This window comes from Pezoporus wallicus, unplaced genomic scaffold (genome assembly GCF_028554395.1).
Source record: "Pezoporus wallicus isolate ANWC-B61680 ecotype Strahan unplaced genomic scaffold, APGP_CSIRO_Pwel_v1 scaffold_6445, whole genome shotgun sequence".
In the NCBI taxonomy this organism is placed as follows: Eukaryota; Metazoa; Chordata; class Aves; order Psittaciformes; family Psittacidae; genus Pezoporus; species Pezoporus wallicus.
In genome coordinates this window covers 2519059-3672491 of record NW_026641753.1, presented here as the reverse complement: position 1 = coordinate 3672491, position 1153433 = coordinate 2519059, and the positions used below count along the sequence as shown (strand labels likewise).

Sequence of the window (1153433 nt, the reverse complement as noted above, 5' to 3'; positions counted from 1 at the left end):
GGTGTCTGGAGCTATCTGCATCTCTGATAAATTGGTTTTGACATATAATTATATACCTTTTTTCCTCTCTTCCCTTCCTTTAAAAAAAAAAAAAGGCAAACTGTGCAGTTTTGCTGCAATGTGAGCTTAAAGTGTAATTCATGTTGCACACAAATAATCTGATTTCAAAAGATTATCTCTAGTGCTGACAAAACATCAGTGAGCCAAACTGCTCCAAGGTACAAAAATCATCATTAAAAGCATCTGGGTTGTTTGGGTGAAGTCAGCACCCACCTTTTCATGCCAGTTCTTGTTTGTTTGCTTTGGTTTGTTTCGGTTTTGGATTTTAAATTTAAATGTGATATTTTGCTCCTAATTTTCATCTTAGCATTGATGTTTCTGTATGTTCCTTCTCCTGATGCTTAGTTACCATTGCTATCAGTGGAAGATGTGCAGATGGGAGACTCTTCAAGGCCACCCAATGCATGAAAGGAGAAGAATCTTCTCCCTGCTCTCCTCTACTGTAGCTCAAGGGCTGCTCCCATCACTCTTATGTTTGAAGGATCTTACAGGCCAAGTTTCAGCCCGGGAAGCTTAGGCTAGACTGCTGAAGGATGTATCATAGCTTTAGGCAGGATGCGTCAGTGAGGAAGGTTAGGAAGAGTTTTCAGTCTGTGTCCTGTGGGATGATGGTAGAACAGCAAGAATATCCTCTTTGTTTTTAACAAATATTTCATTGGAAGAGGCAATGCAGTGGATAGCAGGAGACAGGAAGAGAAGTAAAAAAGTTATGTAAGCTGCTGAAAACATCTTTTAGCCTTGGTACTGGGGTATATGGGGACTGATTAGAGAATACCCTTTCTGACTGGGACTGTATAAAGTTAGGATAGTCTCTGTGCTAAAAGGTTTGCATTCACACTAAGGTCTTTGTTACCCACTTATTCCTGTGTGAAGATGAAACTCTAAACACCTGAAATGGTTGAACTTCAGCAAAAAAATTCAATGAAATAAACAGACTGGGCAATTTCTTATAGTCTGCACTTGATTCCGGATGAAGATGAAGTGGCGGAATCCTAATGGATATGAAATTCTCAGTCTCCGTTACTCTCTGCCATTCACTTAATGTTGGAGCTTGAAAGAAATCTTGTTTGTCAGGTTTCAAACCTGAAGCTTGCAGCTGTAGCAAAATATTTGGATAGAAATCCTATTTTCTAAAATCTGCTTAGGGTAAAATGGCCTTTTTTTATTGTTTACTTCCTGCATTTGAAAGAACTTTTGTTAAATCCCAGCTTCTGCACCTGTGTACCTCCAGAAAACTGTCTCTTCAAATTCTCTAGACTGGTTTGTCGTTTTCTTATGTGCCAGAACCAGTTGTACCTCTTATTGCATTACATCTCTGACATAACGTAATGCCTCATGACAGGTGCAGCTGCACATCACTGGGGCTGAGAAACCAGAGGAGAAACAGAGTCCCAGGTCTAGGGAAGGCTTGCTGTTTCCTGTGCACAAGTTTTACTTACAGGACTTTAAGTCTGGCAGGCAGCCGTGGGTTTTTGTTTGTTGAGGATTTTTGTGTTGTTGTTTTGCTTTGTTTTTTTTTTTTAAGTGTGAAGGAAGGTCAGTCGGGCACCCTGAGTGAGAGGGATCTTTCTACTTTTTCTGTTTGTGCACTTATCTATTTCATATCTCAGCTTCCTACTGTGATGCGCTGAACAGAAAGTCTCCTTGAAATCTGCTTTGTGTGTTGACCAGCAGCAGTCATAAGAATTCATTCAGAGACTCTCTTGGCCCTTACTATCCTGATTTAATAAAATCAAAGGGCTCCTACTAGTCCTTTCAGATGAGAGGTTTAGACAGAAAAGTTATTCTAGATAAAAGGGTTTACTTGTCATCCAAAATTTCCTTTAAAAACTGAAGGGGAAGCGATAATTCTGCTTTATGATCTGCTCAGATTCCGCTGCCTGATATAGAGGGGTATGGTTTTGTCATGTAGGGTTTTCATACTACATGTGGTGTTCTTGAAACCACGCCAAAATAAATGTGGTTCAGTAGAGAGACACCCTTCACAAAAAATTGGCATTCATTTAAATATTCCATGTGATGGAAAATTTAGAGTATTGACGTAAAGTTATAAGGATTACAGTATCTTTATAAATTGGTCAGTGGATTAATTCCCTCTTAGTTAACAGTTCTTTAGTTCTGCTTTGGCCCTAACAATTTGTGTTTTCACCCCTTGGACCTGATGGTTGTAAAAAGCTTCTGTCAAAAATTGCCTCTTTAGACATTTTGAGCCAAATTCTGGAATACATGGACTGTGTTACCATTCACACTGCTATTTTTCTGTCTTCTGCATCATGAGTAAAATAAGATGGAAAAGATGTGATTTCTGCCAATTTAGAAATGTATATGTTTGTGAAGCCTTTTCTGGCCTGTTAGTTAAATCCTGAAGTCACTGTAATTGACAGGTAGATTTCTCTCCTTTATGTGGTCTTATTCAGCATCTGTGCCTTGGACAAGGCTGAACCTCTGCCAAGTGAAGCCAAATAGGACTTTTCTTTTAAATGTTACATCGGAATCGATATGAGCTTTTCCAATTTGAACAATTCTCTGTGATCTAACGTTTGCCATTATGTTTTGCTGAAGACCTTGGCACTTTACTCCCAGCTCAATAAGGGCTCTGTGTGGATTACTCACAGATGCAGGAGGTTTGAGAGGCTGTGGGTCCACACTTCTTATTGCAAAGGAAGTGACTTTTTCCTGTGCAGTTGAGGTTGGATTAATTTTTGTGTATGAAAATTATTTTAGCACTGTGTGGAATGGGCCTGCCATTTCCTGGTAACAACTGGCATGAAGGAAGACTATGGGTAGTGCTCAACAATGGTGTGGGAGGGAAATAGAAAATTCAGTGTTATCACCACCACTTACCAGCCCTAGGATTAAGGGCTTGTCTGTCTGTTTAATAAGTTCTTTGCTTTAGGGGATAACCTAGAAAGTGTCTGTTGTTGAACTGAATAAGCTGCTGCATTCTAAGACAAAATCTTGCCAAAATTCTCTTGAAGATCCCCATGGCAGTCACCACCCACTGCACACCTCACTGGCTGCTATGCAGGCAAGGGCTTGGTGCCACAAGATGCACTACAGCCTCTCTTCCAGCAATTGGAGTGTGTCTGTGGCTGGGCAGTGAAAACCAGGACAGAGCAAATGAGAGAATCTGGGGATGATCTGTGTTGTGCAGTGTAGAGCCAGTGCTCTGGTCAGCATGCCACTGCACTGGAGCTGTATGGCCTGTCTGGGAGCTACCAAAGGGCTCAAGAACACCATCACTCAGCGTTTGGTAAGAGCAAGTTCATGTCCTGCTGAGCTAAGGGAGGTACAGAGCTTGCTCACATCTTGCTGTGGCAAGCTGGGGAGAACAGAGTCATTTGTAGAGTCATGAAACAGCGATGGCACTAGTTTTCCATCAGCAAAAAGTGGAGCTTGCAGTTACCTAGCCTTTGTCATGAGAAAAATGTTATTGTTTATTTGCAGTAAATAAATCCCTTAAAAATCAACATGTTCAGAGTTGGAAGAAGATCCTGAGTAAGTTCAGGGGTGGCCATTCGCCTTGTTCTGCAACTGTTTTTTGTTAATAACATTTCACTCTTCAGTAACAGTACCTGTGCATGGTACAGCACTGTTCAGAGAGCTTAGAGCTCATACTCAGCCTTCCTGACCCTGCAATTACCCTTGCGTTTTGGTTTGTTTTCCCTCCAACTTTGTGCTTGTCTCTGCTTTTCATTCCATGATACATAAAGTAATTTTAATAGCTTGACATACTAGTGCTGACTTCGCTTTTGTCATTTCTCATCCTTGTTTGAATATGTAATGCCCCAGAAGGATAATTGTTCTTATGTTTCTGTTTCTTACATTGTTGTCTTTTCCTAATTTATTTCCCTCCTATTGCTACAGAGCTATTCCTTGCTGGCTCCTAGCTTAGAAAATGATCTGTAATTGGTTTGATTTCAGAGCACATAAAGGATACTAGTGTGCTCAGACAGCTCCATTTCCCCTGCCCGATTCTCCCTGGACATACACACCTCTTTACCTTTCAAAGGAGTTTATTACACTTGCAAAACCTTGGAGGGAGATTTACAAAAATCAGTTTGGTATGGCTAACAGAAAGCTCAGGCAGACTTAGAGGGATAGTTTAAGCTGAGCAACATATCATACTGGGGTTTTATAATATTGTATTCCACAACACACAGTTCTCTTATAGCTAAAAATTGGTCTGAGATTTGATGAGAGCTGAAGTAGCTGTCTGTTTTTCTGTAGAGCCTCAAGTTTGTATCAAAGAGAGAGAGAACTAAACAAAATGCTTGTTAGTATCCTTTTGCCTGACGGACATGTCTGAGCAACATCTACAATAGCATTATAAATAAGTATTTGTTTAGACTTTCTTCCTTTCATATCTCAAATGCATTTCTTCTTTTGCATTTGATTTCCCTGAGTTGTTAAGTGGCACTGATGCTGTGTGTGACAGAATAATGTTTCTGCTAACTATCTTATAATGAACTTGGGGAAATGCAGCCCATCAGAGAGGTGGTCAATCTCACACCTTCTCTCTTCTCACTAATCATTGTGAAAAATAAATTAGTATACTGAGTTGAGGAACACTAACTCAATAAGTGCATTAGTGTCAGAGGAAATGGCATTCTTGCCTACCCTGCTGATATAAGTGATTATTCTATTTATGCTTAAATATACTGTGCTGTTATTGCTTGTAGACAACCTGTTATGGCCTACCCCTCACTTCTTCAAAAGCTATAAACATCTTTAACCATCAGCATCCTGCTTTTCTCTTAGCTGTACAAAATATGCTAGTGGAAATTTCTGTGCCATAGTAACCAAGATTGAGACTTGTCCAAGAGAAAATCTGGAGCTTTAGGATGGAGTCAAAAAAGACTGTAGCAAAATGCTGAGCAATACTTGAGCAGCATGGATGTATGCATTATCAGGACAAGATGGCACTCTGTAGTGTTCAGCCTCCATCTTTAAATAATAGCCTTATTTTTGTATTTCAGTACTACTGGCTTATATATTAATCTATATGCACCTACGAGCTGGATAGCCTGATTGCAGGAGTGTGCAGAGGCAAAGTAATAGCTGTCGCTTCTGATGTGGGAGACAACTGCACCTAAGCCACCATTTTGGGATGAATTTCTAGCAAAGTTTTAAAAAAGATTACTGGTTTTAGTTAAGTAAAATGAGAGGGTTGTGTCTTAAAACATGAGAAAGAACATAGCTTCACACCATTTTCAAATAAACCTGCTTTTATTTGCCTGTATACTTGTTTATCTGCAGCAATAGGCACAAGTCAGTGGTCTGCACGCACAATTTCTGTACCTTAACCTCAAGATGGAATAAACTGACACTTCTCAGCCTTTCACATAAAGTCAACAGAAAAAATACTGGCTCCATTATATCTGGAAGGGCAGAAACAGGCATCCTATTTCCTGAAGACAGCAGAACAAATGGATATTTAGGAAAAAAGACTCCTCTAGCAACCTTCTGTGCCTTGCTGCAGGCATAGCTGAATGAGCAAAGTGCATCAGTACCTTACTTGTGGGTACAGAGAAGTGTTGTGAAAGCTGACTGGGAGCATGTGGAAGACCAAGAAGCTGATGATGTTTGTTACGAGGTGTCACTACACCCTTGGTCCCTGTGAGAGGTGTTTAGCTGGGTGTTAAGCAAGACTGGTGCTGGAGAGTGTGCCAGTTTCTCATCTGGCCTTTTAGAGTTCTGCTAAGCAGGAAAGTTTCTTGTTTTATTTACCAACACAGTGTATGTGTCTGTTTCCAGCAAGCAGCCTTCAGAGTGATGGTGATGGGTAACACCTGCAGCACAAATAGCCACAGTGAATCACTGTGATTAGCTCCACAGGTACAAGAGCACAGTGGCAGCGGGGAGGTTCTGAAGTTTCCAAACAAACAGGATCAGGACTGCTGACATTTTTTGTAGATCTTGGACCACAAAAGGAAAGACAGTAGGTGATGAAAATGTGGGGAGCTGGTGAGCACCAGAGGAGCTTTGTGGGGAGGATGGATCCCAGGGCTATGTTGTGCCTTCACCACCCGTGTAGCAGTAACCAGAGTTTGGCTTTGAGTAGTTCTGTGAAAAATGGTTGAGAGGAAAGAGAGCAGGAAAAGCATCTTGTCAGTACATATTAGTGTTCTGTAGTATGATTATGCTTAATGGGAACCTTGTTCCTTACATAATTCTCTTCGGCCCTTGCTGGGAGGGGTGTGTATGCATGGCATCTCTATTGCTATGAAACCTGTGAATAAAAAGCACACTGTGCTTGTATCTGAGCTCAGGTGAATGAGTTTGTTGTTTCACTGTTTAGACTGTTGAACTTGCTAAAAATTTACCTTGCAGGAATCCTTTCAAACACTTGCTGTATACAGCTGTGTCTGAAACAAAGTTTAATTTAAATTTCCAAATCTAATCATACAAGTTGATGATATGCCTTTAAGGCTGAGGGTAGTTATTCAGAAAGATGAGTAGTTCACAAGGTTATGTGCAAAGCAGGGCTAACAAGATGTTGAGAAATAATAGTCTTGTATGGAATCAGCTTCAGGTTGTAGAGCATATAGATAAGCACAGAGATTTAATGCAGTTTAGATGTACTTGAAAATCATCTCTGTGATTTTTAATTGTTTTTTTTCAGACACTGTTTTTCTGACCTTGAAAATACCTTATGGGTGGTCAGCAAATAAAAATCTAAACATCACTGTAATCAGAGAAAATACACACAGATGTTCTATTCTTCATTGTTTCCCACTTACTTTACCATTATTGGAAGCCTTCTATGATAGCAATGATAGGCGCAGGGGATGGCATTAGCACAGAAGATTTTAAGAAGAGATTAGGTGAGAGCTGGGTTTCCTTCTATGCAGCATTTTGCTTCCCCTCTCTTCTTTTTTAAGCTATCTTTTTATCAAGTGTGAATACTAACAATGTTGATATGAGGTGACAGTTTAACCAAACAACCATAGCAACAGCAACTGTTTTCCCTGTGATAACAGCAAAGCTAAAGGTTATGCGTATTGCTGCATCTCTTCATCTATTTGCTCCACAACACCGTGCCAGTCAAAAGTAAGAATATAGAAAGCTGCAGCCAGAATATGCATTTGTTTAGAGGGAGCATGAACTACAGAACTCTGGTTAAAGGATAAATGCGGATAATGTTTCTCTTCTAATGCATTGTCTCAAAAGAAATATGAAATCTATGTTAAATAATATTTTGCTGCATAAATATTTAATTTAAAAACTCATTTAATAACCTCTGCTTGATCATGCTCCCTTAGGAATGGGAATAAAAGTAAAAGCCCAGAGGCTTCTTTAAGAAAAGCATTTGTTTATTCTCTCTTTTCAGGAGCAATGTTGTACTTGTACAGTTGACCTAGACAATATTTAGTATTGACCTCAAGTCTTCAGTGTGTATCCCCAAAGCTCAGATGGCTTGAAGGACACAAACAAATAAATGTCTTTGAACTGTGGGAGCAACTCATGTTTCCCAACACATAATCTATTGAAGTGTGTTATTTCCAAGAGCAGTATTCATATCGAGTTGGAGCTACAATAACTTTCACAGTAGTGCCATGCCTGATAATCTGTGGTGTTTTCATATTTTCTAGTCTTTGTTTATTAGGATAATTACATTTAGAATTATTCACATTTTCGTAAATAGGAAGGTAATCTTATCTCCTAGACAGTAAGGTCTGTGTGCATGAGTGATCCCTACTCTGAGAGCTGCCACAGCAGTAGCTCTGGGCCATTTAATAACTAAGGCTTCTCAATGCAACAAATAATATATAGTGATGATAACTCACTAAAGCAAGTTGGATTTTAAACTAGAGAGACACGTTGCACTGGGTTTCCTTAGTGCTGAATCAAATTCTTGCTTGTATTTGGTGCTGGAGTAAGCTTTCTGTTGGAGGAATTAATATTTCAGAGTCCTTGTTCTGGAAAACTTTCATTTTTCTTATTAAGCTTGCTTAGGTTTTTAGGTCACCCGATTGAATCTCTGCAGCTTTGATGAAAAAGGAGAAACAGCCCTTGGTGACTCCTGAGCTGTCTGAGGAAAGGGAAAAAAGAATATGGCAGAACTCTGCCTTGTGACATACTGGTTTTTGAGAGTAAATGACTGGACTGGAATTTCATGGGAAGAAGCCAGAAATTTTCCAAGAGATCCATTTTCTAGAAACAAATCAAAATAAGTGATCCTGGAAATTTTGACTCCCTTGTGGTGATGAGGCTGATTTTCAGTTTCCAATTAATAATCAGGCAGGTGGGTTTATATTTTTCTTCACATAACTACCCGTATTTTAGTGATGGAAAGTAACTGCGGTGTGTACCTGAAGGTAAATCGTGTGTGTGGGTATGTTTTGAGGGAAGAGTTCATTGTGTAGAATGATTTCTTGCAACAGCAAAATGTCAACCCAAATCCTGATTTGTACAGATGGGACTCGGTCACAACTGAGCTGGGTCAGGACTTCCCATGGTCTAAATAGCAAACGGTTTCTGCCAGTAGAGAAACTTTAGGTGTCTAAAACTCTGTCTCTATGTATCCTTTTCTTTTTTTTTTTCTTTTAAGTTTGAATAACAAAGAACCGCTTCCAGCATTTCATAACTCTCTGTAATTACAGTAGTGATTATGAGAATGATAGATATCTAATTAAAATCTGTGGCAACTGCAGTCAGTGAGAAATGAGATTTAGTTCCCCAAATTGCATTTTTCTCCTGAGTTTAAGCACTTTTCAGAGCTACTTTTTGGCAATGTGATGTTTTCTCTTGTCTGTCATAATTACTCACCTCAATAGGTCATGCCTAATTTTAACAGGTATCTGAAAGAATATGGGCAAATTTGGGCTTGAGATGAAGAGGAAAGAATCATTTACTGCTTCTTCTTATTAGTCTTTTTTTTGGCTTAAAGATACTGGTGTTTGGGTGTCTTTCATTGGTTTCAACTGGTTTCAAACAGTGAAAAAACAAGCAACCAGAGGTTGCTGAATTTTTGGCTAACCCTAAATTTCTTGTCAAAGATAGCCTTGAAAATTGTGTAGGATGAAATTGGTGCATCCTTACTCATCACTGATTAGGGCTTTGGTTTTATTGTCCTTATTTGCTGTTTCTCCCTATTTACCTAACCTGTGCCAGTGCTGTACATGTGTTCACTTAGTAGCTAATTACATCAGGCTCCCCATGACAGTGACTAACAATTTTGATGCCTGTTACAGACGGCTTCATGCCAGTGGGGACACCCAGGAGTCTAATACTCAAATCTATTAGCTCTTTCACAGTGGGAAGGCCCTCATAGCTCTTTCAGCCACTGGTCAGAGCAACATATTGTTTCCAGCACCAAGCAACTATCTCCGACATGCTGATTTCATTCTGCTGGAGACAAGGAGCATTTTAAACTGCAAGTGCCCCAAAAGGCTGAACATCTGCTAGGCTTTCTGCCTGCTGCAGTGCCAGACAGCTGGGCTGGGGCAGTGTGGCTGAGGCTGTGGAGTCTTTTGGCTGTGTGCTGGGCAGAAGTGAAGCTCTTGCAGGTACATCACCTCCCACCCCCCAGCAAATAAAAGGGTGAAACCATTATTCTAACCTCCTCTGAAATGGTTTATTCCTAGCAGGCAAACGCATAATTTCCTGAACTCATCAGCTGTTTAGTTCTCTGCAAAAAGCATTTTCTGTTCTGATTGTTCAGGGTTTGGGACTGGGGAAAGTTCCTATTTAAAGAAAAAAACCTCAGACATGCAGTAATCTAATCATGAGAAATGACACAAGCAACATCACCACCAATACCCAGCTTTGGCAGATATCTGGTCCCGGTGCTTCAGAGGTTATAACACAGTGTGCTCAGGGGGATTTTCTCTTCCAGCTCCTGCGGTAAGCACCTGTCACCCAGAGCTGGTACGTGGTTGCCTGCTCCTGCTAAGAGCCTGCAAATGGTGCTGAGAAGAACATTAGCTATCACCTCTTGCCTTTCCCAAGGGTGACCGTGTTCTGCTCGATGAACACCACACACTGATTATGTACTGTGTAAAGTACTACTTCCTTATGCTTTTTTATTTTTCTGCTGTTAACTAAGCCTGCTCTTACAAAGATGCAAAAAGAAGGGTCTCCCTTAATTGCTGTCACCAGAGCCTATCTAACTTTTATTCTTTTAAGGGCAGGTTAACCAGGTTTTAGCAGCCTTTTCTTAAATGGAAATTTCACTGTCAACATAACCCATTTTACTTCCTTTTTAAATTATACTGTTACTGGTCTTTGAAACCCACTAAGTGGCTATTATGTACAGGCAGAATGAAACAGAACAAAAGGATATTTGTTACATAGGAGCACTGGTGTCAAATGGTGGGCCTTTGAACAATCCTTTGGACCCTTGTTTACAGTCCAAATGTATTTGCTTTTTGAAGATGTGTTTATTTTTTGCTTCCTCTAATGAAACTGCTCTCTTCCTGGGAAATATTTTACTTATTTGTGGCACCTACTTTCATGTCTTTCCATTATTGGAAAGCCATTTCACACTGTGGCAGAGACATCGTGTTTAAGCTTATTATTTCACTTTTGGGGGAGAGGGGGAGAGGAAAGCTGCTTTAATTTTATTTTTTTCCTCCCTAATTTGTATTTCTTATGGGCAGGGAAAATATGAGCACAAGTTGAAGCTTTCCAGCCGTTGTATGAAGAGCAGAGTACAGCTGCTTGGTTTCTCATAGGAGAGAATAGCACTTGAGGCCTGAAGCCTTATACTTATTCACCACCTAATCGTAGGAATAACTGCAACTCTGCAAGTGGAAGTGCAGGTTACTTTGTAGAGATCAGCCTAAGCAGGGAGGACAATCACTGGTGCTGCATGGGAAAGCTCAGCTACACAACAAAGCACAGGTGACTTCTGGTGTTATTTTGCTTAGGGAAATGTCAGTACTTCTCTTTGGATGAACAGGCAGAAATAAGGCTTCTTGCTGTATTTCTTGGGAGTTAGAAGTGAAGCTGGCAGCAGTATGGATTGGCTGGCTGTGGTTTCTGAGCTTTGTTTTGCCTCAGATGTCTACTGGAGAGAGCTGAAGCTGTCCAAACTGCAGAGTATTTTGCCACAATAAGGCCAAATGTTGATGTCAGCTTCAAGATGAACTCATAGCATAACTTGTGTTAACAGGTTCCATTTTCTGACTTGCAGCTCAGTATCTGACTAGTTCTGTATCTGACTGAACATCTTGATAGGGGTTAGTTAACATTTTCTTTCTTCTTTATCCTACTTAGTTTCAGCTTTAATTAAGAACACAAATCCAAATTTGTTTTTCTTTGAAGAAGCTGAGTATGCCTATCACGTCTTAAATTTTTTCCTACTGATTCAAAGGCATTTTAAATTTCAGATTCCAGGCAGTGGTTTTATCATGAACATAACTCCTTAATTAAAATGAGGATAACGTGCATGCCATGCCCATGAACACCATGTTCACATTTTCAGGGCTTTGTTATCACTTCTATTTCAGTGTCTTTGTTCCAACATAAGTAGGATCAATTAGGATGTAGACTTGGGACTCTATATCTATACAATTCCTTAAAGCCATTCTCCCCCTCCACCAATATCAATATTAAGCAATTTTACCAAATCAGTCTGAACAGTAAGAGAGCTTTAACACTGGAACATTGTTCTTACTTGTAACTGTTCCCTTATTCTAAAATGTCTTCACATTACAGCGAGAGCTAGGAAATATGATAACATTGCAAAGACCCATCCAGAACATAACTATGTTATAAGGATGAAAAGTCCATAATAGTCAGAGGGCGGGTTATTCATTTTGAATTTTAAGACACACATCACCAATGGTAAGGACATAACAACAAGCATTAAAAGAAACACCCAGATTTTTGTTGTCAGTTGTAGAACACAGTTTGGACTCCCCTGCTCCCCTCTGAGCTGAGCAGTTTTGCAGTGTATATGAGCGGGCTGGTAATCAAAGGTTTTCCTAATTACTCTGTTTAAACTAGACTCAGGGTCTAAAGAATCTCTGGGACTTGAGCAACTGCCCTCCGTGGACACCCACAGTGAATACAAGAGCTCTGATTTTCCCGGAGTACATCCTAAGTTTGGTGTAAAGGGCTGTGGTTATGGCTGATATGCAGAAACTCCCATCTAGTAAAATTTTGAAGGGCGGGTGGTTTAGGTGTTAATATTCCTTAAGGCTCAAAGCTTCCCATAAGCAAGATACTAGCAGGTATTCATTAATCTTACACTGCAAGGCAGAGAGGGTGCATTTTACAGCGTGGATATCGCACACTGGAAGTGCTTGATTCTTCCAACAGTACAGCCCTAATTATAAATAATACGGGAAAGTTTCTCCTGTCAGATCAGATAAGACCCAGCTATGGAACAGTTAACTTTTTGTAGAGCTCAGCATCAATTTCTGGAAGCTTTTAACAGAGACTTGACATTTCTAATTAGGAAATTTTACATACAGGCAAGTGAATTTACCCCCAGCTGGGAAAACATGGCTTAGCAAGAGTCTTACATCCACCCTCATTGATCTACAGATTATCTCACATTTGAGACTGTGGAGCCACTGGGATTTGCAAAGATGAGAAACAAATGTGGGAAAGTGCATATAATTTCTTTCACTTCAGGGTTAGATAACAAAAACCTGATAAGTTAGAAATTAAGAGGTAAGTTTATTTTCTTTCTTTTTCATGCATTATTGTTGTAGAGGTCAAAAGAAATCCACAAAAAGCCAATAACTTGTTGCCACTGGCCAGAAGCTGTCATCTTGGTTAAATTCTCAAAGCAACAGAATGGTAATTAGTCTTAAGATAGTGAAGAACTATAGATTTTCTTATTTTTTTAACTGTCCTACCAGTTAAAGAGTTGAAAAACAAAATGTCTGAATATGAGCTCACTGAGAGATGTATTGTGTGTCTGATGCTGCAGTGTCTGACTCTTAAGATACATCAGGCTTTCTGTATTTTTAATTATATAGTTTATATTTTTGAGCCCATTTTTCTCTAGATGAAAATTGCTACAAAAGGTAACAAAATATCAATGAATCGGGTGTTATGCTAGTTGGAAAATGCTGTATCAACGTAAGGTAGCTGTGCATTCGTGCAGTGTAAATCAGACTCAAAGTCAGATGTAGCAGAGATCACCAAGGAGAGCTTTTACTGATTTCCTTTGATACGGAACTGCTGTACAGCTCATTCCATTTCTGTGTTCAGGTGGATTTTATTGTGAAGACATACAACTGAGTGTATGCTGCAGTCTTCTGAGAATATGGTTTAATGAAATAAAAATGAAATAGGATTTTCTGCATATGTTTTCCCACATTTGAAAGTATTCTAACGAAGCAAAAGTTATTTCTGTGTTGGCAGAAAAACAGATAAGCAAACAAACCATGAAATGTAGCCTATGAGGTATTATGAAAATACAGATGTGCATATTGCTTACTGTCGTTATGTTACTGGTACTCATTCTTGGGAAAATATGTATCTCACTGTTATGTGATAAAGAATGGAAAAACAGATGATCAGAATAAACATAGGAGTACAAACCATGTACAGCTAAAACCTGGCACAATAAAATGGGTTTAAAGACATTCCAGCTGATCCATAAGAAGGCCGTGCATTTTAATGACTTGGGTACTAACAAGAGGTGATGGAAAAGTTTCAATATCGAGTCCCCTTCTCTTTTAGTGCAGAGCATAGTCTCTTGGGAGAAGGTATCTCAGGTATTGAACAGAAACTGCCCTTGATCTTATCTAAAGGGATGGGTATTATCAAAGAATATAGAAGTACGGTTCAGGCTCCTTTTAGAACGGTGTGTGTGTCCAAAAATACTGCCAGAACTTCCAGTCTTGGACTTACTCAGTCATAGCAAATGGTGTGAAACAAAATTCCAGGTATCAAGTTAGATGGGCTACTTAGAATGTGACTGGATCAGGGGATCTATAAAAATGCAGCTCACAATGTGATATATACTCTTGCCACCTACTTGATTTACAAGCAGATTGTAGAAGAAGCCTATATATTTGGTAGTATACATTTCAGTGCTATTTACTATATAGCTACCGTAGATACTTGAATGTCACCGTGTGCTTGAAGCTTATATAGTTTACTTAAGGAATAACTCACAAAAGCAGAAAAAAACCCCTAAGTTTCAATTTCCTTTTATCTCTGTTTCGATCAGGGTGTAAACACTCAAAACCTGTAAATTCCTTGGGTTAACTAAGGTCTTCAACCTTAGTCTATTGTTCTAGCTAGAATTAATTCCATTTGAAAGCTATACTTGAAAATATAGAAGGTTAGAGAAGTCTTGTAAAAAAGACATTTTACTTTCTTTGTCTAAACCAGCTTTCATTTTCTTTGTGCTGAATCCCCTCTCTCTTTTTTTTCATTTCAGCCTTTACTTTTATAACTGTGGAGTTACAACTAGGCAAGAAAGCCTTACAATCTGACTTTCACTTCCAGTGTTAAGTATTTGTTGCTTCACTGAGTAGTCCAATATATATATATATGTATACACACACACTTTGGTCACTTACTTTCATAATGGCTTTAACAGAGAGTCACTGATGCAGGGTCCATCTCTTTCAGAGAAATAAATTTAATAGACTTTAAGACAAATACTATCAAAATCTGAGAGGCTGACCTTTTTTTCTGTTGGTCACTTTTGGAACAGCTATTTTTCCATGCACTGAGCAGAGTATGTATTCCGTATATATATGCTGTCTTGCTGAAGTTGGAAGGTTGTTGTTATGCATGATCTCTGAGGTGAGTGGTTCTGTAACTTACAAATTGAAAAGATTTTAAATGCTGATGGTGTCCTATTTCCATTCTTAGTGAAGACATAAAAAGGTCACTTTTCCTTTGTCATTTCACTGTGTTGTTGCTGACTAGTGATAATCATTTAATTAAAAGGTTAGATCACTCATCTTCTTCTTATACCTAGTGTGACTTCAATTATTTTCTTTTAAAATGAAATGATTTAATATTATTTAATAACCCTTGGTTTAAATAATAATCCTCAGAAGAAGTGGAAATTCTCTTTGAAGGCATGCAAGCTTTGAAGGTTAGAATAAACTGAAAATAGCTGGATATTTTAAAACTATTTTATCCATTAAATATTGTTAAAATCATAGGAAGTTTTTAATGAGAACATCTGGGGTCTTGCCTATCATGTTTTTTCTGTTTGGTTAGCAGGACTATTGGAACTGCTGCTTTATTAGTTACAGTGCTACTAATCACTAAATACAGGCAGTTATTAATGATATATTATTTCATTAATTTATGGGGACTTCCACTGCTCCCACTAACTGGAACAGAGGATGGGAGCAGGGGCTAGAGTAAAGTTGTTAGACCCAAAGAACACCAGGCTACCTGCTGCTGTAGGTGCCCACTAAGCTTAATGGGAATTGCTTTTACATGGCTCTCCAGGCTGCAAAACACCATCTCAAGAGACTCCTGCTAAGATTCTCAGTTTGCTTCCCTTCACAAGTGGTCACATGTTCTGTAAATAGAGCAGTGGTGTGGCATGCTATGGTTTACACCTTCCCACAGGACACAGGATTCCTGTGAAGAGATTTTCTCATCCACCCTAGTTACTTTGTGAGCAACCCTACTTTCATCTCACAGCCATGACATTCCACCCAGTTTAAATTTTCAATGGACCAGATCTTCCACTCATATGTCTGAAAAACAGAGAGATAGAGTAATATTTTACAGTACAGCTACAAAATACAACATTTGGGTCAAGGTGACTCTGAATGATGCAGCACTATGGAAACTTGGACTAAGTGATACTTGTAGAAGGTGTGAGGGTAATCTGAGCTTTGGTTAGCCTCAAGTTCAGTCTGCCTTCTGTTCTGAAAACAGCTTCAATAACTGCCAGTCATACTTAACACTTGCATCCTGTCCAAACAACATAAATAATTAGGTCCATAATTTTAGCTAATAAATCTAATCAAGATGCCTCATAAATCGAGAACATTCTCAGCAGTGGAGAGGCATTTACTGATCTTCGGCATGGGTGGCAGCCCAGAGATCCGTGTAAAGTGGGGTACTATTTAAGTGACATGTCTAAAAACTAGCATTAGAAAACCAGATTTGTTCCTCTGTCTATCTTTACAACACCGTGGTGCTTCTCAAGCCATACCCAGATTGCAAATTGAAGTTTTAACCCAAGACACAGATCTCTATCCAGGCAACTTGCAGAATGTATGTGAGTTCTCAGTAACTTTATATGCAAATTATGACACAAATTTTAATGAATAATGACATATTTGAAGAAAGCAGCATCAAGTTGAGGAAAAAAAACTGTAATTTGGGTTATTTGAATACTAGGTTATATTGAACTTTCCAAGAATTCCCAAATGTAATACTGCCTGGGGTTAGCTGAAAGAGCTGATGTGATTAAGTACAGGGCTGTGATCAGCTGGACTTTGACAAGATGTATTTGATTGTGTCAGACTGGGCTTTCTGGAGGAATTGCCTCTGTCTCTGAACAGAACCACAACCTGACATGTCAGGGAATGTGGGATTTCTGGCTGTGAATCTTACAGTATAAATTTTAATTGGCAAAAATTAAGGACGGTGAAATGCAGAGCCTGATCACAAAGCACCAGAGCTGGTCCATTTGTTTTTCAATGGCAGCCTCTAATTTTGATCATATGAACTGGGTCCATGTTATTTCTCAGGCATTTTATGAGCAAATGTCAATGCAGAGCAGCTGAGACGTGCCAGGCAATCTGAGCTATCAAGGGCCGAACATAGGGATGAACTGGTTATTAGCTGAGCATTCTTAAATGGCTGCTAACCAAGCATCTAGTGGCAAGGAAGGTCAAAAGTAAACTTGCTGTTTCCTGAGCATTCAGCTAATTATTCATTTCATTTTCACAGGAACACTGTATCCTTTGTGTATTGCAAAAGATCTCTCAGTTCTGAAGTTAGAGTTCAGTAAGTACTTAATAACTGTAAAATTACATTGCATCAGGTGCTCCTGTATTTTAATTTAGCATAATTTTACATGTGGCCTGTGTTGTAAACTATCAATTCCTTTCTGTTGCAGCAGGAAGAATACCAAACGTATTTCTTGTCTTTAAAAACTATACTGAAAGAGAACTAGACTCAGGACCTGTGGTTTTGCATCTTTTGGGTTTTTCTAACTCCATTTTCATAACTGGAGAAGCTGTATGATGTCCGTAGCCCACGATGGCTGCCTTTAGTTATGTCTGCCGGTGGTGAAATGAGAGTGTTGTTTAGGGAAACCTCTTCCTGATCTGCTTCCCTGTGTTTGGAGATTTAGAGCAATGCCTTTTTTCTACAGGTTCTCATCCTGTTAGGATGTCAAACAGTAAGCAGACAGACTGTATTATTTCTTTTCTATAATCAAGAGTGGTTGTTAAGAACATTTAATCTGTGACACAGGAACTTTGAACACACTCATTATAGCAATAGGATGACTCCAGAAGCTGCCAGGGCAAGGTAAGATAAGTTAAATTATCAAGTATGCCACAGTACAGCTGAATTGTAGTGACAGAAGTGTAAGCCTATGCATTCAAACTTGATGTAGAAAAATACTCCTTTTCCGAGTATTGAATTTACAGAAAGCAATCCATAAAGAGCAATCGTCATGCACCCTTTTACTGGTAGTGCATTTGAATAATAGCCTGGGACTGCCATATTGAGGAACTTTAACATTTCATCCATTCAGAAAAAAAAACCATGTTTCTGTTCCCCTAATTTTTCAAGTTTATGTTCGCATTCATTCTGTTCCAAAGGGTATGTTTGTCAGTGTTAAAGTGAAGAGAGAATGATATTTGCTATTTTTCCATGCTTACAGTAAGTCCATGGCAAGTCCTCTGATTCACCTCTGAGAATTGCTTGCTTTATCTACTTTTCACTTATCTCCAACAAAGTCCTTCTGGAAATGTGCCATTGCCATAGAGAAACTTGCCTCTCCTGCCATTTAATGTGAAGTCCTGTCATTACTCTGACCTCTCCAGCAGCACCCAAGGCAAGGCAGGGGCTGCAGGATTTATCCAGGTGTGGTGGGCACTTTGCAGGGGCCTTCTGCAATGCTGCTGCTTGCTGTTCCTTTCGTGAGTGCTAGCACCCTTTATGCATGTCTGCAGACACTGAACAGGTCACTTTGCTTGTGATTGCTCATCATTAGCTCCTCTCTTCTGAAGGGTTGCCTGCTCATTTTTCTCTCTTAAAAGCACAGCAGTCACTTCTTGCCAGCCACTGGGCCCTGTTTTCACACTTATTACTGCTTTTTTCATATTACAATTCAGGTTCCAGAGAAGAGTTCTGCATTGAAATGAAGGGAAATTTAAAAGATGAGCTGGTAATGAGAGCAATTAATCAGAGCTGTCTGTAGCCTCGCAGTACAACTGGGTTCGCTGGTGTGAGGGGAACGTTGAGAGGGCTGATGAGGAATGAGAAACATGAATTATTCGGGGCCTTGATGTGGCAACCTTTTGCATGAGGCACTGAAGAAGCCTGTGGGGAGATGCTCTCGCTCCTTTCTGTTGCACAGAAGGGGCTGACCTGCGGGAATCCTGACTTCCTCATGAATTCAGCAATTACTCCCTGCTAGCAGCACAGGGCACCTTTAGTGACCCTGGAAGTGTCTCACCTGTGGGAAGCAACCTTATTTACACATCCTACGTGGCTGCATTATTATTTGCATGATCACTGGGTTGGTCCCTACAGTGTGACAGGTCTGACTGCACCTAGAGGTTGTCTCAGATCTGTACTGTCACTAGCCCTGAATCTCACATTAAACAGGCATGAGAACCATATGTTCTGGCCTGATCCCTTTGTTTTCCCAAGCCATATTCAGGTTTTGCAAACAGCAGGCTGAATTTTAGATTCCTTTTGGTATCTTTTGAAAACTGAGTAGCTCTATTGTCGTGGTTTTGTGGTGTTTTGTTTCTTGTTTTCCTCCTGCATATACTCCATGATTTTTTAGTATGCCTTCATAGTGAATGAACTGATTTAAGTTCCCAGATAGTTCAGATGTGCTCTGCTTGTGTACCCAAATAAGAGAAAAATCACTTGAACCACATCGTATATGATGGCATTTTAGTCAAGCACCTACAAAGCATGCTGTATTCTGAGAGCGCTGTGCTGGTCCCATCCTCCAAATGAAAAATACCATGTCAGACATTCCAAAAGCAAATTTTTTAAATGCTGTCTCTCTGAGCCCTCTTCCAAACTGCCAGGCAGAGCCAAATCTGTCAGGCCAGGCTTTCCTCTCTGTGAATTAGTAGCAGCCAAGATTAATTAACACCTAAAGCATTTCCAGCTGTACCACTTGGGCGATGCTGCTGCCGTGATGCATGTAGTCACCACTCCCCAGGTCTGTGATTCATTGCTCTGTCAGTGGTTTGAGATACAGTGTATGAAAATGCCATATAAATGCAAATATAAATACAAACACTGAATTCTCCCTGTTGGCTACTGATAAGGTGTTCATCCACATGACACACTGTGATCTAAAAGTGGAAAGTAAGATTTGGAAGGAGGGGGAAACTCAATGATTATTCTTAAACTCAATTTCTTTTTCTTAAATGAGCTTTAACTGGAAAAGGCAGCTTTGGCCTCCTCCTTGGCTACCTTTGTGGCACACCAAGATGATATCTTTCTGATTAATTAAATTAGAATGAAGGTAAACTTTGAAACGTGTTTGGGAAATGGTGCGATTCACTGTGCGTAGGAGTGTGACTTCCCGGGGACTGAGCCGAATGAGGTCTGGTCGTGGTCTGAATTCATATGGGCTTCAGCTCTGTAAGGAGGATGACAGGATGTTGCTTTTGCTATGTTCCCTGATCACCTGGACTATGCAGGAGATATGTCCTGCCTGAGGGACCCAGGACAGTTTAGGCTGCACTTGCCTCAGCCTCCTCTTCCAGGGTATGTGGGGAAAGGAGATATGTGTGAAGAGAAGGCTGCTCCCGTCATGGTATGACGGATAATTTAATTTGAATTGCTTATTCTTAACTTTAAGTACATGTACTTAAAGCAAAATAATTCTTCTTGTCTGAAAAGAGTTTTGTCCTAAAGGTATCTGTAAGAAGCTCAATCCTATTTATGTCCCTACTGTTACAGGGATCAGTGGCACAGGCTTTTTAATTTTCTCTATTACTGTACTAGTGCTGCTGAGTGTATGAAGTTCTCATCCCAGCACTGAAATCAGCTTTCCCTGCAGGTAATGCAAAAGGAAAGTTTTCAGTGTAAGGTTGATACTTGTTTGGGTTTTGACACTGCAGACATACAGGTGGAAATGTGGAGTTTTTCACCTCAGTGGGGGAAGATTTTTACTGATTTTTGTGTGGGCTTGGGAACTGGAAATCTGAAGGGGATGAGCAAGTGTTGCTGTAGCTCCAGCAGCAGCAAGACTCTGACAGATCGCCTCTGCTTTCAGCTCCGGTTTCCTGACTAGTTTAATAACCATTAGAAGTCTCTACTAGCAGTTTCATACAATAGCTTTTCCCTGGGTGCTCTTGCTGGCATGAAGTATGAGGCTGCCATATTTCATTCATGAATGCAAAAGCTAATTCTCTAAATGTGCATAACTACCATTATAATTTTAAATATTAACTTACTTTTATATGTTTAGCACCAACCAAACACTACTTGATTTAATAAGACTGTGTAATTTTCCTGATTTGCATCCAGTCTGTGTAATCCTAAAATGCTAGAAAGAGAACAAACTCGGTGAAGAACATCAGATTTCTTCCTAATTTCCCTGTCTTGTGATAAGGTTTTGTTCTCATGCTTTTTAAGAAGATGAATCGAAATTTTCCAGGTACTTTCTAGTTGAGCTAGATCCACAAGCATCAGAGGGCTTTGATCATCATTACAAACTCTTACTTGAAAACAAAATTAGGCTTGCTGCATCTGTTGTAAACAGTTGTTGAGAAGGAGAAACTAGAACAAGAATGGGGTTGGGTGATGGATGGTGTTGTGAAGGTAGAAGGTTTCATGGAAAAAGGTAAAGAGATGTTGCAGCAGGGAGAGAAGGGAGTGATAGAGGGGAGACGAGATTGGAAGTGAATAGAAAGGTGCAGTGCCACTTATTAGGTGGGAAATGGGCTGGGTAAGGTTCAGAAGGTGGCAAGATCAAGGAGTCAGAGTCTGCTGAGCATTGTCAAAGCAGCAGGAGATACTTTTATTGGTAACTATTTGAATAAACTACTGTAAGAAAAGCAAGTCTTTATTTGATACAAGCAAAAATAGGGACTTTTGCATGGGTTTTGCCATCAACAATGTGCATAGTGTGGTGGAAACACATTCAGACCATGTGGAAAATCAAGTACTTCACTGTTATCTAGCTCCCGACATAGACTGACAGTGCAAGTCTCACAATTTTTGAAGTGATTCCCTTCCTCCCTGGTTTAATTGAGGTGTGCCCTCATTCTGAATGCTGTCTATTGTCAAATTTAATGTGGAACAAAAACAATACTCCTTCATCACTACCTGCCCTGTTTCTTGTGTTAGATATACTCAATTTTTCTAGCTGGATACCCTTTTGTTACGTTCTCTCAACAATCTGGCGGTAGGTCTGCCATGACTGTAGCTTTGAAGCCATGACTTCACACTTTTGCGTATGTGCCAAATATTCCCTCATATAGCTGCTTCTCGTGCTCTTCCTCTTTCTTTCTCTCATTTCTAATTTATTTATTTATTTAAAATTAAAGCTTGCTTTGGTGTTTGTGACTAGATTACATGAACTCTGAAGCTCAAGGGTGTTTGTCTCCTCAGCAATGCAACAGGGGGAGGAAATTTTAAATGTAATTATCTTTAGGTATATTATAGTATAATATTTCTGTGCTCGCTTTATAAAACAGGCTTTTAGGGCATTTTCATAACTGCTTTCCCGGTCTCTCCATTTGCCCTGCAGCTTATTTATGTTGATGTTTTCTTCTCCAGTTTCTGGTTTCATTATATAGCCTGTTGTTAACAGTAAAATGTGATACTGTAAGATAACATGTAGGGACATCAGAGATGGTGAATACATGGTGATTGCAGCAATTGACTTCATAATAAACCAGGGCATTTGTTAACAATGTTATCTTATTATCCAAAGAGTAACTTGGAGAACTGAAACTGGACATCAAAATTTCAGTTCTGAATCAATTCATAACTCGGACCATCAGAGGTCTAGAAAGGTAAGGTCCAGTTTTGAGTTTTAGACTGTTATGAATTCACTGCTTCTAAACGAATCCTAATTTACCCTAATGTGAACTGATAAAAGATCATGTCTGCAGTGTGTATGTGAGCGGGAGAAAGGAAATAGGACTTCCTTAGCTGAATGAACATGGGTTGTGTTGCAATTCTAGACTAAGATAAAGAACATAGTGACTGGCATAGGTTGTGCCCTGAAAAATGCCATCTGGATAAAAAGCTCTGACTCTTTTGATGACACTGGGAGTATTCAGAAATGAGACATCTAAAAATGATGAGAAACTGACTGGAATCAAGATTATGCTGTGCTGGATGTGCCCTCTGATCCATCGTTCATTGTCATCAACTGAGTATTGTCATTGAGATTTCCTCTCTGGAGGGAGTGAGCTACAATAGGTTGTGACTAGCTGACCTGACACTAAGTTAATATTCAGCACTGTACGTAAAAGATGGTGTTTGTGACAGTGTTTAATTCTATTTTAGCTTTGCTCCCACTGAAACAGCCTCCTGTAGAGGGTATATAGGTGCTTTGGCTGTTGCTATAACCCTTACAACTCATTAGCAGCACTGGGATGCCAGACTGAGGGGAGGATTCCTTTCCCTTTATCTTTGTTAGACTACCAACGTGAGAGCAATTTATTGTGCCCTTGGACAGGATAGCTGGGATTTGAAGCCGTATTTCACCATGAATCCTTGCTTGCTCAAAATTCCCATTCAAACTTGAGAGGCTTCCTTGGGTAAAAAACCTGCAGGATCATGTCTGTTACTTTTAGTGGCAGAAATACAGGAATCTGCAGTTTGAACTTGGTTTTGACAGGTGAAATGCGTCTGTTTCATCTTTAAAACAAACTTTATAATTGTATTACCAAAAAAAAGAAATTTCTCCATGTTTAGTGAGGCTGCAAATCAAGGGTACATTATATAGTGTTAATGAGGAAAGAAATCTAGCAACTCAGTTGGAGAGAGAAGTTTAACTTTGTCTTTACTGTAAGGCTGAGGAAGAAATAGGTAGAAAAGCTATGGACTGTATAAAAAGATTTTGCAATAAGTATTTGCCTATTGATTAGGTTAGGAGACACAAAGACCTTCAAAAAACAGATGAGAAAGTACAGGAGAGAAATCTGACAATGTCCTGCAGGGACAGATGATAGTCTGTTCAACCCCACTGAATGGAGAAGAAATTCCTGAAGGCTTGAGCTATCTTCATCTGACAGACCTTTTCTGACCTGTTGTGCTCAGTCACTGAGAGATCCTGCAGTGCAGGATATGACAGGTACTGTTTTCTAATCCCAGGACCTGGAGCTAAGAAGAGCCCTTCTGAGCAAGGAAGGCATGTGCTTTACACTGTGGTTAGCTAACACTGAGCTCACTGTGCCAGCTTTGCCTTCCATCTCATCCATTGCAAACCTGGTCCACATGCATAAACTTGCTTATACTGTCCCTTACGTGACAGGAATAAAAACACATTCATACATTTGTGGGGAAATGAATCAAACCAGCCAGACGTCAGCAGGACTAAAATTACTCCTAGCAAGATTGCTTCACTGGTATGTGCGTGTGGCATGTAAACAAACCTTTCTTCCTTGCAGAAAAGGAAAGCTTCACAGAAAACACAGATTTTGATGAAATTTGGTCAGTGCTCACCTTGCAAATTTATCATGCTGCTCTACCCAGTCCTGTAGCCCCACTGAAGATGATTCAGGAATCACTATGTGGCAATCTCCAAAATGGAGACATATCTTTCAAGGTTGGGAGAATTCAGTCATTTGAAAGTGCAGTCTGCAAACGAACAAAACAACTATTTATCAGTCCATGTAGTGGAATCAAGCTGCTTATCTTTTAGTGTGTTGAATCAGATGAGGATAAAATGGATTTTTGCCAAATAAATATATATGAAAAGAAACACACTGATTCATTTGGGCAAGATGTGTATGCAGAACAAATGCGTCTTCTCCTCCTTTAATATGATCTACTTGTCTCCTCCTCTTTTCTCTCTCAGTATCTTTCCCTCCCCCACTTGTCAAAGCATGTAATCCAATACTGTTATCAGGGTCCTGCTAGTTTACATGTGCAGCTTCCAGGTCCTATTTTCCCTCTCCTGTATAGGTGTCCTCAGGCTTTCTGCATGCGGAACTGTAATAAGCTCCCATTCAGCAGGTGATGAGGATGCAGAGATCTTTTTTGTAGGCTATGGAGCAGTCTCTTGCCGGGTTGGTAAACATGGGTGTCCACCAGGAGCCATGGATTGAGCCAAACAATAACCTGGAAGATGTGCCTATGCTCCATGCCCATCAGTCAGTGCACAACTACATCTGACTCCTGAGGATCTGGGTTCAAAATAAGTCATATGCATAAATGAGGAGAGAGATTGGCTGCCTGCAGTACAGCACACAGATGGCTGTAGTAAAGAAGCCACCTGCTGAGACAGACTGGACTGACCAAAGGCTTCTGCCTGCTTCCTCACCAGCAAGATCAAAGAGTCCAGTGTAGGAGGGAAAGAAGCAGCCATCAAGAAGTGGGTGTAATGAACAGTGGGAGTTCAGTGAGAGGCAGGACCGCCCTGGAGAAAATGTGTGTTTTGAGGGAAACGTGCTTTGGAAAAACCTGTCTTGATACTTTAATGAATCCATTTTCAGTATATTTTAAAATCTACTGGTGGCTGCTTTTGACTACAGGTTTCAAGACACTGAGGACTCAGGTCTGGGTCAGCAAAACACTGTCTACATTTGCATATTATGGGAAATTGCTGTAAAAAAATAAAAAAAAATTAAAATCTATATAGCAACAATGAATTGTATCTACGGAACAGTGGAGTAACAGGATATGAGGCAAGAATATGCTTTGAAGTCTCAAGGATGTGACTCACAAATAAGAAAAGACAGTCATGAAACAGAAATGAATAATTCCAGGATATGAAGAGGAATAGGTTTTAGGGGTAAACTACTGCTGTCACCAAGATGCCAGCACTGTAGCGTGGGTGCTACTGCTGAGCACCAGTAGACTCCTCAATGGCAAAAGTTCATCAAGAGGGATTGAATATTAAAGAAACATTATTTGTGAAGGAAATAATTTCGTTTCAGAGGCTGCAATTTTAATCTTCATTGAAGTCTGTTTAAAGCATTTTGAGAAGAACAGAAGGAAACTCAAAAGGAATGGCCTCTAAGGGCAAAGATGACACTGAACTGTTTTGGAGAATAAGGCAGATGTGTCAAGATGTGCAAAGTATGACTTTTTGGAAGCAAGTTATTGTTTCCTGTCAATAAGTATGGGAAAAGATGGAGAATCCCTGAGACAATGACTGCAGCCTAAAGCAGTGAATCGGGAAAAGCTGAGATGGTGCACAATGTTTTTTCTGCAGGAACTGACAGTACAGAGAGAAAAGGATTTCTTTAGAGAGTGACAAAACCCACTGTCTCCTCTGTGCTTCTCTTTTTAGGCTCCTTTCTCATGTAGGTTCTTGCTGTGTGGAGGGGGAAATGGAGTGCCTGAATATTTGTGTGAAGCAGGTAGATGGAGAAATGTTGTGACAAGCTACCTATAGTAGGTTTGATGTACTTTGTCTAGGATGACTTTTTTTTCTCACTAAATGGGGTGAGGTGAGTGATTTCTCCTTCCCTTTCCACAGATATTGCTATACAACCTCCTGACACAGAATGATTTTACCTCTGAGTTTGTGTAATACTCCTGAAGAGCACCACGGATGTTCCCATGGATGTGCTCAAAATCTGTAGAAGTTTTAAACCCTCTCTTGTCCTCAGCACTCTGCTGTGTGATCTGCACTGTGTCAGCCCAGCTCAGTGGGAAAACCCCAGGGGCTGTACTTTACAAGTGGTTTGCTGTCTACATCCAAGCAAAACCCAGTTGTTCCTGTTAAATTACTACAACTGGCTGCGGTGGAAGTTGTGGTCGAAGTGGATGGGAAACTGCGTGTACCTCACATCTTAACCAGAGAGCCAATAGATCCCCTGAAGCCAACCAAATAGGATTTCTTTCACAAATCCTATTAAAAGATCTGTTGAAAATGCTCTGTGACCTATTAGAGAGTCAGGATGGAAAAGAGCACTGAATTTTGTCTTTTAAATCTCAGAATCATAGAATGATTTGGGTTGGAAGGGACTTTAAAGATCATCTAGTTCCAGCCCCCTATATAGGTGAAAGCTGTTTGAAAGAAAAATCTAGAGATGACCTCAGGACAGGAAAATATACTCCAGGAGGGTCATGATAATCAGCCAGGCTGAATATGCATAAGCAGACTGCAGAAAGAGAGAGACAGCTTTAAATATGTACAGGGCTGCTTGTCATGATAAATTTATGTCCTCTGTTGTCAGATGGGTAGAGGAGGTAAGCAGCACACCCCAGCATGCCATTCCTGAGACAGAAAGGGAGCGGTTTTGAGACAAAATCATTGTAGTGTGTGTCCACAGCTGGTTGAAATCTGTACTGGAAGAAGTCATTGATGTCAACAACCAAGTCATATCAGGGACATATATTAAGTGAATGCTGGCTGTTGTCTGGTTTATTCCTATATTTTCATCAAGGTCTTGGCTGCCAGAATTCAGCTTCTTTTATAGACTGTGTAGGTTGTAGCAACTAGAAGGGACTGCAGAGGCTTTGCAGAAAAGGATCAGAATTCTTAATAAAATTGGGAACTGTTTGGCAATCAATAAGGTCAACTCTTTAAATACTCGTGCAAATGTACACTTTGGATGGAAAAATAAAAAAATGCAATGTTTGAAAGGGAATAATTAGTTAGGCATTGTTAGTTGACCAAACCCACAGGTTTTCCATCACAAACTAAATATGAGTTGACATCAGCTTACCATGGCAAAGGTAAGCCTGGGGAGAATCCAGGACCCCTTCTAAAAGGATACCACAAGGAAAAAAATACTCCTTATGGGTCTCTTGCCAAACAGACTTTTTTTAGGTGGTGAGGAGAAGAACAGTATTGTTCTGTGAAGGCTTGTAATAAGGAGAGCCCCAAGAGGTCTGAGGCAGTCTGCTCTACAGCTGTGTCGCCTGGTTTGCGTGCCTGGAGGCAACTGCTTTAATGAAACATGCTCATGTCAGCAGGCTTGTGACATACCAGAGTGGAAAGGCAGTAGGAAAGTGAACAAATAGGGAGGCTTGAAAAATAATATGGGGTGGTGGCAGAGTTTCCTCTGCAGGTGACTGAATATTGCAGAACTAAAACTAAGTAAGCCAGCAATATGTGTGGTTGCATAGCTAAAGGCCACAGATGAATGCTTGAGGAAGTGGGGGAAGAAATTAGGTGTCTAACTTTCAAACTAGTGTGTGGGAGGGACCTTCATAAATTGTGTCAATAAATAATATGATTTGAAATCGTGTGGCTGTATCTCCCGGGCACTACTTTATAAGCCCCTTCTATAGTCTCTGATGGTGAAACTTCAGCCCCTGCAGAAAACATAAATGTGGTTTGCATGCACTAGGGTTGGGGTGATTTCATTCAGGCTCATTTCTGAGGAGAGGACCTTGGGTACTTGTCAGTATTTATAGAAGCACCTAGATAAGAATTCAAAGTCCTTGAGAAAATAAAATCTAGTCTTTGAGACATGGAGGACTCCCATGTCTGAAGTTAACTATTATTTGAACTTGTGGGCAGGTGCATGTTCCTTTTCTGGAACACACTGTTCACACTGTTTCTTAAAATACTTGTAGACGCTGTATACCCTACAAATGTCCTCCCTGGAGTACTGGAATTAGATAATATCATACTCTTGGGTAAATAAATGTTCTTGCTGAATGAGGCTCACTCTTCCAGGGAGGGCAAGGATGTCCCTTCTGCAGCCCAGCCTTATGGGCTCTTAATATACTCTTTCTAACATTCACCTTACTTCACTGACTCAAGTCTCCTCATTTCAGTAAACAGCAGAGTTGCTCTATGTTAGATGGGGAGAAAAAGATTTTCTGAGTGTGGCTGGGAAGTTAGAGTTATTGAATCATCCTACGGCAGCTACTTTCATTCCTATAAATACCTATATAGAGTTTATTGAACAGCAGTTAGATGTGTGAAATTAACTGGATGAAGCTGATCCTCTGCTTACAAAAAAAACAAAACAAAACAAAAACCCAAAAGATGCTGTAGAGAAGCAGAGAGGAGTTCTAAATTTACAAGCAAAAACTTGGCTCTGTTGAAACCAGTGGAAATTGTCAGTGACTTTGATGGGGTCATAATTTCACAATAATTCTTATGGTTTGGCACAAATTAGTAAACATGTATTAGCTTCACTGGAGCCGTGTCGGTGTACAGGAGAATATGGTGTTATAAATCCGGGGCTTCATGAAATGATGTGTTTCAATATGTGGGTTGCTAAGTTGTTAACTGAAATGCACCACGAGTACAATCTGTAAAGCTAATCTAAAGTAATAAAGCTAATGTGCTCTTAGAGCAACCCGAGGATTTGAAGTCAATGCAATTCGTGAACAACAAACATAATTTTGATAGATATAAAATAGTTTATAAAAGCTCACCGCAGCCTGTTGTAGAGGAGCATCTTACTACTTTTTTTCAGTGGAAATGAAATCTTTGCAGTGACATGAACTTTAGTTTGATCAAGCTTCAGTGTATTCACAAATATAACTTACTCTTATTACTACAGTTTATTATTTTTATGGCACTAGCAGTGTTCTTAGTAATTTGCAGGTAGGTATTAATACAAAACCCGTTCCCCAAAGGAAGTGTACTATGCACCTTTTGTTAGATTAAAGAACATCATATATGTTGCGTAGCATACAGCATGCTGAGCAGGTACACGCTCTAAAAATGAACTTAGATCCTGCATAGCAAGAAAAGGGTGCAAATCATTACCATTTCCTCCACTGCTGTATTGTTAAGACTTACTAGTATGCATTTTTCTAACTGTTTCTCCATATTAGCTCCTATATATCACATAATACCTTCTTTTTCATTGAGCAAAGGTGGCTGAATCCATTATATTATTCCAGGAGAGTGATGGACTTGCAATAGCAAACAGGCAACCTGGAGCTGTGAGTCTTATCCCAGTGCTGGACCCCGACAACGCTGGCAGCACTTACCAAGCAGATACTCCAGAAAAGGTGGCAGCCACATGTATTAGCATGTTTAGCTTTATATTCCTGTATTATGGTATGTTCTGTGATATAGCTCAGAGGCTGTCCTCAGCTCTGGGGATACCGGAAAACCTCTGGCCCCTTCTACTCCTTCAGGGACTTTGGTTTGGGGAAAGGAGGAAAAATTATGGGATTGCCAACAAATATGATGACAAAAAAGACTTTGTCTTCAAAAAAGGCTTGGCCCAAGTAATAGGCGCTTTCCAGTGGCAATGCAGGTAAAGGGAGGAGACATTCATGTTGTTTTGAGGTGGACATCAAACAGGTTCAATGCATAGAAGCAGTAATTCATGTATTACCCCCTCTGCTGGGAAACCAAAGAAAGTTCTGATTCTGATAATGCCATCTCCTAGGAACTGGGCTCAGCTTATGTGCTTGTTTGATGCAGCCCATTCAGCCCCCAGCAAGCTGGGGATAATGGCTTTATCGTCATGTTTACTACTGTGCTTAGGTAGGTATGAGCTGAAGCTTCAGAAAATTAAAAGGCTGATAAACCATTTGTAAACCCTTATACCACTGAACTCTTTTGGTTTTTTTTCATCATCATCGTCCTCCTCCTTTCAAGTCAGACAACACTGTTGAGTGAATTAGGCTTTGTGAACAAAACCTGAGTACATGTTATTGCAGGAGAGGCAGACACTGTGTCTGTATCCCTCTCTGCTGCTGTGGCAGGTGAAAATTGTTTCTTGAATTGCCATGTGGAACCAGCTCCTTTTTTCTTGTGTTGGCTTTCTTTGGCCTCTTTCTATTCCACTTAGATCTTGTTTTCATTTGGTTTATTGCTGACTGCAATCCACATCTGCTTATAGGGACAGCAAAAATGAAAGCGAGTAAATGAATGGGTTGGTTTGCAGAAAAAGATTAAATGTGACTCTTAGATAGTCATCTCCTCAGGTCTTTCTTTTTTGGCTTGCTGTGAAAACTCCTGAATCCTTTTTCCTTACATTATAGGGATGTTGAATTAACCTGTTGAACTGAGTCTGTTTCTGTCAAATCTGTGACAGAAGTTTAGACTTCTAAACAAATTCAGTCAGAGTACATTCACATCTGTGTTTTTTCTCTCTATATGTATTCTGTGGGCAATCTTTTGAGAAAGGACGCTTGCTATGATACCTGATTTGAAAAGAAAACTTTAGATTGAGCGCATAAAGTAAATTGTGCATTTCGAATTCTAAAGTACTAGAAACGGCAATTACTTTCTAGAAATTTTCTTTGGAAAAACAGGAAATACCAAGCGAACAATACCAAGCATTTATAGAGAAATGTTTTGCATTTAGAAGGAGCTCCATAAGCACTATTTACTAAGCAAATGCAGGACAAGTAGCTGATGTTTGAACAAGAAGAAAGATTTTAGCGAATTCTTCACAGTGTAGGTAAGAGGGATTCTATTTATTTCTTATCATTGTGATCTTTTAGTCTGACCTCCTTTATAACACAGAATAGGAGACTTAGATTAATTAATTTTTAATTGAAGCAGAGTAGGGCTTTTGGAAAGATGTCATCTCCTTGTTTAATAAAAGAACATGCCGGAGGTCCCAGTATGAAAGGTGACAAAGGACTCCAGTGGTAGGTTGTCATCTTTGTTAGATTTGTGCCAGTTTCTCTGGCTTTGATGTTATGCTGTTGTGTATCATTTTATAACTATTTGTTACACTGAAGAACTATTATTAATAGTTTTCCCTTACTGTAGGTATTCCAGTTATTTCACTCTGTGTTTTGCTGTCCCTTTACTTCTGCAAACGGAGCAGATGCCAGCATGACTTGCAGTCAAATAAATTATTTCTATATTCATTGGTAAAGCTATTTTATCAGGGAAGGATCTTTATAACTGGTGATGTCTGCCTCCCAACAAAATGCGTATTAATTTATTGTAAAAAAAAAAAAACAAACAAAACCAATATCTTTTCAATAATATCAGTCTTTTCTGGGCCACCACACCCCACACCTTTTTCATTAATTTGGAACTTGCAGAGCAAAAGCCTTCACTGTTTCTTATTTCGCATGGGAGTATTAATCTCAATTTGAAAACAAATCTTGGTAAATTGCATTATAATGTTCTGATTTTTTTTTCATGGATAAGTTTAATCAGTCTTTTTTCTAAGTGAGAACTGAAATGCAATTTTTGTCTCTCTTGCATTGAAATAGACTGACATAGATCTCCAACACAGTGAAAAGATTTCACCATTGTTTGCAGATTGTACACTGCCTTTGGGTGATTCCCGTTTTCTTCCCTTAGATGGTGCTAATAAGGTGCAAAAAGCACAGCCAGACTGCAGTGGTTTAGAAAGAATATGAAGTACAATGAAGGCTTGTTTGGATTCTATGAGCAATTTCTTTCCTTCTCTCTGTGCTACAGATCTGCCTTATTTGCTCTTATTCAAGCTCCAGAATGACACTATGTAAAAGTATCAAATTTGGTAAACAATTACATCTGATGACTATATGTTCATTTTGGAAAAATAGAGGAACAAATGTTGTCTGTAGCTGAGCTGCAAAATGAACAGACTTTTTATCAGCTCTGTACTCTCACAGGGAAAAGCTTACTGCTAGTATCTGAACTCTGGGAAAATGGACTCATTTTATTGGCATCTAGTCTTATTTGCCATTAATTAGGGGCTCCTGCAAACAACTTTTTAAAGTTATCCCTCTGCACAGAAGCACAGAGGAATTTACTCAGTAGAAAAGGAGGGAAAAGGGAATCTCTAGTAATTTTCTCTCTTGATGCAAGTGTCAAGGAGGTGTGGACCATCTTGGGTAACCATATTTATTTATATTCCCTGAGTGTAATTCTGACTATCAAGCAGTAAAAGAGCACTTGTTCTAGTAAATTTCAATATAGGGTGGGGTGAACCCCTGGAAACACATATTGCCATCTGAGGATGTTACCTTTTCTCAGGGGAATTTCAAATACAACCCATGCATCTCACTGTTTGCATGTCCAATGTATAGGTTAAGTCATTCAGAAGTGCATTCAAGCTCTAGGGACTGGCATCAGCACCACCTGCATGACAAGTGGCAGTTCATCAGAGGCAACTCAGTCTGCCCACACGTTTGACAGCACAATTATCCTTTCCTTGTTTTCCCCCTACCTTCACCCCTTTGGGTTCACCATTTCCTCAGTCTTATAGGCAATAACTTTTCACTCTGCCTGGTTGGTAAGAATGCCTGTTCAACACATAATTGGTTGTGACTGCCCATCATTGCAGAGGAAGAGACACAGGGCTTGGGAGGGCAGGAATGCCACGGTTCCAGACCGCAGCACCCTGGAAAGCTGAGTGCCCAGCACAGTGTCAACCCTGTTATGCCTGGGGATTCTGCTAGGATGTAATTAGCACTTTGTTCTCAGAAGCAGTATAATTTAGTTCAGCTAAAATACAGAGATGAGAAAGACTTCACTGTTTATCAAATCTAGTTAGTTTGATTTAAACCCTCTAGGTTGGCCCTGTAGTGGGTCTGTTACTTTCTTGACCCTTCACTCATATTCATTATTGATTTTTCCTGAAGGACGTCAAGGCAATTACCACATGCCACTTTATTTTATCCTTTCCAAAAGAACCTTGAATGAAGTTTTAGGACACTGTGAAATCAAGGAATGTTCACTCCGATCAAACATAGCCTGCACTTTTTGTTGCCTTTGAGATAAAAGTTTAAAGTGCAGTCCTGATTAGAGTGCCTCTGTGATTGCTAATGTATGGTGAGTCCTGCATTTCTATAGCCATCTACCTCACATGGCTCATTTTGACAGGCTAAAGTACGCTTATATTGCTTTCTTCAAGTTTAGCCATCTTGTTCAGGGATGGATCCATTGTCAGTCTTCACCTTTTTCTATTGAAGGACTAATTTACAGTGCTTGTAGCAACCAGACCTAAAATCTAAACATCAAAGCTTTACTTTACCTTTCCATTACCTAATCTTAGCTTTTAGATTAAATCGGTGACATGGATGGTTTTATAGAAAGATGTAAAATTAAGCTTTTTCTCTGGTGAAGGTTGTGACATACAAGCTTTGTGAAGATTCATTTTTGCTGCTTTGCCAGCTCAGGCCTCCTACTGCAGCACAAGCTTTTCTTTACAAGAATTACACCAACAAGGATATTGAAAGGATTTTACTAGTTTCCAAAGAGAAGACCATGATTTTTTTCTAAAGAGTGAATCAGGGGTACTTGTACAAAGTTGTGTCTCTGATGACGAGATTTTAATTAAATAAGCATATTTTATTTTGACACTTGAGCCGCAGCCCCATTCAGTGCCCACGATGGACAGGGATCAGTTAATGAACAGATGTTCAGTTTTGCTTTTCCTCAGCACATGGCATTGGGCCCTATTTGTCAGGTTTCCCACACTGATGTCTGCTGGAAATTTCCAATTTTCTCTTGAGTTATTATATGGCACCTGCCACAGCATCAGGGCAAATCCCAGGTACATGTTCAGCAAATGAACTGCTGGGGTCCTTGTTCAGTTTGTTGGACCATAGCACTTTTAATTCAGAAATGCTTGGAATTCTACCTAATTCCTAATGTTGCTCTTTATTAATTGACTGTTCCCTCAAAATTTTTTTTTTTTCTTTCAGAAATTGCATTAAATTCTTCTCTTTTTGTTCCTTGTGCTGTTATAACTTGATGTTTTTTGTATGGTAAACCATATTAGTATTTCCTCAAGTTCTCATTTAGCAGAGATGTCTGGGTTTAAATCTTGCCTTTGGGTCATAATTTGGATGATGATGTTGTACTTTAACTGGAATGGTTGTTGTTATCTACTATAAATACTCTGACGCTGCCTTCACATTCATTCAGCCTTTCAGAGAAGCTGGATTTTGCTGGAGTGTTGAACTTCATCGTTGTGTTTTGATTGTAAAGCTCAGAGGAAAATTCCCTCTGGGAACCCATGTCCTAGTCAAGGGAATGTCAATGCTGACATCCTCTTTACTGGGCATATTTCCCATTTTTGCACATACTGGTTAAAATTTTTTATATTAATTAGCTGAGCTGATGGTACTAAGTAATTATAAATGGGATCAGCGTTACCACTTTTTGATGTGACCAGAAGCATCCTATATCAAGATTTTTGTTTGGCAAAACACTGAGTGAATATTGCAGACAGGACAGGAGGGCTTTAGCAAGGGATCAAGAGCAAGATCAGTGGCATTTCCAGGCTTTGGGTGCTTGCTTTGCAGCCTTGATTTTTAATGCAGTGTTCTTCATGAAACTCATACTTTTGCACAGTTCACTGATAGATACTCTCCATGTAAAATGAGAACACATAGAATTAGGATCAACAGGGTAGAGCGGTGACACCAACAAGGTTCAGGTCAAAACAAACCTTGTCAGAGTTTCAAGATCTATACCATGGCTCGTGCAAGTAAAACTGGACTCTCTTAACAATTAGTTCCCTTCTAACAGTTTTAATTCCTAATAGTGTTAATGTAGAGACTACGTATATAAAAAACTTCAGGCATTTTCACTTTGCTTACTTCACAAGGTTTACCAGCTTCATTGTTATATTACGCAAGATGGCAATCCTCTTACGAAGTGTTGCAGTAACCAGTCAAGAAGAGCTATTTCTGCGAAGACTCATTAGTGTATTTCTAAGTTCTCAGAACTATTATCAAATTTTGCTTTCTATATAGTTTCTTAGCATTGAAACAATAGCTGCCACACTTAAAAGACTGCTGTATGATGTCTGGCACTGTAGATGTTTTAAACAATACTTAAAGGCAGCGGCTTTAAAATACTTTTAGGAACAAAAATGATTTTGTTTGTTGTGATTTGTGAGGTTATACTAATTATGACTTGTTAATTCCTGGACTCCAAGAAGAATTTTGGCAGAAGTGGTTTTTTTGCTTGATAATTTTCAGTGAGTCTTTATTCTTTACACTATTCATATTAGGATTCATAATTCTCCTTAAACTTTAAACCAGTTTTCCAACAAAAATGCACAAACAATAACAATTCGTAGCTAGCATTTGTTTGCAGCAAACATGTTGAAAATTGTTCATTGAAACTAACTGGAGAATATTTATGAACAATAAATAAATTCATAGTAATCAGGGTTGGTTTATAAATGATTTCCCAATCCAGAAAGGGTTGAAGTTAAGTTTGGCAAGAATATAGTTCTGTGCAATTTGTGCTGTCTTTACATGCAAGTATACCTTGAAACATGTCATTGGAGTAGACTTTATGCATTCTGCATTGAGCATAAGTATCTTCTCGGCTGGCTGGCAAGGCATGAAATCCATTGCAAAACTAATGGAGGGTGCACTGTCCAGGGCTACAAAATGGAACCCGACCTTCCTTCATGGAGCAACGTAGGATGAAACAGGGGGTTTCAGGCTTTTGAATACTGAAGAATAAAATCAAGGTCAGTCTCCAATTAAGTGGGACCTCTTCTGAACATGCATAGTTCTATTTTCACATACAGTAGTGTGACCTGCTAGGGAGAAACAGGCACACAAATGTGCTCTTGTGTGTTCTTGTGACCTAAGTTGAGCAGGTCCCAAGGTGGTTCAGCTCCTTTGAAGGCCTAGCAGCTTCAGTCTTATTTTCATTTTGCCTGGGTGGGGCCATTAGGAAAACAGCAACAGAACTCCTTCCTCAGACATGTGGTTTTGGCTCTTTTCATGTTAGATTTACCCTCTTTCAAGTGACAACAGTCTTCAATGAGCTAGTTTTATTGTTCTCATCAATATTTGACTCTGCCAGAAAAATGCAAGTAGTACGGTGCCAAAAATGGAAGTCTGCCAACTGATTTACTGTCTCAGGCAAGAGATTCTCCCTGAGTCCTTGTGAAAGCACCAGACCAAATGCATGAAGTAACACATTCATTCCAGGTTTTCGCTAGCAAAGTAGGCCTAAAAAATCAAACCAGTTCTACACTGTCATCTCTTACAGTTGATTCACATTACGTATTCAGACTCAGGAGTCTACAAAGCCTGTTCTGTAGAGAGAATAAAGTTGAAAAAGGTAAACCATGTTCAAAATCACAGCTATGGAATATCTGGCTGCCTTCTCTAATGGGAAAAAGCTAGCAGGAGGGGCAGGTGCTGAAAGGGTAGACTTCGGCTTTGCACCCTCGAGTTCCCATGTTTCCTCTTGAAACTTGTGGAGATTTCATGTTACTGACATTTATCAGGTGATTCTCGTTAACATTCCTTTGAAACCAGGGCAACAGATCTCCCAGCAGTTTCAGACTGGTAAACCACCTGGATTAGAGACCACAGCAGCACAGAGCTCTCATTTCTGCTGCACCAGATAGGAAAAAGAAATGGTCCCACACCAGAAAATGCTGGTGCTGAGTGGCAGTCAGTGCATGCCACTGATTTGCCATAATCTCTGTCTTGTGCAAGGGCACCACTGACAGTGGGTCCAGCCACTGAGAAAAAAGCATCTCTAAAACTTTCTGTATATCAACAATCACAGTCCACCAGAATCTACCAGCTTGCAATAGCAGCTTGTGGGAGCTAAGCTCTTCCGAATCTTTGGTCAAACTATCTCCTATTACATCCCAGTTTAAAAAGTTTTGGCACCACTGAAATTTCTGGCCATTAAAGACTATATAGGAGGCAATACTGATTTTCCTTGCTATAGAAAACTGGAAAGAAATACTGGGAAACTAGGTAAAAAACAAATCTGTGCTGTAATCTTTATGGCAGAAAGTATCAAAATAGGAAGATAGGTCAAACAGCAACTTTAGCAGGGGTGGGCAACTCTGAGATCCAGCAACACGCGTGTTCTTCAGCATTTCTGAAAAGAAATAGCCATTGAAAGGGCTGATCTGTGGGTGGTGAGCAATCAGTGAGGTGTTCTTAGAAACGGCTAAAAGCCGCATTGAAAACCAACCTTTCTTCCCTTTGGGTGAGGAAGAGCACCGGGTTTATGTCTTTTCTGTAGCTGACAGACTTCATTTTTTGAGAAAAGTTTTACAAATGCTTTTTTGCTGGCTAATGTGTAAATGTGAATTGCTAAAGACAAAGTAATAATGTAAAAGGACCATCAGCCAGACAGAACAGCTACGCCTTTGGATGAACATGCAGGAAAGGGTCAAACAGCCAGATTTTTAATTTGATGCTTTTCCAGTGAGAAAATATCTCCCCTGCTAATGTGAGGGGAGCGGAGAGGTAGGGGGGGAACCACACAGCAAGTGGAATCAACCACAGGGGTCCCTGAAAGTAGTTGTATAATGATTATTCGACAAGGCTTCCTGGATGCTAACAATCCCATTAAAAATAAGTTGGCAAAAACATTAGGATCCTGAACTGACTGGAAATGAAACAAGAGAAATGAGGAGGGATTAAAGTAAAGCTCAGAAATAAAGAACAACCACTGAGTGTGTCCACGGTAGGAGTCTGTCAGCCTGATGGGAAGCTCCTGGTAATTAGCCGGATTCGATTTCTTTCTTATGTTCTAAAAGGCTTTCCTCCCTCCTCATCCTCTCTCCCCAATCTTTTCTTGTATTTTGTAAAGCATGAATGCTTGGAGGTCACAGTCTGCACCAGGACTCCCAGCTTTAGGCGTTGTATGTATGCATCATAAAATACAATTCTTTTCCGAAAAAATTTACCTCTGCATTTACCAGGCAGAGAAGGGAAGTGGTAGTATTGCGAATTTACAAAGGAGAAGTTGAGGCACAAAGAGATGACAAGGTGGTTTCAGAGATGTTATATTTCCACTTGGACTCCCACGGCAGTTGGGCTCTTCCAAAAATCCTGACTCCCCTAGTGTCATTTGGAGAAGGGAGGGATATGCAGAGATATGTGGGGCACTGGCACTGCCTCCTGGCATTGCCTTGTCCTTACCATTGGCAGTCCTCAACTCCCTAAACCAGACCTGCTCCCAAAGAGCTGCCCGTGCATGGAAGCAGTGTCTTCCCTCATGATCTGATGTTTTATAATGATCCTTCAGTGTTTCTCTTTTAAATATATGGACCAGCATGTAAAGTACACAACTCCCTCTTGGTCTAATTGATAGAAAAAGCAAACACAACTTTTGTGGTGACTGTAACAAAAATAATTGGGGATGTGGATTGTTATATAATAGAAATGCAGCTCCTTGTTAAATATAAATCACTTGCACTTAACAAAGACCATTACTAAAAGATCTGGAAGCAGTTTTAGGTTTAGGTTACCTTCCCAACAGTGGCTGCCAGGGAGCAGCAAGCAAGAGCTGTGCCTGGGGAGGGCAGATGGCTGCTGTGGGCACTCTCCATGCTGAGGACCTGTGCCATGGCACTCAGCCTGGTGTCCCACACCACCGGGGTTGAGCCTGGCAGCTGGTCTGTGGTGCCAGGCCCAACTGCAGCTCTCACTGGAGCTTCCCTTCCTGTGATGAACCAGTCTGTGCAACTGAATGTGATGGTAGAGCTTTGCAATTGCCGCTGCCACATTGGGTGGGGCTTTGAGCAACCTGGTCAAATGGAAGGTGTCCCTGCCCATGGTAGGGGACTTGGAACTAGATGAGCTTTAAGGTCCCTTCCAACCTAAATCCATTCTATGATCTACCCAGAGGAGGAGTTAGCTTCCTTCTGAAAATTGTCATGATAATAAACTATTTTTATATGAGGAGAGAAAAAGATTTACTTTATCAAGGAAAAGCCTTATGATATACTGAAGGACAGCAGTGTCTAGCCTTAAGTTAGCTGATAAGTCAGTGCTAAGTTACATCTTTTTTCTTGGTAAGAAAAATATAGGTCTTGATTGCACTGTTACAAATTATTCCCATCAAGTGACATAACTTCAGCTTCAAGGTAAAAAGGATCAGATTCTGGCTTCCTGTCTCTGCTTATTTTCTCTCTCTTTTCTGGTATTTCTTGAACATTGAATCCTGTGGAATATTTGCGTAACTTTTATTGGGATTGATTAAAAAGAGTATCTAAACTTGTTGATATTATTTTCAAGTTAGACATTGTGATAGAGACTTGAGCCTTCCAAGTAACCTTTCTTTGCTCACTTTTCAAATTTCTATTGTACGTGTTCTCTAGAAAAAATTATTAGAATGAAAAAAGAAATTGTAAAAAACAGAGCAGCTGTTTTGCAAAGCTGTGTGACAAGGCTCTGAGTAAGGTTTGATAAGGCCCTGGTGAAAGTTGGCTTGTTTTAGAATCATAGAATCATAGAATAGTTAGAGTTGGAAAGGACCTTAAGATCATCTAGTTCCACCCCCCCCTGCCATGGGCAGGGACACCTCACACTAAACCATGTCATCCAAGGCTTCATCCAACCTGGCCTTGAACACAGCCTCCCTGAGCAACCCATTCCAGTGCCTCACCACCCTAACAGGAAAGAATTTTCTCCTTATATCCAATCTAAACTTCCCCTGTTTAAGTTTTAACCTGTAACCCATTTTGAGAGAGGGGTTGCATGAGATAACCTCCACGTGTCCCTTCCAACGTGAATTATTCTATGATTAACTGTAATTTTGTTCCCAAAACCCACAGTCCTGAAACACTGGACTTTTTATTCACAATTTATGACTCATAGAAAAAAAGGCTTTTCATCTTAACCATCGTCATGTTTCCCACATGACTAACTGCATAAGAAAAATAGTCAGCTGCATCTGATTTGTTACTTCATTCTATATCAAAGCGTTGTTTTGTAGAAAACCAGAAGGTGTTCTTTAATGAAAGAGCAGCAGAGTGGTTTAGGGGCTATTAATGCAACCTGAGAGATAATTCAGAAGGTTGCACTTGGTGGACAGATAAGTATTGATGTTGGTGGCCTCAGTGGCTGCATGCTACAGTAGAAATGGGGTGAGCCCCTGGGCAGGGGGCTGCAGCCCCTGCTTCCTAAACCATGACTTTCTCAGCAGATGGGCTTTGTTGGCCATTCTCTGTTGCTGAGCTTCACTGTATTCTGTGTAATTCTCACTTGCGCATAATCCATTCAAAGTCTTAGCACATGTTGGGTTTGCAGAGCTGGGATGGAAGCTGATGTCACTGTGGGGTTTCACTATCTGGAGAAATCCATGGTACTTGGTTTATGCTGTGTCAGTGGTGAATCAGACCATGGACTTGGCTTTAAAAAAACAAGGTAGTGATTGTGGCCTTGCTGCAGGATGGTGTGACATGGCCAGCAGCCGGGACTGGGGGCAGCAATAGACAATGGTGTATTTCACTGCTTTTGCCACCAAGCTATGGGATGAGAGAGCAAGCACAAAGTCAGTTCCTAGAGTAAACCCAAAGTCTTGCTAAGAAGGATGACCGAATAATGAATTAACGGCAGTATTTATCACGCATCATGTCCTGGGCCCTAAAACAGCCCAGTCAATGCTACCCCCCTTTGGAAAATAGAAATGAAAGACTTGTGTTCATAGTGTCAAGAAGAAACAGAATAAAACAGATAAATCTTAGTTACACTTCTCAGTCCAACTAAAGTGCTGAGGAAGAGCGGGGTTTCACACCCATTTCATCATGAGGTGTGAAATTAGTGAATAATAGCAGGAAAAGCAGATAGATACAGGGCCAAAGCCAGCTCTAAGCTTTTGCTGTGTAACCCCTGTGAAGTGCAGTTGAGTAGATCAGAAAAAAAAGGCCATGAAATTTGGTGTTTGGTCTCCAGATGCCCATTGCCTGACAGAAAATGTTCTCCATGGCCATTTTTGCATTAAAGAAATAAAATGAAAACAGTAATAAAGGGGAGCAATGTGACTTGTTAGAAAGAGTATTGCACTAGGAATCAGAATAGCAAATTCTGGTTCTTGTTATGTCTTTAATTTCCTGTGCCACCTGGGGAGCCCCTGTGCCATTTCTCTCTACCTAATTTCTGAACTGGAAGATGGATAATTATTTACTGATAGCAGAGTGTTATGCTGGGGGATGGAGAGGGGGTTTAATAAGAAAACTCATTTATAGACCAGCCGTGCTTCATTTCTGAGGCCTTTCCCATGTGTGTAAACACAGATTCCTTGGTTTTATATATCTTCTGGCTTAATAGAAGGAGAACTTCCTTCTAAATGAAGTCATGTTAATATTAGTGATTCATTTCACAGCAGCATTTGTGTCGTCATATTCATGTAGTTGGGATGCTGATGCTGTTTTCAGATATTGATATTTACTAGGGCAGGTGAGTGGGCAACAGTGATTCCCCCAGTCAAATAGCTGAGTTTCCCTAGGATCAGGAGGAGGAGAAGGCAATATACTTGTTTGTTTCTCAAGTTATGTAACCATTAAATCTCTCTTCTCATCTCTCTTGCCCTACTCCCTCCAGAAATCTGTTATTGAAAGGAAGGAAAAGGGAAAATGTTTTTAAATGGGCAAATTGAGAAATTCACAGTGTTGCAAATAGTCTATGAGCAGGATAGAGTTGCCTAGGGCTCTTTTACAAGTCTCACATGGGGCTGTAAATCAATTTAGAATCGTAGAAGTAAGGCATAAACCAGAAAACTCAGTGTGTGTGTCAGCTGTGTTCTGTACAAATGGCTGATATTGCATATAGTGTTTATTACAAATCCTGTTGTGACCCATTTTCTAATGTAACTTGGTTAATTTTTCTTGTGACACAAAATATAAAGTCTATATATATATATATATATATGGTATGTATAAACTGTGTCATTTTATATAAAGTGTTGTTTTGAACACTGAATGCATTACTGAGCACCTAAACCAGTGTAACTTTTAATGAAAACCAATTTAAAAACAGGACCTTTATCTTTGCTTAAGAAGAACAAAGTAATTTGGAGAACTTCTGCTATTTCTTCTGTACAAATGACTGCAAAGCTCTGAGGCTTGTGTCTTTTTTTTTTCCAGCATACTAGACTATACATTAGAAAACATTTTCCAAGGCATTTTTAAGTAGATACAGGACTTTTGATCACATCCACATCGGGCTGCTGCCTGTTCGAGAGTTTAAACATCCAAATACACATTTGTCTTCCAGAGGGTGGTCTTTTACTATTTTCTGCTTCAATTAGAAAACCTGGGCAATTGTTATCTTTAATCTAAAAGAATAAACTAGACCAAAATATTATTTGTATGAGTACCTTATAGTAAGAAGGCAGCTTCAGAGTAGTCTTCCCTGAAACAAGTTGGAAGAACAACAGCACAGTGGGACGATAGATCTGGTTGCTCGATTTCCTTTTGGTTTCATTCTGTAGAGCAGTTTAGTGTATGGGTAAACTGGACTATTTCCCCCATCCTAGGTACAGAGTATATAACCTTGTGGAGCAGTATAGGTCCACAGCAGTAAAGGGAAGTCTGCAGGGTAGCATTGCAGAGACATCAGAATCTGGGACTGTGAAATTCCGTAAGCACTTTATTGCATTTTGAACAGTTTTAGATATTTTGATGCAATAGGTAGATATCTCATCTGCAGAGCCCAAAGTCAGAAAACTCCAAATGAGAAGAATTCATTGATGTCTCAGTATAGTTTTGTTGGGTTCTGTTTTGGTTTGTTTGTTTTCTCAGTGCAGCTTTTGACCAAACCTGGAATCCTAAGGTACAATAAAATGGAAATCATGTCTATAATGGTACACCCTACTCTTCAGGTGGCTGGGGAGAAGGAGCAAAGCTGTAGTTTGTGCACTATAGAGCCATCCTCAGTGGTCTCTCTGAGTTGAGCAGGCAGAAGGTCTCCCCATGATAAAGACAGTGGAACCCAGCCCCAGTGTGCCAGGGTTCAAGAGGCACTAAGGTTCCTTCCATAGGCAGGGAATGATCTCTTATAGCAAAGGAGGTTTGTGAGAAAAGGGAATTTGCAGCCTGCCCATCACCCTGACCAGCTGCTGGCGATGTTGTGAGCACAGACACAGTTGCTTGCAGAAATCATACTTTGTGCTGAAAGTTTAACTTAATGGACTTTGAAGCAAAATATTTTAAACAGTTCTATGTGTTTCTTTATCTAGGCAAAAAGTTTGAGCACACTTCTTCCCCTCACGGAGAGCGCTTTCTCTTTTCCACCTAGCAGAACACAAGGGTCATTTGAGTATTCTTGTCAACTTTTCCAGATGCTTGTTTTGAATTGATGGGTTTGAACAGGAGCAATTTGTTACGTTGGCACTTCCCTCCTCCAACTGTACAAAGAGTCAGGCCTTGCAGATACATTATCATCTCCTTCCCTGAAGAAGCTGCTCTTTTGATAGAACAAATGGGTTGGGAGATTTTGGGTCTGAACCAAAGGTCAAACCTGACTGATAGCTGCAAAAGGGAATAAGGATACGTGGACTGTTGCCTGGGAGGTAGATATTTCCCGCATGCATATCTGTGCAGATAAGCTTAGATAGCTTATTTGGCACTTTGACTGAAGTATATTTTGTTTTTTCTGTTTTAGAAGTATCTTTTTTTTCATGATTGGAAGGAAGATTTAATATAAAAGTGCAAGCAATACGGTGAAGTAGAAAAAAGTTTGTTCAAGTTTTCTAGTATTTTTGGTTACAATTTGCAAAAATCCTGGCTTGCAAAATCTGTAAATCTGTTTTCCACATATGTTTTCCTTTAGTGTCTTATGTTACTACTCCTTAGTATGCATGTACTCACTGAGTTTAAATATGCTACTCCTGGAAAAGAAAGGCACATGGTGTGCCAGGCACTGCTGGCCAGGCATGTCCAGGGCAGAGGAATGGCTGTGGTGGCTGCTCAGGAGGGAAGAGGTGATGGGAAGTTGTGGGGAGTGAAGGTGATAAGATTTGCATGAACAGTTTGGGAATCAGCTCTGAGGCCTTGGTGCTTTGACAGCCCCTGAGGCGATGAGTTGGGGGGTATAAGGCCAGAGGATGTGGGGGTTGTGAGAGGGTCTGTAACACTGTGGTTGGACTGTTCACCTGAAGAGTTTTACAGGGGCCAATGAGATTGAACGTTGAATGTATGTGCAGGTTGGGAAAGTACCGAACAAGGGGATAAAAAGGGCTTGGTGGTAATAAACGGGGATTTGAGTCTCTGCATCAACTTGAGCCTGTGCCACGAAATGCCACAGGAAATGAGGAGGTACCGTCTACTGAAATGCCTCTCTCATGTTGATCTAGTCTGGTCAAGGGTATTTCGACATGAAGACTATTTAGATCCAAAGGGAAATAAACATGAAAAAGAAATTAGAACTGATTTGAGAGAGTCATACTAGGTATGTGATCTGCCTCTGGACCAAACCTTAAGACTCATCTAAGCATTGCATTAACTAGCTGAGAAAGAATCAGCAAAATCCTACTGAGAAACCTGGTGTCAGATTTGTTGGGTGATTATATAGATTATTAAAGCATTATGTGAATGTTTCAACTGGTTATCAGGTCAGCTGCACTGCAAGAAGGTTCTTGGCAGCTCAGGGTAAAAATGAATGTTGTATATGGCATTCCCGTTCTGCTTCACCTTTGTTTGACCAGAGATTTATGACTAATGTCGAGTATGTTCAAGTGGAAACTATTTTACAAGCAGAACAGTAGGATAAAAACTTGGAAAGGAATCTTATGGTTGTATTACAAAATTCATTACAGGTCACCTCACTTGAGGAGGAGTCAGAGCCTCTGCCACTCAAAGAAGTGACAAATTCAATTGCATCTATATCTTCATAGTAAGGCTCAAGCTTGCTGGCTGCCAGGATTAAATGCTATTCTAATCTGCTCCTGGCATTTCATCAGTTTGTGATATTTTCCATGGGGGGCAGTGTATTTGTGTGTTTACAAATGGATAAGTAAATATACGTAGAAAGGTTAGGGTAGATTGTCCAGAAGTTTTGAGTTCAGTGAATTAGCTCTTCAGAGAGCTTGCAAAGCTATAACATGAAGGAACTGCACCTGCCTTTCAGGTTTTTGGTTTCTGTTCCTGTTTTAAGGAAGCCTCCTCTTCTCAGTGTCGTTCATACACTGTGAAATGCACCAGGATGAGCTGTGCCAAGATCTGCAACAAAACAAGAGCAGCAGCCATAAGGTAGATTCCCAGTGGAATCTGAATTTTCCAGCTTCACTGTGAGGCAGCCTCAGCATTTTACTTCTGTTTTCCTCAGTACTTATACTTAATTCTATCTCTCATACAAAGTGTGATTCAAAGCCTGGGGTAACCTTTCTGCTGCTTGTGGTGACTGGGGATTAGATATTACTGACGTGTATTTTTCAGAAAAAAAAATGTATGATGGTTACATTGATGCCAAGATTAACTGAACTGTTCTTTCAGCCCAATGCTTACTGACACGTCTGAAATTACCCATACAGAATTTAAACAAGGGACGAGCTAACACAATTCCTAACCCAGCTGGGAAAGGAGCTCCTATCTATTCCTTCTTCCTGCCTGTTTTTTTTCTGATCTGGTGCTACCTTCACTAAATATGTGTCCATACTGTTAACCACATTCGCTTTGCAGTCTGAACTTTGGATAACTAATTTTTGAGTTGCACTTGAAACAAGAGGAAAGTGACCTGTTAGGCTTGGAAATGACTGAGAATGAGGAAAAGATTGCTTTTCCAAACAGTCCTAACTGAATGGACTCAACCTAGCTACGAGGAATGTGACAACCCTCTAATGCTGGTGCGTGGAATGAGCTGTCTCTGTAACATCTATTCAACAGGATATACTAAATAAAATGAAAGTAACTTTCCACAGGCCACGATGACTCAGTTAAATATGGTCCTACTAAAGAGGCTGTAAAAGTGGCCTCAGAAGTGATAACATTAGCTCTTCTGCGCTATTGCACAGCCTCATTTATCCTTTACCGATTCTTGTGTTTTCCAAACCTGTGTGCAATTGATATTACTTAACAGATATGGGAGTGTTCATTGAACATTTGCTCAGCAAATAAAATATTTTTAATAGCTGTGATATAAAACTTTAAGTAAATGAGTTTCCCTGATAATATTCTCTTCCTCAAAGTAGATATTCTTAAATGTGCGCATTAAATTTTTGACTGCAGATATCACCTTTAATGTATGCTTCAGTGGCTGCTGGGGGCTGAAAAAAAATCATTACTAATTGATATGCCTTAATGGCCTGAGAGCTTTCAGCATTGGATAAGCCCAAGAGAAATGCTGAGAGGTAGATATTTGATTCTAATTATGCCTGAGTAGGTACAAGCAAAAAGTAGAACCATCATGACAACTATATCATTGTCAAATTGCTATACCTCAGGTTTTCTACTAATTTGACACTATTACAAAACATTGCTTCAATGAACCCATGAAAGGCAAAGTTAGATAAAGGACAGAAGCACACAAAAAGAAGTCTGTGCTGGTATCTGTATTTGCCAAGACAGTCACTGGAGAGAAAAGGGGCCTGGGATTTGTAAACGATCTGCTAATTAGTGCACAGTATCATTTTGTTCCATCCCATGTCCTGAATATCTAATAAGTCTTTAAGAATACAGATGTTATGAAATTTTCATTTGAATGCCGTGATGTAGCATGTGCAATGGGTGTGCTTATTCCCCATCCCGGCTGCACTGATCCTGTCTGCAGTTGTCACTGACACCGCACTTGACACTTCACACAGAATGTGAGAGAATGCGAATGATTAAGATATTTCTGGTCAGTTTTTTCAAGTGTGAACCACATGAAATGGTTTAGTCACCTTTAAAAGCTTGTTATTGGTAGCCTATGCGAGACCCTCAGTGATCTGCTGAGTTTCTAAAACAGTTATCAAAGGCACATTCTCCTTACTGAAATGGAAGCAAAGAGGCATGTTCAATGGAACTGGGTTTTATCGGGAGTCTGCTTTAGCTTGAGTGTTCAGGACCTATGGCTTTCATCTTATTTTGTATCTTCAGTAGCACCTTTCATGAGACTTCAGGGAAAAAAAGTACCACTGCTAGTAAATACATGCCATTGTATGTGTGAGTGAAGCAGAAGAATCAATACCCAACACTTTTTCAACCTATTTTTTGTTATTAACAAAATGTGCTTGTGTTTTATTCAGCAATAAGTGTGCTTTTCCTTATGAATTTCTTTTGATGACTTGGAGACTCTCATTATGCTGAGCTAATAATTCTTGCTTGTGCCATGAAACTGCTGGATCCTGGAAAGGTCCTTTGTAGGCAGCGCAAATGCTTGGTACTCTGTCACACACCTGCTTGTACAGAAACAGCGTTGGTGATTAAAGAAAAGGATGAAGAAAACTTCGAGAGCAGTATATGAAAATTCAGAGAGGATAAGGGAGCCCAAACACACTTTCTTAACTAGTTCTTTTAACTGTGGGACAAGCCAAGGCCAAAGTAAGCGGCCTGAGGTAAAGAGAGAGAGACAGACAGAAATGAATGTTTGGAGCAGGATCCTGAGTGCTTTGGAGGATTGTATAACCTCAGGGCAAGAAAAATACGGATTATTTTTGTCTGGATCTGGAAATGCTCATGCTGCCTGAATCCAGACATTTATGTAACTGTCTAAACCCAGATTAATTGTGTTTAGAAATCCTCACAAAAACCAGTGTCTGTTTTGCTCTCACTGATAAGAACAGAGATTTAATCTTCTGAAATGTATAGTTGAGGGACATGATCAATAGGTTAGTTTTGTAACTGTAGATTTGATTTGTGTACATGCATAAGAAAGCTCAGAGGGCCACACTCCTTGTAGATTTAGGAAGTCAGGCCATAAGAAATTGTGGGACTATTTGAAATTTGCCTCAAAGCTGAGGACAAGGCAGTTTCTGCAGCAGTCATAATTTCCTCAACCCATTGAGGAAAGAAAGATTTTTGGCATTTTGACAAGATTCTCCACTGCTGTGTCTTAGATGTATACGGACTGCACTAAAAGTGACTTTAAGGGTTATTGCAGTGAAATTGTGCACCTTAAAAAAAGGAAAGGACTGAGCAGATAGAGATGGTTGGTGCAGCTTTTATTTGTGGGCTTGGGGAGTGTTTGTGTGGGCTGACGCTCTCCTGGTATCTGGTCATGAGGGGAAAGCTGCATTTTCAAAGAAGGTATCACACAATGAGAATCTACACTTATTTGCCGTAAGAAGCATCAGCAAGGAATCCAAACCCGTGTACACGACAGTTTAAAAAAGCGTTAGCTGCAAATATTTAGAGCACTCAATGTAGCTTTGCAACAAATTTCATACTTTCCTGTTAAATTCCATATCATGAATGATCAAAAACATACTTCTGTTAAATTAACGATACAGTGGTGATAGATCTCAAATGTGTCTGGTTCTTTGTAGAGGAAGATAAGACAAGAATAAGATCAGGCAACATTCTCCACAGGGTAGTGTATTTTATTAACAGATCTCTTGGCAAGAAGGAATTGAAATAAATTATTCAAAAACATGTGTGCTAACAGAGGTGATTTAAGGCAAAGAGAAAGGCCTGCCTAAGGGGATGGAGAAGGGGCTCCATACATCATGGAGGGTGTATAGCTGGTGTCCATGGGCTGTGCAGAATGGCCCACTCTATTGTTCTTTGAAGCAAGGATGTGCCACATCGGCTCACAGCTGAGGGTCTCCATTTGCTCTGACCTTGGCATCATTTCAGAAGCACAAAAACCAAGGCAAAAGGTGATGGTACTTTGCTTTTTCAAATTATGCTGATTCCTGAGGTTAAGGTCATGGTGTAGGAGGGGTGGAAGAGAAGAACTTTTAAATATCCTGAAATATCAGCAAGGGTAATAACAGATGCCTGTTTCATAATCTCCTCTCTATGCAATTTGCACTTTTCATTCCTCATTTGCTTTCCTTCAGCAATGCCCTTCTGCTCTGTTACTCCTTACCCTGTCCCTCTTCTCTAATCTCTACTCTTAACTGCTAAAGAGAACCATTTTCTTCTGAGGACAAAAACAAGTGGAGGCAGGATTGTCAGCCGGTGTAGACTTACCTACCTGCCTGCAAAGATGGTGTTAAGTGGAACTCTCAGAATCACAGACTGATTTGGGTTGGAAGGGATCCTAAAGCTCATCCAGTTCCAATCCCCTGTCATGGGCAGGGATACCTTCCACTAGACCATGTTCCTTGTTGATTTTATACTATTTACACCTGGGCAGGTGTAAATATATATATTACCCTGGGCAGGCGTAAATACAAACAAAAATTACATGAATGTGGAAAATCAGGATCGCTGTCTTTTGGCCAAGATACTTTGCAGTGATTTTTAATGTTTTGGCGTGGATTTACTGGTATCTCAACTGCTTTCTGGCATTTATTGACTTGCTTGTGTTCAGTAAATCCAATTTACAGCTCTTCACATGGCCAGAACATAGCAGTAATTCTAGTGCATTAAATCAGTGAGCTGGATTCTGTTCTTTATTAAACCAACAAATCTGGATTAATTCTGGTCTTTGAAAGTGTTTCTATTAAACAAAAGACCAGTTAACCCAGTGCCTAGAAAATATCTTTTGATTGCTTGTATAAATGCTTTAAGCTTTTCAATCCCAAAGCTCAGCCAGAAAGTCTCTTTGCAGAATATGTATAATTTCTGTCCTTTTTTATTTTTATTTTTTTTTCAAATATTGATATTCATATGAACTGTTCTTGCCAAAGTTTTCCTGTGACTGCTCTGGAAATATGTACTATAGTCTGAGTCTAATAGAGAGTGATGGAAAACTCCATTTTTATAGCACCACATTGACATGTGGCCATTCTTCTGTTTTTCAGATCACAAATGTGTTGTGCTTTTTCCTTCAAGTGCAATCTAGTTCCAGGTAACACCATTAAGAAATTGAAAGAAAAAAGAAAAAGACATTTGGTAAAGAGCTGTTGTGGGTGAAGTTGTGTTTGATGCTGGGGGTGGAGGTGTCTGAAGTGCTAATTTATAGTTTTTCCCTGGGATACTGGTGTGACAGAGGTGTCAAGTTTTGATAACTGGAATCTGCCCAAGCAAATGCGAGTTTCAGCCTGTGTTTTGGCTGAGCATAACATTCTCGCTGTCACCCCTGATTCTTTTCTTTCTTTCTTCATTCTGGTGTTCAGACAGTTTGCCAAAAGCTTACATTACGTGCTCTCTTGTGCGGTTGTCAATTTCGGTTAAGATAGCTGCAGAATATGTATGTAACACACTGATTTTCCTCTTTAAGTTAAATACCCACTGCCAAATTAATATGCTTTTAATTGAGGCTGGTTTTTAGTTGCAGTTTATTTTAGTAATGCAGGGAGAAACAAAACCTGGTTTGTTACGCCTTGAGAAGTGCTTTGTATTTGTCAAATGTTGCTCTGACACATATTTGCTCTGTCGAATATTATGTGTGTACATCTACTTTGTTTACAGCAATCTCCTAAATCACTTCAGTGTTCAACCCATGCTGATCTTCCCAAAATGTTTGCTAAATGAAACATGCCATTTATAGCTCCTAAACATGTGGATTCAGTTTATTTCTGGGTGATTTGGTGGCTTGTTGCCCTTGAGAAACATAAAGAGTATAAAGCTCCCATGGCCTGGATGTGTATCAGCTGTTCCTACAGTCAATATCAATAGGGCGAGCTGGAAAGGAGTTACTAAAGAAGTATGTTTGTGATCTTTACTAGTTAACTACAGGTAGCAAACCCTGTTTAGAAACCCCTACTGTATCACAGAGCTTACCTTGATGGCGCTGCAAATTCTCTAAGGGAGCTGGGTAAGTCTTTCGTAGAAATGTCTTGCAGAGCATCTTCAGAAGATTGCCAGCCCCTAATCCTGCGTACTGGGCATGGCTGTGTTCTACACCAGGGAGGAAAAATATAAACAAAGAACATGGAAAAAGGCTTTAGGTGTCTTAAGAATCTGTCTTAAATTTCACCAGTCATTTGGTTTCTTGGTTTTAGTCTGTGTTGTTTGACTATCCAGAGAGCTGAATTCTATATGATGTGAAAGGGACTTGTGAGCTTTAGTATTTACTAATGCCAAGTAGCTAACCTCTCCATATGTGTGAGAAGCACTGGAGATGTGTGTGAGTTTTACAGTGTGTATGTAAAATGTATCTATGCAATTGATTAACACATAAACTTTTCCCATGATGACAAAAGACCTCAACTATGACAACAAATAAAACTCCCCTGCCATGGTGAAGTCTCTTTCTGTAAAACAGCGACTTCTATACTGAGAGTTAGTCCTGATGAGAAAACTGCAGCATAGAACCTGTGTGGCTGGGACCATACCAGAAGCAGAAGCTGCCAATGAGATTAGTTAACACACTGTTCTTTTGGGGAGAAGCATTTTTAGATTGAAGAATTTTTAGACTGGATATAAGGAAGAAATTCTTTCCTGTTAGGGTGGTGAGGCACTGGAATGGGTTGCTCAGTGAGGCTGTGAATGCTCCATCCCTGGTGGTGTTCAAGGCCAGGTTGGATGAAGCCTTGGATGACATGGTTTTAGTGTGAGGTGTCCCTGCCCATGGCAGGGGGGGTGGAACTAGATGATCTTAAGGTCCTTTCCAGCCCTAACTATTCTATGGTTCTATGATCAGATACTGTCTTTGCAGGTCTTGCTGAGAGGGTGGCAAACCTTCATCTGACCTGTGGGCTCAGCCTTATTGCTGCCTAATGTGCAAGTAAACTACTGACCAAGTGCAGAATGCGGGTAAGTTACTTATCTGCAGCAGGACCTGCAACTTCTCTCTCACTTAAAAGAGAGGTAACAATGCTCTGAAACTCAACATAGGTATCTACATTAGCAGGTAATAATATGCTTTAAGCCATTCTTATATAAGGACTATTATAGTGATTTTTTTTAAGGTTATTCAACAGAATGTGCATGATACGTACGATTGCAAGGATTCTCCTGATGTTACGTTTTCCATAGCAACTAGTCATTAAATTTTACATGAAGATATTTGTCTTTGCTTATAGCAAATACCTGTAAAAGTCACAAATGCCACCACCCAGTGTTTGCCTTGAATGTGCATCTTCTGGACATGCCTACAGAGTGCTCGCTAATTAGGGCAGAAAATGTTAAATTGATTATGATCATTAGAGGTCCAAATGTCTTCTTCCGTCAGCTGCAGAAGAGATTCATTCCTTTTTAACAAATTTATTAAAGTTCTGCACAATTTCTTGTGCTATTTACTTAATTATACATCACAATTAGGTAATTACATGTCATAACGATGTGATTATGTGTATTTGCTCAAAATGTGCAATTAGATGCAATTATACTCCAAGAAAATGGGACAAATCTAAGGGCTAAGTTAGTTAATTCACAAAATTTGGAGCCTGCTAGCACTACAACATTTACTCTGGCTTGCCAAACAGGGAGCACAGAGATATAGGTGCCTCTGACTCAGGGTGCCGCTCAGTGACATGAATTAACATGAAAATGTCTTGGAAAAAAAAAAAAAAAGCAAGCACAACACATTTACAGAGCTACTTGAGAGGCCCCGCTTTGATTGTTTCATTATCTATGTGTGAAATTTCAGGTACAATTTGAACAAGCCTCATCTTGCCAAGGAAGAAGAAAATCTCACATTGCATTCGTGGTGTTAGTAACGTCACACAGACCCAAGTTTGCAGAAAGCAGGTGACATTTATAAACAACCTTAGATTTTTCTTTTTTTCACTTCTAGCAACCCCAAGGCCACATGAACCACGTTTTCCAACCCCAGGGAACACAACCGCATTTTGGTCTTTCCTGTGCTGAACCCTGCGATTCTCCCACAGGTCCATGCTTTCAGCTACTGGACATTTGAGAAAAGCATCCAGTAATATTATGCAGTTTTCACTACAGTTGCTAGAAATGACTACTCAGTAGCTGTTCTGATAAATCATACAAGTGAAACTTGGTGTATTTTTTCATGCAATCACAGGTCCCTAGTCCCATTCAGTTTTCTTGCTGCATTTTTCCCCCTTTATGACAGCAGCTTAGAGCACAGAGGATTAATAAAATGGTATTGACAGTGCTCTGCATCAGCCTGCAGCTCTCCTAACCTCTCTCTTTTCACCAGTAGGCTTTAACCCTGCCCCAGGAGGACCTACTGGACCTGCTAGATGGTATCTCTTTAATCCTGCTTTTCCTGCAAAGGGGAAAAACACTTGTGCATTGAAATGTAGTGACGCTTAGTGCTTTTAAACACAGTGTGTGGCCTTAATAGCAGAAGTTGTGGAAGAGTTGTTCGTTTTTTTTTAAGACACTCTGGCTATAGCTTTGCTTTATTTGAGAACTACATATATATAATTAAGCCCCTGGTCTGTGGCTTTTTCTTTCAAGTTGATAGGCTTTCTATCTGCAAATATTCTTATGCTTTGCTTGATCTAAGCAGGTTTCTCTTATCCTGAGGAAACTATTCCCCCTTTTGTCATTTCCTTTCTGTCATAATGTTTTCCCTTCCCTGTGCTCCACTATTGCTTTAGGAGGGAGTTACATCAATATATTGCTTTATCCATTTTCTCTCTAGGGATATACCTCTTCTCTCTTGGGCAAGAACTGATTTTTCTGATGTTGTTTCTGTTTCCAGACAATAGGTCTGGAACAGGCAGGATACCAGTCCCTGGAACATAAAACTAATTCTGATGGATCCTAACCAACATACCTTGTTAAAACCACTTCTTGTTTTCAGCTAGAACTCCCGAATTGCACATAATCCCACTGTTATCCGCACATTTATTATTACAAAACAAGTAGTATAAAAATGTTCTGTAAAAAAAGGGGTTAATTATTTTCTAGATTTGTTTGACAATGTGTGTCTAGTGTTTGCTGCTTTGTAGTTAAATAATGTATTCTGCAATTATATCCTCATTTTCTGTTCACTAAAGAGCTGAAACTGCTTTTTAAATCAACAGGAGACTAGACTGAGCAAAGAATAAAGGATTGAACTCCACGTTTAGAAAATTTTCTGCTATCTTGCCTTCATAAATAGGAAGCTCAGCTATATATTCTTCTTTTGGTTCCCATGGTGAACACATCAATGTCTGTATCAAGCAGATCATCAACAGTTTTGAGCTGATGGATGTTCAAAACTTCAGTATTTCAAAGCCTACCCAAACTTGCTAGGTATGCTGCAGAAGAAAGCCTGCAGACAAAGTAATAGGCTTTAAAGAGGTTTTTCAAGGCAATTGTTATTGGTTTACAACAAGAGTCTTAGAAATAAATAACATATTTCATTAATACTGTGGAGTCCCCCCAAAATGAACTCCAACTGCTGCAACAGTGCAGCTGAGGTAAGGAGGAGCTTGAGAACATGCCTGACACTTGGTAAATTACTGGATAAATGAGGTGGGTGCCTACAGCCTTAAAATGCCTAAAATTTTTCTAAAGAAAAAGCCCCTGGTGCTGCATTAAAGTGGAGGTGCTGGGACATGTCTGACTATGGCATTTAACACAAACGGAGTTTGCACAAACTGTGCATGTGGTGCTGTAAATGACTCAGACTTGTATGTACACTTAGTATACTGATAAATGAATTCACTCTGTCATAACTGCATGGTCAAAGATGATTGCCAATAGGAAAAAGCATGATTTAATCCAGAAGAAAGTAGATGCATGTTTACAAGTGTAAAGTTCTAGCTGATGAAACAATATGGGGCTCTCTGATGAGCAATGTTGTGCATTTACTGATGCTCAGTGTAATTTTTAATACATTTCTAGTGCTTCTCAAATATTTTACCTTTTGCCATGTACTCTCTGAGCAACTGTTTCCCCCTTTATTTTCTTATTTGGACTGACCAACAGTGCTTTTAGTGTTAGAAGCACAGACAAAATAGGCTCTTTAGGACGACACTGTCAGGATGCTCTTGCCTTGCTCTTCCAGAATAAGTCACAGGCTAGGCATGTTTCCAGCATGGGGGAAAGCAAAGCTATTCATAGCTGAGCACATCTCCATTTCAGAAGGACTGGAAGATGAAACAATTCATGATTCCCTTTTCAGTGTTCTTCAAAGAGCTCAGAAGACTCTGATTTCTTGAACCTTTAAATTTGAGACAAAAATAATCTTGTCTACAGTATGTTTAAAGTTGCCTTTTCATCTCTTACAATTATTATTAGTTTTTTTTTAAGATCTATGCTTTTCTTCAGCTCTGAGAAACAAACTCTAAGCTGTGAGAGGCATATTATTGTCTCAGCAAACATGTCACACTATCTGCTGTTCTCTGTTATAGTGCAAAAGGAGGAGGACCTTGTTTTAACCATAGCCTCTGGTTTGTGAAGGTTTGTATTTTGGGTGAGATAGTTCAGATTTTATCTTTACAGATGTTACAGTGGCCAAGAACCTGGATGGAGTATTAGATACTCCAATCAAGATCATCAATCACTGAGTACTTTAACCTTCAGACTCCCTAATATATACTGAAAAGAAAAATAAAAGGTTGAAAATTCTTCTTAAAAAATAGCTAGATTTAGTGATTCCAGGTAATCCTGCAATAATTTATATGAACCAGGTACTCATCCATCACTTTTTGCATTACAGAAATACCAGCAGGGGAAATTACAGTGAAATTTATTCTACTGCTGTCTTGCAATAATATTGAGAGTTGCATTTGTTTCATCTTGTAAGTGGCTGCATTCTGCACCGGTTTAGAAGACACAGGTATAATATGCAAGGAAAAAAGAACAGGATTGTTGCATTGTTGTACTACACTAGCTGATTTTATTATTTTTTTTTTTCTGAGAGATTGTAATGTATTTTTAAATAACCTATGCACAGCTACTGTGAGTCAATCAAAAAATGTTTCGTAGTCCAAGTCCTTAGACAACAAGATTCAGGCATGTTTAAATCTAAATCAAAGGTTAATCCATACTTGGTTATTTGAGAGAGCTAAAACACAGTAATTCATCTTCTTTATGGATTAAACATGCTGAGCATAGTAACCAATACGTTACTGAAATTTGGGGTTTATTTTTCATTAGCTCTGACAACGCAAGGACCAGTACATGGGTGTTTTCAGCAGATTCAGACTTGCGCCGTAAATGTTGAATGCAGCCCATTAGCACAAAGCCCAGCATTTAGAACAGTGGGCAGGCAATGTGTTTACGTGGGAATATTAAAGATACTCCTCACGTCAGTTTGCACTTCCATTTTCCAGTAACGAATGCATGTTTCTGTGTAACACTTGCCTATAGGTGGCAGCAACTCCGATGCTTTTCTAGGCTGCAATTAAACCCAGATAGTTGCGGAAGGAAAGTTAAGCAGTTTCTGCACGCTTTGATGTCACTATACACCCCTTGGAGAGGTGCACAGCAAAGAGCTGGGGAAGATATGTGAAAATGGAATTACCTTTTAAATAACTGGAAGGCTTTTACATCCTGAGCCAAAAGGTAATGGCTTATCTTTCATGATTTTATATTAACCTCAGTTGATAAGATCATTTAAGTGTCTATTTATAAATCACTTGTGTTTGGAGCTAAATGGTAAAACTCTTAATATAATAATGTCAAGTGAGTGCTGCTCAAATCTTAATTTTGATAGACGCACCTATTTGTGAAACAAATGATCTGTACTGACTTAAGTTTGGTCTAAGAGCTAAGTTACCAAAAAGCAAAGATTAATGATCCCCCACTGCCCTAAGCAGCGTCATGGAAAGCCTGTTATAATGCAGCTTTAAGAAGCAGCTGCTGCTGGGAGGTGAGCAAGTACATGGAAGCCTAAAGCATAATAGGGAATGAGGCAGAGTTTCTTTTTTGAATTTTTTTTTTAAACTTATATGTGTATAGTGTTGGAATTTGAAAGAAACTTTGGGGGGTTGTAGCTGCTGTCATCTTCATTGTCTAAAGAACTGAATTTAAACATCTGGATGCCGCTGTGCCTGGCACCGAGCAAATAGAAGCGGTTTCAGGCTTTGCAGTTTGGTGCTCAGATGTCGGTGACCCAGTTCTGATTGCTTCAGTCCTTTGAGTTTGCTCCTGCAAATCTCCTGCTCCACTCTCAGGGCTGTGGTTTCTTTGTTTTGATGAGCTTTAGGTTGCTCCTGTGAGGGAATATTGCCACTGCCCAGCTTTAGGTAACCAACCTGACTGGCTGCTGTAGGGGGTTGCCTCCATAGTCAACGCAAAGAGACACTATGGCTGTTCGAATAACTGAACCTGTTCTTAAACTCCCTAAAGCCTGTTAAGTTGCCTCATCCCCAGCCTCCCAGCTTCTTCCAGAGCTTCATGCATTTGGGGTGCTTCATATATTCTTGTTTGAATGGAACAAGACACTCTAACTCAAGTTCTGTATAGCTTTTAATATAAAAAAGGATGTCATGGTCATGTGAAAATCTACCCAGATGCTAGAATCTTCTTACTGGCCTCCCCAAAACCTGAACCTACTGTCGTGGTTTAAACCCAGTTAGCCATAAATCAGCCACGCAGTTTCTCTCTCTCACTTTCACCATTCTTGCCCTCCCCCTGCTCCCGGAAGGATGGGGAGGAGAATCAAAAGAATTCAACTCCCACAGGTTGAGATAAGAAGAGTCCAGTAACTAAGGTATAACACAAATCACTGCTGCTACCACCAATAATAATAATGATAAAGGAAATAGCAAGGGAAGAGAATACAACACCTCAGCACCCGCCGACCAGTAACTCGCTCCACCCTGCCTGACTGAGCACCGACTGATACCTAGTCCAACCCTGCAGTCCCAGCCCTTCCGGGTAACTCCCACTTACATCCCAGGCATGACATGCTGTGGTATGGAATACCTCTTTGGTCAGTTTGGCTCAGGTGTCCTGTCTCTGCTTCCTCCCGACTTCCCCTCCTCCCTGGCAGAGCATGAGACTCACAAAGTCCTTGGTCAGGGTAAACATCAGTGTTACCAGCTCTGTTCTCAGGCTGAAAGTCAAAAACCACAGTGCTGCACCAGCTACTAAGGAGGAGAAAAAAATGACTGCTACTGCTGAACCCAGGACACCTCCCCACTCTAATCTCCGAGGCTTTCCAGAACTAGATTCTTTCCGTTTGTTTTCTTTAAACTGTACATCAGCTGGTAACTATTTCACCATCTTCTATCCATGGTGGACCTGTAAGACACTGAAAAGCAGCTCACTTTTAGTACATAAATAGCCAAAGGCAACCCAGAAAAGCAGGGCTTGCTGTCTTCATGGCTGGCTGGGGATACTTGGCTGCTAAATTAATAGCTCTCATATTGGTCAATCTGATGCATGTCATGAATGACATGAGAGAAGGAGGCATCCTATCCTATATAAATTTATTTTAAAATTCTCTGTAGTTGCCTAAAGTTGCTGGGAAAGCAGATGGATAATGATAGCCCTGGGGACTTATTTCCTGATTTTTCAATGAGATATTTTTTGACTGAAGAGTTTAATATAGCATAGAAAATGTCATTTAATTACAACTTCTTGTTAGTACTCAATGAGGTGGACGTAGGCTCTTAAATTAGCCAGCTAAAGTAGGTGCCTAAAACTAGTGGTGTGAACATCCAACGTAAAAAGCAGTTACAGGCAGTAGATGCACTTCATATGTGGAAAGGGCAGGGCAATGGCAAAGCTGGTGAGAGAAGAACAACTGCTCCAAGTGCTCCCACATTGCCTCCTCTTCCTTGCACTGCTGAGGGGAAAAAAAAAGCATTTTCTGCCTGTCTTGGGCCACCCCTTTCTCTGGGCCTTGCCAGCAGCATCATGACAAGCACTCTGCATCATGCATGTGGCTATGGGAAGAAACTGCTGCCCCATTGCTGGCAGCAAGCAATTGCTTGCAGAACCCTCCTAACCAAGCAGGAGCCCTGTACACTTTAGTGGGGGCCATGGGCAGATTGTCCCAGAGACCCCTGGTACCAGCCATGGGTGCAGAGCAAGGCACAGATGGTTTTGTTTGAAGACCCTACTGCTAAAACCCTGTTAATACATCTGTATGGTGGTGATAGGAATGACTCATCCTCCAAATTGCCCAACTACAAGACAGGACAGACACTAGACCAGAAAAATTCCCCTCATTATCTGTCTGACTGCAAAAACATGTTCAAATGCTTAAAATGATCTGTGAAGAGTGACAGATAAAGCTGACCAAGCTTCATGTAATGAAGATGTGTAGAAGCTGTGGAGACCTGCTGGGCAGGAGAGCACGGCTGTCCATCCCTGGGCTATGTTGGCTCTCCCCTATGCTCTGGATGGCTTGGGGACAACTTCTGCTGTTTGATCATTGGGAATGGGGCTAAAAATGTGAGAAAAGGCTTTTTTTGCTCCATTCCTGGCTACAGCTTGGGAAAGCACTGCTGAGTTTAACTCTGCAAGGGAAATGGCCAGTCTGGGAGGAGAGCATAGAAAGGAAAGCAGAAGCCAAATTGCTTTCGACCTAATGATGGAGTGGGGTGATGAGGGTCGAGCTGAGAGTTGGCAGGAAGACAAACAGGGACTGTCACAGGAGCTGCTGCCCCTGGCCAGGCTGCCTTGGAGGCAGAAATTTTGCGGATGGGTCTGAACAAACCCACAGATGAGACATAAAAGGATTGAATTTCCTATAAAATTTACAACATAATAATTAACTGTACTTTGCGGAGAGTGAAGGCTTGAAATAACTGATAGAGCCAGCGAGGAAGCCACAGCTACATGGACTGAGGCTTTTTTCCAGAGGTGGGTCAGGCAAACTCATTTGTTCTGACCACTAAAATAATTTTGCCAGTGGAATCTGCAAACGGTTTTAGTGTCACGTGGGTTTAATGAGCTGATACTTTTGCAAGGCTTCTGCTGAGCCTGAGCACGTCTGATGTGTGGCTGCGTGAGTTTACAGGTGAATTCAGCTGAGTACGTCAGACAGTGGAGAGTGAGGGACATATTTCCCACCCAGATGCAGACTGAGGAAAAGAGCTAAAGGGAGAAAAACAGGTACGGGGGAGAAAAGCATGCAGCAGTGTTTGCTCTTCCACAGGTGGCCATCTCCAGACTGATAGCCTGGTATTTTACAGTTAATTCTGTTATAATTTCATTGTCTTTATAAATAAGGTGCTGAAAATACCCCAGAGTGCTAATAAAAGAGGGTGACATGCAAAAAATGTCAGAGAATTGAAACCTAGCGGTTATAATAGCTAAAGGAAAAACAGGTGCTGGGAAACTACATTTAAAGATTGGATTTGCTTTCTCTGCATTGCTGCACTTCTGATTCCATAAACTCTATGAATGAATTCCCACCACTGCAATCATTTTATTTAATAATTACATCTGGTTGCCAAGAAAACAGCTAAATGAATGTATACTCTGGGACTACAACAAAGTCTTTTTAAAGTAATTGTGAGGGGTAATAAGAGTGCTTTTGAACTTGATCTCTTCTTCCTTACAAGTGGATCAGAAACAGTACTATGTTGAAATTAGAATATTGTCCGGAAGTCATGTTGTTATTTTAATAGGATTTATATGAAAGTAGGGGCTTTTCTTTCCCTGACCAGTTGGCTGAAGCTGAACAGGTAAATGTCTATTAATGTGATAGATTGAGCTCTGAAACACCATTGGAAAAGGGCATGGCTTCCTCTTTTCCCTGCATATCTCTGCAAAGACATGTAATGGAATCTTCCTTTTAAATAATCTGGTTTTCATCTAAATGAACAGGAATAAGTAGGGGCTGACACATGTAGGAATTGCATGATAGCGAGTGCTCTTTCCTACCTCTGCCCATAGCATTAGTCTGGGTTGCTAAAACACTGCAAATATAACCTGGCAGTCAACCACATCTCAGATCTCATGCTTGGACCCAGTGGATCATATCCATTCCTGAGCATGAAGAATTTCCCTGGCTCCATCTCATTCCCCAGGCACGAGGAGGTGTGGCACTGTCACACCTTTCACTTAGTTATGCTCAGCTAGTTGTATTTTATATATAGTTATTTTTCAATTGCTCATATTTCATAGGTTACATAGAGTACGAAGATTTGGAAGAGAATGACAGGTTGGTTTGGTTTTTTTTTAGGTTTTTCCTTTCTTCTTTCTGGGTTGAGCTATAAAAGTGATGTCAGAATTCCTAGCCCTTAGAAACTGCATATGTTATTAGCACCCTTTTTTCTCATAAAAACCCAGCCACTGTAGCTCACTGAAGGAACCGGCATTTTTCTCTGGAGCAGAATAGTTGACAGTTGTGTTTCTGAAGTTATTAAAGCACAGCTGGGAATTGGACACGGCCTGGCAGTGCATAAACAAGAGATCTTCCTGACTATGCATGAAAACCATCAATTCACCAGGGCAGCAGCTTGCTTGCCACATAAAACACACTTGCTGATGGTCCTAGAAAATATTTCCCCAGGGCTTGTTAATGGGACATCTACACTCAGTGGCACAATCCAATTTTCATTCATTTGCTTACCTGCTTGTGGAAACACAAACTAGAACTGTCAGAGGTTTTCCTCCAGAGTTGTCACACTCATAGCCCTTCTCCAGGGGATGCCTTTCTGATTTGATGGTTAGGTCAATTAATGTTCATATTGCCACTAATTGCACTGCTCCAAGAGTTACAAGAACAATCAAACAGGACATAGCAACAATTATTCTAGGAGCTCTGCATGACCAGGACAATTTGGAGTGCTGGCTAGTCTTTCTGTTTACGAATCCCTCATACTGAAGAGTTTTGCTCAGAAAGAGGGTCACATCTGTGACCCCATTTCACATGTTGTGGCATGACATTTCCAGAAACATCTAACCTGGAGAAATCGCATTCATTAGCAGGGCACTCAGCCCCAAGTAATGATAAGGAAGAATTTATATGCCAGACTGGGCAAAATGGGAAGCATAGAAAGAGTGGCACTGACTAATTCTGCTGCCATCCTGGTTATTAGCTATATCAAGACTGCAATCATTAAAACATTCTCCTTCCAATTAGCTCAGAGTGCCCTGGGACTCATTAGTGCCCAAGTCCAATAGATAATTGAGCCGTTATCTTGCACCCAATCACACAATGTGGAAAAACCAAAGGAGAGTTATGAAGGCCAGATGAGTGCTCAGCATGTGAGATTTTTATTTTCATGGAGAGGAATAATAGCTTCAGTTTTATTTTCCAGTTCAATGCTCAGGGGAATGTATAGAAATACAGAATGAACATCAACAAAATAGTGTAGGAAGTGGAAAGCCCTGGCTATGGGTAATAACCTGTCTTTTTGGTTTTTAAATGGTGAGCTATCAGGACAGTCTAGTGAAAACTGACTTCCTGATAAAGCTCAGTTATGAAATGATAGCACCTATTGGTGAATGGTAGCCAAGGGCCTAGGACAGCTTCTCTCCAGTGCAAGTGATTACTCTGAGGTATCAGTGTAGTCTGAGATAAACAGGCTGATTATGCTAGGATGAAGTAGGAAAGTGTGGAATTGATAACTGTGGGCCTGAAATAAAGAAACTCTTGACAGAAAAAAAAATCAAGGTTTATCTTCTCCTCAAGATCAAGCAATCTTGACTTGCAGTGTTGTAAAGCAAGGAGTTGTCATCCACAAGGCAAAAGTTTATGATCATCTGACTGAAGACAAATCTGTCTGGGGACAGAGATATGTAAGAGAATAAAGCAGAGATAGACATTTTCAGACTTTTTCTATTAAGAAAACTTTCATTTTAAAATACAGAGAATGCTGCAGGGACCTCCAGACTCTTGCTCTTTGTAATCTCACCTTTAAATTGCCTGCTGGAAGTTTTTTAGTAAATTTATAAAAAATTCTATCTTTTTTACACCCTTTGGGTGCACAACACACTTTTTCCTATTCATGTAAATACCCTAGACCTGTCTGCCATCTCCTTTTCCAGAAAAGTAAATGTACCAGCAATGGAAGTTTATTTATCATGACTGTCATAATTGGACCCAATTGGGAAAATGAGATACCTTCAGTGAATTTCAGACTGCAAGTATAAGCTGCAGACACTGTTCTCCTGGACTTGTCTGATACCTGCAGCCATTCACCATGAGTTTCAAATGCCAAGATCATTAACACAAGGCATTTCAATTCATTACATTAAAATGATCACAGTCATTTTGCTAAAGTTGCAATGCACAAATGTAGTCCTTCTTAGATGATCATTCTGAAGAGAAAACATTTTGTAAAAGGTAGAAATAAACTTCACTAATCTAATTATCCATTATTAAGGTAAAGATAGTTCTACAGTAAAATATCTAGATAGTCATCAGTTCAGGAAGGTGTGAATTATTGGTCAACTTTAGGATCTCTTATTCTCATAACAGGACTTCAATTAAAATGTTCTCGTGGGCTCTGGTTAACATTTTCAAGCTACGGGTGAGGGAACCCTGAATGCTGCTGTGAGCAAACAGCCCAACCCATCAACAGGATCCTCAGAGCCATATTTGTGTGGTGGTCCAAACAACATGCTCCTGATGATCCCTACAGAAATAAATGGCAAAAAAACTTCGTGAAAGGTGAGTCAGGAAAGGGAAAGGTTCATGAAGATTTGGCTACGCTAAATTTTGGGTTAGCTCCCGTGCCTCCTTCCCTCTGCTGGTGATGCTCTAGATTGCAGGATTCTTGCTGGGCACCCCGCAGAGGCCAGGACATACTGTATGATGAGTTATTTGCAATGGAAGTTAAGCAGGGTTCTTGCTACACCCTGAGTAGGCTTAGCTTTTCTCATTTTTTTTCTTTTTTTTATTTTTTATTGTTTCTTTTTATTTTAAAGTGGAAAATATATTTATATTCTATTTTTGAAAATTCTAGATGAAATTGTGCAAATGGCACCTCAGACTTGACAAAAGACCTACAGGATAATGCAGTAAAGCTTAGCATTACCAAAATTACCACAAATTGTGCTAAGAGCATCATAACCTCAAATAATGTAAAAATAAGTGAAGGGTTTCTGAAAAGCAGTGCATCCATTTAATGGTTATCTGGAAAACTAAATATACCAAATATAGAAGGAAATAAAAACAAAGAGCTACTTGTGGCATTCACTCATCCTTTTTTCCTTGACATAACTTTATTATGCGGTATAAATAGGAAAAGTCTTTGTATTCAAAGCAAAGTCTGTTTTTAAAAATACAAGGGGATAAAATAAATGTTATAGTGCAAACACCCACTGAACCATCTTTTTATCTTAATTTCTTCTTAAGGCTTTGGTATGAGTTTCCATTTAATAGGACTCTGAACCTCATGCAGTAAGCTCATGCGAGGTCTAGAGTTAGCCCATTTACTGGTAAAAAGGGGAAATGAGTTTGCTATGGCAAACTAGAGGCATAGGACTGAATTCATTGATATTTCTTGAGGCTTAAATTAACCTAAATAGGACCAGAATCTTCCTCCTCACTATTACACACAAGTCCAGCCAGGAGTCCTTACTCATGTCTCCCTTGTGTCTTTAAATTTCCTGATATGTGTACAGTCGCAAGGAGTGTATAACTCATTATTTAATTATTTAATGCATAAAATTAAAAAGAATAATTAAAAAACCAAAAAGGTAGTTCTTTGTTGCAACGAATTTATGGTAACTCTTACATCCATGCATTCATTAATGAAGCCGATCGCCTCTGTGGTCTGTGTGAGCACATAGCAGTATTTTGTTTCCATCAACTCTGAAAAGAGGAAAATCCAAATCATCAAAACAAAGTTTAAGGGGGTCTGAAACTACCCTGGGGACTCAAAGAAGCCTATTCTTACTTTTTATTATTCCTGAGTTAAACATTAATTAGTACTCTTTAAATTTCAGGACAGTTCATTTCATTACACACATGACTTGACAGGGTAAACTTCTAATCTGAGTTAGAAGTACTTAAAGTGTAATGGGAACTTTTTAGTAGCATTAAAGGAAAATAAATGAAAGATAAGAAAAAGTTTTGGATTTATTAGTTATGAAGCTAAGGAAAGAGTTGTTCCACAAAATGTACGGAGTGCTACCTGAAATAGGAGTTGGGAATGCGCAGTGCTGAAGTAAGTTAAAATTCACTTTTCCTGTTCTGCCTTTGCATAGAAGTTAAAACCTTCATCTCTGCTTATCAGAACAGTGTTTCATGCAGCAGGGAAAAGGTCAGTTCTCCCTGAGAAAAGGAAGATATTTTCCACCATCTAGTGAGGCCACGCTGGAGATGCAGTGCAGATAAAACAAGTCCTTTCAGCTTCAGTGTATGTGGGAGGTGACCCTGCGCTGGTTGCTGGGCACCTTCAATGCAGGCATACAGAATTCCAAAAGCAAAAAAAACCTCAACAGATGTTCTGTCTGGTGATAATTCTCCATCTCTTTTTATATCATGCAGCACATGTATATTTTTTATTAGCAATTCAAACAGGAACTGGCTGTTATATTAGAGGCAAGTGCTGTCATATAAGAGGATGGGTATGTATTTTCTTAGAAATGAGTATGCAGCAGTTTTGGAAGGAGGTGGCTTTGGTACTATTATGCATGCATGTGAATAGCCCTGAAATTCTAGAATTTTAGTCTTTAGAGAAATTTATTATTATGATGGGCAAAATAGGTCTAAACGTCTAGATTTTTATCTCCAATGTCTGAATCCAGACTAAGAGGCTAGCTATGGAGTCTGAAACATTTAATATTAACTTTTTAATGCTCAAAACAAGTGCTGACTTCAGTGCTATTAAGTTTCATCTTTTTAAATTATGATGCATCCTTCAGGAGAAGGATCAGGCACTGCTGGCTTGTTGTCAGCTGTGAATTTAATGCAGTATTGAAGCGTTTGTGATAAATTAAGTTCAGCTTTCTCTCCTAAAAGTGTCTCATCTTGCATCCTTTGTACACTGAACATTTCACTGGAAATGTGTCACAAGTGAGGTATAAAACACAGCAAATCAGGTATTTGGATTACAAAGATACTTCTTTTTTGGCTTGTATTTGTTAATGCTATTTAACTGTAGTGATAAGGCAAAGGGACACTGATAATTGTGAATTTGAAGGTTCTCAATTTTGAAAGGGCATTTCTACCAGATAGACTGGTAGAAAAATGTTCATCAGTCAATTAGGACTGCCCCAGGAATTTATTATGTTTTACATAAGCTGTTATTTCTGCCTAATTATCCTATGAATATACAGCTGCAATTAATGGTGAGATTCAATCTTCTGAATAAGAAGATAACTACATTCTTCACTATTTTCTGGTCTTTAACAGCTCAGTAGTTAAACTAGAGGAACATGGAGTATAGTACATGAAAATGGATTAGAAAGAGATAACGCAGCACATTTTCTCCACTTCCTTCTGAAACACTCAGAAAAGCAATCAGTTCTAAAAACCTCTGTCTATGCATTAATTAATCAATACAAATGTCCTGCCTGCTTTGAGATGTTTTAACACCTGTCAAAGCCAACTCACCAGTCATTGTTCAGATCTCACATGGAAGTGAAAACCACAACAGAAAACTTCCCATCTCCAGGGATTAACTCTGGGGGTAAAAAAGAGAGTGATTCTGGTTCCTAAAAACCAGAGGGGAAAAAAGATCCAGTTCTCACATAATCCAATTATTCCTAGAAAAATGATGTAAAAATGAAATAGAGCTGGGAGAGTGAGGAACTTAATCATGATTATCTGCCTCTTGTGAGGTTGTGTGAAAATCTGCCAAACCCACCTTTGCTTGGTTACCCCAGAGGTGTGAGAGGGAAGGAGCAGTAAATGTAAAATGATGCATCGGAGAGGCACAGTGATAGAGTGCACCAAAGGAACTAATTTCCTCTCACACTGGGAAAAAGAATCCTTTTCAAGACTTGTGATATTATTAATGAACTATGAAACTCTAGTAAAGAACTTGAGTCCGTGTGTTGCTATTACTCTTCCTTGGTAGAGCACAATATAGCTACATTTGCTGTGGGGTTAAGAAAAGATCTCTGACTTGTATGTATTATTCCCCTCTCCCATTACATACCAGGTTTAATATATTTTCTCTATAATTCTCTCTTTATAATGTCTATCATACCTGATCTCCTTAAAATAGATATCTTTAGTATTTGCTCCCTATCTACAATAAACATATTAGTTGTCAGGTTAAACGTCTCCTCTCATTCAAATCACCTTAGGCTCAAGTATGACAAACAAGTGCAAGGAGTTATTTTCCTGAGGTTTAAAACACAGGCATCTGGAGTCTGCACAGCTCTGTAGTTAAAACTGGAAATCAAGGGTATTATATTTTCAATTTCTGATATTTTCCCTTCAGAAAGGGAAATAGGGAGGATTGCCTTGACACTGTTAATCTCAATTAACATACTGTAGTGTTCTTATACATTAATTAATTATATATCAATATATTAATTTGTACATCTGTAGTTTTACCTTAATTTATTAATGCTAAGGAAACAGGGGCTTGTGCACAGCCAGGTGGGTACAAGCATCCTCAGACACCACCCAGGACCCTTCTCTGGGTTCTCCAGGGGTGCGGGTTGTCCCCATCTTTGTGGTGGCTCTGTGGTCCTCTGTGAAGAGGACACTTGTCTACTGTGAACAAGAGGGATGCTATATTTATCTGCATTTCCTTCACAAAGTGAAACAAACCACTTATCAGGCTGCTCCTCACCCTTGGTTCAGCCTTTTGCCCTGTGGCAGTGTTTGTGCCAGCAGGCAGAGCTTGGCTACCTGGTGGAGGGACAGCACTGCCTCACAACACATGCCCAGCCACATTCGTCTTGTTTCACTGGGTGGCCCAAAGTTACTTCTTCAACTCCATCAGCATCTACCAGAAATATTTAAGCACCCCTGTGCCTGCCGCTGCCTCCTGAGACCAGGAGCAGGCAGTTTTGGTGTTGAAGTGCCAGGGCTGCAGCAACACTGCCCTTGGCTTGCCCTGCTGAATGCGACACCTCTGCACCGGGGGGGGTTATTGTCAGATGTTGTGACAGGAATGGCTAAACAAGAAATACTTGTGCCTGCCCACTCCTGCAGCAGTTATGAACCCAGGATAGCATGGACTATGAAAGCAATTAATATTCTGAAAAACCTCACCCAGACTGCATACTTATTTTGGGCTGTATGCCAGAGAAGCGATGCAGAGCTCTAAGGGGTGAGATCCTGATAATGAATTGTTCATCACCTGTGAGATGATAATTCTGGTCCGTTAGAAGTTGGGTTTCTAAAGTCATTATTAATATATCTCTATATATGCATATCTGAGTGTGTACATCTATATCTACCTGTATCATTTTTTCCCACCAGCAGACAACTCCAGCAAGAACAGAATCAGGACAGTTCAGCAGCTGGATCTAGGTTGCTGGTTGCAATGACCTGATGGTCATAAAGATGTGAAACATCTCTTCTTGTTAATAGGCCTGCTCCAATGCTTACAGTTACTTTTTGTTCAACCCCTGATAGAAAATAAAGTTCGTTTGTTTTGGATTTATGAATGGATTATGGGGTGATGAAAAATGCCATATTGGCAGCGCTGAAAACTGACGCATATTGTCTTCCCTCAAGCTAGGCACAAGCACCACAGACTGCAGCCCTGCAGGCATTTTTTGGCAAAGCCAAAGATTTCCTTATGGTCCCTAAAGGGATTGTTTTGTGGGGATGTTTTTCCACACTGCTCCAGTAGCAGATTACATGCGCTCACACCTGTGGAAACCACAAGAGTTTTCTTCCACTGCACAGCAGTGACACAAATGGTTTTCTCACATTATCACCAGGGCCTCAGGTCCTCTTCCTCAGCTGGTGAATCTGACAACCAAATGAAAACCAAAGAAAAATGAACAAAATAAAGAAACTCTATGGTATCACAGTAATTCTGTCCTAATATGGGATATTTTCATTGCATTTTCTGAGAGAAAGAGAACAAACCATCATGTATCATTACACTGCTATATCAGTCAGTGGTAAATATGCATAACTATATATTATTCTGCTTATCTGTCTAGGGCTGCAGGAGACCTGGAAAAGATAGAAAGAAGGCCATGACAATGACCATAAAAATGAAATGGCATCTGTTTGTAGAAAACACTAACTGGACTGAGCTTTCTGAGTTGGTAAAGTGATGACTGCAGTAAGGACCTAACAGGAGCTTCCAAAATTATCCGCAGGAAGTGAATTGTGAGTTGTGGATTGTTTGTTTTCTATAAAGTAGAGGTTTTAGTAGATCTCTGCTTGGAGTAATAAATTTCCCAAGGAAAATGTTAGGCAACAGTTTTTACAAGGAGAGGCTGTTCTCTCCAACAGGTAATTGAATTACAGAACTGATTGCCAAGGGTTCCTGTGCTGACAACAAAAATATAGAATGGTTTCAAAAAGGAATTACTTCACATTAGTAAAAAGGTGATCCAGATATAAGCATATGTATATCTGATAGAGTTTGTATATATATCTTTTGTATATATGATGTAGCTTATATATATTTAAATACATATATATATATATAGAGAGAGAGAAAAGCCTTTTTCAGAGTGAGGATTGGTTTTTAGTTATGGCGTATTAAAACTTTTTCCATCTCTGGGCATGAATAAAGTAAAAGAACCATTTATCAGATATGGCAAATGAAGTTTCTCCAGCACAGACAAAGAAGTTGCAGTTTTTCTGTTAGGATATTTGCCCGACTGCTCCATGCTGCTCTGCAGTGTAAGGCACTTGCTGCTTTGATGAAAATCTGAACACACCGAACAAGAGTCTGCATTAGTTACATAGGTAAAAAATATGTCCTGAAAATGTACAGGGCTGCCAACACAGTGGGTGTCTGCTCATCCTTTCGCTAGATAAAATATACTCATATAGATCTTCATCCTCCACAAAATGACAGGATAGCCCTGCTTGCCAGCATTAGGCTGCAATTGTTTCCTACAAACGTACTGTGGCATTCACACAGCCTTCTTCAATGACAGTAATATGGAAGTTGTCTCCATATGCCACTGTCCTTAAAGTGACATTTTTGTTATCTAGGCAAACAGATTTAGCAGTTTCCTTAAACATACTTTCAAAATTATATAGCTATTTCAGTGGGTTTTGCCACATAACTAAAAACAGACCATGAATGCCAGCTGGTCTGAGACTGCTGAACCCTGACAAACTGGGCTCAGGTTGCTCTTCCTTTGGACCCTCCAGGTTCCACCCTGGGACAAACCCCAGGTCTGGTGACACCGGCATGACTGCTCCCTGTTATCTGTTTCTGAGCTCTGCCAAGCCGCTGCAGATGATGTGGCTGGAGGAGATCCTTCACTGCAGATGGTGGGAGAAGGAGCCTCAGCTCAGAACTTCGCTTGGGGCTGATGCTCATGGTCTGACTGCTCAACCCCAGAACCCTGCAGTGGTATTTAGACTTAGGCTTTGGTGGTTCCTGGCAGCATTGAGGAAGTTGGCATCCTCCAGGGTCCCCAGCTTAACCTGCAGAAAATAGCCAAGAGTAAATATTAACAGTTTGCTCCTGCCCTTGTGGCTCTTGATATGCAAATCCCTGACTCTTGTAATGACATTTGATCTAGCAATCAGTTGACTCTTGCATGGAGAGAGCTCATCACAGCACACAAACTTGCTTGGTTTGTGAGCAGGCTCCCCAGCTTTTCCACACAACCTCCCTGGGCATATGGGAAACAAGCACACTCTAACAAGACCACAAAGCATCGAGTGTGAGGGGAATGGAGAAATCTAAATTATAATTTTGCATCAAGCATCAACTTTGCTGACACTGAGCATGTCTCTGTCGTTACCAGCTGGAGTCCATTCAGATACATGCAGTAATGGAGAGGTGCAGCTCTAAGGTGTGCAGAAGCTTCCCTGGTAAGCACGGTTACAAAATTCTGATGGATAAACTGGTGAGACAAAATTACGCCTGTTTATATGGTAATAACAAAGAGTATTAAATAGAAAAAGCTTTGCTAAAATGGAAAAAAACCCTTGGAGCTTCTGGCCATAACTAGTTGAAATAGATGCTTTAGCACAAACTGATGCTGCTGTGCATTTTCTACCGCTACCCTGCTGCTCTGCTTGTTGTTGAAAAGTTTGCTCTTTGCAGTGACTTTTACACAGAGACTGGGAGCAGACTGCAGCTAAAGCTGTACCAGCTAATGAAACTCATTTGAGGAGGTGACCTAGGCTTGAAAGTTTCTTTGGTAACAGTTATTCACTTAAAAACGTGCTGAACTTGCTGAACTCCTGGTTTTGAGCAGATTTTGCATATTTGTATATTATTAAGCATAAATTCAGTACTTAACACTTAATCTAATTATCAGAGCTTCTTACATTTATAATGATCTTTGGGAAGTTCCGTAATTAAGTAACCAGTAATAAACAGTCCCGTCAGTGTTGCATTAGAATAGGCCATTACAGAGTCAGTTTAAGCAGGTGTAGAAAGCTTAAAATAAGTAAATAAGCAAATGTGTTGGCAAATAAATAATAAGTGAGATACTCCATGTATTTCTGCTCTCAGTTCTTAAGGAAGGGCTTTATAACTGAGCCACATATCACTATTAAAGATGCAACTACCTGTAATTGCCACCTTTAAAAGCAAGCCTTTGTTTAGAGAATAATGTAGAGCGGAATTGTGTCTAGGTGCACAAGTTGTGAATTGGCTTTAGTTTTGCAGTCTCAACCATCACATGAAAAATACTTTTGTCTCCAAGGCAGAGAAGCCAAACTGTGCTCTCCATTACAGCAGGGTGAATCAACAGCAGTCCACCAAGATTCATGCAGTTATTTTGCATTTCCATAGATGCAATTCATGACAGACTCTGACAGAATTTGTCAAATAACACATAATGGATGGTAACAATTATTTTGTATAGGAATCAGTTTAGATAGTAAAATCTTCAAGGCTCTTCCAAGGATTACTCTGGATTCACACAGTGTTTTTGTGGAGAGGAATTGAATCCTTCTTATTTATTGGCACAACAAAACTTTTCTTAGTGATGCTTAAGGTTACCATGTGATATACCTCACCTGTGAAGTCAAGGGGAAAGTCTTCATCAATAATCATCAGCTTAATATCCCCTATGTTACTCACAATAATGTACTCTGAGTTTTCAGCTTTACGGAGGCCATGTATAACATTATTCTACATTAATACTACTGGATCACTATGAAAGTTTTGCAATAAATTGCAACTTTATTAGAATGCATTTGAGAATAACAGTAAATAACAGAAAAATATAAGGAAAACACAAGTCAGCACATTTTTTTTTATATAGATGAAGGAACTACTTATACTGTCATACACACATAGAATGCATATCGTTACATTCCCAGCTTGAAAAAAATATTATATAGATTAAGCCTGCTCTGTAAATGCTTTTATTTTTTTGTAAAAGTTACAAACAGCTAAAAATAGGACTTGATAATGTAATTGCTGACAGGACTTAACTATAGCACAAGAATGCAACGCTATAATACAGTTGTGCCAAGCTATATTTTGTTGCTGCAGTGATTAATTCACTGCTGGTTTTGCTGAAGCTGTGTTCTGCAGAAACATCTGTAGGTCTAGTTAATCCATATCTGAGAGGCTGCAAGAGAGTATAAACTGAGTACGCACTGATCAGAATTGCAGTACAGTGCAGGACCCCTTTTTTAACACAGGATCACTGCACTACTTAATAATATAAATAGGAATAGAAGTCATTAGGAGTCTCATATGTTATAAATTACAGACTGAAGATGAATGGCTCTTGCTAAGGCTCATTTCTACAACTCCAAAATTGCTCTAACCCAACAGTCAAGGATTTTCTTGCTAACAGGTAATCCTGAGCTAACACAGCCAGCTCAAAATCTCTCCCATTTCCTTCAGCTGATGGGTACCAACTACAGCAAAAGCACATAGCTATGAAATGATTTTCTGGAGCAAAAGCACATTAGATCAGACCAGAAATGGCTCTCTGCAATAAAGTCCAAACTGATTTCCAACAGCCCTCTGAGAGCAGAACCCAAAGATGGTTTAGCACTGCCTCCTGCCCACCCAGTCTCTTTAAAGTAAATATTCTGGCAGCCAAGGGTTTCTCTTAGACAGTAGGTTGGAAGGTGGGCTAAATGGTTGCTGTGGATCCATTCCAACTCAATTATTCTGTTCTTGTACAGCATTTATACCTGTTAAAAATAGTGTATTTACACATCTGTGACCAAAGGAGATTAGAGTGTTACTGGTGCTATTCAAAATGTAATCCACTGGAAATCTTTCACCATAATTGTCATTTTTCTCACTTGCTTCTGTTACCTGTTCTAATGTACATTTCTTATGTGTCCTGTTTCACCACTGTATTAGGTATATATTTATCTATATCTCAATTTTTGAAAAAAAAAAAAAAGAGATTTTGACCTTCATTCAGCTTCAGGACATGACCATATTCCTACATCTTTCCAAAAAAAGATTGATATAAGACCTGGCAATATTACTTTCCTCTTTGTGTGAGCTAGCATCATTGGCAAAAATCTAAAGGAGCTGAATCCTTTTAATACTATTGTAAATGTGAGTAGAATAGCTATGATGCGATTATTTTAATTAAAGCTTATTAACACGTATTTATGCAAGGTAAAAAGGCCATGACAAAGGAAGAATACAACAGAGACAAAAGAAGCAAAAGTTCAGATCCTCTTAGGTTGTGTAAAATGCTGTAGCTTCCTGCAAGCTATTGGCGTTATGCAGAGGCTTTGCTTTGTATCTGTTACAGAAGGACCCAGTGTTTGATTCTCTAGTCATTGATATTTGTGTAATGACTTTCCTCATCTTCCATAAATTAATATTTATTTGTGTGAGAATGAGATATTTTTTGTTCCATATTCTGCTATTCTAAAAAGTTTTATTCCCACAATTAAAATGGAAATCGTGTCATATGACTCACTGACCAACTACAAAGAACAAGTAATTAGTAAAAGTGGAAGGTTTGCAGCTAGTGTGTTGACATAAAAGCATTTATCTGGGCCCTTATCAGGCAGTTACAAGTATGAATATCTATGTTATAACTGGGATTATATATCTGTAATTCAGAAGCAGAAAAAAATGCATTTTATTTATAGGAAGCAGTGTGTAAAAGTAGCTGGATAAAACTAATGTGTGCATGAATATATATAGTAATACCTCTTTCTTGGTGTTGACAAATGAAACATTTGATTTGAAGCTTTTCAAAGTGGAGGAATTTCAAGAGATTGCTTAAGTTTATAAAGGGTTTGCACACACACTGGCATGCACACACACAGTTTTTTGGCAAGTTCCCCTGAGCTCTCTCCATATCCCATCTGGCAGGGTTCAAGCCATGATCCTTTTCTTCCTTTATTTTTTCTTTTGTGCTGCCATGTTGTGATTTGTTAACTCAAAATTTGAGAAGAAACCCTGTCCTATGATGCCAATACAGCCCATGTCCTGCCAGCTTGTTGCAATTTTCCCTTAACCCTGAGAAACACACTATGTGTGAGAGGTGGATATACATTGAGATGCTCCTGCGAAACACCAGCAAGTCTGTTAATTATTTTGTTCCTTAAGAAAGTGATCTGCTATAGCTGAGTGTGGTTACAATAAAGCAGTTCAGTATAGCAAGTAAATGTCTAAGATGCATTTGCAGCAAATACTTTGAAAATACACTTAGCATGTGAGAGAGCATGAGTATGACTGAGGAGAAACATTAGTTAAGCTTGAGAGCCTTCAAGGAAAGTATCTGACATGTTGTGCCATCCTGCCCATTGCAACAGCAATAATGATTTCTTTTTTAATAGGCCAGGAATATTATCCTGTGAATTTTCACATGAGGTGGGCTTGGACATTTCAGATTGACAACAGGCAAAAAAACAACCTAGAAAGGAAAACAGTGATAATGGTGCAATTGTAAGCCTCACATAAAATAGTCTGTTTGACAGAATGAGGATTCTGTGTTGGGTGCTTGACTGTGGTGGGGAGAAGGAAAGGCAGAGATACATGTGTGAGAAAGCATCTGAGAGGCTCTGCAGTGAACTAGTAGCTGCTCTTTCACGTGAGCTTTAAAATGCATTTTAATATGAGCCTCTGTAAGAAAAAAAGATGATGATCCCAAACATAGTTATATGCAGATAAACTGGAATAAAAGTTCCACAAATAAACAGTTCCCTATTTTCTTCACTTAAATATATAATGTTTAGACGAAACAACTGGGAACTGATTTCATGTTCCACATACGGTTATTGAAATTATCAGAGTTGAAAGGATGCAGGTAATTACAAAAAAGAATAAGATTTCTATACTAAAATATGCATCTTTCAGATATAAAAATATCTAAGAAAGTAACAGAAATCTGCAGAAATCTGTCTTGGGCCATTACAGAAATTAATTCACACATGTATCTCAGTATAAAGTGTCATGCAGCTTCCTTCACCAGGTGAACAAAATTAGTCTTTGCTGGCACTCTGCACTTAACTACTGAAACAAAGGTGCTACATTTTAATCCTGGGATTATTGTGGATTTGCCATACGGGAATTAAATTACTAGATGTAACTCTGGCTTGTCGACTTTTAACACACTTTCTCAATTAGGCTGTGTATGCCCCCAAAATAAATAGCAATTCATAGTTACTGCAAATTGGTTTCTACCTAGGCTGTGGTGAAAGCTGTCAAGTGAAGTATCAGAAAGGAATGTCTTCTTTACTTAGAATATTATATTGATTTTTTAACAGAAAAAGTCTTAGCATTTGTAAATACCGGGTAAGTAAACTTCGGACTTTTATCCAATCTTTTATTTATGAAATATGTAAGAACCTCAGTGATTTATCATTCTCTGAATTTTATTGTACTGCCTTTTTTTGGTATTTAGGATCCGTTAATATGATTCATACAGCAGACCAGAGGGTAATTTAAATTTTAATATATTGCAGTCAGGCAGTGTCAATGCATTATTTCTGCCTGTGGAAAGATACCAGTTCACTGATTGACTGATTATGGCAAAAAGGAAAAATCATATCCCCAAGATGCATCACAAAAAGACATAAAATGTACATAAATATGTCAGTTTATTATGACATTACAGGTACTAGCAGGATCTGCCTACTGTCAGTGTGTTGCACATATCTACAAACCGTAGTGATTCTAGATCAGTCATTTAGAAATAATGCAGAAAGATCTGACTTGGCTTTTGAGTTCAGCATGTTCACTGAGCAAAGCAGCCTGAACTGATTTGTAAATCCCTGGCTGTTCAGAAAGCAGAGGAAGACAAATGAGTGTGTTATGCTTACAACTTAGGATATTAGGGTCCAGTTCTTGGTCACAGACTTTCCGCATGCTCCCCTGGTCCCATGTACACCAGGTATCTGCTTGTGTTCTCCTCCCCTGGCCCAATGGAGCCTGCCTGCAAACCCTTCTAAAGCACTTTTGTCTCTTCTTGTGTCTGTACAGCATAATGAGCAATGGAGCTCTAATCTCCGATGAGTTTTCCCAGCAATACAAGTAATACTATTAATATTTACTAATGATAATAACCAAAGCTTAAGTCACAAGAGCAGGGCAGTGAAAGACTCAGCTCTTCCGAACACTGCCAGTCAGCCAGTCTTCACCTTTATCCTCATCGTGTTTTCTGAAGAGCCTCCCAGCTGGCTCCCAGCGTGGTGCATGCAGTCTATTAAGCTGTTTTACAAGAGTGAGTGGCATGTTCATAAAGGCAATTAAGCAAGGTACGAGTATCAGAAAAGTAAGGATTTTGTGGTGTGCTTCATTAGCACTCATGCAACACAGCTGAAAGTGCTAGTGGAACCTTTGAATTAAGCTGTAGTAAAGGAAATTGTGACAAAGATATTTCTCAAAGTGAATCTTGAGATTATAAAATAGACTAGTTGCTAAATATATAAACATGTTAATGACTGACCATTAGCCAACCTTATTAAAGTCATAGAAAGCAATTTATGCCACATGAAGAGATTTTCTCTGCTGAAAGACCCGGCAATCATAACGTAAGCCGATTTTTGTTGTCCTTTATGCAGTAAAGTTCAAACTTAGATGACTTAGGAATGGAGTCTCTACATCTGTAAATGGCGTATCTAATGAAGCTTTTAAAGTTTTACTGATTTATACCAGCTAGTGATATGACTCTGATTTTTTAAATAAAAGGCAAGTGGCTTAATGACAGCTTTGTTACTACCCATTAAGCTGAAACCTTGCCCTGATTCCAAACCTTCTTCTAGACAAACGCAAATGCATTATCTTCAGATATTCCCATTTTGCATGATGCATTGATAAGAGTTTGGAATCAGCATTACAGTTCTGGTATTCATTAATTGTATAGAGTATTTTTGACCATATCTACTTAAATTCCATATACTGGGCGTTGGTATTTACACAATTTGAACAAAATACTCAGGGTAACTGATCTTGTTGTACTGGTATAGATAATTTATTCACGAAGACCAGCAGCCATCTGCAGCAGCAAGCACTGGCTGAGAAGGAGGTAATCATCTTCCGTAATTACAACTAACCAAGTGTACATCAGTGCATACTATTTGTTATAAAATCCTCAGTTTATTGTTACAAATAAACTCAGGGGTCAAACTCTATGTTAAAAACATGAGTAAAGTGGTTTTGAAGCTTAGGTTACTGGGAGCTGCAAGCTCTCAGCACAAACATAAAATCCTGGACTATAAAAATACCTGATTCACTTGCTAAGTGACTCAGCATGATGCTGACTGCACATGTACAGAGCACTAAGCAAAGCAACTCAGAAAAATGAGAGAAAAATAGGATAAGCAAAGATGATGTGTCTGACAATGGTGAATTATGTTGTTAGGATCATATAATAAAAATCTTTGTGCAAAAAAAATTACTGTACCTCTACAAGATGTTTTAGGGAAAAATATATATATAATGTAATTGTTACAATAATGGTGAGAGAAGAACAGATATTTTATGTCAAATGATCTGTTTTAGCTTCTCAATTAGTTAGATTTTACCACAGAAAACAGAAATTAAGAAATTACTATTCTTATTAGACATAAAATTGAGGAATATGCATCTGTTCAAGCATATTCTGATTAAATGAGAAAGCTGGCATTCAAATACTAGCTCATAGGCAGGGGCTATCATATTTTCCAAATACCTTGTCAGATCGTTTTTGGATGTATCAGTATTTTAGATGTGGGATATCTAAAGGATGACACCAGACCTGTGAGTGCAAACACATTTATTTTCTGCCACAGGTCTAAACCCAGTTCAGCCAGAGATGAGGAAATGTCAAAATGCAATAGGCTCCTCAAGCAGTATCTTGTTCCCAGAATACTAGCAAGGAAACCTCAGCCTAAGTCAGGCTGGAGAATGCAGATACGACTCTACTACTCAGATAGTACCTCCTCTTTTTGCCTGACATCAGGCACAGAGATAGCCTGAGCTTAGGCCACTCCTGGCTGGAATGGTGCAACTGGGAGGAAATGGTACATTAGAAGGGCATTAACCTCCTAATTTCATACTATTGTTAAGTACAAGGAATTAAATGTCCAGTTGATTCTGACACTGCCTGAGGGTGTTATGTATGATTAAAATCCATAACAGAGTATGGTGGATACACGTAAATAAAAAATTCAAATGGCTGGATCTGAAATTTTTGAAAGGCCAGTATCCATAACCTTTGAATATTTAACCTCTCTAAAAATCTAGAAAAATTTATAAAGCATACACTACATCATTATGTGACTGTAAAGCTCAAAAACCTCAGCAATAGTATGTAAGCGCTATTGTAACTGATAGCCAGAGAGGTGAACTGCTTGCACAGAGGCACTTTGGTGGTATTGAACAAAATGTGATCATCTTGGAGATGGCATTTTGTACTTTTTAGAGGAAAGCTAACCAGCTACAAAGGAGCAGTTTGGTTTCTCCTGCTTCTCTGTGACTTCTACAGAATTAATCCAAGCTGCTCCTTATAAGGGATGGTGCGATGAAGTCTATATGAAAATGCAATAGCACATTACTGTGGCTGAGTCAGAAAAGAAAACCCCAGCAACAAAACCTGCAGCACTTCCAGGTACCAAACATATGTGCCCTTCTGAATTGTAAAGCCATCCTGCTTCACTTGGCAAGGTTAAGGGAGGCAAGATGCCCTTCTGTGCCTGCTCACCTAATGAAGAACACCGTGGCTGCAACCCACACCGTGCCATGCAGGTGGGAAAAAGCATTCAAAGCTCTGCAGTTATGATGGGTGATGCTTATTTTCAGTTCCTTCCAGTGGTGACTTTAAGGCAAAATCCATTCTCTTTGCCAGATATCCTAAAGCTGTTTGGGGAAAATATAGTGCCTTAATAATACTTTTCTCCCCAGTGGCTTTGATGGCCGATTAGGCTCCTCTTTTAATTCGCTTAGCAGCTTCCTGGCCCCAGGCCTGTCTATCTCGGTCTCTACATCCAAAAGAAGTCAGATGGAAGAGTTGTCTTCCAGGGCTAACTTAGAAAACAATCAGTTCTTTCAAACTTTTGTCTTTGAGATGGCTGCATGCTCCTTATCACATCTCGCTATCTTCAGACCCAGTTACCTCCCTTGAAAGTGAGCAACAGATCCAACAGATGTTTTCTTATCAAGAATTCATACCAGACCTATTTATTTTAAATTAGCATATCTCATTAACTGTCTCAAGGACACTGCCTGAATTAATCTTTTAATGACTATCTCAGAAATCTAGCTTTTCAAAAGTGAACTATAACCACAAATAGCTGTACCTTTAACCCTCTCAATTCCAGCACAGGGTTTGATAGGCGAACAGTCAAGGATGGGGCTTTTCTAGCCAGCCTTTGTGAAAAGCCATGCTATTCTTCCACTTGGTATTTTGTGGTCAGCCTACACCAGCCTGTCTTGGTCCGTACATAGCATTGGACTGCTCAAAAAGCAAAGCAGCAAGGAGGATCAGCCATGTGCCCAACACTGGCAGGAAAGGCTCTGGGCAAGCCACCATCCATCAGTGGACTCCAGACCAGAATCATGGCTGCAAAACACCTTCTCTCTCCTAATGACTGCACTCTTCCTCTGTGTCCTCCCACCAAGATTTTGGGAGCATCCTGCAGCAGGGAAAGAAAGGGAATGCAATGAAGAGCAGGGGTGCAGTCTGCTGCATAGCCTTCTGATATTTTTCTGTGGTTTTCTCATCATGTTCTCCCCCTAAATAGCAGCACTAAAATTATTTTGGTACAATATTTAATCATTCAAAAGGAAACCACAGGCTGATGTGATATTTCAATTGGGTATGATCCAAAAATCCACATTTATTTGTTCTAATATATGAGTATTAGTGAAGCCAGAATGCCTGCAAGGCTTCATGAATTGCATTTTTTTGTTCTTTAGAAAAGGCCTCAGCAAATATGTACGATGTTGCCTATATGTCTTTCTGAGAAAGGCATTCTGGTATAGTACTTATTAAAAGGAATATCATTACACTAGAAATACTTAAATGTTACACTGACCACGAGGTCTGCAGAAATAGGTTCTTCCAAAGTAACAGGCACACAACAATACTGTTTAGGTTGAGTTTATGTGTGACACTGTGGTACCAGCTAACTTGCTGTACCTGCTCAGGCAAATGATTCTATGTGAGATGGGAGATACTTGGATCATGAAGGACAGGTGTGGGCATGGCCTGAAAGTAACCCAAAGCCCACTGTAACTTTTACTTCCATGACAATATTTCTGTCCTAAATTCTGGTTAAGCAAGATCCAGAGAGACTCCAGCTACTCAACTGCCTGTAGGAGGTAAATGGAGACAAAACTAAAAGCATAATGTGCATCTGGATGGGCCTTGGTACAATATGCTTCTGAAAAGCATATCAAGGGAGGCATGGCTGGAAAATAGAACGGAATAAAGGGATTATGGGGAATGAGTGAGTATTTAGAAAAGAAGAAAGACTCAAGGGCAAGGATGTTGCAAATAAAAAGAGATTTCAACTTCAAAGAAACCCAGAAGAATAAAATATGTAGGAAACCAACCTGGAAATTCTGTTCACACCTGGGACGATTGATTTGTGAGACATTTACCGTAGTTATTGGTTCCAATGGCTCATTCGAATTTCATGGAATTTATTTTGAATCCAAGCAGTGTATCACCAAAAAACTGTGCTGCTGAAATTATATTTCAAGGCATTTGGTCCTTCATTCCTGTGGGGGGTCAGTGTGGCTCCATCCATTTAGCGCAGCATCACAGCTCCTGACAATGTAGCTAGGGGTGTGCCAGCACTTCCATTACAAACCCCATTTTCAAGAGTTTAAACGTGTTGAGTCATTTAACAATGCACTATACCAAGCAGCGATGTGAGAGGAGAGGGGGGAATCAATATCATAATTCCAAAAGTAAGTAAAAAGTACCTTTTGCTAATGAAAGCAATGACAGCTGTGCTTTCTGGGAGAAAATTGATAGTGCCTAAACAGGCAAAACATATACTAATTCAAACATACCCATATTTATAAATAGCACACCTAAATTCAACAGGATTGAAGCAGATGGAGGTAATACATAAAAACATTAACATTTCTGCAGGCAGGATATTCACAATAGCCAAAGAAACAGGCTCAGAGATATCTCCTTGCTTCACGTTCCTTTAAATGCTAATGGAAGTTGTATGTATGCACTTGGAGAAGAACTCTGAGTCTCCAAAGGAATTGTATTATCTGCTTAAATGTATAATTTTGTTTTCCTCAAGAGAGAACTGTTTAGGTCTGCTCCTAGAAAAAACACAACAGAATGCCTAAACCAGGGTGTTATTATGCAGAATACATCGCTGTGTTTCTGACATAATCCCATTAGGTTTCAAAGCACCTAACCCCCAGAGACTTCAAGAGAACAAAATCACAGAGGTACAAGCATTTGCATGAGAAACACTGTTATGGTGGGCAAGAGAAACATGGTATTAAATAGCTTTGAATCTTATTGTTTAAAAACTAAATAAATATTTGATACATATAAATAAATCAGGTCCTAAAGATGGTAATCTTCCAGCAAGGAAAGGTGTATAACAAGGAAAATAACAGTGTAAACCAACACTGAGTGTCTAATCCTAGGTTAGATTACCTCTATGCCTTGATTTTTCATTTATTCATAAGGTGATAGATGAATTATGGTACTGAAATTATATACTAGTTTTGTTGTAACTGTTTTGCTTTCTTTAGCCCAATTAACAATGAAGCCATTTTGGGGAGTCCCATCCAAACCCTTCTGAAAGTGAAGGTTTTTAGCCCTGACTGGAATCATGTACTTGACTGTCCTTCAGCCACAGCTACCTCTTAAAAGTCTTGTTGCCCGATTGCAACTACAGATTTGCTATGCAAGGCAAACTCCAGCTCTTCATTAAATATATGGCTTCAGTGGATGGTGCAGCAATGTACGTGAGAGCAGAATTTGACTTATTTTCACTGCCTCTGCACTAGCAGCACACATAAATCCAGGAGCAAAATCTCTTTGAAGCATGCATGTTGTCTCAAGCCTTGCACAAATAAAAGCAGGTGAATTTCCATTCAGACTGAAAAATCTCTTCACCAAATGACTGCTTAACCATTTATTCCATACTAAATGAATGTTGCTAGAGTTCAGCTCAGAGTCCAGGCTGCTGGACCTGGACAACAAGGAGCCATTGTATGGGGTCTTGGATGGTACTCAGTTGGGGAAGCATGTGATTTTACACGTCAACAACCAATACAGAATATACTTAGGGACATCCCAAATAGAGCTCACTTTGAAGACACTGAATGCAGCAAGAGCTGATGTCCCCTAACTCAGTGTTTCTATCTCTGAAATGGGATCTGACATGATCACTGGAGAGAATTACAAGGGACCAAGTTACAACATCATGATTTTAAAGCATTAAAATTTTCCAGTGATTTTTAATTTAAGATTTTGAATTCAGTCCACATTTCAGCAAGGACAGCAAAACAAAGGGTTTTTTTCTTCCTAAATTCCATTTTTACCTGCTTACAATCTGTTGCACATTAGCTGGATTTGATGCACATAACTATTATTCTTTTCTTTTGTCAAATTATTAGGGATGTAAAGGGAATTTACAAAATATTTCTTTAAAGCAAACGCAACATTCCTGTGCTTGCCAGGAGCTAATTGGCCAAAATTCCCATTGAAACAGAATTTTATTTAATCTTACAAAAGTGAAGAAAAATATGCAAATTAGTCCCAACAAAGTGCAGGCTTAAAATGGGAAAAATATCCGCCTGCCACCAATTAAGTCTGTGTTTTTTCATAAGAAAGTGATGGTTGATTGTACTAATTTTACCCTTGTGGTAATTGTCACTAATCTTCAGCATATTGTATGTGTCTTGCTCATGAATCCCATAGCCCCTCCTGCCATAAATATTTCATAAAATATTCAAAGCCAGTCCACAGCCAAGTAATAACAAATGTCAAATGACACATTAGGAAGATTCATAGCTCTTTTAAGTATGAATTTTATATAAAAGCCTAACTCATTTATTGTGGTCAGTGTTAAGGATTGATTTTAGCAAAGAAATACTCAACAATTAGTATCAGCACCTTTACTGCCAGCTTGTTATTAAAGTAGAACTAATAGAGATTACTCGCAGCACCTGGTAAAAGACAGTGCCCAGTATAGTTTATTCAGCTGCGTGTGCGTGTGTGAGTCTCATTTCCAAATGCCTAATTCAAGACTGCTCTTAGAAATGGAAAGATTTCTGTTGATTTTGGTGGCCTTTCCATCCTTCTGTGCCTTTAATGAGTTTTTAGCCTCCATTCCTGAAGGCGAGGATCTTTGTTGACATTCCCTCTATTGCCATTAGCTTAAAGCGCTTATTTCTCACTCTTTCCCTCTATAATAAAAAACAACCCAACAGTATTTTCTGAGTAAAGCACAATTTTAGGCTTTTGTTCCATTATAAACAAAGACAATAAGAAACAGTCAGAGTAATTAGACTCATGTTTTCCCAGGTGTAAGTTTATTGGGGTGGCCAGCCTAAAAAAGGGTGGGTGTCTGGGCACAGGTGCAGGAAAGTAACAAGATAAGGATCATGTGCAAGGCATCAAAACTAAAAACTAATGACTTGCCTCAAGAGTGATGAAGGGAGGGGATTAGTTTATAAAGGTGGTTCCTTGAGCACTGGTTGAAGTGAGGGGGAATCTGTTGTTGAAGGTCTTGTTGATGAGAGCCTTGTGGAGAGATGTTCTTGTCCATGTGCTGAGTGTATCAAGGAGAGTTTCTTCAGTGAGCGTTTACCACAGGTAAGAATAAGGGGTGAAGAGAAGGCGACAGCCAGCGTAAAGCTGAAGGAGGCTGATTCTGTGTATGTGGTTTAGTTCATATTTTTCTGCTCTATGTTTTGGGTCAGCAGATGTTGCTGGCCCAAAGCAATAGGTAACTTATTGCTATGGTTTAAAGTAGAGTAATCTCAGTAGAGGAGATGGTCATTTCTCTGATTGTGGGTTTGAATAATCAATGCAAGGCTGACCTAGCTACAGGGGACTATGTGTCCAAAGAGGTGCTGGGTAAGCTACTTTGTGTGTGCTGTGGCACTGGAGGAAGGGTAGGGAGCTGTGTGCTGGACCACTCAGTTATGTGAAGCGAGTTTCTCCAGACCTGTCCAGAGAGCTTATCTGGTGAGTGGACTGTGAGTGGATTTGCTTGTCCTTTAGAACGAGAATTTTAAAGTTGGGGAAGGAACCAGCAGGGCTGCTGAAATGGCTCTATAGACTGCTCTGATACTGAGAGCATTGTGTAGGGATGGGCTTGTCCCTGTGTTCTTATAAGCTAATTTGACTTTGAGTGTATATTTGTTGTATTTTTCACTCTTGAAATATCTATCTTTGGGTGGGGAAGAGCACTTTTATTTAAGATTGATATAAGTGTTGGTTAATTTATGTTTGTGATCACAAATAATAAATGTGGTTATGATAGTAGGAAGAGGGGATGCTGCTTTTTACCCTGGGTTCAAAGGATTGTTGCCAGACTGTGACATATTTTTTGCCTTTTCTGTTTCTAAACCTCTCTGTTTAATGTTGCACTTGCTTACTTTGTAGTTAACTAAAACACATAGTGTTATAACGTTTCTGCTTTGTTTTAGTGTAGCTGCTGCTTATTTATAGACTTTTGTTGATCTTTGTCTTTTACGTCCACCTTTATGAATGGATATGTGCCCTGTGCAGCACTGGGCCCCTCTTTTTCCTACCTGGAAAATAGAGTGACTATCTAAAGGGGTGCAAAGATTTGTTCTTAATTGTTTTGGCTTCATTGTGCATTGTATCCTGGATTCCATATATAAATAATAATGCATCAAATTATTTGCTAGAATAATAGAATGCATTCTGAATTATATGTTATAGCAAAAAATAAGACTATGGTATTGTTAGAAAAGCCCTCAGATCTCTCCCTGGTTTCACTTGGCTTAGGTTGACCCCACTAGATGTTCAAGAGGTGGGGTGAGCTGAGCAGGCTGTCAGGACCCAGCATACCTTCTGCTAGAGCTCTGCCCATTAACCTGAGGGGGGAGGTCAGAGTCCTCTGCTTCCTACCTAATCCTGCAACTGCAGTCTGAGCCCACTTTGCAGGGTTGGCAGAAGTGAGTATGGACCAGTTGATACAAGGATATGTTAATTCAAACTGTCATCAATTATGGGATAGAGTCAGACAGACAGACAAGGGCAGTAACCTCTTGGATTTGCCCATCACGATTCAGCAGAGCTCATCTAATGAACTCGCTTCATCAATGTAGACAAATTAATTCAGCTCTCTGGGCTAAAGGAGATGATGTAATTCAGCCCAGCTACCCTGAAGTTGATGGTGTCCTTTGCCTTCAGTAGCCCAGGAGACAGTACTGTCCTCAGGTACTGTCACCATCCTCAAGATGAGATTTATCACTAACATAGAGTACTTTGGGGACTGGATAACTGGGTGGCTATTAAGAATTTTGGTTAAAGTATTAGGAAACTGATAAAACTGAGTACAGAAGTGGGGCTTGTCTGAAAAATGATAACACTGCACCTAGCACAAATCAAAGCTGGTGAATGCTTTCTGCTTTAGGCATCTGTTTCCACGTTCTTCGTAGAATAATGTTTAATCCAACTGTGGTAATGGCTTGGAGACACCAAGGAACCTGGAACAGATGCACATTTTTACAAATATATTCCTATTTGCAAATGTAACAAAATATTTTGCCCTGTAATTTTGTGCAATTGTTTTTCCAAATATTTACTGGTCAGTAAGAATGAGCCTGTTATGATCACAGTACAATACAAACGTGGCTTGCTTCTGTGGGTTATTCCTTGGAAACCAGCAAACTTTCTAAGCACTTCAGCCTTTTGCTTTTTGGTTGACTGAGTGGCTCTTTTGGGTGGTAATGTAAGCTTCCAGATGCACAGGGTAATTATTCTGAAAACCTCAGTAGTAAGGACAGTGGTTTGACTGACACTTTTACAGTTAAGGACCCTCTGAGGACCTGATTTATATGAAGTGTAAATGTTGCAGTGTTACAGCCTTGTCACCCTATAATTACAAGCACTGCTGTTTTACGGTGCCTCTTAACTGCATGTTTCTCTCAGCTTTGCTGTCGCTAGATATGCAAGTATTGGGCTGACCTGGCAGCAGCATCCACCTCCATTTTTTGGCATTTTTTCATTTAGTTGTAATTTTTGCTCACATCAGGCATACCACTTTGTGTAGCAGATCCTACTAGTATTCCAACTAGTTATATTCAATGCATTAAAAATGTTGTTGCCGCTATATAATATAAACTGCTAATTAGGTTTCTTGATACAAATACTTTGATGGAGTGGCATCTGGCATATCAAACACCCTTATTCTGGATGTTAAGGCATGTGTGGAGTTGTGGAAGGGTCCATGGGCTGCCCTGCCTACTGTGGGCTGAGTGACCAGCATTTTGCTGCACAGCTGGCCTCAAATGTGTGTGCACAGCTTACTGTAAATGGGGACTGTATTCATGCAGCCACCTGACTCCTAGGAGAAAAATCAAGATTCATTTACTGATCAGCCTTTTTAGTTTGTAAAGGAATGGCTTGCAGTTGCTAAATGTGAGAGGGAAAACAGGCAGTACAGGTAATGTGTTTGCAGCTGAGGGGTCTATTCAGTCCCTGATAGCTTTGATGGGTATAAATCATCCTGGTTGACGTTCTCTTGGCTGGATATTTGCTGCACTTGCATATTCCCATTTTAGGAGTATTCGATAAAAAATATTTCAACCATTACCATGAATTCGGTCGATACTACAACTTGGTCTGTGTTAATAAGTATGTCTCTGTGAAATGGTTTCCTGCATACTCTGGAGGAGAGATTGGAATCTGGCAGCTAAATGTCACCTCTATCAAAAGCGTGCTTTTGTGCTTTCTCAAAAACACATCTGGATTTGGCTCCTCAGTGAACCTCAGTTCACATAATGCTTGTAGGTTTGGTGGGTGACTTGCTGATCACACATTATTTCACGATCTGACTAGGGAAATAATCTTTCTGGAACAGAAAACGATGACCTTAAGCATGCTTAAATCATAAGATATTGTTATATGTCCCAAGAGGGGTGACCTAAGCTAAAAGCGCCTTAGTACTTCAGTTCTTGGCTTCTATGCTATTAGCATACTTCTTGGTACTTTGGTTCTTGCCTTCTATGCTATTAGCCTTCCCTTTAATATGATAGATATTGTTGTATACTCTACCTGAGCGACGGAGCCAGTTTGTTTGCTAAGCCTTCTGTGCAGAACTTGAGTAGGAAAAAACAGAAAAGGCTTTTTTTATCTCCACTCTGCATTCTGATAATGGGTAGCAATGGTACAGGACTTGAGGAGGGGAGGCACCCCTGCAGATTGGTGGGACCTCAGCATATTCATTCTGCACCTAGAATCAATTGGGGAGTGTTTTTGCTGAGGGCATTGTAGAATGATTAGGCTTTTTGGACGCATATGTTATTTGCTTAAAAAAACCCTATAAAAATGAGTTCTTTAAAAATTTCTGTATAAATACCTTGTGCTTTATAATTCTGTGCTAAACTATTAGTTTGTTAATTTTGCCTATAATATCCAACCTGTTTGAAATAAGTAATAAAGTTCAGCTTGCCTGAGAGAGCACATATTTAGTCTTGAAATACCATAGCGGTGTTTCAAATCTGCTCTGGTCTGAGATTTCTTTCATCACTCCCTCTCTTCCTCCCCCCAGCAAAACCTTCAAGTTTTTCTTTTTACAGAAATAATATCAGTTTTCTGGCTATTTCTGGTACTTGCCTCTCAGCTCCCATTCTCTGCCCCCTGACAGGGTGATTTCTCTGATTTCCCTGCTGCCTTTGATTCACCTATTGTTCCAGCTTCCTGCAAGGCAAGAGACATTCAATAGGTAGTATTCTGGGAGGCATGAATTTCAAGCAGTTTTTCTTGAGTTATGTGCTTGAGGTTGCATTGCATAGGAAAAGTATGTGGTATAAAGATATTGTTTCAGTTGTCCTTGCCTCATGTAGGCAGATTTTTACTCTGTGACATCTCCAAATTAGTAGGATGTGAATCATGGGTCTTTTACATGAAAAGCAAATGATGAGTTTGGTCCGGGACAGCTCACTACTGAACTTCACTGTCACTGCCTTAGCCTTTTTTTTGCTCACTTTTTCTCTTCCCCCTTTGCTGCTGTGCAGTATGATGGGAATAAAGTAGAAGTTGCTTTGAGGGCTGAGCTCTGTGAGCAGAAGTGGCTGATGTCTGAGTGAATGAGCGCTGAATGGTCTTGCGGAGTATCCTGTCTCTGGAAATGACCAGTTTAAATAACCAGATGTTACTCTGAGAGACTGTGAACCTCCCTCCCACAACTGATAATGACACCACAGGGGTTAGCATGCACTCGGCAACTCAGAATCAGTCACCTGTCTCAGGACAGTGTGATAAGCAGCAAAACTTTTTTATAGTCAGTGGTTGCATCTCTTTTACTTAACCATGGGTTTATGACAATTAGCCATGTCAGTACTGCTTAATTTAAATGCTAGACTAATTTCCAGTTTAAAGCACTATTCGAAATCCATTTTACAATTAAATCTTTGGGTACTTCTGTGTATAAAATAATACTGAGAGTTATAGCAGGTTTTTTCTAGGGATTAATGTTATTGCTGGTAAATGTCAGGCATACAGATGATATTACAACCTACTTGCTTTCTTCAGACATGTGTGCTATTGATTGTTTCATTGATGACTGGTTCCTAGCAGAGTTTCATTATACTGCACAGTGGAGGGTTGTTTGTGTTTTGTTGGGCATGTTTAACCTGTGACTGCCCTATGACAAATAGCAGAAAAAGTTTTTTTAAAAAAGAAAAATTGGAAACTCCTGAAATTAAAAGTAATGGGTTATTTTGCCACTCATCAAAAGAGTCTAAAGGACATCTGTGTGTCACTCTGGTATGGCCTTGCTGTGCTGCATTTGGTTAAAGATGGGATAAACTGGAAAGATTTAATTTTTTAACTGCTTTTAATAAACTGAAGAATTCAAAAGCAGTACATAGCATCAGAAACAGCTGCCAGTGTGGTACTGAGCCTGTTCTTTCTGTTCAGCTTGCCTGGCCAATAGCCCAATCCAAAATGTTATCAGTTTCTATGAGCATTCTGCTCTGGGCAGCTCTCAATGCAACTGTGTGCTCCTCAGGATCAACTCCCTGATCTTGGTACAAAGCAAATAAGGTCTTCTCAAATCGCTGTACGCTTCTCAGTAGCCTCCAGATGCAAAACTGGGCTATGGATGGAAAAGCTTGTACTGTTTGTGCCTGTCTCTTTCTACCGACTTGCTTGGAAGTTACTGGATAGAGCCATGTCTCTGGCTGTTAGGGACTTGTTAGAGTTGCAGATCTCATTGTGAATGAAGGTAAGTACAGCAAATTGACTTGAACATAGTCATATAAACCTTTACACTTACATTTTCTTCTAAACAGCTCTGATAATTCTTACAGCAAGACAGATCAGAAGTCTTTCACTTCAGTAAGTTAAAAATATCAGTCTGGCAGTATCTGACTTTTTACTTAAGTGGTGTTACAATGTCAGCAGAGTAGTTCTTAGAGAATTTCTCTTTACAGCACTCCAGCCTCTCATCTTGAAGTGACATTATTGACCACTGAGCAAGAAATTCATCAATATAAGTAGGTACCATTTTCTGAAAAGATAGTACCTACTCTTACCTTGAGAACTTTTAATCATTCATCTCCCACATTCAAACTTGCTATCACTTAATTAATCTTCCCAGTTTCACTGAAACCTCAATGGTTCCTGAGTAAATGCTGAAATAATAAGGGCAGCTTTGATGTTTGAAGACTGTAATAGGAGAAGGCAGGCAATGCTACTGCCTTCAGAAAATATTTGAGAGGTCCCACTCCCACGGCTGGGGCTGCAGCATTATGCAGCAATCCTGAGAGGCTGCTGCTGTACTGCAATAGGAGAAGCCAGTCCTGATGTAACCGTGCTGCTCTGTGGGGAAAATGGGAGCAGCAACAGTTTAATTATCCCCTTGAGTCATAATTGAGAGGAATAGCTGCTGTTATTAATGGGGACAGCAGTACACAAGAGGAGGAATGTTGCTGGCTTGTTCCCTCCCCTCTTGCCTCCTCTTGCTCTTTATCTTTTGAATTTGTACTGGAGCAACAGAATAATAGCATCTTCTGCTTTGCCTTTTATTTGTTTTCATATTTGTTGCTTTATTTGTGATTATAGTTGTGGTTTTTCAATACATTCTCATGTAGCAAAGATATAAAAAGGCTGACAGGTTGTAATGAAAGCCCGTTGTGTTTAATGTATTCACTTAAATCAGTCATACTTTGCATAGTGCTGCTGCCATTAGGCACCATTGGCAGCTTTCAGGGGGGAAAGACGGGGACATGGCAGTTGGTGGCAGAGGCAGGCATCACCCTGTGATCCTGCAGTGGTGGCAGTTCAGGGACTGTGAAGGTGAGCTTGCCCTAGGGGTGAGTTCAGTGCAGGACCATGCCATCCCCTTTTCAAAGTGGGGGTGTAGCTTTCAAATTCTCTCCAGTTGAATAAGAGAGTCCTCTTGCTGCTGGAAGAGAGCAGAGCACAGGGTATGGATGTTTTTACTACTGTTTTGGGAGAGATGTGGAAGTTTTCTCCTCTGCTCCAGTGGGTATGTTACCTCTAGGCATAAAATTGTAAAATGGTTTGGGTTGGAAAGGACTTCAAAGATCATCTAGTTCCAACCCTGACATGAGGGGTTCTGCATTTGAATTTTATTGTGCCATTCCTAACCTTTACTCCGCTTCAACATAACTGTTAGGCGATTTCCCCACCTTACTTGATACAATACATAAAATACTTTTTATTTTACACTTTTACCTTTTGATGTAATAATAATTGTACTTTAAAACTGCTCCTTGAGAATCAGTGATGACTTCTCTGGAAGCAAGTTAGAGTATGACACTGTCCAGATGGGAGCTAAAGGCCTGTTTAATCAGCAATAGTGAAACAGTTGGTGGTTCCCAAAGAATTATTCTCCACTTCTTAGTGGAATGCTAATTCCTTTAATGTCATGTATAATTGTGCTTATGCTGAACTACAAATTATCTGAGATGAATCCTTCTGTGTTCTACTGCCTTTGGATTGTTCATGCTGAACTACCAATTATCCAAGAGATTTTTGTTTTTCCTTGGATTGTACTGAAGCACAGCATCTTTTCTGATGTGAAAATGACAGCTCACCATATCTCCTAGAGCACTTGGACTTCTCCTGAGGAAATGATCTTGCTAATTCCATCCTGCTTCAGAGGGTAGCTTGTAGACTCAGGCCTTCAAAGCAGCATGAAGAGCTGGCAGAGGCTGCTGTAGGTTGAGCCTCTTACACTTATGCAGTCATATCTGCCCCTTGCCCCCTTCTGGAATTCTACAGCCTTAGATCTGTAGAAATTTGCTGTTGCAGCAACCAGTTGCACACAAGTTGACAGCCTGTTATTTTAATAACTCACCGACTTAGCTGGATTTGAGGTTCACTCTTCTCAATCTCCTAAACCCCTGGGCTTCAATCCATAATGTGAAGCGCCCAATTGGTGCTTTCATGTTTTTTTCTTTTTTCTTTGGTTAGTTTGCTCCCACAGCTGGGCAATTAATATCTCCTTGGAGACTGCTGTGGTTGTTTCATGTGATGCATTGTGGGTTGCCTTTGTCATTTGTCTTGCCTTCAGTAGAAAAATGCCAAATCATGAAGTATAGGTAATAGATAAATCATTAAATTAAATCAATGAGAACATCTAATAAAAATCAAAGAACTCACTAGAATATAAAAGAGGATGTGAGGCTTCATGAAGTCTTGCAGGGAGATTAACAGGAGGTGGGGTCAAAAAATTAACTAGGAGGCACCTAAAGGATATGGCGTTTGCTTCTGACAGGTCTCATGTCAAATAGTCTGTTCCGAGCTGGTACATCGTGTCATTACAACTCACTTAGGAGCAGCAGAGCTTCAGCCCAGCAGAAATCTCCAGGAGGTGTGCACAGACCATTTTCTTGAACTTTGAGAGATGCAAAAGTTGACCTTACAAGGTAGTTTAACAAGCCCATCTGCTGTCCAGGTCTCTTTCAGTATTGAAGTTACGCCCGGTTTGTACCTTTTGGAGGTTCCATTCATGTGGATAAAAAAAAAGGCAAACTGTGTTCAAAGTATCCTCAAATCAAATTGGTTTCCATAGTTGAGGTACTTGTGTGAAAATGAGCACTGCTGATATTTTTTAATAGCCTTGACATGGGTTATATTTGGGCACCTTGTTTCTTATTCAGAAGTCATCTGTAAACTCTGAATGTAATCCTTAAACTCCCATGAAAAATATAAAATTATCATACTTCACTGAGCCTTAGAGGAAAAATTTTCTTTTTTCACTTGGCTTGCTGTAGGAGTTGCATTATTGTTTTTTTTTCCCACGTTCCTTAATCTGCCTTGTCTGTTCCTAAATTCAAGTCTCAATTTTGAAGTTTATGCCCTCATTCATTTCTGAACTCAAAAGTGCATAATCTTGCCTTGTAAGCATTCTGCATTTTGGTGTTATGATTTGGGTGCACAAAAGAAATTAAAGGCTTTGCCTACACCTAATCCCTTAATCTAATTTTTTTCCTCCTCACATTAGGGGTAATGCAACCCCCTCATTGGTGAGAAGTAATGTTATTAATGACTATGACATCACACTAGTATAAAATCAGTGTAGTGGGAGAAGAATCAGGCTCTTTAAAGGGATAGCGTTCTGTCTCTTTCCTTACTCTACATTTTTGATTAGTGTATTCACAGTCATCTTGTGTTTCTGTGCAGCTTGAGCTTGGCTAATAGCCAGACTCAAACTGAATCTCTTTTGGCTTTGGGAAAATGTAAAGTGAGTGTATGCATTCATTAGGAAAGAACAGCCTTTCCTTGGGGAGCGATGGCCCTTGGACCGTGCAGAGTTAAATGTCTGACCTGAATAGATGTGAATGTCAAGTCTACTCATTGTTCACCTCAAGTCAAAAAGTTTAATGTGAGGTGATGCCATTTATAGATTTTTTCTTTATTGAATCAGTACTGTATATAGCTGTCATTATGCACATGGGCAGTATATCCTTGACATGACCACGTATATAAAAAGTTTTAGGGAGGAGTATTTGGAGTTCTTTGAGAGGGAGCAGCAAGAATGGAGCTGTTTCACCAAGGCAGGCAATCCAGGGACCAGAGACAGGGACCAGACAAACACAGGTAGGGGCAGCAACCTTGCCAACAAGGGTGCAACCCCAGAGCACCAAGCCAGGCCAGCAGAAAAGGTCTGGGAATATTAACAGGTTCTGTTGAGAGCTCAATGATCATTAGAGAAAGGAGAGGTCCAAGGTCAGTCTGGAAAGGTCAGTTAACAGCAGAGGTTAGAGCTGAGTAGAGACAGTACTGCCTATGGCAGTTTGGGTGAGGGCTGATGTACATACTGCTGAAGGTAATCAAGGACTAGTAGTACACTCAGGGCCATGAAGATTTCCTTGGTTTCAAGAAGGGAAATAACAAGGGATTTCTCATGTTCACTCAATATACTGGTAGAAATTTTAGCTCCTCTGAGAAAAATGTGTTAGTGTTTTGCTTTTTCTGTATGCTTAATCTGATGGCAACTGCATGTAAGAAGGGTTGTTAATCACCTGGAATTTGTTCAATTACATTATCCTTTAATGGAGGTAAAATGTAAATATTCTGGAAATACTTACATTTAGGTTTTTATCTCAACGAAGAGAAGAAAATGAAAGAGCAAACTGAGGTTTTATTATGCTGCCATATGCCTTGAAAGACTGTAGTGGGTTTTTTTTAGCTGATGGTGGTCCTAACAGAATTTTGTGCATGTTCATGTGCATATGGCATAGTGGAAACCAAAAAGAACAATATCACATAAAAAAGAGCAGGGCAGGTTATTATCAAGATAGTACTAGGATGAGAAGATCTTGTAGCTATGCTCTGTAAAACAGGAGAAAATTGTCTTTGCCTTTCAACTTACTAGGTTGCCCCATACTAAGCTGAGTTTAGGGACATTCATGTCCATATGGGAGCTCCTCTGTGATATAGTCTTCCATGGTGGTGCTGACTTGGTGCAAGCACATGCACTGTCTGTGCAGGAGGGAAAGAAGGGGCTGGGTTTGCATCCTTTATAAAAGGCTTTATGAAGGGTTATAATTTCTGGTGGGAAAGGGTGGTTTTATTCCCAGAGGAAGTGGCCCATGTATATGTGTTAACTCGGGTGCAGTAATGGTTTCTAAAGAAGTCAGTAGGACCACTTGTGTGATGGAGTTTTAGTGTGACTGCGTTGGTTTGCAGTCCAAAAGGCCTGAGCTGTAGTTTGTTAGCTTGCTTTGCTCAGCACAGGGTTGATCTTTTGGTGGGAGATAGGAACATGACAGTGATGAGGAAGAAGAATTACCAGATGTGCTGCCTCATACAAATTCTACTCCAGAGTTTCTTCAACTATCAGGAAAAATGTTTTTTAAATACTACAGCTGATCTCATGGAACCAGGAAGCTTCAACATATGAAGTCGGAGCCAGACCTGGTGAAGGTGCAGGGAAAAATGATTGGCAGAGGCTCTGTTTAGAACCAGATGTCAGAGGAGTATGGCTGAGAAATCCATCATCTCACTTTGTGTGGTTGTCATCTGCTCCCTGTTGGGTTATGTGTTGTGTAGCAGTAATAGAGGGGCTGTGAGGAGCGTCTCCTCATCCCTGTCAAGGGGTAGTGTGCTGGAATCAGTTTTGCCTTGCTTAGTATCAAAGAGCTAATGTGTGGGACCACAGTATTGGTGCTTATGAGAAATACTTTTGGCAATTGATTGATAAGAACATTTGACAGATAAAATTAATATACAAGATACAGTAGCCCAGTTTGAGAAAGCTTAAATACTGTTTAAAGCAAGCTCTGATTTCTGACTTCTGCAGTAAAGGTCAGCATCCCAGCAGCACGTCCTGATTTTCATCACCCTCAAGTGTGGCTCATCAGTGCAGTATCTGCCTCCTAAAGCAAATGCTTTCTGTTACATTTTACACAAAGTGGTGTGGCTGTCGTGTTCTTCCTAGACATTGACCCTCTGTAGGCATTTCCCAACTTTTCCCAGTAACCTAGTGTGAAGGTAGGCAAAATGCAGGTTAACCAGACCAGTGGGTACTGATGGGGATCATAAGAAAGATCCATCTATTGAATAGTCATGGTTCTTGGCAAAGTATTTAAGCCTAGAGATGGCATCCTGGTGCACTACTGCTGCTGCTCTTACTTTTTTGGAGGCAATTTTGAACAGTTATGGGTCCAAAATCCCCATCCATCATACCTTACTACCATTCTGTGCACCTCTTGCGCATGGGTTCAAGGGAAAGTTTCTTTCCATTGCTGCAGTTCCCCTTACCAGAGAGTGCTTTAGTGCTTCAGAAGTGACATCATTTAACCTTCTGTCAGTTTGTCTTTGTTAGCTGTAAATCCCAGGCTCTCCTTGGGGTTCTCTTGATACATTTCACTTTTTCTTGCTTTAAGCCAAATGGTTCTCTGTTCTACTAGCAAAACATCACTGAAGTCAATAGTGTTATGTTGGTTTTCTATGCATATCTGAAATCCCCTATAGGCAAGAGAGAGGAGGAGATGCTCTGCCCTGTGGCTCACAGCTGAATAAAAGCTGCTGCTTTGGAGCTGCAATGGCTCATTTCCAAGACATAATAAAATTGAAGGACAGAAAAGGATAGGCAGATAATACATGTTTAAAGCATCTCTTGCATAATTTCAACCTTTGTCTTCAAATGTTGTTGTCCCTTTTGACCTCAGATGAATCTATTTCTGTTTCTTAACTGGTCAAGGTAAAAAGTGTTTCTTTATCTTGGACACAGCTTATGAACATCCCACAGACTTTATCTTTAAATAAATCACTGAGTCAAGGCCACCTGAAGTTAGTTATTTAAACATGACCGTTTCAAGACCTTTCATGAAACTATCCTCCTTCAGACCTTACAGGTATTAGAGAGCTGCAATGCAGCACTGAGAAACTTGGTCAGTATTTCTATGGTTTTTAGAAATTACTGGAAAATTTGGGGGCAGATCCAGCTGATCTGCAGAGAGCAATCTCTGTACTCCTATACACCTGTATACAGTAGCACTGTTCTACTACAGAAACTCCCCAAAGCCTCAGTTAGAACAAGTTCTACATTTACAGTAGGATATCAGGTAATAGCCCAGCCTTTTGAAAAGGTACAAAGGTATCACTTTTTGCTGGACAGTTTATAAGACCTTCTTGGGGATGCTGCTGGTTGCTAAGCTATTCCCAGACACCAATGACAGAGCTTATAGGGTTGAATGTCCTAGTTGCTGGAAGCGTGACAGGCCAACTGCAGTCACTGAGACTAAGAAACCCTAAAAACACTAGTATCTCTTTATGATGTTCCACTTATGTATTTCCTTTAGAAGACAAACCAAACTAAAATCTCAGTATCTCCCCTACCTGCCCCCCCACCAAAAAAAAACCTCAATCAACCAAAAAAAGCCTCCAAATGCTACCACTGAGTATAGCATTTGGAAAAGTCAAATTTTTCATGAAGTAAATTAAGATCTTTCATTTAAAAACCAAACAAAATCAAAAAAGTAAAACAAAAAAAATCCCCAACCTATTTGTGGTTTATTGGTTTGGGGTTTTTTTCTTAGATTGTTTTTTTTTTTCCATTCTGAACTACTTGCAGTGCAGGTATTTCTAATACCAAGTCATTATTTTTGGTGATACAGGATGGGTTTTGAACCTGCGCCATTAACACTCAATCCACAGACTTTTTCTCAGCTCAAGGAGCAAAGAAAGGTGTTTGCATACTACCTGTAACAATTCTTCTCCAATGTCAAGTATCTTGAAAGATGGGTAAAGACCCACATAGCACTAGCAGAGGTGTCACCAAGGAGAATGAGCCTGTTGTTACTAACGAGCTAGAAGGAATTGCTCTGAAAGCAAATCCAGCTCAGTGCTGGGCAGGCTCTGGGGAAGAATCTGCAAAACAAGCTAACAAACAAAACCCCAAAGGCTGTTCTGCATAGGTGTTCCTTGCAGTCATGGTGAATCTGTTGGACTTGTCATCTGGGAAGCCCAAACACTCTGTCATCCTGTGAAGTACCACTGCTCTGAGATGAATCAACACAAAGTGATTCTCCATTTTATTCCAGATCAGTTTAGTTTATACATATCTTTTTATAGTCTGCATGACTGAGGAAACTTAGGTAATATAGTTGAGAAGTGTCACTTGTTCTGTCATCTTCCTTTCTTCAAAGGGATGTCTTTCAGGTGTTGTTTATCCTTTAGAAAAAAATAAGGTTGTCTTTTCATTATGTGCTTGATATTACAGAGAAATTTGATGTTAACTAAATAATGGACATCATAACGCACCTTGAAGAATACCAGTAACAGGTGAAATATATGTTGTGTGTGATCCGCATGCAGCCAGAGATGTAGAGGAGAAGCAAACAACTTCACTTGGTTGCTCTAATTACATGCACGTTTAATCATATCTTTGGTACCCCTGAACAATAGCAGTGAATAACTGCTGTTCTGTTTTCCAGTGGACTCTATAGTTGACAGGATTTTAGTATTATAGCCTTCATACTGAAGGGAAATCAGTATCTGAAGAGAAAGTGCTAAATATATTCTGTTAAAGCTGTCCTTAGCTTTGATCCAAGAAGATCTCCAATTATTAGGAAAGCCTACTATGAAAAATAATGTTGATTCTCTATAATTAAGGTTTTCATTTTCCTTGTCCTAATAGGCAAAATAGATTTATTTTTATTTTTTCCCCTCCAAACCAGCACTTTGAACTTCCTGTAATTATTTAACAGTGAGAACTGGTCTTCAGCAATAGATCAGGAAATATCCTGGGACACCTAGTTAGTCCCTCAGCAATGGGTAGCTTGTGAGGAGGAAATAACATGCTGATTTGCAGTTATAATTGAGGAAAATTGCTCAAGAGGATTCTGACAGTACAGAAAATAGGCCAATTAGTTACCAAGCTCTGATCCTCCTATGATTCATGATTGCTTCTATTTAATTTTGCTGTCATTTCTGAAGCAAGGGTAAGAATAGTTTAGCTGCTTTTAGCCACCTCTTGGCTTACTCCTGCCTGAGTTTTGGAGAGGTAGGTGGATAGGAGAGTGTGGGATTGTTTTCTTCCCTTTATTTTTTTTCTGTGATTGTATAACTTGAGTCTAAAAATCTAAACTTCTCAATGTTAACACTTATTCATTGTGGAGCTGTAGATGATGATTAAAGCCTTCACACACAAACACTTTTTTTTTTGAACATAAAATGTACCCTACCACTAAGTTAATAACACTTTCATGCTGTTACCTCACAGCATTCTACAATAATCAATATTAAATAGAAAGGGCTTCAAACAAAACAAAAAAACCACAGCTCAGTAAATCAGCCAAGGGGAAGACTGTACAGCTTGCCCTTGATCAGTACCTGACAGCAACGGTGCAAATGTGGAGCCCTTAGAAAGCCAATGCAGCCACCCAAAAGGCGGCCTAAGGACTGACCTCCCACGAATACCTCGGTCTGTTCTTTTTCAGTGTTTCTGTCCCATCATCTCTTTAGCACAGGGGTTTTATTTGTGCTAACCCATTTCCAAAATCCAAAGAACTGGCCCAAGAAGGGCTACCACTGCCTTTGCAGCACACTTTGGAGACAGGTATGACCCTGCAGCTGCTCAGTAGCACTCTTGCTCTTGATTATCAACAGCTTCTACCTGGCTCTTTGCTTGTTCCTGCTTTCCAGTGCAGGGGAGTTGTTTTTAACCCTGTGGGAGAGGAGCATAGAGTAAAGATAGGCCAAATATTTGCAGATTTCTGTTTCTCTTGTCATTGTGGTGGGCCTGGCTTCTAAACCCTGCCTGATACCCTATAGGTACCTTGTTACCCAGGAACTGCCATTATCCCTACCTAAATCTGCAACTGGAGCCAATTTTGGTGTCACCTCTTCTAAAACTGTATCTTATTTGTTGCTTGATAGATGTGCTGCCATTCTTAGGCACACAACAGCTGGAATGTGGCCATGTCATTTATTTCATGGAATGTTTTTATCAAAATTAGTCCTTTCCTAAGGAGAATAATGGATCTCTCCAACTATTTTCATTAGACAAAACAGCAGTGTCACAATAAAAGTTTTGTTACAAGAATCAAACATATCACAGTGACCAAGCCATCCTAGTTCTTTTTACTTTTCAAGTCTGCATTGTAAAGTGAATATACAAATGTCAAGCAGCACATTACTCCCTGTGAACACTGACCAAGCAGATAAATGGGAGGGGTGATTATACGTTACACTCAATAGGTATGTTTGTGATGCATCTCTAACATTCAAAGGAAACCAGTTGCAGACAAATGCAAAAGCAAAGGAACTATCTCCTATAGCAGGCATTGATCTGACTTTTCTTCCCCCGTAAATCTAGCACGTCTTTTCCTTACAGAGTCAGGCTCACTGGAGCTGCTTGCTGCCGCACAGGGTAGACAGGAATTGGCAGAACCCTGTATTTTATACCCCTGGCAGATAAAATGCATTGCTTGTTCTGTGCAGGAATACAGATTGCATGCAATGGCAGTTCTTCCGTCTCCAAAGCACTAAGAGTTGTGTGGTGTTAGTATATGGAAAGATGAGCACATGATGCTGTTCGGGCCCAGGAGGGAGTTTCTTATTTTTAAGCATGTGCATTTTAGCTACTCATGTCAGATGCTGTAGTTGTGTGAAACCACTGTCATGTGTAGAAAAGATTTTAATTCAGACTGCATTTAATTCAGCTTTCTATATATCCTTTTCCCAGGAACTCATAGTGGTGTCTCTGCTTTTCAGGGAACAATAGTCAGGTGCAAACAAATGAACATAGCAAAAGCAGGAATAAAGGGGGGAGGGAATACTAGTTGGAGCTTTATCTAGTGGAAAACATGTTTTGATGTGACAATGTAAGCTTTTTGTCACAACTACCATTGATGCTTATAGCTCATGTGACTTTCATTGACTTATTCTGTATCCTGTACAATAAAAGTTAAGGAGTAGAACAAAAACAACTTGCAGTTTGGAGCAAGTTAATGGTATTTCATTAACAAACTGTAAATAGTAACAGCATAAGCTAGAAGTGAAACTGTTTTCACAGGCCATAAATGCTTAATGTTTATTACCAATAAAAGTCAAAGGAGCATTTAGCAAAGCAGTTTACCAAACAAACATTAAATACTTTAATGTATTAGATTCAGTGGACAGAATTAGGTTATTTAATTAACAATGAGTAATCCGTTAGGGCTTTATTCACCACAAATGATCTGCAGCTTCACACATTAAAAGAGCTCATGAAAGCTGGGTAGTGGTGGAACAACTCAGAAGTGTCAGATGGAGAAAGCCCCAGTGGGTGAAGAGTTCACATTTACTGTTTCCAGACTGACACGCCTCAGCCTTTCCATGTACACATCTAGATTTCATGTCTTTTGAATAAGGATTCTGGATGAATCACTGTACATGTCTTTTGGACACTAATTGTCTCAGTCCCAATTATGTTCTCAGTCACATTTCCTGATGCATAGCATTTAGGTAATTTTTCAAGAAAAAAATAGTAACAAACGACTAATGAGAATGTTATATTTAATATGTAAAACTCAGTGCTGGAATCTTCCCAATTAGAAACAGTAACATAGAATGAGCATTGGGGATGAAACTGTGATGCCCTCAGAGTCAAAGTTAGTCTTTTTAGATTTCGTGACTGTTCTTGAGCTGCAGCAAATCTAAGAAGTTATAGAAAATAATTACCCAAATATGATGCTGTCTGAAACTTCTGTATACCCCAAGTGGCCAGAAAGATGGGGATTTAATCAAAGCTTCTCAATGGAAATGGTTCAAAGAGGTTCCATGTGCAAGATCTCAAATACCCTCCCTTGAGATGAATCCTCCCCTGAAAATGCTTTGTTCTCTTTATGATGGAAATGGCTTTGCCTGGGCGTTCAGCCTACAGACAGCTGATGTTAGATCAGATGAATCCCACCAGATTTGTGAGGAAGACTCTTGTTTGAAAACCCTATAGGCATCTGCTTAATGTTTCTTGAGAAGGCAGCCTCATGCAAATAAATACAGATTTTGCAGGGTTGGAAACTTGCCCCATCTAGCAACCTGGAGCATCTACGAGGGTTGCATCAAAATGAAACTTGAAGTTTGGAACAACTCCGGTGGAAGAAAAGATGGGTTGTGTATGAAGTTTTACAGGTGAAAGAAGTTAGGAGTGTGACAGTGACTAAAGCAGTCTGAAGAGCAGGATAGATGTAGTTTGGTATGAGCTTCACAACTTCAGTGTTTGGAGTCTTATTTCATAGTCTTCCATTTGGTAGCAGTTTATGATCATAATAATCATGTAGCTAATGTTCTGTAATTCAATTACTGCACTGTTGTGAACATTAACAATTATGTTGCAGATCTGAAACACAGTGGGACAAACTGGCAGTATTCATATTTCAGTTAGTTACAGCCTATTGCATAATTACGATAGATAAGTTACTGTTTAATCCATAGCAACATAAGGAATGAATTACAACAATAATTGTGGCTAGTACTGTCTCTTGAAATGAATTAAACATACAAACCCAAAATTATGGCAGGGGTACAGAGGACTTAGACTAAGAAGTGTGTGTGCTGTTTTTTCAAAGGAATATTGGCCACTGGAAACTAGATTTTGTTGCTTTCTAATTTGGATCTTCACTTTTGTTCAAGATAATTATTAAAATCTCTTTTGAAAAATTTGATTTTTTTTTAACCTTTACCATAAAGTCTTTTCCACTTAAAATAGCAGAGTTTTAAAATTCCCACCGTGACTTTTGTTAACATTAAATAATAATATTGGTTCACTAATTCAATCCAGCTCATGACCTCATACAGTGCCGTGGTCACTGACCCTCACTTTTGGCTCACAATAAAAATGGCAGTGATTTGAGATACGTTCCCCACTGCCTTCTGCATATCCTGGGATATATTGCTGACCTTGATCAACAAGTTACCACCTTCAGAAATTCCCATTTTCGTTGTATCTCACTCAATGTCAGAGCAAATTGCATGATTGATGTTCTAGTCTGTTTATCAAGGAACTGATGCATTCCCTTTCCAAAATCAATATTTAGAATAAAAGAGCCCAATGATAATTTATTTTATAAATGTAAGTAAAAATATTGTTTAATTTTTCACCTGAAGAATTAAGTCTTTGAAGATTAACTGAAAGGTAAAATTGATGTAGCTGATGACAGGATTGGCTGGCTCAGCATTCCTCATATTGGCTGTCTTGATGCAAGAAACATGGCGAAAATGAAACTATTAACTTCTGCTGAGCAGCGTACCAGAAACTCATGTGCTCCGAAAACACAGGTGGTGAATTACTGTAGAGCTCATGATAAGTAGTTGTTTCACTTGGTTCTCTGACCTAGAGGGAAGAACTAAAATGTACTTAATTAGTGCTAATGCTACAGAAAAAAGATGAAACGGCAATTAAAGCTCAAATTGCAGTGTGCCTAAAAAAGACTGAGTAGGATTTGAATTTATATTTGGATGCATGGTACATCAGTCCTCCTCTACTGAAAGGTCCAAAGTGTATCAGGACTGTCATCGATCCTTGCCTGGTCAAGAAAGTCAGCCCTGCCAGTCATCTTCATTCCAGGTGTTTGTATTTCTGGTGGAACTTTCTAGCTGAAAATACAGGTTCCTTTTAAGTTAACATCAGCTTACAGCGTCAGAAGGTGCTTCATTGGAGCAGTTGGCTTTATTAATGACTTATTTATGTGTGTTCTGCCCTTGGACTCGTGTAGAGCACCACTGTGAGAGTTCTGGTAACTGTGTATGACCTTCCATCAACATAAATGGTCCTTGGAAAGATTAATTTCTTATGCTGCTTTTTTTTCCTTTTTTTTTCTGGATTGAATACAAAATTGAATCCATCTAGTGATAACATGTTCCGTGGAAGGTATAATTTCATTAGGACTCATTATTATGGTATTTATTTCTCAATTCCTGTTTGAACATTGTAAATTGAAAGCACTCTCTTCTAATTTGCTTCCAGTCACACAACAGATCCAGAGTGATTAAAGGGTATTAAAGTGCAAATGTAACTGCTGAAGACATCAGTTCATTTTCAGAACCAGTGTAAAAGCACTGGCATGTATAAGTAGTGATACTCCTCTGATACATGAGTATTCCCAAGTTCTTATAATTTCTTTACCATGGTGTTCTCAGCTTCTTTCTGTCCTCACTTGTAAAAACTCTCATTCATTCAGATGAGTTGATCAATTGTGATCAGAAAATATTTCACTGAAAACTTAGGTCTTGGTTAACATTCTGCCTCTTTCATTAGAGATCTTTATTTGTGACCTGGTTTTGCTGAGGAAAAAAACTAAAATGATCTTTAATTGTTGAGTACTCGAGGACTATGGTTTGTGTGCTAAATCTCGGATCAGCACATAACTGTAGGCTCGAAACCATTACATATGCACAAAGTAAACACGCACATCTTTAGAATGAGTGTTTAGACTCTCAAATCCCAGCCTTGTTAGAACTTGGAAAGTGTAGTTAAATACTGATGTCAGTCAAAAAACCCCATCAATCCTGACATGCAATCAGGATTACGTTGTTAAAAGCGTATGCTGTGTGGTAGGAAGAACTGTTTTACATTCTCTTTGTCAGGACATGTGTGATTGAAAGTTGGATGCACGCACATTGTTCAATTGGCAACGTGTGCAGTGCCTTCTGAGCAGCAGATTAAAGAATCTCTGTATTTGAAATATTTTTTCCCCTTGACAATGTGAATCACATAATCCCCTCTTATCCATTTTTAATGAGCTGTGCTTTATGCTGATCTAGTGACTGAACATTTGATAAGAATTATAAGAATGTGTTACATTTATGTTAAATCACCAACATTGCACTTTGAATCAGACTTCAATAAAGAATACAGAGATAGATGCATTTCCTATTCTTGGCTATTTTTGAAAGCACTGATCCCTCATCTAAAACTGTTGTACTGTATCTTTCAATTATAATGTAACTTGTTATGATTGTGCCTATTACTACTGCTTCCCTGGCTAAGGGCTCCAAATGCTGGGCTCTTTTGCTGTGTTGGGAGGACAAAAGAGTATTTGCATAAAGACTGCTTGCTGTTGGCAGTAGGATCATCTTTTGCAGGTAGTGCTAATGATGAGCCTCTGAAAAATTTGCAGAGCAATCACATCCTCTTCCCTCTTGATCTTTTCAGCTGAAATGCCTTCAGTTTACAAAAACCCATCCGTAAGTCTCCTAATCTTGACATTTCAGAGAGTGGCAGCTTTTCTTTCCCTTATTTGGGTGATGGGTGCAGCCAGATGTCCACAGGCGTGTGGAGACAGCATTGACTAGCATTATGAAGTTGAGTCCAGAAACCTGTTAAGCAGAAAAGTGGATTGGGTAAAACTGGAGCTGTGCAAACCCCTTCAGTTTTATTGAATGTCTGCCATGCCTTATTAATTAATCTATTATTGAAACTATCAACAAACTTGGATCAACTTTGATTTGGCAGCTCCTCAGAGCCTTGCTACCATCCACCTTCCCGCCTGTGTCTGGGGGGAGCTGGTTGGGCACCAGCTGCCGCAGGGACCCTGCAGGTGAGGGGAGTGTTAAATAGAGATCTAGTACTCAACAGATCTGACATGAAAATCACCTTGAAAAGGAGGTGTATCAGCATTGCTCTCAGCCATCCTGAAAGCACTCTCTTCTTGTATTTCACTGACTTGACTCCCTCTGAAGCAGTGCTGTGCATGCAGTCCCTGGTTCTCATTCCTACTGCTGCCGCAATCCACCTTTGTGTTCTAGGCGTGTAGTTCTGTGCTCAATCTCATTGAGGTTTCATGCTCCAGCAAAAACCATCCTCCTCCACTGTAAGCAATACACTTGGGGAGAAAGTGTTATTTCTGCATTCCAGTACTTTTCCTCTTGGACCACTGAGTAAGGCAGGATGCTGTTATCTGTCAAAAAAAACAAAAAAGAAAACCCTATTCCACAATATGTACTGTTGTTTGACCATTTTATCTCTAGATCATTTTGTAAATAAGAAGAGCCCCAGATAATCTCAAGAGGCCACATGAGTTAAGCGCAGTAAGAGAGCTGGAGAGCATCAGGTTCACAATGGCATGCAATTGCCTGGTAGAAATGTGCCCAGAGCTGCTGTAGCTCCAACCTTAGTGCAAGGCATGGCAGGGGTACACGGCAGAATCAATCTGTGCTGATCCCCCTGTAAACTGTTGTTAGTGGTGAGAGTCAGTCATGCTGCACATCTCTAACTTGCACCCCATACAGGCTTTTTGGGACTGGCGAAGTCTCCAGCAACTCCTTCCAAATTGTGGCCAAACATTTTTCTCTTTAACAAATGTATTATACCTATATCCTGATATTTAGAGGCTTGTGACAAGACTTTTGACTTATAGGGTTATACCAATATATATTTCCCCAGTCTCACTAGAAAATCTCGTTATAGCCTGGGATGAAATCAGATGAGAGATTAGAGGAACCTTTCTGCCATAGCCTTATGTCAGAAAGGTTCCTTAGCTGTGCTTTGCTTATTGCTGTTCCTCAGTCCAGCAAGTCTGTGGGCTCAGATTTCTCTAAGGATCAATTTTAACAGTTTCTTCCCAGGTTTTTTTTTGTGTGTTTTGCATTGCTGCTTTTCAAGTGGAGAATTAAAAGTGAAGCTTGAAGAATCCACAAATGTCTTCCAAGTGAATTTACACACTGACAGGGAAGGAATTCACACATGGAGAACCCAAATAATCCATTGCTGTCAGTGACAGCAATCCCAAACACTCCAGAAGGTCTTCCTGGAATAAGAGGATGCTATAACAAAGTCCTTCATGCAAATAAATTATAAATTGTATAGCTATAATGAAACGTGTCAACAATACATTTAACATAAAATAACTGCAAGTCCACATAAATAAAACATGAAAAATGCAGACAGTCCAGATCTGTATCCTCCTATTCATGTACGGAGCCTTTGCTCAAGTACATGGGCCAGTTAGTCAGCAAGGACATGCAAGTGATTGACGTATGAGTAAAAGTTTTGGCATGAGATGTTGAGTCCATTTAAATAATGTATTTGTATCGCAAGTAACTGCATGGAACCAGTATTCATAGAGAAAACCTATGTAAGCTGTAACTAATAATGAATAAATCAGCCATATAACTCTTGCCAGTCAGTCAAAAATAATGATTATTAGGTCTTTTTAATTTGTGTGTGATTGTTTAGTAAGACTGAGCGCTTAATTCCATTGAAGAGATAAAGCTGCTACAGGAATATAGGACCCAAAGGATATGTATTAAAAGATGTTTCCACTGTAATGTAGTAAGCAAAAATCACTACAGTCAAAGCAGCCCTCTCTAAGGCTCTAATGCCTCTGGGGAAATTGCTGCTGCCTTTTCACTCTGGTGTTTTCAAGCAGTGATGCTACAGTCTCTCAGGGCCCAAAACAGTATGGAAAACACACCACCACCCATGCTGTTCAGGAAGCAAAGAAGTAAACCAGAGCTGAACTCTTCTTCAGTGGCAGAGAGAGCTGGAAGCTACATTACATCTGTCTGTTATCTTGGTGTGGGATGAGCCTTTGGGCTTTGCCTAACACTCAGGCAAAGCACAAGGGTTAACCTTTCAGGGGAAAATCTAAGCATCTTGACTCCTACTGATACTAATTAGCAAGCACTTGATGTTTGATTGCTATGTTGATAGAAAAAGGTCAATGAAACTGCAAGCTGATGGAGAACTATTCCTTCCAAATAAACTCCCTTAGTTTGGCTTACAAATAAAATGATCTTGCTTTAATATTACATTCTTCCCTTTCTGTACAACTAATGTAGCTGTGTATGCATCGTTGAGGGTGCACATATATGAATGTGTGAATGTTAAATGTATGAATGTGAGTACAGAGAAGTAGTTTAAATAGGCACACAGCAAAGAATGTCAGTGGTACAGTTAATGAAGCAATAATCTTGTAAAGGACATAGTGATTTCACTGATTTTCTCCATAAATAGTCCTTTGCTTTCTGCTACAAGAATTATCTGAAGTCTCTTGCTGAATTTTACTAGCAATGTTGCTGAAGCTTTTTATTTTTTTCCTGGAATGACTAATAAAAGGCATCCTTGAAGTTCAAGAGACAACAAACAAAAAAGCAACCAAACAAAATGGGGCTGTTATTGCCTGAGAAGTCATTTTGCAGTGGATAAAAGGTCAGAGGAGCTTTTTGTCAGTGGATTTTCCTGTCGGGAATATTTATCTTCTATAAAGTGCTGCATCTGCGACCTTTGAGTATTTTATCAGTAACAAGAACTGAATAATTCTACCATTTTTTAAAAACCACTCATCTATATTTAAACAGTATGAAGGAAAAAAAATCCTTGTGCTGAGAGCTTTGGAGGCAAGTTGCATACAACAAATGCTGTTTGTTACGGCCATTAATAACTTGCCACATTTTGTTGAAGAGGCAATAGGGTGTCTGTAGTCTCTATGTTTTATGCAGAAGTGATTAATTCAGTTGTATTCAGGTTTATGCTCACTCTCTTAAGAATATTTGTCAGTCTTTAGCATGATAGATCATAGAACTCCTCAGCCTGTGATGGGTGCAGGGCACTGTTGCTCAGAGCTGGGTGCTGTAACATAAGGTTTGGCTCGGAGCAGGTTCTGCCCAAACAGTGTCATTGCGAGCTGGTCTCAGACCCCAGGTCCTCCTTTTGACTCTGGCAATGGTGAAGGAGGCTTAATCCAGACTGGAGTCACGTCTGCAGAGCGAAATCCTTAGTCAGGCCATCATTGTTTAAAGAACAAGCACAGCCTTCTTAAGCCTGGCCTGCAGACATGAAGACATTTAGGTAAAGATGTGACTGGATAGTTTTTTTTCCTTGGTCTGTAGCAAAATAGGATGAAACCTATTTGTTCAGTTTCTTGGTTTTTTAAGCTCTTATAAAAATATTGTTAAATGTTCTGCTGGAGTTCTAAAACTTGACTTACCTAATGATTACTTTAGAGGAAAAATGAATGTACTTCATAACTGTTCAGAGAAATGACACCTTGAAATAATTTGAGAAATTATGTGTTTTTCTGGTCAGGCAACATGATTTCTTGCTCCTGTTTACCCAGTTCTGTATTTTGAGTTAGAAGAAAGATTAAATATTCCAAAGTACATATTCCGTCAAAAATATTAAGGCTGCTCTATAAGGAGCATGGCAGTTCAGAAAACAGCACCGAGGAGTATACCTAGCTAAAGTTGATGACAGCTGAGAAGTTCTACATAAGCTTTTCTTTCCATTATTATTCATGCGTTAATTGAGAAAAATGTAGCAAAAACAGTCATTAGAAGAGTAACAGTATTTTAATGCATTAAACATCCTACAAGATTTCACATTTAACTGAAGATACAGGAACAAATGAAGTATATTGGAGTAAATTTAAAAGTATTTTGTGTGTGTATGTGTATGTATACATACTCATACACACAACATTAGCACATGGACGGAGTAAGATAACCTGCTAGATTCAGAACTAGAATGGAAAGCCCAGTGTACATGAACCTACTGTGCTAATGCTTAATGGTGGCTTCTGTATCATAGGGTTCAGTAACTCCTGACAAATAACTCACAAATTATGAAAAGGGATTCTTTGTCAGCTCTGTGCATCCAAATGGACCTCCAAATCTTACAGGTATTTGCTCTTTCTTAGAGGTGAGAAAATACTGGGAAATACCCTTTAGAATATGTGCCAGAAATTAAAAAGCAAGAAGTCTCCAACCTTCCAGCATTTCTGTTTCTGTAACACTTCTGTGATTGGGTTTGAATTGATTAATGTTCCTTGAAAATGAATTTCAAGAATAATGCAAGAGCATTATTTTTCCTGGTGAAGCATCTATACACGTCTTTAAGCAACCTGATATTCTAATACATTTACAAAGCTATCCAAGCCACCCACATTCATTGCACCCACTTTCTATTTGAGTTGTGTCTTAAATTTAGTTTTAAGCTCTTTGCGAAAGGAACTGTCAACTCCCCTCATTTTGCAGCTCCTAAAGTCACAGAGCTCTGCTTCTGGGGGCACAGATGTATCGCTTTGGAATGAGTAACACCGCTGTGCGGAAAGTGCTTGCACAGAAGCTAATTTGGGAACATACACACTGTTGTGTGATTGATGGATAATGACAGTTAATGTGGTTTAAGTTCTTAAGAACTGTTACTAGATGTTGTTTACTAGTTTTGTAGTTAATTTAGAACAGTGTAATTCAGGCAAGCTCAAGGGTGAGCTAGAAGTCGAGGCTCAACAAATACAGATGAAATATATGTCCTCATCAGTAAAATCAGTGGATCTGAATCATCTCTTCTTACTCTGTGATTGAATTGACCCTGTTCTGTAAAATTATAGAAAACCACATGGTGCATGGAATTTAGCTGGATGTTATATAGGAATTGTAGTCCCAGCAGCTTGCCTGGAATAGCTGCAAAATGGGAAATAATGAAATAAAATAGCTGTGGTCACTAAGACAAACTCTTTTCAAAGCATTCAAATGACAGCAGAGTGCAAACAAGTTAAAAACTGAGCCATTTGAGGCAATATGTCAGAAACTGAAAGTCAAGGAATGATTCTCCTAGACCTGTTTAATACTGCTTGAAGCAACCGATTGTTTGATCTTGCTTGTCAGTGTTGCAAAACACATCTTCAGGCATCTTGAGATTCTTGTCATCTTCAAGCAGCGTCTCTGCTGCAATGTTTTTTGGCATATAAATCATGGAAGTAATTAAGAAAATGAGTCAGTGCTATTGCCAGCTCAACAGAATATTGTCAGGGAAACCAAATGAATGTAAACTTTGAAAAATAATTTCAGAATTCCAAGGTTGTATGAAGAGCCTCATCCACCTGATTGCTTCTGATGGCACAGTTACACTGGTCGAATGACCAGTGAGGTTGCAGTACCTGTGGTCTGAGACAACCTCACCTTGCTTCCATGTTGGGTAGCTTTGTATTAGATGTCTGATAGAATCAATCAAAAAATCTCAGGACAAGAGTCTCCTGTGCTTGCACAGTTGATCTGTAGAGGCCAGAAATGCTCCAATTTTTGTTTCTTATCTTTTGACCAGCAACAGAAATTATGGTTCATGCAAGAGTCACTTTGTTGGAAAGGGGTGCTACATGCTAACTCTTTTTCTAAGCTCATGGGTTTTTATTATGAATAATCATTTAAAAAGGACTAAAAGTAAAAAGGTTTTAGAGTGCCAGTAGCAGAATACATCATGTGTATGGGATGCTTGTGCGCACCGGTAGTTGTGTGGTGTTTTGTGGTGTCACCATAATAGATTCCTTGGCACAAATCGTTCTGATTCAGTCTACTGTTGATTTGCCCATGGTTTTAGAGTCAACACAGAACAGCTTAGCTTGACCTGCTGAACAAGTCTTGTTTGGCTCCTCCACTCTCAAAATATTAATATGGGATGCAAAAGCCATTTAAACTGTCAGTGGCTGCTCTCTGTTGGGTAAATGTATCTCCTCTTTGCTTACCACTGCTCCCATGACAAAGGACTGCTCTCTCTGTTTCTTGAATATGTCCCTCATTTTTCAGTTATCCTGCATTGTTTTCCCCTCATACCCATGCAGTACAAGACTTCCTTCAGGTGGAGCAATGACTGAAGTTTTACAGGGTGAGTCCAAGTCTTCATTTCCTCCCTTGTCTAGAAGAAAAGAGATATAAACTTTTAGATGAAATAATATTTGCTGCTGTGAAATTCCTTCTATTTGCACATCCAAGAAGTCCATGTGTAAGTTTTTAGGTAAAATTGATTTTCATCGCATCCAACCACAGTGTCAACTGTTTTGAATGCATACTGGATTGTAGTGTTTGCTTGAAAACTCTGGCAACAGCCTAGCTACAAGGAGATACTTAAACTCCCTCCCTTCTCCTCCCCAGGGATTATTTAGTGCTTAGTATCTCAGAAGCTTAATAGAATCTTCCTTACCATAAATTTTAATAGGGTGGTACTGTAAATGATCAAAATGCAATATACATTTTCTATATTTAACAAGATTCTCTTGCTCAATTATTTAGATCACATCCAGAGTTCCCTGGAAACAAATCTGAAGTTTTACATGGATTTAAACAAAGTACACTCTAAAGTAAACTGCATAAACGTTCATGTACTGACACTGCTGAATATACAGAGAATTTCAGTCAAAATTCCAAATCTAAATTCAAGGAATTTTTCATGTGGTACATCAGACAGAAGTACTAGAAATTACAAGGAGGAACTGGAAATGTTTTATTAATGCTTTTTTTAAAAAAAAAGTTTTACCTGTTTTCTCTTACTTTCTATCAAACGTTTCTGTATATATGTATTTTCTCTCTTGGGCAGTTTTGTCTACAGGAGTTAAAAAATAAAATTTCATCTGGGCCTGAGTACACTGGAAATTTTGGGTCATAGGCTTTAATCTCAGAATATCTTACTCTTTTAAAATTGTGTGGGAGCAAACCTGTGAGTTCTCTAACTGAAAGAGCAGTAAAATAAGGCAGGACAGATCTTCCCTGCAGGCAGGTAAGAAGAGTTGAAGCAGAATGAGGGGTATGAAAAATGTAGCTTTCTTCTCCTGCTAACCCCCAAGATGTCTTTAGTAGTGCTGGCATTGCTACTTGCCTCTGTGCCTGTTGCATGGTGGCCCTGAGCATCCCAAAATCTGACATTTCCACCAGCTTTGTCTCCCTCACACACTGTGTTTGCATTTGGCTAGCTCTGTGCTACCTTACTGCTCCTCTGCTCCCATGGAGGAAGGGCCATTTAGGTCCATATGATTAATGAATCCGTGTCCATGCTAATTTTTGTTGATTTTACCTGGTTACGAGCAGGTTGTAATACCAAAAGGATTGTAAGACTCAGTTTTCTCCAAAACCTGCACTAAACACCAACAGTTAAGAGGTGGTTACTTATCCCCTTCCCCAAGGTTATAAAATCTACCAAATTCAGTTGCAAATCCTGTGAGTCTTGCATTAATTACATGAATAAGCACTGGATTCACTGACTACCCTTATTTATTTGACAACAAGCAATGAGGGACAGGGTTATTGTGGTAATGAGACATTGTGGTCTTATATAATTAGACTCATAGAATCATAGAATAGTTAGGGTTGGAAAGGACCTCAAGATCATCAAGTTCCACCCCCCCTGCCTCACACTAGTTTATCATATAGATGAGTTATTTGATTTCCAGAATAAAAATAACCAGAAAAATCTCCCATGTTCCCCACTTTGGGGTTTTGCTGAAAAGGAAATGTCCCTTGCCGGTTCCTGGCTTTGAGTTTTGGGGTCTTTCTCCCCTAGTTACAGTATACTTGCTTATAGAGATAGCACACTTCATATACAAGCATGTTTATTTTCTTTTCTTTCAACACAGAAGGAACTGTGGGAATTTAGTTTATATTCTATTTAAGTTTTCAGTTATAATTTTGCCAGGGGTTGTAGTACAGAAAGCTGTCCTCATCAAAGAGTGTTGAGTCAGGTTTTAAATAGCAGGCAATAAAATCCTAACTAAATTTCTCTTGGTTTTGGTTGGATCCTCTTTCCTTATAATCCCAGTCATTCTGCTACATGTTGAATTCCACTTAGACTGATATACCTGCAAAAAAAAGCAGAATTTCCTCCAATGAGGTTTTTTTGAGGTACTGCAGAATTTCATAGTCCCCCAGTTTGGCTCCTGTCACCTAAAACCACCCTTGGTGTTGGAAGGTTTCAGCAGTACCTTCTGTATCATTTCTCTGCATGACCAGCCAGAGCGATGTTTTACTCCTCTGTGATACAGAATTAAGTGGTATATACAACTTAATAGGAAAGAGTAATCCAAGATCTTTAAAAATTCAAGTGCAATACATTTTTAGTATTTTAAATGGAAGTTTTTTGCACAAGATTAGTTCAGTATCCATAAACCAAAGCGTGAGGTTTACTTATTTATTATGTACTTTTTATTTATTCTCCTGTTTTATTTTTAAAAGAAACATCAATAAAAGCACTAAGTCAGGGCCCATCAACAAGCATTTTCACTTGTTACATGTAAATTTTACTCCCTTTAGCAAACTGCCACTTAAAAAAAAATGGGGAAGATACATATTCTTTGAACACCAGCAAGTCTGGGCTTTCTTCAGCACTGGATGAGAGAACTTAAGTGGGGAAAATTCCTTCTGCTCCTCCATTCAAAGCAAATACTGTCCTGAGGAGCCCCTGACTTCTTGTCACTGCCAAAGCAAGCCATAAACATAGTTTCCTTGTGAGACTTGCTCCCAGTGATCAGGGCCAGTTACAATGGATAGTCACAATATGAAACCCCATCTTGAGATGAAAAGGGTCTGAATCTTCCTGCCCTCTAATGTGAAGGCAAATAAGCCCAGATCCTCACTATTTTTACTTTTTTCCCTGCACTTCATTGTAGCTCTCAAGAGCACAGTTTAATGGCAATCTTTATAACCCTTGTCAAAAATCATAATTTTAAAACAATAGGAGAATTATCAGGGGAACATATGTCTGACATAGGGCAATTTTACTTCATAGCTAGAAGGAACATCTAGAACACTTAAAAATATAAACCCAATTTCTGGTGGTTATTATTCACTTTAAGACAGTAAGGCAGCTTGTAAAGCCCCTCAAATGCCTGATGTGAGCTCTAATGAGTTTTAACCTTGCTTTTTGCACAAAAAGCTTTGCAGACTTCCTGTTGTTGAAAAATGTGGTATTTACTGATGCACAGATTGTTTCAAAACCACTCTATAAAATCCCTATGGACACAAACACTGTGTTAGCATTTGAACCTTCCTAGAAATGCAGGTTTTAGCTCAATTTTTTGATTCCTACTATGTTCAATAGGTGAGCTGATCTGTGACTTCATCAGCATGAGGCTACCATCATGAAGATGTCAGGCTTTTTCTTAGTGGCCCATTTTTCTAATCTCCTCTTAGAATTCAGATGAGAGGGGCTTTATTCCCCTTGATCAGGTATTCTGGAAAGAGATGGACCTCAGCACAATGTCACATGTTTAAGATGCTGACAGAGTGATTTAGTACTAACTGACAACATGGCTACACACTATAATCTTGTTTCAAGACACTGCTTAGAGTGGTGCTGTCGAAACAGGGTTCAGAAAGTCACTCTTCCAGCAGTCACAGTGACAAACTTCAGGATTAAACTAACGTACAGTATGATAAGTTTCTTTCTATAGACCTGAATGCAGGAGGTATCACCATAAATTGTGTCCATACCCTTTTTCATTTACGTGGCATTGGTAAATAGCATACAATAATGAATGTTGAATGTAAGGTAGAAACACCCCAACATGTAGAAAAGACTGTTGGCTATTCGCAGGAGACTGGTTTAAAGGTGGAAAGGCAACTTTCCTTCTGCTGGAGGCACACTCTCTGTGTTGCATACACAAAATGGGTTATCAGGGGATGGATAAAATCAGCCTAGAAGGAAGGTGAATCCTAGCCAGGGATGGAGAAAGGTGCTTGAGGAGCCTTTGGATTATGTGTGTGTTTTTATGTGTGACTACTGTTAAGGTAATTATTAATAAATACAGATTGTGCTTTGCTTTTGGGATGGACTACTTCAAAGCAAGAGTGGATCTTCCTCCAGCTGAAGGGAAATTATGGATGTGGGCTAGGGCCAAGTCATGGATTTAGGTAGTGATGGAGAGAAGAAAGCATTTATCTCAAACGCTTTTAGTTCCCCTTTATATTGAGAGATACTTTAAACACTTGTATTCTCATTGTTCAAATTGGTACCTGATGAGATGGTACCAAATTCTCTCTCTGTTAAACATGAGGAACTTTGCCCATTTGTTTTTCTCTACTGCAGCCCTGATAATGACCATTTCTAGATTGCAAAGTGCTCGTAATCTGCTCATGTCTCAAGTAGCACAGACCAGTTCACTTTGTTCTTAAGCCTCGCTATCTTTCAGTGTGCCAGCATTATTTACATAGCTTTAACAGCAGATTTAAGTTCCAATGTAGTAGAATACCAATCTATTTATTTTAAATTTATTGCCATGAACTCCTCATACCCTACAGAACTTCCTGCATTTCAGCCATCTAGCCATTTGTTTTTATCTTTGCCTCTGATTAAATTAGAGATAGGGAAGAGGAGGAAACACCTGAACCGACAGTACTGACCAGAAATATTACAGTGTCCAAATAGCTCAGTGGCAAGCTGAGCATCGACACAAGCCATCCAGCCATGATCTTTCCCTTTTACTTAATAGGTTAATGAGAGGCAAGCTATGCAAAGAGATGTGGAACTATCAGCACACACCTTGTAAATGTATGTCAGCTCAAGGCTGGATCCTTGGTGATAAATACTTTGTTTTCCGTGTGCTTACATAGGCATTACTGACCAGAATAGGAAAAGTTGCTGTGCAGGAATAAATAAAACTCACAGCTCTGTTTCTGCAGTCTTGGCTGTCATGTAAGAAAACAAGCAGGAATTGGACACGCTTCCTCAGCAGGTATTGCTTTCCCCACTAAAGCTAGTCTGGGATGTTTTTCCTTGTAAAACCCAGACTTCTTCCTTGTTAGAACTCACAAGTCTGCTTGCAGGAGGAGTGGGGGAACCAAATTCAGATCCAGTCCATTGTAGTATTAACTAATCCATCTTAGATGCTATAATTTTGTGCCTTGGCAGGGTGATTTAGTCCTGTGCTTGCTGGGACTGCTCTCTGTCTCCAGCTGTCACAAATTCACTCTCAAGATCATCTGTTTAATCCTCAGTATTATGACAGAGAATGAGGAGAAATTCCAGTGTAAGCTGAGAAGCGGAGCACTGTGCTATATGACCAGAAATAGAGCACTTTGCCCCTAAACCAGTATACCTGTGTTGCATTAATAATTAAATATACCTTAATAAAAATAATATGCAATTAAATATACCTTAAAATTACACATAGGACAAACCCCTAGAGAATGAGTGTGGTGCAACTTGTTACTGAGCTGGTTCCTGCACAGGCTTCGGTGGTGTAAAGGAGCGTGTTATGCAGCCACACTGTGTGGTGATTAACACTAGTAGTAAGGCACCCTTTGCTGCACTACTCATGGGCAGGGAACAGAATGAGTCACCCCTGCATCTCCTAGTAACCTCTGCTTCAGCTCCCATGGAGAAGATGGCATTCACTTGCTGACACCAAAGGGCCTGAGGAGGTTTAATTATTATAACTTGGGGGCTTGAGTTGTGTAATCCTTTATTAATACAAAGGATTTAAAAAAACCCCTGATGCTTGAACTTTATAAATGCTATTGTATAAAGCACCAATTAAAGAACAAGTACAGCATTAAAAATTTCTTCAGCTTGGGAAAAAAGTAGTCCTCTAATCAACTTTTCTGTTTAATACTCATAGCATTGACCACTTTATTTTTTACTTGCTAATTATTAATGTTAAATATTTTATTACTGAAACACTGTTTCTGTTATTTTTCCTTTTGAGAAGGAGAATTTTTTTCCATCAGCAAGAAGTAAGAGCTCTATGGTGTTCGGTCAAAGAGTCATAGAGAATAAGGAGTCAGGAAGAAAAACCAAGACCATAATAACCAGTAAGAAAGGCAGCTCTGAGGCTTACCATTATCAATAAAATTTTACCTCCTATATAAAAGCACATGTGTGTCTCTTAGGTCAAATCCAGTGCACTCTTTACGCTTTATTAGCTCCTTTGATGTCAAAGGGAATTATTCAAACCGTTGGAAATATGGTAAGAATTAAAATTTGTTTCCAGGTGGTCTATCAGTTCTGTGTATCCTTAGGCAAGTTTGATATTTTGAGACATCTGAAACACCTGTATTTTCACCACTGGCTAATCTGAGCTTCTAACCTATACACACTATACCCAAGTACTCCTGTTGAATATCTGTTCTGCTCTGTTGCTATTTATCTCTGACTACTTGTAATATTATAGATTTATTCTGGATGTGAGTCTAAGTTGCAAGACAAGATATTGATTCAGAATACCTGGTAATAGAACAGTAATTGCTTTGCTTTAAAATTAAGTGACCATGCTCATTTTAGAATCTATACTATTTCATCATTTCTAGTAGTATCTCATGATATGAAATAGAAGAGACTCCACACCCAATTGCCCTCACATAAACAATAGTTCATGTTGTAATTCACAAACAAATGGCAATCGGGAAAGCTCTCCTTATTTACCAGAAGTGCAGCTGATTTGAACAAATGTTCCCTTTCTGGGGAAGGGAAGCAAAATAAGATGTACCTTTTGAATTACCTGTAGATACTTATATGTATTAACAGAAACTATTTTTACTTTTCTTTCTATAAGATTGCTTCAGTTTTATGCTACATTAATAAAGTAACATGGAATTAGATATGTTCTATAGTGATCTTATAAATACAAATGCAATGCAAAAGCAATAGACCTCAGTAAATAATACTGTTTTCTTCCCATTACCATACTTAACAAGTAAAGAAAAAAATAAGCACTGTTTCCAGTACTGACTTATTGTGTTGTGCTGGAAATGGGGTCTGATGCATTTTTCTGCTTTCAAAGATGAATTCCCTCTGGCACATAAACTGTATATTTTCTGAATTGTGAGCTAATTTGCATTTTTAAAAAACATCTGTTTATGAATATCTTTGTGATAATAATTGCTATTTACAAAGTTCTAATCAGGAAAGTGAAATTTTAAATGAAGAATACTGGAGGGAACAGATTTCTACCTTCTGGTCACTATTGCCACAATTTTATTCTTCTACAGCCTGCAGTTCAGCCTCACTCCCCACTCCCCTTATTTAATCTCCATTTCAAGTCCACTTCCTTTCTCATGTGTACGGTTTTTTACCTCTTAACAGGGACATGAAAAACCTAGAATGAAGCTACTGTTTCACTTAGTAAACAAGGCCTTGTTTGAGAGGGGATGAGAGGAAGGATTTAGTGAGGGCTTTTGCTTTCAAAAGGATTAACTAAGTCTTCCATAAATTTGGAGGAACACAGGAACATGATGTGACTGCTAGACACAACACAGGCATGTTCTGAGTAAGGAACTGCCGCCAATTCTGTAGCAGTTTACAATAAATTTGGTCAGAATCCTACTGGCTCGTTCACAATCTCTAAATTAGAAAAAGCCACATCTGATTGTCATACAAAGCTTCAGAAAAACCCAATAATTGGGCTTGTCATTCAAAACAAGAAACAATAACTAAGCAACTTCAAGTGTTTTTCTTGTCTATCCACTCAGCAGAGCCAAGGAGGACTTTACAAAAGATGCCTGGAGCCACCTGTGCACAAACAAGAGCAAAATCTCATTAGTTTTTAACACCTTGAAGGAGATGAACTTTTTACAGTACAACCATTCTCTTTTCAGACCCTCCAGCATCTTCTTCAATTAAGCACCACAGTCCAACACTGATTCATGCAAAGGTTACTTTAAAGTGTTTTTGCAGTGCAGAAAATGTACCTTCAAAGTTGATATAAAGGGATTTTTGCCTGCATGAGAATCGGTCCCAGTGTTATCATATTGATACTTCCTTGATCTGTGGCACAGCTTCCGGTTCTGCAGACACTGGACCTGTGATTTCTGGAAGTGACATTAATAAAAAACAGAGTAAAAGTCTTTGGTTTTTTTTTTAATCTCCGGTGGGAGGAAAGATGTCTTTCTCTTTCTCCTCCTCTTCCCCCTCCACCTTAAGTTTGCTAATACTCACTAATTAGCCTAAGCTAGAATATTGTCATGGTCAAGCAGGTGGGAATTTTATTCACTGCTTAGCTGAATAAAATATGTTACTGTTCTGTCCTCATGGCAAACCCAAAAGTAGATCAAAGGAGTCTTTAAGTTGGCTAATTCAGGATGGGTAACTTGGATAAAAAGAATAAAGAAAGTTCTAGAAAATACAGATGAGGTCAAACCTCTGATCTCTACACAAAGGCTAATGTGATAATCCTCATCTCTGCTGGACTTGTACGTTGTTATAACTCATTCAAGTGAGTGTAACTGCTGCAAAAACCTCTGCACTTGTCCTAATTAAGTCAGCCTGCACAAAATGCTGTTGGACCAATGGATAGCACCTATTCACACACTGTAACTCTGTTACATAGCTTGAGTCAATTAGCTACCAATTAACTTGGAGTAAAACACTTGAGACAGACAAGCCCTTTATGGCTGTGATGAAAGGTCCTGTAGTGGTGAGCTATTATGTTACCATAGGATTTTAACTAACTAGAATAAACAGAAAAAGAGTAAAACTTCTGTGCTGTTTATTTTTTACATCATAGTATGGTTTTTATACTGTATTTGTCATCGCAGTTGTTGAATACCCTTTGGTAGTTCATTGAGCAGCATTAACATCAAACTTGTGTGATTTTTCTTTGGTCAGTGTGGTGGGTGAAATGTTTTGTTTCTTTTTAGATGCTTTTTTTTTTTTTTATCCCTCAGCTCATAGAGAAAAGTAGGCTTAAAAGACTGTCTTTTAATAAGAAAGTTTTAATAGAATGAGTTCCAATTCACCTTTCTATGTGTGAGAACTTCAAAGTTGTGGACTTTGGCCTCAGTAGTGTTTCAACTTAAAAAGTAATTCAGCATTAGAGGTGGTCAAGAATTTCCTTCCACAATGATTATGTAATAAGGAATGTATATTCTTAGATTTAATTTTTTTCCATTGAGGAAATTTGACTAGAATTGAAATATTTTGGCTGTTTCAAACAGCCAAAGCATTCCAGATTTTGCTGATGGTATATTTATTTGCATCCACCTGGATGCTGAGGGGGATATAACATGGGTATTAAAACTGAAATAGTTATTTCTGTTCTTCTTCAGTGGGCCAAAGTCTAAGCACACACTTCTGTAACTATGTCCGCTGGTTTCCAATGACATAGTTTTTTTTCTGAACTGCACAGACTCCATGGGGGCTGCAGCAGAATGAAGGCAGGAGCTCCCCAAAAGCCTCTGTCCTCTGCACTGAAGAGTGTCAGTGGCTGAATGGTGCTTTGGAAGGGAATGAGCAATTTCAGAAGTTCCAAAGTTAACATTGTTCAGAACCCCCTGCAGAAACTATTGCTTGCTTCAGTTTTTATTCCTAATCTAAGAAGAAATACCAGAATATTGGCATTTTTGTTGGAAATTGGGAAGTTGGGATTTTTGCACAGCTCACAAGGAGAGGAATAGCAGTTATGCCGTAACTTCTTACCAGAGAGGTCATTACTTGTATCTGTTGTCTCCCATCCGCTTTACAGGCTATGCCATTTGTCTGCAGAAAGAAACTGCTTGAAAAACTCAGCAGCATTATCACTCTCATATTTCCTCTTACCTGTATTCTGTATTTCTCGGTGTGAGCATCACTAAGTTGCCTGCCTTCCTTTTTTCTGGTTATTGTGGCTGTGATAGCAGGAAGCCCCAAGCTAAGCCCTGATAACAGCAAGAACACTTTTAAGGGCCACTCCAGGAGTAGACAAGTACCCAGCTTGGCATGTCGATACGTTATCCCCTCCTCAGACTTTGTTGTTTGTTCTGCTGCTTCTGGGGCAGTGTGTCACTCCTGGCAGCCTTCCTCTGCAATCTAACACACCATCTTTCAGCTCCACTTGTCCTGAGACAATGGGGAGCCCTGTCAGCACCGGGGGAATCAAGCATTTCTGGGGAGAGAAAGAAACCCCCTGACAATAGAAGGAAGATCTAGAAGGAGAAATAATTTGGTGGAAAGAGGAGGAGGAGCAGGAAGAGAAAATATAAAGGCAGAAGAGGAGATGGGATCAAAAGGGAGGGGAGATGAAAGCAAGAGCAGAACTGTGGGAGAGAAAATGGGAAATTCTGCAGCAGCACCAAAGAGCTTAGGGATCTAAAAAATGTAATATGTTGGTATGTTCAGAAATCAGCTCTTCTTTAGTTGGGTGTAGAACAGTGTGTCCAAATCTAGCTGTAACACCTACATAGTGGCAAAGCAGCCACCATATCCATTATTTAACTGCAAAGTGGTTGACAATGAGAATTTGCCCTGTTCAGTGGCAGGTTTCTTGCCTCCTCTGGGGAGAAAGAGATTTTCCTTTGCTAGTTCTGCACTTGCATCCTGAAGCTACTCTGCACCTTGCAGAAAGAATGCAGAAGTAGATGTATAAGCTGTGTCACACACGACCTGCAGTCAATTCCTGCCCTCTCACATTTGCCCAAGAGAAGATAAATGTTCTTTTGAAAGCAACAAGCAGATTGGGTAACTGCCTTTTTGTATTACCTCTAAGATTAAGAAGATAAGTGGTGTTTCATTTTTTGTCTTTTAAGGTGCCGTTTAACTTTCCCAAGCAGCTGATTACGCGTTAGGAATGGGAGGATAGGACGGTGCTTTTTGTCTTACCTCTGTGATTTATTGTTGAACTCTCAAACCACTGGATTCAGCCACCTGAAACATTCACTCATCTCACTAGCACTAAAGAGCAAAGTGCTTCTGGTTTTGATTTATTCTAGAAATACATATTTTTTTATTATGAAGCACAAATTTACTATAATGGCTTTCAGATCCCTAAGGAGAAGCTTATCCAGCCTGATTCACATATTGATAATGTAATACAATATATTTTCCCTTATGGCTTTGAAGTGCAGGTCTCAAAATCGCAAAAAAAAAAAAAATTGTCTGAAACTTGTAAGTTACTCTACAGAGGTGATTTGTGTAAGGTGCCCAGACATGCCTGCAGACCACCCTGTCTGTATGGGATGGAAAACAGCCCTCGATATTAGCAATGCTGAAACCCGAGTACATCTAATACTTAGTTTTATAAATGTTTCATTCCTTTTTATGAGCAGCATTTCTTTTATATCTGCTTCCCTAAGGTGACTGGCATGGCACCGTGTGATTCATCACAATATGACATGACAAGAAAAACGCCTCAAAGATACAGTACTATTATCAGACAAAGGTGGGCCTTTTTGGCATTAAGAACACTTAAGGGTACAGTCTGTAGATGTAAATGCTTGTAACTCCTATTGGGAATAAATGTCATTTCTTTTCCGATAAGAAGTGAAGAAAGCAAGAGCTTTAAAGTTGCTGAAAAAACATGATAATTTCTACCAGGGTCTGCTGACTGAAACCACTTCCCTCAAATTCATGGGTACCACCAGCCTCACTGAGGGGCTCAGATGTCTCTGCAGTGGGGCCCCTGCACAATGCCAGCACTAGAGAAGAACACCAAATCATTCCTCCTAGATAATTCAGTGTATCTTCATATTCACAAAAATGTTTGACTTGTGGAGTGTGTGCTCAGCTGGGTGCCTTTCTGCAGGCTGTGTGGCTTCCCTGCATCCAAACCCTCCCCATTCCTGCACCACCCCACCTGCCCAGGTAAAGCAGAGAAGTCACATTTGCAAGATGAGGATAGGACCAGTGAGGCCTGGAGGAAGGTGGGATCTGCCTGGGATGTGCGGGGTTCCCCTGAGCCACGGTATCACAGGGCATCCCTGCAGCCCAGGCATGGCTGGTGGTCAGCAGTCCCAGCCTCTGTTATGTCTGAAAAGCTATTTGTTCTCTGGAAAAGCAGAGGTTTTCAGTAGCGTTAACTTGCTTTGCTTTCACTGAAGTTACTCCAAAGGAGAGCTTAGAAGCCGGTGAACCCTTGAGACATTCCAGGAAATACAGCATACTTCTAATTCATACCATTTAAGCACCTGAGAAGCTTAAAAGCATGATAATAGCACCTTCGTCCCCAGAGCAGCCATTTTACAGGCCTTTTAGAGATAGAGAATGGTTTTAACCCCAGCTTCTGTTGTAAGCTTGCAATCATCTTTTTGCTGAATGTTCTCTAAATAAATGCTTACATTTGCTGGCTTGGGGCATGTTTGAAAGCCCATGGAGTTACCAGCAATGTTGATCTATCTTATATCGGGCATTTTTATTAGATCCTCTGTAAACACTCCCTCTGGTAAGCACGTTTTAAAGAACGTATTTTGGAAACAGAAAAAAAAGGATTGGGATGGGCCTGTGAAGGAATTTTCTGTGCAGTATTCACCTAGCGCAGTAGTGGGGAAGAGCAGGACTGGCCAGGGAGGTAAGAGAGCAGCAATCCCACGACTGCTGGTGAGTGAACCTCAGTGTAAAGCACTTGTGACTTTTAAAGTAAATCAACTAAAAGCTTACATGAGAAACAGAAACATTTCTGACAATTAATCCAAATCAGGATTCATTTCAGTAGTCTGGAGATTTGAAGTGTTTGGATATTTATTATTTGTATTTCAGTGCTTTCATCAGGTTCTTGTTATTGTGCCATTATATGGAGATAATGGCAAGGGCTGAGCTCCCAGCACCAACAGCCACTCCAGTAAATGCCAGATAAACTTCCCTCAATGGCTTGTTATAGAATCATAGAATGGTTTCGGCTGGGTAGGACCTTAAGAACATCTACTGCAATGCCCCCCGCCATGTGCAGGGACACCTCACACTAGACCATGCTGCCCAAGGTTCTGTCCAACCTGGCCTTGAACACTGCCAGGGATGTTATCAGCCCTGCCTGATGGCCTGACCAGGAAGCTGGTTAAAAGCCATGTCCTGTAAGGCAGACCTGCTACCACTGCCCACAAAGGTGAATTATCTCCCAGTGCCATGTAAGAGCAAAGCTTTCCTGTAACCTCCCTTCCTACAGAGTGAAAGAGCACCCAGTAATGTGGTGCTGCAGCATGTGTTTCTACTGGGTTGGAGATATTGTGGTGAGGAGTTGAGCTGCCTTCCCCATGCTCTGTCTGCACAGGTAGCTGGGTACCTGCCTGAGTGCTCCATGCACCTAAATATTTCTCTCTCCCTGTCTTATACTTCTGTACTTTACTGGAGCTGTTAGAGGCATCAGGGCTTTAACAGTCCCCAAAATGCATCTCCTGCAGCAGAGGTGCTCTGGATGGAAATGCTGTGATGGTGAATAAGCTCAGGGTGGGAGCTGGTAGAAGTGGTTAACATGAGCCATTCCAAAATAAGTTAGTGCTTAAATTGCAGTTTATTAATTGCAAGAGGTTCTAGTTAGTGATGTCACAGCAGCGGCCACTGGAAAAATCACTGTTTCTCAACAGCTACCACATATTGGTGTCACATATCAGTACCAGGAAATGGTCTTTCCTGTTCTTCACCAGGAAATTCATACATCTCGCACGCAACTCCATCCCTGGAGATAGAACAGGGAGTAAATGCTGGGTGATAATGCTTGGTAAGGGCTAACTTGGAATTCAGACACATGGAAACCAAATGCCCTTCTCAGTCCTTAGGGCAAGTAACTAGCATTATGTTCAAGAAACTGAAGCAGGTTAATAAGCTTAATTTGTCTTAAATGCACAGCATTTTTCAGCGTTAACTCTCACAGTGGGGCCATGGCCCACTCAATGGTTTCCGAATGCTGCTCAGTAAATTCAGAAATAATACAATAACCACACTGTGAGGTACCCGTTGTACATTCTGTCCCTCTGGGTTTAGGATTTCAATACAAACCTGTATTAACCATAGTGTCAGAGCCTGGAGTACCTTGTGCCTCTAAATGTTTAACAGAAGGAAGGTTTCCATGGGTGCTAAGGCTGTCATGTAAATCTTCTTTTGGGACAGAGCATCTTCATCTTTTAAAGTGGCCGCTGCAGGGTCTTTTCCAAACTGCAAGATGCTCTGGAATCAAAAAGACCACAACCCAGTGCTGTTTTGTTTGGCATGAACTAAGACGTGATCCCAGCCCCAGAAAGGTAAAAACTCAGCTGAGCTTTCAAATGATTTCAAGATGCTTTGGGGTTCTAGTGTGAAGCAGTTTGAAAAAGAGCACTGCAGAAATTATCACAGAGGGCAGGTTCTGACTGCAGCACTGAGCAGGGAGTACTCTGCAAAGCTGAACCTCCTGTCCTAGGACTGCTAAGCATCTGCCCCCTTTTCTATATTTTGTGTCATTTTATTAGTAAAAACCACTTTTTCTCTCCACCATTGAATGAGGGAATTAAAGAGAGGCTGAGGAAGAAGATGAGCATGTGTAAAAGGTACACTGACTTTACACTGGTTTCAACTAGAAGATGACAAAGGAGGAGACCATGCTTATATTTAGCTTTCAGCTGAAAACATGGGGTCAACATTGCTACATGTGCACTGCTTCTGGCCACCTGTATAGTGAGACTTTACTCTCACTATAGTGTGTGCAGTGAATCCAGACTGCTCCCATCACGTGTAAATTGGTGGCCTTTACAGCAGAGATAGCAGCCATGCTACCACATCTGTCACCCCTACAGCACTGTGTGAGTGCTCCTTCCAGATGGGTGATGGTCCTGAAGCCCATCCGTTCAACTTATGAAACATTAAGGAAACTGCTCTGGCAGTCTGATGTTTTGCTTACAGAAATGGTGATGTTCTGAACAAAAATAGTTTGAGATCCTGCCAATGTGAAAATTATTATAAACCAAAAAAGCTATTTTGCATCAAAACCAGTTGCTTATTGTCCTGGAGAAATACATAAACCATTCTGTCTTGTGTTTCCTTGTGTGAAAATTAGGAAAAACCCTAATGCTGTGTTTCATGTAGCTTCAATCCCACCTTCTGGGCCAGCTGGCAACCCTGGTATTTGCCGATTGTGGCTGCTTCTTTAATTGTTTTCCAATTATTCATGTTGAGATTTTTAAACATAATCCCAGGCCGTTCAATTAATATCACAGTGCAAACACTGCCATCCATCTGCTCAAGTTGTCTTTAACTGACAATGTCTTGCATCCGGTGTGCAGAACTATCAACCATATCTGCAACATAATCCACCTTCTGTTCCCACCTAGAAAACAGACTTTGCCATTTTTTTATTCTAACACCTGCGCAGCTATCGACATTTTTCCACTGGAGGTTTGTCATTGGTGAAAGTACATGTTGGGAACTGAGGTTACTTTAATACACTCACAGAAGAAGCAAGGGATCACGTATTTTAAGGCTAGAAGGGATTATTGTGTGCTTTGGCCTCTTGTAACATAGACCATAAAATTTCCCTGCTCTAGATCCTGATACTGGTTTATTATTAATACTTGAACCAAAGTCTGTCTGGTGAAAAAAAAAATTGCTTCTACTTAACACTTAACTGGTAATAAATCCACACAGTTATCCTGGGTATTAGCTGCTCTCACTGATAAAAATTTGCACTTTATTTCTCACTCGGAAAATGTTGAATTTTGTCTCCATGCATTTTGGCTTATTTGGAATGAAAAGCTTTACCACCCACCTGCTGGCTTTTGCATGGGTTCTTAAAACCTCAGCTGGTCACATCTAAACCTTCTCTTTGGATAAATACATAGATTTACACCCCTGTTTTTTTTTAATCATAAAGCATATTCCTAGCCCTTGATTATTCTTCGAGCTCTAAACCCTAAGTACTTAATCATACTTTTCCCTAAATGTGGCTATAGAAAGAAGACAGCATACCTGCTATCGTGTGCCAACAGTTGTGAATGTAAAGTACTTTAGCCTCCCTAGACTGACCTTAATCGTGAGACAAAACACAAGTGATCGTTCCCTATTCTTCATTTTCGCATTGCACTATGGGTTTATAATCTTTTATTCTGTGACTGTCAGTGGCTCCTTTCCCAAGGGGAAGGTCCTTCCACACACAAGGTACCACGAGGCACCTTACCCAGAAGTGTTCCTGCCTTTCTTTGGGCTTGTTGTCGCTCTGCTGTGTTGCTCCTGGTTTTCATGGTATAGGGCACCCTGTGAACTTTTGAGGTAGGCAGCTCAAAATATCCAACAAAACCAACAACCCCGGGGAACTCATTGTTTTCACAAAGCTTAATTAACTTGTGGAAGTCTGTGCTAACTGATATTGTTGATGCTGATAGCTTGATGAGCTCAAGATATGACTAGGCAAAACTATTGAGTGAGTGAATTCAGCCAGGGCTATCAAACAGCTGGAACCCCTGATTCAGATCATTCACCCCCAAATTACTTGAAGCTGAGGTTGTTCATTAGGAAAGGGTCAATACCTGTGCCTCTCTCCTTATATGCAAGATGCCAAGTGCTTCTAATCCTCATCAGGAGCAGGGAGTTGCCCTTTGTAGATACTGCAGTAAGCTGTGTGGTGCTGGCAGTGCTGGAGCTTGCTGCCCTTGAGGAGCACCCTGCTGCCAAAGGATGGGTGTAACCCCAGCTATGTTGATAGGAGATCTTTGAGTGCTTTTGTCTTAACTTTCATGAGGATTTATTGATCACCTTTCTGTGTTTGAAGTCTTGTTTCTCTGAGCAGGCTGGAAAAGTTATGATAAAATTTCCTACCTATGGTGTGCCCTGCAGCACCTTTCCTGGACCACAAAGTGATTCTTTTCTTCCCCTCTTTGTTGTTGCTGTTCTTAAGTTTGAGCAGGTTTGAAGGAAATCTATGCTTCAGTGTGGTTGGTTGTTTTTTGTGATGCCTGTAATGATGCAAATACCCTATGTCTCTAATATTGCTAGAAGGGAACCAGATCACCTTTTCTTGTGTTTTGAATGAGTAGTTTATGCTTGGGAGGTTTATAGCTTTTCTGTATGTAGTTATCTGCAGACTCTTCCTATCTTGCTAGCACTGCAGGTAGCTTCCTGTCCCTATAACTTTAAGAAAACTCCAAAAACAAGCATCGTTGTGTTTTTCTGGTTGTGGCATAGATTAAGCTTATGTTTGTGAGGCACTTGTTTTACGCAAGATCTTATTCTGATGAAAATAGTTTTCATTAAATGAATCTCTTGGGATCCTCCTAAAACTCTGTTTCTCATCTTGCTAGAAGTGTCAGCGTGTAAGCTACAGCTTGCCTATGCCAAGAAGTGCAGTCCCTCATTTCATACATATTTTCTTATGTCACCATTCTTCCCAGTAACAATGCGTGGAATAGCCTTATTAGGCATGTACACAGTGAACAGAGGTGTCATCTAATCCCTCCTTGCTACATATTTCATCCACTTTTATGTTTGCTCTCTGGGAAGTATGCTGTCCACCTTCAGGATCATCAGTTATGAAGTAGGACCCAGGTATACTTTCAAAAGCAAAGCTACTTTGAAGTCAATATGCACTAGGAATTAGAATTATACTGCAAAACTCTTAGAATGAGGTGGTGAAGTAACAAACAAAACAGAAATTAGGAGATGTAGGACTAAACAGGTTTTTTGTATATGTATGTTATGCTACAAACATGATTCCATCTTTGGTATTCTTAATAATGGGGTGTTAAATCTGGCATGCTAACATGTATTTTGGGTAGTAAACTAAAGGCTAAATATTCTAATGACCTTTCTCTATCCCCTATTTATCCATGCAGGTTTTTAACATAGCTACCATCTCTTTACCATGTTTCCTATAATTAAAGGTAGCACAGGGGGGTCCACATTGCTCCTGTGCTCAAGCTAAGCTGTGCTGCCATGCCTAGGCTAGGTATATTGTTATCTGAAAACATTCCCTATTTTCAGTGCCTCAAAACCACAGGGTCTGGTTCTACAAACCTTAAGCCACATGAGCAATCCCTCGTCCACTGAAATCAATGGAATCCCTTGTGTGACTAAGGATTATGATAGTGAATAAAGAGTTTTCAGATCAGGGCCCTAACCTTTTTTTAATTAACCTTCTAAGAAAGAATTTAGACGGGGAAAACTCTGGCTCAGTGGTGAGTGGTCAATAAACCATGTCTTTGTAATTCCTTCTTCCTTCCTTAATGGCTCCTGAGGCTCAAGTGAAATGGATATAACTGTCTCTATCCCTTCCTTACTTCCCTTCTGCCCAAAGCAATCACTTTATAAATGTCATAGTTTCTCTCTGTTCCCTTTTTGGGTATATTTGCTCTTGACTTATTCAGTGACTGCTGGCTTAACTATTTCTTTTCACATTAGAGAAAAGTAGACAGAATGGACCAAAATGTCAGGGAGAGAGATTCTATCTTATTTTAACCTCTGGGAATCAAAAATCTAACTGTAATATTAAGAATCCAGTAAGTCAGTTTTTACTATATGGAAGTTTCTACTTCCTACATTTCTGTATTGCAGATGATCTGTCCTAAATATAAAGTTCAAGGGTTTGGAGGTTTATCTTTAATGTATTGCAATTTTCCGTCTTAAGGCTTGCCTCAATGCCTTAAAATGGCACAGTTATTGTTTGCCATTACAGACTAACCATGGTGTCCCAGTAGCAAGATCAGCAAATGACAGAAAATAGAGTAATACTAAGATGTGCTTGTTTAGCTAAAGTGTTTTCTGATAGTATTGTAGACTGGAGATTCAAAAGTGGTAAGAAGTGGTAGAAATAGAGAAAACAAAAGATTTCCACTGCTCTATGCAGACAAGTGCAAATCCTGCTTCAATGTGCAGGACATAAGTGACTCTGAACCACTGCAGATAATATAATATCGCTTTCTTGCTGCTGAAATGAAGCTGATGGGTAGGTGAAATGTACTACCTTTATCTCAGCTAACAGCAGTATTCTGTTCTTTCTGTTTTCCAATTACCCATAAACAGGTTTTTAATTTCTGAGAATATTTGCAGTTACCTGTAAAATGTAAATTCTCCATCATACTCTTGTTGCTTTGTCTGTGTGGCTGCCTGGCTGGGACTGTATCCCTTGGTGTGATGGTCTTCCTAGCTTCTATCTGGATAATTATCAGTTAACTGCAGCATTTCCTAGTTAACATAGACACTCCACTTTGAGTAAGCATGTGCAAGTTAGGTTGCAGAATGATTCATGAGGGTAAACGTTTCACACAAATATTTACAGGTGTAAATGGAACAGAAGGTCTGAACATCTTAATTCAAGACAGTACCAGGATAAAATGTTCATTAATAACTTCTGCTGTTGGTCCAAGCCTTAGCATTTTTATCTCAATGAGGATGTTGAATTAAATGGTAAGTGGCTTAGCTGATACACTGAGAAGCAATGTCAGTGTGACATGGATGATTTTTTAATCCTGAAGATCAAGAGGGATATCAATTAATGTTCCTACTGGACTCAGTCCAGTTCTTCCTGAAGTATACCTTGCACTGCATTTGTTTCTCTTTGCCCTGATTCTTCTTTGAATATATTCCCTCTTTTCTTCTCTCTGCTTAGTCATTCATAGTCTGTTCAAAATAATTGTCTTGGTTCTGTGAAGGTCTGTATCTGTACTGACAGGACAAGTCCTGCTCTCTTCCCTGTTTCCCTCTGGTTAGAAACAGAGGTTTCCTCTTAAATAAATGCAGACACAAGTATGGAAAGGCAGTGGATAGCTTCTGGAGTTTCTTGAAAGTGCAATATATCGTGCACCCTCAGAGAGACGCTTTTAAAGGGCTGATCAGTATTTTAGATTTCTAAGTATTCCCACATCTTGGTTTTCAAAACAAGCTGAGCATTAAGATTCTCTGAAGGCAGCAGTCTTGGGGTTTTTAATTAAAATACCTATTAATTTTTGACATGAAACCTAAATTTAAAGCTCTGATTAAGAGTGTTTTGATGATAAAACTATTTAACAAACTACTTTATTTAAGGGGATGGGGTAAAAGTGTCATTTTTAAGCAAGCTGAATCAGCAGTGCATGTTTCAGCAAGTTTTCTATTAATGCTTTTAGACAGCCTGAAAGAAATCATTCTGGGTGATTTCCATGGATGGGAGAAAAGCTTTTACAAATATAACTGTTTCTTGGTAATTTCTTTATCAATAAAGCAGTAAGTACTTTTTCTAGCAGCCTTCCAAGCTCACCTGCCATGTTCCCAGTGCAGTTCATAAAGGCTGATTCTTCTATGAACGCATTTCCCATTGCTGCTAGGTTGCACCAGTTTGAACCTTTAGTACCCACTTTTCAAAGGTATGTGCCTGATGTTTCAAATACGGCACTTGTGAATATAATCCAATGGTTTCCAGATTAAGTACAGACACTGAAAGTAAATGAATTTGATTTATAGGTGTTTCTTTCAAACCCAGTTTAAGCTATTCTTTTTAGTACCCCTTGAAATAACTTGGACATTTCTAAGTTTTATTTCCTTGGTAGAAGACACTAGATTATTATGGAGCATCTCTGTTTCTAGTCATTTTGGATTTATTAAAAAGAGAATCTGATTGTGCAATTTCCTTTTAACACACAGAGATAAAACATCGTGAATGTGATGAGAGCCTGGTTTAAGGACACAGCAGTAGAGAGGGGTTACAGAGAGCTTGGGGTTTGCACTGTGAGAATGGCAAACACTGTGCAAGGACGGAAAGGAGTTCACAGAGACCAGAGAGAGCACTGTTGTTTGATAGCTCAATAGACAGCTGGGCTATGTCAGGAAATTGGAACAATGTATTATAAAAAATTGTATCAGTGATGAGAAAAAGGTGACACTTTTATAGAGTGTAATGAGGGCTAAAGCCTATAACGTGCTGTATAGCTTAAAAGCTGGTATTAAATCAGCAGACAAAACATTTGCTGAGATTGTGGAAAGTCTACAAAATTACCTTTCCGGTATCTGCTGAATGTATCTGCTATTATAAAGAGGATCAAAGGAGAAAATGAGAGAATTCTTGAATTTGTCAGTTCAGAAAGAGTTTAAATGATGTGTTAAGAGACTAGACAGTTTATTATATGCAAAAATGAAACAGTCCAGAAATGGCTATTGACTGGAATAATTGATCCAAAGCAGCACACAGAAGAGTGGCAGGGTAGTGGAAACCATGGAAGCAGTGTAGGCAGCCTGTGCAACTGCTAAACAGTGTCCTAAGCAGAAAGCACAAACCAGCCTGTCTTGCCTCTGTCTTATCATGCAAATTAGTACTGATCGGAAGTAACTAAAAGAAATTGGGATGTACAGAGAAAATGTGCAGGTCGCTTCCAAACCTGTTATCCCTTACAAAAGCAACAGAAAATGCATTCAGAGCTGTGAACAGCAGAGGATGATGTCTACTGTAGTCTTTTGTAGTCTATTGTAAAAGCACTACTATCTTTACAGCAATCTAAGTTAGGATGCAATAACCAAGATGTTGTTAGAAGTGGAGGGAATGGAATCTGAACTGTATTTTTGACAGTATTCTCAGATGAAGCAGCAGTAAGACTTGCTGCTTTAAATGTCCGGGAATAACGTCCATATCATCTAAGCATCTTTACAATGGAGGTAATGCGTAACTATAAACACTGTATTCTTCTGTGTCATGCTATGAAGGGAGGAGGTCATCTGTTACATGATAGATGGGAATGATCACATGGGAATGTGGTTTAGATGAATTGATAGAGCTTAACACTTCTCCAAGCTTTCAGTGGTGTTGGGAGGTCATATGTTTCCTATGCTGGTGAAATCAGCTGGAAATCATTGGAAATCAGCTGGTCTTTTCCATATAGTTTCCCTACAGTTTTTAGGGTTTAAATGTTCGTTGTTTAGGAGAGACTAGTCATACAGGCTGCTAGGTTCCTTCAGTAGTAAGAAAAGCAAAAGAAAAAGGCAGAACATAAGCCCCTTGCAGAAATCATGATATGACAGTGAGGGTGAAGCTCTACATTTCCACTAGCTATGATAAAACAGTTGAGGCTCTATACTTCTGAACTGAATTCAATATTAACTCATACTTGCAGTTTAGTAAATTTTAACTGAAACACTGGGTGAAGTTGTTCTATTAGTTGACAGTAAGCTCCCAGTTCTATGCAGAGAAATATGACCATAAAATGGAGATTGAGGTTGATGGCATGAAATACCTCTTCAAAGACAGTTGTAATGTCACTAGCTTAATCCTATCAGTGCCATCAGTACTCATTTTTTTAGCACCAAACAATAAACCAGATGTTTTATGACATTCCCAGCACCCAGTATTTTGTGCAAGCTACTGCTATAGAGCACCTTAAGTGTACTGCTGAGAAATTGTCAAGAATTTGAAGGGAATAAGGAAAATCTGGGGTTTTTCTGAAGGTTCAACTGTGTTATGGCTGGCAGAGTTTTACCTAAGCCTTGTGATTTATCTGTAGGAACCTTAACCTTTGAATGTCCCCCATGTGCACCCCTTTGTAGAAGTAGTCAGTTATTTCTGTAGGGTTTTGCCTATGGCAGTAACTGCATTTGATCTGCAGGATGACCTGTTACAGAATGAATAGAAACACATCGATTCACATGGCATTTTGGGGCTTTTCATGAGTAATGGTGCTCATATTGTGGAGAGAGTCCTTACACACCTTTGTCTATAAAGCTATCTTATGATGCTTCCTTAAGTGGAACAAGAGCAGTAATTTCACATTTGATGAAAGATTGGAGTGAAAGATCCGTTGCCTTTGCCTCTGAATTCCCTACCTTGGCCACACAGAGCTGCATGGAAATTGAGAAAGGATCTCTGGGCTATTCTTGGCAGTTAAGACTTTTTGCCAGTGTTGTATAAGTAATGATTTATGCTGGTTGAAGATCATCAACTTCTAGTTTCAGCTTTAATCTCACAAAAAGGAGTTCCAACCATAACTGCTATGATGCTTTCAAGCTGGGAAGATGGCTCAGTGTAGTAGTATTGATTTCAAAACTATCAACAGCCTCATGAATGAAGATGGCTTGGCAAACTTTCCAATGGAAAATCACATTTAAGGGTACTGAAACAGAGTCAGAAGCAGTCTATAGACTCTGCATGGCACAAATTAAAGCTCTTGACAAATGCATTTAAAAAAAAAACAATCTGAAATCTAAGGTTTGTACCACATAAAGTGGGCAGGCACATAGGTACAGACTGTTGCATGAGCACCATAGCAGACATGTCCTTCTTCCTACAAATCTGTGTCTTAAACCTCTTCCTTCTCATCTTGGGGAAAAAAAATTGTGCTCCTCTCACTTTTACAACTGCATAATTCCCATAGTATTTCCAGTCATATTCTGCATCCCCTAAATTCCATTGGATTAGTTTCTGTTCTCTCCTGTATCATGGTGAAGGCAACAAGTAGCTTGTACTTCAGCTCCAAACCAAGTGCTTGTGAGTAGCATTCCTGCATTCCATCTTGATGATGGCTGACGGGCGTGTGGTTTGGTTTTGTTATGTATTTGAATGTGCTTGCTTCTTCATTCCGGGGGGTGGTGGGGTGGTGGTGTAATGTGGCTGTTTTGCTTGGTTTTGTTTATTTCTGGGAGGTTGGTTGTTGATTTTTGTGTTGTTTTGGGCTTTCTGTAAGAAATCAAATTCTTCAAGCTCTTTACTCATACGCAGGTTTGGTTGAATTTAGCTGGTGGAAACAGAAGTTGTTGGAGGACTGAAATAGTTAAACCAGGCACCTGTAGCCTCAGACATAGTACTCTGCTAAGAACCTGAGAAGTTACAGGATAAGCCTGATAAAACCTGATTGCTTCTTGTAGTCGTTTGTGATGGAGTCATCACCTAGAAACCAGGCTTAAGGTAACCCCATTTTTAACCTTCTTTTATTAAAAAGGCCCGTTGGGTCTCTGTTACAATCACTAAGGTACGTTTGGATTTGAGCTTTTTAAGTGCCTGTTTTCATCAAATTCCAGGCCCAGAAAACTTCCAGGTATTGATGTCAGAAATGAAATATTGGAAGCCCAGATTAAGTCTCCCTCCCTCCCCTAGCTCAGTGGCTGGGGACTTCTACAGAAACAGAATATACACCATAATTGTCTCAAAGGTTTGGCAAAATGCATCTCATGTCTAAACATTTTCATTTACATCCGAGTTTTGCTGGCAGTGTTTTGTTTGGGCTATGCTGGTCCATTTATCAGGTATGTACATGCCTGTATTTGCGGGATCTAATGTTTTTACTTCATTGGATATCCACTAATGACCAGGATACAGCAGTGCTGAAACTGGAAAGAATAAAATTCTCATTTCTGAAGCAAGGAATTCCTGGATAAGTTGCCGGAATTTAAAGAGCAGAAGGTAATGCTCAGCGTGAGGGCCCTAATTATTTGGGCGTCTTGTTTGTTTAAGGAAAAAAAACAAATAAGATACAAAATGGCACAGAAGTTTCTTGCCACCCTGACACTGCATTACTGCAAACATTTATTCATACTTTCAAGGAAGGAGTGATTCACACTGTAACCACTGGCAAAGATGACTTACAACCTTACAACAAAATACCAGGTTTCTATGGGGCAGCTGGAATATAGAACAGGCTATTACAAATCATACCTTGGCTATGACACTGAAAAGCTGCATTTTCAACTCTCTCAAGGTTGTGTTTTGTTTTTAAGCCCTACATGTAGAGAGATATTGAAACAAACAGAGTAATTGGGTGGTTCCATGAGTATTGCTTTTATGTAGGAGGAAAATGAAGTAGTGAGATACAGCAGGGAGAATTTATGGAGGCTTTCTCTTTTGCCTTGTTAAGCAGAAGGGGAATTGAATGTGACATGGAAAAGCAGGGTGTTTACTTTGATGTTCTGCAGGAAGGATGCTTATTGAAAATAGAGTATACAATAGAGCCAGACAGTGATATGTGCTCATACCAGTGAGCTTTGTGTTTCTGGTTTTACTTGAAGGAACTCCTTGAGATATTTCCTATAAAATAGGAAAATGTAGCTAGAACAAATATCCTTGAAAGTTACAGAATATTTGTTCAATGTCTGCTAGCCATACCCAAAGACACATTACACATCATCACCTACCAAACTGCTTGTGTATCACATTACACATCAACTCTGATTTTAATAGTTAAGGTTGGAGCGGTATTTAGTACACATTTTCTCAGGATGTTCACCTTGCATAGCAGGAGAGCCCATTAATGAGCACAGAGCTGCTTGTGGACACCCACAGCGTGACACCCACAGATCTAGCAGCACACAGAAGGGCACAGAGGCAATACAGGCCAGTTTTCCAGCTATTTGAGGTAGGATGGGCTTGTTTCCATCCAAAGGGCTGGTTATTTCCCCCCAGTTCACATTTTTGGAGAAATGCTAGTGTAGGATAACTGCACCATGATCATGGTATAGCAAATGATTACAGATTATTATAGATATGTAGGGTCAAATACATAATTAGCCTTCTTATAATAAAAGGCAGCAAACAGTGTACTGGATTCAGCTGGGATAGAGTTATTTCTTAGCAGTTGGTACAGTGCAGCGTTTTGGATTTGGAGGGAGCACAGCCAGGACACCTGACCCAAATTAGCCAAAAGGATATTCCATACAACTGCACATTATGCCCAGTATACAAACTGAGGGAGTTGGCTGGGACCCACCTGTCACTGCTCAGGGACATGCTGGACATCCGTCAGTGAGTGTTGAGCAACTGTATGGAACATCACTTGTTTCTTCCTGTGCTTTTTGTTTTTTTTTCCCCCTTTGAGCTTTATTCCTCTCTCTCCTTTTTTGTCACTACATTTTACTTCAATTATCAAGCTGTTCTTAACCCAGGAATTTTCATTTTTTTTTCTCCAATACTTGGACTGAGTTGAAGCCATGAAGTCCCTTTGTTTTCTCATTTAGTGTCAGTAGAAGTGGTCATGATCTGACACGTTTGACGTGAACTTTTTTCTTTATCACAGTTTCTTAAATCTTAATTTCATAAGTGGCTGTTGACATTCTGGAGTGAATGATAAGATGAGAATGTCAAGCAAACATTCAAATCAGTCTGAAAATATCCTGAAGTGGGACTGTAACTGATCTTCATCAGTTTAACCCTGCTCTAATGCTCTCCTAAAAGACTGTCAAAATGCTTCTCTTCATTAAATAAGAATGCTGTTATGATAAATTTACCATGATTTACTTAATAGCTGACAAACCAGTTCCTCTTCTTGAATAATAATAATATTGTGGTATATTTATGCTTATTGATTTTACCATAACTTCCTAATATCATGTAGGTCCACGAGATGGCCCTTTTGTCTTTTCTTGTCTTGGGTCATGGGTGAGTTAAGAGACCAGCACTGTAGCTATTGATCTCTTCTGTTCCAAAATCCTATATTTGGAACCACAAGCTGATTTTTGTGCTTCATTAACATTTGTTTCTTCTTCATGATAATATGCTGCTTGTGTCTTGCTCAAAACTAGATATAGATTAATGCAATCTTGACAGCAAAATCACCAAAGAAGAAAACTGCTGCACTAGATAAACTTTATAGGTCATGTTCCTCCAGTTTCACAGTCTGAGATAACTGCTTGGGTAATAAGGCATGGTGGGGATTGTGATTATCATAAAATAATCAAACCCTGGAGTATTTTAAAGGCGTAAAGCATAACTGCCAGTGTTTGACTTCCTAGAAATAATCACATTTGGTAACATCCAGCATCATCCAGTTTCAGAGATGTCTAATTAGTAAGTACGTACATGCTTACATATATTTACACATATTCACACATATCCCTACACACAGAAACCCACAGGCACAAAAAAAAAAGTACTTTTTCTTCACTGGAAGAAAAGCATCAAGAAATTAGAATTGGAAAAATGCAAAGTACTTCTGTGGTGAAAAAACAAGGTTTTCATCTTGCTTGTAGTGTCAGTAATAAGAATTGCTATTCCATTTCTGATGCAGGTGTAGAGATACCTTGCACTGCAGTAAAATATATTGGCACTCATTTTGAGGTATTTCTGAACATGCTAGAGGCAAGGGCTTAGAAGAATAGTCTAACTCAAGTCAGGGAATTTCTCAGCGGTATACATGTATTTGTTACAAGCAAACATCTGAACATCACTGGGACTTTCCATGTAGCTATTGATGGCATGATCCTTTTATTTTTTTCCTCTTAATACAGTCTCTATACTTGTTTAGAGCTCCCAGCAGAACAGGTAATGCTGCATCTTGAACAGGCTGATTTAGCTGTGCACCACGCATGCTGAACTGAACCAGCAGCTTTGCTTTTCAGTTCCCATGGTTTTGTCAGTCCAGGTCAGCACAGGCCTTTTGTTTTCTCCAGCACCCCTTTCTTGGCTTAATGTGAATTTCAGTAAGTGTAGGATGGTTGGAATTTTTTCTTCTCCACATTCTTCACATCTGTTCCATTTAAAGTGGGAGGCCAGTGCAAACATACAAGACTGCTTTCATTGGAAGGAGCAGGATCCAGGTGTGTGTTCAGCCCTGTGGATTCTTAGAATACAGCAATTGGGTACTGGGACTCTTCTTAGTGTTGTACAGATTTTTATTACAGCAAAAATCTACAGAAATTTGGAATGCAATTGGTAACGCTTAAGAATGCTCAATAATGAGAAGATTCCAATTCTCTTGGAAGCATTTAGTCACTGGACAGAACAAATCAATGGGGCTCTTCAATAGACAAGCTTTTTAATAATGTATTTCTTACCAGACACATTTTTCCGTGCCTGGATGTTTTCCCCTTGTTGAATTATCTGCCCCGAAATTTCCTTAATATCACTTTGGTCAGCATCAACATACACACCCCTTTGTAAACATGGGTTCAAACACAAAAGTTGATTATGAATTCAAACAAACATTTACAGAATTTGGGAAAGCTGACAGTTGTGCTTGCAATTCACTGTACGTCTTAGTGCCACCTTTCCAATGAAAAAAAAACAGCTTCCTGCAGATTTTTACACTGAATTTCACTGCCATGAACCTGAATTCAGTAGAGACGTATCTCGTGGTCATTGGTATGAGATACAAATCTTGTAACAAAAGTAATCTGTGTTATATGGACCTGAGCATCATTTTGGACTCTTAATTCTTGTGGGTTGACCAAATGCCATAGGTTTGAACACCCCCAGTTATTACAGCTGGTGTGCATCTACACATCAAGTAGACACTGTTACTTAGAATACAATGATGACTTCTTTCCATAAGTTTCTGCATTATTGCAGTTAGTCTCAGGAGCACACATTGTGTGTTGGAGCATGTTAGTCAAGCTGGAGTTATGTCATAATTTGTCATTAAGACAAATGACTTCATGGAAGAAAGGTCACGGATTTGGAGAAAAGGTTCTGCAAGACGTCTTGTGTATCACATCAGTAGATGATTCCCAGATTTACATGTGTACCAAGGTTAGGAGTGCCTAAGACGTTACATATCCGACACAGTGGTTTGTGTTAGCTGAGATTAGTTAAGTGTGTGAAGACAAATGCATATAGCATTTCTTCCTCAAATTATGCTGATGAGCTGTCATCCTACAGTGTTTCAACTTGGTCATCATGTTGTTACATGAACCATCAGACAGTTATTTTTTTGACACCATGAAACCCATACTGTCTAGTGACCTGCTGCAGAATATTCAACCAAAATCAAGACACATTAAAAAATGCAACGTACTACTTCAGGCCATCTAATAATATTTAAAGTCTGAAAGTGTAATTTCTTTGTGTCTTTTTCCTTCAGCTGTTGATATCATATTTACTGCTCAGTTAACTTAGCAGTATGACCCTGTGTAGAACTAATTATCATTACAGTACAATTATTTAGGTAATGCTAGTGATTTTCTGGACAGTTTATAAACAAATGTAACATAGAAGAAGATGCAAACAAATTAGTAAGCAGGTTAAATTTAGTGCCAGCAAAAGTAACTTGATTCACATTGCTAGGTTACAAATTAATTGTGCCTGCTTTCTACTAAACACAGAATTAATCTGTAGAACTCATTGCCACAAAATAGTAAGCTCTTAATGGAGTGCATTGACCAGATATTTATATGGCTATTGAATGTCCACAGGCATGATAGACAGTGTAATGTTCATAGTTCTGACTATTGCCAATCCTCTTGGTGCCTGCAAATTAGACAGAAATCTTTCCCAGAAAGTGAGTTATTCCATACTCATTCATTATAAGACTTCCTGAATCTCCAGCAGCTGCCTCTGGTTGCTTTGCAGTGTCCAGTCTGACACAACATCGGTGTTGGGGAGATTAAAATTATTATATTTGTTATCATTATTATTAGCAATTGAATGACAGCCTAGCTATTCAGCAGTGTTCAGTCAGCTATTTGTCCTAGAAAGCACGAAGTCTAATCAAATGCTTGTGACAGCTGGGTGGGCTTGTATCTGGCAGCAGAATAAAAGGTGGTGGGCAACAGTTTATTGTATGTCCTGGTGCCATACATAGAATGCTTTTATATTGAGGGGTAGGAGTCTTTCCCCATCCTGTTTCCCTCACCCTCCATGTGACTGTCCCATCCCTCTCCAGTACTGCTGAATGTAATTGCTGATACCAGACTAATCTGACAAGAGGTGCAGAAGTCCACAGGCCGCCGTGTTCTGGCAACAGAAGCACAGTGCGAAGTGAGAGACCGAGATAGACATGTGTGCTGGATGAAGGCTGGGGTCTCCCTGGGTGCAGTGCTGCTGGGCTTCATAAGTGCTAGTGCCCATGGAGAGATCTCCTATTCCAGAAGCCGTGTATCCTCGATCTTCACTTCCTCCATCAAAATCAGAAAAGTCCTGGTGTCTTTTATCAATTGAGCCTGGTTTACATGACTCCCTGTTGCCCATTGTGCTGAGTTAGTTTCAGGAAGGAGATATTATTCCAGATTTTGCAATGCCTTTTTTTTTAAGCCAATGGGGCTTCATTGGAAGAAATCTGAAAAGACAGTGAGCTTGAATATGAAATCTCTCTCCTTAGGAGGTGAACTGATTGAAGGTGAGCCAATGTTTGCAAACGGATAAATGAACGTATCTAAATAGACCTTCAGTTTGTGCCATGTAGCTTCTGAAGTTTTAGAATGAAAGGGTAACTTTACAAATATATTGGTAAAGACTCATAATTAATAAGTAATACGTATCAATAAGGTGCATTGTTGTAATAATGCATAATGAGGAGTATTAAATGGTAAGATGGTAAGAATGACTTTAACAGTCATTTAACATTAATTCTTTTGTGATCAGAGAAGCTCTGTTGCTAAGATGCAATAAAATTCTATCTTAAACTGAGAGTGGAGGACTGCATTGGACTGCTGGGGAGACTGGCACCCTGTTCCTGTAGCAGTGACTAAGCCACTGATGTGAAGAATGCTTTAAAGGACCTTGTGCTTTTGCTGTCTGTAGTCTGAGTCAAATGCTTTAAAAACGGGTTTTCCGTCCTTCAGACACCTGTCACTGTGCTGGCTTTCAAAGTTGGGATGGTTTTTTGGGGTGTAAACTTGTAACCCAAGATTTTCAGAAATTCTGACCCCAACTTCTCTTTCACAGAAGGTTTATTCTCTTGTAATTACAGCAGCTTCTCTTAAGTTATTGTTACATTACGCAGCTGCTGTAAAAGAGATGGGTAACTTTAAATAAGCCTCCATAAAGGCCTGCATTATACTAAGTACCCCTTAAGAGTCTTGGAGTGGAGGGAAGCTCTTGGGTTTTTTTGAATTTGTAGTTTTCTCCCCAAGATCTGATCTCAGTTGTTCGAGTGGGTTAAGTAAGATTCTGTTCCCTTTATTACCTACCATGTTCTTTAATGAAACTTCTCACCCCAACATGCAAAATTGTTGCTTCTGTACTATTAATACTTAGATGAAAATGGTGATATTGCAGCTACAAATTAATGTTCTCTTTTTCTTTGCTCTTTCGGTTTGTTGATGTAGAATGTGAAGCAGTGAAGTGAAATACCCTGGATGGTGTGTTAAACGGGTCAACACATTTTTCAGGCACCTTTGCCAGGAATCGTAAAGTGTGTGCAGCATCTATTTAAATTTTTATATTTGGCTGCATCTCATTCAATTAGTCTATCAAATTCCTCATTAAAGTTCTTGAGCATTTAGAACTACATAATTAAAATACCATTACACTTGGTGGAGGGGGAAAAATGTCCTTTAAAGTGCTCTGTATCGTTAGGAAAAAAAATATCCCATCAAGGAGTGATATTGCATTAGCATTCATTACTATTAAAACGTGTTGGAAGTGGAAAGAATAAAAAGGAATCATTTTACAGTGCCAACTCCAGGAATGAACTAAGGCTTCAACTTTATATTGATTCCTTTGGTTTCGGATTTCTGTGTGATTGCTGGGTACATCCAGGAAGACTTGATTGTGGTGAGCCATTTCAGCAAGGCTCCAGCTGTTCCCATACACTGCTAAATCACTGATTTCAGTGCCGATTCTCGTACTCTGTTTTTAATGAAGTGATTATCACTTACAAGAATGATACTGAATAATAGTTTTATGAATAGTACCTTTTATTTCCTGTCACTGATTGCAAACTATAGTATGTAAGAAATAAATAAACCAAAAACTAAACAATACCCCTACAAACCAGAAGAAAAACCCCAACAAACCAAAGCAGACAGAAATGCAGCAGCCTCTCAGCGCAGCAGGGAAGCTGTCCCAGAATGAGATACAGCGCTTAATCAAGGATATAAATACAGCAACTTCAGTTTTTAAATAGGCCCGTGCACACTTTCCACAATAATCTACGCTATTGGCATGGCAGATAATCTCCTGTTTTGTTTTTGCATTTTAATGCAAGGGGCAAGAACATGAAGCCTGTGGCAGTCGCGAGAATGACAGGTTATAGCAGTCTTCGAGCAGGGTGGAGAGGTGTATATCCCCAGCTGGCTCAGCTGCAAGCAGTGTTTGGCACAAACCCTGGGCAAAAGCCATATGCCTTATTCATGGATGAGAAACAAGATACAGCACACTTGAAAAATACTGATTATTCATATTTTCATAGGGAATAACCTCTAGCAAAATTCAGTTTGCTTGTCCCTTCAGTTTTTACTGCCTTTTTAAAATGTATCCTTAGGATTTTCAGTAATTGGTTCCATTGCACTTAGTTATTTTCTGATTAATGTATTCTATTCTGAAATTATTTGCTTAGAATATCTGATTGTGATTTAATTTCCAGGTTATTGTCCTTCTTAGCAACTTGAGGAATTGACTTACAGGTAGCAGTGTTAAAAGGTTTTGGTGACAAGCATTATGGTCCAAGATAAATCACTGTATTGTAGTTAGTAAGCTTTATGTTGTCAAACCATGTCAAATATTACCTCTTAATTAAAATGAAAAATGAAATTGGTTGAATTTGGTAGCCATGTTCAGAGCAAAAGCTCTTAAAAGGCCTCAAAATGAAAATGTGCCCAGAAATATCAAGGATAATTAAGTTGTTTGTAATAGAGATGCAAAGCAAGATATGGAGTTCAGTCTTTGCACCTGCTTTTAACCTGGTCTTATTTGGGAATGAAGCAAACACATTGCATTGGTAGTGGGGAGGAAGGGGCTACAGGAGTGGTTTCTGTGACAAGATGCTAGAAGCTTCCCCCATGTCCCATAAAGCCAATGCCAGATGGTTCCAAGATGGAGCCACCACTGGTCAAGGCTGAGCACATCAGCAATGGTGGTAGCACTTCTAGGATAAAGTGTTTAGGAAGGGGGGGAAAAAGCCTGTGGCCCAATAGCAGTCAGAGAGAGGAGTGAGAATATGTGAGAGAAATAGCTCTGCAGACACCAAGGTCAGTGGAGAAGGAGGTAGGGGTTGTTCCAGGGGGAGGAGGTTCCTCTGCAGCCAGTGGTGCAGACCATGGGGAGCCTGAAGTTCATGAAGTGCAGCCCATGGGAAGGACTGATGTTGGATAAGTTTGTGGAGGTCTCCCATGGGAGGGACCTCAACACCAGAGCAGGGGGATGCCCAAAGGAGGCTGTGACCCCGTGGGGAACCTGTGCTGGTGCAGGCTCCTGACAGGATATATGGCCCTATGGAGAGAGGAGCCTGCGCTGGAGCAGTTCATTGAGGACTGCCTCTTTCACAAAAACAAGTACCCACATGTTGAAATTGCACTAGATGTTTCTTTGTTAGCTGCATTGTGTTACGTCTTTATTTTTTAGGGTGACTGAATAGATTAGATATCTGTAGAGATCAAATGATGTCTTTTACCATTTTATGAGAAGCCTACCTTTGAATTTAAATGCCTCAATACCCAAGCCAAGAAGAAAAATACTGGTATTTGCCTTGCAGAAGATAAGGCTTCAAAAATCCAAACCAGGTTTAGATAACTTATTTACCACTTTAAATAGATGGTAAAGTGGTACCTAAGTGCTGGTGCATATTTTTATTGTGTGCATTGTTAAGATCAGACTGTCCTTGAGTTCCTAAGCACAGAGAAGCAGCAACACTCAGACAACTGAGAAGGTAATTCAAACAGCCCTACTATCTGCAGAAAACCCACACGTTTTAATGCCATTTCCAAAAGTCTGAACTGTACCTTTGTTTACACATTCTTATCTCTTTACCTCAAGACTTCAGCCAACAGTAGCAGAAACACTGCTGGCAATCCTTCCTCACGTTCTCCTTGCTGAGATTCCCTTTTTTTTTTTCCCTGATAACCCCTTTTTTTCCAGTAGATTTCCCATCCAGTTTTACAGGCACTGGCTGCTTGAATACAGTTAAAGACACAGCCTATGCCAGCTGATCTTTTTCTGACTAAACAACTAAAAGACCTCTGAGATGCCAACTGGAGCTTGTAAGTTTGAGGTTTCAATAACACGTGCAGCCTTTACAGGTGATAAATCTATCTCCTTTTGTCTTCAAATTGCCTTGGTGTTACCTGTGTGGTGGCTTGCTAATGACTAAGTGCATCTTTGTTTTTGCTCAGCTGATTTCCCCATGTCTTTAGGATTTGCTCTTTAGTAAAGTAACTTCTTCAGAAATTTGACTGACTTCTGAGGGACATCAAAATGATTCACACTGAACTAAAATGTGGGTTTTCAGGTCGAGAACTGCAGTATGTTTCTGGGTAGGTAATTTTTGGTTTTGGGGGGAAAAAAGCCCCTGTATTTAAGAATAATGGGAATTCTTGTTAGTGTTTTTTAAATATAAAAACTGACTTCTGAATGACCTGAGGTGTGATGTATGCTTCAGACACTTTAATATAAATGTAGTACTCCCAGACACGGTCATTTGATATTTTAAGTTGCTGTGTCTCTGAAGGGGGGTTAAAGAATAGGCAAGATCCAAATAATCAAAAAGATCAGTCAAAGAAGATAATTGAAACTGCTGGGGTTTACAACTTGCCTTTGCATCAACTTCCTTTAAAACTCTCCTTCATATAAATCTAATGAACTGGAAGAACCTAGATCTTCATCAACAGTGATCCAAACACAGTCTGATTGGGTTTTTTAGTGATGCTGAGAAATTACAGCTCCAGTGGCTGTGCAATGGAAGCTGTAGTAACTCAGCACTCTCAAATCCTTTTTTTAAGGAGGAGGCAGTATCTGGCAATGATACAGTGCCAATGCCTCTGAGAATAGAGCTGGCCAATACTGCTTTTTCAGGCAGCAAAAGAACTTTCCAAAGCTGTAACTTTAATTAACAATTTATTGAAAACCCTGATGAAACCAAGTATTTCTTCCCCGCTCTGGGACTGCAGAAAATAAACATTAATCACGACCTCAGTATGAAAAGCTTGACATTATCTGGCTTCTCCTAATCACAAATTAACTTCTCTTACATATTTGATAAAACACAGATCATACCAAAACTACGTTTTTTATATACACACACATTTTCATAAGCATATTGATATATAAACAGATAGGTAAGCATATCCATATATAAACATATGTTATATATATATTTACACACTGAGTATGTGTGTATATACGCACATATACTTGGAACTTGTAGATAATAAATAAAACCCTCCAAAAACCTGGCAAGGCTTTCACTACTGCTTTTAAGTACTGATCGCATTCCTTGACATCCTGAATAAATATTCCAGCTATCTTCATGAGGAAAATATTAATTTAGTGCATACAACAAGCAACATTAAATGGATCAGTAAATACAAGACACCTGTCTTGCTTTGTCCATTTTTCTTCATCTTGTTTTATAATTGAATAGGCTCTATAGATAATTAGACTCTTATGAGTTTTATTAGGTTTTTAAGTTGATGGTTTTAGGGTGAGGTGTCCAGAAATCTGAAGTGTTGGACTTCCTACATTTTTCATATCTGCAAATAAATTTAGTTTTAAATTGGTGTCTGTGTATATGTGATGGAAGCATTTTCATTCTTATCACTTGTTGCCTGCAAGCTCCTCATAGAATCATATAGGTAGCTGTTGAATGGTGTGAGAGGGAGGTGATGAGCTGAGCTGCTTGTGTTTGACTAACCAGAGCAGCAGCACCAGGCTGCCCCTGGGTGCTGGGGTTGGAAGCAGCAGTATTTGCCTATTGCTGGGGAAAAGCTACCGAAAGTCCTTTCAAGCGGAGTATTTCTCCTAGGGAAGAATGCAGATGAGAGTTTGGTCTCAATGGAGAGACAGGTTAAAACGAGGTTTAAATACCTAGGAAATTGCAACTCTAGGAGAACAAATATTAAGAAATGCTGAAAATTTGTATTTTAAATGCTTGGAAAGTCAGCTTCTTTCTGAATTAAAAAAAACACCACTAATCAACCCTCTTCCCTCCCTCCTCCACCCTTCAGCACATGTGCACAGTGAATTTCAGTCCTGCTCTGTTGGAAATGCACATAGTGCAAAATGTCCTGTTCTTTATTTATAATCTGGTGGATGTCATGGCCTTTGGGATTTGTGGAAATCTTCAGCTGTGGAATATGCAGTATTAGCCTCTGTAGGATTTATAGCCACATTTGTTCTCAAAGAAGAAAAAATGTTTCAGACCAGAAAATTTAAACCCCATATATTAAGCCATTATTTATTTATAATTTTCTGAACTAGGACTTTTGGTCTCTTTGAATCATAAAAATGTACAAATGCAATAGATGAATGGGATGAGGGGACAGGTATGTTTGTGCACAGTTTTTGGTATCCAGCATACCCCTGAGGGCAGATTCCTCATCCAAGATGAGAGGCCCCCCTGTAGCTGCCGCAGTTATGGTACTTAATAGTTCAAATTAATGGTTAGCCCTAGGCAGGTATCTTGTTCTGGATATGGCAATTTTCTAAGGCTTTTTACACCACTGAGTAATCCTATTGGTTTGTGGATCAATGTCTGAGTTTGGATGTCAATTTTCTCAGTTTAAAATGATGTTATCAAAGCAGGTGGTTTGATTCAGGATCTTATACAGTGTATACTTCACATAGAAAATAAGTTGGCTGTTATGGTGTGTCAGTAACCTGTACAATGATAGCACTCTTTACACATGGATTTTTGTTTGGAAACAGGTTTTCACTAGGCTTTGGATGGTGCAGAAATAGAGGCTCTACAGAGTTAGTGTGAAGCTTTACAAGCTTTTCTATAATTAGCCCAGTGATAACTGAAGAGCTAAAAATTGAAAATACAAAATGTTTTAATGCATATTCACATGTGGTACTGTTCATATCTGTCTGGTCATTAGAAAGCTGGCTCTATCAGTATGTAAAATCAAAGAACAACTCATTTGTTAACATTTATGAAGCCTCAGCAGCACTAAGTGCTTCCTGTGGAGCCCCAGCTATTCCTGGAAAGTCTCTGCTCTGCTCCTTCACAGCTGCTGCTCCCTTGTAGTTCATCTGTAATAGAAATGGAGGAAAAAACATGTTCACCTCTACATTTTCCAACTCAAGTATATAACTGGTTGCATGGCTGTGCTTTGGGAAGAATGCACTAGGGATTTCCAGCAGCCATGTCCCTTGCAATTCGATTTTCTTGTAGCAGATGGGCTGTTCATTTGTGGTGGTGTGCCACATTGTGTGCTTCAGAGCTACCCATCATCACCTCTCTGCACTCCCAACGCGAGTGTTAGAAGGCTCATTGGGATGTCTCCAAGATTGCTGTGTTTTGGTCAGATGTGTTTTCACCATTAGCAGTGCAAACTAACCTTCACCGAATGTTTAATGTTCCCTTGCAAAACTACCTTTGTATAGTGCTTTTCACTGGGCCCATATTGTTCAATTTTACTATTTTGTACTTACTCTTCTCTCTTGTTATTTTTTTTTTAGGTTTTTTAATAAACTGTGCTAGTATCCCATTCAGCCTTTTTCTGATGAAGCATTCATAGGACAAAATGATTTGTAGAACTATAAAGTACCTATAATGTGGCTGGTGAACAACCCAAAGAAGGCAAGTGTTTTCCGAATTCAGTACGGAGAATGCATGTAGAAAAACAATGACTCTCATTATAAAATGCACCTAAAATTCCACTTCTAATGTATTTTCCTACCCTGGATCCTTTTTTGCTTACTCCCTCCCTGGAAAATATGTAATTTATTGCAATGAGAAAAAGTAGCTACTATTATTACTTAAAAATAAAATCTTCTTGCATGTCCTCTAAGAACTACAGCAGAGATCTGGTAACATTTATTGAAGTTTTCAGGGTAATTGAGCTTTGATGGAGCATAGACATAGAAATAAGCTGGACAACTGCCAGGAGCCATTTCTTAAGTGCAAAGAGGTATTTGCAGTTTGGGGAAGTAATACACATGGAACGCGCCTAGTATAGCAAAAGCTGCCAGGATAAATCCTGGCTATAGGTCAACAGTATTAACTTCACACAGGGTTAAAATTGGGATTTTGTATAAAGTGGTTCTAAATGACTTTTAAAGAAATTAAAGAATGAAACATTGACTAGTTTCTTTATTACTCTGGAATTTGAGCTGATTGTAGAGTCCTCTAGCTATAAATGTTGTACTGTTCTTGGTTTCTTACTTTACTGAGTTTTCTGTTATTTTATTTTAGTTTTTTAGTACCTCACTCCCACCTTCTATCAAGAGAGGACTGATCTGCTAAGTCTAGAATTGAAGGGGAAAAGTGCCATTACTATTTAACGGCCTCTCAGACATGTAACAATGAAGTTGGAAGCCTCAGCAGTTACATCGAAATCCACTAGCCACGCTTTTCATAGCTGGCCATAAATTGTTGCTGTGTTACTGAAGAAATGTGGTATGAATGCACAAACTAGCACTGGGCCAACGGTGTGAGTACCGTAGGTGTGTGTAATACATGCAGCGTCCATGTTTGTATCAGTTAATGGCCAAGAGAAACCACCGCATTTCTGGGCATCCATTCTTTGCAGCTAGGAAGAGAAGCCTTTTGACACAGTGACTACAGCCAGATTGAAGATGATAACAGAGCCCTGTTAGGATTTGGCAATGCATTTCCCCATTTCCCATTTTCCTTGTTTCCTCCTTCAAAAGTTTACGAAGACTTCTAAGCAAGATCTTCGTCTCAAGAACATAATTTTGCATGGTCTTAAGCTGCTAGGAATTCCACAGAGGTAAAAAAAAAAGGGTGGTGGGAGGGATCATGAAATCATGTAGGCATGTGGTTCCAGACAGTCTGAAACAGTGGAAAATTAGTTTCAGGCTCTGTGGTGCCACAGCTATGACTCAGGCTTGCCCTTTTTGGGCAGGCAGCACCAGGCTTTCCAGGATGTGCAAGGACTTGGGGCAATTAAGATGGTCTTGCTATGCCCTCCATGAAAGTTCAAAGGTAGCTCTTGGTGGCTGGGATGGACAAGAGATAAGGCTGGAGAGAACCTTCATACTGGTGCATGTCCCACCTGATGGTGTTTGTTAGATGAAGACCCAACACAAATGCTGTACTGCCTTCATTAACAGGACATTCTTTACTGGCAGTTTGTGCCTGGATTAAGGTCCCTTTGAGTCACTCAGGTACCATGAAAGGGACGGATCTCAGAATGAACATAAGTTTTAATAACATTGTTTATTCTCACCAGGTCCATTTCCCCCTCTCCTGATACATGCACAAACCAGCTTTTATGGTTCTTGGTTTGCAATAGCTAATGGATTATCTAGAGCTTTTGCTAATGAATCTTGCTATCTAAATCTAGTTCTGGAAAAACTGGTAGAAACATTCTATTTGCACTGTCTTGAATTAGTAGAGCTACTCATCATGTAGTCACTTGTTAAATCCCTTTCCTTTTTGCTTCATATTTCTTCTCCCCTCTAAAGAAACAGGGCATTTATGATTAAAGCCACTGCAGTTCTGATAATTGTTGGTGTAACTGAATATCTGTTAAGTTTCATTTATTGACCAAAGAAGTAGTAAATGCTCCATCCCTGGCAGTGTTCAAGGCCAGGCTGGACAGAGCCTCTGGTGACACGTTTCAATGTGAGGCATCCCTGCCCATGGCAGGGGGGTTGGAACTGGATGATTTTCAGGTCCTTTCCAACCCAACCCATTCTAGGATTCTTGCAAGAATACCAAGAAAAGTTATAGCTCTTGATTAACTGTGAACTCCAACTCGAGCTTACAAAAAGAGGCTTATCCTGCACTCCTGTATATTCCTCTGTGTGCTCCAAAACGTGCCTGCCACATTTGTTCCCTTGCTGCTCTGCTCACATAAGAGCAGCTCTTTATAAACATCTGCAAGCATCCTTCTTCAGAGTCCTTTTTGAGATCTCGTGTGCTACAAAGCCTGCAGAAACTTGACAAGGAGGCAGTGGGTGATTTAGTATCAGCGTTGCCTCCCCTGCTGAGAAGCGTGCTCTCAGAGCTTTTGGTGCTCCCTTTGGTTGTTTTTCAGTCTCCATGTGTGGTCTGTTGTACGAGTTCTCTTGAGGAAAGAAGCTATCTTTTTATGTTGCTGTTACTGGTTTACTTGACAACAGGGATAGCCAACTTTGGATCCCACGGCTGTAGCTCTAGACATTATTCAAGTGTGAATAAATAAGTTGGTACAGTGCATATTCAGGAAGGAAGGATGCAGCTCTTGTGAAGCATTCCCAGTCTCTCTTAGACAGAACTCAGACATTTCCTGCACAGCTGTCGCCAGGTGTGGAAGGAAATAAGCACTTAAATGAACAAATCTAATGAAATTCCATTATTTAAATAGCCTTTTTTTTTCCAGTTTTGTTTTATTGATATAGTTTTGGAAGTCTGATGGGAATGTTTCAGTTAGCCGGGTTTGAAGTACATATAGTTCATCAAAGTGAATCCAAATGGCATGTGCATTATAATGTGTTTCCTGCATAATAACACAGAGGTTTTGTGTCTCTTGTGTGTGTGTTGATATGGAAAAAAGGGAGATTTGTTGGTATCTCAATAATTGCCACGCACCTAGCAAGAAAGGACAAAAAAATTCTAGGTCTTTCCTATGTACATCTGGTTTCCACAGTAATTTCCTTTAATGGTAGATACTCGTTTGCAGGATATGCTATTGCTGAGGCTTTTATGCACGCAATTTCAGGCTGCAGACAAAAGATTTACTTTGGGACTGCCTCTCAGCTTTGTTATGCAGCATTTCTCTATGCAACTTGCATAAAAAGCAGGCAGATTTCAAAATCAGTGTGTGCCTTTTGTAAGTTCTCTCTCTACATATGAATTTCGCATATTCCAGAGTCATCTGAGAGAAGCCCCCACTATGTTATGGTACAAAAAATGTCACAGTGATAGCGTAATCTGTTTGTTGTGTATAAGGCCTGCAGCATGGTGTGTTACATTGAGGGAACAAACCAGTTTATTTTGTATTAGTTCATATACCTTCATTTGGCATTAATGTACAGTCTTACAGTATTACACGGCCATTTGAGGAAATGGAGACAGCATTTGCATACTAACAGTAAAGAAGGGATAAACACCATTTCACTGAATTAAGAGCAGAAATAGCAAGTGTAAATTGTTTAGAATCATTACTTCCAAGACATTGGCAGGCATTGCTAGCCTGCCCTCATGCAGGAGGGAGAAATGCGCTTCTCCTGGGTAGCTTGCTGTTTCCTCCCACCTCCTGAGAACTGCCTTCTGGGCATTTTGTAGAACTTGGTTGGGATTCTGAGGTAAGAGCTATTGCTCGGTATGTGGGAAAATCACAAAGTATGTGGTGGTAGCCAGAGGCAGAGGAGAGGATGAAAGGTGTCTGAAAGACAGCCTGACGCTGTCATTCATGACATAAAGCAAGAGCTGGAGTGTTATGTCCCACATCTTCTGTTGGGCCAGCTTATCTGTCTAGTATTTTTCTCTCTTCAGTTTTTGTTTAGATGAAGAGAAGATGTTATTTCTTTTAATTTAGGGGAGGGTTTAACCAGGTTGTGTAGTTTTACATCATGGCTGAACACTTATTTCCTTTATCGGCCCTTCTATGCAGTTGTGAGGTTTTGTTAGGGGCTTTGTTTTTTTGCGTTGTAGCACCTGCGGTTACTGTTTCAGTGTTTTCTGCTAACATCTTCCTTTGCCAGAAGCTTAAAGAAACCAAGTACACCAAAACAGACTAAGTAAATTCAGCATTCTGTTTGCAAGTTTACAGGCTATTTGCTATCTTCTAATTCTCTGGGGATAGTGACTTTCAAAACTATATAGATGTGCATATATATATACACACATATGTATATATATATATGCATTCAAAATTAATAAAACGTTCTGGTACAGATCACAAATGTACTGACTGCAACAAGAAACAGGGTTGCATAGGTCCTCTGGAAAGAGGTGAGAGGCTAGGTAGTTATTCCAGTGCTGCCCTACTGCCTTGACCTCAGAATAACAGACTCATTAATAGTGTCATCGGTTAGGAAAGGCACAAGAACAGGGTGCACTAGAGTGCAAGGGGTCAGGTGGTGCTTAGACTCAAAAATGAAGGGAGGACAAAAGAGTTGTACCTAGAGGTCCTGCTATTGCTAAGAGGCATAGATGAAGACCATTATTGTTGGTCCCAACCCAACCATAAGACCTCATAGGTCTTGGCTTTAGGTCTATGCATCTGTTGTTGTGCTCTAAACATAGCTGCCCCTGTATCTGCACAGGGGCAGAAGGACCATTAAAAAGGTTTCTTTGTTTCCTATGTTGTGATGTGTGCTTTTCCACTTATGATATGGAACTGTGTGATAAACTCTTTCTTTTTGTGCACAAAACAGTACAGTTTTGGATCTCTGCTCTTTGTCTGAGTGGCTGGCCATTGTGTAATAAAATGGAAAAGGGGTTCATCTGTAACTAAAGTAGATCTGCTTCTGAGAGTACATTTAAGGTATGTGATCTCTTATTTGTGAATTGCTACAAATTGCCAATCCAATTGGGCAATGCTGACCTGAACAGTCTGACCATTAGGCTGTGGTGACAGATACCAAGTCTCATTCTCCAGACTCTTCTGTGAGTAATACTGATATATCTGTGGTGAAGAAAAGGAGTTGAATCATCTTAGTAGTCAAACGGGCTATTTTGCTGTTATTCCCTGGTATTAGTAGCCCATGTGATGCCTTTTCATTGATTTATACTCTTTCTCTTGGGCCACCACAATCTTAATCTCGTTTAAAAAATAACAAACAAAAAGCTGTGCTCATTTAAACAAAAAAGTTAAACTATTTTTAGCTATGCTGGGTTTCTGACAGAGTGCATGAAGTGTCTGCTACTGTCAGTCTCCCTCCTGCTGAATCATCTCATATGATTCTCCCCTATGGATAATACTTCTTTACCCATGAGAATTTCTTTTCATTTTGTTCTGAAATGAAAACAAGGAATAGACGAGCTGATTTGGATTATATTGATTAAAATTTATTTTTCTTCAATAAAGTCAAATAGAATTTTCTCAAGTATTAATTCTGTGATGATTCTGAGGGCTTCATGTAGAACAGCCACAAGAGAAAACCCAGTAATGCTAAATCCTATATGATTAAACAAACTTCCCTTTCTGCTAATTCTGAAATATATGGGGACAATGTCTTCCGAGTATCTGAGTTACTATATTTCTACAGAAGAAAGAACTGGCTAAATCCCTAAATATATTTGTTGCTGCTTTTTACAAGTGGGGAAGATAGAAGCATCCCTCATTTAGAGTGAGGAGCAGGTATTTAGTTTAAAAAAATAATTTAAAAAAATTCTAAAATTTGTAAAGTTTGAGTTTTGGATTACATGGATCTTAGATCTTCACTTCTAAGCTCAAATTGGCAACCAAGGTGAAAAGACAAGAGATAACTAGGGAAAATTTAAATTGACCAGTAGTATTAAGAATAAAATACTTGGGATACCAGGCATATTGAATTAAGTTTTAAGTATAATTTAATTTCTCTTCTGCCTATTAATATTTTATGACCTACTTTGACGTTACTGAATGTAGAGAAGGTACATGGGTATTACTGAGTGAGTTCTACAATATCAGAGTTATAAATTCGCATCTTTTCAAAGGTCATTGAGTCAAGACTTTCTCACAAGGGCATCCTAACATTACATGGGGAGGAACCTGAAATAAGCATTCAGAATGAAAACAAGCTGTGTTGTCTCATCACTGAACTAAAATAGAGTTCCTCCTACTACCATGTGTAGTGCAATATGCAGGAAAGTGGATAGAAATTGCTTGCAATTACTAACAGCACAAGTCTACGTGAGTAAAACATCAGGGGGTCTTCCTGTCTGTCCTTTTAGGAGGACAATGATTTCCTTAAATTCCTTGAATAATTTTCTTTAAATCCCTTAATTTTGTTTCTCCCCACCCTCACCCGCTTCCTAAGTCATTGAAATGGAAGCCTTTGTGGGAACATTCATTTAATGTCTACCAGGTGACACCTGAGGAGCTTTCTGGGCTGAATCCTCTGGTTTTACACAGACTTTTAGCACAATTCCACATGAATTTGAACTATCCTATTGCTTTATTCAGCTGAACTGTTATTATTAGCTCTTGTTTGGTGCCTGGGTTTGCTCTGCAATGGGGTCTGGGATGTGCTGTACTTCAGTCTTGAACTAGTTCCACTATGAGATTTCAGGATGCCATTTTGGCACGGGGCATCAAAAGTGAACTTTCCTTTAAGTTGAAAATTTAAGTTTTCCGGACTCAGTGACTGTCTTTTAACCTGCAGTTTTCAGCCTGTTGCCCGTGAAGAGAAAATACCTTTGACAAAGTGATAGGAAATGGTTTATGCTAAACATGCAGCAATACAACCTCTGCCTTTTAAAAAAAGAATGAAAAAATAAATCAAGATTTTGGAGCTAATCCTAGAGTCTTGTCCAAAATGCACATCCAAACGTAATTAATTTCATAAATATTTTTGACACACTTATTAAAACTGAAATAAAAGCTGAGTTAATTAAAAGAACATAAAAAAAGGGGCCTGATGCTTTAGCAAGGCTCTGTAGAGCCACTGGTGGTACAATTGCTGGAAAAGTAATAATGCCTCGTGATTAGATACTAGTTTTCTCCAGCTGTGCTGTTTTCACTACACTGCTAGGAGATGCTTTGTTTCCTCTGGGGTGATACAACTTGATTTAAAAAGGAAGTCATAAACCATAACACAATACTGAGAAATAAGGTTATTAAAGGAATTAGCAGACTATAAGCCGCTGAAGGCTGTCAGGGGCTATACAAGTAGGGTGGAAATGGTATTTGTTGTCTTTTCAATGGCTGGAGACAGGAAATCCAAACAGACTGCAAAGATATGTTTTTGAGAATACGCAGAAGTGATGCTAAGACTGTCTGAAGAGTGCTTCTGATCTGTGTAAACAGCCTGCAGGTAATTAACACTGAAATTTTACCAACACTGCCTATTAATCAGCTGACAAAACTGAGCTGTGCAACCATTTTGCAGTGATTCTGGGACTTCACTGCTGCTGTTCCTTTCCTCAGAAAAAAACCCTGCTAATATCTCTTGGCTGTACTTTGGCTGAGCAGATGCACAAGAGGAAAGTTGGCAGGCTGTCTGAGTGCTCCATAGGTTACAGATATTCTATCATCTCTTCTCATCACTGATTTATACAGAGGGCAATAAAACCCTTGCAGGATTTTGTGTTGGGGGGGGGGGGGGGGGGGGGGGTTGTTGGTTTTTTGGGGGGTCTTTTTATATTGGGAAGATACTTCACCTTGAAGGATGCAAACTGGTAGAAAAAATAATTTAACCGACCCAGAAAAATCTACGCTCCTGAAATATTTGAAAACATTATTTTTCTCTATCCCTTTTGCCTTGGGAATTGAGGGACTGATCGTGCCTCGTCGGTCTCAGCGCAGCACTGAACAGTTTTAGATCTGCTTTATCTTTGCCCAGCTGTTCATAGCTCAAAGAGCAAGGCTCTAAAGCAACATTTTGGTGGTCTGACCACATCTGTGCTTACAGTCCCAAGGAGACTGGTACAGAACAGCAAAGCGATGGGCCTCTGCCACCCGCTCACATTGTAATATATGTAGCTGTATTGTTATACAGGGGGATGTTGTTATTTTTCTTTCAGTAAAAATACTGTTATTATCCAAATTGCTCGTTTTGGGTTTTGGAGAACAAATACACGTCCGAACAGACTTCCTTTTAAGAAAAGTTGTTTAATAAGCAGTGTGCTTCCCCTCCAGGGACACATGAGGGGATTAATGTGCTGTATTATACATCTCTGCATAAATCTCTCTGGGAAGTCAAAACTGATTCACTACAATTGTGGTTATGCCCTGAAATTTCACTGAAAAATACTGCAGTTCCCAATCTTGCTGTCCACATTCACCATTCTAAAAGGCTGTAATACGATCACATCATCTCATTGGGACCAATTTTCTTCTGTCATATTTAAGCACTACAGAGGTTTTAACGATTTAATAGCTATATTTCACTGCTTAACAAGAGAAACACCATAATATTTCTCATCCTGTTACGAGTACCCCTCTCCTGGTGCTCTGTTATTAAATATAGATTAGCTTTCCTGAGAAGAAAAAAAAGTGTTATCTTGTTCTGATGCTTTAGATCCTTCTTATTGTTCTCCTAAATAGTTTGCAAATCTTCCTCTCCTATTCTAATCCACAGCATGATTATTTCTATTTTGAATATCTAATTGCTAAGCAATGCTGTTTAAATAACTTTTTGATCAAAGAAGTTGTATTCAGTGCAACATTTTCTACTCGTCTCCCAGTGGCTTGCATCCAAAGATTATGGGATGTGGGCACCCCACTCTTTTATGTCCCTGGGAAAAATATATCCAGAGGAGGAGACTGGATCATTCTTCTAGAACAGAGTTTGAGAAAACACTAATTATAGCAGTTGGACTGAATGATACTGGTTACAGTGAATAATAATTTCATTTTAATGATGTTCTTTCTGTAGAACAGAAAATCAGAGCTTAATCATATGAAGAATTTTTTTTTTTGGCCTTCAGCCTTTTTTCCTTAAGCTCTGTCAGGTAATGAACAAGAACATTCTTTTCAAATATAGACAGTATTTAATGAAGTTGCATAATATGCCTATTGCAAAAGCAAACCAAATATGAGACAAAATGAAACATTTTTCCCATCTCTTTTTAATTCACGAATCACTTTAATCTTTTGGCTAGTCATCTGCCAGTTGCTAAGCAGAATTCTCTAGTGTATCCTTGAAGACTTGCTGCTGCTTCCTTTTTCTGAGAGACAGAGAACTGCTGTATGTCAAGAGAAGTTATTGAGATTGTTTCCATTTCAAGCCAGACTTACCTTGGTGGGCCAGAACACTGTGTCCTTGTTGAAAACATCTCATACTTCTGAGCAAGGAAGGAGAGAGACTGACCTCACATCCTTGCGCCACCTCCCGTTTTCGGTTTACAGTGACATGTCAAGTTTTGCTGGTTATCATGCATTGAAATTATTGTCAGTTCAGTTTGTCACCACGGAATGGAGACGTTACCATTCTGCATTAAGACTTCCAAAAGTTACACACCAAGAGGCATGGAGCCTTTTTCTGCCTGTGATACCTGCCAACAGCAATAGGAAAAGAAGCACCAGAATATTAGAAACTCACGTGTCACATTTTGGTAGGCAATGACTGATGTCTAGCTATGTCAGATAGTAACACTAGCACTGCTATGAACAATACATCATGTTTTTATTTTGGAACTAAGCTTTTTAGCTAAACTTTTATGAATTTGTTTTTTTTGAGGACTTTATTCTCATTTTGAATATGTGATTTTTCTTTTTCTCTAGTACGGCAGAAAATACCTTTAGAAAAATGTTTGTTTTTGTTGACTTATACACTTACATAGCTTTCAGTTTTGGATTTCTCAGTAAGCAGTTGACCTTTGTATTTCCAAGGAATCAGGATTTTTGGAATTGCTCCTTCCCCCCCCCCCCCCCCCCCCCCCCAAAAAAAAAAAAACAAACCAAACCCACCTCCCTTTTATTTCAGTGGCGATTGATTAAGCTGTAAATCCATTAGTCAACCTGGAAGGAACAAGCCAAAATTTTGTTGGAAGACATAATTTGTGCTTAGAAATTTGTACAATGCTTTGTGTCCATCCTGGAAAGTGTGAGTGTGACAGATATATTTTATACTCTATATCAATATCTTTACTTCTCAATAGCTTGTGACTGCCAGCTGTTTCCCAATAGCCTTTTCAGGAACAGGAGGACTTTTACTCTACTGTCCATAAAAATATGCCTCTGATGTTGCCACTAAACTTTATGTAAGCCATAAAGTATCTTTTGGCTCCGACTTGAAACACAAGGAGAATGTTTGCACAGTGAACATCAGACATTGTCACTGTTAATGTGTAATGTCTGTTGGCAGAGTTGTCTCTAAAGATTTTTTAGCCAGCCAAATGTTACTTCTATTTCACTCAGAACTCGTGTCTGTCATGGGATAGGAAGAATAACAGGTTGTATTAAAATTGGCTACAGGCAGTTTCTTTTTTTCTTTTCCTGTTGCTAGCCTTTTGAGTAACTCCTGGCAGCAATTATATCTAAAATACATTATTTTAGCTGATGGTGGATAGTGCAGTGCTCTACTGAAAATCCTATGGCAATAAAAAGAAATAATTCTACACAGATGTACGCACACACACACACACATATATATGCTTGATATAAATACCTTAATGGATAGCTTCAAAGTGACATGCCAGGTCTTTAACAAAAATGCATAAAGGAATACTCAAGTGTTGCAATTAATTTCACCAGTTACTGACTTATATTTATACCCACAGTGACAACATTTGAATCCATTTTCATTATACTTGCAGTAGATATCTCAAGCTTTGTTATGGACAGCATGCTAAAAACATCATCTTTGAATAGATATCAAAGCCACGCACTGCAAAAGAGAAGAAACAAGCCAATAACACTTCTTCTTTTGTCAACTTTTATCTTGTAAGGTGGTAAGGCTTCAGTACTTGCTACTGTGAATAACACAGCAATAGGTGTTATTGTGCACCTATGTGTGCACTCATTTGTGCGCAATTTCCAAGGTATGGATGGTGTGAATATCTAAATCCTTCAGATTTTTAATACAGAGCTATAAACCAGGCCTGTAGCCTATCCTCAAGCAGTGGCACTGATTTGTCAGTCAAAACATTCAAATGAAAGGCAAGTTCATTATGTGGTTGTCCAGGTGAGATTTAGTCATTATTCTCTAGGACACTGTGGAGCAGACTGTTGAGCAGAGATATTTTGTAATAGGCTTTTCCGAATCTTTATTCAGCTGCTTTTACCAGGCTTGAAGAAGATTTGGATAATATATGAAAGTAATAGACTGGAAGACATTCACTAGTGGAATTCCTGCTCAAGAATCTGTCTTGAGATTGATTTAAAGTGTATTTTTAAGAATGATCCTTGTGTAGATGTGCTGATGAAGTCTGCTGTGCATAAAGACAACAGGCATTGTCAGTACAAAGGAATAGTAAAATATACCCAAAATAGAGACCCATAAGAACTGAGAATAAAAGTAAATAAAATTTACTAGTTTGAAAAGCATATCCATGCATATGAGAAATCCTAACATTAACTTCTGCAAGGTGAGAACTCATACAGTGGGAAGGCTTTAGGTATACAAGTTGATAATAAGATGACTATGGTTTCCTGAGAGATAGAGCCATAAAAATGCAAATGCAATCTTTCAAAGCACTGCAAATTATTTCCAATAGAGAGGAAAGTATGCTAATATTGTAATTGCACAAAGTGTTTTTCAGCTCTCTGCTGGAACACCATGCACAGTCCTGGTCACTTGTATTCAGTATAAAACCGAAGCCAAGCCAAACAAAGGAAAAAAAACCACCTGATACTAAACTTACAGAGGAGAAGGGCTGCCAGGCACATCAGGATTTCTCATAAGAAAAAAAATATAAGGTACGTTCCCTTAAATCAGTCTTCTAAAGCTGAGATCCTTTCATAAATATGCCAGGGAAGTAAACAGCATGGAGGGAGAAAAATTAGTTCCCAAAAAGTTGAATATGAGCCAAAGAATGTGTGGCTATAAACATACTTTGAATAGACTGAGAGTTCAGGAGAGGTTCCTAACAAGTAGAGCAGTCAGGCGTGGAGCAGTAAGAAGGTAGTCAAATGACCCTGGACACTCCTTATGCTCCTTCCAGATGTGCTCTTAAGAGTGGTTAGTAGCATCTGAAAATGAGAAAGAGCCCAAATAGTTTAGCAAGATGCACAGTGGTCCAGTTTTGGGTGGACTTTGGAAATCAAGTCTATCAGTATGTCTAGAAAGAAGCACGTTTACCCCACACTGCAACAGCTAGTAAACAAGCTCACGTGGGTACTTTCAGTTCAAGATAGCAGTTGCATGTGGTGTTTTAAAGAACGGAGGAGGTTGTATCTTTGTGCAATCTTTTGTGCGTACATCTTCTTATGGTTTTGGTTCGGAAGGACCTTCAAGGCCATCTGGTTCCAACCCCTCTGCCATTTACAGGGACACCTTGCCTTAGACTAGGTTGCTTTAAGCCCCATCTAGCCTTGCAACTTTTTCATATGCTTTTCACCTTTGCTTTACCTAAACATCTCTGGATCATGAACAGACATGAGGTTCTGTTCTTACAAGACTTCTGCACTGTGTTTGCTCCTATTTCACAATTGAGAGACCACAGTGGAAGATAAATTTAATATAACTTGCCTATAGATTTCCTCAGAGAAGTCAGGAATTCAAACCAGATTTTTGGAATCTTTACTTGGTGTCCAACCTTGTAGGTTATTCTTTCTTGTTTTAACAGGTGAGTGTGTACTGTGGTAGTGGGAAATCAGCAGTTGATAGGCCAGTATAGGTGTTATAAACAGGAGTTACATTTTGAACATCTTTTCCCACAATGAAAGATGGACATATCAGTCAATGTGCCCCAGGTCTATCTACCAGAGCAGAAAGCCATACATTTGACCATGTAGTCATTGCTTGCATTTAAAAGCAGAAAGTATAGAAGTATTAGAAATCTATCTATATATCCTTTAAAGCAACTTTAGACATAATTCTATATGGTGTTTTTCATAGTGACTCATTCAAGGTGTTCAATGGTTTTTATATCCATTCTCATTATTGAACTAGGTTTATGCTTACTGCTCATTGAGAAGTGGGCAGCAACACGGAAATAGAGCGGTGGTGACTTCACCCCGCAGGAGAGAAGCAAACCCATGAAAATAAAAACAGAATGCAGGAAAGAAGCATGTTTGGAACATGCTGAATAATAAAGTTAATTGACATAAATAACGAGCACTGCAAACCCATATTCAGCTGCAGCACATTCATAAGGGGAAAACTGGGCCCCAAAGCTTTGATCTGTCTTGGGCTCCTCCCCTGGAGTCAATAAACGAGCCATTTTTTAAAAAATGCTTTGTAACCGAGTCACAGGTTTTAAAAACACCAGGGAAGTGTAAGCAGCTCATGTACTAGCACTCGCTACTGTACCCCTACACCTGGGCAAGCAGTGGGATTCTTCACATAATCATGGACAGCCTTATTTATTTTGTGTACTTCTGCAAGCATGTGCATGAGCAGCTAATACAGACAGATAGGCCAGAGCCTAATCCCCAGATTCAGGCACTCCTGAGCTGCAGAGTGTTCAAAATCCAAATCCGGGCTTTACAGCTTGAGCCCTTCTCTAATATTTATTCAGACTTATGATAAATGTAGCACTTTAGAGCTAATTCTTGTTCGTAATGTAGCCATTGCTCAGTCATCACTATAGAGTATAAATATCACGCATTTACCTTTGAGCCTGTAGACATTTAAGCTTCTGTGTTCTTCAGGGCTTTATTTATTTATTTATGACTTTGCTTGTTTGATAGATGGCAGCAGATAAATGTTTCCTAACTGGAGATGTCTCATTAGTTTTTGCTTTTAGTATCATCTGTCATATGACAGCAAACAGGGAATTTTTGCACACTGGTATGACTATATCGTGTTTTCACTTATAGCTGCTTCTGTGTCTTCACAGGTGAGGTGATACATAAGTACAACCTTACCCTTAAATACTGTCTTCAAAGAAAATGCATTTACTTTATATATATATATATATAGTAGTAAATGGATATAGTATAAGGCTCTGGTTAAATATTATATATATATATATATATGTAATATATATAACCGGAGCCCTACCGTTTTGTCATTACAGCCCCACTATTCTCGAAGGAGCGAGCAAGCTTGCTCTGCGATATAGAAGGTGGAGACTGGGAAGCTGGATCTGCTAAGCCTTGCCTAATGCAAACTGCTTTAGTATGCACATCACATCATGCCGGCTATACTGCAGGGAGCAGGCAGTTATCGCACAAGCGTGCATCCTCAGAGCCAGGATAAACACTCCGTTACTCTCCCTCTAAACTGCTCTTCTGGGAGGGAGAGAAAATAAATAGGGAGCGAGAGAGGCATTTGAAGTAACCTTTTTAAGGAGGAGGAAGCAGCCAATAGAACCTTTTTTCTTTTTTTGTTGTGTTCTTTTTTTTTTTTTTCTCCCCCACTTCTTACTAAAGAAATTCGTGTTACCTCAGCAATTAAGGAGAAGAGCCAGCGTCTAGGGTTCCAGGCTGTGAGGGGGAGTAGCAACTTGTACCAGGTAGGAAGCCCTTTCAACATACTCTTTAATTCATGCAGCTCAGTTACTACTTGCTCTGTTTCTATGTAGTGTCTGACTTCTGGAGACCTTGTGTCTGCTTGTCACCATTCCCCGAGTGAAAGAGACCTGGGGGAGATTTAATTGCCAATGACCTTCAGGGTATTTCTTGGAAAGACACTAGTACTTAGTGCTGTGAAGTAAAGCAATCTATACTTTCGTCTGATGGCTTAGAAGTGTGCATCAGGATGCAGCTGGGTGAAACTGCAGCTGTTACCCGTCTACGAAACCATGTCACAAATGAGTAAAAATTAGCCATTTTATAATAACCAAAGCAGCTGCTCTGCATTTTTAGCAACATGGCTGTATTACTTTCCAAAACTTATTGCCATACATTTCTTTTGTGCTGGGAAGCAAGCAGATATGCCTTAGTGTATTTAATGTTATTTTGACAGTTATTTACTGTATTTTCATAGTCACTCATGCATATTTTATCAGGACTTTTCTAAACTTTCCTGAGGCAGCCATATCTTACGTGGTAGATTAATATTTGTCCTAAGAAATAATTAGTGTGATAATTGTAGTGAGCTGGTTGCAATATTTGCTTTACAGTATTGCAGACATCTCCTGCAGCGTTTGAGGGCTGGGTGGGATGGAGCCCCAGCTCGCACAGGCTCATCTGCCTTAGTACTACAGAAGGACTGAGGGGAAAGTGAGGAGGAGGAGAAATCTGTAACTGAGTTTTGCGATCTCCTTATGCAGTGTTTTCTTCCCTAGTACTTTGTGTTCATTCCCATGAATGGATGGTTAGATGACATCTGTCCAATCTTTTTATATTGTGACAATAGTGCGACTTAAGTTCATTAAAAGCTGAAGTAGCATGTGCATGCAATGAAAAGTTCGGAGCTTAGGAATCAGACCTGCAAGGATCGCCATCGTGTCTGTGAGACTCTTCACTGTTTGATCAATTTAAGTGCCTGCCTTCCATGCAGTAAGGGAGTTGGAGGCAAACTTTTGCAAGCTTTAACATTCTCTTCTGTAAATCAGACCAGTGATAGTCAATTCTTAAGGGTAAAATATAGATGTGTTTTTGAAGTGTAAGCAGTGGTGTGAGCAAGTATGTCTAAAGATTGTTGTTTGCAAGAAAACCTGAAAATAATGCTCAAAACAGAGCTTAGGCACCACTGCTGTAATAAAAAAAATAAATACTGAAAATAGCAGAGCTCTCTTGGATGACTGTACCCACACAACCTCTTCTCATGTGCAATTGCTCTATGCACAAATAGCTCCATATATTTTGTTTAAAGGTATCTTGTGACTCTTATTGTAGGAAGAACTATAGCATAAGTCCAAACCTGTAGTCTTTGTTCTGATGAGCATAATGAAAAAAACAGTTCTCTGAGAATTATATCTGATCGTGATAAAACCTGAGGAGCTGAAAAAGAAACAGTTTTGAAAATTATAGCTGTGAAAGGGAGGAAAGATCTAGTTAGTGACCAGGGTTGGCTTGAGGACCTAGTAAGTGAGGAGAAGAGTTTTACCCTTTGTTTTATCTGTTCTGAGAAATTCATCCTCAAAAAGCAACAATTTGATTAGCAACTAAGACAGGAAGAAAACCAGACTGGGGAAGCAATATCTTGACTCCTTATATTTTTCTTGATATATGAAATATGTGATAAAGAAAATGAATGGTACTCATGCCCTTCTGGGTTTTTTTTAACAGGTATATATTTGATATAAAACTGAAGTCAAATATTACCTTAAAGAGAAAAAGGGGGTGGGAAAGGAAGCAAGTTGAACGCTTTGAATGCCACTAGAAACTCTTAGTAAATTCAGGTTTCACAGAAGTTGAAGGCAAAGTACAGCTGGTTGGTGTGGCTGTATAGAGCTGGTTGCATTCTGGGGGGGGGTTGTTTGTGGTTTGGTTTTTATTGTCGTTTGGTTTAGTTTGGGTGGTTCTGGGTGGTTTGTGGGTGAGGTTTTTTTGAGGGGGGGTAATTGGGTTTTTTGTTTGTTTTGTTTTTTTTTTGTGGGTGCTTTTTTTTTCCCCAAAAGAATTGTGAATTGACTCAGGCTTTACATTTTGCATTGACTTCAGGTTTTATTATTTATTTCTTAATTCATTGTCATACTTGGTAACTCTGAGGGACAGGAATAGTCAGAGACCTGTGCACTGGGATATACAGGTTTCTTAGCTTGGTACTGCTGGCAAGTCACTACCTTTCTGTGCCTCAGTTTACTCACATGTAAATACAGGTGTTGGCAGCTGCCTGTTCAGAACCATGCTGTGTATCTGAGTTTTTTGAGATTATCCTCACTCACACTAGTGGTGCTTTATGTAGATTTGCTTTTTTGTGACTCTAGTTCACCTTTTTTGCTTATAAGTTTTTTTTGTGGCATGTTACTTGTTGCTTACCCTACTAAAAGCCTGCTGAACACTGACCTTCATGAATAAAATCATATTTCATTTATAAAACAGGTAGCATAAATCAATTTATCTTTCATCCCTACCCTGGAAGTGACTGCTAGGGTTTGTGGGATGGCCCTGTCTAATTAGGAATCCTGTTATCTTTAATGAGACCCCCACAGGAGTCACTGCTAGCAAATCTACAATGTCTACGTATCTGAAAGTATAGATCAGACTGTCTCATAAGCATTATTATTTCTTAGCAGAAATGGTGCAATTGGTTATGCTGAGGTGTTTTTAATGGAAAAATAAACTAATCTGACTACCACAGGAGCTATGAGCTGACACCCCTGTTTCCATGCAGCAATGTGTGGGTAATCCCTTATGTTGGTGGCTTTGAACAAAGCTCCCTACCCCTCTATGAGTTCCCAGACCTGCTCAGTGATATTCCTTTTGGTATCCATGGGGTAGAGTATTGGGACTCCTAGTGCCATTAGGAAGACGAGGAAGCCTCAGATTTGTTGCAAGGGTCTTATCTGTTGATAAGAAAAGGTTCCTCTGTGAAAGCACAAGCAATTGATGTTTCTTTTTTACAATTTACTACATTAAGAAATTAGCCTGACTGGAGAGTGTTGTTTGTACAAGGACTATCAAAATGCAGTGTTTGAAATTCTAGGTGTTGATATAACTCTGTATTATTATGGGTCCCCAGAGTGGCCATTATCTTTTGATCTAGCTTTAGTTAATTTTAATAACCCCCTTGATTTCTGGAAGCAGAACGCTGAACACACAGTCCCACTAATACCTGATGACTGCAAATTTATACACGAGGATTTCCAAACAATCTCACAGCGCGCTTTTGAGGGCTGCACAATTACACTGAACAGACATGTCCATGCTCAGGCATGTATTCTTCCTACTGTGAGCATGAAGAGTATGAGACTAGATTTTCCTTTTTCCACTCTCCACTGACCTTCAATAACATTTTTCCAAATGAACACTTGAAGACAATCGGGGACTTCTGTACTTTGCTTTCTATGTATGCAAGGAATTAGAATTAATGGTTGAACTCAGGGGATGAGGATTAATGATAAGGCTGGGCAACGTGACTGCCACTGGACTTCACTGTCAGTTTTAAGAAAACAGTAAGTTACTTAACGGCATGCAACTTCTGAGATTTATTTAGGCAACAATCCCCAAGAAACCAATCATTACTAGCAATTTGCTGGTTTGTTGGTTGCTGGACCGTTAAGGTTCCAACAAACTGCCTGGTAACTGAAGTAATAGTAACAGCAAATTCTGAGGTGGGTATCTGCTCTGTGTTTCATGTGACATAACTTCATCTGTCCTTTTAGCTTTTTAGCAGCTAGGGATTCATTAAATAGTTTCTGTTAGCGCCTTTTGACGCTATGTGGAAAAGCTGTGATGTTGGAGCTGGATCTGTAACACATACATAACTATACTTCAGACAAAATGGGTGAAATTTGTTGGGTTTATTCCCTAAAAATTTATTGCATCTTTTGCCAAGACACATTATGCAGTATTATTATTTAAATGATAATAATAAAAACCTTATCTGACTATAATATTTTAAACAAAATTATAGCTTTGTATAGAAACACATCCCTGATCTGATTCAACCACTCCTGTTAGCATTGTCTAGCACAAGGAAGTTCTTCTGACATGGGTCATTCTTATGGTAGGGAGAATTGGAAAAAAGTATCTGGGAGTGTTTGGGCCTTCTTATTATTCTCAGCCTGTTCAGAATTCAAAATTTCAATCAAAACTGACTGGCGAGAGACCCAGAAGATAAACTGGAAGCTGAACAGCTGCTATTTTCAAAAGTTCAGTTAAAGTTCCAGGTTTATTTAATGTTGTAGTTCTATTTCATTGTTTGATCTTTCAGTGGCCAGAATAAAAGACAAAGAAACAAGGTGGATAATATTATTTCTTTTAAAGCACCACAGCTGTTTTATCTCTGTGGGCTTCGCTTGCATGATCCAGAAATCATCAATAGCTTAGGGTGTAAATATGCCTGTGTTGACTTCTTGTTAATGGAACTGAGGTGGGCAGCTCTACTAAGGCTGATTAGAACCATCAGAAAATCTGCCACGCTACAATGAAATGAAGGAAGATGGATTTAGGTCAGTATCTAATATGCTCCACATACAACGTTGGCAGGAAAAAAAAATCAAAAGTCAAATATGCAATCTGAGTAATTTAGAATAAAAAAAAAAACAGACACTGGCTTATGTCAGTCTTTAGTCTGAATCTTACCTGGTACAGAAAATTATCCTAATTTTCCAAATGAAAAGGAAATACCACACAAGTACTTGTACCATATTGGGCATGAAACCCCCTGAAAATCAGAGGCTTTAGTACATGTTTTATGAAAACATGAAACACCCTTTGTACAGTTCACAAGCTGTTGTTTTAATATCTATTTTAAGCAACTGGGCAGTGTCAAAGTTGATGTCTTTCTTCAAGTCTGGTAAAATTTTTCACGATTAAGCTTCCTTACTGGAGAGCTGCAAGGGAGTCAGAGAGATGGAAAAATGATTTTGAGTATATTATGGTGCACTGGTTTGGTACAATAAACATTGCTCTGAAGTACCTCTTCAGATAAACCAACTTATTGTTGAAAGTACAAGGGGTGGAGAGAAGGAGGATTGTTCTGTTCAGCATCCAGCCTGGTGTGATAGACAGATACTGGTAAAGCAACAAAAGTAAGCAACAGAAATTCTGAAAAATAAATTATTTCTGTGAAGTGGCCATGCTATTGGTGCGTTTTCCTTCTGTGCTTGTTCTTTACTTCAGTGCCAGACTGGTGCAAATCTCTCTGAGAAAACCATCATTAAGGAGATGCAGTAAAGGTAAAAAAGTTGTTCTTAGAGTAAACGTATTTATTTTGTGTGTTTTCTTAAAATGACAGCTATTTAAATTAAATATATCCATCAAGCTGTTGACACTAGTGTTTTGTTGAACACGAGGCATACTCCAATTTGGTACCTTTATTTACATTTGCCTGCAAAACACCTGCCAGATTTAACATCAAACCACTGCATGGCATAATGAGATATTTAAGTCTGCAGAAATGAATGACAGGCTTCTGTTTCCTCTTGCCACGAAAAGAGAACACTAATGTAAGACAGTAAAGCTGAAAAAAAACTAATGCTTTATCTGTATTATGTTTATCAAAACTACATTATCTGTAGACTTCTAGAAGTTAGAAAGAATAGACACTTCTGAGCATATACAGGTAAGGACATCGGAACAAATGAATTGTGACCTTTTAAGTACTCAAATATTCAAAATTAATCGTTATTTGGTATATTAATGTCAAATTATCATCTAGAATCAACATTTTTCATAAGTAGGCGTAATTCAGGCAGAATGACACAGGAATTACATGTTTCACTGATGTGAAACGTAAGTGGCCTGGTGTGATCTTCTTGAAACAGGAACTAAAGGTCAACTGCTCAGAGATGAATTATGAGCTGTGTTGGGGTTCTGACCCCCTATTCACTGTTGGGCACCTCTGTAGCCATACAGAACAGCTGTACTTGAATCCTTCTCTCTGTTAACCAGGAAAATTGTCCAAATATTTAGTGCCCTCAGAAGGCAAGATTCCTAACTGTTTGGTCCACATTCCTGTCCTGTCCCCAGACACACCATGCCAGTGTTGTTTCTTTCCTGGCACAGGGTGTAATGCCAGCCTGCCCAGGCACCCCAGCAGCTCCAGTATTTGTCTTAATTTGTAAGACACTGAGCTTGCTCTAGATGCTTTTAGGACATTATTTAAAAAATACTTGTTTGTACTCTTCCCCTGAAATATACTTTGCATTTATAGATTTAAAGAAAGGAGTACCAGTGCAAAGTGGGAGGTAAGTAAGAAATACTAGCAATGTGAGAATGACACCTTTGCATGCTGTCTTTGAAGTAGAGCCAATGTAGTTATCAACACCTTACTTGCAGAAGTTGCTCTTGGTAGTAAACTGCTGGTTTGGAAGAGTGTGATGGAGTCCAGTTGGGTTTGTACTATTGGCAGCTTAGGCAGTAATTTGTTGCCTTATGAAATGCATACACATATTATTGAATGGATGGAACTCCTTAACTGCATCTGAACCAACATCACTGAAGTCTGACACTGTTTTCTCTTTTTACTTCTCATTAGTGGCTGTATCACAACTGTATCAATTTTATAGATGCTGAAATTCATGCAAAAAAGGAATTTGGGTATTTGCACCAATGACAATACCACAGGAGACCTTTCCCATATTGTTTTGCAAATAAGCCAGTGTCCTTGCCCGTCTTGAGATATTCATCCACAATACTGCTCTGCACAGCAGTGTGCTTCTGAGCAGTGTTAGTATGTATGGAAGCCTGACACTTTTGGTTAGTGATGAAACCTCTTTTTTTCATAGAACTGTAGAATAGTTAGGGTTGGAAAGGACCTTAAGATCATCCAGTTCCAACCCCCCTGCCATGGGCAGGGACACCTTACATTAAGCCATGTCAGCCAAGCCCTCATCCAACCTGGTCTTGAACACTGCCAGGGATGGAGCATTCACAACCTCCCTGGGCAACCCATTCCAGTGCCTCACCACCCTAACAGGAAAGAATTTCCTCCTTATATCCAATCTAAACTTCCCCTGTTTAAGTTTTAACCCTTACCCCTTGTCCTATCACTACAGTCCCTAATGAATAGTCCATCCCCAGCATCCCTATAGGCCCCCTTCAGATACTGGAAGGCTGCTATGAGGTCTCCACGCAGCCTTCTCTTCTCCCGGCTGAACAGCCCCAACTTCCTCAGCCTGTCTTCATATGGGAGGTGCTCCAGTCCCCTGATCATCCTCGTGGCCCTTCTCTGGACTTGTTCCAACAGTTCCATGTCCTTTTTATGTTGAGGACACCAGAACTGCACACAATGCTCCAGGTGAGGTCTCACAAGAACAGAGTAGAGGGGCAGGATCACCTCCTTCGACCTGCTGGTCACGCTCCTTTTGATGCAGCGCAGGATACGGTTGCTTTCTGGGCTGCAAGTGCACACTGCCACCAGCTCATGTTCATTTTCTCATCAACCAACACCCCCGAGTCCTTCTCCGCAGGGCTGCTCTGAATCTCTTCTCTGCCCAACCTGTAGCTGTGCCTGGGATTCCTCCGATGCAGGTGTAGGACCTTGCATTTGGCATGGTTTTCAAGGACACTCATTTAAGTATGAGGAGGTGAAGAACAGTGAATCTGGCTTGTCTAAGCTGATGAGAGAGGGAAAGAAGGCATGTTTGGACGTTGAATCCTGGCCAAAGAATTACTTTGGGAGACAACAAGAGAAGTACCTGAAACTCTGAGCATACCCCTTTTTTGTTTTGTTTTGTGCGCTTCATTCCTTGAGAGTCTTTAACTGAAAAATACATATAAGAAATTAGTAGTTACCCTCAGATTTTTATGTTTAATTTATCATTAAAAGGGTCAAAGCAAAGTCAACCAATGTCTGAAATGAATGCATGGAATATTTTTTTTGCCTCTAGTTTGTGCCTTGGTGTACAGCGGTACATCGCAGTTTTCTCTCATGGCTAACACAAGTGATAACTAGTCAGCGTTTTTCTGGTGAATGTGCATTTTTTTTTTACAGATGTCTCAGCTTGCACTGATATTTTATAAACTATGCACTTAAAACATTAAATAAGAAAAAAAAGCAGGTGCAGATGCAAGGATGCCCTAAGAAGGAAAAGAAAGAACAGCATCTTTTAGGACATGGGAAATGAGGTGTTAGTTGCAAATCACTCTTTCTGGTGGTTATTGAGTAGACAATACCAAGTCCCTGTCAGTTATGTCTGTGTTTGACCCCACGCACACAGTACATGCTAAAACAGAAGTGTCCTACAGGATGAGCTGATGGGCACTTACTTGAGTAGCCAAAGACATTAAACGCTTCCATCACTCTTGGCGATTTTTAAGAGATTTACAGCAGGACAGGCACTCCGAGAGTCTGCCTGAAGAGTCCTTCTCCAGGTGTGTCTTTGCTCTCTGTATTAGGCAATTTAATTATTCAAACCTAGATGCAGACACAGAGAAACAAAAATGAGGGGTTTTGATCTCATAAAATTGTTTGAAGGTGATTATTCCAATTATGTGTATAAGGAATGTAACAAAGCCAGACAAAAAGATTTAAAAATACAAGTCTATTTAGATTTTTGGAACTTGTGTGTTTAGAGTTTCTGTCACTTGAAGAGTTTTGCTCTTAGACTCAGGTAAATTCCTGAGCTCTAGGAATAGCTCCAGTTCTCCCACATTGCTATCAATTAAATTCACTCTTACTTGAAGTTCATGAATTTTGCATAATTATTTTTAAATGGTTTGAATTTACGTTTACATTTTGAGCAGCAACACGGTGTGTCAGAATAAAGTGAATGCTGTGTGTAGAGGAACACATTTTTTTTAAATGTTCTGTAATTTTTTAGGAAAAAAAGGTGTTAAGAATCGGTGTATAGTTGCATAGCTTGCACCTTGGTAAGTGTGCTCACTGGGTAAATCCCATGCTGCAGTTTACAGATCCATGTAGATATGTCCTCTATCCTTCCCAAAAGCCATGTGGTCAGAATTAGTACTGAAGGGGATGCTTAAGTCCATGGTGAAAGGCTGTGTGTCCTTGATGTGTGTTTCTAGAAGAAGGATGCTGAGAGGCAGAAGGGACAAGGAATGATTCTCTTGGGCGCTGTTTTCTTGCTATGCAGCACATTAGCGATACCTGATTTTAAGTTCATTATTTTCGTACTGTGTAACAGCAGAATGACTGCTTCACCAACATTTCCTTGATGATAGAAATGCACTTCTGAATTTCAAAACATTGATTTATGGCTGCTTAATGCAACCAAGGGCAAAAGGGTCAAGTAGTTTCTGTGCTTTTGATGTCTCAGTTAAGGAGTCAAAGGACCCTTCTCCACTCTTTATTCTTACTTTCCTTATTGATGGTTGTGTGCCTAGTGTTTCTGAAGTCCTGATGTGTATCAATTGCATCACATTCTAAATATTTCTTAGCTGTCCTGTAAAATACTATGAAAATAGTTATTTTCAAGATAGGTCATCATTCAAGCCTTTGAGCTGGAAAACTCAAAAGCAGGAGAAAAAACTCAAAAAAAATAGATATCTTTGAGATGCAGATTTATCATCAGGCATAGGTCAAGTCTTCATTTACCATTCAAATCATACCCGGCTACATCTCCAAGCAAGAGTTCAGGCTACACATTCTGTGCTGGCTACATCATGTTGGCACTGCAAGCTTACCATTGTGCTGCTGTAAGCTTTTAAGTATGATTACCTTGGTTTAGACAATGCCAGTGTATGCGGACTATCGGATATGTGAAAATTATAAAGCACCCGACACCTTGGGTAATAAAGATGCTCAGATGTTGGTGAAAATTCTGGTATTTTTTCCAGAGAGAAAGACTAACATGTTCTTTAATACTGACATGGTCTAGAGTGAGGCATCCCTGCTGTCGTGGTTTAAACCCAGTCAGGTAATTCGTTCGCTCACTTCCCCCCCTTTCTTGCCCTCCCCCTGCTCTCGGAGGGACGGAGAGGAGAATCAAAAGAATGCAACTCCCACGGGTTGAGATAAGAACAGTTTAGTAACTAAGGTATAACACAGATCACTACTGCTACCACCAATGATAATAATGATAAAGGAAATAACAAGGGAACAGAATACAACACCTCACCACCTGACCGATAACTCGCCCCCCAAGCCCAACCAAGCTCCGACCGATACCTCCTCCAACCCTGCAGTCTCCCAGCCCTTCCGGCTAACCCCCAGTTACATCCTGGGCATGACGTGCTGTGGTATGGAATAGCTCTTTGGTCAGTTTGGGTCAGGTGTCCTGTCTCTGCTTCCTCCCGGCTTCCCCTCCTCCCTGGCAGAGCATGAGGCTCACAAAGTCCTTGGCCAAACCAAAACATCTCTATCAGCTCTGTTCCCGAGCTGAAAGTCAAAACACTGCACTGCACCAGCTACCAAGGAGGAGAAACATGACTGCTACTGCTGAACCCAGGACACCTGCCCATGGCAGGAGGGTTGGAACTCAGTGATCTTAAGGTCCTTTCCAACCCTAACCTTTCTATTCTGTGAATATTACTTGAAGTAATTCAAAGTCATCAAAGTAATGGTATCCATTACCGCAATCTGCTAGAGCCGGAGATTATACCAAGAGGACTGTAGTGGAACCTGTATGTCAGTCTCTCAAGAATTGCTCCTGCTTCTTGGTTAAAAATTTCAGTCATTTCCTTGAAAAAAAATTAGCAAAAGCATTTTTTCTGATGCCCACAAAGTTTGTGGGCCCTGTCCCAGGGGGAGTTTAGAATATTATACAGGAAGAATAAAATGACCTTGAGGAGTACAGTAATAGTAGCTGAATGAAATTCAATAGGACAAAGTGCAAGTTCATGCACAAAACCAATACATTTCTGTTTAAGCTAGGAGCTCATTAATTGGAAATGACAGAGAAGGAGAAAGTCACAGGATGACTGCAAGCCACCAATGCAACGCATCAATGAAAAGGGCAAATGTAGTCTCAAGCTGGGCTGGATGACGTATTTGCATTAGCATAAGAAGTAACAAATACATGAACTAGGTCCTGCAGAAACAATAATGTAGAATATTTTTAATAGTGCTTTTTGCCTTTTAATTACGGTGAGTTCAAACTGGAACAGGTGGAAAGAAAGATAACTGAGATGTTCAAGATAAAGGGAAATCTTTCATAAGAGAAGAGACTAACAGGCTTTGTGTTTAGTCCAATCAGATAAAACTATCAGAAGATGAGCAGGAAGTTAAAGCATGATATAAATATATTTAAGACGGAAGTAAATGTGTCTGGCTTTAAAACTGTGATATTCTGGAGCCAGTTTTAATTGTGGTCAAAACCACTACAGAGCCTTTGCGCTGGAGAAATCCCTTTTTCTTAAAGGGGAAAAATTACCCTGCCTGCCAGTGACAGAAGGGAGCTAACCTCAAGTGCAGTCATTTCCAGTTGTAATTTAAAAAAAAAGGCCAGTATTGAAATCAGTTCTATCATTCAGATGCTGCTAGGTTCATGTGTGGTTCAATCCTTATTAGATTGTAATGAAGATGGAAGAAATTAGCATAAATCATAAACTGCTAGTACAGCGTTGTCAGACTGGAGAGAGTTGCAGTGTTGTAATGGCATTGATAATGCAGCTTATGCTCACTGACATATTTTCTTTTTATTCTGTCTGTAAAGACACATCCTATAAATATCTTCCTGGATATTTTTCAGCTAAATTAGTGGGTGCCAATCTGATTTTTCCCAAATGCTATGTCTTGGGTGCAAGTGGGTCCCTTGCTAACCATAAATGGAGCAAATACAGGCTTGAACAGTCATGTAAACTGTTCTTACAGAGAATTTGCCTTAATGTATTAATAATCTCCCATAAAATGGCCATTGGGTGGTTTTGGTGTTTGCGGTTTGGTTTTTTTTTTGGTTGGTTGGTTGGGGTTTTTTCACCTTCTAATGAACTGACACTAACTTTTTGCTGCTTCTGGTGTCAGTCACTTCCCCCGTGCTGAGCTGAATTGGTACTTTGGAAAACAGCATCTCTTATCTGGAGTGTGAAATCAGTGGGCACGAAACAGGAGTAACTGCTTTGTCTGACCAGTCCAGTCAGTATTGCTGGGAAGAAAAATGAAAGACTGAAAACTGAGTGAAAAATGTAAAGGAGAAATTAGAAGGAAGAGAGAAAAAGCATGGAGGAAAAAAGGGTAACTAGGAAAAACAGGGAAACAGAGAGGAAAATATCAGTAAAAGCAAAAGCAACTTGGCAAATTATCCATTTTAAATATTCATTTAGGCTGAAAAGAATTGCTACAGAGTAAAGCCACATAAATTTTAATTTTTACTGCAAAGTTTGTAGTAGAGCTAAATATTATACAGCCAGAACTGTGTGCTTACCTGGTCCTGAGAAATATCCAGTGCTGTCACTACACTGAAGGAAGTTTGAGATCCCACACTCCCATGTTTAAGGCTATCTTTAAACCCACCTTTAAGACCTTTCAGCCTGCAGCCTGGTCTCCACAGGCTGTTTTGCCACCTCAGGTATTTGATCTTACTGTAGCTATTTACATTTTTTCCACATCCAAGGGTGGTCTGGGTAGGACACAGCCATCTTCCCAGGTTAGGAAAACCCTTCCGCAGCTCATAGAGTTTCTTACAGGAGTGTTGTGCTGCTAGAGTGAGAAAATTTGCATGCAAGTGCTGACAGATTAGCAAGCCCCAAAAAACAAATCTGATTTCCCTTAGCTCTTCTTGAGTTCTACTATAGTATTATCTCATTCCTTCCCAAGGTTTCACACATCAATGAAAGCTCAGTAACCTTGGGAGAACCTCTTTTATTCTTTCACTCATAGAATACTTGTGGTAGAGAGAATCTCTCTGATCCCCCTGCTTGCACACATCCAGGAGATAGCGGCAGAAATTCTACAATGAAATGGGTTGTGAATTCTACAATGCCTGAGGGTACTGGAGTAGCTCTGAGAATAGATAATAAGTGAAGTTCCTCAAATACTGTCAAATGGTAATTGTGGGTTTAAATTGCAGTTTTATTGTCACAGAGTAGTATAGCTGGGAGGAATTCTTAGAGCCACCATGCTTGCGTACAGAATTATTCCTCCCCCAACTTGAGTTTTCCATGAGTTATATTTTCTTCACCTCCAGTATCAAGACTTGTTTATTTTGGGCTTTGCTGCTGAATTATTGGTTATACCTAGTTAAAGGAGCAGCATTTAGGCAGGCAATGGTGACGAGCAAAGATGTTTTTTTCTCAGTGTATGACTGAAAGTGACAATGAAGTGATTTTTCACAAGAAATAGTATTATTCCAGAATGATGCCGCATTCTGCCTTTTTCTTTTTTTTTTAATTTGTTCTTACGTGAACCACACACATTTTCTTGTGAAAATGAACATCAGAGCAGAAACAGTTTTCAGTGCATACTTTCTAAACCAGTCAATTTCAGTGGTAAGAAAATAATTCTTGCTTTAGTTGGAAGTAACCTTGTTCACCTTCCTCAGATAATAAATCTGTGCATCTACAGCCCAATCAAAGGCTGATAAAGAACCCAAAAGAGATCACAAAGAAACCCCCAAAGAACCACCCCTAAGTGTGTTTTTAAAATATAATTGTTGCCAACATAGACTTAATTTTTTTGGCAGCTTGAATACTTAATAAGCAGCAGCCAGAAAGGGGAACCCTGTGTTTTGAGAGAAATATTCTAGGGTAATAATTTAAAACTTCAAATTCTGCTACTCTTCCTTGAAGCTTGAAAATTCTACTTTTTTCATAGCATAATGTAGAGAATAACTGTATGATGTAGAAAATCTAAGCACTGCAACGGACTGATTAGGAGATATATACTTCTAGCATGTTCACTATCAGAGAAATGCGTGATTATAGAAGGCTGAAGGAATAGAAATGACTCTTCATATCTGCCACCTCTTTTCACACTGTTCAAAATCTCTGCCTGTGCCTCATAAAGAGCTTCAGTTCTTCTCTATTAAGAATCTATAGCTGGAATCACACAGCTGACAAACTTTCACATAAATTTCTCTCAGAGTATTGCTTGAATTGATTTAGGATAGTATCTTACTTCAGAGAGACATGGGTCTTAACCTGTGCTTTCAGAAGTAACCATTTTTGGTGCAGGTGTGAAGAATACATAGTTGTGTTGAAATGTGGTAGTTTTATAAGCCACGATGTTGGTGAACATGGGGAAAATTTAAGTCCAAAGACAAGGTTCAGCAGTATTGTTGAGGGCATCCCTGGGTATAAAGCTGGGCCAGACTGGTTTTTACACTAGTGTCAGGGATAGACTTACTGGTGCTTGAATAGCGTCCTGTTGGGAGACATTGGTCACAATCACGTATCAGCTATTGGAAAACATCCATATTGGGTTCACACCAGACTCCGTGAGCTGCTGATGCCAAACAGTCATGCTACAGATCTGTAGGCAAAGAGAAAGCAAGAGGTTGCCAGAATTGCAACTAATGACAATTGCCTTATAATTGCTTTTAACCTTTTTAGAGACATTGAAAACACATTCAGTAGAGCCAGTTTCTTGTCTTGTTAAGGTATGTCAATTTGTTAATGGCAACACCATGCAGAGCGGAGACAAATGCAGAATGAGAATAAACATCATGACAATCACGGTGTTTCTTGGGCTTTTCAAAGAGAGCTTTCCTTGACCCTCTTGAAGCTCATAATTTATTTTATTACTGAGTGTATCTAACTGATGAAAAGTGAACTCTGTTCAGCAATACTGTACATCAGGCTATTTGTAACTCAGAGTGCTGCCGCTGTTGCTCTAGACTTGGGTGCTCTCCATGTAGCCCCAAAGTTTAGAGTTATTGATGGCAGTTTGTCTCACACTCTCAGAAAAATCAAGGGTTCTGGGGCTGCCCTCAAGCAGGAAGTTTCTGCCAGTTGCAGAAACTGCTGTTGTACTGTTTGCTGCTGAACCCCTTCGCTTACTCCTCTCTTTTGTTGCAGCAAGTGTTTCTACTGTGCCAGCATGTGTGGCATCTGGCCCTGCCACACCAACTCATTTACCTTGGAGATAAAATGAAGCAGAGCTGCACGTTGGTAGTGGCAGGGAGGAGAGCAGTGGTTCTCGGCTTTATTTCTCTTTGTTTCTTATTGAGCCCTCTTCATTTGTTAACTCTAGCAAGTGCTCTCCATATGTGTTTGGTATTTTCACATATGTTTCTGTGTATACTTAATTGTCTACAGTAGAGTCTTTCTATCTTTCCTTCCTGCCTCTTGTGTCAACTGTCTGTTTAGATTTGAAGCTACTCAGAAATAGCCATTTCTTTATGTGCACTTCCATGCAGCATCCAGGAAGGTACAACCCTGCAGTTAAATGGAGGCTCTCCCATCTAAAATGTGTAATTACATTTTTGGTGTTTTTTTTTTTTTTTAATGTCACTTTCCATTCCAGGAAAAATCACAGCAAGGAACCTAGTTTTTAGCAGTAACCGCTTTCCTTAACATGGCTGTGTGGATTCCCATAACCCACAGAGAAGAAATCCACCAGTAGAGAGCAGTGTAACTGTAGTATCTCTGACATTTTAACAACACCCCAGTTCCTGTGGTCATTGTAAAATCTCATTGTTTGCACTACTGGGAAGAGTATTCTGCATCAAGAAGTCAAGCTTTGTGAAGGTAAAAAGACAAAAGTAGGAATGCTTCCTTCCTGAAGCATACCTCTTGAAGGCATGTCATGCATGACGGCTGTTGTCCAGAGTGTCCTATGGAAGATTTACTGGTAAGACACGTGTCTTTGTAGCAGTATTCTAAATTTCACAATATTGTGTTTAGCCTCAGGAACTGTTCATTATTTATTGATCTTTATCTTCGTGATTTGTAAACTTACTTTTGGTGTAAAATACCACTACAATTAGTTTTTGTTAATGATGACGATTTTTGTCAGTAAGTAGATGATGTAAAGTATGCCTTAATCTCTTAGTCTTATTTTGCCACCATTGACTTTTTTCTTTTTTTTTTAAACTTTAAACTTTAAAACAAAAGTGATTTTGTTTTTCTTTTTAAGGACTTAGACCTTTTTAGATCCTGTTTCTTAATACCTAGATCTTCAGTGACTGAACTTCTGGCATTTCTAATTATAGTAAGGATAAAAATAAAAGAATAGAGCAAATACCAAGTTTTCTTAGTAAGTTTGTAATTCATAGAAGCTGCTCCTTCCACAGTTAGCATCCGCTATCTTCTAAGTACATTAGTGCTAGACACCTTTCAGAGATGAGAAGATGTACTTTCCCTGAGAACTGCTGCTATGAGGTGTTTAAGATAAATGTGAATCTGTCTTCCTGTCCTTTTTCATGACAGCACAATAGGAAAGTGCCAATCAGTTGGTTAATGAATCCCTGTGATAACTTCATGCCTCTTCATTTTTCCCTACTCTCTGGTCTTGGCAGTTCTAGAGATGTTAATCTCTCAACATTTGTACAGGAGAGGTCTGCGTTTAAGAGATGTCTTTACACGCTCTACCTACAAAAGACTGGTGTGTCAAAAGGCACCATCAATGACTTGATCTGTGATTAACACCAGCATGTCCATTTGCCTCTCACGGGGAGCCACTGGGTGTGATAATGGTCTTGTCATCCCCATCTCAGCTGAGCCACAATTCGTGCATCCTCTGTGCCCGTGACAGGTCAGAGCCAGGTTCTCTGGTCTCTACGGTGGTTTGTGGGAAGTATGGGATGGTGAGTCTTTGAGGTTAAACCCCTGAGCTTGGGCAGCATAAACACCCTTGTTTCTAATTCTCTAGTTTTGCCTTTGCTTTCAGTTTTAGATATTTACTTTAAGGTAGCAATGATCTGATTCAAAGTGCCTGTACTTTAGGGTTCAACAAGTAGTCTAATTAGGCACAAGAACTTCTGTCTTGCCCATTGGCACATTATGCCCATATGGAAATACCTTATTGTTACCACACTGTCACCCAGGGTATGACAAGAGACATAGGTTTTGTATTTGCATATGGTATAAAGTGATCCTTAGATCACAGAATTAAGGGATTTTCTTCTTAAAGAATCATCTCTCTCCAAGGCATTGTGTGGTCTTCTGGTCATTACTCAAGGATTGGTCGACAATTCCTTGTAAGATCTTTGTCTAAAAAAATCTACTGATACTTAACTAAGTCAATCTTCAGTGACAATGCGATTTAGGATAGTTGCCGGGGGGAGGAAGGCTGGGCACTGATAGCAGTAGTAAGCTATTTTCTCATGTACATGTATGTCAAAAACCCAAGAGATATTAATGCTAGAATAGGTGTAAAAAAGGCTAAGATCAAAGCAAAATTAAAGATGCAAAAGGAAACCCTTTTTCAACAGTATTTTAAAATTCTGGTTTTCTGTCCTATTTAATGCGTGAGATGCAGAAGTTCACATGGATTCAGAAGGTGATCAAAGAAGTTCATGAAAACCCAAATCTGCTGCAGGCTATCAAACCAAAAGGTGCAATCTCTCAGTTAATTTAATCATGAAGCTAAACCCAAGAAAAATACAAGAGAGTTATCACCAAGGGCTTTCAGTTTTCAAACTTTTTTCACTTCTTGGCAAGACTTCCTGTGGACATTGCTTAGGAGATGCCATTAGTGGCTTGATATAAAAAAAGAACAGTTTTACCATCCTGAAAATAAACACAGGGAAAAAAAATCCTGATTTTTGTGTCTATACAAATCAATAGTTTTAAATATTCCTATAAATAAATTGAGCAGTGGCTAATAGCATTAGGGAGAATATAAGTAATGAAGGTGAAAAATCATTCTTTCATGGTTGATTTTGGTTGTGATTGCGTTTTTTAATATTTTTGGGTGTTCACTGACTACTTGATTTTCATATTAATAGGTTTATTATTACAGTGAGTCAAACCCACCCATGGTGTGTAGATTGATTAATGTGTGCTATATAGAGAAAATAATACAGTAAAAATTAAAGTTTCTAATGATCTTGCTGATATTTTCATTTTTTTGCATATGTAAATTATTATGCTTTTAATTCAAATGAATTCAGAAATTATACAGCATGAGTAATATTTTAAGCTTGTAATGCTTTTCACATAAAACCAGAGCAAACCCAATTCTTCTTTTTCTACCTGCTACTGCCATCAATCTTCTGTGAAGAAATTGTTTCTGCAATATCGGGAGTACTTTCTTTTCCTTTTTTTTTGGCTAGGCCATTGCTTAAATTCAAAGCATGTCACTGTATTATATCACAGTGCATATTTCAGTGATCAGGGTGGCATGGTTATAGCACTGTTGATCTTACTGTAGTGCTGTGAAATGAATAAGTAAGGGCTGACAACTGGCAGCAGAATCGATATGTGCTCCTTTACGGTAGTGCTCATTATCACTGGACACAATAGACCAGAACTCACTGTTAGTATCGGGAGACTTTCAAATGCTGCCAAGGTCAAACCCAGTACACTGCCTAGTTTTTAGCTTCCTTGTATGGGTGAGGAAACCCAGCACAGCGCAATCACACCCACGTACGGCAAATCACTTCTCACAAGTGGACACTTGCAGGTGTGTAAAGCTAATGGAGGGAGCACTTTTAAGAGCCACTCCTTGCCCAGTGTTATCCTATCTGGGTGTCCATAAGACCTTTGTGGAGAGGGAGGTTGTGCTAGCAAGGCTGAGACACTTCCCTTTCTTCCCCCTCTTTCAGAGGCTGGGCACGTTGACCTTTCCATGCCTTGGCTCTCCGTTCTAAGTAATCTCAAGTTTGTGTGATGTGAGGGTCCTCCCTGGACCTCAGGAGGAGGCCAGAGACATTAGGCATGCCCTGACTCGAGCAGGAAGGCCAAAGCAAGGCCCACCATGGTCAACAGCTGAAGAGTGAGGTCTCTGTGCTGAAAAGCGAGAAGAGTTGTGTGAAACCCTGAGAGTATTAAATAAATGTAGGAGTCCCTTTCAGTCTGGGTTGGCACATGGTTCTGCATAGCAACAGGACTCATGCTGTTCTCTTCACTCTGACCAAGTAAGGAAGGCATGTTTTGAAATGTATAAAAACACACAAAATGCATAGCTTGATGAAATGTTAATATTTTGAAAGGACTTTGGAAGCATGCTACAGAGGCACTATGTTGAAAACAGGATAAATTTAGAGTAACACTTAAGCAGCTTTGAGAAAGAAAGAGTAATTTTACTTGAAAATGCATTGTAATTTTCATAGCTTGGATGATAACCAGAGCATTGACTACTACAGCAGTAAAAGCCAAGAACAGTTAAAATTATGTCAGGTTCAGCTTCTGCCAGCAAATGGGGTAGCCTAATGTGCAAACCAAAGTACTATGTCAAATAATAAATAGAACAAAACAGCTTACAATCGCAAGGAGATTATGTTCTTAATGCCATAAGAATGGATAAATGTACTATTTTCTGCACTTGTACTCTTTGATACATGAATGAAAATATATTTAAAGCAGTCCATGCATTAAAATTCCATGATAATTTATTCATAATATAAATGATAAATTCAAATGCAATTTGACTTAAAATTAATCCATTCTTCTTGGTAAACACTGCAATGCAAATGCATAACACAGATACTGTGATCTAGCTTCTGACAGTCATCTTTATCACTTTCTATTATCTATGAATTATTTCCGAGATGATTGAAACACGACTGAATGCAAGAAGTGGGTTTTATTTTGCATAGGTCAATGTTCCCGAAAATACTTTATCTTGAAGCAAAATGTTAAGAATACCATGAAACAAATCATGTTGCTTAAAGCTAAACACTAGAGATATGTGGATCACCTAATTGTTTTTCCTTTGCACTAGTGCTCTGTCAAGGGATTACTGTTTTAGGAACTAGGGAGCAAGAGTTACTCTTCTGTTATCTGTATTTTCTGCTCTGACTTCTTTAAACAGCAGTTATAAAAGAACACGTGGACCAATCCTTGGGTATTCCACAGCTGTTGCTTCATTTATAGCAAATGTCCCAGGCATGCTAGCCATATTCTTGTTGTTGCTGTTATTATTTCAGGATCATCATAGTTCTTAAAAAAAAATACAAAATCTTTTCTCAGAATGGCGAAAGGAAAGATAAAACAACCAAATGATGGAAGTAATGGCTCTGTATTTTTCAGCCAGGTGTTTAATGTTTTTTACTCCTGACAACACTGGGAAGCACTCACAGATGCTGCTTAAAAGTCAGCATCATCCCTTTCGGCTTTCTGTACCCACAGCCTCAAGCTATTTAACTGTTATGTGCCTATGGCAGGTACATACAATTGTGACTGTAGTGATGTGGTGGAAAAATGACCATTGTGAAGGAGTAATATCAAAATTTTTTGCAAGGACGATATGCTGAATATGCTTCAGCTCTTCTAAGCTGACCTGAGGGCTGACTGAAGTGTAGTAATGGCATTTTGAATAAGAAATATTGCCAATTTGGATTCCTGCAGTGCTGTGAGTGTGATGTGCTCAGTCTGTGATCCTCATTAGGCTAGGCTTAAATGAATTTGATAGAGCTGTGGTGAAAATTACTGTGGGGTTTTTGAGACTTTTTTTTTCTGCCTGTGTCTCAAGAATTTAAGAAGTACCCCCAAATACCTCCTTCAAATCTGTTAGATTTCAGAATTCACCTAACTTGTCTGAGTCACCAGTACTCTGAGGCCCTGCATTATCCAACGGGCCCTCCTTGCTTCTGTCCTTTTCTCCTTTGCCCATACTGCTGGGCCATCAGCTTAGAAATGATTTAAGTAACATCCTCTGAGAATTCTACTCACTGAATGAAACAACTGTCATCGCTGCCTAGTTTATCTTATGAGCACAAATTTCAGGACACGCTTAGTGGCCCTCTGAGCATTAAATAACGTGCAGTCAAGCGGCTTGTCAGGGCGTATCATTACTGTATTTGTAGCATGTTCTGCAAAGGGAGCGCTGCACCATCACATAGCTGCTCAAGGAAACAGTTAATAGGGTCATTGCCTCATTTATCTGGAAGGCAGAGTAAAATTGATGGGTAGGGCATTGACCTATTATGGAGGTTAAAAAATAACGTGAAAAATCTGTCCACTGAAGGTGTGCTAGACCACTAGGTAATCCACAGCAACAGGTAACAGATCTGTAATCACAATGAAGTATTTCCCTAAAGGGCTATATTCCTTTAAACTGTTTTCCTGTTGTCTATGCGATGCACATCTTGACAAAATATTCAATCCAGAGTGCTGTGGGGACAACTTGACATATTGCCTTCAAGCTCTCACTACTTTTGGTACATTTATGCTGGCAGTGTACAATTTGGTTTCTAGATTTTCATGCCAAATAGCAGATCTCTTTGATTCATGGCTGTCAGAAATGCACATTAGAAACTGCTTTGAGAAGTTGTATTTGGAAGTGTGAGATGACAGAGTGTTGGTTATTTTTACGCATTATATCAGTTTATACATAGTGGAAGTGATTAGGTATACTTTTGCCTTTTCTTGTCTACTTTCTTCCACCTCCCTTTCTTCTTCCAAAGTTTTGTCAGTGGTTGTCACTCAATCAGAGCCTCAGCGCTTTCACTTTGTCATTCTTGTTATTCAATGCTGTAACCTCCAACTTGTACATATTATTCTCACGCATTTTTCCCAAGTTTACACCCAGAATTGCAGATGGAAAGATAGTTGTACAGAAAATTGGCTTATACTAGTGTTTGCCAACTATAATTGCAGGCATGAATTAAAGAGTTTTGACTATACATCTAACTGTAAAGGAATTGTAGATGAAGTGGGCATACTTCACTTTGACTCTTAATGCAGCTCATTTCACACTTCCCATTTTCATTTAACATGGAATAAACTTAATTTATTTCTTCACCTACACACTTGTCTACTCAAACTTATTGGCATTGCTACACTTGTAAGCCTAAATCTCATTTGATTGCTACTGATACAGATTTTTGAAAATGTCTCTTTCAAAATACATTAATGGTTTTAGAAAGTAGTTAAGAAATAGGTAGGATTGGTATTTTAAAATTAACTAGGACTTTTATCTATTTATCTTCCTGAGTCAGAAATACAGTGAATTAAGGTGAATGAACCGTTGATATAGGTACCAATACTCACTGAAATTAGATCTAGCTCTTTAGAGCCTCCCTAGGCTCTAGACTCCCCAGAGCCAAGACCCTCCTTACAGGTTAACTGGGTGTTTATTAGCTCCTAATCAATTAGACTGAATTTCAAGTCTTCCTGATTCAGAGCCAATTTAAATTATGCAGGCTTCCTGAGGTTAACAGACCATAGTGGAGGTCCCAGTTCAGCACGTTTGCAAGTTGTGGACCACGTTCCTGTTCTTCTCATGGGCTGTTTTCCATTTTTTTGTGTTGTCTAAATGACGTTGCCACACAAATGATTGTGATCCACCTGAAAACACTACCTTACATATGAATTAATGCTTTCATTCTAATGTAATCCAAGCTAACTTAAGTAAATTTATAATTACTTTTGAATTCTATTAAAAACTCATGGCCTCCCTCACCTACACTCTTAATACTTGTTACCAAGAGAGATGTGATGTTTTCCCAATACTGTCAGAAAATCCCATTTAGACTCTGTCAAGTGAAGGCACAGATGCCAAAAGGGGCTTTGCTCTACATAAAGGTATGCTAGTGGGTGTATTTTTGCACTAAATTGCCTGATCTCTAAGAACTTGAGGTAAATCTGTCACATTTGAGAAATAACTGTCAGGCTATATTCAAATTCAGCTTCAATATATTTTTCCAAAGTGTATTTCTTGATATAACTTGTACCGCTTGACCAACTCCATTTTGTCTAGATTTATTAAGTTTTCAAAAAGCTTTTTACAGGTGGTATTTGCCAGAATCATTATACAGTTGAAATGTTATTAAAATAAAAGAAGCAGGGAAGTAAGCAATACCATGGAGGAATTCTGTAGATATGCACTTAAGCCATGTATCTTCCTGCATCACCACTGGGTTTAGCAATTATTCTGTTTTAATGCGAGTTTAAATTAAAAATCTCTTAGAAAGCATTGTGCTGTATTTATATCAAAGCTTCAAAGTGTGCCTCCTTATCAAGGCTTGCTTCTGATGTTTTTTATCCTCTTTTATCTTCCCTCTTTGAAACAAAGGTATTTTGAAGTATAAAACAGGTAAAGTATCTTTTGTAATGGATTCATGAAAAAGAAGCTGAAAGAGATATCTATAAGGCAAATGAAATGCAGCAGAGGAGCATCTGAAAGAATTAAATGGAAAACAATAATGGAATTGTGCCAAATTAGAGGCACAAATAAACAGCTTTGCTTGGTTTACAACAGAAATCAGTATCAGGGACCATATTTAAACATATTTTTTTAACAGTTGTACAAATTATGTTGAAACACCAGTCATTCCTTCAAGACTTTTAAATGCAGAGACATAAACTCAGGTCTGATAAAGACCTGTACAGACACAAAACTTTTCTGCTTCATGAAAGTCAAGAGTTTGGGACTTACAGAGCATCCTTCATGGAATAAAGTTTAATGAAATGGAAGTCTTCCATTAATTCTCGTTAAGAGCTATTAACTGTCTAAAACACTTGTATGTAAGCGTGGGAATCAGGATCTCCTCTTTGCCATTGCATTATTCTTGTATGTCACCCTTGATTAAAATCTGTTACTGCAGGTATCTCCAAGCACATGGAGATATACATCTCTGCTGTGCACCACACGAGGGGTAGTCCTCACCTTACTTCATAACTGATGACCCTTCAAACTGGAGACACGCTCATGTTGCCTTTCAGTTATTCCCACCTCCACCTTTGTTTTAGCTTGCTCTTTAGGAGAAAAAAACTTTTATATTTTATCCTGACATTTTTGCTACCTGCTTTCCACTATATCTGAGGATAGAGCAGAACTTCTGTAACTAAATTCACCAACAGCTATGAGAAGTTAGGCTGCCTTGTTCATAAATTTGGAGCAGACCATTCATTGTACAACTATATCATATTCAGTGGAGTATCTGAAAGAAAATCCAGTTGATGCAGTATTCCACTAAACCATTATTTTTCCAGAATCCACTTATTCCTTGAGCCTTCTGAAATCAATCAGATTGGTACAGCTGGGACTAAGAGCTGTGTGTAGTTGCTGGTACAAAAGGAACAGTAAAATAGGAACTAATGCTGTAGCAGCAAAAAAGGAGCTAATTACAATAGGTTTAAAAGTATGCTATCACTTTAACATTCACATATGAGTTAGTACTTGTTTTCATGAATGTGGTACCTTACTTTGTGGGCAGCAACAATTTGTTGTCGGATAGTAGAGGGGAACAGTACAAGAACACCTCTTTCTCAATGGATGAGAGTGTAAGAACAACCCACACATGAAATTACGTTCAACCATGGACTTTGCATGGTCCAAAAGTTGACTGAAATGAGCAATGACCTTAATTACATTGTTAATATACTGGATATTAAGCTGTGTGGAAAAGTACTGTAACTAGTGTCATCTTTGAAGCACGGCAATTGTCACTTCAGGTCTATCAGGATGTAAATGAAAGAACTCGCTAGCATGGCATGTAGGGTTGTTCTTCATTAACTTCATTTCCTCCTCTCCCCCCAGCCATTTTAACAGCTCAAAGTGAATTTCAGCGCTGGGTCCTAGAATCTTACTGACAGAAGACAAAAGACTCACTCTGTTTAGAGCTGTGCTATGTCTATGTCCTTCTTCCTTATCCACTAACGCCATAGCTTAAAGAGCAATGTTTTCTTAATGTCACGTGCTTAATCTTTGCCACCTCTGTAGGCAACTAGAAATTACTGGGCTTGCTGAAGTGGTTGTGCTCCTATGTTGCTGGAGACCCTACCTTCACGATTGGAGTCAGTTTTATATATACCAATGGCCAGCTTGAATGGGAGCAGGCTGTCCCTACCTGGCTTTCACTTTGAATTGTATGGTGCAAGACTCTGAAAGTAGCTCTTAACGCTATTAGAACACCTTGTAAGGTGCTGGACAATAATTCAGGAATCAAAACTGTCTTCAAAATAATCCAATGCCACGTTGGCAGAAAGCTTTCAGGAAAACAATCCTAAGATCCAGCCAGCATGGAGCACATATAAACTAGGCAAAGTCTGCATTCAGAGCTATGCTAAGGTCTTTAATTACGCCATCAGTTATGTTAATTTTAATGCATACTTGAGAATGTGATAAAAATAAACCAAAGGAGATTATTCGTTAGCTGTGGTTTCATGGCTGAAATTGCGCTGAACACTTGAAATAAGTCTGGATGAAAGACTACATGATGTGCCATAGGCAACAATTCTACATTGCAGCAAGTAGAGCAGGGTAAAATCTAATTCTTCTATCTTAGTTCTATTTTAATGACTCTCTAGCAAGAAAAAACAGCTCAGATTCTGGGTTGGGGTTGTGGGTTGTTATTTTTTTTGAGGGGGGGGGGGGTATTCTTTTGGTCTCCCTCTCTCCAGTGGGGCTGTAAAACTCTTAGCTGGAGACTGGACAAAACTGAGAAATACCTTAAGAAATCCTCTTTGCAGTAAATTTGGGATTACACAAAATTATATCCTTAGTGTTGACAATACGGGATTTTATGTTTGTAGAAAAAACTGAAGTCCATCTCTTTTATTGAGTCTGTCACCAAAATCTTGTACAGATCTTGTTTACTAATACTGCAAATTGCACCTGTATTTTCATAGTTGCATTGCTTCTGAATTTCTTTTGGAATGCATCATATTTTATTAATGGCCAAATCACTGAAATCAGAAGGTTTCCTTATCTGCTTGCTGAAAATATCTGAGTTAGTCTGATTTGCAAGTATATAAACTGGACTTTCATATAACGCCCTGCAAAAGGAAACACTGCAAGAATAGTAATTTTCTCCTTTAGAGAAACTACATTTATCACTTGGCATCTCAGTGAATAGCTCACAGTCTTAACCCAGACTCCGTATTTGGGTTGATCCTGACCATAGTACCCAAAGCTAACCTCCTACAGACTCAAATGCATTATTCTGCAGCAGATCTATACAATGAAGTCTGCTGAAATATTCAGTATGTCCCAGAGCCATTTGTGATTTTCACAGCAGGCCTCCCTATTTCTTTTTAACCCAGCATATATATGATATGTCACAACTAGGAGAGCTGTAATATCCTTTTTTAGAAATAACTTCTCCAGTGTTTGGTTCTCTCGAGGCATAACTGAAGTAACAGGTTCTAAGGGGCAAAGGAGCTAAGCAAACAAATAGGAATTATTTAATGCTGGAGAACAGCTTTTTTTCATGTTTAACAAGTTTTGCTTTAATGAAAATCTTTTCATTAAGGTACTGTGAAAGTCAGCATAAAACACATACTGCTAATAAGAATACTAGGAATTTTCAGGAGACTGTACAGCAGAACAATGTACTTGCTTGTGTCATGTGCTGCAGAAGCCTTAGCAGAAAGTATTCCTACCCTCTTTCTGCGATGTTTATCTCGCCAGAAAGAACTTCATAGACAAGCAAGACAGTGACTAAGGGGGAATCTTTTAATCCAAGCTTGCAAATAAATGCTTTGTGGGGTTTGGATTTTTATCGTCTTTTCACCACAAGAATAAATGGGTAATTTAATATTGACTTGTTATTAATGCAATGTATTTATAGTTCTTACAAGTCTTGCATGTGTACGCACATTTAATCTGTGGCATATGGATTCTTTTTGTAATGAAAACACTTTCCTCATACGTACTGACAGAAAGGACAGTATCTGCAAAACAGATACATGGGAATATCAGGAGCTTTAAGACAGTTTTAAATTCTGTACAGTAGTATTTGTGGTGTGTGTGGTCATAATAGAATGTTTGAATAAACTATACCCTGAAGATAGCTATGAATTTGCTTAAGGTCAAGAAATTTAAATATTTTGCATGATTTTTTCTCTTTTTAATCTCCAAGTTCAGTGGTAACACCTCAGCAACAGCCAGATTTGCATTCCCTTGAGAAACGTCGTAAGTGGTACCTGTGAACATGCATGACCTGTTCCTCTGTCCTGTGCAGTGTCCACAGTCACCACATTTGCTGACTGCTTCATTTCAGGAGAAAGTCTCCTGCCTGGGAGCACAGCACTTTGTAGCTTATGTCCTTTAAAACCCAGCCCATTGCACGCTGCTCCGTGGATGTGAAGCCTGTGCTTCATGCTAGTTCTCTATTCGGGGCTCCTTTCTACAAAAATCTGGTGAGCCATAGAGGAAGTATTGGCTGTGTGCATATCCTGGATCTGTCAGCAGCTCGTTGGCTGAAGCTACCCAAGTACACAACTAGAGTTCTGCTAGAGTAGGAATCCTCTGTTTGAGCACATATTGTTGTAGATACTTGGTTTTTCAGTAGAAGGAATGTTTCTACAAAGAGAAATCTACACCTTGTTTTCCCATCCCACCCACAATGAAAGCTTTTTTTATTTGAAAGTCCTGGGTTAAATGTGACATTTCCATAATCCATAAAATGAAGTTTATCCTAATTACTGTTAGAAGGCAACTTTCCACCAAAATATTGTTAGTAGAGTTTTGGCTATGTGGAAATGCTTCTAACCTATGCTAGCTTACTTCTACCAAATACCTAGTACTGCTTGCTTTTCAGTAATCCCTCAAACTCATTCTTACAGCTAGATATTGTAAGGTTTTCCATGGTATCTATTTATACTGATTCCTGGCAGAATGGAATTAACAATGAATTCCACAAAAGCTCCATCGGTAATTCCCTATGTCTAAGGATTTAACCATGGGGCTTGCTTCTGCTGTCGAGCAAAGGGTGAAGTGTTTGCCCAGAAGCAGATCAGGAGTCACATAGTGGTTTCTAAACAATGTAATTCCTATATTCAAGAAAAACAACCTGCTACTCCCTTTTAGGTATTCTAGATGCATAATATCAGTATGTTCTTCTGAAGCTTTAATAGCCTGAAGCACAGTATAAAATGAAATTGCTGGTGCCAAAGTAGAATTAGACTACACAACTCTAGCATCTGGACTCCTAGGTAATGATAAAGAGCAGAAGACCCTCTATCTGAAGCTGGTTCTCTACTCCTTACTTGAGGTCCATATCAAACAAGCAGTGTTTCACCTCCTTGGCCTGCTGCTTAACACTTCCAGGTATCTTTATGCTTCAAGAGCACTAATGTGCATCTAGATTAACACTGCACAGGCTTAGGCAAGGTGCAGAGATGAGTAATGTAAAACTTATTACAACAGAACAGCGACTGCTAAAATCCTGGTGTTTTCCCCTGCTGTTTCACTTATTCTCCTGCCCCAAAAAGCCCTCAAGGCAAACAAACTCTGAATTAAAGAGTTATCTGTCAAACACTTGAGTATATAGAAGGACAGGCTGGACAGTGTCTTATGTGACATGGTCTAGTGTGAGGTGTCCCTGGGCATGGCAGGGGGGTTGGAACTGGGTGATCTTAAGATCCTTTTCAACCCTAATTATTCTATGATTCTATGGCACCTGGCATTCAAAAGAGCAATGACATGGGCTGCTAAGCATAGAAAGTGGGAGAATGTGCTACTGATGGGGTGGAAGGAGAAAAAGTGTGAGGCACCTGAAAGGTATAAAGGTCTAACAGAAAGAATAATATCCTGCACAGGGGAATCTGAAACAATTATAACGCAACACGAGACTGAAAAGCCGATTCTTGGTTTTGCACTCACACTCTTGGGGATTCTGGGGGTTTTCTGGGGATTTTTTTTTTCCTAACAGTCACTACCCCAGGATGATTCCCCAGTAAATGAAATGATAAACACTATCAAAGCCTCTGACTATCACTTCCGTCAGAATTCTCTGCATCTACCCTCTTCTCTAGGTTCAAAACTGTCGTGAAAGGAATGACCATGGCAAACAGGGATGGTACACAGGTGTTGCTGCATTAACATGTTTAGTCTTTAAGCTTTGAAGAGTTTTCTCATTGAAGTAGCCCATCTGGTCAGAGAAGACAGTGGTTCAGAAACAACTGTATTTCTTGTTGTGACTGGTCTGGGGGCACAGCTAACAGGAGGTGGTAATGTCAGGCTTTGTTTGTCCTGCTGTGTAAAATAAAGCTGTTTAGTTTTGCATGTGGCTGTAAATCTTGGTGGATGTACAGAGACAATAATCGTTATTTCAAGATTACAAAGAATTGCCATCTTTATTGTAATCTAAATCAAATACAAAAATCACAGACTGAATCAGGGCTTTTTAACCTACTTTTATTAGGGTTATCCACTGAGATTTAACTTCAATTTTGAGATTTTTTTTTTTTAACTTATTGTTTAGATTTAGTGGCAGAGTTCTTGCCAGTTAAGTGGATGGGTGGCTATTCTTTGGTTACACTGAGGAGGTGAGAGAGGGCTGACGGAAGCCTTTTTCTCTAAGACGACACTTACTGATACAGGACTTGAGGTGTTCTTAATAGTAGAAGAGATAATGGAAAAAAATCCAAAACACACATAAGGTGAAGAACTAATATTACCCTTAAGTGGGTGCTTGACAGTGTTTACATGTTGTGTCATCTGAAAACTGTAAAAACAGCACTCAAGGACCAGACATAACTGTAAGCAGACGCTAGACAAGAGTTTGAGAATATTAGGGAAGAGTGGGGAAAACCCTCACATTTAATGGGAAACTAACAATTTCTTGACTTATGCCTAGGAAAAGGACCTAAAGGCAGATCTTTAGATAAGCAGAGTGACCTATCTATTCACGTGGTCTTCAGCATGTGGCAAAGGCAAGTGAAGGAAATGGAGTTAAAAGATGAGGCAATTTCAGCAGAGGATGTGGAAAAATTAAAAGCAATTGGGTCAGCTGACACAGAAGTCAGGCAGTTCTAGAAATCAAAGAAATTAGCTGGAGCCCAATGCCCAGGAGGTAATGAAGGCAGTCTGTAGAAGTAAGTCAGAAATAAGATCTTCTGAGAGATGGGGTGGGAGGGTGGGAAAGAGAGAGCTAGAAGAGATGGAGGGGAAAAAAAATCAGATCAGTAACAGGTCAACTTTATGATGGGTGCCCTTTCTTAAGACTTGAAAGGCTCGTTATCAGAGCATATTTAAGGCCATGAGGTCTCTATCCCAAAAGCAAATATGCAAAATATAAACCTTAAAAATGAAGAGACCCTAAGGGTGAGATAGGAGATACCCACTAATTGCTTACTGTTTTTTGAAATAAATGACCTCTAGAAACTCAGTGCTGTGAAATAATGGTGACTTCACCAAGTTGGGAACAGTGGAAGCTCAATTCTTGTCTTCTGAACCTCTTTAAGAAAGCAAGAGTTACTGAAAATGCTTGGTAGTAGAAGGATCTTGTGTTATGAGAAATATTTTGTATTTAAAAGTTTATACCTAAAAGGTAATGAACTTCTTGAGGACTATCTAAGTAATCACAGAATCATTTTATATAATAACCCTTATCTATCCCTTCTCCCATGTCCTTCACTCATACAGAGTTTAGGTGTTGGGATTATGTTTGTCACTGAAATGCAAAGTGTCAAACTGATCTATGTATCTGGTCTTGGTCTCGATACTGAACTGTGTGTGTGCTGATATCAAGATGTTCAGGTAGAAGTGTAATTTTTATCTTTTCTTCAATTTATAGAGCCACTGGGTTATTACTAGCGTAAGGCTTTTGGGATTTTTTGGTTTTGGGTTTTTTTTGGCATTTATTTCAGTATTTCTGATTATGCCTGAGAGTTTTGTGTGCAGGATAGATAAGATGATATATGTATTTCAAAACACAAAACCGAAAGGTCATCCAAATCATAGCTAAAATATGGGTTTAAAGGGTCACTTGCCTACAACATGTATGTGTGAAAACTAGCTCTTACTGTGAGGATTCTGTGCTCTTCTTTGTATGTGATTTGCTCGTATGTATCATCTTCCAAAGCTTGGATCTTGATGATTAATGCATCACAGAGGCTTTTTCTATGTTTTCTAGATGGAAAAAAAAGGGTTACATTTGTGTGTATGCCCCTAGAGGTGCTATGCCAGGTCTTAAGAGAAATTATCAAGATTCTAGAGGTACTAATGAAGTGTTTTTGACAGTTCAGGAAATAACTGCAAATAACTTTCAGATTTCCACAAATAGTTGTCTTTCCCTCAATTTGCTGTATATATCTATACAACAACCTATGCAATTTTTCTAGGCCAAACTGGTCTTAATTAGATTGAGGAAATTCCCTTAGCAAAGGATATGCCTCTGGATGTCCGATAGCTGCAACCTAGCATGGGGCATACCTGTGCATGGGCTCAGCCCTCTCCTCTGCTGTTACTGGCCAGTTCATTCAGACCCGTTGGACTGCACTGCTGGGGAAGGCAGCACATTGTGCAGCTTTTTCACTGCTAGTAACCTTCCACTGAGTGGTGCAGGAAAGATGACTATCCCAAAAGGTGGCGGTCACAGATGATTTCCACAACACGCTCAGATTCAAAATGAGATTAAATAAATAGGCAGATATCCAGGGCCATTTCTGAGGCCAAAGTCATCCTATTTGTTTCCCCCGAGTTTAAAACTGCAAAATTATGGGCCCATGTCCTCCTGTTCATATGACCCTAAGACACGGCAGGAGGAACAGAAGCAAGTATTAAGTGATCATGAAAGTAGATTACTCAGTCACTTTTGTTTGCAAGAACCCCAGGGATTCAGTCTAGAAAACTGCAGCACAAGTCTTTCGCCTTACGGCTGCCAATGTTGTTCTATTTCTGTCATCTGTTTTTGCGAGCTCATTTGCTGCTTTAAGTGTTTTTATACCCCAAACTAAATCCTTCAGGGCCATTTTTAAAGGGTGAATAGATAATTCTTTGCCAGCAATTCAGCAATTGCAAGCACCCTTTCAGTAACAAGGTATGTCTTCTTTTAATGGAGGAAAAAGATGTCAAGAAGGAAATGCTTTTACATTTCCTTAATTATTATGGTTCGCATTTTTAAATGACAGCATTTTAAAGCAAAGTCGGATGATGCCCACATACAAAAGACCCTCTCCAATGGATGGGAAGGGGTTTTTATTTGCAGTCTGTTTTCCAAGACTTTGGTTCATTTCTAGTGTTTTTCACCCCCCCCCCCCCAACCCCCCCCCATCATGAGTGTTACTGCCTTACTGAAACACCATTCTCATTATTGTAGACAGCACTCAGAACTTTAAGGAAAATGCGAACTGTCTTGAAATCCAGTGAGATTATGAATTTGGAACACAAAATATCTTTCCATAAATTAAATCCTGAAAAAGACCAGCATGAGCTGTTTTTTTTTAATTTGTATTTTTTTTTTTTTTTTAGGGACACTGGAAATTAGTATTGTGCTTCTAATGTAGGTGGTTTTGGAGGTTTTTTTGTTTGTTGGGGTTTTTTGAGTCAGCAGCAGACCTGCCAATGCCTAGGCTATAAGGTGAGGCACTGGATTTCCATCCTTAAGCTTTCTATTAATGCCTTCTCATTCCCAGTTTTTGGGGTTTGTTTTGAGTCCTCAGTTCTGTGCATTACAGCGTAATACAGGAATCTCTAAATACAGGCAAGCTGGCCCAGTTTCATTATTTCATTACTTAATTCTCCATAGGGTCTGTATCCAGAATACTATCTTTCATTTCCCTGCACTGATAATTGTGTGCACATATAGTAAACTTTGTCCACATCTATGTATTCAGCATGTTTAATCTGAAATACTATAATTCATTGAAGTAGAATACGTATTATACATTTAAGGAAATTAATACTTAATTTAAAATTTGCTCTGCAGTTATTACATAATTTTAAAAAACTTATATGTAGGTAACTTTCAGACTTAAAACTATTTGGACTTCTTTCTGCAGTATGCTATCTCTACTCTTACACTGTTACAGTAATCTTCTTTGATTAAACTTTCTGGTCTTACATAGTGTTAACGGATTGACTACATATAGTGAGAGGAAGAGTACTTTGGTAGAGAACGATTGTGTCAGAGTATGTCACCTTTCTCAACATTACTTAACATCTAGATTATTTTTATATCCCCACCTCCAGCTGTGATCTCCAAATGATACATCCTGATCATCTAGGGTGAGCTACGGTTATTAATGACATATTATTATCTGCAGTAATAGATTATTTTCATGCTTCTCTGTTGTCCACTGAAGATAACAATCTTCATAGTTTCACTGCTCCCTACCACTAAACGGTATTTTGAAATTTCAAATACAAAGCTTCCTTCCTTCTTCAGTGCTGCACTTTTCTGTTCTCTGTAAGGTTTAAGTTATTGACACAGAGGCACGTCTAATAGATACAGGACATTGTCATTTACAGGCAGCTTAAATGTCCACAAAAATATTTCACAAAGGAGTCAAAACTAACACAAAATAAACTTTAATGATTCAATCTGCTGGAGAGCTCTGAAAAATAATCTTTAATATAGCTCTTGGAAGTACTTTTTCTTTTCCTGTTACAGAGTTATTTGCCGTAAGAACACCATGTTCTGTAGTTTATTCTTCTTTGGAGACAATCCAAATGTGAAAGAACGTCAGGACCAGAGTGAGTGCTCTACCAAGAGCCTGTATTAGTTTTCTCCTTGGTATGAAATATTTGGCTTAAAAAGTATCAGTTTTTAGTAAGGTAGCAGAATCTGAAGGCCAGAAATATGGAATAAATATTGCAACAATATTTTATAAAGATTAAAGGTAGGCAACCCTGATAACAGCAGGAATGCCAGACTGGTGCTGGTATTAAACAAAATAATGGAACAACTCAGACTTGATTAAATAAGCAACTCAACAGTGGCAACATAAGCAAGCTTATAATTTTGCGCTCATAGAAGCCTGCTGGCTTTCTGACACTAATTTTACTGTCTGAATTAATAGCGTAGGTGTAGTGCACGTAGAACCATTCCAGGTGTTCAACTTGATACTGTAAAGCATTTTCTCTCAGACATTAGAATTATACAAACTAATGATAGAAAATATTGAACTGATCAGAAAACACAAGCATCAATAGAGATGTATGATTACTGAGGTTTCACAAGTATGTATTTTCAGCCCTTAATGATTTGACATGTTAGTATTTGTGGCCTGGAATAAAACATGAAGTCATCTCTGTATCTATTTACAAATTATGGAGAAATCAAAGAAACAGTACCTGAGAAAAGGGAAGACATTAATACTAGTTAAATGATAATGGATTCCTTGGTTTCGTAATTTCTTGTAGTTATTTTAAGTACATATATGCTGTCTAGAACATTCAGCCTTAAACTGTACAAAGAAAACCCTTGGCAAAGCTTGCCTGCGTAAGATACGTTAAGGAAAACATCAACCAGTACAGAAGGGTGTTGTCAAAGTTGAGTGCTTTTGCTGTGTGTTTGTTTTATTGGCATTTACCTTTTCTGGATTCTTTAGTATACTTTTTATCTGATACCATAAAAACAGTATTTTCCCTGATTTCTGCAGAGACACTATGCAGAAATACAGCTTATGCTACCTGTCAATCAGTTGTATTCTCATTTCAAAGTTTTATTCTTCATTTGAGAAAGCTATGATTTAAAGGAACCTGACTACTGGATTAAGTAACACAAGAAAGATAAGCTCTAGAATGCAGGAAGAAAAACTCTTTTTGGTAAATGTAACAGACGGAGATCTCAAAAATAGCCTATTGGTCAGCTTCCTGTCATCTGCTTTCATGAAAACCACTGAACCACTCTGTTACATTAAACCTTTAGAAGCATCTTCCCAACTCAAATATCCTGCTTAGGGAGTCCCACACCCCATGGAATTACTTGCACACATGGAATCTAGATTGTGTCATTTGGATATCTTCATCAATCTGTCTATTACTGATGCTAAACAGCATTCAGCACTCCAGTCATGGCTGGTACTGAGCCAATAAATATTCTAAGCAATTAAAAAAAAACAAGTATTACTGCGGAAGATCTTCGCTTGTGTTTGCTCTCACTTTTCTCTGCTCAGAAAAATGACCTCCACTTATGAGCCCATTTTCTTTGTCGTAACCTTGCATTTATCTGACTTTTTCAGATTAAAAATTCCTGTTATAATATTGAGAATGGAAGGAGAGAAAAGCCTTAGGCCAGAGAAAGTAAAATCCATTTCAGAGAGTGGGAAAAGAAAGCTCCTTATCTTTGCCCTGGTGGAACAATGAAGAGGAACTTTATTCCCCATCCCCTCCCCCCCCCCCCCCCCCCCCCAACAGCATATACAATATATGCTTTCAATTCAGTCGAGACCCTAGACACTTTGCCCATTTTTCTCTTTCTCTGTTCACGGGGTGTTCTTTTTGCTTTTGTTGGCAGCACTATAAATGGATGAAGTGAAAAAAAATTCTGGGTCATGTCACAGTCTCCTATTATTTCAGACAGCAGCATCATGTATCTTTCCTTCTAAAATTAGTTAGGTGTCTTTCCCAGTCTCACCTCTCCTCTGGAGGGCTACTTCAAACTCTTGAATGGAGGACTTAGGAACCACCTTCTCTGTTCTTGGCTGAACTTTTTGTTGTTGTTTTTGTGCCAAAATTATCCTTTAGCTTAAATATCTCCACTTCTCTTCTGATCTTTACTTCAGATAAGAGTGCTTAGGAGAGCTGTTCATCCTATCTCCACTCAATTTTATAAGCTAAAAAAGGTTATTATCTAAGTACTCGGGGACAGCCTTACCATTTTTTCACCTTGAGCAGTAACTGTCGTGTCATCTTTGTGTTATTTTCTATATGGCATCTCTTAAATGCACTTTAAAATACATGTTATTTTTCCACATGAGGATTTTTCAGTAGAAGACAACCAGTTTCTTGAGTTTAAATGCACTCAGGTTGGTTTGGGGTTTTGGGGGGTTTTTTGGTTGGTTTTTTTTTTGTTGTTTTTTTGGTTTTTTGTTTGTTTTTTTAGGTGATGTGATAAAACAGCATTTACACGTGGATTCTGCTGCAGTGGTCGCTTTAGCTGCATTTGAGAGTTTTAATATAAAACAAAACAAAAAAATCTACTGGTTAACTAATTAAATTCATCGATGTATTGCCAAAGAGAAGTTCCACAAAAGATGGCTAATGTTGGGGGGTGATAATACATGTGAACTACTCTTCTGGGGTTACCCATGTGTCAGTATAGTCACCTGTGTGATTTTTCCCATCGTAACTTTAGCACAATGCATAAATATGCCTTTAACAGAACAAAATGTCTTTGATTAAGCTTGGTATCTTCACCCAATTTGCTACTCAATTACACAAAGGTGTTTTTGGGGTTTTGTTGGTTTTGTTTTTTTTTTTTTTTGGGGGGGGGGGGGAGTTGTTTTTTGTTTTTTTGGTTGGTTGGTTTTGGTTTGGTTTTTTTTTTGGCACTTTGTCACTACATTCCCTTTAATGCTACCTGGTTTCTTACAAGCCTTAGTATAACGACTGAAATGACTTTTTTCTACACTTTGAAGTATCATCCAAGGCAGAAGTACTTCAGTAATCACTGCGTGCATTTTTGTTTTTCAGAACTATTCCTGGTTTTTTCAGGCAAAGTTCATGTATTGTAGGGCAAAATTTCTGAGTTGTGAAATGTTTCCAAGAAATTATGGATCAACATTAGTACTTAACTGATTTTTTTCCCACCTTCTTGTGCTACTTGTTTCCTTCTCTTTCCTTTCGTGCTGTGCATGTCTGCATGTGATGTACATGAAAAACTCCTAAAATGCTACGTAACGTAAAACATTAACATCCAGTTATCCAAATACAGGATGCAAGGAGATCCAAGAGTTCAGCAATTCTGTTGATAATTCAATGCACACTTTCTCTGCTGTCTCATACAAGCCAGTTAAGTTTTCTGGTATCTGAAAGATGAGGGAAAAGGATTGTTTAAGAAAACTAAGACGAAGTATTATTGACAACAATTGTCCCATATTATTGCTGCAGTGAGATGGATGGAGCAGATGTAGCAAAACCTGGAACCCATCACTGACATTTCCTGAGCCATATACCTTGTCAAGTGATTTTCAGATTTTGGGTTGTTTCGGTTTTGTGGGGATTTTTGGGTTTTGGTTTTTTGTTTTTTCAATGTGGATTTTGGCAGGGTTTTTTTTTTTGTTTGGTTGGTTGGTTGGTTTTTGGGGGACTGGGCTTGTTAGGGGTTTTGGTTTTTTTTTTTAGTTTTGGTTTGGGGGTGTGTTTGTTTTTAATGGGATGGGAAAAGTACAGAGAGAGGTAAACAAGCAGAGAGATTCGAACAGTATGAGCAATATTAAAAGCACATAAAGGTGTAGGTTCAATGAGTCAGAAATTAGGGAATTTAAGAATACGAGTCATTGGTACAGCTGGAATGTGCAGTTTAATGTGTGTGCTCACTTGCAGCAAATAGGCAGACCACCTCGTTCTCAAGATGGTCTGCCTATTTCCCCCTTAGCAGTACAACAGAGATACCCAAATATCCAGAGCCCTGAGGTGTTCACTTCAAGAGCTTTCTTTGAAGTGAACAATTCAAAACACACCAGAAGGCTCCTGGTCTTTGAAGCTGTTTTACTAGAACATAAGCTGGTTAGAGGTAGTCTTTTAAAGACAGAAAGTCTTCTGATCTTCTGGACAGACCAAGTAAGATGACTTTAAAATAAACCTTCCTCGCCCTCTGCAGTACCTATTACAGACACATTATTTCAAGGAAGCTGAAAGGGCTTTGTACAATTCTTGTTCATCAAACTGTATGCTCGTCAGGCACAGCTGAGTCCTCAATGGCTCAGGAAAGCTAAGAATCCTTACATGTGCCCCAAAATAGCCTGTGTGCAGAATTACAGAATAGTTTGTGTGTTGGAAGGGACCTTCAAAGGTCACCTAGTCCAACACCCCTGCAATGAGCAGGGACACCTTCAATCAGATCAGGTTGCCCAGAACCACATCCAGCCTGGCCTTACATGTCTCCATGGATGGTGCATTCACCACCTATCTGGGCAACCTGTTCCAGTGTTCTACCACCCTAATTTTAGAATATTTTTCCTTGTATCTATCCTCTTATTTTAAAACAATCACCCCTCATCCTATCACAACAAGGCCTGCTAAGAAGTCTCTCCCCATCTTTCTTATAGACCCTTTTAAGAACTGAAAGGCAACAATAAGGTCTCCTCTTTTTTAAAAATGGGGGCGATTGCCGTTTTTCCAGTCACCTGGGACCTCACCTGACTGCCATTACTTCACAAATATCATGGGGAGTGGCTCGGCAACTACATCAGTGAGACATTATTCAAAGTGTATCACCTCTTTACATTGTTCGTATTTAATATCAAGTTTCTCAATAGGACTAGGAGTGACTATGTCAAGAAGGTAGAGTTCTCCTGAAGGCATAAAGCATTCATTTGCAGCAACACAAATACCAGCCTCCACAGTGTCTGCATAACGTCTATACTACATAGATATGTTAATGTAGGTATTATGCAAAAGTGGCTGCAGATAAGTGGGGGTTTTCTGGGTTTCTTGTGTTGTTTTTTGTTTTTTTTTTTTTTTAAGGAATTCCATCTATTGAGAAGAATTAAACATACCTATGACAAAGCAATTTCTTTCTCAGGAGTATGTTAAAGATGCTCTGCGATGTGGGAGATTACAAGGAGTCATCAGGGAGACAGATCAGCAGTTTAAAAAATTGAATTAAAAGTAGGTGCTGCATTTATTTATACCATGATACACAGTTCAGTGCATGGATTTATATCTTCTTCACATGAAGGGTGCACGTGTTCTGGTAAATATTGAGGTGCTATGAATTTTCTTTCCCTGAAATGATTGCACTTGCACTGTTGAATCATTTCAACAAAGAAACCACCACTGTAGTTGTACATGTATTTTTAGAGCATGATCCCACACACAGCTGAAGGGTTTCTTTCAAGACTGCTTTCCAATATGAAAGAAATACCTTTAAACAGAAAGAAGCAGTTAGATGTGAAACCATTTTTTGTGCATAACCTTCAGTTTTTATTAAAGTCTTTTTTTTTTTTCCTTTTTTCTGCGTTTACAAGCTAAACCAGCTGTGAAAGGTGCAAGCATATAGTTTGTATTCAGCAAAGATCTGTCATTTTGTGCTTACTGCAAGGCAAATGGCTCTGCCAGTTGGGGCTACAATTTATCAAGCTGGCAGAGTGACAATTTTCATTGCTCTTGAAAATTTATCATGGATAGTCATTTTTGAAGGGTTGACTCTTTTGTTTAAGCAGGCTTTTTACAATGAGACTTATCAAAATGACAATTATTAATGCCATTAACCCATGAGGCAAAGATCAGTTTTGTCCCTGGAACCTTGAGTATGTCTTCTTGACAAACAGATTTATCTGCTGTCGGGGCTTCCAGGGTTCATGGGTTTAAAGAACAGATGCAACAGAAGAAATGCTGGTTCCCTAAAGAACAACGGAAGTGGTTTTCATACCAGCTGTTTTAGCAGGAAAGCTGGGTGAAGGGGGGAGAAGAAGGTAAAATATTAAATATTAATGGCCAAAATTTTTATGTTTTTTTTGTTCCCATTTCCTCTTGTTTGTAGAGGCTCAGAGACTGACTTGCTTTGAGAGAGCTAGTAACTGCCCTACAACCATAGCTCATCAATATGGCTCACTCTTCCACACTGTATTGTGGACGGTAATTCCTCAGTACCAGCAATGAGTACATTTAGACACAGTTCTGTGAAGTTATTAAGTGGCTCCTCGGAGACACTGATCCTCCTCAGCTTCTGTGGTCTGAATGGAGGGAGAAAGCATTGTGTGTCTGTAGGACATAGAAGACCATAGTGATGCTTTGCTGGTGGTGCAGACTAATACATGTACGGAATCTAGTGTCAAAGGCAGAACTTTCTGATATAATTTCTTGAAGTACTGGCTGTCACTATATGTAGCTGTATTTGCATTTCCCCGTATCAGACAGAAAGGCTCTATCTGCGTAAGTTAAAGGCAGCTTCTTCCGCAGTAAAAATGAGGCATGTACATATACATTTCCACCTTTATTTGAAAAAGACGTGTTGTAACTCAACAGCAGAAACTTCCACATCTCACTTTACTTGAAATTCTGTGTTTGCTTTATGAGGAGTTACATTTTAATTGAACATAGTGACTACTCCTACAGTACTTTTTCACTGAAGGTGGGGTATTTCTTCGAAGTTATGTGCACCTACTATAAAGCAAAGCAAGAGGCCAACAGGCCTGGAGAACCCAGCTCACTCCTCCTGCCGCTGCCTCAGAACTATGGGGCACAACGTATTACCCCAAGTAATTTTTTTTTTTCACCATTTGGGTTGTTTTTTGTTGTTTTTTTTTTTCAATTACTCTGTTTCCCAAACTCCTGAAAGCCACAAATCACAAGAGCCTAATACAGAACAGCTGAGAAACGAACGTGTTTTCAGGCCCCTAAGGTGGGCACCACAAGATGACTGCCTTTACAGGTGGCCACACCATCCCTCAGCTCTAGCTAGCAGCAGGCCCCTGCTGTTTTCTCCGGGTTTTCTTTTTCTTTCCGTCTTTCTTCTTTTCCTTTCCCCTTTTAAAGTGTCTTTCGTTCAGGGGTTCATGACTGCCACCGCACCTCACTGACCGAAAACCCCTTCCTCAGAAACTCTCTACGTGAGAGCTTTGCAGCTTCCTGAGGGGGAAAGCGGCTCCGAGAGCTCCCGCGCTTTCAATGAAGCGGACAAACACCCTCACGCAGGCGGCGGGACACCGGCCACCGCTGCCGCGCCTCCAGGAGCAGGGTAAAAATGGCGTCTGCGAGCGGCTGGATAGGCGGGGCGGCGGGCGGTGCTGAGGGGTGCCGCGGGTGGATGGCGGCCGCGGGAGGGGAGGGGTCGGCGGGAGGAGGTGTTTGTGTGTGCTCGGGTGGGTGGTGGCGGGCAGCGCGGAGCAAGGAGGTGGAGGTTTTGTGGTAAATAAGTAGGCAAAGGTTTTCATAAGCCAGAATGCCTAAAGGTACCGTAGCATTGAAGGCAGGGTTTATCTCGTGCTACTGGCCAGCAATAGCTAGTATTAAAGAAATGAAAATTGGCATAAACCCCATCTGAACCTGGAAAGGAAACCTCAATATAATTTTAAAAAGCTTTTGGTTTGGTTTGTGGGGTTGTTTTGTTGTTTTTTTTTTTTTCATTTAAGGAGAAATAAATGTTTTCTATAACTTACTGAAAATGCTGGTGGTTAAAGAAGGATTTCAGCCCATTTCCGCATCCCACCCCGCTCCCAGCAGCTAGCACAGCATGTCCATATGCCCCAATGTGACAAGCTCTCGCTAAAGCCCAGTCAACAGAGATGAGTTTTCAGGAAATGTCATGTCAGGAATAAACTATTTTCACTATTAAACATGGTAAAGCTGGAGAAGTTTTAATAATTTGAAAGTATTGCTGTTATGATTGCAAACTATCTCCTGTGTTGTAGCAATCATACTTGTGTAATAAATGCCATATGAACAGGTTTGCCTGGGTTTTAACAAGTTAATTATTTCAGCTGTGACAGGAAAAGATACAAAGAAATCAGTTTACAGGGCTATCACTCTTGACACCTTTGTACTTAGTTCCCTTTTCTCTCAGAGTAGCAAAGATCTGAAGAAATTGTACTGAAGATAACTTTCATAAAACTGGTATTAAAGAATAGAATCAGGGTCATTATCTTGGCAGGAGGAGGAATAATATTTGGCTGGTATTTGGCTCCTTTACTGTTTGACATAGAGAGTTATACTACTTGACACTTCTGGGAGTGATGTAAGAGCCTTTGGTTAATCTGACCTGTATAAATCTTGCAGCAGCCTTGAAATAATTGCAGAAGCATCCATGTCATACTTTGCTGGCCCTTAGAGAAGAGACCCGATGGGAGGTACAGGTTATCTGGCACAACAAAACAGATGCTACTGCTAAATGCCAGTCCCAAAGGAGCTGATAAAGTTTTAAAGTCATACGAGGGGAAACACAGTTGTTTTTTCAGAAAATGTTGTCATATTAAAAGAGCACTTTTTCTGCTTTAGATTGTAAAAATTACTGGGGTTTAGTAGGTGTCCAGAACTGGTTTAATAACACGGTTTCACCCCAGTAAGAATATAATCCCTGTAAATAAAAACTTTTGTGCTTTCAGATTCTTGCATAGAACCAAATTAATTGCAAGTTTGAAATGTATTAATATTCATCGAAAATCAGAGTTGCAGCAGAGTATGTTTTTACATCTCCTGCATCAAGAGTTTAATCCATTTAAAAGCAATGCTGGTTTTCTGTCAATCCTTTGCAAAGTCTGCACATCAGCAAACAGGAAATCACAGAAAATAAATGTCCAAGGAACAAAACTGAACTTTTCCTTGTGGTGGCGGTAGTCAGCATTATTATTCAGACCACATAGCAGGTCTCCCTGGACCTTCTAATACTGTATTGTCACTCGTCAGCCAAGCAGAAATTGCTCTCTCTTACATCATTGATGACTTCTCTCGGTTTACTTGTAAAGTGTCTTCTCCATGCTGATCTTCTCTCCTTAACTTTTCCATAAATCATAGGCTGCTTTCTGACATAAAAGATGCTTGGATGCATAGTGTCCACACTACACGCTGTATTTGAGGAACACACTAGCTGCACATTACAGTGCTGTGTTTCAGTCTTTCATCAACATCCTTCTTAATTTTATTGTTTATGGACAATTTAAACAGCTTTTCTGGTACTTGGCCTCCATTGGTCCCTTTCTGTCCCAGTCCTCTTTTTCTCTCAGAGGGTCATAGTTGGAATGTCTGCTGTGGTTTCCCTCCCTTTTAATATTGCTGTATGTATCCTGCATGGCCAGTAAGCTCTACACCAGTTCATGGATCTTGCAATTCATACAAATAAAGCTAACAGTTCTGTCTTTAAATGTCAGATCTTAAAGCAAAGCACTCGTAATTAATAGAGCTGAGACCTGCAAGAAAGGGGAGTTTGTAACATCCAAAGGGAATTAATTTATCAGGTATGTCTAACCATGCATTTCTGAGGATGTCATCTGAGAATAATGCTCATCTAAACTAGAATTTGAACAAAAGTTAACAATCAGTTAAGTGGCACAGGTTCAAACAAATCTTACCCTTTGCAAAAGGTATGATATTGTTGTCTTTGATTAGGATTAGTGTTGACTTTTTAGGAGCTCAGAATCTTAATCGCTGAACTCCTGTGTTGCATTTGGCCCATCTTTAAAATCTGTTGAAGTACCAAAAAGTGGGAAATAGTTCTGTATTTGCTTCTATTTCAGTGGGTTAGGTCTGTCTTTACTAAAAACTCTCATGAATGCATGAATGCAACAGTTTTAGACCTGATAGAAGGCAACAAGGTTCTGTGAGATCTTTGAGTAGTACTGGTGTAATTAATATACAGACAAGTCCTGATTCTATTGATAGGAGTTTTATGCTACGGGATTTAGAGCTAAATAATGACTACTTTCTGTCTTGTGTCTTTTCTGGAGTTAATGGTACGGGTTGTCTGCTTTGACAAAAAACTGTTATCAGCCTGTTCAGTGTGGTGTGGTGGTTGTTTGTTGCTTTTCTTTTTTTTTCTTCATATTAATTTTGATTATGGGTTCTATAGCTATAAAGTCTAATGTTTACAAGGAATGCTTTTTCATACACAGGACAGAAAATGTCACATTGACTTAGGGATTGTTCTTTACTAAATTTCCTTTGGGCTCTCCTTTAAGTGAGATAGATGTGAGTTGTTTCAAATGGTATTAGATCTTCATAAATCATATTCCACCCTTTTTCCTTGTCAAAAGCAACATGCTCCCACTTGTCAATGGGAAATTCCTACTTTTGAGTTAGACTTTACCCTTGAGAGAGAAAGCACTTCTAACAAGGAGATGCAATGCAGGAGCAAACACTGGGAGTTTTAGAATAGACTGACTTGTCTGTGCCATGTATGTGGCCCATATTTACATCTCTTAAATCATCACCACAAGAATGTTTGCTAATACTTCTGATTTGCCATAGAATACCTCCAGGTGTTTTGTTTAGCTAGCCAGTCATCCTTGAATGTATGTTAGCCATACGTTGTCCCAAAGTCATCCACAGTTGCTGGTTTGAAGCCCGAATTATCATCTTTTTATTCAATCTCAAAATCTTGCTGAATTTAGAAAGTCTGTAGTTTACTTCAGTATCTGACACATCCATCCACTTAGAAAGCAATGTATTCATTGCAGACAGCAAGTACTGATCAGAGCTGATACTATAGTGTACATCAGGTACTGCAGGACCAGACAACAGCATGATTTTCCTCTTACTGATGCTGTAGGTAAAAGAAGGCACTGTATACATAACTTCAGGGGTTGATTTCCAAGGATCATTTCGCAGTCCTTGTTGTGGGAGTGGATAGAACATAATTTCAGTATGTGAAGAAAAGGTGCTTGAGAGAATCTCAATCGTTATGGGGAGAACTGTAACTTTGAAAAGAGCCCCAAGGGATCACTAGGTTAAACTAATGGCCTTGGGACATTTGACTGTCAAAGGAGGAAAGGAACCTTAGAAAGGTTTCATGTCAGGGATTGCACATTTGCTCTTGCTTGTTAATGTGCAGACAGTAATCGCTTCCTATTTGAGAGGGTTTTTAAAGAGGCTATGACTTCCTAGGGATAGTAAAATTAATTCTCTGATCTCACAAATTGTGTGAGATACTAATATATGAAAATGTTAGGGTAAATTCTGGCACCTGAATTGTCAAAGGGGCAATTGGTTTTTATTTTTTCAGTGTGACTGTGATTTCACTCATGCTTTAATAAAAGAAAGTAGTTTGAGAAGAAACACCCGCAGTATGATGAGAGCTAAGGCATATTATTCTGTTATATAAAATAATCCGCTATTTTCCAAATGAGAAAAATGGAGCTTTGCATCAAGCACTGATTTACAGGTACTTTAGCTGTAGTCTGATCACACCTGTAAATTTTGCAGGAAGACTGATAGAAATGTAGAGCTCAATTCTTTATGAATAAAAGGCATATAACTTTCTTCTTTAAAATGGGAATTTTCTTTGTGTTTTTTTTCACTTGAAAGTGCAAAAATAGCACATGGAGTCAAATATAGAAAGGATTACTCTTCTCCCCTACCGCGTTGAAAATTCTTTAGTAGTTAATTGGCACATTCATAATGGCATTAGTGCCTAAGTATTTGAGCTAAATAATGTTATGGAAACTGCAAATTTCATTTAGTAACTGATTATTGGCTTGCTGAACTGTGATAAATAACTATAACATTTTTAACAAAGAGGAGAGTTTTAAGTGTGGCTTTTTCACTGAAGTTTATGGGCATACAGTTTTACCTATGGGCCTAGAGTTTTAATGAACACATCAATTCCGGGTATCTACAATGATTTCTTTTTTTAAAACATGCACAAGTGGTCAACAAATGAAATACCAATTTCATAAATTAAAATGAAGATGCTCTGTATACTTATCCAGCACTCATTAAATTTAGACTAATTCCTCTGTAGTCTTTGGAGAGTGTTCAGGATGATCACTGTTTCTCAAATGACTATTCTGATTAACAAAGAAATAAAATTAAGTGCAATGCTTATGCAGTTCTTGCAAAGGGAATTCAAGTACTAATATCTGTGACTGGGCTGGGGAAGAAAAAAAAAAGAGGATTTAAAAGAGCTTTTCTAATTTTTTTTTTTCCTCACCAAGTTGATATCCTTAAGGGCTGGATATGAAACAGAATTTTGTGAAAAGTAGAGGCCAGGATTATGAACCTTAACAGCGCCACTTAGTTGCTACTCAATGTGATACCTGTGCTTTTTGCTTTAAATCTCCCCATGTAGAGCTATCTCTGGGCAAATGATCTAATTATATGAATTATATAAATACTGTTATCTGGCTACCCTTAATACTAATAGCAGTCTTCTGAAAGAGAAGTGCCATCCTGTTCAGCTCCTCAAAAGAGAGGTTATGGATAACACTTTTGAACTGTTGCAGCTATTGCCAAGCAGATAGAAATGTCCTAATTCAGCTTTTAGTAAAACATCTAATAGGTCAAATTTAAGATTTATTCTTGGCTTCAGTAAAGTAATTTGTGGTAAGAGAGAGCTCTCACCTCTGAAGTTTTGTCTCCATTTTGAAGGGGCTCCACTCTTTTTCTGCTGCGCAGGATGCCTGTGCACCTAACGGGAATACATCCTAGAGGCAGGAAATCTGAAGCTTTGTTGTCTCAATGCTAGTGCTCTTTTATTAGCTCTGGTTCTAGATGCCAACTGTAACTAACATTATTTTAAATGTATTAAACTGGGTGAGCTTTTTAAACAAAATGTATAGATATTTCTGTTCAGCTTTAATCAAATGATCTCTTAGGTTCCATAGTGAAGGGTCTGAAAAGCTGAGTCTGCTTTGTAATGTATTATTCCAATTTTGCTTGTTAACAGAGATATTTATATTTAACTTTTCTCATTGACTAGTCACATTTACTGTGAAAAATCTTGATCATTATCTAGCAGGCCAGTCTCAAAGCCAAATAAATACGATGGTTCAATTTGGCTTGTAACTGCATTCACTTAGAATTGAATATACTTGAACACGAGTGTCTGATCTGAAAAGCAGTGTGGTTCTGTTTGGAACCCAAAGGTAACAGAGAAAAAAATAATAGCCAGTCACCTAATGGTTTTCTTAGCTGTGGTGGATAAAGAAGGGCTATGATTATATCCCCACTTACAGTGAATTATAGTAATAAAGCACGCTTGATTGCTGTGCCATCATGTTTAATAGTGGGCTAATTTTGTGTGACCATCACAACAGATGAATGTCCTCCAGTTAGTTATGAAAATAAGACAATACAGGTCAGTTCAGGAGGAAATGTTTTGTATGGAATGAACACATACCTGCTTGTAGGAATAATCAGAAAAGACTTTCAAAAGTGGAAGAGTAAGAAGGCGATAGAGTAGTTCCTTTATTTTAATGAGTAGGTAAAAGCTGTATAGTGACAAGATGTACTTTTGTATATTTGAGTTTGCTGTGGGGTTTTTTTCTCTTTCCTGTCTCCCGACCTTTCCATTGAATACAGTGTATCTTTTTATATATTCTTATCTCTCTGATACTGCCATCAGGTGCAGAATCCCTCAGTATATTGCTCTGAAAGACTTTTAATATTTCTTAAACCAATTGGGATTTTGTTCTTGAGGCATTTGTGCTGTGTTCCGAAAAGCAGAGCTGTAACATACTACTCAGTGTGAATGCAAGTATTGTCTGGCAGTAGCAATTTAACTAGACTTATTTTTCAGTCAAAACATAAACACATGCTTTTCATTTGGAATGGTAATATATATATTTAATATTTTTGGGGTTATGTTGAGTTGTCTCCAAGTTACTTGATTAACATGACAACTTACAGTTCGTGACCAGGTGAAAACAGGTTTGGCAAATTAAACAGTTCCTGGTAAGTGCACATTGTGCTATTCCTTTCCCTTAGTCTCATGCCTGGATATGCTTTTTCCTTGAGGATGTCAGTACTGTTGCATGAACATGTAAACTATGATTACAGTTACGCTTTCTGCTCATGTATCAAAAGCATGACAGGACTCATCTGCTAAAGTTGCTGGGTAACTGCCTCAGTCCACCTAGAATGTGATTAACACTCAATACCTGCTGCTACTTCGTGGTGGTAACTGCATCCTTCATAAAGATTGCAAAACAAATTGTCCGCCTCACATGTCACTCATAGGCCTGATATTCTAGTGCAACATCACCTCTATAAGCATTTTAAGCTGATATGCTAGGCTGTGACTTGGGACTGCTGAGTTGTGGACAGATGTCATGTTCAGCAGCCCTGCATAGATTTCACTGGGGAAGCAGTCCCCCAGAAATACCAGTTATATGAACTATCAGCAAAGTAAATAATATAGCTTGATATAGCCAGTTGATAGTAAGAAACACCATTGAAATTTTTAGTATGGCTATAAAAAAGTAGGAAATAAAATTAATTACAAAGTTATCAGATTCACATTATAGACTTTTTTTTTATCATTAGAAAGTGGCTATTTGTTAATGCAATGCCAAATAAAGGAAATAATTTGTTATGAATAATTGTTATAAAATTACTCAATGTGTTTTCCTCATTAAAATTTGCAGACCCAAAGCTTGCTTCTAGTAAAATAAGTCATTGCACGCTCTGCTGTTTTTTCTTGGAAGAAAAGTCAGACTTGGTGAACCACAATTCTCTTCTGTGTCTTGGCATGTCATGAAGTAATGCTGAACCAGTTTGAGGTGGTTGTACCTGGACATTTGCCTTATAATGCACTCCCCAAAAGACTGAAAGGCTTTTAAACACGGAGTGTTTTAATAGAGAGGAAACAAAATGATCAGCTCAGAATGCATAGGGAATGTGAACTGTTCTTCCCATAACTGCTGTGTCTTTCCAGGCTAGTCCTTCATTTGAGGTGTGAGTTCTGTGAACTTGGTGACTTTCTAGGCTGTGGCAAACTCTGCTTCATCCCCTCTGGTCTTTCATAAAGTATTTCCACCACTTTCAAGGCCTGAATGCCACTTGCAGGCTTCATGGCCCTGCTGTGACTCTCTCATTTCTCTGCCAACCCTATGTGGAAGACTATGGATTGATCTGGCTCAGGACAGTCTTCTTGTCTTTCCAGTGAACTGCCTTGACCCAGCTGTATTTAAAGAAATGTGGCAAACAAATTGAGATCAAGCAAAATCAGTTGGAGTACGTGCTTTTAATTCTGTGATAATTTCAGTTGTAGTAAATCACCAGTAAAATTGATGCTTTCTTTATCCTACTTGGAATTAAAAATGGAAATTTCAAATAGAAGTAATATCAGCTTGTCAGAAAGTAGATTATATTTTGATACTTCTCAGCATGCTGAGTTTTGGAAGGGGTCTTTAGATAGATTAAATGATCCCTTCTTTTTCAGAGAGATTTTGAAAAAAATTGCTGTCCTTTAGATCTTTTTCCAAAGTTGCTCCCTATTCTTCTATCTTCCGAACAATTTTAATCTCTTTCAAATTATTCATCTCATTTGGTCTCCCCTAGGATTACTGAAACATTCCCTCTCAATTTGATGCAAAGAAGCACCTAAATCACTAGCTATTGCAAGCCTGCCAAGTCTAATTTAATTCTTGGTCTGTTTAATTTATTAATTTTTGAGATGAAAACCATAATACAAAAAACCAGCCAGGGCTGCAGTTAAGTAATAGAGAACCAGAACCAAAAGAATACCAGTATGAGCTGTTCTTCTATTGAGACGAGACAAATAATTTCATCTATTTTCTGACATAAAAGATGAGAAAGGAAAAAGAGTCTGCCAAATAACTCAAAAGAGAAGGAACAGAATGGAGTGAAATTTTTCCAAATGTCAGGGGAAATGAAAGAGTGAACTTTGAAGGAAGCAGCACCCATTTTGCTCAGTAGAGCCATCTCAAAGCTGTCATGTTGGGAAAAATAGAAAAGCTCAGTAATGCATTTTAAACTTGTTTGTGTTAAAGTTTGGATTTCTTAGACCTGTTAGCAGCAGGTGTCATCTTTTCTTAATATTCATTATTCATATACCCTCACAATGCATTTCAGTTTATAAATTAAGAGATATATAAGCCCTTCTCTGCTGCATGAAATAATGACTTACCTTACTGCCTTTGAGTTCATAATGCTGTAGCTGTAGCTTGAAAGTTATTTGCCTGCTACAGCTGATAAACATATGAGTTGTAAATAAGTTTTATTTTGATGAATATACAGATGAGCAGAGTTCTTCCGTCTGTCTTCATCTTTCACTGAATTGTAATGTACTTTCTTATATTATTCTGAAATAGCAGGTCTCCTCTTCAAATCTCAAACAAATCGGTCAAATAAATATACGTCTCATTTTCTCTTATCATTTCCCACTTCATGTGTACAGGCATAATCCTGTTAGTTATTGCAAGATTTGGATCACACTAGGCTGGATCTTGAGGTCCTTAATCTTTCTTCAAGCCAGGTCCAACTGTTTTCGGTGCAAAACCTACATGAGCTAGGCCTAAGATAAAACTGAACTGCTAATCCTGTTTCACTGAAAGCAGTACAAAGTTTTTGTCATTCATCTCAGTGGGAGCTGTAGCATGACTAAATTGTAACCTTAGAATTTTACCCATTAACATCAATGGGACTGGAAGATAGAGCAGCTTTTGATACCTGTTATTAAAAAGCAGAGCCAAAACACTAAGTAAGTAATTTCTCAGTGTGAAGTGTGCATTTTAAAGGGGAAAACTTCTCCTGGACTTCAGCTGCTATAACTCACATGCTGGGAGAGCCCTACCTGAGTAAGGATAGCTCAAAAGATGAAAGGTTGAGGGATTAAATTCTTAAACCATTATCAGGGGAGTTTTATTTATATACTTAGGTCTCCATTTTGTGACAGTCTGATAATGAATGCTAACAGGGGAGAAGAAGTGCATGCAGACATTTAAGTGTGTCCGGTTCTTGGCAATTCCTGGAGGACACAGAGCAGCTTCCTGAACCGTGAGTTCTGTATAGTTAGGTTTATACAACCTCCTCCATGAGCTGCTGAAATCATTCTGCGTACTGGGGCTAGGTCCTGTTCAGTCTTTTCTAATAATTTGCATGGGAGTTTGGTAACATAAGAAACAGAGTTTTTGTATTAACGCAGAGACTTCAGTGAGAATAATAGATTATTCAGTGAGAATAATAGATGGTTAGTAGGTCGAGAGAGGCCCTCCTTCCCCTCTACTCTGCCCTGGTGAGACCGCATCTGGAATATTGTGTCCAGTTCTGGGCCCCTCCGTTCAAGAAGGACAGGGACCTGCTGGAGAGCGTCCAGCGCAGGGCAATGAAGATGATTAAGGGAGTGGAGCATCTCCCTTATGAGGAAAGACTGAGGGAGCTGGGTCTCTATAGTTTGGAGAAGAGGAGACTGAGGGGTGACCTTATCAGTGTCTATAAATATATAAAGGGGGAGTGTCATGAGGATGGAGCCAGGCTCTACTCAGTGGCAAACAATGATAGGACAAGGGGTAATGGGTACAAACTGGAACACAAGAGGTTCCACTTAAACTTGAGAAGAAACTTCTTCTCAGTGAGGGTGACGGAACACTGGAACAGGCTGCCCAGGGAGGTTGTGGAGTCTCCTTCCCTGGAGACATTCAAAACCCGCCTGGACACGTTCCTGTGTAACATTATCTAGGTGTTCCTGCTCCGGCAGGGGGATTGGACTAGATGATCTTTCGAGGTCCCTTCCAATCTCTAGCATACTGTGATATTGTGATACTGTGATTAAAAGAGAGCTGGAGCAAACTGTGTGCTATCAGGATAAGCAAAGAAGTTATTGTTCTGTTTCATGATGAGTTTATGCCAATCTGAATTTTTGCCGGATGTTGTTTTTCTAGCTATGAGTTCTTGCTGCTGACATGCACAGTTGTGAGGTTACATGTCAAGTCAGCTTGGCTTGTTGAGCCATATGCACCCCCTGACCCTACTAAAAATGCAATTAATTTTCATCTACTTTTCATCCACAGACTGTCTCCTCTCTTCTTTCCTCTTAACAATACAAGTGTTGGACAAATACTTGTATATTGTTAAGAGCAAGGCATGAGAGACGTCTTACATCAGTCCACTCTTTTTCAGCTACTTGAAAATGAACATAGAGCTTCCAGTCCATCAGCTGAATATTCACTGTTTGTTCCTTCCCCACAAGGAACTCAGCAGAATATATAGTAATTTTTAACTCTTCCCAGACAAAAGCTGTGGAATACACAATTTATGTGGCTGAATTTGTACAATGCTTGTATGTCAGAAGTATTGGGCACAATGCATGGAAGTGCAGAGCAACTGCATATTGCATTATACTCCCTGTGGATCCAGTGACTGACATTCTGTGTATGAACCTGAGATTATTATATAGAGGCACTCATACTTATTATAGCTTGGTTTATTCAGATATGTAAGCCCAGTTCTTCAGATCTGCTAAATGTCCTTGGAACGGCTTAGTAGTTACAGTCTGTGGGCTGCTTAGTTTCAGACTGGGATGCCAGGCACACGCAGAAATATATTCAAATACTGAACACAGGAGAAGATTCTTTTAACCCTTGAACAGGCATTAACATTGCTTTCATATATACCACCCTTTGTCCTGTGGGTTTATTCCTATGAGCAAAATTGCCTGTGTTCAAGTGGCTGCAGGATGCGAGTTTTTAAATGGGACAATTTTCTATAAGAGTATGAGGTTGTGATTAATGACGACTTAGAGATCTTTCACGGTTCTTTGAAAGATACCTGTTAGGCAAGGTTGGACTTGCCTATCATTTCAGTGCAAAATATGAATTCTGAAATGCTAAAAGACTCCTGATAGTGGCTGGCACAGAAATACACATCTTGTGAGGTAATGAAATAATAATAGTAAAGACTGTAGTTAAATGATTGTTTATTTCAAGCCCAGGAAATTAGGGATCTTGAAGCTACTTTGAGAAAACTGAAGCTGTTTTAATTTTAACATACTTCAAATAGCCCCTGAGTCTCTCTGAGCTTGCTTGAACATGCTGCTTTTGAACCTTGAGATAGCTATGCATTGTTGCTGCTGGACTGTTCCAGAACAGAATATATGTGGGTGCTTGAACTGCTAAGTGAATTTTCAGACAGGAGACAACCTTCTGTTGGAATTAACAAAAATAATTGCATTCCTATAGAGATTTCCGTTGCATTAAAACAATGCTGCTTTTCAGTTCTGATTTTGAGATTGCTGAAATGACACCTCTGCTAGCTGAAGTCACCATGGTGTGCATAATTCTTGCTCCTGAGCCACACTGGAGTCTGGTTTTAGCAATTTTCTTTACCTGATGAGATTACACCAATTCAACCAGAGTAATATTCTCTCCCCACCTTACCCCTCCCAGAAAGTTATATGGTTTCCCTGAATTAGAACTGGAAGTGACAGTGTCATCTTAAAAGTTCACTTTCTTCATTTGTAGGTAGTGGTTTATAAAGTAGGTGGTATTATTCTGTAAGTTTAACTTTTCAGTAGAAAAAAGTTGCAAGGCTGTTCAGTAAGGTGTGATACAGAGTGTATTTTATCATAAAATTCTGCTTATAATAGCTTTCATGAGTGTCTTTTTTAAATGTTAATGACTATTTTAATGCATCTTCCAAAATACAGAAATATTATAAATTGTCTATTTTTTTTTATTACCAAAACCACAGTTTTAAGTGAGGTTTTTTTTTTGCTGTCAAATGATGGATTTTCTACTTTGATGCCAAATACACAAACAGTTGTCAAATCGTGTGACTCAGCAGTGGTTGCAATCCAAACTGTTACGTTGCATATTTGTGTGTGATGTTCAGCCTCAAGGCAAATATTGAACAGAAATATGTGGGTTCTGATGATAAATTTTTATGACTCAGAAAACAATGCCAGAGTTATCTATAAGGATATGAATCCTTTTAGTGCAGTATGACTGAAATCTATTGAGCTAAAGTAAGACTGGGGTTCTTTGATTCTATAAATCTTTTGCATCTCAAGAAAAGAGGCCAAGGGTGGAACTGGTAAGGGTGCTAATTTATTCATGTTGATGAAGGGGAAGTTAACACATAAACAGATGTGAATGAGATGTTCCCTTTCAGTGCTGTTTTGGATTCATTAGAGGAATTAAATATCTCTGTGAATTTCCTCTTTGTATTGTATTTTTTGTTGTTGTTGTTTTAAATAGACCTTTTATTTTAAAGCTGTTGGTTTATGTTGGCACATAGCCTTTATAGTGACCTTTAAAAATGTGCGGGCTTATTATTTACAGAGAGTTTCTATGAAGACAGGAGTTGAAGCAACAAAGCAAACTGCTAAACCTCGTTCATAACACTGTGAAGAAGAAATAATTAGCTGTTGGTTAGAAGACAGTAGAAGATTAATTAGTTTGTGAAGTCATGATTTTGAAGAACAAATTACCATGGGGAGTGAGTTTGCAACCATTCAGTTCAGGAAGACGTGGCTTATATATATAGTGTCTGTGAAACCCAGTAAATAAATGGTGTCGCTTTGGGTATCACAAAACATGCAGAGAACTCCATGACCCATAGTCATAGATATCATCTGTATGCTAGGAAGTGATTCTGCCTTCAAAGTCTAGTTAAGAGCTCGTGTTTGCATCAGAATTGTGTCAGGCGTGTGCAGGGGGTGGAGAGCTTGGTTGGAGCTCATGGCTGGTGTAGCACAGCCTTTTGCAATTAATATCTTGACCAGGGCTAGGAATTTCTGGTGCTATATCAAAGCAAACAGAAAAATGATGAAGTGTCTGATGTAACTTATTTCAGAATGAATATTAAAAGCGAAGTTAGAATTATACACGAGACCTCTTATGAAATATTTTTTTATCAGCAATAAAATAAGCATGAATTATAGGACGCTGGCAGTAAAAAAATATTCTAAGATGTAGAGTTATAGCTAGGCTGTATTATTCTGACTAGATGAGCTAATGTTATGATAGAGCTCCGGGATACATAATCCAGGGCAGAGGTTGAGCTGGGTTTATTGAATACTAGATGTCTGGTATTTGTTTAGTCAGCTTGCTTCCTTTTCTGACTCAATTGAAAAATTAGCTCCTTGGCTTACCCTGTATTTAAAAGAAGAACTTTTTTTTTAATTATTTTTTTAAGTTTTTCACAAAAATCTCACTTTTTGGGTGAGGGAGGGAAGGAAATGCTTCCTTCTGCCTCCAGATACAGGGCTTCTTTGATAGCCACCTCTCAATTTATTTTTTTTCTAAATGATATTGATTTTGTCTGTGTGCCAGGTTTCCTGCCAGTTATCACTTCAGATACTGATGTCTCTTGGTAGAGAACATGCAGTAATGTCAGGAACAGGAAGAGGCAAAGGCAGTAACAAAGGCATCCTGAAACAAGGGGTTCCTTTGATAGGGCAAGCTAAACACTTTAAATAAAAATCTAACAGATTTTTAACAAGCCCCTTGATGAATAATGGTGAAGCTTAAGAGTGAAATCTCCTGCTGTGGTTTAACCTCAGCCATCAGCTAAGCCCTGCTCATACTCTGCTGGTGGGATGGGGGAAAGAATCAGCAGGGTAAAAGTGAGGAAACTTGTGGATTGAGGTAAAGACAGTTTAATATGCAAAGTAAAAGCCACACACACAGGCAAAACCAAACAAGGAATTCATTCACCACTTCCCACAGTCAGGCAGGTGTTGCCGTCCCCAGGAGATCAGAGCTATATCATGTGTAATGGTGACTTGGGAATACAAATGCAGTCACTTCCAACGTCCCACCATTCCTCCTTCTTTCCTCAGCTTTACATGCTGAACATGATGACCTATGGTATGGAATATCCCTGGGGTCAGCTGTCCCAGTGTATCCCCTCACAACTCCTTGTGTACCCCCAGCTTCTTTACTGGTGTGAGGAGCAGAAAAGTCCTTCACTTTGTGTAAGCACTGCTCAGCCTAACAAAAACATCCTGGTGTTATCAGCAGTGTTCTCAACACAAACCCAAACCTTTGCCTCATACCAGCTGCTGTGGAGAAAATTAACTCTATCCCAGCCAGACTCAGCACATCTCCAAACCACAGAATCCTAAGGGGTGGAAGGGACCTCAAAAGATCATCTAGTCCAACCCTCCTGCAAAAGCAGGATAACCTAGAGTACATCACACAGGAACTTGTCTAGGCGGACCTTGAATATCTCCAACGTAGGAGACTCCACAACCCCCCTGGGCAACCTGTTCCAGTGATCTGTCACTCTCACAGTAAAGAAATTTTTCCTGACGTTCACATGGAACCTCCTATGCTCCGGTTTACACCCATTGCCCCTTGTCCTGTCACTGGACATCACTGAAAAAACCTAGCTCCATCATCCTGATACTCACCCTTTACATATTTGTAGACATTGGTGAGGTCACCCTTCAGTCTCCTCCAAGCTAAAGAGTCCCAGCTCCCTCAGCCTCTCCTCATAAGAGAGATGTTCCATTCCCTTAATCATCTTTGTAGCTCTGCGCTGAACTCTTTCAAGCAATTCCCTGTCCTTCTTGAACTGTGGGGCTCCGCTAATTTAATCCGTTAGTGGCAGTGTGCAGCAATCATCTATCAGGGAATGAGAAATAATCCCTAGTAACTGAGTCTTGATTCTTCAGCTGTAGGCATTGCACTTCTTTTCAGATATGGAGGCTCTTTGTTTTTGATAAAGATGGCTATAGTGCACTCTGATTAGAGGAAGAGACTGTCAGACAGGACTAGTAAAAAAAAGACTGATAATGCAGAGGTTAAAGGCACTAAAATATTACTGTGGCAGTTCCCATCATGACTGAAAACGTGAGAACATTGGATTCTTTGAAAACTTTTTTGTGACCGTCCTCAAAGGATGATTAAACCCAAAGAAAAGAGCAACAAAGATAATAGGGAATAACTTTGTACTGTACACAGCTCAGTCTTTTGAGCAGTGTTTGTCAGAAAACAGTATAAAGGTCCTTCCTGGCCTTTTGTCTGGTTTCCTGCGCAACAGCAGCACTAGATGCTGGACTGGCCCAGCCAGAGGCTGACTACAAAATAGGTGCTTTTTGTCATTTAGCGCTTCCACAGCCCAAACAGAAGCAGGGCTAACTCAGCTCTATGTGTAGCTATTCACGTAGCTGCAGTCAGAGTCTTGTTTAGTGCTAGTGTTTTTAAATTTGACAATCCTGATGTATAGTTTAGCAAGAGAAATAATAAAAAAAGCTTGCTGACATGTTTTTATGTTAAGCTCTCCCAACATGTATACCAGGAACTTATACAAATTATCTTCACATTGGTCTAGCTTTGTGGCCTAAAGGAATTGGTCCAAGGGATGAGAATTTAGACCAGAATCCAAGCAATTAGTCCCTCTGTGGATTTTCTAATGGTTGCACATCTGTAAGAAATCTGGATGAGATAACCACATAATATTAGACTCTCTGTTTGGTAACAGTCAGAAGGTAATGACTTTCTTTGAAGTGTCCAGCCTGAAGGAGTCTTTGATACTTAAGGTGTCATGTAATTTATTAAGATGATAAAGCTGATGTTAGTAATTGGTGAAGTCCTGTTTGAAGTTCCAATGCTGGTTTAAGGTGTCAGCTAAGAGTTAAATGCATGTGCTGCTTTCCCCTTTCACTGTAATTGACCTTATGTACAAAACCAATAGCCTGGATATGCCTGAAATGTCTTTCCAATAACATAAATGACTAAATGTATTCTACTGTCTTGTATAGCATCGTATCTTATGATGGCCATTCTCTTTACGACAGTAAGGATTAATAATCCAAAATGGTGAATGTATTTAGTATACTGAATGTGACTTAATACAAGTCTTCACATTGGGGTCATTTTCATTTCCAGTAGGGAAGTAGTCTCCAGTCTAGTAAACACCTGAAAATGTGATTAAATGCATTAATGGGTTTTCCAACTGGCTTTAGCGGGGCTGCTTTTATTTTATAGCTCTGTAAGCATATCTTTGCAGGCAGAATTAATGCAAGCTGCCTCTGCTGTGCAGAGGCCTTGGTGATTTCATACTCTGTATGTGTGTGCACGTTTAAACTGCTCCCAGACACATTTTTTACATAGCGACTCTTCTGTGAGAAACACACATCACTAAAATTCCATGAAATTAAAATATAGGCATATAGGTATGCTAATGTAGTATATGCTGTTTTTTTCCTGATTGTTGTTGTTAAGCTTCAGTGTCATTAGTCAAGCACAGCTGATATCTTGGGCTAGATGTGAAAATGAGTGTCTGCCATTTATACTGGAAAATAAACAGAATGGGAAGGGAGAAAGATGTGCTTAAGAATTTATATTGCTAGTGATAAAAAAGAAAGAATGCTTCAATAGTGTCGTCCTCCTTGAAGATCTTCTCATGCATGATTGTTTTTTGGGTGGTTTCAAGGCAGTGATAAGATGGGTAAAGACTTAGCAAAGACCAGCAGCAAAATGAATCCTCTTTCATAGTGACATAGTTAAAAAAAAAAAAAAGCATCAAGTAGTGGCAGAGTGTGTCTGCCTTGCCTAGTTCTCCGGAGGTAACCAGTCACACAGCGTGGGCACACGGGGAGACAAGAGCATAATAAGGAACTGATGCATGAGAAAGAGTTTGGAAATCAGAAACAGTGGAAACACTGAGGTAGAAAGGTCACTCTATTCATGAAGTACTCAGCACTTGCATTCAGCAGGGCAGTTTAACAGTGTGCAGTGTGTTGCCTAAATTTTGGCCTGGAAGCTGCTGAGGTAGTGTGTTCTGCCTGCACCCACACCAGACCCACCCTGAGTAACTTCTGTTTGAATCTCTTTGAGGACATTCTGTCATCTGGGAGGAACACATGATGGTCTGATGTACCAGTTTCTGTTCCCAATATTGTTAACGGATTATACACCAGAGGAGGGACCACAACATGGGATGGTCTCTTCCTGCCTCTTCCTGGGAGAGTCTTCCTTTTTTTTTCCCTTTTGGCACTATGAGTCTGGTATTCCTTTGGGTTCAGTTTTAAAACCTGAATAGGAGTTGTAAAGAGTGTGTGGTTACTTACAGCCCAGGAAGTATAATTTGGATCTTTGGATTCTAATCCTGGGATCAGTAAAATAACTTCTAGAGATAACATCATTTATTGTACTGGAAGCTGTTTCTTTTTTCTTCTTTCTTTTCAATAGTTAGTAAAAGGACCTTGTAGCAGAGAGGTGTGGATCAAAGGCATGGGTTTTTTCGAAAGAAATATGGGCGGATGTGTTTATAAATTCATTACAGGGATGAAAGTTGAAATCAGGAAAACATGCTTGACAAAAGGGCTCTGTTGTTAGAAAATGTTTGATTTTTGTGAAGCAAAGCAGAAGTTTTAAGTAAGGAAAGATTTTTAAAGCAAACCGTGGGGATGATTATCATCTCGCTGGGGCTTCATGAAGATGACAGTTATGGGAAGACATCTGTTAAAAGCATACACTGGAGACCCTTGTGAGTAAGGAACAGAAGCTTCTGAATTAGGAAGGTAAGGAGAAACACAGACTAAAATAAATTGCAAGACAGATGTGCCTGAGAGAACCCTGTGAGAAATTATTTTTTATCTGTCAGTTGTTATTTGATATGTTCTAGAAAATCTAGTTAAAGTTAACAATGTAAAACAGGCAAGTAAGGTCACTTCATGGCTTGAGTTTGATTCCTCCAGAAAGAAATAATCAATGGGCAGACTAGGAAAGGGCTTGTGAAAATGTTCGTTTTCAAGCAAGGAAGGTGGGAAAATAATTTCAAATCTAGATCATGGGGGAGAGAAAGGGACCACAAATGAGCATTGGTACCAGACATAAAGCACATGAGTCACTGACCAAAGAAAACAGAGAGTGGGATCCACTTTGTTTATTCTTAAGTCTTTTGTAGGCCCATCTGGCCTCCAGCTCCTTCTCCAGATGGGCACAATTCACTAGCTAATCTGGCTTCCCCAGGTTGGGAACTTTGCATCTGGCCCTCTTACCTTGGTGCGTAGCCAAACAGCAGCTGGAATTTATTCCATGTTTTTGTCAGTGCTCATCATAGAGTGAGAATCCTTTTTATTGCTGCTGTCAGTGTCTGTAGCAAACAGACTGGGAAATCAAGTTTCTGCTGCATACCATCTTAAGGTGGTTTCTGTAACACTGTATTTATATTTCAGTTTGGGGAATTTTAGCAAAGGAATCTTTTTGCTGAATTGTATTTGCCTGCTTTTGAAGCTGTACGGGACCTGTAATATAGAGTCGCAGAATCACAGAATGGTTAGGGTTGGAAAGGACCTTAAGATCATCTAGTTCCAACCCTCTGCCATGGGCAGGGACACCTCCCACTAAACCATGTCACCCAAGGCTCTGTCCAACCTGGTCCTGAACACTGCCAGGGATGGAGCATTCACAACTTCCCTGGGCAACCCATTCCAGTGCCTCACCACCCTCACAGTAAAGAACTTCCTCTTCATATCCAATCTAAACTTCCCCTATTTAAGTTTTAACCCATTACCCCTTGTCCTATCACTACAGTCCCTAACAAAGAGTCCCTCCCCAGCATCCTTATAGGCCCCCTTCAGATACATGGTTGCATGTTACAGTGTGCAAAGATTCAAATTGATTGAATAGCCCACACTGTAAGAGACGGTCATTACTGAAATGTGAGCTGCTTTATTGCTCTTCTCTGTAATGTCTTTTTTTGTGTAAACCTATTTTGCTTATTTTGTAGAAGGGTTTTATTTTAGTGTGTTTTATCTAGCTGACTGCACTCTGTGCCCTTGAACATATACTTATTTATCTTTTTATTGTTTGACAGTTTAACAGGTGAAGTTTTTTCACTGCAGAAAGTAGTAGCTAAAGCCTTGGTACTTCATGACTTCTGTACAGCTATTTCAGAAATTCATGAGGTTTCATATCACTGTTATTTTGCAATTTCATAACAGTTTTGGAGCCTGCTGTACGTTTCTCTTCTTGCTTTGTAGTAAAACCAAGAGTGGTGTGTTAGCACTGGAAGTTTGACAGGTTCTGTAGGATATTTAAAATGAAATTATGAAATGCTGTTCCCTAATATATCAGATTAATTTGCTTTCCCTTTTCCCTTGGGAGGAAGGTGGAGGTTCTCTTTCATGGCAGACTTTCTCAGGTGAGCTCGATGGCCTCACCATCACTTTACATTCTGTACAAATCCTTGAAGCTCATTGTACATACAGTGCGTAAACAAGCAATTCAGTCATTTCTTGCATCGCTCAAAATATCCCATCTGCTTAGTTTGCCCTTTGAGTCTGCTGGCTTTGACTTTAAATGGGAAAGCAGGTAGATACTTCAATGGAAATTTTTTAATCCCAGGAGACTGAAAATGTTTCCTTTGATTGGCATTCCTATGTAACTAGGGAATATGCACAGACCGTGGAGACCTACCCTCTTTAGCAGTATGCCAGTCAACTCAACGTTTACTCTCCCTCTGCCTCTTCCAACATTACTATTTTATGTCCTATTCCATTTCACTAACAGCATACTATTCTTCAATTAGTTCAGCTTTGATTTAACTCCTTCCAGGTGTCAGTTCTTCTATTTCATTTTTTCCTTTGTGACACCTGCATATCAGAGAAACGTAGAGACTTTAAGCTACAGTTCTGTTGTTCGGCAACCACTACAGTATGAGGTAGGTGTTCTCTTAGACCTTAGCAAGAACTTTACATTCTTGGAGGGCTGCCTTTTGCAGCTATAGTCTTGTTAGAGAGGAAAAGGTGTCAGTGCATTTTTTAATGAGGAAATGACATTTCAGCATGCTTAGTTTAATTCTCTATTGGTTTGGTAGCAGTGGAGTGATCCACTCTTGCACTTGCCATCAGCAAATCCATGAAGTTGCTAATTAAGAGAAGATTTACAGGTAGGGGTAACATCCTTAATTAGACTAAGTATAGTTGGAAAAAAAACAGATAAGCTCTCAGGCACATAAGTAGTTCTTTAGGTCTGGAACAGAAGCAAGCTTCAAAGCAAAATTAAAGTTGTAAGCAACTGTTCTGACTTAATTAAAGAATGACCTACAAAATACTTTGAAAGATAAGTCTGGAAACTCAAATTCGTAAGTTAGTAAATACCCCAAACTATGGACTGACTGGAGTTACTGTTTTTCTGGTCTGCTATAACCTGCAAATCCTGTTCCACTTCCAAAACCACCCAACCACCACCACCTGCTTCCCCATAGCTCTTTCCCCTGGAAGGCAGCTACTTCTCACCTCTCCTCTTACTGAGTCTCTGACTCCCCAGGTACACCTTCCTCTTGTCCTGAAGAGTCTCATGCATATCTAATGAATCCCAAACAATTGATCTTAGTGTCTTAATTACAGTTTCATTTGCAATTTTCTCCTTTTATTTCAGACCTGAAAAAGGACTTGTGTGCCAGAAATGTTGCCTTCTTCTTCCAAACCTGCTGATCTAATGAAAAAGTATCATCTCAGTCTAAAAATCTAGTTTTGACTGTATTTTTGACCATACATCTATACTGACCTTCTACCCTTACTCACCTCCCTGCAAGAAAAAGATTAAGGAAATATAAGGTTTTTTTTGTTTGCTTTTGGGTTTGGTTTATTTATTTATTTAGTATTCTTTACATTATTTTATGCTAATTTATTTGGTAGAATGGTGCTCAGTCATAAGCATTACTGTACACATTAAATGTTCCTGCATTTTAGTGTAATATGAACAAGTATGGAATACCCCTTTGGCTAGTTTGGGTCAGGTGTCCTATCTCTGCTTCTTCCAGCTTCTTGTGCCCCTCCTCACTGGCAGAGCATGAGACTGAGACATCTTTGATTAAAGAAGCATTACTTAGCAGCAACTAAAACATTGGTGTGTCATGAGCATTGGTCTCAGACTAAAGCTGAAACGTAGCACTGCACCAGCTACTAAGGAGAAAAATAACTGTTCTAGCTGAACCCAGAACATAGATCAAGCACATTTCAAGGGTAAAATAAGGGTTTCAATTTTATGGTATTAAATATATCTGCATATCTGCATATATCTGTATATCTGCATAAACCTGTATACCTGTAAATGACAGTCTCAATGTATTGAGGTCATCTTGTGATACTCAGTTTCCTTCTGTCATGAAGTGATGGAAAAAAGTAGGCAGAATCATAATCATATTCATTATGATGAGACATCTGACAGCCTTGTGTTTCTACAAGTAGCTTTCAAAATCCTGACAAATTATTTCTCGTTGCTTTGCATAAACCATTTTGATATGGGGTACAGAGCTCCCGATTTGTGCAACTGAGCATAGGTAAAGCCTATACGGCAGACATGGATATAGCAGCAGAAAACCAATCCCACACTTTCTTATATGGAAGAGTACACTGATTTGAAACCACATAAATCAAATCAAAGCCTCATTTCTAACAGGATGTGATGCGAAGGTGCCTGTTATGAATGTGAAATTTCTTCAGATTAAAAATTAAAAAACCAAGAAGCCAAGCCCTTGTCAGGGCTGTAAGGAATGTAAAGCATTTTATTTTAATGGGAATTTTTATACCTGGAAACACCCACTTAAAGAAAGTAAAACTGTGTTCCTAAACTGTTTACCAGCAACAGCTGGAAAACAATACTGTGAATTTAAAGTATGGTTTTTCAACTGTGTTGCTAACTAATTTTCAAAGATTGGTTCAATTTTTCAGTATCAGTCACTTAAATGATCCAATAGCTACACTTACTGTGAATAGAATTCACCATCAAATCTCAAGGTATTATGTATAAATCGGGCTACAATTTATTTTTGTAAAAGAACATGGTTTGCTCAGATTATGTAGTCTGGCTCATGCCTCCTTTATCAAAATCACTGTTGCATAGTCTAAGTGAATCAACTAAATTTAATGCCATTTTGGGAAACAGGTATTTGGCCTAGTCCATCTAGCAGTCAGTTAACCTTTGGTAAGATTAGTAGGAGAAAAAAAGTATATTGCAAAATGCTTGAAACGTCTGCATATCCTGAAGTTCTTATTGTTTTCAGACAGATTAGAAATTAACATAAAAAATATAATTACATAATTTGGCACATAATCTACAAAATTTCAGTTAAATTATTTTTGATTTGCAGCATGCTAAAAAAATAGAAGAGAATATAATGGTCTGCGTACACATATGTATTCCATGCTGAAGGTACAAGCTGGTGCACCTACAACAGAGCAAGTTTTTCAGCAAACAATTTCTGTAGGTTATTTGTGCAATGAAAGCCTGTGGAGGTTGTCAGCAGTCACTACAGAAGTTAAAAAAGGTGAAATAAATAATGAATTAAAAAAAAATAAAACTGGCTGATCTTTAAAACCCCTGCTACAACATACATAAAGGCCAGCAGTCTCTCTATCTCTCATCTCCTCCTAAGCTCCCCAAATGGTACTTTCTGACACAACATTCTTTCCAAGGTAAAAAATTCTATTAATAATGAATGTCTCCTTACTTTCAACAACCTAAAGGAATATTTGTCTGTAATTCTTTGTCAAAAGTAATAACTGTCTAGGAATCAGAAGCAGAGAAGAAAATAGCTTGTGGTGCTGTGAACGTTTTGATGCTTGCTCAATTCTCTAATCATCATTCAGTGCCTAAGGTCCACCATAAAAATGCATTCTTTTGACCGATTTCTAAAGGGAGAAAATCAATCAGTGTAAGGATTTTATGAAATTCATTTGCCTAACCAAAATCAAAACACAATGATAATTCAAACATAGCTATTCAGCTTCCAGGGATTTTTTTGAACAATTCTGTGTCCTAGGATTAGTGCCAGGTACAGAAAATACAAAGCAGAGTGCTTTCTGTATGCAAGCAATAAGGGGTAGCCTTTTCTTTTAAAAGACAGTATAAATAATTTCTAAAATGGCACTTTAAAATAAATATGTAGATACTGAGACAAGGGTATTGTTGAAATTAGTTTGCAGTGCTCTGTACTTGTTTGGTTTTATTGAGGAATTGTTTGGGGCTACTGATTAGATGCTGGATGAGTTATGCTATTTTCCCTACCCAGAGTTTTTCCTGAGCCAAAGAACTGAGCTCATCTTTAATCTTTTTTGTTTACTCTCCCTTTGCCCCAGTAAAATGACCAGGATAAAGATATCACAAGTTTGGGATGCTTAAATTTTAATTTCTGTAAAACAGAATGAACCAGTGGATGTTCTGAGAGAAATTCAGTATAAAATCTTCTATTCATGTGCTTTTTTCATATACTTTTTATGCCATGTTTGCAAAAATCAGTCTCCTGACTTCTGTAAAGTTTTGGATTTCAATTAACATGTACTTAACATGCTAAATAGATGTTAAAATGGAAGTTTCTCAGGTACTAGAGAAACCGGCCTACAAGTGTTACTGGCAGGGAGTTCAGATTTGGCCAGTGATCCAGCATTCAGATATATGCAGCTGGTCCTTTCACCAGTATTGTCCTCCAGTTAGTGACAGGCCATGTGAATGCTCCCCTAGCATGTTTGCAAGCAATGATTTCAGCTGTAGTAATTTCCCTTCATGTAGTCATGAGCATTTTGTTGACTTCATTTCTTTCCATACACTCTGATGACTTCTGTGGGATGAAAAATCTGAGGGAGTACTGGTTCCATTGCAAGGACTTACTTCTGGAGCAGGATCACACTATCCTCCATCACACTGATCACATGTGTGCAGATTTGATATGACATGACAATCACTGTGGATGTTTTGCTGGAGAGTATTCAGCAAATAAGCAGTGGAGTTGGAACTAGATGATTGTAAGGTCCTTTCCACCCCTAACCATTCTATGATTTAATAACATTTTTTGTATTCAATATTATTTATGCAGTTGATGATATACTTTTTTTTCCCTGCTATGAAAGGAAATAAGATTTATTATTTTTATCACTGTTTCCTCAAAAATAGGGCTTTTGAATCATACTGTGTGTATTTGGTTCTTTGGCTGATTTTTTTATATATGACAGAGGCTTAGAGTTATCAAAGTGTTTAAGTTCTAAATGCAGGTTCCTTGGAGGAGAAGAAATACCTTATTAATATCCAAACTTATTAACCCTAAACTTGATTATTGTTCCTTTTATTAAACATCAGAAACTTCCTATGGAGACTTGGAAACCAGGCTTCATTAGTTCTGCTACTCACACATCTACTTGTTTACCTCCGGTAACAAGGAAAGGAACCTTCTTCAGGATTGGAATACACACTCAATAATTTGCATATAAAACAGGCAGGAAATTATTTGAACTAATAATGAAAAATGAAGGAGGTTTGTTGTCTCTGTATCAGAGTACTGTTATGTTTAAAGTAATTCAAATTCAGTAAGTTTTGAAATTGGTAGGCTGGTCATGGTACTGGTTTGGGTATCTTTATATAAGAAGATTGAGTAAATTATCGGAACACAGAAATAATCAAGAGTCCAAGGAAATCTAAGTCTGAAATTGAGGTAAATTTTTTTTTGGTGTCATTTAATATTGATGGGAAATCTATTCCAGCAAATTTAATCTAAAGGTCAGTCACACCAGAGAGTTAAATAGAAAAACAATCCGGATTTAGTCATGCCTATCCGGAATTATAAAAGGTATCATTTATATAGTACATAGAATCACAGAATTGTTTAGGTTGGAAAAGACCTTTAAGATCATCCAGTCCAACTGTTAACCCAGCACTGCCAAGTTCACCACTAAACCGTGTCCCTAAGTGCCACATCTACACTTTTAAATACCCTCAGGGACTGTGACTGCACTACTGCCCTGGGCAGCCTGTTCCGGGGCCTGACAATCCTTCTGGGGAAAAAAAATTTCTAATATCCAATCTAAATTTCCCTGGCACAACTTGAGGCCATTTCCTCTTGTTCTGTCGCTTGTTACTTGAGAGAAAAGACCAACCCTCACCCCTCTATAACCTCCTCTCAGGCAGCTGTAGAGAGTAAGGTCTCTCATGAGCTTCCTTTGCTCTAGACTAAACAAACCCAGTTCGTTCACCCATTTCTTTTAAGATTTGTTCTCTAGACCCTTTGCCAACTTCATTGCTCTTCTTTGGATGAAGCATCTTGTGAAGAACCCAAAGCAGACTGATAAATTTGAGTTGAAGAAATTGAGGTTATTCAAGGATATTTGTAAGCTTATCATTTAATTCTTTTGAACCTTAAGGTGTAAAAAAATTTACTGGTGGATTTAGGTTGAAGCATGATCCAAGTATTCATTCAAAAGATTGCTTAACTGCTCACTGAAGAAATATTGTCATATCAAATAAAACATAGCTTGTACCTTCTGAGTGATGAGGATAATTAAGTGAACAGGGATATTGTCTGGTTGGGCTTTGTGCAGCACATGGCTTGCTGAGCTACCCTGAGAACCCATACGGGTGTATTAAGCCTGACTGTTCTCTGTGTGTGTGGAGAGGACTGGGCGTATTCTTTTGTTTGATGGGTTTACTGCATTCAGTAGACTCACTACTGCAGTGGGTTGGGTTTTTTATACTGGGCATTTTTTGCTTTCATTGTTATGATGACACTGAAATAGATACTACTTTACGTGTGTATGCGAGTAGACTAATTTATGTGCCTACATTTGGGCTTTATGTACTTTAGCATTGTAAAATCTTTCTATGTAATTTTTTACACTGGATTGTGAAACTAGCACTTCTGAAAAGTTTCTTAGTGTAATTTCATTGCTTTGTGTTAAGATCGGCCTTATGACTATTGGTAGCGTAGAAGTTTAGCACAAAAAAATAGAAGCAGACCGGTAGCTCAGAGAGATGAAGCAGTCTTCATGGCTCAAGTGTCACTTCAGTCAAATCGTTTCTTGGTCTGAAATATTGTAATGCCTATAATTTTCCTGTCTTCCTTCTAGGAAATATTAAGATTATATTTTATTCTGTCAGACGCATTTGTTGCACTAAGTCATTATTGGAAGGAGATGTAAACATTTTCAGAATGTAAAAACTAGGATATTTCGCTCCCATAGACAATAGTCCATACTTCAGCAAATGTGAATGTCTGGCCATTGAGATACTCTAAGATATATATTATCTGCATTGCTCTTCTGGCAGAGTGAAAAATGTTTAATATTGGTTTTTCAAGGCATGGAAACAGTTTGGAATTTACTTTCCTGTGAAGGTGTCTTTGAAGAGAGCATTTAATAAAGCAGTGAAATACTTGATTTCTTCTGAAAGCTTTTCTACTTTTTCTTGCCAGTAAAAATGAAGCTTTAAAGTTGTAACTTGTGTTTTACTATTGGACATCTGTAACTTCTGACAGAAAGAAAAGAGAACTCTGAAGTCAGTTTTTAAGTATTCTGTTGAAGTTCCTGCTGAACTTGTGTTTGGGGAATGCAGCACTTTGGTCAATACCAGCTTTTGCAGGTTGCTGGCAAAGCAGCTTTTAATTCTCAGCAGTTGTAATTTTACCTAGACTCGTCCTAAGTGGCTACTACAGTAATCAGAGGCAGCTTGTTGGAATCGGTCTTGGATAATAATTTTAGTGTGAGCTTGAGTATCTCATTTTGCTCTGATTTATGATGACCTTATTTACCTAGGCAATTTCAGTAATTTGGGGGTTGTGTTTTTAATTACTCTTATAGTTAAAAGGAATTCCTAACAGAGGATAAAGAGGGAAATTTTTGTCTGCACTTTCTCATATATGAATATCCATTAGTTATTTACAATGAAATGTTGATCCAACATTTTGTTAGTGAAAAATAGGCTCTAGCAAGATGGATTTTGTGAATTGAACTCTTACCTTTTACAGTGTTCAAATTTATAGAAATGTTTATAGTTAATTTACTGTTATTTTAATATTTAATTTATTTATTTAATTTAATATTTAGTTTAAAATATTTAATTTAATATTTTAAAGGCCTATGCTCAGCCACTAGAAATTGGAAAGCATGACATTGGTTCTTTGCTTGCTGCTGGAAATTGTTCTCTGGTAACGTTTTAGGACTTACACTGATAAGCTTAATCATCTGCAGTTAATATAAGTTTAATTTTCTGATGTTATTTACCTAATCTGTATTTTTTTGTATTATCCAAATTCACGTTTCTCTCGCCCACATACCTTGCAAATTCATTTGTTTCCACATTACCAAGAGATTCTTGTTCCATGTCTGAGTACAAAGATGAAACATAATTAAAGGACATAAACCAGCAAATTTTGGAAGCTGTAATCACCCTTCTTTTGCAGAAATCACTTAATTTTTCATTATAAAATGATCTGCTGTCTTGTTCATATTATCAAAGAGCATTGAACAGTACTACAACTTAACTCCTTTAGAGTCATCTGGAGTATTTGCTACTTCTAATCCCATAATCCTATCCCATATTTGCAAATATAGGTCATTATATCATATTAGTGTGTTTAAAACATAATTGAATTACATTACATTTTGTGATGTAAATAATGTCTTATTCCACATTTTTTCTGGAAGGTTCATATTACATTGGTGATGCTTCTGAGCAGCAATATGCGCTTATTAGTTGCTCATGGAATGCATAGAAGGGACCATGGTGAGGAGAATGATCCCGAGATGAAGTTGTGGCTCTGTTGAAACCCGTAAAAGTTATGTCTTTTTATTATTCATTGGGTCCTGAATTTCATCTAAGGTGGTGGAAGAGTTTGTTCTTGAAAAAAACACTGAGTCAAAACATGATTTTTGGGCTTCTTTGGATTTGTTTCATAAAGCAGGGTTTTGCAGATGTTCCTAAATCAGGTATTCCCAACTCATGTTATTTGTTACTGCAGAGAGATTATGGCTATCCTAAATTTTCTCATATTTCATTGCATTTATAGTTGCTCAAAATTTCTGCATGTCTATTATTATAGAAGGCACCTGGAGTGTCATTATCATTTTGCATCTGGCTGTATCTCTGTCAGGTAAACTAGGACCTGCAGTTGCCACAGGTGTGTATCACAGGTAGCACTGAGGGAAATTATAGTGCAGGCAGGGCTTGAGTCAGAAAATACTTGAAACAAGTGCTAATGGAATCACAAGTAATTTTACTGGATATAAAATACTGCATCTTATTTTTATCACTGCTTAAATGCTCACAGTTTTAATTATCTTTATTGGAAACATCCTGCTAATGTGGCTATTCAGTGAGGCTGGATGCAATTGTCTGCTTCTGATCTTGCATTAATTTCAAAGATGTTGCATAGCAATGAGGTTTTTATTTCAGGGTACAAATAATTTTTACAATTATTATTTTGCTCAAGAATTGAGAATTGCCTTAAATATAAATGGATTTTTTAGGTCCCAGTAAAGGGCTGGTGGTGAGTAATTAGTAATTGTGGATGATAGGTCTCTTTTCCATCCTGTGTTGGTAGATATATGAGCAACAGTAAGATACAAATATTAAATCAAGTAAAATTTGAGTAGGTAACCTAGATTTTTCCCCATTACAGTTATTAAGAATACATATATATAAAAACAAAGGAGCCAATTAACTTCTGAGATTTTCATCCCAGAGAATATGCTTTGGTGTTTGTTTTCTCCTGGATCACTATGGGAATTCAAAATAACAAAAGTTTAATAGTAAATGCCAGCCTTCAACCACCTTTTATAAAAAACTGAAGTACTGGATCTGCTTCTAAAACATTCTATTTAAATGGTATCTACTGGCACCTGTAAAAGAATAGTTTCATTAACTACAACCTCAACTCCTCTTCCTATCTCTGGCCATTTTCATCATGTATGTGCACCTCCCCCCCTTACATGACCCCACTTTGTAGGAGGTTGGGAAGTAAATTCTGAGGACTTTTTCATTTCTAACCTCATTCATTCTAACACTGAGCGAGTCAAACCTTAATATGTCTTCTCATCTAGTCTTGCCACAGAATAGGAGAGAAGGCTAGTCTTACAAATGGTAGAACTGGTGAGAGATGCACAGTTACCAAAGGCACTGGTTGGCCCATTCATGTTGATAGTTTTTATACTGGTAGACTGATGCTTTCATTTGCTTGTGTGTGTGTGTATAATGGATATTTATAGTAGAGGAATTTCCTATTGGATAATATTTCAGAGGTATGAAGGTGTAATCTTACTGAAATCACAACAGAATTTTTCGCAGCCCCTTATGGTGATTCAGGTACAGAAGATCATATAAGAACTGTGATGATGTTTAGCACCTGGGGAAAATGCTGAGCTTACTCCTGATGGAATGAGAGAGAGCAGCCTTGGAACCAGGGGAACCTGCAACACCAACAGCTTTCAAAGGATTAGCCTTGAAATTTGGGATGCTTTCATCTGGCTAGATATTTCTGAGCAGCCACTGCTTATGCTCTAGTTAGGATTACTGCTTCTATGCTACCAAAAAAATGATGGTTTTATTGAAATTAGTGGTAAAGTTCCTACGTGTCCAAATTGAGACAGGATTTCACCCATCTTGTTTGAAGAAAATTAGCTTTAAATTATCTAGCGCCTTCAGTTATACATTACATTGCACAACTGACAATTGATCCATGGGTAGTTTTCTAGATCAAACGTTCTGTGAAACGTCATTTTGTATGGAGGTGGTTGAAGCAGGTCAAATTGCTTCACTTAGTCTTGTTTTCTTCATGTATTTCAGTGACAAGTGCATATTGACAGACTTAATTGCGATTGTTTAAAAAGCTAGAGGATACTTATTTTGCCAAAGATTTTCCATATAAACATGACATTAATAATGTGTATTTTAATCAAGTTGCAGATAGCGCTTTAGGAGGCTATTTGCTGAAACTGCCAAGAAGAAAACAATAATGTTTGAGCTGACAGAAACAGAATTTGTGAGGAGAATTAAGTGTTTACCACTGTGTTTTATTTAGCACAAATAATAACAGTGGAGAGCATTTCAGACTGATAATAGCAGTGTGTCATGAAGTATGTGAGCAAAGTCTTCCAAAACGGAACTTACTGCCTTTGTTCTTAATTCGGTTTTGGTGGGCAAAGATAATGATTGGCAGATTTTTTGGGAAAGATTTCTTCTTATGTATGAAGTGGGCCTTCAGTCCTGCTTCTTAATATGTGGCTATTGATTTTCCCATTTTCTTGTGAAGTAGTGTGCACACTCATAGTAGTCTTGGTGTAAAAATTAGTTTCATTTCCTAATTATATGTAAATCATTATTACAATAAACAGCATTAGTACTTGCCAGTGTACTGCTAATTTAGTGCCCTACCTATCACAAAAGTGTGGATTTTTATTTTCTCTACAATAAAATACATGATATTTGTAATGCTGTAGATCTCTCTGCTCTCACTGAGACAGACTGTATTTGTGGGGTTTAGCTTTGCAGGTGAATTCTAAATTGGTGATCTGTGCTGGAAATGTTTTAAGGAGACATATGGACCCTTCTGATCTACAAATCTATTGCAGGATTGCCAGTTTGCAGTTCATCTCTCCAGGGACAGGCAGTAGTTAAAGCACACAATGTAGGGGCTTAATGAAAGGCTCCAGAACTAATCACTTCTTACTTTAGGTAAATAGAGGAAATATATATATATACCTATATGCCTGTGTTACTCTGTAGTCTCCTTGAGGCTCTGAATCAGTCGCCCACCAGGGTTTGAAGCTCCTTTATGTCAGTGTTTCTCCTACAAATTATGGCCTCCTCAGTCTAATTGGGTTCCTTGAATTTAATGAGTCTCAGTTGAACACTCAACAGAAAACAGAAGAACAATCCTCTGCATTTAGAAATTATTGTATTTATATTCTTAAAGCTCTAACTTACTTTCGGATTTGGACCTCACAAAATGTCTAATGCTGTAAGAGCCCACCCACAGTCTGAGATGATTACAAGGCTTTCTTTTTCTTCCCTTTTTCTTTTTTCATTTATTTTCTTTCTAGTTATTTTTATTTCTTTTTTTTATTTTTTTATTTTTATTTTTTATTTTTTAGATTTTCGAGGGCTGAGGCTGCATATGGAAGAGGAGGTGGGGTTATTGCTACACTTCCTGAGGACTTGAGAAGCAGTTAGGAAAAATGGTCAAGGACTTGTATGTCTCTTTATTTTAGCATGAGTTGTTCTGTTAATGGCTCGTTTAAGTAATAAAAAAATCAAATGAACTTTTAATTAAATATGTGCAAAGGCTTGAAGAACTTTTGTGTGTTCATTAAGCTGCTTCTGTCTTTCAATAGGGATTATGTATGCAATTCTATACATTATGAAAGCTAAACAAAGCAGAATAGGCCAAGCACACAAAGAAATCTCCTATTTTTTTTTTTCCTTTGATGAGGTAATGTAATTAATGGACATTGGCAATTTTTCCACACTCTACCCTAGTGAAATTGTTAATGTTTTATTGGGGGGGGTGTATTCTCAAAGACTCAAGTATGGAAGCTCTATATAATAAAATAGAGAAGCTAAGCATCTAATTTTTTTTTTTAATTAAACATAAAGGGTAATTTGTTTCCATTAGAAGATAATATTATCTATCCTTCAAGGCTGAGTGGATATAATTGCCCATCATATAAATCTCTTGATAAATAGTGCCCTTAGGCAGTGTAACACTAATAATTGTTCAATTACAGACTTCTAGGTTTTCAAATGGCCAGAGTCCTTATTATGCACCACATTAATAGAAAATAAAGGCATAGCTTAAATGCAAAGGAAAAAATATTATTCTTTTGAAGGTGAGTTCAGCTTTACATTTAATATCCTTTGTAATTACCTGTAACAATTTTTAGTAATTATTATTTAATTATATTTTTAAATAATTGCATTCTAATCTGATTGTTTACTGAAAAAAGGAAGGCATTTACTATTTGAGCATTCAACTTTTAAATAATATATTAGCAATATACTTAACTTTTTGAAAAAGATGTTAATTCTACCTCTTCTAACTTCAGTGTATTTTAAATCTTTCTAACAGACCAAATTTATTCTCTAAGCCAACATAATAATCAAATCATTATGTATTATACTGCTGATCTTCTGGACCTTGATTCTTTATTCTTAGTCATGCATTTTAAAAGTACTGAAAATAGACTGAAATTGATCTGATAACTCCTACAGGTTAGGAAAATTCTTGGAAAACACAGAATTATTGAAGGTGAAACGGAAAATGGCAACTATTCTTTGTAGTGTTGTTCCTCTTCTAGTATAACATAAAGCTGTGATGGGGAAGATAACTGGAACTCTTGCTGTCAGAGAATTTTCTTGCAGAAGCCAGGTTTACTGTTATCCAGATTGCCAGCTCCAGTCAAATAGTAACTAAAATATTTCACTCCTTGCAAACCCCAATTAGCCTCAGTGTCACTCATCCTATTTCATTCAATTAGAATGTGTTGCTATGTTTAGATCATCATAAAGATAGATAATATTTATTGTCAAATTAAAAGCAATGCACACATGCCCCCCACCCCAAGAGTCTGGAGTCTGATGATTTCATCTGTAAATACATACTGCTTGTCTTACTGCAAGCCTTTTGAGTTTTCCCTTATTCTTTACTAGCACCTAATCACAAGGCAAAATAGCAGGTTTTTATATGAATATATGAGAGTCACTTTGTTCTGTTTGATGTTATCACTACTGACATAGGTTTATCTGAGTGAAGACTGAAAAATGTTTCCTAAAATTGTGTATTGTTAATGTGTTTAAAAACAAGGCATGATTGTTTTCTGAATGATCTGACATGGAAACTGGGAACAAGGTCACATAAATTTTCTTACGATTAATCCTATATTGCCATTTATTTTTTTTAAGGATAATTGCATTCTTGTATATTTATTTAATGTATATGACTTTTGACTTGCTACAGTTCTTCACAATTCAGGTCAATATTGGAAGGTCTAGAGTGCTTGCAATTGAACCTCTCTGATTCCTGCGAAAGGTTGAGGGCTCAGGGTGGGAATATCACTCTACAGAAAATTACATTCTTCAGCCCAGGCCAATACCTGGAGTGCTTTATAGTAATAGTGAAAATAAACAAGAGTGTTGATAAGATTATATCTATGTATGGGTATATTTGAGTTTCACTTTGAAATTCTGTTCTATTTCTGACTCAATTCAAAATTCCTGTGACTATCATACATCTTTAACATAGACATAAGCATAGGAACTAGAGTTTATTAAATGCCTCCTTTGAAAGCAAGACACTTACAATATTTGATTCTCTTTGGACATCACTGAAACTTCAAAATGTAGATTTGATTTGTTGCAAGACTTAGTGTGAGCCTGAATGAGACTGATCTTTTTTAATTAGATTTGCGTAAGATTTGAACCTGATACAGAGAAATTGTTCACATAGAAACTATAATAAAATGTTGGCATGAATCTTTGAAAACCAAAATACAGTAACACACTGGTTAGGGTCACAGACTTGGTGGATATTGCTGTGGTTTTCAGCTGCCTAGGTTTAGGAAAATACCTTTTTTTTCCAATGTTAGTATGCATAATAAATAAAGTAACAATGTTTTGTGGTAACTAGCGACTGAGGCTGCATTCCTTGATGAACTGGTCTGGAAGGCTTCAAAATAGCATGGCTAAAAAAGCAAGTTACCAAGCATTACTAACACAGGATGTCATTCTCCCTTTTAAAAACAAGGATCAGACAGGCATGTTAAGGGTTAAGAATAGGTCTGCTCGCAGCTAGAAATGCAGCACTAGGAACTGTGTACATACAATATTAGAGCTTCCTTAAAAAGATTTGAGATCTGCTTTGAAACAAGGTGATATTTCTGTGTAATTTACAAACAGTTTCAAAATCAATACAGCCATCTCGACTTCATCTAACTTTCAGATTTTTGCATTTTTGACATATTTTCAAAATTATTTCCTAACTCTTTTGTAATAATTCGCATTGATTGCATGGGTTTGATCAGAGTCAAAGCAATAAAATGCAGACTTCAGTGCTGCTACAGTCAGCACATACAGTGGTTATAGCTTCATCAGGGCTTTTTGCTTTTAAGACAAATCTTCCTTTTGAAATCAGAATTTTTCTGAGCTGTCTTGAACTTTGAGAACTCAAAATCAGAAATGGGTCTGAGGAGTTCCACACGAACAAAATTACGTGAGATGTTAAAAACATGTCACATGGATGTGTGTCTATTTCACACCACCTTATAAAATCAAGTGTACAGTTATGCTTGTCTGTTTTCCTTTTGAAAGTAGGAATCAGTTCCAGATTTCCCCTCTGTAAGATGTACATAGAGAGAAAGTAGTTTCTAGTTTCACACTCTGGACATAATGCAGGTTTTATTACCAATTATTTGTCTATATTTTTTGATAAGAACAAAGGTTGAGTCCTTTGAATGTGAATGTTCTTGCAGAGCCAAAGGGTTAAGACTGTGGCCAGCCCTTCTACAGGAACACAAGAAAATGAGAAGATACTTGGTTATAGCTGTGGATCTGCTTGGGACTTTGGGTGCATGTGTGCCTTGTCTGCCACAACAAAAGCATTCATTTAATTTGTTAAATATAAAAGAGTACTCTCAGCTTCTGAAATTACCTGTGTCATTTCTCACTGGGACTACATCAGTTTTGCTTCTGGTTATAAGATTTGAGCCTAAGCCTAACACATTTCTATTTCCTTTCAAGCCCAATTGATATTTACAATAATTTTCATGTATATACCTGATTATGAATATGATTACATTTCAGAAGATTCAGTCTTACTAGGTTTTCCCCTGTGTACATGAACAGGAAGGTCAATAACCATGAATGCACACAGAGTGTGGCTGTTCCGTGATTGAACTTGGATGTCACATCCTTTTTTCCTTGCAGATCCTAGCGGGAGTTGTACTGATGATAGTGTGGCTGACTTTTGGTCCTTTGCTCCTTAAAATCTGAACTGAAACTGCAGCATTACTTGAATACATTTACACACATTTTGTTATGTGAAATTTGTACATCTTTGTGCATCTCCTGTGTCTGAGAACCACTACAGCATGGCACTCACATTCCTCAGGAGATGCCCACACAGAAAATGCTACCACTACAAAGGACATGTTGTCCTTATACATCATCTGATCCTCCTTGTCGGTCACTTGTGCCCTGAGGATGGTTTTGTACATTGTAGTGTTGGAACTGGCTTCGTAGTATATTTTCCTTTAAAGCAATTTTTACATTACAGGAGTACTATACCATCTGAGGTTTTTAGGGCAGAAGGAGGTATAAGAACACGATTTTAATGGTAGCAACGTTCTGAAGTTATCAGAATAGTGGAGTAATAACGCAGTTATGTTTTTACAGCAGGGAGATTGTTACTTATTGTGAAGAAAGAAACAGGAGTGGAAAGCTAGGTACTTACTCTGTAATCAACAGCGATTACAAAGAACAAAAGGAGGTAAATACAGCTGTTCTCTTGTGAACTGCTGAATCGAAAAAAAAGAGCAGGAAGCTTTAGTACTTATCAGCTAGTTGAAGAGTTGTAAGAATATTAAAAGGAACCAAACAAGCGTAGACAGACTGAGAAACGTATGGATGGCATTGAAAAGTAGTATCATATGGCATTTAGCTGTTCCTTTAGCTACATTTCACAGTCTACCAGTGTGCCTGCAAACATCGCCGTTCTGTTTGCTGGAACTGAAACTGTACCGGTTCAGAAAACTGTCTCTAAATACTGGTATTCCTTCCATTTTAAACATCTCATTTAATATATACTAACAATGGTCAGCATTTGAAATCATGCATCCTGTGGTTTTCATGTTTAAAGCATATATTGAGTTTCAACATTTAAAATCACGTGAAAGTATGATTATTGTATTGCTACAGACTTCCCAGTGGTCCTCAGGACGTGCCTGAAGGCAACTTCACAGGACATGTTAAGTAAGTTGTTATAGCAGAAAGCATTATGTTTTTCTGAATAGCTTCAGAGAAACACTGCTGGGTCACCACATCCGAGCTCTGTGGTAAAGTGTATCATTAATGCCACCAGACCTTGGAGAACAGAGAATCAGCAAAGGCTACTTGACTCTCATTACCTTGGGTGTGATAGGGGCTTAAAAGAGTTCAGTCCTTCATAGACACAACGAGAGCAGCTAGTGCTAGCTTTAGTAACAATCTGTGAGTGCATTAAAGTGCCATCATCATAGTTTTCTCTTTCCTATTCATCCAGTCTTAATTAATCCTCCAATATGAGATTGATGCTGTGCACATGCTACCCTTAAATAAGCACTAGAGAGTCAAGTCCCTGAATTGCCAAGTTGAGATCTGGAATAAAAGTGAATCTGAAAGCAATCACACAGTAAACATGGACATTGCAGCAGAGAAGTGGTTTATTTGATCTCTTGCTATGGCCCTGTGTGACCGCTTTATACCATTGAGTCTGTCCCTTGTGATATTTAAAGCATGTATCTACACAGGTGTCACTTTCTTACAGTCGTTCTTACACCTTATTCTAAAAATCTCCTTAAGAAGTCAGAGAATTTTGTTCCAAAAAATGAAAAATGTTATGATACAGTGAAAACCTGTTGTTTGAACAGACACTGGTGCCTCATTCTGAAACATGTTGCACTTGCTTCCTTCTCTCCTGCACAGGGATATTTTATAGTGCTAATTATACAATCCTTTTAATTGTGGTCTGCTGTTGAACTGGTTTATGTCATGCCATCTACCTCGTTTGTAGATGCCTCTCTTCACAAAATGGTCTGTTATACATGTGCTGGCTGCAGTCCTCTTTTGACATTTGTTGTGTAACAGAACCTGTTTCATTATTTTTCAAAACTGCAGAAAACAGGCTTGGTTCACAGTGCTCCTTGCTGTTTTGTACAGAACTGTGTGCAAGTGGGGGAAGCAGTTTGACCTTAGATTAGAATAGCCAGTGTGGCACACAGACCATTAGGGTTTATATAAACCTGTGTTCCACATGGCAGGTTTCCACACACAGTATATACTTTCTAAAGCCGGAGTGCAGAGTATGAAGACAGATAAAGAACTGGATTTTAAAATAGTCAGAACAGTGTACTTGAGAATAGAGTGATTCAGTATATTTAAGCACAGAGAGAATTAAATGTGTTCTCATAGGAGTTTCTTGTTAGCCCTATTTCTAAACTATACAAATGGCTCAGGCAGCAGAATGAAGCAGTGAATCTGCTGATTATTCAAAGTTTGAGGGAGTAATGAATGCAGTTTACCAAAGCTGAGATGCAAAGGAACCGTGAATCACTTTTTAATTAGGTTTGTGAGGTTCCAAAATAATACCATTGGTTAATGAGAAGTAGTAAACTGTGTGAAAATAATAAATAGGTTCTCCAGCAATAGCAAAAGAAGTTTGAAAAGGTTTTGTAGGACAGCAAAAAGTTTTTTCTTTATGTGCATCTAATGACCTGCTGGGAGTCTGCGCTTGGTTTTGAAACAGTTGACATACTTCAGTGCTTTAACAAATTTTGAGTTATATTTTTAAGTTGTTGAGGCCCCAGTCATTGGTATCTGAATCTTTCTGAAAGTCACTTAATTACCTAGGGGGTTTCCTGCACACCACAGTGAAGCATGGCTCAAAGTATCCCAGACAGGTTCAGAGTACAGGAGCAGGGTTCTGCTCAGATGAATTCACTCTGCTGAGGAATGATGTGCCGTCACAGTTGTGGTCTACATTTACCATAGCCCTGTAGTTAGGGCTCGCTCGGTGACCTACCCAGCCTGGTACTGTGGTGTTAAGACATATTTATAGTAAATATAAGTGGAATTTAATCTCAAGTCCGAAGGTATTTTTTTAGTTAGCTCACCTTTAAAGGAGTTGGGCCATCCCAAAGGCAGATCTTGTCATATGTTATTTTAAAAATGCAGAATTGTGTCTATTTTATCTAGGCAGCTTAGATATTTTGTTTTCTTAGTTAAAATAATTCCTCATTTTAAAGATGTCTATTGCAGTGATTTGAAATGCATCTTCTTAAAAGTCTTGACATTTTTATTATGGATAAAAATTGATTGTTTTATACCCAAATCCATTTTTCTGTTAATTTTGTAAAAAAATGCTTTTTCATTCTGAAGCTTAAGAGTGAAAAAAAACCACTGAATTGCAGCGAATTGAAAAATGGTGACTGTGACACTTTGGCATTTGCATGCGAACAACCTGTTTGTTATATAAAACAAGAGAGTTGGGGGTGGTATTTGCATAATTTACTGTAAAACAGAGGAAGCATGCTTTTTCATTTTCAGTATTCCAGGCCAGCAGGAAGGAAATAAGGCTGCAGAGATGACTTCCGTATGTCTTGTTAGGAAAATAAAAGGGATATCTTTATCCACAGTAGCCATGCTGAGCAGTTGGATGGATATAATTTGTAGAAGACATAAAACCTGTGGTTATGGGTTTTTTTCACAGTGGTGTTTGTTCAGACGGTGCTTGTCCTTGGCAAATGGCTGGTATGTTCAGACAGGGAGTAAAGAAGGTTGGAATGAAACAGAAAATGAAGATAATGAGAAGAAAAAAAAGTTATCTGTGGCTTTTATCCTCAAGAATGTGTAGGTTTTGTGTTTGGGTTTTTTTTTTTGTGTGCATGTGGGGGTGTTTGTGTGTGGTTTGTTTTATTTCTGAATGAATCGAGTATGGTGGCAGACTTTCTGATACTGAGAATCAGAGGTATCAATCAAAAATTATTTTCTTGAGACTTCAAACTTTTTTATATTTTTTTCAATTTAACTTAGTGAAAGGAATCTGGGCATTAAAAGAATACAGGATTTTTTGGTGTCATTTCAAACAACTCGTCCCAAAATCATCTTTTTAAAAAGCCCAAATGCTGTTAGAAACTATTGGGCCAGAGCTTTGGTTGACATGAGTGTTCAGTGAACATAGTCTGGTGTATGCTAGATCTTCAGCTGGTGGTTTTGTAATAATTTAAGTCCAAATTTTCATTTATTTATTTATTTTATGTAACTGGTATCAGGAATGCATTCCTTGTACTCACTGTCTGTGAAGGTACGTCCGTGGATCTCAATGCAAGATCTGTGCTATCACACAATTTGTGATAACTGTATCTATGAGTAGCAGTTAATAGTAATTATGTATTTGTGCTGTCATGCTGAAATCTGTTATTGCATGCCTTGAGTAGCATCTGCAGTGCGGAGTAGGATGAGCTTGTATGGATATGAGGCAGGACACAATAGCTACTGTGAGTCAAGGATGAGGAATACCAAGGTTGTGGTCAGAAGTTCACTGAGGAGCTGTGACTGCCACAGACTGAGGCTTCCTCCAAATTACTCCTAGGATTTTGGAGCATTAAATGAACCGTCCTCGACAGCTTTAGAGGAAATGCTGACAGTAGCTATAAAGAATAATTGCAAGTTCTTACACTGCCCTCCCGAAAAAATCATGGGAAGACATCCCAATGTGTAAGTTTAAGTAATTTATACTTGTTATAGTGTCTACTATTCTAGACTATTTGGGTTTGCCTTGACTAACAAGCATTTATTTATTTATTTATTTATGAAAATGTTAGCCTTTTCAAATGAATAAAAAGGGTGAAGGAAGTATGTTGAAGGAAGTATGTGGTATTGGTGAGGTAGGTTGAAGGAAGTATATGCTAGCTGGTGAAGTTGAAGCCTGGAAGGAAAAAAGAAAATTGGAACCTTATCTCCCAATTACATGCTCACTTGTATACTTAGGGAAACTTATTTATTTAGTACTGCATTCACATTGCGTGGGTATTTATAGCAGCATAAAGCCGTATGCATCATTGTAAGAACGTAATATTGGAAGCATCTTAAAAAAAATCTAACACCAAGCGCCTCCACAAATGTCTTATCAGAACATTCAAAGTTCAAATATCCTCATTACCTCAAATACAAACACTTCAAGCTGGCAAATTAATGCTCTACATTATTAATTACTTTAAATATGCCATTAGGAAACACATGCTATTGCTTTGCTAAAAGTTGAACCATTCCAACTTTATACACACTTATGTCTGTTACAGAAACTGTAGGGTTTTTAGCTAGATCGATCAAGGTTTATGCACACATGTTGCAAACACCACAAAAGAAAAATTAATTCTAAAACTTATAAAAATAGCAATATGGGGAACAATAGCAATATAAAAACAGCAATATGGGGAACAGGCTCAAGAACTCAATTTTTTTTCTGAATCATACAGAGTCCTTGAGGTTATGAGAATTGATAAATGGTAGGATAATTGGATTGAGTTTAGCTCCAGGATGTGCAAAATCTCTTTGCTGTGATGTTAAGATTAAGGTTAGGGATGTGTTAAAGACTAGGGTTGGAGGCTCCAGAGTGACAATTGATACATTTATTTCTGGATCTTGTAGGATTTAATGTGAAGGAGATGGGAATGAAAGGCTTATGGTGAGGGTGAGTAAGAAACATAAAATTTATTTTTAGGGTATACTTAGAGTTAACAATAAAATAGAAACTGGTATTTTTGAAAGCGGTGTGCAAGCAGCTAAGTTTATTCCTGGATTTCAGAAGACTTACAAGCATAGAAGCATGCAATAAATTGAGATCCTCAACCTCTGCTTCCCAAATCACCTTTAATTCTAGATGTAACAATAGACTAGTGAATATATGTCTGCTTGAAGCTAAGCATAAACTGGATGCCCCACCTCGCACCAGCATTCATTCTGTCTGTGACTGCCTTTTGAGATAAAGCAATAAATGTTTGTCCTCCATAGTGAATTCAAACCTATTTCAAACTCTAGCCATAAGCATTGCTCAGCCTTCTGAGAAATAACAACAACGTATTTTTTACTGCTGCCACACAGTTCATGTTAGTCTTGCAGCCTTGCAAGCCAAGGAATAAATCAAGATCTGCTGTTTCTTTCCTGAGTCCTAGATCAAGGCCTGGTCCCAAGAATACCTTATGGAATCCTTTGAAAGGGAAGATCAGCTAATATCTGTTCTGGCCTACATTTTAGGGCAAAAATTAGATGAAGTCCAGCAATGAAACTGATAGAAAACTTACACTTCATGGTTGGGTAAAGATCCCTAAGGTTAAATAAAACTTAGGATTCTTCAAATTCATTTTGGGATTAATGCTTTTAGTGTGTGCCAACTTAGTTTACAGCTGGGTGTGAGATTAATAGACCTTGTTACCCAGTGATGTAGGGGAAAGACTTGTTTTATATTTGCAATGATATTAGGGTTTGGGATGGAAAAGGTGAAGGACCAGAGTAATGGTAAAAGAGCCTGGGGCTAAGATCAAAACCAGTGTGGATATTACTAGTGTTTTTTGACTAGTTCTGGTGAACAAAAGGGGGAATTAAGTCTTTGAATTACAAGGCAAAAGTTTTATCACTCCATCTGCAAGGTCCACAAGCCTGGAATAATGCATCGTGGCTGGAATCCATTGCCTTGGTGTGAACCTAGGGTTAGGATTTGGAGCAAAGAACCAGATGTTCTGGGGCTTAATTCAAGGCTGGTGTAAGCCTCAGGTGTGCATCTAGTGTTATTGTCAAGGATTGCAGGGCCTGACCTGAAAGTTTTGGAGGTGGAGGGAAGAGCTGATGCTGTCAGTTTATGGCTTACTCATTCTTTTGTGGGATGCCTTGAGTTGATTTAGGTGTTGGATAACATAAGATATCGGAGATGTGAATATATTTGGATTATAAAAATGCAAAATTTTTGTTTGGGATTTTAGAAGTCTGGGGTGAAATGCCAGTGGAATAGAAGAGTATATCGGTAGTTTCAGAGCAGGCTAGGCTTAGATTTACAGTAAATCTCAGGTAATCTCATAGCTCAGAAAGGCTTACTGGTTTTCAGTGAGGGAGGATATTGTTAACAGTGAATGGTTATGGCAAATTCTGGGTAAGTGTGGCTTTCTGGGCTTGCCTAGGGGTGAGGGATTTTCTTTTGTTAGGGCCAAAGATGAAAAGCTTATTGCTAAGTCATACAAGCCTTACGCAGTTAAGAAAAAGGGTAAGTAGCTTAGGTTTAACTCAATTACAAGTTCCTGGTTTCATTTAGGATGTGACTAGCTCTTGGGTTAGAATCTGGGACTCCAAGGACAGGAAAACTAAGCATAGAGTTACACATATGCCTGCAAGATGCAGCACGCTGGGGTGAGGACCACTACTGAGAAACTCAGATTATGTTGTATAGATAAAATAGCCATCACCTTAACTGGCAGAAAAGACACAAAACCCTTTATTTAAGTATGCATATGAAGTTAAAGGTGTAAATTGCCATATATTGAAACCAAGCTTCCTATAGTTATCTGTAATAGCCTTATTCTTTGTCCACCAGGCACAGAAAGAGCTGATACAATAATATCTACAAAAAGCCAACAGTGAACTAAAATGATCACTGTAACACATGATTCCACTGTAGTATCGTTAACTAGAAAACTTGTGGCATGGATAGAAAACCAGAAATGGAAAATAGAAGGAATAAAGTTTCCAGTTTATCTGGTAAACTGGCAGACTTGGGTCCTTACAGCTTGAAACAGAATATAATGATAAATTGAACTGATTTTTCATCCCTGTTTTTTTGTCATTTTATAAGTAGTTGTGTTCTTGCTATACCCATTACACATCTCTCACAAATAAGATGTGTTCTACTTGACCCCAACTGTAATAATATTGCTGGTTGAAATATTTGTGTCAAAAAGAGGCAGAAAATGGCAAGGAAAGTATCATCTTGTAGTGGTTAAATAAAGTTTTATTGTGTAATTCCAAGCAAGTGAAAATGGAAATAACTTTTCAGTGGCCTTGCCAGCCTTTGTTCAATATTTCCAGTTAGTCAAACGAAGATGAATTTAACATTTTTCAACATTTTTGATAGCCCCCCTCCCCTTTTCTTTCCAATTGTACTAAAAGAGGCAAACAAATTATTTTTACTTTTAAAGTTTTTATCCCAACAGAACTACTATATGTGATAATTTAACACCCTTCAGCTTTGGGACTTGAAAATCTTCCTATCAATATTAATTGTTTAGAGGCTGTGTTTGGTGTTCTGATCTTTGTGTATCAATACCCAGGTATTGCCTCAGGAGATGCTACCACTCAGTCATAATGCTAAAGAGAAATATTAGAAATAGCCAAAACATTTCATGGAAGAATCCCCATGGGAAAAAGCATTCTAGTTTTGCTATAACGGGGGTAATTTCAAAACATATGTTACCAAAATCAATATTTGTAATTTAAATTAATATTTACAGGATTGTGTAAACACACATTTTTATAATAAATGCTTTCCATTAGATTTTGTATGCTAGTTCAGGTTTATTAATTTTATGTTTATGTATAAAATTAAGACTTCATGTACCACCCAACCAGGTGGTTACTGCTCCAGACCCCTTTTTTATTGCATGGGAAATATGTTTTACTACTTTATAGAAATACTTTGAAAAATGTGACTATTGTAAAATAAACCATGATGATAAAATGTTTATCGTGCTTTCTGAAAAATGAATACTTGGTCATAAAGGAAAGAATACAGTATAATAAAGAAAGTGATGGTGTTTCTGTTGTCCTAATACAAAGCTCTCTGGAGTAGCTATGTAGTTCTTATTTACTGTAAGGGGTCTGTAAAAACAACAGTAATAGTGATAATATAAGCCTGGTTGCATTCTTTTGCAGAGTGTTTAATCATGAGCTCAGATCTCAGCTGAAGACTGTGGAGAAACTTATACTGCTTAGCGGCATGTATTTAAAGGATGTTTTAAATCAAGGGTCTTTATTTATTGCTGTGTTTAAACTGTTGAAAGTACATCTGCAGTAACTGCATGGTAATGTAAGAGGCTGACAATCTAATCTTAAGTAGTGAAGATTGTCCCTGGAGTTGTAAAGCTCAGCATTTCTGAAAAATTAGGGTGTGATTTAGGAGCTAAGTGTTAGCGTGGTCTGCAGGTCACATTAGAAGTGCAGCAAGAATAAATAGCACAAGTGAGAATATACAAGAAAGCATGAACTATATGTAATTGGCTAATAACTGCTGGCATGCTCAGCTGTGAATCATACTCAGCTGAGGGAGACTGACTGCAAGAGATATCAAACAGATGTAAAGTCATTTTTAAAATTCTAGAGAAGTACCATTAATCCCAAAACAGTGTAGTGAGGATTCCCGTATGACTACTTTGCATATAGCTCATCAAGCGAAAGCCATATCTTCTCATAAAATGATAGTTTGTTCAGCCTCATATGTGATTTTTCTTTCAGCTGTGTCCAACAAGCTATTTCTAAATACATTTAACTCGTAATGATTTGTGCAAGGGAGTGGGAGTGATTTTCCAATCAGTTGAGGAAAAAAAGTTTTTGAACAGTGTAGCATACTGAAATGAGAAAAGATTTTTTTTATTCAGCCCTTGATAGAGCCGCTGCCGTCAGCAGGTGCAGCTGTTATGTGGCTGTGTTGCCTGGGCTCTACTGAAAGCTACATCTAGAGATTTTCCATAGAGAACAAAAGCAGCTTCTTTTGCTTATTTATGTGAATGGCAAAAGGAGAATCCTGGGACACATTTGACTTTTGAATTTGAAAATACTTATTTTCACCTGAGCATTTTCTTGATTTTTTTTTTTTTTTTTTTTTTAATAGCATCATCCTTTTGCATTTCTTATGCAATTTATAGGTGAGGAAATTGAGACACAGAGAAGTTGAGTAATGTCTGTGGGGTCAAGCAGCAACTAAGTACAAGAGTTACAGAGAGAGCCAGGTAGTTGGCTTGCAGTAAATGCTGAGTGATAACGTCTCTCATGCAACAGCATGTGCTGTCTTAAAAATGGTGGTGGTCCCATTTCTCAGCTCCATTTGTTGTTTGATATTGGTTATATGTCCTTTACAAGCAGCTTTTTAGTAAAGAGGAGGAAAGGTCCCATTTTTGAACATCTCACCTTTAATAGCTGAAGACATTAAATTATTCATTTTTGATATGGTGTGACTGGGAGAATGATGTGCTCAGCTGGAGCTCAGGATGCTGGTTGCCCTTTCTTGCTCACCTAAAGGTCTGCACCTTAGCTTTTGGCAAGCATCTTTCCCGCTTGGGGTTTACATTTTCAGTTGGATCTTTTTCTAAAAAACAGAGTTTTCTTTCATTCTTCCCCTCTTACCTGCTCTTGTTCTATCACTGTCCACTGCAGGAGCAGGAATTTGTAATTGTACAAGTAATTCTAAAAGTTAAAGCATAGGATTTCATGGTTACAGGATAAACAAAAGCTCAGAAACACTTCTCATGCTTTTGAGGTCAGTGGCAGTCAGCCATGTGCTCCTGATAGCTATTCATTCACTTGATTTGGATTTTCTTGGTTTCTCACTTCTTTTGCATGTCTAGCTAGTCACAGATGTAGTAATATTTTCTATTTCTTTTTCTTCCTATTTCAGAAGTGATTTATTGAACCAGTATACTATCAGATAATGACTAGGCCATAAAGAACTTTGCCATGTATCATCCTAGGGTTTTTTAATTGCAACTTCTTCATCTTGCCAGGTTTGTTGTTTTTTTTTTTCTTATCTGTAAATTATACTTAGATGATCCATAGCTTTAATTACTGCAGCTTATTATATTTTGGACAGCAGTGGTATTACCTGAAAAAGATAGAACAGTACCAAGATACAACAACTTATCTTCAAAGCAACACTGCTGTTGAGGTATCACTGAGCACCTACATTCAGTGTATTGTTCAGCACTGAATATAATGCACTTACTGTGTTTCCATCTGCTGGTTAAAGATTTTTGCAAACAAATGCTAATTTCATTACTACAACAAGCAGGAGAGAAGGAATGAAACAGTTGACCAGCAGTGAGCATTCATACTATCTTTCCTGAGAGGAGGACATAGTTAGTAAAAGGCACTCCCACATAGAATCATAGAATAGTTAGGGTTGGAAAGGACCTTAAGATCATCTAGTTCCAGGCCCCCTGCCATGGGCAGGGACACCTCACACTAAACCCTATCACCCAAGGCCTTGTCCAACCTGGTCTTGAACACCGGCAGGGATGGAGCATTCACAACCTCCCTGGGCAACCCATTCCAGTGCCTCACCACCCTAACAGGAAAGAATTTCTCCTTATATCCAATCTAAACTTCCCCTGTTTAAGTTTTAACCTGTTACCCCTTGTCCTATCACTACAGTCTCTAATGAAGAGTCCCTCTCCAGCATCCCTATAGGCCCCCTTCAGATACTGGAAGGCTGCTATGAGGTCTCCACGCAGCCTTCTCTTCTCCAGGCTGAACAGCCCCAACTTCCTCAGCCAGGAGGTGCTCCAGTCCCCTGATCATCCTCGTGGCCCTTCTCTGGACTTGTTCCAACAGTTCCATGTCCTTTTTATGTTGAGGACACCAGAGCTGCACACAATACTCCAGGTGAGGTCTCACAAGAGCAGAGTAGAGGGGCAGGATCACCTCCTTTGACCTGCTGGCCACACTCCTTTTGATGCAGCGCAGGACACGGTTGGCTTTCTGGACTGTGAGTGCACACTGCCTGCTCGTGTTCATTTTCTCATCAACCAGCACCCCCAAGTCCTTCTCTGCAGGGCTGCTCTGAATCTCTTCTCTGCCCAACCTGTAGCTGTGCCTGGGATTGCTCCGACCCAGGTGTAGGACCTTGCAGTTGTCATGGTTAAACCTCATGAGGTTGGCATCAGCCCACCTCCCAAGCGTGTCGAGGTCCCTCTGGATGGCATTCCTAGGAATCAAGCCTTGTCTTATGAGCAAGGCTAGCTAGAAAACTGATTTCTCTGTAGTTGTGTTACCTTGTTCTGCTGCTTATCCCCTGTTAGGCATTCACAAGAGGCTCCAGAGGAGGTCCCCCAGCCCTTTTCAGTTTAGATGATTGGCCATTAGCCGCTCTTTGCATGTCCGTGCAAATTTAGGTGGTTGGGAAGGTCTGTTATGAGGAGTTGAGCCAGTAGAGCAAAGAGTGAGGCTGCACAGGGCTATGATCTCTGCTGCCTTGAGAAGGGAAGGCTGGTAAACGAGCTCTCCTCTTATACAGAATGGCAAAGGTAATTTACCAGAAAATGATATTATATCAGTAAAATCTGGTGTATTGCAATTAAATAGAATTTCTTACCTCCGGTTCACCCATACCTGATTTCTTTATTTTAGATTTTGCTAAATAGTGTTTCGTGGCTGAATAATTAATCTTATGTATAAAGTTTGTAGAAATTAGAATGTGGATGATTAGCTCATTATCTAGGAAAAAAACCTAAAAGCCTTAACAAGCAGGTTTTGGGTCACAAGAGTTGAAAAGAGGAACGAGGAGCACATTGTGGAATGACTTCTCTTAATCCGATCTGTCTGTGCAACTGTCTGAGAAGTGTTCAGATTCACCTTGTGCTAGATTAAAGTTAATAAACATAGCTCGCTGCTTAGCAGAAAATAGATTGTCAGCTCCCAAAAATAAATGGATAAAAAATGAATTAAATTGCTTGAGTAAGAAGGATATAGAGCGTACTGATACAGCAACAGTTATGAGAAAGACCTTCGTAAGTCATACTTTTGATATGTTAGTTATGGCCTTTTAACGTGGAGAAAGAAATATAGTAGTCTCCCCTTTGGGTCAAATGTCATTCATTTAATTGATAGCCATTGTGGGGATGGGGAGGGAGAATAGAAAAGAATAAAATAGCCTTTAGGAATATCTTTTTGCAGTGTGTGCTCAGGACTGTCCTGCTTTTCATCATGTGTTAGTGCTGTGAAGCTGGTCTTGCAACATAGTTGAAGAAACTGCTCAAGATGCTTTTCAACCGTGTGAGCTAGCGTTGTGTGCAGTCACCAGTGAATGTCTGCTCTTCCCCCAGCCCTCATCTGTCATCTGAATTGATTTGACTGAAAGGAACTGGTTAGTGTTTGACTACTTAAACATATAATGAGTTTAACACTGTCAGGTTTTTAGACTTTAAGAGCTTTCCTGGATCTTGTAATCTGAATAAAATTTAGGAATCTTTAAGAGGCTGTCACTCACAGCACCAGGTTCCATACTGCTCCTCTTATGGCTGCATTCATCAGCCTAAATTCCTGCTACCCAGGGTTCCTCATAGGCCAGAACCAACCTGTGCCAGCTCTCCAGTGCCTGGAAGCAAAGTCAGTTCCACCTAATGCAAGTCCTTTTTTGAGAGTTCGAAATGTTAATGAATCTTTAAATAACTCTAGCAAGGACTGGTAGCACATTCAGAGAGAGTCTCTCAGAGAGTTGCAGTTTTGTTTGGTTGGTTGATTTTGGCAGGGGGGTGTGTTTGTTTAGCTGTTTGTTTGGGGTTTTTTGCCTTTTTTTGCTTGTTTGTTTTTAAGGTTTAACTCCTAGATTGTAATTTGGCACCTACAGTTGCCTATCTGTGAAACCAGTTGCAGATAGAAATAACAGCAGTTAGCCATACAAATACATGGAGCACTGTTGCAATAAGTGATTAGGATTTAAATGAAATAATTGTGCTTACAATTAATTGCCTTCCTGACTGATTACAGATAGCACTGGGAGAAAACTGTTTAAAAGACTTTGAGTGTGATAGCAGCCTAATAATAGAACTTCAGATTTGAGCCAAAGAGAGCAGCAAGAGTAAATAAGTGGCCTAAACGTGAAGGAGAACAAGCAAGAAAGCAAGTTTATATTTTTATTTTCTGTAGGTTTTTTCAGTGCTAATGGATAATATACACTCTGGTTTTACTGAAAACTAGTGGTGTTTAGAAGGAAAACTTTTAATGTAAAATGTCAACATAATCTTTGCATACTTTTCCTGCACAGTTCAGTGGAGTATGAAAAGACGTTGTATCCTTTCCTGTAGGAAGCTGGTCTCCCTCATGTAGTTTGTGTTCATCCTTAACCATTAGTGAGTATCTCACAGGAGTATTGTGGCTGGCTCTGGACAGATGTGCTGTACATGTCAAACTGGTTTTCAGTTTTCAAGCCGTGCTGAATTTGCAGCCATCCTGTGCAGCATGTTGTACGTTCATCCCGTCAATGTGAAAAGCTATTTTCCAGTGTTAACGGGCTGGATTTAATGTCAAACTGGACTCATCAGTTGGGTATAAAATTCTGAGCTACATAGCTTTTGCCAAAAAACAGGAAAAAAATGTTTCCATGGCCGATCTGCCTCATCCGCTTTCCTAACCACTGCAAGCACTTAAACTTGACAACATTTTGACTATTATTTATGTAAAAGTAATTTTGTCATTCATTCTTCATTGCATGTATTAGGTTATTTTTCTGCTGTATTCTGGGGGCTGCCTGGTAATGTTCTAATAGCACAGTGCCTAAGCAGCTTGAGTAGCACTCCTGAAATTCATGAAGACAACTGTCTTCAGTCTTCTCTGTGGTTTTATATGGGACTGTAACACAAATTAACACATAGGTACTCATCATTAGCATACTTCTCTGAAGAAAATCAAAGAATTGTGGAGTGATGTTAACCTGCAAAGAGGCTGACAAATCGGTAGACCTCTGAAGACTTTTGGAAGAAAGCTGAGTTTCTGTGTCATGAATGCCTCTGCATTGCAGTATTGAGACAAAGCAGGTGGAAAAGATCATTGATCTACTCTTAAGGCAGAGTGGATGAAATACTTTGGTTATGTGCATGCAGATTTTAGGTAGCTGAGCATGTGGTGAGCTGGCTGTGCTCGGAGTTCAAATTTGTGCTGCTTTGACTTTTTGAGTTATACGTAGTGTATTACAACTCTTCAGATTCCCAGCCAACTGTGGTCATGTTTCAGTATCAATTCTGCAAATTAAACGTGGTCTTACACTTTTTGATCAAAAATAGATGAAGGAATTTGTTCAAGTTGGGTGGTTAAGCTGTCTGTGCTAGTGTAAGCTTGGTATTTCCTTTGTCAGATCTATGGTTTTGAATTTTGGTTAAACACTCTCCATATGATATTAAACTGTTGCATAGATTAAGCTGTTGCTTTTGTTCATATTTCATTGATTTATTTACAATAATTGACCGTGATCCACTTAATTTGTCAGTTCTCAATTTCGACACTAAATTGTCTTTTCTCTGGACTGGAGCTCAACATTTGCTTCCTATTTTGATCTTGCTACAAATCAAACATTAGAATATGTATTATACGCTCAGTTTCAGCGTTTTGGTATAATCTGATTATATCTAGGACCTGGAGGATTTTCAACAATATTTAAACTCTGGAGTCATTGGGAATGTAAAAAGCTTTAGTAATTTCTGCATAATAATGGTGTTTACTAATTATTAAAGCATTCAATTTGTAAACATTCCCTTGCTGGGAAATACACACAAAAACTTATAAACAGCATTTTCAAAAAGGGGCATCCAGAGCATTGAAATGACTATTGGTCACGTATTCTGTAATCCCAAAACATGAAAACATGCTGTACAGATCATTTAATTGCAGATTAACACTGACTCCTGTATTCCATTGCATCTTGGTTTTAAATGGTATTATATAAATAATACATAAAGATATAAGTATTATATTAGTATGCACCTTGTTTCTTCCTATGGCAGGCTTTTTTCTTTATGAAAGTGTTGATGTTGTGCTAGGAATATGACTGTAGAGCATCTCTGCACCTAATTTCCAGCAGATTTTTTATATATTTCATCAAATCAGTATAAGCATATTTGTGAATCGGGGTTGGAGGATTGTTTGTTTCAATTGTATACACACGCACCCTCACCTGTCCAATGATAGTAGCTGCCCAGAACCCAATTCTCACAGCTTTCATGCCACAAAGAGTTTGAAAAGTTTGGTACATAATGGGTAACTCACCTCATCCCAAATACATGGTCAGCTGACGTTGTTTTGAAAGAGCATTTTCCCAGGAATGTAGGTTGTTGGAATAATGAATAATTTCAGGAGTGAGTGGAATATATAGTGTCTGAAAGCTGAACCATACTCTGACAGTTAGGAAATTTTGGATAAATATATTTTTTGTTCTCCTTTTGCAAGAAAGAGCAATTTCTTTTGATTTCCCTTTCTGAAGAGGTGGAGAGTGCCTGCAGGTGAGCTTGGGGAGGTAGCTGAGCTTGGCTGAGCAGCATCTGAGCTGATAGCCTTGAGGAAGGCTTTTGTAGCTCTGTGGGTTAACTCTGATTATGCACTCATCTGAAGCTGACTGAGTTTTTGCTGCACTGGCCTATCGTCTGTAGAGCATTATTTTAAATGTGTTTTCTTAAGGCTTAAAAATTCTCTCAGCTGTGGGGATATTTTGTTCTGTTGAAAGTGCTTCATTTATTTCACTGGAACCCCTGGTGTACAACCCCACTGAATCTGGTAGATTCTGAGTCTTTTATTCTGGCTTGGAAAAAGTTTTTTTAGCAGAACTGAAGTGGAAAATCCATGAAAAATATTGTGTGATGGAAAAGAAATATACTGTGGGATATAACCGCTCCAAATAACAGTCTGGAAGGTGATGTTGAAAGACCTCATTACCACCTTCAGCTCGTTGCAAGCAGCCAGCTTAAACCAGCTGCTCTTGGTAAATGGCAGCCTGAGCAAAATGGGAGCAGGAAGTAGAGAGGGATGGGGGAAACAGATTGGGATATGCAACAGAGAAACAACTGCATTGGGAAGTGGCAGTAGAAAGAGATTGTTTCTGCCATAGGGACTGTAGTGATCTTGAAGGAAATCCCTCATCTGTGGAGACAGCAATGGCTCGATTGCTGGAAGAACTGTGAACTCTGGCAAAGGACACAGACAATGCTGATACATCACTGTAGCAAGGCTTTTTTAGTTGGGATGAGAAAGTTTGAAACTATCTGATGCCAAAATGATAAATTAATGTAAAATTTAGGCACCAGTGTTTATGTTAAGCTCATATGCTGTTTTGATATTTTCACAAGTCTGCCATTGTCTTTAATCCAATATAACATTCTTTGGTATAGTACAAATGAAAAGGGAAGGAAGATCTCTACTGAGGGATAGATGGTTAATTTCTTAAGGAAGAAGAGTCAAATACAGGCAGAAAGAAACCACATCCATACCTGCTAGTACATCATGAGACTCCTTTATTTTGTTTCAGGTAATTTTCTGGCAAGTATATTTCACTTCTATATGGCTATTAAACTCTAAAGGCTTTCCACAATCAAGTGATTGTTGAATATTCAGAAAACATTACACTAAATCTAAATTACATGTTTACTCAGACATGGTAGGACTTGATTCCTCAATGTTCATAGATACATATACATTTTTGGTGTAAATGAGTTATGTAAGTACCTAGAGGACTCTCTTCTGCCAACAAGGAATTAGATGGCATTAGACTGGATTCTTTCACATAGATTTTGTTAGGAAAAGCTTCATTTAAAGACAGAATGTCTCATTGATTAGTCTTGTTCTAGAAAGCCTGTGTGTTATAATAGATGGTTCAGATGCAGTTCAGCAGAAAAGCCTCCCACAGTACAGTGAAAGATGAGTTTGCCCATCAGTGGAGCGGCTCCCGCAAGGGGTATCAGCAAAGCCTTTCGATGCAGTGTGGCATCAAAGCATATTGGCCACTTGGCCAAAGAGAGACAACTGGGTGCTCTTTTCTGCAGCCCTTATGAGCCATTTTGCTGCACTGGGTGAGAATCTTCTACCTGTTCTGCCAAATGGCCTGTGTTTCACTCAGCTCTTAGTGGGATTTATCCCTACTCACAAAGCTCTGAGTATGGAAAGACCATAGCAGATTCAAAGGCAGGACCAAAGCGTTTCCCAAGACTAAAACCAGTATTAGCTACACAGACTGCATGCAAAAATGTGTTCTGTACTTAATTGAAACTATGATCTAAATGCCTTGTTTAGCCAGAGTCCTGTCATTCTTTCAATCATGATCTCCATTTGGCCCTTAAGAAAGGAGGGGTGAAGGTGAGGAAAAAGACAAAAGATCTACGACAGTCTCTTTCAGGTTAAACTGTTTAATTCCGATACATGAGTATTAGTTATTAGCAGGCTTTAAAAAGAATTTGACTTCCTACAGATTTATTTGCTTCTTTTTATTTTATTTTTTTATTATTTTTCCTAGCATCTTTCTGAAAGTGCCTGGCTATTCTATGGATGTGCTGTGAATAATTCTGCAGGGGAATGGGATAAAACACAAGTGCTACATGTATCAAGAATATAGGCTGCTTTAATTTTTTTGGCTGTATGTGCCTCAGGATTCCTAAATTATAATTTGCTTTGGTAAATAATTGCAGTAAACAACATCAGCAGTAACAAACACAGCACTGCAGTTCATACTTTTAGTCAACATTTTGTTTTGATTTTCTATCTTCTACAATAGTAAATCTGTCACTGTCAACAAGTGTTTTCTGGCTTTTATGGGAAAAAAATGCACAGCTCTTATTGCTTTGTTAATACAAGATGCTTTCATATGTTTCCTTTCTACTTTGCAAAAATATGGCACTTAGCAGTTGATATTTCCCAGCTAATTTATATGTAGTATTTATCCTTGCAAAAAAGGTGCTATATGTAACACACCTTTTGCGAGGGCGCAAGTAACAGTAAATACTTGGCTTCCCTAACCATATGCAAAAATTGCTTGGTGATACTCTATACAATCCCAGAAGATAGTAAAGGCTTGCAATTACTGAAAAACTAAGGCTAACTGAAGAAGAATGTGTGTGTATGTAATGTTAGTAGAAAGTTTGACCAAAGCAGATGCATGGTGTCTGATTTTATTGATGTTTTTGGCATATTTCAGATTCTTAATGTTATTTAACTATGTATATATTGTTAATTGAATTTGCATATGGTTTTGCATCATGGGTGTTCCTCATGAGAAAGGTGTGTAAGGACCAATGTTGGTGCAGTGCCGTACTCATGCCTTTAGCAGCCCCAGTGCCTCTAGACCTGTAGGCTTTGTGCTTCCCTTTCAGGGTAAGAACCAATTTCTTTTTCCTCCCTTTTGTATGTGAAGGGAGAACTTCCAATTTATGGATTCAAAAAAAAAGAAAATGCTGCTAACTAGATCAATTAAAAATACTGCATATAGATTTTCTGAGTAATTTCTTTATTGCTGAACTCCAACTTGAGCTCTTTACAGATGTATGTAACCTTGTCCCTTCCATGCTGACTTTTCATGGAAAATGTTAAAAACCTTGTCAGCTCTCTGCTTCTGCTGTGCCTAAACACTGTATTGTCTTTCACTGTAACCAGGACTGGACAGTGATTGAATGTCATCTAGCGCTTATTAATATGAATGTTGTCATTTGTCATCCTGGTCATCACTGTCACTTTGTCATTTCAGTTTGTGTTATATTGGCTCACAGTGCTGTTACCTTGCTGTCCTTCATCTCACAGGTAGATTAATGAATTATATAAGTTAACATACCTGAAGACTAGTCCCAAGGAAAAGAAAATCAATATCTAAAAATTACATTCACTCTCTGCACACCCTGTTGCAAGTGCTGCATGCTTTTTAGGGAAGAAGAGGATCTATTTTTTCCTAGACCATGGACTGTGCTATATTTCTACTTCCCTTTGTGTTCCTTCCGTAAGCAAATAAAAGCTGCCCAATGTCATTGCATTAGCAAGAAAAAATTTTTGGTCTTCCTATTTAATTGGGTTATTTTGGTGTAGTCAGGAGGATATGGTCTTTCTGAAACATCACCTATCAGTTTTTACTCCTATCTTCAGAAAGCTAAGGGACAATACTAATAACCAAAATAATCTCATGCTCCCATTATCTAGAATGAAGGTAAATTAGGTTCAGTAGATGCAGGGATTTATTCCAGAGCTGAAAAACCTGAATTATCTGTTTGAATAATAGAGAGGGCTGGACAGAGTAAAGTAGTATTTACCTTTCTAAAGCTACCTAGCATTGTTGGATTTTCATAGCATTTGCCATACCAGTGGGCAATGCTGGTTGGTTGACACATTGATGTTGATTTTTTTTGTTTGTTTTTTTTTAATCAGACCTTAGTTCGTATCTGTCAAAACTTCAATATTTTGAGTGTATGCCAGCTGAATATTAGATATATATTTAACCAGGGGTAACAACAGTACGCTATAGACTCTTAGATGCTTGCACAGTGACACCTGGCTCTGTAGAGTATGCATGTGCCTTATTGTCGTGGGCTGCTCTCCTGGGACTTGGCTGTACTTCTGCTTACAATGAAGGAGCTTAGTTGTCTGCTTGGCCTGTTCTCCAGCTTGCTCAGGCACTCCGAAGAGAACCAAAACCATCAACATATGTTGCAGGGAAATCAAATTCCTGAGGCCTTAATTAAAGAGAAGAAATTAGTTTATTAATTAGGTAGACTACAGTAAGAGCTTTCCAGGGAACACCTACTGACTTCCCCACGAGTTTCTGAAAGTAAACTTGTATCCAGAGAATGACCGCATTTTTCAGCTGGAAGCATTAAGTTCTAATGTGAAGAAACAGCCCCCTGAAATGGAGGCAGAGTCATGTGAAGTACACGAGCTCAGAAAGAAACATCACAACTCAAAGCACTGTGTAATGTAGCTTTCCCAAATAATAGGAAATCCAGGAAAGCTGTCTTGTGAAAAAGCCATATAAATGTTATGCTTGCATCAATATATTAAGACCATATGGGGGGTTACAAATTTTTCATTTCGGGGGTTTTTAATCATCATCACTGGTGGGTTTTGTGAATGGCTGGCTCTCTTGGGGAATAAAAGCTTGAAGAAATGCTGATGGCAAGGGAATCTGCTGGAATGTTAATTTCTGTTTTCTTCCCAGAACTGCCTTATAATGTGCAGTAATCCTTATTCATTCTGCTGAGAAAAGATACTATCTGCTTTTTCTTTCCCTTTCTCACTCTTTTTACTTCAGAAGAAGAAATTACTAGACTGCTTTCCTAATTTCTGTCACGCAGGAAAGAACTGCGTTTTCTGTCTTTGTTGAGTAAACTGTCTTGCTTTAGCATCTTGTAAACCATCACACCATAACTTAATTAAAATTCAGCCTTATTGCTAAATCACCTTAATTTTATTGCTGTACTTTTGCAGTTTGCTACTTCGTTTACTAAATAATACAATAAAGCAGTGGAATTTCATTATAGTATCCAGTAAGTAATCAGGTAAAGTGTAAAATGCATCAATAAAAGTAATCAATAGAAAAATAATGAAATTAATATGGATAGCATATATATTTAACTGTCTAAAGTTCATTTTTCCTTTGAAATTAAGCATGTGAATAATTTGACAAAGGTTTTGGGGAGTATAATTCATGGGATTGACTGTAGGTATGCATGGAAATCCAGAGAAAAGGGAAAATAAAAGGGTTTTAAAAATTTATTTACTCTCCATTGAAAAAAATGAAAAAAGTCTGTTATCTTCAGCATTGCCTTTGGTTTCTTTGGCAACCTGGGATGATTTTTTGTTGTTGTTTTAAATCTATTTTTGGGGCAGTGGGGAATATGTAGTGTGAAATTTCTCTTATTAAAAATACTTTTAGAAGAAACTAAATCACATTTAAAACAAATCACATCAAGCATTGTCAATGTCCTGGCTGTGCCAAGGCTTTGATCAGAGCTGGCAGCGTAATAACCAACAGCTCATCCCCAAAACCCAAACTGAGGAGGTGACGCTTTTCAGTGTTCAGCAAGGCACAAACTTTGAAGAGTTCTATGTTTTAGGTACTTCTCTGACCTCTTGTGAAAGAAGTACTTATGTTGCAAGGCCTAGTGCAATTCATAACACAAATCAGTCCATTATTAGATACAAATTTAGAAAGAATACAGACTTTTTTTGCCTGTGCCATTCATTCAAATATTTGTAAAAGTATAGCGTGCCTTCAGGTTGTTTTATCTTCAGTCTGCGTTGCAGGGGATGTTGCTGTGGGCCACAGTTCATGTGGGTTTGTGTAGCTGTAGCTACATACCACAATAGGTGGCCAAGATAGTTGTCACTAATGGTACCTTTATTATATTACACGTTGAAATCACATGTGTAGTTTTGACACACGTGCTTTGCTTAGGTGAATGTATCTCCTAAAAAGCCATAAGGTGATTCTAGATCACGTGCAAGATCGAACTACAGCCAAAAATAGTGTATTTTTTACTATATAAACCAGATCTGGTTTATGTATATGCAGGATCAGGTTGGGATTTTGTACCTTGTTTCCAGAATTAGGGTTACTGGGAAGCAAAGTGTGAGTACCTTGAGGTACTGAGTGGAGTCAGTGAGGTCTGGCAGCTTTTATTAGATCACTCTGCTGATTGTCCTGACTAACTTTAGAAACGATGAGAAGTGGCAACATCTCAGCTACAGGAAAGGCAATCTTGAGAACAACAAAGGGGGTAAAAGCTACATGCAAAGAACAAAGAACTTTTTGAAGTAAGATTTTATTAGAAAAGAGTGGGAATAAATCATCCAAAATGACTGCTTTGAGGCACTCTATGTAACTACATCAGCCCTTTCTACAAATCCCTGAAGCAAAAGTGTTGAGACTTTCCCTTCTTAAAAAAAATAAATATCATTACACCATTTAGAGAAATTGGAGGTTTACAGGTGAAACTGCATTGTGGTGCTGAATTGCACGTAATTCACTGCCTTGCCTCTATATCTCTTAAGTACGTGATGGGCCAACATGGCTGGATTGCGCAGAATGATTCTTTAGTTGCTTCAAGATCCTATTTTTCACTTCAGTTCTACAGTTAATCTCTTCAGGACTGGGATTTAAAAAAAAAATATTCCAGTTCTAGAGTGTTTTTACGCTGTGTTCAGGTACTCGGCAGTTTGTGTTTCATGATTTTATAGGTTTTCTCTAAGCATTTTGTTGACCTTGTTAAATCCTCCTCCTGCTGCTGGGGTTTGTTCATTTTATTGTTTTCCCCTTTCTAGTGGTACCCTGTGATGGTTTGGGTGTTTCTATTCCCAGGGTTGTCTCTTGTTATGATTGAATGTTTTCACCTAGCCAAATCCCAGCCACAAGTGACCTTACTAGGGGAAACAGCTATATAAGGATTTAGAATGTATGTGTACTTTAAATAAATTGTTGGAAGTTTGGGTTTATTTTGTTGCTGTTTTCTATGACTTCGTCTTCCTTTCTATAATGAGTAAATGTTTATTTTATCTGTAATGATGATGTATTTTGAATGTGGGATAAGGTGCTACCTGCGTGGGAGGCCTTCTGCTTTTTCTCTGAACTCGATATTTTCATATATATATATATACACTTTATTAAACCAGAAATAGATACATATATTTGGTCAGCTTTCACAACCAGATTATCAGGCAGCCTGTAATGCATATTAAGGAGTACAAAATCCTGAAGTACACACTTAAGTGTACTTCTGTTGACTTTTTTTCAGAAAGCAGACATAAACACCTGTATTAGATGACCTCAATATGCATGAATGCTTCTGCCGAGGAAAAGAAACTTAGAAAGCTGCAGAGCTTTAAAATTAACTCCCTCTTTTGGCCAGGGAAGCAAACTCATTGCTGAAATGCATTAAACTACTTACTTTCCCTCTGGGAGATGTCTCAAACCTAAGAACTGGTAATTTAGAAATCCCAGCTGTGTTAAACTTAGCTGGGGTTGGTTTAGCTTTCAGAGAAACATAAGAAGAGGCAGTATTGTTCTTTTTTATTTATGTGAATTTTATGTCTTTACTGTGTATGTAAACTTTGTTGTGGTTTTGGCTTAGACTTTCTTTCAGGCTAGCCTAAGCACAAGATCTAAATTATTCAAGAGAAAGATGCTTTAAATAAAGAATTTGGCAGTACTGTTGTGTGTATAAAAAGTCAGTTTCATTTAGGTGATAATGCTGTTTTAATGTCAAAAAACATCAATAGTTTTGAGTTACTTAAAATTCAACAGTGACCATTTTAGCAGAATTAAGTTTGCATGGGTGTACGTCTTGTCTAATAAAGCCAATACAAGTGAAACTTGAAATATCAAGAAACAAAAATGTCAATTCTCCTATATCAGAACCAGCCAGCACCACTAATAAGTATTGAGTATTTGGGGATAATTGTATAGTACCTATACTAAGCATTACCTGAAGTAAGTTGGCAGAGTTGTGGTTGTGATGTATGTATAAACTGCTGTACCAAGTCCTATTGTCTTGATTTTGCCTGCTCGAAAGGAGGTGGTGTGTATGGCCCCATTAGGTCCTACAGCAGATCTGCACTTGGTGGATAATGTGAGCAGCAACGATGGTTCCATGGTAGTTGTCAGAAGTCACATTGCTGCAAGTGTAGCTCTGAGATTTGATTTTGGGTGACTAAAAGTGAACAGTGAGAGTACCATGTGTTTCAAAGTGAAGAGTTTTAGAAAATGATAACGGGCTTGTAAAATTTGGCATATGCTAAATAATGTTTGTGGAGTATGATGATGATGTGATATTTTAATCATCACCTTTCAAAAGCATATGTGTGACTTTGTGTTAGGGACACTTGGTAGTAGAAATCTAAAACAGAATTAAGAAATAGTCTGACTAAACTGGATTGGAATTTGAGTAAATGCAGTGTTTGGAAGGGATGAAGATCTTCCCTGGCAACTATAACTCCATGTTGATGATGCTGTTATTGAATTCTCCAGGATTTTTTAAAAGGAAAAAGTATTTTTCTACAGAAACTTCCTGGTTTACTGTGAAGATGTTCTTTGAAGGTGAAAGATATTATGAAAGTCTTGTTTTCTTCTCATATCATCACATGCATTGTTATAGCTTCAAGTGTTTGGAGCTGCTAACAGGGCAGGTGAGAGAAATCACTATATTGGGACTTAGTGTCCCAATAACTTAGCAGTTTTATTACACCATGGTTACAGTAACATTTAAGCACATGGGAAAAGATTGATGTACTCTATACTGGATGCAGCTGGAAAATAAGGGCCCCTTTTCTTATACCCAGTTCTCCTTTCTCATTTCATTGAGCTATAACATTTCAAAATTATTAGCGCCTAGCAAGTCTTGCATTTTTTGGCTGCAAATACTGTTGTGTATAACTGAATGAAAGGCATGTTTCCTTCAGGAAAATATTCTTTAAGACGTATCTTCTCGTGGATTTGCAAGTGTGGGTCTGAGAGCTATTTTCTCATGCAGAGGAGATAGAAATCTCTCCAGATTAGTGCTCTCTGGGGGCAACAGAGAGAAACCCACTGTACTGCTGCAGAGAACTTGCCTAGTTCATTGCACTGGTGTTTGCCCATATTTACAGCATTTAGTTCCTTATTCAATAACTTGTTGAATGTTCATTTATAAATGGAATATTTTCTTGATTGATCAGGCAAATGTTTTTTGACTAAATCCCTTTTAAGCCTAGTAAGAGCTATGCTGGGGTTTGTTAAACTTCACACCTCATGTCCCCAGTAGAATGCTGTCCTAAAATGTATTTTATTTAGTAAAAGATAGTTACACTATCTCAGGGTAAGTGTGATATTAAAATCCAACCCTCATACAATAGGTGAAATATCAAGGGAATTTTGTGAATTTCAGATTATTTGAAAACATTTTAAGAGGAACAGCCTCTTCATCTCAGTAGTATGATCTTAGCTGAGGGAAACAAACCGGTTTAAGTAGAACAAGAAGTTTTAAATGAATCAGACTCCTCCATTCAGCTGCATATGTGTTCTTCACGTCCCCGAGGTCCTGTCAGGGTACAAGAATATTCAACACCCATCTTGCTGTTGCTGTCTTGCTTTTCCTTTGGCTTTTCTAAATCATTATCTCCTGGGAAGTATTCTGAGTGCAATTTGGTTTTCATCGTTTGAAATCATTCTTTTTGCAATCCCTAAAAGTACAGCCTACTTAATTGAAGCCTTTCCATTTTAATCATTCCAGCCAAGTATTTTTGCTATATATGATCAGTATAGAGGAAACTAGAGTAAAATGCTGGATATGCGCATTCTTCCCATCACAAGTGAAACAAAAGTTGTCAAATCACAGGTGCCTTATATGATTATAACTGTATATACAAACAAGGGTGAAGGATTCTCCATGGCGTTTTATTTTACAATGTTGAATTCCTATTGTGCTATCTTAAAATGGGAATTGAAATTCCTTGGGGGAAATGTTAGGGTTCTTATGCATGAATGTATTAGCAACTGTAATTTTAAGTGTCATTTAACTTTCTCTGGGATGTAATTTCTGCAAACAGAGATAGAAAACATTTTCATTAACTGAACTAAATGATGGAAAATGCAAGAAACTTGAGCATGAACCTAATACTGAAAACTGAAACCTGGAAGTAACAGTCTCATTTTATATAAATGCAATCGATTTGTGTTCTGTGAACAATGTTTTTCTCATAACATAAGTTGATTGAATGACAAGGAGTTGTGTGTTGTGGATATATAAGGGATACAAGTTGGGGAAAAGAATCATCAGAGAGAAAGTAAGACAACTTGATTCTACAGCTGTCTTCCATGCCCTGATTTTCCAGAGTCCGCTTAGGAATTTGGTCTGAGGAGCAAGGAGGTAAATGTTTTCTGCTTCGTCGCTTCTCAGAATAAAACTCCAGTGTGTTTCCAGTCCTTATCAGATGTGACCTTTTCTTATTATTAGTTATTTGTACTTTCATAAATCAAATGCAAAGCACATAGATGGATTGTAGAAAAAAAAAAGACTGTAAGACCGATTATGGCTGGGAAATAAAGTGCTACAAATACTAACTCTAAATCTCTTCTCTCTGAACTTGAGAGAGTTGTTAATGTTTTGGCAAATTTGACAAGCTCAAATTCCAAATTAACAATTTAAAAACAATCTGAATTGAACAGTTCAAGCCCTGAACAGCAGCAAACATCTGTTTTTTTTTAAACATATGAAGCTATAGTTAACATTTTAAATGTGCATCATCTTTAATCAATCTTGAAAGCTGCATTTTAAAAACATAATTTATTCAAATAAGATACTCGGCTTAAAATGTTTTTCACTATTTAGTTCTGGAAAGCAGTGTTCTAATTAGTTCATTCCTCTTTATTGATTTTTAGACTATTTCTTCTTTACAGTGATCTCTAACATTTGTATGAAGTGCAATCTTTCTTCTATACTTGCTTAATACTTCTTTTACAGTGCATTTAAATGAAAATAAGACTCTGTTGCCTGTGGAAGTACTATGTTATTGTATTAAACAATGGGGCACTTGTACTAACACAGATGGATATAGTAAAAGCAATTTTGGATAAATTAGTGTTGTAACACGTGAGGAGAGGTCAGGAGATTAGTGTGAAGTGTCATGTGTTTGAGAACTCTTTTTACTTCCAGCCAGATTTTTGAAGTAATGCTTGAAGTATATTGGAACAGAAATGCCAGCTAGCTTCTTTCCACAAAAAAAAAGTCCTAGGAGAACAAAAATACAAAGAGGAATATTCCCTGTCTTCAGTTCTAAGGCCCTTTACTAGTTCAAGATGATAGTTAAGAGAGGATGAAAGAGTGTATTCCCTGCCAATCCTTTTATTTTTAAGATTTTGCCTTTTGGGCAACCCTTCACTAGATTCAGAATTTGTTCTCTGAGATGATCTCTAAGGTTTATTGCCAATTAAGCAAACCAACACTCTTAACCTACAAGTGGACTTCAGGCCCATATATCCAAATGTATCCTTATCAAAAATCTTAGTCCTTCATAGAATTTAAGCACAAAGTTTAATTTACGTTTCAGCAGTATTATTAGAAACTAATTCTATGCACATACTTGATCGGTTGCCTGCTTTCCTCAAGACTCAAAATGGATTTCCTGTGAAAAGGCAAAGCAGTAGTATGTGTTTGGCTCTCCTGAAGAGCCTTAACACAAACAGTGTTACACAAAACTATTTTTAGCTCTCCCTTAATTTCATGTTGAATAATTCTTTATTTTGTATGTTAAATACTTTTGGATTCCCCAAACGCGAAGGCAGACTCTCTTTATCAATTGTATTCGCAAAACCATAGAATGGTTTGGATATGAAGGGACCTTAAAGCTCATCCAGTTCCAACCCATGGCCACAGGTTGAAACACCTTCCACTAGACCAGGTTGCTCCAAGCCCCGTCCAACCTGGCCTTGAACACTGCCAGGGATGGGACATCTTCAGCTTCTCTGGGCAACCTGTGCCAGTGCCTCACCACCCTCATAGTAAAGAATTTCTTCCTGATATTTAATCTAAATCTATCCTCTATTCAGTTTAATTGAAGGAAATCAGGTGTTTTTTCCATCCTCCATATGACATTGGAATAAAAGTAAATCAAATAAAAAGAGAAAATAGCTTCAGAATTTTCTCTTAGGCACTAAGCAGATGCCTGTAAAATGCTTATTGCTCTTACTGCAATAATGAACCAGAGCAAGCTTTTGTTTGAAAACCTCTCAAAGAACTTCAAGAAAATGTCAAGGAATTCCTTCATGGAGTTTTCATGCATTATTCTTATTGGCATAATGCAGAGTTGTACACATGGGGTTTTTCCTATCACTAGAATAACAGTCTTCAACCTTAGATGCAAGGCCTTTCCAGTTTGAAGGTGTTCAGAAGGTGTATGGACTTGGACCTGAGCAACCAACTCTAGGTGACCTTGCTTCAGCAGAGAGTTTGGACCAGATGACCTCTAAAGTTCCCTTTCAACTTCAGTCATTTTATGATTGTGTGATAAAGCACACAGCCTACACATGAACAGAGTAAGTGAAAAAGAACCTCAGTTCTGTGGAAAGAAAGAGAAAAGCGGTTTGGTCAGATATTTGGAAAGAAACTGCCTGATCTTTATTCTGGAAGCGTCCAAAGGTGACGAGATGTTAGCACTTCATGCAGAAGTTGAAGTAGTACCTCCCTTCTTGTGCTGGACAAATGGGCCCTTTCACCTGATACAATTCAGTGCACAAATACACAAAAATTTATCAATGAGTTACACCTACCCACGGCAGGAAGCCTCTCTCTCTCTAAAGGGAAAAAAGAGGAAGGAAAAGGAACCATTTATTGCAGCCAGAATGTGAGAGAATCATGCAAGCATGATGTATAATGGGATACTTTATAGCTAATTATCAAAAAGTTGCTGTTAAAAGGGGATTAAAGCCAACAACTTCTGGATATTGTTCCACTTCCTGTGGATTAAAGCAATTAGTAAAATGTTACTCTCAGCAAACGGTTTCCATCATTATTTCCCACATGTATCCTTCGGAATTGTACAAGTTCTTCCAATGATAAATAAAAATAAATCTTCTTTCTAATTTGGAAAAAAAAGGATAATTTGAAAGTGTTCTACTGATACCAGCATGAGTAACATAATTTTTCATAAAAGCTACACATTGTTTATGTCCTAATACCTTGATAAAATATTCAAGATCATTTGGGGCCCTGTGGGACAGCAATAAAAGTTTCTACTTTAACAACTGGAATAAAGACTCTTTAGGAATCCGTGAGCTTCTGTAATAAAATAGAGCAGTGGTATGTTGTCTCTGACATGGATCACTCTAAAATAGTCTGTCAGATAATCTGGCCATAGAAAGGGTAGCATAAATTCATCAGTAAAGTGGCTGTATGTACTCTGGTAAATGTAGATTTATCTTCTTAGTGTTTTAATGATTTAATTCTTATTACTGAGGTCATCTCATGATAAAATGGTTGCTGTGTCCAGAAGTTCAGCTCAGTTAAAGACAGATTCTGTTGCCCTACAAATGGAATACATAGTAGGTTGTATCCCCTGCAATTCAAAATTTAGTCTTTAAAAAATCAAGCATTTCATCCTGTGGTGCATTCTGATTCAAATCGGTCAAATTGAGGTTAGATTTTGCCTTAAACCTTGCAAGTAGTTTCCTCAACAGGGCATTATGATGTATCTTCTTACTCTGTAAATAAACTCTTTGAGCTGATTTTCTCTTCTTTTGCTAATGCATAGCAATTTTTGTAGACAAGAGAAGCCCAGCTTACTTTTAGAGAACCATGTTAGGGTTTTGTTTAGCACTGTACGCTAAAAGATGTGAATATGTGGTTTGGCATGTTACATGTGTATCTGTTAGGATAATGTCTTAATTGGGACGAATAGCATATGTAGTGTGGGGAATTCATCAGAGCCTCGCCAACCACAGTTTTACCTCTCTTCTAGTTCATTGCATTTGTACGCACATTTGTAAATACAAATGAAGTTGGCCAATAGAGAATTTTGGTGTTTATGCTGTATTTTCATTCACTTACAATTGCAGAGTAGTTGGTTTTGTGTGGAAAATATGTATTTTGGCTTGTAAAGTATTTTATGAAGGCAAATAGTGCATAGATTAGACTGCGTATTTATTTAATAATAGCTGTTCCTAGATCCCTACATGGGCAGGTTTCTGTAAAACTACAATTTCTTACAGTCTAGAAAACTATTTTAAAAGCTTTTTTTGCCTTTCAATTGAACATGTAATTGTCAGTAGGCAGGGTTTGTTGTTATACATCTTTAATTTTGAACAGGAAAGCTGTATTTCTGGTGGAATTCAAATTTTGACAACTGGAGTAGAATGCTGTATATTGGGTTACATGGATGTCTGATTATTGGGATAGTTTAAAAAGGAAAAAAATAGTTTATCCACATGAATTTACACTGTTTCTTACTGGTCTTGTTATCTTAAAAAATTACTGATGGTGACTGTGATTCACATAAGTAATCCATTGAACTCAGTGAAGGTTTCAACATTCAATTTTTTATGGGGTTTTTCTTTCCATTACAAAAATGATCTGTGGTATTTTACAATTACATGAAATAAATAGTACAGGATTGCAGAATTTGCTTTATTTCTGTTGGTTTCTGTCACTTCAATGCAATTTAATGACCCATAATCTGAGGTGCTTCTATATGGTACACATCTGTATTTGTATGAATGTGTCTTCTTAAATATTATATTGTGATACTGCTGAAAGAAGTTCCTGGAGCCTGGGGACTTGTTTTGTGGTTGCAATATGGGAAGGGCAAGCCAATACTTGTGCCCTTCAGCAGAACTGGCACAATGACTCTGACATAAAAGATGACAGAAGCCAAGCAGTTCTGAATATAAAAATGTATGTGGTGCATAAACTTTATAGTACACAGTTTGATCTGAATTTCCTTACTTCCGTATATTTTTTTTTTTGGGGGGGGGGGGTGTGTGTGTGTGTGGAATCTCTGTTGTCATTGTAATTTCTACATTATTAGCCATTTTCTGAGTTAAGTAGGTGTATGGGCTATATTAAATACTTCCCTTTCTGTCTATTCCCAAACCATTTATATTTCAAAGATTTTGGGTTCTATCATACTAATAGTATGGATTTTCCACCTCCATTGAGAAGTTTATGTAATAGACCTTGGTAACTTCTAGAAAATTACCAGTAATCTCATAGACAGTTAGTCACAGTCAAACTTTGTCATGTTTAAAAACTCAGTTAAGCTTCAAATAAATACTAGAAAAATAATATTTGCATGTGACCCTTCTCTTCAGAATCCAAATCTGAGATTTTTATTTCTCTCTCCTTAGAATGTCAAAATTTAAAGCAGTAGTTTCTGTTAGTATTTTGAGTGCCTGGTTTGACACAGCCTGTTCACATGGAATGAGTATAGGCATTACTAAAGTATAAGATATGGTGAAATAGTGTCATCTCTCAAAGCCTAATCCAATTCTTAGCTTCCTTATTCATTAGAGGCAACATTCCTTAATGCGTTAATCAGTTTTATATACCTGCCAATTATGCTTTTAATATCTATTAAAGAATTTTCCTATATTTATATATTTTTAATTTTGGAGCTGATGCAATATTTAGAATGCAATTATGTTTTGGTTTGCTGGGCTCTTCTTGCCAATTTCTTGTGTTTTGAAGTCTCTCACTGATTGCTTCTCATTTTTCATTACTGCTGGCCCCTTCAGACAGGCAGGCTCCAAGCTAATTAGCAAAGCTTTGTTCATGAATGCTTGTTGCCTCCAAAAACTCTGCAGGAAGGAAACTCATGAACAATAGTACACAATCTGCAGTTTCAGAGGCTATAATGTTAACAGTAATGTGCTGCAACATTTAAACTAAAATCCACCACTTGAAGAAATTATTAATTCATGCTCAGTGATGGGGAAGTTTATAGCCAAATCATAGCTGAATAGGGTGAAGCACTGCTGCGGCTTTATGAGAATCAAAATCCGGTGTATAAGAATGGTGTCAGTGTCTGAACCACCTTTTGAAATTGCTCTGAAATTTTGTAGCTAGGCCCTTAAACTGGGCTATTTTTTTAGTTATCGTTTGTGAAGCTCTAACCCTTTTTTGTTTTATTTTGTCCTGCATTGTCCATCTTTTTGTTCTGAGCATGCCTCATTGCTGCTTAAACAAATTGTGCCCATAGTGGTTAGAGGCTGTACTCTGCCTTTTGTCAAGGTTGAAAATACAAGTGCCTTTCCCCAAGATCCCCGCCGATGAACGAGATGAGGTCTAGGTCTAAGTGTGGCAAGAGGAGGAGCTGGGCTTTCTGAGATGGTAGAGCAACAAAATCTAATACCTCTGGGATGTAAGAAACACTGTAACATGAAAAGCTACTGGTTAGCACTGTGTGCTTCTGATTAAGGGCACTAATCTGGGAGCAGAGATAGGCATTTGTCCCCTTTACCTCCTCTTACATTCATGTTATCTTTTTGCTGTTTGAGGCATCATAGTTCTAATTCAGTTGGACCATCTCTGCTTGGGAGGTCCCTGCATCTTTAGGGATAGTTTTCGACACTATGGTTGCTCATTGCACATGATTCAGAATTTGTGTTGCTGCATTAGGATAGAATCTCGCTTTCTTTCTGGATAATTTTTAAATTTTTCATATAAATTGACCAATAATCTGCTTAAATTACTATTGTCCATCCACAGAAGAAAGTTTTGTCAACATAACTGAAAGCATGCAATATCCTTCTGGCAGATACTGCTCAGTAGTCTTCTCTGAAGTCAGGGCATGTCCCTTGGGTGTGCTCATGCTATTACCATGTAAAGGAATGCATGAAATATAGAAATGTAAGATGAATCTAGTCAAAATCATTCTGTAAAGAAGTCATTCTAAATGCCTAAAGATTTTCCTGTGTATAAATTTAAATCTTTCCTGGAGTTATCCAGGTGAGGTTATTGGAAGGGGGTCTAGCATATTACCTGTTATACAGTAGATGAAGAATAAATGTTCCTGCTGCTTCAAAGCAAGACAACCAGAATATTGATTAAGAGCTGGTTTCTGAAAAGATGTATGTTAATTCTTTGGAAGTGAATGTTTATTCAAGGAAGTTTCTGCAGAGATTGCCCATAAATTTGCTGTTGCTTTAAGCGATGAGTAGAATACATATTTCCTTGAAAGGAAGTGTATCATATTGGTTCCATTAAAATATGACTGTATATTTTGTTAGCTTGTCATGTCATAGCTTAAACTTCCCATGACTAGGCAATGCAATGTACTTTACAGATGGAAGTACTTCCTAACATAGATTAAAGTTTGGGTGTGTGATGGTTTTGATGAAAACCAACATATGGAATGACAGTTACTAAAATGCAGATGAAAGCTAGTACAAAGAATTAATAAGGGACATGTAATAGAATGGGCATCACTTAATATTTTATGTAGATTCATAAAACATCTTTCAAATTTTGAATCAACAGCTGGTAAAAAATTCAGTAGTAATGAGCTCATTTGTATGTAAATGGCTGTCATTCTATTCTAGGCTACCCATGCTTTATAGTATCCTGCTAGATATCACTAAGTATGGTCATGAAAACAGGCTTTTTGGGGAAACCATTCAAAAAATCAATATAAATGCAAAGTCTTTGCCTTTTAAATTTTCAAAAGTAAATCATAAAGTTCTACCAGTTTGAAAGTTCTGTCTACTTGTATTTAAAATAATAATTCAGTGCATTATCAGGAGCAGAATATCATACAAATGAGAAGCTCTAGGAAAATTCTTACAATACCAGAAGGAAATTCCTTTGCATGTTCTAATTCACTTGTCAAAGAATGCGGTATATCTGCCTACCCAGATGTGAAGTAAATATGCAACAGAACCCACATTGTGTGGGTGCCTTTATATCATTTAGACTCAATATTCACTAGAGCTCCATATTTTCCATAAATATAGTTATTTCAAGGTAGAAAGAGTGAATTTGTAGTGAGTTTTTACACAGAAACCTTGCCATAGCGAGTTTTCTGTAGTACGTATGGTTCAGAAGTGTAACATGTGCCTTATGTACAATGAACAGCTTGAGTTTTGAATATAACATTCTCAATGAACATCTGTGAGTAAGCCAAAGACCAACATAGTTTATGCTCAGGCAATCTTAATAGCCAAATATGAGGAGTGCAAATCTTGCTTTCCTAAATAGAGAATGTTCACTTTGTTATCTTCCTCATGTAGCATTCTCGTCATAGAGGCTTGGGGGTGCAATAACAGGCCTCAAAGTTATAAGTGTTCAAAAAGATTTTCTGTCTACAGCATCAGTTCTTTTTTTATTACAGCTACTCCTGCAGCTCCCCCAGAAAATGGGATGTCTTGTACTTGGGAAATATCCTCGTAGTTTTGGCCATCTTTGAGAATGGTGACTTCTGGTATGCTTGCCTTTGGACAGCAGTTGTGAGTACTTATAGAAATAGATTAGTGGAAAGTGGAAAACCAGATAATCAAAACGCAGAAATCTTCCAGAAGCAGAAATAAATCAGGTGTTGAGTGTGTATTTTAAATCCTTGTAGTAAATACAACATAATAATCTCTATTAGTGTTTTTCACTTTTAAAGGATGGTCATGAAGATAGACCATTTTTAACTTGGCCTGAAAAGCTGTCTGCCTACAGCTTGAGCTTTATGAATGAAAATATTATTTTAAGAAAATGAAAAAATTGGGGTTGGTTTGATAATATATTGCTATATACAGAATAAGTCTTTCAATATTGGTACTTAATGGAAAAGTAAATTTTGAAATGTTTGGAGGAATTTTGACTTTAATAAAGCTTCAGTTCAGTTAAGCCCTAAAGGAAAGGATCAGCTTTTTGTCCGCAACAGAAATTTACATATACTCACAAATTATTTCACTGTTTCTTCCTTTTAATAGTACATGTTTAAGTGTTGTTGAATTAGGGACTAAGTGCACAGATATGGGGGATTAGAAGCAGGTATTAACATGAAAACCAGAAAGAAATGTTTTGATTGATAGCTCAGAAGGAAATGCCAAGGATAAATATAAATACTGTTGATTGCAATTGATGTGGGCAAGTGGTAATCAGTTGCTCATCTAAACAAACAAGACTCCAGCAGATATTTCAACTCTTCACCTTTCCACTTGTCTTTGAGTTGCCTTTCCCAATCCCACTTACAGATTCTCCACTTGTAATGTTGCTAGTAAGTTTCTTATGCTGTGGGATACTTAATGAAAAATGCATTTTTTAAAAGAAAAGAAGTACATGGACAAACAGAATGGTTATGGGCTGGGGGGAAAGGTATCCTCTTCACCAACTTCAGAGAAAACTAGGACACTATATTTTTTCCGAAAGCTGAAGTACACTGTCTTATTTATTACACTGTATTCTTGCAACATTACCATGTTATATATATAGTGCTCTTTGGTTTTGTCCTATTATTTATCTTGCCAAAGAATGGTTTTCCTGAGGTATTTTGCATTTATCAATGCAGTATGAATTATCTTGGTGAAACCCGTTCTTTGACGGTAGTTTGCCATGGGCAGAGTTTGTGTGAACACTCAACCTCCAGGCTGATGAAGCTGACATAGACTGACTGAAGTGGACTGCAGAATTCGAGGATCATGTCATGAATTAGGATGAAGACTCTGTGCTCTGAATGAAGTTTTGAAAATGTCCACTGTTTATTAGATTATGCATTTACACAGAGCAGGTTGGAGCTGTTTCCATTAGTGTGTCAGTGGCCTTGTTAGGTGATTGGGTATTAAGGATGTTTTAAAACACGTTTGTCTTTTTTCAGTACTCCCTTTTAGTTTCCTTGAGCATAGCCTAGACTACGCCACAGGTATGTTAATAATAAAATCTGAAACATATCATACTTGCTTGGTGACATCTTTTAAAGGGATCTTTATATCAAAGTGAAAATTACAGAAATTAGTTTTAATCTGTGTATATTTATTATATTGTAAGCTAAGAAAAAAAGAAAGACCTTTTCCTCTATGCAGGGTCATGTGTGTGGAAAACAAATATAAGAGTTGGAGAAAAACTGTAGCAAATTTTAGGGAAATATTAAGAAAAGTTGAAATCATCTCTGCTAAATGTAGTTATTTATACATTGAATTCAAAAGTTGCAATTTGGGAGGAGAAATAACGCTGTTGGAGCTGAATCTCCAGTTATAATGAACTCTTTTACTATGAATTTTGAGTAGTTAAGCTAAAAATTTATTGCAATTAAATTTTTAGGTGGGAAGAAAGGTGAGATATGAATACACTCAAGTAAAACAGAAGCATCTCAGAAATTAGCTGCAAACATTGAAACCAAACGATATCATGCAGAGTTATTGCAGAGTGTGCATAGAGCATTTTGTTGTTTTCTGCTTTGTTATTGTATATCCTAAGGATATACAGCTGGAAATTCATATAAAACTGAGGTGATGAAAGGTAAAGCAACTATAAGAAGTTTCAAACTGACCACAAAAAGCCACATTTTATCCTGTTTACACAGCATTTTACTAAATCTGAAGTTCAGCAATGTTTAGCAAAAAAAAAAAAAACACCTGATGGAATTTTGGACAGTCATAAAGAATTAACAGCAAACCCCATTAAATCTTACATTACTTCACTGGAAAGTCTCTAAAGGCTCCTTTGTCAAGGCTAGTTTATAGTCCATCTAGTTTGTTAAAAGGCTTTCAGAGTCATCATGGTCGATTGGATCAGTGTGGCTATTGTAAATGTGCAGTAAGTCAACATTAAAATTCTAATGAAATTTTAATGCCAAAAAATTAAAAGCACAAGTACTGGAATCAGTTCTTAAAACAAAATATTTGAGTCTCTGACCCCATGTTGCCAAGTAGGGATCAATGAATGCAGTATTGTTCTCCTTTCTGTCTCTCCAGTAGATCAGTGTATTTGTATCTATTCCTCTGCATGTATAGTCCAGTGCTTTGCATTAGCCATGTATTTCTGCATTACAGGTAAATGTAATATTAAATCCCATTGTTTTCTACTCATAAGCAATGTGTTTTGTGTAAAAACTGGCAGGGCTGTAGTCAGGTGCATGGTTGTGATTGGACTGGTTACTGCACTGGTGTTCCTTCCTGAAAGGTTTTGAGTTTGTGCTCAGTTCTGTTTCCTGGCATATTTTTTCAGGTATTTTTTTATTTTCCAGTTTTATGATCAGAAGTGAATGAATTAAGTTTCGGGTGACACCTGTTTATTCTGAAGGAAGTTGGCTGCTGAGATTTCTGTAAAAGTTACCTATTAAGTGTGGGCCAGACTGCTTCTCATTGACAAGACCTTTAGCAAACAAATTTATATCGATTTCTGTTTTGTTCTGTTCTTTCTTAAGCTTCTCTTGTTCACCTGTTCTGTTCCCCCTCAATCCCATAGAGTTATAGTATCTGTTTTTTTGCAGCCTAGTGCACACTTCCCCCCCCCCCCCCAATTTCTCTTGTTGTCTATCAGTTCTCCATTAAATCAGTGAGCATTTTAGACTTGATTCTTTCAGTTGATTATTTGTTTGTACCAGTGTACTTGGGCACCATGTTTACAAACTCACACTCTTTTAAAGTAGAAAATAACAATATAAATCAAAACCAAAGGTGGTAAAATATGTCTGCTACTTAAAATACACCATCTTTGCACAATGTGGAAATGATGCAAAAGGCTTAAAGATGATGCGTTTGTTTACGTAACATATAGGGAGATTACAAAGGAAATGTCAGGACCCCCTCAGGGCTGTAACAGAAAAGAAATTTTATGCTGTCTTTTAAAACATAGAGGAGAAACAGATTTAAAATATAAACAGTTTATAAATGGCTGCTTGCATGCAGAATACAATCAATTAGCTAAAACACAAAGTTAATTTAGAAATATAATTACATATCTTTAAAATGGTATCAGACATATGGACCTATATGAAAAAGAAATGGCATAGAAAATCTGCTTCCTAGAAGTAATTTTTTCTGGGGCTGGGATGAATTATTAGGAAACTTTCAAATATGAAATAATTTGAAAAAAATGAGGACTATTATGATTTATATCATCTTGAAGTAACAGTGGCATGTAACCTTGTTAGCTTCAGAGAAGGAAATTACTGTATTCCTGAAAGTCATCTGCAATGGAGGCTTTTCGTGATGTAACTGAAAAATAATGACTAGATCAATTTTAGCAAGAATGGCATTTGCAGATTATAAATAATGACACTTTGTTCTAAGGAATGAAAAATAAGCAAACCAAACAAAACCCACCCCCAAAAAACCCAAACCTCAAAAGAAATCAAGGCCAAAAAAACACCCACCTCTTGAGTAATATATTCTGAAAACAAAACCACAGAACAAAACAAACCAAAACAAAAAACACCCTCAAAACAATAACAAAAAAAATCCAACACAAAACCAAACACAAAGAAAGAATGTATCTTGTTTTGTAGTTTTTCTTATCAGTAACTGTGAGAAGAATTCCCTGCTTGTTGTTAGTATTATTTAGATTAACTATAAGTGGACAAAAGGTGTTTTCATTGAAGACAATGCCCTAAATCCCCTTTACTTCAGTCATAGCAGGACTGAGCATTGTAATTAAGGGACAGGTGTTGTGGTTTCTATTCCACAATAAACTGTTGAAACAGTTACCATCTCTGGGATGGACCCCATTAGGGTTTGCCCATATTTGTTGACTGATGTTTCTATTTATTAATTTCTTTATTTTAAGGCATAGAAATGACTAAGATCTTCCAGAGTGATTCTTTGCAAACTACAGACTAGCATCTCAGGCTTTCTTAATTATCTTTAATGAGGAATTTCTGGATCTTTTTTTAAGGTGAAAAATTTGTAAGAAAGAATGACCCATTTTTAAGGAGTCTTACTATTCCACTAGTTTGTGAGCATCTATTCTGGGGTAGAACTGCTGTCAGCAGCTTGAAGAAAGAAAATTCTCCTGTTGACTGAAAGTCTCTCTGCCAACTGAGTTGGATGTGTAGTTGGTTTTAATTGATTTATATATTTATTCTGTTCTTTTTAATTATGTGCACCTTTTCAAAATGGAGCATTTCCTGGTGCAGTAGGGTAAAAGGTTCAGCAATATGACCAGCGGCAGTGCTGTAATGGGGCACCTCCTGTGTGTAGAAATCCTCATTGCTCACTATGATGTGACTCACTATAACATGATACAAATACTGAATGTGAATGTCAGTCACATCCTAGGTAAAGACCAACTAATCATCCTTGTGCTCTTCGTAAAGTTTAAGCTTAACAGTAAGATTGCTGGTAATACTTCATTTTCAGTTGACTTTTTTGAAAACAACTTCTTCAACATTTAATAAGATAGCTGAAAGATGAATAAGAAATAGCTGCTCAGTAATGTAGTATCCTTGCATGTTTTGAGAAGCAAATATTTGTATTTGCAAGAAATAATAATCTAACTATGATTCTCAACAGGGTGTCATAAGATTTTCAGGCAGAACAGTTTGGGAGTACATTGTTTCAGGCTATTTATTCAAGAAGTGAGAAGAGATGAAATTTTCCAATGGGATTGAAAAAGTTGCATAATGATACCATAAGACATTAACTTAGCAGTTGGAAATAACACTTATGAACCACTGGAAGTTAAGTTATCATGGGTTTAATATTTCCTATAGCCTCATAAATCCGATGGATACATAATCTCTTTATTAAGTCAGAAATTCTGTTTGGTTTTGGAAGCTATCAACGATTCTGCCCTGAAATAAATGAGTTCCTCATGGTAAACAAATTTGCGCACAGTGGATACTATACTAAGAGAATCCTCAACGGGTAAACGATCAAATACTAAGTCTGTCCTTGAAATTCAGTATAAAAAGAAACGCTATTTCAGAAGATGTACAAATGCCTATGCTAATTTTATGTGTTAATTGTATGTGTTAATTGTCTATGCCCTGGGGATTTCAAATCTTCATACAAGTGTTTTCTTTGTGGCAAAACTTTAGTAACTTATTTTGGCTTTGGTCCTGCAAATAGTGCACAATCTGTGCCTGTGGTGAGTGCTAAAGAGAAACTGGTGGGAGTCTCTGAGGGGGGCATGAGAATCTGTGAGCAAGCAAAACCCCTGGCCTGGTTGATTTGGGCAAGAATATTTCTTGTGTTTTCAAGCTCTAGTTTTATAGGAAAATCTCAGTTTAACTTTTCTGGGTTTGCTTTGGTGGAACTACATTATAAGAAATAAAAAGGAGGCATGGTATTATAATAATCCCCATTGCATGTTAGATAAAAATTCCTGTTTCTCTGTGTTTAGTTTAAGATGTAGGCAGGTTTTCCCCAAGGAGGTGCTGGAGAAACACAGCTTATAGAGCTATGTATTGGAAAGCTCATCGGGTGAAGGAAAGGCTTCTGTAGAGATGATAGCTGGTAAGAAATAAGAAATTGGGTAAGGATCAAGAGGTAATAAAGGACAGGCCTTTGGGAGCGAAGACAGAAAATGGGAGAAAAGACAGCACAGACCTTGAGAGGGGAAGGGGTGTGGGGTTCAGGAGAGATCGTAAGGAAAAGGCACAGGTGTAATGCTTTTGGATTTGGCTAAAAAAACCCTCATAAGACCTTTCCCATGACTGGAAATAGTTTTCCTATGCCGCTTTGTTACCAAGTCTCGCCTCACAAGTCGCTGCCTTGCCCCCCCGCCTTTTGCATTGCATGTGAAGCAATTTTGGCACGCATGAAGTTAGCCACTATTTAAATGAGCCTGGACTTTGTGTGTCAGTATGCTCACAGTGTGTCGTGGGTTCATTAAAACATGGTGTATGTGAGATACTGATCAAGGTTTTATCGTTCGGAGAAAGCAGATACAAAATAAAGCTTTTTTTTTTTTTTTTGCCTTCAGTAATTTCAAGATGCTTCCATAGTTCACGTCATGACTGTGATGATGGTAGTAAATAGCTATGGTTTTCTTCATAATCTCCCGTGTTTGAGGTGGATGCAGGTAGTCTGGGGTTTACAGGCTCTTTCAAGGCTACTCTTGAAGCCAAGAGGTTACTTGGAAACATTCTTTCTCTATAATAACTAAGAGACTTGTCACAATGTTTAACGTTTAGCTGATGTTTAAGAGAGGAGAAATTATCAGAAATAATATACTTCTATACCAGTGTATATGACAGTTTCCTTCATCCAGATAATTACATTTAAAACTGTCTTTATATTTTACGTTTGATCGACTAGAACACTTCACATCAAATGTCTTGTGTAAGGAAAAAATTAAACGTCACAGATTTGGGTTGTCCCAAACTAAATATTGTGTCATTTGTAGCAGATGCCAAACAAATGAACAAAAAAGAGGAATTTTGGGTGCAGCTTTGGTTATTACAAGTTTTGTAATGAAACTTATGGGCATCAAGAACAAATTGGACTAGCCCTGATACAGTTGTATTTCACCTAGTGAAGTGGTCTTGGTTTTCAGGCTGGAAACTAGTGGCTAATCTGTAATATAGCAAACCTTATTGCAGGCTTTGGTCTTTGTTTTAAGATTTACAGTGATCTTGGTTTCTGCCAATGGGATGGAATAGCTTTTGCAGTCTAACTGTACTGTGCTCTGCTGTAGTCTTGCTACATCTGAGTAGGTCATTGAAGACAGCACCTGAATGCTCTATGTGGTAGCTATCACCTGATTTTGCCTAAAGTTCATCTTTTTTCTCCTCGTACTATCTACCTCATTACCTGGGCACATAGTTTAGTCTTTTAGCTGATGAATTTCACTCCACCAGAATACAAATGAAAATGCTAACAAGGAAAAAACTAATTTGAAAAATGCATTTTTAGGGCCTTCATCTGGTAAATTGAAACTGAGCATAGTGTTTAGTCATGGCTCATAAAGACAAAGTCTGACTAGAGAGCTCTTTATCTTCAGCAAATATAGCAGGCATACACAATCTGAAACAGCTACCCAAGCTTGACGTGAGAAGAGGCTCCTCTACAGCTTCAACACACTGGGAACATTTTCAAATTCCGAAAAACAGTGAGCACAGCAGTAAACTGCCTTTTAAATGAACACATATTTTTATCATTAAGATTCAAATAGCATTCAAGGTGTTGTCTTGATCTTCTGCATTCAACTAACAAAGCTCCCATTCAACTTGAGTAAATTTAGTATCTGGCCATAATTTGTATTTAATCAATAAAAATAAATGGAAAAATATTGCAGTTGCTGTAAGTTTCACTGGAAGGTGGCTTAATTGAGTGCAGCTCATCAAGGAAATTAAAATTTGTTACTTAAGGCAATTTTCTGTCAGGAAATGCAACTGCAAGCTTGTAGGAGGGATAAACTTCAGGAGTGGCTGGCATCCGTTAAAATAAATAGCTATATGGAAGAATACTTACCTACACATAAGTGAACAAAAAACCTGTTTATGTCACTTAACTAGATTAGATCTTGTCAAAGGTTGCCCAAATGAAAACAATTATCTTTATTGTTCGTTCATCATCTGCATAATATTTTTAACGGTTTTTGAACTGTACAGCATCACATGTACCCATACACCAGCAGTCAGGTATTCTATAAATCACAGCGTTAATGTTGTACTATCTTTTTCTTCCTAGAATAGAAAATTTTGCTTCCATGAAGCCCTTCAATATGTTTCAGGTAGGACAGGTGGCTGCTTAAGTGCTGTTCTAGTGACATGTCAAATCTTAGCTTGACTGAGGTCTGTTTGATTGAGTTTTGCATTTGTTTAATCTGGACACCAAAGAGGAAAAGCATTAATTCTTATATGATCAGCAACAGAAGGTTTCCAAACAAGCTTCGTTTTGAGTTTAATTCCTATTTTTACTGTTTGGGTCAAATTTTATTACTTTTGGTTCTTATGAACTAGTGTGTTCTGACTTCTTGCTGGCAGCATACCTTCTTTCCTGAGACATAATTCATGCTTACTGTGTGAACCGCTTCCCATGTGGATGTTATAATGATGCAGCAAAGCTATTTGCTTTTTAGGAATTTGAGGAACACTCTTCCATTGAAGGGACTTGGCATTTTGAAGTACCTAATACTTAATTAATATGGTAATATTTTGCTGAAGCCTTAGTTACATATTAATGAATGAATAGAGCTGTATCCAAGCTAGTTAGCTTTATGAAACAGAAGGTACATTTTCTAGAAAATCACCACATTTAAAAACACTTATTATAAGAAATCCCCATTAGGTTAGTTATTATTCATGAGCATAATCTCTAAAATACAATTAAAACTCAGTCACATGAATTATGAATTTTCTGCAAGAGGCACTGCTTTCTCAGGGCCTTTATTTAGATGATGGTGGTTTGATATTTGTTTTCCTAACCCTGCATTCCTGGATATGGCTGCTAACTCCTAGAATAACATTTATATCTGATCCCATGCAGATGCCTTGGATGCCCTAGGGCATCTCTAGCAGTGACAGACAACAGTGTTTCCCCCATTGTGGAAAAAAACAAGAGATGGGATTGCAGAATATAAACACCATATTTCCTTTGGAATAGTTTGGTAGTTGTGCTCTTAGGAAAGACTGGGCAGCCCCCTTTCAAGACAGTTGCCAGCCTGAGGTCTCATCACGGTGAACCTAAGATGCTTGTTTAATTCAAGGCAACTATGTGGCATTGGATGGGAAGAAAAACCCCTGATGTTTGCATTTTGATGTTGCTAAATGTATATGGTTTGTTCTGGAAAAAAGTAGTCATTACCCTAAGATGGAACTTAACTGCTTGTAAAGGGACCTCTATATTTTACCATTTATATTTTCAGATGGTTATGAATAAAGGTAGCAAATGTTTTGCAATCTTTAGATGTAGGAGTCACGTTTTCCCTACAGCAGCCCTATTTTGACATTTTCCAGCATTCCCTGTTTTTCTAAATCTGACTTTTCCAGAGCCTGATGACTGTGTCATTCAGTCTCTCTGTTTATCTCACTGAAATGATGCTGGACAAGGGAGAATATACAATAGCTTCGGAAAAGGTTGGTTATATGAGTTGATAATATACCCTGTTTAGCCCATTGTTCATAGTAATTGAAAATAGAAGGCTTTGCAGGTTGTAGTTATATCTAACTTGTAATAAGAGTTCAGATGACGATCAGATACAGTTCTTTAATAGTCCCCATTTCATTGTCAGACATCAGGTCTGGAAAAACTTATGCTGTAGTCTGTAATGGGAACTTCAGGTTGGCCAGGGAGGCAGAGAATGATGGCACAAAAGTGGTAATAGACTTTGTGGCTTTAATGAAAACCAGTCTGTTATCCCAGGATGGGCATTAATGAAGCCAACAACAATACCTTTTGTGTTTTGTTTTGTTGGTTGTGTTTTTTTTCTTTTCTTTTTTTTTTCTTCTAGTTTGAAAGCTGTAAATGGTTTTCTTCAATGTTGCAAGTCTCAGTACGTCGTACTTTCAGAAGCCCACGTAATAATAAATATAACACAGCACCATGAAAATAATTTGTCTCTAAAGCGAAACTGAGCTGTGTGGTGCACTTTGATAAAGTCGATTTATTATTAAGGTATTTAATCACTGTTAGCTGCAAATTGGTGACAGGTTAGATAACAAAATCCCTCAATGAGCTGAATGTGTAAATTCCATTGGTGTTTAAACTTAATGTTTGTAAACCTCTTGCATGCCACAGATATTGGTATCTTCTGAAATATTAGTACTAGCAGAGCCATTTTAGTCATTAGTTGCTACAGGCCTTGTCAATGCCTGATGGAATTCACAGCCATGGATTCTTGGGTTGGTGTTACAGCTTCTGTGTTATTGGCAGCTATGGCTGTGTGGACTCTGCAACCACCTTAAAGAGGCATTACCCTGGTGGTAAATTGTCTACTAGTAGCTGGATAATAACTGCTTGCTAAACAACAGCTTCAGATTGTCAGTTTGAGTAAATCATCTAGGTACTCATGCTCCCAGACTTGAAGTTGCAAAGTGGGATTACTAAATGGAAAGGCTTTGTAATAAATGGATATGGAGACCAATTGTAATGTAAAGGTTGTTAAGGGAATTAGTCTCTTTTCTTTTATGTAGCTATAGAAAATTCTGCATGAGATTAATCCATATTTTACTTTTACACTTGTAAAGGCTCACATGAATCTATTGTCAACCTTAATAGTTTGAACATGCCTTAGTTACAAACTAAAGGACTTAAACCATGTCCTGTTTCATATATTTAATGGACTATCTATGATCTAACCGTTGTGGTTACACATAAATTGATTGCTTCCATTTTCAAAAGACTATGTGGATGAAAGGTCCAGCTGTTTTGTTTGGGGCAGATGTGTCTTTTTGTTTTTAAGATGGATAGGAAATAGGAAGGGATTTAGCTAATTTTCCAGAATTCTGTGGATTAAGGAATCAAGTCTGTTAGTATTCTGTATATACTTGATTATTACAGATGTATTTATAAGAAAGGGAACAAATGAAAAGGGGGGAAAAGCTGACTATCAAAACATTCGGATTTGCTGATTTTTTTTTTTTTTAAATCCATATTTAGTATATTATAGAAAAAGCAAGGATTTTTTTTTTTATTGAAATTCTGTGAAATGGAGGTAATGCTTTTGATTGTCATTAAGGTATTTTTAATGAGGAATATTGTTTTTTACTTCTTTTTTAATTTCTGTTTCTAAAAGGAGGAAATTAAAATATGCATAGAGATGAGATAATGGTGGATTCCATTCCTGAAGTGAGCAAACAGCTTATTGGAGGGTAGCTGAGACCTCCATCTTCATTTGGCTGCAATAGTAATGTCGCATTTATTTCTCTGTGTTGTAGAGCTGCACCATTGTAACAACTTTCCCAATATTCTTCTGCTGAAACCTTCCACCTTATACCTTGGTATATTTTGGAGGGAGGAAAGGAAAAGGGAGGGAATGGCTTTACTTGGGTTCACTGGGAGTGACCTTTTTTCTGTTATGAATGCTGCCAATGATCCATTACCCTAGTTCTTTGACTACAGAAAGTTGACACAAGTTCCTTGGCCATTTCAGAGTCACCTCTAATAATACTAGTTTTCATGTAGCTGTTTACATAGCACCATAGAGGACATGAGCATAGTTGTGAGGGTGACAGTAAGAGAAGCAGAATCCTGCATGGATGGCTCATATAATGTGAAATGACAGCTGACCACAGGGATGATAGGAGGAAACCTAAACAGAGCAAGAGGAAAATTGGATAGAAATTAGCGCATCTGCACATCACTGAGCAATCAGTGAGGAAAGAAGTGAACTGCTGTTTCCCCCCTCGGTCAGTTAATGCTCTGACTATATATGTGTTCATATATGTGTGTATATATATATATATATATATATATATATTTTTTTTACACCCCATCCCCTGCTCTTATTTTTAAGACTCTTTGGCAGGTGCTGACGTGCTGCATTAAAGGCACAGGCTCAACAGGTTCAGATTACCAATTTGATTGTCATTTCGCAATGCAAATACAGTCAGAAGACATCTATGTTGCTGTGTTGGCAGCTGAAGGGTTTTTATGTCTGCTACACTCCCTGTTTTGCTGGTAGCGTTTGTACTCTCATTTGCTTTTTCCCTCCCTAGTGGATTTCATGGTTGGAAGTAGCACCTGTGGCCACTCCGTGCTCTGACAGCTGCAAGACTAGGATGCCAAGCTCTTGAATGTATTTTTTCTGTTGCTGTCATCTGGGTTAGAAGATAGCTTCCAGGCAGACATCTCAGCTGTATCAGAGTTCATTGCTTGTAGTTGGGCATCAACGTGTCATTGGGCTGGTTAGCTTCTCACAATTTCATTATATAATATATACATTAGTGGCAAAGAACTCGCTTTTGAGTATGTGTCTTTTTAGGGAGTAAGTTCTGGTCTGCTGTTTAACGTGTTTAAAGCTCTTTTTATGTCATAATATGCTCTAGACAAGGTTGATAGCTTTTGTGCTCTGTATGTGGTCAAGCACACTCTAGGTCCATAGCAAATTAGGGATGCGCATAGAAATGTCTCATCAGCATATCTTACTTGGCTGTTGTTGGAAGTGTTTCAAATCTAATTCAGTGTTTGGAAATGAAGAGTACCTGGAACAAAACATGACTGGCTCAGCTAATATATCACCAGAAAGAAGACTGTGAATCACAGTCTTGTGTCTTCCTTCTGTTGCTCCAAGAATTGCTGTAGGTTTATGTTTGGAAGCATGTGTATGTATTGATACACCAGCCTCTGTGTGAAACCAGGTGAGATGCCTTTGGGTGAAGGAAAGGGGTGCCCATAGGGTGAACAAGATGAAAGAACTCCATTTGTTCCATTTACTCAGCTTCACCTTGGCTTACCTTGAAGATACCTCATGTCTTGATTACAGATTAGTTTCTCTGGAGAAAGGTGTTCCCCTACTCCGTAACTTGTTTCAAACTTTCAATGCTGATTGAGCAATGGATACCAAAGTAAACTATTTTGAGTTTGCTCATGGCTCTAGAAGAGAACATGATTCAGTTGCATTTGTCTGAAGTAAATTATTTTTCTTAATTCCTTGGTAGCTTTGCTGTTTCTTTTAAATTCATGAGAACAATTTTGAAAACATGGCTAACACAGGCTGGTTCCTGAATGATGCTGGATAAGAAGACAGAGCAAATAAATTCTTGACTTCATGACCTTATCACTGTCTAATGTGTTGCTACATGACACTATTTTGTATAACCTTGTGGCTGTTCTGGACAGGAAAAAGCTCTTGATAGCAGCAAGGATTGCTGTGTCCTAGAAATGGTGTTTGATGAGTGTCACTGGAACTAGATATTCAAACAGATGTAAAAACTCCATTTCTCAATGGTTGTTGTAAAACTAGAAAGCAGAATTGGAAATTAGAATTGAAGTTTGATCCATTAAAGTTAGAAATATCACTAATTTCTTCCCTACCACAAATCCAGCCAGCAATATCCTGTAATTCCATTTCCATTAAAGAGGGTGTAAGTTAGAAGAAGCAAATTCAACTATTCTGCATGAGAAACAAAACCATTTGTAGTGAGTTACATTTCTACCTGTAGGCTTTTGCTCTGCCTTCTGTTCAGCTCTTTAATGCTAAAGTTTGCCTACAGAGTTCCCAGTTTCAATATTCACATAGTTTCCTTTTGAAGACAATTAATTTATACATTCTCTGTTGTACAGAGCTCTAGGCTTCAGGAAACTTTGTGGAGAACGGACACACAAATTAGGCTCATGCAATTTATTGAGGCAACATCATGGAAAATACAGTCTCTTTTTTGTTGTAAGCAAAATGTGCTAGGGGGAGAGATGACCTTCGGAGATAAGGCTGAAATGAAGCAAAAAAGACATTCACTTCCTATTTCACATTGAAGGCTGATTTTTATCAGAACACTTGGTTGCATTTAGAAAGAGAGTTTAAGGACAAGGATGGACCTTCAAATATACCTGTGTGACTCCAGACGTTACCAAGCCAATTATTTTTCTTCTGCTTGTCATGTACTAGTCTTTGAGGTGAAAGCTCAGAGTGGTCAAGGTACTTAAATACCTCTGTGTGTGTAGTCTGCAATAGATGTTTCTGCGTGTGTAAACGCAGAAAGTGTTTTTAAAAAGTGAATGCTTTACTATAAATATATTTTTTAAATGATTCCTTTTTGTGCATATATAAAAACATATTTTTGGTCTATTTTTGCAACAAGCTAACTAAAAAGGGTTTTTTGTCTGTTGCTTGTATATGGCTAAGATCCTACTAAGCTGCAAACTGGCTTAAAGACCTGCACACAGTCATTTGTATACAGGGCAAAAATCTTGGCAGCTGTTTTGCTGTAAATAGACCAAAGATCTGTTTAATTCAAAGGAGCATTTCCTCCTCCCTGCAAATCACACTGGCATATGAGTTTATGGGTTTATTGGCAGGGGTATGTACCCCTGCAGTTGAGCCATTACATAAAACTAAGACTGAGCAGAGACCACACTGTAGGATTGGTTACCAAGGATCAATATGTTGGCTTTGAACATTGCATGCATTTCTCTATGTATGTGTGCTTGCTGCATGTGTGACTTTGTCTTCCTCCAGGCCCTGCAAGGCATATTTCCTCTACCTCACTGCATGGCCACTGTATTGTTCTGGGAGGTCGCAGTATTCTGAATTGTTGAGGCAACTGAAGAAAAAAACAAAAAGGAAAAGACTGTATTTCCCAGGAATGACATGGGATGCAATTCCTGCTGCTTCTAATGTATTTAATTAGTAGGAGTTAATTTACCTGCCAGTGCTTCACTCTGCTTGCCATGCACTGGGCAGTATCAAACCCAGAAACCCAGAGGTGCCTTGCTAGGTTTTATTACTTGAAAAAAAAACCCAAAAGGTAGAAGGCAAAGCTGCATCTATGTATAACCAACACATAATAATATGTAATACTTAGGATTCTTATGTTAGCTGCTGCCTACCAAAAGGCTACTCTCTTCCTCTGAACCCTCACTGCTGTAAGGTTGTGTTTAGCATAGCCATTTGTTTAGGTGTGATTTCTTTAAGACACAAGTATGCCACTAGTTAATTCTTATGGTTGGTGTCAGCCTATACAAAATGTTTGGTAACTCCAGTTTATAGTGTTGGTGCCACAAAAGACTTTAACATATCTCATGTGTGATTTCAGCAGAGAGGTAAAGATGGATGATGAAGAGCCACCGATTCATCTTGCTGATCAAGATGGGACTCTGCCAATTCAAGTTGAGTGGTTTATATTGCAAATAGCAGTGTGGCAGCTCATACGCAGCTAGCTTTTCGAGGATTTGGCTGTGCCAATTCTCCTACTGGGTAGGAGAAAGAAAAGATAGAGTATGACATTAAAAGGATAAATAGCCCTTCTGTGCTTGTTACTACTCATAATGTTTACGCCTTAGTTTTATGTGGAATTTTAGAAAGTGATCTGCTTTGAAAGAGGCTGTTTTTTTCTGCTGTGTGCCATATGAAAGTCTTACTGGTCTAGCTGCTTTCCAGGCTTTGAATTGTTTTGGATTCTCATGACTTACTAGTTTTTTGAGGGTTAGGGAGGATGCTTCCATGGCAAGTAATATGCTGGCTTCTGTAATATTGGCATTGCTGAAGATAGCTTAAATCTTGTCTGTGAGCCTACATGAGTACTGAAAGTTTGAGGCTGTTAGCAGGTCTTTTATTGCAGGCTTTCCTGGCCCCTGCTCTGCAGCCTGGGAACACTCAGATCCTAATCCCCTGTCAGTCACCAAGGAATGTAAATGCCTTTGACAGTCCTGAGCCAGTGCCAAAAGAATCATCTGGCCACAGGAAGAGTTCTTCGAAATTTGTCATTGACTGGCATGCTAATAATATTAAAACACTTCATCATAAAACAATAACCAGAAGCCTTTAAGGTCCACCAAATTTTTATGATTTTCCTTGAATGTCAGGCTGCTCTGTTTTACCTGTTTGGGTCACTTATACGCAATTATGATAGAAGAGAGCATTCTTCTAGAAGTGTCACAGGGGTGTCCACGCAGGTTTTTGAAGTACTTTCTTACATGCAAAACTTAGGGGCTCCGTCCTGCAGTTTTCATACTCTAGAGAGACGTGCTGGGGGATATGTGCGCAGCTGACTGCAGAGATATCTTGTACCACACTACTGTTATTTTAGCCCCTAACATAAAAGATTTTCAGTCAGTTTTGATTTTGAAAGGGAGCACAGGAACAGGTTTCTTTAAATTAATTTTCTTTTGGTATGATTTTTTGGTGATTTTTCTTTTTCCCCTTCTCCTTGCCCCCAAATCCATTTTATATTTCACAGATGAGGAAACAGTGTGATGGTGTGTCACACCCAGTTACATCAGTCACGTTGGCAGTCATTACTGACACAGCTTAATGCAGTCTGACTGATGTAGTCAGACATGATGTCTCTCACAGTTCTGTGTCACCCTGAGAAATATGAAGAGACCCAGGTTTCAGAAAAACACAGTTAAGGGCTGTTTTAGAAAAAACAAATAATAACCCATGGCATTGTTCACCCAAAACAAGTGGGTTCTTCTAGACAGAACAAGACCAGTGTCCCAAATTGATTTCCTTAGGGTAGATAGTGTTTTTATCAGCCCACTTGAATGAACCACATTCATAAAAGAGTTAACACAACTTTCTGCAATAGTGATTTCTTTTTTTGTTCCTCATCTAAAGCACAGTGATGTACAGTTCAAAAAGTTATTTCAAGTGCCTCCCTTTCTGGGACCTCCTGAATGTGTCTGGTTTCAAGGAGTTGATCTGAGATATCTCATATTTGGCTCTTAAAGGTTGAGATTGTCAAAGCAACTAGCTGCAAGGGGGTATGTTTTAAATACATGGAAATCTGGAAGGTAGTGAATAGCATCAGTGTTATGGCTTCTTTCCATGCTGGGTGTGTTCACTGATGACATTTCTGAATACGTTTTGCTGTTCTTACATTTTAGGTGCTGCAGTTGAAATGTCCTGGTTGCAAACAAAGCTGGCATTCTTGCTTCTTGACGTATAGTCAGAGCAGGGGTAATTTTTCTTATGAGAGGCAGAGTACAGACTTCAAGTGCTCAACTGGACCTGATAATTTCCCAAGCTTATTTTATTTTAGTGATCCAAGGTTCAGCTTTAGCTTTTCTGACCTCTAGAACAGCCTGTACAATATAAGGTGCACTGAAGTCAGTACCAGACCTTCCCGGTTACTTCAGTGGGGCAAGGTCAGATATGTGGAGCACACTTTAAGTACTGACTGAACTTGAAATTGTTTGGAGAAAGTTGTCCAGCTTGTTAAAGGGGCAGATGGATAACACCACTTGAAGCGTCTCTTAAGGGTGTTGAGCCAGTGCAAAACCACCTCGTTTTGATTCTCTCAGCAAATGAGAACTGAAATTCCATTGAAATGGAAAAAAATACTGACCAGGAACAGTGAGAGAAACAGTTTTCTATGCTAAAAAAACCCAACACCTAAACAACACCCCTCCTCCCCCCAAAAAACCCAGACAAACCACTAAACAAAAAATGTTTGCAGCTTTTGTTTTGTATTTGGCTTTATCTCTTACTGATCTTACTGTTTTAAGCATGCTTAGATGTGTGTTAGTAAGAACATTTAGGTTGTCTCAGTCTGTACAATGACAAGTACAGTGTGGCCCTAAATCTTGATCTAGGATTCATCCATACGACTAAAATGAAAATAATAAATATTATTTGGTTCTGGACTCATAAATTCTATCAGAGGCATCATCAAGCTTTAAAGGCAAAGCTGTAGTTATAACAGACCTTTAAATTAATGGTTTGGACATAAATGTGGTATCACAACTGTTTTAAAGCATAGAACTTAATATGTATTTCTGTCTCCCATCTTCAGTAGTTTATTTTCATGCGTCTTCTTAAAACTGCATTTCTAACTGGATTATTTTTTTCCCCTGAAAGTGAAAATAAATGCAAATAATCTATGCTTAAAGAAAAAAGGAAATCTACAGGAAAACAAATGTATCTCTGTTTGCATGTCTGTCACCAGCATTTTAATGATCACTTTCCAACTGCTGTCTCTGAAGTTAGATCCATTTCAGCTTCCTCAGCTTAATTTGCATTCACCATTATTTTGCTGTTTTGGGAAGTGTACTGGCTGAGAAAGCAGTAGAGCAGATTTTATACAATATCTCTGAAAAATGTAAGAATGTGAGCTGAGTTCCTCAGTACAGGGCCCCACTGATACCTCAGCACAAATGTTAAGTCATTATAAAGATGTCATTTCCTGGTGTATACACTATATACTTCTCTTTAATCCTTCTGGAGGGAACTGTTCCATTTGTAATGGTGGTAATATGAAATTGAGCATGTCAAAGCTGATGGCTTGATTGTCTCAAGAGTGCTGGTTTGTTGCACGTGTGCCTGAAGCAGGACCAGATTTCAGCCTGGGGAGTGGGACTTTCTACAATAGGATTTTGTCTTCATTTCAGCCACACTTGGACTCTTTAACCAGTACCAATAACGGTACGATCAAAGGTTATAACTCTGAGAAGTGATCTGAACTCTTGAACGAAAAGTTCCTATTTAAAGGTTGGTATCAATAACAATAGTGAAAAGAAGGGCAATTACAAAGCTTGCATGAAGAACAGTTTGCAAATAGAGGAGGGCAGAGCTGTCACTTGTATCAAGTAACACACATGTGAGAGGTACCAGTCTGTCATAGTGACTGGCAGCTGGCCAGACATGGTTTCCTAATTTCACAGCTGTATCTCCTAAATCAGGGTAGCATAGGAGCTGCTACTCTGGCTATCCATCACGCACTGAAAATAGGAAGCCAATTTAGTATTCTGCTTTGTGCCAACCAGATAGAGAGGCTGCAGCAAGGGCCACAGTCACAAACGCATTTGAATAATTACTGACAGAAGGTAAAGCACTGCTGCTTAAAGCAAGCTACAATTGGAGCATATGATGCTGTAATAGGGTAGCTGCTCAATTGGCACTACCCTGAGCATTCTGCGTTCTCAGCTACCTAACCCAGGGCACCAGCGTTCTCCTTGATTCTTAGGTAAAGCCTGGGATCCAGATCCACTACGGGCAGTTGTTTATTGTCTTGCCCCTGAGAGTCCATTACACTTGTTGAAAGGCAAATGGGCTGTGTTGTTTGACTGGCGTTACGATTATACTCTAATTGTTAAATAATCTTTAGTGCATAGTCATGTGGCAGGTGAAGAAAGCACTTTTTTCCCCCTGATTGATTATGCAGGGGTAGCAGTTGAAATGCTTAACACGCTATGTAATTTTAGGTGAAAACTGATTAGCATGAATAGACAAGGCACCCCATGGTGTCACTGTTTAGTTATTTTTCTATGGAGAATTACACTTTCATAGGAAAAACAATCTTTGTGTGTGTGTGTGTGTGTGTGTTCAAGACATAATAAAGCCAACTGAATTAAAATTAGTAACTGATGTGTCACCGTATCATAAGTTTTCTTTCAGCAAGGAGGTGATTGTACTGTGTCATACGTTCTACTGCCATTAGTGAAGGAAAGGGGGTGGTGGTGGGGGGAAGACTAACAAAACTTAAGCAAAGTAACCTCAAACAAATGTTATCATTATTTTCCAGTGCAGGCACTGCTATCTCCTGCTTGGGAAAACTGCTTCTGAACCTGTTCATCCATGCTTTCTGATGAGAATCTATGTCAGTTCGTGAATATTGAAGAAATCTGTCTCTGCAACATAATTAGAATGACCTGGATGGAAGTGAGAGCTGTCAGGGGGATTTTAAATGCTTTCACTCCAGTGCTGTGGGACAACGTCATGGTCATAGGCAACATTTTGAGTCTCTAAATTGCTGTCATAAGTTACCTAAAGGAAAGAGAAATATGACACTGCTAAAAAAGAAAATAATTAATGAGAGCGGTGGTTTGGTAAATACAGTGAGGGGGACAGAAAAAGCAGTGGAGCCCGTTCATATCATAAAATTATTAAGATGGGGTTGATCAGAAGGTTTAAAAGAATGACCTTGGTATGGCTAACCTTAAATGTGATCGGAGTTAAGCTGTCTTGGTGATTTAATGTAGCTAAGTATTTGACATTAATGTTGGTTGACAGAAAATGTATCTAATGACAGGATGCACAGGCTTGTTTTATATATATCTGAAATTTTAGGAGATTTTATTCTCCAGTTTTGTTAAGCATTATGTAGGAGTTCATGTTCAAGAAGACAGACCCATAGAAATTCATGCCATCAGAATAGCTGGCTATTGTGTTTACCAGTGTGTTGTCAACAGCATGTGGGAGCACACATGCTGTAATATTGTGCTTTGGGTTATTTGGCATGTTCTGTAGATGAGCATTTGGAAAAGAGAGGATCTGTGATTTGGGGAAAGACTGGGAGAAATAATATCAGTGATTTTATTCACTATTGCTTCAGCTAGACTCCTTCTTCCCCTTAATTTCTGTGAGTTGAAAAGACTAGTTTCAATAGCCAGAACTAAGCCTCCTGCCCACACATTTGGCCAAAAATTTAATGCTGCCAAGAACAGTCACTGCCTTTATGCTTTTTTCCTTTCCTACAAAAAGCATCGAATTGAAGCTCTTCTTTGTACACGTAGCTAGGTCAGAGGTGTTGAAGCTTCATCTTAAGCATGTTTGAAGGGTTTTTGAAGTTGTTCTTGTTAATCTGAAATGTTCCAAAAATAGAAAAAGAGCTTACTGTAATCAGTCCCTTCCCCCCCCCCCCCCCAATAGAAAAATCATTTAGTTTAAGTGTGACCATTGTTTTACATTTAAAGGCTCAGCCCTCTGTCTTGTCTCCAGTCTGCTCTGATCCATTTGTTGTTTAGGAGGTTTTATGGAATGTGGCAGAGAAGGGCTGAATCTATTCTATCGTATCTCTTAAGGGTCAGAGACAAATAGAACCACCACACAGGAACACGCTGCTTATGGGGAGGTAATGTTATATAATTGCTTCAAGAGATCGTAGGAGTTTTTCTTTTCCATCATATCTGCTGTGATTATGGGCTGTTCTGTCTGCAAGGGTATCTTCAGGTATATTTAGCTTTAAACATACCTGTAGTCTTTGCTGAATAACCAGATTGATTGCAAATAAAGATGAATGAATATGCTTAGAGTCATGAAGCCTATCCTCCACAATGCCAAAAAATGACATTTCAAGCTAGTTACTCCATACGTTAATGCTTGAGATTGTGTTCAATGACCTAATTCATAAATAATTACTTAGAAATTATTTGGATTACACACAGGACACCAGAGGTGGCTTTGTTTTGTTTGTTGTTGTTGTTTTGAAAGTTACAGCACTGTATTTTAATTAAATATTGAATTTGTTCCCTTTCATTGAAAAATAATTTGGCTCTTGTTGAAAAGAACGCACACCTTACTGCTCGAGCTAAGAACTCAACATCTGTGTCTGCTCTCTTAAAAACTCCACAGTGGGTGTATAGTGTTATCTATCTGAGACAGGATAATGTATTCTAAGAAGAGAATATAATGGTATTTTTGAGTGTAAATCATATCATTGATTTCTTTGTAGAAATAGGAGTTCAATTTCTCTTTATTGTTTTCAGGGACAAGTATTTGTTTGATAAAAGTTTCATAAAAATATCCAGCTTCCTATTAGTAGAAGTACAACACAGATTGTTGCAAACGACGCAGGTGAGAGATGCCAACTTTGCCTTGTTTACTTTTCTCACTGACAAGTATTTCTCTGTACAGATAATGTAGAACAGCGAGACTGTGTTTTCCTTAGGGGCATGAGGTTTCAAACACAGGGGAGAGAAAACATTCTAAGAAACAGAAAATGGTTTGGTGATGCCTCCATAAATTGGTACGGGAGACTCCAGGAAGTTCAGAGCACCTGAAATAGCTTTTATTCTTCTTTTTGTTTTCACTTGACTATGTTTGAAGCTGATGGTGTCCCTTTAAATCTGCTGTCACTTTTGCTGCCAGGGAACAGACATGCACTTGTCCTTATTTCATGTGTTTGCTCAGTTATTGACTGCGATGAAGAGGATAGGCAGGCAAAAAGAATTGATTTGTAATGCTTCACATTTTTCTTACAGATGGAGGAGGGACAATTTCAAATTAAAGCAGCTTTTCTTCTGCAGAAAGCAGATATATGTTTGTATCTCTTCAAATTTATATTAGACAATATTTCATCATTTAGAAGTGTCATGCTCCTACACTGAATAATGCAACATGGGCTGACCTACTTTAATGTTGAAACACTGATTCACCTGTCAACATTTTTGAGCAAATGGAAGTATTTGGTTTTGCCTTCAAACAGAAGTACAAAACAGAGCACATGTTTGCAGGCATCAGTAAACCTCAGTGGACCAAGGTGCATTTTCACTGTATATTGGAATCTCCTAATTTCATCAAGACTACTTTTCAGATAAAGATGGTAGACTAGAGAGCTGTGATCTATAACATAAACAGCCATTACCATGTTTGGATATGTCACATTGGTGGTTAATACCTACTGCTGGTGTTGCATGAGCCCATTTGAAATATATTCTATTATAAAGGTTAAATATACATGCATTCTGAAACTTCTGTTTCTATTCAGCAACAAAGGAACAAACAGTTCAGTTGTTGAGCTAAAGGGCACATATTTAAGTAGTCTATAAAAGGAGACAACATGTCCAAGCATTTGTTATGTAGGTGTTTTTATAGAGTACTCGATTTTTGTATTGAAAGAGCTCCCCAAATTTTTATTAGCCATCTGTTTATAGTAGGTGTGTACTTGGGTTGGGTTTTTTTTTCCATTTCGCTGCAGTTACTACTCTGGCAGCAAGAACAAGTTGAGAGTGTGGCTTGCTTCTTTAAAGATCTGTTTTTGTTACATATGGTTCTTGCTGTTAAAATATAGACCACTTGCTCAAGCCACCTTAAGGAGCAAGCACTTGTCCTGCTGCTCCAGGAATAAGGCTTGCAGGCACATTAACAGTAGTAGTAATAGCATCCATTATTTGCTAGCTGGAGCACCAGCTGTGGATATTAATTTTCAAATTATTGTACTGGCTGCAACTCCTTGTTAGTTCCATCCATTGCCACCTCGCTTTGTAGAAAATGAAATAGTCTTTGTAGGTAATTATTTCTGTTTACCTTTTACGTGGGGGATATAATAATTCATGACAAATGTTTTCATGCTTTGCTGTTCAAATTGCATGCCATATGTGTTGGCCTGACCTTTGAACAATGTGATTGGTCCTGCTTAAAAAAATATGGAGTAGGGTAGATTATGCATAGGTTGTTTACAACAAAGGAAAAGTGGAGAAGAGGAATCCACTTGTCTCCTGAAAGGCAGGTTCAGATCTTGGGACAAAACTGTTATAAGAAATGCTTTGATTCTGTCTGATCACAGGGTTTGGTCAAATCACAGCTGGTTTCTCATATACAAGTTAAAATTCATCTCTTGCTTTTTGTTTGTTTTCTTTTGTTTTCAGTTGCTGCTGTCACCTCTTCTGGGACCTGTATTGCCCATCCATGGTGGGATGGGGGCTTCTTCCTTCTCCTTTCAGCCTCTGATTTGGTTTTTATTCTGAGCAAGGAAGGGAGAGGCAGTCTTGCATGAGCTACTCTTACAGCTGGATGATATTCAAAGGGCTATACTAATATGTTGATATTCAAAAGCTATATTCTACCCTGTTAGAAATTAAACTTGCCCTGTGCTGTGCATAGGACCTTAGGTACAAACGGAGAGGAATATCCATGTTGCGTGAAGGTACTGAGGCAGGATTGAACTCGCCTACATAAGGATTGTGTTCTTTTGACATTAAACTTTTTGGAATTCCTCTCTTCAGTTTCATCCCATCTTAACGAATGCAGATATACTTAAGGCCATGAACAAATACAAGTTCATCCTCAGTTCCTGCATGTTTATGTGCAGATTCCTTAGCTTTTCAGGTATTAAAGTAAATAAGCGAAGTCAGTTCTCCTGCAACGAATGGAAGAAGGAAACTCAACAGTAATTGTTTAAATAGTTTTTCTTCTGTTTCAGACACAGATCTTTTAAGATACTCAAGAAAGATTTTGAGATTTTTCTGTCACTACCAAGTTAATTGTTACCCATCTAAAACTCAGCTCAAATAATTGTCATCTCTGTTCCTCTCCCCTCTCTCTTTCTTGTTGACTAACAGTTAGAACATTTCTATTTCTACATCTTTCAGATACGTAAGGTGTGGTATCAAGCATGTATTCTGGATTACCTGTCAGAATTAATGAGCAAGTTTACCCACAAGTGTGTCATTTTTCACTGTGTACAAAATAAGCAGGAAGGGCATATTTTAGTACCTACAGGCTACTGCCGGTATCACATTATTTTGACGTATAGCACAGCCTCCTTAATAAGATCATTGCGGGAGTATTTTGCATGTGGTAGGTGTGTAACATGTAGATGATATTTGTAGCTGACAGCAGCCATCACACTGATTCATACAACATTTGTGCTGTAAATTTTCTGTGAGCAGCAGTATCTCTTGCATATCTAAATAGTATATCGTGCACATTTTCACCCATATTCCAGCAGTACTGTGGGCTAGTTTGTTTTTACCCTCTGGAACTTGTTTCCATAAAGTGATATTGAGGAAAATGTATTACTCAGTGTGAATGAATGATGCATTAGGGCTCAGCCTTAGTTCTGGTTAAGATTTAAGGGTATATGACTTTCTCCTTAGCATATTAGAGGCCAGCACCTGAGTTTTGATGGTCAGATCAAATGCAGTGTTCCTAACATTGTGCTACTGACTGTCCAGTTTATTCAGCTGCACACATAAGCCATAGTTCAAGTAAAAGAGCTGATGTAAAGTGTTTCAATCGGTGTGGGTGATGAACTGAAAGCAACTTCTAGAACTGTTTTTTTCACCTAACCCTTGGTGCTTTTTGAAAATCAGTCTTTTTAAGAAGTTGCAGCTTGAGCATTTGTCATCTCTTATTATAGTTGTTGTTGTCTAAAATCTTGACCTTGAGCTTGATAGACCTAGTATCACCCTTAGCTCAGACAGACTTGAATTCGTATAATATTTTCTCCACAGTTTCATTGAGAGTTTTCAGTTTTTGCATTGATCATCCCCCTGGTTTGCTTTCATTTCTCTTACACAAGGTGAATTGATCTGAACCATGACTTAAACCTGAACAAAAGTTAAATCAATTTCATTTTGCTTTGAAACAGAAATATTGTGGTGAGCCTTTGGTGTTTATCATACAATCAGAGGAACACCAAAACAGAGTAATAGAGATTCGTTCTGTAGTGCAGTTACATATATCTTCTATAAGGCCCTACAAAAATTATTTCATTGGGTTTCCAGGGGAATTAGAAGTTGGCTCAGCAACCTCCTAACCTTCAAACTAACATGAGAAACACGGGATTTTGCTCACAGCTGTCTGCAGTGGCTGTCACCTTCAAAAAGATCTTGGAAGTTTTTTTGGTCTGTGGTTTTCTCCCCAGAATTTCTGTTCGGATGATGTTTCCTTTCAGTCTCTTCTCTTAGGAGTCCTGTAGAGTGCCTTATATCTCAGAAACAGAGCCCTAGGTTTAATTTTTTAATAGACTACCCCACTCTCACAGCTTTTTTGTGTCTAATGAAATATATAATTTAGTAGTAAAACTGATTAAGTTGAAAATAGCAGTTTTTGTAATGAGGAAGGAGCATAAAAATGATTTGGGACTCAGATACTGATTAGATTTTAAAGGCAAAATCTAACTAATGAGATCTGCCAATTTGATAAGTGATATTTGGACGCAGTCTTAATGAAGACAAGCCCTTTTCTGAGCTAAAGGAATATGAGGTTAATAGTGTTAATAATAAGTTATTTTCAGGATTTTGTTTACCTTGGAGAGTCCATTAGTTACAGTGATGGCACCTGCATAATCTCTAGGCCGGTCTTGCCTTTTCCAGCAATTAAATTATGGCTCTAGGAGGCTAAGTGGTAAAACACTTATTAACTTCAGAGAGGTTAGGATTTTGCCCTGAAACTCCATATTAATATGTGATATGTTGCTGGGCAGTGTATATAGAAAGAAGGTAATATGATGAAGAAAGGACTTGGAGAGCTGTTAAAGAAAACACCTGGAAAGAAAAGTGAACTTCCTTTCCTGACGTAGCGCAAGAAAGTTAAACAGTCATCCTAAACTGGAGGGTATTTTCCATCTTTCTTCTTAGGTTTAGTTCTTGCATTTCTGTGTGCTTTATCAAGCATATATTCGATTGAACAGCCAGTTAGTCTGAAACTTGCTCTGTTTGGGGAATTTGGTATTGGCTGGCAATTATCAAACTGCCTGGATACCAAGAGCCTAACTTGCAGCTCCTGAATGTTGGCTTCACAAGGACGTGCAGGTCAGCAGTCCAGTGTCAAGACGTGTTTTCTTCAGAAATTTATGTGAGACTCTTCCTATTTACCTTCGTTATGCACCTTAACTGAAAAGATGCTGATGTAAAAGGTATTCAAGATTTTGTAAATACTCAAGATTCTCCAAGGTCTCTCTGGCTTATGATCAGTGGAAGGTTTAGTAGTGCCCAGCCTGAGTCATGCTTAGAGGCATTTTGGGAGCTTTCCCATCTGAAATAACTGATGCACACTTTTTCATGTTTATGGCCTATGATCGGAAGTTTTCAGAAGAGCAGGCACTAATCTATGTATCATTTTCACTTTGACTCTCTTGGTCTGTTTTGTCTGGTGGAACAGTTTGAATTGCTAGTCCTTCCTGAAGAATGCAATGGGTAATGCTAAATGGGGTTTCTGTGGGTGTGTCCCCCTGTTTAATGTTTGATTTGTCAGGTGACCCACCAGGTAGCAGACTTAAGGCTGCTGAAATTTCTGCATGATCTCCTTTATGCTATCATATTTGCAAGGCTATTGAGTGTCCAGTCTATGACCCCACTTTGTCCTTTAAATTAAGACCTGCAAAAGTACAATTAAATAAAAAGAATGAAGCCAGTTTTATCAGATAGGGACTACAGAGCAAGCCTTTCCCTGAGGGTAGGACTTCATTTACTTTAATTTTGCAGTCCCAGTTAGTCTGGAACAAATATCTAATTGACCCCACTGCCAGGGTGTTAGAATGACAGCTGGCTCCTGAGACATTTTCAGATCTTTAAGAAGATGTAAATAGAAGCAAAATGATGACTCAACTGCAGAGGCAAAATGAACCCTCTTTTAAATAACAGAAATGTAATATATGGCACTCCTCCTTCAAGGAGGACAGTAATCCTGCAGCAGTGTCAGCAAGCACAGCTCTGTAGTCATCCTGTAGTTTAGTTGCCACAGCAACCTGGTCCTTCCTTGCAGCAAAGGAAGCAAAACATACTCCAAGAAACCTGAAGGTTTCCAGAACGATAACTCTTCAAATTTAGATTTTCCCCTTCAAAAATGTTAATCAAAAATGCTTTACAATATATAGTGGAAAACCAAGAAAGTTGATTTAAAAATAAGACACCTTACCTAGTAAACTGTGAAAGCTGTAAATGAAGAATTACTAGTTTAAAGCTAGAAAGTTACAAGGGGAATTGTTTACGCTGTGGGCTTTAGTTTGGATAGTTTTCTAGACTATGAACTGAAAATGTGTGTGTGAATACACCTTACAGTTCCTGCGTACTCCTCCTTTGAGTTACTTGGGGATGTACAGCCATTTTTTTCTCTCGCTGCTGTGAACCTACATTTGTGCCTATAAAAAAACATCCTTGCTAGTGCTGGCCAAATTGTCCTCTGTCTTGTTTTGAAAGACACTCGAGCTTTGGGTAAAAAACACTTAATGTAAAAATAAGTATTTTCTGTAGAATAACTGCTTTTCATTATTTCCAAGATGTTTTCAACAATTAGGATTTCTGGGTTAATTTTTTTTATTGCTTTGTTTCAATGAAAATGTGGCTTTTCCTGGAAAAAGAACCTATAGTACCCAACAGAACAGCTTTCTGATAACTTACAGATTATTTTTTTTTAAATAAAGTATTATTAAACTTAAAAAAAATATTGTATTTGGCCTTTAAATGCACATAGAGGATTTCTTTTACATCACCCAGGGTGCTTCATGTTATCAGTTAATTTCCAGTATGTATATATGACTCTACTGGCTCTGAGAAAGCCTTAGTATAATGAAGTTGATAATAAATATGCCTATTTCAAAGTGCAGATATTGACAAAATGAACATATTCTACACAAGGCAGGGGGGTTGGAACTAGATGATCTTAAGGTCCTTTCCAACCCTAACGATTCTATGATTCTGGGTACGGGTACAACCATTAATACATTCCGATACCAAGGTACAAATTATACAGGAGAAATGATCATGCTGGTAGAAGACTAAGGAAAACCTGGAGGCAAACAGCTCTCATCTTTCTTGATTACTTCTCTAACAATTGCATTAATCTTTGCACAGGCAGTGGAGTTAAATTTGATCCTCTACTTTCATAAACGATGTTTTACTTCCTGACTGAGGGCAAGTGATGAAATTGAGGTGTGTAATTATATCTAAGAAAAATTCTATAAATGCACCTGTGATTATACAGTGTCATGTTTGGTGTAAGCTGCCACTTCAATCAGTGGTAGTCCATACGTGGCAAATTTATAACCTATGTTGTTATAAATTCTCTGAGTTCCAATCTTCTGTTTTTTGAGCACAGCCCTTTAAATGTAACATTTCTGATGGAGGATAAAAAGACAGTGTTGGCCAACTTCGTGGTGGATTTAAGCTATGTTTGGATTGTGTTTCCTCCCATATAACATATGATAATATTTTCTAATAGGTGCAAAATGGTTTTCGCTTACCACAAGCAAAAATACATCAAATTTTATTTTAGATTACTTCTTAAATGCTCATACTAAAACTATCACTCTTTTGTTGTTTTTATGGAGAAATGATGGCCAACTCTGCAGCAATCACTTTAATTCCTTCCATTCCTCATTTGTTCTTGAAATTCTAACTCGTCTAATTAACTGAAAGCTAACTAATGTATAGCAAAGAATCTACCACTTCTGAACAAGGTGAGATCTTGTAATTTTGAAATCTGATGAAAAATGCAAGAATATTTTTATAAAAGTGAGCTTTATGAGACTTGATTTGGAAAGAACAATGGTAAAAAATGGATAAAAACTATAAAATACATAGAGAGCAGCTGAGGGAGAATAACCCTGGCTATGTGATTAAACAGAAATATGAAATAGATGAAGGACTGAAAGGTCAATTGTAGAGAGAAATTACTAGCTCCACTAGCAGTTTCATGTCTTATAGATTGTTGCTCAGGTTAAAATGATATATATTCTATATATGTCTAAACTGACCTCTAGAAAATTGTGTTGGAAATAGACCTGAGTGGAAAAATTGATTGGGGGGTGGTGGTTAAATGGAGGTGTTTGAAGGTTTGAAACAGAAAAAAAATCATAAATAATCACTTCAGACTTACAGAATTTGGCCTGAAAAATAATTATAAAATTTGTTAACAGGAATCAGGGCTAGGTTGCTAAAGGCAACTGTGGTGCAAGTATCTTTCAGTCTTTGTTTTCTTTTAGCTTCTCCATTGTTGACTAAGGGTCTGTCCTACAGTCTCAGCGGGGAACAGTCTTGATAAAAGACCCATCGCTTTTTTAATATGGTTTTATGAAAGAGTATCCAGGAAGAAGCAATCTCTACTGGGCATCCACCCAGATGTTATTTCTCTGAATGAAATTTAATTGCTATTCAATGGCAAGAAGAGAACTATCATTTGGCGAAACAAGCAGGCAATATTTTATGTTGTGCAACTGACTGAAAATCAGGGGGAGAAAGCCAGTCCATACACCTGATATATTCCAGTTGTCACCAGTAGAGCATATGCTACAACTTGACATCTTGGTGAAAGCTTCATAATTTTTTTTGCCTGACAAATAAGCTTATCTAAGTTAAGATCACCAATGCAGGCAGTTCCCCATTCCATTTACTGAGCTTATTTTCGCTATCATTCTGTATACTTTCTGTTGTAGATGAACTCATATATTATTTTTCTCACCAAAATGGGGTGCTGAGTTGTTTTTTTCCTGATCCTTAGCTATGCTGGCTGTTAGATGAAATAATGAATGGTTGGTCTGCTTGAAATCAGTGCCAGCTTTAAGACAGTAATTCTTTACAATGTTTTGCAGCTGTTCTGAATGTATTTTTCACAGCATGAAGAATATTCTAATGCATAGGCAAAAAAAAATTGTATATAATGATGTAAAATTTAAAGATTTTTTTTCTATATAGAAGGGAATTGCAAAGTAGCCTGATCCACAGTTCCTAGGCTGTTAATAACTACCTTTATTCATATTTCCAGGTCTTGCAGCTTAGTTAATCTCTATTGTATAAATATATTAATGCAGGAGAATCCCTTTTCCAAACAATATCTGGCCTTCAAAATTTGTATAAACTGATGTTTCTTAAGCCCAAGTGCAAATCTGTTAATTAATGGAAGCAGACCATTAATGAAGTAGTAGAGAAGGGGTCTTTAATGTTGCAGCTCCACTGGTGTTAATCACATTATAATAGATTGGCTGGTAGAATATGGAAAAGATGTTATTTTAATGTTGATATTTTCTTAGCGGGAAAAAAAAAATCTGCTTTGGAATCTTTATTGTGTGCTTTGCTTTTACACATTGCTTCTCTATTCTTACTAAATATTTGTTATATTTAACAATTTAAAAGCAATTTTTAACATGAAAGACAATCCAGAAGTTACTGCAGAATCTGGAGGGTCACAAATGTCATTAATGCTCAGATTAAACAATGCTGTTTAATATTGAAGTGATTGTATTAGAACAGTGACTTGCATTTACTTATAAAATGACTGCTTTGAACACATGTGGTGTGTGTTGGAGCTCTGTTGCAATTCCATCTTAGTTTTTCATCTGTCTTCTTTCCATCAGCATAGCTCTGTCACACTCTTCAGCTGAGCCTGTGGGAAATGAAGAGAGACTTCTTCGAGCCTTCAGAAAGGGAAGAAGTTTGGAACTAATAATTAGGTGAGTTTGAGAGAAGCAACTGCAGCAGCATTTTGCTATGAATCCCTTTGTCACAGATATGGCATCTGATTAAAGTCTGGGAAAATGCATGTAATGACTAACCAAAAAACGGCCAGTGAATTATTAAAGTAATCAATATTTTATTCCTTACAGATGGATTTGTACTTACATTTGAGCTTACGTTTTTAAAAGTTACTTCTGAATAATACTTAATATACAGATTATGTGTATGCATGCAGCTGATTGTGAGCAGAGTATCTGCTCAAAATTTGTTGTAAGGAAACTGGATTGGTACTGTAGGGTCAATAAGTTTCTGTACATCAAATGAACAACTGTTCTTTCAGAACCAAAGCTGGTAACTGAAGATTCACTTTCCAGATATTTTTATACATATATTTTTATATAATATATATACTTTCTATATATTATGCATATTATTTATATATATAATATCTATTATATAATATATAGTTTTTTTTTTTTACATTCACCAGTGCTTTAGAATTCCCCTTAACTGACTTCTTATCTACAGGTGTATTAAATATTGAGATGAGCAGTGTGAAGGCAGTCAAACTGAAAGTCAGATTCAGCACTTTAACGTTCACAGAAACATTGCTTACACTGTTTGGAAGTCTGCTTATGATTCATTGCTGATAAAGTATACATATTTTGGTTTTCTAAATTTCAAATACTGTTTTCCAAACAGTGAAGGTGCCATAAAAGGACTGTTTTCTGACCTAGTGTTAGTCAGTTCTGCAGCTGACATTTCTTCCAGCCATTTTAGTAATGGCGTGTTCACATCTAGGCATTGCCCATTGCTCCTTGGGAGAGAATTCTTCACACATTAGGTGTTCTTCTGTCTGTTCACCCCTGTAGTCTGTTTTGGACTAGGACAACCCTCTCTCATGCGAATCACAGTATGTGCTTGTTGAATGGGCTGCTGTTTGTATTTTACCTGAAAAACAAACATGCCAAAACCATATGCGTTACTTTCCCTGGAAGGTTCATCAGTGCTTCAGAATGCAGGTGGGTATCTCTGCAAACTGACTTGATGCTGCAGGGAAAATCTTAGACTGTTTTCCAGTTCCTATGGTTTATTCTTGGATAACAGGAATATTTGGTGTCCTCATTGTACCCAGCTTGTGCAAAACAGATTGTGACAGTGTTTGAGCTTTATTTAATTTTGGAACACATGATTTTACTGGGGAGGAAAAGAACAAAAAAAACCCACCATAGTGAAATAAACGAAGAAATGAAGTGCTGCAGAGAAGTGTTTTTTCACACCTAGATTTATCTTCTAAAAGTAAAGGAATTTGCTTCAGGGGAGAATTGAGTACAACTATAATTCCTGTCATTTCTGTAACTTCTTCAAGAGTTGGTATATGGGTGGAATAACAGACCTCAAATTACAAGGAGTGCTTCATTCAATAAAACCCATTAACTTATGGTAAAATTGCAGACAGTTATGCTCCATGTTGACTTCATTCTTCTTCTCTGCACAGTTTATCTTTCCCTCCTTTAGCTTCATTTTCTACGCTCTGTTTGCTGCAAGTGTTTGCAAGGGTGGATTTCTGAGGAATAGAGTGAAAGAAACTGAAGGGCCTTTCATTCACTGGCTAATTGTTAGTGCCTGAAGATATATATAACTTTGCATAGTTTATGGGAAGTTATGGCTGCCTTGCTACTTCATATTCAAATCAAAGCTGTGCTGTACCTATGGTTTGTATTAGCTGTTGCTGTTTCATGTTTCAAGTGTGTATTAATGCAGGTAGATGTATGAGCAGAATACACCCGTCCAACAAGAGGAGCATGTCAACATAAAGAAAAATACATTCTCATTTCTTCAGAACCAATTCTAGATAATGCTACTTGCATAACTACGTCACTTAATTTTTTGTGTCCTCTTCATCATTAACGGTGGCAAATATTAGCTAATTCTTATTCCTTTTTTCCTGTATTCCTTCCCTTCACTTAGCACAAAGATGGCTTTTCAATGTGAAATGAACTTCCTTAGCCTTGTTGCCCAATGTATCACAAACAGTGGAGGTTCTGAGAAAGAGATGAGTCTTACATTGCTGATGGAGATGGTTTGTCCCATCTTCTGGCAACATCTGATGTCACAGATGTATTGGGAAGTTCATGACTCCCCTATTAAAATGGTCCATGGTAGCAGAAAGACAGAAAAATGTATATGCACATCAGTTTTGGAGAACTAAAGTTTCCCAAGGTGTGCAAGAGTAGAACCATTCCTTTGGTGCTGACTACATAGCATACAAACTTTATGCTGCTGTCTTGGCAAGCACCAGTTTTACTGGTGTATTTTCTGTCCTTTCCTTGCTAAACTTTTACATCTTGTTAAGTAAAATGGTAATGTGGTCAGCTCTGTCAGTCAAAGACTGATTTTATCTAGAGTAAAGATTGCATGTATGTATAGAATATGTGTTAACAGGAAAGTGAAGTGCTGAAGAGGAATAAAGGCCTTCCTAGTGTTGTTGTGAAGCTCAAGGGGAAGCAGAAATATAGGACCTGGAACACAGCCTGATAAAAAAGGAGGTGAGACTTAAAACAACAGAAGAAGGGATTGAACACTGAGGAGATAAATATGACAGCTACTATATTCCTAAGGCCAGAATGGAAAAACAAAAAATTGGTATGATTCAATGGAGATGTGTATATATTGTGATAAATTTATCAAGCAATATTTTTATGTGTAACACTATTTAAGTAGTATGTTGATCCTTTGCAGTAAAACCAGTAGGTGTAAAGCAGCTGGACTCTGCTCTATAAAACTCTACATATATTGAGTATCCCAGGCTGAAGTATGCTGTCCCATTAGCTTCCACATGAATGGTACCCAGACTTTTAGTTTATGAGCATATATTGGAAATACTACAGACAAGAAGGATCAATCACAGTGTTGTTTTGCTGTGATCTATAGAAGACCTCCGTGACAATAAGCTGGGAAATGGTTTTCCAGAACAGCTTACATGTCTAAAGAATAAAATACATCCCTACCTGTGGCAGTGCTACTAACAGAGGATTTAATTCAACCCTTATTTTCTCTGTAGAGAGCAGGATGTTGCAGCCCTCTGAACTGACCCTCAGTGTTGTTTACTTCCTCATTAGAGTCCTCTGAGTAAGCTGTGCTTTGATATAATGCACACAATAAGCAGTTATAAATTCCTTTGATAGGCACTGTCTCTAGTTTCTTTAGTGAACAGCATTACTGAGATCCCAATTCTGACTAAGCCCGTTGGGTGAAACTCTTCTGCCTGTTATTATAAGCAATGAATGCTAAAGTAACTATGTTACAGAAGAATCAGAAGCCTCCTCAAATGGGCATATAGATAATTCTATTAATACTTTTAAGAGATGTCAAATCAGCTATTCAAGTCTTGCCTTGGGGTTTACATTAGACCTAATGGCTATGTTTCAAGGTGAACGTACACAAACTATATATCTTTATGTAAGAATATGCATATACATATTTTAATCTTAGGAAAAAAAACTATCAGATTTGCAAAATGTCAGCTTACACTTCAGGCCAATCTATGGAACATTTAGTTTATCAACAGATGTAATTTTAACAGTAGGGTTATACAGTAGTATTCAAAAGGCTGGAAAATTCGAGAAATTACAGAATAATAACTATGATTATGATTATAACAGCAGGGAATTTAAAAAAGTTTCTATTTGTCTGAGAAACAGCTGCACCTGGATCCTTACTCACCAAATAAACTTTTTCTCTTTATTTTCAATCAGTTTTCAATTTTCTGCAGCATTGTGTATTTTTAATTAACTCTGAATTGTGATTATTTTCCCTGGAGTTCAAGCAATAAAGGTTAAATACAGTTGTAGTGATGATTTTGCTCTCTCAAGAGGTGTTTCTAACATAAAAATAAACCTTTTTCCTACTTAAAAAAAATAGTAAAAAATATTGAGAATAGAAAACCACACACACACACAAAAAAGGCTGTTATTTACCTGGGAAACAGTTGTCTTAAGCTGAAAGTCCTTCACGCTCTTCAATGTTTTCAGCGAGTGCTTTACTCATTAGGAAGAAAACAAGTACAGAAAAACAAGCTTTTGAAACAAAATTTTATTCCAAGCCTCATTCAAATCCAATCTCAATTTAATTCTACTTATTTCTTCAGTAGGAAAATGTCCCTAGCCAAACACCTGAGTTACAAAACAAAACCTCTCACATTGTCTCTCGCTTTGTGAGTTTTGACTTTCAATGGGCTTGTTTCTTTAGCAGAATTATACTTTATAAAAAGTTATATTTTGTACAGAGCAAGTTCACTAATTTGAGGTACACAGACAAGGTTTTTTTAATTAAGATATATCAACCTGTGCAGGACACAGTATGGCATTATTTTTCCTGGCAATTTGTGAATGCCGGACTTTATCTTTGGATATCTTTGGAATCACGTCTCCCTGAAGCTGAGCAGGATATGTTCTGACATCGCTCACATTTTCTCTGATTTATTTACAGATCTCTAAAGAAAAACAGTGAATTTTTTGTACAGGTGGAATTTCTCATAATTTTGGGGAAATTAATTTTGGCCAAGCGAATGTCTCATTTCACATCCTTGAATATCTATCTCAGTATCTCAATACTGGGGAAAAGGCTCTTAAGACCCGCTTGTTTTTCCTGCCTTCCAGGAAATGGAGGATTATCTATTAATGATGGTCGACCTGTTTGTGAAACACCAAGAGATTTTTGTCTCTGTTTATGTTCATGCTTCATGCTAAGACTTGAAGGACTTGTAGTTACTTGGTTAAGTGAATTTTGGTTAGTTTACTGGATCTTCAGCCTAGGCAAAGTTCTTCATTGATGTGGCAGAAAAAAAAATGTTAGTAAGTACAGTAATAATCACTAAAAGGTATATTTATCAACCATTTTATTATGCAAGTGGTTGAAATACCTCCATCTTCCTAACAAGAAAATACTTCAGATGGTGAGTGGTTAGTAATGATCAGCAACCATTGTATATGAAAATCTGGACTGACATATCTAAAGATCTTAAATATCTCCACTGTGGTTATTTCTGTATGACATAATACACAATGCCATGGGCAATTCACTTTAGATATGTTTAGCTTATAAAACTGGATTCGGATCTGAACCTTTTACATTATTTGTACAACACAAGCTGTGATAAAACCCCTCCGCATATCCCCCACTTTTGGTTGTACTTATATTTGATGTTGCCATTTCCTGTTGTGTCAAGGTGTAGCTAATAATGCATTTGACCTCTCTGACCAGCATATTTTCCTGCATAATATGCTCCCCAAACTCCTGATTAAACCAGAAAATGGGGAACTCATACTTAGTTTACAAGCAATACTTTATTTGTACTATACAATCACTTAAATGATTTAATCTATACATTTATAAAATTGAATCTTAGTAGAGAGAGTTACTTTAACTGTGTTCTGTAATAACACTGTCACTAAGCTGCTGTTCTAACAGTCTGTTTTTCAAGTAATGAGTGGGGTAGGACTCTAAGATAAAGTTAATAGAGTTGGTAACTTGTACTGAATAAGCTACATGACTTTATTCCATGTATGGAGTAGAATATGTTATAGGTAACAAGTAACTGCCTTGTGGTTTCATATAACATATGTAGGCACAGGTAAAAGATACTGTTTCTTTAAAACTATTTTATTATGACAGTTTAATTTGCTACTGAGTATGAATAATTTTACTGTGAAACAATTTATCACCAATAATGCAGATGTTGGATGGTCCCTCAAATCAGCTTAAATTGATTAAACTTAAATCCAACAGATTTTTACTTTCATTAGTTAAAGGACTCATTAATAACATACTCTTTTTCAGTAAGTGCCATGTTCCTTACTTTGAAAAGTAAAACAGTTCACAGTCAAAATGAGCAAGTCTTTATTACGAATTTGACTAGGAAAATTTTGAGAAGACACTACTTCTGTCAATTATCTCTGTGTTGTGAAGAGCAGATGATCATGAAGTGAATCTAAAGCTTCCATTTTCTCAAAAAATAAAGCCACCCCCCACACTCCAATTTCAAGTCCATAGGTGGAAACAAAACCCCAACACACCAGTAACTTGTATTTCATATACATTATGGCTCTATTATATCATTACTTTGAGAATTTTGGCCCTACTTGTCCTTAAGGAGCATCATGAAGATTAATTTTTTTAACGAATAACTTAAATACCACAGTGATGAGTGCTGTAGAAAAATCTATGGCAAAATTATTACGTCTTCAGCTCGCAATGTGAACTTTGTACAGTAAACATCAAAGTGCACAAGAAAATTCTGAGTTATCTACTCATTAACCTGCTAATGTCTGTGTTTGTTAAACCACAAAGCTTCATCCATAAATAAACGAAAGCTTCATCCATAAGTAAATGAGGGCAAGGTTAATGCCAGTGAAGGAACTCTAATTCTGTCCCTTGTAATCTTTTACCTGCAGCCTCAGATACCAGGGGAAAATGCAAATTAATGTCAATGAAGGCAGCATAACAACAGAAAGGTAGCATACACTTCTGAATCAATTGTCATGCGGATTTGCATGTCAGATTGAAACTCCTGTTAGCAATGCAATGAATTCTTCTTGCTCTGTAAAATTCTGCTTTCAAACTGTTTGGAATCCCTCTCTAATATTACGTATGTTAATGTGAGAGCTGTATACTATACTTTCCCTATCTATCTAACCCCTAAACAGTTATCTCGGTGCCATTTGTATTTCTAACCTGTTGATCGTCTGAATGCATGATGGTTTCAGCTGCATTTTGAGTTTTGTACAAAAAGAGATTCTCAGGAGGAGGAATGTTAATAGACTTAGCTGGAACTCCTTCAAGTGGCTGTTCACTTTGATCTTTAAAGTGAATCGTCACAACTTGGAGATGATCAGTGGCCATGGCTTAGAGAGCTTCTACTGATCTATGCACAGTCTGCATGCTAATGGCCCTACATGTCAGGATTACCTGATAGTTTCCTTTCACGCTGTTCACAAAGTTAAGGAGATGCTGTAGCATCTGAGTTATACTTGTTTGCGTCTCCTAAAGTTAGCTTTTTCTATTGCCTTGCACAGCACATACTGGTCTTACATTAGAATTTCATTGCCTTTTATCCTACTGTTCCCACAGGCTTGCTGTATTGGGTTGTGCACTGGGTAGCCAAAGGCATTTGGGTGTTAAATACTTTAAATTCAGCTCATTTCTCATTATAGATCCCATTACTTTTATGTTGTTCCTGACATAAATTTGATGCAAAATTTGTGATGTTTTTGTTTGGGACACTTGGTATGCTAGGTGTTGATTACACTGATGTAAATTCAGTGGAGCTGTTAGAAATGTTACTACAAGCAATAGAAAAGCTATTGCCTGGACCCTAAAATCAAGGATTTGAATGTTTGATGATATGCTGAATGGAATAAGTTATAATTCATAGACAACAGGGAGATTTTTCCTATTCTGAACTATATGGGCTTTCTTTGCCGCTTAAGAAAAAATACCATAAAGCCCAAGAGGAAGACTGTTAGCAGCCCTTTTAAGCAAACCATGGCATTTAAATGCCATGTCCAATTTTTCAGAGGGTATGGATATTTTTTTTTTCTTTTTTCTTTTTAAATCTCGTGGGGGGAGGTGAGGAGAAATAACTCTCAATATTTAGTGGGGTACCTTCGCTCATTGTTCAAAATGTTCAAGATCAGATGTTACTTTTGGTTTCACTGATCAGCATACAGATGTATAACCAAATTTTCCCTGTACTTCTGGTTATCATAGCAGTAAAATTTTTTGGTAAAGAGAACAGGCTGGATAAGATTATAATTTCTCATAAATTATTAATAAAACTTCCTGAATTATTACTGTTAGTAGGATAGAGAACTAAGATGCGGCTTTCTTTTTTTTGTCTATTTTTTTTTAACACGTTTCAGACTTTTATGACACATTCCTTGCAGTTCAGACTAGTTGTGAGTTTGAAGGATAAATCATTTTGAGTGGAGGAAAAAAATACACTTTTATTATAAAGTATGGGATAAATTCTCTATTCTAATTCTCACTGAAGTTTTCCTGTATGTTTTTGGAGACTGCTTTGCTCAATGTACAGAACACTGAACCAGCATATGAGGTTGATTTTATATACAGCTTGCTCTGCCATTTATTCTTTTCATCTGCAGAACAGATAATTAATCTTTCTTTATATACTAAACCTACTGATGACTGTGAAATTCTATGTGTATTATTATTTGTTTCTCATTTTAATTTTTTCTTTTTTTTTTTGCCACCAGCATGGAAATTTGTCCTATAAAGCAAACATATTTGTTTCTTCTGTGCAAGTTGTTTGGTTACCTTTGACAATTTTTGTCAGCCTTCTTCTTAAATTCTACTGTCTTTCCTCAGATGAAAGGACCAGAATTGCACTTCACTGTCATGATGTGGGATGTGAGCACAACACTGACTTTACTCAGTAGCATTACATTTTCTGAGATTTTCCTCTGCGTAATAATAATTCCTAAGCTATTGAACAGGTATGATCGTAAGGATATCATTTTAAGCCAAGATTTCTTTTGGCTTCAGTAGCAGCTGGTTCAGAATCAATCACTGGATGGATAAAGTGAGAACTGTTTTTTGTGAAGTCCATTACTTTATGTTTGTCTAGTTTGAATGTTATTTGCCGTTTGATCTTCAATCAGTCAGTGTTATGGAGTCTTTTTGCAAGTCTTTTTTGCAAGTCTTTTTTGCAGTCAACTTCTGTTTTTCTTCCCCTGAAAAACTTATCATCAGTAGCAAACTTAATCCCTCCACTTTCTTTTCCTGATCATTCCTGAATGTGTTGAGCAGCTGAGGCCCAAGCAAAGATCCCTATGGGATTCCACTGGTGCAGTCTTTTCACTGAGAAAATTGACCATTTATTGCAGCCCTTTGTTCCCATTCTTTTAGTTAGTTATCCCTGTGAGGACCTTCCCTTTTATCTTATGGCAGCTTAATTTAAGACCCTTTGGTTAGCTGGACCTAGTTGAATACTTCAGGGAAATGGAAGCTGTCTGTGTTAGCCACCTTTTCCCTGTTCTCACTCAGTTTATTTTCAGTGTTTTTTGGTGGAAAATTCTAGTGGATTGAGGAGTAATACTGTTAAAAAAAAGAAAAGAAAAAGAAGTCATGTTGATTCTGTTTTGAAGTGCAGTACTGCTTGATAAAGGGGTCAGACAAACAGTCTATTTAATTTCAAGTTTGCTTTCTTTGGCTTGAATAAGGTTATTTGTGATGTTTTGATTCAAGAAACATGCTATCTGTGTTTGGTACTTTTTCCTTTAAATACCTTTCAATGGTAGACTATATATAGGAATTGCTTGGAATAATGAAAAATGGTATTCAGGTGTTTTTTCTGAATTTAACCACGTTTGATTCTCTGTCATCAGTTCTCAAGTGTTACAAGTCTCAGTATCTAGTAGAATGATGACAATTTACTCTGGAAGCACAGCAGTATGTGCATTCTATGATTCTATGATTCTGGGTCTTAGGACATAACCTCAAACTCTTTGTAGCCATATTCTGAAGAAAATTTTGACCCATACTATTTGCAGTACAGATCAAATCCTAATACTTTAATATAGAGGGGTTAAGAATGGTGTGACATTTGATAAATAGCAGTTCAACCACATAAGTATGCCACTTCAGTGTACAAAGAAAAATGTTCCTAGAATCATTTAAAAATGTTTTGAAGACAAATTTGTAGTTTGTAAAGCAATACAATTTGTCACTAATTTTTCTGGTAACTTGTGAAGTAGTAAAAGTTGCTGGGCTTTGCTTTCTGGTATTGGAAATACGTCACAAGAAAATCCTGTCTTCTGAACTCCATGTATGTGATTATGCCTTGCAGTAACATGGAAACTTACAGATAAGACTCCTAACAGACGTAAAGATCCTTCTCATGTTAGATTTTAAGGATAAAGGACTGATAATTTGAAAAAAAAAAAGAAAAAATCATTTGCTGCACCTTACAGGGAATAAACTGTATTGGTAATTTGGTAGTACTTAATTACAAGGAAATACAGTAATGTCTGGCTGTCCTAGGTTTGTGTAGATCTTATTAAAAGAGAGAACACAGGTGAGTCTTACTGCAATCTGAAATGGGAATGTTTTGAGCCTACGTGGAATTTGCAGTATTGCTCAAGGCTTTTTCTGCCTTCTTTTAACACCAGTTTACTGAATCAAATCAAATGCCACTTTTCAGCTTTGATCATGATAAGTTTTGTATGACAATTCCTGAAACTTTCAGATGTACCTTGTGTTCTGTATAATGACTGGAATAGTATTTAAATCAGCTGTGTACTACTTTCTGATGTAAAAATATGCATTAGGAATTTAGAAAAAAATAAACCCTAAAATAAATTAGGTTTTTTTAATTGTGCAAAGAAAGAAAAATGCTTCTAAAAAGAGTATATGAAATTATTATATTAGCCACATAAAAGTTTCATTGTCTAAAGATAAAGATTATTAAAAGCTTAATAAACAATAAAGTACAATGTATAATGAGAGATTTCTACTTCAATTACATTTATATGTAGTTTCCATAATGGATTGCTAATAGGAGAAACAGACTCAAATTCGAGAGAAACCTAAATATTTTATACACAAATATATGTGCAAAGTCTATAATGAAGTTTTAATGAATGACTTTTATAAATTTCTAATTTCCCCTACCATTACAGAAAAAGCCATCTCTGAAGTCTTCCCAAATGGTAGCACAGAAAAAAAAAATAGCCATTTAGGAAACTTGAATTCTCAGTCCTTATTCTAGTGGGCAAAATAGCTTAAATGTGGGAATTATTGCTTCTGTTAAAACCATAAACTGTGCCATTTAAGTTATGCTTGTGGTACACATTGGTCTCTGCTGGGATAATCAGAAAACGTTTCCAAGTGCAATTACAGAACAAAACATCCTGAACTGGAACTTATTACTTGGTTAGGAGGCTTGAGACCACCCACTTACTGAATTGATCTTAATTTATCTATATATTGATTTTTCCCTTCTGTCTTTGCTGTTTTGATATGTCAAAAAAGTTACACTGCTTTTTCATTATTAATGCTAAGTCTGAAACAGGAGTGGCAAATCTTTAGAGTCACGATGAGCTTAACAAGTATGAAATTATAAGGTAAAGGTGGTAGTTGCTGAGCACCAGCTGTGGCAGCAATGTGTGAGGACAAAAATATCACATTAGTAAATATTCTCTTGAAAGTGTAGTTTTTGTTTGGCTATGTCTAAACTAGCTGCCATTTGTAGTCCAGGCATCACAGGAGTTGAGTACATGATAATTAATTAATTTTTGCAGTGTTCGTAAGGGGGGTTGTCATCCACACCCTCTATTTCATGAATTACATACTTCAAAGTTTGGGCATATCAGTTTGAGTTGTAATTGTACCATTTAGACTATGATGATGAAACATCCTCTATTTGCAAGACTGGATGTTTCTGGATATCTGTAAAACACTAACACAGTCATAATGAGTTGTTTAGATTTAGATCAGACATAAGGAAGAAATTCTTTACTGTGAGGATGGTGAGGCACTGGCACAGGTTGCCCAGGGAAGCTGTGGCTGTCCCAACCCTGGAAGTATTTGAGGCCAGGATGGACGGGGCTTGGAGCAACCTGGTCAAGTGGAAGGTGTCCCTGCCTGTGGCAGGGGGTTGGAACTGGATGAGCTTTAAACTCCCTTCTAACCCAAACCATTCTGTGATTCTATGCTAATGACTACAAATAATAAACCAGTACAGTGTCTGGCTGTTTTGCTGGGGTTTATGTGTTTGTTTTTATCCCCAAGTATAATTCATCATGAAGCTTAAATCTCGTTGTTAGCATTTATATTTATAAACACTCTTTTTCAATACTCTGACCCTCATGTTTTGGCTCAGAGTACTTAAGCATATGTTTGAAGGCAGGAGTGTATTGGGTCAGATGCTTTAAATATGTAGTTGCTACTAGGGTTGAGGAGATAATGAGCTCAAGTTCACAAAATTGTGAAGGCTGTAGATAAGCTGAATATGATGGAAGAGCTGTTTGCCAGTTCCCTCAGCAGAAGATACAGGGGGTAGGAAATTGCCGCTACCAAATGTTGTGAATGCAGACAGTATTGCAGGACCAGAAAGGGGCTGGACAAACTCAAGAACAATAGGTCTATGAAAGCATGCTGAAATTAAATCCCTAGTAGTACAGGAAAAGTATAGGGGAATTGAACCACAGAAAGTGGACAGGCTTCTGTGCTTCCTGTAATAGCTTCATCCATTGAACATGTTAAGAGACAAAATAGTGGGCCAGAGGCACAACTGGCCTGACTCAGGGCATTTTTTACATTATTCCTATGCTGGATGGCAGCACTGCCATCATACGTACTTAGTTTGTAAGTTAGAGTCTCGTCAAGCAGACAAAATTTTTAAGATTCTGTTTTCTCTTTACTACGCTTCCTTCAAACCTGATGTTTGGGAGCCTAATAAACAAGAACAGTTAGAAAAATAACATACTGTTGTCAAATGCATCTTGTACATCACGCTTAGTAACTCCATTGTTATCAGTGGTGCTGCTCAGAGGTACATTGGTGTGATGTAAAGCAGAATTTAAAGACTGAGAGAAGTGAGTAGCACGAGCGATAGTCACCACAAGAGAGAACAGACTGATACTTTCAACATAGATATTTTTAGTCTTCAAACTCACAAATCTTTCTGCCAAGGGACCATATTCAAAACATGTGAATGTCCAATTTTGTGGTACCAGACAAACTGTATTGCGTGTGTGCAACAAAGCTGTCACCTACAACAGTACTTTGAATTAATACATGACTAATTCATGCCTGTCCAGCCCTAATTCCAGGGAATATTTTCCTACATATAAAAGATTGTATTGAGAAGAACCAGTTTACTTGTTTGTTTGTTTGTTCTAGGTTTTTATTTTTCCCAGTCCCAGTGACATGTAAGTTTAATAAAACTTTTGTATGCAGGAAGATTTACCAGTATTATAAAGAGCTAATATATGTATTTGTACAGGACAGATGCTATAGCAGCTGTCGAGATACAATCTGTTATTAAGTGTATATGTCTCTTGTCTGGCCCTAGAAATGAAACAAGGATGAGTCTGGCTGTCCTGACACTAGAAATCAATCACGTCACATTAGTTTGCTTGTTTTGACACTGTCATGTTGCTTTATATTTCTTGAAAGTGAGAGAAACTCAACGGAAGAGAAGTATCAAGCATGGCATCACACAGATTAGATGTATGTGCTGGTTTGGATATGTTTGGCTTTCCTAGATTAATTACTATTTTATTTTAAGGCAGCTTAGGTTATTTGCTGCACCAAACATGAAAATAAGCATGTAAGTTTTTTACAGTGTGAAGGATCTAAATTCTAATGACAGCACCCATTGTGGCAAAATTTGAAGACTGCTTTAGAAGCTCAAAGTAATTCTAAAACCCCAGCACATTTCTTCTTTAAATGTCCTTAAAATATAAACTTTGTATTCCCTACCTCCAAGTGGATAAAGCAATAAAATAACAAGCTAATCAAACTTATTTATTGCTATTCCTGGGAAAGGTATGAAGCATATAGATGTTTTCATAGTAGAGGAAACATACAGTATCTATAAATAATTATTTAGTGCATGTTAGTGCAGCCTTATTTACAGTAGTAAAATACTCCTTAGCCAGTTAAGCATCTGTTATGTAGGAACACTTCTTCAGACATGACTGCAGAGAGCAAGAAGAGGGAATTAGCCCACCAGGCATTAAAGACCTTGCAGGAGTAAAAGCAGCTATAACAAGTAATTTTTTCATTCCTAGAAGCACTTATAGAAACAGCTTTTTTCTAAAATACAAATAACTGATTTCCCAATGTAGAAGATATTCATTATTAATAAATTAATTATCAAGAAATGCTTTGAAATGATAACTGCAGTCTACATTGAAGACTTGGGTACTTGTTGATGGTGCAGTGTATACCCATCAAATGCAGAATAATCTGTGCTACAAAGCTGTGAGGTTTGATCTCTTTTAAAATGAAAAAGACTTTGCAAATGAATTATACGAATAGATACGAGTGAATGTAATTTAAAAATTATTTAGTAAATAAAGTTAAAATTGCAAGAATGTTTAAGAATAGAAATCAAAAGCACCTTGTGAATCATTCTTGGGAAACTGCATATTTATAGTTGAGGTGTTTTCACTTTAACTATTTCTAACAATGTGCCAGATATTTAAATCATGAAAAGGGATGCTGAAAATGCTTACCTCTTTCACAAAAAGGATGCAATTACCTGTTTAAATCTGAAAGAAGATAACTTAAATTTTGTATTCAAGTGAAGCCTGCACTGCATACTGAAGATCTTACTTAAAGAACACAAAAAAAGGGGGGGGGGGGGGGTAGGGAGAGAGTTATAGGTGCTGTGAATCATTCTTTAATCTTCTACTGAATATTTAGGAGTTAATAAATTCTTTGTTGTCCCTAGAACTATTTTATTTTCCCTTCCTAATTAATCTTCTTGGTTTTGAATTCTCCCTTTCTTCAACAGTAGAGAATAATGCCAATGAGTATGCTAAGGAGTTTTTTCTTCAGAAAACTCTTCATAGCTGATGGAGTGCATGTGTTTCTTTTAATAGTGGAGAGGATCAAAGAAATTGGATTTGAGGTGTTTAATTAAGTCTGTTCACAGACAAATGATCTTGATGAGTGACAGGTTGGCATGGTGCAGTCCACCAGGAAAAAAAACAACAATTAGAATGAACCTGTGGACTCTGCATCACGATCTTTTCAAGTTCAAGCCACAGAACTAATTTAGAAAAGAACTAACATGATGTTGACAGAGAATCAATAATGAAAGCCACCATAGGATATTTCACTAATGTGAAGTTGCTTTAACCCCACCCCAGAATTCAACGTCTGTTCACAATTAAGGCTGTTTTAATTCTCCTGCAGCAGTGCTTTATGAATATGCATACATATTATGTGATTTATTCTTTGTCCCCTTTCACAAAAATAAAATTACTCATTATGGATTTAAGAACCCTGTTTAAAGAAATCAGTCAATTTTATGTATGCTAAATATATTAAAGAAATTTGAATCCCATTGGAGTCGGTGACAAATACTTTCTCTGACTTCATTTAGAATAGAAATTAACATAATGCAAGGCAGTGTAACTCAAACGTTCATGTCTCTAGAACCAAGGCAATCTGCGTATCTACTGAGAGGAGTTAAGCCACTTTACGTCTGCATAGTAAGTTCCACTGTTAGGTATAGTTTTTATTTTGTGAGGTCATACCTGTCCTTATGTTACGATTTTGTGGAAATCAGAAAGGATTTCAAAAGGCCTGCAGAAAACCGGTCAGACTCTAACTGAACACTGTATATTTGAATTTTCCTGTAGGCCCTTAAAGTGAGTAATTTTGGCTCTATGTCTGTATTTTCATTGATAGATGGTCTGAGTACATACTGTTATGCACAGTGTGTATAGCTGTATTTAGTCAATGAGTAAAATGCCTGACACTCATTAAAATAATTTATAACAAATATTACCACATAGTAAAGGCAGATGTTATTGGAATAAACTATTCCATGTCTAGCTTTATTTCTTTATGGACTGCCACCTACTTACTGTCTAAGCAGTTTCATTTTGTATTTCTCTTCTTACCGTGCTCGTTTTACAGTGTCTGTACGTTTATTCAGGGAGAATTTATGTTTGATTGAAATTCATCATGTTATTTACATAGACCAAGATCCCTTGTTGAACAATTATTATGATTTTTTTTTTAAATGAAAGTGAAGGCATTGCCCTGAAGAGAGGTAAGCAAAACCAGTTCAGAGAATATGGCAGAGATTCAGTAAAAGTATTATTCAGGTAGGCTAAACTTAGGTGGGTGGATCTCAAAAGCACTTCAAGTTTGCAACGGCAGCTTATCTTCTGCTGGTAGTATCATGCTTTTCCATTTTACCCTCTTTCAATAGAAGTGATCAGTCACTATCCTGCTCGCCACTCCCTACCCCTTACTCTGCCATCTGCCTTCATTTTTAATTCCCCTCCTAAAATATCCTGGATCGTCTATTGCTGACCACCCTCCAAAACTGGGCAAAAACCTCTAAACCACAGTAATGGAATTATGTCCTTCTGGGACCTAATCATGTCTTGTAGAAGCAGCCAGAAGTGGTAGACCATCACAGTTAAGAAACACCAAAACATCAGTGAAGGAATTGTTGGTATGTGAACTATTACAGGAGCTTGGACCCTACAAATTGATGGATCATGATGTTCATAATATCATAGAATGGTTTGGGTTGGAAGAATCTTAAAAATAATCTAATTCCAACCCCCTGCCACAGGCAGGGACACATTCCACTAGATCAGACAGATCCAATTCCTGTCTAACCTGGCCTTGAATGCTGCCAGGGATGGGGCAGCCACAGCTTCTCTGGGCAACCTGTGCCAGCGCCTCACCACCCTCATAGTGAAGAGTTTCTTACTAATATCTAATCTAAATCTACCCTCTTTCAGTTTAAAGCCATTCCCCCTTATCCTGTCACTACATGCTCTTGTAAAAAGTCCCTTTCGGATTTCTTGTAGCCCCCCTTTAGGTATTGGAGGGCTGCTATAAGGTCTTCCCCAAGAGATGTTATCTACCTGAGGGTGTTAAGAGCGCAGGCTGATGTCATTGCGATATTTTTATTTATTTTAATTTTTATTTGTCTATTTATGCATAGAAAACTCTTATCAGCTAAAGACTATGGTTTCTGCTCATGCTCTATGGGACAGTGTATCATTAGGTTCCTTCTATTAATGTGCCCCTCATTTGCTCCTCAGTCACAATTTCAAAGCAGTATCTTACAAGCTGGGACTTGAGCAGACACAAGGTTTGGTGCACTGGAGCATATTGAGTTCATTCTCGTTAGGTGTTTGCTAAATCTCTATGATACTAAAACAAGTTTCTTGGAATTAATGTGCAGCAGTTATTTCAATTAAACATTTGCTAAGGGCTTTTAATGTCCTTATCGGTAAAATTCAGTGTAAGCCTTAGATTAATTTGTTCTTGATTGTGTAGTGCTTTGGAAATACAAACTACTAAATAAGAAAGAAATGCTATTATTTTACTATCTGCTAGATTCTGCAGTACCATTATTAGTTTCTGCTAATATTTCTTTTCAGTGATGGAATGCTTAAAATTTAACTTGCTTAACAGTAGAAATACTGATGAATATCAGTTACGTGCAGAATTATTTGCATAACTGTATCAGATAAACATAATTCTGTGTATTATGCTTATACTTAGCTCTTAACAAGCTGTAGTAAGTTTAAAGCTTGACAAAGGCAGATGGCACAATCGCAAAAACAGAAAAGTATGTGACTCCATTAAAAACAAAAAGGAAAACAAACAAAATCTTAATGACAGTGTCCCAGCTAGATAGAGAACTTTGTGCTGATGTCTAACTACGTATTGCACTCAGACTTACAACTTCTCAAAACTGTGGTTTCAGGTTTAAAATTTAAGTGTCACTTCAGAGCAGAAGGGGCAGAATTTGCTTTATTTACTTCATTTTATTTCAAAGTGTGATGCTCCTATGCTCAGGGATTTTTGCCACAGAAGAGGAGCGAAGGAACTCTTTTCCAGGTGCAGCATGAGCATGTGATATGTATTTGCTATCTAAGGCCCTAATTAGGTTATCATTTAATCAAATATTTAAATAACGTTGGTCACAAGAACCCTTAAACAAATGCTTATGTTTTACTGTACAGTAAAAAATACTGTAAGTATTTTTCTGAACACACAGCAGTGTCAAAGAAAACTGAGGCTTCTGCAGGTGAAATGATGGCAGGGCAAGGAACTGGTGCTCCAGGATTTCTCCTTGTCAGGGCTGTGCATTAGTTGCTGAGCTGCACAGCATTTTGCCTTTTATATCTTTAAACCCAGCAGAGGTCATATGTAGCTCATTGGAAAATTATTTGCCTGGGAAATCACAGGTCTAAATAGTAGAAATGTGGCATTGTTTAGAAATATGCCTAATAATAACCTTTTTCTGCTTTTTTTTTCTCAAGTAATACATGGTTTCAGCAGTGTTTTCATTCCATAGAGGTTTATCAGAACAGAAAGCCTATTTCAGCATGAGGTGTTTTTCATTTTTTCTTGGTTACCTAACACACATTTGTTATATTCATTTGAATCAGTCAATCTCAAAACCAAGCAAGGCTAATGCACCTCATACAGTATTTTTAGACTGGTTTTGGTCTGCATTTGTAGCTTACTTGGTTTCGAACTTCAGTGTGTTAAAACAGCTCATTAGCACTTTCACCAATTGTTTCTTTTCTTTCCATTTTTTTTTTCTCTTTTCAAGTGTTTCTCTCTATCACTGCTGCCAGCTGTGTCCTATTTCCAAAGCTTCATATACAAGCACAAAACAGCTTGGAATGGTGAGGTAGATTTTAGAAAGATTAAAGATTGCACTGTAATACACTAGACTTAATCCTAATGCCAGTAAACTCTTTATATGCTATCCTCCCCTTAGGATTACAAAGATTTATGTAACCATATTTTTTTTCACATCTAAAGGAGCTTAAAGGAATAGACATAGATTGTTCTGGGTGTTGAATAAAAGCACTAAGCCCAGATAAAGTATTTTTGTTCCTCAGTTAATATACCAGAATGGAGCATTTTCAAATTTAGTGGTAATAAGAGATATAGCTGAATGGGGTGAAGGGGGCAGAAGGGAGCAAACATGATTACTTCTGAAAAAGAATAGATTCACCTGTGAAGTGAATTTTCTGCTGGAGTGAATTATTTGCTTTTTTGTCTTTTTAGTTTAAATGGTGAAAGTATAATGAAGGATAGTGTCACATTTGCTGTTTAAAACACTTGCTTTTACTGAGAGTTAGCCTAGATAGAGATCTGATTGCTTTTTTTGCTTTGTGGGTTTGTTTATTTTGGTTTGATTGTTAATTTTTTTTTAATGTGTAGCTTTTCCATCAGTGTGGAGTAGAGCGTCTGAACATGAGTGAGTGCCTTTCCTTCCTATCTCAGCAACTGAAATGTCACAGTATTTCTTATAGTATAACTGCAGCCACCCACATCATGCTTTGACTGTTGTTTCATCTTTTCATCTCTAGAAAATGCAGGCATAGTGTAGGTCTTGCTTTGAGATCCCGAAGTGACGTAAGAACAGAATAGTACCTAAATGCACCATGATGTAAATAGGGTGTAAAATAAAATATTTTCAAAATCCAAATTGCCAGGTTTTCACCTTACTCACAGTGCTGCTGGCCATGTTGGCTCTTTCACAAGTTTATCCTATTTCCAGAAGTTTAGGCTGAACACTTATAACGTGGCTGAGAGACTTCGGAGTTTCTTCAGTGTTTTGGCCAAAATCAAAACAAAAAGAAAAAAAAATCAAGAAAAAAAGAAATTAGAGCTACGAATCCATTCTCCCTTTTCTAAGTTTTGGTTGACGTCTTGAAGGATGCATTTTATATATTTTTGGGAAATATTTGTTAATCTTGTACTTGTGCAAAGCGTTCGACACTGTCCCACACGACATCCTTGACTCTAAATTGGAGCGACATCAATTTGATGGGTGGACCACTGGGTGGATAAAGAACTGGCTGGATGGCCGCACAAAGAGTTGTGGTCAATGGCTCAATGTCCGGCTGGAGACCAGTAACGAGTGGTGTCCCTCAGGGATCAGTGTTGGGACCGGTCTTGTTTAACATCTCTGTCGGTGACAGGGACAGTGGGATTGAGTGCGCCCTCAGCAAGTTTGCCGATGACACCAAGCTGTGTGGTTCGGTTGATACCCTGGAGGGAAGGAATGCCATCCAGAGGGACCTCGACACGCTTGTGAGGTGGGCTGATGCCAACTTCATGAAGTTTAACCATGACAACTGCAAGGTCCTACACCTGGGTCGGAGCAATCCCAGGCACAGCTACAGGTTGGGCAAAGCAGAGATTCAGAGCAGCCCTGCAGAGAAGGACTTGGGGGTGTTGGTGGATGAGAAAATGAACATGAGCTGCTGGTGGCAGTGTGCACTTGCAGCCCAGAAAGCCAACCGTATCCTGGGCTGCATCAAAAGGAGCATGACCAGCAGGTCGAAGGAGGTGATCCTGCCCCTCTATTCTGCTCTTGTGAGACCTCACCTGGAGTATTGTGTGCAGTTCTGGTGTCCTCAACATAAAAAGGACATGGAACTGTTGGAACAAGTCCAGAGAAGGGCCACGAGGATGATCAGGGGACTGGAGCACCTCCCGGCTGAGGAAGTTGGGGCTGTTCAGCCTGGAGAAGAGAAGGCTGCATGCAGACCTCATAGAAGCCTTCCAGTATCTGAAGGGGGCCTACAGGGATGCTGGAGAGGGACTCTTCATTAGAGACTGTAGTGATAGGGCAAGGGGTAACGGGTTAAAACTTAAACAGGGGAAGTTTAGGTTGGATATAAGGAAGAAATTCTTTCCTGTCATGGTGGTGAGGCACTGGAATGGGTTGCCCAGGGAAGTTGTGAATGCTCCATCCCTGGCAGTGTTCAAGACCAGGTTGGACGAGGCCTTGGGTGATATGGTTTAGTGTTAGGTGTCCCTGCCCACGGCAGGGGGGTTGGAACTAGATGATCTTAAGGTCCTTTCCAACCCTAACGATTCTATGATCTTCTAGATCCATATAGAAGCTAAGAATTGCTGAATATTAGATTGTTTTATATTCTCCTACAGAATGTAAGAACAGCATTAATACTAATGCTTTTTGCAGAACAGAACAAACTGAAAACTCGCTTATGGGAAAATCTATTAGTAATAGCGTTTTTGAGCAGAAATGAGTACTCCCCTGAAGAGATACTATAAGCTGGGTCGTCAGCTTATGTAACTCATCACGGGTCTTTTCCTGGTATAAATACAACAATTTTCATAGTCTGAAAATGAATCCCAGAAAGTTAAGAATGTGAAATAATAAATGTAATGTTACAATTCTGCAGAAGGCACAGAAAAGTCTGAGGTGTTCTTACCTGCATGCATTCATAAAATATGAATTTCACAAAGTCTACAAGAATTGTTGGAATCTGTCCTCCAAGAGATTTGCCTAATACCAGGCTGATCTTATTGAAACAACAATAAACTTTGTGTTCAACTTCGTAGGAACAAAATTGTGTGTGAGTGTGTGTGACATAAAACACAGATTATGAAAAGGATGCAGCTAGCAAGTATATTTTAAGTTATTTAAGAGATAGAAACTGTGTAAGGATATAAGGAGTAAGAATACTTGAGCTGGCTACAGAAAGAAATTTGGAAGCACATAGAGATTGGGCATACAGGTATTAGAAATAGGAATTTACAAGAGGAGGAGACATAGTTGTGTAAATGCATCTAGATGCTACATCTCTGTTCCCAGTAGTCCAGCTTGAAAGAGGTCTAGTAGGCAGGTATTTAGGTTGCCTCTTAGGAACAAGACGCAGCCTAATGGAGAGTACAGGAGTGCATGACCATAAGAGATCTATTTATATGGTTTTCATGTGCATAAAGCATAGCTTGTTTTGCCAAACCAAAAGATGTATTCTGGGAGTTTTAGTCCTCCATATCACACTATATTTAAATAGAAATTAGCAATAGAATGGTTGTCAATTGCTTATTTCTGCTTGTGGAAGAGAAGTCTTGACCACTGAAGGCAAGAACATTTTAATCTACTTGTAGATAGGAAAAGAAGAGAAAATGTATTTCTAAAAAGAAATTATTATTGGAAAAGAGATCTTGTCGTGTTTACTCTGATCTTAAACTTCACTTACACTGAATTTTTATGTATTTATGTTGTAGTGCTGCACCTTCAATGTCTGTAATAACAACACTAGAAAAAAACTGGTATAAACTGGTAAAAATTTGGCTTTTTATCTAACATCGTTTCATATATAAATTTTGTTACCTAAGATTTTTGTCTCCTAGTTTTTAGCATTAAATATTCAATGATGTAAATGTGTACTAGATTAAGTTTGCCCATCAGTTTTCCTAATCACATAATGTGGGAAACATACTAGGGATTGTAATCAAAGTTGGTTTACAGCCAGCAATATATCAGGAGTTGTCATAGGGATTTTTATATCTTACTACTGGGGAAGCTCTTTAAATAACATTATCAAAACCATGAATATTCTAAACACCGATGTTCTCTCAATGCTGATATTTAGCTTAAGCTTTTAATATTTTAGAGGACATAACTGTGTGAGTTGTGATTTGCCATCTTCAATCCTCTTTGATGGAAGGTCAGTGTAGCAGCACATATCACTAACTTAGTTTGATTTCTGCTGTTTCCAGGATGAGTGGAAGACTTTTCCTTTTGTTTAACTGTACTTTTTGATATGATTTACATCTTTCTCCATGTTTTTACACTTTCTTGTCTGCAGAATGATGATTTTTTTCTTTTTGTGAAGGAATGAAAAAACACCAGGATCAGGAGATTATGAGCCTTTTTATTGGACTGAAAAAAAACATTCAAATATGGCCTGGATTGTTCTGGCCTGTTACAATGACATTTTTCACTATCTGAATGTCTACTGAGATTTTTTTTTTTTTTAATGCTAAAAAAATAATTTTAGCATTATCTGAATTTTAGAGGAATGAAAGACTACCAAAGCAACCCCACTAACTAAACTCCCACTTAAAACCTCCAAAATTGAGGCAATCAGCTGTAAGGAAAATAGTTGGAAAAAGTTGCTCACTTATTACAAAACATGGAAACATACTAAAAAAAATCAACTAGCCCTCATTATTTTTAAAAGAAGTAGAGAGACAGGAGAATGATTTCACTGCACTTCTTGAATTGCTTCAGAAAAGTGCTTATTCAGTGGGCAAAATCACAGGGAAGAAGAAAAGATGAAAGAACAGCATCTAGGGTACAATTAAAAGTATATTTATATCTGGTATCTCAACAGTGGTTTTCATATAGAGGAAAAGAGAGAAAATGAAGTGTCTTTTGCAACATTTGGTCATTTCAAAAAGTGGAATTTCGTCACCTTTTCAGAGCTGTATAGAGCCTCTGACAGCTGTTCTGTAACTAAATGCAGAGAGATATACAAGATGCAGCAATTAGCATTTTATCAGACATGCAAGAAAAAAATAAAAATATAGTTTGATACTTTAAAAAATGAGTGGAAAATATATTTCCATCCTTGGTAATGGAAATATATTTATAAATTTAGAATATTTGAAGTAGTGTTCTGCTTTTCTCCTGTATTTTTCTGTTAAAAAATATTATGCTGAATGCTATTTTGGAATCAATAAATGTACTTAATGTTGTATGATATACATAGTCAAAGAAATATATTTCTAGATAAAAAAAAAGGCATTTAAAAAGTATTTTGGTGTTCTCATGTCTTCCTTCTTACGCTGTGTAAATCCTGTGTAAACCAGTGTAATCCGCAGGGATGAGGAAGCATTATCAGGTTAGGCGACCAGTGTTTCTTGAAACATGAGAAAAACACAGGAAATTATGTATTTTAGTAGGAACTATTGTCAGAAAGTCATTGATTTCTCTAAACTGTCATCAGTCTGTCTTCAGATGTTCAAATCACAAGCAGCATATGAATTTCCTTCTGATCTCATTAATATCAGTAATGTTGGGGATTTTTGTTTTGTTTTGTTTTCCAGTACAGGATTAGAGGGCTATCTGTCTCTCCATAGTCAGTAGACTTACATAATTTTGAATCATGTTATCTCAGAGCACATGGCTGTAAGCCAGTCCTAAACTTTTTGAGATGCTTTATCAGTATTTTAGAGCATTGTTATTGTTGCATTGTACTTAAGAAGAGGAACTAAAAAGCACATACTAAACTCTTAACTGGTATAGGAAGAAAGTACAATCTGTGCAGCAGAAGAGAAGTGTTGCAATATTAGGAGTACTGCTGGTCTTTCATCAACATAGCAGATGCTAAGGATGGGAGTCTCACATGCAAAGACAGCTTTTCTTATGCATGTGGTGTTTGTGGTTGAGTAGTGTTTTTCATCCAACAACATTAAAACATTTTACAGTTCTTATTTCATTAAACTTTGACAATTTCATGAGATAAAATGAGAGCAAGTCAGCAGCAGATCCAGAATCAAAACTTCTTTCATTGATTCTTTGTGAAGCACTGAGAGCTGTCTTTGCTGTGTTCTTCAGTATCCAGCATGTCAGGAGACTTAGCCTGCATGGCTAGTAAGCAAAACGAGCACTTCACTTAGTTTTAAATGACAGAAGGACAGTGACCGGATGTCCCCACCATGCAGCAGACCTTACAGATGTTGTTCGTTTGTGGTTTGGCTTTTTTTTGGTGTTGGTTGTTTTTTTCCTCTATTTTTGTGGGGTTTTTTTTGACCTCTCCCTCAAAGAAAGATCTAAATGTCATCTAATTTGCCTACTGTTGGATTTATGAAGCATATCACTTTCACTAACTTACATGTGTATGTGTATATATAAATCTTCAGTTACATAATCTATAGAAATATAGAATATTATATTTAAATATACAAATCTATATAATAGATAATATTTATAATATCTCTATAAATATATAGAAATATGTATTTACTGAGAATGCTTGTAGTGGGAATGTGACAATGAAATTATGTTCACAATCATAAACTACACATAGAATTTAAAAAAGTAAATAGAACAGTTTTACATGAAGAAATTTTGAATTTAAAAGGTTGGACTACTGTTACTGCATATGTCTTAGAGAAAAGCTTTCATCTTTCCTTCCAAGCAGACATTTATGTCTAAGAAAAAAGCCTGGATTAACAATAAGCCTTCTACAAAGTTACTGAGTTTTTGTGCCTCATTTTCAGAGGTCCAGTTTCTGCACTAAATCTTACCTTCTGAGCTGATGCTGTTGAGTCACCCGCTCATACTGTAAAAGATATTGATGCTGGGCTTAAATCTGTGTGTTGATGAATTGGCTTAAGAGTGACTGGCAGCTTGATTCATCTGCTGATGCCTGGGGTTTGGCATTTTGTTTTCTGCTTCCTTGTCAAGGAGTAACAGAGCACCAACAGGGAGAGCACTGCAATCAGGAGAGCAGCAGAGAACTGAGAGGGCTGAAGGCATCTTCTGGTGGAGGTTAGTTAGCCAGAATGTGTTGGGACCTAGACAGTGTGACGGCCTGAAGACCTTCAGGTGCTAAAAAAGCCATCAGGATTTCTGAGAAATATCATGGCTTGATCATAGGCTAATTCCAGACACACGGGCCATATATTCCATAGGAAAATGGGATTTCATTATGTTTTCTCTGGATATTGTTTTTTCCTCATCTTCTCTCTTGCATCTATACAAAAGTACCTCAAAAAACATATTCCAAGCGATATCTCACACTCTTATGCTTAAGTTATCTGAAATATGAACGGTTTCTGCCTAAGTAGTAGATGGAGGTATTCCTCTAAATTTTAAAAGTACAGTTCATTGGAAGCTTTGTTAAACGGCTGTGTCACAGGATAGTTCATTTATCTATATCATCGTAACAGCACAGGACATGAAAGGTTTCATTTCTTTATTTAATTGGAAACTCACAAGAAGAGATTGCCACTAAAACATCATCCATCTGCTTCTATTACTCTTTAAGGGACATTGTAAATCGTGCTTCATGTACCATAAGATTTTATAATATTACATGCAATTTGCTGCATAAAAAGCATTAACACTTCCAAAAATGTTTTTAATGTAGCCTATTTTTTAATTTATTGGTCTTTTAAGCATCTCTCCTTTTTTTTTCTCCTTGTTCTTTTTTGTTAATTTGGAAAGCTCCTTCAAACAGAAACATGTTATAGGCATTTAGAATGTCACTCTGGGTTGCTTTCACCATTATATCTATGTAAGGCAAGTTACATCAGGAAGTTCTTTAACCTCCCTGCCTGAGCTGAATTCTTGCTGTGCCCCTGATATATAACCAAGTTTAAACTCTCACTCTTTTTTAGGCATTCATCATACTTCAGTGTCACTTTGGTAGTAGTAAGATCTAGGACAAAACACATGGAATCTTCTCCAGAAAGTGCTAAAGACACTTACTGAGCAAACAGGTCTTCCCTGGGAATAGTACACTGTGGGACAAATTCCCACAAAAGCTGAGTGTCGTTACAAAGCTTCCACTAGAGATGCAAGATGTGCTGCTGGAGTCTTGCTTTTTTCTTAATGCAAACTCAATGGCCAATGTGTGCAAATTAATTTAAATCTAGAAATAAAAATATAATCCAAGCATTTTGTCTTGCAGACAATAAAGATGCTAGTAAATTTGCCTGCTGTAATTGTGGAAGATATTCAGGACCAGTTTTTAAAAATACATCAGATAAAATAAGTGCAAGTCACTGCTACTCTCACATTGTAGGGATCTGTTAAAAAAAAACCTAAAACAAACAAACAAACCCACAACTCAAAAACTTAAATAAAAAAATAACTGTTTCTATATCCCTGTTGGCAAACAGAAGGGTCAAAACCACAGATGTAATAAGGCAGTGGCGAAAATTGGTCCAAATTTGTAGCTTCCAAAGTGAATACCACTAAATGCTTTTGAGTCTTTGTTTTAAGAAGAGAGAATTGTAAGGCTTGTTGGCAGTGCTGGAGACAGTAAAATTAAACTATTCATTTAGAACAAAAGTCATTGCAATAGGTCAGATGTAGTAAATTTAATAGTGCAAGTTTGCCAGGTTTTTTCACAATATTGATAAATCTTCTATAAACCTAGGTCGATTTAACTGTATGACTGTGTTTAGCTAGGAGGTGATAGTCTTACCTGCTTTAGCATGGAGACATATAATTGCTTTCACCCAAAAGAAATGTAAAATGTAAGATAACCCTTATACACTACAGATAGTATATGATGATAATTTCCCCCCAACATCATCTATTTCACAGTAAAGATCTAGCCTTTCTGCTCTTGATTCATACCCTCAAAACAGATTGAGTTTCATGTTAACCCAAAGTGCTGAAATTGTCGGAGCCCATTGAAATGACTGTGGTAAAATGAACCTCAGTGATCTGATGATTCATCTTAATCAATTGCCTAGTCTCGTGTATAAAATTGTCTTTCTCAATGATACATGTGGATAATAGAGATACAACATTATTCTCACCAGATACTGCATAATTAACCATGCCCATTTATCTTCTCACACACATGCAAATCATTAGTAACTGCAAAACTCAGCTGAGAGGCAGTTAAAAAAATAGAGAAATCAGTAAGAAAGCTCATAAACTGAGACTGAATACCTCTAAGTCTGAATACGGGTTTTAAGAAGACTTTGTAGATATCCTTCTGTTTGGTACCTTATATACACAATCTGAAAATTTGTATGCTAACGAAAGGATAGCCGTTTGATCCATTAAGACCTTCAAACATCTGGCAGGTGGGGTTGTTTTGTTGTTTGGGTTTTTTTAGTTCTCTAAAAATATATGTCAGCTATTCAAATCAATAGTCATAAGAGACGTGTTTGAAAGCTTTCTGACTTAGACATTAATTTATTACAGATGCATATTCTTCATAATTGGATTAATAGATGTTATTAACAGGCTTTGGGGTGTTGATATTCTAATATCCCATGAGATGGCGAAACATTTCTGTCTGCTTCTGGCTGCCAACTCGAGCAGCAATGCTTACTTCTAAGATCATTATTCTCCATGGTAAAAATTTTTTACTATCCTAGTGTTGCCTAAATGTTAGTGGTAGTTTTATTAATGAGCAGTACTTACACAGCATAATATGTAACACATGATCTATTGTGGCAGAGCAATTTTTTCTGTGATCACAGCTTGTGTGTTTCACATGCACAGCAAGTCAAAAATCTGTTGTATTTCTGTGCAAGTCTGCCATATCTCTCACATAATGACGTGATTTCTATGTACAACTAAGAGAAACAAATGGAGTAATTCTCTCTATGTGGACAAAGATAAGTAATCTACCAAATATCTCTCTCTTTGTTCATATAAGAATCAGCTCAAACAGTTGTTCCAGTCTTGAATAGTTTGAAGTTTCCCCCAAACTGTTTTAAAATAATTTTTATTACTGAAAAGCATTGGAAGAGTTTGTTATAAGGATAATATTGAGAATTCATAAAACCTAAACTGTTAGTAATTAAACTAGATCACTTGTTTCTAAGAAAATCAACCTGCGTTCCAGGAGTCAGAAGGTAATTGTGATTTACTTATTTTGTTCTTAAGCATCTCTATGCTATTTTACTTGTGTTTCTAGTGTATTTTCCAAAGGTTTCCCTAAATTGGGAGTGTATATAAATTGGCTGCAAATAAAGTCCAACGAATTGATTAGAAGAAGTTACACTGAGATATGCAAAGAAATTTCTGGGATTTTACTTTCCCTACTGAGTACTTTATGAACCTTGTCTGCTCTTTTTCAGTTCAGGATATTAAAAATGAGTTTCCAAGGTGGCTCAAGAAAAAATTTTTGTAACTTGTATTTTTCCTTCAACACTTTCTACATGACAAGCTTAGACTTGCTTGGACTTATTCTCACTTGCTGATGCAGGGCTTATTGGTTTGTGCAGATCACTTCTGAATTAAGAGAAACATAAGAAGCCTGGACTGGTGTTTATTTACATGAAGGGTCTCCTGGTTTAGGGAGAACAACTACTTAAGGGGTATATTGATGTTGCATATTTCTAGTTAGAATAAAGCACTTTCTTCCAGCATCTTGCCACATAAATTGTACTAGCACAGTTGCCTTAGATTAAGACTGCCTGGTATCTGACATTGCATTCACTGATGTGTAACTTTGCACCACCATACACATTAGCTCTGCATTTGTCCCTGTGCTTAATCGGAATGAATCAATCAGAAGTATTTTTTCTGATGCATAAGTCACTAGAGCCATGACTTTAGCAGGTTCTGTAGAGGTCACAGTGAAGACTGGAGGTTTATCCATAATAAGCCTTGCTTGAGTTGTTGTTATAGCTATCTTAGAGTGGTGTAATAAATGAGAGTGAGCATGTGAATATGAAATAGCATACTTCATTGCAGTTTCATTTTGTTTCCCATCTTTTGGAACAAAGATTTCCTCATCCAAAATAACTTTTCTGTACCTTTTATCACATTCAGAATAAAAGAAGTTTACCTTCTTCAGCTCAAAGAGTAAAAAGAGTATTTCAGAATGTCAGTCAGACTAAAGCTCACATAAGCAATCTTCCTGGTGCTAATACTCAGCACTCAAATTGTTACTATGCATTGTAGAAGAGCATTCAGACCTCTCTGAATTAGATTGTTCTTTTTGAAAACTGGGAATCTATCTGGATTGATGATAACTTTATGTGTATGTTATCTGTGCCTGTGTACTCCAATGGGATATCTGTCTTTAATCTCATAGAAGCCTTGACAGTGTGTCTCATAAGCATACAAATTAAGCAAGTTTCTTTTGCAAACTAATCAGGTCCCTGCTGACAACCTGAGCCATATTTTTGCTTTAAGTGTGATAACATATTCATCCTCCTCTATCAAGCCATGACTAATGGATAGGAATATTAACATCTTTTATATGTTATATAGCCTTTGATAATCTAAGGGAAATAGAAATTACAGTTTTTAGTGGTGGAATCTGTGATGTTTCTTCATTAAGCAATTAAAAGGAGGTGGAGAACGCATGGAACACACTAAAATGTAGTGTCAGCTGCTAAATTAAATGTTTATGATCTGTATAATAGTCTAGCTATTATTCTTATAAATTGTTGACTGAATGGATAGTTCTTCTAAAAGTGGTACTAATATTTGGTGTTTTTTTTCCTTGTAACTGTGCTGTGTTCATAAAAGACGCGTCTGACTCTACTTTATAAAAATAACTTGGAACACTGGAACAGCGAGTGATTCAAGAATACCACCTGATCCTTGGCTAAAAAAACCTACAGGAGTGTGTGTGATCAGTTTAAGCTTCAGAGCTTAAGTGAGTGACTGCATTTATTACTCCAGTGGGAATTGTGAACAATCATGCGCGTTAGGTTTTCAGTCTTTGAGAACCTTATCATCCACTTGAGTTAAGGCTGTGTTTGCATGGCACAATACAATGCCATCTGGGTGACATCTGAGCTGTCCTTGGTACATGTTCAGTGCTGTGAGGTTCTGCATAAGGTCATTTACTGTTCCAGTACATGGAAGCTTTTGATGTGTCTGTGATTTAAAAAAATAATATACCTCCTGATTTAGCTTAATTACTGCATGTAAGGCAGATGAAACAAAGCAGACAAGCAAAAAGAAAATCTGCAGTGACTACTGATGGGGAGATAGATGATTCAAGGAGAATAGGCTGAGGGTAGGCAAAAGTTGCTGTTACTGCTGGGTGTTAATAAGGCAGTTAGTGACCTGAATGCCACATGCATAGCCACCATTAGATTAGCTTGTGGTTCTAATACAGAAGGTGATCTGAAACTGAAACTGTGCATATTTGACTTACAGATATAGCACATGATCTTTTCAGACTATATGTAGCTCTTTCATCTTTACTAGAGGAATGACTTTAACATGGATTATGGGGCTGGGCACATGTTAGTGGGTTAAGAGAATTAACATATTTCCATTTCTTTTGCTAACCTAGTTCTCCATAACTAATTTTGGTCAGCATGCCTGAAAGATTTGGGGTATGTTTTTCTTTATTGCCACTTTAAGGGACTGGTTTGTTTTTTTTTTTTCTATTTGTCTAAAATGTTTCTGGACATTACCCAGTCTAAGGCAATGTGAGTTGATATTTTTGCTAGTGGACTTGCAGCTACAGAAAACCTGTAGTGTGTCACTGTCTTCAGCGTGTGGTGAGTTAACCAACTGCCAGGCTTCCACCCAGCTGCTTGCTCACTTCCTCTCCTCAAAGGACAGGGAAAAAATTAAAATGGAAAAGCTAATGTGTTGAGGTAAAGACAGAGTGAGTGCTTCTCAGATGCTGAGGACTTGCCTTGAGTAAAATTAATTTAATTTATAAGTAATTAAAATATATTTGGCTGGTTAGAAAGAAAGACAAAACCTCAAACACCTTCCTGTCCCCCCCTCCTTCCCAGCTCTGAGCTTCTCTGCCCTCTCTGGAGCACCCTCTCCCTCCCCCTGCCACCCCCTTGGTGTCCCAGGGCTGTTCTCACACTTCTCCCCCTCCCTCCCAGCACTGCGCTGCCCTTTCCTAAACCCGTGTTCCTGAGGCTCCCCCACCCCACTGAGGGGCTCAGCGCTGCCCTGTGTGGGGCTGTTGGAACCGGCGGGAACCGGCTGTGTCCGGCCCAGGGCAGCCCCTCAGCTCCCTCAGCGCGTCCCTGCAGCCGTGCGGCAGTGCCAGCCAGCGCTCCCAGCACAGTGCGTTGCATCTCGAGGCTCTCTGCCATGGTAGGAATCATTCAGGCACCCCACATCTCTGCTGCTGCAACTGCTCAGGTAACCGTTAACAAAGCAGTAAGGCATGTTTTATGTGGACCTGGGGTAGGGAAGGGTGTTAAAGCCTTGGCCATCAACTTCTGGTGCCTGCTGGTATCAGACAAGCAATGCTTGGGTCCAGCCCAGGGCCAGGTACTTGGCTCTGCAGGGAGCACCCATTCCTCTCGTCTTGCCCACATCTTTGAAAGTGTCCCTGTGCCTAGAAAGCAGTAGCTTACAGCACTGAGTTACAGTGCTGCCATGAGCAATTGAAAATATTCAGTGTTCAAGGCTAGGTTGGACAGAGTCTTGGGTACCATGGTCTAGAGTGAGGTGTTCCTGCCCATGTTGATCTGCTTACACGATCTTAAGGTCTTTTCTAACCCTAACTATTCTATGATTCTATGAAACATGATCTTGTATAGGAACAGGGCTTCAGAACAGGTCTTCAAATAACCCTGATGAAAAGCAGTGTGACCCATTGCGTTCAGTGACACACAAAATAATGAAATGGGTTGCCCAGGGAGGTTGTGAATGCTCCATCCCTGGCCAGGTTGGACAGAGCCTTGGGTGGCATGGTTTAGTGTGAGGTGTCCCTGCCCATGGCAGGGGGGTTGGAACTGGATGATCTTAAGGTCCTTTCCAACCCTAACTATTCTATGATTCTATGAAATCAAAGGCCAAAATTATTTATAACAGTGTTTATGTAGAAAACCTGGTACAGGTTAAAGTACGAGTTGTGAAATTGCATAGTAGGCTGTCTTCTCTCTGTGCTACGATATTAGCCAAATAGCTGTCTGCTCCTAAAAACACTTGTCATCTTCTGAAAGGACAGAAGAAAGGATGCAGTCAACTCAAAAATGTGTTTCTGGGGGTATTTCCACTTTTTCCTAAGCATAGAAAAGATTGTTTCCTGGCAAGTAAAGATAATTTTCAACACTACTTCTGGGATGCTGCATAGGCTTGTGTGCAATATTTCTGAAAACACTCTAACATCTTAAAATTGATAAAGACAAAAAAGGTAGGTTAGATTTTGAAGATCAAAATGGTGGAGTGTTGTAGACATAAATTTTATCTATAATTTGAGGGGTAAGCTGTATGTTGTATTGAAAATTTAAAAAGCACCAGATATCTGTAATTTAGGTTAGAATCTTGGAATTAAAATTATTATTTCAACAATTTTATTTAACTGTGAGGAATGGAGAAAAGCAGACTTTCAAATTGGTGACTTCAGGAGGGAGTGAAAACTGGTTATGCAGCTTCAAACAAATTTGATTGCATATGTGGAGATGATGCATACAAATTACCTAATATGCACATTATATATAACATTTTAAATACAGTAAAATAATTACATGCTGCAATTAAAAATGTCCTGTAAAAGAACAATTGGAAATTTTTTTTTCTTTATGCTCTGAAGACTATGATAAAAATGATATCATAATAATTGAATTTACTTTAAAGAGTTATAAGTAGCAAAAGAATTTTAAATCCAGTTTTCCTAGTTTGGAGCTGCAGATAATATGAGAGCAGTTGATGTCATTTAATCGTAAAATACTTCATCTGAAATATGGACAAAATTAGATAGACTGTCTAGCTGGGATCAGATCATAGAATGGAATTCATGATAAAATACCTTCAGTTCTATTTGCACCTTTGAAACTGTTCCTTTTAGATATTGGAGGAACTATAAAAATCAGGACTCAAAACCCTAGAGCTTTCTTACTGCCATGAAGAGATAGAATTATCTTAGTTACAACTTAATTTTTCTAAGCAATGGCAAATAAATAAAACCCATATGTTTCTGATATTTTGACAATTTGCCTAGTATTTAAAGAGCAGTTGCTAAGTAAGTGTTTTCAGAGCAGTGCATCATTTTCTATATCAAAGTAATGATAATTAGCAGCTGTCCTGATAATGACTGTGTTTGATAGACCTTTACCCCATTCACAGTGACAAAATAATTCAGTCTATCTCCCAGTTTTTGACAGACAACCTGGGTTTTTAAGCTGTGTTAGGAAGAAGTCCAGTTAGGCAGAATTGGATTTTTGAAGTTCCTAAGCATAACATGTAATGCAAGTACTTTAAGGGTTTTTTTTTTTCAGAGTATTAAGTATAATGTTTCTCAGTGCTTGCAGTCAGGATCCATCATGTAAAAGGAACCTGAAAAACTGCCTCATGATTTGAATATATTAATATCAAAGGGCTGATTTTAACTGCCCCTCTGTTAAAAGCAAAGTAACAATAGATTTCCCTAACAATAAAATGATGAACAATTGACAAGCAGTATCACAATTTCACACATAGTGGTCCATCTAAATGTATTGAGACTTTAACAAAAAATAGACTGCATTAATTTTTAATCAAATTGCACTGCTGCTGAAATATATTCATGCCATATTTGATTGACAAGTCTAACACAAATAACCTAATCTGTAAAGAATACTGTTACATTTAAGGTCAGGCATGTCATTTTCATCTACCTGTGCTCAAAATGCATAGCCCTGAAAGGCTGTGGTTATTTCCCAAACATTCCATTAATTTCCCTTATCAACTTAATTTTTATCTACTATCCATGCCAGTTCTTCTCCAGAGGACTAAAACAAATCTGATGAATGCAATTACATTTTTGAGAACACAGTAATAGTTCCTTACCTTCTGTGTGAATGTTATTTTCTTGACTTCATGTATTTCTGCTTGCTTTATGTATCTTTGTGAATGACTTCAAAGAGTCATTCAGCTTGCTTTGTGTATCAACTGAATTTCAGCTAAGTGGAAGTGTCCCTAAAACCCCATATATCATACAGAAAGCCTTTACATTTTTGTGTTGCGCTTCTTTGGTTGGTGTTGGCATTCCTTCAGTAAGCTTTGTTGGTGAGATGGCTTTCATGGAAAAGACTGAAATACTGTACAAAGAATCACTGGAGAGGAAACCAGAAGAAAAATGGGTAGTCTTGATATCAGCTGAGACAAAGCAGATGCTAAAACAGTGGGAAAATCTTGACTCTATCTGTGTGATAGCCAGCAGCTTATTGAGTTTAAATAACTCAAATATTTCTCTCAGAATTACTAGGTATAAATTAAAAAGAATACAAAGGAGTATCACCTTTGTAGTGATACAATCACTAGAGGTGATACCTACCTTTGAAGAGTTCAAGATGATGATTGTTCTCTAGATATATAGAAACATATTTTATAGACTAAATTTGCTTAGAATTGAATCACAGATTTTTCTTACATTAGGGGACAGGATAAATAACTTACTATTCTTTGAATTTTCAAACTACCAGTTTTTCTTTTCATAGAATTGGTGTCTAGGTGTCATCATTACTATGCCTGGTCTGTTCTGTGGTATGCCTGAAGTTCTGTGTCCTGTCCCGTTTACAGTTCCTTTACTAATAATGTGGCATAATAATACTTGTTGAGCTACTGCAGTCAGATCCTGCAGTTCCTTTAATATTCATGTTGGACATTCTCAGCTGTGTCTGAAGGATTTGGTAGAAAGGTTGAATCTGATAGATGATAAAACAAACGAGAGTAAGAAATTCTGCAGAAGTCAGATCCATATGTGCAACTGATTAGTGTCCAGTCTGATTTTAAGGCAAAAAAAGCACTTGTGAGATGAAGGAAGTAGCAAGTAGTTGGATGCTGAAAAATGTGGAATAGTTTTAAATTAAGTATATAGATTTTCAAAGCCTTCATATAAACTTACGTGTGTGTCAGAGAGGCACTGCAACACCAAGGAATTTTTCTGAAGTAGTTGTATGCATTTTCCTAACTACATTTGTATGATAATTATGTGAAGAACTTGGGTAGTATAACACAAAACATTTGGTATGATTTAAGCCATTAATTACTGAAGAATTTTCAGGTTATCTAAGATTTGGTGCCAGGGTAAGAATGTTCACAGTAAAGAACTTCTTCCTTATATCTAACCTGAACTTCTTTTGTTTCAGTTTAAACCCATTGCTTCTTGTCCTATCACTGCAGTCTCTGATGAATACTTTTGTTTGAAAAATTAGACAAAATGCCCATGCCTGTGGATATATGTAACCATGAAGATGAAGACAGGTATCTTAATAGTAAAATTTGTATTTTATGCTCTAATATGTCAAAACCACCAGTCTCCATATAGTTAAAATAACAAAGAGTGATTGAAGAGAGTATTATAATTATCTTGTGTTATTCATTGCTGCCTCTGGCGGGGGATGGTGTAGAAATTAAGTAAGTTTATAGCTGTGAGTTTGTAGGCATGAAAGACAGACACCTTGTAATGATTCTGAATCTTGAAAGGATTCATCTCATTTGTATGACATGAATGAAATCTTCAAGAATTAAATGAATGCTGCTCCTAACAGGCTTATGTCTTTGTTTAGGTAGCCACTGGAAAGGTTTGCGTTTAGATGACTTATGTTATCCACTCAGGATCTTTCAGCATCAGATAGTCTTCTTGTTGACTTGACCTCTGTTTTGGTCTCATGAAAGGTTACATTTTATAAATTATATATTGTGTTAAGAGGGGAAACCCCCATCTTTAAAAATATTTCCATTGATTATAATAATTCCCAGACTCAAATACAAGTGAATTTTACCTGCAGCGTATGATGGCAGATGGGTTTGTTTATTACCACCTGTTCTATTTGAGTCAGCAGCTGTATTTGTAAACTGGTAATGCTGTATTTAGTAAATGGCCAGCTTTCTGCACTGATTTCAAGGTATTTATGCTGAAAATCCCTTCCTTCTGAGAATAGTAATGATGTTTTTTTAGATTGCTTTATTTAGATGTTATATGAAGCTACCACTTTATTCCTCCAAAATAGGCAGACATGTAATATCATAACTTAGCCCTATCTCAAAACAATTAAAACAATCTCTCTTAAGCTTCGTCAAGTCCCATTAAAATTATTTCAGACATTTGCACTTTGCTGTATTCTTTGTTAATGAGCTTGGAGAAAGATGATAGATTATAAAATAATAAATCCATTAAACTAGATCTGTTCACGTATCACTTTTTCTAATTCATTGTACGTTTTTACCTCCAGGCTACTCATATCTTTCTTAGTAAATACCTTTTAATTTTCACCACTACTTTATGTGCAAAGTAATATATACATTCATGGAAATGTGAAATAAAACATCCTAGGGATTGTATTCATCTGAAGGTCATTTTTTTTTTCCCCTACTCAAAAGACAACATAGTAGATTATTAGAAGTTTCATTAATATTCAGTGAGTTCTTAGCTCTCACTATAACACTGTATACTGAGCCAGGACAAGGGTTGATTTTCTTGCTTTAAACCTTGTACAAAGAAATCCTAAGTGACTTCATTAGAGAGATGAACTGATGAGAATTGAAAGATGTTAGAAAGCTAAGAGATTCTATAAGACCCACAGTAAAGTAAAATTACAATTAAATGAATTGATTATATGACAAAATAATGGTAAATTCTTATTAATATGAGAACTTAAATGCAAAGGGCCAAATTTTTGCTTTTAATTAGAAAAGTTTTCAGAGGTTTGTGTGGTACTCATGTCCCTCAAGGAAATGTTTCGTAGAATTTGTTAGATATAATTTTTAAATATATACTGTGCTATACTAGAAGCCCTGGTTTAGAAAGGGAATACAGTGTTGTGAGTGTACATATAGCAAACACAGCTTGCACATCTGTTGCCTAAGCTGAGGAATACTAGTCTGTTTAATTGGTTTCTGCTTGGAAACAGTTCTGCATCATCCATCAGCATTATTTACTTTTTTTTTTTTTAATTTTTTATAATTTTGCTGAGCTATGGGGACCAGAGCCTCATGCAGCATTCAAGATGCAGGCTCATCACATATTTATATAGTAGCATAATAATATATTTTGTCTCTTCAATACATTTTTTTTCTCCTATTAAAGCAAATTGAAATCCCTGAAAAGAAAGGGATGTAAGGCAGTAACATCATGAAACAACAGCTGAAATTGATGTATCAGACACTGTAAATTGCAAAGCCTCATAAATTTTCATAGTTGCTGTCCCCAGAAAACTGTTGAACAGGAGTAGTTAGTGACTTTAATGGAAAAAAAAAAAGATCCTCTTTATGCTCTCTAGTGTATTGTTGGAAAGCTGGCTTGGTGCTGAGAGCTGCAGTGCTAAAGCACAGGATCCAAAGGGGTACTGAAAGCTGGAGGGGTCTCATGGTTTCCAGGCTTCTAACTTCAAAAGATGTTTTTGTCTGGCTAATGAGACCTAACATAGACAAAAATACAAACGGTCAGAGAACCTTTTCTTGGTAGCTAGCCTGTAAAATGTGCAGAGGTCCTGTAAGTGAACCAGCCACTCTGCCAAAAGCATCAAGGGATGCTAGAAATTCCCAGTTCTACTATGATTGAAAATAAATCTTTTTTCTATTAATTTCTCATGAGAGATTCAGTTTGTCTCTCCCATGGATGCCACTGCTTTTAGGAAGGAAAGGTTAGGCTGCATAAACAAACAAAAAGTGTCTCATACTGGGGAAATAAAAAAGTGTTTTATCTCAGTTTCCTTAGATCTTGCTTTGCAAGATGACAAAATGTTTTTGCCAAAAATATCCATTCCATGTTTAAAAGCGCTGGATTAATAAGCAGAAGAACCCCAGGGAACTAATGAGTAGTATTAAAAAATTCCAACAAAACCAGAGGGTTCTTTTGGGAAGAAAATAATTCTAAAATTTTGACGAGTTGTCTATATTCATTCTCTAACTGAGCATATCTGAGAATAGTGGTGGCTGGGATAGTCTAAGGTATCCTGAGAAATTATTCCACAATGTCAGCAAATGAGAAAATGATGGCAATACTAGGGGGAGTTTCCTCTGATATTTAATTTGGGTGGACATAAGTATACATTCTGTAAGTCAGAAAAATCAAAACCAGCAGCAGGAATGGACTTTCATGAGATTAATAGTAACCTTCATCACCTTCTGTGGGTTTACAGAGATTGGAAACTGCATCAATGAATAAGCAGGTATAATTTTACTTTTACTCCTAGTACTTTGATACTATAAAGAAAGAAATTTCCAAAGCTTGCTCGGGCTTCCTCTTGAGAATTTGCTGACAGTGTTATCCAGGTCACTCAGGCACAGACACATGGAAATATACAATCAACATTTGAATTAAAGAAGATCTTTAATGTCAAGCATTTTTCTTTCACTTCTCTGGAGAAAAGAATTTTGAAACTGTGTTTGCTTCTACTCCTAGGAACTGTATTGGTTTCTGTTTCTAGAAACTATTTGCATTTCAAACTTCCAAGGCAGTTCAGGTGAGGTGGTAATTGATTGCAGGGATCCAAGTCTGAGTAGAAGCTCCTGTATTCAGGATGGCTACTTTGTTGGGTCCATGGCATCAAAATGGCAAGGAGCAGACTGAAGAACAGATGGCTCCTGAATGCTTAGTCTTTTATAAATATGTGGTTATTTATAAAAATGAGAATAGGTTACAAAGCAGAGAATAGCCTTGGAAGCATATGAATTCTTTATCCAGCCTCTTTTCCAGAAGGGTGGCAGGATTGAAACTTTGGGCATACTAGAACTGCAGATTGCCAAAGAACTAGAAGATTTGGGAATTTTGAAATTCTACAGATGCTGATCCCTCTTGGCTCTTGTTTTAAAGGCCAAACAAATGCCAAACAAGCACCTGCTAGGGCTTCTATTTTTTGCCACAACAGTAGAGATAACACCTGTGCCCATCCAGGGCTAAAAATCTCACTTCAGATAATACAGCTTTTTGAAGCCAGTCAGCAAAGCAGAATTCATGAATAATAGAAACTCATTTCTCAAAGATATAAAAAAGTGGTTTTAGAGAAGAAATGGAGATCTAACTGTGCCATCTAAAAGCAACAGACAACAAAAATTTTCAGCTCAGCTGAGCTGTCGAGAGTTTCAGAGACAAAAGCTCTTTTGCAACTGCCTTAGATAAATGCAGAAGAGAGCGAGGTTAGGTGAACCTCTATGGATAACACTGGATAAAACGTTCTTGAGCTTTTTATTCTGGTATATAAACACATATATATGCACTATATGAACACACTGGTGAGACTACAACTGGAGAATCATCTCCAGTTCTGGGATCCCCAGTTTGAGAGAGACATGGACGTACTGGACAGGAACAGCAAAAAGCCAGAAAGATAACTATGGGAGTTGAGTATACTGGAAGAGGCTGAGAGCTGCGGTTGGTTAACCTGGAGTGGGAATGGCTCAGTAGCATCTTATCGATGTGTTTACATACTGAACGGAAGACAATAAAGTTTGGAGGGAGGCTCTTCACAGTGGTGCTCAGTGACAGGAGAAGAGTGAGTTGTCACAAACTGAAATATGGGAAATTCCATTTAAAAAAAGAAAGCAACTTATTTTTTTATTTGTTTTTATTTTGCCCCCTGTGATGGGGGGTGGACAGTAGCACAGGTTGCCCTGAAAAATTATTGAGTCGCAGTCCTTGGTGAAATTGAAAACCTAATGGGATACAGTCCTAGGCAACCTGCTTTAGCTGACAAGATGGAGCAGGTGATCTCCAGAGGTCAGTTCAGACATCAGCTGTTCTGTGATTTTTTGGATGATATGTCCCCTTAGGCAGAAGTTGCATTTACATAAATTCAGACCATAAGTAAATTTTTAAGTAAAGGCAATTATTAAATATTTGCCAAGGATCTTGATAAATTCTATAGCTGTGAAGATTTTACACCAAGAATTAAATATTTTCTGAAAAAGTGAACTTTAGTTTTTGGTATTGGGCTTTTTTAAAGCAATGCAAAATCATACAATCATAGAATCATAGAATAATTAGGGTTGGAAAGGACCTTAAGATCATCTAGTTCCAAGCCCCCTGCCGTGGGCAGGGACACCTTACGCTAAATCATATCGCCCAAGGCCTCGTCCAACCTGGTCTTGAACACTGCCAGGGACGGAGCATTCACAGCTTCCCTGGGCAACCCATTCCAGTGCCTCACCACCCTAACAGGAAAGAATTTCCTCCTTATATCCAATTTAAACTTCCCCTGTTTAAATTGTAACCCGTTACCCCTGTCCTATCACTACAGTCTCTAATGAAGAGTCCCTCCCCAGCATCCTTAGAGGCCCCCTTCAGATACTGGAAGGCTTCTATGAGGTCTCCATGCAGCCTTCTCTTCTCCAGGCTGAACAGCCCCAACTTCCTCAGCCTGTCTTCATACAGGAGGTGCTCCAGTCCCCTGATCATCCTCGTGGCCCTTCTCTGGACTTGTTCCAACAGTTCCATATCCTTTTCATGTTGAGGACACCAGAACTGCACACAATACACCAGGTGAGGTCTCACAAGAGCAGAATAGAGGGGCAGGATCACCTCCTTTGACCTGCAGGCGATGCTTCTTTTGATGCAGCCCAGGATACGGTTGGCTTTCTGGGCTGCAAGTGCACACTGCCAACAGCTCATGTTCATTTTCTCATCCACCAACACCCCCAAATCCTTCTCCACAGGGCTGCTCTGAATCTCTTCTCTGCCCAACCTGTAGCTGTGCCTGGGATTGCTCCGACCCAGGTGTAGGACCTTGCAGTTGTCATGGTTAAACTTCATGAGGTTGGCATCAGCCCACCTCACAAGCGTTTCGAGGTCCCTCTGGATGGCATTCCTTCCCTCCAGAGTATCAACCGAACCACACAGCTTGGTGTCATCAGCAAACTTGCTGAGGGCGCACTCAATCCCACTGTCCATGTCAGCGACAAAGATGTTGAACAAGACCGGTCCCAACACCGATCCCTGAGGGACACCACACATTAGTGGTCTCCAGCCGGACACTGAGCCATTGACCACAACTCTTTGTGTGCGGCCATCCAGCCAGTTCTTTATCCACCGAGTGGTCCATCCATCAAATTGATGTCGCTCCAATTTAGAGACAAGGATGTCGTGTGGGACAGTGTCAAACGCTTTGCACAAGTCCAGGTAGATGACATCAACTGCTCTACCCCTGTCCATCAGTTCCGTAACCCCATTACAGAAGGCCACCAAGTTGGTCAGGCAGGAGTTCCCCTTAGTGAAGCCATGCTGGCTGTCACCAAGCACCCTGTTGTTTTTCATGTGCCTTAGCATGCCTTCGAGGAGATTCTGCTCCAAGATTTTGCCAGGCACAGAGGTGAGACTGACTGGTCTGTAATTCCCCGGGTCATCCTTTTTCCCCTTCTTGAAAATAAGGGTTATATTTCCCTTTTTCCAGTCATTGGGAACTTCACCTGACTGCCATGATTTCTCAAATATGATGGCCAGTGGCTTCGCAACTTCATTTGCCAGCTCCTTCAGGACCCGCGGATGGATCTCCTCAGGACCCATGGACTTGTGCACGTTCAGATTTTTAAGATAGTCTTGAACCAGTTCCTCTCCTACAGTGGGCGCAAGGTCTCCATTCTCACAGTCCCTGCGTTTGCATTCCAAGACTTGGGTGGTTTGGTCACAGCCTTTGCCAGTGAAGACTGAGGCAAAGAAGTCATTCAGAACCTCAGCCTACTCCAAAACTTGTGTAGCCAGTTCTCCCGAGAGCTTCCTGAGGGGGCCTACATTCTCCCTAGTCTGTTTTTTTTTGCTATGTACCTGTAGAATCCCTTCCTGTTATCTTTAATACCTCTAGCTAAGTTTAATTCTAACTGGGCCTTAGCTTTCCTAACCTGGTCCCTAGCTTCCTGGACAACATCCCTGTACTCTTCCCATGCCACCTGTCCTTGCTTCCACTTATTATAAACCTCTTTTTTCATTTGAATTTTCCTCAGCAGCTCCTTATCCATCCAAGGTGGTCTCCTGGCCCTCCTGCTGCACTTCCTTCTGGCTGGGATGCAACACTCCTGAGGTTGTAGCAGGTGATCCTTGAATATCAACCAAGAGTCTTGGGCCCCCCTGCCCTCTAGGGCTGTATCCCATGGAACCTTACTAAGCAGGGTCCTGAAGAAGCCAAAGTCTGCTCTTTTGAAATCCAGGGCAGTGAGCTTGCTGCACTCTCTTCTCACTGTCCTGAGGATCTCAAATTCGAGCATCTCATGATCGCTGCATCCAAGGCTGCCCTGGAGAGTCACATTTCCAACGAGCCCTTCCCTGTTGGTGAGCACGAGGTCAAGCATGGCACCTCTCCTTGTTGGCTCCTCTATTACTTGCAGATGGAAGTTGTCTTCTACACAATCGAGGAACCTCCTGGATTGCTTGTGCCGGGCCGTACCATCCCTCCAACAGATGTCAGTGTGTTTGAAGGCACCCATGAGAACAAGGGCCTGCGAGCGTGAGGCTTTTTCTATCTGTCTATGGAGTGCTTCATCCACAGGTTCTCCTTGATCAGGCTTCTCAGCTGGGCAAGGTTCGGTATTGTCACTTTAAGATTAAGAATAAAATAACTTTCTAGAAAGAATTTTATTCCCGCTGCACTATTTGAAATTTAATTTTAAAATTATATAAATATTTTTATCTACAATTAACATAGGCTTTCCCTGCAAGGATGACTCTGAAAGACATTAATCTGGTTAATGAAACTTTAATCTATGTCTTAGCACATTTACATATAGTGAAATCTTTCTTAGGTAGTGATCTTAATGCAAGTCATGGAGGAGACTGTAAAACCTGCACAAAATGCTGTGTCATAAACTCCTAGAATAAGACCATTGCCTGTCATCAAAGCCAAGATTTTTTTTACTAGGAAGCTCTAACTCTCTGGGACACCTCCGGCAAGCTCTTTAAAGTAATCTTTGTCTGCAGATATGTCCCCTTACCAAGAATAATCTTTTAGATTGTGGTCTTCATTTTAGATAGAAAATATTAAGCATACTTGACAACTATAATTATTCAGCTGATGCATACTTCACAGCTACATAAGGAGGGCTAGGATTTGTATTTTATTTGTCTTTTAATTTATACTTCTATAACTTTTTCTAAACTAAAACAGACAATTCAGAAAATGCAAATGCCTGGTGCCCTGGGATTGTGTTTTTTTTTTTTGTTTGCTTGTTTTGTGGGTGTGTTTTTGGTTTTTGGATATTTTCATTTGTTTAGTTTTATTTGATTTTATGTTTTAACTGAGAACAAAGCAGTTGTTTGTCTGACCTTGTCCCCTTGAAGCTGTGTTCAAAGTGTTTTAAGACTGCAGGTACATAATTCTCTCTAGAAGATAATTAATGTGCTCCTCTTCAGCAAAATCTGCTTTACTTTTTAACTCTTTTTCTCCTAATTCAGCTGCATATCTGCCAATTTTCCACCATCCAAACACACAGACCTTGGTGGGCTCGACAATCTCTTCCAATTTCCTCACCAGACAATTACTGTTTTTGTGATTCAAGATTAATTTCTTAGGTCTGGAGTTTGAGTACAGTTTTAGGTGACCATTTCCCTGGTGATCATCAGATTTATTCAGTTTATTCTGTTTCTTGCTTTAGTTTCTACAGCATCTCTATTAAGCTGCATTTTCTGTCTTCCCCCATGATTCTTTTTAGCAATTCAGCTTGCTGCCTTCTGTCGTTCTCCCAGAGAGTTTTCAGGACAGTGGCCAGCTGGCAAACTGCCCTCTCTAAGCTCTTTTCATGTCATATTGCAGCATCTTTCTTGTTCACGATGGGTAGTTCAGGTCCAGAGGAAGATAGAAGACTTAAAGAGATTGCAGTAGAATCAAAAATAGTCCTTCAAAATCTACACAGACAATAAAAGGAGGAAAGCAGCAATCTAACACCTTCTTTAAGGTAACCGTAACATACATACTTACGAAAACACTTGTCATCAAGAAGTAACCTCCGCTATCTTATAAAGAAGAGAAAGTTGGTGACCAATAGGATAATGTAAGGGTAAAGAGATCCTCAGAAAGTTAGCTAAATTTGTTTGTGTCTTTAACTTCAAAGATGAGATTAATGTTATTAATCCATAATGTGTTCGGAATAAAATATTTTCCCTTTTACAGTTTGATGCTAATTGCTGCCTTTCTCCACACAGATATTTGTATGTGTGTGTATTGACCATGATTAAAGAAAACACCAACCTGGTAAGGATATGGAAACCATCAAGTAGGATCAAGTGGAGTCTAGCTTTTACTTTGTAGTGAGGGTCTGTCACGAAAGCATTGTCACTCCTCCCCTGTTGCAAGTGAAAAAGTATTCTAAGTCTATGGATGCAGTGCTCTCTAGCAGGAGCTCACTTCTCCAGCTAGTTAACCTGTAGTTACATATGCTGGACTTAACTATTGCATTGATACTTTGAAACTGGAGTTGCTCATACATATGGTTGAGCTATTGCTGTTTTGTTTTCAAATTTTCTAAACATTAACTTCAAGCATATAGCTAGCCATGCAAAGTGTTTTGACTGTACTGTTAACTATGTGCTTTCTAATTCATGCATGAAAAAAGTAATTTACTATTCCATAGCTCTCAGCTGTCCTGGAATTAGTAGAGCCTGCATTGGCTTGTGACTACTGAAACCAATATTGTCTTGTTTTCCTGACCCCCTTCCACATAAAAAAAGATTGACATGGCAGGGTAATAGAGAGTGTATTGCATTAGGGTTTAGTATTAAAGATAAACAACACAAATGAAACTGAAAGCATATGGCATTCCTTGCCTTCTCTGCCAGCTGATGAGCAATACATTTTGTATTATGATCCACTTTGGAGGCTTTAAACCATTAAAACCTTGCTGCTTTGTTTTTCATGCTTGAAAGTTGCCAGTTAAACCAACTGGAGTAGCCTAATTTAGCTGATTGTGTGACTGATGTGTCAGAGCTCTGGCTTTGAATTTTCTAGGCTGGAAGTGAAAAATTGGACAAAATGAATTGAATACAGCAGATTGTATACTATATCAGTGCCTTAAATGTGCAACACTGAAGATGGAACTGAAACATTATTTATGAAAAACATATAAAGGAAATAGAGAAAAATGATGAATTATTCTTATATTCAGATAATACATTCAAAAGCTCACAAAAAAAAAATAAAATCACTTCCTTATGGTTACCTAATGTAGCTGTTCAATATATTGTACAATTTGCTATAAAAATTCGGCTAAACTGTTAACTTTATATATCAAGCAAGATAACTCTACACCTCCATCCAGAGGCTCTACTTCAAGATCTGTGCTAAGATCAAGTGTAATGGTTTTCCTCAGTTGAAACAAAGGATTTGAAATATTTACAGTGATTGCACTTGGATGGATATATTGCTTGATGCAGTGATGTTAAGTAAAATAACTCATTTGGAACTACAGCAGAAAGAAATGTTACTCTGAGATCTTACTGAGAAAATAATTACATATTATTTCCTGAACCCTTCCTATTTCACCCCTGTCTAGATAGTATGATCTGTTATTTTTTGTGGCTACCATGTTATCTGGTATAGGGTGATATGAAAAGACTGACCTAGAGATTCCCAGAATCTGCTGAAATTTTTCTAGCATTTGAATGTGTTTGGAGAGAAAAATCTATAGCATGCATTCACCATTGGTTTGTATTACATTAATTTAAAAATTTGAAACATGATCACCTAGAAACTCCTGTTAAGCATTCAGGTATTGATTCTGCTATTTAATGAAGTATTTGTTAATCATGGACTCTTAAAAGGTCAGAAAAATATTAACTCAAGCCACACCTTTCTTTTGATTTAATTTCTTTGAAATAGTTATAAAATAAAATCAGCATTTACTGGGGAATTATTTGTCTATTTCTATTTATGCCTTTCCCATTTTGCATCTGTCCTCTTCTTCCAGAGATACAGGTCTGTTTAGACAGGTCTGGTGTAGTGTGAGACAGTTTATTCCTGTTTGAGACTTGAAAAAGAAGGAAAGGCAATACCTTCTTTGCATATTTTCTTTTAACTTTCCTGTGATTAAATGTGTTATGTCAGTGAGTGATAGCCTGATTGAAGGCTCAACTCTTTGCTGTTTTGTACTGACTATAGTGCTGTCGAGGTTTAGGAGAGTGACCTCAGCAAAGCAGAATGACTCACAGGCAGTTTTATAGTAGTGGCAGAACAGGTTCTGAGTATGCTGGAGGCCTGAAAAAGAATCAACAAGGCTTCTGGAAGCCAGGATGGGTATGGTTGTGTGGTCCCCTGTATGAGAGAGTCTTTCTGTTCATCTCCTCCTCTTCCGAATGTCCTCACATCAATCCAGCTAATCTGTCCCCTCTTTTGGAGACTAATCTGTCTCCTCTTTTTGGAGTTAAAACGTGGCTGAAGACTGAGCCTTAACCAGTGCAAGTTGTTGTGCTTTGTTACAATCATGGAATTTTTAGTTTCATGCAATTTGTCAAGGTGCTTCTCATTGCAGCAACTTCACAAGAGCAGAGATTGAGCCTTTGGTTGTGTTATTTTCTTTCAGGCTAGTTAGACAAAAATATTAGTGTATACTGATATTTATTGTACTTATGACGTTGTCAAAACTGTGTCTATCTCTTATTTCTGCTTAGTCACTTAAATAATTAGATTATGTTTTTCTAGTTCCAAATTCACTGAAGTTAGCTATCGTGAAAGAGATGTTTTTTTAACTGCATCTCGTTCCTCCTCTTCTTTCTACATTATCCCCAAAATCATTCAGCAAGTGGCAACATATTGGTCATTTGCAGAAATGTTGTTTCTTCCCAGAAGTTGCTAAGGGACAGGATTTTTGGATAGCCCCTCTTGTGATCATTCAATAAGAAAGTCTTACTGAATTGGTTGAAAGTGTCATCTTGTCTCTGGAATATTGTAGCTGAGTAAAAAAAAATGAAAACAGTTGCAAATATGCTGAAGCAGAAAAAACTGTTCACCAAGACAAACTTTTTTGTCTCAGTCAGCATCTTTCTGAATAAATCTTATGCAGAAAGTTGAGTAGCAGATAAATCGGTACATTAATGTTCAGTTTGCATGTCTATCTAAATTCAATCTCTTAATAAAACTCAGTTATTGATTATTACATTTCTAATTTGCCTCAAGGCTCTTCTACACAATTATGGCAAAGAAACAAAACATAAAAGAACCTTTTTCTGTGGAGAATTATTAAAAAAGAGGAAAATAGAACATAAAACTGAGTTAAATTTATGTTATCCAGCTGTAAATCTAACAGAGAGCTTTAATAAGTGGGAAGTTTTATGAAAGTCAAACTGTTTAGACAGCTACATTGAAAGTATTAAAATGTAAAACTGTGTACTAAAAATAATAGATAGTAAAAGCTAACATATATTTGGCTTATGATATGGCCAAGTTAAAGATATCTAAACATTCTTAAAATTTCTGCCTGAAGAACTTTGCCTTTCATTCCAAACAACCCAAACTTGCAAAAGATTTAGGTTGGGATTTGACTCTGGTTTCTACTGCTCAAGTCTCTCTCTGGGTGTTTAGTGAAGAACCACCTTAATACTTTTTTTTATGGTGCTTCCTAAGTAAGAGTTGTTAGCTGATAGAGGTTTGGCTATCATAAGGCATTTTTATCCTGGAAATACATTTGGATACTGATATTCAAAGCAGTAATTTCTCAGAAATAAGTATTGAAATGCTTACTGACTGACAGATAACATGCAGTGAAATGCAGTCCTTAGTCTCTTACTGATCCGTTATGAAGAGGTGCCAATTTAATTGTGCAGGGATCTGAACAAAAAAATCTGAAAAGATTTTTAAAAGAAAAAAAGAGAGGGTGAGTTGCACCAACCTGGTCAAACAGGTACTTTAGCTTCCTGCCTTTTGAAGCAGTTTTACCTGAGAATCTATAATATTCGCCTGTTTTTTGTATAGCAACGAGAGGTCCTCAGAATATTTATTAGTACAGTGATTAAAGTATTCAAATGGGACTGGTAAGAATTTTTAAGTGAAGCTCCCATTGCACAGAAAGGTTCAAGTCTAATCCAGAATTACTGAAATGTAAGTTCAGATTACTCCTCCAAAATAATAGAGCAGCTTGCAACGGAGCCTGAGAAACTCTACCCCAGAATACCCAACCTGGTAGCTCTAGTTCTGAGGAGTGAGAGAGTGAAGTTTCAAGTCCCTACAACAGATAGCAAGGCATCCATTTGTTCTTACATGAATAATTTTGGACATGAGCTTGATTTAGATTATTGGACTTCAGTGCCAAGACATTCATTCATCTACTTGTAGCATCCTAATTTGGGTTTATATGGATTCAGGTTAGTGTACAACTCTGAGCTTTAGATGACAGTGCTGCAACCTAATCCGATACTATGCCAGTATGTAAGATGGGAGACTCAGCTCTTTCACTGTATAAGAGAAATACAGCTGTACCTGGGAAAGGTTGAGGCAAATTAACAAAAGACTAACAAATGTCTAGACCTGACCATTTGTGGTCTGACAGAAACTGGTACAAACACGTATTGTACAATTATGTCATCATGCAACCTAGAAGTGGTTCATGTGCCTTTTTTTTTTTTCCAGTTATAAGGCCTAATGCACAAAACTAAAGATTTCTGCTGATAATAAATTCCTCTCAAGTGTGCGTTTCAATTAGAAAAGTTACAAAGCATTTATGAAGTGTAAGATGAATATAAAAGTTATTGGCTGATAGGAGATTATATAATATAGTGAAGAAGTAATCAAACCACTGGATATGAAACACCATGATGCTGTGCTACTTATCGGGAATGAATATTTAAGTGGCTTTTCTGTTTCAGTTGGTATCACCAGTGGAGAGGAGCACCAGTTGTGTGTTAGGGTACCTGGTGTGTCAACAATGGCTGGGGAGGAGGAGAAAGCTGGAAAAGAAAGCAGTACCTTTTAAATTAGGGTGGTATCAATTTCTGGGCAATGTGGTCACATAGGGGAAAAAAAAACAGTATCCTCTAGAATCTTAGGCATGGAGCCTAGACTTCAGTCTCCACTGTTGTCACCAATTAGCAAGTGACAATAAAGGGACTATAAAATGCTGTAGGACTCATTCTGGTGATGGTGAAGTACTAGTCTTAAATATTTAAGCGTGTTCTCATTTCTGAGAAGAGGTTATCAGGTCTAAAGCATCGCTACAGATTTTGTTATGCTTCTGTCTAACATGGTCTTATACTGTATATTCTGTAATGATAAGCATGATGAGAATTTAATGCAGCAAGTCAATACAGCAAAGGATTTTCTTCCAGAAGTAACTGAATTAGAAAACCTTGTGACAAAACAGTGAATATATTTCCTGTTGCAGTGAGATACCTCATTATTTATTTGACCTTTCAAAGCTCTAGTTATTTAAAATTTATTGTAAATTTTAAGATATGTACTCATATGGAAAATTTAATGAGATCTAGTAATAAGTCTGAAACTTGAGGGAACTGTTAAAGTATAGAACACACCTCTTAAACTCTGATGACCTTTAAAATTTGAAGAAACATCTTTAGTGAGTACACTAAAATTATTGCTATGACATATTAGAGGGCTTGATAGCTGAAATGTATTTGATATCAATTTATGCATGAAAATTTGGGAAAATAGATAACACTCTCAGAAGGTGTTCCTTGCATGAAGCCTTTAAGTTTTTGTTGTAATTTTTGGTACAGTGGGTTGCTCAAAAAATGGCTGAATCTCATCTGCTGCAGGGCTCCTTTTGGGCCACAGGAACAGAATTTTCATTCACGGCCTTATTGTGTGGCACACACATACTTTTAACCATAACATGCTTTTCACATTAAAATTACAACAATTATGGCTCTATACAAGTAATGGAAGAGTTTTTTGGGCTGTCAGATCTAGATTTGTTGTTCAACCTGATATTATCTCCTCTAAGGAAAAGGATTTCTGTCTCCTCAGTGAAGTTACCGTTAAGACTGAATGCAGGTCATGGCATGTAGTTTAAACTGTGAAAATGGCAAACTCATTATTCCTAGCTTTAAAAATCTCAAACTTCTATCTGTCCTTCCTTTTATGGTGTAAGCCCTATGGAAATACAAAATGAGAGATGATATTTGAGCCCCAAACATCACAAGGAAAGCAGATGTAGGGGAAGGCCTTTGTTCCAGATTACATACTGGTTTGGCATCACTGTTTCTCAGCTTATTCTCTTTTTTATTAGACTCTGAATGGTCCAAAACTCTTAATTCAGGGACTGATCTGGAGAAGCTGGTGGCAGAGCACTGTAAGCCAGGATGTGCTGCTCTTATGTACCTACAACAGCCAGATGGCCTTTAGGAGACAGAGTAACTTCCTAAGCTTTACATCTGGTGTTGTGGCTTTTGGCAGGTCAGGAGGGAGGCAGCTCTCACAGGGATTTTTCTTACCATCACACTCATCTTCTGCCAGCTGGCACCACCAGGAAGGTATTACCATTGCTCCTCTGCTTCATGGGCTGTGTGGGGGCTGCCTGCAGCCCTGCACCTGGGCAGCTGCAGGACTGGGCTGTGTGAGATTACATGATGGCACAAAAAGGGCCTCCAGGCTCCAGGAACTTTCAGTGCAGCAGAATTCTGCAAAGAAACTGTGCTGCAGAGTCGAGTCTTATTGATTTAGCTGCAGGTGTGCACTCTTAGAAAGCTGTCCTTAGTAGCTGGACAGCTAAAACTGAGTGCTTGATTTAGTAAAACTTTTAGTAAGACAGGCTAGCTTTTTAGTCATAGCTGCTCTATGAGTGTTGGACCATAAGGAAGCAGGAGAATATACTCCCTCCAGTGTATGGCCTTAATATTTTAGCTTGCACTGCTAAGGCACTAATGATTTTAAGGAAACCACTGTGTCCTCTTGGAAGCCTGATCAAAACATTTGTACAATAGTTGCCTTTTCAGGTGATGTAGCTAATTTAGTCTGGGTTTGTTTTTTTTCCTTTTTTTTCATTATGGTAATAAACCACCATGGAAATCATGGTATACTTTAATCCTGCTTCTGTGTCCTTTCACCCAATAGTCTCTGTCTCCTTTTTATACTGACAAGGAAACGTCTCATTATCCCTATGTTACTCTACCAAGTTTCCTCTCACAGAAGGTATGCAGCTGCGGAGTTTCTCTGGTACTTTCATCAAGAAAAATACTGTAATCAGAGGCATATTAGCCCTTGTACTGTATATTTTCCATAGTAAAATTTCAGTGAATATTGGACTATTAATACCGATTAACTTCCTGGCAAGAAAGGATGACTTGATACTGGTTATATTGCATTGCTCAAAAAGCCTGATATTTATGTCTAGGTATTCATTAACTGAGAAATTCATTCTGACTTTCTTTGTGAGCCTGCAAAGAGATATATAATGAGGATCCTGTTACAATTTAATATTTTATCATTTCTGCTGTTTAAAACAGATGGGTTTGGTTTTTTTTTCGGTTTTACTGGCATGGTGTTAGATGATCTCCAATTTTCCATACCCAATTCTTCATAAGGTGGAATAGCTGAAAACTGATCTGGAATTTGGGATACTTTTAAGGGGATTTTCAGCTGAATCTGCTTCTCTGTCTCGTCTGTTGGTCTCATGATTGCTAGTGCTGAATGAAAGGGAGGGAGAGGGAGGAGGAGTCTGCAGTGAAGTCAGGGAGGAGGGAAGAACAGCTTCAACTCAGTGATATACTAGTGAGCCAGTTCAGGAAGCTGATTGAGCAAAAAGTAATTAACTGGGAGAGGATGAGGAGTGAAGAGGAAGGGGGACTGAGAGGGCCCAAAATTTAGATTTACTTACATTCTTGTGGAACTGTACCCTTAATCTCACCCTGGGACTGGATTCCTCAAAATATGAGAAAAGGAAAGAAGCTGTGTCAGTTTTATTTAGTCTAAATCCACAAATGTTTTCAGTCACAAAATTGAGCTCTGTAAGTTTTCCAAAGGGCAGGCCTTAAAATTATCAAAGGGTAGGGTTGGAAAACCTCTCTCATTTAAGCTTATAAGAGAACATGGGTTTCATGATATGAACTTCAGTCTTTTGCTGTACAAAAGGCACTCGTGGGGAAAACAAGTTAGAATGCAACTGAAATTACAATGGTGAAAAAATATTTTCTGGAAGATTTAAAAGAACTTTATTGTGTGTGTGAGGGACTTTTTTTTACTATGCTGAACTCACTTAAAGACTACATTCACTTTTCCATCATCTACAAGGTCATATCCGAAGTTTCTGTCTCTCCAAATGTCTGGAATTTGAGGTATCTTTCTTCTATACCTTTTTCACAGTCCTGTTAGCTCAGATTTCAGGTATCTGTATACCTGGCAACTGTTTTGGGGCTTGTTCTGCAGCAGCGCTGAGGTATAGTGCAGTTACTTGAATGTAATGGTGTTTATGTTGACAGGTGGATGTATGGGGAAGATGTGGGAAGGAAAACACAATTTTCCTCGAGTCCGTATTCTCCCTCTGATCTGGATTTTTGTTTTATGTCCAGAGGAGTCTAATTGATTTAAGACATTGATTAGAAGAGGATAAAAAAGTCTCCAGATAGTATAAAGTAATTGGAAAGATAAGTTTGTTTAGGAAACAGTCTTAGAACAATTTTACAATGCATGCAAATCAATCATTAGATGCAATAAAACCTCTGACAGTGTTTTCAAAATGAATGATGAATGAAATGAGAATACAAAAATAAATACTCTTTTGTCAGGAAATGTTAAAAATGTTTTATATATCATGATTAGTTTTACCTTAATTACATCAAAATATAAATAGTTCAAATTAGCCTGCATTTGAGTGGAAAACAATTGAATTTTAAATTTCATTGAAGAGACCTGTCAAACAAAATGGTAATTAAAAGCAAGTATCATAGAAACAAAAAGCATCAAATGCTTTTCACTTTGGATTTTTTATTCCTGGATTTGAAAGTAAATTAGGCAGAGTAATAATTCAGATTTATCCTAGATTAACTGAAACAGGGCTGAAAATTAAAAATGTATGTACTATGACTTCAACATCAAACTTAGATAAAAATCACAATGTCACTGTCAAGGTGAATTCCTCAAGGCATGATACAGACCAGGCAGCTGTATTGTTTTGCTATGGCTTCAATAATTATTTTCCAACATATCAAATAATTCTACTTTAGTGCTGTTTGCATAATGTAGCCTTTTAGTTCTGTATTTCACTGGGTTTTTACTTTTTTTCCCTCCCAAGCTTTTCTTACCTCTCCCTATTTCATTCTTTCAGTCTGTTTTCCTTGTTTTCTCCTTTTTTTTAAATTTCCTTCAGAAGAAAAACATCATAAACACTGCTATTCCGTACATGCAGAAAGATACTAAACAACAGTTCTCATAGATTCAGTACTCCCATGTAATTTTCAACCCTCCATCCCTTTCAAGCACTAATTTTTGTGCATATAATGAAGGTCAAAACCTAAGTTCTGATTATCCTCTTATTTTATTTTTTTGAAATCCTTCCTTTCGTGGTATAGAGGTGCCTGGTAGCTTTAAGTGAGATTAGGGTATTAAGATGAGTTTTATTTTATACACATGTGTATATATTTTTATATGCAGTTCCTATCTTGATGCTGTCACTATCTTGAAGTGTTCCTGGTCTATGCAAAAGACAAAAAAAAGTATTATTAGTCTTATGCTATAAATGGAAAACTGGTACACGAAGCACAAGGTTGTGTAAGAGGTAGGAAGGGAAGACCAACGGTTTTGAATCCCATTCTGAACCAGTACACTGAAAAGCAGCCCTCTTTCAAGCCAGTGACATTCAAACCCAAACAACTTTTTGAAACCACTTGTCACTCGTTTCCAGAATTCAGCATTTTGCTTTCATTTGAGGTGCCCCTGCTGAGCTTCTTAAGCCAGTGTGTGCAGGACAAGGGGCAGTTTCCTTAAGAAGATAAGAAATGGGTGTACTAGGTTGAATTAACTGAGCAAAGATGAAGTGTACAGCTAGACCTATGCTTTTCTCATTTCGGATCCCTTTTTCTCTTTTATACCTCCAGAAGAAATGTGGAGGGGTTTGTGTCATGTCATTTGAGAACTGAGGAACACACTACAGAAAACTTCAGTGGTAATTCAATTATCAATTACTGTGGTAAGTTCAATCTTTCCCTCATTTGCTGTTTCACTACTTAGAAATGAAAATACAATGTGAATCCATATGATGAAACTGATACTTTTCCAGGTTCCACACTGGATAAGACTTTTCTTCTGAATTCATGATATAAAAATCTTTTACATCTGTGTTCAACTGTAGAGGCTGCTACTTTTTAATGCTGCGTGATGTCTGATTTTTTTTTTCATGAGCTGTATCCAGTTTCTTTGGGACTGATGTAAGCTTTTGCCTTGAGAGCAGTGAAGGGTTTTATTCTTGTTGAGTCTGATGACTCTTAATTGATTTGATGTCCTCCAGAAATCTCTTCAGAGGAGTGCAGTTTCCTTACAGGGGTAAATTAACTGTTTGACCTTTAAGCACCACATGAAAATCAACATGCAAAAATGTCACCTGGTAGTAAAAGGATGTCTTTTGGAGAAATTAATGTGTTTGGGAGAAAGCTGAAGTTTTCCTTAGGACTGTTGCTAGAGCTTCACTCTATATTCTACAGCTTGCCTTGTGGCAGATTGTTTCATTAACCAGCAGCATCATTAATCTTTTTTTATTATCACCTTAAACATAAACAAACAATGATTTTGTTGTGTTTGACACAAGTAGTGCATTTTAATTTTGTAGGCTTGCATTATTGACTTAGAAAAACCCTGCGATGTTTCAGTTTGAAATACTGACTGACAAATATGAAAATGCTATTCAGATGTGTGGAGATGGCATCTGTTGTGCATATTAAACAACGTGTGTGATTTTATCGCTTCCACATGGAGCATTAACTAGGAAAGTTGATATTAATTAATCTGAGAATTAATAACCTGCATTCATTTTGCTTTCATGGAAATAGTTACGCTGTTCTGTGGGCCATACTGAGATCAGGTCTCTTTAAGGAACCAAAGGCATAATCCTGAGTCATATGGTGGAGTTAATTTCAGTCATAATAATGGAAGAATCAGTTGTTTTGCTATTCTACCTCTGTGATGCATTTCTTTATTTTACAACTTCTCAAAAATTTGTTCTCCTCTTTTATTCTTTTCTAACAATTAAAGGTACTAATAGTAATTATGAGGATGGATTAATTCAAGCTTATTAATGGTTTATGATTTGAAATTGAGAGAATAATTGTATACTTAAGAATGGAATGCACGAGAACCCTTCTGGTGATGTGTTCATTAAATTTATGGCCACTGGAATACAGTTTTGTTTCATTGTTTGATATTCAAAGCCAAGGAGACGTTGCATTCCTAGGAAAAAAAACACCAAACAAAACACTGTCACATCCCCTTCTCCCCGCCCCCAGCCAAAACAAACCCAACACACAAATTTATGTGCTACAGACTTAGATAGAATTGATCATTCTTAGGGATTTGCAAATTATAGTAATGATGTAACTAAACAGAATTACAGAGTAAAGTTTATTTAGAATGTTTTTAGGGGAAGTCCAAATAGAGAATTCCTTCACTCGGGTTTTCAATTGTTCTGTTGGTGTACTTCATTTATGATAAACTGATACACCCAAGTAAGAAGAAACAGTCATTTAAAATATAAGTGCACAAACCACTAGTAATAAGAATTATTCAAGAAACAACAGGTACAACAAAAATTTGTAATGACTATTAATTTGGAGAATTGCAACATAATTTTTTGTTTCACAGACTTGCCCTAGATTCATTAAGCACTAACAGCATGTTGATGAAATCTGTATTACCATAAATTATTATAACTTGAAGGCTACTTATTTAGCAATTATTATTCATAGCAGATAGGGTTTTTTCTTCTTTTTGCCTGAAAATGAAGTATTTGCCGAACAATATATAGGTGTAATAAATGCATTTATTTTAAACTGGCTTTCTTGAAGTCTCTTCCTATTTTCAGCCTTCCTCAATTACGATTACTAAAGAAAAGAGGTTCTGGAGGCTAGATTTCTGTCAGAGCTCAGGGCAAAAGCATCGTATTTTCTTGCTCTTCCTTGGATTTCATCCAAAGCCAATTCTGTTTAATCTGCCTGCTGCTGCTCTGGAAGTGACATCTGTTCAAATTTACACTCTTTATCATGGCTGACATGTTGTTTGTGTGTCTGTTTACCCCAAGCCCTTGTTCCAACTGCCTCTTGCAGATAATTTGTGATTTTTTCCTTCAGTCTATCACAGGTTGCTAGGCATTGAATTGCTGCATATGGAGCTTTGCTATTATTTTTTATTTCTTTTCCTTAGCTTTGCAATTATGCTCTGAAGAGCAAATGAGAAGTCTAGATGCAACATGTGTATCAAGAAATATACTGAGGAAGGGTAGATGGGAAGTGAAGGGGCTGGGGGATGTGTCATGAAGGAAACAGTATATATGATAACCTGATAAAGAATCTAGTAAAGTGTGGGCTCTGATATCTATACATCTCTTCTGTAAAATAAATATTGCTTTGTAATTTTAGCTACAAAAGCAGTCTTAGGCCTAACAACTAAATCCAGACCATATTTTTCTGACATGGGGTTCATAAGTAGATAAAACATTTTTTATGTTTAGAATTAAAAAATAATTAATTTTATCTTAAAAAGTTATGAGATGGCCTTTGAATCAGAACTGTTACTCAAATTCAGTATGAATACTTGAATATGCCTTGAAATTTTGGCTAAAGGCAGCTTTGCCTTTTCAAATTTTCCCCAAAGTTTTGCAATTATGAAATTACTATTTGAAATCAAAATCAAATATGAGATTCTCATATTGGTCAGCCCAGGACTGAGATTTAAGATAAATGAGAGTTGAAAAGAAGATGACAAGAGCTGTCATCTTTGTGCACATGAGGACAAGCATCTCTGTGGAACAACACAATTCTAAAACAGCATTACTAGCTACCATACATACTGAAAAATAAACCTGAGACTATCTTAGATTTCATAATTGTGGAGCACTGCAGTATATGAGTAAGTTACTGGAATTGTGGGTGAGGTGAGTGGGAAGTGAGGATCATTGCCCCCTTACTACAAGCTCACAAAGACAAAGGTTTTATATTCATTATTGTATGTACTGAAGGAAGCAAAGTGCTCGAATGTACAAAAACAATTTAAATTGAAAACCGATGTAATTCGAAAGAGAGTGAACAAGAATGTAAGATCAGCACAATTTTCAAATATTTGGACCTAAAATAGTAACAAAATATCTAGAAAGTTTCAAATATACTCCTTTATTGGTCTTTGGTGCTGTAAAAACTCTCACATCCTAAACCAGTAAACTCTCCAGTTCTTTTTTGCTTATTATTCTGATTTCTTTAATTATTTGTGCATAACCAGAACAACTAAAAGTTGAAACACGATCTAATATTTTACACAAATGATGAATGACAACTGTTTTGTTGTAAGTAATTTCTAAAAAGGGAAAATGTGCTATCTTTGATGAAGAGAAATCATCCAAAATAACTGTTTCCTCTTACCTTCTCCCACTGTCCTATTCAAGTTTCAGTGAACCCAGTCTAATGTAAAAATGGGGTCTGAATTATTTCTAAAAGTTTGGATATAGGTATATTACCTCTTAGAGCAACCCTGTTAATGGTAGACCAGAGAGCCAGCCGTGCACAAACCATTGTTACCATAGGCATACTGCACACGGAACTGTACACAGACACAAACTGCCCCCACGCAGACTGATTTACTCTCTTTAACATATGCCTGTAGCCTGTACTGATCCCATCCCACGCTTCTGCCACAAGTGCCCCCTGGCTGACTTGCTAACAAATACGAGCTGACACACCTTTGAGCCAAATATGCATGGCTGCATGATCTATTTGTAGGTTATGCCTTGCTTCTACTGGGTGACAAAAGACTAGTCGAAAGAGTGAAAATGCACTACATAAATAGAGATTGTATTCTTGTCATCGTGTTCTCTTCCTTTCCAATGCTACCGTTCTTCCTTCTGCATGCATAAAACAGTGCTCATATGATGCATGCCCCTCTGTCACAAGGGAAACATTTATTTTTCTTGATCACTTCACAGACTTAAAATTTTGTTTTGTGATTTGCGCAGGAATTCTTTTGCTTGTCATGGTTGGATTCTTTTTCTCTGTGTAGTGGTTACTATCTATTAGTGCAAAATGAGAACTTCTTTTTTAGATGTGCTGATGAAAATTGCTATGAGCCATATCTGCTTTTTCTGGTAATAAACTCTCCATGTTTAGACCTGTTGCCAAAAAATCCTGCATTCATCAGGCTGACATATTTCACAATTCCTAAGAAACCACATGAAGGTTGTTGCTATAAAGGCAGAGGTGTTTCTCAAGGTTTTCTGAAAGTCTTCCATTGGATTTTCTCTAATGGAGAACACTATGAAAAGCTTTCATTTCCAAAAGAAGGTCAATACAAGCAACACAAATGTGTTTCCATAGTCACCTTAAAATATTTTATGCATAATGAGCTCATCTGAATTCTGTCATATACTATAGAATACGGAATGCCATGTCCTAGAGATCAGAAAGTCATCAGGTGACATTGAAAATGGGTAATCAAGCTATAGAAAAACAAGAATAAATATTCTGTTTGTCTTTGTTCTATTATTTTCCCATTAATACAAGAGCTTTTTACTTGTTTGTTGTTATTGCAAATCCATGACTGCTTTGCTTGTGATATATCACTCCACCTCAAAATCATTCAAGATAAGCTCTGTATTTGCTTTTCCTTTCTCTTTTTGTCTATCCAGACACTCTACATTTTTATCATATGATTCCAACAGTTCAGTTGTTTCCACATGCCATTCGTTGCAAGCTTCACCAATCTCTGTTACCTAATGGTGAGATATTTGAATTTCCCCCTTTTACTATGTATTTGTTTTACCATACATATTCTGTCTGTTGAGTCCTCGGCAGAGGGTGGATGTAAAATCCATACAAGGGCAGTATATAGGAGATAATGAATCGTTCATGTTTACACAACCTGACTAGTTGATGGATTTTACTATGTGAAAATAAGTGGGATTTGAAGAACATTCTGCAAGCAGAGGTTGTGTTCACCCTCTATTGTTCTACTTACATTTTCAGTGCACTAAAATAACAAAATAGTGCAGTTCTGGTTACTGTAGTTGGCTGGAATATGACCAACTTTGCTTTGGGCTGTTTTGATAGAAACCAGTAAGATGCAGCTAAGCTTGCTCTTTGACTTCAGTAGGTATTTAGGTATGACTTGGGTCTGATTTTATTTGGCATTTCGTTCACTAGTATCTAGAGAAGTAGGTATGTTCATACTAGTAATTCAAACCAATGTTCGAAGTTTTGATCCCAGTAGTTAAGGGGATACCTAACATTAGAGTTCTCTGCAAGATTATAATCGTTAAGCAATACCTCTGTCTCCTTCGAGAAGCTAGGTGGATCGTAAGCAGAGAAGTTTTTTCTGGAGCATGTTTTTAATAGCCCAAAATACAAAGGTTCTCATCCAGAGTATCTCTTTCAAGTCAACACAATTAGTGTGCTACTAATCATCAACAAGCCAATGAAACTGAAATGGAAACATGGAGACTAGATACACTTCCTTTTTGTAGCACATATATCTATTTTTCCTGCTGAAATTACTTTACTATTTACCAAACAGTTTATAGAATACTATAAACAATACTGAATGTCCAGTTTTATGAAATGTGTGGCGTTTCTAGCGTACCTTGAGTAGAGAAATATGCAGGCATCTAATTTCTCTGCTGCTTCAACAACCTGCTTCCTGAACACTTAATGAACTTCTGTTTTATCAATATATGGGTTTAATCAGTTTTTCTCTTTTTGCATGGCAGGGATTTGTACTATGGCTGCAAGTTAAATTACTTGATTATTCTTCTTGATGTTTTTATTATTTTTCTGAAATGGGGTGTAGCATAGCAGGATAGCACGAGCAAGTGAATGTATTATAAGGCAGAAAAAAAGTTTGAATGCAATCCAGATGTATATGTAATCACATTGATTACTGCACTCGTTTTCTCTCCTCCTTCTTCTGTATCTTGTCCTTTATATGACACAGACTTTACTGGAGTCATTTGCCTTTTAAGCTGACTCTGAATAGACTGAATATATATATCTATCATTGTACAGCTTGGGATGGGTAGATTTTTATCCTGTGTAATTACAGCATATTCATATTAGCATTTCTCTCTTACTCATTAAAAAAGAATTCTTCATATCAGATCTTCCAGATGAGCTGCTTGTGGAACACAGACAGGAGCTGACATCTTCAATTTTGCTTTTGCAGTGCAGAAAAATAATTTGCCTTGGTTGTTCCATGTTATTTAAGAGAAAATTCTTGAACATATTGACGTCAGCACTGATAAGGGGCGAGAGACAGCTTGTAGGAAAATGTTAAAAGTTTACTAAGCGAAACTTGTTTTCCCCCACTTAATATCAGCATAGGAGAATGGTTTCACTGAGTTGTTAAGTAATAATCTTAGTCTGAAAAAGCACCCCACCAGCTATGTAGTACCAACAGTGGACACACAAAATAAGTATATTTGAAATAGTCACTTGTGTCAAATGATTGCTTACTTTCTCTTGTTTCATGGAGGAGTCTGAGATACCAAGGTTTCCACCTCTGTGGAGAAGGGTTATTAACTGTAGTCCCTTACTAGGAAAACGTGGCTTTATTATTCTGTCTTGCAATGTTTGATTTCCCTGACATTAAAAAGTAAGCTGTTAGCATAAGAGGAACTCAAAAATCAGCTGTGCCCCTGTCACCAGCACTCCAAAAATGGCAAGAGATTCCCCTTGGCCTAAAGAAGCAACCTTCTGCCATCATGCCTTTCAAAGGCTTCACTGAGCATCCAAAGGGGGACAGGCTCAGTTAACCATTAATGATAAATGCTCTGAGGAAAAAACATAAAACTACTTTGTAAGCTTTAAGGAGAAGTCAGTGCTTACCTTTGCTGTGGTACAACTGTTTGGTAGTGCAGCTCAGTATATCGCAGTGGGTGATGTCAGACTAATGCTGCATTTATCAACAGGAGACCTGACTACATGAATCCAGTCAAACTGAACGGCACTCCATTGAGTGGGCTTTGGACTCTTTCCATGTGGAACCTGTTCAAACTGATACAGGCTGGTGCGCCAACCCATTTAGTGTTTCATTTAATGAACTTTTTCAGTGCGTTTTTTCTCTGTTCTGTTATCATCAGTTTTACTTACCTTTGGTGTTATTAATGGCTCAGAATATTTATCCTGAAGTATTATGAGAGTGAATGAAATCAGCCTACTAGGTATGCACAAGCTGATTGCTTGGAAGTTTGTTTTCATGGTTTCCTCTTTGCCATTTCCTGGTTAAGCAACAGGACTTACAGCATGTAGTGCTGTTATTGGCATGCTGTGGGGCAAATGCCATTTGTGCCATCAGAGTGGCTGGAAACTAGTTAGTGTTCTTCTCAGGTGAATTTTTGATCAAATCCTTTTTTCTCTTCTACCCACTGAAATTTATCTGACAAAATGTTAGATATATGTTAATGTGGAACAAGCAAAACATGATTGCATCTAATGCTTCTCAGTTGAATAGATGTGTGCAAAAACTGTTTTAATATTTCTTTCTTTTTTTCCATCTAAACTATGCCATCTATTTTGGAACAGTCACTGAGATTACATACTGCAACCTCAAATTCTACCTACAAGTACAATCACACTTAAGTCATGGAGATTCTTCCTTATTTTCAAGGACAGAAAGTGTTGCACAGAAAAGTATTGCCAGGATACAAGTCAGGAGTGAAATCTATGAGAATGGAGATTGAGTCACACTAAATTTTTAGTCAGTAACCAGTATTTTTAAACCTTCTTCCCCAGGGAAAACCTTTTTCATTTAGGCAGAAAGCAAAAATAAAAGACGATGCTGCTCTCAGTATACTGAATAACATTTCAGTTTGTTGTAAAAAAAATGTACAATGAGACAAATGTTATGGAATTTCTTTTATATTAGGGTCTTCTAGCGGGAGCTGAAAATGCAAGGAGTAACCGTTGTATTTCTAGAAGAAACAGAGCCAGACTTGTGTTAAGGCACATGCTCTTATTTTAGTGTATTTTCAGTGATCACATGATGTAAGCTGCCTTGGTACAGCACTCTTAGTTTCCACTATTTCCTTGTAGTTTCCACTGTTTCGTTTTATGTTTATCTTTTCAAGATTGAATGTAGTCTTTTACATCTTCCTGTCATAAGCAGGGGAGAAGTTGGAGCAAACGGCTTTAATAACTTAACATACAGTAAGGAAGCTAGGCACAGGCAGAATATAAAAAAAAGTAATCTAAAATTCAGCATCTTAAGTGCCTGGAGCTTGAAAATGACTAAGGTGTTATAACTTAATAATATCTTTTTGGAGTCACATTTTGGACCAAAAATAAGAGAGGAAATACAGCTCAAGTGTTGTGATATATTGCTCTGTGGAGGAGAGTCTGTTACTCATTCATTACAATGCAGTCTGCATAGAAGTGAAAGTGGATTTGAATTAGCATTTCTGGGTTATTTAGCATTCAATCTATGATTGTTTAGATCAAAAATTAATATATATAATTTCTTCTGTTACTAAAAATTTTCCTATATTCTTTTCTGAATCACATTAATGAATGTTTAGAAAAAGAAAACACTTGCCTAAGTAAAAACTTGCTTCAGTAGAAATTTGCTTCAGTTATGTGGTAACTGAATATATCAGTTAATAGCTGTTATTTGATAAGACTTTGTATCAAAATGTTATGGTCAGCACTGATGTCATCCAAGCTGGTTGCCAAAGTAAAGCAGGGATTTAGGCAGCCCTCGCAGGGTGACCTAGTCTTAGACATCGGACTGGCTGGCCTGCATCCAAGAGGAGTTATGCAGACATAGGGTAGTTTCACCTGCTTTTAAACTTAAAAAGATAAACCCCAAAAGCAGTAGAGGAACTGAAAATAAACGCAAACCATGTTAAATTTGAAAATGGTTTTAATAAAAATGGGATGGAAAAGAAGGCAAAATATCAAAGTATTTAATTTTTCCCTTTAAGATAAACATTTTATTTTGAAAAGGCTGCAGTGTTTTCCTGCAGGGTGTTTTAAATGGATCTTTTGTACTTTTTGTTTGAAAGAAACATTAAAAAAAAACCTGTTTAAATTAAAACCATTTTAGATTACATTTGTTTACAGAAATATGCAGCAAATCCTTGTGCTAGGAGCAATAAATATATTGATTTTGGTCAATCTAGTAGTTTCTTTTTCTTAAAAATCCAAACAGAACAGTGTGTACTATCTGAATTTAACTCAAACTCTATTTCTTATTTAACTTTTTATTGCCTAGCCTCAGCACTATTTCAGCAGCTCTAAGTGGTTGCACCATGTTTTATGCTGTCAGTGGTTAAAAATCCCTGGGATTTTTGAACCCAAGCTCTCATCAAAACAGTCAATAATCAAAACATCAATATCAGATGACTTGCATTGACCATTAGAAAAGATAGATGCTTTTTTTCCTGCTAATATAAATTGTAGTTTTCTGCACACACACACACACACACACACACACTCACACACTTTGGATTAATAACATTTTTGAGTAAATGCCAGTACATCGAAGTGAATGACTTTGTTAAACTTGAAATATTTAAAAATATTCACTTTTCAATAATATTAGGAGATGATCTAAAAAATTATGTTTAAAAAGAATGCTAGCCCTTTTATTTGACTTTAAAAGTTGCTGACTTAGAAAACTCTAAATACAGATTTTTAGGATTTCATAGGTTAATAAAGTTTAATTTACATTAGTTTCATTCTTGCATATTAGACTTATTAAAATCTATATTGATTTGAACCATTTATTATGAATTCACATGGTCCTTCCTTAGCTGTTCCACAGAGTCTCTTGAGTATTTGATGGAGGCCACAAATGTACATTTAGGTATAAGATTAGCTCATTCACTTCAAGATGTCTGCTCAGGGCCTAAACTTTGATGGAAACTGTTGACTATTTCTGTCATCCCAAGCAGAAGTTTACTAAGTCCTGAGAGTAGTACTAATTGTTAATCGATTTCAATTTTGCTTGATTAATTTCATTTTTCAATAGGTGTTCTGTTCTGGTTCCCTTTCTTTTTCTTTGCAAATGTACTTTTAATCTGCAGTCTTATCAACCGTGTTAAATTGTCTTCATAGTATATGCAGTCAATACATCACAGTTTCCTCAATAAATCAATCAAACCACCTATCCCACTTATTTCGTATTATGTAGTAATTTCCTTTAGTTTAAATAACTAATTTTATTAACTGGAAGCCATTTTTTTCACATTCCATACTGCTGCATAGGACAAAATGAAACCAATGCAGAGGACAGATAGGCACATCAAATTGCAGAGCAGGGAAGTACGTGAGAATCTAAGTATTTTAGTATTTCATAATGCAGTTGCCATCACACTGTGAGGATCTCTGAAAAGCAACTGTGTGTTAGCGACTACTTATTTCCTTTCATGACTGCTTGGTCAAGGACAGATTTTAAGTGTCCAAGTGTAACCTACAAACTTGTGATTTCCAGAGTTGCAGCTATACCAGATTGATGTGTCACAAACCGGAGTTTGCAGAGTCATGGAATGTCTGAGTCACATCTTTGGATGTTGCCATGTGAGAATGAGCGAGAGTGATTTTCATGTACTTCGTTTCTAAACACTATAAATGACTGTAATGTTTTGTAAATCTTCAGTTACCAGTGGAGCAGCTGGTTCCAGAGAAAGCTTTCAACTGCCCCATTCTTAAAAGTATTAGTTTTATATCAAATTAAACTCAAAACTCAAAAAATTAAAACTATTGAGAAACACAAATAATAGGAAATGCTGAAATGCCCAAGTCTTTCCATGGATGGTGATGTACTTTGTCTTTTTGCTCAGCCATCCTGTTGTTTCCTGAAGGCTCTGTAGATATACCTGGAAGTGTTTGATTTGCGACGCAACTTTCAGAGTCTCTGAATGCAGTTGGTATTGCCATCACTCGTCTCTCGTGTCTTGTCCCCCAGACTTTGCAGATTCACTTTGTCTGATCTCACCAGACACAAGTTGTACAGAATGGAAGTGAAGCTAAGTGCATAGTAATCTGCTTTTGTCTGATCTCTCTTAAAACTGCACCTCAGTTCATTGCATTCAATAGTATCACAGTAACTGTCCCACTGAGATTAAATTTTTATTCTGATTTCAAGAGTGTTCTCCAACGCATTGCAGATAAATGGAAAGTTATTGATATCCAACTTAAAGTTAATGCTTCTACATAAGCATTATATTTCTGTCCAACAAGTCTTTACCCTGCCTTTGTTACAAATGGCAGCAGTATCACAAATGAAAGACTTTTTTCAGTTTGCCTGGTTTATGTCTGATCGCTTCACTCAGCAACTAAGGAGAGGGAGATGTTTGGAAAGAAATGTGTTTGTAAAATTACAAAATTTGGCAGAGTGAGTCAAGGGCAAATGTAGTGTTTGAAACTCCTCTTTATTCTGTTTTTAACTGACTAGATATAAATGCAAAAATGTCTCATTAAAGAAAAGCACAGTAAGTCATTAGCAAAAAAAGCAGCAGAATCTAGATTCACTTATTGCTCCTGTTGTTTCTTACGTTTGTGTCTTTCTTTGTCTTTCATGTCATGATGAGTACAGAAACGAATAGCCTAATTAAAGCTGAAACTGTGTGAAGTTTCCAGGAAAGCGTTTCCATACAATCTGTAGTGTTGTTAGAATTCTCTTTGCTAATGTAATAATATTTACCTCAGATAAAGGCTAGTTTGGTTTTATTTTTTAACACAATCTTATCATTTCTAATATGTGTTAGAGATCATATATAATGCTACGCTTCTTAAATTTTTGAGGCCTCCACTGTGCCAGGAGTGCTTCGAAATTTTAGGTCAATTTTCAGTCTTGTGGCTTATGGAGAAAGCAGAGATACTTGTCTGGGCCAGTAAATGCAAATGGGTCTTCAATGATGCAATTAGAATTTATTTTGGCACCTGATGACAGCAGCCAACACAATGAAAGAGTTTACTTTTTTATGTAATGACTGGAAATAATTGGAAGAGGAGTATATCCTTGGAAAATTTCCACTTCTCAATGAGAAGTTCCAAATCTGTCAAAAACTCTTCTGGCACAAAGCTTTGGAGATATTGCTGTAACTTTTATAGTTATTGATAGGTGAACTTGGTAAAAGGTGCACTCTAGAAGCATAATGTAGAAGAGAGAATTAAGATGGGAAGAAATCAGATAGCAATGTAGCAAAATATACAAAGAAAAGTACTTCAAATTTTTATGGGAAAATTCAGTTTCTGAGCATCTAATTTCTCAATTTTGTCTTTATGGAGAACTGTGGATACTTGTGCAAATTTGACTTTGTAGGTACATTTCCATAAAACATTCTATATTTTTTTTCAATTCATTTTTAGAGGATAAAGTAATTACAGGTTGTTTCTGCCTAATGATGAAGGGTAAACAACATCAGTAATAAAATATTAGCCAAAGGGGACCAAACATGTTGCTTGCAGATCACCTCATTAGCTTGTTTCCAAAATATGTTCACCAGAGAGAAACTGCAGCATGTGACTAGCTGTAGTGACAAACATCTGTTGTCTTAGCTCCAAAAAGGTTTTTGGGAGGGGGTAAAGACAAACAGTTCTTGTTTAATCAGGTTAAATGTAACCTGAGAGACATTTTTGTCATCTGTGGCCTTGTCTCAATCTGCTGTTACTCCTTAAAAATTACTTATGGGGTTAAGCTTCTCCTTAAAGTTGCATGATCTTTTAGTAAAAGAATGATTTCCATCTGCTTTGCAGTGATTACAAATGTGGTAGCTGCTGGTAATCAAACAAAAGCAACCATCCAGACAAACTTGTCTGTACTTCAGAAAGACACCCACTGGACTGAACACTCTTACCTTAAAAACAAAGAAATTTGGTATTTCCAGAGGACAATGTGGATGAATAAAACTTAGCTAGATCTTTAAAACCATTTTTAACTATTGATGATGAAAAGGAGGCAACTGGGTTGAACACCCATTTTCTGTGCTTCTAGGTAATCTGCTGTTTTCCATTCCCAAACAAAAGGATGTGTTCAGTATGTTTCAAATAGCAGTCTACAGTGCTAGAGTTAATTGTGCCAACTAAACAGAATCAATGCTTTTTGCCAAAATAAAATAAATTCTCCAAATTCCTAAAGAAATTGTTTCTAATGACTGTGAGCTATGGTGTCCCTGTTAGCAGTGAATCATTAGGACTGCATCAGATGTGTGATTCCTACATTTAGCCAATTCTGTACGTTCAGCATTTGGAGTTATAAAAGTTGTAAGTGGATATTTGCCTCTCATGGAGAGCCTTCCAAAGTTTAACTCATGTAATGAAAGCCAGGTCTGTGCAAGAAATCCTTAGAACTACTTGTCATAAAAAGGAAAAAAGGGAATTCGTAAGAAAGGACTCAGGGAAAGAATCCTCTTTCTGGATCCTCTCCATTGCTAATACCTGGCATGACTTCAGTTCTTCAGCCTTGGGCATAAGCACTGTGTATCACTTCCTGACTCAGAGTCAGAATAATTTCTTTCCAAAATCAACCTTGTTACAGAGGAAATGAGGTGGATTTGCCTGAAAGGCTTAAAAGGGGTATTCCCTTGATCTTTTAGCATTTAGAGAAATCTGCCCCTAGAACAAGATCTCCTTGTCACATGCCACTGCTCCTCTGGACAGGGTGCAGTTTCACTGCTTTTGTTTTCAAGATGGATTTTTCCATATTGGTTTGGAGCGTGACACCGCATTGATAGCAAATGTTTTCCCTCATTTTTTCCTGTACTGGGGATTAGCAGGCTCTTCCCATGTTTCTGGTTATCAGCAAATGTAAGGAAGACCATTTATTTACTTATAAATTTATTTTCAGAATTATTGAAGTGAAAACCATGAAGTTAGATTACTTTTTAACATGTTCTGCAGCAAGAAATGGAAATGTTCATAGTGATTTTGTGGTGTGTTGGTATGTGTGCTTGTAGCCACACTTGGTGAACTCGGCTACAAAAACTTTCATTTTTTTTTAACGTGGTAAAATACAGATAACATCACAAAACCTGAATAAATTCACAGGTTATGAAGAGGCACCGTTCAGCCCCCAAAATTGCATCTGTGAGGTTTAAAATTCCTGATGCTTAATGTGAATGTCTTTAGAACGGTAGTGATATTAGACATAAATAGACATTGCATTGCTTTTCCTCTAATTTTTAATTTCAGAAAACAAAGAAAGGAACAACTGAATATTGGAAGATCTCAAAAAAAATATAGTGAATGAACAAAATACGAGTATATCAAATGTGCCACCTCAATTCATGTTATAAACTTTCTTTTTCTGAAGCCCTATTAGACTTTTAAAACTGCCTTTTATTTCTTGTCTTGAGAGCTATCTTGCAGTAAATGAAGTGGGATACACTTGGGTGTATCTATTTGGCTTTTCTGAAATCTCCTCTAATTCTTAATGATATTTTCAATGGTTACTTGATTTTTGATTATGGGAAACTATCAATTTATGAGGATTAAAATATATTCAATTTTACCAGCAATGCAAGCTCTGAAAAACTACTTGCAAATGTCATTTTGGGTTATGTTCCTTTAGAAGTCTTTTCTTTCTGGTAAGTGCTCTATCAGTTTCATGTGTATGAAGAAAGTATTACATCCAGTGGTCCATTAAGTTAATTACCAATATCTGTTCCCAAGAGGAAAAGGATCCTCTGGGAGGTAACTCCATCTATTTTATTTTATAAAGAAGTATGTTTTTGATGTAAAAACTCAGGTTTAGAACCATGACTTTAGGTATAGATTTCTCTTTAGATTGCTGAATACTTTTCTCCAGAAAAAAAGTATTTATTAAATACGTGTATCAATTTTATAAGACATGCTTTTCAGCTTGTAACTTAGATTAAGTACTAGTGGTTGTTTTTCATTTAATATAAAGTGAAAGTGTAAAAAAAATCTAGGAGATTAAGTGTAGAGAAACTTCAAAGTTCTCTTTCAGGTTTCTCAATGCTAATTTTTCAGTGGAGCATAGCAATCTGTTCCTAACTGAAATGATGCAGTACCTCCCCTCAAACCTGATAAACCTTACAAGAGTGCTATGTATTGTAACAAGAGATATTTGTCTAGAATATTACCTGCAAACAATAGGATGCTGGATAAATTTTTCTCTTCTGGAGTAGGATGGGGATCTTGCATACCCCTTCTCAATCCTGCTCCATCCTTCCATGTTTCCTGCCCTCTCCACAAATCGTGTGCTGCAAGATAGAGACGAGTGTTCATATGTGCTGTATTCATGATGCTACCTGAAGCCTGCAGTTTTCACTTATTATCTTCATCTTGATGCACCAGATTGTAATGAGGTACCTACTTTTACATATATTTTGCCTGTCAGGTTGTTAGGTAGAATACTGTTACTACATGCATTTTCTCCAGGATTTTGAAAACTTGTGTATAGTTTAAGACAACAGCTGTATGAAGCATTTAATAGGATCTTGTACTAACTGTGATATAATGAGCTTTTACAATTTTCATCTAAGCGATCTTGGTTTGTTGACTTGGGCCCCAGCCTTGCAAATACTTTTCAGGCAGATCATTCACAATAGCTCACTGGTGTATGAAGGACTGGGTTCAGGACATTTTTAATTCCCTATATAATTCATTCTTCATGGTTGAACAAGCTGTATCTTGTTCATGAAGCATGATTATTCTTGTTTTTCCTTTTCTTCCCTTTGTAGATGACACCTTACTCTTATATAACACTTTTCAACAATAGATTTCAATATAATCAAAAGCCATTGTTTTCTTCATTAGCAGATCGCACACTGGAGCACAGTAGGTTGAGCAAATTGTTAAAATAATAAACCAAATTACTACTAGAACTGGCTGGCAGTGGGGGGTTCCATGAGCTGGCACCTGCAGTCACTAGGCACAGCTGTCATCTTCTTATTGCACAGAACTGGAGGATACAAAAATAAAACTCTTTTCCATTTTCAAGTCCTGAGGTGCTTAGGATCATGAATTCTGATTTGCAGAGAATGCAGTTTAGAAAATGTGAATTTAGGTCTGAATCCCATTTCCTTACGAGTGGTACATTGTGACTGTTTTGTAGAGGAAGTAGCAAAATGGTTGGCACAAAGCCTCAAGTCTCAACCATGACTTTACGTATTCCTTTCACCTTGGTTAGTCCAGTGATGAAGTTAGTATTTCTCTAACTTCAGGAATGACCATTTTTATGAGCAAGCAGTCTGTGTCTATTGACCAGGCACTTGATATATTTCAGTTCTATCAGGGGATTAAAGAATTAGATAATTTTAGTGGTTGTAACTAAACTGTGAAGAATTCATACATGGACAGAGTCTTACTGTTTATCTCAGCTTGAAATATCTTTTGTGTTTGTCCAGTTGTCCATACCAAGCAAAGACAACTGTTACCATTAAGGTGATTGAAAAATTGAAGAAGTTATGTTGAAAAGGTGTCTGAAATACTCGAAAGAGTTAAACCTGAGGTTTTCAAAAAGTAGTTTCAGTTGACTTCAGCGGGAGTTCTGTACACTTAACTGAGAGGATTAATTTGACACTGCTTGATTTGTTAGATGGCTCAGCATTAGTAAAATTACTGTATTGCTTTGCAAATTAATAAGCCAGATCTTAGAGGATTTGAAGTTAAAATGTTAAGAAGAGTAAAATGTTTTTTAGTGTTTGCATGTTTCTAAAATTAGGATCTCTCAATATTCTGAAAATCAGTGGGAAGCTTATTCTGAAATTTGTGCTGACTAAGCTTTTCTGTATCTCTTTGCTAATTAACAGCATAATATTTTGTTGAACTCAGTCCTGTGCTTTATTCAGAAAACTGTTTCCAGTGCTGTTTGCACATGTAATCAGCTAATTTCAACACTGTTTTTGAAAGCAGGTTCTTTCCCAGCTGTGCTCAATTTGAATCGATGCTGACTCAGATCTGCCCTCAGCACTGACCACTGTTTTCTCTCCAACTTGATGCCATCCTTCCCAAGATGGACATGCTCAGCCAACACTTTTTGCCGTATACTGCCTCTTTTAGCTTGTGTGTTTGTTCATTGGTTGGTTTGGTTTTATAGAATCATTTTTGTTTTGTTTTGTTTTGCTTTTTAAAGGGCTGGAGAGGGCGAGTTAGAAGGCCCAGGAGATAAATCTTGAAGCAAGGGAGATGTTAAGCTGAAGTGCTGTTCTCATAAAGGGAATAAAACAACTCAGCAGCTCAGAGTGAGCGAGCTCTGTTTCTTTCCTTGTGAATAATGCATTATTTCATCAAGAAAGTTGCTCCTACTCAGCTCATACTGAGTGGCAATACTGCATTACCTACAATTGGAGAGGTGTCCAACGAACACAGATATGTAGGAGAAATGTTTTTTCTTCTCCCTGTGTATAGTCTGTAGCTGATAGCCCTAGGGAATATTTGATTTGATGCAGCACCACAAAGCTTGTATTTGACTGGAGTGCAGACTGTGCCTCACAGTGCTGGATATACTGCAATGTACTTCAGATATGATGTCTTTGAGAGTAACTCATGTTATTACTAAGGAGATATAAGAAAAGTAATCTCTTTGTTTTGAAGAAAGAGTGCTCATAAATAAACTGTAGTGCTAACAGTTCCTATAGTTATATGTATTGCCATAGTTATCATGAAAAGAATCAAGTTATTTAGATTCCTTTTGAGTTTAGTTTAGGGTATACTAGTGTAACTACCCATCATGAAATACTCCAGTAGGCAGAGCCTTTACCTAGAATGAGTAGGTGGTATGTATCATAGGGTACACAGGCACCCAGTCATTTACTTAGTCTAGCTGGAGATTGTGCTTCAGCTCCCTCCTAGGCACTGAGGTTTCTTTCTTCTGGATACTTGGTGGGAGAGAAGAGGGATCAGAAGGCAGTCACAGTATTCCCTCCACATGTGGGGTTAAAAATGGCTCAGAAACAAAACCAAGACTACTTGTATTTGAGGCATATGTGAGGTAGAACAGCTTGAACTCTATGTAATTATAATAGGATAGTCACAAAGAAAACTACTTATAAAAATTAAGAAGTCTAAAAAGAGTTGATTTTCAGCTCATTGAAATTCAATTAGACCACTTGTAAGCAGGAAAAAAAAATCAGCTTGAGATCTGTGAATAGTTTATTTATGAATTTATCCTTGAAGTTCTGTGACGTGCAGCTAACATTCTTCATTAGTCAGCTGATGGATTGATTAATCATGGCAACCCAACTGGATATTGCAACATTTTCAAACAGAACAAAAAATCCAGTGTAAGTATCAGTAAAATTTTGAGTATTAACATCAAGGAAGAGTGGTATTATGTTGTTAGGAAACAATCAACAGAGGTTTCATTGTTCACCCACTTCCATCAGATTTTCATCAGTGCAGAAGTGATAATTTAAAGACAACTAGTTTTCCCAGTCCACAGATATTATTGCACTTACAGAGAATTTACCAACTACCTAGGACCTTATGAATCCATAAAATCTGATTATTATATTTAGAAATCTTTCCATATTTCTTTTTTGTTTTCTTTCCACAGTAAAATATTACTATATTGGTAGCTACATATGAAATGTCTCCTTTTTAAGCTGGATACTGTTCAGGTACAGGTCTGAATCAAGTATCATATTTTCACCCCACCTGTATTTCCTACTACAGTCTTTCAGAACTGTTACTGTGCGTCATCATCATTAATGCCCCTGAACAGTTATGCGTTGATAGCTGCTTGACTGAATGGATCAGCCTTCATCTTGTGGTATTTATGATGTGCATTAAATCTCATTGACTAACGCTACCTTCATTTTATACTTTGTCTTTTCTTAATGGTAGATCCTTGTGTGCCTGTGAGACGGCACTCTCACCCCCCCACCCCCACCTGCCCCCTTGCTTTTTTTGTGTGATTTGGTGCTGCCAGCTACCTCCATCTTCAATATTTGTGTAATAGGAGACTGTGTTCACTAAAATAACACAAGCAGTGGCAATCTGATGCTTTATCCTTCACAGCATACCACACTGTATCAAGTTAAGATGACATTTGTAGATAACAGTTATTTAGAGATTAGTTTAGGTGCACACACCTACTAAACATAGGTTGATGGCAAAAAAATGTATATATTTGAGATTATCCTTTTGTAAGCACAGATAAGTATACCGCCTTCAAGAGGTTATGACATTACTGTTTCCAGAATGGAAATGATCAATGTATCACAATGACACCACATGTGTTGTAAAATAAAAATTTAATGAGTAAAAGTCCTTTGGAAATTTGGCAAAAATGGCAATGACATAAGGGTATTGCAAATAATACATATGCCATGGAAAGAAATATACAGTGAGATTATGTAACACTTTGATTACTCCTTCTTTCCTTGTCGTGTGTGTGCCCCCCCCCGCCATCTTCCCATGACTAAATAGTGACCAAAATCTTTACGAGTCTTTGGTTTCAAATCAGGAGTAATTGACAAGAAGGGTGACAATGATCTTTCTTGTGAGGGCTTGGCCAAAAGTAAGGAGCAATGCTCAGTTAATGCAGCTTTAGTCAGCGACACCTGCTGGTAGTAGCAGAAAGAGATTTTGACCGGTAGAGTGAAAATGTTTGGTGTTGATGCTAATACTTTTAGAGCAAAGTTACAGGGATTGAGAGAGACAAAGCAAAAATAACACACTGGTGATCAGTAACATTTTCCTACTTAAAATTTATCTTGCCCTATTATAAGTGGTTTTAATACATCCTACTTTCTTTACAATTGCTGGTGTATATTCAAAGGTGCTAGAAGAAAGGGTAGTTCAGCTTCTCTGCTTTCTGGTTGTTGGGAGTCCTGCTTTTGTCCTCTAGGACATAATTATTCATCAATCAATCAGCAGAAAGGCGTTAGGATTAATTTAGATTTCACTTTTACATACCAAATGCAAAGTTGTTGGACTTGAATTATTTCACTGTTTGGTCCTGGAAAAAAGTATGATAAAAGTGCTTTGGACTTATTACAGGTATAATAATAACACAGTCTGTTTCTTAAAAAAAAAAAACCAACAAAGTTATTTTACACAAATATTTATCTGACAGCACTGTAATCATAGAAATAGTGCACTGCTGCTAATATCTTCATTCTAACAAGCTGTGGTTAATTCAAGCTCCTCTGCTTTGGAAAAAGGTTTTCTTTTGATGTATTTACATTGACCTGCTAATTAGATGCTAGTTTTTCTAGTGAAATCCACATTTTTAGGTAGTTTTAAGGCAGATATATGATGAAACAAAAGTAAGCTATCCTTTCCAACTAAACGGAAATTGAACAGTGGAAATTACTGTGTTTCAACAAGTGACATTTTATCTGGGCTTAAATTCCTCCTGATTCCTAAGACTTCATAGTTCTCCACAGTCATGGCTGAATGTCCAATGTTTGAAATGTTTGCTTACAACCAACCTTACCAGTAATGTGTCAAATGGTTTGGGATGTGAGGGAGAGAGAAAGAGAGAACACCCACAAATCAATAAAAAAGAAATTGAAATAAGCAGGTATTGTAGTGTTTATCCTGATACACATACATGTTTCTAAAAAGATAATTCAGGGAGAAAAGGAGTGAGATTCCTAGGGCTCTATTGACAGATGCTCTCATACCCACAGTTATCCTGTTCATCATAATCCCTCAAAGGAAATTTGCCCTTATAACAACTATTGGCTCATGTATTATTCTGTGTAATATAAAGAGGGTTCATCTATCCTCTACACCTGAACTCAGCATGAGGCCTCTCTGTTCTAAAGTGTCTGCCTTACTCTGAGCCTGTTTACAGTGCATCTGACATTTTGAACTGCGCAATGTGACAAGCTGACAGTGCCTCTGATTATAAGATCAGCTCATCTGCTGATATTAGTAAAGAGCAAGATGATGTATGGAATTAGTTTTAAATAGGTCATACCATACTTTAAATATGCACATTTTGAATATATTAAGAAAGTGTATATAGAATGTGGCTTTTGTTTATTTAGTGTTTTCATTTGATTTGAAGACTGTGCTGTATTATTTTATTTGTTCTTACAACACACAGTAGGCACTAAAATGTGTCAATCCTTTTCCATTGCTGTAACTTAGCACTTGTAAGTACAGAAACCAAACCACTGCTCAAAAAGTTCATGCAATGCCACATTTTCAAAAGTTCACCATCTGCAGTTAGGATTGAGAGCTCAGCTTTACGTCTGAGTGCCTGAGTAGTGGCTAAAATACTAGTGGGTACTAGAAAGAGCACCAGCTAGCACCTCCCACTGTGATGCCAGTTGCCAAATTGTCAGGAGTTCACTATAGGCTGCCCTGAAAATTTTGCAAATCTGGAGAACATGGCCTAACTGATCAATATTGATTACAGACATTGTGAAAGTCATTGTTATCTTTTGCCAAACTTGGTATGTGTAAAACAAAAATGAAAAGTGAGATTCAAACAGGATGGTGTGATTTAAAGGAAGGTAAGAAATGCAAATATTACTGTAACACAATTTGCATTCATTTGTCATGTAGGCTGGATTTAGAAATGTCGTAATATATCCTGTCTCTGTGTATTTCTTTTCAAAGTACTTCAGAGACACTGAGAAGTATTTTAAGTCTTTCACCTCACATCCAGAAGATGGCTGTAGTAAATATTTAATATGCTAGTACATAATGCTACCACAATAAAAATGTTCAAGCGCCACTAAGGATCTAGCTAAAGTCCGTAGTACAGTGAACTTTCCAGCTAGACTGACCAACAGAAACTGTTGCAAGCCAATACTGTAACTCAATACAATTTAGTTTTGTGTTGTGCTACCCTTAATAAACAGCTGACTCTAAACAGAATGTGGCAGATACTACTTACAGTCCAGCAACTGTGTTTTGCATCCAGTTGTGATTGCCAAGATACAGCCTCAGGTGTCTAACAAACAGCAGATCTATTAGTGTTTGAATTACTGAATAACTGCATCTGTCATATAGGCTTTTGCCATCATATCTTTATCGTTGACCACATCTTAATCATTTTCTCCAGTTGATAAATAAGATTATTCCCCTCTCTTCTCTGTTCAGATTGATATCCCAGATTTTTTGTGCTCATTGTTTTCACTAAGTTACTAGAAGTGTTGGGGGGGGCTAGGTTACTGGATCTAAAAGTTCTTTTAATTTTATTTTCTACCATTTCTCTTTCTCTTTAGAGTGTACAAATACACCCATGTATGTGTATATACGTGTCTGAATCATGCTCCTGTGTTGGTTTTGCATGTACCATGTTTTTCCCAAGTAGTTTTTAGGAGCAGACCTCCTGGATAGCATGATAAATTTTGCCTCTGCTCACAGGCAAAACCTGCTAAGAATGTGTAAAGGGATGTAGACAGTCCTGCTTTGGATGAGATTGAAGTAAACTGAACTCACTCTATTTTGGACAAAGAAACATCTGTATCCACAGAAATGCACTGGTCAGACAAAACCAGTCTAACTTTGATGATCAGGCCATTCCATGCACTGGTGGCATTGGTTTTTGAGTTCTAGCTCATAAGACAAAGGATAAATGTCTGTTTCCAGATGTTACCACACTTTACCTAATGTTCCTCACCCAAGAGCGGTAAACTCTCAGCTATGATTAGATGCTATTAAGACTGCTTTTCTCACCTGCTGAACTTAAAACAGAGAACTTTTCTCCTCCAGTGCTGCTTACATCTCAAAAAAAAATTTAAAAAAAAAATCACTAAGTATCAGTTAAGGTGATTCTTCATGCACCTTCACATTCTGCCTCACTATTTTTTATGATGGTAGCTAAATTCATTATTCACTAAGGTGATTTCCAGGCCTGCTGACAAAGGTGCTGTGACCTGCTGTTCCCTTTTCTTCTGTTAGACTGTGTTTCTGTTCATTTCAACAGCACATAGCACAGTGAAGTCCAAGGCTGAGGTGAAAACTGGAATGCACAATTACAAAATTAACTCTAATGATTGTGAAACTGGAACTGTTAGCTCCTGAAAATAGGTGTTTTAAATGGAATACAGAGATGCCTGTTACAACATCTGCATGACACCTCTGTATGATAGGTGTAGTATTTAACTGTCTGTACAGCAGGGGGCAAAGTGACTCAAAAGAAAAAGGAGCTAATCTAAGCTGTAGATATTGGCCATAAAAAGTAAGTTTCCTATAATGGCATATTGTCCATAATTAATAAAATGTCATGGACATAAAATCCTTGATTCAGTGTAAAACCTGAGCATAAAGGGCAGTTCAGAAAATTTAAAAAAAAAAAAAATAAAATTATATCTTTTGGGTTCTTTGTGGCTACAGGTACAGTATGTCCTAGAAGAATACCTTCTGCAATTTGAAGTTATGATTAAAGCTACTTAATGGAATAGAAAAAGCTACTGAATAGAATAGACTATATCAGTGAGAAGGAACCTACAGTGGCCATCTACTCCAACTGTCTGACCAATTCAGTGCTGACTAAAAGTTAAAGCAATGGTATTAAGGGCATTGACCAAATGCCTCTTCAGCACTTGCAGGCTCACTGCATTGACCGCTCAAGCCTGTTCCGGTGTTTGACCACCCTCTCAGTAAAGAAGTATTTCCTAATGTTCAGTATAACAGAACCATGGATTACAAAGACTTCAATACCCTTTTGACATTTCAATTTAAATGCAAGCTCTGAGCTGCCAATTAAAAAAGCTGAACAATTAAGAGGAAAGCATTTTTTTTGGTATTTTTTTTTTTTTTCAGAAACAATATGGGACCCAATTTTTTAAGAACTTTTCAAAGTCTTTTTCCTGTTGCATGATTGAGGGAACTATGCATATTTGTCTGTGTTAGACCATTTGATCTGCCACGTTTTCCTTCATAGCACATGTAGTAAACTTAATTAGAGTTGCCTTTTACTGAACGTCCCAAAGGCACATACACCAAGTGTTCTGGGACAGTGTTCCTCAGAACCCAGATACCAGGATCTAAACTTGCTTTTTACAATAACAATTACTGTCATAATAAATAAAACTCAAAGATTCAAGTATTCCTATAGACAGAGGGCTGAAAAGTCTTGATTGATTATTTAACTTCTCTAACCAGACGTATCTTTATCTATTCCCCCCACCATTTTAACACTTTAGTTAATATCAATATGTTAGGAGGGTTTGTTTTTTCATTTTTTTCATAAAAAATGGATTCAGCTCTGTACTGGTATATGCAGCCTTTCCTTATAACCCTGGCCATGTCTGTGAGCTGAAAAATCAGAATCAAGTAAGTAAACATTTCAGATTAGCACTTCACTCACATAAAACTAAGTTTGCAAAAGAGATCTGGGGAAAAAATTAATTGAAGACATCATAGTGGTTTTGATTAACATGAACATTCTTTGAGCTTTATAGTCACTGAATTTCACATATGGAAATTACAGTTGGTCTTAATCTGCTTTCAGAAGACTGGTGCAAATATTAAAAAGTAATGAACTAGCAAGATTGTTTGTTAATGCCACATAAAAGTGCTAATTATACTTCATTTCCTGCCTACAGCTAAACCCAAGAGACATTGCCTAAGAAATTGTTAAATAAGTTGCTTCACTTGAAATGTGAACAGATCTGCAGTGCTTGATGGGTTTACATTTAAGGAGTTGTTTGCTATGTAGCACCTTTGAAAGTGTGGCAAGCAAAGGAGTACTACCAATAAAATTATTTAGTTCACAGGAAGTATATTATAAATTTGTGATTCCTGCTACCTTATGAAGAGGGAAGGGCTTCCTTTTTAATTGCACGTTTTCTGCTATTTCAGTATGTAGCATAGTTTGATACTGCAATTATATGTTAATTGTTATAGTAGGGCTTTAATTTTTCAACACCATAATGATGGTATTTTTTCCTCCAGAAAGTATACTTGAAATATACCCCCTGATGTCACACTGCCTGTGAACATTCCTGAAGGGTTTTACTTTTTCATCTCTACTGACATCTCTCTCTTGTGTCTTAGGGACAGATGAAACGTGAAAGACCCCACAGAAATGCCATGATGATACTTGAAGCCTTGGGGAGGGAAATTACTTCACATTTTTCAGTTTTTCTACTATAAATCTACCCTTTGTTCCTTTCTAGGATCAAATATGAAATTTGAAATTACTGCTGCACTTGTTCCTTATTCTAAACATATATACTAAATGTATGCCGTTTAAAATAAATACTAATAGTTAGACCTTACATCTATAACAATTCAAAAGTTAGTGTTTTCTCAAAGATATAACATAAGCTAAATGTTATTATCAACAGTTTTTTTCTAATCCAGTTAAATTACTGTTATGGTGAGGAGGAAATCTGAATAAAATCTACCGTAGAGTGGCTCATATTCTATGTGATTTTGCTTGAAACCATTCTCTTGACCAAACATAGCAGGAAGACCTCTGTAGTACTGAGGAGGGAAAGTAATAGCAAATACTGGAGTGTACATAAATATGTGAGAGTTTGGACACATGTCTTTATAATTCTGACTTTCTAAATTAAAGTAGCTCCAGGAAAACTTCATCACATTACTTGCCTACATCTTTTTGAAGTGGGTTGCTTTTTGGAGAGTGGAAACAACCCTGTGGAGCCTGGGTATCATGGAAGAACTGGAGACTAGAGACCCTTGAAACCTCTCCTAATTCAAACTTCATGGGTGGGCAGGAAGAGCGTAGGATCTCAAGACAGATGTGTTGTTATAGTTTGTTGTTGTCAGGTTAGGTACTGTGTTATTAGGCTAGTTTGTCAGGTAAGATTATTATTTAGATGGCTTTGTTTCTAACTTGTTGCTGAGCTATTCAGGAATTATTGCAGTGAGATGGATTGGAGGGTGGAAATTCCTGCACAAGTTCTTGGGGCAAGGGCATCAGTGGTGTAGACACAGTGCCAGGTAGGGAAAGACAAATGGGAAGGGACACTGGTGATTTAGATAAATGGTAAGGTCTTTTGCATCTGACAGTGTCAACCTATATATGCATTTCAAGCGTAATGAAGGCATCTCAGAGGAAATAATGCCATTATGAAACTTCTAGAAGAATTTACAGTACTCTGCATAAGAATACAGGTGTTTAATGCATTTTGTGGAAATGTTATCACTTACTAATAAAGAACAAAAATTAGTACAGAAACCCTTGCAAGCATAAGATGAGTTTGTACTGAGATTGTAGAGACAGCACTGGACACTTTATGTACTGGCCCAAGTAATGAAAAAGGAAGGATTGAAGGATTGACAGGATTTTTATATTGAAATTTGTGTAAATGCATTATGTTCTGTTGGTGATCTTTAAAGAATACCTACTACATATATTTGGCTTTAAAAATTAATTTATGCCTAGAATTAGCCATGATACTGCACAAGTGACCTGTTACTAATAGAAGTTTCTTTTTTAAGGAATAATCAACACTCAGGCTGTGACATTATGCACTGTCTTTAGCACATTTATAATGGTATGAGTTCCTGATTAGCTATTGAGTGACTGTAAGAACTGAAAATATATGGCCTTTTTTACATAGGGGAAGCAATAATGCCTACTATGGGAAGAGCAATAAAACACGTTTATTAGCTGCTTGATGAAGACTGCATTGAATGGAAACAGATATATCCTTCCTAGCTTTACCTCTGCAAATTGCTAAACTGCACAATGGCTGAGAATGTGTGAAAGGGAAACAAAAAGCTCTCAGAGAACCAAAAAGATAAAAGAGTGCATAGTCATCAGTGTCTCTTATGGCGAAGTGCTTGAATCAGAAAGTAAATCCTCCATGGGCCTATTTCTCCAACATAGCTAATTTCAATGATAATGTCCCATGCTCCTTCTCACTTATCTATGGATACATAGCAAAACCCAATTTTAATAGGGATCTGGTAAAGAAATTTTGAGTTTACAGAATTTGTTTACTTCGTTTGTTTATTTATAGTTTCCATTTAGAATGCCATATCGTGCTGAGAAATACATCAGTTCCAGGAGATTTAGCATAACCAAATTTTAATAAAATTCTTATTAGTATAGGGAATTATTGAGCTGTAGAATCTTCTATATGCTACAGTCAATAGCACAATAGTATATAGTGTGATATATTTTAAACTTAGCAAAGGCACATAAGGGATATGGCTTTATTGCTATTTTATCATTTGTTTAACTCTTAAGGAAATTTAAAACAATTCTACTTTTAAATTATGACTGTTCAGTAGTAAAATGGAATGGTGATATGAATGAATTTCTTATTTCTCCTCTGTACTCCCATATTGTTTTCATTTGCCGTTAGCATAATTATCTTTGTTATAATATGAATGTATTTATATTGTACTCAAGAGTCTAGTCATTTTGTACAGTAAACACTGTCTAAGAAATCATTGGAGAATACTTGCTGATCATGACATAATTGTGTATAAGCCACTTTGGCTTTCCCACTTGAAATCTTCCTTATTGTGAAATGAAATACAAGTATGGTATTCAGTATATTTTTTCTTACAGTGTCTTACAAGGTGCACTTCTGACTGGCATTTATAATATCATTTTTGCAAGGCATTGCAATGGTTACGGTATTTCCTCAAACTAACTGTAACCTGGATGTAAATTGGTGGACCTGGTATGTGACAAATAGGCTATGTAATGAGCTCGTTCACCTTTGGCTTTTTCTAAAGAGCAAAGGCTTTCAATCTCAAAAGTTGATGTAAGTAGTTTATTTACTTTAGTTGCATTGCAGTGGCAGTCTTTGCCAGAGGACTGAGATAAATTTTTATACCAAGCATAGTTTGGAAAAAATTGTAAACTTTGAATAGATTTATAGATCTAGATTTTAACCTTTTCAGTATTATGCTTTGAGATTGGTTGCCTCATCTACCTCTTCTTCCCAAGTTACTGATGCTGTTAATAGGAGAGAATAGGAATGGCTAATGAATCAAACTATGGTACACTGAAAAGGTCAAAGTAGTACACTTTACTATTATCTTCCACAGAATATATGAGGCACTAAAATTCTGATGCTGCAGTCTTGTGACAAAGAATATAATGAGAACTATAAATAATAAACAGCACAACATGAATCTCTTCTTGTGATAATGATTGTAACAAGCTTAAGAGGGAGAAAATCCTTAACCCATTCTCATTGTACTAATAAGATCTCTTTTTGGATGTGTGTGCTGTAAGCATCTGTAATTGTAAGAATGAAAAAAAGGGGTTATAAAATATAATTGAATCCAGAAAGGAAGATGGTGATTCAAACGTGCCAGCTTTCATGTGCACTCTCTCCTAAAATGTACCACTTTTTGCATGAAAGGCATTTGTGGATAAATGTGAATAGATAATTACCAGCTTTGTGAATAAAAATAATGTTGCAAGAAGGTTTGTAGACCTGAAATAAAGTCATTGCCATCCCTTTATAAAATTGTCTACAGACAAAGTTAGTTAGACATATTGCCAGTACCTGTCTTAGGTTGTACAACTGCAGGTAGTACAGAAAATAGTTTTGATGTTCATAATGATTCCCATCTACTTTGCTCAACATCTGAAAATATTGAAGTGTTTATCACACTGGGGCTAAGTCTCTTTAGAGCTAGGAGCTGTGACCTGATTTGCTGAATGTATCAGTTCAAGCCACTGTCGTATTTTGGAATAATTTCCAGCTTCACAATGTGCACAGTGGAATAGGAAGTTCACCTTGAAAATCCGAACACGCTTTCAAAATTTCTTTCTGCTATTTGTGAGATTGGGTATAACTAAGAAGGAATAGCTTGTTAAAGAAAAAATTACGCATCTTGAGGAATCTTCTGGTTGAATTACTGAAAACTGTCAGGAAATCAAGATAAATTGTGAAAACTTCAGCTCCCCATTCTTTTTAGCTACTGGTTTGTCTACTAGTTCTCCCAAGAAACCCTGCTTGATTTCATCACGATGTTATAAAGACTGAATTGAGATTAACATATAGGTTTTACAGGTAATATAAAATGTTAAATTGTCAATATTTTGGTGTATGATATAGAAGAAAGTAAAACAAAATTATGTAAAATCAAAAGAGATTCATTCCTTCAGGTAGAAGTAAATCCAGGAGACCCTAACAAAATACATTTTATTTATTTAATAAAGAGATTAAAAAATAACTTTACATACCTAAATACTATATCAGTGTTGGAATCACGGTAGTGCTAACATTTGAAGATTAAAAAATCAGAAGCTTATTTTCTTGTAAAATTCTGAGCATTCTATAGTTGGAGGACCAAGAGCTGCAAATCAGCTTTATACCAGCAGTGCTGTTTCTACATCTCCAATTGCATTTTAGACATACCTGAGACCTTGCTTACATTTCTGTAATGGGATTATAACTCTTCTTACTTTTCTCACAGACTTGTCATAGAATCCAGTAAACAAAGCTATACTAATCTAAATCTATTCCCTCTTCACACTGATGCTCTTGCATTTCAGATTCTTTCTGCAGCCTCTATTTGACATTAGAAAGGATTGATGAGGTCACATGGTGCTTTCTTCCTGGATGTTTGAAATAACTCTTCATTATTACAGATTTTCACTCCTTTGTATTGTGTACTCTGATATCTTTTAAATATACCTCTTGCAAGGAGCCAAACAGCATGTTGAATTCATTTCTCTATCTCAGACCCTAATCTGAATCTAGCCATGTGGGTGGTGTGGGACTTTGGTCACTATGGTGTGGGAAAAGAAGGAAGTAGAATGTAAGCAGTTTAATGTAATTTCTGAACTCTGATGGAGAGGGAGAAATATTGAGAGAGATCAGAACATCTGGTTTTGGAAATACTGGGTGGGTAGCAGAACTTGGAAAGCAGTTTAGTATTTAGCCTGCCTCAGTGGTCAATGGCTCAATGTCCCGCTGGAGACCAGTAACGAGTGGTGTCCCTTAGGGATCAGTGTTGGGACAGGTCTTGTTCAACATCTCTGTCGCTGACATGGACAGTGGGATTGAGTGCGCCCTCAGCAAGTTTGCCGATGACACCAAGCTGTGTGGTTCGGTCGATACACTGGAGGGAAGGAATGCCATCCAGAGGGACCGCGACACGCTTGTGAGGTGGGCTGATGCCAACCTCATGAAGTTTAACCCTGCCAAGTGCAAGGTCCTACACCTGGGTCGGAGCAATCCCAGACACAGCTACAGGTTGGACAGAGAAGAGATTCAGAGCAGCCCTGCAGAGAAGGACTTGGGGGTGTTGGTTGATGAGAAAATGAACATGAGCTGGTGGCAGTGTGCACTCACAGCCCAGAAAGCCAACCATATCCTGGGCTGCATCAAAAGAAGCATTGCCTGCAGGTCGAAGGAGGTGATCCTGCCCCTCTATTCTGCTCTTGTGAGACCTCACCTGGAGTATTGTGTGCAGTTCTGGTGTCCTCAACATAAAAAGGACATGGAACTGTTGGAACAAGTGCAGGGGAGGGCCCTGAGGATGATCAGGGGACTGGAGCACCTCCTGTATGAAGACAGGCTGAGAAAGTTGGGGCTGTTCAGCCTGGAGAAGAGAAGGCTGCATGGAGACCTCATAGCAGCCTTCCAGTATCTGAAGGGGGACTATAGGGATGCTGGGGAGGGACTCTTCATTAGGGACTGTAGTGACAGGACAAGGGATAACGGGTTAAAACTTAAACAGGGGAAGTTTAGATTGGATATAAGGAAGAAGTCCTTAGGCAGTGAGGCACTGGAGTGGGTTGCCCAGGGAAGTTGTGAATGCTCCATCCCTGGTGGTGTTCAAGGCCAGGTTGGACAAGGCCTTGGGTGGCATGGTTTAGTGTGAGGTGTCCCTGCCTGTGGCAGGGGGCTGGAGCTAGATGATCTTAAGGTCCTTTCCAACCCTAACTGTTCTATGATTCTATGATTATACGTGACCTCTCAACTTAAAATACTTCAAAAATTATTTCTGGGGTTCTGAAATATTTTGAGGCTAGTGCTGAAATTCCAGCTGGGAATCTTACATGTGTATACTTACTCTTTCTTAGTAATAGTGAAGCAGTTAAAAATTTATATTACCAAAACAATACATATGTCTTGAAATAAGCTTTAATGTGGAAGAGAAAAAGGCCATTCAAAAATTTTCCGTTTTACTTTGTCTATCATGCAGGTTCTCAGAATGCCTTAAAAAAAAAAAACAAACCGAACAAACTCTAAAATATTGTGGTTCCAGTAAGATGAAGTCTTAAAAATGAAAGCTCTGCTAGCAGATGTGGCTTGATGCTGCAAGCATGCTACTTTGGGACAGTGCACGTGCTTCAATTTGTAAGTGTTGCTAAGAAATGATGAGATTGGAAAGACTGGAATTTTTAAGTTAGTAAATAATAAATGTTTTTAAAAAGTTAAAACATCCAGGCTAAAGTTGCATTGGAATTGTGATTGAGTAAATGGCTGCTGTCAGTCAGTAGCTCTTCTGTGTTCACATAAATCCCCTCTGTAATTAGGCCAAGAAGGTCAAAGAAGAAAAAGATTGAGCTCTCTTATACTGAGCTGAGGGAGTCAAAGGTAAGAAGTTTCTAGTTAAATCAATAGCAACTACTTCAGCAGCCAAATAGCTCTAGGCATGCCTTTAAATTGCTAATTGTATTTGTTAGCTGTTTCTTTCTTGCTCTTACTATGGTATGTATGGTTTATTTGGAACTGGAGGGAAGCAGACTGACAAGAGGTAGCATGTAAAGATTTAGAGAGAACATTTTATATATAACGTCGTATATTTGACATAGCCAGTTGTATTTAAATCTATTTAACAAGTGGAGAAACTTTAGAAAGAAAGAGTGAAGTGATTTACAGAAGAACACAAAGCAGTAGGGTGGGAGTGATTTTCTGCCAAACCATTAAGAGTGTTGGGGCCCAGAGAAGAAGAATTTGGCTTTCAGCCATTTAAGTAGAGAGGAATTTTTCTAATAAGTTGAATGAATACAGGTTGTGTTGCAAAATAGAATATTGCCAGGCTGACTAGCATGAAATGCCTAGATGGAATTTTAGGTCCAAAAAAAAAAAAAAACAGAGCTATATTCAAATGAAAATTAGTTAAGGAAGAAATATTGACTGAGGTTCATCTGTTCACTGCATTAAGGAGCCTTGCCAAGACATACTTTTCTTCTTTTCCTTCTAAAGAGTTGTGACCGCATTTCTGATGCTTAATACTCTCAAACCTCAGCCACTCAGTAGCTTTTTCCCTTTCAAGTCTCGAGCCCTGTGTAACGGGCTGCTGTCATTTTCTGTCGGAGAGCTTAAGGGAATAGTAAAACGTATCACCCAGATGTACGAGCTCTTTCATTTCCTTACATTTAGTGATTACAATACACAGCAACATGTGTAATGACCTGCCATAGAGGCAGGAGTCTGGAATCATTTATGTCTTTTCTGTAACATGGCACTCCCCTTTTTGTCACTGCAAATTGTAGCCAGCATATCACCTTTCAAGAATTGGCTTAGCTTTAGAGTTTAAGAGAAGAAAACAACTGGAAGTGTTCAGATGATTAGATAAATGAGTCAGGAAACATGATGACTGTTTCCTGTTCCTTTAGAGGCTATTTATTAGATTGACCAAGTGATTTTCATACATTAAAGAATTTCAGTAATAATTTATTTCTTATATGGTAGAATGAAGCAGAAGAAGCTGCCTGTAATTCAAAGTGCAAGGAAACATGCTGATGAGGCCCAAAATTAAAATAATTGTGGAAGTCCACTCAGAAAAAGCAGTCCTAACTCTTTGTTAAACTACAGTGTTACTGTGTTGCTGTCCCCTGTGTTTGGTAAAACTGCCTTTTAATCATTACTGACAAAAGGCCTAATTCCTTATTTGTGAAAGACTGTAGGACATGTCATGCTGCCCCTCAGTGTGTGTTTATCTTGTCTTTTGAAATAAAATTTATTCCTCCATATTGTTTTTAAAGAAAATGAATTTATTAGATGTGCTTTTAACTGCACAAAACAGAAAATTTTCCTCAGTTCTGAAGTGCCAGTGTAGGTCCAATGTCACTTGAAGGCAGCTGTTTTGCCTTGAAATTGTTTGCTATTATACGGATATAGATTATTGTTATTTTTGTGCATTTGTTTATGCAAAGAAACACAACATTCAGTACAAACCAGACTGTAAAATGTAAAGTGCTGTGAAAGAGACATAAACCAACAGACAAGAAGAGGTTTACAGATGATATACTTGAGTGGTCCAAATTTTGAAATAGAGTTTGAAGATGGTAAATATGCACATGCAAACCCCAGCATTTGCATCAGCATTTGCAAATTGATTAATTACATGCCTGACTGCCAACTGAAAAACATGAAAACCCTCTTTAAACTGCAGAACTTTTCTATGTGTAGCTGGAACTAAAGGTTGCAGATACTTCCAGTGTGCAAATTGCCAGGTCTGTTTGAAATAGGGAGACTATTGCCTTCCTGTATTAGCAGCACTGTGTAAATTCACATTAATGGCAGATTTAATTGTTTTTCACCTTGCTACAGTCAGCTCCAGCCCATTTTCAAAGTGCTTTCTAATTTGGAGGGATTGAGATTAATCACATCCTATTTAAAGAAACTGGATGAGAATTAGTGCTTAGATTCTGACTTCAAGTCCTTTGATGAGGGACATAGCGTTCTTCTGAAGAAACAATAATTTTCCCTTATATTTCATAAATGCCTCTTCCCAGTCAGTGCTCTGCACTTGAGTACATTTTTCAAAGTTAATAAATAAATTGCAGCATAATAGAAACATAAATATGATCTTGCTCTTAACACTGAAAGCAATTAAAGCAAATAAATGAAGTATAAGATGGATTGCAATGAGCAGAAATCCATACCTTAATAACCATATCAGCTGAGAGGTCTGCTTTCTGCACTCTTGGGATGGGGTTTCTGGAATTATGGGGAAAATTGTCAGGAGAAGGCTTGAATATGATGGCCTTCACTGCTTGGAAACAAGAAGGTTCAGAAGCGCCTATTCGAAATCAGCATATTGCTCTGTGAAATAGATCTCAGAAAGGGTGAAAAAGGCAGCATGTCCCAGCAGATGCATTGGCAGGCTGAGGTGCAGAAAAGGTGGATTTCTCCTTATTTTAGTTTTACCTTTCTCATTTACATTTTTGTTTACTTTCTAAGCATTTGGGACAGGGACTGTTTGCATTGTTAGAGCTCAGCAGTGAGACATCCCTTCAGCTAGTGAGGTCTGAGTACAAGCAAGTCTAGAACTGGGTATATTTGGAGAGAACCTAACAGAATTAGGATCATTTGTCCTAGGTACATGTGATTGGCTTTTAAAGCAGGTGGTTCTCATATCCTCAGTGAAGATACACAAATGTTCACTATCCCCAGTTAAGGATTTTTTCAAGTGTAGATAGTAAATGCTGAAAAGATTTGGCTGTCAAGACCCCCAGATATTAATAAATACTTTCTGAAGACAGCAGAAGATTCTGCATGGCTCAGATTTCTTGTTTGCCTGCTGCTGAAACTAGATTCTTTTTCTTTTTTCTTTCCTTTCTTACCCCCTGCCCCCCTTTTCTTTTTTCTTCATGGAAGATCTATTAAGCAATCTGAAGGAAACAGCAGGAGAATTTGTAACGAGTTCTGATTATGTAAATGTAAAATAGTCATCAGGAGAGTAAAAGGAAAACTATGTTAGGTAGCTTTGATGAAACTGCTTTGAAATATTTACTGGTGCCATCAAATTAAATTTTGTCTTGTATTTAGCATGAGGATTACAATATTTAAACAAACAATAACTTCATGCAGCAAAAATTAATTATATTTGTTCAACCTATCTAAAATGCAGATCTGTGTTTTGGCTTATTTGCAGGAAAGTTTAGAAGTGCCACTGTAATGTATTTATTATTTATCGTAATACACAGCTTGTCTGGGCTACGTGCTAGATTTTAACTTGTAAAGTCTTCTGAAGATAAATAAAAGTATTCTGGAATGCTTGGGAATATTTTTTTTTTTTTTTGTACAAACTAATCACTTTGGAGCATAAAGCCATGAAAATTTGTTCATAAATGTTGCTGGGATTTAATGCAATAATTTAATGGAATCTACATTTGACATGCAGTCCTGAAAGCAGTTTCCCATGTAAGTGTGGTGACTTGTCTACTAAAAAAAAAGAGCTTAGTTATTTTAGGAGAGGGTCCTCAATTTTTAATAAGTAATTCAGTGACATGAAAAGCCTATTAATATTTAGACTTTGCATGTCAGGCTGTGATTTCAGATGACATGTTTTAAGCCAATGCTTGTGTCAGACTTCCCAAGCAAGAATGGCTGCTGAGGAGAGTGGTCTTTGGCAGATCTCTGCATGGGTGGCCTGTAACACCTTTGGGCACATATTCTGGGCTCAGTCTATTAATTTTCTGTTCCAGGTGTGATTTATTTTATTTTCATTTCCAGAGAGTCTCAAACTTGGGCACAGACCACAGAATAGTTCAGACCAGGAAACAGTTTCCGTGGTGTGTTTGAGCAAAGAATCTATCTAAGGTTTGGCTCCTTTGCCAACTGTCTTCCAAAGCTATCCCAAAAGGCTTCATACCCTCCCATACCCCACCATGCATTCATAGCATGTCCCAGGCAGCCTATACGTTCTGTGCCACAGTATGCAATGAATCAACTCTCTTGTTCTAAACACATATTTGGGATAGTATCTCGGGTAGACAGGGACCAAAATGAAAGACCAACTGGAGCATGATCCTATATGACCAGTCTTTCTGTCTGTGGGTATTTGGGCTATACATATAGCTTTGTTGAAAGGAGAGTATTTTTGCATAACAACAGGAGCAGTTTGCTGACATATTTCTTACTTTTTATGTCCTTGTCTGCAAGGACGAATTCAGAGAAGTGTTGTAAAAAGGTAGTAAAGGCAGGTAGCCAAGCTGAAACTTTGCTACTGATCCAAAAATGCCTATTTGAGTTGCAGGAATAATGGTGTGAAGACAGCTGTAAAAACAAGAATAAAAAAGTTATTTGAATGGGTATTTAGTAAATATAAATACTGTGCACTGGCCTTAATGTTTAATGAGCTTTTATTTTTAATAAGCTTTAAAATATATTTGCCTCAGCTCACCTTCCAACTCAAGTCTTTTTACTGAGCACATTATTTGAGATCATTTGCAGTATTACAGAATCAGCGCCTCAAAAAAATCTGAATTAGCTTTCATTATCAGTATTGTCTGACCATTATAACTCTGATAAACCAGAAATGACTATAGGTAATGGTTTCCCTCAGCAGAAGGAGGGGTTCAGAATAATTTTGTGTTGATTCCAGTAGAGAATTGGTATCAGAGAGATTTTGTTTAGGTGTGCATGCTGACCCCAGTCCATCTGCTGTATGTAAGCTAAACTCACAGTCTCAGTTACGGCTTCTGTCCTTCCTCGGGATGGATGTGTGCATCATGAAGCAGCTACCATCACCTTCCATTTCTTAGTGATTCTCAGTTTTCTGTCCAAATATTTGGATTATTTGGAAATAGAGAAAGGGAAGATGATATACCAAAAGAATAGCGTTTATAGCCACAGTTTTAAGTACCTAGAAGAAAAAAATCCCAATAATAATTCTCTGAATCTCATCTCATCCTTATATTGTCATTGTATTGAGGGAATTGTGAACCATATTTATCATGTGTTACAATTCGCAAAACCTACTAAAAGTATTTAGAATTAAGGAGAATTCTGAGATTGAGGAAAAAAAAAAAAGGACAAGAAAAGAAGTTTTTTCAGGCACGTTTAGAATATAGGCCCTTTCTGAATTTTGGGATAAATTTAAATCAAGAAAGTACATTTGAATACATTTAAAAATAATCTTTCTACCTTCTCCACTAATGCAGTTACAGGTAACAATGACAGAAGAAACAAGGGCTTGTATCTTTGCAGTAGTACATACAGACTACAAAATGCCATAGATAAACTATAGGAAATGAAACATATGCAAGATGACCCAATTTGCTGAAAGACACACAAGAGGCTAAACCCCTCCGTCCTGGCAGAATCCGTGTTTTTCACAATGTGTAAAATGTCCTAGGCATTAAGTCTGTTTTTTCTTAGTTTTACATTTTCAGGGAGAAATTCAAAATAGGAAATAGTATCATCAAACCAAGCTTATTTGGCAAGCAGCTGTCCAGCCCAGTGTGACGCAGCATCAGGTGCAGAGGCAGCCAGGGGATCTGAAGAGAACCACCAGATAAGGCAGAATCTGTTAGTACAGGGATTTAGATTTTCTCTGATTTACATCAACGAAAGATTCCTTAGCTTTTGCAGAAACACTATATTGCTTTAGTTATATTTCTTATTATGGTCTTTGACCATCAACACCTACATAAAATATTTTTGCTGTCTCCCTAGTTTCATACATATAGTAAAAAAAATCTGATAACAAATAATTTCAGAGGTCTTAGATTTCATAGAATGCATATATCTTTACCAATTTAAGCTGTTCTGTATTGTTAAGAAACAAGCCACAGCTGATATCACTACATTGAGTTGGTATTTTTAATAAGCAATAAATAACCATTATATGACATTTGCTTTGATATTTCAGTTTTGGAATTGTATTTTTATAGCTGTTTTTGGAAGCTACAGCCCAATACTGAGATCTAAAAAACTTTTGGAAAGTAAACAATATTAAAAATATTTTACTGATTTATATTTAAAGGAAATTGCAAAGTTGGTTTTGGTTTTGGATTTATGTAGCTCTTTTTAATACATATCACAGGAAAAAAATCAAGCAGGCTGACCAGCTCTCATTACTGAATAAAGGAAGAAGAGCTGTTTGAGTTTCACAACTAGTAATTTTTTTGCAAGATATATTCATATTCATATTTTGTCTGTAAATTTTTCTGTTAAAGGCATACTTTCAAAACCAATTTATACCATAATTCTACCTTCCACCTATTCTGTATGCTACAAGATGAATTTCATTGCAAAGCATGCGGTTCCTGTACAAAAAAAAAAAAGAAAAAAAGATGCACTTCAGCTGGAAAAAGTGTGATTTTTAAGATTCTAGGGATACATTTTTGTGTGACATATTGGAATTTATTGATGGTTGAAGACTTATACTTTCTGTTGAGTGTTTCATATGTGCTGAAATTGGAGAGTCTGTGAGTGATACCCAGATCAAAGCAAATTACTCAGACTTTTGGCAATACACAGTCCCTAAAAACCTCACCAGACATAAATGAGGACAAGGAGAAAGGCTGTCAGAGGGTTAATGTAATTTGGTTAGTATAATCTCATATGTGGCTGTGTTCTTTCACACTGGTCAGTGCCCTCTTTATTGAACCACTAAGTGAACTCACTTGATCTTTGTATGAGTAGGATGTTGCTTGAGAGCACTAAATGATTGCTTTTGTAAGAAGTGTGAAGTGGTTGGAAATCCTAATGTAATTCTTGTCTTCATTAATTAATACTATCCCTATAATACTTTATTTCATGTATTGCAGATCAGATTTTTCTCTGTTGTTTCTATAATTAAGTTTCCAACAGTCTATAAAAACACAAGAAATTTCTTTAGAAAATAAGAAATAAAAGCTAAGCATGGCAAACTCAATAACAGATGAGTAGTTTTTCTTTAATATTCCTTATGGATATGCCTAAAGTGTGGAGCAGGTCATGAGAGTTCAATTTACAGATCAGTCTTCTGGAAGGGATGGAAAGTTGCAAACCAATGAAAATAAAACAAGATAAAACATGTTCTGTCTTTAAATGAAAGTGAAGTTCTGTGATAGAGAAAAGCTAGAATTCATAAAATTCATTAGTACAGTATTTTACTTAATCAAAACAGTATTTTCAAAAATGTTCAGGCATTCTTTAATAAATAAAGTTAATGCTATCATTAGTGGCACTTCTCAGCAAAAGTTTTATCTTTTTTCTTCCTATAGATAAGCACTCTTCTGGGAGATGAATATTGCTGTAGTCATATTGTGCTTTCAGTTAATGAGATGTGGGTTCCACTTGTTAGAGTTTTATGATAATGAAGCTTATAATATACTGTCAAACTGGCTTGCTTTCAAAACATTCTAATACTGTTATGACATTTTTTATTTCCATCAGAAACATTGATGTTCAATTTAGGTGTTGGTGGCAACATACGAGTACCTTCATAGATGGACAGAAAATCATGAAAAAGGGTGAAAAAGTAATCCAAAAGTGAGAAAAGTATAGCACCAGGATGAAGTATGTGACCTACTTTGCTGTGCTCTGGACAGCCAGATGCAAATTAGTAAAGTGTGTTGCTCCTCACAGATGAAAATGTCATTAGTAAAAAGTTATTAGTTTGTTGTGTTTATGTTCATGCCATAGATTTTATTTTTGCACAATTAGTTTACTTCTCCCCATGCAAGGTTCGCTGAATCACCCAGATGTTACAGTCTTGTCTTATGATATGATCTACTTGTGATTAGGTAAGCAGTGGGTAAATCTACATTAGTTTAAAGTTTAAAATGTTATCCAAAATTTCATTGTTGAATCTTTGAAGGGTAATTCAGACCTGAACATAGAGATATATTTCTTCAGCTTCATTTGTTTTGCCTGTTTTAATTTTGTTTTTAAAGATGACTTGTAAAATTTAACCAGGTACTGTGCAGTTTCTGCAGAATAATTCAGTTTACTGAATCAAATCTGTGGTTGGACCAAGAGTTGCACTTTGATGTGCTGCTTTTCACTATGTTAATTCCAGTTTTATATAGCTGGGGCTCACATTCCAATGCTTAGTAAGAAATGTAAGCTTCCCATGGCACATTTCCCATTATGATTTGGGTATCATTTTTCTCAAAGACATTAACCTTCTAACATAAAGTATTGGAAAACAAAATACGGTAATTAAAAGGAAGATTAATGCATTCTGATTTTGTATTAGGAAAATTGTTCTAAATTTATGTTATTATAAGTGAAATGACATTTTAAGGTTCTCTAATGCTTACCTAGTCCTATTAATAGAGAAGGCGAAAAATAGAGCAAACACCCCAGTGTTTCCCAGGATCTATGAGTAAGGACTCTGATCAAAACTTCTTAATGACAGGAGAAAGACTCTTTTTTTTTTTCAGGTGAAAATTTTTCTTCTAAAGCTTGGTCCTTAGACCATCTCCAGATTTTCTACTTTCTTGCTTTTGTTAGTGCCAGACTGTATCATCAACCAGGTAATCCAAGTAATATACTTTCTTTTGAAAATATTATCTGTGTATTGATGTTTTCCGCAGTGTGCTCCCAGTCCTTATTTTATTATTTTGGCGGTAATGATAGGGCTCATAGTAAAGGAAAAAGTAAATACTGTGATGCAGAGGTTTCTAAGTTAGGTTTAAACAATCATCACTTCAGTTTACATACTTTGTATTATAAACAAAATACATGGCAATTTTTAAGTATTCTTCTAATGTTTTATTAATTCAGTTTACAGAAGATTGCCTGAGGTGAAAGTCTGTTGACTAAGGCCTTCATTAGCATAATAAAGTGAGTTTAAATAGCTGACACAACTACCAAACCCCTCCTTTATGGAGTTCTTGTATGAGTATCCTGGGTTCAGCAGTAGCAGTCATTTTTCTCCTCCTTGGTAGCTGGTGCAGTGCTGTGTTTTGACTTTCGGCCTGGGGACAGAGCTGATAACACTGATGTTTTGGTCTGGCCAAGGACTTTGTGAGCCTCATGCTCTGCCAGGGAGGAGGGGAAGCTGGGAGGAAGCAGAGACAGGACACCTGACCCAAAGAGGTATTCCATACCACAGCATGTCATGCCCGGGGTGTAACTGAGAACTACCCGGAAGGGCTGGGACTCCAGGGTTGGAGGAGGTATCGGTCGGTGCTTGGTCAGGCTGGGGCGGGGGGGGGGGAGTTATTGGTCGGCTGGTGCTGAGGTGTTATATTTTCTTCCCTTGCTATTTCCTTTAGCATTATTATTATTGGTGGTAGCAGTAGTGATTTGTGTTATACCTTAGTTACTAAACTGTTCTTACCTCAGCCCGTGGGAGTTGCATTCTTTTCGATTCTCCTCTTTGTCCCTCTGGGAGCAGAGGGAGGACAAGAAGGAGGGGGAGTGAGTAAAAGAGCTGTCTGGCTGGGTTTAAACCACAACAATGAGCATATGTTGTTCATGCATGCAAAGGAGTTAACATCAGGGCATAATGAAAGTTTTTATGTGTAATTACAAACTTTACACCCTCTGGGACAAACATCACCCATTTATCTCATTTTGTGCTTCATCTCTTGTGCAAGTCCGTCAAAAAGTACTCTTTTGCTCCAAGGCACTTGAGTAACATTGGCCAGGTTTTTCTCAGTTTCTGTTAAAATTAATGTTGTGAGATTAATTAGTGTTGTGAGTGACTAACATTGTGCCCTGCCCTGTGAAAGGCTCCTTTGTGCTCAATGGGAGAAAGGTAGGAATCTTATACTTGATGAATTCACACTTCCTCAGTATTATAAGTATATGGAGGTCAAATTACTTCACCAAACTACAAGAGAATTCCCAAGAAATAGGTCTGCATGGGGGGAGAGCAGGGGAAGGAAAAAAAATAGGTTTAATGCCAACAAAATATCTCTTGTCCTTGTTATCCTCCTTTGTTACCCTAGAAAACATTCCACTAGAGCCAAAGCTAAGGAACTAATTTTGGGGAGCACATTAAGGTAGCAAAGTAGGATGTGCAAGGAACTGTTTATTCAAAACAGAAGACACTCAAAGAAAAGGGAAGGGGAAGTTTGTCCAAAAAGTCTTTTCCCAACATTCATCAATACAATTAAAAACAGATTTGGAGAAGGCTGAGGTTCTTAATGACTTCTTTGCCTTGGTCTTCACTGGCAAATGCTCTGACCACACCACCCAAGTCTTGGAAGGCAGACAAAGGGACTGTGAGAATGAAAACCTTGGGCCCACTGTAGGAGAGGATCTGGATCAAGACCATCTTAAGAACCTGAACATACACGAGTACATGGGACCTGATGAAATCCATCCACGGGTCCTGAAGGAGCTGGCAAATGAAGTTGCAAAGCCGCTGGCCATCATATTTGAAAAATCATGGCAATCAGATGAAGTTCCCAATGATTGGAAAAAGGGAAATAAAACCCCCATTTTCAAGAAGGGGAAAATGGATGACCTGAGGAATTACAGACCAGTCAGTTTCACCTCTGTGCCTGGCAAAATCTTGGAGCAGATTCTCCTGGATGGCATGCTAAGGCACATGAAAAACAACAAGGTGCTCGGTGACAGCCAGCATGGCTTCACTAAGGGGAAATCCTGCCTGACCAATTTGGTGGCCTTCTATGATGGGGCTACAGAACTGATGGACAGGGGTAGAGCAGTTGATGTCATCTACCTGGACTTGTGCAAAGTGTTCAACACTGTCCCACACGACATCCTTGTCTCTAAATTGGAGCGACATCAATTTGATGGATGGACTCAGTGGATAAACTCAGATGGATCCACTCAGTGGATATAGAACTGGCTGGATGGCCCCACGCAAAGAGTTGTGGTCAATGGCTCAATGTCCAGCTGGAGACCAGTAATGTGTGGTGTCCCTCAGGGATCAGTGTTGGGACCGGTCTTGTTTAACATCTTTGTCGCTGGCATGGACAGTGGGATTGAGCGCGCCCTCAGCAAGTTTGCCGATGACACCAAGCTGTGTGGTTCAGTTGATACCCTGGAGGGAAGGAATGCCATCCAGAGGGACCTCGACATGCTTGTGAGGTGGGCTGATGCCAACTTCATGAAGTTTAACCCTGCCAAGTGCAAGGTCCTACACCTGGGTCGGAGCAATCCCAGGCACAGCTACAGGTTGGGCAAAGCAGAGATTCAGAGCAGCAGTGCGGAGAAGGATTTGGGGGTGCTGGTTGATGAGAAAATGAACATGAGCTGGTGGCAGTGTACACTTGCAGCCCAGAAAGCCAACTGTATCCTGAGCTGCATCAAAAGAAACATCACCTGCAGGTCGAAGGAGGTGATCCTGCCCCTCTACTCTGCTCTCGTGAGACCTCACCTGGAGTATTGTGTGCAGTTCTGGTGTCGTCAACATAAAAAGGACATGGAACTGTTGGAACAAGTCCAGAGAAGGGCCATGAGGATGATCAGGGGACTGGAGCACCTCCCGTATGAAAACAGGCTAAATTGGGGCTGTTCAGCCTGGAGAAGAGAAGGCTGCATGGAGACCTCATAGCAGCCTTCCAGTATCTGAAGGGGGCCTATAGGGATGCTGGAGAGGGACTCTTCATTAGGGACTGTAGTGACAGGACAAGGGGTAACGGGTTAAAACTTAAACAGGGGAAGTTTAGATTGGATATAAGGAAGAAATTCTTTCCTGTTAGGGTGGTGAGACACTGGAACGGGTTGCCCAAGGAAGTTGTGAATGCTCCATCCCTGGTGGTGTTCAAGGCCAGGTTGGACGAGGCCTTGGGTGGCATGGTTTAGTGTGAGGTGTCCCTGCCCATGGCAGGGGGGTTGGAACTAGATGATCTTAAGGTCCTTTCTAACCCTACCTATTCTATGATTCTATGATTAACACCACAGTATTTGCAGTGGGCTGAGTCTGTCATTTAATTTAAATACAGTAATTCTGCTCATGTAAAGGAATTTCTTTGCACACATTTGTTCAAGTATAACTGATTTCTGGGAATCATTTTATTCTTTTTCCCACCAAGGTAAAATGTTCTTTTTTCCTGTTAATACATCTTATTCAGTTTAACTGGCTAAGGAGCTGATGTCTTTTTTAGTAAACTTTGCACAAGGAAGGGAATTCACTAAAGTGACGTAGGTAAAAGCCTAAAATTGCCCTAAATGTTTGTGACACGAACCTGCACTGCCTATTTATTTCTTTAATAGCGATGTTTTTAATTATATTTCACATTTACATAAATGCTCCAAAAATGATCAAACAATACAGAAGCATTTTTTTAATTAAAAAATTCACTTTCATGTCTATTATTAAAATGATATTAATATTTCTAGAGAGAGACATTGTATTCAGCTGCCCAGAGCAGTGGTCAGAAAAATCTGTCTTAATTGATGCCTTTTCAATTGCACGTTGAATATATACATACCGAATAGTACATAGGGTTCGTAGATTAGTAATCCTTGGGGGCATTTGAGACACGGTATGCTTGTTCTGCAAGGAACACAGCATTTTAATAATTAATTTAAAAGTACACAGATGAAAAATGAAAGGCCAGCTATTTGGATGAAAATAATTCTTAACAGTAATTTTCTTTTAGTTGGCTGTATAACTAATTGATACATTTTTAATTATGAGACCTTCGAGCTTTTACATCACCACTGCTTTCAAGCAGGGGAAATCTCCAAGGCAAGACTTGGTATTTCTATGTGTCAGGATGATATAACTTTGCCTCAGGCACAGCCACAGGCTGGGAACACTTTGAGTGGCTAAAAAGCAAGACAGATGGGCATCTGTAAGTTCATTACCATTACAAGTCTGAGCATGGTTCTTTATTAAAAACTGATGTAAGAATTACATGAAAATACAGTTGTGATGATACCATAGGATTTTAAATGTAGGTACATGAAGTCAGGTATAATGATTCCTGTCATTATGGAGTTAGTAGTTTTGTAAACTATGTATCTGCAGGCTTGACCCTAACTGACCTCTGGGTTTTAAGGGGTGACTTTTTGTTGTTTCAAAATCAAGGCTGAATTTGATACATCTGCTTAAATAAGGCCTATGGTATTTAGGGTTTATGTTCTATAAACTAGTATTTTCAGTATTTAATGAGTGATAAGCATTTGAAATTTCTGGTACTTTGTTAAAATAACTTAGGGTTTCAGTAATCCCAGGTTCTTGCTAGTGAAACAACTGAAGTTAAAAAGAACCTCACAGGAATGAAAACCTGAAGATTTAAATGGTGTATTTGCTTTTAGTTTGTGATTATTTATATTATGATACTTAAGACTGCCGTGGGTGACTGAGGCCATATTATACCAGGCATGGTTAAATAAGCGTTGTCACTACCTTTAAGGACTATTATATGTATCGGGTGTATATGAGTTCATCATCAAAATTGCGTGAAAAATTTCTCACCCCTTTCCCTGACCACTCACCATGTAACTGTCCATTTTTCCCTCTTTTTATCCCCCCCCCCCCCCACCACCACCACTGTTGTTTTTAAAGGTTTATTTTAAACTCAGACCATGCCAGTAAAGTTAGGGGGCAGTGAACTTCAGCTCAGAAGTGACAGTAGGTGACCAAAATGGAAAGGTGTGGGAACTGAATTCAAGTGATAAACTGACAGAGCTGGCTTAACTGCACCCAAAATGTGACTAGGGAAAAATAATCTGAAAAGATAAAGTGATTACAACTGTCTCTGTTGTACAGAAGCTTGTACTAGTAATGAGTCTAGAAATAGGATTCTAACCCCCACATACTAGACTTGTGGACACAGAGAACTAGAAAGAAAGTAAAAAACAGCCTTTGTCCTCCCCCATTTTAGGAATATTTTGACAGGGTATGAATGATTTTACTTGATTGTGTGGGGTGTGTCCTGAATAATTTGAAAGATGCTCTGTTATACTTGCTTCTGCTCCTGATCCAGCAACGGAGAGAACAGAAATCATATTCTGAGGGAGTGGAAGAAGGAGGATAATGGCTTCTTTAACAGAAGAGTGTTCAAAATCAAAAACTCCCAAAGGTGGCTGAGTGAATGTGAGTTCAGTTCCTTGATGGCAAAATATGAGCTGCAAAAAATGGATGGAAATTTTCCTCATAAAAAATTAACAGGATACTGTGACACTAAATATGTGAGCAGGATAATATGGATAGGTGTTGCCATAGTCGTGCCCTGTGAACCTGCACGTGCACACACTTCTACTGCTGTTCTACATCTGAATCGCAGACTTGCCTATAATAATAGGATGAAACAATACTTACACAAGCAGCAATACAGAAGAAGTACAATTGTACTTTGCAAAGGTACAATTCTGCACGCTCTATTGGGAGAAAAAGGAGGTACCTGTGTGACTCATTGGAGTTTAGTGTACTCTTACGGTCAGCAGCAGAGATCACTCTACTTTTTAGGTTTGATCAGCTTTGGTGATTCCCCACATGGTTAAATTATATGATGCTTATAGGAGTTTAAGTGGTTTTCTCAGTAAAGGCTGCCTATTCATCAGTGTATTATTTCTTAAATAACTTGTTCATCTTGTGAATCAACAGCTCTCAGGATACCATCAGGGTATATTTTTCTTCAGTTACAGAGTAACATCCATTTGGAACACTGTATCTTCCTGATGTTCTCCCTAAGTGGTTCAAAATTGCCTTAAATACATTCTTGTTAGTGTATACATTCATACTTTTGGGTTCCCAGATTTCTCAGGGGCCCTCCAAATTCACGTTACATATCAATAGTAAAAGAATGCATGTGTGTATATGTACAGTTCATTTCTACCTACTTGTTATTAACGTTTTTGCATCTATTACTGCAGTGTTGACAGTTGTTATCAAACTTGTTTGCTTAAATTTGTTTGATTCTCTCCAGGCTACAAAACTGTACAGCTGCACAGCTCTTCTCTTGCTCCAAGAGTTGCTGTAGCAGATGTAGCTGGTTGACAGACATGTTAGTGGAAAAGGAGCTAAAGAGAAGTCATGGGACTTTTCTTCAGGGAATGTGCGAGTTGCCCATGAAAGCAGGCTGAAAGAAGGAATTTATCTTTATCTATTTAGCTACCAGACAGTCAGTCTTTATGGGTAATTGATAACATACTTTAAGAGAATGACTCCTCTACTTAGGGAAGTACTTGAGGATGGAGAAAAGCAGGGTCCATTAATTTTGGCCATGCAGCTGAGGATTCAGTCTCTCTCCCCTCTCTCATGGACCAATGCCAGGTTGATATAGTGCATTAACAGTTGATTTTGAAACTTGAAAGAAAAAAAAAAGTATTGTTTGTTTTTTTTTCTAAGAGAATTTTGAAAGATTGTCTAAGAGGAAATTTTAATGTTCATTTTTTGCATGTGAATGTGGGGCTTGAATACTCAGTTTAAATAGCTACTTGTGAAAGTGTACACTATAATACCCATAATATTCAGAGGAAGGGCAGAAACCCAATTATTCTTTAAAATGACAGAAATAGATCTCTCCTCGAGTGCTTATTCTCAGTTATCTACAATTTAGGCAAAAGTCAGATTGTCAGCAAGATAAATGTTTTTCATTGATTCAAATAATGCTCAAAATGATTGTGCTGGTTTACTGCAGACCTGTAAATTAACTATAAGTTGGTGGAAAATTCACTCAAAACAATCACTCCTTTTGGGCAAGACTGTAACAAATTCTGACACGCTTCTTAAATTTCCTTTGACAAAGTACTCTATTACAAATGTCTGATTACTGAATCTGAGGAGTAATCAGTTACCTATTACTGATCACCTTCTCATACAAGCCCTGGATGATAGATTAGCCTGAGTGTGCTGTAGTATCATGAGAATAACTTGTGCTGTTAAGTTTCTGCCTGAGCTTCATGGTTTCTCTGTCATATTTAGGAATGCTGGCTGTACCCAGAAGATGGAAACAGTGCTAGAACCAAATTCTCTTTGGAGTCTGAAAAGAAATTAGGTGATTTTGCAAGGTGGTGTGCTTTAAAGACGTAACAGCTTTGCAGCTGGTTTTGTTTTGGAGTAAATGTGAAGGATTATGAATTTTGGTGTCATTGGGGTTTTACAAGGACTGCACACTAGAGGGAAGTAGCATCCAATACAGAGCATATCACAAACTTTTGGGGATCTTCCTGGCAGTGTGGCAAGTAAGCTTTGGATTTTCACAGCTGCTTGAATTCAGATTGGAAGGAAAGTAGAAGTTCTAATGTGACAATATATTCTATGTTTTCTTTAGATGCTAATCCGCATATGATGAATTTTATGTGAAGTTATAAATACTATAAAATCTATCTACTTACCTGAATGCTCAGAAGGTGTGTAGTGACCGTAAAGAGACTCTAGACTAATTCTAGTGACTCTGGAATGGAAAGGGAACCAGATAGCTGTCCATTCATCAGCAAAAATGATACTTTCCTTAGTTCCCTGTAGTTTTATGTGTAAGCTTGACAATTTGAAATCCCAATTAAGTGGGTACAGAGGACAAAGGATTTTGCTCGAAAATTAGGTCCTCCAGGAGTCAGACCAAGGCACATTTGTCAGGTGTCTTCAGGGTTCTATGATTTTGAATACTGAGATTAAAGGACACCTGGGTTGTGGTGTCTCATTTAGCAACAGCACTGTTTCATCCACCCTAACAGTGCCAAACTTTGCTGTCAGCGTTCCTGTTTATGCAACTGCTTTGTTGCTTGAAGGAACAGCTCCAGCTAGAAAAGAGTTTCCTGTATATTGCTGGAAGAGCTCCTGTATTCAGTCACTCGCTTGGTGCCACGAAAAAGTTGTGCCAGGAGAGTATGAGAGCTCACCAGGGCAGGAATGATCCATGAGAGGCAGGAATGTTTAAGCCCACAGGCACACTAAAGAAGTTGAATCAGACTGGGACAGATCACAGGACAGCAGCTGTCATAGTCAAGGGAGAGGAGACAGGATGGGTGGCTGGGAGAAGCAGAGAAGGATCTGGGGGGCAGAGAAGACTCTGGGGGACAGAGAAGGCTTTGGCAGCCTAGGGAACCAGGGACTCACAGTTGGAAGAAAAATGTACTAGTAACAAGGGAGAGCAGAATGTAGCACACAGAGGAGGCAATAGACTGCAGAAAAAATAAATAAGGTTAGAGAACAGCCCTCTTGATAAGAACTGTTAATCAGTAGGACATTTGCTGGCCTGAAAGCTTCATGTGATTTACCTGAGATAAAAGACTTGAAGTGTAGCAGCTGAGGAGGATATGCTTGGAGAATTAACAAAAAGGTTGGAGAAACTATTAGTTTAGAACCATGACAGGGCCTTTTCATCATTTTCATTCTTGCCATAAGACACATTGAGGTAGTATATGCACTTACAAAACTAATTGCTGTAAACCTAGCAGGCCAGACCCAGATTACCTAGTGAAAACAGATTTTCTGAAGGATCAAAATATTGAGATTTCAAAATGCCAGTGAGTTATGATGCTTGTCAGTTTTCAATATCAAGTAATGATAAAACCAAGGGGCTGTAACAAATTATTTGTGTCCACTTGAATAGATAATGCTGAGTATCCATCCCAAATGTAGAATCACAGAATCACAGAATGTGCTGCTGTTTAAAGTTTACCCGCTACACTATTAAACTGAAGCTGTATCAGCCAAGATGCCAAGCTTTACTTTGATTATCCTGTGTGACAATTCACCTTTGTAGTCACTTTCATTTTTATGGAAGTGAAATTAGTTGAAAATTATTAATTCGAGTTTTTCAGCAAGAAAACTAATTCAGTATCAATTCGTGGTCAATTGCTTTTATTGGAGAGTTATTTTTCTCCTGATTAAACCTTGTTGCAAGGGCCAGGTGAGAGCTAAGTCATAATGTACGGGGAAAGCGGGAAGAAGATTATTTTATTTTGTTTTATTCTATTTTATTTTATTTTTAACCTGAGAAAACAGGATACATTTTGGAGTTCTTGAGAAGGAACAGGCTGGGTTTAGTTATTCCCTGAAAGTGCAGGATATTATGCTCCTCTGTGTGCAAATAGGAAAGGTGGTCCCACCCATTTTTGATGTCTTTGTGACCAAGATGAAAGGAGAAGAGCATAATCTCACTGCTCCCTGAACACTGTACAACACATTTACAGAAGGCGTTATTAGACTGGGTCATCTTTGAATCTGGCAAAGATTGAGGGGCTTGAGGGTTGATGGTTCTGTGGGGTTGTTTTTTTCTTTATTCTTAGTCTGTTTCCTTTTGCTGAAATGAAAATAGTGAATATCCAGTATCTTGTAGGTAAAGATGATGACATTATTGTGTACACCTTAGCCACGATTCTTTTGAGGAAGAGGTATTCTCAAGTCATTGAAGAAGAAGGAATTTGAAATTATGTGTTTCCAGTGAAAGCCTTTTCTCTTGGAGAGTAATTTCAGGCATCAGGCAGTGAGGTTGTTAGTCTTTTTTCTGCAATCACATTTTTCTCTGTATTATAATACAGTGGAAAAAAAAATGTGGTTGGTTGGTTTTTTTTTTTCAAATAAGTAGAAAAAAGAAAGTATTCTTGCACCATAGCAAGCAAACTGTAGAAACATAAAAGGTACTGGAAGTTTGTAACTTCTTGTTTTTGAGATTGCTCGAGGGGAATGAGGTTTTGAGTATTACTTTTTTTAATGGATCAAAACAGCAACAGCAAATTCCCTTTGGTCCTATTGATTTAAATCTGGTAGCCAAGGGAAACAATCAGACGCAGTAAGCAGAACTGGTTCTTTTGTTTGTTTTTAATGAGCAACTTTAAAATTGCTTGGTACGCATGATTATGGGTTTTGGCATGCGTAATTTATAATTATAGTGCAACTCTTCACAGTTTGGCATCTTTCAGTTTTCTAGTTTCAGACCTCTGCCTGCAAAGTGTTACACTATGTACCTATTTGCAGAAGGATCGGAGTATATGTTAAGACAGTTTTTAGACAGCCCAGATAGACACTAGGATAAACATACATATGCAGGCCTAAACAGAGATGCAAAATCATAAGCAGCAAAGCCTCCCTGTTTTGCCTTCTGAGGCTGGCAGGTCCATGTGTCTGAGGAGTCAGACATTCTGGCTCCTCTCTGGAGTCATTTCTGATACAGAAAGTGTCTGCTAGAGGAGTACTGAGCAACATGGTGTTTAAAAATGTATAAAATCATAATTTGCTTGGGAAAGCTAATCATGACATGAATTGCTGTAGTAAATGTGGTCCATCTTCCTCTGAATTTGCCTTCTGATAGCAGCTTGTAGCAGATACTTTGGAAACTGCAAAGAAAAGATACATGTAAAATAACATTTTAATATTCTTCTCCCCTGAAGTCAGATTTTAAACTGCCCTACTTATATATCAACTTAACCCTAGAGAATGAGATAAAATTTTCTTTTTCAGTATTCTTTTCTATTATTGTAATTCAGGATATTCTTACAATACATGTATAAATGCCTAATCCTAGCTGAAATGGGATAGACTCCTATAGTCACATCTTTGCATCTATAGTACCTGGTGGCAGGGAGCTTCGTAGTCTAATTGTGCACAGATAAAGCATTTATTCAGTTCCACCATCTTACATTTTCATTAGCTTTCCTGTTACTCTTGCTTTATGATGTGTGTGGAATGGTAATGTCAGATCTGTCTTCCCTGTCATTTTGTTTTTGAATATGCCCTTTTCATGTCCTTTGTTATTTGTCTCTTTTCCAAGATAAACTGTCTAAGTCTTACAGTCTCTCTTTGTGTGAGTTTCTCTATGCCTGTATTATTTTTATTGTCCTTCTTTAGTACAGCATCTAGCATTCCAGAGGAGGCTGAATTAGAATGTATTGCACATCATTTTCCACTCATACCTAATGCGTTTTAATGTGATAACAGTGTGAGCAGAGGCTCTTACTGACCTTCCTATGGTAAAATAGTCAGGTCCAAACCTATAAGGACTGCAAATATTTGAAATTCTTTCCTTCCTGTTGCACTTCTTTGTCCATTGCCTCATTGTTCATCCCCACTGTCATTAATAAATATATTAAACATTGTATTGAATATGAAACCTTGGGGAACTTTACTGGTCAATACATTATACTTGTCACAAATGATTAGCTTGTGAAACTATGATGCTTTTGGATCATTAATCCTTTTTAATATTTGCCTTGTTACTGTATTTTATTGACAACAGACAAATGTTTCTGGTGTTATGCACATATTTTATTAAACACAGGGAGAAAACTCAAGAGCAAAACCTACTTGCTAATCCTTTCTTGGTTAAATCCTTTTTTTACTTGGAGCAATGTTGTTAGTTTCATTGTGACAAAAGGAATTGTTTTTTTACATGCTGAAGTGAGAGTGAAAATTTCACTCGAACATGGGAAACATTACAAATGAAATCATATTTTATGACCACATATTACCACTGCTGTTCCCTTTTCCCTCTAAAATGCTACTGATGGCATTAGATAAATCTAGCTCCAGCGCAAGCTTTGAGCTTAGGTTTTTAACGTTACTGTTTCTGGAAGGTTAAGCCCAAATACAAGCACAGAGGACCCTGATCATTGGTGTTGGAATATAATGAGCTCTAGCTAGATTATGGGTCTCTTAAATTAGCAAACAGCTCCACAGCCTAACAATCTACCTGCTTTTAAGAAGAATTCTGGTGAATCCTGAATTCCCCCGAAACCAGCACCTATACACACCCGTTTTTCTTGACAGATGCAAACTGAGGGCTTTGGTTCTGTAAAAATGCACTGAGGGAAAGACACGTTGCATACAAACTGCCTTAATACTTTCGGATCACTAGAAAGGATTTGTGCCTTTCTTTCACCTTAAAACCCTTAGGTGGCATAAGAAATGACAGGTGAGGCCTCATATGTAATGAAAAAGTCACTCATTTCCTTTCAGAACAAAAGGACCAAAGGACCATCGTCCTCCCCAGTGGTGTCTCTGCGTGTCCCCTCACATGTCTTCCCATTGCCTGTCCTTACTTCAGCGAAATCACCCAGCTTATCCTGTTAGAATATTACTTGCATACACAAGGGTGCTTATTGTCCTGAACTCACTATTTCCAAGCATAAATTTCTGACAGCTATAGCTGGAAAGAGAGCAGGTAGGCAAAAGGAAGTGAAATGCTCATGGGGCATATGACAGAGGTGCCATTAAGAGAAATACTATATGAGGGAACCTTGTCTAGCTCCTCTTCTAAGTCAGTGAAAATAAACAAACCTTTATTCTACTTGGATGCGGCAGACTGGCATTCCTGGATTATGTTTTATATAATCAAGAGGTGACCTAACAAGGTAAAGAAGAAATATTTCTAATTCTCTTAAAGGTCTTCACAATCTCTTTCACAAAAAAAGCCCAGGCTTAAAACCCCTTATCCTTGGCATGTGGATGAAACTTAACAGCTGTCTCCCAGTCTTTTGGCCTACTGACAAGGCTGCTCCTGATTCTGAAGCCTGGTTGCACTCAAGGGCTCTGCTGGCCGGATGGGTCTGTGATGCTGCGTTAAGGGCTTGTCACAACAGGGGTGTCACTGCTAAGGTTCCATGTGCTTTTCTGCCCTTTTGTTTTGTACTGAAATGCAAAACGCACATGAATAGAAACTCTTGTTAACAGTCTACTTGTCAACCTGCTGTATCTTTTGCAAATCAAGTTAAAGAGGAAGGCATTTAGAAATGTAGTTACTTCACTTTACTGTTCCTTAATGGCTGTTTCAAAGATAGCAGTGTCTGAACTCTTGACATACATAATTAGTATAAGGGTCCCAATAGTTGTTTTCCCCTCAGAATAACTAGAGAAGGTGGTTCTATGTCTTTTTTTTTTCTGTCACTCAAATTTCATACTGAGAACTGAACTATGTAGATGAAGTAGATGAACTGTACTGAGCTATGTAGATGACTGGTATGTTTTAGACATTTTCAGATATCACTTTTTAACCCATTTGAATTAGGCTTTAATATTCAACCACCTTTCCTTCTTATCATTCACATGCCTTTAAATTGCAGGTTTCTAATGATAGCTTTCTGGAATTTGTCTTTTATGTTTTGTGGTAGATAAAGTTGGTGCTGCAAAGTAGGAATTTACACCTTGTGGCTTCTCATTACCTTTTGCTTTTTAAGGCCGATGAATATTCAACACCTGCTTAGTTTCTTTCTCATTAATAAGATAATGATGCATTCTGTTGTGGCTCTCCAACCCCTCAACAAACACCTTTTTGAACTGGATCATCAACTGCAGTGAGCTCATTTCTAAATAAAAATTACTTTCCGGTTGTTGAAATTCATTACCTCACTGCCGTGGAAACAAACATAGAGGTAGTTGAATTATATTTAAATGTAAACCCCAATAAACTGTGGTTTAATTAGGCAATTCCATTTCTACCACTGGGAGTTGTAAGGATTTAAGTGTAACCAAGACAGAACTAGGGCAAGAAATTAATAAATACATTAGAAGTGAAAGTAAAATGAAAGTTATATTGAATGATGTCTAACCTGAGATAAAGGAAGACAATAAAGATTTTAGTGGTTAAAGAAGGATACTGCTGCTCCAAAATGTCTTATTAGAAAATTTTTGTGCCAATAATAGTGCACAGGGGACTACTTTTAGAACAGGGAAGGTCATTCTGATCTTGCAGAGCAAAGCAAAGTTGAAGTGTTTAGTCTCAACTGTTCTATGTACTTAACAACAAATTAATCTGTCACCACTGCTTCTCCAATTGCAAAATTTGGATGATTGGGCTTTTGTGATAGGACTTTACAATACTCAGATATAAAACACTGTTTGTTTGGTTTTTTTTTAACAGATACCATCATTTTAAAGATTATGAAGTGTCCAAATTATGCTTTCTTATATTTAGTCAACTACAACAGCAAGTGCATAAAATTATGGGTTAAAAATTTAATACGCACTAAAAAAAATAGAGGTAGAAAATGATCCTGATTCAGCTATTCCCAGTTTCTATCGAAGTCTATGTGAATTGAAGACATAGCACCTTTCAGAAACTCTTGGTGTTAAGTAGGATCAGATTCAAAGAGTTGAAATAAAAATAATAAGGATTACCTGTAGCCTCGGGGTGCTTATAAGCAGTAAGTAATATTAATGCGGATACCCTCTTAGGTAGGTGAAAATGGAATTTTAACTGGTGTGATGAGAGTTCTGTATTGCTAATAAATTCATGTCAAGGTGCACTGATGATCTCTGGCTATCTGATGCAATTTCTATGTATATTTTTATTTATTAGTGACTTCAGATACAATTCATCTTTCTCAAAAGTAGAGGAAAATTTTAACAAGAGTTTGTAAAAAAGAGCAAAGAATCTTGAGGAAGTAGAAATTTAGCTGCTGGTAACAGTATTCAGTAAGTATTTTTTTTTTCTTGTATACTATACATATGACATTCAATTTGTGATGTACTGTACAAGCTGCATGGGTATCCTGCCATGGCAGTGTTGGATCCTGGATCAGATGGCTTTGCTGGTGCTCCCCATTCACGTTTTAATAGTACCAGAGTTATTGGGCCATTTTCATGACAGGGATTGTATGAAACTGTGCTTCAATTCCTCCTCTTTTCTCCTTTTCCTTCACTCTCATTTTGAATTCCCTTGGTAAACTGATTCTGCAGAAGAGGGGACAAGTCAATTCAATGTGTCTGATGAGTGCAGACAGCTCAGCAGTAACACTAGGACATCTTTACATTCGGCAATAGTGAAGTGTCAGGATCTGGATCAGAAAAATGCCTTTTCTTGACTCCCTCTGATGTTCTCTTTCAAAATATGACACGTGAAACTGCAGATTCTGTTTCTCAAGTTCTCCGAGGCAAGGGGAAATATGTAAAAATAGAGGGTAGGCGCTGTGATTTTCGCACTGCTGCACATTTAGGCCCACACAGGTGAGAGTACACTGATATCTGTTGAACTATATTTCTGGGCTGGTTTAAATAAACATAGCTCTAGGAAATCAATACAGCTATCAGTATTTTTTATCAGCTGAAAATCTGTTTTGTAAACCAAGCGATATTAAACTCAGAAATATAGGGTAACTGTGAATATATGTTGAATTATGCAAACAGATGTAATAAGGGAAATGTATGCACTAAAACTAGTCATCCTTATAGTTTTTAATATTACATATATATTTTGCAGATTTTTATTTTCAGTTTTTTTTTATTAAGGAAGACAGATGCCATCTGAGTCTGCCCAAGGCACGCTCTTTCAGTGTTTTTCATTAAGTCTTGCTGCACCACTGCTTTGAAGCATGGACAAAAATGCCAAAAAAAGTCATCAAGCCTAATGATTTCCCATCAGAACAGGCAAAGTGTGATTACAAGCAGAGCACCTGCAGTAAATGTATATCAGGAAAAGCACTTTTTGTCTTCACCACATTTTTCAAGGGAAAGCCATATTTAAAATTCATCAACAGCCTCCCCTGAAACCTTTCCTACCAAAACTGTTGAGCTGTGTTTAACAGCTGAGCTGAGCTCATAGAACTTCAGCTTCACCTAAGCAGCTGCTCTGGGAGCCCCAAACCTAGGTGCTGTGGAACAGATCAGGTAGTAACTCCTACAACACCTGCTCACTGTGCAACACATCCAGAGCGGCCACTGTGCCACAGGGTGACTGGATTTCTATTGCGTGTCCATATGCTGACTTTGGCTCATGTTGTTACTTGATCTGAGTACAAGGGGCTATTCATTCTTCTGCTTTGGGATGCACTTTTTAAGCCTGCCCACCCCTCCTCTTATGAAATTTTAAGTCAGGAGAGCAAAGATAAGTTAAGAGAGCAGCTGACAGCTGTTATTTTAATGTCTTCATGGTTAATATCTACCACCATGACATTCTCATCGTGTATTCATCATTTAGAGATTTGTAACAGTTTGTAGAAAGGCCTTTGTCGCACTAGAGGTTGTGCAGATATGCAAGGGATCTCTAGCCATACCCAGGAAGCCTACTGAAAGCAGCAAGTATTCTGTATTTTCTGCTTTCATGGGGGAGGGAAATGCCTCATCCTCACCAGTTGCAGTAAGACATTATTGCTGAGTTAAGGCAGTTGGTGAGATAAAATAATTATGAAGACATTAACAAAACACATGCAAAATTAGTTGTAGCTCACAGAAGGAAAGAGAATTCAGGAAACTGTTCAGAGTATTAATTTGCAGCAAATCCTGTCATGATTGCAGAGAGAGAGAAAATACTAATGAAGTATGACTATCTCAAATAGATGTAAATAGAAGAAATGGTAAATTCACTTGAACACAGTACATACCCCAGTATTAAACATTCTATGCTGATATATTCAAATGTCACACAGCTGTAAACCAGTTTTGCTTCTGGGTGCACATATGGGCATATGAAATTCAATAGCAAGATGGAATCTGGAAGCAAGTTCTTTTGAAATCAGCTATGCCCTCAAAATCTCCAGAACCTAGTGATTACAAAAGTAATTTTTATTGCGTCAAGGTAATTAAAGAAAATCAGTCCAGAGATCTTTCTGTGAGGTTGCACTCTGCACAGAGGATGCTTGCTTGCGGATGTAATACTTCACAAACTTTACAAAGCTGTGCAATGAATGGGCCTCTGAGCTTGTACTGAATTTTGGCATGTTAACACCAATCACATCAGATGTGCTCTTAACATTAGGAGCCCCTACTAAGCCAGAAATTTGTGTTAAAACAGGCAATATTCAGTCTAAGTGGAAACCTCGGCTACTTTAAAAGATGTTTTTTATTTTATTTTTTCTCTTTTTCAGAACAGCAGAAGTTCTTGACTTTGTATTTTTAATAGGCAGGATAGTTTGATTTACATTACAAAGGTTAAAGTTGTGTAAAGTAGGTGCTTTTTGAACCACCTGAACTACTCTGTTATGAATACATTTTACATGAATGTAAAACAAATACTACATTGACTATGAATCCTGTTTGCTTATTCTAATCCAATGTGAATCTGGTGACACATGGGAGATCTTCATTTCTGTTAATTATCATACTTGAGATCTTTTGTAACAGCACAGAGATGCATTGCTAGATCTTCAGTAGGAACAAATTGTCAGGTGCCCAGGAACTCACAAATATTTTTCTAAATCTTGGAATTTTTACTGATGTAGGATTTTACATAACTACGCAAGAGGACTACTACAATTAATTAGATGGCCCCTACCTTATGCCTTTAAGCTTGATCTTTAGATAGTGTAATACTTTAATTTGCATGATGCATGGGAGTTTTGGCCTCACCACTTTGACCTTCCTTTATTGCACCATTTCAGTCCACATGTAGATATCACACTGTAGAATGGATGAGTTCAAGTAAGCCATTTGTGCAGCATGAAGAGGGTATAAAGAAGTAATTTTGCCAGTATGCCCAGCTAAGAATTTTCTGCTTTTTCAGTCATGGCTATCAGGCTCTGTCTGTAATGAAGTTAACAGGTATGACTGCACAATTAGTTAAAAAATGTGAATACATAAATAGCTTACAAAATAATGATTTCTGGTATTGTTTACTTTTCATCCGATAGTGAAATACCATAGACTCAACCCTTCTCATGTTTGAGATTATGACTTTTCTTAGTCCATGCTGCTTTAATATTCTCAGGTACTGTTCTTAGATTCTTAGCTTTTCTACTTTTATTGTGCAACATATATTCCTCAATACACATTCCTCTGCACTTCTAGAAGTTAGTCTGACTTTTGCTAAGCATCAAACTGATATATAGTGTATGAAGTTTGGGCAGTTTTCCATTTAGCTGGAAGTCCACCTCCATATCAACTTGACATTCCTAAAACGGGATAATTGTAATGCAAAAGAAAGGAGTGAACTGAATGTATTAGCTCAGTTTCTGAGTAAACTTCTGAGTAACACCTGCTTTTTTTTTTTTTTTTTTTGTTTTCTAGCTAGTTAAGTGTCTTTAAATGGGTTAGGTTCTTAAGGGTATTCGAGAAATGTTACTTGAATTATGGTAGCATGAATATGTAACATAGGTGCATAAAAATCAGTACCGTATAATTAAATTAGGAAAGGGAGAAGGACTCTGAAGAACAGCGTTGAAATATCCTGATCAGTGAGTTTGGTGATAACTAACAAATTGCCTGAAACGTTTCCTAAAAAGAACAAAAATTGGGGACAGATAATTTTTATTCATTACAAAGTGGTTAATATGCAGCACGCTTTTAAGAAACATACTTTCTGGCCAGCATTTCAGAACTGACAGTCACATAGTGATCAAGTTCACATGCCACTCACATGTATGCTTGTACAGGTATGCAGGGGATGTCTCTGAGTTACAGCATAAAGTAGGCCCTTTATCTTTGCTTGTGGATTATGTATGCATAATGCAATGTGTTCTTGAAAATGGGTCTAACAACATGACATGCCACATCCTCACAACAGAGAAAAAGAGCCTAGTTCTATAATGCTCTTGAAAGTAAATAAAATTATTTATAAGGAAAATTGAAGACAAATTATTTTCTCCAGGTTTTTGCCACAAATCTTTCTGCTGAAACTGCTTTTCTCACATACCTTGAATTTAACTTAGTGATACTGGCACAACTTCTTTTGTTTTTTTATTCTGATGCTCTGTAGCACTTTCTGATTTCTGTTCAGATGAGCTATTTTCAAGAGTTGTTTTGAGAGAGCTCATAATCTAACAGAAGGGGAAATAAAGGCAGCTGGCTAGACTCTTCTTCAAATAGTCATGGCTAAGAAAGTCATCAGAGCAAATTAAAAACCAATCATGGTTTTCTCACTTTACTAAATGCCACAGTTATTTATCTCTGAAAATGGACAAACACAATCTCAGTCAAGCTGTCATTATGAAGAGGAGTGGACAAGTTATAATTTGAATGCTAATCAAATTCTTATTTATCAGTCTCAGCTGTGCAGGTTTGGTAGGCATATGACGACAAATTTAATAGACATTTCTTCTTCCAAAGATCAAAGTCTCTGTTTGCTTGTCTTCTCCATAAGTGATTTTTAATACATGCTATTAATGAAAGACAAAATAAGCTACAATCTAATGAAAAGATTGGGCTTGCTGAGGGCACATTTTGTGACACAATATTGACAGAATGCTTGTGTTATGTCTGAAAGGAAAGGATTGGATGGTAAAACTAGTCTGTGATGGAGAAAGTTGCAGTTTGACATTTACCTTAGATACCTGATGACAGGAAAAATATGGTCCCAAGGATGAGTAAGACAAAAGTTTAGTAAAGTCCGTCAAGACAAATAGAAATGCTTTGAAAACAGAATGTTTTATTGGTTTATTTCCTCTAGTGTCACTACAAATGCCATCTGAAGATCTGAAACCACTGGCCAGTTATTTGATATTATGTCTAGTGCTGTGTCTTGAGATTCCCATGTCTGTCTCATTTTCCATTGAAGTTCCTGTAAAACACTCTCTTGGGCTTTAACTGTACTTCAGTTCAACCTTACGGGAGACCACTTTGACTTTCGTCAGCTTAACAGTAGTTGCAATGTGTCATTTGGAAGTGCAACGTGTTTTGCAATGTGCAAGCTTGGTAACAAAAGCTGGGTCAGAAAAAGAGCACGTAGCAGTGGGGAGGTGAGGGTAGAGATCGGGATGTCTTTAGCTTTGCGATGTGATAGTGCTGACAATTCCCTTGTCCTGCTGCCCCACTAAGAGTGGGTTGCCTATCTCTGTATGGATTCAAAGCCCTAATGATGGCTTAACAAAGCAGAGCCCCTGGGCAGCTGATGTAATTTGGCAGCTACCTCTTCTGATATTAGAACTGACTTCCCCATCTCTGCGGCTGTGGTGCAGCTAAACTGGGGTAGTCCAAGTCTTGGGCTATCATTTTCTCCTGTACACAGCTACACAGAGTTCAGCACACCCAGACCATGGGAACATAAGGTGCTGCATGTGTTGCATAACAAACACTATCAGCATCTCATGTTTTGATTACCTTGTGTCATTTGAGGATAATCCTTGTTTCTGAGTCTAGATACAAGTAAACCACAGGCTATTTACATCCCTCCCCTCCTGAAGCACTGCTGCCTGCATTTTTTAGGTGTTGATATTTTGGCACAGAGAGGAGGCATGCACAAGATTGTACAGCAGACTAATAGGAGCATTAAGAATGTATTGATGATGTGCTGACTGTATAGCAAAATCATGTCTGCATGCTGGCAGCCCTGTGTCTCCTGTGCGCCTTGCTCATTGTCCCTTAGAAAAACATTGTCATTCTTCAGAGTTTAACTGCTTTGCTGATGTTAGTATTGAAGGCTTCTAAATCCCCCTCTGCTGCTAATATAGTTGGCTTCTTTTAAAAAAAAAACTTACTTGCTTCTAGCAAACATATTAAACATCTTTTCTAATGACCATTTTGCTATCTCAAATCTTGCTGAGCACAGCCTACCTTTTATTTTTGCCCTTTAAGAAATAACCATTCCCTAAAACTTTCCCGGATTGAAAGCATGGATTTCAAGTTGTGATTTCAGGATATGGCATGTGTATAAGCAGCATTAATAACTATACAGCAGCACTAGTCTTACTGGGATAGCTTCAGAGATTTTATGGGTCACAAATACTGTATATTTAGGAGTAAAGAAAGCATTGATTTTGTGCCACGGTTAATGTTTGTCTTGCTTTAATGAGTTTTAGCCTAACCCAAGTAGGGTGAGTGAAGGAACTTAGTGCTTTTGCTTCTAGTAGGAATTAATGTTTTAAAGTTTACAAGTTCAGTTTCTTATGCAATATCCCCATTGACTTACACGGTAGAGATCAGAATGATTTACAATCACTGTTGGACTTGAGAATGATTCCCAGAAGTCAAAGCCCAGTAGTACTTCAATAAACCACAGTAATAAGATATCTTATTATTATGGCTTTAAATGTCCTGCAGTGTACGGTAATTCAGATATAAAGTAATTAAAGGCAATTAAAGGCCATTATAGTAAAGATTACTTTGAGCTAATGACAGACTGTTTGATTGAGGAAGAATACCTTCTAAAGTCATTCAGGGAACATGATACCCTGTCAAGGTGGGAAAACAAGCACATCTCTGAGATTTGAGTGGGAAGAAGTCAAAATAGATGAGGACTTTTTCCTTCATCACGCTCTTATTTAAGTATCTCCCCAAATTGTAATATGTCTTATAATTAATGAAACAGTTGCTTCATTAAATAAAGATGTTTATAATACACACCTTTCTTCATTAAAATGTGTTCCTCAGAACATAAGAAGAAAAAAATACAGTGTTTCATTGCTGACTTTCAATAACATTGTTTTATTAAATGTCTTAAAATCAGTAATGCTAATTTGACAATGCTGTCAGCAAAACTTTGTAATGAAACAAGTTTTTTATTTACTTTTAAATGTATTTCAGCAACCCTCAGGAGTCAGGCAGGAGAAAAGGCACTCAGATTGGGCTGCTAGACAAATTTAGTACATACCGCACATATTCCAAGTCTTGAACACTTGGGATTACCATATTCACTCCTAATTTAGTATTATTATGTTTGAGAAAAGTACGTCAGGCTGTTGAAGTGACATCTGCACATATGAAGAAGAAACAAAATAGTCTAAAGCTGTGACATGTACTACCTTTTTCTCCAAATTTAGCATGGGACACAATAGCTGGCTAAACAGGAGGCATGTTATAAATTCGGTAAACTGTTAATCTAATTTAATTTATACACAGCTGAACAAGGCTTGCCTACAGAGTGACAGCAGCACTACATGTCTAATAGCACTACATAACTGCTGTTTATTTCCCAAGGGTCTCAAAAAAATACAGTTTGTGCCCAGCATGTGAAAGCTTTCCTTCAGTCCATTTCATATTATTATCGTACTTACTGTTGGTCACTGCACTGCCAGTAACTCATTTTTGGCTCTTGGAGGGAATCATGCATAGAAACATGAATGAATGTAAAAATTTTTTTATGGACAGCTGTGTATCTAAGCTATTCCTTGGCACACTGTTGTTCTTCTGAGATCCACAGCGCTGTCTCTCACAGCAGATTAATCTGCAAGAATCCACTCATAAAGTTTCTCCAAATAAGTCATTTTGTCTTTTATAGATATAGATAAATATGACAATAAGCAGCTTGCAAATATCCAGCCGGAAAGTTTTAAACATATTAGTGCATCCAACTGCTTTAATATGTCACCATTGAAAAGGAGCCAGTTTTACCAATCTAAACATAAATAACATTGCCAGAGCCTCACCACTCAGTGATGCTGGAGGCAAGTAAGACTTTTAAAACATAAACATTGTAAACTAATTAAAAAAAGCGTTAGTCCATGAAGAATGCAAATGTTAAAGCAGTTTTATGTGCACTATAAAGACAAGTGTATCATCTTTGTATGAAAATAAGCAGGTTTGTGTGTGATGTCTTTCTAGCAGCCTTAAAATGAAGTGGTTGCTTCTCCGAGACTTTTTTTTCAAGCAAAAATGCTAATAGCTAATCCCTGCAAATGGGCAGTAATTGCAAATTTTAGCAATACTTGTGAAGAGGATCTATGTATGGAATTCGCTCTGCAATCTTTTTGCAGTCTCGGAAGTAACAACCCTGATTTCCAGCACTATGTGTAGTATGAATGGATGACTCCTATGGAATAAAATCCTTTCTGTATTCATGTTTTCTAAGCTGCAAAAGCATGACAGAGAGTGGCAAATTCCTAAACTTCCAGACACTATTATTTAGAGACGTGAAGTATCCAATGCAAGAAAGGTTAATGAGACTTAAAGCATAAGTAAGAAAACTGTGTGCATTAAAATAATTAAAATAATTGAGAATACTTCCAAAACTTCTTAGTGATGTTCCACTTATCTAGTTTTGGGCATTACTGTAGAAGGTATATCTGCTACAAAGTCCTCTACATCCTTACATCTGTGCAGGTTTCAACATTATTTCCAGGAAGGGAACAGCACAGTCACTGTTTAAGGATCTAAACTTAATAAAACATACGTGCAGGTGAAAAGAATCAGTTTTTGTAGTTTTATAGATGAAAGACAGTGAAGCATTATCTTACCGAGTTAAAAGGCAATACATGTAAACCATTTAAATTGTCATTGTGTCAATCACAAAAGCTCCATCCTTGGATTATAATACTGGTATCCAATTCCTCCTTCAGGCAACCACTGTTCTCAGAAAATCCTTCCCTTACTTTGTAAGAGAGTTATGAGTCTGGAAGCTGATTTTTCCATTTAGCTGAAGAAGTGGAAATGGGAAGCAAATACTTGGTTCATTGTTGCTCCCAGCAAGAGGCTGCATGTGCTTATCACTATAATCACAGATAAGAGGAGGCTGCAGTTGCTGAAGGAATCTCTTTAGATTTCACAAATTTTATATCTTCAGTTAGATTTTTACTTCCTTACCCTTGCTTATATGCTAAGGAAATTACTTTCTTTGTTTTTTATGGATTCAATAATAAAGGAAAAAATCTCTTTTAAAATAAGAGCTTTTTGAATAACAATCTGAATATCATGCTGCTGTATTTAATTCGATACCTATTTGCATTAACATGTTTTGTACACTAGGTTGTTTTACCGTGTTAAAAGCAAGGCTAAATAAGCTTTGAAAACCTATTCTTAAATTGATAACTGCAGGGTCTCTAGTGAAACTCTCAAAGTTATTCTGGCTTACACTTGATTTGCTTTAATAAGGGTTATGGGGAAAGAAAAACTATTGAAACTCCATTTTAAAATGCCTGGCAACAGACAGGTGGAAAAGACTTAGAATTACTATTTTTCATTACTGAGGGCCCCTTAGGACTGCACTGGAAAGAATCCTGTCTGCCCCAGATAAGAGTCTCCCAGCAGTTTAATGTGCCAATCAGTTGCGCTCAGCAGCCCGGAATCATCATATTGCAGCTATTGAATAGTTCCAGACCATATGCTCAGAAGGATGGGAAATGTGATATGTGTCATACTTCCAAAGAATGATGATGAAGAGCATTAATATGCTGATGAAGAACAAAAAGAAAAAAGAGTGAGAAATCTTGAGGAAGCAAACCCACCTCTGTTACAGAGCCTGACAGATATGCTGTACTAACTCTTCCATTTCATATATAATTATAAGTTTGAGTTACCATGAGGTCTACATCAGACTGAATCACTTGGTCTCTTCCTCTTGTTGCCTCTTCTAATATGTTCTCTCTTTTAAGAGAGAAAGGATTTATGTCAGAATCCAAATATCTACAAAAGAAGCAAAGATTAAAATCCAGCTGGCAGCCTGGAACCTATTTGGGTGCATTTGGGGTCTAATTACTTCACAGCAACAACTGAGTGTTGGACCAAGTACAGCTCCATTCATGTTAAATGCAGTAGCTTGAAGGAGGAATGCTAATGAAGATTCTAAGAAAACAGGAAAGCAGTAAGAAAATGTATTTTCCTATATATTCTGTCCTTCTAAAACAAATGCATTGATGTCATTGTGTCACATACGCTTTGGTAGATGATAGGTAAACGAAAAGTGATCTCATCTTCTAGCCAGCTTTTTCAAGTGTCTCAGCCAGCAATCCTCAATGCACAGAACTACAGAGGAAATTAAGAGTTGGTATAAGCAGCTGAAATTCCAATGACTTCTATGTTTTCCATAGACAATCTTCATGTCCCTCCAAGTTGTTTATAAATTCTACTAAGTTGTATATTGGAGGATCTGTAATCTAATATAGGAAAAATTCCAGATCCATTGTTGAAAACAACAAAACATCTAGAATTAGCTGTACAAATGAGCTCCTCTAATCTATTAAAGGGAATGTTCCCTTTCAGGATGCAGGGAATTCTAAGTAACCCATAGAATAATTTTTAGTTTAAGCTAGTCATGTATGTATTTAATGATCCTCTCTGATATCTTTATGGCAATAATTTGCCATAACATAGGCATAATAAATGCACTACATTTGCCAGGATTGTGAGGCATAACAGATTGTACAGTGCTTTTCTAGAGAGCAGTGAAATCAAATTCACAGATTCAGACAGTTTAGGGACTGAGTTGTCTGCAGTCTGAATAGAGATCTTAGTATGGAAGGATGTTCCCGTTTTCCTTTGTCCTTGTAACAAAAGTCACTGATTAACAATGCATTCAATTGTTATGAGGTAAATTATGGGACTTTTCACATGTATTCTCATTAATGTCATCCCTTTGGCTTTCTGATTACTCATGAATTTTTCTTAGTACTTTTCTGTATTCCAACATAGAATGTAATGTTACGTATATTGTTTCAATCCATATGAAGTCATGTTTTAATCTAGTGAAACTCAATAAATATCAGCTCTGGTTGTATAGAGAAGAGTACAGATGATTATTTTTTTTATATCACATCTTAACATGAGGCATATTCTTTCAAAGCAGTGCCTCCCTTTCATTTATGATCATTATGATTTAGTTATGATTCAGGAAAGAGATGCCCAAATGCTGCTTTTGGATCAAAAACTTGTACCAAAAGCCTACAAAAGAATAAGTTTCATATGTTTTGGGTTTGGTTTTCTTCCAGTTCTGAATTGTGCTTGTACTATTAAAGAGAGACTGTTGTGTATATCCATTCTGTTCCTTGATATTTACAGTACTGTTATTAGAGCTAAGTTAACTTTAGCAATCACCTACCTATGGTGGATTTATTTTTAAAGATTATTACTAGAGTAATTATTTTATGCTATGAAAGGCACTGTAACTTTCTGCAGTATACACTGTGTGTCCAGGAGAGTATGTTGCTTGCCAACGGTGTCACTAAGGAAATATTTTACCATTCCCACTTTATGTTTCCTTCTTGGCCTCTAATATTAGTTTCTGAGAATATCTTTTTGATTTGTATGGGGTGAAAGTGTCTATAATTATGAGGGACTGATACAGAAATCAAGCAATAGTGTTCTACTTTAGATGGTTTAGAAAAAAACATGGAAAAATAGTCTTTTCTGTCACTTATTTGGCAATGTTTACTTTCCCACTCAATTCCTTATTTTCAGCTTTTTTGCAGACTTCAGAAATGATGTCTGCATTCTCTCTGCTATACTAGCAAATTTGCATTTCAAGCTAATGAACAACACAGCTTATTCAGTACTAAAAGGTTGTGTGTCTTCTGTAGATCCAGATGAGGAAATCTTTCTTGACTCATTTGTGCTCAGACCACAGAATGAGGTTTGTTTGGCTTTGGCAAACAGAGCAGTGATATCGTGTTAAATGCCTAGACTTCAGTCTGTGTGGCTTAACACGTAGACCATACACCTAGTAGTAAATGTTCTTACCTTCCTTGACACTTGTTCATTGGAGCTAAACTGAATCTTGTCTTTAGCCAGAGCAAATACAAGTGTTATACTTGCTGTAATTAGTTCCTTAAGAATAAAGAGTACAGAGCTGGCTAAAAGTGGGAGCTCTGCAGGTAGCTTGTGTGCTGACAGCTTTTACTGGAACATTGGTTAAAGGCATTACATTCCAGATCTGATCAATATAAAAAATAGGCCAGTTGTTGCTGGACTTGACAAACATTTTCATCAGATTTGGCTTCAATCCATAGTGAGGCATGTTTATAGAAACAATTTCTGCGTGCTTCTATATCAAAAAGACCTTTTTATTCTTTTTGATTAAAAATGCCTATCTCCTAAAATGCATTATCTAAATCTGCAAGAAGAAGCTGTTTTCTTACAGCTCCTTTGAAAACTTCCTAAGAACATTTCTTTAAAATATATTCTCTTTGATTCAAATAGGCCTGCTTTCTGCACTTAAGTATCATTGTAATACTACATTTGTAATTCTACTTCCATTATCACCTTAACTCTAATCCTACCTGAGCTTCCTATGTGACTGATCCCTTTATCAGGAATGTCACTTTCTCTTAAAGAAAAAGCTGAACTATGATTTTAAAATGTGTTGCATACTTGTTAAAAACCTAGCTGTACCACGTAGCCCCACATGACAGCTGCTGAAGCAGATACCAGATCAGGTACCAGAGCGGCACAGAGACACATGAGTTCCCTTTGGGGTGCATTCCACGCTTTCCTGTCCACCTGAGCCAGAGCTAGCACTAGATTCTGGGGACAAGAGTAGCAGAAGGACCTTGATCCTCTCTGTGTTAGAGAGTAGCTTCTTATGTTCACCCCTTGCCACTGAACAGCTGTGCAGAAATGGCAGGCATTAGGCTGTAGATGTAAAGCAGGAAAACAGCAATTCAAGGGAGCTGCTCTGTTCCAACCAAAATTCTCAGACTTTGATGTTTCCTTTTGGTTTGAAGTCAGTCTGTTTGTCCTTGTCTTAAAATCGCAACATTCTGCCTTCCTTTCCCCTCAGCTTCCATTTTTGCTTGCTGCCTGTGTTTCATTGCAGTAGTCAATGAAACTGCAATGAAACACAGTTCCTTGTTTCACAATGAAGTCAGTTCCATCTTCAGCTTTATTTTACTAGTGGCAGATGTAAGTGTGATTATAAGAAGTGCACTTATTCATATATTTTCTTCATTTTGAGATTGGACCATCTCATTTGTTGCCTGGCTCAGATGGTAAACTTTTTGTAGAAGGGATGAGTTTTGTGTTTGAAGGTTTCAATTGCATACCAAATAAATTAATAAAATTCAAACTGTGTTCCCATTTCAAGGTGGTTCAGTAATTTTGTGTTTATTCTTTCTTCTTTTCATTATAGACTAATACTGATTTAGATTAGGTTTAGGGAGTAAACAAGGCTTCAGGAAAAGATCACTATGACAGGCTAAATACACAGAAATTTTTTGTAAGATGTAATGTAAAGCTGCACCTCTATGTTGCCTACTCTTCATATTCCATTTCTTCTGCCGCTCACGTGCTTTCTTCTTTCAGGAGGTAAGCAAGATGCTTTTTCTTAATCTGAATCGCTCACTCAATTCTTCTTACTCAAATAGTTTGATCAGTGATGCATCAAACTAAGAAATAGGGAGTTACTTGCAGGAGTTACTTGTGGAGGTAAGTAAGATCAGATTTCAGGCTTTTTTTTTTGCTATTTGACCGAATGTGAGACAGGCAGGTGCTTGAAGCATTTAGCAAAGTGGATAATTGCATGGGCCTCTTTAGGCTCTGCAAAACAGCTGTCTTAAATGTTAGTGTTATTTTGTGGGATGGTTTATGTATGTGGGCAGAAGGGGAGTGTAGACATCACCAAATGTGCATTTGTTTTGATGTATTTGGTACTATTTCAAAAACATTTTCTCCTCACAGTTTAAGTGCATATGGATGTTGGGTTATATTATGGTGTGTACATTCTTTCTTCGTTCTGCTCTACACTATACCTGGTAGTACTGTATTAAGCAAAGTAAGGAAGCAAATGAGTGTCGCAATATTTTGTTACAATTCAAAGCCCTATAAATCTAAACATTATTATCTGTCTTGAAATTATGCAGTATCCTGTTACGTATTTGATGTACTTGTTCTATTTACTATACTGTACTTGTACTTATATAGCTCATGGAAATACAATGTCATGATAAAATATGATTTTAAAGATAAACTGGTCTTAAATGTTAGTAGTTCAGTTAACCCTAGGCAGATGAAGACTGCCTTTAAGGTAATATTACTCTTGCTGAAGTTCAAGGCGGAGCTCTGGGAAAATACATGTAGTTAGGGGCATAATAGCATGTAAAAAGCTATCAAATACATAGCTTACATTAGAGACAAAACAAAAATATATTTTTAAATTGTTGCACAGGGATTTCTGAATGTAATTCCATCCATTTCATCTAGATATGTATGGATTACTATAATTAAGCCCTATCAGATATAGTTTAGGTCTACTTTACAAATAAATTTATTTCTAATAAGTGTCACCATTCAGTTTTCAGGTAATGTTTTGTCTCAGGAATCTGCAGCTGCTGAACTTGGTTGAGGGTTTAGCAGCCTGATAATTTTTCATTCCATGTCCTATTTTTTAGAAATTAAATTTTTGAAATATTTAAGTAGTAGAACAGAGGAGATAAAGGCCAGATATTGAAAAGCTGCAGAGAATTGAGATAAGATTTGATAGAATTGACCAAGTTACCATAATTTGGATGCCCGACTGCCACAAGAAATGGTCTTTATTTCAGCATAACCCTGACATTTTTGTTATGAACATTAATTCTTTCTTTGGGGAAGGCTGAGAATAGAATATTTTCTTCTTTTTTTAGGCTTCTTGAATGTGGGCTGCACAATTAGTAATGATTGCTAAACCGTGAAACCTGTGGCTTGCCTCAATAGCTAGAAGTTAATTGCTTAGGGTTGTGCACAGTGAGACAGAGCTGCTGGGTGGAGCAGCTGGTCCTGATGAGCCAACATCCACCCTCCAAGTGTTTCTGGAATTTTACTCCACATTGGTTGTAGGCTGGCTGTGTGGGCTGAATGAATGCAAGTGGCTGGAGCACGTTAGATGTGTTCATAGGATTTTATCAAAGAAGTGTACCTCTCCTGTGCCTTGAGTTTGCTCCTTGAGATGAACTACAGCACGGTAAGTGGGGCCAGTTGGGAGATCTAAAACTAAAGCAGGGATGTTGATGTGCTGTAAGTATCTGAGCTCTTTGCTTTTACACTGGATAGAAGGTCTTTCTGTTCTGAAGAGAGAGAAGTTGAACCCTTTTTTTCAGTGGCATTTTACATGGACGGAGAAAACTAACTTTTACAGGGCTGAGGCCCTGGACTTAAGGTTTTGCAAAAACAGTTTTTGTGGTTTGTTTTGTTGACTTTCTAATCTATTAAAGCTAGGTGGGGTAGGTATTTTCAGAGCATTTCCCTGTGATGGCTTTGTTCCTAGGGTTAATAATCATATTGGAGATGTAGAACAACTAGAAACAAAAAGAGAATGTCTTGGGAGAGTTTATTCAATTCCAGAAGCGAGCAAATATAATGGAGGGATTTAATATAATGTTTAAATATAATGGATGGATTTAATATAATGTTTAAATACAATTAATGTGTTCTTACCATCTCAGTTGGAGTTAAAATTGTTCAGTACAGAAATACATCACATCCTTGTATATATTTGTGTTCCTCCTCAGTCTCATTTTTCCAAGACAGGGTAATCTGAATGGTTCAGCATATTTAAGCTTTTTAGTTTATGCATTTTTAATTTTGAAATTTAATTTACCACTAATCCAGAAGCCAAACGCTTCAATGACCTGCCTCTGAGCAAGCCAAAACATCTAGTGTAAATAATTCAAGATTCTGCTTACAAGAACTGTAATACTAGTGTAATTTGCTATATCAGATTGTATATGGAAATAAAAACTTTCACCTGCCATCTGGTGGAACAAAACTGAAAAGCTGTAACATGTGAACCTCATAACTAAGGACTACACCTGTTTTCATCTTGCTAGTGATACAGAAATTTGCAGTGCTTGTTCTGTATGAAGACCATCTTATGCTGCTGACTTCCTTACTGTGTGGCGCTACATGAATCTTTTGGTCCCTTTTACTTCAATATCAATAGAGTGGGAATTTGGCACCTTGTTTTTGTTTGACTTGTTGGCAAAATAATGCCAATAAATAGAAGGCAAATAAAGACAAGGGCAGTAAAATCAGTAGTCAGATTATAACACAATAAAACTTGGTATCAAAATATGTAAATAGGAGAACACACCCCCCCCATTTGCCATGTGTAGAGGGAAATGTAATGTTCCTATTAATTTTCTGTTGTGAACAGACTTAATACGTTGCTTTAACTACACACAGAAACTGTCACCAAACTGGCTGTTAACAGCAACACCAAAAATCCCTTGCCATTTAACTTACTGCTTCTCTGTTTTCCTTACGTATCTTTCTCAATTCCTGCTGTTGATGTACACACATTTTAAGTCTTTCCCCACAAGGGGTTAAAATTATTTTTCTCTTGCAGTTGGCCAGAATGTAATCATGAAATATTTTAAATCCTCCTGTGTACACCTGTAGATAAAATGGCCAATCTTCATACTAAAAAAATACAAGTGCTCAGGACCTACAGCCAGTGATTTAAACAGGCAAAAAGTTCTCCTTAAGACATGTTTATTTTGCTATGATACCTTTTAGTTTACATGGTTACATTCTTCAAATTTATAGTCACATTTAGGGATCAGTCGCATCTGAATGTGATATGTAGTGTGTACTGTTTTAAGTGTTAACTTCAAGAGAGAAATTGCAGGTGTGAAAATGAGCTTTCCTCTTGAATTTGACCATTATGTCAAATTACCAATTATGTAAAAACACTTCTATTTCTGAGAAAAAGGATTGGAAGATGAGGAGGAGGGAAGAGAGGGGGAATGTAGATGGTTTATACTTTGAATTATTCTTCAACCGCATAAATTGTGAACATGCTTATTCACTGTGATTATTCCTCAAATCCATTTGCTCCTTAAAGACAGTATTTACAACACAGGGCAGGTTATTATTGGTATCCTCATGTAACTTGCTAGAATGCAGTCCTGCTAAATCTTAGCATTTTAAAGAGTAATAAAATGTTTGTGTCTAATTATTTTATATTTTCAATTCTAATTTTGAAGTTTTAGTGAGTTTGGTAAAAAATTCCATTCTACCTCTGCCTTTAAAATTTATGCATGTGGCTTGGCCTGTATTTTTCTCCTTCAGTACAAATAAAACTTAAGTTTTGTGATTTATAATAACCTTTAAAGGCTTTAAATCACAACTTTTTGTGGGTAACAGTGAATAGTAAAAATGCATAAAAAAATACTGTCGTAAGTAAATGTCATAGATGTATGTTATGTTATTGTCTTGTTTTCTAAAAATAACTTGTAATAAATAATTGTAATTGTTATGTCATAATCTTTATAATTCTTTTATATCAACACACTGTTCCCACATCATCTTCAAATTAACCTTTGGTTTAGGTGTTGGTTTTTTTTGTGGCTTTTTTTTTGTTGTTGTTGGTTTGGTTGGGTTATTTTTGTTTTCATTTTGATGTGGTTTTTGTTTTGGGGTTTTGGTTTTTTTTGTTTGTTTGTTTGTTTTTTATGTTTAGTGTGGGGGTTGGGTTTTGGCGTTTTTGTTGATTTTCTTTTTCAGTTAAATTGCATTTAATTTCAGTAACATTCCAGTGTATTATATTAAAGCAAAACAGATATTTTAAACAATAGCAAAGATAACAGTATTGCTGGGTAAGACCCGTGATAAATCCTTTGCTTCCTTGTCAGGTGTGGTTTGTGTGAGTTTGCAGTGGGGGGAGAATGTTGGTTTGCTTTGGTTTTTGTCTTTTTTGGCAGACTTTTTCAGTTTTGTGCTGTAGTAAAATACTCCAGACTCTAGAGAAAAGTATGAAAAGTTAAAAAATCCTATCAGAAGGGAATGCAAGTGGTTATTGTTAATAGATTCCTTAATATAATTTGTTACAATGTGCTTTGCATCATACATGAAAAATTAACTGATGAGAATCAGAATAGTTGAGTTCACCAGTTCTCCATATTTGCTTGAATATAAAACATCTACCCCTTATGTTCAGAGCATGCTCGGAGGATATAAAGCAAGGCAGATATGATAGGAAAACATAAAAATGTATTGATTAAAACCTCTGGGAGCTGTGGCTCTACAGTAGTATTCAATCACATCTCACCTGCAGTACACTAAATGAGTTCTAAAAGTTTTTAATACTCCTTATCACCAAATAAATCACTGCATATCACTGACTGCAGCAATTCTCTTTTAATCGGGAATGTTACTGTAACGTGTTATATTCCTCCATTAGAATGATGCCTTTGAAAATATGGTAGGAAAAAATTCTTAACTTTGCTTTTAGTATAAAATATATACGTAAAACTGGCAAATTTTTACTGCTGCTTGCATGCAGTTAAGTTCCGAGTGTGCATTTTGATAAGAAACAAGTAGTTGCTAGTTTTTGTGATAGCCCCATAAGCAGGGACAGGAGTGTTCTGTGTGTTTGAGCAGGGTTCTCTTTGGGTGCTTCTGCTAATAAAGGTTCTGGTTTAAAGAATCAATTCAATTTCATGTTGGGCACATGAAAACAAGCAATAAAGCGGCAAGATTAGCTTTCATGTTTTTACTTGAGTTTGTAGCTCTGACAGCTTTGAGAATAAAAGTCCTTTTGTTACAAACTGAGTAAAAATGGTCCAAATATCTTAGAGATGAGATGTGTGAATCAATAGTAGTTTTTGCACCTATTTTATCGAGCCAGCCCCTTAATAGCATAAATTAACTGCAGTGGCAGCATTTAATTAGGGTTTATCTATAAATTATATTAATAAGCAGTGTTGAATTTATAACGTGTTAACTATCCACATTAATTTGCTATGTGAAAACATCTGAAGCTGATCAGTTGTCTCCTATAAAGACCTTTTCTTTTAGGTGCTAGGAATGTCCATGTGGGAAGTTAGCAGGACCAAATCCACAATAGATACACAGTGTACCAAATAGTCCTTAGAAAAAAATCTCCCTATGAGCTTTCAGCCATCAGCACATGCTTCTACTGAGCTATTCCATCTCCTCTGAGAGATGGAAATGTCTGAAGTCTGTATTAATCCAAACGTTTACATAAGGTTTTATTCCTTAAAATGGTGGTGTAATTCCAGAAAGTTCAGTATTAAAGTTTGGGATTTTTCTCCTGCCCCTTAAGTACTGATCTAATACACAGGTGATTCATTTTAGAGGAGATAATCGATCTTAAGCTTGTCAGTCTTCACTATATATTATACCATTTTTAAATAATTTAATAAATACATTGTTAAAAGTCATCAGGAATCAATGAATATCATCCAGGCTCAGAAATTGGGTAAGATCTAAACATGGCTAGTTTTGATTTCTCTGTAACAGAACTGAAGTTTCTGTATACCTTTTGAAGATGCAGGATTAGCCTGGACCTGTAAATTTTGTACAATTTAACTTTTCTTGTACTGCAATTCATTATTTCAAATAGCCCAGCATCAACCCTTGCAACATTATTAACAGGAAAACAAACAAACAAACAAAAAACTCCAAACCATAAAGCCAATAAGCAAAAACCAGTGATAGGAAATATACTACCAAGTTCATCCAGCAGATTTATATATTCAAACAACTGCTGAGCTTGGAAAATGACTTGTGTTTGCATCACCTCCAAAACTTCATGGAAATGAAAGTTTGTGGAATCCATACTTCTGCTCCATCAATCTAATATAATCTGTAGCAGTGATGCAGTATTTTATTATTCTAAATACTTGTCTTATCCAAAGATCAATATCTTGCATGAAAAGGATTATCTATTGTTAGAATTAATGTCGCCTCGGTACCATGAAAAACAATACAAAATTGGGAAATAAACATACTGTTACTGCAGTTAGAAAAGTTACACTGAAAAAATTAAGCATAAATAAACACTAGAAGGTAGGTGTTAGTCATCATGGTCATTTTAGGTTGCAACTTAACTGTACTATGTGAGTTTCTTCCTTACGAAAGGTTTCATGGAGACTTGCTGCTACTTAAGACATTTTAAGCATTTGTGTTTCCCCTTTCAGGACATTATTTTGTCACATTGCTTCACAGCCTCTATCTTGCAATGGGTTTTTCTTATTAAATATAGTAGGCTTAAAAATTAAATATCAAAATTCTATAATGTTTTGGGTTTTTTTTCACTAAATTCTTTGGTGTCTCTAAGCACATTGGTCTTGTGCACTTAAATAATTAATTCTCTTTTTCAAGATCTAGTGATGATACTCTTTGGAGCTGATATTTCCATGGAAAATTCAATTATTTTTGTAACTCTGAAAGGTGTGTGATGCATAATAACTTTGATAATTAACACAGTGTTTGGCAGTATATTAAAAGTGATACTCAAGGATTACAATTCAATTGCTTTTTATTGCAGTCTGCGTTTGCAATCTTACAGCTGACTGGCTTTTTTTGTTTATTTTGTTTTACTAGAGATCCTGAAGTATCTTAAATACAAGGCCAGTTTCCTATAACTGGACAACAAGATTTTTGGCATATTCCTAGTTTTGCTCACATAATTAATAATGTGTGTGATGTAAGTTCTAAGTAGTATAATAATAATGATCTGAAATATTTAGCAGTGAACATAGCACTAAATATTAAGTTTGGCTTACCTTCTTGAATTTTTAATTACTTCCTAGATCTAGGAGCAGAGATGATTAAATATTGCAATGAGGGATGTACTAATTATCTAAAACTATCTGGGCAGCAAGGAAAGGTTAATACCAGAAGCAGGTGCTGTGTTTGAAATCTGTATCATGTGTAAAAATATATTTGGGGAGGTGGTGTTAAGTTGTAAAATACAAAGTTGATTAAAATTCAGGTAGGGAAAGGATTGACGTATTTCCTCTTGACACACTATACGCTATTACTGAAATTGGGGAAAATCTAGAGGCCTTGTCATCTAAGTAGGGAACAGTGTCTCCTTCGGATATAAGATAGCAAGATTTTGGTAAAACCAGTAGTCTGGCATTTTCTAAAATGCCTTATTGTTATAATGTAAAATGCCCTTCAGTAGTAACTGTACTTAATTATTGTGGTCAGAATGTTCCAGTTAATGGAAATAAGCTGTGCCAAGTCTGTACCATCTCAATTACTGTAGGAAGGTGCTTTCCCTCCTACCCTTTATCTCAAGTATACTCTATCCCCCTCTGTTTTCAACAGCTTAAGAAAAATCATAGTTCAGAAGCACCACAATTTTACTTTTATTTGTGAACTGTAAAAGTCTAATTTTATCAAGTAACTATCGGTAGGATCTCAGCATGGAAGAACATTAATGGGCTCACCAGAAAGAGCCTTTCCAATGTACTGTTAAGCTTCTTGACAGCTGATCCACCTTTCATCTTTCCATATGATTTTCTGTGTCTGTAAATACAAATCCTGAGAAAAGGCCATTGACAATGGCCATGTGGCAGAAGATACAGAATGTGCTTAAGATCCATTTTTCCTTTTGAGTTTTGTAATGTGAACTAATTTTTGGAAGAAGCAATCATAGATTGCTATTACTGTCAGAAGTGGATACCAAGCAAACATTGTTTGCAACATCTTGTGGATCAAGGCCCCAGCTGGGCGTGTTTTATTTCACCAGTCCTTCAGCATTAGCTTAGAAGGTTAAACTACAGAGATCTTGGCTGATGTGCGATGTGAATTTGATGTCGCAGTGAATTGTAATTTCTGTATATTTATAATTGGAATATTTGCATAAGAGAGCAAGAGAAAGTTTCATCATTCTACTGAGTTGCCTGCAAGATATACTTAACGGTTAAGCAAACATTTTATTTTTATGCCTGTTCATATCTTTCTTCAGATAGTCATTTCCATAGAAGTTCCAAAGTGTCAGCTTTCTAGGAGGAAAAGATAACTTTCTATCTTAATGACCCCTGGATCTTTATAAAACTCCTTTAGAGAAACATTTAGAATGTTCTTTATTCACAGAAATTAATGATCTAGCACTCCAATTCTCAGTGGTGCTCTTGGGCACAGAAAAGCATTTATGTATTTACTTACATTTTAATGTAAGAACTCATTTTTAGCCTCACTGGGACAGTTAAAGATTTCTTATTTCATTAGAAAATGACTGTTCTCAACTTGTTGAGAAATATGTAACTGACAGTTATAGATAGCTTACGTCCTCCTCAGTTGAGAGAATAGCAATCGTAATTAAACAAATTATATCAGAAATATTAAGCTCTTGCTTTCTCTAGGTGTTTGCTATTATGTTCTGTTTGGCAATTTAGTCTTTTATTTGAAAACATAATGATAAACATCACTTTTATTTTTATTATTGTAAATCAAACCCCACAGTTTTCTGGTTGTTTGATTTTTTTTTGGGGGGGGGGGGGAGTTGGAAGGGGGGATGTTTTTTGTTTGTTTTGTTGCTTTGTTTGGGGGTTTGTCTGTTCTATCTTGTGGGTGTTTTTTAGCGATTTTTGTTTTGTTTGTGGGGTGGGAGGTTATTTAGGGATTTTGTGGAGGAGGTAGAGAAGGAAATGTGGATGTGAAGAAGCGATTGTAAAAGTTCAAAATTTAAAGAAATTGAAGAGATTTCTTATTTGCATGAGTAAGAGACACATTCATTAACAAAAATTATAAACAGCTAATACCTATGTTGCAGGGGAAAACAAAACAAAAAACCCCTCAAACCCCCAAACAAATGATAAACTAACCACAGAAAATGTGAAGTGACCAGAAGCTTGAAGAATGCTTTCAGTCAGTATTGTTATGGAGTTCTCCACAGCAGCTGGTATGGGGTGATGGTTTGGATCTGTGCTGAGAATAGTGCTAATAACACAGGGATCTTCCATTACTGCTGAGCAGCACTTACATGGAGTCAAGGTCTTTTCTGCTCCTCACCCCATCCCACCAGTGAGGAGGCTGAGGGTGCACCAGGAGTTGAGAGGGGACACAGTGGGACAGCTGATCCCGGACTGTGTGGCATCATGCTCGGCATGGGAACCTGGGAGAGAAAAGGGGGATGAGACAATACACGTTGGGAGTGATGGCATTTGTCTTACCAAATAACCATTACTTGAGATGGTGCCTTGCTCTCCTGAGGATGGCTGAACAGCTGCCTGACCATGGAAAGTGGTGAATTCATTCCTCATTTTACTTTGTGTGTGTGTGTGTGAGGTTTTGCTTTGCCTATTTAAGTGTCTTTGTCTCAACCCAGGACTCTTCTCACTTTTCTGATTCTCTTCCCCCATTAAACTACTTGGGGAACTGAGCAAGTGGCTGTGTGGGGCTTAGTTGCTGGCTGGGATCAAACCACAGCAGTCTTTCTGGGCACCCAGCATGGGGCTCGAAGGGTTTGAGGTAATGGCATGTTTGATTAGAATGCGCTAGATTGAACTTATAGCTGTTTAGTTTTTAAATGGCAAGCTCCTGTGCTTGCCTGGGGGCCTTGCCTTTCTTGTATTAGTCTAGTGCTTGTTAGTGGCTCCATTCTGCTTTCGTTGCTTGCTGTAGTGCTGCTCTGCTCATCATCTGCTGTGCTGGGAGCATTTTGGTAATAGCAATGATGATGCGCCTGGGCTGGCAGACAGCCAGGGCATGGCTCCTGCGTCTGTGCTGCTGTACTGGACAGGTCAGAACTTCAGTGTGAATTTGAGGTGAAGGGGCTGTGACCTGTGATGAGTCCATGTGAGAGCAGGACATCTCAAAGTGTCTGTTGCTGTGCTTATGTGTGTGCCACAGCAGGCATGCCTCTGAAGAGATTGTTGCCCTAGGTTGGTCCACACTGGAGGAGGTATGCCTCAAATCATCTGTGGCTGTGGATAAGTCCATGCTGTAACAGGTACGCCTTGAAGTTTCAGTGGCTGTGCATAAGGCCATGTTGGAACATTTCAAAGCGTGTGGCCATGCGCAAGCCCGTGACAGAGCAGGAACCCCTATTAGCTAGCCAGGCCAGGAGCAAGAGGAGGGGTTAATTGTAATGTTAAACCCTCTAACCCGGCCCAAAGGGACCAGGGGTGGAGATTGTAATGGAAATAACTTTCAGTTGTTGTAAATCATGATCTGAGTTGCATGGTGTAGGATCATGATAGTCACATATCTGAATGATCCTTTTTGTTTTGCTCCGAAATAAGTGATCAGCACTGAAGAACATTGTTGGGATTGGGTGTTTTTTGTTTGGTTTTGTTTTGTTATTTCTTGTTACTGGGGAAAATAGAGCAAATAAACAGAAGCTTACAGTTTTTATTTTTTTATTTTTTCCCCTGGACACTTAGTTCAAGGACATCGGTGTGATTTACAAGATACTAAACTTGTTTCAACAGGTATTTTAGTCCCATAACTTGGCTCAGGTAATCTTACTGAAAGCTCAGGCTCAGAAATCTTGCAGAAACAAGGCTCCCTATATCCTTATGAGATAGATCTACTTTATTTCTCTCATTTTACAAACAGGGAAGTTGAAAACTCTAAAGAGAATGTTAACAGCTTGCTGAGGATGATACAGAACCTGTAAGTAACCAAGCTAAGAACATAATTCAGGTGAACAATTAAGATCAACGATAGCCTTTTCATTAATTGCTTGTGCCCAGAGTATCACACCAGGACTGCTGGCTTGTACTTATTTCCCTGATTGGCGGGCAAAGACACATGTTCAAGTGACAAATTGCCTTGGCAATTGGTGGAAGAGGGTGTGTGTGATTTCATTATTATTCCTACAGTGTGTGTTGTCAGAAGAACTCCCATTTGCTGTTGTCAAATGAGGGCATTTCTCTTAGCTCTGTAATAAAACAGGCAAAGGATATTTGAAATGAGGCGGATTTATGCAATTTATTAGTGCAAGTCAAAACCTCCTTTTCCTAATTTGTTATTTCCTTTGCCATGAACACGTAGCCTATGCAGACTCAAACTTTCTTGCAACTCAGGTAACTTCTACAATGGAAGAATAAGCCTCTTAACAAGATTGAATTTGCTATTGTGCAAGTTACAAGCTGAACAAACAGAGATTGGGCAAGTTTCTGTTCATTCATGTGCCTCCTTTAAAAAACAAATACCAGTTTAATATAAATGGAAATGAGGGCTACGTTAGTGTGAACGTGAATCTTGATCTGTTGTAACCTAATAATGAAAGCCACGCTGTTCAGAGTCTAGATAAATGAAATAAAGTCATAGAGTGGCTTAGGGTTTTTTTTAATAAGCATACGAATAATCATATTTAGCTGACTTCCGTCCTTTTTTTCACTCACTGTGATTTTAGATAAAGCTATTTATGGGAAAGCAGGCATTTGTCTTAAAAGAAAAGCACATTCACCCTCTTGAATGATGTACAATTTTTTCTGGGAAAAGATAAAAAAATGTGGCAAGATATTTGAAAAGAAACTTTCCTAGCGGACTTCATAAACTTTAATATTTATATAACCTTTAAGCAGTCAAGAGACTATGCCTAATGATAGTCAACTAACAGCTTGACCTTTATTGAATGGAAGGATTGTAGCACACTTATAGGAGTTTCATTTCAACAGTAACCTGATGTTGAATTTCTTTGGGCTTCAGAAAGCACACTGAAATTCATCCAGAGCCTGGAAGTGTATTATTTCCATTAAATAAGTCCTGTAAAACTACAGAGTAGGGGGTTTAAGAAATAGTCAGCTTCAGGTTTCTGAAGTCTGTTTTGGTGAACACAGTCCTAATGAAATGCAAATTGTCTTAGCTTTTAAAAAATATTAGAAGGGATGCATATTCAAAGTGGCTGTTACCACATCCACAATCTTGATGTTAATCAGCAGTTCAATAATGTGTATGTGTATGCAGAGTCTAAACACACTGTGTCATTATTTTCTGCCTTTTATAGAGGAATTAATCGTACTGTCATATCAGTTTGAAAGAATTTTCCAAGTGAGCTTAAAAGATGAACATTAAAAACTTTCAAAATGCCTAAGAGATGTTTTCCTCAAATGTATAGGAGAAGGACAAATAATATTTGAATTTAAATGCATCTTTTGTAATGTTGGTTTGAAACATAGTAAAGCGTATCCCCAGTATAAGTCAAGTTTTAAGTCTTTATTGGTAATTCAGGATGCTGGTAAGAGGCAAATGCAAGATTTCTGCAGTTTACTTAATCAGGTCAAGAATGTGATTGTGAGGTGTAAGGAGGCAGATACAGAAACCATTTATACATTTTGGGTTGGTGTTTGGGTGTGTTTTTTTCCTGAAAAACTGTTTAAACCCCCTCTGATACATGGTTGTAGGGGCTTTAATAGCTTTGGCAACTCTGTTTTTCCTGAAATCAATGAGAATTTTATTGCTCGCTTAGGAGCTAATAGATTACTCTTTATTTTAAAGCATAAAATAAAGTTAGGACCCCATTTGGAAAAAAACATAATTGCAACAACAGGAACACCATCATGTTTTGAGTGTTGCACAGTTCATGGACACTAGTTGGAATTCTTCTGAGATGTCATCAGTGGGGCCGAGCACAGTCTACAAAATAGGCTGCACAGGAACTGTGTTTCTGTTGTGTGATGATGTAGTATTTGGTGTTTGGTTTTGGTTGGTTGGGTTTGGGTTTTTCTTTTATTGAAAAAGGTAGCTTTTGGGGCACAAAGAAAACATTATTTCTTGTGTTTGAAAGATCCAAAATAAATTTACCATAGAAGCAAGTAATTGAAATACAGATCGTGTTGGATGTTGGGTTGTTTTGGTGTTTTGTTTTTTTTTTTCCTCACTGAGGAATCAAATCTAGATATCTGCTTCTACCCTGGCTTTAAAATAAAGTCCTCTCATTTGACCTCATTACCTTTCTGAATAGAAAAATAACATATGGGATTCTTTAGTTAAGGAAATACATAATTTATCCTGGCAGACTTGTGTGCTTTTGAAGTTCTAGTAGTGCCAAGATACTTCACCAGATCTTCAAAATCTGATTCTCTGATTAAACATTTTAACTGTGTATCCAGCTGCTCATCTTCCTTCAATGTACCTAACGCGTAGTAGGGCTTTCTGAGAAAGATTGTTTAATCCATGTAATTCCAAATTCTGCTTGCTCAGGATACAGTTGACTTTCATATAAAACTTTGCGATGAGCACTTTGATCAGCCATTTAGAAAAGCATCGCTCTGCATGATCTGAGTCGGCCAGTTGAGATGCTCTGATCTTCTTGGATGACTAACTTGAAGAAAAACAATGCTGCACTTAATTTGTTTTGTTACTTCATTTCATGTTTCCTAGTTATAATTTAGTATTTATAATAAATCAGAAGGCTAAAAGAAAATAATACACAATTGCAAAAGCAATTGATCTTTCATTACTTTAGCTTGCACTTGTAGACCCCCAACATGTAGCGAATGTGCAAGCTCATGGGGGACTAATGACTTCTTACAGGAATAAATATTTACTAGGATCAGAAGTAAAACTTTTTGGCACCATAATCCTGATTAGGATTGTTCATTTTGATTCACACATACTAACCCTGTGCTGATCTTCGTGTCTTTGGTGAAATGATGAGTGAATATGAAGTCCTATTTACATGTGTTAGATGCAAAGATAGAGCCAGTGGCAGACATATATCTACATGTACTTATGTACTTTAGAATGGTCTGGAAAATTTACTGACAAAAAAAAAAAAGTAAAACCCCAAACCAAAAAAATCCAGAACATGCAGGTGATTCTGAAAGTCTTTGAGATTCTTGTATATTTTTAAACACTTAATGGCTGTGAAATCTTGACCTATAGCCCCAGATTACTAAATTCTTAGGTCAGGAACTTATGCCATTTGTCTGTAAGGCACCAAGAATACTTCTACTGCTAGACAAATAAGAGTAATGAGGGATGCGTGATGAATAAGCTGCACAGCTGGAGTTCTTGAAATCTGACGTGACTTTAGCACACAGAAAAATATTGAAAATGTGACCTTTTTCCTTTCTGAGCAAAGTAAGATACAGATCACTTTCAAACCAAATTGTGCGCACTTAGCTTTCATCCCCTTTCCCCCTGCCCCGTAAAACTCTATGCACAGCTTAATTGTATGCTGGCTAGTTTTTCACACATTAGTTTAACCTGGGTAATTTTAATTTATGGGGGGTTTAATTGACTATATTAATACCTACATTGCCTTCAATTAGCCTTTGAAGACTCATCAACAACTGCAAATGTAGTCTAAGTTACAATCCTGTGGGAAAAATGTAGCTAGAGCTCTTTAAACTTCTTCCATTGCTTATAGAAGAAAGCTGGTCACATCTTTCTAACGTAGTCCTCCTCTGTCTATGGATCCTAAGGTATCTATTGCCTGCCATGCTCTTCATTGCAGTGATGAAATCTGACTCCTAGGATCAAGATGTTAGCTTTATCTTCCTCTTCAATATGCTTATTAAAATGAACTAGAGGTTAGTTCATTTTAAAGGCCCGAAGAAGGATTGTTAAGGAGCTGATTAAGTCAATTAGGCTGCTTAGGGAATCCTTTTTGCTGTGTTGTTGTTAGCCAGGAACCTAAATAGGGCAATTAGGATTAATTAAAATCAGCCTGATTGATTAGGATATATAAACCTGCATGTGAGCCATAGTTGTGAGGTGGTGTTTGTGCAGCCTGTAAAGGGGATGCAGTAGATGCTGAGGTCTGTGTTTCTGAAAATAGTATCTATATGCAGATATGAGAGCAGGCTGCTTTGAGGGAGCAGTCTGTTTTGATAGTCATGATTCCACACCAGTGAAATTAAGTTTTCTGCATGTTGCTATGGGATTGACAGGACATGAGACTGCCTGAACAACAAAACAGCAAATGAATTTTGCTATAGGTATGTGTAAAATGACTTGTGGAAAAATCTTTAACTTTGCCTGTAGAATGCTGTGCTTAAGCTGACTACGGTCATTCAGGATCAAGGAGCAAGGATGGTTTCATAACAGTGGTAGGGTGAAGGAAGAGGGCTCTACAACCAGGTATTTTGTATCACCTTTTGTAAGAGCCCCTCTCTTCCAGTGGTTGTAAGCTCCCAAGATAGGTGGCCGAGTTGTCATCAGAATTTGGCTGCTCTGTGCACAATGAGCATTGAACTGTGCTTGTGCCTTCTGGATGTTTTTAAGTAGGTGATGTCTGAGAAAATTTGGACATTTCTGTAATGGCTGTTTTAAACTGTGCCAGTACTGTAGCTAATAGATGCAGTTATATGCTCACACAACCCTGGGATCTTAACCTTTTTCAGTAGGCTACAACTGTTTGTATTCAGACACATGATGGTAAAGAACGTGACTGGGAATGGTCACATGGCTTTGAATCTTCTGCTGAGGGCAATAGGGTGTTAAGTCCCTTTCTTTTTATAGGACTAAGTGACATCTCTTTTCATTTAAAGCTTGGCTCTGCTCCTGCCTGCTTTTCATATATTGATTCATTTTGGTAACTTCTGGAAACTTTTCATATCTGATGTCTTGTTTTGTTTCTTTGAAATAGCTTTTTTCTAAAGGAAACTGGTTTACTGTGGAAAAGTTATCCAAGGAACATGCCTTAAAGCTTCCTGGTTTACTGCCAATGCACATAAGTAGCTCCAGTATTTGTTCTGTTTCTTTATCCAAGATTTTCTCAGACATTATCTATGTGGGAAAACACAGAAGTTTCACTAGACATCAGCAAGGCTTTCATCAGCAACAGCACTTTATGTTCTAAGCCGTTGGATCCTAGGCAAGTGTTGTCAGTCAAAATTTCAAGTGCTTCAAAAGAAGGTGTTATTTATTAATGATGGAGAAAATTTACTTATCTTTCAAAACAGTACTTCTAAGCAGCTCTTCACTTACTACACTGCTCAACTAGTGCATGCCTAGGTAAGTGTACTATCCCAGGTTTTATTACTCCTGTTATTGGAAGCATCAGTTTCCAAGACACCTTAATCCTTCTTCTTGAGAAATATCTTCAAATATTATACCTCAGATGTCAGTCCAAAGAAGAATCAGCTTTTCACAATGCTATTTGGAAATGTGCAAGTTCTTTACTTACATCTCATGCTGTTAGGAATTACTGGAAGAATCCCTGTTGTCAATAACTCAGCAAAATTTAGTGTTTTAACTAAATAGCACATTATCTTGTGGCATGTACTGTCTGAAGTGATCAAACACAGCCCTGAGGTGTTTCTTAATCCACAGAGTTTCTGCTCTTAAAGACGGTGATAGGTAAAGAGAAAGACAGGTAAGAAGGAGATAATGGCATCACTGAAAGAAAAAATAAAAATCTCATACTCTTTTAATCCTGCAAAAAGAAATAAAATAAAAATTTGTGTATGTCAGGGGCTAATACTGAGTAAGACTGTCCTGACTCCATAATCTAAGATAGCAAGAGTAATCAGCCACACGATCTTTCCTTCTTACTGGAGTAAATCTTAGTCGAATCCTCACAACTGCAAGGTATTAAGAAGATACTGCATATGATCTGCATTACTGGTTTGGTTGGGTTTTTTGCTTTCTAAAAGCTTGTATTATTCTGAGAAGTTCCTGTACATTGCCATGAAATGCCTGAAGAGTCATAAATCCCTTTCAGGGATTGTAGTTGTGGCAGTCTCTAGCAAGAAGTAACCTTTTAAAGTCATTCGAAACTTGAAGTAAATCCAAATAACAAAATAAGAAAAGCCTAAGAAACCACATATATATGGTATTCTGCTCCCAGCTTTCATTACTGTTGCACAAAAGGATTATAAAAGCCTTAGTACTTATTTCCCTTTTTTTTTTTTTAATGTCTTGGTTTTTAGCAAGCCACTGATCATTTTCAGGAATTTTAGTCTTAAACATACTAAAGTCTTCAGCTTTTGGAATAGATTATATGTCCTAAACCCTGAACTATTAACAAATATAAGTTTAAATAAAATAACACAAATTAATAACTTAAAATTACCTGTTCTCACCAATAGGTGGGGGTGCTAGCTATTTCTTTATCTGTGGCTTCTTCAAACTTCAGAGAAACTGACCATAAAAATACCCATGTATTTTTACCATAAAAAAATTAAGGAGAGGTGATTCAGGGTACTTGGAGCCAGACTACCTCAGCTAAAAGGGATGCTGGGAGCAATGCAGGCACCTAAGAGGGTCTGCTCCCTTTTGGCTCCCTCCTTTTGAGCATTAACCCTAAAATCTTCAAAGCTGCAGCAAGGAAAACTTGGCCTCTGGCATCCTGCTTTCTGCTGCAGAGGGAAATGCAGGCCCTGTGAAGGGGTGAGCAAGGTACTGTGCTTAAGGAAGATACAGAAAGCAATACCCAATCTAACTCTTCAGACTGCTTAGAAAACAAATTGGTTTTGCAGTGATTTCCACTAAGGAAATGCCTTTCTGAAAATGCTGCAACGTCCTCTCACCTGTCCTGTGGTTACCAGTTGCCAGGTTGAGGTGGGGACAATAGGGGTAGTGTGGGTGGGACATGAATGCTTAAATTCTAAGACCAAATCAATGGTCTTGGAATAGTTAAAAGACTGGGAAGAGGGCTCTTAGACTGGAAAAAATAAATCAGCTCACCAGTAGGTAAGTTACAATGCAGAAAACATTAGGACAATATCATATGTAACAAGTTGAGAAAGACATTGTTCCTCACTTGAATTCTTTTTTTTGAGGGAAATGGAGAGCACGGTTCATGAGTCAGCTTGGAAAAGCGTTTATTTGGCCAGGGTATGTTCAGAAGTTGGTAATATCACAACTAGAAGGCAGTCTGGTAGGTGCCATTCGGGCTTAGCTGTAGGCCTTGCATTATGATAAGCCATTTCAGTCATGAGTTTCTTTGAAAGAACAATTAAAAACTGACACGCTTCAAATGTACCCATATCAAGGACTGTGTTTTCAGTTTTGTATAAACTTCATTAGAGCCTGTGATAATGTGACACAAGAATTCTTAATACCAAATAAAGCATCAAGGGTCCAGGTACCACTGTATTCATCAGCTGATTGGTTTCTTTGTTTATTTGTTTTTGGAGTGTGTTTATTTTTGACTTTTTTCTCCCCAGTCTTTTCCCTCTATCTGTGGCCTATTTGCTTGTGTCTTTTTCTGTGGTCTGCTCTCACTGCAAGGAGTAAGATAACTCATGACTGGCAGCCAGCAGCTTGGAGTGAGAATTCTCATTTGTCACATTCTGCTGCCAGCTGCCAAGTGAGATATGCAAAACCTTGTTTCAGAAAGTTCCCTTATTGTCAGATTCTCTTGGCTGCTAATGTCTTTCATTTTATTATTTTGGAAGGGAAAAAAAAAATCTTAGGTAAAACATTCAAGCTTCTGTGGTTTTCCCCTGGAAGAAAGAAAAATGAAAAATGGGGAAAGAAAAATAAAAAATGGGGAAAGAAAATCTTTTATTAAAGATGAAATTACACCACCTACTTTTAGCAGTTTTCCTGGTTTCTAGTAACAGGTCTTCAATATGCATATAGACACTGTAATTACTGATGAAGTTCAAACAGGCAATTCACAGTGCCAAAATGTCAGACAGCTTGAGATTATTCCTGACCACTCTGAACTGAGCTTACCAAAATGCTTGCTAGACGTATTTTAGCTTTTCATGCTATCACCTTATCTTTTCTTAGTGCTTCTTTTATACCTGACGCTGGACCTAGAGACCAGCTTTAAACAATTTTTGGCCTGACAGCACTTTCGTATTGAATCAGTCAGGTCTTGATTCTGGGTTGTGGGTTTTTTTTTTTTTTTGTGAGGGTTTTTTTGTTTTTTTTTTTTTGTTGCTTTTTTTTTTGTTGCTTTTTTTTTTCTTCATGGCTTCAACTTTGTGAAGGATTATTTGTTATCCTTAACATAACTGTCGCTTTCTTCCAAGTACGTGATGGATTTTTTTCACAAGAAAAGTGCGTTCATTCTGCCTCTCTGATGTGATGTCCTTAAGTAACCATGTCATGTCCTTAAGTAATCATGATGCTGCCAACAACTGCAACTCCCCTTGAGCTTTTTCAGTATTTCTATGGTCCGTTTCATAATCTGCTGTTCAAAAGAAAGGAATCAATTGAGCTAACAGTAATGATAGAACTGTTAATCAAATGATAAGTAAAATTTGAGTTTCGTTTAGGTGTTTGTTTTTTTAGTTGGTTTCTTTTTTTTTTTTCAGCATTAAACTGAGCATTGAAAGAATTGACAAAGAGATTTCCAGTTGTCAAATTAGAATACCTCTGGATGCAGTCCCTGACTAAACCCTTGCCAGATGACTTTCTGACAACCCCGTAATCCCAAGAAAGTGTTGTTAACGTAACAGCATTAAAATAATCTGTTGCCAACCGTAGGTTTTCACCCATGTAATACAAGATGGGACATTATCTACAAATGCTTAAGAAAAAGCAGCAGAAGGAGAATATGCAACATTGAAGGGTAGAATTGCGCAATACTGTTTGAGAAGATGATAATCTAGGAGTAGTTGATGACTTGAAGTGCAGAAATCCTGAGGCAGTATGGTATAACTAAGAAGAAGTAAAATACGGGATCCTGACAGAATTTCTGTGGCTGTCAGCATAGATAAGGGACAGTGCATTGAACCAACTTGCATATCTTAATTCTATAAGATATCTCAGAAAATATAATGTCTATCACTTAAAGGATAATTTTGCTCATAAGCAGTTAAGTAAAAAAATAGCTGTTTTCACAAAGAGAGCTCTGCATAAAAAATGTGGCGAATTAAACAGCATCTGCGTGTGTGTAGAGTGTTTTTTTTTCTTTTGTTGGGCCTTTTATTTAATTATTTTTTTAATGTGGGGGGCTAAATCTGTTTATACAGTACTGGCACAGGTATCGGTGGAGTTGGGGGACTGGCTACACATACATGGAAGCAGGACGGAACTCTGGTTTCACACTTTAGGATTAAGAAAAATAAAAATACCTAACTTGAAACTCCTCAAAGATTTTTATTAAAATATTTTCATGGAAGAAGGTTTTTATTTAAGTAGAACAACTACTTTTTATTTGGTTCTCTAACACACACACGAATATTTTTCTCTATCAGTTTTCAGTTTTTGTGAACTTTTAGAGTATTAACTGCAGGACAGCTTTGGGCTACCTTCTTGCACTTGTCATTTCTCTGCCACACAAAGGTACCACTCTGCTCAGGAGGTTCCTGAGCTGCATTGGTACCTGAGAGATGTACCTGAAAAGAGCCATTAAGTAGTTGCGTTATTCTTAACTTCTTTCACAGACATAAATTTTTTGGCTGCTGCTGGATTTGAGACCAGATGGACTTTGGTATGTCTCAGTATGGTCATTCATTTAATCATCTAATAATTTGTACCTAAATATGCTCAGCTGAAACAAAAGCAATTATAGGGAGAGTAGAGAAATAGCAGTACATGGGCTGAGCAGCATTAGAAAGGGTCAGGTCCTCATGTGTAATGTGATGCATATGTGTTTCAAAAGTAATTAAGAAATACATGAAATTTGGCTATGATTTAGATTGATTTTATGCATTTAAGACTATATAATATTTGCTGGAAATTACAGTGTGTTAAATTAAAAATAGCAATAAGGGTTGAATTGGCATCTGCTTTATACCTATGCTAATACACTGTTCTCTAAGCTTCACGTGAATCTTCTGCAGACTTAAAATTCAGGAATGTTATATTGCATTTGTGGTGGTGTGATTTTAACAAAGTACCGTTGAAGTTAATGTAACCACTGCTTTTCTCTAAAAACATGCTAAAGACAGCTGTGCTGCTTTTATGAATTGGTGTTGGCTTTACTTCCAAGCTCAGGTATACTTCACCATCCAAAATGAAGACATGCTTTTTAGTATGAGTAAGCTCAGAAGGGTAATTGACTGGATGTGCAAGTGGAGGAGACGGTGAGCATGAGAGCTTATCGCAGACACATTGCAGTAAGCCAGACAAAGTCTGAAAGAGCTTTCAAGAAAAACTAGTTCCAAGAAAATTCTAGAGAGGAAGTTGAATTTGGTGCTCTTTTAAACAGGGCTATGAATAAAACTGAACCTCTCAACCCTGTATTAATCTGTTCTTGCACTCATGAGAGTGAAGCATCACTTCAATGTTATTTATTTATAAGTAGTGTACAAAAAAGTGGTATAGTACGTGGTTTTTATAGCTGTGGGGTTTGTTTTTTTTTTTTTATTATTAATATAATTTTTCACAGTCCAGGATAAGGCCATGTTGGAGAATGAGGTTGTCTTTTGGCATTCAGTTGTTTGTTGTATTGGTTTTCTGTTTCATTTTGTTGTGGTGGTCTTTGTGGGTTTTTTTTTTTGGGGGGGGGGAGGGAGAGGTGTTGCTAATTTGTTTCTTGTAAGCGAATTCAACATTCACAGAAGTCTTTCTAGTAACACTATATGTACCATGGTGAGAATACATTTCCCCAAATAGCTGTCCTCCTCTGGAATGACTTTTGAGATACCTTTCGGACCTTTTGGTCACCCTTCTTGGGACTCTTAATTTTTAGCAGTGCCTTTTCTAGCCTTTCAGTTGTCTCAGATTGCTGATAATCACCTTAATTCATATCTGATCTAACTTATCTTAATGTAAAAAAAAAGTCATAATTAGAATAAAAAGTGATGTGGGCTACTGGTCTCTTCTGTTTAATGGTCCTTTTTGGTGTGTCTAGGCAAGAGTACTCTCAGCATGACGTTCTGAATAACTACTCAAATTCATATTTGTTGCTAATTTCAAGATCTTCATAAAATTAGACTACATTTTCAACAGGAAAATATGTGGAAAAGAGTACTTGCCCATATTTTCTTGGGAAAATATCTCCTTTTTCCTTTTGTATGGTTTCACTCCTGTATTATACATACTCTTCATATATTTATTGAATCCTATAACGAACTTCCCCACATCTTCAAATATGCTTCATAGCGAGATAAAGATATGGGGGCTAGCTATTAAAAATAATGAGAGTAACCTTCAGTTGCTGATCTGAAGAGGAAGATCACATTTTGATGCACTCATTTCTGGAGATACATCTGAATGCATGGATACTTTTCAATTCTGTTTTCTGTTAGGGGAAAAAAAAAAAGCAACCAAACCTATTGTGTACTGTAATTTCTGAAGGTGTCATCCATGTTAAGGCAGCTAACATTGCCTTCCTTACATCCATTTCTTAACATTAATTTAATTTTTCCTGTCTTTAATAGGCTTCTGCACTTCTGCACCTGGCATGCTTATTTGGGCTGGTTATAACACTTTTTTCCAGGAGGGTTTTTCTTTCATGTGCATCCCACTTCATATGTTCTTCTGGTAGTGGCATCTGTCAGAGATCAAAGAGAGGATTAGTTCTCTGTACTTCCTCAGATAAGGATATTTCCTGGAGGAAAAGTATTTTATTTACTTATGGCTGAAAAGTAGCAAATGGTAAAGTTGTAATATCTTTATTGCAGTTCTTATTACAAGAACTGTAATAAAGATATTTTTAGGATGAATAATCAATGTTTGCAAGTTCATCTACAACTACCTGAAAGGAAGGTGGAGCCAGGAGGCGACTGGTCTGCTCTCCGAAGGAACAAGTGATAGGATAATGGTCTCCAGCTACACCAAGGGACGTTTAGAATTTATATTGGGAACAGTGTCTTCCTTGAAAGGGTGATCAGACTTTGGAATAGGCTGCCAGGAAAGTGGTGGACTCACCATCCCTGGAAGTGTTAAAAAAACATGTAGACGAGTATCTTAGCGACATGGTTTAGTGGTGGCCTTGGCAGTCCTGGGTAATGGTTGGACTTGATGATCTTAAAGGTCTTTTCCAGCCTATCTGATTCTATGATTCCAACCCTAACTATTCTATGATTCATTACCAAATGAGCCATTGCAATGGACAAATAGACTTGGACATCCAGAATTCTTCTGCATCTTCTCATCTTGCTCAGTGGGACTTGTTTGCTATTTTTTCTAAAGTATTTTCTTGCCTAATTTTTATGAAGGAATTCCAGAGGTGCAAACTAGGACTTGAGGCATTTTTCTTCATTATTTGAGACTAAGAAGGAAAGGCAGATCTTTCTGTATGCAACCATACTGGAGGGAAACCAGGTTTGAAAGTTCTTACTATCCCCCACCCCCTGCAAAAAACAGAAGGAGGGAAAAAAAACAATGAAACCCACAAAAAAAAACCAACAAAACAACAAAAACAAACCAAAACACCACAACAGCCAACACCAAGAGAATGCAGTGCTTTACAAGTTCATTGCACGTGTGAATCACAGAAAGAGTGGTTCCAGGAGCATTTTTAATCACTTTAAAGGAACTGGGGAAATGAGACATGAAACTGGAGTGATACCCAGAATAAAGTGGTGTATTGGAACAGAAATGGATTCAAGAGGAGCAGAATTTTGAAGACAGCTGTAGCCATCAACATACTCAGTTGTTTCCTCCTAGGATGCAGGTTGCCAGCTTACGGCTGTATTTAGAATTTGTGGCTTGGTTTTGGGTTTGTTTTATTTTTCTTTTTTTCCTTGGAGCATCATCTGAAATACCCTGAACACACTGTCTTTTTGGACATAAAACCTAGCAAGTAACACCGCTCTGAGAAGATAATCCCCCTGGTTATGTTAAAAATCTCCTTGAAAATGCAATATGTAAGTAGTGCAAAAGAATTCTGCCTTCTTATAAAGTCTTGACCTTTCAAGTTCTCAGTTTTAGCAAGCCTATCTTACTGCTTTCATTGTGACCTGACCTTGTAACTTGGCAATATTGGCAGCAGATATACAGTATCATGCTCTTTCTGCTAGAACAGAAATAACTTTCTCTTTTCAGCAGCAGCATCAAGCATGCAGAAAGTATCTCTCTTTCAATAACAATTTAACGAGGCTGAGGAAGTTGGTCCCTCCCTAAGTCTGATACAAACACTCACTGTCATTTTTGCAGGACCACTTGAGATGCACCACTTGTCATGCAGTTAGAGATACCTCATTTCTCACCACAGTTTGCCTCTAAGGTTGGGGCAGGAAGGGAAGAGGGAGATGGGTTTCTGGCTTGTGATTTAGTCAGCATTCAACACTGTCTTTGTTTACTGAGTTGAAAGTGTCATAGTGCCATATAAACACCACTTGGATTTGTAGAGACAAAATGTGCAGCTATTTAAATAGAGCAAAGGTATGAGCTTGTATTGTGAACACAAATGAACCAGCAGTGATCACATCTTAAAGGTGTTCCATTGTTCTCCCTTTGAAGACTTCACTGTGATGTGGAATTTATAGCTTTGAACAGTTTCTGAAACATGTTTGGAAAGCCTCTTGATGTTTGTGGTGTTAATAGATCCTGCCCTGGTGTTCAGTAACTCTGCATTTTGAAATCTGACCCTCCACACAGCACAAGTAGTTCAGGAATTTTGTAGTGCTAAATGTCAAAGTTCTGTACAGTCTTCACAGTTCTTGTACAGTTTCCTTATGGAAACTATCTAAATCTGACTGCTGCTGAATGACTTTCAGAGTAGAATGTCATTTTGTACATCTGGTGTTCTGTTTAATTGTCATCATACTTTGGTTTTCAACAAGATAATTGCCGAGCTGTCTTTGGTGCTTTGAAAAGTAAGTTGTCTTCAAATCTATTAATGTTGCTCAAATATGCACTTTTCTGAAAAAGTGTTTCCTGTCATTAGGCTTCAGTGGCATAGAGCAAGTCAAGAGTTTATCAAGCTATTATTGTCACAGGCAAGAAAACAGTGTTACAGATTAAAGTCTCATAAGCGTGACTCTCAATCACTGTGGAAATTGAGAAGCCTGTTTCATTTATGTTCAGGAATTTAAACTAATAGGCACAATAAATGAATAGGATGCTGTTTTTCATCCTCTTTTCTAACTTCTCCCAGCAGAGTAAACCAAAGCATTAGTTCTCTGTTCCTACCTTACTTTAGGGCCTTTGCTTAACTTACACTGTTCAGTCACTGAACAGTGATGCCCCAGAAGAGAAAACAAGAAAAAGGTGGTTTCTCTGAGGTTCAGTGACTGCTGGCTTTGTCCTTGGAGCATCATCTTCTGCAGATCTTATTGAGGAAAGACGATGGCTGGGTGAGAGCCTGCCTCCCTTTTTCTACCTGAGAAACACGTTTTGTTCTTGTAGGAAAGAGAGGAGCACCTCAGTTCTCAGAAATGCATCAATTTGGCAGGCTCTTTTTACAGTTCTTTGCACAATGCAAGAACAATTCTCTAGATAAACAGTCATAAATCATTGCAGTGCAATACTATAACTTAAGTATCTGTGCTTCCAAGTGTCATTATTTTTGGTTGGTTTGTTTGGGTGTGTTTTTTTTTTTTTTAATTCTATATTATTACAGCACAGTTTCATAATTATATGTTCCTAAGTATCCATTGTGCAAATTGAAGTCAGACTTTGATTACTGTGGATAAGAACTTGTGTTTTAAGAAGAAAGTTTTTCGGTGTCAGATTTATAATGCAAGACCCTAATATTTTGAGAATAGGGCTACACCTCTAAATTATAAATCGTACTTTCTGATGGAAAAAAGTGACTAAGTATAAAATATGAATCTTGCATGTTACAGTACTTAGCCATGCGATCATTATTTGAAATTCTCTTTCAGGTTTTTACATTTATATTCATTTGGTTTCCTCAAAATGGACACGGCTAATGTATTATTAAAGGTTTAAAAATTGGAATCTATGTAGTAAATGTTGATGTGTTTTATGGTTCAACAGAAACTGATGTAGCAATGAACTTTGTGGTATTTGCCAGCCCACAGGTAAAATGCTCATGCTATTTTGATTTGCATATGAGGGCATTGATGTGATTTATTTGGTGTAACTCTATAGTTTTCAGCAGGAGAACAAGCAATAGCACTTCTTAAAAGGAAATGTAATGTAGTATTACAATAATTTTAGAACCAAATTTAAGTCCACGACTAATGCATACAGTTAACAGCATGGGTTAGGTGACAAATGTTGAGATGCCCAGGCACTCCTTGTGCTTTCCTCATAAGTAGAAATAATGGATGACTTAACAGCTCAACAGATGGGAAAGCTGCGTCTTGCTCTTATTCTGTTGTTGGCCTTGTGGGGTTGTGCTCAATTCATTGATTGCTGGGTGTTTTTTTCTTTTATCCAGCCCTTGTAATTTACTTGGATGAGAATAGCAAAACTGTTTCTATGTAAATCTGAATGGCCCTGTGATCTCTTTTGTGTATCCTGACCATGTGAGGGGAACAGCGTTATACTTGTTAAAATGGTCTTTCACTAGCATGAATATGAATAATTGCATATTTCAGCTGTCTTAAAGCAGTATTTTGGAACTACATAATGTCGCTTTATGTAGCTCTGAAACTGTAGAACTCTGTATGGATTCTTGTTAGAGTCAATTGATCTGACCTCCTGATGCTTAAAAATGTTCCGCTCTGCTGTGTGCTTCCTATTAGCCGTTTTGATCTGACATAGTGACCTAATAATGAGAGATATATTGTTGTTTCAAAGATACGTTGGAGAGTTTCATAGATTATAAAACCTTTTACATAATGTGTCTTTATCTGTTCCAGGGAAAGAGGATAATGTTTAGAACACTGTATTTGTGTAAAATGTGACTGTACTACAAGCTATGCCACAGGAAGTTTTGCAAAAGCCTGGGACTGGCATAAAAAGTATCTAGTCTGATTTCTTCATATCAAATTAGAAATTAGTCCTATTAAATGTGATCCTAATTAAGGTTTTCTTGAGCCTCAAATCACTGTAGAACATGCTAAGTATTTCATAATAGTAAAGAGAAAAAGGAAATCAATACCAGCATGCTGTCTGCCAGGCTTAGTTAAGATTGTAGACAATGGAAATACACACTTACCATGTCACTTGTTATCTGCAATGTCTCTTATTTGTACATTGAGGAAAAAAGTGAATAGAAATAAATAGAAAGTTGGTTAAAATACTTCAGAAGTCAAGAGATGTATTTTGCTGTGGGTACTCAAATTACTGAAGGTAGCTAAACTTCATATTTGAGTCTGAGCAGAATCAGGAATTATGAGTACATTATAAGACTTGTAATCTTTTGAGTTTGTTTTAATTCTAAGATACAGTGACCAAATAATGGACCACATGTTCAGAAAAGATATCCAGAGCAATTGCTTGAGATGCGCTAGAGCTTTGACAATTATTCCTGTACTTTCCCACCTTAAGTACAATTCTTAATTTCTTAAAAATAATGTCAGAATCAAGCTTGTCGCAGTTCAAATCACTGTACATTTTCAGTGTATTTGGGATTTGTGTGTTTAAGTCCTTGCCAACACTTTTTCTTCAGACAGTATAGACTACATTTTAGCGTGATGGTGTACAAAATTGACACTCTCTGAACAGTTTCTCATGGATTTTTCTGTTCACTGTCTGTATCTACACATCTTATTTTACTTTAAGAAAGTATGGAATCATGGAATCATAGAATAGTTAGGGTTGGAAAGGACCTTAAGATCATCTAGTTACAACCCCCCTGCCGTGGGCAGGGACACCTTATGCTAAATCATATCTCCCAAGGCACTGCCCAACCTGGTCTTGAACACTGCCAGGGATGGAGCATTCACAGCTTCCCTGGGCAACCCATTCCAGTGCCTCACCACCCTAACAGGAAAGAATTTCTTCTTTATATTCAATCTAAACTTCCCCTGTTTAAGTTTTAACCCATTACCCCTGTCCTATCACTACGGTCTCTAATGAAGAGTCCCTCCCCAGCATCTCTATAGGCCCCCTTCAGACACTCGAAGGCTGCTATGAGGTCTCCACGCAGCCTTCTCTTCTCCAGGCTGAACAGCCCCAACTTTCTCAGCCTAAACTATTTCAAATTTTTAAATATTAGGGTGCATATTTTTTAAATGTGTTATTGAATATAAACAAAGCCTGGATTTTCCAGGATCCTGAGATTTCTGTTGCTTAAAATGGCTGAGTATTTCACTCCTCCCTGCACATAACAGAAAACTTTTCATTTTACCTGGAGGTTCTGTTAAGCATTTCTTTATCAAATCTCTGCTCAATGGAGGCAGAATACATATGTAGCCTACTTTTCAATGACTGCTAATCTCAGGTCACCAAGTAATATCATTTGTGACCTGAGACTTCCAGAAAGGTCATTGAGGATAAAAGGGAAAGACTTAAGAAGAGGTTTTCACTTTAGCAGTAATAGATTGGCATGATAAAAACTAGAATCTTCCTTATGCTGAAAAAAAATGTAGAACATATATTTTTCCCTGAAAGTTGCTGCATAAGTAACATTTTTATAATGTTCTTTTGCCATCATACTAGAATCTAAGAAATGATGCTCACTCGGAGTATTGTGTACAGTTCTGGTGTCTCAACATAAAGAGGACATGGAACTGTTGGAACAAGTCCAGAGGAGGGCCATGAGGATGGTCAGGGGACTGGAGCACCTCCCGTATGAAGACAGGCTGAGAAAGTTGGGGCTGTTCAGCCTGGAGAAGAGAAGGCTGCGTGGAGACCTCATAGCAGCCTTCCAGTGTCTGAAGGGGGCCTATAGGGATGCTGGAGAGGGACTCTTCATTAGGAACTATAGTGACAGGACAAAGGGTAACAGGTTAAAACTTAAACAGAGGAAGTTTAGATTTTATATAAGGAAGATGTTCTTTCCTGTTAGGGTGGTGAGGCACTGGAATGGGTTGCCCAAGGAAGTTGTGACTGCTCCATCCCTGGTGGTGTTCAGGATCAGGTTGGGCAGACCCTTGGTTGACATGGTTTATTGTGAGGTGTCCCTGCCCATGGCAGGGGGCTTGTAGCTAGATGATCTTAAGGTCCTTTGCAGCCCTGACTATTCTATGGTTCTATGCTGTATTTGAATTCAGTGATTTGCTATGTAAGGACTTGCCTTCACAACTGATTATAAAACATTTGAAAAGCAATTATTAGAACTTAATTTTTTAGCAATGACCAAATTAATCTCCTTCTATGAAAATATTCATCTTCAGTAATGGAAGTGCTATTAAAATACATTGTTTTTCATACACTCCGTATCCTGATTATTTGAGTGATAAGTTTTGCTAAAATATTTTCAACACCATTCATTATTATACATAAACCAATTAATTAAGTGAATATGTGTATGGAATGTAAGTATACTATTTTTGTGGTCCAAGACTTAAATAAGCAGTCATATCTGAAAATAGAATTTCTATTGAAAGTATGTTTCATACCTTAGTTGAGATTAAAGCCATGCCTGTGGATCTTTTTTCTTTTGCTTTTGTGACCTAATTAAAATACCACAGAGCTAGAGAGAGATGCTGAAGTTTGTGAAGATAGATTTGTGATTGCATATATGTGTAGGAAACAAAGTCTGTGTATTTCATTACTTCTAAGAGATGCTTAGAGGTACTCAGAAGGTACAGGTTTTTGGGGTTGTTTTTAGTGGCACAAGATTATCAAGTTATTTTTATATGAAGAAGTAAAACAGTGGCTATTGACTGGTTTAGGGTGCAATAATACCAGAATTGGTATGGTATTACATGCGAACTCTTACTTGTCACGTAAAGTACATAGTCACTGAAGATCCTTACCTGTAGTTGGTGCCTTATGTATTTCAATGTTTTTGACCAACGTACATACAAGAAAAATTAATCTTCACTCCTTGTTTTAAATGAGGTTTCTACAAATTATAACTTTTCCTGTAATCGAGGTTGTGCTTATCATTTAATTGTTTCTCATAAGAGAGACTTTTATAAAAAATAATTTATTTATGAAAAAAGAATCCACCGTAATCAGCATGTCAAGTTGCAAGTTGGTAAAGGTTAGTGCCTTCAGTCATGTGAGGAGAGGGAGCTACTACAGAGAGCATTGGTATTCAAGGAGAATGGCACAAAAGCACAAATTGAACTTGCTATGTGGAAGAGCTTGGAGCCTCACCTGTAGGGCAAAAAAAAGAAAAATGACAGCAGTAATGATTAGAACCAGCAATTCCCAAAATGGAGGTCAGTAAATCCACCTCATGCAAGTCCAGACATATACCAGCCTAGACTCTTAAAGCAGTATGTATTTCAGTTGTCCAGTATGCCTACGCCTCCTGGCTCAGCTAACTTGTTGACTGTTTTACAGTATTTTTAAGGTAGTATTGCAAAATACCTGAGGAAATAGATCATTACAGAATCTAATTTCCTGCACTCAGCACTGAATCGGGTCTAAATTTATTTTACATGACAGAAGCAGAGTGAATATCACAATGTCCTTGGAATCCAGCATGGTTTTAATTGGATTCTATCTTTTTCTAATGCTACTGTGGAACATCAATTTAAATCCTTGGAATTAAATTTATATGACAGGCTGCCATTCTCACTAAAGTGGTGCATCATTTTAATTTATTTATTTTGCTTTGATGTCTCTTGACAAGTAATAAAATATCAGGTCCTTAGTTGCGAAGGTCTCGTTCATATTTTTTTGGTAGAGTCCTTACATTTCAGAACCCTTTTGCTGACACACAGCAAGTGCAACAACATTCATTTAAAAAAAAAAAAAAATGACCAACAGTTCTTAAGCTCAGCAAGAATTCAAGTGAGACACAATTTAAGATAAGGAAAGCTTCATTTATGTAATAAAAAATAACCACCAGTAAATGAGGTTTATAAAGCATTATCCTTCTTACCCTTCCACTAGGCCCATAATTATGCAGAATATCTAATGTACTCTAATAATCTGATCTTAACTCGATACACTTTTCACTTTGTATACAGACTAAAACACTACAAACCAGTAGATTAGAAAATAAAGACACTGATTACTTATAAATATGTGATGCTTGAAGGTGAAGATAAAAGCGTGATGTGCAAAGTATGAAAGTAAATTAAAATGCTAGGAAACAGGTTTGAAGAGACTTTGAAAATAAGTTCACATTTTTCATTGTGGCATTACTGTGGTTCCATATCACAGTCTTTTCATGCAATAAGAAGGTAGCTAAAAGCAAATAATTCCTACGTTAACGAGTATATTATTAAAATTTTGGGAAAAAAAATATGGACACATTTGGTCAAATGGAATTGCTATAAATTAAATTTTAAAAGCTCATTAGCTGGAGAGTATGAGATTTTAAAAATATTGTTTCAGTCCCTCTGTCCCAGGCAGCAAGCCTATTTTAATTTCCAGTGTACAAGGCTTTTGTATGCTTGCTAATGCCCAGTGAAATGCATTAACTGTTATGATTGTTTAAATTGATTTTAGCGTTTTATCAGCTAAGATTGAAAAAAAATAAGGATGCTGATGAAGCACTGTACTGGGGGGAGGTATCTACAGTTTCTGTTTGAATAACACCGTATGGCACCAACAGTTTTATGTATGCATTGACCTTGGACAGGATGAAACAAAACCAGGGATTGGCATTTGGCAATATGAACACAGATCTTGGTTGCTTACTACCAGTCGCTTAGTATTTGTAGCACAGTAGTGCAAGAGCAGCACAACCAGTGCCATCTCTTTGGATTGTGGCATCCTGTAAAATACTGTGATCTCTGGTGTAACTAAGGATCATGCTGCAGCTCCACTTTTCTCTAATGATGGGCCATTCAGAATTTGAAGACTTTCTGAGGCAGAATAAGTCAGCCATGAGGGACTATAAAATGGTTATGTTTAAAATCGTTCCTATTTAGGCTTTTCATTAATTAGGAGTTAAGGAGATGGGTTTTAGAAACACCGTTGTATAGAGTAAAACTTGGTACATGCAGGGAATGGGCCTTTTCTTCTGCGTGGGCATAGTCCCTAGTTTTCCCATTCTACTTACAGAACTGAGAAAAAGTTTCTTCAATTGTCACCAGTTTAATTTCTTTGTTTTTAAGGCTGGCCTTGCTATTCTGTTTTTTCAATCTGCAGTTATTACTGCAGATGAATGAGACCGAAATATTAATGATAGAAACTTAAAATTTTGGGGGGAATTCAACCATATTCAAACCTCAAACTGCTCCCAAGCGTGTTGCATGTCTAATAGGCATTTTGCCATCTTTCCATGACATCAGGACTCTGCCCACTGGAAAAGAGTGTACTGCCTTCTGAGCTGTGAGGGGAGCAGGTCTTTGTTTGATTCTTATGAGTAATAACAGTTCCTTGTAAATCCACAAATCATTACAGCCCCATGTCACAGAGGCCTTCTCGTGCAATAGACCTTTCATTTTAACCTGTAAAAATGATTTTTTTAACAGCTGTTAGAAATTTCTGACAGGTCCCTTTCTGTAGGCCATTGATAATTAGGGCCTAACTGTTTCTATTTTTACTCCCTGCAAACTAAATTCACATTTGGTCTCAGCACTCCAAGTTATTAAATTGTAGAATAAAGTCCCTTGCTGTGCCTTTAAATCCAATAAGCTGTGAATTTTGAGATCACTAGCGAGTTTGTTCAGACCTGATTTGTCTGCAGATATAAAACTAGAGCCACCATAACGGGTATAATATTTTTCTTCAGCAAACTTTGTCCTTCAATAAAACTTAGACTACTTGTGAACACCTCTGATGAGGGATGAGCACGTTTTTGGAAGGCAGATGCTGGACTATATTTCAAAATGTACCTTGATCTTAATTTTTTTTTTTTGACAGAATTGTGGGGAAAAATCATAAGGGGAAAGTATAATAATTATATTGTGAGATTTGTGTTTGATTTGTTACCTCATAGCTTATTTTCTTATTGCATAAGCTCTGAATTCTTTCAAAGAAAGAGACAGGATAACAGCCTACATTAGCATGTTATTCTCTGCAATCAGTGAAGTTCACTAGGTCAAACCAGATTATGTTGAGACCTCTATAACTGTGCTGTATTTGTTTCCCTGATGTTACTTTGGACTAGATTTAGTCTGGTTCCTGATATATATAATTTCCACTAACCTTCTTTGACGCTGTCCAAAAGCTGACTCTTTGCTTTGGAACTTTCCCTTACGGACTGAAAGCTGACTCTTTGCTTTGGAACTTTCCCTTACGGACTGAAGCACATTTATGCATCCTTGCATGGTACTACAGTTTTTTTCCCGAAGTTAAAAAGTCTGCCTAGTGCACTCCTCTCTGCAAACTTGGTCAGTGTATGGCAAGGTGCACAGCAAAGCCGCTGCACAACTTCAAACAAATTTGATACTTTCTGCTTGAGTTGGGCTGCATAGATATTTGTGTTCCTTCTGTAATACAGGGTCTCAAAAGCTCTGTGATGGTATGCCTGCTTAGAGAAACAGAGCAAAGGTGATTCTGGAGTGCCTCTGGAAGTCCTACTTACTGTTTGCATCTGCCCATGTAAATTCACTCCTATCAAAGCCTGTGGGAGTGTTGGGAAGAGCTGAAGAAGGGAGTTCTCAAAGTTAAGGTTATCTATGTGGTCATGTAGCCACAGTGTTATTCAGAATCTTTATACTGCTGGGTTCTGAGCTTCATTCCTTTGTCAGAGCTTGTAATGAGATGCTCAGAAGGCAGCTTGCAGACAGTCTTTAATAGTGACTGCATTGAAGACTTCAAATGAAGCAGAATCAGAGGTTTCGTGCCCCTTTGCTAGACAAAGCATCTAGAATTGAGAGTAAAGTTCTCATTTATAAAATTTTATTTCTGTACTGGCTTCTCAATCCAGGGCACACATACTTAATATGCCTTTCCTGCTTGAGAGCGAAAGGTCCTTAAAGGTTTGGCACAAGAGAGGTCTGCTTTGAATGAGTGGTAACAAGGGACAGGTCACAAAAAAACGCCGACTTTATTCTGTGATGTCTGATCTCTTTGTCCCTTTCACCTCCTGGTTGTTCTAGCTCATAGAATCTAATTAATCACAACTTCTGTTAGATATTAGAACTTAATATGTACTGGTTACATTGAATGCAGTGGTATTGAGGCTCTCCAGGAACTAAAGATTTATGCTGATATTTTCTCAAGAAATCAGCAAAACCTCATATGTGTCTTGGCTTTGATAGAATTATTTGATATCGGCAACGTATTACGGATCTGTAAATATTTTATGCTCCACGGAGAAATAAGTGTACTGTAACTTGTGACATACATACTAATTTTTCATGACCTCATGCAGAATCTGAATTATGACCGAATTTTGTAAGTATCCTTTAACAAAATTCCTGTGTTGTCTCCTGCTATTGTTGAATAGAGTACTTCATGCTGAAACAATTATTTTGGTAAGTTGTCTCAAGCTGCCTGAGGATATGGTTTGATCATTCAGGCAGCTGAAGGGATTGATACTAGTCCTTGTGAACAATCCCTCAATCTGTTCTTGTTTATTTCCTTTCTTGTCTTCCTGCTAACCACTTAGGGCCTGACCAGCTTCGTAAGGATCTTCTACATCTGACAACAATTCAAGCAGTATTTTCTGTGGTCCTATTATCAAAATAACCATGTGCTGAAACAATACACATTTAACCATGTCAGCCAAAGGCATCTGAGGCATTCCAAACTCACTTAGAAGGAAAAAAAAAAAAAAATTAATAGTGGTTCTCTTTTTTTTTTCTTTTCTTTTTTTTTCCTTTAAAAGTTTTTGCGTCTTCAAAAGTTGGAAGGAAAACCTGACATTAATAATGAATGGGTAATGTAATTAGGAATATATTTCTGTGACAGAATATGCGCAATGACACGTTTGGAACTATAAGCAAAATGTCTCTTCCATTGTTTCAGTACAAATTACAGGTGGAATGAATCCTGAAAAGGTTTCTGAAAAGGTTAGCCAATTTACTGAATATCCTTATTTAAGAGAAGTAAACCTACTTGAAACAAGACTGGTCTTGACTCCTCCTGGTCGTAGCTTGAATGAGTGAGTGCATGAAGAATGGAGTATTTTGTCCCATTTTTTTCTTCAGTTGCTTTCATTTCCTTTGAGGAAGATCAGAGGGGTTTATTTTACCCCAGATAGGTAAGACTGACTGTCCCAAATACTACCCAACAGCAAACAAGAAGTCAAAGGGGAAGACCAGTTTGGAACAAACAGGTAACCATTCTTCAGAGTTTTGCAAAGAGTAAGTGTTACTCTGGAATTGGATAATACTCTTGATGATTACTTTGGGATTTTCTTTTCATTTTCTGCTAGAAGATAATAGCTTTCACAGCTCTGAAAAGAAATTCTGAGCTTGACTGAGGCTCACCGTTATTTAACCCCCATGATAGGTGAGATAGATTTGCTATAAGCTAGTTGACTACTGTGTTAGGAGAGGATGTGTCTGTCTGTAATGGCAAAGATGAGAGAAAATCTGAATTGATGAAATTTTAGACTTGGGAATTTTGTTAGGTAACATAAATACTCTTAGCAGATAAGATGGGTAGGGCTCTGTCACCTTTTTTATTTTTATTTAATTTTAAATTGGGGGCTGGGTTTATCTGGTCTTTAACCAAAGATTTTGGTTATAAATAGCTATTAAGGCAGTTTAAAAGAGAATAATGTTAGTAAAGTAGTAAATTTAAAAGAATGTTAAATGTTATTAATTATATAATAGCCTCTAGATCAGCACAATTTGCCACAGGTACATAGAAATTCAAAAAATCCATTGGTCTCTGAAACATTCATGGCAGTAGCAATATTTGAGATGAATAAAATGTAGTAGGCTTTTCATAATGTAACCACTATAATTATAAGGAATTTCAATGTTCCCCACTGTTGTGCTTTCACAAAGATTAGGCTGATAATTTTATGAAGTAAAATACTACTTTCAGTCTTGAAATGACACTAAAGAAGAAAGTCACCATTTGTAGAACACCGTGGCTGAAACAATTTCAAATTTGTTTACTGTCAACTGTATTACTTGCTTATGAATAGTAAGTAGCAGTAAGCAGCTGCTGCATTGACAGTATAAGAGATGTAAACTACAAATTGTTGGTGTTTGAAGACAAACAAGAGTGCTTAAATCTAAGCAAAATAATGTTTTGGTTACAGTTAGCAAAGAACAGTGTTCAAAGTAGCATAAGCTTGTTGAAAAGTAGGTTGAAATGCCTTGGTTTATGAATTCCTAAGGATTCAAGCATGAATATTTTCTTCTTTTAGTGTTGTTAGATAACTCTGGGATGTGACTTTGGCTCTGTCCAAGTGATGGTTCATCCACAGCTCCTGCTACATCCTGATGTGAATTAGTTTCAGCTGCGACCGGTAAAGTTAGGAAGTCCTGTGTACATGCTCACTTAGTGCAAAGGGGAGTGTTTTTTGGTTTTGTTTTTTTTTTTTATTTTTATTTACATTGCCTATTATTACCTAGAAGTCAGTTTGGGTTGATGTAATTGGGAAAACATTTGGTCCTTGTTCACAATAGCAGTAGAGTTGATGTGGTTATATGGAGCTGAAAGCTGGAGTGTTAATGTCTGTATGTTTGAGCAATTTCCCCCTGAAGAAGCACCACCATCTCTCTTTTTGCTCTAAGAAACAAAGAGGCTTGAAGAAACTGTATGAGGTCTATTGGCTGGTTTAGCTAATTGTACAGAAACTTAAGAGTTATGCTGATGTTTTTCTCAAATCAGCAAAACCTCATATGTGTCTTGGCTTTGAAAGAATTATTTAATATCAGCAACATATTACAGAACAGTAAATATTTTATGCTTCACAGAGAAATAAATGTATTGTAACTTGTGACATACATACTAACTCTGCATGACCTCATTGTCAGACTTTATGCCAACATAAAAAATAAACTACTTAACAGATGCTGTATTGCTAATCTCGGGGGGTTTATTGCTTCTATGCATTTTTATGAAGACATTAATTTTCCAAAAAGTATTCTTCCTGGAGTATTCTGAAGTATCTTCAGAAATTAGCAGTTATCAGTCTAACTCATTGCACCTCCTGAAAACTTTGTCTACATCCCTACTTCCTTCTATTTGAGGAATCTTTTTGGTTTGTGTGAACTCTATGTGCTCTTTTGGGAATGTGTAAAATAATTTGTATTTAACTAGACATGCATACAGGGACTAATTGCACTTTTTGTTTAGTTTTTATATTAGTGTTACAAAGAGATTATAGAAGATTGCTCTTCTAAAATTCTAGTGGTTTAGGGCAATCCATTATTTAAAAAAAAAAGGTTTTCTTAATTCTAATATTAAGGCATTAGCTTCTTTAATTGTAAGGTTTGTAGGGGATTTACTGTTATTGAATTATAGAAATTAGTTCTGGCGTACTAAGAGTCATATGTCAAACTAGTTCATATGAATATTTTCATTATTCTATAATTGGAGCTGTATCTTAATCTATGGGGGTAGAGTTGAAAGTTGCACAATAGATCAGATGTTTGTTCCATATGAACGTCTGCAGATAACAAATCTTGAATTTATTTTATTATAACAGTGTTTGTGTGATCTTAATTGACTATAGCAGGAAACTTAGTCATGCTGTAAAGATTATGAAATACAAAGTTTATTTTGTACCATTTCTTCTCTACTAGCATTTCTTGGAAATGTATCTGTTATCAACCCAGACATAGCCTGTTCCCCTCCTTCTTTCTGTAGCTATTATTTCTAATAAGGAAGCAAAATGAGAGGCTTTGTGGATAGATTCATTAATGTCAAGCTTGCGATTCAGTGAAAGACTGGACTCCAGGAGCTCAGTAGACAGTCAGGTGCTGGGCTTGTTCTCCTTCTTGTTGACTTGTAATTTAGTTTTAGTAGAATAATATTTTTCTTTATGATGCCTTCAGTTACATGGTATGTGGAGCTTGATATATTGAGCATGCAAACTCATTTTTTGATTGAACTATACACTGTATTATTCGGAGTAAAGAGCTAGCTCTACTACTGTGTCCTGTGTGGGATGAGAACCCAGACAATGCTGAAATAACAGTGAATTTTTCTCACTGTCCTCCCAGGCTTTCTTCCAGTTTGCCAAAGATGCAGTAAGTATATGATTTATATCCTATGTTTTGACACTTGAACACTAGGCCAGACCTGAGAATAAGTGGTTTCAGTCCTCAGTTTTAAACTGTGAATTCCCAGCCATACTAGAGTGGAAGACCATACAAGCCTCTATCTGGCTATCCAAGGTGTTACCGGAGCAGACCTCGTGGGCTTTCATGGATACAAAAAGTAATTAAGGCAGAATTTTTCTGACACCTTCGCAAAAATTCTGAAAAAATCCTGTCAGGAGCCTTTGGTGTTTGTTTTGTTACAGTTGTATTTTTCAGAAAACCTCTGGTAGTAAGGGTGTAAATCCTATGATCCCCCCTCCACCAAAAAGCTTTCCTGCAGCTGCCTACTGTAGCTGTAGCTAAAATTAAGAATAGAATTCTATAAAAGAATTCTCACTATTTTTTAACTTCTGCTTTGCTTGATATTTGTTTCTGATGCCCACTAAAGCAAAAGTGGTGTTTTATATCTACAGAAAATGGGGAAAGGAGGATTGCTGAGAGAGTACTTGCCTATGTGGGCATGTGCTTAAGCTTCATGTCTACCCTGCATCTGCAGTATTTGGCATTAAACCTCTTGGGAGCATAGGCTGACTGGCTGTGTAGGCTTTCATTCTATATCAGAAACCCTCTAGGTAAGCCACAAGTTAACTTGTGTGAGCTTTGTGAATGGAACTAGAGACCAGGTTTTGCAGTTTGAAAATTTCAGAGCAAATAAGAGTGTCCCTTTCTGTAATTTCATAGCTTGATTTGACAGCATAATGTTAAGAGTTTTGAAAATATCATCATATTACAACCGAGAATTCTTCTCATTCTTTCCACAAACCCCCTCAGTATTATATATGCATTTTCCTAGGGCTTTTCCACATGTTATTTGCTTGCCACTATTCCAGTGGCAAGTAAAGAAGGTGACAGTGTAGTACTGGTTGTGAAAGAAAGTAGTTTCAGGCATGTTGCCCAAAAATTGATGCTTAAAACGATGTTCTTTTACATGGAAGTTGCTTAGAAGGAGGCCTGACTGGGAAATCAGCTTCCACCTCGAATTTGAAACACTGTAAGGTTAATGGGTTATTTCTCTTTTTATTTGGTTTATTGTTTGGGTTGGCGGTTTTTTTTTTTTGTTTTATTTTTATTTTTTTTCTTCCTTTATCATAAAGCAATTCAAGATGAATGATAAGTAAAAATTTGCATAAACTTTACTTTCTAACCAGTAGTTATGTCCTTAGCTACCCACTTTTACTTCATTTTCAGCATCCAGAAATTGTCAGGGGTATTTTTCAAGCTGGTTTGCCATCATACTGAGACACTGAAGGCATGGTGGTGTTTAAGGTTTTGGAATACTCTTGGGTTTTGGCAAGCAGCCGGCAGGAGGGGAAGGGATAGGGACATGGGCAATCCTATCAGCAGTGGAAAGGTAATATTCTGTCTGAGAGTTTCTTCCCAGCATGTCAGTTGTGCAGCAAAGTAGGGAATGGTTTATTGGGCAACATTCATGTACCTTTGCAGTCTGCTTCTATGCTTTATTAACATTCCTACAGCAGCCTGTTATTAGATCATGATCAGTGCTTTCTTCTGAAAGCTTTGCATGCATCAGAATTATGATCTGTTGCCTTAGTCCTCCATTAGTTCTTCGTTCTCCCAGAGAACCAGGGTCTCTTTCTTCTCTTTTCCTTCCATGGCATTAATTTGGTGTCTAGGAGAAGGACAAGCTTTGATGCAGTCCTTTGTGGTGGTTCAAAATGCCTCCTGCTCTCCTGCTGGGACATGTTCTTTCTCTCCTGGAACTGCAATTCTGACATACCCATACACAGAGCATGAAAGGTTTTCTAAAATGCTGCCTCCCGTGCATCAGCAAAGAGTCTTTCAAGATCTGCTCTGTGGTAATAGCAGGGGCATTTTAAAGGTGAAAAAGGCAATCTGAGGTTTGGAAAAATGAGGCCACTTGCTTAGATACTTGGCTCACTCTTAACTTCAAGGACAGTTGGACATACTGAGGTTTGTAACCAGCTTCAAAAAAACAAGGCTGGTGGAATTGGGTCTAGTCTGCAAAGTAGCTAGAAGGTAAGCCTGATGACTTTTATGTTAGTTCTTTATAGGGATTTTTAGTTGTTTTTGCATATTGATGAAACTGGATAAACTGGTAATTCTCTCTGGAAAAAAAAAGGAGCTAAAAATGAATCCAAAATTTCTGTGCAAGCTACACTTTGATAGAAGTGTCACAATGCCATTCTCACTTCCTGGGTAGCCTGCTCAGACAGCTTGGTTTGAGTGAGTCCTCCTACTGGAAGGGAACTTGGCTGATGGATTCCACTGTTCATAAAACAGGTCTCTTAAACAGGTCTCTTTCTTTCTTTCCTCTATTTTTATTTTTATTTTTTTAAATCAAGTGAATACTGGCATGCAATTAGCTGACTTGATATTTTATGCATCTTCAAAAAGAGCTGATTTCTTAAAGTAGATCTTTTGCTACTTAAAAATTTGCATTTGCTCATTTTTTGCTAAGGTGGTATGTAACTTATGTAGTTTTCTTTATTATGCCCACCCTGGCCACTGCCAAATCTTCTGTTTTCCTTTACTATTCATAAGTAATGATCAATAAAATATTAATAAATAAGATCCTTTCATTTACTGTACAGTACATAAAGATGGTTTTATAAAATCATCCCATTTCACTTTTTTTCTATTCTGTCTTGGTGCTGTTTAGTTCATTAATAATTTAATTCATGCAGGTGATGTTTTTCTCCACTGGAAAACAACAATTCCTGAATCAGAAACCCTATGTTATCTTTTATTCACTTCTTGAACAATAGTAGATGCTGTGGTTCAGGAGATTAGGGCATGTGGATCAGTACTGTAAAGTAGGAGGTGAAAAGGAGTGTGGGTTTATAGGAAAAGACATCTAAAAATAACTATGAAGGCTTTTATGTAGGACCCTATTAGGTGCAACCCTGCTATGCTGTGTGCACAAAATGAAGGTGCACGTTTCTTATTTTAGTGCCAGGGAACACTTTATTATATCTATACCATATCAATAACAGAACATTTCCAGTGGTTTCCTTTATAATTGGGCTGATGTACTTTACAGTTCATGCTTGTAATCTTCTGGCAATATTGTCCAATCATATTTTACTTTGTTCACTCCAGCACTAAATCCTAAAACAAATAGCTCTAACAACATTATGCTATAGGGACACATAGATATTTCTCTTAAAAATACTGCATGATTCATGTACCATGTACTGCTGTTTCCCTACTGCAGTGTCTCAAAGGAAAGGTTTTCATCTTATAAATAAAACTGCAAAAATTAATTTGCACACTGGTCGGTCCCTGTGTCACTGGCATTTATCTTTTGTTGATAAGGCAGAACTGGAGATGCAGGCTGACAATAGTAAAATTATGCATTTTCAAGGCATTTTTTGACTTTTTTTTTAAACAATATACCATAGGCACTGTTTTAGATATTCACTGTGCAATGGCTAGAGGTAGGTATAACTTTTGACCAACTCACTTGGAATAATTACTTAGGCATATACTCTCATATTTATTCTTTTTTTGATGCCAGCTTGGAGGTGTTTACAGGGAGCTACAGGTAATAGACAATAGTCATATGGAGTTAGGGGTCTTACAAAACTGGGTTGGCTGAGGAAGAAGGAATGCTGGTGGAAATTTGGTCTCTACAGCTTTATCTTAAATATTAGATTCATATTTCTTATATTTGTGCTTGGATTACTTGCTCCTGTACTTTAGGATTAATACTATTTGCAGAAGAAAATATTTTCATATGGGAATATAGTTCTTAATAAAGACCTGAAAGTTTTTTGTCTCAAGCTGGGCCACAGTCTGCCCCCAGGCCCATGAATTTGTATGTGACTTCATTGCAACTGAAATACTACAAACTAGTCCCAGTGAACAGGGTTTTGCTGCAGAGAAGATTTGGCTCATAATCCAATTGCTGTGCCTTTCTTCGTAATGAACACTCTCTGTAAATGAATGGATGAACCAACTGGTATTTAATGTATTCCTTTATCTGGTATGGATGTAATTAGTTTTAGGAAATGTACTTTGGAGACCTGTGCAACTTCTGGATATGATTTGTAGTAAAAGGGATAAATGCATTAAAATTTGTTGGGAAACATTATTCATTTCTGTTGAATTTTACCTGTTTGCACCCGTGACTGAACATTTCGTATAATGCGAGGAACAGCCTAGTGACTTCAATTAAATTATACCTCATATTTTATTTTCTCTTTAAAACTACCTTTTATGAGCAAAATAATTCTTTTTTGTTTGCATTCTTTCTTTAATTCCAATTTTACCAGTTTCCACTTTGTAACTGTAAAAGTCAGACTCGGTGCTGGCTTCCTGGTCAGGGTCAAGGATCCATTTGCCTGATCTTGCAGTATTGACCAACCTACTCCTCCTTACTGTGAGGAGTAAATGTATTTCTGGAGTTACTAATGACAAATTTGAAAGATTGCTTTAGGGGTTTCAAGTCGCTATTTTTAAGAATATAAATATGCTAAGAAACAAAGAATTGAATAGTTGAACTGCTGGGTTCTGCCATAATCATATGACTGTAACTGCAAGCTGAAATTTGACAAGAAACCCACTGGCTGGTTATGTTAAAGGAGACTGTCACCCTCTGTGTGTGTTAAGTTCTTGCAAGAGCACCGAGTATGAAAATTTTATAATGCAGGTCAGTATACCAGAAGTGTGCTTTAGGAGAATGAAAGGGAAATTGTAGGTGTAATGAGCAAAATGCTGAATTCCTTAAAAAATGAAACAAAAAAAAAGAAAGAAAAAAAAAAAAAGCCAGCAACTCAAACACCCTATTTTCTTCAACATTCAGGTTTAAAACCTAGCAATACTTACTGATAGTCGGTGACTGTGCTTGATTGTTTTCAGAAGACCTCCTTGGAATTGCCGTCTGGTTTACAGCATTGAAAAGTTTTCTGAAGGCAGATTTTTATTTTTGATTTTTTTTTTTTTTTTTTTTTATAGCTGAAGCCTTTTTCTTGTTATTTTTGGCATCTGTATTAAAAGAAATTGCTTTGACTTTAAGCCTTTTTACAGTTTCAGAGCATGGACTTTTCTTACCTAGGTGACCTGGTTTCAGCTGGGGTAGAGTTAATTTTCTTCCTAGTAGCTGGTACAGTGCTGTGTTTTGGATTTGGCATGAGAATGTTGATAAGGCACTGATTTGTTGGTTGTTGCTCAGTAGCGCTTACTCCAGGTCAAAGACTTTTCAGTCTCTCATGCCCTGCCAGTGAGGAGGGGCACAAGAAGCCAGGAAGGAGCAGAGACAGGACACCTGACCCAAACTAAACAAAGCAGTATTCCATACCACAGAACATCATGCCCAATATGTAAAATGGGGTCAGTTGGCTGGGAACAGCCAATTGCTGCCTGGGGACAGGCTGAGCATCAGTTAGTGGGTGCTGAGCAACTGTATGGAACATCACTTGGGTATTTTGGAGTTCTTTAGTTGTTTTTTTTTTTTGGGGGGGGGGGTATTTCTCTTTTTCTTTTTTCCATTCTCATTACTATAATGATTGTAATATTTATTTCAGTTGTTAAACTGTTGTTGTCTCAACCTGTGGATTTTTTGTCTTTTTGATTCTCTTCCACATCCTACCACACAGGGAGATTGAGTGAGTGGCTGTGTAGTACTCAGTTGCTGGCTGGGGTTAATCTGTGACAACAGGAAGTTTGGCATGTGAGTGACCCAAGTCCTATAGCCTAGGATAAATATATGCCCTTGCCTTTTAAAAATTAAGGGTTGAATGTTAGGTTGCTCCTAATATATGTCTCTGCAGAGATTTGATAGAAAAACTGGTTTAGGATGGTATTTTATAGCACTGTCCTTACTGAACATATCTTATGTGTCAAGTGCTGCATTACTAACACATATTCAAATAAATATAACTGTGATTGTGACATGCCTGGGAGGTATAGAAGATGGGCCAGCAACATAACATAATGACATTATCAGTATTCAGTAAAGTAAGTACATGTCTAATATCAAATATAGCCCTATGAAAGTCAATTTACCAGTAAGCATATATTCAAGTGATTTGTTGAATTGAGCACAACTTGTGGAATACAGTATTTCTGAAAAATAGAAAATGAAGGTGGTTTTATTTCAGTAGAGGAACAATATACATTAATTTTAGCGGGTAGCAACTTTGTCATCTAGCTGATGTGCAAAAAGAATTGTCATTTATGCATCTATCTTACAAACTTTATGTATTCCAAAAGTGTGAAGGTTCACCTTAGTAACATAGTATTTTTGTTCTCTGTTGTCTCAAAGGAAGGAATAGAGCTGCCAAAACTTCCACTGACAGGTAGGGAGAGGCGCCTGTCCTGCCTGACTTCAGGCAAGAGCAAGCCAAAGAGAGAATCATTTAGAAAGAGTGACTGATTTAATGGCAATATTCTCAGTTTTGGTAAAAATGTTCTGTACTTTGGCACTCGCAGTAAAAAATTTTTCTTTGATTAGTGTTATGGCCTTGTATTTTGACAAGCCTCCAAATCGGCACTGTCTTACTGCACACTCTGAGGACAACAATGTCTTTAGAAAAGAATGATAATACTGCAGGACACTTTTTCTGCTTTGAGACCTTGGCTGGAGAATCATATGTCATTTTTATTAATTAAAATAACACAATAAAGCCATATGTCATTTTTATTAATTCAACACAATAAAGCCAATTTCTTCTGCACTTTCCATGCAAAACATAAGACACGGGAGAGCTGCAGGGGTGGGTGTCACATGATGATTAAAGAACTTTCTCACCCCCTTATGAATTATTTCAATACTTTTTCACTAAACTTGTCCTCTAGCTCAAATAATAAAAATTTCAAAGTATGAGATAACAGTAAATCCCTACAGTATTTCCTTCTGGCTTCCTAACTCGGATTTGTAAATGGTGAATGGCCTCAGCCACAACTTGGCATTAAATGCAATCTGTGTATGGCCAGAGTTATCAGTGTTGGCCATGATTTTTAACAGAAAAATGTCAAACACTCTATAGTGACAATAAATAAACTCACTATTAAGTGTCATCTACTTCCTTCTGCTGAAGTGCTAACATATGCAGATAATGATCTTCTAATAGGTTTTCATTATCTTTGCTTATTGTGAAAATACATTTGGAGGCATCCAACCTCATATAACCTCCTCTTCCCTTCAGCTGTGGTAGCCACAGTTCAGAAATGGAAACAGAAATATTCCTATATGTTATCCTGTTGTACGCCCTGGCTGTATTACCAGGGTGGTGCTTATAACCTTAAAATTTAGCAAATCTGACATCCATTCTGAGTTTAAATTTCATTTTCTACTTTGAGTTTTGCCCATGCAGTGGGTTTCATTTCATTTGGTTGTCATTTTAAATACAGGAAAACAAATCTCTCGTTTTCTAGGAAAATCAGTAATTGATTTAACTGGATGGCACTTCTGAGAGGTCTGTCTACTGATGCCTCTGTAGCAGAATCGGTGTCTCATAGTGGCTTTGTAAAAAGGGTTTAATAAAAGGGTAGAGCGCAGAGGAATGTACCGAGATTTCAGACCTCTGTTTATGTCCATTAATTTTTCCAGAGTTGAATTTATCCTGACATGTTTTACCATACCTTTTTGTCACAGTACTCCAGAATGCTCTACTCAGCAGTTCAGCTTTTTTCTCTCTTAATCACTTTCTTCTTTATCAGACAAGCATCACTTGGGGGGGATGAAAAAAAACAACAAAACCAACAAAAAGGATGCTGGAATGCTTCGGAACTGGTTTATGGGTGGATTAAAGAACAAGTAAATGCATATATTGCGTTTGAGAATCGAAGAACCATGCATGTGTTCTCAGTCACCAGTTTTCCTTATTTTGCAAGGACTCTTTAGAAGAGAAGGTGTTAAAGTGAGGGGGAAAAAAAAAAAAAAATCGGGATTTTCGTCATTGGTATTGCCTGGTTATGGTGATTTCCCATGAAATATTAGTAAAAATGGATATCCATGGATGGCATTGTTGGGGTTTAGCTTGATGGTTCTTTTCTTTGTAAAAGCGCTCTTAAAAAAAAAAACAACCCACAAACATTTAATACGTTGTTGTTAGTTTGTCTGTTCTTTTAGAATTTTTAATATCATTACTGATTACTGACAATAGCCTTTTCATAAATCATTTGAGTTTTATAAAGCTGTAAACACTACCTAAGCCAAGCTCAATGGGAGGGTGGAACCCTCCAGCTGCTGCCAGCTCCAGTCTCTCAAGATAAGTGAAGATTTTTTTTTTACTTAAGACTTTTACTGCTTCCACCAGTATATAAGAATAGTATATTTTCAAGAAATTTTTGGTAATTCTGAGTTGTCAGTCTTAACTGAAACTACTAACTTTATCCAAATCCTGTTTCCCTATTCTGCTATCACTTATAAAAGTTTTGCTGGTTTACGTTTGCTTACCTTTCCATGCAATCATTTTGTGGATTTTAAGGTTAAATAGCCCTATCATGGTCAATTTGTCGGTTTTGCTGTGTAACACAAACCCAGAATTTCCTGCAGTAACTTTCATCATGTATAATGTGGTCCCTGGTTGATTTAGAGCTTCATATTTTTCAGAGATATCGATTACTGATTTGGAGACTTCAAGTGATGGAGAATTAGCACACCTGTAGGTAAATTGTTTTAAGGTTTGATTATCCACATAGTAAATTGTGTTTTATTTGTAATCTAAATCAGTTCATCTTCAGCTTCCAGCTACTGGGAATTAGATATTGTAAATTCAGCAGTGATTTAACAAAGCTATGCAGGAAAAATCATCCTTAATTCATAGAGCAATGAAAAAGATTTCTGTGAGAAAAGATGCACTTTTCAGGGAAAAAGATTTAAAAGATTGAAAAGAATCTATGGTGAGCAATTATAAATATGAAATGCGTTGCAGCTGCCTAGCACCAAACACTGCAGGGGAATGTAGGGAGGTGAAATCATCTTTACCTCTCTCTGCTAGTCTAAGCCTATGATGTAAAGCTAAAATGTAATTTGCTAGTTGATACTGACTAATGGGAAGACAGAATTTTCCTTAGTATGAAATACATAGTGTCCCAATGCCATCGTTGAAAGGGGCAGCCTTAGCATCCTGAACAGGGAAGGAATGCAGATGCCATGTCATCCAAGTTTTATGTCCTCAGTAGATTTGCTAAGCTTCACAGTTGAACTAAATCTAACCCTTGCTGAATTGCTCTCTGTTGTGCAGTCTACACTCAGAAATGTATTTCAAATGTCCCCAAGACTTTGCTGTAGGAAAAAGAAACCTTATTGAGTCTAGAAATGCTTGAACAACTCTAATTTTAAGGATTAATGTAAGCAAGTTTGATTTATCAGCAAAATGTGCCTCACATCGGCTGTTGAACCAATGGACAATCCATCGGGCAAGGGAGAAAATGAAGACCATTAAATCATTTTATGTCCCTTTTAACTGTCATCTTACCCTTTCCCTACCATGTGAGTGGTGTTGTGACAATATTTGCTGTATTCAGTCATTCACAGACTGTTGCGTATTACATTTGTTCTGAAACCTGCTGCCGCTGGGGAAGAAAACAAAGCAAAACAAAATCATTGCCACAGGTCAAACTTTGAGGAATCCAATTTTATCAACAGAAGTCTGGAATTCACAAGCTCTAATCTGATGTTTCAAAGTCCCCAAGGTGTAAGATGAATAGAAATTTATCTTACTTTTCTCCCAAAGTAGAATTTGTAATTTAAATCTGAAGATGATAAAATTATTTCATTCATGTCACACTCACAGACTGGCTTCCCTGTCCACACTGTCTTCTCCCCTCTCGCCCCCAAGTCTTTCTGGTATTCTAACACAGAACTCGTAGTTCTATAGGGAATACAGTATTAAGCATTGGTCGCCTTTTGTTTTCTCCTACGACAGGTAGAAAGAGTTGAATGCCTTTGCACTAGAAGTACAATAAGCTGTTATTCAAAAAGTACATGTAGCAAAATCATATATAAATAAAATATGGTTTGTCTCTGACATAAAGTATATTCTTCTCTCTGCAAAATATCAGTTGTATAGATTCCTGTAGTAAGAAATAATGTTGGGGCAGTAGGCAGTCTCTAGCTCTAGTGTAAATCAATGCACTCTGTTCTTACCAGGTTTAGGAAACATGCTTTTGCAGATAATGTTCACTAAAACTTAGTAAACTAGTGCAGAGAATTATCAGTGTATTTTTAAAAACTTTGTGTTATCCTGCCCTTCTCACTTAAAAGCATTAATCTTTCATGTTTATATAAAGTATTGAAATGAGGTTAAAATGTGTATGCTCACTCCCTAAGGATAATTTCCTAAGCAATAACCTGGTCACTAATGACTAAACCCAACCAAAAAAACTTTTCTGACATTATGAGTTGATACAATTGTTTCATAAAAGGCTATGCTCCATTAGAATGTCTTTCTCAGTCATTGTAATTGCATTATGGTTCCTAAACTAATCAAGATGTTAACTATAAAATAATTCTCACTGTACCTACAGTTCTGGAAACATCAAAGGCACAAACAGAACACTGTCTTTTTTGTTATTGAGGCTTTCCAAATTCAAAGTGTAGGAGCTGCAAGTAGGGGGAAAAGAGACAAAATATATTCTGTTTTCTAAAGAATTTAACAATTTCTGACCACAAGTCATGATAATGAGTAAAGCATTTCAGTCTAACTTAGTGAGCTCTTTCTGACATTTTAAACTGTTTAGGGTCAGTTTAGGTTGGGGTTTTTTGTTTGTTTTTTTTTTCTTTTTCTTTTCTTGTTTGCTTGTTTTCTTGATTATTTAGCTTTGTTGCCTATTTTCCCCAGTTAGGTTTTTGCTAGGGCATATGGATATCGTATTCCACCCCAACTGGTGCTTAAGAGGACACATGTGACTCCTTAGCCTGGTGGTAGTCTGCATCATTTCCTGCTTAAAAAGATTAAAAGGGCTCTAGAGTTTCTGTGCTACTGACTTGCCTTTATTCTTCCTGCTGTGTAGTCTGATTCACAGGTAAAGCAGGAGGAAACGCTGTCTCTATCAGAATAATTTTAGGCTTTAAGAAGTGATACCTTGTCATGATTTCGAAGCGATTTCTAAGCTGCCCTTTGCATGCTCACTTAGAAGCTATCCCTCCTGGCTTTGGCTTTTCAAGACGTTTATTTTATTCAGATGGAAAAGATAACATCCCAGCATCAATATTGAAACTCTGTGCCTGGATTCTTGACTTAAAGTTGTTAAGATTCACAGAATCATCAATGTGTACTTCACTTAATCAATTTTTTAGCAACACAGAATCAACAGTTAAATGAGAAAAGCTTTTCCAGGATCACAGCCCCCTCCTCCTCATTATGAGAGTCAGTCTTACATTACAGAAATGTTAAATCCTATTTGATTTCCCTTTCATGAAAGAGTGAGCTGTCCCAGGTGTAACCTTTCATTTTGCTGGATGAGGAGGACAAGTGCTAAAGTAATGAGATAATCCAGAAGCATTGTTTTTGTATTGGTCATTTTACATATGTTTGGGGACATTATGTGTTTTCCTTAGATTATGCTCTTTTGCTAGTCCAGCCCACTGCTGACAGAGCCAAACAGCTATTCAAGGTCAGGCAGTTCCTTAGTTTCAAACTTTTCTTTGGCTCTTTTCCCATTGTCATTTGAATTAGCCTTAGCTCATCAACATAGCTTTTAAAAAGTGCCACAGAGATCATGGTTTAACGAACTGAGAAATGAATGTGTTGACCTTACAGTTTTAAAGGGGACCACAGCACGGTTTTGCTCATGGCCTCATTGGTCTCACTGTGGAATAGCACCTTCATGTAAATGTATTTTTCCACAGCTACACTCCCATAGTTTAAAGATATCTCTCAATTAGTTGAAGTATTCTCCTTTTAGAGCTCAAACATCTTGGACTAGGTTAGCTGAGTAGTGTAATTTGCTGGGGACTTTTTTATCAGGTCATTGAACTTTTAAGCTATGTAAAAGCCAGTGTGTTAGAATTCCGCAGTGAAAGATTATTTAAATATTTGTATTTGAATATTACCTAAATCTGAGGATTTTGCAACTGCTCACTTCTCATTTCCTGACAAAGCACTCCGGCACTATTATACAAGAGCTTCCCTGGCTGCAGTGGGAAGAACTGTAAAGAAAGGAGAGCTAAAAACAATCAACCCCAAACCAAAACACACTTCAGCTCCCCAAGGGAGTCACAACAGAGTAACTTCAAACAAGACCTTGAATTCTTGTCTCTCAGCCCTGGGCTCAGCTGGTGGGCATGCATTCTTTTTTAACAATTTGATTAGCAAGTAACCCTCTGTCACAGGATCATTTGGACATATGTGCCCCTACTCTTGTCTTTGACCTTTATTAGTTGGACATTGCTAATCATGTTAATTTCCTAGGAGCCTTTTCATTTAAATTAATTTCAGTGCAGCTTGCATGGTGTCCATGCATAGTGGCTTACACGGCAACTTCCCTATACTGGGAGGAATTGAGCATGCTATATTTCACGTTTAGAGAAGTATGAAAATACATGATTTAATTCCATTCATTTAGATTGAAGTTCAGTAGGGTGTGTGCATTCTGGTATAATAGTTTGACTGTGGTGTGCAAACCTTTCTTTTGCTTCCTCTCCCTATTCATAATGTGATTTGCAAAATAATTCCCTAAATTCTGGGCTGCATTATCTCATTAACATAATTATCTAATTTCTTGGTTTGTGAATTACAGTAGATAAGTAATAATAGTATCAGTTTATTTGCACATCTTCTTCTGCGATTTGTGATCACAGTAAACAGATTAGAAATGTGCTTTTTGTTTTTTGTTTCTTTTTTAAAGGAGGGATTATTAAAATAGAATGACAATGTGGCCCATTTATGCATTTGTAAAACACCCAGGAGATTCCAGCTGGGGACTGCAGCATCCTTTCAGGCACCTACCTGCAGTCTTGATTTCTAATAAGGCTTCCTCTTCACAGGAGCTACTTCTACTATATTTGGACACCATAAGAGACATTTAATACCAATTTATCCTTTAATTTCAGGAAACTAAAACCAGATTAGCAAAGGATTTTAGTCCCTACAGAGACAGGTCTCAGGCACCTACACTGATGAGTGGAGAAAATGTGCTTATGTGAAAAAAATAAAAATGAATCAGAGTTTAATTGTAGTTACAAGCTCACTTCCTGTAAATATTTAATGTATGAATTGTTTGTATTGGCATAGATAATCTCCTAGCATCCAGTCAAACTATTTTGCATATAGCATGTTCTGTGTCTTTGAAGGATTCTCCTGTAAAGAGAACTCCTTTTCAGACAGATCTTTAGATCTGATTTGCAATTTTTAACATGTTATTGTTTGCCACATAAATATTAGTGCTATAAAATACAATAATATTTAACTCGGGAACCAATTAAGATTATTACAATTTTCAATTTTATCAGAATTTATTTTGTCTTCATATTAAAGCTGCTGTTATGCAAGTCCATGCAAGGAGATCCTAAGGTGGTTTTGAGAGATCTAAACCACCACCTTTTTCGATAAAGAATTAGCTCTAATTAAACACATTTTCTGGAACCTAAGTATGGTTTAAAACATGAAAGGATACTTTCAAGAACAAACGAGAAGGCATAAAATATATTGGCTATATTGTTCTCTTCCATTCTTCATCCCAATTAGAAAATATGGCAGTGATCAAAATCCATTTAATATAACTCTAAACCCTGGCAGTTTCTAAGATCCTTACTCATCAGATATTAGAAGAATATTATCATTGCACTTCCACCTTGTGAGCAGGTGGTGGGTGTGGGATATATTGTTTGCATAAAGGAACGCTGATAGGTAAGAGCAGCAAGGGATGGGTTATTGCTCCTTCCCCCCTCCCTCCATAAGTTTCTAAGTTTCAGTTTACCTAGCCATGGCATTTTTTTATCTGAATCAGGTATGTTTTATTTTAAGTACATGGTTTATGCCTCTCGTGTGATTCTTCAGTTCTAAAAGAAATTATTTTAGAAAAGGAAAGATTCTCTGATTTTGTTCAGCTGTGTTAAAAGGCATCATAATTTAGCAAAGCTATAAAAGACCTTCTGAAATTTCCAGTGTCAGTTAAAAGTGAATATGGAAGAAAACTCTTCAGAAAGCAGAGACCTATGAGACTTTTTTTCTTGGCTAAATTGTTTGCTCTGTAGCTATTTGATATGTACATGAAACAAGAGTTTTTCAAGGATATTTAGCTTTTTTTGTTGGTACCGAATCAGATTATCTGAACTGATGAAAGGTGTCTCAGCCTTCACCACACTTTATGGTGTGCTGAAGAAGAAAAAACAATAGAAGGGGGAAGCATGTCATTGGTAATAGCTGAGGGGAGGGTGTGTGGTGTGTGTAGGCACAACTCATATTTTGAACTGATTTCAAGCTGATTTTCACTGAAAGCCTAATCTTCACAAGATGTGGGAGAGCTCAATAAGTGTTTCTTTGAAAGCCTCTCTAAAAGTAGGATTGTAAAGGCAAAACTGACAGGTTTCTGGTGGCAGTACTGTAATTTGTTTAACTTCTGCTAAAGCTTGTTTACATAATATATACAGTCTATAATGTACTTGTGGTTAATCTGCTCTTGAAAAGAATTGTATTAACTCCAGAAATGTTTTAAATAACGTCATAGTCACGATGGCAAGCAGAAGGATGAGTGACATTTCCTCGTAAATTCTATACTTCATGAAGATGCAATTAGGTTAATATACTTGGAGCAAAGGAAGGTCCAGTGGTGGCCTTTGGGAAATGAGGAGCTTGTGTAGAGCAGTGGTGACTGGTGGAAATCTGAGTGCCAGAAATTGCTCCATTCTGGTTTTCTGCACATACTGCAATGTTGGCTAATGGCAATGAAATGTTAAGCAGTGCATTTGGATTTCTGTAATATCAATCCAGCATTCAGCAATGTCATTCTTGAGCTAAATATTTTCTCTTGTGCGAAACAAAAAAAGAAATAAGAATGCCGAAAGCAGGGGTTTAATGTATTAAATTGAGCATTGCAGGGAAATTAGTGATGGGAAACAAAGGCATGTCTTGAACTGCACAAAATATGGGGCATTTTAGATGATGTTGGTACCTACAGACCAGGTAGGTTTCTGCTGCCACAGTCCAGATGGAAAATAGATGATTTTCTGCACTCAATGAACTGTTAGTCTCTTTACATGTATTCCCTGGAAACATATGAAGAGAATAGGTTCCATCTTTCCTGATACAGATTCAGACTACCTTCATATTTCATTTACGTGATTGTATTTAAGTCATAAATGTAGGATATGCGGTTAATTACGAAGATTTATTTTGCTTTTCATGTAACATAGACTTATAAAGGGATATGAAAGAGCCATAGTGATAGAAGCTGGTACTCAAACACACAGATTTTGAGATTGTTGCAAAACTTGAGGTAAATATTTAAATTTAGGTATAGGATTTGTGTACCTTCATCAGGGCAAAACATTGTAAAATGCTTTCCTCTTATAAGAGTAAAGAGAGATTATTACTTAAGATCATTACTTAATGGTTCTTTGTTGATGTGGGAGATATCCAAAGTTATACTGGAAATTCTGATCGTATCCTGTGGCATTTCACAGCCCAGAGGATTGTGTCTCTTTGATTTTTTTAAAACAAAGACACAGTTAATATTTTATTGTGTTTTGAATCCTGCTAAACATCAAATGTACCTATTCCATATCTATTTGTTTGCATTATGTCTTTTTAAAGTGGGCATCAGTAAAGGGATGAAATAAGCCTCTTCTAACTTCCGTGGAAAGCTTTTGATGCAATACTATCCTTAAACATATTTTTTTAATCTTCTGGATCAAGGAAAATATCCTCATGAAAGAAATGATAATATTTGAGAGACTTTTCATTCAAAATGTGTCTGACAGGACTAAACATAACATTTGTAGAGTCTTACCTCACTGGAATAAATATGAAAGAATCTGACAGTACTTCTGTAAGTGAATTGCCTGATATTTGTATACATCATTGCAGTCAAATAGAGTGCATGCCTTGGAATACTGTTTCTGATGTCCAGTTATATTGAAAATGGAAATTCTGTTATCCAAATTAATGAACAAAAGGACTTGCAGAATGTCACTGTTAGATAAAAATCTTTATGGACGCTCCTGTCTGAAAACTGCATTGCTGTTGATACTCTAAGAGGAATTTGTTGTAACAGCTTGACATAGGGTAGTAATTTCTTGAGTAGTATTATTTGAAAGAGCATAAATATAGAGAAGTACTGTCTTCCTTAACACAAATAAAGGTTTCAATATAAGTGATTTTAAGATGCAATGGCAGTGTATCATAGGTATAACTGGTTTCTTAGTGCTTGGATTATAAGACCCTTCTAATTCAAAATTAGTGTGGAAATCTGGCTCAAAATGAATAATATAGTCAGTGTCAAAAATAATATCCTGAGATTATGTGACCAGTGTCTTCAGCTTTCCTGCATATGTAGTACACAAGAAATTGATTTTGGATTTCACTGGATATGGATAGATGATACTACCTAAATTGTATCCTTTGAGAAATAAGGATTTGAACATCTCTTAGACCCTGGGCTCATCCTCTGAAGAGAAGTGAATTTTTATTTTTTTTTTTTTAAAGAGTATATAATTGGAAATTGATTTCACTTCTTCCACAGAGGGATACAAAATCAAGGCTTTGATCTGTGCGACAGAGAGAAGAAAGTCTGATGCAAACCTTAGCTAACCTTGCATACATTTTCTACAAAACACATAATTAAGCAAATCTTATTTACTTTAGCAATCTGCTACAAGCTTTTTTCCCAGTGAACAAATGTGAAGGGTTGTATGATAACATGGACACTTTGATTGTACATGAAGTTGCATTCAGGTCTTTGTTATCCTCTTTTTCTTGCAGGAATCTCTAGTGATAATATTTTTCTATAGGTTCTTTAATCTGGTATTTGTCTACAAGACTTACACTCTCACAAACCCATTAACCACTAAGAATTTAAGAATTTGGGATCAACAGTATGAAATCCTGCCAGTTGTTTGAGTCCCAGTTAAATGTTTGTCAATAAATGTATAGTATCTATCCAGAATTTAAGTCAAGTACTTGAAGTTTGTGATTGCTAGAAAGGCACCTTATCTACTGTGTCACTTCAGAGGCCATTGTTTTTATAAATTATACAGATAATTGAATAACCCCCCAAAAACCATCAATTCTTTTTTACAAGCAAGGGCTACATCAGAAACATAACTGAAGAAGAATGTTAAATTAGCCTGTCTTACAAATGTATGCTAATTAAAGAGCGAAGGGACAGTCTTTTAAAAATCTGTTTAAGGTCAATAGATACCTCATGTTTGTGGAAACAGCAGCTTCTTTCCATGGTGGGTGGTTGGTTGGTTTGTTTTTAAGATATTTCTGTTTTATATAAACTTCACTAGTTGCTACAGCTCCAAGGCAGAGCTGATTCTAGCTAACTCTCTTACAGCTGTTAGCTCATTCGGAACAGTGGAAATAAACAGTGTAAAAAGCATGTTGTTGCTCGTAGCAGATATATTTACTAAGGCTTAACAGCTTTTTATTTTTTTAGGTTTATGAGGATGTTGTTTTAAACAAATTCATAATAAATAAGGTGCCTTAATTTGTCCAGTTGTTCAGTAGAAGTTCTTTATTCTATGGAATGTTTATCCAGACATGGATGTTTATAATTGAGGAATAGATAATAAAATAGTTGAGGTGCAAGCAGCCTATCCCAAAGGTCTGTGGCTTTGGTAATGAATTTCAATGACCAGTTAACTCTGCCACTGGGTAAAGTGGAAGAGATTACAGTGGTTTTTCAAGCTTTTTTTCTTTCCTGACAGTGTAGTTTAGATACATGGTGATTCAGAAGTAGTTGATAAACTGCTAAAAAATAAGAAATACGATCAATAAATGACACAAAAGCTGCTAATACTGGAATTACCCATTCTTGTGTGTAATCAAAATGCATTTGCCTGACTCTATCCATTAGAAGTTGGAATAATCCTTTGTAACTCTGTATGCTTCTTGAGATGCAGTAAGGCAGAGTTGAATTATTTTAGTATTGTTGACTATGTGTTGCTGAATGCTTGACCTTTCGAGCCTGCAGGATGATTTCTTGAAAACTAATGTGTCTTAGTTGTTGGCCTCACTGTCACTCTGACACTGAACCGTGGCAAAAAGGAGCAGCCCTGTCAGATGAGCTACATGGCTGGAGGGCAGGATTCGTTCCTCTTGGGTAAGAAGGAAGAGCCAAGCTGGGATGTAACTGGGGTGCTGCAACATGTAATGTCAGGGTGGAATGGGTGGATGAGTTACGCTACCTTTTTGTCAGCTCCAGTCTAATAGTTTTGTGGAGTACAAGTAACTAGCAAAGGCAGTTGTTTGGCATGTAAGCAGACAGCTGTAAGAATTACTGAATTAGACCTAAACCATTTCTAATTGATACCAAAGCGGCTAGGATAATCTTCACTTTTGCTTTTGAACAACTGTAAAATAATTTTATCAATAGTAAAATAATAATAATATTTACCAGTGTCACTAAAACAGATGTGAAATGGAGCCCCATAATTCTGCTGCTTTTTTTATCTCTTCATAAAGTAATAATATTTTATTTGTCCAGATAAATTCAGCTCCAAACTCTTAAAAACTGATTTACATTTTTAGCATAGAGAAGTATGTTTTCTAAATTTGCTTTTCAGTCCTCCTTTTTGTAAGGTCATATGAAGTAAAATCATGTCAGCAGAAATATGTTTGCAGAGTGGTGGGTTTTGATTATTTGCATTTAGAGATATGTATTTAGTCTGATTTTCTAACTCTCGGATCTCTCTATTTCAAACAGTGCTAAACAAATAAATTTTTTTCTTATATTTAATACTTTGCGCTAGGGATTGACCTTCATTGAATTCCTAGATTTTGACATTCTTTGGATGTTAAATGTTCTTCTTGAGTATTCAAGCGTCGATACCGTTTTCAAACATCTCTGACGGAGTTTTTGGGTTAATGCATTCGCTTGTATATTTTGGAAGGAACATGAAACTAGATATGTTAGTTATTTTAAAATAACCAAGTTTTATGTTTTGGTTCCTTGTTTGCAAGGAGCATAGACTAGATGGTAAAAAGTAAACCACTGTGTGCAGTGGTCAGGAGTGGTTCACAGGAGCTTGAATACATAAGCTTAGATGAAATAACTTCAGTAACATTAAATATTGTTAAATAAATGATTCCCCATTTGAGAAATGTAGTCCATGTTCTCACTCAGTAATTGGATAAAGCCAAGTTTCTGCTCACTCACAGTTTTATAGCAGGTGATGGGAAAGTTCAGTTGTGCTTCATGGAAAAAGCAGTGCAAGGAAAGCTTGGCTGTAAACACTTTGTGGGAAGGAGTTTTGTGACTGAGGAAGGTGAGATGAAATCTCTTCATCTCCTGGAGCTAGAGGGCAAAGGAAGGTTACTATTTTGTGTTTAAAAGCTTCAGTTTGTTAATGGATGTTTTCCGTGGCCAGGAGAGAGACAGACAGAGAAAGGGTAATTGTTCTATTTGTTTTGAGCACTGTGTTGTTAACACAGTGCTTAGAGCAACGAAGAAGAGGCACAAAAGCAATCTTGTTATTTACTTTTTGCTGATGTGATGAACAAATAAGTATGTTTAATGTTGGATAAGTAGGCATTAAGAAAGGACATTGGAGAGGTTTATTTTGGAGGGTTTTAATAAATCAACAAAGCAGTGTGATGTAAGTATTTTGGATGTTAAAAACAGTTTTTATTCACTAACAAACTGTGTCCTTGCTTGGATTAAAATAAGTGTTTTGATAACAGAAAAGCTTTTTAGCATAACAGGATGGTTAACTTGGGTAAATCTTGTCAGTTCAGGCATTGGGAACATAATCTCAATAAGAATTTTAGATCAAGAGATTAAAGTCTCTTTTGGCAAGTTATTGGAAAAGGAATTAAATTTCAGTTTCATTGGTACAATAGCAGGACTTGAGTTTGTGTAATTTTCCTCCTTTAGTTTTGCTGTGAAAGTGAATTCCAATTGATTTGTATGTCTTCTGAGAAGTGGTAGGTAACAAAGAACTCACCCTGCCAATTTTGTACTTATTTGAAATGGACACATCAGAGCTCAAACGACTGGCAGTGCCTATGAATGGCACTGCTTTAAAATATGGATATTTTCTCTCTGAAAAGTCATTATAACGTATAAATAATAGGTGAAAAGATCTATAGCCCTTCTCTCATTTACACACCAACAGAGGACATTCCGATACTGTTAAATCAAAAAGGAATCAAATATCTGCATGTAGATGTCTAGTAAACCAGCTTCACAAAAAATCTAAATTGAATTACAGCCTCTAAGTTTTACTGCAAATAGAAGCCCCAAGAACTTCAGTTATGCCAGTATCTCTTTGAGTATACTTTTTTTTTGCAGACTTTTCAAGCATAGCAGCAGAGAGCTGGATGTATTGGCACTTTATCTTCCAGAGACCCTATGCTCTGGGAGTATCCTCAAATTAGGAAATCACTGTCTTTATAGCCTCTTAAAGGGAACTTGGTGTGATGCAGAAATGGCCTCATATAAAAACAGATCTTCTCTTGAACTTTTAATATACGAATTCTTGCTGTATTTTAGCTGTATGCCAAAGTTAGTGCTCCACTGCACAGAAGAGGTTGCATTGCCACTGATGCCTTGCTCATTGTGTCCTGAGGGAGGTGGTTAGACGCTAAAACACATTGACCTGTTTGTTCCTTGCTTGCCAGTAAAAAGATATGTGACTATGTAACTTATTTTTGGTACCTACACTTCCCCATTTTTGCTGAGTCTGCAAGTCTCTGTTTCTTCCTAGTTATTATCACACCCCTGGGAACAGCTCTACCAGCAGCAACTACAAGTGTGAGCATTTTCCATAGGTATTTGTCCATGAAGTGGATACTGTGTTTTAATATCTTTGGCTTGTAATTGTAACCGTGGATTTTGTCCCTGCAGTTGAAGCTTGGAAGAATTTGTAGATTATATTTGCTTAGTGACATACACCAGGAAAGCATTCTGTGAAGATTTAGCCTTTTATGGGGCTTAGTATTTACTAATTAATAAATCTATTAATTGTGTGTCAGATAAAGCAATCATATGTTCAGTCTCTCACTTGCAAAAAGAAACTTTTTTTTTTCTACCAACAATGGTCTTTTTAAGTTTTTGTTTGGCACCTTTATTGTGTCTACTGTCCTCAGCATTCTTGGCCTTCCTATGCAACAGCGGCATAAAGAATTCTCTTTCTAGTATTACAGCCATCTGTCAGGGATAATGAGCACCAGCAAAGCAGTCTCAAACCAACTACTTGGAAAGACCATCTTGAACATACCATCAACTGATAGAAGCAATTATTGGTATGATGCAGCAGAACAGAAGAAAGTTGTGACCCTGTATAAATACTAATTTTATTGGAAATGCATACACTTTTAAAATTTGTTCTAGCTATATTGAAAAATATCCTCTACTTCTGTTTAAACTTTGTAGTGTTTGTGGCTTTATTTGCTTTGAGTTCTGTAAAGTCTGCAAGTGGAGTAAGTCAGAAGCACTTACTATCTGTAACTTCTTTTGCTAGAAGCTGAGACAACAAAGGATTCATCTTCCCTTTTTCTGTGTGAAACTGGACATTTCAAACATACTTTGAGAAGAAGCAGGCTTCTGGTACCACTCCAAACCTATTCCATCTTTTCTTTGTCTAAAATTTATCCTACAAGTGAAGCATGTGAAGACTTTTTGAAATACAAGTCAAAATATATAAACTTCATAGGCTGACCATTACTCTTGACAAAATGGTAATGGAAAAACAGTATAAAATAACTTGATTAACTTTCAGTTTTCCTTCCTTACATCTTTAATCATGCTACAGCTCAATATACTTCTCTTTCTTTACTGTGTGTGAGGCAGGTAAGGGCATCAGAACAGCACTTAAGTGTTTCTAGAGGACTTTCAGCCTTGTACCTATTTCAGAAACTTCAGGATTAGCCTTTTTTTTTTTTTTTTTTCAATCTGGCAAAAGTAGATTTTTCTCCTCTGTATTTTATCATGTGGTCAAAGATAATGCCTTCGTGACAGTAAATCAATGAGGCCATTGTTATTTATTTACCTGAAGAATAAAGGTGCATATCACAGGCTTGCAACTACCTGGGGAGGCACATCCCTCTGAGCTTTCATCATTTATGATTCACACAACTGCACTTTATTTTGGTTTTCATCTGTCTCACCGTAGTCACAAGTTGCTCTCAGAAGCTTTTCACAAGCTGCTTTTTAAGGATTCTAACAATTTTGCTGAACACCCTTATTTCAGTCATAACTTCAATGTGCCTTAGCACTGTCAAATGTTTTATCACAGCAAGTGCAGTGAAAATTCCCTCAAATCCATGGCACATGAACAGACCCTCAGCAGTCCCTAATGAGATGTTCACTTTACAGAGTAGAAGGGAAGCTGAAATGTCAGTTCTGGCAGCTGAAAGGGTACAGTTAGTCCAGGATTTCCTCTAAGACAACTATCTGAGAGGGCAGATGTTTCAATAAAAATGTTAAAAGTAAAGCATCCCTTTTTTGCCCCAAAGTCCCTAATTAATTAGACCAGAGTTATTTGAGCTTGGTGGTGCTTCTCAATCCTACCACTGAACCACCTTGGGGCCTGCTCAAAACCAGACACTGAATAAATGGTAGGCGACTGCTCTGGAGTGATTCCAGGTAAAGAAATCATCACACCAAAGAGCTGTCTGGGGAGGGAGAAAATGCACAAATCAGAGAGACAGAAAGTAACTACAAGTTTTGGGTTATTAAATAGAGCTGATATGGACCTGTCTTGATAACAAGGACTGCTATTTACAGCCGCATCATATGTCATCAGGAGCAGAGCCAAACTTGAAAAGCCAAGAATGTGAATCATGAGGGGAAAGCTCTTTTTCCTTTTTTTCTTTTTTTTTTTTTCCCCCTTCTCCCTTGTTTCAGATAAACAGCCATTAGCTCACTCCTGCTGTGTTTATTTATTTAATTGTAACTGGAGAAAGGCTGCAATGAAGGAGTAAGAGGTTTGTTTATTTGTTTTCCTCCAGAACTGTCTGGGAATGCTCTTGATGTGAGATCAGCTTTCTTGACAGCTAGCAGTATATAAACACATATGCCTGCATACAAAGGTCATTTGCTGCTGCTGCTGTTCAGTACTCTACTTTTGCACTGGGAAGCATCCTTAAAATCCCCAGGAAATATTGATGTTAATAATACAGATTGTCTCAAATGCATAGTGAGTTATTTTGTGAATGTATGAAAAGAAGATGCATCCTCATGTGTACATACAGTGCAATGAGTGATGCAATGCAACTAGAGTCACGTTCAGATGTCTGAAAACCCAGGGCTTTTGTATTGCTGATTTGGTCAATATTTATCTTGACAACAAAAGAAATGATTTCTCAGTTTTCTAATACAGCCCTTTTAGTGCAACAAAAAGAAGAGAGCTACTAAAACATTAGAGAGGAAAAGCGACCTAGTCATACAAAGTATATCACTAAAGCTTGTTCAGTATGAGTGGCTGTGAGGCCTCTAGTCTACCTGCATACTAAGAAGCAGTGCTAACGGTTTCAGAATACTATTCCACTTAGTGTAACTCTTTCAAAAGAAATTCTTATGAGATGTTGTATAGTTTTATCTCTGAAATAACAACTCTGTATTTGCAGAACTCTCTCTTGAAAGTCTTTTACCCTTTTCACACAAACCAGATTTCGGGAACTCTGTCTGAAAAGGTCTGAAATCAAATATTTATTTATTGGGGCCTGCTCTAGTGGTTGCCACACCGTGCTACTTGCAAGTAAAATTTACTGCAAAAGCTAAAAGTGGAAAATAAAAGTGATATTCCAAATATTAATCTGGATAAATTTTAACTTTTTTGTTGGTGAAAATTTAAGTCCAACTCTGACTTATTTGCAGGCCATGAGAAAAATCTTCATTTTCAGACCAGGTAGAGCTTCCTTTCCCATTAACTACTTTAACAGGTATTCCTGACTCTGAATTTGAATACCCTGAAGAATAATGGCTATTTTGAGCTATGAAGTAGAAATAAACGTTAGTCTTCCTTCTGCACGTAGATTTCTTAATATTTTTGAAATTATTTGTTAGCCAGATGAGGGAATTTTTTTCCCCGATGAAGGTCAAATGATCTGATTTTAATTGGCAGTTCTTGCAGTGTGATCGTATCTGAAGAATGTGGCTGCCTTAATAAAATTTAACTAGGTTGGCAGTTTTTATCTCTGAAGCTATATGTCACCTTGTGAGCAAGTCTCTAATGCAGCTACAAGAGCATGCTTATTCAAGTAGATTTTAATTTCCTGATCTTTAAGATTGAAGCAGTATCCTTAAAGAGCATCTTAATAAAGAATTGTTAATAATTGCTTTATAAAATCTCCTACTCTGTGTTTTAAATTCAAACCTTTATTTTTCCCACTTACAAATTTCTAGTTTGACTGTGTAAGTCATTTTCACTCCCATGGTGTGTAGTTTAAGAATGAAATTAGGTCCCCATCTCATCTTCTTCCTTTGGTTATATTGTAGCCTTTTAATGTTTCTTTGGCATCTACTAACTGTATTGGGATCAAGTAAAAGTGTTAGGATGATAGACACTACTATAAAAAAATGGAAGAGATTTATACACAAAATATTACCAAAACATTTGAAGTGAATGCAGATATCTTCCTACTGTGCCATTCCACCAATCTAGGCCTGAAGAACTGCTTGAGCTCATTCCACATCTCAGGCTAGCTTGTGAAGTGTGGACCATCTGTCGCCTTTGCTTTACATCATTAGTCATCTATTTCTATTCAGATAATGCCTAGCAGATGTCTCTCTTTCTTCAGACCATTTCTTCAAGATCTTTAGCATAGAATAATAGTTATTTTTTAAGATCTTATGTGCATCTGCCAAGATTAAGTATCTCTTTAAGCTTGAACAGTTTTAACAAGTTTAACATGCATTTTCACTGCATCCCTTCCTTGTTTCTATTGCCATAAAGAAAGTAAATATTCGTAGGTTTTAAAATGTGAATTTTATTTCTGAGGCTTTCACCCACTCTCATCAATGAGGTAGATGATGACAACATCATTCACAGCTTGGCTAATGGAAATATCTCTAAAGATAATATACCCTCCATGATGATTCTTCTCTCTGCTTGGTAAGCTTAAAGACAGCAAGCAAGAATTGGAAAAGCAAAAATGTCTTGCTGCAATCCTTTGTCTGCCTTGTTTTCTTCACTTAAACTCTCCTCTTGCAGAACTGCTGACGTCTTTGGCTGAACTTGTTTTGGACATGATACAGGGGTCTTTCATCAGAGCTGTAGCTAGAATGCCTTTTGCCCACACCGTTGCTTAGCATTCTAATACAAAAGATGTTGATAAGGGAAAAATAGTTTAGTGCCGCCTTTTTTCCTACCCTTCAATGAAATCATTCTTCAAGGAAGGCTGCTCAGTCCAAACTTATTTTTAACCACATTTTTCTGTTTTCTCCTGGTAAAAGAAGAAACCACCAATTTCAGTAAGTGATCATGACCATCGCTTGCATAACAGAATCAACCTTTATTGTCATTATGTGGTGTTTCAGGCAAATATTGGCAGCCTTTTACATGCTTCCACTTGGTTGTGATTCAAAACCATATGAAACTTCCCATTTCACATGATCTGGTATGAAATCATAAATGTGTTATGAAAACATAAATATATTTAATCATACGCCTGAGGAAATCTTCAGAGGAAGCTATATTACTATGAAAAATAGCTTGTACTTTCCTTGTATTGTTTTTTGATTTATTTTTTTGAGGAATAATTCATCTCAGTCCTATGGAAAAAAATATTACCTATTAAAAAAAAATTCATAGTGTAAAATTGAGCTGATTGAATAGTTGATTTATTTACTGTGAAATTGCTTTTCATTCATAAATATCATTGCTTGCATTCAGTAAAAATTGTCATTAAACATACTTAACAAAAGAAGAAAAGCTTTTCATTGAAAGTATTAATTGAAGGCTTTGAATGAAATGTTTTATAGTCTCCTGCTCTTCCATTGGGAGGTACAAATATGTTTGTCTCAATGTCAGAACATGAAAATAAGATTGCAGTGAATTAAATCCATGAGGTTCTGAATCATGTTTTACATTTTCTAGCAGTTTAAGGGTGAAGAATTACAGTTCCAATTTCTCATCTTTAAAAAAGCAGTAATGTATGCAAATGCTATGATGTTCTTTATATAGTTTTATTTGCTTTATATTTATTGAAGGAAAAGAGTGTGCTGATCTGGGGCAGGAGAGGAGGACAGCAGGGACATTGAAAAGGTTGCGATCCCTGTGCTTGTCCTATCTCCTGCTTGGTTGACTCTCCCTGGGTCCCCCAGACCTGATTCCCCCAAGGCTGGAGTTGACAAGGGCAAGGCCACAGCCCAAAGCAGCATCCATCCCTTGGTGTGTCAGGGACGGGCTCCATCTGGCACCAGCAGGTGCTTTGTAGCACCCAGTGGATCTCTAAGCAGCTCTGAGTCTGGCTCATGGCAGTGCAACTTTCTCCAGTCACATGTCTCACGCAGGGAGGACGTGTAATTCAGATGCTACTTAGCAAAATATTTTTGAGTTCTGACCTAAATAAATATTATTCTAATTGGATAGACTTAATTGGTGTTTGGAGGCATACTTCTATTGGGAATATTTTTATATTTCTGTTTATAATTTATTCCCCAAATTTGTCTATTAACAATTCTTGGCATTTCTTTCATCTTCCTATGAATTTGTGTTTGAGAGCAAGGAACGTATATCTTTGTTCTCAGGAAAGAAAAGTTACTCTGAGTTTTACTTTGAAGCACCCAATGATATAACTGAAATGTCATGAATAATTTAAGCAAACATTGATGTAAATGTTACTAGAAATAATCAGGAAACTTTAGAGGTTGTAAATAAAACCAATTTAAAGATTAAAATTGATGCAACTTGCAATTCTAATTTTGTATACACACAAAAGTAGGACAAAATAGTATTCTGGAACATATGGGGATGGAACAAACAGCAGCGGCATTTGCGTGGATGATTCATTTGTGAGTAAAGGAACTCATCTTAATCCGGCCCGCATAAGTATAGTGGGAACACGGAATTTAAAAGCCTTTTAGATTTCATTGTAGTATTTTGGTACTGATAATGATTTAGAAGCACATATCTAAATGTAAATAGTTAATCTGTTTACTTCTGGTATGCTTCAGCACCCTAAACTGCTTGACCTAAATTACCTTGTTATTCTTGATTTATAATATTATGGATTATTTTATTCCTTGTCATTTATCCAAGGCTTCTCCAGGGGAATTATGTTGGTGCAGGTGGTGTTTGCCAACCATGACGCCCCAAGCCTTTTGCTTTTCTTATTCTGGCATCCAAACCTTAGTTGGTTTCTTTTTCCTGTTGGTTAACCGTATATTTCAGTCTACTTTTGCTAAGCAGGTTTCATGCTTTTGGACACAGTCTCTATGTGTAGATCACAAAACTGGTATTTCACCTCAATGTTTTCATGTGCTTCACATGATTTTTTTATTTCAGTCCATGAGTAATGATTTGGAGCATAAGAAGGCAGGCAGCCGTGTCAAGTCCATGTTATGCAGCAAATGACCATGGTGTGGGTTCCCCAGGCAGCAGCTGGCAAAGTGCTATTGCAGAGATAACAGTACTGCTATCTCGGTACTGCCCCATCCACAAAGATAAACATGGGACCTATGCACACAGAACGACGGGTTAATGGTGGCATGATTTGCCTAAAGAGTGTCTGAACAGTGATGCTCAAATCCATATATTATCTACAATCTTCTAGGTTACGCATAGTTTTAAGTAGATAAAGGAGGCATCTGTGGATAGGTTTTTTTGGACAGACTAAAAGGTATTTATCACAAATGCTGTAGAAATGTATGAATAAACTACAGTGAGAGTAATCATTTCAATCAGTTCAGTTGACTACCAGTCATTCTGTATCAGTACCATGAAAAACAGATACATGGAGAGACAAGAAAGTTAATCTGTATGAGCAGGGATTTTAATCAACAGTAAAGAATAAATTCATGCACTGCTTTTGGCTTTTTTTTTTTAACAGTATGGGGATGGTAGTGCAAAGCTATCGGATTCAGATATAATTGTTTTACTATAGTTTATTTCTCAACAGAAGAGACTATAAAAAAAAAGACTTGAAATATTTAATTGAAATAGGTTCTCTCACATTTAATACGGCCTAATGCTTTTAATTAATCTGAATATCCTTAATTACTTCTGTAATTTTTACCATGTGTAAATAGCTAATTAAAGTATTAACCACCATCAAATACAGTCTAGAATTAAATATATAAATGCTCTGTCCCTGATTAAGAGGATTACATGAAAAAATAGTTGAGTTTCAGGTATGAATGGTTTCTGAATGCAAATATGTACAGATTAACTGTGGTAAAAGTGGAAACAGATGAAGAAGACTTCTGTAGCTCTAATGGTGCTTAGAGAAGTTTGGAGGTTGTTCTAAACTTCACCTGTTTGTTACAATCCTTGAGAGACTGCCTGCCAGTGGAGATTGCTGGAATGCAATATATTCAGCCTCCTTTCCTGAGTTTCAAGGACCAGATGGTAGGGGACATAGTTATGACCTACATCCTCTGAGAAAACTTCCTTTCTCATTTTCAGAGTCATGCAAAAGGAGCAGAGAGCTTTTCTTGCTTCTGGAGGTTGCACTAAAGAATAGCCTCAGGTTTGTATGTGAGCCAAAACTGGATGGTAATAAATGCAGTGTAAATGTTTAAGGAGAATAATTTGACCTCTTCCTCATGATCAGCTTGGGAAAACTATCAACACATTCTCCATAAAGATATCCTTTGGCATCTCTGACTGTAATGAAATACAACACAATAAGCTTAGACCAACCTGGACCAGTAAATTCCCTTGAGTGTCTCTGTAGTGTGCTTTTTATCCATTACGACTTGTGGAACGAGCTCATGCTGAACTAATCCATTGCTGAACTAATCCATCCCTGCTCTGTGGCAAGGAGTTGCCATGATCAGGAACATAAGGGAATCTTTTAGCTAAATAATAAGGTGGTGTTTTCTTTTTTAATGTGGTGAAAGTAAAAGCTGCTTTTCAAGACTCTGTACAAAGAGTTTGCTTAAGGCGAAACCAATATCTTGCTGTCAGTTTCCAGTGTGTTTTGATTATTATGGGAATTCGAACTTCAAAGATTTTTCGAATTTTAGGTCACTGCTGCGTGTCCTTGTGTTACTTGTGACAGCATTTGAGCCTTAAAATCCTGTGCGCTAGAGATAATGAAATGAGATGTTTTAATATGTAGTACTATTATTATTTTTTGGTCTCCAGAAAGGCTTCTAAAGATAAATTAGACAATTGGCTCTTTCAGCAGACCCTTACTCTCAGTGGTCGTTCCAGGTTCTATTTCAAAAATGAGATGGTGCAGACTCATGAGTTGGCAAAGCTTCAAACCAGTAATGAAAAGCTGAAAAGCTCTTGTCTTTAAAATAGTCTCCAATATGGATAAAAGACATCTCTTACAATATGTAGAAAATCTCATCAGGTTTTGTCTTTGTTACTTTAATAGCATCTCAGATACAGTACGTTGTGCCTTCTGCATGTATGTTCCAAGGGCTTTTTTTATATGCTTTTTCCTGTTAATTAAAGTGGCCTGGACAGGTTATAGGTGCCTTCTAAATCTTTTATTATAGAGACCTAAACTGAGAATGGAAAAATTTTGCTTCTTGTTCTGGTACTACTTTGATGTTATTCGAGTGCTCACAAGTAGGAAAGATTCAATTGCAGTGCTCTTGGCAAACCTTCCCCAGTCCACAGTTATTCTCCATAGGTAGATTTACCACTGCTAGTGAGGCATGGCTTTTTGGGAATCAAGCAGTTTATATTTCTGTCTTGTGGTTTAGAGTTACTAGGCCCAGCTTCACATCTTAGTTCTACGGTTATGCGATTCAAAGAACAATTTTCTAATGTTTGCCCCAGTTGATTTTTGCTATAGCTCATACTCACTACCTCTAGTTCCCACCCATAATGACAAGGGAGCAGAATACCCTGTAGACTCTGTAAGTCAACTCTACAGCTTCTTTCTCCTGGCAGAGAAACAATATTTTAGCTAAGAATTGCGTACAAGATGTGGTGGGTTTTTTGTTGTTTTGGGTTGTTTGCTTTTCTCCCACCCAATGCAAATCAGGAACAGTGGCATCAGAAAGTATCATTTGGCTCATTAAGTATTTTACTGCTGCTTAACCATTAGACATATTTTATGGCTTTGCAGTTTAATTGATGGCTCAAGTTAAGTTACAAGCAGGAAATGAAGATTTTGATTAGCCTTTTACATAAACCAGCTTTTTATGGAAAATTATCTGTCTACTTTGAATATTGAACATTCTGTCCTTAACCATACTGACTGTTCCACTGGATGTTGCATTTGAGGTTTTGAACTTATCCCCTGAGATTCTGGAAATTGTGCATAAAAAAGTTCAATTTCCTTTGTCTTCATCGGCATTTTGACTTAATTAGCTAAAAAGGTAATATCTCCCTAAAGGATGTATAATTATATTGGTGTCATTTTTGCTTAGACTGGCGGCATATATTGCAGATCTGTAAGTTTTATTCTGAAGTGTGCTTGAGATTTTTCGTTATGCTTTCAGAATCATAAGATTCAATTCATGCACATTTATGAACTTGTTATTTCTGGCATCCTTTAGAGAACTGAACTGCCTTCCACATCAAAACAATGACGATAATCTAGCATGAGATCTCTCATCCTTTTTCCATCAGAGGAAGGGTGTGGATATTCTGATGGGAATCAGAGGTAGGATGGCTTACACCCATCACTGCATAGCTGCCTGAATAGATGTGATAAAGGTGCTTTGGAATGGATTGTATCTCACAGGGGTATCTCCTCTGTATTACCCCCAAACTATTGATTACAGAAGATGGAGAATGTCAGGGGAATGATACAGAGGACTGTGAGGGTAAGAATGCCTTGTGTAAAGCAACTCAATGCTCTGCTAGAGAACTGGTTATGTCAGGGCCTGTGCCACAAACCTCTTAAATCATACAAGTTAAAAAGGATTTCACAGATAGCCACCAACTGTCTGGTTTTCATTTTGTTTGCTGTCTAACTTAATAATTGGGGTCTGACTCAAAGAAATACTGGGTGCTGACACCCTGTAGTGCACTGGGAGCTGTGCAGTAACAGAAAATGCTATTATGAAAACAACAAGGTCCTGCATTCTCAAAATCTGCATCTAAAATGAAGATGTTTTGTTTACCTGATGCTTATTGTGCTTCATCCCTAAAATGGGAATAACATAGCAGTTTCTTCTACCTGGGTGTGTCATGAAAATTAACTCATCCCTTAATTAGTAATTGCGTACTATCATTATAAAGAGCCATAAAAAGAATTGGAATGGATTCCTTCCAGTTGTCTTCAAAGCAAGTGCTAAGCAGTGTATGAAGTGAGCCTTTTATTTTTCCTGGCAGAGCACACTGAAAAGGAGAAATTTTGACATGGGTCCCTGGAAGTAAATTCAGTCTGTGATGATAAATGGAGCTGTTTTCTCCAAAGACTTTGTATTTTAAAGATTACTCTTAAAATTTGTTTCTTCTGAAACATCACCTTTCTGGCCTGAAAGTTCTAAAGTTTATCTTTGAAATCATTTAGCACACTTGAGCAAAACTCCTTCTAGTTTTGGGTTGGGTTTTGGGATTTTTTTTTTTTCCTACAGTGTAGGAAACCAGCAGACAATACTGACCACATTTCATTCTTTACACAGGGATGCACTTTAGAGCTTGAATCTGTGTAATTAGATTTAATGAGCAATTATGTGCCTTCTAACTTTGGAAAATAGAGTGTCTCCTAAATCTAGTGATAAATGCATACAAAACACATGCAAAAGGGAGGAGAGAAGGAAAGGGAAAGAGAAACTGCACTAGCACTTAACCTCACCTCCTGTCTGATGCGGCACATGTTAGAGATATTTCTTTTCTTCCACACAGGAAGAGCTTGCTAATAGAAGACCATTTGGCAAATCAGGCAGTAATATTTTGCTCATACATCTTTGTAAATAGGTACAATGCGAGCTGATTTAAAATCCCCATGAGAATCAGCAGTAGGGCTTTCTTAGTAATGCTAACACACAAACACTGACAGAAACCCAGTGATAAAACAGTGGATATATGTGTCAGAGGAATGACGTGTTCTTAAATGAAGATGGTGTCCAACTTGTCTCATCTTCTTGTCCCATTTTTCTTCTTTCTGTCTACAGAATGCAGCAAGAGTTTTGCCTAAATGCTTGCACATAGCCCAGGAAATTCAGGTCAAATAGGCTGACTGGTAATTTACAAAGCCTAAACAGTGTTTGGCAGCTGTAGATGTTCAGCTGATGGTGATGGTGTTTTGAACATCCCATTAAACCTTGCAAAGCCATACTCCAGAGCTGCAGAACTGGGCTTCAGGGTGTTTTGGTTGTTTGCCTTTTAAACATCTGAGGAGTTCTACACCTTTATAGAGATATATTAACTACTGTTACATTTGAGAGATTTTACAGAGTCAGCCTCTAAGTGCATTGTTTATTATTAAGCTCTTCTCTGTGGTTAGGGTAATCATATTTGTTGATGACTCTTTTATAGAAACAATTATTTGAAATTTGAAGTTTAGCTTTTATTTATTTGCTTATTTATCAGTAGGTAAAGTTATATTTAAATCTTTACATACTTTAAAATCAAATACTTGGTCAAAGGCTAAAATCAGAAGAGCCTCCTATCTACCAAGGCCAAGCACAATTATTGTTAACAGGAAAAAGAAAAGAATGTTTTAATTAGCTGTATATAAAAGAGGATTAAAATGAAAATCATATAAATTACACACTTTATTTAACAGAACTCTAGAGTAAGAGAAACCCTAAAGCTGGTTTCAAGATCAGAGAATTTCTCACTTTCATGTTGTCAGTCAAGGATATAGGGTAAAGTGCATAGGTTCTTCGTTAATAACACATGCACTTTGGGTATAAATAAGTCTTTAATGAGGCCAAACCAAAGTACTTTCAAGTTGTATAAAGCAAATTGTACTTGTTACATTCTACAGGTGATACTGCAGTTGTTTTAGGAAGAAACAGCTCAGCTGTTTCTGAACTTGGGGTGACACTTGTACCATGCTCCACTAAAGTGCCAGGAAGTGGCACAGGGACATGAGGAATATCTTGTCTGGAGGCACTGTTTGGAAAGCATCTGATAGTGCTGTGAGAGCAGCTGAAGCAATGGAAGATGTTCAGCTTATTTTAGTTATCAGCTTCTGGAAACAGGGAAGTTATAAAGAGGAATGTGTGAAATGAACAGGAGGAAACAAAAGAAAGACAAATGTCCATTGTTGCAGCCCAACTACACTTGCACCTGCAACCTCCTAGTCATTTCAACACTAAGAAATGAGTGCAGGCATTCCTCTTTTGTGTATTTATCTAGGCTAATTTTGCAAATAACCTTTCTGTATTCTCCAATGCATCCTTGGAACTGGTGTCTAGACTCTTTCAGAAGTTCCTTGTGTAATCTGGCATTTCACTTACATGAGATGAGGGTGATGTAGAATTTGCTAGGCTAGAATTGGAGAATAAGTTAATTAAATGTGGGAAGTTTTGTCTTTTTGTAATAAACTAAAAGCAGCTGTAAAGGATTAAACTACAATATCATTGAAAGTGCTATGGTTTAAATCCAAGCATTCTCTGTGGCAATGAGGAACATTGTGTTTAGAACTACAGTGCTGTCACAAATTCAAGGATTTTAAATCATGTGTATATTAAAAAGAATAAAATCATAGAATTGTTTAGGTTCGAAAAGACCTTTAAGATCATCAAATTCAACCATTAACCTGGCACTGCTTGTTGATAAACATATTAAACAAAACTGGCCCTAACAGTGAGCTCTGGGGAACACTACTTGTGACCAGCTGCCAGCTGGCTTTAACATCATTCACCCCAAAAGTTAGATTTTCATTTCCCCCTCCACTCTGAACTACAAGCAAATTAAGTCCTTATCTTACCATGCAATCCATATAGAGGGACCTCTGAGCCACTGTGGAATAACCTGTGCTCTTTATAGGGACAGTAGTATACAGGGGTTTTTACATAATTCTATTACTGATGCCCATGCAAAGGTAAGAAATCTTACCTGTGTTTGTATTTCATTTTAGACTTTAGATACGTATTTCTTTAAAAGACTTTGTAACATCAACTTAATTTAGGCTACTTTTTAATCCCCTTTTCATCTCTACAGCTCCATCCTTGATGAAAGAGTAGAATTGTGTGATAATCATATATATAATATTTGAATTTGTACATGCTATTGTGAGAGAATAGAAAAAAAATCCAATAGGAGAAAAAGTGAACTTGAACAAGAGGAGGTTTTAAAAAAGAAAAAAAAAAAGACCTTTCAATCATTAGTTTCAGTAATTTTGTAGCTTTTTGCTGCCAATTACCGTACTATTTTAAAAGTAATTGTCTAAATTAAGATGGAAGATTGCCATATTCTTCTGCGAACTAACAGTTACAGGTGACCTAGAGGATGAGGCTTTGTTTTGTTTCAGGGGAGATTTAGCTGTAGAGGTGCTGCTTGGTACTGGCACCACGTAGCCTGGCAGGCTGCAAGCCGCACCATGGGACGTGGCACCTTGGTGAACCATCCTGCGTAACAGGGCTGGGTGGATGCAGCATCAACAGCCATTTCCTTAGAGTTCATTATGCTGAATTTGTACTCTCTCTCTTAGAAACTCTGGCTGCTGTGTATGAAAAGGCAATAAAAAATTAACCACAGCTACAGGACTATCACAGCAGCAACTGCAGTCCTAATTTACCCAACATCGATGCACAGTGCTACTTATAGGTACTTATTTTTTATAGTTATGCCACATATGTAATCTCTGTGCATTATAACTAAAAAAAATCCATATTGATTCCCCCCTCCAAAGGACTTTTAGCCTGGTGTATGGCTTATAATGAAAAATTTGGAGTCTCTTGTAATCAGCCCATTTGAAGTTTCATATCTGAAAATCCAGCAAAGTGAACCAAGCTTTAAACACTGATACATTTTGAATTTTAATAGACTTTATTAGAAGCCTTCAAATTAAAAGCTGTCAGGAGAGATAAAAGGTTGGGGATTTGGATTCAAAGGGTGTTTGATTAGACATAAAGGTCAGCAATGGTGGCAAAAAGTCGATGCATCTAAATTAAGCATAAACCTCTGGAAAGAGAATATGCTAATCTTTCATGTAAAGTACTTGTCAGGCTGATCTTGGCTCATATCCACAACAGTTAAACTATTTTCTGTGATGAAATTTTAACAAATGGTAATCCATGTGTAATTTGCCTGTCAAGTGCGTGCCATTTGTTTTTACAAATGTTAGATTTTAACTGCTAAGTGATCGTATTATACTACATAATGTGCTCCTGATGAACGATTTTGGTTTAAAATCTTTGGTTCAGTTTTTAACTGTAACTTCTTTTCATTGGGAATGTAAAATGTAAATGGGAGGGAAAGAAAAAGAAAGAAAATAGAAACTCCAAATGTCATTGCTTTTTGTAAAACTCAGTATAAATGTATATATTACACCTTAATTGAGCAGCTACTCCAGAAGCTTAAAGTTATAGTAACTGTTAATATTTCTGAATGTAAAATTAAGATTCTGCACTGTTAGTGAGCAAACTCATTAAAGACATAAAAGGATGACAGGATGAAAAAGGATTTACATTTGTAGAATCTTCTGTAAAATTAGGAGAACTGACAGGCTCCATTTTTTGATGCTGAAATCAAGGTTGCGTGTCTTAACCACAGTGACACTGTGGCTGGATTTTGCATAGCTGAGAACTAATAGGAAATTAATAGAGTGTAATACAGGCCTATTGAATGCAGTCTAACTTTGTAGCTTTGATGTGTAAGAATAGAAGGCATAATTTTGGTCTTTGTTTAGTGTCCTGGACAGATAGCTCCACTAACATCTAAGTATGGTCAGGATTAAAAACGTGATGGATAGCACCACAGCGCATTCTTGACAGTTTCTTCTGTTCAAATACAAATTTCTGTCACAACCCCAGAATGTTTGAAGGAGCATTCAGAGATGAAATATTGTAGCTGCAACAAGTCCAGTGTGAAGCTATTATGTTTCAAAAGAAAAAAGTAATTACAAACTGTACATTTCCTAGGCACATATCTGTATTAATAATGCATAGTAATAAATACACTGGGGTATACTAATGAAATGTTATTGAACATTAAAGTTCTGGGAACCATAAGGTTATGAATCTGTCAAGAAAAAATATAAGAGCAGCTGTCTAGTTTTAGATTTTTCTACCTGTTTTAAGTAAGTATGTACTTGGGAAACACGGTAGATAATGATTTATTTTAGCTTTCATAATGTCTCTTTGAGATTTTTTCCAAAGTTGAGATTTTTTAAAATATCCATCCATTTCCATGCAAAAAATTATTTCCATTCACCTAAGACTGTGACTATTGCCTCCAAAAATTTATGATAAAAGGAATGGTTTTACTGCAGTGCTCTGTAAATGGAATATTGTCCTTATTATAGCAGCAAAGTAGGTCAGAACCTCACTGTTTGACAGATGTGACACACAAAGTTCCTACCTCCATATTACTGATGAATAAAATGGAAAAGAAGCTGATTAGTGCAAAGGACTGTCCATATTTAAAGAGCTAATGCCTGCAGTGATTTTCTTCTTTGTGCTTAACTGTTAATTGAAGGAGAGCTTAAACTTTATCCCATCGCAAGCCATTCCTACACAAGGCAGTCCATCTGACACTGTAAAGTGACATAAAGCATTGTAATACAAACCATTGATTTAGTACAATAAGAAAGAAAACTGGACTCCATGAAGTGAGAATAAATTGCCTGACTTCTGAATCTCCATCATGAGATTCATCTCTTGCTCATGCGTTGTCCATGGGATGTGGTCATTTGTCAGCTACCAAAGAACCCGCAGTTCTTTACTGATGCCATTGTGATATGGGCTACCTTAGCTGTCACAGCAGGGGCAAACGCAGATGAGGCTGCCATCGATGTTGAATAGTCTGTAGTCATACTTTTGTCAAATTTAAGCTTCAAAGAACTGAAAAGTAGGACAGAAAGTGTCTTGAATGTCATTAGCCTTAGTATGATACATACTTTTTCAAGATAACATTGATTAAAATATCGTTCTGTTTTCACTGAAGTACTTTTGCAAGTCATTCTAAAGATAAAAGCATAGACCCTAAATAACCCAATAAACAAGCAATTAACCTGTCTCTTCAGAGCAGCTTGGTCTTGTTGGGATCTATGTATATATTTCTAAATACTGATGTTAAGCAGGCCTTGACTGCTCAGAACAATAACTGCATGTTTCTCAGTCTCCTAGCCCAATTCAGAATAGAGAGACCACCTCATTTCACGCAACGTTGCCTGCATCCTTGCTGCAATAACATACTAGTTTTATTTTGACTTAATCTGTCAACCTTATAACATTTATATCAACATTTTGGATCCTCCCTATAAAAGTCAGTGATTGATAAAGCTGCTGAAGAAGGCTAAAAATCTGGAGTACTTAAAGAGTTTATTGTAGTTGAAAATGCTGATAGTCATATACAAAATGGGGTGATGGAGGGGTAGCGGAGTGATGAGTATGACAAACCTCTTTTTTTTTCTCTTTTATTATTTTAATAAAATGTGGATAAAATAACAAAAGTTAGTGTTTCTTATAGCTCTCTCTGGCTGAGTAGACTCTGAAAGTAGGAGGAGCATTTAAATGGCAACTGATGTTAGGAGTTAGTTAAGTTGTGAAAAAAGGCCAAGCAAAGTAAACTTGTTTCTGTCTCTTTTATTCTCCAATTCTGTTAGTTCTGTACATGCTGCTGCCTCTTCCTCACGATAATACATTTGTTTGGATTTTTATTTTTTATAAAAAGTTAAAAAAAAATCCAGTCACACCTTCCTAAAGAGCTGAATTTACAAATCTTGTTAAATGCTTAAAAAACATAAAATGGAACCTAAGCAACCAAAGCAAAATAATCTGCTGGCTAGAGATAGATAGTAGATGCTATTTGTTTAATTCCAAATATTTTGGTTTGACTGTGCTGATTTCCAGAGAAACCTGGTCACTGTGAAGCAGTCCTGCCTGGTAGGTCTTCCCCAGAGCCAGCTGCATGTCACAGCTGCAGAAGGACTCAACCCAGTGTAAATCTGAGCTCTGTGAAAGCTCCCAGGGCAACTTGCCCAGATAACTTCCTGGAAGTTGCCTTAGTTGAGAAACTCTTCAGTCATTTATTTAAGTTCACCTTTGGATTAAAATATCAAATAAGACAGTTTCCTGCAGTTCAGTTCTATTCCTTCAATGGGCACTTCTAGCTCTTGCCCATCTTTTAGCTGAATATAGCTGGTCATTGTTCCCCATTTTCTAAGGAAATCAATGTTGTCTCACATCAGCAGAAACTTGTATTTTTTTTTCGTTGAAGTAGAGAGAAGGAACACATTGTGATCTGTAGTTGTATGATGGATAATATCTTGACATTAGTCTCTTAAACTGAAAAGCTTTTCAGGGTTGGATACTTTTGTTAATACTATATTTTATGGAGAATGGGATTTGTCAAATAGGCAGGAACCTGGACATTAAGCTTTTATAAGTGAAATGAAAGATCTTAAGCTTCATTTAGCAGTGAGAGGGCTTCAGAGGGGCTATTACCTGGTTTGTGGTGGTGCACATGTTGTCCTTGTCTGAGTTGTCCATTGTGGGCCAAGGTGAAAGCCTGCCTGAAGCAGGGAGTGGAAAAGTATGCTATTTAAAAACACTTTTTTTTTCCTTAGCCTTATTCAGAAAAAAAAAAGAAAAAAAAACAACATCCCCATCTACCCCCCCCCCCCCCCAAACCCCAAACCAAGTTTATAGTATAATTTTGGCTTACATTTAGAAGCCTGCTGTATTTCATCAAAACTTGAGTGATTGATACATGGATGCCTTCTATAGATGTTACACAACAGCCTGAGAAACGTTTCAGTCTGCAAGTTGAACTTTGGGAAGGAATGCATTCCTTTGCTCTTCAAGACACCTGTACTAAGTGGATGACCTTTAGCTTTAGGAAGGATTGCTGGACTCCCAGAACATCTCACTAGTATCAGATTTAGACCACCAGCAGAAAATCATGCTGGGCTGTCACAGCACCTTCATCTAAGATATGCCGAACAGCACATTTGAACTCTTGGCAACAGTGAAAGCATGCATCCATATTAGTTACTCTGTCTCTCTCATTGTGACCCAAGTAAAGGAGCTATTCATGTTTGATGCCAAGGCATTTTCTACTCTGCCCTCACAAACAGGAGTTTCTTCATGTTATTTCATTTCGCCTCATCCCGTCCTCTCTGAAGTTAGAAACAAACTATTTTAAAAAAAGGACTTGGCTAATATCAAAGGTGTTGTGGATATAGCATTTCTGAAAAAAAGATATTTATTTTGTAAGCCTTTTGCCTTGTATATCTTGATGGTATAAGAGCACATAACCTTTGGTACCCTTTCTTCAACTATAGGAATTGGATAGGATTGCATGTTTGGGCTTCCATTGTCTTATCAGGATTGCTTTGTGACTAAATCTAATCTGTGGAATAAGAGTAAACTTCTGTAAGCAGAAGAAATAAACCACATAAAATCAGCTTCAAACGCCCAGAAGTTCTTTTCTCAGCATGGTAGATGAATGTGTGCGCTGACCCATGCAGCTGGTGGCTGAGAGTGCAGCCTGCTGTGGTGAGAGCCTGCTCATGTTTTAAAGCAACACAATTTGTGGTCGTAGCGGTGTTGCTAAGGGGTCTCTTATATTTCTTATATTTCTCTTTCTTATTCTCTGTCAGATTTCAAAGACCAATCAGAAAAAATGTTGCATTGTGTGTATGTATTGCCTGCTCATTGTGGAGAGTGAGGAATGAATTACAAAAGCAATCAAAACTTTAAATCGAACATACGATTTCTAGCTCATTTCCTGAGTTGAGATACTCTTTATGTGCACTTCCTAGTAGACACTAGTGTTTTCCAGATTTCAGCCATTTTCTTGCAACCATCAGATTTGGTGACTTCCTTGTTAAAGGAAACTAAAACAATGGCATATTACCACCTAAAATCACTACCTGCATCCTACCTTGCATCTTGGTGCTTTCATGCTTCCCTTTCTTTTTCTGTACTGCTGGTGTGGCTGATCCAATGGAAAAATAACTCTGAAAAAGTAAAATATTTCATTTCACAACTCTGAGACATGACTTGGCAAAGAGGAGCAGAATTGCTCCTTTCAGTGTCACTTCAGTGATAAACTGACTTAGATGCAGCCTGAAAACGTCTGCAGGATATATAAGGCATCCCAGACACTGCAATGGATTTAAATAATCACAAAAAAAAATTATTCTCATCTTTTATACTTCATTAACCATTTAAATAACTTGAGAAAAATAAGCAAAATTACCAGCTCCATTTGGATAAACACACAAGAAGGGGAGAGCAGTGGTGGCAATTTCCCACACTGAAGGATGAAAACCAGGTTGCTGTCTGGCTCTCCCTACTGCTATATAAACTGGGATATTACTAATGGGAAAACGATGAAAAAGTAGCATTAAAATCATGTACTGTGTAAAAGGAGTTTAATTCTCCATCTCACATTTTTAAGATGCCATATTAATAATTTAGCTGAGTTTTAGTAGCCTTTTCAGTTGTAGGCCACTAACGACAAGCTTGCTTTCTAATGTTTAACGCCTGCTGTGCAAGTGGTACTTTTAACAAAATACATTTGCTGCAGGCTTTTTGACATGGCTTCACACTGAGATAAACACAATTAACATGAGCTATTTCAAATTCCTTTCTCTTGTGGTTGTTTATTAATGGTCTTTTAAGATCTATTTTTGTTATTAATTTTAAAGAACATGTAACAAATTTGGTGGTACAGTGAGGGTATGCAATTTAAGTGTTTTACTCTTGAGAAATCCCTGGGTTTTCTCATGTTTGTAATAGTATATTCATATACTTAGACTCAGGAATGACCGTATTGGTTCTTCTTTTAACATGCTGTACAGTAGGATGCATTGTAGCAGCAAATGGAGGATGAGCCAAAGGAGTTCAGGCAGGCTAGCTTACATAGTGTAAAAATGTCATTAGAAAGTATTTCCAGTGAATCCTATTTTGCGTAAAAAGTCTTATCTTTTTTATGTCACATCAAAATGGCTTTTAGTAAAAATAGTCTCGCAAAGAATGGCTACTGAGGGGTCAGGGAGGGGCTGTACTGAATATTCATAATGTTCTCCATCTGAATGTGCTGAGACCTTTTAGAATAAATATACTCTTTTTAGGTTAAGCTAGTTCAGGATATTGTTGTTAATCTTCTTTACATCCTTCCAGACAGTCTGCATAAGGCAATTTTTGAATTAAAGAAAAAAAAAGGAGGAGATAAAATTTCTGGCCTCATTGAGGGTGCATGCAGCAATCTCCAGCTCTCATTAAAATTAGCGCAAAGACTTCTCTTGACTTTGGCAGGGACTGGATCTTCTCAGCATGCTTTTGAAGAGGTAAAGGGAAGAATGGATGCCTCATAAAGACAAATGTCTGTCACAGTTCTCAAGGGCAAAATAGTTTTATGTTTTGTGCTCTCCTTTCCAGGCTGCTACCTCTGCTGACTGACTGAAACATCTCTACATACTTTCCTCACTTGTTATAGTGGTTAGTCTGAAAGTACACCCTTTGTGGCAGAATCAAAGGAAGACTGCTGCTTGCATCTTCCTCTTCCTGTGCATCTGGGCAAGTGACAACTACAATTGCTTTTTAACAGATGGATTTGAAAGGGGTAATGGACTGATATGATAATAGGCAGATTTTCACCTTAATAAATTAGCATAAACTGAAGCTGTCCAGTTTAGTAATTGAAGTACAGTAAATATTATGTTTGCTTATCATGGCCTTTCTGCCTGGTGAATCCTGCAGCTGCTTGTGAGCAGTTCTGATAAAGACCTATAGACAGATACAAGTGAAATGCTAAGTCTGACAAATGACACAATTGTTCAGTTGACTCCGTAGGGACTGTGCATGGCACTTAGGAGGGTATGTCTGAGCATCAGGCCTCTCTCTCCCTCAACTTTGCTGCTGAACGAGACTGAGTCCCTGGAGACAGCAAAACTTGTTCCAATCTTGAGAACAAAAATACTTAGTCATTTTGCAGATTGTATGACATGGTGGCAGGGCTGAGAGGACCTGGGAGGCCTGGAAGCTAGAAGGCTTTACAAGAAAGCCCTGCATGCTGTTGTAATGGTTGGAAATATGAAGGATACATCTATGCCACTTCAGTGCAGAGACAATATCCACAGCTATTAAAACTTTCTGGTTGCTTCAGTGACAGTGGCAGCATCCCAAACCATGATCTCAAAAAGAGGCCTTTGGGACACCATGGATTTCTCATTGTATCAGACCAAGCTGTACTTAATGCCTGCAAAGCAGGGCAAGTGATGGGTAGTTGTCTTAGCTTTGGTTTGGATGTTATCTCTTGTGTCCGCTGCTGTAACTGAACTTGTTGGCATTCGTTTTGGACTACCCTGGTACGATCCACTGCTCAGGGAACAGGTGATGAGAGAGCAGCATGCTCTGGGGAAGATTTCAGTGGTAGAAGCCACTGACAATTGCTGCAGTGAAAAAAAGGCCCAAAGGAAAGGACATCCCACCTTCCGTGGATGGACATGATAAGAAGGAAATCGATTTGTTTTCAGACACTTTATTTTACTTGTCGCACAGTGTTTTTTCACAACTAGGTCTCTCTGTGCTGTCTTAATCTAGGTCCTCATGGCTATGAAAATACCTGCAGCTAAACCTAATCCCATGGGTTAAACTCTAAATATTTTTTGAGGCATCCTTACTTCTATCTGTGCTTTCATTTAGCTTTTTGAAAGTGAAAAAGACATAGCTGAGACATCTTGGCTACTGGATATTGACATTACTTAGTTAATTTTAGTGACTTTTGTAGGTTCTCTGTATAGCATTGGAGGGTATTTATCCCAGCAACTTCAAATATGTACTGTTGTTTTCCTGTCCATAATACATTGTTCTGATGACGCCAGTAAAATGTAGCCTTGTATTGCTTGGAGAACATTCAAATTTTATCAGAAAGGTCCTTTTAAAATGCATTTTTTGATCCTAAAAAAAAAAAAAAAAATTAAAAAAAAGTTTTGAAATGTTATATAGCAATTGGAACTGATTTCTGTAAGAGAACTGGATTTGCTGTAGTCAGGCTATTGAAATCCTATTTTGAGTTGAACTCACATGCTTGGGATGTCTGTTATGTTTAAATATTTATAGCTTTGAAGGCTCACCGAGTGTGTTATAAACAAAGGGGAAAATAAATACATTATGCAAAGGGTGATTAGTTTTATCACATAGTCTTCTACAGGGCAGCTGTTTATTTTCAGTGTTCATTTTCTTGGATCAGTCAGGTAGACAGCTGTTCTTTTAGGGCATTTTTGTTAATTTAAGTAACTTCTTTGAATTGCAAATCTACCACCAAAATCACTTCTAAAAAATTCAGCCCCTAGCTCATAATTATATCATAAAAAACCCTTTAGATCACTAATTCAAAAATACCTACTTGTCAGAGATGTTTCAAACAAATGCAAAGTATACACACTGTAAATCACCCCATACATCAATGTCTATATGAAACTGAATATAAAATGTCCAGGTCTGCTAGGTTTCTCAAATAAAAAAATATAATGTAAATTATGTACGTTCCCACAAGGCCACAGCCAGCATGAAGTACTGTTGTCTTATGTATGTGACTTCATAAACACCTGTTAATATCAACAGGCTATTGCAAAGATAGAAAAATGGTAAGAGGAAAGCATGTAATTAATCTTTTCGTTTCTTAAATTGCTTTGGATTTTTGCCCAAGTCCAGAAGACTTGAGGAGAGTTGTAGGATAGGGGAAGGAAAACAGTGCTGCAGACTGGGCCTATGGGCACCAAGCTTTATGAGACCAGAGCTTTTCATGTGTTAGAAACTGTTGGGAACAACTGCAGTGTAGAAGTGTTCTCTCTCTGGTGTGGGTCTTGTAGTAGCTTTATTGAAGTCAGTACTATGCTTAGATACATATTTCGTATTCAGGCTCTCAGACTTGTGTTATAAATATTTGTATTCCTTTCAGTTCATGTGAAAACATAGATCTAGGCTACCATAGTTTTATGAGGGCATTACTAGAATGTTGCACTGAAATGAATTCTTTGTATAGTAAAATGCTCAGCTACAGGAAATGTAACATTACCACTCCAGGAGATGAATCTTACTGACTGAACATAGGCACTTATATTGAAATTTTTATTAGATATCTATTGGCTGATGTGTTTTGACCATTGTGGACCAAACTGTAGTGACCTAACCCTGCAAGTACAAAGTATTTTTATTTCACTGTGAACCGGAATTTGTTCCATTATGAATTTATTGCTGAGATAGTTTGTTCTGAAATATTCCCAGCTGGAGTGTCTGTTCCCAGCTGAGCCCATTTTGGAAGATGCAGTTTGGGATGAGGCTATAGCTGTTCTCTCCTTCTGTTTTGCACAGCTCCTGAAAAGGCGAACCAGACACAGTCACTATGCTTCACGGCATACAGAGGCTGCCCTTTATCCAGATCAGCAAGATTATCATGATGCAGCAACTGTGCAGGCCCTATACAAAAATCACTGGAGGTCAAAGGCAGCCTGGTGTGATTAACAGACCAGAAATGTGGTGCATTTGTGCTGGCTGTTTTTTTACCAGTCAGGCCTTGGAACTGCTATCGGGCAACTTGATGGAGACAATTCCTTGGCAGGGTAATGCCTGGAGGTGGGACGAGGTTTTGTGGATTTTGTCCTCTCTTCTTCTGTACCCACACCTGTACATTGATTTTCACTATCTGACGTGTGAAGCACAGAAAATCAACAAACCTCAATGGTTGGAGGCCTGAACACATTTCCTTTGTTTTTAGCTGTTGAGTCAGGAGATTTGCATGATTCTTGTTCTTATGAAAAAACTGTTACTTTGCTTTCATGTTCCAGTGATGTGCTTTAGAAGGGTAAGAACTTCAGTTGTGTAGGTTTCTCGGTGTAATTACAGCCATACCATGCATAACAGTAGGGACATGAGCAGGAGAGAAGAGAGATGCTGGCAGTGGTGGTGGGTGCTCTCAACGAGCTTCTGGTAATGCCATGATGTCCCTTAGCAGCAGATTGAGTCAGAGCAGGGAATTTCTTTATTCATTTAGTTTCTACTTTGTTGGCTTTCAGTTTTGGTAGGCTTTCCAGCCCCCCCCCCCCCCCCCCCCAAATGTTTAGTGGTGTATAAATATTTTAGTTTTACTGGAAGTTTGGAGGTTAGCAAGAAAAGCGGTTAGGTCTGAGGAAGCCAAATAAAAGACTCGATGGTAAAAAATAGAAAAAGAATAAGCTTTTAGTATGTGGGGGCAATGGGGTTTAATTTCTTGGGTAATTAATAAGCCCTGTGTGTTTCTTTGCCATGACTGGAATGTTTTGACAAAGTACAAAAAAGTTCACTTGGATACTTGCCATTAAGATGTGTTACAATACTCATTTTAATTTTGAAATGCTTGATGTATCAGAGGAAAGTTAACTGAAGATACTATTATGATGTAAGTACAAATGGCGTTACACTAAATCAGTAGAATGTGGTACCCACAGCTAATTGTAGGATCATGAGTGGTATATCTAGTTAATTAATATGCTAATTATCTAGTTTAAAGATAAAAGGGGCATTAAAAGAATGCAATCAAGAGCTTGCATTTTTCTCTTCTGCTGTGCAAACACAGCTCCCTGCAATAACTTAATGAGGAAATTCCAGAGGAACAAAACTAACAACAAATGAATTAAAAGCTTAACTTGGTACTCACATGGTATTGCTGAGACCTTCTGAGTAGGAAGTAGCACAGCTATGTGTTTGAGTTGTCATAACAGCAAGTAACAAAGAGAGTGGAATAGCTAACTAATAACATCCATTTATTTGCTGGAAATTCATTTTTCAGAAGCAGCCTAAGCAAAGGTTCAATTAAATGGTTGTTATTGAAAACTATTTATTTATTGATAGTAATAAGACTGAAGATACTCCTGAGGTAGAAGGATGTAAGCACTTTGAAGGGAAGAGAGCACAAGCAGGAAGAGCAGCACTTTTTTTTTTTGCAGTAATGAAAGCACCATGAAGCAGGCTTTCAGTCAGCCTTTAATATCTTAGCAGAAAAGGGATTAGTGCTCAAAAACCAAAACTGATGCTTGTTCTGGAATAAGCATCCTGAATTTGGAGACTGTTCTGAGGTCTATGGGGGCTGGTTTTGATCTAGGCTGGAAAACTGATAGAAATCTTAACAGTATGTCACTGTGAGAGGAAAGATCCTTAAGCACAATGACGACGTGCTTTAAACTGTGTCTGAAGACCTATTATGGGCTAAAATAGGGTGTAGATTTCAGAACAAATTAAGGAATGTCTTTCAAGAGAGAGGAGAATGTGGTAAATCAAGACTTTGTAGGTTAGAAAAATATTTTCAGAGCTTTAACTGCTTTATTAGTGTTAAATTTCTTGTCTGTAAACACCTTCCCTCAGCTGGAGAATACCCATGTTTGGAGTTGTTTTCATTTCTGTCAGGAAGCCATGCATATTTAGGCTTGTCAAAATCATGACACTCTCTCTGTACTAGAATGCAATTTGAACAACAATGTACAGTCTCAGCTGACATCCATGCTTGATAAAGACAAAAAGACTATCTCCTAATCACTTTAGTCTTATTACTAATGGGCTTGTTATTAATACAAAAGAACTGTTACAGCTAATTTCAACAAATACAAATATACAAAAGAAAGCATGTGACAAATCTTCTGTTTTCTTTTGTGTTTATTAAACAATTCAACAAAAAAACCCACCACCTAGCAGATGCTAAATGGAAGCTAGAAGCTGGCTTATAGAAACGGTAAATATCACTTTGAGAATAAGTAATGTCAAGTATTTTATTGCAGAATTTATTATACAAGGAGCAGCAGGAATAATCCTGACTGTGATTCACAGTATCTCAATATTTATAACCTAGGCTGTATTTGTGTTAACAGTGAGCTCTCAAATAATCTGAACATCGCACCTCTCCTCCTAGAGAAAACAGTCTCCTTCCTGCTCTCAGCAATTCCATTGAGAACAGGGATGATGACTCTCTAAAAGGCAGATTTTTTTCCAAGAGTCTGAACAATTGAGTATTTTGGGGTCCTTCTGATCTTCTATGCCTAAAAGCTGGTGCAGTTCTATCTTCTCTATATTTGGGCAGATAGAACCAGGGCAAAACCCTACCTGGAGTCTAAGATTCTTTTAACTTCTAGTGGTTTAGGACTTCACTGTCACAAGTAAGCACACTGTCATAGTACAGAATTTTAATGCAGTTTTCTGATTGGTCTTTTAGTTCATTCATTCCAGTCAGAAACTGTCTAAGATGCAATATGGTTTTGTTCTTTTCTATTTCCTTTTTTTTTTTGCTAAGGAAACAAGCTTTGTGTTTTACATCTGTCTGGTTTTGCCCTGGGAATTTTGAAACTATTTTGAAACACATTTCACAGAGAGACAGAGGTCTCAAAGACAGTGAGCTCCTGCAAACTGACAGTCCTCCAAGTAGTTGTCAGCACTCAAGGGTTCAGTGGATGCACCCCTGTCAGCAGTCTTTATGTATGTTCCAGTTGAGGCTGTAGCATGATTATGCTCTTTATTAGATACCATCTACTGCACACAGGAGAGAAACATGATCAGTGTTTACACTTGGCAAAATTTTAACTTCAATCCTGACCAACCTGGATGCCAAAGCATCCATGCAGAAGAAAAAGAATTTAGACTCTGAACTAGACTTTTATCAGTTCTGCTGTTCACATAACAAGATGTTTTGCATTCCAGATGCTATGGTCTCATGCTTGGGTCAATCTCATTATTTTTTGTAAAGAAATTGTTGAAGGTAACTTTGGGTGAAATGAGAGCTCATGTAAATTGTGTTTATATATTTATACATATATATTCTGTGAGTTACAGCTGGCTTTTCATCTCTATAGATGGTAAATTGTAGCACTGCCAGAAAGGAAATAAAGGGAATTCACAGAAGTGGAACAGACTCTGAAGCTTGGGAAAGAATGTCATTAATGAAATACATACACTTTAAAGGCAGCATTATATAAAACATAAAATAGCCTACATTACGAACTTATTAGCTTTGAATAAACTCAGACCTTTGCTACAGAGCTACATGCCCAGATGTAGCATTAGATAGATGCAGCCTGGGGGAGAAGATTTCTTCTTTGCTAAATAATCATATTCTACATAGGGTTTTATATCTCACCTCCTGTATTTTTTCCCCTAAATTGTAGTTTTCTTTATCATTTGATATTATCAGTATTAAGTGGATATGTTTTTAAGCTTCAGCTTACTCTTATAATGAAAAATGAAACTGTAGTTAAACTTTTGTGGCATTTTTATGTGACCCGCAGGCTCTGTCTTGTTAGGGGGTTGTATCTAAATCACCAGGCTTTAAAATATTTATTCTGTATGATTTCAGCTATACCTGTGAATGACTGACATGTCTTAAGTGAAAGATCTCTTGTCCCCAGTGGTGGTTAAAGTCAGAGCTGTCTTTTCTGAATTATTTTATTTCACGAGCTTTTAATCAAACCCCAAGGACATGTCAAGCTCTCACATACGCTCTCTTTCAAGTATATTCTTAAACAAACCATGCCATGGAGGAGATGCTGTCATTTCTTCTGTTGTTTCATTCCAAGCACATATTTGTCATGGTAGGGTAAACTTAAAATAAATTTAATATCATAGTAAAGTGTGGTTTGGTGAGGTGTGGCCCTCTTTCAAATGCTGAAAAACATTGTGATTATAAAACAGCAGCTTGAGCAGCACAGAATGTGCTGGCAGTAAATCAAGCAATGCCATTACTCTCTAAATAAATATTTAGTTTGTTAGTCTGGTGGAGTTTGTTCCCCTCTCTTGAAGTTATCTTTATGATTTCTGTGAATGTGAATTAATTTGAAGACCATTGTGAGATTTGTTTTACTGTATACTTTGCCACTTTATTGAATTTTCTATGCCTGAAGCATCAATTAGTATATTTATAGCCAAGCTTTTCAACAGTTTTAATTTTTTTCAATTATTGTTCTCCTGGATCCCAACCGGAAAGTGTTCTTGTGCTTCTTATAAAACAAAAAATCTGAATGCTCCAAGGGTTCACATATTTCTGGAGGGGGCCTAACAGCTCTTCTGTCCTGCTTTTACTGCTCAGGATAAGATAAGCCTGGCAGGCTATGCTACAAAACTGTAATGATGGCTACTGCGGTGGTTGTTATTTTTGTATTTTTGTAGCTCCATAGGCAAATTAATACATTTTTAAAATTAGGCAGGGACTTAGTATCTGGGTCTCATTTAGAGCACCAGGCTCTAAAACTGCCTTCTGTAAAACTTTAGTAATGTCTTTGGCTGTGTACTGAATGACTGACTTACATATTTCTTTGTGCTAAAAGGAGCAGTGCTGCTTGGAGAGCTTGCAGTTTCCAAGATATTTTTGAAATGGTCACAGAGAAGCCCAGTATTTGTGTTTAAAATTATTTATTGATGGAGGAGTAAGTGAAAGAGTGATATTTGGACCAGGAGTTGTTTTTAGGAAGAAAAAGCCTGGTTTCCCCTCAAGGTCTTTTCTGAATTTCAGGAGAAAAAAAACCCCACCCTTATAAACCTCAAAACATTTCTAAGGATCAAGTGCCAGTGTCGAGCATCAGTTGCTTCCCATCTGTGGAAATCCACAAATATGTCATTACCTGTATGTCAGGACTTTTGCTTTGAAGCTGACAGTGTAGACTGACTCTGCTTTGGTTTCAGCTCTATGTAAGTTGAAATTAATTGGCAGTACTCATGACAGCCTTCATCTACACCTATTTCATCTGCCTTTGTACTTAATAAAGCAATAACATCTGTCTTTTTCTCCACTAGGGTGAGGGAAGGTGGACATACCTTGGCATTGGAAAAGATCTTTATAACATAGACAAGACAGAAATACTGGGGAAGCCTGATGCAGACACTTACACTGATGACTATGCCCAGATTTGCCAAAAGGCAAAGGTTATTAACCATGCCTCATCAGCCACGCTTGGTCTGCACTGGCTCTAGCACAGCCTCTTCTGTGCCTCAGTGCTGCATTCTCCTGGCTTCTGATTTCTGGAAGGTCACAGTGGGCACATGGCACATGGGTATCTCGTTCTTGCAGATTTTGTTGGCACAGTCTTTATGCCATGCAAAGAAACTGCCTCCGCTTTCCATCTTGAGCAGCTCTGCAGGTAGACTGTCATGTGCACATTGTGCCTCGAGCTAATCAAGTCTTGAAAGGAAACTATAGACTAGGTAATCTGACTATGGAGTACAGCTTTGTTAGTGCTTGCAGCTACATGGATTAAGTCATGAGTGGAATTCAGAAACAAAAATGTTAATTAAGGGAAAGATTTTCTCCAACACTGACTAGGCTAGAGACTTGAACTTAAATTTTCCATTTTTATCTTCTCCTCATTTTGACCAGAAATTCCCTCTTCATCCTAAGAAACGCTTCTGATGGAATGTTCAGAGAAAAAAATCAGCAAATTAATTTTATAGAAAATAAAGTTTAATAAAAATATTGTCTCCCATTCTAGTCGTGAACGTCAGTCTAGTCTTTAAAACCCCCACAGCATCCTGCATCCCACAATTAACAAACAATAAAAAATAAATTCACTATCCATCCAGACCATCATTATGAAAGGAGCTTTTGTAAATATACGGTCTTATAGCAGTTCCAAATGCCACCTTCTACATGGGCTTTAGATATATTTGCTGCATTAAATAACAGCAACATATGTAATTGAACACACTTATTGATAACTTGTTGCCTACTACAAAATAGCTATTGAATTCCAGTGGAGTAGTGTGACTGAGGTCATGGTACATAAATTTGATTGTAACCCCAAATTAAATTTACATATGCTTGCTGTACAGTAATAACGAAGCAAGAAAATGAAACACCTCTCCAGTATAGCTATGAGAACTTAAGACAATTTCAACTCTGTTGGTCAGTTTAGTTACCTGTGGAAGTTACTGCTTATCCACTGAAATAACTGTATTAATGCCATTTACTGTCTATAAGAATCTGGGCCTATAATCTTTCAAAATGCAAAGTGAGTGTATCAGAAAAAAGAGCTATTCTGTGATGTGTCTGGGGCTTTTTTGTACTGTATGTCTGAGTAAAAATTACTAATGCAAGAATGTCTTGTTTTCAGAAATAAGCAATTTACTCATATGCTGACTTGTTTTATTTTGTTGGTTATTTTGTGGCTGCTTGCCCAATACTACAGCACATAACCTCTGACTCTCTAAAAAAATTGCTTTTATATTTTTCTTTTATGGAAGTATTTATGTTTAGAGCCTTTGCAATCTCAGGAGAAATGAAATTTCTTCCACTACCTTTTGTCTTGAAGCTTGAATTGTTTAGCATTATGTCTTAGTTGCATTTGAGTTGTATTGCTATGTAATGGCTGCACTCTGTCACGCATTCATGGGGCAAAGAGCATATTGTAGCAGCATAAAAAAAACAATGCTATGAATGTAATACTGCAATGGGAAGATTTTCAGGTTTTGTAGAAGAAAGCATTTTTTGGACCTGAGGCCTAATCAGGTAAATTCTGATGTATTACTAGTAATCAGTGAACTATGTCTCTAGATGAGAACTACTCACATCAGCATTTCTTAACATCTACGCGTGCCTCACTGAAATCTTGTGCTAATTATTTTATTTTTAATATGGTTTGACTAACGGATCGCATACCTGTTGAAGTCAAACATGAAGAGCATTGTAAAAGCTGCCTAAGAGAGAATATGTAAACTCACTCCATCTGCTAGTAAAATTAGATTATTAATGGTTTTATTTCTTATTTTTTCCACAGGATTTGAGGTTCCAATTAAAACTGTGTTTGGGCCATTGCTTTGCCTGCCAGTACTTAATCTTTCCTGAAAGCCTCATCACTTATCTAAAACAAAAGAAGAACGAGGTAAGGAGAGAAAGTAATGAAATGCAGCATAACGCATCTGTCAAAGGAACAGAAAGTAGCTTTAAAAAAATCTAGGATCAATGACATTAAAAAATTATTTGTTGTGCACTAAATGTGTTCACATTTGGCATCCTAATTCTAAGCGATCTGTAGCTACCAGTGTGTTCTTGCCTACACTGGGGTTTGGTTGTTTGTGTTTAAGAGATTTACTGTTGATGTAGCCACAGGATACAAATGACTGATAGGAATAGGAGCTCTGGGATTGCTAAATGCACCTCTCTCTCCTCTAGGGTCCTTTGGAAGATTGTTTGACATCTTGGTGCTGAACTTATGAATATAATTAACATTTCTGGAGTTATTTAAAATTCAGTTTTGGGTCAGTCTAGATTGATGTTCTCCAAATATGCATCATGAAATATTGGGTACTGTATTAAAAGACTGAACCTTTTTCTGCACTCAGAGCTATGCTATCCTTTGTTGTTGATAATACATCTTTCTAAAATACTTGGAGCTGACTTTTGTTATGTCACTTAGGATTGCAATAATATACAACAAAGCAGGCATAACTAGAGGCGACAGAGAAGAGTAATACAGTGATTTAGCCTTTATGGGATAAGGATGTAAGGTAGACATGGCCTGAAAAATATGACACTGTTTTGAATAGGAAAAGTATAGCCTGCAGTGGCCACCTCTGTAGTCACTGCTGACATTCACCAAGAGAGAATATTGGGAACTCGGATCTTACTTTTCTCATTCACTCATTTTTTTCTGCATTTTCAGATCTCTGCCAAGGGTTGGGTTCAAACTAATATTAGCTGGTGCAGACCAGGGTCAGTGGGTTCTTTTACTCAACCCCTGTATGAAAACCAGCAGGCTAGAAAGCTTGTTGTTTTCTTGCCTTCTCAACATAAACCAACATGTATTTGGTTTGAAATTGTTAAGCATGCATGCCTTCTGGAATCTCTCTCAACAATGCTATTTATAATTTTTGCATTTCTAGCTGTATGCAGGGTATTATTAAGTAACTGAGGCAAAAATGTTGAATGTGACATCAACAGACCATGGATAGCTGTTGGCCATGTAGAAAATAGCTGGTGGTAGTTAGCAATAAGTAAAACTGGGTTTAGTAGGTGTGGTTTTAAAGCACGTGTGTTGTCAAGGGAGTGTTGTACCTTCAAATCCAGAATTGATGATATGTGTAACTGACTGGTATGAGCATTCTAAAAATAATTGCTATCAGAAACTACTCTTACGTATGTAAATTGTTGGATATGCTATGTAACTCCTTGAGTCTTTCCAGATAACTTCATGATTTCTGAATCATGTTTTACAGTAACTGTGTCTTACATCACAGTTGTCTTATTGCCCATGTAGGGCATCGTTTCTTCTGAAAGTTGGGGACATGCGCAGGAAAACGTTTTGACTAACATTTGATCTTACAGTATTTGACTGAGTAATCCATTTGTTGAACAGCTACAGTACAGAGCTCATTGTATTGGTCTCTGAGACTGGAAAAGATGAGGAAACAAAATTCATTTGTATAATGTAATAAAAATGACTTCTTAGTGTTGCTGAAGGAAGCAAGATGAGGTGCTTGGAGTTAGCTTTGTCCTAACAGGGTCCATCTTCAAAGAAATTTAATTAAATTAGCTACTCTTAACAGTATTTGAAAAAAGCACACTTGATTTGTCTGTAGCTCTTCAACTTTCAGTGTCTGATAATTACATTTCCAGGTATTCTTTCAATAGATAGGTATCTCAAATGTAATGTGTTAAAAATTCTCCGATACCTTCTTGTTTAAAAAATTAACTTTTTCACCTTCAAAACCTTTAGTTATTAATGTGAGGTACATTAAAAACTTAAACCATATAATCCTAGAAATTGTTAGCTTCTTATAAGCATTATTATCTTGTGGTGAGTGTGGATAACATTAAAAAAAATCTCACACTGATTTGGTGTCTAAAACAAGTACTCTGTTAACTCTGAATGCAGTTTGGTCGGTACTGATACTGAAAACAGTCAAAATTTTGTTGTGGTTTCTAACAAAAAGAAGGCTTATATGATTATAATAAGGTATATGGATGATTGAGATGTCTTTGTGTCTGTATCCCCCAGTATTTTTTAACCTGTTTACTGATATCAGGGATTCTTTTAGCCTAACAACTGACATTAACAGGAAGATAGAGTTTTTAAAAGAAAATTATATTCCCAACCTTCTGAGAAGAAAGGATTTTTATAATGCCCTAAGGGAAGGTAAAATTTGCAAGCTTCTCTAAGAGATTGTACAACAGAAAGAGACATAATTAATGTGCCAAGTTTGGAGAGATGTTTCAGTCAGGACCTGCACCTTTTAAACATGGAAGGACCCACAAAGAAAATACATAAGTGCAAGGAACTGACCTAGGGTCCTGCTTAGGAAATCAGACTGCCTTCCTCCTTGTGTGTTCTGAATGTCTCCCTCTTCGTCACAGCACATATATCCTGTTTCTTTGTAAGACGCTGATATATGATCTCAAAACCAGGGGCTCAGTCTTGCAGCAGTAGGAACATTTCGTTTCAGGTTATAGCTTTTGTGTTAAAAAAAAACCCAAAACATTATCGTACTTGTGGTTGGCAGGCATTGTGCTTTATAGTTTATTACATTTGCAGTTTCAACTGTAAACACAGGAAAACATCTGTTTTGCTTATGGGACAGCTTATTGTTGTTATTGAGCAGTAAAGAAACCTTATGCTTTGGATGAAAGAATTTGATTTACCTGTGTTATTAAGTGTACTAGATATGTGATTAGACATTACTCTCATAAGCCACGTCATATGTTGCTATTTTATAAATCCATGTTAGCTTGTACAATCGGGGAAAGGTTCTTCAGTAAAATCCTTAAGCAGATGCAGTATGTGTCAACACATGGCTCCTAGCCATTGAGAAGTCTTGATAGTATTACAGGCCTTCAAGATGAAATGTGGTTTCCTGGATAATTTGTATAATGCATCTTTGGAGTATTCATATTTTCAAGATGTATTTGGATTTACAAGCTCTGAAAGATAAAGCATGCTTTGCAGTTTCTATTTTAGATATAGTACCATTTAAAATGCCAGAGGCTTCTCTTCCATACAGTGGATGGTTTGCTCTGAGGATCTTACGCATTCATTTCTATTGGTTCTCATATCACAGAGTCTATATTAATATTGCCTTAGTGAAATAGGAGTCTGACTGCTGGGAATTGCCAGGCAATCAATGAAAAATACTTTGCAACAATATTGTCCTTTTCACTTTAGTTAAAGGTTGTGAAAGCTATTTACAAACATTAGTAACGCATTATGGTAAGCTGCTAAAGCTTGATCTCTGTGAGTATTCAGTCCTAGATACTCTTGAACTGACAGAAAAATAGGTAATAGCTATGTTTCATTTCACGAGATGATTAGAGGTTGCAGCTTCCCAGCTCTGGACTTTACTTCTGGAGGCTAGATGTGGTTCTTCACTCCGGGCTCTGGTCCACCCTGAGCTTTTTATTAACTTGATCTAAATTTTGAAAGAATCTGAAGAATCCTGTCCAGGTTTGATGGGCACTGGAACGGGTTCTCCTATGTTGGAGATGTTCAAGGCCCGCCTGGACAAGTTCCTGTGTGATGTATTCTAGGTTGCCCTGCTCTTGCAGGGGGATTGGACTGGATGATCTTTTGAGGTCCCTTCCAACCCTTGGGATTCTGTGTGGGACTCTGTGTGTGACTTGGAGCAACCTGGTCTAGCGGAAGCTATCCCTGCCCATGACAGGGGGTTTGGAATGAGGTGATCTTAAGGTCCTTTCCAACCCAAACCATTCTGTGATTCTATGTTTCACATCAAAAGGAAACAAAGACATCAACTGAGGAGGAAAAAAAGGTTCGTTGAACCTCCTGAGAATGAAATCAGCTTTCTAAAATAGCAGCCTTTACCTTGGCTAGGTATAGAAACTTTCTTAGGTAAAATTATCATGGTCAACATTCAATCAGTTTTACACTGTTGAAACTGGAACTGTGAATTACAAATAAGGAAGAATAGCCAGGTACTGAAAGGTCAAACAGCAAAGCCTGAGCTGCGTTTGACAGGTTTTTTCTTTTCCTTCCCCTCCTCCCCCCCCCCCACAGTGTTTGTTTACATCTACAGTGTGTTCTGTATATAAATATAAACCTTTTATTCTTTATTAAGAACTCCTAGGCAAGATAGCTTAAAGTAGGGTCGGAACTACACGCTGTCAGAAAGTGCCTGGCAAATTATTGTGCTTGTGTCTTGTCAGCTTGTCTCACTGGAATCTCATTCCAACTTTCACAGGATAAAAATACATTAGAGGTATATTTTGTAGTGATTCCAAGGTAAGTTTACAGAGTCAGTATAAGTTACAGAGATAGCAAGGTAGACAATACTTTGCAATACCTAGTATTGTACAATAGTCTACTTTATTCATTTGTGCAACAGAATAACTCATTGTGCAACAAAAACTCCTTTTGATATCAATAGAAATCCATGATGCAAAGGTGACATTGTTCACATTGTCGGGTACTATAAATCACATGCATATGTATCGTTTAAATTGTGTTCTCACACACTCTGTTTCTACTTATAACATTAAACCACTGCTTTTAAATATAGAATTAAAGCATTTCTTAGAGATAAGTTGAACTATCAAGCAGTGAAATATCATTACCCTTTTAATTGTATACGTAAAATAAAAAATGCAAGTTGCCATAGAATTCCAGCAATGCAATTTCTCAGTAATTCACTATGGAGACAGTTTCTTGCGATATTCCAGAGTTCTGTCCTTTAAGATAAATGTATTTTTATGCAATTCAATTTATTTCACAATCTTTAAAGTCTCATTTTACAAATCACTGATATATTAGCTTAATCGTCAGTCTGACTGTAGTCTAGTGAATGCGCATATATGGTAGATATCTTTCTTATTTCTTCCAGCATCTTCTATAAACCAGCAAATCAGTAACCAAAAAGATAAAATGACTTATTCAAAATATGCTGACTAAAGACCAGAGATACTTACAGTATTAATATATTTTGTGTTTGTGCCTTCAGGCCATAATTTTACAGATAAAACATATTTTGGAGTACATAAAGCTGATCATCATATATTATATCTATTATGATAGTAATATGTGCTTTTACTATTATTAGGATTCTGTGAGTACATCCTGTGATGTGCTTTGCTAGCATCAAAATGGCAATAAATGGTTAAATATATATCTTCTGCCTGACACATTTCACTTACACTTCCACAAAAATGATCATATCCTGTGCAGTTTATCTGTTGACTGTTCATGCTTTCCAGCACAGGGAAGCCTGTGACAACAAGCAGTTCCTAGGCTATTTGAACACTGTTGGGGTTGAATGCTTTGCTGCCTTGCTTAGAAGGAAATCAGCACTGAATTGTCCTTTTTAGGCTGTCAGCGAACAGCAGGGCAAGAAATACCAAGATGCTAGGGGAACACAAATCACTTTAGGCACAAGGTCTCAAAGGTGCTTCTTACCCTGGTGAAATCCTACCCCAGACTTGCAGCAAGTTGGTAGCTTCAAGATCTTTTGCTCAGACTGCCAAGAGTGCTTGTGCACATGTCTGAGCCTCACCGTGTTCTAGAGTTGGGGCAATGAGGCAGAGGAGCACAGTGTTCATTCTGTTCCTTGACAGCATGTGATCACTGAAAGACTGCTGGCCATGCTCTGCTTCATTTAAGACTACACATCGCAGTGCCTTTTAGTGATGATTTTATTAACAGCTAAAGAGAAACCCAGACACACATCAGAATTAGTATTCTGATAATCTCTCTTTGGTTGCCACAATCTCTGCTGCAACATTTTCTTCCCTCTGTTCCCAGAAAAATTATTTGGAGATTTTCTTGGATGCTAATTTTTATATCACTTTCAGGTTGCTTATTGTACTAAAGTCCCACCTCCAGATATTTAGGTAAAACTCTGTGTAAGTAGACTGATCTCATCCTAATCTCTGGTAGACATTCTTCCAAATCTTAAAACTATGGTTACAGTCACATTGATATACATATGTATACTTGGGTTGGGTTTTTTTAACTGAAGTACCTCAGTACTTGGATGAAAAGAATAGGTGCTGCAGGTCAGGACTTAATGTAGGTAATGAAGAGTGGTAACATAACACTGTCTTAACGGTACCTGCTTTGTGGTACATGTTAAATTCATCAGAATAATAAAAAAATCTGAAAATGTGTCAAGTAAGAAAAAAAACTTGTATGAAAACAAACTAAATCTGCATGTGTAAGCTTTTAATTTAATTATTGTAGACTTATTTTGTATCCGAAATACAGCAGGCAAAAGAGAAAGAAATAGCATTTGCTGGAATAAAAATAGATTGTTCCAATGGATGGAAAGCTGGCCCCTGTATTTTCTATTCCTTCATTTAGGGAGATTTTACACTTTGTTTTCAACATAAAAAACATATCACTATAGAAATACTGGATGTATCAAAACTGTTTTAGCAGGGTGGCTTGTTTCTTATAGTGTCAGGAAGTTTAAGGCCAGCAACTTGGGGAAATCTGGATTTGTCCAGCGATTACTCTCCCGACTTCTTCAGAAACTGTTTTGAGAAATTTGATGTCTCACATCTTCGGTATAGGAAGACTCTTTCTTTCAGCTGCACAGGTACAGACCTACCAGAGTCACCCAGTTTCCATCAGTGGGGTGTACAACATTTGTGGTTTCTGCACAACATTTGTCCAGTGGATCTCTGCATATGTGCAGGCTGGCTGTATGAGTAGGAATGGAGAATTTCAAACCTGTCTCAGTGCCTTCTACCAAAGTTCAAGCAGCAGCACCCAAACACCAGCATTTTGGACACTTAGCCATAGCTTTGCTCACTGCTCTGCCCTCCCAAGAGTAACCCTAGACAGGTCATGTCTGCAATCATTGCTTACTTGGAACACTATAAGATTCTCTTCAAGAAATTTGATGACAGAACTTCTGGGAGCCATCAGCTGTTAGATAGCAGAATTGTGCTTCTAGGAAAAAAAGGTTTCTTGCCAGTAAAAATTGTTAGAGTACTTAACATACGCCTTCATATTTTGCCTGCCTTTCCCCCTCTCAGTCTCTTTAAAATTACATAATCACTATCCAGAAGTGAGGGACGGGTGTAGAAGGGCATGTGTGTATGTCCTGTTAGAAAGTGGGGTGCAAAGAACAACTTCATAACAAAGAGCAGATAAACAGCTATCCTGCTATGGTACCTGCAGTGCCTCAGGTATATAGCAAGCTTGATGACACTGCATTGAAGCAGGGGCGTTCAAATTCATATACAAATAGCTATACCCAGTAATACTGCGTGGACATTTTAAAAGCCATTTGGAAATGGAAGTACAGAGATCAGGGGAAAAGATTGAATTATAATTCAATGATCCCATATTTATAAATTATTTATTATCCATAACACTTTAAAATAGGATTTATTTGCTTTAATAATTCATTGAAAATTCACAGTAGGTATTTATTAATAATACAGTGTCATTAATATGGATTTTGTCCAATTCCTATTTCTCTTCTGTTAAGCTTACTGGTCTGTTTTAATGCAGCAGCTAGAAACACTGTTTTAAACAATAGTGAAAGGAAGCCTATTACCTTGTTTTCAAAATAAAATATAGGGATATCTGTGGAATACAAAACTTCATCTTTAGGTCAGGAATAACTACACAAGTAGCATTATGCATACGTTCCTATTTAGATGGACACTAAAAGTCACTGTGCAGAAAAATACTTAAAATTATTCATGCACTTAGATTTGAGTCTTGCCACTAAAATCAGTGGAATGACTTTTGTACTTATTGGTGTAATTATCCTATTAAGACACTTACTTTAGTATTCTGTTGATTCAGAGACAGAATATTCAAGCTCTCTGCAGAGGCAAAGCCTACCAGAAATGTACCATTTCCAGTCTGTTTACCAAATTCTTTAACAATACATCATTAACTTCATCTGTTTCTTGTATTCTAATATATAAATTAGCATTCTCCCTATAAGAATTGTATAGGTATTGCTTTACAAATGGCGCTTTTATAACAGTAACAACTAGTAGGGTGGCCTAATAATTTATCAATCTGCATTCAGACTGTTTTCTTGTTTTCATCAAATAGGTTTCATAGGCAGCGATATTCTGACATTTGAGGGTTTGTTTAGATGATCTTTAAAGGTCCCTTCCAACACAAACCATTCTATGATTCTATGGCACTTTATCTGAAACAGTATGCTGTAGAGCAACAAATCTTGATGCTTTCAGAAAAAAAAAAACAACAATATCTGGTTAGTGTTATTGCTAAAGAGGCTAGGACTGTAGCTCTTAAGAAAGCAGATCTGTTCATTCCCCTGAGAAGATTAGAAAAAAATATGCAGCAAATAAGTCATTCCGGCTGTGATGATTTCATTTAAGCACTCTAACAAGTAAAAAAATGATAAAAAATAGAAGCAATGGGATGGGTTGATTAAGTCCATATCCAGAACTGCACACTGTAACAGCACAGGTGATTTTTCCATTAGTCTGCTGCTGGTGACGCCAGACTTACTTGTAGCTATTACAGCTTCTGCTGTGCTTGTGTTTATGTGCACACTGCCCATCTGCCACATAACTTTTTGGAGAAAGTACATGGCACACTCTCATGAATACATTTTGAAGTGAGGGATTCAGTGCACTGAGTGCACAAAATAGTGTTCAAACACAAATGGGAGATGGACCAAGAATACTAATTCTCAGCAGTATTTGCTTTGGTTTGTGTTGGTGCTGCAATGGATAAGTACAGGATAATTGGCACAAGAATGTATGGATTTGTTCTGATGTTTAGCGCTGTCGGTTTGAAACTGTCCTTTAGTTCTGTTAAAGGACCAAACCAGTGGAACCACTGTTGGTGGTGTCTGCAGTCCCTGGCTCTCCTTGGCACTAGGTGAGAGAGGAGGCATATTTATTTCTTGCTTTCACAGAAGAATGGCTGTACTAAGTTTTGCCAGTTTTTGGGTATTTCCTGTTCTCAGTTCCAGTTCTCAGACTTCACCTGGTATAATGCCTCTTAACAGTATCATGAGATTACCAATACTCCTGAGATATGAAGTGTTTTATGATTGTTTTTTAAACCAATGCATTTTCTCTTGTAGTAAGATCAAGATGGTTGTCTAAATAAAAGTAAGAAGGTTTTTAAGGAATCATAGTAAATGATTCGTTTGGACACTGGTTTGTTTCCTTCACTACTGTACGTTACTTGCATGCAAATGTCTGGCATTAGACTAAGGCATGCATTATATCCCTATCTTGAAGCTTTGCCTTCTTTATGATTTAAAGGTTTTCCTGCCGTTTGTATTAACTGGATCAACATTATTCAAAGGTAGTTATGTGCGTGTGTACATTTCAGTGTTCAGGAGTCTATAAACACACAGTATTTAATTTATAGAATGACATGCAAACTTAACACACAAAAACAGTGTTTTCTGGTAAATCATCCTGCATCCTCCTTAGTTTCACATGCATTAAGTACAAACCATGAAAACAGCAGCATAGTTAATAGGGAAGAGTCTTCCAAAAACACATAACCATGTAATCCCTATCCTGCTACATCTGCACACTGTGAACTGAAGGGAGAAATTTATTTTAAGATATTCATAGCAAAACTGGTACTGATTTTGTGGCATTTGTCTCCATTCTTTCCCTTACCAATTCTTAGCCAGTGGACAAGGACATACTGTGTTGCTACTGTTTTGTGATTCATTCCTCATAAAACAATCTGTTCTTTTAGTGGCACTTGTTATTAATCAGGGTTTTCTCCCTCCATTAGAGTCGTTGTTGGCTCAATCACTTCAGTATATATAATCACTAACTTTTTCCATTACACTAGTGAGTAGGTGCTCTTATATGTCTGTCAAAGGGATGCTGGTACATTTAGTGTGATGTTTAGCAATTTCAGTGAGAACACTAATGGCTGAAGTGTGATTGCTTTTTTCTTTTTTTCTTTTGAGTGAAAAAAATATTATATGTTCTCCTCAGAGAGAGAAAGGATGGAAAGTTCCAAACTCAATTTATTTTTGTATCATTAAAATGTTCAAAAGTACAAAGGAATGCTCTTGCAGAATCAATCATTTCATAATGTATCTGCAGAGACACTAGACGCGTATCCTAAAGAGAATGCTGAAAAGGCTGAAGTATCAATTTTGTACAATAGTGTGTATCTGCAGAGTACAGCACAAAACCTCTCACTCTTACAAATGAAATGGAGGACGGGGAGGAAGGGTAAGGGTGTGTGTAGATAAAACCTTTACTGACATGGTATTTTTTTCTGTGCATAAATGCTACAGTTTCTGCCTGGAAGAAACAGAAAGACAGGCAAGGGAGGTATAATAAATTATCAGTTAGGTATTGATGATATATTTTAATGCAAGAAAGTGATTGTTTAGGTAGTACAGATTTTTTTTTTTTTCTGAGCAATACTCTAAAAATGAATCATTTTTTTCATGCAAGTGATGTTTGTTCTCTAACACTTTTAGACCACTCTGACAGACCACTTAAAAATAAAGACAAAAGAAAGAAGTAAAAATAAAAATGAAAAGTCAATATGTGGCCGCACAGCCCCTGTTTTCAAAATTGGGATTCTCATCAGGTTTCCTCTGAATTTTTCAATTACCTTTTTGTTGATTTCCACTGATGGCTGCTCTTTTCCTTTCCAGATTTCACGTTACCTACTTCTTTTTTTCTACCCATTTTTAACTGAGCCTTATGGGTTTTATTCTATAATACAGTTAAACGCCATCTTTTCTTAATCTTCTTCTGTCCTTCACCTTCTTAATAATTGTTTTGTAGAGACCTGATGAGAAATCTTCCATTCCCAAACTCAAAACATTATTAGTTTTTCTCTTGAAGCAATTCTGCACCGTTGCTGAATTTTAGAGCATCAAAGCATCTTTTGAAATCCTGATATAATTTGTCTTTATCTCTTAGCTCATTTAATCTACCATGCTTACTCTTTGCATATTTTCCCTAATTAGGTTTTCATCCTTCAGCTTCGCCTCTTTTCCCACATAATTCCATACTTCTGCATTGGCTGTCTTTTTACCATTTTCTGCTCCTACCCTTTGGAGCTTTCCTCAGAGCCATCTCTAATCACCTTACACATTCATGCACTCCATTATTGAATTCCTCTCCTAACTTGTTGAATAATAAACTATTTGTGAAAGAGATCAACCGTATTGTTTTTAATCTCACGTACATTTACTGTAGTACTTAAAAACTATGTGGTGGACCTCTTTGTTCACTGAATTTTGTATCCTATGTCTTGAAACTACAATTTAAAAATATTTCAAAATTATTATTACAAGTGAACTATCTCTTTTGAAAACATAGGAAATATGTTCTAATATCTTTTAACATGTATCTCCTAGTACAGAGAGATGCAGGGTCTGATTTGTTCCCTTGCACTTGATATGTGTTAGCAACAATCCATTGCTCAGCATTTCAGTGAACATCACATTAACAACATTAACAACGGTATTTTTGTTTAGCTTTCTATGAACATGAGAGCTAATTTCTGAACGAACAGCAAGTTCCAAGGCACCAACCTGCTTGCTGAAGTTGGCAAGCACTGGATGCCCCATTATTGCTGCACTTCCCCTATCTCAGTGCTTGTGTGTGGGGATGAAGGTGCAAAGGGAGCAGGCAGGGCTGTTATGTGTAGAAAGACATGTCACACTGCTGCTGTGGGCTTCTCTTCCTCCCAGACAACATTGAACAGTCATTGCTTCATCCACACACAAGTGGTTTTAATCTTTTGCTTCAAAGGTAACAACTGGTGCTGTTCATAATATTTTGAAAGTGATGATATGATAATTCTTAATATGGTTATGGTATCATTTCTTAACACACTGAGGCTGCTGTGTTAGGACATACTGGCTCATTAGATCCTATATCTACTTTTTGATATTCCTTTTAGAAAAGAAAGGCATTCAAATGGAGTATTTGAGTACACGTTTCATTTTGGTGCAGCATGGATCATTATGCTATGTAACTACTATTAAGAAAATGGCTATTATATAGAACCTGATTTTTATATTTTTTTTTGCCATGGAAGGCTTAGGAATGCCTTTTTCCTTTCTGGAGGCATGCTTGCCTCCAGAGAGGAAATTTTAGTGAAACCTGCACCATCCCTAGGGGAGATGTGGCACCAGCCCCGTGGCTACCCCGTTGGTGGTTGGTGTTGGTTAGCAGAGTGATGACATCCCTGGTTAGATTTGGAGGGGACCTCAGGAACAAAGCTTTGCAGATGAGTTACCAAGCCGGACTAATAAGAAGGGTGCTAATGTGGGTTAGGATGGAACTGCACTGTCTTGAGTATGAATGGCTACAAATGCTGCAGCAGCTCCTGTCTCACCTGTTTTTTTAATGAAGATGTTCATATTGAAGAACAGTATTTTCTTCCTGTTTTTTCCTGTTCCTGATTTTCTTGGTTTGGGGAGAAGCGTGATGGGTATCAGCGGGTGCAGCCAACCCTCTCCTGTTAGCCCTGTTTGTGTCTAAGCTACATGTTCAGCTGGGTGACACAAACGGCGTAGGCAGTAAATTGCTACTTATTCCAATATAGTTATCTTTTTTCTTTTTTAACATATGTTTAAAGCTTTTAATAATATTGTGATGGAAAATAGAACCTATTTTAAGGTATGTGATATCCTGCATTGTATAATTTATCTGTGTAATTTCTAAATAAGCTAATGAAGTTATTGAGTAATCACACCACATCCCTCACAGCTTTGTTCTCTTCTTGCATATCTGAAACAAGCAGTGATTTATGCTGCCTCTTACAGAAGAGGTGTGGAATATCTTAATAGCCATTATACAATTATATTTTGAGTTACACAGCTAATGGGATTTATTGGTATTCCTATATTTGTTTTGTTTTCATTTATGTCTAGTTTGGCTTATATGACTCTGAACAATGTAATGGTTTAACTGCCAACAGAATCTAGGCTGAAAGTCAGCTTTTAAGGGATACTAGTCTAATGCTAAGGTAATGTAGTGTAGGAATCTAGTGGGAGGAGAGGAGAATGCAGGAAGGACTGTATGGGCTCTGGCAATAAATTACCGTGTTCTATCTCTCCCTCTTGGAATGTCATGCTTTAACTGTAAAGAGCTGAGGAAAGCTGTCTTTTCTAGATCATTGCATTTCTATTGTTATTTTTTTCTACTCAATATTACTCTAACATTAGCATGCTTTAACTAAAAGTAAGAATAGGTGAGTTGGGTTGGGTAGGATTTTAAGAAAGCAGCTGTAGCCCACAGCTGTAGGTACTACAATCAATTAGATGATTTAAGGTGCAGACCCTCCTGGGTTTTAATGCATTGTGGTGGTTGGTTGTTGAAGCAAGAAGTTCTTTCCTGAAAAGTTTGTTTCTTCCTCTATGATGAAGCCTGTCAGGCATTGCAGAGCAGAAGTTTTGGTGTGCAGTGTCCTGTTTTAGTAGTCAGCCAAAAAGACTGTAACTGAAAAAACTACTGGATCATACCTGAAGATCACTCCTGTGCCATTTCAGAAACATTCTGTTTATAGTACCCGTGTGATACGTCATTGATTCCTGTGGTATCATGAACGTCTGTTTGTCTGCTTATTTAAGAAATCAACTGTAGACAAGATTTCTGATATTGTGTGAAATCAGTGTGATCACAGTTGGAGGAAAACCGCATGAAATATCACTTACACATGGTATCGTCATTAAATGATACACAGTTGTACATGGACAGTTTTATACACGCAGCAGTTGCTCTAAAATACTTACAAATAATGTCACTTACAAATAGTCTGAATATCCTGTTGAAGATGGCCTGTGTTGCACCTCACCGTGCATGTGCAGCCATTCCACCTGGACTCACTTGTCCATTGCTTTAAGAATCCACTGTATTTGGTCATAGAGGTTTTTAGCCAGTTGTCGTGGTTTAAACCCAGTCAGGTAATTCGTTCGCTCACTTCCCCCCCCTTCTTGCCCTCCCCCTACTCCCGGAGGGGCGGAGAGGAGAATCGAAAAGAATGCAGCTCCCACGGGTTGAGATAAGAACAGTTTAGTAACTAAGGTATAACACAAATCACTACTGCTACCACCAATGATAATAATGATAAAGGAAATAACAAGGGAAGAGAATACAACACCTCAGCACCAGCCAACCGATAACTCGCCCCCCAAGCCTGACCAAGCTCCGACCGATACCTCCTCCAACCCTGCAGTCTCCCAGCCCTTCCGGCTAACTCCCAGTTACATCCCAGGCATGACATGCTGTGGTATGGAATACCTCTTTGGTCAGTTTGGGTCAGGTGTCCTGTCTCTGCTTCCTCCCGGCTTCCCCTCCTCCCTGGCAGAGCATGAGGCTCACAAAGTCCTTGGCCAAACCAAAACATCGCTATCAGCTCTGTTCCCGAGCTGAAAGTCAAAACACAGCACTGCACCAGCTACCAAGAAGGAGAAACACGACTGCTACTGCTGAACCCAGGACACCAGTTTTCAGTTATTGCTTTGCCCTTGCATTGTACATCAGCCTTAGACTTTTCTCATATGTGCTGTTCAAAATAATCTTCTGTCCCACTGGAGATGTATTCTTGGTCCCATTTTTAATTTTAAACCACAACAGCTACCAAGTTTCTGGTTACAAATCAACTGAGATTATTTCATATTGTCATATATGTAACACTTTACTCACATTCCTGTTACTAAATGAATTTCTTTCGCTCGTTGTTAGAAAATGCGTATGCCCTTTTTCTCTGGCTGACAAGCCACAAAAGTTCATCAGAATGGGCTATGGCAAACCGATGCTCAAGTTTGATGCTCTCAAGAGATCTAAGACATTAGAACCGACGTTGCAGGGGTGCATCCTCGCTCCATCCATGTGCAAACAGCCACTTCACTTTTGCCTAGGATTGTTCTAGGCTTCTACTGAGGAAGAAATATAAGCACGCTGACTGTGCAATTTGTACCCTTCCCAAATTCATTGCCTTTCTTAAAATACTTAGCTGAATTTAGTGCTCAGTTTAAAAATGTTATTTCGGTAATTGTTTAAAGGCCAACTGGTGAGGCACTAAACAAAAGCTATCATGTTTGTAAAGCAAAAAGCATTTTCTGTTACAGCTTCTAGCTATTTTGTGGTGACTTGGGGGATGGGAAGGCTTTGAAACCTACTCTGTGAATCATTCCCGGCATTTTGTGTTACTGAAATGTGAATATTACTTTTAAATGTGTAACTATGCTATTAGAGCCTTCTGTGATTTAGAGAGAGCTTTCGGAATACTAAAAAGTCATTATTTACTTTCTGCCAGTCTATTAGTGCAGAACAATCCTTGCACAGGCTCTGCAGTGGCACGTTGATTGGTTCTCAGTGGACTTGTCTTGTTAATAGGAGAAGAGAGGCTCTTGCTGGTGTTTCTGCTCCCATGCCTTCTCCAGACAGCTAATCGTGTCACATTTGAACCATGTCCCTAGTGTGACAAAGTATGTATCCTCAGACCTTTATGTTAAATGAATGCCTATTCCTCACATGTACCAGACCTTCCAGAGTTTACCAAACATCAAGACTGAACAACACTTACTAAGAGATGTCATCTCCCTTTGGCTTAGTGGAATCCCAATGTTATGAAGCTGGGAATCCCTCTAACCTTGGCAAGGTTAGGCAGCTTTGCTGAATCTCATAATTTTTCTCTTCTATTTCCCTTCTCCTTGCATATGCTCCTGGAGCAAGCAAATATTTACAGGATGGGGCTTGAATCACTTTGTCTTCTAAAAATGGAGTTCCTAATGCTCTCTTTGTCTCATCATTTATTAAACTTCAGAGATGCTCTTACATGGGGCTAGTGTAGGGTAATTATATTCTCCAACATAGCTGCAATAAATGTGAACTGTTTGAAAGCTTTGCTGCAGTAGCTCTGCAGCTAGGAATGAGTAAAAAAGAAGTGCTCAGAAGCAGTGTTTACATAATGTTCCTTGCAGTAGTATTGCCAGTGGCTATTTATTGAACTTTAAGTACATGTGTAGCTGCTACCTGTCAGTAGTAGTATCTGAAATGGCAATACAGAACAAGTCAAACACTGAAAGAAGATACAGGCCATCATTAAGGTTTAAAAAAGTGTCTGAAAATCTTAAAACTATATTTTCACCTGTATGTGTTAAGCTGAGATCCATTACAAAAGGGTTTCTGCTAATGTAACTATGTGTTTGACAGCAGTGACAACAAAAGCCCCATTCATTGTCTGTTTAAATTGCTAGTTATGTGTTGGGTTTGGCTGCGATAGAGTTAATTTCCTACTTAGGAAGCTAAGTACAGTGGTATGGTGTTGGTGCAGTGCTGTGTTTTGGATTTGGTATGAGAAAGATGTTGATAAGGTACTGATGTGTTAGTTGTTGCTCGGTAGTGTTTACTCCAAGTCAAGGACTGTGCACTGCCAGTGAGGAGGAAGCCAGGAGGGAGTGGAGACAGGAAGGCTGATTTTATGTTTTGATTTTTTTCAGTTATTAAACTGTTCCTATCTCAGGTTTTATCTTTTTCCAATACTCCTCCCCATCCCACAGGAGGGGAGGAGGGGGGGACAGCAAGCATCTGTGTCCTACTTCAGTTGCCAGTTGGGGTTAAACCATGACAGGTTATGAGGTGGCAGTAACTATTAGCTGCTTTTTGGGATGGCTTATAAATATTAACTAATGTGCAGATCATCTCTAAAATTATACAGTGAGAAGGGTTTAAGGGGAACTGTTCTTTTTATTTCAAGTATTTCAAAGACTTGGAGAATATTTCAAGGGTACAGGTTCAATTTACATCAGCTCATGTGTGCCTTTGCGTCACACAGGGTAGTTCTGCTCTCTCCCCTTAGATGTAGCCAGCATGTCATTCTGCTAGTGTCAGGTTTGCTGACAAATGAGGTTTAGGCAAGTCTAAGGGTCCCTTTATGCTTTCCCTCGCATTTACTTCGTGGGTCATTGAAAGAATGTATTACCAATTTCTGTGCCACATACCTGAGAAAGCTCCACAACCAATTTCACAAGGCTCACATTGATATTGAGCATGCAAAATCCTGCTTGAATATAGTGATGCATGCATCTTGCCCCATTAAGGAGAGATCTCCAATAGGTATGAGATTCCATTAGGGACCTCATGCCACCCTTTAGCGTCCCACCCAGATAAAATTTACCTGCAGGGAAAAGAAAGTTTTTTGAAGGTGAGTGGAATTTGAAAGCTGTGGGATAGTACTGGTGCTTGGGTCCTACTACACAAAGGCTGTTGTAATCCTGTAGCGAGTCTTACCTAATGGTACACATTTATGTGTGCTTCTTAAATTTGACAGCCAAGCAAACGACCAGTTTTTGTAACAACAAATCTCACTGTGTTCGTAACTTTTAATGAATGAAATAAAACATGACAATATAATTTTGGGTTTAACTACGGAAGAAAGACATGTGAGTTTAAGTTTTGATCTGGATGATAAATGGGGCATTTTTCAATCCAGTTTTTCATGGTTTGAGTGAGAGTTATGTGGTTAAAAATGATTTCAACAAACATATAAAATCGGTGGTGGCCATTTATAATATGAGCCACTAACAATTGAATAATATCTAGTTTATTTTCTCCAGGGTATAGTATCTAGTTTATGAATGCACTTTGACTTCATAAATCATTCTCAAGAGCAAAAGGGAGAAAAATGAAAAATCCATTTTCCTTCAACCCTTTGGGTCTTTATTTAATTTTTAATGAAATAGAGAGGATACTTCATCAGTGGCAACAATAGAGTAATGGCTTTACACTGGGAGAGGGTATATTTAGATTAGATATAAGGACGAAGGTGGTGAGACACTGGCACAGGTTGCCTAAAGAAGCTGTGGCTGCTGCAACCGTGGCAGCGTTCAAGGACAGGTTGGACAGGGCTTTTATCAACCTGGTCTGGTGGAGAGATGTCTGTGCCTGTGGGCAGGGGATTGGAACTGGATTATAGTTAAGGTCGCTGCCAACCCAAACTATTCTGTGATTCTGTGATTTTGGACACACATCTTTGCAAAAACAATCAGAACAAAATCTTAAAACACCACCACTACAAAACCCAAACCCACAGTCCAGAGCAAATAAAGCAAAGGAGCTGCCATGAGGCACAATATATTTAAAATTAGATGTATTTTTAAAGCATTTAAAATTTGTCAGTTACGTAATTTAGCTGTGAAATGTTCTTTTAGAACATACAGCAGAATGCAAACAGTCAATATGAAGCATTTACATGATTTTTAGGTGGCCTAATACTTATTTCAGCACACATCACAGAATCACAGCCTGGTTTGGGTTGGAAAGGAAATACTATGTATTTTCTTTTTAGTTCTGGCTCACATGACAATGGGAACTCTGGGATCAGAACAGCTCTGCCTGGAATGTGATACTTGTTCTTTTGTTGTGTCAGACATTGACTATAAAGCTGTATGTATGTCCTGGGACAGCATCACTCAAAATTCAAAGAACTGAATTCTGCTAAGTGAAATAGTACAACATGTTAATATTGTGTGAGGTCAGAAAAAGGGTTTTCTCCTGTTAATTTAAGAGTGAGCTTTCACAGTTCAAGGCACAATAGTGTCATTGTATTTTAATTTGTTAACACTGATATTACTGATATCATCCTCCAGCTGATTCTGATAGGAAGATACCAATAGGAATAAGAAAGGTAGAGGTGTTTGGAGGGTGGTGGTGGTATCCTTTGTTTTTTTATTCCAAAGCTTAATTATCCTTAAAATATGTGCCTTATTTTCAGGTCACATTTGTCCATCCTGAGTTTCTTGCTAGATTATGCTTTGCTGTCAGATTTATACTTCTTTCAGTTTTGGGGGGGGTTGTTTTTTTTTCTTAGACAGACATTTAAGTGCTCTTGTCAACTGTCAGTCCTTTCCTTCATAAATGTTCATTGTTTGGCATTTTTCTAATATTATCAAAGTGTTTTGTTAAATGTGAATGTCATGAGCAGATTCAGTGGTTTGCTATGTGTCTTGCCCTATTTCAGGTAGTAGAATAGGGAAATTTGTTGTGGTTTTTTTTTTTTTCGCAGAAAAAAGGAAATCTCGGTGTTCAGTTTTTAGCAGGAAAACTACCTGTGTTACATAGTCATCACATCATTGTTTTGCTTTGAGCGACCTGGGCCTACTGTCAGCAACACATAATACCTCTCACTTTCACTAGGAAATCTCCTAGTCCATACAGTAAGTCTTCTATACAGGGGAAGAAGGAAAAGCTCTCATTCTCAGACTAATGGAATATATTTCTAAGCAATATTTCTATTACAGACATTATTAACTTGGTTTTCAGTGCATCATTCAGATTGTAAGCATCTAGTAGGTTTCTAGTAACTCTTTCAGAAAGACAAATCTATATCATCTTAGTGCATTACACTCACTCACCTTTATATATTATTGCATTTTAAAGGTTCATTTAAAGAATAAAAATTGGAGCTTGAATCACATTAACGATCAACAAGTAATGCAGTCCACACTAATGCTTATCTTTAGCCCTGTGCCATCATCCTTAAATATTTCAGCAGTGACTTTGCATATCGCCTGCACTGCCATACTTAAACCAACTATGAAATCACAGCTATTTCATTGTCCAAGGAACAAATTTAGTATTTACTGCTACTTTACTTTTGATGACACTAGTACTATTGCTTGTTTTTTCCTTTCTATTGTTGCTAGAACATGCTGATGATTATTTACTTCTCTCTCCTAACATGCTTTCAGTAACTTTGCAATGCACGGTATTATCATGCTGCTCATGTCAATTGTATGTAGAAGTTGTATATGCAATTTTTTATACATTTGTTACACACAGGACAGTCTGTGTAAACAAAAGTATAAAGCATCAACTCTCAAACAACATTTGAAAACTTCAGAATTCTATCTTCATTGTGCTTCACCAGGAAAAAGACCATAGAAAGCCTAAACATTCTTTACATCTATTAGTAGCTGAATCTCTCACTGTGGAAAACCAGCTCTCAGTGTTTTTTTTTCTCATGCACTGTGATTAGTTGTTTTCCTGCCTTAGATGGCAGTTCTGCTAAATTTTTATTGCTTCGTGTGCTCATGGCTCATTTACTGTTTTATTTTTCTTCTGTTTGCTTACTGAGTAGATTTATTACCTTTGCATGAAATAATTCTTTTGAGATAACTACTTCCTTCCACAGAGGATTCTTCACTTTTAAATTATTCTGTGGCTTTGGGTTTCCATTACTCATACACCAAATCTTTGTGGCTCCTGAAAAAAAAGGTGAAACAGTAAGAATTAGAAGAAACTCAGCAAGGAAAAAAACAACTTACTTTATAAGTAAGTTTTTAGACCTTTGTCTTTAAAAGAAAGTTCCCTGAATGGCAATTTTCTTCAGAGACTAGAAATTCTAGTGTTGTATGTGATTCTTGGTGTGTGTTTTCAGAGGAGCTCAATCAGAATGCTCAGTGTTCTGAGGAGCTCAGCTCACATATATTCCTCTAGGTAAATATATGGTCAGATTTTCAAAAACAATTAAGCACTGCACAACTGCAGGTAATCCTTAGTCTGGTAAGATTTGGTTAGGAGGACATGTCAAGTCTCTGCTCTGAAGCTGCTGAGACAGGCTAACAGTACAAAGCAAACAGCCATTTTGCAGATTGAAACAAAAAATGTCTCCAAATTCTAAGTCAAAATCTTATAGCAGTAGCTTAAACAGTTAACTGAAGGCTTTCACTGTACAATCTGACCACTTATTAGGCGATGCTTACATTAGAAGAGTAGCTACAGAGCCCTCTAAAATTCAGACCAGCCAACTTTTACAACTTATTGTAGTTGTAAGGTTAGTTGTCAGAGTTGTCTGGTTTACCTACAAATAGTTAAACTCCAAATAAACCTGTTTTCATTTAGAGTACACAGTAACCTTAATATTAGGAATAGTCTTAGCATGGTGAAAAACAGATGGGACTTGAACATATCCCTTAGCAGCAATGCAGATACAGAGTTATATGAGCAACTGGATGCAAGTCTTGTCGCAGATATTACATTGCTGTGTATCACTGAACACCAGCTAATTAAAAAGTGCATTTAGCCAAAGGAATTATTTTTATGAATTCACAAATATGCTTTAAGCAAACACAAAGAAAAGTAATAAAGCTTAATTTACTTATGAACACTCTACCCCATCTGCTGTATACCTATATATTAGCATTAAGATTATCCAGTATTATTGTAGTATGCCTTTTTTCAAAATATGTTAAGCTCATTAAAAATAGAGAAGTAAATTCTCATATTCCCTAGAACGTGGCTGTGAGCAGCAAATTCAAATGGTGATGAAATAATTGTTTTGTTTAATTTCCAAAGCGCAGGGTGTAATGTGAGAGCACTCCAACACACTTCATTAATTCATGGATGGAATTAAAGGGGCTTCTTATCTTCATATTGCTGCATAAAGTAACCACCATGTCCATTCCTGTGGACAAATGATTCCCCTAGATAATGATGATGGATTTCTTATCTTCTCTAAAAGGAAGAATAGGAACAGAAAATTGACTTTTTCTCTCCTACATCTACCATCGTGCCTACAGTGGTATGAAATTCTGCTTAAGAGTGTACTTGAATTGTGTATATGTGAACCCTAAAAGGTGGATACAAAGTGACTGCTGAACACAGATCATGTAGACAGAGCTGTGTAAGTCATTCAGTTTTATTTGATTCTGTTGCAGTTGTCAGTCTTCCAATTTTCTGAGAAACAGCTAGCTCAAACTAGTTAGTGTTTTTTCTCCATATTTGTCTACTAAATCCAAGCCTGCTTACAGTTTTACTTTCAAGTAAAAATAATGATGTTTAAACTGAAAATAAATTTAAAAAAAAGTGTGTTCTAATAAGCTTCTATTGTGCTCTTTGTAAAGTAGAAATTCCCTGGTGAATTGCTGTATAATTGAGGCTTCCCTTGGGATTCCCCCATAACCCCCTCCCACTCCTTGAGCATATTGCCTCAAACAGGAGTTTGCTGTCTATTGCCAGGAAGCCAAGTTATTCACCCAGTAACCCACCTACATGCAAATCAGCCCTGGCACTCCCCGGGACCAAGTCCTAGCCTCTTGCCTTCTAGACAGTTGCTGCAGATGATAAGGTCTCCTCTGCAGAAGATACCAGGCAAACAGCACAATTGTTCTGCACCCTTGGCTTTTCTACTTTATTTCTAAGCACTGGAGTAGCTCTTTCCTCACTCTTCTTGGATTCCTTAGACTCTTAAAATAGCATATTTGATGTATGCTGTCATCCATGAGGACATACATAAATTCCATTGTTCCATTGACACTTAAGATGCCTTAAGCTAATACGATAAAAATTTAATCTAGTACTGTACTCATTTATATTCAAGCTGGGCTCCCTGTGTATGTCTTCAGCTTCTGCTTAACTTTTGTCAGTTATCACAAATGTACAAACCATCACTGTGCGCTGCTGGTTCTGACGAGCCCATCTACCAAATAATTTTATTGACAACTCCTCCACTACAGTTGCTGACTTGCAAATATCTGATCTGTGAAGACAAAAACCCTTTCCAGTAGCTCTGCCAGTGGGGCTTTGCTCACCAGTGCTGCATTAGTAGCTTGCATTTTACATTAGTTATTGGCTGAAATAAGATTTAAGGGATGTATTCAGAGACTTATGACTAGGAAAGCAGAACCAAATAATTTACTGCAAAGAATTTAGCTTTTTGTTTTTATGGGAGAGGAGGAGATATTTTTATAAGTGACTTGTTCTCCTGGAGTGCGTTTGCTGTGCAAGACACAACATTGCTGGTGGGAGATCATTTGTGATGCTGAGAACATTTTGTTGTACATTTGAGCTGAACAGATAAATACTGATTTGAAATATGAAACTAACTCATTATATATGTCTTTGATAAGGTGCTTTTAACTCTGAATTACCTTGTGAATGCAGGGCTTTTTTTCAACAGTCTCCCAATTCAACATGGATTATACAGCTGTAAGAATTCTTACAGGGTGTACAGTCAGCACAGTGTTGCAGATATTATTTTCAAAAATGTAATCAAATACAGGCTTTTGAACTGTCCATGAACGGCTACTCAGTGCAAGTTTTGTCCACTAAACATTATGATTAATAGCAAAACTATAATTTTCTTGCGACTTTTCTGTTGTAAAAGATCATCCCTAAGTCTCTCCAAGTACATCCTGCTTTTCTACTTTAAATTTTAAAAAAGAAAACAGAAACAGACAAAATCCCAACCCAAAACCTTGCTGTTTGATAACCATTTCTTATGCCTTGAGCTGTCATGTGGCATGTTTTGCATTATTTAGCATTTTTTAATTCAATATAAAAAATTTCTTTAAGAAACAACTTTATCTGGAAATATTTCTCCTTCCAATTTTTCAACTATTTGAGTCAAAAAGCTTGCAATAATTCATGTAGGGAGAATCAAGACAGCACTGAACTGTTTCCTTCTACGCATGAGCTCACTGTGAATTTTAGTCTTCCCTTATTTCATAGAAGGGAGCGAGATGGTGAGGAGTGCTATAAAACACCAGGGACTGGAAACTCAGTACTGGAATATGAGGGAGTGATAGGTCAGCAGCAGGCAGACAGCATTGAGAGATGGAGGAAAACTGACAACTTCCCTGAGCAAAGCTGCAGCTCAAATGCACTGAAAGGGAAGGGTTACACCTTTGTCTTTCATTTTCTTTTTGATGGTTTTTGAACACTACAGAATACTTGTTCAGTGGAGGATGTAGTCGAGAGTTCATTGGTGTAGTCCAAAGAGTTTGTTGGGAGAACACAAGGGAAGAAAAGGATGCTTTGAGGAATGCTTTTTCTTTGCCCTTAGGCTCTGTATTTGAAGTAACAGAATTAAATATAAAATCAAAATCATTCCAAACTGTACCAACATAAGCTTTTTTTTTCCTCAATGTTTCCTGAGATTATCCTGTCTTTTATACTGTTCTAATTAATTTTGGGATTGTGCATTAGGCTTGCATTTCAGATATTATTTTCTGGTTTTGTACTCTTCCTATTTTTCTTTCAATCTTCCTATTTTTCTAATCTCCAACAATGCTTAAATTTGTATAAAAATCAGAATCCTATTAAATGGTATCATAGTGTGCAAACTGGAATTGCACACAGTGAACTGCACTGGGACGATTTGCTGGTAGGAACGCTGTGGTAGGCTTTCCTAGGTTCTTTTGTTTTACCCTTGCACCAATCCAGGATAGCTTTTTTATAAGTGTTCTTGTTTGCAGAGGAATAACAACTGCGTTGTTGAAAACAAATGAAGTGAGAATCTGCTGTTAGTTTTGGAGTCTATTATTAACAAATGTTGCAACATTTTAGGAGCTAAGTTTAGAAAACCATTAATACACGTTACCAGCTTAGTAGCACTCCTGGAACTTACTGTGAGCAAAAATTGTATTAATGCAAAAAATGCGTGCTAGTGAATTACCAGAAAAAATGCCTTTGGGATGGAAGTATCTACCCATTTACGGTAGATTATTAAAATAGTGCAGTGATTTGTACTAATCCCAAGAAGACTCCCAGACATTTAGAAAGACAAAATCACTTGTCTAGAAGAGACCCTTTATTATATCTCAAGGACAGGGTACATTTGGTTCTGTTTTTGTTCAGAACCTTGTCCAGTTGTTTTGAGCAGCTCAAAGGATAGAGGTTCCACAAATTCTCTGGACCCCTGTTCAAGTATCAGGCCACCTTCATTGTTAAAAGATCTATTTCTTATATTTAGGAGAATTTCCCACACACCAACATGTGTTTGTTGCCTCTTGTCCTGTCTGCATGCCTCTCCAGGAAGCATCTGGCCGCATCTTTTCTACATTCTCCCACTGTGTAGTTGTAGATGGCAATAAGATTTGTCCTTTGTCTCTTTTCTCCAGGCTGAACAAAGACAGCTCTTTTTCTCTCATGTGCTGATTGCTCCATCCAAGTTACCATCCTTGTGATGGTCCTTTTGCAGGGCCTCATTCCAATATGCCTATATTAGTCTTAGAATCATAGAACAGAATCACAGAATAGTTAGGTTTGGAAAGGACCTTAAAATCATCAAGTTTGAACCCCCTTGCCATGGGCAGGGACACCTCACACTAAACCATGTCAACCAAGGGTCTGCCCAACCTGATCCTGAACACTGCCAGGGATGGAGCAGTCACAACTTCCTTGGGCAACCCATTCCAGTGTCTCACCGCCCTAACAGGAAAGAACTTCTTCCTTATATCCAATCTAAACTACCCTTGTTTAAGTTTTAACCTGTTATCCCTCGTCCTGTCACTATAGCTCCTAATGAAGAGTCCCTCCTCAGCTTCCTTATAGGCTCCCTTCAGACACTGGAAGGCTGCTATGAGGTCTCCACGCAGCCTTCTCTTCTCCAGGCTGAACAGCCCCAACTTTCTCAGCCTGTCTTCATACGGGAGGTGCTCCAGTCCCCTGATCATCCTCGTGGCCTCCTCTGGACTTGTTCCAACAGTTCCATGTCCTTTTTATGTTGAGGACACCAGAACTGCACACAATACTCCAGGTGAGGTCTCACAAGAGCAGAGTAGAGGGGCAGGATCACCTCCTTTGACCTGCTGGTCACGCTTCTTTTGATGCAGCCCAGGATACGGTTGGCTTTCTGGACTGTGAGTGCACACTGCTGGCCCATATTCATTTTCTCATTGACCAACACCCCCAAGTCCTTCTCTGCAGGGCTGCTCTGAATCTCTTCTCTGCCCAACCTGTAGCTGTGCCTGGGATTGCTCCGACCCAGGTGTAGGACCTTGCACTTGGCATGGTTAAACTTCATGAGGTTGGCATCAGCCCACCTCTCAAGCGTGTCAAGGTCCCTCTGGATGGCATTCCTGCCCTCCAGCGTATCAACCGAACCACACAGCTTGGTGTCATCGGCAAACTTGCTGAGGGCACACTCAATCCCACTGTCCCTGTCACTGACAGAGATGTTGAACAAGACCGGTCCCACCATCGATCCCTGAGGGACACCGCTCATCACTGGTCTCCAGCCGGACATTGAGCCATTGATGACAGCTCTTTGCGTGCGGGCATCCAGCCAGTTCTTTATCCACTGAGTGGTCCATCCATCAAATTGATGTCTCTCCAATTTAGAGACAAGGATGTCATGTGGGACAGTGTAGAACGCTTTGCACAAGTCCAGGTAGATGACATCAACTGCTCTACCCCTGTTCATCAGTTCCGTAGCCCCATCATAGAAGGCCACCAAATTGGTCAGGCAGGATTTCCCCTTAGTGAAGCCATGCTGGCTGTCACCAAGCACCTTGTTGTTTTTCATGTGCCTTAGCATGCCATCCAGGAGAATCTGCTCCAAGATTTTGGCAGGCACAGAGAGGGAGGGAGACAAAAAATGAGACACAGCCCTTGAAATGTGGTCTCACAAGTCCTGAATAGGGGAGAAGGATCACTTCACATATTTGACCATTTTCCCCATAACTGGTATTGCCTGTAAAGTTAGTGAGTGCACTCTGTCCCATCATCCAGGTTATTTTGCACCTTCAAGTCTCTAAGTGCATAGGAAACCTTAAGAGTAATCCTGTAAAATAGGAATGAGCAAGATGGCAAAAAATCTATTTATTGACATTTTTATTAATACTTATAAATTTTTATGTGACTGGTATCAGATGTTGATGGTCAATATATTTAAACAGATACCCAAATCTAATGCTGTGAGAAACCATGATATAATTTTCTGTATTCATGGATTAATCTCAGCCTGGAGGGAGGATTTTAAGGGCCTCACATGATTATTCTGTGGTAGTGTTTCAAAAACATTTTCTTCTTCCAGTAGTGGGTTTTATTAGGGTATCAAGTTCTTTGCAGGAGATGAATATTTTTCTGCACCAGTGTAAATTCCATATCCTCTGGAAAGCCCAGAAAACAGTTTTCTTTATAAAGACCTTTGAAATCTGCCCACAGCTGTATGAAGAACAGAGAACAGATTTTAACTCCAAGAACTTCTGAGACCACAATGTGATCACTCCTGTGATCCTATTTTCAGGTCCTAGCTTAACCAGTGCATCTGACTCATCTCAGCGTCATTCCTTCAGAAGCACCCAAAATAGACCAGAGACTTTTATGAAGGAGTTTTACTGAATCAGTGTTTAATAGATGTATATTTACAATTAGGACAGTTCTATTTTCCGTTACTTTTTATTGTTCACTTTCACTTCCTAGCTTTTAAACAGCCTCCTGTAAATTTGAATTTTTTAGTAGTCTCTTAGTTCAGACCACCTGTTATTAACATTAGCACTTGGAATGACAGCGTACAAATACAATTCACAATTTTCTTTTTTCCATAAATCTTTTATGTTGAATGAAATTTTACATTTTTACTCAACTTTATGTTCATTCACCTCCAAAATTGCTGCTGTTTGGTTACCTAAGAAAATTGCAGATGAGAATCAGCAGGTAATCAGTTAATTGACCTTGGCTTCATATACATTTTTATCTAGTAACAGATATTTAAATGTGGAGGTAGCTGCCTCTGTCCTTCACACATTGGCTTTTAGTTCTCTTTGCTAATAGCTTTGGTCATTTAATAATGTATTTTACAGCAAGGTCAGGTTAACAGAAGCTTTTCTAGGCCAGTATTTTACAGGGAATTGGTGAACCAAAAACTGTAATTATGCATGTGAAATAATCCCCTGAATAATTAGTGATGATTAACTGGCTGTTATCATTGAGACAGGTTATAAGGATTTGATGTAGGAGGTAGAAACCAATGTATCGAACCTATGGCAACTAAATGTTATAATTTTATGAAGTTCTTCATTTACTGTCTTACGCCTGGACAATAGGCAAGTGCAGCACTAATTGTGACTTTTATCAATTGCTATTGTAACCTAAGAAATGTCATATTTAACGTGAGTCTTGCTGACAGTACACCAGTGTGAGAGCCACTTGTCAGTGCACAAGATTAAATCATGAGTGTTAACAGTGCTTAAATTTGTAATATGATTAAGTATTCTGTGCATAATTGCAATTCTTTTCAAAGCAGTTTGATACTGTGCTACAGAACACAGTTGCATAAGCTAAGCATCACCTTGCAACTTCCAAACAGCATTGAGAGCAACACGAGAACATCAGCAAAATCCCATATTGTTGAAACCAATAACCAACCCCCTTCCTCCTTCCCCACCCCTCCCCCCCCCCCCCCCCCAAAAAAAATAGTTCTAGCTTACAAAAGGAACAGGAAGAAGCGAGACAGAACAGAAAATCCTTGTGAAAACAACAATAGTATTGTGGCTGATATCTTGTCATTTCTGATTAAACCCAAAACTGGATTCTGAAACTCTGCCTCCATTTGAGCCCTCCCACAACTAAGGAATGATGTATTGGAGATATGCATGAGATTTGGGAGGAGGAGCTGAAAGTGCTTTAGAAAATTGAGATTGTAACGGTGTCTAAATTAAATTGAGTTTTGGGGAAAGACATTTTCATGTGTGCAACAAAATACTGGGCAAGAGACAGGAAATAAAAAAAAGAGGCACTCAAAGGGAACTCTGTTGATTTTCTGGCTTTCTAAATAACAGCCAAAGGCTATATTCACAATGAGGGTTTATATTTGCAAAATACTTCCTGGCAGTTATCATACGTCTGGAAATAACAGGCCCAAATTCCTCCACCATTTTTCAGTACAAAGGTTCAAAATAATTTCCTTTTTATCCCAAGTATATTTTGAATATACTATTTAGTCAGTCTCTAAAGTGCTCTGAGGTCTCTCGTAGCCTTTCCTTCTGAAACTGTGCAATTTCATACAGAATATTTATATTTTTATTAGAAAAGGGACTAGATCCCAGATGTTGCCTCTTTCAGAAAACCCATGTAATTAGTTGTTGTATTCAACTGTCCTTCTCCAAGAGCTCTTTCTTCATCTTTCTTAAGCAGACTGTCACAGGAGGATTTTTCTGGGTTTCTGCGAGTCAGATGGCACAACATAGTCCCCTACCAGTTGGCTTCAGCTCATATCCAACTGAGTCTCATAGAAGCTATTTACTAAAATAGTACTGTAAAGTAGCTGCTGATTATTTGGGTAAAATTGCTCTATAAACTGTCTGCCATTTCAGTTTCTACTTATTTTCAAGTGTGTTGTGTAGTTCTAGAATGATAAATATTAGAGAAATTAATTAGGTCTGTTTATAATTGTTTATGCAATCTCTTTAAGAATGCAAATTCACCTGGCACATAATTGAAAACAATCAATTTAATAAATGGTACACCTTCAATTTGAATAAAAGTCAAAATAGTTTGTAACACTCAGCCCAGAAAATATATTATTTTTACAGTGCAGAATAATTACTGGTTTTTAAGGCTAGTGCTGATTAAAAGAAATTCCCTTCATTCAATTTAATAAAACTAGCTAATTTAAGAAAAGTCAGTGTATTAAAATTTACTGTACATGACAACTCTTCTCATTTCAGAATGCACCCTGCCACTTCTATTTGATTAGATTTCTTATTATAAGTTCTGAAAAGGTTAATGAATACTTTAACAAAGCAGCTTAGGGTCTATAATTGGGTGTAATAAGCTGATACGGTAATGGGCTTCTTTGTTGATATAATTGTAATGAGAGATCTTTGGCATATTATAAACACAACACAGTAAGATGTGTAAAGAAAAATAGTGTCTCCTAAGTTCCGGGTTTACAGATATGCTATAGAAATCGTTTCATCTGCTTACTGATGTAAACACTAACAAAACTCTCTGCTTCCATATTCGCAAACGTACCTCAAAGGCAATTATTCACTCCCATAAGCAGAGACAGGAAATGTGCGTAACAAGAACCAAACTGTGTAAAAAAGGTGTCTCCTGAGCTCTTCTCTGAGACCCAGTTGTGTTGTGAGTTTCTGCTTTGGGATTTCAGATTGGCTACAAAGTGAATCTTTGCCCTTTGCACTTGACTTTGATTTTGCTTGTGTCAAAATGAGAATCTGGCCAACTTTGCTCATGCTATGAATCTATTTTCTTGATCATTCAGAGAATTCATGTCTGAATCTAGTTTTGGTTTGTAGTACTATTCCTTGAATACGTATGATAGATTATACAAAGGAGTACAGTTTGAATAACACTAATACTTCCGTATGTCTACTGAATTTCTTTAAGTCAAATCTCACTGACTGATGTGTCTGAGCATTGTGTTTGGTCATCTTATTCCTAATCACGTAGTGCCAAACATTTTATTCTTTCGTATTTTCTATTTCATGATCTTTCAACTCGAGAAGATGTTTCTGTTAATAGTTTCCAATAATTTCCATGCCTTTCTTGCACTACTGAACTTCATTCTGTCTGTGTTACATGAGTCCTCAAGGATATGTAGTTCTTTTGTATGATGCTTTTTCTGCATCAATGAAATATTCTGACTTCGTTTCATCAGCAGATTGGGTAAGAACCTTCTTTATTTTTATTAAAAAGAATCCTCTTTGACAGTGAGGATGTTTTATAAGATCAGTCCAAAACTGATGCTTGTGTAATAAAATCATCTTAAACTTTTCTAAGCCTAGTTTTTTCTTTTGTCACTCTCTTTTTTCCTTTCTTTTTGTAATAACTTCTTGATCTACCTTATAATATTCTGCTAAAATTTTCCTTTGGGGGCATCACATTAAATACTTTACTGAAATATAGATCAATAGCAGCTACTGTGTTTCCTTTGTCTCATATGGAAATAGTGTGGATTAATAATGAAAATGGCTGTGTGCAATAAACAGTAAAGGTAATTACAGTGGGAAAGGAATGGAAGGTACATGCAGGGGGAATGGACTGGTAAAAATTATTATATTGAATGATGGAGTTTAGATCTGGACCAGGTTTTTAACATTTAATTTCCAATTTAAGTTTCTAGTTTTCATATCTGCATACCTACATGGCTGTATGTTACCCTGTAATGAATATTATAAACCTGGGGGGAGGGAAGACTATATATCTCAATGTTTGACAAATAGAGCATGCAAATGTTGAATGAATTGCCATAATATAAGTGTGTCATGTAAGCAAGTTCTCTTTCAGCCAATGAGATCTTTCTTTAAGGAAATATTTAGATGGTCCTTACCCATATCCTATCTTTAAATAGCATTAAATGTTTTGAATGTATTCAAGGATTCAGTGCATCTTGAGATTTTATCAAAAGAACACCAAGCAACTGAAGTGATAGCTATTTCTCCACATTTATCTGAATCATGTGGCTGTACGACTGGATATCTTAATGATGACTGTAATATTTGTAGAAATAGCCATCTTTATGTGTACCTAATCGCAGAACGGTTGAGGTAGGAAGGTTCCAGAGGTCATCTTCTCCAACCCCTCTGTTCAGGCAGGGCCACCTAGAGCTGATTACCCAGGAGCATGTCTGGATGGGTTTTGAAATATCCTCAAAGATATTTCAAAATATCTAAGGAGAGAGATTGTACAACCTCTCCAGACAACCTGTATTTACAAATACATAGTGCTAGTGTAAAGAGTCCCTTACTGCAAATATAGAAACTTTTATTCATGAAGACTTCAGCTGGACAAAATGGTTTTCCAGAGTCTTAACTTCACAAGTCTGCAGTGTTTTAAAGATTTAGAGAATGGTGGTTTATTATCATAGTTGGTTATATGTTATCAAAAGAGCTTTCCAATTTAAATTTGAAATTTATCTATGTAGTTGCAGAAAGATAAAATTTAAACATGAACATATATAGATTCATATTTGTTTCTCTCATACCTGTGCAGTCTTTCACCAGTGTGAGATGGACTGAAAAATTACAGCTTACTCCTTCAGCAAGTGTACATTTTCAGTCTACATTCTCTTTAATTGTAAAAATGACTTATTCATAGTTTAGTGTATGATGAATACATACCCATTTCTGTCAACTGCTTGTCAGCTGGTGTGAATTGTGATTGTTCCCTAAGCCAGTGAACCCATGAATATTTGCATCAGGTTGGCATGTGCTTAAATAATGTGCTAGTAGCTTAGAGTGACCATGTAGAGAAATTGTGTAAAAATGAAGTTGAATGAGTCCTAGCAAAATATTTTTGAATAGACCTCTCGGGCTACAAAATAAATTTGCATTCATAGTCTACTGTTTCTTACTATTACCAGCAAAAATGCAACCATTTCATATCAATAAAATATATGAAAAGAATATGCAATGGGAGAAAAAGAAGCAAAAAGCTCTATCACCTTCCAAGCCATCTGAATTTTAATAAAAACTGCTAGCTTATGATGATGAAAATACATAAGAGGCCTAAATTCCTGCATTCCCATTTAGTTTTCTATTATTTTAAAAAAAGCATAATACCACAGGCAACTCTTGTAGTCCCTTGCAGTGTGGTAAAAGAAGCATTTTTCTCAAAATTAGATTTAGCCTTTGTTTCTTTTCTATTTGTCATTGTATTGTTTCACACAGCATATAAACATTATTTAAGAAACATACCAATCAACCAACACCTAGTTTAAAAATATTTTGGGTTACAAGAAGTGAATTTGAATGTGAAAAATACATGCTGTGCTTCTGAGCTTCACTCATTAAATCATCACCAGAAAAAAGACCTTATTGTGTCAGAGTAGGTAGAAGTGACACATGAAGTGATGAACTAATTCACTCTACTGATGACTGCTTTCAACTGAGCTAATAATAGAGATTATAACCTATCATACTTGAAAACACAAAAAATTTACTTAGCAGGAGATGAAAACACAACAAAAAGAAAACTCATTGAGTGTCTGCATCTGAGGAAATATTTTTATTTGGCTGTATATTTATCACTTTGCTGACTGATAGAAAGCCAGGGGGTCAGTTACGTGAAACACTTTTGTGCAGGAAGATTAATTGTTTCACATCTTGCCTGTTGTCTTCCGAATTAGAGTGCTCAAGTAATTGATTTTAATGTGGGGCCGTATGCTCCTTCTGTCCCCCATACTGTCCCTTTTCTGTTTACAGGGAGACTTTGAGTACAGCATTCTTTTTTCCTTGATGTTTGGCTGACACATTACCACAAAATACAGATGCTATTTTTTGCAGTGAGACATAGTGAGAGTAATAGCACAGCAGCAGCAAAATGCCGCTAAGTATAATGGAAAGTTAATGGGAGGCTACTCTGGCTACTGCTAGGCAAGCTCATGTCAGAGGGATTACAATAACCAGTATTATTTCTATTATCCAAGGCCTGTTATGATCTTCTGAGTGCAACTGTGCTTTAAAACTAGGGATGGGAAATTGTATTGAAAAATTACTATAATAGATACTACAGAGCTCAGTGTAATTTTAAATGATTATAGCACTGTTTCCATACTACCTTTAAAAATCATGGCCCCACAAAGGTTTGCGACATCTCAGCATTGTATTTAGAGCAGGAGAGCATACATCAATCTTCCTCTAAAACGGCATGAACAGAATATGGTTTGCTGTTATTTACAGATTCCCAAGGAGTTTAAGAAAGATTGAAAGATAACTGTAAAATGGTGACAATTTGATTTAGGACAATGAAGTACTTGAATTCCTGTCATGTTTGTGCATGCACTTTCTGTAGACAAAAAAGTGGGCATTTGACCTTCTAAATCTATTTGCTATCTTGCTTTATTCACAGATTCCTCATTTACTTTCACTTGCACATCATCCCATATCTGCTTAATAAACAAATAAGTAGATTTTTAAGTGCATTCCTTTTCAGGTACTGTAAGTAACTGACTTCAAAGAACTTCATGCTAGATTGGTTCTGTATATAAAAAAGAGTGTGCTGCATAGGAACACTACTTAGTTCACCAAGATGGTGAACCAAAAGCCATGGCCTGTGGATTTATTCTATTTAAGACTGAACAAATTAATTTCAGCAGATCCATCCCAGTAATCCCATTGTCCAACCCCAGATAAAGCAAACTTCATCTGAAACTTTAGTAGATTTGTACGTTGCTTTAAAACGTGTACAGGAGGAAGAAACGAGGGAAGTATTTACACTAAAAAGAAAACAAAATAAGCAAAAGTATCTTTCAATAAGAAACCAAAGTGCTTGGAAAGAAACTAAAAAATGTTTGAAGATTTGAAGGTGAAAGTTCACCATCTCATCTTCATCATTCTTAAGATAAAGTTCAAAACCTGTATCAATTAAATTTGCAAATTACTATGTCTCGTGCTGTTTTCTTTCTCTGTAAAACTGTAACAGGAAGATCAAAGATCAAAATATAAAATGTACTTTTGAACTTAAAATTATTGAATACCATATGACCTACACTGAACTAATAAGGCCTTAATCAGCTCTAATCCCAAATGATGTCCTTGAAATGATAGTGATGAATTAACAGCAAGTAGTAGGATGACCTTAATATGTGTATTCGCTTTGTTTGTGATTTTAGCCCTTGCTGTGTCAGGGTCACACCATGAATCAGTGTCACTGGGTAGAGGTTATTATGTAAGGAAATACTGTTAAATGGCTCTATAGCATAGGATGTTTCTGACGTAAGATATAACCTATCTACATAGAGAATAAAGAGCTGGACAGAGCTTTTTTCATTTCTTTGTGTCTTTGAGTTTCTAATGATGGTAGGCTTTGAATACCAGTGCCTAAGAAGTCTTTATTCTAGTCCAAAGTCTTTACGTCAATACCGATCTCTGCAGTGTCTTCATTTCCAGTGTCCAGAATTCAGGATGAATGTTAAAATACAGAAAAGCTCAGCAAGTTGAATGAAGAATGATTAAAGAGCAACATTAATGACAAAATGCATTTCATAGAGAAAACATTAAAGAATCTAAGTTTTGAGGTGTTTATTAAATACAAGATGTTGATTAGGTTTTTCCCTAAATGTCAGTGGAAAAGAAAGTGCGTAACAGATGTGCCTTCAATCTAGCAGAGAAAGATTTAAAAATACCTGTGAAAAATGTCTTATAAATATAAACTGAAGATTGACAAATTTAGAACAGATAACATTAAATAGTGATAATGAGTCAGCTATTGGAAAAACTGACCAACAAGTGTTGTTTACTCTTAATCAGGTTTATAATTTTTCCTCTAAGGAATGTTGTTTAGAAATAGAAATTTATTAGTAGCATAAAAAAAAAATAAAATGGCTGTTCAACCCTTTTTTTTTTTTGTCATGTGATTATTGCCTGTTAATGCACACCTTCAAAAAGATTGGTTAGTTATTTCATAAAGTGATTGCTTAATAGTTTGCTCTTTACATATTCCAAAGTTAGGAAGGCAGGACAGCAATTTCTTGGCTGTTCCCTTTTTTGTTCTGGTAGCCCTTTACCTTTTTTCAGTGGTTTTTCAAATATTAGAGGTTCCAAGACTGGCTTTTTAGAAAAGGCTACTCTAAAAAGGTTTATTTGCTAACTTAGGTAATTCTAAATTATTCTATTTTTTCTGTATCTGTTCTTTACATTGGAATAAACCCCGACTGATTAAGCTATATGATCACAGTAGTTGTTTTAATTTTCAGTTTTAAGATGCTGTTTTGATTCCTGTATCACAAAAGAGGTCCTGAAGCAGCCAGACTTTCTATGAGATGTTGAAATTAGCTCATCCTCATTAATCAAATGTACGGTAGTCTAAGAATTTCCTCCTTATATCTCTAAAAGTTGATTTTGACATCAGTCAAAGTGGTTGCTTCTGGTTTTTGTTGTTTGGGGGACTTTGGGGAGTTTTTGTTTTGTTTTTATTTTTTTTTTCTCTGAGCAGATTGTCAGGACTAAGTTCCTAGCGTGGCATTTCTAATAATTTATTTCCTTGTATCTTTATCCAAGTATATGTTTACCTTAAAGTTCAAGAGTGAGAATCATGTATATCAAATGTATATATATATAATACATGATAAAATACACATTCTCACTCTTGACTGGATCTATTGCTGCCTCTTAGGCTCTATTTTATATTAGGAGGGACATTCTCAGCTACAGGAGGATTTCACTCTGAGATCTTTAATACTTGGAGAGACATTTTCAGAAGACAGATGTGCTATTTTCCTCCAGTATTGTCTAATTTCAACTGAATTAAAGATTGGGGGGGGGATTATGAGTTTTGCAGCAACCAGCAGCAGTTTGGAAGAGAGAATCTCAGCTTGGTCCGCCAGTGTTCAGCCACTTTTTGAATGTTCTGGATGGTCACTCAGTCATGATTGAATAGCTAAAGGGTAGCTACAGCATGAGTTTCCGTTCAGTGGTCTCACAAGAGAGGCAGTGGGATCTATCCTCAGAGAACTAAGAATGTGAGTGTAGGAAATATGACCTCAGAACATGTTCCCTGATGTCTGTTCTGTCTGTGTACTGTGTTCTGTTTACTTACTGCTGTGAAAATATTTATCTATTGGGTTTTTTTTCTGCAAGACAGCTAATTTGGAAAGCAAGAATAGGGGTTAGTTGGAAGGCTTGAAAGAGTAGTTCTGCTCTGATTAAAAACTGTCAGGTCTATAAGGCTCTGAGTATTTTGAAATTAAATAGAAATTAGAATGCTTTTTTTTTCCAACTGGATCATGAAAGCTCTGGGGATGAATATTTTTCATCCTTCTCTGCAAAGAATTGTCATAGCTTTATAAAACCCAATCAAGAGATAAATCAGTCTTTGCATATAATAGGCTTTATGCAGAGGGAACAAAATTGTGAAGGTGCCATACAAGTTTAACTGCATTTTGCAAAGTTCAAGCACATTATTTTTACTATAATACTAGCCAGCATTATTAAAATACCAGAAGACATTAACTCTTGGATGGCTGTTAAAATGATCTACTGCATACTGCTCTCCCAAGTTCAAGGGTGCATTCTGATGGTCATATTTCTTTTACAGGCTCATGAGTCTGTCAGGACTGTGAGGGTTCAATAAGTACACTCAACAGATGATCTGAATATGTTAAAAGTCTGTTAAACAATGCAGTGCTTGGATCACTGTGTCTTATATAAACTGTTCATGCAGAACATGAATATGTGAGTCCATACATACCTTAAAAAAATAAAATAGTTAATTGATATGCTGGCTGTGTAGAGAACTAACATAAGGGTTCCAGCCATAATCTTTTGCATTCCCCCCAGGCAAAGACAGGTATATGCATGGTGTATCAGAACTTGATTAATATCTATTTAAAAGCAGAGAAAAAGAAAAATGTTGTAAAACACCTTAGACAATACTATGTTTTTAATCACCTGAGATACCATGAAGGGGCGTAGTTTGACATAAACCATTTGCACGAAGTGATGTGTGTCTTCCAGAAGACAGAACAGTAATGTTAGACTAATGGGACATCTTGTGCGAAGCTTGAGATTTCCAGTGACAGGTCCACAGGGGAAAAAACTAACAGTACCAAATACCTCTGTAACATCCAAATAAAAACATAAGATGTTTTTCCAGCTACGTGATTTCTGAGACATTTGAAAAGTTTCCAAGAGTTCTAAATGTCAGTAACAGGATTGTGTTGTCATTCTCATTATATCATCATCTAAACAGTATCTAGAAAGTGGCTTAATCACAATTATTTTGACTAGTCACCTTGCAGTTATCTTTGCTATATTGGCAAATTATACCATTTTGTCATAAGTACCTCAAATAATTACAGCACTTCTCAGAAATCTCTAAATAAAATTATCTCATGAAAAAAAAAAACCTTAAAAAGATAAAAAAATCTGTATCTGAATCACATTATATGCTGTCCTTGATGTGGCATCACATCACTTCTGTCGACAGGTGATAGCATTTCAGATAAGGAAGGCTATTTTACCAAAGGATTATGCCTGTCAGGGCCTGGGAGATTTTGTGTTGTCCTGGAGCTGATTGCAACATTCTTTGTGCACATTTAGGGAGCTGGGGATAAGACTGGATGACAGGGCTATCAAAATGAGTTTGCATCTTCCCCTAGCTTAATAGTAATGGTCACACAGTTTTTTTTCCATTTTAAAATTCTATATTTGAGATTGTGAGTTACCACTTGAATCCCAGACAGCATGCCTGTGATAGTCACATTTTGTCCCCTTCTGGTTGTTAAACAAGCTTATAGAATGAAGCAAATGTTTGTCACTTCTTGTCAGCTCTGTGGTGGTAATGTGATGCTTCTTCTCAAACCTAAGATATAGCTGTTTTGTTGCTTTCCATCTGCATCAAGATTATTGAGAATTTAGAATCCTCTTACTATTTTGATAGATGGGACATTTAGAAGGTTTTTTTTTTTCCTAAACCTCAAGAGTGAAGGAAATGGCATTTCACTGTTCTTAAATTTCTGTGATCAGATGCATATAACTGAAGCCAAGCCGTTCTGGAAAGTTGGGACTGTTCCAAGCCAGCCTGCTTCATTTTGTAGACGACTCATCTATTCCCAATGGTATCTTTAACCAAAGCCCAGATACAAGGGCTAAGATTGATTTGAGCGTGGCTGATCATTCACTCTGCTGATAGCTCACCACACCAGGAAACTGCTCACCGATTCAGGAGACCTGTTTTTAAATCCCATGGAATAGTTGTCAGGATGCACATATCCTTGAGTCACACAATTTAAAAAAATTAAATGTGTGCACATCAACAAATTTAACCCACCCCGGCTGACAGACATAGCTGCTCTAAGGCCTCTTAGTACTTGAAGGAGCAGGCCAGCATAATGCAAAGATCAATGAGCAAGGTCTATAGAAACATGGGTATGGTTTTTAACGTGCGAGTATCTATATATACATTTGACAGTTTATACCTAGAGGAAAAAATGTAGTCATTGCTTAGAAACGGCTCTCTGTGTGTTCTAATCAGTTATCATGCTCCAAGTCAGCTTACGACATTATTTAAATGGAGAGTAGGAATAATGTATGGAGAAATATTCCTCTGCTGCACAGCACTTTATGAATGGTGTGCAACATACTACCTGAAATGTTTTGTGCTCTTCCTAAGCTTATTAACAAGAATCCACAATGTTCTAATTAGGGTGTTTGTTATTCTCAGCAGCAGTTGAAAAACTGTTGAAATTATTTTAATAAAAGTAACTTTGTTTTATAAGCATACATTTATTTCTGCAACACTTTACTACCTTAAATTATAATACAATGTTTTGGTATCCTAAATGGTTGCTAATGATAGCTGAGGTTTCAGATAGGAAGTCAGTACCAAGAGTAGTTACAATGTAAATGCTCCAGCTGATAGAGAAAAGGAGAAGAAACAGGAGAGCAAACGTGCACAACTGTGTTTTGGTTTTGCTAATTACTAATTCCATTAGCTCCCAAAGACTGCAGTTAATTCTCGGCTTATGGATAAGCTGGTGCATGTCTGCACAGTGACAAGTTCTTCCCACTGGTGTTTCTACTTGATCATGAAGGTTTAAAGCTAATTAAGGCTTCTAAAACAAACAACAAAATCCTCTCACCAATCAAACAGGAAATCTCAAGTTGTTCCAGACTCTGAATGTGAAACAAAATACTCGCTGTTACAGATATTATTAATTAGGCTAATTCTTCGTCTTTTTATTTTCTTTCAAAAACAATAAAGAAAAGTTACCCAGATGGTATCAAAGCTACCAGTGAGCTAGATGAACTAGTCTGTGAATAGCATATGGTGGCCAGTTGCCCGGATGTTATTAAATATTTTCATCTTGTTCTGACTCAGTTTTGTACAGCATTTGTTCTAAATGGCTGCAATAGCTTCACATGCTGTATTTTCAAGCTTCATGTAGTATACATGTATGTGTAAGCATGGCAGACCTCAAATGATCACATGGTGACGGAAGAACAGGCAAAATTTTAGTGAAATTAAATATATTCTATTCAGAATACGAAAACTTGAATTTTCAGTATGCAAACTAATGTTTATTACGTACAAACACTGTTTTGTGTAAAAGGCTTGTTTGTCATATGAAGGAGTATGCTATCATGCTGCTATAGCATAATTTGTAGATTACCAACGTGTGCTGTATGAAGACGTCATTTTCAAACTACTCTGTCTTTTCAAGCATCTTAAGTATTCAGAAGAAGGTATATTTGCACTGCATTGTTTCAGTGTTCTGAAGGGCTGGGTTTAGATGCAGATGACTTTTAGTTTCTTGAGTACAGAAAGCTTATAAACAGTGTGCTGCAGTTGTGGAAGTAGTTTGGTTCAGATTGCAATCTCAATTTCCTTCCCAGTGATTTGCTGTCATTCTGTTTTTCCCCAAAGCATTGCAGTTAGGAAGAATTTCAGCAAAAGGGAAGTGTGTTTGGCTTGAACGAGAGAGTGTGGTGAGAGAGGGAAGCCTGGTAGGTTTGTGCATAACGTCCACTGCCAAACTAGATCACAATTAAGTATTGCCCTAGTTATCATAGTAAAGTCCTGAGGTCTCTTATCCCAGCTGCTTTTGCATCCTAAAAGGCCAGCCTCTCACTTTTCTGGACATAGGACTTCCCTTGCTATCACTCCCTGTTCCTCCTCCTAACATAAAATGTCCAGTTCACCAGTCTTCCATCTCATGTTCCACCCATCCTTTTCCACCTGTATGAGAACCCCTGTCCTTTCTTCTCAAACTTAACACTCCTTCCATCTCAGAGGTTCCTAGTCCTCTTTTCCAACTCCCAGTCTAATTCCCTAGATTTTCTCATCAATTCAGTCATTTGTTCCTTATGTTCATGCCAGCCCTTCACAAAACTCTTGCTCTGCTCTTACTGAAGCTCAATGAGATACTACTGATTCCATCATATCTCACTCCTTCAACCCCATTTCACACTGTCACCTCCTGCTACCATATTACTAATGACTGCTATGGCCAAAAGAGACTTCTTGCACAGCAGATCATGTATTAAAATATGTCTTAGAGGTGCTTATTAACTTGTGGAAGAATCACAAGCTAATAAATATTCATTAAACCATAAGCAACTCCTCTTTTTACAGTTTTGATGAGTGCGGACAGATTGGAAGTCCTAAGAATTGTGTTTCTGCCTTTGACTTCACTTCCCAAAGAAGGTATAGCCTTGAATTGTCTGAAAGTAGATGGGAAGACGGTAATTTCCGAGAAAGGCAAATAGTGGATTTATAGCTAGATAGGAGGAAGGAAGAGAAGGAAAAAGAGTTGTAGTGGAAAAGGGAGGCTGCGCTTAAGTGACATAGAAACCTCTAGTGCTTCAGTCTCTGCCTTCTCTGAATAAAACCTGATAGGCATCAGTGAAAAGCACTGCTGCAGTATAATGCCACCTCATCCCAGACCTGTATTGTCTAAGCCCAGGGAGAGAGACCTTTATAGTTGAAACTCTTCTCTAGTTCATTTAACTGACAAAATATTAGGATAGTGATTGGGGTGCTGAGGATAACTAACTTTTCTTTGGGCCCTGAGATTTCCCATTATAACGCAAAGGAAGATTCATAAAAAAAAAAAAAATCACAATTTGTAGAAAATAAACATAAAAGGGGAAAAGATTCCAGTGTAGTTTACTTTAAAAATGGAAGCAGATCCTTTTGTTTTTTTTTTTGTAATATTCACAATTCTAATGTTACCTTATTTATTCAGTGATTTAGAGGTCCCTTATGTGTGAGCTGCTTTGCATTGACATTCCCTCTGCTAGTCTTTAGACAAAAAAGCTCAGCATTTCACTCATGGATACAGCAGCTGAGTAGGACTGTAGCACTGCCTTCGCAGTCCAGTTTGCTCTTTCTTCTGAATCCTCAGTTATTTCTCCATTTTACACAACTGGTGTCTGAAGTAATCTCTAAATGGGGAAACAGGTAATCAGCTGTGAAAGATGAATATCAAGTATCTATGTGAAGTACCATATATAAACTAGAAAAGCCCCAGGGCATCAAGATATTACTTGTCAGTTTTATACTGGTTTTACATCCCTGTTTATTCTTCCAAGAGAAAAAAAGCCCACTTGTTACCTTAGCAACATGGTTATGTTATCTCCAGACATCTGAACCAAATTCTCAGGACCCATGCGCTGTTGTTCAGGTGAACTTCTATTGCTGTAGAAATAGCTTGATTTATAGTGTCAGCATATTTTATGGCAAATTTTTTATCTATATTTTTAAGCTGCATCCACCTCAGTTATCTCAGCCTTGTGGTTGTCTCTTCAAGACTTAATTCTTGTCAATTAGGTTCATAAATCAATTAAGGAATTTTTATTAAATTACAGAAGGTAGGCATTCATTACAAGTCATATTTTGCAAATATCTGTATTTGATGCAAAAAACCTAGTATGCCTTTGTTTAATAAAAAGACATTCTACCTTGTCTGTCAAATAGTGGATAATAGACCGAGGACGCAATTTAAAGTTGTCCATTGTCAAAGCTAATAAATAGTTTTGGCTGAAAGGTAAAGTGCTGTATCGAATTAGAAAATGGCTAAAACAGAAACCAAAAAGTAGAAATAAATGGACAATTTTCAGCGTGGCAAAAGGTTAATGCTGTTGTCAAGAGACCTAAAGTGTATGGCAGAAACAGCATTGCATAATAGTTTTACTACTCCTCTGAACACAGGAAGGTATCAGAGTTTGCAGAAAGCAGCTTTCTTCATAGTGCTGCTGAACACTCATAGGTCTCACTGAATTTTTTTACAAACTCTGTGAATAAGCTGTATGTGGACAGTTAATTCCAGTTTTGATGATTTTAAACATATATCGCATGGCAGAAAACCAGTTTGGCTGGTCATAGCTGTTACTGGGCTTTGACTGTAGTGCCTTGGAAGAAATGGTATCATTAGTGAGGACCTGATCTGCATGCTGTGGTGCTTTTTAAAGAAAACTTAATGCATATGAGTAAAATATATGACTATACTGAAAACACTAAAAAGAAAATGTTATACAGTAACCCCTGCACTGTTAGAATCTCTCGGCTTCTTTAAAAGAAAAAAAAAAAGATGTTACAAAGAAAGACAATCATTAGAGGTAGGGGAAACTTTCACAAGGAGGGAGACAGGATGGAAATGTTATTTTATGATTAGATAATTACTTTGGAACACAGTAGAGTTATGTAGAAATTACTGAATAGCAGAGCACATGGCGGATTTCTGTATTTCTCTAAAGCTGAAGAGAAATCTGGATAAAATTAAAAAGTAGAAAACTAAACGTTTAAGGAAAGAAGGTAAACGCTAAACTCCAAAAACTGGACTCAGTGAGAAATTCTGAGACTGAAGGTTCCAGAGAGAAGTGGCATTTTATGTGAATAATAAGAAAGCAATTATAGTGGGTAAACATTTTTTTAAATGAGATAAGGCTGTAAGTTTTGAGTTTAACCCACATAATCAACTGCCTGAGGTAACAAATAGCTTCCTCTCTGCTGGTTATTCTGTTCAGGCAGATTTTCTTCTAAGTTAAACTGAAGCTTCAGTTACTAGACATTGTAATAATTGATATATATGGATTTGATGGAGTGCTGCTCTTCTGAGAGTTACAATAAGTGTTTCACTATGGAAAAAGCAGTATATCATATGATAAGTGTGACAATGGAACTGTGGTCTTCAGGGTGGAATTTGCTAGCAGTCTTTCTTTAAAAGTATCATTAACTTGATTTTAGAAGTTGTCATTGTATTAACTGAAAATTCACCTCTTTTTCCATGGATGAATGAAAGTGTAAAGGCATCCAAAAAGTTACATTGCAATAAGCTAAGTTCTCAAGTTATGACATCTCCTCTGTTTAACAGTGATGTAGGTAGCTCCCCTTTTCTTCTGAGGACAATGTACCTCACCTTTGCTACAAGTACAGGCAGTTACAGTGCATCACCTGACGTATTGCAAACTCTTAGCCTGCTTATCCTCCTCAAAAGATCTGTGCATCTTAAGTCAAGATGCAGGTGTTGAAAATTGTATCAATTGCTTATGATAACCATAACATTGAGTTTTACGGAGTAAAAGATTATCCATATCACAAACGTGAAAATATAAGCCATACCTACCTACCATGCATTTTTCTCTGCTAAAACCAAATGTAAATTTTGTCACTTCAGTGTAATTAATATACTTTTAACTAAGGAGTCTGCAGGATTCTAGGCAGTTTGTGACAGTTGCCAACACAGTTGATTAAAATCTCCCACTGCAATAGACCAAAACTCTAAAGAACAAATTGGTTTTGTTTGTCTTGTAATATCTTGATGCTCTAGGGCTTTTCTAGTTTATATATGGTACTTCACGTAGATGCTTGATATTAATCTTTCACATAGCAATGGTTATTTGCCTAAGTGAAGCCAGACTTTTGACTGCAACAGAATGCACAAAAACACATTAAAAAAAAAAAATAAATTCATATTCTTGAATATTTTCCTCTCTGTGTTTTTGCAGTTTTGGGATATAGGCTGTGCTGGAAAGAGAACAGTGTATATTACTCAAAATATTCTGGTATTTATCTACTATGTTTTAGCTTTTCAACAGCAAGAGTTAAAATGTGGTGTGCTACTGGAGCCCCGTTGTAGGTCCTTTATTTATTTCACATAACTGTGGGATAAATGGAGTGAGTAAACAATCAAACATTGTTTTTCTTTTACTTGGCGTTCCCTATAGCTCCGGAATGTTACAGTGAACATACGATTTTATGCAGTGGTAATGACATAAAAGTTGTGTTTGATTGCCTGTGCCCTTCACAAATCACAGAAACTTATTTCATAGTGCTCCATTTGATCAAAAATGTAGCCATGCGGCACTGAAAATAAAACAACTTAATGTGAATTGGGGCAGCATGGTAAAATGTTCACTCTAAGAAGCTTGACTGCTGCTACTTGGATCACCTGAACTTGTTGATTAGAAGGGAAATTTGAAGAATAAGTAAACTTTGAGGGCTGCAGAGATTTCTAAGTATTGCTTGATATCAACAATGGACCTAAACAACAAAATAAGATGCTATTTCCCACCATTTTCTTATTACAGTACCAAGAATGTTTTCTCTTTCTTGCAAAATCATCAGTGTTACGTAGAGAATGCTGTTACAGCAGAAGAGTGGCCTTTTACAGCTCTGTTTTTTAAGTGAATCTGTTGAATAGATAGTAAGTTTGAGAAATAACTATGGTAGTACTCTTGCCTTCAACACCTTTCCCTCACAGGAATTTTCAAAGTGTTTTATCCCCTATAAATGTCCAGCAACTCTGAATTTGTCATTGGTTCTGTTCTAACACATCAAGTCATCTCTTGCATGAGCTTTTGTACTTTGATTTTGGATATATAGAAAATAGACTGCTAAATTCAGAAAATTCAAATGTTGTTCATCTGCCTTTGTTGTTTTCATAAAAATAAAGCAGTATAACTGTTGATGATATATAGTATCAAATAATGAGCCTCTAACCTGACATGATTCAGTGATTGCAAATTAGGAAATCATTGCTCATCCTGCTGAACATTCTTGTTATGTTAATGCAATTTAATATTCATTTATATAGGATGAAATTAGACAGTTTTTCTGCATTTTATGTCACATGAGAGGACATGCCTGCAGTTGTAGGTGATCCTGAGTCTAGGCCAACTCTGTCATTTATGCTTGGAACAGTATTAACATCAAAATTTGATAGCGTTCATGACAGAATTTTGGATACCATCCTGTTTCCTGTTACCTTGAGAAATACTATTATGTATATTTAACAAGAACTTGGAAACCACCGTAAGGTAAAGACACCTGGTGTACTCTTCCTTCTGGTTTGGACAGCTGTGATTTGGATCTGTCCAAGTATTCTGTTACTCAGCAGTCAGCTACTGTGTAGATCACACTGCTTTGGTCAAGCACAGAAATGATGAAGGTATGCTTCAGAGTGATTACAGTCGCAGCACTGTAAATTGGGAACAATTTTTTTCCAACTGGCTTTGGAAAAAAGCATTCTCAAACTGGAATTTGAGTGTGCAAATGAAGAGATGCATGGAGTAACCCTCTACTACTGGCCACCACCCTAAAAGCTGATGACAGATGCCCTATATATAAGATAGTTATATTTTATGTGTATATGTATATGATGTCTATAGGTATTTTTAACTGATATTGAATACATAATTTTTAAAGCAGTCCCAAAGTTTGAAAAAACCCAACAAAACCTTCTCAGTGTCTAAAATGATTGAAACTTCAGTTAAAATCTTTGCTGTATGAATTAAGTATTCTGTGAGATAAAATACATTTTTTGTTGTTTATAACGCATTTTCCATTAGTAGTGTGGCAATGTAAAAAATGCATTTGAGGCAAAAGAAATAGCATATCTTGACAGCGTGACTTAAGTAGATTTCCTATTCATTGAACAGATAAATGAAGCTAGTATAATGTGTTACTGAAAGCGTTGTTTCAACCGCTACTCTATTACATTGTGATATCCTCCACAGGAAAGAGTCCATCATTGGTACTCACCATCAAATCCACTTTCCAGCTGGGATGATGTACCTGCTGTATACATTAAATGCAATCCATTTTTTTTTCAGTTTATCTCTTTTATGTGTAAAAATCAGACCATACAACTCAGAGCAGTCGCTTATTTCACAGCTAGAGGCAGATAATGGTGCTGTAACACAGCAAAAATTACAATGACAAAATGTTATGCAAATAGTTTAAAATGGGGGATATGAGGGTGTGTTAAGTATAAAGTTACATTTTATTGCTAGTTAGGACTGTTCAGATTGGGTCTTTTTTTCCCTTGTCCAGTAGGCATTGCAGGTGCTGAGTTCAGTGAAACATTCTTAGTTCTACTTTTTTGTGTTCTGGGAGTTTTATTTCATTCAAAAACCACAGAAAGAAATGTTTTTTTGACCTTTCTGTCATGATGTTGGCACTGCTCATACTGCAAATTAGGATACTGAACAATGAACGGTTCAATAGAAGATTGCTTAATCTCTGCAGAAACAGTAACAACAAAAGTGCACATATTTCACCTTTGTCTAAATAGTAGATTGGAGAGTTTTAGCTGTTTGTGTTTCACAAAGCTTGCCGGCTTGAAATTAATTTCCAAAATATTTCAGTAAATGGAGTTGTGATGCTGGAATCGGGAAGCTGCTGTTACTGTCTTGGGTCTTCTTGAGCTCACCAGTTTTGTAGAGATGATTTTGGGTTCTGCTCAGTTTGACATAATGTACAGCTGGAGTTTTGCAGCGTCATCCAGGGTGATCTGAGGGCTGTGGCAATACTTCTGTTGATTAAAACCTAGATTGGACTAAACCGTCAGAAGTGATGGATGACAGTCCTCATATATATGGAAGAAATGAAGAGTAATAGGAAGGATGGAGGAGACAAAGCGCATTTAATGCCACCAAGAAATGGGTGCTAAGGAGATAGCTCCAGTGTCTCTGTAGCGCCCATGAAATGTGTGGCTGCAGTTCCTTGACTACAGTTACCATGTAATTTTTGTGTGCACTGATTCAGTTTTCATTGTAGAGTTATGGAACTTCCCATGACTGAACTGAAAGCCTCATTTTCCTGCTACTTTCAGTGTGCATATGAATCTTTCCACCTACAAAGAGGTGCTTTGTAACTAATTTCTTAAAATCAGAATACTTTGTTATAGCAAAAAAACTTTCAACTTTGTTTTTGAGGACAGAGTATTTTAACAACTGTGTGTCTTTTATACATTTTGAAATAAGTAACCCTTGCTTGTAAATACTAATGGACATCTGCCTCATGCAGGATCTGCTTAACTTTGTAGAGAGATATCTGCAATGAGCTGAAAGAAGGAATGCCTTTCCCTTGTCTAACATAGAGGGTCTGTTCATTTTCAGCATTCAGTCAGAGCACAAACAGCTTCTTGGAGGAGACAGTGTCCACTGTAATGCATGTTTTTACCATGAGATAGTACTTTATTTGTCTCCTATCACATGGTATTTGTTTCTCGTAGCACTGGTCATCCATACATTTTGAAGTCCTTTATGAGTCTGTTTAAACAGTTGTTTCTCCTTTGCAGAACTAGGACAGAAAGGGAAGCAGACTTACAAGTGTGGCACTCATTAAATGTCACCACAAGGAGACTCATTCATATTTCACGTCGGTAGCTGTTGATAAATCCTTTGGAAATTGTGGCTCTATTCTGCAGTATTTCATTGGAAATAAACTATGAAGCTTAGCACTGAGTGCCATACCTAATGAAAAGGTTCTGCTTGAGCTGATCATGAAAGTCCTCTCCAGAAACACACAAACATCTGAACAATCCCAAACTGAAAAAATCCATCATCTCTTTGATTATCAATTGCTGCAATTATCTACATTTTTTAATAAAATATATTTTCAAGTGCTTAAAGCCTCAGCAACAAATGGTACCAAGTATTGTAGCGGAAATACAGACCTGAAAAGAAATTGTTAAAAAACAAAACAACAGAAAAAAAGGCAATTAATAAAGGTCTTGAACAAGCAGCAGATCCTACTGTCAAGAGCTTGTAAAATATCTGCTTAGGAACATTCAGAAGTCTAAAGGCTGCAAAAATTGATCTCTGCTTTTCCCTAGGGAAAGAATAGACAGGAAAGAATCTTGCTTGAATTAGCTTGTGCAACTTTTTATCTCTCATCTTTGCGTACCACTTGATACTTAAAAGATGTAAAATGGATTTGATATTAGGACTTCAGTACCTTTGAGGTGAAGGCAGCTGTGGAAACTTCAGCACTTCAGTCTGTGCTGTGTGCTGGGCATGGCGGTTGAGAGGAAGCTCCTGCTTTTCCCTCACATCACCAGGGGAAGAAAATTGTCATGAGTAAACTAATGGGATTTTCTCATCTCTTGTTCAGTTTGCAAAGTTGTTCTAGAGCTGGCATTTATAGGCTGTCTAGAGACATTCTGTCTCTTCTGCATTGGCTGGCTGACGTTACTGGAGCTGGGAAATCATGCAGATTTAATATTTTCTAAGGAACAATTTTGCCACAATTGTTAGGTCTTCAAAATCTGAGAAGAGCAAAGACTTGGGCACCAATAGAAAATGTTGTGTCTTTCCTATAAAGGAGATTAGATATATGTGTGTGCATATCTATTCATACACATGCATACATATATATATATTAGTGTGAGTTAAGATGAGACATGAAAGCTCAGTGAAGCTGATGGACACAATGGCTATTATTCATTCAGACTGAAAAGCAAAATAAACTCCTTTACTGACAGCCAACAGAGCAGTAGGAAGCACCAAGTGTGACACTGAAACTTGGAGAAGTTGAGCTATACAGACCCAGAAAGTTTGGGTCCTGAATGTAAAAAGTCGTATTAAGAAGCCTATACAAAAGACTTTAAAGGAAGAAAAAGATGAATATAGAAATAAGTAGTAAGGAAGCTTGACGGCAAAACCAAGAAGTTGTAATATGACCTTGAAAACTATGTGACAAGAGAATTCCCTTAGTTGATGCACCAGCTAGAATGAGGCAGGGCACTGGGATCAAATGCAAAGTGTCATAACATAGGTTTCTAATATAATGCTAATTGTGTCCAATAGATGACCAAATCAGGACTCAAGTTTCTTCTCCAAACAGAATCAATCAAAAAAGGCCCTGAATGGGCATTCAAAACTAACTGTATAGTGATAGAACACATTCATTTGAATCCCTGAGTTTAAGTCAACATTCAGTTTAGCTGCAGTTGCCTGAGTGGAAGTGGGGAGAGAAGGTGAAGGGAAGAAGTTCAGTGCGAAGAATTGTAACATGTACTCACATTAAATGTCCATGGGCAATACGTTGAAGCATTTTACATTGTAAGCAGACTTTTAGTTACTTGACTCTCGAATCGTTTCAGACAGTTGTTTCATAGAGGTTAGATGCTATGTGCAATCAGTGTAAACTACGCAGTTTCCACAAGCTTTTAGCTTAATTTATAAATTTATACACCGAAAAGTTGAAAAAAGCTTAAAAAAAAAAAGAAAAGAAAAAGGAAAAAGAAAAATAAAATCTCCATAAGCCTTCATAAGGCTTTTTGTTAATACTATTTCTATACTAAGTGGCAGCCTTATACGACCAGAAGAAATTATCAATTGATCACTTTGTACAATTGGATCACAGGCTAAATTAAAATGTGCATTTTGATTTTCATTCAGCCTGTGCTAGAGGAATTAAAAATGGAACTTTTAAGCTAATAAAGCATTTGTTTGAAAATCCTTTGAATTTAATTATTAGATGTAATGGAGATATTTCTTGTAAGCAAACATGCAGCACTACTTTAGCGGTGGGATCCAGTAGCTTCTACTAGTGCCTATGAGCACTGGTGTTTTCTGGACTACATAAGGCCTCAGCTTTTCCTCTCCTAAGTTTATAAGTCTTCTGCTAGAAGTAATATACTCATGTTAGCTACATGAGTAGGAGAAATATGGATACTAAACAAATTAAACAACAGGCATATGTCTATAAGTTTATTTTGGGTGGCATAGTTGAACTGTAAAATTTCAGAGTAAGCTCTGATTTTCAGTTCCCATAAAAATGTTCATGTTTGAATGTGCTGGATTTAAGAAAGAGTATTTTATTGTACTGAGTCAGACCATGAATGTAGCTACTCTGTCAGCTTTCTCTCAAGAGTAAGTCACAGTGCTAATTAAGGTGAAAGATGTGTGCCTGATAATACTGCATGATCCCATCCCTACTAAGGAGGTGTTCTTTCTGAAGGTTTAAAGACTGATCTGTTTAGTTATTTAAATTGCATAGCAGTAAATGTTATTTGTCTATTTAGCTTTCTGAAAGCATTGCAGATATGAGTAGGTGTTATGTTACAAATTCTTACTCACTTTCAGTTTGTATTTCCATTTATTGTCCTGTTTTGGTTGGACTGTATTGTAGATTTACAGGTAAGCTCTGGTCGGTTTCCCTAGGACCTTAATAATCACAGAATTGTTAGGTTTGAAGGCACCTCTGCTCTGTGACCATTATTGATCAGCAGCATATATAACACTTATATAAATATAGATAATTGAGAAAATTTCATTTCATTAGTAGATATTAATAGTGTACCCTGTACTGAGAGGAGAATTTTATGTAGGTGAAATTAGGGCAATCAATTGATTCTCATCAATCATGTGCAATTTTCCATGTCTCTTTAAATTGTTTTTTAATTCTTTCTCAGGATGCAAGATTACAGCTTTTTATTTTTACATACATTTCTATTTCTCAGTTATAATCAGTGCTTGATCCTTCTTCATCTCTTTGGTAGATGATAATTGTTCATTAAAACGTGTATGTTTAAGTTTCTAGGTGATCCTAGGTATAACTAAAACAATACACTTCATGGAAGAAATTATTGGGTTATTCTACAGTTTTAGTTGCTATGTTGTCCTATTCTGAATAACTTTGATTAAATATGACAAAAAAAAATCATTTTTGTGGTAATTGTTATAGTAACAATCTTAACAATTACAAATAAAACAATTAAAATGCCAGTAAGCTTTGAATATATAACCAAACATACCTATATAGTACTACAGGTTTATTAAAAATTAAAACCTGCTTTTTAAGTGATTTTAGTTATGAAACTAGTTATTAATGATTTTAATTTTTTGATTATGATACATGTTTCTTCAGCATTTAAATTATTTTACTAGGCTGAAAGCATTCAGGAGAAATGGACTTGAACTCTCAATGCTATGGAAGGTAACACAATATTATAAGCTGTGTGACTTGAGCACCAGAAATGTTATATTACAAATGTCCAATTAACATCCAACTTCTCAAACATTTGCATAGGAAAGTCCTATAGTGAATAAATAATTGCCTATGATTTTAAGATCTGGAATTTAAAAACCCCAGTCTTCTCAGGCACCACAGAATGTCAGCTTTTCATTCACATCTTTTAATTAGAAGTTGGACAAGAGTTTTAATTCCTAGTTTACCATTAAGGTCAACATAGGGACAACTATAACATTCAGGAGGGGAGGGTTCATTCAAATCGTTTGCTTCCCACACAGATCAGGTGTTTGCATTATCCAAACATACAATCTGAAAACAGTTGCATATGTTTTGAGGAAAATACTGTTTCAATAGTCCTGAAAATAACTTTTCGAGTACTTGTGACTCATAGGTAATAGGACTGTTGTAACACACAAGTGACTGGGGCTGACCTGTGGAGCCCATCCCAGGACTTGCCACCTTGGGGTCCCCTGTCCCCAAAGGCAGCTTGAGGCAGGTGCTGGAGTGTTAGAATACTAGAACACCATGGAATTTTTAAATATAATGACTAATTACATATATATATATATGTGTGTGCATGCTGGGAAGGACAGGACGTGCAAGTAATAACTGAAGGATGAAGGATTCCAAGCGTGTGCATTTTCATGTGCACTGTGATTTTGCTTTTCAAATATGACGTTCTAGAAATGTGAAATGGAAAGTTATGGTTCATTAGCCCATTTTCTGGCCTCCAGGTCTATATTCTATCAAGTCTTTGGTAACTGTTCTTAAGACACCTCCCTTATCTTCATGTTAAAATCTGTCTTGAGTTTTGATACAGCTTATGTACGGCACCAACTGGCTCCATTTACTCTTCTTCCTAAAACCGCTTTTAGTTACCCCCATATGCCTAGGTAAACAAGGAGAACTCTTGGTGGATTAGATCTTAAAGCGTTTTGTCTGCCCAGGGATTCAGGCTTGTATTTCTATATCAGGCATTTTTTCCATTGGTTATACATGTGCTTAAATAGGGCTGTAACATATCTGAATTTAAGAGCAAGCCTTTAAGAGCAGCAGAGGGGGTTTGTGCACATTTAATGAAATTGTCTCAAACACTTTATACAGCTTATGTAGTAATTGCCTCCTCCTAGCAAATCAACATTAGAATGTTATCTTTTATCAACTAGCAGGCAAAAAAGGAAATATTATTTTAGAAAGTCATAGGAGAAAAAAGACACGTTTTGGTAATTTAAGGGATATTATATCTGTGGAAGTGTGCTTCAGTTAAACTCCTCTGGAGCTTTTTCTGTGGCACAGCTTGAACTCAATACAAGTGAACTTTATTTGGTAAGTGATATGTGCCTTAATGGATAATCCAGTATTTAAATGTACCCAAACTGTTTTTTCTTTTCTTAGCAGTTGAATCCATCTCTACTTTTAATTAGTTTTTGATGAAAACCAGAAACTAAAACTATTGCTACAGCAGAAAATCCACTTTTATGCTTGAATGGCCAGCTATAATGATTTTGCAAACTAAAATTACGTATACTTCCTTTATATTCCTTTACAGCACATACACTATTTTGCAGCTACCTCAAGTTCTTTTATTTCCCATTTCTTTCTTCAAAGGAAACACACAATTTTTAGCTCTAGAAATCAGCGTTTTTTTCCCTCTGTTTGAAAATGATTTGATATTCTCAGTGACTTCTTGGAAATCTTTGGGGTTTTGCTACATTTCACTTATTTTGATATCATCTCTACTGCATGCTATTGATTACATAAATGGTGAAATTTGGATACCTATCCTGTAAACACTATGACTCTTATTTATTTTAAAAATATTTTAGCTTTGTCATGACCATTGGGCTTAGTTTGTTTACATGATACAGTTATATCTTAACTACATGGGACGCAATAATTCTGCCTTCATTACAAGCTGATGGGTCATAAATGTGCCAGTGAATTCATTCCTAGAAAATGCAAAGTACTCATAGAAAAAGGTGCTCACTGAAGTCGTTCCACATGAGAATCGTTTTATTTGAATTAAAACCCAACAAACCCAAAACCAAACACAACAAATTTTAAAACAAAACAGACCAAACAAACAAACAAAAAAAACAACCCCAAAAATATCTTAAATGAAAAAGAGATTGAGAATGTCAGTGGCTCAGCTCTGGTTGGTATAGCTCCATTGTGCACTGAAGCTCTGAAAACCGTTAAGAGAGTCACAAAATGAAGCTGAGCATGAGGCGATAAATGCTAAGACGTAGGCAAATATGGCACAAAAATTAACAAATTGGTAGGGAACATTCATCACCAAATGTGTATGGACCCTGTTTCTAAGCCTTTTTGAAAGATGATAACTTATTACAGGGAAGTTGATGATGCGTCCATCGTTTTGTACAGATCTTTGAATGTACAGTGTTCAATAAAATCAAAATATGTGAGGCACAAATTGTTCTAAGTTCTTTCAAAATAAATCAATTGCAGATTTAGGGTTTTGCGTGAGGATTTGGGTATTATTTGCAGGAACTGCGTATATCTACACCCAGTATAATTTGTTTCACAAGTCAAAACCTGAATACAGCAAGTAAATTCTTTATCATCGTGGTGTTTACTTTTTTAGGAGGAGGAAGTTGTTTTGAATGAAATGAGGCCCCATCAGAATTTTGCTTTAATGAAGTTGACTGAGCACTTGTAATATCATTGTACTGGCTGCTAGTTTTGATTTTTTCCAGAGTAGTTTGAAACTCCTGAAGCATCATCATTTAATTTACTTTCTTTTCATTTTCTGTTAATATTAGAAGATGTGCTCAAACATTCCTCATAACACTGGCCTCTTCTCCGAGTCCACTCTCCAGCAAACCCAGTTTACCTTGAAATGTAGTCTTTGAGATGAGACACTTGTTCAGCATTAAAAAAACAAATAAAAAAATCTGAAATTGAATCTGAGACAAACATCCCAGATTTAAAACATGGGCTTTCTACCAGCCCATAGACATTGGTATAAATGTAATGTAATGGGAAATAAAGTCCTCTACTTTCCAAAGGAATTGATGACCCTAATTCAGGGAGTAAGGGCACAAGTATTACCATTGTGTGTCTCAAATGGTCTGTCACAAAGATAACACAGCAGCTACTTACCTGACAAATGTTTTTTATTTCTTAAACTATAGTTCTATTAAATTGATAAATGCACTTGAAGTAGATTTTTCTGTCTCCTCTCCCTAGATCATTAAATCTTCACTTTTTTAGCCAGTGTAGTCTGTTAATGTGCGTCTTTAATTAATTTTGTATTATGAGTACTTAATTGTTTGGATCTGCTTCTTTGCTTTTAAGCCAATAGAGACCGAACAAAGGAGGCAGGCAGACTTCCCAACCCTATATATGGTGGCACTGAGTCTACTTTGTATTTTGAAGTGTATTTTTTCAGTGTAGGATATGTCAGTCGCTATGCGGTTCTCTGCCAGTGGTGAAAGCTCTTCAGGTTATTTTCAAGATTCTTGAATTGATTACTTGTATAAGCTTCCACAAGGATTCACGCTCTTGATTTTTTTAAACTGTGATATCTGTTTAAAGCTGTTTGAATAGCTATACTCAAAAATCTTAGCAAGCAGAGACAAACCCTTAAGCCGTTGTCATCTTATGATTTCTCAGTGCTCTGATACTTCTTAACAATACTGTATAAATGGCCAAACTTGTTGGGAAAGTATCTTGTTGAGGAACTTCCTGCCTATCTCTTTCTAATATAAAGGAAGATAAAATGTATCTGCTGTCTGACACAAAATGTCAGATAACCCAAATCCTGTTAATGCAGAAAGGTGCATTGGCCATTCTCTAGGTAAGGGTCTCTCCCCTCTCTATAGTTTGCTAGGATTTCCTATTCTACCCAAATCCATGATAGCATTTGTGAAAGTAGACATGGGAATTATATGTTGGTGTAGTGGTACTTGGATCTTTTTCCTATGGCTGCTTTCACACCGGGCGCTTAGGGACAATTCCTTTCAAATTTCCTTTTTCCCAAAAGAATGCATATACAATACAGCTATGTGCACATTATAATCACATGTATGTATAAAGCTTCTTTTTATTCTTGCTCCATCCCATCAAAACCTGATGCAACACATTGGAGCTATATAACCTAGAGAACTTGTAATGACAAACACCAAATTTGTTAAGCTGCTTCTTTTTTTTTATAGCTGTAGCCTGAGTTTGGCAATGCAAATTATTGTCCCTATCCAGTGTAACTCAGCTGGTTCTTACCATTCTCTTCAATTGAAATCTTCAAAGGCTCAAACTGTGCATGAATATAATCTGTTTATAATTATGCACTTATTTGCCTGAGCAGAAAATAGCAGTAAAAATGAAAACTGAATATTTTAAAGTGAAAACTTTGAATCTTCAGTCTTTAAGCTAGCAGACATTTAAATAGATAAAGTGAATTCAGGTTAAATGATAACACAGAGCTGAAACTATCTGATTCAAACTGAAATTCTCTGTGACTGGTACAGATATTCCCATTATATCTTATTGCCAAATAATAGAGTGCCTTTCAAAACTGGGTAACTTAGATCCTGTATCTCATAAAATTTGACATCTTTGTATTTATGCATTGAATGTTAACCAGAGATACGATATTAAGTTCTCTGAAGTCAACAGAGGACTTAGCACTGATTCTAGTAAGCTACCTAGTAGACTCCAAAAACTCGCACTATTTGGATAATATTTCTCTGGATAAACCTAGAGACCAGACGGTTAAAAGACAAGGAGCAATCACATTCCTTGACATTAGATTGTCAGTAGTTGCATAAGAATTATCTTTCAGCAGAGAAAGGACACAGCTGAGCTGGAGATTTGGAATCATTTAGGATGGAAAAGACTTTTAAGATCATCAAGTTCAGTTGTAAACCTATCACTGCCAAGTCTGCCACTAAACCATGTACCTGAGCGCCACATGTACACATATTTCAAATACCTCCAGGGATGAGGACTCCACCACTTTCCTGGGCAGCCTGTTCCAGTGCTTGACAACCCCTTTGGTGAAGAAATTTTTTCTAATATCCAACAGGAGAGTATTGTGGGAAAAGGTGTCAAAGGCTGTAGTAAAATCCAGGTAAACAACATGCACAGTCTTTCCCTCATCCACTTAGTGGGTCACCGTATCATATAACTTAATACAGGAACTGTTTGATGACAGTAAGCAGGAGTGTGATGATTTTGAATATTGACGCTTTACTGCAGCTCTGTATTACTTGTGAAGACATTTATGTGTGTGTTGGAACTTATTTATCTTTGTGCTAATTCTTTTCTAAATGCTGTCTTAATGGTGCTCGTATTAGCAAGACAGGGCAAATGAGACAGTCTTAATTTCTTCCTGAAAGGACCATTATGTTGCCTATTGCAAAGGCAGTGATTTCTAGGCAGCCTGAACTGGTGCAATTCAGTCAACCTAAAATAACAGTATGACTGCATTGAGCCAGGCATTAAGAAACTTAAATAGCTTTTTCAGCTTTGGAGTTTGCATTAGGTCTGGAGAGCCATCAGATATTGACATATTCCTGCTTATGCTGGATGAAAGGCTTGCCTCCTTAGCTATCTTTTATCTCCCTCTTTCTCTCCTCCCCCTCTTGTTTTCTCAGTTTCTCTCCTTTTCTTTTTTTTCAAAATAACAGCTGGATTTGTAATATATCTGAGAAAAGCTCAGTTCCTACTCTGTTTCATTTTGGAACACCAACTATGCATTCTTACTGCGCATGGGAAGAGTAGCAAATAAAATATAGTTAGCCGTATAATGGTTTTCAGTTAGACTTGGCATAAACTTATACTGTTCTTATACCAAGATACCCAGGTTGAAGAACTGACATACTCTTTGTTGATACTAAAATACACTGTTAAAGCTTCATATCTGTTGTCTGTTAACTGAATAAAAAAAACTTTTTAACTTTAGATTTAGGGTGGGAAGAGAATAATTTTAGAGTAGGAACTTGATTAGCATTGGTAAGCTCTAAGATACCACTGCAAAGCACGCAAACCATCCTTTATTAAGAGCTTAGTGGCAACTTTCTGTCTCAGGATAAATTAGGCTTGCTTAACTTCCAGGTTGATCTCTACAACACCTCCTGGTAAACAATTTTTTGCTATTTATTACTTCACGTATGTGCAGTAGCCCAAGCAAATAGGAGTTGCAGAGAAATATGAGGGTACCAGAGTTCATTCCATTTGCACATTTATGGCTGTCATTGCCTTTGATCAATTAATCAGAGTAATAAGAATCTGACAAGATAGTTTATTGAATAAGGTTGAGCTGAAAAGGAATGTTGCACGTCTACTGAAACTTGTTTGATAAAAGCAATCAATTTGGAGAGCATTCTTTTTGAATCCTGTAACTTCTATGGCACAGTAAAGTTAAAAATCTTTACCAAACATTGGGATCGCTCATGCTTTGATTGAGACTCAGGCTGGTGCGTAGTAGTTGGCAAGACTTGACTACAAGGAATCAAGAAATTGAGTGTAATCGGAGTCATAAAAGACATAGCTAAAGAAGAGAAGGGACACTTGAGTATGGGTAAGAAGTGTGGTTGTGAAGCGTGAATGGCTTTCTGTTCAAGTGTTGGGAATACAACAGCAACAGGAGTTTTTTAAAACACTGATCAATCTGTCCATATCTTTCAAGCAATTGTTTTTCAGTAGTTAGTATTTCAGTGCAAGTGGCACATTTTCAATAGCATCTCAATAGAAAAAGTTACTGTAACATAGTACTACATTATTCTGTTTCTTTGAAATAAAACTGCTCTGTATCATGGCTTTTATTTTTGATTGAAAAAGACACATTAAATATTTATGTCTTTGAGGTTTTTTTATTCATCAGAAAGTTGTTTTTCAGCCAAACAACTTAGTGATCCCAGTTTTCCAATACAGTCTCTGGTAGTGGCACTAAGATCTTATTTCTCATCTCAATTCAGGATCTTAAATAAAAAAGGTCTTCTGGATTACTTTAGAATTCTTTGGGGTTTCTTTGAGTGCTATGGCTTATTTTTTTGAGCTATTTCATGCTTTTTACAAAAAAAAAGAGAGTCATTATAGACAGACTTGTGTTTGCTAGAAACAGGGAGCCAAACTTCTGAATTTGTTTAAAACTGATGATGATTGATGTGGATGCATGTATTGATGTTTATTCCAGTCAAACTGCCTGGATGAAAATAAGTTGTGCTGGCTGAAGTGTCCTTTTAGGATTCTGATCCAGAAATATAATTTTACTTCTTTTAGGAAGAACTGAATGGCTCAACCTGTCAAAACCCTTACAGCAATTCCAGTTAACCAGAAATTACTCTCTTGTACAATAGTTGTCTAGGATGGATACCCAGCTTCTCTGTGCTAGACTAGGTTTCAAGTGCTTCAGAGACTCTAAAGTGAAAGGATGTTCCGCTGATGTTTGGTATCAGATTCACAGTGAGGTAAATTGTGTTTTATGAATTTACTTTTTCTTTATTACATGCTATATGATTTTAAATATGTATATGTATTAGATACGATATGTTCTTTACTCATGAATATTTGGTATACACACTTAGATCACTAAAGCTAGTTTCATAATTTTCTTCTTCTGAACCTGGGTACGAATCAGGCCTAAGAGTGTGGCATGAAAGCTTAAATCAAATCTCTATCTGTTGTTCATCATATTTCAGCTAAAATGTTTCTGAGTTTGAAAGTTATGCTGAAGTGCAATGCAAACTGAAAAAGGTGGTTATTTATTTTGCTGAAGCAATTTTACACTTGTGGTTGGTGATAAACAACATTACATTACTGAAGTTGATTAGGCACTGTGCTGATATTTTTCTCAATTTTCGGGGAAACATTAGTTACATTTGCATCTCCTTGTTAAATGAGATAGGAAGAAGTTCTATGAATTTATTTTCATGACATCATGGCAGAGTTTAGATTCTTTAAATAGCAAGGCATCCTATTAGACATGCACAGTTTTGAAATTAATTATATGCATTTTAATGAGGGGGATTGCACTGCTGTTCTGTTACTGGGGGGGTGTATAATTGGCTTTTTAATTTCTGCTTTCCACACTGAGCAGTCATGAGTGCTCACAGAGCACACACATACCTTCATTCATATTTACGGAAGGCTAGACTGACCTGCCAGTGTGAACTAATGAGAGCAATGTTGTTTAAGTACAGGGATAAATCTCAGAAACTTCATTTCAAGTAGACTGGTTTTAAGCAGATGACTTACTGCTTTCTACATTTTAGCACATATTTTTGTCAGGGCAAGGTGTCTGGTAATTCTTTGCATTGAAGATCCCAGTCTACATTAAGGAGGTGATACGAGTACTATTAAAGCTCTAAGTCTAATAAGTGGGGCTGTAATGTCACCATAAGTGATGAAAGGTATAGTTGACACCATTTTCCTGGTGTTTGAAGATCATAATGTATTAGTGAATAAAATGAGCTCATTGTAAAGAAAATATTACACATACACTGTAATTCAGACTGAAAAGCTCTATTTACTCAATTGGAGGCAAGCTTTTCATAAAACAGATGAATAATTTATGTTACTCTTTTTCTGCTAGCTATTTATGTGCCTTCTAGTATACCGCAGTCATTCTCAGGCAACTTTTTGCAGTCTGATACAGAGAGATTAAGTGCCTCACTGAAGGTCACACTAACTAAGCCAGGAATTAAACAGAGATTTGTATTAATTGTCTAGTTTCATATTTATTTAACACAATTTCCTGTTAGAGTTGTTTGGTTGGGAAATAGCCAAAGTCAAGACAGCTTTTCCAGCTTCACAAGATATCTACATTTTACTGTTAACAGTTCATGTTTCTTCAGTGATGACAAGCCACAGTCAGAGACAGTTATCTTAAACTAGACTGTATCATAAACTCACATGCTTTTCACAATGTCTTAGTTCTTTACGAGATCTGATCAAATGTTATCTGATGTAGTTTTAAAATCAAAAGTCATTTTTTCTGATGCACCTTTTTCCCAGTGAATTTTTCAAGGGACTTTTACTTTGAATAACAAAGATGCTTTTCTGTATAATGGAGAAATACATTTTCTGAAGAGTTAATTTGTCTTCTCTCTTAATTCAACACAAAAGTATGAACCAAAGAAATAGAGGGAAGGGAATAAAAAGTAAAATTCAGATGCCTATTGCTTTTACTCACATTGCAATTATTTTATGCATGAGTAGAAAACCAAAAGAACAATTCCCTCTTCCACTTTTGTAATTTCTGAGATTAGCAGTGGTAACACAGTCACACAAGATATTCTTCCTACATATGGGAAAATCCGAGCATATACTTTTCTGTGTTGAATCCTCTTTAAAAATAAATCCAAATCCCAGCAGGTTTTTTCCTAGCCATTCTGTTCTTAGGTACATGAAGCTGGCAGAAAAGAATGGATGACATTTGTGGATATTTTCACACCTGCTCTCATTTCAAAGAAACAAATAGTAAGTTCTAGGGGGCATGCATTATTCTCCTAGAAATCAGTTGTGTTTCCAGTATACCCTTCACAGCTGTTTGACCTTGCTGCTTTTCTGCGCATAAAAGCCATGTTTGCTATTAAACTGCTAGCTCAATGAGAAACAATCCATCAATTTTACAGATGCTACAAACACTTCAGTTCACTACAAAGTTACCAGTATCACAGTAAATCTCACATTACCAGTTCTATTTTCAAATAATTGACTTAGGAACAAGTATTATTTGCCCAGTCCATGTCCATATTAGGCTGGCTAACTCATCAGCACACACCTTAAGGAAAAAAAGTGCTCCCATGGATATCGTAGCAAGCTGTAATCCTGGGCCTTCTGCCATTTCCCATTTGAGATGAGATGGGGAATTTTAGCTCAGTCACAGAGACCACCTTCAAAACTTCATGGTGACCACTTTAGTCCTTGTGCCCACATTGGCCAATGTAAAAAGAAAAGAATAATTTCTTAGAGCGTGGATACTACAGCCTGGTTTTCATGTCTCTTTGAATTCCTACCTAGAGTACCGAGTTACTTTATTTCTGCCTCATTGAAGATGTGATTTTTTTGCACAGTGGAAAAAGTTCCAGAGCTGCAGGTGAGAATATCCACACCAAGAAAGCTCTAGATCTTTGAGCATTCTCCTAGGAAGCCCCTGGAAGCTGGGAAGGATTGAAGGCAGAGCTCGCACGAGATGTTAAATATAGGGTAATCAGGTGCTCTAGACAAGGCATGTGTAATGATAAACCACTCCAAAATTTGATGTACTGACTGTGAAGTCAGCTATTCCTAAGCACAGGTTAACTGAGCCCAGGCTAAAGGGGTCAGCAACACGGGTGCAGAACACCAGGAATCATGAACAGTTGAGGTTTTTTTTGAAACATATGAGCTTAATGGTTCTGGAATTGCTCCACTGACTTTGAAGTGCCTTCCTCTGCTAGGAAACCTCTGGTGAAGTTCATAAATTAATTTCAGTGTCGCTTATATCTGAGCTTGTCTGTAGGAAGACATAAACAATTATTGAATGTATTCTAAATTGAAAGATTTATGATGAAATGTTGAGATTTTAATGATGTCAGATTTCATAAATCTAGGGAAAGCTGGTATTACCAAACTAAAATTACTAAGGAAGAAAAATATCTGTCTCCTTTGTCATCTCTACCATCGCTTACTCTGAGCACTTAGACATGAAAAGAGTGATCATTTCGTGAGTGCTCATTTTATCCATTAAATAATGACTGAATTGCCATGTAGCTCTTTGCAATGGATTCTTAAGGACACTATATTTTCTTAACGGAGTTTCTGAATATGCTTCTAGAGGGGATCATGATATTGGTTTGATTGTATGTGAGAACAGTGTACAATATTTTTTTATTCATTTTTCACAATACAAGTCAAACTTAATACATAGGATATCTATAAACCTGTATGCTTCTTATGAGCATAAGCCAAAGAGTATTTATACTGTAATTTGCAATAAGTATAGCAAAAAGTAGTAACTAGAATAATTTTGCGTGGGTGCTGTAATTCGGAATTTCATCCAATTCTATGGTGAAAGGTGTTACTTTAAGCCATTTTGCCATGCCTTTATATTTTTGAAAGTTTTGAAAGTAGAAACACATGCTAGACTAATTTGATCTATTGTGTCACATCTTTCAGTACCATAAACTAAATCTGGACATCTGACTTCAAAAATACTGACTTTTTAAAGTCAAAGTCTTTTTTTTTCCTTGTCATTTCACTGGTTTAACAGTACTGAGCTTATTGACATATAAAATATTGAGTTTGTAATTCTTAATCATTACTGAAATTAACTTACATTTACTTTAATAATTCATTCCATACTTTGCCCTGTCCTAGTAAAGGTACATAAGGCATGTTTCTTTTCTTTTTCACATCCATGTCATATGTAGCTTAAGCATATTTTTTAGATCCATATTATTTTATATTCATGGCTAAATCACTTAGAAAACTTCCTGTTTGGGGTTAGTGATAAGTTGTTTCATAATCGTTATGTTGCTTAAAATTTGGGGTAAATTTAAAGATCTCTTTGCATACCAATTTAATTACTTTTCAGAGATTAAAGAAACTGGGTTTTAATTATGTTTTTCCAGAGGAAAACAGGAAAATATTAGAGTATTTTCTGTGCCATCCATAAAGTTATTAAGCTGATAAGACAAAGGCACTAAGTTTGAGTCTGTTCAGGAATGTGTAATAATGCTGGTAAATTGCACAACATTTGACGGATTAAGGGATAATAGGTTTGTATATGTATGATTTAGAAACCACTGGACCTGTAGTTTAGATGCCATCTCAGAGCACAACCAGCTCTGATCCCAGAATTAGAATCAATGCTGCATGTTCTGGCGATATCCGAAACCGGCCTCGCTAGTCTCATAAACTTCCTGTGAAGAAACCATGCTGCAAACCTTTCCAGATTGCCAAAGTAAAGGGCAATCTATATTCTGCTATGTTGATCTAGGTTTTGCTTCCGATTTCGTACATGCATTTTAAGAAAGGCTCATGTGCTCCTTTTAAAAGCTCTCACTGAAAGTGTGGCGCAGTTTACGACATACTTAGTTTCCACTGTATTGCACTCTGTAGATTCTGAAAGGAACTAGGAGTACTTTAGGTTGCAAACGTTTCTAGCATTACTGTAGGTGATGCATTAAAGGGAAACAGATTTGTTCATATCCAAACCTAATGCAGTCTTTTCACAAAGTGTCCCCCATATGACCCCACATAAGAGTTGTTTCTTTTTCATCATGGGACCTAAAAGTAGTGCTGAGGCTTCTGATGGACTCTTCATTTCAACCATGGCTTCCATTTCTTTTAGGCTTTTGACCTGAATTCTGCCTTCTAGCTTGCTGTGTGTTTGGCTTGATGAGTTAGAGCTTCATGCTCTTCTGCTCCTATCTTACATATTTTTCTCTAACAAAGCAATAACAGGAATAGTTCTGGGATTTTTGCCCAAAGTGGCTTCCAGCTCTCAAATAAATAAGGAAATATTTCTACCTTTTTAATGCTGAAGCTTCCATATTCCTCAGAGCACAAACTGCATTCCTAGATATCCGCTGGTCACTTAAAACTTTAAATGTGCCTTCATAGAACTGAAGGTGTTTGCAAATCTCACTTTCTGTTTGCTCTGAATAAATATGGTAGCTTTGCAGGAGTCCCAGACAAAATGTATTATTTTCATCTAATCTCTTTAAAGAACAGGAGGAAAGATCCAGGTAATACTTTATAACTGTACGTGTTGTAAAGGTAGCAGCCACTATGAAAATGGAAAGTTTAAGCTGAACAAATATCTGACTTTCCTGTTTCCACCATGGATATACTGATGGGCAATCTCTACTGCAGTTTCCAGTACTCAGTATGTTGTTTTTAAATACAAAATAATACTTCTTAAAGTCTGTAGACTTATGCAATACATATGATTTTATGTCACTGTTTTTCCACTTTCTGGGTGTTCGGTAAATTCTATACATCTTTTTTATGTTGGAATTGCTTCTACCACTTAGATTCAAAACAGTATTCCATTACTGTGCTACACGTAGTGCATCCCACAAATTCTTTAAAGTAGTAAACATTAATTGCTTCCCTTCAATCAGCAGTTGTTTGTGCTTACTCACTACGTAATCACTATTCCTCTTATTTATCAGCAAAAATAAAGTAAGGCATGAAGTAGCAGGGAAGCTCTGTCACAGTTTCTTTTAATGCAATTCTTGCATTAAACTTCACACAAAAAAATTCCACAAATAAGAGTCATTCCTGGGGCAAATATAGCAAGAAATAAATACTAGACAGGCTATAATGAACAAGATGATAGAGTAATTAGCCTACTCTTAGACTCCCATGCCATCATGTCTCAAACATTTTGAAGAGTGGGATTAGATAATGAATGGAACAGAGCAGTTTTTCAGTCAATGACTGAAATCTCATGAGGTCAGACATTTTGGCAAATCTGTAGCATTTGTACAAGAACAACTTGTGTAATGAACTTTCCAGTTTCAGAGAGCAAGTCTGACATGATTGTCTCAGTCCTGTGTGAAATTTTGGAAGCGAGCATCAGAAAATGGCAATATAATCAATCACATAGGCCTAGGCTCATCAAGATTTTAACTGACTTTTAACCAACCTGTAACAAAAGTATGATGATGAAGAAAACTGAAATAATGTTGCCAAGTTTTTCCATCCTTGACTATTTTTTTTTTATTAAAGCTAGTTTTTATTAGTATACAGCAGACAAATTAGTCACAGCATTAATAAATGTCTGAAACAAGGAAGCTTTTAAAACTATGATTTGATCAATATTGCTCTTTTTGCTTTGATTCCTACTTTCAACAGAAAAGAGGCAGGGAGTTCTTTGTGCACTGTAGAAAAGGGGTTAGGAGAACTATGGAGTTTACTTATTTGTGGTCTCTTCTACTCTTTTTACAATTACTGCACAATACTTTGAAAACCTCTGTGCATAATTACCAGACACACTGAATTTCCATCTTGACCTTGTTTTGTTTTCTAGAAGCTGTGAATTTGAACTTCTTTTAATATTATCCTTTGCAAATTTAATAATAAATAATACAATAGCTTCCAAAGCATATAGGACATCATATTGCCATGCTAAAGAAACTAGACCATGTATAAAAAATATCTGTTTAATAGAATTTTTGCCACATGAAAGAATGCCTCGCCTGCCACTATAATAATGCTTTTTTATGTTCAGATAAATGACAGAACAGGTTTATGATTTCCTCAAAGTTATTGTGTTTAATATTTTTAGGTACTTCTAAATAAGTAAGAGATTGTACTCAAAATGAATTTATAATTGGTTTTTTTTTGACCCTGCTAATGGTTTGGCAAGTTTGAAATCTAAACTTTCTTTTAAACAAAATTGTTCTATTTATTTCAGTGTTCGGTACTCTCGGTGCTGTAAGGAGCATCTTAGCTGTAACTCTCGTTGCTAAATCAAATCTTCCTTCCTTCCCCGGTCTTTTCAATTAAGGTACTGTGTTGATGTCCTGCCCTTTAAGGTGATATTTATTTCAGCATCTGAAACAAAAGCATTTGAAACATGGAATCTAATGATGATAGGGATGCAAACTGCACTACACAGTACAGAAACTGTTGTCTCCACAAAAAGTCAATACCAGAAAGTGAAGGCTGTAACTGCCTGTTTCATTTCTTTTGCGTTTCTCATAAACTAGAGAAAATATATTATTTTCTCCTTCTCCTGCAGTTTACTGAGCTGTGTACACCATGTCTGTGAAAGAATAACCTATCCCTACTAGGTCTACTGTCTTTATTGTTTCCTTTGATTTACTGCTCATGCTGTGAAATATAAATTCCATTTACTTCTCATAGAAATCTCTTTTGTGTATTTCTAAGTGGTCCTATTAATTTAATTGGAAAAAAAAGGATGATCAGCAGGGCCTTGGCTTTATAAGAATAATTCCTCAGAGAAACTGTGTTCAAGTGAATTGTGAAGTGTCCAGAAGCTCATTCAGTTTCCTGCCTGGAAGCCAGGACCTCATTTTCTTGATACCTAAATAGGCCAGCAGCTAGAATCCTTGCCATGGTATCGCAAATGAGTGAAGTCTGAAATATCTGTGTCTCTCACTCGCTAACCCTTTATATCAATTGTGAAATATTAAAAACTGTATTTTAGACTTTTATCTTTGCACCTAAAACAGTCTTAGAAAATTCAGGTACTCAAATTACTTTAAATGCATCCTATATATGAAGTTTAGCATACAATAAAAAGCTGTATAATAGATATATTTGGCCTATATAGAAAAAAACATTTGACATTTGTAAGTGTCCCTTTCAATATAATCTATCTGGACTTGTACAAAGTGTTTGACACTGTGTCATACAACATCCTTGTCTTTAGAGAGGATACATTGTTCAGAATTAGGCAGAAAATTGCTGTTCCCCTGAATTTTTAGGCTTTGTGTGGGTGACTGCAAGGAGAATTATTTCATGAGTTTTCAACTAAAACCAGCTTGCTTTGCATTGGAATTTTTGTTCCGTAGCAAGAAGACAAGTGCAGAGAAAGGTGCGATTCAGTATTTTTTATTCTTCTCTAACCTCTTAAGAACAGTAGGTATGCTGTGTTCTGTTATATGGAAGATGAATTTGGAAGAAGTGATCTGAATTTAGACACATTTCACCAAAAGTTACTCAAATAGCTTGTCAAGAAAGACAGGTCTATACAGTAGAATTAAGACAATTCTGTAGGTTTCATATGTTCAGGATATCTCAGGTATGACTGCCAGTTTACATACTATACCATAACTTTCACCATAACCTGCCTCAGTCACTGGATGTACTGCAAAGCACTGTGTTCCCAAGGACAATTGAATGATGGTTTGTAGCAGTTTGTTTGCTGTTTTGTTTAATATATACTAGCCACAATTTTCTGACTGCCATGCAACCATAAAGAAACTCCTATCAGCATCTGCTTTAAATTAATTTGCATTTTGTGATTTTTATCAAAGCATAATGTCCTTTTAAGTGTCACTTGTACTATGGTGCTTACCATTAGAACAACCGGTTAGTGTTAATAATTGCACAGTCTGGAATAAGAATTTTTCAGCCTTCCCTTTGGGATTGAACTTGCAGTTCCTTCAGTGGTGCCAGCTGCACAGTGCCAATAAGCAACACTGTGTAAAGCTCAATTTTGGGGCTTCTAATGTGATTTGTTTGAATGATCTTTTAAGTTGGGGTGGAAGATAGGTTTATTTAGCAGATTTTACTTTTTAAAATGTTTCAGAGACCAAAACTGTTTTCATGCAACTGCTGTCCTCTGCTCTCTAAAATCCTGATGTGAATAATATAATAATAATAATAATGAAATTTTAGTAAATGTGAAACATAGCATTTATTTCACTCAGACCTGGAATGAAATAGCCATTCATGAAATACACTGATGTTACCATGTTTACAGAAAAAAAAAGCGCCCCTGTTAGAGACAACCTGTATATTGTGCAGGCTTACTATGTTCTGGTCTAGGTTTTTGTTATGTATCTTAGAAATAAAGGCTGTATAAAAGGAAAATGGCTGAGAAAGAACTTCAGAAAAGACCATGAATTTCTGTTACAAAGCACTGTATTTTTCATGAAGACACTTAATTTCAAATACTGTAGCATACAAAGAAGTGCAAGGGTCTCATAGCAAGAGTTCAGGCCAGAATTAGAAATTACATCCTTAACCGGTGTAAGAATAAAATGTACCAAGTTCTGTCTGTTTCTTATTGTCAATAATAGGTAAGAAAGAAAAATAGAGCTACTTTCAAAATGTATAAATGCAGGACCTTACCTTTCTCATTAAAAGTTTTGAGGTTATAAATCAGTAAAAGTTTAAAAGATACTGTTCCAGTATTTGAAGAAACGCGCTAAACGCACTGGAGCCCAAGACAAATCAGACAGAGAGGTGTACAACTGTTACATATTGTTTTAAAAGTTGGTTACTTCTCTGCCTTCTTGCTTTACACTTAAGGGGGGGGGGGGTTGGCTATGTGACTTTTCATCTGGTTTCTCATCAGAAATAACCACTCTGTAAAATCTATGCTTTGGTATTGACAAACCCTTTATAAACGGCGTCTATACTTGGCCTTATGCTGGTTACTCTTAACCATCTGACATGCAAAGAAAGAAATAATTATTTCAAGATCTGTCTTCATTATTTATTCCTGGACATAGCATTCAAGAGTCCAAAGCCCCTTGAGGAATTCAAACATTTTTGGCCTATCCTCAAAATAAGCATTTAGCTTTTCTGGTTTCAATAAAGAAACTCATATTCAGTTGAATAAATCCTTTGCATATTGGGTTAAAGCAGGAGATATTGAAAGCAGGAGATAAAAATTATTTTTTTTCTGTCTATCATGCGATGTTGCTGTGTTTGGAAAGCTGCATGGTCTGCATTCTGTCCAGGGAAAAGTGAAATAAATAATAGACCGGAGAGCTGGTTTTGCTGCATATGCATGATAATGTTGAGAATTATGAGCAGTTTCTGTTTTTTGTTAATGTTCCCTACTATCCCAAATGTATCAGAAAACTGTATTGTAACTAAACAAGTAGCCTTGTTCTCTGTGGTCGCATGGAACCTTCAAAGTATAGTAGTATTTTTCTTGATCTTGAGTTTTGAAACCTTGATACCATTTCAGTAGCCTTTAGAAATATAGCTATTGGAGAGACCTTTCAATTTTTACAGTGGTTTACAAACGTTTTCTTTCAGACAGGAGTATCACCTGTAATAGTTTGTACTTTGTCCATGATTAAGAATTTAAGAATCTGTCTGAATTTATGTATTTTTCTCTCTTGGGAATTTTCTGTCATCATAATCTCTAAAAGACTGCTTCCATCTTTATGCAACACCTCTAGCAGATCTATGAATTTTGTTTAGATGTTCAGGGCTTTTGAGTATCATTTCCCATAACCTACCCTTGTACAAATTTCTGTGCTTTATACTGGAAGTAAATACCACCCACATGAGCAGCTCAAGGTATTGTCTGTCTTCAGTTACAATCTGTGAAAAACAAGACCTCATGCTATAATGATTATGTATTGGAAACTATACATTGATTTACAATAGACAACTGCCAACATCCATGTTACCATAGTCATATAATGTAACAAATATTTATTGGCCAATCAAGTATTTAAAACTTTATAACTCCTGTATTCCTACTTAATTTGGGGTATTTTTATAAAATTTATTGAATAGCTTTTCACTAATCTGTCAGAAACCCTGCCTGAAATGCTCCTCTTAGACTATGTGTTTCCCTTTCCTTTTTTTGACATTACTGAAGTAGATGAATTCCAGTTCCACATCTTGAAAAACTCCTACAGAAAAATAAAAGGAAAAATATGGAAAATTCCATGGCACTGCAAAACAACTACAGTAAGATAAGCAGGTGTGAGCTCGAAGCACATACACCTGCAAATGTGCACTTAAGAGACATGTGTTTCCTCACTACCTGATTTAGATAGCTGGATCGCTGTCAAGTGCTCTTTCCTTGAGTCCTTATGTTTCTGATATTTTATATTTATATAATCAGATCACATTGGAGGCTGTTATTTTAAAGGCAGTAGCTACCTTAAACACACTACTTGTAAGCGGTGGTGATTTGCTGTACGTTGGTTCTTACTGTGGTACCTACACTCTGAAGAGAAATATTAATTGCAGCATTAGTCATAGTGCTTTTATACCTTGATGTTGCTGAGCAAATAAAGTAAAGCAAAATTATGTTACAGTAACCTTTAATCCTGCATTATCCTGTAGTAAATGTGGGTTGTTTTCTAGCTGTGTTGTCTATTTACATAATGTTAAGATTTAGTTAGGGTTTGAGAAAGGGAAATTACATCTTTGTTTTACAATGTGACTAATAGATTTGTAAAGGATTAGATAAAACAATCCAAAGCAGTCAGTTATTTACACCTTCTAACCAATTCTTTGTACTTGAAACAATACCATGAATGTAAAACAGTATAGGTAATTTTCAGTGGAGCACATACAGGTGTACCTCATCTATAGCAAAATATTCTCCTAGCATCCTTGGGAAGTAAGTTCATCTTATTATGGATTTTATTCTCTTACTAGCCAATTTGTATGGTGTTGAGCTCCCTTCCATATGTTAACTCAGAACTGGAGGGGATAACAATATCCAATATAGCCAGCATATGGCTACAACTTCAGCCTGAACCCAAGTTTCAGTGACTCACTATTTCTAAATCCCACCCAAAGAACTGTGTATTTTTTCCATGTCTTCATGCACAAACTTTTCTTACACGTAATTTTTCTTTTCCTATGTCATAGTGCAGTTGCAAATGGTTTTCAATTGTAATTTTGTTGTGTGTGGAGTGTGCCTTGCCTCTATAGCAATATTCAGTCACACAAGTCAGAAAAAGCTTAATTCCTGAGTTCCAAAGATGGGAGGAACAGAGTCACTGAGAGGCTCAGGACAGCAACGAGCGCATGCATTGTTTTGCATAAGAAAACCTGGTACTTCTCTCTGCAAAAAACTTGTCCTTTATAAAAGTGATTTTTGTGTGAGAACCAAAACCCATTTGTGACATTTACCTAGTCTGCCTAAATAATTAAAGTCTCTCAGTCCTGCTCTCTTTTCTGCCCTTGCAGTTCAATCTGCCTTAGCATCTCACAGTCTCTGCACCTGGTCAAGTAGTCACTATTATAGATCTAACACTAATCTTCTTTCTACTTCAGCTTGGAATTTGAATTCTTGATACAAATCATTGTAACCTATTTCCTTTACTTGGTCCTAAGTTTTTGTTGTTTTTTTTTTAACCTAGAACACTTCTCCAGCAGAGTGATTTGCTCTGTTATTTGTGTAGAATGTTTGCTGATGTAAGGGTTTTCAACTCATTATTTTCTTTCTACCAAGTGTCTGGTTTGCCTATTGTGTTATTACCCTCATTTAAAACCAGGTGTTCAGAATCACATCTTTCTTCTTTAGATTTCTTGCATTAGTATAGAAACACACACATGAGCACTGTTCAGTTACCTGTATATAAGAAGTAAGCACAGTTTATTGTAAGAGGGTTTTGTTTTGTTTTGTTTTAGCATAGAGGTTAAACCTGTGTGCCATCAGAAGTTAAAAGTCTTTGCAGCTGAAGTATTTTGTGCCTATTTTGGTTTGCTGTTTGTCTCATAACAGTTAGGATTTCATGAAGAGTGGAAGATAGAGGCTTACATGTGCATAGAAGACGACAGTATGTCCTCACCTGATGAACAGTTGGTTGCAGTATGACTGTTAATATCTAGCATGACCTTCAGCACTGACACTCCACTTCAACATTGTTTTAACTGATCTACCATACTAGAAAAGCAAAATAAAGTGAAAATGACATTGAACCATATCAGGAAAGCAAGGAAAAAGTAAGCACATTCAGCTGTGTCACAGATTTGATCTGCTCTAAATGCTCTCTTGCATGGGCTCCCAATGGGTCAGAAACACTGCGTGTTAGCTTCATGTTTCTCTTCAATTTATCATAAATAAATACAAGTCTGACAGAGAAGGATTTTGTTAAAATAGTAAAACAGAGTTGTCTGACAAGGGTTTTTAAATGCACACAGAAAAGAAGAAAAATGCCTACCCAGTAGATCAAAATCCTTTCTTCATAATTTCATTAGGTTATTCTGATCTTTTTGTCTAGTCCTACAATGACTGGAAAACATTTCTCATTTGACAAGCATAGAATATATTTTCTAATTGATAAAACTGTTTTTAAGTTAAAAGAAAACATTATTAATTTTGATGTAGCAACAAAACAGAAAAATTCTTGGATCAAAAATCATGCTAACCTTCCTTACATATACAATCTGTGTAATAAGACAGAAATTAAACATGCACATAAACACAGTCATTAAGTTAGATAGTCTTTATTCTATTTATCTTCTAACATTTAGATTATAATCAATATGTTTAATTTCTATAACTTGTTTACTGATTTTTACTTTAAATGCCATAGAGTTACAGCATTATGGTGAATTCTTGCAATGGAAGCACTCACTTAAGTACTTTATAGACATCAGTTAAAAAAAAAGAATATTTTTTTTCTTTTTCAAAGCTGCATTGCCAAACCCTTTGTTTTTAAAATTTATTGTTCATAAACTGTATTTGTAGAGTAGGTCGTCATATAAAAAGAGCATATTAGCCTAAATAGATTTCACTGTAAGCTTGGACAGTTCCTCTTGAATTAGACCTTTAGGCCATATAAATGTTGATGTTGGTAAGACTATGTGTGAACGCAGTTGTCTGTAAATAAATTAGTTTTTGGACTTTTTTCTGCTACATAGTATTAGGCAGGCATCAATCAGTATGCAATTACAAGAACTATAGATATTTTCATTAATAATATGGATATTTTTATTAATATATCTAATAATTATGTTTAATAGTAGAAACTAACTGCATCAAAATTGCACCTCATAGTTGTGCACAATTTTGTAGAACAAAAGACAGTGATTCAGGAATTGTCATAAGCATGTCCCCCTGACAATAGTTATCTTTTTTTGATATTCAGAACTTTGGAAGGGTCTTAAGAGTTCCTATATTGGATATGGGTCTCCAGATAATAGAGGAAACTGATGCAGTGCTCTCAAACACATATTGTACACGTTTATTACATTGTCTTTTCCTTCTGCTTCATGGCTAAGAATGGTTTTTAAATCTGTTCCTTCTATTGTCATTACCATATATTAAATTTCTCTCTTTTTCTCCACTGGTATTAATAGAAATTCATGCTTTGATTGAAATATTCTGAATGATCTACTGCCACTCACATATATTAACACTGCAGTAGTCATCTTCTAAATCTTTAGCTTTTGTCTTCCAAATCACATTCCTGAAAATCGGGCTGCTTCAGTCTGATTATTTGAGCAGTTTACATTTCAGAGCTTGTTCTGCACAAATACCCACTTTGCATATAAAGATTCAGGTTTCTGTGCTTCAAAACAAGAAAATATATGAGTTCTACATAACACTCTCATTTGAGCTCTTCTTCTTCCCAACTTATTTGATGTTCCGTATCCTGAAGAGCAAACTTATGATTAGCAATATACATATAGTAATATATACATACCTATATGTGTATTTATATACACAGATGCATGAGCTTCATTTCAAGTTCCTCTTCGAAAATACTGAATTATTATTACAACAGAACACTGCTTCAATTTTAATGAGGTCATCTGCTATGTCATTTCATTACTATATGCCTATAAGTGAAATAAGGTGCTCATTCATCTTTTTTATTCTCATTTTTTTATCATTAGCATTCTTATCTCTTTGGGCACTGTGGCATATATTCAGTAAAACAATAATGAGGACTTTCTGTCCATGTTCTGCTATTATGCTCATCTTAGTCCAATTTAAAAACCTTCAGTAACACATTAATAAGTGTTTCTGTCATGTTTACTCCATCATCTTCAGGACAGGAATGTAGGTGGTTGCAGTGGAATGTAGTCTTCTGGTAGCTCATGCATAAGAATGTGGGACAAAGCATCACTGTATTTTTCCTTCCACTTATAGTACGTGTTGATGAGGCTTAACTGATGTGGTGGCCACTGGTTCTCAAGTGTGTTTTCTTTTTAGGACACCTTTAAAAAAACTCAGTTTGAAACACAAGTGAATTTTATTTGTACTGCAGAAAGTTCTGCTCTGCAGCAGAAAAATAACTGCTAGCAGGCTGAAGCTTGCAGGTTGCTTTTTTTTTTTTATTTCTTTAACTTAAGAGCTTGAGGGAAAATAGATTCTAAATTTCTTAATAAAATACAAATAAAACATCCCCGAGATACAGGATAAACTTGCTCTCTTTGCAGTAGCCTTTCTTAATCAATAGGATGCTATGTCATGCTGCATGCTGTACTATTTGGTATTTTCCAGTAGCAGAAAATTCTGGATGGATTTTATTGCTGCTGTTTGACACATGAGTAAGAAAGACTGAAGACTGAGGTCACATCTTCATCCACCAGAAAAGGGATCGTCTGGCCAAGATGTGATAGCAATATTCTAATTCATATTCATAATGTAATATGGAATGTGGGCATCATTCTGTGATTAGTGTATCAAGGAAATAGTCTGCACCTAGGGGACTGTTTCTTAATGGTGCAGGTCATTAAATCCTTCCAGGATAGGCTCACCTCGAAACAGTTCTGTTTAGGGACTCATATCCTTGCCAGTTTTGCAAGCCTGGTGTGTCTTTAAGTCTCATTGCTGTTAGCACCATAAAATACCGAAAGGGTTCAGTTAATTCAGAATAGTTCAGAATTCATGATCCAGCCATGATGGTGGAGGATGAGATCTAAACATCCTGACAGATGTATCCTGGGTGTAGTGAAAGACTGCAGTCTTGAAAACAGAGGTTGCCTAAAAACTACAAAAATACAGAGGGGAGGAAAAGTTTTCAAAAGCCTCTTATTAATTGCTTAAGTATTGCTTGCAAACACAAGTTACTTATCTAAGAGTGTGTGCCATTAAAACCACACCTGAATTTGGTGTCTGAGTGACATTTTAAACATTACTTTTAACCTCCATGCATAAATTAGTCAAAAGTACTCAAGAGAAGCTAACATTTTTATAATGTGGTGAAGATTTTATTCATACAGGCACAATGTTCTATTTTGATTCTATCACATTCTTCACCTTGTTCTATAAAAATGTTCTCTTTCATATATATATATAGTACTCATATTATGATATCTACAACCTGCTCACAGTTACCCAATCTAAACTGCTTCATTTCCATTTTCAGTCTTACCTGAAAAAAATGTTTCCGATTATGACAAGTGATCTATCTTAATAATTATCTCTTCAGTATGCCTTATGGTGAATAATCAACTTGATTCAATTAAATGTAGTTCAGGTAAAACTAACAGGCCTGCAAAGGTAGTATTTTAAAATAATTTTTTAAATGTTTTTATCCATTTAGATAGCCAAAAATGCATTTAATCCCACCAATTCTTGTATAAAATAAATTCAATTCTATTCAACTCTAAATTTTTATTACCTTTTCCTATTGAAATTCAGCTCTTCATGCATTTTGACCTTTTCAAGAAAGCCTGCTTCATTGTGAATTGTGGGTGCATTAGGAAGGTAAACACATTCAGTACTTGTTATTCAATGAGTTTGGATTTAGAAAGTCATTGTCAATAGGTTAATCCTTTTGAACAGACAGTCTCTTTGGCTAAGAGGCATCTTAAACAAACAAAGGTTTTACCAAAATGCTAATTTCTCAGGCTTTCTGTCAGTTGTCAAAGAACAAATCTCAGAGGAGGTCTTAAAATTGGTTATTTCTAGTTTAAATTCACTTCATGTCAGCACAGTTTCAAAAAGAACTTCTGCATACGGGAAGTCCAGTCACAGACTATTTGTTACTTTGCTCAAGAAGTCATTTAAACCTAGGATTTTCTTGGAGTGTTTTATGAGGATGTGGTTTCAACAAATATTTATAAATATCATGAAAAGCAAGGATACTGGATTTAGCAGCAAATTGGCCGGGCACTTTAGAGAAAAAGAGCATAACCCCTGTCTGATTAAACATGAAGTGTCTCTTGAACTGCATGTCATGTATTTACCAAGTTGATATATTTTAAACACAGAAGTAGAAATAAGAGATTCTGAGAGAATTGTAATAAAACAGCTACTTAACTTGCAACAATTATGTGGGCAGAAGTTCAGCAATAAATAAGGGGAGGCTGCGCATAGAACTTTTATTTCACATGTTATGGGTGCTTTCATTGTTTCACAGTCTTCCTACAGGTCCTATATCTCTTTATTTCTACTTCAGAAATGACAGACAACAGGACTATAGAGGAAAATGTCATCTTAATGCAAGAGCCCTCCTGAAATACAAGGTGCCAGAAATGGCTTTAAATTCCTAGGATCAACAATACATTGAAACACAATAGGTTGAGTCAGAGCCATGGGAAACCAAAATTGCAGTGAAGATACTCTTCACTGGACCTCTTTTGAGATGCTTTTCTCCATGACATACGCCTCAGTGATGCCCCCCCTTAAATTTCAGTTTCTGTTCAATTTCAGGATGAAGTCCTGAAATTCTACCCCTCCCTGTAAGCATATTTCCCCCCTGTTTCAGTTACGACATACATCTTGTCCAGAAAATGAAGGAGTCAGTAGGAATATTTAGATTTACTTGCATGAAAGGTGTTTTTGTGATCACGTTGAGTTCTTATCTAATCCATACCTTTTGTATGAAACATCCTATGTTAAATGCAGTGTGCAAAAATTACTTCAACAGTCAAAAAGAGCTTTCCCCTTAAAAATTGCAGTACTTTAATACTTACAAATTGTTTCTAAATGAATAATGTTTGAATCATAAGACATGTATGTATTATGAAGTTTATGACTAATAATGCTTCATTAAGATATAGTAAATATTAGAATTGTATGTATCATCTGGTCAACAAATAAAGAGCAATTCCTCCTTCAGCAAACTCCCACAGGCTGAAGGCAAACTGGAATAAAGTCAGGTGACATTTGCTGCAGATGCGATCTATTGCTTATCAGTCTTCATGATTTATGTTTTTCTGGAGCTGTGCTTTCCAGATTGACATTTAAATTTTGGGTTTTTTAATCTACTTTGTATTTGCGCGCACATTTGATTTTTTAGTAAATAGAACTCCATAGAGTACAGCTGTCTGAATGCTAAATGATTAGCTAATTTGGGGGATAATTACATGAATTCAGCTGGAACTTGAATGTGCCTGTTCAAAAGTTAAAGTGCGTACTTGTAACTGCTTTGCAGAATTTGGACCCACTTAACATGAGAATGATCAAGAAGTTGCCAGTGCTTCTGGGAATAAAACTATGCTTTGTTTTCCTTCTAAAAATACTTTCACATACCAATAGAGGGAATTCAAAGATGATACCTGGGCGTGTTTTTCTTCCCGTGGAATTTTTCACAGCGTGGGTTGACATTGTTCCATTGTGTCAGCAGGGAATACAGTTTTAAATAAAAAATAAAAAAATAAAAAAAAAATCACATTTTTGGAAACTGGTCTCTGGGCAGTTCAAATGACTGTCTAAAGAAAGGCTCTTTTGCAAAGTCTTGAAAAGCATTTAACTTCTATCTAGAATAGAATACAATAAATAATATTATTTGCTGCACAGCCAGTGGCCTTCTGCTCTGCTATTTTGTAATGAATTTATTTCACAGTTTTTTCTGGGGATTAATTATTGCAAATTCATTAGTAACTCCCTTCAGTAAAGCTGAAGCCTGTACTGATTATATTCCTCCTGCTCTATCATCTGCCTCTCAACTGTGCATATGAGAATTTTCATATTCTTTTGGTTTTCTAAACCACGCAGGAAATACTTGCACAAGAAAGTAAAAGGTCAGTCCCAAAGCTGGCCAGCTGAATGCTGCTCTAACTTTTAGATGGGGCAGATGAGGGAAGCATAAACTGAGGTTTTCTTTGTCCCCAAAACTGCTTTCCTCAAGCAGGCATTTGTTAACAGCCCTTATAGCAGCAGGCTATGTTCAAAATGTTCTAGTAAAAGCAACAACAGCACTAGATACATCAATAGCATTAGGTCTGTAACAAGTGGGAATAACTTGAACACAGTAATGGGCATGCCAAGAGTCTGAGGCATGGGAATACCATCTGAAGGAAATAATAGGGCCATGCAAGATACTAGCTCATCTGGGGGATGGGGGGGGGGGGGGGAGGTGAATGGGAGGAACCAAACACAATTTTATTATCTATTTAATTTTTTATTTTAAATTTGTGCAAGCAGGTAGTATTTTGAACTGTATTTAGTTTGTATTTGTTTGTGTTGCATGAATTCAATACCTCTGAAAAAGCAAAGAGATGGGAGAAAATCAATGGCTAGTTGTTTTAAATGTATGAATTTCTGAGTGTGTTTAGATAGTAATCTGGTATTTGCTCTGCTTGTATTCTGTTTATTAACTGGAACAGTGCTCTTGTTCTCAAGTATCACTTTTGAGATTAGGCACTGCACATTCTCACAGATTTAATACAAGCATAAGTACACTGTGACAAAAAAAATGTTATGTAAATACCTGGTTAGAGTTTGGAGAAGTTTGTGGAGGACTGTCTCCTGTGGGAGGGGCCCCATGCTGGAACGGGGGAAGAGTGTGAGGAGGAAGGAGCGGCAGAGACAGCCTGCATAGTTTTAATATGACATGATAAATATCTGAATGTTTTGTTCCAGGCTTTATGCTTGTAAACAAAGGTATTACTCAGTATGCGTAATAAACATCAGTATTTCATCATAAATATCAAAAACTATACTGGTAAATATGCTGAGTGCAGTAAACAGAAGCTAAGTCTTGATTTGAGTACAATTCTGTATCTACATGCAATCATAATAATAACAGGTATTGGTTACTCTTGTAATTAAGTCGTTTGGCAGCAAAATCCACAGAAGCTGTTTAAGTATGTTGGCATCCCAAAAGCACTGTTTTTTATCTAGCTATTTAAAGCTAGATCAGCCTGTATATGGTAGGGCATAGCTGCAACAGGAGCGTTACAGACAGATTTTTTGTGCCTAACATTTTGTGTTTACCAGTAAAAATATCTGTTTGTATCTATCAGTACTTGCAACCACCCTACTAAACACAATGGTTGTAATAGCAAAATCCTACTTGTTTTGGTGTGGGTTCTCATACAGTTGTGTGTAATTCTGTAAATTCTGAAAAACTCCCTTGTGTTTTGTTCAGCTCCCATCCCTATCCAAAGTTCTGCTTGCTGCATGAGTAAGTTTACATAACCACGCCATAATCTGATTTATTTTGGTAATAGTGAAGACAAGACAGCATGAACATCAGCCCAGGCTAACGGTTTCCATAAGTACTTTAGGTTCTTGGTATGTTCAAGGTTGCTCTTGCTACACCTTCACAGCTCTTGTTATCTAATCTAAGTTGCATATGTCTGCCATGCTGTTGACAAGTCTCCTGAAAGTATTGGAATCATACCAAGAACTTAAAATAGTCTCAAGCTAGCAAACGAAAAATTATTCTTTAAAGTTAAGTTTTCATGATTCACTTTCTCTGTGTTGCTTTTGATCCTCTCAGGTAAAGACCATCTGTAATAGGCAAGGTATATTTGAAGCTTGAATATTTTGACAGGTATTTGTGTTGACTTTTGAAAGGATGGATTTAGAAATGCATAAAAAAAACAAGGAATCAAGCTGAGAAATATTTTTATTTCCACCTTTCAAAATTATATGGAGATAGAGAAAGGTATTTTAACTTAAAATTGAAGATAATTGGGATATCAGGAACACTACAAAATTTAAACCCAGACTGAGATTACTTTTTATTTTCAGTCAATTATTTAAAGGTTTCATCCGTTCAATTTTGGGCGTCATCTTTTCTAGAAGGCACAGAAATGATTTCCCATGTGTGATTTGTCCTCCCTGTTCATTGAGAAAAAGAAATAGTTTCTGTCCTGTCAGGACAGTTGTATTAATAGATTCCAGTGTACTTTATGACAGTATTTAATGCAATATATGGTTTGTTGTATTTCGAGGAACAGCATAGACACAACTTGTGCAGAGGAAGGCAGCTGAGCTAGACAGGGATCCCTGCAGAGAATTCCAGACTGGAGCAAAGGCTTTTTGTCATATTCCTTGACAGATGCATTCCCCTGTACAACTGTTCAGTATTTTTTGAGGAACTGAATATATCTGCCACGAATCACCTGACTGCAGTACAAGGACACTCGGTTTATATCTTCACTAAGATATAAACCTCTGCCCAACATATAATTAAACACCTTGATTTAAAAATGTCAGTTATATAAATAAAAATAAATACTGGGCAATTTTATAATTAGGTCTTTCATTAAAGACACAGTATGATGACAAAATCAGCTCTTCATTTAATGGTTTGGAAAGTCATCATAGTCTAATAAATATGCTTCAGTGATACCAGCCTTGCTTGCTTTCTTGTTCTTTCACTGTTCTTGTCCAATCTTTTTAGTGATCTCAAAATACTGCCATATGCAGATTCCTACATGTGATATTATTTTGCAGATGCCATATCATGCATATGCCATAAATCATATGCCAGCTTTGTCAGAATTATTCAGTTCTTGTTATCAGTGAATTTCAGTGAAGGTTTAAAGGTGGTTTGGGAACACTTTTTTAGTAAAGCTCAAACATCTACAATATTATGTGCACATGTTTTGTCTTAGGATGTGCTTGTATTCACCCTGATCTGTCAAACATGAGTGCATAGTTTAGCCTTTACTTCTTCAAACCCTGAGAAAGCAGAATAGACTGAAGTGGGTGGTGCTTTAGTCATGTGGTTAAAGTTCAGTTAGGAAAGTGTAATTAAAATAGTTGGAAATAGTTTTAATGATGATCTAAGTCCAGAAGGAAGACTTGATAAATCCTTCCATTTTAGCAATGAATCCAAGTATTTGATGATTCCTGCAGGGTGAAACATGATTGAAACAAAAAAAATCTACTCTCTCCTTAAATACCTGTGCAGATGGATATGTGCCTCTTAAATGGACAGAGTTTAAAAGAGAGAGACAGAAAAGGGACCTCCTGTTCATTCTGAAAGCTGTGGTGTACAGCCACTTCTCCCACACTTGATGCTTTGTAAAGAAGATTGTAATGATTGCAGTCATTAGCAACACAGCTGAGTGCATGTTGTAGTTTTGATGATATTGGTACTGTATGACCTGAATGAGAATAGTGACATTTAATTCAGGTGCACTTGAAAAGATAAATTATTTAACCCCTTAGAGTTCTTAGCAGAGAAATGCTCATAACTGATCCTTCAAAGAAGTGGCAAAACTATTTCTTCTTTTTTTCCTCCATCATTTTTGATTCTTCAGTGTAAGAGATCCTTTTAACTATAAATTAATAAACTGTGTTTTATGAAAGGCAATATTTCAGAAAGTGGAATGGTAAACAGCACCACCATAAAGAATTTTCTTACTGACTTATGAGAGCAACACAGTACTCAGTTGGCAAGGGGCTAATGCTGTTGAAATTGAATCAATCTTCACTATTGTTGCAAGGAAAAGTGCTATAACCATAATAAATCTGAATGTCCATGAACACTATTTACTGTATAAATGTTTACTAAATAAAGATGGAAGTAAACCCAAAAAAGTGGAGGATTGTTCTAGTGAAATCTGATGTTTTATATAAGTAATTACTGGTCATTACTGTGGCATATATTTTACACTGTATTTCGTGGGGAAAAAGGGAAAGCAAAAGATTCTGAAAGCCTGGTTTTCTGCAGAAGCTCTGTTGAATATTCTGACAAAGGATCAATGAATATTTGCTCAACTGGGAGAGTTTCTGAATAGATATTTTGTGAGTTACAGGTCTTTGAGCTTTCTAGGAGCTAATCACTTTTGAGAGGGCAAGACAGGGCATGTGAAAGGACTAGATTGTCCATCAGCATTTTCAAAAGTGCTAAGAGGCCTCTAGAGAGATGACATTTGGCTTCTTAAAATGCAGTTCATGTGTTATCACCAATCTCATGACATACATGCCCCTAGAAAGACGAACAGGGTTTGCAAGATACGCTGCAAGGTAAAAATACATTGTCAGAACTTAACCAGGCTTGGAATGATATCAAGTACAGGTGTGCTCTTGAAGGATCCTTCTTAAAATCAGTCACAGTTAATTTGATGTTCTTAAACTTGTTTCCGATATCTGCGTTGAGAGGCATGTCAGTATTTCACCCTGGAGCATTTTCAAGGTGATTTGGACTGTTAAAAAGATGCAGCATAAGAGAGGTGGTTAATTATAGCTAAGTGCATGAACAAAGTGTGATATAAAGTAATACAGTTAATAAAAGGATGGTGACTAACACAGTAATAATAGCAATATGAGTTTGTGATCCATATCCAGTAGACTTCAGATATGGGTGATAAATATCCTAAATTAGTTTTCTAATTAATTGTTTGGAAACAAAATATTTTCTTTTTACTTTCCTACTACTTTTGCTTGATTGCCAGGCTTTCATTTCAATTCCATGTTTCCACTTTCCTGCTCTATTTCATCTTTGCAATAATTGCTTCTGCTTCTTTTCCTTTTGCTGCCCATCTGTAATTTTACATTGCAGCTGGTCCTCAGCTCTCATAACACACAGTGTATCCACTTACTTAACAAATGCCACCAATCCCTTGCGCTGTCAGTCCTTAGGCAGTGTTTTTAACTGGATATCAGCTTCCTGAATTATTCTCACACCATCTGCTTGTTGAATATTTTTCAGAGTTCATGTTTCTGGTTTTGTTCGGTTATTCTTTAAACTGAGACATTCTGCAAAGGTAACATTTCTCTTTTTGCTGTGATGTTATCAGAGAGCTGATTTTTTTCACTACCTGTTAGACTCTACTCTTAAGTAGTCCATAGCACTGATGCTCAGGAACTTAGTCTGGCAAAGCAGATTGTGTCTGCTGTGTTGTTTCAGAAGACAAAATTCATTTGTTTTTCGTAGAAGGGCTAAATGCTATTTGCAGCCCTGAAAATGTACTCTTTGCTTTTCTCTTTGTCTAATCTGCAGATTTTAACCCAAGTACCACCCTACTGCGAGGGGTGACATGGAGATAGCAGTAGATTTATTTACCTTACTGTATTTCTTGTATTGTTAATGGTATTCTTGAGATAGAAAAATGTCCCCATATTTACTCTATCCCTTTAAATTCATTACATCTGTGTAGTGAATCCACCTATATCAAGCCTTCACCACATTCTCAGTCTGCGCAGAAGCTTTGTGAGGAAGAACCCCAGGTGACCTGTAACACCTGTACTGGTGGTATTTTTGCCACAGAATGCGTCCATGAACAGTCAGACATGAGCCTGGAGGTGCCACAAAGCTCCTGCAACCCCCATGTGTAGTACTGGAGTGGTTCTGGGAAGTTGTCAACTGGTTTTCAGTTAGTAAAGATCCTAGTTTTACCAAGTTGAATAATAGCTTGTTGCTTGATAGGAGAATTTTATATTATTTTCAGTTATTACTGTCTGTGTAATTTGTGCTTGCTGCTCAGATAAGACAAATACTTGCAGGTGCTGTAAAAAAAATAACTCTATCGTCTGTCAGCTATGAAGATCGTGGCAGAGTGAGATATACGTGTACCAGTGTACAAGCCTCAGTGGGCTTTAGTGGTTTGTGGATTGGTTAGTTCTCTGTATAATGCTATGTCAGGAGTAATTTTTCATTCTCACCTCAGCTTCTCTGCTCTCCTCTGCACATGTAGCTTGGTTACCATGTCGATGTAACGGGTTATCACTGCTCACCCATGGAAACACTTAGTGGTCTGTAGGAAGGGTGGAATCACCAGAAATTGAAATAGTTCTGCCTTGTCTTGGTTGAGTAATCATTTTGAGATCTAATACTTTCTCCCAACAGAGGGATATAACTCTTCAAGTTCCTGGTGCAAGTTCCCACACTCAGGATACATTTTGCACAGATGCTTCCTTGTAATGGATCATAAACTTCTAAATTTCTGTGAACTTGCTTTTTAGTGAGCTTGTGAATACAGAAATTTGATATGCAATACCAGAGATAGTTCACAAAGACGTTTATCCCATTCTGATTTATCATCCTTGTGGCCATCTTCATTTTCTCCATCTTATCCTTTGGAAGTAAATATCTGTACGCATTTTCAGCCATGAGAATATTGTTCCCCTGTACAAAGAAATAAATAAAAAGAACAAAAATTTTTTAGGAATCATAACTTAGCTTCCTCACATTTTCTGTGTGGTTGGTAGTTCCCCATGTGGTAGGGAAAATCAAGCAATATTTCTTCATTTTAGGAGAATTAGTTTCTTAAGGCTTTGCAAAACTGAGTCTCCTGATTTTATTTTATGAAACATGCTTCTTAACAGGCATCAGATTCTTGGCCTTTCGTTGTCATGCAAAAGGAGCCTGAGGCTGTGAATTTATGTTCCAGTCCCCTCAACTCTGCCCATGGAATGGAAGGGATGCATTGCAGAGAAAGGGCCGCAGCTTATCTCCTTCCACTGTGGCTAGAATAAGCTAATCAGCCTCTTGCCCCATGGTTTTGCAAAAAGCTGATGACTCCAAATGGAACATACAGAAGTTTTATATGCAACCTCATTTAACCAGGAAAAGACTAATTTCTTACAGTAACAAACACTGTTAATCTCCTGATTGCATAAACCTTGCGTGAACCCTGGGTCCAAATTGCTTTGTTCATCTTTAAAAAATATGATATAGTTGTATAGGGCCATGAGGGAGCTCCTTAGCAGGATGTGCAGTCAAAAGTCATTGAACAGGTTAATTGCCTGCACTTATCTCTTAAAACAAAGATGTAATGCTTAGATTAAACCCTTTTACAACATTTAATTCTTCACAAAGATACTAGAGCTTTTCGTTTCCAAATGTACTAGGGCCATGAGACTTTATGGCCTAACAAAATTAAAGTGTCATGTCTAGTAATTGTCTGTTTATTTTTATCTCTGTAAACTGTAAATATGCAAAATCTATGTAAATTATAAAATATTAAAAGACCAAATTGCTTTCATTTTTCCCTCCTAAAGGTATTCCAAACTCTACAAACTCATTCATTGTGTCAAAAGAAAAAAGTGTGGGTACCCATTACCATTCCAATTGTTATTCCTGATATGTTGCTGAATTTGATTTAAAATTGTAGGTTGCTATTATTCCATTCTTCTTTTCTTGAAAGTTACAGTCCTGATCTAAATTCAGTTCAATTTAAAGCTAATTCTTACCGTAGGCATCCTTATTCTTGAAAAGGGAATGTGTTCCTCCCTTGTTGTCACGCTCTAACCCAAGCCAGCAACTAAGGCTCACACAGCTGCTCATTCACTTCCCCTGGCAGTGGGATGAGGGAGAGAGCTGAAAGATTAAAAGTTAGAACCTGGGTTGAGGTAAAGACAGTTTAATACACAAAGCAAAAGCCATGCACACAAACAAAACCAAACAAGGTCAATCAGGTATTGCCATCCCCAGGACAGCAGGGCTCTATTACGCATGACAGTTACTTGGAAAGTCAAACACCATCACTCCCAACATCCACCCTCTCCCCCCATTTCCTCCTTCTTCCCCTAGTTTTGTCTGCTGAGCATGACACCCTATGGTATTGGATATCCCTAGGATCAATCAGGGTCAGCTGTTCTGCTGTGCCCCCTCCCAACTTCTAGTGCACCCCCAGCCTCCTCACTGGTGGGGTGGGGAGCAGAAAAGGAAAGCAAGGGCTGCTCAGCAATCAGTAGAACATGCCTGTGTTACCAATAGTTTCCAGCAGAATTCCAAACCATCGCCCCATACCAGCTTCTGCGATGACAGTTACCCCAACCAAAACCAGCACACCTGTAGAAAGCAGTGGATGTAAAACTGAACTTGAGTTTTTAAAGACAGAAATGAGCTGAAATGTTAGTCAGTCATTATTCTCTCAATAATATTCTCTGTTGCTAATACTCCTAAGGAGCTGAACCATGGAATAATATACTTTATTGTATTTTCTAAAAGCAATTACTTGTTAGCTTGCAGGGTAGTTTTCCCATAAGTCACTCAATATCAGTATGTTAATTCATCTGCAAAGTCAAGGGTTAAATACTAGTGTACCTAAAATGGAATCTGATTACTTAACTTAGCGAATGCAGTGGGCTTTGAGCTGCAAAGAACAAACTTTATAAACTGAGGTGTCCTTTCTTTTAATTATAAAGCCTAATGCTTGAGTCTAAAACTAGTTATTTTAAGAAAGCTGTTGGGTATAGAAGGATGAGCCCTCAGAGACCTGAATTACTTGTATTTGCATCCTGCATTTTCTTGAAAGAAATGGAAGTTCAGAATTTAACCTCCAATTTTAACGTGGTGAAAAGGTAACAGAAGCATCATGTCTAGCTCGTCTTCTAAGTGCTATGTATTGGCAATGATGTTCATACCAGTTGTGTATGAGTTACAATATCCTGAAGGCTTTCAATTGATTTTAACATTTTAATACATTCTAGAAGCACTTTTCATTTTTTTAGACTTTTGGCATAACCAGTTTTCTTTGAATTATTATACAGCAAACAGCTGCTGGCAGGTAAATTATTCAGAAGAAATTAAGCGGTACCAGAGAATTTAAAAAGACCTTTTGGCTTGTTTTGTTGTAAATTTGAAAAAGTAATGCAACTGTGGGTTTGGAAATGAAGTTCTAATACTAATACATTATTTACTCTCCTGCTGTTTGATGAAACTTTTTCTTTGTATCCCTTCCTAAGACTTTCTCACAGTACTAAGCTCATTCAAAATAGTGGATTCTTTTCACTTGTACAAAAAAAAAAAAAAAAGAGAAAAAGGAGATGAAATATTTAAATGGATAGAAAGAATTTAAGAACTCATTTGCTAAGTTTATTTTTTGTTGACTATAGGTTTGTTTCTTTTTTGTCATTCTGTCAGTGCATTGTAGTGCAAACCATTGTTCTTCTTTGCTTAGGAAGGATATTATTAATTTTTATTTACTGTTACTTAAGGACACAGTTTGCCTTGTGCTGTACATCCACAGGATACAGCTCATAACAGTGCTCTGTGTACTAAAAGAAAGATGCAGTGTGTCAGCACATGGATACACACTGGTGCACGTACACATGCACACCAAGCATGATATTGGCTTTTTCTGTTAGCAGTATAACTAAAAAGGTGCAGCTGAAGAGACTGCCTGAGACTCTTAAGACCCTAAAAGAGACAGCCCAAGACCCTAATTTTAAAGGTGTTAGGGCTTTAAGTCATCTTATCACTGCTTGTTCCCAGGCTTGCCTAGGCTCTCACATGTGTTTCACTTGCTAGAACTGCAAAATTATCTACCGTGGCTGGGATATTCGGCTTGTCTGCTTTACTAATAAATGGAGGTAATGTGTACTGTTAAATACATTCCTTTTTAATTTATTTTTAATATTAAATGGGGTAGGAACATAATTCAGGAAGAAGCAGAAGATGGAATGAGAACTTGAAGATGGCTCTATTTCCTCATTCTTCCCTGCTCACCCTCAGTTAAACCTAAAATGAATCTTTTGGAAGTTTTTTGCTTGGGCTAAATCCACAATTTTCAGCAACATCAGTCCTTTTCCCCTTCTTTCACCCCTGTTCTCACTACAGCACTAACCTTTGCAAAGTTCTTGATTAAATTACAACCCCGCTGATTCTCCCCACAGTCTACCCCAGCTATCTTGGGCTTAATACAGGTTAGACTTTGCTCTTATGCTTGAAGAATACTTTGGGACAGTCGTTTTGGGCTGCAGCAACCATACTGAAGGCCAGAAATTAACACTGGAGTGCAGCCTTGAAGTCTCTCATGTTGTGTATCTCTGCCTGTGTGTGATTTTTGAAGGTGATGAGGTTTTCCCATTCCATTGTCCAGTGTGTTGCCATGTATGACCTGAGCAGTTTTTGTTGGGCTGATGCTGCTATAAAGCACCATCTATGTCTGAGAAAGTGTTTCTTGTGTCCTGTTCCAGTGCCCTTTCAATGGGATCACACTGCCTATTAGGAGCTGAGTGAGATACTAAAGAGGTATTGAAAGATTTTAGTTGCAGGCATGGTGGATGGAATTGAAAGTTGTGAATGTGTAAGTGAAAATAATGATGCTTGTGAAATATAAAAACATTTTGGGTTGATAAGGTGCTTTTTAAGGGCTGGAGCGTTACAGTTACATCTTAGTTCTCTGCTAAAAAAGCAAGGTGAACTGCCAATACCTTATATGAAATTAACCTACAAGGCGCCTTATTAGAAACGTGACAAGAAGATGTTTTACTTACTTGTTTCTAAGGCAAACAGATGTCAGGCTCTTGAGTTAAAATGCAAGAGCTCTACGTAAATAGCTCCTTATCCCATCATCAGTCCAGGAAGAACAGTATCTCTCCTTGTAGCAGCGAGTAGTTGGAAGAAAAAAATAAGAACCCACAAAATGATATAGAATGTGTCGTTTTCCTGAATGCTCTTTTACAGGGTGATCAAGAGGCTTTCATTTAGTGAATACATTTGCTCACTCAGTTTTGGAGAGTCGCCCTTCATTTATTCTTTCCCTTTGGAAGTACTTTCGAGTGCAAATTACTGCTATCAGAAGCCTTGAACTGAGAGGCTATTATTCTCCATGCTCAGATTAAATTAATTTTGAACAGTTTAATGCAGCATGTCCGAGCTGCAAGTCCAAGTGGTGTCAAATCTATTTCTCTGCTTTTTTAAGTTGCACCTTCAAGGGCAGTATGATTCATGGTAAATGTGTTCTTCTAATGTCTTTTGCTAAGCGTTATTATTTTCTTTCATTTGCAAGTCATGAGGCTAAAATGTTAACTGTTTTCCTCCTAAAATTATATAAAGAATGCACACTTACACATGAGCCTGGTTTTCTGAAAGCTTATTATATTTGCTTGCTATACATGAGGTAAAGTTAAAATAATAATGATAAAAGACTTTTTTGAAAATGATACCTAATAGAGAAAAACGGAGACACTACAGGACCCTGCAACAACATCATTGCCTTAGAAAGGAATATCTTGATCAGGTTCTCTGCAATAAAAGTAAGAGGTTTTTAATGACTGGCTATGTAACTCTATTTGTGTATTTGCCAAAGTGCAAAAACAAAGCGTGACATCAATCTGTGTATCTTTTCTCTTCAAGCTGAAGCATTCTACTGTCTCTCCACTGCTTCCTTTTGCTAAAGTGTCATTGAAAGGCGGTAATGAAGCTTTCCACATGTTTTTGAACCCTAAATGGTCAAAGGAATGGCAGTCAGTTTTGCACAGCGTAGAAGTGGAGAATTTGTGATGCTGACAGATCCTATGTACTTTCTATGAAAGGGTACTTGATGCCCAAATGAATTTACAAATCCAGATTTCAAGACTCATTCTCTAGCTTAGCGGTTGCTGTTTGTGTTTCCTGTATTGCACTCTTGGATATTATTGTACTCTGATATTTAGGTAATTCAGTACTTTCTGATGTATTTCAATACTTTTCCAATATCACGTTGACATATGGTGTCCCTATTTTTACTTCCTCTTGCATGTCAAGTAACTGTTGTTGCTTCCATGATTGTATGTATCTTTGAAATTTTTATGATATTTTTATGACAAAGTATGTATTTGCATATCCTATTTAAATAGCTACTTGTCTACTGACTCGCCTCTCTGTAAAATGGGCTGTATACACAATTACATTCTGAACATGAGAAGAGCATGATCATCTGACAGCTAAAGTCACCTGTATCATAAGGGACATAGTGATTTCTCCTGTAGTAACTGAAAAAAGGGAATATGTAATTCTACCTGAAAACAACAACTTTTTTGAAGAGAGCTTAGGATAGATTCCTCTTGAGAACTCCTATTGAATTTTTATGGGCTGGAAGGTGACAGCTTTCACACTGAACAATTGAGAACCAAAATGCAACAAGTATTCTATGATTCTATCAGGAGAATGAATCTGTTATGTAAAATATGCAGTATAAATTGCCAAGATCTGGTTCTACATTCACTGCCTAAGGAATAGTTATTTACCTGACCTCTGTCCCATTAAAAATCTTTATTTTAATGGATTACATCCCCAGCATTACATTGCTTGTGGGATGTACATTCACACAAGCTGATGATCGTGTGGCTGCATTTTTTGAGATAACAGTTGTGTATTTAATTTTCACTAGTTTAGCTTGTTGAGTTGAAAATCTAGATCAGGAATTTTTCTGCTGTTTTCATACAGTTTCATTTCAGTAAGCTGTTTCTTATCCATTAAGTCTTGGGTTAAATAGTTCTCTGTGTGTATTTTTTTTTATATATAGCTAGAAAATTTGCAGACTTGTACAGTCCTTCAGGGGCAAGGATAAACCATGCAACAGGCATCATCACCATTCAGTCATTTTAGCTCCTACGTATTTTGTTTACATATTAGGATGAATAGTAGTTTCGAAATACCCCAATCATCCATAACATAAGAACATCTGGGATATCACTTCTTTACTTGGTAGTTTATTGGGGGGGGTGGGGGTCCCACTTCTATCCCTGTGGGGTCTAATTTATCTTAGAATTAATTTTGGGTTGTTTTTTTTTGAAAGAGGTTAAGTGAGGAATTGAACCAAGAGCACATCAGACAATCAATCTGTTTTCAGCTTTAGATGCAAACTTGAAATCCTGGCTAATTTGGCAGGATCATGAACAAGGAACATACTTGAACAAGAAAAGTTATAATGGCACCTTTTGTATTGCAAGTGCAGGGGAAAGTGGTGTGCATCATACAGGATCAAGGATTTGTTGGTTGAGAAAGAACATTGTAGTGAGAGATCTGTTGCTGTCAGAAGGTAAATTTAAGGCACAGCACAGTGAAGAGAAAGCATGTCATGCTTGTGAGAGAGTAACTGAGAATAAGACCAAACTACCAATATCCTGGTAAGATCTTCAATATTCATAAAGAAAAACAGAAAACTAAAATGAGGCAGCAACATGAAAAAAATACATTAGTGCTTATCACAGAGAGGTATCAGAGAAGTAGCAGAAACTGTGGCATTGATACAGTAAAATAAGGTAATGGATAACAAGCATCGGATGTACCTCATAATTGGGAAATTGTATAGGCAAAATGAATAAATAAAAAGTTTTAATGGGAAGGCTGTATGTAGAATTACTAAAACTGTAAATTCATTGTTTGCTTCATCTGTGGAATTACTCTAACCTTTTAAATACTCGTGTATTTTGTGGGAAATTTACATGGATTCATCTGGGCATGTCAACTGAAACACATTTTAACTTATGTGCAGTGCCAAAGTGCTCAGTCTGTGGGATGTACTATAGTAATTTTTATCAAAGGGGCTTGGGACCTTTTTGCCATTGAGTAACGCTGTCCCACTGATGCTGTCATCAGTTCAAAGAGAGAAGACTACTGAGCAGGACCTGTGTATCATAACATATCTAATTTTGTTCTCTGTGCACTACTATTCAGTAATATCAGATAGTCTTGATTTTCCCTTTTTGTGTTCAGTGCTGCTGTTATTCCCTACCCTCCTGGTGTAGATATTCCCTTTTAATAGAAACCAAGCATTTGTTAGAAAACCCCAGCAGAGTGGTACTACTGATCCTTCCAGGATGAGAGGATTTTGTATTCCGGACAATCCTGTCTGCCGCTTTTTCTTTAGATTGTCAAAATACAAGAAAAATCAAGCCAAACGTCTGTTTCTATTTTTACCTCTCATGTTCTACAAAAGGATTTTAGATATCTCAAGAAAGAAATTAGTTTATTCTCCCTTTGTGAAGATTAGATACTTTTTCTTTGGACAGCTATTACAAAGCCAAGAATGGGGTCTTCCAAAATTCATAAATTAGTGTTGACAAATGAGATTTCTTTTTCTCAAGGTCCAGGGCATTCTATTATCTCTCGTCAATTTATTAGAGGATGGCATAGCTTAGCTATATATATACTAAAAACTCACTTTTTCTTCCCTTTTGAAAATATGACTGGGTAAAACCACAGTCTGGTTTAAAAAACAGATCGACAGTTTGTATTTCACTTCACAGAGGGTCTGCTCCAATTTCTGTTGAAGACACTGGGCAGAGTCTGTTGATTTAGTAATAGTAGTAAAATACTGAGACTCACACCACACACATAATCCACTCTCCAAAGTCTTCTGCCTGGATTCCAACCTTACTACTTTTTTTTTGCTTGTCTTTCATATAAAATCTAAAACTTCTATGTAATACCAAAACTAATGGTGTATGTAATGCTATGAATATATTTATGTCATCAAACTTTTTATTATCATAGTGTTATCACAGTTATTTGATTACTCTGAAATAGATGGTGGTAAAGGGTTTTTATAATTTATGATTATGCTGCTCTCAGCTCACATCTTCACAAGAGAAGTCCTTTTGAAAAAAATTAAGTATATCCTTTGCTGAATGCATATGCATCCCTTAAAATATGGTTTGCTAACAGTACACAGTTTTCTTCAGTCATTTTTATTACATAGATTTGATTTATCATTGCCCAAAGGTTTATGTAAGTCACAATAGCTTTATGCTGTGAAAGCCTTTTAAGAAGTGTTTTGGGATGGCTCCAAACAGTATTTTTTTTTTTTTATTATTATTTCTGAAATCTTTGATAAACAGGAGATGAGATCATCTGGCACACGAAACCAGGCAGAGAGACTATATACAGGTGTAGCAGCATTTTTATATTATTTTAAAGAGAGAGAGAATATAGTAGGTCAAGGTATCTGAATAAAGAAGTGAAACTGATTATAGACTCAGGCACAAAATAAAACAAGTTTTAGAAACATATGCAGATTAAGAGCATTCCCCTAACCTTGTTACAGGCACCTATCAACCTGATTATGAGAGATGGATTATATGTCATTTTTTTGTGTCTTAATAGTCAAATAACATCCAGTGTATATTTTTCTTATTCCACCAGGATTTTTGAGATTCCCTTTTTAAAATTTGTCTATCCAGCTAGAAACTTTCTAGCATTTAAAATAATTTGTGCCTTTTTACGATCATGACCGAACACCTATTGCTCCAAGGTCCATCTCTTCGTTCACTGCTCAGTTGCCTCATTTTTTAGGGCTTCCCTGAAAGCACAAGAGCAAATGCATCCATGGCCTATAGTGAAGTCAGTCCATGTCACAAACCAGATACTAGAATAAATTTATGGGATGGAGGCAGGTTCATCTGTGTAAATATCAGTGCAAGATGTGTTCAAACACCAACTACAAGGAGCGTCTGTATTTTCATGATATTGTATAATTCTCACACCGTTAATATGGTGTGAGTCTGATTTATAGCAGCAATTTTCATAGGGCATTTTTGAGCTCCATGCCATTTTAAAAGGTTTGGTCTCTAGGAACAGCATAATGATATCACTGATAAGATCAGAAAATCTGTAACAAGATAAACAGAGTTCTCATTCTTCTTCCTGTCGCTAACAGTGTTGAAAATATTTTTGTTACCCTCCTCATCAACCTGCTCTCATCTCACAGGGGGTATATTTGGCAGCTGCAAAAGCTGTGCGCCAAGTCTGAGAAAGCATTTTTCATGTGTTAGTAACTAGTTCTAGTGCTGACTGTGTGAGAGTTAAGACACTCATTTATGTAAATCATATGTGATTTGTGAGGAATTTAGTCACTGTTGCATTCTCAAGACCACAGTTTTTCACAAAATTCCTCATGAGCTCAACTTACAAGGTCATGTGAGAGCAGTTAATCATGGGAAGAGACTGTTTCCAATGCTAACATTTGAGAAGAAATGTGCAACTGAGTCTTTATAGCCACCAATGCCCCTTTTACAATTTACTTAAAGACTGAAGTTTGTTCTAGCATGAACTTGAAGCCAACATTTATTTTGATGCTCTGGCACAGATACCAAGAAGTCCAAAGAGTGAAAAACCATAGCAAATATAAAAATTGCATGAATAGAAAATAGTCAAGATGACATAAAATGGCATAACAGGTATCTTAACTAATACTTCCCTTCATAGCATGGTTGAGGGAGCCCAGGGAAACTATGGCTCAGCATAAGTGGGGATGAAATGAATTTCAGAACACAGAGGCACGAGGGGCCTCTGCTGCAAAGAGGTAATTGTTAGGATTGTGATTTTGGAGAGAAACACTCCTGAGATCTTCAAATCCTAGAAGGATGACCTCAGTAGAATGCTGATCAGGCTCACTTGCCACGACAGTCCTCCTGTGTCCATCTCCAGAATTATCCTGGGACATGCTCAGTCTGTGTTAGAAATTAAATTATCTTCAGGGCACTTTACAGTCCAGAAGTAGAGATCTGAGGGGCTGATTGAAGACACTGTGATGTGGTTTCAGAGTGAAGCCTATGGCTTGCAGGGACTGTGGTTCTGGAGTGGTGACTTGTTGGAGGAAAACAGGGAAGCAGAAATGCCTCTATGGTAATGCAGTAGGGGCAGGTGAAAAAATAGCTGAACAAACTGCTGCTCAGCTCCTAGGTATGTGCTGGGCAGAAAGAAGGTGGTTTGATTAGTACAACTGCTTACAGAATTACTTGCTTCTTGAGACATCTTCTTTTGAGTAAATCCCATTCTAGTTATCTCTCAACCTCTTTCATGGGTAGAATAAAATCACCTAAACTCAGAAGTAGTAAAATTCTTGGAATCACTTTTTTTTCTTTCCCTCAAATTAGCTGGCTGATTTACTGCAACCCTGTTCTCTTGATGCTTAAGTGATTGTGTTACCAAGCAAAAATTTGACTTGTTCAAAGCTACTTTCAGTGTTGGCTAAAAACCCCTCAAACTCTAATGAAAACGTATTAAAGGTTTAAGTTCTGATATCCAAGAAATTGTTGAAAGTAAAGATATGCCAAGGTATTTTTAAATACCAGTAATGTATTGTGATCTTAGATGTTGAGAGAATTATGATTACATGAGCTTAAAATACATTTGGAATCACATACTTACTGCAGGTGGTTGCTTCTACTCTTTCCAGAATACAACTAAAAGTTCAAATTTTTGGTTGCTTTATTTTATTCTGAGAAACAACATTTAGAATTGTATAAATAAAGGCAAGAAAAACATGTCTTCTGAAAATGTGAATCTCCCTTTCACTGAAATACATTCAGGTCTTTTCATTAAAATGTTTTTCACATTAGCCTTGTTGAATATAAACGGCTCAGTCCCTTCTGCTCTATTTGAATTGATGACCATATCTCAACAGCGCAGCACCAACACAATCGTTTCATATCAAAGATTGCTATGAGGAGCAAATTCAAAGCATAGTTAAATAATGGAACAGTTTGCAACATACAGTCTTTCTCTGTTATCTTACTCCCCTCAATACCTGCCTGAAAATGGATTTTCATCTGAGGTGAATGTCTTGATATAATTTTCTTGCTAGCCTGGTTGCTCTACACTAATTGTCCTGATACAGACTTTGGTGGAAAAAATGCAGCTTTGCGTACTGACTGAAGGGTCCTGCTTCTTGTGTCTGAAACCTTATAGGGGATATCTGAAATAAAAGCCCTATTGTCCACTGCAGACCAAAAGTCATCAGTGGAATGAATCATGGCTTTGCAATTTAAAGAAACAATGCAAATGTCATCAGCTTTGTTTAATTCTGGTCTTGTATAGAAAGAGATAGGAGAAGTTTGTCTAAAAAGTTAACCATTCTTTCAGCTGAAAAAATTATTTTCTGCTTTGTTAATTTTTTCTGAGGGTAAATCGTCCTGTCGGTCTTAATACTGGACTACCAGTAGTCCTTAGAAAATTTTGACTTGTTTCTAGAAGGTGTCAGGATATAACAGGGTATGTGTTGGGAGATGGGGGAGGGAGGGGTGGCTTAGTCACAATTTGTAATTTCCCTTAATACGGTGAAAGACAGAATAGGAAATGGGAGACAAACATGAAGGCAGGCCTGACTGAACACGACATTCAGAAAAATGTACCTAGGTACCACGCGAATGAACCCAAATTGACTTTTGTCACTTTTTATCAGCTTTGAAAAGGAAAGTAAATGAGAACCTTACCCTGCTTACCATATTTTTAATTCTATTAAAATTATTGAATAATAATTAAAATTAAAAATTTAATTCTTAAAAATTCTGGTAATAAAATTCTGATTCAACTTTGTTTCCCTCTTACAAACCTATTTCAGCTCCTAGTTGTGCATTCCAAGATGAGAATAAAACATGATATTTAAATAAGAAAAAGAAATTAAAATCTTCAAAGTCAAAGCAACAGTTATATAATAAAAGCATAAGCTTAAAGCTGAAAAAAATCCCTCTGCGTAGAGGTTTATTTTTAAAACATTATGAATTGTTGTCACTCATCAAGCAGCATTGAGAGTATATTGAATACCTACAAAAGATCAAAGAGCTTCCATATTCTGTCAATTCTGCATTTTTAGCTTAACTAGTAGATCAAATGAATTCTTCTTTGGCATTTATTTTAATGTGAAGTTCAGTAATCAGTGCTCTAAAGCTAATCTGATTATGTGGTTTATTTCACAGAAGCTGTTCTATCTCTTTTTCACTGAAGATCAGCCAAAAAAAAAAAAAATCCATGTTTCTTTTTCATAACTTTAAAATTCAGGAATATTATCTAATAATTATGTTACTGACAGACTGTATACTACTTCTCTGTAAAAATACTCAATACAGCAAAACAAAACAAATGGCTTCCCCTACTTGAAAGAAGCAGGATGCTGGGACTGTTACATTAGTGAAGAATTAGTAAAAGCCTAATCTTTTTCATGAGCAAATGTTGCACAAAGCTGCAGGTACAGTAATTTCTTTTTCTATATTATTTTGGGGGCTTATGCCATGAGTATAAATGTTATGGAAATGCAAATGAACTGCTACAGTACTTAAGATATGCATAACATGCAACTATTCTTTCAGAGGGAAATTTGCTTTCCTTTCACATTGAACATCTGGTTTGTTTTGTGGTACATAATTTTGTTTAAGATTTATATAAAAAACCCTTTAGGTTTTGAACATCACATTCATAAACCAAAAGTGTCTGCAGTTCTGAATGTTGAAGTTCATCTTTTGGAAAATAGGACCCTTCCTAGGCTCTTTTAATATTCATAGTATAACACCAGCATGGCAACACATTACAAAGAATATTTCATTGGTTTGGCTGCAAATGGAGATATATTTAATTTTGTTCCTGCTTCCCTTATCATGAGAAGCAGGAATTCCAACCTACTTACTTTGTTAAAAGCATATTAATACAGTGCAGTAATGCTACTTTATATCTCATTAAATCTGGTTCAGTTTTCCCTGATATATTGTACTGCTTATATTTGTCAACTCAACATAAATTAGGGCTTTTAGTTATTTAATCAAGTCTTTTCTAAATGTATTAATATGTTCCAAATGTATTGTTTAGATTATTTTCAACAAAATCCTATGGCCTTTTTTATTCAAAATGAGCAGATAATCATAATGATCCCTCTGGCCAGAAAACCTTTGGAATGCTTTGCTCTGGCCGTCCTGAATGAGAAATCGCTCTTCTCTCCTCCATCCACAAATGAGCACATCTGCTCTCAGTGAAGTGGATGCCCTATTTTGTAGCAGATAAATTTAATTTCATCATAGAGTTTCACAGAGTACTTCCTGTTTTCAGTCAGGTTCCAGGTTTTTTTCACCAGGCACAGACTCTGAAGCTGGTTTTTCTTTTCTTCTCCTTCAGTGCTGTCCTTTCACATGGGGGAAGGATTATTCCTCTGTGTTTGCTTGTCTTGTGTCCTTAGGTGCTCTGAGGTGTCCAGTCCAAATAGCTCTGAAGTTTACTTCCATTATTTTTATTCCATGCTCCACCTTGAATGGCTAAAATAGTTAGTTGCTGTGTGACTTACAGAGAGATACTGACACACTCTTAGGTTTCATACATATGATGTGCAGTGGTAATTTATCTTATCCCTCTACTTGGTACACTGTGAAAGAATACTGGAAAAGACTGTTTAGTGTTGCTGTCTCATGCAGATTAAGTTGATCCAGTTTTAAAGGCTCACTGTTGGCCTGTTAGGGGTTAAAGCCTGGAGGAGGACCGCCAGAAACTTGATATCTGAAAACTGAAATATTGGCACCCTAACCAGAGTATGGAAAATGAGGGAAATTTAAATATACCCAATATAAATGAAAATAGCAGGAGAAATTGGTGGAGAATACTCATGTAACCATCTGATGATTTTCACACCCGGGAACTATGCCTCCGGGGTAATCTGCACATTTGACACTTTACTGAGAGCCCAGGCTGGTGGTGCCAAGGCCAGATCTGCAAGCAACACCCCCCATTCCTCTCAGCTCTGACACCTCCAAAGCAACAGCGCCTGCTTTACCTTCCAGCCTGTGGACTATGGAAGAAAATACCTGAGCTGAAACAAAGTGTTTTAGTTACCCACTGGGAAATAATGTGGAGATCAAGAAAGGTTTAAAGATAACAAAAAGAGCATACATATCATCTTGCTAAGTCTGGCCATCACATGGAGGTGTTGGCACCTGCCCTCTTGTCCCTGCTGTCGAGCTTGTCAGGAGTGTTTTTATCATCCGTGGACGCTGTCCTCTGCCGTCCCTGAGGGTCAGTTGTTTCAGTGCCTTTCACATTCTTTGATCAGAGTTTCAGAGTGGATTCTTATCATACTTCAGTCATGTCATACTGTAGAAAATGTACTTCAAAAATACTGATGTGCTCTCCTGCCTGTATGCATCCTAGCAGTTACATCTGTCTCTGTCTGCCTGGGAGGCTAATGCAAGATTTGGCTGATAAATACCATTTAGACAGCAGTGCCATAGCCAGCCGATGCACATATGAATAGACAACTTCACAGTGCTCATGTATTTCACAGCTAGAATTTCTTTTTCAGGCATTTTTTATTTATAACAGTTTGGATTATTCTGTCTTTTTATGTCTGTAATAATGAGTATTTTCTGTTCTCTGTCTTTCAGAGGAAATTCCTTTTTTCCTTGGCCATGGATACTTCATACAGGGTACATAGGTATCACCTCTTCATACAATTCAGAATACAGAAATTGCTGAGCAGAACAGTAGCTTAGCTATTTGGGTATCCTTTTCTTTGGCAATAGACCATGCCAGATGCTGCACAAGAAAATAATTTGTTCCAAACCTCATATGGGAACAAGCTTATGCCCTCAAGTTTGTTGTTTTCACAACATGTGTCCTTTGAAATGTTGAATTTGCTTTATCTACTTAGGTTTTAGAGTTGTGTCAGCTCTGTAAATCTTCTTTGCTCATCTGAGTTTCAGGGATTTTTTAATAGCCTGTGTTTTTCATAGTTTGCACTCTTGATAACCTTGAATACTTTTTGATAGTTTTTAAAGTGGTTGGTGTCTTGGCAGCGGTAGTTTCCTACAACAGAGGTCAAGCTTTTAGCATAAGTGTTTCTCTTTTGCACATATAGCACTTATTATGAAGCTTTTCTGTAAACTGACATGCTTCTGTGTTAAGTAGTATGGAGGGCTTCAGACATTTCATGGTAGCAACTCCTTTAAGCATTTATGCTATTTATTTCGACAACTACCCTTTTACTTTCAAGTAATTTGCACTTCTTGCTTTTCTCCAGAAATGCATGTTTTACATGAAATGCAGTTTTAAAAGTTACTTTTGCACTGGTGAAATTATAGCTTCCTCTTTATATTTCATTGCAACCAGAACATTGACCAGAAACAAACCAAGTAGGTTCAACCCAGCTGAGTTGATTAATATGGGTTAATATGGGTTTACCATCTAAAGTGTCTGTCTCTTGCCATTGCTAAGGACGAAGTCAGGGGAATGATAGTCCTAAATCAGCAGGGGTAAGTCTGTGCTCAAATGTCCTATGCTTTGGTTGTCAAAATTATTTTATCATTTCTTTATATGAAATAAATAAAATGTGTGAAAACAGCAGGAATTCAATGCTGCCAGGAGACCCTGCATGGCACATTTCACCAGAGGAAAGTTTGGGGAAATTATAAGTGTATGAGAGAATAGTCATAGTTTGTAGCAAATGCTATCGGATACTCTCTCAGTATACTATTATAAAAAACAGATGTTTAAAAATAGGTGTGCGTAATATTAGCATCTGACTGTCTAATGAAAGTCAAGTCAGTTCCAGTTTGGCATGTTGGCTATAGTAGTATGGCCAGTTTTTTTGGAGACCTTCATTCTTTTAAAATGTGTTGAGAAGTTTCAGTGCTTGCCCTAAGAGTCTCTTTTCTCACTAGATTAAATATTGAGAAATAAAACAAAATATGTAAATATAGTATGCCCAAAAGCAAAAAATTAATTTCCATCACAGATGGGTTTCAGGAGGTCTGATGCCAAAGATTTTTAAATTCTCATGCCAGAGGGCAATTTGCTTGCAATAGAAGAAAATGTATCCAATTACCCTTATGAAATTATGTGTTTTGCTCCCTAATCAGCCATTTGATGGGGTATTTGAAATGAAGGTGCAAGCAATGGCTGTCTCTTTCTCATACTCTTGAGAAAATGATAGGTTCAGTGTGTGTTGTTATTCTATGTCCTCAAATGCGAGAGATATAACATTAGTAATGGATAAAAAATAGTTACAGGGTTTTTTTCTATATCTATACAGTCATTAAAGATTAGCCTTTCTACAAGATGATACATGCTATAAGGAGTGTTTCACTCCATCCCAAAATATTCTGGATTTACTGACTGAAGTCAGTTCTGTTTAGTTTACTATCAGACTTCCCTGCAGTCAGGGAACACGAGCAAAGCAGCAGAAGTGTTTATGTGGGTAAAGGCTTTTGGTGGGTAAGTGAATAACACATATTGATATTCTTTGGGTCTTCCTTTAATGAAATTATTCTTGCTTGGCTTCTCTGTTGCACATCTATATCAAACTCAAGACATTTCAAAGAAAGTAGAGGTTCTCTATAAGTTTATTCTGATAGCAGAGGTATAAGTGAAGCTGGCCTTCACACTGTAAGTCTGTGTCTCTTTTATCTCAACATCCCTGCTGCTACTGTGATTTTTAGTACTTTGACCCTGACATTGAAACTCCATTTTTAGAAGTAATGTATCAGTTCTTCTATTGAAAAGCCATAAATACGGACATGATCATGTTAATAAAAAAGTTTTCATGTTGAGTTCTTTGTAGAAATCATAAATTGCCTACACTACAGCTTAGTACAGACTTGAGAAAAGCACAGAGCAATTGTAGCTTTGGAGAAGATGCTCACCAAGCTGCCACCAATCCTAACTGCCAGCACTGCAGCTGATGCGTACTTACCTGCCTGTTCTACTTAGGTGATGCCAAACATCAGTAAGGGATATATCTATGCCCTAATAGCACCTCTGATTTTGAATTCTCAGGGACCTGATCAAACTAATTAGAATTTTTTTCTTTAATTTTACCTATTTGGCATCATTTTTCAGCATGGTCTCATAGGAATTTGGTGACTTTTAGTTAGCAAAACATTGTGGAATGTAATAGTGAGGAGTAAACATACAGAGAAAGGTACAGAACTGGGAGCAGAGAAAAAAAAATGGCACAGAAGAAGAGAGAAATCAAACATACGAGAGCAGCCAAGGTGAAAGGACAAGTGGAGTGAAGAGGGCAGTGTGATTCCAAGAGAAGCTGAATGATAGACCAGAAGAGATTTGTTTTCCAAGTAAATACTTACCTCATTGAGCAGAAATGAGAGGAGAGCCCCTGTTACACAGGTGGCCTGAATGAGTTCAGAAGATTTCAAGTGCATTAAGGTTTGAATAGTTTATTATTATTCTTTGTCAAAATCTCTTCTACTATAAGGTAGAAATTTTTGCCTAATTTTTCTGTATTGATGAAATATTTGGGTATTCTGTTTGTTCTAAAATAATTTAATAAAAAAGGAATAGGAAGCTTAAAAGTTTCCCATTGTATAATATTTTGTAGAGGTAGGCCCTACATAACTCATGAACATGAGAAATTATCTTTGTTTAAACCAAGAATGATTTAGTTTGGAATATTTATTCCCTCCATCCTTCCTGCATTCCTCCTGCTCTGATTTAATTTCATAGAAAAGTTATCCTACATTTTTAATATTGATCATTGTTGGAAAAATAATGTGATGGCTAGTTAAAATGGCCGGTGAGTGTCAGAGCTCAGACAGTTGTCTTAGACAAGCATCAAAAAGCTGAGAAGGAAATCCTTTCTTTTGTTAAACTCCCAGAGGATACAGGTGATCTGCAGTATGTATTGGAACCTTTCAAGTCTACAAAAATACAGCAGAAACCAGTGAGAACTGGTTGTTCTATACTTAGCTTAAAGAATGATTTATTTTATGTTTCTTTATAGTTCAATTTGTCATTTCATTGAGTCTACTGGCACTGTGATTTAAGAGTTTGATGAACACATTAACCTCTTAATAACAATTTTCTTAAATTCCTTTTTCAAGCTTCTCTCCTTGATAGCACTAGAACACATAGTAAATCTTGTTTAATTTTGATTTTTCTTAACCCACTCTCTAAACTTGATTCATTTGTTTTTGTCTGAACCTAATAGGGCAGACTGTTGAAAGATGACTGGGGTGGTTATCTCAATAGGCAGAAAAAATGTCAAGTTTCACCTGACTAGGTTTCCTAGGCTTCTGTCCAGGTGATAGTCGGAAAGAACATTTCTTTTGATGAAAAGAAGCAAAGCACACCCAAACCAGTTTTAAAGACTGAGTGCTTGTAGCATTTGAAAACGCAAATTATCAATGCCACAAAATATACTGGACTGAAATATTTTAAGACCTCAAAGAAAAAAACTACTAACCTCAGTCAGAAACTTTCTGTTGTTCCATTAACCATCGCCCCCACTCTTGATTAGAATTTTACCAATGCAAGTTATAAGAAATTTATTAAATCATTTGTGTGGGTTACATCATCCATCCTTTTTATGTTGTTTAAGCTATATGAAAGCTGAATATATTAATTTCAAAATGTTTGTCAAATCCAGTACTTCATCTATATGCCTGCCTGTCCCCAGGCAGCTCCAGTTCTTCCCTTGTCAGCATTCACAGAAGAGGAAGAACAAGAACTTTTAGTAAATGAAGTCAGATGGAAATGAAAACTTAAAGGGGAGACTGGAGGAGTAAATCCCAGACTAAATGTTTTTTGTAAAGCATAAAAACCAACAACCCAAACCAGAAAAAAGAAGAAGAAGGTTCAAGGAAGCTGGTGCAGTGTTTTGTGTTGTTCAGGACGTCAAAGAAAATTATTACAGTGACTCCCTTTCTTTAAAATCTGGCATTTTAGAAAATGCACAAATATTTTGAAATCAAAATAATTAGGTAAATCAGGTTATATAGGAACCGAAATACATAGACATCCAACAGAAAAGTTCTTTACTTGTTTGTGAGACATTTCTCAGGAAAATTTGAGCTGGGCTGATGACAAACTTTGAGGCTTATGAAGATAATCCATTCTGTGAGTCCCCCACCTTCCCACACCTGAACTGATCTGCTATAGCCTGCATTTCCAATAGGATCCAGGGCAGCTGGTCATACTCTGTTAATCTGCCTTGTCATAGCAAATTATATTGAAGTTCACATAGTAGTATATGGTTTGAAAACGTTTTACTCCAAGAAAAAGGTCTTGCATAGCTCCCTTTGCTAATAAAATTGTCATTGGCTTGTGAAACACAAAAGATTTATCCTCCCTCACTTGGGCTGCAAAAAGCATTGTATTTTGCTATAAGGAATATGTTTTAGGTGGAGTGCAAGAAGGCTTGTTCTTCTTCATATAGTGCTAATTATTTCCATATATGTCCTGCCAACATTTCTTTCTTCTTCTAGCACCAAATTTGACCTTAACTTGGCTCCTAGCAATAACATTACAAAATACGCATTTGATAGGGGGTATTTAGAATATGAACTGCTAAAACTTAAAGATAGTAAAGCAGATGGCATCAGATTATTTCCTAAATTCTCATCTGCTAATTTGAAAAGATCTTCATTCGAACCTCCTCTGCATACAGAAATCTGATTTGGTACAGCAGCTACCTCATGTAACAAATTTCCATGGATGATGCCAAAAAGATGCTATACGACTCAATAACAGACCTTATTTGAAACACTGGTAGTCAGCCTCTGCATCTGAAATAGATGCCTCTCAAGCGTAACATGTTCAGCAGTATGGTAGAGTGAGAATATATGCTCCCAAGCTTAGAGACAGGAGTGGTGTAATCTACTCACATGGGTAATGTGAGAAATAATCATTTAATGCTTATGAAGCAGACAGAAAATTAAAAGTGCTATAGAGTGGTTGCTATTAAAAATCTTTACAGTTTGACTTTGCAATTAGATTATGTTACCACTGTATTCCCCTTTTAGTCAGGATAGAACATCTAGGGAATGCTACAAATCCAGGAATGCAGCAACGACATTAATTAATTGCAAATGTAATTAAGAAAAACAATACTGGTGATCTCTGATGATCATGAAGTACCTATTTACTTGAGCAGCTAGAGTTTAGGACTTGAAAATGTTGTGGTTTAGAATATGATTTTAGATGTCAATTACAAATGTTGTCGCAAGATCTCACATTTGAGACAATTCTGATTACTGTAGATGGGAATGGTCTGATTGGGAAACGCTAGCCTCACCTAGAGCAGCAATGAAATACCCTTTGACTTTACTAGACAAAGTTTCATCCTCAGCCACTTTCCAAAAGCTTTGGAGGGAGTAACTGTCATAGAAAAGAACTCATGAGTATTCTGGTTAGAGCTGTGCAGGATATTTGCAGTGCAATTCAGAATTTTTTAAATGTTCTAGTTATCAAGCAAAGACCTGAAAGTAGATGGATTTTGAAATCTCTCTTAATAAAGGAATGCATGGCATGTTAAAAAATACATTTTGATGCAAATACAAAAACTTTGATCACACTTTTTATTTTTTCTTTTCCTCCCTTCTGCTATTTTATTTCTAAGAAATACTTGGAAGCCTGAAGTGAAAAAAGACCTTATTGATTTTCACATCGTTCAATCTCTATTTCATTTATGTGATTACTTGACCATGATTGTTATTTAAACAGACTCAGAGCCCTGCACTTCAGTTCACAGTTTTCCTAAGTGAATATTTACCTTAATCTTTACATATTTTATTCTACCATCACCCAGTACAAAACAGCAAATTCAAGATAACTATGTGGCACATGTGGTTTGTGATACAATCCAGGGATTGCACAGAAAACAAATCTGGAGGACTTACACCCATTGTGTGCTGTTTTGTCCAAATAGGAGTCTGCTGACTTTAATTTTTTGAGCAGTTGAGATACACAATTGATTATACGCGGACAGGTAAGTATCCTGTGAACACAGGGTTGTTAAGGTCTCATAGCAAAGGTTCAATGGGCACCCTTAAATGGTAAAATACAAACTGAAAGTGTAAATGCAATTTGTGGAGCCCAGGGTGGCGGGAGGAAAGGAGACAAGCACGAATTACTTTTGTATTTTTAGATGGTTATAGTTATTTTTGCAATACTAAGAGTCTTTGAAGCATTTGGAGTAATTCTATTGAGTTGAACTGGGGTTGCCAGGGACCAGGCACAGCTGCTTGAATGCTATTAACACACCGACAATGCCATTCTTTCCCAGCAGTTTCCTGCTTTGCAAAATTTCCATGTGTATTTCTTTGGGGGGGATGTTTCTTTGCATTGATCCAAGTTCCAGCGGCTTCTAACAAGTTATTTATCGGAGATTGCCAGGCAGGATTAGGGCTTGTTAAGACCACAGTACAGCCTTCAGACCTTGTTTGTGGCTGCTGACTGCCAGGAAATGTCTTTGAGAGTGTTAAACTGTTGTGGCAGAGTGGGAAGGTCAGAGGCAGCAGTGGTGGGAGCGGGTAAGCCATTCGGCTTTTAATGTGTGACTCTCCATAATCTCTTTGATATTTACAGTGGTGGTGTGGATGGGTATAGGACCCATTCATCTAACCGCTGTCCACATGCATGTAGTTACACTCACAGGAACTTGTACTGTTATAAGAATTAATTTAAACATTATAGTAACTACCGCCTAATAACATAGAGGTTCCCATGATACTTAAAGTATTAAATTGCCAATAAGAATTCCTCAGAGAGACACAGTGCTCTGTGCCACATAGGCTGCATACCAGGTTGCTGCTCGGGGAGGAAAAAGTTCTGCTTCATGTATTGTATTGCTGTAGCTTGCCTGTGCTTGCAGTATTATTCTGCAGTACTTTCTAGGACCAGCAGCAAGTTCATTTAAGTCAGTATCCATTTGAAACCTAGTCGGAGAACTAATACCTAACATATATTGTTAGTGGCTTCTGGTTGTGGTGGAGATTTCACTATATACAGCATGGGAAAACAAGGAATGCTACCAGAAACAGCATTATAAACCTAACAGATCAAAACACTAGCACAGGAGAACATCAATATTTTTGCTTTCTGAGCTAAAACTGTCATTGCTGTCCTTTGTTAAACAGACCTTTAAAGTTGTGTTTAACATGACCAAATGAGTAGATATTTTTCCAGAAATGCATTATGATTTTGACCTCTGTATTTTGGCTTCCATGCTTGAGTAGCTTGACATCTACCCACCCTATAGACTGCATGCCAATTCTTTACTGCAACCTTTTAAAAACAGCTTAAGAAGCAGTGATAAGGTCAGGCTCTATCAACAGCGTAAGAAGGGCATGGGTTTTACAAGTCCCTGCGGTTGATGGGTGGCTGCCTTATGGCACTACACATATCATCTGTGATTTCTGTGGTGCATATACAGTGCCTTTCTATAATACACTGCAACCACCTAGCACATCTAATAAACTATGAATTTTTCTGATGCCTCTTGGCAAGTTTCTTATTTAACAAGGGGTTGAACATATATATATATATAAAAATTAATGCATAAAAAGTACTCTCTGTGCACCCTTTGCAAATAAATCCATTAAGCAATCATGAAGAGTTAGTACATTTTGATTATACTCTGAGTTACCTCTTGGTATTCTAGCCAAACCCTAAGTACTTACCTTTAGCATGTAACTTCAATCTGGTTTCTGTTAGCTTTCAGTTTGTGGCTGAAACGAAGCAGGATGTAAGGAGATCCTGGAGGCAAGAGTGCAGTGGGATATTTGTGCCTTCAAAAGTCAATGGTGTATTTAAAACAGAAATTTATGCTTCCAAAATTTCTCTGTTTTCACCATGCATCCGGTACTGATATCCACCTGAGAAACTATACTTCTTGTGCAATTTTGGCAGTCTTAAATTTAATCTGCCAAATAATTCATCTCCTCCTGATCAATTGTACTGACCTTGAAATAGATGATTAAAAAATGCTGTGTACAAATACAAAATGAAATTTGCAAATCTTCACATTAAAAAAAAAACCAGCAACTAAAGAATGCATCAGAGATACTGCTGTAAGGCAGTAAGATCATGTGGAGCTGAGGAAGATTCATGGGGGGGTGGCAGTAAGTGTGTGTACACACCTGCACACAAATGTATACTTTTTCCCATAAACCAGAAGTAAGCCTTGACTTGGGAGGCATGCAGCCACACCAGCCAAAGCACCCTGGAGAGAGCTGCACCACCAGGCAGTCAAAGCTGTCCCAGAGACACAAGGGAATGAGCTTATCCTTGTTTCAGATGCCAGACCTTGAGCAAAATGGTCCTACCTGAAAAGCTTCCAAATTTTTGATTGCCTTTGTGTTTGACCTGTAGTAATAGCTTAGCAGCTATTTAAAATCTCGTGGGATGCTACTTCCAGCAATGTTTATGGTTTTCAGCTGCTGAAAGTATGTCCATTTATAGGTGCCAAGCTGGCTTGCATTTTTTCTATAAATATCTGAATTGCTGTGTGTATCACCCAATTGTTAGGGTTTTAGTATACTCTGAAACTGGCACCAGCATTTACACACCATAAATGTCTACGCTTTGACTGCATCAGTATTTCATTATCAGTTTTTAATCACATGTTAACACATGAAAAATTAGCTTTATCTCTCTTTCAAGTGATCATAGTGTTTTAGTGATTCAAGTAAGCACAATAGCTAACGTGCCTACAGATACGAAGTATTTATTTCCTGGTAAAAATATAGGAATAATGGAACAGCACATAATCATGATTTGAAATTTTGCCTCTGTCACAGATGGAGTGATGCTTTTCACTTGTAAGACAGAAGCAACAATATGTGTATTGATAAAAAATTGAAACTTTACAGTTTGATAGTAAATGTGACAGTGGTTTAACATGGCTCAGTGGCAAGGTACATTTGATTATTTACTGCATAGATGACAGGGTCAGACAGAATTGTTTGGGAGACCCTCCTGTTGAGTCATGAGGTTCAGAAAGGACACCCTTTCATTCTAAACACCTTCTCAGAGCAGGGATTAGGTGTGGCAAGGCATAGACTTAGTCACAGATTTCATCAATGGTTTATGTCTAAAGGATTATATGTGCACAATCAATTCTTTATATCACTTAGCTACAACTTCAAAGTTTCACTGTGCTGGTATGATAAGGATTCTCTCAACCTTGAGGAGTAACCTTGAGTGGCATCCCTACTCAAGGGGAGATCCTGGTGTAGAGCCTGCTGCTCTGCAGGAGCACTCAGCGGCCCTGGGCTGTCCACTATTTATGGAATCAGGTTTATCAACTCATAGTCATGATTGCATATCAACTACAGATGTTGGTTTCATTCAAAGTTGGCCTGAGTTGGACCTTGACCAGTGCTATGTTGAGGTGAACATGTTGCTCAGATTAGCCCTTCTTGATTGCATTTTTATCTGTCTCCCCGAAATGACTTTGAGTTGGATGTAGGCATCACAACCAGATGCATCCATTTTGATGACCACTGGTGGTTATCACTTTATCACAGGAAATAAAGGCCAGGTTTAGGGAGGGGGGGAAGCACACCTTCACAGTCTCAAGCATTTTGCTACTCCTGAGTCAATTGAAGTGCTGACCATTTATTTCTTCATTTTCTTTGTCTAAGATTCTTCTTAACTGTTAAATGTTAGCCAGGACATTTACAACAAGTAATAAAAAGAGGTAAAAATCTATATTTAATTGGAACCACCCTCAGCAATTTAGCTCCATGTAGTCTGCTGCCGTAGCAATCCCTTCATGAACTAAGACAAAATGAAACATTGCTTTGTGATCTGCTCAGTCGTCCAAAACTTTTGGATAAGGTATAAAGTGTGTTATTTCACAGCTGCTGTAAGGAAAAAGAAGCAGTTTTCAGATACCCTGAAAGAAAAGTAATCTGGAGAACACCTCTAGAGTATTCGGGAAATACTAAAATCAGTGAAATGGAAAAAAAAAAAAACCAAACCCCAAACATTTTCAGAGGGTTTGAGCTGGGATATAAGGCAATACTTGGAGAGCACACCACGGTAAGATCTGTAACAATATTAGTTTTTTAAGTCTCAGGTGTGTTCAACATCTTCCAGTCATTTTATCCTTTTGTTTGTTATATAGATGCTTTGATACAAACAGAACCTTTCCTCTTAAATGACCAGCCTTGTTTTCCATGTCTGCTTACTTTGTAAGGTGCAGGGCTAGGGGGAGATGCTGCCGTAGGAAATAAAGCTGCATAGACCCAAGAAAACTTTTGCAGAAAATAGTTAATTTGCTCCTGTTAATTTTAGCTGCCCTGAAGTATTTGATCAAAGATTTATGTGATCAAATCAGCACCCTTTGCTTCTTCTTGCAGCCTGATTCTCTTCATCTGTTTATAGTTCGTAATTAGCTGTTCATTGATGTTAATAAGGCACACATTTCTTAGTGCTGTTTTTTTTCTTGCTCTGTAAGCTATCTGTGCATAGAAATTCATTTTGGTTTCCCAAAAGTGGGGATAGATGAGGAACCATTTGCTAGGAATTTCTGGGGTTTACTGAAACATATTCCTGAATATTTTCTTTTCAGATTTCACACATACCTTTTGTTGGTTCTGGATATAGAGAGAGTACCTGAAGTTGGGCTTGGCTTAATTATATTATGAAAGCAGAATATGGAGTATGTTACAGACAGAGACAATTACAGCAAGTGAGTAAAGAGACACAAGAGGAAAGCGAGAGCACAGAGACATGCTGTTTGGCATCTCCTTTGTAGCATCTGCACAGTGTGTGCCTTTTATTCTGTGTAAAGACTGAAGGCACTAAAATCCTACTGAGATATAAGAGCACTCCCTGAACTCTGAAAGAAGGTTAAGATGCATGAATCAGTGGCATACAGTAAAGGAGAAACGGAGTGAGGCTTTCTGTTTTGAGGAGAGCATTAGGGTGAAGTGATAGATTGAACTGATATTACTGCGGTAGGGAAAGCTTTATATCATAAAAGAATGGGTAGACAAGGAGATAAAACAATACTATGCTTTGTGTCAACAAGAAACGTGAAATGTGTGAGGGAATGCATGGAATTATAAAAAAAGAGAATGAATAAGTTTTCGCACCAGCACACTAGTCTTTGCATAAATCCTGTTGTTTACTGCTTGCTGTAAGACATGGGATATATTGTCTTTCCTGGGCTTTCTCTTGTGCTTTATTTGGGCATATGGTGACTTACTGAAATCTCAGTCCTTCAAACATTTAGTGCTTTGCGCCGTGATAGTGACTTCTGCAGTGGGAATACCAGCAATAGTAAGCAATACGCTTGAGGAGTAAGAGATTCCTAGATTGTATCCCTGCACTTTAAAATTTCATGCATCTGAGTGTCAGTTTTGTATTATAGTGAGGGTCACATTACAATTAAGTAACATACCAGTTCTAGAATTACCATGTGCTGAGAAACAGTGCTGTAGTGGGCACTATGCAGCTTGCACATTTTTTATGATTGATAAGATGCTTCAAGTTACAGATGTCTCTGGGTACTCATCATAGATGATTAGACCTGGGAGTGGTCTCAAAAGATCCTGCAGCCAATTCATGTAACCCCCAAAGAATGAAACCCAAATCACTCTTGAATAATATTTGCCTAACTTTAAGCCCTGCTTAAAAAAAGAAAACAGACACAAAAATTAAAAAAAATATTTTCTATTAATTACAAATATCTATCTAACAATATATAAATCATTAAATATATGATGAAGGGACAAGAAAAAATAGCTGATAGGGTTGTTTTTTTTTCTAAGAACAAAACTGACCAGGAAATCATCCTTTCTTTTTTTTTCTCTTTTCGTTCCCCTGCAGTTTTGGAAGCCAAATTTCACTTACTGTGTTCTGGTGTTCTGATATCCTCCATCCAATTTTGATTCATGACACCAATTATTCTGAAATATTCAGCATTTTGCTTTAAGTACAATTTTATTACTTTTCAGATTTGTTGGCATTCCAGGTTTTTTTCTTAAACTACATTTTCAAAGGGGATTTGCTATATATTATTTTTTCTTCAGGTCTCCATTAAGCCATTTAGATATTGATAAAGATGAATTTAAATATTCACCTTAATATAATCTAGTGATAGTCTGAGATGCCAAATGCATGGACAAATGTATGGGCATCCTTATTCTGTGTATGGAACAGGAAACACCACCCAAAATCACCATTAAATACCTTCATCATAAAGACCTAATTTTTACATGTCTGTGTCACTCTTTTAACTGCTTGCATTGAATTTGTATGTGAAAACTGTCTGCCTCAGTCTGAATGTGCTTTCAAAAATGTCAGCTAAAGTACAATACATGTCCAGAATGAGACAAGGAAAAAATATATTGGTTTGCACAACTAAAAGATGATCTGACACCTCATAATGCCAAAATGAAATTATTCCTAGAAGCAGGTAGGAGGAAGAGTAGCTGTTATATCCAGGGGATTATTCTTGAATATTTAACATGGAACTCTGAAAATTAAATCCACCTTAAAACCTTCTGGTAAATTCTGTTTTCTCAGATTTCAGTTTTCGCAGCAGACTTTGGAGAAGTTTTATTTGCAGTGGGTATAATCCAACCCTGAAGCCAAACAAGACTTTTCCTGCAGGTTTTGATTGTGTTGGTTTTGCTAGGACAAAGTTTGAACACATGAGCAGAAAAACTCTCCCTCCTGTATCCTCCATAGCCCCTGAGCAGAGTGGATGAAATACTGAATTTTCATATTCTTCAGCTGTCAGTAAATATCTGAAATCCAGTGTGGAAGTTCTGGATCCTTTTCCGGAACTGGTCCACAAAGGCTTTTATGGCACTTGGACCCATGTGATAGGTCGCAAAACTGGTAAGGAGGTACATGGCTTTAAAGAAGATAGTACGTGATAGGAGAATTTACAGAAGTTTCCTGAAGGAAAAAAAAGAAAATACATTCTGGGTTAAAGCTGATCTACCCCCCTGTCTTGTGACAGGTAACTACCCACAAGGGATGTGTAGGCAAGAGCAGAACAGGAGAATGTAGTGATGCTCACCTGTAAAACTCTCCTGTTCTCCAGCAGTTTGTGGAACAGCAACTTCTTTAGAAAGAAAACTGTTTAGGTCCCTGTCTCATTTATTTCAGCAGCTGAATAGGATTCAGTGAATGAGGCAGGTGTTGCAGGGAGGAAAAAAAGATATCCTCAGGGTTAGTGACCTGAAGAATTGGTTTTCTTCATTCTCTTGACACATAGTAATGCTATGCTGCTTGCTAAACCCACACTTGATAACAGTTTTGCCTTAGCTGTGTATATTCTGGACATCTGACTGAATATTGTAATGTACACCAGTGCTGAGACCTCATGGCTGCAACTGAAGTAAATTGCTCTGCCTTGGATATATAAAGTATAATATAACACTAAATCAGATTTTAGATTTCTGGCATAGCATCTGCTATCTTTAGAATAGAAATAATAATACACACTTATCTCAGATAGTTTTTATGAATGTGTTGATAAGGCCCTAAACACTGCATTCATGACCGTCACAGGCTCTGAAGAAATTAATCATTTAGTCTACAGGGTTTGACTAGTGTACAATGAACAAGGCACACTATACAGTAAGGATTGGGGATAAAAACATGATATTGAATGAACAACATCAAGTGATTATTATTAGGAAGGTAATGAGTTTCAGGAGCTTATTTTCCAAAGTACTCTCATTAATAGGCATCTACAGCTGCAATATTTATTTTTGTAATGCAAAAAAAAAACAAACCACAGCCCAAAACAAAAACCAAAAACCAAAAGAAACCCAGAACCAAAGACCCAAGAAAGCATGAAAAGAAATAAAATTTATGTTAAAGTCCCTAGAAGGTCCTAGCCACTGGCTTTACCTCCACCTGCATTGCAGTGTGGAGTGCTCCAGGCTTTGCACAGAGTTTCCATGCCTTTCTACCATTCTGAAGCCAAATTCAGTGAGAGGAGATGTGGTTTTGTTGGGTTTTATTTCACAATAGCACAGATATGTTCAGAAAACAATATAGAAATGATGTATTTGCCAGCTAAAAGTTTCTACAAAGTTGTAGACATCTCATCTGGGTCATGTCTACAAGGAAGCACATGTTTATTTTCAAAATGTGTTAGTTAACATTTTTTACTAGCACAATAATCAAGAACCTGTAGTGAGTATACACAGGGTAATTTGTGTTCAAAAGCATACTCAGCTCCTTGGAGTCTTAATAATGTTGATAAGCTCAAAGAAGCTATTACCAATCCTTCTAAAATGATCAGTAAACATTAGAAAAGAGGAAATAATTTCATCACTTTATTTGAAAGATTGTACTTTTTAACAATAGGGTTTTCCCTATTGTCTTGTTACAGACGTATGCATTCAGTGTGATATGATATTTTATAAAAATAAGTTATTGAGGCCTGGTGCAAAACCAGTGAAGTGAACAACAATTTTTATGCTGACCTCATAAGGCTTTAATCCTTGAGTATTCTTGAAAATTATGTCAAACTCAAAAAAGCATCCAACCATAAATTTCTCTTAAATCTCTTTGAACCCTTCCAAGTGAACTGCTTTAATCACTATGGCCCAAGTAATGCCGATGCATATTTGTCTCCTTAACAAGTTGATGAGGGTTTAAGATAATATTTTGATGACTGTGAAATTCACATAAGTTTTTTATAAAACTCTGGATTGAATGAGAGCAGCTTTATGTATGCTGACTGTTAGCATTGTAAGCAGTTGTTCACAGCAGAACCAGCTCCAATACTGAGCAGCCAAAGTAAAGGACGCGAAAAGAATAATGGTACACCATGAGAATGGTATACATTACAGATATTATAATGAGGACAGGCAGTAATCGACTTCTGAGTTCACTATTGGGTGATATGATCTTGGCCTAAAATAATGCTATGTTTCTGTGTTCAAATGTATGTAGTGAATATGTTGGACAAGCTGTGAAAAAAATACTGTAAATTTCAAATACATACGTCAATCATTTGCTACTTAGCTTCTAATCTGATTCATAGTTTAATCACTGTTATCTGGACCGAGATGTTTATCAAGATGTTTATTTATTTAGCAGAATATTGTTGTGTGCTTAATGTGAAAATCATTTGTTTTTTAAATTTGAATCTACACAGAATTATGATTGCAAAGAAATTTTAGAGATTAATATTAACGAGCACACACCTGCATACACACATGTATGTGTATAAATACCTTACAGTATGCATTAACCTAGCCTGCTTATGCTTCCCCCTCCCCCCCCCCCCATTACCTAGTTAGTATATTACAGAGTTAAAATGAAATGATTCAAACATCTAATAACAATTGCAAATCATTCCTCCTCTCTGTAATGTGGCATTCCAAGAATACATATATTTTTCCTCTTTGGTAGTAAACATATGTTGTTAGAAGACCATAATCTTTGGATTTTATGGCCAGTATAATCTTCCTCTATTGATTAACTACTGTGATGTTGGAGTATCTGACAAGACATTCAGTCAGTACCACAGAGCTGCATACATTTTCTTTTGCACTTGTCTCAAAGACATTCTACAGCATTCTGCAACATGCTAAAAATCTTAGAGTTACTTTATAATTGTAGTAAACCCTTTCTGCTGTCAAGGAACCTCTATACAGCAATTTCAGTGATTGCTGCAGAGAAAGCTGTTGCACATTACTGAATGCTGCAATGGTATTAAATAATTTAAAGTAATTAAACTAGAAAGTGTTTTATTTACAAAATACCAGTGTAGGAAATACTATTTTTTTAATACAGTAAAATTTTGGTAGTAAAGCCTCACTTCAGCAATTAGTATCTTATAGGAAGAAAGAAAAGACAGGGTTATTAGTTTGTCATAAATTGTGATAACTATTTAAAATGAAGAGTTCCTTATCATCCATCTGAAGTTCTTCCCATCCAGAAATTATCCGCCAGACCTGAATAACTTAAAAATTTTAAGGTAAAATTCATAGAGATCAAACCTATTGGAACATAGCAACTATAAAAATACTATTAGAACATTGGTAAATAAATGTCAGCACACATTGTATGACATCCATAGCATCCTGAACAGGAAAGGCTTCCCTGTGGACAGATAATTGCCCTGCTAACAAATAAGCAGGGAGCAGAGCTCTCACTGGCTTTGAAAGAAGATGGTATAAAAAATAAACACAGAACTGCTGGAGTCTATATATTCTCTCCTATAGTAAGCTTCTTGGATCTAGTGAGTAATTTCTTTGTTTCATTTACTTTCTTGGCTTTATGTCCCCCTAGATACCACTTCATTCACATTCCCACTAGAAGAAAATGTGGGACAATTGATGAAAGAGGATTTTTTTTCCTTCTTTTCCTCCTTCAACAACAATCCTGTAGATTTTTCTTTTTATGGGAGAGAATGATTTATCAAACTAGACAAAGATTATCTTCAGTTTTGTTGATATCTGCATAAACCTGTGCAAGTTCTGAGGAGGTTACTTGTGTTACAGTGACAAAAAGAAAGCAAAATCCGGTCTTGGGGACACACTGAGTAAGAATGACAAAAGGCAGAATAAATAGCACAGTATGTGTGGCTGAAAGGATTATTTAGGTGAGCTGTGTGGTGTGAGCGGGGCGAGTATTGACAAAACCAGGCAGTGTGTAGAACAGCTCAAGGTTTACTTAGCCCAGAGGTTAAAGGTGGATTCAGTTCCCTTTCCTTTCAGTAGCAACCTCATAGCAGAATCTGAACATAGATTATTCCTCTAGGAGATGCAGTGATTCATATCAAGTTGATTTCGGTCTCTACCGTTTGTACTGTTCAACAGAATGAAAACTTACTCTGTTTTGGTTCAAATTTGTCCTGTTTTTCATAACAGGATAGCCCTTTGTTACCTAAAAAGTTATTTCTGAGTTAGAGCCTCTTTTTTCCACTATCCAGTTTGACAGTTCAATCCTCATTTTCAGAATTTCTCATCTCAGGTTACTGCCATTAACAGTTATTACTCCTGCTCTCAGTAGGAATAAATATAAGATGCTACTTCTGAACATTTCATTAGTGAAGCTTGGTACGTGACCATATAAATCTTTGAATCCCTTTGCACTATGCAAATGATCTTTATTGTTACATGCATACTTTTTAAATTTTATGTATTACCTCTTTAATTAAAAATACTCAATGCTTTTCAGTCTGTGTAATCCCCAGACCTAACAGATTTCTGCAGTCTTTACAAATCTTTGAAGTCAGTATACACACATACAAATTCACAAATATTTTCCAGTGCCATTTAGATAATCTTCAGTTCTCTTTATTTACTTCATATACATACTAGTTACAAGGTTGCTGAAGATATAAAGGTGTAGAATGTCTATAGTAGGTCATAGGAAGCCACTGGAAAAAAATAAACACTTTTCACTCAATAAAATACTTGGCCAGTACCTGGAAATTATTTACCTGAGTTCAATCCTTTGCCTCCAATTTTGATTTCATTTTCTCAAGATGTACTGTCTCCTGAGTACATGTTAGGATCCTGCATTGTAAAATAGACTAGTGCTTCTGAACAATATTTTAAATGACATTTTTATTAAGCTGGTATGAAGCATGTTGCTGAATTGCTTTTAATATGATAATGTTTTACAGTTTACTATGCCTTAAGTGCAGCTTGGCAGTTGAGTTTACATGAATATTTCATCCAGGAAAGGCCATGAGTTTGTAATTATAAATAGACCTGTTCAACAGAAAGAGATGGATGATTCTACAACTTGTAATTTTCCAAGGAAGTGCTATCATCTTGAAGACTTAAGGCGGAGACTTGCAACTGCAGAGGGACATCTGCAGATCACTTTAAACAGGATTATAGAGGTCTAGCTAGTTTTCACAGTGAATTACTTGGGGCTGTCTCAATTTCTTCAGCTGTATGTTTGCAAAAGTACTGGCTCATCAAGGTGGTAATGCCGAGCCTTCATCCCTCCTCATCCCTTCATTACAGAGCCAGCTCATACAGTAGCTGTTTTAATTATTTAATGCTAATCTCCATATGGATTTTTATATTCAGGAATAGGGGCTTCCACATGAAAAGTGACATGAATATGAGCTTAAGTTTTAACTTTCAGAATTTTCCTGTGTTACGAATGACGTATCATACATAATCATGCAAAATCATACATCATCATGCAAAACTGCCTGACCCATCAATATCCCTGGCAGCTGCGGAACTGGAATTAGCTCAGGAGGCAAATCTCCTGAACTACGTGGTTATGTCTTTTTAGACTCCAAAAACATATCTATATGGTATTGCTCTGCTGCACATTTATCTGGAGATATGGACAGGTTTAGGCCAAGTTAATTTGTACATCCTTGTGACAGGTTCTATGATGGAGACATGCTAACAGATAAAAAAGGGAACAGAAATAATTAGCAAATAGTAAATACTTAATCTTCACTCCTGCTCACATAAGCAAAATATAATACTTGTGGTTACATTCTCCTGGTGGTTATTATTATTTCATTAAGTGAAGAAAAAATAATTTGCTGAATAACCATGGATATTTACATGCTATATGAGAATAAAAGTGATAAGAAACCTGACTGTTCACTTAGGAATCCTGCTGTTACCATTAGAGTAGGTATTGCATCACACATGGCATACTCAGTATAGCAAATAATTCTGTGTTAATTCTCTGAAGTCCTAGCAGTGCATTAAGAAATCAACTCTTACTTATATCTTACTTATATCAATATTATTTCATTGTGTCCAATTCTGCTCAGTGGTCAGCACTTCTCCTCTACCCCTGGAAATAATAAATCCAACAGCCGCAAAGACATATTTACATATGTGACTGATCTCTTATTATTTAATCTATTATTTATTTTAATGCTTTTAGCTTTTTTTCACTCCACTACTATTTTGAAAGCACCTTTAGTGCCAGATCTTTCAAACACACTCAAGTGACTTTCCCTCCATGAATTCAGCCCGCTGTAGTCAGTGCTACATCTCAGCAAGTTTAGCCTGATGCCTTCAGCACATTCCTAAGATTGTCCCTAAAGCATCTGGTAAAAGAATGTATGTAAGATACACTGACAGAGTGAAGCAGCATGAACGTGCACTGTGATTATTGTTTGGGAAAAATGATTTACCCAGGCCAACTTTACCTGACAGATGTGATACTACTTGCTATGGATACACACACAAAGAGACAGGGAAGCTGTGCTGTAATGTTAACTGTTGCTATGCTATATTTCCTATAAAGTACTCTACTGTGGCTTCCAGCTCTGTTAAAGCCTAAAATTTCGCCCTTGGGTGTACCTGTGCAATTCCCTAGAAGTTAATGGAGCTGTCTCGTCTTAGCAGAGAAGTTTTTCTGTGTCCCTCTGTGACCCCAGAGAAATGAACAACTGTGGCATGAATGTGCTTAAGTGTTTTCACATATAAATTTGAAAACTTAAAAACGTAATAAGAAATAGAAATATTTATAATATAGAGAAAGAAACAAGAAGAGCACTTGGAAAGAAAATGGAGGGAATATATCATATGCATGAAGTACCTATATAAATAAGGAATAAAGAGTTAAGAGTTGAATTCTCTCCTGAAAGAAATAAACAGGGTAGACAGGTTAGAGGCTAATCTTTCCCTCATCAAAGTTAATGGCAAGGCATCCATTAACTTTAACAGGAGCTCTAGTACTTAACTGTAGCAGGATAAAAGAATGAAATTATAATTATTATGGAAGAAAATACAGTGTATGAGGATATTAACAATATAAATATGTTGGTATGAAAGGAAGAGGAAAAGGAATATAAAGCATGTTCAATTAATGCTGGTTTTGAAATGGAAGAGAAGAGAAGGGAAGAAAAGAAATAAGAGCAGGGAGGTTGAGGTTTATTTTGAAGTATGATACATGACAGAAGGAGTAAGATTCAGCAGTCTCGGGTTGATTTCTAGTAAAAATTTTTTTACAAATACCTCTACGACAGATTTACATGAAAGGCCAAGGGAAAATGAGCAGACCCACCCCAAGAACTAAAATATAAAACTTAAAATATTCAAATAATAATTAAAAAAAAACAAACCTCCTAACCCCACGTCTCAAAAATAAACAAATTTGTGGCTTCCACATTACTATGTAGTCTTTAGCAGGTAATATGACCTCTGCCTCCCTTGGATCCCTAACAGTATTTATCCATTTCATACATTAAATATTAATGTTGTTCAAAAGAGTTGAGTGCTAGAAGTAAACCTTTTTATTGTTTGGTCATATTCCCAAACCTAGAAGAAATTTGGACTCTTCAAAATTTTCCCTAAAGCCAAAGAGCATGCTGCTATAACGTGAAGTGGAAATAAACAGCACTTCTTTCTTCAATTAACTGTTCCCTTTTAGTAGTGTTTTAGTACATTTGAGTTAATACCAATACAAAATAAAACCACAGAAAATGATTTTGCAATTTTCTATCCCAAATAAGAAAATCTTGTCCCTTGAGTGAGCATCTCAGTATATGAGTGTCTGTATCTATTCCATTATCTTGTATCTATTTGTCTACTTCCACTTGTTTATATTTCTTGAATTTCCTAACCTCCTCCCCCATACATCCACTTTCCTTTGCAAGCCTATTTATGCCATGTGTTTTATTTCAAAGCAGAGAGACTTTGCTTCCTGTCCCTTTCTCTTGCCTTCTGAATTAATTTCTCAATGTATATGTATGGGCAGATTTTCTTTATCCGTAATGAATATACACTTCATTTAAGCTTCTTAGAGTGCCTGTGCTTTCATAAATATGCCCTTTTGTAAATGAAGGGTTTTTCTTTCCTTAAGGATTTGACTTTTAATTTGCTCTAAAATGTATTGTGAGAGCAGCCTGTCACAAAAGCTGGAGGAAGGTTTCTTTTTCCTGTTTCTAAATGTTCTCCAAGAAATGTTCACATTAATACTACTGGAAAAAGGGTGTCTTAATTTTGACAGACTGGCTGCTTGAAGAAAACAAAACCCAGTTATCTTGAAAACAGCTAATAACCAAAACAACCTTGCAGTATAGGTCAGGAGTTCTCAGATGATTCATTTTTATTTCATTAAAGAGTAGGAAACTGTCAAGGCAAATTCAAAGAGATTCTGAAAATGGAAGGTCTGACTCCACTTTGATTTACATTTTACAAAGCAGAGACTTGAAATTTGGCAGGAGGAGGGAACTCTTTGTATCAGAAATGTGTATTTTGCCATTTCTATGAAAATCCATCCATACTTGGTGAAATTACTAAGCCTTTGAAAAGTTTCTGCACATGCTCAGAAGAGATTTTCTAGACATGAAAAGAAAATACAGGGCTCAGAATCTTCCCTCTTCACTGGTGTGGACAAGTTGTGTTGCCTTCCATTGCTCAGCTCCTGTTGCCATTGAGTGTTGGCCGCAACCCACCTTAGCGCTGTTTCCCCAGCTGCAGCATGCTGTTGAACTGGTTATTCTTTCCTAGGATCTGCTCAAAAAGTAAGAGAAAGATAGCTCCTACATGTGTTTCATAATGTCGGTTTGGTGATTCTCCTCAGATGCATCTGCCTGTGGTTCTGAGACTGATGCACCAAGAGTACATACTTGCAAGGCAGGGGCGGGGAAGGAAAATGGTTCTTCATGTGACTTGTAGCACGTGTACTTCAGTAGGCTGTGTTCACAGAGGGGCTGAAGTCCTTTTAAGCAGGAAAATTAAAGAAGATAATCTTGGAGCTTTCTTAGAGCTTCCTAGTGATTTTTTCTGGGGCAAAGTCAGTGTGGCGAAAAGTGACATGCTTTACAACTGATAACAATACATTTTTTACAAAAAACATCCACAAATGAAGAAAATTTGAAAGGGTCATCTTCATAAAAAAGTAGTAACCCACATCCTTCTTCAAAATGCAATGTACTTTTCCTGAAAGACCATTATAAAAGATTTTATGTTGCTTGCTTTCTAATGCCTTTGTGTTATCCTGGTGCCCAAAAGGCAAAAATCTTGTCAGTGCATTAGGTTAGGACTTTGCAAGACTGCGTTCAGGTACCTACCATGCTAACCATGTTCTGTGAGAACCTGGACCAAATTGGTGTTAGCTCTTCTGTCCTTTGGCTTGCTATCCAAGAAACAGAGTTAATTCTTTGCTACTTCGAGGACTACTATGAGGTTAAATACATTAAATATATTTATATTCTCACATAAAAGGCACCAGACACAGTCTTTGGATAAAAAACAGAACTAATCAACTCTTTCATAATTATGTGAAAGACCCTCTGTAATAAAACTGAAATAATTTTTACAATCAACTTGTTTAAGTGCATATTCTAGTTCTGCTATTAAAAGAACATGGAATATATCATGGCAAAGAACAATTCTGTAATTATACTACTGGGCTACTCAGACTTTTCAGAATGTTTCACAGATACAGAAGGAAAGAACAAAGCTTTTGGTGAATTATCACTGATGTTGGTATAAACAGGAAGTAGATACAGCTCCCCCCACTATAACAGCACAGGAAAGGGCTAGCCACAGAGAAATAACTTACCTTTTCTCTTATTAGAAAATATTATTTAAAAAAATCTTGTTTAATTACCCACAAACTAAAGATCTAAATTTATAAATATAAATTTACTTACATTTCTAATCTATCCCCAGCTTTCTGTGCAAATAACTGCTTGAATCATAGAATCATTTGGGTTTGAAGGAACCTTAAAGACCATCCAGTTCCAACCTGCCACAGGCAGGGACACCTTCCAGTGGGCCAAGTTGCTCAGAGCCCCATCCAACCTGGCCTTGAACACTTAGTACTTAAACACTTGCATCAAAAATCTGTGATGTGCCACAGACCTCCCCTCTGATTTCTTTTCCAGCCAATTTGAAAGGAAAAGAGCAAGAGGAATAATTCTTTCTTCAAATATAGCCTATACTTTGTACTTCTCATGATACTTCTAAAACGTGGCCAGCTACTAGTACTGTGCTAATCCAAATCCATTTATGTCACCCAGGAAGCTCCTTAATCATCTAAAATATATTTAACAGATTTATCTAAATCCAAATTTAATCAGCAGGTGACTTGATTATCTAGATCATCTAGATCTTACTAGTGCATATTTTAGTCTGCTCAGCTCTGTTTATTACACCTGTCAAGCAAAGAGAGCTTGTGGAGCATTGTTCCAGATTGCCATGTGAAATACCTCATGTCCTTTTTCTTAATATGATGCAAAAATTCAGAGAAATAAAACAAGGATTTTTTTTTGTGGTTTTTCCTTATTTTAAACCAAAGACCGTCATGTGCTTCTGTCTCCTTATATCGAAGGATAAGGCAATACGTTATTTCAGTTTCCTATACAGAGACCAACTTTCCTGCTATCTGTCCTCATCAAAGTTATTCTCCTAGTGACTCAGGAGTACATATGTCACTGACTTCTCCTGAAGTGCAATGGGCCTATTCATGTGTAACGGATTCCCTCAGCTACTTGGGCTTCAGTCCAGTCTAGTAGTTAAAATTGAAATACTTTTTAGTGTGCTGCTTGCTCTCATGTGCACAAAGAATAGCCTGCCAGCATCTGAAATACTGCATTTGTTCTGCTTCCAATCCAAATTCATGCTGTCGAGAGCTGATGGATATTTTTTTATGTGTAGAGTTTAATTGAATAAACTCTGGGTTTTGATTTTTAGAATGGTTATGAATTTTAGTTAACTGTTAAAACCAGAGGAAATCATATTGTGCATTCCAGTGACTGCTAATATTGCTACTAAAAATAAGTTTACCACTATTTTCTTTATGGGCTCCTGCACAATTTAAAATAGGCTTTCTCATTATACTCTAGGCAGTAAACTCTCTGTTTTTCTGATGCTAATATAATTACGTATCCTGAGAAAACAGGTATCCTTGCACCATCAAAGACTAGAAATCACTAATAGAAAACATCCCAAACAAACAGTCAAATAAGGGACAGGTTATCTCCGTTACCTGAGACATTAGTTTTCATTTCAGCTCCTTTCCTGCCTTCTCCCCAACATTGGACACTTTTAAGATTCAGCATGCTGGCCAGTCTTAGGCTGTGCTTTTGTCAAGAAAGGCTGGACCAGATGATCCTTGAGTTCCCTTCCAGACTGGTGTTCTGTGATTCTTTGAATCCATGATTTTGAGAGATTTCTGCTTAGGTCATGGTTATGGAATCAAGTCTCTCTACTTGTTATTGTATATAGAGGGAAATATAAGGCAAGTTTTCATTCCTCAGGTTTTCAGATGAGCTCGGGGTGGGATAGGTGGGATGTAGATTTTTATTTTCTGGCTGAAATGCTCCTCTTAAAGCTGTTGGCTACCAGTGGGTATAGGCTTGGCCAGAGGCTCTTCAGTTCTACCCTCTTGTATGCCACTCATCAGCCAAGAAAAAGTCAGAGATAACATTAATCTCCAAATGCACTTTATACCCACTGCATATATGTTACAGTAGGTAGGGGGTTGTTGTGTGCAGAGTTCTGGGTTTGTACCTCATGCATGTATACATGCATCTCATCTCAAACTGTAAATGGCATTCAGCTTCATTGATGTTAAACTCAAAAAAAAGTGTTTAAAAGTTTGTAATGTGTCACTTGATAGCGATTTTTATACAGGATGATGTGTGTGTGCTAATTCTATTGATGTATGATGGATTTAATAAACTAAAATGGTTCCATACACTAGGGTTTTTTTTCCAGTGAAATTATTAATTCTGTCTTGTTAAATAAAGGAAAAGTTGTTTGAAACAAGAGAGCCTACTTCTTAGTACTCCATATCTACCCAAACAATTTAAGTCCATTATTGTTTGTGCATCCAACAAACCCTCATAGAAAAAAAGTTACTACATGGTGCAAGTAAATCCTAAACTCACAAATACTACTTTGCATTTGGAGCAGCATTCTGTGGAAGAGCTGCTGATTTCCCAAAGACATCAGCTGTGCTGAATGACTGTGAATCATCATTAAGTGATGAGAAGTGCCTGAGCAAAGTGAATTGAGGTTCCTTCACAATTATCTATATGTGTTCTAGGAGAAGAAAGCCCATGTTTTGCATGCTAGAACTATCTTGCTGTTAGAAGCTGAGGAAGCAGAGGCTGGTCCTGACTCCCTGCAAGTGAAACAAATTTTAGCTTAAGAAGTCTCATAAATTCTCATTTCTACATCCAGAAATCAGTACTTTTTAATCTCAATACATCTGTTATGCAAGTACTTTCCTTTGCTAATAGATGGATTTAAACGATACTAAGGAATTCTAAGTTGCAATATTCTCTTTATTAAAGTACTGCAGTGTGAAAGCTAGAGCAGGATAAAGGTAGGAAAAGCAGTATGTTTAAGATGTTAGGCTGAGGTGTAAGTTTAGTTTTTATTGCAGTCTTTAGGTGAATTTTAATGTCTACAGGAAACACAGAAATTCTGGGCTACTTATTTTTCCTGCGAGGATATGAAAAACCCTGCCAAAATGAGAAAACATTAAAATGGAGGCTTGGGAACAACGTCACGTTTGAATTGTAGAACAAGATTTCTTAAGAGAAATTCTATAGAATAGAACTCCTGTGAGTTATTTCCTTGTCAGGTTTCAAAAAAAATACGCTTTTACACTATCAAAAGGTGAACTCTGTTGCAGAACATTAAATTTGCAAATTGTATGCAAATGAATGAAAATTCCCTTCCTGATTGAACATATCACTGGCTTTTACTTTAGCCTTCTCTCCTTTTGTGATTACAGATGTCAGTTGTTCAGACGTGTATTTGGAAAAGTAGTTGGAGCAGTTTCACGAGTTTTGTGTTTATGTAAATTACAGACCAGCAAGGAGCCCATGTAGTCCTAGAGTTGTGAGCCAGGCTTTGCTAGGATAGAAGCTATGCATGATTTCTGAGTGATATTTTTTGATTAGATGCTCTTAATTATTTTGTGCTAAAGCTTTCTCATAACATGAGGTAGTCTAGCAAGTTTTAGTAATGTGTATTCAATTTCTTCTTTATTGCAGTAAAAACAGAGACAAAAATAGTACTAATCGCTTTATATTATTCCATTCCAGAAATAGCCAAATTGAGTAACGTAATGATACTATACAACCGTACACTTTTGTTCTTTTACAACACCATATTCATTTTTTCTTGCCATACCATAGGGAGTCCCTGTTCTTCATAGGGAGTGGACCATAATGGACTATGGTTTCATAGAGTAGGATCTGAAATGCCTTTGTGATCTTCCAATATTTTCTTAGTATAAATATAAATGGCAAATAAGTGAAAGTACTGAGATTTTAAGAAATGGGTGTAATATCCTATAGAGAGAATGACTCTTTAATGATGTGGATTCACTTCTGATGATTCCTTTAAAAACGTAATTTATTTAGTGGTAATAGAACAAAAGTTTTCCTTAATTGCTAAAATATAGTTGGCTCTCATAATTAATGTATTTATATTTTTTTCTCTCAGAATTTCACTATTTAAAGGCCTTAATTCTGTGCCCGAAATATTTGTGCCCGAAATTTTTAACAAGTTGCTTATTGAATGAAAAAATTAAGAAGCTTTTAATCTGTACCTTTTCTTTCTGCTATCTGTGTATCATGAATTAAATATCAACAGGTTTCTGATGGCAGATGGGTTTAAACTAAATCAGGAGAAGTTCAGGTTAGATATAAGGAAGTTCTTTACCATAAGGGTGGCGAGCCACTGGAGCAGGTTGCCCAAAGAAGTGGTAAATGCTCCATTCCTGGCAGTGTTCAAGGCCAGGTTGGACAGAGCCTTGGGCTACATGGTCTAGTTTAACGCATCCCTGCCCGTGGAAGGGGGTTTGGAACTAGATGATCTTAAGGTCCTTTCCAACCCAAACCATTCTATGATGATTCTATGAGGATGACAGCTCTTGTTATTCTCACTACAAAGTTGATGATACTGCTTGTGTTACTAATTAGTTAGAAAAAAATAGTAATAAAGGACAGAGAATAGAGAGAAGAAAGTAGATTATTTACCTGCCTTTCACTTGGTCTCTGACTTAATGAAATTTCTCTGAATGCATATAGCAGTAACAGAGCCTTATTGCTTTGTCTTTAGTTTTCTGAGAGTATGCTGCTGGATGTTGGGGCAAAAGTGAAGAAAACTAATGGAAATTGTGGGGAGGGGAAAAGGGGCGAGAAAATGATCCAAATTTCTGCTATGAAGGCCTTTATTTCCCTTTCTTTCTTGGTGGATTTCAGACTTCATGGGTTTAAAAGTAAAATAAGCTCTGAAAGAAGATACTGTAAAGCACATATCACTGAAATTTCAAAACTCATGTAAGTTGATGCCTAGTGTAACACTGATACATGATTATATCAGAGGACATCTCACAGTAAGTTCAGAATTCATAAGTAACAATTTTTATGAGTAGAACTTGATATTAAGATGTTGGGAGATGTTTCAGTTGTAAATTGTCCTGAATTATTCTGGCAATTCAGTTCTGTAGCTGTGTGAGGCATTAAAAAAAAAAAAAGCAAATGCAGTCCATTAAGATCATGTGAAGTATTTCCAACAGAAATAGTGAGGAATGAGAGCCACTGAAGGCATTAATCTTATTTAGAATAGTAGGTACAATCTGGTCATTCTTGTTCAAAAAAAATGAACTTAAATGAGAACAGATGGAAAGAAGTACAATTACAATGATTAAGTGAACAGTGAATCCATCATATAAGAAGAAATGAGTGCGTTATATAGTACAACCTACCTGTTTAGCCTAGTAAAATGAAGACAGAAGCACACGATCCATCTTTAAATTAAAACCAAGGGCTAAACACAAGGAAGTAGAGGAGGATATAGCTGGCACTCAGATAAGTGCTTAAAAACTGGCATGAATGAATAGAAAATGGAAGTGTCAGAAATTCTTCAGCAGCATTTTTTGGATGCAAGAAGAGTACCCTGATAGCCTGGAAAAAATTGCTACACGTGTTCTTGTTTCTTCCCCCTAATTCCAGGCAAGAGCCCAGGTCAGGGCTCAATATAGCCTGGTATATCTGGTGTGAACCAGAGGAATGTGTCACATTGAAGATACTACCACAGATTTTAATGATGACAATTGTATTTATAAATGGTCTCTTTATTGTGTTCTCTCAGGTCATGGGGGGAGTTGCTGGGAGGTTTTTTAATTTTTTAATATTTTATGAAACACTGCTAAAGTAGAAAAGCATTAAATCGAAAATTTAAAGAAGTGTTAGTAAGCAAATGTTAGGGCAAATGAAAATGAAGTGAATAGAAACAGACTATGCATATGCTTCATATGTGGCAGTGAAAATAAACTGTTGATGCCACTATCATTTTTCAATGCATTTTTGATACAAAAGTCTCCAGGAGACTGAAAACTGTGAATTAAGTTACTGTTCTTAAAATGAGAGATTCCATGAAAGGATGAAAATTAGAGTCCTGTTAAGTGTAATATTTTCAGTATGTTACCAGAGAATATTAATTCACGGTTGCCAAAGGATATACTTAGAAAATTATAACTTAAAGGGCACGAGCAAGCAAGGATTTCTGAAATGTGACTCATGTTAAGCAAATAAGATTACCTCTTTGCGTGAATGGAAGATAAAGCAAGATTTACTATTTCTCCATTTCAATAAAACATTTTCTTTTTTACCAAAGTTTCATGCATCAGCTTTTTATAACCCGTCTGAATATGGAGTGGATGCATAATATTTTTAATACTGATAAGTAACCAAAATAGCAGGGCATGGAAAGTTCATTTTGGGGGACTGTTGAAGAGTGAATCCTTTTGCTTTCTTTGTTGGGACCATTCTCTTGAATATTTTAATTACTGGTTCAGTTAAAAACATGTAAGGCAATAAATATTTCAAGCGGTGCTAAAGTAAAGAGATTGTTTAAATGCAGATGATTGTAGTTGCTTTACAGTGTAATTTCTGATAAACTGAATGAACAGCCCAGGGGGTGGAAAATTAGATGCACTAGATCTAAGTGTTAAGTGATGCTCCTGGGTAGGAATATTGTACATATCGAGTTGAACTCGATATTGAGTTAGGTAATAGTCAGGAAGGAGTGTTCAATGCTTATTGAGAGATTCAGTGTTAAATGTTTATTCATTGTGTAGCAGCAATAAAGGCTAATGTGTCCAAATGGACTTTTAATGTGAAATTTAACATATTTTATAAACACGTTCTTACAGAATAACCATTAGGCCAGATTTCCCTGTTTGGCCATGTAAGTTCTAAACATAGACATATTGGGGACTTAAATAAAAAAGCACATTCAGTGAACTTGATAAATCTTGGAATATATTGTCTAGAGGGAGATGGAGATAAAGTAATATGCAGAGAGGTTGAAAGCCCCTTTTTAGAGCACAGAACTCAGAGGAAAAACTGTTAATTCTGCTTTGAGGACGGAGGGCCTTTGAGAAAGAAGTGGAGGATTTTTTTGAGGACTTACTAATCAATCATATCATGTTGAGATTTCAAAATTTGGCACCTTCCGAAAATCCTCAGAAGGGAATCTTAAGGAAAAGACATTGCTGCTATGTTCTAATACACATTATATATGTTTAATTCAATGCACGAGTTACCTCACTAGGAATGTGGGAGCGCTTTGTAAATCTAAAGCTAATAGCATGCATGCATGTTTACAGGATCAGGCTTCGCTGATCAGCTTCATGTTTAGATGTAACTATAACCCCTTCTGTGGGTTGGGTGGAATTTTCCCTGTCCCCTGTGCAAGTTGATGTGTCTGTTAGGAAGGCCAGGGTGACTGTTCTGTGACCACTTTTTTTGCACTGTTTTTCAAATGTGCTTCTTTTTCATCAAATGTTTTCATTTGCTTGCCTTTATATGCCATGAGGTGGATGACTCTAGTGGGTTCAGCCACTTGCCAAACAGGATGGCTTTGACTGAGGCAAGGAGGTGAATGGTGGCCTTGAAGTAGATGGGAGGTGTGGAGATCAAACATGGCCAAAGCTGACCTGTGATTCATTGCTCTGCATTGCAAAGGCTTATGTTAGCCTTTTGATCTCAGAGTGGTTGTTTTCTCTTTATCTCCACCTAAAAAGCTGTCAGTGACTTTTTCAAAAGGGATACACTTGTGGACCCAATAGACAAAGCACCATGATCCCGGTCAAACTATGCTGTCAATTATTTAGAAATTATAAATATGAATTATAAGACATTTGCTGCAGCTATAGGCACTACTATTTCAATTAATATATGCATTCCCTTTGAAACTGTGTTTGGAAACCCGTATCCTTTGTATTATTAGATATTATTCAGTTCTTTCCAGAAGGAAAGTATGCTAAGATCTTGAAGGTAGGATTGTCAAAATAATGAGTGTTTGCGAATGTAGCTGACGATAAAAGAGGATGCAGCTGCACTTGGTGTAAAGATCAGATCCTTAATAATTATTTCTTTATCTACGTGGGATACAAAGGTGATTTGAGCTGAGCTGTTGGCAGTATCAATGGGAATTCTTTGTAGCTCTTTTCTGTCTTATTTATGCTTTGTTATAAGATTGTCCCTAATCAAGCAATACTTGCATCTCGCTGTTGGGTCTGGATGATTTGTTTTTCACTATTTTTTTTTTGGGGTACTGATGACTTCAAAGTAATGACAAAATGATGACATGAACAAAACATGCTGTCTTACTCATATATGTGGCTTAAACATGCTGGTTTTGGTTTGAGTTGTTTGGGGGTATTTTGCATTCTGTGCTGCATGCATTATTGAGGGAATTCTTCTATTTAGACAATGTAAATTTCTTAACTTTCAGAATGAATTATTAGGAAAAAATTATTTTTTTTTTAAGTAGCAGGTATGTTCAGTGGCTAGGGTGAATAGTGTGAGCATGTAAACTCACCACTCAGCCTTGGTGGGTTTTTTTTCAATCATACTTTACTGTCCACTAGCAGAAAAACAAGCAAACCGCAGCATGGCATGGCTTTATTGCACCACTGTTCAGCAACTTTTATATACTGTTTCCTTTTATAATTTGAGACATGATAATGATTTTTGCTATAAATTTTTTCATAAGTATTCTTACTGATGGATGATGCATTTATTTAAGCATCAGTGGACAAATAAAGTTATCCACGGGTGACTAACAACCTTGAATAAATACCATTTCACTCAGCAGCTATCCACAGTACCTTAGCAATGCAATTACATGCCAGGACCTATTATCCCAATTAATGGACTGTTTTATATTCACTGTGCATTATACTTGAAACTCTTCAGAGGCCTGGCGTTCACTTGGCCAGAGGCAAAAAAGGAATGTGTAACAAATCACCAGGAAAAGGCTTTCATTTACTTTCTAAGATATGTAGCTTGTAATTATGCTTTAAGCATAGCTAGGATGGTCTCAGAAATGCCCTTTGGTTTAAACTACAGTAAAACTATATATCAAAAGCATGATTAAATATAGCCATCTTGTTTTCCAAGATTATTGTTGGTAACTGCAAAAGTAGATTATTTTGCTGTCATCTTCCTACATCATCTTTTTTTGTAACTATTTTGCTAAAGGTTAAGTTTGAGGATTATTTATGAGATTCATATAGCCGCCTTGTTTCTAAGCACATGAAATAAGAGCAGCAATTCATGGGAATGTTGTATTTGCTGGATGGGTGAACAAATAAAATAGTCTACTAAGAAGTATGCAACCTGGTGTTGTGTTGCTGCTTTGTAAAATGTCAGCCCTCTGTGGTTTTACAGGTCTGGAATTTGACCAGTGGAGTTCCACTCTTCTCCCTCTGGTGGCTTCCAAAGCTGCATTACCAAAGCTATAAAACAAAACGCAGTTGTATTTCTTCTCCTTATTGTAAGGAGCACTGATTGCTTTTCATTGTATACGATAGCAAAGGAGCAGTCTACTACATAAATTTATTGCATTTTCTTCATGATAATTACTGGAAGTTATTGAACAAGGCAGGGAGTTATCACCAGTAAGTTCCTGCTATAGCTGAGGAAGCAAATCCACAAATATTTAGTGGATCTAAAGCTGTAAACAACACATCCTCTTTACAGTGTAGTAGGAATTTACAGCTTACAGTGCATCTGAGGACTTTTTAGGAATCATTCTCCAACTACTATAAATCCAGGCTTGAGATATGAACTGCAGTAACAAGTCATCTTATGTTGTACCATGCAGGTACTTTTTTGTCAAGCAATTTGATGCAGTTAAAATGACCACTAGATTCACCATTTCCCTTATTCAAAGATGATATTACTATTTCATGAGCAGCTGGTTAGGGAGCCTCATGAAACCTGCATGCATATATTAATGCCTGATTGCTTTCTTTACTTTCTCAAAAGGAATCTATCAATTGAAAAAACCAATAATGTAAGAGTCCTAATAGGCCTGTGGATTCCAGTAAAATACAATCTCTGAGTCACCTTTCTGTAATTTCTTTTCACAAGGAATTTGTTAATCTATTTGGTGTACACTGGCAATCATGCCCTGCCAGCTGTGGGCTGCACAGATTTGCTGTGCGAGGCTTGGCACAGCCGGACCTCCTGCAGCACTGCCCCAGAAAGCTCTTGGCTGGCTGTGGTTCAGAGGGCACCCTGCTGCGTCACTCTCAAGCCTTACTCCTCCCAACAGCCCTGGCTTTGCTGTACACAGGCAGCTGTATTTTCTCAGCCTGTTCTCCCTCCAATCCACTTCATGCATCAGCCAGAGGATCTCTAAGAAACACAATAGCTGCCCCAGCCTGAACGATTAGAGTGCTTTTTCTAGATGTCCTGGGTGGGCCTGATTCACTTGTCCCCATACAGCTGGATATATCCTTGTCATACATCATGTCAGTTTCAGGGAATGAGGAAAGATGGCCAGTGGCTGGTACAGCTGCTCTCGGGTGACCAGCTCCTGAGAGCCCCAAGTAGAAGACAGTGAGCCAGCGTCTGCTGCCCACTGGATGTAGCTGTAATCTACAGTATCAGCCAAGTATGGTGTTAAAAGATAAATACCACTAAATGCAAAGAGCATAAATTCCTGGTTTTGTAGTAGCTTCATCCCCTGACAGAGAAGGGAGCCTAATCTGTGAGATGGTTTCTGATCCTGACATCTCTGCTCTCCTTTCTGTCTCAGGTTTTGAGACATCAGTGAATGTAGTGCCTAGGATAGCCGAGATGTTAAGATTTATTCCAGAATTCAAACAACCGTCAGATTCATGCCTGGATGAAAGACTTTATGAACGGAATCACATCTTAAGCTAACACAGTAATCACATAATTTTTTTCATAAATGTACAGCAATGGTTAATAAACGTATGTAGATAAGGGATTTTTACTGACTTCAAATTCAAAAATCCCTAGGTTTTTAGTTGTATTATTTCTTAAGACGTGAGAGGTGTTGTTAACATGCAGGTCCACTATGGGAAGTACTAATGCATTTACAAAGTAGCCCAGCTATTTCACCAAAGGAATGCTACAGGTGTAATCCAAATACAGATTTATTTAAAGATGGAGGATAAAAGCCCAAAAGGGTTAAAATCAAAACTAGTAAGTCTAGCACTTTATCCTTAAATATACTAACAAACTTCTACAGTAGAAATAAAAAACTAGCAAGTATATTAGCTCTAATTAAATGCTGATGACTTTGATAAATGCTGCAGTCTCAATAAATATAAGTGATCTTCACATTACTCTTCATTTATTGACACCCTCGTACTATTTTCAAGAAGATTGGTCTTCCACCAAAGACTTTTATTGCTATAATATTTCACCACTGACTAGCCAATTTCTTCCATTATCTTAATATTCACAATTAAAATAAAGAACTAACATTATCCCTAATGACTACCTATGTCAGAAATGAAGATGCGGGGGGAAAGGAGGGGAAGTGGGGAAACGCTTGGTAAAGTAAATTCCTAGCCATCATTCACTGTTTCTTCAGTTTCAAATATAACACTGGAATGGGTTCAGAAATATTGGGGTCTATTTCTTCTGACCTGCTTTCCTGGTTTTCTTCTCAGACTTTTTCCTTTTTGAAGGGCAGAAGCTAAAGATGGCCTTTGTTGAGTCTCCAAAGTACAAATTTTACACCCTAGGTAGAAGTGTAGGCAATTTAAGCAATTTCATTTCTAGGATTTTACTGGGAGAAAAATGGTTTACAGAACTGAAAAATTATTTTTTCCCACTTCATTGCAAAGCTGAAACTAAGATTTAAGAAGTCATCTATGGCAGTGGTGACAGAATTGGACTAGAACCTTAGTCTCTCAGTTTTAACCACCTGACAGGGAAGAAAGGAAAAGGAGAGAATAACATGATGGGCCTTTTGCTTCTGCTTTTATACACTCCCCTTCTGCTAGGAGAAATGGAAGAAGGAGTCAAGCCTTTAATGGCTCGTTCCAACGTCACTCTACAGACAAGTGCCCTTGATACGTACTCTGATGTCTGGCTGGAAATATGCAGGATCATAAATGTCATCATTTCTTCCTGTCTTGGAGTGATTCATTGCTTCTGAAGTTTCTTAGTTATGACTGTCCAGATAGCAAATATATTTTGGTTGTCTGTAAGCATTCATTACAGAGGATTACACACAATAAGAAAAGTTAGTATCACTAATGTTGATAATTGTCCAGCAGAAAGAATTCAGTAATAAGAGACAAAAGATAAGGTTTAGAAACAAAAAAATAAAAAGGGGCTTTATAAATAAATACTATTTATTTTCTCCTTTCCACAGTGTTAGCAGTATTATTAATCCAGAAAGACTGTCAGTCTCATGTCCAGAATTTTACTGGAAACACAGAGGAATAAACCTCTGTCTAGGCCACTACATTGTCATTATGTTGGTCAACATATACGTAAGAAATGCATTTTATAACTATCACATATTATTATATTACACAGTTAATATATTAAGTCCTTCAGTGGGTGTTTCTCTGCTGTGCCTCAGAATAACAGGAAGGTTGGCTATTTTTGCTTGAAATCACATAAAAAATACTCGTAGTATGTGGATGAACACAGCTTTTTCCATAGCAAAATGAACTTTGGTGCCATTTTGCTATCACAATAAGACATTTCCAAGAGTGTGGTATTGTAAGATAGTCCTCTTATTGGATCATCTAAGGCCAGCGGGGCATGTGTTATCTCATTTTAACACACACCTCGTGGGCTTTTTTGTTTAAGCAAACAGTGTTTCCAGTCCAACAGCTTTTTTTTGTGTGTACACAGCAAACTAAATAAGGTAAATAATGTGACCATGGGAATCTTTCAATTTTAAAAGGCATATTTCTTAATTAGAGGTAATCATGGAAGCTTGGCAGGGATGCTCACAGTCTGATCAACTTTCACCAGCTGCATTGTGCTTGTACAAGGAAGGCACCGTATGTAACACACAGTGTTTACTTAGCTCATTGACTTTTTCTATTGACTGATACTAGAAACTTTTTCTAGCTACTTTTTCCAAATAATCTATTTTTTATTCTTTTTTTTAAAATATCTTTGCTCACAGAAATTTTATTAATATATGGGGTTGGGATATGCTTGTATCTAAGTATGTTAAGTTTAGACACACCATATTAAAGAAACCGGCCTCTGAGGGAACTCCAATTGTATAGGATACTTATACATATTTATGTAAAGAAAAGAAACAGCAGCAAGTGCCATGCTGCTGGGAAGTTAGCATTGCCTCAGGGTTACTGCAAAGACAGGGGCTATAGCAGAGAAGAGCTGGGTCTGCTCCTGGGTTGCTGAGAGACACTTGGTACAGCTTTACCCATATTCTCATCTACCCATCTTGCTCAGGTTTAGAAATGCTCAGAGAACTTTGTGTTTCTCCATTCACCTTCTACTTAACAGACCTTTCTGTTGCAAATAACACCTTTAGGAGTGGCATCTAATTTCCCTTCTTGCAGCTGCACCATCCTTTTGCTTAACTACGACAGGGCCGTGGCTTTTCCAGAAGGCTGCTGCAGAGATTGTCCTGTCAGCCCCTGATTCTGAGTGTGCCCTCCTCTCTATGTGTCTTTTTTTTTTTCTCTTCTAAAAATCATAAACGTTTATGTTCATGTTTAGGATCCTGCACTACTTATCGCCTCTGTTTAAAATCTTCCATCAGCTACTACAAGGTTAACTTCTGCCTCTGATCAGTGAGGGCTGCTCAGTGACGTGCTTTCCTTCATGTCACTATAGGAATTGGGGAGGAGATTTTTCTGGGAACATCTGTCTAGCCACATTGTTATTCTGCCTCAGATGCATAGTGCTCTCTTCTGTGCAGTCCCAAAAAACTTGTCAGTGCTTCAGCTGCTGCTATTCTAAACCCATTGCCTACTATTCTGGCATAATTTCTCCTAGGACCATCTGCTGTATTTTGTCTAATAATCAGAATGCTGGCTCTTGGAGTCTTCCCCCAGGGGGAAATAAAAAAAAATAATAGTTGCTACATGTTTCTTATTGGAATTACTAACTTCTTGCCTGGTTTAGGAAGTATAATCATTATCAGTAGAAATTGTAAAGCGGGTTTTCCCAATGAAAAGCTGGTATAATCAATAGGAAATAGCATGCACTTGTGATTACCATTATAAATGATATCTTTCTGCAACACTTGAAGATTCACTTTTCATTTTATTTTAGTATTCTTTATTATTTTCTATCAGAGGTTTAAAGTAGAAAAATGTGAGCTATTGTAAAAAGAAATTCAGGCTGTGAGTGGAGTCCTCCCTTGTTAGTACTTCTTTTAACAGTACTCTGATTTGCAGTAAGTATAAATGACTTTGAAAATTCCTTTGAAAATATTCCTTCCACTTGGCCATTACATAGTAGTGACTTGCATGGCAGCCTTCAAATCACAAGGAAAATAATAAGAAGGAAAATACAGTGATCATGGAAGAAACAAAAAGCTATCAATGCTTTTTTTTCTTTTTTCTTTTTTTTTTATACACCTACAGTACTTGTCAAAATCTCTATCAGAGACAAACTTCTCATGTCAGATAAAAGATAATAATAAAAATAGAAATAACTGTGCATTAAAAAAATGTCTGACATAAGATATGTTCAATTGATAAAGCAGCTGAACCCGGTATTAATAAAGATTGCTATTCATTATTTGAATTTGTATGATTGACCACTTAAGGAAATTACTAGTGCTATAGAAAGGCTTGTGACTAAAAGGGAAAAGTCATTTAGTTCAGGGAGGTCTTGTCGGCCTCATAAAATAACTGTTGATTATAATTATACACTAATCTCTGAAATATTCTCTTGGGAAGCAGACAGATAATGAACAGGGAAAAAATGTGCTCAAACTGACACGCTTTACTGATATCAAGACTACACTTTCGCAGCCTCTTGCATGCTGTGAGAAGCTCTTCAAAGCTTGTTTTGTTGTTAACCTCTTATTTCATCCATTTACATATACTACATCAGGCAGAAAAATGTGCATTTTCAAAGGCGCTTATATAGACAAACCAAACTGGTTTTTCATTTCCTTAACTGTCATGCTTTTAAAAAGAATTCCAGTTTTACTTAAGTGTTTAGACCTAACATAAATCAGACCTGAACTTCTCCAGCATCAGAACAGTAATTGTTGTTGTGACTTCCAGAATACATTTTCTGCTAGCAGCATTACCATTCTCTATCATGAGGAAAATCATACTGGTATAACAGTTGCTTTTTATTTTTAACACATTACAAATCTAGTGATTTACCCTGCTGCTTGCACAACAAGAACCAGAAGGGCAAACTTATTTTGCTCTGGTACAAGAGAAAAGCAGCTCTTCCAGTTTTGACCTAGAGAAATTGTGCTGAAAATCCTACTAGGAAATGATCACCTAGGAAATAATCTCAGCTCTTCCTGATCTCAGTGATTTCTGGACTGACACAGTGAAGGCATGTGCCTGCATTACTTTTTTTCTAATTAGAAAGTGTTTTAAATGAAATGAGGTTAGCAAACTCTGATAGCTACCATTGTCTCTGGTGAGTTGTTGGAATTTCAGGGTAATATTAGGCAGTACAAAAATCTTGTATGTTCCCTGCAGAATTAAATCTATAGCGGAAGAACCATAGACATATTTAAGGTATTTCTCATTGCTTTAGGGGTTCTTACCCTAGTATGCTGTAGAATTTTTCAAATTTATAAACACATAGCCCATTTCAAGAAATAAAAGCTAACATTCACTTTTCAGCCTGAAGGATTGTGTAAACGCAGCAAAATGCATACCCATGTTGATATTGAAATTATCTTTAATATCTGTTTTAAGTGTTACTGAAATGAAGGCTAATCCAGGAGAGCATTACTGTACCTGTCAGAACACATTTCAGGTATGTCAGGCCGCTGACAACTAGTTATAAGACAAAAATATCCTATGGCTAAGGTGTCCACTTCTCTTAAAACCATTTTTTTTTTCCTGCCTGTGAGGTCCCATCCTGTAACAGTCTGAATACTGGGTTTAGATTAGATATTAAGGAAAAAAATTCTTCACTATGATGGTGCTGAGAAGCTGGAACAAGTTGCCCAGAGGAAGTTGTGGATGCCTCATCCCTGGAAGTGTTCAAAGCCAGTTGGATGTGGCTTTGAGCAGCCTGTTCTAGTGAAAGGTGTCTCTGACATGGGGTTTGGAACCAGATGATCTTAAAGGTGCCGTCCAAACCAAACCATTCTGTGATTCTACGGTTCTGCTGGATGCTGAGTGCTTTTGGACGGATTCATCATATGGGATCCTCAAAACCCCTTTAAATTTAAGTCATTAATGTGAAATCTCAATGGAGTTCAATTCCTCCTGCATGCAACTACATACTTCAGTACAGTTTTGACACCACTGATCTCAGGACAGTGACAGTGGGGATGAATCTGGCCACTTTGTAGATGACTTAAGTATTTTATAAGCAAAGTTTCTAAAATTAAATATCTCTGCTGATTTGCAAACATCTGGTACATGTTAATATATTGTGAGCCATGAGTATCTGTATAGAGGAAGTATTTGAAACTGTTGGAACTATCTGTGTATCTGTATCTTATCTGTAGTGAAAGGCTGTGTTAAAATCTCTTTTTACAGAGTAAACAAGAAGAGTATGTCTAAAAAGTTACAAGTATAGGAGTGTTTTAGTCCTTTTTAGAGGTCAGGTTTGGCCATAAATGAGAAAAGTGCTAGAAGCAAAGTAAGATTCACTAGCACCAGATTGATATGTGCTGCACGTGTCCAGATGTTCTTTTCAGTTCATTACTGGCAAACAGCCCAATTTGTCTAAATTGCATTTAAAATAGAGCAGTTTGTGGCAGGTGTAAAGAAAGAAAAAGAAATAATTTGTAAATCTCCCATGGGAGTCTCTAATTACAATTTTTATTTTAAATTACTTTTATAGGATTAAAAAAGGGCAGGAGAGGAAAAAATAACTTGATAATGGGCAGTCATATACAAACTCAAAAACTGTGCATGCAAGCTTTCTGTTTTCAACTCCAAAAGATACTGATCATATAAATCAAAGGAGGAGATTCTGTGGTTATTATGAATCCACTTTTTCAACATACCCTTTACGGTTGGCATGAATTCTCAGCATGGGTCATTTCTTGATATTAATAATCATTGCTGACAGTTTAAATTGAGTTTGCAGGATGAAGAGTGAGTTTGGGTAGCAGTCTGATAGTATTTTGATTCCTTTCCTGGCATAATTACCATCATGATAACCATCATCTGACTGCATAGTGTCTGAATAAGAGCTCCTTTGGAAAAACACTGAAACCTTGTGAGGCTCTAAACACTGCGTGTGCAGAGGCTGCTCCATTTTGTGCAGCTCTTGCCCAAAGCTCTACAGTGTTCCGGATCATCATGTGCACTATGAGATTTCTGCCTCTCAAAAACCTGCCATTTCTAGTACATACAATACACAGTATCTGTTTCCTTAGGAGGCAAGTTCTATTTTCTGGTATCCAGTTATTTTTCAGTAGTGCCTATGGAAGGTGATGGACAGAACACTACTAGGATTCAAGGGACATCTGTTCCTTGGCTAAAGAGCTGGGATACTAATACACATTTCTTGCAAAGTTCCTTGAGATATGGGTATGCAAACCTCCAAATATTAGTGGATGAGGCTACCATTATTCAGTGAGAGGGTGCAGTACTCGCTATTGAATTCACAAGTCTGTAGCAAATTCCAGTGCAATTTAAGGATGTGCTTTTCTATTTATTATGTGCACTTTAGAAATTCTCTACGATATCTCATGCAATGTAAGGCTAATGTGTAACAGAAGTATGGAGGTAGCTCTTGTTAACATCTCAGTGAATGTATGAACATACTATGAGATAATTTTTAAGGAATTTAACATTTTTTGCTAGATAATTCTATGAATTTGCCTTATTCTCTAAGAGGAGATGGCTTATGGGTAATGCTTGTGAGAGGTAAGAGATTGACACACTGGCTCAGACTGTTGGTTTACATATGTCTTTAGTCAGCATGGTAATACTTCTTATTACTGACTTCCTTCTTGATGGCTGTGAGCCAGATGTAATGTACTGAACAAGGCAGAAGTGTAATTAATATTGAACAAATATAGGTGTTGCACCTCACCTGAATGTTGATTCAGGCTGTTCTCTAGAAAGAATTATTTGAATATCTACTGCATTAGCAACAGCAGACTGTTTGGAAAGAGATTTTGAGGTCAGACAGGCCACCTGGCAAGAGATGTAGAAGTTTGTTGGGAAAATATGCAAAAACTGCAGCAAATCCTTCTAATGGGGACAGACTATCACATTAGCACTCTTGCTTTATTTGCCCTTATTTTATATTACAGTAGTGTTTATTTGCTATAATATTTAAATTAGAATAGGTGACATTTATTAAAAAAACAGGAAGAAAATCTTTGTCGTCTCATTTTCAGTGCAATAAACTTAATGTTGGAGAATAAATGCAGTTGTGCTGAAATCTATAAATACATCCTAGGTAAAAAAGATTTTCTGTGATGGTTAGATAGCATTCCTATCTTCCTTTTGCATACAAGGAATGAAAATATCTTATCTAGAGCTGTCCAGCAAATTAAACCTTTGGCAAGCAAGCAGCTATTCTGCTCCAAGTTTACTGAACTGTTCCTCTCTACTTCACAGCCCTGCAGCAGTTGGATATCTAGTGCAGAAGGCCCAGAATGTTAAACTGCAAGTAGAAGCAGCATATATATCATTCACTGTCTGGACTTCTACTGGTGTATTTAATTTACTTATTCAGGGAAAATGTCCAGCTATATGCTGATTTATAAACTTTTCCACCTACAGTCCAACTTAATCTTCTCTGAATGCCGATTTAGGAATATTTTTGTGTCGGCACCCAGTGAGATACATAACAGTATTTTCTGTGATGCAGTGTGTTAATGAACAATTTTCTACCAAAAATAAGCTATTTATGATCATCTGCTACTTCTGGAACCAGCTTTGTAAAGGACTTTTAGTGTTTAGTAATCCAGCAATTTCTGTAGTTAAACTTTCAGATAAACAGAGTTATTTTTTCAATGCAAATAAAACAGTGACTTTTTTTTTTTGTTAAATTGTAGTTGTTTGTTATTCCTTGTACAAGATATATAGTCTTGTTTTGGTCATGATTGCTCATGCTACCATATGGGAGTTTGTTCATATTCTGGCTGCGCTAAAATCTGTTGCCATGTGTTTCACTACTCATAGTATTTTTTTAAAGGCTTGTCTGTTTTCCACAGCTAAATTTAAGCAAAATTTATTGGTTTTCTTTTTATAAAAGATAAATTATGAAGTCATATGTAATGACAGGACAGTAAAGTTTAGTTACTTTGTAGTATTGCTTCTCTGTAATGAAGTTCTTAAATAACAGCTTCCAAAAACTGTTTCTGAAGGAGGAATGATTATCTTTACTGATAGCTATTGTTAATGCATGCAGCTTATTTACAAAGCAGGCACGGCCAGAATTGGGCATATGTGACATATCCCAGAGCCACTGACTTTCATACTCTTGAGATAAACAGCTGATTTCTCACGCCTTTTGACCTGAGCTTTATAGAGAGGTATGCAGGGATCCATGGAGAAATGTGGAAGTCTTTAAGGTACAGGGAATTTACAGCCATGTAACAGGCAGCATGGAACCACGCTGTAGAAGAAGAGGTATATACTGAGATTATGGTGAAACTCATCTCTTTCTTTTCTTCTTTTCTCCTTTTTTTTTTCTCCTCTGTGTGCGAATGTTCTTTTAATATTGTTGCATTGGATAAATCAGTCCATTCAGTAGGGGGGAAAAATGGCACAGCTCCTGTTTCAATTTGTTTGCTTCCTAGCAGCTAGCAACAGATAACAGCAGACATACACTTTTAGATGTGCATTGACTTTGTTTCCCAAATGTTCTGTAAGAATAATTCTAGATTTTTTTTTAAAATATAGCTTTGTTTACTTGCGTGCTCACCTATATATATGAAAGGAGCTTTTTTTAAGCCGCTTATTGTTGTTCTGATACATCACTGTTGCTCAACAAATCTGGTAGAGTTGTGAGAGGCTTTTGTGTGGCACTTAGGCATCCAGTTGGAAGAGCCTATCTATGTGGGAGTGTTGTAATGCTCATACTCACTAGTTTCCTTTGCAATTCAATGAACTCAGTTAGACTCAAAATAGGCCTGTCAAACAAAACACGAAACCAAAGACTGACTAAGAAACAGTTCGAGGGAAGGCAGAAAAAAACGATATAGAATTCCAATAAGTTACCAAGCTCACTATGTTATCCCTGGCTTGCCACATAACAGTGCAATATCCCAATTTCTGTTGCTTTCATAGGCCTATGGTAAGACAAAACTATTCCAGCAAAACCAGAATTAGTGAACACAACTCTGAAATTTATATAAATGGAATAGAAGGATAAAAATAAATCTTAAAATAAACAAAAAACTAAGGACCAGATCTTTTGCTTTCAGAATAGGAGTCTTGGGATCTAGTGAATGCTGCTTTGAGAACTGAGGATGCTTTGAAGTTTAAATTTATTCAGGTCTTACAGAAATGTGTGTCAAGAGATTGTAAGATCTTTCTGCATTCAGCAGCACTGCTGTGGATGCTGGTTCTTCCACATCCTGATGGACCCCAAACCTGTTGGACAGCAACACCTTTCTGTCAGTACCATAGAATCATAGAATAGTTTGTGTTGGAAGGGACCTTCAGAAGTAGTCTAGTCCAACCCCCCTGCAATGAGCAAGGACATCTTTATACTATGAAATCATGAATCTCTTCAAATGCTTCAATCCTTCCAGCCTATGAAACCTTCCAAATCCAACCAGTCCTTCTCCTTTGTTTTGAGGGTAATTCGTTTCTAACTATCATTATTTCTATTTAGCTATATAGTGATTTAGCTCAGAAACAGGCATGAGGAAGTTAGGTCTGTACATGTGTTTTTCTTTTATTATTATTATTTATCTATCTTAATTTACCCCATTGAAAGGGTGCTATTGTTGCAATGTTTTCAGCTGAATTTCCTTTCTTCTTTTATTTTAAATAATCTTGTTATTCTCAACACCTTTGGAAGCCCAGGTGACTGCAAGCAGTGATGAACAACAAGAAACTTTGCAAGCTCCACTACACAATCCTTTAACTTTTCTGCCACAGACTTGACATGAAAAACACTGGAGGGCAATTGACCACTGTGAATTTTTATAGCATGTCACGATTGCAGAAACATCTGTGCACATAAAGCATATTAAAAATACACTGACAAGACCATAAATCATTGAAATGCTAAACCCTGAAATACCAGTTTTGCAGCCAGTCATTAAACAAAACTCATAATCTATGAAATTATATATTCAAGGCTAAAACGCAATATTTCACCTCACATATATAAATCTAGATACTGTTCCTTTTCTTTTGCAAAATACAAAGCTAATCAAAAAAGATATTTCTGTCAGGGTAAATAAAGTGGCTCTATTCATCATTCTCTTGTCAGAAACAGATACATTCCTAGGTAAATCTTATTTTTCTTCTACAGATTGTCAAATCTCAGGGACATGGATCTATGTTTATTCTTCTTATGAGTCCCAAGTACATCAGTAATAAGTTTGCATATGGATGGTATGCAAGATATTTCTACAAGAATGAGTTCAGTAACTATGTTTTCTAGAGTGATACAAGACCTAGTTTGAGCCTGGGATCAAAGCCACCTTCATCCCACTGTTCATGTTCTTCATCTGCCATTGATGTCCTCTAGTCTACAGGATAACTCTTCTAGTATGTTTCTGGAGAAAATTTGGGTCTGTTTCAGAAAATACTCAAGTCTGTATTTACAGGCTTACAATCTTCTACCTGGCTTTGCTCTCTTTGGGTATCTATTTTGCCCTTGAGTCAATGTCATATGAGTGGTCAAGATGGAAGGTCTTTCAAAAGAGGCAGTCTTTCCAAGAAAGGTGTCTTGATGTTGCCTGTCACAGGAACAGGTGTCATCAGTATTCCAGTTTAAATTGGATCTGCCTTTATACAGGGGCAACATAATTTTGAGGAGCTTAGACTCTAATATTTGTGAGATGGAAGTGAAACATGTCACCACTATGTTATATACAATACCTTGTACAGTGCATTGCTTTTACTTAAAACAATCTGTGCATATTAACATATCTATGTATTTCATAAAGTTAAAAAAAAAATCAAACAAATATCTTTGCTAAAGCTTTTTTCCAAATGTGTTGTCTAGTTCAAGCCTTGTTACCTACCCAGGGGTAATAAGTCATAGTCTAACTGTACCACACAAACTGAAAAGTTGTTAACTAATTTAGTTAGTAAAGAACTGTAACTAATTCTTACATCTCATCTAAAACCTCAGAGGTGAGGTCATTTCAAGTAGAAATGAACGGTTTGCATGTTTTTACTAGAACTTCAAACTCTGTGAGACAGGCTTTAGTTTTGGGCTGGTGTCAGATCTCCTGAAACAAGAAATGTAGAAGAACATATCTGAGTCAGTCCGGCAGACTTGCCATCCTGACCTGAAAGTCTCACGTGATTTCACAATGTAAGTATCAGTCAATTTAGCGTTTGATTGAAAAGAAACTCATCTGAAGTCATGTATAAGAGTCAAGGCTGTAACACCAGGAGATGAACTTGCAAGGGAGTCGGCTCAGCCTCCACCTGTGCTTCTCAACTATTGCTGTGAGGCCAGGGATAAACTGTTACTTGAAGGATTTCCTGGATTTCATAAAACTAAGCAATTATTTCTGTTACTGCAAGGATCTTGGGAGAAAAATTGGTTTACATGTAGGCAATCTTCTCCTTTCCTTCTCTCTGTTATAGTTCCCCTTTTCCCACTTCAGGTAGACAGGCTGCAAAAGGTAATTTTACACAGACAGACTTAAGGAGAAAAAGCTTCTGTAAGATGTGTGTCTTGCCTCCAGGGCAGAGGGCTTGGGCAGCATAAGAGCTGAGATTCTGAACAAATGCAGTCGGCAAGTTTCACATCCACCAAAACTTTTTGCTGCTAAAGCTATGCTAAGCTAGATATGTTCATCTAATTGCACAACTCAAGTTTTCCTTGCTGTTTCTATGAAACATAGTATTTTGCTATCATGAACCCCTATACCACTGAATGCATTTCATCTGGGATACAGTAGTACTGAAGGAAGTGGGGGGAAAATAATTTCACTGTGTTTATGAATTCAGCCTTTTTGATGGGATACCCTAGTGCAGATGCAGTTTGTCAATGGGAATGAGGCATATTTTCGGATGGGAAGTTTTGCACTGTTTAGGAAGTGATCCTGCTGTTGCATCCAATGTGTAATGCCTCAAATTGTTCCCCAAGTACTAGGACAACTGAAGCTGATAAATGTAATCTGCTAATAAATCAGATAGAGACTGGTGGAGGAAAAAAATGCATCTTCCCAAATGCTTTCTTCTTCATAAATTAAAATGAAAATGGTAGCATAAACTTAAAATAAATGAGATTGTATTAATGCTTATGTAAGATTAATTGGAGGAAATTCTACATTTTTGTGTATTTTTAAAAAATCATCATCATCTCTTGTTACAAGCTTAATTACTGCATCGCACTAATTCTGTATCATAAAGTCTTTGTGCTCTGGTTGTTTAGATTAACCTCAGACTTACACATAAAATAAATAGTGGAGTATTTCTGAATCCCTTGCATGCTGGCATAGATTTTTAATGTCCTGAATTAATAGCAGAGAGTTGGCTGACATGATAAAACGTGAAAATAAATCACTCCTGCGCATTCAGATTAGCTGCACGTTTCTATGAAGCTGAATAAAATTAACAGGTAACTGTCATGAAAGTAAACCGTGTCTTTGTTGATCCCTCAGGTAGGTTAAAAATACTGGAAAAATGAATATACATGCCATTCATGGAGTGCTTTTCATCTTGAAGGACTTTATAATCATGAAGTGAAGAGACTCCTAGAAATACAAGGGTGATCAAAGCTGTTCAAGAGGGTATTCAAGCAATATCCAAGTTTTATTTAACCTTGATAACTGAGTATACTTTATCACTCATCTTAATGATTCTTTGTTGTATGGCTGGTTCCTGTTTTAAAATCATTTTGAACCTGGAGACAAACAGTTAAAGGCTCATAAGATAGGTGAGGTTTGAAGAGAGCACAGGAGGTCATACTGCCTGACCTGCTGCTGAAGCAGGGTCAGATTTAGGGTCTAGCCAGGCAGCTTAGGGCTTTATCGTGGGGTCTTGAAAGCCTCCAAGGCCAGAAAGTGCACAAGCTCTTTGGGCCCCTGTTCCACTCCCTGACTGTCAATTCCATGCCCTGAATCTGTCAGCTGATCTTACACTTACTGCTTTCCAGTGATGGAAAACTCAGACTGAGAGTGACGTGATGAACCTTGTTCTGCTTTGTTTTCTAAGTAGGTTTATACACTATGCAGAATAAATGCATGAGCTTTCATTAATTACAGTACTCCACAGAGAACTGGGGAGGTGTTTGCTTCCAGAAAGACAGATAAAAGCTGGAAATCTGTAGCTAGAGTCTTTGACAGCTGGCTAGAGCCTAGAGACAACTGGCTCTTGCAAGGGAGGATTTTGGAGCATTCAGAAGGTACTGGGAAAGATCTCAGGTAGAGGCTTTACTGACCAAATTGCCTGAATCTTAAATCTGTATTCTACACAAGCTGTGTTGTCCTAGCAGTGTCTTTCAGCTGCCACATTTTCTGCTCTTCCTCACTCTTGAACTTGTCACTCTTTCAGACTGCAGACAACCTCGGGAGTTGGAGGTCTCTGTGAAAATGCTCTGAAGTACTATTATTGACAAAATTGACATTTTAATTGTTCTCATTAACTTCTAAAGTCTCTGCTGCATTAAGAAAGTGTGGAAAGCTCCAAGGCATTTGTTTCAGATTTAACAAAAACCTGTCTATTAACATTGGGTTCCAAGTGGAATGTTTCCTTCAGAATAAAAAAAATCATTTATAGATATACTTTTATATGCATATACACACACAAATAATATTTTATATATATATATATATTTAGGATTTCCTGTGCTCCCTTTCATCCCTGTAAGTTTGTGGTATCTCCTAAGAATTGTTTGGGAGCAGATTTGATTTTTTTTGACTCATAGGTATTTGTTCTGTTTCACTTCAGTCTAAGTAGCAGAACCTCAGCATATTTGCAGGGCTTCTGTCTTTCTTGACTGAACCTCACATGTTGCTTCCTTATGGTTCCGTACCAGATGTGGGGATTCCTCTAGTGATGGTCATTACAAAGAAACAATAAAAACACTGAATTCACCTAAACTGATTCTAACATGTTACAGGTAGTATAACTGGTTGTAGAAGCTTCCTCTGTTGTTAATAAGTACCTCTAAAAATGGCCTTCATTTGTGTGCTTGTGCATGTGAATCATGTTTCTATAGCAAAGTACCTGTGCTCAGGAGTTCTAGGATATGTATTTTTTAAATGAATTTCCTGATAGCATGATGCTGCTGTCAGTGCACCAACATGAATTAGTTTTCCTATGCTGAGTTCAAATAGTAAATACAATTCTACGTAGCATATTGTAGTGAAATCACATAAAAAGATTGTGTATTTGGGTGGTACTTGACTGCACTCATAACCTGGTAACAGTAGGTATAGCCATTTTGCAATGGACAAAGCCAAATCCACAAATTTAGCATGTACTACAGTGTTTCTCCTTGGCTTGTGATTATCATCTGCAAATAGCATTTCTGCTAAGCACCCATTTTACAAACCCTACATGACTTGCATGTTATCAAGGTTTAAAGAGCAAATGGACAATACAGTGTTGAAAATAATGCTGTGCTGGCAAAGATGGACTAGGTGACCTAAATAAATCTCTTAAACTTCTTACAGTGATCATTTGAATTATATTTAAGTCTGAGAAACATATCAAAGTAGTTATTGAAGAAGTAAATGTAAATTCTTGTTCAGTTAACAACTATTTTGTTAATTGTTTCTCTAGAACTTAATAGAAAAGCATATTTATGCCATTTGGAAGTATAAACTTTTAAAGTCTTTTCAGTAAAGGGCTGTAGTTAGGCTGGTCCATTTGGAAGGAGGTAACAGTTCCTTCCTGGTGAAGTCAGAGCATTTGGATGTCCTAGCAGGATTAGACTTTAGTACTGAAGCCTTTGTTACTGTCTAGACAGGTAGACCTACAGAGACGGTAACAAATGTAGTTGTAACTGCAGAAAACATGGCAATTCATGCAGAAAGTTGGAGTTTGTTTCCTTTCTTCCTTGACAATGCAGGTTGCTCAGCCAGAAGGATTGTGTCCAAGCTGCTGTGTCTCTGGGTTTGCTATCACTGAGCAATTCTCCTTGCTCTGAAAGTGAAGCCTAAAAGCCTCTGCTCCCCAGCATAAACTCCCTAAGCTCTCCTATTTGTATTTGCCCTTCATGTTTTACAGTTGGACCTAATGATCTTACAGGCATTTTCAAACCTAAAAGTTTCTATTATTCTGTATCTCAAGAGGTGAAAAGGAAAAAATCATTAATTTCTCACCAGTCTGAAACTACAGTAGAATTTACTCCATGTCATTCTGGAATTAATGACTCTTGCTGAATGGCTTTATAGGCACAGGGCTTTATAGGACACCCAAACATGCTCAAAAAAGTCCTGTTTCTGAGAGCTGAGCAAATAACCCATGTCAGTAGCCTGCTTATTAGAAGAAGGAGCAGTTGCTCATACATATTCTAAAATACCCCCGCATGCATGTATATTTTTAAGAGGGGACTTTCTTCACTGACTTGCCATTTTGAAGGCTTAAAGGAGTGGCCTTGAAACTTTAAAATGAAAAAGAAGTTTTTGTTTTTTGAACAGTAGTAATGTAATAGTCCATTGGGTTGACATTGCCCCAGAGGGTCTATGATCAAAGAAAAATGATGCTAGTGAGCTCAGGCAGCTGAATAATCCTATCTTCAGAACTTTCAAATTATTTTATAATGAAATATAATTTGCAATTCATACAGGAGGTGCTTTAAGACCTCCAAATTCACTTCCACTGAATACATGCAGAATTACAGTGACAAAAGGTGGCAAATGTTAAAATTTTAATGGCACCCACTGCACTTGTAAGCCTGTAAATTCTATTACTACCAAAAAAAGTTCATACGCTCTGTTCTAAGCAGTAATGATTTGTAATATCATCTCACATTTTAATTATTTATTGATGTTATTAGCAAGTATTCTAGTAAAATGCAATAGGAATAATGTGGTATAAATTCATTTTCATAGTATTTCAGCTGATGCATATAGAAGAGCATACAGAATATTTCTGTTTGTATTTTTCCTTGCTAATAAATGCATTTGAGAGCATTCTGATTGCCTGTCCAAACTATCGGACTTTGTAACTGTTTAAACTTTACCTCAGAGATTATACAAAAGGACCAAGCAAGTTTCAGATAGTATTGTCAATATTGACTTGACTTCAGCATTTTCTCATAGGGGTAATGTAAATAATAGGTTTTCACTTTTTTGTTTTTGCAGCAAATTCTCATCTGTTCATATGGCAATGAGAATTAACATGTACAGTTGCTACAGTAAACAACAGATCTTTTTACAAGATGTATCTGAAGAATACTGCAATTAAACAAGAAAACCTCACAAATGACTTTACCTTTTATAAAGGCATAAAGGTTACCTCATCAGAAAGTGAGATCTATCCCTTAGAGTTTACAGTTCGTGTATTTAATTAGAACATTAACATAAAATTGTTCCCAGTTTATACTCCTATGATACTCTATATTCTGACACATAAAAGACATTTGTTCTTTCTTGAGAGTTACTTAGTAAAGTTTAAGCAGTTACAATACACTCGTAATACTGCTGGTTTATGTTGAGTATAATATTACTCATAATTGAAGGTGATACTAACAGTATACTCCATGCTAGCTCAGTCTGTTGTTTTGGTGCGTGTGTGCAAGAAATCTGGTGTTTCTAGGCTTGCTCAACAAGCACAGGTTTAAGTTTTACTGCTGCAATTAGGGCTGAGGACAGAATCCAAAAGGGGGAAGTGATCCTCTGTCAATTTTATTAATTAGCTATTAATGTGCTATTTTTAAATTTATTCACCAAAAGCACAATGAAAATGTACCAGTTGCATTAAATGTGTAGACCTAAAAGAAGCATGTAAAACTACCACAATACTTTCAACCATAAAGTTTAAAGTTCTTTTGGCTATAAAAGTATTACTATTATTAATTTTTAAGAATGTTTGCAAGAATGTATTTTTTTATTTTTAAAACTACTTTGAACACTGGGAATGCCACAGGCAACAGAAAGGATTTTAGTAAAGAAATACTAATAATAACTCCACTTCTACCTTAATTATATTTCCTTTTTGGAAAAATACCCTCCTCCCTTATCATCCTTGAGTGCCCTTTAAATCAGGACACCGTTGACACTTTGTTTCCAATTAACAGTAAAAACCTTCTTTGATCCTTTGACTTTTTTATGAGATGAATTTATATTTTCCAGGCTAACATGCATGACAACATAATTCTCCACACTCATTAATATTCAACTTCTTTGCTTTAATGAGGGAAACGAAGAGGAATAGAATGTCATCTGCTTATCTAAAGCAGCAAGGACTTAGCTAATATTCACAGACAAAAAGCCCCTACATTTAAATAACATTAAAGCTGTGACACATTTGGCCAAAATCAGGTCATTCGAAGTTAAGCCTGACACTCAGAACTGAATTAGATCTGTGTGTGGTTTTCCAGCATAAAACATTAGAAAATCTGTGTTTCCACTCATTGATTTTCTTTCATATTCTTTTTGAAATAGGATTTGCATAAAGAGTGATAGGTTTATTCTTAAGAAACAGAGTGTTTGGCATCTGCTGATTCCCATGTAGTACACTGTTGTGTTTCCCAGATAGTGGCCAAACTTTAGTGGGATCCTTAGAGGTTAAGATTAGGCATGACACCATTGACTTTATTCCAAGTGGTAGTCTTGAGCCTAGGTATTTCTATGGTAGAATTCTAAGAGAATTCACATTTTAGTTTTTGCCTCATTTAAACATTTTTGGTATTTATGTAATCCAAATATTAATAAGTGTTACTGCTACAACTAGATTCAAACAAATTATATATATATCTTGTATTTATTCTGAGGTAGCGTAAATGTTTGCATTGGTAATTTTGCCTCTAGTTTAAATGCCAGCTAAGTTTTGTCAAAATTAGGGTAAATTTCCCTATTGGAATATTTTGATTAAATGGAAAGAGTGTACATTCCTTCCCCAATTTCTGCTTCCCACTATTATTAAGAGATTTTATAGTAGAAGAATATTAACTTTATGTGATATGAGTTCTTAATACTCCATCTCAGAAGGCTGGGTATCTAAAAATATCCTTTAGTTATTCCTTAAAATAACTACTCACAGTCTATTTAAATACTTGTACTAATATTTCAGTAATATTTTAATAGGAGTTCAAACAACTTGTGTTATTTTAGCACTTCTAGAATTACTTTCTCTTTTGTAATAGGAATGTGGTCCTGTAACTCTTCCATGGCTGTGAGAATTTTTTGGCATAGAGTATTATGGATCCTTATAAAGAAACAAAGATCTCTACCAGTAATGCTTCTTAGTGCATGATGGAAACTCTCAGGGTCAGTAGCATTACCACTAAAATGGAAAATGCTGTATAAAACTGTCAGAAAAATTCTCCATTAACAGCAATCTTGAAAACCTGAAAACAGACGTGACACCATTAGTACAGAGATGGAGTTAAAAGGAATACACAAAGCTTGCAGTCAGCTAAGGATAAACTAAAATAACATTGAGATGTAGTTGAATTAAAAAAAAATCAAAATCTAAAAGTTAAGTCACTGTGGCCTATCTGAGATATTGTTAGGGTGTTAGACTTGAAATAAGTTTCCTAAAAAAAAACATTCTGTACTGGAACAGTGTATGTAAAAAAAGAAACTACTTTTTCTCCTTTGTGAAATACCCTTTTAGACCAGTCTGGTTTGCAGCAGTTGTCCTGATACTGGATGCTCTTTGTCTTATGATCCTGCTATCATCTCCTGATATCAAAATCTGAAGGCTTCTAGAAAAAAAAATGCAGCTTAGGAAGTGTTAGTTGAGTCATAATTTTTCAAATACTTTGAGAAGTAGTGAAGTCATACATTGGGTTTTTTTTCCATATTTTTTTCCATACAGATGTCATTTTTAATATTGTAATGTTGGAATTTTACAAACCATTGTGACTGAATCCTGTGCCTTCCAAACTGGTTGAATCAATCGTATTAGCCATTGAATTACATATTGATGTAAAGTCTCTGAAATATATTCTGATGGATGAGGAGACATGGCTGCGTGGGATTGGGAGAGAAGCTAAAGCATGTGCTACAGACACAGTTAAACAGTTATAGACAGGGTTTCTTTTTGTGTGAGGACATCTTCATCTTGCTGCCATATTAGTGTCTTGTCAATCAGTTTAGTGCTATATGTGGGATGCTGGGATAGGCAGGAGGTGAGAAAGCAGCATAAGAGATCCTGGAGGTGTAGGTGGAGTGCTAGAAGCAGAGGAGGAGGAGATTCCACTGTATGGATCCTATGCTCATTCTTGTCAGTCATGTGATTTTTATGTCTATCCACAGAGATCCATTTCTCTAAAACAATAAAAACCAGGAAAGCAAATGATATATTAGTTGTGCATCTCATACCTGTATGCAGGATTTGCTCAAAATTGTCTTAAGCCCCAAATTACTATTCTGCTGTTCTTAGTGCACAGCAAAATGGGGCATTAATTTGGGATGAGTCACAGGCCAACCAGAGCTAAACCTATGCAAATACATTGCTGCAAACCAGCTATTCAGTATGTTCATCTTTTAACTCAAGGTTGTAAGGTTACATCTTCCATGCAGATGACAAATTTCGGTGGGGGGAGCAATAGATATAACAAATAGATTTTAGAACAGGGGTTATCAAATGCTGTGAATACTGGAACATCCATTCAGTAAGGGCAAAGGAATACAGATCATAATTCTTAGATAACAAAAAGGAATAAACTGAGTATAGTAATGGAAAGATATTCACTTCTCAGTATTCACTGGTGCCATATCAAGCTAAAAGACTTATTTATATCTATAGAATGAAGCATATTTCAGATGATATAGTAATCTTCTAAAAGTAAATTTTATTACTATGAGAAGTCTATATTCACAGCAGTGGAAAGCGTGTTTTCTTGAGAGCAGTCACAGCATAGGTTGCAGCTTGGCAGTTTTCTCGATGCTACTGTGCCATGACCTTCAAGTGTCATTATTCAAAAACAGGATGAAGTTTCATACTGTCCTCTCTTATATTCTTGCCTTTTTCTGCTAATGAAGGCTTCATTCACTGTTATTATGCTGTTAACGATGTGGATATCTACATCACCAAGCACTGCCATGATACAACTAGCTGCAGTCAGCTGGGGCAGTTGCAGTGAAAATCGTATGTCCTTTGGTTATTGCTGGAGACCATTTACAAGAATTCCTAATTTTCTTTGCACAGTAAAATCTAAACTATTTTATTTATTGCTTAGTTATTCTTCTACCATGTGATATAATTGAAATGTAAATACAGTCCATTTTTTTTTATGCACAGGACTGTTATCTGAGCTGGTGGCATGCCATGGCTAGAGGTAGTGGGAAGGCACATTGTTTATGCCAGCTGCATGGCTACAGTCACACTTATGTCTGATGTCAGCATGGTGCTGCTTCTCTGTATTTGAAATGTCCTCTGGATAAAAATTTCCATCACAGCTGCCTTAACCAATTGACAGAACATTCTGTCTGAGGGTGCAGATGTGTGGCTCCCAGAGCAGAGATGGATAGCTTCTATCAGTACTAGAAGAAAATGAGCCTCTCTCCCAACCATAAACTGAAAGATGTTCTCATGATCAGAGGTGAGAATCAATGTTCACCGGTTCTTAGGAAGAAGGAAATTTTGTGGGGGTTTTAATACTGATTTCCTATTCTGATGTTGACTAAATAGCTAAAGCCACACTACTGAGAGTATCACTCAGTGTGGAAATGGATTATAATAACTTGTGGATATCTTCTTTAGCTATCAAAGAATGAGAGCAGGAAATCTTGTAATAAGCAGATCAACTTCTGTAGAAAGTTAAAGAATAAAACAGCGTATATTTTCAGGCAGATAGCTGCAAGTATAAACTTTTGCTTGTCTGTTATGCCTCTTCTTTTGTATAGCTTTTCAGATGGAGAAACCCTTTAAAAATATGGAGCAAATACTACTCAAACTAGCAGAGAACTTGACAGAAATTGTAGATCTTAGGCGGCAGTAGACTTGCAAACAGCACGAACAATACATAGGTTAAATGTAGCAATTCTGGAGATGCTGCAGATCAGCCTTATTTTCCAAGAGGAATGCAGACCACATGTTTGTGGCATATGCAAAAACGTCACTTAAAAAGTAACCGTGGTTTTGGTGAGCTATACAGTTTATCACATGCTGTTTATCAATCTAGGAGCATATCCAGGTCATTACAGACAGAGGTGATGTTTGCTTCCTCAGCAATGCTGCTTTCTGTGTATATTTCAGATACAAAAATAGTTTTCTTGCTGTGCTTCTCCCAGTTACACTAACAAAAACTGAAGAGACAATTTTTATTCTGAATATTGGATCAGAAATGTAATTGCCAATTTTTGGTGAATTTCCTCCAATTACAGTTAATTCATAGCTTTATAATTATATAAAGGCCAGAATTCTAGGCAAAATATAGAAACTTAGAGAAAAAAATCCAAGATATAATTTTCTGTAATCTCAAAATTCACGCTTTCATTTGCAGTACTGCAGTCTCCTGCTGAAAAAATCCTTAGTACCTCTCATATTAGAAAGACAGAAATCAGACCCTATCTTGAACGTTTACATTATAAAATATTTAATTCTTAACAGTGTTCCTTAAGGGTAAACTGGCGATAATTTTTTTAATTTATTCTTTTCTTAGAATAACTGATATCATTTTCTTACTTGACAATCTTTGACTGTGAAGTTTTGAGAGCTTGATCTTTGGACTTCACAATTAATTTCTGCACTGAACAGGCACCTTTTCACTTTTTTCTTTACTGTAGGGGGTGTAATCTGAAGTCATTGTGCCAAGATACAAAATGCCAGAGTGTTGTTTAAGGAGCCATTTTCTTCCTTTCTCAGATGCACAAATTAAAGCTCTGCATAAAGTATTATAGTACCAAAGAATTTGTACCAATCCCTTATGTGAAGGTCTGGAATTTGGTGAAAGTTTAAAGATTAGTATTTCTAAAGAAAGAATGAAATGGACAGTACTTTGGGACAGAATAATAAGAAATAAAATTCTTATTTAGGGTCTCTGTTGTGCATATTGTCACCTTTAAACTTGAGAACACTGTTGTTCTCTGTATAAGAAAACAATAATCTTAATTTTTCCTTCTAATTCTTTTTTCTTACTGTGATATAAAGTGTAGTAACTATCACATTTTTAAGGGTCCTACTTAGAAGGCTGGTGAAAGCTGGACGCTCGCTGAAAAGTGTAACTACTCTTCCATTACAAACCTTTAAGACAGACAGCTATTCTTACCTGAATAGATATCCTGCTATCCCTTTACGGATCCTATTTTAAAAAATACCTAAAAACTGTGGTTTCTTTTAATTGTGTTTTATTTTTAGTTTATTCCAGTATTCACCGTGAATGGCCTTATTTTCTGTTACCTGTCTTTACAATATCCTCACTTTGTAAGATACAGTCCTCCTATTTTCATATTTAATTTCTTGGAATTTTCACCTCTCATTTCATGTGTGTGGTAGTTTATAAGTAAAAGCGGCTAAAGAAAATTTACTTTACCTTTTGTATTATTCTGCTCATTTTTTCTGCAACTTTTTGTACCATTCCTTCATTAAAAATGCATAGGTATGATTTTAAATGTGCCTTTCATGTTACTGATCTGAAGTACAAATCATGTTTGCATTGCAAAATCATATAGTTATCATGCAAATACATTATTCTTTTATTTAACCATACATTTTTTCCTCCTTTTCCCAACTTCAGCAATTAGTTTTTTTTCTGTATAAAGCTGTTATCAATGACTCCCTTAAGCTTGCTCGTGCAGCTTGGGAAAAGAATATACTTTCTGCCAGGGACTGGAGAAAGATAACTCTAATCTTTTACCTTTACCCAACACACTAGATTTTGAACTGGTGTAATTTCCAATGTAAACGGGGAATTTTATCATGTTTGTGGAACACTGCTTCCTTTATTATTCTTTCAGTACAGAAAATAATTCTTTATAGATGAAGCATATGTGTGTATAATACATTTTAAATTGCAACTTACAAAAGACAGAACGAGTTGAGATGCTGCAGATTTAAGGCCACAGTATTAACATCACCTCAATGGAAAAACAGTTTGACTCTTCCATTGTGTCCTAAAACATATTTTGACCTTATCTTTGAAATGTCAGACTTTGAAGCTGAACAATCTGGTTAGTGATTTCTATTAAGTATCTGGAAATGGTAATGCAAAAGATTCTGAAAGACAGAAGAGAGGAAGGAAGGTTTACTAAAACCAGGGTTGCTGGAATCCATAGAACATCTGGTTCAAATTATTGTCCAGCATAAACAATTAGAGACCAGGGATTTAGAGATTTACCTGTCTCCTGGCCTTTAATTACTCACCTGCAAACTAGGCTCATCAGTGCTTAATGATGTATTGTTATCTAATTCATAGGCTCTAGATTGGGGAAATGCGAGGATATTGTTTTCTCTCCTTCAATCAAGTTATTCAATTGACTTTACAGAATTTGTATGATTACAATTCATGAAAGAGGAATAATTTACACTTTACTAATATATTCAGTGATGGTTTACAATGGCATTAAATAAAATGTGGCTTCCTTTAAGTGAATTATCAAAAAGAACCAAATCAAAAGGCAAAAGTAATGGAGAAAAGTACATAAAATTATACCTCATGGAAAGAGAAAGCTCTTGATGAAAAGAAAATACATTTTTGATTCATGACAACTAGCTGAATAGGAAAACACACTAGAATAAGATGAATCAGAATACCCTAGGCAAAATAGCAAAACGTCCATCTGAGAGCATGTACTCCTTGAAGAAGAAAACTCTACTGAAATCAAGAAGCAAGATAAAGAGCTGTAAGAATCAAAGCATGTATTAAGTGTGTTAAAATCAACTTACAGAACAGAGTTCCTAACTCACAAACAAGTGCATTTGTCATTTATCAAAGTGCTCAACAAATACAGCAATTTTTTTTTGTGGAAACTTTAATGCCCAAAATGATACATGTACGGCAGAAAGATAAATATGTGCCCATTCCCCAGCAGAATTTCACTTGACTTCCAAAGATAACAACTTGACTGGAAAACTGATTGGATGCAGAACTAAACTTTTTTTTTTTCTCTAGAATTAGCACACAGTAAAATACTGTCAAACCGCAGAGACACCTAGGGTTGTAATCATATAATCTAATTTCAGTTGTTCTTCTGAACATCTGAATAATCTAATTTCAATTAGATTCAATTAATAATTCAGCCTGGAGAAGAGAAAGCTGCTTGGAGACCTCACAGCAGCCCTCTAGTATCTGAAGGGGGCCTATAGGGATGCTGGGGAGGGACTCTTCATTAGGAACTGTAGTGATAGGACAGGGGTAATGGGTTCAAACTTAAACAGGGAAAGTTTAGATTGAATATAAGGAAGAAATTCTTTACTGTAAGGGTGGTGAGGCACTGGAATGGGTTGCCCAAGGAAGCTGTGAATGCTCCATCGCTGGCAATGTTCAAGGAGAGGTTGGACAGAGTGACATGGTGTAAGGTGTGAAGTGTCCCTGCCCATGGCAGGGGGGTTCGAACTAGATGATCTTAACATCCTTTCCAACCCTGACTATTCTATGATTCTGTGATTCTAATTTCAGTAGTTCTTCTACTTCCACTGCAGTCATGTGAAAACATGAAGCATGCAAGCTGTTCAGGACCTTAAAGTATACACATTAAGTTATTAATAAATTACAAAAAAATATGCTTTTCACCACTATGCCATTTATAATATAATTGCTTCCTAGCTCACCCTCTGTTGCTAATTCTAAATGAATGTTGTCAAATTACCAAGTGCATATTTTTGTCAGTATAACCTGTTGTTATTATACGCTAATACTGTGTGTTAATGAAGTGTTAAATATCCAGAGCTGCCAACTTCCTGATCCAAGGGAATATGAACTCTGAGAAATAGATGTGATACAGAACTACATCGAAAAAAGTCTACTGATACATGCTTGAATGCATTTTAATATAAATCAAATGTATTCTTCTAATTAAGATATCTAAATAATCTAAAAGGGCAGATACTGGCTTTGGTAATATCTTGGCTTCCATCTCTCTACATCAATTCCTATAAACTGTTAATCCTCTTTCTTTAGGATCCAATCTTCTGAAGTGCTGCATGCTACATAGCAAGAATCTGCAGCCTTTTCTTTGTTCCTTGATAGTAATAGCTTTCAACACTTTGTAAGCTCATGTCTTGAATAATCAAACTTATTGATATCAGTAACCTTATTCAATATTTAAAATTGCAGTTTAGAAATGTACTCATTTTTCATGTGAAGAAAGGAATCTGATGAAAGTCTACAGGGCAGTGATGTGCCTCAGAAATCATTCTACTGAAATGAATTACTTTTTTGACTGAGTAACTTCAGAAGGCATTCACATCAATATGGTTTATAACATGTGGAAAGCAAAATTGACAAGAATTCTTTGGAAAATAGAGGCAGTACTTCCTCACTACTTCATAAACACTGAAATACATTTTTATTTAAAGATGAGTGAAGGGGTTGATATGTTCCTTGCCATCCAGCCTTCTTAAAAGAATCAATCTTACTGAAAACCACAGAGATGCAAAGGTATAAAATGTAAAAAGAAAGGACATTGTTCAGTTTGGATTGTACTGTCACAGAAATGAAGGAGCACATTAGGACAAGCTCTTCTGCATACTACTTTTAGTAGGTGTCCTTTCTAGGAGATTGCTTAACTCAGCCCATTTAACAACCTGTTCCTTGCCTTTGCTTTTGAAAACGCTTTGACAGTTGCCACACACACAAATCCAATAGGCTGGGTCCAAATATGGAAAACAGCAGTGTCATAAAGCTTAATTTCAATAACAAGCTTCAGCAGCTCAGAAAATGCATACTCTTCATTCCTCGTACAATGGAAAGAAGTATCATTTAGCCTCTAACAAGGAAAGAGGTAATGAGTTAAAGATTTAGTGTGTTTATAGGAAGCCTGTGGGAAATTACCAACTGGGGCAAAGTTCATTCTTGTTTGATTATTTTTTGAACTTTTTTACCATCACATTTGAAAGTAAATATCTAAATTTATTGAAAAAAGATCACTGTCAACTGCTTTTAATAAGAAAAGCAAAAGAATCTGCCCAGTGAACGTTACAAACATATCTTCATACAACTAAATATAAAAAAAATGTTGTTTTCAAAATTTGTAAAACTGTTATTACCTTTTTCCCTTTTATTCTTCCACACAATAAGAATGGAGCCTTTTTTCACTGATACAATGTACTTATCTTTAATAGAGACTAATGTTCCTTCTAAAGGTCAGTGTTGTTCTAACAGATGAAGAAATGAGGTCTGGAATATAGTTGCTAAACTGGGAGAAGACCCTAATTTGCAGAGACCTAACTTGGTGTTTGTTTCCTAGATTAGTGATTCCCGTATAGTGACAAATGGGGCTAGACTTGTTTCTGCTTTATTCTCACATCATGAGTCAGGAAGGAAGCAGTAGGTGTGGGACAGGTCAGACTTTATTTCTCCTTTGCCAGATTGATTCCAGCACAACTCACTGCAGTAACTCCTCTGGCTCTTGCAGCTTGCATTCCAAACAGTTCTGGTTCTCCTGCCTTTTATCTCCAGCAAGGACTGAAGGAGTAGGATTCAGGAGGAATGTCAGCAGTGAATCTTGCTCCAAAAAGGCTGAAAGCCTCTTCATTCAGTTGCAGTCACTGAGAGGCTTGAGTAGTTGTCACTTTTACTAGTTTTAAGAATAAATAAAGGCCTGTAATTCTTTGTTCTCCATGACCACTGAGTGTTTTATGGAACAAAAGCTCTCTGTGCATTTGATAGGTTATCTGGCAAAATGACAGCTCTCTCTCATGATGTCTTAAAAAAAAAATTAATCACCTTTTGGGGATGAGTTATATAAAATGATCAAATAATTGAGAATTGTGGCAGTTACAGTAATGCAAGACCTGTGAAAGAAGGAAAAAAAATAATCCATTTAAACCCCTACAATACAATCTTTAGTTGTAAAAAATTGGGCATAAGCTTTAGCTATGTTATTGCAAAGCACAGTTTCAAGGAGTATTATTGCACTTTTCCATTTATCTTTCAACTGGGCCTGTATCTCATTATTTCTACTCATGAGTCATAGCATTTCTACATTTTTCTATTTAGATTGACATATCTCACACCAGAGCTCTTCCCTATGTGTTTCCAGTCTCTTTTAAATAGTATATAGGCTTAAGGTCCCATCACCCCAAATTCTACAATGCGAAGCTATTGGAGCTGCTTTACTCCAGGTACATTCCATCTGTAGACTCCAAGATATGTTGCAATAATTCTACACTACATTACAGCTTCCAGTTTATATATATATATATACACATATATATATACGTGTGTGTGTGTGTGTGTACTTACTAGTTTCTGAACAGCTAAATAGCACTCATTTATAAACAGGCCTTTTCAGCCAGTCATTAGTTTTTATACTGAATATTACACTGGATTGTTTCAAACTGATTCTCCTCTTCCTAGCCAATATGCAAACATAAAGAAGCCTTAGGTTAAAGGAACAGGAGGGAATCCTGGTATTTTAGTTCTCACTCATGTGAGATGATTTGGTTTCTTATCTATTGCTATATAGTGAAAATTAAAGATTTTGCAGTTAGGATGAATAACACAAACATTAAAATTTACCTCAGCTATAGCAAAATTGTAAGTTTAACATATTGTCCACATCTTCACACATTAGTCAAGTTTACGTACTTAATACATTTTCCCACAGGCTATTGCAGATTTACGTTATATTCTGGTTTCCTGAAATACTTGCTTGTCTACAAAGTACTACTGATAAAAATGATATATCAAACAAATGAGATGCATGTCAGAAACCTATAAATAATTAAGTGCTAGTATACTCATAAATATTACAGAAAAGACCAATAAGTTCCAAGAGTATTTCCCTTATAACTTCTTACTTAAACTACAAGGGCATCCTGCTGTTTTGTAGGCTGAATTATATATATCTGGATTTATAATTAGTCCAGCTATTAACCTTTTCTCCAGTTTCTCTCTTTGGTGATCTACTGTACTATAAATTCCATAAGAGATTACCTTGCAAAAAATATGGTTTTATATAAATGCTCCATGCATATTTTATAATCACTTTTAATTTATTTATTCTGGGTCTGATTCTTTGCAGTCTTGTACTGCTGCAGTCTTACCTGTGCAGGATGGATACAAACTAGACCAAAGCAGAACTTTCTGATCACTTAAAGCAAACAAGCTTTATTTTTTTCTGAATTGATATATATTACATATTTTTACAGGTGAACAAGATTTCTGCATCCAGATCTCTAAATGGATAATTTTTTAAAGAAGTTGAATCAGAACCTTCTACACAGAGCTGATGACAGCCAGTAAATGGGTACACATTAATGCTGTATTAGCATTGTAAAACTGCAGCACTTGACAAAAGCCTGCGAGAACACGACCCAATCTGGACTGTTAAAATGGCTGCATATAATTTGTAATTTGCCATTCATTCAAAAGCCAAAAATAAAGAGATTAAATTATGCAACTCTTCACAGAAACTTCTCTTGAAAAAGCCGAACACAATGCTGTTACGCTGTAACAGGTTAAAACATATTTGCAAACAAGAGTTTAAACTCAAAACATGTGTTTTAAAGATATTTTAATCCATTACTCCGTTGCTTCATATTTTTAACTTTCAGGATGTAGGTTTATGCCAATAGGGATTTCAAGAGTCAAAACTGACAGTACATATTTAACTATCATAACCACCCAGCAATTATGTTTTAGCTTCTGTGTTCTCATCTAACTAGCCTTGCAATCTAGGAACTTCTGTGCATGTTGGGACTTCTGTAGAAGTTAGCATTAATGAAATAGAGTTTTAAATTTCCCTAGGCTCAATCTAGACATTAAGAATGTAAATGTAAATTCGCAGAGTAGAACTAGCAGCCTTGAATACTAACACTTTCATCACATTACTTGTAGTTAAAAACGTACTAAGGAATGGGGGAGCCCGTCTTCACCTGGCACCCACAAACTGCATTTATAATTATCAGAATATTTCTGTAATTGTATGTTGTAACACTGTAAGACTCAGACACCTTCTAATTACAGATTAATACTGTGTCTGATAAATAATAGTTGTCCATTTCTGCTTAAAAAAAAAAAAAAATTAAAAAAAAAAGTTATAGAACAAATGTAGCCACAATATTCTTATCTTACTTTTTACAGGCATGACAAATCTTGCAAATTCATAGCTTTTTCCTGGCATTCATATAGGCCCCTGCAGTATTTATTTTAATTGAGGGTGCTTTCTATGACTGTGGGTGTCCATGCTCTTTGCTTTAGTCAACTCTCTCCATCATCACTGCCAATGTGTTCTGATGGTAAGTGAATATAAGATAAATAATATTAACCTTATTCATGTGCTACTATTAGCTTCAAGCTATTGACATGGCTGGTACCGAAGTACCAATTCTAGTTATAAAACCTGAGATGTGTATACTTAAGGAACTTTTAAAACTTTTCACAGTGATTAAACATTCATTATTGTTGTGACCAGTTATGTGTTTTAATTCTTTACGCACTTGGAATGGCTGATCTCTTTCAATCTATGCTGATAGCAATGACCGTAACTAGAAGACAACAGTTCACTGGAAGGGCAATAACGATATAGAATCATAGAATAGTTAGGGTTGGAAAGGATGTTAAGATCATCTTGTTCCAACCCCCCTGCCATGGGCAGGGACACCTCACACTAAACCATGCCACTCAAGGCTTTAGCCAACCTGGCCCTGAATGCTGCCAGGGATGGAGCATTCACATCCTCCCTGGGCAACCCATTCCAGTGCCTCACTACCCTAACAGGAAAGAATTTCTTCCTTATATCCAATCTAAACTTCCCCTGTTTAAGTTTGAACTCGTTACCCCTTGTCCTATCACTACAGTCCCTAATGAAGAGTCCCTCCCCAGCTTCCCTATAGGCCCCCTTCAGATGCTTGAAGGCTGCTATGAGGTCTCCATGCAGCCTTCTCTTCTCCAGGCTGAACAGCCCCAAGGTCAAGTGAAGTGCTGAAAAGAGTTTTGTATTTTTTGCGTATGTTCAGGACTGTTATCTAATTGGAAGAATGAGCTGAATCAATTGAAAGGCATGGTTTGTTATAGTGGTTGTGAAGGTTTTATATGCAAGTATTTTTACCTTGTTTTCTTTTGGCCTATTCCTTTCAAATTTGAGCATTTCCAATTATGGAGATCACATAACCTCTCCAAGGAAACCTGTTGTAGTAATTGATGACCCTATGGTGAAAATATTTGTCCTAATATCTAGCTGCTTCTCAGCGGAACTTGTATAAATAAGTATACACAGATTTTCCTGAACACCTCCATGATAACTATGTGAAACCTCAAATATATTTGAGCTTTTAAGTGCAATGTCTTAAGTTCATGTCTCAAAAAAAAGTATATTAATCAGTTTCACAGTATATTTTTGACCTGAACATTTACTGGGAGTCATGATAGATTTTGATAACCAATATAAAACTGGAAGAAAAATAGGGTCCAATCTTCAAATCTGAAATTCTCTATTTGCTCCAGTGGAAGCAATAGTAAGAGATAAAGATATCTAAGACAATTTTCTACACTGGCTTTCAGAATTTTCTATAAATATTCCAGAAATTTGCCTCTAGATCATGTACCAAGTTTGGGTTGTGTTTTTTCTTGGGAGTTTTTATTGTTGTTGTTTCTGGTTTTTTTTTTAAGACCTCATAGATGATATATTTTTAGCACAGCTTCCTTTTTATGTCTCTTATCAATGTGCTGACAGTTTTGACCTCAGTATTGAAGACAATTGAGTGTCTTCCTCTCAAGTGAATTTTGGGTACAGGTTTTGAACTTGCTAACGAATGGTAGAAAATCAGCACCATGTGACTCTTGATTACGTTTGCTCTAGGGCAATTAGGATACTAACTTAGCCCTTGAATTTTATTACAGTGTCTTATTGAACTGATGCTGAACAAGAAAATTCAAGGCATCACAATTTCCAGTAAGATGTCTCTTAAAAACCATTTGGTTTAAAAGCATTTGACATCATTTAAAAGACATTTTTTGCAAGCTTGCCTCCTAGGAAGCACTTGGGAGCCTAAGTAAAATTTGAATGTTTATGTTTTAAAGCACTTTTAATGCAAGAAATCTGTGTATAATTATCTCTAATTAGTCATCTCTTCCACTGAGATTTATACTAAGCACTTAGTTTTTCTCTTCTCTACAGTAGCTATATCCCTGGCTTCTAGGACTGTCTGACAAGCTTATCTCTAGATGAGATTTCAAATTCATCTCATTCCATTTCACCTGTTGCTTTAGGACATTTCTTAATGAGGCCAGAGTTGCTTTTATGTCTAATTAGGCTGAAGAGATCAAGATACTTAGGTCTTGGTTTTGTATATTTTCCTAAGGGAAAAGTAAATAACGTGAACAACAGAGATCAGCAGAAATACAAGAAAGAAGAAAAGCAGTACGAACACAGGGGAGTATTATGTAATAAATGGGAAAAGGAAAAAGGGAGAAGCAGGTTGGGGATATGATCCATTATACAGTATGCTCACTTTCAAATGTTTCAAAAAATATTGCACTGCACAGTCAAGATTTCTAACACAATAATTATGTAATTATCAGATGAACCTGAAGAGAAATATGGAAGAAGGGGCTTTATGTCTTTATATTTGAAAAAAGATCTTCATTATTATTTCCTTCCCATGCAGTAAAATACACTGTAGGCTAAGCATGAAGTTGATGAAATGGATCCAAAATACTCTATGAAACATGATTTTGTTTCTTATGTTTCTTATCTTTGTTGATGTCTGTGTCAGCTTTCACTACAGTGAGAAGGTTTACTAGTACTTTATTTAGGAAAGAAATGATCCCTGCTATTTGGAAGTTTAATTTCTCTTTAAAAAGTGTTTTACTTTAGTTCCACTCTAACAGGTAAGCTGATAGACTCAAACCTCTTTTAGCATGTATCCATGTTCAGGAATAAACATTTTCATTGACTAATTCTCAACAAGGATTTCTGATAGTCGTCTTTTGTAGCAAAAAGTTTGGGTTTGGTTTGGTTTGGATTTTTTTAAATCTTCTAGTTTAGATGCATCTTTCTGCAGTACCAAAGGACTTCCCCCTAAAGGCAGGAAAGCATTTAAACTTTTCACATCTCCAGCTCTTTTCAGTTATTTGGAAGTGTACTTATTCATATATTTTACGTGTTTATTTCATGTGTTTGCGTTTGTGTTTATTTCTTTCTTAGGAACTAAAAAGGAAAAAAAGAAAAAGATGCTTTTAAGGCTTTTTTTCCTTTTCTTTCTTGACCTAGCATTCATTTTTATTCAGGCCTTGAACGGAAGCTGAGAATACAACTAATCTGTTTGGAGGGTTCTGGGATTCAAATCGAAATAATGAAGAAAATACTTCACTATGTCAATTGGAAATAGATTTTTTTTTTTCAGTTTATCAAAACAAAACCAAGAGTTTAATTTTAAACTAAATATTATATCTTACTGATTATTACTTCTTATAATTAACTTAAGGAAAAGGAAATACCTAGTACAGCAGCTACCATCACCAGGTAAGGCTTACTGGGGAAGTGGAGAATCAGTACTGGTGACAGGAGCATTAGCACCACCTTGTGTTCATGAGATAGGAAAATATGTAACACCCCCCTCCAGCCATTAAAAATGTGACACTTTTCTGGTCTCTCTATTGCATATTGACACGGAAGCCATCTTTGTGCAAAAGGTGCATATTTGGAGCCGTAAGTTTAGAAGAATCTATTAATCCAGATAGATGGGAAATTACCAAGTTTGCAGTTTTGGTCAATGTGCAGCGGTCATAATGTATGAACATCCTAAATGTTGTCAAGTAGTCTAGTAGGCATCTGGGAACAACATAGTTTAAAGGTTAATTTTGAAAGAAGACTTGTGGTTACTTACAGAAGTTCTTTCTGAATGGGAGAGACAAAACTGTAAAAACTATGAAACTCTGAAAATTTAGAAGGTGAGCAAAGGATACAGGCATCATGCAGGGATGGAAAGCCCTGAAGAGAGTCAGTATTGTTTGTATTAATTTTTTCATAACCTGTGAACATGGCACATGGCAGCTTTGCTGTCTTCAGTCTGTTGCATTGTAGAAGCTGTTCTGTAAGCAAACCTATTTCTGGTACATTTGTCACCAAGATGACTATCAAAATACATCAGGTTTCATTTCTTTTTCAAAAGTATCAACCTCTCTCTCGTCACCTTCTTAGTTATGGGGGCACGATTTCTGAAAAATGGTATCTCATCCAAAACTGCAGTTACTCAGCCCTCTCTTAGCTCTACTACATGATTTATGGTTTCTGGTAGAAAGTCTGGGGCAAAACCTGTTCTTGCTGGGAGCTGCTAATTGTAAGGTAGCGCAATTTCACATGCTTTTTTAATACCTATGTATATTTAGCCTAGCTTCACAAAATTCAGCTCTTCTCAGTGACAGGGAAATATAACAGTTTTCCCTACTTTCTGGACATTTCTTTTGGTCCAGAAAGCAGAAACTTCTAACTGGCATTTCATCCCTCACTTTCTCCTTCCTAACCTCTTACAAATTAGGACTGCCCAAACTAAGGGCAAGATTGCCCCTTTGGGTCCCTTGAGTGGAATGTATCAATTTCCTGTTTAATAGGAACAGATCTAGAAAAATAAATAATGACATAATATATTCATAACTTTAAAAAATTATCCCAATTCTCCTTTACATTTCAGTTTGTGTAATGATCTGTGCCTTGTCAAAGTAAGTACGCATCAGGTACAGCTAGGTTTGTGTTACTGTGTTTTGATCCTGTTTTACATCCACGCCTCAGATGCACCTACATCAGGCTCATGTAAGATATCATTTTAAAACATGGAAATATTCCAAAACTGCTGTGCACAGCTAGGAATGATGGATTGGTCTCCTCAGTTCTTATCAAGTATGAACAACTGGGTTTTGAAAATAATTTAACCTTTTGCAGTACGGTTGGAATCCCATGTTGATGTACACAAGAACTTCCCCAACGGTGTCCTTCTGGAGTCTGACAAGGTCTCAGATGTCCTTATAACTTTTTCTGCCTGTCACGTAAGGGGCAGGGCAATGTTATTAGTGCTACTCATTACCTTCTGTCACTTTCTGGCAGACAGCTGGGATCTCAATGCCCTTCATATATGGGTTGTTTCCTACCAGTATTAAGAGACTTACTGTAAATATTTCACCTTCTTTTTGAAATAGTTTTCTCTCAGTCTGTTGAGAATACCAAAAAAAAAAAAAAAAAAAAAAAAAAAAGAAAACCTTTGTATTTCAATGTGTTAGAAAGCATAGTCAGTGATGGGATCTGGCTAATTTCCTGCCTCTGTGTTTTGAAGTATGTTAACTGTACAAAAGAATAATTTCCAAAAACTGCACACCAGCCACCCACTTCAATTTTTTAGGGAAGTGTTTTATCCTATCTTACAGTTGTCCAAGAAGCAGTCTTGTAAAACAGGAAAATTCCCCAAAATTTCAGAGAAGTTTTTGACTACTTCATCTGATTCAAAGAGGCAAAAAGAGAGACTTTCAGCAACATTCTCAAAAGCACAGGCTGACAGAGCTCTGGTAAGTGTGGTGATACCCTGCCCCAGGTGGGTTGAATAGATTCTCTTTTAGCAGTGAGACCAGCAGCTGCGTCTCAGGTCTCAACGGAGATAGTTACAATGCAGGCAGCAATCTCTGTTCCTGCAGTAGGCATGGGAATAATTTAAAACTAATGCTTCAGCATAACTCAGTTACCAGTTAAAGACAATGAATCACTCAGGAGGCTCTTCTGAACTTGAGCTAGGCAAAAGGTGTCAAGCAAGTCCTTAGCATCAGTACTGTGTTGACTCGTATTGCAGCTGTGCGCTAGAGATACTACCCTTTCCTACTTACAGAGGAAATTGTTAGTGCAGGCAGCTGCAGTTCTCTATAAACCTACATTTGTTCTCATTCAAGAGAATTATTCCATTCTCATTCCATTAGCCACCAGTGTTATTTAGCAATATTTCAGCTACCACTTTCTCCTAAGCCAGTTCAGCATACTAGGTTGAGAAATCTGATGGTCAGATTTGTTTTTGCTCAACGCATTTCTGGTACATTTAGGTTTGATGTGTTTAAGGGATGTTGTTGCCACTTAGAAGCATCTTTGTTCTGATTCTTGGAAAAATCTGTATCTGTTCCTTCTATTGGAGTGGCTTCTCTAAAAGAAATACTCTCTTTATCCAGTGGGTCTCATCTTGCACTGGAATCTGCTCCCAGTTCTGTTGGAACATGCGTAGAATACACCTTAAGTTTCACACCTTCCCATCTGTCTTCTCATGGACGAATATGCACTACCTGCATGGTACTCCAAGGACACCTTTCTGGTTTCCCAAACCCCAACTCACCAGGAAGCATGCCACAGGTATCTGAAACTACCATATACGACAGACAGTCCACTTGGTGTCTGGCAATAATTTTCCACTATTGAGTTCATCAGGTTCAGCTCATTTATATCGGCACTGGCTGAAGAGACAAAGGTAGAATTCAATGTCCACCTCTACTAGTTATCTTTTTATGTCTTCCCTTGGATACCATACTTTTATGACTACTATATGTTAATAACAATAGGCAACTCCATAGCATTCCAAGCAGAAGCATTAATAATGATGTGTGATCTTTGTCTGCTAATAGCACAGAATATTTCCTTGACTATGGCAGTACCTTAAAACCTGGAATCTAGACCAGTCAGCTACCTTGGTTTATGATTTTGTGACTAACATGGCAGTTTTATCCAGGATATTTTTCTATTTTTGCATTTGAACTACTTCCATGCTCAGCCTGTGGTATCTATTTCTTGTATTGATGAAAAGCAAATGTTAAACTCTGTCCAGACAGAGAAGAAACCAAAACAACCACATCTCCTGGGAAGGAAAATTTATTCTTTACTCTAGGCTCAGAATAGTTCATGACTGATCTATACTGCTGAAGAATGATTCCACCTACCAGGACCAAGTCACAGATATTTGAGATAAACTTTTGAGAGAGGACTGTTCTGATTTTACATAATGTATTTTTAGATTGAGTTTGTGGTGAAATTTGTTTAACAGCTTGAAGATTCATGAGAAACGGGTCTGGTTTGTTACTTCTGGCCTTCCTAAGAAAGTAATGTATAACCAGTAGTTCAAGACTTTGCTTCTGCTGCACAGAATGCATTTAATCCAAGGAAGATAGAACAGACTTCCTAAAGGACTCTATATTTACCTCAGGATCTTTACAGCTGTGCTTTCTTTAGGGAGAGGCAGATTTAGATTTCCGGAGTACTGCTGAAAGGAGATTTCATTCTGAACAACCAGACCAACTTCTTATCTTAGATTTGTGTCTTTAGAAATCCATAGCATAGAAGGAAATACACACCTGAGGTCTAGAAAGGAAGAGACAAAGTCAGTACCCTGTTGTTCATGTAAGCAGCAGTTCTGATGCTAGATTTGTAAACTTTATCACTTTTGTGGTTCTTCATCCTTCATCTTCCCATCTTTTGCTTTTCAAAGAGGATGGCTGTGGAATTACTAAAGCCTCACAACATTTTTCAGAATCGGGTTGCAGCTTACATGAACTGAGGAGACACACCTCCATTGCTTTGCATTTATGCAGATACCAATACACAAGCTTTGGAAAGGGAGTTGTGTTTTGGGCCAGTGCCTTCATCACCTTTGCAGTGCTGTTCACTGAGAATTTTCATTTTCTCCTTTGCTCCCTGCAGGCTGACCACACTGGCAGGAAAGAAAACCCCTATGCATGTGTTTACCTGAAGAACCAAGGAAAAATGACTCCATAAGTATTTTTTCACAGGCACCTGAGTTTTATTTTTGATAGAGCATGCTCAGGGCGGGGTCAGCTCAAAGGGCAAATATTAAAAATGACAGAAAAGTCCTGTATTGGCAGCAGTGTATTAGAACTACAGATGGCCTTACCTATTAATGCACCGCAAGCTATTAAATAGGCAAATATATATCTATTATTTACTTAGGAGCCAGTTCATAAGCTGTTTTTGATTCTCAAGATGTTTTTTCCCAAATACATATGTAAGCAGCAGAAACTGTCCAAATGAAGTATGTCCTGGGGCATGGTAGAGACTTAAGAGAAACTTAAGGTAGTCTACGCAGAAACTTACAAAGAAGTTTAAAGGAACTGTCAGTTACATATTTTTTTCCAGTGTGCTCCTGTTGATGAATGGACAGAGTAAGGAATGTAAACAACCCCAGTGACTTCAAGGACTGCATAGATTTGTGTGTGCGGTATGCACATAAACTGTAACTGGGATGGACTAATGAGCTGGGTCCAGCCTTAGAGGCACAGCACTGCCAGTCCCTGGGATTCTTCATCACAATCAAATCTTTACTAATAACTGCAGATGCAGATTTAGCTGTTATGAAAAAGCAGGCTGTAATCACCTGTACGCCTTTGCATGTCCTCTTGAGGATACACAGTGTATAGACGATGGAATTAGAGCGATGATCACCAGAAGATAAAGTTCCCCTGCACCAACCCCGGGACTGCTAATGGAGGTGGCCACGGGAGATCCCCACGTTAATAAGCTCAGCTCGTGAAAGGAAAGCGCTTGAAGCACCAGGTATAAATTAACAGCACGCTCCCAAGCCTTGATTCCGCTACCAGCCTCACTTCCTCGGCAAGGTAAATTATTTAGAGAGAGGTGTTCTGCGTTATTTCCAAACGCAGCGGACCGCCGTTGGGTTTATCCTCCCTTTCCCATGCGTGTCAGGAGCCGCTGCCCGTCGCAGATGGGCAGACCCCGCGGGTCAGGGGCAGCTCCCCTCCCTCAAGCGGCCGCAGCCGCCTCCCCTCACTGCCCCGGCTACTTCCCGGCCCTGCCGAAACCTCCCCACCTCGGCACCCGCTCGCCTTGACGGTCGGCGCGAGGCGACTTGAGGCGCGGCGCTCGGTAACGCGCCTGCGCAGCTCTCCCGGGCATGCTCATTAACGGCGAAGGAGCCGAAAAAGGGAAAAAAAAAAAAAAGAAAAAGAGAGGAGGTTAAAAAAAAAAAAAAAAAAAAAAAAAAAGCACCACCAAACCCTGAGCGCGAGCGGCGCCGCTGACAGAAACCCGCCGGAGAGCAGCGGCAGCGGTGGGGCTGCGCCGAGCACGGCCCCGTTCCTCTCACGCCTTGGCTTCTCGCAGCCTGACGCGCCACCGCCGTTAGCTGCGGGTCGAGCCGCAGCAGCAGAGCCGGCGCCGTCCCCTCAACGGGGCGGAGGGGCCGGGGCGGGCTGCAGGGGAGCCGCGAGGCGCCGGCAATGTGGATTTATATTCGCCCGCCCCGTAGCCGCCGGGGAGCGGGGCGCGGGCACCGCACCTAGAGGCGATGGGAGTAAGCCGTCGGCGGGGCTGAGCCGGGGCGCTGCTGAAAGTTCAGCCGGTGGCCGCGCTCGGTAAGTTTGCTGGGGTAGGCGGGAGCGGCGCCGCGGGCGCCCGAACTTCGCTTCTCACGGGCGGTGGCCGCGCCGGGGTGGCGCGGGGTGTGTCCAGCCCCGCCGGGGTGCCCTGCCCCGGGGGAGCGGGAGCTGCCGGGCGCTCTCAGGGGGTGCTTTGTGGGTGCTGCCTGGTGTGTACGTGCCGCTGCATGTGTGCGGGAGGCGGCGGAGCGGGGCGCGCGGCTCCGCGGCGGATGCGGACTCTTCGCGGGCTCAGGCACTGGCTGCCCTCGCACCCGCAGCGGGGCTCCTTCGCCCGCGGTTGCAGCGCGCTCGGCGCGGTCCAGCGAGCGGGCAGGGATGGGCTGTCGCGGCGCGGGGCTCTGCCCGTCCGGCCGGGATGGTGGTGCCCGGCCCCCGCGGAGGCGAAGCTGGGCGGCGGCCCCTGACTCGTGTGCGCGGATCTCCGCGGGGAAAGGCGAGGCGCGCTGCCGGGAGCCGCCGCCCGCTTCCCCTTCACCCCCGTCCCCGCGGGGTGCCCCGGAGCGGCGCTCGGCTCCGGCTCCTTCCCCGCGGAACGCCGCATCCTCGGTGCGCGCAGCGCTAAGGTGGCTCTGCCGGGGCAGCGGCACCGCGCTCACTCGCGCCGGTGCGTGGGGCTGCCTTGCTCCTGACGGATTCTCAGGTGTAGTCTGTGAAACGTGCGTCTAGCGTATTCCGCGTGTGCTGGCTGCGGGATCCGGCACTCTCCAGTTTTAGGCGAGGCGAACTGCCGCTTTCGACTGGTTTGATTCTTTTTTTTTCCCCGAAATACGGTACAGCTGTAGCTCGAGACTGACGCTGCAGGCTTGGCTGGTGAGTGCTTAGGCTGGCGACTGATACGATTGGGGTACGTAGAGAGGTCCCTGTTTCTCGGGTGTTAACTGTACAGTCTTGCCGTGTTAAACGCCAACACGTTTACCTTAGCAGGTATAGGGTTTGCTTGTTCTAATCCTCAAATCAAAGGCAAGAACTTCTCAATTCCCCCCCCCCCCCCCCCCCAATTCTATAGCTTAAACATATGTTGTCTTTTCCAACTGTATAACTATCTTAGTAATAGCCGTTCATTGATTGTGCTCATAATATCCAGAGGTTGTAGATACCCATCTTGATTGCACTGATGCTTCTCTGATAATTAACGAGTCAGATACACTGTACTGTGGAAATAAACACCAGCTGTCCGTGTGGTGGGGCAAGCATCTCAAACATCTACTACATCTCCAAATGTTTTTGCAGTAACAAAACCCCACCACTTCTAGTGCCTGTCTTTTCACTGTTAATTGTGAAGCTTAGCGTAGAGCAGTTTGATGTATGGCTGTTGTAGAGAATACTTTGTGAATCACAAATAGGAAGATACAGTGTAGTAGGGAAAGAGCTGTCCATCTGAAGCTGAGGCTCAGCCCAATAGTTTTCCTTCTTTCCTGTCCACAGTTTCTTTTCAAAGCTTATTTTATGCATCTCATGTAATACGATGTGCTCATTTCAAAATACTTCTCAGATGCAATACAGGCTTGTTAATAAACTAATTGCTCTTTTCCCTATAGATAGCATATATCGATAATACAAAATCATCAGAAGTTAATGTATTTTTAATGCATCTGTGTGTTCTGAGGGTTTTGGCTTGTTTCAGAAACTCAAATCTTTTAACAGCTTGGGGATTTAGGAACCTTTGTGGGTGTTGCCTTTCTTTTGTTATATCACAGTTTTGTTTCAAGGAATGATTAGAAGTTTTCTGAATAGCACATTCCCAGTAGTTTTTGTTCTGCGACTCTGATCTTTAAAAAAAATGCAAGAAAACTGCATTACAGATACTTAAATAAAATATTTTCTTTGAAAGTGAAAGGTTACTTCAATTTGCCAAATTTTAAAAATTTAAATGTCACAAAAAAAAAGAAGAAAATTCTTATTAAAAGCAACTCTTAAGAATGTGGGAATGCAAATTACTACTCAACATCTCAAGCAGTCAGACGTAGAAGTGAATGAACATGTTGTATTGATGGCTTATGTATAAAAAAGCCATTGAAGTATATTCAGAGTTTGATAAAAGCAGTGTTATGAGAAAAAAGATATAGCAAAGAAAATCTATTATTACTCATTTGGTGTGGCATTGTAATTTAAAATGGTAGGCTTTATAACTGAAGAAACAGCATGGTTGGTTATACATGTGCCTGTAGTCACATATGGAGATAGGCAACATTTTTGCTCTGCAGTGGTGGTTTAGGAATAGGTAAGCGTGTACTTTCTTCTTTTCCTTGAGGTAGGAGATGCTGAGGATTGGCAGTGATGCTAACTGGAGCAGGCAGGACATTACCTCCATGTGATTCATGAGGTCTAAATGGTATTAATTTAATTTTTAAATGATCTTACTTGAAAAATGTAAGAAGAATAGTGCTGCTTAATTTGTCATTAACTTAGGGCTCTGGAAAGCATGAAAAGCCATCCTCTCCATTTGGTTAGAAATATTTGTTGTTCCCATTTTACAGAGTGGGAGAATGGTGTGTCCTTTCTCTGCTTCAGTCACTGTAGTGGGACTAGTTTCAAATGTTTTAGAGACCAGATGTTAAATTGGTGATGGTGCTATGTCTACCGTTCAGAAGGTTCTGATTTCTTGCTCACCTAGTTTTGTCTATTGATCAGGTGTCAGTACCACTGAGTCAATGTTCAACACCTGGCAACTATAAAAAACGTCAAGTCAACAAGATTTCAATGGCACTGGCTGCATCTTGCTAACACCTGACATTCTACCCAGGTGTCACTGTGTAGTCAGTCCTTTGACAATATTTTTGGGACTAAATAAAGCTGAAAATATGCAGTGTCTTGGTGTTATCTCTCTTAAACAGAGTCTCAGGGGTCTTATAAGCGGGATATGTTATGACTCTTCTTGATGACTTACAGAAATGCATACATTAAAAACATGAATGTAAGCAGGTTTTTCTAATGAAAACCTCTTTTTGAAAACTTCTTTCAATAAAATACTGAGGATCACCAAAAAATTCAAAAAAAACCCATACTAAATATCCAGTGGACTAACCTATACTGAGCAAACAAGTCAGTTTCTTTCCTCCTGTATTTGCTGTTCTAACAGAGTATTTCTGAAAACTGATCGAAAGATACTTAAGCTACTTCATTTTATTTAACACAGTTTCTCTACTACAAATCTGAACTTCACTATATTGCGTATATTATTGAAAATAAGAAACTATTTTCTTCGGTTTTACTCTGTTACACTGAACTATTTTATTTGTATTTCTCTATTTAAAAGAGCAAAATCATAGGTATTTTATATTCATCACTTTGGCTGAAGCTGTAGTGTGAGACTGTTGTATTGTTTTCTACTGTCTAGTACAGAATTCTTATTTCAACATTTTAGAAAACAAGCAGTGTAAGATTGGAGGGAAAAGATAACTTCCAGTTAAATGTGTTGTCTATCAGTATACTGAAATAGAAATGACAGTGTTGAATTGGGCTTAGCACTGGCTTGTTGCTTTGGAAGGCTTCCCTCTGCAGTGCTTATTTTCTGTAGCATTAATGAGCAATTACTGCACTCTTGGAGTTCACAACCCCTTTTAAGTAGACAGTACTGCTTGTTCCAAATTATAGGTGTATTTTTTTGGTTTGCTTGTAGGTTGTTGGCATTTTTGGTGTTTTGGTTTGTTTGCTTTCCTGAATGCAGAGATGTTTGATGTTTGCTGAGGCTTTTGAGAAATGTATGAACTCCTCCCCAAGGGGTTTTAAGTATAAAGTTCTGCTTTGATACAGTATATGTCTTACCTGTACATCTCTTTCTGTCTATATGGACTTCAGTCTTCAATAACTGACAACATTTTGATGTATTTCAAAGAATTCACGTTTCCATTATTGAAGGGTTGGGGGTTAGATCTGAAAAAGGGTTGTAAGCAAATAGTCCCTTCTGTAACTCTTTTTCAGGACTGTAGGTAGATTTGGAATGCTATTTTGGATGACATTTTCACGCAGCTGCTCTTGCATCATTTTCTACTCTAAGGAGTAATGGCTTTATGCATAATTTTGTTCATATGAATGTTCATGGACTGTGACATGATGTTGGGGTTACAGAGGAGTGTGTTGTGTAGCGATGCAACTTTTAAAGGAACATCTGCTAAAAGGGAGTTCTCTTGGGACTGAAGTGGTCATTAATGAAGTACTGGCTGCAGTGTGTGCATGCAGTGTATTTGCCTCATCTACCAAAGAGGTTTGTGTTGGGTCATATTAACTGCAGAGACTTGGTGAGCATAGATGGCATATATGAATGTGACTGCATTGACTTTGAGAGTGCCACCTCAGCAAGTTTGCCTGGTGATATAAAGCTGGGAGGAGTGGCTGATACCCCAGAGTGCTCTGCTTTCATTCAGAAGGATCTAGATAGGCTGAAGAGAGGGGCAGAGGGGAACCTTTTGAAATTCAGCAAAGGCAAGTGCAGGTTGCTGCACCTGGGGAGGAATAACCCTGTGTGCCATGCATGCTGGGGGCTGACAGGCTGAAAAGCAGCTCTGTAGACAGAGACTTGGATGTCCTGGTTGGACACAAAGTTGTCCATGAGCCAGCAATGTGCCCTTGTGGCCAGGAAGGCTGGTGGTGGTCTCAGCTGCATGAGGAAGAACATTGCCAGCAGGTTATCCTCCCTCTTTACTCAGCCCTGTTGAGGCTTCACCTGGTGTACTGTGTCCAGTACAAGAGAAACATGGAGCTCCTGGAGCAAGTCTAGCAAGGAGCTACTAGAATGGTCTGAAGCACCTCTCCTGTGAGGAGAGGCTGAGGGAGCTGGTCCTGTTCAGCCTAGAGAAGAGAAAGCTCAGGGGTAAGGATTGGTGGACTGGTGGGCTTGACAGAGAATCCAAATCTGGGCGATAGTTGACTGGCCTCCATTTTGTTTCCTCTTTACAAGGGCTCTGACCCTATGGAAACTGTTTCCAAAAAGTGGTAAGAGCCAACAGTGCAGTGGGGAATATGATGGGGTTTTCACATACTGGTTGGAGGAGTGAGACCTTCTAGCTCCATTTCTGTGGAATAGAAAGATTCATGGAGGTTTTCTGGCTTATCTGAAAAAAACACATATCTTTTTTTAAAAGCAAGTGGGTAAACTACTTCTCTCATAACACTTGTTTTTGTTCCAGAAAACACTTTTCTTTTTCAGCTATTCTTATGTGTGATACAGTTTTTCTGGTTTAGCTGTGCAGCCCATTTTGTTTCTGAATTCATTTCTTACTCAAGGCATTAGCCAACTACCGGACAGGGAACGTGTCACTGGGAAGGAAATGAATGCAGAAGCAGCATTGCTCATTATGTGCTTTCTGACGGTCTTCAGTATAAGCCTTCCTGCTTGCTCCTATAAGCCGTCCTCAGAAGGAATATTTATTACTCCTCATATACCAGTTTCTTCTTTCAAATTCTGTCATCCACATGTGTACCACAGACCCCTTTTCACCTTTGAAGACCATACCACTTTCCCAGATGGTGCATCTGGTGCCCCTTCTTCACCAAATTATTTCATGCTCCAAACTACTGCTGTCTTTTTCTGACTTTGTTCTCTACACCATTCACCAGTTTTTCCTGCTTCCTCTTACTCCTACTTTTCCACAGCTCTTAGCCCTTTCTGTTCACAGTATTTGAGAACCATGCTTGAAGGTCTCATTCTTCTAGCCACCTGATGTCTTTTCTAAACCATAGCAACTAAATATCCCTCACCTTCTATACATCCAGGTTGTAGATGCATCTATGAGCTGACTTTCAATTCTTTTCCTCAGTTTCTTTCCCAGCTCTTTTCTCAGAGTTCCTGTTTCATCCAGAATTTTGTCTGCTTTTCTGCAGGGCTCTGTCTCATCGTGTCGAGCCCTTCTGTTTCATGAAGTCCAGCGAATTGAAATCTACACAGTTCTGCTTTCAGCTGCTTTTTCACAACTTTGATCTTGCCCATCACCAGCCTCCCCTTATAGTCTCTCCCAGAGGTAAGCCTTTCTCCACCATCTCTTTCCTACATGTTTTCATTCAGATCTGAATTTGGGAAGTAAACTGCACCCTTACTAGGGGTGCCACATACCGGGCTCTGGAATGTGGAAGTGCCACATACCAGGTTCTCCAACATGAGGTCAGTGTTGGATTGAGAACTCAATAGGTTTGTGAGCTTTAGTCTTTATTTCCCTTTCCCTCTTTTTTATTAGTACTTTGGCTGCTACACAAATTCTATCCCACCTCTATAAAATGCAAATCATTCTCTTTGATTTACTGCCCATGCAGTGCCCTCAACTACTAAGATAGCATTTAAATGTATATCATAGTAAATTTTTGTTAAGTCTGTGTTACTATCTGGCTTTAAGTGATAAAAATCTGGTTATAGGCATGGTGACTGGTGGTGTTTCTTCTTCTTTCTTCTTCCTGTAATATGGGTGGTCAGTTTATTACAAAAGAGCAGCCCTATAGTCAGAATTTGCACCTAGATATTTCCTACCTTAGGACATGACGGATTTTACATAATGTTGACTAGCTACTTCTATCAGGAGAGGTGTCCTGTTGTGGTTTCTTTTTGGTATAAAATAGCATTTTGGTGGTTGAAGTTCTTAATATGTGCAGACTGTCTTCAGATATAGCATGTCTGCATAATTTGTTCTCATTGTTGTTGTAAAGATGCCTCTTGCATTTGTCCAGATGATTTGGTGTCTACAAACAGTGATGTTCCTTATCTGTGCAATGCATTTTCATGCATGTTTGGGAGAATGTGAGTGCTGCACTCTGTTACAATGTAATTATATCATTGTACCATTTGGAGTTTATCAGCCCATTAGCTGTACTGTAGATTTCCATAAATTCCATACATTTCAATAAATCAGAGCCGCCATGGACTGAATATGTTTAAAGAATACAAAGAGTAAATCTTAGTAGTAAGCACTTAGTAAGTAAGTAATAATTTGGTTATTAAAACATTGGAGGATGTAGCATGTGATGTTTAGTGTGGGAACTTTAGTATTACCATTGCCTGTTGTTTGAACCTTGCAGTGCTATTTTGAGAACTCATATTTTGGTGATGCTTATTAAATAAAGCATTAATTGAGAGGAAATGGGCCAGCTTCTTACAGGTGTAAGTAGGTGTATTTCCACTGGTGTGACATATGTCACCAAATGTTGTATTTCCACCTGTGTGGAAATGTGCCATGGATTTCATCAGTGAAGTCATGTCAAGTGGTTCAGCAGAGGATTTGATCCTGATTTACTTCCCTAACGAACGGTTTGAGCAGGGAATGAGAAGGAAGGGATAAAGTGTCTTTCATATGAACTTGTGTAAATGTAGATAGATAGCCATCATTTCTGTGCCATGCTGTGCAGTTTTATTGTGTGACTAAAGCAGATTCTTATCTCTGCAGACAAACTGGAGAGAAGAGTTAGTATGAACATAGTCAACTATAATTTAATTGTGCAACCTTTTAATGTCTCATTAACACACTTTATTTAAAGTTACGTTGTCTTTATAAATGTTAGGTTAAATTGGCTGCTTAGATAAAGAGACTTTCAAGTCTATAAAGCATAATAATTTTACTTATGGTCAGCAGCTTTAGCAGTTGCCATAAAATATATTAATCGTTTTAATTTCAACAGACTAAGTTATCAGTTGATAAGTAGTCAATAGTAAGAAGAAATTGCCTTTTAATGTTGCTTATATTCAGTTCATAATATTTTGGTAGTTGATTGTGAGTTACAAAATTGAATTTTGGCATCACAAAGCGTATCTGAGCAGTATTGAACTGCTGTGAGCAAGTCATACTAAGCTTTCTAGAGTAGCCGCTCCAGACTATGAGAAATGGTTTTATATGTTGATGTTACCATTCCCAAATGCAAACCTGTAATGTTCATGAGAGATTACCATAAGTTACTGAACTTTTATTTTGAGATTTCATTTAGGTACTATATCAATAAGGTCAGTACTATTAGCAGTTGAGTTATGTTGGTATTTTTGCTTGGCAGTATGTCTCTTTTTTTCTTATGGTAAGCATGAAGGCTTCAGGGTTTTTTTGGTTTATGGTTATTTTAGGGGTTTTATAATAAAATTTTTTGGTAGAAAAGAACTAAGGCTTTGTTTCACTCTTAACTCCAGACAAGAGAAAAAACTGTTCAGTCCATATATTGAAACTAGAAAAAAACGCTCCATTTTCTCTTTGTTTTTAATTGTGTGCTTTGTTACTAGTGTCTTCTCTATAGAATACAAACATGGTCCATCTTTAAAGACATTACAGAGAGAGACAGGTAGGTTTAATATCCTATGTCCAATGCCATCTCTTAATCTTAGAATTGGGAATAGAACCAAAACCAGGAATGATTTGAAGTTTATTTCATAAGCAAATTAAGAAGGAATTGGGACTGAGAAACACTACACTGGGAGATGTAAAATGAGAAATTCTAAAGCATTTTTTAAAATTTCTTTTTGCCTTTTTCTGAAGAGGAAACATTGACATGAACAATGAGTGGGACAACCAAATTCTCTCCAAATTTGCAGATTTATATTTTTTTTAATCAGTGCCAAACAGCATTATTTAGTGATGAAACTATTCAGCTAAAAGATAGCCCAGCTCACTCCCAGCCCTATTTTTATATAGCACACAATACAGGTTTAAAATTAATCTCCTAGGTATCAATATAGGTGTTTTATTCTTAGTACCAAATGTATTTACTTTCTTTATACGTATGTACACAAGCTCTTACCGCATCTAATGTGTGGTAACCCATGTGTGGTAATCTAATGGAACTGTAGCAAGCTGTAGCTTGTAAATCAGCATCACAACAATTATCTTCAGGTGATGTCTCTAAGCTTCTCAGGACCTAACTTAAGGAAACCAATCATACAAGACTTAGGAAGTGGATATATTCTAATCCTAAAAACTTTAAAATTACTTAGCTATTGCTGTGCAATTCTTGATCATTATGGTCATTAAAAAAACAGAAGCAGTGTTTCTCTATGTTGTAGCATTTATTTTTGCTGTGCAGCTGAATTGTTGAGAGTGAGTTTTGTTTCATTTCATTAAGTCTACTTTTTTATTTTGAAATATTGCCTTTGAAATAATGAACAAGTGAAAGCAGTTTATTTTCATGAAACCAAATAGAATTTAGTGTAGTTTTGCTTTCTCTCTAAAGGCCCAGCCTCTATGCCACTGGTTTGAGTTACAGGATTTTCTGCCTTTGAAATTAGTGAGAATAGGATATATAGAACTGTAGTTTAGCAAACATCAGTTAAGCGATTTTATATATAGCAGCCACTGTTCAGTTTAGTTTCTTTACTGTTTAAAGTGGTAGGTGCATGAAGTACTGTAATACTTGGGCAGCTTTTATGCAGGTTAGGAATGTGTGCTTGTTTTGCCACCTTTGTTTGCTTGTCTTTAAAGTTCAGTTATAACCCCAGTGTTGTTATAATATATAGTAGTAGATATTGATGTAAAGAAGTAAAAAGAAGATACTGGTTAAAATATTATCTTGGCACTGTGGCTAAGTCTGTTCTTGAGAATGGTCTGTTGCATTTCATGGTGAGGAGACTATGTTTAAATGAACAGATTTTATCAATCTTTTTTTCAGTCTTCATTCATCTTTGCCTATGGTTAAACTACATAAATATTAATTTGCTAAAAAAAAAAAAAAATCTTTATTGGTAGGCTTAAAAATCAGTTCATGTGGATGAAGCTTGTGCCCACCATTCTGCCTAACTTTAGGAAAGCTGTATCTTTTTTATTTGTTGTCGTTTAAGTGGTTTCTGTTTATTTAAAGGTATTTGTTTGAAAGCCCTCACGCATCTTAAAATTGGTGTAATATCATGTAGAAATCTCTCTATAATTTATAGCTGCAGTTATCATTATGCAGCACTGTAATGTCACTAGTATTTATACTTGACAGGAGATGTAATTTAGATGCTTCCCAGCTTTTTTGTATAGCTTGTAGGTGTTACCTGTTCAGTTACTTCGCTATATTAAATGCCATTGGGTTTATCTTAATGTACCTTTAATAAATTTAAAGACCTCATTGAGCAAAAAAAAAAACAAACATGAATCTTTAATGGAAATTGAAATATTAATATTGGTGATAGAGGGTTAATAGAATGTCAGGAAAAAATACCATCTGGAGGATGAAAATGCTTTATTTGTAAGTTCTAAATTGAAAATGATTTCAAGGTGTTTTAAAAGCTGTAATGAGTCCCAAAATACTGGGGAATATGCATCCTAAAAATGCAGCGTGTAACTCAACTGTTGGTATTACATGTGAACAGAAAATCTAAAGCACTTTCTTGAATAATAATGAAACAAAGCACAGAAATTAATCTCCATAAAATGTCCCCAAGGGAATAAAAGACAGATGACTTTGTGAAAAGCATTCTGGTGTGCAAGGAGAGGAGACATTTCTCATCTTTCTGTTGATGAGTAGTCTTTATTTACTCACATGGAGTAAGTTTTGATATTCCTTTTCCTTATTTTCTTGAGCCAAGGATGTTTGAATATGCCTACCCATTTCCACAGAATGGGACATTAGTTGAGTGCAGATGTTTCTAGATTTTGTGGATGCTCATTGTGTATCAATACGTAAGTGGTATTTTCAAAGTTTCTCTGTTAAAGCTCCGCTTACACTGAAAAAGAGGAAACTGTTTTCCTTCCATGCTTCCAGAAACATCTCACTTAATAATACCACTAAAGCTTTGTCTGTTCTGTGGCTTGATCCTGAACTGGTTTCTGTTTTCTTAGTCAGAAATGAATGTTGTGATGGTTAGATTTATCAGCTGTGAGTAAGGATGGGATCTATTTTGGAGAACTGAGATGTAGAAGACTTAAGGTAATCTCTGTTCTGAATATGGATGTAATTATTTACACATTGGATTTCTTGAGTTCAGTTGATTGGATATTGAATAGAGCAGCTTCTGGAGTCATGTTGAGTATTATGGTTGTAACCCTTTGTGCTTTCAGACTTGTAACTGTATCTACAAGTGCCAGATGTATGGAAATTGAGCGATACTGGTAGTTGTGTGTAACACACACATGCTGTTACGCTAAGCTTAGACCATGTGCTCAAAGTAATAAAAATAATCAAGGTCCAAAAAATTAACTAAAAAGTGATTTTTTAATCATAATTTTCAGATGAACAGAGATGTCTATGTTGCTGATTTAAAAATTTGTCTTTTCAGAGTTCAGAACCTTTCACAGACGTTTGTATTGTGTTTAATCATTGCTTATAACTACCATGCCATAAATCAAGCCAGTACAAATAGGGCCCTTGAAGTGTTAGTCATTCCAGTCCTGTTCTTAATGAGTAACCATTGACATTTCAGTAAACATCATTGTGTTGGATACTAAATGTGCTTTCTCTGTTATTATCAGATGGAGACAAGTTATCACGTTTAAAAGAAATTACTGAAGGTCAAATGAAGAAATGATACAAGAGAAATATGTATTGCCCACTCCTCCTCCACATATGCTTTTGTTTGTAGATAAGTAAAGGACGTTAAATCTTTCTGGTGTTCTTAAAAAACAAACAAAAGCTGTGAGCAAGTGTTTGAGATCTTTTATTTTATCGTAACAGTTGCTGTCAATGTGCTGGGTATTTACAGGATGAGCTAATACCTGAGGATAATGCCCAAGAATATAGCCAGAGATGTCTGGCACCTTCATTAGAGCTTAAAAATGTTAAACCATTTCTGCATAACTAATGTGGCATTAGTATGTTACAGCCACAAAGTGATAGTGTATGAAGTATAAACAATTCTAGCACAATTTGATGGTTGACTTCACACCAGACCATGAGAAGCAGCAGTAAATAAAACCCATGACTCTTCATATTTTAGTAATGTTTTTACCTTATTGATTAGAAATGCAGTGTAAATAAGAGTCGCGCAGTTTAAGTTAGCAGATCTTTTTCTTTGCTCATCACCTTGCTGATCAACGGCTTGAATTAGAAATAATAAAATATATCTCTGACATCTCTTTTGAGATAGATTGGTTAAATAGTGTGTGTTCAGCTTTTTTGTTTTGCTTTGCCTTTTTAACAGTGGAGATTACCACATACCTAACGGGTCAGTGTAGAGCTGTAGATCAAATCACAAATGCAGTGTAAATGCATCAAAACATTCTGCAAGCATAAGCACCATATCAGTTAAAAATATTGCGTAAAAAAATATTAAAGATCTGGCTTGTACTTCTAAGTAAAGCTATTGAGAGCCACATCTTTTGTATGGAATTGCATGGCTATTGTACCAGGGTACCTTTAGTAGCTGTCTTTCTTTCCAAATAAAACCGAAGAGGAGTGTTTTTTTTTTTTGTTGTTTTGTTTGTGAATTGTATTCTATGTCTGTGCTTTTCTACATGTGAAAATGAATATGATACCTTACTGGAGGAATTTAAAATCAAAGCTGAATGGTTAGGACACATACCTCTAAATGTTACCCCAAACTGGCTACGTCCTCAAAAGGAAAAACCCTACCAGGTAGCACTCCTCTATTGCATGTTATAATACAGTATGAAAAATCTACTGTGGCCCTTTCTCTTAAGAATTTGATTATTTTTTTTAAAAAAGAGGGAAATAACAGGTGAAGGAGTTAAAATCATGGAATATAATCAAAGGGAAAGTGCTTTTAGAGAATAGTGTTACTGTTGGGTGTCTGTCCACAGAGACCACTACCTATTTCTTCTAATGTGGTAGTATGGTGCTAGAGAAAAGCTGAGGGTTCAAGACTTCAGGTTGTGCATCGTTTAGGGAAGATCCAGGGAGAAAAGTAAGGAGAGACATCAATCTGAACGGAAGTAAACCAGCTGTATTTGTGGAGCTGTGCAAAACTGAATATGCTCAAGTGATTTGGAGATGCTACAGGAGGAAAAGGAGAGGTGAGGTGGAGCGGGAGGATGTAGCTGCGTGACTGCAGCAGTAGAAAAGGCGTGGGGGGTTTGGTGTGGTGTTCCAGATAGGCTGCAGCAGGCAGATACGTGCTGCCTGCTCCCTGATGTCACCTGACAGAAAATTGGCAGGTTTGTACAATTCCAAATTTGCCTTGACTGATGTAATCAAACACTGAACTACTTGTTTAAATATTTGTAGTGACTTGTACATGTTCTTCCACTGCCTCTGAGCTTGTGTTAGATTATAGCGAGGTCCTCTACAATTAACTCTTTTTACGTTTTCTGTTTATGTGAGATCTCACGGGAAGATTCATGGCAGCAGGGTCAGCAAAAAACCTGAACTTGGCAGCTTTTCTGGAACTAACATTGGATCATGATATCCATTGATAAATCAATTGTGAATCCCCCCAGGCTGAAGTTGTGCTTGTCTTTGTCATCTTCATTAGATGGTTTCACTTTGTCTTGGATTTTCCACTTGCATTTGGTGTCCCTAATTCTTGTAGTTTTTAAACAACTTTGTTCTGAGAAATGCCAGGAAACTGGAGGACAAAGGGGAAAGTGGAGGGTTTGGGCGTTTTTCTTGTTTTGTTCACTGGAACATCATCAGTGTATGTGTGCTCATAAGTATTTTGTAAAGAAACTTGTAATAACGTCAGATCTGAGAGGTAGTTAGGAAAGTATTTCCAGTTTTCCACCAGAAAGTGAAGCAGTCTCCTTGGGCTGAAAAGAAGGGGCACTGCTGGCTCACCTGTGTGCTCTGTGGTTCAGTTTGTCTTCTGTAGAACAAGGCTTGAGATTTTGAGTCTCTTTCTTGTCTTCTGTTAGAGTGAAAACTGTAAAGCTATGTTGGACACCATATCTATCCTAACCTTGACCTCTGAGGTTAAGGTGAACTCTAGGGGGAAATTATGTCCTGGTGGTTTTTTTCAATGAAATTCGTGGAGCAGTTCACGATTTATGTGAAGAGCATGAGAGAGCTGAAGGAGGACAGCAAATCTGTTACCAGCTTTCTGCAATATTATTTGAAAGTGAGTGCATGACTAAATGATGGTAGGCCTCAGAAAAAAAAATGTATTAATGGGAATCTCATGAGTGATAAAGTTTTAAGTAAATTAGAAGTGGAAATGAGGGATTTTTCAAATAGAGCCACACTCCAGTAAATCTGTTTATCTACTATAAACTGATACCCAGAAACAAGTTAAATACTAATTTCCTACACTGAGGATGAATGAGATCAATTGAAGGCTATCATGCCCAGAATTTGCAGGCAGCTCATTGTAATTAAGAAATAAACCTCCAAGTTCTCTCATGTTTTTCTGATGCCTTGCCTGGGGGTCACAAATGTGTTCTTGATGCCTGCTGTCTACAGGCACTAAAAGACTTAAATAGAACTGTGCCTATTAACAGAAGTTGTTTGCATTTGTGTGAAATTCCCCTCCAAAGCTGATTTAGTGTTCCAGCACAAAAGGGCTGTGGGATTGCAAAACTGTTAATAGATGAGAAGACAACTATATGTACCATGAAGGTGATTATGACCACAGGAAACTTGTATCAAAATTGCTTTAGGACATAATTGTATAGTATGAAAACTTTTAAAAGGTTATTTCCTTAAACTGTTAGTAAAAGTTCTGCTATGGTTTCAGCTCCTAGGGACAAAAACTTAAGTACGGTATGTGCTTTGTGTGCAGAATAAAACAGGAGCTCTTCTGTTACCCTGGGAGTTGAGCATCCTGTTACATTTGAGTAAAAATTCATGGTTCATTACAGAGAGAAAAACAGAACTGTCTCTACCATAGTGATTCAAACAGAGCTCCCTGTAAGTACTACTTATTAAGAGCTATGACCATTTAAAAGAATTACTGTTTTACCTCTTATAAACATTTTGATGATTTTCCTAATGCTGGATAAGTATAATAAAAAAGAAGGGCAGAAAAGGACACAGTTTCAGATTATGTTTCTGGGGAAGCATGCAGCTACAGTTGGGCAGCAGATGAGCTGTATGGGCCTAAGGGATGATGATAACAGAATTAGTAGAAATAAAGATTTGTTGTTTCCTGCTTGCTGAAATAACTCATCTGTTTGGGGGAATATGTAGATGATACTCCCTGAAGTGCAATTCATTGTGTCCAGTTTCTGAGATTCCCAGATTATATCCAAATTCACTTTTACCTTTCTGGTAAACATAGTTAATGGGGAAATAAAATAGCACTGTTTTATCTGCCTCTTGGTCTTAGAAGTCTGTGATAGATGTTCCACTTGCCCCTGAAGGCACATTGCCCTCTCTCCAGTGTGCAGGACTAATCTTCCATTTTGGGTATGTGTTTCTTCTCTCCTGTTCTTCCCTCTTTTCACGTGCCTACCAGTACTGTTTGGGAAGATAAGTACTTGTAAGTATAGTGAGGATAGCTAGCAGTGGCAGGGTAAATAGGTCTGAACAAAGAGTCAGTGGGCAGATATTTCTAGCAGAACAGGAGCAGATTCTGAGATTGCTGGATTGTAAAGCACCATCAAGTGCCTGTTGCATGTTAGTATATAGGCAGCTGGGTGCTACTTAGGTTTTTATCCTTCTGGATTTTCAAAGCAGTAAAGCTTAGTTAAAGCTATGCTCAGTCCATGTTTTTTTTATATTACATGGGATCTTTGTTTATAAAGTGAGCAAAAGAAACATAAATGCTCTGTAGAAGTTTGAAGTTCTTGGGGCAACTTGTCAGCCTTCCAAGGATATTGCAGGTGGAGGGGAATTATTTTTAGAACTGGAGATCTGCATTGTCAAGTAGGCATTCAGTCCTACATTTTTTTATTTATGACTAAAAGACTAAAGAGAGCTCTTTTAAGTCTTTCTTCTGACATTTCCTGAACAGCTTAGATGAAGTTCTTTGCTACAGGCCAGTTTAACAGTTTTACATGAGTAAGGGGATAATATGAGGGTCAGATGTAGGGTTTTCCATACCAGATCAAAAAGAAAAATAGATGATTTCAGCTTCTGGACTGCAGTTATCCCAACAGCCATGACAGAAGCTCACAAACAAGAAACGTTTTGACTTAGATACTTTTGAATTGATGATAGAAATGGTGGCAGGCCCAGGAGAGCTCAGTTTAGTGTACAAGTCCTGTTGTTAATATACCTCTGACCTGAACAAACAGATTTATAGAGTACAAATGCATATATTTGGAGAATGTACCTCTAAATATATGAGCATTTAATTAAATGACAAATCTAAGGATTGATATCATCAGTGAAGGAATATAATTCTCATAGAGATGAGTGCTTTTTTAATGAATGGTATTCAAGATGACAATTGTCAATTTGAATTCTGGATACTGTAGACTTGCTGGAATTTTATCTCACTGAAAAATTAATTAAAATCAGTTCATTCCTCCTTTGCATTCAGATAGACAAAAGACTTTCAAAGGATGTCAGATAAAAATTCATTCCATAGTAAATGGTTCTAAGCTGTTTGAATGAAAGGAACTTGGCAACAAGTGGCTCTGAATGTGTTTAAAAAAAAAAGAAAAAAGACATGGGGTTTGGTTGCTGCAAAACAATTTTACCTTTTCTTCAAGTTGCCTTATAGGACTGCGGCCATAATTTATAATGATAAAGTGACTGGGATTTAAAGCTCCTTTTCTGAATGAATTTTGAATGTAAGTCTTATCTGCATAGTGCTTGAGGCTATGGACTTTCAGCCCGTTATTCTTAAGTATAAGAATGTTGATATACTTCTCAGGTTTGGATAAGAGGAAAAAATACTTCTCAGGTTTGGATAAGAGTTAAAAATAAGTATCTGTAGCCTTCAGCCACAGAATAGCAACTGTATCTGGTGGGCATGCTAAGCAAATAGCCATTAATTTTGCAGGCCTGAGTACCACATCGGTTTACTGTGCAGTGAGCAGCTTGTTGCAACTCACAGGTCTTGCATCTGTGTAAATAAAAAATAAAGAAAGAAGACATTGAATTAACTGTCAATAGAAATATGCAAGAGAACTTCTTTACTTCTTTGTGTTTCTAGGGCCATTGACACAGGTCCTACTATTTTTCTTCAGCACCTAATATTTTGTACACTGTGGAGAAAATACTTTTATGCCAAAACTTAAACTTTTGTTACTTAGTATCTACTTCTTCAGCAGAGGGAATATCCAGCAGGAAGTGCTGGTTACATACCTGTGCCGTCCTCAGAATTTTCTGTTGTGTCCTGAGGTATTGTTTTGACTGCTTATACAATTATTCATGTAGTTAATTTCAAAGGATGAATCGTTAATTCCTTTGTTTTATGTCTTGTTGGGATTTGCAGTTCTGACATTTGTCCATCTACTTCTGCATTGCATTTACAATAAGTATTCCATTATTTGAAATGTCTCTTCTGGCACTACTATTTGCGAATCTTGTAGATGGGATTCCTTTTTCATTGCTGCTTGTTAGAGAGCTGGGTTGCTTTATTAACAGTAATAGTCTGTCTTTCCATCTGTGACAACTTTTCTTTGATAAGCTCAATGTTCTTTATGAATGCTAAAGAGTCGTTGCAGTGCTCAGAATTTGAATTGGATGCCAGTCATAGTGTTATGGGCAAATTACTTATGGAAGGGTCAAGACATCAAGAGGTTAATGGGAATTAGGCACCTGTGGACCTTAAAAATAAACTTTGTAAATGCCTTGTTTTAGAATTTCAGAGAATCCGGGGAAAGGCTTCAACTATAACTCAGATCTGAGCTTCCTGTTAACAGAAAGGTTTCCCAGTGGAAGATCAGGGAGGTCTGTAAAACTTTTCTTGTTTGTTTTTTTTCTCATACGTAAAGAAGCATTTCAGTATTAAAGCATATCTATAGGCACTGAATATACTGCTATTAAGTAGTGAAAGTTAGTGATTGTAAAGTGAAACTGTGTGTATTTTGATATACTTAATGTGAGTAGTATAGCCAGCATTGGTACTGAATTGAGTGCAGTATTACTGTGAAATGATTGATATGTTGCTTTTATAACAACATAACAGCTGAAGTGATTTTTCAGCATCATTTGGAAATGGATACTTTATTTTCAGTTGTCATAATATTCCACTTTAAGATAAATGTACCACCCAACAGTGATAAATGTAATTTGTACTCTCTTTTTATGTATTGCTTGTGCTTTAAGATCCATCATAAGAATAAACTTTTCCTTGCTTTATACTTTGCCTTTAAATTTGGGCAAACTTTTGTGTGGAGCAATACTGTTTGTTGGTTACTAGGTGTTTTACCTCTGTGAGTATATCTGAATAATTATTAGTCAATGTATGAAATTAATTATTTGGTATATCTACAGCAGATGAGATAATTCATACCCATTCCAGGTGAATTGTCTGTTTTCATGTTCATGGTGGAAACATAATCTTGAATAATTATTGCTTCCTCTTTATGTGATAGTTTTGCCAAGTTTCTGAAGTGAAACTTGAGAAACAAGAAGTGAGAGGTCTTTAGTACTCACACTTGGGAAGAGTTAGGAATATAGCTAGGCCTGCAATAAACTTACACAGTCCCAGTTGATCTTTTATGGTGTTTCAAACGAAGGGTAACGTGCTAAAATAAATACTTCTCCCCCCCCCCCCCTTCTTTGGCACATTGTGTTTTATTCCTAGATTTTAATGAAAATACTGGTATTAAACATGAGTGTATTGCAGTCCTACTTGGTTGTACTGTGGTGGTGCTGGGGAGGGAAGAGCTCATACGTGAATGTGCTTCACCAGTGTCACAAAGTTGATGGTTTCCTTTGGGGCTGAAGGCACTTGGGACCTTGCTGGGCTCTTGTCTTCCCTGCACTGTATGGAACTGAGGAACAGAGGAGGCTCAGCGTGGAGAGGAGTGCGGCATGAACTTTTTAGATTGTTTCTCTCAAGGGTGGGCTGTGTGGAGGATCAGTCAGCAAATAAGATTTGCAGACTGACAGGACCAGGGAGCTCCAGTGCTATGGAGTCGTCAGCAGTTAGCTGGTAAAGGTTCAGGTGTTACTGGAAAACTTCACAGAATTTGACATTTTGTGGTGTTACACCTCATTTCCTAACAGGACATAGCTTAGTTCCGTTCCTCAGAGACTGGCAGTATTCTAGATTAAAGATGATAAAAAAATTCATAGGAGGGGAGATCAAATCTCTGTCTGAAGCCTTTCAGCTATGCTGAAGCTTTATACCCTTTTCTGATAGTTTGCTCGGTCCTGTAGCTCCCTCAATTTCGTGTATTCGGTTGAAGAGCTTCAGTGAAACTACCAAATGCTTTTGGAATGCATGAGCTCCCAGCTGCAGAGTGGGAATGCACAGCTGCTGAGCAGATGATGTGCCAGTTCTGTTACGCTCGTCTTTGTTCCTGCTGGACTGGGGGACAGGGCAGGATGCCCTTCTACTCTGGCGTTTCTTACTTAACTCAGAAAATACCAGCCTGGGCATCAGCAATGTCAGACTTCAGCTGGTTTGGTTTATCCTGAATTTTCTGGGAAGTCATTACACTGCATGCATGTAGCCAGTTGCATTTTGTAAATTTCACAGGGATTGCTTTTGAAAGGTAACCTTTATTAAATACATTTAAAAATATATTTTTAAAAATACAAAACAAAAGCCAGGAAATGCATTTTATAGAAACACATCTGTCCATCAGAGCATTCACTTATTTACATATACATAGGTATCTTATCTAAGGATATTTCATATTTGGCAAGAATTTCACAGTGCTGAATGTGTATGTATGTCAGCATATATACTTACGTGTTACGTTAGTCAGACTTTCTGCTGGGATATGATGAAAGAAAGATGGTGACAGAAACAAATTCATGATTCTACTGAATAATTTTTTTTGAAAAACATGTATTCTCTGGCCAGCTGCTTTTGGAGTTGGTAGGATAAAAATGTCAGAAACTTTCTCTTGCCCCATGTTTTCAGGTAGCCCTTCCCACATGTTTGAATTAGACCGATTTATCTCTGGAGTATTTGAAAGACTCAAGCTGAACATGCCATCTTCCATGGGCACTGCTGAAACAGCTAGGTGGCAATGTTCTTCTTGTTTCTTATCATTGCACTAGTCCATGATTAAGATCTTTATTAATAAAGAGTAGTACCTTGTAGATTTCATACAGAGAATGAAGTTAATTAAAGTAGTTTTTCAGAAATAGCGAGCTCATTGAGATTTGAGAAGGAATATGCCTCTAAAACTACATCTCCTTGTTGCATGTATGCTAACTAAGAAACTAAGCTAAGAAAAAGCTAAGACTGACATCATCATAATTTTCCATTCTTTTAAGTAGGTTTTTCATATCTGGAGGTCAATTTATTTGTATATTTTGATATTTATTTTCTTTTAATGTACTAAAAATAAGACCTGAAAGATTTTCTGGTAAAAATGTGCTCATTTCTTCCATGTTAGTTTTTTGATTGACTCATAGCTGTGAACTTTCAAATCTCATGCCAGTTGGGAGAGGCCTAATAAAAGAATCTGCAGTTCTTCCTGACTTACCTTTCAGTGTCATTCATGACTGGATTTGTCTGATTTAAGTCTGGTCTAAGACAGGAAATGAGAAGTAGAAATGCATCTCTCTCAGTTCCATTTTAAAGGACTGAAAAACGTTGCAGTCTTCCTACAGGTGATGCTGTGCTGTCTTTATGTAGCTTTACCACATAGCCTAGCAGATAGATCAGTTAGTATGCAATGTGGAAGAACAAATCATTATTGTTTGTTACATGTGGTTTTTGCTCATCTTAACTTTGACACCTTTATGTGTGAGTGCTGTTCTTTAATGTATTTAGAAGGCATTACCATTTTAAGTTTTGGTAAAACCAAGAGCTGCTGAAGGCAGTGTACAGCAGTAATTTTTCTGTATTCTTGTAGACATCTCATTTTACCAAATCTGCTCTGTAAAGAGGGGGCGTGATCTAAATCTTTGTTGGCTTTGAAGGAATGTGGTGTATAAGGCTTCTATATGTATTTACTACAGTATAAGATAATTAGGACAATATTTTTCATTCATGTTTCAGACTGTGGTTTCTGGTGAAAAACATTTCCTGGAACCATGTTCTAAACAAACTTCTGTAGGTGCATTATTTGTCTTTAGGAAAAGAACACTAATGTTAATCTTTTTGTGGCGATCATAAGAGTTTGTTTGAAATCTTCTCAGTTGTCTTCATACTTCAGTGATTATACAGAAAGAGAATTGTTCAAAGCAAAATTGTTTTTCAGTATTCTTGGATTAAAGAACCTTTTTGATTAAAAAAAAAAAGTCGGCATGTTTTGTATCGTTGTGCATCAGTTACTTAATGGTTTGATTATTAAAAAGAAGTGAGGCTTGTGTCTGGTAGTTAAAATTGTTTAGATTTCCAGTTTCTAAGCTTTTGAGGAGAAGAGAAATAAAGCTACATATTCAAGTATTGTTTGAACTACGGTGAGAAAACTTTGTGCAGTGTCAGGACATGAAAACTAATCTTTATTCTTGGAAAAGCTACCAACAGGCAGGACTGCTGGAGCTCTGCAGGTAGCTGCTGCTGCCGCCTGCATCTTACCTGCTCTTGGCAAGGGGAGGAATGGGCATCACAGTTGTTACAATGCTTCTAGGCATTGTTTCCTGATGGTGTTTCATTCTGTGCTACAGCATTTTGTTTGTTAGAAATTTTGAGGTACAAAGCCAGCTTTTCTGAGCTGCTCAGAATACATGTGGATGTCTCCTAATGCAACAGATCATTATTATTGTTTGTGTCTCTGTAATAACAGCAGATGTTTACTAATTATGTGTATTTCTTTTTTCATCATATTAAGACACCTGAATCTATGTGGATTTCCATATATCAAAATTTGGCATACATTAAATTTTGGAAGCAAACATTATGCTATGAAGGTATCTTGTGGAATAATAGAGTTAATAGCTGAGCAGGAAATGTTTTATTCTAGTTCTTAGAATTAGGCAGAAAGTTCCATGTTGTACAGCCATGTTTGTTGCCTTACTGTGCCTTTCAAACCAATGGTAAAATTGCAGTGCCACTCTAAGTACATTTTAGTATGGTTATATTCAGTACATGAAGAAAAAATACTCTTTGAAAATTATTATATTATTTGAAGTTGAAGATTTAGGTTTTACTTTGATATTCTTGAAAACTTTTGGTAAGAGTATTCTCCCTAGCTGAGAAATCCAAAGGAGAGGAAAATAAATGCCTCTTTTCCTTTTCTTCTTCCACATATTTGGTGGAACAGTCAATCCTATTAAGAAGGAATAGAGATCTGGTTAGCTTATTCTGCTTTTCAGACTGACAGTCAAAGAACAGAGTATCATGAGGGTTTAAATTACTCAGAAACAAGCTAGAGTGCAAAGCATTTTCTCCAAAATTTGATCTATTATTCCAGTAGGCAAAGAAGTCTGTAATTAAACACCATCTAATGACTCTCTAAAGAAAAAGCATATTTTATAATAAAGGTAAATTTTATGTGAGGCCATTAGGTACATGCATTAATAGTGAATGAGAAGATGCCCTAAGTCCACCTTGTTTCTACCATTTTCTTAGTAAGAATGGGAGGAAGGCTGTGTAGAAGTGATGACGTTTACGTTTTTATGTTGTAACACTGACCTCAAGCATGAAAAGGTTTTTAGCAAGAGCCCCAAGGCAAGGTTTTTGATAGAGGACCTACTAAATCAAACCTAAAAATGAAGCACAAGTGAACTTGTACTCCTGTGACCATAGGGAGAGATTCTGTACATTCTGTTGTATCAGCAGCATTGCTAAAAATACTAGTGCAGGGAAAGGTAATTTCTCAGTCGCTTTCTATAAAAGCAGGAAAAGCTGGGAGCAAATATGCCATCATTATATCATGTCAGAGTAATAGCACTTCCAAAAATGTTTGAGTGTCTCGTGTTATCATATCATCCAATTCATAAACAATGAATGGGCAGAAGATAATTGTATGGTAGAAGGAGGCATGGATGTACTCTCCTTGTTGTTTGTGCTTTTTATAGCAAGACTCTATATAAAATATTAAGCACATAAAATGAGAAAATGTGAAGAAGTTAGTTGAAATCAGGTTTTTGCTTTCTTTGTAAAGGTTTGCACTGAGTCTTAAAGCTTAAAAGCTCAAGCCACTGAACTCCAGTGTCCAAATAACTTCAGTTAAATTATAGAAAGTGAAATGTAAAGTTACATCAGTGAGTTTCCTATGGTTATATATTACTGTAGAAAAAACACACTGTATTTGGTTCTTTTCATTTTTGTTCTGTAAATTTTTGGGGGAGGAGAGCTGGGGGGGAGAAAGGAGAGATATTTAGATAAATTTATGCTAAATCAGCTTTACTGCTGGTACTGGTCTGCAATGCTTGCTACCAGATAATTTTGAAAATGCTTCAACTGTATTAAACAGCTAATTATTTTTAAAATGCTGATTTTGATACCTTGTGCACGTCAGTACACAGTGGTGGGTTGTCATTCTGTGCAATACTGTGCATACACAGAAGTGTTAGAGAGGAGAATGTTAAGATGACAGTGTGGTTTTTCAGTTTGTGGGGCAGGGTGTTGTGTTTGTTTTTTTAACTGATATTAGGACAAGTACTGGGAAGTTCTAGTACTTACTTTTACATCTCTTCTCCAATGTAGTTACTGCATTGCAACATTCTTTGAACCTTACAGTTGGATAACTGTGTAAGCATTAGGTTTGGCAATGTATTTGGTTGTATATTCTTAGCCATGACTCAGAGCATTATGTCTGTCTTCTTCAAATGCATATTTTGCCTAATTGTTTTTAGTAATTTTTGGATGTAAATGACCTTGGTGTTTTTTGGTTTTGGAAACTGTTATTTCCAGAGAGCTTGTAAGATAGTTCTCTGTTTATTTTAGCGAGATAAGACATTTGGTTTATTAATGTGTAATTGTTGTTATACATCTCTAGCTGTCTGAATGTTTTCACTTGATATGTTTGAGTGCTTATGAAAATGAAGAGCTCATAGGATTAACAAGAGCTTGGCATAGTGTGTACAGGCCATCCTTACAAGCTCTTGATTCTCTTCTGTGCATGGTCTTTTGCCCAAGCCAACTCTCCCCGTTCCAATTGTAAGCTTCTCTTTGAGCATATACTGCTAATCGTCCCGAACTGAGCCAAATTAAATGGTGTATTTTTAATGAGGAAAAGAGTTTGGATTTCTATCCATATGCTTCAATTGATGTCAAATCCTACTTTAAACAGATGCTGACCTCTCTATTATTACCAAGACATAAGGGCTAATTATGCTCGAACAAATTTCTAGTTTCAGCAATCTATAAGGAACTGTTTATGTTTCCAAGGGTATGTGCATTTTGTTAGATCGGTATAACATACCTGTTGCATTTGCTTAAGATTTGTCGGGCTCAAAATTCCAATACCTTGAATGCATGCTCTTGAGAAGAAGATAGAGCCAAATGTCCTTAGAAGATTTGCAGCTCATTCATCTTTCCCATGTTGTATTTCTGCTGGAGATTAATCATCAGAAAGATAATTATGCTTTCTGCTTAGAAAGTGTATGTGGTCTTTTTTTCTAGAAGCTTATCTTCTGAGCCAGCCATTCCCTATGCACCAGTTACAAGTGGTTCAATCTGGCATTAGTAACTGGGAGAGCTGGTAGCACTAGCTGTTATCCACAGAAGGCTTTGGAGCTATGCAGATGGCCATATCCTCTTTCCTCTCCTCCTTTGAGTTAAAATGTGTAAATGTAAATCGTGCATGGTTAGGATTATTCTTTAGAATGCCTGTAAGTAGCTCTTATGTATAAATCGGTTAAGAGCTTGAGGCATTTATGTGGAAAGGGTATACGTAAAAAATTCCAGAGTGTGTTCTCTCTGTCATCTTTTTTTATTTTTATTTTTTTTTTTTTACTCTTTTAACTAAAATTAGTCTGGAAAACCATGTTGGACCTCTACAAAATATATCATAAACCAAATGCAAAAGGCTAAATAGGTGATCATGAATGATTTGGGATGGGAGAGCATCTGGCCTGTAATGAATAGTATTTTATTTCATATAAATTTCTGGTTTAAGCTTTGTTTTAAAGACCAGGTCTGCTTTTCTGAAAGTGCACATATGGCTAAGTCAGAGTTCACAGATAAAGATAGTACAACATCAGGGTTTTAGCTGGCAATGTTGATAGTAACAGTAATATGGATAAAGCCTGTCATACAGATCCTGTAACACTCCATAATCTGAGAAAACATAGAAATGAAACTTGTAGAACTGAATTAGGGATGTGTGGGTATTAAAATACTCTATTCCCTCCCATTTAAACGCAGGCCATCTGTTGTTTCCAGATGTACGGCTTCCTGCAGCAGCATGCTGGGAATGCCATTACAGCAGCAACAAATATCTCCGTAGTTTTTTTCTGTGGTTCTATAGTGTCATTCCTGTAAGGTTCAAACCACCTACCATTGGTATTGTCTCTTCCAATGACAGTGCACTATGGCAAGGGATGTAAAGTTACTCCGTGAGTAGCTGGTAATATGGGTGGCAGGAATACGTTAAGTTGTAGCGTATATATTTTGCAGGTTCTAGTGATCTGTTTCAAACTATGTATAGTATACCACCTTAATCTGCTGCTGTCTGTGAAGCAATGGGCTGTCACCTCCCTCAAGACCACTGCTTGCCTCATTAATATCGCTGGAACAAATTATCACTTCACAGCCCAGAAATCTTCTGTAGCAGTTGTGGTGATTGATGTAACAAGGCTAAAAAATAATGATGAAATGCATGTTCCAGAAGACAGATTCAAATGGCAGGATCTTCAAAGGCGATTAAATGTGACACAGGAGTCTTACTGGAATAATGTCTTTCTAAATAAATGGCAAGATAACTATGAAATTCTGTTGTTATTATATTTAAACTAGTTTTGTATGCAGTAATTATCTCTGAAAACCAAGCATACAGACATAAAATTAAAAAATAAGTTTTAGTATGTTTAAATATATAGACAGAAGTCAGTTGAAGTTAGAAATACTGTTACTGAATATATTTAGTTTTTCTCTGAATTAGAAACTTAGAATATATGTATGTAAGAATTTTTATTTAAATAAATAATGTCAGTGCTTTTGAACATCTGTTTTATAGCAACCTGTCTAGAGCTGCAAGTAGTCTAATCCGCAGCTGAATTGTTATCAAATAATTAGGTAATTTTATTGGCTTAAAATAATCTACTGGCTTCTGAATCAAAATAGAGTTATAAGTAGTACACATTGTGTAACAAAGCGTTCTGTTATTCCTCCAGAAGAGGAATAAGAACTTAAATGCACTGGTGCGAGTAACTTTATGCATGTATATTGACAGGTTAGTCTCTAATCGTAACTGTAAGATGGAGCCTGTAGTTTTGTTTCCTGTGATTTCACAGGTTTCAGGGAGTTGCTCATGCAAGAACTGCAGGACTGAGCCCTTTTCCTTCTTGCTATTAGGGCGTTTTTTTTCCTACAAAAACTAAAATTTCCCAACTCTTCTACAGTGTGCCAGAATACCTTTAATATTAGAGTTGTTTTCAGTAGACAGCTTAGTTTAAGGCAGGCCGGACAATATTATTCCACTGGGATCACTTATTGCAGTACTTGGGCTTTTCTTGAAAATCAAGTACTTGTAGCAATGCAGTGAAATCCAAGGTGCCTGTGAGACTGTAGTGTGTATGTCTTGCATTTATGCATGTCTCATGGGATAGCTTTTGTATCTAGGACATCTCCTTCTGAGACCTTCTGGGAAGGAAATAACTACATATGAAGAGCTTGGTAATATATTATGCAAATATATTTTTTTAATAGTCAAACATATAATTCTGAGTAACCAGTTTGATCAAGGTTTTAAAAATATCTTTTGTGTGTCCATTTTTCTAAAACTATCAGAAAACTGTCACTCTCAGTAGCCGTGCTGAAAGTGTATTAATACTTTTAATTGTGTTACACTGTGCTTTTCAGAATAACGAGATGCATGCCAGAAAAAAATTTGAGGGGGAGGTAAGTGCATTCTCTTGACCTATTTCTAATTAAAATTCAGATTAGAAATTTTATATTCTTATGCTGACCATTTTAGCATTTTCTTACAAAACCAATGGAGAATTCTGTGTTGTGGTTTCCACATATAGATCAGCTTCTCCCCCAGCACCAGTGGACACATATGTATAATTGAATTTCAGCTCCCAGAGGCTGGACGTTCTTTCTTTTAAATTCTAATAGAACAGACACTTATGAATGCATTGAAATTTTAAGAAAAAAAAAAAAAGAGTAATAGAAATGTTGATGACTTCTCTGTGACTTAGTTTGGAGAAAGTAGAATGCACTCAGAAGCAACAGTGTACTGAAAAATGAAATTATCTGAAAGTTCTCAAGTTAAATGGTTTGAAAGCATCTCAAGGTATGAGATACTGAACATGGGATGCAGTGAACTCTAGAGGAGGAAAATGGACACAGTTGCGGTGAAACTTAAAACAGCAATTTACAAAATAGTTTGAAAACATTATTATAAAAGCATTAATAACTGAATAGCCATGACCTATTCAGAAACGCTAATGTGAACAGGCTTGATATTCATTTTGTGCCAGGAGTTCTGGCAAATGACCTGTTTGTTTTGCACTTGGATTCTGATAAACACTTTCATGTGATGCCAACAATTAGAGTTTTCCTTTTGTGGTATTAGTGTAAGTGATAAAAAAGTACTCCACAACCTTTTTGACCACTTGGAATGCAGTAAAATATGAAATTGCTACAAAGAATCAACCGCTATATTTTAGTAGTGCTGGTTCAGGATATCCCATTGAAGAAGGATATGTCTGTGTGGGTCTTTGCAGCATCAGGGTAAGAGGGCACATTTTAAAATCAATTAAAAGGTTTCTGCTGACTTTGGTGGCCTTTCGGTCATGATGCCATAGAAATGGGAGAAAATAAGAGGTGTTTCTGTGTAGAGTCTTCTAGTGTATAATCACCAAAAGGAAATAGCTACTGTGGTCTTCATTTAAACTCTTCAGTTAATCTAGGTCACTTTAGAAAGGCTGTCCGCTTCTGTTGGGAAGGAATTGAAAGTGGAAGGAACAATTGAAGATACTGGACTGAAAACTTAAGAGTGTGTAATGTGTTTTTCTTAAGGTGGAGAATGCTTGACAATAATTCTGACAGAAGGGAGTGATTGAGCCAGTCTTACCATGATGGTTTCAGATTTGGTGTCCAGGGTTTGGTGCCTTTGCTTATGTTCCTTGTGCTCAACAAAAATTTACTAAACAAGGGAAATAGAAATAAATAATTTTCTTGAAGTTGTAACTCTCCAGAAAATTGCAAGGGTGAAATTTCCATTTATCCATGGCTGGTTTACTGCTCAATTAACAATAATATTAATACTTTAGCATCTGACTAAATTTAGGTTGTTGTAGTATGGAGAATTTTGGACTTTTTGATTTTGGAAGAACTTAAGCCATCTGTTGCCTTGAAGCAGAGAGATTTATTAATCGAGTACAACAGTAAGAAGGCATTTATCTGGGGAGGCTATTAATTAACAAACTTGGATAAGGTTCAGCATCTTCTTTCCTTAAAAGTCTAGTCACTTCTGACAAATTGGTTGGACAATTAGGTATTTTTAGGTCAGTATTGAGTGAGATGTTCTTTATTTTCACTGCAGTCCTACCCTAGAAAAGAGTAACATGGATAAAAAATATATGTGGTTTGTTTTTTGTTTTTTAGTTTATTTTAAAATAATTACAGGCTTTTTGTTGTTTTTTTTTTTTCAGAAATTAAAAGTGATGTAGTTATCTGAGAAAATTCAGCTAAAGCAATGAAGTAATCTCATAATTTGTCACTTCCTTTCCACAAAAAAAAGAAAAAGAACAAGCAGCAGATCTCTTAACATGCAGGCAGATACCACTCCTCAGATTTTAGGTAGTAATATTATTGGCCTTCACTTATTTTATTTCTCCTTGGGTATAAATAACTTATAAAGGTTAAAATATATAGTTGTCAGTGCTGTGTGAAATTCCTGCTGAACTCTTCTGCTGAGAGGGCCAGCGGAGTCCATGTTCTGTAGTGTCCTCGGTCACTGGAAGCTGACTGGAATGGGAGCTTTTATATCCTGTCACTTGTTGATTTTCCATGTTAGTGCTTATGTGAGCAGTAGGATGTCTGTGGCATATAGTAAATACCAATAAAAATATTCTTGAGTTTGTTTATCTGAAGTCTAATAATAACATTTTATCAGAAGAAGGGGATTGTGGGTAGAAGCTTCATTGTGAGGACTTCAGTGACTTGTTGTGATTTATGGGTTTGCTAAAGATGACTCTTGGTGACAGAACTGTTGTAGTTTGTTAAGAGTCCTGTGGCAGTAGTTGGGGAGGTGGGACCTGCTGAATTTTTTCTGTTTTGCTTAGGAAATAATGCCAAAGAAAAGGTCAGAACAAAAGCCATTTATCCTCTGAAATCCATTGCATGCTTTTAACATTTCATACCATGTTCAGTTCCTGAAATCCTTTCCTCTGTGGGCTTCAGGACTCAGCCCTTTCCTGCATCATCTGCTTGTCTCTAATCCTTTCTTTATCTTCACTCCTCTGTTTTCACATTCGACTTTAAATTTCTGTCATCGATATCTTGGCCACTTTTTTTGTACAACTTTTCTTTGGGCAGTCTTGACAGTAAGAATTCAGTCATTGTGCTTTTGGGTTGTAGGGTTTTGTGTTTTTTTTTTGTTTGGGGGGGTTGTTTGTTAGTTTTGGTTTGGGGATTTTTTTGTTTCATTTTGTTTTGGGTTTTGTTTGTTTGGTTTGTGTTTTTTGTTTTTTTTTTGTGGTTGTTTTTTTTTTTTTAAATATTCTGTTGCATTCTGCCTGAAGGAATCTGACAGGGTTTTATACCTCAGGCTCCATGCTGCAGCAGGCCCATTCTGTGACTTCTGGTTGACCCAAAATTCCAAAGTGAGTGTGCTTTATGTATGAATGTAGCTAACATTCTCAGATAAAATCATTCTTATAGAAGAGTTAAATCTATTATTGTTCTGTTGTTCTTGACTACTGTGGCCATTGCCTCTACTCTTACCTAAACATATTCCCATTGTAAACACTGAAACCTGTTCCATGAAAACTAGATTTCTGGCTTGTCATTTTAGCATCTCTTCCAACTCACTTTCTCTGCCTCAGCAAATATAAACTGGTTAACTTTTCTCTTGGATCTCTGTGGTCTATATCCTCTTTTCATAGGCTAGAAGAGGAGACAACTTGTGCCCAAACCAGCCTGTACCAAGTTTCGTCTCCATGTAGTAAAGTGTTTAGAAAATTACCTCTGTCCCATTTCTTCAACAAAAAGATTTTCCATAAATGTCTGCCAAGTTACTTCACCTCCTCAAATGCCTGTGTACAACTCTGCATTCATGATATCTATGGAATGTTTAATAACCCAGTCATTTCAGGTTATGTTCTGAGACTATTTAACCAGTATTGTCTCATTATTTGTTCCCTTTACTTTTCCCATCGGCTTGCTATATTCATCTGTTGTCTCCTTTCTCATTCATGATTTGTAAACTGTGTCAGTGAAATTGCTTCTATTTTGTGCCTGCTAGAATAGGAGTCTGCAAAATCTTTTGGAGTAAGTGATGGCTCTAAGGTAAAGTTTAATGCAGTTTGGAGCACTGTTAAGCTATGTATAAATGGTGTTTCAACTGAACAGGTGAAGAAGCTGTTCCTTCTACTCCTTTATCTCAGGATTTGTGCTTGATATGTTCTTTGGAACTTAGGGACAAGTCAGAGCATAAAACTCTTCTCTGAGTGGCACAAGAGCCTCAAAACTTGTTTCTACATTTTACTTGGCAGCAAAACTGAAGTGAAGCATTGGTCTCCTCAGCAACATTTATTTAGTGAATTTGAATTAACTGTTCAGATATTACACACAAATTTACTCCATTTAAAAACATGAAAAATTGTGTTATAAGAACATACACAATTAATAGTGGCCAACTGCCGAGTATTACCCATTACACCAGGGTGCAGTCCAAGGAGCTGCTTTAACCCCTGATCTCTCTTGCTCTTCCCTTAGTGTCTTAGCATACGTGCCTGTCAACATTGAGAGTTATGTTTTATCCTTTTGATTAATGCCTCTTACTAGATTAAATTGTAATTGAAATTTGCCATGTAATAAGTAATAGAAGAGTTTCCTTCAATAATTTCGCAGAGTAAACTGTAAGAAACTTGGTACTTGACAGACTGAAAACAAAGCATTCTTCCTACCAAAGGCCTTAGATCAGCAATCCATTCTGCATTTGTGAACTCAGTGATGCAGGCTGCCATCTTTGCTGGGTGATACAGTTCTAAGTAGACCATCAGACTTGAAGTAAAGTTGGAAACCATAAAAAGGGAAAGTCACAGTATAGTCTCCCTGAAATTCAGGTACACCAGCCTAGCATGAGGACTGTTTAGGAGGCTTGGATTCTTTGCTCAATACTTGTTCCTTTGTCTTGTATATTGTAAGAGAAATTCTTTTCTGTAGAATATTCTGTACTTCTTTTCTGCCCAATCATGTGTCAGTTGTGATACTTACATAACTCTAGGCCTATGCAGGTGGATTTTGATAACTGCCACTCTTGGTGGAGACTTGATTTTCTCCATGTGTATTCTAAAAGGAGGAGGTTAAAATAAATAAATAAATAAATGAGAGAGCTTTACAAGCTTTATTATATCTGATTGTCTCATAATGTTAGTGGAAAAGATTGAGCTATAGAAATATTTTTTAAAGGGAGTGGAGGAGTTAGGAAGGAGCAGGAATTTACTTGCTGTGCTTCTAGTACTGAAATTCTGCCCAGGATTGTCAGTAGTATATTCAATGTTGAACAAAACTACAGCTAAAACATTTGAGACAGGTCTTGAAGCCTACAATTCTTCAAATGCTAAGTGTTTTTCTGTTTCTTGTTACCTGCTTTTCAAGCTGATTTTTTTACATATGTGATAAATGGTACTGAAGAGAGTCTGAAAATAGCTTGTTGTTCTCCCGTTCATCTCAAATGGAGAAAGATAAATACATGTGTTTACATTCCTTTTCTAGCAGCATTGAGCAATTAGGCACAGCTGATGGCATTGCTGAGCTCTTCATGGAGAGTTTTGAAGAATGCATATTTTTAGTCAGGCTGCTGCAGGAAACAACAGTAAGATCTTACACATCTGTAAGATAACAACGTTACAGTTTGGAAATACTTGTCATTGAATACACAGTAGGTTTTTATCCTTAACTGTGATTTTTTTTTTTTTTTTTATGCTTTTTGATGCTTAAGCCAGATATTTAGCTCTCTTAGTTTTATTTCTATCACTCATTAGGACTGACATTACACAACATGTTTATATCTCAGCTGTCTTCTACCATATGGTACCATGGAGTTTACTACTCAACTTGCCAGATTGATGGTGAGAAATGGAGCAAAGAAGTTCTTTGAATGTATTTCAGTTTGGGAGAGAAAGAGTGTAAGATGGAAAAGGGGACTACTGCTGAAAGTCTTAGAAACATCCCCTTTGCACACATGATCTTCTGACGCCTTCATCAGCCAGTGTGACTTTGTAGAGAAGTGTTCTGTTACAGAATCCCAGCAGCATCATTTTGAGCTTCTAAACAATGCCAGTTATTAAGCATACTGCTTTTAAGGAGTGCAGCGGATTACCATTTTTTGCATCAAATATTGATCTCTGCTAAAAACCCTTAAAATATTAACAGAAATACAAAGTAAAAGTGGTATTTTCTATGTTTTTTTACATGTCAATAGTGATTTTTCTCATTGAGGTTGATGCTGATTTCTAGTGTGTTAGTGTATGCTGAAATCTACAAATCTACAAGAATCATACTTTTTGGATCATTTATTATACTAATATTCCTTTATGCTGGAACTCACTAGCCTTTTAATAATTCAGAGATGCTATGGCAATGTTGGCACAAAGTCCTGCAGTTTAAAGACAGAAGCTGGGTGTTATGTCTCTCTGCCTGCGACAGGTCCCTCCTGTGGACAGCTGGTCTCCTGAGGGATTGTAGGTGAGCAGCAAAGCATGGACCTGCCTGCTCACTTACGTATTGTTTTCCTATTTTCAAGTATTATTTCAGTATTTTCTTAAGCTTAAATCAGTGATTAATAATTTTATTTAAAATAATTTTGACCAGGAGACTTTTTTAAGTCTGTGTTGAAATGTAATGAAAATGTTACAATAACTCTCACTAAGTAAAAGCTTCTTTTAGCATATGCTCTAGGCTTCACTGGAAAAATCAGAAAGTAGTTCAGATGGTATGTGTCTGTAGGATTCACTCTGGATCCACCAGGACCCTTCCCAGAGCAGAATCCCAAAGTCTAGTGTCAGTGCAGTGTTACTGACTACTGAAAATAATGATCTAATTGCAGTACTGTTTCTTCTGCTTCTGGAGGAGACAAGCCAAGATATTTTAACAGGACTTGTCTGCAAGATTAGTGAGCCCTTTTAAAGATTAAGCTTCTATTTTATGTATTTTGATTTACATTATTAATTTCTTTTGTGTTTCTGTAGCAAAAAAGGTTAATAGTCTGAAAGTGGCATCTGGGGGGAGAGAACAGTCACTTTTCCACCAAATGCATATGAAGTGGGTTGTATTTGTACTTGCATATGCACCTACAAATACACACTTATTAGGCGAAGTCTGTTAGGTGCAAGGGTTCTGTAACACGCATGTGATTTTGACCTTTTTTTCTCAGAAAAAAACAGTGCGTGGTGAACAAATAAAAATATTTTACAAACCTTCTTCCTGTCCCATTAAAAAATGAAAGAAAATCATTCAGATACATTATAAATAATCAGCCTACCAGGAATCGCAGAACAGGAAAAGCTTCATAGAATCATAGAATCTTTTTCCTTCCAAATGAAGGGTTAATAAACAACAGAGGGGCTCTGCAATTACAGGACATGGAAGGGGAAAAAGGGTATTGTTTGACCTCTTTAATTATTGATAGTATTTTCAGCTAGCAGGCTGGTAGGCTGGGATTTTCATAAGCATTTGTTGTTAGCTTAGCAGTGTGAGCAGTGTGAAGTCAATACCAAATGGTTTTGAAAGTCTCCCACACAAGGTCTCACACACTCAAAGTGCTGTTGTGTGGAGGTGGGGAAGAGCCAGTCTTGCAAGGAAGGACAGTGGAAGGGCTGAGTCCAGCCTCCGGTATCTCCATGCATGGTAGCTTGGAGGAGCCAGGCTGCTCTCAGGGCACACGGCGACTAGACAAGAGTCAACAGAGGAGGGAGCACAGAGAAGGCAGGACAAGGAATTCTTCATGATGAGAGTTGGGATGGACCTAGGAACACATTGACAGCTCCTAGTCAGTGAACCCAGGGATCCTAGGAGTGTGTCCAGATTTGTCTGGATAAGGCTGTGGGGAGCCTTGCTCAAATGTTGACGTTAGGCCTGCTTGGAGTAGGAAGTCAGACCTTCAGAGGGCCCTTCCAAACAGCGTTTTTTTACTCTTGAATTATTTAGCTTTAATTGATTTTTAATTTTTTCTTTCACACACACATACCCCACCTATTTCTTTCAAGGCTTGATTTAGGTAGAAAAATTTGTTCTGGGAAAAGTTTGTTCAGTTTTTGATGTCTGTTCTGTAGAAAGTTGTTGGCTTTTTTTATTAGTGACCAGCTTGCTTAATGCCCGAGGTAGGTGTTTTCAGTGATTATAAACTAAGACTCTGTGCTTACATGATTATTTATCTGCAGGATTCTTTCTTATTCCATAAAACCTCAATACAGTTAGTAATTTTCTTTAAAAAAAAACAACCAAACACTAACCATGTCTCTGGTAGCCTTTTGAGTTGGAGCATTTCTTGCAAATATCTAAATCCCCACCTACCTAAAATATCTAAATCCAGATAGCTAAATCCTCTGTCCTAATCACAGTGCAGATGCAAGGAGCTTGGCAGCTGCTGCTTCATACCAGTGCTCTGCTTGGATTGCTGTGAGGAGACTGGTGCTGTTAGTGAGAGTCTGGCTTTAGCTGACCAGCACACCCTGCCACAGGGCTGTCCCCATGCTACAGCAGTGCTTGCACCGGGGCTCCATTCGCATATCACTCACTGCTGTCTGCAGGCCTCTGCACGGGGAGTTAACCTTATCCCACTTTAGAGATTCACTTGATCTAGAAGAAGAATCAGATTAGCACTGCTGACACCCTTCTATAACCCTCCAACGCCTACACTTCAAATTAGAGATACCTTTTAATGCAGGGGTTTGCCCATTTGTTCACTGATAGTTAAGAGGAAGTCAGAGTGTCTTGATCCTTGTCTTATACTGATTAAGCAGCAGTGCTGTGAATGAAAGAAGGGCCATCTAAATCCCAGCATTATTGCTTTTTTATCCTTTAGCTCATACCAGATACTTGAGTTAAATTCGGAGCTGTTGAAAGGCCTATTGTCTTTTTCCAGATGGCCTTAACAGAAAATTTTATGCTTACTGAGTGCACTGAATTAGTTATGCTTTTGTAGAGTAGCTAGCGCTGTGTATACCTGAATCAAAACATTGAATTGGAAAGTGCTTCTTTGTTATCTGGGGAAAAGGATCAGAGGTATTTTTCATGGCTTAGGAATGCATGTGTAGTAAGATTGGTGTGAGGATGTAAATGGGAAGCAGCATTTATTGATAAAGATGTGCCTCACCCTTGCTCTCTTCCCCTCACTGAGACAGAGGACTAAGAAGAACACAGGAATTAGGAATTATTCATCTTCTGACTAATATAATAATGCTATGCAGCCTGACAATGTCAAAATTTGTTTGAAAACTTAGAAAGGGAGTAAATGCAGATAAAAGAAAGAAACAGGCTCACAGACAACCCTGTTGGTGAAGGCTACGATTATAATTTCAAGGAGTCCTTTGAGAGGTGCATGAATCTTAGTTGGATGTGTCTGAAGTGTCAGAAGAGGGTTGAAGGGAATTTTACAAGGCCAATAGTGTTCATATGTTACTAAGTGGGATGTATTAATAAAAAATTGATCCACAGCCAGGTTTCAGCCTGGCTTACCAGTTCTGTTTCTGCTGTTAAGGGATAATATATCAGTAGTTTACTTATTAAACAGCTGAGTATTTCCAGAGTAATTGAAAAACTAAGATGCATAATTTTGCAACCAGAATTCTGCCAGGTTCTTCCCTTGCCTCCTTTAGATTTAAGCTTACGTTATAATTTTACAGTGGAAAATTAATATGAGATAGGATATTCAAATTTCTCATCATCATGGTATTTCTGGGAAAATGACCTTCCTAAACAATAATACAGTGTTTTATTTTATCTGGTGCTTTGGCCAGTCTGATATGTCTGTGCCTTGCTTATTGCTTGTGCAATGCAGTTTTTCTCCCACTTTCTTGGATGCTTTTTCTATAACCTAGAAGAGCCTGGGTCCTGGAATTTTCGCTTATGTGCTCACAGATAAATTTAGTGGGGATCTATCACAGGCTGATATGATTAACCTCTGGGACTGTGAAAAAGAGAGCAGGAGGCTTCTGCGGTTTGAAGATGCTTGTTTTATTGGAGTGTGCCAGCATTGCTGCTGACCAGGCGCAGTGGGGCTCACCACGATTTCCAACCATATGAGGATAACAGGGAAGTTTATGGAATTTATTTTGAGGGTTTTATTCTTGTATTTACTCCTTGAAAGATTTGGAAGGTTCTTTTATCAGCAGCTAATTGTCAAAACCAATTAATTTTTGAAAGAATATTGGTATGTGTTTAATGAAAGCAATTGATCTACTATTTTCAGGGATGCTTCCTTGTTGTTTGTTTTAATTGAAGATTACTTTGTAGTCTTGTTCAAAGACCACCTACTTCTTATCATAAGGTAAATTGCCAAGCTTACCAGCACCATAGTAAAAATGCATATAGTTGTTATGAACCATATGCAACAGTACTGAGATGTGTAGTTAATGAGTAAAAGCTCAGTTCAGGTATCATGACTGGATAATTTATAAGTGGTTTTGTTTCATTTGAGTAAGAAATAGTATATGCCAGGTCTTTCAACCTAATTAGGTGAGCTAGTAATTTATTTTATGTAAAAATATTCTATTCTATTTGCAGAACAGAAATCTGCTCAGCACCCGGAACAGTGGTGGGATATGGCCTTTGTTTGGATGGTGGATGAGTTAGTTCTCTGTGGATCCTCTAATTTGAATCCCAAAATAACCTTTTCAGTAAATGGTTTCTGTTAAAGGTTAATTTACATCTGGAGAATACAGACTAGTCCTAGGCCTCCAGTGAGAAAACATTTGATGAGAGTACAAGTAGTGTGTTCCACCCAAATGAAAGACTGCACCTGCAGAGGAATACAGTTCTCTGGTAGCAATGCTGCTTTGTTTCTTACCTGACTGTTCTTGTATAGGAATTTTATCAATTACTGGCAAAATAAGACTGATGACAGCAGATGGGAATCATACGGTCCCAGCATGCAGAGTGCTTATTTTGGCTGTCCTTTTCCTTCATGCTGTACCCCACTCTGATGACCAAGCAGGTGGTGGCTGAAAGAGCAGAAAAGGGTGTCTTATCCACCAAGTTGCCTGGGATATCCCCAGCAGCCAGCACTACTTTTTCACATGCGTTCTGTGACCTGGCTTCTACTGCCTTTCCTTCAAAAATCAATCTCTTTCACTCTAACTGGTTCCTGGTAAGATAATTGCCCTTTAAGGCTGCCTCTGTCAAGCCCCTGTAAAATCTGTTGTATAAATAATCTGCTTTAACTCAGTTAACTATTTACTCACTCTTTCAGATATTACACACTTAGTCAGAGGGGTCTGTTCTGTTGTTTGGGTCACTGGGAAGCTGGAGGCTTGTAAACAGGACTCAGCACAGGGGCCAGTAACACCCTTGGCGTTCAGAATACTGTGTTAACGATACACCAGTAATAGGAAAGTAGTAATTTTAATTAGGTTTGGACTGCTCTTGGAAGCTGTAGGAAAACTTACAAATGACGAATATTCAAAGGAGTATTATACGCTCCTCATGAGGTGGGTGGTTTTGTCCTGCTTCAAAGATAGCCAAATTATGATATTTATAGAAGTACTACAGCATGTAAGAGGTTTTACATTGAAAAAGGTTTTAATTTGTACAAAACCAAAGCTATCACTTTGATCTTTCCAAGATATTTTATACATAAAGAATAGAAGGTTTCTGTTTTGCTTAGCTTTCCCCTAGATATGAATTGTCACAACAGTAATCCCAGTATGCTTTGCAGTTTTTTGGTTATTCATTAACTGTCATGATACTTTCTGATACATTTGCCCACTACGTTTTTATTGGTGTATTTTATTTCACTTTTATAATCACAGTTACGAGGAATTCACAGACTGAAGAATCTTGATAATTTTTTGTTTCTTCCGTTAACATTTGTTAAGGCCTTTGCAGTTTGTTAAAAGTCAACACCATATTAAAATGTATTATTCCACTGTGTTCCAAGGATCAGCGTCACAAAGATTTAGCAGCTTTCCTCTTCAGGGCTTCCCAGTGTAATCTCACTTTTGTATTAGAAACAAATCTGATGTGATATTTTCTTTCCAGCAAGCTTTGTCTTTAAAGGCCTGCAGTGTTGTTATTTATCCCATTACTTTATTTTTTTTGCCCCGCATTGTACTAATCTCTTCCCTCCTTCCAAGTTGGCTCCCTGTCTTAGCCTAAGGTTCTTTCTGGCAGCATCAACCGACTGAGCCCTTACGTTTAACAGTGGAGTTCCAGGCAGCTTGCCAACAACATCCAAACTAATGTTTCTCCATGTCGTGGGGCCCGGTACAGAGGAAATGTGGAACCACAGGTGGGCATTTGGTAGCAGATCTGAAGCATAATTTTGACATCTTCTGCATGGTTCTCAAATACATTTTTATCTTTAAGGAACATTTCCATCATTGAAACTCACTACCTTGGTATTCAAACAGACTAATCTGATGGCACTGTAGGGTGTCTCAGAGTTAAGTAGTCACCCCTTGGAATTACCGATTAGGTGCACTGAGGCACGTGAGCAGTAGTACTGAAGCAGAGGAAACATGGCCAGCATTCCTCTGACCCTGACATGTAGGTGAAAGGAGATGACATGCTATGTTCTGTCGTATCAAGTGTTGTTAGCGCTACAGCTGGAGGCAGGATGATGACAGAATCCATTTGTTTCCATTGTCATCACAAACCGGGAACAGACCCAGTCTCCATGAATCTAGAAATACTTCCCTTTACCAGAAGAATCTGGGATACTACAACTCATTTCTTATTACGTGTTGATAGACATGTATGTGTGTTTTGGTTTGGGTTTTTTTTTATTTTTAGATTATAGTGGACCTAGTCACTAGGCCTGACATGTTCTCTGGTACATACTTAATATTCTGACTATAATACTGACTTTTTCTTATTTTCCCATAAAGCTTTTTGATTTCTGAGTATCAGTGGTGTATCAGTTGCTTCACATTGCAGACAGAGCCTGTGCCATGGTTTATACTTTGTTTACTTATGAAGTATCTATTGTTCAGTGTGAACTGGAATATGAAGATACTTATTTTCTTGTTGTTCACAGGTTTTAGTTCTCTTCAAGTTTGTATCATAGATTTCAGGTGCATTTGTGTTGGAATTATTTTGATTTAGGTCACAATTTGTTAGTTTGGATGCTGTAATTGTTAAATTTGCTCAAATAACATATTTTGCGCCACGTGCAATGTTTAGATTGTTGCTATGGAACAATCAGAATGTGTGGTGAAGTTACGATAATGCTGTTTGCCTTTGAAATATGAAGGTAATTAAATTCACCTCTATTTTTAAGTGTGAATGTAGCGTTACTGCAATGTCACTTGTAACACCATTTTAGAACTGCTTGATCCAGAAAACATCCTTATGAAAGTAATTGTGAAATGATTCAGTATGTCTGCTTAATTTCATCAGAAGTCTGAAAGAGTTTGAAAGACCTTTTTTTTTTTTTGTCAACTGTGAGTATTTTCTGGAAAATAACACTCTTGAAGTGCTGTCTAGGTTGTCTTTTTAGAAACCCTTGTTGGGTTTAGCTGACAAATTATGATAGATGAAATATGATATGTCAACCGGCTACTTTCTTCCCTTCCCTAGGTAGCTAGTGGTTACCCTTACAAAAATCAGCATTTGGCATTGGCTGCCATCCAGTTATGTCTGAAATACTAGGAAGTAGAAAATAACTGCCATGGTGGAGTTGAATTATTCTGATGGCTTGTTTTGAATTTGCTGAAGAAAGAGATGAGTCAGAAATTGCTTTGAGGCTGCAGATTTCAAAAACACTAAAATAAACTGGAGTAAAAATGACTTGAAAATGCACAGGGTCTGTTTTCCTTGCACAGTACGGTTGGAGTTCTGTGCCCCAGGGATGCTTTCAGAATCCATTTCAGGTATCATGTGAAAAACCACAAGTGATGACTTAAATACATAAAGGTATTTTTTGTTCTGTATAAACAAAGCGGTATGTATTAACAGTGAAAATTCTTGATTTTTGGTCTCATGGTTAAAATAACTGCAAAATACTAGAAAAATACTCAAAAAGACTTGTCAAGAGTATGTTGTCAAGAAGTCTAAATGTTATTTACCTGTTTTTGAAATTTGGCGCTAGGTTCATTGGTATGCCCCACAAGTTGAGCTACAACGAGCGCTGTTCCTTCAAGATCTATTTTTTTTATAGATACATACAAATGCCTTAAGATAAGTTCCTGTTGAATATATTGAGAACAAAGCTAGTTTCTTTTCAGACTTGGGCTTTTGAAAATGCTGGTTTTAGTAGCCTTTTAAAAACAATTGAGTCACCTACCACAAGTAGTATCTGACACTGGAGAGCCCTAAGTACACCAGGGTAAGCAAACTCGCGTGTCTCTGCTCAGGAGATGAAACTCATTAGTGTCAAAGTATTCCAGAACTGTGAGCAGATTTCTTGTTTTCTGTTGCTCCTCTCATAATGGGGTGCATTTATGATGTACTTTTCTCATAAGATACTTTTGAGTGCATTATTTTTCTTTAAAATGTACTTGCTTTTTCCGTCCTATTTTATTTGATCAAGCTGAAATCAAGTTTCAAATATTGCATTCTTGTAATAATACTTTGTGGTGCATGGATATTGATAATATGAAATGTAAGTTGTATAATATCAATTTCTAGAGAAAACACTAGATTAAAAATCTTTAAACAGTAAAGCAAACTATTTTTTAAATGATTTATTTTTTTGAAGTCCCTATAATGGATTTAAAATAGAAGACACGAGAAACTTAGTTCTATCATTCAACTGAAATTAACTGATTAAAAATAAGGAAAATTGACTTCAGTTGATATTTGCAAATCTAAACCCATTTTTCATCTACATCTTGAATTGTCGGGCTGTGAGCTATACAGTGATCTAGACATCCTGCTATTTGCAAGGTTTGGGCTGGTTTGTTAGAATACAGATTCAGGCAATCTGTAGCTCACTTGGGGTAGTTACGTGCACTACTTGCTGCAAAGCATACAAGGAAACTAGTTGAGTGGGAATTGTCCATAAGTACTTTTTTAGATTTTGGCTACGATTGACGTTAATATCATTCCTTAGGAAAAAAAAATACAAAACGCTTTCTGATTTGTTCTGAACATGTTATGAATGTTATTTCTGTGCTTGCAAAAATCTGTATGATGAGGAAGTATTTCTGATACTGTAATGCCATTTACTAATTAGCTCAGACTTTTTTTTTTTCATTCTAATCAGCATATCACATTTAGTACAGCAGCTGAGGATGCGATGCTACAGTTGAATTGTGTTGAATCTGTTCAGTGTGTGTGTTTCTGTAAAATTTAGTTTCATAGAAGTTGAAGTGAGTGCATATATCATATATTTACACATTTGCAAAAAAACAACCCATTGTACCCTCCCTGTGTGGTGTTTCACATACAATAGTCTTTGACATGTACATAGTCCATACAGCACTTCAGTTTAAAAGTGAGCTTGGAGGGTTGTGCCAGCCTGGCAACTGTCGAAGGACACAGTTGAAAGCTGTTAGGTTAAGACTTTGAGACCTATTTAAATTTAATACCAGACTTTAGACAAATGCTTTCATAAAAGGAAAAAATGGATGCATGATGGCTTAAATCTTCTTTCTATAAAATTATATGTTTCTCAGAGGATAGTTGTAATTGAATTATGGAATGCCTTGAGAGTATCCCTGTCGGTGGTTAGAGAAATATGAAGGGAAGCAGAGAGACTCTTTCACAAACCTTAATGTGGAAGAGACACCCTATAATTCAGCTATATGAAGCCCCCAGCAATCATATAATTATCCTATAAATGCAGTTTGGGAGGAATGAAAAGCAGCATTTATTTAAAAGATTAAGAAAAATTACTTCATTGTATGAGGTGCTTTTTTTAATATGCGTTATTCAATGAAGTTTTTCTTTTCTGCCTATCTGACACGCTTCCCTCTGTCTTTTGTCACAATGCAGTTGTGTGTTGATATAAACCTCTTAATGTGCAAGGAGGAGATCAGCTTTTGGGAGCTGTAGTAGAATCTAGACACTAAAGGGAGGATGGTGTTAAGATAACTGAGTCTTTATTTCTGTCAGAGACAGCAGAGATGGTGTTTCCTGTTTGTAAGGTTTGGTACAGCCGGCTAAAGAGAAAACTGGGAAGTTGATGCTAACCCTCTTGTGTAACACAAGTGAATTACCAGAGGTGTGCAGGGAGAACTGTTTGTGGACATTGTGTTGAAAATTGTACAAAGAATTGTTGCCTGCTCTAGAACTTTAGCTCAAAGAATTTTATTTTCTCAAAAATGGGGTTAAGCAATATGAATTAGCTAAATGAACACAGTGGTATATTGTGACTGAATCGCTTCCTTGGGCAGCCTGTTGCAATGCTTGATAACCCTTTTAGAGGAGAATTTTTTCCTAATATGCAGTCTAAGCCTCCCCTGGCAAAACTTGAGGCCATTTCCTCTTGTCCTATCACTTGTTGCTTGGGAGAAGAAACTGATAATTTTGCCTTATATCCAAATGTGGCTGATGCCACAAAGGTAGAATAAAAAAGGAAAGCAAATGAAGAGCTAGAGCCTGTTTAGCCATCATGGCTAATTTGTACTTTGTGTTTAAGAAATCGGAGGCTGTTGGGTAGGGGAGGTCTGAGTTGATGCTCTTGAGTTGTGAGTGGTACTGAAAGGTGAAGCTTGAGACTGGAGTGAAGGGCTGAGCAGAGGCCCTGCTTCTGAAAGAGAGCAAAATAGGTGAATTGAAACTATCCTACACTATTAAGGCTTTGAAAGCTGGGAGTGAAGACGTAGAGAAAAACCTGACAATCGCAGAGCAAAATGCATGTCTAGACCCAGTGTAAAATACGTGCTCTTGGTTTTTTGTTCAGTGAACAAAGGTTTGGCTGTCTGTGGTGTTGTGTTGGTTTGGTTTTTGGTTTTGTGGTTTGTTTTTTTTCACTAACACCACTGAAGTTTTTATTTGTTGATATATAGTGCTATTTCTAGAGCCTTTCAGATCACAAAAAGTGATTTTGTGGTTTTTTGTTTTACTTTTTTTGTTAGCTTTTTGCCACCTGAATCCTCTGTAGGACACAGATGATGTACGACACAGATGATGTACGACTGAAGAGTTTTAGAGAACTCCTTGACATATTTTAAAATAATGATAAATGGGTTTAGCCTGAAACAATTTTTTTTCCTGCAAATTTGACAGTGACTGCAAAATACACTAACGTATTTAGGTCTTGCTGGTTTAGGTTTCTCCCTTCTAAAATACTGTCTGTTCTGTTATCCATAAAATGTCGAGATGCAGACCTAAATGCTAGCTACCAACCTGCCTTCTCAGAATCTCTGAACCACTTGCAAGCTAGATTTTTTTTTTTGGCATTTTAACATGGGTCAAAGGCCCATAACATTGGGATGCTACCACTTTTTACATAGTTTTATACCACATTCCCTCTGTAACTAAAATATGGAGCATGAGTGTTGCATTCTCTCCATAATTGCGTCTAGGCCATTGATTTCTGTCTGCCTTGTGTCTTAAATGCATTATTTATGTGTACTTGAGCCTTAGAAGTGCTGCAGATGCTTGTGTTGTGCACCTGTACCTGGCATAGTCTTTGCTTGCTGGTGTAGTATAAGAACGGGGATATTTGGGGGTTTAGTTACCCTTTGGAAAAAACTCCTGGGTTTCAGAGGCTAAGCAAGATTTGATGTTGAGTTAAACACAGCTTCTAAATTTTGCCATCGATCTTATTTCTGAGCTTTTGATAGTTGAGTATCATGATTTCTCTTCTTCCTTTTTTAACTTTAATAGAAAAAAACCCTCTTTGCTGGATTTCTGAATATATAGATTGTTGGTCAGACTTTATGCAGCTTTTAGTGGAGAAACTTTTTTTTCAGCCCCGTCATATTGTAGATTCTGTTCTCTACAATATATCTCATGGCTTGAAGATCAGTAGTAAACATAAAACAATGTAATAAAATATTTTCTGTTTCGGGCTATTTTGTTTGATAAACTGCTTTGCCAATCCAATTTCAGTCAGACTCTGCAACATGCACTTCAGCATGTTCTCATTAGAACTTTGATTTTTCTGCTTGCCCAAGTGTTTGGTAAATCCATGTTTCACAAAAGAAGTCACATGCTGTGGGATATTAAAATGCTTTCCAATTTAGGGGCAAAATAACCCCAACCAAATAAAACTCCAACTTTTTTAGCTTGCAGTTCTTCAAGGTTTTATTTTTAAGCATTTTTGATCTGTAAATTATTCATTAAAGTTAAAATAATGCTACATTACTATTTAAAGGTTATTTCAATCAATGTCCGAAGTCAAACAAATGCTATTCATAGTAAGCTGTTTTCTTTAGTGAATGTAAATACTGGTCTTCTGCAGCTAAAATGTGATCAGCATTTTATCATAATTTGTGAACACACCATCTTCAAGTTCTAAGTGAACATTTCTGTGAGCTCTTCCTGGCCACATCAGTGAATTTTGTTTCTGTAGCTGTTAAAATTTTTCGCAAACTTTTTGCTTCCCTTCAAGCTTTGACTCTTTGACCAGATCTCTCTGTGGCTTCTGGATCCTGAGTTTATATTTAAACAATGCATTAGTCTCTCTCGTTTCTTGGCACCTGTTGTGGGAAAGCAGTGGTTCCTCTCACTGGCAATGCTAACTGTTAGGGAAGCCTATCTTTCATATTTGTACATATGATTCTGCAAGTTTATTGTTTAAGTAGTTAAGGCATTTTGTATGGAGACTGTTAGTCCTCTTGAGCTAATACAGATTTTGACAGGACAGGCAGCACCTCTGGATTTGATACAGCAGTGACTCACAGAAGGAAGAATTTTAAGGGGAGTACTTTTTTTCTCTAATTTAGTCTGTCAGTAAATGCACATACACTGAAGTGCTCTGAGGTGGATAGGAAAGCTAGTGACAATTTGAAATTGCATTTCAGATATAGCTAGTCGAGGCTTAAAACTCTGTACACATTCTCTCTGTATTTATTCACACAGAAAGAAACATTTTCCAACAGGCTTTTCCAGTTTCCAGTGAGTCTGTACTTTCTTAAGTAGAGAGTTTTCAGCTATAAGAGAGTTATCTTTCATTTATGTTACGTTTGAAGGTTTGTGCTTGTTCTGTCTAATCCCGGTGAACTTGTCCTCAGTACTCAGGCCAAATTTAGATATGTTTACTCTGCTGGAAAGGCTGTTTCAGAGAAGAGGAAATTGTAAGCCTAATGACTTAAATATACAAAGAAAACTTTTTCTGTCTAGATTGGCAAACTGGTGCATTCAGATACACTTAAAGGCACTTGGAAAGAGAGAAATGCTTATTGAAATTACAGCTGTAAAGAAAAAAACCCTAAATTGTTTTGTAAATGCAGCTCACCAGAAATGATTTCTTAATCTGAAATCACAGGAGACTCCAGCCTCATCGTGCTCAGGATTTCTATGGTAAAATGTTACTGCAGTTGGCATAATGATGAAGGGAGCTCTTCTGGCCTGTTTTGAAGATGCAGATTTTGAATTCTTGGTAGCAATTAATACAGATCAGCAATAGCCATGGGCTCTTAAAGGATCAGTGAGAGAGAAATGACTTAGAGTTTCCCTTGTGGTAATATACACAGAAAAGAAAAAAAAAAAGATATGAATCTTAATGAGGGTTTACATTTGTAATAGATCAGAGCAGCTTCATGAAAAGGATTAACAACAGACGGCACAATATTAGTCATTGTTGCTGAAAAGTCTCCTATCAGGCATTTTGCTCACTGAAAACAAAACAACCTGCAGAGGTGACTGTAAACAGTGATGTGACTAATACAGCTGAATGTATGACTGGAAACCACAGACGAGCTGAATGACTTATCAGTGTAAGCACAGTGTTGACTGCCCTTAACGAAGGGAGAGAGAAGGGGAGATGAAGCAGTTCATACATAATGCATTGTAGAAAAATGAATTTCTGAAGCATTCAGTGTTTATATATAACATAGCACATGTGATAAGAGACTTCTAAGCTGAAGCTGAGCCTTTCAAGATTTTTTTTGCTCAAGATCCCAGGAGATACTTCATTTACTTTATTCTTTGTAGATCTTTTAAATAAGAGTCAGTATGCATACTCTAGATCTTATTTTGCAAAAGAGACTGTTCTGAACTATGAAATTCTAATCTAGACGGAAATCTGTTGTTGTCTTCAAGGTATGTTCTAGACTTTTGTTTCACTTTTTGTTTGCATTTTTGAGAACTCATCACTACATTATGGCTCAATGAAAAATTGAACCAGCTTATTATGATCAATAGTGAATGGTCCAACAGATCAGTAATCCAGAATCCTTGCTTATCAAGGTAATACATCCACGTAGCAGCAGATAATACATCTATATAGGGTTCAAAACCTGAAGGATATTTATTTTAATAATAATTTTCATTGCCCATTTTTGAATCTGTAATACTTTCATTGTAAGTATTTTATTTTAGTGTTACAGGAGGAGGCTTAGCATTCATTGCATACCACATTACTGAGAATATTTAATGATTCATTTTGTACTTTAATTTTTTTATGCATCTTCATATTTTTATTTTGTATTATTTTACATTGTCAGGATATGAGAACAGCAACATTAATTAAATTGTCTATGGTAATACTAAGGTCTTCCTCTTGAGTAAATGCGTTTTATTTATAGCTCAGTTGTGTGTATGAATGCATTGCCTGGCATTTGTCAACAATGAAATTAACCTGAGTCTACTGATAGCTTCCCTCTCCTCCAAATTTAATATGCAACTCATCCATAAAAAAATTTCTGTTGCCAGAAACATCTGCTCTCATAAGGATAAACCAGAAAATACATCCATATGTTCCTTTTATCTGAATAATAAATTTTTGGGTTGTGATTTTGGTTTTTATTTTCTTTTTCTCTTTTTTTTCCCTGAAATACATGGAGGTACCAAATTCATTGAGAAATACCCAAACATTAAATGTAAGATGGAGTTGTATTCTAATGTCAGCCATAAAGATGTAAATCTAAAATGGTTGTGTGTGTCCACTGAAGACCAAGTGGATCTATTTCTGTGCTTATGTTTAGCCTCCACGGTAACTTAACTGAAATGGATTGTATAAACATAGCAAGTGAAAGTGAGAGCATTATTGTGTCTGCAGAATTTTTTTATGTATGGGTGGAAGCAAATTCTGTGAATCAAATGTATGCAGTTTTATGGTACTTTTTCTTAAAAAAAAAAAAAAAAAATCCCCCAAACCCCCACCAACAAAAAAAAACCCAAAAACCACCAAAACCCACAAAGGAAAACAAAAACAAGGGGAAAAAAATTGACAAAACAAACCAAACGACCAAAAAAAAAAAACAAAACCAAACCTCTACTTTACTTTAGTTTCTGCTGTAGCCTTCATACATTAAAGACCTAGCAGAGCTTAAAGTAAGAACAACAATTCAGCATTTTTTCCTTCCTTTGAAATACAAAATTTAGTATTTTAAGTGCAGGTGAAAGAGTGTAGTTTTTCTTTTTTTTGGCAAAATAAGCTGACTTGGCAGGGGGAGGCACGAGAGGAAATGTTGTGATTGCTTAATTAACAAGGTTTTTTAAGAAATGTAAGAATATTCTCAGTGTTCTGTCACATTTTACTCCAAATTTGGGGGGGGGGGGGGGGGAAGGGGAAGAAGTGTCTTCTTTTTTGCCCTCCTTATAGTTTGGAGAACAAAGGCCAATGTCATAGGCTTAGGAAAGTAATTACTTCTTCATACTTGGGAAGTCAAGATAAAAAGAAATTATTTGATGCCCAAGTCAGTAGTTGTTGACTGCTCTGGTAATGGTGCTCTTCCTGGAAGGTTTCCCTCACTATCTGAAATTAGGCTGGCTTTATGTGATTTATACCAAATACAGCGTATGGCTGAGTGATTAGAGTAAGAGAACTAGAAACATCACTTCTAAATAGTTCCCATGCAGCCACAATGTCTGTGGTTGGTATGTGCCATCAGCTGTAGAACTGCTGTTTACATAGTCATTAGTTTGCATAAGTCAGGGTTCAGATTCGGTCTCTAGTTCTGATTTCAGTGAAATACTACAGAATTGTGGAGTTTGGGGTGTCTTTATGCTTATGTGAGATAAATACCACTTCGGCTTCAATACCATTTGTCTGTTGGCTTGAGTGTATATTGTTGTTAATACAAATGGAGACACTGTTATCTTTGTCAGTTCTCTGAGGAGAGGTTTGCACTGTTGAGATTGCTTCTTGCGTCCATACTTTATGTATGTTCCTTTGAAAAGGACTTAACCAACTTCAGTATGGATCTTTGGATCCTAGTCATCTCTGATCCACAATGCTGAATACTGTTGGGAAGTCTAGGAGTATGGGAACAGATGTCTGCTTACCATTCATCACTGGAGACAGATCTGTTCATCAGTGTTGTTGAAGCTGATTTCTTTCTTCATGCCTTGGGCAGAATCTTGACCTTGCTTTAGGAGAGGAGCTGGTCGTCAGGCCTTGGCTAGCAGACTGCTGTCAGGTGCAAGGTAGGAACATCCAGAAAACAGTGATACCATCTTCAGTACTGGTTGGACTAAGGTATGCCTGAAAAACGAGGGAGAGGAGGTTTGTCCCTTCTCCCATGCCATTCCATTTGAGTCAGTGATCAGTCATAAAGACAAGATGATCATTATTACTCTTCCATCAGCTAGAAAGTGCACTGACAGTGTTCATATGATTTTGTGAGTTTTTTTGGATGCGAAGAGGATGCATGCTTTTGAGAAGCTTTTTTAATCAGGGGAGCTCAGTTGCAGTTCTCTACTATACAAGACCAGGATTGAGTTGGGAGGGAATTGAGGTGTTGTGGCTCTGCCATCCTCTACAGAAACCTTGATGGTGAAGATTCAAGGGCAGCCATTTACCCAGGCCCCGTGGAACCCGGGCCAGTGAAAATCTTTTGATTTCAGTATCTGTGCTTCAGAGAATCTTTGTGATCAGATTACTGTGAAGAAAAACTGGAGTGTCTTTTGCATCTGCACTCTTTCAGCTATCAGTCAAAACAACTGGATAGAAGAAGGGGTTGATGTTAAATTCTACTTTTTCTTGTCTAATCAAGCCCAGTTGTTATACAGAACTGAAGCTCGCAGGGCGGGGAGAATGACTGGAGGGAAATCCTGAACTTTTGGGAGGTGATTGTGTGTGCCATCTTCTGCTGTGTGGTAGCAAATAGCAGTTCATTTCCACTCCAGTGATATCTGTAAGTCAATAGTGCCTGTGGGATCTTTCACTGTGAAAGGTGCCATATAAACGTAAGGCAATGATATTATCTTTATTATCAATTAAACTTTTAGTGCTCTGACAATCTGGCATGCGAGGTGCATCACATGAACTCTAGCTGTGATTATTTCCAAACACTATATAAAAGCAGATCTTGCTATACTAATCAAATGGAACAGGAGCAAGAGGGCAACAGAGTTATATCAGGATAAAATCACTTCAGCATCTTAGAATCTGCTCAGAAATATTGTCATTTTCTTTCTCCCTCTCCCCCCTCCATTACCCTCCCCAAGAGTTGTCTGCAAAACCTGAGCTTGCACATCCTGTATCTCTAGGGAGTTACTACAGCAGGATTGTTGGTGGCATTTGTGTAAGAAATTATACCGGAGGTAGCGCTGGAAATACTGCACGCTGCTGCAAGAACTTGAGACTTCATTTGTTATAGTAATTCCACCCCCTTCACCCACCCACACCCCCCAGGATGTGTTATTTTAGGATGATTATACTTCACATTTCTATTTATGTTCAAGATATTATAATTAATGTTTTATTTCTGGAGCTGTTCTCTATGCCTGCCTGTGCACATATTCAAGTGTTACAGGCATATTTTTAGGGCTTCTGTATGTTTTACATGAGCCTTGTCTACATCATAGTCTTTGTTAGAAGTATTCAGAAAACACACTTTATGGTTTGCACAAGGCTGATACATTCAGCATAAGCCAAGTTAACTTACTGGGTGAGTTATCTTTCCCCCTGACTTTTAACTGGAGGGAGGTGTTCTTACACGCTGTTGAGTACCGCTGTCTTTCTGGTTAGAGGTGACTGTGCGTCAGTGAAGGATGAAGTGAATCAGCATACCGTGCAGTGTTTCTAAAGCATCTGGTAGTGCTTCTGGAGGAACAAAGATTCTACATTTTTGCAGTGTAGCAATGTAATCAAGATACATTTACTAGAATTGTTTTGCCAGTGCTTCCCTTTGGGGGAGTTTCTCTCTCTTCTACACTTAATAACACAGTATATTTGAAGAATGTTTTCAATTTTTCTCTTTATAAAAATAAGGTCAGGTTAAAAATGGCTGTGCAAATCAAGGTTCTCCTGTCCAAGGTTATTTTCTAAGCCACATTTTGCTTGGGATTTATGTATTTCTGAACTCTAACAAGTTTTCTGTCTGTGAAGGTAACAGCAGATGTTCTGTAGAAGTGCTTTGCTCATCTTCTCCCCCTAGAATGTGTGTTAGGAACCCACAGAAATGGAGACTTAGGAGATCTGATTAGTTCCTGGATTACTCTTTGAAAAAAAAGAGGAATCAATTTATTGAGCCTTTTTTGAGTGTAAATTACTGGCATCTTTTTTGGTTAAATAACTCTCGTCAGCATCTTCAGGTGGGTAGCCAATGAAGAGCTGTCCTGTGATACAATATTTTACACATTTTCAGGTAAATGAAAGATAAAAAGCAACAGCTAGCATTTGAGACATTATGTAGATTTATAGTGCAGTTAGAGAACTTCAGATTCGTCTGTAAAGTGATGACTACATTACAGTGAAGGTTTTGTGTATGGGAATATTTATTTCATCTATGACACTTGCCACTGAATTACATGTAGTTCTTTGTAAATTTCTGCATGGATACTAGCAGTCTTTTTATAACTGAGTAATGCATACTTCTCACTTTGCAGGGAAGAAGTAATATAGAAAGGATGGGACAAATGTTTCTGAGCATATGGTGAATTTACTAGGCCTTCATGAATGATAAACCTGTTAGGGTTGCCTTAGTAAGTAGTTAATAAATATTTTCCATAAATTACCACTAATAGCTTTCTGGTAAGGTGTAAGCAGATAGGTTGATCTGCCTATACTGTGAGGGTGAGATACATGAGTAGAACACAAATAAGCCTATGTGAGGAAAATGTAGATGAGTCTTCTACATACTAATTTCTGCCATAGTATTTTGCTTAGGAGGCAGTAAATAATTCTGAATGGATTCCACAAGCAATAGGAGGAATTTTGCAGTCTTTCCGACTGGATAAAATCCTATGGTTTCGCTGTGACAAATGTGTTTTACCAAAGCTTACTGCAGTACCAAGTCTGTGTGTTTGCCTTCACGAAGTAGTGTGGATTGCAGTCCTAGAGACATCATTTTTCATCATCTACAAACATGAAAATAACTTCAGTAAGCACAGCAGCCTCATGTACTGTTATTGAAATGCTGCCATATCAGGATGTGCATCATGTATATCCATCTTTAAAAAGAAGAAGGAAAAAGGAGAGAGAAGGAGGAAAGACCTAAATTTGGAAATATTTTTGTTAAATAAACCAATTTTTTCCCACCAGGTGGAAATGCTGTTGAGAAGATCATTGATGGTTAGTGTCTTTCTGTTTTAAAGCTGACCAACAGTATTGCTGCTACATGTACATACGCATATTTTGAGGTTTAGTTGTTTAATCTGGAGATGGTTGTGTTATGTTATCAATTAAAACATGTATTCGGTTTGTTTATTGAGTTCTCTTAGAATAACAGTGCTATTCCTATATCAGCTTTGTGGCAGTGCAGAGATAACACTTCAGATAAAAAAAACCTGGGATGTAGGTCTGCATATGTTTGTGTATTGAGATATATCAGCATTTATGAAAGAATTTATACAGTTTTTAGGTGTTAATTCTGATGTGTTTTAACTATCCTCATAACTACATGTCCTTGTAAAAAGCCCCTCACCAGCCTTCTTGTCAGTAAGTACTAGAAGTCTGCTGTAAAGTCTCCCTTGCTGCCCTTGAGCTTTATCAGCCCATCTTTGCTGGTGAGCACAAGGCTCAGCAGAGCAGCGCTCCTTGTTGACTTCTCTATCACTTGGAGACAGAAGTTATCAAGGCATTCCATGAACCTCCTGGCTTGCTTACTTTCTGCTGTATTGTCCTCCTAAGAGATACTATGATGGTGAAGACCCACATGAAGAGCGAGGAGCAGGACTTGTGAATGTGAAGCTGTACCTGTCTGTCTATAGAGGGCCTAATCTGCTCAGTTGGGCAGCCTGCAGCAGACCCCCCCAGTAATGTCCCCTGTCCCTGCCCTCCCTTAAATCCTGATCCAGAAGGTCTCAGTCAGCTCCTCATCCTTCCCCAGGTGTAGCTCCATGCACTCCAGATGGTCATTGAGCTAGAGGGTGACACCTCCTCCTAGTCACCCATCCTGTCCTTTCTGAAGAGCCTGTACTCTTCCATTCCAACACTTCAGATATAGGAGACATCCCACCGACCATCCATGATGCCAATTAGACCGTAGCCCTCCAGACATGTGCAGTCTCAAACTCATCTTATTTCCCATGCTACATGTGTTTGCACAGAGTCAGGCTGCCAATGAAGCTGACTTACTGGCTGGAGTAGCTGGAATTCATTTGTACTGCCCTTTAGGTGCTCTCCTGATGGCACTGGCATCAAGCTGGTAGGGCAGTGGATGGACTGAGGATCCCCTCCCCTAGCAACCTTAGTTGTATGCCTCTCATCGTATTTGAACCCTAGCCAGCATGTGACTTTGCTGTTAAATTGATAATTAATCGAGTATCCAAAGAGAAGGAATACAGGAAGCTTCCTTCTCTGGTTAGCTGTAACCATGGTATCTGAAACCTTGTCCCGCATAACTCTTTTTATGCCTTTTCTGTTTGCTTTTTTTTTTTTTCTGCCCCAGAAAGAGGTTTTATCAAAATTTCTACAGCTTTTCTGTTTGCAGTGACACCCGAGTTCATTTCTTATCATTGAGAATACACAGTTGGATTTTTCTTTAGTTTAGGGAAAAAGAAAAAAAAAAAAAGCCCATGTTGAAAAGGGAGATGAATGTAGCTCAGAAAATAACAAGAGAGTATCTGTGTGTGCTGAACTGCTATCTCATTGTATAATCCTGTCTCTTTGAAGGTTTAGCTTTTCTCTGTAGACTAACAGCATATATAGAAATGTCCGTTTAGTAGCACTAAGCTTTCTAGTGCTATTCTTCGGTGTGATAGAAGATTAAAAAGAAATATTTGGAAAGTGAATTAATTAGTCCGCAGTGCTTTGTGGTGGTGAGGTGTTATGAAGGTACTTGGCTTTAACAGAGCTCTGGGTTTACTGACTGTGGTAAATATGATGAATTCTGCAAAGTGGCATCTACCTCTTGGCTGTAGCTCACGGCCAAGGCAAGAGCCGCAGATTCTGTGATTATCAGTGGCTTCTCCGATAACCTTGGGCGAATTGCATACCCTGGCTGTACCTCAGGAACGCTTTTCTGTAAGGTAGGATTTTACATCTCCAACTGCTGCCTTTTTTTTTGCCCCACCAAGCCAGTTTTGGATGTGAGACTCAATATAAGGTACACTAAATCGACCACTGTGTTTAAAGCTTTCTCTGTTCAGAAATTGGAAAAAATTGTGGGAAAGAATTTCTGCCTCACATTGCAATACAAAACTTGTTTGCAATGATGAATAAGCAAAAGGTTCAACACCCCAAAATTCCATAACTGCCCCTGCAGTTATGTGGGCTTCACAAGGGACAAGAACAACTTTTCAGTCCTCCTGAAATATCTTGTGGTCCCCAAGTAACAGCCATGGTATGTGTTACCCAATTGACCATACACCAAGTGCACATATTCACCTCCTGATCCAACTGGTACAGTTTGCAGTCTGTCAGGAAGAATTGCTAAATCATTTATAAAATATCATGGTGATCCATACATAAGTTCTATACAAAGCATGTGAACCAGGTAGTTTTTACTTGTCTGTAGTTGGAATATGGTATCAGGTAACATTTAAAACATGTGAAGGAGTGTGATGCTGGAGTGTGGTGTAGAAATTATCTGGGCATATGCATGTACGTAAACACATATGATTCATATGTGTTACACATGACAGTGTTGCCACCTATTGATAGAAATCTAAACTTCACATTGATGTTTAGAATGTATTTTTTCCAACATAGTTAAGGTATCCTCATGAGACTAGCAAAGGATATATGTATTATTTATGGATGAATAGCTCTTACAGGCTCTAATCATGCCATAATGTTATGAAGTAATGGGTGCTGATCAGAAACTAAGAAAGGATAAATGTTATCAAAGAAATCTAAAGCTGCTGATGCTTTTGCGTAACTTAAATGTATGATCCCATTGTCAGTGGCAGCTCTTTGATAAACAAATTAGTGTGTCTGGTCTGCACCTTTCAAGCTGATCTCTGTAATTTTCATAGGGATAAAATGAACAGTGGAATAATGAGCTAAGTAAATTGAGGCAGTATTTATAAATGTATGACTGCTTAAGCTGTACTTCAAAAATGTGTTTGGAGTCAAGTTGTTCTCTATTAATTGTACTGAAGAGGAGATAAAGTTTTATTTAGAAAATAAACAAATACCCATTGGCTTTAAATCTGATACTTATGGTGAAAAATGAGTATTATTTGGAGAATAAAAAGCTAGTTAATTTGCATTTCTGTTTGAGAAGACTGTTTTGTTCTGAAGAAAAATGGTTTTGGTTTTGGAAAACAAATGGAAATTAATCAGAAGTTGTCCAATACATACTGGGAACATTTACATGAAAAATGGATAGAAAAATGTGAGTGCTGATTTATAGTTGGTGGAAAAGAAAAATCACCAGTGAAATATTGTTTTTGTAGCCATTAAGCTACATGAACACATGTGCAATTGCCTGTCATTCTCTTGAGCAATCAACATTTATTCTAAATTAGGGCTTTTTTCAGTATCTATCAGTATTAGCTCTGGGATAAGCCCTTTGATTTTGGAGCTGTGCAGCAAAATGTATGATCTTGTTTTGTCTTCCCTGACAAAAGATAAAGAACTATAAAGAATAAACTTATAGGTGAAAAAAAGATTATTGCTCTTAAATCCAGGGAAGTTCAATTTTGTGTACTCATTGTAATAGATCCATCAATTTGGACTACCTAGGTGGTAGCCCCAGAACTTTATTTCTGTGGTAAATACCATATATTAGAAAGGCATAGTATTTGTGATAGCAAAGTGCAGCTTCTTAGCTAAATTCTATGTCAGAGTTTTAATTTCTGCTTGTAGCTGTAACATACATCTGTATAACAGTTTGTCATACAGATATCAGCATGTAAAAATCAGCAAGTCGTAAGAACTGTATGGCCTTATCTGTCTCTCATTTGTCAAGAGCTGATAGGAAACATCCGTATTGCTTGTTCAATCTGTTAACTGTATGTATTCACCCAAGCTAAACTGACAAGTGGAATGTACCCAATAATACTAGACTATGGAGATGACCTTTGCTAATAAGGCAGTCCAAGTTACATCGCATGTGGTGTACACTGAACCACTTCTAATGAAATGGTATTCTGAAATGGCTTTGTACCATTTAGTCATATTACTATCACTATAGATAAAGGAGAAGCAGCATATTTTCTTGAAAGTAATCTTAACATTTCACAGAAAGTAATTCAAGCAATAGATAATATTGCTTGAATTGTTGAAGGAGGTGATCCTGCCCCTCTACTCTGCTCTTGTGAGACCTCATCTGGAGTATTGTGTGCAGTTCTGGTGTCCTCAACATAAAAAGGACATGGAACTGTTGGAACAAGTCCAGAGAAGGGCCACGAGGATGATCAGGGAACTGGAGCACCTTCCGTATGAGGACAGGCTGAGGAAGTTGGGGCTGTTCAGCCTGGAGAAGAGAAGGCTGCGTGGAGACCTCATAGCAGCCTTCCAGTATCTGAAGGGGGCCTATAGGGATGCTGGGGAGGGACTCTTCATTAGGGACTGTAGTGATAGGACAAGGGGTAACAGGTTAAAACTTAAACAAGGGAAGTTTAGATTGGATATAAGGAGGAAATTCTTTCCTGTTAGGGTGGTGAGGCACTGGAATGGGTTGCCCAGGGAGGTTGTGAATGCTCCATCCCTGGTGGTGTTCAAGACCAGGTTGAACAAGGCCTTGGGTGATACGATTTAGCGTAAGGTGTCCCTGCCCACGGCAGGGGGGTTGGAACTGGATGATCTTAAGGTCCTTTCCAACCCTAACGATTCTATGATTCTATAATAGGGGAAGATTTTTTTTTTTTTGTTGTTGGGCACTAATGTTTTTGAATACAGTCTTGTCTTTTGGTTTGTGGAAGGAATGGGAAAACCTTGACACTTGCATGCCCTAGAAGTTAAGGCTTCTGAAGCACCTTATTTAGGGGTCTGATGTGTTTATTAGGAATGTCCAGCTTTAAAATGTATAACTTTTTAAAATAAGCCTGTAAAAATAATAGTTGGCTTAAAATGTATCTTTTTAACTACTGTAATGCAGTGGAAAAGTTTAGTATACATAGTAACATGTGAGAGATGACATTTCATGTACATACTTTTCAAAAACAAAATTGTATCATTATTAATCTTCAGACCTTTAGCTGAGCTATGTCCAGACCTTGTTATGGTATCCGCAGTCTGACAAACAGGGAACCTTTCTGTGAAGTGGGAGGAAAGGATTTGTGGCATCTTCAGGATGAAAGAATAACCATAGAAGGGAGCAGAGAATATTGGAGAAAAAGGCTGCCTGTAGAAGAGGAGTGGTTCTGAAATTTGGGGGTTTCAGTTAACTGCTAGTACAGGAGGTTGCTGTAAGAAGAGAAGTCTTTCTATTCCTATTGAAATATTGTTTATCTTATTTCAAATGACAGTGAATTTGAACATGCGAAGAAATATGTTTGTTTTGAAAAAAAGGATTAACATGGCAACAATTGTAGCCCCTGATAGCTTGCTTAAAGGTCTTGTTTAAATCTCTTACTAGACTTAGAAAGATATTTGTTTCCTTTATGAAAATGATAGGTTTAGAGTCTTGCAAGGGAATATTTGATGAAATGCTTTGTATTGTATTATCCACTTGTGGATTAAGATTACTGAGCTGCTGGAAAATGCTGTGGTAGTCCAGAGTTCACAACCTTAATCTGATTAGTCTGTTTCTAATGATTACCTTGGATTTATTTATTTATTTTAAATCTGGGAGACCTTAACTTCTTGGGAATCTGTGCATCTCTTCAGAGATCAACCTAATCCTGCTAAAAAAACCTCTGAATTACAAAATCTAAACTGACTCAGGAGTTCACTGATAAATGTTACTCAAACAGAAATAATCTTTTATTGGTTAGCAGTGTAGAGGACTGGATGTTCAACTGGAAAACCTGACATTTAGGAGGCCTGTTCTTTGTTTCTTTAGTTATGTTCTTGGAATAATATGGACCTGATGCAAAGTACCATGTGGTTCAGGCTGTGCAGTCCCAATATCCTGATGTTACTGTTCTTGTCAGTGCGAATCAGTAGTGATAGATTTCTGCATGTTCTGTTGTCATTGATTTTTCTCAGTCTGTGTTTCCTGAGCAGGATACTTCTCATGCGCAGAATGCTTCATTTTTTACACGATTCTTAAACAATCCAGTTAACTTTTCACAAATGTATTTGTTATTGAAGTTTAGAGATTAAATTTATGATATGAGAATGAGTATCCATTAGCTAAAATCTCAACTAATACTTTTAAAGTTAGCCACACAGATGACTAAATGCTTTCTTATCCTGTCAATGCAGGCAATACATTTACACCAAAGGATTATTTTTAATTAGGAGCGCCAGTATTCCTAGCAGATCTATTTTCCATTTTTATGTGGTAATGAAAATGTATTTTGTGTTATATTTGGGTTTCTTGTTTTGATGTAAAAAGGCATTTGATAATTATTAAACATTTATTGATCATTTCTTATAAACATTTGACTTGGAAAATGATAATCAGACTAGATTAGTAAATTGAAATTTGGTAGATAAACACATGGCACTCATTAATTTAAATCTTTAACTTCCAGTAAATATGATAATGTTTATTACATTCCACATTTCAGCCAAGATATTTATGCTATAAGAATTCAATTCCTCATGTTTCCTTTTGTGTTTGAACTCATCAGGGAGATAAATTTACTTGGTGTTTTGGTCAACTGATTAATTTGGGATCTGTGTGCACCAACATTTGGATGTTACCCAAAAAAAGTAATGAATTCCTAACTCACTTTTTTAACATTTTGGATGATACACACTTTCACTAAAATACTAACTTGTCTTTTACTTCCCTTGTTCTGAATAGATAAAGGGGGATTTTTTTTAATTCCAAACTCACCTAATACAGTTTGTTATCTGAATTGCTTTTGGACTGTAATACGGCTTAAGATGGTTTAAAGCCAAATTATTGAAGTAGCTCAGCCTCCAAACATCTGTGGTTGTAAAAGGGACCCTCTCAAGATGCTAATAAGACACTTTTTTTTTTTTTTTTTTTAGTATTTCTCCCAGTGCTTTTGCAATGGCTCTCTTTAGTGCTTTTATTTGAACTTCAAAGAGCAAATCACAGGATTACATTGCTAAATGCATTAAGTTGGAGTCTGAACTCATTTATGCCACTGTGCGTCAGTGTAATGCCCATCGAGATTTAGAGGAATGCATGTGGATTTACAGAAGAAATGCAGATTTTAGGAAAATGCAAGTTCCCACCGCAGGAAAAAAAAAAAGGTATTTCAAACTTTCATAATCAATCAGGTGGTGGGTATGGCAAGTCCTGCAGTTTCACTGTATTTGCTCATATTCGAAATATTATTTAGGGATAATATTGAGGATGTCCTTAATTGTGTAACTTGTAAATTTTGAATCTTAATGAGCTCATTTTTCCAGTAATAAATTATGAAACTATGAAGTAAGAAAGCATTCACAGTTCCAACTGCTGTGTTTCCTACTGCTTAGTTAGTACAACCACATTTTCCTTGTGTTTTTTCTTTAATATACAAAAAGTCCTGTCCCCTGCTGAAGTGGAGGGTTGTTTATTCTTTTGTCTGTTTTGCTAAGGTACCAGCGTTACAATGGTTTGAACACCTACTAACTTCCTAGATGCTGTATTTAAGTGAGAAACTTAAGTAGGATTGTCACTTTAAAGAACAAAAGACCTTTTTACTTTGCAACATTTTACAAGACTACTGTCGTTTGACTTAACAAAAAAGGTTTGATGAGCTAGAGGGAAATCATGCTTTATTCTCAGTAGTTTTAAGAATTCAGGTTTCACAGAGAGTCCCAGATCGATGTGTTGTCGAGGCATGACTTTTCAAATGTAGAATGAGCTGCTTGTTTCAGTAAGAAGAAAATACCTGGACTACTGAACTGACCTGGAAGATCAATTGAAATGGAAGAGTTCAAGAATAATGAATGCTTTAGGAATTAAAGGTGAACTCAAAGTATTAATTAAGGGGCCAAGAATTTAAATAGAAACACCTGTGTGTTCTGACACAAGCAGCTCACTGGCCATCTTGGTATTAGAGGTAGCAGTATCTTGAAACTGATCTGGTGAGCCCTGGAATCCTTGGTCCAATTCTCCATGCGTGCTCATCCTTAAGTTTATTTAAATCGATTGAGTGGTGTAGTTGTATTACTAGGCAGCAGGATCTGTTACATAGAGCTTAGTGTAGCTAAAGTTTAACTTTTTTTTTCTTTTTTTTTTTATATTTCATTAATTGCAGAAAAAGAAACTAAGTCTCTTTTCTCAGTCTACTGATGGTAATTTTTTTCCTTCCTTCAACTTTTCAGCTATTTCCAATAACAAGTTGACTGTTTCCTTCTTTTTGTTAAAATGGCACTCTGTCAGACCCATTCAATGTTCTGTTGCCTAAATATATAGATCAGCTGAAGCCACTGGAAGAATAATTATTTTCCCTTCCAAGTGTTCCAGCTGGGATGTCACCCTGGGACCAGATTCCTCCTGTTCCCAGAAAAACACATGCAAAACAGTGCAGGTGCTTTTCTATCTTTGGTTTTCTGGCAGCATCTTTACCACATGTCATTCAAAGTTGACTGTTGTAAGGATTGTATGTAGGAGTAAGAATAAGAGTTTGATATTTATTTATTTATCTGTGATTAGGTCTCCAGTCCTGATTAAAACTTAGCTGAAAGTCTGTTAATAATGTGTTTGAGAATTGTTGGAGCTGAAATGAGGAATAGGCCATCTAATGACCGTTTTAATAGCGAATTTTATGTTAATGTTTATAGTTTAGACTGCACATTTCTTTTCCCTTGTAATTTTATAAGGGTAAGATACAAAAATATAAGTAGATTTTGCGTGTTGGAGGAATTTCTATGGTTTTTGTAGCAAATAAAAATAAGTTTAAAACCCTTCTACTTGCAGTACATTTGAAGCCTAAACATATATATTTGTTTGTAAAAGCCATAAACAAATATGACCATTTGAAAGCTAGATGCTTAGGAAGTGAGCATGTGTTGGAACTTGTGTTCTAGTAGTATATACAGACTTCTGGTTTTAGCCAAATGATTGCATTCTGCATTTCCTTTAGTTTGGGTGGGTTGGTTGGGTTGGGATTTTTTGGTTTATCCTGAACAATGCACTTTGGATCCATAATTATACAGGCTACTGTAGGTGCATGTGAAGCCTCTATTTTCTTTGGTCATCTTCAGAGGAATTAGTGCCGTTATTTCTCAGCTCTTTTTTTATATTATTGGTAATGAGATCCTATCTTTAGTTCACAGTGAATTCCAAAGCCAGTATTGGCTTCCAAAAAAATTCACCTTGACAGATTACCACAGGGGTGTTGGAGCAATCAATATATGTAAACAATTGTTTAGACAATTTTGCACAGTATTTTCAATAAACAGTAGCTTTGTCCTCTCAGAAGTATATAGGACTGGTATCTCTTAATGCAGGCGTAGCCCCAGACGTATTTCACATGCTGACAGTCACTTGGGCATGAAGTGCTTCTAGATGTATATAAAGGCCTTCAGCTAGTCTTCAACCAAAGATTTCTTTTTCTGTGCAACAGAAGAAATTACTATTTTATTTTATTTTGAATGTTTGGCACTTTCCATTTCTTTTCAGTGTAATGTAATAGCAGAAGCTCAGATTTAAGCATTTAAGAGAGCAGTGTTCTTCACAAGATCAACGTAATGCACGTTTCTAGTCTGTCTCCTTTCATGCCTATAGTCCAATTTTACCTCCATGTTACTAATGCCTTCAGTGCTAATGTAACAAACAATGTGCTGGGAAAATAGTAGCATTTAAGAAGGTGTCTTTAAGCTACACAACTTTCCTTCTTAGGCAGATGAGATATTGATTTGAGTCATCTTTAGTTAACAGTTTATAGAAACCTTCTTTCCACATAGTTAATTGCCAAACATTGAAACTCCTGAACACCTAAATGCACTGAAATATTCAGAATTCTCTCCAGATCAACAGTGATGCCAGATGCCTTCTAGGAAGCTTATTGATGTGGCTACTTGTGAGCTAATCTATGTGTGTAAGTAATGATTTGTGTGTTCTTTTGCCTCTGAACTTATTTTTAAAATATAATACTCTGTTGCAGATTTATAGTGTCACTTTCTTCAGGAACGATGTTCGTCATTTAGAAATCCTCCAACACTGGCTTGCTCTGTTGTGCAGATCAGCAGTGGCTTCACTAACATCACAGCTACGTTTTTCTGCTTCCCCAAGCGTCTTGTTCATATAAAGCAAAGCACAGTTGAGATACCTGTGCTCAGTCTTTTCATTACCATGCTGTCCATAAAACAAGACCAGACATGCAGATTACTGCACAGAATGGAGGGGGGATATGGGGTCTGCTGCAAAGCGGTTATTTTACACAAGACAGCATGACCTGGAGTGAGTAAGTGTGCAGGGCATATTTCTTCCTGACCTTTTACATGATTGTGTGGTGGGGCAAAATGCAGCCGCCAGTGACCAGTTCTGCTGGCAAAGGCTGCTTGCAGCTTTGCGTGTTTTCAGGTGCATACAAATGTAACAAACCAGGGTTTGAAACTATGGGGTGAGAGTTAATGGCCCTCTGCAAATGAAAGCAAGTTTTTTGGAAAAAATGAAATCCCTAGCAGAATTGAAAGGCAGATGCCAGCCTCATAACCTCAATAAGGAGGCACTTAGTAAGGAAGAGTATAAAAAAGGATGTCCACTGAACCAAGTATAATGCAATTCAGCCATAGGTTAAAGGAAGGTCATTTTCTTGCCTTCTTGTTTAGAAAGAGATAGCAGAGCCCTAACATATAATTGTGTTCTGTGACAGTAAAAGGAACCTTTTGGTACTTTGGGAAAAGAAAGTGACATTTTTCTTGCTTATGAAAGAAACACAGCTTCACATTAAATGTGTGCTACAGTGCTCCCAATGTAAATAGAATTAGCATGAGTGGAATTGTTATCCTCACAAAGTCCCTGGGGAAAAATGATTCACCAAGACAACAGAACATCCTAATACTAAGGCGGGGATAATGATTCTGATTTTTTTTTTTTTTTTTCAAATGCAGCTACTATAGGGGTGTGTGTATATACACATAGCCTTAAAAGCAACAGACAAGAGCCACATATTTCAGTTTCAACCTCCTCTTTCTTCTTGCTGTGATTTTTCAGATGAAGAAAGGGAGCTGAGCTAAATGGAGTCATTGCACGAGTGCTAAGGAGAATGTATTCTTGACAAGTGCTTTATCAGGGTGGTCATCGCAATAGTAATGTATTAAATATATGATATAAGGGCTTAAGTAGCTGAGAGTTTTGAGACCTGTTCCAAAAAAATTAACTGGCACAGTTTCATTTCTCCTGACTGTACACAGGGTAGGGTTGTAGTTGTCTTGGTCTCCCTTGGTAGTCGCTGGGGATAGAGGCTATTGATGTCTTTCTGGTGGTTCATCTTCCTTCCAGCAGCTCAACAGGAGAGTATGGGGCACTTGATTTCTTGGATACCTCCGCTTAGTTTCCTGTTTATCACAGTATCACAGTATCACAGTATGTTAGAGATTGGAAGGGACCTCGAAAGATCATCTAGTCCAATCCCCCTGCCGGAGCAGGAACACCTAGATAATGTTACACAGGAATGCGTCCAGGCGGGTTTTGAATGTCTCCAGGGAAGGAGACTCCACAACCTCCCTGGGCAGCCTGTTCCAGTGTTCCGTCACCCTCACTGAGAAGAAGTTTCTTCTCAAGTTTAAGTGGAACCTCTTGTGTTCCAGTTTGTACCCATTACCCCTTGTCCTATCATTGTTTGCCACTGAGTAGAGCCTGGCTCCGTCCTCGTGACACTCCCCCTTTATATATTTATAGACACTTATAAGGTCACCTCTCAGTCTCCTCTTCTCCAAACTATAGAGACCCAGCTCCCTCAGTCTTTCCTCATAAGGGAGATGCTCCACTCCCTTAATCATCTTCGTTGCCCTGCGCTGGACTCTCTCCAGCAGCTCCCTGTCCTTCTTGAACTGAGGGGCCCAGAACTGGACACAATACTCCAGATGCGGTCTCACCAGGGCAGAGTAGAGGGGAAGGAGGACCTCTCTCGACCTACTAACCACCGCCCTTCTAATACACCCCAGGATGCCATTGGCCTTCTTAGCCACAAGGGCACAGTGTTGGCTCATGGTCATCCTGTCGTCCACTAGGACCCCCAGGTCCCTCTCCCCTACACTGCTCTCTAACGGGTCGTTCCCCAACCTATACTGGAACCTGGGGTTGTTCCTGCCCAGATGCAGGACTCTACACTTTCCCTTGTTATATTTCATCAAGTTACTCCCTGCCCAACTCTCCAGCCTGTCCAGGTCTCGCTGGATGGCAGCACAGCCTTCTGGCGTGTCAGCCACTCCTCCCAGCTTAGTGTCATCAGCAAACTTGCTGATAGTACACTCAATTCCCTCATCTAAATCATTGATGAATATATTAAATAATACCGGTCCCAGTACTGACCCTTGAGGCACTCCACTAGTTACAGGCCTCCAACTAGACTCAGCCCCATAGACTACAACTCTCTGGCTTCTCTCCTTCAGCCAGTTCGCAGTCCACCTCACTACCTGATCATCCAGTCCACACTTCCTCATTTTAGCCGTGAGGATGCTGTGGGAGACTGTGTCAAATGCTTTGCTGAGGTCAAGGTAGACCACATCCACCGCTCTGCCATCATCCATCCACCGTGTTATTTCCTCATAAAAGGCTAAGAGATTGGTCAAACATGATTTCCCCCTGGTGAAGCCATGTTGACTGCCCCTCATAACCTTCTTATCCTTGATATGCCTTAAGATGGTACCAAGGATAAGGTGTTCCATCACTTTCCCAGGGATGGAGGTGAGGCTGACCGGTCTATAGTTACCCGGGTCCTCCTTCTTGCCCTTTTTGAAGACTGGAGTGACATTTGCTTTCCTCCAGTCCTCAGGCACCTCTCCCGTTTCCGAAGACTTGGTAAAGATGATGGAGAGTGGTCTAGCAATGACTTCTGCCAGTTCCCTCAGCACCCGCGCGGTGCATCCCATCTGGACCCATGGATTTATGGATGTCCAGATTGCTCAACTGTTCTCTAACCCATTCCTCATCGACTAAGGCAAACCGCTCCGTCGACCTGACTTCATCTAAGGTCTCAGGGGTACAGGGCTCTTCAGGACTGCCCGCAGCAGAGTAGACAGAGACAAAGAAGGCATTCAGTAACTCTGCCATCTCTTTATCTTCTGTCACCAGGGCACCCATCTCGTTCATCAGTGGGCCTACATTGCCTCTGGTGTTAGTTTTGTCTGCCATGTATTTGAAAAAGCTCTTTTTGCTGTCCTTGACCCTTCTTGCCAGGTTTAATTCTAAGGATGCCTTAGTCCTCCTAGCTGCCTTCCTACATCCTCTAGCAGCAGCCTTATATTCCTCCCAAGTGGCCAGCCCCTCCTTCCATGACCTGTAAACTCTCCTCTTCCACTTGAGCATACCCAGCAGTTCCCTATTTAGCCACGCAGGTCTCTTGGCCCTCTTCCTTGACTTTCTACGTGTCGGGATGCTCCGATCTTGAGCACGGAAAAAGCAGTCCTTGAATGTCAACCAACTATCTTGGGCCCCTTTACCTTCAAGCAGCCCTGCCCATGGGATTTCCCCTAGCAATTGCTTGAAAAGGCCAAAGTTTGCCCTGCTAAAGTCCAGGGTTGCAATTCTACTTGGTATTCTACTAGTCCTGCCACACAAGATCCTGAACTCCACCATCTCGTGGTCGCTGCAACCAAGGCAGCCCTCAACCCTTACTGCTTCGACCAGATCCTCCTTGTTAGTGAGGATGAGATCCAGCAGCGCTCCTCTCCTGGTCGGCTCATCCACCATTTGCAGGAGGAAGTTATCATCCATACACTGGAGGAACCTCCTGGACTGCGGCTGGGTTGCCGAGTGGTCCTTCCAGCAAACATCAGGGAAGTTAAAATCCCCCACGACGACCACGGCCTGTGACTGTGAGGCCGCTCTCAGCTGCCTGTAGAAGGCCTCGTCAACTTCCTCACCCTGATCCGGTGGTCTGTAACAGACACCTACAACAGTATCCCCCCTGCCAGCCTGCCCCTTAATTCTCACCCACAGACTCTCAACTCGCTCATCATCTGTCCCTGGACAGAACTCGGTGCATTGTAGTTCCTCCTGCACATAAAGAGCAACCCCACCACCCCGCCTGGCTGGCCTGTCTTTCCTGAAAAGGACATAGCCTTCCATGACTATATTCCAGTCATGTGAGCTGTCCCACCACGTCTCTGTAATTGCCACCAGATCATAATCTCCTGACTTAACACAGGTTTCCAACTCCTCCTGCTTATTTCCCATGCTGCGCGCATTGGTGTACAGGCATTTCAGGGAGTGAGCTGAGCACACCGATTTCACCCTAGGATTGTAGGAGGCCTCCCAGTCTTCATTAATTCTGGAGCGCTGCCCCACTGGGGCAAGCCCAGCTACAAGCCCATCCCCCTTCGAATCTAGTTTAAAGCTTATTGGGAAAAATGAGTTGCAGCAAACTCTCATCTACTTTTGAACTGAAATTGGTTATTGCAGAATATTGGTTTCCAAAAAATTTGCCTGCTTCATCTGTTTTGTACTGTTTGTGAAAAGACTACTCTTGATAGTGGTGCCTAAATTAGAAGAAAGGACAGTATCTGTATCAGAAGTGCTTGCACTGAAAGACCCGGGGAAACAGGAATTGAGGAATTGGTCAATAACTCCTCATTGAGATGGTTTTGATCCTGTCTAGGACTGTTAAGAGGTCCTAATGAGAAGGTGCTTTCTATAGTAATGGTTTATTAAATACCACAACTGCTTGTTTTTCAGAAATATTTTTTAATAGAAATGTTTATTTTCCATTAAGGAACTGGTTTTGGGTTTGTTTTTTTTGTTTGTTTGGTTTGTTTTTGGGGGGGTTATTTATTTATTTTTTAATACTTCAAACCTTGTGTGTGCTTCAGAGCAGTTACTGTAGTTCTTGGCTTTTTTTCATACCTAATTGAACAAACTCATGTTCAACCTTCAACCTCTGTCTAAATTTGTTTGGCTGAAACTCCATTTTCTCTCTTCCACTATCAGGGAAAGCATACATGAGAAGAAAGTAATCAGCTTATCTAAATTAGCTCTACCAATGGGGGAAAGAGGGACAAAAAAATAAGATTTCAGAGGCTGATTTTAAAACCAGGCAAGAATGCAATTGCAATTTACCATGTTAGACTTGTTTAAATGTAAAGTCAGTGCCTACCTGTTAGTGTATTTTTGCAGAAGAAGTGCTATATGTTACGATAAAATCATTCACGAAGATGCAGGGAAGAGGCTACTTGTAATGAGAGTGCAAAAATTGTCCATGATGCTAATAGGCAGAATATGTAAAAATGTGAATAACACTTAATAGAGGAAATTATTTCCTGTTCTAAAGTCCAAATAAAAGAAGGCTCTGACATAAAAGGCTGTTATTCCCCAAATACAACAAAGGTATAATTGTATGTTTTTAGTCGTTACAGTTCCTTGTGTAGGTGAGCCTTTATACATAAATCTGGGGAATATTCTCCCTCTTCAGTGCCAGCACAACCTGCACTCTTTATGCAGTGCTAAAGAAAATGGTATAATAAATTTGTGAAAACCATAAGGCTGTGGATGGAAAATTTACCTTAAATTAATCTCTGCCAAGAAGGCTTCCACAGACTGGTAAAAATGGATAGATGCATAATATACTTGCAGTTTGCACTACAGAAGACTCATGGTACTTGCAGGAGAAATTTCTAGCAAACATCCTTTACAAAGGATTCTCTATTGAAATGAGAACAAAGGTTCCACTAGAAAGATCCCTGAGGATTCAGATGTACCTTTTCATAGGTGACATGCTGGTACAAGTCAGTTCTCAAGGGGTTGCATCAAGGCATAAATCAGCAGTAATTTCAGCCCTGCAAGATCATAGCACTATCGTGAACAGAAAGAAAATCAATCTGACTCCAGCTCAAATAATAGCAGTTCTGGGAGTCACAGTATATAGTACAAGTCCATTGGGAGGGTCTGCTTGTCAGAACAATGGCACTTGAAGACACTGAATACTTTGACAGACATCAAAGCAAGAAGAAAAGGAACAGTAAGATCAGTTCTCAAGCATGATGGTATCAGGCACGCAAATAGCAGCCTGAGTGATACTTCAAATGAAGGTGATGCAGATGTTGGTCTTGTGGTCAGGCAGTAGTCAGGTCTTCTTGCAAAAAGTACTTCAAATGCCTGAAGAGCTTTTTTAAGTTTTAACTTCGTAGGTGATGTCAAAACAACATAATAATTGATGCTATTTCTTCCCAGAGTTAGAAGAGCAGAAGTTAAGAAAACTTAGCATGTACACTGAAAAGTTCATTTTCTATGTGTAGTGAATAATAGTGGCATCATAGGACTTACATACTGCTGGGATAAACTGTTTGAATATCTGTATATTGAAAGGCAGAAAACTATAGATCCATATGCCTACTATAAGTGCCTCAATGTTTTGAGGCTATACTGGAAATAAACACATTGCTGAATCGATGCTGCTTGTAGAAATCCTGGAAGTTGTAATGTAGCAAAAATAAATGACCCCCAAAAGGTCATCAAGCTGGATAAGAACGAGCTACAGCAAAGCTCAGGAGTAGAACATACTGGAGTGATCCTAATAATTGGCAATATTCAGCCAAAGGAGCTAAGCTGGTGCCAGGGTTTTATTTCAGATATTTTTTTAGGTGGAGTATTTGGCCTTGCAAGTGGAAAATTGAGGAGGCCACCTCAGATCTGTCACAATATCTTGTGGGATCTGTTTCTGAGAGGAGAATGAAAACATAATAATAATGCCAGGAGCAAACAAACAGAAAAAACTACCATGCAAATTCCCTTTTTTGTGACTTTGTTCACTGTGCTGTCAACTGAACAAATCTTTTGTCTCATCAAGTGTGATGGCACTTAGGTTTGTTATGCTTTGATAGTCCATAAATACTCTGATGAATAAGTCTTGTTTGTTCAGTGAAGACTTATTCCCTTTATTCTAATTAGAAACAGGAAAAGTGAAAACGTAGTCAAAATTGTCAGCCGAATGTTTTTAAATGGCCATTGTCAAGGCATCCGAGTATCGGTGGCAATCTAATACTTGAACTGTTTTCCACATGTTGCATGGTATTGATGTGTGGTAAATTATTCTCATGCGCTAACCTTATTGTGGTACAAAATTTAAATTGGTATCTCAAAAAATTAATAATAGCAAAGTGGAACATGTTATTTTCAATTTTTGTAATCTCTGAGCAACTAAATTGGATTTTAAAAATTACATTGTTGCTAATTAGGTCTTACTGGGTCTTCTTAATTAAGCACACAGTTGGAAAAGAGACATAGTAATAATTATCTCAATTTGATGGCTGTACAATTTGCATTATCAACAAATAGCCAAAGCACGATTCAATTTTCTTGTCACATATAAATAAATACAATACTTGCTACATGTCGTATTTTCAAACAGCATCACTTCCAAAAGACAGTACTTGCTTATTTCTAGATGAAATGAAGATTCAGTTTTTCCTATTTGCATATACATTATTACATGTTTATCTCTCTGTTGTTAGATAAATGATAGCACTTACATAGTGTATGTATATATATAAAAATATAAAAAAAGTGATATTGTTTACCTCTTTAGTTCAGAAGAGGTCCAAAATGAAGCTGTTTTCATTGAACTTGGAGACTTCACTTAGTAACTTGATTTTAGGTTTTTACAATGCCAAGTTAGGCTCTTGAAACCAAAACAGTAATCATGATGGTGGAGAGCATCCTGAGTTTCCATTGGCAAATATTTTAACGCTTCATCTGGGTATGTTTAGTACAAAGAATTGCCTTGTATATGTTTGAAATGTCCTGAAGACTTCTGAGAGATCCATATGGGAATATTGATTCTGTAATCTCAACCTACACTTATATAGGCCAAACTTCCTTTACCTCTTTCCCTATACTCCCTCGCCATAAGTTGCAAAGGCATTTGATGATGTGCCCATGTGTTCCATACCGAATCTGTAGATGCCAAGTGCTTGGCTAGTTTTGCTTAAGCCCGGACTTTTTTCATGTTCTTCAGGATTCTTAGTTGAAGCATCAAGATGCTGGGATACTTTTCACAGTTTGAAATTAAAAGTTCACACCAGGAATTACTTTGCAATATAATCAGGAATTATATTCCCTAAAATACTTTTCATCAGAAAGATCTATAGTTGAGGAGGTAGTCTGAACCTGTCCAGGACATATCACCAATAATCATGATGTATTTTGTCCCACAGCAGCAGAGTTTGGTCTTTCGTGTTTGAACCTCCACTAATTAGGCTCACTAATATTAAATCGTGGGTTTCCGAAAGTAACCATTAGGGGTTGTGTGATTTTTAGAGTCAGTGGCAATTCTCCAAGTAAAGTGAAGGGCAATTGTTGGCCAAGAATTCTGTATCACAGTTGAGTAGCTGACATAACGTATGTTTTTCAGTTCACTTTCAGTCTTGCCATATGTCACAAAATACTGCAACAACCTGACTTTCCTTGCCATTTTATTCTGCTGTGTTTTCCCTCTGAAACTTTGGATAAAATGAGCAATGCTTTGAATTACTTTTGTTAACTAGAATTAGATTACTTTGACTAATTTCTAATGAAGATCATTAAATGTTAAAATGAACCTTATTCCAGTTGCATCTATCACAATGACAGATATAAATGTATGGGCAAATGCAATCCATCCATGGGTTAAACCAGCGCATCCTCTAGGGAGTGTGTTAAACCCGTGGTATGTTCCTGAAAACCTGATTGTGCATTTACATACCTGATTTAGAAATATGTAAACCCCCATAATCTCACATTGTTTTCTTTTATCTACATATTGGTTCTTTGTGAGGGGTTCTATGTAGTCCACTTGGAGGAACAACACAATGTCTCTGGTTCACAGTATCACTCATACACAGAGAAGTACTGGGCATGTCATACCTAGGGATCCACATTTCATTATGTCATATTCAAACATCTATTGACGTTGATATTTTATGATCCACAGGAAATGTTCTTTTGAATTTTGGTTTCTTGTGTTTTTACAAATTCTCAGTTTCTTCAGTCAGTCTTCGAGGGATTGCTTTCTATTTCTCTTTCTCTTTCTTGATTTTAGTATGAGAGTCTTTTTCTTTCTTTCCAGTGGGAAGGAAAAAACTTACCTGCTTCCGTCCTGCAGACTTAACCAGAGTTTCCATAGTTCTTTATCCTGCGACCTATTCCATGCATCGTCTAGAAACATAATTTGTTCCTGCTCTAATGCCGCTCAACTGTTTTATCAGGCATCTCTTTGTGTGTGTAACTGTTCTGTGAAACAGAGAACTTTAATGATGACATAAGGTCTTCCTTTGTTTATAATATCTGAACAGATATTTGAGTGAGATACTTTTGAAGTTATGTACAAGGTCAGAATATTGTTTTTTCCCTTTGCTATTGCATTTCTCAGAGATTCTCAAATAAAGAGTGTTTCCTTTGTTTTGCCTTTCATATTTCACAGGTTTGTATTTCAGAAAACACTTGCAGAATAAAGGTGCTGTTCTTTTTGCCTTCAGCAATCCAGATCTGAAATACCTGCTTGGTAGTTAATTTCAAAAACCAGTGGTCTGTAAAGGTGATAGGCAAATGGTAGCTTTCAGATAAAGGGTATATGTTAAAAGAAAAGAAATATAGGAGAGAATTGAGCAAATCTGGAGCTGGGTTCTGTAGCTGATTGAACAGTCCTCAGAGAATGAAAAATGGCATTACAGGAGGCTGCCTTCTGAATAGGTTTTCAATACATGTAAACAAGGACTGTTTCTGGTTATATTTTAACATTATAACTGCAATTACATTTTAATTTTGTGTAGTTTGGAATATCTGAATATTAGACATATTGCTTAGTTGAGGCCAAAAAAAGGTTACAGATCTTCATGTTCTTACACTTGTAAAAATCAGCTACAGATTATTCATTATTATCCACATCCTGACCTCTAAACAAGTCCGGACTGGGTATGTGTAACCAACTGGGTATGCCACTGGTAATTTGATGGGGTTGATAGTGGATAATTAGTGTGGAAATCGGCTCATTAAATGGGCACCCTGTCAGAGCAGCCTGATAAGAATTTATGCAAAGCAGTGTTAAGTAACGTGATGTCTGTGGTATCACTGTGTTTGAGTACAGAGCCTGTATGCAGTACAAATGTGTACAGTAAGTTTTCTTATAAAACAGCTATTCGTTAGTATGTGCACTGCAAACAGCCTCAGCCCAGGCTTGCTCATCAGCCATGGTTATCATGGCATTACTGCATTTTGGAACAAGTGGGCTTCTGATCTAAGCAGAACATGAAAGTTAGGTGTTTGATGTAAGAGAGGTTTGATGCAAGTGAAATGTGAAAATAGCTTGTAATAACATGTACAACATGTATTTAGAAACTGGCATAACTCATGCATTAAAAATACAAATCTATATTCATGCTTATATCAGTTCCAGTATTTAAAAGGTGGCATTTTCCCATCTAACAGAATTTTTTGACTTTTTTTGAATTTGCAGAAGTATTTCATTGTGAATTTGAATGATTAGTTGTGTATTCTTTTTCAAATCTAAACTATATAGACTATGCGGTTTAAAGTATGGTTGAGAATTACTTGCTATTCAGTGCCGAAATATATCATTCATATTTGTATATTTATATGAATAATTAACTTTTATATATTTTTTATAATATTTTATTAAATATTTAGTGAAAACTTCAATGACAGAACAGTGATGGAAAGGTCAAAAAAAGTGCTATTTGTGAGGAGGAGCGCATTAATGCAGTTGCACAAAGGTCACTTACAGGAGCTATAAGCTTTTATGAGACTTTATCATTTTGCTGACAAGGTCAACTTGATATTGATCGGTTGGGTATTTTGTTTAGTTACTTGAAGGCCATTTATTTGAAGAAACAACCATGTAAACATCCAGGCACTGTCCTTTATACTCCTGCCCTATTCCAGCACTTTGTGTTGCTTGTTGTGTTGTCCTTTTCCAAACAAAATATGAAATATGGCTGAAGTGTTTGATGTCAGTGTTTAAATTCAGGTTATCATAACATGCCATCATTCTTAAATTTAACTGAATCTCTTACTGTAGGAAAGCTTGGAAGATTTCGTCTGGTTTTTATCATGTGGTCCTGGTTCATAAAAGCATTTATTATAAAAAAAAATTATGAAGTATTTTTCCAGTTCTCACAAATAATTTATCGCCAGTTTTTATATCAGGCCAGGTAGCTGTGGGTTTATGAGACATTAATGTCCTAGGCAAAACCAAAGGGAACACAAGTTTAGTCCGTGTGGGACCGGAAATCAAGGTTTACCATGACATTTGTCACTCTGGTGCTATATCTCCAGCTCATATGTGAGCCATTGGCTCCACAGAGCTTTATGTGGCTTTGGTAAAGTTGGGCTAGGGAGGGAAGGGAAGACTTAGCCAGGTGAGGTGAAGATTTTCTTCTTTTGGGTGGTGAATGAGTAGGCAACTTGGGATCCGTCTGCATTACATCTGCATCCTTCAGCTATACAGGGTATATAACTTAATGGTATGTCTTCCTGGACTTTTGCAGCATGCACTTAAGACAGTGAGTGTAACAGCTCTTTGCTTAAGTGGCTTGGTGGGCAGTATTAGCTGAGAAAGTTTGGGCTGTGGCTTCACATGCATAGTCCAGGCTGCCCCTGTAGCTGGTCATGTATGGCGATGGCAGGAGTAGGGCAAATGTGGTGACAAGGTTGTGAACTCATAACTTGGTTGTGCTTTTTAATCATTCTTGCCATTAAGTAACAAGGAATAATAAAATCACAGTCTCTGAGGGACTTTCATGGATCTTTTACATTAGTTTAGATTTGAGAAAATGCATGTCCTCAAGCATTAGAAGATAGCACATACAAAAGTAACACAGTTAAAGAGAAGTCCTGGAATATGTAATGAATCTAATATTAAATGCTTATATTAAATAATTTGATCCCTCTGCTGCCTCGGTTAACATCATCAGACATTTTTGCTATGAACTGTTCTCACAAAAAGTGAAGACTGGTTATTAAACTTGTTTTAAAGAATAAAAACAAGTAGTAGGTAGTTGTTTTTCTGCGGCCCAAGTTTACAGGTCTCTGTGTGTCCTAATAAACTTTTGTTATTTGTTTAAAAAACCCCAAGTCGGTATTGAAACCTCCTGCACAATGGATGTGCACAAGGTTATCTTTTAGGAGGAACTTCTACGTAAATTTTGTCTCCATAAGTCAAAATACACATGTATGCTGCTGATCTTTCCAGCCATGAGCTAAATTTGTCAGGTTCATCGTTTTGCACTTTTGAAAGTGAGATGCACCATGTACGTCTGAGGCCGCTTCCACTTGTTGCCTTCATGGCAAAATTTATTTCTTGTCTACTGCATCTTCTTAGTAGAGGCCTGTAATTTCTCCTCATTTTCCTCTGGCTTTTGTAGCATCATTTCCATTTGTTCTGTCAGGCAGGATATATAGGAGAGCTTTTTCCTGTCAGTAACCATTTCTACAGAGTCATTGGGTAATCTTTTAAGCCAGCTGCCTGCTTGTAAGTCACAGCACCTTTGTGTTCTTCTGTTGCACATCAGACTATTAAAGCGACTCATCAAATAAGTACTGAACTTCTTAGGGAATAATAGGCAGTGTTGGCAAATAACAGTAAATTATTTAGGCAAATTGCTTTTGAGAACAGATAGTGCTTATTAATAACTTGTCTGCAGAGGCATCTTAATGCCAACATGATACAGTGCAGTCAATCCAGAGCACAAAAACTTGTCTTCATTGCTGAAACCCCGCAACACACTTGTCAGCAGCCTTGGTCTCTGCCAGACTGGCAGCTCCCTGGTTTATCCTTTTAGTTCTCTTTCTCTTAAAGAGGTTTTTATTAACCTGGGTGCTTTCAAGCCCACTTTCTTGACTATGAGATGTGAACTGCATTTCATTTTTGGTTTTGTGGTTTGTTTCTTTGGTTTGGTTGGTTGATTTTTTTAATTCTAGAGTTTTTTATCCTGGTGTGAGTAGTTTCTAAGAGGTATTCCATCTCAGGTTAAATGACTGCATGAAACTCCCTGACTTTTTTTGTTTCAAGAAGCTCTTTTTCCAGATAGTGTCCTGAACTGTAGTGAAGGTGTGCATTCCATGGTGTTAACCTCTGGTGGAAGGTGGTCCATTCAAAAGCATTGGGAGGACACATAAGCATGAGATGAAGTTTTACTGTGCTGGAGCACTGTGACAGCTACCATCAGTTGTTTCTCAGAAATTCAGATAATTTCAGAAGCTAAACTTGTCTCTATAGCCTTCTAACAAAAAGTGCTTTTTGTGGTTTTTTTTATGTTTATCTTTTGTGTGGTTTCACTTTTTCTGTGAAAAAGTGCATTTGAAGATCCTTATTTTGCACCCACAGCTGGCAGTGCATGGAGTTAAAAGTCCTTGTTGCAGATTAGAAATGGGCTGATACCAAACTGGATATTAGACTGACTTATCTCTGCTGCTGACCTTAAAATCATTAAGCAGCTATGATCAATTACTTTTTAATTAAGCAAAATCTCTTTTAACTTCAGTGGGTTTGGTCTTCTAGCAATAGTGTTTACAGCCGCCTTTATTGTTACATTTCTTTTTCTAGGTTAATAGCATCTATTAATCATTAGGAGAAAAAACCAAAACCAACCAAAAACCAACCAACACAAAAACCCCAAACCAACCCACCCCCAAACTTATTTTAACAAAGCTCCCTGTTCCGGAACTGTGCTGCTGTAAAAGGTGTGCTATAGCCCCTGTTACTCCATTGCAGAGTATGCGTTAAAATGAATGATGGAAATAGCTTCATGAAGGCAAGGTTACAGGACAAGGGTTCAGACAGGAGATACAGAGGAAAAAGTTGCTTGGTCTAATGGGCTAGTGCTTAAGAGCTTTTATTTCTGTCTTCAAGTTGCTGGTTTTTTAATTCTATTTTTAGAAAGTACGACAGTAAAACAAGACGTGTTCAGATTCTTTCCTGGATTATAGTGACATTAGTATCATTTAATTGGTTTATATCAACTAAAAACAAAATTGGGTCTTTGTGAGCTAAACTTATAAATAATATCTGAAATGGCTCATTGTTTTTGTTTTCCAGGACTATTTCCTTAAGGAGTTCCAGTTGCTTGTTTTCATGACTTTGAGCCTATTTGATCAGAGATGGAGCAGATGGACTGCAAACCCTACCAGCCGCTGTCAAAAGTGAAACATGAAGTGGATCTAACTTACACAAGTTCTTCAGATGAAAGTGAAGATGGGGGAAAGCAAAGGCAATCCTATGACTCAAGAGAAACTCTGAATGAATATAGCCAAGAGCTACGACTTAATTATAATAGTCATAGCAGAAAAAGAAAAAACATTGACCAGTCCACACAAGGTAAATTATTTATTTTGTCTGCTAGCTATGGTTATTACTTTCTGATTACTTATTATGAAACAATACCATGTTGTCAGCAGACAAGCAAACATTTTGTTTTCAAGGGCTGCAATAATAACCCATTTTCACCTATTTTAAACCATATTGTAACATCAAAAATTTAGGAATTATTTTTTGAAGTAAATTTGCTTTTCTAGCAGGATGGACTGGCTTGTGTTCTGGAGACCATCACATGATAGCTGTAGAATCGTGTGGAATGGTTAGGGTTGAAAAGGACCTTAAGATCATCTATTTTCAACCCCTCTGCCATGGGCGGAGTAGCTGCTCTTCTTATTAATGCTGACTGATGAATTATTTACTACCTTTGCATAAATTTTATGGTGTAAAATCAACACTGAGTTTGTAGGCTATCTTTGCATGTCCTTGCAAAGCCTTTGAATGAATTCAAATACAGCAATTCTCTAACAGAATTTCTAATCACATAAATAATCAAGTCATATAGAAACTGCAGATAATGTGTGTTTATAAGAAAAAAGCCAACTATTAAGTTTCTCTTTCAGCCTTTGCCTGGTAAAGACAGAGGTCTAGTACAAATAACGTAGAGCTTATGGTGGTTGAGTTAGGGTTAAGGAAAGCTACTGTTTCATTAGAGATAAAAGCTAAAGACTGAGACTAAGGAAATGGAAGGAAATGAGCATATTTTTCTGCAGCATTGACTGATATGCTGCTGTTAGTGGAAACCCACGTGCTGCATTTAACACACTTTGTACAGACAAGTGGTTTATGTGTTGCCTTTTAGCTCTGTCACAGATTTGGTCAGGATGGTGGGGCAGGGAGAATATTTGTAGGCATCAGAGGGTGTGTTAGAAGCAGCAAGAGTCCTGTCCCCATAAAGGTAACTGCAACAGGGCTCCAGGGGAGTCACTCCATGCTCTTCAAGGAAGCGATTAAATTGATCATTACAATGTGGCCTGTGCTTCTCAGCTGAAAATTTTGGTATTTATTAAAAACAAAGAAAGCGCACATAAAAGAAACAAATCGCACCCCCCCACCCCCCCCTGCAGCACAGTCCCTCACTGCTCACTCAGAAAAACCTCCAATTTCCTGAATACTGAATTTATTTTTTATTTTTTTAGCAAGAAAATAAAAAGTGGGCTTTTTGAAGGTAGAAAATTTGTCTTTTCTGTGATGTGTAAATTAATGCAAAAATTAGCATGGCTGTGCTGTGTAGATCTTGCAGCCTTTTTTTTCTTACTGCAGATATTCTGAATCAGGTAACTTTCATAATACTGCTGTTGTCTGAAAGTACCTGTAGTTCATGGGAGACATAATAGCTAGCTGCCAGAGACAGCCTCAGTCCATGTACATATATTCCCTCCAGAGGGTTACAAAACTGCAGTATTAGGAAAGAAAAAAGTCATGAATACAGATTTCAACGAGGTGTTGTATAGAAAACTAGACTGACACATTTGATTACATATAAATGACTTGATCTTGAATTATGCTATGAGAGTTTGGTTAACTAAGATATGGCTATTTTGTTGTAACTGGAGATGATGTAAATGTATTTGTAGATCTACTTAAAGCAACTACCTCATTAGTGTTAACTGTGACTATAAAAGCATAGCCTCTGCGTTGCCCTCAGCTGCTGAAGAGCTCCCTGTTCGCAAAGCTTTGCTGCTCTTGGTGTTCATGTTAGCTATAGCATCACTAGCTTGGGCACGTATGAAAGGGTAGCAACCACTTTATTGTAGGCACGAAAAGCCAGCTTGTGTGTCATATGTTAAATTTATTCTTTCAGAGCAGTACTTCTGAAAGAAATCACATTATTGATTTTGGACAAATGGTCAAATTAGTCTGCATTTCTGCAAGAAGTTGTCAGGTATGAAGTTAACTCACTTACTCGGGACTGGCCTGTTAGGAAGGAAATTTATGCTTGTGCAGACCAACAAGTATTTCATGCTCATGTAGTAAGGTGATTTTTTGGAAACATATGCCCCAAGATTTTTCCATTGGAATTATTTTTTTATGAGGTACTGTATGAATTTGCAGATTTTCTTTTTACAAGCATTGTAAATTCTTCATGTACTGCTGCAGAGTGCACTATGAAGCTTGATGTCTATGTTCAAAGAAAATCACTTATGCCTCTAAAGTAGTATGTCAACATGCAGGGCAGCACTTAAATGCTTCCTTACCTCTGGGCACCTTCTTTCATGAACTGGCTAGGTCAGTATGTTACTATTTAATACATACTGCTTGCTTTATTGTGTTATTGAGCACAGAAGTGTTTTTAGAAGCATATACTTGTGTACTGGTTTGTAAGGGTGGAGTTGAACTTTGCTTGTACTAGAAATCACAGTTTTCCCCTGTGACAAATTCAGTTTTGTATAATGGAGTTGGTAAATGCGTGCTAAGTAGATCTCTGGCTTCTTGGGATTTTAACCGTGTACCTTTCTAGTGGTTTAGATCATACAGTTTTCCTCTGCCAAGTATTGAATCTAAATATTTGGCCGGGCAAGCAACACAGTTTTGAAATATAAACCTGGTTGAGCTCAAAATTGAAGAGCAGAAGAGAAAACAAGTCTGTAAATCTGAGTGTAACATTTCAGACTTCAGCCAGAGTCAGATTTGATTACAGTTCTAGTGTATTATTCCCAAAAGGACACCAGGTTCATGGTATGGGGTCTGTGAATTGGAAAGTTTGTGGTGATTCTTGGTAGTTGCTCAATCAATACCAGAAAAAAAAAAGATATTCAGTTTTGGACTCTAAACCTGGCACGAATCCATAAAACTGTAGATGGAATTTGTTTTGAATCAGTTTGTTTCTAAAATTCCTCATCAGAATCTTTAACAAGTTTTTCTTGTGTTTGACACATCTTTGGAATGTAAAAAAAAAAAAAAAAAAGAAAAAAAACCCAGAAAATCAAAAATCCCACAGTGCCCTTTTTCAGAGAGCAAGAGTGCTGTACCATGCTGTTGCTTAAGCCTGTTGCGTTGGAAAAATCCACATATTAAGAGTAAGGGGGCATCCATGATTTTATCCTCGGATAGTGACATTTTTCTTAAGCTACAACCGAAATACCCTGTGCTTAAAGTGTGATGAATTAATGGGTTGCACAGGAAGGATAAAATCTATGAACTTCATCTGTGAAAGGTGTGAGAATAGATGAGAAAACAGACACATAGTAACAGCCATGAATGAAGTGATAATACTGAAGAGTGAGATAGAAATCAAACAAGCTCTAATGATGGAATGTGAGAAGATCATTTCAAAATAAAAAAAGAGACGCTTTTAACAGGAACAAATTTAGGGGTATCTGTACTGATCTACTTGGTTTTGTGAAAAAAAACCACAAATTTAGATGTTTATAGGTAGTGGAAGAATTTATATTGGCTACTTAGGGATGATAGGTTATAAATTAGACTAGGCAGTCATCTGAATTTCATATATAACTTCAGAGTAAATGTGATTTATTGCTTAAAGTACTGATATATCTTAGCAATTTCTGTGAAGTTTTTTGTTATGAGCAGCTTGACTATTTCATTGTTACTGTCAATATTGGGGATTTATTTCTATAAGAAGTTGCAGTTGAAATCTGAGATTATGTAAAATCATTATGCGTGGGTATTTGTGTTTGCATATATAGACAGTCTGTTTAAACCAGAACTCTACATGGCATGAACTCAAAGGAAACATTTTCAGTTCTCCAGTATATCCTACAGAATTGATAAGCACTGTTAGTATTTTGCAAAACATGTTTTCTGTCAAAGTTTTTTTTTGAAAGCCCATGTGATCTTGTGAATTACACAAAATTTTGTTTTAAAGATTGAAAACAATACCTAAAGATAGAATACTGAACTGCTTCAATTTTTGAACAATTCCTGAAATTGTATCTCAACTCTTAGAATGATTCTTTGCTTGATTTCACACATCTGATAGATAAAAATACAAAAGGAAAAAGAAAAGAAAGAAAAAAAAAAAACAAACCTCTGAGTATGGAATTAATCTATTGGTTGAGCAATGATTTCTAGGTGTTATTCTTAAGGTCCTCCTGGAAAGTCCAGTGCAAGATAAGTTGTGTCTCTGGAGTTATTTGCATCAGAAATTTGTAGTTATCTGACAATTCCAGATTGAAAAAATAACACCAGAGACCGTTTCAAGCTGAGCTACGTTTTACTGGCCTAACAGCTGGGTGGAAGCAGATACAAAACTCTTCTGACAAAGTGCCATTGGCTGCTGAAGAGTCAGTGCTAATTGCATAATGCGTCCATGTAAAATACATTTTCTTAGTCACTGGAATCTTCAGGCTCCTGAAGATATGTAAATCTGAAATCCTCTAAATCCTGGCAGGAAGATCTTATGAAGTAAATTCCTGGCAGACCCAATATCATTTAATTTGGGGATATTGGCAAACATAGTAAATTAATTCTTGGAAGAATTGTTAAACACAGTGGTCTGTACTTGAAAGAGATGGGGAAGAGTTGGCAGAAGCCATCAGAAATGTTGTGCTTGCTAGGAAATTTATTGATGGACCTGGCAGGAAGGAAAAAGTTCTCGTAGCTGTACCATACAGAGATGGCATGTCTAGCTTATTTATGACATGTTTACATCTTTAGAACTGTTTCCTCCACAGTTTTCTCTATTTCCTCTAAAGCAAATGTGAAGGGAGCTGTAGTCTATGAATACTGGCAGTACAGGAAAGGTTTATGGCTTACATGTTAATTATAGATTTGTAGAAGACTCTAATTTAGAGGAATGAATTCCTGGTAGGATAAGCATCTGGGATTGAGTCATTGGCATGATAAAGTTTATTGATCGTTAACAATATGAGCGTATGGCGATAAATTTCTGGTTATACAAACATGTATTTCCTGGCAAGGTAAATATATTGAGCTGCATTAGGGCTAAGGCAAACTGGAGCTAATTCCCAGCAAGAGGATCCAATAGTGAATGTTTTCTGGCAATGTGGGGGGAAAAAAATCAGCATTACTAGTTCTAGGAAATGATGTTTTAATGCTTCAAACAGAATGAGCCTTTTCTGCTTTTTAGACCAAAAAGTAAGGAAAATTGTTTTCTAGGACGAAAGCTGCAGATTGATAACATATTAAATGTTTTGTAGTGATATGAAATTATCTTCATGAGCAGTAGGTAGATAGATCCAGCTAAATGTTCGCAGTCTTCTTGGATGAAGTCAGCTTCATGAAGAGGTCTGGGTCACAACAGGCAAACGCTGTGCTTTTCAGCCTAAGGCCACTGCTGCTTCGGCCTTGATTCTTTTAGCTTACTGCTGTTGCCATCAGTTCTGGTTTCTGCCCTCTGTTACATTCTGGCAATGGTGAGGATAGATAGGCAGTATAAATGTTTCAGTGCTGTATATCAGTTTCCCTAGGAAGGGAAAAACCGTATTTTGGGTGCAGAACTTGGTGGCCTGTTTTGCTGTGCTTTAAAATTCAGCAAATTTAAACTTGCCAGGAAGGAAGATTCAAACACATGTTAACTCTTAACATCATATGATCAGTCAGAACCAGTTTTGTTTATCATCACAGACAGAAATATAAGGCGTGCTGACAAGTGCTGGTAGGAAATTGTCCTGTCAGGGAAATGTCACAGTGTTTTTTTGTCATCTGTAAAATAGCAGAAGCTTTTACATAATATCTATATTCTCCTTTGATTTCAGAATGATGTAAATCCATCCAGGAAGCAAATCTGCTTTGTGTCTCTACCAGGGCCATGGAGAGTTCAATTTGGACTTTATATAGCATGCATGTTTTGTTTCAATTTCATTATTTTTAAATGACTTGTAAAGGTAAATAAGGCAATCTTTATTAGCTTCTCCCCTGAATCTGTTCTGTACAACACTAGGATAGCACTCAACATCGCACAAGTTTGTAGTCTTGTGAGCCTTCCCAGAGGAAATTGATGCCAACAGAGTGGCTGTGATTTTATTTTATTTTATTGTTTTATCCTTTTAATAGAGATTTGGAGCACTTAACAGGGTGAATTTATGACTTTGTGCTTTTAAACTTCCACAGAGTACTTAATGAAGGGAGAAATTTTATCGGGGGTGTCTCCAGATTCTTGTTGATGTTGAGAAAATGGAGCTCAAGTACCATCAATCACTGACTTAGCACTGATAGAATAGGTTAAAACAGTTCAATATCATAGCTCTGCCTGATAGTTGCTTATTTTGGAGTCTTTGCCGGTAGTATTCATGTGTTAAAGACTATCAAAATAAAGAATATTATAATGGCTATGTATTGATATGTAAACAGGACATGGTGAAATGCAGTTTTTTATTTTAGCAGCTGGAGGGTAGATCACTAGTGTAGAAAAGGACAAGAAAAAAGGTAAAAATAAGTCTCCCTGAAAGGCCTAGTGCTCTGCAGGCTTTTAGAGATGTGGTGGGTTTGAACTTTACAGCTGGGTGGTTACTGCTCTTGTTCCCAGTGTTTTCATTACGATGAGATTTATGGGTTAATGAAGGATGGGATTCTTTTTTAACATTTCAGCTACATAATTTGGTAAGAGCTGTGTATCTAGTTGTGGAAGATGATTGGAGCACAGTGCAGTGAAGCATTCCTGAATTCTGGTAGAGAAAGATAGGGACTGTTGATGCATTTTGTATTATTAGAAATTTTTTTCTCTCGTTTTCCAGTGTCAGGCATAGAAATTCTGGACTTTTAATGTTGTCTACAACATTATTTTGCTAATTTTAGAAAATCTGCTGAGAACTTAATTTAAGTATGTTTTGTACCTGCACACTTTGGAGCAGGGATGTGATGTGTAATGAATAAGTTCTGTCTGTGTGAGGACATGAAATATATCCCTCTTAGTGGCTCATGAAAGGGACTCAGTTTTCAGTAGAGGGTGGTTTAAAGGTCCTTCAGCTTTTGGAGTTGTATACTAGCAGAAGGAAACGATAGCTAATAAGCTCCATCTCCTGCTGCTGTATGTTACACCATCTGGTCTGAGTGTTTATGAGCTTCCTGTTGTCCAAAAAAAATTTACATATGAGGCAGAGTAAAAGACTCTATACTCCTAAAGCTTAGTGCATTGTCTCCTCCTGTATTCTTTTGGAGAAATAGGGATTCCTGGTGTGCTTTGTTTGGCTGGTTGTGTTCTAATCATGGTGATGTTACCATCTCTCAGAGAAAAACGGTGAAATGAGCAGTTCCCTGTGGCTTCCTGGACTGCAGCCTTCTCCTCTATGTGGGGAGGATCTGCAGACTCTAAGGAAAGGAAAAGCTGCACTTAAGATTCCGACCCCCTCCAGATATTCTTTCTTGATTTGACAAGTAATTGGAAGTTTCTGTCCTTGGAATAACTGGGGTGAGGAAGCTGTATGTTTGTGGCTTCATTTAAAATCTCACAGAGGGAATACTTTTTCTTCCCTTCATCAAATCAAAATACATGAGAATACTGAATGTGCAGAGAGAATCTTTTTCGACAAGGCTGAAGTGGGTGCTCCCTTCCTAGATCACAACTCTCCTACTAAAACTTGTAACCTGCTGTCACTGTTCCTGTAATGCCGCTTCCAATCTTAGAATATCTGCCATCATCTCAGTGAAAAAATGCTTCCAGGATCAAAACCAGTTTCATTCTCATAAGTAATTCTTTTGATTTGAAATATGAATATCCAAGAGAGGGGAAAAGTGAGGAAAAAAAGAAAAAAACCTACTGAGAAATAAAATAAAGAAGGATCACAGTGAATTTGCAGTGCCCTGCTAAGAAATCTCATTTAAGGAATGAAAAAAGCATTCTCCAAATGTACTCAAGTTTAACAATCCACTTGTCAGTGTACAGATACAAACGACAATCCCAATTTCTGTTCTCCTCTCTGAATCACCATTTTCCCATGGTGTAAAATACCAGAAATCATAAAATTAAAAATCAGAAGGAGAGAGTAACCCAGCCAGTGTAACAGAACTGGAGATACAGCAATCCTTAGAGTAACCTGTGCCAAATACTGGTGAGGTATCTGCAGCAGAGGCTGAAACTTTGAGTTAATATGTTTTGGAATTCTGTTTGTCAAAGCCTATACATACAATGTTCTTGCTATATTAGTAGAGCCTTTTCCTACAAACTTAAAAGTGCCTAAGAAGATCTGTCACAAGTTAAAAATAAGGTATGAACAAACATTAAGACAGAGTCACGGAGCATGGGAACCAGTGAACGGCTCTGCACTTGTCTTGAGAGCTGTGTGAACATACGTACTCTTACTGTGTCTTTTATGTCACTCTTTTTGAAACAAAGAAGAGCTGTCATATTTTCTGGACCTAGAAATCTGGTTTGCTTATCTTCATTTATAGAGCAGATGCTGAAACAAAATAACATTTCTTCCCAGGGTTTCTCAATTATGTTATCTGTCAGAAGATTTTGTACCTCTCAAAGTAAAGAACTGTCAGGAAGTAGCTCAGTGAGTTGATGACATTGCTGCATATCTGGATAAGCAGCAGGGTGGGTGTATCCTAACACATTTAGAGCTTGAATTAGTATTTCTTTTTAGAATGAGACTGTCATGGTTTAACCCCAGCTGGTAATTCAGTTCCCGCAGTTGCTTGCTCACCTCCTCTTCCCCCCTCCCCAGGCAGGATGGGGAGGAGAATCAAAAGAGTGTAAACCCCGCAGGTTGAGATAAAAGCATTTTAGTAACTAAAGTACAGTATAATACTATAATAATGATGATTATGATGATAACAATGATAAGGGAAATAACAAGGGAAGAGAATATGAAACTAAAAGCAGAAAGGAAAATAAACAAGAGACAGCAGTGAGGCGCAATAGAATTTCTAACCATCCACATACAAGTACCCAGCCAGACCCAAACAGTGGTTGGTCCCTTCTGGGTAACTACCCCCATTTTAGAATCATAGAATCATAGAATCGTTAGGGTTGGAAAGGACCTTAAGATCATCTAGTTCCAACCCCCCTGCCATGGGCAGGGACACCTCACACTAAACCATATCACCCAAGGCCTCGTCCAACCTGGTCTTGAACACTGCCAGGGATGGAGCATTTGCAACCTCCCTGGGCAACCCATTCCAGTGCCTCACCACTCTAACAGGAAAGAATTTCCTTCTTATATTCAACCTAAACTTCACCTGTTTAAGTTTTAACCTATTACCCCTTGTCCTATCACTACAGTTCCTAATGAAGAGTCCCTCCCCAGCATCCCTATAGGCCCCCTTCAGATACTGGAAGGCTGCTATGAGGTCTCCATGCAGCCTTCTCTTCTCCAGGCTGAACAGCCCCAACTTTCTCAGCCTGTCTTCATACGGAAGGTGCTCCAGTCCCCTGATCATCCTCGTGGCCTCCTCTGGACTTGTTCCAACAGTTCCATGTCCTTTTTATGTTGAGGACACCAGAACTGCACACAATACTCCAGGTGAGGTTTCACAAGAGCCGAGTAAAGGGGCAGGATCACCTCCTTCGACCTGCTGGTCATGCTCCTTTTGATGCAGCCCAGGATATGGTTGGCTTTATGAGCTGCAAGTGCATACTGAAGAGGGCTCATGTTCATTTTTGTCATCAACCAGCACCCCCAAGTCCTTCTCCACAGGCATGACATGCTGTGGTACGGTTTGGGTCAGGTGTCCCATCTCTGCTTCCTCCTGGCTTCTTGTGCCCCTCCTCCCTGGCAGAGCATGAAGGACTGAGAAGTTCTAGATTGGGATAAGCACTACTGAGCAACAACTAAAACATCAGTGTGTTATCAGCATTGTTCTCAGTTTAAAGCCAAAACACAGCACTGCACCAGGTACTAGGAAGAAAATTAACTCTATCCCATCTGAAACCAGGACTCTCAAATCCTTCTGAACTTAGTTCTGTAGGTATTCATAGGAAATAAATTGTGAATGTGGTTTTAAATCCAAGGTTCTCCTTTCAGAGTTTCAGTTTTAGTGGAAGCTGCTCAGAAATCGGTTTCCTGCTGACTGTCAGTCATTAGGAATGCTTTGCAAGTGACTGAAGTACCTTTCGCTCAGATGGAAAAAAAAGCATGGAAGGAATAAGGTAATGTTTAACACCAGCGGACCAATTCTTTCACCACCACCACCCTCCCAAGCACCAGTTACACAAGAAAAAAATGAATACTGAATGAAGTTGATATAGTTGCTTCCAGCTGTTACCACAGGAAAAATAGTCTGAGGACCTACAGAAGTCACATATCAAAATATAAACAGTTGCTGTGAAAATCAGCAAGCGATTATAAAGCTAGGGAATTCAAGTTATAATATTAGCACAGTGATTAATGAGACATAAATGTTAAGTTTTGTAAAATTCTTGAAAGATTAACTACACTTTATTTAGTATTAATGTACTGGAATTCGTAACTGCTACGCAAGTTGATCTGTAAGAAAGAACCTTGGTGACTGGATTGTCTTTAATATTGTGCTCAGAAACAGTCTGTTACACAAGTACTAGGCTTTTTTTCTGGTAACTGAACATGGTAGTATCTGAAAAGGTAGATTCAGTGTTGCCATGGACTTCATCAGTGCGCTTATTAGCTTCACACATCAGTTTTGAACTTCCAAGAAAAATCCAGTCATGTTACCATGCTTTGCAGATGGTAGAGAGCTGTAAAGGAAGCTGTTATTAGTTGAAGAGAAGCAGCATCAGGTTATGGTGCCCATGGTCCCTGGAAGTGGGACAAGGCTGTTTTTGAGACTGAAGTGCTAAAACCAGCCTTCCTGCATACCTGGGAGTGAAGAAGAATCTGGATCTCCCTGCTGTTAGCACTTCCTTAGTACAGAAGTGTAGTGTGAACTATGTAGAGCTTTCCTTGCAAAAAAGCTAAAGGGGAGGTGCTGTATTTCATTATTCAGCCATTGTTTGTATCACTTGACTAGTAAGGCATTTTTCCTGGAATTAACATCATAAAAAACAAATAATAATGAAGAATGAATCAGCTTTAAAAACCTAGAGATGCTCATATTCCCCTTTATGTAGATGACATTTCTAAACATCACAAAGCCTGGGTAATGTGATTATGTGAATGTGCCCCTGCTGCCCTTTGATCAAGCAGGCAATAGAAGTGGCCTATTAGAATAGGAGAATGTAATCGATCCTCATGCTTACAAAAATATGTAGTGTTTGCTATTAGGAAGTTACCACAGAAGGGAAAAAATGAGTGTAATCTTAAAAACTGGGAAAAAAAATCATTGCAGATTCAAGAACGATTCTGCAAAATTTCTGGTAATAAAGATTATTTTATTTAAGCTAACCGAGGTTAATCTAGTTTTATCTGTTGTGTTTTGTTTTTTTTTTAATTTATTTGAATTTTAGTTCTCCCACTGAACGGAGAATTCTTTATGTGCTGAATTTGCCACACTCTTTCTTGCTAATTCATACATAATTTAAGATTACTTCCTTTCAAACAAGTGAAGACACCTTGGTCTGAAAGTGACCAAAGTGAGAGAATAAATGGCCCAATGTGCTTAAATTATGTGATTTATGAGAAGGTTTTATTTAAGCTTTCTAACAGTTCACCAGTATTGATGGGTTGGGCTTTCTGGTACAACTGTACAGCTCCTATGGATAACAATATAAGCTGCAAAATATTTGCCAGAAATTCTAAAGCCTCCCTTGCTTCTAAGTATTTTAATAGAATGAAAATGGTTGGCATTAGAAGTACATAAAACCTTGAGTTCGTTCCTCTTTGTTTTAAATACAGAGCAAAGATTGTTCACATAGGATTTTCTTAACAGTATAATGTATTAAAATGTATCCTAGAAGTAGATTTTGTTATATATTAAAGTTACAGAACTAGAAATGCAGCTAACATAGTGATCATTTATGGGTAGTCTAATTTCTTAATTCATTGAAATTATTAGTCTTTTTTTTTTCCAAGTCTTCAAAATGGAAACTCACTTGTGCTTTCACTGGTTAACTGCACAGTTTTGTACTTGTACCATCATGGAAGAGGCTTGCATGATTTGCTTCCGTGGAATTACAGAATCAGCTAGGTTGGAAAAGACCTTTAAGGTCATCAATTCCAACCATTACCCCAGGACTACCAATAAACCATGTCACTAAGAGCCACATCTACATGGTTTGTGAACACTTCAGGGAGAGTGATAAGGTCCCCCTGAGCCTTCTCGTCTCCAGACTAAACAACCTCAGTTCCTTCCTAGTAATTAAAGAAATTAATTACATAATTTTTATTTTAATAGTAGAAATCAAGGGATTGTCTATTGCCCTACGTAAAATTAGTTATTCTGTTCGGTGAGGAATTAATTTCACAATATCTCAATGATGTTTTCCTTTTGTTGTTTATGTGAGAGTTTTCATATTCATTACTACAAATATTTGTATAAATACAGAAGGGTATGCATGTAGTATTGACATAGTACAAGTTCTGCCTGCATTGATTTAAGATGCAAGTCTTGTACCTACCCTGTTTAGTCCAGAAAAATGGGCCAGAATTGTTTTCTGAGATTTCAGTGGAGATGCAGAATATTAAAGAAAGTGCAGAAATCCAAAGTGTTTGCACATGCTTGTGACTTTGGACCAGTTTGGGGTTTGTCTTTACAATCAGAGTCAGTTATTAAGAGTTTAAGTAGATAAATATTTGAAATGCTGTCTTGTAGTTGCCCCCAGAGGTATTCCCCTGTGCTGCTTGGAAAATGTGCCAGTAATTTCCTCTTGCTGTGGTTTTTTTTTCCCTCATTCCATTTTTGGGGATGGATTACAACATTCATTTGACTTTCTGAAAGGAAATACAGAATTTGTGAATATAAGAGCATGGTATGGAAAAATCCTTGTATTTCAGTTGAGAAATGAAAAAAGGAAATCATTTGGGTGTTCTTACTGGATAAATCTTCATTTATGTGAGCATATCTTGGATGACCATCTTGCAAGTTACCCATTGTAAAAATAATGATGACCATATGGTACCTATCTGCATGGCCAGCATTCCTGTTGTGACTGCCATCACAGAAAGTGTATCTTTGTCCCCTTGCTTGAGAATCTTTCTGTGAAGATACAGGACAAAATTAATCTTATATTTCTGCTTATGGAAAAAACATGAAAAACACAGGTCTGTTTTAAATACTAATCAGGTCTAATTTTAATACTGATTCTATATGCAGTCAGTCCTTTGACTTAACTAGTCATACTACTGTAAATCAGAAAATAATCTGTCTTCAGTAGTACATTACAGATTATGTATTGAAGCATGTGTCAGTATATAACCTTGAGTAGTATTTTGTCAGAAGTGTATAATTGGTGGCTTTGGAAAGGAAATATTTGTAGCATTTATTTGGTTGGTTTGGTTCACACACAGATTCTCAGAGGATTAATCGAACTGTTGATTCTAGGGATACAGTTCTTCCTGGTATCTCTGAGAATTACGTTTATAGGTGTGATGTGAATTTAAGCTGATACTGTAGTAGTGATTACTTAATGTTGACAATTAATTGTTAGCTATTGATCTGTAGAGTTTAGGTGTTCTGGGAGAAGGATGCTAATAGTTTGCTTTTAGTCTATGCTTAGAACATAAAACTTTTTTCAGACAACTGAAAAAACACACCTGTGTACTGAATTATTTGTCCATCTTTATGTCTTAGCTGCTGTATTTTACTTCTGAAGATCTCACTGATGTGTGTTCTTAAAGTATCTGTTTGGCTTCTCCCCCACTTTTACTACTTTGATGTTTGGCTTGCTTCCCAGGGATGGCACCAGGACAGGAGATCAGTGGTAGCTCCGGTCAGCAGGCTGGATCACACCTGCCTTCCATATGACTTCAGAGCAGTCATCCAGATGGTGATGAACTGTGTGTACCTTTACCCTGCCTTCCCCTTAAGATAGGTTTCATTACTTTTACTCACTTATATCCCACTGGTTTGCAGCTAAGGGTTGCCATACATGCTCCATGCTGTTCTGGAGCTAGAAAACAGAGGTAGTGTTTCCTTTTCCCTTTACTGTCCTGTAGGATTCCTCTCTGTGTTTTCAAGTCTCTGTTACCCCCTGAAGCTGTTAAATTCATTTTTGGACATGACAGGAAAAGTCCTTCCAAATAGTCCAGTCTGGTTTCTGCATTGCTTTTTTGGAAAAACAGTTGATGACTTCTGGCTTGTAAACTTTTTCTTTCAGTTTTGGAGAATTTTTCCAGTCTGATAACATCCATTAAAAAAAAAAAACAAAAAACACCAAAACAATAAAAAATCTCAAGTTAAACTCGCCAGAGAAATTAGCAGAGGCAGGCAGCGGCTTTTGAAATGATTGCCTCTGAAATTTTTTCTTACACTAAACAAGACGTTCTCTGACAGGAAAAGATTTTGGAGTTGCAGAGGAAAGGAAGGGGTGGCCTTAGATACCTCAGTGCTATTTACTTCTTGCAGAAGTACCAGCAGTAACATATTTATTGGAGTAGGGCTGAGGGTGCCCTCAGGGATGTAAAAGCTATTTAGGTAATTTTTAGCTTTGTATTTAGAAACTAACAGAGCGGATGGGTCTGCCTACTGCAGGCTGTTTCTTCAGTTCATGAATTCCTGGCACCCATCTGTGTGTCATACAGCTGCACAAGACCTCAGCACAAAGTGAGCTGTGACTGCTTTGGCCAACTTCTCCCTAACATTATTCCCACTCTCCAGTGGAGTATTATTCAGCCTTGAATCCACCCATGTGATGATTATTGGCAGCATGAAGGTTATGGTTCCTCATGCTTTAGTAATGCTCCATAATCTGTGGTATCAGATTTGGGTCAAATAGCCATCACAAGGATTACAAAACTCTTCCTTTATATAATATATATAAAGAAGAGTGGCACCTGCCACTCCTGTATGTGCTGCCTTAAATCCCACACCTGAATGTGAGGAACCAGCACAGTGGACATAAACAAGGTGATGATTTGCTGTAATTTGGTGCTCCAGTTGAAATATCTTCTATGATCGAGTGTTCAGACATTATATTTCAGTATTTTCAAGTTTTCCTCAAGGGTTGTTACTAAAAGAAAGTAAGGGAGTTACTAAAAGAAATCTCAGTCTTTAAATTGGCTGTGGTAATGGATTTATCTAGACTGTCAATTGAGTGGAATAATGTTGCTAGTAAGTACCTATATTTCAGTTTAATTTTATGATCTTTTTAGAATTATAGAAGAATTATATGCATAAAATATATTTTAATGGTTAATAAGTCCTAAAAGAGGAAAAAGGAACATAAAGGTTTTCTTTATTTTGCGTAGATATTATTAAAATGACTATAAGTACTGAATAAAAATAGATGCAATAACAGCAGTAAGAGATCAGTCAGTGTTTGGTTAAAGTTCAGCAGCAGATTCTTTAAAAGTGAGGTATTTACTGACTTGGTGTCTTCTGCAACATTCAACACAATTTTACAGTATTTGTATTATTATTTTGCAAAAACTAGCCTCAAAATGTGCTTGAAAGCCTGCCTGGTGTTATTTCAGCCAACTAGTCTAATCAAAAGACAACCATATTAAACAGAAAAATGCTGACTTGTGAAATTTGCTGGCCAGTATCTCTTTAAGTTTTCCAGTAGCAGTGCATGAACAAGCTGTTTGTCATTCGGTGTTTTGTTTCTCTCCTGTTGTCCATTCATTCTTTCCTGGCTCTTTATACATTCCTCATTCTGAATTGAAATAAACCAGGAAGATGTAGGAAGGAGACTATGATGAGAGATGTACATACTCTTCTGAATGCATGCGTTGTGGACAGGACGATTCAAATGAATACTTTTTATTAGCCTGGTGAAAGTGGTTCTTTGTTCTGTGTTCACTTTCTTCAGTGCTTCATGGGAGCTCACTGCTCATCCTTCTTGGTTTTGAGTCATCCTCACATTCATACTCACTGAGTCCAAGCCCTTGCTTCTCTCCTTCCTCCTCCACTGGGCCGTCTATCATTAAAAAACGTTTGCTCCTAATTCAGTGCTCAGGTCTTTGTGTGCTTACTGAAATAGCAATCAGACTGGTTTATAAGAGTTCAGTCTGATTAGAGTCGAGTCAGAAAGGATCTTGCTATGTTTTTGAAGAGACGTGATTTAAGCACCTGCAAACAAATGTGGAGGGTTTTTTACTCATAACCGTTTCTGGATGTGCTGTGTGCATCCTTTGCCAGTTCTCCTGATCAGCTGTGCTGTTTATTTCCCATTTGCTCTGTCACTGCTGTGTCTAATATTGGACACAGTACGAGATGGTGCAGCTCAGGAAATGGTGAAGCAGCTGGTAGGGAAATGAGACAGTACCAAATGGTGGATAATGTGAAAAAAGGAAAATCCACATGTGTCTTGTACTCTGTGGGGGAACTGTTTCTTGTGAAGACTCTGAACTCAGCAGGTTTGCATGGAATTTAAGAGGACAAAAAAGTGGAAAAGAGCTATAAGGTTTGTTCAAAACATAAAGCTGTCTGCTGGAGGAAACCTTTGTATAAAAGAATGTTTAATCATTTCCTTCAATCTAAAAACAATTCCTCACCTAACTGCTATTACCTTGTACTTTTTTATATATATATATATATATATTTCTTTTTTTTCCTATGTAAAGTAGCTAACACTGACAGGAGGATAATAGGCACTAAATTCTGTACACTATCTAGTCTCTCTAGACTGCAGATTTTGTCACAAATGGGATTTGTTCTATGTGTTGAATCAGGATTGTGAAGTTCCATGTAGTTACATATAGTTACGTGAGTATACATATGACCTGTGCTTTTCAGTATATGAAATAGTTGCTGCTACAGTCCTTCCAGAACATCTAACAGCAGAGCTAAAGTGTGTTTTTATAGAATAAAAAAAAAAAAATAAAAAATGAGTGAGGCACTTAATATTCCTTTAGCACTCTTGTTCTTATGGCCCCAGCATAATTTGGAGTGACTCCAGTCCAGATCCAGGTGCAGGATAGGGCCCTGATTTTCCTGTCAAAGCCCCTGTCCCTATGGTGTGTGTTGAAGCACATGAAGGTTATCTAAAACAAAGGCCTATTTCTTCTTTTTTTCCTGGTTAGCTGTGGCATTAATGTTTGAATTGGTGTCTGTACAGAGACCCTTAGTAGTATACATATAAAAATGTCTTTGAACACAGTTTAATACACATTTTTGCTTGAATCTGGTATTTCCCTGGAATCTCTGTTTTGAGTGCTTTCTCTCATACATGTCCCTTTTCTGATCATGGCTTAATTGCATTTTAAGTGCCTTCTGTGTTACTGTCTCCACCACCTCAATTAGTTCACCTCCAACTGTGTGAATATTTTAATAAGGAGGCATAAAGTATTTCCAGCAATACAGAATGTGAGTTTTGCTTATCTGCCTATGGCAAGCTTTCCTTCAGGGCATGGATGAGTTTACAGAGCCACTCTAAGCTAATCTGTTAGTGCCCTTTTGGTTTGATTTAGAGTATGCTCATCTGCTGTGGAGGCTCGTAAGTTTGACTTTCCCAAGCATCATTGATCAAGCAGCTTCTCAGAACCAAGAGTTATGGTAAGCTCACAGGCTTTCTGTTTCCCATTGCTGCAGAATACAAGGTATGTTAGCTAGGAAGGAGCTGCCAGTCTTCTATTCCACAATCTATTCATATATCTTGTATTCCACAAATAATATGTCTCAAGGGCAGATGCTGGAAAAATTTAGAAGCAATTTTTACGGGGAATGCTAATACTGTGGATAATTTCTCCTCTGTTTTTCATTTTGTTAAGTTCCAAACAAATCATCTCTGTTTACGATTTCCTTCTTCAGGATTTGTCTAACAAAGCTCTTGACAACTTTTAGCTCTGGTTAGGTATTCAGTCTCCAACCATCTTTATACACATTAGCAGCAGAAATACATCCATTCATTTGATGATGAAGGAGATTTGGTTTTAGTTGTGGATAGTCAACATTACTTGTGATTTGCGTTAGAAAGAGCAGGTGCCTGCCTGCTAATTTTCAAAGGCAAGCAATCACATTGTAATGCTTACCAGTCATGACTTGTTATTTCCCAGGTATCAATTATATATTGCTTGTCTTTGTGAAGGATAAAAATGCTATGTAGTTAAATCACAGGCTGGAGTTTTCAGTCAATGACTAGAATAGCTGCTAAAATGAGTATGATATACCTAAATAAGCCATTTTGTATTTTAAACCAATTAGAACTCACTTTAAGAAAGGGCAAGGAAATCAAAGAGGTCTAGAGCAGCAAAAAAAGTGTTCCTACCCACATAAAAATATTTGAGTTATTTCTTTGTGTCGTGGCTGTGTTCCCAAAATTTGGATAACATTTGGTGCTCACAGCACTTGTTTGAACTTCATGAAAATGTACAGAGGTTTTGATTTGGTGTCCTTCACAATTCTTCTCATACTTAGTTCCATTTGGTGCAGCACAGGAAAAATGGTGGTACTTCGCTCTTGGAGTTCTACGTCAAATCTTAAGATGGAAAATTTTGTAGACACCATATTATATGCTTAGGAACTTTATTATGCTGATACAAATATCTCCAATTTTCATCTTTCCTTGGTAACAATAATGTACATTTTAGGGTAAAATATATTTTAAGAACTGGCTATTTGACTTTAATAGTAATGGTGCTGCGTGATACTGATAGTTACCACAGCGTGTTTTCTGGGCATGTCACCTGAAATGACTCCACTGCTTTCAGCTGAGTTACTTTGACACGTCTTGATGATATAAAACCATGACCTCATTTTGTAGTTGCTGAAATAGAATGTAATAATCTTTATATCATTATTCATAGAAATATAATGTAGAATATATAATATCTGAAGATATTAGAAAATTGAATATAGGTCTTGGAAGGAAATCATTTAAACAGTTGAAAATCAGTGACTGTGATTGCATGTATCAAAAATAAGATACACAAAACCAATTATTTCCATTAAATTGTTTTAATATTAAACTGCAGTAGAGCTGACCTTTAAGTTTGAACTGCTGTTATTGAAATCCCTTTGCTAAACTGAACACTTGAAGAAAGAAGGGAGCAGAAGTGGTCAGAGTTTTTTGAAGGCAGTTTAATCTTGCTTTGCCTAATAAGATGGAACATTTGATGACAAACCCCTCAAGAGTTTTTTTGGGGGAAGAGGGGCAATTTGACTGACAAGCTGTATCCCCAGTTGGCTAATCAAATGGAACAGATGTGCCAAGTTGTCTTTCATATGTTCTCATTGATGTCAGATTGGCAGCTAGATGTAATTGGATGTGAATGGAAGAGCTTGTGCACGTACACATTCTTTCTCTCTCTTCCTTGTTCCACTGTTAATCCAACAGGTGTATTTGTTGGTCTAAATGTTATTTAGCAGTTCAATCTAAATGAATGTGCTGCTTCCATACTAGATGTTAATTTAAGATCATGTAAGGTCATCTCCTTCATGTGTAAACTTTTTCAAAAGCTGGGAAAAAAAGGGGAAAAAAAAAAGTGGAAATATGTGCACCTCTAATCCTAAATAGGGCAAAGTCAAACTGTTGAGCCCTCCTGAGCTCTAATAGGGAGCATCTTGCAGTCTCAATTAATTTTTCTTTTTCTTTAGTGGAAAAGGTGATTACATGCTAAAGAGCAATTTGGGAATTTATAGGGAATTTGAATATTTTAACAGTGAAAAACAATTTGTGTGTTGGATTTTCAAAATCATAGAAGCAAAGTTGGATTTCCAGTTTTGTTGTTGGGGTGTAACCCACTGTGTCTTGAAAGTCTCACCCAGGAGATGGTTCTAAAATGCATTATGGCACTTTGTGATCCACAATAGCAGTCTTGTCAACAGGCTTTGCTCCGGAGAAGGACTCTGATACTCTTAAATAAGAGCCCTGGGCAACCTGACCTAACTTGGCCCTTCTTTGAGCAGGGAGGTGTGCTAGTGATGCCAAAACTCCTCTTCAGTTTCAGCTATTTTACAAATATTACAAATTCTATATTTGTATATCTATGTTTATATCTAATATTTCACACAAATGTGTATGTATGCATAAAAAGAAAGCAAAAGAAATATAAAATTAGGTATAATATTCTGCAAATGTTAGAGATCCCACCAAGAAAACAATGAATTTAAATTTCAAATTTTGGCAGCATTGGGCAGACTTCTTAGCTGTGGGTGTTGGGAGGCATGTCAGATGTACTTTCAGGATTGATAGCATTTGTGGTGTTGATCTCCAAGGTTTGAACAGGTTGGCTGGCAGTATGCCTGCGTTTGCTTGCTGGGACCAGCAGGACTTGGTAACACTGGAAGCTTGCAGATTGGGGTTTGTCAAACTTTTACCTGAAGAATCATAGAATCGTTAGGGTTGGAAAGGACCTTAAGATCATCTAGTTCCAACCCGCATGCCATGGGCAGGGACACCTCACACTAAACCATGCCACCCAAGGCCTCGTCCAGCCTGGTCTTGAACACTGCCAGGGATGGAGCATTCACAACCTCCCTGGGCAACCTATTCCAGTGCCTCACCACCCTAACAGGAAAGAATTTCCTCCTTATCAGAAAGGGTCAAGCATTTATGTTTCCAAAGTAATATGTGATACTACTTCTGGTTCATTATGCTTCCTGACTTCTCAAAAAGCACAGCAAATAGTTCACCCTTTAAAGCCAAGAGTATCTCTTTACAAAGATATTCACTCTTGCTGCTGATGTCTTTCATCTCTCACTAGCAGTGTTTTCCGTTTTGATTTCCGTTAGCTATATGCTGGATTTCTAGCAGATTCACAACAAAAAAAGAACGAATACGTATTCAAATACAGTTTGATGGGTTGGAGAAGGGCTATTGCTTACATCAGATCTCTTCTTCCTGCTTTCATCTTTTTCCAGCCAGGCCCAACCATGTTCCTGGGGGTGATGGAGCATGGAAGAAGCAGCATCCTCCTTCTCTACACATTGTTTGCCCAAATGTCCCGCTTGCATATTTTTCCTAACCCTTCTGCTTGTGGAGGCTTGAGAGGAAAGTAAAGCCTTACTTACTAAATTCTGCAACTTGCTACTATGACAGAGTACTTGCAAAAGGCAAAATGCAACATAAATGTATTTATGTTGCATAAATTCACATTTTTATGTGAATATAATTCACATACAACCTTCTTAGAAAGCCCTTGTGATAAAACCAAAATGGTCAAACAGAACGCCTCCTGCTTAGCGCTGAAGGTGACTATACCTAGGCTCTGAAAAGCTGCCCGGGTGGAAGTTGCAGGCTGTAGGGCTTCCAGTGGAGGGCAAGAGCCTCATGCTGAGAGCAGCTCATGGGACCTCACACCCTAGAAGAAGCTGTTGTCCTGTTTTTCCTTGCTTCTGTGATGGCAGAACAGTGACAGGAGCAACTGGTCTTCGGGCTCTTGCGCCCAAGGCACTGTTCTCCTGTTCACTCTGTAAACACAGAAGGTGATGCTGGTGGCTGCCTTACACATTACACTTCCTTTAAAGGACTTTGCCTCTACGTGCTTAGACCTCTCTGTAACACCTGCTCCACTGCCAATACTTATTCCTCATTTTCAGCATTTTTAACAATTTGTCAGTTGGAATGGGCCAACTTTGTCAGTGCTGCCTTGCAGAAACCTTCCCCTCGCTTGTGCTACTTCATATCTGAAATAACTCAGTCACTGACCATTCACTGAAACTGGCACAGTGTGACCAACTACCTGCCTCCAGTTGCTGTCTGCCCCTCATTCATGCCACTTCAGAGGAAAATGGGTAGCGGTATCCTTGATACTCTCTGAAGCAATCTTAAAATTACATTAGAGCTTCATACTTCTTGGTGGAAGTTAAGGTGAGGAGCTGAGTTACTCTGTGGTCAGTCTGAGTTTCTGTCTATTGAATATCCCATCAGTAAAGGGGAATGTTTCTGATAAATCCCTGTTGGTATTTCTAGAAGTTTTTCCATCTTCATGAAGATAGGCACTTGCCAGATGCTTACTCTGTGAGGGTCATAGGGACCTGAAGCCGAAGCGCTACCTTCTTCACCTGACCCACTGGATTCACAGAACTGTAAATTAAACCAGATTTTAGATTTCTGGAGTTTTATGTGTGTTGCTTGTAACACTACGTCAGTGGAATTTATAAAGATACCTGCTTCATGCATTTTTATTGTAAAAAGGTTTTGATGCTCATGTATGTAAAGTCAGTGGTTTGACTGGAATTTTAAAAGGGGAACAATTTCATTCTTTTTAGATGCAAAAGGTATATTTTAAAAATATTTTCTAACCCAGAATAAAAACTGTTGGAAAAAAATTATTTCTTAAGTTCTGTTAGAAAGTGATACCTGTCATGAAACCTTTAAGACTGATGTTTGAATGAAAGTGATTCTGCTTTAAATGTAACTGCATTCAGGAGTTACTACCAGAAAAGCATCTCTGAGTTTAATTCAAGTTTATAGGGATATAGAAATAATGTGAAGGAAATTTCACTTTGAAGAATGTTAGTACACAGTTTACACTCTGTTTAATAATGATGTTAATCTTTCTTCTCTTCAGTGCTGTAGAGGCTTTGAAACAAGTTAAAAGCACACACAACCTTAACTTTGCCTGTTGAAAATTGTAAATGTGCTAAGCTAAAGCTATCAGTACTCTGTTGTTTCTCACACTGTGGTTAATCTTGAGGAAGAATATTTGTTCATATTAAACTCTTCCAAAGAGAAAATGCTGTGGATGATTTGATTCATAGTTCTGCTTCCTTTGTGAACGTTTTGTCTTGCTTCTTTTATATATACATATATATATATATATATATATATAAAAACTGAAGAAAATCTATAGGCTAAGGCTGTGACTAGCTTTAATTTTGAAAAATTAATTACAAGAAAAAAGGATCCATCATCTTCTGTTTCCATGAAGCACATACACAAATGACAAATCTTGTAACTGAAAAATTATTTCAGTACTAAGAAACCTTTAGATTCTTCAAAGAAAATTGTAATGATTTGCTCTTAGAATAGAGTTTTTGGAAACAGAAAATATTTTCTCTTGAAAATTCTTTATTTCCCAATAGATTTTTTGCATATGGAGAATTAAATTGTAATTGAATGTATTGTAAGACAGACTTTTTCAAAGTGTATTTCAACTGTAGCATTAGAAGAACTTCACAAATGTTACAGAGGTTCTTTCTCATCTTCAATAATTAGATAATTTTTTTTTACTCTTGTCTTTAATAGGGTAGAGTTAATGTGGTCATTATTTGACATTAAGTACATTTCCTTTATCAGGAATTTAGGTTAAATGCTAACTCCTCGTATTTGCTATGATTTTATAACTGTAAAATTTATTAAAAGAGATATATATATGTAAGTACATGCAGTAGAAATTTCTCTTTAATACAGTCTTATGCTTGGAAGTAGCTCACCTCGGAAAGCCACACTTAGGAATAGGAAAGGCTATAGGCATCAATACTTAAGATGTATTTAAACCTGAAGGACTGAAATCCTAGTCAGTCTAATAATTACAGCATTGCTTCCTAAATTAAACTGAGACCCACCACACCCCCATTGTAGCTCCAAAAGCCTTCTCTCTGGCATCTTGCTAGTTCCCCTTGAAAAGCAAAATCTCTAACATGAAAAATTTCCAATAATCTGCAAAAAGATTATTCCACTTGTGTGGAAAAAGTTTGTCTATGTCCTCCCAGGATCGGGATGATTTCCATGCAGAATTTGAGAAGCTCATTTCCTTATTCATGTTGATTTTAATAACAATAAAAATAAAAAGTAATAACTGAGAACTCCTGGAGCAGTTTTAAAAATAGGTTCAGTCTGCTCCTGTCCTCTTTCTTTAAGCTTGAAGAATTAGCGTGATGAAGGGACTAAGAAGATATCTCCTGTGAGGCATGGGCTGGAACCTCATCCTCTGGTTCCTCTGGGGAAGGACTTGAGGAATAAAGAGTTTATTTTTTTCTCATAAATTTTGCAAGTCAAAGAATTTCCTGCAAGTGCAGCCTAATCCCATAGCTGCCTAATTTGCAAATTTCATGAAATTCCTTAGTGTTATAGCAGACTCCGATTCCTCTTCTATTCCTCCTTTATTTGTAATTACCATCATTTTTAACTTTGCTAGCATCTGTGGTGGTAACTGGAGATCACTGGAAGAAAATAAAACTACATCGATAAGGAAAAGTTGAAAATGTGCATTATGATGCATGTAATGGATAACTATAAAACCTCAAATAGTATCTTTTATGTGCATATTTTTTGTGTGTAATAGGTATATAATTTTTTTTTAATTAAAATATGTGCAACTGAGAATCTGTTTTGGGCTGTGGTAATAATTTAATTGGTGATAAACATGAAATTTCTGAAGCAAATTAATAGTCAGTATAATGTGCTTTTGCAAATTAATTGATTTTTGGCCTCTTCCTCAATGATTTGCATATGAATGGTTATTGAAGCTTAATGTCTTTGAATTATAATGTCCTAGGAAAGTTGTAGCATCTTCCCAACATGGAAACAAGTGAGAACTTTGACTAAGTGAAATAGGAACACACACAGACATTCAGTCATCTAGCAGGTTGTGTTGCACAAATGACTTTATGAAGTAGCTTAAGATCTTTGCCTGTTTAATTCTCAAGTCCGGTGTACCGCCAGTAAACCATGGTCCTTAGGTGAGAAATGAGAAATTTCAAGGGCCATTGAACACAGTGAATTTAGCAGAGTGCTCAATAGCCCTCAAAATTTCTCATTTAGGAAGGTGCATATGTACTGCTTCCAAAAATGAATGTGAACTTCACTTTCCCCATTTGATTTACATTTCTTCCTCCCTTCTTACCTCCCTCCCTCTCTCTCTAAGACTCATGCCATGAGTAGCTGGTCTGCCTTTCTTCTCATTTGGAAGCACATTCAAGGCACATGCTGATTAAACCCATTGGCACAAGTTCAGAGTGTGAAACAACATGCACAGATTCACAGTATAATGCTAGAAAATCCCAGTCCCTGCACTAGCCTCAAAACTGCATGTTTGGTATATTCTTCCCTTGCATTCCCATTACCACTCCTTCAGACACCAGCTGGTAACTAATATAAACATGATGGTATTCAGGTTAATGTTTATTATTTGCCTTTCTGGAATTCCTAAATGTAAGTTGTTAATTGTACTGGTGGCTAAGTAGATGCTGTAGCAAATAAATACTTGGTGGGTGTATCTGAGTTTTCAGTAGTGCTCTGTTGGTGAGCAAACTTGGAAGCAGCATTAGATCTGGCTGCCCGTGCAGCTGCCTGATTTTCATATCAACATGAGTGCCGTAAATAGCAAAAGCACTGTTGCCCCGTGGGGACAAACTTCTCTTTATCTGCTCGTCTCTTCAGATTTTTTTATTTTATTTTATTTTTCAGTAAAGTTGCTTAAAGGTAGAAAGAAAAAGATCTGTTAATTGAAATAGTGATTTATTTTTTTAACGCACTCAGACTTCTTTCCTTTTCTTGGTCATTAGATAGTTTACATTTCTTTATACATATCAGTGAGGAAAATAATACTTTTATGTTTAACAGCTGTGTTGCAATAGGCTCCATAGGACTCCAGAGGTGAAAGTCCTATTGTGATCTATATGATTTCAACTGCAGCCTTTTTAACTCTGTCCACAATTCCTGTGAAAAGTTGAATTTTGTATTAATGTTCCCTCACTTCTCCTGTGACTATGTCTTTTTGGTAAGACTAACTCTATCGTTAAACCCACTTGAACTTTATCTCCTTGCGGAGATATGTAGTATTATAGGTAATAAGGTTAGATATGCAGACTAAAAGCAGCCGCTTTTGGAATTCTAAGTGCTTTTCAGAAAATACATCCCATAGGAGTTAAAATAATGCAAAGGCTTGTATACTTAAGAAATAAACTATTAAGGTAATATATTGCATTACACTTCAGTTGAATATGAGTTATAGTATTAAAAAGTCTTTATTTTGCTCTACCAGAAAAAATCGGCTAAAACACTTGAGTAAGTTAGCTGCTACATTTTGAATTAACATATAGACTGAAGGGTAAATTCTGTGCTTCTTAAACATGTGTAATCTAATTAGCATTTGTGAGATTTACTGGGATCTACTTTCCCCTTGGCATACGCAATTGCAAACAGGGAGAATGTGGGCTGCAGGCTGCTAGGGGCAGACGTCTGCCTGGAGTGGACATCCATGTGGAGAAGCGCCTGCATGCTCACTCCCTGGAGCCCTGTCAGCAGCTGACATGGTTCATGAAGTTCAGAGAGTTGTAATTATGGAGAAGTTCCTCAGCTGGTGAAAACAGGTAGAAATCTGTTTTGAAGGGGGAGGTTCAGAATATACTTCTTGAGATCACAAGGTGTAATGTAGTTGACAGATCTACTCTAAGAACCCTGGGTTGCTGTTGTACTTCACATAAATCTAAGTTAAAAAAAATAGGATAATGCTGGGTTTTGAGATAGTTCAAAATTTAAAAAAAGTTACAAGACAGGTTCACTGGAGGTTATTTCTGCAGTGTGAGCCTCAGTCAAAATAGAGACCAGTATAAAGGCTGATAATTAATCCTGTTGGCTTTCTTATTTCTTGAGGAAAGAATTGTGTTTTTCAATATAAATTGGTCTTGATGTACATCAATAGACTACCCTCCTTTGGAACTACCTTCTCATTAGCACTTATGAGAAGCACTAAAGACCTGCTAGTCTCTTTAAACGCAACTGTCCAAATGTAGGAGTCTAATTTACTTCCCTTGAATTTTATATGGTTTTAGCAGCTGAATCTTAATTTTCTTTGATAATGTACTTCTTTAAATGGCAGTACAGATTTATTCCTCTTTTTATGTCTTCTGCTAAAGCATGTGTTAACCATCATAAATTTTTGATGGAGTGGACAGCATGGATGGTACCCCTGCATGTGACAAGCCTGCTCATTGCTGGCTGTGAGCAAGCAATACCAGCAAGATTTGGCTTTTACCTTTCAGAGCAGAGGTGCAGAATGTGGAGTGAAGCTCCTGTTACTTTTATATAGTAGCTCAGCTCAGTTAAGCAGAACTTTAAATCGGCTGTTTCACCAGAAAGCATTGACTTATGGCTTTGTTAGTGAAAAATGTTTGGTGAAATAGTGGCATCCACAACCTCAATTTAAATGAACAGTGTAGTCCTTTCAGGGTGGAGTAAAATAAGCTGTTTTGCATGATTCAGTCTGTATTTCCTTGATACTAGGCTCCGCGTTAGTAATCCGGGACTGCTGCTGGCTTTTTAATTCCTGGTTTATGTACAAGTCCTTTTTGCATTTGGTTTATGTGCACCATTTGGAGCCATATTTGTATAAAGATGGTTTTATTCACCGAGTACTTTCAAAAAGAGAGTGAAAAGTAGGGATGTAATGCAGCTGTGGTGTTTCAGTGTTCAACATCAATAGCTGCACTCTTCATGTCATACAAAGATTTGGTCCGTGCTGTCTGTTAAACCAAGTGGAGCTTGTTTGTTGTGTATATAATAAATAATGAAAATGATACTTAAAAATAGGACATTTTATGAGCAACAGTGGTTTTAATTGCATCTTGGCTTTGTGAGATTGTTTCTGTGTCTCTTATATCCCGTGAGCTTTGAAAATCTCAGAAACACAGGACTTCTCTACAGACTGCGTTTTCCATTTATTATCTTAGCTATAGGGGAAGGAGAGATTTTCCCAGAAGGTCTTACAGCTTTCTCGCCGTCTTACAGATCTTGCAGTCTCTCTTGCAAGCATCTGCATAGGATTGAGAACCAGTAGCATCCAGTCTCATCTTACATTTGTGTCCACAAGCACTGCCTTAAACTACTTTTCCTCTTTTGTTCTACCCATCAGCCAAGTGCCAGTGGTAAACAGGCCCCAGAGAACATGCAGAACACTGCATTACAGTGGTAGATAAAGTTTAAATGCCAGATATTCCCTCTACTGCAAAAGCTGTGTAGCTGCTTCTAGGCATCTTGACTATTTTCTCTAGCTGTCTCCATCTAGACTCACAGTCAGCCTTGAGGCATTTGCAAGTCTTGGAGAAGAGAGCTAGTGAAGGTGGCCTGTGTTGCAGCTTCTCAAGTGTAGGGCTGAGAGCAAGTCCTGTGGACAAGGGGAAGAGATCAGAGAGGTGATGGAACACTGTGGAGGCCTCAGATCCATCTTGCGGCTCCAAAAGGAGCAGTGAAGTCCACTGCTGCTGGGAGAGGCCAGCCAATGCTGTGACAACACCAGGGAGACAGGGTCACCTTCCAGGACTCTTGCACTGGGAAGTGTGGCCATGGCCACTTCTTTCTGTTTGCTGCCCACCTTTTTCCTCTGCCCTCTAGAAAAGAGGTTGCCATTTCCTGAGCATAAAACCAGCCTCTGTGGGCTGTCACTACAACTGAGACGTTAAGGAATGTTTTGATGGAAAGATACAGGGAGATAGATGACTCAAAATTGAGCCACCTCAGCATATTCTGCTTAGCACTTCTTTTGTAGTTTTTGGTTCATACCTTCAAGAAAATACCAGGGCTTTTTGTTATTTGGGAGAGTGTGCTTAAAGTAAGAACTGTTCCTCTCACTGACTGGTAAGTGGATTAGTTTGGCAAATTAAAGCTTTATTTAGGATGACAGTAGAAGAGAGTGTTTGTCCTCAGTCTCTATCAATGAACTCTTGTCTCCAGTGTTTCTTTTCTAGAAATTGGAAGAATACTGTATGCATGTTTGATATTGTATTTAGTCTCTCAAGATGGCATCCCAGGTCTGCTGTTCAATTAGGGAGTGTAGTTCTCTAATCCTTATTTAATTAGAACTCCTTGTCTTACTCCCTGGGAGTTGCATTTGTAATTGGATTCTCACAAGTGAGAATATGCAGAGGCTACCTCAAAGGGAAGTTATAATTTGATGATGTGTGTTACTCACCTGTAGTTCTTCGAGAATGTTTCCTCTGCATATTCACATGATGGGTTCTGTCCATATTCTGTTTGTTACTGGAATTCTACTGCCCTACAGTTGCGGTGTTTAATAAGAGTAACTGAAGTATGGAGCACTGTACAACTCTTTAAAATCTCTGATTGCTTGGTGTCATCAGATGGCACTTGTACAGTCCTAGTAGTCACTGCTCTTCTAGGAAGTTCCTGTAGGTCACCAGCACTGGAGAGCCAAAACCCACTGCTGTGAATATGCAAGGACAGCACTCTCAAAGAGCAAGTCAATGGTAAGTTCCTTTCATTGTCTTCAAATATTTCAAATGTTGCTTTGTTAATTCTCTGTTTGCAAATTTGCTGTGCATTATTGAGATTAATTTTACTGCTGTTGCCTTTCTGGCAAAAACCAAGAAAGTGTCTGTATTTGTGAGTACTCACTTCAGTTGTAAATTGATGTACTACTATCAGCATGTGGGTGTGTACACATATTTGAGCTATAATATATTTCTATCAGACAAAAAGGCACAATTACAGTGCAATATTATAGATTTTTGAGTCACACACTTCTAGTTGTATTAGATTAGATAGCACAGTGAGTTGTTGACAAAAGAAAGTCTATTAATAGTATTAGCCGTGTTAGTTCTCGAAACTGATTCTCCAAAAGAAAACCAAAGGTAAACTGCTTTTTGCTTCTAAACTTTCTTCTGAACTTTTGTTTTTTCCAGACATGGAATTCTGTGAGACTCCCCATATTCTGTGCTCTGGCTATCAAACAGAGTTACATGGTGTAGCTGAGCACAGTTACCCACTAGAGGCGGGCTCAGATGTGGATACTGAAACAGAAGGTGGTGCATCCCCGGAACATGCCCTGAGGATGTGGATGAGGGGGATGAAATCAGAACACAGCTCCTGTTTGTCAAGCCGGGCAAACTCAGCATTGTCCCTCACTGACACTGACCATGAAAGGAAGTCTGATGGGGAGAATGGTAATAAAGAAATGCATCTAATGTATTGAATAGAAGTAGTAATCTATTTGAAATTTTCTTCTACTTAATTTTTATTTTCCTTTTTGCTTTATTTTGTTTTCTTTCTTTCCCCCATTCCTTTTTTAGGTCTCTGTATTATAAGAAAGGTGAAAGGGTTGTTTGGTATGTGTGTTGCAATTATAGTGTAGATGGAAAGTAAGTCAAGAAAAATGAAACAATGCTTTTGTTAAAACATCATTCTTCTAGAAACTGCTTACTGTCCTACATTCTCTATTTTTATGCCATAGGACATTTATCATTTGAGCTTAGTGGCCTATGAATTAGGTTCTAAAATAAATCTGTACGTGCTACATTTATGTCATGTTTTGTGTAGAACTGATCCTGCATGTGCTGGCTTCTGGGCATAAAGACTACAGTCAGGTGACTTCAGAAAGGCAACCTGGAATCCTAGATGCTCTTTTTACCTCTAATTTCAGGCTACACCTGAAGACATGCCCTTATCAGCAGGACAGAGTGAACAGGTCTTCATCGTCTCAGTTCTGTATATCTCCGTATATGGCAGATGGGTTTTGGGGCTAGGTTTTGCAGGGGGATTGGGTTATTATTTTGTTTTTAAAAGAAAAAAAAATTCTCTTTCAGGATGCTTTTACTTATTTGTTTCTCTTGTGATTTAGTGTGTAACAAAATTAATGAAAATGTGCTCTAAATGTTTCCTGAAAGAGTATAGTAAGTAAACAAATTTATCATGCTTAAGATCAGCATGCTTACTGCATATTTTAATTTCTGTGTTTAATAGCTACATGTTACAGCAGGTCTATATGTCAGGTCTCAACGTAATTAAATACATATTTTTAAACAGATAAGAGATAGGGGAACCAGTGAAAGTGGCAGATTGACACTCTGGTGTTGACAGTGATACAATTTAGTAATCATAAGATGAAAGTCACTTCTGTCATGAATGTCATTTCTATACTTACGTGTTATGAATCTGTCAAATACGAGGCTGGTAATTTAATTATAATTTCATCTGCTTGTTTTCAATACTAATGATAATGTCCAATATATGTTCAAAGACATTAGATGATCTGAATGAGTGTAAAAAAAAAAGTTTTATGGCACAGCTCATTTTTAATTAAATACTCCTTTGCGGGCTAAGCACTCTGCACTGTCCCATTGCATTGTGTTCCCAGAATCTGTTAATTTTCAGATGCCACCCACTTGCAGGACAGCCAGTGGATGACTGCTTTCTAGCTTCCTGCTTTTGCCATGTTCTGTGGGGGATCCATCCCCTGTGAAGTGTTGTTGCATAGGGGTCTTTTGTTTGGTTTTTTTTTCAGGTTTGTTTTTCCCTAAGACATTTGGTTTTAGACAGTGACTGAAGGAATTTAATCCAGTCTGCCTGGAATTGGTTGTCCTTAACTATGAAAATGGTTTAAAGTGAATGCTCCCTGAGAAAGGAATATGCATACTTGTATCCTTCATACTAAGAAATACCATGTGATCACTTACATCTTAAGGTGCTAGGAAGCCAATGTATTGAAAGTCGATGAAGCATATAACCAAGTTATATGTGTTTCAGTCTGTAATGCAGTGGTGCAGCTGGGTGTTTGTAATGTTTTGCTAGCCATGCAAGTTACAGTAAAGTCATGATATAAATGGAAATTATTGCACGTAGTAAAGGAAATGCTTTTGTTACCTTCATTATCCCACGTGGACGTGGCAGGAACCACAGGTTAAGTGTTGTTAAGGTAGGGGCACATGATCATTGTGCTTCACCAACAAAGAATTAAGTGATTCCTTCTTAAATGTTTGTCTCAGAGAGTTATTTTAATCAAACTTTTTTCCTACATGGTCTACAATAGAACAGAATAGTCCTTTTGCATGAGGCTTTAATATGGGGTACCTTGTAAGCTTTATATCTTTTTAAATCAGGGATTCATGCTTTAGGTACTTGAATACATATTTTACCTAACAGTTGGGAGGCAATATTGAGGTCAAGACTGTGCTGGAAGAGAAAGAAACTGAGAGCACAGGCTCATTTGAACTCTTTAGTTGTCTCCAGGCAGGGTTGACAGAGCAGGTATCAGTGCTTCCTGTGGTGTTGAGTCATTATAATGATTACTGTCTTGAAAGTTAATGTGGATAAATTTGAAGACAATGATGGTTCAAGCAGTATTCATGTGTACTATCTAGTACTTCACAGGTAAATCCGTAGTCGAGATTCCTGATCCAGTGATTACTGTGTTTTGCATCTGGGTAGACACTCGGTAACAAAGCACTCTTTTGAGTACAGAAATTCGTAAATCTCTACTTAAATGAACTAATAGGTGGCCCATCTTTCTGTTTCTATGCAGTCATTGGTGCCAGAGGCTTTTTCAGAGAACCACAAGTGTCACGTTTGTCCTCGTCAGTTCCTGCCATGGAAGTAGACTTTGTGCCAGTCAGTAACTTCTGTTGTGTGAAAATGGGCAAGCACAGAAGATCAGTTGCAGGAAGTTCATGAAATGCTAGTTTCCATGATCGTGTCTGATTATCATAGAAATAGGTATTTAGAAACTCTGGCTTTCAGAGGGCATGTGAACACAGCTATTAGAGTAAAATTAATGAGGAGAATATAGTTGTTGAATTGTTTGAGAACACTAATTGCTATTATTGCCTGTATCTTGTAGAAGTCAATTGTTTTTTGTTGTTGGGGTTTAGTTTTGGTTTGGTTGGGTTTGGGATTTTTTTCCCTCTATAAGCATTCCCTTTTTCCTGTATTCTGCTACAATGCAGAATAGTTTTTTTTTGTAGTGACATTAGGACAGCTGTGTGTGGACCATGGCAGACCTGCTTTCAGGACATTCTTTTGCATTACATTGATTTGAAGCATATATACTTCTGCAGATTCTATGTAGATGTTCCTTAAGTTTCTCGTATTTATTCAAAGCTCTATCAGGAGGTTCCCTGGCACAGGATATATACTTCATTAGGTATTCTGAGTAGCCCAGTTTGAGAATTTATTCGAGGTTTATTTTCCTTCATAGACACACCAACTCTGTCATAATCACTGTTTAAACATTTGGCAGGTTGTTTTGGCAGCGTTGAACAGATTGTATGAAACACCAACATTCCCATTTAAATTAGTGTTGTCAATGTTAATGGCAACTAATAATAGCCTGTTAGCACACAGACTGCCTTCGGCTTTGCCTGAGGCTAAGCAAAATATATATTAACTGCAAGTAATGAATGACCAATTTCTTGGGGATCATTTCTTATCTTTGATATAGTATAAATAGCTCTATTTAAACATGAACAGTGTTACTCTACAGTATGTGAATGTAAATTATCAGACAGAAACACTGCAGAATAACAATATCAAAACCAGTTACTTTATTCCATTGAAGAAGACTGTACCTACCCTCACTTCACTGAAACAATGGTATCTGGTATTGCAGCATATCAGAACATTGAGTTCAGCGGTTTAGGCTGCCATATTACTGAGCTGGCAAATCTATTTATTTCCATATTTTTCAGGAGTAAAGTTATGCTCCAGGAGAGGGTACAATCCTCATCTACCAAAGAGCAGTTTTCAGACATGTATCTCATACTACCTCATGGATCTGCACCCCACACTAGCTAGTGTACTAAAAGGACTGCAGCCCATTTTGTACCCTTGGATTCTTCCCCAATAAATTGTTGATGCTGTTCTTATGTGAAGGTCTCACGTTTTGGTTTGTGTGATGCCTGTGTAGCGATTAGTTTTACCCCAAGTACATTCACACCATGCCATAATCCATTTTTGAGCCAGGTTTGACTTGTTTGCACAGCCACCACCCCTTTTACTTTTACCTGCAACATCTCGCCTGAAAGCTAATGTGCTACTTGAGCCATTTCTACAATAACACTATTTTTAACCTGTTTTGGGCCGTCAGTTTGTTTTGAAGTGCTTTGAAGGCTGGCTTGTTTGGCTTACTCCTGACATGTACTTAGATGTTCTTAGGCAATTAGTTATTTTTTCTTTACTAAGTAGTGAGGACCAGTAGCAGAGTACTGGGCTCCCAGTGCTGGAGGAGTGAACTGCAGAATGCACACTCAGCCTTGAAGCTCTCTTGTGCTCAGTTCCTTTAGCTAAATTATTTCATGACAACTGGGCATTGGCTATAGTTCACAGCAGTTTTTTTTGAGAGTTGTATCAAGAAATGAAGGTGTTAGTATAGTCTGAAATACCACTGTGGTCATGGAATACAGCTTTAGAGTGCCTGAGATCTGGCATGGGGACTTTTTTTAATAACATATTTTTGTCTTTAAAAACAAAGTAGCAAAGGTGGGGAGGGGACCCAAGTAGAAAAAATGTAGTTGTTTATTTTTTCCTGCAGAAACTATTGTGGAACTTCTTTCTTAACATCAGTAAACAGGACCAGATTCTATTTGGAACAATAATTTTAATAAAATTAGTATTTTTAAACAGCAGACTACAAAGAATAATAATATTAGCCATATCTTAATAAATAGATATAGTAGAAAAATTAGTGGGTTACAGATCAAAGCTGACTTTAATGTCATAGACACATGTAAGATTAATATTGTGTAACATACCTATGTATTTGTTTTATGCTCTGGAAGCAGTGGTCCATTTATCAGAGCTTTTGACTTTCCCTGAATCTCTGGGATTTTTTTCACTTTCATTGCTGGACAGATGGGTGACTTTTGGGCAAGTAACCTCAGCACTTTGCACTTCAGATTCGGTATCTGAACATGATCTGGAAAGGGATAAAGATGCTTAATTAGTAAAAGAAATACTTCAATTGCTGACACTGCATGAGAAATACAGGCTTGTGGATGCTGTAGTTATTCAAACATGGGGAGGATTTAGCTGAGGTTGAGGTTCTTATTTAATTTATAGTGTTTGTCAATAGACCTACTGTGATTCACACCTGTTTAAATTAGACTTGAATTTGGCTCTTCATAAGTGTCTTGTGTTTAATGTAAGAAAGTGAGAGTATTGGGATTAATGTTGCTATTGTTTACTGATATTTTGTAAACAAGCCAGGCATTAAGCTGAGCTCTGGCTTTCTCATTTCTCCAAGAAATTATTACTGACAGCTACATTATAATGACAATACATACTCTGAGAAGTATGCATGTAACTGACTCTCAATGTGGGATCCTGTTTGTAATAACAATGGCTGTATCTGAAGTATTTCCATTAGCTCCCATTCTGTCACTGTCTATTTACAATGGTGCAATTAAGAAATTGAGTTGCAAATTTACAAGTGGAGCAGTTAAGTCAAATGTGTTGGTAGTCTTGGATGTATAAAGGTAAAAAACAGTCTTAATCCCATTCTATATGTGCCATTTAATATTTTTCTCTACATTCCTATTGTGCTTTATTTTGCCTTCTTATTGCAGCATGGATTGAATTCATGTTTGTACATTCCTGTGGGGTGGTTTTAGTCACTTAATAGATTAAAGCAACCTCATCACTTAAAATACGAAGACATTTCTTCAACTTTTCAAGTTTACTGTAGCTTGTCAGATGTTTGATATATGATACTCTCAGGTATTTGACACAAGAGGGCCACTAATCTTCCCTTTAAAAAAAAAAGGGTTTTTTTTGTTTGTTGGTTTTTGCTTTGTTTTTTTTAATTATTATTGTTTTGGGTTTTTTTTTTCTTCTGTTATGGGTTTTATTTTTTTTTCCTTGTAGTGTTTAGGTGGTATTTATGTTGGTTGCTTCAGAGAAGCCTCAGTGTTGGAGGAAGCATATGAATCTCTGCAATAATATAGCAATGCCTTTTGGGGAGCGGTGGAGTGTACATGGACACTGTAACTGCTCTGTTGGAGTTATTAATAGCATAAGATGCTTTTGTTGATCTCAGAGTGGTTCCTTTGGAGATGTTACTGTCTCACAGGGAGCATATAAGTTATCTGAGTTGCTTTGGATAAGTGTGAGATGCTTCTGTAAGCACTGTATCATCACCTCAGTTGTAATATCATGAAGGTTTTGCATTAGAGCCCTTAGTATTTAAGCCATTTATGAAATGGCTCATATATGGGAATTCAGGCTAATGAAGAGTTGTTGTTTGTCCTCATTATGGGGAAAATTCTGCCTTAAAAGGCTTCTGACAGGAGCAGTGCATCTGCATATCTGCTATTTTTATCTTTACAGTTTTCATATGGTATATTAAAATCAATACACAATGTTAAAACATTTCCTTTCTTGTATCTCTCTTTTAAGTAAAATGTACACTAATTCAAAGGCAAATATCAAACAGTATTTAATATTTTACATTAAAGATAAAGAAACAGTATCTGGAATATAGCAGAAGTATATTTTATATTCCATAATCCAAATGACCTTTGCTTACAGCATACTAAAAAGTATCTGTGCATTTGCACAAGTTTGTGTAATATTTTTAGCCCTGCAGTTTTGTTTTCTTTCATGGCTAGCTAAAGAGGGGAGGCAGGGAAACTTGAGGAGAACAGTCAGGTCTAATTTTTAACTCAGAAGCCAGTAACTTGGCATTAAAGCTCAAAAAAAATTGCTTGGCTTTCCTCCCCTGTGTTATGCAGAAAGGATAGTGGATGTGGCTTAACACAAGGACGTCTCTGGACTAGTGTATTGCTGGGAACAGTTCATTCTAAACAATCATCATGTCTATTCTGATGCTTTATTTATATTGTTTTATTATGCAGTTTATAATAACTTTTATTTCTCATCTCGTTTGGTTAAAAGTTTAAAATGTATTAGAAGATCCAAAATCTGATTTACAGAAACAACCTATAGTCATATTTTATATGTGTACCCTTTGGAATAAATGGTTTATTTTCACTTCAATACTAGTGTAGTTTAATCTTTACTTTGAAATATAAGAAAGTCTCACTTACATGTCTTAAAAATGAAAATGTGCCTGACAGTTGGAACCTGGTTTTCAGTTTGGGATGTTCCTCTGAAAGCTGCCAGTGGAACATCATGGGTGAGAAATAAGGCTAATAAGAAAACTTGTGAACTATGATCGTACAAGATTACAGATAAGGCTGCTAGATAAATAAGATCAAATTACACTTATTTAGCTCTTTATACCTTCAGGCAGCATGGTTTTAAATACAAAGGTATCTAGAGCTTTTTCCTTCCCCTAGCAAAATGCTTTTCATCCATTCCAAACTGTAATACTCTGAGATAAAAAGAAAGGATCTAGCAAATAAGTACAGGATTGGTAGGAAAGTGGAAAATACTGACAAATTATCCTTTTAGGGTCTAGCAAGGTTTAATCTAAATATAATTTCTTCTTGATAGTATGAGATCTTGTAAGAATTTATTGTCATCCTACCATGGATGACAAAAGATTGCTCATTCTTCCTCTTCAGCCTTTTTTTTTTTCCATATTAGCCCATTTAATTCAGTGTGTATTAAATTACATGAGAAAGTCTAATCTGCCATTTTCAAATTTGTTAGTATTTCATTTTCTCTTGGGTTTAGGAGTGAGATGAAGATCAGCATAAATCTGTATTATTCAGTTACAAATATTAGCATATCTTCATCTTACAAATGGGAAGTATTGATGGTAGCAAATAGCTTGGGTCAGACCGTCCAGAAGAAACATATAACATGGAAAAAGTGGATGCTTCCTATGGTCGCAAGCTTCACAGTCTTCTAAAAATGAAAGCTAAATGAAATAGCTGTTTCTTATTTCTGCAATAGAAAGTAGGATAGAAATGGGAAATTGTATATGAAATTATAGTTAGTTGGTACAGAATGATGCAGATTTGAATACTGCTTATTTCAACTTGCTTTCCTATACAGATCTTTTAGATATTAATTTTGTTTTCTTCAGTCGTATCTAGTTCTACACTCTGATTTTTATATTTTGTTACATGAACATAAGAGGAATTGTGTATAATTAGCTCTTCTAGAATATAGGTCTTGGAGCGCTGAATAATTCCTGCAGGCTTCTTCCTCTCCCCAACACGTTTTTGGGTAATATTTTAATTAGTCACATATTCTGATGACTAATTATATTTCCAGTGTTCTTTCTTTATTTTAACTTTCTAGTCCAGATGATTTGCAATGTAGATTTATACAGTGCTTCACAACGCTGACTTTCAATTGAGCAGCACATGTCAGCAGCTGATCCTAAGTTGCTCACCATGAGATGTATTGGCAGTACAGAGGAGCAGCCCTTCAGGCATCAGACACCAAATGTTGTAAAGTAACTATGTTCCTTTGCCTTGGGTGTTATCCAGAAAAGGAGCTGGGGAAAGTCAGTGATCTAGAGATTCCTTTACTCCATGAAACCACACTTGCTAAAAGATTTATATGTGGGAGGAAATGCCTTGAAGTGAGGATGGCTTAGGATATCAGGTCAGGGTTGTTCAGCTCTGTTGCTGGAAACCTTGCTAAAAGCTACCAAAAGTGTGTAAGAAACCCAAGGGACATAAAGTTAAGGGTACTTCCAAACTGTATATAGCATTTATTATGGTTCATAGCACTCCTTCCTCCCCACCTCATCAGTTTTTGACATTAGAGGGATTTTGTATCTTTGCTGCCATCGTTAGAAATGTGATCAAGACAGCATGGTGCACAGGAGCTAAAAGAAGAAAAGCATCAGTATTTTAACTACAGGCAAGTTAAGAAAGAAATGTGTGTATCTATTAAGTGTCCTCCTATCCTCAAATGATATGCATGTTGCACAAGTGTGAACACATGAATATCAAATGATTTTGAATTGCCTTGACTCCAGCTACTAGACTTCCTCCTTTTTTTTTTTCTTTCTCTGAAGATCCCATATAGTTTTAGCATTGGTTATGCTAATAAATGCTGCAGTCTATAACTACAGTTTGATGCAGCCAATGTTGTCTTTTCTTAGGGGTATATTTGCGGAACAGTTGAATGTTATTGATGAACTGTTAATTTCCTTTTGGCTTTTGAATCTAGTCATTGTGATGAACATTACCAAATGTTGCTTTGGGCTTGTTTACATCAATGTAGCAAGCATGTCACTTGCTTTGAAGCTCAAATGAATTCACATTTGTAAATGAGCTTGGAATATTTCATGGTGATTTATTCTTGTCTATTCCAAAATACGTTACATTTCCTATCAACCAAGTACAATGGCCAAGGAAGAGTCGAAGGTATATTTCCTGTAGGAGCGGATGAGGCCATTTGTTTAATTAACCTAATGTTAAAGATAGTTTTCTTGGGATATGGTGTGCTTGCCTACAGGATATTCAGCATTTTGTTGCTCCACGTAACTGCAAGGTTGTTTAGCACTGGTGGGTTGTTTGCCATCAGCAACAGTATTAAGTGACTCTCTCCTGTGCTGTCAAGCCTTGCAATGCCTTTGTCTTAGGGAAAGACAGCAAGCAAAAAGGGAACTTCGTGCCACAAACACACCCAAAGTTTTCCATAATTAGTCAGTGGATTAAAACACATTTTATTGAAAAGGTGTTACTCACATCTTTCAGTGTAGCTTTTAAACTGCAGTATGATTTTCCCTCTCTGCCTACAGTTATTTTTTGAGTAAAATGTAAAATGTTAATTCATACATGCACTTTGTATGTACCAAAGTCATGGTAAGTGTTGTTTAGATTTGAATGCCCTTCTCATTGCTTTGTCAAACAACAATTTCAAGTGTCACTTTTGGCTTGTGAACATCATATTTGATTATTTTTTCCCCAAAGAGTGCTTTTGAGATAATAAACTTCCTTGTTTTGTCCAGTCATGCTCTTTCAGAGCAAGTATTTTGCTGTTTGTTGAAGTGGTGGAATCATAATGCATGCTTTGAATTTGTATTTTTCTGCATAGTTTGGTATAAGCATACCTCCAGTTGCACAGTCAGAAAGTATCTGATGAAGTTTGCTTGAATCATACTGGATTTGAATCTGCTTGAACTGTTGATGTTGAGATCACTTAACAGAGCTGCTTGCTAGTCATTCATTGTTAATGGGACCTGATGAATGGTGCAGTATTTAGCTTGTCACTAGAGATTTTTCATTTTTCAGCCTGAATTGAGACAAAGAGTCATCCCATCCTTCTGTGGTGTAGTGAGAGAGGAGGTAGAAGCTGCTGTTCTGAGAAGATGCCACCCTTGGTTATTAACGGTGGATGTTTGCTCATACAGTTGGTACAGTTCAGGTTCTGCCAGCTCCCTGCTGTCTTTTGGTGTCTTTTCAGTGCCAGTGGTGTAGGGGGTGCTGCAGTCCTGAGAAATCTGCCTACTTTAATAGGAAGACAATTTGAGAGATGGTCTGTGGTGCAGGTGCATGAGGAAGCCATTGCATCCCACCTCTCCCTTGCCCCAGTTCAGCATCAGACTACTTCAGAGTTTTGTGCCTTTTTAAAAAAATCCTCAGCCCTTCCCAATCGCGGCTCAGAAATGGGTAAGAACGCCCTGTTCCAGTGCTTCTCCCCTGCTTCAATAAAGAACCATTTTGTGTTCTGTTTTGTGTGACTCTGTAGGCTAGCAACTGCTGGTGAGCACTTGCTCACCACAAGTGCTGAAGTGTGCGCAAGTGCGAAGGTGGGCATAGTGGCTACAGTCTGGCCAAATGTTTTTCTTCCAAAATGTCTGTTAATTACTCGCCATTCAGCATTGCAGTTCTTCCTTTCTAACAAGGGAGCTGCCCAAATGCTCTTTTATGATGTGCTCAGTGTGTCTACAGCTATCTTTTATGTCTTTGCCCATGGGGAAAAAAAATAATTGAGTCATTCTTCCTCAAGCCTGCGTGGCTGTGTGTTCAGTCAGTGCAGTGTGCATCTCGGCATTCCTATTGATGGTTGCATTGATTATTTTTATTCTAGCCTGTGATTCTGTCTCCATTCTAGCTTTTTAATTTTTACAGTTCACTTCCTTTTGAACAGCAAATTCAGCTGGTTGGTTTTGTGCATAGTTTGTTACAAATATAATCTCCTGAATACAGATTTCTCCATAGTAGCTAATAACCTACAGTACTTGAAAGCTCCTTTTTCTTTTTATAACCTGCCTCTTTTCCAATACATTTTCTGATTACCGCACTACAGTTCAATTTTTATTGGATCATTTTAGAGCACAATAATTCATTTCTGATCCCTAGTACCTCTTGTCCGTGTCTAAAGTGCTCCACATTATTTCAGTCACTCATTTTTGTTTACATCTTTTCTCTGAAGACAGTCTTCTGCTTTGTGTCTCGAAATATCATTCTGGCTGGCATCACCATTCTAGTCTTGCGTTACCCAATTTCCTTTTAATACAAAATCAAATAGAAAGCATTTTCTGTACTTTACGAGCCAACCGCAGCAGAATTTTTAGAGCTTTCTTGTAGGTATCTTGCAACTGGTTAGTGGCTAATAATGGCAAACCCTATAAATCATCAAAGATCTGGAAAGTAATAGGAAGAAAAGAAAAAAAGTAGAAATGCTGATTATATGCATTTTAATGTATTTTTAAACAATACTGCAGCTATACATACAATACAATAAAAAATGTTTAAATGCAATTACTTTAGAATTTAGGCAATGCTTATTAATGTTAAATATAGAGCCACGACAAGTAAACAGTCTAAATCAGTTGACGTTTTGGATAAATCTTCATGGAAGTCTTTTTTCATTCATTGCTTCTATAATAGATTAGAACCATTTAGCTACCTTCTGCTTGGGAAAAGGTTAAAAAGCAAAATGCGTTTTTCTTCACATTGCAGCAAGCTATATCAAAGCCTGCAGCTTCAGTTAGGTTTTTCTCTCAGGCTCAGTAAAACTCTTAAGATACTGAATCATAGTCAAATTTATGGCAAGAAGTCTCTGGTAAGGGAAGTGGCAATAAGTTGTCATTTTCAAAGAGATTTTTCAAAGATTATTTTCTTCCAAAGCTTTATGTTTGTGTGGTCATGAAACAAAATATAATTCCTGGCTGTGAACTCCTGTAGATTGATCTGGGCTACAGACAGCTGGCAGAGCTCAGGTTGTATGTTCCCACTGGGGAAATTCACATTAGGAGTCAGAATGCAGAAACAGAAATAACCTGCAGCCAGCTTGGAAGCAGTGAGGATAGTTCACAAAGTGGAGATGTTTGGCTGTTAGCTTTGCCAGCTCAGATCATGTTCTGATGATGATCTTTGACAGCAGTTCCCTATATCGCCAAGGAACCATAGTTTCTTTCACTAATATCCCTGACATTGCTGCCCTTTCAGTATATAATGATGGAATTTGCAGTTTTGTATGCCCATGGGAAAAAAATCAGTAGTTGAATGCTCTTTAAAGTATAGTTGTCAAGTTCAGGTGTTCATCGTAGCCACCAAAAATAAATGACAGGAGCTTCCCATCCTGCTGCTTTCCCTCCTTCCTGTCATAATGTTCTCTGGTTGCTTGCCTCTCTTCAAACCTCCTCATGGCCTCTGAGGGCATCAACACATTTCTGTGGTGATGTTGGTAAGGTCTTTGATACTATTCTGAAGCTTGAATCCAAAATAAGTATCAGTGTGCTGATAAAGCTGAAAAACCAAGCTAACTCAAGTCAAGAAGTGGGAACATGAGGCATTAAATTAGTTTTTAAATGTCTGATAATTTCACAGAGCAATCATTCCTGGAGAAGTAGAGGACCTGCTAGTACTCCTGTGATACATAGAGCGAGCTTCTGAAGTGTATGTTGACCCCTGCGTACGTAGCCTTCTAGGTTGCAGATTTAGGGTTGGCTGCGTTCCTTATTCTGGTAGGTGGGGAATACACTGCTGCTCTGATTCAATACAGCTGCTTGAGTCCTGGCAGCATTTGTACACCTCCTAAGTAAAAGTAGTTGCACTGGTATCAGTCATCATCAAATTAAAAAGGTAAGCAGGTAAGAAGTGTAGAATTCGTCTCAGTTGATAAATTTGCTGTTGGTTTTTAGTTTGACTTGCACAACATCAGCATCTCAATTAATTTGAAAAGTGTTTAAAAATTCCTCAGAATAGAGAGTTCCTCTTCTTGTTTTGATCCATGTGCAAAGACAAGCAAACATCCCAAAAACCAGCTGACTGAGCAGTTAATCATTTGCTCCTGTTCATACGAATAATAATTGTATTTGGAGTTCTTCAGCTGTTTTATGGAAAGCAGCTTGTGCTGGTAATTTCAGAGTTGAACCCTTCTTTGGATGCTTCCAGTGAGCCACCAGAACAGGAAGAAGACAAGTAGGGACTGTAGTCCTACTGGTTGCCTAGAAATTCCCCACTGCTAGTAGGCCTTTCTTACATGCTTACTGGGCTTCACAGATTTAGTTACTTCTAAAAATATTTCTCCTTGTTTGCTTTAGAGGCAGTGATTTGAAAACAGATAATAGGTATTTTTAATGTATTTGCTTTTCTGACTGGTCATTTTATTTCTTTAGGACTAGCAGAACAAGAAACAACCTTCTGCTAATCTAACCTGATTGATTTTAAATGCCTACCAAATTTAGTGGCATTTCATAACTCCACATCTCTAAATGAGTTTCTTTACTTTTCTCTTGAATGTAGCTTGTTTCTACTAGCATGAGGACACTCGGGATTAGTTAGAGACATGCTTCTGGGTCATCTCAGTTATGTGATATGCTGGTAACTGTGACTGAAATTTCTGGTCATCCTAGAAGGAAACAGAAAAGGAGTAGAAAGCCCAGTTTCATTGAGCTGTTGTCTTGGAGGCTGAAACATGACAGATTTGATTGGAAAGCTGTAGTTATTCCCATTCTGCTGGGTAAAATTTAAAACATTTGGAAATACTCTGGTTGTGCTGAGAGCACCAGATTGCCTCTTCTTTATAGGTCTCATAGTATTTCTTTTAAATTCTTATCTATCTTCAGTATGTGCAATGAAGTTTATCAGTTAATGGAATAGTGGAAATAAATACAAAAAACATGCCTAATCAGAGTAAGACACTATTATAGAGACAGGTCACGAGTGAAGGTTTTAGTTAACTGTGTTAACCTTATCACTTGGCAGTTTTCTAATCTCTGAAACACTCCTTCCAGGCAATGATATTTATTATTTGTGTTACAAGAATTCGAATAGATTCTCGTTAAAATCAAGTTGTTTCTTCATATCAGGCAAATATGGTTAAAAGATGAGCCTGTCCTCTGAAGAGCTCAAATGGTATGCATATATGATTTTTATTTCTGTTAATCCTTCACAGGTTCTGAGCTTCATATAATATACATAAAACTTTTTGATTTAGAATTTTGGTTTTAACTGCATTGTTATCCTTATCTGTTATTAAGATGATATCAGGCCAGAATTTTCACAACTGTTTAATTTCTGCACAAGAAAGCTTTTATTGTGTCAAGTTAAATTGTTTTTTATATTTTTATAAAATTTTGTTTGCCGTGTAGTATTTTGTAGAAGTTATAACGGGTGGGATAGGGAAGTGGAGCAGCCCATTGAAAGTAGTCCTTGCTCCCTTTATTGCTGGTGTCTGTGTTTAGAACTAGTAATTACCAAATAAAGTTAAATTTAATACTTTTTAAGTGATAGATAATATAGACATTTATTGCAATATTAAAATCTAGCTGGTTGCCTATAATATCTGCAACATGGGGTTGGGGGGGAGCGCAGCATGCCACAGTATCTCTCTCAGGGACAGGATGATCTTTATGAGAAATTGTAGTGAAAGATGTCAGAAATGTGCTCCTAGCTGATATTTAAGCTGCAGACATTAAAAACATTATTGCTGACACAGAAATCGATAGAGAACAGTTCAAACATCCACAAGGATACACAGGAAACTGGATGAGATTTAGTGTGGGGAATAGTAACCAAATATAAAATATTTAATAGGAGCTATTTTGGAAAGCAGTAATGCTGAAAGGGACCTTAAGGGCCAGTAAATGAGATAAATAGAGCCAACAAGTCAAATGCCACTTTGGACTGCCTGTGTACATGTATCTTGTCAAGGATCTATGAGATATAGGTGTCGCTACAACTTCCCTGGTGAGTCAGTTCTGGCCATATCAACGCTGGGAATGTATAAAAGTGAAGAGACTCTCAGAGGGGGGCAAAATGCAATGATGTCTTTGGAGAGATTTACTTCATGAAGGTCTGTATCTGTAGAGAATGAGTTGTCACTGGGGTAACTGAAACGCATATGGGGGACAGGGCGGGAAGAACTTCGAAGGTATATAGCATCAGAGGTGTTTCACTAAGAATACAGTGCAGAATATAGAGAAGAACGTATCTGCTAGCAGGCACCCACTCAGCGATGTTGGCTCAGTAGCTGTAATTGGCCGTCTGAGAAATTTAAATATGAAACCAGAGACAGTTTTACACCAGTGTATTCATTGAACATGGGAACAATTTGCTGAAGGACAGTAAGTCCTTACTACTTGGAGCCCTTAGGGTCTGAGTGTTTTTCAAAACATGCTTGAGCTGAGCCTTGCATTGTCAGAGTTAATGTGAGGGTCACTGGTTGAAACTCTAGTTCTGATTGTGAAGGTGATTGGACTTGATGGGTGCACTGGCTTTTTCTTTGCTTCATATCTGCAAAGCCCTTAAGTTTCTACTGACTATTCATTTTTTCAAACATGTCTGGTTTACAGTAGTATGAAGCAACAAATGAAGTGGAGAGGTTTTGTGGCTGCAGCTGTGTAAAGCCAGCCAACACAATTGAGTATATACTCTAGAGGACACGACAAGCATGTGATTCATTGATTGCAATTCTTCATCAGTTTGTAGTTGAAGGAAATAACCTAATAGATCTTTCCATCTCTGACTTGTGTGATATAGTCTATAGTTCTAGCAGCTGCCCTAAACATTTGGCAGCTGTCCCGAGACCAAAAATTAACACTCAGAAATTAATTTTCTATAAGCTAATAAGGACAAAGGCCATTCAATCTATTGTTTATACAGAAAGCTTATTGAATCTGAGACTATACATCTGGGAATGAGCTGGTAAAATCCATTTGTAAAATAATAATGCTGAAACATCAGAGAAGTACTTGTGCAGTAATCAGTCATTAAGTAAAGGGGAGTTCAGGTGAATGCAGGTCAAGGTATTTATCTATAGACAAATGTTTATTAAAGGTTTAAGCAAATAAATTAAAGAAATGCACATCTAATCAAACTGTGCCAGGATTAAATCAGAACCTTCCCTTCATTATCTTGCTGCATTGCTGCCCTCCCCTGACAAGGTGTTAATCACAGCTTCCTTTTCTCCTGGATAGTTTGCACTTCACGTTCCAGGCATGGCAGGGTCTGTTTCTTATAAAAGTTTTCCATCCATTCCAGTACATTGGCTTTTCTGGCTCTGTTGGAGTTTGTAGTCTTCTGAGGGGTCCAGACAGATTTAATTTTTCGGTTCCCAGAACTCTTGATTAAGGGTGGACACTGCTAATTAATCCACTTTTCATTTTGAGTGGCTGATCCCCAAAGTCTCTGTCAGTACATGTGTCTCATCTGGGATTACTTTTCATCTCATCTGTGAGAAACCAGGTTTGCCAGGTACTAGCTTTGGGAAGTTTTGAATTGGGAATTTTGTATATCCCTTGAGTATGTCTGTATGTTGTGCCAAACATTCAATTCAGGTGATTAAAATCTTCTGTTATCATTTCTGTCTTTGCTTCAGAATTTTAGTGTTGACCTCATGCAAAGAAAAACATTAAATCCTTTTATATATAAATTAACAGGCTTAAACCTAAAAGCCACGTAAGTAATTTTGTAATTTTATTATAAATTAGGAACTTGTTGAATGCTATTCTGTAATTTGACTTACTGACTCGGAAATTTACAGGCTGCCATGCTTTGACTAGACTTTCAGTTAGTTATCTTGTGGCAAGAACACCTTTCTTAACAAGGGAAACCTAGTGCAAGTGGTTACTAATTGGTAGAGCTTGTTTTGCTTTATTATGAATGTAGTGATCTAAATACAGGCTGATTATCTCATCTGTGGTTCTCCCCTGCATACTTGCTGTGCATGAGATAAGTCCTGATCTATCTTTATTCCAGGTATATCATAGGTGTGGAGCACATCATCTCAGGTGTTACCTGCTTCTTAACAAAGCATTGATATCACAGTAACTTCTTTCTGCTCTAAGTCATGTATCTCCGAAGACTGCCTGCAGGATGTGTCTTTCACTTCCTGGGCAGGACTGATGACTCTCCTTTAGCAGTGTGTCTTTTGCTCGTCCTTAACTTAAAATTAATGTGAAGAGATAGTTCTGCTTGTCTAAACCTTACTATTTCTTTAGAGAAGATGTAGCATTGATTTTTTCTTATGCATGGACTAGTATGTGACTAGTTTGATGCCAGTGGAAAAAAAAAATTAAATTGCCTCAAAACAAATGTTATAAATTAGGTGCTGTCATTGTTCATGGAGAGCCAGAGAAATTGGACTTAGGTGTGAATATGAAACAGTATATTAATTTTACTGCAATGGATCAGTGTTTTAAATAATTTTACAAGAGCCTTTGGAGTGTGTAACAGGCTATCTTCTTTTTTATTATCTATTGGACAGGGGTGTTACTGTTGTTTTGTGACTGCTGCATCTAGTGAGGCAGAGGAATGTACTAAAGGCATTTTTATTATCTCACACTAGAGCACAACACTTCATGACTGCACTATCGACATTAAGGCATATGAAAAAATGACCCTTGGCCTAGAATTTTTTTAATGAGGTCCAGAGTTGGAGTTTTGTGTCAGTCTGGTTTTGTTTTAAAAGCACAAGAAGCAAATGTGACTCTGCAGAGCACAGGCCAGCAGTGTGTTCTGGAAGTGGGCAAGTACCCAGTATCTGAGCAGCTCGATGCAGCTCAGCATTGGTGGTGAAGCCCAGTCAAAACTTGTTTATAAAAGCAGCAATACTGTTACTTGGCTTCTGACTGTTTGCTTGGCTGAAAACATTTGTTTGGGATTTTTACCTGAGGAAGGGCTGCAGGATTTGACGTGCATTAAGCAAGGTGCCAGAATAGGAGCAGACATGATGTTAAGCTCCTCTAGAAGACTAAAATGCAGGCACTAGCATCCTCATGCTTAGTTTTGTTACCTCATTATGAATTAGCTTGTAAGTGCTAATAATAGCTCATGGCAGAGGCACTCATTATGTGTAAATACACATGACAATTAGTTTAATTATTGCTATCACTTGCATACTAAGTAATCCATGCATTTTATGAATGAGAAGGTTTCAGCCCTGCTCTATAATCCCAGTTTATATAGGAGCAGAATTTGCTTCATTATGGTCTTAAAGCACATACTGAAATCTCTACCTTTGTTCTTCATATAGGCAAAGATCACAGAGAACTGAAAAGGTGAATGGTGTGTATGTGTGTATCTAAGCATTATGCCACGAAAGTAAACAAAATATGTTCCCAGAGAAATAGGAATAATGATCTTCTGTACTTGCGTATAGACATGCGTAATGGGAAGAAGGACTGGAACAGAGGAACTCACGTTCCTGTGTTCATCAGTTACAATAAATGTTTGCTGGTAAATTAAAAGATTCAAGTAAAAAGAATTCTACAGTGTGTCACCACCTTTGTTAAACTGGAATCTTTAGAGCAGTACCGAGTATTCCTATCTGCCTACAGGTATTTTTTCAGCATTGTTTACTCTTTCATGTGAATAATGCTGCTTTTCTGTATTTATGCTCTTTTTCTTATGATAATGACCTATGAATGTCTATGAATGTTAAGTCTAGCTATCACAAAATTTCTGGTGTCAGAATTAAAGGTGTGTATGCATATGCATTGTGTTACAGTCATTAGTTGCATTTTCTGCTTATGCCCTCTCTCTGAGCATGCCTCTCATATTGGGTGTGCAGGATAGCCTCTGCCGGCATGATGGCAAGCTGTTCAGTATTTTAGTTTGTTTTAATAGTCCAATGTATAGCCTTAAGCCTTATTTATTACCACTATTCAAACCTTGTTCTTTAAGCAGTCTTAATTTCCTGTTGGCAATTCTGTGGTGCTCATCACTACAGTGTTCAAATACTTCATATACACTAATGTATTTCTCTTTGCAATAACCCTGGGAAATGAGGGGGGTATTATCTCCATTTTATGGATGGTGAGCTCACGTACTTACAAATTAAGTGAAGAATACCTGCTAAACTTAGGCATCTAATTTGAACTGCTCAGCACTTGATTTTTTTTCATAATAATATTTCAAATATTAGTGCAATACAATATTAAAAATAGTTCTCAGTGACTTAATTTACAGCTCTGTAGGTTTATAAAAAGGCAAAATAAGAAGTGAAATTATCATGTGACATTAGCTGGTTTGAGCAGTTTCTTACCTCCAAGTTCGGTATAAAGATTTACACTACTTGAGCTGAAGAAATTTTGATAGCAGTAGCAAGCTATCATCTTCTCTTTGAAACAAACACTGAAAGGAAAAGAAATCCATGTGTTGCTCTTGGGTTTCACAAATGTTAACTGATAGCTTTTCTTTTTTTTTGCCTTTTTTTTTTTTTCCCCTCCCTCCCTTGAAGTTGATTTCTTTCCCTGTACTGGTCCCCAGCACTTTCTTTCCGAGCCCTAGAGTTTTTCTCCAACTTAATTTCTTCTTGCTGGACTTCCCATTCAAATTCTAGTCAGCATAGGAGACTTCAGGAGATCTGCTTTCACTGTTTCTGCTCAAATTGTTTTCTGTGCTCCTCACTTCTTCCCTTTTGCATTCAGCCACGTCTTGTTTCTGTTTCTTTCTTTCTTCTGGTTTCTGTCTACATGGTTTCATCTGATCTTCTCTCTTTCATAGTAGTTTAAATCAACTCTCTGTCTTCTCCATCATGCATAAGTGCCATTAAACGGAGGCCTTTAAGAGTGTAGAAGGAGGAAAACTCTGGCTCGCAGACTCATTCTCTAGCACTGTCCTTGCTGGATGAGTACTTGTAGCAGTGAGAACAGAGGCCTGACCCCTGTGGCCCTGGGCTGAAGTCTTCTCCGTCTCTCTACAATGTGGTGGCAACACTTCCTGGTCACCTGGAAGCCTCTAAGGACTTGTGTGCATTCAGTTTGCATGCAAGACTGACATAAGGGCTATTGCTATGACAATTTGCATATCTCTTGTTCCAGCAACACCTAGGGGACCCTGGTATGTTGTAGAGGAAAAGTCTCCAGCAACATGCGTAAAACATGTCCCTAACATCATCCTTGGAGATGTCTGGGTGAATCTGAATAACCCTCCCTGCTTCCCTGAACCCCTGGAGGTAGAGACCTGGTATGAGAGGTTTATTCCAAATGGTTAATATTTCAGTGAAACAAAACAAACAAATGTCATATTGCAGTAAGGAATGCTTTAAGATTAGACCAGCAGCCCAAGCTTCCTACAACTTTTCCCTCAAAATAATGTATTCAGAAACAATCCACTGTTTGAAGTTCCGTAACCTTTAATTTGTGATCTGTGCCTTACCTTTTTTCCCCAGTAACTGATCTATTGTGCAACCCTTTATCCCCCAAATTTCTAGCATAATCCCTGTTACATGGACTTGATCAGCATGACATTTCTGGTTTGGTCAAAATGATGGATTCAAGTCCTGCAAGTTGTGCACACTTGTACACATTGATGTGTATTTCCTTTGTGAGTTTAAGCGTATCTCATCACACAGTCAAAAGGTAACTATCTATCTCTACCTGATAAGAGAAAATTGAGTTTTACGTGAGTTACATGTATTTAAAGTTATCCATTATAAAATTCAAACATCTTTATGATCTGCTTCTTTTGTAAGGTTTTTAGGCTTTTTAAAAATAGCATTTTCATTCCTGCATCACTGTATATACGCAATTACCATACTACCTTGTCGTTTCCCTGGGAAGCAAGCGAGCTTTGCCTTCTTTCCCATTTTGCTGCTTCACTTAAGGAGCTATGACTGCTGTGTGTTTACGGACCTCAGATGGTCAGCTCTGGGACAGTGTCTCCTGTAGCAGCTGGACAGCTGTTGTACTTCCTAGGATTTACAGGTAGATCTTCCTTCTGGGAATGGTACAAGTTTTGCTGGTTGGCATTTTGTCCTGCTTGTCTTGTTTGGATTTGTAGGGATATGTTTGCAGGGTGTGTTAATTCTGGAGGTTAAGTCCTTGACATAGCAGTTGGAGAGTACTACATTCAGAGGCTGGTTTAGGCTTGCTTTGTAAATCTATACAGTGGTTAATGTAATTTCAGCATGCAGTACATAATAATTGATTGACAGTGTTAAAAATATATGTGTGCACACATACAGATTTCAACTCAGTAAAAGATGTGGTATGTAGCCTGAGGGTTTTTTAATTTACAGGTAATGTGATGGTTGCTTCTCTCTTTTCAGCTGTGTAGTGATTATCGTGTGCTATAATTTCAATTTTAAGATATTCAATGAACAGTCACATTACAGTGTATTTCATTAGTGCCTGATACTTCCAATATTCCACTAGCCTAAACACATTCACCAGTCACTTCGGTTATATAGCAAATAATTCACCTGCTTTGCTAGAGAGTTACAACAAATCCTGCCACATATCTGCTTCTTTTAGAATCAGACATTATCCAAAGTTTACTGAACAGTCCTGTTTTATTAATGGCTTTGGATGATATACATAATCAAACCAGGTAGATGAATCGTTCTTTTGGATCGCTCTCATTTCTTCTGATACATATTTGATGGTTTGAGAAATAAGAGTAATTCTAAAGAACCTGTCTTAACATTTGGGGAAAAAAGCAATATAAAGACCATTCCTGGTAAAATCAACTTTAGGAGCACCGAGAAGAGCAGTATCACATAAAAGAAGACAACAGTTTGACTTTAATTTCTGTTGCCAAGACATTTGGATTTAGCTATAGTTCTGTTGCAGCCTATCTCACTCTGGTTCCATTCTGTAATTGGGATTCAGCCAAATACATGTCTTCATGCAGCACCTTGCTGGAGTTGCGCGAAGTGCGAGGCACCCTCCCATTTGTATCTACATTGGTGTCCTTGGAAAAGATGCATTTAATGACTATAAATGTAATTATTCCCAAGAGTATGAGTATTTTTTTTTTTATGCTGTTGGCCGTGCTTCCTAAGCACTATTTTCGCTAATATTTTCTTTAAAGTTAATACTTCCCATTAGCTTGAATTATTTATGAAATTAAGCATGTGCTATCACTTAGTGACCAGACAAATGGAGAAAACAGCTTTGATCTTCAGTTTTATTGGTTGAGTTATGCTCTTAGAAAGTGAAAACCCTACATTCTGTGCTGTGTGGTTACTAAAAGCTACAGACTGATACTGTAATGAACAAATGATTTTGCTCCTGCAAGATTTTGGCATACTTTTAAAAGGCTTAGCTACAGTTCACCCCAAGTATTCCATAGTTACTTGGCATGCAGCCTTGTCCTAGTGGGATAAGAGACCTGTCACCTCATTTCCTCCTTTGAAGAGCAAGACTATGGAGGAATTTGTTCTTCTGTTTGTTTTTCAATCTCCTTCATCTCCATGCTTTGAGGAAGGAGGGAGCTCCTCTTCATTTTTCTCTTGGCCTTCCATCAGCCCTAAAGCTACTCCCTCCCTTTTTTGCACACTTTTTTTAGGATAAGAAAGACTCTCCTATTTCACATCTGTGTTTTCTTTGTGTTTTTAACTTTGTTTCCTGGTAATTTTCCTCAAGAGGAATGTAGTTTCTGAACATAGACCAGAGTGGGCTCTGATGTGGTTTTGTTCTTCTACAGTATGGAACTTACCAGCTGTAATGCTTGTTTCCTGTCCAACCTGCTTTGCAGCTTTCTGGACTAGCAGTTTTAGAATCATAGAATGGTTTGGGTTGTTAAGGATTCTAAGATCATCTAGTTCCAACACCTGTGCCATGGGCAGGGATGCCTCACACTGGATCATGTTGCCCAAGGCTCTGTCCAGCCTGGCTTTGAACACTGCCAGGGATGAAGCATTTACCTGTTCCAGTGCCTCACCACCTTCACAGTAAGGAACTTCTTCCTTACATCTTTGCCTGTTTCAGTTAAATGCATTGCTCCTTGTCCTGTACTGCTACAGTCCCTGGTGAAGAGTCCCTTTCCAGCATCCTGCCAGGCACAGAGGTGAGACTGGACCTGGACAATGTCCCTGTATTCTTCCCAGGCTGCCTGTCCTCACTTCCGCCTTCTATAAGCTTCCTTTTTCCTTGTGAGCTTTTTCAGCAGCTCCTTATCCATCCATGAAGGCCTCCTGGCCTTCCTGCCTCTTGTCCTTCTTGGGACTCAATGCTCCTGAGCTTGGAGCAGGTGATCCTTGAATATCATCCAGCATTCTTGGGCCCACCTGCACTTTAGGGCTGTATCCCATGGAACCTTACTAAGCATGTTCCTGAAGAGGCCAAAGTCTGCTCTCTTGAAATCCAGGGCAGTGAGCTTGCTGCGTGCCCTTCCCACTGTCCTGAGGATCAAAAACTTGACTCTCATGATTCCTAGAGCCAAGGCTGCCCCTCCCTGTTGGTGAGCACGAGGTCAAGCACGGCACCTCTCCTTGTCGGCTCCTCTATTACTTGCAAGAGGAAGTTGTCTTCCACAAAATTGAGGAACCTCCTGGATTGCTTGTGCTGGGCCATGCCATCCCTGCAACAGATATCAGAGTGGTTGAAGTCCCCCATGAAGACAAGAGCGTGTGAGCATAAGGCTGCTGTTGTCTACTTATAGAAGTGGTGGCCCTTAAATCTTTTCAGTTTATAGTTTTTCTTCTGTTTTCTGGGCTGCTGAATTATTTTACTAAAGAAATATTGTAAGAAGTTTTTTGACATACTATTCTTACAGACCTCAGGGGTCTTCAGATCATTTTGAGGTCTTCCTAGAGGTCATGCATGATGTATTAATAGTACCAGGCAAGGGCAGATGAGGCTACTAGGAAGCCTACCTCCACCACCCTTACTAGTTTTAGGAGTTTATGCCAATGAAACTAATGGGAGGGGGGAAAAGGGGAGAACCTATAAAATAGAAGCAAAATTTTTGCAGTCTTTCTCTACCTGAAGATTTTTCCCATGCCATTTAAGTACAAGAAACACAGTGCTGGCATAGCAGCAGTTTCATAATCTGTCATGACCCGCTAGAGGTAGAAATGATTGCTTTTTTAATGCCTGCAGGGAAAAATTATCACTGCTTGCTTTGGAAGGGCAGGCAGGCTTCCAGGTTAGTAGGTAAAGAGTGTGTTTGTGCCTGCTCTGGATCAGAAATACACTTCTCACTAGCATGATGCTGTGGCCACATGCAGCATGAAGGATTGTGGAAACGTGTTGTGAGAATGTGACAGAGGAAACGGGGACAGTGTATAATGAAAGAGATGTATATTGAAGGTGAAAGAGAGAGATGGGCTATATCCAGAAAGAGCAGGGGGGAAATAGAAGGAAGCTGGCAAAAAAAAAAAGGGGAGGGGGGTGGTGTACATGCAGTCTGTGTAATTGTGAGAAGAAGTTGTGTCCTGGGTTCAGCAGTAGCAGTCATTTTTCTTCTTAGTAGCTGGTGCAGTGCTGTGGTTTTGACTCTCAGCCTGAGAACAGCGCTGATAACACCAATGTTTTTAGTTGTTGCTCAGTAATGTTTACTCTGACCAAGGACTTTCTGAGTCTCATGCTCTGCCAAGGAGGAGGGGAAGCCAGGAGGAATCAGAGACAGGACACCTGACCCAAACTAGCCAAAGAGGTATTCCATGCCACAGCACGTCATGCCTGGCATATAAACTGGGGGCAGTTACCCAGAAGGGCTGCATCACTGCTTGGGTGGGGCTGGGTATCAGTCGGCAGGTGGTGAGCGGTTGTATTCTCTTCCCTTGTTATTTCCCTTATCATTGTTATTATTGGTGGTAGCAGCAGTGATTTGTGTTATACCTGAGTTACTGGACTCTTCTTATCTCAACCCCTGGGAGTTGCATTCTTTTGATTCTCCTCCCCATCCCTCTGGCAGCAGGGGGAGGAGGCGGGGGGGAGTGAGCTAGCGGCTGTGTGGTTCTGGCTGGGCTTAAACCACGACAAGTTGCTATGAGAAGCTATTAACTAGTGCAAAGAGCATGGAGCTTATAGAATCCAGCCTTTAAAAAGAATAATAATGATGCTGAAAATGTTGTAGGCAACAACGTGCTCTCATCCTGTGCACTTTGAATCCTAGATAAGCTAGGATCCAAGTGATCCACTCTTTTTCCATTGATGAAACATGCAGGAAATGTTTTTATTCCATCCAGCATTCACCAACCAGTGATTGCAGCCCCACCAAACAAATCCTTCAGCAGCAGCTTCCCAGAGCTGACACCTGTCTGAATAGTACTTACAAATGTACTTACCATTCTGTGATTCTAAATGCTGCCAAAAAGAGAGAAATACATTATTAACTTTGCTTTTGCAGAACTGCTTCCAAATGAATGAAAGGTCAGGACACGAGAATATCTTGCTGCATTAGAAAGTACATTACCTCGATTTTGCTGTTACACAATTCTAAAGGGAAATAGTTAATAAGGGATCTTGGCATGTAAGTGCTCATCATGAGGCATCTGGGTTTCCTATCCAAAACCCACAGTTGTCAGTATCGGGTGCCCTGGTTTAACCACGCACTTGCTGAAGAGGTGCTTGCAGTCTTGCTCAGGTGGAGGCAGGACTGAGGCATTGGGTTGCCAGTGGATCCTTTCCAAAGTGCTTCAACAGAGTCTATGAAACTGAAGTTTAAAGACATGTTAATGGGAATGATGCCTACGTTTATTCTTTCTTTAAGAGCTTTGGCTGCATTTGGCAGAAAATAGAGTGTGTTTCAAACTAAAACTGCAACGTATTGTTTTGTATTTTGGGAAGGTAGAAAAAATGGCTCAATTTATAAGATTACTAATTTCATGTGCTCTGTTACTGTTGCAGGAGATTATTTCCCCCACACCCCCACATCTCTTTCCTGGCTGTTTTCCCAGAATGACAAGAATACAGAGAGAGATAATTAAATAAAAATAAATCTTTTTTGTTTAAACTACTTTTTTATGAAACCATTTCTACCCAAGCATCCCCGTCTTACCAGCTCACACACAGAGTTATGATTGACTTCAGTGAGTACTCTGCTGACAGGAAGCACTTACAGGATGGGGCCTCTTATTTCCTTATCTGTTTACATAGGGAATGGGATAATAGAGAAGAGTCAGGAGGAAAGGGAATGTACAGCTTCCCTTAGTAGTTCTTTATGGTTCCAATTCTGTTAACTTTTATTCCACAGGCTGTCCGTGGCTCAGTGGATTTCTTTCTTTATCTTTGATTGGACAACTAAATACAAAGGTATCTGTCAGCTGACTTTTATGCTTTTTCTTCAATTTTATTTTTAAATTCCCTTTTGAGTACTGTGGACAGCATTAGAAGTCAGTTCATATGTATTTGCAGGTTTCCAGTGAGGGGTGGTTTGGGATGGGAAGGGTGCTGCTCTTTATGTTACCTTATGTTACCCTGAGGCTGTTCTTTTATTGCTCATAAAAAACATAGATCACAGTCACCACCATGATCCTGTCATCTCCGTGATGCTAGCCTAGTGTCCCTGTCTCCTCTCAGGCATCAGAGCTGACCTACACAAAATATATAGTTCTTTCACTCAGTTAATACTCAGTGCAGAACCCTGAACTAGTTTACTGAGCAATTGCGCAGTGAAGCCCGGCCAGGGGAGGTAACCAGAGGTGGTAGAGTGAGCAGAGTTATGGCTTCTCTGAGTTACATTAAGTTAAATTGCCAGGCCACTACACCTTCAATGTTAAGGCGAGAGAATGGTGTTAACAGCTTATGCAGCCACCGACTTTTCTTTCTCACATTAAATTAATTTAGAGCATCCGGCTTGTTTGCAGGTTTATTAATTGACATGTGATAGCTGATCCTGTGTTGAAGACCTGCTGATGGATGATGAAAAGTTGGCAGGGATTTAAAAAATAAAATAGATGTAGCAATGTGTACTGATAAAATTACATTTGGAAAGCCCAACTAGCTTTTGTTTTCAACAAGTTTTGACTTGCATTTAATTGTTTTGATGAATATCTCAATTTATCTGTGTTATAGTACAGCTAATGGAATTATAAACACTTGTATCACAGGAAACTTTAACTCTCTCAATAGATTTTTCAGAGTATAAAAGGCTACAAGCTCAATTTCGCAACCTTAGTCTTGACTGCACTTTGCCAATACAGATGGCTCTGTTCACAGTAATATGCTGTGATTCAGATGGGCTCTCTGAAGCTCATGCAGTACTTTCAGGCTTGACCATGCTCCTTACTAATAAGCTGTATAGAAGGAAGTTTCTTTTAACTATAACTTCCCCTAAAAAAAGATTCTTCACACTGCTGTGTTACCATTTCTTGGATCAGCTTGTTAGTGTGAATTCCATTTGTTTTTTAAGAGAGAGAGGCAAGATCTAGCCCTAATATGCTTTGGATTTTCATGTAAGTTGGACTTTGCCCGTTACTTCAGGACTTGTTTATCATGCCTACTTTCATGGAAGTTTATTTTTCATGACTGAAACAGAAAGGAAGAGTTCAATCTTCTTATGATCAGTAGTTGCTTTCATTGAAGTTATCTTCCTTTCTCCTCCTTACATTCACATTATGGCTGAAGGCTTGGAAATGCCTGGTGGAGGCTGACTGCTTAGTTTCTCCCACCTCACTAGCATAATTTCTAGACACTTTGTGCTGCTTGCTCACAGGCACTTAAATAGGAATGTGTGCGTGTGGATGGATGGATGAATGGATGGATAGATAGATAGATAATGTAAGTTTTGCTGAATACTGCTTCTCTGATGTCTCATTCCAGATTCAGTCTTTATTTTGTGAGTGAAATAAGCTTGCATAAAGTCTTTACTCTTCAGAAGTTATTTGTGTAGCTTTCAGTGTCTGATATTTCAACGGATGTTTTGCACGTCCTGAGTCCTGGCTATAGTTTCAGAATATTTGTCACACAAAAATCATCTAAGTCACAGAAACCTATATATTTTCTTCTGAGTGATCAGAGCCATGAAGCTGGGTCTTGCTGGGTATGGAAGAGCTGATGTGCAATATAAACAAGTCTCAGGAAGATGGGAACTGCCTCTGTGACTTTTCACTGCTGTGAGATCCTTGATTAGCTATCGCAAGGTCTCTATTCAGCAGAGGTGTATTTTAAAAGGTCAGTTGGAAAAAAAAAATCCTGCCTTTGCTCTAAAAAATCATACAAATATCTTGTAAGTTTGTTTCCAGTTTACTGCTGATAAAAGAATGGCAGGTTCTATTGAGTGAAGTTGGTCCATGGCCAATTGTTTCAATAACATAATTATAAAATAACCATATTCTGTAGCAAACACATTTCTGATGTCAGTGGAGACAGAGGACTTGGTCATCTTACTAAGGGTACTCTTGGGAGTTCAACCCTACAACTGTTTTTCATATCTTTATTTTTCTGCTTTGTTTTTCTGTCAAGAATCACAAAATGCTGCAGCCAGTGCCTGCGTGACAAAGGCCTTTCCCTTGCTGATGGCAATACCATTGGATATCACTTAGCAGTGAGGCTAGGTCAGCAGAGCTGGAGGTTTACAGATTGACATTTGCATGATTTTCTTCTGTGTGTTTGTGCACATTGGTCTTTTAAATCTTTAACAATAGAGGAAAATCTATCCCATTAGGTTTTGCAGTTTTCTGTTACTGTATTGTGAAACCTCCTTTATTTTTGTAGCAACCAAGTCAAAAATGTGATGGAATTGACTCCTATCAGCTTCTTGGTTTAAAATTTTTCTTAACAGTTCTGCTAAAAAAACAAAGAGATCTAACAAGTCTGTCAAGGCACATGAGCGATGTTCTTCATAGCCCTCCAGTACAACAGAAAATTAGAGTGTAGAAGTCTTATCCTTATCTCTCCAGCTGTGTTCACAAACCTGTGTTTTTCTTCTGGTTTGTTTTCTTCCCTGAAAACGTGTACATTTGGGATGAGCAGCTACAGCACTGCACTCTTATTTTGAGCAGCAATGTTCAGCAAAAAATGTAGTTCATAGACTGTCTTGAAGTCTTCTTCCTAAGGCAGTATTGCTAGGATTGGTGTGAGATTTCTAACACTATATTCATTTTCCTCTCCGCAACTACGCCATCATGGCAGAATTACCTGTTAGCTGTCTTGTTCCCATTATAACCTATTCAATTATCCAGACCTACTTTCTTTAATTTCCTAGTGCCTATTTTGTTTTGTGGGGAGATGGAGAGGGGTGTGCATGAAACATTCCCTCTGTGATCTGCGAAGCGTGTGTGGGAGTGAGGAGAGCTAACATGAGGATTACAGATGTGGCTGTGCTTGGAGCACTGCCAGCTCTTCCGTTACCTCTACAGAACATGATAGCTCTCATATGGAAATCAGTCTCCCATAGAAGCATGAAATCATCTCTGATCCATGTGTGTCTCAATATGTACATAGGGATCTTAGACACAAGTATTATGCTATGGCAAAGCAAATCTTATTAAAAACAAGTTACCTGAACCCTTATTAATAAACATAATGGAGAAAAAAGCATATTAAATTCAAAAGTCAGTTTAAAATGTCAGACAAGGATTTTTTATGATATTTACTGATGAAGGCTTTATTTCATAACCCTCTGAAGTGATAGGGTAATTAAAGGTACAGCTGTAAATCCAGCAATGACTAATATATTGTAAGAGGAAAATTGGGGCTGCAAAATGGAAAATCTTACCCATCCAATATGACTTACAGTTGACAATGTAATAGTTGTCAGGCTGCTGAATGCCCTTATTTCTAAATGCTGACCTTATTTATTACAGATTTGCCTTCATCTCAAGTATCACTTGGGAAAATAAGTTGAGGTGCTTCAGGGCGTAAAACAACAGCCAGCAAGGTCTGTTGTTTATGGAGAGGAGAGAGATGAAGAAAATTTCTGATAATGAGAGTTTTCTTCACAGTGAAGAAAAGTTGATAGCCTCAAACTATCCCCAGGTAGTTTGAAACTTGGTTCAGTATTAAAATTTTAGTTTCCCATTGTCAAATTTAAGTATATGTAAAGATTGCTGTCAGCTCTGGTTTCCTTTGGAAAAGAAGCTACATCAGCACTTGTATTTGCTGATCTATGTTACAAATCAATATTTTAGTAACCAGGAGTACAATACAATTTTAGCTATCAAGAAAAGAACTCTTCAAAAAGAATTGTGACTTTAAAATACAAATGAATAAGAAAGCCATAACTTAAATTGACCAAAAGTGAGAAATTGAGTTCAAATGCTGAATCTGTACCTAATTGTCCCTATAAATGATTTCTCTCCTATAAAATCTGGTGTTGTCAGATGTGAATTACAGAGTCATTTGTCACGGAATGTCAGCCTTAACTGTAATTACTGTTTTGTCATTCTCTTTCACAGTCATGAATGGTTAAATTGCTATTTATTTTCAAATTTATCTCTATTGATATCTCATAATCTTAACTATTATATTTGTGTCAATTAGATATTATATAATCTCCCCTCTTGCACTAAGTTTTTCACCCCCTCAAACCTAAAATACAATAGAAACAACATACCTTTTGGAATGACTCTTACATTCTGCAGCAGACTTTGACTTTTTTTCCTGAAGTCTCATGATGTTAGGGTTTTTTCCATGGTTGATTGATGGAACTCTGAGTTTCATAAAGATTGTATTTCATGTCTTTTGATGGTGTTTCTAAATCTTGTTACTAAAAATCAGAGCAAGAATGAAAGGGGTATATGATACATATGCCATGCGTATGTATCCAGAGAACTGTTTCTAGCTGCAGTGTGTGTGTGCATGTGTTTAATATGTATACTTGTACTACATTTGTACAAAGTTTGAAATAAGACTTGGGCTGAAACATGGGTGGTACAGCATGGTAAGTGATTTATATTATTCACTGTCATGTTCTAGTGTTTCTATGTGTCTCTTCTACTCATATTTTCTAGAACTGAATGAATGGGACTGTTTGTGTGGCCACAGTAGATTCATAAATCTTGTCTTTTCTAGCAAGTACCCAGTAATGGAACAAATTGCATAGAGACAGCTAGAGGGGAAAAAGTATGCAAAGTTAATTTTTTTCTTACTACTTTTTTTCTAGTAGAAATGTATCTGTGTTTATGTACAGGGACATTCACAACAAATCATATATTCAACAGCCATGGTGTTGAAGTAGCTTTCCTATTATAAATTATTGGAAAAATTATTGGTATAAAGATTAGATAATGGCTGAGTGGAAAACCTTGATCATCTGGAACAGATCCATCACTTGTGAGAGGAAACGGTGCTGGCTTCAAAGTCAATTTAGACCATCGAAGGTATTATACACCGATGCAAGGGTCACTGGTGCTGTTGGTGTATGTGTGTGCAAAGGTCTTGGCTCACCCCTATCTACCCTGTGTGTTTAGCAAGACTGTGTTCATCTTAGAGCATAATTTCTCTATTGCATCATTTCAGAGATGAAGCACCACAGTTTGAACCCTTTAGTGTCCTTGGGAAGGGTGCACATATGGAATTCAGTGATTTTTTTCCTATATAATAGGCTAAATTTGGGTAATACTGACTTCAGAGACTTTTGAAGAACTCCTTGTGGTTTGGTTTTTTGTTGTTGTTGTTCTGGTTTTTATTTTAAACAGTAAGTTTTTTAACTTGTGTTTGTGGGTTTGCCTCTGCAATGATGATTTTTGCACCGATCTTCTTCATTAGATATTATATCAACTCTGCAAGTGTCCTCAGTCTTTCACCTCATCATCTGCAGACACAATAAAAGGCTATTGAAAGGCTCCTAGGATGAATACTAAGCGGCACACTCAACTCATACTGTCTCAGCTACAACTTAAAGAAAAACTTATTAGCAGCATTAAAAGAATCTCCTTCTGGAGATACCAAGAGAAAGGATGATCCCTCTGGCTGACTAAGACCTGAGCAAATTTCATACCTGTTTAGTGTGTGTAGTTTATATACAAGTTCATTGCCTATTGTATCCATCTTTAATCTTTAAAGTACTGCTGGTAGTGTGATTGTATTCTAGAACTTAATTTACTCTTGCAGTCTTTGTTTTCCCTCTAACATCTATGTCTTTTTGTGTATTTATTACTGTATCATAAACCTTGCTTGTAGATAGGAACAGCTCCTACTAATTGAGTAGAAAGTGCAAATGAGCCATATTTGTTTCTACGTTGTGTACATTTGGTTTATATGTATCACGTTTTGTGGCTGTGCTTATTCCTACAGTATGTTGCTAAACCCTGATTGAAGTATGTGTTTGTTAAAACATGAACTTTGATTCAAAACAAATCTCTAAATGCAAGATGTTGATTCTTCTGCCAGCTATGGTTGGCCCTTTCTTTTAAACTCATCTTCCCTCTTTGTTCTTTGTTGAAGTATGATCAGAGTTAGTCTCCCGAGGTTGTGTTCATTGTGAAACTTACGTCTTAGAGATTTTGCTTTTATTCCATTTTGTACAATATTAAACGTAGTTATATTTAGCTATTCTGAACATGTTTTAGTTGACAGGAGCTGAGTTTTATTGTGTGCAAATATATTTGGTAATACACAAATTCTCTCTGCATGTCAGTAATAGCCATTAGGTATGGTTTGTTCTTCCCAAATGCTGATATTGAACGGATTTAGCTTTTCCATGTGTTTTTCCTGATAAATACCATATAGGACAATAGTAGTTTCAACTGTAATGGTATAGTTCCCTTAAAATAATATTTAAGGGTTTGCTAACTAGAACATTGGGGTAAAAATCAACAATTAAAGCAATATTTTTTTTTAACAATGTAAAATAAGCAACATATAGCAAATCATGTTAACTGTGTTTCTGTTCAAGAGGATATTAGTAAGTTTTTGAAACAAAGCAGAACTAGAAATTAAACCTCAAACAAATAATTCCTGAATATACATAGTAGAGAAGTCCATTTGGAGTTATTAAGAAATATAAATGTACAGCCAGAAGAGACAAATTGTTCACTAGAGTGTATCTGGAACTTATATTTTACATGATCTATAGAAGCTGGGCAGAATCCTTCATCCTGTGATACAGTGTGAATGTTAGTTGGAAAGGGTTGGCCTACATTGGACTTGGATAAGGCACTTGGACTTGGATAGTTTTCTGTTTTGCTTTGTTTTCAGGTTGTGAGATGCGGAACAATGGGAGTTCTGAAATGAATTTCAGAGTTGTGGTCATTAGCAACAATAAATGAGTGTTTTCAGGCAGTACTTGCATGACATCTGTAATTTTGTTGAAAAAGCAGAAGCGCTTAAAAGAGATAAAGTGAATTAGTTTGGCATTTATTAGAGTAGTTATTTTGGAAATGGCTCCCTGATTAAACAAAAGTAAGAAGAAATGTGGTTTTCAGATGGTCTAGGTCAATTCTATAGGAAGAAGGCTATTTAGTTAGAAACAGGTAGGTCAGAAATTTGACCTTCATCAGCACCATTTTATTCTCACTTTTCAAGTTTTCTTAAGGCACTTACTTTTGCCAGTGCTGCAGTACACAGGCTTTTATTATAAGGGTTATATAGTAGAATACCCATTCAGCTAAACCAGCTAGAATTGGCTTTGCATACTTCTATCCTGTCCATAAGGTAACTTGAGTCCTTCTGCTTGGGTTTTGGGTTGGCTTTGTGGTTTTTTGGGGGGAGAGTAGGTTTGTGGTTTAGGGGGTTTTATGTTGTGTTTTGTTTTGTTGTTTGTTTTGTGTTTTGTTTTGGTGTGTGCTTCTTATTTTGTTTTGGTGTGTTCATCCATCTCACACAAGTTCATTAATCAAGCTTTTGTCTCGTTACTATTTTTCCTCTGTATCTCTGTGTTTCAGGCTTAGCTTCAATCTAGTTCTTTAATAATTTAAAACTGATGTTCAGTAGCTTTGCGCTTGTTTAAAGTTTGTGAATAAATTAGATTGCTTTCACGTTGTCCCAATTATTAGTGCCTTATATTTGGCAAGCCCATCTTTATAAGACTGTACATGTTCAATTCTTTGTCACTGAGGTGAGGGGAAAACATTGTTAGACCCTTTATATCCAGCTGAGGCCAGGTGTTGTGCATTACCGTGTAAGTAGTGCAATTAGTGCCAATTATGATTTAAAAAGAAGCATTAAAACCTGCAGGAACACGTTTGTCACTAATACTTTTTTGTGGTTTACTGCTTTAGCTTATATTGGGGGGCATCTGTTACCACTTTCAGTCTTGATTACTGTAGGGCTTCAAGCTCATATTTGCATCCGACAGGTTAGATGTATGAAGAGACTGAATGATAATGCAGAAAGAAGAACCCAGGTCAGATGCATTTACTTACCTTGTGTGCCTTAATTCTGCATTTTATTACGTATCTAAAGGGCATAAGGTCTACTGCAAACCCCATAGATCACAGGAAAGCTGGGGTCCTGTTGCAGTTGAACATGTGTGTACATATATGTGTTAGGGAATTAGAGGTGGCTGTGGGGAGAGTATTTAGAAGAGTAAGTCTTCTGATAAGCCAGTTGTACACTTTCAAAGAAAACTTGGCTGGTTTTATTCACTGACAGTGCACTTCATGTCAGTTTGCAATACCTTGTGCTGATCCCATTCTTTACCTTGTAAATTTAGTTACTTGGGTTGCTGGTTACGTGGGTTTTTTGTGTCACCTGAGCACAAGTCATAGATTCTCTCTTTGCTGTTTATATTAAGTAGCTGAAAAAATTACTGGGGCTTCATCTTTCTCTACCCCATATAGCAAAAGATGGTGAATTCTAAAGAACACAAAATAAGTTATTTGTAGTGATGTTTGCATTTATACTTGTTTATGTCAGAAATACAATTAAGATGTGCATCTTTTATAATAACTTTTCTCACTTGTACAGCACACTTTGAAATTAATACTTCTGCTGGCTTATCACGTCTCTCATGGTCAGGCATAGTTCTCTGACTGCTTTCTTAGGTTCTCTTGTTCTTAAGGTAATGGAAACTTAATCAAATAAAATACATTATTTCCATTTCTGACCAGTTCTTTCATCTCATGATCATTCTGAGATGTAAATGCTCAAGAAAATCTGAAGTGCCGAAAGATTAGTACCTTTCTGTTTGTATAAATTGACAGATTGACTCTAAAGAAAAGCTCAGTACATTTAATATTGACATCAGTCTTATATGTGCTTCATAGTGTGATCTTTTACAGAACAGTAATGCAAAAAGTAGTTGAACAGTGCAGTTTGGTTTGTATTAATATTTAATCTGATACCAAAAGCACTTAAAGGAGCTGGTGATATGAGTCTTCTACTAGAAATGGCTTCTTTGTTGCACTGAGCAATTACTACCCAAGTAAATGAAACTGAAGTTTCTTCTAGTATCATTAAGTTTTAAAAATTGTTCTGCTGGGAACACTTTTGTGTCGGTTTCTGTTTTTAAAGGTTGTTTCTTCAGAGTCAATCAAAAAGTAACTTCCTTGATGTTAAACACAAGGGTAAAAATTAAGGCTAATAAACTGATATTGAGTGAGTCAGAGAAGTACTGATAAATGTGAATGCTTTGGGGAGCATTCTGCAGCTCTTAGCTGTGGAGGAACCATGCAATGTTCTAAAGAAAATAATCAAATCAATGAAGCATCAATTATTAATTTTCTGTAATGCCAGAAAATTGGAAGAGCTGAAGGAAAATCGGTGTGTTGTTCCAATCCCAGAGAATGATGAGCACACCCGAGGTTCCTGTAAAATTTGGGCTGATGTGCCAGCAGAGCCTTCCTCAGCTTTGCCTGCTCCCTGAGGAGCATGTGGGGAGGCAGTGCTGACAGGATGATGTGAGGATTCCAGCTTTCTTCTCAAGTAACACGGTGTTCCTCTTGATTGTGACAAAGCATTAAATGATTCTTGTTGGGACTAAAGGGATTTACAGGAAAATGAATAAAAGTTTTTAAGAAAAATCTCATAATTTAAAATTATCCTTTGTTTTCTGGGCATTTTTTCATTTTTTCTGAACAGTTGAGTCATAAATACTGTTTGCATTCCTGTATTATGCTCAGTGTCTTATTGATTTAGGCTATTTAAATGTTTGGATTTGACCTTACAGTTTGGAAGCATCTCAGGCCAACATTTTAGTCTTCTGGTACAGGGGTGGGCTGCCTTATGTTTTGTTACAGACTGCTATTGCCAGTAGCTATTGTTTGTGCACAGGTCTGTTGCTCAGTTATTGATGGACTTCCTGGAGCTAGAAAAAGTAGGTATTAATGCTTGCAGCAATCACCTCAGTGCTGTTGTCCTCATCCATATTATACCTGTGGCTGAGGTAGCTGAATTGTGCCATGAATTGGATTAAGTCCTTCATTGCCCATTATGGAGTACTGCAGGTTGTGCATCACCTTCATGTACCAGTGGAACACTGATGTTTTTTTCACCCTGTTCTAGGAATTTTAGAGTCTTTCAAATCACTTTTCCTAAAGTTCCAAACTTGCTGGAATATTTTAAACTCAGATCTTCTAGCCTGAAATAAGCCAGGTACTCGTTTGTAAGTGAACTCTTTACAGTTTCCTTGGCATTCTGCTATCTAAATTCTTAGATGTATATGTTCATGCTATACAGAACATTACTTTGGCCATTAGCAGATAAGTAAGGTCCTGCTAAGTGCAGGCCATATGATTTGGACATGTTCTAAGAGTAGCACTATGAAAATCAATGAAGTAATTCCTTTTTGAGTCCATCTGAAAATCTGTTTTTTCACTCCGGGTCTTATGCAGGCAGATGGTTTTCCGTATAGCTGAAACAGTGTTGCATGCTGGTATCTTAGATCTCTTGAATTTTAAGGAGGTAGTTTTTTATGTTTTCAACTGTATTTTAATAGGTTTCATTGTATTGCACAGAACAGTGGGTGGATGATGATGTGGGTGCTTTCTCTACTAATTTTGTCAGTTATACTTTGCAGCAGTGCTTTAAATGTCTAGTGGTGTTACTGATTGGCATTCCATTAGGTTTAAATATTGATAAGGTATTATTCATTTATTTAATGCATAATTTCTGTCACCTTATTTTGGCTATGGAAAGAACTGATCTATTAACTCCAGCCACAATATTTATGGATAAAATCCTTCAGTTTTAAAATTAAAAATAATTAGCTGTTGTCGCAGTACTAATTATTGTGCATACAGTATCAGCAGGGCTATAATCTATCTGTCCAATATGAATTTTACTCAAATTGCATTAATCATAACTTGCTTAAATGTTAGCAAATGACTCTACAAAGTACCAGTGATAGGTATTTTCGCAGTCTAGAAATAATGAAGATGTAAATCACTTCTACGTGTCATTGCCTTAGTATTCATATGGTATGATGTGAAACTGCTGCATCTGCTTTTACACCAATATTTAAGGTAGTTACTCCTTGGGGTGGCAGCATGGTATATATCTGTGTGTATGTGTATATATATATCTGTTTACATCCAACTGCATATAGCTATGTCATAGTCAATCAAATTAGTTAATTTAGATTTACATTTTCAACCTCGTCATGAAAGTCAGTGCTGGTCAAATATACTCTAAATTCAAATTAACATTGTAGACTTTTTGAGCATGATGCTTTACATTAGCATGCATGCTTAGAATAGAATTTATCCTATGAAATTCTGCATGTCAAATTAATAGTTTTTAGGGTTTAGTGTAAAATTTTATCCTTTATTCATTTCAACAGGGGTATGCAATTTTATATTGACAGTGTATTGCTTCAGAACTTTATTTTGAGTACTGCTGTTTATATTATGCAATTTGCTTAATTCTTGTTCTGCTTTCTTTGTGTTTGAGTCTGTATTCCTTTATGTATTAGCAATACTGGCTGCAGCGTTTTGTGATCAGCAAAAAAGCACACCCTCTTGCAAGCATTAATGGAAGGGAAGTGTAAGCATAGTTTATTGAGGAGACGACAAACTCGAAGCCTCTATCCATATTTTTTCCTGTGGGAAAATGCTGTAAAACTATTTTCTTGCCATGCACATTTCATTTCAGAAGCCTCTAACTGTCACTGCAGTGATAAACCTGAGCAGCAGCACCAGGAGTTGAGTCATGGTACCCATGGGGCCAAGGCATAAAGAATGAAGCTGAGCTAGTTTAACTCCTCAGCTTTATGTTTTTCAAATGCAATGTGTATGTTAAATTACCAATCTATGCTATAGGATTCCTATACAGAATTTAGTAATGATTCAGAAAATGGATACTGTTCCAAGATGAATTAGAGTGGGAGTATTTAGGTACAGTTTTCAAGTTCTTCTAACACAAACTCATTACTAGGTTTGAATTTTTTGGAGGCTGTGAATTTTTCTTTCTTGAAGAGTGGCAGTACTTAGAAAGCTTGAGAGTTTGTCCCCGAGTTTCGTTCATCACAAGGTTATCAACCGTTTGATGGCTATCACCATGCCTGTGAATCTCAGGAGAAGGGGATTTAAAAAGTGTTTTTATAAACAAAATGAATAAAAGTAAGACAGAGTAATAATGAGTCACTGCATTTGTCAGCTGCTTTCTGAAGTGTGCCATTCTTGTTGCTATGATAATAGAGAAAATTAATACATCCTGTCAGGACCGCACGACAGGAAGACTGAAAAGCTGTGAAGTGACTGTACACAGTGGAATAAAGGAAATCCACTTTGATCTACCATTTTTGATGTTTTATAATTGCACTTATTATCAGGTCCTTTACTCTCTTCTTATTTGACACAAGATCCATTATCAGTGACAGCGTGAATGTGAACACGGGCTTGATTTGAAAAACTACTTAGGATGAGGTAATGGGGAAAAAAGCTTTTTGTTCCTAACTGTTGAGAAAAAAAATCATTTATTATGTTAGTGCTATCAGCTAATATCTTCCCAGAAATGCTCTCCTTCGTGTGCAATATTGTCTATATGCTGCATTTGAGTACAGCCTGTTTAATTAGCTCCCTAATGAAATATTTTATAACAAAATGGAAATTTATCATTTGCTCTTATGCCTTTGTTCAGCTACAGGCGAGGGCAGGTCACTGTGCCCAGCCTGAACAACACAGCGTTTTCTTTCGTGCTGTATTTGAATAAAACCCATTTCATTTTTTAAATTTTTTGTCTTTAAAAATGCTGTCTATTGAAAAATTTCAAACAAAGGGATAAAGTGCTGTCCTTTTAGCTTTCCATGCTGTCTCTTATCTCTCCAGTGTGAGGTGAGAAGTACTGCTTCACAAAGAGGCAGATTGCCAGCTATCTTGTCTTATATTGGGCTATACAGGAGAATTAGTTTGACACACAGTGGTGTGTGGACACATTCAGATTCCACAGAGTCTTTCTCTTGTATATGAAAAGAAACTGGTAAATTGGTTATTCACTATTTTAAACAGCTTGAAGTTGCACAGAATTTTACTTGGTTCCTAGTGCAGCCAACAAGAAGTTTCTGTTGGCTATATTTAGCCTACATTTTGTTTACCTTGGCTTTGTTAGGTAAAGGAATAAATGACCAGAGTACTGGGGACATTGCCATATGGGCAGGCACCAGCCCCACAGCAGAGCCCCTGTGCTTTGTCAGAAAAAAACTCCTTTAAGTTAAGACTTTCACTGCACTCTGTGAAAGAGGAATCTGCTGCTGTGACTTACCCTCACATGAAGGTGTTGCCTGTATCTCTGTGATAGAGCTTTAAAATGTAGCATCCTGTTTCTTTGAAAGTGTGCTTTCCACTCAAACGTTTCAGGGAATGTGTCAATTCCAGTGACATTTCCCAAAAGAAAAGAACTCTGTTTGGAGGTGAAACTCCTTATCAGAGCAAGAGGTTCACGGAGGAAAGGCAGTTGTCAAGCTACTCACCTGGAAAGTCGAATGGTGAAGGAGAGGATTGAAAATGATACCCTCACATCTGATACACAATTGGTCTTTCCTCTTTCTCTCTCTCTCTCTCCTAATCTCTTGTGACATACTTCACTGCATATAAATAATCAAATATTTATTGGACTAAAGAGGCAGACACCAAGGGGCTGTGTAGCATGGTGGTCAGGCACTCCGGTTACGTGACTGACAGGTTAAATTCCTGGTGCCAATTGCATTTTAAAAGTGGTATGTCTTAGGTGGTAGGTGAAGGGTATGAGTATCTAAGATTCAAGTCCCATGTCTGTGTTAGAGCAAATAAAGCTGAGCCTCCCATGCACAGATGAAAGCCATAGAGTGGCTTTCTAGATTTGTGAGGAGGAGCATTTCCTCTCTTTGCTACCGTGTAGTGTTCTTTGCATTGCCTGGTTATGCTTATATACACTGGAGTCTGGTGAGCAATGCTGTCAAATCGAGGGAAGCTGTCACCCTGCATTCATTTTGCCAAGCTTTATAAGACTTAGCACTTCTGTTGTGTATTTTTATGTTCAAAGTGTTATAGGAATATTAAATCAAATTCTGCTCTCAGCTGAACTGTATCCCCATTCATTGCTCGGTTTTGCTTGACAGTAAGAACCTGGGACAGAAAATAAAGAGCTTCATTGCACCAGTGGAAGCACCCTGAGAGGCTGAGAGAGAAGGAATTTGTTACTATACCCATCAAGAGAGTGCACCTGGCAGTTCCCTTGTGTTCACCTGGGTTCTCTGAAAGGAAAATAAAAGTGTTTCATTTCATCTGTGCTTCTTTTGGGAAGGGAGCATCTCAGCACAGTCTGTGCTTAAAGTGACAGTTTTGCCCCTGTTTTTGGTACATGTAGGGTACCACTTATGGTTTTTGCATACTCCACATACCAGCTGCTTCCAGTCCTGCTCTGCCTGGAATTTGTGGTATTACTGAGTGCAGAATTTTCTTATAATTCATGAAATCTGTGCTGGAAATCTTCCCAGTGATTTTACATATTCAGTGACGACATGTACAATATTATTCACTTTATCAGCAGCCATTCAAGGATCCTCTACTAATATAACATAGTGGAACAGCTTTGTCTTTGACTAATGTGGGGGAAGGGGGGTTATTAGTAGACATGGAGTTTGCTACTGTTGCTATGGGGTTTGAGAGAGGGGTTTTTAGGGCAATAGAGTAATTTTGAGAATAGCATGAAGTGGTTTAGTTTTGTATAGGTATAGCACAGTAATTTTAATGCTGCCTTTGTAGCATGTGAAATGAAGCTAATGCTTCCCAATGAAGAAGAATGCAAACATACACAGTGCTGTCATATTGAAATCATCTGGAAGGAGATGAATCACTAATCAGTAAACGGATAAATGTCCCAAGCCATTTCACTTTGTATTAATGTTGGAGCCTGATCAATACCATAAATGTCAACTGCAGTTCCAGTCATATAGTTCAGTCTCATGAAGTAGAAGTTGTTTTTGTATTAGCTATGCTGTCACGTATTGTGCAGCAATGATTTTAATATAAAGGATATAGCAGTGTAATCGTGTTTGTGCTATCAAAGTGCAAGCGTATTCACATGAGGTGAATTTTAGCTCTGCAGGTGTCCCAGACAATGGTACCAGTTCTTTCTTCACAGCATTTCTTGGAGCAGCACGCAGAATGAGTATGGGTGCTGGCACATGCACTGCACAGTTGATCTGGTGACAGATCCTTTCCTTCCCTCTTTCTATTTCCTGTCTAATCAAGAGGACAGAATTAGGGCTTTAGAGATCACTACAGGATGTAAACTAGCCTGGGAGTGTCTCTGCAGCCATCTAATATTCCCTCCTACATTAGCCAAATTTTCATCCAAATTTGGACTATGAAGTACCATACAGCTGTCATAGTTATTATATCTTTATACTCAGTTCTTTCTTCAGTTGGAACTGATTCACTGACATATTTACTCATACATTTTTCAGCCATGTATTTTCTCTACAATAGGATATGCTTTATTTTGATAGATATGTGGTGTGTTGCTTTTTTCTTCAACGTAAGATTGTAAAAAACAAACTGGAGGAGGAGGAGGAAAGCTGTGTCTGACTGGTCCTCTCCTTTCGGATGAGGATGATGCATTTTTCTTTCACAGTTTCTACTTTGCAAGTGCATGTAATTCTGAAGAGTACAATTTCTTCTGAATGCTACAACCCGACTCTAATAATTACCTTTAAAAGGTCATTTTGAAATTGCATAAGCTGAAACTGCCTGCTGATCTTCACACAATCTGTCCATCCTCTTTAGTAAAAGGTAACTATAGCACGTATTATCAGCAACTCCTTCCTCCACCTCTTTGATACTTTTGCTTTGTTTGAATTCAGTCTGCATATTTCATAATAAAGGCTGGCAGGTATATAAAGCACAGTGCAAGTATATGAACAGAACTATTTGTTCTCTCCTAGTTTCCTTGGTTATTCTGTTATTCAGTACTGTGAGATGAGTTTGGTGGAGCATCCTTTGTTGCCTGGTTATTGCATCAGTCAGACTGAAGCACAGTGGTCCTGTTTGTATTGCTCACAAAACCTGTATGAGGTGATTTACAGTATTTGTCAAGAGTCACGTATTTCAAAAGACTGCAAGTAAGCATCAAAATTAGAATTTAAACATCAGGATGAGGATCAGAAGGAAGCTTAAATTACTATTCTGTTCTAGACAATAAATCCTGTAGCAGTGGTTTCATGGTTTTCTTACGTGTGTTCAGTTTCAAACTGCTTTTTAAGTGTAAATACCTAGCTCAGTCCAAGGTCTGCAACTGAAGTATTTCATCTCTAGTTTTTGCATTATTGGTGGTACATGACTTCAGGCAGTTCCTTTAGTCTTCTTCAGCCATGAGAATGGATTGCCTTAAACCTGTTTCATCAGTTGTCTGAGTAAATGATATACTAACCTTGTTTGCCCTAAATATCTTCTGACTAAATCAGGGCTGACCTGGTCACGTAGATAAAAATCCACCAACAGCTGGAATTTGGTTGAGGTTCCTGGCCAGAGCAGAAGCACGCAGTGAGTGCAGTTTTGCTCTGTGCTGTGGTTTTGAAATATGTGAAATGAAATCCTTCAAGATGATGAAAATTTGTCATTGTGAATGAACTGAGCACATAGCAGTCTAACTTTTATTCTTCCCACTGGGATTTGAATTCAGTGGACATTTTTGTTATGTATAAAATATACATATGTGTATTATATACTTACATAAAAATGCTTCCTTTTTCAGTGTAGGTTTTATACTTAGATAAACTTAGGTTTCTCTGTATATTGCCTGTATGGATGAATAATTTTCTATATAAAATTTTATACATAAAATATTTTTAACCTCCTCATCTCGATGATAGGTTGTAGCAAAAAGTTCCTAGATTAAATGTGTTGTTAAAAAAATATAATGGGAAGAAAACCACCTAGAGTATTCCCTTTTATCTTTCTCTCCCAACAGTTTCATTTAGTGATCCACTGTACTATTACTGTGAGTGTAAATAATTGCATACCTACTGAGTTCATTATGTTGTTTCTCTATCATTTACACCTTGCTTATCTTTAAACTGCATGATCTGTTTAGTGTCTCCTCACATAGTGGCTTTCCCACATCATGAATCTAGTCACTTGTTTGTGAAATCCCTTCTATTTTTACCAAATTATTCTGGGGGTAAAAAAAAAAAGAAGGTGTTAAGTATGGAACAAAGTACTCCATGAGATGTGTGTGTAATGATTTAACACTGTCTGACTTTTTACTTTCTGTCCAATTTGCTTTATTTTCTGTGTTGTTACATTCTTTCACTAAAGCTATACATAGAAAAGAGGTTTTTCATTGAGCTGTTTACAGATGAATCCAGGTCCATTTTCTGAGTATTTGGAGTTAATTTAGACCTCAGCAGTCAATTTGAGGTACTCTCCGTTTGTCAGTGTGACTTTTCATCTACTGAGGTATGATCCATTCATGTACCTCTGCTGGACTTTACAAATCTAAATAAGTTTGTGCCAGTCTGGTTCAGTGGTTCACTGCTTTCTAAATGACAAATACAGTAACCCCATTCCTAGAACAAAACCATAGAATCCTAGACTAGTTAGGGTTGGAAAGGACCTTAAGATCACCCAGTTCCAACCCCCCTGCCATGGGCAGGGGCACCTCACACTAAACCATGTCACCCAAGGCTCTGTCCAACCTGGCCTTGAGCACCGCCAGGGGTGGAGCATTCACAACTTCATATGGTGTTCCACAGGTGATATTTTGAAGTGACAAATTTTCTGTTTCTAAACATAAATAGAAAATGAATATGCCCTATGGCCTGCTGGTCTGTTAGCTTCTGTAGTTACAAACCAAGGCAGAATAACATAATTGAAATCAATGGAGTTAATTCCATATCATGCTGTTGTAACTGGGAAAAGAGATGGGTTCTAAACTTACCCCTAAATCTTTCAAATAAAGCCATCTGCTCAGATGTTTGGTCAGAACAGGTTTTAAGCCATCATCCTGGCAATAAAAGGAAAATGAATGATTCTGGGCGACACACAGCTTTTTGTACATAAAAATGAAGCAACCTTGAAAATCTATTGACTTTCTAGTAGGTTAATATTTTCTACTAGGTGACTATAGTCCATAAAAGTCAAGCCTGGAAACATATGAACATAAGTTCTTTTAACTTGCTATAAATTGCTGAAATTTGCCTGAACACTCACTGAATGTATAACACAATGAAGTCTGATATTTGACCTTTGAGGTCTGAGTTTAATAGAAATCTATAAACATAGCAGCTCAGTTTACAGAGGCACCCTATCTCAGATTTTATAGTGCGGATGTGCTTAATAAGACAGTCAAAACTCTTGGTCAGGTTCCAACCCCCCCCCCCCCCCCCCCGACTTTCTAAGTATCAGAACATGTAAAATACTAAATTCTTTTCAAAATTAGGGTTTAACTGCCTATAGAAAGTTACCATCCATGTTCAGATGGCCAAAACCATGTAGTGTGAGATTCTCCAAGAAGCCCCCAGCTTCCTGAACTCAGTTTAAGCAGTATGAGGAGGTACTTGCTGCTTTGGAAGTGCTAGCCCTGCTTTGTATGGCTTTGTTTCTGGCTTTATTTTCATGGATATTTCACACTTCCAAAGAATTATCTTCTAAAAGCAGGGTTGTTTTTTTTCTCTGTTTGAAATTCTGAAATATGTAGGAGTTTGTCATAGGATTCAGAACCGAACAAAGAATAATAATGTTTTCTTTCAAGAATCTGAATTTCTGAGGAGTTAGTGGGCTTGTTCTTTGATGGTAAGTACTGTAAGTTTCTGTTGAGGTATAATTATTTTTATATCTTATAATTATTATTACAAAAGCAGCTGTACCTAGTCTGGAAAGCAAACAAAAATAGCTAGTAATGAGTTCTGAATAATTTGAGTCAGTTTTAAGAAGGATAAGCAAAGACTCACTGCTGTGAGCTCTCAAATGTTGCATTGCTTAAAGGGAAATTTCTTCTATAGAAAAAGGTGTGAGAACTTTTTTCCTTACCACCAACTCTTGCACTGTTTGACCTCAAAACATTCATTATTTTTCATTTGGAATGAGTAGCTTGATAAATCCTGAAGTGCTTGCTAAGGTTGTGTTTCTGTTTGCTATTCTCTTTTGTTCAGTGTATATGGCAAGGTTTTGGTAGCAAGGAGGCTACAGAGGCAGCTTCTGTGAGAAGGTGCCAGAAACTTCCCCCATGTCTGATAGAGCCAATGTTGGATGGGTCCAAGATGCACCCACTGCTGGCCAAGGCTGAGCTCAGCAGCAGCAGTGGTAGTGCCTCTGGGATAGCACATTTAGGAAGGGGAAAAAAAACCTGTGCAACTGCAGCCAGAGAGAGGAGTGAGAACATGTGAGAGGAGCAGCTCTGCAGACACCAAGGGCAGTGTAGGAGGTGAGGAGGTGCTCCATGTTCTGGAGCTGATTCCCCTGCACCCGTGGTGCAGCCTATGGTGAGACGGGCTGTGCCCCGGCAGCCCATGGAGGTGCATGTTGGAGCAGATACCCACCTGCGGCCCATGGAAGACCCCATGCTGGAGCAGGGAGGTGCCTCAAAGGAGGCTGACCCCATGGGAAGCCCGTGCTGGAGCAGATTTGTGGTAGGATTTGTGACCCCGCACTGAAGCGTTCTCCTGAAGGGCTGCACCCCATGGAAGGGACCCACACTGGAGCAGTTTGTGAAGAGCTGTAGCCCGTGGGAAGGACTCACACTGGAGAAGTTCATGGAGGACTGTCTCCTGTGGGAGAGACCTCACACTGGAGCAGGGAAAGAGTATGAGGAGGAAGGAGCAGCTGAGACAACATCTGATGAACTGACCACAACCCCTGTTCCCTATTCCCTTGCACCGCTGTGGAGAAGGAGGTAAAGAAATTGGAAGTGAAGTTGAGGCTGGGAAGAAGGAAGGGATGTGGGGAAAGTGTCTCTGAGATCTAGTTTTTATTGCTCATTATCCTAGCCTGATTTGATTGGTAATAAATTAAACTAATTTTCCCCTAGTCTAGTCTGTTTTGCCCATGACAGTAATTCCTGAGTGATCTCTCCCTGTCCTTATCTTGATCCACAAGACTTTTGTTGTGTTTTTTCCCCTGTATAGGTGAGGAGGGGACTGATGGAGCAGCTTTGGTGGGCACCTGGCACCCAGCCAAGGTCAACTCACCACAGTTTAGGTTTCAATTATTTAATTACAGGTCTTGATATGAAACTAATCATGCATGCATCCATATGAAGCTGGCTTACTGACAGGATAAAATCATTAAAGAGTCATTACTATAAAGTGACGTTGGCCTGTAATTTTTGCAGTTAACGGGGGAGTTGATGCTTGGTGAACAATCCAATTAAAACTGGCAACAAAAGACTTAAAATGTCAGCCAAATTGCTTTTTAATAGTCAACGCAGCCGTCACAAAAAATAAACATTAAAGTCCCCATGGTAGCATAAAGCTTCATGGTGAAACAATTCTAGAAAATGAATAATAATTACAGTATCCTGAGAATTCTCTTAATAGATGTGCACTCATTAGAATACTTTGTTGGTTAGATTCATATGAAAAAGTATGTTTCCCTTGATACTTCTTTATGCATTTGTTTTGAAGGTTCTAGTCTGTATTTTATAGATGTAATTTCTAGTAATATTCAAAAATGCATATCTTATTTACAATGAGTTTAAATAACTGCATATACATAAGCCTTGAGTGAAATGCACCTTAGAAATGTGCTGTGAGGTGAACTGAGGATATGATCACAAAGAGCTTTTATAACCTATTAATGATGTAAAATGACATAATCTTTGTTAATTTTGAATTGCACTGGATTTCTTTTGCAAGTTGAGCTAGAATAGCAGGAGAAGCTTGTCAGACCTCACCACCCAACGGTGACTGTCTGAATTGGTTTATGCCAAAGTGTCCCTGTTGGTACTTGATAGATGCTTTCCTGAGATAGTCAAAGGTGTTTAAGAGTGCAGAGATCCTAATAATAAAATGAAGAGCGGATTTTTAAGTCCTAATTAGTTCTGAGAAACCAGACCACAGCCCCCAGGTTAGTGAAGTGGTAGAAGCATATTGGTATTTCAGAAAACATCATGAGGGACTAACTTGAAAGCTGTGGGCTTGTGCCTAGGCTGTTACATTAATTTTCAGGCATTACATTAGATGTTTCTGTGCTGTTATTTGTCTTTCCCTACAGGAGTTTTTCTTTCTTTAAAAAATAATCGATTTGTTGTTTACCATCAGTTACACATGTACCATTTGTCTTTCCTCCCAGCAAGCTCAGTCATATAGGAGAAGTGTCAACACTCCTAAATAAAATGTTAGCAAACATCAATGGCAGGAATAGATCTTTTTGTAGTATTTATTTTATTCGTGGGTTAAGTTGATGGGGAGAGGAACTTGTTAAATACCTCGAGAGATAAAGGCAGAAATAGTCAGCTAATTCTATGTTGAGGTATATCATTTAAGTAATATAATGTAATTTAGATACCATGTGAAATCAGATGGTGAGTGACAAATAACTTTGTTATGCTATCTGACAATTACATGCAACCTCCTTTTTAAGTAATACCATATACTTCTAAGTGTTACCAAGAATAAATTGATGCTAACTATAAAGTTACCATTCTTGTTATTTAAAAAAGTAAAACAATAATTCTGTTTTTTAAACGATAATTTGAAATATTTTTTTTAAATCAGCTTATTTTCTAAAGCAAAACTTCAAAATGATAATATATGTTTTGAAACTGTAATTTGTCTTAACTCGTCTTTAAGAAATTTGTCAACTAAAGCTAGTAAAGTAGAATATAAATGAAGTTGAAGGAAACAGTCTGTTTTCCTGTGAGCTCTCTACCCTGACCAACAGGGACCTAGTAAGGTTGCTGAGAAAAATCTGTTCTACTGTAATTTATGTATTGCAAATTTTTGCATAGGTCAGACTACTCTGAGGGGAGGATAGGACAGGAGAGGCCACACATACTTTGATTTAAAAAAAGAACCAAAAAACAGTTGTCAGTGATATTTCTTGACAGTAAAAAGCACATCAATTTGCTGCTTGTCAATTCATCAACAGTGTTTAAAACAAAGATGAAGTGGAAGTTTCTTCTTAACTTCAGGAAGAGTAATGGATCATATTCCTAAAAAAAATAAGGCAAACGTAAAAGCACTATCAGTTTTCCCAAAAGCCATTCATTTTACTGGTTGGTAGCATGCTTTTGTATAATGTTTTTTCTCTCCAGAATTTTTCTGTCCAGAATAGCTAGCAGAAAGTTGTAGCAACAAACAACTCTGCTACCCCATACAGTCCACGGACAAAGAAGAATCACTTTAAAATTAAATCTCAGAGAATACAGTGGAAATTATTTCTACAAAGCCAGTATAGGGATACAGCTTTATAATCAGATGTAGCCCAGTGATTTATGGTGAATTCTGGCTGAACATTGTAGGTCAAGGGGTATTTGTTCTGAACAGCCGACTTTGAGCAAGCTGTCTCCTACTTCTCTAGTCCTGTAGAGCAAAGCCACCCAAATAGCCTCAGCACTGCTAGTCCATAAAAACACATGGAATTCTATTTTACTGAGTGAAATAGAGACCTTACTCTATAAAGATGTTCTTCAGAATATTATGAACATAGGAATTAGTCTATATCTCTCATGTTGTGCCCTCATTAATCTCATTCTAAAAGTAAAACAGGGGTAGAGACAATTAGTGAATGATCCAGAAGAGCTTCAAGCTTCTCCATTTCTACGTGATATTCGTTGTAAAGATGGATCTAGTATTTTCAGTTATGCTCTGTAAAATAATGTCAGGAGACATGCTGGATGTCTGGATTTGACATGGTAATCTGGAGTGCAGAGCTGGGTGTCCTGACCAAAGCCTTTACATATGCAGGTGGGAGAGGCTGGAGTGGGATTCATCTTTGGAGCCAGAAAGTTCAGGTATTTCCACCTTGAAGTAAACTTAGAGTAAGACAGTACTGCCAACAGAGTGCTAGCTCTGCCTGGATCCAGATAGGTAGGAGGAGATAGACTTGGGATCTTGCTTCCAGTAATTTCAGGAACGTGCATGAACATGTTCATCAGGGCTTGAGTTTGAATCCTGATGTAACTGGCAGGTTTAACCATGACTTAGGGTTTATAATCTTTTTGTATTTCTGTAAAGTCCCAGAATATTTTATATTTACAAAATATAAATCCACAAATTGATCTCTTTCATGGCTGGGCTTTAATTTGGCCAGGATTCTGTATTTCAGTCAACTGGTAGGACTCAATGTCACTGTCCCTAGGCTTGAGAAGGTAAGCAGTGAAATGGAAGAGTCTTCACCTCAGCCATAGCAGTGCAGTGAACTCAAATGCTGCAGGGTTTTAAGTTATTTGGGTCTATAACAGGGCATGGCCTCAAGCAGTCTTTTTTCCTAAAAATGCTGCAAAGTAACAGGAACACAGATGAAGCAGGTAAGAGGCAGGCAGGGGAGATCACCATCCACTGGGGAGATATTGGTGACAAAGTGGCTTAACATGTCCATATTTGTAATGTTTCCACTGAACTACTGGCTAAATACACTGTGTATTTCAGTATGATTTATAGTTGCTAATTCCATTACCCATAGATCCCTTTTAGAAAGCCATCACAGCTAATGAATTTAATGACACAAAGGCCAAAACGTGAATACATATCACTCTGCCAAAACCATCAATAACTAGGGAAACATTAATTTTTACATCCATGGCTGCTTGCAACCTATTTCACCAATAATAAACTGCTCCTTAATCAAAATCTCTTCACCTCTAGGGTCATCAAAATTTGCTGCCAGGCTACTTGTAACTGCCTGGCTTTTGTAAACCCGGATGATAGGCTTACTCTGTAAGCTATAATCTCTCCCGCTTTGTTCAGAGTTTTAGAGTAGTGATTGTACTGTCCCCTGTGAGTTACCACTGATAGAAGTTACAACTTGTGATATTGACTGAACCTACCACTTTTAAGTAATGACAGAAATTATGCATTCTCCTGAAAATACCACCTTTAAGCTGGCTGAGAGCTGTCAGTCTCCACTCCTAACACTGGAATGCTGTGTGATGTTCATTGTATCAGCAGCTGCTTGATCTAAACAAACCACTGGAAACCTGAGCTCAGGTTGTTCCCTCAGTCTCCATCAGACCTGGAGTGCTGCCTTTCTTCTCCACCCCTTTTTTTTTTCGTCCTCGACCTCTGTGACTCAGCCACCAATAGACCTGTCTTGTGTTGGAACAGATTGTAGTGATTTAAGAGGAGCCCTGCCACAACTGGATGAGTATTTGAGAGAATATGATGGATGCACTTCCTGCAGTGAAGGAGATGAAAGGGAAGGAATAGGATAGTTTTGCTTTGAATGTGTCATATTAATTGACATTAATGTGAGCATTCCACATAAATTGAATAATGTTTTTCATGTAAATATTATAGATGAAGTGCATTAGTATTCAACAGCTATATGAAGTAATATAGGACAAAGATATAACTCAGTTCAGCAGAATAAAAGCACCATAGGGTCTCTTCACTCCTCTCTGGCAATGAGGGGACAAACATCAGTGTGTTTATATTCTGAGGTGCTTCTGCATGATAACATTTCGAACTTGCATCTTATCCACAGTACACAATATTATAACCTGAAACTTGTTTCTGGTTACTAACTGCAGCACAGAGTGGCATCTTGCAGTGCATTGTTTATGTGCAAAATTATTCTACTTCAGCAATCCAGCTCCCAAGTTAAAACACCGAGTAATGGAGTTAATTAAGGAGGAGTAGTGCTGTTGTGGCTCTAATGGTCTACAGATATAAGTGCCTCTAAGTGAGGCGAAGTTTGTCCGTCATTCCACCAGCTGATACAGCTGGAGAAAAATTAGATACTCAAAGCCCCAAGTGTTGGGTTTTGTTTGGGTATCATGACATTTCCATCATCAGAAAAAGCAAAAATACTCCCCCATGCACACCTGCAAAAAAAGAGTGTATCAGTCTTAGTTCAAGAATTGTACACAGTAAAATTGACAAATAAAGTGTATGATATAAAGATGACAGATGCCAGAATTTTTTGAATCTTGAAAGGCAGAATATTACTGAATGCATCCTATCTGCAAAGCGGGAAAGGGTGGCCATGTGATAGTTCCCTACGGATAAATCACTCCCTTTGTTTTGCTAATGAATTCTCACCTCTGTTCTTTTGCCTGAAAAATTTTCCCACATCTTCCTCCAGCTGCGTCCAGAAACAGCTTGTTTGCAGAGACACTTTTGAGACGCTTCTGATTTATTTTTCAAAACACTTAGATTTACAGTATTATTTCACTTTTATCATGCCACTTATTCATGTTTTACCAGAAAGAGAGTCCGGCTCATATTATACCACCCTGATGTGCTACAATAATGGCAAATTACTGGCAAATACCTAAGTCCTGCTAATGAAAATTCCTTATGCCACTCTCTGTTGCTAGAGGTTTTAAGGTGTTGATACTGTCGTATGCAGGTAATAAAGTCCATATATACTATTTGAATTGTGAAGATTTTGTAGTAGAGTTTTAAGCAATCCAGCATTTGTTATGATTCTATGATTTGTTTGTTAGAAGTAGACCAAAAAATGTAAACTAAAATAATGGGAAAATCCCAAGCTCATACTGGCCTGCCTAAATAACTATGGACTCCAGAAAGATTTTTAGCTGCCTTTAGCACTATTTCACAAGAGATTGTATTAAACAGAATTAGAGAAACAAAAAACATTCATGTCATTAAAAGGAGCAGTTTTTTAAAGCATTACCTGATGGTGATGCTCCAGTCATTCCTTTTTACTTTGGTGTTCAAAACTAGATAATTATCTTTTTCTAATGTTTCCTATAATGGGGTTCATTAGGAGGATTTACAAAATATAGTTGCTTAGGTCTTACAGTACAGGTTTTGACTTTTAATGTAAAAATAGGAAAGGAAATGCTGCACAGCTGTTGTAAGAGTCCTTGCTGTCCTTGTAGCTTATATGCAGAATGGAATTTTTTTTCCTACTTAGAGCGTACAATGCTCAATGAAAGTATTATTTGTGTTTTTAAAACAGTTGAATTGCATCATGCTTAGTTCTTAAATATGGGTAAATTTGGAAATGCTGAAGGACAAATAAGGTTCTGTTAGCATTAGGAAATCATTAGAATTCTTATTTTACCCAATCTCTTTTTGTTAAAATGATCCACAAATTATGAGTTTGAAGCTGTTATCGTGTATGTGGATGTGTGTGCATAATTGTAAGGGATTCAAGGGAATTAAACATATGTGATACTGAGAACATAAAGGAAATATTTAATGGGATCAATATGAACATATTGGACCGAATGTTTCAGTTTTATAATTTCTTTGACATTGTTACATTATTATCATGTAAATGCAGCTGTATTTTATGCTCACTGATGCCATTCAAAGTACATGACATAAGATCTCTTTTAATTTTTTTTTTTTTCAAGTAAGTGTTGTGTTTCCAGCACAGCCTAAATAATGATATGTAGGATTCTACTCTTAGAGTAGCAGGATAGTATGAAATTATATACTTTGCTATTGGAGGACACACTTGTACTGACAAAGCATGGGCCCACAGCCCCTTGATGATCCCCAGTGGTTCCTCCCTCAGTCTGTTCTGGGCTACTCCAACCTGCCCAGCAAGTAAAAGTTGCTGCCACAGAGGCATGAGTTAGTTGGCTGTAGTAGAAAGTAGTATGTGTCTCTGGAGGTCTCTAAGTCTCTTGTACTTTGGATGTAAACTTTAAGTCCATATGACCTTTAACTTACAAACTTTCATTACATTATAAATTTTATTTTGCATAAAACCATATGGTTCATAGAATTCTTTAGACACATTTGATATTTTATATTCTGAAAGATTTGCTGTGTAGTAAGGCTGAGAAATTTATATTCAGCAAAAAAATAATCTAAAGGTAAATTGGTATTTAAGGTGCTTGTTAAATATTTTCATATCCTAGTGGTCTGACAAAGTTCTCAAAGCACAGGATTCTGCAAGTAGGATAGGCCACCTAAATGTTGAGCTCCCTCAGAAGGAACAAGTGTAGAATAAATTATTGAAACACAATGTGCATTTATATACATCAGTAGAGAAATTTCAAACACTTTTCTTTTTGCTCATTCACCTGTTCTCAAAATACATGGCATCAAAAATAACAGGAATTCAGAGATAGGCAGCAAATAGTTAGGAGCTTAGTAAGGTCAATGACACATACATAGAAAATTGTAAGTTTAGAATGGAAGGAAAGGGTTTAAAGACTTACACAACACCAGTAAATATATTAACATGTACCAGAACCAGCACTCTGCAATGGTAGCACCATCTCATTCTTAGTTTGTCTACTTAGACAGAAAGCATAAATCTCATTGTAAAATTGATAATTTTTATTCTATGCCTTTTAGCTTTAGTCTTAAGCATTCAGATTCTCTGTCTTTTCCAGTTCTTCAGTGTCCATTATTCTCCTTCATCTCTGCTTGAGAAAAAATTAGACTGTTTTTAACTGAGTAGTGGCATACTCATAGAACTCTGAACAAACTACACCAACTATTTGAACATATGTTGCTATTTTATTCATTAAATAATGGATTAATTCATATTCAGCTGAGACATATCTATTAAAAAAAATATCCAAACATACCAGTGAAGAATGAATTTAAGAACTGAAAAAAATTAAAATATCCCAAAAGCAGGATTAGGTTAAACACAAACCTTTTAAGGTTCATTACTTTTTAATATATTCTCTCTGATATACTTCACTTGGTAACAATACAGGCTATTGTAGTCTTGTCAGTAAATGATAAAACAGTTCAATTACCCCTTCTTTCTATGTGTATCTAAAATTTATAGTAAAGTATACTACAAAACTGTTAGGAACATATTTCGGCAAAGGCCTGGCTTGTTTTCAAAACTAATTTTTAATGAGGTGCTAAGTAGTTGATACAGCTGCTCATTTGATTTTTGTCAGTCTTTAAAGCAGTTTGGCTACATGTTTATGATTATAAAGGCATTTTAGCCTCTTAAGGAAAATGAGTTTACATTAATGTTGCTTATGTCTGCTGGTCAGTGCCTCCATTAGCTTTTGAGCAGAATGGCAGCACTAGTCTTACATGGCAGAGTAAGGGAAGTGTCCAAGTTAAGTAACTTTCCACTTTGGAAGAGCAGATGCCTCGTAGAATGCAAGATATGAATTATTGTATGTCCTGAAGGAAAAGGCAGTAGTAGTGCAACTCAGCAGCTGAAGAGAAGCTGTTGAGGTCTGCGCTCCATAACAGTAGGATACCAAGCTCCTTTATACAATGCCATGGAGCAAGGTGTGTTCAATATTAGATAAGGGCCATCCAAAAGAATGAGTCAGAACCAAAGAAGAAGGAACATCCAGGACAGGAGCAGAATTCCTCCCTTCAAACTTCAAAGAAAGGAGAGTGAGCAGAAATCCATTTTAGAATTACAAGGAAAATTTTTCTTTTTTGTAGCTGGCATCAGTGCAGTAGTTTCTCTTTTGGACTTATTGTGTGGAGTTTGGGAAGTGTCTCAAAATAGAAACTCTAAACAAATTAACTTTGGTATTGTAGAATGAAAGAAAAGTTAAAAAGGGGGGAAAGTAATTTAGTGGAGTTTATGGAGTGGGTGGGGGAGTATGTGTTATACAATACAGATCCAATATACAATAAAGCAGCAGAATGTTGTATAGATCTTCTCAGGAAACACCACAGTTCTAGATGTGCTCTGTAGAAATGAAAGAACTATTTAAGCTAGTGAATTCTCAGGGAAAAGAGTTCAGAAATTTTCTAAACAGCCTCTTATTTGTAAAAGGGCTAAACCCAAGATCAGATGAGAAGGCCAATAGTGACAGCTAGGAGCATCTCTTCTGGCTTGGACACTCCTTGGCTGAAAATCTGATTTGAAACAAATTATTGAAAATGTAATGCTTGAGCTGAAGTCATGTTTTACAGTTCTATTTTTAGATGGATGGAAACTTCTACTATGTCAATGAACACATTGACAACAAATAACACTGTATTTGCATAACCTACACAGGTTTCTCGGTGTAAAAAAAGTTTAAAATCTGATTCTTAGCAACTATTAAAAATTAAACCCAGAGTCATCATGGAAAGAATAATACTGAACAATAGCAATGGGATAAAACTTCATAGCTAATTCGTGTGGCACTCCTATACACTTTGTTGATGATTTTGGGGGATGGAACTAGATGATCTTTTAAGTTCCCTTCCAACCCAAACCATTCTATGATTTTGGAAAATTACTGGCTTTAGACAAATTATCTTGTCACTTTTTAAGTATTTAAATGATGTTTCATTCAGTTATTTTGCAGAGTCTACTGTTTATTCAGAGTCCTAAAGAATCACATGTGAATATTTAGTTATGATGGTGCTTTATATCCCAAGCAGCATTTTTTGTGGTATAAAAATAAAGTTAATGAGATGTAGACTTGGTTTCAAGCAAAATGAAAATAACTTTGCCAAATTAGAAAGTCTGTAAAAAGTAATTGGAAACTCAGGCTGATTCTCAGCATAATGAATTTGCAGTGCTTCACTGAAGTGAAGGTCTGATGCAGAAGACTTGTCTTTAAATTGCCAAAATACTTCAGAACCTGATGTGAGGTTTCCTGCGATGCCAGTAGCTGACGGAGGGGTGACAAGTGTGATAATTAAAAAGGAATCCCCCAGGAAATCTGATGTGTTAATGTATTGTGATAAATTGGACTGGGAGATACAAGGTACCTCACCATCCAGAAGCACTTTGTGGTTCACAAAGCAGAACCGGTCTATTGCTTTGAACAAACTGAAGTATTTGTCAGATAATTGTATGCTATTGATGGGATGGGGACAGTACAGATAAAAGAGGAGGAAGGGAACTAAAAGATGCTTTGCCATATAGATTATACAGAGTTTTCCCATTTACCTAGAGCAGTCACCTTGGCTGCTCAGCATTTACCGCGTAGCTTTTGATGTACCTTGCAGAGTCTAACTGTGTGTCCTGGCCAAGATCAGCAATTTTCTAACAGGACAGTGGCACAACCATTAAAATGGCTTGTTGTGCAAATTGTAGGTTGTTATAATCCTGCAAATTTTCTGTAGAGTGCACTTCAGATTGACACCAGTAAGTAAGGGAGTGGCATTGATCACATGCTTGAGGATGCTGGACATCAAATATTATGTCCAAAATTTGGGTAGCTTTCAAATCTAAAATAGCAGGATACAGGATTTAGTGAGATTAATTACTATATGAAAGTGCCTTAGCAGATTATTTCAGACCTCTGGACTGTTGACTCCAGTGATTTAATTTACTGAGGTCTCCAATTTTCTAATATGCTTAGAAATGCTTTTCTGGTATATGCAAACTAATATTACAGCGTAAACCTTAATGCAACTGTACGAATGCTGCCTTGATAAAAGATCAATGAAATTAAAAGGATTAAGCCTGGGCCAAATCTGTGACAGCTTTGCTTACTGCAGCATAGAAAAGCTTACGTAGAGCACTAAACAACCTTGTTTCTCCAGTTGGGGTAAATTGGGACTGTCACGCAGAAGAAGGTGCTTTTTTTCCACCAGCCATTCCGAGAAGTGAAGGGGCATGCTTTCATCTTTCACCTTGAAGACACATCATGTCATAATTTAAAGAAAGCATGCGTTGTAAATGAATGGCGACAGCAGTTCCTTGCAGGGAATTTTTGCAGGTTCATCAGAGCTCTGCTACAGCTGGTTTTGTGCAGATTTAACTGGACGTCTGCTAAGGTAAAAGGGAGGGTGAGGGTGAGTATAGAAATGGGACAAAGCTGTGTTAGACCCTGAGGCAAATTAGCTGGAAGAGTTTCAGGTTAATAGCTTCACAGTTCACCCGGTCTGGCAGTGATTTTTATCAGCATCTTCTTTGCAAAGTATTTGTTATTGTTTCTTTCAAATGCAGTTGTGTGCCTCAATTCTCCATAGCTGCATCTCTTGATGTGTTGAGAAGTTTTGAGGAGTCTTGTGGGAGGTAGAGAAAACAAGATTTTATTGTCCCTTCCAGGTACCATTACACCATATTTATATCTTTGTTGTCTTTTGAGGAGGATTCCAGCTCAGGGGCACAGCCTGGGCCACCCAAGAGCTGCATGGCAGTGTTAGCACAGGGCAGCACCCATGCTATTACACCAGCCCCCTGGGGTGCTTGAGGGCAGCGCTGAGGGTCCCACAGAGCAGCAGCAGCACAGGGAGCGCGTGGAGTATGACCTTGGGCGCCCACCATGTGCATCTTTCACTCCATCTCATTCACAGCCCTGTCCAGTAGCTGTGAGCTCCTTGTTGGCTCATCTGCCTTTAGATGCCATAAAACCTTTTCTCTGGATATCCAGATCATTACTGCTTCAAATAGTCATTAAGAGGGCCTTTTCCCAGGTCTCATTTAACAAATGCAGTAACAGACTCACAGAATTGTGTAAACCTTTGTTTATGAAAGATGTTTGTTAGGTGGCAGGAATTATCCAATTATTTTCTCCCTTGATTTGAAGTGCAAGACTTATTCTTAATGCTGTCTCTGTTTTTTTCACAGATGTTCTTAAATTAGAAGTATACCTCATGAAATCAGTTGGCATCTGTGCTGTAGTTCAATGTTAACTTGATTTATTTGTTCTTTACCCTCATCTCACAAAATGCTATGACAAATCAAATGAAAGTGATGTCTTTTTTGGTTGATTGTTTTTGGTGGGGTTCAGTTTGGGTTTTTTGTTTTGTTTGGGGTTTTTTTATGTTGTTTGGTTTGGTTTTTTGTTTTGTTGAACTGCTGAACTACACTGCTGGAGGGTGTGTGTCTGTATCTGAATTCTCCATTTCAGTAGACTGTTATGTTTTAAATTACTTCACATGTTGCAACAGCGTTTGACAGGCAGCTGGGTTAACAACATCATAAAACACCCTGCTTTAATCCCAATAACTAGTACATCATGCTCGTGCTCTCTTGATCTTTCTAAAATAATAACCCTCTGTGGGTTTCTTTGCCTTCTCCTTGTTGTTTCAGATATGCCAGGTAGTCCACATAACCAGTTCACCTTCAGACCCCTCCCGCCACCGCCTCCACCACCCCACGCATGCACGTGTGCCAGAAAACCACCTCCAACAGCTGACTCTCTGCAGAGAAGATCAATGACCACCCGCAGCCAGCCCAGTCCTGCTGCCCCCACTCCCCCCACCAGCACCCAAGATTCCGTGCATCTCCATAACAGCTGGGTCTTAAACAGCAACATCCCGTTGGAAACCAGGTACAGACCGTTGTACACGTTATATCCCAAATGTCAAAAAAAAATAAACAACAAAACCAGAACATGGGGAAGGAGGCCTGACGTTGACATGAGATGGTGATGGGGAATTATAAGTTTGTCATTCAGGACATGCCAATGCATTTTGATGTGAGGCCAGGTCATGTGGCAATGTGAGGTCTTATTTAATTCATTCGATTAGATTATTAATATTCATAAAAAGCACATACTTCACAAAGTTTTGAAAGACATTGATTTCCTTAAGGTGTGTAGCTTACATCAGTGTTTTAGAGTTGTGTGCAGTCAGGATTTGTGCTTATCTACTTGTCTTGCCCTCCCGCATTCTCCCAGTGGCATTTCGTAATCAGCAAATAGAAGTTTTATTTAATCACTACACTCTGCCCCTCTGGAGTCAGTCAGTGTCAGGCTGTAGCTTTCCTGTGCATAAGAAAATACAGGAAATAATACAAAAATAATATTTTTCTCAGTGCAAATGTAAACACTTGATTGCAAATTTACACAAAGAATGTAATTTGATAATCCTTTGCTAGTGGGGAAATTATATGGGCCCAAAACAGGTATTGAGCATGGAGGGCCTTAACTCTGGGAGCTGGGAAAGGGAGGGTTCAACTTCAGGATCATCCACAATTTACACAAATAATCTACTCTGAAAAATAACTGAAAGCAAATGCATGTATTCAGTGAACCTGTGTTTCATTACCCAAAGTTCTACCAGAGGTAAATGCTCAATTTTATCTGACCTTTTGGCTATAATCTTTTTTTTGTTCTCGACAAGTATTAACTAATTCGATGGCTTTCAGCTACAGCTGTGTTTGCTGACTTGATGCTTGAAACAAACCTTTGATTTTCTACAACCTTCTTCCTCTTCTCTGTGAACAGAGCACCAAGAAGCTTTGACTGGGGTTTCCTGTGGGGTTTGGCATTTTAAAACATGTAAATGCAAAGTGCCTGACTCTCCGTGTAAGTTGTGTTTGGTGAAACAGGTGAATGTCTGACATCCAGATAATCTGATCCAGAGAATACAAGGTATTATGCAGGGAAATGTTTTTTTTTTTATACACATATGACCAAGGACAAATTATAACTGAAAATCACTGAAACCTAAATGCTGTTCTTTTATAGGAAGGTTTTATTTTATTGCAAAACTTGATTTTACTATACATCTTTAGACAATTAACTGCTGCTAGTGTCAAGTGTCGAGTTAGGTTTGTCACCTAACGAACACCTAACAAGTGTAAAATTAAGGTTTTTTTTCTCTGAAAAGCTCTTAAGTAAAGATTGAAGATAAGCTGCTTCATTCTGAAATGAAACTTTCCTTATTTGTCTTAAGGGCAAATCACAAGAAGAATGAAGGAGGATGGAAACTTTTCTCCAGAAGTGAACATGAAATTTTTAGTTCAGCTAGTCCTTCTAGAGCTAGATGCTTCTGTTAACACAATCCTTATAAAGAGAAATCACTGTCATTTCTGACATAACAATCTTATATATATATATATATATATATACCTTCTGCTGCACCTAAGGCTGATCACTCGGCATTCTGTACCCATTCAGTACCTTTTGGTTCTCTTCAGTTAACAGTTACGTAGATCGTGTTTAGCCTTTCTGCATCCCTCTTCACTGTATTCTCATCAGACCTTATTGGGGAAAATACTTTGCAATTTAAGTCTCTTTTGTGTACAGTTTGGTTTTCCTAGTTTTTTACTATTTTTGCAAATTTAAAATGTCTCATAAAGGACAAATATGTAGAGATATAGTTCCATATATAATTGTATAATTGGACACTGACAAAAGACACTGTGCAGTGGATTAGGAATTCAGACGGGAAAGCATATTCCACATTAGTGATTCACAAAGTCTGGGAATTTTCCACATTCCTGGCCTTCAGTGGTTGTTTCAGCTGATCTCATGCACCCTCTGGTAGCTAGCTGCAGCCTCTCATGAAGCTGGCTGAAAGGCTGTATAATCTGAAAGTAGAATCTGTGAGACTGTTTGCCAAGATGTATCTGCAGTTTATGTGCAGACAAGTGATGTAGCAGGGAAACATTGTAATAAAAGACATTTGTGATTACCACTTCCCAGAAGCCTATAGTACACAGCACAGCCTTAGAGAAAAAGAATGGCTTGCAGCTTGGTTTTTCTTCCTTTAACAGGGAATGATTCAGCTAGAATTGAGCAAATACTTTGGCCTAATATCTGGACTCTCTTGCTTTCCTTCTCCATTAATGTTTAGCTGCATATTAAAAATAATCCTATGAAATAAAGGGAAACATGTCAATGGCAGCTGTGGTTTTCTGCTAAACCTTTAATAGTACCAAATCTACCTAATATGTACATACCTAATATATTTAAGCGGATTTCTTTTTCTTTTTTTTTTTAATTTGGAACATTTGCAATCAAAAAGAAGACTTAGGCAGTAATGTATCCCCTACTGTAACAACTATGCACAAATCAGAATGCACGTGGTCAGCTTTTCTTCCAGTTGTATCTCCTGTTAATCCATGAACAGCACATGTGTTTGCATGGTTTATCTGCAGCCAGGTAATATTAGAGAGTTTTCAGACAGGAAAAGATTTCCCAGAGCCAATCGCGTGACTGTAAATCCTGTTCACTCTGGACAGTCAAAAGCGAAGCAACTTTAGGAGTCTGCTTATAATGAAAATGTGTCATCTTTATGTAAAAGAAAATTCTGTAGTTCTGAAAATGTTTGCAGTACTCTGATTAAACATGTATTCTTATGTAATTAGAATTTGAAATTCTAGATGAGACTCCAGTGGGCTGCAGTAAAAGACATAGACTGAGGTATGTGTTCTGAAAGGGTTTTTTTTTACAGGGTAAAACTTCATTATATGCCTATAGAAAAGGGCAAATCGGAAATTCTGTTTTGTGCTTCATCTGGAGGTGTTATATGCAAGGACTTATGCGCAACAGTTTTGTCAGGAGCCAGCTTACCAGCCCAACTGTTTAATGGGGAGACTGACCTGGAAATGACTTCCTCAAGTTCACCCAGGCTTTTGGCAAAGCCAGAAAATAGTCTAAATCTGTGTCATTGCCAAGGCCAGTTCTTTAACTCTGGCAGTTATTCTAAGCAACCCAAATGAAAATTAGAATTAGGCACACCCTTAAAACTTCAGAGGACATATCACAGAATAGCTGTTGATGAAGCCTGGAGAAGAGCTGTACCTGTAGGGGGGTGTAACCAACTGTGCTGCAGCCTTCAGCGCTGTAATGTGCCTGTCAATGCAAATGCAGACTCTATGCACTCACACACAGTTTTGAAAAAAAAAAAAACATATTCATTACTAAAATGACTTATGAACATGCAGTAATTTCATTGTCACCCAGAAAAATAATTTGTAAGTATTACCAGAAAAAGACTGCAAGGATCTCTCTCACCACATAAAAACGCAGGAGCATTGATTCTCTTTTTTAAGATAATGTTATTTGGCTCTTACATAAATTGATTTTTTCCTTCTTCCCCAGAATAAAGTACTTGCAACCTATTGCCTATTCCCTTCTTTTCCACTAAAATAATTGTGGTTTTCAGGTTACATAGATACTTTGCTCTAATGTTTCAAATCTTATGATTTACACTGTAATACATTGTCATTATCTCTGACAGCCCCATCTGAACATAGCTTACTACTTTTTATGGAGTACGTATTAAATCCTAACAATTCAAAGGAGTGCTTTTCATTTTCTCCATGCCCACTTAGTTAACTCAGTATTTGTTTCCATAGTCTACTTTTTTGTATTTCATGGGGGTTTTCAATGTTTGTTTGGGTTATGTTTTGCTGCTTAAGTCAGAATCCCAAATAAGAAGGCAAAACTAGATCTTAAATAAGGATTTTTACCTGCCATGATTTCTGATCCTCCTCACAGTCTATTATAGTTCTCTCATGGATAAACCACTGGTCATGCTTATTTTCAGTGACGTTTTACATCTAGATTACCCAAGCATTAATTTTTTTTAAGTTTTCTGTGTAAATATAAAAGCTTACCTGATTTTGATTGTGTTTTGAGGTGTGGATTTGTGGTTTGGGTTTGGTTTTATTTTTTGTCCTGTTCTGTGCTTCAGTATTTTACATATTTGCTTGTTCCTTCCTTCTTAATTTTTTTTTTTTTCCCCTAGTTCCTCTAACCCATTTAGCAGTGTTGGCAGTAAGGTTAATGCTGTGCTGAATGGACTGAAATCTCCCTTCACTGCGCTGGCAATGAGCCAAGTACTGTGGAAAAAGACAGCTTAATTTAAGCAATCTTATCACCATGGTAATAGCTCCTCTAAGGGGACAGTGACGTACCAGACCATGAACCTGAGATTCAATTATCATTAATTTATATAAAACTTTGAAGGACTGTAATAATAAGAGATGTATTTGGGGTTCAAGGCAGTTATGATTTTTAGTTACTATTCAGCAATATTTCACAGCACTGAAGTTTAATTATGCTCCAAACACTTAAAAACTTTGAGAGTTCTGGAGTTCAAGAAGGTTATTCAGATCATCATAGACTCCTAGAAGGGTTTAGGTTGAAAGGGACCTTAAAAATTTTCTAGATCTAACTCCCCTGCCACTGGCAGGGACACCTTCCATTAGACCAGGTTTCTCTAAGCCCCGTCCAGCCTGGCCTTGAACACTGCCAGGGATGGGGCAGCCACAGCTCTGGGCACCCTGTGCAATTGTACAAATTCCCTCTTCATATTTCTTGTCAGCCCCTTTAGGCATTGGAAGCTGCTCTAAGATCTGCCTGGAGCCTTCTCTTCTCCAGCTGAACAACTCTAATAGGATCGTAGAATCATAGAATAGTTAGGGTTGGAAAGGACCTTAAGATCATCTAGTTCCAGCCCCTCTGCCATGGTCAGGGACGCCTCACACTAAACCATACCACCCAAGGCTCTGTCCAACCTGGCCTTGGACACTACCAGGGATGGAGCATTCACAGCTTCCCTGGGCAACCCATTCCAGTGCCTCACCACCCTGACAGGAAAGAATTTCTTCCTTATATCCAATCTGAACTTCCCCTGTTTAAGTTTGAACCCATTACCCCTTGTCCTGTCACTACAGTCCCTAATGAATAGTCCCTCCCCAGCATCCCTATAGCCCCCCTTCAGATACTGAAAGGCTGCTATGAGGTTCTCCATGCAGCCTTCTCTTCTCCAGGCTGAACAGCCCCAACTTTCTCAGCCTGTCTTCATATGGGAGGTGCTCCAGTTCCCTGATCATCCTCATGGCCCTTCTCTGGACTTGTTCCATGTCCTTTTTATGTTGAGGACACCAGAACTGCACACAATACTCCAGGTGAGGTCTCACAAGAGCAGAGTAAAGGGGCAGGATCACCTCCTTCGACCTGCTGGTCATGCTCCTTTTAATGCAGCGCAGGATACAGTTGGCTTTCTGGGCTGCAAGCACATACTGAAGCAGGCTCATGTTCATTTTCTCATCAACCAGCACCCCCAAGTCCTTCTCTGCAGGGCTCCTCTGAATCTCTTCTTTGCCCAACCTGTAGATATCCATATAGATGGATATAGATGGGCTATCCATATAGATTCTATCATATAGATGGACTCATTTGTTTTGTATTATTATTTAAGGTGCATATTTAAGACAATCTAGATTTCTGTTTTCCTAAAAATATTGTCTGGTTTATAATTCTGTTTTATTATAGGGGAGATCTTGACAACTATCACTTAGCAAGAGGTTTTTTTTTCTGTACTATGGTTTTCCCTTGTTTGTTTTTAATCAAACTTATAATTATTTGTGGTCTTCAAAAAGTATACTGATAGCCTTTCAAATCACAGAAACCTGTAGATACTTTCTGTTTAAGGTGCTGAAAGCAGACATAATGCAGAAATGCATGTATAAATACACAGTTCTATGTGAGCTCTTGGAAGGTTTATTCTTTCTCCTTTGTCTCTTCATTTGTTCATCTTGTGAATCTTGCCCCCACTGCAGAGATACAGAAAGCACTTTTGTGTCTTCATTTTTCCCAGTTCAAGGTTTCCATAGCAAACAGAACAGCTTTTACAGCTCCCAAGGCACACAGGTGTTAATGATCATAAGCCACCAAGCAGGGAGACAATTACTATTTGAGCAATGCAATTCATTAGGAACTTGTTTGCAAATGGAGCCTACTCCCGAGTTAAATGACCAGGCTTGTGGTTATTCAAAGAATAAATGCAGGGGAGGGCTTCATTTATTTTTTCTTCAAATCATATTGGTCAGTATTGGCTGTTACGACATTTCACTTGTATTTTGTTATTTTCTGCCTAATTAAACAATAAATCTAACCTATAGAGAGGCTGACCATATTAAAAACAGACACATGGCAAGGGTTTTAAACTCAGTCTGAGTCCCATGTGTTTTCACTGTGCAGCAGAAAAGATCTAAAAATATTTAAGACTTCTGAATTGTGGAAGATAAATTGAAAACTGTAAATATGACCATGAACCTAAAATAAAAGCTGTAAATGTGACCCTAAATTTAATAATGCGAGAATGAAAGCATCTTTTATGAAAATAAAAGTATGAATGTTTGTCAGCTACAATGAAGTACAATTTTCATGTCAGCAGCAATGGCTCTTGAGCGTCCTTCTTCTGAATAATTTGAAACGCAGTCACCAAGGACAAAAAGGCAATTTAAATTGTTCATATACTCTGCTGTATTTTTCTTTGGGAGAAGCTCTGTGGTGTGGGCTTCCCTGGAACAGCGGGATAGTATTTGTATTTGTAAGGGGGTTTTTATGCTGTCTTAACATAGTAACTTGGACAGTCACACTGAAGATACTCTTCACATATTGTTTTGAATAGGATAGTGTATAAAGTTAAAACTAAAAGTAAGATATATTGTTACTTTATGTTCACCATTGATCAAGCAGCCTCTTAGCTTTTCATTTACAAAACCAGAAACAGGCTGAATATGAATGTTTAAAAAGAAAGATAATTACACGTTAATACAAAGAATCTTGGCTGGTTTGGAAAACAGGCTGTGAGAAAGGGTCAGAGATATGCAAAAGATTCTGTCTTCTAATTTCTAAGAAAATCACATGTGTATGTGTAATGTTACTGCTTGGAAATGTATGTCTGTCCCTGGATAAACTACTTCTAGGAAATCTGTTTTGGAAGATTAGATAGTGTTCACGTAGTTAATGTGATACACCTCCTGTCAAGTGAAATTTGTGTTATTCATCACAATAGCTGTACAGTTTGGCTTTAGAACATTTGCGTGTGAGTGTAGGTATTCAGAAGAAGGCTGAAACACTAGTAATAAAAGTCAGTTTGGATATGGATGAATACTCCCGGGGGGGAAATCCATGGCAAAGGAATCTGGGGGGCCAACTATTTCTACTTCAGTTAACTTCATTCCTTTCTTTAAGTCATGCTTCTAACCACAGAATCTAAACTGCAAAATTATGAAATTGGTATTTTTATCCTAGATTCATGGTTTTGAAGTACTCTGCAAATATGTCTTCTACATTTTATATATAACTTTAAAAAATATTATTGCAAGTGCTGCTATTCTCATTTTCCACATCAAATATTTAGAATTCATTGAAAAATATTAGAGCAAACCATGAGCTTATTCTTTCCTCACCCCATGAATCTCCATGTGCATTGATCAGCTTTACTCAGTTATTGTTTGGATTGTAGTGCTAAAGGAAAGTTCTAAGCCACAGAAAAGCACTTTTGAAAACTACTGGATTAATGTAGCAATGTCACTATGTATCATCATAGTAAAGTCCACACTGATCTATAAGTGAGTAATTATGTCCCCAGTGTGGTATTTTTTGGTTTATCTTTTTTTCTTTTTCACTGAATTATCTGTGCAACCGAAAGCTGTATTTTGGACACTGTTCCATTTAGAAGCTGTTCTTGATTGATTTTGGCACTATCCTATATTTATATAATTATTGCCCCAGATTATATATATTGTCGCAGATCTGCCAGGGACTTGAAAGCTTAGTCACCTGATTGGCCAGCTTAGCTTGCCTACAGCAGCAACAGACAAGTGAGTCAGCATCATGTCACTTGTTATGTAGTGAAGTGAAAAGGACAGGATACAGGTTCTTTTTACATCCTTTCACATCCAGGGTCAAGGAACAAAGTTTTCAAACACTATGTAAAGAAAGCTTGAGTGAATAAAAGGAAGCAGTTCTATGTAAATGATTCAAAAGGCAAGTCCATCTTAAAGAGGAAATTTGACCAAAGCAGTTCTCTTCCCAGAGACAAATCTCTAGGGGGTTTCAAATGTGTTTCAATTATACATGTAAAAATAGAATGACAAAATAAATTAGATAAATAGTTTTCATGGCTGTTTCCCTCTACTTTCACCCATGAACATTCTTGTTCCTGCAGTTCTTGTACATAAAAAGGTAACCCATGGCAGACAAAATTATAAGACAGATTCTATCTATAGTTATGTCATGTCTTCTATTCACCTACAGTTTGGTTTTCAAGGTGAAGATATAGTGCATATGTCTTTGTTGTCAAATAGGTGTCTTGGTTCTTATACTGCATACTTCTTTAGAATAGTTTGCTGAGTACCACATGTGAGAGTTATAGAGAGATCCATTTTCTGTTAATTATCTAAGTTTAAAAGCTTGTTTGTTTTGGTTTGGTTTGGTTTTGGTTTTGTTTTTTTCTGATTACAAAATAGGATGGATAGAAGCTCAGGAACAAGCAAATTTCTGTTTCTTCCCACTGTCACAGGAAATTTAGTGACCAAAAAGAGTCAGGTAACAGTAAGTTTGTGGTTGATGTTTGCCAAAGTAGGTGGGAAACTGTATCACTTCCAAATCCCTTCTGGCTACTGTCTTTATATACTTTCTGATTATACCCAAAACCAAAATCCTTCTTTTATTTCAGCTGCTATACCTCTTAAAAATTACCTTTGTACTTCTGTTGACGTCTTAAAGAATTATTTCAGTTGCCTTCTTAAACACTGCTATAGGTACACAGTTATATATATTACATGCAGTTATAGAATTTAGTAGAAATTGAAAATAAGTAAATGGTCAGACTGAAGATTTCTTAGTTTTCCTATCACACAGCTATGTCACAGCTTGTAACCATTTCTTGAATGTGAAATACATACAAGTGTGTTCCTACTTTGTTTATCTAGGAGAAATGTGGACTTAGGTTTTCGCCGAGGTATTGCAAGATTTGTGTTTCTACTAACTCACCCCATGGTTTGCTTTCAAATCTACTTTGGTTCTTTTTAACTCTTACAAACCTCTAGCTTAATGGAAATTAAAGAAAAACATGTTACAGGTACAAATGAAGGTGGACTTCAAGGCCTACATATGCTAGGCACCGGGCATATGCACAGAACATACAGAAGTGATATCAAGCCCTTGACAAAGTTGAGAGACGTTACTATAGTACTTGGATATAAAAGAACTTAATTAAGGAATTCTGTGTGGGATTAATCTGGTTCCTGAAATAACATTACATTACCACCACATGAATTCATTTGGGATGTTGCATCATGCGTTACAAGACGTAAATTACCATTCCAGGTGGGAAGCCATATGTACATAGCAAAATGTCCTGATAGAGAAGGGTGAAAGAAAGAAATTAACTCCTGTTCTGTTACCCTCTCCTAGCTGAGAATTCATCATTTTTGTATGAACTGCACTCTTGGAGTTACATGCCATTCCGCTTGAGGTTGAGCAGGAGCACTTAGAGGAGCCACATGAAACCACTTCTTTTCAGAAAGCAAAGCTAGTCTGTGGTCAGCAGGACTGAGGTCTGATTCCGTGCCTTCTGTCACCTGAACTCCCCAATAAGTCCCTTCCCTCAGTGCTTATCTCTTTACTGGTCATGCCAGTGCAGCAGATTTAGACCCTGCTATTGGGTTTAGACCCAGTGTGTATTCAGCTTCAGAGCCACTGTAAGCCATGCTGGGTGAGTAGCTAGACGGGCTTAGAGAGGACAAAGAGCTGAGTTTAGAAATGGGAGTTCGCTGGGGCTTTCACTGGTTTTGTTGTTTTTTCTGGGGGGTTGATGGTTTTGGTTGCTCCCCATCCCGCTCCCACCCCTGATTTTTATGAGCCTGGTAGGATCTTTTTCTTCCAGTTGACTTCAGTTGAGAGGATTCAATGTTTTTGGAAGTTTTATATTTGTAAAGATGAACAAACAGGTAAACAGTCAAACAGACACTGTGGCTGTCTTAAAGTGGGAATGTTTTCCAACTGCCTCTTTTATATGGAAATTATTACTGAGCCTTTAATATTGATTTATGTATTGAAATTATCAGTGGAACAATATTAAGTGACTTTTATTTCACAAACAAATGCCTTACAGATTATGTCGTGTATTTCTTCCTTTAAGAGAAGATTATCATCTTCTTTATGGATGTTTTTAATGGTTTTGTGAACATTTAGAATTTCAGCACTTGGAATAAGTGGCATTATCAATCATACATATAAATTCTCTGATTTTTCTTGTGCTCCCAATTTACAAAACAAAAAAAAAGCCTCAGCTTTTCTCCTGGATGGAATGAATGTTAAAGCACACAGAGGCTGCAGTCACATCTAAACTTTTGAACTGCAATTTTTATTATTTTGCTCTTTAGAGAGCGTGCCTCATTTTATAGAATGGATAGCAACAGTTTAGCGTGTCCTAATGTCCTTTGGGAGCAGTGCTGTGCTCAGACAGATGAGGAGTCATCTGAGTTTATGAGAAAGTAGTCACAGTCTAGCTGTGGAAATCTGTCTTTGTGCCACCAGTGTTTTTCATGTTCTATAGAACTGTCTCTGGGTACTCAGTATACTGTCCCCAAAATGGAAAGCATAAACAATTGTGATTTTCAATATTTTCTCAATGTTATTTCACTGGTAGCTCAGTTTCAGTGTAGCATTGCCTCACAATCTTTTTTTATTAGAAGTTAAGGCTATGTAAATTCTCCTCTGTGTCATCTGTCTAGAAGAGTGTGGGCTGGATCCATGTTCTGTGCACTCTTCAGCTAATAAGGAAATCGCTCTGCACGCTAGCATTTCACCATCATTCTAGGAAGTCACATTTATAAATCCCCATGCAGGAGAATAAAATCTTTCCTGGCTATTGATTGCAAGGCTGTTAGAGCCTTAATAATAACTTCCAGTTCAGCACTTCCTTCCCTTTACCTCTGGTATCTTTGAGCTATGCGCCATAAAGGGCAATCAATGCTGCCAATATCAGACCATTTTGATACAATTTCCTAAAAAGTTTAAATGAGAAATTATCAAATAAGGAGGGTTTTGTCATTATATCTTGAAATGTAAAGCAAGTAAAGAACTATTAACTGTTAATATATATTGTGTGTATATGTGTATGTTTACATGTAGAGATACTTCATGTATGTATATGCTTATATATAATAACACATTTATTATTTTATATGGTGATTCTGCTTCCTTGAATATTAGTAGGAATTCTGTGGTGATGTTCTTTCCTACCAAAAGTCTAAGTGACTGTATATCTTGATAACTGCTGACTGAAAAGTAAGGCTTCATGTACTTACAGAAGCCTTCAGGTTTGACAGCAAAGCATTGATTCCAAAATAACCAAATGTATTCTCATGGCCTGATATGAAGGAAGCAGATTTATGTAGTCCTGTAGACAGTTACATTACTTCGTTTCAATTTCTTATTTTACTGTATTTGAGTTTTAAATTTTTGAACTAAAATAGTTACAGGAGACAGTACCATGTTCAGAGAGTTGCCATCTATAGAATGTGTAAAGCTGTAACTGTGAAAGTTAGCAGAAAACTAGCATGGGCTGTCTAATATATTGCCAGGATGCCACAGTCAGATTCAGTTGTCCTTTTGTCTGAATGCTGTTTACTTGGGTAGTAAGTATGAAGCAGGAATAACTAATACTTAACATAAGCCACACAAAAATTTCATTCTTGTGGTTTGTCAAAAGACTCCAGATATGCAGGCACTGTAAGCTGTAATGCAAGCTAAGTGGTATTCTCATTTACCTTCCTTTTCATGTAACTGCCCAGCTAAAAGGCACTTTAAAAGATAAAACTGCTTTGTAATACCTTTTTATTTTTTATAATCTGGCATTTTGAGAACTCTAACCTTTCTTTTAAAATCTTATAATGGAAGTACATAATATCATACTCATTACACCATTTTAGCAATTACCTTTTCAGGAACATGTATTTACAATAATCTTAAAGTCAAATGTCACAGTATAATCATGTTTCATACTCTTGGGTGTTTGATCCCATGTACATCCCACTGTGAATCCGTCAAAGAAATTCTACCAGCATGGATTGATTGATCCACATATGTCTTAAAAGTCTGTCTTGTTCCTTTCTGATGGTGTAAAGGCACACTTGTCATTGGGAAGATGGACCATGTCAACACTGTCCAGTTGTCTTCAGTTGTGAAGTGTGTCTGTGGCTTCTGGCTTGCAGGCATCATAGTGCCATTGAATTTTAAACTGAAGATCCTCCTTCAGTTTGGCAGAAACAACCGGGGCAACCTGCACCCCCAGCACAAGTGCTTGCTGGGGCTCAGCAGAGCACTTGCACAGCTCTTAGCTGATGGAAGAACAGAGAGCCCATGGCAGCAACAGTCACAGATGCTCTTACCCAGCTGTGGCCAAGGCATCCTTGTTCTTGCAAGCCGTATAGAATCTGTACCCCTTCACTTGCTTTCGCACCTCATGGCTTGAGGTAGAGGACGCTTTCCTTTGGGTGCGTGCTATGAAATGAGATTTAGATGTGCAAATGTCAGAAAAGAGTGAAGAAGCTTGCTCACTTTCTTAAAACAAAAGAAAGAAAGACAGAACACAAAGAAAGGTGGTGTTCCCAAAAGAATATGTGGTTGGTATGGTCAGCCTTGAATGTGTCCTTTTTTGCCTCAATTTCTGAGCACATAGTACGGTAAGCTGTTGTTTAAAATTAAATATCCTTTCCCAAATTCTCTTGCAGACCACTTGCCAGTCCTGAAACCCATCCATCTTCATATAGACCACCACTGTATATTTCTGCACCAGAGCCTGTTCTGCAAGGCACATTTCTGTACCTTACTTTTCGTGATAATGTAGGTCTTTGAAGTTTTTTCTTGAAGACAATCAATTCTCCAAAATATGTTGAAATAGGTCTCCAAATGAATTCATTCTAATATGTTTGAGAATCACCACAGCAGGAAAAAGCATTTGAAGAAAAACTGCTGTCAAAATAGCTCAATTAAGAATATTAAAGAAATTGTACTCACCTATATAGTAACTACGGTCCTTCAGAATGGATTGTCCCTGTAGGTTTTCCTGTAAGCAGTCATCTTTGTCTCTTTTTTTTCTTTCCCCTTTTTTAAAAATTTATTTTCTCTCTTGTTATTTACTATATTCTGGAGAGAATCCATAGTAAAAGTAAATACTCAGAGTGGTAGTGGATTCTGCACTTTTTTGTACTCTTGGTGACATAAATCTTGTGTGATTGCGGAAGGAGTGGGTACTGCTGGCAACAGTTCCCATCTCTCAGGCACACCTGTGTAACAAGGCACACAGGGCTGCTTGTCTTGGAGACCCCCCAGGTACTGTGCAGAAAAATAACCTTTCCTGAGCATCTCTCTGAAGCACTGGGAGAGTAGTTTAGAATTCATTTACGTTATATAGTTTCACTAAAAAATGCTGGAAATCGTGTGGGTTTGGTTGAAATACTTCCAATGCAGAGGATATTCAAATCCAGATTTTCCTGTCTTTTGTATTTTCTGTGATTATATGTAGTGTTTGTCATACAGTGCTTATAGAGTTCCTTTCACTTCTTAAATCACAAGGTGGTTTTTACAACATGGTTCTTTGTCTTCTTTTTGTAGGCATTTCCTATTTAAACATGGATCTGGGTCTTCAGCTATCTTCAGCGCAGCCAGTCAGAACTATCCTTTAACATCCAATACTGTTTACTCTCCACCTCCTAGGCCTCTTCCTAGAAGTACCTTTTCCAGACCTGCCTTCACTTTTAACAAACCTTACAGGTGTTGCAACTGGAAGTGCACTGCTTTGAGTGCTACTGCCATTACAGTTACCCTGGCACTGTTGCTAGCCTACGTTATCGGTAAGCCTCTCTTTCTTTTCTATGCTGAATTATTCTTTACCTTTTCTATTCTGTTGTCTTGCGTATCTTTACTTTACACTAATACAAATCATGTTTACTAATAATGTTTGCCGCTGGTTGCTTTGTACATGCTGGTGAACAAAGTGCTAGGTTGGCCAGAGGTTGAATACAACATGGAATTCTCATTAGCTTTCTACTCTGTTAACCTTTGTGCTGCCTAATAGACAAAGAAATATTACTCAAGATGACATGTTGATACTAACAGAGGACTCCTACTGATTTTAATTGCTGTGATATTTTTCTTAAATTAAACATCTGATTTTCATATTAAGCCTTACAGCTTTGTTGCTCTTGAAGAATTATATGAAGACTAATAATGCTTAATTGTTTTTTTGCTTTGCTACCTTTATTTCATTTCTTCAGTCTGATCACAATTCATATCTTTCATTTTTTCCTCTTGATTCTTACATCATTGGCTAGAATGACAGCGAGCTCTAAAAATGTGGTACTTTACACCAAGTTTTCTATTTTGCTGTCCCTTTATTGAATTTCTGTTTCAGAAAAATGTTACATAGATTAAAATGCAGTTACTTAATTTTAAACTCGTCTTTTAAGTATCTGACTTTCCAATTTTGTTACTGTGATAAATTGGCAGGAATTATCAGAGTAGCTAGAAATGCCTTCCTTTTTCTTTGAAGATAGATATGTTGGAGACGGGCTTGCAGTGTGCATGGGAGAGTAAGTGCTTGTGACTTACTAGATGACATTTTGGCTGAATATTAATTATCAATTTGGTTTTTCAATCTGAATTGAAAACATTGCACAACATTCAGTATATGTAGAATCTTAGAATGCAACTGTGGCTTCTGAAAAAATAAGAAAATCTCATTAATTTTTGCTTGTGCAAGGCACATTCTCACACACACTTTTGGTTTGTTCACTTAGTTGCCAATTCGCAAGTGGGCAGGAACCAGAGAATTCCCAACGTATTATAGCTTGGGTGGGAATAACTCTGGGTTTGCCCAGATCAGTGGTTTGTACTTGGTAAAATCTATACAGGAGGCAACAGGTACAGTTGTCTCCAACCTTACAAGTGGCCACTGGCTTTCTGTATTCTCTGAATAAATGTCTTTATAGTGAAAATTATTACAATTCCAGTTATTTTTGGTTTCTAATGGGTTGAGAGGTTTTTTGTCCTATAATGACAAAGTTCTGGTTACTGTCAGCGAGATGCTCATCAGGAGGGTTTTTTCTAATATCCTCATCTAATGCATATGGGAAAGCAGATTTGATTGTTTCTGGTGTATGGTTATTTAAAAGCACCTGAGGATCTAGTAAGCTACATTAATTGCAGATTTACATAACAGCTGTTGAGCATATGCCCTCAGTTAGGACTGGCTGTATAATTTTTGCAGCCTCATCTGTTTGCTACATCGATATCCCACCCACACCATTTACATTTTATTTGGGTGAAGCTCTGCCTGGTTCATCCCTGCTTAGATTTCAGTCTGCTGCTGAGAATTTTTTAAGTTTCTAATGATATTCTGCTGCATGTCATCAGCTCAAGAAGGCTGTAAGCACTCCCTGTCACTGTGATTAAAAAGCTCTATGTGAATTTCCCATAGAGGTGTCTGTGTTTGTGTAAACCTGGTAACTTAAGGGTTTAACATGTTTTCTTTAGTTAGGCTGAAGTAGGTAAAATGAAGATGTCTTTGTATTTTATAAATTATTAGTGTTTCTAGTTATGTTTTCTATAGCAAAATCTAAAACTCTTTCTGAACTAGAATTCCTGGTTCAGTTTTCTAAGATGCTGTTGTTTGCTCTTGTTTGCCCCAGAACATTTTCAGTTTTATAAGGTTTCCTGCAGATTCAGATAGTAATAATTTGTTCCACATTAATATTTATACTGCCCATTTCTGGTTGGTTAAATATTTAAATAAGTTCATGGTCTGTTCTTACGAGTCACGTACCTTTTGTTAGGTATGAATAATAACATATAAACTATTTTCAAAGTTCACTTCCTCTGTCGGCCTTCAGATTTGCATATCTTTTCGTGTCAGAAATGTAAATGTGTGTGTTTTAAATAGGAGTAGTTGAATATAAAAAAATAAGACTCTGAAGTAACACTCTGGAGTTAAAGTTCAAACACCACCACCACCCCCAAAGCATTTCCTCTTTTCTCACCATAACTGAGGTCCCTCACTCCTCACTCCAGGCAGGTTTTCTTCAAGTGGTGACGTGCTCAATTATGTTTGAGCAATGACCACAGACTTGGCCCCAAATTGCAAAACAAAACACATTTTAATTTCAGGATCAAGCTTAACCTGGAATCAGCTCAGTGGTTGTTACTGGAAGAGTAAGAGAGGCTTTGTAAGGCAAAACTATTTTCATCATTGTATTTTATGGTGTAGTCTGCATCGACTTATGATGACCTGCAATTTCAGGCCAAATGAATGTAGATCAGAATTTAACATCAAGCTTTTTCTTCTCCTTATCTCAAAACTTTAATGTACTTTGTCAATTATCTTGTACTGCCGTTAGGTGCATGACCTACACATTACTGCCAAAAATAGGCCCAAATCTGAACCTCAAGTCAGAACTTTCTAAAAGTCTTGAAAACTCAGTTTATTCCAGATGAAAAATTTACAAGTGGCTCTTACATTTGCAATGAACTGAGACCTGTGCCAAGGTGCTCTGAGCTGTGATGTCTTTTCAATCAAAAGGTAAAGTAGCGAAATGTTTTTCAGTCTTTCCCTATTATCAGAGAGACTCAATAGAAAAGCTTTTACTTGAGAACACATACTTCTGTATTTTCTCTCCTTTGAATTACTACTCAGTTAGAAAACCTATTTTTTCTCCATGTTTCCACATTTGGCCTATAATCACCATGTTTATTATCTGGTCCTTTCTGAAATAAATTTGACTATTCTGTGGATGGTAAGGAAATTATAGAACCCTGTAAATGGTTGTGTAGCAGCTGCTTTATTGAAAATCTTTAGTCATAATATTTAGTTTATCAAGTAAAACATATTTTCACTTCAACAGGAGTAATTTCTGTGAATAGCTTCTAAAGTCATAGTAGTTACTCAAAAAACCCTCTAATTTCATAAAGTGGATGTTTGGTCTCCACACTGTAAATGTATTGAATTATTTTCTTTCAAATAAAGGCATATATACTTTTATTTTTCTCCTGTGGTTTTCTATATGTTGAGAGCTGTAATGCATTCATGGCAGTATGGGACACAATTTCTTGAATTTGCCCACAGAGAGGGATGTGCAGCAGGGAGGTGATGTTGGTGCATGTCCTTGCTGTGTCAGTGGCTCTGGCAGCTTCACCAGTGGTTCCTGAGAGCTTGGCCAGGGCTATGGGGAGTCAGCAGAGAATTTGGTTAAGGCACAGTGAAATTGCCAGTGGAGTGAAGTGAAAGACTGAATAGGGAAACAAGTTATCTGCTCTTCAGGCAGCCCCTTCAGTGAAGGGGCAAAATCTGCCTGCTGGCATTCGCTGTGTCTGGAAAGTAAATGAGCTGTGTGTCTTATAAAATGAGTGCTCAAATTTAATAAAAAAGAGAAAAAAATCTTGAGGGAAATTATTGAAATCCAGTTACCTCAAAGGTTTTCTAGTGTTGATTGTAAAACAGAAACAGATAAAATGCAGGCTACATGTGTATTTCTCTGGTATAAGGTGTTGAAAGGACTGAGCTGGATCCATGTTACCAGTCTAGGCTCCCATATTTACAGAGATGGCACCTTGCAAAAGGAAAGTATGGGAAAAAAAGCCTGAAATTTCTATAATACTTTTTTAGTAGCAGACACTGTGTAAAGGCTGTAACTTAGATTCCAGATTATCACATGAAAGACAAGAACACATCTGTTTGATTCAATTCAGTCAATAGATGGGTCTCTCTTTTCATCTATTGGTCTGCATTGCTATAAAGAGTATAAAATAGGCTGCTGTTGTGGAATAGTATAATAAATATTCTCCCTTTTTTAATCTCATTATAATAAAAACCTAATAAGACAGCAGCAATTAAAGAAGAAATTTGACTGAAAATTTAAGAGTAAATAACTCAAAGAGGTAGAACAAATAGTTTTTTCTGTATTTTTTTCAGCATCACACTGTTTTTTTGCATACAATACAATGTTTGATGCAGCTGCTTATCTAGTCAGTTATTTTTAGCCCATTAGTAAGTAGTATTTTTCTTCCATGGTACCTTACCATTTTATCAGCAGCTGATTTGGACTTGCAAATCACTAGTCCTATTGATCAAAGGTGCTGAACTCCTACGGTTCCTATTGATTTCGGCAGGAGATGCAAATGTTCAGTGCCTCTGAAAATTGCATCCCATGTTCTTAGATTTAACTATCCCTGACTACAAAATGACTGTTTTATATACAAATGAATTCTGAAGTATGAATATGAAGTTGTCCCTATCCTCCATGATATTATCACAATTTATGAGTATGCACTGGAGATGGGCGTTGGGTCTTAAATTGTATTTATATGGAGGGTGAGGAAATTAAAACCTCTCTGCTGTCTGCCAGTGTGACCTGTCATTTCTTACACTGTGCTCAAGGTAGAGGAGTAATGGTTTCAACAGTGGGAAAGGTCAGGCCAAATTTTAAGGGTGTGTGTATCAGTTCATAGATTTATAATACTGGTTGCATAGGTTCATACAATAAAAAATGGTAGAAAAAATAGAAATCCTTAACTCTGAGTACTAGAAATTATGCAGTGAAGGCTCAAGGGGAAGATAAGGTGGTTTTATACTGAAGAGTATCATGGTATAGTTAACATTGCTAAATGTTTCAGGTATATGTAAAAGCTGTGATGCAGATGTGCAACTCTGAAATGAAGTTGAACTCAGTGGGATAGTTCTCACTGAGACAGGTACCTCAGGATTTCAGAGCTGGAAGTTGTGGTGTCTGCTGTCCCTGAGGCTAGGTCTTACTGATGATCTTGGTATTGTCACAGATCTTTAAGTACACAGAGGAGAAAGCCTGACAACACTGTACTCTTGCCTAAGATTAAGTGCTATTTCTTCCTAATATATGACTCAGTAATGAAAAATGAATCCAGGTGCCCAGGTTTCAGATGGGATAGAGTTAATTTTTTCTTTTTTTTTTATTATCTGGTACAGTGCTGTGCTTTTTGGATTTGGTATGAGAACAATGTTGATAAGGCACTGATGTGTTGGTTGTTGCTCAGAAGGGCTTGCTCTAAATCAGGGACTTTTTGGTCTCTCATGCTCTGCCAGTGAGGAGGGGCACAGGAAGCCAGGAGAGAGCAAAGACAGGACACCTGACCTGAATTAATCAAAAGGATATACCACAGGACATCAGGCTCAGTACAGAAACTGGGGCAGTTGGCTGGGAGCCACCAGTCACTGCTCAGGGATAGGATGGGCATCGGTCAGCAGGTGATGAGCAGGTGTATGGAGAAAAGATTCTTAAGACTGAATCAAAGATTAACAATCTCAAATCTTCAAATAGTGCAGAATGACATAGCATTTTATTTACAAAATGAGATTTCAAAAGAAGAACAAACGCCTGTTCTGCAAGTCAGGATCAGAACTTTGATTCTGACTCTTATTTGTGTTCAGGTACTTTCACATGCCTTTGCTGGAAGTGGGGCACTGATGCACCTGTGACTTCATGCCATAGTGAAATCCAGTTTTATAAGCAGAACCTGCTTGCAGCTACAGAAAACAAATAATTTCCTGGCATTTGGTCAGAGCAGGTGCAGAAAGAATAATCAGCTTCTGATATAAATTCTGTTACAGCTCTTCTGAAGTCTAGGCTTCAGGGGGATGATCTACCGAGATTGTGTAAAATAACTGGGAACAGCAAAGAAAGCTATACAAAAGCCTTTAGTGGAGGCCAGCAATTTGGAGGGACTTCACATTTGTAGGATTTTTGTCCTCTGAATTTCTTCTTGCAGATTGATAAGTGCGTGTTGAACACGACTTTTTTGACATCTCCTCACTACTGAGAGTCTCTTTTGCACTGGAGCCAAGCCTTTTATTTATATTCTGCCAAATATGTAGCACAGGAGTTGACTAGCTGTGCTTACAGAGAAGGTAGATAAGAATAAATTAAATTAGAGCATTGGCTTCATAGCAGATGGTGGGTTAATCCAGTTTACAGAGCGAGTTCTGAAAATGCTTATGTATTTGCGAATATTTACTCAAGTATGCCGCAGAATTGCAGGGACTGAGTCTATCTGGAAGCATGAGTTTGTTTTATTTAAATGTGGAACAAAATAAGCAATCTGGACATTTACTTTAGAGGTGAAGACCCAAGCTTTGGTTCTGAACATGGCCCAACTGGTTTCACTTACAGCAGTAATGTGAAGCAACCAAAAACCTGCTTCTAGATAAAGTCCCTTAGGCAGCATAAAGTCACACTAGCTTTCATCTCTTTGTTCCATGAAGGAAATTTATGGGAAGGGTAGAAAATACAGGCTTTTAATTAATCTTTTTTTTTTCTGCAAGAGATCTGTTTTATACCTAATAATTACTTTTTACCTAAGAAGAGTAATAAATTAGCCAAGAAAGGCTCTGTACTACAAGTGCCATCTTCTGTATTTGAGAGACAGGCCATTTGAAGTTACCCTGAGCAGCTCCATTGGCCAGGGCAGGGTGACTGAGGAAGAAGCTTAGTTTCACTGTAATCCTCTGGCATCCTCCAGTCATTTTAGCTCTGCAGACGAGAGGTTCCTCCAAATTTTGCATCTCAAATAATGAATGTTGTAAAAAAATACAAAGTGCACGTCCCCTTTTGTGTTACACTTTTATCTGAAAATTTGAATTAAACAGTGCTATCTAATAAATTATAAATTAAATATAGATATGGTGGCACTACTGTATAAGCTCTATCTCCAAACATTACGTAAAAAGTGTCAAATTGCCTTCAGATCTTTTCCTGCCTCCAGATCACCTCAGTGGAAGCCATGTACAGTTCTGCTAGTAGCAAAATACATCTTACAAATAACACAGAGCAAAGTAATAGTGTAAGGATAGAGGGGGGATTATACTGGAGGTTCAAGCAAGCCAGGAAAGAGTATCTTTTCAGATGGTCTTTGCGGTAGGCTGGAAGAATCAAGGAAACAAAGAAATTGAGTTGGAAGTTCAAGAATGCCAGGTAAAGCAGTGTGGTCACTGCCAGCAGGGAGAATATTGACACTCAGTTTCCAGATGAGAGGTTGGGTTAAGCCCAAATGAGGGCTTAACCCAATGTTAGAGGCTGATGGATGCTCCTGGTGACTCATCAGAGCCCCTCCTAACTTAAAGTAGGAATTTTGCAGACATGAAGTGTGCTGATGCTGCTAACAAGCTGTTTAATCTCCTCGTGCCTGGTAGTCCTTGTTTTTTGCTTGAAGCTGTAGCAGTTCACCCGTGACCTTGGGCCACCCTGCTAGTAGCTGAGGTATTTTAAGTGCTGTAGAATACAGAGCATCTGATTGCAGAGTATTTCTGTAATGCCAGGTAGGCAGAGCCAAAGCAGCTTTTGCTGTTTCTGTAATACCAGTGTAGTCATCTAACCTCAGTGGCTGGTTTTTTTGTGTTCTGTGGGAACTTGAGCTACATCCAGTAATGCATCTATAGTGCATATATATATGCGCTATATATGGTGGGGTGGGGCTTGGTACTGTTAGTCTGCAGCCAGCCTTCAGAAGTACTGCAGTCAAGGTCTTTCTCTGTAACATCAATCTGGAAGGCTGAACTTTGAGGAAAGGGCAGAGACCTTCATCAGAAAGTGAATCTCCCTCCTTTTTACCTAGCCCAGCCCTAAGTAAGTTGGATAGGGTGATAGTGTCATCTTCTGCTGTCTGGAGTACGGTCTTAAGTCTGGGCACTGCACAAGGGAAATACAGCTAAGAATCTTACAAATGGATTTATACTGTGCATACTGACATTTTGTGGCCCACTGTTGAATTCCACAGCATTTCCTATGCCCCTTTGTGCAAAAGGGGAAAAGCAAAAGACAGAATCCACTAGAAAAAATCAAAGAGAGAATGACTCAAAAGACAAGTTCTTTTGAGCTTTTTAATGGAATTCAGTAGGTGCCTACTGATTTCTAAAGAGATTTGAGAGAGAGAGATTTCAAAGTTTTATTTAATCTTATTTGGTGAAATATCTGTATATTTCAAACACTATGTAAAGATGTTGTAGGAAACACAAGCTTTGTAGGAATTATGTATACCCTAGGTAAAAGAAAAATATCACAGAAAATGAAGAGGCAGGGAAAGGTCTGTGTCTGCTACATAAACATTTATTATTCCCTGTAGTTAACTTCTGAAAAAGGTATCTCTAAGAATTAATGGCTTTACGGATGTATGTGGTGTGTTTATTACCTGGATCTGAAGATAATTTCTCAAGAGCTATAGCTAATGTGATGAAAGTTGTGTTGATTTTAAGATGGCAGAATGACCAAGTTTCTGCAGTGATAGAAGTAATTCAGTTTAATTCAAGTAGACATTATTTTTATAGTAATGTTGTTCAAACACTTGATCTTGCACTTTGTTTAACATTAAGTGGCCTACCAGTGTCCTGTGTCATCTCCCACAGACTAGCAGTCCAGGGTTAGCAGAGACCAGCATCTCTACAATGCAGCTGGTGTTTCTCAGGGTGAAAAACAACTGTCAAACATATATAGTTTTGCCAGCTTGCCAAGTTTGACATGAAGTATAAAAACAAAAGCTCTTCCCTAGCCCAAAGGAAGACAAAGGAAGCAAATTATTTGAATTGGTGCACATGGATGACTAAGTGGACCATGAGTGTAATCTGGAAAAAACATGCAGTAAGGAAAAAGGTGTGTCACATATTTAGTCCTTGCTTTGTGACGTACCCTCTGCAGCATGTACAAATGCTGACTTAAGAAAGAAATAATAGCAACAGTGGAAACAGCGTAAGAAGAAAGCACCTAGATTACATTTGTGATTTAATAACCACTAAAAGCTTATTGATGTGTGCAGTTATGCTTTGCTTCTAGTGCTGATATTTCAAGTGCTGATATAATTATTTGCATTATAGAAATTAAAGTTGTATTCATTAGTTATCAGTCCCATTGAACTTTGTTCCTTTTTGCTGTTATTAACTCTTTAAATAATAGCAATGTTCAGAGGCTCAAGCCAGGAGCAAAAGCCGCCTGCCCTGGAGGTGTCAAGGCATGTTGATTTTTGTTGTACCTTCTGTACGTAGACGCAATCTGTCTTGCATTAATAAGCTCTAAAGTCAGAACATAGGTCTGTGCAATGTGACTGCAAGACCCTTTTCAAATCATTAGCCTGGTCCCTTGGCGATTTCAAGTCCATAGAATATGAAGCAATCCAGGCAAGTCTCTGGCTTGAGATTGCACCACTAACACTGGAGTAAGTTTCTAATCTCTCTTGTGGGGAGTGGGAATTTTACTGTCCAGTAGTGTCTCCAGAGCCCAGATCTGATGGTGAGGGAGTGGTTTGAGAATTCAGTAAATTTGGCTCTCTTCTCCTGTAGCCAATATATAAAATATAAGCATGTCACAAATACTGTCACCTCACCAGTTATATAGAAGAGTTCTCATTTGGTTGGTTTGGATCGTGTGTCTGAGGCTGGGTGATCCAGGAGTGCACAGATCTGGAATTAATGATTTGTAGGTTGGCAGCTTCACATTCCTGTGGTAGTTTTGGCAATCCTTTGCCAGGAACCCACATAAGGCATGTGGTTTTGCTTTATAATTTAAATTTTCAGCATGCAAGAGAGTCTTGTGAGCAAACACGCAGAAAATGGATAATGTGCTGGATTTCCTGGGTTTACTCAGATTTTTTTTCCTTAAAGTGTGAAAGAAAACAGTGCACTTTCTAAATGCAAGACCCATTCTAGATCACACTTACTTCTCCTGAGAGTCTCTGCAGTTCCTACATGATTCAGAAAGAGCAAATATATTGCCTTTTAGGCTCCCACTGTGGGCAGATCCTACTCAGTGCAAATTGCTGCATGTGGCTAAAGAGCCTGCTTAGGTTTTGCTCTTTATGTGACAATTGCAGCTCCCCTGTGGGGGCCATCCTCAGTCGATATTTTAGTGGGTCATCAGTTACTCCCTGCTGAGTTACTTCCATGCTAAAGTAACCTCTTCTTCGGAAGAATTTGCCCTCCGCATAAGACCTAGGTAATTGTCTAAAATGACTACAGTACTGTCATATTATACTTAAAATAAGATCCCCTGTTGCTGTCTTTCTCCTACCATCTGAGGCACCGTAGTGCCTCAGATCAGAAACAACAGAAAGGAAAGCAGAAACAGCGACTGGTTGTGCAGGCGAAGTGGAGTAGGCAGCCTCCGTGTATGGTAATCAGGATAGTTTATAACTTCATAAAAGGATTAATTTCGATTTCCGAGTGTGTACATAAATAACAACTATATTTCTGTTCATGAGTATTGTACACTAATTGCATATATTTTAGATCTAGAGCCAGTTTTTCATCTGCAGTGTAATTCTAGAGTAGATCTATGGAATCCGTGGTTTTAGCAATGTTTAACCTAAATGAAAAGGTTTGGGAATGCAGTGGGCACAGTTTCACTTAGAACTGGTTGGAAAAGTGAGAAGTTTTACCTGATGTCAGTGTTTCAATCAAGAAACTCTGGGCTCTTTGACAATTGAAATCTGAGGGACATTGATGTAGCATTAGAATCTGCCACAGAATATTAAATTCATTCATCTATTATCCTTTTAATTGCAAGTATTTCCATTAATTGCTGTAGAAATTCATACCCTGACCTGGCTGAGCTCCAAAAGAAAGTGTGGAAACTAATTAAGCATTGAGTTTTAAGGTAAAATAGTAAATTGCTCATTAGACCCCTTGAAATTCTGATTTATTACTAACAGAATGAAGTAATACTTGACTTTACAGAAACTGGGTCATAGCATTCCTTCTTATTCTGACTGAAGATGCTGTAGCTTAGACATCAATTAATTGGTCTTCATTTTTTTGCAGCAGTACACTTGTTTGGTTTAACCTGGCAACTACAGCCTGTTGAAGGGCAGCTGTATGAAAATGGAGTCAGTAAAGGAAATAAAGGAACAGAATCCATGGATACTACTTACTCACCAATTGGAGGAAAAGTTTCTGATAAAACAGAAAAAAAAGGTATGTGTGAATGAGAAGACAGATTATCTAAATATTACTACTGTTCAGATTCTGTATTTGTTAGTTCAAAAGCATTTTGAGTTCAGGTTTTATCTTCTCTGGTAGAGTTTTAAAACAGGTATGAAAATCCTATAACCAGCTCAGTTTCTTTAGCAGGACTCTCACTGAAATTAGCAACCAACCCAAGCCATTAGGGAGGTAATGTTCAGTAGCAAAATAATCACCCTTCTTTTCTGAGAGGAGAGAGATTAGAGCATTTGGCTTCTGTCATAAGACAATGGAGGTCTCTTTGCCTTATTCCCATTTGTACAGAGGGCTTGATGCTGTGCCTGTCACGCTGACCAAAGTCAATCAGGCAAAGTGAAACCCTTTGTACTGACAAGTCAGAAGATGCAGAAGGGGAGAAATCTTAATGCTTTTAAAGGCATCTAGTTCTTGAAGGCATAAGCTAAAACACAGCGTCCTGTCACATGCTGGCTGAAGTAGTCATAGTGAATCAGCTCACGGGCATCTACTGAGGTCTCACGGAATGCCTGAGCCAGTCTGGCAGCTACGTGCTGCCGGAGAAACAGTTCTGCTCTCCCCCCATGCAATCCCTGTGTGGCTTCTGGCATCCCCCTGCCCACTGCAGGGATTGTCTCATGCACAACCAAGACACGTTAGTTCTCTATGGCAGCAGAAAATGGCTTCATTAAAAAGTCTTCTGCCATGGAAGTGACTGAACCAGCTCTTTTGAAGGAACAGAGAAGTAGTAGAGCTGATGCAGGGAAGGAGTGGTCTGTCTAGCCAGGAGTGTGAAACAGAAGGACTGTCTCTGAAATGCACAATTCCTTTTTCTCAAGTCCTCTCATTTAATGCTGTTAGATCACCTACTCCAGTATTAGTTACAAGCTCTCGTCCATGCTTCCCATTGATCACCACAGTGATGCTTTCTGACTGTGAGAAGCAAGTGGCCCTCCCATTTCTTTTTATGATACTCAGAAAAAGTGGATAAATCAGGTTAGATCAGAGAAAAGTGAATGGGAGTAGAATAAGAGCCCTAGTGTTTCCAGTTATTAGGAGAAAGGTAAAATTGTACTGAGTGCTCTGCAATGATAGATTTCCAGAGCTTTCAGATTTTATAACAGAGCAGTGATCTTGTTTTGTGAATGCCAGGTAAGATCTGTGCCTGTAAATATGAGACAGAGCGGGACGTTGTTGTACCAGTCCCTCCAAAAGTAAGATTACATCTCACACCAGTAGTCTTACAAATCGATGTGGCACAAATGGATAGAGATCATATTAGATAAATGATCAATAGAAATATATGAAGGAGATGATGTTGTTACCTATTATTTTGCCCCCTAGAATGTATTGGTGGTGAATTGCAGTAAATGTTTTATACACTTTTGTGTTTTTTGTCCTGGTGCACCGTGGAAAATGTCTCAGTTCTCTCAACTGCATTAAATCATTTTGTCAGTACATTACAGATTTAATGAATGCTCCTCCAACGCATTTGGCTTCCAAAGAAGGATGTGCAGGCAAAACATCAAAAGTCTTAAAAATTAGATGCCTGAAAACAGGGGAAAGAATATGTGTGTCAATAGAGAATCAATATTGCAAGTAAACACCCAACAAACCCCAGGCAGTAAACAGTATCTTTGTGTAGCTACCCAATTCTCCCACAATGCTAAAGCACAGAGGGTTGTAATAGCAGAGATAGTAGCAGGGACAGTTCACTGAAAGCTTATCCAGCAGTTTCAGAGGTCAGTCATGAATATAGCTGTTCTGCTGTCCCACTTGTCCCCTTTCATCTTTTGGGGGTAACCTGGAACCCAGTGTGTATGCTAATAAGGAATATACACTTGGTAAACACAAGAAAAGTCATGTGAACTTGGTACCAGGCATTAGTACATGTATAGTCTGGCTGTGGCTTTATTTCTTTCCATCACTTTTAATATATATCAGTAATTTTATTCCCAGAGCTTGTAAAAATTCTCCATGCAGATGTGGTGGGAAGGACGATTTGTAAACAGGCAACTCTTTTCACTATGGAAGGATACCATGGAAAGTTGATAAATTGTAAATTTGAAGCCTCTGATGGGATTTCACAGGGATAAATAACTACTGTCAGATATTGTGACCTCCCATTTCCCCAACTCAATTGAGCAGCACAGAATGTTTTTCTAGACTTTGAAAGCATATATTTTAACTAATCCTTTAATTAAAATCAAGTTTACAAACCAGCAAGTCAGATTTCTTTAAGAACTCACTTTATAACACACTGACCCACGGCTATGAGTTAACATTTTAATATGTAGTAATGTGATTAAAAACTCAGACATCCAATTGATGCTGGTATTTACCAGGGGAGTACAAGGAGATTGATTGTTTCAGGATCAGTAATAATCAGTGGATGGGTACTTTCTTGTGAAGGTAATTGGCACCACGCTGCTCAGAGTTTTACTTTCTTGAAGCCAAGAGAAACCTGTGATTAGGAATTTATCTTCTGGTTTAGACTTCCAAGGAAAGTGTGCTTAGAAAGCATAGGGAAGAATTAATACTAGTTGGTGAGCCTGGGACCTGTACAAGAAACTGAATATAGATAATTAAATTTTATTTTTCATAAGGAAGATGTTGTTATGATAAAAATGTTTTTAGAACAAGACTTTTTTCAAGAAAGAGCACGGAAGTACATGAGGATAGGCTCTGAATAGTGTTATCTTCAGATGCCTTTTTTGTACATCCAAATACCTGCTTGGTCCAGTAAGGCACAGAATCAGAGCTAAATTCTTTTTCCATAAAGATGGCACAGTGGCTCAATGGATATGAAAACATGCACTTCAGACTTGGCTCTTACAGCAGTCCTTCCATGCCATGTGGTTGTCTGAAAAAAAATACTGTTTGAAAGATACGTTGCAGATAAGCTGCAACTGCATATTTTCAGTAAGTGGTAGATAATATATGTATTTTCATGTTGCCACTGTGAACAGCAGCATGCACTTCTTTCATGTGTAATGAGATAAAAGTAAATCTAAGTGCATCTGTTTTTTTAAAGCTTACCTAAGATTATTGCTAAAACATAGGAATTTTCAGCCAAATGTGGAGAAATTGAGAGATGTTGTTTTGAGCCTAGCAACGCTAACGTGGTATTCCATATAATTTGATAACATCAGTTAGTGAAAATACTTCCTGACTAAAGACAGAATGCTTTTTATTTTCAACCAAGGAGCAGGCCTCTCACTTCAACAAACTAAGCAGCAGTTACTGCATTTTAAAGGACTTGAACACCGACCAATAATGCCATTAACTTCAAAAATGATACTGTATCCTTGACTTTTTACTTAGTGCTGTACCCTCTTGTAATTGAATCACATTAATTACCATGTGTCAATATCACCAAAAAGTTCCTTAGTGTTTTACTTAACCCAGGGTAATTGCTTGCGAAGAATCATTAAGATTTAATATCTCTAGAGTACTGGAAATAGGGGAAAAGGCTTTTAAATTTACATCAGCCAAGTAGGATCATGTATGGGGTGCAGTGGGAAGGGACCCACTTCTGTTGCCCGACATAGGAAGATTAATCCTCTTTTCAGTAATCAGCATTAAAGATTTTTTCCATGAAGCTGATTGGATAGAAGTAGTCTCACCTTGAACATCATTAAAGCAGCAATTTTGGAATATTTTAACTCATGAAGTGACAGATGTATTTTTAGAGTGTTAGATTGCAAGTTCTGTGCTCTAAAAATAGATGCTTTATGTGATAAGGTGTTAAAAGTCAGCTCCTAGTTCTTGCTGTAGCTTTGGTGACACAAAGCAGCTGTAAAGCTGGAAGATCCAGTACCCTGAGAGTTGCTCCTGCCCTGTAAATTAAATCTCTATTCATTAAGAATGCTAAGTACTTCCTACGCTAGTTAAAGCCTATGGAAGATCCCACTGAGAATCTTTGTTATTAATGCATTCAGGAAAAAGCTGGGCCTAGCTTTGCTACTGCTGTTCTCATTTCCAGTGGCAATTTATAGAATATCCTGTACATTATGTTGCATTAGATACTTATATGCATTATTGTAAAAGGTGAGGCTCCAGTCACTTAGATTGCTGCTCTATATCCTTCACTGTGATACTGGATTGAAATGAAATGTAAATGGATATGGCTGCTGAATTCTGTCATCTTCTCTTGGCTTTTCCTCCGGTGAAGTATACTATCCTCCTTTTTTTCTAGTTGAGAGAAAGCATGGAAATGCAAGTTAGAGTTTTGCAAATCTGACAATGGAATTAGCTCAGATGTTAGCAGGATGGGGCCTGTGATTTGCAGCATGTCACGATGCTGATCACAGGACAGGCATTAAAATACACAAAGATGGTCATACAAGCCAGCAAAATGAGCCAGCTCCAATTTAGTTTGGCAAAGTCTTTTTTATGAATTCCATTTCCCTTTCTATTTCAGCTCTCATATCCATGTGTGAAGTTACATACTGTAGATGTCTGCAAATTTATTGTTAGTCATTATGAAATTATGCCAGTTTTCTCTTTAGCTTGCCTGTCCCTGTCCTCATGCCCCGTTACACTTCCTGCAGACAGACCAAGCCAAAACAGATGTTCTGTATTTCTGCAGGACTAGATTATCGCTACCATTATAAAATCATTAGGAATGGTGATTAATAGAAATCTAGGCTTTGGACATGGGCTCTGACCTACCAGGTTTGATGGACTTTCTGTCCTTATTGGGATCCATTTGTGTAGCTTATGCAATGCCCTTTCAGCAGGAGTCTGAAATAAGTGCCAGAGGAAGATCTCCTGCTGCCTTCTCTCCATGCACTCTCAGTTGAATGGGTTATGTTTGCATAGCTGATAGGTAAAGACTGTGCTTTACGCAGCAGCACTTCTACCTTTTTGTATTCATTAAAGTGTTCCAAGATTTCCAGGGCAAAAATGCTCTGTGGTGCCTGTTGGCATAAATATTGCATGCAAGTTTATTTGTATTTTTCAGCTTGTTGAATAAAAAAATACAGTGAAATGCCCTCTGTTTAGGGTTTGGGTTTAATATATTCTGATATATCTAAGGCACATTTATGCCTCGTAACCTATTTCCTTCACCCATCATGAATATACAACTGATTGTTTTGTTTGTTTCTGGAAAATTAGTGTTTCAGAAGGGACGGGCCATAGACACAGGAGAAGTTGAGATTGGAGCACAAGTTATGCAGACGATCCCCCCTGGTTTATTCTGGCGCTTTCAGATTACTATACATCACCCCATGTACCTGAAATTTAACATTTCACTGGCGAAGGATTCTCTGCTGGGAATTTATGGCAGAAGAAACATTCCCCCTACTCACACTCAGGTAATTACAAATAATACTAATCCTGTCATCCTTACATTTTCAGACAGCAGTGGATGTGAATGTTCAGAATACACTTTCAAAGTAGGTAAGGAGGAAAGGACTGACTGTGTAACTAGGGGAGATCTTAGAGCAGCTTCCAGTACCTAAAAGGGCCACAGGAAAGTTGGAGAGGGAGTTTTTACAAGGGCATGTAAGGACAGGACAAGGCTTTAAACAGACAGAGGGGAGAATTAATTTAGACATTAGGAAGAAATTCTTTGCTGTGAAGATGGTGAGACACTGGCACAGGGTACCCAGAGAAGCTGTGGCTGCCCCATCCCTGACAGTGTTCAAGGCCAGGTTGGATGGGGCTTGAAGCAGCCTGCTGTAGTGGAAGGTGTCCCTACCCATGGCAGAGCTTGGAACTGGATGATCTCAAAGGTCTCTTTTTACTGCTAAGGATATTGCAGAAGAAGACCTAGCTAAGAACTAAGAATATGTGATATAGTTGGTCACATTCAAATTTAATGGTTTTTTGGGCGGTTGTTGGTTTTTTTTTTTAGTCCTAAGGTATTTGTCATATGAAGCTGCCATTTCCATGGATAATAGATTTTTAGCTTTTTATAGCATGATCACACTCCATGAAGTGTAACGTGTGGAATCACTGAAAGATTGTCATGTTTAGAAGGGACTTCTGGAGATCATCTAGTCTAACCTCAGAATGTATTTAGTAGAATTTTGATCTTTAAAATAAGCTCTTTTATTTGCCATTGACTTTAATTGAAGCTGGGTCTTCAGTTGAACTTCACTGGAAATCAGAATGCCTAGAAAAAAATGTAGAGAAATGTATACATTCCCTGAACAGGGATTCATAGAAAGGTTTACATCTCTGATGCTTTGAGGTTAATTGGTCTTAAAGTTGTCAGCATTAACTCGGTTAGGTATTAAGAACTTCCAGATATCTATTTGCATTAATAACTTAAATAGAAATAAAAATACATTCAGGGTTTGATATTGGTATTAAGTATTATTATTATTGGCATTAAGTATATTGGTATTGGTATTAAGGGACAAACATTTTAAAATCTGGTATAGAACAGTAGGTTCTTTAATCTGTTCTTTGCATTTGAGATGAATCCCTAAATAACATAGGCACTACAGTCTGGACATCTTTGCATTATCTGCATTTAAGGGATTTAGTATGTAGTCCGACAAGTCTGAATTTACCCTGTCATAGCAAATAGCAAATTTTCATTCCAGATTTCTGATCTACCATAATACTTTTTATATGGAAACTGAAGCTAAATAGACTAGGTTATGCAACAGCTGTCCACATTGGTGAATACTTAGTCAGAGAGGCAATTTCCCTTAAGATTTCAGCTGTTTATTCCTGTTTGAATGAGACATGTAGAGTAGATCATAAAAATTTTCTAGGTGGTTAATTTTTGCTCATTATTATTTCAGTTTGATTTTGTAAAACTGATGGATGGAAAACAGTTAATTAAACAGGAGCAAAAAACCTCAGAGGAGACTCAACAAGCTCCGAGAAATCTGATCTTAACTTCACTGCAAGAGACAGGTTTCATCGAGTATATGGATCAGGGAGCTTGGCATATGGCATTCTACAATGATGGAAAGAAAGTGGAGCAAGTATTTGTACTAACTACTGCGATTGGTAAGAACAATTCCAATAAAACTGTTTTTCTGATTATTACACTGGAAAACTGTATTGGGAAAGAAATTCTTAACCTTCATTTAGGCTTCTTTTAAGTATTCTCTAAAACAAGTTTTATTTCAGCTTAGTTTAATTAGCCTCAGTGGAGCAACTTCATGTTTATGCTAGTATTAGACGAAGAATAACATTTGTGTATTAAAGATGGATGTTAGCAAATTAATTAAGTGTGAAGTTTTCATGTCTGTTAAGATTTTTATACAATAGCTTAAATGCTTGAGTAATTTCTGGTGTTATCTTGCTCAAAGTAAAAGAGATTATGTCTGCCCTCTATTTACATGGGAACCATAAGTCCTACAAAAATTACTCAGGCTTAAAGTTCTTCAGTTCTTACTTCTTCGCACTATTTTAGTCAGAAAAACCAAGAGGCAGCTTTTGTGGATTTTGTTGTGGTTGTTTGGTGGATGAGTGCTGTTGTTTTGTAGATGTTTAGTTTGGAATACGGAAGGCAAATGTACTGGTGGCATATTAGATCCCTATTGCCTTTTTAATACATTTAGGTGGGCAAAAGTTTGCAACTCTTAAGTGGTGTTAGTGAGCAGTGCTCACACTGGGGTTTCTTCGCAGTTCAAATTCAGGTAAAGTGTTGTATTTATGACAGTGTCAGTTTGCTGCAAGACTTTAACCACTATGCCCTTTAGTTAACCTGTTCTACCATATGTTTGGCAAGATGTCTTTACTAGTAATGGACGTGCCATCTGCTCTTTAGAACAATTGGGTACTATTTTTACGTGATGGTAAACACCTTGCAGAGCAGGACAGTATGATTCAGATACCAAGATTTTGAAGGACTTACAGGAAAATTCTTTAGAAATTGAGAGAGATTTGTAATGTCTGCTTTTGGTTTAAAAGCTCATATTATCTTCATTCAGAAAAGCAAATCTTTTACAAGCAAGAAAAATTACCATTATTCAGTGCCATATGAGGAAATGATATTCCAGCAATTTATAAAGCATCTTCACAGGCACACTATGAAGAGCACAAAACCTGGCCAAACTCCAGTCCAAATCAGAATCCAAATACCTGCCCCTTTATTTATTTCTACTGCAGCATTGTTTATACAGAAGGGTTTAACCAATATCTCATTGCTAAGTAGCATAGTCTCTCCAAAAAAACAAAAACAAAACCTGGAGCCCTACTCCTTACTCCCCATACTGGGCTTGAGTTATTTGACATCTCTGGTGATGACAAAGAAATCAGAACCACAGATTGAAGCACTCAGAATAGAGTGAGAGCTTGGATGCATCTCTGCTGTATGCTACTGTCAGCTGTGTGAAGCAGTCATGCCCTTCTCTTGAGCGTCTGTTAGATAGTATTTCAAGTTCCTCAATGTTAGTTATGTACAAAATTGATTTTGCTGACACTTTAGTTAAAGCTCTGATCAGACTTTCCCTTGAAGGGGGTAATTTGCATTCAAAATCTGGCATGCCTCTAGTAATTCCATAGATGTAATAAAGGCCAGCTCAAACTGGACATCACATTGAGGGGATGTAACTTTTCAAACCATTAATTCTTCATTTCAGGTCAATGTAGAGATCATTTACCATGTAATTCTGGAAAGCTGAGAAGACAGGCAGGTGTACATATAGAAGAGTTGAGAGTGAACAGTAACATGTAAAAATTGATAACATGCAGCATATATGTAAAAAAGCTTCTGAAAACAAGCTGGTTTTCTGATTTTGAAACAGACATCCATGTACTGTTGTGGATGTCTAATGGACAGATCCATATCAAATGCCTGTTCTTTGGTATAAACTGATAGCCTGAATGAACTTTTTTAAATGAACCAAGGAGTTTTCCAGAGGAACTAATCCTTATCACTCCAAGTGCCCATAAATAAGGTCAAAATAAGCTTGTTTCAGTTATTCATATTAGTTGTAGGACGTGCTTATAATCCATCTATTCACAAATTATATTTGAGTTTAAAAGTATATCGGATTTGATTAGCTTAAATATTCAAGTGATATGCCCTTTTTTGAGAAATTTTTTCTTCCCTAATCACTTGCCATGGACAGATATTCTTCAGAAGAATCTTAGTTTTTCTTTTCCCCCAACAGTTTTTATTTTGTGGGGAAGGAGCCATGTTTCCCATCTTCCTGTGGCCAGAGATACTTCCCCACATCATCTATTGGTGCCTGTGCCCATAAAACAGTCCCAGTTCCTGCTGTTCTGTAGCAACTTGCCCCTGCTGCGCGATGCCTACATGAGCTGCAGAGACTCTCACTCCTAGTGCTGTCCTGACAGTGACCTGCTCCACGTGAGAGCAGCTTAACCTTGGATTTGCTTCATATCCTTTACATAAAACCCATATAAACCACTGGATTCCTGTGGGAAATCCATGTGTAAATTAAAACCAGCTAATCCATGTACAGATACGAGCCTGTCCCCAGATGCGTGAGGTTAAGTGGTTTACCATCCAAAGCTGTGTGATAAAACATGGGCAAGTTTGAGATCAGAATCGAAGGTGGGTTTTTTCCTTCAAATCTAGTTCTTGGTCCTTTATTGCATTGAGTTTTGTCACTGTACAAAAGACTTTTTTTTTCCATCTGACTGTATAGATGTGGAAATCCTACCCTCCTCCAAGGATTTCAATTCACATAGTTCAAATGAACACCATAGAAGGCAATTTACTCTATAAACAGGTTTCAAGCAAATTACTTCAGCTATGAAAGAAAGTGTTTAAGGTGGATGTTTTTCAGCAAATACTCTGGTTTTTTTTGCAGTGCTTTTAATGGTGGTAAATTTTACATGAACACTTACTTTAAAAGCTTTTTGGTGTAATATAAATGATGCACTTGTTATCTCAAAGCTGTCAAGGCAAAATCTAATATTTGTAAGCTGCTTCAACAGGAATTTTGTTTTATGCTCCCTGTGAATGAAAATGGGCCTTTTACTGCTTCTGCACCTATTCGTATGCTGAGATGTGTCCTGCAGAGTGAGGTGAAGATGCCATTCATTTCAAATGCAACCAATTTGTATTTTTCTCTGTGCACAACTTTCTGAATAAACAGAAGTCCTGGATGACTGCTCTACTAATTGCAATGGGAATGGAGAATGCATCTCGGGGCACTGCCACTGTTTCCCAGGATTCCTTGGTCCTGATTGTGCAAAAGGTAATCTCGTATTAACTGACCCACAGTGCATGACAGGGATAGTGATTATGGTGTGTGACTGCTGGGCTTGCAAAGATTCAAAGTGATTAAAGGAGATTAAATTCCTTTTTCCAGCCAGGTGGCAGACAGTACGAACATAAAGTTTCTTTATGCCATGCTTTGAGCTAAGATGCATCAACCACTTCTCTCTCCCTGACTTTCAGAGTTAATAGATTCCTCCATGCCTCTTTCCATCTGCTCTGTGATTATAAAATACATTTTTTAATAAGTGTGTTAGCTTGGCATAATGTTTTCTGTTATTTAAAAGTGACAAACAGCTTCACTTTGGCGAAAACTGCAGAAGTCAAATGCTTCAACGGTCTTAACTTGTAGAGGATGTAGAAAAGAAACCTGAAGCAGCTTAGAGACTGTTTCGTAGCATTGGGGCAAAAAAAAACCCTATGCTAAAACAATTTTAAGTGAGCTTGTTTCTGTCGGTATTATCCATCATCAGCTCCATGTGATGTCTGGAAGTTCTCGTGGGTTTCCAATATTCCCTCAAATTTAGGAATGACTTTGCCCAAAAATTGATACTGGATTGTAAAACTGAGCTTCCACGTCACCGATTTAAGTGCAGATCTGTAATGGATAAAACTTCAGTGATGTTAAGTCTGCTTAGAAGAAAGAAGAAAAGGGAGTGTCTTGATTCAGTTTACAGGGACGCAATCTTACTGAAATCATAAGCAGGCATCACTGCAAATTTTCTGCAGAGGCAAATCAAGAGAATGCAATTCTTTTTCTCTTCTAGGATAGCCCATTTCAGGTCCAAATTAAGGTACACTAGTGAAGCAGACTGAGGAGATGAGGATATTGTATTACTGCTGCACTACCAAGCTCAGAGATTTCAGCCTGTCACAGCCCTTGAATCAAATGGGGGGGGGGGGGATGGAGTAGAAAAGCAATATTACAGAACAACAAATTCAGTAAATGTTAATCTACATAAGTATGTAAATACATTAAAAAGGTCAATCTGCCTTCTTCAGATTCCTGTCCAGTGCTGTGCAGCGGAAATGGAGAATATGAGAAAGGTCACTGTGTGTGTCGAAATGGGTGGAAAGGACCCGAGTGTGATGTTCCAGAAGAACAGTGCCTTGATCCAACCTGCTTTGGCCATGGTACTTGTATCATGGGCATTTGCATCTGTGTCCCTGGATACAAAGGAGAGATTTGTGAGGAAGGTTTGTGTCATTTCCTTCTCTATACTTCACGGGGTTGGTTTTAGTTTTTAACCACCAAACCTGTTTTAAGGTAGGTAAGAACTCGCATGGATGTGAGAAGCCTACTGTGAAGCTCAAAAGCACCTTTGTCAAAAAAAGTAATGTTAAGGTAGAAAATTATCAAAGGTAAAGGCATTCAGGTCCCAGTGACAGTCAGTGGAAGCTGATCACATAATTTCCAAGATTCACATTTTTATTTTAAAGGACTAAAATTATTTAACATTATCTAATAAAACTGCCTTATAATTGTTGCATGGGCAGTCCTCTGAAATACTCAGTTTCTGGTTTGGTCTGCAAGGAAGCAAGTTCTCAGATGATTTCTATTCCATTCCCCCATTGAATCTCAGTAGCAAGAACAGAACTGGGTGGAAATTTTGTCCTTTTAGCAAGCAGCATGTTCTCAGTCCTCCAAAAGTATCGTGAAAAACATCCCAGCAAGCAAGGATTCCTTTTTTTTTGGTGAAAGTTGTGAGAGCATCTTGATTTGTTTGTCTCCACTTTTCTCAGGCTCCAGATACTTTTTCAGGAAGGGTGGCTGGCGTCCCCATCTCTCCTTGCTGCCAGTAACCTCAGTCCCTAAGCACACACTGTCAGAGAGCAGGTGCAGACTTTTTTACTTGGCCAAAAGCTAAGGATAAGGCAGTCAGATCATGTAAACAAAACATGATTGGTGGTTCTCCAGAGCAATCAGAAGATCACAATCGGCTTTTCCATTTCTTCCTTCTGTTACATCTTAGATTTTTTTTGCATGGAACGACTGACAATATAAAGCCAAAAGAGCAGCAGTTAGTTTCAGTTTACTAGAGCATATTGTGTAATTCTGTTGTCATATGCCATTTTTACTGTGAGCCTGTGTTCAGGATGCTACACCAGCATCTTCCAAGGCTTGGCTAATAAGAGGGAAATTATGAGAACAAGTAATTGTACTTTTGCTGTTTGCAGAACCTATGTGCCTCTGCCCTCATCTCAAAAGAAGCGGTCGTTATTTGCCTCTTAGCATTTCTGAGATAGCTCATCAGCTTTGACTTTCTTTCCCTGTGCATAGCCTCAGAAAGCAGAACTCTTCTTCGTGCTTGCCCTGATGTGATGATTTTTCACTGGTCCTCTTAGCCTGAAGCTAGCGACAGCGCTTCCTGCTGTATAGATTTTAAGTAATTCTTTTGAGTGTCACACAGTGGAGGTTCTTTATGTGGCTTGAATTCTCTAGTCAGAAAAAATCTAGAGGATGGATTTGATGGATTTGACATACCTGGTACAGGTTTTTAAAGGGAGGATCAAGAGAATTCTGCTGACATACTCAGTTGGTGGTGGTTTCAGAAACAGAAAAAACCAAGAAAACCCAAATGGGAAGAAAGTAATACATAGAGTTATTCACTGAGGCTGTGATGCCAAACGAGCCTGTAGCTGGTGAGAAGCTAACTGCTGCTTTCAGTTGCTTTGTTTCTTGCCATAACATGATCCTGCAGAATGGTTGAAAAAAAATAATTGAGCTAAATGTACTCAGTTATTGAAGCTAAGTGTGAAAGCATTGCATCTTGAAAGTAAGAGACATGTTTAAAGGTAGAATATGTAGAAATAGGGTGGATGAAGCAAACCTGTGCAACCAAGTGCAGTGGGGTTTTATTGTAACCGTGTGTGCATGACATGACTGTCCAGTTTACTGTACAACGTAACTTGTGCAGTAGCGGAAGTGATTCTGTCAGGAGTTCAGATTACATTATTGTAAGTAAATATGAGTTCAGTATTGTGGCAGTACTATTAACATAGCAGACATAGCTGCAGATGTACTATCCAGGGAACACCAGTAGCTGCATGTGTTCATGGCTACGGGAGTCCTTTGAATTTGTCTGGCTAGATTATCATTGCTAAAGTGAATGATACTTTTTAAACCCTTTATGGAGTCACACAATGAATTCTAGATCAGCAAAATAAAGAGCTGTCTCGGGATGAGAGAAAATTGCTGAGTATTTTTGTCCAGTGCTTCACAAGGTACATGTTGTCCAGAAACAATGATTCCCCTCTATTCAGAACTACATTGTGCTGTGCAACAAGCCTGGAAGGCAGAAAAAGATACAACATAAATCTTGAAATAAGATCTTGAATTGGTGGCACAGCAGCTCAAAAGATAAATCTTTTAAAAAGATTTATCCTTGGGTCAAAAGGTCCTATAAACTGGAGGCTGTTAATCTCTATGTCTGAAGTATTTAGCAGAGAGCGTCTCTTCGTTCCTGTAGCACAGAATACTGTTTGTTAAGTTTACAGTTTAATTATTGAAACAGTACTTGTGCTGATACTTGAGAAATACATGCAAAACTTTCCAAGGGCCTCATTAATGTTAGTCTGAAGCTTGTTCTAACATGAATAGGCTTTTGGCTAATTGTTTCCTGGGCTCGGACCCCACAAATCCCTTTCAACTCTGCAGTCTTCCTGCAGCCCCTGGAGAAGGCAGGCTGTGTTCTGCTTAAAATCTGTCTTGTTAAAGAAGTGCTGGGGCTTTATGAAGGAATGTGCTGATTATAAAGGACTAACCAGCTGATTTAGATTCTTCTACAGAGCTTCTGAATTTTTTGCTAGAAATAGTTTCATCCAAATTGAGAACAAATTTAGCTCTTTGTTTGCAAACTGTTCATCAGTACTTTATGACTTTCATGAATCTGTTCATTATCTGCAATTGCCCAGTGCATGCTTTTTATGACTGTATAAGATGGGTTTTTTTTACAGCAAGCATTCAGTCAGAGATTCACTACTCAGGGTCAATAGATGGCCACTTTTCTTGTATCAAATTTTCAGCTGTAGAGATAGCTTTCCACAGGAAGATGAAAGAATAAATCCTTCTTTTCCCAGATACAGATAAAACACAGAGCACAAATACTCAAATGGAAACACAATGCACAATTGTAGAAGTAATTATTAATTGTCTCAGTTCTTTCCCAGCCTTGCTACTAAAGCACAGGCTTCACTGACTTGGACCAATAGATCTGTCTTGGGAATCTGTGTTCTAAAAATAAGACAATATCCTTGACAAGGGAATCATGTAGATCTCTGACAGTATACATGCTGGCTTTTTTTTCTTGGTTTTGACTTACACTCTTGCACAGTTAGCATAGACTGTTTTTTCCTTGTGTTTATTATCATCGTTTCAGTTTGGGTGTTTGCATGAAAGGCACTAAATTAATCTGAATCCCTAATGTTGCATTTCACTAGGAAATCACTGTAAAGGTGTGAGTTTTATGCTCTAAAATGTGTATTTCCTGCTTTCCAGAGGACTGCTTGGATCCTATGTGCTCCAGCCATGGTGTGTGCGTTCAAGGGGAATGTCACTGCTCCACAGGCTGGGGCGGTGTGAACTGTGAGACATCCCTTCCTGTGTGCCAGGAGCAATGCTCAGGGCATGGGACATTCCTCCTGGATGCGGGAATCTGCAGCTGTGAACCGCAGTGGACAGGTTCAGACTGTTCCACAGGTATGCTGGAGATGTTAGCTTTTCAGTAATGCCTGTGCTTTCTGTTTGAGACGTGAAAGTAGTTGCTATTCCTGTGCTAGTATGAATTTCTGGAACAAGATGGGGTGAACCAAGGGTGCTGTGGCATGGCATTTAATGGGCTTGTCAGGAGCTGGCTTTCTGTTGACAAGGATAGACAGGCTGTCTGTGACAAGAATGTTGACTGCCTGGTGGCGTGACAGCGAGAACAGTAGACTTGCAAGACTGCAAGTTCCTCCTGGCATAGAGTGGAGTTAAGCATGACTCTTGCCTGAGATGCTGAGCACTTATCAGGTTCATGGAAGGAGGAAGTCCACAGCTCTAAGAGAGACTGGGAGGATATAAAAAAGCCCAAGTCTAAATGCAGTGACTGATGATAAGAAGGCTCTGTCAAAAAATCCTTAAACAAAAATGAACATCTGTTCTATCATGCCAAGATAAAAACTCTTTTCTTTCTTAGAGGACCATCAAGGTTTGATCCCACTGAATTTGATTAAGAGCTGAAATGGATTTCCTATGTGCTTTTTACATTTACGTTTCGTTTTCTTGAAATGAATGCACTCTGGACATTTTACTCTGTAATGGAGCATGTCATTACCAATCTACGTACTACTACTTTTTTTCCCTCCATAAAGCTGACAAAACCAGAATCTTGGATGATAAGTGGCACATCCCAGTACAGAGCAGATGCAAGTGACAGATTTGCTGAATACTGTGGAATACAACCAGTGGTCCAAGTCACCAATTTTTCCTAGAAATCATCATTCAAAAGAACACTTGGCACAGTATAAATTTCAGATTCAGATCTTTAAAGTGTGTGGTTATGATCTTAAGTTGGGACTCATGAAATGTGCCCCTCCATGATAACTTGTTAAACAACAAAATATTGCTCTAATAATAACTTTCAGTGTTTGTTGTAGAGACCCTGCATTCTGCACTGCAAAATTAATGCATGTAATTTCAGTCTGACACTGTCAGATATGAGACCTGCTTTGAAAGACTTGAAAAATCAAGTTCTGGCTTTCAGCAGTAGCCCAGTTGCTTGCATTTTTACCATGTATCTTATTATGTGTTAAAAATATTCCCTGAAGGTTAGAAGTGCTTCCATTAATGAAGAAAATAATTAGGAAAGGTGCTAGCTATGTACTAATTTTTTACTCACAAAATATGCAGACTAGCTCTGTTTTAGTACCACGTTGTTGTAGCTCAAAAAGAGATGATCTCCGATAGGTCTGTTGTGTCAGCTGCATGGGGCAATTAGACATTAAGTAAGGGAATAAGTAACTGCAGTGAAGAGGCTTTTGTATCTGATGTGCTAGGATCATAGTTATGTTTGTTTCACCTCTAAGCTGTTTTGATTAATTTGTAGAAGAAAGATAAGGTTTCTCCTTACCTCCGTGAACTAATTGGGAAAACACCTCTCTTCATCCCTACTGTCTTCTGAATTATTAAAGGATGCTTTTACAGCCACCAACAGGCATTTCTCTCTATAACTAGATACTTCAGATTTCTCAGTTCCAATATATCTTTCTTCATGGGTGTTAATCTAGATTCAGGATTGTTCTGGCAGTGCAGTGAGTCTTAGGCTAAAGCATAGGTGTATATTTGCACTTGAGACTTTCTTCCTAGAATCAGTGATAGCTATGCATGCTGGAAGTAAAGCTTGATTTTACTGAGGAAGAAAAACATCAGATAAGTAAGAAAACACAAGATGAGTAACAAGGTCAGAATAAACAAGCTGTCATATGCAGATGGAAAAAATCCTGAGGTTCTGTGCCATGAAGAGGATAGTAAGGGTAAACCACAGATTGCTCATCTGGAGTCAGACAAGGAAAGCTTTGCAACTGATAGACCAGCGGTCTCTCAGCCTGCCTCAAACCCCTGCACTTCACTGCTGTCACTGTACTGCATCATTGTCAGTTCATGTGAAAATTCGCCTTTCTGCATCAGCTTGAAGAATATAGACTCTGTCCTCATGATTTCTGCATTCCCCAGCAAATTCCTAATACTTTCAAAATAAAAGGATAAATTATTTTACATTTTTTCTAAATAGAAATTAATATAACTTGGTGTACTTTAAAAAGGAGAAATAGCAGAGGTTCCAGAATGTTCCTGAGTACGTTGGCCTGGATATACTGTGGCCCACCTGGAAAAGCACGAGCCATCTCTCTGATACCTTCCACTGCCTGCCTATCTCTAGCTCTTTAAACAGTAAGAAATTCCATTTATGGGGAAAGGCAGAAATTAGTGTGAAAATGGAGGAACAGAGATGATGGGTGACTGTTTGACTTGTACCTGAAGGACTGCCAGTGTTTGGAGTTGCAGCCTAGGATCTGGCTCATTAATGGATTTTTTGAGGCTGGAAAAATCCATGGTGTTCGTGCTGTTTGATTTTTCTCTAGGGCATTTCAAAAAAAAAAAAAATATCATCCTTCAGTTTGTGTTTGACACTCATAATTTCTGTTTAGTTCTAGAAATTCTCATTTCTAAACTGAGAATTTCTCAGCTCTTCTCACAGTCTTACAGCTGCCTTCCTTTCTTTGAGGTAAAAGACTGTCAAATTCTTTATACTTTTTGTTCTTAACATTCATGAAAGGAGCCAATACATTAAATCCATTTGCTTCTCATATTGCTACATACACACACCTCTCTCTCCGCATTCCCCTTTTCCTCCTTCTCTCTGTCCCTATTGCCACCTCCACAAAAAGAGTATTGGCAGAAAAAACTATGTATTTCTTAGGTTTGGCTTTCACCTTTAGGGAAGTATGACTGACCACAGAAAGTTTTCCTGTTGCTTCATAAAAACAAAAAATGCATCAAGGGAACACTGAAATTCCAAGCTTAAGTAGTCAAAAAAACACAGAAGAAGACACCCTCACATTAAGTAACTCATCTTTCCTGTGTTTCTCATGAAACAGGTTTCACCTTTCACACTGGAATGCCATTTTGCTAAGGATGTATGGCCTGATCATTCAAGCAGTTACTTGGTCTTGTATATACTTGCTCTTCTGCATAGTTACTGTACTAAAGACAATGTCTTTTTCTAATCTACCAGACTATTCAGATCAGATTCAAAGTGAAATTGCTTGTACAGAGTGTTTGGATAAAATAAACACTGAACTGTGACATGATTGAATTAATTGCTTGGCGAGAAAGGGATAGTTTAGAAAGGTGAAATGTGATGTATAAATATTTGAGGAAGCACATGCACAAAAGCGCAGAGTAACAGTGAATTATGTTTATTTCTAGTCTTAACCTCCCATGGGGCATGGTTTCTAAAGGGACTGTCAAAATGAGGAGGCCATAGCTGTGATGCACCTAAGTACTGCAGAGTCCTTCTTGGAAGCTTCCATATAGGAATAGGAATTCTGGCTTTATCCCCTTTTTGGGGTCAGCAGCTAAATATTTCAGATTGTCCATTGAACTTTTGCAGTGTTTTTTTCTGAAGAGCTCTTCCTTTTCTTTAGGCCTTATATATGTTCCTAAGGAATTAATTTATTCAATAAAACAGACTAATTCAACAGAAAACATCTGTACCACAAAAGGCTGGTATAATTAGGGCAGCCCTACCATGTGTTCAGTTTAGGATTAGTTTTCTATCCAAAAAGAGCTCGAGTGTTAGAGATATTTTCTGCACAATGGCTTTGGAGAGAGTCTGTGTGGCAATGAATTAACTACCATATCCCCAGTCCAGAGTCCATCTGACTTACTGCTGTAGTTAAACTGCCCTGCATGATGTATCAGCTTGAGCATCTACTCTGTAGGAGGATTAGTTGGCCATCAGGCACCTTTGTAGCATTGCTACAAACCATACTGTTAACAGCCGTGATACCAGGAGAGCAGGTGCTCGTTGCCAAAGTCATTGACAGCCCTTTCTGATGTGGCCATTGCACCAGCTTCTAGCCAAAAAGAGTGGTAATTCTGAAGTGCTTCAAGAACTTGTTATCACCAGAGGCCTGAGGCCAGGATGCTTCTCTGGTGTAGCATAGACCTGCTCTCTTTCTTTGTACTGCTTTGATTCCCAAAGTATTTTCAAGATGGAAAGAAACAGAGCCACAACACTGTTACAGTTACAAACTTTCCAAGCCAATTTTGGCTAATCAACTTAACACAGATGTCCAGCATAGTGTCTGCTCTGACCTGGGGACTGGCAAAAACCGATCTTGCTGCACAACCTCCAGATACTCCTTCTAGATCCAACATTCTTCATGGCCAGTTGCCATCCCTTGAGGTCCAGGAAATCCTGTTACAGAACTCCAAAACAGCTGTCAGGATATATTTCCATCATGGTGAATTGGTCCTCAGTAAGGGCAGCTCAACAGCTTGAAAGTTGTTTGGACATTTAGTACTTCTAATCCTACACTACTTATAGGATGCAACCCATGTAGGCTTTTTATGTAGCTCTGTTAAGATCCATCTTTTCAATATTCTTAACTGGATATTTGTTAGACATATTTGGCCTCTTTCTACCCTACAATACTGATCTTCCATGAAAAGCCATTTTCTTTTGTAAACTCAGGTTTCAATTCACCTGTCCCAAAGATGACATGGTTTTCATTAAGGCTTTGCCTTGCTACTTATGCACCTATTTGTAAAGGCTCTTCATATCAGCTAATATTTAAACAGAAGGATAATACACTTCTGATTCTTTTTGCCTTCTTTAGGCAGCATCAGCTGAACTTCACTATGAAAACATTGACAGATCTTTAGCTACACCAATCAAAATATCATTGGCAGGTGTCCTTTCTACAGCCATATGTGACATCAGGAGGAAAAAAATCACCTTCTATCTGTAGCTAAGTTTTGGTTTATTTATGGACAACATCACAGCACTTTAATTGTTCTGTATGATTATACGCTGATGTGTATTTGCCATGAGGGAGATGGATTAGCCTGTTTTGCCAATTTGCCAACTGGCTTGTACCCTGAAGGTCAAAAGCAAACTATGGCTTTCACTGCTTCAAAAATATATCAGAGTCAGAAATTTATAGAGAAGCAGCACAGAGTTATTCCAGATGAATTCTTCCAAATGCTCTACCTTGGACAATGCTGTTATAATTCCAGTTGCAAGGATCAGTGCTGCAGTCATTATTCAAGTAATGTAATGAAATCTTTCATTTCTGCTGGCCTGAGTGGGCATTTCTTGCTGCCTTTACCTGTGTCGTGATCTGCGTTGAAATATATGCAGAGATTCAGTGTCTTCTACAGTGACTTTATTTCTTTGGTTTAGTCAGCTGTTCCTGGAAAAGTCATCCATCCCACTTTCTGCAGTCTTCACTTTGGACTGTAGAAGGAATAAGGAGAGTTGTGCATGCTTTTGCCTAAAAGTAAGGGAGGCCTAGCTAAGGACCAGACTAAGTTGATCTCAGGCAGAGGTCCACAGACATCTCCAAGGAGAGCTGTCTCTTTTCACCATTTTGATTCCCAAAGAGTTAACAGCACTGTTAAAGTTCAAATTCCACATTGTCCAAGAGATTGACCCCAGCAGTCACACCTACCATACAGCAAAGAGGTCAACTGCAAACATTGTAAAGGCTTTATCTCATGCTTTCAAAAGAACAAGTGAATTTTTCTAATCATTAGTTTGTGAAAAAACAAATGCTTCTCTGATGTAAAGCACTAAAAACCAAAAGCCCATTGTAATGCTCCCAAAATAAATGTGAATATTCTGTTTGAATTAATTCCTTCCTGTCTTGTTTATCACTTTGCTCATGTAATTTTAGTGTTTTCCTACTTCAGTCATCCTCTGGCAAGTCACCCAAAAAACGCCCAGAGATCGTTGGCTGTTATCAGTTCAACCATCTGACAGTGGATGTGCACAGGAGATTAGGTTCCGTTTCTCATTTAGTGTCCCCCTTCTCTAAAAGATGTAAATAGAGAATAGGAATTTCATACTTAGTTCCAAGTGAGACTGATTATAAAATATTTTCTGTGAAACCCACCTGTGCTGGGAAAAGTCATCCTTGGAATATTTCAGTCTCAGCACCTTTACAGCATACTGAATCCAGTTATGATTGTATGTGAAAATCTATTCTTCAGACATACTCAACATATGATTCAGTTGACCTGTGCAGTATGGGTTGATTTACTGCATACATGACAAATTAATACAGTAGGATGGAAGACTGATAGTACACTGTTTTAATGCCGCCAGGGCTTCAGTATAGTCAACTTTCTGCTTACTGTCTGCAGATCTTTGTTTCTTTATTTATAGGCTGTCATCCAAAATCCCTTGATGCTAATGAGTCATCTCCCTCTGAGGCACATAGGCAGTGCTTTTCAGAAAGACAAAAATCAAACTTGTGACTACTGACTACTACTGTCAGGTAGAAAGGAAGTTCTGGCTAACTGAAGGTGCAGCATCAACAAACTGAACAAAAAAACCTCATCTTCTGTTCTCAGATTGACACCTTTAACATGGAGCCTTTAGATTAAGGGAGTGAATTACGACGAGAAAATGGATGCCAGGGTTGTTTGGTGGGGTGGAGACTTAGCTAGCATAAATTTGTGTAACTGCAGTGGTGCCACCAGTGCAATCCCAGTGTTTCAGGTGAGAATCCAGCCCTGAGTCACTAATTAATTGCAGCACTATGCCTAAAATATTATAGACTGAAAAGTTATAGAATCCGTGGCAGAGTTGATGTCTCTGACATCCTGTCCTGTAATCATTTCTCTAGACTCTGTTCAGCATAAGTAGGTCAATTTCTGTCCTCCTTACTTCAGGACATTTGTCATAATTCCACTGAATCCATTTATACCATTGAAGCAACCTAATTATAATTGGGAAAAGAATACTGGCAGTTCTTAGTCACAAAAACATTCATCCTAAAATGATTATATGGAGATGGTATATATTTAGCATATCTATTTTTGGTCAAGCTCTCTCTAGCAAGATGGGTGGTAATTTTACGAAGGGTAAAAATGGATCAGCAGCCTCTTCCTTCGGCACAGCATCTTGCAAAGCATAAAACCTCTTTAAAACTGAAGTGCTTTGGAAAATGCAAAATGTTGTAATTGTTGTAAATTGATATGTGCAGAGTAGAGTAATTTAAAAATCATTAGAAATGTGCATTTTTTTTAAAGTGCTTTAGAAAGAAATGAAGGCATAATATAGTATATTAATATAGTTCAAGACATCTCAAATTGGTTTCAAAGCTAAACATCAAAAACTGCTGCTTGAAAAATAATTAGGTAAAACCATTTCATAACAATCAGAAAACTCTTCAGGTTTAGCAATTTGCGATGTATGGGTGTCAGTCATTCTCATTTCCTAAGGACAAGGATATTCGCTACAGACAGCTCACAGTAGTGAAAATAGCCTTGAAATTCCCTCAATGTGTGATGAAACCTGTCATGTGTTTTCTATAGACTGCTCTGTTCCATGTTGATACTTCTACTCTACTCCCTGTTGTAGACAAATCTCAAGAACTTTTTAATTACACTATAACCATCTTTTATTGTTTTGTTCTGAAGAACTGATGGACTTAATTTCATCTAACTGTCCTCTTCCTTTAATTTGTGAGGAGCTTTGACTATTACTGCTCTGCTAATTAAAAGGATGATTGAGGTTTCCCCTGCTGTACATTGGCTGACATTGTAGAAAGACTGTTCTTACTACTCTATATTTCATTGGGGAAAAAAAGCCAATGCGTGACTAGTTTGATTTGTATCTCCTGTAGAGCTGCAAGAATTTGCAAAAAGATATAGGGTGAGCAAGATTTCTATTAAAAACTTGGTAGTCAGAGATTGAAATACTTAATATGTGTTGCTGGAGAATTTAAAACATGAGAAATTTAAGGCAGTGAAGAAGTACTCCAATAAAAATTAATTCTCCTGCATGTTGAAGTCAGTCCAGAGGGAACCAGAAATACCTGATGTAGTCATGTATTGATTTAAGAAATAGGATAAGTCAAGGGTATGAGATATACAATGAGGATACTTCAGTTTTTCAACTGATTGCTGCTTATTTTGCAGATATGCCAAAAATAATGGCTCTTTCCTTCCCTTTTTCTTCCTGAAAATTAAGTTTCTTAATCTATTGCTGTCTGCGCCTCGTTCAGCAATTATTGGAAATATCCCTCATTCAAATGTAAACTTAATTTGCTTAAGTCAGCTTTTGTAAATCTTTGTCAGAAAGTATTACTTATTCCACTGGGTGGAATCCACAGACCCAATTCTGGATGCTTCTATCCCAACAGCTCTTCTCTTATCCAGGAACAGGATACCAAAATTGCTGCTGACAGCAGTATGGTTGTGTTCATATTACCTTCTAGGTAGCTAACAAGGAGTTCCCTCTCTGTGTGCAAGGAATCATGTCTCTATGGGGAATCTGTTGTGTCCAGGAACCATCCACCGCAAGATGTTTTCTGCTAGGCCAGCTCCAGAAGATCTGTTTTGAGAGTTATGTTCATTAGGATCCTTAGGTACCACCCGTGTAAAATCATGCAGACTGTGAAACTAGAGAATTTAACATAAAGCTGTGACAACCTCAGTTGGGTGATTATCTAGTAGCAAACCCTGGCAAATAAGTGGGATTTTAGGAGGAATTGAGGTGCCAAAGTGGTTCAAGCACCTCAGTGTTAGCTAAGCTGAACAAAGACTTTAAAGGTCTAAATTTTGGATTTAGACATTTAAAGTTGCAGTGAATTGCCTGTATTCCTTTTTTTGCATCTCAACCTTATTGCCTGCGTAGTAGTCAATCTAGACAGTGTTAAAGAACAATAGTAAAACACCTAACAGGATATAGTATGGAAAGGACTTTTGTGAACATCCTGTGTCCAATAAAATACTAAGATGGATATTCTGAATATGAAAGGCTCGTACTCCAGGAGAGCCCTTTATAAAAGAGGTCTCTAAAGTAGAGAAGTGGTGGGAAGGTTCTGCTGGTGTAATAGATCTTGTGAGGAAGGGGAAAAATCAGCCTAAGTGGACAACAGAACAGTAGTGAGATACAAAGCCTTCAACTTCTAATTGCCAAGCTAAGTTCAGTGATGAAACTCTGACAAGTTATCCATGCCACGAGCATTTAAAGAGCGCTTCTTGTGTTAGGTGTGAGCTTCCCTTCCACGCAGCTGGAAAAGCACAAATGGGAATTGGTAGAGCAAAAGTACAAAAAAGCGCTAAAAGAACTAGAGGCTTTGTCCTTCATGAATTTCAGAACACCTATTGTGCAAAATGTGTTGCATCAGTCCCTGAAAAGCAGGTATTTATAAAGTTGGGGAGGGGGGGGGGTATTGTCATGGTAAGCGTTCTACAAAAATAGCTATCATTTCAATATGCTTATGCAGCAGAGTCTGTGGATTTTAACTTCTGAAAATAGGGACTTGCTATGGGAAAAGTCAAAATCAGGGGAACTTTCTTTTGTCCTCTATATTGTATTTTTAAGTTTTTTGATTGTGTAGATTGTTGCAAGGGTAATATATGTAGGCATCTAAGGAATTCCTGGTCCCTGGTCTCCTTAAGGACTTTTGCTTAAATATTTAGTCTCAAGCAATATTTTTTAAAGAAAACTAAATTTATAGTAATTATACAAGAATATTTCAATTCTGTTAAAGCAAAAACTCCTTGTGTATTTGAGCTGCAGCGCATCTTTCTGCATGTCACTCTTCAGTTTAGGAAGCCTTGGCTATTTTATAAACAGATTGTTAAAATCATATTGATCACCTTGTGATCCAGAATAGTTTTCTGATGGTCTGCAGAAAGCTGACTCTTCACTTGGCACATCTGTATTTTCCTCTTCTGGTCACCCATGCATTTGCTACAAAAACACATTCAAGAAGGGGGCCAGCCCAGCTGTGGCTGTATCTTTGAGCACTGTGTAATGGGGCAGCGTGTCCTGGGAATAACACAACTGCCTCAGCAAAGCAGAGTTTGCATGGGCAAGAGGGACCAGGGAGAAGTGATGAGTTAGTAAAAAAATGTCAGCAGCATGGAAGGGAATGAGCAAAATAATAAAGGACACTCATTCACTTCTTAAAATCTACAAAGCTTTATTGCAGTTGTACCAGGGACACTGAGGAGGTGATAGCAGTGCTCACTTAATGCCCAGGGTTGTGTGCCCAAAGTGCTGCTTCCCCCTGGTGCAGGAAAACTGCAAGTCATGAGCTGCATCTTTGCTTCAGTAGCAGTTGCCAGATGCATGTTGCTATTTCTGTTTGTGCTGCTGACACAGAGGAAGTTATGGTTTATTTACTGGGAGCTGCTTCGTCTCTCTCTGTACTTATCTTCACAAACACAGCAATGAACACACCACTGTTTGCTCCTTGTCCATGTAAGCAGTATTCATAGTCAGTCACTGTGCACTATGTGACTTTTGCTAATTGAGGCTGCTCTCCTTGCTTTTCTGCAAGAGCGTGTTATGCCTGGCTCTTGAGTTTGTCCAAGAAACTGTTTAATTATGCTAAAAACAGAGGAAGCAAAGCCAGCTTCTTCAGTGGATTTTGGGTTTTATTGTGAACCTGAGGTGTTACTTAGAACTCATAGTAGTCTTTACTGCGATACAAATTGATGGTTGGGCATCCGACCATCCAAAACATGAGTTCCTAAAACTTGTGTTTAGATGATCCGCTGTTTCTGTCTGTCCATGTAGTTTGGCTCTTCACTGAAAGAAAAGAATATAAAAATTGGAGTATGTCCTTTGAAAAGCATCCAGTCCCAGGTGTGTTGGTGTCAATTCTGCCGGTCACTGTCCCCTTTCTTTCTGAGTGCCAGCTCGGTGTCCGATTCGGGCAGTGGTGGCACCTGTGCTACTTTTGGGCTACCACTACTTTTACACAGGTGAATCTGAATAGGTATTCCTGTGATATATTGAGAAGCAGTACCAGTGCCCACCTTTTCAGCATTTTGAGCCCTTAGGAGATACGGTAAGTAAAGTACATCTTCAATACTGAAGTCAGCAGGCACATCTAACGTACAATGCACGGGACTGGGTGAGCAATTTTTTGAGTGGACCCATATTCAAAGGTCATCCTGTAAGCCAGAGAATTAAAGTTGGTGTCTTCTCTTTGCAAATGGTGCTTAAATAAATCATTACTTCTTTACTGAGTATTACTAATCAAATCTACTAATGAAATAATTGTGGAAATTGTTATGCTCCAAGCAGAGCCCTAGTCAGTGTTCGTAATAGTACTTCTGTGTATCATGAAAGGTTTAGTGCTTATGTAAAGATGTATCCTGATCCACTCAGGCAATCTGGTGAAACTTTGCTTAAAACAAGTGTCTCAAAATGTTATTTTCTTTGGATGCTTTATTAGTTCAGGCTGAACCTGTGAGACAGCTTATAAATGTCTTATAAATGTACCACTGAGTCATCTCTTTGCCCGTTTCCTTTTTCTCTGCAAAGCCATTTGCTTGCTCTCCATGTTTCTCATAGTTTTCATAGGCCTCATGCTTTTTCTGAATCTTATGGTCTGCCACTTACTCAACAAGTTTCCCATTTTTCAGCCCAAGGAAGTGTGGACTGCATTTTCCCCTCTGTGAGTGAATACAAGGGCATAGCTGTAATAGCTTTCATAGCTTTCATCTCACTCATTACTGCTCATGATAGATTGTTCTGGACTGTTTTCTTACTAGTCTCCTGATCAAATAAAATATCCAACAAGGTAGACGTTGCATGGCATTTCCTTTTGTGGTTCTGAGTGTATTGTGAAGGATTTAAGAGCTTGTTAGTCAGAGTATGAATCTCCAGTGACAACTGTAATCTCAGTGCTTTACAACACATGCAACTTGAAATCAAACAGTGGAGACAAATTGTAAAACAGGACCAAATTTGACAAGGAAACTCCACGTTTGCTTGGGAAACAGTATTTAAAAATGTGTTGGTCTGATTACCGAAGGTTCTCCTCACCTTTGTGTCAGTCTAATCTTCTTTGCCATTATTACTTCTGCTCATTTATTTTAAATGTTTCCCACAAAGGCTTCGTCCGACCTGCCAACCTGTTATCACCTCTGAGAAAGAGATGGGTTCTGTAGCTGAAGTCCCCTGTGTGGCAAGCACAGTGTCATTGTATTCTGCTTTGCACCAGTAGCAGGGCTGGGTAAACAGAGATATACCCAATGGCGAATGAGTAATCCCTTTCAGTGGTATCCATTTTCAGAGCTTCAGGTGCCTGAAATGAAATCTCTGTTACTATGTTTACCATTACCAGTCCCGATTCTGCAGGCTGTATTGATTAGATTTTTGCACTGTAAAAATACCATTTTGAATCAGAGCGAAATCGATAAAGGGTGAGAGTTTTTATATATACAAATTGGATTTGGATCAGGAAGAAAATATTCTTCATCAGAACAAAAATAAAGCTGAAAAAAAAGTGTGATAAAAAATCTAAGGAAAGGAAAAAATTACTCTCTCGTTTCCCCTGCTCTGCTCTGTTTGCCTTTTGGACCTCTCTGTCCACTGATTATTTTTCTACACAAATAAATTTTCCAGCAAATTGAGTTTGGAAAAGTTTCTTTCAAATAGGTGTAGCATTATCACAACCTATGTTACAGTTTTCTAAAAAAATGCAGTTACATTCGTATACTTTAAGAGACACAATAGCATTAATGGCAGCCTTCATACTAGAAGTCAGAGGAGGAATTTATAGTGCTTAATGCATCAGAAATAAGTTCAGTGAGACTGTGGTAGGATTATTTCCAGAAAGCAATTAAAACTGTCATTAGATTGATGGTGAAACATTCTGAGTAACAAACAGTGAGGATGTGGCATTTTAGTTCCAGTGGTTTTATTTTACATGCTGTGGCCTGTGGTAAGAAGATAAGGAAGGTAGTTACATATCTGTGAGGCAACACATCAGAAAAGCTTTTTGCATACATCTTACAGTAGAAAGGTTTATAATGGACAGTGTTTGGAGGACAGTTTTGAAGAAGTTTTGCCTTTGGTAGAAGTAGTTTATCATTGTGTGGTAATTCTGTCTGAATTATCCCAAGTAGTAGTCAGGGCTGTGTGAAGTTTAGATTGACCCTTATTTTTTTTCTGGAAATACCAACTATTCAATAGTACTTCTTTGCAACTCTTGTCTCTCTAAAGAAGACCTGACCTCTTGCAGTGCCTCATTGCCTCCTGGTAGGACACCTCCTGGGATAACATGAAGAGGAGTGCCAGGATCTGTCCTTTATTCAGCTGGATTGATTTCAGCTGTGCTATTTTTTAGTTGTCAGTGAGACCACCCAAAATCTTATTTACTGCAAACAATAATTTATTTCCTAGCAAAACCGATAGATCTATTGAAGAGAAAATAGGAAACAGTATCAGTCACGTAATCAATAGGAAAAGGGGTACTTAATAGGAGGCCGAGTAATAGGAGATATAAAGAAGTTGTAAGAGAATAAGAGTTTAAGGACTGTCCATGTGGTTGTGTAATGCACGGTAAACTGTAAATAGTTGTAATATCTTATGAGCCTCTCTAGCATCATTCAGAGCCAGAAATGAGGGCAAATATGATTTGGAGTAGGACCCCTCTTCTCCTTGATTTTTCAAAATCATTCTTCTTCTGCTTAACATAGCTTTAAATGCTTATTACAGTCTCTTCCTTCGTGATAGTGTAAGGAAGGATAAATATCAACAGCTGAATAAATTTAAGCATTCTAGTCTGATAACAGACTGTAATAGAAAACTATTTCAGACACTAATGTCTCATGTTTCGGGTGAGATGAATCTCACTCTGTGTTTTTTGTTGGGATGGGCCACCAAGTCCCACTCTGCAAGAGCAAAATCTTTGGAAGTGGCTTTGGAGATATATGTGAGAATAAGTTCAGTGCAACACTTTTTGCAGTGTTCATGTATTTAACATGGAAGTGTTGTTTTGAATTCATTCACACAAACAGCGCAAACTGCTCAAACCCACAAATAGTTGTGGTATTGTGAGATGACCTTAATATATTTCATTGTCAGATGTAAGTGTGCAATGTGCGGGGAGAAGGACAAGTAATATTGCAGCAAGAGAATCTTAGATGGAAAGGGTATTTGTCTGTGAAGATGGTCTAGTGATGGTATGGATTACATAGTCCTGTTGGAGGTTCTCCTTGGTTGGGAGCTTATAAGGGATGCCAGGTATGATTTAATTTGAAACAATTAAGAGGAGATGATCATGTGAAGTCTTTTGCAGCTCTGTTTTCTGTCTACATTAAAACAGGTAAACTGAGCTACATGAGATAACATGAGATACATGTCAGAACTCTGTTATTTTAGTATTCTGAGAGTAGAGCAGTAGAGGCTGTTATTGTTGGTTTTGCCAAACAGTTTTCAGTTGTTTGGTAATGATGTATCATATTGATTTTTTTTTTTTTTTTTTTTTTTTTTTATTGCACCAAATTTCACCTAAAGTTCTGTGACATTTACCCTTCACGTGTTCCTTGGTGTTGTGAAGGATGGGGAGAAGATGTAGCAGCAGCTGTTACAGAATGCATCTTTGCTTTCTTTTCCACACAGGAACCTGATTTCTGTTTACCAGAGGAAACCCTGCAGCTGACAGCCAAAGACTTCAAAATCAATGTTTTGTAGACACTTCCAAGTCCCTTTGATTTCAGGCTTGAAGAGCAGGTGCCACTGAACGCTGGCATAGCCTGTGTAATAGACCTGTGCTGCCTCTATAGCAAAACTGTTCATAGCTTGATGGTTTGTTGGCATAGATGTGGTTGTCCAAGAATGTAGAAAATTGTACACCTAGCCAGTGTACTGTGATGCTGTTGGAGAAGCCTAGATTGGACGCAGTTATAACATCGGGATTGCCAAAGGAATTTATTTAAATTAGGCAAATAATATAAGCTGTACCATAAAAATAAAATCTCTTCTCCTACAGATATGTAAAATTTTGGTATCGACGTTAAACCTCTACAGTGCATTCTCTCAGGTAACATTCTCCAGGGGGGACAGCTTTCAATTAGGTTTTACTGGGAAAAAAAAAAAAGAAATACCTCAAGTGCTTTTGAAACTCTTAAAACTTTAAATTTTTTGAACTTTTTTTCCCGGTGTAAAAGATTATATTAATAAAGTCAGTTTCTGAAAATGAAAGCTAGAACATAGTTGTCTCCAGGACACAACGGGAAGGTAATTTAAAAAGCTCAGGAACATTGTTAAAATTATCATGCAAGCTTATTAAATGCAATGTATATTTAAATTGAAGAAAAACTTTCTTTATTAGTCCTAGATAGGTGATTTTTTGCTGCCTCTAGCAGTTAACCTTATTGGGCAAAAGTCAAGATAGACTAATTTCTAATCTTTATGGAAAACCAGTTATTAAAAAATAGATAGCAAAATTATTAATATGATACTTAAGGTTTAGACTGTCTGCAGAACAAGACTCGCCACTGAATGTGAAGAAAAATAAAATGAAAGTGTTTTCATAGGAAGTACTTGACCACTTGTATTTACATATATTTTTTTGGTCTTTGCCTGATTTTCTAACAGTTATTTCTGAAACATGTTGAATTAACATTCAAATCTTCCCTTATCATTACAAATTATAAAATATTTAGCTTTAATTTCCCTTTCGTATCACATAAGTAGAAACTTATTATAAAACATATTTGAAAGAGCTCATTGTTGACTTAGGTAATTAAAATGAAGACTGTGGAGTGAATTTTTAATGCTTTTTAGATTAGCTCAGGAATGATCAACATATTGGTCTCCTTCTCAAGAATATGTACAAATAATGGTTCACAGTTCACATCTGCCTTCTTCCAAGAAAATAACGGGTGTTCAGAATTAAGGACATGTCAGTCAAAATTCTAGATTGAGTTGAACATTTTTTAAGTCTCTTATTTATTAATTGGTTTAAGTCTAAGGACTCTGAATTTTAGATTTGATAAAGATTGTATTTCATTAAAGTCTTTAAGAAACTGCAGGGGCTGGTTGAGGCCATCTCCCAGCAATGTGCCAGCACATTCCTCGCAGCAGGTCTGCACTGCGGAGCTTTTTTTAGATAAGGAAATTAACTTTGCAGCCCTACACTTAGAGAACCTTGTTTTGATTGCAGAGGGTGCAGGTACAAAAACTGAAACAGAGCCATGAATTACTGTGAATTAGGGTGGCTCTGTTGTTTTTGTGGGAGCCATGAAAATTCACACCATTCACACACATTCACACCATACACACAATGTGAAGATCTGGTCTCTTTGCTGTAGACCAGCCTTCAACCCACTGTGCTCCTCCCCAAGATCTGCCTAGAGCTCAGGCAGGCAAGTTGGGTGGGTGGATATGCCAATAAACAAAGAGCAGTGGGAGTGAAGAGGTTGGTTTTATGTAAGGCTACAACCCTAAACACCAACATTGTTGACGAAGTGTGTGAGGTGCACTGGACATTGTGAGAATGATTGGCAGTTAATGTAACAGCACAGATAAAGGCTTGTGATGTAATATCCCCAAGTCAGCTATTCCGAACCGTACCTCCTGTCACCTCCTCCTTGCTCTTGTCCTTTGCAGTCAGACACCAGCACAGCTTGTAGCTCCTCAGCAGGACAGTCCCCATCCAGGCTGTGATTTGCCTCTCCTCCCTTGCCCTGCCTGCATTACTGCTTTGATCCCTCGATGGGCTGATTTAGCTCAGCAAGCTGTCAGGTATTAACCCAGAAAAATAAAGGGAATAATTATCTGCCATTTTCATGATCTGAATGAGCTCACCAGTTTCAGGGGATAAGCTCCAGGCAGGGACCAGAGAGACAGGAGGTGGATGGAAAGGAGGGGGAGTGGAATTATAACTGTTTCAGTCAGAAGGAACAGAAGTCTTTGGATGTATCAACTGCTTCAAAGCTCAAAGCCCTTGCTGCATTGTGCTGGCCCGTTGTGTGTGCATTTTGGTGTGCTTCTGAATCACGTAGGACCATCACCTATGGAAGGAGGCAGATGCTGCATTGAGCAGAACAGTTGCATGATGTCTGGCTCGGTGTCTGACTTCAGCGCTGTCTGAATTTTTACCACATCAGCTTTGTTTGAAACTCTCTACCTATTTCAAGTTACTGTATTGTTTCCCATTGCATTCAGTCACTGTCCATTCAGTGGAGTATCTCATCTTTTCTAGTCTGCCATGAAAACCCAGCCTCTCAATACAAATACAAATGCTAATGTGACTCCCTGCTATGCTGATATTTCTGCATTTGTTTATCTTCAGGAGGAGCTAAGAAGTTAGTTTGCTTTTAAAAAGAGGACAACCTGAACTGATAAGGCTTTTTTAAATCTAATTTGTTTGAATTAGCTGTGGATTAAAGCTGCAGGTTCTGCCACAGCATTAATAGGATGACGTTAGGCATGATTTCCCTTGCTTTGTGTGAGAAGTCTGGGGAGAATCTTGGATTTGCATGGCAGAAGAATACATTATCATGGTAAACGGCATTTCTGAAGCCTCATATTAAATCACCCAAACAAATGTAAGTCTCAAGTTTGCTCTCAGTGACCATGAAGTACTGAGGAGCAGGTCAACTAGCCTGACTGAGGAAGGTGTCTGGTCCAAACTAAGAAAACAGGTTTCACTGCATCAGGTGCTTACAGAATTTGATCTGATTTTGTTCAAAGAAGATTGAGATTAAATGTGGGGGAAAAAAATGCATTACTAGAAGGAAAGGCAAAAGCTAGGTAAGATCGTTCAGCATTCCTTTGCTGGAACAGGTTTGACGCAGTTTTTTTTGTGATGCTTTTTACTCATTTACCAGTATCCGGTTACTGAGCCCTGACTTGCTGGCAGAAACAAGGTGTGAAAACTGAATACCTGGGTACAGGACAACTAACCTAGTGTTTCCTACCACATAGAGCCAGTTTGTGATCCGGAACTTGTCCTGCTGTGTTGTCTTTCCAAGACAGTGTGGTTGGGATAGAGGAAGCCACTGTATTTCAGTAGACAAAAATGAAGGAAAAATCGTTTGGCTATGTATGATCTTATGTGGGAGTATAGAATTTTAAAAAAGGAGCCTTGTGGGAAGACTGTATACTGACTGGCCTAGGATATGGTTTTTATGGTAGGAAATCTTATATTTCTGTTTTGTTAATCTGATTGGATTTAGGAGCTTAAATAGCATTTAAATATTTTATTCCTTGTGTGAAACATGGGGAAAACAATGCGATACTTTCAAACATTTCAAGATCTGTTTAATGTTGGGGTTGTAAATAGGAGTGTGTGCAAGATCCATGTCCCTGTGGAAGGGATGTGCCTACATTGCCTTTGGCTCTGTGCTGTTTCTTTTGCTTGTTTGGAAGATGAGTTTGTTGTGATCAGACTGCTCGCAGAGGTGAGGCAGGCATGCATGCCACGTGTGGGAATGTGCTTGAGATTTTTCACAGCTGTTTCTTTGATTGATTTGCAGATGGGGAAGTGGTGGGAGCTGCTGATACGATCGGAAGCTCTGTGCGTTGCTGTTTCCCCACTTCAGTCATTCCAGCCTACATTGTCACTTCTGCGTACTGATGCTCATAGTATTCCCTGAAGTTTTGGCGTCAGTTGAACTAAGCTAGTCGCACAACTGCAAAACAACTATGTGCAGACGCTCAATCCAGAAGAGTCAAAAAAAAACATCTCCTCAATTTACCCCAGTTTAGTGTAAACTACAGAATATTTCTTAAAATCCCTTTAACAATCTTTGCCACTTACATTAAAATACCAAAAGAAGTAATTATAATGAACTGGAGGGAGATCAGGAGAGATCAAAGGCATCCTTCTAGCAGCCTAAATCCTTGAAGTAGCGGGTAATTTGTTAGATTTAATTCTCAGGAGTTAGTCCATGTGCCAAGCTATAAAGATAGGTTAAAATAATGCCAGTAGTCCTTCGCCAGTCTAGCCTGGGGGTGGTTCTTTTGTGGTCCCAGATCTGGTGGGATTTACATCCTGATCGTAGGAGCAAGTATTTGGGCCACTTCAGTACCATTAAAATGACAGAGCAAGTCCCCCATGTAGTCCTCTGGGGGGGTCTCCCAGGTTTCCAAGGAACAATCAAGTAACAAAACAAAAAAGCCAAGCCAAATTATGCAGCAAGGGGGAAAAAATCCTTCCTAGTACCTGCAGGCAGGCAGTCCAAGGCATGAAGCATTAGATTAATAAATGATTAGTAGGCAGCAATCAAGTCTTTCTTGGGGGATAATGCCCTAGGCTCAGCACAGGTTTTCATTTGAATACAGCAGAGCATTCTCTTTCCTTGTCTTACAGACTCTCTTGCAGGAATATCATCCAATAACTGTGTTTAGCTTGTACTCCAGTATAAAACACGCCACAGTCTGCATAGTAAAATTATTTTTTATATAGCTTTTTTTGACTTCCTCAGGACAGTACTTCACAGTTACTTTTATGGAATTTTATATTGCGTTCTTTACCATGCCTTCTGCTTCTGAAGGTAATTTTGAGTTTGACCATGCTCTTCCAGTTTGTCACCCACTGATTCTTTCGATTACACTCTGCCATCACCCTGGCTGTTAACAAAAATAAGGGCAAGACTTTAACTCAAGACAGAGCCCAGCACATCTGCGGTGTCTGTTTCTGTGCTGCTTTTTCCTTGTGGTAAAATGATTGGAATTGATAAGATTTCAATTTAAACTTTAGAAACTTTTCTTGGTCTATACAGTGACAGGATTTGTCACTACAAATGCTTTGAAGAATGTTTATATACAATACTTCCAGGATATAAATGATCATTGTTTAAAATCTGTCAAGGGAAAAATCTTGCCACAACTAAATATGTAACAGTGACATTTGAAATCAGAGCAGGCATGATTATTTGGCTTACACTTGTAGTTCTATCAGCTGCTTTCTGAGAGGAAGAAGGACGAAACATTTCTGTGGCAGGTTAATTGCAGAACAACAAGCAAATTCTGTCTCTTGACACTAATTATTCTAAATAAATTCAAACTACATGGAACCTTTTTATAATGAAGCCATTCTTTTCACAGAACAACTTTAGTCTAAGTGGAAGTAGATTGCAATTGGCATATTGTGATGTATTGAAATAATTCAGGATTTTCATTCCACTTTACAGTAAGTGGTGTTCTACAATGCCCAGGTAGAGAAATGCTTCTGAGTGCCATGAAGGAGGTACTCCTGTCTTCCCAAAGCAGCTCTTCTGTTTTCTTAGCAGTTGACTCATGAAAGTCAGGATGGAAAAAAAAATTTAATGTTTGAAGGCCATTTTAGAACAAGGTGGATCTGTATGGCCTCTCAGCTGTGTAGTATTGCGTATTGCCATCAGAACGAGGTGCTGCTCTTCTGCTTTCTCCCTGTTACCTTTCTGGTGGCTCTTCTTACTGTTAAGTGAAGGCTATTTTGTAATCACTACAAACATCTGAATACTTCAGAGACGTTTTCTTGTGTATATTTAATGTGCCACTTCATTCTTTGTTTCAGCACACTTGCAATATTTGAGTTTATGATAGACTTCAGAACTGAGGTGGTGGGACCTAGGAATAGACTTGGCATGTTGGGGGTTAAAAGCCTCAGCTGAAGTCAGTCAAAAGATCTGGACTTTTTCATGTCATTATTTGTCTGCTTCAGACCCATTGCCCTACCATATCCAAAGCCATCATTTGCAGCCCCCACCCCAAACAAATAAATGATCTTGCAAATAACCGCCAAAGGAGGCAGAGAGATCGTGTGAGGTCTGTACTGGGTGATGAAATCCCATATTTGTTCCCATTGATGAGTAATATTAGTATAGAAGTGATTAAATTTGGTTATCAGTGCAAAGTCTATTTATAGTATGAAACTGCTGTTTCATGTAATGTCTTTCTGTAATCCTGTGCAGAGCTGTGTACCCTGGACTGTGGCACCCACGGTGTCTGTTCAAGAGGGATATGCCAGTGTGAAGAGGGCTGGGTTGGACCAACCTGTGAAGAACGTACCTGCCACTCTCACTGTGCAGAACACGGCCAGTGCAAGGATGGGAAGTGCGAGTGCAGCCCTGGATGGGAAGGGGACCACTGCACCATTGGTAAGGGGATTTTGTACCTTGAAAAATAAAATGCATAAATCTTAACCATTTATACAAAGAACTGCCATAACCATCTGTCTGTTTGAAGACATTTTGGGAAACCAAAGACCCATAGTAAGGCCAGGTGTAAAAAGGTGCCTTGGCAATGATAGTGCACCCTGCTTGTCCCACAGAATAACAGCTCAGTGCAGCTTTCTCTTTAGAGGAAATAACAGTGATGAATTATTATTTAAAAACACACAGAAGAAAGATATCTTGGTCCAAACCTATCTTTGGCTTGTGTTCGTATGTGAACTTTGAGTCAGGAAGGAAAGAATGTTCAACAAATAAAAGGTGTGAGGGGATGTAGCTGTTATTCAGCTTAAGTAATTCTTGCATGGAATCTCTTGCTTTCATGTCTGGGGATTTACATATTTTACTTATTACTAGAGGTAGTTTTCCTATAGTTGGCTTCTAACAATATTCCTAATAAGGTAAGGCTTTCAGGTCTTTAGTAACCATTACTATACAATTGTAATAGTTACATTTTTAATGAAATACAACAGTTTTTTGCAAAGTCTAATAGTGTTTCTCCCTAATATGCCCCAAAGCAACATTTTTCATAAATGTTTTAATTGTTTGTAATAGCAGGGTATTTAATTTTTAGAGATAAGCAGCATAAGCTCTCATGCTTGCTTCCTGCTTCATTCATTCACTGGCTCTAGAATTTGCTCAATCAGATTTACTATATCAAGAATTAGGTTTGTAAAGGAGGAGCAGTCTAATTTTCTAAAGGTTGTGTAGAGCAAATCCAGAAAAGGACCAAAATAATTAAAAAGATAAACAGAGCTGCTCTTCACTGCCAGGTAGGACCCAAGCTGTCCTCTGCATGCTTGTCATCAGATGAAGAACAATCACATCCACAGTGTTTTGATCACAGTAGCAGGAATAGATCCAACTGCAGTAAGAGGGTGACATGTTATAGCTAACTAACAGGTGGCAAGCCATAATCAAATGGTGTCCATATTTGGGTAAAGAAGTTCAATCCATCTCAGTTTTGTTCTTTTCTTTTTTAAGCTCACTACTTAGATGCTGACCTAGGTAAGTTTTTCATATCAGCTTTGTGAAACAATAATGAAAAGATACAAAAGTATTGGGAATGAAGTGGTTTTTGTTACTTGCTATGTCTGAGCTGCTCTACTGCAAAGTTGCCAGAATAGATAAATTGTTTGTTTATGGAGATACATAGATATACACACAGAGAGGATTTACAGAAGAAAATGCAGTTTTTAACAAATAATGTGCTCAGCTCATTTGCAAAGTTATAGCAATGTAAGCATGTTTAGTGCGGTCATCTGATGTGCTCTGTCGGGCAAATCAGATTTTTGCTCTTGCTTGCCTTTCCAGAGTAATGACAGAGCTGAGGACTTGCTCAGAAAACTTTGTGTTGATCCTGTCATACATGAGAACAAAAAGTTTGGTTTGGTTTGGTTTTTGTCATTTGTGCTTGAAGTAAGTTTCTTTTGACAGGGAAGGAGGTTTATTGGAAAGTTATCTATGCTAGATGTGATATAGTTCTCTTCAAATCGTTTGATACAAGAGTTAAATTTGATGTTGGCTTATGTCTGGTGCTGCTCATTTGGTTTACATGCCTTGCCACAGGTCCTGCTTATTCATGGTAGTGCAAGTACCCTCACTGAGTCTGACAGCAGTCCCGCAGCCATGGCCATGCTCTGCAGAGCAAATGTGCACACTACCCTCTGAAAAAATGCCGCTAGCTGAAATATCAAAGTAACCACTGTTCCAGAAAGACCAGGGTGTTTATTTTGCATTTATTACTTTATTTCTTCAGAATTAGAGAATACAATCATGTAAGAATTTATTTGATTACAATTACAGTCGTAGAGGGTAACCACACACAGCAGCAAAATCTAGTCTTATACAAGAAATGAATTAACTCAGCAGGACAATGAACTGAAGTGGAAAAACATCCCTGTTTCCCAGCACAGCTCTCACATCCTGCCCTTTCTCCCAGCTCCCCAAAAGAGGCAAATAATTGGCTTTTATGATGTATCTGGTGGTTGCCAACCTCGTGCTATTTTAGAGTAGCAACTTCCAGAATTTCAGTGTGAGTGCCACCCATCTCCAGCTCTTCCAAGCAAGAGGGTCAGGCTCTCCAATCCTGTTTTCAGATGTGATTGTCTGCCGAGGGTGAGAAGGAGAGAGATGATGTGTCTAGTGTAAGGTTGCCTGGAAATGTGCTGTGTGTGGGCTGTAAATCGCAGCCTGACAGATCAGACTCTCTGGTTGGTTCTTCCAAAGTCCTTTTGGAGCATCTTGGGGCTGCCAAACACATATGCAAACTTAGTCCTCTTTTTTATTTCCTAAAATAAAAAATTTCTCTCTGATGACACCCAAGTGTTGATATTCACTATCAAGTACAGAAGGGCTTTCAGTTTCTGTATGTCCATCTAGGCAAAAAGAAAGGAGCCTTCTTGGAAGGGAGGCCATGTGTTCTGTTAAGTTTATTGCTGAGCTTTGTGCATTTCCTTTGGCTCCATGTGTGACATGGTGAGGATATGACAAATGTCTGAGCTGGCACTAAACTATGCAAGCAGATGGACATGAGTGTGCACATCCAAGAGACAGTTCCTCTCTCACTCTTTTAGGCAAGCGATCTAGCTGAGACTGTCCAAATTACTATTGATTCTTAGTTTACAAGTATATAATCCAGGGGATGCTACATTCATTGTTCTGGTTTTGATCTAGAATCAGAGCCACTAAAGGGCAAGTGTTTGTCGTGTTTGAATCGGCTATAATGTAAATGAAGTGGAACTGGACATTGAAAGGAAATGCTCCTTCATTTGCCTTCTGTGGAAAGAGTTGTACTGTAGCATAAATGAAATTGGCTCTTTCTCAGTCAGCTGGATATTTATGAACAGAATAAAAAGGTCACCTCCACTTCGTGCAATGTGTAGGATTCTGTCTGCATGCCAGTTTGTTATTCATATAATATTTTCCATGTATAACTTTTATGTAAACATTTATTATATATGTATCTTCCTTTGTGATCTACAACTTATTTTTCAATAAGAAAGAAATGCACATTGCAGACTGTTAAATATTTTCTTATATGTTTGCTCACTTTTTTCCTACACATAAAGTGTTACATACTAAAAAACCTTTGTTCATCACTGAGAAATGGTTTCTGGGCAAGCAGAGGGAGGGACTAGGATAGTCCATATTTGACTGAAAATATAAATGGCTTGCAAGGGAACTGTGGTCATTTGAAGGCAGCAAGTATGATACTAGGTGAAAGAATGTTAAAGAACAATTGAAACTGTATAAGAAGAAAATTACTCCATGAAGGCTTCTTTTTTACATTTTCTGTTCTAGATGGCTGCCCAGGTCTCTGTTACGGAAATGGGAGGTGCACTCTTGATCAGAATGGATGGCACTGCGTTTGTCAAGTAGGCTGGAGTGGCTCAGGATGTAACGTTGTCATGGAAATGGTGTGTGGAGATAACCTGGACAATGATGGAGGTATGATTCATGTCTCTCTGTCACATCCTTGACTGTCATTTGAATCTATAGTTTTGGTGTGCGTCTTCCTTTTTATAACTAAATGTCAGTGTTTGTCTGCTCAAGACAGTTTTAACACTGACTTCATCTGAAGCAGTGCAGTGAGGGAACAGACCCCTGTGATAGATGTTATTCAAGGCAATGGGCATAAACTAAACCACAGGAAGTTCCACCTGAACTTGCAGAAGAACTTCTTAACTGTGAGGATGACTGAATATTGGAATAGGTTGCCCAGAGAGGCTGTGGAGTTGTCTTCCCTGGAGATATTCAAGAGCCATATGGACACATAATCCTGAGCAATGTGGTCTAAGGAGGCTGGACTAGATGACCTCTGGTGGTTCCTTCCAGCCTCAACCATACTGTGATTCTGTGAAGGCAGAAATTATGTATGAGCCATACCCATCATCCCAGTACTTGATTTTTAATCTTTCAAATAAAAAAATGGTAATTTCTTCCTCTCCACTCTACCTCATAACTATTGTCTACTTCAGAAAAGACAGCCAATGGATACCCAAATGAAAAAAAAAACTCTCTCCCTGTCAAAATGCATCCAGAGTTTAGTCTTATGTTAATATTAAATGAATACATTTGCATGCATAAAGCATGTACTTAGAGATGATTTTTTTAACATTAATCTCATTCTAAACTTGAGACGCAGCACAATTCTTGCAATTATCTGGACCTGCATTTGAATGATTATCAAGTAAACTAGTTTAGAAGTACGCAGAAGTAATTTGTAGGTTTGCTGTAAAAAACATAGTTCTCTCCTAAATTAAGCTCCACCTCTTTTCCAGTACTTCATTGTATATGAGATAGTGCATTTTTTGTCAGGAAAAACATCCTGACTCTGTTTCAAGCTTACCAGTAGGAGAAAAGCCACAACAGTCCTCGCTGATTGTTCTCAGAGTTGATTATTTTTCCTGTCTGTTTCAGGAATACTTATTTACGGGACAGTCAAGCAGGACTATTGCTTTCCTCTCCTTTACTTAATACCATCCTTTACGGTGTGCTTGCCCCCATATTCGGAGCTGTGCAGCTTTCTCATTCAGAGTGTGAATGCATCTGTCCCAAGCACAGTTACTTTTTTTTCCTTGGGTTGTACACTGAGATATATTGAAATACATGTATTATCTGATTGTGTCACACTTTTAAAGACCATCTCAGTATCTTGGGAGAGATCTCATCCCCCACTGTAGTGTAGTATACCTTAGTATAGTAATTGTCTGTTTTCATCTAGGTCATTGATAAATTAAGATTGATTTAGGGCCAAGAACTGAGGTCACCTCAGTAGAAACATTCTGACTCAGTGATGATTCCTCATTTACAGATATATTTTGAGACCTTCTGATTTTGCATCCTGTGGGCTCTAAGACCATGCTGTCCCTTTGGCAAAGGCTTCATCATTTCTGAACCCCATTCAAAATCACCTTATTCCTCTCTCATCCTTCCTTTTCCACCTTATTTACAAGCCTAACAACCGCCCCTCTGCCAGTCTCTGCTTCTCTGCACTGGTGTGCATCCCTCTCACACAAGGTCCCACAGCTAGCATCACTGCCCCACAGATGCTTTCCCATCTGCCTGGGGCTCCCCCCTGCTGTCCGAGCCACTGACTTTCTTGCCTGCACTCTTTAAATCTGTCCACAAAAAACCTGTTTAGCCTGTAATGCAAAGCACTTTCTGATAACACTCCATGAACTGGCTCTGTATAAACTGCCCTGTATTGTGATTTGGGGTACTTTTTATTCTGCAATAATGGTGAGTTATTGAAAGGGTTGGCAGTGTTAACTCTAAATCTCCTTGAATTTGTCAGTTTAAGGCAGACACTTAACATCATTTCACTGCAGGTTTTAAAAGTAATTTTCTTTTTCCTTTTTAATGGCGACATAACATGTACTAGGACAGCTCTGTTGACGTTACAATTAGAGATAAGTGCAGAGAAATATTTAATTAATCCAGCTACTACAGATGGGCTAAATGTAATTAAGTTTCCTTTACAATCAATTTTATATAAGAAAATTATATCTACATATTAAAACCACTTCTTTTTGTATATGAAGTTCATAGGACCTGATTTGGCATAAGCATAAATTAGAAAAATTCCCCAAAGTCATTGGAGTTGTACCGGTGTTAGATTAATATAAAATCAGAAGCTGATTCCTGATGTCTCGGGGTTTGTATACATACACAACAGTGAAAACAGAAATTAGGAAGGAGACATGACATTACCTGTTAAGTCCTGTTTGCTGGGAGGTTGTGCCTTAGGCTATGAGAATATTACTGTGGCATAATGAGTTACCCTCCGTCAAGATGTGTAACTGGATTAGGTTTATAAAGATGGAACCTATTAAGATTTTTGCCTGCAGTTGTGGTGAGTTAAGAGCATGCACTCAGTTGAGTTACAGAAACTCAGCTGATAGGTAGTAACTTCCTAAGCCGTTATGATGTGATCACAGTCAGTGACACGTAGCCCAAGAGATCATGCTGTAGACCTAATTTAGTGTCATTGTATATTTTAAATCATGGTATTCTCATCTACCAAAGGTCTTATTCATTCCAGTTGTGTTTAAATCAAACATTTATATCTCAGTCCTTGGAAAGTGTTCTGTGCTTCAAGTTCGTTAAGTGGAAGTTACAACCAGAGAACAAAGCTGCAGTAAAGCTGAATTTCAGGAGTTAGGCAGAGTGATAATTTTGTGTAGTTTCCAGTTGATTTTTTTGTACAGTACTTTCAGATACTGAAAAATTGTGATTTTTATTATATAAAAATACATTCAAATACACTGTAAAAAAAAAAAAAAGAGTTAGAAAATGAAGTATTTTATTAGTTCCAACTATACGGGTTGAATAATGTCATTTATTCGGTATGAGGAAGTGTTCGTGTTATTGTTCAGTCTGTAGTAACAGCACAAAAGCTTTGGGTAGGAGGAAGTCCTGGATTCATTTTTTAAGGACTTGTATAAGCATATTCATAGGCATCTGGGTTCTACATCCACTGAAGCACCAAGTTCCCCATCAGTGCAGTTACCCATGGTGGTAAGGTTAAACGCATGCATACATATTTTCCGGAGCAGGGAAAGTACTATTTCTCTTAGAGCCCCATTATTATCCACTGTACTGTACTCTGACTGTGCCATCATTGTCTTTCCCATTCCATCTCATAACTCTCTGTTGGCTTTTTCCTACTTGCAGACTTAAGGGCATGTTTACCTGTTCAAATATCACTACAAATATCATTGAAAAGGTCTCAGCATTATAACAGATGCACAGCAGCGTGGTTTGCACTTGCTCTTGTGGAGTTCATCTGCAGTCTGTTAGCAGTGTGATGTCCATTAAATAATGCCAAGAAGTCAAACAGATGTCCTTTGCAGTGGGGCCTTTCCCTCACATCCCTCAGCATCATGTTATTCCCTAGCTCTTATTCTTCTTTCACTGTCATGACTGACATGATTTAATTTTCAGTTTATGACCATTCAGCTCATCTGAGCAGGTCATTTTCTCTTGTTCTGCCATTGCTTTAGACTAATCTGGAAGCTCCAGTAGATCCAGGAGATTGCTTGAAAGCTCTGCTGAGTTCTGCGCAGTGCAGAACCAGTGTGTCCCAGGCCGAGAACACTTGACGCCAGTTCCACCCCTCTGCTCCGCCAAACCACAATTAAGCAACTCTCCTGATATATATTTACATTCCTGCTGCACATGCAGGTCTTTATCTTAAGCTGAAACTTGCAGCCTGTCACTCTCATTAATTTCTTTGATACAGATCTCTCTTTTGAATTTGCCTGAATCTCTTTTCATCATTTTCTTTTTCTTTTGTGACTCAATCTTGACTATTTGTTTTTAAAGAAAATACTATTCACTACAGGCTTTGAATTTGCTACCAAATATCCCTTCAGTCATTTCAGACAGTTATTGTAGCTTTCTCCAAGCTTTTCCAAGCATGATAAAATATACGACTCAGCATAGCCTTGGGTTGATAACCAGTGCTGCTAAAATATTGATGCATTTCTGACCCATCCATTGGCATTTTAATAACCTATCCATCACGGAGATATTGAGTCCATATATAAGTAATATGCTATTATTACACAATATAAATAATACTGATGGGAATGGTTTTCATTGTTGCTGAGCAGCGAGGGCTCCCCAGGGATACTTACAGCTTCTGAAAACCCTGCCCTGATAGATTTGCATTCCCCTGTGTATGGAAGGCCAATCACCTCCGGTACTCACTGGATAAAGCACACTGCAGCCTTTCCACAGGCACACTGCCGAGTTTCCAAGGTCCTTATACAAACCCCCATGTTCCCAGTTTACAGCCTCACTGTCTGCTGCGTGCTGTTTATTACAGCTAAAATCTGAGAGCAGTTTGGATTAATGCATACGAATAAGCATTAGAGACTCAAGATGGTTACTGCTGCTTAGTCTCTTCTGAAGTTATTAGATTTGGTTTGCTTAGATCCTGGCAGCGCTCACTGTACTTAACTGAGCCTGTGCTGAACCAAGCCAGCACAGGTATTGTTTGATGTTTATTTGAAATCTGTAAAAGAAGGCAAGCAAAACTAAGGTGACAATTGACCATGAAAGTGCACTGAAAAGCAAAAATCATTCATTTGCCGAGGTGCTGAGTTTTCTAGGTTCTACTGCACAAGGAGTTCAGGGAACAGAATCTACTTACTGCAGGGAGAAACTTAAAACCCTTATTTTACTTTCTGTGAAAATCTGGACAGCTGAGATCAGTACAGGAGCGGGAGAGCAGTTACACACACCTAGGTTGCTCTGCAGCAGTGAAAATGAAGGTCATTGGTATTACTTACAGCAAGAATAATAGAGTTGGATTTGATTTTCATATAACTGAGCACACTGTACATTTATTAGCGTGAGTATGCCTGCATGCGTGTATATGCATGTACCATATAAGCATATACGCCACTGGTAGCATTCTGGGTTTGGCATTAACCGTAAAACTTCAAACCTGTTGTAGTTAATGTTAGTAGTGTCTTTTCCATGTGTGACAAAAGCTTGAAGGGTTGGCAACCCTGCTCTTTCAGTGAACTTTAAAGCAGAAGAATAGCAATTTTAAGTATTGTTGCTAACTATGTTTTGCTTGCCAGAACCTGACAGTGGATGGTTTATTAAAATAACTAACCCAGTAACATGGGAAGTACAATCTGATTGAATTCATCATTTTCATAGCCAGTTAATAAAGCATCTCAGTGGTTTAATAAAAAAGAAGCCACTGTGAAAGTTATTGCATGCTGCACTGGTGAGCTGTGGAAGCCACCGCTGCCAAACTTAGAACCACTTTGTTCTTTGCTTCCATTATCCGAGACCCCACCTGTGCCTCTTTAATGTCCTCAGGTGTTATGCTACCCAGACAATTTGTACTAATTGTGAACATGGATCCATTTTCAGCAACATGACTTACTGTGATAGTCCCATATTTGCAGCATGAATTGCAAGTCATTCAAGGTTAGATGAGAAGAGTGGAGAAGACAGGATTTGAAAGGTAGATAGCCTACATCAAGCCCAAAATACGTGACTTGTTCCATGTCCTCACTATTAGCTTGTAGCTGACAAAATACCTTTTCTTTCCCAACTGTTACTTTATGGAGGATTTAATATAGCTATTATGCAACATATGGAAAGCTCAAATACAAAGTATACGAAATAGAACCACTGTACAGCATTTGCCCAAACATGGTAAGTAAAGCAGTATATTGCTGGCAAACTAACCCCTGGAGAGACAGGTCCATAGGTCCATTGCCAATTTGCCTGGTTGCCAAAGGTGATCATCCGTGTAGAAGAGAGATTGCTGCATAACGTGTACGTTAGAGAGTGTCTTGTGCCTACCACAAACTGAGCCTTCCATGACCCTAGTAGCAACCGAGCTGAGGAGGTAATTTCATCACACTTGTGGCATTCATTCCAACATATTAAATAAGAAATGTATATATACACACAAATGTATAAGCAAGAAAATATATTTTGTCTGCTGCAAAACATTGTATGACTCCATTGAGAATAAATATACATACCTGTAAGATATGAAACCATAATCTCAGACTCATCAAAACATGGATCACTTTATTGTATAATCTGTAGTGTACCATGCAGGTGCCTAGCTGTCTTCTATATAAAACTTATTTGAAAGTGCTAATAGCAAACCAAAATCATTTACATTCTGTATTACGTTTTGGTTTGCACCTGTGCTGTGATGCACTTTGTGGTACTTGACAGTAAAAATGCCAGTATCCAGGCATCTCTGCCATATGAATTACAGTTTTTGCTGTTTGCAGTGATTTGTTCACACTTCTGAATCTTGTCTCCTGAGATTTAAAAGAAACCCTAGTGTTTGCTTAACATGGTGAGGTTTCTTTGATTGTTGGTTCCTGATATGGAAAGTCCCTTTTTTGTTACCATTGGTTGAGAATTGGTTAATGTATTTGTAGCTTTTTCAAGTGAATGAGTTTCATGTTAACGTTTATAAACAAGATTTAATTGTTCTAGGTTATTCTCTTGCATTAAAAATCTCATTTCAAATAAGATGGGCTTGATGAATATGTTATCCTTGCATACACTTACAAATATGATTGGCATTATCATAAGCTGCCTCCATATGTAACTTGTGGGTCTGTACCAATTTGTTCTGCCTGGTTCATTTTAATGGGTATCATGCTGAATTACAGTAGTTTCTTCTTGGTGTTTAAGCTTGGAGTTTCTTTCTTTTTTCTTTTAATGGTCTAGGTTGAAACAAAAGTCCTAAATGAACCTAAATTGGAACAAAGGTTTTGTTCTAGCTTAAGAGTTCCTTACCTGCCCCAAAATAGGTGTTTTATTCTTTTACTTTAGCACAAAGTGGGAAAATATTTTTCAGTTCTGTCCAAGTTGATTTCTTTTCTAAATTTTGTTTAATTGTTGAGAAAAAAACTAGAAGTTGGATTATTCAGGCAATTATACTTAGTAAGTCATAAAGACATACACCAGTGGCCTGAGCCAAATCTGTGGTGTTAAGAATCTGTAAAGAGGAGCTGGTACTGCTGCCCCTCCTGCCCAGGGAGCATCTTCTCTGAGCTTAGCATCATTCTTCTATTTTATTTTTCATGGCTGAGAAGGTGGATTGATTGAAACGAATTGTCACCTTATCAATGAAGAGATTTTAAAAATGGGAAAAAAAATACAGCTTGAGAGAGGTCACAAATGTGATCTGTAACCTAGAAAACTGCTACTTTTGATCAGCATCTATAGTTTGGTTAGCAATTTCTTCTCTAGTGACATTTTAGCCTTTGCTCCCAAGGCTGTAAGCTGTTCCTGGTGTATCCAGCCCCTCATACATTCATGGTGCTGGTAGGACAAATACCATTCTCACCATGGATTGTTCAGCTTACTTCTGGGGCTTCACACCCCTTCCCCACTAATGGGAAGCACACCCTTTTGTAGCCTGGAGAAGCAAATGAAACCAGGTGCAAGTAATTCCAACCAAAATAACTCCATTAGAACCTGGAAAAGTTTATAAGATAGTCACCTTGCTGACAAGTAAACAGCAAAGAAAAGATGAAAATTGACTGGAAAATGGAAAACTGCTTTCCCTTGGTTTCTCTTTGTATATGGTATGAATGCACAGTGTTTGTTGCCAGGCATGTAAGCTGTTGACCGAAGCAGAGAAGAGAAAGGACTCTATTAGAGAAAGCAAAGCATTTAGTTGTTGTTTATATAGCTATTTCTTTTCTAAGTACATCTTCACATTCTAATATGTCTGTGAATTTCCACTTTTATTTCTTACAAGAATGAGAGAATCAGGTCAGCTCAGTTCCCACATCTAATGGCTTGTTGACAAGGAAAAAAATTAATGAGAATGGCTACTGGGGAATAAATTACTCAAAAAAAGGTTCCCCATGGATACTGTTATTCTGAAATAAGTGTGCCTTTTTCTGATTAGTACTTATTCTGCCAAACCAATGTTTGTCAAGTTTCCCAGGTAGGCAGCAGTGAGCTTGTAGAAATTAGTACCTTCCAGAAAGTACCTTCACTCCTTGAACAAGACTTGCCACTGTCATCACCGTTCCACCAGCAGAGCCCAGTCCTGAATGGCTACACCTACCTACATCAGAGCCTTCTGCAGGGATTGTCACCAGTATAAAGCAAAAGCAAGAGATTTCAATTTCTTTATCCCCTTTTCAAGTCTAGTAGCATTATTTAATATTTGCGGTCTTGGAATATGTACTAGTAATTTGATGATAATTTCCTGTTCACTTATTAAGAGTATAAAGTTTCATTCCTTGGACAAAAAAGAGGAAACCAGAAGAGGAGATACTTTTTCCCTTGCAGTTCCAAGCCTGCTCTTCAGGTTTCAACCCAAAAATCTCTTTTGTTTTGTCATCAGAGTGCAATGAAGACCTCTCTGTTACATATTGTGAACTCCTCCACCCACTTCCCAAGTGGTTTTGCTTGGACTGGAGGACCTTTATTGTTTCAGCTTACTCATTTTGTAGCAAATTCACATAGCTTTCTAGGTTTTTGTGAGTATAAAGTGACTGCTACACTCAAAGTCATTAAACTCAGCATTGCCCTGTGAAGTTCGTCTCCCACTGCTGGCTAATGCCTGTTGTGTCCAGGACTGGAGGAGTGCGTAAAGAACTTGAGGCATGCACTGACCTGTGGCTACGCCAGCTTTCCTGGGTCTTAGGTTATTGTTGCTAGCTGTTAGAGTTGACCTTGGCTCATTATTGCAAAAACAAGCCTGCTCTTGATTTCTCAGCTGCAGTAGGGTAGATTTGTTAACCTTTTTTTTTTCTTAGCCAAGCAATTACCTTGCTCAAGGTCAGACAAGGATTTTCAGATTTCAGGAAAGCTCATCTCATTATACTTGTTTGTTCTGTAGAAGGGCTTTTCCTTTCTTTTCAAAGTGAATATTTTATGCTGTTATTTACTGAGCATTCACGGAGTGCAGTGTGCTCTATTGAGAAAAGAACAGTGTTGGCCAAGTGGGTCTCTCACCCACTGAAGTCAATGACAAAGCTACAGCGCCTTGCCTGATAACGCAGTTTGCCCTGTCAGTTGTACAGGTTTATAGGCTCCAAAGTGTTTGTACAAACAAAGCATGAAAAGTCAAAGCATGAAGTGAAAATATCTGCCGGTATGTTGATCCTATAGCATTCCGATTTTAATGCAAGGGAAATCTATACAGTGATATGATGACTCCACATTTATTCAGACCAACCTTGTTCAAAATACAAAGAGATGTCTTTGTTGAAGGATACAGTGCCTTAATCCTGCTTTATATGCATTAGTGTGCTTGTCAATACAAGCAAGTTAGCAACAGCCAAGTCATAAAATGTTTAAGAAGATAGTTGGACATTTTACCAGACCTTATTAATTCTGTTTCTGGTTGAGTATATAATTTAGGCAATTTGGATGTCTAAGCTGCTGATAGAAGCAATTAAATGCCAATAGTCCAATTTTAAGTTCTATTTAAGTGCTTAATTTAGATGCACTTCAGTGTTTCACTTTTCATCATAAGCTTTGGACAGTTAAGTAAATTAATTTCACCCACAAATGTTTTGCATGTTTGTCCATGAAGAAATGTAGATTTTTGGGGAAAATTGTCTGTTTCTCCTGTTTGTCATGTTTGAAAATGGGTGGAGGAGGAATAGCTTTATTTTCACTTTCCAAATGGGCTTTCCTGGTGCAAACATCCATGGAGAAGACTGTATCTCTTGGGTCACTGGGGCAGAGCCTGCATCAAGCTATTTGTACATTACCAACTACAGAAAGGAGTGAAGTCATGATTCTGCCCTTTTTGGATCATTTCAGCATTGCAGCCAATAAACAAAAAGTAAACATCCTAAAACACTAACAAAACTGATAGGGCTTAAAATAGAAGTTGGACCACTGTAACAACTTTTTTTTACACTACTATAGTGTGGATGCATATGGAAGTTAGATAACATTTCAGACTTCATTATTGCAGACTGGTTAGCAAGTGTGTATTCTTCACCAGTGTGGACAGACAGTAGTGACAATAAAGGATCATTAGAGATCCACAGCTGCACAGTGTGGATAATACACCCACTGGAATAAGAAATGTTGTGCAGTGATTTGCTTCTGCCTGCTCTGCAGTGAAGACAGTCCTGCTCTTCTCTATTCACTTAGTTTGTAGGTGTTGTTTTCTTACTGTCATGTGGAGATTTTATGAGGTGATGCAGTGTTAATGACTAGAGGGAACTGCCTCTCCTGGACTAAGCGTGTATGTTAATGCTTTATTGAATTTTTATGTGTCATAATCAGCATGCCTTCCAATTGATTAAAAACCTATTGTGCTCCCCAGTAGTAAACACAGTGCTTTATTCTCAGAATCACTCAATTTCCTGAACTTTCCCTTCTCTCCACTGTAGATGGCTTGACAGACTGCGTAGACCCTGACTGTTGTCAGCAAAGCAATTGCTACGCAAGTCCTCTGTGCCAGGGTTCACCTGATCCCCTTGACCTTATTCAGCACAGCCAACCACCTTTCTCCCAGCATCCTCCAAGGCTCTTTTATGATCGAATACGATTCCTTATTGGGAAGGAAAGCACTCATGTCATCCCAGGAGATGTCTCATTTGAGAGCAGGTGAGTTTTCTTTTAAAGACTTTTCTGAATATTAAGAACTGCAATGAAATTATTTAACCAGGTAAAAACAATGATACCTGGGTAGCTGAGAATTCTTCACTGGTGATCAAAAAATACTTAAAAGGATAGCAAATGTCTACGTTCCAGCGTCTGAGGATCTTGTCTGTCAGATTCTCATTACTACTTTTCTAGTGCATAAATGCACAGCAACTCTACTGCTCTTACTAACAAGGCTTGGACTGTTTTGGAAAGTAAGCTGTATTGTACTTGTAAAATAGGGGGAAGTTCACCCCTTTATGCTGTAGATACATATAATGACAGGAAGGAGAGGGACCAATTGGATTTATATGCATTGTATTCAGTCAGCTTTCTGCCCTGTAGGACTTGGTTGATATTTGCAGTGGAATAATTTTTACATGTGACACTTACGTATAATTAACAAACTTTTGGGTTTGCTGCGTGTTGATAGATCAGTGTGGAGTTTACCATGTTGTGCTACAGGTTACTCTCAAGCTGTCATGCAAACAGTAGAGTGATCTCTGAGTGTTTGTGAGATTGGCTTGTCCTTTAATAGGAAAAGGCTGTGCAATAGGAAAGGGGCACTTTCTTGCTCAGAAAACCTGGTAACACTTTGGGGGTTTTTTGAACATTTGAAATATAGGGGCACATAAGTTTTTATGCTGTAGTTCACCTGGGAAGCTATAACTTACATGCTGACAAAGAAATCCACAAATCATCCACATCACCTAACTATTACACTGTCAGCTAGGCCTGTACATTAGATAAACCATGTTCCAGTAATAAGGGCATAAGAATTTTTTTATTTTCATAGTACATAGCACTTAAGTTACAACTTCGACTCCATTCCATGCGCACAAATTCAGTGCACTTTCTCTTTGTCATTTATTAATTTTTAATAAAGTAAATACGTAAACGGAGTCTTTATTGATCTGAACTACCTAAACATTTAATCACTATTAATAATGTAACAGGATTTTATAAATATGTAGAACAATAGGGCATGAAAATGAACTCTCTGAAAAGCACCTCTCTAGTGTGCCTCTGTGCTCGGTGCAGGGTCCTCAGCTGGCTGTACGTGTGCAGCAGAGCATGCTGTGCTTTAAACCAGAAGTCACTAGTGAAAGATTTTCCTCATCAAAATGTCTCATAGTGAGGTGTATTCAGAGAGGAGGTGAGCACTCAAGTCGCCTGTACAGTGTTCTGTGACACTGCAAATGTTAGCAGCCAGATTGCACAAAATCCCATCAACGTGCTTTTATAGATATAAAGAACTGATCTTTTAAAGCCATCATTGATGGGATTTAACTTGGATTTAAAGGCTCTTTCTGAGTATTTCGTTTCTTTACCCTCTATCTCCATGCCTTTGAATAATGAAGATTAGTGAAGGCCCACGTGTGAACAGCAGCCCACCCTCACCGTGGCTTGATACTTTACACCACTAAGGAATACAACTTGTAGTTGTACCAGTGCATTGTTCACAGCCCAGATGCCATTTCCTCCCACTGTACAGAAATTACTAGTTAGTTTGGTGAGAAGATCATTGGGATTCAGATGAGGTTGTCTGTATCTTTAGAATCAGGGCAGTGCCTGGAGACTTGCACTGTGCCGTGTCCCCTGGGTTTTGTCAACAGTAATCTGCAATGTACTGGGCACCCCGAGGAGTTCATCAGTCCACACTTTGCTTGATCCTCAAGTCTTCTAGGCTGTTGAAAAATTGCTCAGCCATAAGTCAAATATTATTAAAAACTGCCAGAATTTTCCTCAAGGATGAGAGATAAGCAGAGTCTCAGAAGGAGGCAGTAGCTTAGCTGTGCTGCCTCTGTACAGAAATCTTCCTCTGACATTGTCAATCTGACTGTCATCTAATGTCTGTTCTTCTGGGAATTAAGATTGCTGGAAAAAATACAGAAAGACAACTGTTACTACAGTAAAAAAAATATCAGAAATCCGTGATCCTGACTATCTGGTACAGGCCAAAGAAGGCTTGGAGGTTTTCAATCAACTTTTGGATGTTGCTGAAAAGGTTGTGCCCATGCAGATGATATTAACTCATGGCTGCCTGCAGTGCCACTTATTTTATAGCACTGGTGGTTCAGCAAGAAAGGATTGGCTGAAATAGTGGCATTCATTTATTTCAGAGCACTGGCATCCATTCGGAAAATGGAATGGAGCTCAAATTTTGCAAAGCTCTATCTGGCATGGGTTGGTTGGTTGTTTGGGTTTTTCTCTTGCAAGAAGAATCCAAGACCCTTAGGTTTCAAATGACATTGTGCAGTGTTTTGCTGTACCATAAATTAGTGGAATTCCAAGATGGGTGATGTTTGCATGAATCTCACTGTCGATAAAGCCAAAGCGGTGTTGAACAGACTCAGGAAAGCTATCAAAAAATGGTGAAGATTATCTCTGTCCTTCAGATTGGAAGTGTTTGGTCTCTGCCGTATCCTGGCATTTTCAGCATCATCTGAAATACTAACATGAGCTGTTCTGGCAACTGCTGGAACACCTACCTTTTTGCATTTACATCTAAGACTGCAGCTTAGATCCAATTTTTCAACATTTGGCTTTTCAAATAAAGTCAGGGAGTTACATTGAGCTGAATTCACCAAAGTTAATGTTTTCAAGACATATTTTGCTTTTTATTATGTCAACACTGTGTCATTTGCACTGTTTTTTTACAAACTCCCAACTTAAAAGTGTGACATGCTGAAAGGTAGATTAAACACATTCTGAATAATGAAAATGTACTTGCTTACATCAGGAATGGTGACAGGGTGTAGCAGATTTTATAATGTTTTTATCAATTCATGTTCTCAGGAAGGTTTTTAGGTTGTTTCTTTGCTGAGTATCTTTAATGCATGCTGCTGGCAAGATACTTGACTCACTGTAAATTTCCTACAAAAAGGGTCCAGTGTATGGTGCTGAATTAATTACCCTTCAAAGGCTGCTTACAGCAACATTGTCAGCAGGAAGAAATGAATGTACCTTTCTAGCCTTCAGCTTAATTTCTCTGATTGAAGATTTTAATCAGAAATGTAATAGAGTAAATGACATCTTCTGGTAAGTTGTGAATTCACTAGTTGCTTGACAGAGTTCCACATTTGAGCCTAATGTCTCAGCCTGAGGTGCTCGGAGAATATTGAAAACTTAGCACACAAAACAAAAGCAAAAAAATAGCAGATAAGTAGCAGTAGAGCAAGGCAGAATGGTAGTAGAATAATAAAATGCGTTGCAAGTAGTGAAAGAATGCATCTAGAATTTTAAACATCTATTTATATTTTAAATTAGACATGTCAAACAAACTGCCTGATGGCACGGAGCTAAAACCTGCAGAGCTGAGACCCTCAGTTACACATGGAATGATCCATGAAGCATTGACAGAGAAATCCTGCTTCTTTTAGGCCACCTGCAACCCATGGGAATCCGCTTTCTCTCAAAAAGGAAACTGCTGTGGAGTTGCATATTTAGTACAGCTTGCCAGGGGACTAGAAATATTTCTAATGCATTTGAAAACACTAAAGCAGCTTATCAGGGACATGTTCTTTCCCAGCTCCTGGACATTTTTGCACTTACATTCAAGTTAAAACAACTTGGACAGCCTTAGTCCATGATTATGCAATCATTGCAAATAAGTGACTGTTGGACAGGCAGTATGAGGAGTTGTCCCCCATGAGAAAGAAAAGCAGGTCAGTCATGGGTCTGTAGAATAAATCTTAGAGGCTGAGAACAGAAGAGAGACGTACAGCACATTGAAGAGGCATAGCGATCTTAGAGGTTGCTCTGTTAAGAGCAGTGAGTGGGTAGCAAGGTCCACAGCTCATCTGGAAAGAGGGTTAATGTTGAAGCAAGGAAGCATGAAGTAGCAGTTGAGTATGAAGGGACATTACTGCAGGGAACATTCTCTACGAGCTCTGGTAAGGAAAGAAGTTAAGTGAGGTCTTCTGCAAGCAGCAAAGCTGCAGGGATCCTGGGTGCCAGCAGTGCTTCACTTTGTGTGCTGCTGGGGCTCTGGGAAAGGAGGGTGGACCTGCTGCAAACTCAGGGGGTTGTTTGTTACCTCCCTAAACCCTTGAGATTAACACTGGTCATAAAGTAACTGAAAAATGTTCTCATACCTGCAGTACATGCAAGCATTAAAGCTAATTCTGATCAAATGCTTAGTCAGAGATTTAGTAAGTGCTGGTAATTCAAGAAGAGGCCAGAGAGTGGAAGACTCTTCAACATAGAGTAGGTGATAAAAAGACAGTAAATAATGAGGACAAATGTAGCAACACAGAGGCAGGCTTAGAACATTTAAATCTTAAAGATTGCAAGGACAGTTCAAAACTGATAAATGTAGAATAATGTGGCTTATGAGTCGTCACATACTGTAAATGTTTGCGGCTTGTAAAATATGACCAAAAAAGGGGCAAGAAAGTTGAAAGATAAGTCTGTTAATATTATTTATGAATAATGAGAAGTAAAGTGAATGAGTAGAGGAAAGAAAGGCTATGTATGAAATAATGAAGACTTTGATGAGTTTTTTATCACACAAATCTGTGTGCTTGATAAAATATGACGACAGAGTAAAGTCAGCAGACAGGTCTGTGTGGAATGAATAAACAGGAGTATGGGAATAGTGTACTGAATAATGATGACTCTTAGGGGTCTCTCTGTCTCACACTAGTGTGTGTTGTAAATATGTGGAGTGGACTAATAAAGGGACAAGCAGGTCTGTTGATGTTAGAAATATGAAAAAACAATAGAAATGGGTATTTTCTGCTCTGACAAATCAAAGAGTAATTGAACCAGGCTGTTCTGTTGAGTGAGTTTTGTGAGTCTGTTGAGACACACAAGAGCTTGATTGCCCTCAGTGGAGCAGCAGGTTTTGCCCAAAAATAGGATTACAACCAATTTAGTTAGTGTAGAAAACAAACAGGTGGTAAATCAGAGCTCTGTCTTGCGTACTGGCAGTAGTGCAGCCTCTCCCATTCCTTTGGGATTTATCAGCATCTTTGCTGAAAATCAGCATCTCTCTGTGTCCTGGGAGCATGGAATTCGTATTAGCGGCTGTGGTGAATTGGTGTACTTGGAAAGGAGTTAATTTTTACCAGCTGCATATTCTCATATGGACAGTAGGAAAAACTTGCCATGAGAAAAGCACTGATACAGAAACATTAGAATGGGTTACTTGGTGAGGTTATAGAGTTAGACAAGCATGGGTCTGGAGTAATGTAGGTAGAGTTGATCTTACCTGAGGCAAAGGAATGGACAAGATAAAGTCTTGTATTTCCTTTCAGCTTTCATTTTCTATGATTCTGTGATACTCCAATTAGATCCACTTAGTAATGAGTTCACTTTCCTGTCTGTTGAATTTGATGTGTTCTGTTGTATTGCCATATTCCAACCTCTTTACAGGAATGGGAGGATTTTTATGTTGGAAAGTGAGCACAAGTCTAGCCCATCCCAGAGGGAATTTAAAAGGGCATAACTTGCGATGGGGGATTGAGAAAAATGTATGTTACACTTGGTTAGGTGCTTTTTGAATTCGCCTAGGTAACTTTCTGAAGTTCACTGAAGACCGTGTGTCTCACTGCTGCCTTATAACATTAGTTGAGCTTTTTTTCTAATAGGCAGCAATCCCCCTTTCTTAGCAGCAGAGAATGAGGCTTCATTCTTCCCTTTCACAAACCATCAGCTCCTAGAGCTGCAGCAAGCTAAATCATGCTATCAGTGAAACCTTTGCAGTGCAACTGAGTGGTAGAACAAACGGTATGGTGAAATATATTCTTGATACACCAGCCGTTCATGGGAGAGTCTTCATGAGATACTGGTTTTTCAAATCAATGTTTTGGACTTGTTTGAAATTTCATTCACAATCAACAGTCACAATGATATCAGAGTAGTTCTATCTGTCAGGGACAGAAGTATAGCACAGTTTGTGAAATCAATGCCCTTTTCATGCTCCCGATGTGTCTAACATGTTGCCTTCTATTCTTTCTGTTACAGACGGGCGTGTGTCATTCGAGGCCAGGTGGTAGCAATAGATGGAACACCTTTGGTTGGAGTGAATGTCAGTTTTCTACACCACAGCGAGTATGGATACACCATCAGCCGACAAGATGGAAGGTCAGACTTTCATTTATTGTCTTTAACTTAGATTTGATTTAACTTAGATTTGGTTTAGATTTGCATAGCTAGGGACAACTGCCACCTTATATTCATGTCCAGAATTTCAGAAATATCATTGTTCATAGTGTGGGTCGAGGATGGCATCTAGCCCTATACTCTGGGAGCACATTCTGTGAGAACTCTCTGTGGTAAAGGGATCAAAGAAAAAAGAGAAGAGAAAACCTGAACAGCCACAAGATTGCAGTGACATTCAAACACCTGGAGTAAAAAATGTGACAGCAATGCTGTAACAGCATCTTCTTGACATTTGGATATTTTCATTAGTCAGGTTTTCCATAAAATTCCCCATCTTCCCTCTTTTTTTTCTGTTAAGTGTGAATCTTCCAAGTAGTTTATTGAGGTGTCTGTGAAATTAATTCCTTTAGTAGATCACCTGAGCCACACAAGTGAAAGTGAGGACAGACTCTTTCCAGGACCAAAATGGTTAAATTTCTGTCCTGCAATGACTCTTGAGAAATCTTGGCTTTGCTTTCTGGAAGGGGGAAGGTATTCAGTCCTCAAAGAGAGATGGAGTTCCTATACGTTCTATATTGCATTCCAGGTTTGGCTGTCCATTTGCAATAACATCATGATTCACTCCTGAACTTGAATTAAGCTGCTATGGGCAGTTTAAAACTTCATCTTCCTTGGCTGTGTTGTGAATTACAAGAAAGCAGAGCCTATCTTCCAACAGGGAAAGGCTGTCATTTGTCACAGTTTCTACAATTATTTTTTGTTGTTGTTTGGCTTTGTCAATTTATAAAAGTAAGGAGCCTGCATATTTATTTTACCTTAGTTTATTGATTTTCAGATCGCACTACTGAAAGTTAATAGTTATCATTTCCTCTTTAGACTAACCTGGATAAAGTTTTTGCATTAAAATATGCTACCTGTGTTTCTCTGTGAATGTAATCGGTGTCATCTGGGAAATGTGATGAGATATGCATAATGAAGTCTGACTTCTTACTGCAGTGTGTTACCGTCAAAAGCCTCCATAATAGATGCATTCAATAGAGAGTGAAGTGTCCATTTGCATATTACCTTGTGTTGCCTGACTGTGGGTGTCAGAAATTGAGACTCTGTATATTGGGCCTTCTGTGTCTCATGGTTTGCAGCCCAGATATGCCAAAGGTTCTTCACAACAGCTCCCAGAGGATGACCTGCCTTGTGGACAAGAGCTGATTTCAGTTCTCACTGCAGTTAGTCAGCGTGTTTCAAAAAAAGGGTCATATCCTACACAGAGGGGTCTCCTGCTCAGCATACTCAACCTTTTCCTTCTGCTACTTTTATATATGCTAATAGAGAGAAGGTCTAACAGGCTTTAAGACTTCTTATTCTGCAGGGTGTACCTGCATAGATTAGGAGTAGCTTCCCTTTTCTGGACTAGGAATTTGTTTTCCTATAAACCAAAGTAACTGGGTCCACACTTCAGTTATAGATGACTCGTTAGTATTAATTCTAGTTGATAAATAGAGGGAAGGTAGGCCAAGTAACAGTGAAGTACTGTACCTTACGATTGATGCATAGAAAGAGAAAGCACAGAGAGGTAAAGCTTCTTCGTGAATGCCAAGGTGACACCAGGAAGGTATACTTGAATGATTTCACATAGTAAATCTAGGGCTGTAATGAGCAGCATAAAGTTTTTGTGTTTAATGCATTGAAATTTGTGGCAATGCAATGATAAAACGAAACAAAGGAATTGGTTTTCTCTTTTCCAGTTTCGACCTTGTGGCTGTTGGAGGCATCTCTGTCACTCTAGTTTTTGACAGATCTCCTTTCATATCTGAAAAAAGGACACTTTGGTTGCCTTGGAATAGATTTATCATCGTAGACAAAGTCGTAATGCAAAGAACAGAGTCAGACACACCATCTTGTGACATCAGTAGTTTTATCAGCCCCAATCCGATTGTGCTCCCTTCACCCTTGACAGCATTTGGAGGGTCCTGTCCTGACAGAGGAACCATTATTCCAGAGCTACAGGTAATGAAAAGACTTTCAAATTAGCAATTTGTTAGATTAAGAACAAGGCTTAGACAATTTTAGACGATGATGATACCAGATAGTGAGCAATTAACTGCTGTGGTGTTATTCAGAATGACCCTAATGCATGTCTCTTTAGCACTGTTTCACGGGATGCTTTTCTCTTTTTTTTTCTTTACCTTTATTTTTTATTAATAATTTAAGATGCTTTATTTCTTACTTCCAGGTATACGAAAGTGAGGAGTTCTGACGAAATGTATTATTGATATCCTGATTTATTTCTGGTGATGCACAAAACCATTCGTAGATTACAGATAAACAGTACAGCTTCCCCAATACACCAGTCTGAGACATAACCCAAGACTCTTTAAAGATTCCTAGGCATGTTTCATCTTTTTGCATCTTCCAGTTCTTTACAATGGCATCTCCAACTAGATGTTAGCTTCTTGGGTTTTATTACTTTCTTTCCAAGGGAGAGCAATTTTAACAGCATCTTTAAGATTGTTTTTCTTTAAATGTCTTTTTTCTTGACACTCCTTTAAGTGTTTAGAAGCAATTTCTAATTAATCTTGAATTTAACTCTTATTTGGGACTTAAACAAGGTTGTATAAGTCTAACACCCAACAAAATACAACTGCTCAAGTTTCAGATCATGTTAATCCCCATAGTGTGTTGTTTGAGCAGTGAGCTCAAGCAATAAGGTCTCTTTTGGGTTCTCTTTACATTTCACTGAGAAAGTCTAGAAGATATTTTGGAGGCTACCTGTAGACATGAGTGTTTCCAACCTTTTCTCTTTTTCTTCTGAAAGTGTTGCTACTGATTAAGAGCCTTTATTCTACACCTAAGAGACCTCTGATTGAATTAATTTATGTCTAAACATCTCCATAACTATTAAAGAATGTAACGTTTGAGCCAGGTGATGTCCATAGTGTTGCTTCACAAAACATACTAAGTGAAACTAATGAACATAAATTAACTGATGCACACTAGTGAGAAAACACTGGGTCACATTACTCCACACTCCACATTCCTGGGTCTTCGAACAGCAAGGTACCCAAAGATGCAGTCTACTCAGAGAGGACTGTCCTTAGTCCTTTTTTTTTTTGTCATTGGAGGGTTCTTTTAGAGTTAAGTTTCATTGTAGAGTACTGGGAAATGAACAAAAAGTATTCCAGACTAATAGAAGGAGCTGTATTAGCACGTATTAATGCATGGATATTTCTTTCTGCTTTTCTGTTAAAAAATGAAAAGGGATGTCAGATGTATGACAGAGGGGGCAGCTGGGATGTCAGCAGGAAAGAAGGGGAACACTGCAAATCAGGAACAATAAAGGGAGCAGGATTTCCCTGGCAACACTACATTTCATATGTCAAAACGACAATTGCTGGCAGGCCTCCAGCTGTACTGCAGCAATCTGATGACAGTAATACTGTTGCAATGTGTAAATAAAATTGTGTTGAATGTGAACTAAGCTATTGTTAAACAAGAAAAATCTAAAACCTAGGAAAGATAAACCAAACAGTTTGTATTTTTCCAACCCTGACAAATTTAACATTGTGACAGGTTGGCTTGTTATTATGAAAATACACTAAAAACAGTGACATTATGAACCACAGTCTGATTTTCAGAGGCATTTGAGTGACTGCAGTGGCATCCTTCAGAAAGCTGCTCTCTTCTCTTGCCTGCTCTTCCTCACAGAAGAGGAGATCACAAGAGCTAAATCCCTTTTTGTAGCTCCAAGGCCCACATCATTCAAAAGGTCAAGGCCGAGTTTTTCTTTTTCCCTCACAAGCTCGCAGTCTTTGCAGTCCTTCTAGTTGCTGAGGGCTTATCTTCATTGCAGCCAGGAATTGATACTATCCCGTAGCGGGCATATCCAAGCCAGCTCTAATCCATGTGATTCAGACAGCGGCACTGACAGCAGCGCCGTGGGACTGGAATTCTGTTGCACACCCTGGGGACTTACCTGTTAGCTAGATGACTCTGATGCCCAGCCTCTTTCATCTCCACTGCTGTGTGTCCCCAGTTAGCTTGTTAGGTTCTTTATGCTGCGCCTTCATATGCCATGCCTGCTCTTGCTGGAGCTTAGCCTTACTGCAAGCTCTTCTGCACAGAAGGTGGTTTAGCAGGAAGGTTCATTTTCTTTCTTAGTTCTCCCAATTTAGAGTTATTACTTCCAAAGCAGGATAATATCCTCAAGTCATAATACCTAAAGTATGTGCCTATTTAGAAAAGGTTTTAAATTGTTTTCTGGTTAAGAATACTTCTTAAGTAAACTGAATAATAAGCCAAGGTAAAGCTGTAGAACTCATGTATGAATGTGTCCACAGAGGCAGCATTTGCAACTCAGTAGATTAGAATAAAGCATTAGAGAAAGAGGCTGTTTATCAAAATAGACAGACCACCACCCAGTAAGTTGACCAAGCAGTTTCCAGAGTTGGACATTTTGTCATACGTCTGGTGACTTTCTTGCTGCAATACACACAGAAGACATCAGTGGTTTAAATGGTACTGTTTTCACACTGTGATTGTGAAATGTAAAATAAGCACCCCCTGTTATTATTATAATTTTGCTTTTCTCTTGGCTATGGATACAATTACATGTTTTTTTCCCAAGGTGGTCCAAGAGGAAATCCCAATTCCTTCAAGTTTTGTGAAGTTGAGTTATCTCAGCAGTCGAACACCAGGGTATAAAACATTGCTGCGCATTATTTTGACACACACAACCATCCCTCCTGGAATGACAAAAGTCCACCTGATAGTTGCCATTGAAGGACGTCTGCTTCAAAAATGGTTTCCTGCTGCAGCCAATTTGGTATACACGTTTGCCTGGAATAAGACGGATATATATGGACAGAAGGTTTCTGGTCTAGCTGAGGCAATGGGTAAGTAGAATCATCTTGATGGAAGCAGAAGGCTCACAAACATTAAGCCAGGAAAATAAAGGCTTATACATTTAGTTGGTTCACTTACATTCTTTTAAATCAAATGCCTTCTTAGCTGAAGTGACTTGTATGATTTCCCAAGAACATTTATTTTCTTGTTCTTCCAATGTCATCTTTCTAATTTAATCAATTTGAAAATCCTGTTTTCCCTCAGAGAATGGTTATGTACTGACGGCATTATATTCACCTGTCTTTGTTTTTGAATGTTACTTTGAATATGACCTTTGGTGTGTCATTGTTTCTGTCATTTTTTGGCTGTGACATTTCACATGTCATTTCTGCTTAGGGTTTACAAAATTTTAACTTTTAGGCATCCTTTCTTACTACGTTTCACATCCACAACAGTTAAAACTAATTGATTTGTTGTTTAAAGATGTTTATATGAAAATCATGATGTTTCATAGGCTTTCTTTATCAAGCAGCACAAGCAGCTCTTCTGAGAATTGCTGCAGAAGCACTTGTCTGTGCAAATACATTTTATTTAGCCAACCTTATTTTTCTAATTAATTTTATGATTTGGTTTTAAAAGGCTTTCTTTTTTCTTTTTAATCTAATTTGGGGTTATGTTGCTTAATGGACTAATCTTATAGATACTTTCCCTTAAGATTATTTACCTTACCAACAAAACTTAGTACTGTGAGTAAGCCCTATTCACTTCCCTAGCAGTTTTGGTTTGCCTTTCAAGTCAGAGGAATTATAGCAAGCAGCATTGGCAGGATCAGGCTATAAAACAAGAATAGAAAGGGCTACATGGAGCTATCTACCCTCGTGAGGAATATGTATCATTCTGTAAATTGAAAGTGCTGTTCTGAGGGGCAGCCAGAAGGTCTCTCCAGGATCTACAACAGGCAGTGTGCCTGCAGATTTGCCTCTACAAAGCCAAAAGGTGCTGTCCAGGCTCTGCAAGCCCTGCAGCTTCTGGAGCATGTACTGCATGACTGCATTACCGTGTGCTCCAAGCCAGGCAGTCTGTGAGGCAGCTGCATGGAGAGGTTGTGAGAGAAAGGTGGATTATAGAACTTTCCTAGTCATTTCTGGTTAGGGAATGGTACAGACATAGCTGCTGGTGTCCACGAAGGATTATGAGACCAAGACATGGAGTATGATTTGCATCACATAATGCACATAGGAATATATCATAAAATACATCAGAGCTTATTTGAGGTCTGTGGTCCACAGTCTACTTCAACAGCTACAACGAAGGGCTGCTGCCAGGAGGAATGTTCCCACATTCCTTTTATCTGGGCCACCACTAACATTCATTTGATCATGAAATGAGCCAGATCAGGAACAAATTCATCTGAAAACTGAAGCAACCAGATAATAAGTGATAAATTTTCAGCTTCATTAGTTTCCTGATCTTCTATAGATGCTGGTACAGAAGCACAGGTTTTGTTCTTGCAGCCATAGCTCACACATCACATTGGCCTAAAGTGATCAAAACTCCACCCTTAAAGCAAGGTCTCCTGAATTACTGCATCCTCTATCTTATCTGGAGCTGATCTATCACATCTGCAGAAGGGTGGACGACTTTTCAGTTGTCCTTCAGGGCAGGAGTACTCTTTTCAGCCTGTCTGGCTTATGAAACTCCCTTGTTAGGCAACAGTTCTAGCCCTAGCCCCTTGCAGATACAGATGCCTGCTAGTGTTCTGCAGTGAAAGAAGGTCTCAGATGGGCTGCTGGGTTCACTTACACATACTTGTGTAAATCCAGAAATGAAACAAAGTCCCAGCGTGCCTTTTGGCACTGCCCTGGGTGATCAGGCAGGACCAGATGGGTCATGGGTGCCATTTGGGCCTTTCCTCAGCATTCCGGGTCTGTCACTGCATAGTATCACTAATATGTTTGAGAGGGAACAGTTGTGTCTGCCTGCTCCCTCTACACCATTTAATAGTCTTCTGATGATCATGAAGTCCAGTAAATACCTGGATTTTTAAAACAATTAAAATCAAATACATAACATCTTAGAAAATGATACTGTAGTTACAGATTCCCAAACTGCACAAGCATAATATGTTGTCCTGGGTTCAGCTTAAACCACGACATATGTTTAAATATGAATAAAGCTTACACAATGGTGCTGCAGAACAACTTTAACATTATTTAATGGCTGCTTAATTTTTTTTTCTTTTCCTTAAATTTAGGTTAATTATGCTTCTTCCAAAATGGAAGCAAAAATCTTTATATTTTAAGTGCATTGTTAGCATGCTTTGTTAGATTCCAATAAAGCATTATTTCATTTGACACACTGTAGCGCTGAGGGACCTTTAGCTACATCCATTATATGAATTTTTGTCAAAATAATTTCCTCTGTCACTATATTACCAATATTTAATAATGCATTCTGTTCACTTTTCATTTTAATTAAATTGCAGCAGGTTGAAGTCCTGGAATTCAGGAATATAACCATCTGCTTTTGGTTTTATAAATTCTATAAACATCTTTATTTTAATTCAGCGTTATTGACAGCAACGATCACACAACCAGTTACAGAAAAGACTTTCTGAGCATATTTCCACACACAAGTGGTTGTGTTTAGATTTGTTGAAGATACATTTGCTGGTGTGCATCCAGTCCCCAAGTCCATAACAAGAGGCCATTTTCTCAGTTTAACAACTGAGATGATTAAATAATGGTTTTTGTTCTGAATAAAAAACCATCATGTGAATGTTGACATACAAAACGGTGGTGGTAAAGTCTGTGTCACCTTGTGAGTTAATATTGGAAAAGGAAGGATTTCAGGAGAAACCTCAATAAATGCTCTTGCATAACCCCGTACATTCTCAGTCATACTCCTGCAAGCCCTTGCATCCCACACAGCAGCAAGACGTGGTGGGCAAGGTCTAACCGTTCTGGTGTGAATATAAATCAGCACTCAAGCAGTCTTAGGTCTTCTCTGTTTATTGCTGTACTTGTTACTTTGGCTGAGTTATTCATTGTTCAAAGAATTAAGATGCTGATAAGCAGAAATATTTCAGGAGAGGTTCAAGTAGAGGTACTGGCCTGTTTAACTGTCTTTTATTTAATATTTTGGCAGCAGCCCCTAAACTGTGACATGCTGGCACTACTAATGACTTATTGTTCATTCTTCTAAATAATAGATTTTTGATACAGCTGATTTCAGTAAATCTTCTGAAGTCCATTTGAACACTGCAGAAAATGGTACTGCTGGCTGTTAGTGTCCAAAAACATAGTCAATACAGTTCTCCTTCATGCAGTAAAATCTTGGCTACCTCAGAAAAGGGCTATAAATTAATTTGAACAGAAAGCAGCAAGAAGATGGTCATTTCACTTACAAAATTATAACATTTTGCAAAACCTGCATGTAACAAAGCACACGCTTATTTTTCAAGTTGCAGTGCAGTAACTTGGTTGACTTTAGAGTTGTGCTTTGCCTTGGTGACTTTGCATGCAAAATGATTGATAGAAAATTTTCATGGTAATGGTACATCAGTACCTGAAATTCATGGTTCAGGAGACCCTGCTTTCAGGTAACACAGATATTCCTTTTTGGAGCATAGACTTCATATGTGTAAGTATATGTAAAAACATGGTTGTAAACACACAAAGTGAGTGATGAGCAGGGACAAAAAAGCAGCTATGAACAATAACTGTGAGAGCAGGGAAAGTGAACTTCTAAGAAAGGGGATGATAACCTCTAGAGGGTGTTTGGCAGCTCAGAAACATCAGCTGTAGGCAGGGAGTAGCAGACACTTTACAGTGTTAGCTACAGCGCTGGTTAATATGTCACTGTGGATCCTTTGGCACACATTCTCAGATGATGTATATTGTTATACCTCCTCGACCCAGATAACAGTGTGGTACCTTAGAGCAGCTGATGAATTGTCCTATGGGTCTGCAATGGTTCACTGAGCAAGGCTGAGGGATTTTGCAGTTATGGGTCTTTACTCTTTTCAAGTATACACGTCTGACCCTGGATTGGATGTGTTAAGTGCATGAATGGAGTAAAGATGCTAACATGTAGGTGGCAAGTGTGAGATTGCTTCATGGGAAAAATCTGACCTTTATCTTCTCTGTGCATTAACACCTAGAAAATAGCATGTTCAGTTACTGAACCTTGATGGCTCATCCCAGCAGAGGATGTGGCTGTTCTGGAAGAAGCTCCGTGCCCCCAGTTGGGCACTATAACCAGGGAGCTACCCAGAAACATTGCCAATGTTAGTCATAAGAGCTGCAGTAACAGGATTGGACAGGGTGGCTGCTGGACCCCGAGACTGAAACCTCTAATGTTTGAAACATGCAGTATTTACAGTACATAAGGAGATTTGAATTTTACAAGTCAGAGTTTAGCTGCTGCAGAAACAGGATCTTTCTGCTAAAATGATGAAGCAGCTCACAATGAAGTTGCTATAAGGAGCAGCTTTCAGTTTGCCCTCAACATTTGTCTTACAAACACAAATGCTCCCTGCTACAGCCGGTCAAAATATTTTCATTGCATGCAGTAATGGTGTTTAAATGGTATTAAAACTATTTATGGTTCAAATAAAGTGTACCTAAAGCTACGAGACAGAAGTGAGAAGAAAATTTTGAAAATATCAGAAAACTGTGGGTTTGTAAATATTTTTATATTGTATCTTAAAATATTTTTGAAGACTTTTTTATTTTCAAAAGGCTGAACTATCAACATTTCCTAGATAAAATTTTGGGATGTTGTGTCAAAATAACAGTCTTCCTTTATGAATGAGTTGCACTGGAATCTGAAAGGGTTAACTGGAGGAGATAAGGCACTTAATAAATAAATAAACAAATAAATTGGTGTATTAGAGATATCAGGATTGAATTTTGAAGAGTTTTATTGGTAGGTTCCTTTTGTACTGAAGTACTAAAGGGAAGGGGCTTTTTTGGTCAGTTTGAGCACCCCCCAAAAAACACGATCCTTGGGGAGATTCAAGATTTTCAGCAGGTGTTTTGGCCAGCTGGAGGGGGGAGCCATGTGATGTGCAAGCCTGTTAAGATAAATGTTTCATTCTAGGAATTTTCAGCTTGGCACTCCCTTTCTGCCTAGCTACAGTTTTTGCAATTAGCAAACAAATTGAAGCCAGTTTGTCCTAACATGGATTTTTTTTTTCTGTTTAAGCTGTTATTCAGGTAATTAGCAGAAATGCAATAAACAAAGCGAGGAGTCATTGGAGGAGATTTATACTCTTAAGAAATCCATAACTGATACACCAGACAATTTTCTGCACTGAAACACTTAGGAACTGTAGCTGTAATAACATACTCATCACATAAAACCCTTTTTTAAAAATAACACCATTCAACAATAGTAATCAGGGAGAGGAAAATTTATGGCATCATTGCTTGACAGATGACTGTTAAAACCTGGAATGAAAAATTACCTAGTAGTTCACAGAGGAGAAGGTAGACTGATAGATCCTTAATTATTTGTTTGCAGTGTCGGTGGGATATGAATATGAAACATGTCCTGATTTTATTCTGTGGGAGAAGAGAACAGTAATCCTTCAAGGCTTTGAAATGGATGCTTCAAATCTGGGAGGCTGGTCTATAAACAAACACCATGTATTAAATCCACAAAGTGGTAAGTCCTTCCTTTATTAACTGACCACGCAGAAGAAGAATACAAATTTTAAAGGAATTAATTGTTCTGATTTTAAGCATTACACTTCCTAATGTGTAATCCTCTTTGAATGTGCACCCTCATTTATTGAGAGCTGAACAGTAAATGCCATCCAAAAGGATATTTTTAATGTCCTGGCTCCCAGGTATTAAACATTAATATCACTATCTCTCGCGATCGCTAATACATTGAGGTCATTTGAATGGAAAAAGGGCATACTAATTTTGGTTCCTTCTCACACTGTTGTGTAGAAGTACCACATTGTAGGTCAGATTATAGTGTGTTATATACTCAGTGAAGTGTCTACATCACTAATTCATCCTGTGACTAGCATCAGTTAGTAGCATCACAGCGCTAGGGAGCCAAACCATGTGTGAAAACAGGCTGGCTGACAGAGGTAGCACTTGGGAAACCACGCTGCAGTCTGGTATGCAGAGGCTTTTGTGGCTGCCCACTCTGTGGAGAAGCACAGAAAGTTATTCTTCAAGACAAGCAATTCAGTACCTTTTGAAGCATTAGAAAAAAAAAACCTAAATGCTTTTGGTGTCATAACATCAACCCTGCATAGAGATATTTCAAGCATAGAGATATTTCAAGCATAGAGATATTTCAAGCATGGAGACTTGAATCTGTTTCCTTATTGCTTTTATTCCTGGGTTTTTTTCTTTCCCTCTCTTAACATCTATAATCAGGAACTAGAGGGATTGAATTATTAAAAACAATACTGGCAAATAAATTATGGTAACTAGAAAACTATTTTTGTCAATAGGCAAATATCTCATTATCTGGGGGAAGAGAATCTTGGGGTCAGATTTCAGCACTTGTAAATCAGCGCAGTATTGGATTCAGTCAAGTTCTCTCAATTTGCTCCAGCTGAGAGTCGGTCCACTAAAATCCATTTCCATCTGCAAACTTCTGTTAATGAAGATTCATGCACAGATGCATGGCTGTCAGGTTTTTACAAGTTCTGCAGTTGAATGTGCAGCTACAGTATAAATATTCCAAATACAAAAGGTCAGATTTAGTTTGTAAATTATCTGGATTTCTGTTTTGATTTAAAATAGTTTGACATTTTAAACAGCGGTTGTTTCATACCCTGTCTTATTGGTTTGTATAGATTGTCTCTTTTAAATGCCAGCTATTGACATTTAACACAAAGAGAAATCTGACCTCAGTCAGCTCAGCCCCCAACTGTGAACCCCATAGTCGACTCCTTAGTGCCAATTTACCACTTGCATAGTTTAATTTCAAGACTAAATTGCTGGCAGTAACTCCAGTTTATATGACTATCTGCTAACTGCAGCAGTTACTACTATAATTCACCCCATAGGCACTAACATGTTCTGAGATTTTGTAAAGTATACAATTATAATCTGAGCAGGACTAAATCATTTCTTTCCTGAGCACAGGGTATATGGTGACAAATTGCTTCCTAGCCCTGTCTCAGCTGTGAGGCTGATAATGCCAGAGAGCACTGACCTGCCAGCCACTCACCACCTCCTCCAAAACCTTCCAGGCTGCAGACGCTACCCCAGCCCAATATGAGGATGGGGAGAATGCAGTTTCATATATCTGCTCTTCTTCCTCATATGTCTCTGCTGTACTGGGGCATGATCAAAGCTGAAGCCGGGGGGAAGCTGCTAAACAAGCATCTTTATCCATTACTCAAAGAGACACAGTCTGGGCAGGGAGGGCATAACCACATCTGACTTGAAATCAGTGGGTCTCTTCTGTTTACAGTTTGCATGTGAAAGCATCTCTGGTGAGGATGACACAGCCCAGCCAGAGCTCAGTGATGTCTCTGATGTGCCTCGTGATTATAATAGTCTTTCAGTATGCATGCCTGGCTCATATATAGGAACTAGAAAAGCAGTTAGGAGTAGAAAAACAATGACTGTACCATAGGTAGCACACACCTAACAGAGCAGCCTCTAGGCTTGTATTAAAGCAACAAAACCAAATAATGAGCTGTGCTAACAAAAGGATAAAAATGAGTGAGCTTCAGGTCTTATCTAGAAACCTGTGCACTGCTATTCTATTTCAGATATATAAAATGAACTTTAAATAAGGACTACAGTATGATTCAAGCTTAGAATTATACATTTCAGACTTATCTCCGTGCCTCCATGAGTGAAATGAAATGCACAAGTAGCCTTCTCAAGTATGAATATATTGAGATTTTTCCCTTTTAATTAAAGCATCCCTCTGTATATATGAAGAACTGCTCTTTTTAGAAGTGTGAAACTTGCATCTGGTTTTGAAACACTGTCACTGGATTAACTATAGAAATAGAATTGGAGTATAACATCATAAATGTCTATCTAAAATTGTTGCAAATTATGATTTTGTTTTCGAACTGAAACTAGAAGCACTTGGGGTTGGTTAACTACTCTAAAAAGCTTATATTTCCAGGGAGACCTTAGAGTGCCTTCTAGTACCTAAACAGGCCTTCAATAAAGCTGAAGAAGGACTTCTACAAAGATACGTTGCAATACGACAAGGGGGAATGGCTTTAAACTAAAAGAGGGTAGATTTAGATTAGGAAGTTCTTCCCTGTGAGGGTGGTGAGGCCCTGGCACAGAGTGCCCAGAGAAGCTGTGGCTGCCCCCTCCGTGGCAGCGTTCAAGGCCAGGTTGGATGGGGCTTGAAGCAACCTGGTCTAGTGGAAGGTGTCTCTGCCCGCCTCTGCAGGGGGTTGGAACTGGTTGATGCTTTCGGTCCCTTCTAACCCAAACCCTTCTAGGATTCTATGATACCTAACTTCAGCCATTAAGCCTTGTCTTCCAGCCAGTCTGCTGCTGTACACATTTGTACTCAGAGACAGGGTGGCTATGCTTGCCTCCCTCAGCAGAAAGGCTGTTCATTTTAAAAATGGAACAAAATGAACCAAGTACAACAGAAAAGTTGTAACAATAGCTGCAGTTCTACAGAATTGCACTTCATGGCCCAGTCTAAGCTGTGGAGGTACAAGTACTGGCATGCAGAAACCACAGCAAGTAAAAACTGTGTTCTATTTCCAGATGTAAGTAAAAATGAAAGAAAGAAATTAAAAAAAGCTGTCCAGTTCCAGCAGCACAGACATAAAATAACATCTATTGTTCCAATGCGGCTGTCACTGGAAACTCAAGCTTTTTAAATGTGGATGGTTTTGCATCAGTCGGACTGTTAAGTTAACAAAGAAATGCATTCTCTCCTCTTTTCCCACATTTTTTCCCCTCCAGTTCAGAGGTGTGATCACTTCTAATTTGTGACACAATTAGAGTTCAGTTTTTCCTAACAAACACAAAGGTTTCGGTCAGTTTGGAAGATCTTCAGGGCATTTCTCATAATCAGGAAGAGAACACATACCATAAATACTAGTTCCCGTATAGAGTCCTTTTAAAGGCACCTATATCTCATGAATACAAATGAATGTGCTATTAACCGATTTTTCAGAGTATTCTTTGAATTAGTTTTTTCTTCTGATGGGCAAGTGTATTGATTCCATTTTTATTTATCTGGGGGAAGGAGGAGTAGTTTTACAGGGACTTTATGCTTAAAGGTAATTTCAGCCCCAGTGCAACACAGCATTAACTAAAATTAAAGCTGTAGTTCAAAAGCCTGAAATTAAGCACATACTTATATTTATTGACAGCAAAACATATACTCCAGAGCCCTAATTATTTACTGGCATTTCTATGAGGCAGTTGGAAGATTACCTTTGCATTGATAATTTCAGACAAAGGGCAGCATCTTCATACAGTAGTATTTTTATCTGGCATGTAAGGGAAGATGCAACCATTAATTTTACTGATGTATTTTCGCGATGCTTTTTTCAAGCCAGTGTTCAAACAAATATATGTAGTCTGTCCTCTATTGTTCAGAGATATTTTAAAAATGCAGTCCCTTTCAAAGTAGCTGTAGCACACTCAGTAATTTCCAAGGAGAATCTGAGCTTCAGACTTACTTGAAAGCCACAAATAGTTTGACAAAAGTTGGTAATAGTACATAAATGCATTTGCTCTACTTTGGGAAAACTCAGATGTGTCTCAACATATGCTTCCTGCAGCATCTAGAATATGCTCATTTTACAGCGTAAGAGTCCTCCAGAAAGTACTTCGCTTTGTGCTTATTCCTTTAATTGTGCCACTTTTCTGATGAAGTATTGTGCTTACAAAAAGAAATAAGAGATTTTGGACTGTGAGCTAGCATAATATCAATCTTCCATTCAGAAATAGCCAACTCATAACATGTCATTTTAAAGGTACTTCTTAGCTATGTTACCACAGTGTTATTTAAAATAAACACTACAGGTATCAGCTTGAAAAAAAATACATCTATGTACTGGTTCTGGTATCACCAATCTAGTAACTGGTTGGACTTTCAACAGTGTATGCTGTGGAGAAGTGCTGAAATACTGACACACAGGAAAGTTGTTTTAAACTTTATGTCAGAATATAATATATTCTTGCTGGTAAGACATTCACTTGTGCCTTGACTCTAAGTTGGCTTTGCTGCACTTGGCACCTTTTTATATGAAAGACTCGCATTTAAATTTGAATATTGATTTTGTACTGCCACTCAGTGCTCTTCTGTGAAAAATGCACAGTAGTGCTGCTATTAATCTCCCTTAATTAAATATTCAAACTGTCCAAGAAATTCCTCTGCTACCTAATAAAAATTTATGAATAAAATGAATATTAAAGTAGTAATCCCCAAGAAATCAGATAGCACTGCAATTAACAGTCAATTTGTAAGAGCATTAACCAACCATGAATTCTCCTCATGATGTTGGCTTTTAAAATAGCCATGAACCACAAATCAACAGAGTGGTGATGGTGAAGCCTGGGACTGAACACAACTGGAAGAGATCTGTGGAAACCTGTGATAGTCTTTAAAAAATACGATGTCTGCTACTGTTTTGGTAATCTGGTCTTCTAGACTATTGCATAATCCAAAAATGCAGAATAATTTAAATGCTATATATTTGCTTTTTTTGGTCTGTTTTCTCCTCACTTTAGGAATAGTACACAAAGGAAATGGTGAAAACATGTTCATTTCCCAGCAGCCACCAGTCATCTCAACTGTGATGGGCAACGGACACCAAAGAAGCGTCTCTTGTTCCAACTGCAACGGTCTTGCACTCAACAGCAAACTCTTTGCCCCAGTTGCTCTTGCTTCTGGGCCTGATGGTAGCGTGTATATTGGTGACTTCAATTTTGTCAGACGGATCTTTCCCTCTGGAAACTCGATTGGCATATTAGAATTAAGGTAAAAAAATAATAGGTTTTCTCTGACTGGTGCTCATAATCCTGGCTGAACGCCTATGAAAATTACAATGAGGTCTTTTTTCTCTCAGGACTTCAAGAAGCAGCCACATTTGGTTGTATTGTGAGCAAATGTCTCACCAACTTTCAGACAGACTCATTGGAAAACTTATGCTTACTCTGAAGTCATCAGTTAAGAAGGCCAGCTTAGTGGCCTTTAGAACAGATTTTGCATAGTGAACTTCCACAAAGTGCAGAATGAATAGAGCTGATTTTTCTTACTGTGAGATTTTTCATGCTTTTTCTCCAAAAGTTAAAATATTCCAAGAGTATTTTTTGAAGAAAACCCCATAATTCAGTAGCAAATATGCAGAGTATCATGTCAAGGCACAGAATTGTGGCTGAAGATAGACTTACCCTCTTTAAAATGAATACAATTAAATAGTTCCCCATCTGTAAGAAAGGATGTAACTGGGTTTAAGCAGACAAGAGCAAACCTGGCACTGCAGTCTCACGGGTCACAGGCTGGGTCTGTGCCACCATTAACGTCTCCCCTGTAATTATGACTCCAGCTTCTGTTCCTTTTCAGGGCCAGAGGGGAAGGCAGGAAAATATCTGGACACTGATACTCTAAATTTCTCTTACTTAACAGCCATGAATCTCTGTCTAACTAACACTGTTGGTGATGGTGCGTGTGCTGATTGTTCAGAAATAACTTGACAATGCACAGGCAGTGGAAAGGAAGCAGTTTGAGAGAAAGAAATAATACAGGATAAACAATGTTTTGTTATTGGGATAAAGCTCTGGGAGTAGTCAGGCAAAAAATGCAGTTCTCTTGGTGACTAACATTTCTTATATTTTTCTTTCTTTTTCTTCTAACCCTGAACTGATCTGTCTTGCTAGGAATAGAGACACAAGACACAGGTAAGAAAGACACAGGAACAATAATATGTGAGCTATGCATGAGGAAACAGTCTTTTTAGAGATCCTTTTAGAAATCTGGATACAGAGGACTCTAATTTAATAAATACAAATGTTAATCACATTCACCTTTATTTATACTAGAGTAGGCTTGATTTGTTTCCTTTGAAGGAATGAAGCCTCCCTCTGAAAAAAATCAGCTTGCTGATCACCACAACTTTTAGTCTCCAAAAATGCAGGGGAAAGGTTTCTTTTTACCAGGACGAATAAAATACTGTGTAAAAGGAGATAGAGTTTGGAGACCAGGAAAGAGAGAAGGCCACTGAACTTATTTTTGACTTCAAAAACAAACTTAGCACATTTGTTTTTCTTGTCATCAAGATTTTAATAAGAAATAGCAAACTTATTTAATAACTGATTAAAACAGGAACTAGGCTTTAAGGTTACAGGAAAAAAAAATCCTACAGGATAGAAATAACTTGTAGAAAGATTCATTGTAGATCCTAGTCTACTTGATAAAGCTTTTAAATAGGCTAATTTAAATAAACTCAGATGTAGATTGGTTTGCAAACTTCTGCATATGTAGCAAGTTTTTCCCATTTTTCCCCAATACTCTTGAAATGTAAATATTGTCCTATGCAAGGCTTTAAGCATAAACATCGTGAGTTTTCTAACAGCTGGTCTGTTAAATGTAACAAGAAGGATGACAGAAAATGTATCCACAAGGAGATTATATAATGAACCATGGTTCTTTGCAGGTTTTACGTGATAAAGAATGTTTATTTAACATCTTAAATTTTCCTTTCAACTTTTTCCACTGAAGTATTTAATTAAAGTCATCTTTTGTCTGCCTGGTCTCTTCTGAGCTCACTCCAGAGCACGAATGTTTCCAACAAAATGTTATAATGGTGGCGATACATAATTTGGCATTAGTTGCTTTTACCTCATCCTTTTACCCATTTTTCATCATACCACTGTCCTCTTGTTCATGATATTTCCTTGGACTGGGTTTCACATCTGTTCCCCAGCTGTGGGAAAATCACCAGCTGTTATCAAATTCACCACAAATAGAGCCCAGTAACTTGTTTCCTAAATTTGTGGCAGCAATCTTAAGTGTTACTTAATTAACAAATGTTAATAAAAATGTCTCTTAAAAAAAGTAGGAATCTGACAATCTTCCTGATCTGCAGAGCAGATGGGAAGTCCCACAAAGAGTTCAGGGGATGTGGGCAGGTCAGTGTCTAGCCCAACCAACTGTGATATAAAGTCTCTACACCTATCTGGAATTTATTTTGTGTTGTAATGAGGACCACACGGCAGTCTCACCAGGCTCAGGACACTGTGGTGTGCCGTGTGCTTAGACAGTTTCCTCCAACTGGAAGTTAGCTTAGCACTGAAAAAGAAACAAAAAGTCTCACTGGTTAATAAGATGCAGCCCAGTTCTCTGATTAGAATTTATGATCCTCACCATTTAATTAACATATGTAAATATTTTTTGAATAACATTTTATAATCTCAATAAGGCACTTCAGTGCATGAATTATGGTGCATTAATTCATGCCTAGTTGCGCTGACAGTAGTTGGCCTTCTGCCTTGCTCCTGACAATACAGTCGGCATGAATTAAGGCGCCATATTTCACACCTTCATATTTCCTAACATGTAGAAACAGATAAAAATAACCAATAGTGGGTATTTGTGCCGATGCAGACAATCTGAGATTCGCTTTCCTGCAACTTGAGATTGGTTTTCAGTGCCAATAGTACTAGGACTTGTCAGGTATAGAAAAATGACTTTGCTTTTGAAAGTAATAATTGTAACTAGGCTAAAGTCACTTCAGTTAGCTTTACGCTGGGTGGCTTGGGACTGATGGACTCCACCAATACCACTCTCTGCGTAAGCTTACTGATATCTGGCTGGCTGGTCAGGCTGTGCAGCCACTTAGCAGTTCCTTCTTAGCAGTTGTGCTTGCATGAGCTACATTAAAACTGGTCTCTCTTAAACCAGTGTCATCTCCAAATCATTGAACAGATGTTTTCAGATAAGTCGAATATAATACTTATCCTGCAACAAACAAAGATTAAGAAGAAAATCAATTTAACTTTGATGCTCTTCTATTTTAGTACAAGCCCTGCACATAAATACTACTTGGCTGTTGATCCAGTCTCAGAATCCCTTTACCTGTCAGATACCAACACCAGAAAAGTCTACAAAGCAAAATCTCTTGTTGAAACAAAGGATCTGCCCAAAAACGCAGATGTGGTGGCAGGAACAGGTGATCAGTGCCTTCCATTTGACCAGAGCCACTGTGGAGATGGCGGAAAGGCATCCGAGGCCTCTCTCAACAGTCCAAGAGGTAAGAAAAGAGTATACCTGAAGTACTTGGTGTTGGTCATCTGTCATTTCCCTCTTACTTAGAAATTCAGATGCAACTGCATGTACAAAAATGAGTCTTAGTTGATGATTTAGGCAGCTGTAAGTAAGCCAAATCATTTCATAAATCTCATTCACATTTTAATACCAGTGCTTTATGAGGGAGTAGCATGAGCAGTAGGCTCCATCCTCTGAAATACTCTTTTCTTCTGTGTCAACACAAGGAAAAACTCTTCTTTTATTACCTTTGGATTGTGAGGTAGCAGCATTTAATTAAATTTTTAAGCAGATAATATGATTGCAAATTCCATTTTTTAAATTTTATGCTTTCAGGTGATTCCTGTAATGTTAATGGCACTAATACACATTAAATCAGGTCTGTTCAAATCAGACAGCCAGCAAAATCAAGTTTATTTGGAACTCTAGTTAGTCCTTCTTTATTAAATGCACTTCGCAAAATATGAGCATCTCACCTACTGCATCCAAAATTAATATTTTGATGCAGCCTTCCTGCCAGAGTACATTCCATATTGTCACAGGCAAAATGCGTGTGAAGCCCTGAATCCACACCAATGCCACAATTAATCCCTTGCAGCGTGCGTTAGAACTGTGATAAAGTCTCTGGATTTGGTGCTCTAAAGCAGCTGATCATCCTCATCTCCCACCAAAATCCTTGCAACAAAGGGTACTCAACAGCTCCCATGGCAGAGCCCTGAATGATGTTTAACATGCTTCCCCTGTAGTACACCACTTCCTCCTAATGACTAGTTTTAAGGAAGGCTTTTGATTATTTTTCATGAGCTAATAAAGGGTGGCTGTATATCAGTAGGAAATCTGAATGTGTATCCAGGCAGAAACATCTCTAAAACGAGCAAATAATCCCGGTTTAAGGCTTAGCAAGAGACACGTTGTAATTAGAGTGACTTTAACATGTCTTTAATGATGGAAAGTAAGTGTGAGGTCGGTACAAATAAATGTTAATCTTCAGGCAGCTAATTAATGTAATGAATCAATTCTAAAAATAGAGGAAAACAAAAGTTTTCAGATCCTTTAGCAGGGAAATGATCACTGTTTTATTGCTGATTACAATTGCTTATATCTAACTATAATACAATTACTTGTTCCATCTTATTTTCTTATTGAGGAAGTATGTTGGTGAAAATTTGTAATATAGTACTTACTTTAAAAATACCCATTCATGGCCAGCTTCCTGAACAGAAGGTTCTAGTCATAATGAAATGAGGAGGAATAAAAGTACAATTCATGAGTGCTGGGGTAGCCAGCTAATATTAAAAACTGTTAGCAGACAATGGCTCATATATCAGCAAATTCAGGTAATGGCTCCCAGCTGCTTTTGATGTCTGCATCAACTCTACATTACATCAGTTTGAAATTGTCAGATTTGTTATGGTTTGGATTTTAATCCCAAGGAACTATGAATTGCCACACGCCCTCTTTGTACAACAAATCGCAGCACTAACCTGTAATCACCAACAGTCAGAACAATTAGCTGTGTATTATCCTAACAGCCTTGAAAGTACCTGTCCTTGTTTACTCTAAACTGTAAGGGGTTGAATAACCTTGGAAAGTAGTAGGAAGTACTTCCCTGGTACCCATAAATCTACTATTAGGAGAGCTAGAAGTCTCACATACTTAAATACTGGTTGAGAGATTCTTTTGGATCACTTATTTTACTTGTTCTTGGAGTAATTGTCAAGTCAGATGTCATCACATTTCTACTGGAATAACATTCAAGCAGGATACAGATATTTTTCCTTGGAGGCAAGAAACACTGACAAAAAATTTGGTGAGTCCAGAGACTCATCAACATCTTATCCATGTTTAAAAACTAATAGAACACAAAGCAACAGTGTTATGTAGTATATGACCTCAAGTAAATTAATTGCTTCAATTTCTTACCTCTGACATTTTTACAATGCAAAAATAGGTACATGATAATGCATTTAAAGACAGAGTAATTGCCAAGATGTTATTAGATATAAACACTTGCATTACTCAATGACCAGACAAGATTAGCATTTATTTTTTAAACAGATACAGAAAAATCTTTAGCTCCCCCCCATTTGCCTTATTGTTATTCTGAATATTCCTTTTTTTCTTGTTACAAATGAAAATTAAATCTAAGAACTCCATTCAGCAGCCATCTCACTTTGGTTAGTTACAGCTCAAAAGCTGTCATCTCATTTTTGCTACCAGCTGCCTGTGACTCCAAATAAGGTCTTACCTATATGACTCAGTTTGTCCATTTGCACGATTGGTAAGTATTACATAGTGGGTATTTCTTGTGAAACTTAGTTGTGGTGTTTAGCATCCTTAAAAGTATGTTAATAAGGTGAAATTCAAATACTCTTACTGACTTTTCTAAATGCTGTTTTAACTTTTTTGAACTCAAAACAATTTTTCTACTTCAGGGGGCACACAGGTAGGTTTTGGGAAAGTCCTGGATTGTTATTTAGGGATTTACGTCTTTCATCAACTTTTATTTCTCATTATCTTTGTCAAGACTGCTTTCGCCTAGTGGCGGGGAATTAAAAGCCACAAAGGAAAACATCATGAAGTCACACTAATCAATTATGATTTGATCCATTTTCCACAACTTCTGTTTTGCAAGTAGCAATCACATATAGCTTTGTTCAGTCTGTTCCCACTTCTCTGTGAAGGACTAGAGATGGGGCTTAGTGAACATTAATCTTGCACTATTGTATGTTGAGCTGACTTTGAAAGATGCTTTTAAACATGCATGGGTGATGTAGTTGAAATTTGAACTTCAATATATTTTTTACTGCAACTTTAATTCTGTAGAGATCTCAGACTAATGAGTCATGTAATAGATGACCAAGTACTTAAACAGAATGTGGAATGATACAAGGTGGGGACATAAAATAAGATCTGTGACAAGCTGAACACATTTATTACACAAGATGATATTGAAAATGAAGAAGTAACTTCACAAGGTATTAATCATTGACTGAATTCCAATCACTTGAACTTTAAAAAGTAACAGATTTTCATTTGGGGGTGGGGAATTCTGTTTGGTGGGTTTGGGGATGTATTGATTAAAAGCATTTATGGCACATCTAGTCACCAACACTATCATTTAAACTATCTGGATTCGTATTTATAACACACTAAGGGACAGTGTCCTGATTTTAACTACTCATTGAGTATTTGATCAGTAAGAAGCGCTAAAATTGATAGACATAGCTGGGAGGAGTTCCAATTAGCACTGCAAGGCCAATGCTTTAAAGGCATTAAACACTTCTGAAATCAGTGAGACATGTAAATAGATTTGGCTTCCCAGACTTAATTGACAGAGGCAGTGAGAGGCTGGTACAGTCAAGTTACCACATTTTCCCTAAGCAGGAGGTTCTCCCAGTCAGTACACTAAGAAAAGTGGTTTAGATCAGGATCCGATTTCAATTAGCTTGTATTTGTGACCGACTCAGAGTATTCACTCAGGACAGCTGTGGTGGAAATGCAAACTAAGTAACTTTTGTGAAAACAATAGGTCACTCCGATGATCGAACCCTCAGCATCAGAACTGATTTACATTTGGGAAGCCCAGCACTAAATCCAAGGATTTAAGCATCTGAGATCCTGCAGTGTCTGCTTTCTGATTCCTGGGTCCAGACTGGACTCTAGAAGTAGAAGGTAGATGTGCACACTGTCTGTGCAGGCTGTTTGTACAGTCTAAGCCTCAAGAAGTTAAAAGCTGCACACTGAGTAAAAAGCATTTGAATGCGGTGCAGTGACCTCAAAGTAAGCACTAGGGAAATGTAGAAGTTCTGAATCCCATGCATAAAATACCTTATACACAGCTGCAGGGAAGAACCTTTTTCACTGAGACCTATGGCCACGAACTACCAATACAAATGAAAGCTTAAATTAAAAATCAGTTCTGCAGTGTCGTTTTATTCATTTTGTTTGAAATTACTAAGGAAATACCACTAAAAAAAAATCATGGTTTTGAAAATATGTGTGCCTCAGTAGTTTACATGTGAAATAATCAGTCTTGTTACTCACCAGCTGCATCAATACTTTCTAAAGTAAGGAAAGCTGTAAGAACAACTGCTCAGATTAAACCTTTACGTTTGTCAAATGATAGTAGTCTGTTCAGGGCATGCTCCTGCTCAGCTAAAAGATTCCTGTTACCTTCAGTAAGATGTCCACCAAATTCCTAATACAGCTTCTTGTGAAAACAGGACCCGCTTGGAAATCATTTATTCAGCAATCTTTGCTATTCTGTAAATTACTAAGATCTTTTCAACCATTCCATACCATTCGAAAAGGAAAGCAGAATGGGGTGAGATGTTTCATTAGCAATATATAAAGAAGTAGAGAAGCCAGGGTGATTGCAGCATTGAATTGCTGTCATGTATGCATCACAGAACAGCAGAAAAAAAATCATCTTATGCCATTTTTGATTCAGCAAAATTTATTCCTTATTTCTCTCTTAAGTAGTCTTAGCTACCTACGATTTCAGAGGTCTGGGAATCTCACAGAACATTTAAGGTAAACTTTTTGGACAGCAAGTTTCCGTAAATGTCATCCAACCTTTGTGTGAATGCTAACTTTTCTGCTCACCTCTGTCAGCAGTAAGTATGACTCCAGTCATCATGTCTCAGACTGGAAGCAGGACATTTTCATTTGCAGTCACCAGTTAAAAGTGCTGTATGCTCCAACTCAACTGCTATGTGTCTAAAGAGAACATCACTATAGAGTGCAAGTACTGAAGTCATGTTCCAGCTGACAAAGAACTGCTGAATATTTTGCCGCTGGTACTGTGACAGTAATGAAGTAAAGATGACAAAGATCACAAAGCAACAGACTGCAAATCACTTGAATCATATTTTGAGTGGTGTATTATGGTAACCTATAAATAACTAATTGCATAAAATTGCTTTAGTAGTTTCTAGATGGCAGCTTTAATTAAAAGCACCGGAGACATTTAGAAGTTTGGAAATGGATGGCATGTAATTTGCCCTTTTACCACCATAAAATGGTAATTAACCAATTTGATGCTCTTCTTCCTATTAAAAGTTTTATGAGAATCACAAGTTCCTTCTAAATACAGTTTTTCTTCAGCAGAAGGTGGCATTCTCTTTTATCGGCCCTCACCAATAGTTTTAGATGTTCTTTCTCAAATTCTTCAGAAGTTTAATTAGAAGTTTTCAGTGTAAAATGCTCATTTGCAAAGTTTTTAGCTGAGAGGAAACTGTAGAATTTCCATAAGTGGGTAACATATAGCTCTAGCTGCTCTTTGTTGATGCATTCAAAGAGGGTTTGTTCCCAAAAAGTCTCTTGGAATGCAAGTGCAGACTAAGATGGCAGTGGGGAAAAAAAAAGAAAAGATCTTAAAGGGGAATTTACTGCATTACTTTTAATCCATTTTTCAGCGATATAAACTTAGCTTCATTAATGTTGAAATGCCAAAATGATTATACCTCTGATCTTTCAGTCTAGAAATCATATATATTTTGAATGTATACCTATGAGAGCCACAGACAAAAGTGATCAGTTTGCTTTCAAGTGTTATTTGCATTTGTAATCGTATATGTATGTGCACTGAGGCAGATCTGTCAATGGAATTAATCTTTTAACCAAAATTACTCCTGAGAACTTACAACAGAGAAGTTATAGTCAGCCTTCTGTGTTTATCATGGTTGTACCCAGCCCATCCACTAAGTGCTATTTTGTGCAGAAAACAGTTATAACGAGCGGATTTCTTTTTGCAGAGCCTTTTTAGTAATGATACATAGTAACCATGTGTGATTGCACCAGCAGAGTTCATTTTTAATATTAGTTAACAGAATTTAAATGGTACTGGGTACTGATTATTTATATATATATATATGTATAACACCTAAGTGTTATAACTATTGTTCAAAGATGTCTGCGCATAAATCTACTGGACATAAATGTTCATAAGAGCAACTGTTTTACATTCAGGTATAAAATCTAGTCCTAAGACAGTTCTAGTGACTAAAGAAGACTAAAACCAGTCCTTCAGTGCAAGTATGTTACTCAGAAAAAGAGATTGTGCTCAGCTACAAGACTAAATCCTTGCACAAGTTTATTTTGTCCTTACTCAGATATCAGTGTTTAATGAGTAATCTCATGCACAAGCAAGGTAAGCTTGTCATTAGTGCAATAGGTCACACCTGTGCCCAAAGACAGCATCTGCTGGGCATACAGTTTAGTGCTACAGGTCCATTAAAAATATACAAATTCAGACTGAGTTTAGTACAAACCACATCTCATGCTCTATGCAAAGAAAAGATACCCCAAAATGACCTTTTTGACTCACTGGTGAATGGTGTTCCTACTTAAACTCAGTGCAATTCATTACACTCAGCATGTGCATGTTTCCTCTCCAAGTTCCTCGGTGATTAAAGCACAATTGAAGTGCTGCATGTGATTTGATTCTGCATTACACTGTACGTCAGAAAAGGATTAAAAATAAGCTCTAGGAGTACAGATTATGTGAAGCATTATGCACGATGTGATAGGAGCATTAATGAATCCAGCTCTAATAAAGAATAAATTGGGACAGTTTAGCCACAAATCCGTATTTTGTTTTCCAGTGGATGCCTTGTACAGGGTATTTGTCAACAAGACATAACTGCTAAATATTTTTTTCAAATAGGGAGGTCATGTTTTAGTATACATAAGGACTGGAAGCAGTAGTTTCTTGTTGAACACTGGTACTTGAAACTTGCTTATTAGGAAGTATCAGGAATTTCTCATCTTTAGTACAAATACTGAAGACATGGGCCTGTTTGTGCCATCACACTGGCAGATGTACTTCACTTGCGGATAGCTTGGTTTTCTGCAGTGGCTGGAGAGCAACATGTACACTATTAACGTTAAAGGATGTTTAGTTTTCTTGTATGGTCAGTGTTTGAAACCCATTCAGCAACACAGCTGAGTAGCTTTATTTCATTGCAGCATAATTTTTGATTTTTATATAATGGAGGGTTTGCAGCCAACACAGCCATCTGTTCACAGGGAAATTGTGTAAAACAGGAGATGCATTTGCTGTGGTGATAGATCCTGGCACTGTGTTATCTATGGCAGGGATCTGATCCAGGGCTGCACTGCCCAGGTGAGAAGCTCAGCTCTTTGCTTACAAAGCAGCACCACCCCTCTGCAAACACAGACTAAGACACAGCACATGTGCTGTAGTTCCTCATCTGAGCCTGTGACCCATACTGGAAAGCAAATCAAATCCTGTCTAATACTGCTCCACAGCAAAATAGCAGTAAGGTTAGAAACACCCCCAACAATCAGAGCTGCATGCACACCATAAGAGTCACGTAGGATGGTCCTTGCTTCTCAGTCCTTCCCTGCCACAGCAGTCCTGCGTTGCTTTTTCTTCCCAAAAGGATTCTTGAAGAGATTCTCAGGAGGCTGGGACTGAACCTTCACATATATCTGAAGAGAAAACCCTCAAACAATTTCCTAGCATCTTTTCCATTTACTAATAATCATAGAATACCAGGTTGGAAGGGACCTCAAGGATCCAACCCTTCTGATCAGTCTCTTAGCATGTTTCATCTTTACAGCATAAAGCGGATCAGAGTAGGAGTGAGCCCAGGTAGGAGGGTGGGAACCCCTGAGCATTCAGAGCCCAGCCCTGCCTGTGCTATGGTAGGGCCCCAAACTGAGGCAGCCCTTCTCCTTTTCTGAAGATTTATCCATGTACAGACAAACTGCAGCTCATGACTCCGGCCTTTGGTAAGTATTGTCATGAAAACCTCTGCAGACCTCTAGATGCACCACAGAAGGCGCAGTCCTTTCAGCGCAGTTTGCTCTGTTGGCTTCTGCCATGTGCATTCCCTCAGAATAACGGGAAAAACCACATCAGATTTATATATTAATTGCTTATATGGTCATTAATAACCAGACTGGGTTTCTTTTTGCTTTGGTTGGGGTTTTAGGGTGGCTGTTTTAGCACCTCAGTTGTATCAAAAGCAATTTTGCAGTTCACACATCTAGCCTTTGTTCTGAGGAGGCACTGGCCCTCAGCTCCAGCCGTGTGGGCATCCCTAATTCTGGCCTTTTGAATGTATAGGTCTCTTCAGCACAGTCTCCTTAGTGTTCATGAGGGACAAACAGAGGTACCACCCCTTCCCCAAAGCTGGAAGGCACAGGTCACCCTCCCCAACACTGAAAACAAACCCTTTTGCTCCTCAGATGCACTCTTTACCTCGGCTCACCTTCAGCCTTTCAGAGTTATAATTGGATTCTCAGAAGCAGACGACAGCCAGGAGCTTGCCAGTTGCTCTGTAACTTCTGAAAGCACTATTGCTCTCTAATTAAAGAATAAAGATCCTCTAAGGGAGCAAAAGAGGCACGATGTATGAGCTGGTGGGCTGGCATGAAGTCAGGTCCTAAGATACCTGCTCTTCCTCCAGCCTTTTTATAACCTCCCTGATTCCCACAGCTAATCCATCCAGCCCTTCCAGGTGATTTCAATCCCACAGGTGACATCTGTCCTGGAAAATTGGATATTTCAGTGATCGGCCATTTTGCATAATGAAGTCATGTAGCTTAATCCTGTACCCTGCAGCACTTCAGCAGTCCATGGGCACAGAGAGGGTGACAGGGTGGTGAATACCCCTCTTCTCACAGCAGTTCATAGCCAAATGAATGTAGTGAATTAACAGTTTAAAGAATTCATTTTCAACTCTGTGCTGATCGATGTCCTTTCAGCTGGACGTAATAGGAGCGATAGACACTAAAATTAACTGCTATTGCCTTTCGATGCTTTTTTGTGATGATGCCCTCAGACATTTGTATGGGGCCTAAACATCACCTGCGGCGGTGAGGCACTTCTGGATGGGAAGTGGGGGACATGATGGCTGGGTGTACCCAAAAGCCTGTCCCCCTGCAAGTCCTCACAGCCTCAGTGCCTCCCTCTCAGCCCACGTATGAGACAGAAACCCTCCATCAGAGGAGGTGACCCTGCTCTAGCACAGGATAGAGTTGAGCCCCTGCTGATCTCCTGCTGTGGTAGAGAAAGTGGAGTGGACATTATTCCTGCTTTCTGTTAGAAAAGAAGTGGTTATGGGCAGTTTGTCTTGGGACCCTGCCACTGGTTATTAACACTGTAAGAGAAAGTGTATGACACTCAGTTGTGTAAGTAGTTCAGATTTAGTCCTCAGGCATTTCCAGCTGCCAGGCACAGATTATTTAGCAGGCTGAGGAGACAGTACCCCCCCCTTCTCCCAGTCCCATGAGAGATGTATGTTCCCCATCAGGGCTGCCTGATCCTGCTCCTGCCCCCCCAGACTGCTTACTCTCACTTGCATCCAGTTACAACTGCTTGTATTTGAAGAAATATAAGAACTATAAGAAAATGAGGCTGGGAGGTGAGGGAATTCAGTTTGAGGTTTCTTTTCTTTTTTAATGGTGTGTGGAATTGCTGTGTGAGAACTAAACTGGCATGCAGACAAGTGTTTTGTAACTCAGAGTACATGCAGTCTTCGGTTGTGCTAAGTGCAGGGGACAAAAATCAAGAACCATATAAGCCACTGTCTAAATCATCTGTTCAAGTCCTCTGCCTTTCATTTCTGTGTAGCAGAACATAAATTCATTCTTAAAATAGTTTGGCTTTGCACAGCAGCTGCTATAATTGCAAAGTTATGCAACTTTAAATGGGAAATTATAAAGCAGTTTAAAAGGCAAAATATTGAGCTGTTTTGGTAGAAAGGATTTCACAAACCGAACATGAATAGAAGTGCTTTTCTAGCTATATTTTCAATATTTCAGGGGGAAAAAAGATCTTTCTTACAGTTCATGCAATATAGAAGAGTTTAACAAATTGAATGTAGGAAGAACTGGGTAGAAATTGTTAGACTGGGACAGAACAAGGTTGGGCATGAGATGTGACATGGCTGTACCACACACTGCTAATGTGAGACAGCAAGCCCTCTATGCCTCATTTTCCCCACTGAAATGCAGAAGACCATGTGCTTTGCATAGCCCTCACATTTGTTCTAGGGTCCGTCTTTCCTGAGCAGTGCAGTGCAATGGTGTTAGAGCTGCTGCAGATACAGAGGTGGGAGAACTGCCCTAGTTCCTGCTGAAACCCACTCTTGTCAAGAGGCTGGTTCCAGTACATGACTGTCCTCTTGGGCAACGCTGCACTGCAATGCATTCTGCAGCACAGACATTCCTTCTGCCTGCCAAGGAGAGCCCAGTTTGCACCACTTATATGTATAGCACATATCAGAACAAAAGTCTTCGCTTTCTGTGTCTTCCTTGCTCAGACACTGGTAATTCAGAAAGTGCAGTAATAAATTTCCCCCTCCATGAGAATAAAGAAAATGGAGATGAAGAAAAATCAACTGCAAGATAAGTTTTTAGAAAAGCTAGCCTTGTCCCACTTTGTAATGGGCAAGAAATAGTTATGGAAGAGCTTAATTCTATGTATATAGAATTCTGTGTATTTAGAATTGCACTACGAGCAAAGCCTTTGCTGCTTTGTTCTGTTTCTGCTTCATATTTTCCCTCTTTCTCTGTAAGTCAGAGACAGTCTGATATATGGGTGTTATCTTTCTATATACAGTTTATATAAGCCTCAGAGAAGTAATGGGCAGAAAAAAAAATAACCCGTACTTTTTTAATCAGTAGATTTTCTAGGAGGAAAGGGAACATTTTAAGCTCATATGTTTTAACCTAGATAATGTCAGTACTAATACTCTTTTTTACCCTTTCCCTTCATCCAGGTATCACTGTAGATAAGCATGGCTTTATTTACTTCGTTGACGGAACCATGATTCGGAAAATTGATGAGAACGGTGTGATCACAACAATAATAGGTTCGAACGGCCTCACATCAACCCAGCCATTGAGCTGTGACTCTGGAATGGACATCACTCAGGTAGACACCTGGTTTTCATGTGTTGTCACTTTTCTAAACATTGTGGAGACAGATAACTTAGTTTCTTGTACAAGGATTGTATATCAGAATATGCTGGATGAATCAGATAGTTCAGGACTGCACCATATGGAGTGGATCTTCCATTCACACGATTACTCTAAGGTGTACCATATAAATGCAAAACTGTACATTTGATTTTTTTCTAGATGGCATCTGAATGTGTAGAGGGGCTTATATAAAGAATATTATTTAAAATACTGCTTTAGAAAGTTGCTTACTATTCTGAGATATTTCGTCAGCATTAGAACTGATTTGCTTGAACTACTAATGGAAAAAAATGCATGTTCTTTTTACATCCAAGTCTGTTCTAAATCAAGCAGGAGCATTACAGTAAGTATTTACACAACATCAGTATTGTAGTGAAGCTACTGCATTTCAGTACATTTCTCAAAGTGCCTCTTGGTTCTTATTTCAAGAGCAGTGTAAAAGAAATAGGACTAAAAGACACTAATTTGTGGTAAATAAGATACAAAGATGAACATGAAGAAACAGAAATGGTACTTTTGACCATGCAGTGCACCACACTTGCAGATGGCACAAGTAAGGGATTGGCGCTTGCCAGTAAATGCCCTAATTAATCAGCTTCAAATGAGAGAAAAGCTCTACTTGAAAAAATCTTAAGGCATCCAGGTAACATTCTAAATTTGTATTATGGACTGTGTAAGCTAATAACCAGGATCCAGTTAATTGTGCATTTCATTTTCTCCTTGCCCTTTCCTCAGTCCTTCGTAATTAGAAAATCACAGTTAAAAAACACTGTGTAACAATGGTGAAAGCTTGTTCCTCGTTTCTAGGTAGACTTTGAGTAACAGCAGGTGACTATAATCTTGTATGAAGACTGTATGAATCTTCATGTATACATGAAGAATGTGGGGTCAGCATTTTGGGTAGTTCTTACCAGATTTCACAGGGACAAACAATGGAATCTAATGCTGCTGCCACAAAAGCACTCAGGGATTTTATAACTAGTCGAAACAGAAAAACGTGTCCATGTTGTATTTCACATGTCACTACACTTTAAGTATTTGCAAATGTGGGGAGAGGAACCTCAGCTTCCTTGTTGCAGATTCTGGAATAAACAGGCATTTTTATTCTCTCTTGTGTGGTAGACACATAATTATTCCATGTAAAGCAGAACAGGGTCAACTGCTAAATTGTGCTAAACCCAAGCTTATACTAGTAATTGTCTTTAAGATCATTCAGCTTCTGGGTACCTTGGCTTCTGCTCTGGCACCTCTTCTTGCAGGACAGCCTGTCCTGCAGGTGACGAGCAGGAACCCACCGCAGCAAGCATTGCTCCTGGCTGGAGGCTCTGACTGTGCTCTGTCGGTGCACATCACCAGGCAGGAGCCATGGTGTTTCATGGAACTTAAACGTGCCTGAAGCACATTTACTTGCTTCTTGGATCCATGTAACAACTGCCTCGGGCATCAATAACCAGATTAGATATCTCTAAGTTGCAGGGAATGGTGCCAGCTGCAGAGTCTGCTCCCTTGCCTTCTCCTTGTAATCTGCATCTCAGGCTGTACAGACAACTGCTTTACTGGCCATATAATACGTGGCCCTACACAAGTGTGTATTAGTGTTCAAATATTTGCTCATTTTCCTCAATAATAAAATGTCTCACTAAACCTGAAATGGTGAGTTTCAATAGTTTTCAATACCTTTAAAAAAAATGCAAATACCCTGTAGCAAAAATGTTGCAGCAGGGATTTTTTCTTAAATTAAAATGAAATGAAAAAGGTAAACCTTGGGGGCTGAAATCAAATATGCCAAGAATTTGTAAGTAGGTTTAAATAGCCCTAAAATCCTGGGTTTTGATAGATATGCTACCTGCCAGAGACAAGTTTATAGCTTACCTTACTCTACAACGTAGTTCTAGTGCCATGGAGAAAGGGCTTCTGCAAAATCATACATAAGAAAAATCATCTCATAGACCAAATTATTCTTCATAAGGCTCTCAGATTATCAGAATTCAGCTGGGGTAGGGCCTTCTCTTTATAGAAACAGAAATAAACTTCCTTTTTCCATGAACAATCCAGGTACTTCCATGCTGCAGCTCCTACAGGAAACTTGCTGCACAGTTCTTAAAACCTTGCCAATGTTTCAGCATTCTGGGAAATCAAGACATGTTCTAGCATATAGATTGAGACAATCTTCAGATAAATTGTGACTGCAGGCCAGTAAATATTCTAAACAGCATAATAAATTATGGCATATTAAAGTGTCCCTAAAAAGTGGCCAGTCTCATTTTCTAAGGTCTATGTATAGTAATACTTACTGTGTAATTTTTTGTCACTGGGAGGTGAAATCATATTGCTGACAGTATGCTTTTGATAGCAAAACAAATTTTTTGTTTGGAGGCTTTAGGTTTTGAATGTTTAAGTGAATCTACCTACTGAAATTTTTCACAACATCCATACTTTAGAGATTTTACACATACGCAGTAAAACCCAGACACAAAAGAAATGCCAAGAATGCATGTTCTGAAAAGTGTCAAATTTCCACAACAGTCTTCTTCCAAAATTGCTGCTGGTAACCAGAAAACGCTATGAAATAATCACATCCCCTTGAAGTCAGGCATGTTGATCTGAAATTGCATCAATGAAAATAAGGGGATGATATTTTCACTTAGTCAGAAACAATTGCACATCCTTGCAAGACTTGCCGAGTTTATTCCAGAATGGCATAAACAGAAATGAAAAGGGAATTTGTCCCGTGTCCACTTAAATTGGGCTTTGGCTAAATTACAGATGGCTTTTACAGCAAGAGAATGGAGGTTGCTTGCAAGCTGTATGTTTAGAGGGACTTATGTAAAGGTTAATAAAATAGATTCTCAAAGCTAAATTTGTTCTGACAATTAAATCAGAAACTTGCTCAAAATCAGTATTTCTTGATTCATCAGAGTACAAAAATGGACTCTTGAAATAAATACACAAAGTAACTGCCCATTGCAAAAAAACCTACCATTAGTGACAAGCTTTCACTTTAAGGCGTTCACTTTAATAAATGAATTGATTATGAAAGGGTTTAATCATTTATTCCAATATCAGTTTTGACAGAAACACTTCTTCTTAATTATTCTGTGTTTGTTATTCACCGCTTTCTCATTCTTAAGCGTAGTATTCTGCATTCATAACAGGGAGGGAAGGACAGCTGGGGTTGAAAAGATTGTAAGTTGTGGCAAATAAATCACCAAGCTCTGACTAATTACTTTGCTCTCATACTTCATTATGAGGCAGTTAATCTGAATTTAGAAGGAAAAGGACATTCGGTTGAGGTGTTTATATGGTATGCCACATTCTCTGTACTATTTCAGCATGTACAAAACTTGGCTGACTTTTCTTCTCAGTACAGCTGATTTCAGTGTTTGTCGGTTAGTTAATAAGGAGCAAAACTAAAGAAAATGTTTCTTCAGAGTTAGGTTCATGAATATAGATGTGTATATACTCAGCCACCATTGGTGCCAGGATTTTAGCAGACAGCAATATTAAAATCAATTATTCCAGTATCTTTCATTCTGATAAAGCTGGTCGAATTTGTTGAAAATGCTGCCTCTGAAACCCTGAATACTGGAACATGAACAAGAGCTAAAATTTAAAGGGAAAACATTTTTTAAGAATATCAAAAGGTGGTGTTGGTTTTCATTTGGTCAGTGATTTTTAATATTCACCTCACTAATCTGCAGCACCCAGAATGTGAATGCTGACTTTACAGGTGAGTGCCCATGCTGCTCAGTCCTTGGCTTCTCTCTCTGGCTCCCATTCTTCATGTGTTCTTTGGAAACTCTTTACTAGTAGGTTAATTGAATGAGTAGTAAACCCATGTAGACCCTTACACTTTTGCATATGAGCTCGAGGCCCCATGGATTGAGCTGTAAGGTCTACTGAATATCTCCTTCTGTCAAATTGAAGCTGCTGCATCTCCTATTTTCTCCATACCCTTTGGATAGGAAGCCTGTCATAGGTACTCTAAATCAGGGACATAAGCTTTGATTTGAAGTACTCCTGCTGGCTTCTTGAATTGCTGCACTGCTCACTGCTCTCTAAGCTTGCACCAGTAGTGACTGGATAAGGGAATAGCATCCTGGCCACATGCTGCAATAGGAGTGCAAAGGGAGAAGACTGAGATGGAGAGGGAAAGAAGGACAACAAGAGGATCATCATTCTGTTTCACTGCCCAGTGAATTTGGGCTTGAACCTGGTCTACATCAGAGACATCTCTAGGTTTCTCTTTTTCTTAAATGTGCACACTCTTCTAGCGTTTGCTGCATCCCTGGAGTATACAGGACTTTTTTAGCCTGGTTACTGCTAGCAAATGAGAGCACGTTATGTGGGCATGTCTGTCCGTCTGTCAGTATTCTTTTCCTCACAGTAAATCAAAATCCTGGGCCAATTTCAAACAGATTTGTAGAGGAACACCAGCCTTCACAGCAATTAAATTCTTACATGTTCCATAAAAAATATTAATCCAGTTGGAGGAGAGAAACCTAAAATGTGTTTTCAAAAGGAAATATTGCAGCATGAGCTTTCTTTTATTAAACTCCAGAGACTCCACTCAGGATCTAATAAATGTCCCATTCACAGAAAAAGCTTCATTTGGTGCTTGGATCTTATTAAACTCCCAAGTCAGTCGGCCATGAGACAGAAGTCCTTAGGAATCCAGACTTCATTAGATCCAGTGTTCATAGAGGTTATATTGATGTTGTGGGAGGTTTTGTGTGAAAGCAAAAACACTTCGGCTCAGCTTGAGTGATAAGCTTCACTGCTTTTCTGCCTCCGTTGCTTTGGTGAAAACTGAGGAGAGAATTAGCAGATATTTCTACCATCTTACAATTTCATCCTGTATCTTTCCTCCCATGAGAAATGTGTGGGCTGAATTTCCACTATTCCAGACCCCCAGTCATTTATATCTGTGCGAGTGGTAGTAGTTAGTATTTGGGAACTGTTTAAACCAATCTTGAGCACAGTTGCTGCAAATACAGAGACCAAATGTTTGCAAGGCAACAGAAAATGAATCCCCAGAGGTTCCTCTTAGCCTGTAACCGTGGCCTTGTTCTCGTGCTGATGTCAGTCCCAGTAAGCACGAGTCTGTGCCAGAGTAATAGCTCTGGCCTGATTGATGGTGTTAATAACTGTCACTGCTGTGTTCCAAAATGAAAGGTCTGGTTTGAAGACTTTTTCTTGACATTTGCACTTCATCAGCCTTTGTTCAGCAGTTCTCCACATGAGGGAACCATCTATATTGTGTTGCTTCACATAAACTTCAGTGACACTGCAAAATGTTTTGCTCCCTTATAAAAATGTGACAGGGTTACTTACGTAGGCAATTTGCTTGCATAGGTCAAATTAAAAGCAGATTTCTAATACAGTGTTTAAAGGCGACCCACACATGACAAGAATGCCACGTCCTGGACAGCCTACTTTGAATGATGGAGTAGAGGAGAGAGAACAGCAAGTAGTGCTGTTGATGACCTACTTGAAATAGTGAAGTGAGAGACAGAATGCTGGAAAGCAGGAGTAAAGATGAGCAAAATTGCTTGAAAATGTAATATGTATCTCAAAAATGCAAACGCTGACATTGCTCCCAAAGTCACAAGTGCTGCAGGCGCTCCCCGCCAGCATCTGCACAGGCACAATATGCTTCAGTGGCATTGTGGAAGCCTTTTGAGCAGAACAAAAAGCTCCCAGGACACGGTGACCTCACTTGAAAGCAGCGATGAGGGTCTGCTCATTGGAGCAAACACAGCCTGAACAGAACTTTCACTGGGTACGTTTGGAGGAAGGAGAGGAAAATGTGAAAGACAAGAATATGATCTGATGAATGGGTGGAAAAAGGGGAGCGAGCTGCCAGCATAAGAACCAAATTGATTCAGGGCTGAAGTGCTTTAAAGCCAGGTTGAGAATAAGATACCACAAAGCAACTGCAGGATTACATGGAGCCAATTAGTTAATTAGTATTGCAGGTCAGAGGAAGACACACTATCCCTTTAGGTGTTTCTCTACATATCTGACAGTATACACTGCGTTCATGTAAAAGCAGAAAGCAGGAAGGGCTTTCTCACTGGCTTTTTTTAACACTAGGTGCATAACACACTGCTTGTGTTAGAGAGCTGCATGCTATGAAAAAGGAAGCACTTTGTTTTCATTGTAGCAAAGTACTGCAAAACTATCCATGCTCATGATTAATTTTTAGTCCTCTACCTGTGCAAGGCTTTTGATACATGTAATTAATGCAGCACAAATATTCCAAATCTCTGAACTGTGTTTGTCAGTATTTCAGAGAACTGTTTTATGTGTATTTGTGAAATTGCTGAACAAAAAGCACACCAAGCAGAAATGACAATTTATAGGTCCTTTAATTTTTATTTGTGCTCTTCCTTTATTTGTGCTTCTTCCTCTGAAAGAAGACTTTCAGAGCTTTTCTTGGTTTCAGAAAACATTATTTGTTCTAATTTTTGCTGCATGAAGGAGCCCAGAAAAGCTGTTATTATTTTCCAGTACAAAGTCATCTTATTCTCTGTTTTTTCTTTTTTGCTGCTTAATTTCATGTTCTTTGATCTCTGGCTTTGCTGCAGTACCAGACAAGCTAACTAGAGTCAAAGTCGTGGCCCCAGTACTGACTTCATTGGAACCAGGGCTTCCCGCTGGGTCCTACTCCAAGCTTGATTGAAAGCATAGTAGTGAGTGTGTAGCAACAGAGCCTTTACTGAGGCATTTTCAAACCTTTTCAAAAATGAGGGGACCCCCACCTCTGTTTATTGTTAGTCTTTGGATACCATAAGCTTATACCAGATAATTCCAGCTATAACGTATGTAGGAACAAGCAGTCACTAATATCCATACTTTGAAGAAAAAACAAGCTGAAAACCTTCTTTAAAAAAGATCTTCAGGTAGAAGATAAAATAATCTTTTCCCAGGGGTAGAGGAGAGGTTAAGTAGCCTTTCTTTAACAGGAACTGCAAGGCAAGAGGCTCTTAGGATTAGGATCTGAGGTGGAAAAAGTCTGTGAGAGCTCATGAATCAAACTTGTAGGTGTATAATGTGATTTTCAGAATATCAAACAGAAAGCAGGGGGGTTTCATCACAGCTAATTTATATTCTTATCAAATTATTCTATCACTGAATTTGAAATATTAGTCATAGAAACGGGATGCCATGCGATGAAGTCACACTGCAATTTCTTCCTTAAAGCCCAAGTTCTCTTTTTGTATTGGTCACCTGCAATTTATTTCAATTATCTGCCATAAATAATGCATTACTACTGAGTAAAAGACTATGCACATTTTAATCAGCTTTCAGCAATTGCATCCATTTCTTTGATTGTTGCTGCGGGGAGTGTTAGGCACTTGATAGTGAAGTGAAGAAGACCTGACAGATCTCTGCTCATGACTTTTCTCTTACTTTTTTGCTTTGTATACTTTTCTTTATACAGAGCAAAGGCGGTGGCCTTGTATCTGCTGTGCTGAATTATGCTGCTGAAAATGTTTAGTGCAGCTTTGCCAGACTGGTGGGAGTCTGCAGCGGGTTGAGATATATTGGTTACTACATCTGACGTTTGTCATCTGTTGAGGCGACATAGAGGACAAAATATATGCGTGAAGAATATATGTACACATAATACATACCTATATATGCCTATATAACTATGCCTGTATACATAAATGTATATATGATTTCTACATATACAGCAGAGCTACCCATTAGTAATTGGGTAGCAAAAGCTGGTCCCTGATATCCTGGAGCCCAGTCCCAAAAAAGTTCTGCTGTAGAGGGAATGTAGAAGATGACAGGAGCATGCAGAGGCAGACCAAACAGGCAGTGCCCCTCCTTTTCTTTTAAACCAGTTGTTCATCTACATCCACTAATAACAAGGCCTGTCAGTGATTTAAGACATACCTGCTTTGATGAAGGCAACTCCTACATGAGCCAGTTTTTTCTTAAGATTGTCAGGGTACTGTGTGAATGTTGCTCTGCTCTCACCAATCAACCCTTCACACATCAGTGGGGTAAAGGACCTCCCACAGATCTAATGGGTTTTATGTGTTATAAAGTGAATGACAGTAATAATTGAGCTTCCAAGCCTTTCAGATTGGTTTGGGGATTTGGAAATGCTGCACATCCTTAGGGGAAGAGAGACCAAACAGGCTGGCACAAGTCTGGAGTTTTGAGTACAGGGCAGGTTTGAGGGCAGCAGACACCAGAGGTGGTGGTGTCCATCCTGCAGCAATGTCACACACTGCTGGGATAGAAACTGTTGCACTGAAGAGGCCAGAGGAAGATTGCTCTACATCTTGGAGGAGTGAGGGCTGGTCTTTGAACGCCTGCTCTGTCCTCACAACAGCACAGTTCAGGAGACAGCTTACAGAAATAAAGGCATAAAATCAGTGTGTTAAAAAACCTATATAGTCATTTAATTCTATCATCAGGTCATTGGAATTTTACATAGCTGCAAACTTCTGCTTTTGAGAGCTATAAAAGAAAGCATGGGTATGGTTGTATGACTGAAAGAGAGCATTGCACCGCAGTAATTGATGGAAGGGGGGGTCAAAAAAGCCTACACAGCGATACTTCTGGCTTGCAAATTGCTCCAGGTGCTAAGGGGAACCGGGAAGTCTGCAGAGCCTGTCAAAACAACACTGTAATAATAACAGCTTACAAAGGGCAGGACTTTGAAGCACATCAGCACAAGGGAACTCTTAAGGGTGTTGTTCCCTTGCTCTCTGGGAGCTACTTGGGTCTCTCAAAGCTGGTTATAAACAAAGACTGAAAAGGTTTTAATACCAAGAAACGTTGCTTCGGAGGTATTAGTGATATTTCCAGTATCATTATTAGCACTAAGCTTGCCCTGAGTTATGCTTACAAGCTGCTGAAGTCAAATGAAAGTAAGCTGTGACAATCACAGGAGTAACATGGCAGGAGCTGCAGCCTGGGCAGTGACAGCTGAGAATGCCTGATTTCTCCTCCTCATGATACCATGCTTTCTTCAGCATGCTTTCTACCCTTGTTTGTGCCAAGATAAAAAAAATGTCAGCGGAGGAAAATATATGCAAATGTCAAGACAGAAATCAGTTGTATGCATTTGTAGCGTGCCATACAGAGATGACGTTTATAGCTTTGCATTATGGAGTTTAGGCCACAGAGAGAGGCAAACAGAATGATAGAGAGCACCATTTTATGCAGTATGTTACTCTGACAATAACACTCACATTTACAAACAAATTAGCTAAAAATGTCTGAAGGACATTCAGCTTTTACAAACTGGGCCTCATCTCCCGCTGATAGGTTCCTTTGGGAGGGATATGGCATGCAAAATGATACACTGCCTTGGAGAATAAATTTATGAAGTTTAGCAATGTAGGTCACGTTGCAGGAAAATCATAAATGTCTGAACATCACTCAATAGCCATTCAATCAACTGCTCAAAGCAAAACAGGGAACTGAACAGCATGTAGCTGTCTCTGGTGAGAACTGGGGAAAGTCATGATATGATGTAAAACCCTTTAGGTCCTCCATCCATATGTATTTCTTTTTTCTTCTATTTTTCTTGCCAGTTCACAGTTATATTTCTGTGTCAGTGTCAATAGTGACAACAAAACCAACATGTTTTTTTGCCATTACTGCCCTGAACTGTAAGAAGTGTGTTTGGGTGGCTCATGAAAGGTATGCCAAAAATCAGGGCAATCAAGAGACGTCAAGTGGTTGAAACTTGGTATAAGAAGCCTAGTCATAAGGAACTAATTTAATTGTGAAATTATTTTTGTATGGTCCCATCCAGCCAGAAGGGTTTATAACTGATGCCATTTGCTTAAGTCTTTGGATTTGGTTTAAAGGAAAGATGATGTTTCTAGATCTAGCCCTGTTCTTATTGTTTTCTAGATCTAGGAATTGCTAAGAGGATGAGATCCAGAGATTTACAACTTTGCTAGAGGTGTTAAGAGCCTTCCTGAAGACATCTAGCACCTTTGTAGATCTTGGGCCTTTCTAGATCGAGAGCTGGGAGGGGACAGGACACAGGCATGTATTGCTTCTGGAGCATGTCTAGAGACTCACTAGGTACTGCTTTTCTTGTGATGGCTTGGAAGCCTTTTAGAGCTTTTTCTCAGAGCCTGTCTAGCACTTCTTTGTCACCCTTTTTAGCTCAGCGTGCTTTCCTAGATCTAGCACCCTTATGGACCCTTTCTGAATATAGAACTTTGCAGGGACCCCTTCTAGGGCCTCCTGCACCTCCATATACCCCACCCCCTGGGGGGGTGAGGGAGCTGTTCTGTTTTGTAAGAGGTTTTGTAGAGCTTTCCTGAGCCCTTCTAGGTCTGGAGCCTTTCTCTGCCTTTATAGATCTAGAGCTCAGCTACTGAAAATCAAAAGCTTTACATAGCTATCTGATGAGGAACCTGTTGAAAACCTAATTTTAGGCATGCTTTTAGAATGTTTGTCTAGAGCCTTTTTGGAAGGCAAGAGAAGTGAGTGTCTCTCCTTTTAGATCCAGGCTGTATCTGTCCCAGGCTCGAGATGCATTATTTAGCTGAGTGGTATTTCTTGAATTCTGCTTGAAAAAAACATCCTAAACTTTATCCTTGTAAGCTTTTCTGGCACAGTCTGACAATGCATATCCAAATACGCATCACAGCAGTAATCAATGCCCTTAGCTGGCAGAAAATTCTAGCCGAGTGTCTGCTTACAGTCTCAGACTAGAATCAAGCACTCTCCAGTACGTTTTTTTGCAAGTACCTAATCAGTGTAAATACTCACATGGAAGGATTCCGGCATGGAATGCAGTTGTCTTGTTTGCTCTGCAAAATGCAAGAAGCCTAACAGCACTATGTGTTTGCTTTCAATGCAGCATGACAGCTAGTTAGATTACATTCATTTTGCTCCATTGAAGTATCTATTGGGTAAATACTTGTGAAAAATCAGTTGCAGAAAATCATGCCATGGTAATAATTAATCTTGATGCTAATTTCTGTAAAAGGACTTCAATAAATGCAGTTGCTTTTTCTGCTAGAATTTTTCTGCCTATGTGGAAAGAAAAGGTATAATTTAAAGTTAAAAATCAAACTTTTCTATAGTTGCTTTGCTTTAACTCTTTGCTACAGTTCAGTAAAGAATTAGTGCACTCTTACAGTGGTTTTTAAACAGCTGTTACTATTGAATTGTGTATTGTTGTAGGAATTTGCCATAGAAGATGCCCTGCCATAAACATGAAGTGCAGAATATCTATTTCCCCCATCCTTCTTTCTTTCCCTTGCAGAAGCTGTGTTTCTGAGTTTAATGGTGTAACTCTTAAGGGAAAGCTTAAACCACAGAAGTGAATATGCATTTTCTTGTGAAAGCTGTGGTGTTAGCATTTGTTCTGATCCTTGCAGGAATGTGGTTTATAGCCCTGATCCAGCTGAGACAGCTGTGGCTCCCACATGCCCAGCTGGAAGCCTGGCAGCAGCTCTGCGTCCTTTGCTTCCCCAAGTCTCACTTACTGCCCAGCCCTGGGGACAAAGGAGCACTGCCCTGAGGAGCAGTGCTATTGTCAGAGGTCATGATCCCGGAAAGACAGGCACTGATCTGCAGGAGTTTTAATTTCAATAATTTAATTTAAATTTCAGTTTTTAAATTTCAAGGGTTCAGGGCAGAGTCATAAGGAACTAATTTAATTATGGCTGTTACTTGGTTGATATGTTCGCGGTGGCTGGTGTTGCTCAAATGCAGGACTTAATGCTTTTCTTCGCTTTTTTTAGTTTTGGAAATTTATTTCCTATATATCCTCTCTTCCTCCCAGTTTTCAGGCCAGATGCTTTTACAAAGCTCAGTAGTTACTGGAAACAGAAGACATGGTAATGTACTAGCTCCAGCCTCTCGCTGTTCTCAAACAGCTGTTAATTACCGCCTCAATTAAAGCTTTTCAAGGTCTTCCTCCCACCTTTTCTGCACTGGCAGCACACTGGCTTTCCTTATCCAGAATTTCTGAGCCCAAAATGGAAAGATGAGGACAACACTAGTGAGAGATTTAGTAAGATTTATGCCACTTTATTTTTGTGCCGTCTCATCTGACAAGTGCCAGGACCTGGAAACTCAAGTTAGAAAGCGAGGCGAAATGGAAACAGTCCTCTTGTTAGCTAGATTTCCACCTGGTCCCACTCTGTCCTTTTGGTTATGCAGATGAGCTGTAATGGTATGTTTGGAGGACATCTATTCCCACTCCAGCACTGGAGATACGTTTGGGTTAGATTCATATTCATGGTCTATTTTGAGATATTTTAATTGAAGAGTCTGAGATTCCTCCTCTCAGAGATACTGGTCTGCTCAAAGTACTTTGTGAATTCCTTCTGGGCATTTAAAGAAATATTCATTCATAGCCCGTATAAACCATGGGTACCATGTTTAAACAGACTCAAATGGCTTAGGAATCTTAAATCCCATTGATTTTCACAGTCAATAGGCTTATGTGATTCTGGATAATATTCCCTCTCTTGTTAAATAAAGGCAGTGTGAAACCTCTCCCCATAGAAATCAACTTTTCCTATTGATTTAGTAGACCCAAGATACAGTCTTTGAAGTTGTGAAGCAGAAAAAGAAAGTCATAAAAAAGAAATTATGAAACAAGAAGAGAGCTGGAAAGTGAGAGCACAGCGAATATCGTGGCAAGCGAAGCGAAGACAAGCAGTGAAAACTGTTGAATTGGTGCCTTGCCTTCACATTCCTGTGCTGGGTCCCTCATCCACTGGAAATAACTGATGGCAAAGGCAGGTTCATGGGGAGACCACCCAAGCCATGATCCTGGAGAACTGGTAGCCTCAGACTTCTGAGCTGCATCTGTAAATGTGCTACAGCTGCTTTCCCAGCCCAGGGTAGAAAATGGTGGTCATTAGGCTGCAAAACTCATTTCTTTGGGTTTTTCACTGGGGAACAGTGAATGCAGAGAGAGCAACATTTGTGAAGTTTAGAGCAGGGATTGCTACAGCTGAACTGTGTAATTCTGCATGTTATAATATGCAGCATCAGGAGAATGAGAAACAAAGGCTCCTCCAGCATGGCAGGAGCCTGTAATCCCACCATGGGGAAGGGTTCCCCAGTGTCAGACTGCAGGAGCAGAATTATGTCTCTGTGTGCCATTAAGAAAGAAGCTAAGCTGCTGAGAGGAGCTGACAGTGTCAGTGTCAACAGAAGGAAGAGCCCAGAAATGAGAGCGAACTGACAGAAAATGATGAAAAAATATCCATGCTTGTCAACTATGGGAAAATAGAGAGAAATACACGTAGTGAGACACCCTGTGAAAAGTTCAGGGAAGCAGAACCAGTCTCCTTTCGCCTTGTAAACTGCACGCTCCCTTCTAATGGACCACCGGTGTGAGCCCTTCTCTCCTTCTCTCCCAGAAGGAAGGAGAAAGAAGGGCTTGAACAGGAAGAGAGAAAAATGCTATTGTAAAATTCTGTTGTTGTGAATAAAAGGGTTTGGCCTGGAAACGACAGCTGAAGGGAGTATAAATAAGAGGCGATGAAAAAAAGGAAGTGACCAGTGAAAGAGGAATATGGAAGGGGCTACGATCAGGTTTGCAAATGCATATCACAGAGCTGAATAAAGGCAAAGGTAGCATAAACAGAAGTGCTTGAAGCTGAGCAGTACTGATAGGAAATAATCCATCAGTCAGGACTATCAGGAAAATTTTGGCATGAATTTCATGCTACTACATGAAATTGAATCAAAATATACAAGCAATGCATGGCAAGAAATCAAAGCAATGGTGAAGCCTTTTTAGGGATTTATGCAGCTTCTTTTAATCCATGATAAATGAAACTTATCCCAGTGAAATTTACCCCTGCAACCAAACAGTTAAGCTCTTGAAACCAGCATCTGCAGACAAGGATAATTTTTTCCCTCTTTACTGTTCTTACTTTGATGTGAACAGTAGAATTTGTTTGATCTGTTTTGTTTAAAAGAGTACCAAAAATGCCACAGCCATGCAAATGTCATGGAAAATGTGCAGAAACTTTCAGCCATATCATCAAAACCAAAAGTAAAACAGTATTCTTGATAAGCTAACACTTTAACATGTGTACATGTGCAGGTGTGTATGTCTAAGATGTACATGAGTACAGGCTCTCCAATCAGAGCTACTTCACAAAAAATCTCATTTATTTAGTTATAAAGCTTTGCTGTTGTAAAATGTATTGGGTTTGCATGGCAAGGTTTTGATAGCAGGGGGGCTGCAGGAGTGACTTATGTGAGAAGCTTCCCACCACAGAGGACCCACACCGGAGCAGTCTGTTCCTGAAGGATTGCACTGCATGGGAGGGATCCCACGGAGCAGCTTGTGGAGAATTGCAGCCCATGGGAAGGATTCATGTTGGAGGAGTCTGACTGTCTCCTGTGGGAAGGACCCCATGCTGGAGCAGGGGAAGAGTGTGAGGAGTCCTCCCATGAGGAGGAAGAAGCAGCAGAGACAATGTGTGATGAATTCACCACAGCTCCCATTCCCCATGTCCCTGTGCCACTTGGGGGGAGGACGGTAGAGAAATCAGGAGTGAAGTTGAGCCCAGGAAGAAGGGAGGGCTGGGGGGAAGGTGTTTTTAAGATTTAGGCTTTATTTTTTATTACCCTACTCTGATTTGATTGGTAATAAATTAAACTAATTTCCCCAAGTCAGGCCTGTTTTGCCCATGATGGAAATTGGTGAATGATCTCTCCCTGTCTGTATCTTGACCCACGAGCCTTTCCATACATTTTTTCTCCGCTGTCCAGCTGAGAGGGGACTGATGGAGTAGCTTTGGTGGGTACCTAGTATTCAGCCAGGGTCAGCTTTCCACAGAAAAATAAGTATTTCGAAACCAGATAGGTAGATAGACAGTTATACAAGAGCATGTGTATTTTGCAAGAAAAAAACAAATACAAAAAATACCATTCAGGTCTGAGGGTCATTTATCTACCTAAATGTAGATTTCCCAGTGAAAATTCTTTTAAACCAAAGCTGCCTTAGTGCACTTTGTGTTTTCTGGAACACTTGACATGAAAAAACTTTTAGTAGGTGTTAATTTTGCACTTCTAAAACCAGAGGTTGATTATTAGATATAGCTGGAGCCTTTATGTTGACAGTTAAATGCTGAATTGCCACAAAAGTTGACATGTTAATACTTACATACAAAGGTCTCATTGCTCACGGGCTCACTTGTTCCGGCATTGATTTCCATTGCAAATACTCAGTCTGCCATGAACCAAACCAGAATTGTCACCTGAAAATTTCAGTGTGTGAAGAGCGTGAGGAACTGACTGCTCCTGAGCAAACCTTGTCTGTCCATTTAGAATGGGATAATCATCAGTGCTGTTTCTGTACACTGCTCAAAAAAAGAGCCCACTAAGTTTAAGAAAAATACTTGCAATGGGCCCAATTTTGAGTTATAAGAAAAATACACATACATGGGGGAGGACTTTTTACAGGGATTTGTGAAGAAATGCTTCAAATTAAAAAGTGTATTAATATTTAATATTGATTTAATATTCTTATCCTAACTGAGATTTTGTCTGGAAAAACTTTTTAATAGGCACAGTGATATCAGATGGGAATTGAAGTGCTTCTGTGTAATATGTTTATTAGCTTTGAATGAAGCACAACTGATGGTTTGGTCACAGAAACCTGCCAGAGGGCAGCTTGCTTAAAAAGAGAAGAAACAACTGGTGACGTTTCAAGGTAGCAGGGAACCTGAGGGTGCAGTTACACTTCAGTTTAAGCTGATTTAGGTGATTAGTTTTTAGGCAGCAAACTCTCCTGAGCCTGCTCTCTGTAGGGCCGCATTAAGCCCTGGCCTTGCTGCTGGGGGCTGCACTGGGAGAAGGAATGGGGTGGGACTGCAGCAGCCCCAGTGTAAGATGGGTGAAGCCTCTTCCTGACAAGACCAGTGCAGATTTTTTTCTAAATCTGCAGTTCTCCCTCAGATTAGGGATGCTGAAGGGTTTGTGTTTATGTGCATGTTTGATTTTAATTGACCTATTTCACCTTTTTTTTCACCTCCAGCTGCACTAGCATAAGCTTGGAGTGAGCAGCAGCTGGTTCTTAGGCTGCAGTCTTCAGACAGGTACATGCTACCTTTAATATTTCACCTGGGATTAAAGCATTAATACAGCCATGACTGCTTTAAACCCAAGAAAGAGAAGCTGTAGCCATGCCTTCAGTTAGCTTTGTGGAGCAGAGAACTAGGCAACAGTTCTGGTGTAGCAACCAAAACTGTTTAGATGTTCCCAACTAAGATTTTATTTACTTTTGCCAGAATGCAGCTAGATTTACAGATGTGATCAGTGTGAAAGAAAATGTGCTTGCAGTTAGCAACCATTAAAACTAAGCTTTAGCACCTTGCTGCAAGTGAAATGGACAGCTGCATACAAGTTTATTCTATCTCAGTAGACCTAATCAGCCTCAAATCAACCAGAGAAGGAGTTGGTTTGGCCCAAACCAGTCCCTGTTTATCTGCAAGACATTGGTCATCATGCCTTCACAGTGGGAGGAATTCAAGTTATTCACTGGGCAAAGACAGTGTTGCTGGTCCACAAAGGAAAACCAACTATAAAGACATGGCAGGTGCTATATTGAATCATTATGGCAGCAATGGAGAATTCCAGGCCAAAGTTTTTATCATGAATAATCTAGTTACAGTTAATCAAAGATTATTGTTACAGCAGAGTGATCTGTGAAGGAGGCCATTAAAGTTGAAGGCGTCTGTTTCCCAGTAAAAGTAATCCATTTACTTTGATAGAGCAATCAAATATTCTGCATTAAAGGTACGTTGCAAATATGTTTTTTTTTCCAGGTTTCCTGAAGATAGCCTTGTAGAGATCTTTATGCTAACTAAAGGGTTTTATTTGGTGTTCAGTGAACTCCCAGTCTAAGCATGAGCTAGCAGCAGTGTGTAACCAGCCCTAGCACAGCAGGTGGAATCTGGGCAGTCAGACACACACAGAAATCAGCACCTTTGTGGGAGGAATCTGTTTCCAACTGCTTCACCACATTTGTCATCATTTGGAAGGACTCTACCACCTGGTTCAGGGGAGATCTTGAACCCAACAGCATCAGTCTTAATGCCAGTTATTATTATGTGTAGTAAAATGGACTGGGCACACGGAGGAATTAGATTACTCTGTGAGCCTTCATAATTGTGTGGTGCACCATGTAACCACGCAGGATGAGACATGGTAGCCACAATGCCTTTGCTTTATTAAAACATCGATTATCAAAAGAGCAATGTACTTCTGGAAATGAGATTATTCAGGAAATACTGATGCTTGACAAAGGGAGAGACTTGGCCTCCAGCCTGGTTCCTGAGCTGACCCCAGGCAAGCAGGTGGCTTGCAATGGCCACACACTGTACCATATGTTATTCCTCACTGCTGAGCATTATATTAGCATCTGCGGTCTCTACATTCATAGATCTTTTAATTAGTGCAGTGGAAAATGAGAAAAACCATCAACAAAATCAGAAAATGAAATAATAAAAGCCTCTGTAACATGTAAAGCATAAAACCCCTTTACATTTTAACTTGGTTTTTATTCTCTTCTGATTGAAATATTTAGTCCAGAAAAATTCCACTCAGATACAAGCAGCCATATCTTTGTGAAGGACAACAAGCAGAGCATCCCAAGATAGACAAAAATAGGCTGTCTTGCAATCTCAGTGGCTCATTTGTTCTCTGACCTTTCCATAGACAAGTTGCAGTCCAAATCCTCCACTGGCCATTAGCTGGGAAGAGGGACCAGTCTACTCTGTTGTTGTTTCCCAAGTCAGCAATCATGCAGTACCTATTGAACTTTCTCAATAGGAGGAGGTTGAAGCTCTCTGGTCAGTACATGATACAATCAGCATCCGACATCCTGGTGGTCTTTCAGGTGGACAGGCAGCCCCACCTTTTATTGGGAGCATGTTTAATTCCTCCAGATCCTGATGCAACTGGAATCAGATGAATGAGGTCATTCTTGTATTTCCTCCAATGTGGTTTGGAAACTGTTCGGTTGGCACTCTCACCTGCATGGAAAAAAGCAAACAGTTAACCTTAAGTGTGAAGAATTTATTTAATCCATGACTGAAATACCGAATTCACAAAGCAAAAGCATTATAAATAATTGCAGCTTAGCTACTGTATCATGTGAAATATGATATATTGGTGTATTATTATGTTACAAAGAATTAATGAGCTTATATTTCTTGTGGCATATAAGTCTTATTAACATTTCTTGCTTAGTAAATAAATTGTAGAAATGTGTCATACTCTTCTAGTATGGCATTTTCCTTTTGTACTAACAGTCAATTAAAGTGTTAGGACATTGACAATTTCTAACTGTTTTCCACCCTGCCAGCATTGACTGCCATGTTGAAACAACATTCAGACCTGGAAAATTTTCTGACTGATGTTGCATGACATGAAGAGTGTGTTTTTATTTGCATGACTGCATAGGTATAATAAAGTTCTCACCTTAATGGAGTTGTGCAAATAGCTCTCAGAGGGTGCTAAATTACTTTTCGAGTCAAGTTTTGCTCCATCCTGGAGCTGGACCTCAGAAGGAGTATGCTTATTGAAACTTCTTCTGCCAAATCCAATTAAAGGTAGATACTAGAGAAGCAGTGCTGGGTGAATCCAACGAGTGCCTTGACGACAGGGTGATCAGAGATGGTTGAATGAAGCTGCCTTGCTGTCTTAATCATTCCTTTCTCTTTTTTTCCCTGCCTTTCAATTCTTTTTTCGCAGGTGCGATTAGAGTGGCCAACAGACCTCACCGTGAACCCTCTAGACAACTCACTGTATGTCCTGGACAACAACATCGTCCTGCAGATCTCTGAGAACAGGCGTGTGCGAATTATTGCTGGGCGCCCCATTCACTGCCAGGTGCCAGGCATCGACCACTTCATTGTCAGCAAGGTGGCCATCCACTCGACCCTGGAGTCAGCCAGGGCAATCGCTGTGTCTCACAGTGGCATACTCTACATTGCAGAGACAGATGAAAGAAAGATCAACCGTATACAACAGGTCACAACCAACGGTGAGATCTCTGTTATCGCCGGAGCTCCATCAGATTGCGACTGCAAGATTGATCCTAATTGTGACTGTTTTTCAGGTAAGGAGATGCTAGTTATTTCCTGCCTCTTATCTGTTAATATCCCCTGACACAGCTGCAGATTGCAGAGCAGTAAGGGGAAGGATAGAGGAGCAACAATTCAGTTTCCTTGGAAAGCAGAAAACCGTTTCTTTGTGGATTTAATCTATTTTATTCACAGAAGTGGGTCTTCCAGTTGGCACTGGAGGAACCGCAGGGTCATCTTTGCTATTCCATTTTTCATACAGAGATTACACTCAGTTCAAAACTCAGTTTAGCTCTAAGCCTGCCTTTCTGTGTCAGCTATGTTTGCCCTTTTTGAAGATGATACCAGCCCCAGTGCAGATTGCACCTAAATGCTACTGGACCAGGCATCCCTTCATACCAAGAAGAGCACCAAGGTGTTTCACATCACATGAAAGACACTAGCTTCTGCCTTCCTATTGCTTGCATCACACTGCACAGCCAGGAAAATTATGCAGACACATAATGTTCAGTGTTTCTTCTTTGTGTGTTTTGAACTGGAACAGCCAGTACCAGGCCCGCGCTGCACCACTGGACATGCTCAGCAGCACAGCCCCTCTCCCTGCATGCACCAAACCAAATTTAGCACTTTTTTTGATAGAAACATATTTCATATTGGGGCAAAGGACAGCATTCCTGTATGCAGAGGTGTGCAGTATGTTGTCATCTTGTCATCTCGAAGGACCACTGTGTTCAGCTCCATAATGTCATCATAATTCTTAAGCCTCTCATTTTAAGTAAAAGGTTAATTACTCACAAGAAAACATTAAGTATGTCAATGATGGAGAGGAAAAAATGTAAATGGTATTCCAGAGAAGGTGTGTTGCTGACCCAGCATTGTGATGATAATCAAAGCCTCATGTGCATTGGAAGTGCTGCCAGCTATGGCAGAGCAGTGAAAAGAATCCTGTTCAGGGTTCGTGTTGAGGGAAACTCCCCTCAGTGCTAAAAAATGAGAAATTGTGACATCTCTAAGGATTGTGCCAGGACTGGGGTGGTAAAAGGCAGGGTCGGCTTGGCAGAAAGATCAGCTCATTTGTCCATCTCCAAGAAAGCATAGGGCATGCTCAAACTCTCCAGCAGATTTAATTCCTCAGTCAGGAGAAGGAGAGCAATACAAACAGGAATGTGTTTCACTCTGAGAGTGAGGTTTAATATGTTATCTTGTTAGTTACAGAAAATCCTGCTCATGTAAATTCATTTGGATATGGATATACAGCCCATGATAATGCAGATATCCTCCTCAAACCTTAAAATACACAAACCAAATAAATTATAAAGTGATACTGGAAGGGGTGGTTTCTCAAGGTGCTTTAGGGCTTTTGTTTTCCTGTAGAGTTGAGGTTTTATTAAGTACAAATTAATACCTCCTTCAGTGTCATTTTAGCTGAATTACTGGGGTTTATTTTCTCTTTGTTTTATTTGTAACACAATTCTACTGTAACTACGTGCCAACAGACAGAAAGTGCAGAATAAAAACTCAGGTGCCATGTTTTCTCTTTCACAATTTTGCCATTAAAGCTTTCCTGAGCAGCAGGGTTTTGGGCTTAGAAAAAATGTTGTAAATTAGATAATTTATATTCTTGTTTGTCTTCATTGCAAGTAATTTAGAATTGCACCAACCTTAGATAATAGGGATTTAATGAGTTGGAAGAAGATCTTGTTTTATTGACCTGTAAGTGATACTGAGGAGAAGCAGTGTGTCAGGCTTAGGGGATCAGCTTAAATACAGACATGGATTACTAAAATTACCATTTCTCCCCCAGGTGATGGTGGCTATGCCAAAGATGCAAAGCTGAAAGCACCTTCTTCTCTAGCAGTCTCTCCTGATGACACACTGTACATAGCAGACCTTGGGAATGTTCGCATCCGTGCAGTCAGCCGAAACAAGGCTCACCTCAGTGACACGAACATGTATGAGATCGCATCACCAGCGGACCAAGAATTGTATCAGTTCACCATCAATGGCACCCACCTGCACACACTGAACCTCATAACGAGGGACTACATTTACAACTTCACCTACAGTGGGGAAGGAGATATTGGCACCATCACCAGCAGCAGTGGGAACTCGGTTCACATCCGCAGAGACACGAGCGGGCTGCCCCTGTGGATCGTGGTGCCAGGAGGGCAGGTGTACTGGCTGACAATAAGCAGCAATGGGGTTCTGAAAAGAGTTTATGCCCAAGGCTACAACTTGGCTCTGATGACATACCCTGGAAACACAGGGCTTTTAGCAACCAAGAGCGATGAAAATGGATGGACAACAGTGTATGAGTAAGTCCATGACATTAAATGCCTGATGTCAAGAACCTGATTTTAAATGACCACTGGATTTTTTTTTAGTCAGTTCTAATAATTTAGAAAGACACCCTGCTACTAACCCTTCATGAGAAGGACAAGCTGTGCTGTTGTACAACCTTTTAAAATGAAGCACTGCCATTTCTTAAGTGCTGAAGCCTGTCATATTGTGAAAGCTCTGGACATAGTGCTCATTAAGTGTAGCAGAAACTGCTTGATATTATGCTTCATTTGCACTTTATTATTGTGAATTTGTTTCTTTAAATGAAAATATTGTGGACTTTTTTGTAACTAAAGAAGTAGAGGCAAGTTGTGATGTGAATCAGGAATTTGCAAAATCCCTGAGGAAGGCAAAAATGGGAAAAATAGTATTCTGATCAGAGAAGGGAGTGTTGTAAAGGCAACTGAGAATCTCAGTGGATGGAATATCCAAAGGGTGAACTTTTCTCTATCAGCAGGGGAAAAGGATATATAATAACAAAGAGGATATTTACTAGAAAAAGGCTATACATACAAGCTGTAGGAATGGGCACGTAAGCAAAACCTTCAGGAGACCAAAAGAGCGAGGCAAGACAGTTAAAGATGTAGTCAGAACAACCCAATCTAGTCCCAGAGAGAGAACAACCCTAAAGAAAGTTCATTTTTTATTTATAAAGAGATGCGACATTTCAGGATTTCTTATTATTTCTAATTAATTTTCGTAATCACTGTTTGAGGATGTGACAGGTGATGGCTGGAAATCAGATGCTAACATTACAGTACTACTTCAGAGTCTCCAAGGAGGATAATAATGCCTGCTTTCTGTGGGCATAGTTGTTCATGGTCAAAAACTAAACTGAAAAGCTATCCAAGTTGGATATGAACAGAAAACACATTGAGGAGGATTAAATTTACTGCACAAGTCACCTGGAGAGGTGGTTGAGTCACCATCATTATAGGGTTTTAGAATTATGTTTTCTTAAAATAGAAGTAGGATAAAAGCAGAGAAAACTGCTGCCTAGTGCTTGAGATTTTTATTCAATGGGATGGTTTTCATCTATTATTCTGCCAAAGACTAAGTTAGTATGGTAAACATAGGTATAAACTGTTAGAGAGGACTATTTTTGACAATCTGCGGAAAAAAAAAACATACAGGGCCTTTTTTGGTTTAGATGTTATTATCAGGAATCTGTTGATACAAACTTTAATTCTCTTGCAACAAGACAAAGCACACTGTTATCCTGGTGCTGTTTAAATACTGATCTGACTGTTACCTTTTATGAGCAGAAATGACTTAAAATGTATGCGGTTTTGGAATCATTTCAGCACTGAGAGTGACCCATTTAAATCCCTACTTGAGGATGGCATCAGTCCAGACCATGGACCAGTGACGCTTTCAATAAGCTTTTACAGTAGCTCCAAGTCATTCCTATTCCATCTTAAAACACTGAACAGCATGTATTGTGGCAGGGACTTGATGTTAGACCATGTTAGAGCAGACTGTTTCTATTCATGTGCTTCTTAATCCTGGTAGTCTCACTCCATCCCACTGACACTGAGTGTAAACCATTTCACACAACTATTGCTTGTTCCTGGTTTCTTCTGGGAAGTTGTTTGTTGAAGTATGATTCAAGCATAGTGAGATCTTTTAAAGGACTTCACCTGCTTGTAGGTGCTTCCCAGTGTATGTCATGTAGATTTGTGCACAAAGAGCTGTGCCTTGAAAGGATTGATATGATGTGTATGGTGAACACAAAGAGATAGTGCTAGATTAAACAGGTTTTTATACTCTCACAGCTTTTGCTGCAGGCTGGGTAACTCTGTCCTCACTGATGCTTTGAGCTGTCCAGGCTTTGCATGACTGCACACTAGAAATTAGCTGCCACTCTAGAAATTAACAGAACTACAGTTATTAGCATTACAAAAACAACAGCACAATTTAAGAGTGAAGGCATGTCATTAATATTTATGTTCAAGCCAATATTTTAAGTCATCTTCATAATATATTACAATTTCCTGAGTGTCTGATGGAATGTCACCCAACCTGCTGCAGTCAGAGGGGCAACTGACTATACTGAGCACTGCTCTGAGTAGATGTGCCTTCAGGAGATGCTGCTCACCTTCTGCCATACATAGGTCAAGGGACGTGGTGATCCTTAGTTATTCTTTAACCAGGCATTCTTTTCCAGACAGCTCACATTGTGAACTGACACCCAATTTCAGTTTGAAAATTAGGGGTTTTGTGAAGGGGTTACTTACAGGAACATAGTATTGGGGCTTAGAGAAATACCATATGAGCAACTTTCAGATTGCTTGGAGTCATCTCCTCTGTTTAAACTAGATTTGCATTCACATCCAAAAGTTCAACCCATGTCACTATCAAACCGAAATAGGGATGAGTTTGTTTAACAACACGTATCATGGTTTGGAATATGAGCCAAGATAATGAACTGTTCAGAACATCTACCTGTATGTCAGATTCACTCAAAGGGGGGAATTATTAAGAGGTAGAAAACCACCTACAAAAGTACTTGTCATCCATCTGCTCTAATCTGATGGAATGGAAGTACTGAAAGAGCTCTTGCATAAAATTACAGCTAATGTACAATTTTCAGTCATCTAGAATTTTTTAATATTGTACCATTAAAGCTGTAAAAGGGGAGGGGGAGCACTGGGCCTCTATTAAATCAAGGACAAGAAAACACCTGCAAGAAGTAGCTCTCTCTGAAAAAGTTAATTAGACCGCTTTCCCTTTGAAATGATATAACTCTTACCTGTACTACACATAGAAATGCAAATGGATTATGAAGCTATATCCCCAAGTGTGCATTTCAAATATTGGTGAGCACTTCCTCATGTGAGTACTGAAATCAATGCAATTATTTGCATGATTAAATGGTCACTGACATGATTAACAGTGGCATAACTGGGCCCCAAATTAACATTAAGAAATATGTCATGATTGTGCCTCTATTAGTATGGGTAGGGCATTGCTCTGCCGGAGCAGAGTCCCACTGTGGTACTATTCATTATGTGAAAGGTGGCAGAATCTGTCTGCGGAGGCTTGAGTTTCTTGGAGCAATCTGGAATAAAAAAATGCCTTTGGATGGTCATGCTGGGGAATCGTTACTGAGACACTCATCTGCATGTTCTCCTTGAAGTCAGTGGGACCATCTACATGAGTAAGAGCCCATTGGCATGCACTCTAGTCTCGTTATAATTCAGTACTGTATCTGTCCAGCCATCTAGTAACAGTTTATCCCATTTTCAGTCACACAGGGAGTTTTGTGTCTCAGCAGCAGCCATATCAACAGCACAATTGGATCCTCAGTGAAGATGGATCCCAAGTATTGCACACAAGAGCATTCCAAAAACTGGCTGCATTTACACCATAAAAATGAATTATTTGAGCATTTTCTATGTTACAGTAGAATATCCAAATAACCCAGCAAGCTGTCATATCTGTTTGATCAAGCAGCAAATTAAATATATCTGCCCAATGTTCATGGAGTTTTCTAATGATGAAAAGTAGTATCAGAGCCAATTTTAATCGCTGGGTGTGGTACCCAGTCAACTTGCACAGAACCAGAATAAGTGCAGAATGGAAATAAGTCACAGGATGTATACGGGGGCAGTAGGAGGTGAGAGAGAGATTATATTGTATGTAACATTTGATTATTTTTCAAAAACAACACAAGATGGTGACTATTCATTGTCCACTGTTGTATTTAGGAAGAACAGCTGCCCTATTTTTGTTTTTGTTTTGAGGGGAAGAGAAAAAAATCCTGAATTTTCTTATTTTTTTTTTTTCTGCCAATACTTCTTGTGACATAGATTTTCCCTGACTAATTAGGGGGAAATTCAGATCCTAACGAAATGATGCCAACGCATTAAAGTGAAAGACATAGCCAGATCGTCCGCTGACGTGAATTGGAAGAGCTCCATTGGAGGCAGCACAGCTTTGTCGGTTGATACACCAACTGAGGATATGTTTGTCAATGAGAGGATACAGTTAATAAAACATGAAAACTTAATTAGGCTTTCCTACCTGCACAAAAAGGTTTCTATTTTATGAACATGAGAATTGGTTTTACTCATGCAAATACAACTGCAGTGTCAGCAGTATTGTAGATGAATAAAAGTATGTTAGCATCAGTAAGGTTTTTAAGATAGGAGGCATTAACATTAAACAATATCAAGCACCAAGCAATGTTCTGCATTGTTTTCTGTATTCATCAGAAAGAATAAAAATATCTGTAGAACTGAAAAGACCTCTTAGAAACGCTGCTCCAGAGCTTTTGAATTAATTATTGGCTTTCTCATAACATGGCCCTATTCACTTAAAGTACCTTAAACTAAAAGAATTTCTTTAGCATTGACGAAATTTAGGTGAATTAAAATGTGGTGCTCTAGATTCTGGTGCTGTTACTTGTGATGAGAAGTTCCTGCTGATTTGAGTAGGCCCATGGGAAACGTAACACAAGAGTAAAAACCATGTAGGCAACTTAATCGCTGCAGATTTCAATCTAATTTTATTGCTATTGTTACGCTTTAAGTCCCCTTTTTAAATGCGCCATTCATATTATGTACTTCACACATCAGCAACAAAAGGCAGGTTTTGAATGTTGCAGAATCTAAGAATTGGTTTTATTTAAACTTAAGAGTTAGAAAACGCCTTCTGGGGGGTGAGTTGGTTGCCTGAATACCGAGTGACCTCCAGTGGCCTCCCTCCTGCATCACATCCCAGCAGGCTGAGCCCCGACCATCTGTCCAGTGCTGAAACCTCTGGCAGAAGCTGCATGATGAAGGTAGCATCTCACACTATTCCCACTTCTGTTTTATCCAGCACCACTGAAAAAGAGCCCAAGCAGGAATTCGGATTAGGGAATGAATGCATTTTGAGTGAATAAAGGGATCAATTCTTATCTTTATACATATTGCACAGTGTTGACAATTGTCACTGGTTTTCTTTTTTTTTTTCCCCCATTCAGGAAAAAAAACCTACAAGACGACAGTGATGTATTTCATGGCTCTCTAACATCATGTCTTTCAGGTATGACTCTGATGGCCATCTGACAAATGCAACCTTCCCAACCGGAGAGGTCAGCAGTTTTCACAGCGATGTTGAAAAGCTGACGCGAGTGGAACTTGATACTTCAAACAGAGAGAATGTGATCACAGCCACAAACTTCTCAGCTACCTCTACAATATATACTTTAAAACAAGGTAATTAAAGCATTTCTGTTATTTCTTCCCTAATCATTACGTTTCAAAGTCTAGACATTATAGCATTCTTAACTGCTTGCAAAAAAAAAAGACATTAGAATTAGTTCATTTGTTTCTTCTTTGCTTCAGTACAAATGGCTAGATACTACTTTAAATTCTCCTGGGGTACCAATTAGAAACAAACCACAAGTGAATTCTTTTCCTTCTAGAAGAGTCCCATGGATAAATTCCTGTTATTGGAATCTCTGATGTCTTCAAGCTTTATGTGCTACTTTCAGCTTCAGTTTCTGGGGGACTTGGACTGCCCTATAATACACTGAGCTATGTTATTCTGAGAAATACTGCCCAGAAGAATGACATGCCCCACTGACGTTTTAGCACTGAAATGCCAATGCTGTGAGTTCTTTCTGGTAGTGCTGTGTTCTGGTGATGACAGCACTTACAGGAAAGAGGACAGCATGGCCCACCTCTGCTGGTGACTGCCTTGGGATGAGATTTTGACTCAACCCCTGTAGACAGTCCAGTACTTCCCTGCCAGTGTCATACCTCTCAAGAAGTATTTACTCTCTGCCTAATGGAATTGCCACAGTGTCCTCCAGATTGTGCAGATTCATCACCAAAGTGCTGGTTTTATATAGTTTAATCGATCTGCGATTTTTTCTCCTTGTTGATTTTTTGTTGTCAGTGGATTGTTCAGGCTTTAAGACAGCAGGTGCTGAGAAATTGCTCTCTGATTTCCTTCCACGTCTGCCATAGAAAAAGTTTGTAACTGAGCAAACCACAGAATTTTTCTTCCTCTCAGCTTTTAATCTATAAGAAACAAATAGGAAGAACTCACCTCACAAGAGACTCACTCCTCTTCACTATTGCATTGCAGAGACAGCACTGAATAAGTGGAAATAATTATATTATATTGTTCTATTGCCTGTCAGGCTTTGTCCAAGTGACCCCATCTGGTCTCTCCATCATCTCCTGACTGGCTGATTGTATGTCTGTCCTTAAATCTGAAACTCCTCAAAATTAGTATGTTACCAAATTCTGTCTCGGGAAAGTGCTAGCACAGTATGGGCAGTGCCAGAAATGAACAGATGTAGTTATTATTATACCTATCATATTTATGAATTCATATAATTTGCATATTTGCACATCTCTGTGGAACTATCACGAAGCACCCTGTGAGCAACTAGTCAGTCAGAAATACATCTGAGTCACAAAGTCTCTTTAATGTAATATCTGTTATCTTCACTTTTTGAAATACCCAACTATTTTCCACGTATTCGTGTCTCAAGAGCTGGGCTAGTTATTTCTGTGTGCACCAGCGTTAAAAAAGGGTGCTTTTCATAGTCCCAAGTTTCATGCTTGACCTCAGATACTCATTGCAGTCATTGAAGCATTACGCTGTCCTCTTCAAAGAGTTAAAAAAGCCCAACCCAGCCTATAGGTTTACATACTTTTAAGCTGAAAGCAAAATTCTTTATTCCTGCTGTAGGTAACCTTCACAGCAGAAATCATCAGGATAAATGTACCAAAAAGCTCTTTGAACATGGGAAGGCCCGGAGGTCACAGGCTGCAAAAATCACACTGTAGCTGATGTGTGTTCCGCTGTCTGTAACGTAGGGGTAAAGCCCTGTTGCACATACTTGTCTTGTAATTCTGGAGGTCTGAGCTCTTCTGTGTTCCCTGTTTTTGGTGGTTGTTTTTTGACAGATAACACGCAGAATATCTACCGGGTCAGCCCAGATGGGTCTCTGAGAGTCACCTTTGCCAGTGGGATGGAAATCACGCTCAACACGGAGCCTCATATTCTAGCAGGGGTTGTCAGCCCCACTTTAGGGAAGTGCAATATCTCCCTTCCTGGAGAGCATAACTCAAATCTCATTGAGTGGAGGCAAAGGAGGGAGCAGACCAAAGGCAATATCTCCACGTTTGAAAGAAGGCTAAGGGTAAGGCTTCCTCTTGTGTAAAGTGCAGTGTTCCTTTTGAAAGCCATTGAACTAAAATCACATTGAAATGTTCTGCTCTGTAAAAACATTGATAGAAACTTCATATCAATGGTGGGCCCCAGCCATGAATTTCAAAATCAGACTCTTCCAGCAGTCACAGGGATGTTTGATCTCTGTTTGATTTTGGTTGTGAGGCTTGACCTCAAGACATAATTAGGTTTTTTTCCTCCTCTTCTTTTTCAACTAAGAACTTAATTATGGCTTTGGAAGAAGCTATGAGCCAAGCATGAGGCATCCTGGCACAGCAGCAGAGTTGGAGCCTCTCTCAGAGAGCCATTCTGCCTCTCTCAGATGTATCAACCCTCTTTCTTCTGGGGAAATAGCTGGTGCCAGCCTCTGCCTGGGACAGGGTCTTACTGGACACATCTTGGGTGTCCTGGCCATTGCATCTCCTGCAAGCCAGAATGACACAGAACCTCCCTGTGTATCCATTCAGGCTGTGTATTCAGCCCTGTACCACTCACTCTGAGACCCCTTCACTCCCTCTGGCTGATTTACACTATGGCTCCAATAAAGATTTACTTTAACATTGCATCCATGGTTTATTTTCATCTGTAAGGAGAACTCACAGATTACAATGACAGATGGTAAACGTTCAGCATTTAATTAGGTAACACTAAGGCTCAAAGAGACTGCTACCTTGCAGAACAGGTTTTTATGAAATCAATTCTGGTTTTCACATGAATACACTTTAAAATGCCTGTACCGGTAGTACAACTGGGAATTCTGGCCTTAAAAATATTGCATTATGAACTGCAACCTTTCTGGATAGGTATGGTCTCAGAAGGTACATCTGTTAGCACTGAAAATACAGAGATGTATTTCTAGATAGTGTTATTGTTTTCCTGCAGAGTTTTCCTATGATGCAGTTTGTATTTTCTGTTGTTGAAGTTGACTGCAGGTTCTTTTAACTCATTTTCACTTCCTTCCATGTGATCTTTAAAATTCCCTGGCAAAAAAAAAAAGAAAAGGAGGAAATTCACAAATTGGTCAGGATTAAATGGATTCTGACTGGAGTCATAAAATGTTCATTGAAATACTGCAGTGTCCAGATCTCAGCTGATTGACCTACCTCTGGATCAGCCTGTTGGTGCAGAGAACCACTCATGTACTCCTCTTTGTCCACCTTCACCTTCATCCCATGGGAGGATGGAAGGTGAAGGAGAAGTGTAAGAATAATTTTGATGTGCTGCTGTCTTACATTCTGTGTCCTTCCAAAAATACCCACTAGCATCACAGCTGTTATTTCTGTAAACTGTGTCTTTTTTTACCTACCCAAGATCAAGGGGGTTTATGGATTTTCCCTGCCTACTCAGAAGGACAAGTCATATTACAGACTTTTCCCTTCTCTTGACTCCGCTGAGCTCTAGGACTGCCTGTCTGAGGACTGTCGCAGCAAGGTGGGAAGGAACCAGATAGGATAGGACATTAAATACGAATTTGATAGTGGAAAGGAGGAGAAATATTCAACACATAGGTTACACCGTGTAACAAGAGAAAGGGACAAATGGACTATTGAGGCTGTTACTGCCAGTAAGAAGGACTTTGGAGGATAGGTGAAATTTTTGGGTCCTAGAGTTCAGCTTTAGTACTGAGGTGTTTGCTTGGGATGCTGATGGAGCAGGGAGCCAGTGGAGGTGGCAGGAGCTGGAGCACTGCAGGTGGCAAGGAAGGCCAGCAGCATTTACCCAGAGTCTGCTATCTTTCGTGGATGATTAAAGGAAATATGCAGGACAGCAAGCAAAATATATCATCATACAGTGTGTTTGAAGCAATACACCAAATAATGAAAAGGATTTAAGGCTGTTGATAGATCCTTGAGTACTGCTGGGAAAAAAAAAAATGTGGCATCATTAGAAGTCCTTATGCTGGATGAGGTTCTGGGGAGGCCTTCTGAAAACTTCTAGTTTCATTTTAAGTTGTATTTTGCAAAGAAAGTTTTTAAACACTTAATATGCCATGACTGGCACAACAGGTAGTGTGTTAGAAAGCTTGCAATGTAGGGCAGAAAGAACTATGCTGAACTTTGAAAATATATGTAAAGAAAAGCTCTGGGGATTGGACCAGTTCTCAGTGGAGATGAGCAGACTTTTGGGAGCCTTCAGTTAAAGAATTAAAACAGCACAATGGAAGAGCCTTCTGAGGGGGGAAAAAAAGCATAGAAATGAGGTTTAAAGATGTTACTTAGAGATCAGTCCTGATACAGCCATTGAAACCAATGAATTTGAGTGTTAACAGGTATAAATTAGGAGGCAGGTAACTGGGGATGAGATAAAGAATGACCCAGTTGAAGAGAAGAAAGTGTTTCCTTCTCTGCCTGGTCCTAACACTCTGAATTCTTAGTTGCAATTAGCAACCATTTTGAAAGCATGTCTCTCTATTAGTGTTATTTCCAATTTTGGAAAGAGGCCACAGTTAGCACGTTGTGAATAATGCTGTAAACGTGTTTTAAGAAGTGGGATTTTTGCATGGTGCACATTCCCTGCTCTGGAAATAGAACAGAAGTGAGTAAGTTAACTGAAATGCTAGAACAGACATCTAACTTTATCTCAGTATCTAAATCAATGTGGGAAACAGGAATTAATCACAGGTTTCCTTTAAGTGAAGAACCGGCTGCCCTGGCACTTCCTGAAAGTATATAAAACAGTCTGTAGGCATGTATGCATTTTATATTAATAATAAATCTATGTACAATCAGGCATTTTAACATCAATCTTAATCTAGCAAGACTTCTTTTTTATCAATTGAACTGCTATTTTAATTGACTTCTAAAAATGAAGCAAAGGCTGCTGTTAAAACCAATGAGCATGATGCATAGTAATATACTGATTAGAATGCAGCTCTGTTCTCTCCTGTCTTTTGCATAACTTAGAGGAACTTGGCATTGGATGCAGTCCAGGTTTTATAACTGAATATCTACAAAATTAAAAATCGAATGCTTGGCCAGTCTTACTTATTTTTGCCTTTTTCTTTTTCTTTTAATAACAAAAAAGGAAGTAACTCACTGGCCTCAATTCAAAAGTCCTACACATAAAGGCTTTGACAGATACATTTATTATGGCATTTAGCAAATTATCTCCTTTCATTTACCAGTCTTACAGCAACTTCTAATGATAGGACCAAATCCTCTGCCAGTGTGTATCCATTTACGTTGACTCAAATCAAAACACAGACAAGGAAATAATACAATCATCTCTTCTGATTTACAGATTGTAGGCAGTTTAGGCTTGAGAATGAAAGCCAAGAGGAGTGCACATTTATGTTATTATTTCCACTGCGAAATTTCTACCTATAAAACTAATGGAACTAGAGTCAACTAATGTTTAAAAATATATAATAAATATATATTTTTATGCATTGCTGATAGTATTATTGAAGTCAGCTGAATTCTCTCCTTATTTTCATCAGCTGACATTGCTTTCAGAAACCAGTTTTCCCTGGCTTGTAAGAGGACATATGATCTACACCCTCTCACAGGGGCTCCTTACTGCATTGTGCGTACATTGGAGGAGTCATCTTTAAGAAGCCACTGGGATTTGAAATCAGCCTTTCAGTGACAATGTTGAAATGAGGCCTGCTACCAGCATATTGCCGTGTCCCTTGAAAAGGGTGTTAAATTTAACTTAAACCTAATACAAGAAAGTAAACTAATGAGACATAAAATGTGGAATACAAGGGAAGTAATGGCATCCACCCAAACCTTATTTTCACTCTGTGGGTTGAACTGAGCATCACATTTTGCTTGGGCTCCTTAACTATCATTAGAGCATAAATTGTAATAGTTACAGCAGTCTACAGGAGTATATAGGTATTTTATGGCTATTGTAAATGAACACTGTTAAAGTTAGACATGTGTGTATATAAAACCCCAGGAATGGTAGTTGAAGAAAGAACACCTGCTTCTTCTAGATTTTCAAATTATTTTGTATCTAAAAACAGAAAGTGAGAAGGGAAAAAAAAAGGTGGTTTCTAATCACTACCACCGTATGATCACAGCTTGAATTATTAAACAGATATTCTTAACCATTTCCTTTATGGCTGTGCCTCCAGGTCTCAGTGAGAGTTAGCACTGCACTGAGCTAACACCTGCACTGACATCGTTTCTGCCGTAAAGAAGTTATTAATTGGAATAGATTAATACAAGTGATTAGATAAAATGCAGCAGGTTAATACAATGAGCGCTTTGAGCATTGATCTGAGAAAGACAAGTCAATGAACAATGTTTTATGGTTCCCTAAATTGTATCTCTGATTTAAATGGAGTTTTAATAGTGATTGCCCAGTGACTGAATGGTGTAAGCAGCAGATGATGACAGCACTGGATAAGTATATTCTGTGTTCATGAATGTGATTCTGCTTTGAACTTGATTTCAAACAGAGAATTGGGTTGCCCCTCTGCATTTTCCTGTTGGACCATAAATGTTAACAGCTCGTAACACAGTCACTATATTCAGCTGTCGGGCACAGTGAGCTTAACAGATGTTGCAGGTCCCAAATGTGGCGAGATCTGCAATGAGGAATATGGCTGGACCAGGCCCTGCTGCCACTGGCTGTCACGATCTCTGGGAGAGGGATGGTTTTGTGAAGAAGTATGAAGATGCTGGTGAGCAGGGTCTTGGGGAGCTGCAAGCACAGTTCTTGCCTTTGCAGCATCAGTATGTGACCTGGTGTGGGCTGTCTCAGAGCAATAGCTGACCTATCTACATTAACAGAGCTTAAAAGAGAGGATGTGAGATAGGATGTCTTTGTTAATTTGTGGGCTTAACTACACATCTTTGGCTGGAATCAAGAAGTCCATCCGCAGCTGTGAAGAAAAACTTGGGAAAAGTGAGAGCAGAGGTGAGGGTTTAGTACATGGAAATAGGAAACATCCTATAATGAAAAGTATAAGACTCAATTCAAGCAGCATTTGTTTCTTGGTCCTCCTCTTTCTAGTGCGAATATTTTTGTATTTTCTTGTCTTTAATAAGGCCTAAATTTTCCATCATAATGTTAGATCACTGCCCATTTTTATTAGAGCTGACACAGAGATGTTTGGTTTGTGTGTAATTAAATGCATGTTTTTCTTACTTTGCTGTATCTTTGCATTTAGGCCCACAACAGAAACCTACTCTCCATTGATTTCGATCATGTAACAAGAACAGGAAAGATTTATGATGATCATCGAAAATTCACTCTTCGGATTATGTATGACCAGACAGGACGCCCAGTTCTATGGTCACCCATCAGCAAGTACAATGAGGTCAATATCACTTATTCGCATTCTGGATTAGTCACCTATATCCAAAGAGGAACCTGGACTGAGAAAATGGAGTATGATCCAAGTGGAAACATAATTTCCAGAACATGGGCAGATGGTAAAATATGGAGTTACACATATTTAGAAAAGGTAAGTAATTTTTAAAAGTGGATTGTTGTACCAAGGCCAAAAATATTTGGTTTTATAGAGATACAGTATTGTGAGCTGTGTTATAATGCCACCTCTCGCAAGAGTATTTAACACTTTTGAAATAGAAAATGCATACAGTTACATAACTAAATGAAAATGCCTCTGGAAATGGTTAGACCTACATGTCACCCACTCAAACCTGCCATAGTTTAGCTCTGAAAAAGTTATCAGCACCTCAGATTTGTTTAATTGGTAAGTAAAAATGACTTCTTTCTCTCAGTCTGAGTGAACAAAGGACATGGTCACTGCTGAAAAGCACATTGCTGCTCTATATAACATAGTCAAAAATATAACAGTACTGAAAGGGAACTTTTTGCTTCCCATAAACACAGCTCATTTTCAAACCAAAATGACAAGCCAGCAAGTACAACCTTACATCTATTCAGTGCTGCACTGGAAAAAAGGCATTGATCCTATGAGGTGAAAGTTTACTTCAGTATTTATGAGAGCCATTGGGGGGGGGGGGGGGGGAACGACTTTAATATGAAATAAGTTATTGCTCTTCTTTTATAGTGACTTCATGTCTAAATTGCCTGAGTATTGTAATTTTCATTTATGTCTACGGGTAATGATCTCAAAATGAGGGAATAAATGTTGTACAGACTGAAGAAGAACAGCATTTCCTTCATGTGTAGAAGCATCTTATTTGGTCTTTGTCTCCCAAAACCAAAAGACCAATCTGTATTTTTAAAGGTTTCAGAACTTAGTGTGAAATTGTATTCAAACGGCATACTTTTAACCCTTATTTTTTAAATAGCAACATCTTGGACTATCCAATATACTGTGAGTTTGCAGAACATTTTCTCTGAACCTCTTAACCACAGGGAAAGGCTAGAAGGGTACAGGTGAGGTAAAACTGGTAGGGGGTATTCCAAACAGAAAATCCAATGGCTTTGAAGTTATTTATACATAAAATAGTTCCAAATGTGTGCTTTTAAGATAAACTTTGGTGTACTTTTTTTAAATGTATTTAAGCTTGATCCTCAAAAAACTTAAACCTAACAGAGAGAAAAAAATGATTGAGACTTGAGAATGCATAAAAATCTTATTCCTTCCTTGTCTGCATGCAGTTTGATTCTTGCACGTATTAACAAGATTGGCAAACCCTAGAAGCTTCAGAAGTTTGGTTCAGATAAATTTGCCAGGAATGCTTTTGTCTCTATGCTCTTCTGCAAATGGCAAGTGAACAGGTGTTTAATAGAGCTTTCAGATACTTGGGCAATGTGCCTTTTGGAGGAATCTTATTTTTTCTTTGGGTCTAATGGACCATAATTTTGGAAAGATGCATGCTTCTTATCTTTCCAAACCACTTTGTCTGTTCTTAGTTTATGATGAGCTTATAAATAAAGTCATAAAACTGTTATTCTGGAATTGTACACAAGTGGCCAAATCCTGATCTTGTAGAAGCAAATAGCAAAAGCTAGCAGGTTATGCTGTAACTGGTTGTTAAAAATAACTGGAAGTCAGACAAACCATGGACATGATCTCCCAGCTATTTAATGTACTTTCATCATTGTTCTTGAGCCAAGGAAAGATGGATTCACTATCAAAATTAGACAATGAAATATCATTTTGTGGCTCCATTAAAGTCAATAACTCATTGTGTTAATTACATAATGATTACTAGAGGTTGTCTGAAAACTCGTAAGATCCAGTGATTCCTTTTATCAAAAAATCAATTCTATAATTCACTTCCAATTCACAGTTATTTAATTCTTCATTTTTAGCACTTGATGAGTTAATTTGAGCAACCTGGTCAAGTGGAAGGTGTCCCTGCCCATGGCAGGGTGGTTGGAAGTAGATGAGCTTTAAGGTCCCTTCCAACCCAAACCTTTCCATGACTCTGTAATTATACATCTTCAAAAAACTCTACTCCTTCCAAAATGAGCTCCAATATTTTAGGGTTTAAAAGCCCTATGACAGTAGCACTGTAAATAATTTTTACTGATGAGATTCGGTTCTTCTTGTTTTGGTCACTTTCCTCAATTAGTTAATGGTGTTATAAAATTGCCTGCATATCCCAAGCTTGCTTCCAAGATCCTGCTGTTTGCCACCGGACAGAATAGATGAGCGGCTGTGTGCGTATGTTGGACAGAACTGACATCTAGTGGTGATGCTCAGCATTTCTGTGGATCCCCACTAGAGCTCGCAAGTAATTGCCACTGGCTGTTTGTCTTGATATACCATGTGGCATCATTCATTACGTGGTTGACCAGGCTCTGGTTGATTTTATAAAATGACAACTCTCTGGATGTTTTATGAGCTACCCTCTAAAATCCATTAAACAATTAGAATCCAATTTGTGCAAAGAGTGAAAAATCTATTGTAATATTATTAGGATGAATTGGGAATTTATTTTAGAGGTATCCTCTAATAGGCTAGCGAGGATACTAAGTCTTCAACCCTTGTACTGTCTATCCTTTTACTATCCTGGACAAAAGTGGAAAAGCCACAAAGTGCTGTAAAAATGGCACAGAGGGGCACTGAAGTTATATTAGAGATGTTTCTGGTCTTGTTATTCATACTCTGTCAATGGCAGACAGCTTAAAAACAGGCCAGGGAGCAGTACTGAGGGAGAGGCGTCACATCAGTGCTAGAAGAGAGTTCAGCCAGTGGTTTACTGCAGACTGGGGACTCTTGGCTGAAGGTGAAAACAAAATAAACCCTGTGCATGTTAGAAATGCTTGGCAGACCAGCAGTAAAGCAATGAGAAAGCTCGTTGTAAAGATCTGTCGTCACCAGTTGGCAGAAGGTGACTTGCAAGTGGCATATGTTGGTGCTCTCTGGCTTGTATACAGGTGACAGATGCCTTTCACCAAGGACAGGAAGAAATACGTCTTGGAAGGGCAGGAGGCTGGGGCTGCAGAGAGGATGGCCAAGGCTTAGCCTATCTTTGGCCCTTTCAATAAACACTTGGACTATCTGTCAGAGCAAAGTGGCTTGTGTTACTTAACACATTGCAGGGCTGAGCTATTGGTGTTTTTTTCCCAGGGAAGATTTTTGAGCTTAAAGGACAAAAAAGCCTTTTTTTTTTTTTCTGATTTCTTTCCCCAGTGCTGTATGAAAAAGCACTCATGCTGTTCCTCATAGGACTTTGTTTTAGGGGATGTCTCAATCATGCAGAAGCCTGATAAATTTCCTTATGTGCCTGGTAGGTTTGGGCTGTGAGCTAAGAACCATGCAGTGTCAGCACTCTGTCTCAGCTCAGGTACTGTGGCAAGGATGTTTCAACAGTGACTGTTCACCGGTGGGGTTGTACTCTGTGACACTGTGACTTTACATATTCATCTGCCAAACAAACCAGCCAGATTTCATTGCCCAGCCACAATTGGCCAGCCACAATTAACCAGCACAGGGCAAAATATCAAGCACTTCTGTAGAAATTACATTTTTTGTAAATATTAAATAACAGAGATAGAAGTACTCACACCAAACAACCTGCAGACTGTTTTTTTTCATCTGCAAACATGGGACCCCGGGGGAATGTGCATTTAATAGAAGACATACGGAAAAAGGGGGTAGGTCTGTGCTAGAGGTATGCAGAGTGCCAATAAAAGCTAAACACCTTGTACACACCACTGAAAGTTTCCCCTTTGCACCTACACTAGAAACATCTGCTAGTGCTGATGCTCTGCCGGTGTGTGAGGAAAAGGTTCTCTCTGGTTTTGCTTCCTGGGAGGATGACCTAAATATTTCAAAGCAACACAGCAAGTCAGCATGAGGCTGAAATGCTACTGAGAGCCACATCGGCCTTCCAGTTTGGAGGTCCTTACCTCTAAACTTACTATTATTCTCCTCCTGTTTTGTACCACCTTGCTGGCCAGGTCTCCTGCAGCTTCATTTGGCGTTGTACAGGCAGTAAAACCAAACTACAGGAGTGGATGTTTTTTTCAGCATTTCCTTAACCATCAGGCACTCCCTAGATGAATAATATTTGCTTACACTACCATTCCTGTTTGATTGCAGTCTGTGATGCTGCTGTTGCACAGCCAGCGCCGCTACATCTTTGAGTACGACCAGTCGAGCTACCTGCTGTCGGTCACCATGCCGAGCATGGTGCGCCACGCCTTGCAAACCATGCTGTCCGTCGGGTACTACCGCAACATCTATACCCCTCCGGACAGTAGCGCGGCGTTCATCCAGGACATCGCCAGAGACGGACGGCTTCTGCAGACACTGTACCCTGGGACAGGGCGCAGGGTCCTTTACAAGTACACCAAGCAGTCCCGGCTTTCTGAGATTCTCTATGATACCACTCAAGTCACGTTCACCTATGAGGAATCTTCTGGGGTTATTAAAACAATACATTTAATGCATGATGGGTTCATCTGTACCATCAGATACAGGCAAACAGGTTTGTGTAACTTTTACTATTTTACTAAAGTTTTTGGCCCTAATCCTGCACTTTCCTGGCATGAAATTCCATTATTTTTATGTCTACAAGTTCTTATATTTTATGTTTCAATAGAAAAATGTGTGTGTGTCTATGTCTGTGTCCATACACATATATAGCTCTCCATTTGAAATATAGTTTTCTTTTTATTGCTTGGTATGGAATAGCTCATATAATGTTTGATTGTTTTTATTCCACTGTGTGGATATTCACTAAATACTAAATCAAGTTGTTTTATTGTTTGCATTTTCAAGTTTCCTTGCTTATACCATAATATAACATAAATTCAAAAGGACTGTTTATACAAGGAAGGAAATCAGCATGTAATATAAATTTAGTTTAGAATTATCTTGTAAGTAAACAGAAATCATAATTATTAATAAGAGAGCATTCATTTAAACAAATGTTAATAAAATATAAATATTTTGCAGAGCAAACATTAATAAGGGTTTGTGAGAGAATAACTTAACATATTCTTAGTTAACAGTATTTTCTGAGATAGTCAAGTAGCAATAAGGCTTAAGGGTATATTTGAGCTCATTGCCTGTCTGCTTGATCTGTAGGTTAAGTATACTGTGGATATAATTCACGATTCTTCTTGCTTTTCCTCTTCCCTTTTTGTTTTGGACAGGTCCGCTTATTGGCCGCCAGATCTTCAGGTTTAGTGAAGAAGGACTTGTAAACGCCAGATTTGACTACAGCTATAACAACTTCCGTGTCACGAGCATGCAGGCCATGATAAATGAGACACCTCTTCCTATAGATCTGTACCGTTACGTCGATGTTTCTGGCAGGACTGAACAGTTTGGAAAATTCAGTGTCATTAATTACGATTTAAACCAAGTTATAACCACCACTGTGATGAAACATACCAAAATTTTTAGTGCTAATGGCCAGGTGATTGAAGTACAGTATGAAATTCTCAAGTCTATTGCTTACTGGATGACCATCCAGTATGATAATATGGGTCGTATGGTGATCTGTGATATACGCGTAGGTGTGGATGCCAATATAACAAGATACTTTTATGAATATGATGCTGATGGTCAGCTTCAGACGGTGTCTGTGAATGATAAAACCCAGTGGCGCTACAGCTATGATCTTAATGGCAACATCAACTTGCTGAGCCATGGGAACAGCGCACGCCTCACTCCTCTGAGATACGATCTGAGAGATCGCATTACCAGACTTGGAGAAATTCAATATAAAATGGATGAAGATGGTTTTCTCAGGCAAAGAGGCAATGAGATCTTTGAGTACAACTCTAACGGTCTGCTGAACAAAGCATATAACAAAGTGGCTGGCTGGACTGTGCAATACTGTTACGATGGTCTTGGAAGAAGGGTTGCAAGCAAGTCAAGCCTCGGGCAACACTTACAGTTCTTCTATGCTGATCTCTCCAACCCAATAAGAGTTACTCACTTGTACAATCATACCAGCTCAGAAATAACATCCCTGTATTATGATCTTCAAGGTCATCTCATTGCAATGGAATTGAGCAGTGGTGAAGAATATTATGTTGCTTGTGATAACACTGGAACACCTCTAGCTGTATTTAGCAGTCGGGGCCAAGTCATAAAAGAAATACTGTACACCCCATATGGAGAGATCTACCAGGACACTAATCCAGATTTCCAGGTTATCATTGGTTTTCATGGAGGGCTCTATGATTCTCTTACTAAATTAGTTCATCTGGGCCAGCGGGACTATGACGTCATTGCTGGCCGATGGACAACACCAAACCATCACATATGGAAACACCTGAATGCTGTCCCACAGCCATTTAATCTCTACTCATTTGAAAATAATTACCCAGTCGGCAGAATCCAAGATGTTGCTAAGTACACAACAGGTAAAAGTAACATGTTTCTCATGAAAATACAGCTATCTGTCAAATTCTGCCATGGATTTAAGACTCCAGAAATCTTTTGCATACCTCTGAAGTTACTGTTTGGCTCTAATCTTACGTATGTTAAATTAATGTCTTTAATAGGTGACATTTTACTGAGCTTGATCTGTTTTCTATAGCCTTTATGGTAGCCAAGAAAATAATTTATAGTTGCTTCTGCTGCTTTTCTAAGTGCTAAAATTAGGGGAAGAATGGAGGCAGCTTAATTTGAATTTTTTCCACTATAAATAGATAGAAGGTACACTATTGATCCAAGTATAGCTATGCTTTGTAATCAAATAATTTGTTTGCTACAATAAATGCTGTAACCAATACTGAAAACATAAATTGATGTGAAAATGATTTCTGCATAGCTGCAATTTCTGCAGACTGCCCTCGCTTTTTCTAGGAGTTATATACCTTATTGCCAGCATCCTTTTCTTGTTTTGTAGACATTGGAAGTTGGCTAGAGCTGTTTGGTTTCCAGTTGCACAACGTACTACCTGGATTCCCAAAACCAGAGATAGAAGCTTTGGAGACAACATACGAACTTCTAGAGCTTCAAACAAAAACCCAAGAGTGGGATCCTGGGAAGGTCAGCAAAAACTCTGTTCAGCTGCTTCTAATAGTAAGATAAGGATTTTTATTAGAATACGTTGGAGACCAAGGAAACAATGTGACTTTATCTTTCAGCATAATAGGCAAGGCAAATAGTCTAACAATGCTAGAAACGTTCATGTTAATCCTGTACATGTGTGAGAGTGGAGTGAGAGTTTTAAGGAGACGCTTTTAGCAACACAGGGGAGCAACTTTGCAGCTCTTTACAGAGAAACTATGCAAATTTGAGAAACAAAAGGGTAAATGTGTTAAAGCGTTTGTGTGAAAATAAAAAAAAATACCAAAAAATTGTGGGATTCAATATTAAAACAACAGATTTTCATCTTTGTTAGCAAAAATGCAACAAGATGCAAAATCACTGAGCGTAAAAACAAGTCTGTACCTCTACATAGTTATTGAAAAGAGAAAGGAAAGAGAAGGGAAAAGAGAAATTTTGCTATGGATTTGTAGGGGGGTCTGTAAAACTCAACCTCGCTTCAGGGCTTATTTTCAGTTAAGAAGAGCCATGCAGCAACTGTCAGGGTCTATCAATCAATGAAACTGCAACAGAACCAACTACCGATATTCTGAGCAGACATTCATGTTCTTCATGTGACCATATGAACATCTGTTAACAAAGAAATATGATTTTGCATAGATGAGAGAGAAAAAGACTCCTTTCATCTAATGTAGTCAGGAAAAGGAGGTATGAAGTGTTGTGAGTTTATGTTCACAGCATTTAGCACACCTCTTTTCCATGCACAAATGAGTACAAAAAGTGCAGAGCGCTGGAGGGTTGGAGCTAGTTCTGGACATAGGAACACGTTCATGCAAAATTATCACTGAGATATTAAAGAAGCTGTTACAAAGGCACAGAAAAAGTGTATTGATGGGTATAGTGTTGAAAAAACAAATAGCTGGTTGAAGGGGGTTTTTTTAGCCTCAATCTACAAATCTGATGTACTTGCCTGGTTCTTATTGTTCTAGTGTCTTGAGACCTTCACAACCTACTTTCCTTAAAGAATGGGCTATGAAAACTTACTGCTATTTTACAGAAGACATAATTAGATGCACAGAGACTAAGCATATATTCATGTGAAAGAGCACAGCTTTGAGTTCAGGTTTCCCCATGCCTAAGAGTTGAAAGCCAGCCCTTAGAGTAACAATTCAAAGATGGGTGGAAAAAAAAAAAAGAAGAAGAAATACAAAATTACCATTTTTAATAAATATGTTTTCTATTTGTTTCCTAGAAATAAAAGAGTCCAAGAGGCTGAAAGCAATGCCTTAGGTGATTAGAAAGCCTGTGCATATACCCAGGCTCTGTAGATATGCACAGTGTTTTCCAGACAAATTGAAGGTCCATTCTAAGCAATCAAGAGATTAGTAGGGTCTATGAGACACTATAATGAACTGCAAGATGCCTCACCTGCAAACTTCACTGGTATTTTCTTTTCCAGACTATCCTTGGCATTCAGTGTGAGCTACAAAAGCAACTCCGAAACTTCATATCCTTGGATCAACTTCCCATGACACCCAGATATAGTGATGGCAAGTGCTATGAGGGAGTGAAGCAACGGAGATTTGCAGCTGTTCCTTCAGTATTTGGAAAAGGCATCAAATTTGCTATAAAGGACGGTTTAGTGACAGCTGACATCATAGGTGTGGCTAACGAGGACAGCCGGCGCATTGCTGCCATCCTCAACAACGCTCACTACCTGGAGAACCTGCATTTCACCATAGAGGGCCGAGACACGCATTACTTCATCAAGCTGGGGTCTTTGGAAGAAGATTTGGCTCTCATTGGCAACACCGGAGGACGACGCATCTTGGAGAATGGCGTCAACGTCACGGTGTCACAGATGACTTCTGTCATCAATGGGAGGACTAGACGCTTTGCTGACATCCAGCTCCAGCACGGCGCACTCTGCTTTAACGTTAGGTATGGAACAACAGTTGAAGAAGAAAAGAACCATGTGTTAGAGGTAGCCAGGCAGAGAGCCGTGGCTCAGGCCTGGACTAAGGAGCAGAGACGGCTGCAGGAAGGGGAAGAAGGTATTAGGGCATGGACAGATGGAGAGAAACAGCAGCTTTTAAGCACTGGGAGGGTACAAGGCTACGATGGATATTTTGTTTTATCTGTGGAGCAGTATCTTGAACTTTCTGACAGTGCCAATAATATTCACTTTATGAGACAGAGTGAAATAGGCAGAAGGTAACAAAGAAAATTTCTGCCTTTGCGTCACCAAAGACTGCCTGTTTTTAAACGTAAAATGGTTTATTGTATTGGTTTTTCTAGATCAGAACTCTGTATATATAAATATAGAGGAAAAAACATATCCAACTGCCTTTAAATGTGACAGAAGATGGTATTTTAATATTGTTCATTTAACTCTTTGAGAGATGACAGTGACAATTTTTAGTTCTTGTGTGGCAGTATTCAAAACCTTCAGAAGCAGAGTCCTGACGGCCGAGCAGCGCGACCTGCGCGAGTCCCCGCAGGGTAGGGCAGAGCACAGCATGCTCTGCCACCTGCTAAAGAAACACAGCTTTTTTGTTGTCGTTGATTTAATAATTCACCAGTTATCTAAAGGGTTACAGAGCCTCATTCTGCAACCCTCACTCACTGGGTAGTTTGTATCCCAGTGAGATCTCCCAGAAGTTCAAGGGATTGCATACAGAAACCAGACTGTGTATGGGAACTTTGTAGTTGCTCACCGACCCCACATATGTCATTCCTCGCAGCTATGATCTAAGGGGTTTTCTATTCTGAGAAACCCAACTTGTATTGGATACAGTACGCAAAAGGCTGTTCCATATGGCCTTCAGCTTTGCCACCTCTCAGTGATGAATGCCACCTTGTGTCTACTTTTGCATGTGGGGGCCTCTCGCCCAAGGTTTCCCTTGGTTATGCTGGAGTCTGGCAGCACATGTGGAGCTGCTGATCTTCCTGAAAGAGAGGTGCAGGGTGGCAGCGTCCTGATGGGCTTCAGAGGGGTGTGAGGGGTGGCCAAAGAAGAGCTTTGAGAGCACTGCAGTCCGTTGGAGTCTCTCCACTGATATCAGAGTGCTCCAGAGTGGGCTACAACTCAGCGCTTTCAGGACAACCCTCTTTGTCCAGCTGGGAGGGCCCACACAGTGCAGTAAGGACAAGCCATGCAGGATCAGTCCTGTCTGTAGTCATTGGGCCAGGACTCATCTTTTCACAGATCGTTTGGAAATTGCAGTGTTGTTGGGTTTAGGCATCTTGTTCTTTTCATCTCAAATTAATAGTCCTGTTGTATTACTCATTTTTTCAAGTCTGAAGAAGATTGGTGGGTTGGGAGTTGGTGAACCTAAGTGTGGATAGTGAATATGTTGATAAACGTAGAGTCATTTTGGGCATGACTCTTCACTTTTCAGCTCAATATCTAGAGCACATAGAAAAGCATTATATTGCATGGACAGAAATTTTTATTTCCCAAGGTATCATGCGCTGCTGGCACAGTTATTTCATAGCAGAGTAGGTGATCCTTCCTTCAGCTTGTCATTTCTGAAAGACCTGATTATCGGGGAGGTGGGGAGGGCACACAGGGCAGGAGGGACGGGCAAGCAGATTTCCTTTACTGACTTTCAGATGGAGCTAGAAGTCTTGTAATAGAGCCTGTGTATCCGTAACAGTGATGTTATTGCACATTTCTTTCAAACAGACATAGTAAATATGTTGAAACAATTTTTACTCATATTTACTGAAGCCAACAAAGTGCTTTCTTTGTCTTTCTTCCCTTCTTTCCAGTTTTCTTTTTTTTTCTCCCCTTGTTTTTGGGCAAGTGGAGCAGACTGCACCAAAGTTAGAGATGAGCCTGAACAGGCACCTGAGACCTGACCCCCCTGCAGGGGTTTGAACTCCGGTCTCACCCCATTAGCATCTCTTTCCAGACTCCTTCCGCTCCCCAGCCAGGGGGAACTTTGGACCAAAATCTGCACATCCACATTTTGATCAGGCTCATCATTAACTAATGGACAGAATTGGGAGCTGGCAACATCTGGGTTTGACAGCTCTGATTTCTGTAATTTTTCATACAATCACAGAGAATTTGAATACCTCCACACCAGCCTAAAAACAGACCTTCAAATCCTTGAGCCTCTAATATGCTTTTAATCAACGGAAGAATAATTTATGAATTGTATATAGAGAGTGCATTCATAAACGTGATGATGTATTTTATCACTGATCCAAGATGTCAATATTAGAGTCTATTTTACTTATATTTTAAGCAATTATACTTTTTTGCAATTCACTAATGAGGATCATTTTCAAACTGCTTTAAATACCCCTTATGAACAAATATTGGAAGCTATTAGAATTACCTTGAACTGTGCATTTCTAGTATGTAATACATATTTAGTTAGTTGTGCCTTTAGTTTCTTAAAGTTATATTTGTATTATATGCAGAAAATGCACTTTGTATTACTACAGCTGTGTGTTTTAATACTGCCTTGATTACTGTTGTTCTCATATTATGCCAAAAGGTCGAAGAGTGAAATGTGTTACAAGTTTGTCAATGAACGTACATCTGGCATTTTCCCAGTTCCTGGGTACAGTCTAAGGTACATTTTTGAACAATATTTCTTGTAAGAATATGGTTGTATAAAGAATCACAAGACATTACATGGCCCAGTTATAGAAGAAAAAAATAAATACCTTCATCATAACAGTTTCAGACATTTAGGAAACGAAATATAAATGTTGTGTTGAGATGACAGTGCTAAAGAAATGAGTGATTACTGAAAAAGCACTGGAGACTGAAGTAGCTGCACATGGGCCAACCAGCAGTGATGTGTGAAAACTAAGCAAACAAATAGCTTTGGGCCACCTTGTTCACGAACAACCTCAGATGGAGGCAGGGATATTTCAGTATCCTTGGTGTTTTTTTTTCTTTTCCCCTACTGGTCAGACTGATTTGTCAGTGTTTTTTGGGTTTTTTTGGTTGGGTTTTTTTTTTCAGTTTTCCCTTTTTTTATTATTTTTTATTTTGCACTATAGCCTAGAGACCCAAATGACAAAAAGAGAAATAGCGGCATGGAAATTTTTACTCTTATTTAGATCAGATAATTTGATGCTAGTGTTCTGCCCAGCAAACAAGGTTCTAAAAATAAAATAAAAATAATAAAATGAAATAAAATAAAATAAAATAAGCCACTATTGCACACTATCCTTTAGCAAAGTATCTACCATGCAAAATACATGCTATATTTTTTATGACAGCCAAACAAATAGTGTGTACAAGTAATGTTTCCTTTGCTTTCATATTTATTTAGCAAATCTAGAACATTTGAAAGGTATAAATATATATATATAGATATCTATGTAGAACATAGCCAAATAAATATATATGAACTGGTCAATGTGCAACTCGGTATACACATCCTAGCTGTTTGGTTTGAGCTCTTTTTAACGTCCTCTTAGCTGTACAGGAGTCAGATAGACGTGGCCTCCCTTTTCAGCCACAATCACTCCTGCAGCTCTGGGGTCCCAGCCCTGTACCCCTGCCCACCGAGCCCCACTCTGCCTTTGAAGGTGAGCAACAGCGATGGGTGCTGCTGGAAGCCAAGGTACACTTCCAAAAGGGAAGGTGGTTTAGGCAGAGGAGTTCCTACTGTAGCCCTAGCAAAAAGAGATGGGCAAATCCCTGGCAGGGTGATAGCTTGCTTGGGGACATTTGATCTAGCACAGTGCCACTCAGATGAGGCTGCTGCTGACAGCCATGAGGGTTTTCCCTGTTAAATGCTGACTGTTATTTAAACCTCTCCTCAGTACAAAACATACCAGGTCGAAAGCACCCTAACTGCCAGAGGAATCACTTCTTGGCAGGAACTGGGAATGGTGGTGTCGGACTCGCTGTGGATTTCTCCGGGCATTTGTCACCTGCCATTATTTGTCTAAGGAAACATGTTTGACGATTTCCAGTCTTTCCTTAGATCTTGTGATGGACTTTAGCCTTTTAATAAATGTTATTATATCAAATCGTGTCCTTGACAGTATTTTACTTGTATGAACCATGATAAAACATTAAAATCTTCATACTCTTCAGGCAGAAGTGTCAATAAACGAGAAAGAGAAGCATAGCATACAATATATGTCAAAGTAATGTTCCTTTTTAGCTTTCTCATCAAGGTAAAAACGTTTACAATGTATGCCACGATCTTCAGTTTCTATCTAACACCAGTTAGAGGTTCTGATCTCACAGAAATTGTGTTATAATGGCCTCAGCCTCGTTGCTAGGAAACAATAGATCCCAATTTTTTTATTCCTGCTCTAACTCCTGTGCTGAATAGTGACTGGATACTGTACAGGTCTATGTTATATGGCTGCAGTTAAATGGTCTGATGCATTTTGCTCTGGGTTTCAGGCCAGAAGCATGCATTTTCTACAAGAACATCCCAGCAACACGCTGTAAATACTAAAAGTTAATATATTATGTGTCGATATTTGAAAAAGAAAGTACTTTGACTATTTCATTTTTAAAAAATAAAGGTGCAAACTGATGGCATGTGACCTTGTCTTTGTTTATACCATGTACTTGGGACATTCCGGTCATGTCAGTAAAAGTTGTTTCCATGCAGCTAAATAAGGGCTTCAGATAACATTGGTTGATTCAAAAGCTGGGAGGGCAGGGGGTTGCTAGCAAGATTTAATTTTACTTCTGATTCACCAAAGTTCATGGATATAACTGCAGTTTTCACAGTTTCTGTGCACAGGTTGTTACATTTCATCAGAATGAAGGTGAGAGAGAGAAAAAGAATCTGCTAAATGCCTTTGCACTTGCAGGAACTGAGTGGGTGAAGTCAATGGTGGTGGAAGGGATTGAGGAGCAAAGTTTAAGTAATTACATGTTCTGTAGAGCTGCCTCAAATAGATGGTGATGAATGACTGTGTATTAGAAAGGGAAAAAGAAAAAGCCCAGCACATGCAGGAGAGAGGAGACAGTGAACAAGAGGGGCAGGAGGAGTGTTTAAGGCTGAAGAAAAGGTTACATGGTGAAAACCAAGTTGGAGCAGCTGGGCTTTGTAATAATAGAGTGTGAGGGTTGATGCTGGAAGACCTGTGTTGGATGGATAAGAAGGAAGTGAGGCCAAAGCGGTGTTCTCATAGAAAAGGGAAGAAAAACCAGTCTGGGAAAAGGTATTGATTCAATGCTGCTGGCAGTCTGTCATGCCTGAAGCTGGGGAGTAAGGGAGGGCTTAGCAAAGGGGAAAAGAGAGCTATGACAGGATTAGTCACTGCAGAGGAGCAGCGCTGCCCTTGCTGGGGAGAAGGCAGAGCAGGGAGGGCCCAGGCAAGGACACAAAGTCCCTGCAGGGAGCTGCAAAATCCTCTATCAGAGCCAGGGGTGCAGCACTCAGGAGAAGGGGCAGTGGGAGCCCGGGGTAGGACAGGGCAGAGCAGCGCAGCACTGAGGGCCTGCATCCTGCTGTGGCTGCAGGGGTGGAGGGAAGCAGGAAGCAGGTGATACAGGCGTTGCCTGGGAAGTGATCCCCACAGAATGAGGCTGCTGCTCTCTAAAAAGATCTGTAGCTCTTAACACCGAAGTCAAGCTATGCCATTTCCGTATTACTCTTTCATAACTAAGCATCAGCTCGTTGTCCCACGGGTAGCGTGAGCCTTTCTTTCTCTTTCCACCTTGTTTGCGGTGGAATTTACCTTGTTTAAGGTGAAATCTGCAGCAATTCCAGACCCTTGGGTACCCAAAAGAAACAACGCAAACAAGACTGTCTTAATAATTTACATCATAAACTGAAACAAGTTTCTTAGCTTTAAACAAAAATGGCATTTTCCAGCCTGGTTTATGTATCTTTTAGAAGAACAATGCACTTCTGGAGTCACCCATAGGCAAAGCAGTTATCTTCAGCTCACTGCACTTCAGAGCAGATGAGTAAGGAAACAGCCCTTGGGCAAAGTGCTTCCCACTGCATTTATCCCCACCACAGTGAAATCACCTGCCAGGGACCATTTCCAAGCACATTCTTTTTTGCTTCCAGAAGAGGCCAGGTAAACCAGAAGTCTAGACCCAGCACCTCCTTGGACGCAAAAGGGCTCTCCCAGGAAGCCCAGGGGCGCACACATACTCTGTCAGCACCCAACATGTCAGTTGTCTTTAGGGAAGGATTGTTTGCAGGAGCGCAAAGCTGGAGAGGAGCAAACAGGGACCAGTCACTGCAGATCTGCCACAGTATGAATATGAGACCCTTGTTTCAACCAACCAGCATATGTAGCATGGGGGCACAGAGCAACACATGCACCTAGAGTGTATGACCAGTCAGGGGGGACATGGAACATTTCACCATAAATGATATTTGGCCTTCATTCAGCAGAAACTGAGCAATGAGCTGAAATTGTCTCAAATTTTCAAGAGTATTGCCTTCCAGTCCCTGTTACAATGGGGCTGGGTTTTTTTTATTGCATTTGTTCCCATTGCTTGTTTACATGGAACTTGCTGTGCTTCACAGAAAATGTTTTGTTGCTTGCACTGTCTCTTTCTTACACACACACACACACACACAGAGCCACTTACAGGGAAAGAAAGAAAAGGTAAACCTTTCAGCCTTAGCAAACACTGCTTGGAGCAGCCTAACCAGCCTAAGCTTGCTGAACCCCGCACTTGCAGCCCATTACGCTCTGTCACTCTTCATGTCCATCTTGCTTTTAGCGAGGTGAAAACAAGACAGGATCCAGGATACCAACAATTAGTTTTTTTAACACACTGGTGAAGGAGGCATCCCCATGGAAGTATCTTATATGGGGATAAAAATACTATTGGAGAGAGGCAGGTGCTGCCTCAGGAACCACCACCAGCCCCATCAACCCCAGTGCCTCCCACTGTGCCGCCAAGCCATGCCTACCACCCTTTAACCACAGTGCAGACACAGCACTGTTTCCTGAAACAAGAGGGCTGTAGGACATCCAGTCTGTTCAAAAGGGTTTTCTAGTGTCTGGCAGTTCAAACAGGATGGTACCATAATGCTTGTTAAACCCGAGAGTAAGAGGCACATACTCCAAATTCCCTGGTAGCCACTTACTAAGCCTGCACAGCTGACGAGTCCTGTAGATCCAAACCTCTCCTCCAGCAGCAGCTGGAAAGACACAGGGATAAGTAAGGAAAAGTAGAGAAACTGTCACAAAAAAATAATTTATTTTGTTAAATTGTATGCAGGGGTGGTTTGTTTCAACTACACAGAACATCTGAAAGCAGAAACAATGCTCTCCACATCACTAGCTGGTCTCAGCTACTCAGTGCTTAAGCTTTTGATTGCTTGTGCAGACTACAAACTTTGTACATCTGTGCAGTGGTAGCCAGTTCTGATGCATTACAGAGCAGAGCACCTGACGTGATGGGAGATCAGTTAGCAGGGCTCCTCATGGGGCCACCTGTGGAATACCTGTAGGAACTGACAGACACACAGCCCACCCAAGGCTTTAATGTAAGCAATTTTGCTAAGGCTAAAGAAAGAAGAGGGCTTGACTTGCTCAGCTCTGCATAAATGACCAGAACAAAGCAAAGCAGAGTCCAAAGTGAAGTAACGTAAAATTAGTAACTAACTATTAATCAGGAACTAATACTGAAGTGAAAAATATTTTATACTTGAGTGCACAAAGATAAAAGAAGACATTACACTATTTAGTAGTTGATATTTTTTGTCTTCTGCTTGGGGGGGGGAATTAAAAGAAAATCCCCTGAAGTCAAAACATTCGGAAACCTAAAGCTTCTGAATTTTGAGTTAAAAATTCTACAAAATACACATTTCTGCAAATGTTACAAGAAAACTCATGGAGTTGTTTTAACTATCAGTGAATAGTTCTGTTCTAGAGCATGGATGAGAGGAGATACCGGAAGATATGGTTATGTCACACTTGGGGAAACATCTTCATGATGGCTGCGGGTGGAAGTCACGGCCTTCATTTCTCCCTAAGAAAAATAACCACAAAAATATGAAAGGATGAACACCGCACAAAAATCAGGAGGTTCGTACCTACAAGAGGGAGGGATGTGGGGAGGGAAGGTATCTACCGCCAGTATAGCACTCAGGAATACATATTCAAAATCCATTTTCTCATTGCACTGACAGGCCCTATCCCTAATGAGCACCTGGGTGCCAGCACTTCAATCACGTGGTAACAAAGTTATGACATATTTCTGTCAATGCTGGCTAGCCCGGGTCAAAGTTGCAAAATCTAAGACCTCCATCCCCACCGCCATGTAGGGCTCTGCTCAGCCAAGGCCAAATCTCCCTTCGCCCCATGAGTACCAGGAAGGTATTTGGCTTTCACGTGGTTGACGACGGGGTGCTGCAGAGGCGTTATGATGCCTTGGTCAGGTTTCTGGAAGGCCGAAATGAGGTTATGCACTTTCCGAAAGTGCCTCTGGTGGACGCCGGGTGCTGTCTGTAAAGTCAAAGGGTGAGAGGTGAGAGAAGATGCTGGATGCTGAGCTCTATGCCAGGCATGGAAGGCTTGTCCCCAGAAAAGCACACACACCCCACAGGGAAGGAGTCAGCCCTTCTACTTAGACCTCCTGATGTGCCAACCTAAGCTGAATCAATGAGCCTTCTTCCCCTCCCTGCACTAAGAGCAGTTTCCAGCTGTGTGGTCATGTAAGGTTGGAAAAGGGACAATTTCTTAATCACTGCAAGAGAAACCCAGAGCCTGCCATGCTTATTAGGCAAATTCCCAAATGATCGTCTGCTATTTCTGACCGTGACTTATTGCAGCCAGTGATTTAACCTCCAGCCTTGGGTTTATCAGTAAGATACTTCCAGCCTGGAAATAAATAAGACAATCTAGAGAGCTACCTGGCATTTACTGGGTAGCAGGAGTCCTCATGCCACTCAATTCAGGCATGGACACAATCTTTTTATGAGACTTTCTCTGAGCATTTAGTACTGCTCTATGTGTTCATTGAGTGTTCTGTCTACCTCTTTACAAAGGCAGCAGCAAAATGTTACCTATTTATTGGAAGTGGGAGTTTTTCTGTCTTTCTATATTAGCATCCCTTCAAACACTGTGAAATGAAACTGTGCCTGCTTTTAATAAAAGATCCAATGTTTCTGCTAAATCCTTCAGGGCGTTCTCCTCCCTACCAAAGTCATGGGAGGACAAGTATAGGTCCTGCTGGCATAGTCCCAGCCAAGGGACCCTGCTCGCTCTCATCAGTGTAGCGGGGTAAATGCTGCCTCCCTGGCACTAGCTGGAAGCTTCACACTGGCTGGGATTTTACCAGTGCTGTTTTAATTTCCCTGCCTCCTCCTTGAAAGATGGGTGTGACCCGAGCTTGTCAGAGACTAACCAGCCCCAGGAAGGACGCAGAGACAGGAAAGCATCAGCTGCAGCTGCAGCCTGGTTTGGCTGCTGTTTCTAACAGCTGAGGCCAGCATGTTCTTAGCAGCATTTACTTAAAGGTTCCTGTTTGCTTAATGGAAGGGTTGGTATCACAGATCTGTAGCTATCCTTGCAGAGGGATGTATTGAGAGATGTACTGGGAGTCCTGGTCTTTCAGGACACCTACGCTGTAAAACACAAAGTTTGCCTAAAATACAGTGAGGGGAAACCCAAGACCCACACATAGGAAACCAGTGGAGGTCATGGGGGAGGAGTTGTAGCAGGCCTCTGTAACACCAGACTGCAGATCCTGACATTACCTGGGGTCAAAGCAGGCTGCATCCTTGCTCAGGGAGATATCCTCCACAGGTCCCTGGGGATCCCAGCATCCTTCCTGAGACACCAGTGCTTACCCTGGCACATTGGGTGCACTACCACCCCCAGCCTGTCCCAAGAAACCTCCCACTTGGACCGTACAAATCTACAGCATCTTCCCATTCCTGCCTTACAGGAATGAAGGAGCAAATTCTCCCTGGGTACCACTCCCAGGGGTGACGCAGATAATTATTTGCTCCTCAGTAATGTGAGTCACTTTTACTCCCCAGTCTGCTTCTGAGTAACCCCAGGAATTAGTTTTGTATTCCAGACCACTCCTACTGTAATAACGGCCAAGGAATTAGGCCTGTCTCGAAGTTATTTAATGTTTGCAATCAGTGTTCATTAATGTGCAATTTAAGTATGAATTAATACACAGAGTACATCCAACCAACAAGACCTTCATAAAAGAAACACAGGTTAGCATCCGATTCCTTCAACACAAATACTTGTCTGTATTGCAAGTAATGTTAATTCTACACTTGAATTACCAGTTTCTTATCAGATGGGTGAAAATGCATTTTGTAGCAAGTTTCAGCTACCCTATGTATGTTTTGCACCAATGATGAATTAATTTGGAGATAAATTAACTTTAAAACACCATAGATTGAAAATAATTTCCTCAAATATTCTGATATTGATGATGTGTGGGATTGTAGGAACCAGATTGTACCTGTCAAATGATAAAATCACAATATTTTTGTCACTTAAAATGATGCAAAATAATGCACTATTGCATTATGCAACAGCTGAAATGTAACAGGGAATTAATTTACGAGTTCAAGACTGTCAGACATGGCACCAAGACATCTTACTGTTGGGCACACTCAAAATCGATTACGCAAAAACATGAATAATTTTAACATATTTCATTTAATCAATACAAACATCAAACAGGAAGTAGAAATTTTCAGAAGAGAAAGGAGAAGTACACACCTCAGCACACCAGGACCCAGTTTCTGTCTTGGACAGTCTGTAGGTATAAACATAACCTTGATGCCTGTGGAAGGAAAAAAATCAACAGGTATTTATTATTCATTTCTACCGTCAGGGTTCACGAGAGGCACACTCTGTTATATTGGAGCCAGTTCATCTGCTAACTGCTCCTTAAAAATAAATTCACCCATAAAGGCTCTAGGTAGATAAAAAAACCTGAGACACAGGTCAGAAGCTACTGGGTTCTTTCAGGATGAGAGGAACTGGTCTGACTCAGACCTAGTTTAGCAATATCCAGGTAGTCCAAGTTAAGTGATGCTGCTTTCATTCCTGCCTCAGCATTTTGTTTTATTTTTCACTGACCTCCTTTTACTGACACACACCAGACATACTTTCCTTGGAAAAAAGAGAAGGTGGATTATTGAAATATAGTATTACTGTCTTGTGATTCATTTAAATGCAGATGTTCCCAGAAGCAATAGCATGAATGTAATTTATTTGGAAAGCTAGACCCACACAAGCGAGGAAAATTACTTTGCCTTGCCCGTATATTTCTAATCCTCAAAAACCGACAAAAGAGACTTACAGGAGTATGAAATCTTCCTTCTTTCTAAATCTGAGTCTTTCAAGAATAACACAAGATATACTTGTGTCCAGACTCAGTCTTGCTTCTCTTATGAACCCAACACAGTGAATGATTTACATGGTAGATTATTATACTGGTATCGAAAAATATACCTCAAAAGCAGAGACAATCAATACTAGTTCCATGAGTACAACATTAGTTTAGATGGTATCACGTAAGAAAGTTTGTATTTCATATTACATAGATTTACATAAATACACAGCAGGATTTTAGGGACCATTCTCTATTCCAGTAACAATTCTTGTTCTTAAGAAAGCAGAAAAATACTGTATTTCTTTCCAATTACACAGGGTATTATAGTAGTTACTACAGAATAGCAGAAACCATCAATGACACAGGTAGCGTATGATTGCAATTACTTATGCTCAGTGTCATGGTTCCGGGATAAATTCTTGTTGAAAACTCATTACAGCAACCTTTGCGAAGCAATGTCTGATATAATTTACCCAAGCAGGAAGTTGTTAACAGTTGTCATACTGCTACAACCCCACAACAAAACTGCCTGGTGTGATTTGTGAGCTCTCCCCCAGCACTTGACTCCCACTGTGATTAAATACAGAGGCAGAAGACACAGGGTCGCTCCCTCCTGTCAGAGCTGCTGCAGGGTTGAGCTCCCTGAGGCACTGCCCTCCTCCTATGTACGGAAATACACCTGACACAGACCCCTAATCCCACGACTTCGTCCACCTCTTCATGTTAACCAAGGGAGCTTTGTCCCCAGAGACACAACTTTCCACCTGGCACCAGATGGACATGAAAAGTGGCCAGCCATGCTCACTGCATGAAAACCTACAGAGGAAAACAGATGCTGCTACCCCACTTCTTCCCTCAGCAATTCAACTGCTGCAGTCTGTCAGGACCCTTGGGACAAGATGTGAACAACCTGTTGTGGCTGCAGGAGGGGAAAGGACGTAGAAGGACAATGCTGTTCTCCTGTCCGTACCATGGTACAACCATCACTGGTGTTTGAGGACACTGTTCAAGCCCAGTTGCTTGAAAGCTCATCCCTCTAAGCTACTAGATATGTCCATGTTCAGGGAATCCAATGTCTCCCATTAGGGGCCTTAGTCAATCTCATACTATCACATCCTTTCTCAAAACCTCCAAGAGCTCTGCCTGTATTGTCAGCTTTTCACGAGTAGCTGATATTCACACTAATCTTTTCTCTTTAGAAATCACATAGGGCTTTTCTGCATGTGTGTATGTACCATGCCAGCCAATATATGGTTACTGAAAGAAACATTTTACAGCCCATAGTGTCCCCTCTCTTTGAGGTGAGTACTTGACCATCCCCACAGTGGATTTTTGTCAAGCCTCAAACCCAACAGAATCACTCTGTAAAAATCTAAAATTCATTCTCTTTCCTCCTGTTTTTAATAATACACTGTGCATCTTACCCATGTTTGTTCTTGATTGTCCCAAAGCATTCCAACTGCTTCAATCTCTTTAAAATCTAATTTTTCCACAAATGGCTCAGTTATCTGGAAAGCTACTACCATCTGTCATTTCTTTCATCATTCTGTCTACTTAAAAGATTGCATGACTTGAAGTGGTTGAGGGACTGGGGTGCTGCCCTGACTCTGAAAAGCCTGATGGCTTTCAGCACTTTGCCAGTAGAGTTTACTAAGCTGGATAAATTGAAAAATAGAGGTCAGATAGAGTAATCTTGAGGGCCAAAGCAAGGTGGGGTACAAGATGGGCACCTACCCTGCATTCTATTAAAAATCCCACTGCAAAATATTTCAACCAAGCCCAGAGAAAGCAGAAAGGATAGATCACATTAAAAACCCAGGAGATACAGAAAAAGGAACAAGAATTGGGGAACATGGATACAGCGTGGAGAATGGGAGGAGTATGACATTAACTAGCACAGCCATGTGAGAGAACAAGTGAGAGCTCACCACTCACCTGGCAAATGCACATTTTTGTTCCAGAGGAGGAAAGACTGAAAGGCCTGAAGGGCTTCGCTGTGCTTATGTTGAAAACCACAACATTATCTTCAGTTGTTAGTTCAGAAGCTCTCAGTAAACACAGTCACTGTAGATGGGAGATGGCCCAGGACCACCAGACCTGCTTCTTTAAAGGACATGCAGAAGAAGGGAGGAGGATGCATTTTGCTAAGAAGCTCAACAGCTAGATCTTCCAATCTAAATACTTTCCACTGGGATCCTTTTTTCCACTAAATGAATTGCAGCTCTTCTGATAAGTACTCACCCAGTGAACATGATCTTATCAAAACTTTCTGTTAAGCAGCAGGAACTTACTTCATTACCACTTCAAAGTACTTTTTTACCTTCCAAGTGCGAGTGACAGGATTTTGATGAGCTACATTCTCCCGTGAGAAAGGTTTTATGATTTTATGATTTAAACTACTCAGCATGAGATCAATGTGGACTGAAGGAAGATCAAGGTGGTTTTCTTAAAACAAAACTTAAGTGCAAAAATTAAAATTGAAATCATATAGAACATTTCCTTCCAAAGAGCAAAACTTAGCACCGGACAAAAGCAGGTGGAAAAGTGCATTTACTGGACTTTAGGTCTCAGGAGATAAGAAATTCCCCAGCCAGCATGAAGGGACAGCTCAGGTTTCTGCATTTTACTCAGTTCAGGGGAGAAAACAGGCTCCTAGTGTGACATAATGTTCCTACATGTGGTGTGGCCACGTAGCTAAAGTCAAAACACAAACCCTCTGTGGCCTGGACATGCTGCTAGTCCCTTAGGGCCTCTCACACAGCTTATACTTTGAAGCCATTACCGTTGAGATGCAGGACAAGTTTATCTCTCAGTGACTCTGATGGACAAAATCAACAGGAGATGGACACATGTCACTGAGAGAAGGGTTTCAAACAGCACTTTTATGGTGACACTGGCATACCAGCATAACCTGTAGAAGGACCACCTCTTGACACCCAGGCAAAGACCCAATGAAGGGCTCCCCCATCCCCTCATCAGGCCAAGGACAGCCACAAGCCTCACTCACTGCTCTTTGATGCCAGTGAAACTCAAGGGACAGAAGCAATAGTAAATTAACAGCTTGATGAATGAGGCCCTATAAATTTTTGATCAAAGGCAAAAAATGCCAAAATGGTGATGAGAGGAAGCAAAAAACAGCCAATGCTGTAAGGAAAATATTGGATAGCACTTACTTACACTTTGCTCACCACTGATTATATTTTTATGTCATCCCACTTACTTTTTCATCTCTGTAACAAAGGATGTGTTACACCAGCTGGGAACTGCACTAGCACTGTCTCTGTTGCAATGCTGGGAAAACTTTGTCAAAGGGGAATCTAGAAAAAGTTGCTATTACAGGAAACAGTCCACTTCATAATATAGGCTTTTTTCTTTATAGCTACCCAATTCCTCTCAACGAGCTACAAAGAAATCATTCACAGATGACATACTGAGACAGCATCTGTCTACCTGTCTTCTCCACTCCTCCTTTTCAGCTGTGATCAGATTTGTTAAAGCTCCATTTGCTTTAACAGGTGAGTAATTACAATCTTCTGCACCATTGAAATAGCCAGAGGATATTAACAGCATGCTGCAGATTAAAATTAACCATGACATTTCAGCTGCATGGTATATTTTAAAATCATTTCCAAATGTTTTGTATCTCAGTTGGGAAATTTTATTAAACTAATTTGTATTCATTCCTGGGTCCAGAATGGAACAAATATAAAGGGAGAAAGTCTAGAGAGACAGGAGAAAGCCATGTCAGCAATAAACAACATTAATTTCTTCCTCTTTGCATAACTTTCTCTTCTGATGTCTTTACACAGCTTTTCTTACCTGGTACATTTGCATCCTGACCTTATTTTGGAATTTCAGTTTACAATATTGCTTAAGAATCAGACAGTGGTGTGGCCTACAAACAGTGGTCCCGAGTATTATATTCTGCCCACTCCCAGTCTCCTAAGACTTTGCCACATTTCAGCCTTTCAGGCTGATTTTTTGTTTCTTTGGTGTTTGCCTCAACCTTATTTAGGGATGGAGAATGCAGAAGTACCAGAAAAAGGGACATGTTAGACAAAACAATGCTTTTTCCATGCACTTGTATCTGGCATCTTGGAAAGGAAGATTGGGACTGGGTGGAGTGGGTGTGGAAGGAAAGAAAAGGGGACCTGTGTCTATGCAAGCTGGCCAAGGAAAATTGAACCCTGGGAGAAAGTAAGACTACATGAGTAAGGAAAGGGATATACAAAGCTGAAGCATGAAGGGGCTTGAACTGGGAGCAGCACAAAATGCTGGAGCAGTGAAAAATCCAGGAATAGAAGATAGGTGGTTTGGAAACAGAAAGTATGAAAATAGGAAACAGCCATGCAGTGCAAAGCAATACAAGCAAAGTCTGCAGGTTGTACAGAATGACACAGGGTAGTCTCAAAACCCATACCTATTCCCCTCACATTGGGAACCCAACAGATACTGCAGATGTGAGCTTCCTGTGTCACAGTTTCTCTGAAACAGAGTTAAACTTTTCATCTCACAAACTGAGATAATGCTTAGAAACCACTTGACACTATGGAGATGAGTCCAATAGGAGAGGTCCTGGGTTACTTCCAGAGTAGGGGTCACTGGCACACAGCACATACCATAGTGAGAGGTCAAGTTGCAGCTGCTTCTGTCTTATCCAGAGGTGTTTGATGTAGGTTGCAGGTCAGCTCCTGAATGGTCTGAAGAACCAACCTCAAGCAGCATCCCAGTGGTCAACCCTGGCATGGGCACCAAAAAGGCTACAGAGGTGGGAGACGGCTACCACAGAACCAGAACTTATGAGGTCAGGGGAATGAATCCACAGCAGTACCTGAGAGCCTGCACATCCCACATGTATGTTCATCAAGGTCTCCCCTGCCCAGGGTACCCCTGAGCTTCATGGCCTCCCCCCATGCAGGTTGACAGCTGCCAACATGATGCAAAAGTCAATCCAACCATTCACTTCAACTTCTTTCTTTTTCTTCTTTTTTCCTTTTTAATTGTTATCTTTCTGCTTGGTTTGTTAATCATGGAAAGGCCAAAAAGTCCTGTTACTTAATGTAGGAGAAAATCCTATTTAAGCTTACATCTCCCCACTCTGTCCCAGAATTTACATTTTCTGGTTGACAAGCAACCTGGTTCCTGCTTTATTTAGGTCTCAGACATACAATCAAGGTACAGCAACTTAGCAATTACCACCCATCAGCTAACCCATGCTGAAGAAATAGCACTCACATGGAGGTGATGTGCAATCTACAAGCTCTATGTCAGCAAGAGTGAATAAAATATTTTATATCAGTGTTTATATCATCTTAAAAGCTCGAGTTACTGTAGCTTAACTCACAGCAGTGCTCTATACACACCCACTTGAGTTTACACTTCTATCACTGATTCCCCTACCAACACTTGTGGCAAAAAATTACCCGTGAAACTGAATCAGTAACTAACATTAGCTTGCTGTAATGCTGTGGCATTATGAAACAAATGCACTATCATCTTGATTTTCTCTTCTGAAATCAACAAAAGCTTGAAAGTGCAAGTCAAAGCTTGTGAAATGTCTCTGAATTTATGCACAGATTTCTGTGGAAGATTGTCACTAGTTGAACACTCCAAACCCTCAGTAGAAATGCCACTGATTTACATAAAGAGCAAGAGAGTAGCCTTTCTGAGCAGGGTTTATGTTGGTCTGGTACAAAGTGATGCCAGCCAAAAGCAATACCTCAAAAAGGAATTTCTTCAAATTTGGAAATAAAATGAGAATTTATTTAAATCTAAGATGTTAAATAGAAGAAACTTACTTTATGGCGGGCTAGTAACTAAGCTTCATGAATTACTTCCAAAATAGTATCTCACAAAAGCAAAAACTCATGAAATAGCGTTATGTGGTGAAATCTCTTTCATCACTTTAGGCAAAACTCACAAGAACTGCAATACACTAACAATAGCCCTGTAAAGGTTACTCTTCAGTATTTCTATGAAACTTTTCCTGTTTCTTTCAGAGCAGGTAGGCACAATCTAACTATAAAAATCCCTGAACCAGAAATTGTTGCTTCAACTAAACCCTCAAAACTCAAGCTTACAAAATGGGGGTAGAGTTTATATAGGTACTGCTACCTAATGATTGTACCCATTCTGTCATGTACAGATTCATTGGTGTAGCACTTATCCACCATTCAGGCTGTCTGCCTTTCTAAAATCTTTCCAATAAAAGCCATTGGAATATCCGAAGGCCATTAGCCAAGTTATTCTCAGCAAAGACAAAGCTCACTGATTAGCAGGGAGCTAAAATACTCACCTCAGGAGAATATGTCACTGTGCTGTGGAAAACTTTTTTCAAAGCTGAAAATAGTGTGTGATATTTACAATGGCAACCGTGAATTGAGGGCTTCCTCCTCAGAGAGAAGCTTTTGTTCCAAATTACATTTTAAATGATGATTATGTGCAGTGTTATAATAAACGTAATTATTCTGCCACTTCTATCAAAAATATTACATAGGCAACAAAAGAAATGCTAAGCTGAAGCTGGCTCATGATCCTGTATCACACCTTGACTATACAGCTGATATATCTGATGCATCAGAAAGGTTCAGCACGTTGCGTGAACTTGTGTGCTGTGGTTATGGTGACAGAAAAAATAGCACGCATAAAATCTGATAGGACTGCAGCCATCCCTGTTGCCATTGCTGCTGCTTCAAGAGCTCTAAACAGATTTCTATTTCAGCTTTCAATTATTCTCCACAAATTGAATGCAGCACAGTACATGAACAGCTGGTTAGAAACAAATAATCAAAACATACAGTTTGACAAGTGTGTCATCTTTAGCTTACTTAAAGTTCTGAAGCAACTACTAACATACCAAGTATTTTCAAGCATATTAATTTTAAGACCCAAATTACGAATGCTTTATCTTTGCCAGTTCAGGAATGAGCTGCTTGTTTCTGCATGTGTGTTCATACATCTGTAAAGGAAAGTGGTGCTTTTGGCACTCTCAGGCATTTTATTTATGCATTTTCCAGGCGCAGATTAAGAGGCTGCTTCTCAAACTACCCACCATTACTGTGGCCTGTGTCCCCCATTGACATTAGGAGTGGTGTGCACAGAGGGTTTCTGAGAGTTCTAAAAGCATCAAATGGGGTATTGAGCCAAGAGGGAACCAGAGCAGTAAAGAAAGCTCCCTGGAACAATCAGGTTTTGATACTAAAACCCTGGTGTACTGCATGTACTCTTTACCATGTTTACAGGGAATACATGTATATGTTTTAATGCACATGCATTTTCTTCTGGCCCAGTTACCAAGAACAGCAAAATTCTTCTTGCTTTTCAATGCAACACTAAAGAATTTCCAGAAAAATATTACGCTCCTCTGTTGACACACTCAAAATGTGATGAACAACATCCTTAAAGTACATCGATAATTTAATAATCTTCATACAGTGAAGATCTTGGGAGAATTTGGTATTAAAAAACTTCAACAAAGACTGCAGGCACCACCTCTGTAAGACCCCCAAGGGACAATCTGGTGTTTGGTTGCAAACCAAAACCTTTCCATTCTTCTATGCAGAGTTTAATTGTGGTCTTCTATATTTATAAAAGTGGGTTCTTAGTGCGTTGCCACAGCCACACCAAAAAAAAGCTGTTCTTTGAAGGCTTGCAGACATGCCATGGCACACTGTAACTTCGGACAGCAGAAAGCAACATTCAAAGATAAAGCAACACTTCAGGAGAAACAAAGAAGAGAGAAGCAGTTTTCTAGCCAAATGCTCCAACAACAAGGTCCTGCCTGCCGCAGTTACCCATCTTTGTAGGTCAGGTTTTATGTTACTACCTGTCTCTTTTATGCTTGCCCTGTAAAATCAGTCACAAGGGATTCATGAAGTCTTTGACTCGTCTCCTTTTTAAAGGTCAGGGCTCTGCTTTTTAATTGGAAACGCAAAAGGTGAATGAGCCTGATCGTGAACACTGGTGCCCTTCTTATGTGCCTTAGGAGGCTCAAAGACTTCCAAAATACGTTGAGGATTTGTAGGGGTGCCCAGGGGGGAAAGGTGTTATGGAAGTGGTGGCATTACAGATTTATGCAGTTGTTTGTTCAGAAAACAAAGGTGTTGTTTGAGCCTAAGCAATGCAGTGGCAGTCATAGGATTTTCCAGTTACTGTACCTGGACCTGGAAGTGCAGAGTGGCCACCTACATGATTTCAAGCTGATGACAGTATTGACATCCAAATATTTGTTAAATGACTTTTTTTCTTTTCATCAGAAATGTGCCTTTTGATTTTGACAACTCCCTTTTTCCCCCATTGTGGAAAAAAAAGATCCTTAAGAAGAAATTGTCATTAGAAAGATGTAAAATATTTTGTTTAGCCTTGGTACATACTGCAATATATCTAATGACTGAACAGCTTTGCCTCCAGTATATACATGTTTTGCCTGATCTTGATATATCTGGGTATTACTAGAGTGATCTTCAGCATGGATTCTGAACTGAAATTTAAATTTCTGAATAACTTTTTTATTCCTAATAATCCCATTATTTGCTTAGATGGAAATATAAAACAGCAGAGAAATACCTTCTCTTTTACTTTTCTTCTTTCCTTTTTTTTTTTAGCACTGAATACAGCAACAGCATGTTTGCCAGTTTTCACCAAAGCTCTCATGCACATACACGGTTGCCACCTGTTTAATCTCTGTGCAGGATGTCCAGAATGGAATTTGGAGGGTTGGGTCCATTGCTTTATTTTGCTAAAGCTCGGTTTAGCATCCTCCATTGAATACTTATCTACATCTGTCCTGCCTTCCCTACTTGCTCCCACTAGAGTCCTCCCTGCTTTGGCAAATTTTTGCCTGCCAAAGCACTTCTCTAGTTTATGGACTACATTTCTTTCAATTGCCATTGCTATCTTCAATGTGAGACGATTTCCTGGTATCTTTACGATAACCGTCTCCACAGTTATTGTGTGATATGCTTTTTACCGTATCTTCTATTTCTTACACAATGCTCTGAATTGAAATATTAAGAAGCATTAGAACCAAGGGTTAGATGTAGCATTTTCAGGCACCTTTCTGTCTATATCAGATCATAGTCATCATAGCATTTTTTATTTAATTTTTTGCCTGGATTTATCCAAGATGTTATTGAAACTTTCCCTTATAAAAGCTTTATTGAGGATACATGTTCTATAAGAAGTCTGCATAACATTCACCAGTAATATTTTTTGCTTTTACCCTTTTGCTTATCATATATATGTTTGAACACAACATAACATGAAGACATGAATGGCACGTAATTTCCAGAAACAATTAAGTAGGGTTATGTTTCTCACTGGAGTGTCTTTTCTTCCAAAGACTGCAGAGCTTCATAATTAGCACTCTTTTCTGTTCTTTTTTTTTTCATTTTATATATTTCATTCATAAAATTTCTTCCAAAAGACCTAAATTACCGCTAATACAGCAAAAAGTCCCAACTGATCGTGTGCAGATGAAAGACCTTGTTACATATCTACACCCTGATTTAGACTAATGATGGAGTGATTTTAGGATTCTCTATTTTATTCAGCATTGTAACATTCTGCCTGACCCCGTCTCTAACGCCTTAGTGTTTCACCTGCACTGAATGACTTCTGAGTGTTAAGGAGATATATCGCCATTTCCTCTGATGGTTATTTAAAAGAGATTCTGCTTTTATTGCCTATTCCCATCGTAGGAATCATAGCACTCCCTACCTCTTGCTATGTCTAGTCCATCTTCAAGATGCTCAAGCTGCTTCTTATTTCCCATTTTTCAGCTAGCTGTTAAGGTATTTGTTAGCAGTAGTGCCTACCTTGGTTATCCTGAGTTCAGGGAGAAAAAAATACATCTTCTGCCACAAAAATCTTCCCAAAAAGAAGGTTGGATATTGCTGGGTTGCCTGTGACCTTCTTGCATGCCTCCACTTATTGGTCTATAATAGGTGAATAATAACGATCACCCAAGGCTTAATTACATACTGTTGGAAACATATTCAAGACTTTTGGAGAAAATCTGACTCAGGAATTTTCTGTGCTTTTGCCAGGTACCTGAGTGCACTCTGTTAGCTAATTTCATGCTGGTTCTAAAATGGTTTTCTCTTTTATTCCTTCTCCTACTGAAGTGTCTCTTTAGCTGTGGTAGGCACATCTTTGTTCTTTTGAGGCAATTGTAATCATTAGAAAGCATTATCTCTCAGGACTTACTAGACTTCTGCTATTGCCAGAAGTAGGGTAATTAAATTGCCTCATTAGAATGAGGTCCTATGACTATGAAGTCCCTCAGCTCTCTCAGGGAATCCTCTCTACCCTCTGACAGACCATCCCATCAGATCTTTCTCCTTTCACCCTATTTGATGAAACATTTCCACTTAGTTTGTTACCCATCAGTATTTCATGTATTTTACAGCAGCTTACTTCAAGCCTGACAGCTCCTGGGACACACAGCCTGACTGACAGCATCCCAAAAGGCACATTCTGGATGACAGCAGTCCATGCTACCCTTCCCAATGGCAGGGGACACTAGGGATGTGGCTAAGCACATCCATGAGCACATTAGAGAAGCAGAAGTTGAGGGCAGAAAGCAAGAGGCAGCACACACCAGCACAAAGAGGCAGCACACACCAATCTGAGTGAAGTTGCCTAGCTCTTCTCCATGACCCCTCACTCGCCTTTACTGTGTGTTCCAGGCCTGCTTTCTTCTTTTAGGCCCGTAGGAAGCATAGGCTCTGCATGGCAAAACCTGCTCCTCTTTGCTCTGTAGAGGACTCCAAACCCCTTCTACATCCCTTCACCTTAAGTCAAGGTGAAGGAGCCAAGAGTCCCGCACATGTCTGCAAATAGTAATATTACAATGTATTTTGTCACCATTACATCGGAACACCCCATACTGTGGACACAAAGGTTGGAAATCAGCTACCCCCTGACCAGCCTATCCCGGCACCCTGTTCCCAGCCCCATTACCCTCGGCTGCCCTGCACTCCCAAGCAGCACCCCAGCACTCACAGCACACAGAGGCAGTAAACTCCTGGGATGCTCTCGCTGTCCCGCAGCAGGTAGCTGCCATCAGTACCCGCTGCCAGCAGCAGCTTTTCCCCAGCCTCACGGGTGATGCCACCATGGTAGATGGGCAGCGCATCCATGCTGTGGCCGTCACACACTGCGAGTGACTCTTCCCATGCGCGGCGTTGCCTCTTACTGCTCCCTCAGCCGTGTGCTCCCCTCAGCATCTCCATCTGAGTGGCAGATGTAAACAGGATGTGTTCACACCTCTGAAGCCTCTGCACAAGGTAAGACAGCACTGAGGGAAGAGTGAAGAACAAGCACAGCTGTTTTGTGTTGTTTTTTCCTTTTCCCCTTTTTGTAAGCTATAACGTCCCAATGGCATCACAGCTCGCACACAGAGGTGTCATTTCACTGCCCACCCCATGCAGCTCCCTGGGACATGATGAAGTACACGATGGCTGTGGGGTTGATGGCTGCCCAGGGTCAGGCAGGGAGGCCAGGACTGTGCCACCATTGTCAGTGCTTGTCTCCTCTGATGTTATCCCAAGGGGAGACAAAGAATAGTGAAACAGGACCCCAAAATCCTGTGCAAAGCAGGGGTTAAACCTCTTATTTTTATAATCCCCAGGGGTTTGAAACTGGAGGAAACAATCTGGCCTTGCTGTACGTGCCCCACCAGGCAACTCACCTCAGGTGCCAAGAACAGCCCCTGCTCCATGGCAGCTGCTCCAGTGCCTCACCTGATTTACCTCACCAGTGGTTATTTTCATAGGCTTTGGCGGTGTTCAGTCATTGTTAATGTCAGAGGTGCTCATTAGTTCTGCTTGGAGGCAGGCACAAGCCTCAGTGCAGGCAAGGAGGCCCCTCACATCCTTCCTGACTGCACCGATGCTGCTGCCACCTTCGTGTGGTGCACGAGCGGGCAGCCGAAATCCAGAGACATGTCTGACAGCCATGTCTCACCTACTGTGGCCACAGGCATTTCCTCAGTAACCTTGTCACTTGAAAGCTCCCAGACGCACGTGTTTGCACATGGGTCTGTTTGCAAACAAGCTGATAATGTGCTTTTATACCTCTGTAGATATTTCCACCCATGGAAAAACTGAGCATGTTTCCTGGGGGTGCTGCCCTCACAACCATGGCTACTGGGCCAGCCCCCATGGGCTGCAGGGAGCTCAGGGAGTAATTCATCCCTGTCTCGAGGCCACTGCACTCCCCAGTGAGCCACGTTCTCACATCTGGGCACATGAATAATAACTCACTAAAATACGGTAATAAGTACAGGCCATGCTTATGACTGATTCATTTTAAATTGAGTTTGCTAGTAGGACAGGGCAGAATGAAATCATCTCACCCAGGGGCTCACAGAATACTGTGTCCTGGTTGAAGGATCGATGAAAAAATAACTCTGTAGATACAGACATTTAATAGAAGCAGAGAATGGTTTGGGTTGGAAAGGACCTTAAGATCATCTGGTTCCAAACCCCCTTGCCATGGGCAGGGACACCTCACCCTAGACCCTATTGCCCAAGGCGCTGTCCAGCCTGGCCTTGAACACTGCCAACGATGGAGCATTTACCACTTCTCTGGGCAATCATTTCCAGTGCCTCACCAGCCTTACAGTAAAGAGGACGGTAAGGCACCATATCTGCCTTACATCTAACCTGAACTTCACTTGCTTCAGTTTCAGGAACAAAAATTCAATTAAAAAAAACATCAAAAATAAGGACTTCTCTGTTTGAGTTTCAATCAACCAAAATGTGTTCTTTCGCTCATTTCACAGTCCATGCCTTTCAATTCTGACCTTTAATATCGTTTTTCCTTGAAAATCTTTTTTTTTTTCAACTAGATTTATCTCTTCTTTTTGAAGGATTGGCATTTCTGACAGTGAGCCGCAGAGTAGTTCGCACGTGGGGCTCTGCACCAAAGTCACTGAGGGCAAAGTTGCAGCTTCTGGAGGTACTGTGAACCTTTTGCCCTGCATAGAGAACTCAGCAAGTGGCTGCCCCCCTGCCTTGCACCTGAGAAAACAGCAGAAAACCTCAGCTGAAGGACTGAGAGCTTCCACCACCATGTTTATGGCTTTTATCTCTTGTAATGCAGGTGTTCGTTACCCCATTTATGTGAACCTGGGGACTCAGCTATCCTGCTCAGTTTTTTAAACCTGTTTTTAAAGTATTTGCACAAAAAAGGAGAGCTGCTGCCTACTGCAAATGTGATTAATGTGTATGGTGACAAGGTGTAAGCAAAGCATTGTTCTCTCGTAAAGCTGCTACTATTTCTTCTCCTTTTCCAAACTACCTGTACTCTTTGGGGATTTCATCTAACTTTCCCATTTCTTCACCTATTCTCAATATTAGGAGTAGATTTCAGAAAAAGTATGTGTGTAGTTAGCTGAAAAGAAAAAAAAACAGAATCATTCAATTCTGCGGATCTCATTGTCCCACTCATTGGATTTCAACTAATGCATAGGTAGAAAATCAAGAAACTTTTAACTATGAGATGCTCTCTTAATAAGGGAGTCACCACATTACCAGTCCAGCCCAGGATTTTGATGAAGCTGTACCTGCTACTATAAAAGAGCTGTAAACACCTAATTTTGCTTTTGTGGGTAAGGAACCCGTAAAACTCCAGCTACTGAACCCCGAAGTGCAGTCTTCCATACAAATCCCTTTATGACCACATTGACTATGCATTGAGTATACACTACTGCATTTTGGAACAAGGCACACTAAGCAAGAGTTGAGGCATGTAGCAGGATAAACCAAACCAAAGGACAAAGGTGCTTCCTGGGCTGAGAAGAGAGAAACTGTGGCACTGCTAGCACAGCTCTGGACCACACCACCAAAGCTGGGGAAATCCTCCATTCTCCCTTCTCCCCCAAGCCATCTTCACTATACCTTTGCAGTGCTGGCACTCAGTCAGACTCAACTAACTGCTCTGGTTTTTATCTCTTTAATCTTACGCATCTGAAGTGTTGTGTGACATCCTATTTCTTACTGCTGCTTATGCGCAGTGGGGCTGAGAAGGCAAACTACAAAGTAGAGCAGCAGGCTCAGGGGAGTATGAGCAACAATAGAGAATCAAGCCTCAATGGGGTGCTGCTCCTGTTTGGACTTAGTTCCCATTGTCTTCTACTGAAAATGGTGATATTTTTAAGCATCCTAAGCCTTGCCCTGTAGGATGCTGAATACTTCTCTTGTTTTGTTTGGAGAGTATTCAGCATATTCTGGACACCAGAGTTTCCTGCCTTCCCTACATCAGTCCAGGTAGCAGTCCCTGCAGTGTACTATAAAAAATTTATCTAAAAGATACATGAAGGAAAGGAAGTACTTAAAAGTGCTCTGAAATATTTTCTCATGAAAAACAGGCTTAAAAAGACTGGCCTGCATGGACCTCTTTTGTCATGAAGTCTACTTCCCTGCAATCTTAACCAAATACATCCCTTTCAGAAACTCATTATACTCCATCCTAAAAGTAGCTTGGTTTTTTTTGTTGTTGTTGTTTCCACTGTTCAAACTGGAAAACAAATGCCGAACATCACTATTCTGCTGCTTGGAAAACAGCTTCCAATTCCCATCCTAAATTTATTCATGACCAATTTATACTCATTTGTTCTTGTGCCACTGTTGTCCTTTAGCTTAAATAGATGGTTTCTCTTCCTGGAGTTTATGCCCATGTGGTATTTATAGTGGCCTCCCTCAACCTTCATTTTGCCAAACCTCTCTCACACTTAAAGCTCTCCCTTTCCATGGTCCCTTTAATCATCTTTTTTGGCAGCTTACCAAAAATGAAGTGAATCATTTGTGAATAGCATGCACTATCTTGGCTGATTTCTAACATGTGCCTCATACGCTGTTACCAGTGTTTCAATACTCTGATGAAAACACCTTGAGTTGTACATTCTGTCTTTCCCCTCTTTATTCTTTTCTTACCTATGAGCCCACAGATATAATAGAAACCTGGTTAACAAGACCTAGATACATGAACTTGCACTCCAGTCCTTCTGAATTTCATCCAATTTAACCTGTCTTGGTCCTCAAGGTCATTCAGTTCTTCCTAAATGAGAGTTTTATTCTTCTCTGTAGTGACAGTACCTCCCTCCCTTATGTCACTAGTAAATTCCATTAGCACATGCTTATTTTTTATGGGATCATCATTAATAAGAAATGTTAAACAATATCAGGCCCAAGACTGACGCTTGGGAAGCTCTACTACCTTTCAACTGTACTGATCATCAACTCCTACTACTTTCTTATTCACTTTTCAATTTCCTTACTACTAATCTCCCATTTTAACTAACAATTTCCCACATGGCGCTGTACCAAATGCTGTACTCAAGTTTAGATAATTACCTCTGAGTACTTCCTTTGTCTAAAAAAAATCAATTATGATGATATTTCAGGCACCGGAACTTGTAGAAGTACCTGAGAAGTGGAGGTAGGGGAGACAAAATGAAAGTACCTTAAGCTTTCGAACACCTGCAAAGATTTGGGCTGATTTTCATTTTCAGATGAGTTGCTTCATTCATCCCTTGTGATGACATTTTCATACACTGTTGAATTTTATAATAATTCTGACTATTATAACACAAATGCAAGAGCATCATTAAAATCCTTGGATATTGTTATTTGACTGAAAATAAGAATAACCTTCAGGACCTTTATAAAATTAATGCTACAGCAGAACTGTAATAGGAAGGCCTTGTATAAAGGGCTATAAAGCAAGATAAAAAGTAAAATACCTGTACTGGTAGTTTTGCTGGGACAGCAGTATTATCATAAATGCCATCCCTGCAGAAGCACTGAAAAAGCAGCTTCAAAACCAGCAGCTATAGCAACGTTTTTAAAAAAACTATTTAACTGGCAAAATGCCACATTAAAACAAAGCTAACTTTAAATATGATTTGCATTATTTCGTGTCACGTTCATTTTTAGTATAATCTAACAAGATATTCAGAACAACTATATAAAATAGTATCTGCAGACAGGCACTTGCTCTTTACATAAGAAAATAATGCTGAGATTCAGCAAAAATTGGTTATTTTACAGAGTACCTGCAGAGTCACCATTATCATGATCCCTTTTTGAGCTGAAATGAAAGAGGTTAGAAAAAGCAGCCTACAATTAGTAAATGTGTCATTAGCTGTAAGGTTCTGAGCATCAATACAGAGAGAGAATTCAAAAAAGTTTTGGCTAGTTCACAGATTTGCACATATTTTTACAGCCTCCATGTTAGTCATGATATTCTATTTATGTTGCTTGGGGGAAAAAGGTGGGGGAAAAAAGAAAGATGGTTATAATAAATAAAGTTGGGATGCAGGTGAGGATTCTAGCTTTATACTCCAGGATGCATACATTAGTCAGATTTCATTCACTTTGAGCAAGACCAAGCTGTAAAACTGCACAGAACTGCTCAAACATTTGGGCACTTATGCAGGTGATTGCAGATCCAGGCTTTTGCCCCCTTCAAATTAACATACAGCCCAGGGAAGATCTCCTTATCTCAGAATATTAAGTCCTCAAGTGGCACATTAGCTACTATGAGAATTTCTGCTCAATCCTCAGAACTTGAAAAAATAAACTCTCATCACCTGGAAATTGGGTGTTTGCTGCCATCGATCAGGGTTGATTCTGGGGAAGGACTGAGAATACAAAGAGTTAGGGACCTTTATGAATGAAACTCTTTCATACTCACCAGCATTTGTCTTCTGAGCACAGGTAAATACATACATACCATAAATGACGACATTTCACCGAACTTTAACAATATAATTTCCTCTGTGTGGTCTCACTGCTTATCTGTGCAGTTGTTTTGAATGCTTTATGAACGAGATAACACTAAAATTGAAAGCTATACAACGTGGGGAAATTCATATTAAAAGTTACCTGTGCTTTAGTGTGGTTTGTTTTAACAGTTAATATTTCATACTTCTTTCTCCAGAAGCATTGCAATAGTTGGCTATTTTGCAGGTGCCTGTGCATTACTAAGCGGAGATGCCATTTGCGATAATGTCAGCATGAGCAAAACTACTCATAGAAGTTTGCACCTTTTTATTTTCTGCTATTACTCTTTCAACGTTTCCTATAAAATTCAGCAATGCACAGGTAGTCATATGCATTAGGCACCCAGCTGCTCTGGGGATCAGGACCTCCATGTCTTTATGATTTAACTAAATCAACTTCAAAGTTGACAGGGCAAAATCATGTAATGATGCTTTCAGGGTGGAGTAAATGTCCATGCTGGAGCTCTTCTTGGAAACATTCCTGTGCAAGCAAGTCTGGAGCTGAATATAAGCTTTCGAAACTCCATTTCCACACAATACACACACAGTAGTTAAAACTGATTTGCTGACATCCCATCTGAGCTCCTAACGGATATTTATCTGAATTACAACAGCACTATGTAATTAGGCATAAATAAAGGCCTTTGTTCTGGAGGGGAGGAAGGTTTACCAATCCTGAACCATATGCAATTGCATGTCTAATCTCTGCCTGTAATTATTTCAAATGCACATCCAGATGATAGCATTTATATTCATTCTGAGATTCACTGAGTTTGAGGCCAGAAGGGATCATTATACCATCTGGCCTGACCTCCTGGATATCACAGGCCATTACATTTCCCCAGTTACCTCTATATTGAGCTCTGTAACATGTGTCTGACTAAAGTAAAACTATTTTTGACTAAAGCTTATCTCCTAGAAAGGCATCTAGTCTTGATTTGAAGCAATCAAGAGGAGAGAATCCACTACTTTGTGGGTATTTTGTTCCACTGGTTAATCATACCCACTATTAAAAATGTAGGTCATGTTTCCAATTTGAATTTGTCTGGCTCCAGATTCCATCCTCTGGATCTCATTATATTTTTCAGAGCTAAGTTAAAAAGCCCTTTGATACCCATTATTTTTTCCCTGTGTAAGTGTTTATTCTCTGAAGTCAAGTTGCCTCTCAAATATTTTGTTTTGTTTTTTCTAATAAGGCTTCACTGAACTCTGAAAACACGCAGGGTAAAGTGCTTTCTCCGATCCTTCTTGTCTGTGAATTTTTAATCTGCCTGATATCTATTTCAGCAGTGCCCAGCCTCTTCTCACGGTGTCAGTAATGCACACAAGGAGTGCAGGGTCTCCACTGTCCTGGAAGCACATACTGAATTGCTTTCCTGTTACAAACCTCCAGTTTATACTGAAGTCTCTCCTTCCCAGTACACAACTGTAGGGTGAAGGAAACTACACAGTGCTGAAGTTTTGTAAATACAGAATTCAGCATGCACCATTTGTTCCCAACTGGACCAGTTTATTGTACAATCCAGGGTTTTTTTTATGCCTGGACTCACCTTATCATCATACACCATCAATTTGTGGTGATGCACAAACTGCTTCATCTGAAATCAAACATTGCTCATGGTAAAATAAAAATGTGCTGTGTGCACATTCCTGTTTCCAGCTTGAGTTTTTAGCATTTTCAGATTCCAATCATAAATCTATCTATAACAGCACAAAGGGAAAATATACAGATAAATATCTTATTTTTCTTTTAAGTTTTAGGCTTTAGAGGGTTTCTTAGCTAAGTTTAAACTAAACAGCAGACAGTTCAGTACTGCCCTGCACGCATTCTCGCATTGCACTGCAGAGAGATTTTTCATGTAATGAATCACTCAAAATCTATTGTGGTGATGTTACATTGTGCAGTACAGGGAAATACACACACTCTCACTCTGAATATTTTGCATAGGGAGCAGGCTAGCAGCGGACTTCACTGCATGTTCATTTTGTAAGCCAGGCTGTCAACAAAACAGACACCATCTCAATGAGAAAAATGAACATGTTCTTGTTATACTAATTGTTCTTTGAAAGTTTTGCCTTAGTATTTTAGGCACAGAATGCTTTTTTGGCCTATATCACAGCAACATGAAAAATTACATTTCTGTCCTAAAAAAACACCTCAGAACTGATGACGATGTCTGTACACACACACACACACACACATATGTTATGCTTATGTATTTTAAAACACCTGTGTGTATTAAATTTCTGTCCTGGGTTCAGCAGTAGCAGTCATTTTTTCCTCCTTATTAGTAACTGGTACAGTCCTGTTTTTGACTTCCAGCCTGGGAACAGCACTGATAACACCGATGTTTTTAGTTACTGCTCAGTTAATGTTTCGTCTGACCAAGGACTTTCTGAGCCTCATGCTCTGCCAGGGAGCACGGGAAGCCAGGAGGAAGCAGAGACAGGACACCTGACCCAAACTGGCCGAAGAGGTATTCCATACCACAGGACGTCATGCCCAGGATGTAAACTGAGAGCTACCCAGAAGGGCTGGTTCACTGCTCAGTCAGGCTGAGTATCAACGGGTGGTATTGTGTTCTCTTCCCTTGTTATTTCCCTTACCATTATTATTATTGGTGGTAGCAGCAGTGGTTTGTGTTATACCTTAGTTACTGGGCTGTTCTTATGTCAATCCGTGGGAGTAACATTCCTTTGATTCTTCTCCCTGTCCCTCCAGGAATGGGGGAGTGGGGAGGAAGGGGAGGAGTGAATGAGTGGGCTGTGTGGGTCTGAGTTACTGACTGCACTTAAACCACGACAATTTCCCTTTCTTTTCTCACAGATCCTGAAAAACTCACTCATTAAGCTTTATCTTTTCCCATTGGTGAAAGACTGCAATAGAATTACTTTGCTTCAGCCTAGGAAAGAAAAGGTGCATTGAACTCAATGCCAGGCTGTACCATCAGTTCATAAGCTACACTGATAGTAAAGTGATTAGAAGTTCTAATCTCGTTCTGATTGACATGAGCAGTAGAGCTGTCTTGCTTGGGGTGAGAGCAAGAGCAGGTGAAACTCCTCTGGGCAGAAGCATGTGTTTTTGGAGAGCAGCATTGTTTAGGCAAGTACTCAGCATTTGACTTCTGTTTAGACCCTTCCCACGCTGTACGATGCATAGCACAAGATCAGCAGAGCCCTGCAGATCTGGCATCTCCAAAGGAGCACAGTGAAAGACTGTGGGTGGACTAAACCCATGTCCTTTTAATTTCACTATTGACTGCAGAGTAAATCAAATATAGTGGAGAAAAGAGCAAATGAAATTGAGCTGGCCAAGACAACAATATTTACATGCCAAGAGAGGCTCTTACTTCTCATATGATTGTCACAGCTCTGTGCTTTTGAGGCCATTCCCTAAGGCAGATGTGGGTTTTTCAAAGGTTAGAAGCAAAGCAGATGAAGCCTGCGTGAAGCAGAGGATCCACCAAACTCTAGGTCACTGCTTTCAATCTATACCAGATGGGTACCCCCTGATAGCCAGCGCTCTCATGCAAGTGTCTCCAGAGAACCATTTCTCCCTTGGCTGGCATACTTGGGCAGCCACATAGATTGGGAAGCTGTGTCCCAAGCATGGCTGAACCCTCCATGTCATGGTCAAGGTGAGCCAGATGGACAAGAGGAAGACTGCATGTGGTAGCTTGCTACTCTGTTTTAAAATAAATTAAAATGGCACCAAGACACAGAGTCTGCAAGGCTGAAAGGAAAGCCTTTACCTTTGCCTCCCCTGATGGGTCTCTTGGCCTGTGGGTTACACCCAAAGTTGAGGTGGCAGTGGCTTGTGGGGAGCATCTTTGAGGCATTAAAGACTTCATCCTCCTGAGTTCCAAAGAGGAAATTTTATTTGGAAGTGAAACTTGCTGCTTGACAGGACATAACATACCCATGAAAGGTTGTTAGCAGATCAACATGAGGTGGGTCCCAAGACCCAGCCAGGGTAAAGAACAGAGCCTCCCACAAGGCTGCTGCCTGTGGGACTGGCTCCTTTAAACCAACTATGAAATACTTCACACTTGTGTCTATTTTTAATGTATGTAACCATTGTGACTCCCATGGGGATGGTGTCTAAGCACCCTGATGGTGTTTAGGGACAGCATTATCATCCTCCCCTCTCCCTGGGAGCTCATATCCCTTCTTTTTCTGGGGGAACTGTCCTCTAAAATACAACTGAAACCCCTCACTTCTGGTGGTACAAGGAAAATACATACGAAAAAATAAGAGAATAGATCAGTTAGATAAATTTTTTACCCAGTGATTATCACAGATCTCCTTACAGCAAAAAAGTTATCTGTGTCTGAAAACGTTGCATTCAGGCTTTGCAACCTGTAGTTCAAAAAAATGTAAACATCAGGCCATTAAGATTTAATTGCTTTTTATATTCTCTGTGGAAGCTTTTACTATGAAGTATTCATAAGCACGTTCAGGGCTGGCCAAAAAGCACATTACAGCTTTGCTTACAGAGGGATGCACTCGGGAACATTTTCAGGCACCAGGCTGCAGTGACCTGCTCTCCGGAGAGACCCCATCCCACTGGGCAGGAGCAGTGCAGTGGCAACAGGTCAGTCAGGGACCATACTGCTGCCCAAGTGCCCAGTGAGGAAAAAGTGCCAACCCTTTCCCACTATGGGCTGTAGTAGGCACATTATTCTTTTTCTGCTAAATTTAGATGTTTGAATTCAACCTCCTGCTCTTCTTTGACAGCTAAAACAGGCAGAAATCTCCTCTCTGAGATATTTTCCTAGCTCAGAGTTCTTCATCAAATAGAAGAGGATTTTCCCCCACCAAGATTTTGTAGTGCAAATTTAAAAACGAAGTACAATTCTGATTGCATTTTCATTTAATTAGTTTTTATATAAATATTTCATATAATACTTGCCTTTTTGTGTTGTTCAAACTTTTGCTTTACTGTTCTTCCCACAATATTTTCACTCATTAGTTCTTAGAGACAGTAGGATAATCCTGGCAGACTTCAGGGCATCATAATTCCTTTTCATAACTTTTCAAAGATCTCCTCAGTCTTTAAAAAATTTCAGAGATGTAAACTTAGCTTCTTTGTGATAACTGAACATCAACTGAGAAATTACTGAGTGAAAAAGGGAGAAGCAAATTAAAGTACAAGAAATGAGATCATTCTAGACAGCATGTTTCATTCAACAGAAGGAAAAGAAAAGAAAACCCACAAAATGTGTGCTTTTCCCTTGGCTGAGCCATGTCCAGATTACAAGACAGTGGAAATGTTCCTCTTAACTTCCAGGCATTTGAGGTCAAATAATTTCATGAAGTATCACATTTTTAGCCCACTCCTTTCTTGTCAGCTGTGCCCCTTCAAACAAGTCATGTCTTTTGTAAGAGGGTATAAATGCCCCCAATTTGACTAAGGTCAAAGTAGTAGTAATAAATCATAGGCATGAAACCCCTTCTGATTCAGCATCTGTAACACACTCATCTACCTTAATCTTCAAGAAGAAAGGTCTGATGCTTAACAGAAGTCTCCATGTTCCTAATTAGTTACAAGAAGGTGAAAGGAACGTTTATGGAGATAAGATTATGTGCTTTCTTTAAATGTCATTCTTCACTTCCAATGGCAAAGGTATGTAGGGGCAAAGTATTTATAGTACCATCATAAAAAAAGACATCATAATCCATTTGTTCTACATAGTTGGTGCTCTATTAATACAGTATATTCACTGCTGCCTTGATCAGGGGAAATCTAATAACATGAAACCAGATCACTAATTTTTGACTTCTTACTTCTCAGTTTCCTACAAGGAGTAAAGAGCTGTCTTACTGAATCCTTTTTAAATTACATTCACTGAAATTTATACAGTAAAACTCATTCAGAAGATTATTTCTTTATAGAGAAAACATGAAATTGCCTAAGCCTAGAGCAGCATCAGGAACAACATGAGACTTTAGTACTACAAACCAGATCACTTGCTAGTAGGTATCAACATTTCTCCAGAAAATAGTACCCACTAGTATATAATGTGCATCCACCTTTTTACTGCCCAGAGGCAAGATTTTTTTCTGGCCCTTCAGCTTATTCTCCCTGTTAGCACAAACTCTGCTTTTCCTCTCTCTTCCTCTCACAGAACATTACCTCCCACACCTTCACTGTGCTCTCCTCAGCTTCACAGAAACAGAAACCTCCAGACAGCTAAAAGAAATAAAGTCAGTCCTCCAGTAATAGCTCCTGGTCTAGCTGGGATGGTGGTATTACTGTATTTTCTCACTGTATTTAGCTTCCCTGGCACTTCCCCCATGACAGGCAACATGTCCCCTTCCACCTTGATATACTGCAGTTGGGCTTAGCAGGCATAGATGCAGGAGAGGTCGAGAAGAGCTGAGGCACCGTTGTTTTCTTTAGTTCTGCCTATTTATCAAAGTACTTTTATGGTTCCTCTCCAAGCTCTATCTAAGCACTACAGGCAATCAAAGGCTGGCTCTATGGGAGAAGGATTTTATTTTGCAAGAGAACAAGTAGAATGTCAATACCTCTCATGGATTAAAACAACCAGCCAAGCCAATGCTGGGGGTATTTCCCTCACCTGACCAAATCTGTTTTGTTCAGTTAGAGAAAACAGAGATGAAAACTGCATCCAGGTCAATGGATGAAGACTGCTGTATCACCACAAACTAAAGAAGGAACCCACTTTGGGTAAAATAATGCTGAGAAATATATGTTTGTGAAATAATTTAAGATCCCTCCATGTAAGCTGCAATACATAGTCTTGTATATACATTTCTAAATAACCTGTATCTCATATGCAGATTTCAGTCATCACACAGCACTCATTTCTACTGTGCATTTGTATATACAAACCTATGGCATTTTCAGTTTGGAGTAGGTATTCCAGAGCCACAACCTCAGCCTGGTTTTACAACCTGATCTGTAATAATGCCCCAGCAAACCACATCTCTTTATATGAAGACCAAGAAACTATTTTTGCTATCAAACAACTTTATAAGCTATCTTAAACCACTCTTTCGTTTCATTTCTTCATCTTCCCCTCTAACAGTTTTTTAATACATTTTGGTTCGGATCTTTTATAAAAGTGAAATTAAACACAGTGCTGTGGCTCAAATATGTAATACTCATCTGCTCTGGCTGCTGAGAGATGTCCATCTTCTTGATTCCTTGGGCAAGATATGAGAGAAGAAAGAACCTAAGGTTCCAGATTAGCTACCAAAAATTGAATAGCTGTCCAATTATTATCCCAAAACTGGAAAGGTCAACAGCCCCATGCTAAACATGGGTTGTTTTTTTTTTCTTGAAGCAGTTCAGGACAAAATTTTCTGGCTATTGTAACCATAATGTCATTTAAACTGAGTTTCTTCTGAATGTAATTTACTGCCGAAGTTTATTGAGCTTATTTTAACACCATAGTGGGAGATTAAACTATCATTCTAAATATTTTTATAAAGGTTACATTAGTACATTTTGTTTCTTTATTGCTTTACTGAATGTCAAGGTGCAGGGCACTCAGTGAAGCCTGACAGTGACTAAGAGATATAAAGGTCATGTCGAGTACATTTGCTTCAAAAGTTCAACCTTTGTTTTACCTAGGAAATTATTCACAAATTACTGCCTACAATAAAAATTAATACAAGAAGACATCATCCACACCCAGAGCACCAGAGGCACTATGGGAAATTCTGACATGGGGAAACCCACCAGTCCTCAGCGTTGTCTTTCCAGTTTAGTTTCAGTGGTGTTTTAAATTCAGACCTGAAGCTTACCTCTGCCTTCATGGAGCAACACAAGCTTGTCAGCACTCCCTTTGATCTCCAGAGCCTGGAATCTTTCTGCAGGCAAGACCAATAATAAATATTAATATGCAAATTAACTATTAACAATAATAAAATACATGACTGGCGATAACATAATAGGTAAAAACAGTAATATATTTACTTTGAAGAATGTGTCTCTCCTCGACTTGCCCCGAGCACCCACACACATCTTTCCTTTGTCATAAGCGTATCTTAAGATAATCATTTAAACACGAATTTTAAATACGCATCATCAATTGAAAATATTTTTTTTGTCCACATCAAAAGAGAAAATTTGTCATAGCAGAGTTTAAATTGAATTATGAAGTATTTGGTTAACAGGGCACTTGACTTTTATTACAGATGAGTATATCATGGTTACTGCAGTTTTAATCTTCTCAGGGTTTTTTCAGGAGCAGCTCTGAAGTCATTAGCACTTGAGGGTGTTTAAAAATTCAGAATGTGAGTAGAAGCAGGGCAGGGTGATCATTTGTGATAGGAGGGGGAAAGAAGTATTATAGGGTGAATGAACAACCAGTTCTGGTTCCCCGGCACCAGCATCACTAGTGGCAGCACTGGGGCTGCTGGATTTCATTGGTGAGGTACTGCTATGAGCTGTGCAAGCCAAGCTGCTCACCGTTGCATCGAGACACCGCAGGGTCTGACGTCAGACTTCAGCTGAAAGAAGTCATCTGCAATGGCTGTAGAAACAAGTCCTCTGCTGAGAGAAAGATCATCATCAGCTTGGGCAGGGAAACACCATCCTCATTTTCTCCACCATTCTTGCCCTCCTCCCCACAAAGCACTGCACCTTTGAGCCCTCAACCCCATCATGGGTGGCTGAGGCACCAGGATTTCCTACAGCTCCAAGCCCTTTGGCACACCCCTGCACAAGGCACAAGAATGGTCTCATGCAGGCAGGTCTCCTGCAAGCCCAGACAGCAGAGGGGCCATCACTGCCCTTTGCATGGGCCACCAGGAGCCCAGGGAAACACCACATGCCTGCAGCGTTTTGAGCAACTGGAGAAGTATCCGACAGAGTCCAGCAGCATGCCACCTTTGCAGAGCTTCCCAAGCTTAAATAAAAGAAGCCTTTAGTGATAGTGTTCAAGCCACAGAAGCTGTACAGGGTGAGACACTTTGGGTCTCCTGGTAGTGTGAGCTTTTCTGTCACTTCTTGCCTTGCACTGTTCACCACAGGTGAAATGAAGAGCAAAAATCAGAAAACAAGGGAATTCTGTGCAACTGCCTGAGAACACCATTCAGCAAGATGTACAAACCCACTTGACTATGGTGCCAGGTAGCTTTTCAGCTGTGCAGTGTGATGGCCTCTCCATACCCCATTGAATGCACTGAGTGGTCCTCAGGAAACAGGTCTCACACCTTGTTTTTTACACTGTGTGCTTTACATTTGTTGAGATTTGATTCTGTTGGTATGAGGTTTGACACAAGAGCAAAGATGATCAACTGAAAAAACAAAGTGTTGCATGTCTACACAATGGGGAGTGAAGAGCTCAGCCCCTGTGAAAACCAATGCGATGCAACAATTTAGCACGTTCTGCAAAAGATGACACTGGACCACCTCTGATTGCACCAAAACTTGCTTTCAGCTGAACCAAAACAGGGTTGCTCTTGTTATTTGAAATGGGGTTTCTCCAGTGGGAAGAAAGCATATTATGCTGTATTTCTTATTATGCCCTTTTTTGGCTATTTTCTTCTATATCTGGCTTATCTTCCTGTTTTTCCTGCCTAGTCTACATAAGGTTTCTAGGGTGCTGCACATCTGTGTACATTATCAGATTACAATGGCCTGCTACTCTTGAATGTGCTGAAACTTGAGAAGTTTATTTTCAGTTTGACATCCCAAGTAAATGAAGATAATTTTTAGATCAAGAAGTCTTTCATTTTGAATTTCAAATATATAAAATTCCTTTCAGTGAAACACATGAGCCTCATGGAAATGCATGAGCCAGAAAGCAAGAATTCAGTAGGTGCTTTTTCTCCTTTACAATTTCTTCGTCATTACAACAACGCAGCACACTGGAAGTAAAAATGAAGAAGAAAAATTAGAGTGTGGTTAGCAAGGGGGATATAACCTAATACCAGCCACTATTATATTTCCACATGCTGCTTAATGAATCAATGCTGGCAGGAAAAAAGATTGCTGGAGCCTGAGGCAGCTAGTAACGGCATGTAACATAACATGCGTTTCCTTTTAGGTGTCATTCTAAGAAGTTGGTACGTACAATTTCTAGTTCTAATGTAATGAAAGCGGAGGGTGATGCTGTCAAAATGAGAAATTCTGGTAGCACGGCTTGAAACAACACGCAGCCAGTCCATTAGGCGCTGGGCAAGCCCTCCTAGAGTAGCACTGGGAGCAGGATGGTTGACCCAAGGCTGTGTGCCTCCCCACCATGGGAACCGCCAAAACCCACCACCACCAGCAGCTGAAGAGATGTGAGACAGGTTTAGAAACGAATGTGTGAGCTGCTCACACAACATGTAACTGAAAGCATGCAAGCATCAACTGCTCCTGTCAGAGCCTGCACAGCCTGGAAACAGAGAATGAACATTAATGAAGTGCCATGGATGGAAATGCCTCCTGGTTAGCAGAGACACTGCGGGTGCTGCATGGCACCACCAATGGCATCCATCTAAAGAAAACCTTACTATTTGACCCCATCATCATGACGTATCACATCCATATTCCTCCCACTCCAGGACATTTGACTTTTCTTTGGCCTCATCCTAGCAGCTTCACCTATATGCATTCAGCACCCTGTGGGTGCTGTGATTACCTCTGAGGTACCATCCTTCCTCCCCACCTGTGGCCACCTCCTGTATGCCCAGCTATGCTCTCCAAAGACCTCATTGGTATGTACAGCCTGTAATCAGCAGTGAAATACTTCAGGATTCATTTCAGTGGAGGATGTAAGGCTTGAATTGCATTATATTGTCTGGTAATTAATATCAAGAAGAGATTCTGCACAGTGCAACAACAGCCATAAAATTGCTTCAACCACATGGGATGCAGAGAGAATAAATGACAGGGTATGACCATTATTATTATTGGTTTTTTTTTTACTTCTGCTAAATCTTACAACATCCTTTATGAACTTCCTTTCAAAATGACTGCTTGGCAGAAAATGGAACTAAATCTCTAAATGGGGCATCATGTCATTTCAGAAGGGCTTAAGGCCAGCCAGTTCAGTCTTTAAGTACCATCTCCCAACCTGCTCCCTGATAGCCAGGGAGAAGTCCCTGCGCTGTGCAGTCTGCCAGATGCCATGGCTGTTCAAAGAGGGAAAACAAGCTGGAGCAAATGGAAGGGTGCTGCACAGGACCAGAAACGCCAAATGACCTGGTGTTGTGGAAGGATCAGGTTTAAAGACTAATTTCTCATGAGCTGCAGTCAGAGAACCTTAATAATATTGCGGTGGCAAAGGAGCATGGCCCTGCCACAAATCTCCTGTGGTCTTTCAAATACCAGTCCCACAGTGACAATAACGACAGCCACTGGTTTGTGTCCTTTGACTATGAGCCAGTTCATACAATTAATAACACAACCCTGCCCAATCAACAGAACGATCCATCCTTGCCCCTAGGTACTGATCATGTGTCAAGACAATTAATTGCAGCAATGTACTATGTGAGGAAGGCTGCTCCTAATGTCAAATGTGGCAGTTTTTCTGAAGGGCCCAAGGTGAGGATCATCTTAATATCCTCCCTTACAGGAATACTACATGAGAGAGGAGAACTTAGTCAACACGAGACCTACAAACAAACCTCCCTGTTAGGTTCAAACCCACAAGATCCGGAGCACCCACCACCTCACACTGAACAGAATCATGCTTATCAGCAAAGGTTACAATTTTCCACTTAGATTGGATCAAATCTGGATGGCTAAATTTAAAAGCTGATCACCACAAAGGATTTTCAAGATTTTTTTGTTTTCTTCCACCAACTTTGCTAGCTCACAAGAAGCGTTTTCCCTGCAGAAGATTGGTCCTGTACCAGGGAAGGATTGTCACTGATTTTCATAGAAACATGATCAGATCTTCCATTAGTCACCATCTCACTGGGCATGGAATTGGGTGCAGATAAGGGGAGCTAGCAGGGAGCCTGAGAACCCGGACTTTGACCATAAAAATGAGTCACTATGTCAAAGTGGTCTTTGTTTCCCTTCACTTTCTCTTTCTCTTTTTCCTCAAAGTAAGAGGGGAAAAGTCAGACAGGGTCCACCCAAGGATGGCAGAGCCACCTCCCCAGTTCAACCTCCCAACATCTGCTTCTGGCACTGCTCCACGCTGCACACAGCTGAGGGGACACCCCTTCTCAGGTGAGGGAACCAACTCATATGGTCACAATTTCACGAGAAGCACCCACAACCTTTTTGACCCCTCTGCAACCAGGGCTAGCTGGTTGTTGGCAGGATCCCTCCATAAGGGTGGAAAGCAGCCCCGGCAGCAAGAACCATGGCAGAGGGTTTGGTGACTGGAGCTGCTCTCTCACCACTGCTTCACCTTGTATTTTGATTTCTCACTTTGACTCACTGCTCCAAATCATCATTGTCATCAATAATAAGAGGTGCTGAGGCACATTTTACAAATGCGTGCTCTTAATCATCTTGATATCTGAGAGGAGCCTTGTAGATAAGAAGGGCTGTTATCTCCATTTCACAGAGGCAATGTGAACCCTCTGCACAGGATGACTGCAGCCACACAAGGCCCCAGGAGCAGCGTGCAGACATCGCATTGTGCAAAACTGGGGGGATAAAAGTCCTTCTAGTGCTGCAAAGGGTGGATTTAACCTCACACACTGTTCTAGGGCCTGGTGAGCTCTTCCAGTACTCACAGATTCAAAATAACCTTTCCCCACTTTATCATACCTCTCTTTGGCTCATCCGCACCAGCAAAGGACACATTCACCCTTCCTGGCTCCTTTGGTATATGCTATTGTGAGTCAAACCCTGCCTGGAAAGTGTTGCTCTCCTACTCATCCCACTGTGAAAGGCCACCCGTGCCCTAGTCACCCATTTATTTCATGTACAAAAAATTGCACTCATAATGGGAGAGCCCGGGCAGAACTCCTCTGAGTCTGAAAAGACATTTTTCAGGATCTGACAGTAAAACACCACTTGTGCTATGCCTCTCATCTGTTCACCCTTTCAGTTAAGCTTTCACCCTGTGCATTAGAGAAATGAGTCATCTTTATCATCTCTCACGCACTCGCTTTGTCAGTACCTTGCCTGTTTTCACTATCACCTGAAATATATGCTCCTTAATCTCTAATACTACTTTATGGGGGAAAACCACTAAAAAATAAATTACGGTTATAATGAGAAGCTTCCAAAGACACACTCCTATAATAACACAGAGGAATCTCCACGCTCAGTATTAAAAGGATAAATTTTCAGTGCATCCCCAGTTTCACAGGTATACACAGCTCTTCACTTTCACCTGCAAATGACTCCATACATTAACAGAGAGACAAAACTCAATCAAGCATGTCTGTCATTGCGATTATGGCCTGGCTGTAAAGCAATTTCACAGAATGTGAGAGGACCATGATATACCTATTACATCTTAAAAGCCTCCCTCATTGTGCCAGTTTTACATAAATTTATTCCATGCTGTAGATTAAGGGTTCAAAAAAATATCCTATTTGCCCACAGGGATGGGAATGAGCAAAGTGTTGAGACTGGAGGCAGTTCATCATTTGAACCAGGTTTTGCACCTGCAGAATTCCTTTTTTTCTACTTGGCAACAGCTTGGTGGCTTGCACAGTCCCAATGACTGTCACAGACTATTTGTGTATCTGTATCTTCTATAAATAAAAAATAAAAGTTGGAAAGGCTGAATGAGAGACCCCAATATTCCAGTCTGACTCAGACTGTGGAATTCAATGGTGGAAATATAGCCCTTAACTCTCTTAGGAAAATAGACCAAGAGCTATGCACTTCTCTGCCTGAAGATCTTCCATAGTGACTTTAGCACACTTTCAAATTACACACACACACACGCATGGCAGTTTTAAAGCTGTAACTATCAATGCAAGTTGCCTTCTCCAACCATTCTCAAATTCTGACATGCCCTCAAATCCTAAATTTGACTTAAATTATTTTCAAGCATTTTCTGACAGCTCAAGCTACAAACTTGGACTTTTAAAATAAAAACTGAAATTGTTATTATTATGAAAACACAAAATGATGTGAAAGTTGACATCTCAGTCACCCTGGCTCCAGTAGGAGAGTTCGTGCTTATTTTACTAGGAAATCAGCAGGTGTGCAAAAGCTCCTGCAAGCACTGCAGAGCTGATGCAGCTACAGGAAGCAGAACTCTCCTTCAACCACAGGAACCTGCCCCAGCTCCATCTACAGAGCTGCTGGGTTTGGGCTGCTCTGGCCAAGGCAGAGCATTGTTGGGTGATGCTGTGCCATGTTCCCAAAAGAAAGGAGGAGCACGAATCACAGCAGGAGTCTTCTCCACACTGGCAAACTGAATGTTTTCCTTTGAAAGCCAAAAAAAAAAAAAAAAAAAAAAAAAAAAATCAATGCAACAGTGTAGAGACTTTCAAATATCTGACCATAGTTTATAAGGAATGGCTTAATCATGCCATTTTCAGAGAGAAAGTCATAGCAGTTCTTGGTGATGTACAACTTGCCCTCATGAACGCAGGGAAAAGCCAGGGCTGTCTCTTCAGTGTAGCTGCTCAGAGAAGCTGCTTTTTCTTCCCTACGATGAAAAACTCATTTTTGCCTTCTTCAATACAAGATGGAAGTCTGATGCCTTTTCATTTTGCCTTTTACTAGGATCCTGAATCTGCAAGGCTAAAGCTGAGCTCCCTTGAATGACTCTGATGCTGAAACATGTACATAACTACTTTGCTGAATCAGGCCCTCTTGAAGTATAAGGAGGAAGACATTCAAGCTTTGTAATCCAGCAGCACAGCAGGGAAACTGCTTGTCTCTGCGTGATTGTGTAATTGCTTTTCAAAGGAAGAAGCAAGTTTCCATATCCACGTAGCACTGATAAACCTCAGAAGTCACTTTGGCCTCCTAGCCTAACTTTCAGGATTATTCATTATGGATAAAAGGAAAGACACTTCTATTTCTATAGCCGACAAGCTTTGCTTCAGGGCATGCATTTATTTTCCATGCTGTTGATCTCTTCTCTCCTGTATCAGGCTAATTCATCAGATTAATAAAGGACGATTTAGCTTCCTGCAGGGTGTTATTGATCTCTCAGGGAACATTGTTTGCTATTGCCACCTCTACCCTGAGCAAGGGGGATGATTTTTAAATATTTCTAATGCTTGAAGGCTGCAGCTGGCTCTCACCAAGCACCTATGGAAGAGGATAAGGCAGCAACAAAGGGGAAATGCAAAATGTATCATCTCAATCCCTCTGCTTTCCCCTGACTGTGTATTCCTTGATGCGTCCAGAGCACACAAAGCCACAGCGAGGAAGTGGGAACAAGCAACTCGCTTTAGAGGGACAAAGCCCATCTAGGCTTAGCTGTCACACACTTAATCCACCAGCAGGGATTATTTGAAACATGCTACATAGTTCATAGATTATAATGTCAGAAAGGACCCCTGTAACCAGCTCCTGTATCACCCACCAGCAGGATAACTTCTCACTCTGAGCCCCCAAGCAGCAAATCACCCTCCCAGTGCTCTCACATCTGCTCTCTGGGGAACACCTCTTTGCTCTGCATTTGCCTAACCTTCAGCTGTCCATAATGGGATCATCTTCTACTTCTGGCAGCCTTTACCAGAGCTGTGTTTCTGTACATCTCTTCAGAGCACCTTTGAAGGCACTGGGGCCATCAAGTCATGAGTGAGGCACAGGACATCAGCTGTGCTGAGCATCACACATGCCACTCAGCCAGCCCTGCTCAGCCAGGTATGACAGCGGCTGCGCAGCTCCTTCCCTCTGCCAGGCAGACACCGCAGTGCATGGTGCTCTCCCACCTCCTCTTGCATCCTTCCACAGCAGCAGTGGTTTTCTTAAGAGACCTGAAGAGAACAAACGTTTCAAAAATATTCATGTGTCATCCATCCAACACAGAGACCACAGCACCTCCTTCCCAGAGCTGCAATTAACCTCTCTATCCCCCCAAAATTATCCCCATACCTTTAGACTACAGTGCTGGATGAGAAACTTTAATTCATTGTAATCTCTCAGTCATTCCCTGGCTCCCTGCTTGTCTGAGCAGAAATCCCTGCCCTGCAAACACAGCCTGGCTCCTGGCCTCCAGGATGCAGGGCTTGACGTTTGACCTTATTTGAAAACAAACACTGTTTATTTGTGCCAAGCTACAAAGCCCAAATGCTCAACCTCAGCGACTTACTGCCTCATTCTTCACCTTCCTTCTAGTTTACTGTCATCTATGAATATTCCACTCTCTCCCCAAAACCATTGACAGACATGTTACATTGTAAAAGAGCAAGACCTGAGCCCCACTAGAGCTGGGCAGAAACATGCTCCCTTGCTCCCCTGTTTGCTGCCGTGTTGTGCTGCTTGTAAATCCACTGGCTTGAAATTCACTCAGTATGTACTACATTAATTTTATACTACTCTAATTCCTTAATCAATAGCTTTGAAGAATCAAATATCTCTGTAAATTACAACAATATTATTACGTTTAGCAGTCTAATTTGCAATCTCATTAAAAAGATATCAAGTTCTTTTCTGTAACCCTACAGTGATGGAAGAACTCTCCATCCTTCATTAGTCATACCCTCGCACGCATGTTTGCCTAGGACAGGTATCAAGCTGGGCTGTCCCCAGCTGTTTTTCCAAACCTGGCACAGCAGCAGCTTGCTTTCATTGCTGCCCAACCGTGGCAACCCAAGGTCCACTGAAAATCCATACAACCCATTCACAAAGCTGCAGGGCTGGTACTAGTGACCAGTCCTCTGACCCACAGGTGCAGAGCGTGCAGTAGTAGACGTGTTGTGCAGACACATGGGGTCACCGTGAGACTCTCCATCTCGCAGTATGACCACAGCTGAAATTGGTTTTCCCCAAACATGGCATATTTATTGAATGTTTCTGCATGTATCGAGCACCTTCTCTGCATCAAAGGCTCTTCTGCAGAGTTTAGCTGGTACCTGTCCAAATATATGCCTCTTCTTCCCAATATATTGTGAAAATTACTGAACTCTGCTTGCATCATTTTCCTTTCCATATGAAAGGAAAATCCATTTTCTTGCACATAGAAGAGGTTTGGAGCCAGAATTAAACAAGGAAATGTTTCAAGAGAAGGGGCTGGGGACTGGTTTCTCCCAGCGTGGGGGCTTGCAGCAGTTGGTGCTGTTAAGCTGGTTGATTAAAGACTAAACCCACCCCACGAAGCTGTCTGTGTCTGACCACTGCCCACATCCCTAGCTCAGGCACATTTCTCATCATTATCCCTTAACCCCACAGTTTCCAGTCCCACTTAATAAGGCTGTGGTTGTTTCTGACTTTTGGCATGACAGATAAAAAATTCTATGCCAAACTTCAGTTCATAAATCCCAGTAGGTAGATTGGGTGGGCCTGCATTATAAAGGAAAATAACTGCAGAAAACTTAGTTTGAGGAAAAAAAAACAAAGGTCTTAAAACTGATTTGCTGACAGAGTAGACCTTGATGTCATCCTCCTGTAAGTAGGTTATGATTGTCAAATGCAAAATGATATGCAAATACATCCATCACGTCCTGCTGCTTCCAGTTTTATCTGCGTTTTTCCTCTTTTTTCTTCCCTTCCCCCACCCCTCCTTCTCCTTGAGTATTCCAGAAGCTGATGAGAAGTGTTTGACCTGTGTACATGGCCAGGGATGAAGAGAGTGGGAAAGAAAAAGACCCTGCACTATACCTCTTTGGACAGATACAGGTTTCCTGGTGGTTTATGTCCGTACCACAAAACATAGGGTTTCATTTCTGCCCTTAAAAAATTCAAAAACCATTGCCAGTATACATTCTTCCTTGACGATTTTTCACTGGTTTTGGTAAACATGGAGAGTTTATAGGCAGTGTCCCTTCTACAGCAACAACTTTGCCATCCCAGGTGGTTTGTAATAAGCAAGACTTACCAGGACTGCCAAAAGCCTTCCTCAAACCCAGAGCGACTTGTAGCGCAAAACCCAGCAGTGGTCTCCTACAGGAAGGAAAATGTGGGCTTGAATCTTTTATTCCACTCAGTGCTATGTTATCTTTAGGGTCCCCAGAACAAGTTTATGCTCAACCTCAGATCAAAAATGATGGGGTTTGTACATAGAGGTTGATCTGACAGATTTGTGCCTAGAACAGCACCAGAGGAGCCCCCTGATGGATCTTCACCCACTGTGGGTGGGTAGGAAGCAGTGACAGGGCTGGCCCATGCACTGCAGGGCAGCTGGCACTTGAGCTGCCTCCGGGCAGTGTGTGAGCAGCTCTGTGGGAAGCAGCTGCTGCTTCTAATTAAATAGCACAGATCCATTGCTGCTCACCAGTTTGACGGCAGCAAGCCCTTCTCCAGCCTCAGGTGCTGGAATTAATGCTGCTGTGAGACAACATACACTGCAGCCTGAAAATGGTAGATCAGGTGTACACTTACTGCCATTAAAAGGCTTTAAATTGGTTTAGAATTGAAAGGTAGAAAAAAAATCTGCCATAAAAGATCCAGCTATGGCTGCAATGCAAATGACAGAGTGAAGCTGAATTCAACATGAGGTTGCTTTAGGACTTCAAGGTGCACACCTATAACACCCCCTCTTAGCAAGGGAGGCAGAGGCTGGCTCTGCTTAGCAGCCAAGTTTTAAAGCAGTGTCAAATTAAGAAACCTGGCTTTGAAATACTGGATGTCTCCTGAATAACTTCAAGCCTATTTTTGCAATGCAGGATCAAAGCATTTGCAGCCTTAAGACAGGTTCAAACTGAAGAAATTTTGGACACTCGCCACCCAGAAGGATCTAAGATCTGTGCTGTAATTATTAATACATGAGTTACCTGTCACATGAGAGCAAAGTGAATATACTACATCCATATTTATATATAGATATAGATACATTAGGTCTGTGAGATACAATAGCATTTAATAAGGAGTGACCAGCTCTTCTGAAGTTCCTAAAGTTCACCCTACACTAAGAATATTTCCATTGCAAAACCAACAAATATTCACTGGATAAAAATCTGTCAGAAATTTTGACATAAAAGTCAGAACCCAGACTGCTGTTCTTCTGCTGCAGTCTGACCCCACCAGCCATGGTCATCCCCTCACAGCCCACAAAACCTCCTGCTGCTCACTGCAGGGATTAGATGGGAGCAGGGCAAACGCTCCTACCCAGGGGAGCCCAGAGAAGTGAGGCACATCTCCAAAAATGGGAGATGTGAAACCAAATCATCTTGGGCAAGAACAAATAATCAACTCTAGTGTCCTACACCTCATCGTGTGAGGCGGGTGATGGACAAGACTCATCTCCTCAGTGTTTCAATGGAGGACTGTATCCTTCACTGTGTTTTTACCCAATCTGTCCTGGAGATTGGCAGTTTTTTACTATTTTGCATTTTTGAACCCTTAAACATCTCCCATATGAAGAACAGACCAGTTCACATGGAACACAACCTAAATAACCGTTGATTTGCTCTCTGACCTACCTTTCAAGGAAGGTGGGAAGAGGAGGCGGCACAGGGCACCTACAGCAGGAGGATAACACAAGTCTGGAACAAGATGCTGAAGCCACCTGCTGTCATGGAGAAACAGAAGAAGGGTGTCTCAGCCCCTCAGCATTTTGGATCAGTGCTGGAGACCCTCTCACGTGGTGGCTTTGCCCCTCCAGCTGGCCGGGAACACCCCTCCTTACACAGTGGGGGCATCAGCACACATACAATGCTGTGAAACACATTCTAGAGAGGATGGGATTCCTGACAGAGGCCTAGGAATTCCTGAAGGAGTAGCTGTATTTTACCTCAGAAACAGTGAGCAAAAGAGAATGACCAGGAAAACCTATGAGACATCAAGAGAGAAACAACAGTGTTACAGTCCCAGTTCAGCACCCATTAGCTGGACACTGGTATAAGAGGAACTGAACAATCCTCATGTAACATCTTCTGAAACATTAGCTGCAGACAAAGATCTTTCTCTGTATGAATTATGAAGTATTGTTTCATGTTTAATTGCATTGATTTGCATTGAAAGCTTTAAACATCAGCCTAATAATTATCTTAAACCAATTTGTCATCCAGAATACAATAAACCATTATCTGTGCCAGTGCTTACAAGGAGCTGATTCTCCTGCATTAGAGGAACAAGAAGAAAATAAAAGAAACCAGCACTTAAAACGTTAGAGCGTGTGTTCAGATTGCTGCATTTAGGGGAAAAAGTTGTGAGAGTGATTGCCAGTAAAAATAATGGCAATGAAAAACCTTCAGAGCCAGCAATGGTGCTTATTTAAGGAGAAAATGTCCAAATGGTGGTCAGGAGCTGGAATTCACCAGCACTGAGCTGCCGCGGCTGGAGCCGCGGGTCACCCTGCTGCCCTCACACCCACTGTAGAGCTCTCCTGCAAGCCAAAACAAGGGGTATTCTGTCCTAAATCCTCCTCTCTCCAAAACTGAAACCAGCCCTGAGGGCAGTGCCTACGCGGCTGTGATTTGTGTTGCTGCTGGTGGCATCGGGACCAGCCGCCTTTCTGCCAGGTCACTCCCCTGCCTTTGCACACCAATTTCTGCTGATAGAGGGAACATTAACAAATATCTTTAAGAAAGAAACTTCACAGCACTCCAAGTGCTGCTCTGAGAAAATGCCTGACTAAAACCAACACTAAAAGCAATCTGGCTGGAGGCATGAAAAATTTTGGACAAAGCAATTTTAGCCTTAGCAAGCTACCAGATACTATGACCAGGAGACAGCAATGCAAGATGCATTATAGGGAAAGCTGCTGGGACAGGGCTTTGCCAAGGGGGATAGGCTGCGAGTCCCCACAGCCTGGAAAGGAGGCGATAATGATGTGTGCTCTGAGCCCCTAAAATTCCTGCAAAAGTAAGCAAAATGAACCAAAGGGGAGCTATGCCAGGTTTTGAAAATTTTAAACCCCTTTGACAGCCACACACTGTAGTACATGTTATCTGTGTGAGATCTTGCAGCAATTGAGCATTTTACAGCTCCTGTCCCAGGGAGCAGTCATTTTGCAAGGCTTTGCTTGCAGCATCGCCCCAAATTTCACTACCACTGCAAAACCTGTCCCCCCCCTTCCCTCCCCCAGCCAGTTCCAGTGTAATGGTCTTTACTTTGCAGAGTGATCTTGAAACACACACAGTGGTTTTTAGGGGCAGGATGAAAGCCTGATATGACTCATGGTGGTGTTCTCAGGGGTGTTTCCAGGACTGTCCTCCCCACTAGGAAAAGGCACATCACAGGGTTGTGGGCTGGAGGCGTAGTCCCTGTCTCACTGCCCCAACTCCTTGGCCAGGGTATGGGGTAGATGCAGAGGGTGACAGCCCTTTACTGGGCACAGCCACCATCACCCTGTGCTACAGGTCTGAGCTCCCAGGCAGTGTTTGTTCCCCAGCTGGAAAGCCCTTTGCATTGCACAAATCACAGAATGGTTTGGACTGGGAAGGACCTTAAAGCTCATCCAGTTCCAACCCCTGCCATGGGCAGGGACACATTCCACTAGAGCAGGTTGCTCAAAGCCCTGTCCAACCTAGCCTTGAACACTGCCAGGGATAGGGCAGACACAGCTTCTCTGGGCAACTTGCTCTATTCCGTAACAGTTTCTCTTTTAATACAGTTCCGTAGAACTTGAAGACCAGATGACTGCTCAGTGTCCCCAGACAGTGAAACCTCAGGAAACTTTCAAAGCTGAAAAAACCATCCTAAAAATAATCAATAAAGGGCAAAACCGTACCGACTCAACAAAGACACCACCCCAAGGCTTTAACTCCAACACAAACCATGCACTGCAACACCAGGAAAGGGAAACAGCTAGTCTTTGGATTACAAACACAACGTTTCTTGCATGACCAGGAGACACACAGGCAGTCTCATGAGCAACGGAATCCCACCAAGGGCAGGCAGATCTCCATTTCATCCCTCCATCACTGCTTGGTGTAGCCCAGCAAAAGGCAGGCTGGGGAGCAGGGCTGCAAGCAGCAGTGCAGGCACATCTTTCAGTGGGCTGGGGCCTCCTGCCTTCACCACAACATTCATTTCAGCCTACAGCCCTTCATATAAAGTATCATCAAATAATTCACAGTAGGTGTCAGCTGCAAGCTACAGCCAAAGAGGTTTATTTAAGATACCATGTGGATTGTTATACAAGATCCTGATGGATTATTCCTATCCGAGAATTTACAGATACTGCAGGAGCTTGGCCAACAATTTGGATTAGTTTAGATTAAACTCACTGGGTTGGTTTTTCTCCCTTAGGAAATCTCAGCCCTGGGTCTACAGACTGTTTTTAAAGGGAAGATAGAGACAAAAACAACTTTTACACTTTTCAACAGGCACCTAAAGCACTTTTCCATCAATCACCTTTGATATATAGAGGCAGAAGTGTGAGTTACTTCATTAACAGCAGTCACACATAACTGGGTACATTTACATATTAATCAGACAGCTGAGCTGCTGATCTTTCTGTCTTATGTGCATCTGTAACCATTAGTCAGAGCTCAAGTGCTGTTAAATACTCCAGGTACCACCAAGTACTCTAAAATCAAGACGAGTGCAGGTGACAGGGAAAGACTCATATTTACAATGCTTCCGTAGAGCCTAGCACCGTTAGCTCTGCAGTGGCAATATAAATACATATATCTAACACCAGGAGCTTTAATCCAGTGGGAACCTTAAGTAAGGTGAGGCAATCCCCCTGCCTAGAGACCTTAGCGATTCCCAGAGAACAGGCTGGTTCAGTTCAGCCTTCTCCAGGCCCTTCCCTGGTGTGTGAGCAGCACAGGGCACTCAGCTGCCCCACACCTTAACCTATTAACAGTAATGTCAAGCACAGCCAACAACTTAACCTGGGGCTTCTTGGGGTGGGAGAGCCCAGCCCCTGTTCTTCTCACTGCCCTGAGTCTTCTGCAAAGTCCAGCTGGTTTTCTGGACATGATCTGGTCCCTGGGTAGATCAACCCCTAGCAGCACAAGGGATTGACGCAATGAGGAGACACGGGCTATGCTCCCAAGTCAGTAATTACTGATATGAACAACCCATGCGGAACTCACCTGAGGGTGATGGCAGCTCTACAATCGAGCTGTTGCTCACTGCGGCCCACCCAGCACCCATCCCCAATACGGTACAGCACAGCAGTTACTAGGTTTTTCTCTTTTGCCTGTTCACTTGCCAGCCCCAGGGTCTGCAAATCCACATCCTCAGCTCCCTCACACACAGCTCTGGACCTCTCTTCCATGGTGCCAGGATCTGAGCTGCTGAATTAAGCCGTCTCCACCTTCCAGGAGCAGATAGCACCATGAGGTTTAAGCTTTGGGCAGGAGCACGGTGCCTGTTCTTTCACACAAGGCACCACGCACTCACCTTCTCCAGGAGGGGCCCTGCTGGTTCACACCTACAGCTGCAGCCCACAACAGAACACATACATGTACCAAATACTTTGCCAAGGAAGTGATCTGTGGTATCTGCAGAACCGTCACAGTTTACATCTCATGGGCTTTCACTGAGCAAAGGAAAAATAACGCGTGTGGCTGCAGCGTCACACGGGCTGTGCAGGGCACTCCGACACTTGCTGAGGTGAGCGGCTCCAGGGAGGAACCTTCAGCAGTGGAGCAAGGGAAACCCCACATCCAGCAGCCTTCATTCTGAGTGGTGAGAGCCATCGAGGGAGCCTCGAGCCCTCGACAGGCCTTGTGCTGGAGCGGCAGCTCCACTGAGGTGAGCAGGGACCCACAGGGCACGGCACGGCAGGCAGGGCAGCAGTTGGCACAGGTGAGATGGGGAGCACCCACCTCAGGGATAGGGCCTGGTCTGGGGGCTCTGCTCTGGCTGCCTCAGCAGTGGCAGCACCAGACAGAGCCAATGAGGGGAGGCTGCAGCGCAGGGCGCAGGGTGTGGAAAGTGCCTGCGCTGGTCTCTTGAGGCGAGGGTGCACAATGGGCAGGGCTGCACTCAGTGGAGGTCCTCCTGCAGCAGGGGCTGAGCTGCGGGATGCTGCCAATAGGCTGAAAGTTGTCAGGGAAGCTGAGCGGAAGCAGCACTGCTTGCCCCAGACCCAAACCATGCGGGGGCCTCAAGCATCCACCATAGCGCATACAGAAAAGGAGAGTGTTAATGCAGGAAGATGGGAACTAGTAACAAACAAACAAACAAAAAAGGAGGAAGAGGACAATTAAAAGTGAGGCACTTCCTCCAAAACCCGACGTCCCCACCCAGAACTGCAAGGGGCTAACAAGGAAATGCAGGCTGCACCAAATGAACAACCGGCTGAGGCACCAGTAAAGAGGATCGCTGCTGGTGCTGCCAGGAAAAAGCAGCGGGTCATAGTAGTAGGGGACTCTACTTTGAAAGGCACAGAGGCACCCATCTGTCAGCCTGACCCAGTCTCAAGGGAGGTGTGCTGCCTACCAGGGGCTCAGATCAGGGATGTTGCAGAGAGGCTGTCTGGTCTAAGTCCCACTGACTATTATCCACTTCTTGTGGTCCATGTGGGTGCTAGCAATATTGACAGCAGCAGCCTAGGAATCATTCAGAACGACTACAGAGCCCTGGGAGAGGTGGTTAGGGGCTCTGGAGCTCAGGCAGTTTTTTCACTGATCCTCCAGGTCAGAAGGGAGGACCTTAAAAAGGCTAGGTGGATTTGGCAGGTTAATAAATGGTTAGAACAGTGGTGCCATAGTCAGGGGTTTGGGTATTTAGAACATGAGGCTCGATTTGGGAGACCAGGTCTACCGGGGGCTGGTGGAGCCGGTGACAAAAAGGGGGAAGAACTGTTTTGGTAGGATACTTGCCAGGCTGGTCAAGATAGCTTTAAACTATATGTGTTGGGGGATCCATCCCGACACTCTTGGTCAGTTGCCAGCACCTGTAATAAATGCTTGGAGCAGTGCAGAGCTATTTCAGCCGCTCCAGCCAATGCGTCGGCTTTATTTGGAGCTTGGCTTAGGTGCCTCATTACAGACACCCATAGTATGGGGAACAAACAAGAGGAATTAGAGATGTGTACACGACTACAGGGATATGATATCATTGGCATCACGGAAGCATGGTGGGATGACTGTGCCTGGGCACAGGTGATGAATCAACAGAGAGCTTGTGAGTCAAGGTCAAAAGGAGAACATCAATGGGGGACATTATTGTGAGGATCTGTTATAGACTGCCTGATCAGGGCAACTGCAGAGAATGACTTGGGGGGTGGTGACGAGAAACTTAACATGAGCTGGCTTCAGTGTGCACTCACAGCCCAGAAAGCAATTCAAGCACCTTGTCCAGAGAAGCTTCGCACAGCAGCACTGTTTTACAGCCAGAGGATCTCTCCTCCATCTTTCAGCACTGTTTATAATGTTCTATTGATTGGTTTTGTCAAACTATTTTATCGATTAGAAGTATTTTTGACCTCTGCAGCCAGGACATAAATATTAAAGAGGAGATGCGGGGACAGAGGCTTTGTGATGGAGCTCTGGCTCAGGCTTGAGTCTGGCTGGAAACCCAGCCCTGGCCCAGTGGCCTTGATTGACCCAGGCCAGAAAGTGGAAGAAAGAAGGAGCTGGACACACACCAAGTCAATATTTCTACCTTCCCACACCTTTCTTCTGTGTGCCAGAGGAGCAGGGAAGGCAGCGAGGAGCCAGCACTGTCACCGTGTCCCCCTGGCTGGGACATCACCTGTGTACTACAAAGACAAAGAGTCAAGGAGGTGCAGGGAGCAAGCAGGAGGCTTTTGAATGATCAAAATCAAGTGCAGCTCTGTCCCACAACAGCCCTGGGTCTGCTCAGCCACCATCCAGGAATGCTCTTGCCTGTGGCTGCACTGGGCTAATTTGACGAAGAGGGATGGAGATCTCCAAGGAGGGGCAGCTACAGGCAAGGGAAAAAGGAGAAGGCTGTGAGATGGGATGATGGGTCAGGTTGGGATGCTGGTAGAGCCAGGGACCAGCTCTGAGCATTGCCCCAGTGCAAAGCACAGTGTGTAGCCTGAAGGATAGTACAGAGCAGCACTCATGAGCCTGGGCTCCTCCTCATCTCCTTGCACCGAGGGTTTTTCCACCATCACCTATTTATCTGTGATTTTTCCATGGACTCCCTCCACATTGCCACTGCCCCTCACCATGTTACTGCCCCAGCACAGACAGAACGGGGCAACACCCAGGCAGCCTGGGACAGCAGCAGCTCCCAGAGATGCAGGGGACACAGGGGTGAAACACAGTGAGGTTGCTGTCTGCAATAACACCCTGATACATTAGCCCTAACACACATCCCACCCCTGCACCTCCTGCTCTCACCACAGTGGCAGATGGAAGCTCTACCCACCCATGCAGCCATTGCCTCAGTATCTCCCTTGGTCACTTGCTTTGCTTGAAAATCCCCATGAGCGCAGAGGGTAACTCAGTAATCAGTTAGGCATGAAGGGCTCAGTTTGGCCTCCAGCATGGGATGCAGCCCAGTAAAGCCTGGTTTGTCTGGCTCAGAACCAAGAGGGACATGCCCAGGGTGAGACGGACAGCTGCCTTTTTGGCTCACCTCTCCAAAGAGCATGTGAAAGAGAAACACCACAAAGAATACAATGGGGCAAAATCTCCAGCCCCTGTAACACCAAACCACCAGTCACGTTAATCACATTAACACAGGGAAGAACACCACTGTTTCTTCCAGAGAAGCAGTTGTAGGTATTACTGTGAGAAAAAGCTGGTTAAACTAGAGGGGAGCATGCATGATACAAGGATTCCACACAAAAACCACCAACACATAAATTAAACAGACCATAAAATGCACAACTACCCCACTTTCTCATGCAACCCCCCACCCAGAAAGTGTTACCTTTGCTGTGGTTTAGTTGTTTGGCTTAAGAAATGGAAACAGTCTTCAGATGAGACGAACCTCTGTCTGCTGCTTCATTCTAACAGCTCATATTGGTGTTTTCCTATAAGGTCCATGCTCATATGAGCAAGTCCGTGGGGTTTCACCATGGGGCAAGTTAAGCTCAGTCAACCACAGACCACATCTGGCCCTTGGTCCTGCTTGCCTGTCTCATGGGAAAACAACACAGCTCATTTCCACCTGGATCCTGTAGGAGTTGGTGGCCTCTTCCTGCAGGAAGGCAAAGCCAAACCACCCTCTCTTGTTGAGGAAACCTCAATTTCCATTTCATCTCATCAGCTCTCAGTATCCACAGGGATTGGCGCCCTTCTGCACCCCCACACAAGCCCCAGCAGTGCTCCGGGGGTAAAAAAAGGCCCAACCCTCACCCGCAGGAAGGAGACAGGGTTATATTTTAATCACTGTTATGCATAACTCCTGAGCTCTGGTCATACTGCAGCCCCTCACTCCTCAAATTATATATATCAAATTAAGTTTGCACTAGCTGCTGTTGGGAAGGGGTTTTATTAGGAAAGAACATGTAGTGGCAAAGCCAGATATCCTTTAGACAGCGGATTTCACAGAGAAGTTCCTCCCTAACTGTGCGCGGTATAGATCTGATCTTGCAAGCTGTCTTGTGGGATGTGTCCTGCTCCTACATGGAACAGTGCTGGTACAAGACAAATCAATGCAAATGCTACAGTGAACGAAACTTAATGCACACGGCTTTTAGCCTTGATTTGGCCTCTTGAAATCAATGGGAATATTTCCTTTGCCATCAATTTCCCAACAGAGCCAAAAGCTTCGAGCTCTGACACAGAGCCTGGGCACACCAGCCCTTTCCAAAAGCTCACAGCCAGGCCAAACACGCATGGGACTTCCCAGGGAGCATAAGGGACCTTTCCCTGCCTGTATCCCTGCTGGATTTTGGCAGGGTAAGAACCACTTTGTGATATACGGAAAAAATGTGAGGTTTGCCCCTTCTTGTCTCACTGCCCAGGGGCAAATGGAGCAGGGTTGTTTCCACCTCTGGGAGAGGGGAGCCGGACAGAGACAGTGCCAAATGTGCAGCCCCATCACAGCCCTGCGAGCAATGGGCTGGGCAGAGGGGATCCTGCCGAGTTCCCAACGTGGATGGAGATTAAAAAACAGTAGAATTGTAGAACGGTTTGAGTTGGAAAAGGACCTTAAGGGCATTTAGTTCCAGGGAAGGGCTGTGTGTGGGTAGCAATGTGGGGACTTGTCTTCCCCTCATCCTTTCTGCAGCTTCTTGAAGGGGGAACTCGAAAGGGCAGAGCTGCAGCTCCCATAGGAAAGCCAGGCATCGGGGTGGGAGTAAAGAGAAGGATTAAGTAGAGTTGAACTGCCTTTTGTCTCTAAACTACTTGCACTCCACACATAAAGATACTAATAATAGACTGCAGTGCTTGCAAACACCCTCAGAAAGAAAACAGTTGGGGGAAGAATGGCACAGCTCATGTGCAGTTCTGGGCAGAGAGCTCAGGGCTGCCGCTGCCGTGCCCAGGCTCTTCTTGCTTTTCCGTGCAAGCTTTGATGGCAGCTGATATTGTGCCATGCCTGAAATACTTTAAATGGCCAAGCCACCCCAAATGCAGGAAACAAGGGGCCTGCAGCACTTGCAGAGACATCACACTGCTATTTCTGGGCCGTTCTATAAATACATTTTTTCTCTAGAAACAGCCCTCAGCAGCGCTGAGGCCAAACCTCTTCCCAGTACTTGACCTCAGAGCCAGCCCCTCTGCTTCCCTAGAATATCCCTTCCTGGATTAATACCTGCTTCTCCCCAGATACAGCTGTTGATGGAGCTGGGGGCCACAGGGACAGCAGCCCTTCCTTACACCCTGTGAGTAGCAACGTTTTGAGATGAGGCTGTATTGAATGTAATGAAATAGTTGTTATTTCCTACAGAGATGGGCCCCATCATAGGTCTCCTTGGGGCAATTTTAGCACCTTTCCCAGTGCCAGCAGAGAAACAAAGCCTGTTCTGGGGGACAAGGACAATCCCATTGGGCCGCACACCCCAAAGCCCAATGGCCTCACATGGCTTAACTCTGGTGCAGTGCAGACACCACAACTGCAAGAGGAAAAGCTCTCGCCCAGGGAGGTTTGTGTGTTCATCGCTTCCTTCTTCACACACAGACTCTACACTGCAGCAGGTGGCAGCTGAGACAGCCTCCTGCCACCTCATCCCTTTGGGACACACGGATTTACCACCCAGTAGCACCCAGGGCAGTGTCAGATTCATACAGCTTGAGCCCTTATTTACACTTCAGTTTTGTCACTGCTCACACACAAACACAATCACGTTGCTTCCCCAGGGTGTTCTCACCAGCGAGGTAGCACACGTTTGTCCCCTGGCATTTTGGGCAGAACGCAGCCACACTAGCAGCTAGATATTAAAAATAAATATATTAGAAAGAGAACAGAAGCTGGCAGCTCTGACTGAAGATGAACAGGGATTTGGATTTTCAAAGGGGCAATGATTGACTTAAGCAAACAAATGACTGATCATATTTATAAGGCCATTCATCTGCTTTGTACATGAATTGGATGATGCACTTTTAAACACCCATTCCCAGGTGAGCTCTGTGCCTCTCTGGAGATCTGGCATGATCAGACATCAGGCAGACCTGAGTCAGGTATCAACCAATGCAACAGTAATTGCCCATCAAGTGCCACTTCTCATGCCTGGTGCTTTGAACACAGTTTGAAAGAGAAATGCAAATATCTAGTGTTTTATTAGTGACCCAGCTCCAACCACTTCATCTGATCACAGACATTCACCAGAATAAACATTTCCTGAGAGGCTGCACAATCCCATAGCACGAAGGAAACTCTTTTCCCTTAAAAAATTCATTTTTTTCCTCCCCCTCCCAGACCCATCAGGAAAGAACATGAAACCTTTCCACAGACATTTCTCACCAACCCAGAGGACTAGAGAGTTCCTCACCAGCCAGCAGTGCCCTGTATTGAGATGGTGGCAGTGTTCACATCCAGGCCCCAAGGCACAAAAAGCAGGACAGACATATCTCTGGTGCACCATGTGGGATGGACAGACGGACACCTGTAGGATGGATCCCAGGCTGGCAGCCACATCTGCACAGTGGGGACAAGTCCTTTCCCCACTCCCAGCACAGGGATAAGAAGAGGGCCAAGGCACCCGTATCCTGCAGAACAAACCCTTGAGAGCTCCCACTTGATGCCCTGCGGCACCAAGGCAAGGTCTGATTAAACTCACTGTGAAACAGCAGGTATTGCACTGTATGCCACATTGTACTTCATCCAGGAGGATGAAACCACTCATTTAGATGGATTCCTTACCTGACCTCATGAAATCAGATGCCCAAAATTTATCATTTGGTCTGTACTAATCTATGGTATATGCTGCTTGGAGACAACATTGCAGCTCCCATCACCACCTTCCCAGGGCTCCTGTATTCCCATCTGCACTTGAATTTTAAGCAGATCAGTGAAACCTGCCAATCCCACAGAGGTCTCCTCTCTCTTGGCAGTTTGTGCAGCTTGTTACAGGTTTCAGGGGGTTGCAGAGGTGGAGGCTGCCTGGGGAAGAGCAAAGAAGATGAGCAGGAGCCAGGAGATGCTGCAAGGGTGGGCACAAGCCCTGCGCACTTGAGCTGTGAGCTCCGCTTTACACACAGGTCTCTGCTACCTGCCCGCAGTCGTCTGGTGTGGGATGGGGCCAGCCACCATCACTGCCCTGGGCTACACCACTCCAGCACCGAGGACCAGCTCCAAAGCAGCTACACTCACTTGCAGGAGGAGCTGTACCCATGGACCCTGCAACACCAGCAAACACATTCCACGCTCAAGGAAAAGCTGAGCCTTCATTTATGGGATCACATAGCCAGAGCCCTGTGTGTTCGTTAGACAAGCTTTTCTCTCACCCACTGGGGTTTGGACTAAGACCTGCATCCAGTGAGACAGGACTCTTCTCCTTTGTCTGATATACATGGATTGTGACGGAAGAGCTTCAAAAAGCTGCAAGAGACCAACCACAGTATGATGAGCACCACAGCCCCACTGCTGGGGGAAGCTTTAGCGGCCAAAGGTGCTCATTCTCAAGCGGGTAGGAGCTGCCTTTCCTGCCTTCACTTACCTGAGCAGGGCTCCTACTGTGTCAGCATCCATCAGCAATCAAGTTCCTGCAGACCTCTTTGTCTTCTGCATCGCTCTGCAACTTCCCTTCCATTTTAGCAACTTTCCTTCCATTTTAGCAACTTTCCATCCAACACTATAGTTTCTTTCAAAGCCCCAGTTTTATTGAGCAGCACCAGGAGTTTCCTCCTCAATCACATCTCTCTCACTTGCTGGCAGGTCCATTTTCCTTAAAGGATTCTTTTCCTGGGACTTGTGCAGGGCCACCTAATTGCCAGAGAGCCAACTGGCATTAACACATTCCCACTGCTTCCCCGCCTTACAGTATTTATTTTCCTAACCTGTACCTCATTTGGCTCCTGCCCCTCCTCTCCTCTACTTACAGGTCCATCCCCCAAACACAAGCGACTGCAGCCTGGACCCTGTGAAAGGAACCCCAAAAGCAGAACATCTGCGCCCTTCTCAGCTGAGAGACGCTATGTTGTGCAGATGTACGTATGCAGCACTTGGTCAAGAGGAAGGTGTTAATTTGCACACAAGCTTTTGAAAAGTGTAGGTGATCTTTTGTGTTACACTGAAAGAGAGGATTAGGTAAATACAATGTAGGTGAGAGGCTCCACGTGGCTTCCATCAGCCTCAGAGAATCACAGACTTCACCAACATTGTCAGATCCTATAACAATTCCAGCAGATTTGTCCAATGGCTCAGGCACCGTTCTGGCACCAGAGAAGACATCTCTAAGTCAGACGCCAGCTCAGCAGCCCCGCAGCTCAGCCTTCTGTTGAGCACTTGCAGTGACAGAGGATCCCGCCTTTGTTAAATTCCACTTTGGAGCTTACTGAGCAGCCGTCACCTGCTGAGCAAGTACCTGGCCCTGCATGAGCCTCCCGATGTTCACATCCACAGCTCCACACAGAAACGCTCTACCTGGTGTAAGGCGGGAGAGCACCAGACCTTTGGTCCCACCGAGACAGCCCATAAAGGCCATTCCCAGGATAAGGCTGAACCTCCCTTCCTCCCCTTCAGCACCTCCATCTCTGCTACACTCAGAGCGCTGCAGGACCTTTAATGTCCTACTCTGAGGAACTGCCCTGTTAACACACAGCATCTCCTACAAGGCAAACAGAAGCCCCTCCATTGTATCGTGGTGGTGGGAACTCATCAATACAGAAAGCCCCAGCACAAGCCCTTCCTACAGCACTACCACTGTCCCACACCTCCCTTCTTCAAGGAGAGCAGTAAGGAGCAGTTTGAAAACTCCCCAACCACCCCTGGGTGAACCCACCAGCAGAGCCTCTCCCACGCCCATTTCCCCTCCTGAAGAAGAGGAGCCGGTTCCTGCTCTGCCACAGCTCACCAGCCACTCCTGCCCCATCGCCACTGAACTCCTCTGTCTCCTCTATGGTTCCCACAGCCCAGACCTCCCATTCTTAGCACTGACCCCCTGGGATGTGGAGCCACTAGCTCAGCTCCCATGGCCACAACGCTCCACACAGAGATGCTGTAAAACACTCGTCAGTATTACGGAGCCACTAACGTGAAGTGTAAAACAGAAACATAGAAAATGGAGTCATCCAAGGTTTTATGATCGTTCCTCAAGAAGAGGGTTTTGTTCCAACTCTAACATTCCTTTTTATCGCTGTAACAATGCCTTGCTGATTGGAAGGAGAGCCCGCAAAGTTTTTGCCTGGCTTAAAACAAATCCATCTACAGCACCAAGGAGACTTTGACTGCTACTGAGAGAGGGTGGAGACAGAAACATCCATTATTTAGTAGAAAGCATATCAAACTAGGCAGATCCTAAATTCCTTTTTAAATGACACTGATTAGTCCTAACTGGTGCAGAAGCCAGCATTTACTAGGTCCTAACACCAGCTCAGGAGCTGAATGTGGAGTCAAATCAATTCCAGCTTAAAACTATTCAAATTTGAAATACAAATTGGTTTGGGTTTTCTTTGTTCTTTCGCTCTGCCAAGCACATTTGACAATTACTTGTGCAAATGCCAAATGAGTGAGGAAGCTGTGACAATTTTAGGAGAAGAAAGTTTGAAGTGAGGCAGTAAAAGAGGACAGTACTTTGGACAAGCTGACACTTTCATACCCAAAGACCTGATTAGCTGCTGTTCATGAAAGGCTATACCTATGTATCTTGTGTCACCACCTAACACACAGCAGCAGCCGGGGGGTTTCTCGTGTTACGACTTTTATGCTTTACTGGTACCCACGTCACAGTGTCTGCTGCTTCCAGCCAAGGTGATGGGTGCTGCTGGCCAAGGTGGCTGCTCCCCCAGGACATCGCAGGGCAAGATACCCATCCTAATGCTGAGGCAGCCGCAAAAGGAGGGAGATAAATGGATAAATAAAAATTACTATTTTTCAGGCTGAAAAACATGGCAGACGTGACAAATCCAATCAGGAGAGCGTAAGAAAGAAGAAATTAGGGGAAAATACTGGATGTTGGATGAGTGGCTTCTGCTGAATTTCCATCCCAAATTCCTGCTGAACGCACTCAAGACCTTTGTTTTTGTTACCAGCTGAAGGGCCACTGAGAGAACACAGGGAGAAAACACAGTCCAGGAGAGGTTCGTGCAATTCTTGTTTTCCTGACTGGGAAAGAGTCTTTTCCTAAAGCCCCAGGTAGAGACCACTCCATGATGGTGAGGACCTCCTGTCTGAACTGAGTATTGTCTTGATAAGGCAGCTACAGGAGAAATGAGGCAGAATGAGTGATTCCAGGGATGGAAATGGAATAACCAGCTTGGACAGCATTCAAACACAGTGATCCATAATATCATGCATTATAAGGACCTGGAACAAGCCCAAATGCTTCCCCAGCATTCCCCAGTGGGACTGTGAAATCTGCATTGTGGCTCAAGTCTGTTAATGGAGCTCTTCTGCTGGCTGCCTATCTCCTGAGCACCCAGCAAGGTGATGGCAGTGCTGGAGCAGATCACCTTACACTGTGGAGTACAGGCACCTATCAAACTACTGGAGGATCTATACAGGGAGATAAGAGTATCTGCACAACATAATGCACCATAACTTACACTGCTGGGCTATTTTGGGTCCTAGAACAAATTTAGCTACATTTATGTTCCACTTAAAGCTTGAACAAGCAACATTCTCTTCCCCAAATTTTTGGCCACATGGAAAAATGATGAAGCCCTCTCCTAGGAACTGAACCTTGCTTACCTGAGCTCTTCTCCCACGGGAATTACAGCAGTCTTCTCCACACTAATGCTCCAGCACTTAAAATACATTGTTCATTACACATCTAAACCAGAACATCTGTAAATCACATCCTGGCAGCGTGGAGAAGTACAATCTACTCTCAAATTTCCCTGCTACTAAAACCACGTAAACATCTCAAGTTACCTTTCTGCTCTGCTAGCTCCTCTGTGTCTATTAAGAGACTCCTGTAATTTAATATTTTCCTAAAACATATTTTCCTAATACAGAGAACTCAGCCCATTTTAATCCAGCAATAAATTCCGTTCAGCTCCTTGTACTTGCTCAGCACTTGCTGCATTGTTCATTACCACAGAGGTATCCCTCTATCCGCTGAAGGGCGAGAGCAGAGGTGAAGGCTGCAGGAGCGCACTGCAGAGCTGCCCCTGCGAGAAGACAGCATCAAGTGCTTTGTACTGAAACCAGTGCTCCTGGGACCATCAGACACCCCACAGCAGCCATTCACAGGCACTTTCACAGCTCCTGGGGCTTAAGGGAGAGATGAAGCCCACACACAAAATGGTATTTAAAACACAGCAGAGAAGCCTCAACCCTGCCCTCACAACACAAACCCTGGAGTATTCCAGAAGAAGATTATTTTCTTCATCACTATCATTTTTCTCTATGAAGAGTCTTGTTAATCAATTTTATCTTTGCCCTGATGGAGCTTACCATGACCTTCTTTCCACTGAGAATATGATTTTCTTTTGTTACTATAAGCAACAAGAACAGCTCTGCTTATTTGTATGTTCTTGTAAAGATTTACAGTTTGTGATGATCTGCAGGTACAAACTGATAAAGTGAAAAAAGAAGAGGGGGAGAAAACCAACCAAACAAAAAACCCCAAACACTGAGACCTTATCCCAGTGACATCTGCATCAGATCAATTCTAGCCCAAATAAACATCCAGGTTGTGCAAGTGCAGATGGATGTGCCCTGCAGAAGGGGACATGCCACAGCATACCTTGTACACTCGGCTATTGTAAGGTGCTATACAGGAGTTTACATGTAAGTATCAGAGATAACTGGAAATACTGGAAAGAAAAAAGATCGTTTCAGTAGATTCAAGTCCTGTAGTGGTTATATCCTGCTGGAAAGCAGGTGGTGGGGCCAAGGAGCATCACACCACTCCAGACCAGCACCTCTCATTCCGATAGAGTAAATCTCTGCTCATGCAGACTGAGCTACTAAATACGCATACACAGACATTAAACAGTCCCTCAAGTAGTGATATATTAATATGATGTTCACCAAAATTTATTTGCCTAATAATTCTGGAAATGCCTGTGGAGAGCCAGCTGAATGTAAAAATCACTCGATCCTGGCTGAAACAGATTTAAAGATGATCTTCCATTTCAACACAGCAGCCTGCCTGACTAGCAGATAGATTGAGGCCTTATGGTGCTCTGCTCTGGCAAGGACATGCCTCAAGTAACATCACAGAATCACAGACTGGTTTGGGTTGGAAGGGACCTTAAAGATACTCAGTTCCAACCCTCCGCTATGGGCAGGGACACCTTTCACTAGAGCACGCGTGCTCCAAGCTCCCCCATCCAACCTGGCCTTGAACACTGCCAGGGATGGCGCAGCCACAGCTTCTCTGGGCACCCTGTGCCAGCGCCTCCGAACACTCACAGGGAAGAGCTTCTTCCTAGTATCTAATACCCTTCTCTTTCAGTTCAAATCCATTCCCCCTTGTCCTGTCCCTGTACGCCCTTGTAAAAAGCCCCTCTCCAGAGCTCGTCGGCCCTTTTAGGCCCTGGAAGCTGCAGAGTTCTCCCATTTCTATGATTCTACAATCTTACTAAAAATTACAACCAGGTTAGATGCTGTAACAAAGACTTTGTTGCTTTAGCGTTTTGGATGTCACAAATACTTGCAACTTTTCCTCAGTCTGGTTGGAGACTAGAGCTGTCTTAGAAGTCTCAAGTTGACTGCTAGCCTGAAGGTTATCTTCACTCAGTAATGTGTTAGGTGTGAAGAGCTATACTGAAATGGCATTAAAAAGCACTGGTTCTCCAAAAAGGGTATTAAAAAAAGAGACAACAGGGACTAAAGATAACTAGAAAAGCTCCCTGTATGTTGAAGAGGGGCAGGAAAAACTACACCAAACCCTGAACCTCAGCCAGGGATAGTAGGACCAGAAACAGAAGTAACTGAAAGAAAATCCCCACAATGTTTGAACAAATCAGGGAGACCAAATTCAACTAGTAAGTTACCACAAATTACCTATCCAGATCTATTCTCATACAAACTCAGCGTTAAACTCACCCCTAAAAGCTACGGCACTGGGATGACAACAGAATTAATACTTTGACTTCTGCAAAAGCTACAAGGCATCACTTAAAAATACCACACTGATTTGAGCTGCAGGGTATCACTAACATGAGCTTCACTTTGCATAATTGTTAGCATCATCCTCTGAAAGCAGAATTATTAGCTGTACTATGAAGATCAGTTTACGTAATGATACACATCTGCCTTGAAAGACAAAGCTTGGTTCCCCAAATTAATTCAGTCCAAAATCCTGCACCCTTTTTTGTACTTTAAAACCGTAAAGTAAAAGTTCTCCATCATTAAATTCAGAAAACAATAGTGCTATTCAGTGTAGGCAGGTGAAAGGTGGTACCTCTGGATCCGCGTGCCATTTCAACACCCAGCACCCAAGGATGGGAGACAGCAGTGGACTTGTATTGCTCTTCTGACCAGTTACATAGAGAGCAGAGTTAAGAGACACGAACTGAATTCAGCCAAGAGTGGAGAATGAAGGCAGCAACATGAATATAATGTTCTGAAAGCTGGACAGCAAAGGAAACTTTATCGGTATCTTTCTAGCCATCGGTTTCAGCCATCAGGGTTACAGGCCTGGCAAGGTCCCTAGCAGATTAGTAACATAGGGATAATGACTAATTTCTCTTCAGAGAGAAGAGGGGCACCACACATCCGACACCAGGCAGAAGGCAGCACCTGAGGAGGAATCACATTGTGGCCATGTCAGCCAGGGCCCAACGTGTTGACTGGGCAGAGCACCCTGCTCTACAGATCCATGTTACACTGGGTGAACTAGATACAGAGTGGGGATTTATGTGCCTGTTATGTTTGTGTTCTGTAGAACAGGAGTCATTCATTATCCAGAGAAGAGAGCTGTGATCTACCTGCAAGAGCCAGCTGCCAAGTTCTCACTTCTTTGACTATGCATCACTGAGTGGTGTGGTTTGGTTCTGCTCCACACATCGCTCATTTCTGGTAAATGAATGAGACGAACAGCAAATCAAATATAAAAAATATATGTAAGTAAATAGAACCTGACTTTCCTTGTGGGTAGGGATTCAAGAGAAGTCTAAAAGACGCATCTTTGGAATTTAATAATGAATCAAGTGACCTAAATCTAATACTATTAACTGAAGGAACGGAAAGCAAAGAGACAATGCTTCCAAACTAGATCTATAAAATGCGTGGGTCTGTCACACTCTGTGACACATCAGCAGCGTGCCACAACAGCCAACCAACCTATTTTCTTTAGTTAACTCAGCACAGATCTCAGAAGATGCAGGCAACGCTAACAGCTTAAGCCTCATCCCTGGCAGTCCCTCTATTCTATGGGACACCACGTCTGTCAGATCTACAAATCCAAGCCAGGAGAGCTATATGACGTTAAAAGTCATTCTGAAACAGAAGATGAAGTGTTGCAAGGTTAAGGAGAAAAAGAATGTGTAGTGAAAGCAAGTTTAAATAGAACATCTGTTCCTTTCAGCTCCATGGCACTTCAACCAAGCTGCCTTCACCAAGTACAAGCTGTTGATACAAAGAAGAAAAAAGAAATAGCTCCTAAACAAGGAAAACTGATAGTCCAAACCTGCAGGCTTCTCCAGTTACAAGCATTGCCACAATATGCCCTTAAACCGTAACACCATCAGTACCTCAATCAGGATGGAAATGACAAGACAGTGTTTCCACTGACAGAGCCACTTCCCTAATCCACGCTGGGTTTCACAGAGCACTTCAATGCCTGGCTATAATGGAAGACTTCAGCTAAAAAAAAAAAAAAGCGCCCCAAAAAAAGTCTGCTTTTCAAGATTGAAAAGATTATATGCCAGCAGCAGAAAGAATGAGAAGACAGGTTTTGTCAGTTGATACGTAAGAACAGTTGTATAAAAGACAGCTCAGTATTTTTAGATGAAAAACATGAAGAGAAGAAAAACGTAAGATACGCCACATCTTCCAGTGCTTTTGTGCACGATATTAAAAACAAGTGGCTGTGGTTTGGGTTTTTTGCTTTTGGTGGAGTTCAGCAGTCCAAGAAGAAGAAAACAGAATATAACCCTGTGAAAAGTGTGTTAAAGTAGTAAGAGATCTGCACATATGTCACTCAAGCACTGTGGTTTAACTGCTGTTTAAAAAGCAGCAGCAAATGGTGTGGCTTCCTGGAATGGCCATATGGTGTGGTGAGTAAAAGGCTTCACGTGGAGCTGCCAAGAGAGTACTCAGAAGGTGAAGCACTCTGTCAGATAAATAGTGGAGCTGAGCAGCACACGATGCGAAGGTCGAGATGAAGCCCCATCACACGAACCCAGCTCTGAGCCAACCCAGCCATTAACTGCGTTAACTGCACACAGTGCTCCTTGCAGCTCCCAAGGAGCCTCGGTCCTACAATGCCCATTAACAGACCTTGCACCCAACTGAGATAAAGGTATGTAGAAAAGTTTAAGCTACAGTAATTGTACTGAATGAGCAGTATAGAGAAAGGCTAAATGAGTACACAGACACCATCCCTGCTAAAATTCTGACACACAAATCGTAATATTTGTGTCTGGAAGAAATGAACACTGGAGGGGGGCTCACAGGCACTCTTAAAGAATGCAAATAAACACGACACTGGCCGCTTACCCAAGAGAGTGTTCTAGGTACGTTCACAGCCTGCCAAATTGGAAACAAACTGTTCCTATGCACATTGATCTGACCTGTCATTACCCATCTCAACACGCAAAGAAGCTGTCTTCATCAAACTAATTAATTTCTACAAAATCTTGTTGTATTACTTGAGTGCTTTCATGAAGTAACTACCGACTTCACATCCCCTTCCTAATCTGAGATGTTCTAGGACCCCTGGAGGGTTTAGCATTTTGATTTACAGTGCAGAATTCAAGCTGTAATCAGCTTTTTCCACAAATATAGTTAATACAGGCAAAAATGATGGCCTTGCTTCTTTTCCAAACAGAAACTGCTTGGAAAAGCTTAGCAGAAATTACACAACATTACAGAGAGCTGCACACAGCCTCTACGAAGAGGGAAGCTTTCACATGGGGTTCTGTTAACAGCCACCCAATCACTTCCTACATGCTTTGGATGGGCATGGTCATAGCTTCTTACCACTGTGCAGCCATTCTGATTTACATCTGTAAATCTGGCAGTAGGTACAAAAAACACAACAAAAAAAGCAACAGGATCTCTAGCTGGAAGGCACTCAGTTACACAGGGAGGCAAAGTCTGGCTCTTAAACTGTAAAAAGAAATTAAGGTTCCATCAAAGGAATACATTCAAGCAAGCTCGCAACAGGAAGAGAGGATACAGGAGAGACAGCTGAGGAAAATGATAGGCACTACTAACACTGAATTGTTGCTTTTTTAATACAACTATTAGTATAGAGCAGCACTGTCCTACATTACCCCTTTTCCAAGGATGTGTCATCATTCACCTCCAGCAAAGCTACGACCCCTTTTGAAAGTAAACAGTATCAGTACTAGAGATGGTTTAAGATTATGAAAAATGAGGGAATGGTAGAAGCTGCACTTCAGTATCCTAAATTAAGAAAATTTAAGCAGATGAGTACAAATAAAGGTATTTTTAAAGAGCCAATTTCTGTTTTAGCACAAGAATTCTGAAGCAAAAACTTACAATTTTGACAAATGCTTCATATAATTAACAAGACCGTGATGTTCATCAGGCTATTAAACTTGCCCCCCCCCCCCCCCCAAAAAAAGGTAGCCATAGGTTGAAAAGCAGCAAAGCACTAATGTGAATTAAAGCATCTCAAAACGCTCAGCAGACTTTTTATGGGTAGGAAGTTATTTTTATGGGTAGGAAGTTAAAGCTAACAGTACTGGTATCCTGAAATCCCATGCCAAAACAAGTGGCTGTGTAAACTATCTGGAAAACAGAGATGAGTAACTTCCAAAGCAGCAATTAGTTAGTTAGATTAGAGAAGATGGGGATTTACTGGCTCTGACATGCACCACACCATCCAAAGGAAAAACAAGGAAACAAACAACAGTAATCACTAACTTCTTACATATTGTCTTTGGTTGTTTAATATCAAGAAATACTTTTTTTACAGAATATGTGAAGACTATTCCTTTGGATTTCACTGTGTCAGTATCTTCTCTGTGGCCTCTTTGGTAAACTAGAGGACACACTTTCTCTGAATCATTTTGTTGGTTTCTGCATTTTTATCACATCTCTTCAAAACCCAAACTTCTTTCGTTTACAGGCTTTTGTACCAAAACGGTGTAACTAGGACAGACTTTACATTGTATAGTAAAGGTATTTCTCGTTATAAACTTAGAACCTACTAAAACCATTCTCCACAAGATACTATTGAACTTACAGCAGGATTTAGAGACAGGATTTAACATTTGTAATTAATAATAATAAAATAGCAGCCAAAGTTACATTAGCAAGGATTAGAAGTATTATCTCTAAGATTTTAAAATGACTCCTTTAAAAAGCCTTGTAACAGGAAGTTTTCCACATGCAGCCAGAGCTGCTCAGTAGTTGAGGAAAGGGAAGAGGGAGCGCAAGAGATGCTTATGGTTGCCCCTTCATTTCCTCGCTGTCTTGCCAATTAAGCTTAGACTATTAATCAGGTGTATGATAAAGCAAACACTTTTAGTGGCATTTCCACTGGACTATATACAGTATCTCCAATGTCTGAATCAAAAGCATTCTGAATCATATCATGTCAGATAGAAGTTAAAAAGAAACCAACAGGAAGGCTATTGATACACCTTTAAAAAACAGAACACAAAAATAATTAAGCATCAATTTCTTGGCATGTAAAAGTTCTATACAAACTTTAAAAATTTTATTTGCAGATACTAACCTCTTGAAAAGCTCACTCTGTATTTACACTAATTCTTTTAACAAGCTTATCTCAAATTAAAGCATATTTAAAACAATCATGATTGCATTAACTTTTCTACTTTAAATTATTACCCAATTAGTGCTTTATTCACATTTTAAAAACTTGTACAATTTATTACAAATATAAAACAGTGCAGTTTTTCATACATTATCCCAACTCTGAGACAAACACTTAAAAGACATGGAAAAAGATTTTGATTTCTATAAACATAACATTTGCATTACTCATACCCCTTTCTTCACTGTCCTCCCCTAACCCCGATTTAAAAAGATCAAACATACAACATACTGTAGGTTTATTTTTATTCAAAAAGTTACTGTCTCAAGACATAAATACAAATCAGAAAACAGTACAATTAGGACAATAGAATGTGGAGGACAACAGGTTAAGGTAAATATATAAAACATTTTTTAGCTGGTTGAAAACAAAGCTGTAAGAACTGCTTTCACAAAGAAACACTCCTTCAAGAGTAAGAAAAATCAACTTAAGTTTAAAATCATATATACAGTCCTTTCAGCAGTTCTATTAAATGCAGTGGTGTGAAAAACAATATAGGCAGTACTTTTAGACATGAGAGTATTTATTTATGTAAAATGAGTTAGGCAGATCTAGTTTTGAGTTTGTTGTTACCCCATGACTTAGTAAAATAATTATATTTTATCATGATCCTTTAGATAATCTATGGTTTTTGGCTACCACAGCCGAATGTTTAATTTCTGAGTCTAAAAACAGGAAGCCTTTTGTGTTCACCCATTTGGGGAGAGTCTTGTATTGCAAGCATATTAAGGCATGGAATGATTAAAATAATATACCTCAAGAACCGAGAGACAACTGACAAAAAATATACATATGTAATATAAGTTAATATTTCCTTTAAAATGATGTCTAGCTGCCTAAGCCTTGCAAAATGAGTCGATGTCAAAATGGCATAGATCCACTTTCTGTTTTAGACCAAATTTAATTTATTTGTGAATGGACACAAAATGAAGTTTAAAGCTTAGCTTTCAAAGAATATTATGGGTTGTTTATGAATTTCTATTATCCAATCTAATTTACATACAGAGGAAATGTACTGTAACCTGTTAGAAGTATCTTTAACCTGAAGACTGCTTGCAAAGACAGATAGATAAAACAATATAAAATACAAATTTAAAAATCATTTTTAAAGCATGAATTCTCATGCTCTTCTATTTTTAAACATTGTTAAACTTTCAATATATTTCTGAAACCTCATAATTTTAAGTTGGAATTTAAAAGTAAGAAAAAACTAAACAAACTGCGCAATTATAAAATCAGCACCAATTTATATATATATATAATTTTATTTAAAATTTAGATCCCTATTCCCACACTCTAATAAGCTGTATAATTTTTGTTTAGAATTTTTCTGCAAACATACTACAATAAGCTTCTTTTTATTTGGAGACAAAATACAGTGGCACTACTGGAAGGAATTTCACAACATTACATTTTTCTTAAAGGACAAGCAAACTTTCAGGGTTGGTAATGGGCAAGCATGGCTGAGATCTGTTACTTTTGGGTAGTTCATAGTTTATGGACCTTTCTTAGAAGGCTAGCAAGAAGCTTTTGGAATAAAAATATGGTTTAGATTAAAAAGCCATTGAGATTCTGCTTTATGTATTTTTTTTTCCATGATTAATTAATACAAACCTTCCGTGGCTGAAGTTTGCATTTAATTTCAAATACTGACAACTCTTCTGGTTCTATCACTGTGAGAAAACCAATCCATCTAGTATTTCAGTTCATGGATGTAAACAGCAATCCAGCAGAGCTCATGATTATTTAGTATAGCCAGCAAATGTATAGAGAAGGGCTCAAGTCTGTACCAAACACCTCTCAGACTGTTAGATTCAAACTCAGAGGGAATACTTCTTATGAGCCAGAAATAAAACTGATAGCACATAAATAAAATATTGAATTTTTTTCCCAACAAAAAAGTGTAGCTTATCCTCAATTTGTTTACTTGTCCTTTACATTTCTCTTTATTTTTTTCAGGCAAACAAAACTGCCCCTTCAATGCACTTGATCTTGAAAGCATGTCATTCTCCTTAGAGAAAAATCTGTTCAGAATTTCACTGTATCTACCACAATTTTGTATTGAAAAACTTCCTCTTCCACTTAGAAAATGACTTCACCACTGATTTATTTGCTGCTCTGGTATTAAAACATTGACACCCCAAGAACCTAAAAAAAAAGTTAGAAATGGTGTCAATTTGTAGTCTACTACACATTTAACAGAAACAAAGCAATTAGTATATGATTTAAGATTAAGACACTTCAAGATACGTTAAGGCATTGTAAGTTTATTTTTCTTCCAAACCAGATTCACCACACTTCTGATTTATGTAGTAATATGAAAAGGGCACCTTGTTCTTTAGAAAATATTTTTCCCCACTTGAAATTAGCTTGATCGAGTAGGAATGTGATAAAGACTGTGCTTTAATCATTTTGGGTAGTAACTGCAAAGTAATTTTTAGTTTGTTTGCCTATCTTGGGACTTTTTTCACAATGGCGTTCTATAGGTCTTAACTTAAAGCATGTAGTTTCGAACAACTAAGTCTGGGACAAAACAGTCTTATGTGCTGGCTACTGCTGCATCTGTGTTCATAAAAACAACATGTCAGCCTGCAACAATCAGCCAGGACATAAGCTTAATATTTCCTATTAAATGTATTAACTCTGTCAGGAACACACTAGAAAAAAAAAACAATAATCAGGTAAAATAAAAACAGTGTCCTTCAGGAGACTGCGATTAAGTGAAGAAAAACCTTTCCTGAAACAAAGAATCAGTTCCCGCTTCCCACACAGAAGCAAGCCATACAGTTTTCTATGCCAATGGAAGCCCCACAAGATATAGATATTGTGACTGTCCTAGCTTTTATAGGACTTTATAACATCAGGAAGAGCCATGAGAGACTTTATTTCTCCAAACCTTAACCCTGCTGTTCACATTTATCTGTTTATAAGCCGATTTTTACTGTTCTTTGTATTAAATTCACTTTAGATGCACCATATAATACAGCAGACTAAGACACAACTGCCTCTGGTGCCAGCAATAACAGCACATCAAAAAAATGAAAACAGGGACTGAAATTCTGACCATAAACCACGTGCATCTGAATAAATTGAACAACTTTATTATGTCTAGGCCTATTAAAAACAAGTGCAACAAATCCAAGAATTATGGACCTCTGAAATTAATTATATGAATAAAGCAAATTAACTTTATTCTGAGAAGACTGTCTACATTTATGAAATTGGGTTGTTTTTATTTTAAACACTGATAAATTCAGTTCTGATTTAATATGGATTCATGGTGTCTCCCAAACTATTAGCAGAGCTTTTCCCATTTAGGTAGTTAAACTCATTTTGGTGGGGTTTACGCTAAAGAGCAGCTGTGTTCTGTGATGCAGCTGTTTTCTGCAGTCCTGCTTCCAGGATCACCCCCCTGCCTGCATCCTACCTGGGAGGGAGGTTTACTAGATGATGACCCCTGGACCATAGCAGCTCACTGCAGTGCAGCACTGCTCCCTCCTTGCGGAGGGCACATGGGACCAGGCCACCGCTGGGCCCTCAGCTCTGGCTCAAGAACCTGCAAAGCAATGCGACTGTAGCCGGCTGCCATCATGTGGTGATGCTCCCACACTGCAGCTGAGGACTGCCTGGCAAATCCAGGCTCAGGAAGGGTGGTGGTGAATGAGAAATAAAGTAACAGGAAAGAAACCTAGCCAACGGCAAACTGATTAGAACTATTCTGAATTAGCTTTAGAAACCCAAAAGCTGAAAGGTTTCTCAAATCAATGAAATGCACATGTGGAAGACCAAATTTTTGGTATAGTCAGATTAGAAAATGACTGGTATTTCACAGATCAATTAAAAAGCAAGAAGGGGAAGGGAAGAACTATTTTAAAACAGAATGTCAGAAAACAGGTGATGAACTTCCTTGGTGTTACTTTAGAAACAGAACACACAACAGCCAGATGCACAACCTAATCTGATTCATTACTACTAGCGCAAAGGCCTACTGGTACAAAATGTATGGATTTGCATTTAAAACGGCATTTAAGACTTCTTTCTCCCATAACAAGAACAGGTTCACACTGCAACAATGCTGTAAAAAAATACATAACTGTCTTCCAAATTCCACCAAGCTGTCCAAGATTCCCAGGAAGCCTTGTTGCACTGTCCTCTGCTGGCTTGCTGTAGCTTGTTATTTCCAGTGTAATTTTGTACCAGCTACACAAGGTCAAAAATGGCTGCATACATTACAAGTGGTTCAAGACAGAAGGAATCCCTCATGCAGATTTTTTAAAAGAGAATAGAGACTGCAGATTTATCAAGTCGGAAAAAAGGGCAACTGCAAGCAGAAACTACAGACTTCGGATGTTTTGGACCTAAAACTTTATATGGAAAGAAAAAATACCTCTCATCTCTATAAACAGATATCTGTATTATCTCTATTTTCTCCATTATCTTACTTATGCACAAAAGTAAATATGCCAATTTTAAAAATATATATATATATATAAAACCACTGCAAAACCACCCAATGCTGACAATTGGTAATGACATCAGTCACTCAGCTAAGCTCATCACAACAGGAAACGTGCCTTTAATATAAGTGTATGCACAAGTTTTATTTTTTAAGGTCTTTGCTACCAACTTCTGCAAGGATTTTTTTCCATCCCAGATGTGTTTTCTTCTCAGATTCAAAAGCTTTTGATTTTTACATAGCTACATAGAAAGTATTAAGAACAAAAAATCCTACAAACTTGCAAAGAACATTGACTATCTTAGAATTTATGAAGCTGAATTACAGCATAAAGTATTTCACTGACTGTACCAGTCTGCCAAAATAAGCTAATGAAGACAACCTAAAGATTGCATTCTTTCCATTTAACACCTGAAGTGAGTAAGTATTGTAACTCTATGGCTGATTTTACATTATTTTCCTCTATGTAAGTTAACCTACCGATTCATCCATGATTGAAGCGGGGTCAAAGAAATCTGGTTTTAGTTCCGTTCTTTCTCTCCTGTTCTTTGATGGTGGCTTTAAAAAGCAAGGAAACAAGCATATTAACTGTAATTTCAGGAAAAACAATGAAGTTTTTAAACTGTAATAAATGAAGCTGAACTCCCAGGGGATAAGAATTTACAGGAGATAAATGTTCACCTCTCACATTACTATTACAGCAAGTGTTCTTGCTTTCTGTATGGCAGTTTGGACAGATGGCACTTGTATACAGATAGTGGCACAGCCACCTACGAATGCACAGATCAGTGAGAATGATTTGTTTCACCACAACAAAAAATTTGATTCAAATGCCCTCTTTAAAAGCAGAAATACAAATCCAAAATCCCTTAAAAAGACAAGTAGTTTTCTTACTAGGTCTATGTCCATGGTGTCAAAATCCATGCCTTCATTGAGATCTTCAATCCGCCCTTCTGATGACATCATCACATCTTCCACAATTGGCTCTTCATCATCTTCCATTAGACTTGTGCCACGTCGACTGAAATAAAACGATAAAGCATACTGTTTAGGACTAGATCAAGTTAAGTTTTATCTAAGTATTTAAAAAGCTAACGTTCAGTAAGGAACTGCCAACAAGTGACAATCTCATTAGATATAAAAGAAACTAATTAAATAAAAGCATAACTACTATTAAGGCTGGTATTTAACCAACTACAAGATTCTAAGAGAGCGAGAGAGAACAACTAACAAAGATCAACTTATGGAACTTTGCGGTAGATCCCTACATAGGTATTTTAAGAGGCTGCAGGAATGGATAAGCAGATCAAAACCACACCTGAGTTAAGATTTACATGTAAGCACTTTTCCTCAAGTGAGAAAGAACCTAAGATCTGCCACCTAACGAAAAACTGTTCCTGCCTTAAGACAAGGCAAGGAAGAATGTCTTTGCAATAAACTGGATTCATAAATCCATTTTCAGACATTCCCACACAGCCTTTCAGTCTCTCGCCTCATAACTTCTACATGCAACACCAGAACTTTAAAGTAAGGAGTCGTTCTGGATTACACTGAACATAAACTTCGTTACATGAAGCACTGGTATTAAAGAATTAAAAACAAGTAGGGGAAAGATGTAAAGCTCCTCAATATATGTATGTCTGTAGTTTTAGTTTATAACTTATACTTTTTTTCTCTAGAACCACACAGTTTTATTGAAGCTGAGAACTTCTAAAACTAGTCTTCCCCTCTTCAGTTAAACTCACTCTTGAACATAACTTCACTAGTGTGTATATTAAAATGCACGCGGGATGAATCATAATGGAGTGAATGACACTACAGTAAGAATGTACGACCTCTGAAGGACATTCATTTAAGAAACACTAGACTGTCTTTATCTATGTTCACAATATGGAGAACTTCACATGGTTTGTGTGTTTGCTTTGGGAAGCCCTACAAAAACTGGTAAAGGATTCCTCTCAACACTGGTGTCAGTTTAGGCCAGACAGAATCTGCATCAGTCACAGAAATGCTGAAGACAGCAGTTCCTTTCAAAGGAGGAATTGTTTTCAGAAGTAAAAAGCATCATCAGCAGAACTCTAAACTTGCATCTTAGAATTCAAAGGAGAAAGGAACAGTATAATTGAACTAAGCAGAAACTTCTGCTCCACACACTGAACACTTTTATAAGGCTCATTTTTAATGTTCTAGTCTAAAAATGATTCTGCAGTTATACATAAAGATGTGTCATGTATATTGATTATATATTCCTGCCATACACAGCATTCAGTTCAATTACCAGGTCCCTTACCTCACTACTATTTAATTTTTCTGGAAGTTCAGTTCAAAAATAAGCAAGAAATCAAATGGATCTATACTGCTAAATTATCATGCACTTTTACAAGTTTTAAGACAAAGAAAACTGTAAAATGTATCCCTTTTGAAAGATACACAAATAACACTGCACTTAATAAACCCTCCCCAAACCACTGAAAGACCATTCCACTCTCACTCACATAGCGTGTTGCAAGTTAGTTCTCAGCTTGACGTAGTTCATCGCTGCCCTCTCCTGCTGTTGTCGCGCGGCTTCTTCCTGTTGCCTTTGAGCCAACATCCACGTTACTTGCGTGCTTAAAAAGACCATTATTCTATTTTAAACATGAACTGGTTTTGTGTGTGAACACTAACACAAAGCAGACCTACTCATCTACGTACTTGTAATCAAGTGGAGCTTGGTGGTGTTCGGGCTGCATAGGATAGACACCCATATAACTTTCTTCAGGTCGCAATCTCTTGGGCTCCCTCATTATAGTGGAAGTAAGCTGAGGTGTCTGCATCATCACTGGTGTGTGCATTGTCTGCTCCCTGTTCAGCCACATACTGTCGCTACTGCTGCTTTCTTCAGCTGGAAGGCAACACAGAACATCAGTGAAGTTTTCCAAACTAACCTAAAGCTGCAAGTTTAAGCATGACTACTTTTTGCCAGAAAGTCTTCCACGTGCCCTGAAAGGCCTGGATTTACAACCCCTGGCTAGGGTATCTAAAATACTTTTGTATTCTATAACTTAATGAAGCACAGTGCCTTTATTTTCTTTTGTAAATCAGTGTTACATTATTCAGGCTCTTCAAATGAATAGTTTTCTCACCAAGACACATAAATGCATAGAAGTTACCTTGCTTTAAAAAAATACATTAAAGCATACAAATTCACTCAAGCTAACAAGTAAGTATTGACACATGTAGTTCATATGGGTATCTACTCTAGTACATTTTAAGATGAGAAAAGTTCTACCTTCAGGTACTTTCCGTTTCCCTGTTGCTGGCTTTGTCTTCTTATTTCTTACTGTAGAACCTCGACTACTAATTCCACTAATCACTGACATAGTATCATCATCCCCACCAGCTAATAAAGAATTTCTGTAGGACATGAGAGGAAGCCACACATCTTCTCTTCGTAGAGACATCTGAAAGGTCATAAACTTCTCCAAGTAAACGTACCTTTAAATGGAAAAAAATAATTACAACAATGCAAAATATCTGTAACAAGATGTTAACATGTCAAGACATGTAACTACTGCACTTAACATCCGAAGCTCCTCATCTAGCTAACAAAAATGCCTGGCAACGGAAAATCCAGAACATGATTTCTGTTCATCCACCATAAAATGAGAATAACAAGAATAAATACAATTTATCCTTTGCGATTATACTTGACTGCATTAATGTAAAATTATCATGTGCCAGATTCCACTTTAGGTAAATGCAGTACACACAACTACATGTTTATTCGGATGCAGCTCTTACGATTATCATTACAAATACTAAGAATAATAATACTTACACTGTTCTTTTGTCTTGTCTGAGAAGTTTGGAGGAGAACTCACTCAGAATATCAAGAAATGCCAAATTTAATGGTGGGTGGCTCTCACCTTGTGGATTAGGCTCCTTAAAAGCAAATTCTATGCCATCCCTAAGAAAAAATTATAAATGAAGTCACATCAAGCACAAACTGAAGAGGAAGTTCTAAGCACTGGAAGCTATCAAAACTGAACACCTTTCTTCTCTGTCAAGAAAGCAATGATTTGAGGTTTCCATACTGTGGCAGACAAAAAAGTAAACACTATTCATTATTTGAATCCGCACACACTCTTTCTGTCACGACGTTTCTACCTTGCACTTCAAGTTTTCTGCCTAAGTCCAACACAACCCACCACTAATAATGGAGTCGGTAATCAGTTCTTACTGCTATGGGTAAGAGATTAAAAATACTTTTTCGTGATAGCATCAACACTGCTGTCATTTAAAGGCTTATACAATGGCGCTGAAGAACACCAATATTACTTATTATTTGGGCTTAATTCAGGCACAAAACTGCAGTCATCTCATAATTTATCAATTGGTTACATCTCTAGTGTTGATGCGTTTTGCATTAGCAAAATGATTTTGAAAGACTAAAAAGGTACTTTAGTCAAGAAGCATTTATGAAAAAGGAAGTAATACAAAGCACACAATTACTTGTGTAACATAGCAATAGCTTCTCTTGTTTTCAACTGATCCAATCCAAACGTTAAAGCAAAACGTCGAGCAAGTTCCTTTATGCCACTGAACGTTGGTGATGATCTGTCAAAATTATAACCATTTTCTTGAATCATTTCATTGAAAAGCTGTATGAAAGGAAAAAGGAGATTTTCATTTATTTAAAGACTGCCAAACTTCGGAGCAATCAACACAAAGTTAAGTATCAGTATAAAAGTGGTTTACAGCACTTTTCTCGTAATTCAACCACCCCAAAAGACAAACATGGAGGTTTAGGAAAACCAAGTCAAGGCTTTGGAAAGCCAAGTCGATAATACTCTTCAAGAGTCTACACTTCAAAGTTAATCCTTGAAATGCACACTGTCCTCTGCACACTATCAAACTATAAATATAACAGCTTTTCAACTACTACTTGCTAATTCTGTTTATCTTTTCAAAATACAAGAATAATAGAAGAAATTCTAAAATGGACACATGCCTTCAAGGAAGCTACCAAAGACATCAAAACCTTTGCCACTGAGAACCGAATTTCAACTATTTATCACAAGTTGGCAAAGCTGAACAATCAACTTCATCTTTTCAGCTTCATCAATCCTTTTCTTATTCCTCTGAATTTGACTATAATGATCTTAAATAGTAATTTTTTCTAGCATTTTCTAATTCTAAAACACTTGGCCGTCACTCTCTTATGTAAGACAGAATAAACCAAAACCAGACTAGCGCTAGGAACATTAGCTTAATTATTCCCCTTTATCCAATATCACTTATAGTATTTCTTCTCGTTAGTTTCTTTTTTAAGCAGTTTTCCTGAGGGAAAACTTATGTTTCAGTTCCTGAGGGTTTCTTCTGTATGTTTGCTTTGTAATACTTGGGTCCCCCCATGTTACTATTCTTACTGCCACATGAGAATTGTGTAACTGCCACCCTGTTTCATGTGTAATTTTGCTTACAACATTCACTTTGTCTGTCCTTTAGAATCTAAGGGGCTGGTTATTCTTGAGACAGAAAAGACTAAGGAGGGTAATATTTAACCAATATCACAAAAAATTGTAAACTCTGGTGAAAAGCCAGCAAAAACTGTAGGAGTATTTAATTGCCCATTCTATGTTGCATTTCCACCAGCTACAAAGTCACACTGCTAAAAAAGGAAAGGCCTCATCCTCCCTCATATTGGCAATACCCATACGGATAAACCAGTTATGGGGCTTAAGGACTTTCTCTGGTGAGTTCTAAACCAGGATCAGTATGTAGATCTACATCCACTATGTGGCTCTATGACCTCTAGTCAAAAAATGAGGTGTGAGGAAGGAGGACAAACTGCGGTACGCTTTTCTTATCAACACGTGTTCAACAACAGCAGAGATCTATGTTAGATTACAGTGATTTGCAGAGATATGGCTTTATTGTTCTGATCCTGTAAGTAAAGATTCATGCAGATGGTTCATGTGAGCAGATGAATCCGACTCTGACCTCGACTGAATTCATCAGGTCTCCACATAAACAAGCTCTTTTACTGAAGAGAGCATTAAATCAAGTTTTAATTTCAAAGATGGGTGAAGCCCCTACCAAACATTAAGAAATACTGAATTACTAAAACTTCTCATTAATTCTCAGAATAGTTTAAAATCAAACCAAAAGAAACAAAAAAAACCCAACCACCACCCTTCAAGAAAAACAAAAGTCAACAATGGGAGGGGAAATGGGGGGAACAATCAAAAAGAAAACAACTACAAGTAAAAACCAAACCCCACCACAGAGGCAGGAAGTGTTTTCTCTTGTCCATGAGTAAATGAACTACCATTTTCACAACACATTTCTGAATATGTGACCACCTATCGGTTCAGGGTTAAGAAGGTATCATGGAGTTACATCCATTTCTTATTCAAGTAGCTCCTGCATACACTTTGTGTAGCACAGTATTTTCCAAGTATAGGAAGACTTCTGGCAGTTTTTCAACAGCTGCAGAAAATGTGTTCCAGTTTAGACCTACTCATCCCTACTGTCCATAAGCATTTCATCATTAATACCTCACACTAGCTATTAAACTACAGGGCGTTATCTACAGGAAGGAATTACACGCAAAAAAAATATTGTAAATGATTCTTACCTGCTGCAAGCTAAGAATAAGTGTTTTAGCACACTGGATTTTATCTATCTGTCTTGTTTTACTCATTGTTTCTTTAATAATATCACCATAGTCATTGTAATACTAGAAAAAAAAAGAAAAAGGTTAACTTCCAATTTTAGTTGAAAACATTACAACTACTGCATTCTTCAGAAAACATCTTAAAAAAAAAACAAACCTGAAGACTTGCAAAAGGAAAAAAACCTAACATGTTCATGATTATATCATCAGAATATCCTAAACCATCTCCAAAATATTTAAAAACACCCTCAAATAAGTAGTATAATATCCAGTTCACACTCTTCTTGTCAGCATTACTTTAGAGGCAGAATGACCTATTTATCTTCAAGGTCATGACACATTTGTTAATAACATGTGTTCACCCCTTCAGGGTACAAGATTAGAATCTAATCTTTTTAGTAAGTCCTCTATCTCTGGTGGGGAGTTTTCTGTTTGCTGAAAGGAAACACTAACAGTGTCATAGCCATTTTTCCAATGAAGAAAGCTGCCTGTTCAGTTCTGTAAGTATTTCAAGTTCAAGAAAGACCCAGTTATCTCTTTAGAGATTCAAAATACACGTAGGGCACTCAGACAAAAGCAGGCTGTCCAAATTTTTAATTTTTAAGGTAATCACCAAGGAGCAAAGCTTTATTATATTCACAAAATGAGAACTCATATAACTGAGCAGCTGTGAATCCCAGGAGCCAAGCACAGGGTTTCATATTCAAATAAGATAAAAACAGATGTAAAAACTGGGGGGAGGCTACTCAAAACAATTTTATCTCTTCTACAAAGTTTAAGCTGAAATTACTGGATGAGGCTAGACACAGAATCATAGAATAGTTAGGGCTGAAAAAGACCTTAAGATCATCCAGTTCCAACCCGCATGCTATGGGCAGGGACACCTCACACTAAACCATGCCACCCAAGGCTCTGCCCAAGCCAACTGCCAGGGATGGAGTATTCACAGCTTCCTTGGGCAACCCATTCCAGTGCCTCACCACCCTTACAGTAAAGATAATGGAGCTGATCTTTGCGAGAAGATTCTCGAAAGGCCTGCTACACTAGTAACTGAACTAAAAATATACCACTGATCTGGATAAGAAAATGTATCTATTAAAACAATGTAAAAATAATCACCAGGTTTCCTTCCTCCCTCCCCGATAACACACTGGAACTGTGAAACTACTATCAAGTCATTTTTTCCCCTTCTTATGGAAAAAGCATTTTAAAAGGTCTATGAACTACCAACTCCAGAGGTTTGAATTCTTCACATTCTGAACCAGTTACTTTGCAAGGTAAAAAAATACAAAATAATATGAAAGCCACAGCTACTGTATTCTAGCAGGTTTATGAAGCATCACTACTAAGCTTCAGATTTACCTTCATATATTGCTTGAAAATGTCTGCAGCTGTATTCATTTCCACCACAGTATATACAATGAGTTTACAAAAAGCTGCAAGTAGATTTCTTCTTTTGTGCAATGCTTCAATTTTGCTAGCTTCATCATCCTGCTGTCCATCTAGAAAGAGTGCAGAACATAAAAGCTGTCATGTTTCAATACTTCATATTTAAGCACTGACACATTAACTGATGTGGGCTAATCGTCAGGAAGAAGTCTCAATTCTGACAGCGGTGCACTTTATTGTCCTGATATGGAGACATATATATTTGTGCCTACTGAACCAAACCTTTACCACAATTATCCTGTATGGCGCCAAAACATAAAATGCTTTAATTGGATGCTGACATTTAGAAGACAAACCTACCTCTGTGCCGATGAACACCTCTCAATGCCGGAGGCAAAAAAAAGGGGAAAAAAAAAACAACAACCAAAACCACAAGAAATAAAAGCAAAGGCAAACAAATATTTTAGTTAGAAGGCAAATAAGATACAGGAAATGCAAGTTCTGTACAAACCTGCACTATTATTATCATCATCCTGATCAATGAAGACATGATCTAAAATAAAACTGAGTAGTTCAGATTGCAATGAAGAATCAGGAGTGTAAACAAGTGGCTCCAACATGTCACGTCCTCCTGTCATGATCTGATGACTGAAGATCATCAACACGTCGCACAGAATTGTGAAAGCCTATTAAAAAGAAACCTTAGTAAATACTTGGGAATACTGGATTTTATATTTCCACGTAACATAGAGCCCATATACACATACAGGCCACTTAAGTCCAAAGCAACTATGCAGGACCCCTGGAAGCCAAAATATGGACAGCTCCTTACAGGAGGCTGTTGTGCAAAGACTGAGTCTCCAAATAAAAATACTGCACAAATGAAGCCAACTAAGTATTAAAACATTGTGAGATTAAAACATGAGGAGCCTTAAACTCCCAATTTCTGCCTGATGGATATATTAAGTCACTACAGAACTCTGTGAACACCACCATAGTAGTGTCCTTTTTCCTTTCTTTTTTTTTATTTAGTTGTTTCAACCACATTTGTGAAACATCCAATAGCTGAGGTCATTCAATCCCTTTAAACCCTAATGTATGTCTTGCCTCCAAAAAAGCAAACACCCCTTCATTTTGCTGGCTAACTCGTGCATCTGACCTGACTATACTCCACACCCCCAGAATGTATCAGGACCTAGACTGGCACTCTTCAAATGAACAGATCAAGGCAACACACTGAGCAGTGCTGCACCTCATCTCCTGGACTCTAATCTCTTAAGTACTTCCATTTTAAGGAACAGATCTGTTCTCTAACTCCTCAAAGCAAATATTACTAATTTCCTGGTCACAGAATTACATACGCTCCTCTGAAGACCCTTGTGCCATCGCAGGAGATTAGGGAAGGAAAGCAGAACCATGGCTCTGGTAGCCTCTGTGACTGAGGCAGCTGTAGTTTCTAGAGCATTCACCTGAGTCCAAGAGTTACAGTTTTTTAGAGACCTACTCCCAGGTTTAGTGATTTCTGTTATTTGCATTTCACACCCTGCACCTTGCGATCTTCACACTCAATAGCTCTCTGACAGAACACGTCTATTCAGTTCCAGGAATATATGCTTGTTCTACCAAGAGTTTCAAAACCTGCAGCTGTGCAACTCAGTGCACCAGATTTTCAGCTTCAAGCTCCACCAGATTACTATTACCTTCAGCAGCAAAATCTCCTGACTTTATAATCAATTAAAAGTATGCCCAGAAGATAGTTTGGTCCTTCCCCCACAGAGGTTGGTTTGTTTTCTCATTTTGGACTTGTTAAAAGGCATTTACTTAAAATTAATCCTGCTATCAGTAACCTGTGCTCTTCACTGGAATCTGAGGCTCCTTTGAGCATCATCGGTAGAGAACTACTTGACCACAAACTGGAAGAGACTCAGCCCCTACAGTTTAACCTCTTCCTTTGACCCTATTGCCCTCAGAACAAGTATTTCCCAAGGTGATGTCTCAATTCTTTTCGGAACAGAAGAAAGATAAAAACACCCAAAACTTTCATGCTTCCTTTTTTTTTTAACCAAAAAGCCACAACTTGGGACAAAAGCTGCCTGAAATGTCAGGCACTGCTTGCGAGGACTAAATACCTACATATTTTATGTCTGAAATATGCAAAAACTTAGTTCCAGGTAAAACCCTCCCCCAGAGAGTACAATTGTAGGAGGCACTGACTATAAAATTGGTAATGTGAAAACTGCTCACATCTCTTCCGAGCACTACATCACTGTTAAGGCTTCCAAGCATCTGCTGGAGTGGTCTCCAAAGATCTCTAAACAATCCTGTTAACAACTGACCAGTGTGTGAGTGTAGCCAAGGGTGAGCATGAAAAAAGAAATGCAGACTGCAGTGCACACTCTATGTGAATGTATGAACACACACTCATGTTAAGCACATATTATTTTTCTCCTGATTCATTGATCCCCAACCTCCTGGGACTCCAAAGAATCGAGGAATATATTCTGCACGCAGCATCATGGTGAAGGGGAGCAGACCAAGAAGTTGCCCCAGTATGTCCTCACAGGTTTACAGAAAGAGGAAAAAAGTTGTTTTCATGGCTCTTGAGTGGACGAGCACATATGCATCATAGTAAAAATCCGAGATGAACGTAAAAGCGTTCCAAGACAGAACTAAAAAAAATAACTTGTGTCTTTTAAGTAGATGTCCCTAGCTTTTCCAGTTCCATTTCTATGAATCCACAATGAGCCTCTCCAGAGGTGTGTGTCACGACCACTTGGTAAGCAAGAGCTTTGATATGGAACTCTCCCACCTAACTTACAAAATAGAAGGATTCTATAGAGAGCCTGCCCAGTCATTGCTTAAACAAATACACAAATCTGTCTTTGAATAGAAGCTTATGCTGCCTAAAATTAACAGAATAAAGTTTAAATTGGTTTCCAAATCCTACCTAAATTAGCTAAAGGAAGACAACCATGCAAGCACGCTATGCATTCACACTTGAAGGGCATTCAGCCTCAGCATCCAAGAAGCATCACATTCCTACAGAAGCCCTAAAAATATTAGCAAAAGGAGCTTTTCAACTGCTTTAGAAGTATATTAGAAGACTACAAGAATGAACACATCACTAACCTGTTCCTTAACAGCAGTGTTTACATTAGTCAGGTAGTGTTGACAGATTTGACAGAACACTCTCATCTGCTTCTTTAGACGCAGAAGATCCTCCTTTAAAGAGAAGGATTTCATGTAACAGGTTTGCTCGTACAGTTTTATAGCGACATTTTCACAGGACTATGCACCACAGACACATAGTTGCAATATTCAAGGTCACTGCATTATTTTAAAATCACTATTACAAACAGCAGACAGCAATTTCCTTAATTTTGTCATCCCGTGTACCGCAAAAAAAGAGATGAAAGTTGGGATGAAAATGGTAAAATGAGTTATTAAACAACAGTAACACCTACACCCACCCCCCCACCCCCCCCCCAAAAAACAACCAATCACCAACACCACCACCCCTCCCCGAACCCAAACAAGATCCCAGAGCACAAAGCATTTTCTCTTTAAAATACCCATAGTCTCAACCTAGAGGATAGATTTTAGGTAGCTGTTCGTAACTACAGTAACAAGGCTACATGGCATTATTGATTTTGTTTTGTAACTCACTGCCTGGGGATAAAGTAAAAGGTCAGATGGGAGTTAGGGGTTTTTACCCCTCTTCCATTGGAAAAAAAAAAAAAAAAAAAGGAAGAAAATCTGTAGCTTTCTTAAGTGTTGCAACAACTTCCAGAGAAGTAGATTACTGAGAAAATGAAAGTATCCAATTGGTACAAATTCCATCCATGTGTGTGGCATAGTTGGTGTTACTCAGCCACATGAAGATTTTAGCCCATGTAGAAGAGGGGAAGACCAGTTGTGTAACCAGCATCAGCGCAGACAAAATAAATAACCCTGAGAAGTTTAAAAACTACCCTCACTATCTAAATCAAAACAAGTCTCTTCCCTCAAGGAAGCAGGTAACACACTGCTACAACACATCATTTAACCTCAATAGGAATCTCAACGACTGTTTCTTGACTGTGATTTTAGAACACATTCACTAACATAAAATCGTTTCTCTCAACATTTACCATTCAGATTACTTATACTGATGTTAAGAGAATTACACATAGGATTATTCTTTCCTTCATGAAGAATTAAACATTTAAATTTTAATAATAATTGAACTATTTAGTCTCTTATTTTAGCAGCCTATATAATGAAGCTGTTTCCCATACTTAGTCAACCTGTTCAAATCCAGCACACAGGCAGCAGCTGCCACAGCAAAAAAACCCAAACAGACAAAAAAAACCCACACAAAACTTTAGGCACAGTACATTTCTGTCACTTCTGTTCGTGCATTTCAACTTCTTCGCTGTTACGTTCCAATGACACTGAACGGAAGCCAATGGAACTTTTTCACTTACCTAGTCTATTTGGCAGCAATCAAGCCGTTAAATACAATAAAACGGGCCTAACATCTGAAGCACAACTATGAAAGCTTTAATTTACCCCATTTTATTATATAGGAGTGGACAACAGTCTCAATAAAGGACCACATCTTCATCTGTAACCTAGCTTTCCAGTATTTAGCTCTGCTTCTGCCAGCAGGCTTGTGATAAAGGTTTAATCACTGTTACAACAGACTCAGATTGATGACTACCCTTTAAAGAAAAAGCTAACAAAGCCTCCAGATGCTTTCCAGATCCTTCACTCACTTAAGTGGTTCTCAATAGTTTATGTATCTATATCAGATATTTTAGGGTTTGGAAATGCTAAAAGCCATTGAACCAGATGGGTAAACTAGCTTAGCCAGCCAGCATTGAAGACTGCAATTACTGAATCAGTAAGGCCACAATTATTCACTGGGCTAATGAAATCTCAATATGATAGCTAAAACTAGAAAGAAACACTATGATCTCACAAAGGTGCTCTCTGCTATAAAAAACATTAGTACAAGTTACAAAGCATGCATCTCCATTCCTGTACCTACCAGAAGCTCATGCTAGCATACCCTAAAAGAAAGAATTTATACATCCCCACATGGAAGTTAGTTTAGCATAATAATGGATTATTAATTACAAATTGTAAATTGTATATTATGAATTATTAATGCCATTAGTTCTCTTTGTTTTCTCCCTAATAAATTATGACAGATGTCTACAACTACTTCTTCTTAAGTATGGCAATACAAGTGTTGAAGAAACCTGAAGAATGTACTTATTTCATCTCTGACATAAAGGATGTATTATCAGTAACTCCAATAACAAAGTGCAATCCCAGCATAAGTTTCCAGTGAAAGAGCACAAAATACACTCTTCTCACAGTACTGTAGGTTTAAAAAAAAAATATTTAAAGTTTGTTTTTTTAGTTAATCAAAATGCTTCAACACTTAAACACCATTCTGAACTGTCTAGCCTTTCAAAACCCGTCTTTCATTAGTCTGTTCACGCAGCAAACCACCTCATCGCCCTCTTCAAGCAATGCCTTCCAGTACAAGAAACCTTAATCCTTCCTCTAAGATTTTTCAAGAAGTGAAATTAAGAAAGGTGACATTTGCCAGAGCTTTGCCCTTCAAGGCTGCTATACATAGACACAGAACAGGCCCTCTTATTCCCCGAGAAAGTCTGAAACTGAACTTAATCTTTTCCTGTCTTTAACAACACATTTAAAAGACTGATGAAGAGCTAAGTGCCATTGCAACATACTGAGCAGTAAGAATGTTACAGCAGCGTGCAATTTCTTTTCTCACACTGACTTGCCATTGATACTTTAGAGTTTGCAAAGGAATTCAAGCTCACCTCTTGCAAATAGTAAGACTGACTATACAGTGTTTTTCAGTTGGCATTCTACCCCCCCTTAGTACTGTTCCTGTGCCAAACTAATAGGTAATGCATTTATTTACTACAATTTACTACTACTTTAAAATTCTGTCAAAATAAGAATAGTAATGGTATTTAAATAATAAAACTATAATAATTTAGAGAAATACTGGGTTTAACAGTCAAGCATTCCACTACTAAAATTATGAATTCTGAAGAACTTACTAGAAAAGCAGATTAAAGCAGGCATCATTAAACAAAAAAAATCTTAGTCTTAATTAATTCCATTACAGTTCCCACTTGATGACACTGCAGGTACATACAAATGTTTGTTTACTAGTACAACTGGAACAAGGCATACCTTTGTGGAACTGCTTTCAGTGACTTTTGCTAGCTGCCAAAGGATTACATAATGAGTGCACTGCAGTGCATGAATAACAATCTGAAATCAAAAGAGAAAAGGTATTAGATGACAGAGGCCAATAAAAGACAACAACAAAAGCTATTTACTGTTGTACCTATAGAACACATTTAACTACAGACCTGTTCTGGCATGTCTCCATTTTCAATGCCAGTTTTCAATAACTTATAGTTGCAGCCAAACAAGTCCCATCTTGATAGATCATGAGCACTGGGAACATAAGAAATGAAGCAAAGATGTAATTTAACTAACACCATTTCTGCAGTTTGATGTTAACAACTACTAAAAGCTTAACAGGTCTAAAATATTAAAAACCTGAACACCCCCAAAAAAGGCTACATACAAAAACCCCACTAAACCTCAACAAAACACACTCCCAACACCACAAAAAAATTATATGAAAGCAAATAATAAAACCAGAAGATTTCATTTTATATATACAAAATCTTCATATATTCAAAATACATCATGCTCTGCATAACTCTTCATCATTCACACTAAAAAAAATAAAAAAAATCCAAGTTGTATTAAAAAGTTGGTAAAATTAAAACCAAACACAACCACCGCCCCCCAACACCACAAACCCTGACAGATGTTTGCAGAAGCCTACTTGTGAAAAGCAGTGATTCTCTTCAGTGTTGACAAGACTTGATATGCATCATCTTCATCAGGTTCCTCCCCCTATTTAATAATCATATAGTAAGATATCACACGCAATGTATGCTAAGCAAGCTAAGGGAACTTCAGATTGTTTTTTTAAGCAAACAAAAACCACCCCAAACAACAAGGAGAAAAAACACACCCCAAATCTAACCAACAGCAAGCAGAGAGCTGCATCTAAATTATTTATCGATGGCGTATTCGCTTTAGAAGAGCTGAAGAGTTTGAGAGAGAAGGTAGCAGCTCATGTTTAGAAATAGCAGCATGCAGAGAAACACTCAAGGGGAAGCGAGGAGAAGGGGGGAAAAAAAAAGGAAAAAGTCTAGGATAGCGGAATGCAATGTATTATGTAGGTGCTTCAATTTTCTCTGAAGAATCCAGCAGAGGCCACTGTCAGACAATGGATACTGGACTAGATGGGCCACAGGTCAGTACCTCAATCTTACTTTAATCACAGAAAAAGAAAGTTCTTGAGAGAAATTATTTGTTCTAATTCTCCCAAAAGTTTTGACAAATTTGCATTTGGAGAAAGAGTAAAAAGGAAAGTGTCCAACCAAAAATACATATTTAAATACACAGGATACAATATCTAAGGTCACAGAAACTCCTCAGTTTAGCAGAGATACTGCAAGCTCATTGTGCTTTACTGTTCTGAGTTGCACAACCTTATCAAAGCACCATGGATTTCAGCACTTCTACCAAAGTATTTGCTATTTCCCTTCAAGCCAACAGTCTGACATTTAATTTCCTTGCTTTAGCTCTCCTTTTTCTTACAAAGGAGGAAAAAAAAAAGGATTACTAGGCACATTTCTTATATAGTCTGCATAAGTCTACAGTTTCTAGAGCGAAGTCATAGCTCAGGTCACTAAGCAAAAGGAACAGGAGCAGCTTGATAAAATAATCAGCGAAGTGTGGAGAATGAAGTTGTCAAAAACACACTTCCCATGCTCCTTATCAGATGAGGAGGAGGAGATACAAGTTTTGTCTGAATGTCAGAGATCCCACAATGTTAAAAAACTATCAGAAAATTCTCACTCTTCAGATTAGCACAGTGTGGGAACAAAGTGATTTTTCAGCTATTAATTGCATCTGCTTGCATCCAGAAAGAAAAGGGGAGTGCTTTCAAGAGATTTGATATTTAACAACAGCAATATGCAATCACAGGCAAGAGAAGCAGCTCTAGCAGATCTGAGGAGAATCCTAGTGGAATTACAACACTGCACCTCCCATGAGCTTCAAAACTTAAAAGGTAAAAAGTTTACATAATTTCATAGTTTATCTGAAACTTTTCAAATTCCCAAAAGACACCTGTGAAAAGGAGATTAAAACTGAAAAGTCACTGTTCTAATATAAAAAAACAGTCTGAGTTCATATAATCACAGCAATGATAGTGTTGTAGTATTCTGCCTGACTGCACAAGTCAAAGTCAGAGGGAAGATCCCATCCCTTATGGAAGGCAGAAAAACATACTGGAAATATTTACAGGGGCAGGAAAAGTTGATCTTGTACATTAAAATACCTCTTGCAGGAAGTCTTCAAGAAGTCGATTAAACTTGTCTGCCAACTCATCTATTAACTGACTTCTTGCAATGTCAACCCTGTTGAAAATGGTGAATTCTTCATTACAGAGAGCGTGGTATGTTTTTGAACAGGCTTCCAAGACATCTATATCTGTGTGCTTCTCTACGATATCCCGGATTTGTCGCAGTAAGGCATCCAAATGCTACAAGAAAGATGAGACATGGAAAAAAAAAATTACTCATGCATACACACACAAACACACGTATTTTTAATAAACCTTAAGGAATTTTAAAAGATACGTTCAATTTATTACTTTTGTAACTAGGATACAGAGCACAAAACACTTCTGGAAGTTCAAAGTATATTAAAAATCTATCTGGCAAAGAAATAAGTAGGAGCTTGTTAATGGCTAAGATTTGATGCATTTTAATTAAAATTTGCAATTGTCAGTATGGTTTTATCTAACACTGGAAGTTGCGGTGACAACTGAACAACACGGACGCATTTATCTCCCACTCACACAAACATTTATACGTGTTCTTAAAAGCTGCATAATTGAAGATTTAGTTTCATAACACTGAAGTGTCAGCAACTAAAGTTGTTCTTACATGCCTCCCCTCAACCTGAGTTGCTCACTGCTAAGCTGTGCTGTGAACTGAACATGTTATTATTTTTCTGACCCTGTATTATTTCCATATAGTAATTTCCACTTGCTTCACAATACAGCAGATCTAAGAAGGAGAAAAGAGAGATGCGAATAGCTTACACCAATTTCACCACCATGGCAGATAAAAGGAGAACAGTATACATGATTTGTGATCTGGTAGTTTTCCCATGAAGATGGTGATTAATCAGTTTCAGTGATCAGAAAATTAATTAAGCTATTTCTACAACCTTTATATGTCAGGCAGCATACCTTGAAGCAACACTATAACCTGACAGTAAACGCTCTTGCATGAAGTTCATCTAACTGGCAAGATTCTCTGTTGAAACTTTCCGGACAGTTTTCTAACAACTCAAGAGTTTTAGTATCCTTAAGATCAGAGCCAGTCACAGCTCTGAAGTTCAAGTCTCACACTCTCAGTAAGGGTTATGATAAATGGCAACTGAAATTCCAATCTAAATTCTGGGGCTTCTCCTTCTGCGTTAAGTTTTACTGACTGTTACCTTACCTTTTCTAATCGCCCTGTTGTATAGATTTCCAAATCAAAGTACTGTGGTAACTGCAGTAAGTTGGTGACTTTTTCTGCATCTACAGAATACTGTAATATTGACAAGGAAAAAAAGTTGAAATTAAAGTCTTGGACAAAATAATTTGTTATAAAACAATCGAATACTAATAGAGACTAATAACAGAAAATGAAAACTTGCACAAGTCATACAGTTAATTACAAAACTATACTTGTTAAGATTTCAACAACCGGCCATAAGCAAGAAATGGAATCACACCTTTGCTAGCAGCTGAGGAAGTGCCACTGCAAAAAGTTCAGTAATTTTTGTCCTGTCATCCAGCTGGGTTTTCTTTTCCTTTGCTGTCAGCACCTGAAAGATCAATATTGTAAGGATTTTACAACTAAAGATTCTAATGCAGTATTACATTACCATTAATGAAATGACAGGTACACTGACCTTTTAGTATCACTGTAAAACACTGGGGGAAGAGGGAGAGACACTTTATGAAAAAATAAATAAATCCTGCCCTGCCACAAAACACCACTACAAGAAGGTTGGTCTTGACAATGAAGGAGCTGCAAACCTTTCAGCTTATGTTTTTTAATAATATTTACTCAATTCATACGTCAAATCTGACCATACAAGCTCTCAATCTGTTCATAAGTAGGTTTCTTAACAAAAGCTTTGAAAGGAGTTCCCATCCCTGCTTAATGCCCCAGTAAAGAGGGCAGCCTAAACTCTTGCATGATCACAGAGATTATGAAGTATGCTCTCCTTCCTCATTTTGCTCTTTCAAATTGAAAACAGTTTTTGCTTTCTCCAAACTTTGATTTATGTTCTCCTTTCCAACCAATATTCTTTCATTCTGTACTACCTTCAATAATAAAATCAAATGTACTCCAAATAGTATTGAGCACATGCCAAAGCCCAGAAAAAGTGGACTAGCCAGGTAGTGAGAATCTAGGGGTTACGAAGACCAAAGCTGAATTCCTGAATTCAGTCCCTACAGCAGGAGCTGCCTACAATGTTTTCCTTCTTCCTACACTGTCCCCACATAGCAATTCCCACATCTGTAGAAGAGTAGCTTTTTGCTTCTTACCCTTTTCCCTGTTCCTCTTCCCACAGGAGGATGACATTCAGCTGCTTGCCGAATTGTACAAAGCATTATTTCAATCAGTGCGCTTTCCTGTCTATCTGTTAAAGCTGAAATTAAAGAAATAGATGTTAATACACAGCTTGATTTTTCATTTTCTACAAGTATTAGTAAGATAAGAATCAAAATGTGTGGCAGTATCTTTTCCCCCCTTTTCTTAAGGGTTAAAAATAAAGGGGGCAGGGGGTGTTATTTAGGCCACGAGCTTTTTTCTAGGAGTGGGGGTGACACAGTGGATAGAGAATATAAGCCCCCTATAAAACAACATGAGAAAATATTTTAAATTGAGAGAATATAACTGGATGAGTCAAAGGATAGGATGGAACAATACCAAGTTTTAGAATCATTTTAGCTCCTTTTCATTTTTCTGAGGTCTGCTTACTAGGACTTACGAATTACAGAATTATGCCAGGGGGTTGAGCTGTTTTTACTGTCATCAAAGAAATGACAGTATTTTTCCATAGGGTAATTTTAACACTCAATAAATGAACCAGTTTCATAAGCAACTTGGCTTCTTAAAAGCCAGAATTGCAGCCTGAACCTGTGGAACAACAAGGCAACTGGACACTACATGCTTATTCCCCTCTTTTCTCCCCAGCACTCTTGTTCTGTATCTCACTTCCATACTAGAAGTGATGTCTTTCTAGTCTTCCTTACATTCTATAGGTTGTATTTAGTGATTTATTACAGTCACGTAAAAATAGAGTATTTGGGGACTCATAAATGTAAACAACTTATACTCTTATAAATCAAGACTAACAGAAACTGCAGAGCAATGCAAGGATCTACAAAAATCTCTTACGTTCTTCTCCATTGAGAGGCTCCTCCAACAGAAGACTGTTCATACATTCCCAGTCCTTCAAGAGGTCTGTTGCACAGTCCCACATGCTGTCCACAAGATAGGCAGCATGTTCATGCAACTAAAATGGGAACAGATTAATTATTATTCTTTATCAGTAATAAAGTTCATTAGAGAACTTGCCATGATACCAGGTATTTGTCTCATTTGGCTCCTGTCTGTGGCATAAAAAAAGAAGAGAGAAAATTCTGCCAGCTCTCTGGTTCAACAGAAGCCTCTTCCTCAATTAATCTAAAAAGTTTAATCCAGACCAACTGCTACAAAGAGTCATGCCACAAGATCTATCAGACTTTTGGGGACTGGAGGGCAGGGGTGGTGGTTGTAGGGTTATGTTTTGGTCAGTTGGTTTTCCCTCCCCCCTTATAACTCTCTTAAAGCACAAGTTCTTTCCGCCTATGTATTAGCATGAAGAATGACAGAAGAATATTTGTCAGAGTAGAACTCACAGCCTGTCTCAGCCCTGTGTACTGGTCAGATCCTTCAAATAAACATAACCACACTAAATAGCCTGCTGGCTCCCAGGCTGTTCAAATACTGAGAAAGCCAGCATGGATTCACAGCTACTAACCAATGAGTGGGGAAAAGAAAAACTGGTAACAAATAACAGAAATCCAACAACCACCACCTACACCACAAAATCAAAGACAGCCCTGAAACTCAACTTACTTCACTTTCCAAAAAGAAAAATACTAATGTCTTCACAAGATTCGCATTCGGACTTTGCCTTCCCCTCCTTTTAAGTATTCCATCGTCTTCAGGATCTCTGCGGCTGAAAAGCCTAGAAGAAAAATTATTTCAGGACAAGTTTCTTCTTCATTGCCTTTGTCACAGTCAACTCGCATCAAGATACTGTTTTTCTACAGACACACAATTCCTCGCTGCCTGGCTCCATGCTTTTATTTTGAAAGGAAGTAACTTGAGCCAAGTATCATTTGAACAATTTCATATATGCTGCACTGGTATTTCACTGACTGGTTTCAAGGGAACGTATAATTATAACAAAATACTTTACAAACACTGGTGATAACTGCAGGTGCTGGAGGTCCCAATGCTCCTCTTTATCAAATTACGTTTTCTGAATGTCCCCACATGAGACTTCAAAGCCACAAAGAAATACTGGAAGAAGATCTGGGAAGTATTAGATGGAAACTGTATTTTGTTTACCTACACACCTGATGTGTACTGACTCTCTCGTTTTTTCAATGTTTTTAAACAGAAAAATACCTTATGAACTGGTGATATGAGACAGCTTGGGGGGCACATGACACTGTGGGAAAACACCCATTACAATGCAAGCACAAGTTTTAGTACCAAACTACATTAGCATTTTAAGATGCTTCACAGAACATAGGAACGATGGGAAAGGAGAAGATAGGAATGTTTTTATTATATTTCCCGGAGGCACAAGCTTTTCAGGCACAGCCTTCAAAATTATTCTTTTTCCCATTCAGAAAAACTGCAACAGTTCAAAAACTACAGTAGCATCACATATTCTGTAAGTTTGTTCTTAAGACCATTTCATTACTCAGTTTTTTCTTAAGGCCACTTCATTACTCCATTTTTCATTTTATCAATTGACACTAATGGAAATCATAGTATTAATGCTCACAATAAAACCTATACAGGTGCAAAAAAAATAACTAATTTCTCCATCTTACTTTTTATAGAGAAATTCCCCTGCAGCAACTGCTACTGGCCGATGAGCAGAATAAACCAGATGGTAGACATTCTCACAGTCTTCTGCAGTCAGAACTTCTTCACTACTCCTAGGGGTGGGAATAAGGAGGAAAGAAAAAAACCAAGCTGAGTCAACAGACTATGAACTCTTATGAGGGAGATGAAAATGAAGGAAAATCTAAATATTTTCCTTAAATTTGTAATCTTAAAACCAAAACTAAGATAGCTTAATTCCAAAGTCTTCCTAAACAAAAACTACTGATAAAGTATGAGCATTTGGTAGAAGGTTATGCTCAAAAGTTCAGTTACTGTGTAATGTTCACATACATATTGTATTTCTTCAATCCACAATAGCTTCAAATTAGGGAGGCTGAATTCTAAATTGCTAGGCTTCACACTTAACTGTGGTAAGTAACAGCACTGCTCTAGCCAGATTACTTTTTGAAGTTCTTATTTGAGAGTGAGACGCAGACATTTCCCTAGATTTTGGATTATCTCAGTTCTGTCAAGCTGCTGTCCTTGCCCACAGGTATGAGAAATACTTGAGCATTTTAGTATTTGTTGTTAGTCAGATAAGGAGATAAACATATACTTACTGTAAAACAAGAGTGAGTAATTTTATTGCTTGGACTGCAACATCATATTCTTTGTCAAGAGTCATAGACACAATTCTATCCTAAGAACACAAAATAAAGTATTTTCAAAGAGGAAAGAAGTGTAATATCAACTTTAAAAGAATTTGTATGTACTTAAAAATATGAAGTTACACTAACCTTGAACCGACTGGTGAAGAGTTCCAATTTGGAATTAAGCTCTTTATTATAGTAAAGCCCTTGCAAAGCAGTTAGGCATTTGAGTCTTACTTCCCCTTGCTAAAACAAAATTAAGAACTGGATTAGAAGTCAAATATAGGATACAGATGTGATCTTTAAACCATACAAGACAAGTTTCTTCTGCAGACTGAATTAATTCAAAGACTGAATGTTCTGAAGATATACTATCAGTAATCACATTAATGACATAAGAATATGCCCTTGTCTGCAACAAGATAGTGGAGGAAAAAAAAACAACCTCAATGTCTTACTGCAGTTAGTATCTCTGCAAGTCAAAACACACTCATTTCATTCTTTAAAAATGTACTCTAAATGTTCAAGGTATTTCTAAGTGGAATTCTGTGTGTTTCTTTCCACTTAAATTAAAACTGGCAACACCTACATCATTAATGACCATCTCATGTTAGATCAGAATTGCCAAGTAGATAGAAAGATTCCTCCTGATGTACAAGATCTGCCTTAGCAGAGAACATGTTTAAGGTATAGATGCAGAAATACTTTTCAGAAGTCTGAGACACCTGACTTCACATAGTTTCTTATCACCCCACTGCCAAAGTTCATTGGGTTTTGACACCCAAGTCAAGAACAGCATAGCGCGAGTGAACATCCCTCATCTGTTTCACTTCAAATTCATAGCTTGAAGCTTCCAGTGCAGGAACTGCAACGTGCTGACTCAACAATAAATTGAGGAGCACTTCCTAAACCATATCTGTTGACCACTCCAAGCAGAGAATAATTTCTAGCTGGTAAGAAACACCTTGAGACACCCATCTCAGTAGTGACTGATCAGAACAGTTAAAAGATCAGAACCCAGTCTGGCAAGATCAACAACCAACCACACATGGAGTTATCCTTCATGACTCTGCTCCTTTTCCTCAAGGCAGCTTACCTTATCATGCATAGTCCACCCTACGTATTTTAAGTAGCTGTCATTTAGAAAGGCATCACTGTACATCTTCATCCATATTCCAATCTCTTCAATGCAGATAGCTCTTATTTCAGCAATTGCATCTCTGTAAATAGGGCAATAGGATCAAATGGATGAATAATTAGAAATAACTTGTAACCAGCTTCCAAAATAAATGAATGAAGTTACAAATTACTCAGAAAAACTTACCGGTATCTATGCACAAAAACACCTTTAAATATTGCATTCATCATGTTTTCTATTTCATCTTGATTTTCCTGAAGCTGAAAGAATGAACAAAGGGTATAAAAAAGTGAGCAGCACTTCTACATTCAGATCAGATGGTGCTGATAATAAGGCAAACTAAGTTAACATTTGCGGTATGACCATTAAATCTTTTCATGAAATATTCACAAACCTGTTTCACAGTACAATACGTTATTATTTAAGGAGTTTTACCTACCACAGCATACAAATTTTAGGGATTTTGACCACTGGAAAACTGTTCTTCAACTGTAACAAAGGCATCTTAGGCTTTTGCAAGCTCCTTCTTAAGTTATTTGTAAGAAAAATGGACTTAATTTTCTAGGAAGTTTTTAAGCCAAACATTCAGCCCAATTTTTAATACACTGGCTACGTTTTGATGGACATGTTGTTATTAGAACAATACCCAAATCATGGGAACTGCATTACAAGGAGTCTTTTCTGTATGTTAAAGAATTTGTAATTTAAATCATTCACTCTGTCTTAATTAAAAAGGGTAAAAAATGCAGGAACTGAGTAAAGTATTGCCAAAAAAAAAAAAAACATTTAAGAATTTGAATCTGAAAAATAATAATGGAGGAGACAAATCCAGCCTCTGAATAACAAGAAAAAAGACATACAAAAGAGTCAAAAAGTGATATAAATACACAAAAAAATTGTACTTGCTTTCAAAGTGCAAGACAGCGGGTGCACATATGCAGCGGAATGGATAGAAAGTGTAAAGAACCTTGCCTACAGAAGCCGATATCCTAAAAGCCAATAGTAAGCGCAACTGAGACTGGTGAAAGTTTTAATTCTCACACCACTGCGTTTTGTGATGTATCTGTGTATTGCTTATAAAAGGACTGGTTCTGTACACGCATCTGGAATAACGACATTTAAGGGATTTAGAGTGTTTAAGGGATCAGTTTCAAGCTGCAAGGCATTTGTGAGATAAACTAACAACTTTGCCTTCTGCACATCTGAACTGTCAACGAAGTACAGATCTTAACAGCACAGAAGTTGAAAAGCAAAGGTGAGACATTTCCTTTGATCATGAGGTTATTTCTAATGTCTAGAAAAACCCTACCCACTGAACAAAAAAACACATACCAAAACACCAATTCCCCCAAAATAAAAAACCCTTAAACCTGAATGAATAAGGGCTTTAAACAAGACAGCTCTGTCAGCAATGAATCAGCAAGCCCCTTCTACACAAAAAGAAAGAAAACACAAGTAGACTGCATTTTCAATTTTCATCGTGGTAATCGTAAAAGAAAAAACCTTATCTAAAGCCTTTCAACACACTCTCTGCTGAGACTGGTACTGACATCACAAAATACTATTTTGCCCCAAGACCATGGGCTGGCTCTCTAGATGCCAAAAACAGTCAATTGTAGGATAATTTTTCTTACACATTTGAGCTCAGTTTAGGAAACTGGTCAAGAAATATGATTTAAAAAATAAGTATTTCTTACTGATTGCAGTCTCTCCTGTTAACTTGACTAAGACTTCACTATCTGAATTTAAGTCTCTATTTACCTCTTTTTACAAAAAACCAGGTGATGAGAAGCACTTTTTGAAGTTTTTCAGGTATTAAGCATGAACAACTTAAAGAATGAAACACAGGGGACTAATAACTACCTCTACAAAGAAAACAAATTAGAGAACAGGACTTATTTATCAACACTCATCCCACGCACACCAGCTAGCCAGCTGCACTAACCTCCTTTCTCTTCTGTAGTAGGAGTTCCAGCCTATCATTGGCTCGTTTCCCAATTATTTTATTTCGTTCTGCTTCATACTGCCGTTGTGTATTGTCCATGTTAATACTAAGATTTAATGCCACATTCACTAAAGCAGTCATCAGCTTCATGGCTACAAAAAAAAAAGGTGAAAAGAATAAGGATTATGGTTACCTGAGCTAAGAAATGCAATAAACAAGAATACTGACATCCTTCTCCCGTCAACCCTTTCTGGATTTATGAAAACACATTCAGTGTAAATTTCTTGATATGCAAATTGCAGCAGTCTTCCTAAGTACGCCATCATTACTTATCAACACAATAAATAAAAGACTGGCATTTTGTTAATTTTCTTCTGCTAATTTAATACTATAAGCACTACAGTTGAATTAAGATGTAGGATAGGATAGGATATGCCTCTCCCAAAACAGGCATGCAGAATCCAAGATTTACAAACATATCCCAAGAAAGATTAAAGATTTCATGGTTAAAATCAGTTGGTAGACTGATTTTCTCAAATCATCCAACCTCAAACATAGAAGTTTCTTTGTTCAAAAGCAAATGTCTTGGACAACCAATGCTACTGTTTTTCCCTCAATTTAATTATAATGAGAAGCTTTCTTCAACTATTCCTTTATTCACAGGAGTGGAGAAAAGACATTAGACAGTTAGAAGCCAGAGAACTATAACTGTAAGATGCAAGACATTTGCGTGAGATTTTTTGCATGCTATTATTTCTGAATCAACCCCTTTAAGAAGGATGCAGACAAATATGCCTATTCCAGAAACCAGGAAGTGGTCAACAGCATACTTGCTTTTCTTTTGCACTTTTGTAGCACTGGCATGAACAGACTTACATTGGCAAAGCATACATAGAACATCACTAAGAGTGTATCACTAGCAAGATTTGACGAGTAAGGCATAAAGACATGCAGATATATCAAACTATCAGCACACATCATCATCTCCAAGGATATCAAGATGAAAAGAACAAGTCTGAGCTAACTGCAGAAGCCAAAATTACAGTAAGTAACAGTAAATATGGATACAAGGATTTTGCTGGTTGCCTCCACCCCATATAAATCACAATCTTTAAGAATACAACCTGTAATCTCATGCGAAATGCCAAATAATTACATAAAATCAACAGAATCCACTACTGACGGGAACAAATGCAAACAGACTGCTGATAAAGTATTTTATGTGAGAGAAATCAACACGGAACTGGGCAGTTTCTGCAACTTTTATTTAGGCCCAACTCAGACTTCAGAAAGTAGTAAAAACTTGGGTTTTAAGAACTAAAATTTGTATTAATTATATGGTACAATGGTTAAATTGATGATACAGCAGTATATCCTCCTGAAATATATGGGTTTGTTCCTCACTCTATAATAAATGCCATATGCTAATATATATTCAAGAGAGATGATGGATGAAATAGAAAACTGATCACATAGAAAGGACTGAAGCTAGCTGTAAATCCACCAGTTCCAGTGGAGCTTACCAGAACTATTTCCAGTGTGGCTAAAAGCTCAGTTTCCTGTACAGTCTAAATTCACCTTGTTCACACTAGAATTGCTATCATAAGCCGCACATAAGTGGACTGCTGCACAATGCCATCTGGGACCCTTCTTCATTAATCAGCGCTGGTTTAGGACATCCTTAACAAAGCAGTTTATCCTTTGTCCATATAATGGTTTATTTCTCTTAATAACACTCCATACTTAACTCAAAAGGGATTTTTTTGTAATTGAACAAATGGGCAGTATGGGAGAGAGGGGAAGGGAACCTTACTTACCTACTTCTATTACTTAAAACCATACAGAAATTCAGTGACTGTATCACTGATGAAGCATTCTTTAAAATTATTTCTAATGCAATAAACGGGGGTGCTACTTTCAATTACACTGTGTCATGGCCTCTATACAGCACAATTTAAATTCACAGTAAAAACTGCATCCGATACGATAATACAACTCCCACTCTACTTAATGCAAGGCGTAAACAGGTTCAACTGCATTTGAGGTTAGAAAGATACTTACACTGTTGTTATGACCAAAGACAAACTTGCAGAATCAACTAAAAAGTTTCCTCATATTTACTTTCTCTACTAGACTAAAGGCTAACAAACATTAAGTACTAGGCAGCTCATAAAGAATGCTTTATAATAATGCTATGGTTTTTAGTAATGAAAAACCTATAAAGACAAGGTTAAGAAAGCTGTACCAAAACAAGCTGCATTTCATGAAAACTGTATCACATAATGAAATGCAAGTTGAATGTCAAATATCAAAAGTTCAACCAAAACAGTTCTTTCCTGTGCAGCACAAAACATACCACAAAAGCAGTACAACACACGAGAAATAATGCACTGACCTGCCAGTGTGCTAGTGTGCCGAAATGCTCTGACTTGTGAGTCTGACAGCCCCGTAAGCAGTGAAATGACAGTATCCATCATATATTCATCATATATGATGCTATATTGACATTGTCGGACGAGTACTCCAATAAACTCACAAAAACTGGATTTGAACTTCTTCCACTGGGGACCAGCCATAGTTAGTGGGTAATCTCCACTGTCCTATTAAAAAGCAAAAAGGGAAACAGGAAATTTTGAGATATCTTAAAAGTCGTTTTATTAAATAAAGATTAAAAAGAGATGGTGACAACTTCAAAGCCAAAATCTCTGATGCCATTAAAAGAAAGACGCATTAGAAAGATGGAAATATGCATCTACTTTGCAGCTCAGGTTTGTTGTGTACAGAGACAACATTCTGCAAGTCCTACCATGAAAACCAAACATAACCACATATACCGAAATGACTATTACTATCTTCTTTCTGTCCTACTCCTTAAAAAAAAAAAAGAAAAATAATGTAAAACTAAAGTAAATCATACCCCTTACAGATCTGCTTCAGGTTACACTAGAACAAAAGAACCACCACATGAACAGTTAGTTGTCATGTTTAGGAACACTCAGTTCCTAATCAAGTTTACATAATAATAAAGGACCATAATAAAGTTTACAGGGAGATGCATTATGTATCAGACTGAAAATTCCTGAAGTCACAAAATGACCTAGTGTAAGAGCTTGCATATAACAAATGTGTGCTCCTCTCCCGATCTGGGAGCCTTTACAAATAATAGTAAAAGTGACAGGGAGGAATAAACTCAATCACTTGGATCAGTGCTGAACAGCTTCTTTAAGAGGCTAAACAACATTACAGATCAAAAAATGAAGGAAGTATCCATGAAAAGGGATTCAAAATCTGAGAGCTGTTCATTAGAATTCTGCTATAAGGAAGACTAAGCCTAACCCAGTGATTAAAAAAAAACCCTGAACAAACACTCCTGGCTGAAGCTTTATATATTTCATACAATATTACCTTATGTAATTAAATCTATTTATGCACTGAGATATTTCTAAGTAATGCTAAAATCCTTTTAAACAAAAGCATATTAAGTTTTTTTTGCTGAAAATTTTCTGCTGAAGGTGTGGATGTGTATTATTCCCATATCAGAGAAATTTAGGGACAAGGTTTTAAAGCTAGTCTTCAATTGCAGAATAATCGAATTCAAATCCCAAGTTGCAGATTAATAAATACATAGAAATAAATTTCACGATCATTTTTTAAAGACTTAAGAGGCCTTAGCAGGAACAGGGAAGCATCCCACATAGCTCCACAGTAGTCAGAGTTCCCACCATTCAAAAACTAAAGGTTGATATTGATTTCTTAAACCATTAATTAAACAAGTGATACGCATGCAGCGCTTTACTTCCTAGTCTTAAAATTCAGGGAGATCTTAAGAGTCTTACAATAAGGGAGATGAAGATTTTCATTGTTAAGAGACCTGATGTTTTTGCAGCTGACTTTATCCTTGAAAGAAACCTGCAGCAACATGATCCAGTAAGATTATTAACAGGTAAAATGAAAGAATTAAGCAGTTCATTAAGTTACCTCATCAAATTCTTCAGTCATTTTTCGGATTATTTCAGAATTCTGCATATGTCGAAACATCTCTGCTGTAACAACTCCTACAATATAAATATAACATTATTAGCACTGTTAATACGAAAGAGGCAGATGGGAGATGACATGACTCCTGCTAAAATGTAAAAACGATCAATTTTCAGCTTACCTACAGAAAAAAAAAACATGTATAGTAAGTTACCCATTTTCTGTTTTATCATTCATACATAGCAAGCACTTGGCACCAATACTACATACATTCTGGTGTATGTGCATACGTGTGTGTGTGTCTCTCTCTCTATATATATATGGGGTTTATTATCTTTTTTGAAGTGTTCTTGTGTGCGTGCAAACACACACATATAGAATTTACTCATTCACTCATATCCAGAAACCAAGGATACTTGTGCCAGACCACTTCATCAATCCAGAGACTACACTAATCTGAAATGACCTTTCAGGATTCAAGACTCTAAATAGTGTAAGACAATTATGAACGGTTCTGTTGCTACTGATTATCTTCTGCACTGTAATAAACAGTGATTTCACACAATTTCTATCTGTCTTAGCCTCAAATTGTTGAGAGTGTGAATGGAGATATAAAACCAAATAGATCTCCTCAAGTTTACTGCCACTATACTGCAAGATTTGTGACAAGGACCATCTCAGAAAGCATAACAGATTCCGCGGTTTTATCTGGTAACAATAATCAAAAGGTCACTGCTCTTGAAAGCATGGATAACCTCCGAGGAATGCTACTAGCTTTCTGGAGATTTATGCATGTTAGAAGTTTATCAGGACAGAGAAATGCTCAAGCAGAACAAATTATATCCAGTCCTACCCTGTCAAGCACAGTGACACACTGCAGGGAAAGGAGAAAAAAGAATGGAGGACATGAAAACAAGCAAAGAAAACCAGAAAACAAAGATGAAAACAAAATATGGGAATACAATCTTACTGTAGACACACCACCTTGAAGCTGCCCATAGTATCTTTTAAATCAAGCATCTCTACAAAGGCTATGAAACAACCAAAGCACTCAATGATAAGAAGCAAACAAATCTAAGCTAGAATTCCAAGACTGAACAAGTTAAACTATCAATGTTGAGAGCACCCTTGTTTTCTGAAATAACTGCAGGAACAGAGAAAGATGAAGTGTTAAGTACCAACTGCATTTTCTCTGGTGTGAATACAAAAGGCTTAATCTGCATTTTAAAATACAGTATATAATTTCTAAGCCCCCTGCCCACACCTCCAGAAACACTAGCTTTACCTACAAGAATAGTGTAAACTAGCTGCAGGGATGGAGCAGCCATAGTATAAAAGCAAAGAATGAGAACAGTACTAATTTACTCTTTAAAAGGATGAGTAAACATTTCAGTATCTTACCTTTGCAGCCTGAACACTGAATAAAGAAGTTAATGAGATCAAGAAGTGCTATATCTCTGTCATGTTTGTATGACTCTATCCAGTCATCCACTACAGACTGAAAAGAAACAAATATAAAGGGACATTTTAGTTTTCACAAATTGAAGAATGTTATTTAACTGCTTTGCAGTAAGTGATTTTTCTTCCTTCCACAAATAACTTGAACTCTGTGGATTTTCTGATTAGTACAGGAAAAAATGCTCGAATAATCCTTTACTGCCATAATATCAGTTTTCAAGAAAACATCTATAATTTTTTTTTTTTAAGAAGAATGTAAAAATAATTGCAGTATTTTGCAGAAGCAGTTTTTCTCTCCGCCTCCATCCCCTCCCCAGCCTAGTGACACTTCTTTAAGGATACTGTTCTACGTGTTCAGTTCCAACAGCTACAACTCTCTACACTCCTCAGAAATCTGCCCCTTTGATGAACTGTGCTCCATACACGTAACAAGATGAACAGCACTGCCCTATGCTGCATGGACATTAGCTACTCTATATTCACTAAACCGAACAGGAATGAGAGCATTAAAGGGAAGCAAATTAATAGGCAACCTGTGATAATGGTTTTGAGAAAACAGAATTTACATGCAATTATGTTTAAATGATCCATGTGTGCAGTACAAACTGTCTACTGCAGAAGTCATAAAAACATACATCATACAATTACTTTATTAACACAACCACTAAAGACTCACTCTGGTATCAAGCCCTCAGTTCAAGGTTTTTAGTATGTTGACACCCTGGCCTTAAAATCTAGTAATTCTAAATAGAGATGAGGGAATAGTTCAGAACTTCCTTAAGACAACAGGAGTACACACCATCTCTAATGCTTCCTGTCTGTACTCTTCTTACTGCTTACTCTCACATGCATCAATGCTGTGAGGACAAGTAAAAGTAACTGCCATGAAGAAAAACTTCTGAACACAGATACAGCTAAATCCCTCTTCCCTAAAGTTAAGGCTGTTTCTAGCGTGATGCACAACTTTCGTCAGCAACCCAGAAAGAATGAAAAACTTGAAGTGGAATTATCATGGTGTTCCCAGTAGGAACAGAACCGACAAACTAGTACTGATTTGACTGGTCTGTGGGGAGGAGGGAAAATAATCTAGGAAGTATCTTAAATTAGGCTTATAAAGGTCGCTATGCAGAACAGGATAATGTTAGATATCCCAGGCAGCCTTGTTTTAAGAATTTATTTATTTTGAAGAACCTCCAGCAAAACAGTAGTTTCTCAAAACATTTTGTCTCCATGGCTGAACCATCTGGTTTTGCCAGAGAACAGACACTTATTCACAAGAAGGTACAGAACAGAAAATAAGTATTATTATCAAAATCTTTTTAGGCAAGCAATGCTGAGGGCCACAGAGAAAACTTTTCACGCTGAAAGCTGAATGGACTTGACTTCAGAAATGCTTTGAGAATTTTTCTTAATTTTGACAAAAAAGAATACTAAGATTCACTCTATCACCCAGGTATCAATTCCCCAATTCAATAGAGTCATCAGGGCTGGCAAAGGTTCTGTTTTCAGAAAGCAAAAGATTTTGCCTGTGTATCATTTTAAAAAGTTACAATGTCCTGAAGACACAGTTGCTGGAAACTGGCTGAAAACGCAATGCACACAAGGAACACTTAGAAAAGCACCTTTTTCCCACCTGCTTTGAAATACAGCAGAACAAAACAAATGATGGAAATATCAGAATTTCTCTGTGCAAATACATCAAAGTAGCCTGTTCTTTTTGAAAAGTCAGAACTGAACTTCTGCCAAAGAATTCGGGCTTCAAAGTACCCAGCTCTAATGCAGGAGCCTGCAACTGTTCAGACGACTGCACGCAGACACAGCTTCCTGAACGCGTAACACAGGAGCTGTAAACTCTACATTTTCAATCCCAAAGATAGTCTTTTCTTGGAGGCTGCTGAGGAGTCACATGAGTGAGTCAGCAGGAAGGCTTCATGGCTGACAGGCTTACGCTTTAACCCTCTCTCCACTGAAGGATTCTCACAGTCAAGCAAAGGCTTTACTGATTTAACTGAAAAATCAGAATTTTAGTGCTCAATTTTGTAACAGACCTCAGTCCTCTCTGTAAATGCAGTGGAGAGAGCACCTAATGCAGAGGCTTCTAACAGGTTATGATTTCCGGACAAATTCCACCCAATTACAGTGTTGCAATAGACATAAGCCACGCTAACCAAGTCAACTTAGGGGAATTTTAAAGAGTAGCCTGTAAGTTGCAGCTAGTGATTTTACTTTGGGTAAGAGAAGTTAATTTTTGGGGGGGTTGGATAATTTAAGCTCTGGGAACACCCAGAAACTACAGATTTCTTGTTGAGTTCTATGACAACTATAGGAATAAACAACATTTGTATTAGTTACAGATGCACAAAAACGACTTTCAAGGTCATGTCACCTGAAATAACCTTTCTTCTCTTGATACACCAAAAACACACTTTCAATCACAGTTTGAACTTCTTCGTTACATATGTGTTTATTCATCCCTGACATTCAGAAACGAAAAATCAGTTCACTGAAATTCAAACCTTAACAAAGCAAAAGCACTTCAACTAAAACCTACAAATTTAATAGAAGAATTTACTTTAGGCATTATTTTGTTAAAGCGTATGTGCAGTAAAATAGCCTTAAATTGTATATTTATCCAAATCAGAGTCTTACCTGCATAGCACTCTTGCCCATTTTAACTACTTCAAACAGCATCATGTTTTCCACACCATTCTGTTGGTGATGTCCATTCATCCGATTTGGACCACCAGGTTTCCCTCCTCCGTTCCCACTTTTCCCCTTCTCTGCTGGTCCTTTTTTCCCTTTCTTACAGGTCTGCAATCACACACACAGAGTAAGTTTTAGTTGAGTACAATGTAGTAAATAAAACAAAACAAAAAAACCCCAACAATTTATTATCCATGACAACTATAAACAGGGCCTTTTGATTTGAAGAACCAGATTTAAAATCCAAAATTGAGAATAACAACTGAACCTAACTCACAAAAAGACCTGTGAGATTTCTACAGGTTCCATTTCCTCCTGCCCTCATATAAAATCTTCTAGCAACTAAAAATGACAGTGACAGTGTATGACACAAAGATTTTTCTTGTGTTTAAACTATAAAACAATTACACAGATTACACAGATTTTATTTAAAACAGCTATAGCAATTCCCTTACAAACTCTAGAATTACAACCTGTGATGTATTTGAAAAAAAAAATACAGTTTTTTGAATGTGAACTCAACTATTGGTTTCTGTTCACTTTTCAGAGTACAAGAGAGCCAGAAGTAATGGCACCAACCAAAAGAGACTGCATTAGCAACAAATTTCAGTACAGAATGGAACACATGCAGAGATACTAATCAAATCAAAGCTCACCTCTTCTCCCCCACCACCCTTATGCCTCCATAGCACTAAGGAAATCTCATGCAAATACTCAAGATAAAGAACTAAAATGCAAATACAAATATGAATTCTCTTCACAGAACGCTTGCGCTTTCAGGAAATATTCCTAGCCCATTCATCTTCAAAGCAAGCGCTCAACTCTTCAATTTTTAACAGTAGAAGTGTTTCAGTATCCCTATAAACTGAACATACTTTTCCTTTGCCTTGCTTTTGGTTTTTTCCTTCAATATCCTCAAAGTCTGTATCAGAAGAGAAGTGTGTTTCAGACTCCCTGCAATGATAAAAAGACAACCCATTTACACATTTCATCAGAACCATTCTTAAATTACTACATAAGGTCGTATTATGCTCTCAAGTCCAGTCAGTCAACTCTCAACAGTGAAGCTGCCTTTTTCCTTCTGTTTAAACCTACTGTTCAAGGAACAGATCAGAGCATACCCTCAACATTCACCCTGCCTTCTCCAAGCAATCTGGCAGTGAAGAAAGCCATACAGTAAGGTTAAAAGATGCAAAGGTGGGTAGGAAACAGCAAGAGGTTGGGAACTTTGCTTTTGGCATGTGACAAACATCACACCATAGCAAAAAAAAAAAGCAAGCAAAGGGCACTTGTAAGCATCTGCCACAATTATTTAAACAACACAAACAGAAAAGAGGGAGGAAAAAAACAACAGCAGAAAAGAAACCACCACCTTCCCTCACAATCAAAGTGTATCAATAGATCTCTGTATGCTATTAGAAACTAAGCAGGTAAGTAAGAAGTATGCACTTAAGCTGAAAGGTACAGGAAAAAATGCTTATATGAGGTTTCTCCATCAAAAAGATGACCAGTAGTTCTGTTTGGGCTTATAAGCTAGAAAGTTGTTAAACACTATACAAACTTTCTTCTATCAATACACAAATCCTTTATTGCCAACCTGAATTATAAATAGAGAGTAAACTAAGCATTCTCTATTCCTACATTTCCAGCAGACCACAATGATGCTACTATGCCTTTTTAATGGCATACATGCAGTATGGTGAATTCTGGCTGTTGTCACTCATTTTTGATCCTGATTTCACACTTCCTGATTCAATTAACAACGCAACCATAAAGATGACCAGGAAGCACAGGAAACCTAGTCCTATGAATTTATAACATTCTAAAATAATCCAGAAACTTAAGGTCTCTCACTATTCAATCGTCTAAAAGGGGCTTTCTGCCTTTTAACATGTATTTTCCCATTTCTGGGTTTGCTGACTATACTCTGATACAGACTGAAAAAGTCTCCAATCAGGGGTTTGGGAGAAGCTGAGAAACATTTCTTCTTCAAAACCTCCTAGGTGCTCTTTTCACAGGAAAGTACTAAGCAATGAACTCTACCAATAGAGTTAACAAAAATTATAAACAGCTATAAAAACAGTACTTTATATTAAACCATCTTTCAGTTTTAAAAAGATAAAAACCCACACAAAACCAAATCTATCTTTTTAGATTTTATACCAATCCAGTAATTTTCAACGGTCTGTTGAAACACATTCACACCAATTTCTTGACAATTAGAAGCTGAGGAAATGGATTCTTTTGGTCTGCTTAAACTAATCATTTTACCTCTCTTCCAAAATATAACTTATACATCAATTTAAAGCTTGGAAATTCCAATGTATGTTTTTTAAAAATTGTAGGAAGAAAGGAGAGCTAATAAAATGATGGTAAAACCATCAAGAAACCGATGGCTTATGGAAGCTAAGACCCTGGTTTTAACTAAAGCATTTGGCATTAGGTATTTTAAATATTAGGTGACCCACCCCAGTTATTAAGGGCAAATACTGCAACTACTTCCTCTCTAATAAGACTTTAACAAAGGAAATTTTTTTCTTATTCTTAATCAAAGATGGCTTTTATTCAAACATTATATTCTGAAAGACAAAATCCTAAGAAGTCCATCACACAAAACCAAGTCTGTCACCATGGCTTCCTACCAGCAAAGTTTGACATTATATTTAAAATAATTAAGCACTTCTAAAATACTTAATTACTGCTGAATAATCAAGAAAGAATTTAAACACTGCTTTGTCAGCATCTCAACAGGAAAAAAAAAAATCTAGAACCCTAGCTCTCATTTTGTTTCCTCGTTTCCAGGAGGATACCAACCATAACATTAAGGAGCAAGTACGCTTAAAAATGAAACTATGAATTAAAACACTTACTGAAGGAGAGTAAAATCAGTTGGTATTTCTGGAGCTGCTATCATTTCTTTATCATCTTCTGCAACACCACTGTATTAGAAAGATATTCAAAAACCCGTCTGAAGCACAAGCTTACTTTTCTTTCCTCCTTTGCAGTGGACAACTTCTGCAATAAAACGAAAAAATAAATACCATGAACATTTTTTCCCCACAAATGAAGAAGCAAAAAAGTTGGGAACATGAAAAAGTCAGATCACACCACCCAGTTTTTGACCAACCTTTTCCCTAGTTCAAGATTTTATATGTTCGATTCCTCCCATGTTCTTACTACAAAGTACTTCCACAAATGTTAAAAGCATCAAATAAAATGCAGAAACATTGGGCAGGATGAAATCTGATTAGGATGAGGAAAGTGGAATGGTTTTCATTAACACCTTGCAAGTAATAGCTTTTATTTCTAAATCTACACTAGATTTACGTTTGCACTTTTGAACTGTAACACTATGCATTGCAGCACCCAGATTTACTAACACTAGGGTATTTCTGACTAATCAAAGCAAAACCAGATTTCATGTTAAATTTAAACACAGTATGTTTACATTTAAGGACATTATATATACACCAACTTTGTATCTCCAATGTGTAAACTTCCATGACATTTCCCATAAAGATAAGCTCTTATAACAAGTTCTTACAATTAGCTGTTTCACAACTCCCCATCTTCCAGAGTTGATAAACCAGGCTTACAACAGTTCTACTATTTAAAGCATTTGACAAGACTCTAAGGATATCAAGGAAGATAATACTATCTGCATGCTATAAAGAAAACCATCAGAAACAGCACAGTGTTTCCTCAAGAGAACTAAGATTGTGAAATACTTGCTTTCCAACTTAATTTTAAATTGCCACCTGAATTTTTAGCTAATTTTCCTATGTTTAAAGGAGGGTGGGGAGGGCAGGAAATCAGAGGATACTTCAAATGTGAGATTTAACCATGCAGGGAAAAGTTCTCTACGTCAATCATCTGCCCCAGGCTAACTTTTGTACGGCTTCATATTCACGTGCATTAAAGATGCAATAGCAAAGAGAAAAACCTTCAAAGTCTGCTGCTACCTAGTCACTCCAGCAAAGTACAGCTTGCTGGAGTGACTAGGTATTTGAGGGACAGATTTAATTTTGGCATGCTAAGCACATGTTGCTTAATGTCTGGTAGCTCTGCTTCAGAGACTGCATTTCAATGGAGCATGTAGATAGAGGCCGTACTTCTTTTTTTCCTGCAAGTGCTTCTTCTGAATGCTAGGGGCCACTGTAGCTTCCAGAATTCAGAGAGCTGAGAGAAACCATAAACCCTGAACTTACTATGTTCTCTTTCCTCACATTTCACACAATTATATAAAGGCAGAGGAGTGGAAGGAAATAGTGGCAAAACAAGAGGAGGTTCCAGATAGGCTGGTGAATCTCAGTTTAGTCTGCAACTACTAAAGCATATTCCATCCAGACCACAGTAGAACATAAAATGCTTCATAAACTGCTGCTGCAGAATGGCATCAACCTTTGTCACCCAACTGCTCCCTTCTCAAAAACCACACAGCACAGGACCAGTGTTTCATGCTCTCCTGCCCCATTTACACACTCTTCTGCAAACAGTTATTCAAGGGCAGGGTAACATCCCCTCCCCAGCCATTCAGCTTCATAGGCTCAGCCCATTCTGTATCACCCAACTGAATTTCCCAACAAAATGGGCAAATTATACCTTGAGAATTTCCCCCCCTGGATTCTCAAGTTAAACTGGTTAAACAGCAGGTATCTAGAGCTAAGACATGGGAAACACAAGACTGCACAGCCACAAGCACAGGTGGGAAGAGTAAAACTCCTTTCTCTGGTGGCAGGGAGCTATTATACCATCCAGGCTGTCTAAATCTGTATGCTCAGTAGGGGATACAGCAAAACACGATGCACTTTGAATTATATCTTTACTATGTATGTGTATTTATTCTTAGTATTTGTTCAGATTCTTTTCAGCAAGTTGAACTTGGAAAAACAGCACACTTCAGTGCTTTGGTCATCAGGCTAGTACCTGATCAGGTGTACTTCAGGGAGTGGGGAACGAACAGAAACTGAACAAGCAAAAGAGATCCGGACACAAAGATCCTTTTGGGGCCATGCTTACGATTCAGTCTCAGCGCAAAGATGCAAACTTCAAAACCCACACTGCTCAGTTTCAAGTTCAACCTGACCAACAACATGTTATTTGACTTTTTCTAGTTTACATTCTTCAGTTGAGAAGCAAGACATCTACTGAAGTGACAATCAGGACGTTTCCATGCAAATTTTGTGTTATGGCTCATTAATACTACCTATTTACAATACTAAAATTGCCTATTCCATATAATTTGAAAGTTCTGAGGAACAAAGCAAGTTAACCACTTGGATTATCCATTTTTCACTCCCTTTACAAAATGCAAGCTGCTGTCCTGAATTTTGAAAAAAAATCTCACAAAACCTTTTTAACGAAAAATGATAAAAAAGAATGGGTAAATTATTAAAGTATATATTCCCCTACAACAAAGAAGTCAAATCACCTGACAAAACTAGCTCGCTGCAGTTTATACCAACTTGAACTTCTTGAAAGAACAGTTCATCTTAGCGCAAAGAACAAACCATGAAAGAAAACACTGCATTGTTGGGTCAGAACCACCTCCAAAAATGGGAAAGAAATATCAAGTTCTTAGTAGCTTAACGCTTCAGTATCCAGAAAGATTTCCATTTCAAAAACTGTTCTTCTTGAAGAAGAAACCTGTCTCTCATGAATGCGTGTTATGGAAATCACAGATGAACGCCCTGCAAGAATAGACGAGGTAAGACTGTAAAGGATCTCGAGTGTCTAGCTCAAACCCCAGCAATGACCAAAACACTCCTTGTATTTGCCACAGTAAAGGATCATTTTTAAAGATTTACATACATCCAGATGACATGGACCTTTGATTCTCAACCATCAGCGTTAGCCTGGCATTTGCCCCTGCAGAAGCCAACAGAATCTGCCCAAGGAAGAACATTAGCTATGTTTTCCCTGAATACCCTCCCAGCATCCAGTAATACCTCAGGGATTTTTTCAGCCAGAGAGGCTGTACCTACATTTTCTAATCCCTTATCAGTATTTTTTCCATAAGTATTTCCAATCACTTTCTGAATTCAATATTCAGCAGCAACACTGTGCATTCCACGCAAGAACTCCCACAGCCAAATTGCATATACCAAGAGGCATGTTCTTTGCTTTGAATTTATCACTTGCCAATTTTATTTGATGTTCTCTTGTTCTGGTAAGGGAAACCACTGGCATTTTTCATCCCCCATTATCCTTGATTTCAGTAAGTGCCTTCCGAAAATTCAAGACTACTGGCAGATGGGGTTTCTTCATGCACATACTGATGACTCATTCAAGGCACCCAGTTTGGGTAGTCAACGAAAAAGGAGAACGGTCCATACAAACATCCAGTCAGAACTTGTAAGATATACCAGATTCATCACAGTGCAGTCCGAAAACAGGAAAATTACATTCCTGAAGATGCCATTCCAAACAGGGAAAAGTCTACTTTATCTATTAAATGCACTCAAATAATAAGTTAACTCTAAACTGAAGAGCAGCTCTTCAGTATTTTGCATGTTCACAGAATTCCAGCTTCCATTTTCCCAAGCAGATACTGAAATCCCTCAAGCCTGAAAACTTCCTGAAGTCACACAACTTTGTGAAATCATAATTAAATTATTAACTATAAAATGTATCCTGCTGAAAGATCACAAGGTGGAGCTCTAGCCTAAAGCTAACCAAAGAAACTCCAAAAGACAGGTCATCCAGAGGTTGACCTAGTTATTTGTGCAATAAACTTTATAACAGATTGCTAAAACTGCAGTAATATTGTAGCACATTTCCTTCAGATTTATATTTCAAGTACATAAAGAAACCAGAAGATTCCTGCCTCTTTTCTGAAATAAATGCATAAACATGTTCAATTCAACGACTCTTCCAAAGATGGAAGTGCATACAGCTGCTGTAGTACCACTAGCCTCTGCTATTTATCTTTCAAAAGCAAGCAGAAGAATTTAAAAATACATTTAAATAGCAGAATTAATGTATCCCTTTATTGTACCCAGCTATTTAAAATCTTGCTAACAAAATGTTAATGAACTAGAAGACCAGCAGGACAACAGTAGTAGTCTAGGAATGCTAATCACACACTATGTTGCCAAATATAAGAGGAGTCTCCATTTAAAATAATTTGACTGATAGAACCAAGAAACACTATAAAGAACCCAAATGTGTCTTCATGGAAAAAGATTTAAATTTTAAAAGGTTATTTTTCCTTAATACATAGATAGTTAATTTAAGTATGGTTGTGATTAGTCAAATATACCGGCCAAATGTTGAGATTTGGCAAAAGTTGACAATCATCAGCACAATTCACACAGTAACATGCCATCAGCAGCTGCTGAGTGCTACCCGTCCCCTCCATTTCTATTGCATGCCCAAATAGTCTAAACAAACATTAATTCAGCAAACAGCCTTTCCTAAAAAGAATATACGTGTATATATACAAAAAAACACACACAAAGAATCATAGGATCTGTCCTGGAAGTTTGTGTTTCACACACTTGTGTAAATGCAGTAACTAGAATATTCCTTAACAAGCTCATAGCAACGCATTTCAGGTAGGTGGGTTTCAGGCTGGGTTGGGCTTCCTCACATATGCACTTCTGTTGTTGCTGCTTGGCCTCTATTATGTGAAAGGTTTAGAAGGGCGATCAGTATAGTGGTCACCCTTCTTCCAGAAAGGTAAAATGCAGAGCTTAAAGATCGCTATGTGGCCAGGACAAAGGTTTTGGAAATGCAGGGTGGCTGTTGAGATATGTATTGATTTTTCTCCCGGTAATTCAGTTAACCACCTGTAAAACCAAGGCTCTCACTTTTTAAAGTCAGAAAATTGGAACTTCTAAATTGTAAAGCTGAATGAAGTGTGTGGCTGAAGCTCATCCCCAAATTATTTATCTATCCATGAAGGAGAGAGATGTTGATGCTTCAGAACCAATTTGCAGCAGCAACAGTTAATATGCTAGTCAGAGAAAATTTAAATAACCAGAAGTATGTCCAGTATTTTCCCTTAACTATCTTGGTAGAGAAAGCTGTTATCAACTACATTATGACCCTCACTCCTTTTCTGAGAGACTAGAATATGACTGAACTTCTGTTTTGTAAAATAAGGTTTGACTGGTTGGAGGTATTCTCCCATGTATGTATGCTGCTTCAGATTACTTTTGCATTTATCTTCATAGGGGGATTTTTAACCGGTATTCTAACAACTGCATGACACTCCCTGCAGGCCTGGAAGAGTGCATTATTTCTACATGTTATTTCTACCAACATTATACAATATTGCAGCTGCCAACAACTACTTTAAAGCAATTTTATAATTTCAGTAAAACACAGAAAATATACTTCAAGTAGCACTCTGTATTGTAACAACTGTACTTTAACATGATTTAGTTGCAACCATACCAGCAGTTTTGATCATTATGATGGCATAATCAAGACTAAACTGAACAATAATGCAATTAATACCTTTAAGACGTGGTTATTTTTGTGCTATTTGCTTAACAAATGAGATTTTTAATTCCTTTACAAGACCACCTGGACTAGATGTCATCAACCTACATTCCTTCCTGCTACAGAGACATGGTCTGTACACACAGTAACAGTCCAGGGTGCCAAAGTCACTGAACAGTTAAAACTTCAACAAAGAACTGAAATGACCTAATTTATACAGCTCTTATTGCTTTCAGTCATTCTCCACAATTTATTTTCTTCTCAACTTCCATCTCCTACACCCCCTCTGCACCACTTCTGTTCACACACCTCTTTCTCTTCATCCTTCAAGAAATGAAAAAGCAATGTTATGGTTGATACTATGCTACCACACTCCTACTTTAGCCCCTGGCCTGTTCTTTATTCTTTTTTATAATATTTGCTGTTTAGTTCATACAAGTCTCCCAATTAAAGAGTTTGTGAGCCATCTCAGAACATGCTTTTCATGCAATGGTCTGCTGCTGAAAGCAATCATCTTCCTTCCCATTCCCCAAACACACAGGAAAGTTCCTGCTCCCTTCTAGCACTCTAATGAACCTGCAGAAAGCAAACAAAACCTCCCACCATGATTAGCTCTCCACTGGATCAGCCAACTGAATCAGCTCCTCCTGCAGCCACACAAGTCACTAGATGAACTCTGAACTCTACCCCTCAACAGCAAAGCGGATGGTAAGCTTTGCCCATACCAGTGCACCAGGAGCAGGACCAGATATATCCAAGTGGCTCCCCACATGTGCTGTGCTGCCAGCTGAGGGGACAGCAGCCCTGCAGTAAGTGCCTGCTTTACCTGTCACCCAAACATCACTGAGACACACCATGTTCTGCCTGTAAATCTACCAGGCATGTGCCCACCCTTAGCTGTCTCTGCAAAGCATTCTCCTTACTCCTTTTCCACACGCATTTCCTACACTTTCATTATACAGCAGACTACACATATACAGAAGCCCAGCTAACAGCTGATGGTGCCTGCCAGGACCAGCCAGGAAATAGCCAAGCACATGGAAAACATAAGTCCCCAGAGGGAATGCACGCATCAGTGAGCAGAAAGCAAAATTTGGTTTTGCAGTTTAATGCTGTCAAAGCAAAAGCTTAAACAGGCTTTATTTTGGGAAAGAAGAAAAAAAAAAAATTTAAAAGGCATATGAAAAAAGCCAGGCTAAAACCACAAGTGAAGGTTGAGACTTTACCCCAAGTTTAGAGACTTGAAACATAAATAACATCCAAGGACCCCTGTACCACCCCAATAACTCTGCCAAAATCCACCATCAAACAGTCCCCCTCTCATTAAAAGTATTTTTCGTACTTCTGCTGTTTTTTTGAAATAAATATGTGAAAACAACTACTACAGAAGGAAAAGAGCTTCCTATGGTGTTGCACAGTCATAGAATTACTCATTAAAGTACCATTAATATCTTTAATGCAGGAAGTTAAATACTATTCTGAAATAAAAATATACTGTTATGGTTTGAATCAAATAAGGTTTTTATATTGGTATTTAGTAATTTACACTGTCCAGTAAAATCTGTGTTTAAAACACTTGATACAAGCCTTAAAAACACTGAAACGTTAATCAACTCTACAATAAATGAAACTATTCCCCTTATTAAAGGAGATAATACCTGTATTACTCTGTAATGTTCAGCCCAGCAGTATTCCTGAGCTTTGCTAAAAAGCACTCAAAATTCCCATGCATCTTTAAAATGGTTTGGTCTTGGATGTCTGTTAAAAAAGGCAAAGGTAAGATAACAAAAGTAGTAGTTACACCTCATTGTGTTCGTCACATCTTTCCCTGCCAAAAACAGAGATGGCTTCCAGATGTTGCAGTCTGACTGCGTGGAAAATGAGGCTCTTAGGAAGAACAAAAGCCAAGTCGGATGACAACCAAGATGCCTACTTAAACAAGCCAGAAGAGTACTACTAGATCATTTATGGTAGACGGCAAATGCACCTCCCAGCTGCCTAAACACTGTAAGTTCCCAAACTAAATTAAGAATAGATCAATATGCCCCGTCACACACTGATTTTTCAACAACAGAGGCCTTTGCACATCTCCTTCCAAATCCTGGCTCTTGTAAAAGCTAGGGATGAAGATGCCCACGCACTGCCCACAGCAAGCAGGTAACCAGCTATAAGGTTCTAGGTAGAAGCCCAGAACAGAGTTAGCACATTCCAATGTGCAGGCAACAGCGATTAATGACTTCAGTACACGTGGCAGAGGCAGGGTTTTCCAACTGACAAGGTATCCATCTAGCAAGTTCAACCTAGTGTTCTTCCACTGATCAATGTGAGCCTGCAAGCTGCCTCGCTTTATAGGAGCTTCCCTTGCTACCATACAGATTTTCCCATTTGAAAATTCCAGGCCTCTAGAGCTTTGTGCCCAAAACTTTGCTCAGGCATTTCGAAGAACAACTGCATCTGATTATAAATTCTGGAGGGGGAACTACACAGTAAATACTGCAATAGCATCATCTGCTACTGTAAGATACAGTCAATACTAAATGGCTGAAAAAAGGGAAAACCCCATAAAACAAGACTACTGAAAAGTGGAGAGTAGAATCTTTCAAGCACATTTCCCAAAGTCAGCCTGTATGAGCCCAAGTCATAGTGCGCTTTGGATAGTCCTTTGAAGAGCTCACTGGGCTCGCCTGCACTGGGATCCCAAGCATCCTAAGATATGGAGAACCAGTTCAGTTCTGTGTTTTGTCAGCTCAGATCCACCAGAGTATTAGGTGAAGCTTCACACCACATAAAAATGGTTGTACTGCTTCCAGACAGTAAATAAAGTCCAGCACAGAAACAAACAGAATATAAGCACAAGTCAAACTGTATCAGTCTTAACTGGATCTTTAAAATAATAATTAAGAAAAAAGAAAAGGGGGGGGAAGAAGGGTAAGAGTGTTTCATGCCTCGTTCCATCCTGCTTTCCTCCGCTGCACCAGTCCAGCTTTTAACAGGCCTGCACTACAGGAAAAGCATCACTTACTGGATTCCCCATGGGCTCCCTGCAGAACACCACAGCTCTGCACCCAGCACAGTGTGCCCTCCGGTCACCCTCTCAGTTGCATGACTACTGTCACTATTAGCCTCACAACAGCAGTATAAAGCTTTATTTATGGTAAAGCACCAAAAACTGCCATCGCCTTGGTACTTATGTACACAATCAAGAGCAATCATCCATCCTTCCCTGGCTCAAATGAAAATCTCTGCCATAAGAAAGAAAAAAGAGTATTTACAAAAAAGGGAATATTGTGCCACATCCAAGCCAACCAGAAGGGCAACTAAAACCTAAGCCTTCCATAAGTGGATTATGGCTCTTGCAACAACCAATATAAATAATCATCCTTACAAAATAAAAATTCAAGTAATTACTCATACATGCAAAAATTGGCTTCTCTAAAACAGAGGAAATAAAGATTAAAATCTTGTGATCTTTCATTAAAAACTTATCTCTGCAATTCTGACAGCCTCAGAACATCTGTGCTCCATACAACCTCAGTCATAACTTCAAGATTTTTAATACCTAACATTTTGTTCTTGTTATCCCTCATAACATTTGGGCTAAAATCCCAACTGGTTTGTTCGGAGACTTGCAGCACTGAATACTAATTTTACATCAAACAATAGTTGTGATGCACATGGCTTTCCCCCACACAATTTAGAGAACTGAATATATCCACAATGCAGAATGCTAATAATCCATTAATGAACTCATTACCAGATTAATAAAAATACATGTGATCTCAAAATCTAAAAATCACTTTCTCTCTATTCATCCTAAAACTGAGCCCTCTTAAAAGAATTTTGTGGGAGAGATGACTGGTGCTAAAGCCTCACATATGGAAACCTAGAGTTAACTATTGGTACCCATTAAACATCCAGAAGAAACCAGCCTGCCCCCTTGGTATATGTCCTAAGAACACCGCAATAATATTGGCATTATTCAAACCAGTAAGTTCTTTCAACTCTGTAATTTCTTACTTGTGGCAGGTAACAAATTATACCAACTGTGAGAGCTAGAACATAATACCATGCCTGGTTTATGAAAGCTAACATTAAGAAAAAAGTATCAAACCCAGTTTTTTTTAGAGAACAAATGCATTTTACTAAGTAAGCTGACAAATACTGAGAAACTCTTAACGAATATAAAATATTCTGAGGAAAGGTTAGTGCGGTTTGTCCTTCTGAAATCATCTTCCTTTATGTCTCAAACACTGCGCATTAGGCACTGCAGGGATACAGGATCATCCATTCCACACAGATCTACAAATACATACAAATACAGAATGTTTGTTAGATCGACCATCAGGTTTCTTCATTTATTTAAGAAAAAAAAAAATAAAATCAAAAAGCTATGCCCTTGTATGTTTGTTCTTCAGTAAATTCATCATGCCAACAAAGCTGGTACTCACTCCCTCAGAAGGCAGTTCTAGCCTACAGCTGAATTTGTATTTTGTTGAAAATTTAGTGGTCACATTATGCACATACCATCATTTGTAGTATTTTACTTAAGCAACATTCAGTACACAGATTACTTTTAAAAATTAGAACTATCACAATAGCTCAGCAGCACAGCAGAAGCTCTTGAGATAAGGTAGTTACTGACATTCTTTTTCCTGTATTTTCTTTCTAAGGGGAAAAAAAAAAAGAAAAAAAAAAAAAAAGAGCAGTAGTGCCAGATGTCTCTTAAACAAGCTACATGTGCTGCGATTCCTCCCCTTCCCCCACTCCAAGAGAGGCATTCTGGAGCGGGGTGCACCCTATAGCGCTGGTTAGCTGAATTCAGAGCATCACCCCATACTCTTGGAATCACATGAAACTCACAGCACATTTCCAGGACTCTGAGATACCAATCCCTTACTAATACCCCCATCCCCAGCAGACAAAACAAGTCTCACATGCTGAATGCTGGGGCTGTTTTCTTCCTTACAACTGAAACAAAAATGCAATCTTGGACATAAGTGACAAATTCAAGCTATCGTTTTTCACCATACCTCATACACAAAAAGAGCCTCCTTTCAGTCATTGTAGTTCACTTGCTCCATTAACAGGCCTTAAACCAGAACAACAAGGCATACCAAAACCCATTTTTCTCTGCTAAAAGTTAGTTGGTAAGTATGTGTATTTCATTATAGCATTGGCTGTATTTACAGCAACTATATTTAATTCTTACAGGAGCTTAATACCTGTGATTTTGTGTGTGGCAGATAAATTTACTGCTGAACAACGCTTCCCCAGGACTCTGAACAGGCTGCTACCCAAGGGGGAACCTAACTAGATCAAGTATTATCATTCCGTTGTGGTGGGGGGTAAAATTAAAAATTAAAAAGAACAAGTTTTCACATTTCATATGCTCTGGATTACAGTCTGATCTATTAATGACAGCTCACCTTCACTGACAATTAAAGCTAATATCCTGAACTGCATTTGTCAAGAGCTGACAAATCCCATTTTGCTGACTTTTGTTACAGGGGTGCGAGCATGGTAGAAGTCACCGGAGGACAACTATCAAAACCTATACTTGTCCAACAGCTGCATGGAAAAAAAAATTCTGTCAGTCACTATAGTTTCAGCTTTTAGTTTATTGCCTGAACTGTATCATCTTCTTGTGGTTTTTAGCTGATGTTCATATTTGACTTATCAGTTTGAAATTACCTCTAATTATCAGAACAAGAATTGCTCGACTGCACATCCGGTATCTATCATGACATCTTCTCCAACAATTGTCGTTTCATAATTAACTGCAGTCCTACCCTTAGTACAGGTTTCTTTTCCTCTGTTTTGTGTCACATACACATCCCCCATTTCCCCACACTCAAATCAGAAACTGGTAACTCAGCACTTGACAACACAACATACTGTGAAACGCACGGGGCTTTTTCAGTCCCACTTTAGTTTTCCTGAATTCTCCCAGTAAATAATTCCAACTATTCTAAACACTCGCACAGAAGAGGGATTATTTAAAACAGACAACACCTCTTCCAGATTGCTTTGACATTTCTACTCCATTTTATGTTGTACAACAATGCAACACTAACGTAAGTCAATATACTTTTCTAAACCATGTATTTAGATTTCTGAAATCCAAGATTAAATCTAGTTGAAGTCCCCATATTAAGTTACTGAGTTGTCCTAGCTACTTGCTCAAGAGCAGTGCTTCTCTGACTGCATTAGGCAGCCATCAATTACAGAATTATTTATTACTCCTGTGTTGAACTTGCAGACTCTGCTCTTACAGCTAACAGATTTTGTTCTCATAAATTATTTTTACCAATAGTTTGTGACCATCACTCAGGATTTTAACATCTAATGGCAATTAAAAAGTTATTCACTCAGTAAGATTATGCAAAATCATTTACTACTCGGAGCAAGTTCACAGCTCCTGAAACCCAAGGCCTACTTAAAAGAAGAAATCAATTACATACAGTTTGTTATCACAGGCTTGGGTATTCATTATGGGAAAGAGAGTAAAATGTAAGTATCTGGATTAGGATTCATGCACATTTACAATACCTATATACAAAAAGTAACCCAGTATAGTTAAGTATTATCAAGTAGAGAATTTTTTCAAGACATCATTTTAATGTGCTACGCACTGATTTCATAAGAACACTCGATCAACAATAAACTACTTGATATTAATTTCTTTACATTACTAATGAAAACTTTGTGCTCTGCTTAGACAAAAAGCCACTTAATGTTTACAACTGCTCTTAAAATCAATACGCAGCACAGAATTCTCATGCTGTACCACTAATCAGGATCACAAGCACAGTATCTTGTCTCAAACATGTTTGCACCCCAAATTTTCTAAAATTTGAAGTAAATCCCAAACCTGCCATGCCACCAGAAGTGAACATCACCTGACAAAGTTGCTACATGTTTAGTTACAATAATACAATGCTTTGACTGAAATGTATTTACCATCTTTCCTTTACTTTTGTTTGCCCATATACAGTTAAATGTAATCAGTTTTAAATGCTTCAGAGTGAGGTTTAATCCCTTCCTAACTTATGTGAAAAACCTCTCTATTTTGGTCATGGTCTATTACATAGGTGACAAAACACAGGTTAGCAATAAATCAACTGATGTGAAGAAGTGACAATAATAAACCTACTGAAACACAATTATCAGATCCATCTTGGATAACTCAAATATAAATAATCAAAGGAGTTAACTTTTCAAGATTTTTCTTCTTCCCCTGCTCCAGCAACACTGACTGCTGCTTTCTTGTGGACATCATATTAAGAAGAGCTCATGTACTAAGAAAACATTCTATTTGGATCAAGTCTCCTATCTCCTCCACAACAAGCATGCCAGGGGACATTAATATGTATACCTCATCCTGCACAATTTCATTAACTCAAAAGGTGAGACTAATACTACATTCAGAGGATGCTTTCTTGGCATCCCACTGCCTTAGTCTTGAAACAATATAAACCAAATTTTAGCAAAAGTTAGGGAAAGAAGTAATAGCATTCAATTTAATTGTTAGACAAGAACATTTTTATCTGAGTGTAAATCAGGTCTGGCGGTTGTTCAGCTTGACCTCCACTTACTATAATCTTGCCCTAGGGTATGAAAATCCCAGATCATTAAATGCTACAAATTTAGTCTTGCAAGCAACCTAAAATGAACCTGCCATCAGAGGCAGGGTTTTCAACTGCTGCTAAGAGTTAAAGAGACAATAGTGATAACAGATAACACAGCGTCAAGTGGGCTGTCTGTTCATTTTTGGTTAGGCTTTTTGTGTGTTTTAAGAAACATGCCTACTATCTCTACACTTAGCATATTATTTTTAATTTTAGGGTGGTTTTGAAATTAAGGGAAAGTAATTATCCTTTACATTCAGATGTTAAGAGAAAAATAATCCACCTTTTTGTTATGTTTAAGTATATATATGTAATTTGAGTTGGAAGTTTGGAAAGTTTTTCTGAGAAAAGATGGGTTAATATAAAACTGCCCACTTCTTGCAGTTACGAGAAACATTTTTAAATGCCAGCTTTCCTACAATTCTCTAGACAGTCAACAGACATTTTAGGAACTGCTACCAATTCATTACTGTGAAACAGATGCCTGCCAAAAAAATTAATTACAGGACATAAATTTTATTACTATGTGAATTAACTTAAGACTTTATATGCTAAGTGTCAAAATGACTCTAGAACCGCAGAATCTTGTATAACAAATAGCCCACTAAGAAAATAAGGCAGAAGAAAATAACCCCAAAAGGTACGTAAGCATTTTTTTTTTTTACATCTGGTTTTAGCAAGACACGCTCGCTAGGCCACAAACTAGTAAAATTCCTCTTCTACAAGTCTTAGCTGCAGGGAAGGAGCAAAGGCAAGAATAGCAGACCAGCATAAAAAGAGCCAAACAGCACCACAGAACCTTTAAAAAGGTCAGAGAAGACTGATGATGGACCACAGAACAAGCAGTAATTAGCTACTTGTGAACCTGACTTACACAGCGAGACAAGGACCAAGAATATAGCTAGAGCATTTGGAGGACTAAAGCACAAGGATGGCAAAATCAGAGCTGCTTAAACAGCAAAATTAGATGACAAAACATAAACACCACCTGAGAAATTAGAAAAGCTTTATAACGAACTTGAGATATCACTCAATTTGCAGAGCTCTGCTCAGGTCTCCCAGGGAATTAACTCCAATTAAGATCCATGTGTAATGGATCCATTAACTCCATTAAGATACAAAAATAAGAAAGCATAGTGTTAGAAGTTAGATATCAAGTCTCAGCACTGGATTTACACACAGTACAAACATACTACCACTGACAAGTTCCAAAGAAACCTTTTCATCCTTGTAGTAGTGACACAGAGAAATAGGAAGTACTCTATCACAACTGTTGTTCACACAACTTTCTCACACATAAATGCATAAAACACTCAACGCCTAGGACACAGTTAAAGGAATAATTCTGGCATTTTATGCTGACTGCAACAGAAGCCAACCCATAAAGGACACCCTACCAGTTTAAGCCTAACAGAATGTCATCAGGTTTTTCTGTAGCATATACAAATAATGATCTTCTCAAGCAAAATAATTGTATGCCATTCTCTATCAGACCATATAATGATGTTATTAAGCATATGATTACAGACTGCAAGTTACATTCTACAGCAACAAAGGTTTAATCATTCTTCACATTACAGTATTTCTATATTTAATCCTGTACTGCAGCTCAACTGAGTATACACATTTTAGAACTGCAATCAGTTAGCCCCCTTGAACCCTCTAGAAAAAAATAAGGAAAAAATAAAAGTTCTTCTGACTGACAGGTGAAAAACTGTACGGTATCAACTGAGCACTTTAATGACATTGACAGATCTTCACCTGACTTCCTGAAGAATTAACTTCCTTAAGTTTAAACAGAAGGCTAAAGATCATCCTGCAGAGAAAGAGACAACTGTCCAGCATTCTTTCCAGATGGAGATACCAAAATATTTTCACTTCCTTCAATAACCCTGGAGAAAGCAATGTACTCGTCAAGTAATTCACTTTACATATGAGGTGATTCTTTGGAGCAACACAAGCAGCAATTTCCAGCTCAAGAAATGGATTACAATATATATAACCCTCAAGCACTAGCATAAAATCATGCCATTAAATGGCTCCCCTTTACCAGAACATTATTCTCACTCAAAATGGAAGCTAGTATTTGTCAAGGGAGAGAAGATAAAGAGTGCCTGGCTATGTTAACTAAATCTCTCACCAATTAACACATCAGGGTTCATGCACTACAATGATTTCCCACTCTGAGACTAAAAGAACAGATTTAAGTCTTGATACTTATCATTCCCAAAATTTACATTAAAACAACATAGTAAATAAATCCTATTGTCATTTATAAATCACATTTTCATCTTATATAAGTAGCAACAGTTTAAACATATCCATTTCCAGCACAGCAGCAGAATGACAGTATGGGTTTATAGTGGAAGTAACAGGAAAAAAAAAAACAAACCCCAACAAATTCAAAAAATGCATTTAAACCACCAGAGTTCAGATTCCATCTGATGTTCTTGTATGTCCCACAGCCTCTAATGTGCAACATGACATGCTACTTGTTAACAGTTCTCATCTAGGCAACATGATGACAAACCCCAAAAATTCTGGATGTGATTTTCCAGTTTTCTGGAGCACACAAGACAATATAGAGCAGAGAGACTGACTGATCACTAGAAAAAAGGAACTTTCACCCTCCATAGAAAAACAAAAACATTTTGCAGAAAAAATGATTTTGTAAAAAATCAACATTTCTGTCAATAAGACTAACAACTAGACAGAATTTATACTGGAATGATGAGTACAGGGGAGAAAAAACAGTGATGGAAGGAGTCAACACTAAGCACACTAGAGAGATCCTTAATAATGATTAGGATAGAAATCGCAAATAAGAAGGAAAACACTATGTAGTGACCATGTTTAAATATTCAGTACTAATGGCTGATAATCATATTCTGTAAGCAGCAGGATCAGAGGTGTGATGCTGCAAATGCAATAAATCCCCAAGGAAACAATATGTCTTCAAGATGCTCTCTAGAAATTGCTTATGGTTGATTAAAGCAGCATCAATAACACATCTAGCTATGCAAAGGCAGGTAACAGTCACCCCACACTGCCAGATCTGCATTAACCTTAGCAGTTAAAAGCCAATAAAAATCAGATCAGCAATACTGCAGTATTCCAGTCCCCTCCATCACATGAAAGAAGGGATGCATGCGCATGTTGTCATGAGTGAAGAGAACTTACTATTAAAAACATTTGGTATCCGCAATTAGCAAACCTCCCCTCTTTCACAGGATATACTAGTATTTTTAACACAGACATAAAATCACTCAGGAAGAGCAGTATTTTAAGAAAGATTGACAATTTTATATTTAATCTATTCATTCCCAGTCATGTAAAACAAACCTTTCACAAACTTTTAGACATGAGAAAGTTGTTGACACTGGATACAGGTTACCTGTTTTCTTACAAAACAGCTTGAAACCAGAAAGAATAATGAACATCCACAACCCAAAGCCCAAAGAGAACTGCAGAGCTGGAACAAGCAGTATTCATCTTCCTGGTCTTTCCCCAGCCATTTTATAGCAGACAAAATTTCTGCTGTCTGCTCCAGCACTGCCTGTACTTCCATATGCGGGGAGCAAGGAAAAAAAAAAAAAAAAATAAAAGGACAATGCATTGCAACAGAAGGTATCTAGTCCTAAAACCTTCTTGCATATACAGACAGCACTCACACTTGCACCTCTAACATCAAACTATCCCTCCTGTATTCTAGGTTCCCTACATCCTCTATGACCCATTACTGATCTGAAGAGAATTGTCAGTTACACATTTTTCCATTATTTTTCAATCTCACTTTAACCTGTTAAAATTGCTTGGAAGTCCTGGAAGGCTTCTGCAATTCTTCTCTAATGAGCTAAAAATCCTACAAGCACATGGAGTACAGACAGTCAGAGTACAGATCGAGGCAGTAGCTCCTCAGCTAATTTATCAATGGGTAGAAAAAAAACCTGTCGTGGTTCTAATGCTAAAAGTAAAATAATGCTCAGTGAAATCTATGTGCAGAATGTGTATACATTAAAAAAATGCTGCCCATCACAAATATTTGTAACCCTTATTTATTAAAAAAAAGACAGCCTTTTAACTACACTAAATTTACTCCTTAAAACCAGCTATTAACCTAACAGTTACCCTTCAGACAAGGCAAGCTTTGTACTGTTCCTTGAAAAAGCCATGGTGTCAACCAGTGGTCTAAGACAAGAAAAATGATTTTAAATTTAAGCCACCAAATTGCTAAGAATACTGTGGAATCCAAAACATTTTTCTAGAGCCTACTTACTTCAATCTCACGTGCTTCAGTCTTGTGAAAAAATAACATTAAGAACCCAAATACATACAATTCTTCCCCACAATTGGACACTAGTGTATTTTCCAGAGAAATGTCAGAACAAATGTTATTGACAAGAAATTAGAGGATTTCTTAGAGGGATACGAGTTTTAAAGTAGACCTTTAAGGTAGGTATATTGTACACAGACATGCAAATAGCTACATATGATTGGCCAAAGCAAGAACTGCATGACCACCCACTACAGCCAACCTACCAAAGTTCTGGCTACCCTGAAGAACAACTCAATCAGTATGCACATCTTAGTTTTAAGCTTCCCTCGCTAAAACTACATAAAACAAATAGCAATATCACTGACACATTCTTTTAAATTCCTTTGCTAGCTCTTGTGCAGGAGCTGCAGCACTCATCTAACTTAACACCAGCAAACCCTACTTCCCTCAAGAACTCACCAATTCACCTGTTGAATACAACCATCCCTTTTCTAAGACTGGGTTTTCACAGCGCAGTTTCTGTAGCACATATTATTACATGTCCAAGTGAAATTAGCAGCATACTTTAAGGAAAAAAATAACAGGAGAATTATGTTAACAGAAAGTTTCTCTCAAACACTTACTCAAGAGTGCAATACTGTACTTCTTGTTTCAAAGTAATTAATCATTTCAGTTAAAGCTGACTGGTCTAATGTGGAAACCTTTCCTGAGAGTGTGAAAAAAAATGTTTGGGTTTTACTTTCTCCATCAATGCATATAAAAGCAAAATGAAATTTTAGTCCAAGAACTGCTTTATGAGCTTCCATTTATGACTAAGATGACTTCAGGTCTCCACATCTCTACAAGCAAAGAAATTTATAGAAGCTCAACAATGTATTAAAAAAAAAAAAAAAGTTGTAACAATGCACCTCTAACAAATAAGTGAGTGACAGAAAAACAAGGGAAAACATTTTATTTCTCCCTTCCCAGCCTTTCGCTCTAACTGGTACTAAGTGATCAAGTCTACTTCCATAGGTACAAACTGGTCCCTAAAAAACAGTTTGTCCCGGGGCTTTCTTCAGCATAGCAAGTTTTTTTTTTAAGAAGGCCCTGATAGAGTTTGCTAGGCCTTGTCAGTGATAGTTGTTAATGTGGACCCATTAGCCTACAGCTCCATTATTGACAACTCCTCTGTTCTACTCACTACCCTGAAGACCATTTACCTCACAAGAAGAATTAGCAAACATCAATGCTAGAAAGATTTATTTTTTTAATGCAATTAAATAGGGCAGCACTACTATGTCTTGCAGAGAATTCCGAAAGACAGAGGAGTTTAACAGTGTTCAAAAACAGATGCTATTCATAAATCTAAATATGTGGGGGAAGGAATGAGGGAGCAGAAGGAGACAAATGAAAATGGCACGGATAAAGATTTCCTTCAGGAAGTTAACTGCCAACAAATTCGAATAAGAAAATTAATACTCGCCCATTATGGACAGTATTTACCTACCACACAATTTAGCTTCTATTAAGCAAAATTAGCAATACTTTTCTGCCTTTAGTTAGTCTTTCAAATAAGAGAACTTTAGTGTTCAGTTCATAGAAATTTCAACTATAGTAACAGGAATTTCATTCTGTAACCCATAAAGCCATACAGATAGGGTACACTGATGGGTATATTCACCTATACTGTCATCACACACAGTCCACAAGGAAAAACACTCAGGGGAAAGAACAACCCAATCTACCATAACATTTTCAGAATAAATAATTGTCTTATTCCAAAATTTAGTCACCGGAAGAACAGTCTCAGCACAGGAAGAGCTAGCTAATTTACAGAACAGTCAAAACCTGCAGCGTGAACCTTAAATCACACCATCTTACAGCTTTCTGCACAAATATCTGCCTTCTGTGCCGTGGGACACTGAAAGAGCTCTTCCACACCAATACCACAACTCTTAACACTTGGATAAAGTAGCATCAGTTCACCAGTCAGGAAAACCTGACATACTAGATCAAGGCACATTTCTGGTTATTTTGTACCAACACATTCTACCAGATATTTCCTGGACAGAAGATATATGACTCATCATTAAACCAGTTTAAGAATTACAGGTCAATTTTACAAACAGGCAGATAAGTTAGCATCTTTCTAACATGAAACTGTGGCATTTTTGATCCACTGGCACACTGCTGCCAGGCCTTTTTCACAAAGGATAGGCATCAAAATACAACTGATTTTTAAATTACAAACGCATTAACAACCTGGAACAATGAAAAAGCCCCTACTTTATCAAGCACCAGTTTAATTTAGTTTCTGTAAAAGAACACCTATACTGGGGAGGGAGGAGGCCAAGAACAGAGGAAGCTTCATGTGCTCCCTCCCCCATGAGCACACAGCTTCAAATATCACTGTTACTCTAGAGCAATGGAAATTAAAATACAATGATATTTTTAAAAGAAAACCAACCCTAACTCACATAGCAGGCAAAGTATCTCCAAGACTGAAGATAAGCTCACCCTTTGTTCAGTAAAACTAACATAGACTATAACAAACCAAAATACTGTACTGTACACCCAACAACAATGCAAAAATAGTATTTTCAATCCTGTTACCAAATAATTTCTACTACATTTCCCCTGAAGGCACTCTTTACTTAAGTTTGTATTTCCTTCAATGTCAATTTATCATTATACTGTATCATTAAAATAGTCTAAAAAAAGTATTTTCTTAAAATTCTTGACCACTTTATTTCTTGGCAATTTATATTTCCTTCAAACTAACCAACTTATTCTCCCCTCCTTTTGATCTCACTCCATGTATATCCATACAAACATATTCCTTAGCATTGCTGTCTTTAGATTTGAGAATCTAGTAACAACACTGGTGAAATGTATCTTTCAAGTAACTTCTTTTGCATGTCAGTAACATTTTATTATCATAAAATGGTATTAACTGTTCTGATTTGCTTAAAGATATTGCTTCCGAATACGGCAATTGCAATAGTTAAGCTTTTGTATGATACCCAAAACAGCACTTGTTTTTACAGCAAGATGCAGCTTATACTGTTTGACACGTCTGATTAATTCAGCCATCTATGTGTTCCCTGAATAAAGCACTGAATCTTCCTCCATTTTATTCAGAGTATAATCTATTCCCAGATCAGTGGCTCCAGAGAACCACTTAAATAGAAGTATCAAGATGGTAAAATTTTAGCAGTCTGCGAACACAGATACCCCAGATTTCTAACATTGTAGACCATGTTCTACTATACTGCGATGCACATGTCCCAGTGTACAACCTGCAAAACGTACCCTTCAATTCTAAATGTCATTAAGCCTTTTGTGCAGAAGCTACCAAATCCTGAAAACTAAGTCCCTATTTAAACCCATCATGCTCTCCAGCAGTTGAAGGTTTTACACTGCTATTATTGAAAACTTCAGAATACGAAATGCCTAACACATGCATTTTACAAAATCCATTTTTAAACCTCAAGCACTTCCACTAGCTCTGTTTACTTCCCCTTTTCACGATCCTTGCCTTTTACATGCTTTCTCAAATTGCCATCCACCTTTAGAAAAGGAAGCTGCTCAATGGCAACAACTTGACCAAGCGCTAATAATCTCCAATTTTCTTACAATATTCCTGTGAATTATCAACTGAGAACACATTTTACACTAGTCTGAACAGATTACATTAACTACATCTAACCTGTTTTTTGCTAAATAATGAAACTACAAACAACAACCATAGTAGTTTTGTAATACATAAAATAGATAGGTTGCTACTCCTGAAAGGAACAGTCCCATTTCTCCCTGCACTTACTTCTAGCCATATCTCATAGTCAAGGGCACTTGTCAGACCCTTTGTTGAGCACCCATCTATTAATTTCTTTCTGAATGAATTAGCTTCCCAGCAGTTCAGTAAACTGAGCTGGCTCCACAAAAGAGTCCTGTGGCTGGTGCACGGAAACAGCTCTTTTCAGAATCAGCAAGACACTAGAGCAGACATGATCAACTGTCAAAGGAAGAAGAAAAAAAAAAAGAGATGCCCATACTGTTTTGGTAGACTACAACTGCTTCAGAAGTTACTATACGCTGCTCCAAATCTAGCTTATCTTCTCCGGCTACAGTGCTATGATGCATCTTTGGTACAGCACCCAAATGCCAGCACCAAGTGTTACTGAGCCAGCTATGTAACATAAAAGCCTGGCCTCAACATGCTGCTTTTTCAGTGACAAAAATTAAGAACTGTTTTGTGGCATCTGAATAAATATTCTAGTAAACCAACAGTTGATCACCTTTGCCTAAACCCTCTATAAAACAGCCATGAAAGCAGCAGAGATGTGACAGAAATAGAAACAGTTACATCCCTGCTCAAAAAGGGCCACTAGCTCATTTTACCAAGTACAGCCAAGAGTGGGCTCATTTAGGTCCTATAATCTATTACTGTTACTATGTTTCTTTAGCATATCAGACGCGATTAGAATCTGCCATTACTCTCTATGAAGTCAGGACTAGCTTTATTCAATCATAAACAGCACTCACCACTGAGTAGTCTAATACTCTAAGAGTACATAATGAGAACTAGTTCTATTTCTAATGATTTTCTGCATTGATCTGTGTAGCTTCTAAAACTCATGCTATTACCACAAAACAACCAAAGAGCATTTCTGTTTATTGTGTTCATACCCAAATTGTTCTGACTACCATTGTGTCAGATGATAATCAAATAGAAAGACAATTTTATTTCTTTTCAACTAAAACCTGAAGAGTTCATAGAACAGTCCCAGCCCTGCATACTAGGATACTTATGTCTGCTATTAATTTGTGTACACCATCACTTTTCTTAAAAAGCTACATTTTACACACCTAGTGAATGTCAAAAGCCTCAGAGCCAATTAATTTCTAAAGGTACTAAAACTTTACAACAAACAAAACCCACTCATCAACTAAAACTCAACAGCAAAATAATACATAACAGTGAACTCCTTGGGCAAAGACAAAACTTATCAGGAGGTAAAAAACCAGACCTTCTACTACAGATTTTTTCTCTCTGAAATTTACAGTCAACTTTTAATGTGTTACAAGCCTCAATTCAAGCTTGCTTACTAATGACACCAAATTCTGTTCTCAAAATTTTGCAAACTCCACATTCCCATGAGAATACATATTGTTGTCAGACCATTTCTTACATTCATTTGGGAATTTTCTCTTTCAACTCTCAGCTGGAAGTTTAAGACCAATATGCACTATCCACCACTTCACTCCCCTTCACCTTGTTTTTCTCCAAGATGCTACACAACATAGCAGAAGAGAATTCAGGCCAGCCCCGGTTCTTTTAAAGCCAGCACCCCACCTACACTAAGGTGGTCCTGAACTCAGTATTTCTTCCTATTAGTCCATTTGTGGACCAGCATGAAATTTACCGTGCAAGCCTGTTTTGCAAATTTTTCAGTTTAACTCCCTAAGGAAATGTTAGAATGACAAAATCTTCAGAACTGCTGAAGCCTCTCTTTAAAAGGATGTATAATATGAAAACATATCCAATGCAATTGGCAAAGACATGCATTTTTAAGTTCATGCATATTACAGTTGTAAACTACCTGAAGAAAAAAGTATTTTACAATCTCTTTTGAAGAGAAACAAGCAGTAGAAAATCGGGATAATACAAGTTAAGTTGTACAACTACACAAATTTCTGTGAAAACTGGCACTCAAAAGGAGCAATTTTATGAATTATAAATCTGTTTGGTTTAAATCCGTATGCTGATTTTTCAGACACTGCTGCAGCAAAATAGCTCCATACAACACACTGGTCACCTACTGCTGATCAGCAACGTACACAAAAACCAATGTAAGACTAACTTTTAAAGCAGCATACTGGATCCTAGTGAAAGCTGCTTTGGGTCTGGTGCTGCCAGACCCTCACTTTAGTCTAAACACTAGCAGCTTAATGATTTTGTCACATGACTTATATTTAATAAATACCAGTTAAAACTACCATTTATAATGCCAGAACACAGGGAAAAAAACTTAGCAACTTTTTAATACATGTATACAGTAAGTAATTAAAATAATCTTCAAATTAAAACTATGTTTTCAGATGAATGCCTGTTCTGAAGAAGCTAGCTCAGAATTTCAGCATTACTTGTTACAAATATGGTATGGTTCCCCAGAATGGAAAGAAATAAACCGTAATATAACAAAACAAAAATCAGCACAGAAAAGCTTGAAATATCACACACAAGATGAACGAAATGCCATTCTTCCCAGCAGTCAGTATCCTATAACACGCGGACCTCCTGAAGAGTAGTACTATACTCTATTCATAACTTTTCTCTACACCACAGTAAGCCAGAAGGGTAGAGTGACAAAAATGGTATGTTAATAAGATGATAAATATTATTCTTAACCACTCCAGTTTGAGCATTTCATTCTTTTGACATCAGAAAAAGCAGAGGTCATAACTGGCTGTTACTGATTTATTCTGACAGAAATTGGACTCAAATGTTAAATAAAGATTAGTTAATATTTGCTGAAGACTTTGAACATACAAAATGCTATGTAAGTAGCAAGTATTAAGTCTTCCCACACACTCATTTTGGCATGCCTCCAAGCAGGGAAGTCCCACAGAAACGTTTCAACAGCAGTTAAGGAGAAACAGAGCACTCAGGCAACTGCAGTTATAGTCACACCAGTCCTTCTAAGAAGCACCCGCAAAACTGGGGAGAACTAATGCCCAGTAGCAATGCTCACTGCCGTGCCCCAAATTCAACACCAAAGAAGTAACTCCAGTTCTGACAGGGCTTATATAAATGGACACTGAACAACCCCAATCTCTAAAATCCTCTGTACAACCTAAAACAATTTACAAAACTCAAAGTTCTGTATATGTGGCTTTTCCCTGATCTAGTATTTCTGATCAGGCTACAAATTCACAAAGCACGCTGTAGCTGTCAGTCTGATTATTCACATGGGTCCTGAAGGAGCTGGCAAATGAAGTTGCTACGCCACTGGCCATCATATTTGAAAAATCGTGGCAGTCAGGTGAAGCTCCCGATGACTGGAAAAAGGGAAATAAAACCCCCATTTTCAAGAAAGGGAAAATGGATGACCCAGGGAATTACAGACCAGTCAGTCTCACCTCCGTGCCTGGCAAAACCTTGGAGCAGATTCTCCTGGAAGGCATGCTAAAGCACATGAAAAACAACAAGGTGCTCGGTGACAGCCAGCATGGCTTCACTAAGGGGAAATCCTGCCTGACCAATTTGGTGGCCTTCTATGATGGGGGCTATGGAACTGATGGACAGGGGTAGAGCGGTTGACACCATCTACCTGAACTTGTGTAAAGTGTTTGACGCTGTCCCACAAGACATCAATTTGATAGATGGACCACTCGGTGGATAAAGAACTGGCACGCAAAGAGTTGTGGTCAATGGCTCAATGTCTGGCTGGAGATCAGTAACGAGTGGTGTCCCTCAGGGATCGGTGTTGGGACCGGTCTTGTTTAACATCTTTGTCGCTGACATGGACAGTGGGATTGAGTGCGCCCTCAGCAAGTTGTGTGGTTCGGCTGATACACTGGAGGGAAGGAATGCCATCCAGAGGGACCTCGACACGCTTGTGAGGTGGGCTGATGCCAACCTCATGAAGTTTAAGCAAGGTCCTACACCTGGGTCAGAGCAATCCCAGGCACAGCTACAGGTTGGGCAAAGAAGAGATTCAGAGCAGCCCTGCGGAGAAAGACTTGGGGGCGCTGGTTGATGAGAAAATGAACATGAGCCAGCAGTGTGCACTCACAGTCCAGAAAGCCAACTGTATCCTGGGCTGCATCAAAAGGAGCGTGACCAGCAGGTCAAAGGAGGTGATCCTGCCCCTCTACTGTACTCCCGTGAGACCTCACCTGGAGCATTGTGTGCAGTTCTGGTGTCCTCAACATAAAAAGGACATGGAACTGTTGGAACAAGTCCAGAGGAGGACCACGAGGATGATCAGGGGACTGGAGCACCTCCTGTATGAAGACAGGCTGAGGAAGTTGGAGCTGTTCAGCCTGGAGAAGACTGCGTGGAGACCTCATAGCAGCCTTCCAGTATCTGAAGGGGGCCTATAAGGATGCTGGGGAGGGACTCTTCATTAGGGACTGTAGTGATAGGACAAGGGGTAATGGGTTAAAACTTAAAACAGGGGAAGTTTAGATTCGATATAAGGAAGAAATTCTTTCCTGTTAGGGTGGTGAGGCACTGGAATGGGTTGCCCAGGGAGGTTGTGAATGCTCCATCCCTGGCAGTGTTCAAGACCAGGTTGGATCGAGCCTTGGGTGATATGGTTTAGTGTGAGGTGTCCCTGCCCATGGCATGCGGGTTGGAACTGGATGACCTTAAGGTCCTTTCCAACCCTAACTATTCTATGATTCTATTCTATGATTCTATGGGAGCTTATTTTCAACAAATCATAGCTTCTGCCTACAGCAGATGAGTTTCCCCAGACCTGACTTGTACAATGGTGAGGAACTGAGCAATAGTTTCTGATCGATCAACAGTAAAGCCTTTCCAAAACACCTAAGGAAGCCAGCATCTTCTCAGCTAGTTGGAAAAAATCAGAAGATTCCACATCATAAAAATCACTCTGCAAGTCTTCTTCCGAAAGAGGAAGAAAACAAAATGCTCTGAACTAAGCCTAAAGTGGAGAGGAGGGGCAAGCAAATTGTTCAAGCATTATCTGGCCTATTTCTCAGGATCTCTAAAGGACAGTATTAATATTTCATGAAAAAGGATATGTCTGGCTTATCCGTCAGGTACTCCTGGAGATGAGACCCATAGCCTCAGCATGCCCCCAGAAACTCAGAAGCTATGAGGGAGATAAGTTGAGAGGAATGGGCCTGAAGATCATTGCACAGAATGGTCCACATTCTGTAAAACAGGATAAAGACCTCACGTATAGAACTGGCAGTGCAGCTTCCATAAACCACGGAAAACTCAAGAGTGCAAAGGCTTATAATAAGATCTAACCACAACAGGCTGGTAAGCATCCAACTGAAGGAGGAGGTCTAACAGGGTTTTGACAACAGCATCTGATTAACCATGCTAAAGCTGGAGGGAAATCTTGAAGGGAGGAAACTTCTACAACCATTCCTAAACCCTCCATAACCCCTTCCACTTAATACCTGCAAAACTTCTAACTAGCATGTAAACCAAAACCAAAGAAAAATGTACATTATCTTCCTGCCAGCATATATTAATGTTAATCACCAGCAGTCTTGAATTCTTTGCCGAGCTCTAATTGACAGCCTATGCAGTATTTTGGGAGGGGGAGAAGGCAGAGGACAACAACAAAACAGGTAACTACAAAGATCAGAGGACTGCCTCTGGAACTGGCATATTGCCCAAGTAGGTTTTAAGAGTAAGATCAGGTAGAAAAGTAGCAGACCACAGGAGGGATCAAGTTTCATTTTCCTAGACCTACAGTTGTGGAAAAAACTGCCACTACTGTTGGACCAGGCAACTGATATGACACTTCAAATGCTGAAAGAGGCAATGCCCCTCAATTCTATATTCTTATACTGTCAAATAGTCCTTACTGTGAAGAACTGAAAAACTTCAGTAAGTTTCTTAAATCCCCAAGCTACCAACAACACAGACTCACTCCTGCATCCAAAAGAACCACTACAATTTTTCCATGCTTTTCATTGGAGATAGGGGAAAACTAAGCCCATTTGTAGGATTATGCAAGAATGCATAAATCCTCTCGGTAAACAAAACTTCCCTAACCAGTTCTGAATGCAAGGTATGCTTCACCGAAGTTTTTTTCCTTTTTGTGCCAAGGGGATACAAACCAAGAATTTAGTTCTGCAGAGATTGTTCTTCCATTTGGGAGGGAATATGAAGAATCTTAATACCTGACCTCCTGTACATGAAGAGGATGACTTACGGTATTTTCTTCTATCCAGTGTTACTGTAGTTAAAGTTTCTAAAAATGTTTTTGACATTTTTATATCATACTGATGTATACATCCTCTCCTGTGCCACCTTAGAATATTTTTGCTTGCCAGCAGTTACTGGTCTGAAGCACTAATATACACTCTTGTAAGTACACAGTTTTATTAACTTCCATAAAAACACTGCATTGCTGAATAGAAATTGAGCAGTATAACCAGAAAGACAATGCAATACAGCAAGAGAAACAAAATGCCTAAAGGCTGATTTTTCTGATTATGTCTCAACTGTCAGGCCACAGGTCTTCTAGTTTACAAAATCTGCTCTATTTCACAGTAGAGTAGTAATACAGGATACACACACAGCTACATTCACAATGCTTTTCAATTCATAAACATCTAAAAAATAAACAAATACCAATATAAATGCATCAGTTTTGAAAATACAGCTTATCAAAACTAGTCAAATGGAAGCCCACCTAATAAAACAAAAGCAGCTGAAACACGGAATATTGGAGAAAAAAAATGTAACCTTGCAACACATGAAAAAAAAAAAAATAAAATCCATTACCACTGAAGTATTTGCCTTAATAAACCATTTGGTAAATCAATACACAAAAGCCAGCTTCACCTTTTTTTGGCCAACTGTTTATTAGGCAAGTAACAACAGACCTGTATCACAGATGCCAGAGAGATACTTGCGCAGCTCTCCTTTCTGGTTACCATAGTTTCAAATGAACTGTAAATTTCTAGAAATAATACTTATGAGGAGGAATAAAAATATCAGTGCTTAAATACAAAAACTGAAAGAAGGAATAGTTTTCACTGGTACAGAACGACACTGAAAGTGAACAGGTAAATGCTTAGGGAAGCAAGTTTTATTTGCAAGACCTGGTCATAGACATGATTGTTAAGCTTGAGCATGGACAGTAGGAGAAGAATAAGAATTAATTAAATTATGAACATCAAAGTCTTCCCTTTCCAACTAAATCATATCCTTTACCTTAAATCAAGATACAACAGCCTGTATCAATTCTGTCTCCTGCCTTTCTGCCATACGCACAGCACTGCCATATGGGAACGACCACCAGTGCACAGTCCCAGTTTAAGAAAAGTTTTTATCAAGTTTCTGCAGTTTTCTCCCTTGGAAAAATCATCCTAGTTAATCACTTCCCTGTTTCTAAGAAGATCAGAAGTGAAATGACAAATACTGCAAGTAATTCAGGATGTACCACCTTACTACTCAAATTATTTGGCCACTATACCCACACCTATAGAGAATAACTTATTCCAGAGACTCATGTCCTAAAATCCCCTCCAAATTAAAAACTAGACACTTCAAATGCACGCTACATGGATTACAAAACTGTGTTCCTGACATTTACTACTTACACTGGTGTTGCAGTAACTTCAGTTATCTATACAGTCAACTGCCTGCAGTAAGATAATAAAGTAACACATAAAAAAAGGAAAATACGCATCTTAAATACTGACACCCCCTACATCATACAAGCTCTCCTCATACGCAACACTCCCTGCTGGAATATTACACTCTGACAAATAAAATCAGCCAATTATACTACTTGCATATTATCTGCTTACTAAGATTTGCTATGGTCCAGATTTCCAGAGCTGATCTTTCTTAAGGGAAGAACTGGGAGTTTTACCCAAAGGAATAATAGGTAACAGTAACAAAGTAGACAGGGAAGCCTTATCTTTAACAGCTTATTTTTATTTGCAGACAAAGGGCAATCTTTTTTTTTCCCCAGATGAGATGCTACAAGGAAGATATTATTTACTAAAAAACAAACAAACACAAAAAGAACCACTTAGGCTGAAATCCCACATTAAGTAAAAAAAAAAAAAAAAATCAATTTCAGCCATAACCAAGAACTGCAACATTACCTCCAAATCAAAAATATTCCTATCTTTCTAGGCAGATCACACGTATTATTAAGCAATGCGAAAATAACTGTATTAAGACCTCTCTGCTGCGTGACTACATGTACATCACCACATCTTCCCAGAAAGCATCAAACTGACAAGCGTGTGTACTAAATGACACTGTCACTAGGTGGGAATGGGGTATTATGGGGAAGGGTGAAGCTGCAGGTACGGTTACTTGTCCTGCAGATCATACAAAGCTCACATGCTGGAGAGAAGTCAAGCAGCATTTCACCAAACCTTGGCAGCAACTTGAAGCCAATTTTGGAATGGGATCCCAACTAAATAAAACACACATTCTTAAGGTTTGTTGCTTCCTTTTTAAGTGGTTCGGAAGTATTTTGTAGTTTCTGAAATATCAGTATATTTGATTTCTTTTCATTATTTTGCTAGTAGAAAACCCTGAAATTTGGACTCCAGCTGTAATTATTGCTGTAGACCACTGCACGGAGACATCTGTATTACATGGCAACATGAAACACTTGAGACCTTTTCCAAAATGTAAGCAAGATGTTACTGGCTTGCCCTATCAACACTAGAACAATGGGAAGAGACATAAAAATACTTTCCTCTCCAAGCCACAACACAGAAGCTCTAACAAAAAACTGCTGTAGAAAACAAATATTCTTTCACTGACTTCTAAGTGCCACACATACTCCTTCATGCTAATCCAATGACTAACCTTTACTGAAATAAAAGCATAGTGAAGTAAAGATGTACAAAAGGTTGTGTAAGGGCAGAACTAATATGCCGTCAGATTCAGAACTGTAAGAAAATAAAACAGTCATTTACCTAAAAAAAAAAAAAACAACCCAAAACCCACCAACCAACACAGTCATCTCTAGATACTTTTTTCTAGGTGGGCATTGTGATTAACTTCTCAATCACAGATCACAATCTACCCTCCAATATATGCCAATCTTCTTACTTTTACTTGCTCTTCTAATTTTATTCCTTTATTAAAATAAGCCCTCCAGAGGGGGAGGTTGGAGCTAGTTACACAACCAAAAGATGTACAGAATAGGCAACAGAGTGCATGCCTGGACATAAAGGGAGTATGTGGACAAAGCAGCTACAGATCAGCTAACTTGATTTTCCTCTTAAGTTACAATAAGATAAGATGTAACTGCATACAAATGCAGTTCAATACATCCTTCACTTCTGACTCAAACTAGCATAAAGAAGTTTAAAAACAGCCTGTGCCTGTGCTCCTCCATACTTCCTGAAATGCCACTGTATTTACTGTGGAGCCAATAAAGGCCAGGAAAAACTGACACATGAAAGCCAAGGGGTTATCTTGGGAGATCAAGCTTCCCCATATCGGTATCTCAAAAGTTTGGTGCCAGATCTCTCCTCAGATCTGACTAGTTGCACAAAAATGTTTGTGAGCTGCAAGGAAAGAAATGCCTTACTTTCCCTTTTTCACCCAAGATCTCACAGGTCTGAGACTTTCTTAATAATGCAATACTTAGAGATACAGATACTAAAAAGCACTAAAGCACTCTGTGAACTATTGCAATGCCATAACCCAAGAAATTTTGGACTCTTCTTTGTGAACCCAGCCATCAACCTGATAGGATCAAACAAAGACAACAGAGTTTTTTGTACTGATATGTGAACAGTGAAATATCTTCCTCAAGATAGAAGCCAGTCAGACAATAGCCCCTCAAGCTTCCCAACTCGAACAATTCAGCATTAGCCCTACATTTGTTTGTGGTGATCTAACCATCTTCACAAGTTTCTCTTACACCATATTCATTCTCCCGCTCTACCACCTCAAAAAAAATCCAACTTCACCAGATTCTTAAAAACTCCAATACGGGAAAACTTGAAAAAATTAATTCTAATTAAAACAACAGATTAAAAAAGTACATTTTAATCTCCAACTCTCAAAACAGAAGTTTTCACTGTACCACCCGTAAGTAAATACCTGACCTTGTTAGAAGTCTCATCAGATTTCAAGGCTTACCCTTAAATCACAACCATATAAAACTTCTTGAGAGCACTTTTTTTTTTACCCTAATATAAAAAGCCAACTGAAGTCACTGGACTAATCTTCAAACATGAAATCTGTTCACAGAATGGTGCAATAGTTTTAAATTGTTTACTCCAGAAAACAGTCTTTTAGAAAACACAAATGCTTCAGTTATGCTGATGTAATACTGCCAAAGTTACCAAAAGCTCCTCCCTCACAAATTTCCTTTACCAAAATCAGAAATCCATGTCCTTCTACCTCCATGCACTGGCCTCCAAGTATGGCTCTCCCACAAACACCCTTCAAATGCCTCCGCAGCGCCCCCTGTGGTGCAGGGGCAAGGGCAAAAGAGAATAACGCCACGACAAACCACAACCAACCCAGACCTGCTCCAGAAGAAGCCCAAACCTGAACAGACCATAACAAGTGACTTGCCACACTATAAATAAGCTCCTTCCTGGCAGGAAGGACTCTGCTATCTTAACCGGGACATTTTTTCTGCTTGTAGCCCCATTTAATTTCACCTCTGTCCACAGCCAACATTACAACAGGGTGGGGAGGCACGAAGAGGACCAGAGCAGACCAAACCACAGGACTACTAGCACCAGAAGAGCTATGGGACCATGAAGAACTCCCATTTTTACTTACCCTTTGACTTTACAAGTGGAGATGATCTAAAACGTTGGATACTGTTGAACCTAAACCAGTGCAATAACCCTGGGTGCCACCATTTAAGTTTTGTGATGCATACAGGAAAGAGCTTTTCCATCCCTCCAGTCGTTTGTTGTATATAAGCTTCATATTTTCCAACCTAAAACTCCAATTCCCCGTTCACCCCTGTTCCGCAAGGACTAAGTTACCACTTCTTCTTCTTGTCAATGATTCTTACATAAAAGGAAGGTGAAGCTTTCAGAATGTGAAGTGTTTAAGTGCTACTGAGAAAGTGAGCAGCGCTTATTTAAGAGTATTAAAGTGTTAAGTTGATGGATGCTTTCAATCACTTCTTTCCATTACAAGACAAATACTGAAGCAGATAAAGCTTCTATATGAAATTCTACCATCTATCTGAAAGAGACACAATCTACAACACATTCCTTTTCCAATATGTTTTCTTAATTCTTCAAACACACACAAAAAAAAAAAAAAACACCATCAAATAAAACCCAAACCCACCACTACTGTATTTTGGAAATTCACACCTACAATATTCTCTTAAATTTTCAAACGAATCAGAGATTAAATGGTCACACTGAAGGCAGAGATCACACTGAGTTCCAAACCTCACGTCATTCAACAAAACACAGCATTTCAATAACACAACCGAGAAGCATGACTAACCAACAGAAATATTTCCTTACTTTTGGGGATTCATTTAGTGAAAATAAGCAACCAAAGTGTTTAAGGCTTCTGTAAAACATACAACCTGTTTATGCTGGCAACACAAGTTCCAGAAAACTGAATCTTTCCTGTATTTGCCTGCAGCAAAACAACTGAGACAGTAACACCACAAATGAAAATGACAAATTGAGGATTCTCAAATCATTCTAAATTTGAACCATAAGTGACAGAGAGCAATCTAATTAAAAAAGTTCATCATGTTCTGATGTGCTAACATTATTTCATGATTTGACTAAATCTAACATAGCTGCTCCCACCAACAGGAGCACACACTTTCAAGTGGTTAGTTGCCTGCAGCTATTTTCTACAGGAGACTGTAGTAGCATGTAATATTCAAGAGAAGCTGTCTACATTACTTAAAACGTAAAAAAATAAAAAATCAGTGGCTGTTCATAAGTTATACTGAAACAAAATGAAACTTTGAGAGCATTTCACTGACAATTCTATTTACACTCCTTCCAAGCAGAAATTATTTCATTGCGCATATTTATGCCTTTAAAGACTTTAACACGTAAAGCTAGAATGTGACATATTTATGGAATCTGAGTTACATTAACAGCCAGCTAATTGAATACTATTTTAAAGATGGAATGCTCTTCCAAGGAGTACAATCCATTTTTAAACCAAGTATTTTAAATAAGTTATGAACCTACCAATTTTTTGTCATTTCACAGAACCCATTTAAAAAAAAAAATTAAAAAAACCCAACAACATTAAAATATCCCAGTAATTTTCAGCTTTTGGTTGCAAAACATCAAAACGTTATGTCTAAAAGATCTGTGTGTAAATTTTAACTGATGTTCTTAAATACAAGTTTAACTAATCCTTACACTGCTTATTGACTTTAATCAGTATTATCTTCCTGAAACTGCAATAAAAAACTGTAAATGGCTGAAAAAAAGCTCCAAAAATTGAATTCTGGCTTAAGCACATAACCTGGGGAATATCTGAGCACTAGGAAGTTTCACAGGAAGACTGAAGAATTTCTCCCATGCCATACTTCCACGCCTTTGTTTGAATTTAAGCCGATACAACATCCAATGTTAAGTGCACAGTTAATACAACTAACAGAAATTTACGAGTTTCCCTCATGGGTTGCATAAAACCCACCTGTAGATGACGCCATTAAATGTCACTGGTTTTGCTAAGCACCACCCACACGAGCCCTCCGCTAGATCAGAGCAAGATCTATCTGTCAGATATCGGAGTTAATGCCAACTTTTCTTTGTATAACTTTGAAGCATTCTTAGCCTTTAATTAACCAGAACGGGATGGGGATTCCCACCCGTTCAGCTCTGCTGCTGAAGGTTTATGCTACCAGAATAGCAGATGACTTCTCACACTCTGCTTCATTGTGTAATTAAACTGTCATCATGGGTATAAGGGAAAATACAGTGTTACCCAGCAAAAAGCCCCCATACGAGAACTGCGGCATTGTGATTTTGCAACTGATCACCACCAAGATTTAGCCAAAAAATGAAAAGTGGTGTATAATGAGCAAGTAATATCAGGTAGAGAGAGATTAATGTCTGCCAACTGCACAGTCACTCGTGGTGTTTATTTACTTGCACATAACCAATCCGCCTGCACATAGGTATTATGTAAGTCCCGGACAGCTCAATAGTAGACAAACACTCCAGGAATAATAATATGTGGATAAACAAAGTACTTCGGGAAAAAGAATATTAAAAAGAAGTAATTTCAAATGACCAAACATTATAAATGAGAAAGAAATCATCAGTCACAAATCGAGACTGAACTGCCCACAGTTAGCACTGGGACTATGCTTGAAGAACATCTTGCTGCGAGACGTGCCAGGAACTCTAGTTCCATTTAGAACAAGACTCGACAAAACTCCCGGACCGCGTACAGACGGCTGTCCAGGGAAGAGACCCAGAAGGCGTTCTCCTGCCTTGCCCTTCCAAAAAAACCCAGCCGAACAGGGACGGCGCGGCCGCGAGCTGCAGGCGGAGGGTGACCTTCGCCGCCGCTCCCCGCACGTCTCCAGGCTCTACGACACTATCGGCGATGGAGGCAGAGCGGCGGGGCTGGCACCCGGCAGCACCGGCACCCGGGCAGGGAAAGGACACCCGAAACCCGGGGCCGCCCAGCCCGGCCCAGTCATCTGCCGCCGCTCTCCTCCCGTCCACCGCCTCCCTGTCCCTCTAAGTCCCTAACCACGGCAACAACTGTGTATTTTTAATCTGTGTAGAGAAAATAAGCGCCCAGAAAAGGAGTAACACCAGGAAAGCTCTCGCTTCCTACCTGGGCAGGGTTCAGCTCAGTTCAGTGCGTGCCGAGGAGGAGGGGGTAGAGAAGCACTATCTAAAACAAAAGTGGCGCCAAAACCCCCCAGTAAGAAGCATTCTTCTTCTTCCTCCTCCTCCTCCTTTCCCCCCTCCCCCACCGGGGCCGGCGAGAGCCCAGCGGGGTTCCTGCAACACGCGGCTCCCGGCACCGGGCGTCCCCGGCACAAGTTGGCAAGCGCCCTTTCTTTACCAAAAGAAATAAATAAAACAAGCCGAACAGAAACGGCCACAACTCTTCCTCTCGGCGGGCAGCCGCCCAAGAGCTCGCCCAAAGTCACTCGGAGGGGAACACTCGCTCCACAAAGGCCTTCCCCGAGCAGGGCGCCAGGGGTGGGGTGGGGGTCGCCAGCTCTTTCGAAGGAGCCAGCGAATAGCAGCGGGGGAGAGGCGCAGGTCAGTCCCTACGTCCTCACTTGGGCCGAGGAAGCTCGCTCCTTTCGGCCCCGTCACTCGGGAAGGGGCGGCCGGAGCTGCACCAGCTCAGCCGAGACGGGGAAGAGGAGGAGAGAGACTCCGGTCCCTCGGCACTTCCCTCCGAGGAGAAGCCGCCAGGCGCGGGCTGGCAGGAAGAGCCGAGCTGCTGGGCAGCGAGAAGGAGGGTCAAGGGAGCCCGAGCGAGCGCTGTCAGGGCTGGGAGTTCCCTCTCCCCGGCCTCCTCCGACACCCGACCCCGGGGCACCGGCAGCCGCCCCACCATTTTCTCCTGCGTGCCGCGCGGCCCAGAGCTCTGCCCCGCCGAGCGCGGCCCGCTCCGTCCGCGGCGGCTCCGATCCCCGTCCCCTCCCTCCGCACCCTCCGGGCGGCCCGGCCCGGCTTGCCCACACACACACACCCCGCACACACAATGCCCGAGTCCTCCATCTTGCCAGCAGCCCCCGCTCGGCTCGGGAGAAGGGGGGAGGAGGAGGAGGAGAAGGTGGTTCTCCATTTTAGCTCTCCGCGCACTGGGCCCAGCCTGCCCGCGGCCGGCTCTGGGCAGGAGGCACGGGGCTCCGGACGGGCAGCGGGGGCCGCTTTCGGCGCCCTCTCGCTCTCTCACTCGCGCTCCCGCTCGCTTCCCCCCTCCCCGCCGAGGCGCGCTGGGAAGGGGGGGTGGGGAAGCGGGGGGCTGGAGTGTTTTCGCGGCTCGGCCCCGCCGTCCTCCATCTTGGCTGCGCGGAGTCCCTGTGGCCAGCCGGCCTAGCGCCCCGCGCCGTCCTCGCAGGCCCGGGGACCGCGGGCCCCGTCCCGGCTTCTCTCCGCAACCACGCACCGCGATCCCGAGTCCCCCCTCCAAACTTCCAGAAGCTTCGCCGCCATTTTCTAACTTACCTTGCCCAGTGTCGGCGTAGGCAGCGAGGAGGCCCAGGCGCGTAGCTCCGCTCCTATACCCGCGGCCCGGCTGCCGGTTGCGCGCCCGGCCCGGCCCGTCGCGGAAGCTCGGCGGCGGCGGGGGCTGTGCGGGGGGCAGCGCGGGGCGCGGGCAGGTTGTTTAATTTGGCGGCGGCGCTGGGGATTGTTTGGGGTGTTCGCTGCTCGGCGGCTCGCGACCGAATGGAGGCCGCAGGCGCCACCTGGCGGCCACCGAGCGGCGCCCGCTCTCCTGGGCGTGGGGCGACACCTGCCGGCGGGCCGCGGGCAGGGCCGCGCCGAGCGGGGTAAACAAGGTGCCGCGCATGCGCGAGCGTGCGCGCGTCCCGTGCCCACTCCCGCCCGCCCCAGCCCCGGCCCGTGCGCGGCCGCGGGAGGGGGGAGGCGGCCCAGTTGCTGGCTGCGCTCTCGGGGCAGGATCGGATGACCGAGGCGGGCGG

The 1153433-nt window shown here is 38.2% G+C and overlaps 3 protein-coding genes and 1 long non-coding RNA gene across 19 annotated transcripts; 1 reads left to right on the top strand and 3 right to left on the bottom strand.

Moving 5' to 3' along the window:
* Positions 1 to 427840: 427840 nt before the first annotated feature.
* On the top strand, positions 427841 to 1007670 carry TENM1 (teneurin transmembrane protein 1). Of its 8 annotated transcripts, XM_057425125.1 has the most exons (34): positions 427841 to 427927; positions 516602 to 516706; positions 684007 to 684144; positions 693841 to 693977; positions 763970 to 764248; positions 793709 to 793969; positions 852141 to 852381; positions 866206 to 866444; positions 877418 to 877570; positions 882695 to 882894; positions 884338 to 884548; positions 887617 to 887718; positions 888741 to 888935; positions 892237 to 892437; positions 913168 to 913353; positions 916729 to 916875; positions 927303 to 927519; positions 933526 to 933645; positions 935406 to 935667; positions 938285 to 938552; positions 944029 to 944172; positions 949212 to 949461; positions 950361 to 950381; positions 952500 to 952732; positions 963504 to 963658; positions 982438 to 982804; positions 984574 to 985084; positions 990141 to 990313; positions 992021 to 992256; positions 997408 to 997704; positions 1001731 to 1002118; positions 1002789 to 1004009; positions 1004498 to 1004640; positions 1006100 to 1007670. In XM_057425125.1, the coding sequence occupies exons 5-34, from the start codon at positions 764032 to 764034 to the stop codon at positions 1006856 to 1006858; spliced, it is 8118 nt and encodes a 2705-aa protein (XP_057281108.1). In that variant the 5' UTR covers positions 427841 to 427927; positions 516602 to 516706; positions 684007 to 684144; positions 693841 to 693977; positions 763970 to 764031; the 3' UTR covers positions 1006859 to 1007670. The 8 variants fall into 8 exon arrangements, with proteins under 8 accessions (XP_057281108.1, XP_057281109.1, XP_057281107.1 ...); XM_057425124.1 differs by lacking the exons at positions 427841 to 427927; positions 516602 to 516706; positions 684007 to 684144 and adding exons at positions 687684 to 687993; positions 749401 to 749465; XM_057425126.1 differs by lacking the exons at positions 427841 to 427927; positions 516602 to 516706; positions 684007 to 684144 and adding an exon at positions 687112 to 687237.
* A 6686-nt stretch (positions 1007671 to 1014356) lies between these two features.
* SH2D1A (SH2 domain containing 1A) lies at positions 1014357 to 1030086 on the bottom strand. 3 transcript variants are annotated; one of them, XM_057425203.1, is made up of 5 exons: positions 1029893 to 1030086; positions 1028930 to 1029224; positions 1017307 to 1017370; positions 1014927 to 1015062; positions 1014357 to 1014586 (listed from the first exon to the last, which is right to left on the bottom strand). In XM_057425203.1, exons 2-5 carry the CDS (start codon positions 1029064 to 1029066, stop codon positions 1014546 to 1014548), a joined length of 378 nt encoding a protein of 125 aa, XP_057281186.1. In that variant the 5' UTR covers positions 1029067 to 1029224; positions 1029893 to 1030086; the 3' UTR covers positions 1014357 to 1014545. The 3 variants fall into 3 exon arrangements, with proteins under 3 accessions (XP_057281186.1, XP_057281185.1, XP_057281187.1); XM_057425202.1 differs by lacking the exon at positions 1029893 to 1030086 and adding an exon at positions 1029679 to 1029826; XM_057425204.1 differs by lacking the exon at positions 1029893 to 1030086 and adding an exon at positions 1029618 to 1029653.
* Positions 1030087 to 1050430: 20344 nt separating this feature from the next.
* LOC130607795 (uncharacterized) lies at positions 1050431 to 1055058 on the bottom strand. The gene is made up of 3 exons (XR_008974357.1): positions 1054143 to 1055058; positions 1052600 to 1052664; positions 1050431 to 1050539 (listed from the first exon to the last, which is right to left on the bottom strand). It is a non-coding gene; the product is annotated as an uncharacterized LOC130607795 (long non-coding RNA).
* Positions 1055059 to 1076302: 21244 nt separating this feature from the next.
* On the bottom strand, positions 1076303 to 1153186 carry STAG2 (STAG2 cohesin complex component). Of its 7 annotated transcripts, none has more exons than XM_057425226.1 (34): positions 1152955 to 1153185; positions 1116624 to 1116768; positions 1114629 to 1114707; positions 1113700 to 1113861; positions 1110994 to 1111090; positions 1109593 to 1109669; positions 1108010 to 1108214; positions 1105615 to 1105766; positions 1103856 to 1103929; positions 1103628 to 1103751; positions 1102679 to 1102777; positions 1102502 to 1102581; positions 1101887 to 1101994; positions 1100895 to 1101006; positions 1100172 to 1100289; positions 1099316 to 1099419; positions 1098493 to 1098585; positions 1098216 to 1098305; positions 1097042 to 1097245; positions 1095473 to 1095543; positions 1094985 to 1095072; positions 1094803 to 1094883; positions 1091710 to 1091802; positions 1089092 to 1089266; positions 1088554 to 1088693; positions 1087153 to 1087254; positions 1085025 to 1085173; positions 1084351 to 1084479; positions 1083802 to 1084007; positions 1083225 to 1083414; positions 1083026 to 1083139; positions 1081425 to 1081551; positions 1081011 to 1081088; positions 1076303 to 1078222 (listed from the first exon to the last, which is right to left on the bottom strand). In XM_057425226.1, exons 2-34 carry the CDS (start codon positions 1116665 to 1116667, stop codon positions 1078199 to 1078201), a joined length of 3789 nt encoding a protein of 1262 aa, XP_057281209.1. In that variant the 5' UTR covers positions 1116668 to 1116768; positions 1152955 to 1153185; the 3' UTR covers positions 1076303 to 1078198. The 7 variants fall into 7 exon arrangements, with proteins under 7 accessions (XP_057281209.1, XP_057281203.1, XP_057281205.1 ...); XM_057425220.1 differs by lacking the exon at positions 1076303 to 1078222 and adding an exon at positions 1078322 to 1080294 and having other exon boundaries at positions 1152955 to 1153186; XM_057425222.1 differs by lacking the exon at positions 1076303 to 1078222 and adding an exon at positions 1078322 to 1080294 and having other exon boundaries at positions 1083026 to 1083109; positions 1152955 to 1153186.
* Positions 1153187 to 1153433: the final 247 nt, after the last annotated feature.

Coding starts and splice junctions, on each gene's coding strand:
- TENM1 (XM_057425125.1), top strand. CDS start 764,032: ATGGAGCAGATGGACTGCAAACCCTACCAGCCGCTGTCAAAAGTGAAA. Junction 963,659..982,437: donor CTGGAATGGACATCACTCAG/GTAGACACCTGG, acceptor CTTTTTTCGCAG/GTGCGATTAGAGTGGCCAAC. Junction 1,004,641..1,006,099: donor AAGAGTGGGATCCTGGGAAG/GTCAGCAAAAAC, acceptor TTTCTTTTCCAG/ACTATCCTTGGCATTCAGTG.
- SH2D1A (XM_057425203.1), bottom strand. CDS start 1,029,066: ATGGATGCGCTGCCCATCTACCATGGTGGCATCACCCGTGAGGCTGGG. Junction 1,017,371..1,028,929: donor GTTTACTGCCTCTGTGTGCT/GTGAGTGCTGGG, acceptor TTCCTTCCACAG/GCATCAAGGTTATGTTTATA. Junction 1,015,063..1,017,306: donor CTGGGTCCTGGTGTGCTGAG/GTGTGTACTTCT, acceptor TTGACTTTACAG/ACAGCACCCGGCGTCCACCA.
- STAG2 (XM_057425220.1), bottom strand. CDS start 1,116,667: ATGATAGCAGCTCCAGAAATACCAACTGATTTTACTCTCCTTCA. Junction 1,103,752..1,103,855: donor GTTTTTGTGCATAGATACCG/GTAAGTTTTTCT, acceptor CCCTATTTACAG/AGATGCAATTGCTGAAATAA. Junction 1,094,884..1,094,984: donor ATGGAGACATGCCAGAACAG/GTCTGTAGTTAA, acceptor TTTTGATTTCAG/ATTGTTATTCATGCACTGCA.